Here is a 1,153,433-nt window from a genome sequence, read left to right on the forward strand (position 1 = left end):
TGGCTCAAGAAAAACTGCTAGGGGCGTCTGTGCCATTGCTCTCCATCATTTGCCACCTGAGGTGGTTGGCTCATTCTGCCTAATGGTAGGGCCAGTTCTGCAAAGCATTAGGAATTAAAACGTTTGCCAGATACTGTACATCACTATGAACGTGTCTACAGTGTAAAGATGAACCTATACAGTACCTTCAGGCACCATTGACATCCCTGCATGGTGTCCATCAAATTACGATGGATGTAGGTATTTTTCACCGCCCTAAGGATTCTAAAATTTGAATCAAATCCATTGGCAGGGTGGTGAAAACAGCGAAACAAATGTACTCGCTTTTGCAGCACCTGCTTAATTTGTGGAATTTGTTGCCAGAAGATGTGATTATCACTCCTGGTTTACGCAGATTTTTAAAAAGTAGACATTTATGGAGGATTAGTCTTTTGCAGTTATTAGGCATGACAGAGCTTCTACATAAAGAGACATTATCCCTCTCAACAGTGACTGTTGTAGGAAAAGAGCATGGAAAGGCTGTTCCCTAAATGCCCAGCTTGTGGAATACCTGAAGGCATCTGGCTGGTCACTATGACATAAGAAGAGTCCCAATGGGCCATCTCATTCAGTGTCCTCTTCTAATAGTGGCCAAACAGATGACATTGGGAAGGCCACATCAAGTTTTGAATGCAATCGCACACTTCCCATTGTGATTCCTAGCAACTAATATTCAGAGGCACACTGCCTCCAACAGGTGGAGGTAAAACAAAGCCATTATGGCTAGAGAACACTGTGGAAAGCAGGCTACTGGGTTAGACAGAACTCTTTCTTGATTCAGCAGTGCTCATTTTATGTTCTTATGTCCCCTACAATGCATAAGTACCGCAACTCCCTATTCAATTCAGGAATGAATTTCCAATTATTCAGTCATTTAAAAAAGGAACAGTTCTTGGCTACAGTGATGTCCTTCTGGAAGTCATGAGTTCTTTTTCATCCTAATCTTTTAATATCCTAAGATTTGTTGGATTTAAATTAAAGTTACTCAACATTTGTCAGAGAGATTGACTGTAATTGCTGAAGATATAATGAGCTGGACTAGGAAGGATGATATATTTCAGTTTAAATGAGAAGAGGGTGATGAGAAATATTAGGCACTTGCGGAGTTGTGGCAGTTCATAGAATAAAAGAAAAGGAGGGATGGTAACACTGCAAGTCAAGGGTCAGATTTTGCCTGCCATGTTTATGGGGCCACTATTGAAGCTAGTGCAGAATAGCTTGGTTAAATGAGACAGCCACCATTGTTCTGTTGTCATCATGGTGTCATGAAAAACTGAGCCATCCGTTTCAAGGCCCTTACCCCAATTCATAAAATGAAGGCAAGCATTAGTTTGATCTTACTTTAGGTTGTGGTACAGAACAGGTTAAATCCTTGCACAACAATGAGAATAGCCGCCAGATGGGATCTCCTAAATCAAGGGTCCTGGTTGCACTCGGGACCCTTGAGCCACCCCCATGCGGTGTGTTGTTGCTAGGCATGGCCCGAACCTTGTCTGTTGGGCCACGGGGTCGGGCTTGGTTGTTTGGGCCAACTGGGGCGAATGGCGTGATCCCGGGGACTTATAAAATGCGGCAGCACTACAGGGGTGGGGCACTTGCTTCGTGCTGCTGAACACTCTCCCTCCCTCCCTATTTTCGGTGCTGATACTTTGGCCTTGCTTTGGATTGGGTCGCCTGCTTTGGAGCAGGGACTGGGTAGGAATTTTTCCATTTGGCAGATTGGCTTTAGCCACTTGGTTTTCGCCTACCCCCATAGCAATCGTCACAACTTTATAAGGTTTGGTGGTTAGTCACTGGTTTATAGAAATGTGAGGGAGGGGAGGTGTGGCCATCACTTGCCCCTCCAGAAATAGGGTATTCCGGTAAAGGAATCTGGGGGTCCTGGATCTTGTCCAAAGTCCTTTTGAGGGGCTAGGGCCATGCCAGGACCACAGGAACCCCGGGGTGAGCTTCAATCGATCTTCACCAATGTTGCTCCCTCGTTTGGTGTTTACCCTTTCAGACTGTCAGCCAGAGAGGCAGGAATCAGTTATAGTCCCTGACCAATGCCTAGGCCAATACCGCTCAATTTGTTTCGTAATCAATAAAGTTGTGGCCTAAATTTTGCCCAAAAACTTAAACTAAAATTATGTGTCCGTTTGAAGTTATTTACTGGGAAAGCGCTTGGGGGGCCTCAGGGCACAACTGAAATACTATGAATACCAGGACATAGGGCAAAGCTGTACCTTGCCTGCGGTGTTTGCTTAAAATAATAATAATAATAATAATAATAATAATAATAATAATAATAAATTTTATTTATACCCCACCCTCCCCAGCCAAAACCAGGCTCAGGGTGGCTAACAACCAAAAATAAAAACAAATTGATTAAAATACAATTTAAAAAACAAGATTAAAATACAACATTGAAGCATTAGGATGCAGCCTTTTCACAGGAGGAGAAAGGAAAAAGAAAGAGGGGGTGGGAATCAAACTGATTCTAAGCCAAAGGCCAGGTGGAACAACTCTGTCTTACAGGCCCTGCAGAAAGAAATCAGATCCCGCAGGGCCCTGGTCTCATGAGACAGAGCGTCCCACCAGGCCGGAGCCAGTGTTGAAAAGGCCCGGGCTCTGGTTGAAGCTAATCTAACTTCCTTAGGGCCTAGGACCTCTAGGGTGTTGCTATTTATGGACCTTAAGGTCCTCTGTGGAGCAAACCAGGAGAGGCGGTCCCATAGCTACGAGGGTCCTAGGCCGTGAAGGGCTTTAAAGGTCAAAACCAGCACCTTAAATCTGACCCTGTACTCCCCCATACATCTCTCCAAAACCTTTTGAGCACACATGGGAAACATTTGCCAGGCTATGACTCCCATCACTCCTGGCCATTGTCCTTGCTTGCTGGGACTGTTAACAGATGTAGTTCAGGAAGATCTGGCGGCTGGCAAGGTTCCCTATATCTGCATTTAAGTTTACAGGCCAGTAGCAACTGTTTAGGTTCTCTCTGTGCCTACGAACCTGAAAGACCGAATGCAACATCCAGCCCTTGCCACCACTGCAAAACACTCAATGAGTGTTTGTGAGGCTGGTTTACACCTGCATACACACAATTTCCTTGCTTGCTTGCTTTTCCCTAGAAATTCCTTTCCCCTAGAATTACTATATTTTGTTTACTCCCTTTTATAGAGCAGGCAGACCACATTGCCAAATAGTTCGATTCTAGGGTCCCCCCAGTCCAGTGCTTTTCTCAGAACTGGTTTGAGGCAATTATTCTTGTATTAAAATTGCAGCACCACTCTGTCCAATGTGGTTAGGCAATATGCTATTGAGGTCCTAAGAGGCTACTGTGCCTTTAATCAAAAGCTTCTTGTTTGCAGATTGTGCCATTATTTCTCTTCCTGTTCAATGCTGCATGGGATGTGTTTGTAGATGTGTGTAGGGGTGATCTCTGCTTAAGCAGCCAGCTTCCTTTTTTCCATTGGGAGAGGAAGCTTTTTTTTGTTTTAAAGAAACAACAACGAAAATATTGCTATTTCACTGTTTTTAAATTGAACATAAATAAATAATGGAAAGAAACCAGTCATCGAAAAGAACAAAAGATGACTAATTAAGGGACAATTAAGGGTCTATTCATCACCAATCACTCAGCTAAATTAAGCAGAAAGCAATAAAAGAGCTGAACCTGCAGGTAGGGAACTTTAATTTAGTGCTGGATAATATAGTGCTTTATTAACTGCTTTTCCATTTGAATTAGGCTTCTAGCTAATTGCGGGGAAAGTTCTAGCACTGTAGACATATTCTCCTGGGGAAGCAGCCATACCATCTTGCAGGGAAAATGATGGGACAATAAGAGATGAATTTCTTGGGAGCACTTGTACATTTAACCTCCTGCTTTAAATAGCCCAAATCCTGCCTGACAAACAACTAGCTCGTGTGAGTCGTATGAACTAGCTGCCTTGATTCCTACATAAAACACCCCTTATTTTTCTCACCATTAATCACATTTATTATCATTCATGTGTTAATATTTCAGAATCTTTTCCTTCGTATGAAAGTAATTCCTATTGATCTTGGCAGGATTTGCAGTCCACAAAGCAGTAATCTATTAGAGCGATTGTAGTTTGGTGGCCATTTCTGAAGGCATTTCTCACAAGCTCCTCACAAGACTTTTAATCACTCCTTCTCGGCCCCCATACCTTACAAATTGTTGCTGAGTGCTCTCTACCACTCCAGACTCCAGTGATATAAACAGCGCTCATTGTGCCTTGCTTTGAAGACAAAAGCACAATTACGTCTTGTCAAGGCTGTGCAGAGAGACTACTGATGCCACAGAAAACTCTATAAAAGACTGTTGGAAACAGGCCCTCTACAAGGGATTGTTTATACATGAGACTATTACAGCCCTGTATAGCATATCAATCAGAAAATGAATATAGATGTCACATAGATTAGACAGGGTCATTTCACACATTATAAAACAACAAAACTGGATTTGCTGCTGATTTGTCACTCCTGGCTCCTTGATCTCTACAATTCCATGATTCGTTTTAAGTGCCAATCTAGTTTGTGAATACAAACACTCTATGATCCTCTTAAAATAATGATTAATCATAAAACTCTATAATCTCATGTAAATAGAGCACAACTCTACAATCTTGTGTATGCACATTACAAAATTCCAAGTGCACAGAGTAAGGTAAGAGAAAAAGAAGAAGAAACAACAAAACATCCATGTAGAAAAGAGAACAGAACAAAAAGGTATCTTGTACATTACAAAAAAGGGGGATATTGTTATTGTAGTTAACCAGACCTTAAACGAATATTGTCATGTCTACAGCCATGGAGACATGTATTAAAAAACACCACAATGGCCAATGGACGGCACATGTACCAAAACCATTTAAAAGGAGTATTAAATGTAAAACAATACAAGATGTGTATTTCCTGTTGAGTCGCTTTTTCTTGGTTTTTTCATCCCATACAGTATTGGCGTTGTTTGACTTCAGCCAACAACCCTGCTATTCAACAGTTATAAAGTACTTTACATATTCTGTGCATGAAACCGTAGCAATCCAATTTACTGCTAATTCCCAGTGAATTGCCTATTGTTGTTTCAGATCTCGATTCAATTGTTGAATTGAATTTTCTTTTTTTAAAAAAGTACAGCCAAGCAAGGCTCACCTCTCACGTTACAGTGGCTGGTTGCTTTCCCCCTTTGTGCCTTCACATTTGGTGAAAATTTGTCAAAATCTGCTTTCGTTTTGCACCAAGAAACACGTGTGAATAGTCTGCCAATGATGTAGCTATCTTCGGAATCTGCATTTATTTTAGTTTGTTTTCTTTACCTTTATATCCCACCTTTCTTCCATTGTGGAACAAAAGGCATGTGGTTCTCAGGCAGTCACCCATTTTAAACCCACAAAACACTTGCCCTGCCCCGGGCCCTGGCAACCCATGCTTCACCCCTGGCTCAGTCTAGTCTTTAGCTGAACTCAGGAACCCAAGATTTGCAAACATATCTTTTTTGCCCCTCTCAGTGTTACCCCTGTTTTTGGCACACCACCGTCCTCTGATTTATGTAAGGGGCAAGGCTTTAAAATTATTGCTTGATGATGACCAACTTACATTTTTCATGTAGCGCATTCTCCTAAATTTCTTCTTCTTCTTTTTAGGGTTTACCAGCTCCAAACATCTTAGTTCCCATAAAATGACCATGAAATTCTAATGTATTGCCTTTTTCTTCTAGCTGGTTTCACTACATTTTCTACATTTAATTCTATTCCTTACCCCATTGGTGGCTACCTTTTTTTGGTCTTAGGGCCACCTACACTCTTGGCCATATTACCACAGCCCTTCTCCTGTATCTGTTTATTATAAGGCTTCTAAAGGTAGAGTTGGGGTAGCCGTAAACACCGTTCTTGTAGTGTGACTATTTTGCCATCCCAGCCAAAATTTATGGAATCTTGAGGGTAAGGCAGGAAAAAATGTATTGGGGGATGATTCCTATGGATTTCCAGGCCAGGGGGTAGTTGCCCCTGCTCCCACTCCCCAGATTTAATACCCCAAACCCCTAGCATATTACTGTAGAAAGAATTCAAGGAATCGTAAAATAGACCGATAATCTCTTCTTTGGGTCTCTAACCCCTATTTCATTGATGGACTTCATGTTTGAAGGCTCCCAGGAGAATCTCATTAATTCTGTTGGTTGATTGTAAATTGTTATCTCCTCTGACTTTACAGAGGTTAAGGCAAAATGTTATCAAATCTAATTCAGATCTGGCCTGGAACAGTTTCTCACTTTAAGTGATCATAGAATGCGCAGACAGATTAGTGGAAAGGGTGCTTGAGGCACGCTAAGGAAAGATGTATTATGTGAGTTTTAAGATACGACACCCCCCCCCCATCCACAAGAACTGAGTGCTTCTGGGTAAAAAGAGTACTTGTTCACTGAATTTTTTAACTATGCAAAATAAAATTCTATAAGGAAAAGGAAATGTAGTCAAAGTCCAAAATACAGCTGTGATTCATTTTTTGCATGGCAGAGGTGTTGTCAGCCCACAGTCTCTTCTGGACCATTTTCCAGGGGCACATACCTGTGGTGAGCGGCATCAGAGGCAATAAATAATAATGGGTAATCAACCAATGTGAATTTAACTTTTGCACAGTAGGCTAGCTTCTCTGCACACCCACAAATTCCTCTCTAACCACCATCCAGCATACGAGAAGTATTATAGTTGAGGGCAGACAGGAGAGTGCAAAGTAGGGTTGGTGAGGGTTGTTGTGGCTCAGGAGGGCGTCCATTGGGGGAAGAGCCCCAAGGACCAAATAGACTAGAGAGACTTGGGGAGACACATCTGGCTTCCAGGCCTGAGGTTCCCCATCTTCTGTCAGGTGGCAGTAAATAAGCAGATCAAATGAAAGGAGCTTCTTACCAGTTACCGTATTTTTCGCTCTATAGGATGCAACGGACCATAGGAGGGGGAGAACAGAAAAAAAAATCTCCCCCTCTCTGCTCAGTGCCCCTTCAGCGAAGCGGGAGGAGAAACAGAGCCCCTTCCATTTCTCTGGCTTCACTGAAGGGGCGCTGTGCAGAGAGGGAAAACTATGCAGCGCCTCTCCAGCAAAGCGAAGCCTGGAGAGCAAGAGGGATTGGTGTGCACCGACCCCTCTCGCTCTCCAGGCTTCAGGAGGCTATCCGCAAGCCTTCGGAGCGCAGCAGGAACTCCTGCTGCGCTCCTAAGGCTTGCGGATAGCTGCCTGAAGCCCCCGGAGCACAGCGGGAGTTCCCTGCGCTTCAGGCTTTAGGCGGCTTCAGCGAAAGCAACGCGAAGCCTCCGGAGCATGGGGGGAGCTCTCCCTCTGTGCTTCGGAGGCTTCGCATTGCTATCACTGAAGCCAAGGAGCCTGCATTCTCTCCATAGGACACACACACATTTCCCCTTCATTTTTGGAGGGGAAAAAGTGCGTCCTATAGAGTGAAAAATACGATAGTTTCTTTAATAATCACAGTGAGAGGCAGAGGAATGCCTATCCCTCTAAAAATGGTGTTGCTCCCAGTTCACCCCCTCCGTCCCCATTAATCCATGTCACTCCTACATCGGGTAATCTGAGCTTGTTGCCTCTGCGCTTTCTGTTCTATCACTCTCAAAGCCCATCTAGTCTTAGACAAAGGGGTGGTGGTGGTCAGGAATGCTTTCCAAAGACAGCAAATCTGCCAGCTGACTCTCTCCTGGTGTTTCCTCTTCTAGCTGCTCCTCACCCAGTATTTCCCAGCTTTCCCCCTCTGGCCTATGCCCCTCTGCAAACCACTGTTCTAAATCAATACTGTCCTCCTGCCTTTGGGAAGGTTCAAAAAAAGGGAGCGGCTCCCACCATTCGTCCTCAGTCCAGTCCCTGACATCCTCCCTGTATGGCATCCATCAAGGAACCTGCCATCTTAGACACTAAAATCAAATCTATGCCTTGGATAAAAGAGAAGTCAATGGCTTGGACTTCCACAAGGGATGCTGTTGTTTTATATGTTGTGTTGGGAAATGCTTGTCTAAGCAGTTGTGTTGTGATGGCCTGGTATTCAGACTCAGAGGCTGAATCTGAGGAATCCCAGCCTGCACAGGATTCCCCACCTCCAGAACCAGCTGAGCCGGGGCTGCGGCTTGAGCCTGAAGGGTCCTCTCCTGTGCTGGATCCTCAGGTGCAGGCATCAGCTGAGTCTGCTCTGGCTCCTGAGGTGATGGAGGACCCATTGCCTGCAGGTGCTCCACTCTCAGCCCCGTTAGGGGAAGCTGAGGTTGCCTCTGGGTCCGGTAACCCTCCAGCCTCTCCTGAGCTGCAGAAGCTCAGGGAAGAAAGGCAGAGGGAACTAAGTTCCCGCAGGAGGAGTGCTCGCCTCCAGGCCAGGAGAGGCAAGTCATTTGTGGACCGGGGCCGCCCTAAGCCTTGGGGCAGATAAAAGCCAGCCAGCCCCAGTCCCAGGTTACGGGAGCAACATTGTTGGTAGCCTGTTCCTGCCTGCACCCTGTCCTGCTCTTCTGCCAGAGTTTCTGACCTCACCCGACTCCCTGCCTTGGAGCCCGCTACAGCTTTGACGGACAGCCTCCATATCGCACCCTCGACCTCGGACTGAACTCGGACCTCGCCACACGGTTAACCCTTGGGACCAGCACATGTGTCTTCAAGAGCTGGTGGAATGCCAATACTGCTGGGATCTCTCATATTTCTGCAGGAAGAGCATTCCACATCATTCAGTGGTGCTACCAGTGAAAAAGGCCAACTCAACAGGAGAGATGGAATTCCTAGCTGGAAGAACTTCAAGATGAGCATGAAGCTGAGGCAGTGTACATCTTTAAGGCCAGGCCTTTTTAATCTATCTGCTGCACCTGTAGAGGTTAATGAGACACATGTCTTCAAGTCTCCCTAGAATGATCTGCTCATGAGAGCCGAGAGAAATGCAATTATTTGGGTGTGAGAGGATTTGCATGAGCAAATTTTGGGGTGTGTAACAGAGGTTAGGCACCTCTAACAGCAGCCTGCTGATACCTATCCCCATAAGTGCTCTCTACCCCCCACATCCCTGCTATCTTGACACAGTTCAGATACAGAGTCTAACTTCTATATGTGTGAATTAACAGTTCTGCTGCTACCAAGTAATACGTTAAGACACTTGAGCACACAGCTATGCTAAGGCAAAGCAAGTTTTTCTCCTCATCTTCCCTGCATTCAGAATGCATTCATTGCCTTATAGCGGTTCTGGAACTTTGGGGATTTATTGATTTTTCTCTCCAACTTAAAAGGTGCATAAACAGAACCAACTTAGTTAAGCTTGCAGGCAATACTAATCTTTAAATACAGGCCCATCTGTCATGATTCCTCCATACATCCTTTACTGTCTAGTGGTTTTGAACCCGGAGGGCAGTTTTAAAGCCCAGGTTTGATCATAACTGTCTCTTGTAATTATATGGATTTTGGAGAAGTCCAAGGAGAAATCTACCTTCATTATGTATTTATATATAATGCTAACCAGCCTTCCATACAAAGAATCTGACAGATGTGGTATCTATAGATATTGGCATTGTATATGACTCCACCTGGCAATCTTCCCTATAATACACTGCTCCATTTCCATCCTAGTTAGGGATATTGCAGAAGTTTCCCAAGTCTAGCTGGGCAATTGACCTCCATGGAAATGTGAGCTTTTAAGATGTCTTCTTGAATCCTCCCACATCTCAGATCAATATCCAGACTGGAGAAGGCTCTCCTCTTCACTTCCTCTCTCCATAGTCACCAAAGCAGCTGCAGTGTCCCCCCCCCCCATCCTGATATGTTCCAGTTCCCAATGTTTGCTAGGGATGGGGGAAGAAACTCAATTCTGTTCACATTTAAAGGCAACCCTACGTAATCTGCACTCTCTGAAACAGTTTGGGAACTGAAACACAGTCGTTTGTCGACATTCACGCTTCTTCAAATTTTGCAGTGCAGTTTTTCCGGCCATGTAATGTGTACAAAAATGTGTATATTAGAGAAAATAACTTATAAACATGCATCGTGTTAGAAAAAAATGCTTTGCAAATATGTTTCGTATTGGGCAAAATTGCATGCAAAAATGGGTGCATCAGGAGAAACTCTTTCTGAAATGATGAATTTTCATGGGGACGTGTTTTTTTAAAAAAACAAACTTTTCTGGAAATGTGGAGAACTGAACTCAAGACTGAAAAATGAGAAACTGAAATACATTTGTTAAAAAACCAGAAGCCTTTTTGTTAGGTATAATAGGTGAAGAGTTACCAAGAGAAAAGTCTTTTTATGTATGCAACAATGGCAGTGAGAATGCTACTAGCCCAGAGATGGAAAGAAGAACTGCCAACAAAAGAAGAATGGCAGACAAAACTGATGGAATATGCAGAGATGGCAAAACTGACAGGGAAGATCAGAAACCAGGAAGATCAAGTATTTTTCAAAGACTGGAGTAAATTCGTAATTGATTTAAAAAACCACGTAATTTATTTTAAAAACAGTTAAAATCATTGGCAGGGTTGTAATGCCGAATAGACTATGGTAACTGTAGATATATAATAGATGGATAATAGTAAAAGATGCAGAAAACTTAATTTTTAATATAGAACCCATGGGAGGGAAGGAGGCCCGACAGTTCAAGAGAACCTTTTACAGTGGTACCTCGGGTTACATATGCTTCAGGTTACAGATGCTTCAAGTTACAGATTCTGCTAATGCAGAAATAGTACCTCGGGTTAAGAACTTTGCTTCAGGATGAGAACAGAAATCGTGCGGCGGCGGTGTGGCGGCAGTGGAAGGCCAAATTAGCTAAAATGGTACCTCAGGTTGAGAACAGTTTCAGGTTAAGAACAGACCTCCGGAACGAATTAAGTTCTTAACCTGAGGTACCACTGTACCTTAATGTTTGAAATATTTAGAGATAAAATGTATAAAAGTGTGTAAAACGATTAAAGAATACTTTTAAAAAGGGGGAAAGAAAATTGAGAAACTGAAATAAATCAAATTTGAGAGATTTGCAATCCCTAGCTAGCCACCATGTTTGGTTATCAAAGAGAGAAGGCTGGTGGTGCCACCACATTCCCGCCATCCCTCTTGAAAATAAGGAAAATTGAAGAGCGAGGGAAAGATACATTTTATGGTCCACTTAGATTCACTCTGTTTCCTGGGTTTATCTTTCTTTTTTTCTTTTTCTTTTTTTGGTTAGGAAAGAACTCCTGGTGCCAGGAGAGTCTCATATGATTTACCATTCTCTAATAATAGAAGAATTCTTAGGTAGCATCATAAAAATTAATAATAATCCTACACGGTAATAAAAATTAATAATAATCCTACACGATCTCCTGACAATAATCTCCCTGTAGAGGGGGAAGCATATTGTTACAACTTTATTTTTAACATATGCTGTTGCCTATGATTATTTAATCCTGAGTGGCCTAGTTACACTTCCATTTATAATTTATATTTGCTTTTGAAAAAAATATAAACATATAACAAAGTCAATTTCAAAAAAACCATATAAAGAAATTTCTCTGAATCTCAGGACTTCCCCCCATGGGTCCTAATGACAATATTTACAACTGTATATCAGTCTGTTATCCAGATATTTTTATCCATCTAAATTGTCCATAGTTTCTGTTACATACTTTACAAGTGTGATTAAAATTCTGCTAAAGTTTTCATCTGCTTAAAATGGTCTCCTAAGCAAGTTATATTTCCCTCCCCATTCTTTTCAAAAGTTCTTGTCCTCTTGGTTCCTGGGCTTCCCAGTTAATTTTGCCATTTCAGCGTAGTCCATCAACTTGGTTTGCCATTCTTCCCTGGTTGGGGCCTAGTTACATTTCCAAGACCTGGACATGTCTACTCTTTGTTGCATACAGTGGTACCTCAGGTTACATACGCTTCAGGTTACTGACTCCGCTAACCCAGAAATAATACCTTGGGTTAAGAACTTTGCTTCAGGATGAGAACAGAAATTGTGCTCCGGTGGCGTGGCGGCAGCAGGAGACCCCATTAGCTAAAGTGGTGCTTCAGGTTATGAACAGTTTCAGGTTAAGAACGGACCTCCGGAATGAATTAAGTACTTAATTCAAGGTACCACTGTACTTTCTTTAGGAAGGATAATTTGCAAAGGAAAAGCAGTGTGCAGCAGCTTTCTCCTAGCCCGGTGCATGACCCATATTTGCTTCACAACTGCTCATCTAGAACCCCAGTTGGGGTACTGAGAATTGTCTGAAAGTAGGTGTACAAAGAGTGATGTTGGATTGAAAATAAGTGGTTTCCAGCTGTACAGGATTTAAAGTTATAGATAGATTAAGATTAAAGATTAGGATTAAAGAAGTTTAAGGAAATGGAAATTTGGTATTTTAAGAGGTAAAATTTATGCTATATTATATTAAAGATTAAAGATTGGGATTAAAAAAGTGGAAAAGAAATTGCTGGACAAACAATTTGGACTGGAATACAAAAGAGGGAGGTATGAGGAGGTCCAGAAAGTAAGTAAATTTAAACACGGAAATGAAAAGGTGATTGTTTTTAATTGTTCTGTTTCTTTTTTTCTCTTCTTTGGATTATGTACTGTGTATTGTGTATTTCTTTTTTATGTTTTTCTGTTTATTTTTTTACTGAAAACTTAATAAAAAATTATTAAAAAAAAGAAAGAAAGTAGGTGTACAAAGTGTGGTTAATCCTCCTCCTTCTGTCTATCACTTTAGCAGAGAAGTGGCAACTCAATTTAGAAATATAGTTGCCCACGCAATGTATAATTGTTGCCTGTCTATCTAGGTCATCTACTCACAGCAAAATAAACATAGATGATGCATTTAAATTCAGAAAGCACACTCTCCCTAAACAGTTATTGTTTCCATGTAGGAAAGGGGGGTGGGGTGGGGGAGAGAAGCAAGACTTGTAAATTGGTTCTCTAAGAGCTACGTGGCTATTTTCCAAGCTGAAATTTGAGGGCAAAAAACATTTGATGCTGGGAGGAGCAGCTCCCTAGAGATCAAGAGGCTCCAGCACTTTGTTGCCAGATTCTAGATTGCAGATGAAAATCCAAGGGGAAACTTGCAAACAGCTACTATGTCCTTCCTTCCCTCCTTTATCTGAAAACTTTAAAAGTTTGGCCTAGTTTTCATTGAGGTGACAAATCTAGGGCTCTACCACTTCAAAATCCAGGTAGGGATCCACATGGCTGAATTCATCTTCCATACCGCAACTCCCTTCAAACAGAAAACAAGCATTCTAGTCTAGCCTTTCTCCCTGATATGCTAGATTTATAAGAACTTGTGTTTTTCCTTCCATGATGGGGAAGCATCCCATCATGTAAGGTACCAAGTGCAGTCCGGAGAGATACAGTTCAGACACAGACTAACCACCATACTGAGAGGTAAGCCTTGGATAGCGGTTATCTTGTTTAAACAACTTTTTAGTGTGCCTCTAAACATGTGGGCGCGGGTGGCACTGTGGGTTAAACCACAGAGCCTAGGACTTACCGATCAGAAGGTCGGCAGTTCGAATCCCCGCGACAGAGTGAGCTCCCATTGCTCGGTTCCTGCTCCTGCCCACCTAGCAGTTCGAAAGCACGTCAAAGTGCAAGTAGATAAATAGGTACCACTCTGGTGGGAAGGTAAACGGCGTTTCCGTGCGCTGCTCTGGTTCGCCAGAAGTGGCTTAGTCATGCTGGCCACATGACCCAGAAGCTGTACGCCAGCTCCCTCAGACAATAAAGCGAGATGAGCGCCGCAACCCCAGAGTCGGCCACGACTGGTCAGGGGTCCCTTTACCTTTACTTTTTAAACATGGTGGGGCACCTGATTTCTGGTCAGGTGTGTTGCTACTGCTTACAGGAAGGTGGAAAAGTGAGGTAGCAATGTTATTACCACCTATTTTGTACTCTGAATTCTGTGCATGCTCAGAAACACTTTTTGTCTTGCTTAACATGTGCCACTTTTCCTTTTCCTTTCACTAACACATCTATAATATATATTGATCAAATAAATAATGTACTACACGTGGTTAGAACCATCAAATGACCTACAGAACTCTGATTTCTGCTTTTGATGATTTGAGCAACTCAGACCTGTGCCATATGACACAGGAGTAAAAAACTGGCCTAATGATATCAAGGGCAATGGTTTGCTCCAGGGATGATTAAACAGGATATGGAGGGTTAGGTCTTTAAGCAGCTTGTGCAAGCTTAGGGCAGATTAGCTCTGAATGAAAGCAGTGTGCTTTTTTATTTTGTGGGTTGTTTTTTTTAAAAAATATCCTGTTCAACGTTGTTGTGATAGACGAGGGCGATGCTACACATTACATTTTCAAAAACCTGGTTTACCACCAAATGTGCATTGGGCAGGGGGCATATCCTGAATCTCTTGTGTGTGTACATATATAATATACATGTTTCGAAATACCTGGTTATAGGTGTACTCCGAAAAATGTACTAGACAAAGAAGCTTATACTTAAGGCCTGAGTCAAACACTGAGTCAAACGTGAACATTTAATAGAAAGAGGAAACTCTCATTGCAATTTTCTCAGAAAACTGTAGAAAAGCAGTGCATTGGCTACGTAACCTGCTTCCAATTTAAAGAAAAAAGAAAAGCAGTTTCTAGGAACAGCAGCCAGGAGGGGAGAAAATGTGGGAGTGCTTACCTCTGCTTCTTCCAAGCTCCCTCCTCCTCCAAAAAGAAAGAAGCTAATTCTGTAACAACTCTAGTTTTTCTTTCACTGTTTTTATTGGTGTATTTTATATGGCTTTGCAATAATATTTAGCAAGGCTTTTGCTGATTGATCTGCTGATTAAAGCTTGCAGCTGTATTAAAACTGAATTGTTTCTGCCAACCCAAATTTGGCCCTGTTCCCTTCATGAAAGAGGACACACTATCAGCAATTCTCAGTCATTTAAGTCAGAAGGCAAGGTCATATTCTGTACACAAACATATTGACAGACATCCAGGGGACTCAGTCCTGCCAATGCTAGGCTCCAAGCCCCGCTGAAATAAATGGGATCTTAGTATTTCATTTCATTCATTCTAGTGGGGCTGTAGTGTGTGCCTGATCTTTCCTGCTCATCTTTCAGGTTAAAGGTCTTATGTGTATGGGTGGTCAGGTGCAAAATAGCATGGGCTACTGCGTAGTGGATAGTTGCGTGGCGAGACCCCCAAGCCGATCCCCCATTAGAATAAAGCAATTCACACAGACACGGATATTTTGTTTAAGGTTTTTGGGCAAAATTTTGGCCACAACTTTATTGATTACAGGAATGAGAGCGGTGTTGGCTTCGGCATTGGCAAGACTATATCTGACTCCTGCCCCCTTTGCAGGAAGTCTGTAAGGGTAAACCACCCAAAGGGAAACTGCTTCGGGGGAACCCGCCTCCATCTCCCCCAATGTTCCCAGAGGACTGGCATGGCCCTAGCCCCTCAAGCAGACTTCGGACAGGATCCAGGCCCTGGATTCCTTTAATGGAATACCCTTGAAATGGAGAGGCAGGCAATGGCTGACCTCCCCTCCCCCACTCAACAATAAGCCAATGCCTAACCGCCAAACTTTACAAAGTTGTGACGATTGCTAAGAGGTAGGCAAAAACCAAGTGGCCTGTGCCAATTTGCCAAATGGAAAAAAATTCCTACTTGGTCACCGTCCTAAGATGGGCAACCAACCAAAGTTCAAAGCAAGGCCAAAGGACACTTAAATTAAAGGGAGGGTGGGAGGGTGTTCGGCAGCACGAAGCAGGAGTTTGGCACACGTCGCGCTGCCGCTTTTATACTTTCCCCCACAATCACCCTTCAAAATGATTGGGCAACAGCCCTGGGTGATTGTGGTGTAACCCTGAGGTAAGGGTGATAGCTCCACCCACGCCAGGGTGGGGGGGCAGTTTGAGGGCCTTCCCCCAACTAGGACCATCTATTAAGACGATCCCATTTGCAAAGAAGAGGGAATTTCAGCATGTGTAAACCAGCACAGGGACTAGTGTATTTTTCATCCCTTTGTCAAGTGTGTGCTGACGGATCAAGAGTCTCATTCAATCCACCCCAACATTCCTCTATTCCAACCAATATGCCCCATTCTCCCCAACTGCTATTGGAACAACTGGTGGCAGAGGGGATGAGGTCCACAATATCTTACGGCTACTTGGATGCTCTTACAGGATTGCAAACCAACCATTTAACCTTATGATTGTCTGCTCCGAAATAAGTCTCATTGAGGGGCTGTAGAAAGAGTGGCTCATTGGTGAATGTCACAAACTGATTGGATGCAGAGGAACGGTGGGCAGAACTAAGCTGGGGAACCCCCAAGGGAAGAAGGCTTAGAGCCAGGGATATTGGTGGTAGGACAACGATGAGAGGGAGAAGAATGGGAGGAGGTGTTGGAATCTGAATAGGTAATAGGGATTAGTGAGTGGGGAGAGTCAGATAAGTTCAGAATCAGGGACAGAAACTGAAATAGGAAAGAAAAGACTGTTTATGTATGCAACGATAGCTGCCCAGATGCTCTTAGCCCAAAGATAGAAGAAAGACAAAGTTCCTACCAGAGAATAATGGCATACCATTATTCTATGCAGTGATGATGAAAATGACTGGGAAAATCAGAAATCAGGGAGACCAAAACTTGAATAAATAATGGGGAAAATTTATAGCTTATCTTGGAGACCACTGTAAACAGTTGAACTCTTTAGCAGGATTCTAGAAGAAGAAGGAGGAGGAGGAGGAGGAGGAGGAGGAGGAGGAGGAGGAGGATTTGGATTTGCTATCCTGCTTAATCACTACCCAAAGCAGTCTTAAAGCAGCTAACATTCTCCTTTCCCTTCTTCCCCCACAACAAACACTCTGTGAGGTGAGTGGGGCTGAGAGACTTCAGAGAAGTGTGACTGGCCCAAGGTCACCCAGCAGCTGCATGTGGAGGAGCGGAGACGCGAACCCGGTTCACCAGATTACGAGTCTACCGCTCTTAACCACTACACCACACTTGCTCTCTAATAACACTTGTAAGGTAACAAGTACTATGGACACAATGGAGAGTTAAAAATTGGAGTGACCTACAATATGCAGCAGAAAAGGATTTGTAATGGAACCCATGGAGGGGTGGAGGAAAGTCTAAAGATTCAGGTCAATCTTTCTATATTTGTTATTATTTTTGATGAATGCAAATTTTAATATGTAAAACCAAATAAAAAGAAGAAGAAGAAGAAGAAGAGTTTGGATTTGATATCCCGCCTTTCACTCCCTTTAAGGAGTCTCAAAGCGGCTAACATTCTCCTTTCCCTTCCTCCCCCACAACAAACACTCTGTGAGGTGAGTGGGGCTGAGAGACTTCAGAGAAGCATGACTGGCCCAAGGTCACCCAGCAGCTGCAGGTGGAGGAGCGGAGACTCAAACCCGGTTCCCCAGATTATGAGACTACCGCTCTTAACCACTACACCACACTGGCTCTTGGAAACTGAAACAGGAGGGAAAGAGGCCAAGAGGCAAAGATGAGTCCAGTTGGTGAAGGGGCACAGATGTCTCTTCCTCCTACTGCAACAAGCTCCCCTCCCCACTGATCTCCCAGAAGAAAAAGAGGGATGAAGTGAGTGGAGGAGCTTAGCTTCTTGCAGGCACAGTCCCAGATTGCTTGGGGAAAACCTTGGAGAGGAGGGGACTTAGGCAGCGGAGGAGGAGGCAGGGACTTTCAGTCTCAGCAACTGCTTTATGGGGACAAGACCTGCCAGAGGTTAGTAGCTGGGCTCACAGGAGTAGCTGACACTCCTGTGCAGCTCCTGTTTTTGCTAATAAAGAGTTAATGCCTGCAGGGTATGATTTATTGCTATCTTGCTCTTGTCAGTGGAGCACTTGCTTTGCCACTCAGAAGGTCCCAGCTCGGTCACCACCACCTCCAGGTAGGACTGGAAAATACACCTGCCTGGAACCCTGGAACCACTGTCTGTGTAGAAGATAATACGGAGCTGGGTAGACCCATGACCTGACTCAGTATAAGGCAATTTTCTAAGCAGCCTTGCAGTTCTTGATTCACTTCTCATTTAAAAGTGAACCAGCCTAATTCACACTTTCTGAAACAATACATGAACTGAAACGCAGCCAAGCTTCTGAAATTCACATTTCTCAGAATTTTGCACTGCATTGCTCCAGCCAAGTGACACCTACAAAAAGGCATTTGCTAGGGTAAAGAGTGCACAAAAATACATTTATTTGTGAAAATAATATTTAAAATGCATTATATTGGGAGGTGACTTTGCAAAAACCTATATATTAAGCAAAATGGCATTCAAACGTATGTATTATGAGAAATTCACCAATGACTTTTCATGAGCATTTTTCTTAAAAATTGCAAAGTAAATGTGGACATCTGAACTTCAGATTGGAAAAATGAGAAACTGTCATTGACGGATTCACCCATCTCTGTTTAAAGGGCTACAGTCCCTATAGAAGAGTGTTCTGGGAGATAAGAAGCCAAATGTTGCTTGCAGCTAAATTGATGGAGGGAACCTTGCTGTCTCACTCCCTTCCCTGCCCTCATTGGTCAGGTGGAATGAGAAGCCATTAGGCATCTTGATTACGTTTTAACTCTGCTACATAGCCACTGATCCAACAAATGCCGTCTTCAGAAGTAACCAGGAAAACAACAACCGAGATGCCCATAAATTACGGATGTAACAGCACTTACCAAATCAATAATTTGCATTTGTGTTGGATCATTACCACTTTTACTGACTTTATTTTGTCAGGGGGTGGGGAGAACATTTTATTTTCAATGAGTTGCATGATTAAATATAACATTTACTGTGGAACGAGGCACTAGGAAATCTGTCTGTTTTAAAAGGTTGTAAAAGAGGGGGTCAATAAACAGGGAACTCTGAAGGAAGAGGAAACATCCACCCAGTAAAATCCTTGGAGAATACTTCCGAATATAATGCAAGACAATTCTGCCCTTCTGCTGCCGGCAGAGCTTATTAAAACGGCACCGAAATTGCACAATAAACCTAACACGTTAAATAGGCAGAGACAAACGTTTCCTTCGGTTTCCCTAAGGACTCAAATCTGCCTGTAGCTGTTCCTTCAATTGCTGCTCACAAGTGGCAGAATTCTATACCTCAGCCGTCGACAACCAGGTGCCTTCTAGATATTGTTGGGAAACGGCTCCAGCCAGCGCGTGTTTGAATTGTGGTTCGTGTTTGAGCTGTAGTCCAACAACATCTTGAGGGCACCAGGTTGGTGAAGGGAAATATTAAGTCCCACTGAAATCAGTCAGGCTTACTCCCGGGAAAGGGGATATGGGTTAGCCGTCCAACTATCCCCGATAAAAGCAAGTGGTGGTTTTGTATGCAAGGGATGCTGTCTCTCAAAAGTGGAAGTGACAAGGATGAGATCCCTTCATAAAGTGTTGATATTCATGCCTCAAGGAAACACTTCATTAGGAAAATCAAGACTGCATGTTGCAAGATGAAACGCCCGATCTTTCCGATGTCAAGGGTTGCTGCACACAGAGCGTTATTCCTATATCGAAATACTTTCAAAAACTGCGGAAGCTCTGTCTAATTAGGATTAGTTTGTTGGCTCCCAATGAGCCCGTTACATTGCCAGACACTGGTCCAAGAAGTGTGTGACCTCTCTTTAGACAGATGACAAGGCAGAATGGAGCTGAGTGTCATCTGCATACAGAGAAAGGAGGATTTCTAAATAATGTGTTGGCATCTTCCGATAATTTGGACAGCACTTCCAGAGTTACTATTTAAGTAATAGATTCACCCATTCTTTTAAGTACTAGCAGTTTTGGGAAATGGTTGTGAAGAAAGAGACACACTTTTTTTTTCAAGGATCCACTTAGTGTATATTGTACCATCCATATTTCCTGTAAAATGCTCCGTCAGGTTAATGAAAAGGAAAGGAAGCACAAAGGCAGATTCAAATCGCTGCAATAGAAGCATGTTGCTGTTAGATGCTGTAAGGCTTTAATGGAGTTACTTAGTTTGAGCAGGGATAGGGAAACATCTTTGCTCAGCTTTCAATCTTTTGAACAATGTATATACACTGCTCTTTTCATCGACTTGAATAATGGCCCTTAAAACCTTGCTAAATCCCTTTGTTTGGGCTTCCTGCATAAAATATTTTGTTAAAGGAGAGGTGTATTAAACAACATGACAAATCTTACACATGGTTTCAAGCCCTTGTCTGCAGATCCCTATAAAGAAGAGGCTAAATGGGGATCACCAGATTGACTGAAAACATATTGGGATGTAATGGATTGCTTGAAAATATATCACAAAATGACACAAGAGAAATACTCTGCCAAAAGAAGCTTTTCTTCCCCCTTGGGTGGCATCAATTTATCTGTTGGGGCCAGTCAGCTCACTCTGTTTCATTCATCCACAGAACTGAATTACTTGGAAGAGCCAGGATGCCATATGGTATACCAGAGATCTTGCCTAATAAATCTAGCTAAGCAGACCTTTCCTTCAAGCTGTTGTGGGTGGTTTTTTTGTGTGTGTTTTTAATGCAGTCTACTGGTTGTTTCAAACATCTGGGTCTAACAATGGGGGCAGTGCTCTTCCTACAAATGTATTCCGGTCCTCTATTTTCTGCATCGTTGACTTTGAGTGTTTGAAATGATATTTTGCTACTGCCTCATAGCTATCTTTATGAGACATTGGAGAAATAAAATGGAAAATGGGATGTAAGCGTTGACAAACTAGGACTGTTTTGGAGGATTGCTTTTTGTCTTTAGTATTGCAATGAAGGAGAAAATATTTCGGTAATAAAACTAAGTGACAAATTAAGTTGTGTGTGTGTGTATGTGTGTGTATGTGTGTTTTTAAAAAAGGAAGAATGTCATTTCCACATATGCACTTTAGTAAATATTATCTGAGAATAAGCTGTTACTATACATCTAGCTCCTAAGAATTCATGTCCACAGTCAGAAGGGATGAAATTATACCGGGGCACATTCTCCGGTAAATAATTCCACTTACTTCACTATATTCATTACTTAAGGTAACCAGATACAGAATCTCAAAATGCAAGATGATCTGTTTGCATGTAATGCACATGATCCACAAATGGTTTTAATCATACTGCTTGAATGTGTTTGGACCAAGTGAAAGAAAAACTCTGCATGCTCTGTATTAATAGCATGTTGCTTGAGAACTGAAGATACTGAATATAGGTTGAGGAGGATTTTTTCAATATATATTTTATATTGTGAGTGTCTGGAGGCGGTTGGAGGATGGATGGAGGCTAACGGATTGAGGTTGAATCCTGACACGGCAGGAGTACTGTTTCTGGGGGACAGGAGGCGGGTGGGTGTGGAGGACTCCCTGGTAACTGTGCCCCTGAAGGACCAGGTGTGCAGCCTGGGAGTCATTTTGGACTCGCAGCTGTCCATGGAGGTGCAGGTCAATTCTGTGTGCAGGGCAGCTATCTACCAGCTCCACCTGGTACGCAGGCTGAGACCCTACCTGCCCGCGGACTGTTTTGCTAGAGTGGTGCATGCTCTAGTTATCTCTCGCTTGGACTACTGCAATGTGCTCTATGTGGGGCTACCTTTGAATGTAACCCAGAAACTGCAACTAATCCAGAATGTGGCAGATAGACTGGTGACTGGGAGCGGCCGCCGAGACCACATAATACCGGTCTTGAAAGGCCTACATTGGTTTCCAGTACGTTTCTGAGCACAATTCAAAGTGTTGGTGCTCACCTTTAAAGCCCTAAACAGCCTCAGTCCAGTATATCTGAAGGAGCGTCTCCACCTGGATACTGAGGTCCAGCGCCGAGGGCCTTCTGGCGGTTCCCTCACTGTGAGAAGCCAAGTTACAGGGAACCAGGGAGAGGGCCTTCTCGGTAGTGGCACCCGCCCTGTGGAATGCCCTCCCACCAGATGTCAAAGAGAACAACAACTACCAGACTTTTAGAAGGCATCTGAAGGCAGCCATGTTTAGGGAAGCTTTTAATGTTTGATGAATTACTGTATTTTAATATTTTGTTGGAAGCCGCCCAGAGTGGCTGGGGAAGCGCAGCCAGATGGGTGGGGTATAAATAATAAATTATTATTAATTATTATTATCATCATCATCATCACAGGCCATTCCCAAGTAACTTGGGACACTATATAGCTGCTCCCGTTTTATCCTCACAACAGTCCTATGAAGTAGCTTTGCCTGAGAGAGTGCTGTTCCAAGGCTCAATTATTTTTCCCTCCTGATTTGCACTTTCTGGACTAGAGCACAGTTTGGAATGCAGTTATCCTCCAGTTTTTGCACTTAAATGAATTCTGCAATGTTTAAATATGGGTGAACTTCTGCGAATTTTGCCTTAAAAATGTACCAAAATGCACATAAAAACCCTACTATGTGAGGTAAAATATGCATGTGCTTTACAGAACAGAATGTGTACTCTTAAGCTGCCTTCAAAAGAAGTAAATTTTGAAGCTGCCTTCAAAATATGTACCAAAAATGTGAATTCTGGGGTGGATTTACGATACTGAGCTGCATGTCTCTCTCCCGCCCCCCCCCCCAGCCAGAACTCAATTCCGGCACCTTTCAAGTGGGCGCCATTGCCATTATAAGAAAACAAGGGAGGCATTCATGATGAGTGCCGGCACCTCTTTTTCTAGAAAAATAGCACTGCTGAACTGGAACGGAACAGATCAGACTTGCAAATGAACCAATACTCAACCTTGTTGATAACTGCATCCTACTACCCACCACCAATTTCCCCACCAAATGTCCTGAGCAGCAGTTCCAAGGTCCATGTTCAACCAACATTTGGGGGTGGGGGGCATTTCATGTCTTTGTATATGTTTCAAGAGCTTGTAGCAGAGCGGTTCCTTTTAATCAAAAATAAAATAAAAATACATGTGGGCAACTTATATAGCAGCAGCTGTTCTTTCTCTTGACCCAGTTATATTCATTATTAATAATTGTTCATCTCCATGGTTCACTACTTTGTTACCACTGGGTATCCCTCCAGCTGTTTGAAGAGCTCCTTGAGATCCACGGGTTAAGAGCTGTTGTGTAGTGATTTTTATTAATGCTCTTAACCATATTTCCTCAGGTACTCTTCAGATGAATAACCACTGCCAAGTAGTTCTTCATCATCCCCCAGGAAATCTCTTCTTCTCCTAGTGAGTCAGAAGAACTAAATTAATTTTTTTAATAAAAAAAATGGGATCTGATGTAGTGCTGATTGTACAATGTATGCCAAGTAAAAACAGCCTTGTGTCATGGCTGAGGTAAATTGTCAGGATCCACGACCACCCTTGCTAAGTGATATATCCACACTGGGAAGTCCATCATGGCAATCAGGAACAGTGCAGTCATGTCTTCCTTTATTCCACCATCTCAGTAGCCTCCTGTCAAGCTGGTGAAGCTCTGTATTCAAGGCCCTTCCTTTGATCTCTGCTTTTAATTGTGAGCCACGCTATATCAAATGAAGGTCCATATCCCCCTTTTACTCCTGTGGGTTATCTCAAAACAGCTACACCTTCCCCTCACTTTTGGACAAAATAGATGGAATTTGCAGACAAGCCCAGGAGGTTAAACCTGCAAATTTTAAAAAAAAAAAAAAAAAAAAAGGTGTAGGGGCTCTTTCTGGGGTAAGAAAAAAGGGATTCACTGTCCTATATAATCTGGGGCAGTTGTCTTTTTATACCTTAAAATAATTAAGAGGTGGCTAAGTGATTTGTATTTTGGCTTATACTTTAAAGCATACACATACACACACACACACTAGCAGCTTCACAATGACCAGCTTAGTTTTACTGGTGTTTGTTTGCATTGGAAAAAATGTCCTCCAACAGGCATTAAAAAGTGAGGCTATCCTAATCTCTATTTTAACAAAAATAATTACCGTATAATAATTCAGAGGTCTTCAGTGCTCCAGTGGTAGCATTTAGGTGGCTTTGCTTTTTATAAAGCCCCTGGACCTAGACAAGTCCTCATGTTTTCTCCTCATTTCTTGCACTAGGGATGCATCAGATCCCAATTAAGTTATTCTGAAGTTGCACCCCTATAAGTCATTTTGGGCCTCTTGAATTTAAGTATGTTGCCATAGGTGGTGTACCTGCAGCTTGGATCAGGGGAGGTACATATGTGTAATAATACTTTATTGTGGTCCAAAGACCCACAAAACAATTTCAAAACTAGATACAGTTAAAACGACCAGATAGATAGATGGAAGAAACCAAGGCAGTCATTTTGTTTTATCTAGGGTATAATGATCTTTGTTTCTTAGAACCTCCGAAAGAAACTTTGCCACAGCCAGTGTAATATCACTTGACCCGTCTTCCAAAAGATATTTAATATGGAAGGCTTCCGATTTTCCTGGCAAATTTGCCAGTAAGGGTTTGATCACTTGATCTCTTGCTTGCTCATATTGCCCACAATGCAGTAGCATATGCTTCATACAGTCAGCGTCCTGGGAACATAAACAAAGCCTATTCTGATATGGGATGCCTCTCAGTCTGCCATTTAGAAGTTCCGAGGGAAATACATTTAGTCTGGCTTTGGTAAATAAACGCCGATAAGGTTTGAGGATATCTGAAAGTTGAGGTACATATGCATACATAGGCACATGCCTTACTTTGCCCCATTGCAGCTCTGGGCTGAGAGGATATGTTTGTTTTCCTCTCAGCCTAGCACTGTGATGGGGCTAAGGTGTGTGCCTATGTATGCATATGGGTGTCTTGCATATGTGGCGAGATTATATGTGATCTGTAGGTGTGGTGAGTGTGTGTATTTTTCCAATGGCCACTTGGCATGCAGCCCATGAAGGCTTAGCCAACCTTGAATACAAGCTTAGCCATCCCTCTCCTATGCTTTTATAGATTTTGGTGAAATGATTGAGCTGGCTCCAATAGAGTCTAAGATATCTGAATGTTCTTTCATTTGAGAAATAAGGAGTGGTACAGACTCAGTTTCAACTTAATATTGCCAACACAGTAAGACATGTGTAAGATATTTTGCATAAGATGCATTGACCAATGTTGGTATACAATGAGAAAAAAACAACCCTGCACATTTCTTAAACGAAACATCCCACAGAAATGAAGAAAAGCACTTTGGCTGTTTTAGTTTAATTGCCAGTGTTAAAACGTTCTTTTTACTCTATTGTTACGAGGGACAGGGGATTAATTAAAAGACTGTTAGGAATAAGAAGTGTAATTAGAAGACCTACACTTGGATTCTTTTCTTCTTCTTTTTTTAAAAAGAACCCTCAGCACTTAGTTATAGAAATAGTTGTGAACTAATCAAAATAGAAGACAGTTATAAGAGAAATAAAAATGTTTGGGTGACCAACAAAGTCCTATAGTTTTAAAACAGCCGTCATGCAACTGAAACATACCTGGAGTGACAATGAGACAGAACTTTGGGCAAGATAGCATTTTCATTCACCCAAGGAGAGGAAATTAATATATCTCCTAGGTAAAGATATGTTGAGGTTGCAACTTTTGATTTTTGAAAGTCTTTTTTCCTTAACTTGAAACCCCTCAGATTAAATCCCTAGAGAGGCTGAGGAATATAATATCTGTGAATTCCTATATGAAATCACTGGTTCCATATGCCCTGGAGAAATTCACCAATTGGAACTTAGACTGTGTGTGCGTCATACATTTAAGGTGTGTGTGTACATGCACACCACGAGCTCTAGGAACTGTAGCTTACCCCCAGCACCCTTAATGGAATATACTTCTCAGGATTCTTGGAGGGGCAATGTACATTAAATGTATTGTGTGTATGCAGCCTTAGCAGTCCACTAGAATTCACAGTTATCCAGATACTGAGACACTTCTTAAATATATCAAGATTTCAATACATATTTTGAGAGAAAATGCACATGAAGGGAGGGAGGCAAGCAAAGCTTCTTCCAACCACACTCTTCCCTAGGAGTGAATGATGTGATGGGGTACTGACCTCCAACCAGTTGCATTATTGCTGCTTATTGAGAGGAAGAACAAAAGGGGAAGTTAGTAGCGAGGTTGACATGGTGCAAATTCACCAGTGGAGCCAGTCTGGTAGCCCAGTCAGTGCATTTACACCGAGTCAGCCTTGCTACTGTTTGACCAGCTACCTCCCAGTAAGAGCAGCAATACACTTGATGGGAGGAAAAGTGAATGGTGGTACCCCAGCCCAACCATCTGCTCCTGTTCTTCATTCTCTACACTCCCTGGCAAAAATTACCCTGTGAAAAGGAACGGGAGAGTGAGGGACTAGACAAGGAAAGCAGACCTCAGACCCTGTCACCACTTAACTGCCCCCTCTCCCACTAGGGCCAACTGATACCCACTGAGCTGTAAGAAGGCAACTGATGACTTGCTACATTATTTACTTGAGATTTTATTAAAGTATTATGATTTTACTTGAGTGCCATCTTGGAAGGGCGGGACATAAAAATGGCAGTACATAATGAAAAAGAATAAACAGATTTGTATTATGATTGTATAATATAATTACATTATGAGAGGAAAACACACACATAAGTATTATAGCATCTCTTTAAATATGTGGGTTTTCCCCAGAGGATTTCTGAAATTACAAACTACTGATTAATGCTGAAACAGAGCAGATTCAAATTATGAGCTACATGCAAAAGTAATAGGGACTGCAAATAAACAGAGCCAGCTATCCCTAGACTATCTGAAGTGACATAGGGCAGAATTTGAGCGTCCCATTCTGCATGAGGGAATGGGCTTGACTGCAGTCTATTGATTGCATAGGCTTCTCTTTCCTTGCTCATATCAAATAACTAACACTCCAAAGGTAAAATGGAAAGCTTTGAACAAACACAACTCTCGGGACACTGCTGTTTCTCATTCTCTCCATCCACACAAGTGATCCCCTGAGTCTTAGCACAAGATTGAGTGGGAGTCTGAGAAATGAGCGTTGCAAAACGTTGGCCTTAATTAACTACAGTTTGAAGAGCAAATAAAAAAATACCAATAAGGAAACAAATAGAAAATCTAGCAGCACTTTTAATTCAAAAGGCAGATTGGGTTGCCTCTTGGACGTCTGTTTTGAGCTCTATGCAACTCACGTTTAACTGCAGTGGTGTCTTGCTGAGACAGTTGCTTCCCTGAAAAGAAGTCCCCAACTCCTCTTCCAAACTGTGCATGAAGGATGCCATTGTGGTGGAGCCAGCAAAACGATACCTTCCCATGCAAATGTTTCCTGGCCAGGAGATCAGGTAACATTTGCAAGTGAAATGTTTCTCTGGTTTCTCTGCTTATATGGTTCCTTCAGGTATACATTCCCAATGTGGCATGAGATTACACCACAGAGATGTTGCACCTGTATTGTGGCAGGCATGTGTGAATCGGGGACACGAGGGATCAACAACAGCGGTAGAAAATTTGCCAAACGCAAAGGCAGCTGCACAGGTTGATATGATATCCAATGCATTCTGAAGAACACGACGAATACCACTACTACCCTGAATAAAAACGGATTTGCAATCAAATTCACACCATTTTGCGCAACTTTCCTTGTGCTATGTATGGATCAGCCGAGGCAGAGTGGGAAGGAAATATATTATTGCTTCCACTCATCTAGTTCTTTGTTACATCTCAAGCAGCATGAGATAGCACCACAGGCAATCAGATCCTATGCTTCTGTAAATCATCTCTTCCTACATTCATTGAAGGGGAAATTCCAGCTGTTGTGGATTCTCTTGCCACAAAAAAAACTTACAAAGTGAAAATCTATGCCTAGTAAAAGCAAAAAAAAATCCACTTTTGTGCAATATTTAAAAGAAAAGAGTCTGTGAAAGGCAAGTACCTCTCAACACTCAAAAGAGTATCTACTGAAGTATAATCCTACACACACCTTTGTGGTCCCATTTAAAGGTCACGAGGGGCATTCTGGCAGTTATTTTCAGGGCAGGAGAAATTGTAATTTTCAGAGACAGGAGGTGTCTTACTGGGGAAAGTAGCAGCAAAAAAATATTCCCCCCTTCCTCCCTGTTTTAAAAGCAGATTTCTCACTATAGAAACAAAGGAACTTAGCATTATTCCAGGGGTAATGGGGAGCAGTGACCCTTACTACCCTGTAATGTCCCTGGAAATGAGAGAAGTGGCTATTCGGTACAGCAGTAACAATAAGAGTCTCTTCTACATATTTCTGCTGAAGTTTTTGATTATGAAGAATATCTGATCTTATGGCTGTAAAGCACTACAGTCGTACCTTGGTTGTCGAATGCCTTGGTACTCGGACGTTTTGGCTCCCAAACGCCACAAACTTGGAAGTGAGTGTTCTGGTTTGCGAATATTTTTCAGAAGCCAAACGTCCAACGCGGCTTCCGATTGATTGGAGGAAGCTCCTGCAGCCAATCGGAAGCTGTGCTTTGGTTTTCGAACCATTTTGGGAGTCGAACGGATTAAGTTCAGCAACCAAGGTACAACTGTAGTTCTAACTGGATTTGAAATATGTGAATCATAGAAGTGAAGATTCATATTTACTAATTGGATACTCCCACTCCAGCTGGGCCAATGGTTTTGATATTTGGCTCAGTAAGCTCCTTCCACTAACTCTATAGAATATAACAAACTCACTCAGTCATTTTTGTTTACTAAAAGGGGATGTTGACAATTGATGAACGGACAAAAGGACTAATTCAAGCTAACATCTGAACATTCAGAGCTTCTAGCATGTAAGAACATAAGAATATAAGAAGACCTCTGCTGGATCAGACCAAACACGTGTTCACATTTGTGATTCACAGCAACTGTGCCAAGTGGAAGAAGCTAATCATTGTGATGCATTTTCATGGCAACTTTTTACAAAAACAAATCAGTGTGGAAATGTGTAGAACCGGAGATTGCAAAAATGAGAAACTGAAATCAATAAGCTTCCCCATCTCTAAATAGGACTTCTGAGTTACACGTTCCCTTCTCTATCCTCCTGATTCAGAATGAGACCAAGAGAACCTGGGGTGATATCACAGGGTCTTAAACAGAGAGATAATATGCTATGAAATGGGAAGATAGCTCTAGGGATGTATCAGGCTTTAATCCTAAACCTGCCAATATCTGCAAAAAAAATATGGTTGCACCAAATGGTATGCTATTGCAACACCTACAACCTTAAATTGGGAAAATTCAGAAAATTATGGAATGGCCAGGTTTATGAAAATACCACCAAATAATTTTTTAAAGCTTTGAAAAATGCTTATTATCTTACTGAAATGAAGAAAACTATAAACAGAGACGTGTTTTTATAGCGTTCTACACAATTTGCTGTTTCTTCTTGGATTATAGGCACTCAACATTTATGTATGCGCTTATGTTTCATAATAAATCTCACCAAAAAGATTAAAGCACACAACAGAAAACCAACCAATAAAAACAGGATTGATTATCGTTCTTTTACGGGTTAGTCCACAGGGCAAAGCCTTTCTCACTCTACATTTCAACTTATTTCAGAGTGTAGAAGAAGAAGAAAAGTATTTTCTTCTGATTCCTCAGATCTCGATTCTCTGATATATAATTCATGCTCTGCTTACGTGTATTGGACTGTGCCTTAGCTGTAATGGGTGGTGGGAGGGTTGGGGATGTTTTTTGGATTTTGGTGCTATGTAATGTATTGTGAGTTGCAAGTTGTATGGCTCAAATCATAGATACCATATATTAGTCTGCCTCCCATTAACATATAGCTGTGTACCATCTCATATCATCAGCAATGTTGCATTAAGATTACTATTTTCCCCATTGGCTCTCTCTCTCTCTCTCTCTCTCTCTCTCTCTCTCTCTGTGTGTGTGTGTGTGTGTGTTCTCACACAAATGCATTACATCAACCCCTCTCCCAGATCCTATGCTCCCCTTCTAAGCTGGTCCCATGAAAGTATATGAAAGCTGAGCTATGCTGTTGACTGTGTAATGCAGTGCTGGGAATGCATCCAAATTTGTGACTATTCTTTCATGATCAGCACTTCAGAACCGGATAGATAACAGATCAGATTTTCAAGGGAGAGGAACACAAAGCAGTGCTTCTCTATGATGCTTTGAATGCTCAGGGACAAGGCGTGGTACCAAAGAAGACATAACCTTTAGAAAGGATCCCAGATTGTTCTCTCTGTAAAAAAGTAATAATCTGTTTATTTGGCTCCATTTGTTCTTCACAATTCTTCTTTGCAACAAGCAACAAGAGTTCAGATAGGGTTTTGCAGTAATAATGATTTCAGCTTATGTATACAACTGAAAGTTTGCTGATGAAGATGCATTGTCGAGCGTCGTCTAGGTTTTATTTATTTCGAACCCTACAACAGTAGTTTAAGGGCTTCATATTACTAACCCACAGAGAGCGTTGCTGGGGTGTGTGTTTGAAAAATAAGCCGTTCTAGGTTCACTGCTTTCCTCACTCAGAAATCTGTAGTGTATCTGGAAAAAAAAGCAGTCAGACAATTTGTCTTCGCAGGAGGAGGAGTAGATTACAAAAGCAGTTCGGAAGGTGGGGGGGGTGGGACTCTGAGAAGAGCTGAATATGAACCGGGTTGGATATCAGAAATAGCGTTAGAAATAGCTTTCTGGTGCTGTTTGTGTTCCGCCGTTCCAGAAACATACCGTGTGAGATGATGAGTGTCAGCTAATAAACATGACAGCTCCAAGAGGGAGTCATGAATTGATGGCACAAGCAGCTGTTAAGTATATCCCTGTACCGAGAAATCCCACAAGATCAGCTTGTGAGATTTATAAGCTGCGCGGAAGGTGCCAAGATGTTAAACATGAGGCAATTTTTTTAACACCAGTCCAATCAGGTGGCTGGCTGAGGAGTCGATCCTTTCAATGATCCTTTCAAGACCACATATGATTATTCCTCAGTTTATTCTCTGGCAAAGTCACTAGCTCTGCACACTTGAGTGGCTCCAGACAGAACAAGATGTTATGGAAGATTCATGGCTGCCACTTGAACAGCAGGCTGCCTCTCTTCACTGCCACCTCTTTTCTGTAACTTCCTGCACTATAAAGATGTGTGACAAATGCTCTGACAAGGGCCTCTCTTGAAGACACACCAGATCTCCTGACTGAACCTCCTGATCTCAATTGCTTGAACTGCTGTTTCAAGTTTTATGCCACTTTAATGTTCAGCGTACATTTTAATTATGGGTGTTTATTTTAATGTTAAAAGGGACGCAGGTGGTGCTGTGGGTTAAACCACAGAGCCTAGGACTTGCTGATCAGAAGGTCGGCAGTTCGAATCCCCACGACGGGGTGAGCGCCCGTTGCTCGGTCCCTGCTCCTGCCTACCTAGCAATTCAAAAGCACGTCAAAGTGCAAGTAGATAACCGCTCCGGCGGGAAGGTAAATGGCATTTTCGTGTGCTGCTCTGGTTCGCCAGTAGTGGCTTAGTCATTCTGGCCACATGACCCGGAAGCTGTACGCTGGCTCCCTCGGCCAATAAAGCGAGTTGAGCGTCACAACCTCAGAGTTGGCCACGACTGGACCTATTGGTCAGGGGTCCCTTTACCTTTACCTTATTTTAATGTTTGGATGGAATTGTTTTATTATGTATTTTATTTATGCGTGCCCATACTTTTATAACTGGCTTTAGATGGGACGCAGGTGGCGCTGTGGTCTAAACCACTGAGCCTCTTGGATTTGCCGATCAGAAGGTCGGCGGTTTAGGATCATAGAATCATAGAGTTGGAAGAGACCACAAGGGCCATCGAGTCCAACCCCCTGCCAAGCAGGAAACACCATCAGAGCACTCCTGACATATGGTTGTCAAGCCTCTGCTTAAAGACCTCCAAAGAAGGAGACTCCACCACACTCGTTTGAATCCCTGCAACACGCTGAGCTCCCGTTGCTCCGTCCCAGCTCCTGCCAATCTAGCAGTTCAAAAGCATACCAGTGCAAGTAGATAAACAGGGACCACTGCGGAGGGAAGGTAAATGGCGTTTCCGTGCGCTCTGGTTTCTGTCACGGTGTCCCATGTGCCAGAAGTGGCTTGGTCATGCTGGCCACATGACCCAGAAAGCTGTCTGTGGACAAACGCCAGCTCCCTTAGCCTGAAAGCGAGATGAGCGCCACAACCCCAGAGTCGCCTTTGTCTGGACTTAACCATCCAGGGGTCCTTTACCTTTTAGCTAACTGGCTTTATACTTGTAAACTGTTCTGAAGGCATTTGGGGCAAGTAAGTGGTAGCAGCAGGAGGCCCCATTAGCTAAAGTGGTGCTTCAGGTTAAGAACAGTTTCAGGTTAAGAACGAACTTCTGGAACGAAATACGTACTCAACCCAAGGTACCACCATATTATTTTTGCTATGTTGCAAATGGAAGGGCTGAGGCCCAGCATAAGGGTTTTCACAACCAGCGCTGTTTCTGTTCTGATACAGTTCAACTTACACTAAGACCCACATTATTCATCTCAGTGTGCACTATGGCCAAAATGTGTGTAATTAAGGGAAATATCTAAAGCAAATTGCAGACCCCAAAATGCCACATAGTGAATACTGGTTGCATTCACTTGTGTGACTTATCGTGTCCTCCCTAAAAGAGGGCACGTGTTGCAGTGAGACCTGGAGACTGACCTCCTGGTTGTGGGTGGGTCTATTGGATAGCCACAACACCCAATTGGTAGGCCCCTCGTTGCTGGGTTTAATCTGGCCAAAGGGGTGCAGTCTAAACGGATTGAGGGACCTATATAAACCCATGCACGTGTCCCAGGACTTCCTCTTTTGGCTTGTGCGTCGGAACACCCACCCACCTCTCCCTAATTTTGGGGCATTTTGTGATTGAACTTGCCATGCCGTCATGTGACGTCTGTCATTGGGACAGCAGCATGGCAGGAATTTTCCCCACTTGGCTGATTGGCTGTAGGCATTTGGGTTTCGCCTGCCGTGTAGCAATTCGTCACAACTTGTAAGGTTGCAGATAGGCACTGGTTCGTGTGATAGGGATGGGAGAACGGTCTCGCCATCCCAATGTGAAAGGTATTCCTTTAAAGGAATCCAGGGACTCAACTTGGTTTGGTCAACCCCCGAAAGGGGGCTGTTCCCGTGCCTGAGTCCGGGGAGCATCTGGGGAGTCAACAGAGTCTGTTCCCAGGCTTTTCACCTGCCTCAGGTTTTCACCCTTCGCTGACCTATGATAGAGCTCTCGGTCAGTGCTACCTGTAAGGGTGTAGGGAGCTAGTCAATCCAGAGCCTATGCAACCACTCACTTTTCTGTAATCAATAAAGTTGTAGCCTAAATTCTGCCAAAAACCAAAACTAAAAGTTGAGTCAAATGTGTGTTTATTTAGTGGGGAGGTCTCTGGGTCTGAACACGCAACTGTTCCTGGTGACTGATGAATTGTGGGAATTTCCACTCTCATTTCTGTTTCTGGCAGAATTCATCATTCCTTTGCTGAGACTGAGAGGACTGAAGCTTACCTAAAGGTTTCTAGTCAGTTGCTGGCTGAACTCCAGAATTAAACCAGGAATTTCCTACTACATTCTCTTAGCTACTGCAATGCTCTAAATACGGGATGAGCATTAGATCTGTATCAGTAATAATATAGTTCTAAGCTGCTGCTCCCTTTCTCCTTTTCTTTTTGTTTACAATTAAATCTTGAATATATGCAACAATATCTTTTTAAAACTTGCTATATGAATGTTGCCATTCCCTAGAGAAATCCACACAAACTTAAAATGGTACATCAATATTGGCACAACTCACAATTCATATTTGCATCTTGTTAAGGGTGACCTGCCTTTTCTAGAAGTTCCCCGCGCTAGATTTCTGGAAATTTGTGCTAACCCACAGTGTTTGCTGTAAGAAAGAGGAGTCACATGTCAATGTCAGCCTTCCCCCATCCATCCCAGTTCGACATGCTAAATAATGCCCTTTTTGTTAAGCTGAGTACACATGGACCTACATCAATAAGCTTCATAAACCTGACTCTGAAAAGCTTTCATTTAACCTTTCTGCTGTTCTTTTGGCAAAGAGGGCCATTTCAAGATTACAGCTCAGTATGAATCAGAGAGGAGAAAATGCTTACTTGTTCTTTCAAGATGTAATTCCATTAGTAAAGTTCACAGAAAGAAAATAACTACGAGAGGACTGAGGGTACCTAGAAAGTTACTATTAGAGATGATTGAAAATACATGGACCTCTGCTTCATTTCAGAAAATAAAGGCAAAGAATGTCTTTTTCAGAAAAGGTTGATCTTTTGTTTTAGGGATGGCCAAATACTATATGTTCATGGACAACTTTATTTTCTAGACATAGTTGTGGGACCAAATGGATGGTCAGACTCTATAATAAAATTGGCAACACAGAGCAGTGACAACATGCGAACATGGTGTCAGAGCACAAGGGCTCAGATGGGATGACAGGGGTGGATTTAGGCAATCTTTCATAATATGGCACCCTGTGCAAGGACAAAATTGAGCACTCCCAAATGGATCTTCTCAGTTATGGAACTTTTTGATTTTGCATCCTCTCAGCTCAGTGCCCTGTGCAGAGGAAGTACCTGTACCACCCAAAATCCAGTGCTGGGTCATCATCTGGAGAGGAAAGGCTGAGAAAGGAATGTGCTAATGAAGTGGAAGATCAAAAGTGATACTTGTCTTTCTCATAATGTAAATCGCCTATCATTGCTGTGGAAATTAAATTAAATGCATATGGGTTTGGGATCCCGATTTCACTATGGCAAATTGAAGGGCTCCTTTTGTTTATGGAAGGGGCTGTGATCCAGTGGATCCCATTGGTGGAAGAAGAGGGAGGCAAATTTCACTAATAAATAATAATAATAATAATAGTATATTATTTATACCCTGCCCATCTGGCTGGGTTTCCCCAGCCACTCTGGGCAGCTTCCAACCAAAGATTAAAAATACATTAAAACATCACTAAACTTCCCTATACAGGGCTGCCTTCAGATGCCTTCCTATAGTCAGATAGTTGTTTATTTCTTTGACATCTGATGGGAGGGCATTCCACAGGGCAGGCACCACTACTGAGAAGGCCCTCTGCCTGGGTCCCTGTAACCTCACTTCTCGCAATGATTGCCCCTTTTCCCCTGACTTTCCCACCCGGTGTTCTGGAAGGCCCCCCAGCCCTGTGACCATGTTAATACTGTAAATAGCTTTTCTTAAAAAAATAAAAGGTGAGGGGTATGTGTGCAAAACACCTCCAGGAGAAAGGGGAGGCTGGCCTATGTCATCTCTTTCCCTTCTGACAATGGGAGCTTATCATGAGCAGAATTCCAGTCACCGGATCCTTCCACTGGCAGAAGGAAACACAGGATCCATGCAAAAGTATTTATTTCCTTACAGTTGTACTGTAAGCAATGCATGGAATCTGTAAGCAACAGTTTTCACCACATCCTAACCCTAACCCGGTGGACCTCGTATGGCAGGTCCCCAATTAATTGCTCCTACCAATAAATAAAGGGACGTGGGTGGCGCTGTGGGTTAAACCACAGAGCCTAGGACTTGCTGATCAGAAGGTCAGCAGTTCGAATCCCCGTGACGGGGTGAGCTCCCGTTGCTTGGTCCCAGCTCCTGCCCACCTAGCAGTTTGAAAGCATGTCAAAGTGCAAGTAGATAAATAGGTACCGCTCCGGCGGGAAGGTAAACAGCATTTCCATGAGCTGCTCTGGTTCACCAGAAGCGGCTTAGTCATGCTGGCCACATGACCCGGAAGCTGTACGCCAGCTCCCTCGGCCAATAAAGTGAGATGTGCGCCGCAACCCCAGAGTCAGTCACGACTGGACCTAATGGTCAGGGGTCCCTTTACCAATAAATAAATAAATAAGTAAGTAAGTCCTATCTTGGTTGTCGAACGCCTTGGTACTCATCCATTTTGGCTCCTGAACACCACAAACCTGGAAGTGAGTGTTCCAGTTTGCGAATGTTCTTTGGAACCTGAACATCCAATCCTGCAGCCAAGCGGAAGCTGCGCCTTGGTTTGCAAACGTTTTGGAAGTTGAAGAGACTTCCGGAACAGATTCCGTTCAACTTCCGAGGTACCACTGTAGTAATATAATATTCAGAGGGTCGGGACTGATATTCCTCTAAATACTCCTCTCAGTTCCCCAAGTGTTCCAAAAACACTCCCATAGAGAAGCACTCGGAATAATTGAAGTGTCATTATGCTCCTAGAAAGATTTGAAAGAACACTGGGGACAAGAAAAAGAAGAAGCTGTCACTACTACTGTGCTTGCCAAACTCTTTTTTTTTGCCCCCAGAGACAATGATACTGCTGATGTGCCCACAAAAATCTCTCATTTTTGTCATGGCAGAATACCTGGCAGCATGGTGTTGACCTGTTGGCCAGCAATTTCCCACCCCTGTTTTAGACTCTACCTACTGCAAACAAAATAGGGACGCAGGTGGCGCTGTGGGTTAAACCACAGAGCCTAGGACTTGCCGATCAGAAGGTCGACGGTTTGAATCCCCGTGATGGGGTGAGCTCCCATTGCTCGGTCCCTGCTCCTGCCAACCTAGCAGTTCAAAAGCACATCGAAGTGCAAGTAGATAAATAGGCGGGAAGGTAAACGGCGTTACCGTGTGCTGCTCTGGTTCGCCAGAAGCGGCTTAGTCATTCTGGCCACATGACCCAGAAACTGTACGCCGGCTCCCTTGGCCAATAAAGCGAGATGAGTGCCGCAACCCCAGAGTCAGTCACGACTGGACCTAATGGTCAGGGGTCCCTTTACCTTACTGCAGACAAAAACTATGGAGTGAACTGAGTAGGTCCCTTACTAACTTTAGACCAAACAGTTAATTAAACAAATGTCACAGAAACTCTTTAATCCACTAATTTTACTCAGTGGTTGATTGAAGGCCAGTACCCTGTTTGATATTCAGCAAAACAACCCCAGATATATTTTTCAGAAGAAGAATGGGAGCTTGAGAATGTTATGAAGTTGCTAGATCTTTTAATGTAAAGAGCAAAAAGAAAGCAAGAAATTATGATTTGGAGATCTACATAGATCTAAAAAGAAACAGAACTGTAGAACGATTTTCGGAATCCATTTAAGGTGTGAGTAGGGAAAAGCAACGCCTGAAGCAACAATTTTTGGCCCACTCCTGATTCTAGCATTGCTGGATCACTTCATTGCCTAAGCTGCGCATAAAGAGGATTGTATTGCTTTCTAAACAGGGGATGCACATGTTATGCAGTAGCAACAAAGGCACTGCTTGAAACAGGTCCCTTGGGTAATTTATTGTGCATAAAACACTGAAGTAAGCCAGAGTGAAAATTTATTTAGAAGAGAAATAATGAAAGGATGTGGCAAGGTGCTTCAGCTCTGCCTTGTGAAAATTAAATGGATATTGGTGTACAAGTCAAGACAAAGATGCTAACTATACAGCTTGAGGAAATATTCCTCTGGTTTCCATTTATAGAATCCCAAACAGTGGGCTGTATCCAGTGCTGCACGTGCAGAATCCTGCTCATGCAATGGGACGTTCCCATCCTCTCCTCACACCATGCACCTTCAAAATCCACTCCTCCAAGCCAATGGTTCTGCTGTAGCCTTATTAGACTTTACCGACTGGTGGGGTCTGCGTTGCTCCCAGGAGGGAGGAAGAAAGTCAAATGACACCGAGGTTGATTCAGAGAAAGAGTTTATTCTGCTCTCCAGAAGGCACTTGCGTGGTCAGTCCAGAATAGCAGAAGGCACTTGCGTGGTCAGTCCACAGCAAGTCCAAAGAAATGAGAGATTTCTGCAGTATATATATCCTCCAGGCACCCTCTCCCCCTTTCCCCAGGAATCCAGCCACGTCAGCTTATACATGCAAGTTGACATCACAGATGTTCCTGCTCCTTACTCTTAACCTTAAGAGGGTTTTCCTCTTCCTGGACTCTTGACCATAAAAGGGTATTCCTGTTCCAGCACTCTTATATTGGGGTAAGAAGGTCACCAACTCTCCAGGCGCTGTTCCCGGACTAGGTTTGGGCGTCAGAGTGTGGTCAGGATGTGAGATAAGACCCAGACATGCCATCCCTGCTCCACTGGAACAGTCAAGGTCATACATTGCCGTCACAGACTGATAAAGGAGAGCACTTTGTTCATACAGCTGGGTTCCTGTTATGCATTTGCTCAACAGCTCAAGTTAATGCATTTTAGAAATGCTCCATTGCAGAAGGAAAAATGCGGATTTTGGGTCAGTTTCAAACTGACTGCACAGAAACCCATTCCTTCACTGCAACCGCCTGGTTCATATTTTGATAGTGCTCAGGGGCAGCAGGGCAGAGGAAATTAATCATCATCATCATTTATTATTTATACCCAACCCATTTGACTGGGTTTCGCCAGCCACTCTGGGTGACTCCCAACAGAATATTATTATTATTATTATTATTAATAATAATAATAATAAAGCAATAAAACATCAAACATTAAAAACTTCCCTAAACAGAGCGGCCTTCAGATGTCATCTAAAAGTCAGAAAGTTGCTTATTTCCTTGACTTCTGATGGGAGGGCGTTTCACAGGGTGTGTGCCACTACGAGAAGGCCCTCTGCCTGGATTCCTGTAACTTCACTTCTCACAGTAAGGGAGCCACCAGAAGGCCCTCAGAGCTGGACCTCAGAGTCTGGGCTGAATGATGGGGATGTGTGCATCACCAAAAGCAGAAAATAGATAAAATCATCTGTCTTTTGTTTCTTATATACTTCCTTTCTTACTTTTAGCATTTTTACTAATATTATATATTTTATATTTGTAAGTAGAATGTGAAGGGGGCCTAACTGTGTCATTACTTTCTTTCCCAGTGCAGCACGGTAAACCACAATTGTTAGAAATACATTAAATCCGGTTGAAAAGTCTTATGGTGCTTGTCTTTGTTTAAACTCTTGCTTGTTATATGTAATTTCAAGTTTTGTGGAAAAACAACAGAAGGGCCATAGGTATCCCTGCTCTAGGAGATAACATTTCTATTTTTTCCCTCTTAAAACCATCATCTATTCTTTGTCGTTAGCTTGTATTTAGAAGCTGAGAAATAGCAGTGGGATCTACTGCAGAAAGGAAATGTATAGATTCAGATCCCAAATAGCATATTTTTTTAAAAAACTTTTGGTACTATGCTACTTTTTACATAATTTTATGTCACTTACATGGCTCAGGGTGCACAAAAAGTTCCTTAGAACAGAAAGTGTGAAAGGTCAAAAGCAGAGAACAATTGTTCCCCAGAGAGACCAATAAATTCTTTTTTCTAAATGCTGCCTTCCTGTCTTGAAGAAAAGGAACAAGCTGACATCACTGAAGAAGAAAACTACACACACCCTAAAGCCACAATTTTAGACATGAGGTGTTCCCCCCCCCACACACACACACCAAGAATCTAAAATAATAACACCTGTGAAGTTTGGACTTACTAGTTATTGGAAGACAATAAGAGCAAGAAAAGTTCCAAGAGAAAACATATTCTGGCAGTGAAGGTTGTTTCAGTTTTTGAAACTACTGAAGAAACTAATATCTGGATTTGAATATTAATTGAGTTTTAAATTTAAAAAAACAGGTGTTATTGTTTTTTTACATTGGGTTGGACTAACTTAAATTCTGTAATCTTTAATTTTGTCTAATGTAATTTCAGTGAGACTAAACTGTATCTTTGCCTGGATCCAAGTGTTTGTATTTTTACTATAGGTTTTCTTGTTGGTTTTTGGTTGGAGAGACGCTCTAAACTGTCCTGATGGCACCATTAAAGTATTATTTCTCAAGCATTAACTTAACACTGCGAGTCAAATTCAGAATGAGATAAGAGGTTGTGTAAAGCCCTTGCAGAAACTGAAATTGCCTTATACATAATTATAGATCTTTTACTAATGTGCACTGGTATAATATAACAAGAAGTCTCACCCAGAGTATTTTACAGCAAAGAGTAATCTTGCTCATTTGCTGACTTGCACATTGTGCACTTTAAATATTTTCTGATCATATATATTCTGATAATATTAAGTTAAGAAATCACAGTGAGAAACTGCATCTAGGTATCATTTAGCCTCACAGATTCCTGAGGAGGCAATAATACTTTCATGTTACAGCCTTTGGTGTAGAAGATTGTGCTATTGTTTCTTTCTAAACTAATGATTATGATAGACTAGAGCAGGCATAGGCAAACTCTGGCCCTCCAGATGTTTTGAAACTACAAATCCCATCATCCCTGACCACTGGTCCTGTTAGCTAGGAATGATGGGAATTGTAGTTCTAAAACATCTGGAGGGCCAGAGTTTAACTATGCCTGGACTAGAGGGTTATCAGGTGTTAGGGGAGGGGTAGTACATCTGGTAGGGGACATTTTGTGTTTCTGGGTTGGTAAAAGTAAAAGATAAAGGTATAAGGTAAAGGTCAAAGGCAACTATGGGGCTGTGGCCCTCATCTCGCTTTCAGGCCAAGGGAGCCAGTGTTTGTCTGCAGACAGCTTTCCGGGTCATGTGGCCAGCAGGACTAAACCGCTTCTGATGCAATGGAACACCATGATGGAAACCAGAGCACACGGAAACACTGTTTACATTCCCACCACAGTGGTACCTATTTATCTACTTGCACTGGCATGCTTTCAAACTGCTAGGTTGGCAGGAGCTGGGACAGAGCAACGGGAGTTCACCCCATTGCGGGGATTCGAACCACTGACCTTCTGATTGGTAAGCCCAATAGGCTCAGTGGTTTAGACCACAGCCCCTGGGGTGGTATGGCCACCTTTGGTCCCCACCCTCCACTCTGTTCTTATCTGTGGCTACAAGAAGCTGTCAGCATGTGACAGCAGCCACACACCAAAAATGGTTTTGACTGGCCAGCTAAACCAGATAAGGGTAGTTGATGGGTCTCAAAACCTTGGTGAGTTAGAGACTTCCCCTGCATGAAAAGACAGGCTCTGGTGGATTGAGCAGACAAGACCAATATTGGGTCCAGTGATCAAGAAGGTGGTTTCAGCCTGTGCTGTAGAGGGAAGTGAGGGGCAGATGGGACTCATCAACTTGGGAAAGTAGCCCTTCTAGGAGAAGGAAAACCTTGATGCTAAACCTCCGCTGCCTTGTGGGATATCTTTGGGAAAAGAAAAGGCAATTGGTTCACCTAGTCTGCATTGTGATTCAAGGACCCTATCCCCGCTTGGGTAATGAAGACACGTGGACACAGTATATTAGGTTAATGGGCAAGGAAAGGGCACAACTGTATTGATTACAGCATGTGAGAAGGTATTGGCTTAGGCATTGGACCACAGCAAATTTGACACCACCCACTCGGAGAGGGGTGAGTCTGATGAGGGGTTAACCACCAGTAGGGGGAGCCTGTTGATGCAAATACAACTATAAGCTCTCCCCTGATGTCACCAAGGGTCGTGCCATGGCCCCCCACCACACAGGGCATCGGACAGGATCCACGACCGCCAGATTCCTTTAACGGAATACCCATAAGTGAAGGGGTAGGCGATGGCCACACCTTGCCCTTCCATACTCGTGGAAAATCTGAAGTGCAATGGTGGGGACAGCTGGCACGGCCGCCTTTGAGCGGCTAAACCACGCCCCCGCGGTGGCACCCGATTGGGTGCCCAACTGGGAGGCGTGGCGCGCCAGCGATGATGAGAGGGCAGGGGGCAGAATGCCCCCTGAGGGACACGGGAATCGTCTCCTGCTCACAATCCCTCCCCTCCGGAAGGAGGAGAGGCTTTGTCTACAGCGATTGGCAGCAATTCTCAAGGGTTTCAGATGGGGAAACTTTTCAGCCCTATGGAGACTGGGCATGGATGCAAATCACACACTGCCGCTGAGTTATGGTCTTGCTCACCACAGAGCCACAGACCTCCCATCAGCCTCGCATGGGCTAACAGATTTCTGTACTCGTGTTAAACATTTGCCATTGTTTAGCTCTTCAGCAACACTCACATTTAAATAGATCTACACAGCTTCAGATGCATTTCAGCTGTTGAGAAAGTTCTGCAGATTAACAGGGATTTCCAATTTGTTATCCTTTCCATTTTGCTGGATTTGCTTTCAAACCTTTTTAATAAGAGGAAAAAAATAGCAGACATAGATAAAGGATCCTTTTAAATGAGCTAGTTAGAATTAGCAATTCCTTTCAGCTTTTCTAAAGCCTTTTAAAGGCCTCTGCAATCTATGGACATGAGGCAGGCGTAGTTTGTGGCAGAACCGGCTGTGCCTCCATCTTTCCATGTTCATTCATTATATATCCATTTTCAACGTGTGAGGACTTAAGATGAGCATCAGTTTGTTTTTTTAAAAAAATAAACCAGGAAGATTGCCTAGTGTTTGGAATATTTTGTACTTCCCCCATGACCCAGTATGATGAGCTATTTCATTATCATACAAGTCAGAAATAATATCTGTATATGCGTGGCACTCAACAGTCCACAGATCCAGGGGTCAGAACTATATTTTGTCACACACCTAGACTGTTTCATGGGTGATCAGGGGCATTAAGGTAAAGGTAAAGGGACCCCTGACCATTAGGTCCAGTCGTGGCCGACTCTGGGGTTGCGGCGCTCAACTCGCTTTATTGGCCGAGGGAGCCGGCGTACAGCTTCCGGCTCATGTGGCCAGCATGACTAAGCTGCTTCTGGCGAACCAGAGAAGTGCACGGAAACGCCATTTACCTTCCCGCTGGAGCGGTACCTATTTATCTACTTGCACTTGGACATGCTTTCAAACTGCTAGGTTGGCAGGAGCAGGGACCGAGCAACAGGAGCTCATCCCGTCATGGGGATTCGAACCGGCGACCTTATGATCAGCAAGTCCTAGGCTCTGTGGTTTAACCCACAGCGCCACCCACGTCCCAGTACATTACATAGAAGACCTCAAAAAGAAATGTGACCTTAATCTCCCCATAGTATCTCCCCACACATTGATTTTATTTTCCTGTATAAGTTGCCAATGTACGAAAAGCTGGCGTAAATTAAACTGGCTTAAAGTTATCTAGACCCAACCTCTGCTGTTGCTCTACCTAAACCTTGCAGAGGGAAGATTAGCACTCGGGGGATTATTCCCAGTGTGTTAATTAATGGATTATTATTGAAAGATTAAATGGAAGAGCAGTGCTAAAGGCACCTATACCTGCTACACTTCTGTTCTTCTGTATATAAAAAAAGCCTTACTGTCTGTGGTCTTAGGAAAGACAGAAGAACACATAGAAAATGCTGAATGGCAATGATCAGATGATGCCCCATAAAGAATGAGTGAATGAAACATGGTTATTCCACACTATGATGGATAAAAATCAATGATTTTTTAAAATAAATAAATAAAATCAATAAAATTAAGGCGGCAATCCTGAACGCCCATTGTACTTTCATGGGGCTTGCTTCTGCGTGAACATCTGTCCTGACTGCAATTTCATAATCTTGAATAACGTCCACAGAACAGCCTGAAACAGGTTAATCATATAATTGCAGTTATCACATCAATTTGTGATAGTACTAACATCAGTTGCCACAGACCATTGCCTCAAGCACCCTTGACAAATATTTCAAAATGGCAACCAAATTTGGACTGAAATGAAATAAGATATTTGGTGACTCACCAAGTGATTATTTATGCTAACTGAACGTCTGTTTTCAGATTCTCACATTCATAGGCAATTATTTCAAAGCCTGCAGTTTTGCCTCTACTCTTTGGGCATGACAGTGATAAGTAACTGTCATCAACAAATCTAATCTGACAACCTACATGTGTCAGATATTTGTGATTGTTAATTCAGCTCTACTGATACCATTAACCAGCTGCAAATAACATGCATATTGATCTGATATATCATTTGGATGCTTTATGTTTTAATATATGGCACAACAAGGAGCAATGTATGGCATCCCTGGGGGACTTGTCATAATTGTCACTTACTTCTTCAAAAACATATGCCAACTTTCAGTACAGAAGATGAATTGAAGCTTGTTTTGACTAAACTGAAAGTCCACTTGCCATAAGAGGCGAAGAGTTTCAATGACCTCAGATTATTGAAATCCATAATATGTCCAGAAGGCTTGTTCTCTGGGCTATGTAAAATCCTTAATTACTGTTGTTTAGATTTGTTTTTCTCAGTTGTAAGTTGTGAGAATGGCAAACCTTAAGTAAACTTTGGAACGCAGGGTGCAGAGCCCATTATTCTTAAAACGATGGAGGCAGAGAAATAGCAAAGAATCTGATCTTTCGCAGAGCAAACTCCAACACTGCTTTCTGAGCTGCTATTTTATGCTGTTTCCCTGCATAAATATTGGTTCACGTCTGCACCAGTCCGTCACAAAACTAATCTAAAGGGAGTCCTAGTTTAGAGATCCTCTGATAGCTAAATCATTCCAGGCTTTGCAATTGCACTTCTCAGTTAAATCTGGAAACTTTTGTGTATTCCCTATCTGGGTAAAAAATGGAAGAACATACTTTCCATGAATTCAAGTATACTTATGAGTTACGGTATCTGTGTAACCTGCTTGGAAACATGGTGAAAAAGCAGAACTCTGCAGCCAGCAAGCTGGCACCCGTGGATTCCTGAACTTGTTGTTCCCTCCTTCTATGTTTTGTGAAGCCAAGCCACAGTCCCAGAGCTGGGGCAAGCTCATGGGAGTTTGTAAGATGCAGGGCTTCCCAGGAAGACTCCCAAATGCACAGTTCTAATGCTTTGTTGAAAATAGGTATTTGCTTACAGCAAAGCAGTCTGCCAGTTCCCCTTGAACTTACAGACATGCGACAAATGCTATAGCTCCTGCCAACCTAGCAGTTCGAAAGCACGCCGGTACAAGTAGATAAATAGGTACCACTGCGGCGGAAAGGTAAACGGTGTTTCCGTGCACTCTGGTTTCCGTCATGGTGTTCTGTTGTGCCAGAAGCGGTTTAGTCCTGCTGGCCACATGACCCGGAAAGCTGTCAGTGGACAAACGATGGCTCCCTCAGCCTGAAAGCGAGATGAGCACCTCAACCCCATAGTCGCCTTTGACGGGACTTAACCATCCAGGGGTCCTTTACCTTTTACCTTATAGCAAGTAGGGACCACAGTAAGGAGATGGCTTGTCTGCACCTATCCCAAAGTGAAGACATTCTGTATACATTAAGGTGGGTTACATCAGCCACCTGACCAGGGGTGCAGGTAACAAATACTCCAAATATTGCAATGTTTCTCTTCTGGGTTCTGAGCCCAACATCCCAGTTCCCATAGATAAGGGTACCATCAAAGCTGAGCCAATTAGCAGACATGGATAAACATATATGAGCTCATAGCCAATTAATTTAAGGGTTATCTTGAGCTTCTGGAGCAGTTCATTTTCAGTACAGCACACCATGTCACTGCCCCCCAAAGGTGCATTATGCAAATAAATAAATAAATCTCAAAGTGACTTAACAATATCAAATACAAACAGATAAAATCAATTTGAAGCCAATTTGAAATTAAATGTACAAAATTCCTAAACTGTCCATCCAATAACCCAATCAAATTAGAAGGACAAGTCGTATTCCAACCCCATTAAAAGACAAGCATCACAGTTGTGGCTAGCGTAACTACCGAAGGCCTGGGAAAATAGAACAGTCTTGCCTGGTGCCTAAAAGCTAGCTATAGGGGCACCAGGGCTGTGGGGGTTAGGCCCTGGGACTTGCCGATCAGAAGGCTGGCAGTTCGAATCCCCTTGACGGGGTGAGCTCCCGTTGCTCGGTCCCTGCTCCTGCCAACCTAGCAGTTCGAAAGCACCTCAAAGTGCAAGTACATAAATAGGTACCGCTCCGGCGGGAAGGTAAACGGCGTTTCTGTGCACTGCTCTGGTTCGCCAGAAGCGGCTTAGTCATGCTGGCCATATGACCCGGAAGCTGTACGCCAGTTCCCTCGGCCAATAGAGCGAGATGAGCGGCGCAAACCCAGAGTCGGCCACGACTGGACCTATTGGTCAGCGGTCCTTTTACCTTTACCTTTAAGCCTTTGTTCAAGGGAGAGGAGGTTGTAGCCTCTGCCTGCCCCTCCTCAATAAGGGTATCCTGTTAAAGGGTTCCAGGGGTGTGGATCCGGACCAATGCCTGGACGTGGGCTAGGGACATGCCATGACCCAAACAGTGACCCCTTGGGGTGCCCCTATTTGTCATAGTACTCCCCCTACTGATGGTTTGCCATTATTTGGACTCCCTGCAGACAGACGGAAGTCGAGATATAGTCTGGTTTCACCCAATGCCTAAGCTCACATCTGTAACCAATAAAGTTGTGATGTTTTATATCACATAAACCAAAATACTTGTTTCCACGTGTTTCTTATCGATAGAGAACTGTGGAGCATGGAGCCTTCGCATGCAACTACCAAAGGCCTGGGAAGATAGAACAGTCTTGCCTGGTGCCTAAACACAAGCAATGGGGGTATTGGGGTGTTTCTCTGGGGAAATCATTCCACAGATGTGACAAATGCACAGCCCAACTTAAGGCATGGGCAGACTCATGCAGGAAAAGGTGCTCCTTCAGATATTTGGATGCTGCAGCTCAATAGAAGGGAAGGCTTGGCCTCGCTGTGGTTCTTTTGCATCAACTGTACCTTCAAATCAGCAGTAGCAACAGCAGCAGATTCTGAATAATTCCACTTCCCCAGGCTTTTCTGTAACCTCCAGTTCTTCCTGCTCTCTTGAGTCACCCAACAGAATTGAAAAATATACCGAGGCGCCTGCAAAGAGAAATGTGCACATATCTGCAATGAAAGGTGAACTCAAAACCTAGCATCCACCAAAAATCTAAATAAATTCTGCGGAGCCCTAAGAACAAGGCAGAAAAGGTGAAGCTTCTTTTGCAGAGGAAGGAAACTTTTTTTGGGGGGGGGGGAATGGAGGATGGATTTTGGTCCAGCACTAATTTCTGATGCGTGTGCTTTTTAGTATAGTAGGAATTACCAGCAGACTACCTGGAAGAGATGGAAAGCCTACAGTTAAAGTTTATCTGAACTGAAATTCAGGGATGCCCCTCCAGATGTGACAGAGCACACACTATGTTATTTCATCTTGGTTTTGTTTGTGATGTGGCAGCCATGCCTGAGTGCATCAGCTCTGTCCTTATTTGTGCTGCCCCAAATTCTCCTGCAATGTGCATTTTTATATGGACAGTGCAATATATTATGCTTCTAAGAGAGAAGCTCTTTAAATATTTTTCCATTCAAGTTCTTAAATAATAATAATAATAAATCCATAGCTCAAGGTAATGTTGTAACTTGCAGTCCGAACCGATGATAAATACAAGCAACCGGGGGTGGGGGTGGGGGTGGAGATACTATACTATACTATACAGTGGTACCTCGGTTTTCGAACGTAATCTGTTCTGGAAGAGCGTTCAAGTTCTGAAATGTTCGAAAACTGAAAACCCAATAGGCAACAGCTAGGCCTCAGGATCTTGCACTCAGCAGAAGCCACATTTCATGTTCAACTTCTGAGGTGTGTTCGAAAACCAAAGCATTTACTTCTGGGTTTACAGTGTTCAAAAACCAAAATGTTCGTCAATGGAGACATTTGAAAACTGAGGTACCACTGTAATTATTTCTGCAAAAGCTGTCTCTCCTTGCCAAAGGATATGATTTTGTTTTTGCAAAAGAGGATCCTAAATATTAGAGCCCTGAGATATGAACTGTCCTGTGAATGAATGAGTGTACCCACACATGAACTGAAAAAGTAATGCAAGTTACTGGAGAAATCCTCTCCTTCACCTGTGATTACAAAATGAAGTCATTGCAATGAGGCTGATAGCTGAATCAGCCTAGTTCCAGTATGTGTTATTTGTTCAAACATTCAGCATAAATCTACTCCACCCTATTTCCTCATTAATCTGCTTTTAAAAGAATCTACATGAAAAATCGCATTTATATATGCATATAATTTAAAATATATTTTCTCTCAAAATGCACATTTCTAGGTAATTTCTATCAAAAACTGAGCATTTTAGAAAGTATTTTGTTCATATTTATTTTTGGACCAAGGAACATCTGAAGTGCATGGAAACCAATGGTCAACTAAGTTTCCACCCACACCTTCCTTTGGGAGTTGTGGATCATGCCCACAACATCTGGTGGGCCATATCCCCAGACACTGAAATAAGAGATTTAGCACCATCAGACATCTTTGTGTTCACTTTGCCTCCTCCTATTCTGTCCCCAGTTCCGTAGCATTGCAGTCCAATCAATGATCACTCAGCTCAGCTTCAAACAGATGACCTCAAAAGACCAGAGTGCAATTCAGTGATCTGAAGCTGTCGATAAAAAAATGCCAGTTTTGAGAAGAACAAATATTGCTCTGTGAGCAAGTGTTATCAGATTGTGACCCCATTGTGCAAATTCTTGGTCGGAGTCACGGGGATGCATGCACCCCTTTCTTCAGAAATTATTACAGTCAATATTAATTAGAACGAGCCATTCATCTGATAGCGAGCCTACAGCAAGCAGACTACAGTTCAAAATTGTGCTGTACTTGCAGTCAAAGGAAAAACAGCTCTTTTCATGCCTTTATTTCCTGTCCAAATGCATTTAAAAAAATAAATTATTAGAGAGTTGAAGCAAAGAGGTAAACAGAATATAGAACTGAGTTGTTTATTCCCCTAAGAAAAGCTCAACATTCTTGCTGAACCCCCCAAAACAGGGCTTTCCATTCTACAAAAAGCTCAACAACGTTGACCTGAACCCCCCAAAAGGGGTAGAGCCCTGCCAGTTTATAACTGTGAGTAGATCACAGTCTCTTGGGATTTGGCCACCCCTGTTCTAGAGCATCATAATACCAATGAAATACTGTGTTAATACTGCCCTACTTTCTGGCACCAACCATCCAAGGATGAGCAGAGCAACCACAAAGTGGTGACCCAACTCAGACAGCTGTTCCCAAAGGATACTGTGGTCTGTGGTCTCAACAGCCACTGAAAGGCTGGCGAGAGCCAAGGGAATTGCATGCAGCCTGTCTCATACCACTCAACTGTCCTGATTTAAGCGGGACATCCCAGAATTACAGAAGCCATTCTGGCTTCTAATTGGATCCCGGAGTGTCCTGTATTTTGGTCCAGTGCTCTGGCACAAGTCAGCTGGCTCATGCCTCGGCCCAGTATTCCTGAAGGAGCGTCTCCACCCCCATCACTCAGCCCGGACACTGAGGTCCAGCTCCGAGGGCCTTCTGGCAGTTCCCTCTCTGCGAGAAGTGAGGTTAGAGGGAACCAGGCAGTGGGCCTTCTCAGTAGCGGCACCACCCTGTGGAACACCCTCCCATCAGATGTCAAGGAAATAAACTACTATCTGACTTTTAGAAGACATCTGAAGGCAGCCCTGTTTAGGGCTGTTTAGGGAAGTTTTTAATGTCTGATGCTTTATTGTGTTTTTAATATTCTGTTGGGAGCCGCCCAGAGTGGCTGGGGAAACCCAGCCAGATGGGCAGGGTACAAATAATAAATGATGCTGCTGCTGATGATGATGTTGCCAGATTGCCAGACCAAAAGGCACTCGTTTTTCGGTCTCACATTCTCGTGCCAATCAGCTGTATCCCACAAGAGCTCGGGATCAAAAAACAAGAATCCCAATTTTGATCAGTGGGAGAGTATGCTGTCTCTTTCCTGGCACAGGATGTACAAGGCAGTCTAAGTACAAAAACTGGCGCTGCACCCTGGTGGAAGCGATCCAGAACTAGTTCTATCCAAGAGTACCTGGATCTGGCCAGCAACCACTTTATGAGCCGGCACCTTAGTCTTGTCACCTAGGACATTCCCCCCTGCCCCTTATGAATTCAGTAATTACGGCTAAAAGCAGTAAACATAGTGAAAGACAGTATGCTTCTGAATACTAGTTGCTGGAAACTTCAGGAGCGGAGAGTCCTCTTGCACCTGTTGTTGTTGTTTAGTCGTTTAGTCGTGTCCGACTCTTCGTGACCCCATGGACCAGAGCACGCCAGGCACTCCTGTCTTCCACTGCCTCCCGCAGTTTGGTCAAACTCATGCTGGTAGCTTCGAGAACACTATCCAACCATCTCGTCCTCTGTCATCCCCTTCTCCTTGTGCCCTCAATCTTTCCCAACATCAGGGTCTTTTCCAGGGAGTCTTCTCTTCTCATGAGGTGGCCAAAGTATTGGAGCCTCAGCTTCATGATCTATCCTTCCAGTGAGCACTCAGGGCTGATTTCATTAAGAATGGATAGGTTTGATCTTCTTGCAGTCCATGGGACTCTCAAGAGTCTCCTCCAGCACCATAATTCAAAAGCATCAATTCTTCTGCGATCAGCCTTCTTTATGGTCCAGCTCTCATTTCCATTCATCACTACTGGGAAACCTCTTGCACCTAGAACCTGTTTTCAAGTGAAAACAAGATGCTGGAATAGATGGGTCACTGGCCTGATCCAGCATGATTTTCTTATGTTATTAGTAGCATACGGTGGGTTGGGTTGGGGTGGTAGCGCTCACCTGACCTCTCAGCAAAGGGGCAAAGCAGTGCAAATGCCATCTAAATTGTAGACCAGCTGGGTAAAGTGTGCCATGTTTCTGAAGATTGGAGCTTTCCTGTGTCCACGATTTCAAAGAATGCTAGGAGTCAAGCTCAAATCATTAAGAGAAAGGTCAAAAAGGTTCAGCTTTGAAGAGAACTCTCGAACAGGGTCTCCCATTTATAGTTTAATGAGAAGTCTGTTAACCTCTGAAAAGCCAAGGGATAATTACAGCAGATGTGTAATGCTGAGGTTAACCTTGAAGCACTCTGCAGAGGGGAAATCAACATGTTCAGAGAATGTTTGGATTGCTAGCATAAATAACAGATTGGTGACTTGAGAAGCCCACAGGACAATTTACAATGGCTTTGTTATAAGGTAAATTTGAGGTCTCGGAATTGTTTGAATAGCCCCATGGTGGCTTATAAGTTTGAGAAATGTAAGTAAATTGTCTGGAATGATTACCAGTTTAAGCACAGGAAGGCAGTTGGTTTGTGTTAAAGTGCTGATTAAAAAGGAAATATGGCCAGGCAGCAAATTTCTATGTCAATTAAGCCACTTTGGCTGTAGGCTTTGTAATTTTTTTTCAAGCCTTTATGATGTCCAGTCACATTTGCTTATCTAATGACTTTAAAGACATTTCAAGGATTTTTTTCTTTAGTTTGATCCCATGCCTATTTTTTTAAGCAGAGGAAAGAATTAACAAATTTGAAGGGGAAATGGTGTGTGATAGATCATTTGTTTAAACCTACACCGATCTTGATTATTTCTGAGTGAAATTGAAAGCTCAACATGTGTATGTGAATCAGGGCCTATGGGCAGAAATACCTACACAAGTAACCCATGGACCCACATCTATTGTGTGTTGGGCATATTCCCTTATCCCCACCTCCTAGTCAGACCATACATTTAAAGCCCTGTGATATGACTTTAAACAATCATGCCTTCCCACAAAGTATCCTGGGAGCTGTAGTTTGTTAAGGGTGCTCAGTGCTGTTAGGACGCTGTAGTTCTCTTCCAGAACTAAAATTCCCAGAGTGGCTTAGCAAGCATTCCCTTGTCACAGCAAACTCTGGGGATTTATCCTTCCATTTATCTTTTGAAAGACTCAACTGATGTCATTTCTCCACCACCAATAGCTCCCAAACATTCATCTCAAGAGTGATATGAATTATCAAGAGAAATATTAAATCATAGAGTGGACTCATTGAAATTAATGGACTTCGGTGATTTCAATTGGTCTGTTTTGAGTATGACAATGCCTCTGGGTTGGATCTAGACTGACAATACATTCCTGCCCATGTCTTTTCTTTTTTTAAAAATGGAGATTTTGCAGACCATTTTTTCAAGAAATATACGGTAAATTCCTCAAAAAGAGCAATGGTTAGAATAATAATTGACATTTGCCCCTGCTAGTACTTCCAGCCTTATTATCTGGCAGGGCTTAAGCGCCTAACTTGCAATAATTTAACTGCCAGTGCATTTTCAGACATAGAAAAGGTGATGGGGGAAATGTTACTGGCTACATTTCTACATGTTTGATAGCTGTTAAAGGCTTAGGAACATCATTGATATAAAGGTTTTCGGTCCTAGACAGTAGGCTTTATATCTCCACTTCAGCTGAAGGATAAAAAAGGAGAGTTGATTTGTAGGCTCACGTTTCTGATTCAGAAGATCCAAAAGCCACAGAGGTCATTTGTGTGTGAGATGGGATTTCCTTTCAAAAAGGTTTGACTGTTGGTATTGATTAGGTGCTCTGACATTATAAGAGAGCTGTTCATTAACAAACTTGGAAAGGTCACAGATTGCCTTGGCTTCAACAATCTCAAATTCAGCAATAGTTAATTGTCTTCAATTAATTCAGAACAATGTTCTGGATTTTTTCTCTCCTGTTTTCATGTAAGTGTTCCTTGAGGTTGTGGACAAGCTCTCTTAACTATCTGTGGTAAAACTGCATGGTGTCTTCACAAAGTATTTAAAAAATGAAAGAGTGTTTTCATATAACCCATCATGTGTGCAAGAAGTATTTGCTTTTTGCTCATACGTTTCCAGCAGATCACACATCTTCCCTCAAGAATGCATTTCTGTGGCAGGAATTTTACCTTTCTTTCTGAATAAAGAAAAACCCCTTTCGAGCTACATTTAGATTAATCATTTAAACCATTTTGAATCAAATAAAAGGTTTCCTCTGATTAACGAGAAGACATATTTTACTTTTGTAAAGAAATATTTTACTGCAAGTACTTGCAGCTATTGCCATCTTCAAAGACCTCCTGAGTCAAGGAGACTTGCTTCTTTAAAGATGATGTATGCTCTGCCATTATCTAAAACAAAGCATTTTATTTAACTGATGTGCTCATATAATTTTCTTTCAATCAGTCAATAAATCAACTAAAATTTATTTAATCAAGAGGTGGGCCGACAAAATTTGTATCCAGCAAAAAGGTGATCCTACCTCCCTGTAGAAAACTTCCAGAGAGGAAGTCATGTCAGTCTTCTGCCAAAACAGCAAATAATGTTTATGGCAGTTTAAAGACTAAGAGCTAAAGTGTTCATGGACTTAAGCCCATTTCAGCAGATTCATGCTGATATCCTGTATTAGCAAATAAAAAGCACATGCAAATGAAGACAGGAACAAATGAGCTGCGTGGCCTGGGGCTGCATTGGCCAGCCATGCCCTGTCATGGTAAATCCCTTTGTACCCACCCGCCATGTTACTTCTTTGAGCACAAACACCCGTGGAAGTAAAGTCTACACACACCTAACTCTGTGTGCTTAACTTTCCATGGTATTGGGAGACTTGATTGGATAGGATTCCTGATTGTCTGGAATCCTACATAAGAACATAAGAAAAATCCATTGGATCAAGCCAAAGTCTCATCTTCTCCAGCATCATGTTCTCACAGTGGCCAAAAAGATGTCCATGCGAAGACTGAAAACAGAACCTGAGCTCAACAGCGCACTCCCTATCAGTGATCCCAACATCAGCTGGTTTTCAGAGGCTTACTGTTTCTGACACTGGCAGTAGAATCACCATGGCTAGTATCGAACTAATAGGCTGTCATGGAATTCTACTCAATATTGATCCAGAGTAGATTCCAATGTATAGTTAGCAGAGTAACAACTTAAGCATGTTGCAGGATTCCCCCAAAATAGATCAGAGGCAATTGTATTTCATCCACAAAACAAGGGCATACGAGGTGGGGGTGCCCCAGGTGCCACCCTGGGTGGGTGACAAGATGGCTCGCTGCCTGCCCCCAGCTGTAGAGTGGCCGAAGGTGCCCGTGCAGTCAGTATGGGTGCCGCGTGTGTGCAATCCGTATGGGATGCCACTTGCAGAATGACCGTACTGGCTGCCGCCTGTGCGCATATGAACGTCACTCATGCGCCACCGGGCGGTTTGCCCCGCCCCTCAGCATTTCGCCCCGGGTGCCAGAGAGGGTTCCTCTGTGACTGCCACCAAAGCTTTACTGCTACTGAAGGCAAATGAGCATAATGGTCACAAATCCAATACATTCAGGATTGGCACTGTCCATAAGAAATCCAGTTGCAGCAGTCTTCAATTTACAATAATTTATAATAAGTCTAAACCTTAACACTAAGGATACTATGTACAGAACACCACACCAGAAGGAAAAGAAAGAGAAACAGAAACAGAAACCCATGGTGCTTCTGGTCTTATTAATCTAGTCAGCATGACCTTGATAGAAAGAGATTACAGAAGCAGTTTAAGCCAGCTGTACTCAGCTTCTCTGAAGGAATAATCCAAACATCATGAACTTTCTGCTTGTTTCTTTCACACAGAGAAACTTCCAGAAGCTTCCAGAACTCTCTTGAATTAATCAGAATAGGAAAGACCTCTACACATCAGATCAATACTTTCTGTACTACGAAATGCAAACCAACATAGACTTCTCTTCCATTAATTTGTTTAAACCCATGCAGAGTTGTATGTGCATCAGCTTCCCCTCTGCAACTGTTCATGTTCCTAATGCAGAATGTGACCAAAGAGGAATGTAATATCAAGGCATGGTACTTCTCACATATCGATGAGCACAGGAGTAAGTTTGTCTGAAGAGGGCATTAGTCTGTGACATTTCTATATAAAATCTGTACCTGCAGAAGATAAGCCCAGTGATAACTCAAAACATCCAATTACAGCCTGAATGGGTGACCAACTGAGAGCTATATGTAAGCCATTCTGAGATCCTAAGACATAAGAGTGGGATATCAGTGACAATTTATAAGTCATATATGCATTGTTATTAAAGTGATGTGTGAACCAGCCCTGAGAATGTTTTTTTTTTATTAAAAAAAATGGTGAATTAGTGGGTAGGCAGCTGAACAAAGCGTGACTAACAAAAGCAGCTAATATAATGTTCATTTCTCAAGTGGTGCTATTTCAGTGGAAAAGTCTATGCTGTCATAGAGGTATTCTGAAAAGCAGTGCTTATTGCTATGTTTTATATAGCACCATAGGTTTATAGTCAGAAAATACATTTAAAAGGGCTAGGGCAATGGCCTATGCAGTGTAAAGGTAATGGGATCCCTGACCATTAGGTCCAGTCGTGGCCGACTCTGGGGTTGCGGCGCTCATCTCGCTTTATTGGCTGAGGGAGCCGGCGTACAGCTTCTGGGTCATGTGGCCAGCATGACTAAGCCGCTTCTGGCGAACCAAAGCAGCACACAGAAACGCCGTTTATCTTCCCGCCAGAGCGGTACCTATTTATCTACTTGCACTTTGACGTGCTTTCGAACTGCTAGGTTGGCAGGAGCAGGGACCGAGCAATGGGAGCTCTCCCCGTCACGGGGATTCAAAGTGCCCACCTTCTGATCGGCAAGTCCTAGGCTCTGTGGTTTAACCCACAGCACCACCCGTGTCCCTATGCAGTGTAGATGAAGCATTTATTCTACTGTTCAGACCTGGATTCAAAATCCTATTCATCCACTCATGGTCATGGGTGACCACAAGCCCATCACTAATTCTCAGCATGACTTAATCTCACAGGACATACATGAGGATAAAAGCAGAGGATCCCATGTAATTTACCCCAGTGTCAGCCCTAACATTAGACAAACAGAAGTGTAGGGACAGCAAGAGCCTCTGAAGCTAGCCTGCTGCCTTCCGGTGGAGAATGCTAGCTTGTTGCCAGCAAAGTAATACAGTAATACCTCGGGTTTCAGACGCTTCAGGTTGCGATTTTTCAGGTTACAGACTGCCGAAACCCGGAAGTACCGGAATGGGTTACTTCTGGGTTTTGGTGGTCGCACATGCACAGAAGTGCTAAGTCACGCTTTGCGCATGCACAGAAGCGCCAAATTGCAACCCGCACGTGTGCAGATGCGCCACTGCGGGTTGCAAATGCTGCAGGTTGTGAACGTGCATCCCACACGGACCATGTTCGCAACCCAAGCGTCCACTGTATTCAGCTGCCAGACTTGTCGACTTCTATACATGGAAAGGGGGCAGCTTTTCCTTTACTTCAAGCAGCAAAAAGTTTTGGGGCTAGCCTTGATCCAGCTGATAATTTCGGACAGACTGGGGGATAGGGATAAGATAGATAAATAATAAAAAGGTGATGTGTTTTGGAGATTGTATCAAGTGACATGGATGAACTGAATCAGGGATATTGGAGAATTCTGACGAAAACAAAAATGGGAGTGGAAATTGCTGGCGTTTGCTTGTGAACCTCATGTCCAGAATAGAAATCAATCCCGCAAATATAATTGGTGTTTGCTGTTATTCATTGCCATCAATATGCAAACGATATACAAATAATTATAACACACACCTCTCAATTTATGTTGTGTTTCCTTCTTTGCAAACCGGGAACCAAAGCACTCTGCAGTGCAACATTTTTCTTACAGGTCCCACTTGTGTCTTTATAACATATTTGTGCTAGTCTATCATTCTACTGGTGATGGATTTTGCATGCTGTAAAGGTAAAGAGACCCCTGACCATTAGGTCCAGTCGCGGATGACTCCGGAGTTGCGGCACTCATCTCGCTTTATTGGCCGAGGAAGCCGGAGTACAACTTCTGGGTCATGTGGCCAGCATGACTAAGCCGCTTCTGGTGAACCGGAGCAGCGCACGGAAACGCCGTTTACCTTCCCGGCGGAGTGGTACCTATTTATCTACTTGCACTTTGACATGCTTTCGAACTGCTAGGTTGGCAGGAGCAGGGACCGAGCAACAGGAGCTCACCCTGTCGCGGGGATTCGAACCGCTGACCTTCTGATTGGCAAGCCCTAGGCTCTGTGGTTTAACCCACAGTGCCACCCGCGTCCCGATGCATGCTGTAGGGTAATGTAAAAGGCAAAGGACCCATGGACGGTCAAAGGTTGTCCATGGGGTGCAGCGCTCATCTCACTTTCAGGCCGAGGCAGCTGGCGTTTGTCCACAGACAGCTTTCTGAGTCATGTGGCCAGCAGGACTAAACCACTACCAGCGCATGGAGGACTGTGACACTGGAGAGTGGCATACAGCAGAGCAAGCTGGGCTTGTGGTGGCTGGGGAAGCAAGACGGATGGCAGGGGGCAGACTGGGAATGTAAGAGGGGCAGTGGGGGCAAACAAGAAGGGTTGGCCGGCAGATGAGTTGGGTTGTTGAAGTGGTTGAATGAGCTAGGGTTGTGATGGCGTCCGGGTTGAGCAAGAGGGGTGCCATGCAGTGTAAAGGGAACTGGACTAGTGGCACTGGGGCAGGTTCAGTGAAAGGACTGTCAGGGTGCTGTGGGTGAGCTGAAGAGGTTTAGCAAAGAATAAGGGAAGGAGCTTAGGAAGAGGTGGCAGGGTATGGTTAGGAGAGTTTGGATTTGATATCCCGCTTTATCACTACCCGAAGGAGTCTCAAAGCAGCTAACAATCTCCTTTTCCCTTCCTCCCCCACAACAAACACTCTGTGAGGTGAGTGGGGCTGAGAGACTTCAGAGAAGTGTGACTGGCCCAAGGTCACCCAGCAGCTGCATGTGGAGGAGCGGAGACGCGAACCCGGTTCACCAGATTACGAGTCTACCGCTCTTAACCACTACACCACACTGGCTCTCCAGGAGGGCTGTTAAGAAAAGCAGGTGGTGTTACGTTAATGCTATTTTTGTCAACGGACAAGTAAAGTGATTAAATTGTATAGCTACCATCTTGCACAAAGGCGTTCTAGATTTCACTGGAAACCGCCCAGCAAATTCAGCCTTATTTTATGATGTCATATCTGCCCTGCCTGTGTTTCAGTAAAGGGAGAAGGGCTTGTAAACCAGACAATTTATTTTAAATCCTCGAACTTTGAGAAGCAGTATTTCAAAGGGCTGCCGGTAATAGCAATGATACACTGTCAGTAGGTAGGCTTTAAATTTATTTAAATAAAGTTCTCTCTCTCTCTCTCTGTAGGGGAAACTGAAAGAATGATTTTCAGTCACAAAGATCAAACAGCCTGTTAGTGAACTGCAAATGACGAGTGCAGTAAATTGCATTGCAAAGTTGCATTTCAGTTGTATCGTCAGCTAGCAGTAGCGACAGGAAGTAATATGAAGATGCCAGCACATCTGTCTTAAGCAGATAAATATATAAATATATATTTAGAGACATTGGGGGGGGGGAGTTTTCTCTAGCTGATGTCATTCAAAATAAAACAATTGAAAGAGTTTTGTATGGTTGAAATAAGATTGCGTCAGTTCTGCTCCGTTTGTACAACTTTGTAGAAAAACAACCGGAAAATACGGAACGCTTCAGGAGAGGGGCTGTATTTTTTAAAAGAAAAGGAATTGAAATCTTTAATTTTTAGGAATGCAAATAAAATAAGTATAGTCCTGGATGATGATGATAATTTCAAATATAATCCTTCTCCTGGGCCACAGTCCAAGGAGCAACCACCTAGAGTTCCCTGCTGCTCCTAATTTTTACAGAAAAATTACATTTGCTTTACAAAATTGTTCTTTGATGTGATTAGCAAAATCCTCAATGTTTCGAAAATCCACCTCATCTGAATTTCTTTGCAGATTTTAGATTTACAAATTACCCAGATTTACAAATTACCCAGTCTTGTTTCCAATCCATTTGTCATTTAAAAGGAAACACTGACACAAATTTTGTATAAAGCAATGTTTGTGTGCTGTTTGCCACAGCTTACAGTTTCTTTGCCTCTCCCCCACCAACAGTACATTCATGGCCACTGATATATCACTGGTGGGAAAGGGCAGGGGGTCAACATTGGTTTTGTATGGCTTTTACCAATGTTTGTGCAGCAGTAAAAAAAAACACAAAAAGATTTCACCAAGATTTCTTTTTCTTCAGTGTTTTATGCATGCATTCATGTGTGCTGGTAAACTGAAGAAAGCTAAACTGGAGAAAGCTAAAGAAAGCTGGTGAAACTGCACATGCTCCAAGTTCAGAAATAATTTTAGAGATCCTATTTGAATTCTGGCATCTTCACATGTGTATAATAAGCTCCACTCTGAGGCAGGTCTCTTGTCAACACTACTGACTTTTATCCAGCAAGCAAAGATGCACCTCTTTGTCCAAACCTTTGAGGAGTGGCGAGGTGAACAAGGTGTACTCAGTATCAAGAGAGAATTGTTTCCATTGATGCTGTTGGGTAGCTTTAGCTATTTTCTATTTCAGGGTACTTATAGCCTTTGCACTGTAGATCTGAGTTGAATGCTTATGCATTTTCTGCCCTGGCAAATTTGGGTGAAATGCAGACTACAAATACTCTTAATAACTAGCCAACTAACTACTGGAGCACTGGAATGTAAAACAGAGCACATCAGAGACCAATAAAAGAAGGGATGAAATGGAGTAGTAGGGAAGGAAGGAAGCAAGGTCCTTGAGTTCTCAAGTATACATGCTCAACATCACTTATCAGATTAATTATGCCCTAACTGTTAAGAGGTTCTGAGAGTGCTCTCGTTCCTACACTTTCTATTTTTTAAAAAGCACCAGATATTCTAGCTAAACCCAAAAGAAAACTGCAAACTAAAGTAGGCACACCTAGGGATGGACAGAGAAGGCAGAGGGCCTTCTTGGTAGTGGTGCCATCCCTGTGGAACGCCCTCCCTTCAGATGTCAAGGAGATACAGAATTGCACTTTTAGAAGCCAGAAGCCCTGTATTGGAAGGTTTTTGAACACTTTATGTTTTTATTATGTTTTTAGATATGCTGTAAGCCACCCAGATGGACAGATGGACAGGCTTTATTATTATTATTATTATTATTATTATTATTATTATTATTACAAATCTGTCCATTTTGGATCCTCTCCATTTCTCATTTTTTTCAGTCTTAAATTCAGCTTGTCCTATTGATCTGCACCGGTTTGTTGAAAAACAAATCAAGTCCTTGCAAAAAATTATAAGCGTTTGGGTGTGCCTTTCTCCTAATAATGCTCATACAATTCTGCCTACTAAATAAACTTTCTGAGCAATCTTCCCTAAAACAAAGCATTGTCGTATGCTGTTTTCATAACTAGATGCCTGCTTTTATGCACACTTTCCCCTAACATATACATGTCCATGTCTGTGATTAAAGCAGTCTTTCCTTGATGGCAAGATGGCAGGCAGCAAGTCTTCTGTAACAAGAAAGTGAGGCTGAACAGCTGAATCTCACTCAGCCTATGATGGAAGAAAAGAATAGGATATCCCTACATAACAGAACAGCATCTTAAAAAGCAGAGACATCACCTTGCCAACAAAGGTCCGTATAGTTAAAGCTATGGTTTTCCCAGTAGTGATGTATGGAAGTGAAAGCTGGACCATAAAGAAGGCTGACCGCAGAATAATTGATGCTTTTGAATTATGGTGCTGGAGGAGACTCTTGAGAGTCCCATGGACTGCAAGAAGATCAAACCTCTCCATTCTTAAGGAAATCAGCCCTGAGTGCTCACTGGAAGGACAGATCCTAAAGCTGAGGCTCCAATACTTTGGTCACCTCATGAGAAGAGAAGACTGCCTGGAAAAGACCCTGATGTTGGGAAAGATGGAGGGCACAAGGAGAAGGGGACGACAGAGGACGAGATGGTTGGACAGTGTTCTTGAAGCTACCAGCATGAGTTTGATAAAACTGCGGGAGGCAGTAGAAGACAGAAGTGCCTGGCGTGCTCTGGTCCATGGGGTCACGAAGAGTTGGACACGACTAAACAACTAAACAACAACAGCATAACAGAAGCAAGGCAGGACACAAATATCTTGGGAAACAAAAAGGGCTGTTGAAGCAAGGAGGAAAGAAGACCAAGCATTGTTAAATGAGGGCTGGTCAAAAGGGGGGAGGTTTACAAGCTCCTACTCAATGACTCCTGGCACTCAGCTCTCACCTGTGGCTCCTAGAAGCTGTCAGTATGCAACAGCAGCCACGCCCCAGGAACAGCTTTGCCTGGCCAGGTAAACCAGGTGAAGGGAGCCAATGGGTCTCAAACCCTCAGTGAGTTAGGAGCTTCACCTGCATGTGAAGACAGGCTCCTGCGGATTGAGCGGTCGAGACCAATAGTGTGATCAATGGTCGAGAAGGCAGTTTTGGTGTACTCTAGAGGAAAGTGAGGGGCTGATGAGGCTCGTCAGCTTGGGAAGGTAGCCCAAAGAAAAGGAAAAGTCCAATCCTACCTCCTCTACCTTGTAGGATGTCCTTGGGAGAAGAAAGGGCTAAGAATTAAACCCTACACAAATCTGGAGTGCAATCCGTAAGACAGTTGGGTGGCGCCTTGTACACCTCCTTCCAGCAACTCCTGCAGCCGAGCTAGTGCCAAACATATTGCTCTGCTTTCCTTTGGACCACACCAACAAGGCCAGGGGTGTCGGAACCACAGGATGGAAATCCAGCTGGACAGGCCCCAGCTGGAGCGTCTCCCTTCTCAGCCTTACAGCTGTGGAGATCCATCAGTCATCCTCCACCGACGTGTGTCTGAGACTCATGCTGCTGTGCGTGAGCACACGTTACTCAGCAGAGTAAACACACAACAGATCTAGGCTACATTTATTGTACATAAATCAGGACAAAGAAAACATGGCTTCTCTCCTTGTCGTTCTTCTCAGAGAGAGAGTGCACAAAAGCAATACAGAGAGGATGTTCTGCTCACGAGACTCCAACAATCTGTGCTGGAATGTAAACAGACATGTGACATGTAACAATCCCACACATCTGCAGCAAAGGGTAGAATGGAATTCCCAACAGGGTGTGTGTGTGTGTGTGTGTGTGTGTGTGTGTGTGTGTGTTGCTATCTGGACAGCCCCAGACCTCCATACACACCACCTAGGCTTGTGCCCCAAAGAGGCAGTTTGACTTGACCCTGGGAGGCACTCCATTGTTTCCTGAGGTAAACTGATGCCAACCAACCAACTCTATTACTTCTTTTCTGTTGTTTTTTTTTTAAAAATAATATTTATTAAGAATTTTAAGATTACAAAGAAACAAAGAAAAAAAACGAAGGAAAAAACAAGTAATATTTAAACAATATGAATCAATAAAAAAAACAAGGTCAAAAAGAGAAAAAAACCAAAACACATAATACATCAAAATCAAAAAGCAAAAATAGACAAAAAATTAAAAACAAATCCAATATTCCCAAATCATTACCTGTCATTACCTTGTTTCATCGACCTCCTCACACCTCCCTTTTTTGTATTCTAGTTGTTAATTATCTCAGCAAATCCTTTCCATCTTTCATCATATTCTGTCATTATTATTTTTTTAAAAAAATAATTTTATTAAAGTTTTGAACAACAAAGAAAGAAAAGAAAAACATACACAATACATATAACAAAAACACAAAAAAAGCAAGATTCAACAATAAAAGAACAAAAAACATAACAATTAAAAACAATATCTCTTTTCCATTTCCGTTTTTTAGTTACTTATTTTCTGGACTTCCTCATACCTCCCTCTTTTGTATTCCAATCCAAATTGTTTGTCCAGCAATTTCTTTTCCACTTTTTTAATCCCAATCTTTAGCTTTAATAAGATATTGAAATATATCTTTAAACCTGATCTTTAGTCTTAGTATCATATAACGTTAAAATTTTTCCTCTTAATGTCGAATTTCCATTTCTTTAAACATCTTTAATCCTAATCTTTAATCTTAGTCTATCATTAGCTTTAACCTGTACAGCTGGAAACCGCTTATTTTCAGTCCAACATCACTCTAACATTCTTTAATTTTGCAATGTTTCTGAAGATAGTCTTTAAATTTCTTCCAATCTTCCTCCATCGACTCTTCTCCCTGGTCACCATATTCTGTCATTAAATTACCTTAATCTATTTTAACCTTATCTTACCATAAAAGGCCCTAAAATTTAAAACTTAAATCTTATTTATACCAAATTCTCTTAACCATGACATATTCTTACACAATTCTTTTTAACATTTCTGCTAAAGCCAAATAATTTCATTCCAACATTTTTCTAATACTCTTTACTTTTACAAGATTTTCCTAAATAAATTGTTTAAAACTTTCTTCCAATCTTCATCCAACGTCTCTTTCTCCTGGTTTTGGGTTTTGTCAGTCCTTTCTATCCCATCCATCTAGTCCATCAACCTGGTAACCTTATATCCGAGGCCCTTGGATCTCTTCCATGTCCCATCCGCAGATCTTCTTCATATTTATACCTGTGCTTTACTTTGTCTTCTGCTCCTTTCACTCGGGGAGACTCCAGCTTGACAATGTTTTTGTCCCTTCTCAACAGATCAGCCCATTTTCCAAAGTCAACACTGAACTCCATGTGGTATTTAAAAGCATGTTTCAAAGTCCCTCCAAAGTTAAGGGCCCGCACAACTCCGAACGCCTCCCGGCCCAAAGCCAGACTTGAAAGGTCAAAACATCCCTGCATAGGGGGGTCTATCCAGCCCCCCATCTCCAAGCCAAACAGAACTCTGTCTCTCCAAATCTGGCTTTCTCCAGGTTCATTCGTCAAGTCCAACAACTCATGTTCCTGCTGGGCCACAGTTCCCTCCATCTCTGCCTCACTAGGTCCAGCAACAACCTCCTCCCTCATCTGATCTGTCAAAGCACACTCCTGAGTTAATTCCTGAGTGGGTTCTAAATAAGTACCCACTGCTTGTCCAAACTTTCCGATCCCAACAGTCATCAAATCCATCTTCTCATGTAACTGTTCCAATAAAGCACTTGTCTTACAAAAGGCCAACACCAGAGCCTCCGAGTACATTCTTGTTGAAGGTCAGAGTCTGTTCCCACGATCTTAATCTATTGCAGCTGCAAAGCTCCCCAGTTCGAATTTAATAACAGTTTCACAAGCTCCCTCTAGGGGAAAAAGCTTCTATTTCTTTTTTTTTTTTTTTAAACAAATCTAGCAACAAAGTTTCCTTTTCAGATATTTTGTCAATATTTTGTTCCTTTTAGATGCGAAGGGGAACAATGGAATCAATATGTTTCTCTTCTTTTAACTATCTGTCAAAAACGTTTGTCTATAGTCAATGAACTTCCCGAAGACGTCTGTCCTGACACCCCGCTCCCAGGTTCAGGACGGTGGAGAATTGCTTTTCTTTACTTGTCTTCTGCAAGTTTAATCAGTCCAGAAAAGTTCCCCCCTCTTCTCCTGCTTCCAAGGGGGGTTCAGTAATTTTAAATGATGAAAATTGATCCTTTACAAACGATTTTCTAAGCTCTAGCTTGCCGGGTCTTTGCTTCAATCTATTTACAAAAAGCGGAAGGCAGACTTCCTGTTTAGACCTTTCCGCTTCAGTGCCAAATTAAAGGAAATTTCTTATTCCAATTTTCCGTTCTACTCACGGACAGTTATTTAAGCTCCAATTGTCCACAGGAAAAAGTCAGCGCTCTCCGGCAACAGCAATGCGGCTTCACTCCGTGAAAGAAGCAGTCGATTCAAGGCACCGCGCCACTCACCCCACGTCGCTCCGGAACCCCAAAATCGGGTTTCTTCGCGAGTAGGGGGGGCGCAAAGGTGCCGGCCAAATCCCACGTCCACAGGCTTCTCCCGCCTGTGGTTTTTGATGGGTCTCCGCCTTGCCGTGGCGGTTCAGACCCTGTTTTCCACGGAGCAGATTCCTCCCGATCGGAGGAAATCCGCCATTGCCAGAGGAGCCAACCCGGAAGTCTTTTCTGTCCCTTGAGGCCCTTATTTATTTTCTTCCTGGGGCTTTCTTCATGCAATACACAATGAATATTCAGAATGGAAAATGCATATATGGAGGAGGGGGGAATTAGGGAAACTTACACTGGGGTGCCAGTGGTTTTCCAATCAGGATTTGATCCACATTATACCCACTTAGGTAAAACTAAACAGTGGCATCAAGAGCTCCCTGATTATTAATTGAGAACATTTCTCCTTTGCTTCTAGCTCCACCACTGTAGCCTGAGCCATCCAGCAACTGTCTAAGAAGGAAAAGGGTGATTTGGCCAGGAGATTTGGCAGTCAGTAACTGGTATACAAAATTGCAATTTCACATATGCTCAGTGGCATTTGTAAAAATAGCAGGCTTAATCGAGGAAATGCCAGCAGGCTGGTTTAAATTACATCCTTTGCGTCCTAGGGCTCCGTTGTTCATTGCAGATGTGGTTGAAGAGTTCTTCCAAAAGCAGTAGCATGACCGAGTGAGCTTTAGAACAGATTACTTGAGTCCATTTTGGAATATTTACTGCCACCTGAACTATTTGTTGTGAAATTATAAATGAGTCTCCTGCCCTTTTCTGTACCTCTTAGGACTGGGGAAAAGGCAGCCTAGCTTTCCCAAATCCAAACACTGCATCCAGACAAATTTCACCTATGCCATCTAAAAATCTTTCACATTTGATGTTCATGCGTGGAAAACCTAGGGCTTGCCGATCAGAAGGTCGGCGGTTCAAATCCCCACGACAGGGTGAGCTCCCGTTGTTTGGTCCCAGCTCCTGCCTACCTAGCAGTTCGAAAGCACGTCAAGTGCAAATAGATGAATAGGTACCGCTCCGGCGGGAAGGTAAACGGCGTTTCTGTGCGCTGCTCTGGTTTGCCAGAAGTGGCTTAGTCATGCTGGCCACATGACCCAGAAGCTGTCTGTGGACAAACGCCATCTCCGTCGGCCTATAGAGCGAGATGAGCGCCTCAACCCCAGTCATCTGCGACTGGACTCAACGGTCAGGGGTACCTTTACCTCTTTAAGACTTTTAAACGCACTTGTAGTAGGGGGGATGGCCATGTAGGAAGGTGAATTTCTAATTCTATTTCAACTTCCTGCATAATCTTTGAATATTGTGTTGTTTTTATGATGTTAGCTGCTCTGAGCCCGGCCTCAGCCGGGGAGGACGGGATACAAATAAAAATATATTATTATTATTATTATTCTATCTGAAGTGCATTCAGCCCCCACCTAGGGTGGATCTGCTTGTCATTGGCTCGACCTGCAGTTGATATCCCTGCCTTCTAGCCTATCAATCCCAACGGGGCACCCACCACTACTGCCGTGAAGAAATATCTCATATCACCAAAAAGAATACGATGGGAACATGTGTGAATAGCCTGCCTGTGGCATTTGCCCTCCTAGGTGGGTCATCAGGAAAGAGTTAAATGAGTGTGAAGTGATTGGCCAGTGGGAACCCAAGGGGAGGAGTTAGAGTTAGAGTTGGAGTTGTTGGGAAGTCAGTTGGGAGTTGGAGAAGGAAGAGGGAGGATAAGTCTGTGGGTTGGTCTAGTTTTGATGTGAGAGCGTGAGTGAAACTGTTAGGAGGAGTCAGATAGACAGTTGAGATAATCAGTTAGAAGTTATTAGGAAGGTATAGGCCGGTATAGAAACTAAGGATAAGAAACTGACAAGAAAAATTATCTGAAACCATAAACTTGTTCATGCTTATAAAATAAACTGATTATTTGTTTTAATGTTAACAACTGTCTGGACTCCGTGTATACCCGAGAGAAACGGGTTGGTGGTAGCGGGGAAGCAATCACAGTGGTGGCACAGGGATCAATAGACCATCAAACGTCCGGGGACCCTGTGTGATCGCCACACTGCCCTATTAGGCCTAGTGGTGAGTGTCAATAACTTGTGGTGCTAAAACATTTGAAGGGTAATTTGGGGATGAGCTATTCTCTCATTGTTGGGAGTTTACTGACCACAGCCGTTCAATTCATGCAGATCTGCAGCTTTCATTACAGACGCTATGACATTATTTTTCAGTACAGTGATTCTTTGATTTGCCTCAAATGTGACATGCAATCTTTTAGTAAAGGCTCCTGGTGGGTCTGCTCACACAGCAAGCTCTGGGCAGCCATACCGTGTTGTCACATTTTATTAGGAAGTGGCTATCTTGTCACCACTGTTGACTATGTGTGGACAAGTACACAGGAGGGTATTGGCAATGATATTAATTTAAAGGGCAAGAAAAGAACCATCTGGGAGTGTCCAAATGTCTGCTCTGACTTACTACACTACTGTGAGGTCACGACAAGCCCTCAGCTTCTAGCCGAGCACACAACCCAGCAAATCAGCTTTATCGGAAAGATGGTACTGCAGCCGCCATCGAGAATACTTGAATTAGCTATTAGCTAAAACAACAAAGATTTTTGTAGCTTAAGCATTAACATTGTTTGCTTTTTTTTTCTCCGTAATAGAATAGCACAGAAACTCTGCAGTTTCTTCGAGGAAATTGATCTGTACCAAACTCATGAATCAAGCCTGCTTCATTCCCAGGAGTTCACAAGTTTTAACTTTTTACCAGAGCTTTTATTCTGGGGGTACACAGGGGTACGCATACCCCTAAACATGTTGTGACTCCAACAGGAGAAGAAATTTTAAAAAATTAAAATTTTAGTTTCTTCTTTAGCACATTGAATCATCAGTTCCATTACTACTGCTGATGGCAGCCTCATTTCCTGTCATGGTGTTTCCTGAGTCTCAGACGGAAGCAAGCGTTTAATGTGTGAAGTAGGAATTGGAATCAAGCATGGTGATTGGTCATTTTCGTTGTTACCACCTCTGATGGTGACTTCCTTTTCTTTCCTGGTGTTTCCTGAGTATCAGATGGAAGCAAGCATTTAATATGTGAAGCAGTGTGGAATGTGGATGTGTGGTGTTTTACTGATGAAAGTTTGGCCTCAATAAGGGGCAGTATTTCAATATGAGTAGGAAAATTACTATTTTTCACCAAAACCAAGCAGAGGCATTGGGAAGATGTTAGTGCACACAACCTCATGCCAATGTGGAAGTTACAGTGAGCTGTCAGATGTGTAATATGAGGTAATGCATGCTCTCTGTACTTTTGTCCGCTTACTGTATTTGTTTTTCCTGATTTGAACGATAAAATGCCTTTTTTTTTTGTCAAAATGAGAGTATCCCCAAAACATTTTTTTAGAAAAAAGCACTGCTTTTTACTATTACTACTACTACTACTACTACTATTATACATGAAGACATGGTGCACCTCAAGCTCACAGTCAGGAAAAGAGGGCAGGTTTGCTACACCTCCAGTGACAGATGGAGCTCAGCCATAACAGCAAACCAGTCAGAGACCGCTGACTACCTGAAAAAAAGGAAGAATATCCTCTTAGGCTGCTGAGAAGTCTGTTCACTCTCCCTGGTGTGGCGAAATTGTGGGCCAGCGGTGGCTTCCCACAGGTCTGACGAGAGGACTCAGATCACTGGGATCCTGCCTGAACAGGTGAGGGGGTTGGCCAGGGTGCCAACTTGAATAAAATATTGGGGGCCTCAGGTAAGCACCACCCTGCATAATCGATCACATGATGAGATGCACGCACACCATTTGAACGGTGATGCCCATCAACTTTGGGGGGGCCCTCAAATATTTTATGGGGGGCAAAGACCCCTTGGCCCCTAGGAGTTGGCTCCTATGGGGGTTGGAAAGCCCACCCCCACAGCTATCAGGAGATGCCTGCATGATTGGCCAATGGCAGGCAGGCTTGGATGCAGGGCTGGCCTTGGGGGTGGACCTGACGGAGTAGGTAGGATTTCCTCAGGTCCACTCCCACTCCCATCATCAGGTTTTCGTCATCTGCTGAGAAAATTCTATCTACCATCATCCCCAATCTGTAGCATGGGATAATGCAGCTGCCTGTATCAGCTGCGTAATTTGCTTAAAGTTTGGTCTCCCCTGCCCCTTTTCATTGAAGAAGAAGAAGAAGAGTTTGGATTTGATATCCCGCCTTTCACTCCCCTTCAGGAGTCTCAAAGCAGCTAACATTCTCCTTTCCCTTCCTCCCCCACAACAAACACTCTGTGAGGTGAGTGGGGCTGAGAGACTTCAGAGAAGTGTGACTGGCCCAAGGTCACCCAGCAGCTGCAGGTGGAGGAGCGGAGACGCGAACCCGGTTCCCCAGATTACGAGACTACCGCTCTCAACCACTACACCACCACATTGGCATTTAGGACCATCTTTTTCACCTGCCCCATACTTCCTAAACTGGAGCATATAGTGAATTTTGCTCTTTGGGTCAATGGCATTATTTGGTCACATTTTGTAATGCATTTTGGTACATATTTTTTTTTTGAGCTGAGAATCAATTCCTGTATTTCAGAGAAGTGCCAAATCTGAACGAGAAGTATGTTTGATCAGCACATTAGTGCAGGAGGTGCTGATCAAGTCAGCTGACATTGGAATTCGCACTAAAACGAATTCCTTAAGCAACCTTACTACTCTAGGAGGGCGACAACTAAAAGGAATTTGTAAGTCACCAGTTTAAAAAACGAGATGGACTCTGAAAGTGGAAAGTAGAAAGGAAAGGATATTTTTGATGGCATACAACCAAGGAAACGGGGGCAATTGGCAGGCCCCCAGCTGGCTCCAGCCCACCGGCCATTGTGCCAGGCGAACTCCAGTCCTTGATGCAGCAAGAATCTGCAACCCGAGCTTCAGAAGCTAGGGCACGCTACTCAGCAGAGTAAACACTGTGCAAACAGAAGTGGCAGGAGAGGCTGTGTGAGCATATTTACAAGCAGTTTATTCAGCGTACATCAGGACAAGAGGAAACATGTCTGATATCCTTTGTGTCCAAAGCAAAATGGCAGAAGCAAAAGCCATACACAAACGGAAGTTGCCAGCAAGTTGTGCTGGAGTGTAAACAGGCATGCGACACACAACAATCATGCCTGTTCCTTAAGGTGGAACGGAATATCCCAACAATTTTATCTGGGCTTTTGTCTGAACTTTAGCTTTGGTACCCTTCCCTGGTTGAAAATATATGCCCAAGCTCTTGTTAGTTCACAAAGTGAAAGGCAGGTAGTGATACTGTTGAATTGTCCAACTAGGATCATTTTGCCTGCTCTCCAAGGTGATGATCTTGGTTTTACATTTAGCAGGTGGTAGACTGCATTTTGGATACCTTTATGCAAATGGTAAAACCAGAAGTTTTAACCTTAATATGCTCATTTCTACAAGCAGGGAGGTTTGGTTGTTGCTCCACAATGAGCAACGCTCAGAAATAGTTGAGTGGTAACTAAAAATAGGAACATGTCAATTATATTATTCTTGGCTTGTATGCTAATATTTGGCATATTTGTCATGGTTACTCATGTGGGATGCTTTTATATTGTTGTTGGAATAAGTAATACAACTCCAAAATTACAACTGTGTGGTCTTCTCTTTCAAATCTAGGCCTATGTTTTCTCTTTCAAAGTTGTCATTTTATAAAAATAGAAAGGGTTATTTGTAGGGAGGGGAGAAATTCACAGGACAGAAAGAAAAGTCCTCAATGTCCTGGAAGTTTAATTGTACCACAAGGAAGTCCGGCAAGTACCACCAGCTGCTGTGTAGCAGATGGCTATCATTAGTGAGTGATTTTTGACTGCCATCTTTCAGAAACACATTAAGACATGCTTCACAAATTCTATGCATGGCCAGATCATCCAAGTATTCTCTGTGTATTAGCCCTCTGAACTACTGGCCAGTTGGGAAGGCTTAATTTGTCTTGCGCATCCAGCTTCTTTTGACAGCTAGGGATGGGAACGTAAACACAGAATGCCCCAGCTTTTTGTTGTTGTTGACTAGTGTTTGGATACTCATGCTGATATCTCTCCACCATTGCATTATTACACCCATGATCCCTTACGATGGATTTTAGCCAAAGAGAGTGGGAAGCAGTGTATAGGGCAGACACAGCCTACTATAAACAAGCAAATGAAATACCATCTCCACGAAGAGAGACGGAGAAAAGTATTTGAGATTAGCTCCTAAACCACTACTGAAAACGTGTAATTAAAGCTGTAATTCTAAACATGCTTACTAAACATTATGCCTCATTGCTTATACTGTGGATGGATGAGCAACCTTATGCCATTTATTTAAAATATTAAAGGCTACCTTTTAGGAACAAACTCTCTTGAGGAGTTCTCCAATGTAGTTTGTGGTATCCAGAGCAGCAGTAGCAGATTTCTGCTGGCATAGCAACACTTCTGTTCACTTTCACCCCCCTCCCTGCACCACCAAAATATTGTCTGGAGCGTCCTCCTGCTGAGCTGAGCTTGAAGCTGTGTGTGTTTAGGGTAATCATCCTCATATAACCAGCATGTTTAAGTCTAGTTAATACATGAAGTGGTTAATGCCATAGAGTAGGTTGTCCTGCCAGTCTTTCCTATGTCACTTCCTCTCGCCTTGGGAGAAAATGGGTAACTAAGCCTTTTTGTCTACATGTGAGTTTGGTGTGTGAGGAGTGTGTGTGAGGAGTTTGGTGTGTGTGCTGTGTGTGACTTGACCACTTATAAACACCATCTCCAACTCCTCGAAAGATTCCATCAACGGTGTCTCCAAAATTTTTTACACATCACTTGGGAAGACAGGCGAACTAATGGCAATGTACTGGAAGAAGCAAAGATCACCAGTGTCGAAGCAATGATTTTTCAACATCAACTTTGTTGGACTGGTCATGTTGTGCTGATGCCTCATGATCGTCTTCCAAAGCAACTACTCTATTCCAAACTTAAAAATGGGAAGTGTAATGCTGGCAGTCAACAAGAGGTTTAAAGACTGTCTCAAGGCAAATCTTTAAAAAGTAGTATAAACATTGACAACTGGGAAACACTGGCCTGTGAGCGCTCTAATTGGAGAACAGTCTTTACCAAAGGTGTCATGGGTTTTGAAGACACTTGAACTCAGGATAAAAGGGAGAAACATGCTATGAGGAAAGCATGCTTGGCAAACCCTCACCATGATCAATTCCCACCCAGAAATGTCCCCACTGTGGAAGGATGTGTGGATCCAGAATTGGCCTCCACAGTCACTTATGGACTCACAGTTAAAACCGTGTTTATGGAAAACAATCTAACTTGGCTACACACGATTGCCAAAGAAGTGAGGAGCTGTGATTTCCGGCACTTGTCAGATGGGTGCCATTGCCATTATATGAGAACCAAGGAGACATCTGTGGTGAGTTCCAGCACCTCTTTTTCTAGAAAAATAGCTGGGTCTATCTATCTTACTGCTGTCCACCCTGACTAGCAGTAGCTCGCCCTTCCCAGTCCTACTTGGAGACATTGGGGATTAAACATGGAGCCTTCTGCAATCAAAGCAGGTGCTATGAGATATGGCCCTTTCCCCTAATTCAAGCTTGAAATCTACTTTTTATGCTAGAGAAACATGAAAAATCTTGTGGATGATGCACCACTCTAATAGCTATTACTGTTCTTTTAAAGATGTTACCTTTAATGATGTTACAGTTACTTTAATGCTATAACTGTTGCTTTAAGAGGTGCTTTATTTAAGAGGTGTTTATGGAATTGCTCCCATTCCAACCCCTATACTGTTCTTTGCAGTTATGTACTGAAAATACCTTCTGAAATTGTCACATGAATCTTGACAGAGCATTAGAAACTGAAAGAACATATTGCATCAGTTCCAGAGCATTATTACTTTTTTATATAAATAGTGGAATGATGATATGTAGAAATTTTAAAACACTGGGTACAAATTTAATGTGAAGTTTATTAACAAGTCTGAACACCATGGATTCTCAACTGACTTTTTTTGTTACTTCGCGTATTTTGTGCTATTTAAGATGTGTAGGCCTAAATAGTTTAAATTAATTTCATTTAGGCTTTTTATATCAGTTTTTTATTAGCGTGGCAGTTTTGCTAATGTAGCATTAATTGTTAATGCATTTTAATGGAATTCTAATTGGTACATAAAAAAACATACTCCATACTCAACAGAAGACTGAACTTGCTCAGTCAAGTATCAAAGATTGGCTTTTGAGCTACTTATAATTGCTTCCCCCCCCCACTCTTTTTTCCCTTTTTGGTCTGCAATCCCAAACATACTTACTAGGGACTAAACCCATGGGACATGCTTTTGTGAAGACATGCTTCGGATTGCAATGCACAAGTCTATCCAAGCTCATAAGTTAGATAAGACATAATTGACTTGAGACCCACCAAGCTACTAACGGCATCCTATCAGCCATGACTGGTATCCTACTAGGGGCTCAGTAAACTTCCTATTTTAGCTGCCTGGCTGGTACTTTAAAAGCAAATGGATTGTCAAGTATCTAGCAAGGCATGATACACAGATGATGGGTCACTAGTTCAGCAAGTGCAAATTAAATATTTGCTGGTTATCCCAGATCACACTTCCTTTCTCACCTAGTGATGGGGCAGGGGGAGTTTGACCCATGCATATTGAGTTTCTCTTCTATATTTTTAGAACATTACGTCCATTGGTGCCAATAAGACCACCAGAAGGCACCAGGTGAGCCTTTTTCAATGGGTTATTCCATAGCTGGGGTGCCACCACCAAAAAGTCCCTTATTCTTGTGGCCACCAGCCTCAATTGACTTGGCATGGACACATGGAGTAGGGAATCTGAAGAGGATTTTAAGGTTCAATCAAGTATATAGCAAGAACATGATATTTCCCGTATCTTGGCTCTGTGGACTACTGAATAGACACGCAAAGGATTGCTCAGTAAATTGAGCTACCAATTTCTCACCTGTACTCTAAATGCTGCTCATTCATGGAACTTTGCAACATGCTGGAAACTCTAAATTCCATCAGTTTAAGAAACCCAAGTTCCTAATATATTTTGGAATTTTGGAGATGTAGAATACTAGACTATCTCCTACACCATCAATTTTCTATAACATGATACACAAAAACAACCCCACAAAGCAACCTCCCGGAGAACAGGCTCCCTTCACCATCAACAGCATCACCCACCATTCACTTGCCCATTCACTTTTTACATCCACTTTTTTCAAAAATGGCACTTTGTGGGGAGAGCCACCAAGGTGTTTTCTGTTCCAGTAAGTTTCTATTTTTCTCCCATACTGATTAAACTGATTTTCTCACCAAGTGGTTTAGGAAACCTTTATGTACTTTTGGCTTTTCATACCATAGATATGCATGGCAACCAAATCTATTATCATGACCTTCTAGATCTAAGATATCCATATTCTTTAAAGTAACCCACTCCTGAAGCCAGCAAAGACAGGATGCCTCATAATATAATCTTAAATCTGGCAGGGAAAAGCCACCTCTTTCTTTAGTATCAGTTAACAATTTATATTTTATCCTTGGTTTCTTCCCCTGCCAGATAAATTTAGAACTATCTTTCTGCCATTGCTTGAAGTGTCCTATTCCACTGATTACTGGAATTGATTGAAATAGAAATAACACTCTACAGTTCCCACAATCCAGTGCTTAGCCAACACCAAATAGCTGCCCAGTTGCCAATGCTGAGAAGGGGTGAAAGGGAGCTAGAGTTCTAGCAGGACCAAAGGCCATTCCACTGAGGAGTCCCAATGGTTGTGAGTGATGGTGGTAGGGGCTCGGGCAAGGTGCTGGTGACCATCTTCTACAAAATGACTTACAAGTAGTAAAAGCAAGCATCTATTATGTCAGGGGCAAAGAATCTCAGGTCTAGGGGCCAAATGTGGCCCCCTGGCCCTTTTATTTGTCCATCTCTTCCAAGTCTACATCCCTCACTGGTCCTCTGATTGCTTTACCATGTAAAATGCATATTTCAACTGGCAATGCCTCTTATTTGGATGGAGGATGGAGAGTATGGGGGTGTGAGTATGCGTCAAAACTATTCTTCCCTGCAAAGGAAAATTTGAGTTTTGTTGTCCCATACGTTTTTGCTCCTGGCCCCACCCACTATTAGCATGTGGACTCAGTCTGAAAATGGGCATTTGGAGTCTACCTTCAAGGGAGGCCAGGTCTCCAATACCTGCCACATTTTGTAGAAGCCTTTTGGCAGCCGAAGTTTCCCAAACTAGGTAGGAAACGTGGTGCTTGCTGAAATTCTCCTCCTCTCTCACCTGAAATGGCTTTCAAGTTATCAAGCTTATCATGCTGTAGATAAAAGCACCGTGGTTTGTTCACGCAGAAAGCTAAGAGTTCTGATTTGTGAGGGAACATGAACCAGTGTAGGTTTCGACATCTCTTGCTATGTGGATTGGACTGGAAACAACTGAAGTCAAGTTCTTTCCCACTCCTTCCAGATAACTGGATCATGGGAAGCACATCATTTCATCACTTCTCCCTCCCCCTTCTCCCCATGCCAGCATCTCTTTCCCAGAAACTAGGACAATGCTGCTCTAGGAAGGAGCAAAGCAGCCTCCCACATGGCCCAGGGGCTCCTCACATCACCACACACTGCCAGGAGAAGGGTGCCCATATTGAACTATCCATATTGGAAACCCCTTAGGAAATCTGGGTTATAAAGCATAATCTTGATAAAGTGAATGCCTGTTGTTTGGCTGCATCTAGCTGGAGGTCGGCTTGTGTCCTCTGGGTCTAGCTGAGTGGGACAATGTAATTTTTCATGCATTTAGAAATTATAATTTAATTAAGTCCTGAATGGTAGAGGGCTTCCAGAATGAATTAAATTGATTTTCTTCCCTCCCACGCTGGCAGAACAGTGGCAGCATTTCAACTCCTACAAGGTAGCATCTTTTGGCTCCACGGAATTGGCTTCTTCTCCAACTATTCCGACTCTGTGTTGCAGTCAAATGATGATATGATTTCCACCTTAACACTGTCACAGAGTTCACACCTCATCCAACAGTGAGTCTTAATTAAACCATTCAGTGATCTGTAGCGTGTGCCTTAAGCAAAGGTTCCGCGGAACACTTAACATTTCAGTAAGGCAGTTATTAACTAATGGTAAAATGAACACACAAAAACAATTGCAAGCTAATGAGTTCATGTTAAAGAGATCAGCAGACGGCAACAGCTGTTTGAGATCTAGAAAATGCAAAAGGTTGAAATAGCAATAGGATTAGGAAATTAGGGGCAAACGTGTAGTCACCAGGTTTACTAAAATTGCACTCTAGGCTTCCTCTTCTCTTGCTAGATCTCTACATTTTCTGTAACTCTTTCAAGAAAAGCTCTGTTTGTTGTCCCAGTCACCGCAGAAGTTGTCCAATAATCTTCCCAAGTGAAACTCCTCTGAAACCGCATTCAGGTGTTGGCCCTTAGTTATATTTTAAGCATATGGTCGAAAGTTGAACCCTGGCACAAGGGGAGAGGGGACCTCTGATGCTTGGGGCCAAGGGTGCCAACTTAAATAAAATATGGGGGGTGTAAGCTCCGCCCTGCATAATCGATCACATGATATGGTGCACACAGATCATTTGAATGGCAATGCCCATCAAATGTGGGTGGCCCAGCCCCCTCAAATATTTTATTAGGGGGAAGGGACCTCGGCCCCTAGGAAGCAGCTCCTATGTCTTGGGCTGAGTCCCAGCATGAACCAAGTCCCAGCTTTTCCGTATTCCAGCACAACCTCAATTAAATCATGTAATTTTATGAATGCCAAAGACAGGATCTTCCTTTGTGTGATAAAGGCATGGTGATATTCCTGCACAGAATTTAAGAAAACCAAAACAAACCCATAATCAGGCTATCTGGCTATCTAAATAGGGTTGCCAGGACTGAGTGAACACATATCAAGTAAGACCTTCACTTTTTCTACTCTTTTTACAATCTGTATACATTTAGAATGCATTTAGTCTATCTTCCCAAGTGAAGCAAGTGCTTAGACAGGACACTGATGACTTCTTAAGGGTCACTGTGAAGCAGGCAGAAGGAAATAAAGAAAAGACCTGCCTTCCAAATATTTGCCAGTGTATTTGTACTTTAAGTGGCCAAGTTCAGTAACAATGTTGAGAGACATCACACTGTTTTCATGGGGAGAACAATTACTTTGGCTGAAGACACTGGACTTGATCCTTTCTGCTCGAGTGTCAATGCACCAGACACTTCAGAACAATATGAGTTTTCCGCATTCCTATTGACATTGAGTCAGCATTATGAGATAGGGATTCCTCTGCCTTTATGGACATTCCATTTAGCCTCCATGGGATTCCCAGTGACAGCCAAAAATGTATGTCAATCCATGCTCACAGCATACAGGCTCAACTTACCAGCATTATTGTAATGCTGATAAAATGAGTCCTACTGACTCTGTGGGAACCAAATCTGATTAGGGAGATGAGCTATCAAGCAGAATAAAAAAAAAATCATTTTGTGTCTCTGCATTCTAATAAGGAAAAAAGAGAGAGCTTCTCTGGTGGTTTTAGATTGTGTTAACTAATGCAAGGAGCTAGTTGAGCAATTCTGTTTCCTCTGCTCCTGGAACCTCTTCTTTCTATCTTCTTTTCAGTATAATAAACACATTTTTGGGATAACCTAATCTTTTCTTTTATATCAAAATAGATAGATAGATATGAAAGCATTTCCAAACATCTCTGATCTGTACTTCGGCCAGATTAGATAGCATTATTATTATCCAAACCAGTCAAAAGTAAGCCTTTAAAAGAAGTTTTTCAGATATTGAGCCATTTTTTATTGGTTCTCTTTAGCAAAACAAGTAACAGCTGGTGGTGGTTCATTTCAAGACTTTTGACAGAAAAGTTGTGCACTAATGTATTTCTAGATGACAGCATTTATGATAGAATTCAGCCTCAAAACCGGTTTTTGTCACATTCAGATTCCAACTTTGTGTCAAATGGTTGCTGAAATCTGCAGAAATTTTATGGCATATGGTAAAACTTGCATAGCACGGTACAGTATAATGGTTTGAGAACTGAAAATTACCGTATTTTTTGCTCTATAAGACTCACTTTTTCCCTCCTAAAAAGTAAGGGGAAATGTGTGTGCATCTTATGGAGCAAATGCAGGCTCCACAGCTATCACAGAAGCCAGAACAGCAAGAGGGATTGCTGCTTTCACTGCGCAGCGATCCCTCTTGCTGTTCTGGCTTCTGAGATTCAGAATAGTTTTTTTCTTGTTTTCCTCCTCCCAAAACTAGGTGCATCTTGTGGTCTGGTGCGTCTTATAGAGCGAAAAATACGGTATGTTGCCCGGTATATCTGTTCAATCAAAAAGTAGGTTAGCCTAGTGTTTGCTTTCGGTGGCTGGGCTTTCTTAGAGGTCTTTAAAAGTAGTATCACATACAGAGCAATGCAGTAGTCAAGCCAGTTGGTCCTCTCTGCATACATAACATGCTGGCTGCAAGGAAAAATAGGTATAGAAAAAGGAGAACTTCTGGATGCCAAGATCCAAGTTTGGGGCAATTACTCTCTGGCTTGGCTTTTGAAAAATATGGAGTCCATGGTACGTAGCTAATTTGGAACCACTGCTCTATGGTATTAACTTCTCCATGCATTAATTACATTTAAGCACATTAGTAATACAGTCAAAGCTTGGTTGTCGAACGTAATCCATTCCAGAAGCTCGTTCAGCATCCGAAATGTTTGACAACTGAGGTTTGGCTTCCAATTGGTTGCAAGAACTTCCTGCACTCAAGGAGAAGCCATGTCAGATGTTTGGCTTCCCCAAAAAAGTTCAAAAACTGGAACATTTACTTCTGGGTTTCTGGCGTTTGGGAGCCAAAACGTTCCAAAACAGAGCCATTCGAAAACTGAGGTTTGACTGTGTGAGGCTGGTGATCTCGCATAACAGTGGCCAGCTTGTCTCTGTCCACAAGGGAAGATAAGTGGTGAATCAGTCTTAGCTGGTGCACAGAAGTTTCCAAATACAATGTGGTGTCCAACAGCAACCTTAAACTTGAGCCTTCAGCAAAAGAGGAGGAAACATCCAGGGTTTCATCCCTTCCTCTGTCTCTGCCTCTTTCTTTCCCTCTCCCCTTCCATCAACAATCTGGCAACTGCAAATGCCATCATTATCCTCACAGAGTCTCCTGCACCCAGTGTCATTCATACCAAGCAGGGTATGGGGAAAGACAGGCAGAGGGAAAGGAGAAGCCTATCCCCTTTGCCTCTTTTCAGTCTTGCTGTCACCACTGCACCTGCTCTTGAGTATGGCTCAATATCTAAAATAACTAAGGAGATAGTACAAGAATACTTGGCTAGTTTAGATGTATTCAAGTCTCCAGGGCCAGATGAACTGCATCCAAGAGTATTAAAAGAACTGGCAGATGTGATCTCAGAACCACTGGCAGTCATCTTTGAGAATTCCTGGAGAACAGGCGAAGTCCCGGCAGACTGGAGGAGGGAAAATGTTGTCCCTATTTCCAAAAAGGGGAAAAGAGAGGTCCCAAATAATTACCGCCCAGTCAGTCTGACATCAATACCAGGGAAGATTCTGGAGCAGATCATTAAGCAAACAGTCTGTGAGCACCTAGAAAGGAATGCTGTGATCACCAATAGTCAGCATGGATTTCTGAAAAATAAGTCATGTCAGACTAACCTGATCTCATTTTTTGACAGAATTACAAGCCTGGTAGATGAAGGGAACGCAGTGGATGTAGCCTACCTTGATTTCAGCAAGGCATTTGACAAGGTGCCCCATGATATTCTTGTAAAGAAGCTGGTAAAATGCGGTCTTGACTATGCTACCACTCAGTGGATTTGTAACTGGCTGACTGACCGAACCCAAAGGGTGCTCATCTATGGTTCCTCTTCATCCTGGAGAAGAGTGACTAGTGGGGTGCCACAGGGTTCTGTCTTGGGCCCGGTCTTATTCAACATCTTTATCAACGACTTGGATGATGGACTCAAGGGCATCCTGATCAAATTTGCAGATGACACCAAACTGGGAGGGGTGGCTAACACCCCAGAGGACAGGATCACACTTCAAAATGACCTTGACAGATTAGAGAACTGAGCCCAAACAAACAAGATGAATTTTAACAGGGAGAAATGTAAAGTATTGCACTTGGGGGGAAAAATGAGAGACACAAATACAAGATGGGTGACACCTGGCTTGAGAGCAGTACATGTGAAAAGGATCTAGGAGTCTTGGTTGACCACAAACTTGACATGAGCCAACAGTGTGACGCGGCAGCTAAAAAAGCCAATGCAATTCTGGGCTGCATCAATAGGAGTATTAGCATCTAGATCAAGGGAGTATTCTGCTCTGGTCAGACCTCACCTGGAGTACTGTGTCCAGTTCTGGGCACCACAGTTCAAGAAGGACACTGACAAACTGGAACGTGTCCAGAGGAGGGCAAACAAAATGGTCAAAGGCCTGGAAACGATGCCTTATGAGGAACGACTAAGGGAGCTGGGCATGTTTAGCCTGGAGAAGAGGAGGTTAAGGGGTGATATGATAGCCATGTTCAAATATATAAAAGGATGTCACATAGAGGAGGGAGAAAGGTTGTTTTCTGCTGCTCCAGAGAAGCGGACACGGAGCAATGGATCCAAACTACAAGAAAGAAGATTCCACCTAAACATTAGGAAGAACTTCCTGACAGTAAGAGCTGTTCGACAGTGGAATTTGCTGCCAAGGAGTGTGGTGGAGTCTCCTTCTTTGGAGGTCTTTAAGCAGAGGCTTGACAACCATATGTCAGGAGTGCTCTGATGGTGTTTCCTGCTTGGCAGGGGGTTGGACTCGATGGCCCTTGTGGTCTCTTCCAACTCTATGATTCTATGATTCTTGCTAGGTGAGAAGTGTGAGTAGTAAGAGAAGAAAGGGAAGAGAGGGTGTGTTTGAGGCACCTGGTGTTGGGTGGCAATTCCATGGGTCCCTGGGTGCCTGAGCACCCACAAAATTCCTCATGGGGCTGAGCACCCACAAATTTCAGTGCCAGGTCCATGCACACTCCATCTTCTTCTTCTTTGGCAATCACTTGTAGCTGAGTAAAATTGTCTTCCATGAACACGGTATTAACAGTGAGTGCGTAAGTGACTGTGGAGGCCAATTCTGGATCCACACGTGCTTCCACAGTGGGGACATTTCTGGGTGGGAATTGATCACAGTGAGGGTTTGCCAAACGTGCCTTCCTCTTAGCACATTTCTCCCTTTTGTCCTGAGTTCGAGCGTCTTAAAGCCCATGACACCTTGGGTAAAGGTAAATTGGAGCGCTCGCAGGCCAGTGTTTCCCAGTTGTCGGTGTTTATACTACATTTTTTTTAGATTAGCCTTGAGACAGTCTTTAAACCTCTTTTGTTGACCACCAGCACTACATTTTCCATTTTTAAGTTCAGAATAGAGCAGTTGCTTTGGAAGACGATAAACAGGCACTGCATGACACCCACAAGCCCGGGCAACCATGGTTGTGGGGCGAAGCTGGCACTCCTGATTTGGTAGTAGTGTGGATTGCTTTGGGGGTGGGAGTTGCTGTGGCGTTCGTATGGAGCCCCCGGTCGTCTCATGGACTATTGACCCGTACACCACTAATCCGCTGCCACCAACCAGGTTCCCCCTGGTAAAATCACTTCAGTCTCAGTCAGCTTCTCAATTAATAAAGAAGAGTGTATTTTATTTCAGACACAAACAAAACTTTTATGGCATTCCAAACGGTTGTTGCTCTTTACTTTCTTAGTCTTATTTTCCTCTCTCTATCTCTTCTACCTCCCCACATTCAAGAACCCACTGCCCTAACTGTCTCTCCATTACCAACTGCCTTTCCCAACCATCCAACCCACTAAATCCAACCAACTACCCACCCACAACTCCTAACCAACTCCCCCCAGAACTGGTTTTATAGACCCACTGACTCCACCCCCTGGGTCCTGACTGTGCAACCTATTTAACTATTTCCCCTCCAGCACTCTCTCATATATGTTAACATCACAGTTGCATCCATGAATGAAAGAAATGACCCCTGAGATATGTATGCATGTCAAAGGCAGAAATCAATTTTCTTTTTCTTTTTTAAAGAAGTAGTTAATGCATTCATAACAATTGCCATCATTCATACGCTTCTTAAGTAATTCTTACGAAGGTTGCAATTTGCAAAGTGACTGGTGTTCTTTTGTACTGCAATTTATACCTCAATGCATCCCAAACTAGACCTTTATCATCCTGAAAATTCTGTTCATATTCCACCACCACCCCAACTTGGGATCTCTTGCCTGCTCCCAGTTAAAATGCGAAATTGCACTCCCTAGTGTCAAGTTCACAGGAGCTGCTGCTTTGCTACCAAGGAGGTTACAGCATTAGCATCTGGAGTATCGAGGTGGCACTGTTCTTTGTGTTTTGCTTCCATATCCACCCTCGGCCCAAATCTCATATGATTGTTGAACTCTCCTGCTGCAGGTCCTTATGACTAATTCATAAAGCCCAAGTTATCAGGGAGCTGGAATGAGCAGGCTCTTTGGTCGCTCAATTTATCACTTCTTTCATGGGAAAAGACATCTGATTTTACTCCAACTTTCCTTTTTTTAAAATAGGAAGCCTACCAAGCATGAATCATTCCTCAGCCATCTAATCATTCCTGCCTTCTTGATCCATTGTGTAATTATAACATCATAGTTCCATTTGCGTTGGTCTCTCACATTTTAAACACTCAACTTCAGATACTTATAACTTCCATTAAAATCATCCCAGAGGTCTAATAATCCCTAGCTCATTTGAAACTTAAATTTGATTCACTCTTCTGTTCTGATCTTAAGGCGGCATTAAGGTGAGGATGAAGGGGGTGGTTCCTATCTAAAAGCTGTTTTCCATTATACTTGTATCACATTTTCTTCATGCTTCATTCCAAAGAAAAAGAGGGAATGTCCCCCATATTCCACCTTGGAGTAAAAATAAATGCTTGTTAATTATCTGATGAAATCTAGCTGGGGAGGAACTGGGATGTATACAAGGGAATGTCAAGTATTTCACAAGCTCCTGTGGCATCTAAAATATTTACAGTCGTACCTCGGAAGGTGAAATGTTCGGAAACCAAGGCACGGCTTCCGATTGGCTGCAGGAAGCTCCTGCAGCCAATTGGAAGCTGTGGAACCCACATTGGACATTTGGGTACTATTTAAGGTGCTACAATTCTGTTAGGTTTTGCTGTGACAGACTAACACAACTACCTCTTTGAAAGAATATTTACCATATTTTTTGCTCCATAAGGCACTTTTTTTTTCCTCCTAAAAAGTAAGGGGAAATGTCTGTGTGTCTCATGGAGCGAATGTGTGGTCCCTGGAGCCAAATTGCCCAGGGGCGAAAAGCAGATCATGCTTTTTTTTTTTTTTTTTTTTTTTTTTTTTTAGAAAGAGGGAAGCAGGTGTTGAAACAAAACGGCTGATTGGCAAGTGATCAGGAGGGAGATAAGGCTGCTGGTAAAGGAGGCTGCCAGGGGAGGGGGGGAGGTAAAGACAGCAAACTTGCAAGGAGAGGAGACAGGAATACTAAAAACAAGCAATGAGGATATAAATTAGAAGAAAAGGAGGAGCAAAAAACTGCTCCAGCTAAGGAAAAGACACTTAGGCAAACAAGAAGGAAGGGGGTGTTGAAAGGAAGCAGCTGACTGGCAAGCGATCGGGAGGGAGATAAGGGAAGCTAGCGAGAAAGGAGGCTGCCTGGGAGGGGGGAGTTAAAAGCCCATAGATCCTCAGGATTTTTGCATTTGGTCACCCCAAATTCACCATCAGATCATATAGCATGTCCCTGGCTACAGCCTGAACCAAAAAAACACATGCATCCACTGTTTCGCGGGGCCACAATGGTGCAAAAACATGGTTACAAAGCATGGATCCACATGGATCCTCAGGATTTTTGCATTGGGCTACCCCAAACTCACCGTCAAATCATATATCATGTCTGTGGCCACAGCATGAACCACAAAAATCATACATCCACTGTTTCATTCAGAATATTTTGTTTCTTGTTTTCCTCCTCTAAAAACTAGGTGTGTCTTATTGTCAGGTGCGTCTTATGGAGCGAAAAATACGGTGACATGTGAATTGTAGTTATTATTCCACGTCAGGAGTGGGTACCCGGATCTAGCCAACTATCTGGATCCTAGGTCCAACCCCAGTGGGTCGCTGTAACATGTGGGTGGGGATGTCAATCACCTGCCATCACTACACTATCAGGTAACCCATTTTGCTTTTGTTGCATGATGGGCACTGACTTCGAGCCTGCTTCCTGCAGAGGTTGGCTGTGCTACTGAATTTCCCAGTGGAGACTTGATTAGCAGAGCTGATCCGGTGGGCTTGAAGCTGCTGCCTATCAGCTGATAGGTGATCAGGTGTTGTTGTACAAAGATATTAGCTGATAGGTGGTGACATCAAGTCTGCTGAAGCTTCCCATGTCCCACCTTGGGCAAATGTCAGATTCATTAACAAATTCCCCGTTGGGGACCTCACTAGCGCACATGTGATCTCAGCAGATCTGTTCTCACTGCCCATCAGCTGAGGGATTTGATGCCTGGTCAAAACTTATTTGAAAAGAACTTTACAGCCTGAATGTTTCCCTGATACTCTGGAAAGAAGATAAAAGTCCCTTCGAGAGAAGAATAGCAAATTAAACTGTTGGACTATGCTGAATTGGCAAAACTGACCGGAAAGCTCAGGAACCAAGAAGACCAAAACTATAATACGGAATGGGAAAAAATTATAATTTATCTTGGAGACCACTGTAAACAAATGAAAACATTAGCAGGATTGCAATAACACTTGCAATGTAACGGGTACTATGGAGCTAATGGAATTATATTAAAAAAGGGATTACTGAAAAAGATGCAGTAGAAAAGATTTAACAACAGAACCCATGGATGGGAAGGTGGGAAGTCCAGCGATTTGGAGGAATCTTTTAATTGTGGATGTGTGTTGTGGTATTACTATAATTTTATATTTGTAAAATCATATATCATTTCAAAAATAATTAAATAAAAAAGAAGGGGAGGGTCAAAAAAAAAGAATGTTTCCCTGATACTCTGTTATTATTATTATTATTTTGAAATTTTACATATTGAGATTTTAAATGTTGTAGGTCCAATTAATACGTTAAATTTTGAATGGTGTGTATTTTATCATTGTAAGCCACATTAAAGTAGAAAATATATATATAGGCAACCACAAGCCTCTAAGAGGTGTAGGGATTTGGATACTGAGGAAAGGCACAATTTAGATGCTAAATAGTATAGTAGCATCATCATTACAAGAACTATGCAATTAAAATAATTCTCCCTTTCCTCTGTTGGGTACAGGAGAACAGAAGGATGAGTCAGACGAGCCTGCTTAGCTAAACTGGAAGCGGGGAATTTCTGCCTACCCCAAAGCCAAGTCTTTTTCAGCTCCTCAACACTTGAAGAAGATGACCTTGACTTATCTCCAGAAGATGCATAAAACATAAGCCTCTCCTTTTTGTAGCAGTTGTTGTTTGACTTTTTAAAAAGAGGAAACTGTCTTGTGCATGAAAAACATAACTCTCTTCTGATATACTTTGATATAAGTAGTGACCTAAAGCTCCACAATAGCTCTTCTTTTGAGAAGGCGGTGAGCTTGGCTGGGTTTTAAATATATGATTCTACATACCGTAGTTTTCCATCTATAAGATGCACTCATGTATAAGATGTCCCCCTATTTTGGGAGACTCCAATTTAAGAAAATGGGGGGAGATAGCCCAGGGTTGTTGAGCTTTTTTGGGAGGGTGGAACTGCCAAAAATCACTCACCCACCGCTGTTGATGGCATGCGTTGCCAAAGACCTGCAGCCACTAATCGAGGCAGCCACAGAGGCAGCCAATTGCATTCAGTCCTTCACACAGCCACCAATCACCAGCCCTATCGCCACAGAAAATCTCCTGCTCACAGCTGCAATCAATTGCCCAACCTCCCTCTGCACTGTCCATGTATAAGATAAGGGCAAATTTTGAAGCTAATTTTCTAAGAAAAACCCCTAGTCTTATACATGGAAAAATACAGTACTTGCTGGGGAGATCAGTATGAGAATCAGGAAACGGCAAGGCAATCCATTCATTGCAGGTGTATTCAGGGCCTCTGATGTATTGATTCAGATAATCTAATCCCTGCAAAGCCCAGTGTGCTCACATACAGGTCATTTTTCCTGGTCATCCTCCAAGCAGGTCCAGGAAATGATGATGTGAATGACATAGAGAGCATTTGCAGCATTTATTGTGCTGTACTCCGCTTAAGTTGGAAGGCTCATGTTAATTTATAATGGTTTTTACCTAGCACTGTCATGATATCCAAGAACCCCTTTTGAGAACCGCTGTGGTTGACGATGGTCAACCATGGTCACTATGGTACACAAATATGGAATGCAAATAAGACTTTGTTTGCTAGCCATGATGGACCATTGAAGAGCTCCAGATTAACTCTTTTATGTTTATATGTTTGATTTGAAACTGATTAAAGCACTTTGTGCATCAAGAAGGCACACCACCATTGGCAATATTGACTTCATCTAGAGTGGTTTTAATATTGGCATATATACACACTTTCTCATTTGATTATCATGCTTTCAGCTGCAGTGGCATTAGAAGTCTACCTATCTAAATTCCTTCCATTCTCATTCAGTTTTATTTTTAGCTAGATATTTCAAGTCTCTGTCCCTTCCATTTTCCCAGCTCATCGTGTACTCTATTCATCTCTCTCTCTCTCTCTCTCTCTCTCTCTCTCTCTCTCTCTCTCTTATAACGTATTCTTCCTGTCCTAATTCCTCCTTGCCGTTCCCTTTGTTTCATGACTCTTTCTTGTCCACATCTCATTATCTGTCCTATTCACTGCATATGATTTTTTAAAAATAGAGAGAGAGCCACAATTTTGTGAAGTCAGCTCCTCAGCTAGGCAGGTCTGAGAGTTAAGAGAATCTTTCTTCTCATTCCATATTTTAAATAGACATCAGGAAATGTTGGTTGGAGACATATAATTGATTCACGTGTTACTGCATAGAAGCCACTTCTCCATAGTCCAATTCCATGCTACTCTGGCTTTGAGGAACCATGGGACAAGGGTCAGTGGCATGTTTCTTTGCCATATCAATATCTTTTCTTGGCAGCTGGTTGTGGTGGGGCTGTCAGGGCAGGACTTTGGAGCAGAGGTCTGGGATTTTACACAACAAAATTAGCAGAGCTGGCTTATCAATTTTTAAAGTAAATAAAGTTCTGCACATTATCATTTCAAAAGCCCCATTAAGGCTGGAGTTTAAAATGAGCTAACGACATCACTGGCTGGTTGATGTTTCTCCATATGCAAGTATGTTTTGCTCCTCCTCTGGGAATGTAAGTTGATTATCAAAGATACCAGATGGGCGGGGTATAAGTAGTAAATTATTATTATACCAGCCTGCTCTCTGAAGGTTCTCCAACCCAGATTGATGTCAGTGTGTGAATCCCATGGGGTACTGCCCATTGGTGGAAAGTTGATGAATAGTTTCACTCTGAAGATGTTTCAGCAAACTATAATTCATAATACTATGAATTACGGTACATGTAATGAAATGAAATTATGAATGATCATTATACAGATGAGAATGGAAAATACTGACAGACTGAAACTATCCTGAAATCCAGTTCATAGGTGGTTGCAGTGCTTTTTTTCTGGGGGGATGAATCTTTTGTACTTTTGTCCATTTACTGCATTTATTTCCACAATTTGAAGTATAAAATAGTTATTTTCTTGAGTCAAAATGAGAGTACCCCTAAACATTTTTTTTTAGAAAAAAAGCACTGGGTGGTTGCATGATTGAACTTAGTGGCATTTAAGCATTACTGTACACTAGGTGCTCCTCACTGGAATGTGTCCATGCTCAGAGTAGACCCGTTGGCTTTCATGGGCATAACTATCTAAAGTTCACTGATCTCAATAGGTCTACTCTGAGTTAACTTAACGGAGACCAAGTAGAACAAACATTGATAATAATTAATTAATCCATCAATTAATCTTCCAGACTGAGGCTATCCCTTTAAACACTTCATCAGCAAAATCATTCCTGTAAGGAATCCCCAAGGAACATTGTGTCTTCATTAGCAATCAAAATAATATTCTTTCCCCTCTGGGTATTGTTTTGCAAGCTGGTTCCATTTGAGATGTTCTATTTTGAAGAGAGCTGATCAATTGATCAGAGTGGCAGTAGGTGAGGAAGTTGGCAGGTTAGAGGAGACTCGTTCTCTAATGAGAAAATGTTGATGTTTACTGATTAATGGAGATCAATTCACCCAATTTCTGCAGAATTAAATTTGCTCAGGTTCAATTCCCCCTCCACACATACACAGAAATCAATGTATTTACCACCAACCTACCAAGAGGCTGTGCTCAGTTCAAAGTGTCTTAAAAAAAAAAATTGTGCTGATAGCACAAATACAGGATAATTTTCAGGATTTTTTACACTGATCCAATGCTACTTCCTCTTTATATACACGTATTCCACCCTGCCCACTTCCCACCTATGGAAACATTTCATATTTGTCTTTCAAAAAAGGCAAATGTTCCTATTTTACATAGGACATGATATGTTTCCTAAAACTACTGTGGGAATTTTCTTCAGGACCCCCCCCCCCCATTTTATAATGAAGTTGCATTAGAACTGGGAATTCATTTGCATTTAAAGCAGGGTGGATTTGATTAAAATCAAATTGATTTAAATCACTACCATATTTTTCACTCCGTAAGACGCACCTGACCATAAGAGGCACCTACGTAGTGGCTGGATTCCTCTGGAGTAAATAGGAGGACGTGTGTTCGGGTGCTGATCCGCTCCGCTTTGGAGCGTTAAAGAGACGCATCTTAGAGGCTGCCAAAAGTGCCCTGCAAGGGGCTCCGGCCATAATGGAGGGCAGCCGGCGCCCCCCTCTTGCCTGTGGCGGGGAACGCACAGCCCCGCTGGCACTTGCCCTGGCACATCCGCCCTCCTTCTCCTCTCCTCCTCTCTGAGCGGCTGCTCTCCCCTGAAAAGGCAGCCGAGACACCAGCAGGCAGCTGGCTGGAAAGCGCGGGAGGGAGGGAAGTCCGCCTGATTGACAGAGGCGCTGCTGATGCTGCCGCTGCCACCTTTGCCACCACTTCTACTGCACAGCCCAGCCGGCCTGACCTGGCTCCGGGGAGACAGTGGTGGCACAGCAGTGCTCCGACAGGAGGGCTCTTCCCCAGCACCCCTGAACCCCAGCAGCCTCCCCTCTGCAGCCTTCCCTCCTCTGTGCCGCACGATCTGCTTTTTGCCCCTGCGCTCGGGCGATTCGGCTCCAGGGACCACACATTCACTCCATAAGACGCACAGACATTTCCCCTTACTTTTTAGGAGGAAAAAAGTGTGTCTTATGGAGCAAAAAATACGGTAGTCAGTAAGACTTGATTCAAATCTTCTTTTTTTACAGAAGACTCATTCTTGCTTGTATAATGTCAATATTTACAACCAGATGAAGCTTTCATTTTTTAAATAATAAATTTTCAGAGCAGTTTTTACAGTTATATCAAAAATTACTGATTTGGTAATACTATTAGAAATAGATAATTATGAAATTATTGTGAGGTTTAAGAAGTTAACTGCTTATATTTGGACAACTTTTCTGCCGTACTTTATTGGAAGGAGAAAAATATTCATTTCCTTAATAACAATTTAGACAATTTATTTAACTAAAACAATAGCATTATAGCATATGTATCCATGTTTGTTAACAGATGTGGTTAAACATTTTTTTTAAAAAAAAAAGAAAGACTGAGTTTTAGCACACGACAAACTTAAACAAATCCTTATTTCCTGATATATAGCCTTTGGACTATAATGTAACTTAAATAGAAAACTATCTTTAGAAAGATTTTTCCTCCAAAAGCATTTTATTTTAAAAATCCAATTTAAATAAACAAAATCCAATTTAAATCAAAAAATCATTGATTTTAATCTACCCTGATTTAAAGATAAATATGCTTAATTCACACATTTCAAAACCATACATGAACCGAAACAGCAGCCATCATTCAAACTTTGCACCCCTCCAAATTTTGTAGTGTAGTTCTCAAGCAAAGCAATCTATACCAAAAAAAAAGGAGTATATACCAGGGCAAATGGTGTGTGAAAGTGCATATATTAGTTTTTAAAACATTATATTACTGGGAATTGCTTTGCACAAATATGTATATTAGGCATGCATGCATGTGTACATTAGGAAAATTTCACACCAAAATATTGGTTTGCATTAGGATATTTTCTTCAGCAACAACAACAAATCACAAACTGGTGTGGAAATGTGAAGAAGTGAACTCAGCATTAGAAAACGAGGAATTGGGAGAAACGAAAATGGACAGATTCACCCATCCCTAAGTTGCACGAATATTTATGGCACCAAAAGAAAATATTTATCTCTGCATTCTGAGAGGCAAACACTTTTTGCGCATCTAGAACAAATAGATCACAAAATACATGTCCCTTTCCAAGCTGACAATGTTTTGCGGTACCTTGAAGAGCTGCCCAGTCCCCATGATTATTATTTTTTAAAATGATATTTATTGAAAAAATTTTAGAATTACAGAAAAAAAACAAGGCTGACTTCCTGTTTAGACCTTCCCGTTTCAGTACCAAATTGAAGCAAATTTTTAAGTTCAATTCCTTTCTGCTCGCAAGTCCTTATTTAAAGTCCAATTGTTCAAAGTTTAAGTACTCACGGGTGCTTATTTTAGAAGCCAAATTGTCCCAGGAAAAAGGCAGCGCTCTCCGACAACGGCTATGCGGCTTCGCTCCACGGAAATAGCAGTTGACTCACAGCACCGCGCCACTTCTGCCTCTTCGCTTCAGAGCCCGTTAGTGGGTTCCTTTGCGGGTTGGGGGGGCGCTAAGGGTGCCTGCCGAGTCCCATGGTCACAGGCTTCATCCGCCTGTGATTTTTAAAAGGGTCCCCGCTTCGCCGTAGCGGAAAGACCCATTTCGCGCGGAGCTAGTCCCTCCAGTTCAGAGGGAGTCCGCCATTATAACGAGTTACAGTGGTGCCTCACAAGACGAATGCCTTGCAAGACGAAGGAGTTTTTCGTTTTTTGAGTTGCTTCGCAAGACGAAAACGTCTTGCAAGTTTGTTTCCTTTTGATTTTCCATGCATTCCTATGGGAAACCGTGCTTTGCAAGATGAAAAATTCGCAAGACGAAAAATTCGCAAGACGAAAAATTCGCAAGACGAAAAATTCGCAAGACGGAAAAACTCGCAGAACGAATTAATTTCGTCTTGTGAGGCACCACTGTATTGCGGATGAGATCTCTCCTAGGGAAGCTTGATCTCTGTGTAGTACCTCTCATTTCTAAAATGGTAGATCCCAATGAGAGGGCTGTGTGGCTTTTCCATAGTGCTGCATGTTAATTAAAAAATATATCTCTACTGAACTAGTCATGTCAGAATTTGCCTTTGGCAAAAGGAGGGAAACACCGGTCGTGTATTATGCATGGTAATTATTATTGCTCTAAGCAAGGAAAGGTCTGTCCTGTTTAAGAAACTTTTTATGTACATTTGCAAGGCTGCGGATGTAAGTAGTGTGAACTACAATAAACTTTGACTACGTTTGTCCCATTCAAGATAATGGGTTTAATGTGTGGCTGCATAGCAGGTAGTTTTGCTTGATTCTGAATTCATATGCCACCATTCCTCCTGAAGGTGTCCAGGGCAACTACATTATTATTATTATTTCCTTGCTTTTACTGTGTCTGTAAAGGATTTTTTGTGTTACTTGTTTATTTGCTTGGTTGTAAGTCATTTTGAGTTGCCTTGGGCAAGAAAGAGTGACTAACACTCTTTATTAATAAATAATCATCATCATCATGTTGTTATTAATATGGTGGTACCTCAGTTTCCAAACGTAATCTGTTCCAGAAGTCCGTTCGAGTTCCGAAACATTGAAAACCGAAAACTGAAAGTGGAAACCTCAAAAGGGAAGCCTCAATATGTAAAACTCAAAATGGAAGCTGCATTTCCTGTTCGACTTCTGAGATGCGTTCGAAAATGGAGACATTTACTTCTGGGTTTCCAGCATTTGAGTTCTGAAACGTGACTACGGAGGTGTTCGGAAACCAAGGTACTACTGTACTTAAAATATGCAGTGGTACCTCGGGTTAAGTACTTAATTCGTTCCGGAGGTCCGTACTTAACCTGAAACTGTTCTTAACCTGAAGCACCACTTTAGCTAATGGGGCCTCCTGCTGCTGCCGCGCCGCCGGAGCATGATTTCTGTTCTCATCCTGAAGCAAAGTTCTTAACCTGAAGCACTATTTCTGGGTTAGCGGAGTCTGTAACCTGAAGCGTATGTAACCCGAGGTACCACTGTCTTCTAACAACAGCTAAAATATTCAAAAAACAGCTATGGTTAAAAACATTGTACATTGCACCCCAACTAACAAATGTCTGGATAAACTCACCTACCAAGCATAAGATGGTTAATGTCGGGAAAGGCACTCTTTTAAGTACACACAAACACAATTTGTGATGATGCACAACACCCTTACTAATCACAAGCTATGGCTGTCTTTTAAGGTATTAGCTTTAAGTTTCCTGATTTTGTGGAACAGGTGATATAGCCTGCACTCTGCTCTAACAGAAGCAGGTTTTTAAAATGGTTAAATTTCCTGATCCCCTTCTGCAGAACAAGATAGATAATGATTGCTATTCCAGAGTGAAACCAGTGGAAACTGCAAACAGTGTACAGTCATACCTTGGGTTGCGACCGTGATCCGTGCGGGAGGCACGTTCGCAACCCTCAGCGCCGCATCTGCGCACGCGTGTGACGCAATTCAGCACTTCTGCACATGCACGTGATGTCATTTTGTGCTTCTGTGCATGCACGAGCGCTGAAACCCGGAAGTAACCTGTACTTCCGGGTTCAGCACGGTCTGCAACCCGAAAACGCACAACCCGCAGCGTTCACAACCCAAGGTATGACTGCATTGGGTGTAAAGGCAAAGGCTTTCTAGTTTTAACACTGAGAAAATGGCATGTTTTCTACATGTATGGGAGTGTAGAATATTCTGTCGTACCCAGGTGCTCATACCAAGCATATAGCTAGTTGCTGAATGGAACATATTTTCATATGTAGCAAGAAGAAGAAGAAGAAGAAGATCCACACATTATATCCTGGTGTTCAACTGGTTAACAAAAACCAAGGCAGGTGGCAATAACATGTCAATATTGCAACACAGACAGTGCCAGCTGTACTTCCTAGCAAGTCAAGAAGATTAATTTCCTTTCTGGCTCATAGTTACATGACACCTAGTGACCTAACAATGAATTGCAAGATCTAATAGCTTTACAGTGACTGTTCAGTTAACTGCATGGGAAACAACAGAACTATTTCATTGGAAGACATGTGTATGCCTACTGAAGTTTGATTTTCACTGCAAAAGAATATCAAATGACTTATGGGAACAAATATCAATAGAACATGCATATAGCTAATATTAGGAGAATGTTGGAGAATGCCAATGAAAATAGAAATGGGAGGGGAAATTGCCAGTGTTTGCTTATTCATCCCTGTCTGGAAAGGAAATTGATCCAGGGAATATGATTAGCATCCACTGATGTTGCTACTTTCAGCCCACAAACAAGCGTAATTGATCGTTTTCCCCATTTGCGTTGCTTTTCCTTTCCGTTGAAACGTATGGGGTGGAGCAAGATAATTCATGCAACTTTAGTAAGCTGTGTAATTAATCACATGCATTTTGTAAGCTGTGTCTTTCTGCCATGGCAGATAGTGAGACGAATAGCAAAGGTTTGGTCAGAAGGCAAACTGCAGTGGAACTGAAACAGTGCTGCATGGGATTGAAGAAAAGGATGCCTTTTTAAAGCACTGGCTGCTATGCATTCATCAGTCATGTTCAGCTAATAACATATGGAGTTGATGCATACCAAGTCAGAACACTGGTCCTTCTTAGTTCAGTATGGGGTACACTGACCGGCAGGAGAGTTGTCCAGAGTTTCAGCAAAGAGTTTTGCCAGGTCTACCTAAAGGAGATGCCAGGGATTGAACCAGTGTGGCGTAGTGGTTAAGAGCGGTAGTCTCGTAATCTGGTGAACCGGGTTCGTGTCTCCACTCTTCCACATGCAGCTGTTGAGTGACCTTGGGCTAGTCACACTTCTCTGAAGTCTCTCAGCCCCACTCACCCCACAGAGTGTTTGTTGTGGGGGAGGAAGGGAAAGGAGAATGTTAGCCACTTTGAGACTCCTTAAAAGGTAAAGGTAAAGGGACCCCTGACCATTAGGTCCAGTCGTGACCGACTCTGGGGTTGCGGCGCTCATCTCGCTTTATTGGCCAAGGGAGCTGGCGTACAGCTTCCGGGTCATGTGGCTGGCATGACTAAGCCGCTTCTGGCGAACCAGAGCAGCGCACGGAAACACCATTTACCTTCCCACCGGAGTGGTACCTATTTATCTACTTGCACTTTGATGTGCTTTCGAACTGCTAGGTTGACAGAGCAGGGACCGAGCAATGGGAGCTCAGCCCGTCGTGGGGATTCGAACCGCCAACCATCTGATTGGCAAGCCCTAGCCTCTGTCATTTAACCCACAGCGCCACATAAAGCAGGATATCAAATCCAGACTCTTCTTCTGGTCTACTGCTGGATGCTACAAAGCATCCTCAGTTCCCACAGCCCCATCCACAGTCTCTCTGGCATTACTGGGAGATGCTGGGAATTGAATCTGGAGCTTTCTATTTGGATACACTGAGTTACAGCCTTCCAGGTTGCACTGTGTTGTACACTAGGGTGATTTGAGTTCTCAGATTTAATGAAAACAAGAATGAAAATTCCAATCTTTACGAGAGCTTTCACAATCAATTAAGTAGGAGAAGACAACGGTGGCCATACACACAAACTCAATTTTTCAGTTATATCATAAAAGCAAATTAAAATACTTTGAGCTTGACCCCAGCAGCACTCAGTAGCTTTGATTGAAACATAGTTAGCAAAAGCTAAAAACCCATTCCTAAAATTCCAGCCATGTGCTTAAAGGCAGCGGAGGCGGTTCACTCGAGTTGTCTTGTTTATCAAAATAATTGGTCTGCTATTTCTCAAGTGCATTGTGGTGATCGAAGAACATCCGCAAGGTTTTTCATTACATAAGCAGTCGTGGCATTAGCAATATGGCATGACTGTAGGTAATGCAGATTGGAAAGCATTTGATGACAATTTAATGCTTGAAATGTAATGAATAATTCAGCCTGTGGATCCTGAGAATCATCTTTCTTGCCACATTATTAAAACTATATGGCAGAGATTATTGTTACGAGATCAAAGCAAAGCACTTGACGAAATAAAAACTGACATCATAGGCCAACACCTTTTTTAAAAAACATTATTTTGCTATCTCTTTGAAGAATGCCTTTGACGAGATGGGAATACAATGTACCAAGTCTATTACCTAATCCTTCACCATTTCCCCCGAAGTGCAGCATATTGCATCACTGGTTTATTTTTTAGAGGCTCTTGAAACAGCGCCTGCCCTTTCTGGTGTTTTTAAAAAATAAATAAATGAATATAATGACATCAATAAACTTGTATAATCTCAAAATTACAGTATCTGCCTGTGCTTCTGGACAACAAAGAAACCAAGAAGAAATCAGAAGAAAAGGAAATAGCATAAGAGATGTACATAAAGTCATACCTTGGAAGTCGAACGGAATCCGTTCTGGAAGTCCGTTCAACTTCCAAAACGTTCAGAAACCAAAGCGCGGCTTCTGATTGGCTGCAGGAAACTCCTGCGGCCAATCAGATCCCGCGGAACCCACGTCGGACGTTCAGGTTCCAAAAGAACGTTCAAAAACTGGAACACTTCCTGGTTTCGATTGTTCAGGAGTCGGTTTGTTCAAGAGCCAAGGCATTTGAGATCCAAGGTACAACTGTAATTTGCTTTGTCTTAAACTTTGTCTTAAATACAATTCTGAAACTGAACCAAATGGTTGTACATGATCCTACATCTTGGAGTTCCACCACATAACAACAACAACAACAACAACAACATTAATTTTCAAAAAATGCCTTTCCCTGTTTCTGACAAAATCAGCTAATAGGTTCATGAACAAAATTTTATTTTATATGAGCTGGGGGGTCAGTAAAAAAGGAAAGGTAAAGGACCCCTGGATGGTTAAGTCCAGTCAAAGGTGACTATGGGTCACCTCATCTTGCTTCAGGCCAAGGGAGCCGGCATTTGCCCACAGACAGCTTTCTGGGTCATGTGGCCAGCATGACTAAATCACTTCTAGTGCAATGAAACACCGTGAGGGAACCCAGAGTGCACGGAAATGCTGTTTACCTTCCCGCCGCAGTGATACCTATTTATCTACTCGCACTGGCGTGCTTTCGAACTGCTAGGTTGGCAGGAGCTGGGACAGAGCAACGGGAGCTCACCCCATCATCAGTATAACCAGCTGCCTGCAGCAAAGACACATGATACATGACAGGCATATGCATCAACCCAAAACTTAAATCTTATATTTGTAGCAATTGGAAGCATCTCCTTGAAACCCACTCTTTGAGGCTCTGTGGTTCACCTTCAAATGAAAACGGGACTGAATTCATTCCCCATCCCTACCCGACAATGACCACATATTATGCGGTCATCTGAAGAACCCCTGTTAATGAATGCTTGTAGAGCTTTTTCACAGCAAGGGAGATTCTGATTAATTAAAAGATCCACAATTGCATGCAAAAGGTCCCTTTTTGCAGCCAGAAGATATATAGCCAGAGAGGTGTGTGGCTGGTGCACAGGTGAGCTCTGTATTTTGAGACAACTTGTCCACCTCATGCATTCTTTCAACATACAAGGGGTTTCAAGTGAAACACTATTATTAGTTTGTAAATCTGCAGGCAGGGACCTGCTAATTTCATCTATGTAAAGCATCGAGCTATTTTAAGCACATAATAATTATTGTCATCATCTTCATCAACAGATATCATCTCCGCCTTCAATCATTATGGTGTTCATTTCATGACATACAGCAGATATGCTAAAACTGCGTGTTTTATGTGAAGTGATTGTTAGCTATCTAATTCCAGAGTTTCAGTTTAGCTTGCTGGTTTGTTCTTTTTAAGCAAGCAATTCTGCAGTAGTCCTTTAGGATGAACACACGGGTTTGCAAATACAGAATGGAAATTCAATCACTGCATATAAATACATATACTTCATCATAAGTATATCAGCTTGTATGAATATTTCACATAACTGTCACTTAAAACTAGCTTTCAATCTGAGTAATATCATTAGCTCTTTTCTTTCGCATTTTCTCTCTCGTTTTTCTTTCAATAAGCTCTAAATAATTACAATTCCAAAAGAAGCACTGAGCATTTTGAAAATATTAAAAAATGGAAACCGTAGATGGTAGTAATATGATCCTTTTTGAATAGATTTAATCCTAGTAATATGAAATGATGTGACGTTGTTATTGTGATATAAACTATAACTTGCCGATGTTGACATGCCATGCTACCTTTTCCAGGTAGACTTGGAAATTTAGTCAAACGTAATCTGTTCTGGAAGGACGTTTGACTTCCGAAATGTTCGATTTCCGAGGCGAGGCTTCTGATTGGCTCTTGCAATCAGAAGAGCCAATCGGAAGCCACTTATCTGCTGCGTCGGACATTCAGCTTCCAAAAAAGTTCGAAAAGCGGAACACTTACTTCTGGGTTTTCGACATTTGGGAGCCAAAACTTTCAGCAATGGAGACGATCAAAAACTGAGGTTTGACTGTATTGTGGGTATCTGTTTTAATCTTGAATATATTACACACCTGCTTTTCACTTCAGTCGATGGATATATCAGAGAAAAGGAGTATTGCGGAGCCCTATCACAACCACTATTTGCTCACAACAAAGCTCAGTTAAATCTGGATCAGGACCTTAAGAGTTATGTTCTGTTGTTGTCTTCCATTTCTTCAGCAAAATAATAATAAAAAATCTATATACCATTATATCACAAATGTTATATTAAGGAAATACACCATAATACTTGTGAAATAAACTCAGCAAACAAATAAACATACAAGCCCCACGTTGTACGAACACTGGAATCTCTTTATGCCTATGGTTTGACTCACCATGTGATCCATGATTAATCCTGTCAAATACATGGGCAGGAAACAATTCACCAAATTGCCCAGATAAATATTCAGCATAATCATTTCATTTCGTTCACTCTAATATGAAAATTCCATCCGCTTGACAGGGGAATCCATCATATCACTTTTCTGTGTTTGTAGCACAGAAAACTTTCAGGGCAGCCCAAATGCAAACAGTACCACATACATTCCTCCGTTGATATTTTGGCTTTGACCAAAGAAACGGGCTTTTATGTGCTTTTGCAGCTCGACGTAGGTGGCCAGAACATGTGTTTGCACTTCAGAGCCAATCTTCCTTGCCAGCATTTTTGAAATCTGCCCAAGGTTGTTAAAACAAAAAGAAAATATGCTTTCCTAAATTTGGAAGTAAGAGCACAGGATCTTTATCACAACAGCCACATCTCGTATCTTAAGGAAACTCTACAAATTGCAATGGTGGTCTTCAGGTCATGTCAGGTTTCCCTCAAAACCATTTTGTCCCATCATTCATGATCTCATCCTGAAAAGTCAAATAAGTGTTGGGCGTTTCTAGGGCTCTCATTGGACTAAGTGCTGCAGGGATGTGTATAGATGCTTTGTTGTTGTTTAGTCGTTTAGTCGTGTCCGACTCTTCGTGACCCCATGGACCAGAGAACGCCAGGCACTTCTGTCTTCCACTGCTAAGAGAGGATATATTCATTAGATATTATCCTTCCTTCCTCACGTTTGTGATTTCAGCGGAGGGCATCCCTTTTCACCTTAAAATGGAAGCCTTTTAGTTTAAGTAATCCAGTTTGATTTAGGGCAGGCTGGATTCTCTTGCTATCTCCAATTTAAAACAATAATCACACAGAGGGTCTTATAAAAGGTAAAAAAACCCAAAAACACATTTACTCACCCAGCATTTCTTGTTAGAAGAAAAACAGGTAACAGCTGGTTTTGTTCAGTCAGATTTAACATTTTAATCCAGTTACAGACATACTTTAGTCTATCTTAAAATGGTGTCTGAGCAATGGAGCTCAGTCATGCTGATGTTTCAAATTGCTGGAATGAGGTGAAAGGGGAAAGACGAAGTACCTGGCCAGGTGAGGGGATTATATGTGACTACAGCTTCCTCCTGTCAAGACACAGTGGGAGTGTCTCCCAGAGTTCTCTCTAGGAAATTTACAGGAAAACTCCGAGCTTCAGCTCTTGTCATGTGCCTATCTAGGAACCATGCATTCTTGGCTTGACTACATTGTAAATATCCCACAAGTGCTACCTGGATGGTATACCTTAGTGTGCTTTTCAGACTCCTCTGCAAGAAGCAGCTGCCATATGACAGGTGTACAAGGTTTTCCTCAGCATTCAAATGAAAGTGGCAATGATCTAGGGCGGTTTCTTCTATATCACCCCAACACACACACAAAAAGAAGAAACATCAACGAAAAGAAGACAGAAGATGTCACAGAGCTGCCTAAAACTTGCACATGCTGATTTATATGTAGAGGTGCCATTTAACAAGTAAAAATAATAATAATAATAATAATAATAATAATAATAATAATAATAATAATAATTCATTTATACCCCGCCCTCCCCAGCCAAGACCGGCCTCAGGGTGGTTAACACCCAATATAAAAACAAATTGATTGAAATACAAATTAAAAACAACATTAAAACATTAAAATACAGCGTCATTTCAATGGAAACTCAAATCAAAAACTTTTGGGGGGATGAAAATGTCAAGTCTTCACCAAGGCTAACTATCCAGACTGGTCCTACATGAGCCAGAAAAAAAGCCAGGGAAGTCCCCATATAGGAGTTCCATCACAGGAGAAGAAAGGAAAAAAGAAGAGGGGGAGGGAATCAAATTGATTCCAAGCCAAAGGCCAGGCAGAAGAACTCTGTCTTACAAGCCCTGCAGAAAGAAATCAGATCGTGCAGGGCCCTGGTCTCATGAGACAGAGCATTCCACCAGGCCGGAGCCAGTGTTGAAAAGGCCCTGGCTCTGGTTGAGGCTAATCTAGCTTCCTTAGGGCCTGGGACCTCTAGGGTGTTGCTATTTATGGACCTTAAGGTCCACCGTGGGGCATACTGGGAGAGGTGGTCCTGTAGCTACGAGGGTCCTAGGCCATGAAGGGCTTTAAAGGTCAAAACCAGCACCTTAAATCTGATCCTGTACTCCACTGGGAGCCAGTGCAGCTTGAAAAACACTGGGTGAATATGCTCCCATGGCAGAGACCCCGTGAGGAGCCTTGCTGCAGCATTCTGCACCTGCTGGAGTTTCTGGGACAGCTTCAAGGGCAGCCCCGCGTAGAGCGAATTACAGTAGTCCAGCCTGGAGGTGACCGTTGCATGGATCACTGTGGCCAGGTCAGGGCGGGAAAGGTAAGGGACTAACTGCTTGATGCGGTGAAGTTGGAAAAATGTCGCCTTGGCTGTTGCTGTAACCTGCGCTTCCATGGAAAGGGAGGCGTCAAGGATTACACCCAAACTCTTAACGGAAGGCAATGGCACTAATTGGGGCCCCGCAAGAGAAGGGAGTTGGTTCTTCATTCACATGCCATCCCAACCCAGCCATAGGACCTCTGTCTTCGAAGGATTTAGTTTCAATCGGCTCCCACGAAACCATCCAGCCATAGCTTCCAAGCATCTGGTCAGTGTGTCCAGGGCCGAGTCAGTGTGGCCACCCATCAGCAGATAGAGCTGAGTGTCATCAGTATATTGGTGACAACCCAGCCCAAATTTAAATTAATATAATTTAAATCAAAATGCAATGCATTATAGTTGGGAAGACTGTCATCAAATTACCTGTGTGCTTGGTCATTCCTCTGTCTGAGTGCTTAATGTTGATGGGTAGCTTAAAAGTCCTTGCTCTCCTTTTTTAGGGTTCTTTATATTTAAACTGAACCTTTCAAATAGACGACTCCTTCAAAAAGAAGGCTGTCATCTGTACAGCAGGATAAATAGACACCCTAAAACAAGATCATGAAGGGGGGAAAGTAATGAAAACAGGAACATAAAAACCCTAACCTTTGACAAAATCTATACAGTCTTTTTTTGCGGGGGTGGGGGCGTGTTGGGAATCATATAATCCTCATATACTGTCAGGTTGCCACCCTTGGTTTTTAAACCAGCTATATCCAAGCTGTCCATACAGGTTAAACTATAGCAAAACTCAGCTTGTTGTGCCCCAAGTTTTATTTGCAGTCCTTTGTTTTGCTACATATTCTCCCAATTAACGTCAGAAGGAAATGAAGCATTGAACAAGGTGCCATTTTCTAGAGAGACTGTATCTGGGAAGGGGAGAAGCAAGGCCTTTCTTGCAATGACCTCAAAGCTTTGAATCATCCTTCCAGGGAAACTACATCTTTCTGTCTCCTTACTGAGATTTAGGAAGTTCTCCCAAGCCCAATTTGTTAGACAAGCATTTGAAGATCAAGTCTGTTTTGAGGCCTTGTTGCGTTCTTATCTTCACAGGAGTGCCTGTTGTTTACTCAGAAGCAAGTCCCACTGAGTTCATGAGTGGGTCTTACTCCCAGGTAAGTGGACAAAGAATTACAGACATACAGTCGTACCTCAGAAGTCAAACAGAATCCGTTCCGTAAGTCTGTTCGACTTCCGAAACGTTCGAAAACCAAGGCTCAGCTTCTGATTGGCTTCCTATAGTGCAGGCATGCCGGAAACAATAGCGGAAGCTGCGCCGGACATTCAGTTTCCAAAAAAAGTTTGGAAACTGGAACACTCTCTTCCGGTTTTCAATCGTTCGGGAGCTGGAACGTTCAACTCCCAAGGCATTTGGGAGCCGAGGTATGACTGTATTGCTTTAACATTGGCCATTTCTGTGGATGCTGCTTAAGCTATTTGCGGAACATTTTTTTAGAGTTTAGCCTTGTTTCAATTCAGCAAAAGGGCATGCTGACTTAACATCTGTCACGATCAGCTTGTTAAAAACAAACAAACAGCCAAGGAGTGGGCTGTAGCCCTGATCCAAACATAGCAGTTTATGGGCGTGTGAGAAACGACGCAAACAGCAGAAGTTTTCAGTTGCAAAACCAATAATAGGCAGATTGTATGCACATACAAAGCCTCCTTTAGATTCCTGTCCCATGTTTACACATTTTAGGCCCTGTCTTAACAATGCAAGTTCTGTGCAAAGAGCTGACATGTGGATCTCATCCGTTTGCAGTGTACCTGCAACTATTTTGGTTGCTGGAAGCCAAGTTAGGGCCCGGCAGGATGCATGCATGCTCTGGTACTTGGCTTTTTCTTTGTTCTGATTAGAAAAAATTCTTGAAACGCAGACTTTGGGTGGAACGTGGTTATTTTTCCAGTTTCATTTGCTGGAAACCTGCTGTTAATGGACAGAGCCAACAGCCAGCAGGCTCAAGGGTGGACTGCCTGGATCCTGTCCATTTCTCTGGCTGTTTTTTAAGCCCTTGTTTTTCTATTTGATGTCTGTTTTATAACAAATGGCTGGCTGTGCGAATCTAAAGGGTCTCATCTTCCATGATCTTTCCCAAAGGGACGCGGCAACAGCTGAAAGTGATTTGGCAGTATGTAAGAGCATTTCTGAGTAGTGTCCTTTGCTTCGAGGGATAGCTTCTCCTTGCCCAAGAGCCATTCTATGGAATCCTCACATTCAGAGTCACAGCAGACTCTAGGTTTGAGGGAGCATTGGGGAAAACGTCCTCCAGTATGTTACCTCCACTGTCCATGGCTGTGGTGGTCATAGTCCAAACCATACTAAGTGGCTGGATCTAGCCACCGTTTTAATTTCTCAGAGGGACACTAGGTTGGAATTATTGTGGGAAATTCAAAAAACTAGGAACCTGGGCTACTCAGGGATCTGGACCACAAAAAATGTTAACCACAGGAAACCCAGGGAAAACATCAACAGCAGATCCTGCCAGGCACCAGCTGAGGCCCAAGAGGCCAAATCCTGGTCTTGTTCGGAGTAATCACTAAACACAGCCTTAATGGGATTGTAGCATACAGGAAGTTGCATGTTTCCAAGTTCTCCTCTGTTAGAGACTCCTGAGACTACAGATAAAAGATAGCCTTGCCTTCTCTTAGAGGGCATAGTTTCTGATGTGCAGAGATTGTGTAAGTTTTTATTCATTCCCTCCTCTGTGTGAGTGAGACCCAGGTAATGGTCTGGCAACATCTAGAGCTGCAGTACATGAGCACTGATATGTTCAGTGCCTGGGTGGGGAAGCAGTGAGATTCCCAAGCTGCTCTGTACTCTACGTTGCTTTTCAAACCATAGTCTAGGAAAACCATGAATCTTCAATGAGATGATGAATAAAGGCAAATGCGTGTTTCTATGAAGATAAATGGCCAATCACTGCCAATCTTCTTCTGCAGTGTATAGTCTCGAGAGAGAGTTGGGTGCTTTCTAGGACAAACCCTCAATTCACCTGGGAGTACAGGAAGCTGCCCTGTTTTAGCTAAGACCATTTGTTGATCTCACTTAATATTGACGGAGACAAAAATGGGAACAGGTGTGGTATTTGCTGCTGTTGCTGCTGCTGTCGCTTGCAGCCCACAAACGAAAAACGTAACAGATTTACTTCCCTGCTCCCATTTGCAGTGGGGTAGAATAACAAAATGGCAACACTATTTGTGTAACTGATTGTGTAAATAAGTTATGTAATTTCACCACATCAGACAGCAAGGTGAATAATGTAGTTGTGGGCGGGAGATGAACCGCAGTGGTACAGAAACATTGTTGCACGTGATAAAATACAAGGTGGAATAGAAAATGATGCATCCGTGCCACAATAGCGGCTAGGATTTTAAAAGCCCCAAAATGGAAAGACGACAAGATACCAATGAAAGAAGAATGGCAAGTTAAACTTATGGAATATACAGAAATGGTGAAACTTACGGGAAGACTCAGAGAGAAAGACAATAGAGACTTTAAAAAACACTGGGAATCATTTATGTCACATTTTCAGAAACATTGTAAAGAAATGGACTCACTAGCAGGGTTTGAGTAAACACTTACAACTAACAATAAAGGGTAAGATATAACAATATGAAAATTAATTAAATGTAAGATATAACTGGAAGGAAATTTGGTATAAAAATGATAAAAATAGAAGAGCATTCAGCTATAAGATGGAAAATAAGGTAAAATTAAGCAGAAGTAGCAAATAGTTAAAGAACCAGAAGGGGAAGTTGAGGGAAGTCATGGGGTGGTTATCATCATCATCATCATCATCATTATTCTTTATTTTATATGATTAATATGTTGAACATAAAATGTAAAACTTAATAAAAAAAGAAAAGAAAATGATGCATCCCTACTCTCCAGATCCTACTCTCTATTGTTTAATCATCTGCAAACTATTTCTTTAAAATGGATACGACAGAAACTGAACCAGTAACTTTCTACATGTGCTTTGCCACTACGCTCTGATTCTTCAACATGCTATGACAGAGAGGTGTCTTAGAACACAACCCAGAATCCTCCACAATGCAGAGGCATCCCTCCATAGACAACTTAATGTAGAAGTGCTCCCTGCAGTGTAATGGAAACAAGGGATCTGAGAATAATTAGGAGGGTATCAAAATTACCTAATCAATCAAGTCACCTTTTATTTACTGCTCTGTTTTGAGATTTCTGCCCTACAGGACTGCATTGGTAAAGTCATCTACTGCCTGCTACCCTCTCACCTTTGGGCCTTTTTAACTTAAGGAACAAGAACGAGGAGCTGCAAGGACAGAGGGCAACAAAACAGGCGTGAGCCCGATTCACCATAGGGAAGATGCCATCAAGTCTGCCTGTAATTGATGCTGCTCTGTTTTGAGCAAAGCGTTGCTCACTTATGGGATCACCCTTGCTTTGAATACTGCAATTGTCCCATCTTTCTTGTGCAAGCCTGCCCTGTCCTCTTCCAGTTCTGCGCCTCCCACAACAACCCGTCTTCATCCTGCCTCATCTCCCCTTCCCACTCATTTATCCAGAAGGGCTGGGAGACTATTTTCCAAAAGAATTGATTTAATGCCTTTTTATAAGTCTTCCTCCTAGGGGTCTCCATTTCAAACCCATTGGATTTCTCATCATTGGGCTGAGGGGGTGGGGATGGACACGCACCCTTTTTCTTCAAAGTCTTCTAGCATGTATGGAAAAGAGGGTGTTTTCCCCATTCTTTTGTTGTTGTGATAATGCACGATGTTTTGTGATGTATTATGCATGCCATTTTGCCACTTTTATTAATTTATATCTGCTTCCCCCTAGAGCTGTGTGTGGACGCCTGTGTGCTGTTCTGTTTAAATTTTTAAGCAGAGCTCAAAACTGTCTGCTGAACAGAACACAGGATGCTCTGCTGCAGAGAGAGGAAGGATAAATATCCCACTAGGACCACTCCCAACTGAGAACAGGAAAAAGAAAAGAAGCAGAAGTTCTGGCTAGACTGAACCTCAGTGGGCTGATGCAGAGAAGATGGAATGTGAACATGAAGGAGTAAAGCGGGGGGGAGGGTTTGGGGTCCCCCCCAAAAAGCCAGTTTTAGCTGGTCTTATAATATTCTTGCAAACATGTCCAGGCATCACAATACACGCATACGCTGCCTGTTATTTCTGGAAGAGATTTTAAAATATTTTAACATGTGCCATGTAACTCTGCTGCTTCCACCTAAATAATAATAGAGAACAGCAAAATTAATAATAATAATAATAATAATAATAATAATAATAATAATAATATTTTAGAAACTGAAAAATAAAGTAATTTGATGATGATGATGAGGAGGAGGAGGTACTTTACCATAAGTAGAGAGGGGGGAATCTATCAATTTTGGTATTATTGAGAAATCCCAGATGAATAGTTGTAGGTGCAGCAACGGCCAAAGAGATGTCATAATTTTGTGTAGTTTGGTCCTTAACTAAAATACTTCAACACAGCAGCTGTAGTATGTTCTTTCACACCATTAGCCCAAGATTCATGGATTATGAAGAACATTAACCTTATAACCTTCTTTGCACACAGTATCTGTTTAACCTCACAACTACCAGCACTTTGGGGGCTGTGAATCACAAACCACTTAGCTTGGAGTTGTCGGACCAGGTCAGTTGTAGTCACATTTTCTTTAATAGCTGAAATCACTTTGCACAGAATTGCCAGCTCGCTAAATGCTGCTCCATATGCATTTTGTCCATTCTTGCAGAACATCTGTCAGTAACATCCTACAAGATCCTATTTTACAGATAGGGAGATAAGAGGATATGATCTGAGGGGGAAAAAATTCATGGCCAGGCGAAGATTTGAACCCACAACTTCTAATTCCAAGCCGAGGGCACATCCAGACATTCTTATGCTGTCCCACATGCCCAATCAAAAGATTTGTCATGGGCTGAAATCAATATGGGGAAGTTGTAAAAATGTGGCACCTCTCCTTATGCATTCAAAACCATATCCACTCGTTCAAAACAGCCACTTAATCATGCAACTGGTTGTTTATAGTTTATGTTAAGGTTACCAGACATCTCCATTTCATGGGGACAGTCCCCGGATTTACAAATCAGTCCCCTGACAAAATCCTATCATTCCTACTGAAGTTGAAAAGTGTCCCCGGATTCATTAGAAAAATCTGGTAACCTTAGTTTATGTTAAGTATAATGGCTTGATTGACACTCAAATGAGAATGCCTAGATGTATATTGGCGAAAAAGTTTAACATTGGAATTTTCTATGAAGCTATATCGACAACAAGAAGAGCTCTCTCTGAGCTGTAACTAGTTAATGATTACCTGGTGATTTTTATTTTTTTATACAGTGCTGAAAGTGAGCATTCGATCATGTGATGAAGGTATTGAGTTGCAAATCTCCATTTTGAAAGGGAGTTGCCTTTAGTTCTTTGTTTCCCAAACTCCATGGAGTGAAAGCTCTTCTGAAGGGAGAGTAAATAACCTAAGGCAAATGGAGGCTGGAATGCAGGTTGTGGGGAAAGATAGAGCTCTGCTTCAAGGTCTGTTTGGATTATTTCATGTTTTCTAAGATGCTGAGCCTATACTGGACAGCCCACTACATTGTATGGATATTTTGGATGTATATTTTATGTTTTGTTTTGAAGAGTTCTGCCAGTAAAATTTTGAATAATATTTTTATGGGCCTGGACAATGCCTGACTTCCAAAAGGAGTCAGTTCTTATGCTTCCAGTCTCTTCAAACTGTACAATATTAAAATCTGCAACAATCTAATATACATTATGTTGCACTACTGCACACTGAATGATTAGGACACAACTTAGCCCTCTGAAATAACCAGTTTGCAGAACATATGCTGACGATCAGTTAACTGGGCTGCTTTTCCTAATGTATCCATCAATTAAAAAACTCAATAACACATAAAATTTTATTTCCCCAAGGGCTCTTATCAGAGACTCCAACTAATGGGGAACTTGCTGCTTTCTGGTTCTTCTCTCCTGAATAAATTCTCTATACCTTAGAGGATATATTAATAATGAATTAGTTTGCTTCTAGTCCTCCACAGTTCAGAAAAACCATCTTTTGAGTCATGCTCCTAACCATGTAAGTTCTAGTAGTTAATAAAACAATATGCTCCCCTGGGACATTGACCAACTCAGTCTGCTGGTTCCAGATTTGGATGCTGATCAGAATTCAGCTGCCAGTCAGATTGTGCACTTCTGCAAATGACGCACACAAGAATGCAGATTTGACAGGGGAAAGTGCTCTGAAACATGCATTTTAAGGAAAGAATCTGTCCAACATGTGTACAAAGTGTGTCTCTTAATGAAAGGTACGATTTCAATAAGTGTTTGCTGAGCATTAAAAAAATCCACAAAAAGCAGGATGAAACAGACCTGTGACAAAGCACATGTAAAAATGACATGGAATGGATTAAGATTCATCTGACCATTCCTATTCTTAGCTCCCCTTCAGATTCTCTGATCCTTCATCTGAGGTTGCTTAACTCTCCAATTAGAGGTGGGCGGCTCTCCGCTTCCCTAAGAAATGTCACAAGCCTTTTACCTCTTTTGCTTCCCTTTGAAATTCCTCAAACATTTAACTCCAGATTGGTGGGAGGGGTATTTTGGTAAGGTGGTCATCTGCTTCTGTATCTCCAGTTTGGAGATCACTGCCAATCAGGGCTTTTTTCAGTCAGAACTTTCTAAAACTTGGTTTCATTGCCATTATAAGAGAACAAGGGAGGTGTGTTCAGGGTGAGTCCTGGCACCTCTTTTTCTTGAAAAACAGCACTACCACCAACTAGTAATTGGGTGTGGGTTTGCTCCACCACGGTGTGGAAGCAGGGCTTGTTTTGCTTCCTTCAGTATGCAGGTGAAATCTACTCTCCATGTGACCTGTTGGAGCCAATAGTGTTGAGGCAGGGGAGACAGCCTATAACAGCTTGCTTCTGTCACTTTCTTCTCTTCCTTGCAGTTGCATCCTGTCATCCCTCTTAGAAAAACACTGGGGCCTAATTTGAATAGTAGAATGTCTGGCATCTGGTGGGTGGGGCTTTTGTGTTGTGCTCCGGAATCGGCCCCTCACTTCAGGTGTTCCGTTAGAGAGGCCAACTGTCATTCTTGCTTCCCCCCTCATGCTGTTGTTTCAGTTTCTCTCAGGCAGCATGCTATTGTGTTGCCATTTTCTTTATTATTAAAGCTTTGTTTGACATATAGGTGAGCCGCTTTGCCGACAGAAAAGAAACTCTGCTGAGAACAGTGGAATATCCTCAACTTGGATGAGTGAGGGGATATTCCCAGTCTGACAGGACTGATTTTTTAATCACCACCACGTAAACTGCTTTCAGTTGCTCTGTTGGATTTTATAGGTATATAATTTTATACGTTGATATAAACTGATCTGGGAGGCAATTTGACTTTAAAAAAAAGCAGTCTAAGCCTATTATTTAAATGGTATATGACAAGTTGATTATTTTTTAATCACCCCCCCCCCATCCTCCACAACAATCCCACGCTTGAGCAGTTGGCAAGTGGAGCTGAGTCTTCTTCTTTGGTGATCACTCGTAGCCAAGTAAGATTGTCTTCCATGAACACGGTCTTAACAGTGAGTCCGTAAGTGACTGTGGAGGCCAATTCTGGGTCCACATCTCCTTCCACAGCGGGGACATAGGTTTCCCAGTGGGAATTGATCACGGTGAGGGTTTGCCAAGCGTGCCTTCCTCTTAGCACATTTCTCCCTTTTGTCCTGGGTTCATGCTTCTTCAAAGTCCATGATGCTTTTGGTTAAGGCTGTTTTCGCAGGCCAGTGTTTCCCAGTTGTTTATGCTACCTTTTTTTAGATTTGCCTTGAGAGAGTCTTTAAACCTCTTTTGTTGGCCACCAGCATTATGCTTCCCATTTTTAAGTTCAGAATAGAGTAGTTGCTTTGGAAGATGATCATCAGGCATCCAAACATGACCAGGCCAACAAAGTTGATGTTGAAGAATCATTGCTTCGACACTGGGGATCTTTGCTTCTTGCAGTACACTGGCTTTAGTTCTCTTGTCTTCCCAAGTGATGTGTAAAATTTTTCGGAGACACCGTTGATGGAATCTTTCGAGGTGTTGCAGATGGGGTTTATAATAGGATTGGCATGAGGCACAGTGATTTTGGGGTGCTCTCTCTTTTTTTTGGCCTGTTTTGCTCTATTCTGAATTTGATTGGCTTATGATGGGATGGGGTTTCATCTGACCATTTGGTTTATTGGCCATTGACCACAAACAGGTGAGTGTTTTAGATACCAGCCAGCCTTCTGGCACACATTGAGTGAAGGACACACCACTAACCACCGCTTGTAGATGAATAGAGTGGGGCGCAGGCTGCTTCTTGTGGTCCTCATGTAGCCTAGCAGGCACCACCTGCTGAATGCTGAGCAGTGGGCGAGGGCACATATGGCTTCCCAATACCTATGGCTTGGATGTTGGGAAGAATTTCTGCCTCCCAGCACATCTTATGCCTGCCTGCACTTCTGTTTTGGTTTGGCACAGGTCTTCCTTGGGATGGAAAATCACCTTTAACCATATCCCTGTATTGAGCCCTTATTCAAATTGTGAGGCAAATATCACAATCTGAAATAAAGCAGTCACGCTCAGTCAGTATTGACAATTCTGAGCTAGATGGACCAAGGACAGCTTCCTATCTTCCTATCCATGAAATCAAATGTGTAATAATGTTAGTCAAGGGAAGATTTTCCAAACGATTTATTCACATGCCATTTTGCTTCTTTTCATCTTGTATATCATTACTTGCTTGCTATTCCAATTGGAGACAGGATGTTTCTCAAATATCAGATTATTTGACTATCCACCATTCCATGCAATTGTTTTAATTATGTGCCACAACGCACCACTTTCTCACTCTCTCTTTTTAATTGATCCATGACAATCAGTTAGAGTGTGATTGATTGATTGATTGATTGATTGATGATTGATTGATTGATTGATTGAAATTTGCTCTAGCCATTTTCACTCCAGGAATTTAAAACCATATGTGTGCCTTATACCACTACTCTAAATAGTATAAGCTTTACATAGAAATTAATGAACTGAAAAGTCAGGATAAATCTGAACTAATAAAACAGTGAACATGATGGTTTAAACAGAATCATCTGAGATACCACTGACTCACACGTAGGTCAAATGAATTATTTCAACCATTTCAGTTGAATGATCTCAGTTGTCTTTCTCATTCTTATTTTTGGGAGTCACATTGAATCTCTTTTTTAAAAGTCCTGATTTTTCCATTGGATGAAGAGGGCATGTATAGTCCAGCACTTTTTAAGTCGTGCTGATTTCAATGAGAATTAAGCAAATGTTCGATGTGAAATCAATGGAGCATGTTTAAAATTGGTTGTATCCTGTCTGCCTCTAGCACCCCCATCTCACCTAGGCTTTTGTCCCTTCTTCTAAGTGGGTCTCCAGACTATAGAATTATCGGTCACATTCTTATTACAGTCTGACCTTGTAATTTTTTGAGCCGGATGGAAACAAATGAACTGTAAATTACCTGGAAAGACTCAGCCAAGATTTGATGGTTGCTAAGATACTCGTGGTGCAAAGGTGAAACTGTAAAAGTCAGTTGTTTGAAAAGAAATGGCAAGCCTGATCACTTTTGGGAGGGCTGTGTGGAAATGGTCACTATAATAAATTCTCAAGACAGTTTCAGCCAGGAATTGCTTTCTAATGGGTATCACAACAAAGTTTGCAAATGATCCCCTTGTCCTTATCTCTCATGTGCTAATCCCTTCCTCTTGTCAACCCTACGACCTCACCACAAGCCTGGAATGGTTTCTCATGAACATAGGGACATCCTAAGGGAAAGTGGGACATTCAGGGATCAAATCAGAAACCGGGATGGCTTCTGTAAATCAGGGACTGTCCGTGGAAAATAGGGACACTTGGAGGGTTCTCACATCCTGAAACAATAATTGTGGAGAGGAAATACTGCTAAAATATTATTCAATTTTTCCACTATGCCCCGGCTACAACTGATGACACAGTGGTATCACACCTACTGTGGGCAGAACTTCACAGCCACTTGACTCTATATGTTCTGTAGCTGTTAAGGAAGGTAGTATGAACTTAATTCTTAAAAAAAAAAACCCAAAAAAAACCAAAATACCAAAACCAAGGGCTCAGCTAGATTGGTAAACAAAAAGTGTTTTATATGTGTTGTATATGCATTATAACACTGTGACACCAGATGGCACTGTGGAGTTCCGTTTTTGTCAACCTGATTTCTCATACAGTGGTAATTCAGGTTACAGATGCTTCAGGTTACTGACGCTTCAGGTTACAGACTCCGCTAACCCAGAAATAGTACCTCAGGTTAAGAACTTTGCTTCAGGATGAGAACAGAAATCATGCCACGGCGGCACGGCAGCAGGGGGAGGCCCCATTAGCTAAAGTGGTACCTCAGGTTAAGAACAGTTTCAGGTTAAGAATGGACCTCCAGAACAAATTAAGTTCTTAACCCGAGGTACCACTGTACAGAGTTTACAACATGTTTAACTAAAATGCGTCTTTGATGTGTCTAGCTCCAGCGCAAGTTATTTCCATTCCAATCTCCACAGTAGAAAATTCCAGGTTTGCTGTTGGCATAAAGTATGCAAACTCTGCATATTTTTTTCTTAATTTCGCACAATTTGTACTGCTGTGTGTGCTGATTTGCTTGGCTATGGGATGGGCGAGGGCACTGAAGGCCTACTCCCACTCCCAAGGAAAATATTCTCAAGCCACCTCTCTAGTTTCTGTTATTTTACAGCCTTTGTATATATTTCAAGCAGCTGTAGGATCTGGGAGCTTCGTCTGTTCTTCAAATGAAGGCTGAAATTCTCAGAAAGCTGAATTCTGCACTAACAGAACTTTCTTCTATGCCTCTGGAAATAATGGCTTGAAAATGCAGTGCTGGTTTCAGGTACACATCTAAAAATTAGGAGGGAAGGATTCAGTCTTATCTGTAGCCTGTTCGGTCATAATTCTGTTTTCTACATTAATCTATGCTTTAAAATAAAATTTAAATATGTTTTAATACTTTCTTCACAAAATATGCCTTCATAAACATATTTTCTCTTAAAAAACATATTCTGGTCTACTTTTGCAGCTGAGAAGTGCCTAGAAGGCTAGTTTAAAGCATCACATGAGTCCAATAGGAGCAGATCAGGTCAAGCCATATTGGGACACACAAACTTTAAATTCCTTGGGTATTCTGACTAACAGTGGAAATAGTTAATATGAAAAACAAAGGTTTGAGCACATGGTATCATACTATGGGGCTAGGGTGAAATGGGGAGCATTTCAGTGAATTTCAGGGGTCCATTGTTGTCCATTGGGGTGGACAAAACTTTAGACCTCTTTGATGTTCCATCCTTTATTGGCGATCACTTGTAGCGGAGTAAGATTGTCTTCCATGAACACGGTCTTAATAGTGAGTCCGTAAGTGACTGTGGAGGCCAGTTCTGGATCCACATGCCTTTCCACAGTGGGGACATAGGTTTCTGGGTGGGAGTTGATCAGGGAGAGGGTTTGCCAAATGTGCCTTCATCTTAGCCCTGTGGAATGCCCTCCCATCAGATGTCAAGGAAATAAACAACTATCTGACTTTCAGAAGACATCTGAAGGCAGATCTGTTTAGGGAAGTTTTTAATGTGTGATGTTTTATTTTGTTTTTAGTCCTCCTCTGCTGGGAGCCGCCCAGAGTGGCTGGGGAAACCCAGCCAGATGGGCAGGGTATAAATAATAAAATTATTGTTATTACTATTAACTCATTTCTCCCTTTCGACCTGAATTTGAGTATCTTCAAAGTCCATGACACATTTGGTAAAGGCTGTTCTCCAATTGGAGTGCTCGCAGGCCAGTGTTTCCCAATTGTCGGTGTTCATACTACTTTTTTTTTTTTAAGATTTACCTTGAGGGCATCTTAGTCCTCTTTTGTTGACCACCAGCACTACACTTTCCATTTTTAAGTTCGGAATAGAGTAGTTGCTTTGGAAGACGATCATCAGGCATCCAAACAACATGACCAGTCCAACAAAGTTGATGTTGAAGAACCATTGCTTTGACACTGGTGATCTTTGCTTCTTCCAGTACTCCAGCATTAGTTTGCCTATATTCCCAAGTGATGTGTAAAAAAATTTGGAGACACATTGATAGAACCTTCTGAAGAGTTGGAGATGGTGTTTGTAAGTGGTCTATATTTCAAAAGTGTACAGTAAAGTTGGTAGTACAATAGTTTTGCAAACAAGCATTTTGGTTTCCCTGCGAATGTTCCTGTCCTCAAACTCCTCACTTCAGTTGGGAGAAAGCTGCACTCAGAGCTCAGGCAATGCTGGATTTCGGCATTAATGTTGGCCGTTGTAGAAAAATAACCGCCTAGGTAGGAAAAATGATCAACATTTTTCAACTTTACACCATTAAGTTGGATTTGTGGTGCTGCAGAGGGGTTGTTTTGTGCTTGTTGGTGCAGCACTTTGGTTTTTTGGATATTGAGCAATAGCTCAAGCTTTTCATAAGCTTCTACAAATATATTTAGGATAGTGTGGAGGTCATCCTCTTAGTGAGCACACACTACATTGTCATCAGAATATTGAAGCTCTATGATCCTACTGTGAATGGTTCACTTTGAGAGCCATTGTTATCTGTGATTGTGGCTGTCATATTATTGTGGAGCAGCCGAAGGATGTTTACAAATTTATTAGCCACGTGTTGTGTTTGGATTTGTACAGATTTATTTGGGCAGCTGATTTTCAGAAGGACAGTCCACAGGGCAGTATGATTTACAGTGTCGAAGGCCTTAGTCAGGTCAATAAATACCATATACATGGGTTGGTTTTGTTCTCTGCATTTTTCTTCAAGCTGTCGGGCAGTGAAAACTTTAGAGCTCTTTGATGTTCCATCCAGCAGGAAGTCGGCCTTTTTTATTTCCCATAATGCCCCATCCAGTGCTATTTTTCAAGAGGCGTTTTCCAGAACTCCTTCCTTGTTCTCTTATAATGACAACAGTGCCCACCTGAGAGGTGCTGGAACTGTGTTAGTTCCAGCTGAAAAAACGCCCTGGCCCCATTCCAGGTTGCATTTTGAAGGAAAAGGTGGCCAGCACAGAGAAATTGTAGTTTCCATTGGAAATGTCCCTTGGAGTGGGACATTCTGTGAGATAACAAACTGACCATTATCTAGATGTAGTCATCAAAGCGCTACAGTAAGTAAGTATCCCCTTTCCCATGTGACCCCAGACCTGAAAACATGCACTAGGGGAGATGGTTTTGCCCCCTCTTCCACTGCCATCCCCCCATTTTTAAATGAACATTTGGCCTTTCAAAAATGAAAATTTCACCTAGCCCAACAAACAGGTACAGTGGTACCTCAGGGTACATATGCTTCAGGTTACATACACTTCAGGTTACAGACTCCGCTAACCCAGAAATAGTACTTCAGGTTAAGAACTTTGCTTCAGGATGAGAACAGAAATCGTGCTCCGGCGGTGCGGCAGCAGCAGGAGGCCACATTAGCTGAAGTGGTGCTTCAGGTTAAGAACAGTCTCATGTTAAGAATGGACCTCCAGAACGAATTAAGTACTTAACCCGGGGTACTACTGCTTCCAGGAGCTAAGTTTGTCTGCAGCTTCCTGTTCAATGAGCCCTCAGTGACAAATCTGGTAATGCATGAAATGGACCTCTGTCATGCCAGAATCATGCTGTTCACCCTGCAAACTGTCTTTCCTATTGTTTATTGCAAAGGTTTGCCATTATTCTCATCGGCTATTCTGAGGGCACTTGCCTTCTTTGTGCAACATGAGTCACTGTTTTGTCAATACTGCATACAAATCACATTTTCCAGTTAGTGACCTCAGTCTTCTAGCGTACTATACTAGAAAGCCTAGAATAAATGAGGCAGAGGGGTAGCTGTATGCAAGAGTAGGTGTCCATATTTGTTTATGTAGATGGCATGTCTTAATTAGCTTATCTGTCTTTTGGCGGTATGTTCAGGAGTAGTCATTCGGCTGAACTTTACTTTGCAACCTGTTCTGTCCTATTTGGGTAAAATTTGCATAAACAATACAACTATAATTATCCATGTTTCCCACCAGATTAGAGGAGAAAATTACTAATTAATCTTATTTACACGAGGATGAGGTTAATTAGCCAGGCATACTAATGCTTGCTATCCTGCTCTATTGCAATGTGTCATTCCTATGATGACGGTGCAAAATATGATTTTTACAACACTTCACTAAAGTGTCTGCAGCTATGTAGCTATAGCTAAATTTCCATCTGGATTTTCCTTAAAAGAGCAGAAACAAAACCCCTGGGCTGAGGTTGCTTCCAAGTTAGCGGCTTGTTGAGCATTCATCCTGATTCATTTGCAGAAAGTTTCTGTTGAGGTTATGTGATGTTAACTACCCGTATTTTTCGCTCCAGAGGGTACACCGGACCATAGGGTGCACCTAGTTTTTAGGGGAGGAAATAAAGGGGGGGAATGTGTGCTGCTAAAGAGGAAGCCAAGACAGCAAGTGTCTTGGCTGGCTGTCTTGGCTGCCTCTTTAGCCGCACGCTGGCTGTCTTGGCTTCCTCTTTAGCCGCACGCAACCTCTCCAGCAGGGAGAGGTTGCGCGCGGCTTTGGCAGAAGCCAAGACAGCGAGCGGGATGGATCCCACTCGCTGTCTTGGCTTCGTTTTTAGCTGTGGGGCTGGGGCGGGGGAAGCCCGAGCTTCCCCTGACCCCAGCCCCCAGAACGGGTCCAGGAGCGGGGGCGAAGTTCGCTCCCGGAGCTTGCTGTTATCCGCAAGCCTTCTGAGCCCAGTGGGAACTCTCCGGGCTTCGGGCTGCAGGCTGCTATCTGCAAGCCTTGGGAGCCCGGCGGGAACTCCCGCCGCGCTCCGAAGGCTTGCGGATAGCTTCCTGAAGCCTGGAGAGCGAGAGGGGTCGGTCCGCACTGACCCCTCTCACTCTCCAGGCTTCAGCGAAAACCTGCATTCACTCCATAGGATGCACACACATTTCCCCTTCATTTTTGGAGGGAAAAAAGTGTGTCCTATAGAGCGAAAAATAAGGTATTTTATATAGCATTCATTCCAATTTGTTTGCAGGGAGGTTAGATGAGGTCATAACGATATAAGAAGCGCCTGCATCATTTATCCCTTAGTTCCATTCATTTCCCTATCACTTTCCCTACTGCAAAAGTTCACTTTTTGGGAGGGGGGAGGAGCAGGCCTGTTGCACAAGAGTCCTGAACCCACTTTGATCATGCAGCCTGAGTCTGCTGGCATGCAACTAAATCCCACCTGCAAAACAGCACTTCCAGAGGGTAGTGTCCATAGTTTGATAATACATAGTAAATGGGTTATAATATCAGACACAGATGAAAACAGTGTGGAAAAGAATTTGATCTCTGTCCCAGACAGTGGTTACATCTTCCCCATAAGAATGAATGCATGCCAACTTACTTAGAGAGGAAAATCAAAACACTGTGCTTAAGGACAAAACTGTGATGGTAAAAGTAAAGGTAAGGTAAAGGACCCCTGGATGGTTAAGTCCAATCAAAGGCAACTATGGGGTAGTGGCACTCCTCTCGCTTTCAGGCTGAGGGAGACGGCGTTTGTCCAGAGACAGCTTTCTGGGTCATGTGGTCAGCATGACTAAACCGCTTCTGGCGCAACAGAAGCAGAGCACATGGAAATGCCATTTACCTTCCCACCGCAGCGGTACCTATTTATCTACTTGCACTGGCATGCTTTCGAACTGCTAGGATGGCAGGAGCTGGGACAGAGCAACAGGAGTTGTGATGGAGTCAAAACCCAAGGACCAAGTCTCCCCTGACCTAAAGTGGGCATTGTCTCTCTGTACAGAGAATTTGTCTGGGGAACAGTGGCAAAAGATCAGGGAAAGGTGAGGCTCTTTTGGTACAACTTTGTGTCCCTGCCCAAGAGAATACCAGCCTAAACTTGCCAAAATGGTCTGGTTGCAGTATCGAGGCCAGTTACACTAACCCAGTTGTATTACTCAGAGTAGCTCCATTAAAATTAGTGTCTACAAGAAAATTAGGCCCATTAATTTTAATAGGTCTACTCTGAGTAAAAGTTAGTTGAAGACAACCTCTTTTATTGAGATATTACAGTGGTATCTCAGGTTACAGACACTTCAGGTTACAGACTCTGCTAACCCAGAAATAGTACCTCAGGTTAAGAACTTTGCTTTAGGATGAGAACAGAAATCGTGCAGTGGCGGCGTAGTGGCAGTGGGAAGCCCCATTAGCTAAAGTGGTGCTTCAGGTTAAGAACAGTTTCAGGTTAAGAACGGACCTCCAGAACAAATTAAGTTCTTAACCTGAGGTACCACTGTATACACATCATATTTTGTCAGTCACAGATATAGAGCTTCATGATCTAGACTCATGAGTTGGCTACTCAGGGTAATGAAACTATTTTTTAGAAGAATCTACCCTAAGTCACTAAATGATAAAGAATAATTTGAAATGCAGATATCTTCTGACAACGTTATACGTCATCACAACCTGAGTACAGCTGTGGAGTTTGCTCTTTTTACTGAGTTTTCATGTTCTTCTCCATGCAGTTGTAGATAAACCCAAACTTTCTCTCTCTCCTCTCCCCCACCCTCCAGCAAAAAATAAATAAAAATAAAAATCCTCTAGAAGCAATAGGAAAAGAAAATATGTGTTTGATTTAGAAGTCCTATTTGGGCCAAACAGACTCCAATAAATGGGGCACTAGTGTTTTAAGTATGTGCAAGCTCATGAGTCCTGTAGATTGAAAAAAAGGAATTATGAACTTGAAAACTGTTTTTACGATTATGTCAAGCGTGTGTTTTGTGCGTATGCTGTCTGTGTTCTTAGCATTCGGAATCACGGCAGAGTGAGCTGAAGGGCTTCACAGAATGTGAAAGCTTGAGGTGTGAATTGCACCCAAAGGATTTATCCTTCTAGTATCGGCAATAACAATAGAGAACATTTGTGCTTAAGTGACACAAATGGGAAGAGTACACAAAAAGGAAGACTACACAAATAATTTACAACTTTAATGTAAAACTTGAACTGAACTCTCTCCTGGGATCACGAAGTGGAAATGGCATCATGAGTAAATATAACAAATTATTAGATGAGGCATTAATTTGTGCAGTTTTCCTGTAAAGTGTTGTTTCTTTTTCAGGTGGCCTGTTGGTACATGTGCTTACGACTCAGTTCTATGAAGCAGGCCAGTAGCAAATGAGTGGGTCAGGTTAAGCATCAGATCTACTGCACCAGTGTAGCATTCTAAATTGTGGTAATAGGTACTAATCCCACCATTTCTTGAACAAAAGCATCAGGTCCAAATCTCTTGCATTCTTATCATTGAAATGAACAGGGCAAGAAGCAAGAAGAGTTACCGTCGATTGAAGAATGGAGGATGAAGTTAATGGACTATGCAGAATTAGATAAACTAACAGGAAGGATTCGAAACCGGCGAGACCAGAAATTCACGGAGGAATGGAGTAAACTTACGGACTATTTGAAAAGTAATTGTGAAGAACAGATGACGTTTGTAGGGCTGCAATAAGTTTTGTGAGGAGTATTATTAGAAGTATTGTAAAAATGGACAAGGGGGAGGATGATTTGTTAAGAGATGTAAAGGCAATATAAAGTTAAGAAATGCGTAAGAAGTGGTTAAAATGGTGGATCATCAGAGGTGCTGATGGAAGTCCAAAAAGATTGTATACGTGATAAGTTTTGTGGTACATTTTATAATTTATATGTTAAAATTAATTAAAAAAAATATTAAAAAAAGAAATGAACAGGGCTTTTTTCAGCTGGAACTCAGCTGGAACTCACTGGAACTCAGTTCTGGCATCTCTCAGGTGAGTATTATTGCCATTATAAGAGAACAAGGGATATGTTCATGGTGAGTTCCGGCACCTCTTTTTCTAGAAAAATAGCGCTGGAAATGAATAAGAGAAGCACAAGAGCATGGTAATATGTTGTGTGGGTTCTAGGTAACACAAGGCAACATCAAGATCAGGCTTGCCTGAGTGTTCCTTGGCAAATAGACGTTATCAATGTTATTAGCTGCAGACAACTATGTAATAGTGAGAAATTGGAAAACAAGATGGAGGAATCAATCTCCTTTATTGGCTTAGTGCTTTGTTTACATGAATCAGGACACAACACAGTTAATGAAACATAGTAGGAGATACTTTAGGATAAAACTGTCAAAAATGGCTCTTAGGACCCATGGTGACATAATTTCACGCTGTCACTCAAAAATCTTGCCACATTCTCCACAACGTCATTCCTACAATTATTCAGCAGATAAGACACCCTGGAAGAGTCAGTGCAATAAATCCCCTCCTTAAATAAGGTGCCCAAATACTTATCATATATATTTGCATAACATGGGCAATAAAATAAAAAAAAGTGTGTGATGGATTCGACCTGTTTTGACAGTAGGTGGAACATGTCAAGAAGGGAAAATTGTAATACGGCACTATGCTGTAATGGAAAGATTGACAAAGTAAGGACAAACAATGAGAAAAACAAATATGGAAGCTGACTTCATAGGATAGTATTATGGATTCATTCTGTCAAGAACTACAGTGGTACCTCTGGTTGCGAACGGGATCCATTCTGGAGTCCCATTCGCAATGTGAAAAGCCCGCAACCTGAAGTGCCATATCTGCACATGTGTGTGGTTCGATTTGGTGCTTGTGCACATGTGCGTGGTGCGAATTGGTGCTACTGAGCCTGTGCAAGTGGCGAAACCCGGAAGTAACCCTTTCCGGTACTTCTGGGTCGCTGTGGGATGCAGCCTGAAAAAACATAACATGAAGCGGACATAACATGAGGTATGACTGTGTTGAAATGGACAGTTCCTCAACACCTTTACAAGAACTTTGATGGAGAGACTCGATAGGTTGAGGCACCAACTGAATAGCTCAGTTGGTAGAGCAGGAGACTCTTAATGTCAGGGATGTGGTTCGAGACCCACGTTGGGCAAAATATTCCTGCATTGCAGGGGGTCTTGTGATCCCTTCCAACTCCATAATTCTGTTAATTCCATGGAGTGGTGCATTTTTTTTCATATTCTCCCTACATAGCATGAAAATCTTAAAAAGCATCTTAAAAAGTAGAGACATCACCTTGCCAACAAAGGTCCGTATAGTAAAAGCTATGGTTTTCCCAGTAGTGATGTGTGGAAGTGAAAGCTGGACTATAAAGAAGGCTGATCGCCAAAGAATTGATGCTTTTGAACTATGGTGCTGGAGGAGACTCTTGAGAGTCCCATGGACTGCAAGAAGATCAAACCTATCCATTCTTAAGGAAATCAGCCCTGAGTGCTCACTGGAAGGACAGATCGTGAAGCTGAGGCTCCAATACTTTGGCCACCTCATGAGAAGAGAAGACTCCCTGGAAAAGACCCTGATGTTGGGAAAGATGGAGGGCACAAGGAGAAGGGGACGACAGAGGACGAGATGGTTGGACAGTGTTCTCGAAGCTACCAACATGAGTTTGACCAAACTGCGGGAAGCAGTGGAAGACAGAAGTGCCTGGCGTGCTCTGGTCCATGGGGTCACGAAGAGTCGGACACGACTAAACGACTAAACAACAACAAACATGAAAATAAGAACAATGACAGAAATGGTAGCATTGTATACCGCACAAACCAAACCAAATACGACTTCCCTGCCCCCCCCCCTGTGTTGTTGTTATATATGGGGGGCACTTTTTAAAGGATATACTTTTGCTTCAGTCGAGGTTAAACCTACCTGCCCTTTGAACTAACATCAAAGTACAGAGGCAGCTGTTGTAATATTCCCCTGCTCATTCCATTCATTCAGTGGGTAATTAGGATTCCTTCCCCCTCTTTTCACCTGCAACAGCAGCATGACAGGAAGAAATTCTACAGATGCAGCTTTTCCCAGCAAGGCAATTCCCCAGTGCTTTAGATGTTGAATGCTAACCAACTATTAAATACACAGTCTCTGTTGGAAGATGGTGACCTAATGGGAGATTCAGAACAGGTGCGGGTTTAGGTGAAGGAAAATAAGCCCTGAAAGAAGCACTAATTAAATGTTCCCCCTCAAACTGCATGTGCTCCCCATCTGCATCACTCATGAAAGTGAATTGGCCAGAGCTATGTAGAACTAACCCCCTGGCGATTGGTGCTGATGTTGCTGCTGCATCAATGGCGTAAGGAAACAACAGCAACGAAACCTCTGGGCAATGTGGTTCTTAGCCATGCCACACCCATTTCTCTGCTGCTTTTTTGCCAACGAACAGCAGCATGTCCCATTCCTTCAGTTGCCCCGAAATAATATCTTGAAAGGACAGGGAATGCCTGTGAAATATACTCAGAGTCTTGCAGTGATTTCATACTCTTTATTGCAGCTTGTAAAACAGTGATTGAATTTCCCCCCCAAACCTCAGGCCTTTATATTATTTACACAATGAGTCCCGTCTGATTGGCTGATTCTGCTTCCCTCCTGGAGCCTGATTGGTCTTCTCCTGCAAGCCAGTCAGTTGTTGCATTCTAGGATCCTACCTGCCTATTGTTCTAGGATCCAAGCTTAGTACATGATTAAATGGTTGTGATAAGAACCTCTGATCGTGTAAAGCAAAGGTGGGAAACTTTACCCCTCTCAGGGGTCAAATACTGATACTGGTGGCGCCTAAATGAATAATGGGTGGGGCCACTGATGGGGGTGGGGGAGCGCATTGCCCCCGGCACCATTGCGGAGGGGGGTACCATCACAGCCGCCGCCCTGGATGTGCGCCATGCCCCCAAGACGCACACCACACCCCTGTGGGCAGAGCCCCATGGACGCACGCCACGCCTCTGCAGGTGGCATGCCGTGCCCCCAGGACACGTGCCACGCCCCCAGGACATGAGCCAGCCACGCCCCCACCTGCTCTCTGCTCCCGGTGCCAGAACATGCATCTTCGCCACTGGGTGGGGCATAGTCTTTGTTATGTATTCAGTGGTCAGTGTTTGCCTGAGCTTGAGTCTGGACTGAGGATTCTGAGCTCTGAGCTCGATACATGATATCCAATCGCAGAACATTCAGGATATGGGCCTCTGCCATTGGCCCTTGAACTCTGAGTCATGATTCACAGCTTGGAAGTTTAGACAGCCAATCATGTTGGGAGTGGGAGTGGCCTAGGCCTCCAGAAATGTATACAGTGGTACCTCGGGTTACAGACGCTTCAGGTTACATACGCTTCAGGTTACAGACTCTGTTAATCCAGAAATAGTACCTCGGGTTAAGAACTTTGCTTCAGGATGAGAACAGAAATCATGCGGCAGCGCAGCAGCAGCGGGAGGCCCCATTAGCTAAAGTGGTGCTTCAGGTTAAGAACAGTTTCAGGTTAAGAACAGACCTCTGGAACGAATTAAGTGCGTAACCAGAGGTACCACTGCATAAGCAATTGCTTTGCCCCTGTTTCCCAGTTATGTAGTTCAATAAAGGTTCTTGCTGTAATCACTGCGTCTTGCCATGTGCGAACCCACCTACACTTCAGTTTTGTTCTTTCATTCTCTGTCACCCCCTCTCCCCGCTTCTCCATCTTTGCCACACACATGAAATTAGGCTGAGAGACACATTAAAACAGCCTGCACTGTGATCCAGCCAGTAGCTACTCTGCCAGCTGAAATGTAATGAGCTCATGTGGCAAAATAGATTTCCACCCCCTGACAATGCTCTGGAAAACAATGTGACCGACCCCAAAATACAGAAGTTGGTTATCTTGGATCTACACTTTTTATGTGGGGAAAACATTTATACACCTTCGCAGATTTGCAGGCTGACCTTTTACCAATCAAGCCTCTGAATAATAAATGCTATATTTTTTAAAGACGTTTTCATTAAGCAAGTAGGTCAGTGATAAACTCAACATTTCTGTGCTGTTGTGTGAATGCTAAATGAAATTCCATTTTAAGATATGCAATTTGCTGAAGGGGCTTAGAGGGAAATTATTAAATTAGACTACCGTGCAGTGTTTGCACTGTGTATTTTCCTGTCTTTCTATCCATTAGTGAAATTGACTTAAATGGTCAGCATGGTAAATGGTCTGAATGAGCTAGCTGATATTAAAATTCTGCTAATTAAACTAATTTCTAAATTCACCTACTTGCTTTTACCAAGGTCACTTAACCAAACAGCACAGCAAAAATATTAATATTCTATATCCCTTTTATTAAATCGGCTCAGAAGGATTAACAGAGAAACCAGATTGCTCTTCAACACTTAACTTTTTTATCCATTTCGTCTATTTTACTGAGTCTCCTGCTCACATTTTGCTCTATCAAAAATCCCATAGTTCCACAGATTTGGGTACTGGGCACACATTTTTCTGGGTTGTGACTCAAGATCAAACTGTTTCTGTGCCTACATTCTGGTTTCTTTTTCCTAAATTTCATTAAATGAAATTTAATACATTCTCCACAAAAAATAATGAACATGGCATTATTAAGATTATAACACCATTTTACATGTTCCATGTTGTTGTTCCATACTGTCTAATATTTCTCCAATGAAAATAGGGAGGTTCTATTCCATAATGATAATTTTACTATTTTTACCCCACACATCTTATTGGGTTGCCCCAGCCATTCTGAGGAAGCTTCCAAAATATATTAAAACATAATAAAACATGAACAAAACTTCCCTATCCAGGACTGCCTTCAGTCAAATAACTCCATACCCTCCAATGTTTCTCCAATGAAAATAGGGTGGCGCTTGGATGCGGGTGGTGCTGTGGGTTAAACCACAGAGCCTAGGGCTTGCCAATCAGAAGGTCGGTGGTTCGAATCCCTGCGATGGGGTGAGCTCCCATTGTTTGGTCCCTGCTCCTGCCAACCTAGCAGTTTGAAAACATGTCAAAGTGCAAGTAGATAAATGGGTACTGCTCCGGCGGGAAGGTAAACAGCGTTTCCGTGTGCTGATCTGGTTCGCCAGAAGCTGCTTTGTCATGCTGGCCACATGACCCAGAAGCTTTACACCGGCTCCCTCGGCCAATAAAGCGAGATGAGCGCCACAACCCCAGAGTCGGTCACGACTGGACCTAACAGTCAGGGGTCCCTTTACCTTTACCTTTAAGGAAAATCAGGACATTCTGGGATCAAATCAGAATCTGGGACAGCTTCTGTAAATTAGGGACATCCCTGGAAAATAGGGACACTTGGAGGGTCTGATGTTCAGGTTTTTAAGATGTGTGTAAATATGCCTGTTGCCAGTTGGGGCCTAGCACCTCACAAAGCTCCAGCTCCATGGGTCTGCAGGACCCGCTAAGCCACTGGGCTCACTCTACTCACGAGACGCAAGCTCAGCCTCACCACAGTTGGTTTGTTGACTTAAGATTCCATACATTTGCAAGGCTAGCCAGGAAGATGAAATGAAGGCAGGAAGGGGTGGAGGAAGGTGTGTGGTTGCCAAGATTGTGGTTGTTTAGGGAAGTTTTTAATGTTTGATGTTTTATCGTGTTTTTAATATTCTGCTGGGAGCCGCCCAGAGTGACTGGGGAAACCCAGGCAGATGGACTGGGTATAAATTATTATTATTATTATTATTATTATTATTATTATTATTAGAAAGTGTCTTCCTGTCATCAATGCTACCTGGGATTGGAGGAGGAGTGCATAGAGATCAAGACATTAGATCCGGTTTTCAAATGTGTTTATTAAGTTCATCTATCTATTCAAGAGCTCTCAGCAATACAAGACATTCTCAAATGATCTGTAGGAATATCATTACCAGAGACGGTTATTCTGTCAGAGTAGCCAGCTTGCTAAATACAGAGAGAAAGTGGAACAGAATAGTGATGAAACTTGACACTGCTAACTTTGAGGTTTTGCCAACTGATGGTTGGTCTCCGAAATTCCTACATTCTCCATTCAGTCTTTTGATTACACAGCACGGTATTCTCTGGATTTCAACACCAACATGGAAAGTTTTTGGGATTGTAAAATCCTTGCATCATCGTTCAAGCCCTCATCTGAATGCCTCTAGGCCTCTAGGTCTTTTCTGGCTATGTGACTCAAAGGCCATTATCTCTATCCTTATCATGGTGCCTTTATTATTTAGCCCAATGGGCACAACAGTCTTGGAACATGTGTTGTCATCTTTGAAGGAACAGTCTATTCACTCATCTTCTCCCATTTATGCAATTTAAAATGTTAAAAAATATTAATATAAAGAAGACTATCAGTATATTCACAAAATCTCCAAACTCCGTAAAAATAATACCGTGCATGGCATTCCCTTCACAGCACCAGGAGGTGGAAGACCCTGCTACCCAGATATGTCACAGCTGTAACCAAATGCAGAGCAGAGCGGGTTAACCAGAGGTTGATCTGTAATTCCTGTAGATGTTTCTTCCATTGGGAATGACTGGGGCTGGATCTAGACACATCAAAGAAGCTTTTCGGGAAAACACGTTGTAAACTTTGTGAGAAATCGGATTGGCAAAAATGGAAATCCACAGCGCCATCTGGTGTCACAATGTTATAGTGCACACACAACGCATATAAAACACTTTTTCTTTACCAATCTAGCTGAGTCCTGGGACCCCTCTGTAGATGCTGTCCTTGGTGCTAAGAGTATGAAGGGCACCCCTGTGTGACTGCAAAACTGAGGTGTCTCTTACATCGTTGTCCTTATTTTGGCTGTAGCTCAAAGCTGCTAACTGTTCTCAGCAGACTTGGGACCAGTTTACTTCAGAAATCACCTTGCCCCCCACACGTCTATTCAGTCTTTTTGATCTGTGAAGTGCCACATAAGAGTTTCTGTGAAGGATCAATCCTTTAGTGGGTTTTGGAGCAACTACCTATTGAAATTAGTCAGGTGGCCTTCTTATATTGCTTTAGACGCCTGATGATTTACTTTTTGGCAAGCCTACCCAGAGATATTTCATAACATATAACATATAACATATAACGTATAACAAATTTAAAGTTTAATGTGTTATATTTTTGTTTTTAATTGTGCTTAAAAAATCTTAATGTTGATATTCTTATGTATTAGGTTTTTTTGTGTGGACTGGATTTCAGCTGTGTTTTATCAGGCTATGCTCTGTATTAGAATCTGGCAGAAGTCAGAGGTAGTATTCCTGGGAGTCAGGTTTGGAAACAGAATGGTCCAACTTGCCTTCCACCTGGTTTGTTTCTGCTGGGGGGCGGGGAGGAGCCTGGAGTCTCTGGTACATGCAATCCTGCAACAATGTGAGTTTATGGGTTTGAGACTCCATTGCTATGAAGGTGGAGTTACAATCAGATATCATGGGCTGCAACTCCCATTATTCCTAACCATTGGATGGTGGGAGTTGTCTTCTGCAACATCTGCAGAGCACCACATTGGTTGCCTGCTATAAAGTAGGAACAGATGAGGAAGAGCATTAAAAAGATAAACACAACCTGTGTGTCTGATGGAAACGCTAAATGAAGGGTCTCATTGCTTGACTTTATGTTTGATTAATATTTGTATTTGATTATGAGTATTGCAGCCAGACTAGCTTCCTTTTTAGCTTTTGCTTGTTTTGCCGGTCAATTAGAATATAATATGCTATCACCTTTTGAGATCCATTTTGTTAGCCCATTCTTAAACATTGGCCTGGGCCCAAAGAACCACATTACTAGTGTTGTGTGCACAAGGGAGATTTGGATTTGTGTTTCTCAGACAGATATCTCCCATGCTATATGGCAAATCTCTTTCAAGGCTGAAAAGAAGAGGTCTGGGAAAGGTAATGGTGCTCCACTGATCCAAGATGGAAATCCATATTGGATGCTTCCAGACTATCACTATTTTCAGTTGGGATGAAATCACATATCAGGCAAGTTCAGGTTGTGCAATAACAGTTGATTGGGAGGTCTTGCCCAACAAACTCACTTCCCTCAAAATATCAGACTTTTTGCAATAGAGGTAATGATGGAGAAGTGTTGATAAGTGTGGGCTAACACTTGCTTTGAAACAGCATCATCTAATCTCCCCACAAACAGCAACTATTCCACATTTAAAGTGTGGAATTGACCCATTTACTTATATATTGTCTACTTTGACTGGAAGCAGCTCTCTGGGGTTTCAGACAGGGGATGTTAACCCAAGGCCTTCTGTTTGCAAGCAAGTCCTTCAGCACTGGACTACAGCCAATAAAAATCTCAGACCTAAAACAATCCCATGCAGAACTGTGTTACTAGCAGCTAGAATTTTGAAGTAGCTATTCTGCCTGGCATTAACTGGCACCTGAAATGTTGGTACCTTCTTGGGAGAGGTTTATGGTGGCTGAGGGGAATCTGAAATCACACAGAGAGAAAGGCAGGAGTAGAAGTTGCTGGTGGAAAATAGCCATGATTCTTAAACGTGTGATAAAAGACAAATAGGGAAGATACCAGATCTTCCTTTGCAAAGCCTAGTTGTGGTCAAAAGAGATACAAGAGTGAGTCCTTTGCTTTTGTTTGTATTTAGTATGGATGCTTGTGAGGAAGAAATTGAGAGAAAGGCAAGAGGGACTAGAAAATGGGATTTAAAAATAAGAAACATTTTTCTTTTTAACCTTTCCTGCTGCCTGTGTGTTAGAAACAAGCTTCACAGCTTTGTGTTATACCTTCAGTAATTTGTGGGTGCGTCTTCCACATTCTATGCGGCTCTGCTTATAGCCCAATGTCAAGTGTACAAGCACAATCTGGATTCCTTTAGGGCAAATTTAGGTTAATGGGAAATTAAATTTTGCCAGTAGTTCCCAAACCTACCCTCCACCCCCGCCCCCATGGACCACTATTTTCATCTGTTTGTAGGTGGACACACTATGGGGTAATGAAGAATCAATCTGCAATGAACTTTTATTTGTGGAATGAAATCAGTTTCTCAAGAAGCACTTTTCAGGGGCAAAAAATATATATGCAACAGACCCAGAGTCTGTGTGGACTATTTAGAAAAGACAAATACTCAGTCTCCATTGATTCTAGAATAAAATGTTCTGTGAACACAGTCAATGTTTGACTTGATGAACAAACCACCTGGATCGACCACTGTACCAGGAGACAGAAGAGATGTCTTCAAAAGCTCTGCTGCCTGTTCCATACATGATGAAAGCCAGTCATTTAGCCACCACTTAAGAAGGTCTGCAGTCTTGCAAACACATTTTGTGCCTATTTTCAAAAAAATCATGTGCTCTTTTTTGAACAGCAATGGCTGCATATTGGCATAGCCTATGCAAGAGTGTTTAATTAGGCATGCTGTTTGCATGGGGCTTTCCTGTCCTTTGCAATTAAGCCAGAATAATTGATCCTCTGGTGTCTCAGATCAGAGAACTTAATCCACACACTTCTCTAAGCAGATGATGGAACTGATATTCAAATTATGCGTAGAGCAGAGTCATGTTGTTTAAATTATCTACATAACAATAAAAGCTTCAATGTGCCTCTTAAGTAAACAGTTTGGCTGAACTAGTAAACCATGCTGTGGAAGTTCTAAATAAATAAATAACCCTTGCTGGTGTAATACATTCCACACTAAGAAAAGGTAGATTATGTTACCAATATAATTACTGCAACTCAAGCAAATTGGCTCATTTAGCATAATTTACAGTTCAGTCTAAGACATGAACTTCAGATGTAAGTTTCACTGAGTTCTATGGGGCTTCCTCAACACCCTAATGAGTAGGATGCAGGTGGCGCCGTGGTCTAAACCACTGAGCCGCTTGGACTTGCCGATCAGAAGGTCAGAGGTTCGAATCCCCATGACAGGGTGAGCTCTCATTGCTCCGTCTCAGCTCCTGCCAACCTAGTAGTTCAAAAGCACACCAGTGCAAGTAGATAAATAGGCGCCACTGCGGTGGGAAGGCAAACTCTGGTTTCTGTCACGGTGTCCCGTTGCGCCAGAAGCGGTTTAGTCATGCTGGCCACATGGCCCAGAAAGCTGTCTGTGGACAAATGCCGGCTCCCTTGGCCTGGAAGCAAGATGAGTGCCACAACCTCATAGTTGTCTTTGACTGGACATAACCATCCAGGGGTCCTTTACCTTTTTTTGACCTAATGAGTAGGTAATAGGACTGCAGGCGTCAAGAAGCACCAGCCCAAGTTGGCTGAAGTTCATAGTCCCAATGAAAGCTTGAACTTTCAAGAATTTGATGGAATGCACAACATTCTAAGTCCCAATGACTGTAGAGAAAAGGAAGAGAGGGAACAGCAAGAGGGCATGATGCTTCTAGTGGCTTGTGACATTTCCCTCACCACAGCTCTTTGCCTCTCCTTTTTCTCTTCCTACAGATGTGGATTAATTCTCACCAGGATCTTATCAGCCCATTTCTACTTCATCAGTGCTCCTTCACGGCTATACAGTTTTGCCATGAGATTGGATTAGCCCTGTGTGTTGGGTCCTTAAGCCCCACAAAGTTGCCCTCGTTTCCTCATCTGACCACTAAATAATTGCTATTGTATTTCAATCAAAACTTTGCCGAAAATAGAAGGAAAATGTTGAAAGCAAATAAGTACTTTTTTAAAAAAACAGCAGCAACAACAACATACATGCCAGCTGTTTAGCCTTTTAATGCAAACAGAAATTAATAACTCCAGACATGATGTAGTTGAAAAGCAAATAGCAGACCAGAGACTCTTTCTACAATGGCAAAAGTCCACAGTCAACCTCACTAAAGCTGAAGACTGACATAACATTTTAAGAGTGGCTTCAAAGTACCCTCACTGGGTTCTATACAAAGGCTTTCTTTCTCTCCCAAGGGAATTTCTGAAAGAAAGAAGAAACTTCTACAAGTTTCTACTGTTGTGATTTTGAACTGGGGGAAAGCAGGTGTTGAAGGTACCAATTGGCTAGCACCTTTGTGACATCAGGTGCATTTTAAATTGCCACAGCTGTTTTAAAAAAAAGTTGAAGAAGGTATGTGTAAACCTATAAGATTTGTTCAACATTTCAGTCTTTAAATCTCTTTAATTATTGGTGGCATTATATATTATAAAGAAAAAAGTTCATGCATAACAATAGTAATGAATTGCACGGCGAGTTCCCGCCTCCCCCCCAGTGGAAATAAAGACACAAGACATTATTATTAAGGTTAATGGGCTAAAATTGGCCACAACTTTGGCTTAGGCATTGGTCCTAATCTAACCAACTATCTGGCTGAAGGCCGGGAAGGGTTAACACCAGCAGGGAGAGCCCTGCTGATGCACATCAACTAGGCACTCCCCTGGGGTCATCGCTCGGGGGCGTGCCTTGCGCCCTGGCCTCCATAGGCTTCAGACAAGGCCACGCCCCCGGAGTCCTTTAGCGGACTACCCTTAAATCACCGGGGGAGGGGATGGCACTCCTCCCCCCCATTCATCTACATAACAATACCCTGACCAATGCCTAACCGCCAAACCGAGGAAGTTGTGACGATTTGCTACGAGGTAGACGGAAAAACCCAATGGCTGGTGCCAATTTTGCCTACCAGAAAAATTCCTACCAGGCCCCTTAACGGCGACCAATTGAAGTCCATAGCAAGGTCAAAGGAAAACCTAGAAGGTGGGTGGGTGGGAAATTCCCCAGCTGATCAGCGGCAAAGCAGAAGCTTCTCTGCCGCCCTTGCCTTAAATGCGGCAAGCCGCACACCCCAAACCCGCCAATTGGCTGGCCAGGGAGATGAAGCGGCAGAGGATTCCCCAGATCGCGAGGGGCTAGGAGCCAACCTCTGCACAAGTGTTGGGGGCGGGAGCCCGCAACACCACGTCCTCCCTAGGGTCGGAAGTGGCTCTGTAGTCTTTTGAATCTCAGAAGTACAGGTTGAGATGGATAACATCCCAGCAAATAGGAAACAACTTTGAGCGATGCGGAGTATTGAGAAATTTGGTGTCTGGGTGGCAAATTTGATACTGATGCTCAGCTACAAGCAGATCCATAGGGTAATACTGGAAACCTAACTCTTAGCTCAGCAAAGGAAGAGAAAGCTAATGAAATCATTAGCACTAAAGTAATTAGTTCATTAGTATAATTTAATAGGAACAAATGAACACTGCTTTTATAAGGGCAAATCGGATGTCTTTAGTCCATTAAATTCATTGGAGCAAGTGCTCATTTATAGAGTGGTAACATCTTTTTTTATAGCAACCCCCCGAAATGGATTTTCAATAGGCATCTGTGGATTTAGAATCCATTGTAAAGCCAGGGCTATTGTGCAATATCGAGAAACCAGTACCTGAAAGTAAGGTAAGTTGTTCAAGAGAACCTTCTGTTATGTGTGGTTACACAAGTCTTCAAAAAGTTCAGATCAATATAATTTCCTGGGCAGGTTAATAGGTCTGGTCAGCAAGTTGACCTTTGTCAGAGGGAAGAAGTGGGAACTAGCCTCAGTCTGGTGTTTTCTCTAGACCACAACATTTATTTACCATATTTTTTTATACCCTGCATTTCCCATGGGGATTTCACAAGGCAGTATAAGAACAAGAAGTTGCAATATGAAAGTGCATCATAAAACAACAAGTGATGACAATACAGCAAATCTGGACCAATGGAATCAGCAAATAAAGACCAGTTGATTTTATTTCCACGTGGTCACAATCATTGACAGTTCTTACTAACAGGTCTCCTTCCTAAGGGAAGTGATATTATGGCCTCATACACAACACTTCTGCAAGTGGTGAGATGTTCCAGCGGCAGTGCTTACCCAGATTTAGTTTCTTTTGGAGGGAGAGATCTCTGGAGACTTGTGATATTTGTGTAGTGTTTAGGTTGATTTTTGGCATTTGCATTTATGCAAGCGGAATATAAATGGAGACTAATAGCTTAGCACTCATTCAGGAACTAAATCCATAACACCAGTTGGATCCATAGGGCGAGTCCAGACAAATAACATTTGGGAAATCTAATAAATTAGACATTTTTTAAAAAACATCTTTATTGAAAATTCAAAAAGTACATAATTATATGTGCACTAAACATGGTGAGATGTAATTAAAAAAGAGAGAAAAAGAAAAAGAGAAACAGAACCTGTGTATAAGGGAAAATAAATGGGGGAGGGGGGAACTCAAAACTGTATATTTTACATATTTGTTATTGTACTTCACCAGATCTTAACCTATTGCAGTATTTGTAAGAATGGATTCCAAATATCAAATATTTCTCCATTGCAAGTCTGCGTTTATATGCAAGTTGTTCATATGCTGCAAGTTTGTATAAATCTTCAATCCAGTCATAGAAGGGAGCCACATTTTTATTTTTCCAATTCATCAGTATCAGTCTTTTTGCTGTGGTAAGGGCACGGAGAGTCCATGCGTATTGTCCTTTTGTAAGGTTCCATGTGCTATAATTCAAGAGGTTATTTTGCTCTGTAAATGTTAGGTTGTTCCGTACAGTTTTGCTGATAGTTCCAGTTACAGTGGTACCTTGGGTTAAGTACTTAATTCGTTCCAGAGGTCCGTTCTTAACCTGAAACTGTTCTTAACCTGAAGCACCACTTTAGCTAATGGGGCCTCCTGCTGCTGCCACGCCGCTGGAGCACAATTTCTGTTCTCATCCTGAAGCAAAGTTCTTAGCCCGAGGTACTATTTCTGGGTTAGTGGAGTCTGTAACCTGAAGCGTCTGTAACCTGAGGTACCACAGTTCCTTCTGCCTAAAATCTTTCAGTCTAGGACAATGAAAAAATTAGAAATTCTGCAATGAAGCAAATTAACAAGATTGAGCATCCACCTAGACCAGTGATGGCCGAACTTGGCCCTCTAGCTGTTTTGGGACTACAGTTCCCATCATCCCTGACCACTGGTCCTGTTAGCTAGGGATGATGGGAATTGTAGTCCAAAAACAGCTGGAGGGCCAAGTTTGCCCATCACTGACCATTTGACTGACAAAGGATATGGTCTGTGTAGCTGATACACCTTGGTCATCATTCTGATACACCTTTCATGAATGTATAGTTGGAAGGGACCACAAGAGGCATCTAGTTCAGCCTTCTGCAATGCAGGAATCGTTTGCCCAATATGGGGCTTCACAGCATTATTTATGCTAATGTATTGGGATGCATGGCAATGTATTACTGTTAGTACATAACTAGAGTTATTGTGCTACCCATTCTTGGCAATGCCTGGTACTAGCATGAAATGGATATTCTCCATGGACCTGGCATTAGGTGCAACAATGGGGGTATGTAAAAGCCATCACAAAGCCATGACAGCTTTTTCCACGGAAACTTTTGTGTGAAACTACAGAGGGTACTACAGAGACATGAATATGACTTCTGTATGGAACAGCCATACAAAACGGAATCTGGCCAGACAGGACAAGGGAGAATTGGGATTTTGTCTTTTTATTAATAATTTTCCAGTACAACCTGGGAGCCCACTAATCTTAAGAGCAAACAAGCGTTTTAACAAATGGGGAGAGGGAAACAAATGTGAAAGATTTCCTGGATGAGAAATAACATTTGTAGTTGTATTACTTGTTTTGACTTACAAGGGAAATGAAATATGCAGCTCCTGAAGGCATGTGTTATTCCAAAACAGTGCTTTATAGTAAACCAGCAACTGCGATTTGCTAACCTTGATTTTACATGTCAGGCAAATCACCCCATTGGATTTTTCGGTGGGTTCAACCGGTGCAGAGTCCTGTGTGCTTTCCTGCCAGTGGAACAGGCAGCAAAAAGATGTTACGAGACATCTTTGTGGAAGCTGGTCAGTCTTACTTGCGAATCAATCCCTGCTATTGAGTTTGTGCAGAGCTGGCAGACAACTAAAATGGAAGCATAATTAATTTGGATTCCCTCTGGAACACTTACGCTTTTTCCATACAAATGGGGGGGGGGGGAAGAGGGGAGGAATTGCACACTCTGGTCTTGGCTACCGTTGTGGAAAAGAGTCAAAAAGCTGGCATGGGCAGAGGAAGAGCCTGTAGTTGCCTTGGTAAGGCAGCCTTGAATCTTCCCTTGTTACCTTTATGCAAACATGGGCCCAAGATTCATCTTTAAGGTTCCATAATTTTCCAAGTTTCTATTGCTAAAACTGAAGTCAGCAGTTCTAAATTACCTTTTGCTCATAGGGTGAATAGGCTGACAAGGTATTAATTTCTGGATAAGCGTTCTTGAATCTCAGTTCCTTATATTGAAAATCTCTCTTGTGTGTACGCATGTTTTTAATCACTTTGTTCATATCTAGCATTTTCAATAAGGATAATATTTTAAACTGAAGCTGCAGTCCAAAGCCATTTGCTACCAGCTCTGCAGAAGTCCTGCTGAAAATGATGATATTCCATACGCTCCAACATTTATCCAATAAAATAGTGATGTCCTATTCAATAATAATAATAATAATAATAATAATAATAATAATACCCCACCCATCTGTCTAGGTTTCCCTAGCCACTCCGGGCGGCTTACAGCATATCTAAAAACATAATAAAACATTAAACATTAAAAAACCTCCCCATACATGGCTGCCTTCATACATTTTCTATAGGTTGTATAGTTACTTATATCCTTGGCTCATGGGTTGCATAACTGTGTCATTTCTCTCTGCCTCCACATTCCCTTGTTCAAGCTTAAGATAATTTGTTGCTATCAGTAACAATGGTACTCACAGCCTGAACATCAGCAATAGTGGGAATTATGACGAATACTGCTGATTCTGCTATTAGAGTCTGTTCAGATGTTGGTGCGGCAGGGCTCATCAACCTTCTGTTACATACTATAAAGCACATTCAAAGCATATTTCTCCCCTCAAAGAATTCTGGGCACTGTAGTTCACCTCTCACAGAATTACAATCTATGAGCTCCCATTGCTCAGTCCCTGCTCCTGCCAACCTAGCAGTTCAAAAGCATGAAGTACAAGTAGAAAAATAGGTACCGCTCCAGCCAGAAGGTAAACTGCGTTTTGTGCACTGCTCTGGTTCACCAGAAGAAGCTGGCCACATGACCCGGAAGCTGTACGCTGGCTCTCTAGGCCAATAAAGTGGGATGAGCGCCGCAACCCCAGAGTCGTCCACAACTGGACTAATGGTCAGGGGTCCCTTTACCTTTATCTATCTATTATCTATCTATATCTATCTATCTATCTATCTAACATCTATCATCTATCATCTATCATCTATCATCTATCATCTATCATCTATCATCTATCATCTATATCATCTATCATCTATCATCTATCTATCTATCTATCATCTATCTATCTATCTATCATCTATCTATCCCCTTTATTGGCATAAAAAGTGCATTGTATACATGGATCAGGACACGGGTGGCACTGTGGGTTAAACCACAGAGCCTAGGACTTGCCAATCAGAAGGTCGGCAGTTCGAATCCCCGCAATGGGATGAGCTCCTGTTGCTCGGTCCTTGCTCCTGCCAACTAGCAGTTCGAAAACACATCAAAGGGCAAGTAGATCAATAGGTACCACTCTGGCGGGAAGGTAAACGGCGTTTCCGTGCGCTGCTCTAGTTCGCCAGAAGCGGCTTAGTCATGCTGGCCCCATGACCCGGAAGATGTACGCCAGCTCCCTTGGCCAATAAAGCGAGATGAGCCCCGCAACCCCAGAGTTGGTCATGACTGGACCTAATGGTCAGGGGTCCCTTTACCTTTTATACATGGATCAGAACACAACACAGTTAATGAAACATAGTAGGAGATACTTTAGGATAAAACCGTCCAGACATTGTGAGGTACAAAGATGGCTCTTAGGATCTATGGTGATGTAATTTCATAGCGTCACTCAAAAACCTTGCCAGATTCTCCACAATGTCATTACTACAATTGTTCAGCAGATGGGAATATGGATGGAGCTGAGCTTTGGGCGATGGCCATCCACCCTGTGAAAACAGGGTGCAAGGTCATTTAAGAAAAGGTTGAATAAATATGGGACTAAGACACAACCCTGTTTTACCCCTTGGCTGGCAATGATTTGGGGGGGGGGGGTAGCTTGCTTGCCTGCCTGGGAGCATCTCACCTGGCAGCACATGTAGGTGTGTAGTTTTCTGATGAGAAAGAGTTACCTTTCATCGATGTTCAATATGGACAGTTTGTTCCAGAGCAGCTCCCTCAGGATTGAGTCAAAGGCTCCTTTTAGGACCAGAAACACTGTATAAAGTATTTGATTAGGAGAACTAGAGTATTTATTCACTAGGTGGGAAAGTATGACGCAGTGATCCAAGGTGGTTTTGCCCTGGCAAAAGCCCACCAGCTCAGGGTCTGGTAATGCAAATTAGGGCATCCCAAAAGATGTTTAGCATATAGCTTCCACACTATGGAGAGGAGGCTTATTGGTCTGTAGTTGGATGGTAATGTGTGCTCCCAATTTTGTACAGTGGTACCTCGGGTTAAGTACCGTATTTTTCGCTCTATAACACGCACCCGACCATAACACGCACGTAGTTTTTAGAGGAGGAAAATCCGTAGGCATGCCACCCGTAGGCATTCCCTCCATAACACGCACAGACATTTCCCCTTACTTTTTAGGAAGAAAAAAGTGAGTGTTATGGTGCAAAAAATAAGGTAATTAATTCGTTCCGGAGGTCCGTTCTTAACCTGAAACTGTTCTTTTTTTTTTTTTGCAAGTAAATTTTTATTCAGAATTTGTACAAAAAAAAAGAAAAAAGAACTAACAAATACAAAAATAAACATTTTAACATAAATTATTCATCCTATTTTCATACTATACAAAAAGAAAGCATACAATCATACAAAAAATAATAATATAACCATTAGGCTCTCCTTAGCCTTTGACTTCCCTTCACCCTTTTGGTAAGTATCAAATAAATCCCGGGTTGCGTAATTAGTTTATTAAAGTTTATAGTTATTAGCTGATAAAGTTTTTCTAATACCGCCAGTTCCTCCTATATATCCGTTCCAATATATTTCCAAAATTTACTCCAATTTTTTTGAAATTTCTGGTCGTCTTGGTCTCGTATTCTGCCTGTTAATCTATCTAGCTCGGCATAGTTGATCATTTTGACCTGCCAGTCACTTATGTTAGGAATAGTTTCTATTTTCCAGTTTTGTGCCAGCATAATTCTTGCGGCTGTGGTGGCATAGAGAAATATTTTTTTATCTTCATTTTTTATTTCCTTACCCATTATTCCCAGCAAAAAGGCCTCAGGTCTCTTGGGAAAAGTATATTTAAAAACTTTTTTAAGTTCATTATAAATTGCTTCCCAAAAAACCTTCACCTTGTTGCATTGCCACCACATATGGTAGAGGTCTCCCTCCACTTCACCACATTTCCAGCATGTCTTATTTTCTGATCTATAGATTTTAGCCAATTTTGCCGGCGTAAGATACCATCTATAGAGCATTTTCCAAACATTTTCTCTCAAACTCGTACAGGCCGTAAATTTAATGTCTCTATTCCACAATTTCAACCACTTTTCAAACTCGATGTTATAACCGAAGTCAATTGCCCATTTAATCATTGCCTCTTTGACTTCCTCGTCTTTTGTATGCCATTCCAGTAATATGTCATATAATTTAGACAATGTTTTGTTTTTGCCTTCTATTATTTCTATATTGAATTTTGATTTCTTGTCCTCAAAGCCCATTTTTCTTTTATCTTGTTTTAACATATCATTCACCTGATGATATTGTAGCCAACCAGTGAATTGATCCTTTATTTCCTCATACGGTTTAAGTTTAAGCCCTTGTTCTGATTTTCTTACCAAATCTTCGTAGGTGGCTGTCTTCCCTTCCATGTTGTTTTTTTTTATTGTTAAGACCTCTACTGGTGAAATCCACCATGGTGTTTTTCTTTCGAGAAGGTTCTTATTTCTTTCCCAGACCTGATATATTGGTCCCCTGAAAATATGGTTTAAGAAAGCCCTGTGGACTTTCACCTTCTCGTACCAGAGATATGCGTGCCACCCATACCGATTATTGAAACCTTCTAAATCCAGTAGGTCTCTGTTCTCCAATTTTATCCAATCTTTTAGCCAAAGTAGGCACGCTGCTTCATAATATAGGCTCAAATCTGGGAGAGCAAAACCTCCTCTTTCCTTTTTATCAGTTAGTATTTTCATTTTAATCCTTGGTCTTTTCCCCTGCCAGATGAATTTCATCAGGGTTCTCTGCCATTCTTTACATTGTTTTAAACCTTTAATAACTGGAAGAGTTTGAAATAAAAACAACATCCTCGGCAAAACATTCATTTTAACCACTGCTATCTTCCCTAAAAAGGAAAATTAACCTGAAACTGTTCTTAACCTGAAGCACTACTTTAGCTAATGGGGCTTCCTGCTGCCGCTGCGCCGCCGGAGCATGATTTCTGTTCTCATCCTGAAGCAAAGTTCTTAACCTGAAGCACTATTTCTGGGTTAGCGGAGTCTGTAACCTGAAGCGTATGTAACCTGAGGTACCACTGTATGTCGGAATGATGATTGCGCTTGTCCATGCCTCTGGCATAGGTCCAGTCATAGCTATGTCAGTTTGCATTTCTGAGTGCAGAAAGTATTGATCTGATGTATAGAGATCTTTCCTATTCTAATTCATTCAAGAGGGTTCTGGAAGCTTCTCTGTGTGAAAGAAACAAGCAGAAGGTTCATGACGTTTGGGTCATTCCTTCAGAGAAGCTGAGCACAGCTGGCTTAAACTGGTTCTCTTATCTCTTTTAATCAAGGTCATGCTGACTGTAAAAGTAAGGCCAGAAGGAGCCAGGGTTTCATTTTCTCTTCAATCTCGTTTCCTTCTGGTGTGGTGTTCTGTAAATAGTATGCTTAGTGTTAAGGTTTTAGACTTATTATGAGTTATTGTAAGTTTAAGTTAAGTCTGCTGTAACTGGATTTTGTATGGACAGTGCCAATCCTGAATGTATTGGATTTGTGAACATTATGCCCATTTGGCTTCAGTAGCAGCAAAGCTCTGCTGGATGAAATACTTATTTAACTTTATTTTATTTATTTGTTTAAGTTGTTACTCTGCTAACTATACATGGGTATAATGGTATGGGGTTGCTCGTGCGTAAGTTGCCGCCTCTCCTGGCTATGTTGCCTTGTTAAACCTTTCTGTCTGGACAGCCCTTCAATTCGTGACTGCCTCAGTCGCTAGCAGAATCCATCCGTGGGCGTTTCTTAAATCTTTTCCAACATAAAAGTTGCTTGACACTCAGTCTCCTCCTACTCTCTCTGCACGGAAGTCTTCTGCGCAGGGTGGGCGTGGGTAGCGGAGGACCCGTGCTCTCCCCGCTGGTGTCCGGTGAAGAGTCTTGGAGCCCTCTCGCCGATTCCCCCATCAGCCCCTCTCTTTCCCTGGTGTTGCGCTGATTAGCTTCCCCCTCTGCGGAGCTGCCTCTCTCCCTGCTGGGCCCTTCTCCAGCATCATTTGAGAGCCTTCCCTCTGCCTCGAGCTCCGATGTCAGTTCCCTGACAATGGGAAACTATTCTGGATCAATAGTGAGTAGAATTCCACGACAAAGCTTTCTTAGAAGATGTTTGGCATAGAGCAGGGGTAGGCAACCTAAGGCCCGGGGGCCGGATGCGGCCCAATTGCCTTCTCAATCCAGCCTGCAGACGGTTCGGGAATCAGCATGTTTTGACATGAGTAGAATGTGTCCTTTTATTTAAAATGCATCTCTGGGTTATTTGTGGGGCATATGAATTTGTTCTTTCTTTCTTTTTCCATAATATAGTCCGGCCCCACACATGGTCTGAGAGACGGTAGACCAGACCACAGCTGAAAAAGGTTGCTGACCCCTGACATACAGATTTCCTGCTTTGGAGAGGCGGCTTATTGGTCTGTAGTTGGATGGTAATGTGTGCTCTCCCTTTTTATATACAGTGGTACCTCGGGTTAAGTACTTAATTCATTCTGAGGTCTGTTCTTAACCTGAAACTGTTCTTAACCTGAAGCACAACTTTAGCTAATGGGGCCTCCTGCTGCCGCCGCGCTGCCAGAGCCCGATTTCTGTTCTTATCCTAAAACAAAGTTCTTAACCTGAAGCACTATTTCTGAGTTAGCGGAGTGTGTAACCTGAAGCGTATGTAAGCCCCTGAGGTACCACTGTACTGAAATGATGATTGCGCTTGTCCATGCCTCTGGCATAAGGTAAAGGTAAAGGTACCCCTGCCTGTACGGGCCAGTCGTGTCCAACTCTAGGGTTGTGCGCCCATCTCACTTTAGAGGCCGGGGGCCAGCGCTGTCCGAAGACACTTCCGGGTCATGTGGCCAGCGTGACAAGCTGCATCTGGCGAGCCAGAGCAGCGCACGGAAACGCCGTTTACCTTCCTGCTAGTAAGCGGTCCCTATTTATCTACTTGCACCCGGAGGTGCTTTCAAACTGCTAGGTTGGCAGGCGCTGGGACCGAGCAACGGGAGCGCACCCCGCCGCGGGGATTCAAACCGCTGACCTGACGATCGGCAAGTCCTAGGCGCTGAGGTTTTACCCACAGTGCCACCCGCGTCCCTCTGGCATAAGTCCAGTCATATCTACCCTTGTGAATAGGTTGGCCAGCAAGGGAGCCCACCAGTCAGGGTCTATCTTAAGAACATTGGGACCTATGCCATCGGGGCCAGCGGCCCTTAATGAACTACAGTCCCCAGAATTCTTGAGGGGACTATTTCATTTTTTTGGCACTATTAGAAAATCTGAAAGGAGGGCTAGGTGATTTCATTAATTCAAAATTGATTCTTAAAATTAATAAACTTTAGTGCACTTCTTGGTGGTATACTTTAAGGCAGGCATCCCCAAACTTGGTTCTCCAGCTGTTTTGGGACTACAATTCCCATCATCCCTGACCACTGGTCCTGTTAGCTAGGGATGATGGGAGTTGTAGTCCCAAAACAGCTGGAGGACCAAGTTTGGGGATGCCTGCCTTAGGGGTAAACACACAATGGAATCATTTCTTTTTTCTTGTCCAATAAGTTCAAATATCATTAGCATTTATTTTAACTTGATGAAAGTCCTTCACTTTAGAATAATTTGTATTATTTTAAAATATTTAATGTAAGTCACTCAGAGCCTTAGGAATAAAGCCAGTTATAAAGAAAATTTAATGAATCAATTTTTAAAAATAATTTTAAAAATGGGGGAAAAACAAGTTTCTTCCAAAAAAATAGAGTTGGGAAACTGCAAATATATTTAATTATCTTCTCCTTGTGCATAGTCATACTTGTTTTGAATAGGCAACAGACTTGCAATTTGAAAAGGAAACATGAAGGGAACCTAAGCTAAATGTTGATAAGAATACACAGGCGATATACAGCATTGATTTGGATATGAATCACAATATCAGCTTATCTGCTTTTGCAGATGAGAATTCTAAGCATGCTGTCTCTGTGCTCATGAAGATGGAAGTATCCAAAGAAAAAAAGGAGGAAGTTCAAGCAACAAAATATTGGGGAGATACTCCCCAATAGCTCAATGATACTGCATATATGTTTTATGTAAAAGAACCCAGGAACAATCACCAACAGCTGTAGCTAAAAATAAAACAGAAAACAAAAAACTGGTAAAGCAGCAAATCATGAGAAAGACCCATATCTGTGACCCTGGAGAGCTGATGTGAGTCAGAGTAGGTAATAACTGTACAATTACTCTGACCCATTCAAAAGCAGTGTTCTGTATTTCTAGACAAGATCCCAAACTATATACTAGTTATTCTGCCAAATGATCTGAACAAATGCAGACAAATACCGTATTTTTTGCCCCATAGGACGCACCAGCCCATAGGACGCACCTAGTTTTTTTGGGGGGAAATAAAGAAAGAAAAATTTATTTCCCCCCCCCGACCCCAGCCCCCAGAACAGGCTGCTATCCGCAAGCCGTGGGAGAGCTGCGCGTGCGAAGCCAGAAGCCTGGGACGTGCTGAGCTCAGCGTGCCCCAAGCTTCTGGGTGCAGGCAAGCTCTCCGCTAGCCGCGCAGCTCTCCCACGGCTTGCGGAGAGCTTCCTGAAGCCTGGAGAGTGAGAGGGGATGGTGCGCACTGACCCCCCTCGCTGTCCAGGCTTCAGCAAAAGCCTGCATTCGCCCCATAGGACGCACACACATTTCCCCTTCATTTTTGGAGGGGGAAAAGTGTGTCTTATAGGGTGAAAAATACGGTAGATTCGGCAGCTTTTGTGTGAGATACATTCAAAGTTGAATCTGAGGTGTGAAGAACTAACGGAGATTTGCTCTCCAGGCAAAAATATTATCTCTGATTATAAGTGTGTCTTGACAGTCACAATGCAACTCTTTCTCTCCCCTTGCTCTCCTGGCACCTTCCTTAACCTTAGTTTTTCTCTTGCGGTGATACTCCCTCCTCCAAAGCACTGGGATTGGAGAGGGCTGGTAAAATGAAACAATCTGATTATAAACTAGGCTTGCCAGTTGTGACAGAGCTCCCCCTCCTGATCCTCTTGTTTTAAGCCAGAGAGATAAGTTTTGTTTCAGCTAACCTGCTCCATCTCCCTGGCATTTATATAGTTAGCTTGGAGACATAGTTTCACTTTTAGTATAAATTTGTTATATCAAGAAATCTAGCTTTCCTTAGACAAGTCCACAATCTGCATGAGGCATCTATTGTTGAGTTAAAATCCAAGAAACATACAGAGCACAGCAACTATATAGCACTTTACAATGCCAGTTGCAGAAGAAAGAAGAAGAAGAAGAAGAAGAAGAAGAAGAAGAAGAAGAAGAAGAAGAGGAGGAGGAGGGGGAGGGGGAGGGGGAGGAGGAGGAGGAGGAGGAGGAGGAGGAGGAGGAGGAGGAGGAATTTGGATTTGATATCCCGCTTTATCACTACCCTAAGGAGTCTCAAAGGGACACGGGTGGCGCTGTAGGTTAAACCACAGAGCCTAGGACTTGCCGATCGGAAGGTCGGTGGTTCGAATCCCCGTGACAGGGTGAGCTCCCGTCGCTCGGTCCCTGCTCCTGCCAACCTAGCAGTTCAAAAGCATGTCAAAGTGCAAGTAGATAAATAGGTACCACTCCAGCGGGAAGGTAAACGGCGTTTCCGTGCACTGCTCTGGTTCTCCAGAAGCAGCTTAGTCATGCTGGCCACATGACCCGGAAGCTGTACACCGGCTCCCTCGGCCAATAAAGCGAGATGAGCACTGCAACCCCAGAGTCGGCCATGACTGGACCTAATGGTCAGGGGTCCCTTTACCTCTAAGGAGTCTCAAAGTGGCTAACAATCTCCTTTCCCTTCCTCCCCCACAATAAACACTCTGTGAGGTGAGTGGGGCTGAGAGACTTCAGAGAAGTGTGACTAGCCCAAGGTCACCCGGCAGCTGAATGTGGAGGAGCAGGGAAGTGAACCGAGTTCACCAGATTACAAGTCCACTGCTCTTAACCACTACACCACGCTGGCTGGTTGTAGGTCTGAGATTGCAGTGGCACAACTTTCAGTTGGGAGCATGAATGATTGACATAAAACAGCGTTTCCCAAACTTGGGCCTCCAGCTGTTTTTGGACCATTGGTCCTGCTAGCTAGGAATGATGGGAATTGTAGTCCAGAAACAGCTGGAGACCCAAGTTGGGGAAACACTGACCTACTAACAAAATAAAAGGGGGATCTAACAAGATCCACTCATTGTCAGAATTAACGTTCCAATTTGGTCTCAGATTCCCCATATTTCTTTTGAACGCTAAAGCCTGCATGATTCATTAGGTTTCCATTCATTGTGAAACTAAGATAGCAAATTATATCCTTTTGTAAATGGAATCATTACAGCAGTAATTTACAAAATATATTTAGCCCTTTGATGATCTTTTGCAAAGGAGAAAAAGGAGCTCCATATACTTTTAAACACATTGCCAATCAGTTATCATTTTAAAACTGTATTACTTCTTGGAAAATATTTTTGTGTACATCTGATGTCCAAATTGGGATGTAGTCGCACACTATGGGTTTTCTAATTGTCAGAAAGATTAAAGCTTTAATGGAATGTGTGAACAAGACATAATGGTAAATTGCCTTAAATTGATTCACTTTTTAGTTCGACATTGTTCTAGCTCAAAAGCAATGCAAATCAGCTTGTCCATCAAGGGTGACTGGTATATTAAATGTTCTGTTGAGTAATGTTGCTATAACTTTTTTGGTGTTTCTGATGGTGATATACATACAGAAATTACCGTACCAGTGTGGACTACAAAGCCCTTGCAAACATTTTGAAGACCATTGAATTCTGGGCTTAACTTTAAAGGGGAGGTTAAAGGACTAAAAGGGAATGACATAGCTTTTCGCTTTCTTTAAGGAGAGTTGGAAGTGACCCATAATTGCCCCATAACTGGGTGGTATGGCCAGTCAGGAGCACAGTTGGGAGGCTGGGACCAAGCAAACACAATGGCAGAAGTGCTCTCATTGGGCCTATGAACCTTTTGCAGCACAACCCTAAACATGTTTACACTCTGTTCAATAGGGTTTACTCCAAGGTTTACCTTCCTGCCACAGGAGTACCTATTTATCTACTTGCACTGGTGTGCTTTCGAACTGCTAGGTTGGCAGGAGCTGGGACAGAGCAACGGGAGCTCACCCCGTTGTGGGGATTTGAACCACTGGCCTACTGATTGGCAAGCTCAAGAAGCTCAGTGGTCTAGACCAGTGTTCCCCAACCTTGGGCCTCCAGCTGTTTTTGGACTACAACTCCCATCATCCCTCGCTAGCAAGACCAGTGGTCAAGGATGATGGGAATTGTAGTCCAAAAACAGCTGGAGGCCCAGGGTTGTGGAACACTGGTCTAGACCACAGCACCACCCACGTCCCTTGCGTTTCCATGCATTTTCAGGCACTCTGGTTTCTGTCACGGTGTCCCATAGCACCAGAGGCAGTTTAGTCATGCTGGCCACATGACCCGGAAAGCTGTCTGTGGACAAATGCTGGCCCCCTCGGCCTAAAAGCAAGATGAGCGCCGCAAACCCATAGTCGCCTTTTACTGGACTTAACCATCCAGGAGTCCTTTACTCTTACCTTACTCCAAGGTTAAAATGTGCACAGGAATACAGGCTTAATTACAGCACCTCCCTGATGACTTATGGCACCAACCCTGGATAGAACGATGTTATTGTCACCTTGAGAAATCTGAGAGGAGACATAACATGGAGGTTGGCAGTAGGAAACCTCTTAAAATATTTGGATGGTGAAGGATAGGAAGGTGGAATATAAACCATATATTTAGAGCACTCCCAAGAATCTTGGGAACTGTAGTTTGTTAAGGGTGCTTGGAATAGTAGCTATGTGAGGGGTAAATTACAGTTCTCATGATTCTTTAGGGTTGCTTTAAATCACAGAATTGTAGAGTTGGATGACCCTGTGGATCATCTAGTCCAACCCCCTGCAATACAGGAATATGCAGGGATCGAACTTACAATGTTGGCATTATTAGTCCCTTGCTCTAACCAACTGAGCTATCCAGGCTTTAAATGGACAGCTGCGACTACATTTTCATACAAATCCCCTGCTACTTTCTTCCATTATTCCTTCAATAATATTCATGGTTTACATTTCCTAAGTTCCTTAGAACTAGATTTCAACTCATTTTCTGTAGGCATATTAAGAATGATTGATGAATATTAAACACAGAAAGGTTATGTCAAATGCTATGTGGGCAGGATGAGCAATCAGGAACAGCATTTGCTAAGTTTCTTCTTGAGAGACACTTTTAGGAGAATGGAAAGAAAAATGTAGGTTACTTGCTCAGGACTACAGTGGTACCTCGGGTTACAGAAGCTTCAGGTTACAGACACTTCAGGTTACAAACTCCACTAACCCAGAAATAGTACCTTGGGTTAAGAACTTTGCTTCAGGATGAGAACAGAAATCGTGCGGCAGCAGCGAGAGGCCCCATTAGCTAAAGTGGTATCTCAGGTTAAGAACAGTTTCAGGTTAAGAACAGACCTGCGGAACGAATTAAGTTATTAACCCGAGGTACCACTGTATATATTAGGAAGCCAGACAAAGTCTTTGGTTCAGTTCAGCTGCACTCTTCTTCTTCCTTTAATTATTTAAAATGCAGTGAAATGGCTAGATACAAATTCAATAAAACAGAGAATACAGCACAAAGCAATACATAGTATAACAATAGCATAAAAACTCATGTGCATCTTAGTGCGAACTTTTCCTAATGAACACATTTTTGCAAGCCATTTCCCCAAATATAAATGCATATTATGTGTTATTTGCTCCAGCAATATGCATTTGTAGGCACACTTACCTATAATATACACATTCTTGTGCATATTACCTGGTTGGAGAACTGCATGACAAAATTCGGTGACGTGTGAATTTTGAATGAGAGCTGTTATTCGTCTTGTGTGTTCTGGGAAATTCAAATTGGAAAGGTTCGCATAGAAATACGAATCTCAACATCTTTCCCCTCCATCCCCGCATCTCTTGCTAGTGGGTGACACATCAGGGCAGGATCCTCCGCACGTGTTTGACTCTGCCAGCTTCCAGTGCCAGACCTAACCTCCCTTGTCATACTTAACTCTGCTTAATGGCAAACATATTGTCTCAGCTGTTCATTGCAAGCACGCATTACCATTTCCTTTGCCCATGCTGCTGCTATTGCTCAATCCACATCAGGGGAGCTTTTTAAAATGGACAAATAAAGAAACTCGCTATAAACTCACAGGGCAATTTGAAACTCTGCTTTGTGCAACTCTGCGTGATTGTTCCTGGTAATATATCTTAGAAAATGAGGACAGGAAGAACCTGTGATGGCTGCCACTTTTTTTTCAGGCAGCAAAGGGATACAGAGAGTGCACAAATGCTCAGCTACATCTCGACTGAGGCTTTGCGCTAACCGTTCTCGACTCCTTCTGAATGTATGAGGCAATTCTCTGTAGGGGATCAGGAAAAGATGCCAGAGCAGGTGCTCAGCACCTCCCTGATGGCCCTCTCCCCCTTTTATTCCAAGTGTGGGTCTCTGCTTTGCCAGGAGGCAAAATGCCAACCCACCTCCTCCCCTACAATGCAGGTGGCTATTTGCCCAAAATCCCTTGCTTGGATTGTTTGCATTGGCAGGCCTTTTGCTCCCCAATAATCCTTCTTTCACGTGGGCCCTGGGTTTTGTTTCCAAAATGTTGACTCCCAGGATGACAGCGAGCATTTCCAGATGATTTGCTTTGCATGCAAAAGTTTCAAGGCTCCGGCTTCCATCTCCTCCTTCCTTTGGGGAAGAGTCATGGCTCAGTGCTGGAGCATCTGTCTTGCATGCAGAAGGTGCCAGGCTCAATCTGTAATGAAGATGATAATTTTATTATTTATACTCCACCCATCTGGCTGGGTTGCCCCAGCCACTCTGGGTGGCTTCCAACACATATATAAACATAATATAACAACAACCATTCAAAGCTTCCTGATACAGGGCTGCCTTCAGATGTCTTCTGAAAGTTGTATAGTTGTTTATCTCCTTGACACCTGATAGGAGGATGTGCCACGGGGCACCACTACTGAGAAGGCTCTCTACCTGGTTCCCTGCAACCTCACTTATTGCAGTGAAGGAACCGCCAGAAGGCCCTCGGCACTGGACCTCAGTGTCTGGAAGTGGAGACATTCCTTCAGGTATACTGGGCTGAGGCCATTTAGGGCTTTGAATTGTGCTCAGAAACATACTGGGAGCCAGTGAAGATCCTTGAGGACCAGTGCAATATGGTCCTGGTGGCCACTCCCAGTCACCAGTCTAGCTGCCGCATACTGGATTAGTTATAGTTTCTGAGTCACCTTCAAAGATAGTCCCACGTAGAATGCATTGTAGTAGTCCAAGCAGGAGAAAACCAGAGCATGTGCCATTCTGGTGAGACAATGTGCAGCAGATAGGGTCTCAGCTGGCGTACCAGACGGAACTGACTTTACCTTCATGGACAGTTGTGAGTCCAAAATGACTCCCGGGCTGCACACCTGCTCCTTCAGGGACACAGTAAACCCATTCCAGACCAGGAAGTCCCCCACACACCCCTGTCCCCCAGAAGGTGTCCCTGGGCAGAGCTGAGAAAACCCCAGTTGAAACCCTATTGAGCCACTGCAGGTCAGTTTGGACAACTCCAAAGTGGAAGGATCCATGGTCTCATTTGGTACAAGGTGCCTTTCTGTGTTCCTATTTCAGTCACTGTGAGAAACTGCAGCAGCCTCATATAGAATCCTCAGCAAGTAATTTCTATTTCAGTCCAAGTACAGAGTTCTTTCCATTTTCCAAAAAAAAGTGTCCCTCAAGAAGAAACCTAGCAAATGCTGTTCCCGATTGCTCATCCTACCCACACAGCTTTTGACATAACCTTTCTGTGTTTAATATGCGTCAGTCATTCTTCATAGATATGGCCACAGAAAATGTTTCAAGGCTCTGGATTTCTCACCCCCCCCCCTTCCTTTGGGAAAGAGCTGTAGCACAGTAGCAAAGGGACTGCTTTGCATGCAGATGATACCAGGTTCAATCCCTATAAGGTTGGAACAGACTCTGATCTGGAACCCTGCAGAGCTACTGCCAGTCTGTGTAGACGAGAGTTTCCCAAACTTGGGTCTCCAGCTGTTTTTGGACTACAACTCCCATCACTCCTGACCACTGGTCCCGGTAGCTAGGGATGGTGGGAGTTGTAGTCCCAAAACAACTGTCTATGCCCCTTTTCTGAGCTTCCTCTAAATAGGGGACAGCTTTTTATGAGCTCCCTCCTTTTTTTCTTTTTTTAACTGTAGGCTCAACCTCTTTCCCATGGTCTCAGTAATGAACTTTTATGTGCACCAGACTGACTTTCTAATTACTCTGGTTGCCAGGGCATGGAATAGGTTTAGCAAACAGCCCAGTGTTGGCTTGGAGTACGGCCGTAAAGTTGCCATTTACTCCTAAGAATCAAAGTAACATGCTATGTTGCATCAAGAAGGCTGCTGCAAAGAAGGCTAAGACTTCTCCAGGCATATAATAGTAGTCAGTCCTGGCCCGGTGGCCAATGAGGAAGGGGCTAAGTCTCTGTAAATAGTTCACCCTGAGGTGCATTGCCGCCTGCTCCACAAGGCATTTGGAATGTGAAAGTTATGCAACACTGTGAGTCATATTCACAGGGACATTGACAGCATCATAAAGTAGACAAAATGTCCCTCTGCTGAGGTTCAGCAATACCTTTTCAGTAATTTCTTCTCTTTCTTTCTTTTTTGGGCGGAGGGAGGCTGACAAACTGGGTCTGCCCAATTTCACTTTTCTATACAAATATTAAAGCGGAACCCTGTCAGTGGGGTAGGAGAGCTGAAAATAATGTCAATTTATTTCATATCTGGCAACCAATGCTCCCCTTTGGTTTCAGATAGTACGTGGGTAGATGAGTCTAAAAACTTGGACACAAATTTCCATGGCCCTCTAGAGGCTATGGTGGCACATTTACCAGAATACTCTATTCTGACCAAACTAAGCCTCCTAGAGCACAATTTACATCAGGAGGTTTAGTCTAGGCAGAATTGAATATACATCTCCAGAGTTAATGCTAAATACCTTACTTCTGGTAAATGTGCCACCATAGACGCTAGACAGTTGTGAAAAATGGTGTCCCAGACTTTTTAGACTTGTCTACCCATGTACTATCTGAAACCCAAGGGGCCCATTGGTTGCCAGATGTGAAATATATTGACATTATTTTCATCTCTCCTTCCTCACTATATCCTCTTTTTCACCTGGTCATCCTACCCAGTGCCAGATTTACGTATAAGCTAAACAAGCTACAGCTTAGGGCCCCACTCTCTTGAAAAAACAAAAATTGAAAAAACAAAACCTGGATGTACATTTCCAATATAAGATAAAAAACAAATAAAAGAAAGCCTATATACGGCAACAGTGCTTTGTGTTGTGTAGGCTCCTATGACGTAAGTAATGGGCCCTGCCTGCTAGCCTGCTCACTAAAATATCACTGGTTTGCTCATTTCTAGATACAGTGGTACCCTGGTTCTCAAACTTAATCCGTTCTTAATTACCATATAGCATATATTCAACACAAAAGAACAATGACAATTTGTTGTTGACAAAGGACAGCTGGACATATAAAGGGCCCCATTACCTTCAGTAGCTTTGGGCCTCATCAAACTCTTCCTTTAAATTCCTGGGAGTTTACCTTAGTGAAGACCTCACTTAGAAAAACAATATAACTCAGGTGGTTAGGAAGGCCCAAAAGAGACTCCCATTTTCTCAGGGTCTTGCGAAAGAACAATGTTAAGCAACAACTGATGACCTCCTTCTACCGGTCCACAATAGAAAGTGTCCTCTCATATTGTATCACAGTGTGGTATGTTGGCTTGACAGAAAGTCTTTACAGAGGGTGGTGAACACAGCACATGATATCATGGGCTGTCCCCTGAGCCCGCTAGATGACATCGCAGGGGATCGTTGCCTTAGGAGAGCGAGAAAAATTCTCAGGGACGATTCACACCCTGGCCAGCACCTCTTTAATCTTCTACCCTCAGGCTAAAAAACAGTTTCTATCCATGGGCTGTTAGGCTGCTGAACGGAAAATAATATAGTGCAACTGACTGGGATGATACTGCATAAGCAAAATCTGACTGTGTGAGGTGTGAGGTCATCTCTCTCATTACATTATCCCTAATTGGCTGGGGCACAGAGGAGAAAACACGGCCCTTCCACACAAAAAGGGTACAATTGATAGGTTTTTAGGGGCACTTAGATAGGTTTATCTTCCCAAAAGCATTTTCACTAGTGATAATTTTGCTCGGCTCTAATAGAAAGTCAAAGGACAGCATGCCTACAGCTTCTGACTTTGCTGCATTTGTGGGAAAGTGCATGGCTACAATCTTGTAGATCAGGGGTGTCCAACTTCCAAGAGACTGTGATCTACTCCCACTATAAATAAACTGGGAGTGATCTACCCATTGGATCGGCCAGATCCAGGATCGACCAGGGACAGCACACGATCGACCGGTAGATTGCGATCGACCTGTTGGACAGGCGTGTTGTGGAGGATATCCACTTAAAAGTGAAGTAAGTTTTTTTGCACTTGCCATCACGTTTTCACAACTAATAGATGCAACTGTTTGGTCCCACCAGAGGTATTTGGCTGCACATCTTTTGCTTTCCCCTTATCTCTGACATTAGAATTGCAAAGTGGTGTGGCAAAGCCTTTAGTCATACTGACCAAAAATAGCCAGCTGCAACTTTGTCCTCATCACAATTACAAGATGACTTGAGTCACCTGGAGTTTCACATCAGGCAATTCACATAGGAGAAAACTAATCATGACCACCATGTCACAGAAGATGAGATTTGGCACAGTTGCTGCATGGGGATTTAGCAATGAGTTCAATGAGGCTTAGCTTCAGGTACAGTGGTGCCTCGCAAGACGAAATTAATTCGTTCTGCGAGTTTTTTCGTCTTGCGAGTTTTTTCGTCTTGCGAAGCACGGTTTCCCAAAGTCTTCAAAATCACCAAAGTCTTCAAAAACCTCAAAAAAGGCTACCACACTGCGTGCTATGAGTTGCTCCTCGAAGTCACCCTGGGTATTAACGGTTTTAAGAAAAAGGAAACAAACTTGCAAGACGTTTTCGTTTTTTTCATTTTTCGTCTTGCGAAGCAAGCCCATAGGGAAATTCGTCTTGCGAAGCAACTCAAAAAACGAAAAACTCTTTCGTCTTGCGAGTTTTTCGTCTGGCGAGGCATTCGTCTTGCGAGGTACCACTGTACCTGTATATACCAGGGGACCCCAACTATTTTGGACCTTGGGGTACATTTGAGAATACAGAAAACTGCTGTCAGCATCAGAAAAGATCCATTTCACAGAAGAAAAACTGGCTACACTCAGATAACTGCCCTCTCAAAAACAAGCTAATACCGACACCTCCCAAAACAAACAAAAGCAGCCCCCCCAAACCTCACCCCCCCAAAAAAACCAGACAACCCTCCCCAAACAATTGCCACAAAGCCAAAATTAATCCACCTTTGGCAGGTCTTGGGAAACCTTTGCTCTCCAACTTCTGTCCCTCTTGGCCATTCGTTGATGGGACTTGTAGCTCATAACACCTGAAGGATCAAAGGTTCCCCACACCTGGCTTAAACAAATAATATTGGAAGGCAAGGAGTTAATGCTGGGTGCCAGGGGGGTGTCTGAGGGTCCTGTAGTGGGCAAGACACTGGGGACTGAGCCAAGCTACATGTTCTGCAGGATATGAGAAGGAGAGGGTAATATACCCCAATCGTATAGTCCTCCTTCAGGTACTGTAGATGGATTTGGTAAAACAGTCATCCATAGCCTCACATCTGGCAGTCAGTTATAAGGTGTCAGGGGCAGATTTTGGTAGTCTTTGGTAGTAAGGCATCCTGTGCAGGAGAACTGCCTCCACTGCCCCAAATCTGGCACTGAAGGTGATCAACTGACTGGGGTGGAGGGAATCCAGTTGTGCCTGCTCCTGTTCCTTTTTTTATGGAGCGGTATAACTCAGTGGTGGAGTAAATGCTTTGTATGCTGAAAGTCCAGGTTCAGTCCCTGGCATTTTCAGGTAGGGCTGGAATAGACCTCTGCAACACAATTCTGAGTTAGATGGAGCAAAGCTTTTGCTTAGCTTAAGACAGCTTCTCAGAAGCTTTTCACTGTATGGTGCCTGGCCAGTGCCTGCACACCCAGGCATTGTTAAGGACGGAGAAGACGGGACTGATGAAAAGAAGTTGGTCACCCTCTTGATCGCTGTCCCTGATGTCACCACATTTCCTAGGGCACTGCAAGGAAGGAGAGCCTGAGCTGCTACAGACGTTGCTGCACTCCAGCTCCCCCCCCCCCACTAACCATTGGTCATGCTGGTCAATGGGAACAAAATCAGCAGGACCACAGCCGCCGCCCCCCCAAATCTGTGTATCACTGGAGATAAGCAGGGTACGATTCCCCTGCTTAATGTCAACATATCTCCTGCTGAGTGGGATGGGGGCCCCACTTACAAGGGTACCCTTGTTCTTAACTTGGGGAGGGGATGCTAAGGGACCCCCCATCCTTTCCCCCCGTTTCCTAATGAATAAAGTGGGGGGGGGTGCTCTGAGCGAAAACGTGCGTTGTGGGGTTCCTCTCCTCTGGAGAGAGCGGGGCGTTCTTTTCACTTGGGAGCGGGCAGCGTTGGTCGGCGGCCGTGGGGGGGGGGACACGACTCGGAGTCCATCCCGGGTTTTCCTTCGCGCTCCTCCTCACCGGCAAGCCGCCGCTGCAATGTGGAGCACGTTCCTCGGCCGCTCGCCCGCCTGCCCCGCGTGCGCTCCTGCCGGCTCCCTGCTAGGCTGCCGCGGCCGCCTGTTCTGCCAGGAGGCGGTTGCTGCTGCTGCTGCTGCTGTTGTTCTGGGCAGGCTGCGCGGCGCAGCGGCTCTCCTTTCCTGGATGTCCGCCTCTCAGCAGCACCAGCAGCGCAGCGCGCAACAGCCAAGCCAAGCCACCCTCTCCAGGCTCTCCTCCTCCCCGTGCGTAAAGCCAAGCCAGCGGCTGCTTCGCCATCTCCAGCCTCCGCGCCGCACCTCCGGGCTTTCCGCGCTCCCGGGCGCCGAGGATCAGCGCGCCCCACCACCAGCGGCGTTGAGCCGGGCCGGACTTTAACGGGACCCGCCGAGGAAGGAAGAAGGGAGGAGGAGAAGGAGGCGGAGAGACGAGAGAAGGGGCGGGCGGCTGCCGCCTTGCCTCGCCTGCCTCGGGTGCGCCCTCCTCCTTCGCCTTCCCAGCCGGCTTCGCAAAGTTTGGCCGCGACGGGAGGGGGGCTCCCGGTTGCTCTTTCCCCCGCGGGGGTGCGCTCTGTCGAGGCGCGCAGGGCTGCGCAGGACTCGGGGCTCTGGTAGAAGGCTCTTCCGTGGGATTTATCTTTCCAAGTGGATTTGGCGAGGGGCTCTCTTTTTGGGGGTTGGAGGGGGAGGCGGGGGTGAAAGAAGAGGGGTGTCTCTTTTCTTTCTTTTTGGTCTGTTCTTACCCCCTTTTTTGGGCATCATGGTTCCTTGGATCGAGGCGCTGCTCGGGGCGCTGCTGGGGCTGCTGCTGTCGCTGCGCGCCGGAGCGGCGGACGCGAAAGCGCGGAGCTGCGGCGAGGTGAGGGAGGCGTACAAAGCCAAAGGATTCAGCCTGCTCAACATCCCTTATCAGGAGATCGCAGGTAAGCACCTGGGCAAGGGGAAATCTCGGCACTCGCGTAGCCATGGGACTGCCTTCGTTCCTCTCCCCCCCCCTTCCCCAACCACCCCCGGTGAAACGCTCGCTTTGCCTGGATATCTCCCTCTCGCTCCCTCTCCCTTCTCCTTTCGCCTCCCAGGGAAAGAGAGCAGTGCCTTTTCCACTCTGCTGCTGCTTAGGCGATGAATTGCCTCATTGTGCAGTGAATAGAGAATCCGTTTTAGATTTCCAAAGAGACCAACAGGGGGAAGAACGAGTTGGGGAAGGGGGGCGCGCGCAGAGGAGAGACGGAGATATTTGGCAAGATGTTCACTTTTTTCGCCTGGGGGGAGATGTGACAAGAACAGAGGGAAGGCTGCCCTCCCCGCTCTTTTCAAGTTCTAAGTTGCCTTCAAGGAATTGCGCAGTGGAACGCAAGTTTCTAGTCCCTTTTAGATGGTGTAAGTGAGGCTGCCTGTTGCCTCTTTCATTAAAAGAGCGGGCCTTCGTGCTTGTGGCACAGCAGTCTGCCACAAACTACAGAAAGAGAAGGACCCCAAGTTGTGTCTCTTATTTGTGTGTGCATGGGGGGGGGGGTGCCCCCTTTTATTTTGCACCTGGCCGGCTTTATTAAGGGGTCGTGACAGTTGTCCTTTGCCAGTAGGGTGTGCTCTGCCTCGCTCAAGAGTCTGCTTACCCCTCTCCGGTGGAGCACCTGTAAAAACATTGCTTCACCTGGAAAAAGGGGGAAATAAAAGAACTGTAGACTTCAAACTATCTGGGGGAAATGAAAAGATTAGGGGCGTGAGTTACCATGAAGATCTCCTCTGAAGGTCCACCTTCAAATCCAACTAACGTTCTGAGTTGCAAAGGATGATTAGTTGTCCCTTCCCCTTTGCACAGTAATGGTATGTCAGGTTTTCTCTCAAGCCTATTTCTGTGCTTCTTGCTGTCCTCTTATCACTGCTGTATCTTCAGAACTCAGTGTGCAAAGAATGAATCAGTGATTAAGAAAAGAAAGGGGGAGGAAGGACCTGTGGTGGGTGTGAGCAAAGGACTGAAAGAAGAAGGAACAGCTGCCGCAGCCTACCCGAGTGAAACTTGCTGCCTGTCAGTTTCCAACACTGAATTAAACCACCTGCAGTTTCCAGGACTGAATTAAGTCGTCCGCATAGAGGGTACCATAGACTCAAAGATGTCACGTTTCAATCTGATTGTTCCCTTCTTAGGCTTAAGTGATGCAATTAATATTGATAGTTGGCCGTTTGCGGGGGTGCATTCATACATCTTCGGAGCAGCACAGCCAGCTGGTTCCTAAAACATACCGATTAACCTCTGGGATTAAAGCGAATCTGGGGCCTGCATGGTTGCCAACTAGGTTAGCTGTTTCGGTTTGAGGTGACCCTGGTAGAGTTGTCTGCCAGTGGGCCATTTTATTTCCCCGTTGGCTTTCTGTGCATGTATTTCTGGGGCCAAGTTAGATGGGATGCTACCTGCTTGATTGCAATTAACATGCAGGTTTTAAAAAGAGGAATTAAATAGCAACTGTAGGGGGCCTGAACCGTGTTAGGACCACACACACACACACACGTGTGTGTGTGTGTGTATATCCTTCACTTCCAATGTAGGTAGCAGCATCTCAGAAGTGATGTATGATTTGGCAGGACCACAGAAGAGGACAAAGGGCTAAACTCCCCCTTCTATTTACTGTAGTCTTGGCATTAAGATACTCAGGACTGCCCCAAGCCATGGACATTTTATTTTTTTTAATGAAATATGTCTCTCAATTACATCCATGTGATTAACGTTACATCTGGCTTGGCTCTAAAGCTCTGTTTTAACATTAGACATCCATAACAAGATTTGATACATTTGATACATTTATTGAAATGGGTGTATGGCTATGAGTGGTGTTTGCCAGAAAAGTCACAAGTGCACACACCACTCATCTGCATTCCTTATTCATTTATTAGAAAATGGATAGTCTTGTTCTTAGATTAGAGGTGATTCACATGGCTCTTTCCAGCTTATGGAAGCTGCACTTTTGCGAAGTTCCACATTGTCCACAGCCCCAACTTTGTGAGCAACTGCAACTGTGTGCTGCTTTGCACTTCAGGGCTCAGTATGTGGTACTGGCTTCGATGCCGTTGGCTCAGGCTATGGCAAAGGGGCTAAAACATTGGCTAAGGTTGAATGAAAACCATCGCTTCCAAGAGCCAAAAGAGATGGGGGAATATGCCCTTAGAAAGTCATCTGGTTCCCAGAATCTACTGATGGTTATTGCCAGGGGAAACCCATCCCTTGAAATGGGTTGTTTTGAGTGTGGCAATGGGTACAATCTGAGTCCCTTTGCTGTCCCAGCCTGGGCATTTTTCCTTGCTCCCCCCCCACCTAATGTTCTGGCCAGTGCAAACTGTGAGCCTGCTGCTTCATCATTCTCTACCACTGCTAGGGTGACCCCTAATTTATTCTTGTCTCTTGATTATCATTACATTGTGGTTGCTTCCATATGCTGTTGGACTAGGATGTCCATCATTGCTGGTCATTGGTAACGCAAGCTGGGGCTACTGGGTGTTCACGATCCCTGACCTACAGCCTTCCATGTATTTAGGATGGAGCATGTGGTTATATACAGTGCTGGCCTTCTTAACAGGACATGGATCAGCTGTTATCATATATAACTGAACAATCCACCCAAACTAATGTTACCAGTTTTTCCCCAATGAATCTGAGGACACTTATTGTTTGCTATCTACATGTGAATGCTGAGAAAGCTGTATATCCGGGGATTGTCCCCTGGAAACAGGGACATCTGGTAACCTTCACCCAAACCACATCTAGCCATCACTTAGAGCACCGTGGAAGTAATCAGAGGGCAAAAACAACCACATCTCTTTCTAATCTGTCTTCTTTAAAGTGGAGGCAGATTTGTACCGCTTGTGGTCTGGGAACAGGCATAAACTAGAACAGTGTTTGTGTTGCATTGATGTTACTGATAGGACCATGGCTTTTTTCTGTGGGTACTCAAGGCTACACAGTACCATCACCCCCCCCCACACAAAATGCTTAAAGTGTGACACTTACTGTAGCAACTTCATGATGAGTACTGGCACATTAACAAAAACTGGGTAGGACCATGAATTTGGAGTACTTGCTTGCCCCACCCCAATACCCCAACAACGCAAATCAGAATGCCCTTTGCATTAGCCAAATTGGGATTCTGAAAGCCAGGCAGGAAAGTGAGCAATAGAAGTGAAGTGTTGTGCTACAAGTAATTTTCAAAGGCCTCACTGTGCCGTTTCTAAACTTCCCCTCAAGTTGCTAATCAATTACACAAGAGCTCTCTTCTGACTGAGACCAAAAGCCTCTGGGTTCTTCAGTCAAGTTTTTCCTGGACTGACTGTTATTTCATTTTAGGTCAGTGATGGATGGCTTCTGCTTTACTCTGGCCTCTCTCTCTCTCTTTCTCTCTCTCTCTCTCTCTTTTATAAAAAAGACCAGATATCACATTTTGAATAGTTTGGGTTCCTCTTACCATTTGCTCACTGGAATGTTTTGATTTGCGCATCCTCCTTTCCATTTTTTTAGATAGCTCCCAAAGCAAAGCTTGAACGAGCTGCATTAATTAGCGTTCAAGTATTTGCAAAAGTAGCGGAAATAAGTGCTGGGGAACCTAATAATCAGCTTCTGGTTTAAATAACGACATCAATCACTGTTAAATCCAATATTAATCTTCAACTTTGTCTTAAGACTTCAACACCATCTCCTCCCCTTTGATGTGTGCAGAATACGAAATTGCAAACAGATCCAGGTGGATGATTTTTTGACTAAGCGTCTCTCGACTTTTTAGTGCTGTTGGATGTAAAAGGTAAAAAAGGGTAAATGGCCCCTGGACAGTTAAGTCCAGCCACAGGGGACTGCGGGGTGTGGGCTCATCTCACTTCAGTAACAAGTTGATGCAATTTAATGGAGACGTTTGGCTTGGTTGTCAATATATTTGAGGAGAGGTAGACTTTCCTTGGAGAGGGCTGCATTGTTATAAGGGAATGTAATTGGCAGTGTACTCTTTTGTGCGTAATGCTGAGTGCCTCAATTAAAGAAAAAGCTGGTTTGGGAAAGACATGCCGGCATTAAATGTTGTGATGTTTCTTTTGTCACTGTTATGAACAGACTGCCAACAACCTGAAGAGTTGGGTCTCTTGGTCTGTTTTTATTGCTGGCTCCCGTATGCAAAATATATGAACAGTTCAGTAGTTAGTTCGGTTTTTCTTTTTTTCTAAAAGAAATTTGCAGTTGTGCATCAGATTTCATAGTGTATTGATGAAGAGCTTGTCCATACTTTTGCTTATCCCCCACTCCTTGAAAAGCCCACTCTTTAGTGCTAAATTGGAGCAAACTGAGTGCTAAAGAGAGGTTTTCCCCAGTGGGAAAGCAGTGGAGCAACAGGACATGTGGATGAGCCTTTAGATTCAGTATCAACAAATATAGAGAGATAGTGTCGCTTAGTGGTTAGTCAACCTGGGACGTCATTGTTCCAATTCTCACTTGGCAGTCAGTCCCTCTCAGCCTAACCTGCACCACAGGGTTGTTGTGGAGCAGAGCTATATATACCACCATGAGCTCATTGGAGGAAAGGTGGAAGGCAAAGGCAAGAAATAAATAGTCCAGCTTTTATTACAGTTGCACATTCTTACCTTTTTTAATAGAAAAAAAGGCTGCATTGGACTTTTTTGGATCTACTGTAAACAGATTAGCTGATATGTTTGATAACAGGGTGTAAAAAAGAAATGTGAAGAATACTGTGTTGGTCAAAATAAGTACATTAAGTATCCTTGGATCAAAATTCTAGGGATATCGTCGATTGACAGTGCAAGGCTGAAATAAGGATATTTAGATTCAGTCTGTATGGCAGCCTCAGAGTACCAATACATCTGAACTGAAGCACCAGTTCAGATGCTTCATAAACATTTTTATTAAGTCACTTTTGTATCAAACTGAATGTTTTGTTTAGAATGAAGACTTGCATTCTTCTTAACTTTTTATATCCAGAAGCTCAAGTTATATATTTTTTAAGTTGGATTATAAAACAATGCAATGTTACTACTAGAGTGGTGACGTCTCTGAGTTTGTAATGCTTTCTTCTTGTTCTCATGATCTTGTTCAGAAGCCACAGCAAACATGTGACTCCAAGCATAATACTCTGACGTTCTTATTATACTTGTGCTAAATTGCTAAGTGTAACAATTTTTATGTGCCAGCTAGCAAATTTTGAAACAGAACACATACATCTAAATCTGTTTGGGGATTTGCATACATGGAGAATGTGCAGTGTTGCAAATTCCTTTTTAGAGCACTGGATGTAGAGGCAGAATTTCCATTATATGGGGGCCAGTGGCTGGTCTTGCACAAAACCCTGTGAAAAGAGCTTTCTTCTTCATCATCTTTTGGCCTGCGAGGCTGATGGATCAGAGATGGCTGAAAACTGCTTTTAAAAGGCTGTTGCTTGTGAGTAATGTTGGGTGCAGTTCTTCAATGCATCAACAGCTCACAGAACAGAAATGAATCGAATAGTACCTATAATAATTGTATTGCATAAATTGGGACCTCTTTGAAGGCTGCAAAGCCCATACACAGTTCTGCAATAAGATCTTTTACATCGTTTTAAGCAAATCTTCTACAGGAATTACTGAGTGGCCTGAAAACTGGAGCTACTTGTGGGAGGGTGTGATTTCATATGACAGTAAGAGGGCAAGAATCTTGCTATTAGAAGGCAGTATGTTAGATCAAGATGGAAGGAGGGGACAGATAATATCCCCAGGATAAAACACAGTGCATACAGGTTTATCGTGGTCACTTAGACATTTCCTAAAAAGAGGGGGAAAGGGGTACCTAATAGGACATATGTTTGCATGTGTTACACTATATGCTTATGAAATAATTGCTATAATGTAAATACAGTGCACATTCCCTTAGTGGAGAAGACTGTGACCAGATGACATGTCTGCTTGCTTCTGTCCAAGTGTTGTTGATGGGCAACTTCAAGACCCCATCTCTTCCTTCTTAGGGTTCTTTACCAGTAGGTAAAGGACCCCTGGATGGTTAAGTCCAGTCAAATTCGACTTTGGGGTGCGGTGCTAATCTCTGCTTTCAGGCTGAAGGAGCTGGCGTTTGCCTACATGACTTTACAGGTCATGTGGCCAGCATGACTAAACCGCTGCTGGTGCAACAGAACACCGTGACAGAAGCCAGAGTGCATGGAAATGGACTGGAGAGCCCTTGAAGTTTAGGACTGTCCTCTATAAAGCAAGCTACCCTAAACCAGAGAACTTCATACAATGTACATGTTCTCCCATGGAGATAACTGTCCCTTCCCACATATGGTGGCATCTCCAGGGCTGGAAAGGTCCTTGCCTGAAGCCTGAATAGCTGGTGGCCATTTGCATAGACTCTGCTGAGCTATCTAGCTGAATGGTCTGAGTCGTTTCAAGGCAGCATCCTATACTAAGTTTTGGTGGAACTTATTACTGGAATGTCAGAGGTTCCATTAAAACCATAGATTCCTATATAGAAGATAATCCTTCAGATTATCATCAGCGTCAAATGTTATGGCAAATATGCTGGCCACTCTTTTTTTAATGCCTCCACTATAACAACTGGAAAGGAAGTTGTGTAGACAGGATACAAACAGCTCCAGTGGCAAAGTGTGGGTTGCCAGTGCCCGGGGCCATGTGGAGGGTGATGGTTGGAGGGAGGAAAATGGACAGCGTATGTATGCATATTCAACTGCCTAAGGGCATCCACATCCCCCAGGAGATCATAGCCACAGAGATAAGAAAATAAGAGTTGTTCGCGTTGTCTGGAGAGGTCACTTCCTGGTTCACATGGAGAAGCCATTTTCCATTTCCTAACCATTTTGCACCCGGGCAACCTCCCTTGTGGCCCCACACTCGCTATGCAACTGCAAAACTCTTTCCCACATTGAGAGCTTTGGCCTTACCAACATCTTTCTTTTGTGAAGAAACTTAACTTCAAGCATTTTCTTTAAATACACAGTTGTACTCAGAAGCAGTTAAGTGGAATGTCAAGCATTTCAGTTCACCTTGGTCTTGTAGAATGAATTCCTCAAACCTGCATTAAATAGTAAAAAGAAGCAACTGACTAGTATTTATTTCAGTGCTCCACATTCTGACTTGAAGGGCTCATTGTGACTTACAAATTCATCTGTCATTGTTTTGTCCTTGCGATAAGAGAGTGACAATGTGAGAAACAGAGGTTGCATATGTCCCATACATTTAAAGCACATGCTCCCCCAAAGAATCATGGGATCTGCAGTTTACTCCCTCCAGAGCTACAGTTCCCAGGCCCCATAACATACTACAGTTCCCTTGATTCTTTGGGGAAAGTAATGTGCTTTAAATGTATGCTGTGTATTCAGCCAGAGAATTGTCTATGGGCATCACTGAACTTCATCTTGTAATTACTGTAAGTTCGTTTCCTGTAAAAAGGGGAAAAAACATTTTCATAGAAAGCTTTAAATTTGTAAGTTGAAATTGAGTTCCTCAAAGAGAGAGTTTAAATGGAAACAGTACTTATGATGTTATAAAGTGAGTCCTATTTCAATTTTAAATGGGAACCTTACAGGTGGGATGCAGGTGGTGCTGTGGTCTAAAACACTGAGCCTCTTGGGCTTGTGGTTCGAATCCCTGTGACAGAGTGAACTCCCATTGCTCCGTCCCAGCTCCTGCCAACCTAGCAGTTTGAAAGCATACCAGTTCAAGTAGATAAATAGGTGCTGCTCTGGCAAGAAGGTAAATTGTATTTCCATGCACTCTGGTTTCCGTCACAGTATACTGTTGTGCCTGAAGTGGTTTAGTCTTGCTGGCCACATGACCCGGAAAGCTGTCTGTGGAGAAATGCCAGCTCCTTCGGCCTGAGAGCGAGATGAGTGCTGCAACCCCATAGTCGCCTTTGACTGGACTTAACCATCCAGGCGTCCTTTACCTTTCTTAGATTCATACACAAGCTAGTCACCCTTTCCTTAGCAGTGACAGCCCCAATCAGTGATGCTTTTTTCAGTGTATTGTATTGCAGCTATATATTTTTCCCCGTCTAATGCAAAGGGAAGGTTTGTGAAAGCTGCAGGTATTCTGTGCATTAGCTAAGTGCTAATGTACTAAAACCATTTCTTCAGCTGCTTTGCTCCTTTTTTCTTCCCAGGGTACCTTGTAGCGTTCCAGAGACTTGGTGATGTTCAAAAACCACAGAGGTCAAGCAGTGTGTTAAAAGCTCGGGTCACTCTTTTTATCTGTCTGCAATAAAGAATATATTAATTTCATTTATATTACCACTTGGCTCTCATAAAAGGTCAGTTTCGGTTGAATGTCCAATTACTTGCAAATGGCAAGTCTTATAACAAGTGATCAACAATAAAAGCTTTTTCTGGGCAATTTGTTTTTAAAATTACTACCTGCTGTTCTCTTGAATGACTCCGTGGACCCAGGAGGATCAGCAGCCGCTTGACTTGGGGTGGTGTGTGTGTGTGTGTGTGTGTGTGTGTGTAACACAGGGCAAAACACAATGCATGCTAATATTGCTTTCTGCTTAGCAAATGAAGGATTCATGTAATTACATTAAGGCTTTCGGTTGAAATGTTAAGCAGAATTGTGTTAAAGGATCAGAGTTCATATTTCCACAGCATAGTGAAATTACATTTTCATTCAAATATTAGACTTCGTGAGTTCCACCATTTTAATCATTAGGGGTGATCCTATAAGACTCCCGGGGTCTTGGAACAAGGACCCAAAAGCTATAGGCTGCAATCCTTTGGCTGTCTACACATAAGGAAGTCCCAGTGGGAGCAGGGGGGATTGGGAAAGAGAGTTTTTATGTGAGCAGAGGCCCCATGTATCATTGTAATGGATTGCTTTGAAGTTATTTCTGCAGCAGGTAGAGTCATTTTTAGCCCCCAAATTCCCCTTAGACCCGTCCCGTATAATGCCTGACTTGTCATTTATTTTGCCTGACCAAAGGTGGCAACCCTTCTGCGGCTCTTTGAGCCAGCGGATGTTTCTGAGGCCCTTTTGAAGGCAGCCCCACTGAGAACACATTACAGTAATCCAAATGGGATTAATTAATTAAGGTGTGTGTCACTGTGTCCAAATTGGACATCTCAAGGAACGATGAGGGCTATGTCACCAAGTAGTATCATTCTGAGGGAGGGTGGGATGTCAGCCTGGAGTTACCCAATTGGCAAAATGTCTCATTTTTTTATTGTTGTTGTTATTGTTTGTTTATTAAATTTGTATCCCACCCTTCTCCCAAAAGAGCCCAGGCAGGCAGCTTAGCCATTTTGGTTCTGGTGACCACTATTGTGCGTGGTAATTCTCAGCTAGATTTCTGCAGTTTCATAGCTTAGAAAAACTTGGAGCAGAGTTTCTGCTCACTTCATATAAATCGCTGTTCATCAGGTGGCCACGGTGGCTGTTATCTAGCTAAAAGAGCCGCTTCTAATGGAATCTGATGCCTGCATTCACTTGGTTCAGAGGAAAAACCTTTACTGTCTGTTTGACATTAAAATATCAAAGCATCTGGCTAGGTGAAGTATTTTAAGAAATGGACCAGTGAGCATGCAAAGAAGATAACTGTTATCATTTGTGCACCCACAGCTCTTTCACAAGGCTGTTGCTATAAGGATGTCTGCCGCAAAGGATCAAACTATTGAACTTCAGAGAAGTGGGGAAGGAGGGACTGAGAAAATTTATCTTTCATTTTAAGCTTTGCAACCTAGTCTGTATCATGTGGGGCCAGCGCATATGTCCCTTTCAAGTGCTTCTCGCAATGTTCCTTGGTAAATAATACCATTTTTTAAAGCTAGAAATTGGTGAAAGAGTTGCCAGTGAGCTTCCTTGGCATAATTCCCTGATCTCTACATTACTGATATATGTTAATGAAACACTGCAATCTGGATATGCTCAAAGGCAGTGGTTATCAAAGGGTGTGACAGGAGACGATGGCACGTGTTGTGGGAAGATTCAAGGACAATCAAAGAAACATTTAAACTTTTCAGTATAGTGTAATATCAAAATAATTCTTTTTGGATAAGGTAAAAGGGTAAAAGACCGCTGGACCAGTTGTTGCTGGACTAAAAATCCAGTCAGCCTCAATCAGCATGGCCAGTGGTCAGGGATGATGGGAGATGTAAAAAGTAAAGGATCCCTGGATGGTTAAGCCCAGTCAAAGGCGACTATGGGGTTGTGGCACTCATCTCACTTTCAGTCCAAGGGAGCCAGAGTTTGTCCACAGACTGCTTTCCGAGTCGTGTAGCCAGCATGACTAAACCGCTTCTGGTGCAACAGAACACCGTGATGGAAACCAGAGCGCACGGAAACGCCACTTACCTTCCTGCCACAGCGGTACCTATTTATCTACTTGCACTGGCATGCTTTTGAACTGCTAGGTGGCAGGAGCTGGGACAGAGCAACAGGAACTCACTCCATTGCGGGGATTTGAACCGCTGACCTTCTGATCAGCAGGCCCAAGAAGCTCAGTGGTTTAGACCATAGTGCCACCCGCGTCATGGCAGTTCTTTTTGGATATGCATCCAGAGGCAGTAGCTGCACGCCTCTTCAAGAAAATTGGCTGTTCTACACTACTCCACGAAATATGACAGATTCTGACAAATATGAAAGATCAGAAAAGAGAAAGGCTTCGTTTTGTGTTGATGTACAGATGAGAGTTGATTTGTCTCAAGTTAGACATGATATATGTGAGATTACTTGGCAAAAGGAAGCTCACATCTCATTCAGTTTGTACTTGAAGTACATATCTAAGAGGTTTGTTCATAGTTATATTTTGGGAAAGATTTGTGTTCTTATGTAGCTGCTTTGTTTTAATATTACTGATAAGTGTTAGAAAGTAGCCAGGCGTCAGGCACAGTTTGCTCCTGTCCATCAACCACTTGTGATCAAGTGAAGATGCCTGGGTGTCAGGCTGGCGTCTGACATCACCATCTGGAGGCGCATGCCTGGGGATCCTTGGATCTTGACCATTTTCACACATCCTGTAGATTTCTGTTTGTTACCTTTTATCTGCACAATCAAAACAAATTTCATGAACCAAAAAGTCGCATTGGAAAATATGACTTTAGAGCCTTCTGGCCCCCAAATGGCAGCTAGATATTCTGTTTTAGTGACTGTAACCCTGGTTTAAGGAGCCATTTGGCACCTAGCCTATATATCTGAGTTTCTACCGCTGCTTTCTGGATGTCCCATGATCATATTATAAAATAGTTGTGTTCTATGTTATAAACCAAGCACTGCTAAGAATTGTTTCTTTTTTGTTTTCCAACGTCTTTCTCATCACTAAGCAGCTCAGTGGCACAAGCAAATTTTTGTTCTGAAACTGTGGCTGCTCTAAAGGCTTGTTCAGATGACCTGTTGATGGAGCGTTCCTTCTATTTACCTTGGACACAGCTTGTTTGTATGTGACTGCACCAAAAAAAGGTAAAGGTAAAGGACCCCTGACAGTTAAGTCCAGTCGCGGACGACTCTGGGGTTGCGGCGCTCATCTCGCTTTACTGGCCGAGGGAGCCGGTGTTTGTCTGCAGACAGTTTTTCCAGGTCTTGTGGCCGGCATGACTAAGCCACTTCTGGCAAACCAGAGCAGCGCACGGAAATGCTGTTTACCTTTCTGCCGGAGCAGTACCTATTTATCTACTAGCACTCTGACATGTTTTCGAACTGCTAGGTTGGCAGGAGCAGGGTCCGAGCAACGGGCGCTCACCCTGTTGCTGGGATTCGAACTGCCAACCTTCCGATCGGCAAGCCCTAGACTCAGTGGTTTAGACCACAGCGCCACCATTGACTAATCATCATAGTTGCAAGAAAAAGGATGTGTGGAGGAGCCTGAGCTACAAGTGACTGCAGTTTTATAACTATTTGCAAAACAAATCCTACTGTCTCTGGCAGTGAACATAGCTAGTGTGGCTAGATAGCCTTATTCTCCATGAATTTGTCTAATTTTCTCTTAAAGCCATCCAAGTTAGTGGCCATCGCTGCCTCTTGTGGTTGCAAAATCCATAGTTTAACTATGTTCTCTGTGAATTTAATGCACCATATATCCTCCAGATTTGACGCGGCATATATCCTCCAGATTGGTTACGCAAAGATGAAACGTAGGGGGCACATAGAAGTAAATTCAGGTGCTGGCATAAGGCAGTACACAGATTCTCACAAGCATAACAGGAATCCCACTTTCTCCTGCACCATCCCCAAATCTACTCTGGAGGGTTGGTGAAAACTCCAGAACAGATTTTGGGAGTGTGCAGGTAGGAGGGAGGGGAAGAAGGTTCTGTTGACATGACCTTGGCCTTAGTGCTATGTTGAACACAATCCTAGGACCACAGCACTGAAATCAGCAAATTGTACCAAAGCCTGATGTTGTCATCCTAGAATTAAGGAGGAAATGGAGGCGTAGCTCAGTGGTAGAGCGAATCCAGAAAAACTTCATTTTAATTGATTCTGCAATTAAATATCTCCAGTGGAAAGGATTGTGGAGTGCATAGGTGGAAACTCCATAGGGCTGAAGTGTCTTAAGCCCCCCTCAAGTCTGGTTAGGTGGGGCTGAGCCCCACCCCCAATCTTGAGGGTCCAGGCCCTATAGCAGTGGGCCTTGCAGTGGCAATGGCAGGCCTTGCCGGGCCTCGGAGTGCACAGCATGGCATGTGTTGCGCGCTTGATGGCATGCACATGTGATGCTCCCCCGATGTTGGGCAGAACTTGGTGCCTTTGTTGGAGTGTGGACACACTGAGGTCCTTGAGGGCAGCTGCCCATCAAGTGTTAGTTTAAAGCAGAGTCTCGTGCCCAGCGGAAGGATGAGGAGTACGTGCTGCATACTCTATATTGCTTTATTTACAGTTCAAAGCTGGTATATTACAGAAAGACATCTTGCCTCTGCCGGAGCAGAAAATGCATCCTCTCTCCTCGACAGCTCGGAGAGAATCACACAGTGAAAAACAGGAAACCAGTGTACGTCACATCCAGTCTCCCTTTCCCGTGAGAAACTCCAACAGTACAGACTGTGGAATGTAAACACCTGTCTCGTGACAAGCCCTTTCGCTGCACAGTGAAGGAAAGCAGAAACCAACATCCTCCCCCTTTCTGTGAACATCACTGGGCAGCGTGTTCGTACAATATCAGTACAAACCCAACTTCTGCACATAGGTACAGTGTTGATCCCTCGATACAATCTTGGACAATACATCAGCAGGAATTTCATTACCTGGCATATAGGACACCGTTACGAGTCCCTTCTGAATACATTCCCTAGCATGCTGCAACTTTAATTGCAAGTGCTTCGTGCTTTGCTTACAACCTTCAGACTTCAGCAAAGCCAAACATGCTTTGTTGTCCTGGTAAACCTGGATTGGACATTTGACAGGAATTTTCATATCTTTGCACAATTGTATTAACCATTCACAATCCTTAAGTGAATAAGACAGTGCATTCAGTTCGGCTTCACAAGTACTTAAGCTAACTGTTGTTTGCTTCTTGCATGACCAATCAAACAGACCTTGATTGTACATGTAGCAAACTCCAGACGTACTTTTCCTGTCTGTAGTGTCACTTCCAAAACTTGCATCTGCAAACATCTCAAGACCACCAGACTTCTGATTGTTAAATCTCAGTCTGTAATGCATAGTGCCTTTCAAATACCGCGCTATGCGTTTCAGAGCTTTCCAATCCTTGACACTAGGATTGTTGACTTGTCTGCTTAGCAAATTACAGCTAACAGCAATGTCTGGTCTTGAACATCTGGCAATGAAGTTTAGCTTGCCTAGCACACTTCTGTACAGTGTAGTGTCAGAAAATGCTTCTTCAGTGTCATCTACCTGATAACCTGTTGTCATCGGTGTGTCTACAGGGTTAGCATCCATCAGATTTAGTTTGCTTAACACATCAGCAATTTTCCGTGACTGGTGTACTAGAATGTTACCATCTTGATCTCTCTCTATTTCCAGAGATAGGTAGTTGTTTACCTCACCAAGATCTTTCATGTCAAAGTGCTCTTTCAGTTGAGCTAGGGCATTATTGTACATTGCGACATCTTTCCAAAAGAATAATAAATCATCAACATAAAACAAACAGTACAGTTTCTTTTGCCCCTCCTCTTTGACAAATACACATGGATCAGCTTTCCCTTGCTGAAAACCTAGAGAAAACAATACTTCAGTGAGTTTTGTGTGCCAACACCGTGCACTTTGTTTGAGACCATAAAGGGATTTCTTCAGAGCACAAACAAATCCCTGTTTTACCTGTACGCCATCAGGTGGAAGCATATAAAGTGATTCATCCAGAGATCCGTACAGAAAAGCTGTATTAATATCATGGTGACTAATGTGTAGATTTTCCTCTGCAGCTAGCTTGAGCATAAGCCTAATGCTTTCATACCTCACTGTGGGTGAGTAGGTCTCGTGATAGTCTTCACCTGGTACCTGTGCAAAACCTCTGGCTACCAATCTGGCTTTGTGTCTGACTATCTTGCCATTTTGATCTGTCTTCGCTTTGAAGACCCATTTGCTTCCAAGCAGTTTCATTCCTGGAACTACTGGAACTAGCTCCCATGTTTTGTTCCTTTCTAAGGAATCAAGCTCAGCCTTCATGGCATTTAACCATGGCTCAGCTTCCTTTGAATCCAAACCCTGGATGTCTTGGAAACTTGAAGGTTCAAATACCTTCTTGGAGCTTTTAACAGCTGTTACTGCTATCGTAGCAAACTCATCAGCAAATCTCTTTGGAGGTCTGCCTTTTGTGGCTCTCTGTGACCTACGAATTAGCCTTAAGTCTTCAACACTCTCCTCTTCCTTCTTAGGAGAAAAACGACCTACTATGAACAATGGTTCCTCCAATTCTTGATCAGAGCTTTCAGAGGGTCGCATAGAGGCTTTCGCACTCTTGAAATCCTCTGAATCACCCGATTCAGTTTCAGATTCAGACTCAGAACCTTCATCAGTGGGTGTGGGTTGTTGTGGTTGCTTTTGACTATCCTCAGTCTCATCACCGTCATCAGGATAACATTGGAAAATTCCCACATTCTCCCCCCACTTTGCATTGTACTCAACACTTCTCGTGAGCTTAATTGTCTTAGAGTCAGTCATCATTATTCTGTAAGACCCTTTCTGATAACCTAGAAAGATACCATGCAATCCACGCTTGTCTAACTTGGAGTTTTGTGGTGAGCGAACCCACATGTCAGAACCAAAAATCTTCATGTGTTTGATGTATGGCTTCTTGCCAAACATCTTCTCATAGGGGGTACAACCAATCGCTGAAGATAATCTGCGATTGTAACTGTAAACAAAACACGAGAGAGATTCGGCCCAATAACTCTCTGGAAGATTGGCATCATGCAGCAAGGTTTTTAACCCTTGAAGCAATGTCTGATTTGCCCTTTCCGCAAGTCCATTCTGCCATGGCGAGCGAGGACTAGACAAATCGTGTTGAATTCCTTTCTCAGTCAGAAAAGCTTCAAACTGCTGAGAAGTGAATTCTCCCCCACGATCAGTGAAAAGAGTCTTTATCTTCTTACCATGCACATTTTCCAACCAAGCACAGAATTCCTTGAACCTAGGAAAAGCCTCTGATTTGTGCTTGAGATTGTACACAAAAATATATCTAGAAAATGCATCAATGAGAACCATGAAGTACCTATTTCCACCCAAAGAGGGCGCTAGTGGTCCAACTAAATCAGCATGAACAACCTGGTATGGTTCTGTAGCTTGCCTACTAGACACCTTACCTTTCGCAGCCATTTTCACCTTGTTTGCTGCGCATGCTTTGCACTTCATGTGGTACCTGCAGGGTTTAATAGTCATACCTTCAACCAAGGCAGGCATTTTAGATACTGCCTTAAAATGCAAATGACCAAATTTTCTATGAAAATCGTGAATACATTCTGCATGCAAACTTTTGTTAGAACCTGCAATGCAACAAGTGTCATCCTGCACAACATCATCATAATACAAAACAAACAAACGATCAACATATTCTGCATGCAATACATAATCATTTTTCTTTGTGATGATGCACTTCTTGTTCTTGAAGGAAACGTCAATGTTCCGCTCATTCAGCTGTCCAACGCTGAGCAGATTATGTTTGGCGTCTGGCACGTAAAGCACATTCTGTATCGATAAGTCCAAACTGTGAAGAACAACAGTTCCGTAGCCTTTACTGGGAATAGTGTGGTCATCCGCCTGGTGAATCGCACCTTCCTGCGGTGTAAAAGACACAAACAGTCTCTTATCGTTGCACATGTGGTGGGTCGCCGCTGAATCAACAACGAAGAAAGATCTAGACGTCTTCTGGACCTCTGCAACCTTTGGAGTGAAGCGTGAAACCATAGCCTTGTGCTGCGTTGTCCTAGACACCGGACCTTTGCCTTTGCCTCGGCCTTTTCCGCGCGATGAGCTATCGCTGCGCTGTTCTGTCTTGGCCCTGGGATATCTGCATTCCCTCTTCATATGGCCTAGACGTCCACACGAGTAGCATTTCACTGCCTTCAAAGCTTTGGCGCCATCTGGTGGTTCCACTGCAGTATGGGATGACGTCTGTGAAGACTCCCCCTTGCCCATGCAGCTAGCACCCCGGCGATCTGCTTCATTTAATATCACGGCAGTTACATAGTCCACTGTTAGCTGAGCGGTTGGCTGCACAGCAATCTGGGTTGCAACAGACTCCCAACCTGAACCCAAAGACTGTAGTATCATGAAAGAATACACAGCCTCTGGAAAGTTGAGTCCTCTCTGTTGCAGCTCATGTCTCAGATTTTGCATCTCCATCAGATGTAAACGCACATCTCCACCTTCAGCAAGAGCCATATTATGCAGCTTGTTAAAGTAAAACATAGTGGATCCAGCTTTTGTCCTTAAGTGAGCTTCTCTCAAAGCGTCCCAAATTTCTCTGGCTGAGGTCTTATCACGCAATAGACAGAGCTCTTCTGGGGATACTATCAATGTAAGAGTTCCCCTTGCTTTGGAATCCTTAGCTTCCCATGCATCTGTAACTGGAACTGGGGGGGTTTCTGTAATCACCTCAAACAAACCCTCTTTCCGCAGAATTGCCTCTGCATACAGAACCCAGTCGGCGTAATTTTTCTTGTTGAGCTTAGGAATCCCACAAGCATCCTGAAGGGCCATCATGACTCTGGCATTAGCCTTCAGCGTCATATATGCTGCTTTAAATCTTGCTGCGTCACTGCTGCAGCTGCCTTATTCCAAAAGCGCACTTAAAAGTTACTTTCGATTTCCCCAGCATAGTAACTTGTGCCTGGGAGCCTTTTGCCTATTCCCGGCAAAACGGCTTTAAAAGTTCAAAGTCCAGCCATAAAGCCATTAACTAGAAGCTGGCAGGCTGCCCGGAGCAGTAGCACATACCTCATCAATCACTTTTACGCGCAGAGCAGATTCCGTTCCGATCTGTCCCTCTGCATTCCGATGCTTTGCCGGCACTCCGATTCGACTTCTGGAGCCCATAACCACGTGTTAGTTTAAAGCAGAGTCTCGTGCCCAGCGGAAGGATGAGGAGTACGTGCTGCATACTCTATATTGCTTTATTTACAGTTCAAAGCTGGTATATTACAGAAAGACATCTTGCCTCTGCCGGAGCAGAAAATGCATCCTCTCTCCTCGACAGCTCGGAGAGAATCACACAGTGAAAAACAGGAAACCAGTGTACGTCACATCCAGTCTCCCTTTCCCGTGAGAAACTCCAACAGTACAGACTGTGGAATGTAAACACCTGTCTCGTGACAAGCCCTTTCGCTGCACAGTGAAGGAAAGCAGAAACCAACATCAAGTAGGTGCTGAGTACAAGACAGCTTCATCAATTGATAAGGTGGACTGGTGACAGGCACTAGAGAACTAGAATGTCCAGCACAGTGACAATGCAGCTAGAATTTTATGCGACTCTCATAATGCACAGACACTCATGGGTCAAAGCTGGCTTGGTTGGAATCTTTGTTGTCTCGGTCAGGATTAAAGTAAGCACTTATCCCAGTGGGCACAATCTGAGGTAGTTAATGTTCTACATTTGCTTCCTAAACCCTTTCTTTGTTGCTCTTTGTGGGGAGTGGGGGGGCAATAAACATTAAAAGCCCAATAAAAATTAATTAAAATAACATTCTTTCCAGTTATGTTTAATCTGACTGTGAAAGCAATGTCTTCCTACTGCTAAACTAGTGAATCATCAGGAACAGCATTCACTAACTGTTATCTCCGTTCCTGCTGTGGTCATCTATGATTTTTATCCTGGAAGAGAGAGGGGGGTGTTTTTTTTAGGGGGGGTATTCCTCTTGTTCCTAAGGCATAGCAGACAATTGTCAGCAAGATCACCGGCGCAATAATGTACAATTTACTTTCACTAACACGACCTTTTACTTCGAGCAATATAAAACAATGCTTTATTGCCTTTAAGGATATTTGAATACTGTTATTTGGAAGAAAGGGCATTCTAGGCAATTACTGTAATCCTGAACACAAAAGAGGCAAATAAAACCAAGCATTTAGCTGATTCCAAACCTCCCCCCCCCCCACTTGGCATCGCTTCCTGCTGCTTACGCCGTGCATAGTTGTAATTCAGACTTTACAGAGCCAAGTCTCCTGCGAGGCTCCCCAGGAAAGTTATTAATAGTACCTGAACTGTTATTTGTTTCACAAAGCCTTTGGGGAGCGTTCTTTGTAAAATGGCTTGTAGATCCTGCTAGTGCCCAGAAGGAGGCTGTACTGCGTCAGTTGGTCCTAAAGGCAAGAGATCCTGGAGCCCGTTTTACCCTCCTTATTGTGGAATTGATTTTCACGGCTCGTGACAGAAGCTGTTTGCAGTCCAGGCAATGGAAGTGGCTGGGGCTCCCATGCCAAACACAAACAGCAAATTGCTGCGCTGGTTTTTTCCAAAGCCCTGCAAGGGTCTGTTACCCGAAGATTCTAATAGCCTTTTAACAGGGTTTCCAATTGAGCTGCAGATTCAAAGGAGATAAGGATTGCTGGTGGATGGGAATGTCTCTCCCGCCCTCCTTTCTACAAAAGAAAAGAAATGTCTTTGTCTACATTGTTAATACAGTGGGTACCTTGGTTCTCAAACTTAATCTATGATGCTGTCACTAGCTTTCTCCCACATTATGCATTTATGCAGCGAGTCAGAATTGGACTCAGGGTCCATATATATCTGCTTCAGAGAGGAGAATGGCTCAGTCAACGTTCCTGGTTCTCTAATTCAAGTACTCTGAGCCTGTTAAGTAATATAGGTAAAGGTAAAGGGACCCCTGATCATTAGGTCCAGTTGCGGACGACTCCGGGGTTGCGGCGCTCATCTCGCTTTATTGGCCGAGGGAGCCGGCATACAGCTTCCGGGTCATGGGGCCGGCATGACTAAGCCGCTTCTGGTGAACCAGAGCAGTGCGTGGAAATGCCGTTTACCTTCCCGCCAGAGCGGTACCTATTTATCTACTTGCACTTTTTGGTGTGCTTTCAAACTGCTAAGTTGGCAGGAGCAGGGACCGAGCAACAGGAGCTCACCCTGTTGCGGGGATTCGAACCGCACCACCCATATCCATTAAGTAATATAAACCAGGAGCTAATCGAACAATAGAGGATGATTTGATTCTTTTTTGTAGATAAATTTTTGTTAGTTTTCGATTACATTCCAATAATAGCCTCATTATAATAATGCCAATTTGTGATACAATTATGAAAACCAATTGTTCAAATACCAAATTATATAATTTAATTAAAGTGTCCCCCCCCCCCGCGTGCTAGATTTGATGGCTTTCTGATGTTCTTTATTTCTGCATTCCAAAATCAACCAACAGCTAAAGGAAGCATCCTAAGCATAGATACAGTGGTACCTCGGGTTACATACGCTTCAGGTTACAGACGCTTCAGGTTACAGACTCCACTAACCCAGAAATAGTACCTCGGGTTACGAACTTTGCTTTGGGATGAGAACAGAAATCGTGCGGCGGCAGCGAGAGGCCCCATTAGCTAAAGTGGTGCTTCAGGTTAACAACAGTGTCAGGTTAAGAACAGACCTCCAGAACGAATTAAGTTCTTAACCCGAGGAACCACTATATATGGATGGCTTGCTTGGGAGGTAAAAGTGGATGCAAGGCCTAGAGGGAGGGATGCTAAAATGGAAACCAGGCAGTTAGCGATGGAGATGAGGAATACTTCACATGGGCAAATGACGGCAGCTATGGAACATCTGAAGTTGCTTCATACTGAGTAAGACCATTGGTCTGTCTGGTTCAATTTTGCCTACACTGATTGGCAGCTGCTCTCTGTTTGGCGATGCCAGGGATTGAACTCAGTACCTACAGCATGTAAGTCAGATCCTCTAAAACTGAGCTGCGGCCATTTCCCAATGGAAGGAAAGCCAAGGCACATGGAAGCAAAGGAGCTGAGCTCTAGAGAGAAAGGGGAGAGCAAGGGGTCAGGAGGGTCATAAGGAGCAGAAGAAGAGAGGCTCTCATACCCTCCAATATTTCTCTGATGAAAATAGGGATGTCCTATTCAATAACTGCTGCTGCTACTACTACTACTACTACTATTTATACCCTCCCACCGGGGCAGCTTCCAACATATATAAAAACATAATAACACATTAAACATTTAAAAACTTCCCTATACAGGGCTTCTTTCAGACGATTCAGGGGTTGGATAACTCCGTATCCTCCATCATTTCTCCAATAAAATAGGGATGTCCTAAAGGAAAAGCATGACATTCTAGGATCATATCAGAAACTGGGAAGGCTTCTGTGAGTCTGAGACTTTCCCTGGAAAACAGGGATGCTTCGAGGGTCTTTGCCCTCTGCTTTTAGTTTTCGGAGGGATAAAGAATGGACGTTAGATTTCGCATTTTGATTTAAAACAACCTGCTAGAATGTTGAACCCCAGCTCTCTAGAGGGGTGTGCAAATTTTCTGGGTTTGTGCTCTCCATTTTAAGTCCCAGTGGTGCTGTTATTCCCCACAGACGTGCCCTTCTTTCAGAGCTGAGGCTTATGTCGACAACATTTTTTGCTGCTGCTTCTGTTTTTACAGCACAAAAGTGCCGTTAACTTTCAACAATTCACTACGAGTTCATCACGGTTAAACGTGTTGTGCTATAGAAAAAGATATACTATGAACTCTGGGTTCTTAAATAAAAAACCCACCACATCTTTTTAAAAGGGTATCTGTTCTGCGTCCCACTGAGATTCCTCCCATAATTGATGGGTCCTTTGTGGTGGCATCTTTGTACCCAGTTAATTAGCAATGTAGCGTTTGAGTTAGCTTTTTTACATCCGCTCCAGCTGGATGCATTAAATCATTGTCTAAAACACAGTCCACCTAGGGCAGAGAAACCATGCCTGCATTTTCAGGCCAAGCCACACATTCTTTAATGCTTTGCAAGCTGAAATCTGGTGGCAAGAAAGATGTTTTAAAAGAATGAATCCAGGCCATTGATCAACTGGGAGCCTTTTTTCCCACTGCGGGTGGCTTCAGGTTTCATTTCTGCCTCTCTGATTTGCGCACAAATGGGCAGTCTGCTTTTTGTTCTCTTGGGAGTCCAGTGACATGGTGGGAACAGATATGACCAAAAACAGCAACACCAAAAATTTCAAAGGATTTGAAGCAATGGTGAATAAATGAAGTGAAAGCTGGGCAACTGTCAGTACGTAGTCCATATTAATTTATGAGCCATGTTTCTGGTGTCATTGTCAAGTCACTCCTAAGAAAAGAAGCATGGCATCATATAGCACATTTCCAAAACAAGCTAACTCCAGTTAGTGGGTGTGGAAGTGATGGGGGATAGCATGAAAGTCTGTTGCCAGATACCATCGAAATAACTTGGAAGTGTTGCAAACAGGTCCACCCAACTGTAACAAAGTTGTAGCATATTAGGAATGTAGGAAGCTGTCTTATATGGAGTCAGATCTTTGATCCATCTATCTCAATATTGTCTACACTGGCTGGCAGTGGTTCTCCAGGATTTTGAACAAGGGGCATTCCTACCCTCCCTGGCAATGCCAGGCATGCTCTATCCCTGAGCCCATGGTGCTTCTTAACTCAGGCTTTCTTATCCACTGGATACTTGTAAACTGCCCTGTGGGCTCCACTGAAAAATTATGTCTATTCATTTCTTACCTTTATAGTCCATCTTGCCCCCAAGGAGCTCAGGCAGTGGCATAGCATGGGTTGCCAGAGCCCGGGGCTACATGGAGAGGGAAACCTATGGAGTATTCATACACATTCAACTGCCTAAAAGCGTCCACGTCACCCAGGCGATTGCAGCTGCAGAGGTAAGAAAAGAAGAGTTGTCCATTGTCCAGAGAGCATGGAGAATCCATTTTCCAGTGATGGAAGTGCACAGCTGTTTAGAGGCAGCACTGGGTGTTGAAATTTTGTGACCCTAACAATTTTGCGTCAGGGATAACCGCCCCCATGCCTCCCCATGCTACACCACAGGGTCAAGGTGGCATGCACTGTCTATCTCCTCCACCTCATTTTATCATCAGTACAGCTGTGTGAGGTGGGCTGGACTGCGACACAGTGATGGGCCCAAGGTCACCCAAGTGATCTTCATAGCAGGGGACTTAATCTTCCAGGTCGTAGCCCAAAACTCAAACCACTATGACATACTGACTCGCATTGAAATGATGATTCAGTCCAGGATTGAACCATCGAGCTTCCATGCATGAAGCAAACACCTTAGATCAATAGAATTGCATAAACCATATACAGTGGTACCTCAGGTTACAAACAGTTTGGGTTACAGACTCCGCTAATCCTGAAGTAGTACCTCCGGTTAAGAACTTTACCTCAGTATGAGAACAGAAATCGCACAGCGGCAGCAGCGGCAGTGGGAGGCCCCATTAGCTAAAGTGGTACCTCAGGTTAAGAATGGTTTCAGGTTAAGAACGGACCTCCGGAACGAATTAAGTTCGTAACCAGAGGTACCACTGTACTAAAATGGTTCCCTTGAGAAGCCATTTTTAAGCAATGGGGCTTAGTCGTTGTCACATTGATTTCAGTATGACTGAGGGAATGGTCATATGCAAAAGTTGCACCAGATCCAAACCTTTTTCAGCGGCTGAGCTTCTGCTCTGTTTATACCTGGCAGAGGGAAAGCAACTTTAAAGGAAAAACACTTATATATACATTTTAAGGCACACTTTTCCCCAATGTAATGTGGTTTTGTGCACATTTTGTGTGCATGTGTGGAGAACCTTCAAGGTGAAGTCTGGGGGGGTGGGTGTTGTTTGTTTTTATTTGTATGTTTTGGAATCATGGAATCATAAACAGAGAGTTGGAAGGGACCCTGAGGGTCATCTAGTCCAAAACCCCTCGCAATGCAGGAATATGCATCTCTCCCTTATGGGAATCAAACCTGCAACCTTGGCATTATCAGCACCACGCTCTCTGCTCTAAATGCAGAAAGAGATCCTTTCGGACTGCATATGCCAGACCTACTTCTTTTTCCTTTTTTTAAAAAAGCTGTATAATCACAAATGTTTGTTTTGATATTGATTTTGTAATCCTGGTTTGCCTGTTCAGCCACTACTGCATCTATTGTGCAAGACAATATAAGTATTCTAATAAAGAGCCAAGAAACATGAAAATGGGGCTGAATCAATATAGTGGCTAAACCACAAGTCCTGTCATAGGGCAGGGAAACAAAAATAGCTGTGGACGGAGGCTTAGAAATGTGATACAGACTATAGGCAGCCAAAATGCATTTATCAAGGGTGTTTTAAACCCTTTCGGCATGTACGAAGGAGCAGGTTAACACGCTCAAATTATCTCTCTTAGCAGGACTTGGCTTTTTGGAGTTCTTGTCCCAGCTAAAACAAAATGTCCCTATTTTTTCCCTTGTGAGAGAATTGCTAGTGCCCTCACATTTACACGGTTCTGTTTGTGATGCTAGCTTCCTTCTTCCAGGTTTTTGGAAGTTAAATCTCCGAGTGAGGGGCATCTATGTCTTGTCCTTACTCTGTTTGAGTGTATGTCTGGATAAATGTGGACACGAAACCCAGAATACTAGCTCCCTTCTATTCCTTCCCATCAAAACCTATAGCAAACAAAGTGTTGCCGAATTTTTCTTGTTATTGTATAATAAATGCAACACGATCCATTGTAAAACTAAATATTCTATTTAAGCCTCATTTTTTTATTTTTTGAAATATTTTTTATTATTATTTTACAAGTATAGAGTTCTATCAATACAAAATACATATCCATATTTGGAGATCTCTCCAAATCTCTAGACTTCCCATCTTCCCCTCCATGGGTCCTATTTTAAACCTTTTCAACTGCGTATTATTTCATCATCCAAATTTTATGTCTCCCCATTTTATCCATAATATCTTCTACATTACAAGCATTATTGCAATCCTGCTAATGTTTTCATCTGCTTACAGTGGTCTCTCAAGTAAATTATAAATTTTTCCCATTCTTTATTGAAGTTTTGGTTTTCTTGGTCCCTGAGCTTTCTGGTCAGTTTTGCCATTTCAGCATAGTTCAACAGCTTAGTTTGTCATTTTTCTCTGGTAGGGACTTTGTCTTCTTTCCATCTCTGGGCTAGTAGCATCCATGTGGTTGTCGTTGCATACCTAAAAAGTCTTTTCTGCTCCTTTGGAATACCAGCACCTACAATTCCTAATAAAAAAGCTTCTTTTTAAAATAAAAGTTATAAAAGTGGGTGTGTTTTTTAAGAAAAAGAACAACAACTGTTAATGCTTGTTGGTTTAACAGGAATGTAACAATTCACCTGCGAAATATTTGGAAGTTGTGGAGATGAGCATCCTAAGAGTTTGTTTCTGTTGTTTTTGCTGCCACTTTTCTGTTCGTAACACAGAGGATCTTTGCTGGCACTTTAAGTTTGCCAGCTGAGCCATCAGTTTGGATCCTCTGCAACAGGAGTAGGAAACCTTTTCAGCCTAGCAGGTCAGATCATCACCTATGCCATGGAACACTTTGGCAGGACTGCTCACCTGTCAATCACCTGATGCCTTTATGACATCAGGCTGTAAGTTCAAAGGGGCTTGCTGTCAGCACTGATTGGTTGACAGCGAACCACTTTCAAAGGGCACCGTCAGCACCAATCAGCTGGTTGATGGTGACAGCATGGCTTCAAAAAGGCTCGCTATCGGTGCTGATCAATGCTGTCATGGAGCCACTCAAACTACACCCTCAAACATGCTCTGCAGACCAGAAAACATGTCTGCAAAGGGGGGAAATGTCCATATTCGGGCATGGCCTGAATTGAAACCATGCCTGCAAATAGACAAGTTGGGATTACTGACAGTACTAATAGTGAGTCCTACTTGCCAAGGAACAGTTGAAAGCACATTTTAAGCTCCCCATTGTTTCTTTGCAACACATATGAACCTAGCAAACTTGAAAGCACTGAGGCGGAGGGAAATGGGGGCAGTCAGCACCAATGAAATGAAATGAAATAAATAGTGGCTTTGGCAAACTTCTGCAAAGTAGATATCTTTGTGGGTGGGGGACAGAAAAAAAGTAATTTTATGAGAGGAATGCCTTCTGAGAAATTTGAACTCAGCTCTACTCTCTGTTATGAAACTTACTGCTTGAGCTTGGCCTAATCACTAACACTCAGCCCCATGTTATGTACTGAAGTTCTCACCCTGGGCCAGCAGGGGGATACTGTAGATAGTTTTCACTCAGGTCCACATATGCAAATAAGGGATTGAAAGTGACGTTCAGTGATTGGATAGTTACAGAAAGTTAAAGAAAGTTACAGAAAGTTGTTACAGTTGCGTTGTAGTGGAGCTCTATATAAGCAGGCTGGCTGAACCCTTCAGTTCAGTTCTGTTCTGGCCTGTGAATAAACAAGAGCTGTTTGAAGTATCGTTGTGTCGTCTGATATGTTCACCCACAACTTAACACCTCATGTTCCCCATAGGGTTGTTGAGAAGTTAATCCAGCCAGAGGACGTTGCATGGCACCTGAGCTTTTTGAGAGGAAAGATGGTTTATAAATAAAGCAAATAAATATTTGTTCGTTCAGAAGCTGGTTCTGTGCAGTTGAAAAACATCGAGTCATGTCACGAGTTGGATTGTCTTTACATACAGATAGCAATAAGAAGAGGGAAAAGGTTCAAAGCAGCCCTCTGCTTTCAAACAACATGAGGATGGAGTGATTGGGTGTGTAGGTTAGTCTTGCAATGTGCCACAGTTTTGATCCTTTATGCAGCTGCTCACAGCCCCACCATGGTTGGAGTCCCTCCTCACATCCTCCTTTCCCACAGATCAACACACAAATGGTGGTGAAGTTTCTCTGTTGCAGTGGAATAACACTTGGTACAGACAAGACAACTTGTAATATCCTTTGCATTTAGGTTGCAGGCTTCTCCAGTTTTTACTGGAAATTAAGAAGATGTCCACCTAAATTAAATAAACTCAAGAAACTTCTAATGGAAAATCCTTACAGAGGACCAGACATTGAGAATGAGGGAAGTTCGGCTAACTCAGAGTGCACATCAGAAGAATTATTAGCTCCAAGAAAGTGAGGAAGAATAATGTATCAACTGGAGGTTCCAAAAACATGCCAAATTGAAGGATGTTGGAGGATTCTAGACTTTGATTATGAGATGAAACTCTTGGATCATGTGACACAATTGATATATACTGAGTTCTGGTCATTCAGCAAGGTTCCTTTAAGCCTCTGTCTTCAAGAACTCAGACCTTAAGAACTCATGTTCTTGTGAGTTATGGAAAGGAATACATTGATGAAGACGAGACTTGCTTTGAAATGAATGAAGAGAAGATATGCAGAGCAACAGTACAAAAGCTCTTGCAGTCAAATTCAGTCTCTCAGAATGTCAAGAAGTATGACAGCAGAGTGTCCCCGATGGCATGGTGACTGAGGTAAAGGTAAAGGACCCCTGGATGGTTAAGTCTAGTCAAAGGCGACTATGGGGTTGTGGTGCTCATCTTGCTTTCATGCCAAGGGAGCTGGTGTTTGTCCACAGACAGTTTTCCGGGTCATGTGGCCAGCATGACTAAACTGCTTCTGGTGCAATGGGACACTGTGATGGAAACCAGAGTGCATGGAGTGCAGAAAGTGCATTTACCTTTCTGCTGCAGTGGTACCTATTTATCTACTTGCACTGGCGTGCTTTTGAACTGCTAGGTGGGCAGGAGCTGGGATAGAGCAACAGGAGCTAACTCCATCATGGGGATTCAAACAACCAACCTTTCAATTGGCAAGCCCAAGAGGCTCAGTGGTTTAGACCACAACGCCACCAACTAGACTGGGCTAGCTCCTGTGGCCCTGCTTCATGCATCTAAAGCTTTAAGGGGAAAGTCTTGTGAACCATCTTAACGTAATTATCAGTGTAGGATACTTGATATCTCTTGGATGACCTTGGTAATACTGGCTGGCTTCTTTCAAAGTAGCATGTGTGTGAGAGAGAGGGCAGGGACACAATCTTCCTTTACAAGTCATAACGGAGTCAGAGAAGCAGAGCAGAGTGGACACATGGAATCTTCCACTAGTAGAGTCTGATTAGCCTGTGTATTTGAAGAGCTCCTGAGGTTTACAAAGGTCCTGATGGCCAACAACCACAAAGACAGCTTGATGAAGTAGCAAGCCTTAAGCTGCTGTTGAAAGCCATCAAGTTAATGATTCTGTTTCAGAGGAAATGGGTTCATTATTTTTTAATTGGGCTGCTGTTTGAGCATTTTCATGAACTGCTTATCAAAATGCATCAGGAGTTCCTTGGTACCAGAAACCAAATGCTTGTTTAAGTGCTTAATAACCTACAGAGGAGGAAAGGGAGCTGACATGTAATGCCTTTCGCAAGATGCTTGGTTTCTACAGTATATTGGCTGTATTTCCGTATGTTCCGAGAACAATCTTGTATCAACATAAAATCAGCACCTTCTCAGCCTTGTGTCGATTATGTAAGTATGAACGGGCAAAATACTGACAACAAACAACAAAACACATAGTTTTAAAATGGAAATGTGGCCTGGGTTCAGATGCTAATGAGGGCCAAAAATCCCGTTCCTGGGGTGAAGGAATAGGTTTTATGGCTCATTCGTAGCCCTCCTCACTCGTAACAGAAGATGCAATATGGGTCCAATATAAAGAAACCTGAGGGGCAGAAGCCCAATTATTCCTCTTAAATAAAACTTTAAAAATTGAATGGTATGATTAGGCATTTATGCTCATCTGAGTGGAAATGTCTCCCTCCTATATCGCTATGAGCATGGTGGAGTGAGTGAGTCCTCTACTATATGAACTGGATAGCCACCACCTATTTCTCTACTTGCCCTCAATATTTCTCAGTTACACTTCACCCCATCCATCCTCAAACTCTGCTTCTCAACATGCCTTCTGGGTATTTCCCACAATTCTGTGCACAGTCTCTTCCCCCCTCCTGCTTTATCCAAAACTTTCCCTGAATATTCCAGCTGTTTTTCTTCCTCCTGTACAAATCCAGAAATGGATGCTTCGTTATGAGCCTGCATACATGTGGACTGTCTTGTTTTCTTCAATGTAGCAAATGAACAGTGCTGAGTTCTTAAGTGTGAAATTTTAGCATGAAATACAAGGGGCAGTGTTTACACCGGGCGTGATTTTCAAGGGAAGATTAATCTCAAAGGTTTAATCTATTGCAGTGTTGTCCATGGCAACAGCTAATTTGTGTTTGTGGGTTTTTTTTGTGTGTGTGTTGTATCTGACAAAGACAGTAGCAGCAGAGCTCTCCCTTGAAACAAAAGTGTTTGCAAATATAGCATCTTTCCCAGGACATTTTTATTTTTTTGGCGGGGAGGGGATGGACCAATATAAAGGGTCTATGAAGAGGAACGCAGATGCAGCTGCTGTTACCGAAACCAGGTAAGCAGCCCTGAGGCCTTAAGATGAATTTTAAATACTTCCTGAAATCACTGAAATGCCTACCCTCCACAACAAGAAAGTGAAATCCATTTTGTATGTAATCAGAACATTTTAAGTCCATCCTAAAAATAATACAAATCCTCTTTTTTTAAAAAAAATCATTTTGAGAGATCTGATCACTTCAGGGGGGAAAAAAGGCAAAGCTGTATTGCATCTTCGTTCTGTGTTCCAGATGCTGTAACACAAAATCAGTAGTTGCAATAGCAGACATTGCACTGGATAATTCCCTCACCACCTGAATGTGATAATTTTAAAAGAGCTTGAAAAATCCCAACACCCGAGGAGCCCCTGCTATTACCACTTCATGGTTTGCTCTTCTGATTTACAGATTTGAAGTCTTGTCGAAACAGCTGACGCTCAAGTGCTCCTTGTCAAAACTTGGTTGCCAAATGAAATCTTTCGGCGCTAATAATTAAACAGCCTTTCCCAGCCATGGCCCATAGAGATGTTTTACGCATGGCTGTGCACTTGAGATGTTTCTTGTACATATCTTACAAATTTAAAACATATTGTTGTTGTTGTTTTCATTGAATACCAAAACTGCCGTTCAGTCAAGTAGAGGTTGCCACTATTTGTATTTGACTGTAACCCTACTTGGCCATTTCAATCATGTGAGGGGAAGAAGACCATCATGGCTGCCATCACAACCCCACCTCCAGCACCAATATGGAAATAACTACCTCCATGTTTCTGCACATGCTGCTCTCACGGCTATTCTTCTTTCTTGGAAGGAGGTAAACACATATTGGTGATCCAAACAGACATGCAGTGGGCAATCTTCATGTGGGCCATTCTTTTGCACCTCTCTATCACCAGTGATGCGGGTGGCGCAGTGGTCTAAACCACTGAACCTAGGACTTGCCGATCAGAAGGTCGGCGATTCGAATCCCCGCGACGGGGTGAGCTCCCATTGCTCGGTCCCTGCTCCTGCCAACCTAGCAGTTCGAAAGCACGTCAGAGTGCAAGTAGATAAATAGGTACCGTTCCGATGGGAAGGTAAACGGCATTTCCATGCACTGCTCTGGTTCTCCAGAAGCGGCTTAGTCATGCTGGCAACATGACCTGGAAGCTGTACGCCGGCTCCCCCACCAATAAAGCGAGATGAGCGTCGCAACCCCGGAGTCGGCCACGACTGGACCTAATGGTCAGGGGTCCCTTTACCTTATCACCAGTGATTGAATCATCTAACCATGCTTGATTCAGAGAAATAACCCAACAACCCATGCCCAGCAGAGGCAAATTACATTCATTGAGAAGCTTTCTCTAAACTCATTCTTCAGTTTATTTATTTATTCACAGCTTGCTTACAGCTCTCTTGCAGCAGACGAGAGAGCCCCAGCAATATAGATGGGAAATTACTGATCTAAGTGATACTTTTATTTCTGCCTATTTCCCCCTTTTTCTTCTCTAGCTGGAAATATGAGGGGTTCCATCTTATTAAGAGAATATTTTAAGGCTGCTATCCTGTGCTCACTCACCTGGAATAAAAACCAATTGAACTCAATGGGAAAATATAGGATTGTGATTTAAAGCAGAAATGCAAATTCATGCAGCACCTTTAAATTATTGAGAATTTGTATGTGCAATATCTATGAGGAGGGATCTCCTCCATGTTGGAAACTTTTTTATATCCAAGGTTAGAAGCTAGTCTATTGAAAACAAGCTGTATGTAAATGTATGCATTTTTCTTTTACTCCAATAACAGCTTTGAAGGAAACTAGGAAGCGAAACAAAACAAAAAGTCAAAGGTGAAGGTGGCAAGTTAGAGAAATCTGTAAATTGTGACGATAACAGTGTTTCCAACTGTGAGTTTTAACCTTGGCAGCACAGGAAACAGAATATCTGAAAGTGCAAGGAAAAAGTGTTTAGAGACACTAGCTCTACCTTGTCACACAACTCTTTGTTGAAGAAACTGCTATTTGATTACTGGTGACTAGCTGAAGAAGTATGCTATTTAAAGGTTAGAATCAGTGCTGTTCTTCCAGAAAAAGAGGTGCCAGAGCTCACCATGAACTCCCTTGTTCTCTTCGAATGGCAGTGGCGCCCAGCTGAGCTCCTGTGAGCTCCGGCTTAAAACAACAACGCCCTGGTTAGAATGCAGAATATAAATTGGCTCTCTGCTCATCAAATAATGTACTTCATATCAAATTCAGAAGTTAAAACACATGCCACAAGACCTCGGACATCATCTGAAAATTTAATTTGACACACAAACATGCAAAATACCCTTCTCCCTATACTTGACAAAATAATGAATGAGTTAAAAGTTGGGCAATGCAATTCTGTAAAACAACAATGGAAATCCGACCTGGGTACGTACCAAAATTTTAATAAATAAATTGCAAATTGCTGCAGAAATGTGAAGAGCTGAATTTAAGCTTGGGGCGAGGGGAGAAAGAGAAATGGAGAGAAGGAAATTGACAGATTTGTCTGTTCCTAGTCACCCTCCACAGCTTGGGGGAAAGAATTGTCAATACAAGGATGCCGTTTTGGGTGAAACCCTAATGTCAGATGTAACACATAGTTCTGTGAGGAACACTTTGGGAAATAAGTTTGTTCACAGCTTTGAAAAGCATTAAAGCGCTGCTTCTGACCTGAGTATCCTCAAACAATTAATCACACCATTTGGAGCTCATGTGGAGGTTTTCTGTTCTTATTTTTATTTATTTTATTTATTGAATTTATATACTGCCCTATACCCAAGGTTCTCAGGGCGGTTCACAGAATAAAATCAAGTTATAAAACCACAAAATACCTAATAAAAATAAAAACAGCAACCCAATACCCCCCCAATCCACATTTTAAAAGGGCAGAGGATGTACCGTATTTTTGCTCTGTAAGACTCACTTTTTCCCTCCTAAAAAGTAAGGGGAAATGTGTGTGCGTCTTATGGAGTGAATGCAGGCTGCGCAGCTATCCCAGAAGCCAGAACAGCAAGAGGGATTGCTGTTTTCACTGCGCAGCGATCCCTCTTGCTGTTCTGGCTTCTGAGATTCAGAATTTTTTTTTTTCTTGTTTTCCTCCTCCGAAAACTAGGTGAGTCTTGTGGTCTGGTGTGTCTTATAGAGCGAAAAATACGGTAAATTGGATCAACCAAAGGCCTAGTTAAAAAGGAATGTTTTTGCGGGCGCCTACAGGTGTATAATGAAGGCGCCAGGTGAACGTCCCTGAGGAGAAAGGCACCGTTTTCTGTTGTGTGTGTTTGGCTTTGTGCTAGGTATCAGTTGGAGAAGACTAGGAAGTTTGTGGCTCTCCAGATGTTTCCTGAGGCCCTACCACCAGTGGCCAATGGTTGGAGATAATGGGAGTTGTAGTCCAATGACACTTGGAGGGTCACAGGTGACACAGGTTAGACATAGGTGACACCCACTTTGTGCATATTTATTCAGGGAAACTGTTCTGTGTGTCGTGGCAGACGGACAAGGTTTCCTCTACTTGACCCGGATCCCTGTCATATTTATTCTGCTTCACCACCGCCTTGGTCCTTTTGCTTCTTGGCATCTTGGATCGATTGGCCAAGAAACTCCCCCTCGTAATCCCATTAATTCTCAGTGTGAGAGGCAAGGTTTGGTTTTTGGTCACTTTGTTTGTACTTAAGACATGCTTCTGTAACGTCTTAAACAGATCTTTCATGCGCTTTGTTGAATCACATAATTAATCACTCCAGTCAAGCTCTTTTCATGGGAGCTGACAAATGGAAATTGTTCATAGGCTCAGGAAAGGAAAAAAAAAGGAGAAGACTGAGCAAGCGCCAATTTTTAACTGTCTCAGGATTCTTGGCGCAGCAGCGACCTGCTATGTAAGAGACATATTAATTACCTGAAGGAAGATAAGGGATCTTGCTGCATATAAAGATAGTCTTTCAGCAAAGGACAGCATAGGGCACTTTGAATTTATTTATTTATTTTGTACATTTCTATTTCACTCATCTGAAGGGGCTTCTAGAATAACTACAAAATCAAAAGGAATTTAAAATGATCGACTATTATCAACCAATATAAAAAAGCAGTACATAGAACTGGACAGCAGTCCAGATAATACTAGAACTTTTTAATATTAAAAGAGCATCTAAAACGTCTGATTTATTAAAAGACTTCACCTGGTGATAAAAGTAGCAGGGTCAATCAGAATCAAACCTAGCTGGAAATTCTTTAGATGCTGTGCAACAATGGAAAAGGTTATCAGGAAGGAGTATCAGGAAGAGTGGAATAAATTTAATGATTATCTAGTTAAATTTGTTAAGTTAAATTAACTGAAAATAGCTTGCAGATACTTAATTGGCTTAGGATTTTATTTATGTTAAGTGATGAATTAATATGTTTAATTCCATAAGGTGAAGATTTAAGGATGTTAATGTTTAAGTTAAATTTCATAAGAATTGGAATTTGGAAAACCGTTAAAAGGACATGCAATGAAATTCAACCAAGGGGAAGCGAGGAAGTCACTTAACAAAGTTAATAAGTGTAATTTTCAATAAGGCTATGATTTATGTTTGTTTGTCTTGTGTGTTTGTTTGTTTATAATATTGTGAAAACTAATAAAAAATTTTTTGGGGAAAACCAGTGGAAAAGGTTATATCTCAGGTTACCTTATGCCTTGCTTTCTAACAGCACATATGAGAAAGAGCTTCTTTTTTAATATTAATATTAATATTAATAATAATTTGTTCCTTTTCCCATGTAAAAGGTTACATTTTTTACTCAACAATTAGATTCCAATGCAGTAAAACCAGTGACTTCTCAATCACCCAATACTGATGTTTATAACCGAAATTACATACAATTGCATTTTAAGGTTCCATCTTATCTAATTTCATCCTCTCTAACGTGTTTCTTAATATATTCTGCTGTCTTCTTACACTTCAAACCACACTGTGGTCTTTGCATATGGGAAATAACTTTTTCTATAGACTAGAAAGGGGTTCCAGTCTTCTTTAAAAGATTCTCAATTTGTATCTTTTATCAGTGGCATCGGTTTTATCAGCAGCATCTCTGCATATTCCAAGATTTTGATCAATCATTCTTCGTTTGAGGGTGTCCTCTTCTCCTCCCATTTCTGTGCTCAGAGAATTCTTGCTGTAGTCACATACATAAATACTGTTTGGACATTTTGGGGGGATTTTGCTATCTAGTATCCCCAGCAGGAAAGATTCTGGCCTCTTAGGGAAAGTCACTTCAAAAATTTTCTTAATTTCATTATATATCATATCCAAAAGGCATTTGCCTTGTGAAAAGGAGCTTTTGAAGAGGATTTGTGCAGAACCAACAGCCCTCGAGGAACACTCCAATTAAGCTGCAAAGGAAGGATGGGGAAACTGTGGAGGACCAGTTGTTGATGGACTAAAAATCCAGTCAGCCCCAACCAGCATGGCCAACGGTCAGGGATGAAGGGAGATGTAAGAGGTAACGGTAAAGGACCCCTGGACAGTTAAAGTCAAAGGCGACTGTGGGGTTGTGGTGCTCATCTCACTTTCAGGCCAAGGAGCCAGCATTTGTCCACAGACAGCTTCCTGAGTCATGTGGCCAGCATGACTAAACAGCTTCTGGTGCAATGGGACACTGTGACAGAAAGCAGAGCTTATGGAAACACCGTTTATCTTCCCGCCGGAGCGGTACCTATTTATCTACTTGCACTGGTGTGCTTTTGAACTACTAGGTTGGCAGGAGCTGAGACAGAGCAAAGGGAGCTCACCCCATCATGTGGATTCGAACCGCCAACCTTTTGATCGGCAAGCCCAAGAGGATCAGTGGTTTAGGCCACAGCGCCAACCATGTCCCTTTGATGGGAGATGTAGTCCAACCACATCTACACACTTGATCTTAGCCAAAAGGCTAAAAAGCGATAACTGGACGCAAAGGGTGTTTTTTCATGGTAGTTAAAAAAAAAAAAACCACAGGCAAATTTGTACTCTCTATAGTACCATATATAGTGCCAGCCAGTATACCCCACATAAAACACCTTAGATTGTCCCAATCAGAAGTTGCAATGTAATTCAGCCTGATTGGCCTGAAGCCAATATCGCTGCTCTCTCTTCCAGAAGATCAGGCTACCACTCTGTGTCTAGTCCACAACACAAAAGAAGGCCACTTGAATTAAGTGCTTAGTCACAAAGGCTACATAGAATTGTCTGCTAAGTGCCTATCATGTCCCACTGCTTATTATGATTTCCATGAAAGTGTATTTAAGAACCTTGCAGTTGGTTATTCAAGGAGTTAAACACATCTCTTATGGCTGTTTTAGGGGCCAGGCAGAAAATACTGCATTTTATATTTGCCTGTTGCTTTTTTTCTCAACGTGTTTTGTAATAGGCTCTCTAGACGAGTCTGGATTCAGTTTGGCTCTTGCTTTCTAGCCTTCCGCTGATTATCTTCCTGAATTAATAATTGGGTTGCCTGGAAGAGACGCTGCAACAGGTGCTCAAGATGGAAAAAAACACACACACACTGAAGGGACATGCATGGATTTCTGCTCAAAGTACATCTAAGAGGCTCCCTAAATAATGGATGAAGGCCCCATGTCTTCAGTCCGATAGCTAAGAGTGGATGTGTAAAGAATTTCTGGATCTGTACTTCTGGATGACCCCATGTACTTTGCGGGTGCTTTAATTTGGCAATAGTAGTTCCTCAAGAGCAGCAGCTAACCATTCCACCAAGCAGCAGTCATCTGATTCCCCTTTGAGTGATGAAGCAGCAAAAAGGAAAGGAAACTGATACCCTGAGAGAGGAGAGCAGGGAGGCATCCTATATGAGCAGAACAGAGGCGGCTGATCTTTCGTTTTGTTTGAGCATTGAGCAGAGGACTGTTCTGGGAGTGGGATGGAAAGTGAAATGAATAGATAAGCAGTGTGAGGTCTACAAGGGTCTGGACTCTGCACACAGCAGCAGATTGCAATTCTTGATATTCCTATAAAGCAGCCTTTCTTAGAGGTTTTAGACTACAACTCTGGTTATTGGCTATGCTGGCTGGGCTCAGTTGTAGTCACTGTTAGGTATAATTGGGTTCATTGACACTGTATTACCAAAGGCTTTAACACGGAGATTTTCCATGGGGTTCTTCTTCTTCTTCTCCTTCTCCTTCTCCTTTGGCGATCACTTGTAGCTGAGTAAGATTGTCTTCCATAAACACGGTTTTAACAATGAGTCCGTAAGTGACTGTGGAGGCCAAGTCTGAATCCACACATCCTTCCACAGTGGGGACATTGGTTAGGGAGTTGATCATGGTGTGGATTTGCCAAGCGTGCCTTCCTCTTAGCACATTTCTCCCTTGCGTCCTGAGGTCTAGTGTCTTCAAAGCCCATGACACCTTTGGTAAAGACTGTTCTCCAACTGGAGCGCTTGTAGGCCAGTGTTTCCCAGTTATCAGTGTTTATACTACATTTTTTTTAATTTGCCTTGAGACAGTCTTTAAACCTCTTTTGTTGACCACCATCATTACGCTTTCCATTTTTAAGTTGGGAAGTAGTTGCTTTGGAAGACGATCATTAGGCATCCGTGAGGAGATTTCACCCCTCCCATTCCAAGAATCTGCTGATGTTCTCTGCTGATTCTCCAGAGAGGAGGGGGGCGGTTTCTGCTCACTACTTATTCCGCACCAGCCTCACATCAAAGAGAGAGACTGAGTGTTAGAGAGAGAGAGTGTGATATCTCTGTATAGATAAGGTTGCTGCTAAGAGCAGCTGCAGACACTCAGTGCAGTTCAGCTTCTCCATTTAGCTCTGTATATAGTTTGTATGATAGTTGTAGATAGAATAAAAGTAGTTATTCTACAGAGCTGTTCTCTGAGTGGTTTATGCTCTGCTGTACTCTGCTGTGCAACGACTGTCTTCGGGAGTGAATCTGGTGCTCACAGCTCTGAGTTGTGAGTCCACAGCACTTTGACCTGTTCCTGTGCAGAAGGTGGTCTCTGGAAGTGCTACCCCAGCTCGCCTGGCCCAGTCGGGCTGAAGTGGATGAGTCCAGTCGGTAGCACTGGCTCAAAGGGCGATGCTGACAATCCGCACAACATGACCAGTCCAACGAAGTTGATGTTGAAGAATCATTGCTTCAACACTGGTGATCTTTGCTTCTTCCAGTACACTGATATTAGTTAGCCTGTCTTCCTAAGTGATGTGTAAATCTTTTCAGAGACACCGTTGATGGAATCTTTCAAGGAGTTGGAGATGGCATTTATAAGTGGTCCATGTTTCACAAGCATATAGTAAGGTTGGTAGTACAATAGCTTTGTAAACAAGCATTTTGATTTCCTGCGAATGTCCCTGTCCTCAAACACTCTGCACTTCAATCGGGAGAAAGCCGCGCTCGCACAGCTCAGGTGATGCTGGATTTCGGCATCAGTGTTGGCCCTTGTAGAAAGATAACTCCCTAGGTAGGAGAAGTGATTGACATTTTCCAACGTTACACCACTGAGTTGGATTTGTGATGCTGCAGAGGGGTTATTTTGTACTTGGTGCAGCATTTTGGTTTTTTGGATGTTGAGTGATAGGCCAAGCTTTTCGTAAACTTCTGCAAAGATATTTAGAATGGTTTGGAGGTCATCCTCTGAACGTGCGCACACTACGTTGTCATCAGCATACTGAAGGTCTATGACAGAAGTTACGGTAAGCTTACTCTTTGCTTTCAGCCTGCTCAGATTGAAGAGCTTTCCAGCTGTTCGATATATGATTTCTACTCCGTTGGGGAGTTTCCCTTCGACAAAGTGTAGGATCATGGCAATGAAAATAATGAATAGAGTTGGGGCAATAACACAACCCTGTTTAACACCTGATCCCACTGTGAATGGTTCACTTTGAGAGCCATTGTTATCTGCGATTGTTGCTGTCATATTATCATGAAGGAGGCGAATGATTTTTACAAATTTATCTTGGCAGCCAGTTTTCAGAAAGACAGTCCACAGGGCATTACGATTTACAGTGTCGAATAAACGCCATATACAGGGGTTGGTTTTGCTCCTCATTTTTCTTGAAGCTGTTGAGTGGTGAAAATCATGTCAACTGTCCCCCTAGAAGGCCAAAAACCATTTTGGGATTCAGGAAGGGTCACCTCAGATATTGTTACGAGATGGTTTGCTAAGAACCTTGCAAGAATCCCCAGCTGTAACCAATCGGCCTAGAATGTCACTCCTAACCATTAAAGAAAACTTCTTTAAAGCTACAAGCACCTTTTTCTGTTTCTTTGAAGAATGACTTCCTAACAAATCCCACAACGTGTGGAGGTATGTGTCTGTAGAGGTGCAGCCTCTCCAGCATTTTGGTGAGGTTCCTGAATGTATTGGCGCCAATTTCCATGATGTTTGGTACCATCTATTGCCAAGTTTCAAAGTGAATTCCTTTCCTTTGGGTCAGAAGGATTTAAAGGGAGGTTTAGACCACAATTTATTCCAATGAGTAGGTCTTTTTCATAGCCTGTTCTATCCCAGCCTTCCTCCCAAAACATGGAGCCCAGGACAACTGAACCTCTACTTACCTGAGCCAGTGCTTCACTTCAGTTGCTTTCCATATATATATTTTCATCCTTTTACCATCTAGTGTAGGAAATCTTCTCCATGGTATGAACTCATGCCATTTGGAGCTTTCCTCGCATGTGTTCCCATCAGGCTGCTCCCTTCATTGGCTGGTAGCAGCCATTTCATCAGGCTACAGCAGAGATATGCTAGCGGTACTCATATTTTGTTCAGGTTCTTTGTCAAGGAAATTTGTAGGTCTGCAACTCCCATCAACCCTAGTGAACATGACCAATGGCTGGCTACAATGGGAGTTCTAGTTCAGCAACTTCTGGATGGCTGAAAGTTCCCCACAGTTAGTCTACAGAGACTGGTGAATTCAGTATTAGCATAAGCCAGGGTTGCCAAACTTTTTTCAAAAAGGGCCAGATTTGATGAAGTGAACATACGTGAGGGCCGACCAAAGTTGACTTGGGTTTTTTTTACAATTTTTTCCCAAGGCTGTTGAGCTTTTTTCAGAATTGAAGTTGCTGAACTTTTTTTAGGATTTTACCCCAGGACATATACTGCCACAGGTGCCAGTTTAAATCGACTGGCAGGCTGGATTAGGCCCCCGAAATGGACTTTGGACATGCCTGTCATAAGCCCTTTAGTGCTCTTTTTGTCATGGTCACAAATGGCGTTTAGGCACATTTTTCCTCATGAAATTTGGGCCTTTACAGTGTGATTCTGAATGTCAAAAATGAATAGTGGGTGGAAGCCGAGGACTCATTTTATTGTTGTTGTTATTATTATTATTGTAGACAATTGTTCTTGTACCGGATTGCAAAAGAGAACAAAGACGTTTAGAGATGTCATTTTGCATCTCTAGAAAGCTCTTAATCAGAGCATGATTCTTCTTCCAAATACATATTCAAAGCACCATTTGGGAGACAAATGCCGTGATGAAGCTTGTTGTATCATTTATATGATATGACACTGCATTATGTTAAGATGTACTCCTAGGCCCTGACATGAAGGGTACGCCAAGGCAGAAGGGGACTTGACGCAAGACAGAAGAGCAGTCGATCTCCAGGCCACCTGTTCCGGCATCCTGATTAGCTCATTCAGTCGTCCTCTGGGCACAAACATTCCTTTTCCTTCTCTTAGTACTTAATCAGTCCGAGGGCTGCAAAACAGCATTGGTGAGAGCGGGAGCAGCTTTCAAGAACAAGCTCTGATTACAGATTTGGGGCGGGATGTATCCTCCCCCAAAGGAGATTACAATGGCTAAATAATTTTGATCATATTGAACGGGGTTGGGTTTTGAGGTCCAAATCAAATGTCTCAAATGAACCTATTTAAGCCTCCCATCTGTGATGCATGACAAAGATGCTATACATCTTTATTTTGCTTTTCTTGTTTTAAATCTCACCACCTTCTGTAATGACGGTGAGTGCTGTGAGGATGGGCTAGAAATTAATTTATTAAATGGAGGAGATTCAGGCTTCAATCCTATGCACACTCATCCAGGAACAAGCGCCTTTGAGCACAGTGGGCCTAAATAAGCAAATATGCACACAAATTCAATGTATATAATTTAGGCTTCACCATGCCCATCTGGCGGCCACTAGACTGGTGATTGGGAGTAGATGCGGGGACCATATAACCCTGGGCCTTAAGGATCTTCACTGGCTCCCAGTATGTTTCTGAGCACAATTCAAAGTTTTGGCACTGACCTTTAAAGCCCTAAACGGCCTCGTTCCTGTATACCTGAAAGAGTGTCTCCACCCCCATCATTCAGCCCAAACACTGAGGTCCAGCTCCGAGGGTCTTCTAGCAGTTCCCTCACTGCGAGAAGTGAAGCTACAGGGAACTAGGTAGAGGGCCTTCTTGGTAGTGGCACCCACCCTGTGGAATGCCCTCCCATCAGAGGTCAAGGAGATAAACAACTATTTGACTTTTAGAAGACATCTGAAGGCAGCCCTGTTTAGGGAAGTTATTAATGTCTGACATTTTATTATGTTTTTATATTTTGCTGAAAGCCACCCAGAGTGGCTGAGGAAACACAGCCAGATGGGATGGGCGGGGTATAAAGGAATAAAAAATGTTGTTGTTATCTATAGTTCAGACTGTTGCATGCCTTCCATTTGTTCCAGGGTTATATTTTGTGCATGTTTTTCAGCATTTTAAAGCATAGTTCCTAAGGGCTTTTGATACATGATGTGTCACATTGCAGTAATGTATGTTTTAGGATACAGTCCAAAATAGACTCTGTGGGACTTGATTCCAAATAAAATATGCACCATTTGGAGCTGGTAAGAAAGCTTGCCTCCCTTGCATGCCATTTGTTTTGGTGTCTTCTTTTAAATAGCCAGTGCTAGAGGTTTCAGATAGCCTGTAAAACTAATCACAGTTAGGTAGGATGCAACAATTCAGCTTCGTTGCCACAAGCTGAAAACAGATGGTTTCTTTTAAAGACAGAGCTATCAATACATTTGTTTTCTCTTGGCCTTTATTTATGCCCCTGAGGAGCCATCTGGGACTTGAGGCGTATTAGGCATACCTAGGTAGCATTTGCAATTGCATCAACTAAACCCCACAAACAAGGCCAGAAATTAATTTTCTTTCTCTGCGTTTCCCTTCCACCTTTGGCAGCTTAAAAAGCAACACAGACCACCTCGCACCAGCTAATAATGGAAGCTTAGATATTTGGCATTTTCCCAACTCATGAGAGAACTGACATTTTGTAAAAGCTGTTCAAAACAACAATAATTTCACTTTGTTTGCTTTTGTTTAAAGAAAGTATATTATTATTTGTCATGTCTTACAAATGGCTGTCCCCGCCCCCTCAAAAAAAGAACAATAATAACAACTATATTGCCACTCTACTTAGGGGCTACCAGTTTCTGTGGAACAGATGGACTTTTTAAAATAAAAAAGGGTTGTAATTTGTTTGCTGTATAACACCTCTTCCTCATAGCTTTGTGAAAGCCGTGAGTTTTCTTAAACGCCAGAAATATCAAACCAAGTAGGAAAAATTATATATTAGTGAATGATAAACATATCACATTCAGTAGGATGGCTGGTTGTCAGCCTTTTGATAATTCAGTACTTGCTGGCATGCAGTTTTTATCACAGTGATAGGAAGCTGCATTACAAATCTGTATAATTTAGTTATCCTGGATTTCTACCTGAGTCTGGACCAAACTACACATTACATATAGACTAATTTTAAGATTCTATTAAATGCCCTTAGAAAGCAACAATGGGACAGGATGACTGAGAACAGAGGTATGGAGGGGAGCAGGAAGGAAGGGTGCTTAACCCTTTCCTCCCCTGCCGATTTTCTGCCCCAAATTGCCGCTAGCTGCTTCTGTGCACTGCTAGTCCCAAATTCATGGTTCCGCTCTCTCTTTCTTCCTCGGAGAGAAGGGAAAAGCAAAAGCCATACAGAACGGAACAGCTTATCTGAACTTTCGTTCCCATGACATCCAGCACTTTGGAATGTGACAACCACAATCACACATCTGCAGCACTGAGGGATGAAATTCCCAACAGTTATCACAGTGGCATAGCATGGGTTGCCAGTGCCCGGGACAGGAAAGCCACTGATGCTGCTGGAGTAACCCCCACCGGAGCTAAGTGAGGCTGCACTGTTCTGCCTGCTCACCCACACAGAGGAGAGCCCAACCGGCCGATGTGTCCCTGGGCTGTGAATTCCCCTGTCACCCGCAGAGAGGCTGTTCTGCCACCTTCGCTGTGGCAGGGCAGGGATCCCTGTGGAAGCTGGTGCCTGTGTAGTGGTGCCTGGTTTTTGCTTCCAGGGCCATGGGCCTTATGGCCCCCCACACTATGCCACTGTGTTATCATCCAGTGATGCGTTGTCAGCTGGTGTTGGGGAAGGATACACATTAGCAGAGCTAGTGTGGGTTGTACTGTCTCCCCAAAGCAAGATGCCATATTGGCACATTAATGCCACGTATTAGGTGTGGGAAGGGGTGTTGAGCATGTTGGGAGAGAGCAAGAAAGTTGCCTGATGGTTTATGCGGTGGCCTGATTGCCTACCATAATGGAACAGAACAGCTCCCAAGGCTCTATGTTGGCCAGAGACATGATCCAGATTGATCTTCTGGATTATGGGATGATTCTGCGACTGCCCCTGCTGGAAGTGGTTCTCATCTTCTCTTCAGATAGGTTGCATAGTGTCTGATCCAAGGGACTTCTGGTCCTCCATGGTCAGGATCGAAAGAGATACTGGAAGCACACCAAGCGTTTGGAGCTTGCCAGTATTTTATTTTTGTTAAACATCAGGCCACTATGCCATACCCCAAACCAGATTTGAAAGTCTCCCCCATTTCAAAATCAGTGTTTCATGCAACAAGGATTGCTGTGGCCTTAGGAGAAGGGTCCTAGGCTCTGTCACTGCCATGTCCACTTAATGCCAGAAATAACCTCTGTTTGAAACGCTGGAGAGCTTCTGCCAGTCAGAGAAGGGAGCGCTGGGATATATGGACCAATGACTTGATTTGGTAAAATGTAGCTTCATATTATTTCCTCCACTGCAAATTTGTCAGGCTCAAAGTTTGAGGCCTGATGTGAGCTTGAGTCCTGATCACAGACCCCTCCATGTGTCCCTATTTACAGAAGCCATTCCAGTTTTTTATTTGATCCCATAATGTCCTGCTTTTCCTTAGGATGTCCCTATTTACATCAGAGAAATGCTGGCGGGTATGGAGTTATGTGACCCATGAGCCAAGGAGATAAGTAACTATAAAACCTTTAGAAGACATGTGAAGGCAGCCCTATGTCTAGGGAAGCTTTTTTAATGTTTATTGTTTTATTATGTTTTTATAGATGTTGGAGGCTGCCCAGAGTGGCTGGGGCAACCCAGTCAGGTGGGCAGGGTGTAAATAACATTATTATTACAATCATAATCATAATTGTTATTGAATAGGACATCCCTGTTTTCACTGGAGAAATGTTGGAGGGTATGTGATCAGTGTACAATACATGCTGTGCAACCAACTCCAACCATCTCTTTATTTTAGATATGAGGGAATAGCCACATTTGATAATGAATACTTCATTAGGCCTATTTAAATAAGGTAGCTTTCACCCACCCATTTACATTAATTCACCTGAGATACATTTTGTAATGTCACACCAACCAACTGGTTTCCACATTTGTAATGTGGGGCAAAAAGTGGTTATTAAGCCCCCGTGACAATTAAATCCTTGACAGTTGATTCATACCACCAACAGTTATTAGAAGGCTGGTTGAATAATGAAAGAAATCTTTAAAATGTATATGTTATAAAATAATAGCCCCACAGCTATCCTATTCTCACTTCAGAATTCTTCTTGAACTACATTAAGATTAGTGCATGAACGTAGTAGCTTTTTTGTCTGTGTGAATATTTAATAACTCTTCATTTGGATTAACAAGGAAAAACGCCTTACCAAATGTTCCTCTTTCATATAGCTGCTACAGTAATTTGATATTCTGTTTATACATGTGTAACAATGTTGGAGAAGCAGAACAGGCTTCTGCAACTCTTATATCTTGCATTTGAAAGTTTTTGCACATCAGCACACGTTCCAGAAGCTCTAATAGCACTTTGTCAAAGGCTTGCTGTGTTGTTATTCGTTAATTGCAATCAACAGGCAATGTTACCCCTCCTTTTAAACTTCCTTTGAACACTGATAATGAGTGTTTATGTGCATGTATGTACAGAATGGGACATCACTCTTGGCTGTGCATTATGGCAATTGTAAGCAATGACCTTTGACCGAAAGCTATGATAAGCATCTACATTTAGTGGAGATTCTTGTCGACGACTGGGGGTATATAGCACGTTATACCTTGACACCCCCAAATCTTGGGTCCTTTCAGGATCATCATAAAGTTTGGAAACAACAGGATAGCTTTAGTGGCAAAGTGATTGGTACTGAGGTTATGAAAGGCTATGTTCCATTGCACAGAAACATGACTGAATGTGTAAGGATGAGGACTTAGAGAGCAGTAATGAAGACAGAAACCATCTCTCCTTGCTCTTGCTTGTGGGAGTGGAATTGGGCCCACTCAAAAATTATATTGCTGTGAGGTAAAAAGGTAAAGGTAAAGGGACCCCTGACCATTAGGTCCAGTCGTGACTGACTCTGGGGTTGCGGTGCTCATCTCACTTTATTGGCCGAGGGAGCCGGCGTTTATCCGCAGTTTCTGGGTCATGTGGCCAGCATGACTAAGCCGCTTCTGGCGAAGCAGAGCAGTGCACGGAAACGCCGTTTACCTTCCCGCCGGAGTGGTACCTATTTATCTACTTGCACTTTGACGTGCTTTCGAACTGCTAGGTTGGCAGGAGCAGGGACCGAGCAACGGGAGCTCACCCCGAAGTGTTTATCTAGCTCTTCTTTCCCTGTTTTAAACTGTTTCATCTGGGCTTCTGCAAGACTGCTTGAGAGGTTTAGATTCCCTGCTGCTGGGCTACAGTACAGTGGTACCTTGGTTCTCAAAATGCCTTGGTACTCGAACAACTTGGAACCGAAACACTGCAAACCCGGAAGTAAGTGTTCCAGTTTGCAGACTTTTTTTGGAAGCCAAACGTGCTCTGTTTTGAGTGTTATGCTTCCTATTTGAGTGCCACACTTCCGTTTTGAATGTTACATGTATTTTTAAACTCCTGTTGGAAGCCACCCAGATTGACTGGGGAAGCCCAGCCAGATGGGTGGAGTATAAGTAATAAATTATTATTATTATTATTATTATTATTATTATTATTATACTGAGGTCTGTCTGTCTTTGCGATTTATTTTGCATTTTTGCTTTTTCAGCTTTTTCATTTTGTTTTTGTGACTGTGTGGAACCCAGTTCAGCTACTGATTGATTGATTGATTGATTGTGTGACTGCTTTCATTTTATGGATCAATGCTCTCGTTAGTTAGTAAAATTCATGTTAGATTGCTGTTTTAGGGTTGTTTTTAAAAGTCTGGAACAGAGTAATCCATTTTACATTAGTTTCTATGGGAAAGTGTGCTTTGGTTTTGGAACGGACTTCCAGAATGGATTAAGTTTGAGAACCTCGGGTTAAGAACTTAATTCGTTCTGGAGGTCTGTTCTTAACCTGCATCTGATCTTAACCTGAGGTACCACTTTAGCTAATGGGGCCTCCCACTGCCGCTGTGCTGCCAGAGCATGATTTCTGTTCTCATCCTGAAGCAAAGTTCTTAACCCGAGGTACTATTTCTGGATTAGTGGAGTCTGTAACCCGAAGCATCTGTAACCTGAAGCGTCTGTAACCCGAGGTACCACTGTATACAAAAGCGTGCTTGCTTGCTGATCCTCTGCTTGCTGATCTGGGCCAGAAAGCCACTCCCGACATAAGGAGGGGGGGGGTTGCGGGCTCAAGCCCACCTACATCCACGCGGGGCTGGCTGCGGCCCCGCGCGACTTGGGAATCCTCAGGCTGCATCATTCCCTGCACCAGCCAATTGGCTGGTGGCAGGGGCGGGGCTAAAGGGGGTCATTTAAGGTCGGGGCAGCCCAAGATCGCCCCTTTCTGTTTAGGGGTAGTCCGATAAAGGACTCCGGGGGGCTAGGGCCTAAAGCGCGCCCCCGAGCGGTGACCCCTTGGGGAGCATCTAGGGATGTGCATCTCAGGGGCTCCCCCTGTTGGTGTTAACCGTCTCCGGTTCTATGCCGGATAGTCTGATAGGACCAATGCCTAAAGCCAATACCGCTCTTACCTGTAACCAATGAAGTTGTGGCCATTTTTCGCCCATTAATCTAAATTCTGGTGTCCAATGTCTTTATTTATTCCAACTGGGAGGGGGGGGAATCGCCACACAAGGCTGGGAGAACCTCTGGAATCTGTTTCTTTAACCATCTCTGGCCTTGGATGTCCTTGGATATCCTCCTGTGCGTAGGAGAGGAAAGTCTTGTATTTTTTCTTTCCAACACCACACACAATAGTGAGAAAAATGATCTGTGTTACAGTGGAATATAGGAAAGTACAAATGACCATTGCTTCTTCTTTCTCATATCACTCCAAATACCACCCTTGCTGCCTCCTCCAACCCCCAGCCCTGTCTAAGTAACTTAGTGCCATTTAGACTATTTCTATCACTGGCTGTTGAAAGTGTTGTGGAAGCTTCAGTTAGTCTCTCCAGAGATGTTTGCGTGCATTGTGAATTTCCATTCAAGTCATCCATCTACTCTCTTTATTTTGTCTGACTAGAGTCATCAGGACACCATTATTAATTAATTTTAGAGTATCATTTTACTTTGCATGAATGTCTGAGTGCTGCGTACTGTTGTGCTGAATTAGACAAGATGCATCAGTGGCTGAAGGAGTCCATGTCACACGTGTACATAATTCTTTTTGGTCACCTATCTCAAATTTTACAGTCACCATCAGCTACTTGTGTCATTTGCTGACTCATTATCTTCTCCATATCATCCCTGAATGCTCTCTTTTAATGTTAATGAAGCAGCTAATGGCCAGTCACAGAGCCATCTTTCTGCAGGGCAATAGTTGCTCACCCGTGAACGATGCTTGGGACAATAGTATTCAGATTTTATAAAAATAAAACCTCCAGTGGCACAGACACCCAGCACAAATATGTCCCAAAAGCCATAATATATTGTGTAACATTTGTGGACTTTTTATTTTAACCCCCCCCCCCCATAAACTCACATTGATTGTGTTTGATTCTTGGTGTTCTGTTTCTGATCACTGGTGAAACAGGTGGATGGAGAAGGGTTACTATACAGTGGTACCTTGGTTTAAGAACAGCCCTGTTTATGAACGATTCAGTTTATGAACTCTGCAAAACCAGAAGTAGTGTCCCAGTTTGCAAACTTTACCTCAGTCTAAGAACGGAATCCGAATGGTGGAAGGGCACTGGCAGCGGGAGGCTTCATTGGGGAAAGCACGCCTCGGTTTAAGAACGGTTTCGGTTTAAGAACGGACTTCCAGAACGGATTAAGTTCGTAAACCAAGGTACCACTGTATTTGCTGAATCCTCTGACATCATTAGCTAAGACATGCATCTTGATGTAGTTGTGCTAGTTGTCAATAGAAATCCCATTGAGAAAAATGCAGTGTCACTGGAAACCCACATTCAGCTCCAGACTCTATAAACTGAAGAGACATATTTTTAGTATGTATTTAGGACACATCTTTAGTATATATTTAGGACACACCTTTGTGTGATTGTATGTACCGTTTCAAATGGCTTTTAGCATTGTGTTTTAATTGTTGCAAACCTGCCTGGGGATCTTAGAATGAAGGGAGCCTAACAAATTGTTGCTGTTGTTGTTCTTACTGCCAAATGTTTGTCCTAGTCTTCTGGTGAGAAACAAAACCATCTGAAGCTTTTGTAAATTTTACTGAGACAGGGATACTTCATGCCACTTAATAATTGCCCTGTTTGCCCAAGGTTAAGAGGGTTGGAATGTGTCTAACTGAACAGATCCTTAAATCCATGACGTGAATGGGTGACATTATTTTCCTATATGGTCTGTTTTGAATATTGTTTGGTTCATCTTTTTATTATATCCCACCTTTTCAAAAGCACAGGACAAACCCTAATACAGTGAAGCAAATGTTAGGCAGAGGCCCTTGAACAGAGACTAATGGTTTACAATCAAAAGCAGAGGAAGGCCAGAATAATGGTACCCGACAAGCTCTTAAAACCCTTTGAAGTCAATGATACTTCAGAAACTATGAGTAGCCTGGAAACTATTGTAACATAGTAGTCTAAAGAGTAGAAGGATGCATTCCACTTCAGTTGAAAACACAGTCCCAGATCCTTCGCTATGCATGGCTGGGAGATGGGGCATTCAGCAAAGATGGTTAGGAAAGAAGAAAGGTGATGAATTCTTTCTTATTCATCTTTTTCTTTCTCAGTTTCTTCTTACATAGCCCATGAGCAGCCTTTTCTAGGGCTGACCCCAATGTCCCCACAGTAGGACGTTTGGTGATTTCCATGGCGAGAGGCAAAACCCATGCTGAAGAGAGAGATAAGAGACAAACTTCAGAGTGATGTGACAGTAGTAGAACTACAAGATCCCTTTGCAAACCACAGAAGGATCCGTGTTTCCTGTCCATCCCATGTGGCTTTTGCCTTGGGAAACAAAGGTTCCTGTGTGGGAACCTTCTCCCAGTCTGTATTCATGATGATGACATGAACCTGGAACCCCAAATTCAATACACTGGAAGAAATTCATTCTAGCAACATGACAAGTACAGTGGTACATCTGGTTGTGAACAGGATCCGTTCCGGAGGCCCGTTCACAACATGAGCAGAACGCAACCCACGTCTGTGCGTCTGTGTGTGCATGGGTCACGATTCGCCACTTCTGTGCATGCGTGTGACGTCATTTTGCACGTCTGCGCATGCGCGAGCGGCAAAACCTGGAAGTAACCCTTTCCGGTAGTTCTGGGTCGCCGCGGGACGCAACCTAAAAACGTTCAACCTGAAGCAAACGTAACATGAGGTAAAGCTTATATGAATGGTCTCAGGTGCCCCTTCTCTTCCATGATGCATACACTCATGTGATGCTAAAGCAAATGCATTTCAGCATAAATCAGAGGCTTAGTGCCTGACTACTGTCATAGCAAATGAGATCGCAAGGCCAGCAACAAAAATGGATTGTTCTTCTGTATGTGGCTTCCCCACATCTCCCTTCCCTCCCAAAAAAGTTCAGCAATTTGCCCTGAGAACGTGTTTGGATTAAGGGCGGTATACAAATTAGTAATAGTAGTAGTAGTAGTAGTAGTAGTAGTAGTAGTGTAACTCAAACCCAATTGTATTCAATGAACATACATGGAGTGGAAGTGTGTAATACTGTAGTGCAAGGCTGAGCCCACTGGTTTATACACATTCATTGCATACAGTTGTTCAGGCAGGAGATTGGCATGTGAGGAGGGTGGAGCGTGGGTACTGAATTGTTGGAAAAATATTTGAAAAGAACTGATGCCTGTAAGGTCTAATAGGATTAATAAAAGGCTTCAGTATCACTAGGTCTATGTAGCCAAATAAGTAGCAAATGAAAAAGAAAATGCAGTTTGGATATAGCTCTACATCAGGCTTTTTGATTCACTGGGGAGGCTTGCTTTTTATTTTTTATTTTAAATATTGACACCCTGCCTCACTGTCATTCAGGGTAGTTTACAAACAGATTGATTTTCTTTTCTCTCTTTGGAGTCAGCCTATTGCTGATGTAGCATGCAGCAGTGGCAATTTAGCATCATCAGAATGGCATTTTAAAAGGAACTCCATAATATTTTGTTTGCCTTCCAAATGCTGTTTTTTAATAGAAGCAAGTGGTGATACGGATTACCTATTAATTTAGTGCAAAAAGTATCATGCCCTCCAAGTGTCCCTATTTTCCAGGGACAGTCTTGGATTTACAGAAGCAGTCCCGGTTTCTGATTTGATCCTGGAATATCCCACTTTTCCTTATGGCGTCTCTAATTTTATCGGAGAAATGTTGGAGGGTATGGAGTTTTGCGACCCCTGAGTCAAGGCGATAAGTAACTACACAACCTTTAGAAGACATCTGAAGGCAGCCTTGTATAGTGAAGTTTTAAATGTTTAAGGTTTTATTATTTACATGTTGGAAGCCGCCCAGAGTGTCTGGGGCAACCCATTCAGATGGGTGGAGTATAAATAATAAAATTATTAGTATCAGTATTATTCTGGGATAGGATGTCCCTATTTTCATCAGATAAATGTTGGAGGGTATGGAATATATACTTCATATACCAACACATTTTCTGGTTGCAGTGTTCTGTGTTCTTACCACTTTTCGATTCAGCACAAGAGAGACATGAAAACAGTTACAGAGTTCAAGCGTTATGTCATATTTTACATGGTAGAGAAACAAACAACAAAACATACTGAAATTCAATAGCCTCCCTGTCTTTTATCACCACCTTCCTTCCTTGAACTGTGTACAATCTTGCACCTTATAGGCTAAGCAAATCTACTGTAATGTAAGCTTTCATCAGAAGTATGGAGTGGCTTTTTAAGTTAGTGGGTTTGTTTACAAACGGATGAAAAGTAAGTTATTGACTATGGGGTCAACTGGTTCAAACTATTCAAGAGATAGTAGGGGGCATGTATAGAGTTGTCAGAAGTCTGTCAAATGGGAAAATAGTACTGTAAATCACATCCATTTGCTTGTCTTCCTGCCAACAGGAGCAGAAATCAGGTGGGCAAATATAGTAGTTCATATAACTGCACAGTACTCTTAACTGTGCAGTTATATGAACTACAAATGTGCATTTTTCTCTCCTACTCCTGCAAATGTAGATATACAAATCTCTTCATGTTGTCATCTCTGGACCAGTAGTTTGCTAATGGAACAGTGGGGTTGATAGAATGATGTTGGGATGAAAGAAAGTCTAGCATCTTTAACTCTAGGAGCTGCCTATTTTTATTTTTTACTAAATTTCTATACCACCCTCCATCCAAGTATGACAGGGCAGTTGACAGTACAAAAACACAAAAATACATAACATAAAAACAAACAAAAAACCATACCCCCTCCCACACTTTAAAAGGCTATAATTAGCCAATTAATTAATTAATAATTAATTAGCCAAAGGTCTAGGTAGAAGAGGGTTTTTCTTTTCGCCTGTAAAATAATTTCAATAAGTATTAAAGATGAAAGAGACTGTTTTTTAAAAATAAAAAGAACAGTAGCAGCAACAACAATAATTTTTAAAACATGGCTACCATGAGTACCTTGCTATCATTGCAAGGTATAATCTTGGCTTCTCTCTGCATATGGCAAAGTTACCTTCCACTCAAGCCAGAATGTAAATAGAGTTTCTAATATTTAAAATGAAGAACTGCCAAGAATTATTCAGACTATCTCAACTTGGAGTGGTGAATGTTAATCAGCTGCCAGAGAGCATATACTGTATATGATCATTGTCTGACTTCACAGGGCTAAAGCACAAGTACCCCAGACCATTCAGCTTGCTTCTTTGAGCCTGGGAGACCTGTTTTGAGACAGGGACAAAGATGGCAAAAGGCAGGAATGTATCTTCTGCTGAGGCAGAAGAAACACAAATGTGCTGTTTGAAGAAATAAGGCTATTTTCCCAGTTGGAAATTGTGCCAAATCTGCCAATGGCAGTAAGGCAAATCACTCAGAAGAGGCTGGGTGGGATGAAATTCTAGAAGGGATGGGGAGAGGGGTCCAACTGATCCTGGCCCCAAGAAGACTGAACTCAGAACTTTCTGAAGTTGGGGACTTATCTGGATGGGACCTGTTTTAGAGCCACTACACGTCTGAGGACTCCTTCCCCATAGTCCCTTCCCCTTAATTTACCAAGACAGTAGGCGTCCATCTGGCTTCCATTGCTGTCACAGAACATTTACCAGCACCCAGAGATGCCCAGAAATATATGCTATTTCCATTGTCCCCAGTGTCCTCAGAAGCTGGTCACATATGGTCACAAATCAAGGCCCTACCTAGTATTTTGTGCTAGTATGGGGAATGCTTGTGTTGGACACTGCTACAGAGCTTCAGGGATGCAGGTGGCACTGTGATCTAAAGCACTGAGCCTCTTGGGCTTGCCGATTGGAAGGTTGGTGGTTCGAATCCCTGCGATGGGGTGAGCTCCCGTTGCTCTGTCCCAGCTCCTGCCAACCTTGCAGTTCAAAAGCACACCAGTGCAAGTAGATAAATAGGTACCACTGTGGCAGGAAAGTAAACGGCATTTCCTGGTTTCCTTCAGAGCGTTCCGTTGCTCCAGAAGCGGTTTAGTCATGTTGGCCAAATGATCCTGGAAAGCTGTCTGTGGACAAATGATGGCTCCCTCGATCTGAAAGCGAGATGAGCACCACAACCCTATAGTTGCCTTTGACTGGACTTAACCATCAAGGGGTCCTTTACCTTTCTTTACAGAGCTTCAGTCTACTCTGGAGCTGATTTGGAGGTTGCAGTTTTAACCAAATGCTTGGATAATATTCTGCCAATCTGAGTTCCTTGAATGATTTCTCTTTCCCCTTAGGTAAATGTGTACAGATTCAACTTTGCAATGTAAGAATTACACGCTCGCTAAGCCGGAATAGCTCCTTCCAGCTTCCAGACCTTGTTAACCTAACTTTTTATAGCTGATAGCCCATTCTTACAACTTTTATTAGTATTAAGTGAATAATACAGGCTTAGACAATCCAGGAATACAGCTAAATTAACTCTTGGTGAACGCAGTGGGAATCTTCTCTGCTTAATTGATTTCTGTGGGATTTACCACTTATTTTCTCAGGAGTACATAAACTTGCACATTTGATAGTTTAAATAATTCATCCTGGGCCACTTTTGATCAAACACCTGCTATATTCCAACTCGCTTCCATGTAGATATCTTTGTTTTGTTATTTCTTTGTTATCCTTAAACTTGGCGAAGTCCAAAGACATACGGGATAAGAGGTGGGAGGGATCTGTTGACAAGCTATTAATGTTTCACCGAAAGTAAATGATCTGGTAAATGCCTGAAATGTAAACAATAATCTTTGGCAATCTTTCAAGTTAATCTTCATCAACTTTAATGAGACTTTAGTCAGAGGATCATGTGATTATCAAGCGTAGGGGGAAGAACTTCATTGTGTACCACTTACATACCATATATAGAATCATAGAATCATAGAGTTGGAAGAGACCACAAGGGCCATCGAGTCCAACCCCCTGCCAAGCAGGAAACACCATCAGAGCACTCCTGACATATGGTTGTCAAGCCTCTGCTTAAAGACCTCCAAAGAAGGAGACTCCACCACACTCCTTGGCAGCAAATTCCACTTTCGAACAGATCTTACTGTCAGGAAGTTCTTCCTAATGTTTAGGTGGAATCTTCTTTCTTGTAGTTTGGATCCAATTGCTCCATGTCCGCTTCTCTGGAGCAGCAGAAAACAACCTTTCTCCCTCCTCTATGTGACATCCCTTTATATATTTGAACATGGCTATCATATCACCCCTTAACCTCCTCTTCTCCAGGCTAAACATGCCCAGCTCCCTTAGTCATTCCTCATAAGGCATAGTTTCCAGGCCTTTGACCAATTTGGTTGCCCTCCTCTGGACACGTTCCAGTTTGTCAGTGTCCTTCTTGAACTGTGGTGCCCAGAACTGGACACAGTACTCCAGGTGAGGTCTGACCAGAGCAGAATACAGTGGCACTATTACTTCCCTTGATCTAGATGCTATACTCCTTTTGATGCAGCCCAGAATTGCATTGGCTTTTTTAGCTGCCGCGTCACACTGTTGGCATATAAATGAAATCACCCCAGTCCATGAGATTAATCCCTTGGTCTTTGAAAATGAGATATATTCTACATTTCCATTATTGTATATATTCTATATTCTATATTCTATATTTCTGTTTAACCCAATGAGATTGGATTTTGTTTAATAAGCAGAGGCTCCTGAGTGCATGTTCCCAAAGATTGTGGAAGATGGTGGATGAATAAGGGCGATTGTGGATTGGTCACTCCCCCCCCCCCCAGCCATCATTTAGTTGCTTTGATTACATGGGGTTAATTCCATTTTCAGACAATGGAATCAATCCGTGAATGGCTTCATACTAGACTGATTTGGAATTGTCACCTTGCAACCTGGATACCTTTTGATGAAGTGGGAGGCAAGGCGGCTGCGTATTCTCCCCTTGGTCATGCCACAAACCTCCATCTCTTGCCTAACGTTGGCACAGCTTGGGTCCTGATTCCTACAGCTGCTTGAGGAAGGGGTAGACAGCAGCACTGCAGAAGAAATTGGTGGGAGGAGCAATTACTCCCTTGTCTTCTCCCGCACTGGGAAATTTCAAGGCATGCAAAGAATGTTTGAGTTGCAAGGTGGCACCCCTAGACCAGTCAGGGCCATCTAGGGGTGTGGGGCACCTGGGCGCCAGGCTCTCAAGGGCACCAGGCCGAGAGTCCAGGGCCTGAGAGTTGAGTCTGGAGAAGAGTACACCCATCTGTTGGAGCACTGCTGCGGGCTCTTCTGTGGGCAGCTCTGTGCTGAGAGTTCAGGGGTGACTGAGCTAGCGAGATGCTGAGGCAGCCGGCTGGCTCCACCTCCTGCACCCCTAGGATTGGGCAACCTGGGGGGGGGCGCCGGGTGGATCTTTACACCGCGCCGCCGCATATGCTTAAGATAGCCCTGAGACCAGTTGTGCCCATAAGAATGTCCAGGCACAAATACTGTATTTTTCGCTCTGTAAGACTCACTTTTTCCCTCCTAAAAAGTAAGGGGAAATGTGTGTGCGTCTTATGGAGTGAATGCAGGCTGTGCAGCTATCCCAGAAGCCAGAACAGTGAGAGGGATCGCTGCGCAGCGCTCCCTCTCACTGTTCTGGCTTCTGGCTTAGCTGTGCACAACCTCTTCAGGGCAGTGGGGAGCCTTCATCCTGCTGCCCTGAAGAGGCTGCGCAGCTATCCCAGAAGCCAGAACAGTGAGGGATCGCTGTGCACTGATCCCTCTTGCTCTTCTGGCTTCGGGGATAGCCACGCAAAGCCTCTTGAGATCAACGGGAGCACTCCTGCCTCTTTGCTCAAGAGGCTTTGCGTTGCTTTCTTGTTTCTTGTTTTCCTCCTCTAAAAACTAGGTGTGTCTTACGGTCGGGTGTATCTTATACACCAAAAAATACGGTATATGTTGACGCCATTTGGGCAAATGTTAAAATTGCTTCATTTGGGGTGCATATTTGATTCTCAACTTGGTTGATATTGTACATCAGTCATTCTCTGAAAGCAGTCAAAATTAATAAAGTAAAGAAGATAGTAATCAGAGATTGTATTGCACTGATTTACATAAATTAATTAACATCAGCACTGGCAGAGAAATTTATTGTATCGGTGCTGAAGAAAAGCAACAGGCTTACAAAGCTGAGAGATTCTCTCTTTGAATACCTATCAAGGTCACCAACTGCACAGCACTGTAGGAATCTTATTTAGCACAACTCATAGTTTCATCTGTAATACAGGGTAAGAAAATATATAGATGTATGTCTGTCCCTCGCTGCTTGGTCTGCTCTTGTTTCTACTCTGCTGCTGTTGCCATAGTAAGGTTCTCTCTTACAAGTAGAACTGTGTTAATAATTTACAGCCAATAATTTATTCAACAAATTGCTCCACTCTCTGTTTGTGAATTGTGTGCCAAATCATGTCTACTATTTTCTCAGCTCTTTTTGTTATTCAGCAACATTTAACCAATAAATTTTATGACTGATCTTTGGTTGGTCCTATGTAGAGTTAGTTTGGCGTGGTGTTTTTCATATTTAAAAGTTGAGAAGCCAGAGATAAGGACTGCCCCTGGCCTAATGGGATGATTTTGTGCTTCCTTAAATTGTGAGATAGACCTGATAGAAGGCATTCTTCCTCAGGAATTCCCTATCCCATATCTCTGTAGAGGGGTACCTCGGGTTACAAACACCTCGGGTTACAAACACTTCGGGTTACAGACTCCACTAAGCCAGAAGTAGTACCTAGGGTTAAGAACTTTACCTCAGGATAAGAACAGAAATCGTGCGGCGGCAGCAGCGGGAGGCCCCATTAGCTAAAGTAGTATCCCAGGTTCAGAAGGGTTTCAGGTTAAGAACAGACCTCCGGAATGAATTAAGTATGTAACCAGAGGTACCACGGTAGTCTCTAAACAGGCCCCGCCCCAGTAAACTTGGCATTTTTCTATTTTAAAATACATACCTTTCAACATTTCTCTGATTAAAATAGGGACATCCCAAGGAAAAGTGGAACGTTCCAAAATCATATCAGAAACTGGGATGGTTTCTGTAAATCCGAGACTGTCCCTGGAAAACAGGGGCACTTGGAAGGTCTGAAAACAAAATAATATTCATGAAATATTTCCTGGAATGAACAAAGATGCTACTTCCAACCGCAACATTTACAGTTCAGTGTTCTTGCTAATCCATTAATAGAATGTTACATTCTTAAAGGAGTTATATTTTGCCTATATAATGTGCATAAGTAAACAAATAAATCAACTGTTCTGCTACAGCAACTGGAAAAGAGTCCATTGCATTAGAGAATGCCTTTAACAGAGTTTTGTAAAACCACAACAAGAAAAGAAGAAGGATGTAAATGGAGCTAACTTTAATTCAGACATGTGTTATATTTAATAAATTTAATAAAATGTACATGACTATGAGACCTTTCAAAAATAATCTCTTAACTATAGTGCCAGAGAGCCTGAATCCACTTTTCACCATCCTGATCATTCAATAATCTCATCTCATTTCATTCCCTGCTTCTTTCTGATTAATCTCCACTTATTCAAGTCGACTATGGTTTATTTACATGGTCTGTTCCAATGTAGCTTCCAGGCTCTGTGGTCTCACCAGCAGCCAACCAGTGCTGTTGAAGTTCTTTTGTCATCTCTTTTCCCCCACCCCCTTTCCCCTCCCTTATGTCAGTGGCGTAGCGTGGGGGGTGCAGGGGGGGGGCGGCCGCACCAGGTGCAACATCTGGGGGTTAGGGTTAGGGGGCGCAAATCCACGGGTTAGGGGGCACAAATTACTTGCCTTGCCCCGGGTGCTGACAACCCACGCTACGCCACTGCCTTATGTAACGGCTTGGCGTGATTTGGCAGAGGAAAGATGTCTGCCAATGAATGGGCACTTTCCAACAGGACTGTTGGTGAGGTGAAGTAACTTTCATTCCTGCTTTCCCTCCCTCTAGTGCTTGAAAGTCCGTGGGGTGTGTGTGTGTGAATCTATAACCTGGCAACTTAAGAAAGAATAATAAACTGCATGTACTTATGGAAATTAGGACAAAGTATTCAATATTGTATTCAATCTTGGCATGTTTTGTTTGGCTTAGTTTCTTCTCCTTTGCTGTGTTTATATTGGCATAGCTTCGTGTTTCTGGTTGATTTCCACCACATGAGAAAAGAGGCATATGGTTTGCCTGTTTTTTGTTTGATTGCTGCAATTTCTTCCCAAGTCCAATGAAATGTGCTGTTTACATAATTCCTGTTTCACGTGTGCAGCCTGGAACGCATTACATAGTCATGTCTTTATAATGCCTCCTTAGCCCTTGAATCTCATTTGGCTCCTAATGCATTTACAATAATTATCTCATATAGGGCTAGCTGTTGCCGCAGTTCCAACTAGAGAGATGGATGTGTGCAAACAGACTCACGCACAGGTTATTTCACTAGGTGGATCAGGAACTGCTAGCATAAATCAGAGGTGCAGTCAAAGGAACATGGAGTAAGAATAGAGTCTGCCAATAAGGTAGCTACCTTATGTGTCCTGCTTTACAGTCCTACGTTTCAAGCGGTGGCCAGTCCAAGTCTGGTATAAAATGAAGGGCCAGAGGGCAGCCGTTGTCTTCAAGTTGTCCATCAACGGGACAGCAGAACTAAACATGCACTTCCAGTCATCTGGTCAGTCTTCTCCACTATGATTGAAATTACAGTAAAGGTAAAGGGACCCCTGACCATTAGATCCAGTTGTGACTGACTCTGGGGTTGCGGCGCTCATCTCGCTTTATTGGCCGAGGGAGCCGCCGTTTGTCCGCAGACAGCTTCCGGGTCATGTGGCCACCATGACTAAGCCGCTTCTGGCGAACCAAAGCAGCGCACGGAAACGCCGTTTACCTTCCCGCCGGAGCGGTACCTATTTATCTACTTGCATTTTGATGTGCTTTTGAACTGCTAGGTTGGCAGGAGCAGGGACCAAACAACAGGAGCTCACCCTGTCACGGGGATTTGAACCGCCAACCTTCTGATCAGTAAGTCCTAGGCTCTGTGGTTTAACCCACAGCGCCACCCGCGTCCCGCGTCCAAATCTATAGCCACATATAAATAAATAAGCACATGCACATGCAAAACTTATGGGAATCTCTGTCTTTCTATAATCCTATTTTTGTGCTGTGTTTAGTAGCCACCCTTGCTGTTGATTCAATATACAAATCAGGTGTGCTGACTTGCCCCTGTAATGATGTGCACATGTTGCATGGCCTGCTAGTTTCACACACACATGCCATTTGACATGTTGCATGCACACCATGTGGCTTGTGTGCATGACGTGAGCATGTTGTACAGCATGCACGAGTGACGTCAGCGCATCATGTGGTGTGTGTGCATGGCATGCGCATGTCACCACAGAATATTGAGGGGGCCCAGCTCCTTCCTTGAAAATCTTGGGGAGTCCTTGGCCACTCAGCCCCTGCAATCCAAAGGCTCATTGACATTCCTGCATGGATAATCCCTGCAGCATCTTTTTTAAAAAACGTGGCATATTGCCTGATGAAAACAAAAGGTAAAGGTAAAGGAACCCCTGGGCGGTTAAGTCCAGTCAAAGGCGACTATGGGGTTGCGGTGCTTATCTCGCTTTCAGACCGAGGGAGCTGGTGTTTGTCCACAGACAGCTTTCCGGGTCATGTGGCCAGCATGACTAAACTGTTTCTGGCACAACGGGACACCGTGACATAAACCGTAGCTCACGGAAACACCATTTACCTTCCCACTGCAGTGGTACCTATTTATCCACTTGCACTGGCATGCTTTTGAACTGCTAGGTTGGCAGGAGCTGGGTCAGAGCCATGGGAGCTCACCCCATTGCGGTGATTCGAACCACCAACCTTCTGATTGGCAAAGCCCAAGAGGCTCAGTGGTTTAGACCACAGTGCCACCCGTGTGCCTGCTGTACTCTTCATTAAATTGTGGTTCCCTCACCCTACCAAGTGCTTGGTGATTGTATGACCCATTCAAGGAAGAGCATCATTTAGTGAACTGGAGCTTTTAGAGTTCCCCAAACTCCTCACGGTCAGATGGCCTATTTCCTTCTGATCTCTCGTTTCCATACAATGGTTGGGGAGAACATTTCCAGGAAGCGATTATTTCTGAATATTCATTCTCAGATCTTTACAGTTCTTATTTAGTGCTGAGTTCTTCGTTAGCTGTGTGGCGTTAAGATTTTATTTCTATAATGCAATGATTTCCATTGGGATTATTTTCATCATCTCTTATTTGGTATGCGGTAGTGATAGCAGTAAGATTTTCATTCTTTACTAATTAACTTGATTGCTTTTGTTAAAGCCTCTATTGTACTGTCTGTTACACTAGTCCATTCTGTCATGAATTGTGCCATGGAAACAAATAGGTTGTCCATTGTCTCATCCTGTGGCAATTGCTCAGCAATTTTTAGTGCTAATTGATAGTGTTGGTGTGCATGACTGCAAGTCATATTCAAACATCTATTGATGTGCAACTTATATTGTAATGTATATAGTTTCATATTATTTGATGTTATAAGATAAAGATTTTTCACATCCAATTTCTAAGGTCTACTGTACGATATATACATCCAAGTGACCAAGATGAGGTAAAAGGTAAAGGACCCCTGGACGTTTAAGTCCAGTCAAAGGCGACTATGGAGTTGTGGCAGTCATCTCACTTTCAGGCCGAGGGAACCGGCATTTGTCCACAGACAGCTTTCCGGGTCATGACTGTGTCAGGAGCTCATCCTACTCTCAAGTAGGACCCTCGCAGAGACACATGCCCAACTGGCGTGTTCTCTCCCTCCTGGTCGATCGTTCAGGGGCTTCAATAGCTTTCTTCAGTCCAAACATCACAGAAACCGATGCCAACAGACACCGGCACACTTAGGGATCCACAGCGTCTTCACAGCTTGCGTAACACACCTCAGCAACTCAGCATTTTGGCTAATCTACTTTATTTACCTATAAACACACACGGAGCACTACATCATGGCTCCCCCTCTCTCTGGCATCAGACAGCAAAGAGAGAAAGAACAAAGGACAATATTCCCACTTCATGGAACACAGCAACACAAACATCCTGTCTCCGTTACTTCCCACTCTGTGGAGTCAAAACATATACCGTCATTTGATAGACAAAAATCCCATGACTGCAATCATGGAGCAGGTATTCTAACAGACTGAACCACTTCTGGCTCAATGGAACACTGTGATGGAAGCCAGAGCACATAGAAATGCCATTTACTTTCCCACCTCTGCGGTACCTGTTTATCTACTTGCACTGGTATGCTAGGTTGGCAGAAGCTGGGACAGAGGAAAGAGGGCTCACTCTGTCACAGGGATTTGAACCACTGATGTATGTTTAGGCTGGAGAAGAGGAAACTGATAAATGATGTGATGGTCATCTTCAGATATCTAAAGGACTATCACATGGTCGATGGAGCTAGCTTGTTTTCTGCTGCTCCAAAGGATAGGATCCCAGACAATGGATTCAAATTGCAAGAAAGGAGATTCTGTTGGAACATCAGGAAGAAATTTCTGACAGCAAGAGCTGTCAGACTTCTTTGGGAGGTGGTGGACTCTGTCATGGATTCCTTACTTGCGATTCCTGCACTGCAGTGGTTTGGACTTGATGACCAATTGGGTCCCTTTCAACTCTGCAATTCTATGATTTTATAGTGCATTAAAAACCTATCCATTTTTTAAAAACCTAGGATTCCAGCAACTATAGAAGTGACCTGTACATTTGTGGGAGAAACACATATGTAGTCAGGACTATATCTATTTATGCTGAAGAGACCATTTTAAATAGAACCTTAGCACTTTGGTTATGGAAACTGATATAAACTACAGCAGAACTTTCTTAACTTGGGCTAGGCAAATGTGATCTACCAGATAGTAATGAATATGGAAATGTTTAATGTCTTATGGACGGCCGCTATCATTTATCTCTGCTACTTAAATCTGCTCCGGTGTTCACAGTTTTCTATAGGCTACTCAGATATGGCAAATTCTCTTAATAAAGTACACCTATTAAAATGTTTTGGGCTATTTAACATGCATGTTGATGAGTTACTTAACCAGGTGAAATATAAAGTTGTTGAGTTTCTCCTCATCGGGTATGGGGGCGGGGACTATTCTTTTTTTCCTTCTTTAGGATGAATTGGCAAAGTAGCTCAGATCCATTTTCTGAGATTAAAATTGTGACATGAACATTAATTGATTAGTTTTAAAATATTTGTTGTGTCCAGTCTGTTTATCAATGAGAGGTGATGTGCATTATGTATGGAAGAGTACCAGCTCATTTGCATAGTTAGCTCCTAGATTATGAGTGTGTGTGTAATATATAATTTTCTAAATTACATTTCAAAATATTCATTTAAACAACCTTAAATCAATAACTTCCATTCTCTTTCTATGGCTCATTTTGCATACCATATATCCCTGCATATTTTACATGACCTAGACCATTCACTAATCCAATGTTGCATCCATCAAAACTTATTTACATTGTTTAATTTATCTTAATGCTACCAGCATTTTTAAATGAACACAGTTTTCACCCATATATTCAGCAAACATTTTCCAGTCTTCTTTAAACTCGTTAGCTCCTATATTAAACCAAAGTTACACACACCACTTCATAAGTGTGGTGGGTGTGAAGCCACAAATGGTGGGTATGTTTTTCATATTATGCATATGCATATTCTGAAGTGAGAGCTGGACCATAAAAAAGGCTGATCGATGAAGAATTGGTGCTTTTGAATTATGGTGCTGGAGGAGACTCTTGAGAGTTCCATGGACTGCAAGAAGATCAAACCTATCCATTCTGAAGGAAATCAGCCCTGAGTGCTCACTGGAAGGACAGATCCTGAAGCTGAGGCTCCAATACTTTGGCCACCTCATGAGAAGAGAAAACTCCCTGGAAAAGACCCTGATGTTGGGAAAGATGGAGGGCACAAGGAGAAGGGGACGACGGAGGACGAGATGGTTGGACAGTGTTCTCAAAGCTACCAACATGAGTTTGACCAAACTGTGGGAGGCAGTGGAAGACAGGAGTACCTGGCGTGCTCTGCTCCATGGGGTCACGAAGAGTTGGACACGACGAAACAACAACAACATATTCTGAGCTATTTTAATATTGTCTGATGTTAAAGGAATTACATGAAAGTGAAAAATTAAATTAATTTGGTCAATAAAAATGATTTCCTCTAGCCAGCAGCAGAGGCTGGTCCATTAGGACAAATGAGTTCCATTTGCCCTCAGCTGCCCTCTCCTGCTTTATGAGTCTCAATAGGCATCAACCACCATTGCTAGGCAGCGCACCAGCATTTTGAAACTTATCCCTGCAGCCATGAAGTCTAAAATAGAAATATTAGTAATAATAAGAGGAAACAGCCTCCTACTGCACCCACATTTTTCGGATCTTTGGAAATACTGAAACTCTCACAATGATTTCCAAATTGCTCTTTGTTTTTTTGAGAGAGGCTTGCACAGATTGTGACTCACCATGCCATTTATTTTGGTCCACCAGGTGTTTGACAAGCCAATCATTATTTAATAGTCTAGGTCTTCTATGAAATAAACATTGGAAGGTCACCTGAAGACAGAGGAAAGCGTTCAGATGCTAACAAAATCTATTGCAGAAGTAAATATGTCACATTCTCATAATGGTGAGCAAAAAGAAAAGAAAAGAAACATGGGACACAGAAACACATGTTGCTTTTGTTTGTTACTATGTTATCTATTTTTTTGTCTTTATATTGTAAACCTCCCTGTGACCCTCTCATGAAGGAGAGTATAAAATATAATAATAATAATAATAATAATAATAATAATAATAATAATAGGTTTCTGATTGAAAGTGATAGAAGGTGCAGAATTGGAAGAAAAAGTAGAGATACTGATGTCACCAGAATTAGCCATTTACTTGCTTCAGTGTAAAGAATTGTCCAACTCATAATGTTTGGCTTTACTGCAAATCAAGCCCTCTTTCCCTGGGTTAGAATGTTAAATGAGCATTCTTATATCTATAATCAGTGTTTGGAAGAGCAGGTGCAGAAAGCAAGTTGCCTTTGTAGGTACATCTCCATAAGTTCTTTACTGTAGACCAGTCCCAATAAAACTCTACCTGGGGCTATTCTCGTGTTGCCACCCTCCGGACCTCTCGAGGAGGAGGCACATGAAGGAGGGCCTCAGAAGATGATCTCAGAGCCTGGGTAGGTTCATATGGAAAGAGGAGGTCCTTGAGGTATTGTGGTCCTGAGCAGTTTAAGGCTTTATAGGTCAAAGCTAGCACTTTGAATTGGGCCTGGAAACTAATCGGTAGCAGTGCAGTCTCACCAGGATCGGTGTAATATGCTCAGAATGTCTTGCTCTTGTGTGTAACCTGGCTGCTGAATTCTGCACCAGCTGAAGTTTCCAAACTGTCTTCCGAGGCAGCCCTATGTATAACACATTGCTATCTAACCTTGAGGTTACCAGAGCATAGACAACAGTAGTTAGGCTATCCCTGTCCAAGTAGGAGCGTAGCTGGGCCACCAGCCGAAGGTGATGAAAGGCACTCTGGGCCACTGAGGCCACTGGAGCCTCAAGTGACAGCAAAGGATCCAGGAGTAACTCCTGTTGGTTTCTATTTCCCTCACTGAGCAGCAACTGCAGTCACAAGACATTGTTTTGCATTCCACAGTCCAAGTTACTGTTGGATTCCCACGGGAATGGGAGACTGGATGTGACGTACACTGGTTTCCCGTTTTTCACTGTTCTCTCAGTTTCTTTGTTAGAGAGACAGTTGCTTCTCTGCTCTCACAGAGGCAAGATGCATGTTTGTATTCTCTCAGCATAGAGTGCAAATAAAGTTAAGAATGTGGCACATACTGCTTATCCTTCTGCTGTGTGGACTACTCTGCTTGGGCTCAAGATAAGACGAGCCTGTATCAGCTTCAGTTGGGCCGAAGCTGGTCAAAATCTCACACCTCCTACGTACCTGCTCATTTGGAGGAAACGTAACTCCATCAAGAGCAGGCGACCTCCCACCCATCTGGTCTAGGAAACCCCCCACTAACAGTGCCTCAGTCTTATCTGGATTGAGCTTCAGTTTGTTGGGTCTCATCCAGTCCATTACCAAGGCAAGACACCGGTCCAGCACCTCCACTGCCTCACCTGCAGATGTAAAGGAGAAAAAGAGCTGAGTGTCATCAGCATACTGCTGACAACGTACTCCGAAACTCCGGATAACCCCACCCAGTAGTTTCATGTAGATGTTAAACAACATGGGGGATAGAATTGAGCCATGAGGAACCCCACATTGAAGGTTCCATGGGGCTGAAAAGCAAACTACAAACCCAGCTGCTTTGGGCAGAATAAATTATTATTAATATTATTATTATGAATAATAATAATAATAATTTTATTTATACCCCGTCCTCCCAGGCCAGAGCCGGGCTCAGTGCGGCTAACACCAGTAAAATTTCAATAAAAACATAATGGGGGGGGGACAATTTAAAATACAGGTTAAAATGCAATTTAAAATGCAGCCTCATTTTAAAAATAGCCCATGGATCAAAACCGTAAGGGGAGGGAAACATAAGGGTCAGAGTGAGTCCAAACCAAAGGTCAGGTGGAACAGCTCTGTCTTGCAGGCCCTGCAGAAAGATGTCAAGTCCCGCAGGGCCCTAGTTGAGACCAATCTAACCACCTTGCAACTTGGGACCTCCAAAGTCTTGTCATTTGTGGACCTTAAGGTCCTCCGTGGGGCATACCAGGAGAGGCGGTCCCGTAGGTATGTGGGCCCTAATGTGAACTGTTCATTGCCCCTACAATTTCCCAACTGCTTTTTTTGTGGCAAGTGGCGAAGTTGAATTTGCAAACAGCTTTCTGCAACTGCTCATGCTGCGAAATTGGCATAAGGCGGGTAGTGCCAAATTTGAATTCCCAGTGGGCACTGAGCAGTGCAACAATGTGCAGCACAGAACACACTTATTAGTTTGTTATATGGCTAACTTAACTCCCACTAATTTCAATGCATCCGAAACTGAATCTTCTGGATCCAATCGAACAGGGGTGCCAACTTGAAGAATATATTGGGGGGCCCATGTAAGCCCTGTCCCACATAATCACATGACACGGTGCACACACACACAATTTGAATGGCAGTGCCCATCAACTTTGGAGAGCCCTGGCCCCCTCAAATATTTTATTTTGGGGAGTAGAGCCCTCTCAGCCCCTAGAAATTGGCTCCTACGCAACCCAATGTATCAATGCTGAGAGGCGGGCAAGAAACTTTGGGGAAAAGATGAGTTTTTGTTCTTGTTGAAGGTAAAGGGACCCCTGACAATTAGGTCCAGTCGTGGCCAACTCTGGGGTTGCGGCGCTCATCTCGCTTTACTGGCCGAGGGAGCCGGCGTACCGCTCCCTGCTGTACAGCTCCCAGCATGACTAAGCCGCTTCTGGTGAACCAGAGCAGCGCACGGAAACGCCGTTTACCTTCCCGCCAGAGCAGTACCTATTTATCTACTTGCACTTTGACGTGCTTTCGAACTGCTAGGTGGGCAGGAGCAGGGACCGAGCAACAGGAGCTCACCCTGTTGCAGGGATTCGAACCGCCAACCTTCTGATCGGCAAGCCCTAGGCTCTGTGGCTAAACCCAAAGCACCACCCGTGTCCCTTTGTTCTTGTTACAAATGGTCAAATCTAGTGCTAAATGCTAGTCTGATTCTGAATAAATGCAAGGGGAGGGTTGTCTAACAATAAATGGGTAGGACAGTAGAGAGCTCAGAAAAAGAAAGAAATTATGTTTCTCCTTCTCCCCACTTCTCTCTACATTTTTTGTTTTTAAGGAATAGAGCAAAGCCTTTGAACATTTCTGCTCAATTGACTTCCCTGAATGATTTGACGTATAAGACAAGCCATGCAGAAAGTCTGTTTGGTTTGTGGAAATGAATTTCGTCTCTGTAGCCAATCATCCTGCCAATAGGTTTTCCCTTTCAGTTTTGATGATTTCCAAATGGCAAATATTGATTTCTTTTTCATCCCGCCACCTTTTTTTTTTCTTTCTTTGCTTATGTATCTTACCACTAATCGGGCTATCATTAATTTCAGAGACTGTGAAAATTGGTCTCCTCATTAAAGTAAGGTGAAGAGACTGGCTTAGAGGAAAAGAAAACCCATCAAAATTAGCCTTAAAGATCAAGAAAGCTCTGCCCAAATGGGAGTGACATATATCATAAAGATGCATCTTTGAACACATTTTTCAAATATGGATGCCTAATGGCATCAGTTTGAAACTTGCATTTGAGAACTGAAACGTGTCTGGCATGCTTACTTCGGTGTTTATGCAGTCATACCTTATTAATCCATTCATTCCCATCAATCAAGGGGCCATGGAAACAAAATTATCCATATTTTAAATCACTAAAATCTGTACTTTGAATCCTTGCATTCATTTAATTGCACAGCCTCTTGCCATCATAGAAAAGTGATGTACATTTTTCTCATAGTTAAGGCTCCTTGCTCCTTGCCGCTCTCCCAGACAGTAGCAGGTCAGAGTTTAAGGAAAGAACTTTTGCCCTGCATTCACATATTTAGACCGTTTAAAAAGGTAAAGGACCCCTGACCATTAGGTCCAGTCATGGATGACTCTGGGGTTGCGGTGCTCATCTTGCTTTATTGGCTGAGGGAGCCAGCATACAGCTTCCGGGTCATGTGGCCAGCATGACTGAGCCACTTCTGGCGAACCAGAGCAGCGCACGGAAACGCCGTTTACCTTCCCTCTGGAGTGGTACCTATTTATCTACTTGGGTTAAACCACAGAGCCTAGGACTTGCCAATCAGAAGGTCGGCAGTTCGAATCCCTGCGACGGGGTGAGCTCCTGTTGCTCGGTCCCAGCTCCTGTCAACCTAGCAGTTTGAAAGCACAAAGTGCAAGTAGATAAATAGGTACCGCTCCAGCGGGAAGGTAAACGGCGTTTCCGTGCGCTGCTCTGGTTCGCCAGAAGCGGCTTAGTCATGCTGGACACATGACCCAGAAGCTGTCTGCAGACAAACGCCGGCTTCCTCGGCCAATAAAGCGAGATGAGCGCTGCAACCCCAGAGTCGGTCACGACTGGACCTAATGGTCAGGGGTCCCTTTACCTTTACCTTTTACTTTGACATGCTTTCGAACTGCTAGGTTGGCAGGAGCAGGGACCGAGCAACGGGAGCTCACCCCGTCATGGGGATTCGAACCGCTGACCTTCTGATTGGCAAGTCCTAGGCTCTGTGGTTAAACCACAGCGTTTAGTAGACCTCAAAAACACACTCACGTTAAAAAAAGACATATACAGTATGCTTGAAGGTCTTATATGTTTCAGACTATGTCAAATAATGGATTAAAACCAGAGCCTTGTGAAACCTCCATGAAATTAAGGTTAAATTAATTAACCTTAAATTCTATTCAAATTTTCACAGGTGTTTCCCCTTTTATAGGTCCTTTAAATAAGGTGGTCCGACTTTTAATACCAAGTGGGCTGCAGGAGTACTTGGACATGGAACCTGCAAGCCACACACTGCCTTGTCATGAGGGGGAGGGGGATGAGGCCAACATTTAACACACACCCCAGCCTTTGTGCTGCCTTCCCAAAGCTGACTAAGCTAGGTGCTGGGCATTGGAAAGGAGGCACGAGGCTCTGGCAGGGTCCTGGAGCCCTCCCATCTCTTTACAAAAGCTGGAACAGTGCTAAGTAGGCTTTGAGTAGCAGAAAGGAGGGCTCTAGGGCCCTGGCGGAGCCCTTACGTCTCCTTCCCAAAGCCCAGCGCCTTGCTTACCTGCTTGGGGAAAACAGTGTGAGGGTTGAGGGGAGGGTGTCTAATTTTGCCGAGGGCCACCAGGAAAGGCCTCGAGGGCCGCATGTGGCCCTTGGTCCTGCGTTGGACCACCCTGTTCTAAATTAATTTCCGATTTTAGCTTATGCAGGGAACCTGTGGCCCCTAATAAGTTGTTAAACTCCCATCGCCCTCAACCACTGCCCCTGCTGGCAGGGCCCAGTGAGAGTTGTAGCCTGGAGTGCCACAGGTTCCCTGCCCCTGCCCTAGGGGAAATAATAATAATAATAATAATAATAATAATAATAATAATTTATTTATACCCCGCCCATCTGGCTGGGTTGCCCCAGCCACTCTGGGCGGCTTCCAGCAGAACACTAAAATACAATAACCTATTAAACATTAAAAGCTTCCCTAAACAGGGCTGCCTTCAGATGTCTTCTAAACGTTTGGTAGTTATTTTTCTCTTTGACATCTGGTGGAAGGGCATTTCACAGGGTGGGTGCCACTACCGAGAAGGCCCTCTGTCTGGTTCCCTGTAAATTGGCTTCTCGTAGTGAGGGCACCGCCAGAAGGCCCTTGGCGCTGGACCTCAGTGTCCAGGCAGAACGATGGAGGTGGAGACGCTCCTTCAGATATACTGGGCCGAGGCCGTTTAGGGCTTTAAAGGTCAGCACCAAATCTTTGAATTGTGCTCGGAAACATACTGGGAGCCAGTGTAGGTCTTTCTCTGTTATATGGTCTCGGCGGCCACTCCCAGTCACCAGTCTAGCTGCCGTATTCTGGATTAGTTGTAATTTCCAGGTCACCTTCAAAGTTAGCCCCACGTAGAGTGCATTGCAGTAGTCCAAGCAAGAGATAACTAGAGCATGCACCACTCTGGCGAGACAGTCTGCGGGCAGGTAGGGTCTCACCCATTTAAACTCAGCTACTCGAAACCCCAGTGTACCTGTCATAAGCATGTAGGGTATAGTGGAAAGGGAAGTATTACTTGATATATGGTAGGTTAGTTTTGTACATGCTTCTCAAGGTCATTTGTGGTGTCTCCAGATGTTGCTGCACTACAACTCCCATCTTCCCTAATTGTTGGCTGTGTTGGCAGAGGTTATGGGAGTTGGGTCCCCAACAGTGTCTGAAAGGCCACAGGTGTAGCCACCTGTGGTTTAGAACAGCCACACTGTATGGCAACAGTGTAACGCCACAAAACTGCCCCCATGTTCTTTCAGGGGGGTTGATTGAAGCTGCCCACAAGGAGATTTAAGGCAGAAAACAAGGGCCCCAGGCTTAAAAATGACGATATATTACAATAATGCATGGGGAAATCACTGGCAAATTATTTTAGCAAATTGTTTTGCTGCTGGTTTTGCTTCTAAAGAAAGAGGATTTCCACCAATTTCCAGTGCTGCCACCCATGCTATTCAGGAGGGTACCCAAACTATCCGATGGAGGTTTTTCGGAGGAGTATGTGGAAATGCATTGGGGGGGGGGATGCCAAAAAGGGGAGAGGGAGGCCGTGTCTTTAATGGGATTTTATTACCAGCAAGACTGGATTTGGTGAAAAGACACTGAAGCTATCTGAAAATTAATACAGTGGTGCCTCGCAAGACGAAATTAATCCGTTCCGCGAGTGTCTTCGTCTAGCGGTTTTTTCGTCTTGCGAAGCAACCCTATTAGTGGCTTAGCGGATTAGCGCTATTTGCGGTTTAGCGGCTATTAAAGGCTTAGCGGCTTAGCGGCTTAGCTGCTAAAAGGCTATTAGCGGCTTAGCGGCTTAGAAAAGGGGGGGGAGCGGGGAAAAAAATCTTAAGACTAGCAAGACATTTTCGTCTTGCGAAGCAAGCCCATAGGGAAATTCGTCCTGCAAAGCAACTCAAAAACGGAAAACCCTTTCGTCTAGCGGGTTTTCCGTCTTGCGAGGCATTCGTCTTGCGGGGCACCACTGTAGCTCGAAACCAAAATAAGATATACCAGAGTTTTTACTGTCTTTTAAGGTCATGGGGATGCTTTTGGATCAGAGCACAGCACACATAGCTTGGACAGTGATCTACTGCAACACAGACATTTTACTGAGTCCTTTGTCAGTACTGCATCACCAGTATTTGTTTCTGATGTATGGTGCATCAAATCACTGGAATATTTAAAGAACACAAGAGAGCATAGATTGGCTTCAAACTGCCATTAATCCCAGCACTTTTCTTCCCTTAATGAGATGATTTGTTTTTCTCCTTGGGTTAACTGAAATCATCTCGTATATCATTGTCCCAGCACCCAGCGTCTAATTAGTGGCTCCATACATTCTTTTAGGAAACAGAAATTCAATAATTTTTCATAGCGATGTGTCCACCATTAACAGATTTGTTACAGTTGCCCTTCCTCTGGAGAAATCTGTGGGTCATCTGTTCATGATATTATGGTTTTATTTAGAATAGTAAACATTATAACTTATAAGCAAGCTTTAGCAGTGTTATAATTCTTAATGCTCTTTATGTCCCTGTACTGGGAAGGAATGTAAGAAAGGAGAAGACCACGTGGTTAGGCCTTTTCCTGAAGAGAGAAAGAAAAATAGCTAAGATTTTTTCCTAGAGTTCATACCAACTATAATTAGTTTTCAGGCCTGTTTTTCACATATTCATGCAACAAGAAAATCAAATTTGCCTCTGAAACACCCAGGAGCCACAAACAGTTCCATATCTCTGATACCGCCATTTTTATACCAATCGGGGTGTCAACTTTAATAAAATATTGATAATACAAAGTGTGGAATTGAAAATGAAGCCTAGAAAACATAGTGGGATGATTGGAAGTCAAAGGAATATGTGATTTTTTTTCTTGTTTGTTTATTCTTTGGTGTTGTTACTGTTTTGTTTTGTGTTGTTTATTGTTTGTTTGTTTTTAAAAGTATTATTTCAACAAAGTAATTTATAAAAGAAACCTTGAATAAAGTATTGGCAGGCCCGGGTAAGCCCCACACCACATAATCACATGACATGGCACACATACACCATTTGAATGCCAATGCATATTAACTTTGGGGGCGGGCCCCTCAAATATTTTATGGGTGGGCAATGACCCCTTGGCCCCTAGGCATTGGCTCCTATGATACAAGTCAATCCAGGCGTAACATAGCATGCGATGTAATAAAAAATTATTGGGAAGACGTTTTTACAGAGATTGGATTCTGAGAATCATTCGCCATCTGGATGTTAAGGAGAGGGTAGTCTCAGCTGCCATGAAATAAGTTCTAGTATGAAATATTTGGGGGTTCTGAGAGCAGCAGCTACACAAAAAGTCATCAAGAGCAATCTCTGCATTTGTGGAACTGATAGTCTTCTTTTGTGTTACATCAAGAGCAGAACCTTTAAGACCATGCATGGGTTTTGCTATCAAAATGGCTACAAGAAACATGCTTGTGTTTTACATTTATTGCAATAGTGTAGGCCAGGGGAAGCCAACATGGTGCCCTCCTATGCTGCTGGACTCCAGTTCCCATCAGCCCCAGCAAGCATGGGCAATAGTCAGGAATGATGGGATTTGTGGTCTAGATGCATCTGGAGAGGTGTATCAGAACCAAGCAACACTAACATAGTCACCAATGCAGGACACACCTGAGAAATATTCCATCAGCGTCAAGTCTCCTTCATAGGGCCGAAGTAAATGTGGAGGTAGGTGTTGAGTAATATATTTAAAAATGGAGTTCTTTCTTGCCTTTGTGTGGACGTATTTGTTTCAGACCTATAAAACCCACCAATGAGCAAGTGCAAGAAGATATATCTTAGCACGCCTTGATTTCATGGTGTCACCGTCCACCTTTCCAAGGTCAGATGTTTAGATATGCTGTATCATATATAACAGCAAAACAATGTATTCTGGAAAGTATCTAGAAGACCTTGGTGTGCTAAATTGATTTTTGAGCATTGTGGATATTTCCAGTGGGCTAGAGCATAGAAGAGCCTGTTTTGAGTCTAACTCTGACAGGTAACACTTAATAACTTTTTTATGTCGTTGCCCTTCAGCCAGTAAATCCAGGACAGGAGTTCTTAGAACTTGTCCTTCTTAAATCAAGGAGTGAAAGTTGTTTGAATTTCTAGAGTGTGTTTGCTAAAAAAAAAAATAAAAAAATTCCCCTTTGGTTCCAAACAAGCAGGCCAAAGGGAGGAAGTGAAATCCATTCAAAACTACTAGCCCAAATATTTAGAAGTACACCTGTATGTGTTTATAGAAAGCTTATGGCTGCAACCTCTATGCAAACTTTAGCTGGATAGCCAGCTTTTCAACCAGTCTCTTCATTGGTGTCTTTTGCAGCAGCTTGGTCTGCAGCAGTTGGGTTGATGAGGGCTTTTTCTACGCAGTGTTTAAAGTTTTGCTTGCTAATTCTTATGTGCCAGGTTACTGTTAGCTGCAGAGGCCAGCCAAGTGGTTTTTGGGTAGGCAGTGAAAATGTGCTTGTCCCAATGTGCCCTTTCATGCCAACTCACATGGCGGTCCTTCCCATTAGGCAGAATGAAGCAGTCCCCCTCCAACACACACACACACACACACACACACACACACTTTGTTTTGGGTGTATGGAAAGGACAGTGAATGGTTAATTACTTGTTTTATCACCGTTGCATCTTTACTCCTGTGCAGAAGGAGGTGCTAGTGGGATTTTCTGCCTCAGCTACCAAAATAATTTCCGAAACAGATCTTGGAACTAACGTATGATGATATACTTGTTTTAGATGGGAAAAGTTGGCTATAAATGATTCAGAATATTTTAAGTAAATACAGTGGTACCTCGGTTCTCGAACGTAATTGTTCCAGAAGACCGTTCAACTTCCGAAACGTTAAAAAACCGAGGCACAAAGGGCTGGCTGAAACCGTTTGACTTCCGAGGCACGTTCAAAAATGGAAGCAATTATTTCCGGGTTTTCAGCGTTCAAAAACCAAAACATTCAGCTTCCGGGATGCTCGAAAACTGAGGTACCACTGTATATGTCATCAGGGAAAAAATCCAGCCATTTACTGAGCATCCCTTCCTTGGGAATGTGTGATACATGTTGTCTTACGTTTTTATGCTGAGTCCATTCTGTGTACCAGCTCCATCTGGTATGCAGCTGCAATCCTACCTGCTTGTGCACTGTTTCGCCAGAGTGGTGCATGCTCTGATTATCTCCTGCTTGGACTACAGCAATGCGCTTCTACGTGGGGCTGCCTTTGAAGGTGACTTAGAAACAACAGAATGCAACAGCTATGGGAGAATGGGAGCAGCCACTGGGACCATATAACACTGGTCCTGAAAAGTCCACATTGGTTCCTAGTACGCTTCCAAGCATGATTCAAAGTGTTGGTGCTGACCTTTAAAGCCCTAAACAGCCTCAGCCCAGTATACCTGAAGGAGAGTCTCCACCCCCATCATTCAGCTTGGATACTGAGATCCAGCACCAAAGGCCTTCTGGCGGTTCCGTCACTGCGAGAAGTGAAGCTACAGGGAACTAGGTAGAGAGCCTTCTCAGTAGTGGTGCCCACCATGTGGAATGGCCTTCTATCAGATGTCAAGGAAATAAATGACCATCTTAGAAGACATCTGAAGGCAGCCCTGTATAGGGCAGTTTGATATTTTACTTTGTTGGAAGCCACCCAGAGTGGCTGGGGCAACCCAGTCAGATGGGCAGCATATAATTTTTTATTTTTATTTTTACAGCCTGTGTACATGTGTACACACCCGCTGAATTCTGCATATCAACAAAATGCCCTTTCTTCCACATAAACGTGTATATATGTGTGAACAGCTGGTGTCTGTTTTCAGTATAACATGTGATCAAGCCTTTGTACTACATGCTATCAAGAGGTGGAGCTCAACTTGGAGGATGCAGTGTGCAGGCTTAGCCACAAATTTTACATAATATGAAAATCCATTGTGGGGAACAGCTTGCTATGATAGCAAATCAAATCCCTAATCTCCATAAACCTGAATCAATCATCAGCACTCACACATAGTCTTATTTTAAGCCCAGGGACACAAAACAATGGGCATATATTCTCTCTTACTGTGTAGCTATTTTCCCCCAAAACCCACGCACATGTCCTCGTGGAGCAATTATGCCTGCTAAGCATGACAGTGCCTAAGGTCTTATTACTAATAAACTGTTCAGCAAAAGGAAAATAAAATCTGTATTAAAAAATGCAGTGGTCCATGGGAACTTCCAGAGGGAAATGGCAGTGTGTGATAGAAAAGAAATGTGTGGTGTTTTGAACATGTTTACTTTTCATTTTCCTTCTGCAGTACACTGCTACTGCAGAATGTACATGGAATGATTTTAAAGGCAAATAAGCAAAAAATTTGAAAGCAACCTTTATTTGGTTATTGCCTGGCTTCCTTTCCCATTTGAACCACAATCCTATATATTTCTACTAAAAAATAAATGAAATGACCTTTTCTCTCTGCCATTTGTGAAGCAGCAACCGTCAGTTGCTTCAGATAACTTGTAAATTTTTGGCTAGGCTTACCCTGACCAGAAGGTTGGACTCCCTAAACTTCTGTTTTACTTGCTTTTTATATGTGCTTTTTCTGGTTGCATTTTTGTTGTCAATAACTTTAAAGTTATGAAGCGGTTTAGAAATAAATGAAATAGAATAAAATAAATAAGTCCCATAGAGTTCAGTGGGGCTTAATGTGAGATAACTGAATATAGGGTGAAGCAAGAATACAAGATGATGATGATGATGATTTATTAAATGTACATCCCACCCTTCCTCCAAAGGAGCCCTGGGCAGTAAACATTTCTATACTAAAACATATGAAATCCATTCGGCACCATTTTTTAATCTGTTCTTTCAAATGGCAGAAGCAGATTTGTACTCACTTCCATTGTATGTTTTGTTTTAGCAAGTATATTTATATCCATATGTATCTCTATCTCTATCTGTCTGTCTATATCATGGGTAGGCAAACTAAGGCCTGGGGGCTGGATCCGGCCCAATCGCCTTCTAAATCCGGCCCGCAGGTGGTCCGGGAATCAGCATGTTTTTACATGAGTAGAATGTGTCCTTTTATTTAAAATGCATCTCTGGGTTATTTGTGGGGCATAGGAATTCGTTCATTTTTTTTCTTTCAAAATAGAGTCTGGCTCCCCACAAGGTATGAGGGACAGTGGACCGGCCCCCTGCTGAAAAAGTTTGCTGACCCCTGGTCTCTATCTATCTATCTATCTATCTATCTATCTATCTATCTATACAGTCATACCTTGGGTTACAGACACTTCAGGTTGCGTTTTTTTGGGTTACGGACATGCCGAAACCCAGAAGTACTGGAATGGGTTACTTCCAGGTTTTGTCAGTCACGCATGCGCAGAAGCGCTAAATCACGCTTTGCGCATGCGCAGAAGCGCCAAATCGCAACCCGCACGTGCGCAGACGCGGCACTGCGGGTTGTGAATGCTGCGGGTTGCGAATGTGCCTCCCGCACAGATCACGTTCTCAACCCGAGCGTCCACTGTATCTATATATCTATATCTATCTATCTATCTATCTATCTACTAATAAAGGGCCCATCCATACTGGTGTGATTTTTCTGTTAGTTAGTTTGTGTGTGTGTGTGTGTGTGTGTGTGTGTGTGTGTCATATTCTGCAACATAGCGTTGACACGTGCACTAAAGCTGGCTTTATACTTGACCATTCACACATCATCCACTCTATCTGTTGTTTCATTTCACCAGTGTTACGTTGCATGGCGAGGCCCTGATCCCCACCCTATTTCTTAGATCATGAAACACACGGACACCAATATTTTGGGTTAATGGGATAAATAAGGCCACAACTTTATTGGTTACAGATATGAGTGGTATTGGCTTAGGCACTGGAATTGAACCGACTATATCTGACTCCTGCCTGTCATGCAGGTAGTCTCCTAAGGGTCAACCACCAGTAGGGGGAGCCCTGTTGATGTACATCAACTACCAGCTCCCCCAGGGTCACCGATGGGGTCATGGCATGGCCCTAGCCCATTCCAGGGCTTTGGACAGGATCCACATCTCTGGATCCCTTTAATGGAATACCCTTAAAGAGGAGGGGCAGGTGAAGGCCATAATCTCCCCTCCCATAAACCAGGTTTACTGATGCCTAACCTCCAAACCTTACAAAGTTATGACGATTGCTACAAGGCAGACGAAAACCACATGACTGGTGCCCATTTGCCAAGTGGGAAATTTCCTACCTGGCCCCCTCAACAGTCAACCAACTGTGGTCCATAGCAAGGCCAAGATGGTGAACGCATGAAAAGATGGTGGGAGGATGGGAGATCTGATGCAGGAGGAGAAAAGGAGACTGCGCCCCCTGCCGCGCAGATGTTTAAATCAGGTAAGCCATGCTCCCCGGTCAACCAGATTGGTCGGCCATGGGGTGTGACGCAGCCGGGACTCCCAATAACACAGGTGGCATCGCCATGCCCCCCGCTATACATGGGGAGTGCTTGTGGCCAGCCTGCAACTCCACCCCCCTGGGAAGGTGAGCGGTTCTTTGACCATAGCATGATGAAAAAACTAACACCCTCCACTTCCTAGATCATTTATGGTATGAAGGGTTACAGAACTTCAGCAGGAAGTTGCTGCACTGATTGGAAGCAGAGCAATATATCACCCAGAAACTTGTGCAGGCACAAACAATATTGAAAGCGAGATCGCTTACAACCAGAGGCATAGGAAGCTCAGGTGGCACCCGGTGTGGAAAATTTCTTGTCCCCCTACCCCAGATTGATTTTTTTTTTTTTTTGCCTGCAAATATGGTTTTACGTTATTTCATATTTTCTTACAAAGGAAACAACAACAACAGCTTTTATTTATATCCTGCCCTCCCTGGCCAAAGCTGGGCTCAGGGCGGCTAACATCAGATACATAATGTTGGTATAAAATCAAACAATAATTAAATTACCTCCTAAAAACATGTCAAAATCAAATTAAAGTCTAATTAGATGGCTTTCCTCAGGGTTAGGGTTGGGAAAAGTAAGTGCTCCACTGAATTGAAATTTCAGCTTTCACGACAGGAAAATGGCCAAGTAAACAGCTATTTTCGTGAAGGATGGTCAAGATATTAACTGATATGCATGAAATTTCATATATAGCTATAAAATCCCTAGTGTAGTAAGATAAGACCTTTGGAGCAGGCATTTTTTTTAAAAAAAAAGTTTTTTATGAACCACCCTAGTAGGGCAGTAATTGTTCCTTGATAATTTGTCACACACACCCCATGATGGCACCCGGGGCGGACCGCCCCCCCCTTCCTATGCCCATGCTTTTAACCACCCTTGATACCATCACGAGCACAAATAAACATGAATGTACAATCAAAAGGATGCCTGAATGGACTCAGAGTTGCTTCCCCAATATATGTTTTTCACCTCTTTTCCCCAAGTCTGTGAGGCAACTTCCTTTCCACACCATTTCTTGGTCAGAATGCTAATATTGATGAGCCTTGGGAATGTATCTGGGCCCGTCACATACACAGTAATATCTCTAGGGAATACTCACATCTTTCCTAATTGTTTTAAACTATTCTGAAGAGACCATGAAGTGAGATTTCTGACAGCAGTGGAACTGAGAAGGAAGAGTAATTTTTATCCGCAGCGTCTAGAGCCAAATAGCCGCTTAAAACACAGATGTTACTATTAGTAGGTACACAATAGGTCTTGAATGCATATCAGCTAGAAATGTCATGCGTAAATCATTCCTAAATACAATATTTTAAATATGGTATTTTATCATCCATCTTGCTGGGGCAACAGCAGAAATATTTTTATGAAAATCAAAAGCTTTCTTTTCTCTCATTAGGGCTTCGAGCGTCCTAGCAAAGGATTGCTGAGAGCACAGCTTCAATTAAAGAGATATTTTAGGACCACATTCCATTAACAGTTCATAATTTCTACCTACTGTTTTTAAATCTTATTTAGGGATAATTGTACCAGTGAATGCCTCATGCTATTGTTCCCTTGATGCTTTTAAAATGGAGTTTGGTAGATGTTTTCTTCAGAAAGTAAGGTATTTTTCATTTTTCTTTCAAAAAGTGCCTGGTCAACTCATTTTTATATATAAAAAAACAAAAACAAGAAAGGAACAGACTTAGTATTGATCTATCATTTAGATGGCATTACATGTTTGTATACACCCCCCCGGGGGGGGGGGGTCTTGCAGCAATTTGAGTTGTGGAGTTTTTGCCCACTGGCAGTGCCTGCCATATAACCAAATGTGGCAGAAGGTCTGAGTGTCTGTTCATGTACAAACTATATGGACAGTTGAAGCCGCCTTCAACTAATTGCATGCCAAAGATCCAAGGACAACCCAGCCACGAGGCAAGGTGAGCCAACTGCCTCCGGCGGCAGGATCCACAAAGGCATCAGATTCCAATGTATATCTGTATTCCCACCTTGTTCCTGACGTATAAGACATCTTCCTGTGTTCCTGTGAATAGGCACGGTATACAATCATCCAGGAAAAGTTTATGCACATACAATTTATATGTACATAGGCTCTTTTCTGGGATGCGGGTGGTGCTGTAGGTTAAACCACAGAGCCTAGGACTTGCCGATCAGAAGGTCAGCGGTTTGAATCCCTGTGACGGGGTGAGCTCCCGTTGCTTGGTCCCTGCTCCTGCCAACCTAGCAGTTCAAAAGCACATCAAAGTGCAAGTAGATAAATAGGAACCACTGTGCCGGGAAGGTAAACGACGTTTCAGTGCGCTGCTCTGGTTCGCCAGAAGTGGCTTAGTCATGCTGGCCACATGACCCGGAAGCTGTCTGCCAGCTCCCTCGGCCAATAAAGTGAGATGAGCGCCGCAACCCCAGAGTCGGCCACGACTGGACCTAATGGTTTACCCTTTACCTTTACCTTTAGGCTCTTTTCTGGGCTTCCTCTGAATTCCTATATGGATTTAGACAAGGAGCTGCATGTGGGTGGGATCCCATTTCCCCCACCCTAATGTGAATCCGGATGAATGTCTGAACTAGTGCTTCTTTTCTGAAAAAAATGTTTAGGGGTACTCTCATTTTGACTCAAGAAAAGCACCATTTTATAGTTCAAATCGGGGGAAATAAATACAGTGTAAAAGTACAAAGAACATGTATTACGCTGGGAAAGGAAAGGAGGCTGCCATCGGAAGTGGTAACAACGAAACTGACCAATCACCATGCTAGATTCCAACTCCTACTTCACACATTAAATGCTCGCTTCCATCTGAGACTCAGGAAACACTGTAACAGGAAATGACACCGCCATCGGGGGTAGCAATGGAACTGACGATTCACCATGCTAGAGAAGAAACTAAAAATGTTAAAGACGTATGTGTACCCCTGCCTCCCCCCAGAAAAAAGCACTGGTCTGTACATTGCTAATATTCTTCTGACACAAGTCGGGAAGCTAACCTTTGAAGCCATCACCACTTGGTTAATCCAGATTTTGCAAGGAAGGGGTACAGACAAATTCTAAGTGATCCTTGGTGGGGGTGGATGAGAAATGAATGTGATGAGAGCTGCTCAAGAGGCAAATTGGTTTTTTGCCATCCTAGAACGCTCATGGGCCAACAATGGAATAACCTTTAGAGGGAATCTAAATGGTGACTTGCCTCTTACTTTCCCTACAAATGAAACTGTAAGCAAAAGTTCTTATCACACCTTGATATAACATTGGTAGGGATAAGGCCGGGGAGGTAAATAGCCTCGGGGGCTTAATGCTCTGCCAGAATCTGACCTCTAGTTTCTTGCAAAAGAGGCTTCCATTTTCCTACCTTCTAACTCGGAAATTTATGTTTAATTAGAGCAGATTCTGATTTTAATTGTTGACCTGTTCTGTTTGGCTGTGGTGTATTGTGTGTCACCTACAAAGTACTTGCACAGGCAACTCATACATTTATTGTTATTAGTATATTGTATTGTATTATTATTATTATTATTATTATTATTATTATTATTATACTGCTTGGATATCTTGCTTAGTACGTGGAAGCAGCATACAGGGGGAGAGCAAAAGTTTTCGCTCAGCTGTAAAGTAATTTAAACTCGCAGTCCTTAGGCTATTTGTTCTCTTTTCCAATTACATTAGCTGCTTAAATCAACTTTAGGCTACCTCCCTCTGATGAAGGCTCTGTGTAGATCTTGGCAGAGGATTTGTCCTCTCTGTGGGCATGTCTTCCAACACTTGTCAAGATAAATAACTAATCTCTCTCAAGCATCGGTAAGTCCTCCAGTGTATCTGTTGTGTGAAGGATTCATAAGTAGTTCTTTGAGTAGCGTTAAGGAGGCCTCTTGTTCCGATAGCAACTTAAGCAGTTTGATGGGCTGCCTTGAATTTTCTTTCCTCCCTTTCTCCCTCAGTTTGCTTTCCCTCCCCTTCCTTCCTTTTATCACTAGGATGACAAAATCCAGAGCAAATTCTCTACATCTTTGTATGGATTTTTTTTAAAGGGGGAAAAAGAGCATTTGAGCCTATCAGTTGATTTTCTTTCTTTTTTTTTAAAGGAAAAAAATCTATATCTTGGCCTTACAGCTCTTTTATTCTGTATCCTTTGCCAGGTGGGAATTCAGTTTCAGAAGTAAAATTAGGCTGTCTTTGTGCCGAACTCATAATTGTGCACTAAACTAAACTATATATCATTCTTTTGAGAAAATGCCCTGAGGAATGTTTTAAACAAAGATGTTTCCATTGTGCACTCTTTTGTTTTTGACTTTAAGGTTCGGATAAAAGTTGGTGAGGGGAAAATATTTTTTTCAAGTAACAGAAACGTGTAAGCAATGAATCTTTTATCATATTAGCCTCCAGCATGTAATGGCAGTTGCCTGAAGAAATCTTGGGAGTGTTTCAATTGCTGTGTGGTTAAGTGGATTGATTTACCCAAATTTCACTCAGAAAGATTTAGGGCTGCTTCATACATGACTAGATTCACATTGCTTCATGTCTTGCTCTTTGGTTATTCACCACTTGATGGTTTCTTGGTGAATGTATGAACTCATTCCTTTGAAAAATCATTCTGTTTGAGGTGAGAGGTTCTGTTTGTGCTTTTGATATGTGATGGCTCATGGTTGGTATTCCTGAAGTTCAAAAATGACAGGCTTCAAGGACTATCCCACCCCAACCCCCATAGCTTGCATGCTTCATCCAACTGCATTGTGAGGAGCAGTGGCTTCTTTCCCTCCAATTCTTCTTCTTTAATTAAAATCCAGGTATTTTACAAGTGTGTGGTGATCTTGTGGTCATTATTCAGCAGACCAAATGCCCATAGTTGTTAGCTGCTAGTAACAATACTTAGAAGGTGCTTACTTTTGAGACCTTACAGTAGAATAACACTGCCTTTCTTGTTGGAAATGACTTAAAATTTAATATGGATGCATTGAAAACACACATTGGATTCTGGGAAATCTGTTGGCTGGTGGATGTTGCCTATGTTTGGCCAAGACAGGAAGGGGTGGGTCCAAGCTGCTTTTCATTCTGGCTTCAGTACCATTACTGAGAGGCTTCTTTGGTAGTTTCCTGGAAGATTCTTGTGTGCTTCACAGTTTTTGGCTTTTCTTCTGTGTGGGGTAGGTGAAAGCTTTGTAGAGCACTTGTGGATTCAGTATTTGGTGTAGAAAGCAGGCTGTCTTCCTCCATTGCCCCTCTACAATTCGCCAGAATTATCTCAAGAATAAAGAATCATGGAATCATATGCACAAACTGTGGGCCAATTAGAACTCATAAAACTTTTTTTTTAAAAAAGCAATCAACAGTACTCAAAATCAGTATTTGGAATGTGTGAGCCAATTACAATTTGAGTCAGTGGTATTACTCAAATAATACACATTGCAAACATACTATTAACACATGCATTCAACTCATCCCTTAACATTATAACTGTCCAAGTTATGGAGTTGCAAATATGAGAAATCCCATTGTTGGCTGTCAACCAACTCTGTGAACATTCTCAGTTGCAAAGGTGTGTGCATGAATGCTCTGTAGTCTTTGGGTCATTCACACATACGAAGCTCATCACTTGATAGTGCAGTCAAAAAGCAATAATGGTGTATGTGTGACCAGGCCGCCGAAATGAAGAGGATTTCTGGTTTTATGTGCATATTGGTTTGCTGTTCTTCCGAACGCCTTTGCCACCAAGAGATAATGTGTTGCCAGTCAGACTCCATGAAGAAATGAAGCGGTAAATTGCATTATGTTTTATATTATCTCTGTGTATCACTAAACAGTGCTGTGTCCAATTGAGGTGTTATGTACAACATTTTTTTAGTGCAAAAACCATCAGTTTTGATAAATTTGGGCTAGACAACATGGTGCTGTTTCTCAGTCTTCAGGCTGAAGTGAAGGATGAAAAGGGTTTGGCTCTATGTTCTTCTCAAAGTGTTGTGTTGTTGTTGTTTTTTAAAGAACTGCGTATTGCGTCAAAAGCAGTGGGGCTGAAAACCAGAGTTTTTAGAGTCAGTACTCTAGGGAGAAAAAAATTGAGTTGCTGTGATTAGGTGGAGAAAATAGATACGACTAACCTTGAGCAAAAGCCCCCAAATTCCAGTTTCATGTTCTGTATCACAACAATATGGGTCCCACCCCCCAGCCCACAACCGAGGGTGAAATTCTGACTCTATTGCAACCAATTTCAGTTTTGCAGGAGATGTCAGTGGAAGAAGGATTTCATCTCTTGAACAAGGATCACGAAGGTGAGGAAAGAAATCAAAGATAGTGCTGACATTTTTTAAATTAAAAAGGAGAAAACAGGGAGGCTGCGAGAGATCAAGCAACAAAGGTTTTCTTGACAATAGTGTGCTGGTCTGTGTGCTTAGTGAATCATGAAGCTGAGCCGGTTTTCTCTGGTGCATATATTGATTATAGCAGTCACCCACACCATCCAGTTTGAATGGGAGGAGAAGTGGGTTGGGGAAAGCAACTGAGTGGCATATGGCACTCTTATATTTCTCTCTCTCCCACTCCTCTGAACTTTCTGCCTTTCCCCCCAAAGTTATTAGCTACTAGTGCATTCATTCTCAAACTGAGTGCTGAGTCCCTGAGTGCACAAGAATTACATTTGTTAAACCACAAAGATGCTTGAGAACTGAAAACATCCACCCACCCACCCACCAAGGAAGCTGTCTTCATCATCATCATCATCATCATCATCATTGTTTACTTGTATGCTGCCTTTCCATAGTTAAACCATTCTCAAGGCAGCTTACAACTTGAAGATTTACTTAAGTACAAAAATATAGCAAAAGCAGCCATAAGCAATAAAAAACAACCAGTACATATATAGTAAAATTAAACAATCCCTATATAAGTCATGATAACAATAAGGAAACCAACAGTTAATACAAAAACATGGTACCTTGGTTTTCGAACGTAATCCATTCCGGAAGACCGTTCGAGTTCCGAAATGTTCAAAAACCAAAAACTCAATATAGAAGCCTCAATATGGGAAACTCAGTACTGAAGCCATGTGGCATGTTCGACCTCTGAGGTGTGTTCGAAAACCGAAGCATTTCTTTCCGGGTTTACAGCATTTGAAAACCAAAATGTTCGTTAACGGAGATGTTCAAAAACCAAGGTATCACTGAAACAGCAAAAATTAAGCATCTCCAAAATGAAAACTTGGCACCCAACAAAATCTCCTAAACAATACCCCACCCCAAGAGTCTCTTGGCATCCTGAGCAACACTCACAGCAAAGATGGTCTCTGGCCTCTTCATCAGCCTCACCTTTTGTAGTTGGAGTCAGTCAAGGGACTGCGCTCCAGGCCCTGCCCCCAGGTGCACAGCATATGCTCTGGGTGCCAGAGCCGCTAGCTCCACCTCTGACTCCCTGGCCTCTAGGAGTTACTGGAGTGATAATGAAGATCTGATTTGCTTCCACTTAATTTGTGTTGTAAAGGTAAAGTGGTAAAGTGACCCCTGACCATTAGGTCCAGTCGTGACCGACTCTGGGGTGGCGGCGCTCATCTCGCTTTATTGGCTGAGGGAGCCGGCGTACAGCTTCCGGGTCATGTGGCCAGCATGACTAACCCACTTCTGGCGAACCAGAGCAGTGCACGGAAACACTGTTTACCTTTCCGCCGGAGTGGTACCTATTTATCTACTTGCACTTTGACATGCTTTCAAACTGCTAGGTGGGCAGGAGCAGGGACCGAGCAACGGGAGCTCACCCATCGCGGGGATTCAAACCGCCGACCTTCTGTCCTAGGCTATGTGGTTTAACCCACAGCACCACCTGCGTCCCTTAATTTGTGTTGTAGGAAGTTACATAATCAATCTTACCAGTCTTTACAGAGTTACAATGGCATTGAAACGCAACTAAAAAAAAACACAAAACGTAATTCAGATAGAAGTGGTGTTTTGTGTGTGGGTTAGTTCTTTATATTTCCTCTTGAAACCAACAGGATGCAAACGTGTTTCACTTTGGCAGGAATATGCACTCTGTTAGGTAAAGAGAATACAAACCATTAAAAATTTGCTTGCCTAAAACAGAATGTTGCGCGCAAACACAGGTGTAGATCTTCTTTACCCTGTTATTTGAGGTTTCTGTGGCCTATGGGTACTTTATGCAAAGGCTTTGAACTTGGTTAAATATAAAAAGCCACTTCCCTCAATCAGAGTATGCTGTAAGCCTGGGGAACAGTCAGCAAACTTGGCTGCCAAATGTTTCTGGGCTGCCTGTCAACTGAATTTCTCTAGACCCCTGTAGAGGTGATCCTATTCGTGAAATTTGGGTAAGTAACCATATTGACTACAAATCAGATATATACATTCAAAGTACAAGTGGGAAATAAATGTTAAACTCTTCTGATTGCAAAAAGCAATTTACATTAGGAGGCAACCTGTTTTTCAGTTACAGGGTGAGTATTGCTCACTTCCCTCCTTTTATAAGGGCTTGATGCTTATGCGTATGTGATGTGTCACATACCTTTGTAGGGCAGTCAGAGTGACTGGAGCCAATGACCTTTTTGATGAAGTGTAGTTTTGTTTGGTTTCCTGTTTGAACTCCAATTTGTCTGTCCGTCACTTCCCAGCAACTAAGCATGTGGAGAAGTAATGTCAATGGCTCTTGCTTGTACCTTTAAGAATAGTACTGCTCTTAAAGGACATTCATTTTAAGTGTACTGTACACAGTGTTTGGTATTGTTTTTGTTGTATTATTTGATTTCTCCTTCCTAGATGTTCCACAAGCATCCCCATATGTTACATAGAAAACAATAAAGTTATACACACACACACACACACACACACACACATCTGGCTTTTACAGTCAAAGTTCTAGGTATTTATCTAGAAGTCAAACAAGCAAACTTTCTTTCCTCTGGTTAGTTGGTAGATAACCCTATCATGTGGAAGAACCCTGTGTCAGCCTGAACTCTTTATTCTGGAAGTTTGGATGAGACAAGTATTATGAAGCATTTTCAGACTGAAAGTTTGCTTATAAAGAATTGAGCAGGGAAACATTGAAAATGATTTTAAAAAATAAACTCCTTGCTTGCTTGAACTTAGTTTCACCTTAGCTAAAATCCAGCTGTATTTGTTATTTTGTAGTAAAAGGATTCTCTTTCATTTGTGTGAATGAACTGACCAATGCACTGAAGAAAGTATGTGCTTTGATGTTTGTAAAACACTAAAAGTTCTTTTCATCAGAAAAGTACAGACAATTCTCAGCTTAAAATGTTCTGACAATAGCTCTTCTCACGCACATTTAGGTCAAAGCTGAGTATAGGCATAGATTCTAAAGAATATGTTTCACTGTTATATAGCATTATAGCAATCATTTTTTTTATAATAAAGAGGAAGACACAGAGGTAAGAATTTATGTCCTACACCAACCCAATGATGTAGGATTCTTCCAAGACACTGAGGGCTAATACCTACATTTATATTGTCATGTATTTGGGTCTAAGCTTACATAGAGAGGACCCTTGCATTTAGTAAGGCCCTCAAATTCCAGGGAAATTCCTATTCCCAGAGATCTTTGCAGAAGAGCAGAAGGGTACAAAGGAAGTGTTTCAGAGAACTCTGGAAGACATGATAAATAATGGGCACGTTCTAAATTGAGATGGGGTAAATTGACCCATATCTGTCACAAACAGGGCATGACAGTGGCATAATTTCCCTTGCTTGCTTCCCAAGTAACATGACACCCCCACAAACTCAGAGTCTCTCATAATACGCAGTGCTCAGGCAAGCCAGAGAGAATTTGGAACAGGAACATTTCCACCTTTAAGAACATCCTCCTTATTGCAAAGGTTGTGATGCTATTTGATTACAGTCTGGTGGGGAGGCTTTTACTAGCTTGCAGACAAAGGCAGATTCTTTCAAAGTGAATCACTGTAGCTTCAAGGATTTCATGGTAAGTTTGTGGCTTATGTGTTGTTGTATTTACTTTTTTTTAATAAAAAGTATATAGCGCAAACATTGTCTTTCTCTTGAAATCCAATTTAGAGGGCCTAGAAATAAGAGATTAGAGAGGGAGTCAGTGTCAGGAGTTCAGCCTACACTCGAGTAGGACCATGGCAGAGACACATGCCCAACTGGCATGTTCCCTCCCTCCTGGTTGATCATTCAGGAGCTTCATAAGCTTTCTTCAGCCCGAACATCACAGCGACCGATGCCAACAGACACCGGCACACTTAGGGATCCTCAGAGTTTGCGCATCATGCATAACAGACCTCAGCAACTCAGCATTTTGGCTAATCTATTTACACATAAAGGAGCACTGCAACATGGCTCCCTCTCTCTCTAGCATCAGACAGCAAAGAGATTTTTTAAAAAGGACAGTAGTCCCATTTCACGGAACACAGTAACACAAACATCCTGTTTTCGTCACTTCCCACTCTATGGAGTCAAAACATATACCGTCATGTGAAAGACAAAAATCCCATGACTGCAATCATGGAGCAGGAATTCTAACAGTCAGTGTGGTGTTGTGGTCAGATTGTTGAACTAGTATTTGGGAGACCATAGTTCAAATTGACTGTGAAGCTCACCAGGTGACCGTGGGCTGGTTTCAGTTTTCTCAGCTTAAGGTACCTTAAGGTACTTGAAGATAAAATGGACTGGAGGAGAACCATGTGCACATCTGGAGCTCCATGAAGGAAAACCTGGATATAAATATAATAATAAATAAATATGAGCGGAAGCTTTAAAATTTGGAGAGTAAACAACCTTTTTAAGATTTACAGATTTGGTAACTCAGTATAGAATGTTTGATTATTCAGAAATCAGAAAGGATTTAAACCACACAACCTTCTCATCTCTGGTTCAAATATTTAGATTCTTGTGGGCAAATAAATCATTTAGTTACTGCCCAAGTGCTAACAATTGCAGAAAGTCTTCAGTCTTCAAACGGTGTTGCATGCCTGGGGGCGTGGGTATAAATAGATGGGTGGGGTTACAACAACAACAACAACAACAACAACAACAACAACAACAACAACATGTTCTGTTTTTTCCACTAGTCCTGTTGCCTAACAGTTTGATAAGCTAAGCAGATAGAATTCTTGGTAACTATATTTTGACTTTTGTTCCCTATTTAAATTTAGTAACTTAAAACACCAAGAGCCAGCTTCAAGTTCAACTTCTCCAGTGGCTGAATCAAACTCAGGCCACTAATCTCTTGAACACAGCCAGTGTTGGCCAAGACCACCCAAGCTTAAACACCTCAAAAAGTTTGACAATTGTAATAATAATAAGGCTGTTTTCTGATGAAGATTAGAACGATTCCATTGAAGAGGAGATGCTGTCCATGGTACTGATCCTTGGAGCTGCCCAGAAACACTGGAGTATATGGACGCAGTACATGGTATTAGGCTCTAGAGGTAGATTTGGAGGAATTGCCTTACCGCTGAGCCAGAATACAGAAGTTAAAGGTTTCAGTGCTGTTTTGTTTTACTTAGTTCATAGATTTTGATGCTGGCCTACCCCGTTTTGCCAATAAAATTCTTTTTTTTTTAGTTAAAAGAATTAAACTTGATAAATTTTGCAAGCTCGTGTTTCTCACCAAAGATTTTATGTTCAAGTGACAGTGCTAATGGGCTTGTACAAGAGTAGGCAATTGAAGTGAATTGTGAAATAAGAATAACAGATTTTTCCTCCCATGGTGTACCCTCCTAAGCAAATCTTACACATGACATAGAGTTTGCTGACATAGATGCTCAACATATATATATGTATATTTTATTTAGAATCATTTAGAAACTGCTTCATCAAAGAATCCTTTACCGGTGTGCACAGAACAGCATAAAACAATGTAAAAATAAAACCATCAACATTTAAAAACAGTATATACCATGATATGGCGGTCCCCATTCCACTACACGTATTGTAAGCCTCTTTAATATGTGGTGAATGGTTTGTTTACTCCAGAATACATCTGTAACATGACACAATGCAACTGCATGGTGTCATGGAAGTGATTTTTTACTCTTGACTTTTGACTGCTTGATGCATGATGGCTGCTAACTGCTGTTGCCTTGAACAGGGAGGAGCTGAAAAGCTTGGAATCAAATATTTGAGGGTTGCAACTGGTTGACACAGCCTCTAGCAGCTCCAAGGGGGAAGCCTTAAGTCTGCGACCTTCTTAGTAATCCTGTCTCATTATCCCTGCACCACTGTGTTATTTATAAATAAACATATATTACGAAACAAAAAATCCCCCACAAGAAACCATAACTGTAAAATGCTGCTTCTGAAACTTTTCTAAGAAGGTAGAGTTTCAAATATAAAGGCATCCTTCTCTATGGTTTATAATTTCAGTGCCCCAGTCAATCCCATTATAAAATTCCTTTGATTTGTAGTTTCCACCTTTATGAGCTAAAAAGTAAATTGAACTATGCATAGAGGAACAGTTTGAAATACATTCCTTGCCTATGGCAGCGGGGTGTGTGTGTGTGTGATTCTTAAAAAAAAATCAGCACATTGTTTCTGGTCCCCCCCCCCAACTCCTTGAGAATAATGGGAATTTCTTATCAAAGCTGAACATTCTTTTTGCTGGTGGGCAATGCCCCTTTCCCCCAATTTGCTATAGAAATAATTCAAGGGAGCTGAATGGTGTTGCTGAACATCATCCAGATATTTAAAATCTGGGGATGAAATCCCAATCTCAGATAGGGCTCCTCCACACTTCTGTTTGTCCAGCCTTGTTTGCCCTGAAAACCCACCATTTACCACTGAATCGGAACAAATGTCAATCTGTTTTTCTGTGAATTGATGTTTGTTCTGATTCAGTGGTAAAGTGCGATTTCCTGGGGAAAGCAGAGGGACAAAGGAAAAACCACGGGACAAGCAGAGACCCTCTCGGACCCATGCTTTCTAGGTATGGGGCAAGCAAAAGTGTGGAAAAGCTGATAGAGTCTGGTGCATATGGACATGCAGCCACAGATATCCTTTCAGATAGTTTCTGCCTCCAATTACTTTTCTCAAACTTGCAATGGGAGCTGTGATGGACATCTCATAGCAGCAGTGTGCAGAGTTACTAAGTGCCACGGGAAATGTAGTTCCCACAGTACACTCTTCATGCTCTTGTTGCATATGCTCACAGCAGTACTTAGCACTTAATGGGGACCCCAATATGGTGCCTGCCATAAAAGGCCAAGGGCCCCTGGATGGATAAGTCCAGTCAAAGGCCAAGGGAGCCGGTGTTGGTCCATAGACAGCTTTCTGTGTCATGTGGCCAGCATAAATGAATGAATGAATGAAGGCCAGCATGACTAAACTGCTTCTGGCGCAACGGGACACCGTGATGGAAACCAGAGCGCATGGAAATGCCGTTTATCTTCCCGCCACAGCGGTACCTGTTTATCTACTTGCACTGGCATGCTTTCGAACTGCTAGGTTGGCAGGAGCTGGGGCAGAGAAACGGGAGCTCATGGGGATTTGAACCGCCGACCTTCTGATTGGCAAGCCCAAGAGCCTCAGTGGTTTAGACCACAGCGCCACCCACATCCCATTGCCCCTCCCTGCCATGGGTGGCAGCTTGAATAAAATACCGGGGGGGGGGGTTAAGCCCTGCCCCTGCATATTCAGTCTTATGATGCAGCGCGCACACATCATTTGAATAGCAATGCCCATCAACTTTGGAGGGCCCCTAGGAATTGGCTCCTATGCTAACTGCCATTACTGCATTCAGGTAACTGTTAGGAAGGAAAGAGAGCTGTGGGAGAGTGCCCAAGAAGTTGCCCAAATAGACCCATTTTGTGCCGGGAATGGCTTTGATCCAAAATAGATCTGTGAAAAACCTGTATAATCCAATTTCTGAAATCTACCTCATCTTCCAAGAACACATTTTCCTCTTCTTTAATGTCCACTAACCCACCAGACTTAGACCCATGCCTGTTGGGGAAGGATTTATGGCTTTTGGAAAATCAGAAGATAGGAATGAGTGGTTAAAATAACGTACAATGTTGCGTACTCTGACTGCCTTCTCCCTAGTATAAAGGATGCATAAAGCTTTAATGAATTGAAGATGGCATTTTAGCTTTCGATGTTTGCTGTTTATTTTATTTTTTCCTTCGTCTTCATACCAAGTTCGAGCCCAACAGTTAGACAAGCGGATTGTATCCAAAGCTATCCTCATTCACTCAAGAAGTGCCACTTTTGTTATGTTTTGTAGAGTGTAGTGTTATTATCCAAAGAGCAATTTCATAGCACTTTTTTGTGATGGAAAAGCACATTCTTTTATTTTATTCCAGAAAATCCTGGGCCCAGTTTGCATTGAGCTCAAGGTTTTCGAACATAGCAGATTTATTTGCCGTGCTCATACTCTGCCTTTCTGTTCAATGTTCAAGGTGGCTTTCAAAAGCCCCTCCCCCCAAAAAAATATCAACAACACAACAGTAGATAAAGAACCTCAAAATATTTAAAAGAACAGTAAATCAGCCACATTTTATTTTTTTCAGAAAAACAAAACAAAACCTTCATGCTCCCCAACCCCCGTATGAGACTCATTGATAGAAGCAAAAATTAAAACAGCTTCCTATTCAGTGAAACACTCCCTTTTCTGTACCTAAAGTCTTGGATGCTTTAGCTGAGATTCCTGCATTGCAGGGAGTTGGACTAGATCACCCTTAGGATCCCTTCCAACTCTACGATACTTTCTATGATTCCTTCATGTCAGGCAGGTTGAATTACCGCAGCTACTACTATGCCATAAGATCCACTGTCTTGTAATATCAGATACGGTATGTACAGTTATTTATTGTTTGATATTATTTTTGCTGTAAAATGTGTGAGATCATGATATTGTATATTGCACTAATTTAAACATTGCATATAAGCCTTTAACTACTGATGAAGCCCAGGGTAGCGAAACAAGTCCAATATTCCGGAAATCCTTGTCTGTGAAAGGATTTTGTGGAACTGTAACAACCTTTCATGTGGATCATTTGGACTTTATGAACAGACAGGTGGAATAGACACCATTACATGGATGGACCTTATGCATTAACAGACTAGAGAATGTGGTCTTCTGCTTTGTTCGTTTGTTGAACTTTATGGGTTACTTCTGTTGAAATGTACAATTTGACACAATGAATAGTATACCTTATTTCTCTAAGAACACAGCCGGTTACGTCTTGTGTGTTTATTGAGGTTGAATGGTGGAGCATAACTCGGTGCTCCTGCTATTTCTTTACTTCATTTTCACAATTATTTGTATCTGTTACAAATCATATCTGTTGCAAATCACACCAGAAGCAAAATGTGATTGACTTGCCTGTAGCAGTGGGAATTTTGGGGCTCTTCCAAATGAAAGAATAAGTGATGATCCTTAATGAGAGAGTGCTTTTAGAGGCCTGTGTCTGGCTTTTACTCTTCATAATCAATTGACTAACTGAACAAATTATTTTGCTTTCCAAGAGCAGACGCAAAAGTAAATGTAACTGCCTAATGCAATAGCCAATGCGGAATACTTCATGAAGTTGTCAAAAGCCACAGGAAGTGCAATTTCTAGTATGAGTGATCAGAAGTACCTCTTACAAATGCTTTGTGCTTGCAAGTCAAATGGAGTTCATGGCTGCACATTTCTATATATCCCACATTTATTTCTTTGGAGCGTTGAGTATATCTAATATAGTTTATTGTTCCCAGTGTGTTGTAGAATATTCTTATGCAAATTGCTCGAGTATCATACTCTGAACTGTTTTATTTCCTTCTAGGCCTCATGCTATCCGTCTATAACAGTAACATCTTTGTAAAAGATAAAATATCACTCTGACGTGTGATCTGACGTGTGCTACAGAAGCTGTGCTGTCATGAACCACTCAATTTCAAGTGGCCAGTGTTGGGACGTCAGAAATCACTGTGGCGCTGCATTAATGCATATTAGACAGGCCTGGAAAAATTTAGATTTCCTTCTTGTAGATCTTGGCTTCTTTTGGATGTTGTTCCCATTGAACAGGGATGGGGAAACATCTGGCTTTGCCTGATCTCCTTCGATTTTTACCAACCCCTGAGATCCACCAAGTGGAACCAAGCAGGGTGGATTTGATTTAAATCAAATAGATTTAAATCACTAGTTAGTAAGACTTGACTTCAATCATTTTTTTTAGAGAAAGACTCTTTCTTGCTGGTATAATCTTAATATTTACAACCAGATGAAGGTTTCATTTTGGGAATCATAAATTTTTCAGAGTAGTTTTTACAGTTATATCAAAAATTACTGACTTGCACAATTATTACACAAAGATCCCAAGACTTATATTCTGCTCACAAGGTTGCACTTTCATTTTTGCTGCCTCACACTTAGCTACTTGTGCAGATCTATTTCACTCCAAATAATCTATTCATTGAATCTCTTGGAACTTCGCATTTAAGAGGTAAGGAGCTGATTCTGTGTACTGTATCTAAATTTGCAAAGGAACAATGGGGTTAAGGTTTTTTCCTCAACTCTGTATGTTTATTTTGTAACATTTTTCCTGTGAAGAAAATGCATGTTATCTCTGAAGACACAAATTCACACTTTTGAGAACTGCAAAATTATCTGTGATAATATCTTCTCGTTAGAAATACTGCCCCAGATAATCTTACAGAAACCTCTGGAAGAGCATGACATTGTGAATGGAGTAATGGAATTCATTTACCAAAAAAATTTAAACATTGCATATAAAGCCTCATGCTACATAATTAAAAACAAATCCTTATTTCCTGACGAATAGCCTTGTACTATAATGTAACTTAAATAGAAAGCTATCTTTAGAAAGATTTTTCCTCCAAAAGCATTTTATTTTTAAAAATATCCAATTTAAATTTTAAAAATCTGATTAAAATTTTAAAAATCTGATTTTTATTTTTATTTTTTTTAAAAAAATCATTTATTTTTATCCACCTTGGAACCAAGTGAAAAAGACACGTGATTAGAATTTAAAATTTCTGAGCCCAGAAATTTGTTTTGAGGGACAGAACTAACAGAAAAATCCACATGAAAAATCCTTTCCTGGTCCCCCCTAAGCATTCATAGTTTCATCAATACAGTTGGAGTGGGGAGGCATCTTAATGCTGCTATTCTTAAATAATTTGGAGTCAGAAACTCTTGCAAATATACAGCAAATCACCAGTCATCTGCTGGGATATCGAAAACTTCCTCTGTCCACCTCTGTCATAGTTTTTCTTTTTCCCTGGTCAAGCAGCATGTTATAAGTCTCTAGGATGCCAGTGCTTGGTTGTCTTTTTCCAAGGCAAATTTTTTTTACAAACATCTCAGTGTGTCATAATCAAGAAGGTGTTGCACAGCCTGGTTATTTTGGTTGCTTGAAAAGGGTCAGCCAGAACTGTGCAACATTCCAAATGACTGTACCATTGACATGAATTAGGGCATTATGATACTGGCAGTTTTATGTGAAATCCATTTCCTCATAACCTCTAGCATGAAATTTGAAGCATACGTATTGACATTTCCATTGAATTATTCACTGTGCATCATACACTGGTGTCATGTCTAATATGGGAATGAAGCATAACTCTTGGATTAAATGGGACAATATGGAGGCTGCTTTGATCCCTCTCGATGCTTACCTCTCTAGATGCTTCCTTGCCTCAATTGTACATTTAAAAGGCTTTTGGTCCATACATGTGGAACATACACTTATAAGTAGATTTGGGGGCGGGAGTCCCTTTTGGTGGTGTGCAGTTGTTGGAAATTCATGTTTTGGCAACTGTAATTCATGTTTTGGCTTTGTCAGTGGTGACACCTCATTTATGGAACCGTCCTTTGAAAGGAAGTGACCACCAACCCTTATATGTTTTAGGCAACAGCTGAAGGCGTATCTTTTTGCACAGAAATATGACACTAGCAAATGGCTTAAGGGCTTTTAAAAAGTGACACCAGCCATGTGGAACACCTACACAGAGAGGTCATGGGTGAGAGGATTTTCCATGACTATCATCAATTTGAATTGACACTCTATATAGGCTTCATATTGTTTTAAAGGACTAGAAGTGGTAAATACATCACATCCCTAGCATGCTGTACAACTGGGTCAATAGAGAAGTAATATCTGTCTTTCGATCTATCTGGTCTTGGTATTTAAGAACCAGTTAGCATAAGGCTGTGAATGAGTTCCGAATGTGTTCTGAATCCCTTGAGTGCCAACATTTCTGCAGTTGATTCCATACTTTCCAACATTTCTTTGATGAAAATAAGAACGTGTTGTTGTTGTTGTTGTTGTTGTTGTTGTTATGCCCCACCCATCTGATTGGGTTGTCCCAGCCACTCTGGGCAGCTTCCAACAAATGGAAAAACAGAATAAAACATTAAAAATACATCCCTATACAGGGCTGCCTTCAGATGTCTTCTCGGGGGGTCATATAACTCCATACCCTACAACAATCCTCTGATGAAAATAGGTACATGCTAATGAAAAATGGGACATTCAGGGATCAAATCGGAAACTGGGATGGCTTATGTAAATGCAGGGCTGTCCCTAAAAAATAGGGATACTTGGAGGGTCTGTGATTATGACAGCTATTATAAATAGCCTTCTGACAATATTTCTACCACATACGAATTGGGGCCATTTGCATGGCTTCTTTTGGTGGTAAACAGGAACAATAAGGTTGCCCAATGTCCCTTCATTGTATTGCCCTTGTTCCTTTCCACTGCAACCTCTCACATCTGATAAAGTGCTCCATAACGTCAAGAGAGAATATGGAGTGCCTCTAATGCAAAGAAAGGCAGCATAAATTCAGGGTGTCTCCATATTACCACAGAATCACTCAGTGATTCTCGTGGAAATCTTTGGGCCTGCACATTTGCAGGGCTTTCTCAATCCTGGCTTGCATATTTAACTGGTTCCTTGTTCTCTAGCCTTTTCTTTTTCTGTTAAAGTTACTTTGGGGACGTTGTTAAACATGTGTGTACGGTTTGTCTCTGCTAGTTTTGCCTGCTGTTCAGACAGGTACAAAAGCCTAAAAACAGGATGGAAATACATGTACCATTACAGCGCCTTTTACACCAGTGAAGTGCATGCACTTTGGTGAGGCAGATGGTTTTCCCCATAAGTTATTCATGATGGATTTGTTGCACATCAGCACTTGAAAGAATTAAGTATCTCACTCAGATCCTGTTCAAATCACTCCCCCCTTGTTTTGAATGCAAGCATCCAATAGGATACAGTGGGATGCAGATTGAGGTTGAATCCTGACAAGACAGGAGTACTGTTTCTGGGTGACAGTAGGCACATAGGTGTGAGGGGCTCCCTAGTCTTGAATGGAGTACCTCTGCCTCTGAAAGACCAGGTGCACAGCCTGGGAGTCATTTTGGACTCACAGCTGTCCATGGAGGTGCAGGTCAGTTCTGTGTCCAGGGCAGCTGGTATACTGACTAGACCCTACCTGCCACGCACTGTCTTGCCAGAGTGGTACATGCCCTGGTTATCTCCTGCTTGAACTACTGCAACATGCTCTACATGGGGCTACCTTTGAAGGTGACTTGGAAACTACAACTACTAATCCAAAAGGTGACAGCTAGGAAGATGACTGGGAGTGGCTGCTGGAACCATATAACACTGGTCTGGAAAGAACTACATTGGCTTCTGGTATGTTTCTAAACACAACTGAAAGCATTGGTGCTGCTCTTTAAAGCCGTAAACGGCCTCAGCCCAGTATACCTGAAGGAGCGCTTCCACCCCCATCATTCAGCCTGGACATGGAGGTCCAGCTCCGAGGGCCTTCTGGTGGTTCTTTCACTGCAAGAAGTGAACCTACAGGGAACCAGACAGAGGGCTTTCTCAGTAGTTACACCCACCCTGTGGAATGCCCGCCTGTCAGATGTCAAGGAGATAAGTAACTTTACAACCTTTAGAAGACATCTGAAGGCAGCCCTGTATAGGAAGGTTTTTAAAGTTTAATGTTTTACTATGTTTTTGAAAATGCTGGAAGGTGCCCAGAATATGCTGGCTTGGGCAACCTAGATCAGTTTGATTTATTGTGCTTGGCGTGGAGCTGCTACACACATAAGAATAACAATAACAGAAATACTGCTAATAATAGTGGTTTACATTTCTTCTCCCCAACCTTTACAGGATAAATCATTTCCCATTCCCCCTTTAAGCTTCATTAGGCGAGTATGTAAAGGCTTGGCAAGAAATTGGGATGTCCTAAAGGATGTATACCTCTCCACATTAGACAACAAAAAACAGGTCTTTTGCAAGAGACGTCCTTCCCTTCTGCAATTTTAGCAATGGGTGGATGTAATTGTATCTAAGGTCATTATAAAAGGGGCATTATTATTCATAGTAGTAGTAGTACAAGTAATCTTCTATTAACTATATAGATAACCCTCTACCTATGCACTGTAATGTAGAGAATAGCTAGTATAATGGCTCAAGAAAGAGAGAGAGAAGGTACAAAGAAATAAACGTACATTGGTGCGGGAATAATAAATAAATATTATGTATCTAGTCTTTCAGTGTCCAAAAAGCTTCATTTACATCATCTTGGTAAACCTTACCAAGGTATACCAGTGCTAGTGTACCCATAATCGCCATGCTAGAACTCAGCCCCTAAATCTACCTCTAGCCACTGTTGCTACCTCATCAGTGATGTTAATTGAGGCTTGAGTAGGGTTGCTATACGTCCAGATTTTCCAGTGACGAAATTAGCACCCGGAGGGAATTTTGGGAAATCAGCAAAATGTCCAGGGTTTTCTTTGGGTGATTATCCCCCCCCCCCAAAACTCAACAACTTTCCCAAACCGCTCAGCAACTCTTTGTGTACATATTTTTACTTCTAGAAATATGGCAACCCTAGACTTGAGCAACTGCATGCTATTCTAGAATGAGGCTGTTGTTTGGTGTGTCACTGTAAAGGCTACCAAGTGCCCCAAGGCCATTAAATCAGTGGATCTTTATAACACTTCCAAGACTCAGTTCTGTATGAATGTGCATTACTTCTTGTCTTTCAGCTGAACATGTTGTTTGCTCACACGTAATGATCCGGTGAAAAGTCCAGTTCACCAAGTTCTGTTTGCAAAGGTGCAGATCAATGACTTGGGTGTGTTTAGGATCAGTTGCTGGGATAGCTTGTTTACCATTTCCAATGGCTAGCCAAAGTAGGATTTTAAATACAATTGTGGATCTCTAGGTGCCAAGACGCTGCTAAATAATCAGACAATGGGATGGAAGCTTAACTAAATAATTAATGGTACAATTACTCTGACAAAACCTCAGGCTAGAAACAAAAGCTGTAAAATCCAGTATAGTGCTCTCTTTGCTTCTGCAAATGGCAACACTGAGGTCCGATGGTGATTTTGTCTGTAATAACATGAAAGGCCCAATTCTATAATGTATGTTGCTGTAGTAATAATGCAACACAGTTGTTATCTGCTTTTGAGCAAAAATGACATTTTCCTCTCAGCTGTTGACACACATTTTATTAAGAGTGACAGGTCTGAAATCCAATGCCAACCTTCCTAATTAGGAGGCCTTGAAGATCTTAGCCTGGAGGTTCTTCAAGCAGGAAAAGTATTCACTAGCACAAACATATTTTATCTCAAGTGCAAGTGTGCTTTGGTTGTCTAAATTGCAGCTAGTTGTTACAGAGATGCACCCCTCTGGCTTTGGGCAAATGCTCAGAGTAGCATTTGTATTCAAGATGATAGGTACCCATCAGTGTAAATTCATGTCTCCCATGCAAGATGCATCTTCTGAACTTTTCAGAAAGAGCTAGAAAATTGGATGGTATTAGCAAGAGCCTTTCAGCTGAGAAATGTCAATAATGTAATTGTGTTGAGCCCAGTACATGGAATTGACTTGTTGCGAGTTGGGTGACTACAGAGGCAAGAATGAAATTTGTATCTGACGGTTACAAATAACTGAGTTTACAGAGGAGGGATTGTACACAGGACCTGGGGTCACGGGGGGGGGGGGTGCAGAAAATCAATGTCGTGGCAATTTCATAAATAGACTACCAATTCCTGATTTCAGACTCTCTGAAAAAGTTGAATTCCTTTGTTTCCTTGCATAGCTGCCAACTCTGACAATTTCCCATAATTCCTCTGAAGCTGGAGGACCCACTGAAGAACTAAATCCCTCAGAGATAGGACTAAACTTAATTTGCCATATTGTACTGTCCTCACCCTTTCATGGTGCCACAACCGTGGAAGCCATTTTTTTCCTGCCATACAAAAAGAATGGACACTTTTCCCAACCAAGGGCAAATGACATTCCTATTTAATGTCTTTAAGAGAGAGAAATTTGTGGATGACACTGAATTGTTCATGATGGCAAGATCCTAAAATACACAATGAAGAGCGCCAAAAGAGTCGCTCCAAATTGTGTGAATGAGCTGATAAAACTGCTTTGTACTGGGTGGAGAGTGATGCAAATCAGGGCAGTCGTCCCACCACTAATATTTTACATATATGCTTATCATTGTCTGAACAGGCTACTATGAGAGAAATTCAGCATGTATTCTAGTGACATACCCAAAATATTGACCAAAAGGAAAGATAGTGGTGTATTTCATGCCATTCCAGAAACTCCAGCGGGTGCAGAATGCTGCAGCGAGGCTCCTCACGGGGTCTCTGCCATGGGAGCATATTCACCCAGTGCTTTTCCAGCTGCACTGGCTCCCGGTGGAGTAGAGGGTCAGATTTAAGGTGCTGGTGTTGACCTTTAAAGCTCTTCACGGCCTAGGACCCTCGTACCTACGGGACCGCCTCTCCTGGTATGCCCCACGGAGAGCCTCAAGGTCCATAAATAGCAACACCCTAGAGGTCCCAGGCCCTAAGGAAGCTAGATTAGCCTCAACCAGAGCCAGGGCCTTTTCAACACTGGCTCCGGCTTGGTGGAATGCTCTATCTCATGAGACCAGGGCCCTGCAGGATCTGATTTCTTTCTGCATGGCCTGTAAGACAGAGTTGTTCCACCTGGCCTTTAGCTTGGAGCCAATTTGATTCCCTCCCCCTCTTTCTTTTTCCTTTTTCCTTTCTCCTCCTGTGATGAGGCTGCATTTTAATATTTTAATGTTTCAATATTTTAATTGTTGTATTTTAATCATGTTTTTAAGTTGTATTCATTCAACTTGTTTTTATTATTGCTTGTTAGCCGCCCTGAGCCCGACCTTGGCTGGGGAGGGCGGGGTATAAATAAAAATTACTATTATTATTATTATTTATGGGCTGGCAGCCTAGCTACCATTTGGAATCCTCCACAGATGGTGTGTGTGTGTGTGTGTGTGTGTGTGAGAGAGAGAGAGAGAGAGAGGGAGAGAGAAAATGAATAATGGCCACTGAACTTGTTTTTAAGCATAGAGCATGATGACGAATTGTTGTTGCTCAGTGTACTTTGGAAAGTTCTCTCATATTAGCCCACTGAATTGAATGGCAACCGAACGAAAGCCTTTCCCGTTGGTCTGTGTGCCTTTTGACAATAGTGGATAAATGCATAAAATGTTTATCCTATCGCCCTTTATCTCTTTGTGTGAGGATTTTGCCAGTCTGCAGCGCTTAATGTCCCTCTCTGCAGGTCACTTCCTGCCATCCACATTACCCCAGAAATATGAAAAATAATTACTCCATTTTAAAGTGATTATCGTTTTTCTGCATTGTGTTTGCTAATCCATTTTCTTTAAATAGATTACGCTTTTAATTTTTTTAAAAAAATATGCATTCAAGGCACAGTTGTTTATCCTGTTATAAATTCTATCTTGTATTTTGGACAATGCCACTCTATTATACTTCCGATATTGCTGGAATCAATTTTTTATAAAGGCAAATGTTGCAAGCACTTGCACACCATTACAGAAATGTCAGAGATAAATAAATATATGTTTGGATTGCATTAATAACAATAACAATAATCATAATAAGCAACAATGGAATAAAATATGGTAGAACAAGGAAAGTACAGAGGAGAAGGATTGTTTCAAAAAATCTAGGCTTCATATTTGAGACGGGAGCAGTTCAGAAACATAGGATGGTGCTTGATACAAACCCTGACTTGCCTGCTTTGTGTCAGAGTCAATGTTAAATTTCAATATAGCTGTGGCATTTTTTAGAGTTTTTTATTTTGGAAGTTACAATCTCCAGAGACTTAGGTGTGCCAAAAAAAATGATCAGACATCATACAAAACACCGAGAAGACAGTTCCTCCTGTGTGCCCTCATTAAATGACATCATAGTTTAGAAATAATAAATTTCACCATGGACAGTGCAACTTAAACCTCCCTTTTACTGGACTAAGGGGTGAGTCTCCTGCTAGCCAACAAACACGTGGGCAGGAAGCCCATTGACAGCAACTCCAGTAGTGTTGGCCAGTGAAAAGTCACAGAAGTCAGAGATAAGGTGGGGCTGAGTCAGCCCATGACCCACTGAATACCGTGCTGTTCTCAGAACCATTGCATAATGACATTCTGTCCAAATCAAGCAGTTAGCTGCACCAGTGTGAGGGTAGCACAGCAATTCAATCTGAATCAAGCCTCATAGTCCTTCCTCCCCATCTCCCACTGCCTCCCCCACCCCCATTTTTCCACCAGTGGTGTGGATTTAGGACATAATTTCATGTCATATATTCTTCTCTTTCCTCTAATTCAGGTTATAACAAAACGGCTCCCAGATTACGTATTCCCAGTGCATTTTTCCAGGGAAAAGAGGTGCCAGAACTCATCATGAATGCCTCCCTTGTTCTCTTATAATGGCAGTGGCACCCACCTGAGAGGTGCCAGAACTGAGTTCCAGTGAGCCCTGACTGAAAAAAGCCCTGCATATTCCCCATATGCTCTTATTTTAAGAGTGAGGGAAAATATTCCTGTTTTACATATAGATTTCCTGTAGGCCACTGCAGGGGCATTCATAAAATTATTAGGTGACTGACACATTTCTAAAACATTATTAGTTGTTCTGTTCTCATGAATGAAAAAAACAACAACTATTTTAATGTTGATGAACGCTGAATGAAATCCAGTGAGGGCAACACTGAAATCTGTGGTAGCACCTGTGCATTCAGTCTTTCAGAATAATTTAAGCTGGAAGTGGGAACGTTTAAAGCCATTCTTTCCACGTAATAGCCTCAGAGTTGCATGCAGCCTTTTATTCTGCCTTTAACGCAAAAGTCAACATTGTTATAGTTGCTCTAAAGAGAAGAGAAGATAGTTTCTCTGGTGTATTAATTATATTTCATAACCCTTTAAGTGATAGAAGTTGGTGAGTAACCCTGAACTCAGCAGTTCTCTCAGAGTCTGTTTCCAGGGCCACTATTAAAAGCAGTAATATCACTCCTTTACAGTGTTGGCTTCTTCTGGGATTTTCTGGAACCTAGCAACTGTGACTAAGTCAGAAAACACCTCAACAATTCACACCTGAGACAGTTGAGCCAAGAAAACGGGTGTTCAATCGACAGAAACACAGAAAACTCTAGGGATAGAGGTTGTCACATGTTAAGGTCTTTTAATGGAAAACTTCCTCATTGTAGAGCATATTTTTAATAGAATTTAATAGACATTGCCTACCAGAGCTGGCAACTCCCTCAGAATCTACAGAAAGACTCAGTGTCCTTTGTCTGTTATTTTTACATTTAATTAGGGAAACATAAGTGAAGTCCATGAGAAGACAAACTTCACGTTTGGTCCTCCATATTTTTTTTCTATTCTTGACACAAGTATGTCATGTATCCACTGAAGGAATCAGCTTCAGGAGATGATCTGGCGCTCCCTGAACCAAACATCACAGAGAAGCAGCAAACTTTGAGGGAATTGGAGCAGATCAAGGGGGCCCAGGGTCCTTTGGGGTTGCAGCAGTCAACTCTTCCCTTCAATACATGAACTCGATCAGAGCCCTTGAGAACACAAGCACCTAAAGGTGCAGGCTCAGTTGTCCACCTGAGGAAGGTGGTTACTTCATGAATAAGGCACAATACCCAAGAGTAAGCCAATCTACATAAACAGACCAATTTCTGATAGTAGACCAACTCTTGCATCTGTGTTCCGAGAAGGTGTAAGAAGTTTCCATTCAAAGCAAAGTGCTGGAACATTGTCTGTGTGCCAGTTCCCAGCCTGGTGCATCCCTCAACACTGTTCCCTCCTTATGTTTGGGTCTCAGTGTGCCTTAAGACTACATTCCTGGTAAGAGCACAAGAACAATGTCCTGGATCAGACCAGTGACTGATCTAGGCTAGCATCCTGTTCTCCCAGGTGCCTATGTTGTTGTTGTTTAGTTGTTTAGTCGTGTCTGACTCTTCGTGACCCCATGGACCAGAGCACGCCAGGCACTCCTGTCTTCCACTGCCTCCCGCAGTTTGGTCAGACTCATGTTTGTAGCTTCGATAACACTGTCCAACCATCTCGTCCTCTGTCATCCCCTTCTCCTTGTGCCCTCAATCTTTCCCAACATCAGGGTCTTTTCCAGGGAGTCTTCTCTTCTCATGAGGTGGCCAAAGTATTGGAGTCTCAGCTTCAGGATCTGTCCTTCCAGTGAGCACTCAGGGGTGATTTCCTTCAGAATGGATAGGTTTGATCTTCTTGCAGTCCATGGGACTCTCAAGAGTCTCCTCCAGCACCAGAATTCAAAAGCATCAATTCTTTGGCGATCAGCCTTCTTTATGGTCCAGCTCTCACTTCCATACATCACTACAGGTGTCTATAGGAAGCCCTCAAGAAGCACAACAGCATTCTCCCTTTCTGGAGTTTCCAGGAACTGGAATTTGATGTGATTTTACTCAGTTTGGGGTGAGGGTTCCAAGCTGAACTGATTTCTATGCCTGCGAAGATATCAGCACCCAATATGGTGCGACTTAGCCCCATTTGGTGCAATGGTTCCAAAATGCACCAATTTGGGTGCCTCTGAAGATGATGTTAAGCAATTTGGTGTGGTGGTGATAGACGCCATTTTGAATCCAGATGGCAGACTGCACTGAGGACAAATCTGATGATATTGTGCCCCATTTGGCATGATGCCCAGTTTGGCGTGACAGTTCTAAAACATCAATTTGGACTCCTATTAAGATTTTTGTTTTTCCAGCAGTAAAATCAGTTGAGGCACAGTGAGATGTGGAAGTAACTTTAGCACGTTATTTTGCTCTGTTAACATGAAAATATTATTGCATTTGTATGTGCGAGTGAGCCTTTCTGCTTTGAAAATTACTATTGAAACAGGTAGAAACAATATTAATTCAAAAGCTCCTGACTATTTTTGTCAATATTTATTTGGGTTTATTTGAAATTTATGCATGTACTCAATTTTTTACTCTGTCTAAATCCAAAGGCTGTCTTTAGCTGTTAAAAACATAAAACCTTATGCAAATATTAATACACAACTTTCATAATACATAATCTTTTGCTACTAAAAACTAACTGAATTTTTAAAGAGTTTTGCAGTAAAATATGTATCCAAATATTAAATACTAGAATGGGTTTTTTAAAAAATAATTGTACTGCTTTAAAGTTATTGCTGTCAACTTTACCACAACCAATATTTATTTATTTAACAAAAATTCTATATGGCTTAATTGTAGCCTCTAAGTGGTTAATCAATTTTTAATTTTTATTATTAATGAATTAATTCCTCTTTCACCTCTAGCCATTACCTTAATCAAGGGTAAACACATTTTTAGATGGTTTTGCAGCCTGGTCCACATTATTATGTCTCCCCTCAAATCCTTCATTTGAGAAAAACAAATTTGAGGTTCATCTACTTCCAAGGATCACTTGAGTTGACAAGTTTTTTTAATTAATTGTTTCACAAACTTGTTGCCATGATGAAATGACCATGTATTTCCTCTTGAGGTTTCTTTTAATTAAAACAGCAGAATAGTTGTGTCTTCTAAGACCCAAACTACACCTGATGTTAGAGGCATTTTTAGATCTAAATATTCAGTTTTTCCAAAAAAAATGCAGATTACATCAGTGGATATAAAGGAGCTGTTGACGAACCAGGTCATCCACAGGGCAGGCACACATATGGAAGGCAAGGAATGCCATTAGCTTTTTATTAGCAGAAAACAACAGCACAGCAATGTCCCTGGTTCGTCTGAACTCAGTGAAGGCGTTGCTGAAACTAAGCTCTAGGCATGTCCTTCCCCCTTTAGCCTCTCACTCCAGGATCCCTCCCAAGCAGACAAAGGCTGCGTCAAGGGGTAGGCTCCTACTTTGGGCCTGTCTGGCACATTGCTCAGCAATGTGCTTCTTCCTCTTCTTTGGCGATCACTCGTGGCCAAGTAAGGTTGTCTTCCATGAACATGGTTTTAATAGTGAGTCCATAAGCGACTGTTGGAGGCCTATTCTGGATCCACACATCTTTCCGCAGTAGGACTTAGGTTTCCGGTCTGGAGTTGATCACGGTGAGGGTTTGCCAAACATGCCTTCCTCTTAGCACGTTTCTCCCTTTCGTTCTGAGTTCAAGCACCTTCAAAGCCCATGACACCTTTGGTAAAGGCTGTTCTCCAATTGGAGCACACGCAAGCTTCTTCCAGTACACTGGCATTAGTTCTCCTGTCTTTCCAGGTGATGCGTAAAAATTGTCGGAGATACCATTGATGGGCTGAACCCTCCAACATATCAGTGAGCCTCCAGTGAGAGGGGGAAGAGAGTCAACAGGCCTGGGACCATCTGTGTGCATGCTGTGACTCACAGCTTCTAATTCTGTCAGGGATGATGGGAGTTGTAACCTAAGTTGGAACTGTTGGAATGAATTCACGTCGGGGTCACCAGATGTTGGAATGAATTCACGACAGACGAGTGGCAGGTGTCATATGAGAGGCGTCTGCTGGGGCGAGTCCCGGGAACTCTCTTTTATTGAATATTACAAACTTTGCCACAGGTGTGCTTGTGGCTGATTGGTTGATACAAACACAAAGCAACTTGTTGCTGATTGGTTAACATAGGTACAAGGCGGGAATTACATATGAGCATTAATCACCGATAGATTAAAGGCTGAGAAACGGAGCTGGAACTAGACAGGCATGAAACCTCCTAATTAAATTATAACCAAAGATTGATATAGCATGGCTTGAAAGAACATAACATGAAAGAATACAACAATCACGTTCCGTAGATGTGGTCAGCAATGCATTAAGAACAGGTCAGGGTACACTGTTTCATGAACTCAATGGGAACTGTTCAGAACATTCTCAGACTCATGTGCAGAGGCAAAAACTTCCCAGCAGGAACAGTTGAGTAACATTTCTTAAGAGGAGCTGCTAGTACATTTGCTTGGATCAGGGTAGAGAGACAGAATGCTACAAACCATTCTATCCTTTTCTTCTATTGATTGTCTTCTTATTCTTCATTTGTCCAATAGACTTTCTCTAATATTGTAAAAGCAAGGCTCATTGTAGATTTCCTTGTAACCTTGTGCATTTACCTGAAAAGTATATGTTGGGTGGTTCTGCTATGTTTACCTGATGATCTGGAAATTTATTGCACCTGGCGTCACAGAAAGAGAGAAGCTTAAGAGATTAAAAACCACACAGCACAAAGACAATAATTGGTTAAGTGCCAATTATACCTCCTATAGCCAGAATCACATAATGGAGACATACTAACCTCAGCACAGTCAAAATTTGTGTTAATTCCCCCCTTCTTCAAAATCTCCGAGGGTTTGAATATACTTTTCAAATATGGCTTAGTTGAATTCAGAGTTTCCTTTGGTGCCCTGAAGGCTTTCCTCACATCTAATTAGCTTTAACAAAAAAGCAGTATAGTAACTTGTAGTTTGCAAACCCTCTTTCTAAAAATCTAATGAACATTTTCAACTGGCTTTGGTGCATATAACAAATCTGTCATATATTCGGTTTGCTGTGGTAATGTAGTTTCACATTTAACATTCAGTTTGTTCAGTCTTGGCTGAATATCACTTTTTCCTTTCTTTTGGATGCCGCTGTGGTAATTTTCATGAAAATAACTTCTGCAAAATAATGGTGCTCTCGTATGCACAGTTACTCAGAGTAAAGTCATACTATCAGTGGCATAGCAGGGAAGGCACAAGAGTGGTTGCCCTGGGTGCAAAATTGTGAAAGGTGAAAAATTTCAACACCCTGTGTTGCCTCAATACAGTTGCTCCGTTGAAAATGACTTCTCCATGTGAAGCAGAAAATGACCTCCCCAGATAACAGAGTAACTTTTCTTTTCTTATCTCTGCAGCTGCAATCTCCAGGGTGAGATTAGGCAGATGTCATTAGGCAGTTGAATGTGCATGCATACTCCATTTCCCTCCCTTTTATCCCCCCTCCATGTGGCCCCAGGCTCTGAAAACCCATGCTACACCACTGCTTACTATATTCAACGGGGCATACTTCCTAGTAGGAATGGAGGAGAAATTCAATACTTACTAGTACTAACACAGTCATCCTTTGGAATTCTCACCTCTCCAGAGTTTGCAATGCCAAGTAAAGTGCATGAAAAAGCATATACTGGAGTAAAGTGTATTAAAATGCATGCATTGTTGGAAAAAAACAAGCGTGCATTATGTTGGAAAAAAATGATGAGCAAAAATGTACGTTAGGGAAAACGGCATACAAAAAATGTGTATATTAGGAGAAATTCACACTAAAATGCTGAGGAATTTTCATGAGGATTTTTTTTTTAAAATCTAAAACTGATGTGGAGTATTGAGTTTAAGATTGGAAAAAATGAGAAACAGAGAGAAACTGAAATTGACAGATTCATCCATCCCTACTCCCTAGTAAGTAGGTTTTGGGTTGCAGCCTAAACGTGGAATTCTTCACATCTATGCTTAGCATGGCTGCCTGAAGAAACTTTTGAAATTCCATCATTACTTGAAGTCAGTAAGTATCTTTTCTCCCATGTAACCCTATATAACTACAAATCAGCCTAAAGAGCTTTCTGTTCTCCATATAACACAATATCCTTCTGCTTTCAGCCTTGGCTCCGGAGTGCAATCTCTTGAGCCATTCAACAAACTAATCATGTTGTATCACTCTGGTGACATCTAAACTGAGATGTGTGCATGTGGGTTGTTGTTGTTGTTGTTGTTTTAAAAAAGGAAGGTGGCATTTAACTGAGAGGGAATATTCCTGAAGGGCATACTACACAGTGACTTTTGCACAGGATGTGATTCTGCCGTGACCAGACAGATGGGTGGCTGTAAATGAGGTATCGTGCTATTCCCCTCCCGAGACATATGAAACTGTGTCCTTCCTTAGATGTTCTGTCATGGTAGTGCACACAATTAGCTACAGAATATTAGTTGCCCTGCTGGATGCAAGTCAACATTTCCCCATAAAATAGAGTAGCACGACAAACCTATCAGCCGCATTAGGCTATGTCGCCGCATACCTGTCTATCAGCTTACAGAGAGTTTGTTTTTGAGGTTGTGGAATCTTTGTAAAGGGTTTAAATAGGCAACTTTTTACCTGGCCCTACCCTGAGGTGAGGGACGCGGGTGGCTCTGTGGGTTAAACCACAGAGCCTAGGGCTTGCCAATCAGAAGGTCGACGGTTCGAATCCCCGCGACAGAGTGAGCTCCCGTTGCTCGGTCCCTGCTCCTGCCAACCTAGCATTTCGAAGCACGAAGTGCAAGTAGATAAATAGGTACCGCTCCGACGGGTAGGTAAACGGCGTTTCTGTGTGCTGCTCTGGTTCGCCAGAAGCGGTTTAGTCATGCTGGCCACATGACCCGGAAGCTGTACGCTGGCTCCCTCGGCCAGTAAAGCGAGATGAGCGCCGCAACCCCAGAGTCGTCCGTGACTGGACTGGTCAGGGGTCCCTTTACCTTTACCCTGAGGTGAGGAGGCCACTGGTCTCATTAGAGTAGGACTCGTGGTGTAGACACCACTTTGTGGAATGAGCAGGAATGCATCCATTAGAAGCAGAACTGGCTAACCACATTTTGAAACAATGTACACCACCATCGAAACAGCCCCTTCTCTCCTACCCCTCTTAAGAGCATTAAGTCTCAACTGCTCCTTAACTGCACGTTTATGGCTTTTGTTGTTCTGACTCTGATCTGTTGGATTTTTAGTCTGTTTTATATGCTATAGTACATTGCCTTAGTCCCCTTCGTACACTGCTTGTGATTAAGGGAGCTGTGGAAGTCATAGCTCCGATTCAGCCCATGACAACTTGCAGCTCACAGTCCCTGCACAATCAGAAAAGCTTACACATAGTGGTGTAACAGGGGCAGTTGTCCCAGGTACAAAATTGTTACCAGCACTAAATTTCAACACCCGGTGCTGCCTCAATACAGCTGCGCTCTTCCATCGCTGGGCTCCAATCTCTAAACAATGGAATGATTAGTTTTTTCTTATCTCTGCAGCTGCGATCTCCTGGGTGATGTGGATGCTGTTAGTCCGTTGAATGCACATGTGTACTCTGTTCATTTCCCTCCCACTCACCCACCCCTTGGTGTGGTCCAGGCAACCCACGCTATGCCACTGCTTACACATACTGTTGAATGGTTTCTTTAAATGTAAAGGTTCATCATTGTTCCACTCAATGTGTATGTCTTTAAGGGGCCAGAGCAAGAGCCAGAGCAAGATAAGGAGACCCAGCTTTACAGCTGTGAAACATAGCAGGTGCTGCCGAGTTGTACTGATTAAGCTGTGTTGGCAATTGGGTGTAGTATATAAGGAGCAGCACCTAGCTCTCCCATTACCCTGGGGGATGGGTTGGTGGTTGGGTCATGTTTGTTGTTGATGTATTTAGTGTATAAGGAGTTTTTGTTTTTGTAATTAAAACCTTGTTTAAGTTATTTTTGAGTCCCTTTTTTAATGCATGGTCTCCCCAGCAAGCTCTCTGCAGCGTTACTATACTGCAAAAAGCCAACACATACAGACGTCTCTGTATGTAGGCCTCCCCTTTTCAGTGTCTACATTAATGTGTGGAGAGGAGGTGGTGAGGCCAAGGAGAGCTGCATGTTGGCAGGGGTACAATCCCACAGCCACTTGAGTCACTCAAGGACCCTGCATGTGATTTGCTTGTGAAGTGGGTTCTTGACTATAGGATTCCAGTACAAAGCCAACTAATGCTTCATTGTCATTAGTAAAAGCACTACAGGGTTATCTCTGCCCGTTTCCTAACCAGCCCTATCATTAGGCAAAGAGAGGCAGAAGCAGAAAGGTGTTGCGGACAGAAGCAGCAAGACACCTGCTCTTCCTCCTGAATCCCCTGGCCATTTCCCTCTGATGGAAGACAAATCTGTTTGTCAAGCAATCAGGGGTGGTCTTCAGATTAGAAGTAAGATTTAAGTGCCTGTCCATTTCAATGGGGACATTCCTGTCCATTTCCTCTTCCATTTACATTAAATAAAAGACATTGTGAAAATTCACCTGCGAATTTCTCCGAATATACATGTGTTTCTATGCATATTTACCTAATATACACTTTTGCAAAGCAATTTTCCCCAACACAGTGCATGCTTGTGTGCTATTTTCATGTGCACACTTTGGTATATGCATTTTTGTACATACTGCTTGGCTGGAGAATTGCACTGCAAAATTCAAGTGTGACTTTTGAATCAAAAATTCCCCCTCCTCCCCCACCCCAGGCTAGCACTGCAGACTGCGATACTGTACTGACTCAGATGTGTCTAAACCTCATTCATATGAAATCAGGGAACTGCTTGTATCCTTGCTATACAATATTTATATCCACAATTACTTGTTTTCTCTTCTCAGTACCAATTTAAGTTAATCATCAGACGTATTAGTGTTGCAGTTGCATCAGTATCTATCGCCTTTTTGTCAGTGTTGGCTCTCACACTCTATAATTTGTCGCAGTGTTTGCAAAGAAAAGAAAGCTCCCAAAATCTCTCTGGGGCACGCTTACATGACACTTCCAGGCCAACTTGTGGTTTTTCAGGCCCCAGTTGCCATTTTGTATGAAAGCAGGAGGAACTGTGAATTGCAATGCTGTGAACTTCTGCAGAGCAGAGTTCAGAGGCCAGTTGCGAGGCAGGTAGTGGTGTGTCTGCTTCCATTGTGACCCTATGCCTCTTAATCAGTAGTGCATTGGTGACTGTGGAGGTATAGGAGCTCAAAATTATAGATCCCCTAGCCACCCCACTCCCCAATAAAAATCCAAAAGTTCAGAAAACTGTACTGGTCCTAGGCATCTCCCCGCCCCCACCAAAAATCATCAGGTAGCATAATGTCCAGAATTAACTGATCATTGACAATCACAGAATAGGAAGCTAGTAAAATGTGGTGCAATAGTTAATTATAGGATTTTGATTATGGAGACGTGGGTTCAAATCCCTGATCATCCTTCAAGATTTCCACTATGTCCCATTCACTCTCTGAGCCAAAATAATAACCATTTTCCAGTCACTATCTGAGCCTAAATAATCAGATTATTGGGATTAATTGACCTCACTGCCTAGACCTCATTGGTTTTGGTTAATTTGGCTCAATTATTCTTGTAGATTGTATAGTTAATATATTTTAATAACCTGTGGAATATGAAAGCAGGCCAGAAGGGATATTTAAACCTTTCCTAAAGCAAAACAGAACCACAGATAGTGATGTGACAGAAGTTGGGGAACATAGGTAAATGGTCTTAAGGAACCAACTGCAGTCTTGATAGCATGGCAAGAATTGATCAACCCCCTTTTCTGATGCCAGTGCTCTGATAAAATTGTAACACAAGCACACACACTTTCCCCCTGTGTGGCTGCATTTCATTAAAAAAGGCAGTGCTGGGAGATGCAGTAACAGATCTGCCCCTCTGCTTGCAGGGCCATTTCCTTTGGGGAGAAACACAGTTGTCAGTTCCCCATGATTCCACTCAAAAGCAGAGGCATTGGCAGAATCCTGGAGAAAAGCAGTTATCTTTCTTGTGCTCACGCAAGATGCTTATTTATTTCCAAAACATTTTTACTCTGCTAATCAGCTGGGGGAAAAAATCAAAATAGCCTGTAATCAATAAAGAAACATAAGCAATCCCTGTCCTCAGACGTACAGCCTAATAACGCCATACAGCCTAAAAGACTAGTGGGATGTAGTGGTTAGAGTGCTGGACTGGAACCTGAGAGACGAAGTTCAAATCCCCGCTCAGCTGTGAAGCTCACTGGGTGACCTTGGGCCAATCACTCACCCTCAGCCTGGCCTACCTCACAGGATTGTTGTGGGGGAACATTCCCCTCCCTGGAGGAAAAGTGGGATAGAAATTAGTAAACAAATAAAAATAAACAAATACTAAAAGAAAAGAGAGGGAAGAGGGGGGAGCAAACATCAACAGTTGTTAAAGTTGCTAAAGAGTTCTTTTTTTGCCAAATTATTTTTACAGTGGTGCCTCGCAAGACGAAATTAATTCGTTCCGCGAGTTTTGTCGTCTTGCGATTTTTTTCGTCTTGCGAAGCATGGTGTCAGGAAAGTTTTGGAAAAGCTTCAAAAATCACCAAAGTCTTTAAAAACCTCCAAAAAGGCCACCACACCGCGTTCTATGAGTTGCTCCTCGAAGTCAAGTCGCAACTGTATTAACGGTGTTAAGAAAAAGGAAACAAACTTGCAAGACGTTTCCGTCTTGCGAAGCAAGCCCATAGGGAAAATCGTCTTGTGAAGCAGCTCAAAAAACAAAAAACCCTTTCGTCTAGCGAGTTTTTTGTCTTGCGAGGCATTTGTCTTGCGAGGTACCACTGTATTGGTTTTTCCAAATTTTTACCGAATTGTGACAAAATTAATACAATTTCCCCCTCTAAAAATGGTTTTCTGCACTCCTTAGTTGACGTACCCCAAGTTTCTTCTTGTTGCTGCATTATTTCCCTAGTTATTTATAATAATTCACATTCCATTCCTTATAATCAACCTTATAACACAATAGTTTTTTTAAACTTATTACCCTGAACCATCAGCTATCCACGTGCCAATTCCCGCACATAAAATATTTAAAACTTACAATATCTACAAGAGTTCTTTTAATATGCCCAGTTGGGATCGAAGTAGTTGGATGAGAGCAAGGAGCAAGTCCCCCAGCAGAGCTGATGGAGATTCCTTGCTTCCCACCTCTTCTGCAGTCTGATGGAACGGCTGCCACTAGTTGACAACTGAGGAAGAGCCAGAGGCAACAGGCCTCTAGGCAGATACCACTGAGTGACCTGCTTTTCTTTCCCCTCTCTCCTTTGCAGCCTAATTTGTCTATGTGATTTAATGGAGAAAGGAGACGGGCAGGAGCAAACCACGCCACTAGACTGCGGGTACCACAAAAACTTGAAACAGCAAGGAAGACCCCTGCAGATACAGCGAGTGCTGTGCTGGGACACTAGCCATCACAAACCCAGATTCCCCTCTCTGTGGAATCTGTGGCAAGCACACCTTTGTATATTATGCAGCAGCCCAGAGGCGAGAAAGCCAAAAGGTTGCTTTCTCACTTTGGGGGTGTCTCTGTCACTGAAATTCAACAGCAGGTAGCATTAGAAATTAAAAGAAGACATAAGACCACTGTTTATGTATGCCACCACAGCAGCAAGAATTCTTGTGGCGAGGAAGTGGAAAAACGAAACAATACCGACAATTACAGATTGGCAGATACTCATGTTAGAATATTTACAACTAGCAAAACTGACGGGAAGAGTTAGAGGAGTATTGAACCAGAAAATATTTGGAGAATGGAGAATATTTAAGGATTATATAAGATCATATTGTACCAACCACACCATATCAGCAGACGTTGAGTGATACTTGTAAACATAACAAATACCATTTGTGGAGTAGTCGGGAACAGTATTAAACAATATAAAACTATGTGAAAGAAACAACGAAAGTATCAAGTATTAATTAGGAAGATTAAGGTTTTTTATGCACGTAAATCTGCTTTTCCTTTTTCCTTTTTTCTGTATTTTCTTCACTTTTTTTCTAAATTGTTTTTTCTTAAATTTTCTTTTTGCAGTATGAGATTGTAAATTCTTTGTAAATGTGTATAATTTAAATTTAAAAAGATTATTTAAAAAAAGAGGGGAAAAAAAGAAATTCAACGGAAGGTGCTGCAAAGGCCCTGTCTCCCATCTTCATTCCATATATGCTGGCAGAGAAACTAATTTGAGAAAGCAGACGCTTGTATTATACCACCATCACCCAGCCATCCAATGAGAAGCTGGAGCATGAGAGGAATCTTTGATGTAACTAGGTTCTCGTATGAATCATTGCTCTCTGTATTGGCAGCCACCAGCTCCTGCCTTTGCTATCTCTGATGATGGCACACTTGCCTGCATATTGATATGGCTTCGGGCACTCTAGAATCTGAGCACATCAGGAGATATCACTGCATTTGGCCATCTAGGGACATTGGGTTGCCTCAGCCTATGACAGAAGGGTGGAGGAGAAGCATGGCCATGATTACAAGATCTGAGAGTACAATTGGGGCTTTAGCATTCTCTATAGCAAGGGAGGAAAGCAACTGATCTTCAGCCCCTTTCCAAGTACGGCTCATTTATTAAACTAAAATCATGCTTCTTCTTTCTTCTCTCTTCAAATTGCAAACAATGTAATCACAAAAGGGGATCTGTTTTAAGAGGGAATATTTGTGTCCGTTGCTATTATTGCATGGAGGGTATTGCTGACTTTCTGCTCGCCACAGAAGAATTTTGGGGGAAACGTCTCTCTCTCTTTAATACATGAATCTCAGAGCTGCCTATGGGCTGCTGTGGATAAGCATCCCAAAGAGCCCACAGGATTGGAAGTATTGATGTATCCATGGCAAAACACAGCAACTAAATGTGTAAATTGTTGAGCGATTCAGCCAACTGCTGGCAACAGCCTGATGTGAAGCCATTCAAATACATGTTGCACCACTTGGAAAGCTTTGCATTTGAATGGTGCACACAGATGCAAGCGGCACTGTGGTCTAAACCACTGAGCCTCTTGGGCTTGCTGATCGGAAGGTCAGTGGTTCAAATTCCAGTGACAGAGTGAGCTCCCGTTACTCCATCCCAGCTCCTGCCAACTTAGCAATTTGAAAGCACACCAGTGCAAGTAGATAAATACGTACCACTGCGACAGGAAGGTAAATGGCATTTCCGTGCACTCTGGCTTCCATCACGGAGTTCCGTTGCACCAGAAGCAGTTGAGTCATGCTGGCCACATGACCCGGAAAGCTGTCTATGGACAAACGGTGGCTCCCTCGGCCTGAAAGCAAGATGAGTGCTGCAACCCCATAGTCACTTTTTACTGGACTTAACCATCCAGGGGTCCGTTTTTTACAGTGCATGGGCAGTGCATTCAACTTAGCAATGTGCAGCTGTGGTTTGAGGTCTGCACTGCAAAATCTCCATATCACCTGTGATGGATAACATAACATATGATTGAGGAAGGCAGAAAAATCTATATGCCTGATGTGGCAAATTCACCACAACTATTCCTGAAATCAAGATGAGCACCGCAACCCCATAGTTGCCTTTGACTGAACTTAACTGTCCAGGGGCCCTTTACCTTTTACCTTTCACCTTACAAAAGACAACCTGTAGTCACTGTTTTTCTCAAATTTCTGTCTTCACAGGTCTATAACAACTGGATATATTTTGTTTTCTCAGGCAAAATTCTCAATGTGATAGTAAACCTGTGCATTAAGTACGCTTCTAAAATAAAAGCACCACATGCATTAATGGTGTGTGTAAGGATTAATGTGACTCTGCTATTAAGGCACCTCCCATACCTACTTAATGAAGTTAGTCTGAAGGAGGCAGGGTAGCAGTCAAAGTGGGAAAGTATCTAAAAGGCAAGAAGACCAGTCAAACATCTTTCTTTAATAAGGCCGTTTCTTGTTCAACTCCTGAACTGCTCATCATTAAACTGAGAATATTACAGTGTGCTTCTACTTTGGTGCCTTATATTTGCAATCTTTTTTTCTTTTTTCAAATGTACATTTTAACAGCATACAAACTGTCTCCTCTGTGCTTGGGAAGTGATTCACACCTCATCTTGTCAGTCAGTCAGAAACACTAATTGTTCCTTGTCCCTTGCTTGAAAAGGCTATGATGTCATCTCTGGTCCTGAAAACTAAAAATAGAAGGTTGCTAATGTGTGATGCAGTCAGGTTAATTATTCATCCATTCTTACTGGTGTGTGTTATCCTCGGACTCTTAATGTATGTAAATAGTTTCTTTATAAGCTTGTGTTCTCATCTGTTCATAGAATACCTGGATGCCAGAGGAAGAATTGTGCATGTACTGGTATCTGAAAGAATTTTTTTTTCAGCAGACTTTCTGTTTTTCTGAGGGGTTTTTTTAAAAGCAATCTAGCATGTCATTGTTAGGAAATGATCAGAGTAAGTTCAATAGTAAAATGCTCCTGTCTGTGGAAAAGTTTGTTGCAAATAATAATAAAAAGTAGTAGATCAGGATTAAAGATACATAAGTTGCCAGGACAAATGGTGCTTTTGGTGAGGAATGTTTTCAATGTTCCTTGTCCAACATTATTTTTTGCTGCATATGTAGGGGTAAGGTAAAGGTAAAGGACCCCTGACAGTTAAGTCCAGTCGTGAACGACTCTGGGGTTGCAGTGCTCATCTCGCTTTACTGGCCGAGGGAGCCGACGTTTGTCCGCAGACAGTTTTTCTGGGTCATCTGGCCAGCATGACTAAGCCGCTTCTGGTGAACTAGAGCAGCACACGGAAACGCCGTTTACCTTCCTGCCAGATGGGTACCTATTGATCTACTCGCATTTTGATGTACTTTCAAAGTACTAGGTTGGCAGGAGCAGGGACCGGACAATGGGAGCTCACTCCGTCGTGGGGATTCGAACCGCCAACCTTCCGATCGGCAAGCCCAAGGCTCAGTGGTTTAGACCACAGCACATTAGTCTGCCCCTAAATTCAGTCTTGTCAGCAGCCCTCTTTGATGTTTTCTGACTTTCAGGGAGGTGTATTCTTTTTCTTTTTGGGGTTAACAGAGAGAGCATTAAAAATGTGAACTCCTACTTTCACTCTGATCCATTCTGTCACCTTATCCAGCTTCATATGTCTACCAGCTGGTCAGAAATGCAGCTTTGAGTGGGCAAGCAATGCAAGTCTGCTGGCTGATCCTCGCTTAAGATTTAACATGTGAATATGGCATGCAGCCTTCTCATGGTGCATTGGGCATTCTTCTGGGGCGACTTTGCAAAGGAAGGCCACCTTTTAATTGCCTAGAGATGGCAGAAGAAGCATTGTGCTACACAGAACAGTGCTTGCCTGGGTAGAGGAGTGTATTAGTTGAAGAGCAGATATATATATATATATATATATATGATAGATAATAGATAGATAGATAGATAGATACCGGTGTGTGTGTGTGTGTGTGTGTGTGTGTGTGTGTGTGTATGGGGCTTGGGGTAGGGTGGGGGAATCCCCAGCCTATAAATTGCAGCTACACCATGTTTCTGCCTTGTATGTTCCAGAGAGTGATTTAAGTGCCCTATCGATGTATTGGTGTGCTAATCGGTCGTGGTTATTTGTTGCTGTGCTTTGGTATTCTGCTGCACAACTAAAGCCAACAGAAGGAAGAGATGTAAAAACTTACCTGCTTTCCTGTAAAGGTTCACCTCTTCATTTTTAGTTGGGTACTCTTATCATTTTATATTCCTTTAATTTGAGGGCAAGTTCAGTGAATAGCTGTGGAGGCCATTAAGGGCTTTCATGAAGAATTTATTCTCTTTTAAGGTGGATGTGCTGCGCTAGGCTTCAAAGTTTAGTCTGCCTTATTTTTATTTTTATTTAGCCTTTCTTATTTTTGTGTGTGTGTGTGTGTGTGTGTGTGCACGCACACTTTCTAAAAGACTACATTTATTGTTTCATATTATGCCTCCCTGGGCTGTTCTAATGCTGGCTGAAGATGCTGCCTTAGCTGCTGTTGTCAAGAATAAAATTTATGGCAGAAGCATGGCCCAGGAGAGCAAATTCTGTCTAGTGTTAGTGGCTACACTAATAGCTCACAGTTAGGGTCACCAGGAACTTGCAGAAAACATGTTTGAAAATCCACAGAGGCCCGTGGGGACTACAGATTCCAGAGGCATTTTTCTTTCTTTCACTCTGAGAGGAGGAGAAATTAGCTCCATGCTAAATTACTCTTCGCTCATTGTTTCCACACTGAGTATATCTGCCCCTTGGTATACTTGGAAGGTATATGGATGTCATAGATTTGTCAACTTTCCATCTTTCTATGTGAATATAGTGTAACACAGTTATCTGTAGGCTCAAATAGTTTGTATCCTGCTATTCCCCCAAAGAAGCTCAAACCCAAATCCCTCCCTCAATACTGAGGTAATTTATGCTGAGACAGGTAAGTCTTGTAAGTCTTAATTTTGGGGTGGTCAGATCCCAAATTTACAATAATCATAAAAAGGTGAATATGTTCTATTTCTACACTTAGGTCCCATCTGCACTATACATCTAAAGCAGCATCGTACCATTTAAAACTGTCATGGCTGCCCTCAAAGAATCCTGGGAACTGGAATTATGGTTGTAATAGAGATTTAGTAGAATTGGATTAATAGACAAGATTAGGAGGAAAAGGACCCACAAAGAGCAGGAGGGAAGTCCAGGAGATTCTACGGAATTCTCTTTCAAATTTCAAAATCTGAAAAAACCAAATAATTATCTGTAGTTAATTAACTGTATTAATTGGGAACTGTAGTTTAAGGTTGCTGAGTGTTCTTAGGAGACACCTATTGTCCTCACAGTGCTACAATTCCCAGAGTTTCCTGAAATGAGCAAGTGATCTTTGAACAACTCTGGGAACTGTAGCTCTGTGAGGGTATTGCTTTAAATGTGTGTGGTGTGGTTTGGTGTAATGCCTTGTAATATTTTATATGGAGGTGATCATAACTGTACACTCCCTGCAGAGTCACTTCCATGTCAACACCCATGGGGCTGTATTAGAAATAAGCTAAAAAACCCTGGACAGTTAAGTCCAATCAAAGGTGACTATGGGGTTGCGGCGCTCATCTTGCTTTCAGGCCAAGGGAGCCAGCATTTGTCCACAGACATTTTTCCAGGTCATGTGACCAGCATGACTAAACCACTTCTGGTACAGTGGAACACCGTGACAGAAGCCAGAAGCCCCTGGAAACGCCGTTTACCTTCCCGCCACAGTGGTGCCTATTTATCTACTTGCACTGGCATGCTTTTGAACTGCTAGGTTGGCAGGAGCTGTGACAGAGCAATGGGAGCTCACCCCATCGCAGGGATTTGAACCGCCAACCTTCTGATCAGCAAGCCCAAGAGGCTCAGTGGTTTAGACCACAGCGCCACCCCTATCCACTTGTGTTATAAGTAGGCATAAGTGTGGCGTTTGCCCTCCTGTGTGTGTGACATCATACTGGGTTCATAGGGAAAGGATTAACTAATTGTAAAATGACTAACCAATGGGAACCCAGGGGGCAGAGTTAACTGGATATAAGGTTTCAGCATAGAGGTTTTTTTAGGGAGTTAGAGTTGTTGAGAAGACAGTCTGGAGTTAAAAGAGACAGAGAAGAAAAGTCTGTGGGTTGGGCAAGTCTGGTGGGAGAGAGTGAGAGGATTTGTTAAGAGGAGTCAGTCAAACAGTTGAAATAATCAGTCAGAAGATATTAGGAAGGTATAGGCCGGTAAAGAAACTAAAGTTAAGATACTGACAGGAATATTATCTGAGAAACCATAAACTTGTTAATGTTTGTAAAATAAACTTGTTTTTTGGTTCACTTTTAACAACTGACTGGACTCAGTGTTTTACCAGAGAGTAACTGGTTGGTGGCAGCGGGGAAGCGAGCACAATGGTGGCACAGGGATCAATAGACCGTTAAACGTCCGGGGACCATCTGTGATTGCTGCAAAGGAGCAATGGGCAGGATGCTCCAGGAGGCTGAGACAGGCAAGGGCCCACAACCCAGCTCCCTAGCTGGCCAGGTGGGGCTCGCTAGCTCTGGAAGCAGGTGTGTGATTCCTTTGCTGGAGTTGGCTGGGAACAGGTGAGGGTCACATGCCTCATCCAGCCCAGGTGCTTCAGTCAGCATGCAAAGAGTGAAAGAGCAGCAGAGCTGAGGTGGTCTGTATGCTCAACTGTCCATGTTGATGAACCTCACCTTCGATGCTCCAGGATCTCTGCGGGAATGTGGTTCGTTTGGAAATGTTGATTGACCCTGGACCGGGGACTTGACATACTTACTGGGCACCAGGTATGCCAGGGGATCAGGACAAATGGCTTGTGCTTTTCTGCAGCTGAGCAAAGGATATTTGTTGATAGCAACTGCATTTGAATGAGCTCCTTGATTTATAAGACAATATGTGAACTGACAAACAATATCAATTAAATAACTCTGCCAATAATATGCTCCACCTCTTTAATTAGTGACTTTTAGGTACACAGAAAGGGATAACCACAGCATCCAAACTTGCCGTCTTTTGTGCCAGCAATTCCATTCCACTTGAAGAATTACAGCACAAAGTGTGCCTTTAATTGGCCAGCTGAATCCAATCAATGTCCTTTTTTAAATAAACTGAGAGTACACTAACAGTTCTTCCCATTGCATTTATTGGAAACAATGAAGGGACACATTCTGTTTAATTGTTTCTCAGGGGAGTAGCTTAGTCCCTTGTTAAGCAAATAAGGGCTACTAAAGATTTGCTTTGACCGTCGATTTCCCCCATTTGTTTTGATAGTTTTTCCAGCTTGTAAAAATAATCCCATGTGCATGAATTTGCAGAAATTAGTCGCTTGTGTTAGAAAAAATTCTTTGGCTTAATAGGTTAGGTGAGAGACTCACACATAATAACCAAAATGATTAAACACACACAATCATTTAAAAATAGTAGAAAGCTTTCTAGAACAGCCATGGGAGCTAGACTTCAAGACAGACTCCATAAATTCAATTGCTACTATCTTCTGACTTCACATGGAACAGTTATGGCTAGTATTCAGGACTGGCCCAATATATTTTTTACTGCCTGAGGCAGAGCATCAAATACTGTTCCCCACATGTCAAGGTGTATATCATCCAAGACCAGTCAGTTAATTTTGAAACCTGAGGCAGGAGATATGGCAAGCACTTCTGGTCCCTTCCCTGGCAGTGAAAAGGAAGGAAATAATAATAATAATAATAATAATAATAATAATAATAATACAAAATAAACTATTTTCTACCCTTTCCTGAATTCGGGCTATACATACACCATGCATTGAAAGCAAAATTAAAGCACAAATCCACCTCCAAAAAGAATTATTCTTAGAAGCTTGTTCCCTACTAGTTCATTCATTAGAGAAGTCCAAAGGCAAACAAACTGTTTGGGAAGTAGTGTACTGCAGGTAGGGGTAGGGAGAAATTTGATTCAGTTTGCATTAAAGGCAAATGCAATTTTTGAAACAATACATCAACTGAAATATAGTGATCCTTCAGAATTCAAATTTCCAATTTTGCAGTGCCAGTCTCCAGCAAAGTAATGTGTACAAAAATGTGGATATTCATGAAAATAACATTGACATGCATCAGAATCAGAGGAAATTGCTTTGCAAAAATGTGTGTATTAGACAAAATTGCCTACTAGCATGTGCATTCTGATACATTTGCAGATAATTTTTCATGAGAATTTAAAAACACATATTGATGTTAACAAGTAGAGAAATTAATTTAAGATTTGGACAAATGAGAAACAGAGAAACTGAAAATGACAGATTTGCTCATCCCTATATGCAGGTAATTGACCTATTGGAATTGCGTGTAGAAAGCCCAACTTCAGTTCAAACATGAAATATTGCAAGGAACTTTAGCTAGTTCATAATTCATTTTGGGGCCACTTGTTGCAATCATATCCTTTTTGCAAGTCTCTGAAAATGTAGGATAGGTGAGTCTCTGCCCAGCATAATGAGGGGCCGTTTCCCTCTCTGTGTCTCAGAAATGCATGGAAAATTCAAGGAAGGGCAGCGGTATTTCTTGCTGTGTTGTTTAGTAATCAGAGAGAAAGGGCTGCCGGACAGAGGTAGCCACTGGCCATGTACTGATCAAACATAACTTGTGTGCCCAGTGTTAATGCTGAAACACAGAGTGAGGGAGGGGGGAGGTATCTGTCAACATGCAGAGGGCTGGGAGGCCAGCTGGCAAACCCCAGCTGGGCCGTTCCCTTCCAGCCGTTTCCCTTCCAGCCGTCCAGACCATCGCCTCTGCTCTGATGTAAATCAGCGACCTGGGCTTCAAAGGCAGGGCACACTATCAGCAGACTGAACTGCGCACATAGAATAGGCGTGAGGCTTGTGGCAGCATACTACAACTAAAGATTTATTAAGCATAAATCAGGACAAAGAAACTGTCGTCTCTCTCTCTCATGTTATCTCAGAGAGAACAGCAAAAAGCAAAAGCTATACACAACGGAAGTTCCCAGCATACTGTGCTGGAATGTAAACAGACATGTGACCCGCAACAATTCCACACGTCTGCTCCTTAAGGTGGAATAGAAATGTCAACAGTATCTGTCTGTCCCGAGAGAGAATGGAGTGCGCCTCCAGGGGTGAAGTCAAACTGGTGAAAAATCACAACGCCTGCTATGGCTGCAAAGTCTAATAACTCATAATTGCTACCTCCCACATGGTTTCTTTCTGTGTTAGCAGCACTGAACTGACCTATGCAGGGTGCAAACCTGGACAATGTGTATGCCCAGACAACAAGGCCTCTCTCGGCCTCTCTGATATAATCCAAAGGAAAGCACAGGAATGCATTTGGCAACAGCTTAGCTGCAGGATTTGCTGAAAGGAGGTGTACAAGGCGCAATTCAACCGCCTTAGGGATTCCACTCCAGATTTAGGTAGGGTTTACTCTTTAGCCTTTTCTTCTCCCAAATCTATCCTGCAAGGCAGCAGATGTTTAGGAGCAGGGTTTTCCTTCTCCTAGATGAGCTCTCTTCCCAGGATGGCAAGCCCCACCTTCCCCTCATCTCCTTCCAGGGCATGTACCAAAGCTGTCTTCTTGAGCATTGGACCCACAATTGGTCTCTTCCACTCAATCCTCCAGAGCCTGTCTGGAGTGTGGCTGTTGTCGTAGGCTGACCACTTATAGGAGTCGCAAGTGAGATCTGGGTGTAGGGCAGGAACCAAACTATCCCAAAAGGAGCATGATGTACTACCCCACTCCCTGCAAAACCCCATAGTTATTGCTGTATATTTTAGTAAATCTTTCGTTGGAGCAAGAAAGCAGAATTAAATTTTCTTCCCCAGTCTTGATCTTACAGAGAAGCAGATCATTCAATCCCTTTTCACTAGGGCATTTCTTCTGAAAATACTCTACAGAAGAGGAGCACAGTATTCACTGGGACTTTACCTGCATTTATACCTCCAGGAAACAAAAATGCGAGGGAATTTGAACTGTGTTGCTCAAGATCATTAGTTTGAGGAGTGATTCCAAAATTAATTTTTTAAATTAACTGCCTGACTCCTTTTTTTTTTTTTGGCTGCTTCTCAGATGGCTAATCCATATGTGTCCTGAGGGCAGACGGGTGTCGCCTTATGAATGCAAATTGTGACTCCGTGAAGCAGTCAAAGGGAAAGGCTCTCATTAGAAAAATACACTGTGCCTTACATACAGCCGCAATTAGCACACTTTGAAGCAGACCAATGTTTTTATATCTGCCTTTAGGAATAATACATAGGTTTTCAAATAATGGTGAATGGTGTATGATAGTTCCTTTTCACATGACATTGTCTTCCGTTGTTGAGGTAGAAATTCACCATTATCTGAGTTAATGGTTAAGCACACTTTATTTCTGATGAGGCCTGGGAGCCTCATATCCTCCAAGTGTCCCTATTTTCCAGGGACAGTCCTGGAATTACAAAAGCATGTCCCAATTTCTCTTGCCAGTGCTGCCGCCACTGAGCTCTGGGAGGAAGATGAGCTGGCGCTTGCCCTGAGATACTGTGGTGGCAGCAGTGGTGTTGGCGAAGGAGCATCCTATGGCTTCTCCATGGCTGCCACCCAGACTCCCTCCCCCTTGTGGGTGAGTGGGCAGGTGGCACAGAATAGCCCCATGAACCCTCCATGCCCTGCACTGGCCTTCCTGGTGGCATTGATGGCAAGGGCTGAACTGACGTGGAGGGGTTTGTTCACCCTCCATGCCCTGCCATGGTGCTTCGCAGTGCCCCAGGCACCAGAAAAGGATGCAGCGCCACTGCAGCACACTTAACAAACCACAGCTGCCAAGATTCTTTGGGGGAAGCCATGACTGTTAGGGTAGGGGGAGAAATTAGGGTAGGGGGGAGAAATTGAATGGATTGGATAACTAGACAGATTTACCTATAAGCATGCTAACGATCAGAGCAAATGAAATGAAATGATCTGCTGACAGTTGTGCCTGAAGAGTTTCCAGAAATGTTTGGACAGGTTATCTACCTGAGATGGTTTAGAGAGATGATATCCTGTCACTGCATACCTTCCAATTATCTGAGTCTGGGATTGTCCAGCTCTAAGCTGACACAATGGCTCTGAAAACAAGGAACGGTCAAGGATGCTTTAAAATCCAGTAGAACTGGAAAGAAATCATCTGAACAAAACAATTATGTGTGAATGATTTTTTTTCATTTAACAAATGATCATTTGTATCAAGAAATAAGCCAGCGGAAAGTTGGAAGCTGAGTAGAATATGCTGTTGGCAATCAACTTTAAGGTTTCCCACCACACCTAACTTTCCTAATCATTTTTACTAGGTCAGAAAGTGTCTAGTTAAATATAATTTGCAGAGTGAAAGTCAGGTCGTTTTCTGGGAGGAGTTTTTGGGGGTCAATATGGACATCAAGATTTGCTGCTCTATCTTTAAGGATAATAGATTGTGCTCTTTTCCATCTCATTTTGTATGAGGGAGCACACCCTCGAAGATCTCCATTTAGCCGTCAAGACTGTGATTCAAGCTGCCCACCTTGTATAAAGCTGACTAGCAGGCCTCCTTTTGAGAAGAATACAAAATTCTCTTTCCATTTTTTCCACTTGCTAGAGATGGTGCATTGCTTACCTATTCTGCATTTAAACATAACTATCACTCAAGCGTGCTGTGACTCTTATAGGCCCCCTGCCTGTTGTTGTATGGCTCATAATGCATTGTGGCAAGCTTGCAAGCAAAGTGACTTTGGTGGTATGATTAATATGAACGTGTGGCTATGAGGGAGAATGGAGAGGGATATATTTTTAAGCTGAAGACGTCCTGTAACTAAATTAAAAATAAAAAGTGTGCATTAGGTAGGGTAGAAAGAGTATTTGATGCCAAAAAATTACCAACAGAGGGATTTCAAAGGGAGATAAAATAACTAAATTAGAACTACCATAATTAGAACCTTTGTTATTATTTGACTCTGCTTGTGTAAAACATTTTCCTAGAGACAGGGCATCATTGTGGGAATGTGCAGTTGTATGGCTGGAATATTTTTATTTATTTTTTGTTCTTTTCCTTCCACCTTCTGTTTCATTTTCCAGTCCATGGAATCTCTGTAGTTCTTTTTATTTTATATTATATTATATTACATTATTATTTTGACAAAGTAATAATCATAAACAAATAAGAATAACAATGTGCACCCCACCACTGAGACCATTCCATTGTAACTATCCAGCCTCCCAAAATCTCAATACCTCTTGTGATGGTTTGACCCCTTTCCATTTTAACAGTACAAATTCTACAAACACCCTCCATTATCTTCTCACAATCATTTCTCCTGCATATTCCCCATCTTACCTTAATGGCACATGTTAATTTATCATTAATAGCTATATCCCACCAGAATCTCTGTAGTTCTGAAAACCGGTGAGATTCCCCTTTTGTCCTTCTAACAACCAAGATGCATCTTTCTTCTGGTGGTTTCATCTGAGAAAAGCATCTCCCTACAAGTTTTGTTCTGCCAATGCTACTACATAACAAATAACTGATGTCCAGGCATCAAAAATTCCTCTGCACCCAACCGATCCATGACACCAAGTACCTTGGCAACCGGTGTGTCGGACAGTGTACCAGTTCAAAGCAAAACAGCGCTTCAAATGCTCAGTTAAATAGGATTGCTGGCTTCCTTCTCTCATTGTGGTTTGCAGATTGGGAAGCAGCATTGGGAACATGCACTTCCTCCCACACCAGTGGGATCCTAACCCTTTCCTAAGCTTTAACCACAGTTTGGCATTGCATCCTGCACAAATGAGAATCCCATTTCATGCTCACCGTCCTAACAAGGATTCAAAACCAAGGATTTAAGCAAATTTGGAAATCCTTTATAAGGGCAGCACTCTTCAGTCCAGATGTTCACCTGCCTGGAAAATGGCGGGACTGGGCCAGTGGCTAGCAGTGGCTCTCCAAGGCCTCCGATGAAAGTCATTCCCAACCCTGAAATTTGAGGTTCCTTTTTGAAACTGCCATGGACTGATTCAAGCCGGACTCCCTGGACTTGGTGCCATCCAGATGTTTTGGACTTCAGCTCCCTTGATTCCTAGGCCATTGGCTGGGCTTTCTGGAGCAGATGAATATTTCACTCTAAAGCACCTAGAGGACACAGGATGGGGAAGACTGAACCGATTTGTACATACCCTTCAACATTTATCCAATGAAAATAGGGATGTCCTATTCAATAGCAACAACAACAGTTTTATTATTTATAACCCGTCCATCTGACTGGGTTGCCCTAGCTACTCTGGGCAGCTTCCAACATATATAATAAGATAATAAAACATTAAAAGTTTTTTAAATTTTCCCTTCACATGTCTTCTAAAGGTTGTATAGTTACTTACCTCCTTGGCTCAGGGCTCATATAGCTCCATACCCGCCAACATTTCTACAATGAAAATAGGGACATCCTAAGAAAAAGCAGGACATTCCGGGATCAAATCAGAAACTGGGATGGCTTCTGTAAATCTGGAACTGTCCCTGGAAAATAGGGACACTTGGAGGGTCTATATGTGGCCTCTTACTAACTATAGTGGTGTTGCGGAATGTAAAGGCTGCTAAAATGTCTCAAACATTGCACATACTGACTGCTGGAAAACAGTGGGAATCTTTTTAAAAAATAATAATCAGAAGCAGTTAAAATATAAATCCACACTTCATTGGTTCAATTTGATTAAAGATCCAAAGAGAGTGGAGGCGTCACTCACCATTTGTACTTGAGAAATGATCTTCCGTTCACTCAACATTCAATGGGAAACTTTTAAAGAAACTTAATGCACACTTATACTTTGAACTGCTCCGACATCTCTCATTTTCCACCAGCATTAAAGGCAAACAGTAGAGTACAGTAAGAAAGGGTGGCTGGTTCTTTGTGATTGTGGAAAGTGCCTATTGTGCAGTTCATAAATTGAGTATTATTGGCAGAGGAGATGGTTATACATTACTGAGTTCAGCAGTCTGAAGACCTGGCTACAGAGCTGTCATTAAAATGAATGCTAAATGAGGTTCATTTGGATTAGCTCATATGCACAAGCCAGTGATTGATTTTCACAGTCTGGCTAACAGAACATTTTTCTAGACTTTGGTGCAATTACATTACTATTATGATTTTTTCAATTTTCCCTAGTATTATGTTTTAATAGAATCTTTGAGGCTACCTGCTACTGATAAGTCTTGATTTAATTGGATCTGAAAAATCTCAGCGCCAGAAAGTTCATCTTTTTTATTTTTCAGACACAAATTGCTTTCTCCCTCTCTCTTTCTCTCTTTCCTTTTTCCTGGCTCTTATACACAAAACGGGTATTTGCATATATCAGATTTAACCCTAGTGACACAATTCTTCTGTTGGAAATGCATCACTGGAATTTTTAAAGTGATACTTCTTTTAAGATAAGATTTAAAGACTGTATGCTATACAAACCTCCCAAATGAAATGTGATGTATGTTGTTGGTGGGTGGTTAAAAATAAAATAAAATCAACCACAGTGAAAAATATCATGAACTGATAATCAATTCAGGACATTTGTGTCAATTCATTACTGGCTGGGCTATATTACAAGGTTGGGACTCAAGAATGTGACCATCTTATATAATTTGCACCCCTTTACCTGGCTGGATGGGACGCGGGTGGTGCTGTGGGTTAAACCACAAGGCGTAGGACTTGCCAATCAGAAGGTTGGCGGTTCGAATCCCCATGACAGGGTGAGCTCCCGTTGCTCAGTCCCTGCTCCTGCCAACCTAGCAGTTCGAAAGCACGTCAAAGTGCAAGTAGATCAATAGGTGCAAAGGTAAATGGTGTTTCTGTGCACTGCTCTTGTTCGCCAGAAGCGGCTTAGTCATGCTGGCCACATCACCCGGAAGCTGTACACCGGCTCCCTTGGCCAGTAAAGTGAGATGAGTGCCGCAACCCCAGAGTCGGCCACAACTGGACCTAATGGTCAGGGGTCCCTTTACCTTTACCTTACCTGGCTGGACACAGTGGGAGTGCCTCTCATAGGGAGGATTTCCTGTAGACCTTGTGAGATCCAACTTCCTTTGTGTATGCCCTTCTAGCAATCAGATGTAGTTGGCTTTGACTGCCTTATTTTAGACATCCCACACCTACAACGTGTAGGAGTGCTATGCAAATACCCTTTCAGCACAAGAAAACAGCAGGTGTTGTAGAGGAACCAGCTTTTAACTCACATTAGTGGATTGGTTCACCCCAGTGTGGTGTAGTGGTTAAGAGTGGTGGACTCGTAATCTGGGGAACTGGGTTCGCTTCCCCGCTCCTCCACATGCAGCTGCTGGGTGACCTTGGGCTAGTCACACTTCTCTGAAGTCTCTCAGCCTCACTCACCTTACAGAGTGTTTGTTGTGGGGGAGGAATGAAAGGAGATTGTGAGCCGCTTTGAGACTCCTTAGGGTAGTGATAAAGCGGGATATCAAATCCAAAAATCCAAACCACAGCTGTTACCAAATCTGCTTGTGTGACTGGACATGTGGGAATCTGTATCCAAGACACATATCCACTTAGAATGTTCACTCAGGTTTATTTGTTTAGTTGTTATAATCATTTAAAATACACCTAGGGTTATTTATTCATTTTTTATAATTGTTTACAATCTGCCCTTCGCTGAAAGGGTGGAAAATCCATAAACATTTAAATCAAAAATCTGCAATGTAGAAACTAAGCAGAACACAGGAACGTCAATAAAACTCAACATAAAATTGCAGATAAGCACACACATGCTTGGGAACTTTACTGGAGATGATTTTGAGCTGCAGACAATTGCATTGGCTACAGATACCTTGCTTGCTTTGGGGGATTTTAGCAATGATCAATAAAAGCAATGTCAAAGTGCTTGCTCTGGGGAGCTAGCAGTAATCACATTGGGGCTGCAACAGTAATATTTATTTATAGACGAGTAAAACGGTTTAGTAGCAAAAATAATGGTCACTGCACTTGGAAAGACCATTTTGCAGAGTTAAAAGGGCTAATAGTACTTTACATAGACCACCCATCCCACATTGCCAGCACATTGCCCATATTGCACAGAGGCATTATTATTATTATTATTATTATTATTATTATTATTATTAAAATTTGTTCCCTACACCAAAGCCTCTAGGTACCGTGCAATATACAAAATAGGAAATATAACTAAAAACCTATAAGCCATCCTTCCATTATTCATATGTAAAACATTTCCCCAACAAAAATATCCCCAATATAAACAATAAAAGTTGTCATTGAGAGAAAGACGTTAACTCTAAAAACCTAAAAACATGCCATTGTTTAAACAGTTTAAAAGCCTGATTAAAGAGTCCTTTGAATGGCACCAAAAAGATTGCACAGAAGATGCTAGATAGACTTCAATGGGGAAAGTGTTCCCCAGGGTGGGGGCACCACCCAACAGGCCCTGTCTCATCATCATGCCATGCACCTCTGATAAAAGGAGCACCCTGAGAATGGCCTCTGTAGATGGTATTAAGGTTTGGGTAGCCTGATATGGGTAGAGTCGTTCCTTCAGAAATTGAAGGTACTATAAGGCATGATTTTATAGGTTAATACCAGCTCCTTGAATCTGGCTTGAAAGTGTACTGGCAGCCGGTACAAGTGAACAAGGACTGACATAATATGTTCAGAATGCCTGGTCCTGTTTAGGAACGTCACTGTCAAATTGTACATCAGCTGAAGTTTCTGTACTATGTTCAGTGGCAGCCCCACATAAAACACATTGCAGTAGTCTGGATGGGAGATTACCAGCATATGGAGATCATTAATGCTAGGTTATCCCCAACAAGATATGGCTGAAAAATGGGTCAGGAGCCTAAGCTGATGAAATGTACTCTATGCCATGGAGGTGTCATGCCTAGCCCTGACTTGGTACCAGTCATGAAGTCCTCAGAGGACAATTCGGAAGGCAGAGCCCTCAGAAACTAATGCTGAGGATCCTCTTCCTGGGCCTTTCTGGTTGGTATGTGGGAAAGGGTCCCTGGAACTCTCAAAGGAAGAGGTTGATCTGTCCCTGAGACCTTTTTCTCACTTATTTTACTAGGTAGCATGGAGAGAATAAATGCTTAGGCATTTGGGTTTTGAAAATGTTAGTTTGACTAATAAAACGCACCTGGATTTGAATATACTATGTCATCTCTAAACAGAATAGGTGAAATAAAATGAAGTGTAAGTAAAATAATATGAATAAGATTTATCTTCTTTGGCACCACCATTCCTTAGCTTATACTCTTATTCCCATATTTATGCTAAGCGGAGGGCTATGACAGCTGTCAAATTCACAAGAAAATGTGCGGTTCAACTAGTCTTTGAATGAAACCTTAATGAGATCTTATTTGCTCTTCATAAAAACAATGGGAAATTTTATGTTGCATGTTTCATAAAGGAGCACAGAAATACAGTAAATAGAGACGTAGTGCTAAATGTAAAGACTGGTGAGGCGGTTTCTGTAGGGCTCCCTCTCTCCACAGCAGCTAGAAAAATATATGTGAAAATAACAAAACAAGTAAAATGTATCTGCTTAGAGAAGTGCTTCAGGCGGGTGCTCTCGGCTCCTTGTATCCAAGTCAAAATTTGCTTACCTGGATCATATTATGTTTCTAAATGACTTGATTGGAACTTTGCAGGTGATTCTTGAGAGAGCCAGTGTGGCATATTGCTTAGAGTGTTGGACTTGGGAGACCCATGACCTAGGTCAGTCCGTGTCTCTCAGCTTTGTTTATTCAACAGGGCGATTGTGAGGATAAAGTAAGGAGTAGGTCAACCATGTACCGTATTTTTTGCTCTATAAGACTCACTTTTTCCCTTCTAAAAAGTAAGGGGAAATGTGTGTGCGTCTTATGGAGCGAATGCAGGCTGTGCAGCTATCCCAGAAGCCAGAACAGCAATAGGGATTGCTGCTTTCACTGCGCAGCGATCCCTCTTGCTGTTCTGGCTTCTGGGATTCAGAATTTTTTTTTTCTTGTTTTCCTCCTCCAAAAACTAGGTGCGTCTTGTGGTCTGGTGTGTCTTATAGAGCAAAAAATACGGTACATCGCCTTGAGCTCCTTGGAGAAAACATGGGATATATATGTTGTAATAATATTATGGGGCCAGTCCCATCTTAATGTCAGGGAGCTGAAGCATGGGCTTCTTGGTTGTCCCATTGCAGACACTTTGCCATAGTGGACAGCATGGTGGGGTGGCGGTGCTCACCTCCCGACATCTGAGTCACTGCTGCTTCCCTGGAAAGAGAGGATGATGAGTGAGTTGCCAGGGAGGTTGGCACAGTGCAAATGCTCAAGCAGGAACACAGGATTAGCTCCACTGATGCATTTGCACCACACTTCCCTGCCACCATTTATCTTTCCTGGTAAGCAGCAGCGACTCAGCTGTTGGGAGGTCACTGCCACAACACCATCCATTACTATGACTTCATCACACTAGCTCTGAGCTAGGAGATGGGATGGATGAACTTGCTTACTTACTTAAAACCTTTAAACAGGATTGTGTTTTGGCCAGAAACTTAGTAATCTTTGTTACTCAGTACTGGATGAGTTCCCATTTAGCACATCTCACAGGGCTGGAAATCATATTCTGAAAGGTCAGCTGTTCAAAAAGTAATTAAAATGGGGGAATAAAGTTAACCTTCTCTTGGAAGAAAAGCTATATCAATATACATATCTGAAGGAAGTCTCTTTTCCATAACTTGTTGACATGGCTCAATTTCAGGAAGTATAAATCAGTTAGATATGGAATCCATGGATATAAAGTTTGGATCACATGGACACAGCTGTTTCAAAAGGAGAACTCTTGAAAGAAAAATTATATTTCTGCCAATTGCTTTGTCTCATTGTCATGACCTTTGATTTTCTCATCAAATTCATGGCCAAAGGATTAAAGATATTGGACTGAGAAAACTACTGTGATGTTCCACTCAGAGTTAGCTTTGCGGTCCTCCCTGGAATTACCATCTGTTACAGAGACCTCTCTTCACTATAGATTTTTGTGCCATAGGTTCAGACAATCTAGATTTATTGCTTCCTTTTTCTTCTGTGGGATATTTTACTGAGTTGATCAGCAGGTGTGTGCCCTGCTCTGAAGCGTTATGAGATTATGAGGTCTGCTGTAATGTCTTTCCCTTATAAGATCCCAAAACACCAAAGTGCCAGTATAGTACATTATCCACCCGGGCACTAAAAGCCTGCCTAACCTCAAGCATACAGGCAGGCCACTCAACTGAATTCCACTATAATAACCATTAATTTGAGAACATGTAAATGGATATATGTGCAAATCACATACTCCACTACTGCATTCCATGACTGAGGAGTTCATTAAGTCAAGTGCTGTGGCAGATTTTTATTTTTTTTAAATATAAAAAACCTTTCTCTTAATTCCTTGGCCAGTGATAGTAAAGCTAGAAATCACAGATGTATAACAAAGAGAGAAAAGATAAAATTGTATTATAGGAGCTAAGAGCTGGTAAAGATGCTGTCAAACAGCTCTTAACCTCAGAAACTTCTTCCTGATGTTGAGTTGGAATCTCCTTGCTTGTAACTTGAATCCATTGGTTCGGATCCTAGCCTCGGGAGCAGCAGAAAACAAGCTTGCTCCGTCTTCCAAAAGTGTGGCAGCCCTTTCGATATTTGAAGATGGCTATCATCTCTCCTCTCAGTTTCCTCCTTACCAGGCTAAACATACGCAACTCCTTCAACCATTCCTCATAAGGCTTGGTCTCTAGACCCTTTGTCATAATGGCCACCCTCCAGGAGTCTTTGGGGTTTTGCAGGTCTTTTAGCTTTCTTTGTTCTGGGCAAGTATCTCTCTTCAGATTTGACACCATTTCTTAGGGTTTTATTTTAATGGGAATCGATGTCACTTCAGCTCTCACTGTGAACAGCTGCAAAGGAGTGGTGAGGGAAGCTGCGTTACTGATTAATAGTGAGGGGGACTGCTGTGCTGTAACCTTATTCATTCCAGGGAAGACGAAGCAAGGCACACCAGGGATTCTCAGCTCACACCAGGTGAAACAAAACTAAATTAACTATCCCAGGAATTAGATGGCTTCACAACCCGTGACAAGTAAATCTTCTAGATCAGCTAGAAGGGTGTCCTATTAGGCTTTGGTTGTGGTTGTAACTAATATTTACAGAACAGTAAAAATGAAACATTTCTGGGGTAATAATGTTTTGCTTTGCTTTCAAAGGAAACACATACTGGGTTAGGAACATGCATGCCAAACCAACAGCTATGAGGAACTTGAATGCATTATCTAACCTGGGTTTCCTTATGGCATATTTACTGTATAAACTTGTAGCTTCCGGGTGCCAATTTCATTGCCATAAGTCCCCACCCCCAAATAAAATACTATGAATTATAATTGGGGAGAGTGCTGAAAATTCTTAGTCAGAGATCCCAACCCCTATCCCTCTTACTAACTTACATTTCACAGGGTTTTGTACTTAACTCGTGCACATTCAGTTTTATGCTGTTGCCAAAAAGAAAGGAAGGAAGGAAGGAAGGAAGGAAGGAAGGAAGGAAGGAAGGGGGGCGACTTTGGCAATCCCACTCATCATTGCACTCAATGTTTTTTGACAATATATAATTTTGGCTTTATGCATTATCCCTAGAATATAACTCCTGTGTAAGTCTACTGTCCTGTTAAATCCTGCAAAGTCTGAAATCTAGCTATGGACACCTGAGTCTGTTCACAGGATCCCATCCCTGTTTCTTAAAGGTACTATGGGTTTATTTCGTTCCTTGCTACTGATTACCTTTACCTTATACATGACTTATGGTATAACAACAACAACAACAGCAGTGTTGGTGTTTTGTCAGTTTCACAATTTTGTGGTGTAAAATGCAGTCTGAAAAGTGCTATTGACTATATCCAGGCAGAGCAAACAGAAGAAGGTCTGCATAATTCTGCACTCTCTATTTCATTCTTACTGAAATGCTGCACAAAAACCTTCTCTGTGATGAACCAGCATAAGGATGTGAAGAGTGCTAGAAGAGTACTTGCTCCCACTATCTTTAGCTCATCTTGCCAGCTACTGATGCAAGCAACAAATAGCCACAGGTCAACTCACAAAAAGATTCCTCTATCAATACAATAAGGCTCATGTACGTCATAAGACAATGCAGGGCTTTCTGCAAACACAAATATTTGTTTGCATTTGAATTCAGTCCAATGATTCCAGGGATGCTCCTTTGCATGTATTGCTTGAGCTATGCCTGCAAAATAGGGGGAAATACTGTGGGTGCTACCTACCTGCCATAGTGACCCATGGGGCTTGGAGGAGGTCAGGTTCCACCTGCCAGTTCTAATTCCCAATCCAAATAAAAGGTCTGATCCAAAGGCACATGAGATTGCTGCCTTCCTGAAGCTGCACAGGTCTGGGTCTGGCAGTGCCTGGATTGGACAATAATAGGAACCACAGGTATCCCACTTTGCGGCTCATGATGGAAGAAAGCTAAAGTATAAAAGTACATAAAAGATGGTAGGGTTCTCCAACTTGTGCCACTTTCAGTGGGTCCCAATCCAGGGGGAGCGTTGCTGGGCAGCTGTCTCCAGCACACAGCTCCGTCACTGTGTGGCCAGAGTGGGATATTGCATCTACCAGCTCAACAGACGTCTAGTAACAAAAGGGAGCATTAGCGTTCCATTTTGCTGCTGCTGCAGACTCTCTGAGTGAGCTAATCTGATAGTTCCCTGACTGCCAACCCACGTGACTCCAGACCACCAGCACTGGCTAAAGAAAGTGATTTCCACAGGTGCTTGTGCCTCTTTTCCCAAGTTAGCAAAGGGAATCCTGTGTACATTCGGCACTTTGTATCATAGACAATATCCATGACTCAACTGCTTCAACTCATTGGTAGAGTTCTGAGATAGTGTGTTTGCATCAGCATTATTAAGAACTGAGCAATGGGGATTTTTGAGTGTTCAGTTAGGGACATTCAAGGAAGCCCCATTGTCTTCCTTGACTCCCTTTCCTAACTTTAAAAACCCTTGGAGGAGGATATGGCGGTGGCAAGGGTAGCCATTACTACCAATGCACAAAGCACTATTTCCCCCTACTGCTCTTTTCCTACTAGTCTCAGGATCCCCAACAAGAGTGGATGCTCTCCTACTAAAGGACTAGAGATCCTGAGACTAACAGTATGGTGAAAAAAGATGGCACTCTGTACACCTTTGGGAAGCCTTGCGCCCTCCCCCTTCTCAAGTAAGGTTGGGGGTTGTCTTGGGGAAGGGCCATGGCACACCTTCTGGAATCCTCCGAGTAAGACCTGACCTCCATAAAGTGTTCTCTCCAAGCCCCATCCCACTCAGGCAATCCAAAAGGTTATATTAATTGATGGTATTAAAGCCTGCTGAGAAATGTACCAGTAGTGACAGGATCACACACACCCTATTTCCTAATGTAGGTCATCAACTAAGGTGACTGAACTGTTTAGGTTCCATAATGTCCAGATTTTATCCTGGCTAACGGAGTCAACCAGCCTCGTTGACCTTATTTGATAACCTACAGAAATGGTGCGTAGTTCAAAGCGCTATGGGCCAGGTCTTGGAGATGACCTACATTTGACTCTTGTTTGGGGACTTCTATAGATATAATTATTTTGTTCTTTGAAGAAAAATGATATATATATGTAAGAAAATTAAATGAGGCCAGTGAGCTGCTTTTGACTTGTCTGAGCAGAACCAGGTTTTGCAGGCCATGATTAAATCTGTTTGCGTGACTCTGACACAGCAGATAACATGGAATGAATATTTGTGTATAAGAAGAAGCAAGGAGGGGAAGGAGCAGTGAAATTCAGAACAAAAAGTACTTTGGGGCCTGGAGAGGAGAATATCTAAAGAAGAAAGGGTCTAATCTACAAAATGTTACCCTATGCCATTGGAGTGCTACTTGCTTTCAATGCAGCTTTTAGTTGTAACAATACTCTAAGGACCAAACTGTTTCGAAAGGGGAATGTCAGGAAATTACTAAGGAGGCTGTTTCACTAGGAAGCAGAAGGTGAGAGGAGATTAGGGAGACGGAAGACAAGATGGATAGATATCATTAGTACCAAACTGAGGGGGCTATAAAGTAGAAGGAGCTCTGGAGTCTCTAGAGCTTATACACCACATAGAGAACAGACTGTTGAAAGCTTGTGAAACATCCACAATATGAACTCTGCAAGGAATTAACTGATAATGACTATGAAGACAACATTAATATACTCCCTTCATAAAATGCGACTTGTTCTTGTTATCAGAAAAAGCCTAGGTAATGCTCTTGTGTTAATGGCTGCATTGATCGTCTCTGCCAAAGTGGCAAGTAATACCTCCTGGAAGAAGTAACTCTCTTGCTTGGCTCGATCGTTCAATGGGAAATTAATATATATTAGAAAGTGTTAATGTGTAAGTAGCAGCAGATCCTTACAAGAATGTAATTGGAATTTATAATGAACCTGCTATTGGACCAAATTCAAGGTGATACTGTTCGTATATGAAGCTTGGGACCTGTTGACTTACCCCATATGTGCCCACTCAATTGCTTCAATCTGCAGAACTCGCACATTTACACATACCATATAATGTTCATTCTGCAACTGCAAGGAATCAATCCTTTATTGTGGCAGCATCCATGCTCTGGACTCCCTGCCTATTATATCAGGCCGGTACTTTCATTGTGCTATTTTCAATGACTGCTCAAAACTTGGCTAGCCTACCCAGACATTTTTTTCTATGATGTTTGCTTGCTTTTACATTCTGTTGATGCTAGCTACATTTTGCTAATTTTATTGTGCTTAAAGTTTCTAGATTTTTTTCATGTTCATTTGGTGAATATTTCATGTAAAGTGCAATATGTAGTTTGGTGATTTATATACTGCTTTATTACAGTTGTCTCTAAGCGGTGACAGAGAGATGAACAAATACAATAGAGATCAAATCAGTTAAAAACTAAATATAATATCAGAAATAGCTGAAATAAAAATGACTTCACTAGGCACCAGATCTTCAACAGGGAGGGGGCTAGTTTGATCTTAGCTGGAAGGGAGTTCTGTTAGCTATTTGTGAAAAAATAGACTCCCTGCACAAGACTTGAATGCAAATCTTTACTTGTCAGGTTGGCAACAGTTGAACAACGTGTGTGTGTGTGTGTGTGTGAGAGAGAGAGAGAGAGAGAGAGAGAGGGAGGGAGAGGGAGAGAGAGAATATCTATATATGAATACAATCCGTTTCTCTCCCGAGAGAGGGTTTAGTCCTTTTTGTTTTCAAAACTCCTTCATAGCAGTGCATAAATTATAAATCCGTAGCTTGCCTGTCCTTACAAACTCCTCCAGACAGTATCTGCCTGAAGGTCCCCCACTCTCACATTCTCAGTCAAAGAATCAACTAACAGAATAACCAGCCAACTGCCACCTTCTTTCCCCAGTACCATTTATTCTTTGTGAAATACCGGTACATTTGCAATGCAGATGCAATACAAATACAAACAAGTTCCACAACAATTAGTTAAATAAAAAATAAATGCATCATTTATTTATTTATTTATTTATTAAGCACACATGTAGAGTTACATCTGATGGGCAGTGCAACCCTAATATAGGAAGTCCATGAAATTCATGGTGAGGTAACTTACCTCTGTTCTAGATGCCGCTCAAGAGTGAGGCTACTGCTGGCTGAGGCAGCCTGAGTGAGGGAAAATAGCCCATGTAAGTTCTGCTGGTTTTTGCCCATGTAAGTTCTGCTGGTTTTCTAGGTCACAGTTGCGCAGAGGGAGGAAGAGAAGGAAGTTGTCCACCCCGCTCTAACTCATCACTCCTCTGAAATGCCCCTTTTTCATGACTTTCCTTAGTCTCAGCTGAGGCAGCTTCAGTAAATAAAGCTGAACTTGGGATGAGTGACTTTGGCAGATATCCAGCTGAGCTGGAATGAAGGACTTCAACTAGCTGAGCCCAGAGATCTCAACCAGAGATCCACCTGTACCAAACTCCCTTCATCCCAGCAGATCTTGGGTTTAGATGGCTCCTTAAGTCATATGCACAGAAAACAACAAACTAAAGTTAATGCAAGACTTTCAGTGGTTCTTGTGGGGGAAATTCCCCCTGGGGGTTTAGGTATGGAGGCTCACACCAAATTCTCAATTAGTCAGTCTTTATTCAGTAATGAATTGCCGCATAGTGTCCGAAAGAGTCTGCAGAACATTACGGCCCACACCATATAGGCAATATAGGGAATGCATACATTATCTTCGTTGTTACCGCTCTACCCAACCATCTTCTACCATCAGCAGCAGAGCAAGGGGGTGTAGTGGGGGCGGTCTGCCCCAGGTGTCACCACTGAGGGGGGTGACAAAATGCCAGGTGGCACTCACCGCAGGGCCTGCAGCGCTCCTGAGCCACGTGTCTCTCCCGGAAGAGACGTGGTGGTTTGGGCGCATGCAGGCTCTGTGCTGCTCCGCCCTTGGGCCCCGCCCCAGCTGCCCAATTGGCTTGCTCCACCACTGTCTATGCCAGCACCTCATCACTTCTCATGCAACCACAGTCCTTGAAAATACTGTATGTATTTGCATTGTGTGACCTTGGGCAATTTACTCTCTGTCAGACTATCCTTCTTGACAAGGTGATTCTGAGATGCCAGGCATGTCACCTAGAGGTAGGGGTGTATGAAGTTAGCAAGGCCTATTCTGACCCACATTCATCTTGGTCAACACTGTTTTCATTCTGCTGCAGTTTGGCTTCCACTCAAAACTATGCTATCCATCTCATGGTTTGCTGTAGCTGAGTTCAACACAATCAAATCATTATGTTGTCATAGCATAATTCCACAGCATTCATTTCAAAGAGAAGAAGAGTTTGGATTTGATATCCCGCTTTATCACTACCCGAAGGAGTCTCAAAGCGGCTAACATTCTCCTTTCCCTTCCTCCCCCACAACAAACACTCTGTGAAGTGAGTGGGGCTGAAAGACTTCAAAGAAGTGTGACTGGCCCAAGGTCACCCAGCAGCTGCATGTGGAGGAGTGGAGATGCGAACCCGGTTCCCCAGATTACGAGACTACCGCTCTTAACCACTACACCACACTGGCAATTTCAGAATAATGTAGACTGAGGAAGGGGAAAACAAATACAGTGGTACCTCGGGTTACATACACTTCAGGTTACAGACTCCGCTAACCAAGAAATAGTGCTTCAGGTTAATTACTTTGCTTCAGGATGAGAACAGAAATTGTGCTCCAGCAGCATGGCAGCAGCAGGAGGCCCCATTAGCTAAAGTGGTGCTTCAGGTTAAGAACAGTTTCAGGTTAAGTATGGACCTCCGAAACGAATTAAGTACTTAACCCGAGGTACCACTGTAGAGAATACCAATTGTATTACCTAATTTCCATTCCTGAGCACAAACGAATATGCAAATTTCTGCTTCTGTTTCTGCTTGGAATGGAATTTTCGGCATTCCTTCTTGAGCTCCTTGAAGGAAGGGAGGTTCTACATGCAATAGATAAATATATAATGATGCTAAAAGCCTTTCCACTGAAAGAAAGCAAGGCAGAAATCCTACTGGGCAGACACAACAGCTCTTTTGATCCTAGACTTAATTTCTATTCTTCCCTTCCAAATGATTTGAGTGGTTTACAACACTGAACATTGAACCCAATTAAACTCCACAATGAAAACTGATGATGACAGTGGCAAAAGATTGCGCACATAGCCAGGCGGCCAAAACTACAAACAAGATTAGTGGTAATCAACTTAATTTGTGAATGGCTTGCAACAGTGTTTACTGTAAAATACTTCCAGAAAGGTAGCAGAGGTGGTCATCTGTGCACTTCAGTTTTATGGTGATCACAACGAATGCTCAGTCTATCTGATACTTTCATTATTCCTCCATTACCTTTAATAGGGTCTCTCCCTTGACCTTAATGGATGGGTGAGTTCATAGGGGAAGAAGAACTTTTTAAGCTATGCAGGTTCCAGACTGTTAAAGAGCTTTTATAAGCTAATAACAGTATCTGAAATGGGGCCCTAAAGGACATTGGCAGTCAGTACAAAGTGCCACAAAACTGGTTGAATATACACCTGCCTTCTAAGTCCTGCCAGGAGCTGAACTGCAGCACTTCGTATCAACTACAGTTTCCAAACCACCTTCAAGGATAACCCAAGACAGAATATGTAGCAGTGGTTGTCATTGCATGCCAAAGGATCTGAACAAATCTGCCTCTTTCAGATGACTTTTGAAAGGGATTAGATTATTTAATGGATTATAAGGCCATCAAAGTCATGATTGCTGGATGTTGGTTCCAGCATGCCTTTGACTATCTCATCTGTTTATGAGCTCTGGTCAGGCACTGGAGGGAATGTTGGACTTTATTGTCTTCTGGGTTGATTCAGAGGATCACTTATGTTCTCAAAATATTATGTAAGATCCCAAATATGTAGACCTATTAGGAATTTCACAGTATTTTTGGAGTCACAAGTTAAGCATTGCTGCATTTCCCCCCACATTTACTTGGGAGGAAACCTCATAGAATTTGATGGAATTTACTTCTGAGTAAACATTTGCTGTGTTTTAGTCCCATTACCCTGAACAGAAAAGCTGAGTGTTTGCTTCACTTCACTTCCCACCCATCCCCATGAAAATCAGTTGGACTTCAGGATTGACTTTTAGTTTTTCCTTTTCATCTCTCTAAGTGGTTTTAGGCTTAATTCTCCCCACAATTCCTTAAAAGGAACAAAAAAAGTAAGAAACAAACTTTTTCTTGTTAATTTGCCACCTGGCAAAAACGATCAACAAATAGAAGAAAATGCATGTTTGCTAAGACAAAATGAAGTAGCAAATTAAAAGTATTTGTCTCCCTTTTTCGCTCTTTAAATTTGTTATTCGCTAATCTTGAAGTACAAGGGAAATGGTAAACTCATTGTTCAAGCTCCAGGAGTAATAAAGAGGAGAAAAACAGGTTGATTCATCCATGGCCATCTCTTGCGGTGCTTATGAGGGTTCATTCACTCGTGGATATTGCTTGTCGAGCTCAATGTCGTTGATTTTCAGTGTAATATATTTTTGCCTTTTTCATCCATGCTATTTGATAACAAGGGTGTGCGATCTACAGAGGGAGATAAACAAAGTTGTAGGCTACTGTGTTTATCACAAAAAAATTAGCTGGTGGTGCTATGGTCTAAATCACAGAGCCTAGGACTTGCTGATCAGAAGGTCGGCGGTTTGAATCCCCGCGATGGGGTGAGCTCCCGTTGCTCGGTCCCTGCTCCTGCCAACCTAGCAGTTTGAAAGCACGTCAAAGTGTAAGTAGATAAATAGGTATCACTCCGGCGGGAAACAAGTGACAGGAAACGAGACTGCCATCGGGGGTAGCAACAGAACTGACGATTCACCGTGCTAGAGAAAAAACTAAAAAATTTAGTTAGATTCACAAAGTGTTTAGGGATATCCGTACCCCTGCATCCCCCCAGAAAAAAAGCACAGGTTACCAGTAATGTTCTGGTTCTCTTGGGCTGCTCCTGACAAACTGTTTCTTGAGCATCTATCATGGTTTTGCTTGTGCAAAGCTTATGTGGGAGTTATACAAAGGGTTATACAATGCCTGCCCTTTACTGAGCATTCTTTCCAGTTCATTTGCATGGAGGTTACATGACAGTGAACATTAATCCTGATTTGCTTGCATGGACGTGGCACATCTTCCCAAATCAGTCATTTATCCCGCGCTTTTTAGCTCACTTCCCCCGTTCCTTTCCTAGATACAAAAACTCTGTTTTGTCGTTGCACCAGAGCAGGTTAATCGCTTTAGTCGTGAAGCCTGCATTTCCAGTTTGCAACTGAATCCCTCCCGCAAAACGTTGACAGTCTGAAGGTCACCCTTATTAAACTTTTTGTTGTGAGGAATGGGGAAAGTGGGGAGCAGGTACAATGTTCTGCATTTTAAAAAGCCAAAACACCACACAAGGCTGCCTTGGGTGGTTTCTCCCCTATATTTCTTGGGAAAGGGACATGACTCATTAGGAGAGCCTTTGCTTTCTATGCAGAATGTCTCAGGGTCAATCCCCACCATCTCCAGACAGGTTTGGGAGAGAATTTCTGTCTGAAAACCTGGAAAGAGGTAGCCTGTCAAACTAGACAATACTGAATTAGATGGGCCAATGGTCTTAAGAAGAAGAAGAGGAGGAGTTTGGATTTGATATCCTGCTTTATCACTACTTGAAGGCATCTCAAAGCGGCTAACATTCTCCTTTCCCTTCTTCCCCCACAACAAACACTCTGTGAGGTGAGTGGGGCTGAGAGACGTCAAAGAAGTGTGACTGGCCCAAGGTTACCCAGCAGCTGCATGTGGAGGAGCGGGGAAGCAAACCCGGTTCACCAGATTACGAGTCCACCGCTCTTAAGCACTACACCACACTGGCTCTTATACTCTTAAGCAGTATAATGAATCTTCTTATGTTCCCTTATATCTCTTATGTTCAGGCTTTTATGATCCCATTCCCCCGCTGCATGTTTAGTGGGAAAACTTTAGCCACTTGGAGATGCTGCTTGATTTTCTTCTGACTTTTTCACCTTTTGAGGCTTTGCGTGACTTGAGCATGGCCCTCTCTATAGCCCACCTTTCCTCTATCTCCTGTAGATCAATTCAGCCAATTATCTCAGTTGGATAAGCTCAGTTGGTTAGAGCATGGTGCCAATCATGCCAGGGTCACAGGCTTGATCCCCATATGGGACAGCTGCTTATTCCTGCATTACAGGGCTTTGGCCTTGATGACCCATAGGGTTCCTTCCAGCTCTACAATGATTCTAAGATCTTGTTTTGTCCTCTACTTTGCTGCAATTTGAATAAGGATGGACAAATCTGTCAATTTCAATTTAACTTGGTTTTTTCCCTCAAACTCAAGTTCAGCTGACCTCCTCAGCTTGCAAATTTTGAAAATAACAAGTCCATGTGAAAATCTGCAGCATGGGGACTGGAAGAACCATGGAGACCGTGTTGAACTCTGCTGCCGTGTCACATTGGTAAACAGAAGCGCACCACAAATTTTTGCCATCAGAGGACGAACACAATTAGTCCCTCCAGCATGCTGCTCACATCCTGTCTGTGGCACATCAACATTGCTCCAGGCCACATCTTTCTCTTTGCTCCTCCTTTCCTATCAATCATGAGCACATTGGCACAAAGGCAAGCGAGATCCAAACTAGGTGTGACATTAATTTTGCGAATCCTATTAACATGCATGTTTTTTGTGTTGTTGTTTTTTAAAATGCAAATGGCAGCTCAAGGTTTTGTTGTTGTTAAAATATTGCCCTTCCTTGGCCCAGTCCTGATGCTGCTTGCCCCTGGTGGCTATTTACATAGTAATAATAAAAAACAAAGAACCACACACATTAATTTGATTTATGCAACAGACTTTGTGTCTACTTTTGCCCAAAGGCAGAAAGGTCTAAGCTGGTTGCATTGTGGCAAGAAAGGACTGTATCAAGGGCCTTGAAAATATACTTGAAAAGTGCTACTGCTTACTGCTTACTGAACACGAAAGAAAAGCAAGTGAAACTGGTATTTACTGTCCGTATTTTCATGTCTATAATTCTATCTAATATTTCATGGGCTTTCAAAGGCTTGACTTCAATGGTTCCATAATAACAGTAGCATCCTTTGGTCAAAGTCTGTTGATACTCTGGAGCCACAGGGGCTCTTGAACTGTAAGGACTGTGTCATGTTCTACCGTATTTTTCGCTCTATAACACGCACCCGACCATAACACGCACATAGTTTTTAGAGGAGGAAAATCTGTAGGCATGCCACCCGTAGGCATTCCCTCCATAACACGCACAGACATTTCCCCTTACTTTCTAGGAGGAAAAAAGTGAGTGTTATGGTGCAAAAAATACAGTATTTTCTTCCTCAAGCACGTTGGCTAAAATGGTACTCAAATGAACTGTTTCATTCTTGTCAAGCTCAAGACTGATTTAAGCAGGAAGGAGCTCTTTCTCTTTTCATTGCCTTGAGTTCTCAAAGGCTTCAAGAGCACTATGAGAGGACAGCATAGACAATACATCTCATTAGATGGGTCGTGGGCAATGAAGCTAGTTTTTTTTTAATTGGTTTGATTTTAGATTGTGGCTGGAATCCTAACCCACCTACCTGAAAGTAAACCCCATTAGACTCAGCAGGGCGTATTTCTCAATAGACATGGTTGCATTCAGGGCTTTTTTATCCGGAACTCACCAGAATTCAGTTCCAGCACCTCCCAGGGAGATGTCATTACCATTATAATAGAACACGTGAGGTGTTCATGGTGAGTTCTGGCACCTCTTTTTCTAGAAAAATAGCACTCCTTTAAAAATGCTGTGTAAATTGCATGTAGGCTGTAATCCCAGAGATGTTTACTTTGGAGTAAGTCTCATCGAGCTCAATGGGATTTATTTTTGAGTGGACATGTACAAGATTCTGAGCGAGCGCTCTTTCCTCTTTTGGTGTGGGTGCCATCACCGCTGCAGCTCCAAGATGGGCAAGTTTCTGAAACCAAGGAAAGTCGTCCTTGTCCTCGCTGGGCGTTACTCTGGACGCATAGTTGTTATTGTTAAGAATATTGATGATGGCACCTCTGACCACCCCTACAGCCACGCTCTGGTGGCTGGCTTCGATGGCTACCCATGCAAAGTGACGGCCAGCATGGACAAGAAGAAGATTGCCCAACATTCCAAGTCCTCTGTGAAGGTCTCCAATTACAATGACATGAATACCTACCAGGTACTCTGTTGATATTCCCCTTGACAAGACTGTTGTCAACAAGGGTGTCTTTAGACGTAAAGCCTGGTGAAAGGCCAAAGTGAAATTTGAGGAGAGATACAAGACAGGCAAGAACAAGTGGTTTTCCCAGAAACTCTGATTCTGAGTGGCATGCATTTGCACCAAAAAATATTTTTGAAAAGCGCCCCCCCAAAAAGATTGCACTGTTCCCATTGAAATCATGACTAGCTTGGTTTCAATGGGACTCATATTCAACTAACTGAAATGGTGCAGCCATTCAGCACATTGGATGCATTTATTATATTCCTTCGGTTTGTCAACTGCCATAAAATTCTCTGGAGGGTTCCGTAATCCCTCGCATTGATAACTCTCTGGCAGGGCGGGGCGGGAGGACAATAACTGGTCATCCACCTTTGCAGGATGCATTGCCTGGTTATTTCAGTCTCTCTTTTTGTATCTCTGCACGTAGTCATTTGCATGCAACTTGCTCTCAGCTGTGGCGTATTTGTTTCGTGGACTCCTAGTGCATCCTGTGGTTCTGTCAGGTGGCTGTCAGCATCTCCCATGGCCAGTGGTCCAGGAACATACAAAGACAAGGAAATGTTTCTTACCGTCTGCTTTTTATTCAATATTTACAGAGAGAGGCTAAAGTATCCAGCCTCTTGGATAATGGGTGTTGTCCCAAGTGAATCTCCACCCCCATGTCTCCCATTTCCTCATTCGTCATATCTATGGGTGCTGCTACCTACGTGCCCTCTGCTTTTGAGGTCTTTGCTCTCCTACTTTCAAGGCTCGCCGAGTTCTGGGAGAGATGGGGTCTGGAATGCTTTCTAAAGACACTGTGTCCGTCAGCTGTCGCCCCCTTGGTGCTTCCTCTTCCTCCTCCTCCTCTCCCATTATTTCCCAACTTCCCCCCTCATCTGCCTCTGAGCTGTGACCTCCCTCAAACCCCTGTTGTAATTCTGAACGGTCTCCTTCTTCTCTGGAAGGGTCAGGCTGGGGAGGCGGTCTCCACCATTCCTCCTCTGCCCAGACCCTGACAGGTGTCTCACTTGATCTGGGCCATGCTACCATAGCTGCACCAATGTTTTCTTTACTGTGAAATATTGCATAAATGACTGTATATTCATATTCATAGTTGCAATAGCCCATAGCTCCATGTGGATATGGGTCCAAATGTACACAGAAAGCGGAACATGACCAGAACCGGCCTCTCATTGCAGCACTGAGTGGCTCTCTCCTCACATATTACCTGTACGCTATTGCTGAAATTACTGAAAGTGAGAAAATGTTGGTAACATACTAAATGTAGGATCAGAGGCATCAAAATATCAGTCTCTGGGTGACAGCAGGAGGAGATTTGCCCTCATCCACTCCTGCTGTAGGCACCTATTTGATCACTACGGCTTTTTGTATGTTCTTATGAACGTAATGAATTCTGCAAGAGACCTAAGGGAAAGTTTTTCAGGCATCGCAAATTACAGCCATAGCTAAAAACATGAAGCTCATTCATAAATTTAGTGCTCATTAATAAAGCTGGTATTACTGTGATGTCAATTTAAAAAGAAATACAGCAAGTTGACCAATTTCTAGTGGCAACCATATTTTTTAGTAAACAAATTCCTATTTTCTGTATTGTGACTTAACTGTCGTATGTTTGCAGATTTGTTGCATTCATCTAAATGGCTGGGAATTGCTTGCAAATAGTGCTAACCTCTATATATCCATTAATTTATTCATTGCTACTGGTGATTGCATTATGTTAGACAAAACAGAGTCGTTTAGCACTCTGGAGAGTTAAACCATGCCTAAATTAAATGGTTTTCTACATTTTCCCCCATTCCAAAAACAGGATGAAATTAATGTCCTATGGTTGTCTAGGTGTTGACTTTTTTTCCCTAGGATGAAAACAAGTAAGAGTCTTTTACTGCCCTTTAGGTAGCTGAAACGGGAGGTGTTAATTGCTTGCCCAGTGAAGAAAATGCTGAGATTTTAACTCTGCCTTAAATCTTAATTGTGACCTTTATTCTCCAGACCAACATCTTTTATTTCAAAGAGAAGCAGACAAAAATAAGTGTGGGATTCCTTTATCTCTGTTATTGCACTCAGCTTCTATTCTTTGTCATTTTTTTCTCAACGTCTATTTTTGCCACACACCCTTTCATGATGTTGCATTTTCTTTGATCTTGGTCTGCTCTAAATAGCAGACATAAAGTGCAGCGTCATTCAGCATAAGCAGACCTGAGTAGAAAACGCATTCATGCCCTTTTTTCACACCTTCCATTGACTGCCTAACACTAACACTAATCCAGAGATGTCTGGAGGTGGTTCAGTATTTGCTAGTGTGAGTCTTTCCTTGGTGGACAACAGAAAATGTTAGCTGATACCTTGATCAAGATAGCAAACTTTTTATTAATGAATGGAAATGGTTTGTTGAATATTTACAAATAGCTTGTACACAGATAAGAACATTGGCAGGATTATTGTAATAACCTGCAGTTTGATTAGAGTATATATTTAAAGTAGGTGAATAAATGAGCAAATTAAGTTAATTTGCATATGCAGAAGAGATTAAAAATAAATAATAATAATAATAATAGTAATAGTAATAATAAATTTTATTTATATCCCGCCCTCCCCAGCCGAAGCTGGGCTCAGGGCGGCTAACAACACTAAAATAGTGCAACATTATAAAAACATCAAAGAATTAATTAAAATCAAAATTGATGGCAACCATAAACTAAAGTATTGTAAAGATTGCTAAAGGAGGGAGTCAGGCTGCGCCCTGACCAAAGGCCTGGTGGAACAGCTCTGTCTTGCAGGCCCTGCGGAAAGATGTCAAGTCCTGGAGGGCCCTTGTCTCTTGTGACAGAGCGTTCCACCAGGATGGAGCCGCAGCCGAAAAAGCCCTGGCTCTAGTTGAGGCCAGCCTAACCTCTCTGAGGCCTGGGACCTTCAAGATGTTTTTATTTGAAGACCGTAAGTTCCTCTGTGGGGCATACCAGGAGAGGCGGTCCCGTAGATACGAGGGTCCTAGGCCGTATAGGGCTTTGAAGGTTAAAACCAGCACCTTAAACCTGATCCTGTACTCCACCGGGAGCCAGTGCAGCTGGTATAGCACCGGATGAATGTGATCCCGCAGCGAAGACCCCGTAAGGAGTCTCGCTGCGGCATTCTGCACCCGCTGGAGTTTCTGGGTCAGTCTCAGGGGCAGCCCCACGTAGAGCGAGTTACAATAATCCAGTCTGGAGGTGACCGTCGCGTGGATCACAGTGGCTAGGTCAGGGCGAGAGAGGTAAGGGGCCAACAAATAAATTTAAGAAACCACAGAAAGAGGAGGAAGGAATGATTATAAAATTATTGAAATGTATAAAACTGAAAATCATAAATAAAATAACAGATAAATCCAAAAAAGAAAAGAGAAAATGTTACTTTTTGGTCATTTATCAGTCTGGGACAGTAGCAAAAATTCTGGCAAGTGAATACACATCGGCTCTTCAAGCTGTAAATTGTGGTAAATACCTTACAATTAAGATGTGAAGTTTACCCATTTTTGTAGACCAATAACAAGGGAAGGATACTTTTGGGAAATTAGGCTCAGTGTCTGTTCATCATTGATAATGTGGTGTTCCTTACATATCCAGGATGTGGCTTAAATTGCATTGATTTTTAGATTGGACATTTTGTGTGTGTTTGTGTGTGTGTGGTCAATTTCATGTTTCCTAGTTATACACTATTATGCACTAAGTTTCTGTTATGCGCTGTATATAGGATATAGTCTGATATTTGCAACCTAGCTTGATTATTTGTGTGGAATCTACCTTCTTTTACTTACGAGACTGTAGCTGAAAGTAAACAAGAGAATGTTCTAAGCGACAAAGCCTGAAGAATGCACAACAGATATAGGGTGTTGCAGTCACAGGGGAGGCACTTTATAGAGTATATCAAAGTGTCATTTGAATATTTCATTTGTATTTTTTAGGGCAAGTCAACATCCAGCTTGTACCATATGGTTCAGCACAAAAACCTTTCTTTCTTTTGAAATCAGCTATTTTCTGACTTGTCTCCCTCTGCTGTACCCTCTATAAAACCAAATTAGCTCCTAGATAAATAGCTCCATCTGATTCATTCAAGTTCGAGAATCGCTAAAGCCTAAGAATCTTAAGGATCACCTGTTCAAATGGCCTCTCGTTGTTAGGCTACAAACTATGCTAAGAAAGAGCATAGTTGCAGTCAGGGCTTTTTTTTCAACCGAAACTCAGTTCCGGCACCTCTCAGGTGGGTGCCATTGCTATTACAAGAGAACAAGTGAGGTGTTCATGGTGAATTCTGACACCTCTTTTTCTAGTAAATTAGCACTGGCTGCAGTGCACATTTCCAAATGCACTGCTGATGATTCCTATTCTGTGAATGCTGCTTCGTTGTCCCACCCCCACCCCCATCAAATGAGCCAGCGATGTTCAAATTTTCTAGCTTAATGCAAGAAGGGCCTTCACTCTTGCTAGAAGCTCGGCCTTGCCCTCTCCGGTTCTGGAAGGCTCCTATAGAAGAGTCCCGTACGCACAGAGACTTTGCGCCTGCCCATTAGGGGAAATAGGAAGCCCCGAACATATATATTTTTAGATGTCCTTTTTATGTTGAGATTCGTAGAGACACCATTGATCCTTTGCTAAAGAGGCTCGCCGATCTTTCAGACAAGTCTAAACTAAATTCTCTCCTCTTAGGCAAAGATCACAAGATGACCTGGCTGGTAGCCAGATTCTGCGCCCAGATTTGTAGGCACAGATCATCCTCTAGAATAAAACAGCTTACTAGGGAAATGCTGAAGTCGCCCTTTGGGGGTGCCTCAGGGTCTATTTTTATGGTAGCCCAAATCTCAGTTGTATGGGTGTATGTATATATTTCAATTTTAACTCATGAGCTATTGCTGCAATCTGCTCTGATTGTATATTTTATCTTTATGAATGCTGTTTTTATTGTGTTATGCGAGCTGGTCTTTGACCATAATAAATTATCTACCTATCTAGCTTAAGAGAATCCCTGCATATCTGCCATGGAACCCTACAGACATCTGCTAATAAGTAGATGCCCTTTATTATTGGCAGTTCATAGAATTGTAGAGTTGAAAGGGAATCCTTTGCCCAACGTGGGGCTCCAACCCACGATCCTGAGATTGAGTCTCGTGCTTTACCGACTGAGCTATATAAGTATCTTGATCGAACCATTTGGAAAAATTGAGATACATTAAATGACTAGAAACTCTCTTGAAAACATACAGTAAAGAAATTAATTATTCCGGTGTGTATATATCTCACGAGGCAACCCAGCGGTTTTAGTCCCTTTGTCTCTCTTCATTTTATTGCAAGGCACAAAATAGTTTCAGTAAGTAGTTTTTCTCACTCACACAGAGAAAGATAGAGCGGTGGAAGATCTGGCTGCTGCAGTGGGGAAGAGATGACAAAACAATGACTTTTATAATTGAAAACTTTGAGGACTGTGAGTTCAGAACAGCCAGCAAAGCTTTGCCTGTTGTATTTGATCCCACTTTATTGACATGCTTTGGTATCTGTTTAGTATATAGAGACCATTACACAACTGATTGGATACGCTGGGCTGTCAAATAATTTGATTTCACTGGAGCATGGTGTCTACAAATATCGGTTGGGGACAGGTTTATGGGGCCCCCCCACGTCTTGGAGGCTGCAGCTGATGGTTTGTGCAAGTTGGCTTCAGGCTTGGAAATGTATTTCTGGTTGTGCTATGCCTTAACAGAAAGAAAGAGGTTTCCATTTTTCTGCAATAAAATGAAAGCAATAATCAATGTACTCTACGATAAAATAAATAAGACAGTATTGTAGATGATAACAATTAAAATTATTATTTTTTCCTTACCTGCACTGATGATAGTCATTGTTTGGATGGGGGGCTTTTATCCATTTCCTCAGTCACACAATCAATCAATCTGAAGCTGAACTGGGTCCCACAGTCACAAAAACAAATGAAGCGAAAAAGCCTCAAAAACAAAAACGCAAAATAAATAGCAAAAATAAAAGTGCCAAACTTAATCCATTCTGGAAGTCCGTTTGACTTCTGAAATGTTCAAAAACCAAGGCTCAGTTTCTGATGGGTGCAGGCGCCCCGGAAACAATGGCAGACAGCCGCATCAGCCAATTGGCTTCCAGAAAATGTTAAAAAAACAGAACACTTACTTCTGGGTTCTCGGCGTTTGAGAACCAAGGTGTTTGAGAACCAAGGTACCACTGTATCAGCAAATAATAATTCAACAGAAATTCACTCTTAAAAATTACAATAAATAATTTCTGAACTATAATCAATGAAAATAACAGCGAGTCACAGTGCATAAAATAACACAATACAAATTGAGAAGCAAAGACATATAACTTATAAAATTATTTTAAAATTATTATTTTTTTAAATAAATGATGCATTTCCCTGGTTTTCAGTTGAAGTAATTGGGTGGCTACCAAGCACATCAGACTGGTGCACGCACTGATTTTCTCCCCTTTATCTTAGAAAATAAACACTTGCAGTGCTATGACCTAGAAGACCATGGTCTCAATCCTCACTCAGCCATTAATCTCACTTGGGGAACCTTGGGGTTAGTCACTGCCTCTCATCCTAAGCTACCTTTGCAGTGGTACACCTTGAGCTCATTGGAGGAAAAAGTGCTACATAAATATAATGAACAGATAAATAAATAACAGTGGGGAGGCTAACCTTTTCGGAGCCAAGGGCCACAGTGACACATGGCCAACGCCTCTGAGAGTGCATTTCAAATTCGATAGGGCCAAAGTGGTGTAACAGTTCCAAGGTGATTTTGCAATTGTGAATTAGGTCCCACAGTTTGAATCTAGATCATGCAGCGTGACCAAAAGGAGACATAATTTCTGTTCCTATAGAGCAGTTATGAAACATGTCATTGGGTGGGGGGGCGGAGAGAGAGAGAGAGAGAACAAAGCACAAGAAAATCATAAATGAAATATAATCTCTAAAAACATCAGGCACCTACACACATCAGACGCTTGCAAGTGTCCTGATTTCACAGGGAAAGTCCTGGAATTACAGAATCCATTCTGGTTTCTGATTTGATCCCAGACTGTTCCTCTTGCCCTTTTTGAAGGATGTCCCTCTTTTCATCAGAGAAAGATTGGAGAGGATGGAATAGGATGGCCCTATGTATATTCAATTAACATTGGAGGGGATGGAATAGGATGTCCCTCTTTTCATCAGAGAAAGGTTGGAGAGGATGGAATAGGATGTCCCTATTTTCATCTGAGAAAGGTTGGAGGGAAATGGAATAGGATGTCCATATTTATACTCGAGAAAGGTTGGAGGGAAATGGAATAGGATGTCCCTCTTTTCATCAGAGAAAGGTTGGCGAGGATGGAATAGGATGTCTCTATTTATACCTGAGAAATGTTGGAGGGGTTGGAATAGGATGTGTCCCCCTTTTCATTGGATAAATGTTGGAGGGGATTTATGCATGCATGTCCACGCACCCAGTATGGTCCCGGGGCCTGAGGGTATATGATAAAGCTGTCTTGCTGAAGCTTAGCTGATTCAACAGTGGTCAATCTGTAGAGAGAAAACTGTACACAGGGAGAAGCATACAAACAGGTTTTTAAATTTCTCCTGAATGTTAAGAATAAAACAGACAGATGCCTATCACCAGGGAAGACATTCCACAAAGGGGAACCAGCCACCCAGAACACCTGTTACAGGGTTATATAAAGGAAACAACAACAACAACATTTTATTAATTTATGAATTGCCTTTCACATAAGTCTTGGGTCATTTTACAATCATGAAATAAAAACAACCGAAGATAGGCATGAAAGCAAATGAACACCCAAAGGCAAAGACCATATATTTTCTAGCTGGAAAAGCTTGTTGAAACAAAAAATGCCTTCTGTTGTTTCCGGAAAGTACAAATAGTGGGTGTTCGTCACATAATAATCATTTCAGACAATTATAGGCCTCGGGCAAAAGATTTAAGGGGCTTGGATTAAAATGGCAGATAGATTGTGTGTGATGTTAGCAATTTACTGTTTCTTAGCTTCTGTCTCTCATCTGTAAAACTGGCTTAATCATAATCTCCTTCACAGGGCTGATTTGAAGGTGAGGGAGGGACTGTAAATCTCTTGGCGTACCAAGGCATAAAGCTTGCACCTTGTTATGCATTTGCAAGTCCCACTGAAACCAATGGACCGTAATGTATTGGATTGAAACCATAGCATTCTATAGACACAGTAAAAAGAAGATGGGTGGGCGAGATGCAATTATCCTTTTAAAATATAGGCAAAGCATAGGCGGCGGTAAAATCCACTTAATTTTACGACCAGGGGTGTTTAAGATTTAGTAAGAAGGTTACCTTTCTTTAAACTGGTCATTAGACAAATTTCCAAAGGTAAGCTGTCTCTGAGCATATTAGGCGCTCACTGAGACTATTGAGTATTTTAGTGTTACAGATCCGAGCAAAAGCTGTTTACCTTTCTTAAGATGGGCTCTTGCAGAATCCTAACTGGAGGCTCTTTCAGTGATGTCCTTTAGAAAGAAATCAGTGTGTCATCTGCCAGCTGTTACTCTGTAAAATGCATTAAGAGTACACAGCTAATTAGGACTGACCTTTTCCAATATTCATCACACCGTCACTTTACCGTGCTGAAACTTTGCTTTCAAGAAGATGCCGAGGATCTTTGCATAAAGGGACCATGACTAGTTTTACATTTTTTCTTTTGTTATGGTAGCTTCAAGAATCTTCCCCAGGTAGAGATAAGGTGATTATTTTATGTTGTTGTTCTCATTTCTATTATACGGAATGATGCAGCAAGGCAATGAATGGAACAGCGGGGAGAAGCTTTGTTCGATTGTTTCACCATCCGGCTTCATTCAGCCTAATTCTTGCATATTTTTTTTTAAAAAAAATCAATTAAATGAGGATGAGGTGGCCTTCCAGATGTTGATGGATTCTGACTCATACCATCTCCACGTCAGCATGGTCCAATACATTGGGGTGATGGGAATTGCGAGTCCAGAAAAATCTAGAATTAAAATAAAAGAGGTTGCTTTTTCAACTTGTAACAAAGGACCGGTTTGGGAGTCACAGAAGCAGAGGGATATGGTAGATTTATTTGTGATATAGCACATAGGGACAGCTTATGCAAACAGATAAAGGACCTTCTCAGTGCTATTTTTCTAGAAAACGAGGCAACAGAACTCATAATGAACACCTCCCCTTGTTCTTGTATAACGGCAATGGTGTCCACCTGAGAGGTGCCAGAACTGAGCTCTGACGAGTTCCAGCTAGAAAAAAAGCCCTTGACCTTCTTAATTTGACAGCCAATATCATATGCTCTCTGGCCCTCTACTGATGTTTCTATGCTCAGCTGACTTGTTGACCCCAGCCTCTCCTCTTCTCTGAATTTCAACAGAGTTCATTAGCATGAGACCATAGTTGCATGTGGAAACTTGGAGAGAAAGGTACAGGACAGACTTGTTTCCTCCCAAATATGGTACTGTCATGTCTGTAGGCGCCACAGATAATTGGGTGCGTTAGGCCAAAGCAGAGACAACACCTTTGCCGACAAAGGTCCGTATAGTTAAAGCTGTGGTTTTCCCAGTAGTGATGTATGGAAGTGAGAGCTGGACCATAAAGAAGGCTGATCGCCGAAGAATTGATGCTTTTGAATTATGGTGCTGGAGGAGACTCTTGAGAGTCCCATGGACTGCAAGAAGATCAAACCTATCCATTCTGAAGGAAATCAGCCCTGAGTGCTCACTGGAAGGACAGATCCTGAAGCTGAGGCTCCAGTACTTTGGCCACCTCATGAGAAGAGAAGACTCCCTGGAAAAGACCCTGATGCTGGGAAAGATTGAGGGCACAAGGAGAAGGGGACGACAGAGGACAAGATGGTTGGACAGTGTTCTCAAAGCTACCAGCATGAGTTTGACCAAACTGCGGGAGGCAATGGAAGACAGGAGTGCCTAGCGTGCTGTGGTCCATGGGGTCACGAACAGTCAGACATGACTAAACGACTAAACAACAACAACAGCAACAACAGCCCAAAGTTCATGCAATGGCACTCTTGTAACTGAAAGCAAGTGAGAATCACTTGTCAAAGATTTACTTCTCCGGGGCGGGGAACCTGTGACTCTCCAGCTCTTGTTGGACTTCCACGCCCATTAACTCTTATCATTGGCCATGTTTTCTGGAGATGATTGACGTTGGACTCCAACAACATCTGAAGAACTACAGGGCCTTCCACTTAGGGTTTACACATAGACACAGCTGCTTCCTTAGTAAATGCTATGTCTCTTTTTCATGCTAGACAGTTAATGTGCCAGCAATAATCCCATGTGCCCTTAATCATTCATAACCAGACATATCTGATTCTCTGCAGCTAAAAGCTTCCCTATTCATAATTAAGTGATAACAGCCAAAAGAAACTAGCAAAATCTGGAAATGGACAGGATGAAGGCTTGAAGGAAGGTTTAAGTCTGGGTCATTACTGAGGTACGGTAGGTAAGAGTAGCATGGCATGTTGCATCCTGAAAAGTAACATTAATAACAATTGCTCCCTGCTGTGGTTTTCACACAAAATGAAATAAAAATTTTAAATTATGTGAGAAATAAAATAAATAAATAAATATTTAATGCAGCGGTTCTCAACCTGTGGGTCCCCAGATGTTGTTGGACTACAACTCCCATCATCCCTGATCCCATCATCATCTGGCCTTGCTAGTTGGGGTGATGGGAGTTGTAGTTCAACAACATCTGGGGACCCACAGGTTGAGAAAGGCTATTTTAATGGATGGGGTCACACTACAACCTCCCCATTCACCCCCAATGCAAAATGAAATTTGAGAAATACATAAATTAAATCTGATCTGAAGTAGCCAGGGCCTCCAATATTTCTGATGAAAGAGCCACCCCACCCCAAGTTCCACAGCAGCTGTGCATGCCATGGGGCATCCCGTACTCGCATCACAGTGGGACATGGATGACACTGTGGTCTAAACCACTCAGCCTCTTGAGCTTGCTGATCAGAAGGTCAGCGGTTCAAACCCATGTGATGGGGTGAGCTCCCGTTGCTCTGTCCCAGCTCCTGCCAACCTAGCAGTTCAAAAGCACACCAGTGCAAGTAGATAAATAGGTACCGCTGCTGCAGGAAGGTAAATGGTATTTCCATGCACTCTGGTTTCCATCACAGTGTGCCAGAAGCGGTTTAGTCATGCTGGTCACATGACCCAGAAAGCTGTCTGGGGACAAACGCCGTCTCCCTTGGCCTGAAAGCGAGATGAGTGCCGCAACCCCATAGTCACCTTTGGTTAGACTCAACCATCCAGGAGTCCTTTACCTTTCCCTTACTCGGATCACACGCACAAACCACGGGGCGTCTGCATGACACATCAGCACCCTCAGCAGCATGCACAGGTGATTTCATCACGCCACAGGGCCCCTCAAACATGGGGGCAAGGCAGCACACTTGCTTTTCACTCATTCTCCTTCCTTGGTGTTTTCACCAGATGCACGCACAGCAAGGAAACTAACATGGGAAACCAGTAGAAATAAAGCCAACCTGTTGCTTTCAAAGGCTGTGTGTACTCAGAAACAACATCTCCATGGTTCTTGACCATCCCTTAAAACAAAGCTCCTGCTGCAGATGTCTTTCCAACATTTTCTATAAGTATGATTAGGAATTTCTCTCCTCCACCCCTTTTATAAAGTCTCTTGTGGGCATCAGGCCATTAGAAGTGCATTGATGAGTTCAGTTTCTCTTATTTTCCTTTTCTTTCCAATTGCAGTGGTTTGAAACTGTTCACTCTTAGTGACATTTGCTTTCAATTAAATTGCTTTACATTTGAACTAATAAAAAAAATATGTTACTGTCATCTGGGACCCCCACCCCACCCGGTCACTAGCAACATCAGTTTTTGCCAAAACAACACAATGCTCTGGAATGAGTTAGGGTTTGGATTGGGTTGTCTTAATTCTGATGAGAGATGAATGAAATGATTGGAAGGCAAAGAGTGCCTTATTGACAGCTGGTGCAGCTCAGCCAAATTCCGTTTACATCAATGGGAGAAAACGCCCTTAAGGAGCCTGAGTAGTTTGCTGAAGCAGGTCCAGTATCTGGTGTAATTTCCGTCATGATGTTAGATGGATTGTATTGGAAAGTACGTATGCAAGTGCTTGGCAGGCTGGGATCTTCTGACTGCTTCTTCTGCAGTATTTTTAAACTGGGGTGGGAAACCTCAGGTCTCCATGTCTGGAATTCAGCACTCTCCCCAGGCTACACCTCTTACTGGGTAGACCTTTCTTTTCATCGTTGGCTTATAGAAAAGTATGCATTATCAACTATATTCTGCGCACACTGTTTTAGTGGTATGTGTGTATGTTTCTGTGGAGTGTCCTGAGAGTGCATTGAAAGCTGAGTGTCCCAAGCAGGGAGAGGGGATGATATGTGTGTGTGATTAATATTTAACACAGCTCCCTAAGCCAGACATATTTTGAATCAAAACTTCCGTCTTTCAAGTGCATATGATTCCCACTCACCCTTAAATAAAGTCATTAGCTGTTTGGAATAGAATCCAAAATCTGGACTGGAATCCAAAATACTGAGTAATAGATAAAGCATCTATCTGGGAAATGTATGAATAGCAGGAGCAAAAGTACTGAAAATTCCTTCCATTTACAGCTGTTTTTATTAGTTTCAGCATTTACATCCAGTTAACATAGTTTTTGCCAACAAAGGTCCGTATAGTTAAAGCCATGGTTTTCCCAGTAGTGATGTATGGAAGTGAAAGCTGGACCATAAAGAAAGCTGATCGCCGAAGAATTGATGCTTTTGAATTATGGTGCTGGAGGAGACTCTTGAGAGTCCCATGGACTGCAAGAAGATCAAACCTATCCATTCTGAAGGAAATCAGCCCTGAGTGCTCACTGGAAGGACAGATCCTGAAGCTCAGGCTCCAATACCTTGGCCACCTCATGAGAAGAGAAGACTCCCTGGAAAAGAACCTGATGTTGGGAAAGATGGAGGGTACAAGGAGAAGGGGACGACAGAGGATGAGATGGTTGGATGTTCGCGAAGCTACCAGCATGAGTTTTATCAAACTGCGGGAGGCAGTGGAAGACAGGAGTGCCTGGTGTGCTCTGGTCCATGGGGTCATGAAGAGTCGGACTTGACTAAACGACTAAACAACAACAACAACAACATGGTTCTACATATGTGAGGAACAGACTGGAAGAACACCCCCCTTCTGAGATGTGGCTGTAGAAAGGGTGAACATTTTAACAGCCATCATTACTAAATATTATTTAAAAGCTGTCAGAGCCTTCATTTGCCTTTAGGAGTTGTGACATATGGTCAGAAATGGTTTGAAGATTTATAGTCGTCCCCGCTGGATGGGTTTCAAAACATTCTCTAACAAGATTTGTGTCCCCTTATCCTTGGCAAAAACCTTTCAGAAACTGTGGCGCATATAAGCAAGTAGACAAAGAATGATGAGGCTCAGGTGGTTTAAAAACAGACTTGAAGCAAGGTTGCCTACTCAAAGGAGTGAAACAAGACTGATTAAAGAAATTACAGCTGGGCCAGCCAAGATGATTTCTCTCTCTTCTTGCTGCCTGGAAATGTTTCACTATTAGCATCTGCAAAAACCACATAATGCATGTTGTGTTTAATGGGACTTACTCCCTAGTGGGTGTGCTTCAGCCTTGCATGTATTCCATTTGCATAGTGCATGCAGGAAAGTATGTAATGTGTATGCAAGCAAGCAAACAAACAGAACTAGAACTGTCCCTTTTCTCCCACACCATACAGCCTGAATTCTGAACGGAGATATGTCAAAGTCTATTAGGATAAAACAGGACAGATTATTCTAATAGCTTTCCCATTGTGGGGAGGATATGTAAATACTGAAGTGTCAAGCATCCATTGTCCTGCATTTTCCAGTGCATTTTCATATCACTTTCCATATCATAAGAAGTCTTTTTTTTGGGGGGGGGGGTGTTGCTCAAGAGTGCCAGAGCTATTTTAGTCGGACAAATTGAATTTGCTGGTATGTGATGGTTGCTATTTTCAGATGGGATTCAATCTGGAAAGGTTTTGGGAGTCTGTCTGTCCCCGTCCCCCCGACCTGCCAAATCCATATTGTTTTTTTGCTTTAAATTGGCCATATTCGGTTATGGTTGTGGCTAGGCTTTGTCTGATGGAGAACCGTTGTTTGAAAGTAATTATATTGCAGTATTTTTTTGTAGTTTCCCCTTTAAGAACTCAACAAAATGCGAAGAATCACAGCAAAAGTAATAAACACAGCACACATGTTTTGAGATGTTATTATTGTTATTATTGTTATTTTCATTTCTATATTGCTTTATATTTTTAAGGAAGGGAAATCTCAAAGCACTTTACAACCTACATTAAAACAACAAATAAAACAATCCAGAATAAAACCTTACGGAAGAAAGTCAAATATAAAGTATACATTTAAATACAATTAACATTCATTCAAACATAATTAACAGGAAACTAAAATATTATCCTAAACATTTTTCAAAAAAAACTCTACAGAGGAGGTCAACTGCAGGATGCATGTTTAGCAGAGCTAAGATAAAAAAAAATAATTATCTTAAACATTTCAAAAGAAAGCATTACTAAGTGAAGTCAAATATAAAAGGCACATTTGAAACATCATAACTGGCAAAAGAATAAAATATTCTCATAAGCATAGAACATATCTGCTGCTGTAGTTATGGGCCAATTACACCTGGAAGCAAGTCCAATGGAACTTCTGTGTAAACATGTATAGGTTTGCACTGTGAAAAGAACATGGAAGGAATTTTTTTAGTAGGAATCCCCTTAGGACCAAAGTTGTTGTTTTTTTTTTGGGGGGGGAACCCCTGACCATTAGGTCCAGTCATGGCCGACTCTGGGGTTGCAGCGCTCATCTCGCTTTATTGGCCGAGGGAGCTGGCGTACAGCTTCCGGTCATGTGGCCAGCATCACCCCGTCACAGGGATTTGAACCACCGACTTTCTGATCGGCAAGTCCTAGGCTCTGTGGTTTAACCCACAGCACCACCCGTGTCCCTAGGACCAAAGTAAGTACCCTAATAAATGGACATGGGTGGCACTGTAGTCTAAACCCCTGAGCCTCTTGGGCTTGCCGATTGGAAGGTCGGCGGTTTGAATCCCCACTATGGGGTGAGCTCCCATTGCTCAGTCCCAGCTCCTGCCAACCTAGCCGATTGAAAGCACGAAGCACGTCAAAGTGCAAGTAGATAAATAGGTACCGCTCTGGTGGGAAGGTAAACGCCGTTTCCGTGCACTGCTCTGGTTTACCAGAAGCGGCTTAGTCATGCTGGCCACATGACCCGGAAGTTGTCTACTTACAAACGCCAGCTCCCTCGGCCTGTAGAGCAAGATGAGCGCTGCAACCCCAGAGTCGTCCGTGATTAGACCTAACGGTCAGGGGTACCTTTACCTTTAAGTACCCTAATGGGACCCCCATTAGGGGGCTAACATCATACTGCCACATAGAAGGCAATTTGATGGGAAAAAGTACAAGTACAAGGGCGAAATATGAATGTGTACATGGATTGAAAGAATGCCAACCATAACGATTCTCAACCATGGTCTGAATATGTGGCAAAAACCTAAATTTTCCCCCCTTGCTAGAGAGATTGCAAAAGTAGTTGGTTAGTACAATCTTTCACAGCTATGCCTGCAGAAATTAAATGTAAAACTGATATCTATGAATATGGAGAGATCTCTGATCTCCAAATGTTAATGTTTCAGTAAGACATGAGTAAAGACTACACACACACGGTCGTACCTTAGAACTCAAATGCCTTGGCTCCCAAACAAATCGACTCCTGAACATTCGAAACCTGGAAGTGAGTGTTCCAGTTTTTGAACGATTTTTGGAACCCAAACATTTGTCATGGCTTCCGTGGCTTCCGATTGGCTGCAAGAGCTTCCTGCAGCCAATCAGAAGCCACCCTTTGATTTTTGAATGTTTTGGAAGTCGAACAGAGTTCCAGAATGGATTCCGTTCAACTTGCAAGGTACAACTTGCAAGGTACAACAATATATAGTTATTATTCTACTATTTTCCATACCAAGATGTATTACAAATGTAATATGGATTAAGGCATAAATGTAAATTACTGCCTCACCCTTCAAACAGTAATTCAGGATTCAGATTACATTTTCTTTAAAGCACAATATAGTCAGAATATAGGACTAAATTTTGCATGAGTCAGGATGCTTTTAGGCTTCAGCAGAATAAAATCTTCCAGTTTTAGCTGCCTTGGTTAAAATGTGTCCTCTTTTAGAATAAGAAAATAATGCAGAAGCATAATCCTCAATCATATGTTCAAAGGCAACTTCAAGTTATAAATCACACAGCTTGCAAGATGGAGCTGTAGCCACCTTATAATAAAATGCCCTTGACTGTCTTTTGGATAGCAGTAATTTGTCGCATGCCTGCAGTTTATGAAGTTTCTTACCTCTGTGGTAAGGAGGGAAGGTGATATGGCAGACCGCCCATAGGGCCTGGGCCTGCCAAAAATATAGATGTTCTGCAAGGACACAGAATCACCAAACCCTTAGTTTGTGGCTGGTGGCTTCACCAACACAATGCTGATGCTACATTTTCATTTTTGGCAGGGATGCTAGTCTAAATCAGGTGATTTGCATATTTCTGGTTGCAAGGCAACTAAAACTCAAATCAATTTCACACCCCCCCCACACACCCAAAACAATTCTCAAAATTAGCCTCTGTAAATTTTGCTACTGAATATTCTCTTCATGTATAGATCTTATTTAATTGCAATAATAATAATAATAATAATAATAATAATAATAATAATAATAGCAGCAGCAGATTTCTGCTGAACTGCACTTTTTCAGTGTTTTGGCTCTAAAGCAATTATTCAAAGTGGCATAGACATGGGCTGCCCATTATATTAACCAATATCCTTGTGGTGAGCTTTCAAACAGTAATCTGTTTGAACAGTTAGTATGCATGTGTAAGGGGGGAGGTGTATACAGGCAGTGTTTTTTTCTGGAGGCACGCAGGGGTACGCATGCCCTTTAACATTTTGTGAATCTTTGGACTTTTGTCCATTTACTGTATTTATTTTTCCCGCTTGGAACTATAAAATGGTGATTTTCTTGAGTCAAAATGAGAGTACCCCTAAACATTTTTTTTAGAAAAAAGCACTGTACACAGGCAACTCCCCATTTACATGGGGGTTATATTATGAGGCACTGTGTGTTTAAGTGAAATTCCGTATATTGGGAACGCCATTGAAAAAGCCGGCAAACACACCCCAAATCTCCTTGCTCAAACTCCAGCTCCCCACAGGCCTAAAAGATCAGTGCAAGGGCTCCTGGGATTGCACTTGCAAAGGCCCATGGGATTGCTAGACGCTGGTTTTGTACCATTTTTTTTTGCAATTTTGTGCTCTTTTAGGGCTGTTTTTGCCCCTTTTGTCCCATTTCCGGGTTTGTGGCGATGCGCACATGCGCAGTTGTGCATGCGTTAAACGCACGTAAATGGAGAGTTGCCTGTATACATGCACATACCCACACCTACATTTTGGACCTGAATAGGCTTAATTCTGAATATATATGCATGAGTGAACTGTTGGTATCCAAAGGCCAAAATTTTCACTTGGGAAAGACTGGTATACCAACTGCTTAAGAAAACAGCTGACAACCATTATTTCTGCATTGGGGGGGGGGGTGCGAGGGCAGGTTCACAGAGTTTTCCACATCCCAGCTGTTTTGTCTAATTATTATTATTATTATTATTATTATTATTATTATTTATTACTTGCACCCCACCCATCTGGCTGGGCCTCCCCAGCCACTCTGGGCGGCTCCCAACAAAATATTAAAAACACGATAAAACATCAACATTAAAAGCTTCCCTAAACAGGGCTGCCTTCAGATGTCTTCTAAAAGTCAGATAGTTGTTTATTTCCTTGACATCTGATGGGAGGGTGTTGTTTGTTTCCTTGACATCCGATGGGTGGGCGCCACTGCCAAGAAGGCCCTCTGCCTGTTTCCCTGTAACCTCACTTCTTGCATTGAGGGAACCGCCAGAAGGCCCTCAGAGCTGGACCTGATGGGGATCTTTTATTTGCATGAAATTCTACTCTGCTGGCCCCATCGTTGGCTTTGCAGAAACTTAATACACAGTCGTCCAGATTTGCAAGCTGTGTGCTGCAAAAATTTCCCGGGTGGGTGGAAAGCTCCCCTTGAAATCCCCATTCCAATGGGGACCCCCAAGCCTGTAGCCTGACATTCCAAAATCTGACTGCCTTTGGAATATGAAACATTTTTATTATTGCAGTCATCTCAATGGACAGCTCTGACCCAGGGCAGACAGAAGTCAAGGTTATGTGCATACTTTGGGTGGTGGGGAGGTGAGGGAATGGGATGGTGGTAGGTTTCTAAATATAACCAGATTGTTGCCCCCTTTTACTATTGTAAAACATAGTTGCTAGGGTGGTATCCTCATATATTCTTGTCCATCTGCTCTAACTGCTTTAGTGTCAGGATTGTTCCTCGGGGATTTGAGAACTCTTGCCTCCAGCTTGCTGTTGATAAAGCACCTTACCTGCAGTAATGTTTCCAACCGTTGGTTATAAAAATTACCCGTCTGTGGCTCCCTGTCACCAGATTTATAATTTATTACGGTTATTGTTACACATCAGCAAAACAGCTAATGTATATGTATCTGTGGTCTCAGATGGGATTCTGTAGCTATGCCAGGCCTTTGGGGAACTTTACCCTGAGCATCTGTATTTGGGCTAAATTAATATTTTGTTTTCTCCAGGGCAAATGAAAGGGAGGACAAAAGGCACTAATCAAAAGAGATATTGAAATTCTGAAATTCAGGTGAACTATCCAGTGTACCTGTTATTGGCACTGCCGAAATCTTCTGAGTAATTATGTACATTTGTGTGTTGGTTTTATTTGTTAAATTTGTTTCCCATGTTTTGACCAATAAAATACAATAAAAGATCGGTAAACTATACAAAGAGGCAGATGAAATATCAGTAAAAGAATTAGGCTAGTATTTTTCACAATTCCAAAGCTGGCCACACACATGCACACACCTCCCCCAATTCAAAATTATGGGACAGGCAGGGAATAATATTTAACCATATGTCTGGAAATCTGTGGAGTCCTTTTGTTCACAGTTCTGTGTAACACCTTTAAAGGTAAAGGGACCCCTGACCATTAGGTCCAGTCTTGACTGACTCTGGGGTTGTGGCACTCATCTCGCTTTATTGGCCGAGGGAGCCGGCGTACAGCTTCCGGGTCATGTGGCCAGCATGACTAAGCCACTTCTGGCGAACCAGAGCAGCGCACGGAAACACCGTTTACCTTCCCACCAGAGCGGTACCTATTTATCTACTTGCACTTTGACGTGCTTTCAAACTGCTAGGTGGGCAGAAGCAGGGACCGAGCAACGGGAGCTCACCCCGTCGTGGGGTCTCGAACCGCCGACCTTCTGATCGGCAAGTCCTAGGCTCTGTGGTTTAACCCACAGAGCCACCCGTGTCCCTCATGTAACACCTTTAAGGCTTCCTAATTCATAGAATCATACAACAGTAGAATTGGAAGGGACCACAAGAGTCATCTAGTCCAATCCTCTGTGATGCAGGAATCTTTTACCCAATGTGGGACTCGAACTCACAACCTTGAGATTAAAAATCTCACACACTCCCAACTCAGCTATGCCATGCATGCACTGCAGACTGCAATCCTGTACACACTTACCAGGGAGCAATCCCCATGAAATCTAGTGTGGCTTACTTGTGAGCAACGTACGATTATTGCAACCTTCCTCAACCTCAACCCTCCAGATGTTTTGAGACTACAATTTCCATCATCCCTGACCACTGGTCCTGCCAGCTAGGGATCATGGGAGTTGTAGGCCAAAAACATCTGGAGGGCCGAGGTTGAGGAAGCCTGGATTATTGTGACGTGAACCTGCACTAGAAATTGTGACAGCAATTCTGAACCAAGGAAAGACACTTGGGTGTTAGGTGTTTAGACAACTGCAATGTTTTCAAGCATCCGTTGAGTTTTTGTTTTGCAAACGAGAAGGATAGGGAGAGAATTAGAGCAAGTGGAAACCACACAAGGTTTCTCCTAGCACAAAAGCAACTGTGACAGCAGTGATGCTTTCCGAGCCAAAGTAAGACACTTTTCAGTTTTGTTTGGTGCTAAGTGTTTGTGCAGCTGCAATGCTCAAGTGCCCACGGTGCCTTTTCAAGGAAGGAGGATGGGGAGAAAACTAGTACAACTGGCCATGTCCCTGTGACCTCATTGGCCCCACCACCACAACTCCCTGTCAGCCATGCCACATCCTTTGATCATCAGCCGCCACTGGCCACAGGTTTCCTGTGGGAATGTTGTGGATACTAGGAGAGGATATATTGATTTAATAGTATCCTTCCTCACTCACGCTTGTGAGTCAGCAGCAGAGCGACATTCCCCAATATATAGCAGGAAGCTAGTTGGTAGATTCTTTTGAATCTCTTTACTTAAGCAATCCAATCTGGCTTTGTCCAGATTGGGTTCTGTTCCTGGTAAGTCCCCTTTTCTCCTTGCTAAAAAGAATAAAGACACAAGAAGCTTCTTTTCAAAGTAATAAGAAGTTTACTCACATTCAGTTCACAGTTGGATTCCTGAAGGCAGGCTTTAGCTTGTAGTTACAGATACAGTGTGGCTTACATCCCTGTAAGGATGGGCCCATGTGTTGCTGGCAGAGAGCCAACAGTGTAGTCCAAAAGAAGAAAAGGCAACAAAAGAGGAAGGTGGCTGCTTGACTGGACCTTTTCTGGGGTCTGCAAGGGTCACGCCCACCTACCTGGTCACATGCCGGGAGAGGATGCTCCAGACCAGGTGTAACAGGAAGTTCAACTGGCTAGATCAGCATCCCCCTGTCTGTGTATTTGACTGCTCCAATGGATTACATCCCACATTTCCCACCCCTGCAAGTAGTACAATGACAGCTTACCTGCTCTGACTCACTTCAGCCCTGTCCTGCTTCCTGAAAAATTGTTTGTGGGTCTTGATACAGAAAGGTTTGATATAATTCCAAGGGAACAAGCCAGCAGCATGACAAGCCTGGGCAGTGCTGAATTTTAAATCAATTTCCTTTTTCTTTTTAAAAGCATGAAACACAAAATAATCCACTGATCTCACTAGCATCTGCAAGGTATGAGTAACCCCAACAGGATTTACTCTGTCAGTGTTCAGCAGACTGTTCAGGCAGGCAGATATTAATTCATTTTTAATGTTAGTAAAATACAGTCATTAAAAAGCAGCTAACACAAAATGCCAGAAATGCTTTTAACGTTGCACAAAGTGCACTCCTTTGCCGAAATTGCTTGTTACTTTTGGAGATCGGGAGATGCTGGAGTCTTTAAATATTTAAACTAGAAGTTGCTTTTTTCCAAATGCAGTGTTTCTGATCAGAAAAATTGTTTCAACAAGCAACGCTGTTGAATAATGCACGATGCTGCTAATAAGATAGTCTGGGAGAATCATTTGTTATGCTGCGAAAATGACTAGCCTTTTGAACGTGAAAGAGGCTTGCATTGATTGGAAATTCTGTAGCAAATATGTAAAAGTGCAGCCGGAGTGTGACAACTTTCAGATAAACATTGTGTCCCAACTCTTCTCCTTTGTTAGCAAATTTACTTTACGTGATCTCTATCACCAGACCATTCCTAATATATCTGAATTCACAAGACCTTTGCACAGATCCAAACCTATGTAGGGCATGGATAAATAGGCATCTAGAGGACATGATATAACCTGCACTTTTGGATTAGCCTGCAAAACATGTAAGCAACGTTTTGAAACCAAGATATGCAATGCCCGTTTAATAGCTAGGAACAGATATTGCACTGTAAACTATAATAAGTCACACTTTGTTCTGTGTGACTGAATTACTTAATGAACGTATTTAGGTTTGAATATCCTACATCCATATAGTAAAAGCTATGGTTTTCCCAGTAGTGATGTATGGAAGTGAAAGCTGGACTATAAAGAAGGCTGCTCACCGAAGAATTGATCCTTTTGAATTATGGTGCTGGAGGAGACTCTTGAGAGTCCCTTGGACTGCAAGAAGATCAAACCTATCCATTCTTAAGGAAATCAGCCCTGAGTGCTCACTGGAAGGACAGATCATTAAGCTGAGGCTCCAATACTTTGGCCACCTCATGAGAAGAGAAGACTCCCTGGAAAATACCCTGATGTTGGGGAAGATGGAGGGCACAAGGAGAAGGGGACAACAGAGGACGAGATGGTTGGACAGTGTTCTCGAAGCTACCAGCATGAGTTTGACCAAACTGCGGGAGGCAGTGGAAGACAGAAGTGCCTGGCGTGCTCTGGTCCATGGGGTCACAAAGAGTCGGACACGACTAAACAACTAAACAACAACAACAAATCCTACATCCCTCCATTTGTTTATGCACCTCGTAAATGGCGACAGCCTTGTTTAGAGGTCTCATGTGGAAGCGCTGACTTATCCGCTGCGTCATGTTTGGAATCGTGTTGTGGTGCCAGCCAAGTTGCGAACCCATCTCCCACAAGCCCTTACACGGGCTTTCAAAGCACCAGAAACAGACCTTGCCGTCAAAACATCTAAGGATTAGTTTGATTGGTGGTTTTTAACCGATGCTTTTTCTACATACGGTAGCTGTCTGGAGACAACACTGCAGCCGTTATACAGAGACCATTCTGTATAAGGTTGTCACTGTCAACCAGCTTTCAAAATCCAGTGATATGGGGGAAACTGTGTTCTACCACCCTGTGTGTGGTGTGGAGCACTGCATGCGAATGGTGCAACATGTGCTGGCATGTAGCTGTCAAGTGAAGCCGTTTAGGGTCATGCATATTATGACCATGATGTGTGAATCAATTACTAAGAAGACAAGTGGATATGACAGAAAATAGACAGGGTCATTGGTGCATCTGACTCTTTCCTCACTCTTGCGATGTTTTGCAGGGCTGCAATTCATTGATGAATAATGGTTTTTTAAAAAAATATTATCTACCCCCAGTGGCATGCCAAGCCTTCTGTAGATCAAATTCAGTGCAAAGTAATTCTGGGCTGAATATTTTCCCACAGCCTAGCTTCGTCATCTATATCCTCCTGCTAAGTGGCAAGATGACTTTTTGACACAATCTTTGAATTGTAGAGTTCAAATAGACCCTGGGGGACAACTAACCCAACTCCTTGCTTATGCAGAAATCTCAGCTAAAGTATCCATGGTAGATGCCATCCAACCTTTGATTAAAAACCTCCATTAAGGAGACTCCCCAACCTCCCAAGGGAGTCCATTTCACTGTCAAACAGCTCTTACCGTCAGAAGTTCTTCCTGATGTTTAGTTGCAATCTCCTTTCTTGTAACTTCTATCCATTGGTTCGAGTCCTACCTTCCGGAGCAGGAGAAACCAAGCTTGCTCCCTCTTCCATGTGACAACCCTTTAGATATTTGAAGATGGTTATCCTTTCAGTCTCCTCTTACCCAGGCTGAACACTCTCCCCAAAATGGATATAGCTAACCATTGTCTAGCTACATGTAATATGAGAATGAGGGCAAAAATAAACACCATTTTTAATATGATAACACCCTTATGAGATGATTGTATCTTTTGTGTGATAAGGATTTCAAATGTTGTGTGATCAATAAATAGCATTTTCTACATCATGTAAAACGTCGAGAGCTGTACAAGGGTGTAAATTACTTGTCACATCACAGAGCAGCACATTCATAGCTGGTACATCAAGGGTGCGAAATCATCTCATGGTCAATTTATTGACTTATTATGCTCATCTTAAATATGAAGCAAGGATTTTTTAAAAATCCAAAGTTCTTCTACAGCTCAAATTTAATATAAAAACTCTCCACCCACCCACCCACGAGCCTCTAAATCTCCGTGGCATTTTCTGATCTGCAATGAGGAGATCTCAGTATGCCAGAGAGGATGGTGAGGTCATTCATCATTTACAGAAGATCCATGTGATGAAAGTCAAGTGATATTGACTTGTCATGGTGAAAATTTTGCAGTAGTGCCCACTGCCATATAAACTACATTTTGCATATCTCTTTCAAACTTATTACTCTTCCTTTTAGACAATCATGGTGAGGATAGGCAGCTGTGGAAAGATTTCAGTAAATGTGTCTTCAACCTTTTAGCTCCCAATGAAAGGCAATTAAGCACTTGTTTGGTGTTTTGTCTTCAAGGAACAAACCCCTTGAGTTCTTCAGGCAAATATAGAGTCCACTTTGTTGGAAAATAGAATTTAGGCTATACTCCAAACATACAGTCTGACACCAGACGTCGGGTCTCTTGGAACTATTAAGTATACTCTGATTCACCAGTGTTGCATTTGCCCCTTGAAATATTAATGTCTTCCATTTACTGTTGAAGTAAATCAGAAAAACAAAGAATGGGATAAGGCCTCATCGCATCATTACACGTGTGCAATATCCTTTGTACTTTCACATCAATGCTGATAGCAGTTCATCTCCTCCCCCCACCCTCCAATTCTCAGATGTCAGATTAATAAAATAAATGCTCAAAATACACATGCTGGGTGCACATACATAGGTACATTAGTCATATTGTGAAATGGTAAGCCATCATAGGTGAGCCATCCTGAAGCCATTTTGACTCTCTTAAACGACCCAAAATATTTCTCTGCAGTAGGAGGAAGGAAATGGGAGAGAATACCTTCCCCAAATAGTTATTTACACTCATAAATCTTGTAGATTCGCTGTGTGGAATGTAGGTGCTTACTCCTTCTTGCAAAACCAGTCTGGCAAGTATCTGTTAAACCATGGGTAGGCAAACTAAGGCCTGGGGGCCGGATCCTGCCCCATCGCCTTCTAAATCCGGCCCACAGATGGTCTGGGAATCAGCGTGTTTTTACATGAATAGAATGTGTCCTTTTATTTAAAATTTATCTGTGGGTGATTTGTGGGGCCTGCCTGGTGTTTTTACGTGAGTAGAAAGTGTGCTTTTATTTAAAATGTATCTCTGGGTTATTTGTGGGGCATAGGAATTCGTTCTATTCCTATAGAGCAGCCCTATATCTCCTTTCACTCCAAGTAATCAGCTAAGGCATGGGTAGGCAAACTAAGGCCTGGGGGCCAGATCCAGCCCAATCGCCTTCTAAATCTGGCCCATGGATGGTCCAGGAATCAGCGTGTTTTTATATTAGTAGAATGTGTCATTTTCTTTAAAATGCATTTCTGGGTTATTTGTGGGGCATAGGAATTCGTTCATTTTTTTCCTTTCCTTCCCTTTCTTTTTTTCTTTTCTTTCCCTCAAGGTCTGAGGGATAGTGGACCAGCCCCCTGATGAAAAAGTTTGCTGACCCCTGTGTTAAACTAAGCAGACCTGTCAATAGAACATCTTAGCAACAGGTGTAAGTTTGTAAAAGGGATTCAGGAACCCGGGTATTTACCATATCAAAGGGATATCGCAGGCTGGTCAGATGATGCAAACAGTGACCATTATCATAGGGTTGCCATATTTCAGAAAGTAAAATTCCTGACACCCCAGGAACAAACCCAGATTGTTGAGCTTTCTTGGGGAAACCTCCTCCAAAAATAATAATTTTAAGCTTTTCCAGCTGTTTTCGCTGATTTTTCTATCACATTGCCATACATCCAGGTTTTCCCTGACATTTTGCCGATTCGGCAAAAATTCCCCCTGATGCCATTTTTACAACTGAAAACCAGGACAATACTTATTATCAGGTATCTTGTCAGTCAGGAGCTAAGCCTCAAACTTCTGTTGTAGACTGCCTATTTCTGTGTTGTATGTATGATGCTTTTGGCTGGTCTTTGATAAATGGTTAGCCAGTTTCCCAAGACTTTCAGAGTTCTTGCACAACAGAATAATAAATATCTGCCTTGCTGGATCCTTGCTCAACTCATTCATCTCTGACCATTAACAAATGTGGGGGTCTCAGAGTCCCTTAAAAGGGGAGTTAGGCCTTTAAAGGCACCCCCCCCCTATTTTCTGAAAACAAAGTTAACCTGAAACCTTCACACAGAGAAGAGTGAATTCGGATTGCTGTAAAACTCAACTTGCTTTATACCAGAGGTTGCTAGATGATTGATTGCCTAATGGATTCCAATTTACTGTTGAGCTCCTTCCCAGGCCTAGTACGTCTGTGACAAGTGTTTAGGTTGAAATTACTTCTCATCTTTCATTTATATAATTTTTCTGTAAAGGCGTTCATAAAATATGAAAAAGATACAGAGCTTGGGTATACAACTTAATCCAATCATCAATATGTTTTTGCAGCTCCCCACTGAAAGATTTTAGCAGCCACTTCTCTATGTCTCTGTCTATTTATTTGTCTGCCGGCAAGGTAAACAAAGAAGACAGGAGATACCTTTTGGTGGCTCAGGACTTGTTTTGAAATGGCTCCTTTGATGTCCTATCCCTATGGAAAGTAGATGCATGACTATAAAGTGATTTCATCATGTCTGCTTGGATGGTGTGTTTAATATAGTGATGGCTGACAATCCCTATCTCTTCAGTTTGATTTGTAATTGGACTTAGCAACCAAACAGAGAATAGCTTGGATTTTTCAGTCTAATTCTGAGTCTGAGTTGAAGCCTTTTGCACACCTGAGGACATTCAACAAACCCTGAAACCCCCTTCTATGTCCCCCAGCCCCCTTCACACTTACCTGACCAGGCAGCAGTGGTGGAATTAGCAAAAGCAGCAGCATAGGCATTTCTGATGGGCTTCTGATCAAATGTACCAGGTGCTAAAATTCTGGGAAACAAAGTTTTCCCCAGGGTAACTGAGATCTTTGGAAGATGCAAGGATGTGGGCAGCAAGATTCCTGGGACTGGAACATGTAGTTTCTAGGATACCTGAAACCTGTAAAGAGTTGTGATTGCTTCTGTTCCTCTCTTTTCATTTTAATGTTTATTGAGAGTTTCTCAGCCTTATCTCTGATGGTTCCTGTCAGACACCTGGCCAGATAATCAGGACATATCTGCTTGACCATCCCACTGTAATTCTCTCTGTTCCTGGCAAAGCATTAGGTTTATGTAAATGTGGTGAGTCAGCTTTCTCAGAAAAGGTGTGATATCCACCTTCAAAAGAATATATAAATTTGCTTTAAAAAGAGAAAGTTCATTCAAGGATGTGTCACAGTTCAAACTCATCCCACCCACATCAGATCCTGGAGATCAGAAAAAAATGGGAATGTTGTCATATGTATGAATATTTATATTCACCAGAGAGCAACTGCATATAGCAATTTCTCAATCTGAGCCAAAACAAAACAGAAAAACCCCTCAAATGTATATTATTTAAGTGACTACTAGGGATGAGGAAGTGCCCACTAAATAATGCTTGAGAATCTGTTCACACAATAATTCATGGCTAATCTCAATTCAGAGATAATTTGAAATTAGGGGGATTATTTAGTTGAGGTTTTATTGATTCATCACATCTGGAACTTGCAAGAAAACATGGCACTGTGGGATGCCGATTAGCACTGACTGATTCCTGGATACTCCACATTCCTGGAATCATAGAATTATAGAACTTGATTATAGAATTATAGAGTTGCCAGGAACTACAAGCGTCATGGAAACAGTCTGTGAGCAAGTACATTTGGCTTTGCGCAGGTGCAATATAATCACAACGACCAGTTTAACAGCACAATCCTAACGTGATTTACTTCAATATAAATTGAATTTAATTCAGTGGGCCTTAATCTCAGATAAGTGGGGTTAAGATTACAGCCTGTTAGTAGCAACCCCAGCTGCAGTTATCACACAGTCTTCAAGGCAGCCCCATTTCCTAGAGCAGATGGTGTTGTGGCAGTGGCAGCAGAAGACCTGTTCCACAACTGAGTTTGCTATGTCCCCACCCCCAGCATTCCCTCTCAGGATGGTCCTGCAATTCCGTATGTGGTGTGATATTATTAATGCATCATGGGTGAACCTGGGCCTCCTCCTAGGGCAGCTTGTGTCCTGGTCAGCTGTGGTTTGAACCAACCATCAATTACAATAACATTGGCAAGGTATATACCTCCATGCAGAATTAACTTGGCCAGTGGGTTTCAATACCAGCTTTCCATCTGTGGGGAGGGGGAAGCACAAGGAGGCAGGAGGGTCAACATGCTGTGGGAGCATCAACAGAGCAAAGTTGGCATGCTTACTGAAACATACCCTCCAACATTTTCCCAATGAAATTAGGGGCGGCCACTCTGGGGGGCTCCCAACATAAATAAAAACATAAGTAAACATTAAACATTTTTTAAAAAAACCTTTCCCTATACAGGGCTATCTTTAGATGGCTTGTGGGTCAGATAACTCCATACCCACCAACATTTCTCAGATGAAAATAGAGACATCCTAAGGAAAAGTCCAGGATCAAATCAGAAACTGGGACAGCTTTTGTAAATCCAGGAAAATAGGGACACTTGGAGGGTCTACCCCAGGCACCCCCAAACTCGGCCCTGCAGATGTTTTGGGACTACAACTCCCATCATCCCTAGCTAACAGGACCAGTGGTCAGGGATGATGGGAACTGTAGTCCCAAAACATCTGGGGTGCCGAGTTTGGGGATGCCTGCCATAGTTCAACATGGTCTCCATGGTTCTTCCATGACACAATCCAATACCATATGTCGGTAGTATTCCAATGCCTACTTCAATGGTATAAATGAAAACAATATCCAGTAGGGCAGGTGAAACCAGTATTAATTAAAGGAAAAGATGGCTGCGTGCTGTTCAGAGTTTTAAGATCAGCAGAGCAGGCAGAGAAATTTCCATGTGAACCTTTCAGCAATGATAATCCAAGTGTAACGGAAGAACAACAAAAATGTTGATTCAATCAGCTCTGGAGGAGAAACAAATGAGACCACAAATAATGGGGAAATCTGCAAATTTATCATTTACAGGCAAATAGATGTTCTCAATATAGGCATGATTAGAGGGGCACTTTAGCAACATTGATAAGTGAATGTCGGAGCATGCAGTTTTGAAACAATAATCTGATTACTTCAAACCTCTGAGCTATAGTATTCAAATTTCATAAAGAGATTGTTTTAAACATGACACTTGTAGCATTTGTAGCAGTGCTTCCTAGTAGCCAATTGTTTTGATTAGCATATATAATATAGGCAGCTTTTTGCTTTGTTTGTTGTATGTAAGAATGTGGTGCTCAGCCAGTTCTTTTGGATGTGAATGCTTGTGTGGCTAGGTTATGTGGCCAGGGGAAAACTATGCCTAGCACAGAAGTGGTGGTGTATTCCTGCTGCCCCCTGGGACTGGCCCTCCATTAGACGCAGTGGGAGAATTGCCTCTTGCGGCAGATTTTGGATCTCTTGCAAGGGCAATAAATTGCGAGTTATTATTGAAGTATCTTTACTCCCAAGGAAAGTTGTCTGTGGAATTTTCTGTCTCAGGTGCCAACATAGCTTTGGGTGCTATGCATCTTGAGTTTAGAGTGCTGTTTGCTGTTCCACCTTGCACTGCAAATTGCCTCGGGCTGGTTCTGATCTTCCTAAATCACATATTCTGGAGGACAGCTTTATTAATGGATTATCAGCTGCAATGGAAGCTCTATATTTTCAGAGGCATTATACCTTTTGATTATTAAGTGCTGGCAGTAAACAAAAAACAGACGACCCGTTGAAAAGGCCCGTTGAAAAATATGATATGCAGATATGCATATAAAAATATAAAAATATGATATCTCAGATATGCAGATGACACAACATTGATGGCAGAAAGTGAGGAAGAATTAAAGAACCTTTTAATGAGGGTGAAAGAGGAGAGCACAAAATATGGTCTGAAGCTCAACATCAAAAAAACGAAGATCATGGCCGCTGGTCCCATCACCTCCTGGCAAATGGAAGGGGAAGAAATGGAGGCAGTGAGAGATTTTACTTTCTTGGGCTCCATGATCACTGCAGATGGTGACAGCAGCCACGAAATTAAAAGACGCCTGCTTCTTGGGAGAAAAGCAATGACAAACCTAGCAGCATCTTAAAAAGTAGAGACATCACCTTGCCAACAAAGGTCCGTATAGTTGAAGCTATGGTTTTCCCAGTAGTGATGTATGGAAGTGAGAGCTGGACCATAAAGAAGGCTGATCGCCGAAGAATTGATGCTTTTGAATTCTGGTGCTTGAGGAGACTCTTGAGAGTCCCATGGACTGCAAGAAGATCCAACCGATCCATTCTGAAGGAAATCAGCCCTGAGTGCTCACTGGAAGGACAGATCCTGAAGCTGAGACTCCAATACTTTGGCCACCTCATGAGAAGAGAAGACTCCCTGGAAAAGACTCTGATGTTGGGAAAGATGGAGGGCACAAGGAGAAGGGGACGACAGAGGACGAGATGGTTGGACAGTGTTCTCGAAGCTACAAACATGAGTCTGACCAAACTGCGGGAGGCAGTGGAAGACAGGAGTGCCTGGCGTGCTTTGGTCCATGGGGTCACGAAGAGTCGGACACTACTAAACTACTAAACAACAACAAAACATGTCCAAAGGCATCCTCAACTTGAATCTTTACCCAATCAGTGCCTGAGTGAAGAAATCCATTTCCCATTTCCCAGGCTCTTCCAGAGTGGATGAAAAATGATGAAGCATGTGTCTCCTCTGCCTCTGATTTACCATAGTAATGCAGGTAGCAAAGCTGATGCTTTGAGGCAAGACCCATATATTGGTGGATGGCCTCATTCCACCAGATCCAACCCTACTGCTGGTTCACAATAATATTTCATGGGAAAGATGAATCATACTTGCCATGTGCCTAACACAGACAGTATGCTTCTTTCTAAGAAACTCCCTCGCCATCCCTTTTAAAAGCCTGCCTCCTTTTGCTTCTGAGATAAATTACTAATCTCAATATTTTCTGCAATTGAAGATGCCTTTGGCTTCTTCATTGAATTTCATCCAAAAGTAATCAAAATGCACTGGGATAACTTCCAGACTTAAAACATACCAGCAATTTCTCTGTTCATGCCAGTGGCATTTTTCAGATGTTCCAAAGAGCAGATGTTGTTCCTGTATTTTGCTTAAAGACTTCTTTTCATTGAGCTTTGTTTCCTATTTAGCAACCCACAGTCATATGTTCTGTTTTTCTGGAAGTCTGTAATTGTCACTGTGCCCTGCATTTTGTGAGAATTGTATTATCGATGAGGCCAGTGCACTGTTCATTATCCTGCTGTGATGGCAATGGACCTTTCAGCAAGCGATGTCATTTGGCCCTGCAAGAGGATCTTGGGCTTTTGCTGCAGGTGAATACTGATTGCAAGCTGGTTGTGCTTTGCGGTGCTTTGCGATTCTAAAACGCAGAAGACGAACAGGCTATAAGGAACTAAGAACAGATTTTGTCTGTGAAGCAGAAGTCTGCTTTAACATGTCACGGGAATTGGGGAGGAATGGACGTAAGTGACGAGGCCATGATTGGCATAATTTCTATATGTGCACAGCTATGTTTCATCTCAGGGTGAAATGGTGGATTTAGAGATGCTCCACGAACCATGCAGAAAACCAAAAATTACCTCCCGTCAAAGCAAAAATACAACAAATGAAAGAGTTGCCCTTTAATGGTACCCCCCCCCCCAATCTGCTGTGACGCTGCTTTTCTGTGACTCCAATAAGACCAAGAGGAAGCCACTTGGCTTTCTTATAGACAGAAAAAACCTGTTCAGGATGAGGAATGAGATAAGCATGTTATGGAGAGTGAGAAGTGAGGAGACTGTTACCTGATGCTGATCCTTAATCCTTTTTGACGTTATCATGCATCAAATGGCAGAAGGTTAAAATCCCACATATATTGCAAGCTCCCTTAACTGGCTCGTGTGGGGAGCGGGCAGCTTGCATGTTCAAGGAGTGCATTGGAGAAGTTGTGGGCTGTCCCAGAGTCATGCCCTGCCTGTGTACTCATCATGCGTACACATGAAGGGACTCTGTGTGCAGACTAAAACACCTGTGTAGGCCATGTGAATGAAATACAGTGGTACCTCGGGATGCGAACGGGATCCGTTTCAGAGCCCCATTCACATCCTGAATGGAACGCAAGATGCAACGGTGCATCTGCGTCTGCACGGGTTGCATTTTGGCGCTTGATGTCATTTTGATGGTCTGCGCATGCGCATGCGGCGAAACCTGGAAGTAACGCGCTCTGTTACTTCCAGGTCACCGCGGAGCGCAACCCGAATTTGCCTAACCTGAAGCGTATTCATCCTGAGGTATGACTGTACTGAAGATGATTAAAGTCTTACTTATTTTATTTAGGGATGCTCCCCACTCCCTCCAGCAGAAAAAAAAATACCCATGAAAAAGGTATCAGAAAGTGGAATCTCATTTTGTACTACAGTCCAATGAATAGGAATCCATATTCCCTGCCAATTTCTCGCCCATCATAGACCATAGATCTAACTCAGAACAAGTCTCAGCTGCTTTATAACAAGGAGAAGTCAGACTGAAAAGAATTGAGATGAGGAAGGCTGGTACAGCAACATGCCTTCTGGCTCTGATCTTAAGATATGGGCAAGACAACTTGGGTGTGGATGAACTTGAGACCAACCAACTTGAATGCAATCTGGTATGTGTTCTGGACTAGAATGGGCTCTCAGCCATAGGAAGGTCTCAGTGTCTGTCTTTCCCCCCTCTGTGCAATCTAGCAGGCCATAATACTATAGGTATCATAGCTAGTGGACTGAATTTCAATGGATAGAAAGTTGTGCTAATCTGATTTACAAGGCAAGGAGAAATAATTGACCCCCTCTAATCAGTCAGTTCTTTCTCAACCAGGAGAAACCTGTTCGAGTGTTTGTAAAAGTTGAACAATTATCTGCAGAAGGATGGCAGAGTCCTTCCTTGCCTGCAATCTGGTGACCCTTTAATTCACTCGAGGGCTCACAGTGTCAATTTGTTAACTTTCACCCAAAGTGAGATATTTGACAGAAACCCTTAAGGCTGGTTTTATATTCATGCAAGTATATCCATAAAAACTAATCATTAAGCTTAAGAGTTCTCAATAGAGTACCTACTTCCGCAATTAATTTCTTTATTGTGAAATGAAATGCTATCTTAAATTAATCTCATCCTGAATCTGGACATCCTAGCTTAATATAGCTTTGGCTTTTAAGGAATTCAGTATTCTCGGTTGCCCCGGAGATTAGCTGGCATTAATTTCTGCAACATCCGAGTGAAATCTTACAAAAGATATGTCTCTTTCAATCTGTTAGGTGCACAATAAATTATCCAGTAATTATACATCCTACACATTTCCCCAACTCATATGGAATGGGTGGCCCATTTCTCTTGCTTCCATTTTCCTTTGATTTCTGATTTTCCAAACTCTCTCTTAGAAACAATAGTTGAAGCTTTCTTCTTTATAGCCAAGTTCACCCCCCCCTTCACTGCCAGTAGAAAACAGCTTGTATTCTTTGCAGAAGGTACTTTTCTGAGACCCTTAACCTTCCCAAACAAAGGTAGACATCAATTTTAAAGAGTAAGTTAGCTTGGCTACCTCAAGGTAGAATAAACATTGATTCAGAATGCAAAAACTCAGCAGAATAATGTGTAACATGAGAAATGACCATCAACAGTCATTGCTTAGAAAACAGCGATTCCGCTTTCCCCTGTTGCATGCATGGAAGTTGATGGAGTGGAGCTGAAAGCTCTTCTGGGATCAAGAGGAGACGGCATGGCCATCAGGAGTAAGATGAGACACTGTTGACTAAAAAAAAAAAGGAGCCATCTGCAAAATAAATTAGAGCTTCGGGCGACTGCAGGCATGGGGTTTGGTTAACGGCATGGCACATTGTGAACACAAAGGTTTGTCTCCTCTGTGGGAATGGTCAAACTGTTTGACAGGCAGTAAGCTCTTTTCCATCTCCTGTCATGGATTACCTTTATCTTGGAAGGATAGCAGCAAACGCAGGTGGAGGCCTCCAAGATGAAAAGCGAACAGGAGAGGAGAAAAGCAGCTTATGTGCACAGGGCCTCAGGTTTATTGATTCGGCTTACTTCCACTTTGTGCTTCGGGGCATGCGCACCACATGGACTGACAAACTGTGCTTGCATTGGAAAGCAGCATAGACCGCAAGAAGGCAGGCACTGAGTCAGTAAAAAAAAAGTTAGAATTAACCATCTGTACTTTTTGAGACAATTTGTTCGATATTCAAAGAACCAGGTTCTCCCAGAGCTGATAAGTGCTTCTCAAACGATGGTAGGTTCACATCAGTCTGTCTTGGAAGACAAGGGAGGGGTGAAGTCAAACTGTTGGAAGGTTGCAGCGCCTGCTGTGGCTATAGAGACTGATATGGAAGAGACATGTTTTGTTGCAGCTAGGGCAGATGAAGGCATCTGGTTGTGCTGCTGCAGATGCACCATAGCGTTTCTCCTCTCTGTGCTCATCTCAACGGTCATTTCTCCTCTGGTTAAAGGAATGGGTTTCCCAAACCCAAAACTGACTGTGCAGGCAGTTTGAAACAGGCACCAAAATCCCTATTTTTCCTTAGCTAAAATCCATTAACTTGAGCTCTGAGTCAATGTATAAACAAAAACCTGGCTGTATAAACAAGTGCTCAGAGCCCTCTCCTTTATCAGTTCATGATGGCAAGGATGGCCTTGGCTGTTCCAGTAGAACAGGGATGATACGTCTAGGTCTTATCTTACGTCCTGACCTCACTCTGACGCACAGACCTAGTCTGGGAACAGCGCCAGAGTATGTTCTTGGAGTTGGTGACCTCTTGCTCCAAGATAAGAGTAGGAACAGGAATACCCTTTTATGGTCAGGAGTTCAGGAAGGAAAACCCTTTTATGGTTAAGAGTGCCGGAGCAGGAACATCTGTGATGTCAACCTGCATGTACAAGCTGACGTGCTTGGATTCCTGGGGAAGGTGGAGAGGGTGCCTGGAGGATATATATACTGCATGAAATTTCTCATTTCTTTGGACTTGCTGTGGGCTGACCACGCAAGTGCCTTTCTGCTGCTCCGGAGAGCAGAAATAAAGAACTCTTTCTCTGAACCAACCCTTGGTGTCATTTGACTTCCTTCCTCCCGTCCGGGAGCAATGCAGAGCCCACCAATCGGTAAAGTCTAATAAACTACATGGTCACTGCTATGGATACACAACCTGACTGTCCCTAGACACTGTGGTCATCTGCCAGGGATGGTCACACAGCGTTGTTGATGTTGCCAGTCTTCATGTCAAGTCTGCAGACATCTTGGTAATGTAGAGTTGGTCTGCCAGTGGGCCTGGTGCCTGAAGCCAGCTCCTTGTAGAGCATGTCCTTGGGGGGTCCTGCCATCTTCTGTTCTATGCACATGACCAAGCCAGTGTAGACATCGCTGAGACAGGAGTGTGAACATGCTTGGAATGTGGACTTGGGAGAACACATCTTTCTTTGAAACCCTGTTGTGCCATGTGATACCCAAAATCTTTCTGACATATTACCTGTGGAAGACATTGAGGTGTCACTCCTGACAGTTGTAAGCTGCCCACGACCCTCTTCCATAAAGTTGGGGGGGGGGTCAACATGCAATCCTGGTATTGGACGTTAGCATCACATTCTCCTATACCCTTTTGGAGAGACAAGCCATTGTCATGGCTGCCTTGCCAATATGCTTTCCCAGCTCAGCGTCAATGGAGAGGCTCCATCTTGTGCTGGAGGTGGATGGAGGCGAGGCGAGTAAAAACATTATGGAAGTTTTTACATTCATGATTCGGCAGCCCTCTCCTAATATTGAATTTTAAGATATACAAGTGAGGATGGTTTGGTGTATGATGTAACATGGAGATTTAAAAGAAGATGTAAAGCTGTGTGCGGCTTAAAAGGAGTAAAGCTTGGTTGTTTTGTTTGGAAGGATTTTCCTGGGAGTTAGAGCCTTCCCCCCTCCCCCAAGACTGAAAGATATCATGGAGATGTTGAGATATACCGTATTTTTTTGCTCTATAAGACTCACTTTTTCCCTCCTAAAAAGTAAGGGGAAATGTGTGTGCGGCTTATGGAGCGAATGCAGGCTGCGCAGCTATCACAGAAGCCAGAACAGAAAGAGGGATTGCTGCTTTCGCTGCGCAGCGATCCCTCTTGCTGTTCTGGCTTCTGGGATTCATAATTTTTTTCTTCTTGTTTTCCTCCTCCAAAAACTAGGTGTGTCTTATGGTCTGGTGCGTCTTATAGAGCGAAAAATAGGGTTGTTGTTTTTTTAAAAAAGCAAAATGCTATGGTAGCTGAGAAAGGAAAGTGGTGTGAGGGCTTTTTGGATGTTGGGAGAAGAATGGTACAGTCATACCTCATGTTGCGTTAGGTTCATGTTGCATCTTTTTGGCTTGCGAACATGGCAAACCCAGAAGTGTATACTTCTGTGCGTGCGCAGAAGCGTTCTGTGTGCTTTGCACATGCACAGAAGCGCTCTATCACACCATGTGTGTGTGTGCAGAAGCGGTGCTCTAGTTATGGACTTTTTGGGGTGCAAACAGCACCCCAGAACAGATCGAGTCTGTAACTAGAGGTACCACTGTACTGCCTCTCCCCTCCCTTCCCAGCCAGAGGAAGAAATGGTGAATCTCTGGACCTTGTTGATTCTTGGTGCCAGTGGAAGGGAGGGATCTGCTGTTGTCGATTTCAAACTGCTTGAGTATTATGGGAAGGAGCTGAGCCTGAGAAAGAAGAGGGTTTAACCTTGAATTTGCAGCTCCACCTCAACCAGGCTGGAATACAACAGCAGTGGGAGTAAGGAGATAGTCCCAAATGCCACAGGAAAAAGGGAAACATCTGAGAGATATATAAGGTCAAGAAACTATCAAACTTTTGGATGTGGCACACGCAAGATGAAAAGGAAAAAGCTATGGTTCCTCACTTGAAGCCTTTTTTTGGAATGTAAATCATACAATAACAAGAATAGAAATCATTAAGAGTGGAGCTGTTAATTATGTGATAATTTTGAAAAATAGAATGTAATAGAAATAAGTAAGAATATGAAACACAGTAATATTAGATCATAAAGATCCATCAAGAACATTGTGTGGGAAGCCTCTTAACAAAATTGTATTCATTTGGAAGTGATTTGCGTAATTGGGTTTATATTGTAAAATCAATAAAAATAATTGGCAAAAAAAAAGTTATTTGAAGATGGTTATCATATCTCCTCTCAGTCTCCTCCTTTCCAGACTAAACATACCCAAGTTCCTTCAACTGTTCCTCATAGGACTTGGTTTCCATATCCTTTATCAGCTTTCTTTCCCTCCTCTGCACACATTCTTGCTTCCCTCCTGATAAACAATCTCAGCAACAAAATGGCCTCCCTAATGATGATGATAAGAGTAATAATAATAATAGAATATAAAGCTAAACTAAGAAAGGTTGGACCTATTTGGGGAAGGACTTTGAGTTGCTCATAGCAAGGAACCATGTCCTTTAATTCTAATAGTATGTGTTTTGCCTGCCCTGCATAAGGAATAACTTGTGGAAGAAAAGTTAGAAGTTGGTCCCAAACTTCTGTAAAAATGTCCGACCCTGTTTTGCGAGGCCTGGTGTCACTATTTCACACATCTCTCCCCATAATTTTTAGAAAATAATGTCTACTTCTGCAAGGTTATTTTGTTGAAAGCGAAATGCCTGGAAATTCCCCAAAGGCAGAGAAGCTAGTGCTTGAAGGTGGTGAGGAGAGATGTTACATTCCATGACCCTTTGTTTGAGTGAAAAATAGAATGAGCACACCAATCTCCTGTGGGCTATTAATTAGTGGAGACTGATTTCCATATTAATTGTTGATATACAAGGGGCACCTGCTGAGAGTAAAACACCTTCATCCTCCTGTCACAAAAGGCCAGAAGAGATGGAGTGCGCATGGGGCCAGCTTGTGTTTTATTGCAAATGTGTTAGAATAAGTGAAACCCTGTTGGGCTTATGAAAGCTGCTGATTCTTTGCACAAAGGGCAGGAGGAAGCATTAGCTACTGAGAATGAATTTGTAACAGAGCTTATGGGAGCAAATACAGGATCTCAAGTCACCAACTGGAGGAGCCTCTTATTCACTATGCATGCCCACAGGAAGAAACAAAACAAAACAAATAGGGGCAGCAGCTGCAGTCCCAGCTTCTGTTCCTCTTCCAGGTCTACTGCCCATGTTGAGGGATGCCAGTGGCACTGTGGTCTAAACCACTGAGCCTCTTGGGCTTGCCAATCAGAAGGCCGGCGGTTTGAATCCCCACGATGGGGTGAGCTCCTGTTTCTCTGTCCCAGCTCCTGCCAACCTAGCATTTTGAAAGCACACCAGTGCAAGTAGATAAATAGGTACCACTGCAGCAGGAAGGTAAACAGTGCTTCCGTGCACTCTGGTTTCCATCATGGTATTCCGTTGCGCCAGAAGTGGTTTAGTCATGCTGGCCAGATGACCCAGAAAGCTGTCTGTGGACAAACGCCGGCTCCCTTGGTCTGAAAGTGAGATGAGCACCGCAATCCCATAGTTGCCTTTGACTGGGCTTAACCATCCAGGGGTCCTTTACATTTATTTTTTTTTACTGCCCATGCTCAAATTCAACCTGCTGAGGCAAGCAAGGTAAGGTGAGGTGAGGTGAGGTGACCACCTCAGTTGGCAAGATCTGCAGGGGCAACAGAAAGGAGATTCTGACTAAACATCAGGAAGATTTTTATAACAGTAAAAGCTGTTTGACAATGGAACAGACTCCCACAAGAGGTGGTGGACTCTTTCCTTGGAGCTTTTTTAAGCAGAGGTTGGATAGCCATCTGTCACGTATGATTTAGTTGAGATTTCTGCATTGCAGGGGGTTGGACCTGAGAACCCCCTGGGACCCTTCCAACTCTGTAATTCTTTGTTTCTATGAAACCTTCTGGGGGCCACATACCAGTGTTCAGCAGGTCAGGAGGGGCGATTAATGTACAGCACAGTAGTCTAGTTTATACAAACCCTTGAATTTGCCCACTAACATCCATCTGGAGAAACAAGAAGTATCAGAATTCAAGAACACATTCAAGACAAGCAAAAACTGGGTTGGAAAGGGTGTGGACTGGGACATTCCCCAGGGGTCTGTAGGGCTGCATGTGGCCAGTTTTCCCATCTGTGAGCTAAGATCCACCACCTAGTTCTGACTGAACTGAGGGCATTTAGCAGCCTAAATGCACCAGGCCTAACACTCCATTTGACAGAATAGGAGGCACGATTTTGGGCTGTACCAATGTATCCTCATCCTCATCATTATCTCAAGATGTTCATCCAGAAGTTGAAGCTGGGGTTACTTTCTACCTGTATCTACAGTGGTACCTCGCAAGACGAATGCCTCGCAAGACAAAAAACTCGCTAGACGAAAGGGTTTTTTTGTTTTTTGAGCTGCTTCGCAAGACGATTTTCCCTATGGGCTTGCTTCGCAAGACGGAAACGTCTTGCAAGTTTGTTTCCTTTTTCTTAACACCGTTAATGCAGTTGCGACTTGACTTCGAGGAGCAACTCATAGAACGCGGTGTGGTAGCCTTTTTTGAGGTTTTTAAAGACTTTGGTGATTTTTGAAGCTTTTCCAAAACTTTCCCGACACCGTGCTTCGCAAGATGAAGAAAATCGCAAGACGACAAAACTCGCGGAACGAATTAATTTCGTCTTGCGAGGCACCACTGTACCTGAAATGTGCATCACCTCTCACATTCCATGCATCATTATGCAGTATTGCGTAATATACATACGTACTTGCAAAAATTTTGCAGGTTCTGTTAAAAGTATTGCACAATGGTGATTTTCATAGTGCTCCCTCCCCCCCTTTGGAACAACACAGCTAGCTTTGCTTTTTATCATTTATTAAAGATTCCTAGTTAATTTGCTACACACAGTATTCTATATTTTTTGTGGCACAAAATATAATAAAGGTCATATATCTTGCTCCACTTTCTGGTTTTTGAGCCAAAAAATTGATAGCCCACCCATGTGTGCCTTAGACAGTCGCTCTAACCCTGTCCTTGGCAGTGCTATGGGATTAGTTTGCTATTCTTAACAATGTCATTTCACTGATTAATTTAGTTCACGTTGAAGCAGAAATCTTTAGGTAGGAAACCCATTCAATGATGTAGATAAGAGTTCAGGTCTGTCATGAAAATCTATGCAAGATAATCTCCTTTTGTTTTTCAGGCAGTTTATTCATTTATAGAAATTGGTGAAAGATTAGATTCAACCAATACATTATATTACAGATTACATCATACACTCAGTTTGTGAAATCTTTGAGGTTATCTAACTTTACATATATTTTTATGAGGGGAAGATTTCTTGATTACTAAAACTATCAGCATCATGCGAACTTTTAACTATTTCAACACAGATTCTTGTGACTTCGTTGTATTTTTTAAGAGATTTGCTCAGAAACATAGCAACCATCATTTTCAGGTTTTATTCAGAAGCTGTGCCATAAAAACACTTTGTTAGAATTGGTTGATTGACAATCCCAGGACTTGGATGTAGGGGAAATACTTGACTTGTTAAATGCCAACCTCTAGATGTTTCAGAATAGACTGGGGAGTCCAATTCGTATGAACCAGGCCAGCTCAGAAGACTTGGCATTAGTAAGAGTAATTGTGGCTCACTCTTCTGGTGACTAATGGATATTCCGTTTTTTGCGACCCAAACTGTCTTTGACTTTAATTGGGGGTTTTACATTTTGCTCCTCCAAACTCAGATGTAATTGCATTCTGTTGACCTTTTCACTCGGCAGACTTGTTCTTGTTTCCTTGGAATAAATGGGAGTTGGTGCCATTAACCTGGGTGAGAACAGGTTGGAGTCCTATGAATTGGCAAAGGGCACACTTTAAATGAAAATTGGATCTCTTCATTCCGTAATAACATACTTAAAAAGGAGGTGGGTTTTTCTCTTGTATCTTTTGGAGGAGCAGGGAATCATTTTAAACCAACAGGGAATGCAATTTCTTCTTATTAAACAAACAAGTCAACCTACATGACAAGCGATCGCCCCCAACCCGATTAATTGCTACTAATTAATTTGTGTATATTCATACGTTCCATACAAGGATCACAATATACAATTTTAAGATGATTTTTGGGTGATTAACAAAAAAAATGATCTAATCCTTCCATCTGAATTTTTGGGAGGACAGAAAGGTCCTGGCTGTGGATGGAGGAGAAATTAGTTCAGTTCATATTTTAAATGTGAACCTGCGTAATTCTCACTTTTTAAAGCAATATGAAAACTATATATAATTTCCCGAACCTTCCTGGTTATCTCCCTCTTGAACTACTGCAATGCACTCTACGTGGGGCTACCTTTGAAGGTAACCTGAAATCTACAAGTAATCCAGAATGTGGCAGCCAGACTGGTGACTGGGAGTGGCTGTTGAGACCATATAACACCAGTCCTGAAAGACCTACATTAGCTCCCAGTATGTTTCCGAGCACAAGTCAAAGTGTTAGTGCTGACCTTTAAAGCCCTAAATCAGGGGTCAGTAAACTTTTTCAGCAGGGGGCCGGTCCACTGTCCCTCAGTCCTTGTGGGGGGCCGGACTATTTTTTTTGGGGGGGATGAACGCATTCCTAGGCCCCACAAATGACCCAGATATGCATTTTAAATAAAAGCGCACGTTCTACTCATCTAAAAACACACTGATTCCCGGACCGTCCACAGGTCGGATTTAGAAGGCGATTGGGCCTGATCCAGCTCTCAGGCCTTAGTTTGCCTATCCATGCCCTAAATGGCCTCGGCTCAGTATATCTGAAGGAGCGTCTCCACCCCATTGTTCAGCCCGGACACTGAGGTCCAGCGCTGAGGGTCTTCTGGCAGTTCCCTCACTGCGAGAAGTGAGGTTACAGGGAACCAGGCAGAGGGCCTTCTCAGTAGTGGCGCCCGCCCTGTGGAACACCCTCCCATCAGATGTCAAGGAAATAAACAACTATCTGACTTTTAGAAGACATCTGAAGGCATCCCTGTTTAGGGAAGTTTTTAATGTTTGTTGTTGTTTTTTAAATATTCTGTTGGGAGTCCCCTAGAGTGGCTGGGGAAACCCAGCCAGATGGGTGGGGTATACATGATAAATTATTATTATTATTATTATTATTATTATTATTATTACTTAGTGGAGTCGAAAGAAGGGGACTTGTTCAAGACTATGAGGACAATCAGTGAGTTTGACTACTAAACATGAAACTGGATCTCTTGGATAGTCTTTTGTTGTCTCCTGATGTCAGAGCTGTTTGGTTAATCCTGTTCTCTTTGGCCCAAATTGCTTCATTAGGTGTTAGCAAAGAACCAACATTCCCATTCCTGCATTGCAGGGGCTTGGACTAGATGGGGTCCCTTCCAACTCTACAATTTATAAGTCTATGGTGGAAAGCAGGCGCTACTACCAGAACCTACCAAGGGATTTTCCCCCTCTCCTCTTTGCTTTACGATAAACCATGAAATAGTGTATGGCACCTCAACGCTTGTTTAAAACCATTAGTATATAACTTTTTCTTGTGAGTCAGATGTATTAACCCAATGGAGTTATGTTAGCACTGCTTCCCACTTCACTGACTAGAATACAACTCTAACCCCATTTTGCTTATCTTTGTTAGCAAGACTCCTGCCTTTCCCCTCCCTTTGAGCAGTTCTTAACTCAGGGATCAGCCAGGTCAGGTCTCAAAATAAGGGATTATGTAGTAGACGTATTAGTGAACTAGTAGGCTCAGCACTTCTTATTTAACTCCCAGAGAATGAGACCTGTCTTGGGAGCTAATGCTTCGTCACAGCCTTTGGGCAAGGAGCCAAAAGCAAATTGTATTTCAGAGGAGAAAGGAGGACCTAGTATAGGACTGGCTGGATAATCCTGGAGAGCTAGCATGGAATGTGTGGCCAATACAAAACAGCTAACATCAGGCTCCCCCCCCCCCCCAATTCAGCATGAACAAGACTTCAAATTCCTGTCGGTTAGCAAGAAAATCAGAGTTGTGGAATCAGAGTTCTACTAAAGCTGAATGTTTGGAATGAATGTTTGGGCTGAATGCTTGTGGCGCTGTGGGTTAAACCATAGAGCCTAGGACTTGCCGATCAGAAGGTCGGCAGTTCGAATCCCCACGACGGGGTGAGCTCCCATTGCCGGTCCCTGCTTCTGCCAACCTAGCAGTTCGAAAGCACATCAAAGTCCAAGTAGATAAATAGGTACCGCTCCGGCGGGAAGGTAAATGGAGTTTCTGTGCACTGCTCTGGTTCGCCAGAAGCGGCTTAGTCATGCTGGCCACATGACCTGGAAGCTGTACGCCAGCTCCCTTGGCCAATAAAGCGAGATGAGCGCCGCAACCCCAGAGTCGGTCACGACTGGACCTAATGATCAGGGGTCCCTTTACCCTACCACAAAATTTAAAGTAAGAGTTTACAAGTTAGGGATCATCTGTTTTCTAGACTTGTAAGGTAAAGGACCCCTGGATGGTTAAATCCAGTCAAAGGCAACTATAGGGTTGCAGCTCTCATCTCGCTTTCAGGCCGAGTATTCAGTATTTATCTACTTGCACGGATGTGCTTTCAAACTGCTAGGTTGGCAGGAGCTGGGACAGAGCAACGGGAGCTCACCCCGTCGCAGGGATTCGAACTGCGAACCTTCTGATTGGCAAGGCCAAGAGGCTCAGTGGTTTAGACCATAGCGCCACCCCTGTCCCTTTACCTTACCTTTCTAGACTTGAAACAATTGTTAAAAGGCAAAATTATTTTGGGGACAGATTTGCAGATTTCTGCTGATCCCAAGGAATTTTAAGAGAAGCAAGAGGGTTTAAGTAAAGCGAGTGAAATTTTTCAGGTGATTCCACACTTCTCTTGTTCATATTTCAGGCTTACACAGACAGTGAGATGAGAATGTAGATGTTGAGGTAGTTGAATGGCTTGTGTTGCTTTCAGACTTGAAGGAGCACTGCTGTTTAGCAGCAAAGCACATGTTTTGAAAACAGACGGGCTCACATTCAATCCTGACATTTTCAGGTAGGGCTAGAAAGATGATCCGGTTTAAAAATCTGGAGACCTGATGCCAGTCATTGTATAGTTTATCATACTCAGCTAGATGAATGAATGGTTTCACTTGGTATAAGACAACATATTATGCTATTTCCTATCCTTGCGCATGTATTTTAACATATTTCAGGGAGAAAGGTAGCGTAAGGAGGAGAATATTCTAGCCCAGACCTTTTCCAATTGTGCTTGGCAGCCAACAGCTAAAAAATTATTTTGTTTCATTTATCTGTTGAAGGTGTTGCACATGATTCCTTCCCTCACATATTTTTTTCTTTACAATAACAACAACAACAACAATTTATTACTTATACCCCGCCCATCTGGCCGGGCCTCCCCAGCCACTCTGGGCTGCTCCCAGAAGAATATTAAAAACATGATAAAACATCAAACATTTAAAAACTGCCCTAAACAGGGCTGCCTTCAGATGTTTTCTAAAAGTCAGATAGTTGTTTATTTCCTTCTTTTTCAAGGAAAACCTGCTCTTTAGTGCTAAATTGGAGCAAATGTCCATCTGGAGAAAACCCGAATTGCCACTTGCACCAACTGAGTGCTAAAGAGCGGCTTTCCCCAAAGGGAGGGGGCAGCAATGGGGCCAGAGGTAGTGTAGATAAGAGGAGAAGAAGATTAGTACATTTCCAGGCACAATTCAAAGTGTTGGTGCTGACCTTTAAAGCCCTAAATGACCTCGGCCCAGTATACCCGAAGGAATGTCTCCACCCCCATCATCCAGCCTGGACACTGAGGTCCAGCTCTGAGGGCCTTCTGGTGGTTCCCTCACTGTGTGAAGTGAGGTTACAGGGGACCAGGCAGAGGGCCTTCTCAGTAGTGGCGCCTACCCTGTGGAACGGCCTTCCATCAGATGTCAAGGAAATAAACAACTATCTGCCTTCTAGAAGACATCTGAAGGCAGTCCTGTATCAGGAGGTTTTTAATGTTTGATGTCTTCCTGTGTTTTTATTTTTTTGGAAGCTGTCCAGAGTTGCTGGCGTAACCCAGTCTGATGGGCGGTGTATTATTACTACTACTACTACTACTACTACTACTACAACTACTACTAGAGCTCAGCCTAACCTACACCACAGGGTTGTTGTGAGGAATAAATGAAGGCACGGGCAGTGAACTGTGTACACTGCCTTGAAAGGTGGGATATAAATGAAATAAACAAAGAAGCTACATTATCATTATAAGGACTTGTGTCCTTTTTTCAAATATATAAAAACCACCAATTTATTTGACATTTTATACTGGAAGACTTCTCATCAGGTAAGAGAGGATTCTGAAATTCCACCACACGCCCCCCCCCCCAAATATGGTGTGTGTAACTGGAATATTCCATACATTTTAGGGCTTCTTGTTGCTAGACAAATATTGACAAATTGCAGAGAATTCATACAATAGGAGCACTCGTGGAGCTTGAGAAAACTGACTTATGAGAGCAGATTAAAAGAGCTAAATATTTATCATGCTGCTAAGCAATAACTAATGGGAACATAAATCTAAGGTTGTTGAAGGGTATAAATGCCAAAGAGGGGGAAAGAATAATTTAAACATACAAGTGGTGTAATTGAGATCAGTGGAATGAAATTAAAGAAAGAAACACTGACATTGAACAACAGAGACATAAATACATTGGAGAATAGCTCCAAATTCTGGTGTGTCTTTAGGGTCATTGAAAAGCATTCAGCACAAACTGCTAGGGATTGGAGTAATGAACACCACCCTTTTAACATCAGCTTTGTGGCTATACATCAGGGAAGATTTTTTATTGATGTCAGGGTAATTTTTATATCTGAGTTGGATTGTGCCATTTCATTGCATATGTAGGGAACATCCGTGAAGTCTTTTTGGCGATGGAACATTTAATTTAATTTCACTTTTAGTTTATGTACTGGCTTTCTGTGTCACATCCACCCAAGGTGGTTTAGCAAGCTGAAGAAACAAAATAAGTAGCAGAGATCACACATGTAATAACAAACTGATCCAATACAACAGCAACGAAAATCACGGTAACTTTAAAATAAACATCTTATATAAAATAAAACAATTTTCAATAATCCATTAGAATATAATGTTAAACAGTAAAATTAAATATTGCCAAATAATAATTAAACAGTTTGCAATTTATCAGTTACAATAAAGAATTACTAAACTGTACTCAATAAAAATAACAACATAGGTACCCTTGTTGTCTGAACATGCAAGGGCTTTTTTAAGGAAAATCTGAAAGTGGTTAATTTTTTTTCTTGATGCTACTTTAAACAGCCACAGCTTCCCCAAAGAATTATGGGAGCTGTGCCAAAGCTATGATTCCCAGATGTCCCAGTGAAGATGGATTAGTTGTTAAACCACTCTGGGAATCGTATCTCTGGGAGGGAAACAGGGTTCTCCTAACAAGTCCCAGCACCATTAACAAACTACACTTCCCATGATTATTTGGAGAAAGGTGTGTGAAGTGGTATCCTAGTGCTTTCTATATCCTCTTCCCACTTCTTTCATACCAAGGGGCAATATCTGTATTTTGAAGATTTAAATTTCCTCTTGCTTCTACCTCAAACATAACTCAAAATCTGCTGTTTATGATAATAGTTTTATCCGCACCTGATGTTTCCAGGCCATAATTAAAGAGTTCAGTTCTTAGAAACAAACAAATAAAGCTTTTTAGATGATTGCCTTAGTAAAGTATAGCATTACAACCAAATGTAATGATTTTCAAAACTGTTCATTTTACTCATATCATCCATCTTTCCCTCTGTACGTTTTATACAAATGGCGACCATAATGAAAGAGGGGCTATAATAAATGTAGGTACAATCAGTAAGCAATGGGATTTAAAAAACAAACAAACAAACAAACAAATACAGGGCTTTATTTCATATTTAGATTTGTTCTTGTGTTCAGATTTATACCAGAGAACGTGACATATTTTAGTTTTTCATTAGTAATTCATATTATTTGTTTTTATGTACTTTATACTTTTTATTGTGTGTGGATGTGTATTCCAATATCATGTCAACAGCAGCCTCATTATAACAATACTAATTTTATCCAATTGATGCAATTATTAATACCAATTATTAGAGAGCCAGTGTGGTGTAGTGGTTAAGAGCGGTAGTCTCGTAATCTGGGAAACTGGGTTCGTGTCTCCGCTCCTCCACATGCAGCTGCTGGGTGACCTTGGGCCAGTCACACTTCTTTGAAGTCTCTCAGCCCCACTCACCTCACAGAGTTTTTGTTGTGGGGGAGGAAGGGAAAGGAGAATTTAGCCGCTTTGAGACTCCTGAAGGGGAGTGAAAGGCGGGATATCAAATCCAAACTCTATTCAAATTTCAAATTATACAGTTTAATCAAACTGGTCTCACCGCGTGCTAGATTTGATGGCTTTGTTCTTCTACATTTTTTCTGCATTCCCAAATCTTAATAATTTCCATTCCATTCAGATATAATAATCCCTTATATAATAGCTACAATATTGTGATTTCATTTGAGTTGATATATTAGGTAATTTATAAAGTTTCAAGTGAGGAACTCTAACTGTAATCCTTATTGTTTCTTGTGTGTGAGAGTTTCCCCCTCCCAATGATGTTTTTCCAACCATATATGGTGTTATATCCTTCATTCCTACAACTGTTGATGGTTCCCGTCATGCCTTGGGAGAAGCGGTTATCTCAGTTTCCAAAAGTCACTGCATCACTTGCAGTAAATAAGTCATCTTCACCATTTTTCCAGCCTAGGATGGTCTTAATCCAGACTGCAGATAGTTAATCCAAAAGCTTCTATTCCCGCAGCTGAGGGACTCCTTTCCTCACTGCCACTGATTTATGGCCAATTGTCCTTATCTCAAACACATTCCTTTGTGGATATCAGGAGGTTGCTCCATATTTTCAAAGTGTAGCATTCTCCCCCTCACTCTCATTCCCTTCCTCTCTCACACACAATTCCATATTTATTTTCCAATTTCTTCCATCCTCACTTGTACAGATAGAAAACAACAACTGGCATTCCAGGGAGGGTTGCCATATCATAAATGTAGAGAAACACTTTAATATAAGCAAACCGTGGGCTCCCCTTCCCCCATCATCTCTTTCACCAAATGAAATCCTCTCTCAATCTAAACCTTTTAAATCCTTGTAGCTTAATAGTGGTACCTCGGTTTCCAAACGTCTCCTTTGATGAACATTTCGATTTTCGAATGCCGTAAACCCGGAAGCAAATGCTTCAGTTTTCGAATGCACCATGGAAGTCAAACCGGAAACACAGCTTCCATATTGAGTTTTCTGTTTTGAGGCTTCTGTACTGAGTTTTCAGTTTCTGAATGTTTCAGATCTTGAACAGTCTTCCAAGGTACCACTGTATATGTAATAGATATCTTTGTCATCTGAAGTATGGAAATAATGATACTCAGCTAATTTATAGAGTTAACAGTTCGCTGTTATGCGAATACAGCATGTTGAGCTTTTGATCTGTCCTTTACATGGTGGAAACCTTTGCATGTATACTCAAAAGTAAGATGCATTGGTAGGGATTATACAAACATGCATTCACCCATTCTGACATACATTTATAGTTTCATCAGGTATTTCCCATTTCTCTGCAATTGGTTTATTTTGCACAAACCTTCCTTTTCATCATCTGTTGATGTAGATATATAAATATATGTTCTACCTCTGCAGCCCATCATAGACATGCATAACTCAGCCATCAACAGATACTTATAAAACAATTACCTTCCCCATGTGTTCCCTTTCCAAGTAATGAATTTCCAGAAGGGTAGGCCTGTTAGTCTTTTGCAGCCAAACCAAGAGCAAGTCTTGTGGCACCTTAAAGGCAAAGCTAATGAAGTGGCTAATGGCCCATCACAAAGCCCACCCATGACTGCGATCCTAATCATCTCTACTCAGCAGTCCCAGTGAATTCAACTGAGTTGACGTCCAGGTAAATGGGCTTAGGATTGTAGCTTTGCTATCTTGATTTTACAGTTCATCACAAACTTAATCCTGCCTCATTTCTCTCACCCAGTATTCAGGGAAGGACAGTTTAGCACCCTGATGATATTTTGTTCTCTGTATTCTGGATGGTGTGGATTCCTGTGGCATAATAAAAGATTCTGCAAGCATTCTACTGCTGCATACATAAGTCCTTTTTGTAATGCTAGGGTTGCCATATTTCAAAAAGTCAAATTCCTGACACCCGCAAGGATTTTCTCTGCATTAAATGCACCTTGCCTTTTACAGGCAAGGGAAGAGTCTATCTAGATCTAAAAGTATAGGCTCTGTGCAACACAGGAGCTATCCATGGTGGAAGAAAAGAGAGCCCATTGCCACAATCTGGTTCCCCCTCCACCCACTGATTTGTACAGTGGGTAGAGTACTTAATTCGTTCCGGAGGTCCGTACTTAACCTGAAACTGTTCGTAACCTGAAGCACCACTTTAGCTAATGGGGCCTCCTGCTGCTGCTGCGCTGCCAGAGCCCGATTTCTGTTCTCACCCTGAAGCAAAGTTCTTAACCTGAAGCACTATTTCTGGGTTAGCGGAGTCTGTAACCTGAAGCGTATGTAACCTGAAGGGTATGTAACCTGAGGTACCACTGGACCCTGTTTGCAGCTGAGCAGACAGGTGCTTCTCTGAATGTGGCACATTACAAAGAGGTGTGCATTCCTAGAATGCAGTACGAGCCTGCATAAAATGAGCCCCACCAAAATAAATGCAGCCAACCTGCCACCTACATGGGCGCCCCAAGGATTTCACAGGCCTATTTTTGGTTGGTTTTGACAACCATCGTAGTAGAATACACAACAGGTGGTGGGTCACTCTCTGGGTAGGCCTTGGGTAGAGCATTCACATTATTTTAATCTGGCACTGACCCTTTCAGCATGATGCATGAATAGGACTGACAAGATTAGCTTCTGAGTGCTGGGAAAACCACTAAGCAGTCAGCTACAGGGGCTCACGCTAAAATGTTTTGACAGTGTGCAGGATCGTATTAACCCAAGGCTGAATATTTTGTGTGTGCAGCCATTAACTGTTCCTGATTGTTTTGGGAAACAGTGACTGAGATGACAAGGAAAGGAAAGGAGAGAGAAGTGCAGACTAAGGCCTGAAATTAATTGCATTGCTCCAGCTCTTCAGAGCATTACTGACTTCCTGTGTGCTGCAGGTACACATTAATTAGGCGGCTTAAGCTGCTGGCAACCCATGTCTGTGGTTTTGGTGGGATTTGAAGGTGATTTACGTCAGTGTTACTCTCTGAAAGTTATTTGCACTAAATGGATAAATTAGGAAGAACTAAGGCTTATGTCTGTGTTTTGTGACGATGTGCTTAGCGCGTCAAATGGCAGAAGACCTGCCTGCTAAATTCCTTGTTATTTATTTAAAAAGGAGATCATCTGCAGTTCTTATTGCTGGACCGTGAGGGTTTTGCAATGAAACACTCAGCGGATAGAAAACCCAAGCAGTACCTTGAATTCCAATATATTATCTGTCGTCTGACAGTCGTCTTAGCATTAGGTCTGATAAGGAAGAGTGTTGCTTCTCCACGTACGAAATCTGAATAGAAATCTATGCACCGAAGTATTATTTTATAGTAAGAGCCCTGAAAAGCCAACACATCTCTCTCTCTAGATATACATAAAAGAATACTTTGCTGCGTAGCATAGAGCGGCCCTGTTGTTTTCTGTTAACCTTTTGTGTAAAGACTTGTAAGGCATAGAGCAGTTGCTCAGCCTGTGTTCACGTTTACAATTAATGTTTGAAAGATGGCTCCACATATTCCTTCAAGGCAGCTTCCAATATACATAAAAACATAATAAAACATCAAACATTAAAAAAACTTTCCTATACAGGGCTGCCTTCAGATGGCTTGAGGGTTGGATAACTCCATACCCTCCAACATTTCTCTAATGAAAAGAGGGACGTCCTAAGGAAAAGTAGGACATTCCAGGATCAAATCAGAAACCAGGAAGGCTTCTGTAAATGTGAGACTGTCCCTGGAAAATAGGGACACTTGGAAGGTCTAGGATCCTGTTACCCAAGCAGATGTGTCCTACCCCCATTAACTGGGGAGTTAATGCAGAAACTTTAAATAGCAGCAACTGAAGCACAGTGTCTTGTTCAGTCCTCCCTCCTGAGTCCTTTAAATCTTATGTTTCTTTTGGTGTTAATTTTCCTTGGTTGTTAGCCACCTCGTTAGGTAGAAAGGCAATATGTTTTATAATGTATATATCCATGTTTCATATTTTATTATTTATATATTGATTTCACAGTCCCACCATATAAGCCTTCAAAGTAAATTTCAAACATGGCACAACCAGGTTGTTTATGGCCTTCAGTTAGACCTGGCATATTTTGAAGAGCAAAAAAGAGGCCACATTTGTCGACTTCTTCTTTTAATTATGGATCTCTGTGACAACTCTCATCATGAAAGAAAGGACATATCCTGGAAAAAAGAGGACATATGGCAACCTCACTTCAGCCAAGGCAGGTCTCGGGATGTATATCCTCAGCCATTGAATAAAGAAACAAATTCCCTCACCTGACACCTACACAAAAGTGCGCACAATTTTGCTTGAAAATTGCATTGCACTTTCTCATAGTAAATTGTACCTTCTTTTACAGGTGGAGGGTGCCAAAAATAAGATGTCTGACAGACAGAATGTCCATGCATGACACTTTCCCCCATGGGTGACACTTCCCCCCACAATTGTTTTTGCATACTAGAAAAGGTTTAGCCTGTTGAAATTTATGCTACTATTCAGTTGTTAAAAGTACAGGAACCTTGCTGCCTTCCCCAATGCCAACCCTAAACCATGCAAAGCACTCAGGTTTCATGAGCTGTAAATCATTTATATTACTGTAGGCCTTTCATCAATTTATTTTAGGCCAGCAATACTACTCAATGCAAGATCAGGTGTGGTGTTTCAGATGGCTGAGACGGGGTGGAGAGACAAAATAGATTTAAGATTACAGCAGCTAAGGTTTAGCTACCCATACTTGGATGAATTCGAGATTAAAAAGCAAGTAGTATATTCTAAGGGTATTTGTTGTGGTTATTTATTCATCCCCCACAATAACTACGGCACTGTTATCAGCACAAGTCAAAATATCCACCCTTCTCTCGCTCTGTCTTGGAAAAGAAACATTGAAGCTGTTGACAGGAATATACTAATTCATATGTTTGTACCAGTAGCAATAGGGTGGGAACCCAGTAATATCTCTCTCTCTCTCTCTCTCTCTCACTCACACACACACACACACAGTGTTGCTGCTGTTACAACCCAACATTAGTGGTCCCTGTATTTATCAAAAAGCATATACAAAACCAGCACACCAAGACACTGGACGCCAACCCTGGACTACCCTGCAGAGTTATCAAACGCTTTCTCTCAACCTCCTACCCAAAATATTTGTATACCAAAACTAGACTAGACTATCAAAGGCTGACACAACCTACATTTTCTCAACCATAATACTCCACCTTGTAGTATGGATATACTGATTATGGGTTTTATTTTCATTTGCATTTATTTGCATGTTTTAAAATACTGACATACATACTCAGAAGCACTTATACACCATCCATTCATTCCTCAATTTTTCAGTTATTTTTTCCGGGTAACAATGGGTTCTCTACCAGGGAAGACTAAAAAAAAAGTTTCAAAAGGACCCCAGAAGTACCTTCAAAACAAACCACAAAAAACCAGATGGTCCCTTCTCCCTTCTCTGAATGAAGTGAAAACTAGAGGGACACAAGCTTCAGAATAAACACAGCTTCAGAATAAAGTTCTGGTTTGAGGTTCTGCCTAAAGTTCAGTGTCTGGGTTCCCTGCTTACTGTGTTCTCAGAGCAGGAAGAACATTTCTATTCATGTCTTGGTGGCCCAGCTTGAACCTGGTGTCTACTCAGTCACTGACTGTCCTTAGTGATGGGGTAAAAGGCAAGCCCTCCCCTGAAACATCTGCTCCTGTCCAGAAATCAAATTTCAGTGGAGCAGATAACAATCTCCAGGTCTGGAGGTCAGAGCTGCCCCTCTCACACAATTCTCCCCTCTTTTTTATCCTACTCTTCCTTCAAACAACTCTTAAGCGGCTTCTGTTTTTGTTTGTTCTGGTTGGTCAGGTGCAAACTGAATTCCTGATAACTTCCCTTGATTTATCTATCCATCATCTCACCACTTTTATACAAACAACCAAAATATAAGAGTTTTGGCAAGGGCATCCATCTGGTTATTGAAATCCACCTGTGCTTATTAAAATGTGCTTTTCCGGGGGTTGTGCGAGGAACGGAACTGAACTTTCAGACTGGATTCATATACTCTGTCAACCAATATTTGCCTCTGAAGTACCATTACAACTGCATGTAGCTGGTTCGAACAAGTGCCTCTTAATAAGTTCTGCCCACATTCTTGGCATCATTCATTTGAAATGCCATTGTCTTTCAGTGTATATCAGGAATATTTTTATTGCTCTTTGAAATCAGCTCAGTACGAGGGCACTCTTTAAACTGCAAAAAAGCTGGTTTTTCCAAAGCAAATTAGCTGCTTTAAAATATAATTGTTTCTAGGTGCTTTTGAGTCACGCCTTTTCACAGTATGTTTCTGAAAAATATGTTTGGTGAAAGACATGCAGATGTTTGTCTCTGAAAGGCGAGCATCCCTTCAAATATTCATGAAATTCTTGCTATTGCATTTTAATTTGCTTTAGAAAATTGCCTACTTTGTTATTCATTTTTGGTTTGCATAGTAGTTGCCCTGCCTCAGATTGGTTTCCATTTCTAAGGAGGATTTGCAGATGACACAGGAACACAGATTTTTGTGTTGGATCGTAAATTGAATTCCTTTCATTAAAAAAGTAATTTTCACTGTGTTACTAGCACAATTTTTATTTTGCTAATGTGCCAGATTTCTTTGATGGTTTTGTTGGGCTTTAGATGTTCAAGTGTAGTGAATATTCAAACACAAACTCCATATACTGAATGATTAGTCTATCTTGATTGATACTTTCTAGCACAACCTGATGAATACTGTAAACGGAGCAAATTCAATAGGAATTTTAAAAGAGATCGAAAAAGTAAACCGTGCACCAAAGCACTAGCACTATCCGAATTTCACACGGTTCCCTATAAAGCAGTGCTTCTCTAACAGTGGGCTAAGGTCCACCAGTGGGCACTGGGCCCCTTTTAGATGGTCTCCTCATTTGCTCATTCTACCACCTAAGCATGCCATAGCCTTTTGGTTAGACCAGTGCCAGCAGCAGCAACTCCTTGTCTGCTGAGTAGAGCTGGCCAGAAGACAGAGAAGTTTAGGGCCAGGGGGGTGGAATAAAGGTCTCCACATTCTGAAGGGAAGGAGCCAAAGGCAGTGATGAAGGAAATTGCAAAGTGAGGTGAAATGCTGTTGATGATGGTGATAAAAAATAAATAAACATGTAAAGAAAGGAAACCACTAAGAAAAGTAACAACAACAACAACAATTTTATTACTTATACCCCGCCCATCTGGCTGGGCCTCCCCAGCCACTCAGGGCAGCTCCTAACAGAATATTAAAAACATGATGAAACATCAAAGATTAAAAACTGCCCTAAACAGGGCTGCCTTCAGATGTCTTCTAAATGTTAGATAGTTGTTTATCTCTTTGACATCTGATGAGAGGGAGTTCCACAGGACGGGTGCCACTACCAATAAGGCCTTCTGCCTGGTTCCCAGTAACCTTGCAGCGAGGGAACCGCCAGAAGTCCCTCGGCGGTGGACCTCAGTGTCCGGGCTGAAGAATGGGGATAGAGACACTCCTTCAGGTATACTGGGCCGAGGCCATTTAAAGCATGGATAGGCAAACTAAGGCCCAGGAGCCGGATCTGGCCCAATCGCCTTCTAAATCTGGCCTGCGGACGGTCCGGGAATCAGTGTGTTTTTAGATGAGTAGAACGTGTGCTTTTATTTAAAATGCATATCTGGGTCATTTGTGGGGCATAGGAATTCATTCATCCCCCCCCAAAAAAATATAGTCTGGTCCCCCACAAGGTCTGAGGGACAGTGGACCGGCCCCCTGCTGAAAAAAATTGCTGACCCCTGATTTAGGGCTTTAAAGGTCAGCACTATGACTTGTGCTCGGAAACATACTGCCAGCTAATGTAGGTCTTCCAAGACCAGTGTTAAGTGGTCTTGGCATTCACTCCCAGTCACCAGTCTAGCTGCTGCATTATGAATCAGTTGTAGTTTTTGAGTCATCTTCAAAGTAGCTCCATGTAGAGCCAGTGGCGTAGCGTGGGGATGCAGGGGGGGCCAGCCGCACCGGGCGCAACATCTGGGGGGGGGCGCTCGCACTCGCAGCTCTCTGCCCCTACCTGGCTCACTCACTCTCTCTCACTGCAGTGCTGGCTGTGCGAATCCGATCCGAGCCGCTGGGTCGCCGCCCACTGTGGAGGGGGTGGGTGCCAGGCGTGTGGTGCGGAGAGAGAGCGAGGAACTATCTGGGGGAGGGACAGTGCAGCAGCTGCCCAGCGCAGCGCTGAGCGCGAGAGAGAACCACACCAGACCAGACCAGGCAGCAGCAAGAAGAAGCTGGCAGCGGCGGCAGGTTAGGGGTTAGGGGGCGCAAATTACTTGCCTTGCCCCGGGTTAGGGGGCGCAAATTACTTGCCTTGCCCCGGGTTAGGGGGCGCAAATTACTTGCCTTGCCCCGGGTGCTGACAACCCACGCTACGCCACTGCGTAGAGCGCATTGCAGTAGTCCAAAGCTGTTATAGAGAAAGCAGTGGACGTAAAAGCACCAGGGAGGGGGGAATAAAGAAAATGGAACATCGAGGAGAAATAAGCTACAAGGAATCATAGCGTTGGAAGAGACCACGAGGGTCATCTAGTCCAACCCCCTGCAATGCAGGAATCTTTTGTACAATGTAGGACATGAACCTGTGGCCCTGAGGTTAAGAGTCTCACGCTCTACCCAACTGAGCTACTCATTGGGGTGGGGAGTATGAAAGGAGAAAAAATTAGAGGAAATAAGTAAAAATCCTTTTGAGAACCATGTGCTGGTAGAAAACATCAAAAGCAAAAGCCTTCTCTACCAAGATCTTTTGAACCAGCAATTTCCCCCAAACTGGCTGTTAGCATACCTCGTGGCAAAGAATTTAGCCAGTCCCAAAGATGGAGTAGATACCAGGAGAAAAAGCCCACTGATTGAGCCAAACTGCCTCCATCTGCCACCATTTTCTAACCAGTGTGGTGTAGTGGTTCAGAACGATGGACTCGTAATCTGGTGAACCGGGTTCCATTCCCCGCTCCTCCACATGCAGCTGCTGGGTGACCTTGGGCTAGTCACACTGCTCTGAAGTCTCTCAGCCTCACTCACCTCACAGAGTGTTTGTTGTGGGGGAGGAAGGGAAAGGAGATTGTTAGCCACTTTGAGACTCCTTAGGATAGTGATAAAGTGGGATATCAAATCCAAACTCTTCTTCTAACTGAGATTACCCTTGAACCCACATTTTATGACTGGAGGGCCTCAGTCATTTTCACCCAGCTCAAGTGGGCCCTGAGAGTAAAAGTCTTGAGGAAGCTGCTCCAGAGAATAGAGGGAAAACCTAGAACAGATTGAAGGAAGTTCTGTTATGCCAACCTTTGCACTAACAGAACAAGTTACTTAGCACTACATTGGATGCAACCCCTGGTTTCTGTGACTCCGTGCTGTAGCAAAGCTCCCACAAAGCTCCAGGTCATATATATGCCCAAGAGAAAGGAAGGGAAAATGCTATACCATCCATACTCTGAAGTAGCTTACATATTTTAGGCATCCCTGAAACCACTGAACAAAGCAGAGCCACACATTTTTGATACATGCAGTGGATACAGTGGAAGCTACTTAACGTACTGTGAGCATCCTCGATATAATTCCTATATTCTAGTCCCAGATGTAGTGAAATCCTGAAATCCAATTGAAAGGTGACAAGTGCTTAGATCACTGAGGCAGGAGACTCTACTGGGGGGAAATGAATGGATTTGTATAGGGGACGAGAATGGAAGAGAAAGCATTTAGCACTTCTGAACATTATACAGCACCCCAGAATTGAAAGGCTTGTAGCTTCACAGAGTCGGGCTTAGTAACTAAGGTTGGATCTAGACGCATCAAAAAAAGTTTCAGGAAAACACGTTGTAAACCTCATAAAGGGAAATCACATTGCCGAAAGATGGAACTCTACAGCGCCATCTGGTGTCACAGTGTTATAACACATTTAAAATGCTTTTTAAAGAAAAACTAATGTAGTTGATGGCCTAATAGCTTCTCAGAATGGCAAGTCTCCTCGGGCATGACCTTGCTATCCTCCACATGTAGGAAAACAGGTGCTGATGCCTTAAATAAAAGAGAAATGATGGAGAAACAAAAGATACTCATGGGGAATGTTTGTGCATGAATCTGTATGTATGTACATTTGTGCAGCTGTACCTAGACAGCGGTTCTCAACCTGTGGGTCCCCAGATGTTGTTGGACTACAACTCCCATCATCCCCGACCACTGCTCATGCTGGCTAGGAATGATGGGAGTTGTAGTCCAACAACATCTGGGGACCCACAGGTTGAGAAACACTGACCTAGAAGAAGTTTGTTCATTTGGGATCTTATTGTTAGGAAGCACTGCAGAAAATGTTGGGTGTTGATTATTTAATTGGTGCGCCACCTGATACTGGTTGTTTTTCTGTCGTTATGAAAGCAAGATGGTGGAGCATCACGCAGTGCCACTAAGTAAGATTAAAGTTGGCATCATGAATTCTGAACACATCACCCTACTAGTTGACAGCAGATGTGTAGTGGAATCACAAAACCACATGTATAAAAACTAGGGTTGCCATGTCCATAATTTCCTGGACATATCCGGAAAACAGTGTCCAGGCATAAATCATGAAAATGTGTGGGGAAATCTGGGTGTATGGCAACCCATGTCAGCAGTATCGTTTTGGGCTATTTCCCTTTTAAAAAAAGCTCAAAAAGCCGCCCCCCCCCCCGGAAAAAGAGCTCAACTGTTTGGCTGTTTGAAATATGGCGGCCCTATAAAAACATAATAAAACATTAAACATTAAAAAACTTCCCAATACAGGGCTTCCTTTAGATGTTTTCTTAAGGTTGAATAGTTGCTTATCCGGAGGTCCCATAACTCTACAACCTCTAACATTTCTCCAATGAGAATAGGGATGTCCTAAAGAAAAGTGGGAGATTCTGGGATCAAATCAGAAACCGGGATGGATTCTGTAAATAGGGACACATGAGGGGTCTGAGGTTGCATCCTATGTTCCTAAAAAAACGCTCTGCATATTCCATGCATAGTTTCATGTTTCACCAGAAGTGTGTACAAGTAGAGGATTTCACTATAGGGGACAAACAACATGAATTGGTTTTTAAGCAAGAAATCACCGTTGACAGTACAACAAATAGAAACAACTCAGACAAAACACACAAATAGACAAAGCACACAAACAATGGTACCCTAATGCCCCAGAGATACATTCTTGTTCCAGTCAGCTGTGCCAGCTAATGCATTTGACGTGCGATATGGCATGCAGTCTTCACATCTCTGTGGAGCAATGTGCTTCTCTTGCTTACTTCCTACTTATTTTGAAGCTAAAAACATCCACATGGCCTCCTACTGCTAAACAAGTGACAAGAATACAGTGCAGCTTATTATGGCATAGTGATGATTCTTGTACAGCTATTCATTCTCACATGCAGTGCTTTGAAGATTCACTGAGAAAAAATAGATGTCATTCCATACAGTAAAGGTAATTAACTGTTAGATTAAAGTCTTGGTTTTATAATACCAGTGTGATCTTGAGCATGCAAAAGATCTTAGTTTTGGAGAAGATTTAGACAACTCTTAGGAAGTTCAAAGTACAAGGAAAATAATATCTTGGAAAATGAGATAAAGTGGCTCAGAACTCATATTCAGCACAAAAAGTAACACAGATAGATAATCTTTTGAAAGCGAGTATTGATAAATTATTTGGAATTCCTTGCTTAAGTCTGGAGATTGCGGCACACTTTTAATAATTCTCTGAATGTCTGGATTCAAAGTGGACGAACTTGGCCTAGTTCAGATGTGTGATCAGATCCTAGTTGTAACCAGCAAGCTTTAGATAGAGTGAAAAAATATAGCTCAACTCAACTTTTACAGAACTTTTACGTTATGCTTCTTCAGAGTTCTTCTGTGGGGCTTTTTTTTGGCCTGTATGTTTTGAGGATGGACTTGGATAGAAGAAAAATCTTTATTTGCATCAGTCACCAGCAATAGCAGTAAAATAAAATAAAATGTACTGAAGGTAGAGGTAAAAACTTAACTATACAAAATACATTTTGGAGGTTTACATCAATAATCAAATTATAGATCTATTCTAGTTGCTCCCACTAAAAACCTTGCAGTTCTTGCTGTCACCTGATCGTCTTGTTCTGCTAAAAGAAAGGACACAGTAGCAATGGTTGAGTGACCCAGCATGGACAATAGTAGAGGGGTAATAACCTCACTCCTTAAATCTTGTGGACTTGGATATTTTAACTGTAAGAAAAACTCTGGGGCCTAATTTGAATAGTAGAATGTCTGGCATCTGGTGGGTTGTGCTTCAGAATCGGCCCCTCCCTTCAGGTGTTCAGTTAAGTTCAGTTAGAGAGGCCAACTGTCATTCTTGCTTCTTGCCTCATGATTTTGTTTTAATTTCTCTCAGACAGCATGCTATTGTGTTACCATTTTCTTTATTACTGAAGCTGGGAACTGTGGTTTGTTAAATAATAAAATTATAATTACTACTATTATTCTGAGAGCTGTTGTTCCCCTCACAGAGCTACAGTTCCCAGAATTTTCTGGGAAGCGGGATTGACTGTTAAATCACTTTGGGAATAGGAGGGGGGCTATTGGGTTGTTGTTTTGATTTTTATTGTGTATTTTGTGATTTTATATCTTGATTTTATTCTGTGAACCACCCTGAGACCCCCGGGTATAGGGCGGTATATAAATTCAATACTACTACTACTAATAATAATAATAATAATAATGTGGTATATTACTGCTTTAAAGATATAGTGCATATGAGGCCTTAGCTCAGGGGTCAGCAAACATTTTCAGCAGGGGGCTGGTCCACTGTCCCTTAGGCCTTGTGGGGGGCTGGACTATATTTTGAAAAGAAAAAAAAATGAACGAATTCCTATGCCCCACAAATAACTCAGAAATGCATTTTAAAGAAAAGGACACATTCTACTAATATAAAAACACGCTGATTCCTGGACCCTCCATGGGCCGGATTTAGAAGGCAATTGGTCTGGATCCGGCCCCCAGGCCTTAGTTTGCCTACCCATGCCTTAGCTGATTCCTTGTAGGAGTGAAAGGAGATACAGGGCTGCTCTTTTTCATGATATCCTTGTACTTTCTACAATATCAAGTAGTTTAGTTGAATGTCTCTGAAATTTTAAATTATCACATTTAGGCTGAAGGTCCCCTGACCCTCAATGTACTTGAATGAATTTCATTAATGGAAGACCCATTTGCTGAGACTAGCAAAACTTGCTGAGCCCAAACAAAGCTCACTGAGGGACTGAACCCGATAAATGTAAAATGAGAAAATAATTTAGACTTCACATCTAAGGCTTTGGGTAAAATAATAATGCTTCAGAGTTCCTTTAGGATGTGCTGATTAATATCTTTGTTAATGAGTTAATTGGAGTCTTCTCAGACTTGAACGTGTTCTATTTAATAATGCTTGCACATTTTGTTTCTTAGATCCCGCAGGCTCACTATCTGGTTATGTTACGCACTTTGGATGTTGATTCTGTTTGTGCTATTTTTCTGTTTTGATGAAATTAATAGTGCAATGCTATAATGCTTCCTCAGAAGTAAATTCCATTAAGCCTCATTATGTTCAATAGGGCTTACTCTCAGGAAAGTGATTGAAGCCTTAGGGGACCCCTGACCATTAGGTCCAGTCGCGGACGACTCTGAGGTTGCGGCGCTCATTTCATTCTATAGGCCGAAGAGCTGGTGTTTGTCCAAGGACAGCTTCTGGGTCATGTGTCCAGCATGACTAAGCTGCTTCTGGCAAACCAGAGCAGCGCACAGAAACACCGTTTACCTACCCGCCGGAGCGGTACCTATTTATCTACTTGCACTTGACGTGCTTTTGAACTGCTAGGTTGGCGGGAGCTAGGACCGAGCAACGGGAGCTCACCCCGTCATGGGGATTTGAACCGCTGACCTTCTGATCGGCAAGCTCTAGGCTCTGTGGTTTAGACCACAGCACCACCCATGTCCCAATTGAAGCCTTAGTAATGACTAAACTGATATTAAGCTGAAGGAATTCCTTACTTTGTTATATTTTCACAATTATCCTTGACATTTCAGATCCCTTAGTAATATACAACTCAATTGTGTTGATACAAATACAACAGTTACTAAATACAGAGCAGAGATATATAAGATATATGCAATTCAATATTTGTCAATACTTATTTGACTGATCGAGTACTTTCATATGATATGTTCTGATGCTTTTGACAACAACAAATTAATTTATTATAGTATCTGTAAACAAATGGTGTTTGATCCATTTTAGATATACCAGGAGCCAAGTTTAGGTTCTATGATACCTAGAAGGTTCAAGTGTCTGTTTAGCTTAATGTCTCTGAAATTTTAAGGTAGATTTCAGGTAGATGGTCATCAGTGAAATGGTGTACTTGACTATTTATATGGTCATTAGTGGGTAGAGATGTAAAAAGGCATTTTCCCCCTTCTGTACTGTATTTGACATATGCCGCCTTCATGATCTTCCTCTGCAGTTTGTCTTCCTCCAAAAATGACGTTATTTGCCTTACTGTTTGATATGGTAAGATTATGTAATTTATGGAATTAATTGTGTAAGTTACATTGTCATTACATTGTTCTGCCCCATTTGTTTCAGTGCAAAGGAAACACAATGTAAATGGAGGAGGGAAATGTAATCAATTACATATCATTTGCAGACAGAAAGCATCAACAGCAGCACATATCAATAATATTCACTGGATTGATATTCGTTCAAGACACGGAATGTATAAGCAACATCAGCAATGGACTTTTATTTTGATAGAAGCTAAACAGGCAATGCAACAAAATCACTAATGAAGAGAAAAGGTGGAAATTGTTAACAGTCCTTAGTATATACCATAGGGGAGCTTGTAGATATGTAGAATAGATATGTATGTGTGTGTACACACACACACACACATTTGAGTGCAATGTGATCAAAAGCTTGAAGGGCTTCTATAGAGGAGATAAATGGAAGCCATAAGATCTTTTTTAACATTGCAATTGCTTCTCTTGCTAAGTTATTTTGTGGTTTCCGAAAGCTTATTCCAAAATACTTAGAAGGTTGCTTGGGAGACTTCCAATAATACGTGAAACATGACTTCATTGCTGATTACAGTTGCTCAGAAAGATCTTTGTGCAGGAATTCAGGGTCATCAGGTTCAAAATGATGAGAAAGCTTTAAGAGTTGACCTGCAGAAATTGACCTGGTTGTAGTCAGCAACTATATTCCAGAATATTTACATCATTGGGACATTTGAAAGAATGAACCCACCTGTCAATGCCCCTTTTATCAATCCCGTTATCCTACCATCTACCCTTCCCCATCTTTATATGACGCAAACATTGCAATCACCTGCTAAAATAAAACTCCGTTCTTCTTGGTGTATCAACTTGAAGTAAATTACATCTACAGATAAGGGTTTAGAATCACTAGCGTGGCTCAGAAATCATTCCCCAGTTCTTCAGAACATGGTGTCACTTTGCTACTTAGCTAATCCTCGTCTTGTTTTAACCACCTTGTGCGATCGTAACTTGTGTTTAGGGTCTACATGCCCTAGCCACTGAATCTGCCTTTCTTGTAAACACTTCTAACTACATTGCTGTATGAAGCTGGAACTGTCTCAAGCTATTTACGACAAGAAGGTTTTGCTAGATGAGCCTATAAGTCGGAAAGAAAATAGATAAATAAAAGCTCTCATGAAAGCATGTTGCCTTCCAATTCACCTTCAATGAAAGGGAAATAATTCTGTTCTCTTTCTGCATGGGGAGTGATTTGAGTTGGTGATCCAGTCACATGCAGTGCAGAGACTCATACCAGAACCAGCTGCCCTTACTGGGTGTTCCCCACTGTGTGTCCGCAGGCCAGTGCTCTGGATGTAGCTACTACCCAGGCTTTTCAGGTGTTAAAGTGAAATATTGCCTCCAACTTCAATTCAGGGGAAAAATAGATTTGTTCCATTCATACCAGGAACTGAAATATCACAGCTGGAAGACGCTCCATGAAACAGTGAATGTTCTTTCTTCCTCTGATTCATGTGTGGTACCAGTAGCATATATATGAAAATCAAGATGAAAGTAACCTTACCAAAATTCTAGGATGCTTACAGATTCTCTCTGGAATCAAATGATAAGAGGTGAGAGCTGCTGCATGGCTTTCAAAACTAGTTACCTTAGAAACATTGCAGGCTAAATAACAACCACAACAGTAATGATAATAAATAGAGAGCCAGTGTAATATTAGCCATTCTCAAACAAGAGAAATGCATAAAATGATACATTTCATATAGATTTTGCATGTTATGGCCCAGCAATACTATTAAATATGAAAAATTGTGCATATTGGGACAAATAGCTGTAATTATTATGTGCAAAACTGTAAGCACTGAATTAGCTATTAGCATTGAACAAAGACACCTGGGAGTCACTAAGAAAAATTGCCTGCAAGGGTCTGACAAATATACTGTAGACAAAGAAACTGAATAAGAAAAAATATTAGAAAAGGAAATATAATTCCTTGGTGAATCAAGTGGTTTATCCACACCTTGACTATCGTTTATATTTCTGAGGCTCTCATTTCATAGGAGGTACATTCCATAATAGCGACGTGGGTGGCACTGTGGGTTAAAACCACAGAGCCTAGGGCTTGCCGATTAGAAGGTCGGTGGTTCAAATTCCCACAACGGGGTGAGCTCCCGTTGCTCGGTCCCTGCTCCTGCCAACCTGGCAGTTCGAAAGCACATCAAAGTGCAAGTAGATAAATAGGTACCGCTCCGGTGGAAAGGTAAATGGTGTTTCCGTGCACTGCTCTGGTTTGCCAGAAGCGGCTTAGTCACGCTGGCCAAATGACCTGGAAGCTGTAAGGTGGCTCCCTCGGCCAGTAAAGTGAGATGAGCGCCGCAACCCCAGAGTCATCCATGACCAGACCTAATGGCCAGGGGTCCCTTTACCTTTACCTTTTTACATTCCATAATGTTCAAGGACCAGCATGAAAACATATCCTAATAATGCCACAAAACAGTAATTTTAAAACAATTTCAGAGGTACAGTGAGTAGATATGAAATGCTATCAAACCAAGCAAGCCTTGCTACACTAATTTGTGACTGTGCATCTTCTGTCACAATTGTTAGCGGTGTGAGATATTTCAAGGAAGCTGGTTTGACATACCCCTGGTCATTGTGGAATTTGGCCCAGAAAACTGATCTATTTTTACTTAAGAAGAGATTGCTGACTCAGTCCCGTGGCCCATCTAGTCCAGCACACTGTTCTCACAATGGCCAGACAGATGCCTATGACAAGCCTGTGATCTAAAACCATTTTTCCAAATCAAGTATTTGAAAATAGCTGTGCCAACCCTAATACGAACCAAGTTGTGTTCTCTCACCCCAAACCTCACTCACCTACATGACTGCTCTCCTTTGGAATGTTTATCAGGAGCCCTTAAAACAGTACGGTTTCCCTGGGAAACTGCTCTAGAAACAGATGGGGGGGAGAGGGATTTCTTCTCCGGCTTGGATTACAATCTGAACTACAAAAGAATTATCAAGGGAATTGTGCCAGAGTAGAATACAAGCATCTGGCATGAGCATCATATTCAGTATAGGGAAATTATGATTTGGGTGGCCTATCACAATCTGCCAATATACAGCTTTCAACTGAGGCACTCTGCGTATACCCTAGAAGAAATGTAAGATCTCCCAGAACACAGGTTTTTAAAACTTTGCCTTAGAAATCTTATGTCCTTCATATCAAGGGCTCTTAACAATTTTCTACCATAAATTTTACTACATTTTTATTCTTCCTTTCTTCCATATTGTTCAGCATGGCATATAGATGTCTTCCCACAGTACTAGTATATAACATTGTATTGCTTATACAAATGTTCTTAGCTACTTGGGCACTTAATTTTATTGGGGGTAGGGTGAGAATAGGGATGGTCCATTCTGGATTTTCTGTTGTTGTTGTTTTCAATTTTATGTTCATTACGCCACATTTCCATATATATTTAAAGTCCTTACAAAAATTCATAATAATGTTTGTAATTTTCCCAACATACACCTTCTTACAAAAAAACTTTCCCCTAATATTTATGTTTCCTCAAATATACTGCATTTTCATATACTATTTTCACTTTAGGCATTTTTATGCATGCTTCACCTTACATTTTGTACACATTTCTTAGCTGGAAAAGTGCATTGCAAAATTCAGAGAGGTGCAAAATTCAAAGGATGGCTATGTTTGGTTTTGTGCATTGTTTTGGAAAGTAAAAATTGCCCATAAAAGCAAACGGAATTGACTTTTTCGTCCATCCCAAGCTGAGAAACATAATTGACATGTGTCACTCAGTGAGATGAAAGAAGTGAAGCTGATATCATATCCTAGAATTGACATTATAAGCACACACACCATTTAAACCAAAATTGCACGTTATGAGAATGGGTCAATTCCTGCATAACTGTTAAGTATTCACCTACACAGAGCATTAAGTTTGATTAAAACTGTACTTTGGTCTTTGCTGCAGGACAAGGCTCTCTGTTAAGAAGAAGATACTCTTTCTAATTTCCCCCCTATGATTGACTGAATAGTGCTGTTATTGATTACAGATTTATACCTAGAGTTTTATATCTCATTTCCATTAAAGCTGTTTCCAGTGTGTTCAACATTATCATTATGATTCAGTGGTTACATTGCTTGAGCCAAATCTCATATATCCACTATTGTTTGAGAATGTATAAATGGATCGTTGGAAAGCTATTGTTATTTGCTCAGAGGACTCGGAATCACTGGCTATATATGTGTATAATCTCTTGAGTCAAAGTAATGATTTAAGCAGCTTTTCATTGGTGTGTTGTTTGCAAATAATATAATAATTTATCCTAAAAGAATCCAGTATTGAGCTATTTCGAAATTTATTGCCATCGCAGAAATAAATCTGTCTAATTGTGCCAATAAATGCATACGGCTATGCCATACAATACAATATAGATTGACAATCAGCTAAATTTAGTATAGTGGTCCTATTTAGTTATAAATTAACATATCTTAATAGTTCTGTCAGCTAATGAGAATACCTTTCCCCCCAGAAATTAACTGACATACAGATGGGAAAACTGGATTAAAGTCACAGATTTAAATTAAGGTTTTCTGCTCAGTGCTTTAAATCATTATTTAAGTTGCCCTAGATTCAACAGTGTAAAAAGAAGAAGGTAATATAGCTTTTTAGAATCATGTAGTAATCTAACTTGTAGTTCTTCACTGCTGATATGATAGCAGCATATTTAATCATGAAGGTATGGCACTGACTGATCACACTTTCACCTTTATGGACTGTGCACACTATATTATCTGTCAGTTTCATCTAAAAACGCTTCTGCCGATGATACAGTTTCTTGTAATGGAAATGCAGGCACTCTGCCTTTTCTGAAACTCCATTCACTGGTAAAACAACTGGCAAGGCTTCAGTTTGATTGCTCCATACTTTGAATGTACCTTGTCAAACACGGCTTTGATACCATCTTGACTATAATCGCTGCATCAAATTAGCATGAAATCGCTGGTTGCTGGTCCTTACCTCAGAATTGTCACCAGCAGTCATACCACTGTAGTTTGACAGAAAGGATCTCCCTTAAATAGGTAGAGGACATGTCTTAACTGAAAAAAAAAAAGGTTATTTCCAGTATCTTACTACAGAATTCACACAAGCCTGGTCCCCTGCAAGGTTATAGATTTTTTTTTAAAAAAAATGAAAAATGCAAAATAAAACATAAAGCCATAAAACCGACAGCAACATAAATATGACAAGTGACAAAAACCATCTACAACCCCAAAGTTAAACAAGGACCAGATTCTGCGAATTTATAAAATGGGTAACTGAAATAACATTTGTGCTTCGAGCCCCAAAACCCATCCCAAATGGAAATAAAGACACAGTTTAGACAGAATTTAGTTTAAATATTAATGGGCAAAATTTTGGCCACAGCTTTATTAAAATACACAAATGTGACTGGTATTGGCTTAGGCATTGGTATCAAACTATATCTGGCTCCTGCCCCACCGTGCAGGAAGTCTGGAAGGGTAAACAACCAGCAGGGAGATCTCCGTCAGTGTATATTGACTGGTGCTCACCCCTGGGGTTCCCAGGGATCCTGGCATGGCCCTAGCCCCTCTCCAGGCTTCGGACGAGATCCAGACCCCTAGATTCCTTTAACGGAATACCCTATTCATTGGAGGGGCAGGTGATGGTCGCACCTCCCCTCCCCACATTCCCTTAAACCAATGCCTAACCGCCAATCCTTGTGACGATTGCTAAGAGGTAGGCAAAAACCAAGTGGCCACAGCCAATCTGCCACATTAGAAAAAATTTCTACCTGGTCCCCATTCCAAAAACAGGCAACCAACCGAAGTCCAAAGCAAGGCCAAACACGACCTAATTAACGGGTGGGTGGGCAGGTGTTCTTCAGCGCGAAGCAAAAGGAGGTCCCTACATCGCGCTGCCAAATAGATACCCCCAACCGTGCCACGCTGCTGATTGGCTAAAGGCCATTTGCATAACTGTGGTGCCACCAGCTTGGAGCGGGGCAAGCCCCACCCACAAGCCGGTTAGGGAAGAGTTTCAGGGCCGAGCACAACATGGACCCTCTGTTAGGAGGATCCAACTTTTGGAAGGCCAGTAATGAGGAATGGATGAATCTGTCAATTTTGTTTCTCTCCGTTTCTCATTTTTCCCCAATCGTAAATTCACTTTTCCATGTTTCTACAGCAGTTTGAGATTTCTAAAAATAAATAATCCTCATGAAAATTAATCATTATTGTGCAAAGTTCTTCTAATTTGCATACACATATTTGCATGTAGTTTTGACTGATTTTTACAATCATTTCCCCCCTGCATTAATGCATTTCTCTGTGTAATTTTTACTTACATGCATTTTCATGAACATTTTCCTCCATATAATTTGGTTGGAGAACTGCATTGCAAAATTTGGAGAAGTGTGACTTTTGAAGGAAACCTATATTTTGGTTTGCATATTGCTTTGAGAAATGCAAATTAGGCAGTTTTGCAATAAAATGCAAAAAAAACCCCACATTCCTCTCCCAACACTAGTAGTGGGTTAGTGATAGAGTACAAGCTTTGCATGTAGAAAGTCCCAAATTCAATCCCAAGCATCTGCAGCTATGGCTAAGAAGACCTGGAGATGGCCTGATTTAGTATAAGGTGGCTTCCTGTATTCTTTCTTTCTTTCTTTCTTTCTTTCTTTCTTTCTTTCTTCTTTTCTTTGCAGAATTCTAAAGAATTTCATACCATATCCTCAAACTGTTAATCCAGCATATACTTCTTGGTGCCGTTGTATGGTCTGAGGGTCAATTTAGATATCAGAGCAGCAATCATATTTATTTACATTTTTCTTTAGTCACCATCCCCAAATCTCCAGATGGGAACCATCCTTTGGTTAGCATCCATCTGTTTCAGGTGACAATGGAAGATCAAATGGTTGGAGAGTTAAAGGGCTTGCTGTGCCTATATAGGCCAATATGGGAGAGATATGTTTTGTTGTAGCCGAGGCAAATGAAGGCATCCGTATTGCAGATATTAATATTGCACAGCTTGAAGCAATATGATATATAGAAACTTACTCCCCTTGGAATAAAAATTGTCCAGACGCATAAATTTGATTCAAAAGCTTTACTCAAAACAGAACATAAAACAAATGACAATACATCCAAAATAGTTGTATAATGTCATGTACATGTCAAACACAAGTTTCATCTTTGTACAAAATTGAAATAACTCCAAACAGACCTAAAATCAAAGGTCTGTCTCTCTCCACACAACCTCCATTAGCCTTGAGCTGTTTTCTCTCCAGGAGAGACCTCATTAGCACAACCTTTGTTCTCTGTGGCTTCCAGAGAAAACCTCAAAGACCAACTCCCCAATATGGCAATTTGCAGTTGAATACCTCTCATATGTGATCTAAAGTTAAACACCATGTAAGAGCTAGTAAATATCACTGACGGTTAATTATCAAGCCATCTAGGTCAGAGAGCTCACATTCAAACACATAGAAAGATTTTCTATTTCAATGCCAATTAGACCATTATACTTATATTTACTACATATCCATTTGGATGTGAACAATTTAGACAGACACAAAGCTTCACACAGATTGCTACACAACTGGGCGGCTGCTTGTGTATTGGGGCTTTTTTGCAGACAAATGTATGAAACATGTGGTTGTTGGAAAGACATATGACACCAGAACATGCCTAAAAGAGCAGACTTACTCTCAGTTAAAGAAAGCATTGCCCAGCATGCTAGTAATGTTATGAATGGGGCTATGAGATCAGGCTTCTGTAGAATTGAGACACAAGCTCTGTGAATTCATTAGGGCTTGCTCCAAAGTAAGCGGGGTAAGGATTGCAGCCTAAATAATTCCTGATGAGGCTCAGGGGGCCCTTGGTTTCCTATGAATAATGGGATAATTTGCAGAGCACTAGGCAGATGGCAAAGGAGAGAGAAATTATGCTGTACTTCTGTGCAGTGTTCCTTTGTACCATGGCTACCATACAAGAACATACCATACCATTCATCTTTGAACAGATATTAAGGGGGGTGGTACACTTCATTGTGTACGCCATTCAAACTCAGATATGTATATACTTTGCACTTTGATCACTCAACATTCACAGGGAACAAAGAAAGCTATTTGCATTTTTGTTATAAGTGGACAACTTGGTTCACCTGCTGTATTGTTATTCTCTGTTATTCGCATTTTGCTATACCAGCCTTTGTTTACCTAGTGTTCTCCAGATGCCTGCAGATGCACTACTTAGCTGTAAGGATATATATCATCTGAAATGTCACATTCTAATGCCCTGCGTTTCTGCAGTGACAAGATAATTGTTTGCCGCTATGAATTACAATGATTGATAAAAACTGCAGTTAGTTGCAGTTAAGTTTCCTAATAGTCCCCCATGTTAGAGGTGCCTAGCCAGCCTCCTTTAGAAATTAGCATTTAATGTTCTCAGTCTCATTCTGTAGAACTCTCTCCCAGCAAAGATTAAGAAGGCATCCTTGCTTTTGACTTCCTTTTTTTATGCCCACGGGCCTATGCAGTTATTTACAATATAGTTGAACAGCCAGTAATTTTAATAGTGGTTTTGTACTTCTTACAAATGGTGTTTTATATTTTATTGCACACAGAATTTTGTACACTGCCCTGATATTTTCTGAGATGGCAGTATACAAATATTTAAAATACTGTGTTACTGTGTTCAACAAAACAGTTTTATTTATTTATGGGGCAATCCATTTTGACCAGGAGTCGGCAAGCTTACCAAATGATGCTCCGTCCGTTGGAGGATGGGCTGGAGCGTGTGCGCATGTGCACTCTTCCAGGTTGGAGGAGCGCCCGTGCGCGTGCACACACACTATTTCCGGTGCTCCTCTGCCCCAGATGTGCACTGGAAATAGTGTGTGCACATGCGTAGGAGCACTTCTCTGTCCCACACATGTGTGCACACGCTATTTCTGGTGCACATCCGGGTCGGAGGAGTGCCCGTGCGCATGCGTACATGAGCCATCAACCCGGAAGTCAGTCCCCACACTGCACTGCACCGCACCGTGCTGGTAAGAGTGGGCGGCGGGGAGCGGCAGGGGTTGCCATGGGCTGAATAGATGATCCCCGTGGGCCACTACTGGCCCATGGGCCTTAGGTTGCCGACCCCTGATTTTGACCTCCACCGTCACCAGCTGCTCTAATTATAACATGAAATGATGCTGCTTCCCAGGTGGCATGCTTAGAAGGGCTTCATTCACTGAAGCTGAGCAATGCTGGTATGATCCTTGAGGATGGGGCCATGCAGTGTTCATTGGTCTCTCTACACTATGTTTATACTAGTCTGGGATTAAATGAGGGGGAGAACCATGTACTTTGAGCTCCTTGGAGAAAAGGTGGGATATAGATGTAATCAATCAATCAATAGTGCTGGCAACAGACTCCTCGTGTTCCAGGATGAGGGAAGCATCTGAGACAGGCAGGCAGCAGGATGGGTGAGCAGGGCTTGTAGCAGCAGGGCAAACAAGTGTGATGGTGGAGTGGGTGAGCAGCAGGGCTGGGGGGAAAGCATATTGCAGATATTAATATTGTTAAGTTTGTAGTGACTGGAAGCTTAAGAACTGACTCCTTTTGGAAGACATCATTGTCCAGGCCCATGAAAATATTATTCAAAATTTACTTGCAGAACTCTTCAAACAAAATAAATAAAGTGGTACATCCAGAACATCCATAAGTCTTATGTTGTCCAGCACAGGCTTAGCATCTTAGAAATAATAAAAGATAATTCCCCAAACCCAAACAGTGTCTCTCTCCCCCATTCCAGTCTGCCTTAGCCTGTCTAAAGCTCTGCAGGTCTCAAAGAGCCATTATCATATGCTTTTGTTCTCTGTGGTGTTCAGAGAAAGACTAACAGCCACCACCCTTTAAAGATGGTGAATTTGTAACTCAATAGCTTCATCACATTATCAAAGGTCACATTAAGTTTCGTGGAACAGAAAATAATCAATAGGTAATCATGAACCCAGGACTCAGCTACATTAGTCAAAAAGCAGCATTTTGACTGTGTTATAAACATGTGACACTACGTGGTGCTGTATAGAACAAAACTTTTCTATGCGATTTTACATAGGTGTTTTTCTCTTTTGTTATAAAGATTTAATTTATGACTTAATTATAGTGTTTTTCACCCCTTTGTGTATATCCACCCCCATTAAGGAGCTTAGAGTTCCCTAGAAAACTACCGTGGGAAAATCCCAATGTTAGCAATTTTCCATTTTAAACCTTCATTAATACACAGGCATGTTGGCATGTTCCCCATTTCAGTGTAAATTAGACCATTTATATTAACAAAGTAAGCCTGGCTTCCAGTGGGGGGTTAAGTGGCCAAGTGAGCTCAATTTGTGGCAGTGGGTGGGTTGAGCAAGAGGGGGTCTGCAGCAGCATGGGAGAGTGAGAAGGAGTGGAGCAGGCAAGAAGGTGAGCTTGTGACAATGCAACAGGTCAAGTAACAAGTGGGGAATTGGGAGGGCAAAGAGAACGAGCAAACTAGGCAGCTAATCCCTTAGACCTAGGTCACTAGTTTTCCATAGACATTTGGCACAAGGAACTGGGGATGTTTACATGACTCCGCAGCCCCAGCACAACTGAATGAATTGGCATACAGTCCAACCTAGCAGTTTGAAAGCATGTCAAAGTGCAAGTAAATCAATAGGTCTTCTTTGGCGATCACTCGTAGCCGAGTAAGATTGTCTTCTATAAACACGGTTTTAACAATGAGCCTGTAAGTGACTGTAGGGGCCAATTCTGGATCCACACGTCCTTCCACAGTGGGGACATTGGTTTCCGGGTGGGAGTTGATCATGGTGTGGATTTGCCAAGCGTGCCTTCCTCTTAGCACGTTTCTCCCTTGAGTCCTGAGTTTCAGTATCTTCAAAGTCTATGACACCTTTGGTAGAGGCTGTTCTCCAACTAGAGCGCTCGCAGGCCAGTGTTTCCCAGTTGTCAGTGTTTATACTGCTTTTTTTTTTTTTTTTAGATTTGCCTTGAGACAGTCTTTAAACTTCTTTTGTTGGCCACCATCATTACACTTTCCATTTTTAAGTTCGGAATATAGTAGTTGCTTTGGAAGATGATCATCAGGCATCCGCACAACATGACCAGTCCAACGGTGTTGATGTTGAAGAATCATTGCTTCAACACTGGTGATCTTTGCTTCTTCCAGTACACTGATATTAGTTCACCTGTCTTCCCAAGTGATGTGTAAAATTTTTCGGAGACACCGTTGATGGAATCTTTCGAGGAGTTGGAGATGGCGTTTATAAATGGTCCACATCAAAAGGTCTATCTCAATAGGTACCACTCTGGCGGGAAGGTAAACAGCGTTTCCATGCACTGCTCTGGTTTCGCCAGAAGCGGCTTAGTCATGCTGGCCACATGGCCCGGAAAAACTTTCTGCGGACAAACGTTGGCTCCCTCAGCCAGTAAAGCGAGATGAGCGCCACAACCCCAGAGTCGTTCGAGACTGGACTTAACTGGCAGGGGTCCTTTACCTTTACCAAACCTCGGTTGTCGAACGTGATCCATTCTGGAAGACCGTTCAACTTCCGAAATGTTCAACAACCGAGGTGCCGCTTCCGATTGGTTGCAAGAGCTTCTTGCACTCAAGCGAAAGCTGCATTGGACATCCGGGTTCTGAAAAATGTTAGAAAACCAGAGCATTTACTTCCGGGTTTTCAGCGTTTGGAAGCCGAAACGTTCCCAAATGGAGCTGTTCAAGAACCGAGGTTTGACTGTATCTGGAAAGAGACAGAATTCCAGTAGAGCATTTCCTTGGCACAATTTTTTATCAACCCACGATCTGAGTCAGGGATAATGTAAGTTCTGTATGCAGGAGCTTCCGTAGATTCCGATATGAAACTTTCCCCCCAATTTTAATGAAAATTGTAAGATAAGGTGTCAACAAATGGCATTTTCAAAAGCACTCTTCCCACATGCAGTGAATCTCTAATGATGCAGAAAGTAGAATCCTGAGGCTTCAGTGCTGTGTACATTTATAGGGGAGCAAAGGTGGAACTATGGCTACAATGACAAGCACAGGGCAGCTGCCTCAGTGGCAAAAGAGTGGGGGAGTCACAATTGGCAGAATAGGGCAGAAAGGAAAGGTTCCTTCCTCCACTTACCCACCATGGGTCTCCAACAAGTGCCCTGGTGTCAGGAACGAACCAGCTCCCGGTGAAGGTTTGCAGCCAGCTCTCAGTGAAGGTTTGCAGCCAATGGAAAAAAAGCAGCTGGGGACAGAGAGAGTTAACTTTCATGCAGGATGAACAGCTAGTGCCAACTCCTCTGCACCTTGGAATGCTGGGTGATAAGGAAACGGCTGAGAGCGAGCAGGAACCCAGTCAAAGCTCTCGGGAAGTTCAAAGAGGCACGGACAGAGATGAAAGTTTGTCAGAAAGGGAGGAGGGGGCAGCTGATCCAATCCGTCCTCAGAGTCGGCTAAGGGGTGGGCTGTTAGACCAGAAAAAAGCAACATACGTAAGACGTGAAAGTTTTCCATCTTCTGTAGAAACCAGAAGGAGTCTTCAGAAGGTTCATCTTGATTGATGATGTCAGAGGCTGTGTTAGAGCCATCCGGAGCTATCTGTTTGTTTTGACAATAAATCCTTTTTAATGAACTACGCTTGCTGTGTTATCAAGCTGGGAACCTGGACTCCTGAGACTTGGCTTCCCCCGCAATTGAAGGGGCCAGGGCTGCATGCTATGCACACATGCTGCGGGGCGTGCTGACATCACTTGTGCATGCCGTTGGGCATGCTGACGTGTCGTGAGCATGCTGTGCACCTTGCACGAGTCATGTCAGCACTCCCTGTGCCAGGCACATACAGCTACCACAGAATTTTGAGGAGGCCCCTGGAGAATCTGAGGGTGTACTGCATTGCGTACCATTGAATTCAGTATCAATCCATTCCTAGGAAACATGCATAGAATTGAGCTCTTCTTGAAAACAGGTAGCGAATGCAGCTGCTGTTGTTGTTTGCAGAAATATGGATATTTTGTCAGGCTAAACTAGGATCTTTTAAAATTTATTTTGCGAAGCATTTTAAAGTGCAGAAGTAAAAATAATACCAATGATCTTGAAGTATGTTTAAGAAATGTTTGGAAAGGCAAGTTGAACAGAAGAGTTTCTACTCACAGTGGTAGTAGATGTGCTTTAACACCTTTCAGCCTTTAAGCAGAATTATTAGGACAGTCAGTATCACTTGCACTTAGATGTTCCTCATTATAAACCAATAAATCTGTCTTCCCTAAACAGAAAGCACTATGGGGATCATTAGCTGATAATAAATGAATATAATCAGGTTGATGAATGGCTAATTTGTAATTAAAAAATAAAATAAAATAATCTAAGCCAGTGTTCATATTATTTAGTGGACAGGTATGAAGTTCTGTTCTGTTCTGTTTTGAAATGCTTTGACCTTGACTTTATAGATGACCTGTTTCTGTATCGTATACACATTGAAATAAATTGCACTACACATTATTTCTTTGATTTCCAAGAGTCAAGGCAAGGAAGCAACAGCGCTTCTCCCTATTGTAATATTCTTCAGTATCTAGAAATGTCAGTTATGTTGAAGAGAACACCCTGTCCACAAAATAATAAAAAAATAAAAAATAAAGGCTTAATTTTTTATTATTTGTGATTTTCAGTTATATACATTTTGATACTCTTACAGTCATTTTAACATTTCAAAACTCGACTTCCTTCCTCCTCTTTCTGCGGTTCCTTAAACTTATATTTATCATTTTCTGCATATTCTAAATTAACTTAACTTACTCTTTTATTCATCTACTTTAATAATTTACTCTTATGCAGCTGCAGGTTGTTTACAATTTATTTGTATGTATTCAACAAACCATTTCCATTCTTTTATAAAAGGTTTGTTGTCTTGATTTCATTTTTTTTAAACTAAGTTTTGCCATTTCTGCATAGTCCATGAGTTCTTGTATACAATCTTCTTTCGTCGGGACTCCTTCTTTCCATTTTTGGGCAAATAACATTCTTGCCGCTATAGTTGCATACATTAATAAATTTCTATACTGTTTAGGTAGTTCTACCCCTGTAATTGCACATCGAGGTTCCCCAGGCCACCCCAAATAACTCACACTTCACACATCAATTTTTGTTTAAGGTTTTTGGCATGAATTTGTTTAAGGTTTTTGGCCACAACTTTATTTAAATACACACACGTGAGTGGTTGCTTAGGCATTGGTTACAACTATCTGTCCTTGCCCCTGGGACAGAACTGACTTCCGGATTCCAGCGGAAGCCAGTGAGGGAAACAATTTTGGGGAGAAAATGAAGCTGGGCCTCAGTCCCTCACTTCTCACCCGCATGCTCCTGGTGGCTTGCCCGGCCCAAGTCCAATGCCAGGGACAAGGACGAAAAGAATGGCAAGCCCCTGGATTCCTTTAACGGAATTCCCTTTCCGCACCACCATTGGAGGGGTAGGCACTTACCCCTCCACCAACCAATTTGAACCAATGCCTAACCACCAACCTTACAAGTTGTGACGATTTGCTATGCAGTAGGCAAAAACCAAATGGCAACAGCCAATCAGCCAAATGGACAAAATTCCTACCAGGCCCCTGCCCCAAGGCAGACAACCCCATAACAGGCATAGCAAGGTCAGAGGACAACAACCCCCCCCCCCCTTTTCAGGGAGGGTGGGTGGGTGATCCAGTGCATGCAGCCCAAGAGAAGGCCCCAGGCTGCAAGCTATTACCCAATGTATCATTGAAGTTGTTACTTGCTCAGCCTTTGTTTCCCAGTCCAATAGTATCTTGTACATTGGGAAAAGCTTATGACAGAGATGGAAATACCTTGGGTTGCATAAAGAGAAGATCCCAGTTGAATATAAATAGATGAAGGAAAGTAACAGTGTGGATGTTACAAACTCCTCCCCAGATCTTAAACCCCCTCCATTGGGCTTCTTGCTTGAGCCTTGCTTCACAATGGAGAAATTGCTTGCATTTTGACCAAGTGCTACAGATTTGGAAAGCAAAGGTGCATTTAAAAAGATAGGTACAGAAGACATCCCAGTATTCTCCCAGTTTGTTGCACAGGATTTGTTGAGTTTGTTGCACACACAAAAATAAACCACAGCGCATTCTGGCACATGACTCAAAAAGCATTCAAAAGTAAGTCCTATTCAGTTCTGTGTGGCTTAGGTAAGTGGTTTAGGACTGCAGTGTTCAAATAAATGATGGGTTTATGAGGCAACACCAGATCATAAGTGTCAATTTGATTTAACCCTCAATTTTACATAGCATTCTTTGAACTTATGAAACTGTTTTATACTGAATTTACTTTTTATTTCCTCTGTCTGGCAGAGAACACTCCACCTGCCCCACCAGAGTGGGAGATGTTGGATTTGAGCTCAGAGTCCCAATGGCAGAACTTGAATTAAAATACTTTCCATTAATAGGCAGCATATGGACAAATACTTTTTTTTAAGAAAGGAAGTTGTCTGTTCTTGAGAGATGAGGGGGTTAGCAATATTTAAAGAGATAACTAGAGAGAAGGCATAAAATTTCGATGTGGATTTCCTTTGAGGTTGATCTTTAACTGGAAAGGTCAAACCTTTGCCATTAAAGAAGTTGAAGGGCAAGAATCTATTACATTTGGTTATTGATCTTGAAGGCTCTGAACCTTGCCAAGAATAGGAGGTTGCCAAGAACATAAATCCATGGATAATAATGAAGATAACTGACAACTTTTAAAACCAGCTTGTGGCCAAAGCATACACTATGTAAACAGATCTTGAAATGCCAGTGTCCGTTTTATGTGCTCTGTCTTCTTTTTCTTAGTATCATTAATACAAACCTGGGAGGCTTACAATGAGTAAAGGTGACTGTTAGCTGAACAGTATGAAGTAAAAATGCACATGTCTTAAGAAATCATCTTTAAAGATGAGCGCCAGTGGCTATTTGAGCTCCCTGTAATGCGGCTTTGATCCATTGGAGTATCAAATAATCTAATAGAAAGGTCAGATTTGGATTAATATACTGCTGAAAGAAAATGAGAAAGCATATAATTGTAGATGACTGCGTCACATGTGGCATTTTCAGAATAAACTGTAATATCTTTTAAAATGTGTGCCTATATATCTGTTGTAGTATTCCATAACTGATAGTTAAATAGGTGTTTGTGTGAGTCCATTCTTATCTTCCTGAACCACAAATTTAGGATTTGTGGCATAGAATATGAGGGGGTTCCCCATCATTTTCTCATAATCTTAGAACATGGGTGAACAACCTATGGCTCTTGGGCTCATTTTATGTGGGTGCTGAGCATGAGAAATGAAGGGAGCCCTGCAAAAAGAGAGATAAAAAAGGGGTGTGTGGCAGAGACAAAGGGGGTGTCCTTCCTACTTGTGGCTCTGGCTCAATCCAGTTTTAACTCTGGATTTTTCCACTGCTAGAATGGGGTCCAAGGGAATATATCCCACAATATATTAAAGGTTGCCTCCTTTGGCATTACATCATGGGCTCACCCAATGTTATTTATTGGCTGTAACTTTAGGGATTCACTGGCCCAAGTTGCCATGATGGCTACTGGCTCAGATGGTTTGAAAAGGTCATTTGACGGATCTGTGGTTGGTAGTTATTTAAGTTGTTGTTAGCCGTGATAACTATATTCAGGTGCAATATACATCTGAATAACACAGAGAAACATAGGAAACCACTAAAGCTGCTGGGCTCCCAACTCCCATCAGCCTTAGCCAGCATGCCCAATAATCAGCAAGGATGATATTTGTAGCCCAACAATATCTGGTCTCAGGCTATTGCCTTCCTGCCTTGCTTGTGGGTTTCTTGGAGGTATTTGACTCTCCACTGTTGGAAACAGGAAATAATAATAATAATAATAATAATAATAATAATAATAATAATAGTAATAAAATACATACATACCCCTTACCTTTCCCGCCCCGATCTGGCCACAGTGATCCATGCTATGGTCACCTCCAGGCTTGACTACTGTAATTCGCTCTATGCAGGGCTGCCCTTGAAGCTGTCCCAGAAACTCCAGCGGGTGCAGAATGCTGCAGCGAGGCTCCTCACAGGGTCTCTGCCATGGGAGCATATTCACCCAGTGTTTTTCCAGCTGCACTGGCTCCCGGTGGAGTACAGGGTCAGATTTAAGGTGCTGGTTTTGACTTTTAAAGCCCTTCATGGCCTAGGACCCTCGTACCTACGGGACCGCCTCTCCCGGCATGCCCCATGGAGGACCTTAAGGTCCATATATAGCAACACCCTAGAGGTCCCGGGCCATAAGGAAGTTAGATTAGCCTCAGCCAGAGCCAGGGCCTTCTCAACACTGGCTCCAGCCTGGTGGGACGCTCTGCCTCATAAGACCAGGGCCCTGCAGGATCTGATCTCTTCCTCAGTGCCTGTAAAACAGAGTTGTTCCACCTGGCCTTTGGCTCAGAATCAGTTTGATTCCCTCCCCCTTTTTCTTTTCTCCTCCTATGATGAGATTGCTCCCTAATTGTTTTAATATTGTATCTTAATCTTTTAAATTGTATTTTAATCAACTTGTTTTTATTATTGGTTGTTAGCCACCCTGAGCCCGGTCTTGGCTGGGGAGGGCGGGGTATAAATAAAATTTTATTATTATTATTATTATTATTATTATTATTATTATTATCTGGCTGGGTTTCCCCAGCCCCTCTGGGTGGCTCCCAACAGAATATTTATAATAATAAAGTCGTACCTTGGTTTTTGAACAGAATGCGTTCCGGAAATCCGTTCGACTTCCGAAACATTCAGAAGCCAAGGTGTGGCTTCGGATTTGCTTCCGATTGCACAGGCATGCCAGAAACAATAGCTGAAGCTGAATTGGATGTCTGGCTTCCCCCAAAAAAACCTCTGGGTTTTGATCGTTCAGGAGCCGAAACGCACGAGTACCAAGGCGTTCAACAACCAGGGTATGACTGTAATAAAAAAGCGATAGAACATCAATCATTAAAAACTTCCTTAAACAGGGCTGCCTTCAGATGTCTTCTAAAAGTCAGATAGTTGTTTATTTCCTTGACATCTGATGGGAGGGCATTCCACTGGCCTGATTCAGTAGACTATCCTAAAGCTATCCGTATACTTTAAAAGCCACTCTCAACAATATACATTCATGCATTCATTCACAATAATGCTCACATCTGGTTAGGCCATTAAAATAAAAAACCCAGCTGTCTACCTCTGTATGTTTGAAGAATATAATGACAAGACAGCAAGAGACGATGGTCTTCAGACAGATTAGGAAATAACATTCCAGGTATCGTTCTTTATTACACCCCATGCAGTGCTGGAGAGAATAGCTTTGCCATGACCTTCGTTTCTGTGAGTTTGATGGTATTCCAAGGACAACTGGGTCAGGACTTCTTGTAAATTAATGTTCCCCATGGGACTTATAATGAAGAGACTGTTAACTAATTATCAGTCTGTTTTGGAAGGCATTCATTTTTTAATTGACCTCAAACCTCTAAGGGAACAAAAGGTGTCTGAAGAAAGATGATTTCTCTGTTGAGGACAAACAGATGAATTCATACAGGGAAAGGGGGGAAGTATTGATTTCTTGGGGTGGGGAAAGCAGTGAGGGAGTTGTGTGCTTTCCTTCTTGCAGGTTTAACTCAAAGAGTAGAGCTACTTGCATTGCATCCTCAGTGCATTTATCTACTCTTTTGGAAACCATATTTTGGGGGGATGTTCCTTCAATCTTGTCCTGTCTGGAAGCATTGCAATAGAATGCATTCAGATCATTGCATGCATAAGTTTGGGTATAAGTAGAAAAGTTGAACTGCGCTATTTAAATGCCAGATGCAATTTCAGCAAGGCAATGTGCTGTGTTGCTATACCCTACAGAGAAGTTAATTGCTGTGCCAGAAGGAAGAGAGTCAAGACGGCTGTTCATTGGGAACAATCTTTGGTCCAGTGAATGGATATTTCAATTTTCTTCACTTGAATATTGGCTAGAATGCTAAATCAAACATTTCTGGTTTGCTAGCATTCAGCTACACACACAGACAGACAGACAGTGTGAGATGTGGTTAAATCTGCATTGATGTTATGACCTGTGTCTTAGGATAAAGGTAAAGGGAGCCCTGACCATTAGGTCCAGTCGTGACCGACTCTGGGGTTGCGGCGCTCATCTCGCTTTATTGGCTAAGGGAGCCGGAGTACATCTTCTGGGTCATGTGGTCAGCATGACTAAGTCGCTTCTGGCGAACCAGAGCAGCGCATGGAAACGGCGTTTACCTTCCCGCCGGAGCAGTACCTATTAATCTCCTTGCACTTTGCCGTGCTTTCGAACTGCTAAGTGGGCAGGAGCAAGACCGAGCAATAGGAGCTCACCCCGTTGTGGGTATTCGAACCGCCGACCTTCTGATCGGCAAGTCCTAGGCTCTGTGGTTTAACCCACAGCACCACCCGCGTCCCAAGTGTCCTAGGATACATACACCGTATTGGCAGATTGCTGGAGTCTCATCAAAACTGCTTTTTGTGCTGAAGAGGGAGATCCCACTATGTTGCAAACAACACAAATACGTTTGTTTTGTACAGTGTTAGCATGTTAGCATTGTTTGGAATGACTTCTGCTCTGGTGGCAGGAAGAGATGGAGGTGCAGTAACGCGTGAGCTTTCCACACCATGACAGAAGCATGTTGGAAATGGTCGGGATCAGTCAGGGACTAGGGAAGTGCTTCTTGATCTGCTGCCCTGCTCAACTGCCTTAAACAGTTGTGTTATTCTCTCAGGTCCCAATGTAGCTCTACCCACCCAAGCAGTCCATTGGTTGCCCCTGGTCAAGCCTGGCTACAAACATTATGCGTTGACTCATCTACAGGTGCCTTCCAAGGCTGGCCCAACCATTCAGCAGAATAAGGTGGATGCCTCAGGTGATGAATGCTATTAAATGGGGAATGGCAGCAAGGTGTGTGCTGTTTATCCCCTAAGCTAGTTTGTGCCCCTTGGGTGTGGTCTAAGTTTGGGAGATCTGTCTCATCACTATTGTTGAAGTAAGATTCAACTGCAGGTCCACAAAATCATAGAATTGGAAGGGACTCCAAGGCTCATCTAGTTCATCTCCTGCAAGGCAGGGATCTTGTCTAGATCATCCAGTCTGCTTCTGAACATGAAATTGGTATGGGGGTGCCAGCATGTCATTGATGGGGGCGGGGACTACAAAGAGTCATCCGATCAAAGTCTGGTTCAAAGCAAAGTACTGTGTGAAAGCAAGTGCCTTGCCCTTCAACATTTAGAACTGGAACAATAAATTTAGACAAGCACCCAGGTTGTTTGATCACCTTGTCGTGGTGTATTTTTATTTAAATTACAGTAACTATTTTTGAATTTGCATTTATACATATAGATGATCATATACACCTTTTATGCAGATCTGTGTCCTCACCCCTTTTTTGTTACGCATTCCCCTTACTTTTGTGATGTGCAAGTGGTCATCAATGTTATTTGCCCCAGGCAGCCCTTCCACCTTCCAAACTGTGTGGTTGCAGGAGTTGCAGAAATAAACATTCCGGAGCCTGACTACCTGATTATTAAGACCTTCCCAGAAATCTATGGGAAAAACTGAACTGGTACAATCTCAATAGCAAACAGCTTAACTTCTCCTCCATCCTGTGGCTTGACGTAATGATGATGTAGCAACTAATTACTGCCTGTAAGCAGTGGATGGATTTACTGCGTCCTAGTGCTACACAATTGTAGTAAAACTGCTTGAATAGCTGTAAAACAGTGATGGTGTGAAGCATTCTGCAATGAAGTATTGCTCTTGAAAAATGCAGTATGCCAAGGTGCCAAGTAGTTGTACTTCCCAGCTTTCCAGTCACCACCTATCTGCGCTCCCTCCCTCCCTCCCTTCCCTAGTCCTGCCTACATCTCCTGAAAGTTTTCCCCACTAAACTTTCTTCCATGCTTCTTTCCTATTGAGGTTCATGCTTCCAGCATCCTTCACTTCTGGTCTTCCACACCTAGTGCTGACATAATTACTCTTTAACTTTCTGTGCTCACACATCAAATAAATATGTTTGCTTCTCCTTAATGCAATGGTTCTCAACTTGTGGGTCCCCAGATGTTGTTGGACTACAACTCCAATCATCCCTGAGCTCTGGTCTTGCTAGCTAGGGGTGATGGGAGTTGTAGTTCAACAACATCTGAGGACCCACAGGTTGAGAAAGGCTGCCTTAATGTAAGAATAGGATCACATGGTAACTTGTGACTAATATGCCTTAGTCATCATGACATGGCAAGATAAGTAAGAATAGCCAAAGGCATCTTTATTGATTGCACAGAAATGGGTTTGCATATTCAACATGTTCTCAGAGAGCAAAACACTAGAGAAATATAAGATTTCATACGAAAACAATGAATTGTAAGAATGCAGTTATTGACCTCATAACATCCACCATTAGCATTCTAGCCATGCTAATGTAAGTTATAACTGACCTCATGTAGATGCACCAAGAAGACAGTCTTGACTTCTAATATGATCGCAATCTGCACCAGCTAACATAAATGCAGGAAGCAATGCAGAACAGCTCTTCCTTGGTTTTGCTGATCTGACCAAGACATTTGACAAAATGAGGCAGTGTTATGGAATTAAGAGTACTGAACTGAGTCCAGATGCGAGTTCAACTCCTATCTTGGTCATGCAGATAACTGGCTACCCTCAGGACTACTGCAATCTCTCATCCTTGCCCGACCTATGGGTTTGCTATGATAAAAAGATAACCTTTTATGTGTTGTGATTGCTTTGATAACTGGCAAATTGTCATTATGGGGGACTATGGCAGCAGCCTACTGTGGTAAGAACTGATTCCTACACCACTCTGTCCATTACCCAGGTGAGGGACCACCTTTTAAAGAAAACACAGAACCAAGGAAATTAATTCAAGTCCAGCATCCAGGAGGGACAATTTGCCAGTTTGGAGAAGGAGACACTAGTTTGGGAAAGGACCCTTCAACTTCACATCCCTAAAGTTCTCCCTCATAATAAGGTCAGCAGTGACTCAGGAGTTTGAAAAACAAAAAAACCAAAAACAAAAAAGCGACTCAGGAGTTTGAAAAAACAAAACAAAAGCCCTCAGTCCTAGCCTTGAGAACAACGTGGATGATGCTTGCCCTTGCCTCAGTACCCTATTCAGATATAAAGGAAACAGAGGTGTGAAACATTCACACTATTTGCAAACAGTATGAAAGTTTTAATTGGTATAAGTTCCAGAAGCTTAGACAAAAGTCTGGTCGACAGAGTAGAGCTGCCTGTTTGCTCTGAGTTTTAACTAGTGACCCCAGGGATTCCAGCCGGAAAACACACATTCCACATCTAAATTTGGGTACAGCTGCCTCTTATCCAAACTTGACCCTATAACACTTCCCAAGCTTACAGGCATTTTTGCGCCCTCTCTTTCAAAGATGGCCATGTAGGCTTGTTCGCATGTATATTTTATAGTGAGATAACCAGTGCTAAAAGGCACATAAATCACCCACAGTTCTGATGCGAAGATCTTTGCAAATGTGACTTTGGAGACTCGACATGAATGAGTGGGAAACTCTGGCAAGCAATGGGAACATCTGGCATCACAGACTCTGGGCTGGCATTTATTATAAGAAATTTATGGTATTAAATCTATAACTCCAGAAGAATTGTGACTGCAAGGAGGCGAGTGTCAGTTGTGACCTTTCTACTGAATAAACAGTTAGTGAAGGAAATGTAAACTAGATTCTCAGCAATGTTCTGAAAATACTTAACAGGGTGCAAGCAAAATGCAATCTTTGAAGTACTGTACAGCTATGGACCAAGATAGATGCAATGTTTATCTGCATCCAGCTTTTGTAAAAAAAGAATAAGGATGGATGCAGTTCTAAACCCACTCAGTGTGGAAGTTAGTAGTACAATGCTGGTGGCAGTCTGACTTCAGAGCCACATGCTGCCATAGCTCAGTTGAACAATGGCTGTTTTGCAAGCCCTGGCCTCTACAGCTGATGCTCCTATATTTATTGAGTAGCATTGATAGACCCTCTAGAAAACTTTATGAAAACTATATAAAACTGCTGTCATTGAATCAACAAAATACAAAACAACATTCTCAAACTAAGGATCATTTCTCAAACTAAGGTTTATTCCTCCTTGTAATAAATGTTGCAATAAAATGCTAGCACATTTGCAACACTAAGAAGGGTATGGCATGGTTTCAAGTTGGCTTTGGGGCTGCGTGTCAAGATTCCTGCATTGCAGAGGGTTGGACTAGATGACCCTCTTGTGTCCCTAGGGATCTCTACAATCCTATGAATGTGACACCAAACAGTTTCTCGATTGTAAGAAAGAAGAAGAAAGATTGTCCACTCTTGCATAGTACAGAAAAGTTCAGAAACGGTCATATCATTCTTTTCATCATTCTTATATGAATTTAACCTTAGGTAGTATACTATAAATTGTAGAGTTTATGACTGGCTTTCAACTGGGGTTAGGGCAGGCACTATCAAAATTGAGTATATCATAAAAAATATTATTCTTGTAATTGTAAAATTTATGCCGCAAATCATAAGAAATTCAGATACGTTTGTGTGATTAAGCTCTACTTTAACAAGGGTGCCATTATAATTAATGACTGTGGTCTGAGCTTTAGGAAGATTTCAGCTGTGGGAGAAGTAAAAGCCTAATTTTACATTTTGACTATTCTTCTAGCAAGTGACACACTTATTTTAAAACTCTGTGTCATGATACCCTTTTTCTAAGTCCACATCATCAGGCCTGGTGCCGACATGAGCAGCTCAGAGGGTTCCTTCTGAAACTTGACTTGGACTCCATTTTTAACTTACTTCAAAATTACATGTTTATGGTGTCTGGCACCAAGAGCTTTCTGGCCATCATCTTGGATTTTCCACCAGATACTAGGTTACTCCCGAGCACTCTGTGAGGAAAAGAACATGGCAGCCACCACAGAAACATGACATGTTGGGTAATATCTTGCCACCCCCTGCCCAATACTCCAGTGTCATACTTCCTGAGGCCCTGGGAGGTGGGAGGGTCTACAAATAGTATGTTGCCATGACTAGGCCTGGGCGATGTAACAATACATTGCCCAGGATCAGTTTGAGGGCACGATTGCACCTTCACCTAGCTATATATCATGAATTAAACCATCACTGCTCCTGAATCCCTCCACCACCAGCACTCAGCACACAAGCAAGCTACATTGGCCCCAACCCTTCTAGGTGCAAAGGCGAAATCGCCATTGGTCCTGCCAAGGGAGTCAAGGCGGTTTCACTCTGGTGCATTGCAAGGCTGGGTCTGATGCAACTTGTTTCTCCCTCCACTTTTCTGCATTGTGATGTAGTGTTTTTTTAAAAGGGTTTTTATTTATACTTTTCAAATTTATACATTTCATTAGTTTTCCAATCAATTTTTCCTTTCAAAGTTTGACTTCCTTTCCCCTCTTTCTGCGGTTCCTTAAATTCATTTTCTAAAAATATCTTCTGCATATCCAAATTCATTTAATTTGCTCATTTAATTATCTACTTTAAATATATACTCTTATGAAACTGCAGGTAATTACAATAATCCTGCTAATGTTTTTTATCTGTTTACAATTTATCTGTAAATACTCAAAAAACCCTTTCCGTTCTTTTATAAAAAGTTTGTTATCTTAATTTCTTATTTTTCCAGTGAGATTTGCCATTTCTGCATATTCCATAAGTTTTTGTATCCATTCTTCCTTTGCTGGGACTTCTACTTCTTTCCACTTTGGGGCAAGTAGCATTCTTGCTGCTGTAGTAGTATACATAAATAAATTTCTATACAATTTAGGTAGTTCTATCCACATAATTCCCAAAAGATGTATCATTATATTGCAGTGTATTCACGATGTTGAATAGCTGATATCACCCAGACCTAGTCGTGACTCCGCTTAACCCTGGAACCATCCCAGAGTATCATGACATAACCCCAACAACAGACCTTAAACTTGTGACCTGAGGAATATCAGGCCAGGACTTGGCCTCTGTGTTACCAAACAGCACTGGCAAAAGAAGAAAACTTCTGGGAAACTAGAGAGGTCTCTTTGTAGACTAAAAGTCTCCACTAAAGTAACTATAAGGCCTGGTTTTTTTCTGCTTTTACTTTGCTTTGCCCTGTTTCTCACAATTCTCTGGGTCTGACAGGTCTCCCATATGTAAATATAGGGCTGTTTCATTTCCTGTTAATCCCTAGAGACTGGGGAGAGTGGGGGACAGCTGTTGTTCAAACCCCACAATAATCTGGCTTTGAGTATAGAAGTGTGGTTCGTAAGCTGCCACGCTACGTTACATAAGTTCCCAAATTCAACTGTAAATGCTTGCCAATATGGAGCAAGTGCAGACAGGTGTGAGATTACAGCTGTAATAAAAACTGGAATTGAACACTAGTTGTTGAATCTGTAGCAGGTGATTGGCTTGATTTATATAATGTGGGCCACAGAGAAAGGAGAGAGATGTAAGTCAGCATCTTTAGTCTGAAGCACTGTGGTTCACTGAGTTGCAGTAGGTCATTGTGAGCTGCTGAATTAATTCTTGTTTGTGTCTGGCATAGTGCTGGCACAGCATAACTTAATGCAGTCAAGCTACTCTATGGAGACACCCTTTGGGGCAAGGGAAAGCCAGCTAGCTGTATCTGATGCCCCTTATACTATATAATCTTTGCTGAAAGTGCCATAAGAATACAAAATGCATGGAATTTCCCAGGGTAAAAGAGTAGCATGTTCGTTGTGAGTGGTTACAGCCTGTAAAATCGCCAAGGTTTGTAAATATCAAAATCGATACCTTGATGTCATTTTAGAACAATGTGTTACAAAACCGAGAACATGAGCTTGATTTGAGGGAAAAGGTGAAGGGATTCAAACATAGCCTGTTCAGGGATCATGTTGTTCATGGAGAAGCCATTAATTTGTTATTGTTGCTGTTGTTATTGGCATAAGGTTAATTTGCAAGATTACCGATAGCAATTCACTGAAGCATGGAAGCCTAACAACATCGAACGTTTACAGACTAACTAGGCTCTAATGCCCTGTGCGGATGTTTGTGAACCAAATGCTTACCAGTCTGAAATCAGTTTGGCTTCACCCTCTCAGAAGGGGCACACAAATTCCATCAAGTTCTGCCAATAAATAATTTCAGCCTACTCTCTTGTTCACTCACCTCTTACCCAGAGAGTTGTGGTGGTGGTGAGGATGGCATTGCCTGATTGCTCATCTTCTCCCTGACTGGCAAGCAAGCAGGTCCACTCTCCCTCATCTCAGTGTTTTGATTCTGTCATATTTAGGTTTGTCTGGTTTGTTGGGCCCACCTGTCAATCATGAACTGTTGCCCTATGAAAGCCCAGAATTTCAGAAGGAACGCATTTCAGTCTCGTGCTTGCCTTTCGCACCACTGAGTTCCTTGCTAGAATCCCAAGTTCATAGTTCCCCTCCTGGGTTGCAATGTTCATGTTAAGAACATCCCAGATAAGAAAAACCTAGTGTTAGAAGCATGAAGTGAACTTCAAAGCAAAAACAGCTAGATTTTGTGTGCATGATAAAAAAGGGGCAGGTAGAGGCATCTTGCTTGTCATTGAATTTTAAAATGAAACCATTCTGCTCTGGCCAAATTCTTAAGTAGAAACTGGACTCTACAATCCACTCTAGACATGTGCAAATAGGTCTGGTGTGGTTGGGCATCTTTTCACCGGGACAAAAGGCACAAACTGAGTGAGGGGTTGATGAAAGCACTGCCTGTACACTGCGTTGGACAGCCACTAGGATGTGAGGTAGAGTCCAACACAGTCCAAGGACATTCCTGAGTCAAGCTAGATTCCTACCTCACAGGGATGAAGGTTGAAAATTAAGAAGCAGAGAATCCTGACTCAATTCTGGAAATGCTTTCACCCCACTTGGACCCGAGGTTCTAGGCATTGAGCTAGCTTGGGTTCCATTGGTGACAAGCATAGCATAAGTAGAAAAAGAAAAGCAGATGGGCAAGTCAATGGTACAATGTTCATGGTATGAGTACTATACGAACCTATAGAGATCTAAATATATATTTAGTCTTGGAAATGGGATCCTCTTATTGGAGGGTCCTGGTTGCGCACGGGCGCCTGGGACTTACCCCATAGGGGTAAAATGGGTGGAGGGAAGTGGAAAATGCCCTGGCCCCAGCCCCTGGATCATGCCAGGTTGTTTTAGCCAATCCCCAGAGGGTGACGTGATCCAGGGCTTTAAAAAACGGCAGCGTGACGGGAGGCGGGGCATTCGCGTTGCGCTGCCTAACACCCTCCCCCCTAGAGTTAGGTAGTTTAGTCTGACCTTGCTTTGGTTTGGTTCACCTGTTTTTGGAACAGGGGCTGGGTAGGATTTTTTTTCCAATTGGCAAATTGGCTCTAGCCACTTGATTTTTGCCTACCCCTTAGCAATCGTCACAACTTGTAAGGTGGCGGTTAGACCTTGGCTCAGTTGGATTGCGGGGAGGGGAGGTGTGGCCATCACCTGCCCCTCCAGGAACAGGTATTCCATTAAAGGAAGCTGGGGGTCCTGGATCTCGTCTGAAGCCCGCTTGAGGGGCTAGGGCCATGCCAGGACCACAGGAACCCCGGGGTGAACTTCAGTTGGTCCACAACGATGTTGCTCTCTTGTTTGGTTTACCCCATTGGACTACCACCCAGAGAGGTGGAGTCAGTTATAATCGGAAGTCAATGCCTAAGCCAATACCGCTCACGTGATTGTAATTCAATAAAGTTGTGGCCAAAATTCACCCAAAAACTTAAAACTAAAATATGTGTCTGAGTGAAGTTAATTTTGGGATGGGTCCTGGGGGCCTCGGGGCGGAAAAGTTAGGCACTGAATAATATGTAAGCCCTTGTCTTGCCTCTGTGCATTAAAAGAGCATGTTGAGATTTTAATCAGCATGGTTTGTGCTGAAAGTGAAACATTTACATTGGCACATGTGTAGCTCTTCTCACAGTCAGGACATTTATTCTATTTCTCAAGGGGACAGTGGATTTTTCTCCTTTTTGCAAGCCAGCCTAAATATTTCTGACAAGCAGAGAACAGCACCAATTGGAAATTCACGGTTCATGTAGTAATAACCGAGTATTTTAATTTCATGAGCTAAATAATGGGCATCCACTTGTAGCCTCCATTGAAGAAACCAATACTGTCAAGAGCAGTGGCATGGTACACCAAGAGATAAATCTGGGGAACTGAATGAAAATCATTACTTCTCTATTGCTTTTCTTTTGTGTAGCATAAACATAAATTAAATACTTCATTGCATTTTTACTTACAATGATGTGTGTCTAACAGGAAATCTGCTTTTGTTTATGAGAACTTGTGACAGTCAGACGTTGCTATTAAAATGCAAAAGATGAAGCCAGAATTGAGCTTAAGCTCTAATATATAGGCACACAAATATTAAAGTGTAATAAAACATAAAACATTTAAAAGTTCTCTATATTGGGCTGCTAAAAGTTGTGTAGTTATTTATCTCCTTGACATCTGATGGGAGGGCGTTCCACAGGATGGACACCTCTATTGAGAAGATCCACAAGAGATGTACAGTCCTACCTTCGAAGTCAAACAGAATCCATTCCGGAAGGCCGTTTGACTTCCAAAATGTTCGAAAACCAAATTGCGGCTTCTGATAGGCTGTAGGAAGTTCATGCAGCCAATCAGAAGCCACGGAAGCCTTGTTGGATGTTCAGGTTCCAAAAGAACGTTCACAAACCGGAACAATGACTTCCGGGTTTGCAGCGTTCAGGATGCAAGATGTCCAAGTTCAAGGGCATTCGACAACCAATGTATGGCTGCATTTCTCTTTGTCTGGCCAATATTGGAGGTGCGTTTACCAGAGGTGTTAGAGAGGGCTTTCTCAGTGGTATTTCCAAGATCCAGGGACTCACTTATTAGTTAGGGCCCTTTTCTGCCAGCTTTCTTTCAGCTGGCAAAGACCTTCCTTATTTAGATGTCCTGGAGTGTGAAACTTGTGGCTTTTTGACCTTTGACCATATTTCATGCAGCCCATTTCATATGGAGGAGGAGGAGGAGGAGGAGGAGGAGGAGGAGGAGGAGACTGGGATAGAGAAGGAGATTGGAAGGGGGGATTTGGTCTTCCCTGTTAGCATGTTGAGTGGCTGAAAGAGAATGAAAAGGGGTGCCCCCTCTGCTTTTGTTTCTGTCTCTACCCACTGAAGCCTTAGGCCCTATGCAGTAGACGTCACACATTGCCTCTGAATGCTTCATGGAATACCACCCTGGTGAGAGAATGGGTCCTCATCCCTGAGAAGACTCAAACACCTGGTTTCACCAGTACGTTCTTTTCAGTTAAGCACTGAAGCCCCTTCAGCCATTACACTACGCAGTCCTTTTGGTTGCAGAAATGAATGGCTGGGCAGTGACTAATAATTCATTGCAATAGAATGGAAAGCAATTTGCTGGTAGTAACTTGACAGTACATGCACATCTTGCTTACTGAACACAAGGCGTTCCCTGGAAATCATTCGCTAGGTGGAGGAGTTGACAATTTCCATTGATTTCTATGGGAAAATGTCTAATGCATTTTCAACCACACAAATTTGACCCCCAATTTTTTTATTTTTATTTTTTTAAAGACAGGAAAACACACAAACAAATGCTTCTGGTTTGTCCAATTTCTCCCCCTCCCTCCGTTCCTCAGCCAGTCAACAAAAGCCAAGCAAAGAAGTAAAAAATGTTCTGCTCAGATATCTGAATATGTACAGGTAATATGCATAGGTTTGGGTACTGATGCCTCCGGTATGGATATGTGAAATTTCACATAGCGAATGTTCGTAAAGTAGGACCAGTGTGTGCATATGAACAGGGATGTAAATTTTGCATGCCTTCATTCATACGTTGCATTCATTTATGTTTATTGCAGGGGAACATTTGAGAATCTGCCCTCAGGAATATACATGCTGCACATCAGAAATGGAAGACAAGTTAAGCCAGCAAAGCAAACTGGAATTTGAGAACTTGGTGGAGGAGACAAGTCATTTTGTGCGTACAACCTTTGTGTCCAGGCACAAGAAATTTGATGGTGAGTAGCACGTTATATTTTGCTTATTCTTGGAGCCAATCTACACAGTCATCCACGAAACTGTGCATAATGTAGACAGCCTATTTCACTTCAAGTGGCAGATAAAAGATGCTCTCCCGTGGAAAATCATTTTCCGAACTTACAAAACAAACATGTCATAGATAAGGCTAGGCTATTATCTTCTTCTTTAGCATAATAGTTTTATATGTACATGATGCTTTTAAAATAGGGCATCCAAACATTTGATTTGATTTGATTTGATGCAAACACCTGCAGTCTGAACGATACCATCCAGCAATAGATAACCATATGAGACTGTTGATCATGTGTGTCACATCATAAAAGGCTCAATCAATTAATCCATTGTACGGTCAGATTCCTTACTTGGAATCCCCTAGTTTATCATAGGATACCACTTATTCAGAATGAATGTTAATTGTATTTTCCAGGCAATTAGATATCAGATTCAGTTGTTGTCCTGCTAGGATAAGAGCGTCCTTTAAAGCTGGCATCCCTTATCTGTAATTATTCCTGTTAATCCCAATGATATGAAAGAATGGGCTGCTGAGAGATGAAAGACTTGCACACTGTTTAAAACAGCACATGGATGAAATATTAGGTCCGTCTCACTTGATATGCCATGGCCCCTTTCCCTATTTGTTTGCCTGAATGGGCACATTTACGTTTTGCAAAATATAAACCATGGGTGCTGAGGGGGCTTGGCTAAGCTCTTGCTGGAATATGCTGCCTAGGGTTTGCTCTGAAAATAATACTAATAAACATCCTTTATGAAGTGAAATGTCCCTCATGAGGACCATGATAGGACTACTATGGTGGATGCGGAACCCTGGCCAGAAAGTAGATTGATAGATAAACTTTATTTGCATTAGCCAACTGCCATAGCAACATAAAACAAGCAATATATACAATTAAAAAGACGACAATGGGTAAAAAGGGCAATCAAATGACCAAGATTATCGTTCAGATAGTGGCCCTTAATCTCATTGCACCCTTGGAAAAAACCTAAACGACAAAACAGATCCCAAATGAGCAAGCCAGACCATCACAAACAAGATCCATCAATTTTAAAAATGAAAGATACATCCTGCCTTGATATTCAACCTCCTACAAGAGACAGTGAGGACTCCGTTTCTGCTGAAGAACACGCTTTAATAAACCACTTCTGGTCATTGCAGCCCTCAGCTCAAAACGAAATCTTGGATAGACTAGACATACTCAGAAGCCAGAAAGTAGAAAAATAAGTCATTGTTCTACACACCTTATTCTAAAGCTATTAAGCTTTGGGGGGTTTTAAACTTACTTTCCCCAATAGCACACAACTTTTGCCATTAATATATAAAAATGAAAGTGTTTGATTCCCAAGGGACTTATATCTCTTCCCAGGATGAATGAAGGTTGCAGTGTTGCCACCCCGAGAGAAATATCCTTTGTCAATATGACCAGAGATGCTCTTTTCTAACTGGATCTACAAGTGCAGAGAAAGATTGAATTCTCACGCTTGCCTTATGACATGGTTGCCAAAGGGCAAATATTTGCCAGTGTCTATGCCCAGTGCACTTGTAGTGAGGTGACTTTATACTTCCTTTTGTTGTGTTCCGAATCACTCCAGAGAGATTGTCGCGTCCTCCAGAGTCAAAGCAAAAGATGATTCAGCAGCTTTGCAGGGGTTGAAGAACATTTTCCCTTTCTTCTGTCAGAGGGGATGAGTTCAGGGTGGATATTTTCATTCTCTCCATCAAAGCATATGCTGGAATTATGTAGGAGGAAGAAAATTGTGTTGATTCATGGAAGGATGAACAATGCTACTCTAATTATGCTGAAACTTTTAGTACTCATTTCATCACATAATTGGCGTGCAGTTTTGGAAGAGCTTTTTCATGGGATATGCAGCAAATTGCAATAGATAGATGCAAAAGGTAGAAACCGATCACCTGAATGCAGTGCCTTTTTGGTGGAAGGAAAATCAAACAGTTAGGGAAATTTGCCAGCAGAGATGTCACACAGATGGCTTTTGTGCTTAGCTTCTGAATAGCCCTTATTTATTGTCTAGTACATTTCAGAATCATAGTTATTATTTTGATTGTGCTGCTTTTTTCGGGGGGGGGAGCCATAGCAGAAGCACTCAGAGACAGCTCAATATATTTTGCTGCCTAAAACCTAATCTGGCATTCCAAAATAGTGGTTGAAGGGTAGAAGATTCTGTTGTCTCTCTCCACCCCTTTCTCAGTACTAGCAATACTTCTCCAAGGTCAAGCTAACTAGTGGGGTAGGAGAGCTGAAAATAATGCCAATATATTTCACATCTGGAAACCAATGCGCCCCTTGGGTTTCAGATAGTACATGGGTAGACAAGTCTAAACAGCCCGGGACACAAATTTTCACGGCCCTCTAGCAGCTATGGCGGCTCATTTACCGGAATTAATGTATTTAGTGTTAACTATGGAAGTGTATACTTGTTGCTGACCAAATTAAACCTCCTGATGTATGTTTTGCTGTAGGAGGCTTAGTTTGGTCAAAATCAAGCTCAGTAGTACCTTGGATCCCGAACGCCTTGAGAATCGAATGTTTTGGCTCCTGAACGCCACAACCGTGGGAGTGAACGTTCTTTGGAACCCGAACGTCTGACATGACTTCCGCAGCTTCCGACTGGCTACAGAAGCTTCTTGCAGCCATTCAGAAGCCACATCTTGGTTTCCAAACGTTTTGGAAGTCAAACGGACTTCTGGAACGGATTCCGTTCAATTTCTGAGATACCACTGTATACACTTTCAGAGTTAACACTAAATACGTTACTTCTGATTAATAAGCATTCATAGCTGCTAGAGGGCCATGTAAAATTGTTTGCGGAGCTTTTAAGGCTCGTCTACCCATGTACTATCTGAAACCCAAGGAGCGCATTGGTTGCCAGGTGTGCCATTTTTTCAGCTCTCCTACCCAACTAAACAGGATTAGTAGTGGACAATCCACATTCCTTTGAAAGCTTTGAAATATCAGGAGAATGTGCATTACCCTGCAATGGCCTTCTGGCTTCTTTGCGAAATCTGTTTCCCTGTTTATTGTAGTGAGTAGGACTTGCTGTTTTGTCCTACATAAAGTCAGGAGTAGAAAGCTGATGGAGGGCCGAAGGAAGTATGAGACCAAATTACACCAGCTGCACACTCTTCTGTTGCTCTGGAGCATTTAAAGGAAGACATGTGCTCTCCAGGTTGACAGCTGGCCGCCAACCATCTATGCCACATACAGCAACAGTGAGCCACAACTTTAGAGCTATTATTTAGCCTCAGAATAACATCAAGCACTTCCAAATGTCCTGACATCAAGTGCCTCAAGTAAAGGAGCACTGGAGCAAATCAGCTGATATTCTTTCATCCTTGAAAGTATGTATGGGACAAAGAAACATCACAACTTGCAGAGATTTGATTCACAGTTATTGCTCTGCTTGAATTTCAGGAAATGATGGGTCTGAACTGTTTGCCCGCTGAGGAACAACCCCTTACAGGACTGGACAAACAGTTGTGTTTATTAGTACTCAGACAACCCAAGGCATACCTCAAAGCAGCTTAAGATATATTATCCTCCCAGAGTTGTCGTAATACTATCATCTCATTATCACCAATTCCCCCTGCATGGTGGCTTTGCTGAGCAGCTGTTTTGCAGCCAAGCCAATATCTTTTTAAAGTATTGCTCTATCAGCAGCTGAAACCAACCCACCAGAAGGGGTAATGCCATGAATGTTAATGAGCAGGCGGTATCTGTTCACTGACATTTCTTAACTAATCCTCTGAATAACTATAGGCAAATTGCAATGAGATGTTGATTTTTATTTTTTTAAGGGGAAAAAACAGTTAAAGGAAAGCTGGTTACTGTCTTACTCTGCCATAGTAAGTGGAAAATAATTCCGCATTAAGTGGTTTCTACATCCAAGTGGCTAGCTTCTCAATGTGATACAGATGAAGTAAATTATATTGCTGTACATGTGGCTCTGAAAATGTATGCGAACAACGTAAATGCAGAAAACCAGAGGGACTAGTTTCCCAAATGTTACGAAAATGTCTTTAATTAAATCTATCTTTTTCAACCTGTTGCCTCCAGATGTTTGTGGACTGCAACTTCCAGTATCCCTGAGCTTTAGTCTTAGAATATATAAGACAAAAGCATGGTTTTTCCTCATTATCAATACAGTGGACCCTCCAGCTCCATTCGCACCCCAAAAATTACGTAAATAGAGGCGTGCTTCTGCACATGCACGTGGCATGATTGAGTGCTTCTGCGCATGTGCGTGAGGCTGTAACCCGAAGATTCGTAAGTAGAGGTACGACTGTATATCACATATATGTATCTTCCACTGATGAATAGATGGGGAAATTGTTGTTTGCTAGCAAGACACACACAGTTTGCTATGGGTGGTGGGGAGTGTGGTCAGATGGTTTACCCAGTCCAAAAAATCGCTATAAGTATAGTTCAAAACCTCATAATCTCTTCAATACCACCACACCCCGCCAAAAAACCTGTAATATAAACAAATATTTTGCTTCTGTAGAAATTGATGTTGCAAGAGGACATTTTTTATTTGAAAACTTTATTCTACTTGAGTATGTGTGTGTAATAAGGTTTGTTTTGAATTGGAAGGTTTGTGATGGGTTTTGAGAAGTTTAAAAGTTTTCAGAAGTGTGTGTGAGGGAAATGTTTTCATGGCTTATGCATGTAATTTCTTTTAATTGAAAGGTTGATACTGGTTTTTAACTAGCGAAAAGTTGGCAGGGATGTGTGTGCAGATTGAAATAACATTTGATGAATTCTACATTCCTGGATAGAAATAAGTTTGAAAGTGACAAAAACTTCTCTGATATAGATAAATGCAGTAGAACTTTACAGCACTTTTAGTGTGTTTGTGTGGCTATCCCTACTTTCTGTGTAATGCATCAATTTTGTTCCAAATTCTTTTACAAAATGTGTCAGTGTTGTCAATAAAAGTAATACTTGCATACCCTCCAACATTCCTCCGATGGAAATAGTGACGTCGCATTCCATAATGATAATCTTACTATTTATACCCCACACATCTTCCTGGGTTAGCCCAGCCGTCTGACACATATAAAAACATACTAGGGTTTTTTACCAAAAAATTAGGTTTAAAATTGGGACTCGTCTTATACACAGATAGTGCTGAGTAGGTTTTCTTAATTTGGAGTCCCTCAAAATACGTCTTATACATGGAAAAATACAGTAATAAAACATTAAACATTGGGGGGAAAAACCTTCCCTATACAGGATTGCCTTCAGATGGCTCGGGGGTCGGATAACTCCTTACCCTCAAATGTTTCTCCAATGAAAATAGGATCGTCCTAAGAAAACATGGGACATTCCAGGATCAAATCAGAAACTGGGATGGCTTCTCCAAATCAGCGAATAGGGATACTTGGAAGGTGTGTACTTCCCTTCTCCATCATGGTGCCTCCCTCGTCCCTTACGCTCAATATATTTACCGTATGTCTGTAGACCCTGTGTGTTCCTGTTTCTGTCATCACAAAGAAAGCGAGGTTTCAAAAGGGCAGTACTTGGGGAAAAGGGAGTATGAAATGAGCCATATTTTCATGAAGAACTAGCTGAGTTCTCTTACCCTTCGTAGGCCTCTCTGCATGCATAGGTGTGCAGATCTGCTTCAGAAAAATGTTGCATTTCACGTAGGGTTGGGGTTTTTGGTTTAAAATTTTATTATATTTCTATATTATCTTTGAGATTTGACACTTGCTCACAGTCCATGGATAGAGGTCAGTTATTTATTTATTTTCAGAAAGCATGCGTGCGTGTATCTTGCAGAAGTGTGAATTTCCATGGATATATATGGCATATATAAAGGTGTCTTTTTATTGTTATGGTTGGTGCCCACCTGACATGCGAATGCTTCTAATGGTATCATCATAGTAGGTGCATCTAAGTCAGGTATATCAAGTTTCAGATAAAGCAAGGATTTATGGCAATTTACTGCCCCAATTTTATACAGACTCTGGTCTCAAAACTGCACAGACAGTCACATTAGTTTGAGAAGGAGAGGCAGTAAAAGCCCCATAAAACTTGTCTGATTTATAGTTCTTTGATCTTTTCTCACTGAAATATCCAAATGGCATAAACAAAATGTCTCTTTTCCATGGAAGATTCAACAATACGATAAAGGCACCAATCCATCGGAGTATTTGTAGAATCAAGGACTACATTTAGAAAGAAGTACCTAGGGGCATCTTTTATCACAGTAAAACAGGCCTGCTTGCTGTTTATATTATTTTAGTGCAAACCTGGGCCTCAGCTAGATTGGTAAAGAAAAGAGACTTATATGCATTGTATATGTGATAGAACATTGTGGCACCAGATGGTGCTGTGGAGTCCTGTTTTTCTCTACCTGTTTCACCTGTTTGCATTTACAACACATTTAACTGAAACGCTTCTTTGAAATGCAGGACTTCCACAGGGCCTGTAAGACAGAGCTATTCCACCTGGCCTTCAATTTGAATTAGCCTGATCCTCTGTTCCCTTTCCCCCTTTCCTCTTCTATGAAGTAACCCTTTCTGGGAACCCACATTTAAATTCTTCCCTGGTCTCCTTGCTGGCCCTAGTAGGACCAACTTGGCCAGTTAGCCCTGGTGATCATTTGATGTCCACTGACTGGGGTTTCCCCCCCCCCTTCTTCTCAAAATGACCCCTGAATTTTTGAGTTTTATTGATATTGATGCTGCATTTTATGTTGTATTTTATGCTGTTTTGTGCTGTTTTAAAGTCGCATTTTAATCAGTGTTTTATATTTGCTGTTAGCCGCCCTGAGCCCGGTTTTTAAACCAGGAAGGGCGGGGTATAAATAAATTCTTATTCCTATTCCTATGTGTCCAGTTCCAATCCTGGATAACCTATGACACCCAAATCAGAGTGCTTAATGATGTCCTTGTGAGTGGTAACACTGCATGCAAGTGACATTTGGGTTGGAGGTGCACTAAGAAAATCTAAATCTATATCTAATGAAAGGTTCTCCGGGCATAATCCAGTGTTTGCCCTCTGTAGTAAAGCTTGTCATATTGCCTTCCTTAAGAAGAGCCCTGCTAGATCACATCAAAGTGGCCCATCTAGTCCAACAACCCGTTCTCACAGCGACCAACCAAATGCCTACAGAGCATGGGTGGTGCTGTGGTCTAAACCACTGAGCCTCTTGGGCTTGCCGATCATAAGGTTGGTGGTTCGAATTCCCTTGACGGAGTGAGCTCCCGTTGCTCTGTCCTAGCTTCTGCCAACCTAGCAGTTTGAAAGCACACCAGTGCAAGCAGATAAATAGGTACCTCTGTGGCAGGAAGATAAATGGCGTTTCCGTGCACTGTGGCTTCCGTCATGGTGTTCCGTTGTGCCAGAAGCAGTTTAGTCATGCTGGCCACATGACCCAGAAAGCTGCCTGTGCACAAACACCAGCTCCCTCAGCCTGAAAGCGAGATGAGCGCCACAAACCCATAGTTGTCTTTGATCGGACTTAACCTTCCAGGGGTCCTTTACCTTTACCTTTTACCTTATAGGACCTGAGCAGGATTGACCCGAGTGAAACAGCTCTCCCCACTTGCAATTTGAAAGAACTGGCATTCAGAGGAGTAGTGCCTTCAACACTGGAGGCAGAACATATCTACAATGGCTAATAGCCATTGACAGCCTTATCCTCCATGATTTTTGATTAATCTGATAACAACTTCCACTGGGAAACATGACCATGCAGGACTAGCTTGCAGCTCCATTCACAAATGCATATCCAGCATCCAATGGACTATAACAGAACACAGTAACCTGCAGCTGCAAAGGAGTCATTGCAGATCAAATGCTACAGGTATACAAATTTAATTAATAATAAATATTAAATCTCATCTCAGATTCCTCACCAGAGGAAGATTTTCTGGAGGCCAAGCCTCTAACCTTGTTAAAAAAAAATGGACAAAGATTCAATTAACAAGCTTGCGGGCCAAGGTGCAGTACAGTGGTACCTCTAGATGCGAACGGGATCCGTTCCAAAGCCCCGTTCGCATCTAGAAGCAAGCGTAACTAGTGACGGCACGTCTGCGCACACGCGCGTTGCTTTTTGCTGCTTCTGCGCATGCGCGTGACATCATTTTGAGCGTCTGTGGATGCGCAAGCGGCAAAACCCAGAAGTAACGTGCTCATCCCGAAGCACATTCAACCGGAGGTTTGACTGTATTCAAAAGAATGAGGGTCTGTGCCACAGAAGAATGAAGTGCAAAAGGTAGTTCCAAAAAAATTAACCTTATTTGTATCTTGGCAGACAGCCATTGCTTGACTGGCATCAGAAGTTTGTTCCTTTAACTACGTGTCAGCAGGAGGTATGGCCTTACAGGGTTTTCTTTCTCCTAAAGACAGATACAACTCTGTGTAGTGGACAATTTCTTATGTGTTCAGCACATGATTAACCATGGTATTCCCATGATTATCCTGACATTGCACTGGAAACTTTCATTCATGCTCCTGTTCACCAATAGACCAGATGGCCTTGCAACAATTAAAACAGGTTTCCTTCTCATTTTCTGTTGACAAAATGCACCAGGGCTGATGGTGTGCGTATTTATTTATGGCTGAGATACTGACCTGAACTCTGGATAGTATTTTACCATGAAAGGCCTAATCTGAAAAGAGATCTAGATTATTAAGACACACTGGGCTGAACATCTAAAGCTGCCTAACCTTTCTAACTGGATTAACATATTTGTTCAGTGGGTAACATGGGAAGATGACTGCTCTGCTCTCTTGATCGGCTCTGTTCTGGTATTTTTCATAATTAGAGAGAATGGCAATCTCCCTCAATTAAAGTTCCCATTTATGTCCGGTTGGAAAATATACTGTCACCTATCCTAATGGGGCAGAAAGGTCACAGTCTGTAGCATATGAGGGGGTGGCTGTGAATAACCAACTTCGACTTTTAGTAGGAAATATTAATTAAACATGGAATAACAAGTTAGCCAAAGTCATTAAAAGACAGATTTTTCAAGCAGGACACCCAGGTTATTTATAATTTGTAAATCAGGTAACTGCAGTCTGGACTAGCATATCCCAATACTTGTATTTTTGGTAAATGACTACTTCACCGCTACAAGAGAGAACTTTTATTTCAGAGGCATTGTTCTGTGAATGTCGAAATAATTTCATTTAAATTTGTGTGTAGAAACCGTGAAATAATATTTGCTAGGTATTCCAGTACTAAAAAGAACTGAAGACACACATTGGTGTCCACCCCCAGCTGAGCCGTATTTGTCAAGTGTGGAGCTTTATTTTGTTAATTTTGTAAAGTAAGCTTCTGGTTCTTGTGGAAGTTGAGAGATGAGGCACCACATGCAGAAATCTTTTGATTTATGAGAAACTAGCCTACTCCTGCCTCTTAGTGATTTTAGCCAATGACTAAAGCCATAAAATTGATTGACTTTTAGCAGAGCATATCTAGTTAATCAGGCAAAGGGCTGACTAGAGTGAAACATCAAGTGGGATCATCTTAATAGATGGTCCTGGTTGCGGGCAGACCCTCAACCCAGTCCCTCTACCCTGGCGTAGGTGGAACCATCACCCTCACGCCAGGGTGGCACCACGATTACCCAGGGCTATTGTCCAATCAGTTTGAACGGGTGATTGTGGGGAATGTATAAAAGCGGCAGCGCAACGTGTGCCAAGCACCTGCTTCACGCTGCTGAACACCCGCCCACCCTCCCTTTAATTTAAGTGTCCTCTGGCCTTGCTTTGGACTTCGGTTGGCTGCCCATCTTGAGTTGGGGACCAGGTAGGAATTTTTCTATTTGGCGAATTGGCACTGGCCACTTGGTTTTTGCCTACCTCTTAGCAATCTTCACAACTTTGTAAGGTTTGGCGGTTAGGCATTGGCTTATGGTGAATGGGGGAGGGGAGGTCGGCCATCGCCTGCCCCTCCATTAAAGGAAGCCGGGGCCTGGTTCCTGTCCGAAGTCTGCTTGAAGTGTGAGGGCCATGCCAGGCCTCTGGGAACACCAGGGGAGATACAGGCTGGTTCCCCTGAAGCAGTTCCCCTTTGGGTGGTTTACCCTTACAGACTTCCTGCAAAGGTGGCAGGAGTCAGATATAGTCTTTTGCCAATGCCTAAGCCAATACCGCTCACATTTCCTTTAATCAATAAAGTTCTGGCCAAAAAAATTGCCCAATAAACTTAAACAAAAATTCTGTGTCTGTGTGAATTTCTTTATGTTAATGGGGGGTTGGCTTGAGGGTCTTGCCACGCAATTGCCTAGACTCTAGAGAAGGGACTTCCTCGGTTTATTTTTAAGCCTTTTATTTTGGGGAACTGATCGTTGTCCCACATTCTGTTATTCAGAATGTTAGTGCAGCTGTGATGGGGGGTATCATAAAAGCACAAGGTAGCAGCAAATACAGGTGTTTATGATATTCCTAATGGGCCTTATTTCATACCAAATTTCATACCAAAAATATGATTCCCACTGCCCTCTGAGTTTGCAAATATTTAAAAACCATTAACTAATCACTCTGCTAATGCTACCTCAAAAAGCACCCATCACAGCTATTTTTCGGGCGGGGAAATTAGAGTGGTGTGTGGCAGTGCTGTTATTCTGGAGTTTGGGGTGGATATTCTTTTTTAGGAAAATGGAAAGATGCTGTGAATTTGACTACAGCAGCAGTGCAATTAAGCAAGAGCTGGATGGGGCAATGGGATCCAGGGAAATAATGAAGGTTTCTGGGATGCTAGGTCTACCCAATGAGATATGATGGAGGGATAGACAAAAACTGCAATTTTCTCAGAGGCAAATAGGAACTTCGGAGGAACAATTTTAATCAGGATCATAATGGGGAATGTGGGGAACAGGGTTGAAACTGCCCCTACACAACTGCTGTGAACTCAATTATTATCAGCCCCTGCAGCTGCTTTTTGCACTCTAAGAGACTGAGCACAATAAGTGCAAAGACACATTAAACATCATGTCTAGTATGGCAGGGATCCTGTATATGGTGCATAGGCTGCCTCCGGCTTGCCAATCCTGGGCTGCAATTGCTTTGCCATTCAACCCCAGGCCAGTAATTTCAGGCAAGAGGGAATCCTTTCCTGCAAGAGCCTGCCTTCCAACATTTCACAGATGAAAATAGGCAAATGCTTGTAATGTTCTTATTCTAATACCAAGGTTCACTGCCTGAGCTGCTGCTCCCATTATTATACATGGTTGAAGACTTGACTCCGACATATTTCATCAGTAATAGCCTCTTCTGCACTGTTTTAAGTTTGGCTTAATATATGCTAGGATATGACACAACTATCCTATTGTAAGTGGGCTTTATTAGCCAGTAAAATGGAACACAATAAGCTATATGACACTTTGGTGCTCCTGTTTATGGGTTCCACCTGTTGGAGACAGGATGTATCCATCTCTTCTTTTATCAAAAATCTAACTAGAATAGCATTAGCATTTATTTATTTATATTTATTTATTTATTTATTTATTTATTTATTTACTTGGTTCTGCATCACACTGTTGACTCATATTAAGCTTGTGGTTTAGTAAAGGCCGCTAGATCCTTTCCACCTTATATTGCTGCAGCTGTTTTTCCCCCCCCTGCCTGTGTAGAATCTTACATTTGCCCCTATTAAAATTCATTTTGTACGTTTTGGCCCAGTTCTCCAATCTGTTAAGGTCATCCTGAATCCTGATTCTGCCTTCTGTGGCATTAGCTACCCCTCCCAGTCATCAACACCCAATTCTATTTTTCTAGAAAAAGGAATGCTGGAATTCACCATGAACATCTCCCTTGTTCTCTTATAATGACAATGGCGCCCACCTGAGAGGTGATAGAACTCAGTTCCGGTGAGTTTCCACTGCGGGAAAAAAACCCATGTCAACATCAATGGTTTGCGCATGGATGGCAGTAGTTGGAGCAGGCAGACGGGTCCCCTGGTCACAGTCTTCCCCTCTATGGCAAAAGCATTAGTGCTTCCATCTCTGTTTATAGCAATTATTTCTAAATGTGCCTCTATGCATATAAATTAGCACATGCAATTTTTATGCTAATCTGTCTCCTCTTATTTAGTGATGGGGCCATTCTGTCTATCGGCCTAAGTGTAGGGAAATGGAAGCCTACAGAATGGCAAGTCAAACAAGTGATGCCAATGAACTTGAAAAAATTGATTCCCAAAGGCACAAAAGTGTAGCGATTAACCAGGGATAGGGACAAGAAAATAGGCTCTGTGTGTGGTAAGCAGGAACTGTTTGAGCATATAAGAAAGAACTTTGTATAAGCCACATATTTAACATTTTCCCCAAATTGAAAACCATCTTTCATTCAATAAAAGCACACAGTTCAGATCACAATAAAAAGTCAATAAAAACAATAAGACCACCAAGCACTAATGTTATAAAAGTCAGAACTCTTACAGAAACACTGTGGAGGGGGGGGGGGATGTAGCGTGGACTAGTACCTAGAAACTAAAAATAAATCTGTGGAGGTCTGATAATCCCTATACCACTTTCAACTGTATAGTAAGCTCTTGTGGCATTCAAAGTACGTTAAAAGATACCAGATAACTGGGCTAGTAAACCGCTTTAGTGCAGGTGGAAATTCATGATTAAATGTTCCTTCATTTAAAAAACAACAGCAACACATGTAAAGCCAGCATGTTAGGGACCTTTTAAGTGATAAACAGTCAAGGACTTTTTGTATAGAGAACATTAAGTCACACGGATTCTAATGTACAGTGTGAACTGGGAAGTGAAAAAAACAAGTTTACCACTTTGCAGTTGTTGGGGAAGTGAATGAGTCTGCTCATGGATACTGATGTATCACATTATTATTATTTGCCTCTGTTTGCTTTTTCCAAAATCTTTTAAATAAATATTGGTCACTTCCAAACGACCAGTTTGATGAGTATTCATCCTTATTTGTTGGTGGGGAGATATCCTTATTTGTTGGTGGAGAGGTTAGGTAACATTGTGTTATAGGAGTTAGCCCATACTTTCCACTGCATTTCCCACCAAATTCATCACAAATAGTTTAAGTCCATTTCAGGGGCCTAATCTGGCCCGCCGGTCAATTTAATCTGGCCCCTGTGGCAGTTTATTTCCTGGGGTAAAATCCTAAAAAAAATAACCCTCAACAACTTCAACCCTAAGAAAAGCTCAGCAACTTCATTCCTAAAAAAATCACCACTGGTTAGGAGAAGTGGGCTTGTTTTGTGAGAGCTCCAGACTATCTTTCATTGTGCAACCTGAATTTGCTGGGATGTGAATGACTCCCACCTGAAAAATAGTGACAGTCTGGAAGCGCTCATCATCTTTCCAATGTGCAATGTCTCCATTTCTCTGCATCCTTTTCCCCACTGTATTTCTGGTATCCCTGTCACCTCTCCTGATTTTCCTTTTTTTTTTGGGGGGGGGTGTTCCAATTTAGTTAATGTGATGTTTTAATCTTGTTTATGGATTATTTTAACATAAAGCATCTACTATTCATTTAGTATTTGCTTCGAACAATAAAGCATCACTATTCATTTGGGCTATGCTTCTAACAAAGATCGTGAAAGTGCTGATAGTTTGCCATAACCTATTTCCTCTCATTGCCATCCACAAATATTTTCAAACAAACATGTTCAATTACAACGAAACCTCAATAGATCTTTGAACTTTACGTTTATCACCAATTAATGTAGGAATGTTGTCAGGGAGAGCTGGCACTATTATCACATATCAGTATTTCAATTTTCAAACCCTTTTCAAATCTCCAGGAAAAAAATGTACCATGATTTGTTGTGGTGATTGTTAAATTTAACTGGGTATCACTGTTTATGCCTTTGGTTAGCCAATCCAAGCTGGCTCTTATTTTCTCCGTGTTAATATGTCGGTCTTGTTGGATTGTAGTTTTTGGCTGCTTTTATGGCGACCCTTTATCCTTCAGGAATCTTAAGTTTGTTTCTGTTAAAGCCTAGTGCAGATGTACCTAGTTCTCCCAATCGTCTAACAATTGTTGGGATATTGGCAGCATATTACATGCTCCATCCCTCTATTTTACATCCTTCCTTCCCTTTATGGGGTTTTCATTGGATCTATGCATAGACAGCACAAACATTGGTGCAAATACAGTGCTGGATGTGGGTGGCATTGTGGGTTAAACCACAGAGCCTAGGGCTTGCCGATCAGAAGGTTGGAGGTTCGAATCCCCACGATGGGGTGAGCTCCCGTTGCTCGGTCCCTGCTCCTGCCAACCTAGCAGTTTGAAAGCACGTCAAAGTGCAAGTATATAAATAGATACTGCTCCGGTGGGAAGGTAAACGGCATTTCCGTGCACTGCTCTTGTTCACCAGAAGCGGCTTAGTCATTCTGGCCACATGACCTGGAAGCTGTATGCCGGCTCCCTCGGCCAGTAAAACGAGATAAGCGCCGCAACCCCAGAGTCGGCCACGACTGGACCTAATGGTCAGGGGTCTCTTTACCTTTACTTTACCCATGGTTAGTTTTGAAAAGGGAAGGTGGGGGGAATTCACATTTTGTGGGATGATGAAGAAGAAGGTGAAAAGACCAACAACGAGCCTAGGTGTGGACCTTTCATAGTGCAAAATATTTACTTATGGAACAGAAAGGAGGAATTGCTTATAAAATTAGTTCTGTGTCTGTCATGGAAAGTTGGTAATTCAGTTGGGTTCAACTGTAGGCATGTTTGATAACTTGCGAATCTACAGCTAACTCCCTGCCTTCCTCAGTAAGAAAAACTGCATGTTGGTTTGCCTTTATATTGCCCCTGTACAATATCCCAAAGTAGTTTCTGCCAAAGTGGCTGTTTCCTAGTCCCTTTGATCCTTCAGCTTACTTGCATTATATACACATGGGGTCTCTTTTAATGCATTGAATTGTTTGCACAGTGTCACCCATTTGTGAAGGCTAATGAGTTTGTTATGGTCCTTTGGAGTCCAGGGTGGAATCTACACACACATAAAAAAAAAAAAAACATTTTGAAAATATGTTTTTTAAAACTGTTTTTAAAAATCACATTGAATTTTCCATCTAGCATCACATTGTATATTGCACTTAAAACACATGCAAAACATTTTATTTGCAGCTGTATAGCTGAGTCCCAGGCTATTTTGTCTGCCAGGATTTTGATTCCTGATTCAGCTGTTGATTCCTAAAATAGATTTTGGCAATATGTGAGAGATTACTGTCTATTACAGGCAATACTTCAGTATTAGAACCAGCATTTTCATTGTTTCTTTAATGGGTTGTGGGGTTCCAGAGTAAGGGGATGTGTAAGGATACTGTGAAGGACTGGAGAAGCATCAAGGAACCAAATTGCAAATGAAATTGTTGTGGTAACAGTTCCTGAGTAGTGCTTAAAAGAAAAGTATACATTTTCATCATTTTTAAAATGCCCACATATTTTTGCTTTACATTTCTGGACCTGCAAGACCTGGTTAGTATTAAGCCCTTTGAGTAAAGTGCTTAGTCCTCTGACTCCTGTGCTATCTAAAATCTTCAGTCTGAGTCTTTGGTATACCAAGATTCAGTATGTCATCGCAGAGGTTTTCCCTGTGAAATATTTGTGGACAGAATACCAAAATAAATACTCCCATGTCCTTTACAAAGCTATTGCTGGCAGATAGCTTATTACTTGGAATGATTGATTTGTACTTTGCCCTTTTCCATTCAATGTGTAATCTGTTTGTTTTATGCCTCTGGAACATGGTGCTGTTTATCACAGAATGGTAGAAGTGTCCATCTGCTAGCTTTTAAAACATATTTTAAACATCCTGCTGATGGGAGCCAGGCAGTTGTCCCTGTTTACAATTAATTCAGGGTGTCTGTGTAAAACGCTCCTAGACATAACACTGGGGGAAAGGAAGGATACATCATTTCAGAAGGGAAAGTCACATATTCACAGAACATATTAATAAATGCCACATGTATTGATAAACAGTTGGTCAGTTTCAACAAAGTGGACTTTGTCCAATTATTTTGTTTTTCGGGGTATTTTTACAGTATTTGCAATGATGTATATGGTTCGATTCAGACTTCTTTTAAACTACTCAGGGGATGCTTCTGCTGTTAGAGGGGGAAAAGATCCCCCCCCCCCCCAGTATTCCACTGTATATCTTAGCACCATCGCCCACACTTTTCCAGTGGACTGGAAGATCCCTGTGTGGGAAGAAGCATTGGGGGCAGCAGAAAAATAATAATATTATAATAATAATAATTTATTATTTATACCCCACCCATCTGGCTGGGTTTCCCCAGCCACTCTGGGCGGCTTCCAACAAAGTATTAAAACACAGTTGTCTGTTAAACATTAAAAGCTTCCCTAAACAGGGCTGCCTTCAGATGTCTTCTAAAAGTTTGGTAGTTATTTTTCGCTTTGACATCTGTTGGGAGGGCGTTCCGCAGGGCGGGTGCCACTACCGAGAAGGTCGTCTGCCTGGTTCCCTGTAACTTGGCTTCTCACAATGAGGGAACCGCCAGAAAGCCCTCGGCGCTGGACCTCAGTGTTCGGGCAGAATGATGGAGGTGGAGACGCTCCTTCAGGTATACTGGACCGAGGCCGTTTAGGGCTTTAAAGGTCAGCACCAACACTTTGAATTGTGCTCGGAAACGTACTGGGAGCCAGTGTAGGTCTTTCAAGACCAGTGTTATATGGTCTCGGCGGGCGCTCCCAGTCACCAGTCTAGCTGCCGCATTCTGGATTAGTTGTAGTTTCCGGGTCACCTTCAAAGGTAGTCCCACATAGAGCTCATTGCAGAAGATATATGTTACCTCTCCTCTGACTTCAGTGCCACTCCACCGGATCAATACCCTTTCCCAGATGGAAGATTCTTTACATCCATAGAAACTGAAGTCTGAATCCAACCTATGTACAGTTATAGTGGTACCTTGGTTCCTGAACGGCTTAGTTGATGAACAAATCGGCTCCTGGACACCGCAAACCTGGAAGTAAGTGTTCCGGTTTGTGAACGTTTTTTGGAGGCTGAACGTCCGTTTCGGCTGTCAGCATTCTTTCTGGGGCCAATCAGCCATTCAGAAGCCGCGCCTTGGTTATCAAACATTTTGAAAGTTGAATGGACTTCCAGAATGGATTGAGTTTGAAAACCAAGGTACCACTGTATTTCTATTTTAAATGAGATGGCGGGTGATGGTTGTACAACTCCCAAACCATAACAAACTTGGGGATTTTTTTGTTGGCCTAGTTTTAGTAGGGGAACTGAAATCTGGATCCAAAGAAGTGTTGCAGATAACTTATTGTGCCATATCCGCAGTATTTAACATTTCAGTGATATGTTGCTTTAAGATGTAACGCAAAAACAGTGCACATTAAACTCAGCTGTTCATTGTACAGCACAGTTCCTGCTGCTGTCTTAGTACATTTTGTAAAGTTTTTCACAATAGCATTCTCTTAACTGTGTTAGGCCTCTACATTATCCAAACAGGAGTTCTCTTTATTGTGTTGGTATATGCAAACCACATACTATTAATATCGCAAGCAGTTGCAATCTATCCAGGTGGCTGAAATCCTGTGTGCAAAGTGGGACCTTCAGTAACTGGTTGGAGCCATACAGAGGTGCAAAGGTGCAGCAGTGAATTATAGCTAGATTTCCATAGTAGAGCTGGTGCTCTGTCCCAGCTCCTGCCAACCTAGCAGTTTGAAAGCACGCCAGTGCAAGTAGATAAATAGGTACCGCTGCAGTGGGAAGGTAAACAGCGTTCCTGTGTGCTCTGGTTTCCGTCACGGTGTTCCGTTGCTCCAGAAGCGGTTTAGTCCTGCTGGCCACATGACCTGGAAAGCTGTCTGTTGACAAACGCCGTCTCCCTCAGCCTGAAAGCGAGATGAGCGCCGCAACCCCATAGTCGCCTTTGACTGGACTTAACCGACCAGGGGTCCTTTACCTTTATGGAAGAATATGGCTTGCTTCTAGGAACACAGCTTCTTCTTCAAAAAACAAAACAAAACAAACCAATAAACAAAAAACACCAGCATCCTTATATCCCAGATTATCACTGTGCTTATCAGGAGGGACACTGTCAGTTCTCCCCCATATTTCATTGTATTTTTACAGTGTTTCATTGTATTTTTATATTCTGTTGGAAGTCGCCCACAGTGGCTGGGGCAACCCAGTCAGAGGGTCGGGTACCAATCAATTATTATTATTATTATTATTATTATTATTATTATTATTATTATTATATTTATTTTCAGGAGCCCAACTGACTTCAATTTGAGATCCCATCTTAATACATTTGAGAACTTATGTATGCTCCCACTGAGCACTTACTATCCTTTTCTTACATTCATATCTTCATCCGTTGATCAGGCCGATTCACTTGATCATGTTTACGAAGTGATGATCAGGCAGATCAGCTTTGTGAAAAGACTATCAAAGGTCAACTGTCACGGACAGAGCTTCCTAATCATTTATATGCCAAAGCTGCCAATGGCTGCAAGCTTATTAATTAGAAAGTTTATCATTTGACACACTTGATAAATAACACATTGACTGAGTGTTTGTTAGTATTGAGCGACTGCTTATGTTTCTGATTTTTAATATACCAGGGGAAAAGATCAATATTTGGAATATGTTACGGACACACAGCAATACACCTTGCAAATTTACTGTTTCCAAGCATTCATCAAATCTTGAATGCTTCTGTCAGATTGAGCTCTCATGTGCAATAACAAAGTTATCTGCTTTGGGGCTGGCATTTGATCATCAGAAGTCAGAACACCACATACTTTCAAATTCACTGAATATTAAGAAATGAAAATGGAGAACTGTAATAAATCTTTATCCAGCAATGATTTTTTTTCCCCTGGGACCTTAGTAACTCTTCTGGAAAAGTTTTAATTTGTTTACCCTGCGTCAAAGTTACTGTATGGCTCAGGGTATCTCTCCATCCTTTTCATGCATAACATTGAAAATTAATTGTCTGATTTAATGATCTAATAATCAAAAAATCCCTAAGATTTAATGTGGAGCTGAGACAGAATTCTTCCCCGTCAACAAATTCTGTCTTTCCCAGATGCACAATTGGGTTAGGTTCAGGGTTAGGCTTCCATTTTAATCTTGGGTTTCAAATTTCATTTACAATTAATCAACAACGCAGGTAATCTGTTTCTGGAAAAAGTGTGATTATTTTTTTTTTTGGGGGGGGGGGAGGAGATTATGGTTTCTTAGCATAGTGTTTCCTGAATGACTTGAAACAAACTGGCTATGAAGTTATGCTATTGTATTATTGTTTGTGTGATGGTTGATGGTCAGTTTTCCTCCATTTCCCCATTTTTCTTAAAATCCTGGGAAGCTTGAGTGATTTTGTTCATTTGTGGTTGTATTGTTATGGTTTCTCTCAGTAGGTTCCAGCGGATGCAAGTGACCCCAGGCAGACTTATACCTCAGTCCTAATCACATTTACTTGGACATAAGTTCTGCTGGATCTACTGGGACTTTTCTTGCAAGAAAATCTGATTACAGTCTGAGTCTTTTGACTTAGACCTCTTGAGGTGAAACAGTGACAGGAATTTAACTCATGACAGCTGCCTCCAGCACAAAGCAAACTTCAGAGAATTCTGTTAGAAACCACATGGCCCCTATGACAAAATCCCTGCCTCTCTTCTGTTTTTTTTTTATATATATACATTATCTCAACACATGTAGGATTTAAAAACAGAAATAAAGTGCTTTTGAATTTTGAAAAGAAAAAAAGAATATGGAAACAATGTTCTCTTTGGTTAGAGTAGTTCATAATTGGGAATCTAGTTCGGATTTGATTACAGTGGGCTTTGTCTTTCATGAGATGCTTTTGAACTAATGTTTTCTTTGCTGTTGTCATTTCAAAAGAGGCAATTTGCTGAGTTAAAAAGTCAGAATCTGCATTTAAATGGAATGCTTTCTACACCACCACTGGAAAATTTCACTTCTGTGTGGAAGGATTATGCAGTTCCACATACTTCCTAATTCTGAATCAAGTATAAAGTAGAACGGTTTGTATTTAAATGCAGATTTTTTAAAAAAATATGAATACCAACTTCATTTGACAGCAATGTGTTGAGGTTGTTTGTATTTTGTTTTTGTTTTCTGTACTTAGATTACTTTTACATATTTATTTTAATTCAAGTTTAGCTTGTGCAGTTTGTTTATTTCTTTAGAGCAGGCTTATCAAACAGGTCTTCAGAACTTCAATGTTAATATCTGCTTATAAATAACATTCATTGTCAAACTGGCCTTATTATGCTAAAAACAATACATTTGTTTTGCTGAAAGCACTTCTATTTCTTACACAGAACCAGTACCAAGAAGAGCATTGTTAGGGGCACACTGGCAGGACCAGAGTCAAAATTCAGTGTCCTGAAAACTATTGGAAGGACCTCAGAGCACAGGGGCACAGAACGAAAAAGGCCAAAGGGTTTTGAGAAGACAGTTCTCACTTTAAAGCACTATCCATTCCTTTTCTCTTCTCTGCCCCTCCCACCCCCCCCCCCCCCCCGTCCACCGAACTCCTTCAAAACTGGACTACTGGGAACAAGTCCCTGATGAAATAATTGTCTTGCTTTTGGAAGGCGGGTGTGTGACACAACTCATTTTAATTTACCTACTTATCTCCATCTACATAGGCAGTCCAGGGGTGTAGCATAATTAATAGCATGAGAAACTGCTGCAAAATGAATATCCTTTTGCACAGTCAGCATTGGCTGGGAGCTAGTCGTCCAATCCCTGTCTCACAGGTTGTATTCAACAAAGAACCAACAGGGTCATACCTTTATTTTGCACAGTTACAGTTACAGTTCATCTAGGATGACCACAAGCAACTCCATTGCAAACCCTGTCCAGGAGCCATGTTGAAACTAATCCAAGTAATCAATTTCAATTTCATCCAGAGCTATGCCACCACCCACTCTACCACCTTAGGCTATAACTGGCCCGTTAGATACAGGTCTATATAATTACCTAACACTCTAATCAATTCCATAATAAATGATGGTGAAGGAAGACTCTTTAAATGGACATGTGCCAAGTGCCTCTTAAAGGGCTGGTGTCCATTGCCCTTCATGCAAAGAGGCATTCACAACCACTATAAACACAATTAGCAGCCTTCCTTGACAGGCCATTAACAACTAGGATGGGCAAGGATCTAAAAGCTGTTGATGGGAGCCCTGAAATCTGAGAAAGGGAAAAGTGCTGATGGGGACAGATCATTCTGAAAGAAGCAGTTGGGAAGGAAGATATGTGTGAGAAATCGATTCCATTTCTGTTTCATTCTCTTAAAAGAGGTGTATTTGCTGTTTACACTTAGCTCATGTTCATGAGTTTACACTCATGATGGATTTCCAGGGAACAACTAACGAGCTTTTAATCAGAGACAGCATGAGAATGCCAGGGAAAGTTCATTGTCTTGTTAGTTCTTCCAAAAGGCTACCTTTAGGTAAAATCACAGCAATTACTCTGTTTATCTATCATCTCTTCGGAATCAGCATCAGGGCAGTTAATGGTAGTGGCTGTACTGCTTGTGGCTATCATGAAATTTGAATACGGTACATAACCATGGCCCAAGCATACCTGTGACAGTTGCTTGTAGTCACAGCAGCTCCACACGTTCATTTTATACCACTTTGTGACTTCTTTCATCAGTTTCCTCCCGCATCAGCTACATAATTTTAGTGGCTGTTTAGTGTTATTCAGAGACTACGGAAATAATGCGTCCATTAACATTAATCTCGATGACATCACGCAGAGCTAGTTAGAACACTGGAAAGAGGATAAAGCACTTTTGGCCTTAAGGACTTCTAAAATGAGAATAATTTATTCTCAGTCATCTTCTGTGAAATAGAACCTTGCTGTTACTAATGTAAAAACCTGCTGCTAAATGTTTAGATTGCGCATATTAGCTGGTTGGTGGTTGAATCCTTGCCATTGAGTTGCCAAACACTGGAATAATTAATTTCCCAAGGAAAATCAAATGATGGTGTATACCTTTCGGATTTGTGGCTGTGATTTGTAGGCAGCACGGAACATACTCACAGGTGCAATTAAACCTGCCATGGTACATCATAGCATAATTGATGGGAAACAGAGCTATTTCCATTAATAAGCATTGAAACTTTATGTGCAAATTCTTTGCAGCTGACAAATGTTTACATCAGTATATTTTCCATATGAGTAGATTTGTCAGCCTGTCACAGCAAAAGCAAACCAATAATTTTGTGGCACTATAAGAATTTACGCATTTAGCAAGGCATTGGCAACCATGGACCAGAGTTATTAAGGTGCCAGAGGACTTTTGTATATCAGTATATGCTACCTAAACAAAACCATAACGTATTGAATTTGGGGGATTTTACCTACATATGATTCACAGCATTCCCATGCCCAGCAGAAGGCACTTTACTGCCTGAGATGAGTGAAAAGATGTGATCCTCTCTCAATTCCATGTACAGGAGTGTACAGGAGTGGTATTATTCTTTAAGAGAAGCAAAAAGATTTGTAGCAGCTACTGCACCTGAGGCTAATCTTGAGAGTCCAGCACAGGCCATGTGGCAAACACGGTCCTGTCCTGCAACAACAGTGATATTCTACTGAGCTCAAGAGGAACTGCTGAGCACTGTCAGCCCTTTCCCACACCAAACATTTGCTGCCTGAAGCCATTGCCTCACTCTGCTTAATGGTAGGGCCAGCCCTCAGTATTTCCCTTCTCTTATCCCTTTTCTGTAAGCCAAACACACTTCTTCAAAAAGATAAAATGGTGTTATTGCTCTAGAACGTGAAGGGCAGAGGAAAAATTCCCTTTTATAAATCTTTGAGATCAGGTTACTGAGAGGCATTTAGTATTTGTTTCTGTTCTGCTTTTTCATTTTTCTGACTGGACCATTGAATAGTTGATATGTTCAGGCGATATGTTGAATAGCTGAAGTGTTGAGTAGTTGAATAGTTGACATGTAAAATGTTACAGTAGAAAATTTAATAATTCTAACTCATTGTCAATATAAATTCCGAGCTTAGTGATGTTGTGGGAAATGTATATGCACTGGAGTAGAGCCAAAATGTCTCAGGCATGGCGTCATAACAGAGCGAATGGGATACTCCACAGGTCAAGGACCTTAAGGAGCAAGCAGTGATGAGAATCCCCTTGAGTAATGGTCTGGGTTAGTGCCTAATGAGGAACCCCGGGAGCTCTCAGAGGAGAAGATGGAAAAGCCCCCGAGTCTTTGAGAGTGGAGCTGCCAAAAGTTTCAGGGCCAAGTATGTATGAACCCTTTGGACTACTCATAAGTAAGGTGTATACTTAGGAGTAAAGGGTATAATTGTGAGTAACGCATCCCTGATGTTCCTTTACTGCCAGCAGCTGTGGTTAGATGTGGTTCAGGAAGCCAATGTATATAGCAGCTCACTCTTAAGCTTTCTAGTTATTGTAAGCAACACAGGTCTCTGGCTCCTAGTTCCTGATTCTAGTTGCTGTGTCCTGTATGTTGTCTGATCATCCTCTTAAATTGACCCTGGTTCTAGATTATAGGCCAATTCTCTGTGCTTGACTTTGGTTTGTTTGGAGTATGCTGGATATGTAATCCCATCTTCAATGGTGAGTTTCTCTGGTGAGAACTTACTTGCTATGTAACTGAGACTCTAGTCTCTCAGGGCATCCCTTGGACAGTGTGGTAGAGCAGTAGAGTTTATCTGATTTTCCAGCAGCTGAGTTGCTACTGCTGGAAGGAGGAATGAGAGATCCACATGGTGCAAATGCAATGGCTGAAGTGCTAGATTGGGGTGGGTGTGTGTTGGTGCATTTGCACTGCGCTGACCTCCCTATTGCTTTGTCTTGTCCCCTCTCCTACCTAGTAAGTAGTAGCAATGTCACTGTTAGGAGGTCAGGTGAGTGCAAAAAAAACCCAATGCTCAGTTTCTAAGACCCATGGGATGTTGTGGGCATAAAGAAAATGTTTTCTTAACCCATCTAACACTTAAAACTCTTCTTTGTTGCTACCATTAAGAATACTGTGTTGCTCAATCGCAACTAGGTAAAAACCCTGATTTTCTCCATTGTTTTCATAGGTAGTTTTCATTTCTACCTTGTGGGAAGGAAAAAGAAAAGGTCTGAAATGGAAGTCAGACTGTGTGAATCTTGGCAATTAAGTCTGTGGTTGCGGGCAGTTGACCCGTGGAATATTGAAGGTGTCAGTTGGGGCGGGGAGAAAATAGAAAGAAAGAGATTTGGCCTGCTTCAGTCCATAAAAGGTTACAGTATTTCGGAGGTGGGCATTAGGATCAGGAGACGTGCTCCATGAAGTTATATATCTATGTGATACTCCTCTGCCAACTACACTGCCATGTAAAGCCGGTATGTCTTGCTTTTCTCACAGAAGGATTTGGGACAAATGTGAGATTTGTTTTCATCTTGTTGGGAACTTCTTTGGACTCTCATCAATTCGAGGGCTTTCCAAATAGTAGCTGTGAATTCAAAAGACAAGTATTTGCAGGAATAGTGGATGACATATGCTGTTATAGTTTTGCAGTTAAGTGATTTGCTCTAGTGGGTTTCAGAATCTGCTGGTTCAGACAGATGAGCAGATAAAGCAAGTGGACCATGAGAGGGTCAGTGAAAAATACCCAGAAGTGAGACAGTTTTGATTGGATTGCGAGACAGCATTGATAGGACTATAATCTCTCTGAAAAGCTGCTTAAAAATAAAACGACTGTTCATTTTAAACATTTTTGCATTGTCAGAGTCCATTTTTTGGTAGCCATATTTTTGCTGTTGTAACATTATTATCTGCTACATACAGTTAACTACTGGCAGATGTTTCATTAGTGCAAATAAAGAAAAGCCTAATTAATCTTGAAGAATGTGACAAATAGTAGCCAGAACACAGCCCATTTTCTGCTGAAGTGTCTGTGTTTTGTTTTGGTACGAATATTGCCCTAACAGTGCAGGTTTTGAAGAGTGGAATATACATTAATTAAAAAAAACAAAATGAACAAACATAAATAATGTGTTATCCTATCTCTGGGCTGCCATGATTCTTAACTGGTTTATGTTGGTTTTCATACAGAACCCACAAACTTGTGGAAGGCTTTGGACTAGCTGAGGCACAACAATATAAACATGTGTTTTCTTTTGGTTTTTAAAATGGAGTTTCTTTAGCATTACTGATGAGTGGCGTTCTCTTATCAGCCCACACCAAGTCCATCTTAATTTGCAATGGACATAGTAAAACACATTGCAGTAGTCAAAATCACAAAGATACCTTTTTCCTGAGACTATTCAGAAGTTTAGTCCTTGCGTGCTACTGATAGTGTCATTAGGAATACAACGGAGCCTGTAAGTCTCTCTCTGCTAACCCCTGGGAGCCTGTCTTTTCTTTAATATATATATACAACAATTACCTGGTGGTAGCAGAACTGTATCACGAGGCTGTATTATGATCATATGATGAGGCAGATGCAAGGAACTGTGGGAAATGTAACTTGTCTTCCATAGCACCTGCTGTCCTTAGCAGATAATAATATATCCTGGGTGCTGCTGAAGCATTATAGTTTTCCTGCTGTTACACCTTCTTGCTGAAGGGAAGCTTCAAGGAGAGTTGACTGGTACCAGAGTGAACCCACTATGAAGAGAGCACAAAGTTTGGAGGGGTTGGTTGCAGCTAAATCCATAATGGACTTTTGGTGGAGGAGGCTTTGAGTTTGCTTTTCTTAAGCCCACCCACAATGTTCTCAATATCATTTCTAGTGCGGTACATAAGAACTTGTAGACAACCAAAGAATTAACATTCAAGTATCATTTCTATTTAGAAATGAGAATTCACTGCCTACAGCTACTTGTGTCAAGTCCTACTTTCTGTAGACATTTGTAAGGTATGCAAGAATATTGGTGGTGAGGACTGGTTGGTTTGGCCCCATTCCCCACTCTCACGTTGTTCTATGCAGATGCTATAATTTCTGAATGGGGTCACTACCAAAAAGGTTGTTGTCTGGGCAATAGCTGTTCTAACTCTTCTAAATGAGCAAAGTAGCATCTGGACATGTCAATGAATGGGTTAGAAACACAGTCATTGATCCAGTTGAAGTTATTCTTCATAATCAAAGTAAATGTGTTGCAAGTAGTTCTGTAGTTCAAGCCACATTAGGGGAAAAACGGGACACTCAACAGAATCTTATACATCTCTGTTCTGAAATAAATAATGCTGAGTTATGTGAGGTTTACTCTCTGCTAAATGAATATGAGATTGCTTGGTCACAACTTTGAACTGGACCAGAGCCATAAGGTGTATAAAGTGTGTTAAACTTTGTAGAACATCATGTAAATGCTAGATTATTACTTTTAAAGGGGTAATATGCCTATTGGCATTTGAGGAAGCAGCATCATATATTCAACATTTTTAACCTTCTTAAACTCCCAGTTTTCCAAGAACTGATGAACGCTGTTATGTGTATCTAGCACAAAGTGAAGGGTTCTGTTTAATTTCATTTTACTTACAAGCTGTTCCTCTGCGTTTAAACAAAGGGCACATTTCCATTAAACAGCATCATCTTGATCTATTGCATTACCAAATTATCAGCAAGAGCTGTGAATGTCACACATGTTAACAGAGACTGTGTAAAAATTCAGAATTGCATAATTTCACAGAGAACTAAAGGAGAAAGGGCGTCGTAATGTCAGGTGAAAGATTGGATCTTGGCTTCATAATAAGATTTGGGCCTTTCTATTATCACTAAGTTTGGTTTAATATTTGAATGTGTATAGCTTTTATATTGGCCCTTAAAGAAGGATTCCTCTTATGAGATCATGATAGAAAGAACCTGTTAATTGCACATTCTGCCCTTTCTTTTCTTTTCTTTTCTTTTTTTGACACTGTCTCAAACATTCTGAATTCAAACGCAGCATCCCAAGGATAAGTTGGACAAGTTGCACTTGTAAAATTCTTTCTGGAAATGGAAGTATAATAAAAAGACAGGTGGTGTAGATTATGCAGAGCATATAGATAGGATGAACTAAGTAAGTGTTGCATGCAATACTTGAATTACATGTGCTACAGAATAAGGGACTGTCTTTCATATTTATATTTAGAGGCTGCAACCTACAAATCGCTTAAACTGGCGTTTTGTGCTTAGCAGCATAGGACCAATCTAGCTCAGTGATGTCTAGACCGGATCATAAGACTATAATCCTTTTACATGTGCACAGATCCAGTTGGATTTGAAAGTTTAAAAGGTCTAAGGTGTTCCGTGAGTCTTCTCAGTAAGGTTCCTGTTCTGGGAAGGACACATAAAGCTGATAGGGTTGCTTCAAAGTGAAGGCAGTTAAATAAAAGCCAAGAAGCAAACGCATGAGCCTAAGATAACAAACAGGTAAGAAATACTGTTTGGAGAGGGGAATCTGAAGCCAAGAAAGTTCAAATCATTAATTTTCCCATTTCAAAAGGCTCAACCCCTTTTGAAAGTGGTGCCAATATTGGGTCTGACTTCCCGTAGAATTCATTTCTCCCCATCCACACTGCTAGTCAGCCTTCCTTGTCAGTTTCTCCTTCTACGAAGGTGTGTTTGTGGGAAATCCTTACTATTAAGGAGGACTAGGGGGCAACTGGGAATGAGAGAGCTTGCTAGAGGCAGGAGAGGCCTTCTTTGGCTCTCTGTGATGGGAAATAACACTTCTGAGGAGCATCATTTCTGTTTCTTATGTATCTAAGAAACCCTGCTATTGCGAGTTATCCCTCCACATTCTCAAAAGTGTTTGTACTTTCTGCCATCCTAAAGCAAGGGCGAGAGCTTTGGAGAATTATCCAGACAGGCAACAGCGAAGTTGAATGCCAGTCTTCTGGCAGGACCTGGTGATCTTCCTCAGTGAAGTTGTATGCGTTAAGAAAAAAGAAATCTGGGACAGTGGGCTGGTCTTCTGATGTCTGCTAATTTCTCAGCCAGAATTCTGTACTATTGTGAGAATTGTCCCTGTTGGAACTATTGGCTAGCATCTCCTAAGATCAGCAGGCTGGGGTGGTGTGATGTGAGGGGGCAATTTTCATAGCTGTTTAAGTGTCCCCCTTCTTTTGGTAACTTTTGAGGTCATGAAAATGTTTGGAGGACGTCACAGGCATTAGCGCTCTCTCCACCCATAATAGTTTATTCTGTCAGGTGGAAAATGGTGGTTGTTGGGTTTTTTGCCCTCCGCGAAGCAGCGACAAAGTGAAAACCAATTGGTTTCACCTTGCAAGGAAGACTTCTGTAATGGTAGAATTATAGGTGCGCCGGCCCTTTCTCATTAACACTGTATGACATCAAAGCCAGCAGGTGCTGTCTGGGTCCTACTTCGTTCATGTGTTTTGTGGACATGTGTGTGAGGTATCGTATACCTCCTAAAAGCAACCCTTGGTGAAAGAACATTTTTCTAAGTAATTGATAACACCACTACACAGTTGTTGAAACATCTCAGCCAACTGAATTGGTTGCTAGCAGTGATTGAGGAGGTGGCACAAGTTTATCCTAAACTTAGAACTTTACTAGGTAAATGAAGATGAGGAAATGTAATTATACCAGCTCCCCCAACTCACATTGTACTTCATTTTTACCCTTGGGGTTCTGATTAGAAGAAATGAATACATAGAGCTTTTATAAGAATATAGAGCACAGCAAGGCAGTGAATTAGAATTTCGAAAGTAAAAGATGATATCAAATATTAAAAAAGAGTGAAAGGTTCCACTCTACAAAGATGTTGTAAAAGAAGTTAATTGCCATATAAATTTGTCTGATGGAGATGCTGCTAAGAGTAACCTCTAATTATAAATATAATTAAAGTGAAGCACCTTTTCTCATAAAGTGGCAAAAGATGAATCACTATGGCTGTTGAACAATTTCCATTCATTTTTTTCTGCCTTGTCAGTTTAGCAACAATAATATTTCACAAGAAGTACGGCATAGAATGTGGTGAAACTTTATTATGGAAAGGGCAACATGCACACAAGGAGACAGTTGTGAGGAAAGCTTAAATTCTTAAAGCCACTGAATTAACAGCAGCTGGATGACTTTCATCATTTATACCTGGGCCCATGCATAGTTATTTGATCTGTTGGAGTTCTGTTTGAAGACCTATAAGCCCCATTCCGTGCCCAATAAGCATAGGACGCCTTTGCCCAGTGGCACTGTGGTCCATAGGTAAAGGTAAAGGGACCCCTGACCATTAGGTCCAGTCGTGACCGACTCTGGGGTTGCGGCGCTGATCTCGCTTTATTGGCCGAGGGAGCCGGCGTACAACTTCCAGGTCATGTGGCCAGCATGACTAAGCCGCTTCTGGCAAACCAGAGCAGTGCACGGAAACGCCGTTTACCTTCCCGCTGGAGGTAACTATTTATCTACTTGCACTTTGACGTGCTTTCGAACTGCTAGGTTGGCAGGAGCAGGGACTGAGCAACGGGAGCTCACCCCGTCATGGGGATTCAAACCGCAAACCTTCTGATCAGCAAGTCCTAGGCTCTGTGGTTTAACCCACAGCGCCACCCCCATCCTACTGTGGTCCATAGATTGCAGCAAAATGCTGGGCAAGGTTTTGCCCAGTATCTTCTCTGTGCGATGGGCTCATGGGGAAAAGCTGTCCCATGAATCCTTGTTGCAAAAGGGAGGGGAAAGCCTATATAAGGCTGCTTTTGCTGGAGCTCAGAGCCATTTTGCATTGAGAGCTACCCAGCCACCCTCCCACCTTTGGGTTAGAGTCTTCACTGAGCAATTTTAACTCACTGGTTGACAGGGCTGGAAATTACTGTTTTTTTCTCTTTTCCCTCCATAAACTTATGGCTTTCATTTGTTAGGTGGAAGAACGTTGTTTGTATGAGGGCAGAAATGTCATTGGGCAGGATCAACATAGTATAGAGGGTGCCCCATAAGGGGCCTGAGGGGAGGATTGACCATGGGAAACCCAAGCTTGGGTTTGATATCTGCCTGGTTAGAATCTGAACCCTGGTTCCCCAGTGAGACCTTGCTTGCTTGGCTTGTACCCTGGCAAGGTTCAGCGCTGGCCGACTCCCATGGAACAGGTTTGGAGCAGTCCAAACCTAGGGGATCCATTCCATCAGCATGGGGCTTGTGGAATGATGAACTGATCCTGGGACCCCATGTCAGCCCTTGCCCTGCCTGCTGCTGCCAATAAAGATTTGACCTGATTTTATCCCATCACCGTTGCACAGTCTGGTTATTTTGCTGTTCTCGTGGGTCACATAATGCACCTGCCTGGACAAAGAGATAATGGGGAGCAACAGATTGATACATGAAATACAGGGCACGCGTGGCTTTTCCTGTAGTTTTGTATGGGAGGAAAAAGGAACCATTTAACATGTTCTCAAATTTATGTGTACACATTTCCTGGTGATTGCCGTCTGATGTGGGTAGGGGAAAGACCTGCTTATGCCCTGATAAGTCCTCCTTGGGAAATCTGGTCATGTGAACACAAGCCTAAAAGAAAGGCTGCTATATAAAAGTTACACCTAATCTCACTCAAAGATTAAAAATAAAAATTTGCCCCCTCTCTCACTCAGGTCCCCACTAAAATCTTCAGCCTAGAGCTGAATAAATAGCTTTGCACCATCGAAGCAACATATTGCCATTGGGGACAAAAGTTAAACATGCATGTAATACGAAGGCCAAGCTTTTAAAATACACTAAATCAGGCATGGCCAAACTTGGCCCTCCAGCTGTTTTGGGACTGCAATTCCCATCATCCCTGACCACTGGTCCTGTTAGCTAGGGATGATGGGAATTGTAGTCCCAAAATAGCTGGAGGGCAATAAAAGCATACATCTACTGTTTTGAAGCTGAAATATTGACTGTACGGTGCACATCAGTCCTCCTGTGCTTAACTAGGTATTTTGTGAAATAATAGGGGTAGGGACTAAAGAGAAAAAGGAAAGAATTGTGAAAATTTATGGTTTGAGGAGATGAGGCTATGTTATTAAGAGAGAAAAAGGAAGAAAGGAATTGCAGGTTGTAAGCGGGAACACAGTAGAACAGTTTGGACTTTCTATTGTAGAGTTGCTTTTTCTTAAATTACAGGTGAGACATGCCACAATTATCAAAAATTGGGTGACAGTAGGGGTCAAATCACGAAATGCAGGGGAAAAGAGATTTTATAAAAAGGAAAACAAAGTAGTACCTGAAATTTTCAAACTAAATAAATGAGTATTGGGGGGGGGGGGGAATTATACCTGCCAAAATGAAGTGATATACAGAAGAAATAATTGTTTTCAAGATAATTTTACTTCAGGTTCTCTCTAATAAGTGTCATCACAAAACTAAGTATCTATGTATATAAATGCACTAGAAATTTTCATTATGTATACAGTAATATGAACCTTTCCCAGATTTTCCAGGATAGCTTTGTTTCTTCTTTGTGGATCAATCCTGGCAGAATCAATCCAAACTGGATCACAGTGGAATTAAAAGTAGAGCAGAAATGAATATCGAGAAATATTCAATATTTGTAAAAAATATTTTTTTTAAAAAAGTGCTGCTAAAATGTTCAGTTAAACAAAAATTCATTTGTTAATGTAGAATTTGGAATTGTTGGCATTTGATGGAAAATCAGTGTGATTTAGGATTGCTGGTCTTTATTACAGGGGGTTGGACTATATTAATCTTGGGGCCCTTCAAACTCTACAATTTTATTATATCTGTCCTTACTCCCTGCTAATTGGATGTGGGATTACAGTTTAACAGCACAATACTGCATGACTACTCAGAGCTAAATTCCATTAAGTTCAGTGGAGCTTATCTGGACTGCACTGTTAGTATGGATCCAACCCATTGTTGTATCATATATTTAGTTATTAAATACTTTTGCAAGTCACCTATGAAATAGCTGTCAAATTTTAAATGGCCAAAGCAGTTAACTTCAGATGTCAAAAATAGTATTACATAGTTAGTGAACATTTGGAAAAATTCAAACAGTATTTGGAAAATTGAGCATTGAAAACTGCAGTGAAGAAAACCTGGGAGAACTTTCAGGGCAAGATTTTGCTTCAGCTGAAAGAAACAAAAGACTATATATTTTTACACATGTCTGTGAGGTCAGTGGAATTAACAAGCCTGTCCACTGCCCTGATAAGACCAGGGCACCCCAGTTTTAGATGCCTTGATCTCAGCACGGCACCCCAAAACGCGTGATCACAGATTCCCAAAACGTGTGGAACCACGACCTTGGATGATATAACAGAGCCCGAAAATGTATGTTTTGCCCCAAAACACACACTTTGAGGCTCCATGATCTCGTGCCGGAGCATGGCCATTTTCCAGATTACAAGATAAAAATGTTGGAGGATATGAGTTAAGATAGCATTGAGGCAGATCAGTGACATAATTTGTGACATTTTTGACCAATTCGCCATGTCCAAATGTAACCCCAATTGTAAGCAAGTAGTGGTAACTAAGGATAGGTGACTCATTTGATTTAGATTTCTCTCTGTTCTTTGTTCTTCCAATGTTTCCATATCAGTTTGCTTTTTAAAAAAAGAAAAGACCTGAAAATTCACCAGCATTTCAGTGCTGATTTCCCCCCCAGATAATGCAATTTTGTATGTCCCCCCCCCATGAATATGTGTTTTAATGCACACTTGACCTTAGTTACAGTATATGTCTCTTTATACAGATTACTTGGCTGAACTGCTTTGCAAAATCCAGAGATGTGCAAATTTTGAAGGATGGCTATGTTTTAGTCAGTTTGTTTTGGAATGTGCAAATTGGATAGGTTCAGTAAATTAATCAAATTTCTCCCCCTCCCCTAACTGTACCCTATTTGTTCATGCATCCCTTGCCATTCTGATACCTCTCCTTTCTGTTCTTGGGTCATCCCAGCATCAACACATATCCCTGAAGTCCTGGTACCCACTGGTCTCTCTCTGCTGCTGAAGCACTACGTACACTTACATGCCTGCATACTGAATCATCACATTTCTGCCCCAACATTTTTTTAAGGAATAATTGGAAAGACCTAAGGGTGGGTGGGGCAGGATGTGCAGGGGGCAGGAAAATAAAAATGTTGACATGCGTGAGAAGTTTCATTCAAAATGGGTTGTGGCACTGCAGAAAGTTATCTGGTATAAATAATTTAAAATAAATAAAATGAGCAATTTCTGTTCTAATAGAGTAATACACCTATGGGGAAATCTCCTGCCTGGTACTGCAGAAGCAGTCTGTTATGCCTTTGTATGAACCAACTACCTTTCTGATGAAGGGGTTTTTTATGTTGTTGTATGGAAAGATTTCCATGCTGCTAGGTAAAGGTAAAGGGACCCCTGACCATTAAGTCCAGTCATGACCAACTCTGGGGTTGCGGTGCTCATCTCATTTTATTGGCCAAGGGAGCCGGCGTACAGCTTCCGGGTCATGTGGCCAGCATGACTAAGCCGCTTCTGGCGAACCAGAGCAGCACACGGAAACACCGTTTACCTTCCCGCCGGAGCGGTACCTATTTATCTACTTGCACTTTGAAGTGCTTTCGAACTGCTAGGTTGGCAGGAGCAGGGACCAAACAACAGGAGCTCACCCCGTCGCGGGGATTCGAACCGCCGAACTTCTGATCAGCAAGTCCTAGGCTCTGTGGTTTAACCCACAGCGCCACCTGTGTCCCCTTCCATGCTGCTACTAACACCTTATTTGCAGACATAAGTAAGTATTCCAAGCAGGGAAGCTCATTGCCTTTCTCTACTTCAGATTGCCTTCCTGTACCAGATTGGCCCCTCCAATCAAAGTTACTTGCGCCCCCAAGGTGAAAATCAAAGCACACATGTCTACTGCCACCTCCACCATTTCCCCTCCCCCTTACATAGCAGTTAAAACACAGTTACAACTGTAAGGAAACCTAGATCAAAATGAGGCCAGATGAAACTCTTTTGACAGAGATTTTAAAGTTGCCTGTGGGTTGGATTCACTTCCTGATATATTGAACGTTCAGCAATTCGTAATGTAAAAATAATCAACTCGGTGATGAATTTGTCTTTGAATGGACATTTGCACATCTGTTGTAAAATAACTTTTTAGTGTTTATTTTTCCAAGCGTACCAATTTGCATTTGGGAAAAAAAGTCTAAATAGCTAACACTTACCGGCTCAGAGTTCCAAAGCAAATCTTTATGCTCATTGCATTTTTTATATAATGACAATCATTGCATGGAAGATAACCATTCAGCTGTGTTTGCTGATGGTGCTCTCTGTCTCTTTCATATGTTTGCAATTATTTTAATTGTTTGAAGAGGAAGTCTCTCTCCCCCTCTCCCTCTCTCTCTCCCCCCCCCTTTCTGTATATAAGTGTGTGTGTGTGTGTGTGTGTGTGTGTGTGCGTGTTGCTTGTTAGTAAAGATTTGTTTCCTGATCCTAAAAATATTTCTTTGGTCCAAGCCATATTCACAATGCTAGTATGATTTCCTTTTAAAATGGTGTGTTTTGATGATGCTGTTGGGAAGGGGGGAAAGTTAAAACAGAAAGCACTATTAACGTTATTTTACACATGAACAAACATCGGCACGACATGATTGCAGATATTTATATAAAACTTTTTGCAACAGTATTTTAAAATAAATTTGCAGATCCTAGTAAGTAAATAATTGCTACTAGTGTGAGTTGACTGGAGAAAAGATCTCTATAATCTATAGTAATTCAACTACATACTCTGCAGAACAGCCTTTCCTAACTTGATGTCCTCTAGACAACCCCCATCTTCCCTGACCATTGGCTGTGCAGGCTAGGACTGTTGAGAGTTGTAGTCTAAAACATCTGGAAGGAAGACTTCATCTGAGGTATCTACTTATGAACCCTATTGTACAATTAGGAATTCCTGTTCAGTATGATCAGCTTCTTCCTCTTTAATTATATGTATTGCCCTCCACTATGTGACATAGTTTAGTGAAACGAAAACATTAGGTTTTTTAAAAAACAAACTAGAAAATACAGTACACATTTTAAAATTGAGTTGACCAGATTTTTTATTTCACCATTGATATGGCAACCCCCCTTTATCATTTTGCCATGGTAACTCATCCCATTGGCCTCCAACCTGGTAGAAACAAGACTTCATGCAGTAATGATTATTACAGGTAGTGACTGAGATTGGTTGTAAAGTTGGTCTTTCTGTTGTTTTTTTTTAAAAAAATAAAACTTGTCCTCTCTGACAGACTACAGGGTATTTTGCCCCATGTATTTTGCCCCATGTGTTGGGTTTGGAATGGCGAAATTCAGTACAGTCATACCTTGGGTTGAATGTGCTTTGGGATGAGCGCGTTCGAGTTGCGCTCCGCGGCAACCCGGAAGTAATGGAGCGTGTTACTTCCAGGTTTCGCCGCTTGCGAATGTGCAGGTGCTCAAAATGACGTCATGCGCATGCGCAGAAGCGAAAAAAAGCGACACACGCGTGCGCAGATGTGCCGTCGCTAGTTACGTTTGCTTCTAGATGCGAACGGGGCTCCAGAACAGATCCCGCTCGCATCTAGAGGTACCACTGTATTCCTATTCAAGAACAGAACCCCAAGATCTTCCCTGCATGTGTGAAACTAGTTGTGTAGGTCTTTGGAATATGGAAACAATATCAAATTCCATGTAGCTTGTTTTGCCTAGTTGTGGTTTTTAGTCAAACACACACACACACACACACACACACACACACTTCATCATGATGACGGCAACAACTCTAAGCACACTTAGAGGAGCAAGTCCACGAAAAGAAAATGAAGTATTTAATAGAACAATTGACTGCAGAAGTATTGAAAGCTATGTATACTACAGACTGACTTCTTCCAGTATCCACAGCAGATTCAAGTGCTTGAGCAAAAAGCATATATGTCGTGGGTGGGTGGATGATGTATACACACATTTGATTGCATCTTTGTTGACCTCATTTTGATGGGACATTAACTTCCATTAGACAGTTGACTTGCATCTCACCTGAGATGTCAACCAGGAGTCCATAGCAGGGGCTTCATTGAGTGTACAAAAATGCAGCTGAGATTTGCCAGAAGATCAAGTCCAAGTGTTTGTTCTGGAGTGCATAGCAGAAATAGTTTTAGTGTAAATAAGTGGTGCAGGGAAGCATGAAATTGAGAGAGCTCGAAAGGCCTCTGGGAATGGGAGGGCGTTTTTGCTTCTGCTACATTTGATGCTCTTGTTCTGGTGATTTGTCTTTAAAATGGGGTGGAATGAGATAGGAAATCATGAAATGTCCCACACAAAATCCTTTCAATGACTTAGCATATTATATATCTGGAGGTTATTCAGGGAAACTTAAGAATCATGGACATAATGCTATCTTGCCGCATGTGCCAAATAAAATCTCCAGTTTGCGTAATGCTTTAAAATGTAAACACTAACTGGGTTGTCAATAGACGACCCCCCTTTTAACCATGGCTGGATCTACACTGACTGTTTAACGTTATTTCACCCGATTAGAATGAGACTAGACACAGTGGTACTTTGGTAGTTGAATGGCTTGGCTCCCGAAAAATCAGCTCCCGAACGCCACAAACCCGGAAGTGAGCATTCCAGTTTGTGAACGTTTTTCAGAAGCCAAACGTCCAACACGTTTCCACAGCTTCCAATTGAGTGCAGGAAGCTCCTGCAGCCAATTGGAATCCACACCTTGGTTTTTGAACCATTTTGGGAGTCAAACCGATTAAGTTCAACATCCAAGGTATGACTGTATTCTAAAATGTCACAGGGCATACTTGTTAATGATTTTTTTACCATGGCTTTTTCATCAAATGTGAGTAATACCTGGCCACACCATTTCCCAAAACTATGTTTCTTTCCGTGCCGCTGGTTACTGGTTCCTCTGCTCTGCTCTCTGGTGTCATGTTTTAATTCTTCCCCTTTCCCCCCTACATATCCTTTGTTATCTGCACATGTCAGACTTTCAAATTTAATTTATGAGAAGTGTTTCCCCGATATAGCAGCATAAATTGATTAAAAACTAAGCGATAAAAAGGAATAACATATTATGAACGTAAAAAAAGCAGGATGTCATGTGTCCATCTACGTTATCAGAACCATTCCTTAACCCTTCCTTAACATTGAAACCCATGAGTAGAGATCTACCCCATAGCTCTTACTATAGTGACACACACACACACACACAAAATATTTTTTTAAAATAATTTTTATTGAATGATTTTATGTTACAAAAAAACAATACAGCCATACTACCACTAAATATAATTAAGAAATAAAAATTACATACATTGATATTTAGTTTGTTATTTGTTATTTACCATCTTATTTCCTCCCAAACATTGCATACAATAACACACATATGTGCAGACACCCACCCACACACACCCGCACACAAAATGATAATAATGAAAGTAAATATTTTCCCCCTTTTATCTTCCAAAATCTTTTCTTCAACTTTGACTTCCTGTCAAGTCCCTTTGCATATATTTTATCTTACAGTTGAATGTACACAAAACAATAAACCTTTCTATATAATTTTTCTAATACATTCTGAAAATATAATAAATCCTTAATTGTTATCCACCTCCTTTTAGTTCCTTTATCACTCGAATGCTAGCACGGAGTCAAAACTATTATTGTATTTTTGAACATATCTTCTATAACCATCCCATTTTTCAGCATATTTTTGCTTTGAGTTTCCTCTGAGTTTATTAGTTAATTGAGCCGTCTCCACCAATTCCTGTAATTTGATTTGCCAATCTGTTATTTTTGGAGCACACACATATAAAATAACTCAGTTCAGCTGTGTCTTTAAAATCTCTGTCAAAATCATAGGATTGTATGGTTGGAAGGAACGCCCTTCAATGCTGGAATCATAGCTAAAGAATCCCTGATACATGACCATCCAATGAAGGAGAATGGTTTCAGCCATTGCCCTACAGTTCTGAAAAAAAGAGAAATCTCCATCACATCCCCACTAGGACCGTAGTTTAAGTTTACATTTAGGGGAGTCTAATGGACAAAGCATGGAATGCATCTTTTCACAATTTCCTTTCTTTCAAGATCCTCAAGATGTCGACAGGTCTTGGACGTCTGCCAAGTTATTTCCCGCTGCTGGCTAAACCCCTTAATATGAAGGGCTATCAAAAGGAACAAATAGAAATAAATTCAGGACTCTGTGGATTTTGCTAAATGTTGACTCTTCTCCCACAGGGTTAACAACATGAACCTAAAATCTACCCTTGATAAAGGCTGTGGGATGTAACCCACTCTGATTTGAGTCTAGTCTGCTCCATTTTCTCTCACCTATTATTTATTATTCCATAATTCATCAGGCTTTCTGTTTCAGGATTAAAGGAGCTCAGCAATGTAATGCTAATTTTTCAATATAACATTGTTGTCTCTTAATGTAGCTGCCTTAGTCACATTCACATCATATATTTCAAGCACATGGCCTCCCCTAATAAATCTTGGCAACTGTATTTACCCTCTTAAAAGGTAAAGGTAAAGAACCCCTGACAGTTAGGTCCGGTTGTGAACGACTCTGGGGTTGTGGCGCTCATCTCGCTTTACTGGCCAAGGGAGCCAACGTTTGTCCGCAGACAGTTTTTTTGGGTCATGTAGCCAGCATGACTAAGCCGCTTCTGGCAAAACCAAAACAGCACATGGAAATGCTGTTTACCTTCCCACCGGGGCGCTAACTAGTTTTCTACTTGCACCGGCGTGCTTTCAAAGTGCTAGGTTGGCAGGAGCTGGGACAGAGCAATGGGCGCTCACCCCGTTGTGGGGATTCGAACTGCTGACCTTCCAATTGGCCAGTCCTAGGTTCAGTGGTTTAGACTACAGCGCCACCCGCATCCCTATTACAATTCTACCCTCTTAGGTAAAGGTAAAGGGACCCCTGACCATTAGGTCCAGTCGTGGCCGACTCTGGGGTTGTGGCACTCATCTCACTTTATTGGCCAAGGGAGCCGGCGTACAACTTCCAGGTCATGTGGCCAGCATGACTAAGCCGCTTCTGGTGAACCAGAGCAACACATGGAAACGCCGTTTACCTTCCCGCCGGAGCGATACCTATTTATCTACTTGCACTTTGACGTGCTTTCGAACTGCTAAGTTGGCAGGAGCAGGGACCGAGCAACGGGAGCTCACCCCGTCGTGGGGATTCGAACCACCGACCTTCTGATAGGCAAGTCCTAGGCTTTGTGGTTTAATCCACAGTGCCACCCGCGTCCCACTAATTCTACCCTCTTACAGTTCTACAATTCCCAGCCCCCTTAACAAACTACAATTCCAAGGTTTCTTGTTAGAGTTAGTTAAATAAAATGGTAAAAACAAAGTCCAGAGGGGAGTTATTACTTTATGACTGACTGTGTCCAGAGACAGCTGGCATTACATCTTTTCTTTTCTTTGGCATCTTTGACATTTTCAGCATAATATGAACCTGAGCATGTGTTGTTGTGGTTTTGAGATCCCACTTTCAAAACTGAACCAGCTGCAGTAAAATAAACAAGGATGTGGTTGTCAGGTGTGCTATAAAAACACAGCTCTTGTTGACGTCCAACACCTCTCAGCTGAAGTTGAAGCAAACAGAAGCAAAGCTGGAGAATTTGATTCAAACAATTTAATTAAATTATACCTCATCTAATTGGGATGATCTAAGCAGGTTTGATTAAATTTATGCAGTCAGAAACGAAGGCAATTTTCATTGCTGTGAGTAATGGGATCTGGCAATTGTTCTGTGTTCTTTTCTGCTCCCCTCATCGCTGCCAGCCAAGCTTCCCACACACTGAGAGTATTTCACTCTTGTGGAGAGGTGCCACTCCCCACTTCGGATGTCGAAGCAGAAGCAGTCAGACTTCTCTCTTTCTCTTCCTTTTTAACGCAATATCTGAGGTTGCGATGGAGGAGAATTTCATTCATTTAAGCCAAGTGACCTAATTTGCACTTCCTGAACCAGTATGGTGATCTCATAGTGATTATCCTTCACATTTTGCAATTATCTGAATTTTGTAATACAATTCTCAGATCAGTGTGCTGAAATGAATGCAAAATTCATGTTTTAGGTTGCAATTTGTTTTGAAATGCATACATTGAGATAAAACATGTATTTGAGATAAAATATGCATTTTCACACTAATAATAATAATAATAATAATTTATTATTTATACCTCGCCCATCTGGCTGGGTTTCCCCAGCCACTCTGGGCGGCTTCCAACCGAATATTAAAAACAATACAGCATCAGATATTAAAAACGTTCCCAAACAGGGCCGCCTTCAGTTGTCTTTTAAAAGTAAAATAGTTGTTTATTGCCTTGACATCTGCTGGGAGGGCGTTCCACAGGGCAGGCACCACTACTGAGAAGCCCCTCTGCCTGATTCCCTGTAACCTCACTTCTTGCAGCAAGGGAACTGCCAGAAGGCCCTCGGCGCTGGACCTCAGTGTCTGGGCTGGATGATGGGAGTGGACACGCTCCTTCAGGTATACAGCACTGAGGCTGTTTTAAAAAATCACCAATGCAGAAAAAGGACAGAACTGGCTTAATAACGAACACATACAGAATTGACAAATATGAGTGTAAGCAGACTAATTTGCCAATCCCTAATCTGAATCCTACCTCAATATATCCTACTAGTTTCTCTTTTTGGGTGGGGGTGTGCATAGTCCTTTCCCCAAGTCTGGATATATCAAAGACATCCCCCCCCCCCGTGTGTCCAACTGCAAAAAATGAAGTGGGGAGGGTAGTTTGTCTAGGACCTAGGAGGCCACAACATATAACTGGTAGCTGTGTTTTTCTTGGTTGCTGAGATATCAGATAGTCCTAAACTACTTTTTTTTTTTCAGGGACGCAGGTGGCGCTGTGGGTAAAAGCCTCAGCGCCTAGGACTTGCCGATCGAAAGGTCGGCAGTTCGAATCCCCGCGGCGGGGTGCGCTCCCGTTGCTCGGTCCCAGCACCTGCCAACCTAGCAGTTCAAAAGCACCCCTGGGTGCAAGTAGATAAATAGGGACCGCTTACTAGCGGGAAGGTAAACGGTGTTCCGTGTGCTGTGCTGGCTCGCCAGATGCAGCTTGTCACGCTGGCCACATGACCCAGAAGTGCTTGCGGACAGCGCTGGCTCCCGGCCTCTAGAGTGAGATGAGCGCACAACCCTAGAGTCTGTCAAGACTGGCCCGTACAGGCAGGGGTACCTTTACCTTTACCTTACTTTTTTTTTTCAGTATCAGGCAGGTGATAATGTGTTTGAATGTTCTCTCACATAGAAAAATGTCCTGTCTGTGGAATGGTAAGAGGTCAATGGGGAGCCATCCCTTGTCTCTCAGATCTGTGGCAGAATCATGACAATACATCAAGAGAGAGAGTTCTCTGCCACTAAAAACAAATATTCACAGGAATGAAAAGGCCAGACTATTTTTCTGGGGAGAGGGGTCTTTCACCATGGATTAACATCCAACCATAGGACTATTATACCACCCAGGAAGTGTTATGCTACCATTTCTGATTATGTGCTTCAGTTCTGAAAGACAGGCAAATGGCTATCCTAGGTAGAACAGGGATGATGAAGGGTATTCAGATGAGCATATGTACTTACATTGGTACTTTGTACAGGCCAATAGGACTTCCAAAATGTGGTTGGGGAATGATTCTATTCAGTCTTTTATGCCTCTGCCCTTTTTGTTGATGTTATAATACTGTGTAGCAGAAGCTCCAAACAGTAAATTTCAAGGCAAATTGTCATATTTATTAGATAGCAAGAACTTATTCATCTCCAGACTTGTGCTTTTACGCCCCCCAGTTGCATAATAACCATCCAAACATGAACCATCATTTTGTATTATTTAATTGAAATGAATTTCAGGCTGTGTTCTGAAACCTCCTGTTCCCACTTCGAATAACAATTTTCAAACTGAACTATACCAGGGAGTTCCTGCTAAATTGGAGGTTCAGGGGACTAATAATCTGTCCCATTAGCCTTTGTGTATGCTACTGATTTATTCTACACTTCATTTTCAGAAATGTAGTGACAATAAGGCTTTCCACTAGTAGTGAACCAAAACAGGGATGCATAGAATAAAAATGATATTTCTATTCACACATGAGGCCATGATCATGTTACTAGTATCACATACTAGTTGAACATGTTAACAGCTGGTGTTGTGCAGTGGTTATAGACGTGGAATTAGTTGTGGGGAAACCCATGCTCAGATTCTCTTTTTTTTAATTGATTTAAACTTGTATTTGTACATGCTCTTTTCTTATAATTTCTAACTAAACAAAAATAGACCAAAGTAAAAAATCCGATAAACTAAATTGTATGAAAACAGACTTCCCATCATTTCCCAATGTAAGTTACATTTATGACATTGAATTTACTTATACTTCTTACTTCTTACTCTTACTATAGTTTCTAGTACTTTCTTATAACATATCGTACTGTTTTTCCTTGCTTAATAGTATTTAATTTAAACAAGGGTCGTTCAAACGCTGCAATAGATATTATGTTGTTGTTATATTTTTGTAGGTATTTCTTGAACATATCCCATTTTTGCGTGAATGATTGTTTTGTACCTCCCCTTAATCTATCTGTCAATTGAGCCAGTTCTGCATAGTCTAATAACTTATTCTGCCATTCCCTGCCATGCTCAGATTCTCATATGGTCTTTTACCAGGTCATGATGTCTTGATTACATCATAAGCATTGCTCTTACTAAGGTGGCAAACCTGTGTCTGGACTGTGTGTTCAGACTGCAGGTGGGCCTTCCCTTGATATCTGCTCTGCAAACTGCTGTGAGACCCCTGGTATAGGGCGGTATATAAATTCAATAAATAAATCAATACCAGAAAGATTCCATAGATATAGACAGGTTAGTTCAAGCTTCTTCCCAGCACCTACCCAACTTTCTCTGTAGGTTTTTAAACTAGGCCACAGAGGTATTATGTGTTTTAGAAACCTGTTCTCCTAAGATAGTGGTTCTCTGGGCCACACTTTCAGAATAAAAAAATTCCTGTGCCACACTGAATTTTTTTATTGATATGAAATACATTAGAATTCAAAAAGAAACAACTCGTAGTAGTACTTGATTTATATAGAGAGCACAAATACTTTATAAAATGATCCTGGGAGATCCAGAAAGTATAAAACAATGCAGATACCTAAGAACATGAATTCTTCCCAAAATATAATTATAAATGAACCTCTTACATATGTAAATGAACCTCTTGCATGCAAACTTTAAGTATGTATACAAGTTCAATGGAGGTGTGAGCTTCCTATTGCCAGGAAAACTTGTTTATACAGTGGTATCTCAGGTTAAGAACTTAATTCGTTCTGGAGGTGCATTTTTAACCTGAAACTGTTATTAACCTGAGGTACCACTTTAGCTAATGGGGCCTCCTGCTGCCGTTGTGCCACCGCCGCGTGATTTCTGTTCTCTTCCTGAAGGAAAGTTCTTAACCCGAGGTAATATTTCTGGGTTAGCGGAGTCTGTAACCTGAAGCATCTGTAACCCGAGGAACCACTGTATTAGGTCTAATTTGAGACAAACTCTCATTTCCTCATCAACACAACAAAGCCTTTCTCTTTTCTGATATTTCATATTTGTCAGAATTGTTTCGACAGCGCTTCTAGGAAGTGCAATTTATGCAAGTATCTTGGTCTCTAATATTTCACTTTCTTCACTGAATTGCAAGTCAGGAAACTTTTTCTTCTTTCCTCTACTTTTATTACCTGTGACACTGTGAGCCTCCGGAGATTCTTCATCCACTGGGTAATTTCATCAGTGTTGACATGGATGTTAGCTAGTGGCCTTGACTCTTCAAGTTAGTCATTGACAAAAGATTCAAACAGACAACAAAATAAGATATTGGCTGGGATTTCTATGTCGTTGAAATGTCAAAACTGTACATTTCCCTATTATGATTTTGAGCTTTCTTTGCTTGCGTGCTTGCTTTATGCAAATAACAGGCAATTCCTTTTGCAGGAATGTTGCTAGCTTGCCCAACATGATTACGTTTCTTTTTCTATCTTTCTTTCTTTAATAACATTTTATTGATTTTCCAAAAAATAACAAAAAACAAAAAAACAAAAAAAAATCCAACAAATTGACTTCCCCCTAATCCTTTCCTTGGTTCTACTATTTATCAAGATACTGCATGTCCAGTGTTACATTTGTAACATATTTAAATCACCTATTATCCATTCATAATAAAATTACAAGTAATCTTAAAACCCTGCTAATGTATTAACCATGTGTACATTGCTTCTGTATATATGCAATAAACATCTTCCATTCTTCCTTAAATTGATTATCATCTCTTCCTCTTAATTTCACCGTCAATTTTGCCATTTCAGCATATTCCATTAGTTTAACTTCCAATCTTCTTTAGGTGGGACACCTTATTCTTTCCAATATGGTGCTAATAAAGTCCGTGTGGCTGTTGTTGCAAAAATAAAGAAATTATTTTGTAATTTTGGCAGGCCCACTCCTATAATACCTAATAAGAAAGTTTCTGGTTTTTTTTGTTTTTGTTTTTTTAAACAAAGGTTATTCTAAACATCATCTTCATTTCATTATAAATAATTTCCCAATATTTCTTTATAATTTTACAGTCCCACCACATATGGAAAAAATGTCCCCTCTCTTACTTTACATTTCCAACACTTGCTTTCCTTAGTTTTATACATTTTTGCTAATTTAACTGGCCTTAGATACCATCTATACATCATTGTCATATCATTTTCTTTAATCACCACACACAGCATGATTACGTTTAAAAGATTAGCTTTTCCCTGGTTCATGCAGCAATCCATGACTGAAAGCTCTGCAGAGTGTTCTCGCTAGAAATTAGGTTGGCAGGCAAAATATGCCTACCTCAGTTCAATGTTGAGCTACATCTAGATGTGTCCAGAGTCCTGGCCTATTGAAAAAGGATCCCCTCCTGTCACGCTTCAGCCCTGGCCCCAGACCTAGAAAGCGAGTCTCCTCAGAGAAGGAGCAAGGGGGATGGAATACTCCAGCCTGATGCCACCTGGTGCAAATGACTCACTTTGCTTAACCACCAGCCTCTACCTGGGTTCTCGGTGCTTCCAGTGTATCTTGTAGGACTAACTCCTTCTTTCCTTTTCTGTAACTCTTTTTTCCCCTCTTACTTTGTTCCTGCTTCCAGCCTGCTTAGTATTAGGCCGAAAAGACCATAAGAGCACAGCTATTAAGGTGACCAACTTTTGCTTCTAGCACAGGTGTGGCTAACCTGTGCCCTTTCAGATATTGTTGGACAAAAACTTCCTTCAGGCAGCATGGCCTATGGTAAAGAATGATGGGACTTGTATTTCAAGAGCATTTGGAGAGACACAGGTCAGCTGCTCTGATAATTGGGTTTTTTCCCCATCTTTCTGTTCAAGTAATCAATCAATCAATCACCATTCCTTACTTGTCTGTGCTATAAGCCAATTGGCTTAGCCCTGGTCAGGGATGCCCATCTGTGCTCCCACTTCTGCATGGGGCTGCCATAGGGGGATGTTCTCAAATTTCGAATAAATAAATAAATACAATTGATGCCACTTGTTCCAAATAAGGAACTGTCACTAAATGATAAACTGTCGTTGCAAGGTAGGATGGTGATCTTCAAGGAAGTGGTGTGCAATGATTCTGGGTGTGGAAATAATAGCAAAATATAAATGAAAGGAATAAGTATTGGCGTAAAGCACTTTGAATCTGCAAAGTGACTCAACAGTTCAACCTCCTTGGGTTTGCAGCTCCTGTTTTTGCTCCTTATTTGTGACTACAAGATCAAGAAGATGGTCGGAACTGCTAGGTTGCAATGCATGGGCATAGCCAATGGGTGGCAGGGGGGCAGCTGCCCCCCTGATCAAGTAAAACAATATAAATACTTAACTAACTGACCAATCATGTCGGTTCTGCTCTCCTAATCCTGACCACGCCCATGCTGCAATGCATGACTGGTCCAACTGATGTCAGTGAGTGAGAGATTTAACCATTTGATCCGTTCTCCCATTTTCATCATTGAGATTTAGCAGTGCTTAACTTTGGGTGGATCATATCCTTGCTCTTTGCTATTTTATATCAAAGGAGGTGGTGCGATAGGTTTATCTCTTCCATTTCCTTAAATGTAAAGCCACTGCTACTGCTGTTGCAGAAATAAATATATAAGCAAGCTTTCGATAGAAACAATGCCTGGGTTTAATTAATGAAGTAATACTTAACCACTGCACACCACATCTCTATCCTTAGGCTTAGAAATGACAGGAGGGCAGTTCTGGAATGCTCCTTTCAGTTTTAAAATCTGCAGCCACGGTGCAAAACAATGGCAGCTGCATCTGGTTTGTGAGATAAACTGGGCAAGGGAAGTGGTTTGCTTGAAATAATAAAAATCGTCACCATCGTTCAAAATTGCCTGTGTCAGATGCTTGCATTCATTGTACCTTCTAATATCTTTTAAAGCAAGAGGAGCAGATAAATGACATCATGGGATTCAACAGCTTTTTTTGTTTTGTGTCTCTCCCCGCCCTCTTCTTCTAGCACCTACTGTTTCATGTAGAGATGTAAGAATGGAAACAGATGACACTGAAACTCTTCCCTTGCTAGAACTTTCCATAAGCTAGTCAGCAGTGATCTTATTCCAGGTTAGGTTAATGATGCTGGAAAATTAATGTGGGGAGCTCATATAGGCAAAGCACCCCATGCAAATTATGATGAGAAGAGTCAATGGCACCATAGCCACTGCAGTCAGCCTGTGCCTACCACCACAGTTATCCCCTTCCCCTGTGCTAAGGCCAAAAAACTAATCTTGAGAAGGGAGATGTGGATTTTGTCTTTTCAACTCTTCTTCAAATTTTGCATTGATTCATTTGGGGGGAAATGAGAGGGAAATCCCCAGGTCAGTCAGACAAAACTTTTGTCTTATGAAGTTGAACATGACGCATGTACTGTGGCTTGCCAGGTATTCCACAACCCTAACCCACCTCCCATTTTTTGATTTCTAGGAGCAGCAAAGCTCCTAGAGGATCATTGAGTTCTGTAGTTGTGGGATGAGGGGGGTTTGCAATCTCAGTGGAATAGTCCATTAGAGGCCCTAAGCACTTAAAAGATTTTGGTGCCTCCGTGTATATCTGATTCAAAATACAGTGGTACCTCGGGTTACAAACTTAATTCATTCCAGAAGTCCGTTCTTAACCTGAAACCGTTTTTGATGCCCAGACGCCGAGAATCGCACCTGCGCAGAAGCGATTTTCGGTGTCTGGACATGCACAGACGCAATTTCCAGTGCCACTTGGCAAGTCCCCGCACCACGTTGTGCCTGTTTAGTGCACCGTATGGGGGACTCGCTGAGTGGGCGGCTTGGTTCAGGGGTGGCTTGTGGGCCGGTAACACAGTCTTCATGGGCCGCATCCAGCCCATGGGCCACACGTTGCCGACCTCTGGTATAAACCATAATAAACAGTAAAATATAGTCTTCTACAATTATTTTATAAAGTTCAGCATGACTGAATCCTGCTTTTTACATTTTTTTGTTGCACTGAATTTCTGACGTGCACATTGTGGGAGCCTTTTTTGTGGAACCTGGTTCAGCTGCACATTTGAGCGATGGTAAATCTGGCAATGGAAAATTTCTGTGGTGCTCCCCTTCCCTTGATGCCCTATGCATGTCCTTATTTTGCTTAATGGTTAATTCAGCCCTTGGGTGGGGGGCATCAAAAAACATGATGGAATGATGTGCAGTGTCTTCATCTGTTAATTTTTTACACACCTTTTGTGGGAAAGCACACATTTTCAAGTGTACTTTTTGCACACCCAAATTGTGGCCCAAATTCTGGAGAGTGATCCGACTGGGTGCTGCAAATCATTTCAGGAATGAATTGCTCCCACCGCAGATCTAGCAGAAGTAGAAGACATTTTCCACCAGTTCTTCCTGCAGCCCTTTAGCTAGTTTCCATGCTGTTCAGAAGAGTTCTCTGACCTTCTGGAGCTACTTTTCAGGGCGGGCAGGAAGGACCAATTGTTTCTGCCACAGCCATGTCAAAATGGGATGGGGAAGGAAATAGCTAAATAAAGTGGGGTTGAGGGAATACCAGAACTCCATGGGAACTGTGGAAAGGGATTTGAAGCTTGTCGTGGTTAGCATGGCTTTAGGAGGACAAGTGGGTCCAGGAGAGTAATTGGACTTGGAAATCATTGAGCTAGCTCCCAAGAAATTACCGTATTTTTTGCTCTATAAGACTCACTTTTTCCCTCCTAAAAAGTAAGGGGAAATGTGTGTGCGTCTTATGGAGCAAATGCAGGTTGCACAGCTATCCCAGAAGCCAGAACAGCAAGAGGGATTGCTCCTTTCACTGTGCAACGATCCCTCTTCCTGTTCTGGCTTCTGAGATTCAGAATATTTTTTTTCTTGTTTTCCTCCTCCAAAAACTAGGCATGTCTTGTGGTCTGGTGCGTCTTATAGAGTGAAAAATACAGTATATTAAAAAAGCTTGGTTAGTTGAACCCAGTTACAATGCAGCCCATCTTTTGTGCTCACTAGCATTTCACATTCTGAGTGTTTTTTGTTGGCTGCAAACAGGCTGCCAAAAGGCAGTAGTTGCACAGCATGTTCCTGGCTTTGGGGATCTCCCCCCCCAAAAGATGACAGGCTATGGAACTCAGTCCTAAAACAAAGCTTTGCCTTGAATATCTGGTGTGGCCTCCATATTTTTTACATTGGCAACAGGGATGCGGTAGCTACTGCCAGTAGCTGTGACATCTTTGCCGCTGTTGGCTGGAAGCCCAGGGGATGAATGACAGCCACCGTGGAAGCTTGGAGTTACATATGCATGAGAGCCCCAGTCTCTGCCAAATCAAATACTCGGGATGTAACTTTATGTGTGTATTTTAGAGCTGAAATGGAAGATATTTGAAACGGGGACCGCCTTATTCAGCGGTTCTTCGGCTGATTTCCTGTCTTAACTAATTCATGTCAAACCTTGGCCTATTTACTGTGATGGTGGCACATCTTAGCAGGGGAAGGCAAGAGTACAGTGATGGAGGCAATTGACTGATGGGTGTTTTAGGAACGTCTGTGCTGTGTACCATTGTGTAATCGATTAGAGAGGTTGCCCATGGCAACTGGGAAAAAGAGATATTATTCTGAGGATAAGGAGTAATCTCATTCCTAGCCACCTGGCACTGGTCAAAGCACTTGCGGGATCCTTCAGTTAATTTCCGCAGAGATGAAATGGGGAATTGTTATTTCAGGAATTTGGAGTGAAAGCAGTTGAACTAAATGTTCCTTGCATTTTCCACCACTAGCCAAGAAATCTAAGTGGACATAAACCAGTCAGTTCTTGTTTTCGTGAAATGATGTTTAAAATGATAACTACAGATGGAAGCTGGTCTTTCCTGACCTAAGGGAATCATGGATGGGGATAGGTCGGTGTCATCACTAGCCGCAATTCTCACTCCCAATACCCAACCACAGTTCTTAAGATTCTTTGTGGGGAAGCTATGGCAGTTAAGTGGATATATAACTGATATAAATGTGTAATGCAGGTATCCCAGCTGAAGAGCATTGTGCCATGTTGCAGTTAGCTGCCAAAGAAGACCCAATTTCAAACTCCTGTTGAGTCATTAAGCTGCTGGATTAGGTCATTTTCCAGGGTGGTCAGGAAGATAAATGAAAGGAGAATTGTGAGACTGTTTTCATTCATGGAAACGTTATGCAGACATTGCAAATAAAAAGACGTTCTGTTCTAAAGAGCACTCAAGCAAGTGCTGTCAAGTATTAGTATCTGTCATGTTATCTTCTGGCAGTTTGCGCATTGAGAACATGCTTTGTGGTGCAGTTCTGAGTCTTCAAATGAAAATAGTGTGTCGTATATCTAGGAAAACTTAATAAATCCAGCATTGTCTTGTCTAACCATGAACTCTCTGTGTTAATAATTTTGGGATTTAACATCTTCCATTATAACTTGGATTTTTTTTATTTATTTAAAAAATTGTCCATTTTTGAAGATGTGCAGATATTTCCGTGTAAAGTTTTGTGCAAGCATGCCCATAACAGGAAAGATGCAATGCCAATATTAGCCATTTCCCTCCTGCTCCTTCAACATATGCTGTGCTAATGAGGACAAAGATACCACGAAGAAGGGAGATTTAGGGCAAGAGGTATATCGAATTGTACTTTGGCATTAATTCCTCAAACAATATGATCTCCTATTTAATTTGCAAGGTTCCTTTAATCAAGAACCAGCAAGGGAAGGCAATGGATTGTAGCTGATAATGATCCCTCCTGTAGAGCAGTTTCATTAGTTATTATTGAATGCATTGGGCTCTATATGCTTCTCAGAATAACTCCATGGAGTAAGTGCTCCATAGAAGTACTCAGATCTATGCTGAGTTGGCCATGGGCTCTTGAGATGTCACACTTGCACAGTCAATCCACACAGATGCTCTGAAGATCAAGGACAAATGCCAGGAAGGAGATGCAAATTCTTAGTGCTTTAGGCAAGCCTCTTGAAACCTACTGGTGCACATGGATAGGTCAGTTAGTTTGAATTCTGTCACATTTCACTCATGCTACGATGTCTCCATCAGATCCCTGTTCTTTCCCAAGCACAATTCAAGACGCTGGTTATAGCCTTAGCCCTACAAGCTGGAGCCCAATAGCCTCTTCCCCTGTGTCCTGTCTTTGAGATCCACCAAGGGCACTCTTAAAGATGCCATCAATACAGATGGGAAGGCTGGTGAGAAGACATCCTTGGTGGCTGTGTCCTCATTTATGGAACTCCCTCCCACACCATATTATTCACCATGATTTAGGATGGAACACTTTCTAGAAGTGTTGTAAGGCTGTCCTTCTTTGTTGTTGCCTTTGGGTTCAGGATATATATATATAAGAAAGGGTAACTAAATTAGTTGGTTATGATACATTGGACCAAAGACTTTGGTTGTAATATACAGTTAAAAGATTGGGAGAAATTGTGGAAAGAAGGAATCAAATTTACTGCATGCAATTCCGTGAAAGAAAATGCGATGAAAATGATGTACAGATAGTATATTAAGCCAGTGAAATTAGCTAAAATGTATAAAATAAGTAACAAATGTTGGAAATGTAAGGAAAAAGAAGGTACTTTTTATCATCTGTGGTGGGAATGTAAAAAGGTGAAAGGTTTCTGGGAAATGATTTATAATGAGAGGAAAAAGATGTTGAAATATACATTTATTAAAAAAAAAAAAAAGCCAGAAGCATTTTTACTTGGGATTGTAGGCATGGATATTAATAGGCAGGATAAAAAACTGTTTTTATATGCGACAACGGCAGCAAGAGTACTATTGGCACAGAAATGGAAGCAGGAAGAATTGCCAAAGAAAGAGGAATGGCAGATGAAATTAATGGACTATGCAGAACTGGATAAGATGACAGGAAGAATTTGAAACCAGCGGGACCAGAAATTCTTGAAAGATTGGAGTAAATGTGCGAATTATTTGAAAAACAATTGTAATCAGCTGACTATGCTTGTAGGATTACAAGAAGTTTTGTAAGGAGAACTATATGAAATATTACAGAAAAAAATAGGAGAATGGATTCTAAAGTATGGATTATTAAAAGTATTGGTTAAGAGAAGGAAATGCAAGACTAAGAGATGAAGGTCGAAAATCACTAGACGTGGTTGATGGAAGTCCTAGGCTTATAGCCAAAATGTGGTATAAGATAAGAGATGTTATGCTATGTTTTATTTGGAAAATATATGTAAAACCAATAGAAATATATTTAAGAAAAGAAAAGAAAGGGGAAGGAAATTGAAATGAATTGGATGGGAGTTAATTCTGTTTTGCTTGAAGGTAGGGGTGTTTTGCTTGAAGGTAGGGACGCAGGTGGCGCTGTGGGTTAAACCACAGAGCCTAGGACTTGGACCCAGAAGGTTGGCGGTTCGAATCCCCGCGACGGGGTGAGCTCCCGTTGCTCGGTCCCAGCTCCTGCCAACCTAGCAGTTCGAAAGCACATCAAAGTGCAAGTAGATTAATAGGTACCGCTCTGGCGGGAAGGTAAACGGCGCTTCTGTGTGCTGCTCTGGTTCGCCAGAAGCGGCTTAGTCCTGCTGGCCACATGACCCGGAAGCTGAACGCCGGCTCCCTCCGCCAATAAAGCGAGATGAGCGCCACAACCCCAGAGTCGGTCACGACTGGACCTAATGGTCAGGGGTCCCTTTACCCTTACCTGGGGTGTGTGTGTGTGTGTGTGTGTGTGTGTGTGTACAGTATGTATTTGTGTGTGTGCATTTTACTTGTCCCAAACCTTTGAAATGCAGCAAGGTATCAGTCTCCACCCCCTCCCCACACACATGTAACAACAAATCACCTCCACAAACCAGCCTGTTAGTTCATGGAAATTCACTGAACTAGCTACACTTCTGTGTCCCATTTTCTTGGATTAATGTTGCAGAAGGAAACAAGGAAACCTGCCCAGAATAGTTGGATGGCACCAAAGAGACATTGTGTCAAATAAAATGCATATTATTCAGAGGTCTAGAAAACAAGAGCAGCGGTGCCCAGATATAATGCGTAATTAGGGAGACAAAGATCAGGGCTTTAAAGTGTGAGCTTAGCTAAACAGATGTCCAAGTGGCATTAGCAAGTCAAAATGTCTCTAATTACACTTTGGCTGAAAAGTGGTTTGAAATACATGACTGCTCCTGCTTCTAGAATGAACTCTAATCTTCAAATGGTTTGCTGGTGTTTCTCACTGGTCCTTATGTACTTAGTCTATTCCTCATTTTAATTTCAAATTTTACGTTAATTGGTTTTCTGTGGGGGGGGGGAGTGTTGAGTAGGAAAGGAAGCATGGTTTGAATACATTCATTGAAACATGCATTTAACAATTGTTTATTATAATGGTGCACATTTCTGTCTGTAAGTAATTGTCTGTTTTAGAAGCACAGACCATTAAGTGCAAGCAGACATGATACCAATAATTTTTTTAATTATCTATATTAGTCCTCTTTTAAACAAACTCACCCATGTGCTCCCTCATGCATGCATAAAATAAAAACATGGCTTTCAGCACCCTCTCCAGCACTGCCAGAGTTGGTACACAGCACACATGAGGAACATACAAAATTGGGTGAATATTTACAAATAGCCAAGAAAGAGGAAATGCATAAAAAAAACCTCAAGAAAAAAAATAGACTAAATGAATGCAGATTTGTATAACATTTGCATGTGATTATAGATAGATAGATGATAGATAGATGCACAAATCTAGAAATAAATAGAAATAAATAAATAAATAGAAATGCAATACATCACACTAGAGGAAGATGTATTTGAAGAGAGTGGGACTGTGACCAGGTGACTGTAACTAGGTGACCCTTGCAGAAGATTGTGACTTGTGTGCCTGCTGCCCAGGTTTTAAATGTGGATAAACATCTTGTGGGCAGGCCTCTGTTCTTATAGTTCTTTATCTCTAAATGGGATTGGTGAACTTTTCAAAAAAGAACAGAGGTGAGTAACCTGTGGCCTTCCAGATATTGTGGGACTGCCATGAGTTCTGGCCAGCATGGCCAGTAGTCATTGATGATGGAAGCTGTACACCAGTAACATCTGCAGGTCCATAGGTTAAAGGTAAAGGGACCCCTGACCATTAGGTCCAGTCATGACCGACTCTGGGGTTGCGGCGCTCATCTCGCTTTATTGGCCAAGGGAGCCGGCGTACAGCTTCCGGGTCATGTGACCAGCATGACTAAGCCACTTCCGGCGAACCAGAGCAGCCCATGGAAACACAGTTTACCTTCCCGCCAGAACGGTACCTATTTATCTACTTGCACTTTGACATGCTTTCGAACTGCTAGGTTGGCAGGAGCAGCGACCAAGCAATGGGAGCTCACCCCGTCGCGGGGATTTGAACCACCGACCTTCTGATTGGCAAGCCCTAGGCTCTATGGTAGAGGATGCATTGCACTGAAAGATTAGTGCAAAACAGTCGGCACACATACGTTTGCATATAGCTGTGTTGTTGTGTGTTTCAGGAAAAAAGTAAAACAACACACAAAAGAATTGATGCAATCACTTCAATGAATGCGGGGTGGGAGTGTGGTTTTTTAAAACTGTTTTATCAGTACACATTTAGAGAAAGGAAAGATGAAAAAGAACTAGAAAGAACTGAAAGCTGCAACAGAACTGTTCATGCTCCAGTTCTGGAATTGATTTTAGAAATTCTCATACTGGAATTTTGGAGGAGTAAAAAACAGAGTGAGCCAGAAATAACTATCAAGGAAATCCTTTCATCCTTAGCCAGGGTATTAATGCAACATATAAACGTAAACTTGTGTTCTTAATGAGCAGAAGTGAAAATTATTTTGTCTCAAGGCCTATGCTTTTTCCCTTTCCCTTTTCCTATTTTAAGAAGTTTCTTATTGAAAAGTATAGGTCCCTGCAAAAGGAGGTCAGTTAAAACTTTTGGAATTAATCTGGCTGCCAAGAAAGCAAATGAGACATATCCACTGAGATTGATCGGAGAAAGTGAGAGCAAAATGCCATGTCAGAAAGTAGACAAAGCATACTTCCTCCAGTTCAGAATGATTTTGCCCAGGAGAGTAATTTTGGTCTGTTAGATAAAATAATTTCTTGTAAAAGCTAATGACAACTTGGATGAGGCATTATAGAGTTGGAAGTCCATGCAGGCTCACTTCCAGGGAGCTGCTTTTGAAATAAAAGTTGTCCAGTTCTGAAATAGGTGCAGTCTTAATTTGATAGATAAATTGGAGTATGTAAGTTGGTGAGGTAAAATCATTTGCTGGACTGCTGTTCGTAAGTGATATAAAATATAATTATATTATTTTTCCCATTGACAAAATGAAAGCTCACTTCAATCAATCAATCTCCTTTATTGGCATAGAAAAAGTGCATCATATATATGGATCAGAACACAATACATTTAACTGTATTGCTTATTGTTTCTTAGTACAGTCTGTGAATACTGCCTACCATATCCATGATTTTCTCTTGCTCCTGCCTCCATATTTTTGGTGGGAACTGATGTGGAGAGCAGGCAAGGAAACTCATTTCCCGATGAGCAGAATTTATGGGGTGAGTTTTACTAAATTATATGACTGGGATATGGGATGTCAGTCCCTGTTGTGTAATATCTAGATCAACTCTCTCGTGGTGAGCTGATGTCATCAGGGTGAAATGATTCTTCTTTTGCTGAAGGCTTTACAATTGACTTTGGTTCTGCTATGTCTGTCAGGCATTGTTTTCAAAATATAACTTCCTATCCTTGTTCAAAGGAAGGCTATGATCAAATGCCAGTCATAATTTGAGAAGAATCCTATCTGGGCAGACTTGTGTCCTCTTACTGCATTCCACTTGCCAACGCTGCCTTGGCTAATTGGTTGTTTGATGGTTGCTTTATGAATTGCCTGGCTTTAATATTTTGACTGACAGCTCAGAATAGAAAATAAAGAATAATATACAGAACATTATTCTCGCCAATGCTAAGTCCATTAAACTTGAAATCTTACAGGTGAATAATTAGCCCACGGAACCTCACACTATCCTTTGGCCTTGAATTTTAAATGGAATTATTATTATTATTATTATTATTATTATTATTATTATTTGAATTTATATACCACCCTATACCTGGAGGTCTATAATGCAACACCTTTTCCCATTCTGAGTATAGAGAGAGAGGAGGTGGTTTAATGTTGTATCTGTCCGTATAGTAAAAATATAAGAATGTTATTGTACAGTCCCCACTGAATTAATTGTCACAATTCTGGGGTAGGCAGGTTGCAAATCAGCAGGGGCCATGGCATGGGAATGAAAAAGGAGGAACACTGAGAAGGAAATTGTGGTCTTAAATAATGGCAGAGGTTTAAGTAAAGTACTAAGGGATATTTGAGGGTTCTACATCTTTATCTCTCTCACACGAAGCAGCTGAGGAATGGAAGATGGGAGAAAATAAGTACAGTGTGAAGGGAGGGGCACTCAAAGGGGAAAAGGGGAGACAACTGCCAAACTTTGGGTAAAGCAGGGATGGAGTGATACTGAAAGGGGGAAAAGCAGCTATTTTAAACAACAGCAGTTTAAGTAGAGTGAGCAAGGGTTACAGTTGGAGGAGACTGGCAGTTTAAAACAAGGTTTGATTACTGTGTGACGGTAATTTGGAAGGGATCTGTTGTATTAGCAGAGATGGATGGAGACACTATTTCCCCCTTGGTTTTTCTTCTTTTTATGAAAGTATTTTTGTGTTACAAAGCAAACAGATAAACAAGGAAAAGGACATAGAGCACCTCCACTTTTGATTCAGAGAGTCTTTTTCAGATTTCATTTATGTTTGGTGTGAGACACTATTGCCATAGACATTGGGGGGAAAGACGGAGGGTAAAAGAGGGTGGATAATTTCATTCTATTGCATAATGTTTGTGCAGGGTTTTTGTGTCAGCGTCACATAGGTAGGTGCTTTATTTTTATATCCTTTTTATTGACTTTGTGAGAGATTGGAGGGTCCAGAGTTTGTTTGGTTGTGTTCAGTTGGTTGCAGTTTGATTTGTTTGTATGTGTGAATGGTTAGGAGGTCCATTTTGATTTGTATGCTGTTGGGGGATAGGTCATTGCCTTTTTGAGCAGAAAGGTCTGATGAGGACTTTGTCAGGAGCTTGGCCAACACTTGAGTAGGACCCTGGCAGAGACACATGCCCGACTGGCATGTTCCCTCCCTCCTGATCAATTGTTCGGGAGCTTTAAAAGCTTTCTTCAGCCTGAACATCACAGCGACCGATGCCAACAGACATCGGCACATTTAGGGATCAGCAGAGTCTTTGGCAACTCAGCATTTTGGCTAATCTACTTTATTTACATATAAACACACATGGAGCACGGCAACATGGCTCCCTCTCTCTCTAGCACCAGACAGCAAAGAGAAAAAGAACAAAGGATAATAGTCCCACTTCACGGAACACAGTAACACAAACATCCTGTCTCCGTCACTTCCCACTCTGTGGAGTCAAAACATATACTGTCATGTGATAGACAAAAATCCCATGACTGCAATCATGGAGCAGGAATTCTAACAGACTTGCCCCCCCCCCCCATGATGGACAGTTTGGCTTGTGGGGGCAGGGCAGTACATACAGGAACAGAGAGATTAGGGCAATTAGATACGGGCAGTTAGAAACGCATGTTGCAAATGTCCACAAATTTGAAGATATGCTTGTGAATTGTGAGAATCACTAAAATACAATTGTCAACACTCAGAACTGTAACTCTGACAAAAGGGTCATTATATTCTCAGTTTGGGAATTCTCACTTGTCAGCTTTCCGTTCCATAAGTTTGCAACAGGCACACTTTTTGTGACACCCATGCACATATATTTATAAATCTGTTTTTATATTCAATCTACTCCTATTATCTGAAATCTCTCTGCTGATCTCGGATGCTTCCGAGCCTCTCTCTCTGTGCAAGAAGAGGTGATGTTTCAGTATATCTTAATGCAAAAATTAAAGCCCCTATTACTATATATCAGGAAATAAAACCTTTCACATACACTTTTACATTTTAGAGCTATACTATAATGTTTAAGTAGAAAAATTATGACAAGTTTTATTTAAGAATACTTCCTGCTGAATTCTCATATACATTTGGGAGTTGGGCCAGGAAGCAATCATGAAACAAAATAAAGAGTAGATTAAGATTGGGTAAACGCTTCTGGCTTTGAGTTTAATGGTGCATGTGGGTGTGAATATAGTATTTTTGTCTACACTTGCTTTATAGCAGGCTGAGTTACTTTTCAGATTTTTATTTCCTTTTTTTGCAGTGTTGAAATCTCAGGTGGAGGTTTTATTATCATTTGCCTAGAACATTTCTAGGTTTCGAAATGGTATCTTCTGTTGACTTTTATCAAGCAAGCCTTCCCCAACTTGGCAACCCCACCCCGATGTTTTGGATTACGGCTCCCACCCTCATCAGCCCCAGCCAGCATGGCTAATGGTGAGGTGTGATGGGAATTGTAGTCCAAAATGTTTGTAAGTCACAGCTTGGGGAAAGCTAAGCTAGGCTATTGCAGGACAATAATCTCTCAAAGGACCTGTTGATGGCATTTTACCATTGTACAGTGGTGCCTCGCAAGACGAAATTAATTCGTTCCGCGAGTTTTTTCGTCTAGCGAATTTTTTGTCTTGCGAAGCATGAAATCCCATAGGAATGCATTGAAATTCAATTAATGCGTTCCTATGGTCAAAAAAAGTCCAAACAAAGCAAAATTTGGTACAACAAGAGTTTATTAAGTGCTCTTTAAAGTCACACATACTGTAAAGAGCATTTCAAAAATTGAAGGAACAATAAATTAAGTTTCTAAACATGACAGAAAAACATTTAAAAATCAACAAAGTGTACAGTACATTTTCTAAGACTCTGGGGGAGAACTCGAAGAAGGTTCCTCTTCCACTCTTTGCTTCTTGCTGAAGTACCTGTCCATGGTCTGCTGCTTCATCCGCCTTTTCAGCACCTCCCTGAAAGGCGACATGACCCTCCTATCAAAAGTGTTCGCAAGGTCATGTGCCACGTGCTTGTCAGGGTGGTGCCGCTGTGCAAAAGCCTGCACATCCTTCCACTTCAGGCAAATGTCCCTCAGTTCTTTGGAGGACAGCCGTTCCTCAGTTGCTTCCTCCTCTTCCAGCGAGGCCTGCTCCTGCGCAGCCTCTGCCTGCAGTTCGACCAGCTCTTCAGCCGCAGAAACATCAGAACTGGCAGCCTCTCCATGCCTGACCACGCTGTGGATTCCAGATCTTGTCTTGAGAGTACTGTTGAGAGTGTATTAACTTATGGTCTGTGTGTGTGGTTTGGAAGCTGCACAGTCAGAGAAAAAGCAATGCTGTCCAGGGTTGTAAAGACTGCGGAGAGAATAATTGGGTGCATTCTTCCCATCTTAGATCAAATCTATCCTTCCAGGTGCCTTAAGAAAGCTGCAGAGATAGTGCAGGATAGTGCGCACCCTGGAAATGATCTCTTTCAGCTTCTGCCTTCTGGAAGAAGGTACAGGGTTATAAAGACGAGGACTAGCCACCTGAGAAACAGTTTCTATCCAAATGCGATTTTGGTTTTAAACGCAGTGAAAGGTAGTCTTTATGTGGGTATATTGTATTCAATTATGGGGTATCAGAGTTTTTAGGGGGTTAACAAGGCTGGAATAGCAGGCTTGTAGGTTTTTGAATGTCTGATGTAGATTTTTCAATTTCGTTGTTCTGTATGGGACAATGACAATAAAGATTATCGTATCGATTTGAGTAGCCAATGTGATGCCCTGCAGCTGTTGTTCAATCTTAACTCCCATTAGCCCCAATGAACTTGCCCAATAGGGGAGAATGAAGTTTCTCCTAGGACTAATCACATCTCCACTCAGCCTTGAAACTCACTGAGGGACCTTGGGCCTACATCAAAGGGTTGTTGTGAGAAGAAAATTGGGACATTTCTCAGATAAGAAAATGAAATTCAGTTACTGCAGACCATCCTTGTAGGAAAGGTGGGATATAAATGTGATAATAATTTAAACAACAAACAAAACATATGGAGGGCACCATTGTGCCTACCCCTGTGCTATTATGCTTTACGCAGATAGGAAGTAATACTGTCTCCCTTTTGTGGGAAATAAAAAACATTATTTTCATTGGAGGATGTGTGCATTAAAATTCACTAACAGTTAGATTGGTGTCCTATCCTTATCACCCATGTACGGATGGTGTGCATGGATGAGCTACTCTATAGAGTTCTGTGAATATAGATAGATTTGACCAAGGATAAACATAGGAAAAAATTATCCAACAGTTCAGCTAACTTAAACCCTGATTCAGAAGGACATAGTAATCTCCAAACTGTTGTGTCACTGTAGCTATATTTACACTACACAGAGCTGCTACAAACTTTATCTGAGCTGTTGTCAGAAAGTGATGAATGAGGTTCATGGTTTGTAACCTCAATACTTATCCCTTTGGTGCCATTGTCTCCCCCAAAGCATCGGTTTAATGGGGCTGAGAACATGTATACTTTTCTGTGGGTTGTCTACACAGCCACTGATTTTATATCTACTTTGAAAATGGTTCCTCTGCCAGTCAGAAGTCAAATGTAATAGTAATAATAATAATAATAATAATAATAATAATTATATCCCGCCCATCTGGCTGGGTTTCCCCAGCCACTCTGGGCAACTCCCAATCGAATATTAAAAACACAGTACAGCATTAAATATTTAAAACTTCCCTAAACATGCTACTCACTGAACATGGAACACAAAGTTCCTAAAATAAGGGGGAAATTGATTGCCAGGGATTTCTGCTTGAACCAAAAGTAAGAAAGAATGTCTTGTGGACAAACATTCCTTGCCAAAGTGCAAATTAGGAGATGTCCTGTTTGCTTAAGTAGTGGTTTTCAAGCTGCATTTTGCTGAGGGGAAAACTCTGAATCATGTCAGTGGCGGTACCTGAATGAGCAGATCAGGAATCTTGCTCCCAGTACTGATGTTTTTTTTTAGCTTGCCAGCTCTTGTAATGAGAACATGCTTTACATCTAAGTTCCTGTACTGGGGTAAAAGGCTCTGGAAGTTGGAGAAGACATACCCAGTGGTTTTGGATGGATCTGTGTTCAGAGTACAGCCCCAAAACTAGTTTAGAGGTAAGATGAAATCTTGATTGAGGGGAGAATCTTGAGCTGGCCTGGAAGAAATGGGCAAACTTGGATATTTTCTTGAAATTTACAACCTGGGAGCAGGGGAAGGGTTTACAAGGCAAAGCCTCAGTTCATGTGGAAGAACAGCTGCCCCCCCCCCATGCATCTTGCAGATGCATCCTTGTACTCTAGGGCTGCCTGCTGCTTCTGATACCCAATAAGTGTTCCTGGGCAGTGGTATGGCAGGCCTGTCCCAAAGGATGCATCCAAAGCAGTAGGTCCTACCAGAGTACTGAGCTCCCATCAACTGCTTGAAGATGCTGGATGTTCTGATGGCTATAAATCATTTGTAATGTGTAGGAATACCATGACTCGTGTCCAGAAGTTCCCATGTAGACAAATCGATGGGGAATGGCTTTCCTGGTGGATAGAAACCAGCAGTTTAAACCAAATACCACACGATATCTAAAATGTCAAACTGTATCCTTCTGAAATATCAGCTTCAGGAAGAAACAAGCCTGCATGGCTTATTAGACAGGATTACATCTGTAATCGTTTTGCTATGCTCTGCATTTTTTAAAAAAAGGAGGAGGGGGACTTGTGACTGTATGTTGAAGTCATTTGGATGAAACTGGAGCCCATGAAAGAGGCAGTTGATGGTGGCAGCAGTGGCTTATTGCTAGGAGTAATGGCAGTGTCATCGCCTCCAACATTTCTCTCATGAAAATAGGGATGTCCTACTGAAGTGAAGGACATGAGGCAGAAGTTGGTAATGCAGGTGAGCTGTGCACAAGCAAGCTGCCAGCTAGCTCTGCCGAGGCTCTTTTTATTAGCACAATATGCAAAACCAGTCAGATACATTTTGGACTGTGCCCTTTACATCTTCCAATCACACAATCGTGGGGTGGTACAAAGTTATTTTGGCACCTGTTTCCACTGTGTCATTTCCCCCCTTGAACAATGTATGACGAAGGAGACAAAGGTCACGGCAGACCACTAAGAGAGCAAAGGTTAGATAGAGGGCATGATGTTCAGACAGCTGTGGCTTTGTCTGCGGGTGGAAGTGTGCTCCACATGAAGGTCATTCCTTCATCCTACCATGCACTCCAACGTTTCTGCAATGAAAATAGGGACATCCTAAGGAAAAGTGGAACATCAGTTTTGCATGAGGGGTATTCTCCCCCTTTTTTTGTATGGAGACACCTGTGCCCCTACCTGCCAGCTGAAGAGGTACAGTTCAGTCACAGGTTTTGCCCCTGTTACGATTAGGCCTAGTTTAGACGGGATTCACTTACTGTTTCTGAATGTGCATTAAAGAGGTGACCCTCTTATCAAGCTGATAGCAGGCAGGTAAAAGGCTTTTCCTCCCTCCCTCCCTCCCTCCCTCTCTTTTGCTCCCCTCCCCACCTTTTCCTTCTCCCCCTTTGCTCCTCTTTCTGGCACACTGATGTTTTAGGTCAGTGTATGTTGTCAAGATCTATCGCAGCCAGTGTTACTTAGAGTTATCTTGCTTCACTTCTTTGCCATCTAGGACATCAGAAAAACAAATACTTGTTAAAGCAGAAAGCTTCCGGCTGGCGCACATTTTTGGCCACACTTGGCTGACTGAATTATATCTGACTAGCGAACATGCTGAGGTTTAGCAAATCTATTCCTTCAGGATCCAAGAAGAATAAAAATTAATGTCCCTCTTGAAACAGAGTGGTGCAGATGGTTTGGTGTTATAGCAGTCTTTGAACACCAAATGCCAGACTGCTTTCATACCAAGGGATGACACTGTAAAAGCTTAAATACAATCTCATAATGGACATAGCACAGTTGTTTTAAGCAGGACAACGCTGAATGTTTACTAAATGTTTTACATTTAGTATGTTGAAATTCTAAAGCATGTATAGTTTATACACTTCTGTAACCCGATAAACAGTTGGAGAACCTTTTTGTTACCCCACCACCTTAAGCCCAATGCTCAGGTATATTTTTATTCCTGATCCTTTAGCACTGTAGACTACCTCAAAAATGCAGATAAGACCTGCCTTGTATGTCAAATTGTGAACAAGTGGACTGTTTGCCCTGCATTTGGAGAGGGGCTCTGCTTTTTTGCAGGATTCCATGTTGTACGCACATCAAAAACATGCAGCTGCTTGTAACATTTGTGTTATGCTTCTATTTAACAACAACAACAACAATTCATTATTTATTATTTATACCCCGCCCATCTGGCTGGGTCTTCCCAGCCATTCTGGGTGGCTTCAACAAAATGTTAAAATAAAATATTCTATTAAACATTAAAAGCTTCCCTAAACAGAGCTGCCTTCAGATGTCTTCTAAAAGTCTGGTAGTTGTTTTTCTCTTTGACATCTGGTGGGAGGGCATTCCACAGGGTGGGTGCCACTACCGAGAAGGCCCTCTGCATTGTTCCCTGTAACTTGGCTTCTTACAACGAGGGAACCGCCAGAAGGCCCTCGGCACTGGACCTCAGTGTCCTGGCAGAACAATGGGGGTGGAGACGCTTCTTCAGGTATACTGGACCGAGGCCATTTAGGGCTTTAAAGGTCAGCACCAACACTTTGAATTCTGCTCGGAAACGTACTGGGAGCCAAGGTAGGTCTTTCAGGACTGGTGTTATGTCGTGTTGGCTGCTGCTCCCAGTCACCAGTCTAGCTGCCACTTTCTGGATTAGTTGTAGTTTCCGGGTCACCTTCAAAGGTAGCCCCACATAGAGCGCATTTCAGTAGTCCAAGTGAGGGATAACTAGAGCATGCATCACTCTGGCGAGACAGTCTTCGGGCAGGTAGGGTCTCAGCCTGCATACCAGATGAAGCTGATAAACAGCTGCCCTGGATACAGAATTGACCTGCACCTCCATGGACATCTGTGAGTCCAAAATGATTCCCAGGCTGCACACCTGGTCCTTCAGGGGCACAGTTATCCCATTCAGGACCATGGAGTCCTTCATACCTGCCCGCCTCCTGTCCCCCCAAAACAGTACTTCTCTCTTGTCAGGATTCAACCTCAATGTTAGCTGCCATCCATCCTCCAACTGCCTCCAGACTCTCACACAGGACCTTCACTGCATTCACTGGTTCTGATTTGAAAGAGAGGTAGAACTGGGTATCATATTTAGCTGTGCATATACTGACATGTAACACTTATGAGGAACTGGTATCCTGAGCACCTGAGCATTGCAATAGGTTCTCATGCAAAGTATCACCCCCAACTTTCTGCCCTCCTTCCCTGTTGCATATTGATGTGGTAGTTGTTTGGTCCAAATCAGGATTGAGATCTGGGCTTGTGAAGCACAGTTCTGACTTAATAACTCTGCAAACCATGGCATGACCAGCACTATACAGTTTATTAGCTGGCAGAATCCTACATGATATATTTACTATAAAGCAGTGTTTCTCAACTTTGGGTCCCCAGATGTTGTTGGACTACAACTCCTATCATCCCTGAGCTCTGGCCTTGCTAGCTAGGGATGATGGGAGTTGTAGTTCAACAACATTTGGCTGCTATAAAGTGAAGACAGACAAAAGTCCTTCAATTTTATTTTTCCTTTGAAGATTTATGCTTGTCAAGTATTAGCTGAGATTCCTTGCATTGCAGGGGGCTGGATTAGATGATCCTTGGGGTCTCTTCCAACTCTACAATTCTATATTCTATGAAATCTTAGCATGTCACATTTTTCTAAACGTAGACTTGTTATTATCCAAACAGTGTGCAGTGTACCCATTGAATTGTGCCATCAGTAGAAATTGTAAAGCATTTACATTGCAAAAACTGCATAACTCTCTGAACAGCTACTTATTGGAATAAAATGAGACTAGTAGCCATTAAAATAAGCACGATAAGCTTACAGTTCATCTGAGAGGGGAAAACAAATGGACTTGATTACCAAACAGCAGAAAAGCATTTTCACAGAAAGTTTTGAATCTTTCCTGGTAATATATCCACTTGTTGTACTTTGTATCATTTCTGTTTTAGAAGAATAACAGCAGGTAGTTCATATTTTCATGCTATGCATTGGCATTGTGTAAGACTCTATTTCTATTTCATGGTTTGCCATAGCTTAATTGGCTTCTTCATATGGACTGGCTCTCATTATATCTATTTTTCTCCTCATCCAATGACCGACCTAATGACTGAAGAAGAAGTGCCATCTGTTTAAAATGTTTGTCAGTTGTTTCTGTTTCAGGAGCGAGAAATAGAATATACACAATATATAGACAAACAGAATATATACATAATCATCCTGGTGTTGTGGGCAGGTAGAAAAAATACTCACAAACCATGCACAGAAGTTGGGATTAGGTTAGTTTGGTGGTTGTTCAAACCTATAAATTATGTTTGTCCTTATTTATGGGTGATCTTAGATAACCCACACACTTACTGTGCATGACCTCGTCTTCTGAGTGACCTGTCTTGAATGATTCAGGAATATTTCATCTACCTAAAACCACAAAAGGCCTCTTTTCCAATATATTAATTATTGTGGCTTTTATTACATGTACATAAGCTGATTTAATGCACCTTAACTACAGTAGAAGATGTAATGATGGATAAATCCCATAGAGATCGTTTGGAGGAAGCAATACCTGACTGAATGTGATCTCTCTTGCTATTTGGCTTACTTTCCAGATGTTGTAGCACAAGGGTAGCTAAGTTCTTAAAAGAATAATTTTATTACCTAATATATTAAGATGCATCCCTTTTCTCCTCTTCAGGCCATGCTGATCTCTACATATGTACATCATAAATATTTTTGATTTAGCCATTTACATTTCGCTCCTTGGAAAAAAACCAAAGGACCATTACATTAATATGCTAATTGGCAGTTTAAAGTTACTGGGAGTGATTAAAGTCTTAAAATATTTATTTCCCCTTGGCCTTCAGTCAATGTAAGAAAAGAGAAAATAACCCAAACTTCTATTGTTGTTTTTTGAACAGCAGATTTTCCTGAAAATCAGTCTTTAATGACTCACTTGATCTTTCAAAATTGTTGGTTGTTTTTGCTATTTCATTTATTCATTTCTTTTTTTAAAAAATAAAACCATTGCTTACCACCGAATTATAATTGTTTATATGGCTCACTTGCTCTTATTTTGTTTTGATGCCTTTGAAATGAGCAAAATGCCTCCCACCATGATTCATAGGTTGCAGGTGGAGGGGGGGCTTATACATTACAATGACCCCTGTGGGTCTTTGCCTTAAATTTACACACACATGGTGGAGTGAGAAAAAAGAGAGAAAATGAGTGAGAATGAAATAAAAGAAAGAAAAATAGTCTTACTTTCCATACATTAATATATAATATTCTTATTATCCTAATACACATATAATTGCCAATAACCTAATATGTTCTGTGTAAACTCATTCCAAATATCACTGTATTTATCCAAAGAAAGTCTGCATCTATAAGCTGTCCTTTCATATGTTGCCAATTTTCTCATGATGTCAAGCCATTGATTAAGGGGAATCATATCTCTATTCTTCCAATTCATCAGTATCCATTTCTTGGCCACCATCAGGGCTCATAAAATCCCATTTTTGCTGTCCTGTTGTCAGTTTCCATACAATGGGTATGTGGTTCAAGAGAATATTCACCTTGGAAAATCTTATTTTTTTTCTGTGGTGTCTTATTTATACAGGAAGCCATCTTAAAGGCTGTGAGGATGAGTACAGTACACTGCCCCCAAATGCAGTGCTTTCCCATAGCAACAAATAGCAATTTCCCAAATACATATGGAGAACACAATTTGTATGGGAGGTAGGCATGCTCCCTGCTTTGGTGACCCAGCCATTGAGAAATATGTTCTCCTATTTGCAGAGTCACTCCCATTTGTCTGAATGCCTCCACCCTCTTCAGTTTCTCAGTCATGCTAGATAGAGGCGGGCAGATCTGTGCAATAGATAGCATAATAATAATAATAATAATAATAATAATAATAATAATAATTTATACCCCATCCATCTGGCTGGGTTTCCCCGCCACTCTGGGCGGCTTCCAGCAAAATATTAAAATACAATAATTCATCAAATATTAAAAGCTTCCCTAAACAGGGCTGCCTTCCGATGTCTTCTAAAAGTCAGATAGTTGTTTATTTCTTTGATATTTGGTGGGAGCATGTTCCACAGGGCAGGTGCCACTACCGAGAAGGCCCTCTGCCTGGTTCCCTGTAACCTCACTTCTCACAGTGAGGGAACCACCAGAGGGCCCTCAGTGCTGGACCTCTCTCTCTCTCTCTCTCCATATAATTTATAGATCACTTCCTATGTGATCTATAAATCACTTCCAAAGTGATTTACATCACAATAAAAAACATAAAGTATTGCATGCTGGAAAACTTTTTTAAAAGAACAATTACATACAAAACAATTAAAAACAACATAAGGTACTGAACCATCTTCTAGGTACAGTGGTACCTCGGGTTAAGAACTTAACTCGTTCCAGAGGTCCATTCTTAACCTGAAACCATTCTTAACCTGAGGTACCACTTTAGCTAATGGGGCCTCCTGCTGCCACCGTGCCGCTGCCGTGTGATTTCTGTTCTCATCCTGAAGCAAAGTTCATAACCTGAGGTACTATTTCTGGGTTAGCAGAGTCTGTAACCTGAAGCGTCTGTAACCCGAGGTACCACTGTATTTTGGTCTTGTGATGGATAGGGCTTTCTATACCACAATGAGCACCAGTAGTTAAACAGCATCCAATATTTTCTAAGACGTTAGAAAATGCTACTCAATTGATTCTGATATCACATTCCCTTCCATGTTAAGTCCAAATATTACCTCCACATGATGATATCCTACAGGTCATTCTATTCTGGCTAACTTTGTCAGAAGCAAATAATTCCTAATATTTTCACAGCTTATTTTAAATGTCATGCTTATGGCAGTGCTTGCATCACAATTTACAAAGGTTAAGTCCAACCACCAAATAATTTAAACACAGAGATAACCTCAGAGCAATTGTGTGTGGGTTGCTGGGTGACTGTTTATCTACACGATATACAACTGTAGCTGTTATTTATGGGAAAACCTTCAGTAATCTGCAGTTTGGGAGCAAAAACCAAGATGTAACATTTAATAACTCCTGATAGTTTTTTAAAAAAATAAAAGTTAAGAATGGGATGGGGGAGAGGGTACATATTTTAGAAAAACTTTGATATTCTTTCTCATCCATGCAAAATTAACAACTGTGTGTGTGTGTTTCAGTCTCCAAGACTGGTTGTATTTCAGTATTTTTACTTAAGATGGGAAATGCATGAAGCAGATGTTTAGGAAAATGAAGAGATGATTATAATGTGCATTTGATTAATATATCCCAAAGTAGAGTTTAGGTCAGCTTTGAACGACCCATTTCTTCAGATTAAATGCATTTTGGTCTAAATAATAGCAAGCCTCTAATTTAATCAACTTTTGCCTTCGAATTGCCAGGACTCAAATGGAAATGTCATGGGCATTTAGGCTGATGAACCTTCACAGCTACTGCATCATTCCCATTAAGGACAGGAAATTAATGCATATTTGACCTTTGCTTAGTCAAGTTATGCTGCAGTGTAAAAAATATATATATACAAAAGCGTTGGGAAGATTTCATGAGAGAGTTTGCTAATATGCAGTAATTCTTCATTTCGGCTCTCCTTCATTTCAGCCAGGGTGGTGTAGTGGTTAAGAGCGGTGGACTAGTAATCTGGGGATCCGGGTTCTCTTCCCCGCTCCTCCACATGCAGCTGCTGGGTGACCTTGGGCCAGTCACACTTCTCTGAAGTCCCTCAGCCCCACTCACCTCACAGAGTGTTTGTTGTGGGGGAGGAAGGGAAAGGAGAATGTTAGCCGCTTTGAGACTCCTTCGGGTAGTGATAAAGCGGGATATCAAATCCAAACTCTTCTCCTCTTCTTCTTCCTCCTTCCTTGGCATATAAATATTTAGTGCTCAGCCCCAACTACTGCTCAAGTAAACCTACATATCCAAATATGTAAAAATTAGTAGTATGCACCACCACAAAATTACTGTTTTATGCTTTGGGTCCAAAGTGCTTTGGAGACTGCCTGATTTGGCTTTTGAAGAAATGAGGTTTATTTCCCTTCTCTCCCATTCAGCAATGGGAGATGGGGAGGAGGCGCTATTATACCCCCCCCCCCCCCGCTTTTGACAGAAGTGGAGAAAATTTGCGGGCATAGTAGACCTTCCACAGTGTATCAAAACAGCCTGTCCAATTATGGACAAATCAACCCAGGGTTTTGTGGGGGACAACGTTGAATTTTGCTTTTATCAGGGTACTTTGTTACAGATTCTGCTTTGCCTGACAGCAGACCTGTCTAAAGCACCCAACTTATGCTCAGAGACCATTCGAATCTAATGCATACCTCTAGTAGAAATACTAGTCCTCCTGTGCCAGATCTTACATATGGTAGGGCATTGTCACAAGACTGAAGTCGATGATAAACAACATAGTGTAAAATTACTTTAACATTTGCTTTGCATAAAGCCCTGTTGTAGCTGCATCAATTCATCCTTCTTTCTGTACCATTACACCTAAATTCTGTGGGACTGAGATGGAACAGATTATGCCTTTATTGCTGCAATTGTATCTCAACTTTCCTCCCAGGATTTGATGGTAGCATCTCCATCCCCATCCTACCCTTACAACCACCCTGTGAGGTAGGGGGCAGCAGTGTAGTGTGCCACTCACCTGACCTCCATCTACCTCAGCCCATTGCAGCATACAAAGATGGAGAGGGGTATCCACGGTGAGATTAAAGAAGTGCAAACATGCCAAAGAAGGCAATCCAGCATTCCTGCCAGTGGGTTTGCACCATACTGGTCGTCTCTGCTACTGCGCCCCTCTCCATCCTGGTATGCTGCAGCAATTCAGCCAGATGACAGTCAAGTGAGCAGTGCATCCCCACCACCAAGTAGTCTGCTTCTGGTGGTATGTTAATATTGAGATAAAGTGACTGGCCTAGAGCCACCCAGAGAACTTAATGGCTTTCCAATACTCTTTATCCAGTACAGTCATACCTTGGGTTATAGATGCTTCAGGTTGCACGTTTTTGGGTTGCGCACTGTGCCGAACCCGGAAGTACCGGAACGGGTTACTTCCAGGTTTCGGCGCTCGCACATGCGCAGAAATGCTAAATCATGCTTTGCGCATGCGCAGAAGCATCAAATCGCGACCTGCGCATGGGCAGAAGCGTCAAATCGCGACCTGCACAAGCGCAGCCACGGCAGGTTGTGAACGTGCTTCCCGCATGGATCGCATTCGCGACCCCGAGCATCCACTGTACTCTAATCACTACAACATACTAGATCAACAGAGGGGAACCTACTTGTGCGCACACACACACCCGGACTTGGGCAAGGTAGCCCAAGAGACAGCAAACTCTATGGCAGCTCCTAGATTATAGAACTGTCTCTCCACCATGGTGTGTCTGACACGTGGGTGGCATCTAAACCACTGAGCCTCTTGGGCTTGCCGATCGAAAGGTCAGTGGTTCGAATCCCCACGATGGGGTGAGCTCCCATTGCTCTGTCCCAGCTTATGCCAACCTAGGAATTTAAAAGCAAGCCTAAGGTAAATGGTGTTTCTGTGCACTCTGGTTTCCGTCACGGTGTCCTGTTGCACCAGAAACAGTTTAGTCATGCTGGCCTCATGACCTGGAAAGCTGTCTGTGAAGAAACGCCGGCTCCCTTGGCCTGAAAGCGAGATGAGCGCCGCAACCCCATAGTCGACTTAACCTTACAGGGATCCTTTGTTGTTTAGTCGTGTCTGACTCTTCGTGACCCCATGGACCAGAGCACGCCAGGCACTCCTGTCTTCCACCGCCTCCCGCAGTTTGGTCAAACTCATGTTGGTAGCTTCGAGAACACTGTCCAACCATCTCGTCCTCTGCTGTCCCCTTCTCCTTGTACCCTACATCTTTCCCAACATCAGGGTCTTTTCCAGGGAGTCTTCTCTTCTCATGAGGTGGCCAAAGTATTGGAGCCTCAGCTTCAGGATCTGTCCTTCCAGTGAGCACTCAGGGCTGATTTCTTTACCTTTACCTTTTACCTTCATTATGTAGTTTCCATGTATGCTGAAGACACACCTCTTTCCCCATGCTGTTTGACACCTCAGACAAATATTTCTAGGACCCAAACTATTCCTGTGACTGTAATTTGTTTTTAACTGTTTTTGACATTGAATTTCAAATGGTTGTAACCCAGCCTAGGCCCTTATGGTGAAGGATTGGTGCCAAGGCAGACCACTGCTCAAGACCACCAAGCTCAGCATTGTCTAAATGGACATGCAGCAGTTCTCAGGGGTTTCAGGCAGGCCCTTTTTTCAATACTTTCACTTCTTAGTACTGTCACATTCTTTTCTGACACAGGAAAAATAGGAGGAAAGGTGCAAGTAGGCTCAGGAACACAATAGGCCTCTAGATAATGCAGGAAAGTAAGCAAAGATGGGACACAGTTCTGTGAATGAAAGCAGCTGGATTCCATTTTGCTTGGCTTCCATACAGCACAGTGGGATTAATGAGTGGAAATTGACCCGGGAGAGATCCCATTAGCTGTGACTATTTCCTAAACATAACAGGGGCAGAATTATGGCCATCCATTTCTAACTCATAATGGCAGCTCTGCTTATTTTTACGGTGCACTCTTGTCCCAAAACAAGTTGTTTCAGATAAAAATAAATTGTAAAGGAAAACAGCTGTGTTTTGTTTCAAGAGACTTTGAATAACTATGCACAATGGAGTTGTGTGTATTTCTCCCTGTGGCCACCTTCGAACTAAATTCTACTTAGGGCTTCAGCTCCAGCTAATATCTTTGTGCTAGGGTGAATATTTCAACAATACTCGGCTTTCCCTTTCCCACTTGCTACTACCTTTAAGAAGTGCTGTGCCAAAACTTTCTTCCATTTCTTTAACTAGTTTCCATCCATTAAAGAGACAGGAAAATGATTTCAGAAATTAACAATGGGAAGATAATTCTCATTGGTAGAGTGCAGGATTCTTGTTGCACTTACCTTTTCAGGTGACCAAGGCGTGCTGTGAGTGTACTTTCTTTTATTGTACATATAATCTCTCCAGTGGCCTGCATTTTGCGGTCTTCCAGGTTGCCAATACCCTGATGTGCTTATCTGGGCTTTCATATAGCCATGAGAAACCAGAGAAAGAAGAAAGCTTATTCTTCTTCTGCTGCTTGTTGCTGTTGTTTAAGTGAGGTCTTCTTCTTGTTGTTGTTGTTTAGTCGTTTAGTCGTGTCCGACTCTTCGTGACCCCATGGACCAGAGCACGCCAGGCACTTCTGTCTTCCACTGTCTCCCACAGTTTGGTCAAACTCATGCTGGTAGCTTCGAGAACTCTATCCAACCATCTCGTCCTCTGTCGTCCCCTTCTCCTTGTACCCTCCATCTTTCCCAACATCAGGGTCTTTTTTAGGGAGTCTTCTCTTCTCATGAGGTGGCCAAAGAATTGGAGCCACAGCTTCACGATCTGTCCTTCCAGTGAGCACTCAGGGCTGATTTCCTTCAGAATGGATAGGTTTGATCTTCTTGCAGTCCATGGGATTCCCAAGAGTCTCCTCCAGCACCATAATTCAAAAGCATCAATTCTTCGGCGATCAGCCTTCTTTATGACCCAGCTTTCACTTCCATACATACTGGGATGTATTCCTTTAAAATAAATTGGTACAGGAAGGTTTGTTTTGGTTTTTTTTAAGGAAGAGCCTCCCTTAGGAAGAAAAATCTTGACCAGAACAGTCTTAGGATTTTGGTAGCCAGTCTCCCTGTTTCCCCACACTTGAATTAAAGCCCAGGAGGTAACTATGGAATTCCTATGGAATTTTTTTAAGGTCAGGAAGTGTGGGCAACTGGAGACGCTGCAGAAATGTCTAATGGAAAGAAAAAACACACATACCACTCTCGGTTGTACTCATTTTAAACAAAGTCACAAATTACAAACTCATGTACATTTCCTAAATGATGTAGTGCAGTTCTGATATTTATCATTAAAAGGAGTCCATGAGCAAGGGGCACTCTGCCAGTAAAAGATGTGGCCATATGTTTTTGTTTTTGCATGACATTTTATCTGTGATAGATTGCCAAAGATGCCTGGACAGGAGAAAATATAAGGAAATGTATTAAAATATTGGGTAATGTAATGTGAATTGTTGAACAACAGAGGCTTGGACAAATTGATTCCTCTAGCCAGAAAATTAAAGTGTTTAGAGCCAGGAAATGAAAGGAGGGATTTCCTTGGCTTTCCTTCAAACTCTTAGATAACTCTGCTTTATTTTATATATATATATATATTTAAAAAGGCAGTTTCAATCAGTTTGGCCTGTTATCAAAAAGTATAAACTACAGGAATACTTGGTGCCCCTGACACTTCAGAACTAATGTGATATTTTACATGAATGCTGTCTTGCAGTACTTTTTTATGAATGAATTGTTCAAAAAGTGAGAAAAGACACCCAGCTGTAAAAGCAATGCAAAGGTTATTTTAAAGAGGAATAGTTTCTCAATTTTTTTTTTTAATCTTTAAATTTAATCTTCAGTGAAAGCTGTTGAACATTTCTTGCCTGACACTTCTTACTATTTCCTTCTTCTGAATGTGTAGATTGGGCTTCAGGCATCAGCCTTTCTGAGGGGTTTATAGCTATTCATGCAAACACACACACACACACGCTCACAAACACTGCTTCCAGTGATTTTAGCATGTCAAAACAATAACATAATGGAGAAGGGGAGAAATACCGGTAAGTACAAGGATTTTTCTCCTCCCTGAAGTTAGTGTATTTTCAAAGACTCCTCAACCATGCTTTTGGTATTCAAGCCTCATACGAGGTACTGGATAGAGAGATATTTTGCTCTTCTACAAGTTTAAAACTTCTCTGAAAGTTTGTTCCTCAGTTATTTTACTTCACTTATGGATATAAATCTGGAACTTCGGCCTGGCACCCCATGTGGTGTGATAGGGCAAATGCCAGGGTCCATGCCACTAGCAAAGTCTTTGGGGAGCCCAGTGTGGACTGATCCCCCTTCCACTTCTTGTCCCCTTGGCAACTGCATGGTGGATATGGTGTTTTTGTTGTTTTAGCTACAGGGCATCTTTAAGCCAGTTAGGGGTGTAGGAGTGCAAAGTAAGAGAGGGGCAGCCTCTTCCCAACACTGTTTATTATTATTATTATTATTATTATTAGACGCAAGTGGCGTTGTGGTCTAAACCACTGAGCCTCTTGGGCTTGCTGATCGGAAGGTCAGTGGTTTGAATCCCCACGATGGGTGAGCTCCCGTTGCTCTGTCCCAGCTCCTGCCAACCTAGCAGTTCAAAAGCACACCAGTGCAAGTAGATAAATAGGTACTGCTGTGGTAGGAAGGTAAACGGCATTTCCATGTGCTCTGGCACTCATCACGGTCCTCCGTGCGCCAGTAGCGGTTTAGTCATGCTGGCCACATGACCTGGAAAGCTGTCTGTGGACAAATGCCAGCTCCCTCGGCCTGAAAGCGAGATGAGCGCCGCAACCCCATAGTCACCTTTGACTGGACTTAACCGTCCACGGGTCCTGTTGTTGTTGTTGTTGTTGTTGTTGTTGTTGTTGTTGTTGTTGTAAAGTGGTACCTGGGGTTAAGAACTTAATTCATTCTGGAGGTCTTTTCTTAACCTGAAACTGTTCTTAACCTGAAGCACCACTTTAGCTAATGGGGCCTCCTGCTGCTGCCGCACCGCCAGAGCACGATTTCTGCTCTCATCCTGCAGCAAAGTTCTTAACCCGCGGTACTATTTCTGAATTAGCGGAGTCTGTTACCCGAAGCGTCTGTAACCTGAAGCATTTGTAACCTGAAGTACCACTGTATTTTACACACATACATAACTTTATTTGTATGTCACCTTTCCATAGCCAAAATCACAGTCAATGCAGCTTACAAAATGATTCCCCCCCATAATTACAATAAAAACTAGTCATAATAAATAAAACATCAACAAGTGCACAATCAAATCAAACAATTCCCACATGAATTATAAGATCCAAAGCAAAGATACAGAAAAATTAACATCAATAACAGCAACACCCCCAGCAAAAAAACCAAAACCCAAATAATGCCCTGGCCCAATAATTGCCTGTAACTAAATTAGAGATTTCAAAATGAGCGGGTCATTTGCCAGATGCCAAAGCCCATGGGGAGATTGTGCCTCTTGGAATTTTCAAAATCTAATACTTGGTGGTGGGATCAAAGTATGAGTAAACCATTTGTGGGATCAAAGTATGAGTAAACCATTTGTGCATATTCGCACCAACATTTGTGGAAACTTAAGTATTCTGATCCCCATGTCTTAAAGGGGTTGCTGAAAAGAACTAAGGAGTTAGAAATCAGTTAGACAGACAAACTTGCACCGATTTCCAGCAGGACTCAGGGTTTGATTCTGACCTTTAGGCTGAATCCTAAACTCATGTACCTAGGCATAAGCACCATTGTATTTGGTGGGTTTACTTCTAAGAAGCATTTGGGGAGCATCAGAATCTCTGAAGCACTAGGAGGCATTGGGGGGGGGTCCCCACTTTGACTCAGACACACCCCACTTCGCCTCAGACAAGCCCAGAATTCTTACAAAGCTGAGACACACCCCTTGGGATTTGTACAAAGCCCCTACACATGCCTGGTAGGAATGTATTTCTTTTAAGATGCACTCGGAAGTCCTTCAAAAAAAAAGCAAGGCATCTAAATATTTTAGTTACTTTATCTGATGCTCTGAGCAGTATTTAACCTTGTTGCATTTAAGTGACTGGCCAGAATTCTTTCTTATCTGATCCCAGAAAATGACTGAGTGTCTCTGGAAATGCCATGATAAAGAAGAAAGAAAGAGTTTCAGCACTGAAAGAAAATGACAACGTGCTCTCCTTCATGGGATCCTGTCACCTTTTGTTATCTTTATCAAAACTCTCATGAAAGCGATTCATTTTCCTCCACTTACTTATTTAAACACCCAGCGCAACTTCTGTGTCTCTTTGCTTGATAAAATGTTTTTTGAAAGATAATGTTTGATGACTCTGGTAGCTTACACTGCCCTCAGCTGACTTTCTTCCTCCTTTTTGCCCCCTCTCCCATAAGATTTCCTGTGTTTGGAAATACATTTGCATATTAAGAAGTATATCTGTTTCTTTATAGCATGGTCTTCCTCAGCTTTGCCAACATTCAGGCAGAGGGGGAAATAATAAGCACCTCTTTGAAACTTCACCATCCATCATTACAGGTCCTTCAAGGCCAGAGGACATTGCTTTGTTTCAGAAAATCACTCCAGGGGCATCTGCAATCACCCACATTGTGTGATCAAATGGCTGCAAAATGAAGCAATGGTCCTTTGTGGGTACATGCCAACTGTTCAGAGGGGGGCACGATCAACAACAGAACCAGTGTCATGGGCCAGGAGTCAGCTACACTGGCTGAAAAGCAGTCTGAAGGGGGAGAAGGCAGACTGACTGCAGCTGCAGATAGGTAGCCGTGTTGGTCTGCCATAGTCAAAATAAAAAAAAATCCTTCCAGTAGCACCTTTAAGACCAACTAAGTTAGTTCTTGGTATGAGCTTTCGTGTGCAAGCACACTTCTTCAGATACACTGAAACAGAAGTTGCCAGATCCTTCTCACTATATAGAAGGATCTGGCAACTTCTGTTTCAGTGTATCTGAAGAAGTGTGCTTGCACACGAAAGCTCATACCAAGAACTAACTTAGTTGGTCTTAAAGGTGCTACTGGAAGGATTTTTTTTATTTTGACTGCAGCTGATCAGCCTTCAAGAACTCTGAGGAGAAGGTGCTAATGCGAACCAGTTGGCTTCAGCCTTCTTAAGCAGGATTTCTAGCTTGTTGTTCCTGGCCCAACCTTGCTGCTTCTTGCTCCTCTTGACCTTTGATCTTCAGTTTTCCTGCTCCCTGGGCCGTCTGACCACAGTAATCTGTTGTATGACCCTAAGACTGGACCTGAGTCTGGATACAGACTCTGCCTACAGGCAAGTGCACCCCTGAGACTGTTTGTTGGCTGGCCTCCCACTCCCCTGAGCTTGCTCATTGTTGCTCAGCAGAAGACTGTGACAACCAGCCTGGCCATCCTTCAGAACCCCTCAGAATATTTGCATCAGTGCCCTCTTCTGTGGATGAAATCTCTCTAGCCTGCTTTCTCAGAGTGATCTGTCCAAGGTCCTGATTGCTTCCCCCTTGACTAAGCCAGACCTTGCTATATGTATCTTGACCTGACCTTACCAGACTGCCTTACCTGCCTAGATGTAACATTTCTCGAAGTGACTCTGCCTTGCCAGTTTTGACCCGATCTTTGTAGTTGTGACTCGGTCTTGCCACTTGTTGCACTGTGCTTCCAAGTAGTTGCCACTGTTCCAGTATGGTGATTTCAGAGACCGACACCTAGATAAGAATCAGGGGGCAAAGCACATGACTCCCCTTAAAAAATGACTGGTAAAAAAAGGAAAAGGAGCATTATACTGCAACTGTTGGTTTCACTGTAGCAAAACTTTTCCATACTCCTCAGTCATCTCTGCATAGATGTCTAGGCTGCTAAAAGAGCTTGATCTTAAGCCAAGTTAATTAGGTAGCTGTTGTACAGGTTTAATTGATTTGCCAGGTGTACAGCCAAAACCTTACATCCCTGCCAACTTCTGGAAATCCATTAAAGTTTCAAACACTTCATGAAACATCCACCAGATAGCCAACTAAATTCTACTTAGAGTAGATCCATTGAAATTAATGAGCCTAAGCTAATCACGGGTCTGCTTTGAGTAGGACTAGCCTTGGCTGCAACCCCATGCATTTTCTTCAGTATTAAGGGAAAACAAATCTTGTTAGGCGTTTGCATGGATGATTTAATTATAGGGTAATTATACTTTCCTCAAACTATGAAGCTGTCTATAGCCAAGTTCTCACTGAAATGGTAACCCTGAGTTAAGTCTACGCCATTTCAAATATCAGATGTGGGCACTCATAATTCACCAAGCAAAAAACATTTCTTGTACAAAGAAAAGCTGGCACGTCAGGAAGAAGCCCAATTCCCACACACCCCTATCCCTTACCTCTGGTTATGCCAATTTTTCTAACCTAGGATAGATTTAAATTATACAGGAATTCTCCATCATAGAAGGCTCTGCCTACAGTCCAGGCACAGATATTACCAGCTCTGTGGCACCTAGGCCTTTGAGTCTGCAAATTAAAGCAATGTTTCATGGTCATTCAGGGTCAAAGAGGGAGTGCAGAGAAGTGTGATTGGAAAGCCTTCCCATTCCCACTGGCCCCCTGCCAAAACCTAGTGTTTACTACCCCAACGTTGGAGTCAGTACACTTCTGAATACCAGTTGCTGGAAGCTGCAGAAGGGGAACGTGCTCTCATGCTCTGGTCCTACTTAATGCATCAGCATTAAGTTGGCCACTGTGAGAATGGGATGCTGGACTAAATAGGCCATGTTCTTATGGTGCCAATGAAAAAAGGTAAAGGTAAATGACCCCTGGATGGGGTTCAGTCAAAGGTGACTCTGGGGTTGCTTTTCAGGCTGAGGTAGCCGGCGTTTGCCCACAAATAGCTTTCCGGGTCACGTGGCCAGCATGACTAAACTGTTTCTGGCACAACGGAACACCGTGACAGAAACCAGAGCGCACAGAAACGCCACTTACCTTCCCACCACAATGGTTCCTATTTACCGTATCTACTTGCACTTGGCAGGAGCTAGGGGCAGAGCAACAGGAGCTCACTCCACATGGGGATTCGAACCGCCAACCTTCTGATTGGCAAGTCCAATAGGCTCAGTGGTTTAGAACACAGCGCCACCCTCCCTCTCCAAATTGAATTGCCACACTACCCATACTTACTATTAATTTTTGAAATGTTGGAGTTAGCTGCACGCTAGTACTGTAATGTGGAGTTTGACCATAGCATACAGGGGTGTTTCCTCCCCTCTCCCTTTCAGTCAGTCAGTAAGAATTCAAGCAGTAGTAAAAAATACCACCTCCCTTGTTATTACCATCAGCCAGAAGCCCTAGATGGTGCCTAGAAGGCTGGGCACATTTGCGGGCTGTTGGGCAACAGAGGCAGAGTGGGAAAATCCTTGGCTCTGATTGGTGCATTCCTAAAATGGTCTGAGGAGGGTGGCAGGGCATGGTCCCTATTTAAGGGACAAGCGGACTTCCCTCGAGCCTCTCCGTTTACAGCAGCACCAGACAGAGGCCTCAAACTGTGCTTAGGACTACATCTCGGCCTGAACACAGTGGAGCGGGGAAGGGTAGGAGTGAGCCTAGAGCAGCCTTTCTCAAGCTGTGGCTCCCCAGATGTTGTTAAACTACAACTCCCATCACCCCTAGCTAGCAAGGCTAGAGCTCATGGATAATGGGAGTTGTAGTCCAACAACATCTGGGGACCCACAGGTTGAGAACCGCTGGCCTAGAGAGTCTGGGAGAGTTGGTTCTCCTTACTGCTCCCTTACTCACAAGAAGGCCAGTGGTGTGGCAGGATCCTTAACAGCCTAGGCTGGCTGCAGATGACTACAGTTGCTGTAGGCCTTGTCAGTTGAGGGAAACCTGGAGTGGATGCAGGAAAGGATGTTGTCCGGCAGTTTCGTTAGTTTGGTCTGAAATATGCTGAGAAGAGCTCAGCAGTTCTCTTGATCCTAGGGGAATAAATAGGCCAAGGCCCAGATGTCAACAGGGAAGCTTGGCTTGTAGTTCAGGGCCGGTGAGGTCAAGTAATCTGCCATGAAAGTATAGTGGGAATGGGGTTGAAGTGTATAGGCTTGGTGGAGTCCATTTGATGGATGTCAGCAATGACATCTTTCTACTGATCTGCAGAGGGGGCTACAAGAGCACCTCTTGGAGGTGAGGAAAAGGACTAAATAGAGATTTGTCCCCTTTCAGTGGCAGTTTAGGTGCGAGAAAAGAAATGGTTTGGTTTAGCCTGGTGACATCCTTTAGGCACATTTCAGGTGATGAGTTGATCCTGAGGCTCACTTCTCAGACTCCGCAGTTCAGAGGGTGAGATAAGGGCCTCCTTTGAGGCCAAACTCCCTCATCCACCTGGGGTTTTGCAGTCGTGGCGTGCAGTGACAAGATAAGGCCTCCCTTCTCACCTGCAAAGTATGGCCTGGAAATTGGGGCAGGCTAGGAAGCCATGCCCTAATTCCTTAGGCAAGGGTGGGTTGCCCAGTGGCTATAGTTATACAGTGAAGTTAGTTCCTGCCCCATAGCCATCCCACTCTGCTGATTTTAGTTTGAGATTTAAATAAAAATGTCCCAGTTCAACCCTAGCTTATGTGCCTGCCTCTTTATGAAGAACACTGGGGACATTTCTGCTGATTTACCGATGTGCCGATGAAGCCATCCAGCCTCTGTGATGTGTCATTTTTCACTGCCTCCTTATCAACGTGGTTCAGCTGTGCCCAAACCAGGCCTCATAATTGCTTTAGTTGCTCATGGCAAAGTTACATCAATGTCAGGCGCTAAATGACTTTTGACTGTTTCTTGTCAGACGAGGCTCTGAAAAGAACAGGGTGGGCTTTTATATGGTGGCAGTGCATTCATTTCAACTTGAAAAGGTGTTACCGAAAGAAAAAAAAGGAAAGAAAAACCTCCACAGTGGTGGATAAAATATTTTGCTCTTGTGTGTTAACGGCAGAAAGGCAAGGGAATCTGTTCATCCAAATCTAGCTCAGTGTATGATATCCGTGCTGTTTTTGCCTAAGAGTGCAAGAACAGGAAGTACCTGGCAGAACAGTTGGTGGGCTAAGTTTGGCTTAGTGGACCTATAGGTCTGATCTACATAGTGGCTTAAAAAAATGTAAATGTGATAGTTCTTTTCCCCACAATGCCATTTTCCCCAAGTCATGTCCACTGGCTGTCAGGGCTGGAGTAAGGCGTAGGTGAGCAACAAAACAATAAATCAACCAAGGCCAGTGAAGTTAATTCTTTATTCAAGGAAACAAACCACAGGTGCAGCCTAGTGTTCTCAGCAACTCTTTCTGGGGGGCCATGCCCCAGTGAAGCAGTTGTGAGGACTGAAGGTCCCCATCTTCCCAGCGCCCACTGGGACTCCTCTTCTTCAGGGACTTTCCCACACAGTCTCAGCCTGTGTCTGCGCACAACCACTCTCTGCTCCTTGTGTTCTAGGAGATATGGGGGGAGGGGAGCTGATCGCAGGCAGACGGGGAAACTCCCTGGCTCCTGCTTCTGCTCTGAACTGGGCTCTGCTGCAGCCTCTTCCTGTTCACTGAACGCTGCCACCACTTCTTCTGACACCACCTTCTCCTGGTCTACTCCTTCTCCCTTTGACCACTTATTGCCATCTCACCAATCCCCTGGCTCTGAGCTTTCCCCCCCCGGAGGTTCCCAAGGGGGTTCCCCGGCTGGTGCCTCCCACCACTCCTCGGCATCAAACCAGCCCATGACAACTGCCCCACGACACTTCCTGCCTCTCTGTCACATCCTTGTCACCTGATGACATGGCCCTGATGATCTTGCAAGGGTGATTTTATGCAGTGAGGACCCTGGTGCATGTGTTTAGCCTCTCCAAATGATTTAGAATCCTTATCTTCCAGGGTTTAGAATCTCACCGTCTGCCTACATGCTTACAGCTGTTGCCCTGGTTGGTATGTTACCACTTCAGGGTAGGAGAGGGCAGTGGACCAGGTAATGGAGGCAGGGCAAGAAATCAGAACCCCACTGTTCCTCAACCCGTTGTGACTGCATTTGTGTGAAGCAATAGCTCAGCTGGTATAGCATGAGACCCTTAGTTCCAGGGTTGTGGACTTGAGCCCCACTTTGGGTAAAAAATATTCCTGCATTGCAAAAGGTTGGACTAGAAGACCATACCAGCGTTCATGAGTGACTCTCAACCCTTCGAATAAAGCTAACCAAAAACCAACAGGCTACTATTATAAGCTCTTATGCACCAACACTGGATGCCAATGAAGACATTGAAGAAAAATTTTACTCTCAGCTGGATACCGTCCTATCAGAGGCACCTAAGGAAGATAAAATTATCCTCCTGGGTGATTTTAATGCAAGAGTTGGGTGAGATGTCGATCTGTGGCCTGGGACTATTGGGAAAGAAGGAATTGGCAACAGCCACCAGAACAGGATCTTACTTTTGACGATATGTGCAGCGCACAACCTTGTTGAACTAGATGGTCTTCATGATCCCTTCCATCTCTATAATTCTGTGAAAGGACGGCTAATGTCTTCTCTGAATCCACGCTGAGATTAAGGGATAATGACTTGTTTAAGGTCCTGTAATGGGTTGGATATTGAGTTGGGATTTAACCCAAATTTTACTATAATGGATGTTTTTGTTTTAAATTGTGTGTTTGCGCTGGAACAGCACTCAGATTCAAATACATGCAATCAATTTGTATATAATTTAAATGGGCAGCCTTTGTGCACAAGTTTGTAAAAACATAATGACTCTAACTACTCTTAAAGTAGTGTTTTCACCATCACTAGCCTCAACTTGAACTGCAGCTCGGATTTTAACAGCTTCTGGAAAAATACATTATGACCATCCTGTTTGTAATCAAAAGAGTGGATTAACTAATGTGGGGAAAGTTAGTGGAACTGCCTTGCCTACAGAGGCATCACTACCAGTACCATATTGTGCATTTTACTAGACAAACCAGTTGGAGGAAGGGAAGAGGTTTGTCTTTGTGGTAATTGGTGGTTTTTGGAATGAGGAAGCTTGTTCTTCCTGCTGAGCTAACAGCTGCTGGAACAGATTCAGGAGGATAGCATGGCCCTTCGCGCTGCCCATCAATTTGCCAGAACACACTGGAGAAAATGTTTGCTTGCCCTTGTTAAAGGTTTATTGCAAATAGGAATATACAGAAGTTTGCCTTTATCATATGTTTCTCAGAAAGTTTAAAAAATATGAGATGAGCTGTTAAAATATGGATCGAAGGTTTGCTAAAATATACCGGCATCTCACAGATGCTTGGGGAATAGTTAAGATCAGTGAGAGTGGGCTATCTTTAAGGAATACATCAAAATTTATGTGGAAAAAGTAGAAGTTCTGACAGATATTGAGTGAATCCAGAAAATGATTAGAGTGAAAGGAGAGTAAAGTTAAGATAGAAGAAGAGATTAAAGAAATAATGAAATGTGTTTAAGCTAGTTGGAAAAATAAAGTAGCGTAACAAGAACAACTGGAAGTCAAGTCACTTGGTGGGTGTCCGTGTGGGGTAGGTGTGTAGGTATGTTGAGATGTATAGTATAGGTAGGTATAGAGTACAGTGGTACCTCGGGTTAAGTACTTAATTCGTTCTGGAGGTCCTTACTTAACCTGAAACTGTGCTTAACCTGAAGCACCACTTTAGCTAATGGGGCCTCCTGCTGCTGCCGCACTGCCGGAGCACAATTTCTGTTCTCATCCTGAAGCAAAGTTCTTAACCTGAAGCACTATTTCTGGGTTAGCGGAGTCTGTAACCTGAAGCGTATGTAACCTGAAGCGTTCGTAACCCGAGGTACCACTGTAATGTAGGTATGTTTTATGTTATGAGAATAAGGTTGCGTGTTGTGTTCGTGTATTCTGTAAATGTATATGTATGTGTTTTATATGTTAATAATTTATTATTATTATTTTAAATAATTTTTATTAACAGGCCAATCAAATCACATTAATTCCAAATCACATTAGTTCCAAATTACACAGCCAAATTTTTAAATTTTTGTTGGGGGTACCCATACTTCGAGCTCCGAAAGGGATCCAAACATCTCTCTTGCTGCTGCTTTAATTACACAGTTCTGTCCAGATAGTCTCTTTGTTATTTTCCTCATCTTCTTGTTGTTATCATATATTCCTTTCTTTGTGATCTCTGATAGTCTCCACAAGCGGGTTGAAAACAAACGTTGTTATATCCTGTGTGGATTTTACGCTTCTCCAAGAGCCATATAAAAAAAAAAGACAGACACCATTTCCACTCCTCCGTACAAAACATTCCCACAGTCTGTCCGTTTATTTCCACAGGCCTGCCAGTCTGTCATCAATTTTCTCAGGGGGTCCTGCCAGGTCAAACTCACATTCTCTCACATTCCGATATAATAACCAACCATGGTCCTCCACCCCCTCGTCCTCCTGTGGGCAGGTCTGCCGTAACAAATCTCTATTTGTAACTGCGTCACAAAGCTTTCATTCCTTTCCCGATGTTCCCACAAGCCATATCTTTGATTAGTAATTTATTTCCACACAGTTCTTAATCTCCTGCTTGTGATCAGTAATTGCAACGATTCTTTCTCTGGGGGGGAGGGTTATTGGGTACTCACATAAGACAAAAAAAAGAAAAGTTTTTCCCTCCCCCCCTTTTCAGTTTCGCTCCGACGTACCAATCCTTTGATGAGTCTTCTTCTTGATTTATTATCCAGCCCATCGCTCCACTTCACAGAGATCCCTTTAATTAGCAGTCTTTACTCCCGATCTTCACTTGAAGTATGTGCATTTGCTTCTCTCTCTAATTGTTTATTTTGAGCTGATGCAGCTAGTGCGCGATCAGAGACAGCGTCCGGGAGAGCCGGACCCACACAAGGGCTTTGTGCCTAGTGCCCTCACCCCTTCATCCGGGGGTGATTTATGGCCACAGCAGGCAAGGCAGTGTTCCCCATTTCCTTGGGGCAACAAGGGAGGCTACATGCTCCCATATCAGCCTCTTAATTACCTCATGTGAGCCGGAGAGATGGTATTGTCGGCCATCTTCCAATGCGCCCCTAGTGGCTCCCCCTATATGTTAATAATTTTTTTAAAAAAAATCAGTGATTTTTTTTTCTAGAAAAAGAGGTGCTGGAACTCATCAAGAATGCCTCGCTTGGCAATGGCAATGGCACCCATCTGAGAGGTATTGGATCTGAGTTCCTGTGAGTTCCAGCTGGAAAAAAAGCCCTAGTTATGATCCTGTTTAGTAAACTGGCATTAAACCAAAGTTCTCTGTTTTGAATGCAAATGCCAAGGAAGAGAAGAGACTAGAGGAGTAATGAAGGGAGCACATAACCTCTGTGCATGACCCCAACTATTAAGCTATGGTTTAGCAAGCGTCGAAACCCAAACTTGTAACAAAACCTATGTGAATTACCTTTAAGCCTTTCCTGTTTCTGATGTCCAGGGAACCTATTTACTATGTCCCTTGGATTAAATCATTAATTGGGGAGCTGAGCTTCCACCACAATCTCTAATGGATGTGCTACATACTGGTGTGACTCAGGCTTCAACTGAAAATGTGAGTTTCTAACTCTCATTGTTTCATATGTTACCCATAGTAACATTAAAGATACAGTAAAAAGTGGGGAGCATGCTTCTCCATGAAAGGTCACATTGTTTCTTTACTTTATTCCATATAGCATGCATATAGATATATATATATCTCAAAATAGGTTACATGTGAGAAAGGAAGAGGAAATTTCCACACCTAATAAAAACAGAATATTCCCCCCCCAAAAATCAGATCAATACAAATTATTTAATTTTATCAAACTTCTACTCCTCACAAGGCAGATTTGTTTCCAATCTTTCTTTGAACCTATATATTTATAGATTTCTAGCCTCATGATCCTAATTTGCTTTCTGAGTTTGCAATTTGGGGTTTCAGTTTCTTAGAAGCAAATGACGTTCCCACAAAGTGAGCCTTTTTTAAAAAAGTAACCAGCGTTTTGACCATCATCGGGTTGTCATGATGTTAGATACCAAGTAAATTAATTTGTTTTGCAAAATCCAAGCTAGATAATCTAGAATGATCATTCATTCATCCATTTTTGAATTGCATCCTGGTTAGTTTGCACTGTATTCATTGGCTAAAATCACGGGTGTGTCCTAGATATTCCTCTATTTGAGGAATAGACTATTATCAAATGATTAACTGCAAATCTCTCAAGAGAATAGGATTTGAAACTCTGGTCTCCTGTGGAATTGCTTACTATAATGTCCTCAACGCTGGTCCAGTTATGCAGGCAACCACTTTTCTTAGAGCTTAAATTTTTGGACAGTGCAAACAGGAGTAAGTTAATTGATAGCACCATCACACTCAGCCAGTACTTTGCTTTTGCCCTGACTCTGACTCCCACCCCCACCCCAATGTTGGCTTGCTCTTTATTAAGTTACTTCTTGGCGGAATCACTCTGAGGATTCAGAGACGAGTACAAAGATGACAGTGAATTTAGAAAGCCTTTCATGTGAGCTTGAAAGATGCAAGTATGCTTAGCACAAAACAGTAAATTAAAGGTGAACTTGACAATTTGAACACTACCTTCAAAATGGTGAAGAAGTTGTTGCAAAAGATGGAAAGAATGCCTTCAGGCAACATAGCCCTCAAAAGGTCAAGAAAAGGATTTTATTATTATTATTATTATTAAAGTAACAATTAAAATTGACCTTCACCAACTTGGTGCCCTGCAAATGTTTTGGACTGCAACCGGTTCCTCCCAGCTCTACAATTCTGTGATTTGTAGCCAGCATGGCCAATGATCAGAGATGGTGTGGGCTGTAGTCCAAAATGTCAGGAGAGCATCAGATATGGGAAGAGTCCTTTAAAAAAATATCAACAGAGTTTTCATAAGCATGAGACCATTTTGAGACCAATTTGACAATGGAATGTTGTTGTTGTTTAGTCGTTTAGTCGTGTCCGACTCTTCGAGACCCCATGGACCAGAGCACGCCAGGCACTCCTGTCTTCCACTGCCTCCTGCAGTTTGGTCAAACTCATGCTGGTAGCTTCGAGAACACTGTCCAACCATCTCGTCCTCTGTCGTCCCCTTCTCCTTGTGCCCTCCATCTTTCCCAACATCAGGGTCTTTTCCAGGGAGTCTTCTCGTCTCATGAGGTGGCCAAAGTATTGGAGCCTCAGCTTCAGGATCTGTCCTTCCAGTGAGCACTCAGGGCTGATTTCCTTAAGAATAGATAGGTTTGATCTTCTTGCAGTCCATGGGACTCTAAAGAGTCTCCTCTAGCACCATAATTCAAAAGCATCAATTCTTCGGCGATCAGCCTTCTTTATGGTCCAGCTTTCATGTTTCTTAGAGTTCTGGCCCATTACTGCTCAAGAAGTTCCTTTCTTGCAGTTTTCTGTTGGCTAACATTTTTTTAGGCCAAGATTCAAGCAGTTGGTGTGTGGTAACTTACAGATTACCAGGCAATCTTTTCTTCGCTTTTTTTTTGTTTGTTTGTTTTTGCTGCCATACTTCTTAAGTTTTAGTTGCCTGTCATGCAATGAACTTGTTCAGTCCAACAAGGAATGGATAGATCAGTCTATTTCCAGTCCATATCGCTTTGTAAGTACTGCATTCATTCATAAGTGTGCTCCATTCTATTTTGTTCTTAATCTCCATTTTTAAAAAAAGGATGAAAATTCATATTTGAATATTTATATGCCTAATCTTAATCTCAGGGTTTGAGGCCCACGTTGAGCAAAAAGGATTCCTGCGTTGCAGGGAGTTGGACTAGATGACTCTCATGGTCCCTTCCAACTCTACAATTCTGTTATTCTATCACCTGTTTATTGAGCATCCATCTGATTCGCTTGCACAAAGCTTACATAGCAGTTAGACAATGTCCAGACTTTATTGAGCATTGGTTCTCATTTGTTTACCAGGAGTTTATACTAAGGTTACCAGGTTTTTTTTCAATGAATCCAGGGACACTTCATTGAAATGAGTTGGAATGTTAGGATTTTGTCAGGGGACTGATTTGTAAATCTGGGGACTGTCCCTGGGAAACGGGGACGTCTGGTAACCTTAGTTTATACGACATTAAGCATTCATTTTACAGTCATTTTTATTTGCTTGTGGGGTGTTTACACATCTTCCACACTTTTGGCTGCATTTCTGTGTCCCTTTCCAAAGTATTTTTCAGTGAATTTGTTGCACTGGGGTGACAGAGCCTTTGAATCCCCTTTAAATGTGCAGACCTAAAATTTGAGTACGCACTTGAATCCCTCCTGTGAAATACTGGCAGTCTGGACGCACCCGAAGTCAGCTTCTCGTGTTCTTAAAGAGGGGAAATCAAGGTATTGGCCTTTGGTATAAAAACAGGGATGTTGCGAGGATGTGCCTATTTTTGTGTAAGAAGCAGGGCCGGCCCACCCATGAGGTGGACTGAAGCAACTGCCTCAGGTAGCAGAATCCTGTGTGGCGGCACCACCAAGGGGAGCTGGCACTGCCACTGGGGTGGTGTGGTGGCAGTGGTTTCTGGCAAAATCTCACAAAACATGTGAGAGCTCCACAATAACTTCACAATATAAAAACTGTTGGAGGGTACGCAACAGATGCAGCAAAAATAATGAGTGTCTCCCCGGCTATGTCTATTGTTCTCTTCTACATGTTCAGATTTCCCCTTTGTCTTTCAGACACAGGCTGCAGTCCTGTATAGCATTAAGCATGGCTGAATATTACTTTCAGTGGGGACTACCTGCATGTACCTGTCAGAAGGATTGCTGTCTTAATATTTGTCAGTATTTAATATGAACAGCAGCAACATGAATGAATTGCTTATTCATAGAGCAACCAGATGGGAACTTGCATTGCAGATTCATTTAATTCCTGTTTAGACTTTCACCTTAAATCCATAATGCAGGCCACAAAAGGAATTCAGGTTGGTGAAATAAATTTAAGCTGCTCTGAGACTTGGAGAGACATGTTGACTCAATAATTGTTGTCGGTGAGTTCTCTCCTTTTTTGGGGGGGGGTGTCTTGTCACAACATAAACCTTAACAAAAAGCTTTGCAGAGAGGTTGGAAGGGCATTAACCTCTGCACTATCCAGTGCTATTAAAATGAATTGTCAAATACATCTTAGTAAGTTATATTCATGCATCCAATGAAATACTTGTGTGGACAGCATATAACTGGCTTCAGAATCACAACTCCCTTTTAGAAACTTGTAGGGTCATCGTTTCTGGGAGTAACAACAGGGGTGGAACAGGGAGTTAAAGATGAATAATGCAATCTTCAAATGAATGTGCTTGAAGCATAATAGCAATAGCTGGATTTTTCTGCAGGTGTTATCCAGCAAGCTCTTCGTCAGTATCTACCGAATTCTTGTGCATTGTTATTCATAAGCATGCTCTTTATTTCATCTCATTTTAAAATACTGCCTGTTTTCTATCCAAGCTTAAATCTGGACAATGGTAAAGCAATGACTTCTGCTAACTCTAAAAGCTGATTCTCCTTTCAGTCCACATGCAATCTTTATAGTTTCATCCATTTGAGTTCTGTATCACTGCATTTACTTTCACAATATGTGCCTGTAGTCAAACATGATAGCATGAGGACATAATAGGAATCCTTCAGGATCGGTGCAACAAAGCCTGTCTAGGGCAGGATTCTGTTCTCACAGTGGCCAACCACATGCCTACAGGAAGCCCAGAGGTACCATTAAGACAACTGCTAATTAGCAGTTATATGAATATTTTTTCTAAGCATCGACAGCAGAGAAGAGGCAAAGGCACTGTTCCAGCTAGGGAACCTGATATGAGAGCTTTCATCAGCACAGAAGAAGCTTTGGTCCCAGTGCAAATGGCAGGCATCTAGCCTCTGATCCACATAAGCACTGCAGTGGGGGCAAAGGGTTCAAGCACCAACCACAGCCCTGATCTGAACCCTGGCCGCATGAATAGTCTTGCATTGAGTTTTGTGCTAAGTAGCTTGAAATTGCGAAGATTTGAGTTAGGCTATAAACATGTGAATTAGCTCTTAGTAACTAGGACCTTCAGAAACCCACTAGATTTGGGGTTTGTTGACTCTATATTTCCACTATACTTTTTTCTCATGGTCCCCGCCTATCCTACCCACAATGGGTAGAAAGAGTGAAGTGTTAGTTATTTTTTTCTGAGTCACACAGAAGGATGCAGTGGTTTCACCCTTGAATCCCTAGTGATGAAGTAGATTTCACACACAAGACTTTGAAGATGATGCTTTACTTGCAGGATGGCAACTATTAATAAACAGTAGTATTTATATGTATCAGGTGCAATACATTGCATTTCTCTCCCTTGAGCCCAAGAGAGGGTCTTCTTGCTTCCAAAACTTCTTCGTCACAGTGCATAAATTATCAGTCCATTGCCTGACTGCCCTCACAAATTCCTTTGGACACAGTGTATGCTTGAAGTTTCCACACTCGGCAAAACAATAGCAAAACAACCAGCCAACGCCCACTCCTCCTATCTAAGACACATACACTTACACACACACACACACACACACACACTTTTAAAGGTAGCTAACCAGTGAACAAGACAGTGTCTCAGCGTTTCTGTGACCTTAATTGGAGTCACAAGTTTTTGCAGCTGTTACATTACATTACATAGCTTTTCTTTTCCCCAGTACAATTTATTCGTTGTAAAATACATTTTCCAACAAACACTGTTCAAATGCTAACACCGAGAAGGTTGCATCTTGTGCGAGATTTCCCTGGCTCATTCACCGATTTCTATCCACTGCGATTTCTCCACAGTTGAATACTAGAGCCAAGTATTGACTGAACAACCTCATAAAGTACTGCAGTATGATTTTATTTAACCCCCCCCCAAAAAAAAACCACCACACGATCGTGCTAAGAAATATTCCAGTAACTATGCTGATAGGTTTCATATGATCAGATGCCTCTTTTTCTGGTGCTCTTGTGAAATTTTCTCCCCATCTTACTCAAGCACGCCAGCTTTTCCCCCTTGGTGGAGTGGTAGATGTTTAATAGTGCCCTGGCAAGGGAAGGAAAATGCTTTCTGAAGCCCATAGATGCAGCAGGTGTTTAACAAACAGGAAGGAGTGAAAATAATTGCATGGTTGTAATAATTGCATGAACCACTCTACCACGTCCTGCGTATCAGCTGCACATCTGTTCGTTTACAATGCTAGTGGAAAATTAGCAGCATATTACAGTCACACACAATATATTTCTGGTTTTCAATTATGTTTTTATGATTGTTCCTTGGTTGTATAGTCCACCGTATTTCCTCACATTTCATTTCACCACACAGACGTGCACATCTTTTAATAAGATGTAGGCTAGCGGAACAGGGAGGGGAATCGTAGTCTTTGGTGCCGTGTAGTGGAAGTTTTCTTCAGAGAGAAAACAGCAGATGATGGATGCTAGTTTTCCTGCATAACGGTTCTGTGAATGATAATCCACTGTCTTCTTTTCAAAGGAAAGCTTAATATGAAGTTTGTTTAAGCGTATTATAACATATACAAAAATCAAAGTAAATGAATTTGCATAAATCCACACTCAATCCTCTTTCTTATAATTCTTTTATAAATCTTATGGTTATCTTTGCATTTGGTGAATATATACCGTGTGTTTTTGTGTGTGTGTGTGTGTGTGTGTGTGTGTGTGTTGTGTGTGTGTGTGTGTTGAAACTGCACACATTCTATATATTCGCTAGTTCTCAGAAGTCATCTTTTGTCCACTCCTGAATGTCTTAGAATGGGTAATATATATAGCCCTGTGTTTAAATCTACATGATAATGAGAGTCAGGAATCCTGAGTTCTATTTTCAGTTCTGCTGCAAGAATGGTATTTATAGTCATAAGATGATTTTGAGGGAATATATTGACAGTTTCTGGTTGCATTACTTTTCAGACGACTGTAACCATGATACTTCTATGACTTTCCTTCTGCGGATTTTGTTATGAACTAAGCTACAGCTCAGAAAATTATTTGGGTTTTCAATTTCCTAATACTGCTAGAAATAAAAGATCAACTTCACCGCAAAATGAGCACTGCCGTTGCAAAATATTTAAATAAATATATGCTGACTAAAACAAGCACATTGCTGCAATAAACTGCATTGCAGTGTTTGATGAAGGTGTAAGTTAAAATGTCAGTTCTTTCCATTTGGCTGGGAAGTTTTTTGGGATTCAAGAGCACTTCCGTTTTTTAAATAGTGGTGAGGGACTCTGCATTTTGGTTAAGCAAACATATGTACTTTGCACTTTCTGCACTAATACAGCGATTAAGTAAAGGGACCCCTGACAATTAAGTCCAGTAGCGAACAACTCTGGGGTTGCGGCGCTCATGTCGCTTTACTGGCCGAGGGAGCTGGCATTTGTCCACAGACAGCTTCCGGGTCATGTGGCCAGCATGACTAAGCTGCTTCTGGTGAACCAGAGCAGTGCACAGAAACGCCATTTACCTTCCTGCTGGAGCGGAACCTATTTATCTACTTGCACTTTGACGTGCTTTCGAACTGCTAGGTTGGCAGGAGCTGGGACAGAGCGACGGGAGCTCACCCTGTCGTGGGGATTTGAACCGCCGACCTTCTGATCGGCAAGTCCGAGGCTCAGTGGTTTAACCCACAGCGCCACCCGCGTCCCTATATAGCACATCCTTAGGAATGTTTATTTAGGACTAAGCAGTCTCATTGTTCACGGTGGTCTGAGTAAGCATATACGCAATTGAGATGCATGTCGGTGCAAAATTGCACCCCAAGCCTCCACCCTATCCCCTGATACTTTCAGAATTCACAATTCCTCTTATTCCAGGCTGCTTTTTGTTTCCGTGGATAAGACTTGTTGAAATGTGCTGGAGAGGAGTTTGAGTCAAGAAGCGGATGGGTTGTGAAAGGTAACAGATCATCATGCTGATCCTATGCTGTCAAAATTGTTATTGCTATGGATGAGGCGATATTGGTGAAATGTATTCAGGAGCATGAAGCTCTGTGATGTTGGGCTTAAGGTAAAACTAGTTTCTAATCATTTTTATAATGAGAACATAATCCATGACAACTTTTCATTCATAAACCTAGGCTTTTTCAAATACCCGAATGTGGTGAGTGCACTTCAACAGGACAAAATCTAATTACTTTTTTTGCGGTGCAATTCTAAACATGTCTATTCAGAAGTAAGCCCCATTGAGTTCAATGGGAGTGACTCCCAGATAAGTGTGCATAGAATTGCAGTCTTACCCATGACTGCAAATGCTTCCTTCCATAAAATCATGACAAAAATGTGAGGAGTTTGGATTAATAGATTATAGAGTTGCCTTTGAAGAAAGAAAGAAAAAGAAATTCATTAGTTATCTCAAAAAGGGTAACTCTTCAGCTTAGAAGGTTATCTGCTATTCTGTACCATGTTGTGAAGAGGTCAGGCCTTTCCAAAAGGTTGAAAGCTTAAATTGGTAAGATAACCGGGCAACCAATTTGTAGAATATGCATGCATATTACAGTTCAAATAATTGTACTCCCTGCCCCCCTTATAATCATTTCAGCATGAGCTTAACGAAGCTTAGTTGAAATAGAGTTTAATTTTGACTCATGGGGTGAATCGAAATGCAGAACAATCACAATCGGAGGTTGTGTATCAGGGGATAGGGTGGAGGCTTGGGGTGCCAACTTGTGAGGGCATTCGGGATGGCAATGCTTTGTGTGTGTGATGTCAGGATGTTGGGAGGAGCCAAGGGTGGAGCTGAATGTGGTGGCTATGAGGCTTCAGTGGTTGGTGGCTCCTCCTGCACCTCCTTGTGGTGCTGCCACTGGTGGGAGGCTGCTTCCACCCTGCTTCCCCTCCACGGCCATTGGGTATGTGGAGAAGTGCAGCAGTGACTGATGCAGTAGTTCAGAGATGGACTACCAGCTTCTTCCGCTGAGCACTGCTATATGGGAAGGAATCAAGCCCTCTCTTGGGAATGTACCACAGGGATTTTTATTTCAGCACTGCAATGACAACTGCCCAGTGTTGAGAAATAATAATAACAGTAATAATAGTAATAAATAGTAATAAATAAATAATAAATTTATTATTTATACCCCACACATCTGGCTGGCTGAGTTTCCCCAGCCACTCTGGGCAGCTCCCCACAGAATTAAAAGGACAATAGAACATCAAACATTAAGAACTTCCCTAAACAGGGCTGCCTTCAGATGTCTTCTAAAAGTCTGGTAGTTGTTTATTTCCTTGACACCTGATGGGAGGGCGTTCCACAGGGTAGGCGCCACTACCGAGGGCCTTCTCTGCCTGGTTCCTTGTAACCTCACTTCTCACAGTGAAGGAACTGCCAGAAGGCCCACGGAGCTGGACCTGGGCTGAATGATGGGGGTGGAGACGCTCCTTCAGGTATACATTGTTCTCCTCAAATGCCTTTGCCAATACGTCACGTGACAGTCCATCCACAGCATTCAGGAGTAGAAATCTCATTAGCTGCCTCTGCTCTAGAACTTCAGAACATTAAAGGTTGAGGAATGGAAGTTCCACTGGGTATCTGGTCTTGTGTTTCCTGAGCAATTCATGGATTTCACACACCACACTTTAAGCTATCAGAAGCAAGTTCACCGCTTTAATGATGGCCACAGTGTCTTACTGGTTGGCAGAGCCACATTCCTTTGTAGCTTTGTAGCTACAGAGGTTCTCAGCGGGAGCTTCTGCCTAGTAGAGGGGAGCTGAAAGGGAACACCAAAGGAGGACAAGGATAAGAGCAGGAAGTGCCAGCTAGCACCATAAGAGCTCCATGTAATTTCTGTCCCTGACACCAGAACTGAATGTGAGAGAATCCTTTGTAAGCTGCTTTGACAGTCTTCAGGGGCTATAAAAGTAGGAGATATATATTCCAACCAAAGCAATAAACTGCAGCCCAATGCTTAATGCACTTGCTATACTGTAGGAATTGTTCCTCCCTACAGTCTCCAGCTTAAATGTTTTCCTGAATCTAACATGCCAACCTAAACACATTTCTGCCAGCACGTCTGCCTGCAACACTGGCACAGAAACCTGCTTTCAGCTTGGAGCACTGGCTCTGCCTCGTTTTCTGTTATGGCAGTGATTTGACACTGGGCTGTGAGTGTCCTCTCGGATATCAAAGGCTTAGCCAAAAACACAGTACTTGGCCATGAATTTATATTCAATTAACAAAAAAGCTGTTGTGTCAAGGACTTTCCACATTCCCGCAAGCTCTGAAATGACAGGAAATGACAGCTGCCAAAGGCCACGCCCTTAAGAGATGTGGCGGTTAGGCAATATGGATGTGGTACAGTATATCCTAAGTTGTGGACAAGTCATGCTTCACCACTGTCTTGGAGCCGAATTGCTGCCACTGAATACCTTCAAGCGGTATTGGTGGATTGCTGTCTGTGCCAGTGGGGTGGATCCAAATTCCAGATTTGTCTGGCCAATGGCATAGACAGATGGCGTCTATGTAACTGAAGCAAGAATGCAATGGAAGTGATCGCAGATTGATCTTGGCTTGTTCTTGATAACTATCATAATTCGGGCATCATGGGGAACTGTGGTTTGTTTAAAATGGGAAGGGGAAACGTTTGGTCTTCTCACTGGCACCCAGAGAGTACAGAGGAATGTTCTAGTCTCAGGCCCACTGTGATTCATTAATATAGCAGACAGCCATTGGGTTTCCCATAATGCCTAAATCAGGGGTCGGCAACCTAAGGCCCATGGGCCAGAAGCGGCCCACGGAGGCCCTTTAATTGGCCCACAAGCCGCTCCCCAACCAAGGGTGAGTCCTTGCACACTGCGCTGCGCTAAACCAGTGCAGTGCGGCGCAAGGACTCTCTTCTGCAGCTCCGGAAATCGTTTCTGCCCATGCCCAGATGCCGAAAATCACTTCGCGTGATCAATCTCCATGGGAGTGATCTGGCCCATGCCTTGCCGACCCCTGGCCTAAGTGTATATGTATTTAGGATACATGAGATATCCTCAGCTTTTCCACAAAGCCAGTCTTACTGAGGTTCAATTATATCCTGAAGTTGGAGTGACATTTTGTAACAGAAACAGGACTGCCACTCAAATGACATGTCTGGGCCAAATTCTCCCCTTCCTTTTCATGACATGTACACAACATTTGCATTCTGATGGCGACTATGGGGTTGTAGCACTCATCTCACTTTCAGGCAGAGGGAGCTGGCTTTTGTCCACAGACAAGTTTCCAGGTCATGTGGCCAGCATGACTAAACTGCTTCTGGTGCAACGGAACACCATGATGGAAACCAGAGCACACGGAAACGCCATTTACCTTCCCGCTGCAGCGGTACCTATTTATCTACTTGCACTGGCGTGCTTTCGAACTGCTAGGTTGGCAGGAGCTGGGACGGAGCAATGGGAGCTCAGCCCGTCATGAGGATCAAACCGCCGACCTTCTGCTTGGCAAGCCCTAGAGGCTCAGTGGTTTAGACCACAGCACCACCAGCATCCCCATAATGATACCATTATGTTGTGCATTACCTGTACCTCAACAGCGTCAGCTAATGTTTGAAATGGAAATGGGGAAATGGGTATTGTGATGACATTGGTGTGCTGGACATGGCGCAGCACACATTATGGGGAGGGGGGAATTGTGGGCAGCCATTGTTCAGCTGTTAGCTTGTGTTCCACTCTAAGTAGTTCCACTCTAAATAAAACAAATTAGGTTCATTCAAACCTACAATCAACCTATATAGCCAGCTAGTTATACTAACAACCACCACCACTCTGTTGTCCTTTCTCACAGATGGTGATGTGATGGCTGAAATCACAGTCACACTCCCTCCCTATCTTCCCTCAATGACAAGCCTTTGTGAATGATGCCAATGTATACTGAGCTCAGTGTGGATAGGTGTTCTCCAGACCACAACCCTGACTGTACTACAGTACATTCACATGTGTAGGAACCATGCTAAAAACCCAAGGCATGCTGAGACCAGCATGTCCCTGGGGGAAGTCATGCAGCTGTCTCCTGACCCTTTGCTGGGGTGGAATTCAATGCATAGACTCCATGAATTTGTGATGGCAGTCTGCGCTAAGAGGGGTTGTGTGGCTTCACACCTTAGGCCAGGAGTTGGGAACCTGTGGCCTTGTAAATGTTGTTGGACTCCAACTCCCATCAGCCCCAGCTAGCATGGCCAAAGCTCAGAGATGATGGGAGTTGTAGTCCAACAGCATATGTATTTTCCTGTTTCCTTGCCCCTTCCTTAGGTTAACCACATAAGATGTTGGATAAGAATAGGTTTGCAGACCAGAGTATTAGATATAAAGGAAAACATACTGTGCTATAAAACTGACATTCCGAAAAGAGGATGGATTTTTCACAGACCTGCAGCTATTTAAATAGCAGCTTTTGGCACTTTCCTTGAAAGTCCTGGTGTCGTCACTGGTTAATAACAAAAACCAGCCTTGTTACCCTGTTATTATGAAGCTTTTGAAGGGGAGTGCAAATGGCTGTAACTCAATAGTAGCCATGCAACCTCCCATCTATCACATTTTGTCTTTCATGAGAAATTGTTATTGCTGGAATATGTGTTCATTTGCCTAGGAGAAGTGGAGCACTAAGAGTCATTTTCTATTCAACAAGAGGTCTTTTATTTGGAGATTTTTTTTCCAACGCAGCACTGAAAATGTAATTCAGCTCAACCTTAGCATGAGTTCAAGATATGAATTGAATTAGCAGCTAAAACAGTTTAAATAATGTATCCCTTTGAAATTTAAAGGAGAAAAAGATTTAAATGGCGAAAGCACAGTAAAAGGAAAAGTGAATGGGTTTCTTTCTGCTGTTTCTGCCTTTCAACTTGTACACTGCAGGGCTCTGCAGGTGAGGGAGGTAAAACACTATTTAAAATGACTTCTGGGCGATGTTACAATGTGCCTTGCCATGGAAATTGGAGCCACCGTATATCAGCTGTTTAGAGTTTTACTATCCCAAGAGTGCTTACTTGACCAGTAAATCTCTTGCTTAAGTATCGCTGATTTGTGGAGATCGTAAAATAGTTTTTAAATGATTAATGTAGCAGATATGCCATGCTCTTGGCAAAGGTGATGATAGCACAGATCAAGCCTGGAAGGAAAGCTATTTTCTCACCCACCCACCTCTAAAAAAAAGGCCAGATTGCAAAGTTTTCTCTGCAATTGCTGCTGCTGTCACTTGCATGTGCAGGAAAAACGCAACAGCTTTTTGGGGGGGGGGGGGCGACGAAATGAAGCTTGCTACTGCCTCTGTTAATGGTAAGCCCCACTCCATAAAACCCATTAGAGATTTTCTCCATCTCCAGGAAAAGATAGGTGAAATGTCCCTGCCAACATCTCTGCTCATTAATAGAGTGCAGAATTTCAGGAGGCCATTTGTGTGCAGTTTTGCTGGCTTGAAGTTAATTTTCTTTATGCTGCAATTCCCTTCAAGTTGTCGCTGTTGTTTCTTCATATGTAATCTTGGCTTGAAACCTGTGCATACCTGCAAGGGAGAAAGCCCCACTGAACCTGTCTTCTGAGTATTTGGGGCCAATTTTCTATCTTCATTTGAAAATAGTTGGCTATCTGGGGGGAAGCAGTGCATAAATTCCAGGGAGTTCTTTGGAAGTCTAGTAGTCTGGATGCAGGTGGCACTGTGGTCTAAACCACTGAGTCCCTGGGGCTTGTCGATTGGAAGGTCGGCGGTTCAAATCCTCACGACGGGGTGAGCTCCCGTTGCTCTGTCCCAGCTCCTGCCAACCTAGCAGTTCAAAAGCATGCCAGTGCAAGTAGATAAATAGGCATCACTGCAGCAGGAAGGTAAACGGTGTTTCCATGTGCTCTGGTTTCCATCACAGTGTTCTGTTGCACCAGAAGCGGTTTAGTCATGCTGGACACATGACCCAGAAAGCTGTTTGTGGACAAACGCTGGCTTCCTTGGCCTGAAAGCGAGATGAACACCACGACCCCATAGTTGCCTTTGACTAGACCTAACCATCCAGGGGTCCTTTACCTTACCTTTTTTTAGTAGTGGGGTAAATGTCATTTTGATTTCCCCAGAACACCCTGGGAATGAAGATTAAGGGGTTAAAGCAAGAGTTTCATGGAAAAGATTGACTTTGAGGAAAGGTGAGGAGAAAGAGATAGGGGGGGGGGATGTTCATGTGTCCTACTCTTTTCACCTATGGTGAAATGTAATTCTATTTAAATTATATTTCTGAATTTACTTCTGTAAATTGGCGTATGTACATTTTATGCAGATCTGCCTCTTCTTTTTAGATGATGCACTATCTCTTTAAAAATATGCATTTTGGTAAATTTATTGAGCAGAAGACCCCTTTGCAAAATGTTTGGATGTGCAAAAAATCTGCATTTTGATCTGCACATTTGTCTGAGAGGTACAGATCATGTCAGTTGGAACATTTCAGTGGAAATGATAAATTCCTTGAGGATCCCTAGGGAAAATCCATTTTTAAGTTATTGGGAAATACCTTCTGTGATATTCTGTTTATTCTTTTTTATTATTATTAAAGTAAAAACACAGCAACACATACACACATTCCATGCTGTCTAGATGCAGAAGAACCGCCTTGTAGAAGATAATGAAATAAATCACTCAATAGAACTAATTACAATTAAAAGGCTGAACAGATGGTCTGTGCATGGCTGGGAAGTAGGAATATGGAAGGTAGCCCATGTGTTTGCTAAGATGGTTCTGCTGCAAGAAAACACACCTGTTTGTTTTTCTAATAACATAAAAAGTTGAATGCTGTGTATATTACTACTTTGCAGTTAAATTACTCCATAATATCTCAGTCCCTGTTGTATTCTGACAGTTAATTAGCTGTTAGAATCTCTTTTTTCACCCCAGAAGTGTTCCTCCCCCTCCCTATGGACCCCATAATGTTAATCATGACATCAGTGTAGCAAGGTGAATTTTCCAACTTGCATAATATTGTTTGTGCACCATATGGCAAATGCAGCCCAACCAGGAGTGGATGGGAGAGCAACGTTGCAACTCAGCAGCAAGAAGAATGCCTTCTACAGATATAAAATACCTTGACAAATTTCAAGCTCTCTTGATATTGTGCCATATCCTGGTTAGCAATTCATACTTTCATATAAACATTCCCACACAGCTTGGGATTGTAAGCACATTCAGGGGCAAGGGTTATGGTTCCTTTCTGTTACCTCAAGCTTTCTGAAGAAAGAAAGGCAAACTCTGCAAGTTTACCCCCAGCCAAATGTGATATAAAAATACACCAAGTGATACAATTGCTGCAAGGTTGACTATGTTTCGTAAAAGGAGGAGAAAACCAGGGGTTGGACCAAAAGTTATATTTTGCTCAGGCAAGAGCTTAATTTTTATTTAACACACCTGAGATTTTGTCATTGAAATTCTACTCAATATTGATGCAGAGCAGATTCCAATGTATCTGTAGTTAGCAGAGTAAAAACTTAAACATGTTGCAAGATTCCCAAAGAATAGACCAGAGGCATTTTATCCAGCAGAGCTAAAGGCAAATGAGCATAATGGTCACAAATCCAATGCATTCAGGATTGGCACTGTCCATAAGAAATGCAGTTGCAACAGACTTAGCTTAAACTTGCAATAACTTATACAGTAATAGGTCTAAAACCTTAACACTGCATATGGAGCACCACACCAGAAGGAGAAGAGAAAGAAAGAAAGAGAAAGTGAAACCCGGCTCCTTCTGGCCTTATTATTATAGTCCGCATGACCTTGACAGAAAGAAATAAGAGAACCAGTTTAAACCAGCTGTACTCAGCTTCACTGAAGGAATAACCCAAACATCTTGAAACTTCTGCTTGTTTCTTTCACACAGATAAGGTTCCAGAACCCTCTTGAATTAATTAGAATAGGAAAGATCTCTACACATCAGATCAATACTTTCTGCACTAAGAAATTGTGTGCTCCCTAAAAGATTGCTGCGGTGAGACCTGGAAACTAACCTCTTGGTTGTGGGTGGGTCTATTGGATAGCCACAACACCCGATTGGTCAGTCCCTTGTTGCTGGGTTTAATCTGGCCAATGGGGTGCAGTCTAAATGGATCGAGGGACCTATATAAAACCAATACACGAGTCCCAGAACTTCCTCTTTCAGCCTGTGCACCTCTCCCTAATTTTAGGGCATTTTGCGCTTGACCTCGCCATGCTGTCGTGTGTCGTCTGTCGTTGGGACAGGGGCACGGCAGGAATTTTCCCCACTTGGCTGATTGGCTGTTGCCATTTGGGTTTCGCCTGCCATGTAGCAAATCATCACAACTTGTAAGGGTGCGGATAGGCACTGGTTCAGGTGATAGGGATGGGAGAACGGTCTCGCCATCCCAATGTGAAGGGTATTCCGTTAAAGGAATCCAGGGACTCAACTTGGTTTGGTCAACCCCCGAAAGGGGGCTGTTCCCGTGCCTGAGTCCAGGGGAGCATCTGGGGAGTCAACAGAGTCTGTTCCCAGGCTTTTCACCTGCCTCAGGTGTTCACCCTTGGCTGACCTATGATAGAGCTCTGGGTCAGCGCTACCTGCAAAGGTGTAGGGAGCTAATCGAACCAGAGCCTATGCAACCACTCACTTTTCTGTAATCAATAAAGTTGTGGCCTAAATTCTGCCAAAAACCAAAACTAAAATTTGAGTCAAATGTGTCTTTATTTAGGTCTCCGGGTCTGAACACGCAAATGCAAGCTGACAGATTTTACTCACTTCACCTCTGATTTTTTTTGTCCATACTGTAGCTGAGGGGTAGCTAACCTTTGTACCGCCAGATGTTACTGGACTACAACTCCTGGACTACAACTCCCATCATTCCTCACAACGGGCTACAGATTGATAGAATCGTAGAATTTTAGAGTTGGAAGGGGTGACAAAGGTCATCTAGCCCAACCCTCTGCAATGCAGGAATCTGCTGGCTGGGGCTGATGGAAGTTTGATTCCTACATCTGGGTTGCCTGTAGGCTTTCTGCACCTGCTGTGACTATTCCTTGTAGTGCACCATTACCATTTAGAATAAGTGAATGTTACTTAATAATATTTAAACTACTCTGCAGTAAATCTTCAGTTAACCTTCACAAATAAAATTTCTGTGTCTAGAAGCAGGTAAGGCATCTATGCATTGCTACACTGAGCACTTCAAAGGAAGGGAAGGATGCAAATGGAATAAGGACTTAATCATGAAAATTCATTGGGACATAATCTGGAATTAGTAGCCCCACAAATCCCTGAGATGAATCCTACAGTATGGGTTTTTTTTGGGGGGGGGGGGGCAAAACTGCTATAAAGACCATTTAAAGTGTGCATGTGTACCCAACGAAAGTGTGAAGTTAGCAGGCCACTGCTGTTTCATCATGGATGGTTGACCTCATCTGCTTTCGTCTTCATAGAGTTCACGTCTGTCTTCTGCTTCAACCTGGTTTCCTTCTGTGATTTGAACAGCCCAAGGAGAGGGGAAACTCCTAGTATATAAGATTTAAAAGAACCACTGCTTAGAGTGAACAACATCCTACGTGAATGGCATGGTGCTGAAAGGATCCTTTTTCCTCCTTTGTACATAATAGCATACTTCAGAAGTTGATAGGGATTTTTGTCTTCCTCTGAGAGGCCTTAATTTGATCCATATGCTCCTGCTGAATTGCTGCATTACCCTACTTTTGTTAGTTCCTGCTTTTTCTTCTTTGCTATCCATCCATGAAATGGCTTGCTCAGCTGCCAGGCAAGTTCATTAGAAGCCTCCCAGTATTTCACCACAACCAGGGCAGGCGGGCAAAGGAGCTCTCTAAGACTGGATTAATTTGAGCTAGGTGTGAGGCGGAAAGAGGAATTGTTTGTTCTTTCTAGCTGACAGCTCAGGATGCATCCCAGTAACACAAAAGCGTTCAAGGAGGGTGTGGAGCAATGCCAGTGAAGGTGTGTAGAGAATAAAAACAGGTCTAGAAGCCCACATTCAGCACCTGGGGCTGAGGGTCCCCACCCTGTATTGGTCCTTTTCAGTAATTCAGTTGCATACAATGCTGTGCATGGAGTAGGCTCCACCTGACCAGCATAATCAGAGGTGGATTTAGAGGAGCACAACCAGTTATGGTGCAGGGTCCAAGGGCACACCTTTCTGCCTCCTTCCCAAAGCTGTAGCTTCATGTCTTGCAGTGAGGGAATCGCCAGAAGACCCTTGGAGCTGGACTTCAGTGTCCATCATTCAACCTGGACACTGTCATCCACCTATGAGGGCCTTCTGGTGGTTCCCTCACTGCGAGACGTGGCACTACAGAGAACCAGGCAGAGGGACTTCTTGGTAGTGGTATTTTTTGTAGAAAAAATGGACCACAAACACCTCCCTGAATTCTGGCGAGTTCCGGCTGAAAAAAAGCCTTGGGTCTACATGTGTTTATTATTTGTTTTTATTAAATAAATCATGTGTGGCTGTCTCTTGAAGGAAGAGGTATTTCAATCACAGGTTGACCCTTCCTGTCATGCTCTCCATGTGGCAGTTTTTGTTAGGATATTCCGTTCCACCTTAAGGAACAGGCATGACTGTTGCCTGTTTACACTCCAGCACAGCTTGCTGGGAACTTCCGTTTGTGTATAGCTTTTGCTTTTAAGCTGCTTGCTTTGGACATGAAGGAGAGAAGACATGTTTTCCTTTTGTCCTGATGTGTGTTGAATAAACTGCTTGTAAATATGCTCAACACAGCCTCTCCCTGCCACTTCTGTTGCACAGCGTTATTTACTCTGCTAAGTGTGCGTGCCCAGCTTCTGAAGGCTTCTGAAGCTAGGGTTGCTGTTTCATGCTGATCCAAGGACTGGAAATTTCCTGGCTCACCGGCCGGGGCCAGCTGGGGGCCTGCCAATTGCCCCCGATTCCTTGGCTGCATCCCAACAGTTTTCTCCTCCCAGGACAGTATGAGTCTTCAGCTGCCAACCAGAGATGAGTTAGAGCTGCAGTCTCAATTGCTGGAGAGGGCAAGTTGACGTTGATGGCTTACCTTGAAGGAAGGGATGAAGCCAAAGGCATGGAAGAGTGAAAGGTGGGTCAGGGAGAACCAGTGGCGGAGCATATGCCCACACTTCCCAGGGCGGGTGCGCTACCGAGGGGGGCGGGGGCGTTCCCAAGTGGGGCAGGGCATGGAGGGGGCCCTCCCAGGTGTGGTATAGCCACTCAAGTGCATGGAGCTACGCGAGTGCCCTGCAGCCGAGGGCGGAGCGAGCCACCCATGGGGGCGGAGCGAGCTGCCAATGGTTGACATTTGGCGCACTGCCCTCCTGCAACTTCCAAGCCTCCCCTGAGTTGTCAAAATGAAGGGGGAAGGGGGAATGCCACCGGCAAAGCGGTGCAACTCCCCCCTTTCCCCAACGGCTTGGGGTAGACTTGGGAGTCAAGGGCAGGTGACACGCCAAATGTCACCCCCCTCAGCAAAGATACCCGGGGCCCCACTGCACCCCCCTTCCTCCACCCCTGGGGAGAACCAACCTAAAGAGGAGCTTCTGTGTGTCTGCACTGAATGAGTTTGGTGAGCTGATGGAAAGCAGAAGGTAAGGGAGAGCTTCTGAGGTCTCACATGGCAATTTGAAAAAAGGACAACTCTGAAGTAAGTCCCATTCAGTTTAATGGAGATTCCTCCCTGGTTGGTGGGGGTTAGAATAGGATTGCAGCCTCACTATGAGGGGGAGGTGGGAAAGGCACAGCAGAGAGGTAGTGAAGAGAGATAAAGAGTGGGAACCCTAAGACTCTAAAATGGAACTTATGTGTATCGGTTCTGACAAACGAGCATTGCTATCTTGAGGGAAGGTGGTAGGTGCTGTCACGCCAGACCTCTTTTACTTCCAGTTCCTGTGTGCAGGACTGATTCTCCCCCAGATGTACAAAACAGCAGTCAGTGTTCAAATTATATATAGTGCTGCTCTTTTTGTGTTCATATTTGATCTTGAATCAGCAGTGAGTGAAGTATTTTGCCCTATTCTCTCCCCCCCCCCACTCTCATTTTTTATGGAGAGACCTTAATAAAACCAGCAGTTGTGCATAATCCCTTTTATTAATCTTTAGTGCATTCAGCAAAGAAATAGGTGTATAAAGCAGAAAAAAAGAAAGAAGAAAAAGAATGAGCTGGAAATAATAGGTTTACAAGTAGGGATAACTGGAGACACACCTGACATTTAAAATAAATATGATTTGACAAATTAATCTTAAAGAAGCTTAATACAGGTGTGACAGGCATATATGTAACTCTGTAGTGTTTTCTTCTGGGCCCTCTGTAACACTGTCATTGATTTCAACCCTATCTTCCCCTTCCCTATCTTCAAGCCTATCTTCCCCTTCCAACGCAACACAATACCATGACTGTGTGGGCAAGTCTGATCATGTCCGCCTTTTCCAAATTGATGGGCACCATTCAGTGTATGTATTTATTATATTTTTATGCCACCTTTCCTTCATGGAACTGAGGACATTCCTCTGCTCATTTTATCATAACTTCCCAGTGAGGTATTAGAATTAATGGCCTGAGCTCTGCAGTTGAATGGGGATTTGGACCTGATGAGAAGTTAAGAAACGTTTGGCAAATTTCAATAAAATACAGTTTGCCAACCATGGCTTTCCTTTGTAGAATGCAAGTATAAATAGACAAATATTTGCTCTGCCAAATCTATCAAAATTTTTGGAGCAAAGGTTATTTCAGCCATAACAACAACCACAAAGATATATTTGTTTGGGGTTTTTTTCTCTTTAACCTAAAGGGTTTTCTGGGTACCTAACAAGAGAGTGGGGAAAGTAGAAAGTTTCTGTTGATGGTTCTAATTGTGTAAGGATTGATACCAATTTAGACCAATTTGCTGCAAATTATCTGTAGATTTGGCTTTCTTTCAGCTCTTCTGTCTATATAAATATGAAATTTCAGAATTCAAAGGCGCCTGAAGGTCTACTAACCTTACATCCCTTTCTGAACTGGAATTCTTTCCTGACAAAACACTCATAACCCAATAGCCCATATCATTCATATTACAGTCCACTATAGCAGGAGATAACAATATGATCTTCATGACTGATTTCAGTTATATCATTTCATAGGATCATGGTATTGGAAGGAACCACAAAGGTTATCTGGCAGTGATATCAGAAGCACACACAAATAAACAGGAAATATCCTAAGCGTCTTGGAGCTATAGCAAGAGTAGATGTGTGGGCAAAATGGCAGCAGCTAGGAGGGAAGTATTATGTTCTGATGGGATCAAAGGGATAAACCACAGAACAAGATCAACACTCAGATACCAGAACTGAACTGTTGCATTAAAGATTGAAGACCATGCAGATCCTTTCTGTGATAAAAGTTGTCTGATTGTATTTCTGGACATCAAGTAGAAGGAAAGCAGTAGGAAAAAAATTATCTCTGCAATCTGAGTGAGTCTTGGGAATGAAACCAAACAGAGCTAGTAAATGATTAATACTGTGAAACAAGAACATGCTACTTAGACTAAAACAGAAGAGATTGAGCCATCAAAGGAAAATATTCATTAAAGCTTTAAAACGGCAGCCTTATATTATCCCAGATTTTGCAATGACTTATAGCATGGGTTATTTCACCCTCAATTACAGAAAATTGTCGGTTATTGCTAGAGCTGCAGCAAATATTCACATACAGACATTTTATAGACAAAAAGTAGGCTTTCATGGGATATTTTAAAAAACCCTAGTAAACCTCCCTGCCTTATTATTATTTTTTGTGTCCCTCCCTCTACACTTGTTTGCAGTTCTTGCTTTGCACTATTTTAAGCTTTTTTCATATTCACTGCATGATTTCGAACAGTCAAGGATCTGATTTGGGCTTTTCAGAAGAGACTGCTAAACACATACAGTGGTACCTCGGGTTACAGATGCTTCAGGTTACAGACACTTCAGGTTACAGCCTCCACTAACACAGAAATAGTACCTCAGGTTAAGAACTTTCCTTCAGGATGAGAACAGAAATTGCGTTGCGGCGGTGCAGTGGCAGCGGGAGGCCCCATTAGTTGAAGTGGTACTACAGGTTAAGAACAGTTTCAGGTTAAGAACAGACCTCCAGAACGAATTAAGTTCTTAACCCGAGGTACCACTGTACATCCAATGTATAGAGGGGTAAAGCCATCTAGATACCGACATGCATGCACTGAACAAAACGTCAGCCGGGGCACCATGTACTATACATGGATATGCCCACTTGTTGTTTAGTCATTTAATCATGTCCAACTTTTCGTAACCTCATGGACCAGAGCACGCCAGGCACTCCTGTCTTCCACTGCCTCCCGCAGTTTGGTCAAACTCATGCTAGTAGCTTCGAGAACACTGTCCAACCATCTTGTCCTCTGTCATCCCCTTTTCCTTGTGCCCTCAAACTTTCCCAACATCAGGGTCTTGTCCAGGGAGTCTTCTCTTCTCATGAACTCCATGAACAAAAAAAACAGGCATATAAAATGCCCACTTACATCCACTTATTGTATGGTTGGCAGGAGCTGGGAGGTGTAAAGGGGCATTTATAAGCAGCCTCTGTGATCCCCGATTGTTCAAAATCATATAGCAAAGAAGTCCTAAAAATGGCACTAAAGCAGCAGCAAATCAGGGCTACATGCAGCTCTCCCTTCCTGATATTCCATTCAGGGCATCAACATCAGAGATAGGGCTAGGTGGAATGCTGACATGAGGCTGGAGTCAGATGATGCTGGCTGAATCGTATATGTCTTGGGCATATGCATAGAGACAGCTCTTCTGTATAGTCCTAGAGAGTACATGACAGCTGCACAGTACATTGCCTATTAACATTTAACTTGCGTATTGTTGGTTGACTGCTGTCATATCTGCTTCCTGGAACAATTGTGCATATCATGTAAGAAAACCTCAACTCCAGGACTCCTACTGCATGTGGGAAATTTGTGCAATTGGGACAAACAGTTGTGTGGGTGTCCCAAATGCATGGAGCCTTTGTATGCAAACAGCAGCTTGCATGTTGGGTTTTCCTTGTGCACAAAGCATGGTTGCAAGGCCACATTTAGGTTTGATGAGGCCCTAAGCTACTCAAGGTAATGGAACCCTTGATATGTCCAGCTATCCTTTGTCAACAACAAATTGTCACTGTTTTTTGTGTTGAATATAAGCTATATGGTAATTTATAGACCTAATACACAACACAAAACACTGTTGCTGAATGTAGGCTTTATTTTATTTGTTTTTTATCTTTTATTTTGGAAATGTACATCCAGGTTTTTTCCTTTAATTTTTTTTGGGGGGGCCCCAAGAGAGTGGGGCCTTAAGCTACAGCTTGTTTAGCTTATACATAATTCCAGCACTGCATGGTTGTTCTAGAAAACAGAAGCAGTCTTCCACCAGTCCTCAGTTCACACTAGGAAGGGAATTCACAGGGATTTTTGCATTCATTGGTTTTTTGAAATTACCTTGTTCAAAATTGTTTCATTAAGTCATTCAGTTCACAAAATGCTTTGCAATCGTTTATTACAAAATTTATATGTGACTGCAAATGCCATACACACACACACACACACACACACAATTGATTGCACAACTAAAGTTCTACTACTTTTAATCAATATTGGCTGCCATCTCCACTAGTGATATTGTGCCCACTGGGTCTTGTGGTGTTGTCGTCCTCAGCAAAACAAAGTTTGTTCTTCACCTTGCACTTCCCTCAATAACCACACCTTTTTTAATCTCTCTCTCCCCCCCCTCACCCCGTCATTAAAGACTGGTTGTCTCAATCAACTAGAAAGGACCTATAAGTATTTTCCCCTTTTGCTAACTTAAATTTGCCGGGCTTTTTGTTGTTGTTCTTTTTAAATCATTTTATGTAAATTTTGTGGGTGCTGTTGTGGTGTTTGAATTGTTAAAGTAATGGTTTTAATTATTCTTTGGTCATGCTGATTGCTTTCCTTAGTCATTTTGTTCTGGATTTCCCATTTTTCTATTACTCCCATGTCTCATTTTACTCACCAGCCGTGCCATCCAACCCTGTCCCCTGCTCCTTCTGCTTTTCCCTGAATTTTTTTCCTAAGACTGCTTGGTGTCATTTATATGAGGATCACTCATATGAGTGATCCTTCCCTGCCACCATTGAGCTTTACTAACATCTCTCCCCCGCCCCCCACAAAGCACACGGTAGACAGGATTTGTAAGATAACTTAGAGGCAGAAAAGATGACAAAGGATGTTAATGGCTGCCATAAACAGAGTAAATGGTAATACGTTTCACGCAGGAAATACAGAGCTGATATAGATATTGGTAGCAGATTTTGACACAGGGTAACAGCATATCTGACAGAGAAATTTGTTGTGCAGTTTGAGTCATCAGACTCCGCTACATTAGTGTGTTTTAAATGTGTTATAACCACCTGTAATACCAGGTGGCACTGTAGAGTTCCGTCTTTCCGCAATATGATATCCCATTAGGAGGTTCACAATGCGTTTTCCTGAAACGTTCTTCCAATGTGTCTAGATCCAGCCACCACATTCAGTAACTCACAGAAGCAGAAGTTATATTCCATTTCTTTGTTGTTTTGGTGAGGATACACCTAGCTTGCTCCACCCTCCACCGTCAAATATAATGCTTCGCTGCTACCGTGCATGAACTTGTTTTAAGATCGATTATATATAACTAATGCATTCCTCATCAAACTTGATCTGTGGAACAACCACAGCATTATTTGAATGCCATCTCTTATGGGATGGAGGGAGAGAACATAGGACAGGGATCAGCAAACTTTTTCATCAGGGGGCCAGTCCACTGTCTCTCAGACCTTGTGGGGGGCCGGAATATATATATATATATATATATATATATATATATATATATATATGAATGAATTCCTATGCCCACAAATAACCCAGAGATGCATTTTAAATAAAATCACTTATTCTACTCATGTAAAAACACCAGGCAGGCCCCACAAATAAACCAGAGATGCATTTTAAATAAAAGGACACATTCTACTCAGGTAAAAACATGCTGATTCCCGGACCGTCCGCGGGCTGGATTTAGAAGGTGATTGGGCCAGATCCCGCCCCCGGGCCTTAGTTTGTCTACCCATGACATAGGAGATACAGTAATCTCAGTACATACTGAGATTTATTAATGACAAATATTTGGGTCATCAATCACAAATGTGTACAAGCATTTGTGTAAAACAAGGATGGGAAACCTGTGGCCCTCCAGGTATTCATAGAATCACAAAGTTGGAAGGGACCCAAGGGTCATCTAGTCCAACCCCATGCTATGCAGAAATCTCAACTGAAACATCCATGACAGGTGGCCCTCCAACCTCAGCTTTTAAAAGCTTTGAGTGTGCACCTTTTTGCAGCTGGCTTATCAAAATACCTCTGCCCATCACCAAGCTCTTTATATTCTAAGAATAAACTCATTCCCCATTACAGACAATTCTGTAGGCTCCTGATTTCTCTTCTGGTGCCCCATATATCCTGAAAGAGCACCTGTCAGTCGGGGGAGCAGCTTCAACTGCTTGTTCTCACCTGCCGCCAACTCTCCTTGATCTGCAGGCTCTTTTCATTCCTCTCCCCCTTCTGTGACAGCCCCGTCAGTTGTGGGCCTAGACAACATGTCTCTCAGCAGCAGACAATTACTGGAGGTGGTGGTGAAGCATGACTGAGCCCATGGGCGCTGTAGCTGTCACAACAACTGCTGGGGTTTGTGAATTAATGATCAGGTGGATTCTGCTGCTTGTACAACATTAACTCAAAACTGGCATTTGGGTTGGACTAGGAAGTCAGACTGAGAAAGAACATGTTCGTCCCTCCAAAAAGGAGGGAAAAGGAAAACGCCACTACCTGACACTGTCATGTTGTGAAATTACATGAAGGCTAACAAAGGGGCTTTTGCAGGAACACTTGAACTCAGTGCTCTCAAATGCCCATCATTACAGTTTCAGCATTGCTTCTGCAAGGTTGAAACTCAGTAGCTTCTCAAAACCTGATCACTTGCTTATTTAACCATTCCTTCTCTCTTTAGACCAATTTGGGTGTGATTTGTTTATTCCTCATCTGATTATTACTCAATGTAAATAGCCCTCATGCATAGACAGGAGCTGTGGGGCCAGCACAATCAAAGTGGGCAATCATAGAATTGTATGGATGCAATGTAGGAAAGGGGACGTGGGTGGCGCTGTGGGTTAAACCACAGAGCCTAGGGCTTGCCGATCAGAAGGTCGGTGGTTCGAATCCCCGCGACGGGTTGAGCTCCCGTTGCTCGGTCCCTGCTCCTGCCAACCTAGCAGTTCAAAAGCATGTCAAAGTGCAAGTAGATATATAGGTAGCGCTCTGGCGGGAAGGTAAACGGCGTTTTCGTGCGCTGCTCTGGTTTGCCAGAAGCGGCTTAGTCATGCTGGCCACATGACCCGGAAGCTGTACGCCGGCTCCCTTGGCCAATAAAGCAAGATGAGCACCGCAACCCCAGAGTTGGTCACGACTGGACCTAATGGTCAGGGGTCCCTTTACCTTTTAATGTAGGAAAGGGAAATCAGTGAAATGGAAAGTTTGAAGGGGGAAATGGAGGAAATCAGAGGAAGCACCCTCCTCTTCCAACCTGGCCATTGTGAGCCAGCACAACTGATGCATTAGATCTGTCCTGGCTGAAAGAGGCAGGGTTCCTCTACACATGCACAGAGAATGCATGTGGATTTGCCTCAAGTGTCGCCATTTTCAACAAGCTTTCATCCCAAAGCAGTCCTTCAGTCCTCTCAGATGATACCGCATCCTAGGAGCTGGACAATAACCCAGCTTTTCCCCTTCACTTTGTAGTTTTTCATCTGGGCTAACTCTAAAACAGGTGCCAGTGTAGCAGCTGCCAGCCAGCGAAGGGTGAGAGATTTCCCTTCTATGTTACAATTACTTTACAGCCTCTGGTATCAAAATCCTGTTTGATGTGCCTTCTGTTCCCTTCTCATCTATCTGTACCACAGCTTTGCACACAATCCCTTCCCGCTGCTCCTCACAACGAAGACGATATTCCTGGCATTCAACAAAACATACCTTTGAGCTCTACAAAATTAATAAAATGGCATCAGCGTGGCTTGTGGTGGTGGTGTTTTTGATTTGCATTATGAATCTATGAAGAATTCTTGATTTGCATTATGGATGCCCCATGTAATGCATAGCTGTTTTATCTTTCTGGGAATAAAAATGTGGAGTTCTCCCCCCTTTTACACCCCCTGCCACGAAACCTGTTAGATACATTGTGCTTACCTTAATTCTGCCTGACCTCATTGAGCCACGAAGATATTTAAGGGGACGAATTACTACATAATATCTTACAGTTTTATGTGATGAAAGATGGTAAATTGTGTCAGCTACCTTGGAGGGCTGTTGCACTTAATGTTTGCAAAATGGCTCCAAGTTCTTAGATAAAAGGTAACTACAGAAGCACAGGGTGTTACCAGGTAGCATAGTAAGAAACAAAATCAAAGCTGCACAGAGGATGGAAATTCAATATTTCTGATGCAGAATAGCATTTTAAACGTGGAAATTTAGAATCCAGGCAGGCTGCTCAGAGAACATCTGATAGCTTTAAATATCTTATTTTATTGCAGATGGTCAAATTGATTACAGGTTAACATTTCAGAGTGTAGAATGTACTTTGACAGACTGATGACTCCAGGAAAGAGTTATCCATATTCTGAATGTTCTGGGAGTGTTCTCTCTTCTCCTGTTGCACTGCCTAGTTTCCCAGCCTCTTGACATCTTCCTTCTCTGTACATCCTCCAATGAGTTTACTTTGAACTTTGCTTTAGGATTTGGTGAGGCAGACCCATGTTTGTGTCTAGGATCACCAACTGACCTTTAGAAGGAAAAAAATGGGGTGGCTGGGATTGTTTGCTTTGGGATCTATTGACAAGAAAACATAGGCAAGGCTGAGGTTGATGCACCTTAGGTGACATGTTCCTGTTCCAGACTGTTAGGCCTCACACACTGTTTATACCACAAGGCTCTATCTATGAAGTAGAGATGGAGGAGATATTTGTTCACTTCATGTTTTAATGTGAATTTCCCAAGCTGGAGCTTCCCAAACCAGTACCTGAGCTGAAACTCAGCTCTCTTTCAAAATGTTCACTTCTCTAAATTTTGCAATGAAGTTCTCCAACAAAGAATTTATACAAATATTCTCATATTCATTTTTTAAAAATGCACACACTGATTCATATATTAGTGAAAACAACCTACGAAAATGCACTCTATTTGGGGGGGAAATGATTGCCAAGTTGCTTATGCTAGGCACAACTTCATATAAAAATGTATATATTTGGAAATATTTGAATAAAATTGAGTGTCAATTGCCATGCAGATTTCCATATATGGGAATGATGCAAACCAAATTGATGATTGGTAAAAATGAGAAACTGAAAGGAAAGGCAGGTTCATTCATACACTGAGCTACACCCGTTGACACAGAAGATTTTACCTCCAGGACTCTCTCAAATACCAGCATTCTATTCTTATTCTTCTACTGTCTTCATAGTTAGCAGCCAAATTTGGACCACACAGCATATGTCAGGCTTTGTGACAAAGGCAGGGCTTCAGATCATGGAGATTACAATGCAGTGCAAGACATGGGGCTGAAGCGTTGTTATTGCTGTTGTTGGTGATAATGATACCATGTCTTTCCCCCTGATGAATCCAAGCCACTCTTAAAATGGAATCCAAGCCATGCTTAAAATGGAAGGATCTACAGGTGGTGGAAGCTTCTTTGGCGATCACTCGTAGCCAAGTAAGATTCTCTTCCATAAACAGTCTTAACAGTGAGTCCGTAAGTGACTGTGGAAGCCAATTCTGGATCCACACGTCCTTCCACAGTGGGGACGTTGGTTTCCAGGCGGGCGTTGATCACGGTGAGAGTTTGCCAAGCGTGCCTTCCTCTTAGCATGTTTCTCCATTTTGTCCTGAGTTTGAGTGTCTTCAGAGCCCATGACAACTTTGGTAAAGGCTGTTCTCCAATTGAAGCACTCGCAGGCCAGTGTTTCCCATTTGTCAGTGTTTATACTACATTTTTTTTAGATTTGCCTTGAGAGAGTCTTTAAACCTCTTTTGTTGACCACCAGCATTACGCTTTCCATTTTTAAGTAGAGTAGTTGCTTTGGAAGACGATGATCAGGCATCCGCACAACATGACTAGTCCAACGGAGTTGATGTTGAAGAATCATTGCTTCGACACTGGTGATCTTTGCTTCTTCCAGTACACTGATATTAGTTCGCCTGTCTTCCCAAGTGATGTGTAAACATACACACACACTCTAAATAACAAGCTAAATAACTCTAAATAACAAGCTTTTGCAATCAATTAAGATAGGGACCCTTGGATTTGCACTGAGGCTGAGGGAGCTATTTGGCAACTCTTTGCATCTCCTTCCCAATGGCCAGGTAACCAGCTGTGCTCTTCCTGTGATAAGGGCCAACCCTACAATGAGGCAGAGTGAGGCAGTTGCCTCTAGCAGCAAATGCTGAAGTGTGGGGACGGAACAAGAGTTGTGAATGATTAGAAATAGTGAGTCCACTACAAGCTTGCAGATCAGCGTCAAATGGTTTCCACCACCCATCTGCCACAGGCAGCTGTCTCTAGGAAGTGAGTGCCGTGCAAATGAAGAGATGCATATACAGCCTTTCTCTGTGCAATATTACTTTAGCAGAAAAAAACTCCCACCATTGGGACCATCTTGTATTTCTCCTGGCAAGATATCTGCTTAATTGCTTAGGTGCTTGAGTTCAAATCTCCAGCTAGCTGAGCCTTAGGTATCAGTGCCCAGCAATTTGTTAGCATTAGCACAGCTGGAAAGTTCATAAAACATGTATTAGGAAAAAAGGAAGGGCAAAGGGATATAGCAGTATTTATTTTGCATGCCACTGAAGCATGCGTTTTTAAATGTACTGTGGTACATGAGATTAAGAGCACAATTCGGGCAAAATCAAGCCTTTCCATATCCCAGTGATTTCAGGATGAGAGAGCAAAGGCTGCAGGTCTCTCAATTGCAGTTTCTATTTCTCTCTGTCTCTCTCTTTTGCAGTCTTAATTTCAGTTCTTCACATTTCAACATTCCTAATATAGACATACTTTTGTATGCAGTTACTGCAAATATGACATTTTTTTCTGAAACAAATTTAGGTAATATAATGCATATTTACATATTTACACCAATACTTGCATATTTATGCACCCTTTATACAGATATCTTGGCTGGGGAACTGTGCTGCAAAATTTGATTTGGAAGGATGGCTGTTTCAGAAAGTGCAAATTTTGTAGGCTCATCTTTAAATGTGAATTGAAATGAATTTCTCCACCACCCCAGCTAAGACCATACTTAACAATGATTTTTTTTTTAAAAAAAAGTTTACATAGATATTTAGTGTACTTTCTGCTACTCATGAGTGAAAATAATGCATCTTGTGAACCAAATTATTCTGTTTATTAAAAGCCCCAATACTTTTATTAAACACCTCCTTCCCCCGTCCTGCCACTGATTTGGTTTTCCCTTGGTATTTGTCATAGTTATACACCCCAAACCAGGGATTCCTTTCTACATAACACAATAGTAATGCTTACACTGAACCGCTGTTTTGTGTGCAGTGCTCTAAGATATCTTAACCACATATGGAAACACAAACTACTTATCCTTCCCTGTACCGAAACAGCTGTGGGATTCTATGGTGCTAGGGAAGCAGGACAAATTAGCACAACTTTCCCCCACATGTACAAAGTTTTGTGCTTGAGGAAATGGACACAATGCAGGACAGATTGGCTTTGCACATGTTAATTTAAGGAATATTGTGAGGATGCACCAGTGTAAATACATGCTTAGGAATTGGTAGTACAGTGGTTCCTTGGTTCCCAAACTTGATCCATTTCGGAAGTCTGTTCCAAAACCAAAGTGTTCTAAAACCAAGGTGTGCTTTCCCATAGAAAGTAATACAAAACGGATTAATCTGTTCCAGACTTTTAAAAACAACCCCCGAAACAGCAATTTAACATGAATTTTCCTATCTAACGAGACCATTGATCCATAAAATGAAAGCAATAATCAATTTATAAAATAAATAAGACAGTATTGTAGATGATAAAAATTAATTATTATTTTTCTTATGTGCTCTGATGATAGTCATTGTTTAGATGGGGGACTTTTATCCATTTCTGCAGTCACACATTCAGTCAATCAGTAGCTGAACTGGGTTCCACACAGTCACAAAAATGAAGTCACAAGCCACAGTCACAAGTCAGTCCCATAAAATGAAGAACAAGTCACAGTCAAAGAAACGAAAAAGCCAACAAACCAAAACGAAAAAATAGCAAAAACAAAAGCTCCAAATATCTTCTCTGTGTGGCATGGGTGCTCGGGTCTCAACAGGAAGCCTCTGATTAGCAGTGGGGTTTACAAACGGGTCTCAACAACCAACAGACTCAACAGGAAGCCTCTGATTAGCAGTGGGGTTTACAAACGGGTCTCAACAACCAACAGACTCAACAGGAAGCCTCTGATTAGCAGTGGGGTTTACAAATACTCATCAAGAAGCGGAACATGTTCAGCTTCCAAGGCAAACTTCATAAACCGGAAAACCTACTTCCGGGTTTGCAGCGTTCTATTTCCAAGTTGTTCGTAAACTACCGTAAGCTGTTCTAAAACCAAGATTCTACTGTAGCTGAATGCAATGTCAAATGAAACTTGGGTAATCAAGCCCTGCACAATGTTAATCATATTTACACAGAAGCCCAACTGAGTTCAATGGGACTCCCAAATAAGTGTGCATAGGATTGCAGCCTTACTCAGCTCTCTGATCTAATTAGACTCCCTTCTTAACTAATAAATATTTCAACCTTTCTAGAAAGTCATATAATTTTTATTGGTTTTCCCTACGGTATGACAGATGCTCCATTTTAGTCTTTTTTCACTCCCCACAGACTTGTTCAATGCAATTGCTCCCCCTATCTGCTGCTGCAACCCAAACATCATTTTTCCTGTAATGAATGCATATTCCTCCCATATTAGTCACTTGGGTAATCCTAGTCAAACAGGGATGCTGTCGTAATGCTAAACACATTTACTAGGAAGTAAGTCTCATTGGTCACAGTGGGGTTTATGTCTAAGTAACCATGCAGAAAATTGCAGTGTAAAAGGGATGGTGTCACAAAGCAATGGGGAAAACCAGATTTGGCTATGTGAATGCTAGGAATAAAGGAGAAATCTGTGTCATCACTGGTGGGAGGTATGTTTAATGTTCCCATACAGTTCCCCCCCCCCAAGAGTGATGAAACATCATCAAGTCCCATTACTCCCACAGGGACTTGCTGTGTTTGCATTAAAAACATGCAGCAGCAAGAAGCTCCACGTGCTTTAAAAAAATGGAGACAGCCAGGGCCGTCTTTACCTGGGGGTGCAAGGGGTGTGGGGCACCAGGCGTCGAATTCTGGGGGGCACCAGGCGCCCGCCGCTGAAGCCGCCTAAGCTCTTAACTACCTGTTATGAAATAATAAATAATTTTGATCAAGCTGAAAAAACAAAATACATATATACCTAGGTATTACCGAAATGTATACCTACTGAGTATAAATGTAAACCATAGAGCCTAGGACTTGCCGATCAGAAGGTTGGCAGTTTGAATCCCCATGACGGGGTGAGCTCCCGTTGCTCAGTCCCTGCTCCTGACAACCTAGTAGTGCAAGTAGATAAATAGGTACCGCTCCAGCGGGAAGGTAAATGACGTTTCCGTGCGCTGCTCTGGTTCACCAGAAGCGGCTTTGTCATGCTGGCCACATGACCCGGAACCTGTACATCGGCTCCCTCGGCTAATAAAGCGAGATGAGCGCCGCAACCCCAGAGTCGGTCACAACTGGACCTAATGGTCGGGGGTCCCTTTACCTTTTTATACCTACTGTTTCACTAAAGGGCCTTCGACTTTGTGCACTCACTTAACAAAGACGGCGCTTGTCATTCACAATGACGCCATGCACGCAAAATAAACTCTTACAAAATATTGTGTTACGTATTGTTTTGAGCTGCTATGCGGCAGCGGGGTCAGTGGCAGCTTTGACACGACTAATTTCGTGCTGCCTGCATGCAAGCCGCGCGAGATCAGTCGTGTCAAAAGTGTCGCTGACCCCGAGTGAAACATTGCAGAATGTGTTTTTATTTCATCACTTACAGTTCAAATTCATTTAGAGAAATCTTTTAAAAAAGCGTGGTGTCTGACATAAACATAATAAAAGTTAATTTGGGGGCTAAACTAAATTTGGGGGTACTGGGCGGATCTTTGCACCCAGGCGGTGCATATGCTAAAGACGGCCCTGGAGACAGCACTGCAACCCTCAGACCACTTCATAAGGACTCTTAAAAATAAAAATAAAAAGATGTTTCCGCAAAGATGGACTTTGACCATCCCTAGTGAAAACATTTCAAAGTCTGTTCAGAGTGATGGCAATGCTGTCTCTCTTTTTAAAGTTTTTATTTATACTTTTCAAGTTTATACATTTCATTAGTTTTACCAACAATTTAACATTTCAAAGTTTGACTTCCTTCCCCCTCTTTCTGTGGTTCCTTAAATTTATTTTTTAATATCTTCTGCATATCCAAATTCATTTAATTTGCCCATTTATTCATCTTCTTTAAATATATACTCTTATGAAACTGCAGGTTATTACAATAATCCTCCCAACGTTCTTATCTGTTTACAATTTATCTGTAAATATTCAACAAACCATTTCCATTCTTTTATAAAAAGTTTGTTATCTTGATTTCTTATTCTTCCAGTAAGTTTTGCCATTTCTGCATATTCCATGAGTTTTTGTATCCATTCTTCCTTTGCTGGAACTTCTGCTTCTTTCCACTTTGGGGCAGCTATCATTCTTGCTGCGGTAGTAGCATATGTAAATAAATTTCTATACAATTTCGGTAGTCCTTTCCCTATAATTCCCGAAAGGCAATGCTATCTCAACAGCTAGACATTTTTAGGGAGCAATCCTATGCATAATAAGTTGGCATAAACCAAGCAGGTGTCCCATTAAACTGCATACCCCCCCAAATGTCCTGATTTAACCAAGACATCGCAGATTGACAGAAGCCATAGCAGCTTCTGATCCCAATCCTGGATCTCCCATTTTGGCTCTGGCTGTGGGTCACTCTGTTATTCTGAGTGTTTTGGGCATCCAAAACTGCTTATCTTCTCTTCCTCCTTCTCTTTGATGCTGAATTGTGCCTCTAATATTCAACGATTTTCAGCATTTGTTTTGTCAACTCTGACGTTATTTTTCTTGAGTCATTTCCCTTCTGCTTCGCGTTCACAGTCTTTGGCCTGACTTGCCCTCCTCAGTGTGTTTTGGTCCTGCTTCCTCTAGAGCAAGCAGCTGTATAATTTTGTCAATAACATCACGATGTCGTGTCTGATGAGGCGACATCTTGTGATTATCTTTTGTCTGGTGTGATGACATCTTGTGTTAGGATAAGGATCAAGAGAGGGAGAGAAGAAGAAAATTGGTGTCCTTAAGCAGCGGTATATGGCAAACACACCGACAGCAAGTTGAGAGTCTCTTATGTTCAAGATAATGGAAAATTCTGCCCAGTTTAAGTGGTATTGATAATACTTGTATCAATAATAGTTGCTCTGATTGTGCTGGATATTTTGAACTAGTTTTATTCTACGTTGCCTAGAATATTCAGTATATGGTGATTCATAAATTTAAAATAATGATAGTAATGCGTCATAGAATGTGTGACAGAACGAATGCTGCCTTAAAATCCCAGTAACTATTACTGATATATGTAAGAAAAATCTAACGATGTTCTACAGAAACGTGTGTGTGTGTGTGTGTGACAGTTTGCAAAGAAGTTCCAGCCCGGGTCTTTTTCTTGACACATATTTTTGCACTGTGCATGCTCAGGTCCTTAAATATGCCATGGTAAAGCAGTAGGTTCACTAGAAGGTTGCTGCGAAAACAAATGCTAATTGCAGTGGTGGATTGGAGGAGCTGCCTGGGTAAATTTGTGAAAAAATAACAAGCGGTGTCCTTGAGTGTCCCATCACCTCCAGTCTACTGCGGAGATTGCAATTTGCACTGCTGCCAAGCACTGTCTTAGATGGGGAGTATTCCTGTTGTTACTAGAATATCCCCTTTTGCATCTAAGATGGAAAATCATCTTCTGTGCAGACATAGGCGGTATGGGACCAATCTAGGGGGCACCTTTGAGGCTTCCGCTGTCCCTTTCCTCATTTACAAGCAGATCAATTCTTTTAAATTGCTATTTATGCATTTTACAAAAATTATATACCACTTGATTGTAGTAAAAACCTCTTAAGTGGTATATAAGGAATATTAAAATTATCAATAAAGGAACATTTAAAAATAATTAAGAGATTAATACATGTTGGCATCTACGAAGCAAAAATCTCTGTATAATTTCCACAGCTGTGACCCAGTTTCCTACTCAGGAAGTGAGATTCTGATTAGAATGCCACATCCGAGATCTGCATCAACCTTCCAAATAAGATCATTTGTGCAGGTTTCCTGCAAAGTCCCAGTTCACTGAAATGATGTAATATTTATACAAAAATACAAATGTAAAAAGAGCCATGCTGGATCAGACCCCCTCCCTGCCACCTGGGCCATCTAATGCATCATTCTGTTTTCTCAGTGGCTAACCAGATGCCTATTAGAAGCCATATCTATATCTCTGTTCTTTGTATAGAAAATATTTTGTGGCAAGGTATTGGAGCAAATAACATCATTTCATTTTTGTTATCAAGTACCTGTTAATTTCAAATAAGTAAATATATATTTTTACAGTGGTGAAAGCTGAATGCCACTGAAACGAAATTTACTTTGAGTTTAAAGTTTCATCAGTTCATATCCCCCACCTTGGTAGAGTGTATCAGAATATACAAGAAGGAATTGCAAAGAAGGAATTCTCTGCTGGAAATGGTTTCTCAGATTCAAATGAATTGCTGAATATTATTCGAATAGCACTTGACCACAAAGTACTTCATACTATCATGTTAAAACTGTTTTGATTTAAATCAACATGAAACACATATGTTGTTCATAGTACTAAAATTGGAGGAGGTTGTCTGTAAGCTCATTATTTCTTTTCCTAATAAGCAGATACCTCTGCTGGATAAATAAGCCCCAACAGAAACAGCTGAAGGGAGCTGCAGATATAAGTTCCAGTATTAATATGGCACTCGGGGCATCATTCCTCTTAATATTTTCTGTGCTTGAATAATTCTGGAAGCGTAAAATAGGATCTACTGTATACTTCATAAAAAAAAAGTGCACTTGTGATTTCTGAAGCTTGACTGTAGACCAGTTTGTTGAGAAGCAAGTTGTATGCATTGATGCAATTGCTCCAGTTGAGCACAGGAGATCGGCATGCAAAGCAGACTTCTATGACAGTGTATACAGAGGAAAATCATATTTACATGGTGCTGCTTGTCTGAGCCTCAATGAATTGTCTGGATAGACTTCCCCTTGCAAGGAAAATAAATGTTACCAATTGTGAGCAGTGCAGGACAAGAAACTTTTGCAGCCTGATTACTCCCAAAATCAAATATTTACAGGACTGTAGGCTAAGTGTTCACTAATACCAAGTCTAGCCCAGACATGTTGCAGCAGCTCTTGAAGCCATGCAGGAGGAATATGAGTGGTATCTAGAAGCTAACTAGAAGTGATGTGGGACAGACCAGATCTAGAAGCAAAGCCTGGAAAGGCCACAGAAGGAGATCCGTTGGAAGTGGTGTGGCTATTCTGTAAGGCTTGTGCAGGCAATCAAGAATTCATCTTTCTATAATAATTGGCTGAATTCCAGTTTCAACTTTTTATCTTCTTTTCATTTTACAGTTTTATGTATTATTCTTGCAAACCACTCTGGCATTTTCTATTATGAATAGTAAAGGTAAAGGGACCCCTGACCATTAGGTCCAGTCGCAGACGACTCTGGGGTTGTGGCGCTCATCTTGCTCTACAGGCCGAGGGAGCCGGCGTACAGCTTCTGGGTCATGTGGCCAGCATGACTAAGCCACTTCTGGCAAACCAGAGCAGTGCACGGAAACGCCGTTTACCTTCCCGCCAGAGCGGTACCTATTTATCTACTTGCACTTTGACGTGCTTTCGAACTGCTAGGTTGGCAGTTTTACTATTATGAATAGTGGTATTTAAATATTTTTATAATATATAGTGATGGTCAAGCACACACACACACACAGAGAGAGAGAGAGAGAGAGAGAGAGGTGAAGAGCAGAGGAAATCGGCAGATTTAGCTGTGGGTGAAGATGAGAAGGGTGGAAGGTGATATGTGCTTCAGACTTCAGAGGTTTTTCATCTGAGGAGCTACAGATCCCAGAGGCATCAACGTGAGAGGGGAGACAAGCAGAAGTATGCAAGCTCACCTCACAACACCTGTTCCCAAATGAGCCTCACCATTACAGCCATAGGGTGTTCCGATAGGGAGTTGGGTAGACCTGGTGTGGGAGCAGCACCCCTTCTTAGAGACCCTTAAAGTAAAGGGACCCCTGACCATTAGGTCCAGTCGTGACCGACTCTGGGGCTGCGGCACTCATCTCACTCTATAGGGTGAGGGAGCCGGTGTTTGTCCGCAGACAGCTTCCTGGTCATGTGGCCAGCATGACTAAGCCGCTTCTGGCAAACCAGAGCAGCGCACGGAAACGCCGTTTACCTTCCCGCCAGAGTGGTACCTATTTATCTACTTGCAATTTTGACGTGCTTTCGAACTGCTATGTTGGCAGGAGCAGGGACTGAGCAATGGGAGCTCACCCCGTCGCGGGGATTCGAACTGCCAACCTTCTGATCAGCAAGTCCCAGGCTCTGTGGTTTAACCCACAGCGCCACCCGTGTCCCATTTAGAGACCCTTGCCACCCAGAAATGCAGTACTCAGGTCTGAAAATCCATTAAACTCCAGATTTTACCAAGTTCAACCCATGATTTGCCAGGTTCTGTAGTGGTTCCACTCATGACCCACAAGATTCCATTCTGGCTCTGCCTTACCAAGCAGTCTTCCTCCAACCCCCACCCCTAGATCCTCTCTGGCATTCTTTGACTTTTGTCACCGGGGAATGTGGCATATGTTTCAAGTAAGAAGGCTCTCCTTATGAGGATTGAAGTTCTGCAGTGAAAACTAAACTAGATCCAGGGCATGCTAAGTAGATTGGGTGCATTGTTGCCAGGATCTCAGTGTCAGTGTTCAGTACCATTAGTTAAAATAATTGAGGTGTATTTTAAATCAGGTTTTGACAGTATTAAAAGTATGTGTTTGAATGAAATGGCCCTTATGAGGTTGCTTTCTTCATAGGTATTCATCTGGTATGAACATTTGTGTACACATTGCTTAGCTGGAGAACCACATTACAAAACTGAGAATGGTGCAAATTTCAAAAGATGGGTGTGTTTTGGTTCAAAATGTACAAATTAGGTAGGTTCACCTTCAAGTGCAAACTTTATTGAACTCCCATCCCTAGTTGTGAATAGTAACATGCCTTTCCAAATACCCATTGCAATATTAATTTGAATGCATTACCCTGCAGCCCAGAACCACTGTTTTTCTTTGTTTTGCATAAAAGGAATGAGTACATTATTATTGTCACAAAAAGTCACACCCAAAACATAAACACGTTTCAGCAAATTTAAAATGTAACTTATTCTAGCAGAAAAGGCAGGGCCCAACTCCCAAATAAGAGAAATGAATATAAAATACTACAGTGGGGAAGACAGATCTAGCATTATGTATGTGGTCTGAAGCCACAGCCTGGAGAAGAGGAGGTTAAGGGGTGATATGATAGCCATGTTCAAATATATAAAAGGATGTCACATAGAGGAGGGAGAAAGGTTGTTTTCTGCTGCTCCAGAGAAGCGGACACGGAGCAATGGATCCAAACTACAAGAAAGAAGATTCCACCTAAACATTAGGAAGAACTTCCTGACAGTAAGAGCTGTTCAACAGTGGAATTTGCTGCCAAGGAGTGTGGTGGAGTCTCCTTCTTTGGAGGTCTTTAAGCAGAGGCTTGACAACCATATGTCAGGAGTGCTCTGATGGTGTTTCCTGCTTGGCAGGGGGTTGGACTCGATGGCCCTTGTGGTCTCTTCCAACTCTATGATTCTATGATTCTATGATATAGTAAGCTTAGCTAAGTGGATATGGAACTAGTCAGTGCTGCATGGGAGCTGCATGAATACCATCTTAAGTTCCATGAAAGAAAGCTGTGTTGGAGGGCCAGTCAACCCATGAAGCAAGGTGAGGCAACTGCCTCAGGTGGCAGAATACACAGGAGCAGCAGATCCTAATCTAGCTCTTTAGTCCCTCCTTGTTCCTGATGTAGATCTTCACTCATTCCTTCTTCACTGGTAGGGAGCCAGGCACCATTTTGTGGTTTACCTGAAGTGTCAACATGTCTTGGGCTGACCCTTCTGGGACATAATAACTATGTTAGAGGTTTCTATAAATTTGGGACACCTGTCATTTCAGTGGTGATACTGAACTGGAATGCAGGATGCTCCAAGCTTTGGCTCCCCACACCACTCCTTGCACTGGCTAGTTCCCCTTGTCTTCCCCATCTCTTCCCTCCATTTATTCCCCCTTTCTGCCTAGATTCGGAAAGAAAGTGCCTTGGAAAGATCTCACCTTTTACTCTGTGGACACCCAGGTACATTGATTATGATTTCAGAAATAATAATTCACGTCCTGATCATGACACACTTTCAAGAGCGCAAGAATTAATCGTTACAGGGACCAGAGAAATGTCAAACACTTACAAGGGAAATGAGGATGTGGGTCTTTTGTTTCCACTAGGAAAGGAAGATGTAGGTTGAGATGTAGCAAGAAATGAAGGTTGGAGTCCATTTGATGAGTAGGTAATGAAACGGCACATACTATTCTCTGATTGCCCTCAATTAGCCTATGCAAAGTGGGAATTAATTGCCAGTATTGAGAAAAACTTCACCTTTGTCCCTCATTTCAGGATCTTGCTTATATTGAGTATTTCTCAAGCAGTATTAATCGAAGTCCTGAGAACTTGATCACAGCTTCCAGGCTTCCCCTGCCCCTCCTTTCTTGCCCCACCCATTTCCCCTCCTCCTTCAATAAAAAGACTGGTCCCCCAGCAGGAGTTTAATTAATAAGTGAGGGTAAGGACTAAAGTATAAACCAGTACTCTTTAAAAGAACTAAACCCCATCTCATGTTTCCTTACTACTGTGTCATCTAGAATTGCTGAACTCAGACTGGTTAGTTTGGTCCATTGCTTTCAACAAAAGATGGCTGTGTCCTTGAGAACATTTAATGTGTCACTATTAATCAAGTTGACTTGCAATGAAAAGTATGCAAAGTATACAAATAAGCCAAATAAATTCAGTCCTAGAACTGCATGCCATGTTTCTGTGCATCTTTCTTTAATGAATCAGAAAGTGTGATCACATCCTCATTACAGGCTATCAGGTCATTATTACAGTCAAATGCCACCAATGGGAACTACAGCATATTAAATACAGGCAAGACAAGGACCAGCAATGGCAATATACAGCCTTAGAGAACCATTTCTGAGCATTCAAAGAATGTCAGTAGTCCTTAAACTAATCCTATAACGTCATACCCTTCAAAGTTTCCCCAATGAAAATAGGGACATCGCTGTGGGTTAAACCACAGAGCCTAGGACTGCCGATCAGAAGGTCGGCAGTTCAAATCCCCGCAATGGGGTGAGCTCCCGTTGCTCAGTCCCTGCTCCTGCCAACCTAGCAGTTCAAAAGCACCTCAAAGTGCAAGTAGATAAATAGGTACCGCTCCGGCAGGAAGGTAAACGGTGTTTCTGTGCGCTGCTCTGGTTCGCCAGAAGCGGCTTAGTCATGCTGGCCACATGACCCGGAAGCTGTATGCCAGCTCCCTCAGCCAATAAAGCAAGATGAGCCCCGCAACCCCAGAGTCGGCCACGACTGGACCTAATGGTCAGGGGTCCCTTTACCTTTATTCAACAACAACAACAATAAAATTATTATTTATACCCTACTCATCTGATTGGGTTGCCCCAGCCGCTCTGGGTGACTTTCAACATATATAAAAACGTAATAAAACTATACAGGGCTGCCTTCAGTTGTCTTCGAAATGTTGTATAGTAACTTATCTCCTTGGCTTGTGGGTCACATAACTCCATGCCCTCTAACATTTCTCTGATAAAAAGAGGGACATCCTAAGGAAAAGTGGGACATTCCAGGATCAAATCAGAAACTGGGACTGCTTCTGTAAATCTGGGAATGTCCCTGGATAATAGGGACACTTGGAGGGCCTGTTAAATGTGTTACAATATTATTATCATAAGAACATGAGAACCATCTCCTGGATGGGATGGTCCAAGAGCATCCTGTTTTCACAGTGGCCATCCAGATGTCTATGGGAAGCTCATGAGCAGGACCTGAGAATGCCAGCACTCTCTGCATTTGCAGTCCCAAGCAACTGGGATACAGAGACATACTGCCAGGCATGGGGGTTTCTCTCCTCCTTCCAGTGGCATCAAAGAGCAAGGAAGAAGCAAGATTTTTTTTTCAGTCATCATGGTGCAAGACAAAGACTCCAGTCCTTAGCTCCATAGTGACGTTGCTCACACTGAGCTCCTCCCTTTCTCTTTTTTTTAAAAAAATAATATTTATTACTTTCCAACAAATTGAACATACATAGAAAAAGAAAATAAACAGTACAATACAAAAACAATACCTAACACTAAACTAACAAACACAATTTAAACTAGGAAAACAAAACAAAAGCAATTTAAACTAAGAAAACAAGACAAAAACAATTTAAAACACATCAAATAATTTCAATCTTTCATTCACTTATTTCCATGACCTCCTCACACCTCCCTTTTTGTGTTCCACTTCTATTTAGTTGTTTCAGCAATTCCTTTCCATCTTCCTCTGTTTTCCATCCTATAATTATCTTAACACATTTTAACCTCATTTTCCCTTTAATTCTCTGTTAATCTATTTATACTTAATTCCTTATAACATTTCTACTGAAGCCGTATAACTTCATTCCAACATTTTTCTAACATTCATTAATTTTACAATATTTCTGTAAATAGTCTTTAAACTTTTTCCAATCTTCTTCCACCGACTCTTCTCCCTGGTCTCGGATTCTGCCAGTCATTTCCGCCAATTCCATGTAGTCCATCACCTTCATCTGCCATTCTTCCCGGGTGAGTAAATCTTGTGTCTTCCAATACTTCGCGATGAGTATTCTTGCTGCTGTTGTAGCATACATAAAAAAAGTTCTATCCTTCTTTGGCACCAATTGGCCGACCATGCCCAGGAGGAAGGCCTCTGGTTTCTTCAGAAAGGTATATTTAAGTACCTTTTTCATTTCATTATAAATCATCTCCCAGAATGTCTTAATCTTTGGGCATGTCCACCAAAGGTGAAAGAATGTACCTTCAGTCTCATTACATTTCCAACATTTATTGTCGGGCAAATGATAAATTTTTGCAAGCTTGACTGGTGTCATGTACCACCTATAAATCATTTTCATTAAATTTTCTCTTAGGGCATTACATGCCGTAAATTTCATACCTGTGGTCCATAACTGTTCCCAGTCAGCCATCATTATATTATGTCCGACATCTTGTGCCCATTTAATCATGGCTGATTTCACCGTTTCATCCTGGGTGTTCCATTTCAACAGCAAGTTATACATTTTTGACAAATTTTTAATTTTGGAATCTAACAGTTCTGTTTCGAATTTTGATTTTTCCACCTGGAAACCAACTTTTTTGTCCAAATTATATGCCTCCATTATTTGATAATAATGGAGCCAATCTCGCACTTTATTTTTCAATTTTTCAAAGCTCTGCAATTTTAGTCTGTCTCCCTCTTGTTCCAGAATTTCCCAATATTTCGGCCATTTGGCCTCCATATTGAGTTTTTTCTGTGCCTTCGCTTCCATTGGTGACAACCATCTTGGGGTTTTCTTTTCTAACAAATCTTTATATCTTATCCATACATTAAACAATGCTTTTCAAACAATATGATTTTTAAACGCTTTATGTGCTTTCACCTTATCATACCACAGATATGCATGCCAACCAAATATGTTGTTAAAACCTTCTAGGTCCAACACATCAGTTTCTTCAAGTAGCAGCCATTCTCTCAGCCAACAAAAAGCAGCTGATTCATAATAGAGTTTTAGGTCTGGCAGGGCAAATCCACCTCTTTCTTTAGCATCAGTTAATATCTTAAATTTTATTCGAGGCTTCTTGCCCTGCCAGACAAATCTGGAAATATCTTTCTGCCACTTCTTAAAACAATCCATCTTATCCAAAATTTGTAATGTTTGAAACAAGAACAACATCCTTGGCAGCACATTCATTTTTATCACTGCAATCCGGCCTAATAATGATAACTTCAAATTTGACCATATTTCTAAATCTTTTTTCACTTCAATCCAACATTTTTCATAATTATCCTTAAATAAATTTACATTTTTAGCAGTCATATTAACCCCTAAATATTTCACTTTCTTAACCAATGTTAATCCTGTCTCTTCCTGAAATTTCTCTCTCTCATTTACAGTTAAGTTTTTCTCTAAGACCTTAGTTTTTATCTTGTTCAGCTTAAAACCTGCTACTTGCCCAAATTCTTGAATCAATTCCAATACCCTCTTTGTGCTAGATTCTGGTTCCTGTAGAGTCAATACTAGATCCTCCCTTTCTCTCTCCAGCAACAGCACTTGGCTCTACAGGGCCCCCCAGTAGTCAAATGTTGTAGAGCCCATTGTTCTTGCACTCTAATTGAGTGATGAGTTCTCAGGGATGGTGGTTCTTCTATGCTTTCCAAGGACGTCTCTGCTGGCTGTGGTCCATCTCCCCCTCCTTTTCCTAACACCTCATAAATAAGATGTTCTGAGTTCTGCTGTAATTCAATCCCATCTCCTCCTTCTCTGGAAGCTACTGGAGAAGGGGGGGGATCCCCACCATTCCTCCTCCTCCTCCAAGGGAAGTAGAGGAGAAGGAGGGGTGATCTCCAGCCCTCCTCCCCCTCCTCTTCAGTCCAGTCCCTTACACATAAAGCCTGACATACTGTCATTTATAGCATTATTGTCCATGACTATGCCTAATACTCTTTTAAAGTCATCCATTTTGGCAGCTCTTCCTCCCTCCTCTGGGAGTGAGTTCGAGTTTAGCTATGTCCTGCATGGAGAAGCACCTGGATCTTCCAAAATTCAGCTTCATTGAATGCCTATTTCCCAGGGCTACTTGTAGCATTGCTGCAAATTACATTTTTTAAAAATAAAGTATTGGAATAGGAAAGGAATCAAGGGGTATGTAGAATATATATTTTCCTCCTCAAAAATCAATATATATGTGTGTTGGTGTTGGATGTAGAAAGTTTAGTCTGGCTGCAACCTCCATATGGGCTAAAAAATTAGGAGTGATTGAACTTCCGGTCCTTTTCTTGTTTGCTCGATAAAGCAGGCTGGAGGCTAGAAGTTCAGTGTAAGAAATAGAAAGAATTCAAGTCTATACATTTTCTGCAGCTGAATATCTCCCTGTAGCATAATTGTACTCCAGACAAGAAAAGTGTAGATCTATGTTCTTCCACTGATTTACTTTATGTAATAAATACTGAAAGGCTATCAGGGTACAGTGAATGGTTGGGAAAGAGAATCTGCTGGAACATTCACTGATCAAAGACCTCGGTTCACCAGTGCTGTTAGCAGAAATATGTCTGACTGAGGGAAATGGAGCAGGTTGTTATAGAAGAGCCAAGGTGCCCAGTGAGAAGGATCTACAGGTCTTTTTTCATCCTGGCAATGCGTAATGTTGTACACCATCCCAGCTTGAAAGGAATAAGCTGTTACTGTACAGCTTGGGTTAACAATGTAACTGTAATGGCTTTGCTAACTCATACCCTCCAACATTTGTCCGAAGAAATTAAGGGTGTCCTAAGGGAAAGCAGGACATTCCAGGAAAAAATCAGAAGTGGGGACGGCTTCTGTAAATCCGGGACTGTCTCTGGGAAATTGGAAGGTCTTCTAACTTGCCTGTTATTTTGCTACATGAAAGTTGTATTTTGCTCTTTGTGCATCTGGGGACAAATGTCCTTGGGGGAGGGGGAGTAGAGATCCATTGCTAGTTAGAAGAGGCAATGCTGAGTTAGGCGAACAAATAATTTGACTTGGCATTGTAATAATAAAATTTAAGGTCTTATATATATAATAAATGTTCATAAATGTACCAAGCAAACCAAATGTCTGGAGCAGCACAGGAATCCAGTCCTGAAACCATTTTGACTCCCAAACTAACCAAATGTTTCTCTGCAAGGAGGGAGGAGGTGGGGAAAAAAACCTTCATTGCTACAGGAATTTAGTAATCACCATTTCAAAGGGTGACAGACTACCAGGAAAGGCAATCAGATAAGGCATTAACAGATCACCTGGCAGACAGGAAAAACAACATTCAAATTTCTGTTGTAGACCACCTTTTCTGTGATGTAGGTATGATGTTTGTGGGGAGTGGTCTTGGGTTACACCCCTTCTGTGATGTCTGCATGATGTATGGAGGGGTGGTTTTGAGCTCCAGGGCAGGGAATTTAAAATGTCTATATAAGGCCTTGTGTGCCATTGTTTGAGGTCCTCCTCCTTTCCTGCATGTGAGGGGAGCACCCTGTTGCAACAGTTCAATAAAGATCAGGCTTACTAGCTGCTTTGCTTCTCAATATTATCTGTTTGGCCTCTGTTATTTTCTCTTACCAATAGGGAACCCACGTAAGGACTCTATATGGGCTCTTTGATACCCCATAAGGGAAAAGAGGCAGATTTTGTTTGCAACAGTATCCAATAAAACATTCAGAGCTGCTTAATTCTCTTTAGTGCCCGGGATTGTTCTGTGTTCCTTCTTTTATCAGCTTGGCTCCTTGGTGCCGGTTCCTTATTTTCTCAACTTGGATTTGTGTGTGAAGTAATGAAAACGCGCTTTTCAAATCCTCCTCCTAGCTGTGTTCTGTAGGTGACCTTTGTCTTAGAAAGAGCGGATTAAAAGTGTCATTTAGATAAGGGATACACTCGGAATTCAATCTGATCAGCTTTCGCTATGGAACGGAGACTATCCAAGCCTGCTTCACAGATATGCAGATTGAAATTGCATACACAGATTGGAATTGGGTGAGGATAAAATAGGGGCCAGGACTATGTGTGCTGCCTTGAAGTTGTTGGAGAAAAGGTGGAATATACCGTAAATGAAGTTTAAAAGTTTAATAGCATTGGATGGGATAGCTCAGCTGGAAGTGCATGAGACTCTCGGGGTATCTTCCAACTCTACAATTCTATGATATATTGAAGCTAAACAACAACAGCTTATTCTGTCAGTTAAAAAAAAAAGAAAAATTGTGATTGATTAATGGAAGAGAGTAGAGGGAAATGATGAATTAAAATAGGAAAGGCACTTGTGACATGGTAGAATATGTTTGCTCATCCCAATTTCTGATGAAACCCACAAAAGAAACATAAGTAATTTCAGAGTCACCTTTACTGGCCTGACAGAATTGCTAAAGTGAAAAATGAAATTCTGGCCTCAGGTAAATCCCAGGATGTTGTAGAAATTTTAGCAACTAGTCACTGTTTCCAAACTATATGTGAAGTATGGCATGGATTGATGACTTTTTTAGGGTTTATTTTCTCTCTCGCTTAAAAAAAAAGAAAAGAATGTCCTTGCTATGCATCTCCGTGTTCTTTCATGTTGCTCGTACGCTGTATTCAGTGTTATTTCCTGTTGTTCAATTTCAATCTTGCTGACTGCAGCAATTTTAAAATTGCTATCTCCTCTGGTACAGAAAACACAGTAGTTTCCAGTGTCCCTCAGACATAATGTGCTTGTATAGTCCATTTGTCATTGACACAATAACAGTAATGACTCTATATTCTTTTTTGTGGTGAGACAAACAGTCTCTCTTTATATACAGATAATAGTTGCAGCTGAAGAGAAACATTTTGCTACTATTGTCTGCTGCGGTGCTCTGTAGTCATGCAATTTCTCCTGTCTCAGAATATCAATTTCGTAGCGTCAAGGCTACAGGCCCGATCCATCCAGAAGGGTTCTGCCGTGCAAGGGCCATCCAAGTGAATGAGAATTGTGCAAGAATGTGCAATAAGAAGATGTGCATGAAAACTGTGGATATTTTATTATGATAGATTTATTTAGACCCTACCCTTTCCCCTGACAGGGATTCAAGGTGGCATCCATCTGTCTTGAGAGACAATGGAATTCGCCTCCATGGGTGAAGTCAAGCTGCTGTGCTAGCAGTACTGAAGTGACCTCCCTGAGGCACAAGTTTGGGGTATTTGTGTATGGATGTCAGGAGTCCAGTCCCCGGCTTGATAACACAGTAAAAGGTAAAGGTAAAGGTACCCCTGACAATTAAGTCCAGTCATGGATGACTCTGGGGTTGCGGCACTCATTTCGCTCTATAGGCCGAGGGAGCCGGTGTTTGTCCGCAGACAGCTTCCGGGTCATGTGGCCAGCATGACTAAGCCGCTTCTGGCGAACCAGAGGAAACACTGTTTACCTTCCTGCTGGAGTGCTACCTATTTATCTACTTGCACTTTGACGTGCTTTCGAACTGTTTAGGTGGGCAGGAGCTGGGACTGAGGAACAGGAGCTCACCCCATTGCGGAGATTTGAACCGCCAACCTTCTAATTGGCAAGCCCTAGGCGCAGTGGTTTAGACCACAGCACCACCCGTGTCCAGCTAACTGTGATAACACAGTGAGCGTAGTTAATTAAAAAGGATGATTTATTGTCAAACCAAACTGATAGCTCTGAATGACTTTAACACAGCCTCCACCATCATTAGTCAATATGACCCTTCTAAAGACTGCTTCTGGCATGACCAGAAGCAACTGAGCTTTTGCTTCCTACACCTTTTGTTTTACTTCCTATCTTGCAGCCCTCCCATTCGTTGAGATTTCGGACTGAGTGGGTCAGCTCCCTCCTTTCCCCCATTCTCTGAGAGGCTGTCTCTTAACTCTTTCCCGCCTGTTTGTTTGTGCTTCCAGCGAGCGTTGACTGCGTTCTTGCTTGCTCCCTGCCATTCCATTATCAGCCAGCATTCCAAGGGGTGGGGGAGTTGGCACTAGTCAATGCTCATCCTGCATGGCAGTTAACCCTTTCTGTTCTTGGCTGCTTTCTTCAGTTGGCAGCAACCGTCCCTGGGAGCTGACTGCAAACCTACTCTGGGAGCTGGCACACTCATGACAATGGAGGTCCTGGGCTGCGCAGGCGACAAGACCCCTCTCTTGGCCTCGCCAAAGGAAAGCATAACAATACATCTGGCACCAGTTTAGCTGTTGGAGGTGCTGGAAGGAGGCATAAAAGGCACCATTCAACCATCTTAGGGATTCCACTCCAGATTTGTGCCGGGTTTACTCCTCAGCCCTTTCTTCTCCCAAAGATATCCCACAAGGCAGTGGAGGTTTAGGATCAGAGTTTTCATTCTCCCTTAGATGGACTACCTTTCCAGGCTGATGAGCAACATCTGCCCCTCACTTCCCTCCGTAACACATGCGGAAAACACCTTCTTGACCCACTATTAGACTTCTCCCTTCAATCTGCCGGAGCCTGGCTTCGCATGCAAGGCAAATCCTAACACACTGAGGGTTTGAAACCCATCTGCTACCCCCATCTGGTTTAGTAAGAACAGGTAAAAACATAGGGGGGTGGAATAGGGCAAAACATTGATAGAATACACGTACACACACACTTTATAACCATGCAAATACAGTGGTACCTTGGTTCTTAGTTGTTGAACAAATCAGTTTGAAAACGTTTTTCGGAAGCCAACATGGCTTCCACTTGAGTGCAGGAAGCTCCTGCTACCAATTGGAAGTCGCACCTTGGTTTTTGAATGGTTTTGGGAGTCAAACCGACTCCCATAATGGATTAAGTTTGAGAACCAAGGCATCACTGTAATTACAATAGAAACAGCACAGCACCAGTGGAAATCTTTATTAGTAGACTTGTTGAATGAGCATGCAACTTTGCTACCCTAATGAACCGCTGAACCATAGATTACACCACTGTGGTACCCTGGACTAAAATTCCCATCATCTCTGACCACTGGCCAGTTTGGCTGGGGCTGATGGGAAGTGTAGTTCAAAAAGATATTGCACCAGGTTAGGAGAGGCTGGATTACACTGTTGCCTTTCTTGGTTTTGTTCGCATTTGCGGTCCAAGCATAGGGCTCACAGAAATGGGGATTCTTGGGCACACAGGTGTGATGCCAGCAACGGGCTTGCTTATTTATTGTGGTATGAAAAGGATAAGCTTCTCAGACTTCCATTGTTGGCTGCATTGACTGCACTAGGAAGAGTAATCAAACCATGATGTTGCTACTTTAAAAATGAATGGGTTAGATTCATAGAGTATGAATAACTTCCTGCTGGTTTCCATGGGTTTACTCTAAGCATGACTAAGTCTGGATACAACCCAATATTCTTACTTTTTTGCATTTATACAAACAACAACCTGCAAAATATCTATATCTAATGCCACTGTCACTTATGCATAGTGATCATTGGAAAAAAATATTATGTTTTGTCCTCAAGAATCCTGATTCCACATGCGCACACATGTGCATGTCTATTGGACCAAAAACAATTGTTTACGCCATATTGGAATTTTCACATTTTATCATACAGACCATATTTGCTGTGGTTTTAGCAAACTAAAACAGGTATTTTAACTGACACACAATGCACGATTTTGTTTTTCACATGGATACAAGTTGCCCCCCATTGAAATTCATTATCTGCCTAAATCTAACAACAGCAACAAACATTTGTACCTTTGCCATGTTTGTATCAAAAACATGATTATATAATAAATGAAACTTCCATCCTAGCCAGCAATTTCACATATAGCAATATTTTCCAGATGGTCAGCATTCTTGTGGAATGCAGGTTATTTTAAGAAGAACTGGCTCTTCTTGACTTGAATTAGTGGGTGGCATGTTTATGTTTCCTACATGTGGTGAAAACACAGCATTACTTCCTTCCTAACTAGCTTCTGAAGTTTGTATCTCTTCGGGCTTTTGCATTCCTCTGAGCCATTTGGATGGTGGCCAGCGAAAATATTTTCCTTTCAGCAAATCAGCTCCTTGCTGTTTCACATCTCAAGAACATTCTGAAAGGTACTTTAAATTCTGAAGACATAAGCATATCACGCAACAGTAATTTCCTTGCTACCCACTTTGCAAAGTCAAAGTATTTACCTTTGGTTATCCAATTGTCATGGATGTGGAGAATAGCTCCAGCAGCCCACGCACTGCCATCAGCACCAAAATAGGGAGATTGTGTAACTATGATACAGTGACGCTGACAACAGCAACAAATATCTGCCACACTGAGAGTGGAGTGTTTAGGGAGACGTGTCTTCCATCCCTTCCTCAGCCATGAAGTACATTGGAGCCATGGTCCAATCACAGCTGCTCAGTCTGATGTACCACACAAGCTGATTGTTGTTGGAAATGATTTTTATCCAAATTTTGCCACATACAAGCTGCAAATACATTTCTGGAGTCACTCCATTTCAATAATACAAACTAAAAATAAACAATGAATAGGTTCAACTCACCCAGTATGCTAGTGGAAGCCAGTATAAGTCCTACTGCTAGTAAAAGGTAAAAGGTAAAGGACCCCTGGATGGTTAAGTCCAGTCAAAGGTGACTATGGGGTTGTGGCGCGCATCTCGCTTGCAGGCCGAGGGAGCCGGCATTTGTCCACAGACAGCTTTCTGGGTCATGTGGCCAGCAGGAATAAACCGCATCTGGCCCTATGGGGCACAGTGACTGAAGCCAGAGTGCATGGAAATGCCGTTTACCTTTCCACCACAGTGGTACCTATTTATCTAGTTGCACTGGTGTGCTTTTGAACTGCTAGTTGGCAGGAGATGGGACAGAGCAACGGGAGCTCACTCCGTTGCGGGGATTCGAACTGCCGACCTTCTGATTGGCATGCCCAAGAGGCTCAGTGCCACTCATGTCCCATCCTACTGCTAGTGCAACAATGGAGAACGTTATTGTTATTATTTTTATTTATTACATTTGTATATTGCCCTGTACCCACAGGTCTCAGGGTAGTTACAACATAAAATCACAATACAAAAACACAAAATTCATACTAAAAACAAAAACAACCCAATAATCCCACTCCCTCCCCAACACATTTTAAAGGAACATTGGATGTCAATCAGCCAAAGGCCTGGTTAAAGAGGAACATTTTGTCTGGCGCCTAAAGGTGTATAATGAAAGTGGCAGGCAAGTCTTCCTGGGGAGAGCATCCCACAGATGGGGAGCCACTGCAGAGAAGGCCTGTTCTTTTGTTGCCACCCTCCAGAATTTTTGAGGGGGGGTGCACACAAAGAAGGGCCTCAGATGATGATTGCAGGGTCTGGGTAAGTTCATATGGAGAGAGACGGTCCTTGAGGTATTGCGTTCCTGAGCCATTTAAGTTTTTATAAATCAAAACCAGCACTTTGAATTGGGCCCAGAAACTAATTTGTAGCCAGTGCAGTTGGACCTGGCTCGGTGTAATATGCTCAAGCTGTCTTGCCCCGGTGAGCAAATAGGAACTCACCTTAAGCAAACTACCCAAGCTTTCTTCATAGGTTTGGTCTGAGTGCAAAATAAGATGTACTGAGCTTCTGGGGAAAGTGATGGAATGTCAAAAGTAATTAATAGGAAAGAAAACCTATTTCTGTTGTACTGAGGTAGACTGCACTTCTCAAACATCTGCTGATCAAACTTACCAAGATGTCTGCAACAGTTTTGAGGGGCAAATGGAGCTGGGGCGTCCTGTTGTTTTTTGCCACCTCAGGCAAAATTGAGCTCTCACCAGAACCCAGAAGTTGCCAGTGCTTCTTCTCACTTCTCCAGTGGTAGTAGCGGTGGTGGTGAGCAGAGAACCCATGGGGACGCAGGCCCTGGGATTGTGCCACCCGAGGCAGCTTCCTCAGTCGGCTTCATGGATGGGACAGCCCTGAATGGAGCTCAAGCAGAATGACTTATGAGGTAAAATTTGGGCTTCTGACATAATTCAGTGATGTAGGGCCCTATATGTCTATGTCTTCTTCTTCTTCTTCTTCTTCTTCTTCTTCTTCTTCTTCTTCTTCTTCTTCTTCTTCTTCTTCTTCTTCCCTGGGTTGCCCCAGCCACTCTGGGTGGCTTCCAACACATTTAAAACCACATCAAACATTAAAAACTTCCCAATACAGGGCTGCCTTTAGATGTCTTCTAAAAGTTGTGTAGTTCTTTATCTCCTTGACATCTAATGGGAGGGCATTCCACAGGGAGGGCGCTACTGCTGAGAAGGCCCTCTGCCTGGTTCCTTGTAGCCTCACTTCTCGCAGTGAGGGAACTGCCAGAAGGCCCTCGGAGCTGGACCTCAGTGTCCAGGATGAACAATGGAGGTGGAGATGCTCCTTTAGGTGTACAGGGCCATTTTTGATCTATTTTTCCTTGTCCACATCTGAAACCAGAATGAGAGCTAAGCAGGGAGAGAAAGTGGGGAAGGGATAGTTGCAGGGGGAAATTTGTGTGTCTCAGTGTTTCTCCTGTTTGCCTGCCGATTCACTTCTAAAAATCCCATCCACAGTCAGGCTGCCTTGGTGAACGTAGATTTGGGAATACACATTTGCCAGGTAACCAGTAATTCTTTGCCCATGTAAACAAGAATAGATTATTTTAATGGTTGGAAACATTTGCTGTTGTCGACTGGAGGAGTAGGTAATTGAGTTTACATTGTACTACAGAGAGCGCTTCTGCTGAAGAGAAAAACCTTCTCTGAACACTTATAATTCTTCATTGCTCTTGTTGGATTTAGAGTGACTGTTTCCACTTGAACCAAGTACACAAAATCCAAGCTGCCACTTGAACCCCCGGTTGCTATCAACCTCTTTCAGGTGAAGAGGAATGAGAAAAAAAATGATTGTAGCAAAAAGAGTGGCCTTTTGAAGAAGAAGGAGAAGGAGAAGGAGAGAGAGAGAGAGAGAGAGAGAGAGAGAGAGAGAGAGAGAGAGAGAAACACAAATTTCAGGCTAGAAATAGAGCTAAATTCTTTCTTAACTTCTATTTTTAAATGCCATCTAACGTTATGTGCGGGTGGCGCTGTGGGTAAAACCTCAGCGCCTAGGACTTGCCGATCATATGGTCGGCGGTTCGAATCCCTGCGGCGGGGTGAGCTCCCGTCTTTCGGTCCCAGCTCCTGCCCACCTAGCAGTTCGAAAGCACCCCTAAGTGCAAGTAGATAAATAGGTACCGCTTTATAGTGGGAAGGTAAACGGCGTTTCCGTGTGCTGCACTGGTGCTGGCTCGCCAGAGGAGCTTCGTCACGCTGGCCACGTGACCCGGAAGTGTCTCCGGACAGCGCTGGCTCCCGGCCTCTTAAGTGAGATGAGCGCACAACCCTAGAGTCGGACACAACTGGCCCGTACGGGCAGGGGTACCTTTACCTTTAACGTTATGTGCATGTGAACCAAATATGCTGTTTTTCTGCTCAAGGCTATCTACATTTGTTTATAGTTTAAAGTGTGCATAAGGTGTGAAAACATAGAATTAAAATGTGTTTCTCTCAAGTTGCTGACTAAAGCTCAGCATGAACACGTCAGTTCTCACACTGATATGCCCTTGATTTCTTGTCCTGCATTTTTGCAGTAATGCTTTTTGATGTAGATCAAAATGCCTTTTGGAGCTAAACTTTCTTTACATTTTGACATTGAGGTGTGGGGTGGGGGACTGAAAACCAGCCTTCTGTAAGGATAAACGTTTTCATGTACATCTCATGCTTTTGTTTATGTGTCTTTTTTATCTCAAGGTTTTATGCAGGGAGATTTGAAAAACATTTTATCCAGAAACAAACCTGGAGGCAGGGGAAAGCATATGTGATATAGTCCCTTATCAACCAATATTTTGTTGTGAAAAATATAGGGACATGATTTCTGGTAAGCCACACCGAAGATCTATCTAGTTCAGTATTGCCTACACCTGCTTCTGCAACTTGGTACCCTTCATGTTTGGAACACAACTCCTATCAGCAGAATCCAGCATGGCCAGTAGACCAGGAATGATAGGATTTGTAGTCCAAAACATCTGTGAAATGGGGGGGTTGGTTTCATACATAGGCAGGAAGTTGTTGTGGTTGTGTAGTGGCTTTGGTAGGTATCTGGAATGAGATATCTGGAATGTGAAGGAGGTAATCGAAGCCATCTATTGTCAACAGAGAGGAGCTTCTCAGAAGATGAAAAATTTCACACTTAAGTCCTTTGAGAGTTTGATCTATATCTTCCACTGTCAAGACAGATGCAAGGAATTCATTCAGTTCCTCTGCAATCTCTTTATTCTCATTGAGAACACCTTTGATTGTTTTGTCATCCGAGGATCCAACCACCTTCCTAGATGGTCTCCTACTACTAATGTATTTAAAGAACTGCTTGTTTGTCTTAATGTTCTTGGCAATGTGCTCTTCAATTTTTATCTTAGTATCCCTTAACAGCTTGCTCATACGTCTTTTGCCAAGGTTTGTGTTCTTATTTTGTTTTATTGCTTTTGGACAACTCTTCCATTTTTTTTACTGCAAACCTTATTGCCTTTAATATTAGTTTTGTCTTTAAAATCTGTTGTAAACAAAATCTGCCCTTTTTCCCTTATGGGGTATCCAAGAGCCCGTATAGAGTCCTTATGTGGGTTCCCTATTGGTAGGAGAAAATAACAGAGGCCAACCAGAGAATATTGAGAAGCAAAGCATCTGATAAGCCTGATTTTTATTGATCTGTTGCAACAGGGTGCTCCCCTCACACGCAGAAAAGGAGGAGGACCTCGAACAATGGCGCACAAGGCCTTATATAGACATTTTAAATTCCCTGCCCTGGAGCTCAAGACCACCCCTCCAAACATCATATCTACATCACAGAAAAGGTGGTCTACAACAGAAATTTGAATGTTGTTGTTTTTCCTGTCTGTCAGGTTATCTCATAATGCTTTATCTGATTGCCTTTCCTGGCAGTCTGTCACCCTTTGAAATGGTGATTACTAAATTCCTGTAACAAGGAAGGTTTCTTTTCACCTCCTCCCTCCTTGCAGAGAAACATTTGGTCAGCTTGGGAGTTAAAATGGTTTCCAGTCGGTCTTCGTGTGCTGATCTATGTACGTGCTTGGTTGGTACATTTATGAACATTTTTTATATATATATAAGACCTTAAATTTTATTATTACATATCCGACTGCACTGGCTACCAACTAGTTCAGAGGTTTTCAACTTTTTTGGGTCCACAGCTCCCTTGACCAACTACATTCTTTCTGTGGCAACCCCTGTGGGGCTCAGAAGACCAGTTATGTCACCTGCAGAGCCAGCAGTCCTCACCCTTTTTCAAATACCCTCTCCCTTGTGGAGGGTTCCCTCAGCCTCCTTTCTTCTCCCCTCTCCTTGGGACTTCTCTGAGCAGCTGTTACTGTTGCCCCTGGTCTCTGAGCTGCCCCTCACCCCAAAGAGAGGTGCCTCCTCACACTGCCCCACAGGTGCCTGGGAAGCACCTCTGGCCAGCCCCAGAGGCACCATTCACCTGAGGAGCTTGTAGCCAAGGCTGCTGCAACAAACAGCTGTGCAAGCATTTGGGAGGCAGAGATGCTAGAGGGCATCAGAGGAAGGAAAGACATTTACGTACTTACTTGATGCCTACGTACCACAAAAACCCTTCCTAAGTGAGTATGAAGGCATTGTGCCCTGTTATAACCTTTCATGATCTTAACATACTGCCTACAGAAACCAAATTACTTATCACCGTGACATCTTTCTCAGCATCCTCAGTTCCTCAGGGTGCAACATGGACCTGTTGCCAACAATACTTTAATAGTTATGTTGATATATCACAATCAATATTGACATTTCTGTGGTCAGATTCTGACCCTCAGTTGTTCCAGCCCAAACATTCAATGAGACTTGTCTCATCCATTCCATTTTTCATGAGACTATATCCCTGATGAATGCTCAAGTTCCTTCCAGAAAAATATTCTGAAAGACTTCTTAGAGTTCAACCTTCAGTCCTGTATAACAATTGACCTAAGACCTTGGAAGGTAAAAACAAAACAAACAAACAAAAACCCTTCAAAACTGGAGCCGTTAGTTGCCATTATTTACTGTAAATGGTTTTGAAGTAGACATAGTTCAAATAGCTTGTTAATTTAAGAGTGGTGAAATGAAATTTCTTTGGATCTTTTGTCTGAAAGACTCAATTGCTCTGTCACCTGTTCATCACGTAGCTATTTATTTTTGCTGAGATGCATTTCAATATACCACAACTTTGGACTTAGAATGGTTCATAATGGATCTTCCATGCATAGGGATAAAAATTTAGTTATTGTTTGTAAACACATCTTGTAGTAACCAATCAACTTTTATCCAGTGTGGACCTATTTAAATTAATGGATGTAACATAAAGCTCATCCATACTTCCACCTGAGCTGCCACTTCTCCCCGGGGGTGGAAATCAAAGCCATAATCTGGCAAATAAAGAAATAGCAAAGACTACTTTGCAACAATGTTGTACAGTGGTGCCCCGCAAGACGAATGCCTCGCAAGACGGAAAACCCGCTAGACGAAAGGGTTTTCCGTTTTTGAGTTGCTTCGCAGGACGAATTTCCCTATGGGCTTGCTTCGCAAGACGAAAATGTCTTGCAAGTCTTGAGATTTTTTTTCCGCTTTTTGCCCCCTTTATCTAACCTGCTAAGCCTTTAATAGCCTTTAATAGCCTTTTAGCAGCTAATCCGCTAAGCCTTTAAGCCTTTAATAGCCGCTAAACCGCTAATAGCGCTAATCCGTTAAGCCGCTAATAGGGTTGCTTCGCAAGACGAAAAAACCGCTAGACGAAGACTCTCGCGGAACGGATTAATTTCGTCTTGCGAGGCACCACTGTACAGCAATCTGATTTCTCTACTTCACTCAGTTTTTCTCTCACATTTGTATTCTCAAACCACCTGCACATAGTATTCTCAGCATTCTCCAGCTGCCCAAGTGATCTCCCCTCCCCCTCCCCCCCGCCGGAAGATAAAAGACTGCTCAAAGCAAGCATTCAGAGGGCTAATATAGATATATTACTTCCAGCACCTGTGTGGATTTGGCAGGAAGAAACTGCTTAGAAGAAGCTGATCCCACTTTGCAATACAGGAAAAGGGGTCCTTCTGAGAAGAGAAAACTCTGCAAAAGCACTGTCAATTGTTAGAATACAGAGTTTTCATTTTAGATCCTTTTTATAGACATTGCAAGGAAGGTCACAGTCTGAGTTCACATCTGCAGTTCTCCAATTGTGGCTTCAGTTTCCACCAGGTGCTGAGCTTCACTTGAGAACACTTGGAAGGCAATTATTTGCTTCCTCAAAAGAACTCTGTTTTTTTATTATTATTATTAATATTTATTAACGTTTCAGAAAAAAATAAAATCACATTAATAAACAAGAGAAACTTAAAAAGAAAAAAGAAAAATGCACAATACAAAATACAAAATACAAAAAGAGAAAAAGAGGGGGAAAAAACAGTTAAAAACAATTCCGTCTTTTCATAACTTCTTTTACATTTACTTGTTTCCCGGACTTCCTCATACCTCCCTCTTTTGTATTCCAATTCAGTTTGTTAGTCCAGCAATTTCTTTCCCTCCTTTTTAATCCCAATCCTTAATCTTAATATATTATGACATTAGATTTTTACCTATTTAAAACCAATTTTTCCATTCTTTTAACCTTTTTAATCCTAATCCTTAATCTTGATATATTTATAACTTTAAAACCTGTACAGCTAGAAGCCACTTAACTTCAATCCAACATCACTCTAACATTCATTAATTTTGCAATGTTTCTGTAAATAATCTTTGAATTTCTTCCAATCTTCTTCCACCGACTCTTCTCCCTGGTCACGGATTCTGCCAGTCATTTCCGCCAATTCCATGTAGTCCATCATTTTCATCTGCCATTCCTCCAGTGTGTGTAGCTCTTGTGTCTTCCAATACTTTGCGATAAGTACTCTTGCTGCTGTTGTAGCATACATAAAGAAAGTTCTATCCTTTTTTAACACCGATTGGCCGACTATGCCCAGGAGAAAGGCCTCTGGTTTCTTCAAGAAGGTATATTTAAATACCTTTTTTAATTCATTATATATCATCTCCCAGAAAGCCTTAATCTTTGGGCACGTCCACCAAAGGTGAAAAAATGTACCTTCAGTTTCTTTACATTTCCAACATTTATTATCAGGCAAATGGTAGATTTTTGCAAGCTTGACTGGGGTTATGTACCACCTGTATATCATTTTCATAATATTCTCTCTTAGGGCATTACATGCCGTAAACTTCATACCTGTGGTCCATAACTGTTCCCAGTCAGCAAACATGATGTTATGTCCAACATCTTGTGCCCATTTAATCATAGCAAATTTCACCGTTTCATCCTGAGTATTCCATTTCAGCAGCAAGTTATACATTCTTGACAAATTCTTAGTTTTGGGTTCTAACAGTTCTGTTTCTAATTTTGATTTTTCCACCTGGAAGCCAATTTTCTTATCCAAATTGTATGCCTCCATTATCTGATAACCTCAAAAGAACTCTGGTGCAGAAACGAAGAGGAACTTGGCACTTACCAGCAATAAATAAATAAAAAGGGCTGAGCTTGGATGGCCCAATGGCTCGAGAGCAAAATAGTGGTCAAGCAGTAGGAATACTGGTCCAAAGAGAAGAGCCATTGTTCTGAGAAAACTCATACTTGGTATCTTCTTCCGACTGTGTTGTGGGTGACACACTCTCAAAGTTAATAAAATAGACTTTGATACTATACTATACTGCAATGAAATATTTAAATGTTTCCTTGATTGTCCTTAAATCTTCTTGCCGTACTTGCTATCTTCTCTTGCCACACCACTGTTGTGCACCACATCCTTTGACAACCACTACTTTATGCAGTCCGTATTGCTGGACTGCATCCTCAGGGCTCCCTGACTACTCAATGTTCTGGCTCAGGCTGATCAGATACATACAGTTGCAGAGGACTGAATTAAGGGGGGCAAATGTGGTCCTCCAGAACACTCTATTCCAGGTATAGGCAAACTCAGCCCTCCAGATGTTTTGAGACTACAATTCCCACCATCCCTGACCACTGGTCCTGTTAGCTAGGGATGATGGGAGTTGTAGTCCTAAAACAGTTGGCGAGCCTATGCATACTCTATTCAGCCACTGGGAATTTTCCAAGGCCATATCCCCTCTCCTTCCCTTCTACTCTATTACTGCCTCAAGTGTCTTTGTGTGGCTGGAATGTAATAATAATAATAATAATAATAATAATTTATTACTTATACCCCACCCACTCTGGGCAGCTTCCAACAGAATATTAAAAACATGATAAAACATCAAACATTAAAAACTTCCCTAAACATGGCTGCCTTCAGATGTTTCCTAAAAGTCAGATAGTTGTTTATTTCCTTGACATCTGATGAGAGGGTGTTCCACAAGGCGGGCGCCACTACTGAGAAGGCCCTCTGCCTGCTTCCCTGTAAGCTCACTTCTCACAGTGAGGGAACTGCCAGAAGGCCCTCAGAGCTGGACCTCAGTGTCCGGGCTGGATGATGGGGGTGGAGACGCTCCTTTAGGTATACTGGGCTGAGGTTGTTTAGGGCTTTAAAGGTCAGCACCAACACTTTGAATTTTCGGAAACATACTGGGAACCAATGTAGGTGTTTCAGGACAAGTGTTATATAGTCTCAGTCCCAGTCACCAGTCTAGCTGCCTTATTCTGGATTAGTTGTAGTTTCCGGGTCACCTTCAAAGGTGTAGAGCGCATTGAAGTAGTTCAAACAGTGTAAATGTCTCGTATGGATGGAGGAAGGAGAAGTGTGTGTGTGTGTGTGTGGAGAAACCTCTCGACTGCTATGTAGTACAGTGGTACCTCGGGTTACAGATGCTTCAGGTTACATACGCTTCAGGTTACAGACTCTGCTAACCCAAAAATAGTACCTCGGGTTAAGAACTTTGCTTCAGGATAAGAACAGAAATCATGCTCTGGCGGTGCAGCAGCAGTGGGAGGCTCCATTAGCTAAAGTGGTGCTTCAGGTTAAGACCAGTTTCAGGTTAAGAACGGACCTCCACAACGAATTAAGTTCTTAACCTGAGGTACCACTGTAATGTATACTGGTTAGAGTGTCAGACTGGGACCTGGGGAAACAAGGTCCCAGTGTGTGTGTGTGTGTGTGTGTGTGTAGAGAAACCTTTTGACTGGTGTGTAGTGATGTATACTGGTTAGAGTGTCAGACTGGGACTTCCTGATCCCCACTCAGCCATGCAGTGGCATAGGGTGAGCTCCCCATTTCTGGGCACCAGGGGTGTGCACACGCTGGGTTTGGGGCAAGGGGGTGAAGGAGCCCATTGTGGCACCCCAGCCCTCATCACCAACAATGCTGGAGTGACTCCACCCCACCCCACCCGTGCTAGGCCATCTGCCCACACGCACAGGGTGGAACCCGGCCAGCTGACACAGCATTTGATGGGCATGAACCAGGTGCCCCCACAAGCCCTGGTTCCTCCAATGCCCGGAGAGGAGTGCCAGGCCAGGCCATGCTGGTGGTACCTGCGTGTGGGTGCCTCAAAAAGCACTCCCTCAAAAATCCACTCTTTGGGGCCACAGCCCCGCTTGCATCCCCCACGTTCTGCTGCTGCAGCCATGAAGAAGAAGAAGAAGAAGAAGAAGAAGAAGAGGAGGAGGAGGAGGAGGAGGAGGAGTCTGGATTTGATATCCCACTTCATCACTACCCTAAGGAGTCTCAAAGTGGCTAACATTCTCCTTTCCCTTCCTCCCCCACAACAAACACTCTGTGAGGTGAGTGGGGCTGAGAGTCTTCAGAGAAGTGTGACTGGCCCAAGGTCACCCAGCAGCTGCATGTGGAGGAACGGAGATGCGAACCTGGTTCACCAGATTACGAGTCTACCGCTCTTAACCACTACACCACACTGGCTCTCATGAAGCTCCCCTGATGACTGTCTCTCAGCCTAACCTACCGCCCAGGGGTTCTTGTGAAGATAAGATGGGGGAAGATGAAGAACCATGTCTGCCACCTTGAGCTACTTCTAGGAAAAGTGGTATATAAATGTAATAACAAATAAATTGAAGAACTGCTCTATTAAGGCAAGACATCTACAGTTCTACCTGCTTTTACCTCTTGATCTGTACACCACCTGTGGCTAGCAGACTTTAGAAAGGTTTGTCACTCCTGAGTGACAAAGTGACAAAGAGAGCTGGAGCCTCATAAAATGGGCTCACCTCACAGAAGAATAAGAGAGGCAATAGCTGAGTGCGATTTGACTGCAACCCCGGTTTTGGCAAACCCTGTCGGTTGAAATAATCAAGTCAAAACTTGAGGAATAACATTGTTGCAAGCTATTGGCGTTAAATAAACTTGAAGTATTGGTGATGGCAGTGCACATTTGCATGCAGAGAGGAGAGTGAAATCGCAGGGAGAATGCCCTTGGAGTTGCATCACCTACTTTGTGGCCATCTGCAAATGATGGCAACTAGAATTATGGAAAGTGCAAGTCAAGTGGTTTCAGGTGTGCTGAAAATTGGCATCCCAAAGCTGTAAACGCAGCAGCTCTTCATGCCCTGCAAAATGGCTGGTCATTTACATATAAATGGAAATAGTTAAAGGGAGGCTACAGTAGAGGAGGTTCCACAAAACAGTGTTATGCAAATTTATTTTGGCTTCCTCTTCGAACAGCTTTTCTAAAAAATAAATAAATAAAAACTCCCCAAATAACATTGCACTCATTATTATGGGATCACTTTTTGTGATTTAACACATTGCAAGAGACCAGAAGGCTTCCTAGTTGTCAAATTTCAGAACGCAGGTGTTAAGAGAACACGGATGGTTTGACATGGCCCTTATTTAATATACTGCATGTTATTTCCTCTACAAAAGATTTCCCTGTCTTTTTAGCACTGCCTGTGCCTGACAGGGGTCATAGTCCAGGAGAAAAGACACTTAAATAGGCATAGTTATTTTGTCAATTATGAATTCCTCGTTGCATGCTTGCGCTAAGTCATGGTTGTATTTCCAGAAAGCAATATTCTGTGTGCACAAGACTCAGGCAGTGTATATGCTATATACTGTCTGTCCACTGTGCACACACACACACAAACAAACACACACACACACACACACACACACACACACACACCAATATAATCTTGGGAACTGTAGTTTCTTAAGAGTGCTGGGAGTTGTTTCTCTGTGAGGGGTAAACTGTAGTTCCCACAGGATGGAAGGATGTGCTTTAAATGTATGGTGCCTACACAATCTTAAGTGTTTAAAATATAAGAAAAATCACTTTTCTGGAAATGGGTCTGTTTTCCTCAAAGAATCCAGAGCTAACATCAGTAAGCAATGCACATACATTTCTTTTTTAAAAAGAAAATTCTTTATTTGATATCTCAGATTAAAACTTTACAGTCACATATCCAACATACAACATAAAAACAAGATTCCAATGAATTTCTTGGATTTCCCTCCTCCCCTTTGTGGGTCCCATTGTTAATCATTTCCTCCTGCATCTTTTATAATAATCCATATATTGTGTCTCTCCATTGTATCAAAAATTCACCATTAAACTACAAATGATATTCCAATCCTACTAAATTTTCCCCATTCCTTATTAAATTTTTGGTCTTAATGATTTCTGATTCTTCCGGTCATTTTAGCCATTTCGGCATAATCCAACAACTTGAACTGCCATTCTTCTCTGGTAGGGACCAGCAATGCACATACACTTCAAGCCTGATAAAGATTTAACCTTTTGAAAGTACCTCATTAATAACATGAATCCAGTTATGGTTTGCCTTGCTGCCTCTAGTAGTAAAAACACTGGCACCATTTTGCTTTTTAAAATGGAATTACAATATTTTAGGCAGGGTTTGCAAATTTCATAATAACATCTTAGCCTAAGCATTCAGAAATAATCTTCTTCTTTGGCTATCATTCGTAGCCAAGTAAGATTGTCTTCCATAAACACGGTTTTAACAATGAGTACATAGGTGACTGTGGAGGCCAATTCTGGATCCACACGTCCTTCCACAGCTGAGACATTGGTTTCCGGGCAGGAGTTGATCACGGTGTGGATTTGCCAAGCGTGCCTTCCTCCTAGCACATTTCTCCTTTGCGTCCTGAGTTCGAGTGTCTCACACATGGAGACATCTAGCCTACATTTTCAAAAACAGTTTTTCCTATTTAACAAATTTTTAGCATCTGGATTTGAAGTTCCACTCCTCCATAAATTATACTGTGTGATCTTGGTTCATTTATCATGGTTTGGTTCATATAGTTGTCGTGATCAACCACAGGACTGTTCAGACCACCAGCAGGCTTGTGAGTGAGATAATCCAGCAGAAATGGTGTGGCAGCACCTTTAGTAGTTAACTAGGAACATGTGGGGACCGTGCAGTGCCCCTTATAATTTGTGTAATCACAATCATTTGAAAAAAAGGAAGCCACAATTGTACATAGAGGCAACAGTGCTCATAATTGCTACTAGGCTGCAAACCCAGTGGTTGCTCCGACACCTCACCAATGAAAGTTGCCCATCAAAACACATGAATCATAGAGCTGTGGAGTTGGAAGGGACCCCAGCGGTCATCTAGTCCAACCCTCTGCAATGCAGGAATCTCAGCTATAAAGCATCCATGACAGATGGCCGTCCTACCTCTGCTTAAAAACCTCCAAGGAAGGAGAGTCCACAACCTCCCAAGGGAGACCATTTCCATGTCGAACAGCTATTAGGGTCAGAAAGTTTTCCCTGATGTTTAGTCAGGATCTTCGTTCTTGTAACTTGAAACCATTGGTTTGGGTCTCCACAGCAGGAGGAAACAAGCTTACTCCCTCTTCCGTGTGGCAGCCCTTGAGATATTTGAAGACGGTTCCTGTATCTCCTCTCAGTCTTCTCTTTTCCAGGCTAAACATACCCAGCTCCTTCAACCGTTCCTCACAAGGCTGGGTTTCCAGGCCCTTGATCATCTTGGTTGCCCTCCTCTGCACACGTTGCAGCTTCTCAACGTCCTTCTTAAATTGTGGTGCCCAGAGTTGGACACAGTATTCAAGGTGTGGTCAGACCAAGGCAGAATAAAGTGGTACTATGACTTCCCTTGATCTGGACACTATAATTCTGTTGATGCAGCCCAGAAGAGCATTATCTTTTTTGTGGCTGCATCATTGTTGACTCATGTTAAGGACATATTCCTCTTCCTAACCTTCTTTGAGAGCAGTTTGAAAGGATAACGTGGCATAACTCTTGCCTGCTACCTTATGTCTTTCCTCCTTTCGTGTCCTCTTTTTCTTCTTCTTTTTTTTTGAATATATAAAGCAGTTGTGAGATTAATGTTTTGCCTTTTAATGCCTGCTCTGTAACATGAGATCCAGAGCACAAAAATGCATGATGGAAGATCTTAGTGTTCTGCTAAACCTGTGGGACCAGTTAGACTTAGGATTTCTTGTTATTGTAGAATTCATGGAAAAGAGTTTTGCAGTTCTGCATTAGTCAAGATTTTGGTCACTGAACGCATTGTGCCCTGAGGGGCCACCATCATTGTGCAACATGCAGAAGGTTTACTTCCTTCTTTCAGGAGCAGCTGCCAGCCATTCTGAATTAAACTCTCTTGGAACTCAGTGAAGCTCTCAAAATGGCTTGTAGTATGAGCTGCGCTGCTGCTTTTGTGGAAAGAAACTCCAAAAGAACTTGTGTCTGCAGAATCTTTTCCAGGCACTTTAAATTGGCTCGCAATAATGCAGCTATTTTGAATTATGCTGCTGGAGGAGACTCTTGAGAGTCCCATGGACTGCAAGAAGATCAAACCTACCTATTCTGAAGGAAATCAGCCCTGAGTGCTCACTGGAAGGACAGATCCTGAAGCTGAGGCTCCAGTACTTTGGCCACCCTCATGAGAAGACTCCCTGGAAAAGACCCTGATGTTGGGAAAGATGGAGGGCACAAGGAGAAGGGGACGACAGAGGACAAGATGGTTGGAGAGTGTTCTCGAAGCTACCAGCATGAGTTTGACCAAACAGCGGGAGGCAGTGGAAGACAGGAGTGCCTGGTGTGCTCTGGTTCATGGGGTTACAAAGAGTTGGACATGACTAAACGACTAAACAACAACAGCTACACAGCTAAGTCTGTGTTTGGAGTTTGTTTTTTCTATAAAAGCAGAGCTCAAAAATAGGGAACAAGAGAGGAATAATTGTTAATTGTTCAAAGCACTCTTGGTATCCCTCTTCAGATGTTCAGGAAACTCAGTAAGCTAAACATGGGTGAGCATGGGAACAAGTATGCTAGCTCCAGCCTCCGCCCCATGCAAGTTGTGTGTGACAGCCTGAAGCATAGGAGCTACTCAGTGGTGTAGCATGTGGGGTCACAGGGGTGGTTGCCCCGGGTGCACAATTTCAACACCCAGTGCTGGTTCAGTACAGCTGTGCGCTTCCATCACTGGGCTTCATTGAAAACGGCTTCTCCATGCAAACCAATAACTGACCTCTCCAGACAGTGGAACAATTCTTATTTTCTTATCTCTGTGGCTGCAGTCTCCTGAGTGATGTTGACGCCATTAGGCAGTTGAATGTGCATGCGCATTCCATCCTTTGCCCTCCCTCTCACCCACCCCTCTGCATGGCCCGGGTACTGACAACCCACACTATGCCAATGGACCTGCTTCTACTCATGTAGACTCCCTGTGAGATGTAAAACCCTGGTTATTTCATTTTGGTACGTGGTATTGGGTGACGCTCCTGCCAACCTAGCAGTTCAAAAGCACATCAAAGTGCAAGTAGATAAATAGGTACCGCTCCGGCGGGAAGGTAAACGGCGTTTCCGTGCGCTGCTCTGGTTTGCCAGAAGCAGCTTAGTCAAGCTGGCCACATGACCCGGAAGCTGTACGCCGTCTCCCTTGGCCAATAAAGCGAGATCAGCGCCGCAACCCCAGAGTCGGTCACAACTGGACCTAATGGTCAGGGGTCTCTTTACCTTTACCTATTGGGTGACACAGATGGATTAGCACTAAGGGACCTATTCCAACTTTCTTCTGTAAGGACAGTATAGGTGGCTTCTGTTGTTCTTTGATAGCGCAGATTGGCAAGCTATTCTTTTTTTGTTTTATTTGCTATAGACTGATTATTTTGAAGGGTATTCATGGGCAAGAACTTCCTTGTTTAAAGAGAAGGCTATAACAATTCCATTAATTGTAATGTTTTGTTAATCACTCTTGAACAGGAAGGTGAGTGGGACCTGGAAGTAAGCATATATGGATAGCAATGAGAGAAATGGTTCCCTCATATTTCAGATGGGCTGAGCATGGCTTCTTTGTAAAGCAGCCCATATGGCTAGGGTGGAGCCAGAGAGATTAAGAAATCAGCAATGCGAGGGGAGGATCACAAAGAAGGAGATTTGGACAAATAAGACAATGATGCACAACCATTAGAAAGTTTGTGCACAATAAATCTGAAGAGAGCAGTTAGTGAATTATGAGGTTTGCAAAACTACATTTTTTGGTTCACTGCAATCACTTGTGCCCTGTGACCTAAGAAAGAAATTGCGTTTTCTGAATTACTTTATCTGTAAACAAAAGTGTGTGAAATATGGTTTGTTAAAATAAAGGAAGGCAAGTTCACAGTGCATACAAAAATGTATTGTATCAGCATGAACATCGAGCTGGAAAATTGGACTCCATCACATCCCATATTTCTTTTCTATCTCAGGCAATGTCTTTTTCAAATGCACTTTTCTTTTGTTTCTTTTTTAATGTCAGTGCAGATAACAATCAGCAAGAAATTTACTCCAGAAGACATACAGTATAATGGTAGAATGTTCACTTACTAGAAAGCAAGAGGCATAGATAAAAAAATTGTGCTCCAGGTTTATTTTAGTTATTTAAATTTATTCCACCCTCTGCCCTTTAGGCTCTGGGTGCATCACTACATTTAAAAAAGATTAATATAACAAATCTGTAGACAGGGGGGACATATAAAAGATATACTGCTACATAAAGCCTTCCTCATTTATTTATTTTTTGGAAAAAAGAAAGAATTACATTTCCTTCCTAGGAGAACATTTATCACCTTTTTATACATTACCAGGATACAAACATAAGCACTGCACAAGGAACTCATAATACTCTTTTAACCATACCAATTATTTTGTGCGAAGAGTGAACTTATGTCTCTCCACTTCACAGCTAACTCAGAAGCAAGTGGAAAGGATGCAAGAGTCATTTGCTTATTTGCTCATATATAGGGAGGGGGAGAGTAATTTAAGTGAGTATTATTAAAGGTGAACTTACTTAATTCACTTTTCCTGAAACAATACAAGAACAAAAACACAGACATCCTTCAAAATTTTCACCACCAAATCCCAAATTTTGCAATGCAGTTCTCCAGCTGATTAATGTGTAAAAATAAATGCATAGACTAGGGTGAAGTGTACATAAAGATGCACATATTAGCTAAAATAACTTTTTGAATTGTATTTATATTATGGGAAATTGCTTTACAAAAATGTAAGTATTACGTCCAAGTCTGGAGAAATGATTTATGACTGGGGGAAAAGAGAAACTGAGATAAATGAATATTGGCAGATTCATTCCTACTCTTGTACCACAGTTGCTTTCTGCTTATGTACACAGCCATGTGCAGGATTGGGCCTTGGTGGGCTCTGAGAGGAATGGTGTTCAAAAAAACTGCCTACACACCCTTTCTGTGAGTGTATTTAATACGTGAATGCTCACCACCAGTAGGTCTCATTTCACCAAACTATAACAGGGCATAGAGTAACGGGAGATTTCTGTGGTATATAAAGCTATTTAAAACCTGGTACAATGGTGTAATATGTCTTTAATATTCACCGTTGTAGAGCACATTACGATAATCGATTCTCAAGGTTACAAAAACTCGTTGCGTAATGAAACATCAAAGATAGCAATAGTTTTAAGGTTTTCTTTCAACTGAAGTCTATAAAAGGTCACACTCTAAAGTAAGTTTTTTAAAAATATGCCATGAAGACCAAATCTTCCATTTTGTTTTAAAACAAAGAACTGCAGACTAACACAGCTACAAACTTGAATCAGATAATGCAATGCTGTTTAGAAATATTTTTTACTCATGTGAAAGGGAATGCTAAATTCTTTGCACAGTCCAGTTAACCTACAACTAGAAATTTGTGCACAGTGACCATTGTAGAGCTCATTTTGTTATTACAGTGGTGCCCCGCAAGACGAATGCCTCGCAAGACGGAAAACCCGCTAGACGAAAGGGTTTTCCGTTTTGGAGGTGCTTCGCAAAACGAATTTCCTATGTGCTTGCTTCGCAAGACGAAAATGTCTTGCGAGTTCCTGCGGGGTTTTTTTCCTTCCCCCCCCCTTTTTCCCAAGCCGCTAAACCGCTTATCAGCTGATGGCTAAGCCGCTTAACAGCTGATGCTAAGCCGCTTATCAGCTGATCGTTAAGCCGCTTATCAGCTTATCGTTAAGCCGCTTATCAGCTTATCGTTAAGCCGCTTATCAGCTGATCCACTAAGCCCGCTAAGCCGCTAATACTGTAGCACTAATCCGCTAAACCGCTAATGGGCTTGCTTCGCAAGACGAAAAAACCCGCAAGATGAAGAGACTCGCGGAACGGATTCTTTTCGTCTTGCGAGGCACCACTGTACATGTTTCTGGTCACTCATCCAGACATACAAGAACGTATACATGTGTCACCAATGGGGTATTTCTTAAAATCTTGCAGTCGGAATCATGGTGTGCCATGAGTACATTGCACTATAAATTTATACCAGGGGAAAATTAACTACTGACCACAGACTACTGTGTGCAAAGAGCAAAAATATATTTATTACAATTAGGAGACAGTTTATATCTATGAAAAGTGGGTACAAATATAGGCAAGGACTATACAGACAAGGGGAGCTTGGACCAGCAGTTTTTCAGGTTAGTTGTATGGAAAACGAAGAGCGTGAGGAAGGAACAGGCAAAGGTGGAAGAACTCAACTCAACCGTGGGATAAAAGGGAGAGCTAAACTCAACAGCGGAAACTCAAGATGTAAATGACCCTGGATTCGGACTACACAAGGAGGAGGACATAAAGTCAGGAGGATAAGCCTGTCACCACCTCTTGCCCTGCCCAACCTACCACCTTCGTGGTGACAGAAAAGCGCCACTGGCATCAGCATCAATTTCCAGTGAGGTCTTGTGTGCTCTGCACAACAGGGGCATAGGCAGTGTGGCAGGTGAGGCGCTTGTGGAGATTCAACTCAGATGCTTCACCCCCACCTAATGGGTGAACCAGCCTTGATGGCAAGTGAGGGCTGCATGGATAGTTGGCTATTACAGAGAACCATAGAAGGTCTTTCTTGGATGCAGAAAAGTTGAGAGATAGTTCTCATATGATACCCCTTTCATATGCTCTCCAGATTAAATATAGGAAATATATTGTGTAAGACCAAAGCTGGACCCTTGCCAAATGCTTATTTTAAGTAGGAACCATAATTTCTCTACAAATTAAAAGAAAAATCCTCATCAAAATTCAGCAGCAGCTAAGTGCGAATTTCCCCTAATAAGCACATTTTTTTTGTATGCAGTTGTGACTAATGTACACATTTGTGCCACCAGTTTTCCCTAGTATGCTTTTCTGTATGTTATTTTCTGTATGTTATTTTCACTAATATATTCGGTTTTATGCACATGCCCCCATAGTATGTGCATTTCAAACATAGTTTGGTTGGAAAAATTCAGGAAACTTCATCAAAAATTCAGATCAGTGCAGATTCTGAAGGATATCTGTGCTTCAATTCATGTATTATTTCAGGAAATGCAAATTTGGTAGATTCACCTTTAAATGTGAAGTGAATCGAATTTGTTCCCCATCCCTAGTCTTCAGAGTCCACCCATCACTCAGTTAGGTGAAAGGCCCCCACATCCCTTTTCAATGGGCTAAACCCATCAGAACTCACCGAAAAGCTTGCAACCTCTTGTCAACGTGTCCATTTTAAGGAAGGCACAAATGCCTTTTGCTTAGCCAGCCCAGCCTGTAGCTACTTTTATGCTGAGTTTCTATTGGCCCAAGAGACTGTAGATATATTTCACCATAAATGAAATAGACCAAAGAGCAGGATGTGACCAGATTACAAGACGATCAATGCAACACGAAAGCTTTTACAAAGATCATTTAAAGAAGCTTAGCAAAGTGCACCTCCCTATTAAACTCATTAGGTGTATCTCCAGAGACAACTTAGCAGAGCTGTAGTAGGGAAATAAACATTTAGAGCAAAAAAGGAAGAGAGCCTGATCAGAGGTTAAGATCTCCATAAAAATGTAATAATCAACCAACTATAAATATTTTAAGTGCCTTTGATAATGATGGATTAAGAAGAATGGCCCAGGCTATTAAAAAAATGGATCAGTCAGAATTTTGGAGTGCACTTCTACCCACAAGCAGCTTTGAACCAGGCAGACTTTAAAATGTTAATGCCGTTTTTTAAAATGTAGGGCATTGAGAGGAGTTGAACCCCACAACAGATGTAAAATGGGATGGGGGATTAAGCCTCCAACCTAGTTTTGTGCACAGCAAAGACTTTCAAAATAGAAGTGAATCAGAAAAGATTTCAAAGTTTCACAGTTGGTTAATAGTTTTCTCAGTGTTAGGTTCTGTCTCTCCATACAGTGGTGGATGATGCGGGTGGCGCTGTGGTCTAAACCACTGAGCCTCTTGGGCTTGCCGATCAGAAGGTTGGCGGTTCGAATCCCCGCAAAGGGATGAGCTCCTGTTGCTCTGTCCCAGCTCCTGCCAACCTAGCAGTTCGAAAGCATGCCAGTGCAAGTATATAGATAGGTACCGCTGCGGGGGGAAGGTAAATGATGTTTCCGGGCACTCTGGCTTCCGTCACAGTGTCCCATTGCACTAGAAATGGTTTAGTCCTGCTGGCCACATGACCCGGAAAGCTGTCTGTGGACAAACACCGGCTCCCTTGGCCTGAAAGAGAGATGAGCGCCACAACCCCATAGTCACCTTTGACTGGACGTAACCATCCAGGTGTGGGTTAAACCACAGAGCTTAGGACTTGCCGAACAGAAGGTTGGTGGTTTGAATCCCCGTGATGGGATGAGCTCCCGTTGCTCGGTCCCTGCTCCTGCCAACCTAGCAGTTCGAAAGCACCTCAAAGTGCAAGTAGATAAATAGGTACCGCTCCGACGGGAAGGTAAACGGTGTTTCTGTGTGCTGCTCTGGTTCGCCAGAAGTGGCTTAGTCATGCTGGCCACATGACCCGGAAGCTGTACGCCGGCTCCCTTGGCCAATAAAGCGAGATGAGCACCGCAACCCCAGTCAGCCACGACTGGACGTAATGGTCAGGGGTCCCTTTACCTTTAACCATCCAGGGGTCCTTTACCTCTTACCTTTTACAGTGCTGGAATCAGGAAATGTTGGACTCAGGACTTAATGGCCTGATCTGTGGCTCTTTAGATTGAAAAATGCATTGCTTTGTTCAAAACATAGCAAGCCGGAATCCCACGGGTGGAATCGCCTGCTGGCCCCCAGCTCCTGCCACTGGAGAAATGGTATCAGATTCCAGCAAAATGTCACTAGAAGGCACCATATGACCTTGGTAAGTGATGCTTTGGCAGTAGGCAGTCTTAATGGTGTATTCTGCAAACAACATGATTTGTTTACTGGCTTGGGTCTGCAATCCTACAGTCAGTTGGAAGGCTGGCTGAGAAGCCTTAAGAAATGGTGTTAGTTGGCACTCTGTTGGTGGAGAGAGCAGTCTTCAGGTAGGGAGACATTGGCACTGCTGGAAGAAATCTCCATTGCCACAGAAGTTCTGATAATGGCATCCCTCCAGGGATGGGTGCAAAGAGGGACATTGCAGGGGCATGTCAAGGGTAGTTATGGATGCGCAGAATTCAAAGCATTCTCCCATTATACCCACAAAATTGACTTGGAACTTCAGCAGCTCTGGTGCTTGTATAGTCATTAATGGGAGTTAATGAGAAACAGGATTACCCCAAACCCTTGCACCAGCTCTAGTTGCAGTGAATAATAATAATAATAATAATAATAATAATAATAATAATTTATTTATACCCCGCCCATCTGACTGGGTTAACCCAGCCACTCTGGGTAGCTCCCAACAGAATATTAAAAACATGGTAAAACATCAAACATTAAAACTTCCCTAAATAGGGCTGCTTTCAGATGTCTTCTAAAAGTCAGTTGTTGTTTATTTCCTTGACATCTGATGGGAGGACATTCCATAGGGCAGGTGCCACTACCGAGAAAGCCGTCTGCCTGGTTCCCTGTAACCTCACTTCTCGCAGGGAGGGAACCGTCAGAAGGCTCTCGGAGCTGGACCGGAACTGTTTTAGACAGTTTACTTTCATGCTTGAAAGTGCCCTAGAATCCATTTACTTTCATTGCTTGGTCTGATCCTATGGAGTTATTCTGGCGAGCAGCGTACTTGCTCCCCCTCCCCCTCTCCACACCTGGGATAGGATTACTGCGTGAATTGGTTATCCTATATATCAGGCATGTCCAACAGGTCGATCATGATCTTCCTGTTGATTGCTGGGCATACGTGGTTGACCCCCCTCCCAAAAAAAAAGCTCAACAACTTTGGCTAGATCACTGCCAGTTTTTTAATAGTGGGAGTAGATTGCAGTCTCTTGAAAGCTGGACATGCCTGCTATATATTTTATTTTATTTTATTTTATTTTATTTTATTTTATTTTATTTTATTTTATTTTATTTTATTTTATTTTATTTTATTTATTTTATTTTATTTTATTTTATTTTATTATCACCCTGTAAAATGTGTTGGGATAAATGCAGTGGTACCTCAGGTTATATACGCTTCTGGTTACATACACTTCAGGTTACAGACTACGCTAACCCAGAAATATTACCTTGGGTTAAGAACTTTGCTTCAGGATGAGAACAGAAACTGTGCTCCGGCGGCGCGGCGGCAGCAGGAGCCCCATTAGCTAAAGTGGTGCTTCAGGTTAAGAACAGTTTCAGGTTAAGAACGGACCTCTGGAACGAATTACGTTCTTAACCTGAGGTACCACTGTAAATAATTCATTCTCCGTCTGTGTGTGTGTGTGTGTGTGTGTTGCAAAATCCTGGGTTTCAAAACTGACTTTTTATCTCAGGGCTTTATGAAACACTCCACTTGTAAATGTGTATCATGCATTATTTTACTTAAAATACAATAAGAAAATCAATTGAACTTTCCCAAAGGTTTGTCCAATTGCCCAGGGCCAGTGAGAAATGGATGTAGTAGAAATATTCTACTAACAAAAAGGCACTGCCAAAATGTTAAAATATTAATTCCATTACTTTGTATGCAGATATGCATGAAGCAGAAGCAATTACCCCAATTTTAATTGCTTCGTAGATGAATACAGTTATGATGTTACTCATTCTGTTGGTAGTGTATGTATAAAATAGAATCCACATACCACAATCATGGATTTCATTTAAAAGTAAAACTTACCAATGTGAGATATATTAAAGCAATAAACGGGTAAGAGATTAAACTTTCATAAACAGTAAGAGCTCATTGTTTTGTAAATGAGTGTATAATAAACATCTTGGTAATGCAAAGAAGCCCATTAAAGTGACTGGGAGCCTCATGCTTTTGGGAAACTTTTGATTTATATTTTTAATCATTTGGTAGTGCATGGTGTAGCAATTAAAGAATGGAAATGGGCTTCAGCATTCCCTCTCTCAATTGTCAACTTTTTTTTTTTATTAAACGAGCAAATGCACAGATGTGGTGCAGTATCAACAAAGCTCACTGCTCAGACGTAGCAGTAGTCCTAAATGAATTAAGTCACAATATTAGTGACAATTGAGCACCTTAAATAATTAAATGCTGGCGGGTACTTTTTCTGCAACTGGAGTATGATTCAACTTTTAAAATGTTATTATGTTTGCAGGCTTGTTTTTACATCTATCTATTTATCATCTATCTATCATCTATCTATCTATCTATCTATCTATCTATCTATCTATCTGTCTATCTATCTATCATCTATCTATCATTTATCTATCTATATATTACATTTGCAAACCAGTAGAAGCAGCACAGCTGGGAATAGATTTTAGAAGCTTAGAAAAAAGCAGGTGTTTTGTTTCGTATTCCAAATCCGTGATTCTTAAAAACCAATTCACACAGCTGCTATGCCCTTGTTTGGCACTGTTATTGGACCACCGACAGCCATAGCAATCGGGCTCTCTGATTGGTCCAGCATGTTATTGTTTTGATGTGTTCTGTGATATTTTGGAATCACCGTATTTTTCGCTCTATAGGATGCACTTTCCCCCTTCTAAAAAGTAAGGGAAAATGTGTGTGCGTCTTATGGAGCGAATGCAGGCTGCGCAGATAAGCCCAAAGCCAGAACAGGGAGACAGAGCGTTGCGCAGCGCTCCGTCTCGCTGTTCTAGCTTGGGGTTAGCTGCGCAAAGCCTCCGCAGGGCAGCAGGGTGCCTTCACCCCACTGCCCTGCGGAGGCTTCACAAGCTGTCCCCGAAGCCAGAACAGCAAGAGGCTATCCCAGAAGCCAGATCCCTCTTGCTGTTCTGGCTTCTGGGGTTCAGAATTTTTTTCTTCTTGTTTCCTCCCCCCCAAACTAGGTGCGTCTTATCGTCCGGTGCATCCTGTAGAGGGAAAAATACAGTATTATTATGTTACTATGTTGATTATGTTATTTATTTTATTAAATTGATACTGTACATTTATTTTTTGATTAAACTCATATTCAATGTGACGTTATCGTTTTGCTCTTGTTATGAAAGAGCTTGTTGCAGTGTTTATTTGAAATGCAGTCCATTGTTTGAAAAGTGGCAAAGGAATAAAATGAACGAGCAAATGGTACAGCACGAGGACAAGCTCTCATTTTACATGCCTGCATTCTGGTGAATTTTGTAAAGGTTGTGGTTGACTCAAATGGTAACTTGTGGTCATGACAAGCAATTCAACAGGCTGTTCCCTTTGGTCTCTATCTGTTATAAACAGATAGGAAAGGAAACTGGGGAAACAGGGGAAAGGTAACTGATCTAGGAAAGAGCTTACTGTACGTTTCAATGTATAACACGCCCCCGTCTGGAGGATTGCCCAGAGTTGATGAGCTTTTTGGGGGAAGGATTCCCATAGTTGTTGAGCTTTTTTGGGGGGGTGGCCCAAAAACCACCTATCCTCTGTCCCCTCACCGACAAAAGAAGCAAATCGGCCGCCCAATTGCCATAGCGACAGCCAATCAAACCAGCCCTTGCCAATCTCCGACTCAGAGCAGCAACCAATCCCACGTCCCCACAATGCACTATCCATGTATAAGACGACCCCCAATTTTTAACATTGTTTTTGAAGAAAGAAACCTAGTCTTGTACACGGAAAAGTACGGTATATATTTTGACCATTGAACTTGGCCTTCAAGAGAAGTATAGTGTCTCCCTGACCTGCCTGTGATTGGTTTTGTTTAGTTCTGGCTAGCTCTAAGCTGAAATGGGTGAATCTCAAACCTTTTCACTCCCTACAAAACATGTCCCTCCATTTGGTGATTTTTGCCAAGTCTTTGTGGAATAATTCAGAAATGTTCAGTAATATGAATAATTAATATACCAATGATTGGCAGACAGGGAAGCGGAAGTTTCTTTTCTCTTTAAACCTTTCTTTTTCCTTTTCTTTGTTTTTTTATGATTGCTCATTTCTGATAATGCTCTATTAATGTTGTTTGCATGAAAGAAGTTACCTACAGAGAGGTTATGGTCGAAAGGGAGGGGCCTTTGTGGCAAGAGTGGGTTTTTCTCTTGGTGTGAGACTGAGGAAAGGTATATATTTCTCAGGTGAAAGCTGGGGAGATTTGCTTCTTTGTATATGGATTGAAGATTAAGGTATAATTAGAATGACAAACCTAGACAGCATCTTAAAAAGCAGAGACATCACCTTGCCGACAAAGGTCCGTATAGATAAAGCTATGGTTTTCGCAGTAATAATAATAATAATAATAATAATAATATAATAATAAATTTTATTTATATCCCGCCCTCCCCAGCCGAAGCCGGTCTCAGGGCAGCTAACAACAATAAAACAGTACAAAAGTACAGCATAAACAACAGTCTAAAATCATTCGTTATAAAATTAATTAATTCAAGCCACTGGCAACCATTGGGCCAGAGCTCTGCGAAGATTGCCGAGGGAGGGAGTCAGGCTGTGCCCTGGCCAAAGGCCTGGTGGAACAGCTCTGTCTTGCAGGCCCTGCGGAAAGATGTCAAGTCCCGCAGGGCCCTGGTCTCTTGTGACAGAGTGTTCCACCAGATCGGAGCCACAGCCGAAAAAGCCCTGGCTCTAGTTGAGGCCAGCCTAACTTCTCTGTGGCCTGGGACCTTCAAGATGTTTTTATTCGAAGACCGTAAGTTTCTCTGTGGGGCATACCAGGAGAGGCGGTCCCGTAGGTACGAGGGTCCTAGGCCATATAGGGCTTTAAAGGTTAAAACCAGCACCTTAAACCTGATCCTGTACTCCACTGGGAGCCAGTGCAGCTGGTATAGCACCGGGTGAATGTGATCTCGCAGCGAAGACCTCGTAAGGAGTCTCGCTGCAGCATTCTGCACCCGCTGGAGTTTCTGGGTCAGTCTCAAGGGCAGCCCCACGTAGAGCGAGTTACAATAATCCAGTCTGGAGGTGACCGTCGCATGGATCACAGTAGCTAGGTCAGGGCGAGAGAGGTGAGGAGCCAACTGCTTAGCTTGGCGGAGATGGAAAAATGCCGCCTTTGTTATAGCTGCAATCTGCGCCTCCATGGAAAGGGAGGTGTCGAAGATTACACCCAAACTCTTAACGGACGGTGCTAGCACTAATTGCGCCCCCGCAAGAGATGGGAGTTGCCCTCCCAATCCCATATCGCCCCGTCCCAGCCACAGGACCTCTGTCTTCGAAGGATTTAGCTTCAACCGGCTCCCACGTAACCATCCAGCCACAGCTTCCAAACATCTGGTCAGTGTGTCTGGGGCCGAGTCAGGATGGCCGTCCATCAACAGATAGAGTTGGGTGTCATCAGCATACTGATGGCAGCCCAGCCCAAAACTCCGGACAAGCTGGGCGAGGGGGCGCATAAAGATGTTAAAAAGCATCGGGGAGAGTATCGCACCCTGAGGTACTCCACACACCAAGGAGTGGCGCGATGACAATTCCCCCCCCAAGCGCCACCCTCTGTCCCCAACCAGAGAGAAACGAGCGCAGCCATTGAAGGACTGTGCCCTGGATCCCCACGTCGGCAAGGCGGTGGTCCAGAAGTTCGTGATCGACCATGTCGAAAGCTGCTGACAGATCTAGAAGAATCAGCAGCCCCGACCCGCCTCGATCCAGCTGTCTACGAAGATCATCTGTTAGGGCAACCAGAGCCGTCTCGGTCCCATGACCAGCGCGGAAGCCGGACTGGAATGGATCCAGAGCCGATGTTTCATCCAGAAAACCACCAAGCTGTTCAGCAACCGCTCTCTCAATCACCTTACCCAGGAACGGAAGATTCGAAACCGGGCGGTAATTGGATAGATCTAAAGGATCTAATGATGTTTTCTTTAAGAGCGGGCGCACCACTGCCTCCTTCAGTTCCCCTGGGAATGTCCCCGTGCCAAGGGACAAATTGATGATATCCCCCAGGAGGGCCCGCACCTCGTCTGGACATGCTCTAATCAGCCAAGACGGGCACGGGTCGAGAGGACAGGTGGTGGGCTTTCCAGCTCGGAGGAGTCTGTCCACATCGGCTGGGGATATCCGGTCGAAGTGGTCCAATACTGGACCCGAGGACAGTCGAGGGGCCTCCAGTTCCTTTATTGTATCCAAATTGGCCGGAAGGTCATGGCGGAGCAACAAGACCTTCTCCACAAAAAAGCTCGCAAATGCCTCACAGCTGTGTGTCAAATTGTTATTTAAATTTGGCTGTCCCTCAAGGGACGTTAAAGACCTGATTATACTAAATAATTGCGCCGGGCGAGAGCTAGCGGATGCAATGGAGGCCGAGAAATATGACTTCTTAGCAGCCTTCACCGCCATCTCGTAGGTTTTCATAAAAGCCCTATAAGATGTTCTTGAGGCTCCGTCACGGGCACCCCGCCATACTCGCTCTAGCCGTCTGAGGTCCCGCTTCATTTTCCGGAGCTGTAGTGATGTATGGAAGTGAGAGATGGACCATAAAGAAGGCTGATCGCCGAAGAATTGATGCTTTTGAATTATGGTGCTGGAGGAGACTCTTGAGAGTCCCATGGACTGCAAGAAGATCAAACCTCTCCATTCTGAAGGAAATCAGCCCTGAGTGCTCACTGGAAGGACAGATCCTGAAGCTGAGGCTCCAATACTTTAGTCACCTCATGAGAAGAAAAGACTCCCTGGAAAAGACCCTGATGTTGGGAAAGATGGAGGGCACAAGGAGAAGGGGATGACAGAGGACGAGATGGTTGGACAGTGTCCTTGAAGCTACCAGCACGAGTCTGACCAAACTGCAGGAGGCAGTGGAAGACAGGAGTGCCTGGTGTGCTCTGGTCCATGGGGTCACGAAGAGTCGGACACGACTAAACGACTAAACAACAACAACAAAGAATAGAGGGATATATGTTTGTGTGTGTTTTATTATTTGTATTGTCTTTCTCATCTCTTTTCTTCATTCCTTTGCCTTCCTGAATTTTGTTCTCTCTCTCTCTGATTTCATTTGTTCTAGATATAATCTTATTGTATTGTGAGAACTTTAATAAAAATTCCTGGGGGGAAAGAAATAAATGTTCAGTAATGGATGGGTATTCAGGAAGAGAGAACCTATTCCCGTTGCTGAAGCCAGTTAATGACAGTCCAAGTTGCCCAGTTGACTAGATGAGAGAGCAGTCTAAGTTCAGTCCATGTTGCTTTTGCAAATATGTAAAAAGTATATTCTATACCGTATCCCTGGGTGGGATAACACATCACTTCCAGGGGAATTTGCGGCTCGTTGCACATAGCAACATGGCTTAGCCATGGCTGTTACCTCTTTTTAAAAAGGATGGGGGGATTAAAGATAGCCTTCTGAAAAGCTTGTAAAATCCACGGGAATCCAGGTTCTGAAGGAGGACCATATTCCGATATACACATTCAGGAGACTTCACTTCAGAATTTGGGCCCACTAAATCCCTTGAGTTCTCTACTGTTTGAAGCAGAATATGGATGGGGATGTGCATCGATGAATGCAGAATCAGTGGAAACTAATGTACCATGAACCATTGTAATCTATATCCAGATGTGCATTCAAATGGGGACATCAGCCTTTTGCACTGCACTGAGTGCCTCAAATGGGGCACGCATCTGGATCCATATCCCTACCTACTTATGCATGAGTACATGGGGCTAGAGCTGGATTGAGATGACCATTTTGCCCAGTAGTTTTATCCCTGACTCTCATACTTTTACATGCTTTAATCATGCCAATAGAAAATACCACCTTTAGTGTCTTGTTCGTTTTTATTTCCTTTGATGCTCTGGTGGGGCTTGTAATGCCAGCAATAACAGGCAAAGATTTCTTTTGTGCTCTCTAACTGCTAACTGATTAATTGTTGCTATGCTCCTCACTAGAGAATATATTGTAATTATACCACAACAGGCTACATTAAAGTAGCATTAAGGTTGTGACTCAATCCCCACAAAAGCAAAGGAACTTGGAGTTTTACTATGAAGTGCCTGATGTTATGTTTATAGAGTCAGCAATTCTCCCTGGAAGGGGTAAAAACTGATAAGATTGACTGCAGGGTTCAAATTTCATTATTAATTGCTAACATGAAGATCTAAATTTCTAATATGATTGCTGGGTTACAACTATGAGCATAATTGTGGTGGCTGAATGTGAATCAAATATCTAGATTACTTTATTATAGTACCAGTGGCCATATAGGACTGTCAGTTTTGCATTTTGTGGTACAGAACGTATTGGTTTAAAGCGTAGAGATCTTTCCTATTCTATTAATTCAAGAAGGTTCTGGAAGCTTCTCTGTGTAGGGCAAGCTGGAAGTTTCTAGCTAACAAGCAAGCTTCTAATTCCGCCTAGAAACCAGCAGGAGGTTCCTGATGCTTGGGTTATTTCTTCAGAGAAGCTGAACGGCTGGATCAAACTGGTTCTGTTATCTTTCACTCAAGGTCATGCTGACTATAATTATAGGCCATAAGGAGCCTCAGTTTCACTTTCTGTCTCTCTTTCCTTCTGGTGTGGTGTTCCGTATATAGTATGCTAAGTGTTAAGGTTTTAGTCTTACTGTAAGTTTAAGTTAAGTCTGCTGCAACTGGATTTCTTATGGACTGTACCGATCCTGAAGATATTGAATTTGTGACCAATATGCTCATTTGCCTTCAGTAGTAAAAACTCTGCTGGATAAAACTGATTGCCTCTGATCTATTTTGGGGGGAATCCTGCAATGTGTTTAAGTTTTTACTCTGCTAACTATACGTTGGGATCTGCTCTGGATCAATTTGAAGCAGAATTCATGACGCTTATGGTACCAGTGGCAATTTAGGACATGGTTTACACCACTGAGCAGCTACTGAATGAGAAAAGCAGCTCCTGTTCCTCCAGTGCATGTGGGTGGCAGAAAGGGGATGGCTGGCCAGGAAGGGGGAAGAACTATAGCACAACGGCTGAATGCATAATTTGCATAGAGAAGGTCTTGGGTGCAGTCCCTGGCATCTTCAATGAAATGATCAGAGAGCAATTATCTTGAAAGGCCTTTGCCTGTGACCCCAGAGAACTGCTACTGGTCAGAATAAACAATTTTTGCCTATCCATTTGAACCGTCTGAACTAAGACAGCTTCCTGTGTCTGTAAGTAGAAGTGCTGTTGTATTCTGTTATTGTCAGGCTTCAGGGAATCGGGTTTCTCCCTCGGTGGCAGTAATTAAGCAGATCACATGAAAGGAGCGTTCTTACCAGATAAGTTCTTTAATAATCACAGCGAGAGACAAAGGAAGGAATAGCAGGCTTAAAAAATGGTGTTGCTCCCAGTAAAGGTTCACCCCCTCCGTCCCCATAAATCTATGTCACTCCTACGTCGGGTAATCTGAGCTTGTTGCCATTGCGCTTTCTGTTCCATCACTTTCCAAGCCCATTTAGTCTTAGGAGGAAGGGGGGTGGCTTCAGGAATGCTGTCCAAGGACACCGAATCAGTTAGCTGTCTCTCTCCTAGTGTTTCCTCTTCTAGCTGCTCCTCACCCAGTACTTCCCAGCTTTTCCCCTCTGGACTATGCCCTTCTGCAAACCACTGTTCTAAATCAATACTGTCCTCCTGCCCTTGGGAAGGTTTGGAAAGGGGGAGGGGCTCCCACCATTCCTCCTCAGTCTGGTCCCTGACAGTTATGCACTTTTGCAGGGTTCCTCAGACACCTGTGCAAATGTTAAGGATGACACCATCCATTTTCCCTGGTATCTGAAGACTCCTGCCCAGCAGAGCAGTACATGGCAGCTTCTCTCCATCATTTGCTGGTTTTCTTGATGCAGTGAGAAACTTTTACATTCACATACTGCCAGCAGAGTGAAACAGTACCACCAACATGGTTTGACTGAATGTGTGTTTGTAAAATAGCATCAGTACACTAAATATATATAAAGAACAATTAGCACTTGTGGCTTTCAAACACCCTTCATAGTGAAGGAAAGTACCAGTTTCGGAATAGTCTGAAACATGTGCTATATATTTCAGTGGAAGGAAGATAAGAATGAAGATTTCTACCTGAACTTTTTGAGGTTCGGGTGATTGAATGCCAAGTGGGACAATCAATATTGAAGACCCCCCAAAAGCCACCTAGTAAAATATGCATGTAGCTGGTTTTATATTTCAGGAAATAAAGTTGTATACCAGCTGGCTCAGTGTTTTATAGAAATTCAAATTCCCTCCCAGAGGTAATAACTTTAGATTTCACAAATAAATTGGCTTAATAATACTTCACGAACACCCAAGTTTCTAAAATTCCACTGTCCAGCCAAGCACATATGTCAAGCGCTGTAGCAGATGTTTACCCTTGAGCGATATACTTTATCCGTGTGAAGATTTTTCAACAGAAATTCTCCCAAGCCCTAATTGTTAATGTGATGTCCCCTCTTATTCCATGGAGCTTGAAAAATATATGTAGAATTTTATCAGCAGTATCGAAAGTATGCTTCTCAAGTTGTCATAGCTGTACAAATGAATTCACATCTTGTAACACCTCATAAATATGCCACCATTGTGTGCCAGAAACAATGATTTCATGTTTTCTGGATATATTTTTTCTCCACACAACTGTCTAGGAGGGTGGATTTTGATGCTTGCTTAGCAGTTTTGAAAAAGGGCCAATCCATTTGAGATTGCTGATGCTCCAAGGTGCAACTAATTCCCACTTCTTTCTGGGGGAAGGGGAAGAAATCTGTTAATTCTCTAACTATTGACAAAATAATATAACTTCGGGCAGAACTTCGGGGAGAAACTGCAACCCTTCTTAAATGATTTAGATAGTGAAAAGTTATGTTAAGGAACAAGCATCTTGAACATTCTTCCTCCAAAGTGAGGGCTGGAAGCCTGTGGTTCTCCAGATGTTAGACTCTGACTTCCATCTTTCTTGAAGTTTGGATATGCAGGGTAGCGCTGACTTAGCGCTGACTTAGACGACAAAGGGTGGTGGATTGTATCTCCCATCTGCCACCCATAGGCGAGCCAGATTGCCTTATCCTGCCAAATCTATGGCAGAGCAGTCAGCACTCCACCGACCCACTGAGGCTGTCATTGCTGCTGGCTGGGAGTGGCTGCTGAGACCATATAACACCAGTCCTGAAAGACCTACATTGGCTGCCAGTACATTTCCCAGTACAATTCAAAGTGTTGATGCTGACCTTCAAAGCCCTAAACGGCCTCGGCCCAGTATACCTGTAGGAGCGCCTCCACCCCCATCATTCAGCCTGGACACTGAGGTCCAGCTCCGAGGGCCTTCTGGTGGTTCCCTCACTGGAGAAGTGAGGTTACAGGGAAGCAAGCAGAGGGCCTTCTCGGTAGTGGCACCCACCCTGTGAAATGCCCTCCCATCAGATGTCAAAGAAATAAACAACTACCTGACTTTTAAAAGACATCTGAAGGCAGCCCTGTTTAGGGAAGTTTTTAATGTTTGATGTTTTATCGTGTTTTTAATATTCTGTTGGGAGCCGCCCAGAGTGGCTGGGGAAGCCCAGCAGATTGGTGGGGTATAAATAATAAATTATTATTATTAAATTGTTGTTGTTATTGTTTTTGCCCACCCACTCACGGTGAAGTTCTGCTACCGCTGCTGCAGGAATGCAGCAGTCAGTGTCTCGAAAGGGTTCTACATACATGGAAAAGGTTGTGAGGTTCTTCCTCAGAACGATGTATCATGAGGTGGCCATAGAGTGTGCCTGTACTCTTGTTGGTTTCGTGTGATGATGGCAACCAAGGTTTAAACAGGATTTGTCACCATTGTGACAGAGTGGTAGTGGCTCAGGCACTCGCTGTGGCCATCTCACCACAATGCCTCGCTCTGAGGAAAGACCTACTGCTCAGAGTGTGACTCTGAGGGCCAAGCTTGGGACCAGACTTCAAGCAGTGCTGGGAGGAGTGGGAGCAACCTCAAGGAAGTGGCAGGCAGGAGGAAGGAGGAAAGGGCAGTGTGGGCACAGAGTAGGTTAGATGTGTTGGTGGGGTGCATGGAGAAGGAGGGGAAAGTGGCAGGTGGTGGTGACTACAACCCAGCACAGGTGGTAAACTGTTCTGCGGCTCTCCCATGTAGGCAGCGGTTTCCATTCTGACTTGCATTCATCAAAAACAGTGCTATTTCCATTCTGCTGCAGTTCGGTTTCTGCCAACTGCTGTGCTGTTTGTCTCAATGTCTGTTATTTAGCATGTTGCATAACTATTTACCTTGCTTGCATAACTTGCATTCATTTCAGTGTACATATACATATATTTTAAAAAAGCAGCTTCCATTCCTGACCACAGATGAGCATGCTAATTCCAGCAATTTATAACCTCCTTTTCCATTTTCACTGGAATTTCCGGACATCCCTCAGCCCATGTACTATTTATTATATTGTTTTATTATTTTAAATTAATAAGAGGTGATAGCCTAAATAAAAGGATATACATATTTTTATAGTTAGGTGGATAATTAGACTAGGGAGGCACAGAAGATTTTAATGCACATGTATAGATAGTACCTAGTATATTCTAGAAATCAAGGAAACAGTTTAATTTTTGCTCATGTGAATTTTTCATGTGTTCATTCATAAGCTCCTTTCATTTTTTTCCACATTAATTTGTGATTTAACCCAACACACATGCATACTCATGTTTAAATACATATGTTTATCTACTTTAAATGCTGCCCGCCCCCGAATGTATGTATTTCCAAAACTATCTTATCTTAAAATACATTTTCCAGGAACATATTTTGGCTTGTTCTCTGAGCTAGAAAGTGTATCTCACATTTCAGCTAAGTGTGAAATCCAAATAATAATCCGTTCCAATCCATGAAGTGTGAATCCAGGAGTGTGAATTAATTGGTTGCTTAAGAATACAAACCAAATGAAATTTCCCTCACTCTCTATTTAGTTTATTTATTTTATGAGACAAGAGTACCAAATAGGAATCTAAATGCCTAATAGCAATCATGTGTGGCCATTGGGGAATTCCTTGGACCACCACATATTGGCACCACCTGGACTTATACCTGAATGGTTCATTGTTGTGCTGAAATTATCACTGTCCTGAAAAATCATGCTCTTCTCTCATGGATCCACTCAACCCCTACCAAGTGAGAGAGAATGGTGATTTCTGCTACTGTCATGGGATAGGTAAAATGTCCCTGGTGTTTTTGTGGTTGGTGATGGCTTGTCCATGGGCATTCTGAATCTGGAAGCATCAAGAGCTTAGAGCGTTGTGGCAGCTCAAAGGGTTCTATTGTCGTGTTCTTTTAAAACTTAAAATAAACCACTCTTCCCTAAGTCACCTCATTTAAAGGAAAGCCGACCCTACTGCCATGTGGCAGGGAAGAAGCAAGTGGAAAGAGCATTAAGACAGCTTGAGCGCCACCATAGATGATAGATAGATAGATAGATAGATAGATAGATAGATAGATAGATAGATAGATAGATAGATAGGTAGATGATATAGATAGATGCAAGATTGCAGAATCAGATAGAGCAAAATTTAGAAAGAGGGTGGAATGTGAGCGAACCCTTGTTCAGAAGAATAAGTACCATCAAAACGAATGTTCTCCCCCAAAATCTTTTTTTAAAAAATAATGTTTATTAATTTTCCATATAAACATATATAATCACATCATTATTATCCATTTTACTTCTTTGGCTCTTTAGAGCCTGTCAACTTCCTTCCCTCCCGCCTCTTGGCTTTCAAATCTAACCTTTATATCACAGCATTTTATATATTTTCCAGTTCTAATATAACTCATTACAAAATACTTCCTGGTTTAAATAAATATAGAAAGGTAAAATAATTCTCATTATAAGTCTTCAGATAGCCCTACTAGTGTTGTTAATTGCTTACAATGATCTTTCAAATATTGTATAAATTTACTCCAGTCTTTTTGGAGTACTTGACAATGATGGTTTCGTCAGATTTTTCCCGTCAGCTTCGCCAGTTCCGCAAAGTCCATCATTTTCACCTGCCGTTCTTCTTTCGTTAGTACTTCTTGTTGTTTCCTTTTTGGGGCTAAAAGAGTTCTTTCTCCCCCAAAATCTTGTGTATACTTCAAAATACTTTGGTGCCCAAGTAAAACTCAGTGGTGGGAGATTGGCAAAAGATAATTGACACATTCATGTGAAAAGAGAGAAAATATCATCATAAATAGACTGGGGTGGGGCTAGGTATACCAGGGACTCAGCTATACAGCTGCAAATATAGCATTTTAAGTGTGTTTTAAGTGCATTATACAAATGTGAGGAATGCGGGTGGCACTGTGGTCTAAACCACAGAGCCTAGGGCTTGCCAATCAGAAGGTCGGCGGTTCGAATCCCCGCGACGGGGTGAGCTCCCATTGCCAACCTGCTCCTGCCAACCTAGCAGTTCAAAAGCATGTCAAAGTGCAAGTAGATAAATAGGTACCGCTCCGGCGGGAAGGTACACAGCGTTTCCGTGCACTGCTCTGGTTTGCCAGAAGTGGCTTAGTCATGCTGGCCACATGACCCGGAATCTGTATGCCGGCTCCCTCAGCCAATAAAGCGAGATGAGCACCACAACCCCATAGTTGTCCACGACTGGACCTAACGGTCAGGGGTCCCTTTATCTTTACCTTTATACAAATGTGACACCAGACAGTGATGTTATGACAAATTCAACATATTTTTCATAACTTTTTAAAAAGTATTTACACAGTGTTTTTTATATGTGTCTAGATTCCACCCAGATACCTGGAGTTATCATGAAGCAGCTGGCTTAAGATGGTTAGCACAAGCAACTGATACAGGATAAAAAAAAAAATATTTTAGACCAATGATAGAACATTCGTTCAGTCAAGGGAAACATTTTAAAATGGTTATGGTTATAGGAAAAGGATAAGAGCATTGGAGCCAACTCCTAGGGATGGAGCTCCCTTCAGCCCTCCCATAAAATATTTGAAAGGGGCAGGGGCCCATGGGGCAGGGGCCTATTATAATTTACAGTTGTAAATGTTATATAATAAATATTTCTCTTAAAATCTGGCTGAGCCAAGGTTAGGGACTTAATGCCAGCAGAAACAGGAATCAGCTGGCTAATCCAAAGTTCTGCTGCATCCTAAATTGCTCATGCCAGTGAATGTTTCCATGGGATTGGCCCCTAGGTTAGAAACATATCAAGAGTGGGAGTTGATAGGAAATTATGAGAAGGTGAGCAAATGATTCCATCTGTTTATTTACTATTACACATAAGGACACATTTAAATGATATGACACAATAATAAGCGTGAAGGAAAGACAGATTTTGAGATATTGTTAGAAAGAACAAGATGGGAACCTTTTTCTAAGATTTGTCAAATATTGTTAAAGAAATATCACTAAAAATGGATGTGAGTACATTGAGGTGTAATAGACATGCAGAAGGAAATACCTATAGGTATGTTTAGGAAAAGATCCAGTTTTCCAGTTGAAACCAACTATAACTGCATTAAAATGGCAGTTCAATGCCGCTGGTTGAACTCTCTGGAAGAACAAAATGAGTAGCAGAACAAGGGATGTTAAATGCTGAATTCAGCATGAGGAAAGGGTTTTTTCCTGTGATATGTGATGGAGGTACAATAATGCAAAAACCTGTTGGCAAATGGTTATATCCAACATTAAAGAAATGCTTCCGGTAGAAATAAGTTCAACTCCTTATTATGCCTTGGAAGAATGACTCTTGCAAATTTTAAAAAAAATATCTAAGAGTTGGTATCAGAAGCAGATTCGTAAAATTTTCACAACTCCAAATGTCACGACACACTTTTCAACTCAAGAAATGTCTAAAAATGCACGTTAAAGTGCATATTTTGAGAGAAAATGGAGCTGAAAGTGCACATTGTAAGGGAAATATATTTATTCAAATGAGGGAAAACATCTTACAATGTGGTTTAAATACACATTTAAATGGGGGGGAAATTAAAGTTGTAAATTAATGTGTAAATGGGATGAAACAGACTTACGAGTCAGAGGTACTGAAAAATAGACTGGTGTTTCCATCTCTAGTTCTTTCCCAATTTAAAACAGAGCATTGCTCAGAATGCAGGTTTTGAAAGACACACAAACACACACACACACACAAAGTCACCAAAAAGAGGGGGTGGGGGGAACTTTACGTTGCCAAATGATCTGTCAAGTGACCCATGAAGAAAATCAAGATTGAGTTGCCCTTTGAAATAAACCTATTTGAATTTTATTATCTTCAGAGCACCTTGTGTCTCTAATCTTGTGAAAGGTTAGTATTCCATCCATCAGTGGAAGATTAGAGCGCTCCTTGACGCCTGTGCTTGATGATAACTGAATGCAGCACTTTGGGCCAGAGGAAAGAGATTCATTACCATCAGCCATTCTCAGGAAAATTGGGTAAACAGTCATTTGGGGGGAAAGCAGGTTCTCTAGGCAGGCCACCTATATCCTTGGGTCAAGATGGCAAAAATCAGAGGAGCAGGTTGTCACCGAAGATTTTAAACCTTTTAACAACAAGCCTAACTAAGGCACAGACATCTTATTCCCAGTAGCATTCTGCCATTCTCACCTCCTACTCTGAATTGCTGATTACTAGTCTTAAAATATTTCTGTCTCTCTGCTTGAAATAGCAATGCTTTTTTCAGGACTGCTGTAAAGAAGCAGGTGAATGGAATATGTGCACGCACACACATGTACAGTATGTATATAGAATCATAGAATCATAGAATTGGAAGAGACCACAAGGGCCATCGAGTCCAACCCCCTGCCAAGCAGGAAATATATATTGGATATATATTTATATCCAAGCTTAAAAGAAGCATAGATTCAGTACAGCAGCTGTGACAATTAGGGCAGTTAAGATAAAAGGATCAGATCATGTATGCCAAAGGCGAGCTTTATGATATTACTGGAAAAATCAAACTTCATGTATTAATTTGCAGTGTGCTTTCCCTTTGTTTTAGATAATAGCTCTATTTTTTGTGTGCGACAGCCTCTCTTGAAAGCCTGGCTGCTGTTAAATGCAGACCCTGGAATTGTGGTTCCTTCACGGACCTCTTGCTTTTGAGCTTTAATTTGTGATCAGGATGAAATCAGCAGTTCAAGTAATGACCTGGCGTCTAACTTTCTAAAACGGTGTGTGATTTTTGCATCCCGGCCGTATCAGCGTTAAGTAACAGCATCCCTGAGCATCACCTTGAAAAAGCAGGAGGTAATCCAAGGGATTAAACATGCCTGCAGTTTGGTCCATTTGTTCCAGTAAACTACTCCTGGGAGATATGCCAAATCCCTGGCCTTCTGCTGCTCCATGTATTCATTTGAGACATCACAGACACACAGAACTTTAAAAGAAGGGGGAGAAACTGTGAATGAATAGGGGAGTTCGTCGGGCAGTCAAAGACTCCCAGGATGGGGTTTACACAGTACTTATGGAAGCCTTCTTCCCATGTTATGCTGCCATGAAGTTCAAGTGCTTCTATCTGTTCCTGAAAACCTCTTAAAATGGACTATGTAGCTTTTCCTGTCTGTGTGTGTGTGTGTGTGTGTGTGTGTGTTTAAAAATCCAGCTGTGGAAGGGGGAGTTATCTAAATTGCCTTTTGATTAGATGCTGGAGATGTTCTTAGATGATTTCTAAGTTGAAATGAGGATTCAGCAACCTTATGAAATAATGCACAACATATATATATATATATATATATATATATATATATATATATACACCGTACTTTTTGCTCTATAAGACTCACTTTTTCCCTCCTAAAAAGTAAGGGGAAATGTGTGTGCGACTTATGGAGTGAATGCAGGCTGCGCAGCTATCCCAGAAGCCAGGACAGCAAGAGGGATTGCTGCTTTCACTGCGCAGTGATCCCTCTTGCTGTTCTGGCTTCTGAGATTCAGAATATTTTTTTTTTTCTTGTTTTCCTCCTCCAAAAACTAGGTGCGTCTTGTGGTCTGGTGTGTCTTATAGAGCGAAAAATACAGTATTTTAAAAATTACACCACCTATTTTCATCAAACCACCTTTGATGTCCTGGGCAGGTAGCAGCACTTGGCATTGATGGGGCAGCTGCTGTGGCCCATAGAATTTTTTCTTAGTGGGTTTTTTTTGCCATTTTAAATGCTTCTTTTCATAAAAGGTTGTCTGTAAACAAATCAAAACAGCTTAGCACATGAAGGAGGAATTTATTTCATGGCACATATCCTCTGTCCTTCTCTCCCACTTCCAATATACAGAATAACACAAAGGAACACTCAGAAATGTGACTTTTCACCTGACGTGGTGCAGTGCATTCTGCCACATCAGCTGTTCTGTTTCCTCAGCCTGTTGCTTACGTAAGCCAGGCCTGAGGTAATATAATATCATATAATATTAGGCCCGACGTTTTCACCATAGTTAACTGTGGGCAGGAAAAATATATCTGCCAATTAAAACATAGTTTATATTGAAAGTTGAAATGTAAATATGAATAAAGCACTATTTGGCTATTCAGGGGGTTAACTTGTGCCTAATGAAATTATGCTTATGTCAGTGAAAGTGACAACTGTATTTTCAATGCTAGGTTGACTGAACAGTGTAATTTCATAATGAACCCTAATATTACATTGCTTAATGGGAACTCACACTTAATTACATGCTTGGTAAATACAGCAGCACTTAACATCTAGGGCTATGTAGGGGACAATAAAATTATAACATACTGGAGATGGTTTTTACTAATATAGAGGCAAATGTGTAATTAGTTGGCACCTAGCATTTTATAGGCTGTGAGGGAAGCTGGGTTGTACGCACATTCCCATTGCTGTAATGAGTAGAGGCATGACTTTTCAAAATCATTTCAGGTTCCATTCCCTTCAGGGGCTTGCATTACCGTATTTTTCGCCCTATAGGACACACTTTTTCCCCTCCAAAAATGAAGGGGAAATGTATGTGCGTCCTATGGGGCGAATGCAGGCTTTCGCTGAAGCCTGGAGAGCGAGGGGGGTCGGTGCGCACAGACCCCTCTCACTCTCCAGGCTTCAGGAAGCTATCCGCTAGCCCTGGGAGACCCAGCTCTCCCATGGCTAGCGGAGACCTTGCCGGCACCCAGAAGCTTGGGGGGCGCTGAGTTCAGCACGCCCCAAGCTTCAGGATTAGTGCAGCGCTCCGCTAGCCGTGGGAGAGGCGCGCGAAGTCGCGCGGCTCTCCCAAGGCTAGCGGAGACCTTGCCAGCACCCAGAAGCTTGGGGCACACTGAGCTCAGCACGCCCCAAGCTTCAGGCTTAGTGCAGTGCACCTGGGGGGGGGGAATAAAAAGTTTTTTCTTTATTTCCCCCCTAAAAAACTAGGTGCGTCCTATGGGCCGGTGCGTCCTATGGGGCGAAAAATACGGTATTTAATTTGCTGATTGCATTGTGTTTAAATGTTGATGTGTTTGTGTGTGTAAGTGGTAAGCAGCTTCCAACACACTAGGCACAATCCAATGTTGCACAAACTACCCACACGATGGGAATTACAGTGCTACCTCAGTTTTCAAATGTCTCCATTGACAAACATTTCGGTTTTCGAATGCCGTAAACCCAGAAGTAAATGCTTCGGTTTTTGAACTCGCCTTGGAGGTCAAGCATACCATGTGGCTTCCGTTTTGAGTTTTCCGTATTGAGGCTTCCATACTGAGTTTTTGGTTTTTGAACGTTTTGAAACTCGAATGGTCTTCTGGAACAGATAACGTTCAAAAACTGAGGTACCACTGTAATCTCCTCCTCCCTACAGCCTCCCAAATCTGCTCCAAAGGATTCCCCAACCCTCTGAAGCAGCTTTTAGGATGTGCAGAGAGCTGCAGAGGAGAGGAGAGACGAGGACGACAAAGTCTTAGCAAAAGTTTCAGTAGCTAAAGTCCATTCCACTCTCACAGACAAACAGCATTTCCAACTTCCAAGCTAGCATCTCAGCCTTCAGACATGAGGTAAAGTATTTATTTAATTGAGTTATTACATTCATAATACACCCATCTTCCAAGAAACTCAAGGCAGCCTGCATAGTTCTTATTTCCTCATTTTATTTTCACAAGAAGCCAGTTAGGCTGATAGGTAGGGACAGGCTCAAGGGATTTGAACCTGGATCCTGCCCTAGTCCAACAGCACTAACCACTATACCACATTATCTCTCAGTTATATCCACTGATTGCATACGGATTCCTTTTGTATGCTATATAATATGAAGGTAGCAAATCTCTGGATTTGTTGCAATGGCTTTGTCATGCATCATATAATGTGCATTAGGTACTTAGTTTGGTTTAATAACAGTAACAACAACAACAATAATAAAGTCAATTTGTGGCATGGGAGACCAGGAGAAAACTGGAAGATTTAGACCAGCCTCTTGGAATAAGAAGCCACTCTTTATCCAGAAGACAAGGTTGGCCACAAATCCCATTGTTGGCCACAAATCCCATTGTACAAATTGCATCTCATGTGAGCCAGATATTTAAGAATGCCAGTGTGTGCACAATTTGTGGAGTTCTAAATAACTCTTTGGTGAAAGGGAATGATCATAGAGAAGAGTTAAATACTCACGACCCCATTCACATGGCGATAATTTTAAGCACTCACAAGTATCAGACCTGCTTCCTGACACAGGTAGAATTATACTGAAAGGCAAAACACCCCACAGAATACGTACAAATAGGATAACTTAACATTGACCGTTTAATTTTCCAGGAGTTCCAAAGGGTAATATATGTGGAGGTGTGATATTGTAATCTTTTGCCAAATGCACTTAAATCCAATTCTGAAACATGTTTCATCCAATGGGGTTGTCATTCTTCTCTCTCTCTCTCTCTCTCTCTCTCTGTGTGTGTGTGTGTGTGTTAGTAGCCAGTGTGGTGTAGTGGTTAAGAGCGGTGGACTTGTAATCTGGTGAACTGGGTTCGCATCTCCACTCCTCCACATGCAGCTGCTGGGTGACCTTGGGTTAGTCACACTTCTCTGAAATCTCTCAGCCCCATTCACCTCACAGAGTGTTTGTTGTGGGGGAGGAAGGAAAAGGAGATTGTTAGCTGCTTTGAGACTTCTTAAGGTAGTGATAAAGCGGGATATCAAATCCAAACTCCTCCTCCTCCTCCGCTTCCTCCTCTTCTTCTTCTTCAATTGTGGCATCTGCCCATATATGCTGTGTTTTTACCCTTCATCAGATCATCTTTATAGATTTGTCTTTCCATATGCATTTTCTTTATGTCCCTAAATATGGCTGCAATGTGTGCTTTATGCTTGTCTGTTACCTCATGGTACTGATGAGAGATAGAGGAGAAGAAAGAAGTGTCTCCAATGATGACTGAGTTGGCTCAGCCACAATATCAAAACACTAATATCTGACCTCTGCTAAAGAATAAAGAAAAGAAGAAGAGGTAGTTGATAAAAAGAAAAATGCATGTTTGAGGCAGGCTTTTCTAAGTATTATACTTTCTTTTTGACCTTATTTACAGCAGCATTCTATATCTGTCTACTCAGTAGTAAGTCCTGTTGACTCCCATGAGACTTACTTCCGTGGTCAGTGTATCCGTGGTGTATTTGGTGTAAATTAGAGTATGCATTATACCACTGACCTTGCATTCACTGTATGGCTGATGTTTTCACACTGACCTTGTGGGAACAAATGCAATATTTGCAGAGGTGGTTGTTCAAGGGACAGACCATAAAACAGGGACATTTCCCATCAAATGAAAGAAAATATATTGAGGAAAGAAAAGCTCTTTTCAGGATCCACTATGTGCTACATGTGCAATCTGTCTTGTCAGCAAAGAATTACTAACAGTTCTGAAAGCATTGACCAAATCTGTTCCTACTATATCACCAGTTAGAATGCAGGATGTTGCTTGTTTCCCATTAGACAGGAATTAAAATAACTCGTATATTCCGTAAAGAAAGTTGTACTTATTCCACATCAACTGGGGCCTTCTTGTAACACCACTATTTCCTATAAAAGAGCAATTAATATACCAGATACACAATATTCTAATAGCTTTAGCTAGATATTTGTGATTATTTCTCTTGCCAGAAAATAAATGTATTTGGAACAAAAGGATAAATTTCCTTTGTTTCTTGCTTTTTCCTGCTCATAACTTACAGTTTTACTCTCTTGCACTGCTCTGCTTCCTTTCTCACTTTCCATTCTTCATCTTCAAATTCTTGTGGCTTATATGTTTAATACATATTTAAATATTTAATAGATTTCATAAATTTGAACTTCTAATCTGTTAGCTAATTTTTCTTGTCGAGTGACATGCGTTTCATCTGTGGGATAAGAAAACAAGACTGCAAAGCTGCTACTATGAACTCACCCCTTCTCATTAACACCAATACATATGTTCGTAATATATGACATTGTATCTGCCAGTCTAGGATTAGGCTTGGATCTCATATGAAAAGCCATAAAATCTAAGTACTCATAGTCAGCGGCGTAGCGTGGGTAGTCAGCACCCGGGGCAAGGCAAGTAATTTGCGCCCCCTAACCCGGGGCAAGGCAAGTAATTTGCGCCCCCTAACCCCTAACCATGGTCATTAATACTGACGGCTCTACTCTGGGGCAAATTTCGTAGTGACTACTGCCCTCCGTGGTGTTGTTTTTGCAATTAAAGGACCCCTGCCTCAAATAAAGCATGGGGATTGGGCACTGGGATTTGCCAAGGGAGCTGGGAATTGCAGTTCAGTGGCGGGTCAGGGGGAGAGGGTCCCTTCCGCGTCTGGGTGCCGTGGGCCCCTTTGCGCCAAGACGCGCGTCTTTGGGCGTTGCGGCGCAGCCTTCTCGGTCTCCCTCCCCGGCCCGGCTAGCCCTGACGCGGCTTCTTTCTGGCGCGGGGAGGGGGCGCCTCTGGGGCCAGTGGGTTGGCCAGCCTCCGGCGTGGGTGGGCGGGCCCCGTCGGGGCGGGTGGGCGGCGTGGTGCTTGGTGCCGAAGCCTCCGCCCGCAGCACCCCATCGGGAGACCTGGCCGGAAGGAGCCTCGAGCCGGCTGTCGGACGCGGCTGAAGCAGCCAGGGCGGCATGGCAGGCGGCGGCGGCTCCCCGGCAACTCCATGCGGCCAGCCCTGCGCGCTGGCCGAGCCCCGCAGGCGAACGCTGCCCGTCGGTGAGGAGGGGCTGCCTGGCGCGCCTTCCGCAGCGAGCGCTGAGAGCCGCTGCCATGGGGCTCTGGGCGATTCCGGAGGCAGCGAGCGCGCCCCCCCAGAAGTTGCGCCCGGTGCGGCCGGCACCCCTGGCACCCCCCACGCTACGCCACTGCTCATAGTGACCACAAGAGAGAGAGACAGCTTCTATTATAACATTTTCTTATTGCTAAGCCTTTAACTGTTAACTTTAACATTGTTTAATTAACACAGTGGTGGTTTTGTAATGCTGCAGAAAGTTTAGAATAAATGAAGTGAAGAAGTTTCTAGTGTGGCTTCAATAAAGCCACGTGTTAACAGGGATTTTCCTCTATTAGCAATGTGAGACTTATTCAGCTCACAGTATAAATGATATACAATGTATTGGATGTAGTTTGCACTTCTGAAAGTAACAGGATACGCCAGTGTGGATTATAGGTGATTGGGAGCACAAACGTTTTGCAAAAAGGAAAACATGACTAGCCGAACTGTTCGTGATTCTGTCCAAAAGGCATTTTAAAACGCCCTGCTGGGAAAAGGCATTAAACTGATGTTCTTGCTGTGAGCCTTTCTGACATCTGCTTTCTTCACTTGGCTGCAAAGGAGGAGTAAAAACACAAAGATGCGGTCACAACTGGCAGAGTATTTCGAGATCAAATATCACTTTAAATGGTTTAGGGTGGAGCTATAGCTATCTTAGGAAATACATGTTTCCAAAACTGTATGACTTCAAAGAGAGTGTATATCGCTGGCAGGTGGAAGAGAAGAACCTTGCACTTGAACTTGCTTCCCCCATGCAAACTGTTCTTCTTTTGGCCATCTCCACTTATTTGTGGTTTCATAATTTATTATTATTATTTGTCAGGGCTGCCTCAAGTCTCAGCTCACAAAAGACCAACGCCTTTCTTTTCTTATATACAAAAGTGTTTATTGCAGTTCATTGTTTGCTTCAGATCCGAGGCGCGCAGCCCTACGTCTGCTAGGCTTAGACCGCTGAAGTCCCTTCTGAATCTGTCCCTCCCCTGCACCAGTTTAAGAGGCTTGCGCTGCTCCACCTCTTTCTCTCTTTCCTTTTCCGCAGGGTCTTTCTGCCCGCTGGGGTTTCGCCCCTCCTGGATTCCTCCGACGCGGAATCAGACTGCTCTTGCCCCCTCCTGCGGGCTTTGGGACCTGGCCCCTCCTCCGGGCTCCCTGTACTTCCGCGCGCCTCTACATTTGAACTTGGCGCGCGCCCCCAACCTCTAACTTTCCTTTTGACAGCTACGCTACCCCCTTCACTACTCCCCTCCCCTTCCGGGAGGGTGGCTTGCTCCGACCTCCCTCCTTTCTCTGCTGCCGGAGCCGCCTCCCCTGATACACTGGAACCTCCACCCCCTTTGCTGCACTCTGGCGGGGAGGCTGGTCCTGACGCCCAGCTGCCACTTTGGGATCCCCCGCTGGCCCCCTGCTCCTGACAAGTCCCCCCTGGGGCTCCCCTGGCCTTGACCACCGGCGCCCCCTTCTGGGAATCCTCTGATTCGCTGGAAAGACTCATGGAATCTCTAGAGTCATTGTCATCCTCTTCCTCGCTGTCCTGGGATTTATCCCCATCGCTCTCCATCTCCTGCCTACCCTGTGCCTCTGTCCCTGAACCCCTGACATTATTATTATTATTATTATTATTATTATTATTATTATTACTCCACCCATCTGCTGGGTTTCCCCACTCTGGGCGGCTTCCAACAAAATATTAAAAATACAATAAAACATCAAACATTAAAGACTTCCCTAAAGCCTTCAGATGTCTTCTAAAAGTCAGGTAGTCGTTTAGTTCCTTGACATCTGATGGGAGGCCGTTCCACAGGGCAGGCGCCACTACCAAAAAGGCCATCTGCCTGGATCCCTGTAACTTCGCTTCTCGCAGGGAGGGAACCACCAGAACACCCTCAGTGCTGGACCTCAGTGTCCAGGCAGAACGATGGGGGTGGAGACGCTCCTTCAGGTATACTGGGCCTTTGAGGCCATTGAGGGCTTTAAAGGTCAGCACCAACACTTTGACTTGTGCTTGGAAATGTACTGGGAGCCAATGTAGGTCTTTCAGGACCGGTGTTATATGGCCACTCCCAGTCACCAGTCTAGCTGCCACATTCTGGATTACTTGTAGTTTCACCTTCAAAGGTAGCCCCACATAGAGTAAGGTTACTAGATTTTTTCAATGAATCCAGGGACACTTTTTCAACTTCAATGGATTTTGTATGGGGACTGATTTGTAAATCTGGGGACTGTCCCCGGGAAATGGAGGCATCTGGTAGCCTTAACACAGAGCGCATTGCAGTAGTCCAAGTGGGAGATAACTAGAGCATGCACCATTCTGGCCAGACAGTCTGCGGGCAGGTAGGGTCTCAGCCTGCGTATCAGGTGGAACTGGTAGACAGCTGCCCTGGACACAGAATTGACCTGTGCCTCCATGGACAGCTGTGAGTCCAACATGTCTCCCAGGCTGCGGGCCTGGTCCTTCAGCGGCTCAGTTACCCCATTCAGGACCAGGGAGTCCTCCACACGTGCCTGCTTTCTGTCCCCCCCCCCCTGCACAGTATGTCTGAGCTTCACTGAAGAAAAATCAATTAAAATTGGGTCATGGTGGGAATCAGCTACTGCAGATGCATCAAGCACCTCCTACCATCCACTGACAAGTGCTTCCTGACCCACGTGCAGATTAGTCAAAAACACTGTGCTTGGAAATACAGGTTTCCTTCAGAAGTCCTGTTTCATCCTCAGCAAAGCTTGAGATTACTTGCTGCAACCTCTTCCATTAGGGAAGAGCGCTAAGGATTTTGCTTGGGGGAGAATCATGAGTCAACCATGTGAAGGGAACTACAGTCAATAGCAAGTGATTGGTACCTTTCACTGGACAAGTGGCATTGCAAACAGCAGCAACAAGGAGTTTCACTTTATTTGGGACCGTAGTGTGGGGGCAATGGTTTGAAGCCCCTCCTCTTGCCACAGTACTGATCTATCTCCTCCTTCCACTGCCCACTTATCAAAAAGACATATAATATGTGCATGGAGCCACAAACTATGAAGAATCAAATACAGTGGTACCTCCGGTTACATACGCTTCAGGTTACATATGCTTCAGGTTACAGACTCTGCTAACCCAGAAATAGTGCTTCAGGTTAAGAACTTTGCTTCAGGATGAGAACAGAAATCGTGCTCCGGCGGCGCGGCAGCAGCAGGAGGCCCCATTAGCTAAAGTGGTGCTTCAGGTTAAGAACAGTTTCAGGTTAAGAACGGACCTCCGGAACGAATTAAGTACTTAATCCGAGGTACCACTGTAAATGTTCCATGAACAGGAATGGTAGGAGTGCTAAGTTACTGAAATGGAGGCAGAATGTCTTTCCACAGTCAATACGTGAGATGATGGGTACTCCAAATGTAGCAATGGGTGCTCCAAGAACAGCAGCAGACAGAACACTTCTTCCAGGATAATGAACTGTTTCCATGATAATTCTTCACCAGCAAATTAATTGTCCCCAAAGGTACATCAAATGGCCATGGATCAGCAATCACTTAAAAGTGTAGTAAGCTTACAATGTTCTGTTTTACAACACGGGGTTTTCTTTGGTATGCACTTATAAAAAAAACCAGTTATGCACATCTGGCATCTAGTTTCCCCCTTATGCTGAACCCAACTATGACAGCCTCATCTGATTTTCTTCTCATTCTGAGCATGACCATGTGCTAAATTAGGCTCTGCCATGATTGCATTCCTCTAAGCCACTCCCTCATCTCCCTCTACTCCCACATGCAAGCCTTTAAAACAACACTTTATTTTAGACTTGTTGACTTAGGCACAGAATTTGCTAAATAGCATTCTTCCCCTTATTTCATACTCAAAAGCAGAAACACTGCCAATTCAGTTTCTAAGTGACAAGAGCTGCATTGCTTAAACAATCCTTTAAATATAAATGGAACAGCTTTTGTAGCAGTTTTCCTTAAAAGCATATTTAACATTTAGGGCTATGGCTTTTAAAAAAAATGATATATTCTGGAATCTAATGTTCTCTTAATATTATTTCAAAGGAACTCTTCTTAATTTCAAATCTTCAGAGCAAAGCTGCATAATATTGACCAACCCACATGCACAGGCAACAAGATTCTTGGCACAAGATTCTTTCTTGACCAGTTAATTAAGGATGGAGATAGGCAGGTTTTTTTTAGTTGAAGGCTGCATGCCCAGAATAGATGTGTCCAAGGAAGTGGGGTGCCCAGAGTTTGTGCAACTACCCCACATTTTCATACGCATAACACAACCACACAACCACAAAGAGAGGCACAGAGTCCACAGCTGTCAAGGAGCTGTCAGGCAAGCGCAGGTGCTCTGCAGGGCAGGAAAGAAAGTGAGGCAAGAAATTCAGTTAACTTTTCTTCACAGAAAATAACAACACAGCAGCGTTACTCATTAAGCATGAGATGTTGCTGAATCTGAACACTAGCCCCACCACTCTAGCCTCTCACTCTGTATCCTTCCCAAGCAGACGGAGACTGTGACAGGCGGGTGGGTTCCTCCTCTGAGCCTGCCTGATAAAGGGAAGTTCTCTTTCTGCAGTTCTCTTACTGCACATAACTGTGGCAATATGGGTAGTCTTGCTATGAGAACTATTGCTTCTTTTCTCTTGCATTCTGGGAAGTCTCGCTTCTGCTTCTGCACACACTGTACAAACCTGTTCCAAACACACCAAGACATTCTCTCATTCTTCAGCTCATTTCAAGTTCATGAACAAACAATATGATCTGTTCTTAATGCATAGCTGACCACATCTACGGAACTCGATTATTATATTCTTTCATGTTATGATCAATCATTAGTAATTGTTTTAGTCATGTTATATTAATCTTTAGTTATAATTTAATTAGGAGGTTTCATGCCTGTCTAGTTCCAGCTCCGTTTCCCAGCCTTTAATCTATCGGTGATAAATGTTTATATGTAATTCCCACCTTGTACTTATGTTAACCAATCAGCAACAAGTTGCTTTGTGTTTGTATCAACCAGTCAGCCACAAGCACACCTGTGGCAATGTTTGTAATATTCAATAAAAGAGAGTTCCTGGGGCTCGCCCCGGCAGACGCCTCTCATATGACACCTGCCACTCGTCTGTCGTGAATTCATTCCAACACCTGGCCCATTGCTCAGGATGCGCAGGACCCTCCTTGAGTGGGGTGGCAGAGGAGGAGGAGATCCAGCAGGACTGGAACTGTCCAGCTGATAGGTAGAAGAGACCATCTCTGACTGCTCTCTGCTGAGTCTGCATTGACGTTGAGACTCAGCCTCCAGCCCTGTCCTGGAAGGGCCTCCTTCTTCTGACCACCCTACCCTTGATTGCTCAAGCCTCCTGCTTCAAGCACCTCCCAGCTCGTCCCTTCCCCAGACTGCTCTCCAGTGTCCCACAACCATGATCCGAGGTCTAAATTGTCTTCTGCGTCATCCTTGGTGGGCTCTAGGTCAGGCGGCACCCATCGTTCTTCCTCAGCCAGCCAGTCTCTGACAATAGCTGACTGGTGCAGATCAGTGGAAGAGTGCTGCAGTGGGACAGAAGATTGTGCTCTTTCTGCTCTACAGTGTATTGGTTAAGGAGTGAAGAAAGTACAATTTTAATATCCTACCTTTACAGTAGTTGTCTGGGCAGGGAGGCTGAAATGTCTCCCTTCAGCTCAGTGCTATGATGTTACCCCAGTGCTCTACAACACATTCAGAAGGTGCCTGGTGAGTTTGGGGTCTGATTCTGGCACCCCCTTGCTTTAAAAGTTGAAAACAAATGTGACACGCTATCATAATCCTGATTATCACTAATATTGTTTGCTTTCCTTCATATTATATATTGTTTTCCTTATGCTTATGCTTCTATTTTGTATAGAATTTTTCCGAGAACTCCTGGAGAATGCCGAAAGATCTTTAAATGATATGTTTGTACGGACATACGGCATGCTGTATATGCAGAATTCGGAAGTGTTCCAGGACCTCTTCATAGAACTGAAACGGTATTATACAGGAGGCAACGTGAACTTGGAGGAAATGTTGAATGACTTCTGGGCTCGGCTATTAGAGCGAATGTTCCAGCTCATAAACCCCCACTATCATTTCTCTGAGGACTACCTAGAGTGTGTAAGCAAATACACAGACCAGCTTAAGCCTTTTGGAGACGTACCCAGGAAACTGAAGGTTCAAGTGACAAGAGCTTTCATCGCTGCAAGGACCTTTGTTCAGGGGCTGACCGTAGGCAGAGAAGTTGCTAACAGAGTATCTAAGGTAATCCAAATTATTTCTTTTCATTGCTGGTTCTTTCCTTTCAATGCTTCACTGGAGCCTTCATCTCCTATTCCATGCTGTCCTTTATGGTGCGCAACTTTCAATCTATGCCACAATTATAGCTGAAAGGCAAGTTTGTTGACGTGTAACTGTGGGATGTTTTCTTCCTTGGACTAAGTCAAGATGATAGCTATACTGTTGAGATTTCCATTTAGAAAGGAACATATGTCAGTATTTACGTAGCACAAATCCCTTTATAGGGATGCCAACCTGCTTGACCCACATTTACCCCTCCTTCTGAGTCTCAGTCTCTGAGACCTGATTCCAGCATACAGAAGAAGTAACATGATGAGGAGCTCTGGAGTACAACTAATGGATTTCATGTTGGATGCTGCAGGTGGAAAGCTAGCCTGTAACGAATGTCTGAGGGTGTATGGGGTGGACAGATCTGTCAGTGTTGGTTTTTCTCTTTTCCTCATGTTATTTAAGTTCAGTCAAACTCTTTTCTGCATCAATTTGCCTTTTTTAAAGAAAGTAACCTCCTCCATTCATACACGCATTTCCAAGCACATTTCTTCAAGCGTTTCCCTCCAGCACAATATATTTCTGTATGTTATTTTCACCAATATCCACATTTTTCTGTGCTCTTTTCCCACTGCACACATTCTGCACATGTGTTTTGGCTGGAGAACTGCATCACAAAATGTAGAGAAGGGTAAATTTATAAGGACAGCTTCATTTGGTTCCGGGATTGATTTACAGAGTGCAAATTAGGTAGGTGCGAATGGAACAAATTTCTTCCACATCACCAGAAGTTGTAGGATCTAAGGGCAGACTAGGTATCAAATGAGAGATTTTTGTCATTAGGATCTCCCAAGTTTGTTCTTTTTTTTCTCAGATGAGGGCAAGGCTCTCTTCTCTTCTCATTTGTTTTAAACCTCTTTCCAGTATATAAATCCAAACCATATGCTTGTCAGCTAAAGAGGAAACAAAACATGTAAATGCATGACATCAGTATCCCAAAAGAAGGATTGTTTGATCAAAGGTTATGTCCCAAGCAGAGCAGTGGAACCTGAGGACTGATGATGGACAAAACCATGATTGTCATTTTTATATATGTTGATCTTTGCAAAGCCATTAGTTCTGACTCATGACTTTTGATGGTGCTGATAAGAGGTTCCGACTAAACATCAGGAAGAATTTTGTGATGGTAAGATCTATTTGACAGGGAATGGACTCCCTCGGGAGGTTGTGAACTTTCCTTCATGGGAGGTTTTTAAGCAGAGGTTGGATGGCCATCTGTCATGGAGGCTTTAGTTGAGATTCCTGCATTTCAGGGGGTTGGAATAGATGGCCCTTGGGGTCCCTTCCAACAATTAGCTCAGATGGTTAGAGCATGGTGATGGTAATGCCAAGGTTGATGGTTTGATCACAGTATGGGACAGCTGCATATTCCTACATTGGACTAGATGATCCTCAGGGTCCCTTCTAACTCTATAATTCTATGATTCTGTGAAATAATTTAAATGTATATTATCCATTCAGAGCACTGAGGACCCAAGCCGAACTGTTTGTCCTTACTTTTGTGAATCGTTGCATTGGTATTCCCCCATGCTTTCTTTTCCAAGGCTTCCCCCACATTCTAGTCTAAAATGAGAGTGTGAAAGCGGCAATCTGATTAAATAATTTACATTCATATCACAGAATGTAGTTGAGTAGGTAAAGAGTAGACAGCTCAAATCCAGAATATAAAAATAAGTCATCTGTCACATTCCCCCACCCACTCCGTATTGCAGATCTTTGTAATCTACTGGGAGGTGTTCTGGTGCAAAAAGGAATGATGTGGATGACTTAGAGTCTTCATGATTAATGAAATATTCAGCAAAGAATTTGCTCGCCTTCTCTGTAACTGTGTGCATGCTTTTCGTCAGTGTCTCTCTTCTTGTACTTCAAGAACTTGCAGCAGCCCACAGCTCTGAGATATCTTTAATATAGATAACTGAGTGCTTGCAGTTGTTTCAGGAATTGCTCTATATTGGCGACGAAGTTAATTTCCACTGTGTTGTCAAACTTCAAGAGACTGGTCTTCATTTAGATGAAATTATAAGGAGGACAAAGAAGTGTCACTTTTCACTGGATCACCAATTTTGCAGCAATATCACAACCTGTGGGTGCCAATAGGGCATAGCTCCTACTTTGAGGGCTTTGGATCAGGGAAGCATGGGTCTGAATTCCAGCTTACATGTGAAAGACCTTGATCAAGATACTAACACTCTGTTGCTGTGCTGATATCTGGGCTGATCAAGCGTATCTTGCTCTGAGTACTTTAAAGCAAAGGTATAAAACAAACGTGAACCCCCCTCCCCCCAAAAAACCACCCCAAATGCTCTGCTACATTTTTTTGATACAAGTTGCCAGGATATATCTGAGTCCTGATTCACCTGGGATGAGCGAGTTACGCCAGGGGAGATCAACTGAGCCAGGAATCCTCCAGCTGAGCTGGAGATCTCCTGCATCGTGAGTTGTTCATCCAGCTGGATCCTTCCATAGGATTATGTCCTTAGATCTGTCTAAGAAAAACAATAAACCACACCCAGAATTTGATGTGGGAAGGGTACATTGCATATTTTTATTGCAATATGCCATTGTTTTCCCTGACCTACTATTGACTTCTTTGTTATAACTTCCTCTTTGGGATAGTTACATGGGAGGTGCCAGCCAGATCACATAACAAGCGAGGTGTTGTTATGTAGATACATAGCCAGCCAGCTATGTGTCAGCACTGACGGCGAACAAAATAGCATTGCTCGCTCTTTCAATACTGAAAACGTTTGATCACTTTCAACAGGACACTCCAAAATTGCTACTGTTTGGGCAATTCTCGGCCTTGTTGAATAGATTCTTGAGAACTGTTAACAGAAAATGAACATCTAGGTCGGTCTTCTGAAATGTGGTATCTTTCAGATGTGCTATGTTGGCTGGCACTGAAGGGACTTGTAGTTTAAAATTTTGGGTAGCACTAGATTGGGGGGGGAACCTCTCTCCTTTCGTAGTGGGCAGCATTGCAGCCGGGCATCTGGGCCCTTGCGGTGATCTGGCTCGGGGGCAAGGGATTGATGTCCCCTTGCGCCAACCCCAGCCGCATCACGCCTGCCCACCTTATTATGGGATTTATGGGCGAGATGCCTTCATTAACTCTGTGATTCTAAATTTACTCCAATCCATTTTTACAAGCAGTCTGTGGATGTCAGACACTGTGCCCCTTCTACGAGGAATTATACCTTCCCTCAAAGCAATATTTTAAAGCTAATATATTAACAGTTGACCATGCTACAATTAGAAGTGGTTCTGCTACCATCACAACTGACTGGTATATGGATTGGCAAGTCAACATTTGCAGAATCTTCATGGTCAATATATGAATTCAGGCAAAAGGAGACAGAGAAAATAAAAACTCCATTCTAGTGCTGCAAAAATAGCATGCCTTTCCCAATATCTCCATGTTGGAAAAATATAGCATATGAGACAACTCTAAGCTACATCCAACATACATTGGAGCCTTTCAAATTCTCCCATAAAAGATAATTATTATGGTCATGCAAATATCTGGAGCATTTGACCCTGTAGCTAATATCTTGTTATTCCTGCAAAGGAACTTAACAATTAAATTAGCATCTAATCTTTTTAATGGTTATTTGAAAACTTTTCTGAACACCTGGTGTCAATTATGCCACTGCCTTATTTTTGAGACTGACTAAATCAGTTTTGATCACTGGCTTTCATTAAATTATACAGATAGCTGGTTTCTTGCCACAAACACAGTGCTTTCTGGGAAGAGCGGAGCGAATGCAGTAATAGAATTAGAAGGTAAAGGCAAGGTTTAGCAGTGAAAAATGTGCCCTGCTAATTGCCAGTGATCACTTCGAGTTGCAGCCTGCCAGCCTGCTGCTTTTTAAAGACACCAAATCAATATTCTCACAAACTCAGTTTTCATGGTTTATAAATAAGCATTCACCCTCTTTTCTGTGAGGGGGAGAGAAAGCTAAAAATAAAGGTCAATATCAAGTGTCACACTGATTCGGAATATAATTACTCGGAAGGGGGGAACAAATATGACATGCTGATAAAGCAGGTAATTAGGAGCCAAAACAAATAGTATATTAATGCTGGAAAATGCAATTTGAAGACATTGATAGAGTGTTATGTGAACCGGGTGGAAAAGGAGTTATTGCACAGAAGAGGCAAAATGCTGCTTCTGCTAGGCCAAAGCATATAAAAGAATACCAAGTGAAGATTGCCTCTTTTCCCAGGAGGTGAGGGTGTAGGTTGGAGCCATTTATCATGCGCAGAATTTGTAGATTCGCTTAAGCATGGATGGGTGCAGACGCACACATGTGTGATGCTGTACCATAGGTATCATTTAACGCAGAGGTGGGGAACCTGCAGCCCATCAGATTTTGTGGGATTGCAGCTCCCATTATCCCTGACTGTTGGACATGCTGGCTAGGGTACATGGAACTTGGAGACCAACAGCTTAGGGAAGGCAGAGGTTAGCTCACCCCTGTTCTAAGGAGTAGGAGGTCAGGCAAAGTGAAATCTGAAGCCTGTGACCAGACTCCGTTTCTTCAATTTAGTAATTCAGCAGTGGGATGTGATGTATAGGTGGGCTCCCACAAGGCAAGACAGCAATAACAGCAAGAAGCTTTATTGAACTACATAACTGGAAAACAGGGGCAAAGCAACTGCTTATATACATTCCAGAAACCTGGACCACTCCCACCGTGATTGGCTGTCTAAACTTTCAAGCTGCGAATCATGACTCAGAGTTCAAGGGCCAATGGCACAGGCCCAAATCCTGAAATGTTCTGTGATTGGACATCATGTATCAAATCAGAACACAGGAGCTCAGAATCCTTAGTCCAGACTCAAGCTCAGGCAAACATAAACCACTGAATACATAACACCGGATGCTAAACAGGAGGAAAGGGCTTCTAACCACCTTAAAAGGGGACTTTATTTCTCAGAAGGAACACTCCTTTTAATGGCTATGTGAAGCTACCAAATTTCGCTTTTATTGACCTTTTGCCTAACACACCACCTAAAGGTAATTTCCACCTTTGCCCCTGTAAGGCCTGCCTTGTTTCTTTTGATTCCTATTTTCCTCCAGTTAAGAACTTTTTGAGTCCCACCTAATGACGCAGACAGACCTAGTAACGGCCAGTTTGTTTTTGTGTTTTAAGAGATGGGGGAATCAGCCACTGTTATGCAGGCTAATTCCAATACCAGCACAGCACCTTAAGAGCCTCATTTGAATGTTTGCTACCTCCTACCCATTCCACATCAAGACTTTGATCAGATGCAGACGCCATGCTTCCAACACCAGCCAGTATTATTCTCTGTCTCTGCCCCAGCTGTTCCATTTACGTCTAACCCGATGAAGAGTTCTGGACAGCTTAGAAGCTTGTACACTGTTTTGTGACATTTTGCAGCTCGATAAAAGTATTTGAAATGTTTCCTGTACACTGTTGTAGGAATTCAGTCTCTGTCCTGGGCTAGGACTTGTATCGTCTCATACAAGGCAGTATCCATTCAGTCGCTTTCTTTAATGGGTATCTTCCGTACAGGGGCAGAGGAAGGGGTGTGTGGTGGGGGCGGGTCGCCCTGGGTGTCACCACTGAGGGGGTGACAAAATGCCAGGCGGGACTCACTGTCGGAGCCTCCGTACGACCGAGCTGTAATGGCTACTCCTCCGGCGGTGATTAACAACCTAAGCCTTTGAATGAGACTTCAGGCATGCTCTCCATTGCGCAGTGTACTCAGACAGCAGCAGAAGGAGCCAGAAATATGTGCTACATTTCTACTTTATTCCTAACTACACCAGACAGAAAAGAATATGCATCTGCTCTCTGTGAGAGACAGAAAACAACAGGACACAGAAACAGGAAACCAGTAACTTCAACATCCGTCTCCCATGAAACTTCCAACAGTCTGGAATGTCAACAGAGTCTTGTGACTCCAAGAACTGCACAGTGGCATGACAGAAACCTAACCCTCACCACAGGGCCTGCAGCATGCCCGAGCCATGCATCTCTCCTGGGAATAACGTGGTGGCTTGGGCGCCCGCAGGCTCCACGCTGCCCTAAACGGTCTGCCCACCGCCTCCCGCTCAGCTGTAGGGTGGCTGAGTGGGATGAGGCAGGTAGACTCTTTGGAGGCCCCATGGAGCGTCCTGCCCCTGCTTGCCCCACCCCGCAGGTAGCTGGCCCCGCCCCTGGGCGCAGGGCACATGCGCCGCCCCAGACACCTGATCAGCTTGCTCCGCCACTGCTTCCATATTCCTTGACTTCTTTTCTCCTGTCATGTTAGGACAATTCACACACAGCACAGAAGAGTGGAAACCTTCTCCAGCTGCTGCTGTGCAAAATACTATCTCACCATGCCTTTCGTCCCCCTCAACACACTGTTCCTTAACAAAGAATGGTTTGATGGGCTTTTCCTTGCACAGACCATTTCCCATCCTTTCTAGGGTTGTGTTTAGCATTTGGACCACCTCGTATTTGTAATATGCATCTTCACAGTCACGGTAAGGGAAAGGTTAAGCAGATTGCTGCTCGGAAGAAACTTCAGAGCTTTCTGCCAGTATTGCTGAGAGGTAAGTGTCAGAGGCCAGACTTCCAAAGGATTCCCGAAAAGCTAACTTGTATCGCCACAAGGGCTTACAGAATGACAGTAACAAAAGCCAAGGGGGTGGGGTGGGGATGTTTGCAATGAATTCTCTGGTGAGGAAATTTGATAAACGTGCCACCAATGAGCTGGAGCTCATCTGATCCCCACCATTGACTCTTCTGCTGACACTGCCAGAATTGAACATAGCGTAGTTCTTCTGTGATTAATCTTACAGCAGCTTTAGAATTTTTGCTGTTTTAGCATGCCGAAGTAAGGAGGGGTAACGTGGAGAAATGCAGAGGAATCAAGCGGAGGATGGAAAGGGAGATAAAGAAGCCGGAAGGTTAAACAGCACTCTGAGATGTAAATCATTCTGCGACATGCTGACTTTTTAGAACTACTGGAGTCACTGATTATCTGTAAGATGTTTTAACAGACTGCCAACAGGAACGGTGTTTTCAAACCGTGGTTTGATAAGGCCTACTTATTTCATTTCTTATGCAGATCTGAAGTAAAAAGAGCAATGGATTCCGCCCATCAAGTCTGCATGCAGTGTATTATTCAAAAAGATATCTGATTTGGGCAAAATGAATGATATTTGAACTGGTTGTCTTTTGAAGCAGTTCCTTTAAGGAGATTCATCATTTCCTAATCCAGAGGTACCAAGGTTTTTTTAAAAAAAATGGCTGGGAGTACACTTGGAAATCTAACAGGCTGTCATGGCCATACAAAAAATACCTATTTCACATAATAAAAGCCAGTGTTGCTCAGAAACCCTATCCCTCAAAACAAAAACAAACCAACAAACAAAACCCCACAACCAAACAACAAGAACCTGACCCCCAGAGTAAACCTCCATTAAAAAAATATCAAATCCTTGTAATGGGCAAAGGGCCTTGGTGGATGCTAAGGGAAAAATACCCTCTGCAGGGAAAGACCTTTCTCTCCCTAGAGAATTAAGTCTGCTCTTTGGCTCTGTGATGCTCTCTCAAAGACCATATGATTGTATGATCCATTTCTGTGAACTCCCTGTGAAACCTTATCAGTAACAAATGCAAAAGAAGTTCCCACAAACTCTTTATGATGCTATTTCTGACATCAGAGTTATAAATTACTTGGGGCCAACCTGTCTAACAGCATAGTCCTAACCATGTTTATTCAGAAGTATAAATTTAATGGGACATACTCCCTAGTAAGGGACGTGGGTGGCGCTGTGGGTTAAACCACAGAGCCTAGGGCTTGCTGATCAGAAGGTTGGTGGTTCGAATCCCCACGATGGGGTGAGCTCCCGTTGCTCAGTCCCAGCTCCTGCCAACCTAGCAGTTCGAAAGCACGTCAAAGTGCAAGTAGATAAATAGGTACCGCTCTGGCAGGAAGGTAAACAGTGTTTCTGTGTACTGCTCTGGTTCGCCAGAAGCGGCTTAGTCATGCTGGTCACATGACCCGGAAGCTGTACGCGGGCTGCCTCAGAAACCTCTTCAGATTGATCAGTTAGCAATGCCCCTCCTGCCCTGCTCCTCTACTTCCTGAGAATTTTTCCAAACTTCAAATTAAAACTTTTTTAGGGAACAGTTTGATTTGTCAGAGTATGGTCTTTCTTTTACTTAATGGGTTAAAACCCATAATTTGAAGCATTGGTGTAGTGTGGGTTGCCAGCACCCCACATGGAGGGAAACAGACAGAGTACGCATGAGTATTAAACTGCCTAACACCCAAAAGATGGCAACCACAGAGAAGAAAAAAAGAGTCATTCCGTTGTTTGGAGAGGTCACTTCCTGGTTTGCATGGAGAAGGTGCTTTCAGTAGAGCCCAGTGACGGAAGTTTGTAGCTGTATTGAAGCAGCACCGGGTGTTGAATTTTTTTTGTCCCCAATGATTTTGCACCCGGGGCAACTGCCCCTGTGCCCCCCCATGCTACCAAACAGATTTGAAGAAGATTTTAATAGTAAGCTGTTTACACATTTGACACATACATGATTTGACTGGAATGCTTCCATTTACTGGAATGTGCATTCCAGTGTAAAACAGAAGAAGAGAAGAAGAGTTTGGATTTGATATCCCGCTTTATCACTACCTGAAGGAGTCTCAAAGCGGCTAACATTCTCCTTTCCCTTCCTCCCCCACAACAAACACTCTGTGAGGTGAGTGGGGCTGAGAGACTTCAAAGAAGTGTGACTAGCCCAAGGTCACCCAGTAGCTGCAGGTGGAGGAGCGGGGAAGCGAACCCGGTTCACCAGATTACGAGTCTACCGCTCTTAACCACCACACTAGCGTTTTCATAACCCAAACAGCTTTGGGTGTTTTCATAACCCTTAGTCTGGACTGAATTACTTCTCCAGCCATTTTCACAAGGAATGGCCTTTTGCATTTCCTGCATCTATAATTCAGATGTAAAACCTATATTGACTAGAATACCTACTTATTTGATAAATGATTCTTTTTCTCTTCTATCTGATTTTAGCTGGACATTTATAGAACTACTCAATAGTCTAGTCACCCTGAATCTAGATGAGGAAGGCCAGAAAAGTGGCCATTTATAAATAGATGGGATAATATATTCTCCACATCTCTCTTCAAAATGTCATTTGTTGTAAGGTACTAGTATATGGTTAAGAATTACATATGTCAGTGGCTTTTAAATGGTTTTCCAGGAAAATTGTTTCCTGAAAAACTTAACAGACGTTCTCCAAGAATATCCGTAATGACCGCTCCCTGCATGAAACGGGGGGGCGACCTTTGCGTGGACGCGCTCAGCCCCTGGATCTGGAGCGACTCCATCAGCATAGGCTTGGCTTTGCCTTCCCTCAGGTGGGATACCTGGAGGTCTCCGCCTACCCCAGTCAGTTGTCCAATCCCACCTGGGGGAAGCGTTGCCAAGGAGATCAGGCCAGGTAGGGGAGGGATTACCTGCCCACACAATAGAGGGAAGATCTTACCTGGGAATCCTTAGAAGACTTTGAGTGCAAACTAAGTTTGGTCAGTCACGACACAAGATTTGCCCAAGCCCTGCACAAGCAAAGAGTGTTTCTTAAGATGAATTCCAGAGCATTTTGCAGCATCCTGTGGTCTGGGATCAATATGGAAATTGAACTCCATTGTTCTAACCATACAAGGCTGTGTGATTAGCCACTTCTCTGCTTTGGTGTCAAGTCGACTTGCACATCGTTTGATTTGCATTTCAAATGGGCACTTAAGAGTTTGGGGAAGGAAGAGACAGCTAGAAGCATTATTTTTTTTTTTTCCTGTTTGAATTTGGGCATAGACCAGGATAAAATGGTGACATGCCTGAAAGTGAAGCACTTTGGAAACAGTTGCTCTGTTTAAGAACCTGATACAGGGCGAGTAGTTGTGCTTTCTGCTCTCAAAGTGCTGTGCTTCCGGAATGAACAGCTTACATCTCCAGTGCTCTCTTAACAAAGGAAGTGCTCAGGTAGTGCTAACCACAGAGGAGATGTAGGACTGTACTCTTCGACATTTGGAGAAGTGGATGATGCATAACAGCAAACTGTCCAAGTGTCCGTATTTTCCAGGGACATTCCTGGATTTACAGAAGTTACCCCGCTTTCTGATTTGATCCCGGAATGTCTGTATTTTCATTAGGATGTCCCCATTTTCATCAGAGAAATGTTGGAGGGTATGGAATTATGTGACCCGCCGAGCCAAGGAGATAAGTAACTATACAACTATACAACTACACAAGAAGGACACTGACAAACTGGAACGTGTCCAGAGGAGGGCAACCAAAATGGTCAAAGGCCTGGAAACGATGCCTTATGAGGAACGGCTAAGGGAGCTGGGCATGTTTAGCCTGGAGAAGAGGAGGTTAAGAGGTGATATGATAGCCATGTTCAAATATATAAAAGGATATCATATAGAGGAGGGAGTGAGGGAACGATGCCTTATGAGGAATGGCTAAGGGAGCTGGGCATGTTTAGCCTGGAGAAGAGGAGGTTAAGAGGTGATATGATAGCCATGTTCAAATATATAAAAGGATATCATATAGAGGAAGGAGTGAGGGAACGATGCCTTATGAGGAATGGCTAAGGGAGCTGGGCATGTTTAGCCTGGAGAAGAGGAGGTTAAGGGGTGATATGATAGCCATGTTCAAATGTATAAAAGGATGTTATATAGAGGAGGGAGAAAGGTTGTTTTCTGCTGCTCCAGAGAAGCGGACACGGAGCAATGGATCCAAACTACAAGAAAGAAGATTCCACCTAAACATTAGGAAGAACTTCCTGACAGTAAGAGCTGTTCGACAGTGGAATTTGCTGCCAAGGAGTGTGGTGGAGTCTCCTTCTTTGGAGGTCTTTAAGCAGAGGCTTGACAACCATATGTCAGGAGTGCTCTGATGGTGTTTCCTGCTTGGCAGGGGGTTGGACTCGATGGCCCTCGTGGTCTCTTCCAACTCTATGATTCTATGATTCTACAACCTTTAGAAGACATATGAAGGCAGGCCAGTCTTAGGGAAGTTTTTTAAAAAAAACATATTTAATGTTTTATTATGTTTTTATATATGTTGGAAGCTGCTCAGAGTACCTGGGGCAACACGGTCAGATGTATGTTGTATTGATAATGATAATGATAATGATAATGATAATTGTTGCTCTGATTTGCAGCCTCTTTGGATGATTTTGCCTCTCTAGGATGTGTCAAACTCTGGAAATACCCGTTGGTTGCCCAGATGGAGTTATGCAATCCCCAAGCTAGGGAGATAAGTAACTACACAACCTTTAGAAGGCAACTGTATAGGGAAGATTTACATGCTTAATGTTTTTATATATGTTGGAGGGAAACCCAGTCAGATGGGCGGGGGTATAAATAATAAAATTATTACTATGGAATAGGACGTCCCTATTTTCATTGGAGAAATGTCTGGAGGGTATGTAACAGTGTAATAAGGAGCTCGTTTAAGCATTTGACTGAGGTACGTGAAAGAAAAATCAAGGCACGCTGTCATCTTGTCATACCTTCTAGAGATCTTAAAATAACCTTCAAGGAAGAAAACTTCCCTCTGCATCAAGTGGCGGGGAATGGACGCTATGAGGAGGTGTTTAGAAAGCTGCCGCTATCCCATCCGTCATGCGTGACATGTACTTCGCTAGGAGAGATAAGCACTTACAGGTCTTTCATCATCTCTCCTTCCACCTTCCTTCCCCTCCCTTCCCCCCATCTTTTCTCATTCCTTTTACAGAGCATGAGACAGAGAAGCTCAACCACAGGGTTAGCTGCTGTCAGAAACCTCCCTAGAAAACCTTCCTGCCTCAAGCTCTTTGGGGAGTCCTCAGGCTATTTCCTAGCCCAGTGTAATAAACTGCTAAAATCTCTGAACTCCCAGATTGAATGCATTATTACTGTAGTATACAATTCATTCCATCTAAGCTTTCAACCTGCTAATGCTAAAAGGGAATAGGCTGGCTGGAAGCTGCAACTCCCTCTCTTTTACACAGCAGCAGCGAGTGGAAAGTAGTAGCCAGCCAGCCAGCCCCTCACTTTTTTGAGCTGCATCCTCAATGAATGCAGCAAAGTTGTCAAAATATTTATTAGCACTAATGCTATATTTACAGGGAGCTGGATTCCACCCCCACTGTCTTCCCTTTCATATGATAGGAAAGTTTTTTGGGAGGCTTCATTGATTCCAGGTCTTCTCCATGGGTCCTATTGTCAACATTTTCCACCGCATATTATTTCATAATCCATATTTTGTATCTCTCCTTATTGTCCATAATATTTGCTACATTGCAAGTGTTATTAAAGTGAAGGTAAAGGGACCCCTGACCATTTGGTCCAGTCGTGACCGACTCTAGGGTTGTGGCGCTCATCTCACTTTATTGGCTGAGGGAGCCAGTGTACAGCTTCTGGGTCATGTGGCTAGCATGACTAAGCTGCTTCTGGTGAACCAGAGCAGCACACAGAAATGCTATTTACCTTCCCGCCGGAGCGGTACCTATTTATCTACTTGTACTTTGACGTGCTTTCAAACTGCTAGGTTGGCAGGAGCTGGGACCAAGCAACGGGAGCTCACCCCATCACGGGGATTCGAACCGCTGACCTTCTGATCAGCAAGTCCTAGGCTCTGTGGTTTAACCCACAGCGCCACCCGCTTCCCATTGCAAGTGTTATTAGATTCCTGCTAATGTTTTCATCGTCTTACAGTGGTCTCCTAGATAAATTATAAACTTTTCCCATTCTTTATTGAGGTTTTGGTCTTCTTGGTTCCTGAGCCTTGACCATTTTAAACACTTTTGCAATCTGCAAAGAGGAAATATAAATGCATATGCCCATACTTTTTCTCCACTGTTCAAAGAGGCTATGCATTGGTTATTGCTGACGTGTAGTGAGATGGTGGGCAATCCTGATGCAGTATATGCCCGTAGGAACACGCTATATAGGTGTGATTCAAGCATTTATGCATACAAGTGTATGTGTGATTCACACAATTTCCACTTTCCTGAATAACACATTAAACGGTGCCTGCAGATGTAGGCAAACCACCGTGGTGAGAAACATGCCCCCCACATGAAATAGGCTTTTACCAGAAGAGCAGATGTCGGGACAAACTCATACTTTGATTTCTTCAAAACCAGATACAGTGGTACCTCGGGTTACGAACTTAATTCGTTCCGGAGGTCCGTTCTTAACCCGAAACCATTCTTAACCCGAGGCGCGCTTTCGCTAATGGGCCCTGCTGCTGCTGCCGTGCCACCAGTACTCAATTTCCGTTCCCATCCTGGGGCAAAGTTCGCAATCTGGAGCAACTACTTCCGAGTTAGCAGAGTTTGTAACCCGAAGCGTTTTGAACCCGAAGCGTTCGTAACCCAAAGTACCACTGTATGTGCAGTTTTATTTGCTGCTGACTGTAGGTAAGGGCATCCACGTCTGCATATAGGCCTATTGTTCTGTCACAGTTGGTGGTCAGTAAATCCCATCCTGGTGAGATGGGACACCTGGATTGCTGGTATCCTGCACTCCTGCTAGCATTTCCTCTATTAGGACTACTAACACTGTCAGAGGAGGCACTTCCTCTTCTTCTTCTTCTTCTTCTTCTTCTTCTTCTTCTTCTTCCTCTCCCGCCCATCTGCTGGGTTTCCCTAGCCACTCTGGACAGCTCCCAACCGAATATTATTATTATTAATAATAATAATAATAATAATAATGTGAGAAAGCATCAAACATTAAAAACTTCCCTAAACAGGGCTGCCTTCAGATGTCTTCTAAAATTCAGATAGTTGTTTATTTCCTTGACATGTGACGGGTGGGCGTTCCACAGGGCGGGCGCCAATACCAAGAAGGCCCTCTGCCTGGTTCCCTATAACCTCTCTACTCACAGTGAGGGAACTGCCTGAAGACCCTTGGAGCTGGACCTCATGCAATCAAACCTATGACTTTGATGGACAGTATCCATACATTACCAGTGTGCTTTGGATCCAGCCATAGAGGAGCAACTTTAGACTGGCTACCAGGCGGCAAAGATGATTTATGGACCTGAGTAAGAGACTAGGAAGGGATGAAACAGTGAGAGCCCACTTACACAACTGAAATGAGTCAAAGGTATACAAAACCCTCAGCCAGCTTGGTGAGTTGTCATTCCATCCCAGAAACACTTCACACTCTACATGGCAGTCACATTTGCTGCGGTTACACAATGTATTGCACACTAAATACTTAACATGTACGTATAAGATTGAGACACATGTGCATTACTACTTTGGTACTACACTGAACAGATATAATCCCTGATTGGCTTACTCTCTTCAGTATGAGTTCTACAATGATGGAACAGTAAAGGTAAAGGACCCCTGGATGGTTAAGTCCAGTCAAAGGCAACTGTGGGGTGCAGCGCTCATCTCGCTTTTCAGGCCAAGGGAGCCGGCGTTTGTCCACAGACAGCTCTCCAGGTCATGTGGCCAGCAGGACTAAACTGCTTCTGATGCAACAAGACACTGTGATGGAAGCCAGAGCGCACGGAAATGGCGTTTACATTCCCTCCACAGCAGTACCTATTTATCTACTAGCACTGGTGTGCTTTCGAACTGCTAGGGTGGCAGAAGCTGGGACCGAGCAGCGGGAGCTCACCCCATCGCGAGGATTTGAACCGCCGACCTTCTGATTGGCAAGCCCAAGAGGTTCAGTGGTTTCGACCACAGCACCACCCACGTCTCATGGTGGAACAGTAGGGAATAAAGAAATTGTATCCCATATTGTTAAACATTGAAGCCTGCCCTTTATATGTGTTTTATTACTGGGACCGGTGTGTGTGTAAAAAACCCATATAGCCAAAGCAATACCAATTCCTGCATTAAGCAGCTGTCAAAAGCTCTAATCTTGGTGGCATTCCATGGTGTGTTCATTGGTTTCAGGCAGATTAGAGTGACAACATTTTGCACACAGGTGCGTTCATAGAGAATGAGAAAGAAAGAGAAAAGCTATGAAATGATATTGACAGGCACTATTTGCTTTTATTTGAAAAATTGTATTATTTATCTGAAAAGCTGTTTATTCCTCGGTGTGCCAGTGTGCAGTATCAGTCAGCAATTGAACAATAGCGTTATTGTGGCAATGCAAAGCTTGTGTTAAAAGGAGATGTTGTCAGAGGAGAAGGCAGAGCTCAGTACTATAAGCTGATCTTGGAGGAATGTTTTGAACATTGTTCTTCTGTCATTCCATCTGCAGAGGCTCAGTTGTACAAGGACGTTCCCTTAGGCAGTATCAATACAGTATTGAGGTTTACGAGCCAAGATGCACATCACAAAGAATTTTAATAAAGCTTGACAGATATATTGCATTAATAGTGCTGATGTTAGTAAGGTAGGACCTGCAGAGTCAGGTGTGTGTATGCTCAGCAGTGGTTAAAATCTGAGAAGAAGAAAAAGCACCAGTTTATAGAGCAGATGTTATTGGTTCAGGGGAAATCCATTTGTAAATCCTATCCTTTTTGTGATTGGTCAGAAGAACTACATGTTGTGATACAGCATTACATACAAGGGAGGGGATTGGGGCTGACTCAGTAATGGACAACCGGGGCTGGGGCAAAGACTGGATAGCTCAGGTGGTTAGAGTGAGCAAGGGGATAGTGCTGATAACGCTGAGGTTGCAGGTTCGATCCCTATATGGTACACCTGTATATTCCTGCATTGCAGGGAGTTGGACTGGATGATTCCCAAGGTCCCTTCTAACTCTACAATTCTATGATTCTGTGAACCAGGAGCTTTCCAATTCACTACATCACTCTAAAAAGGTAAAGGTAAAGGTACCCCTGCCCGTACGGGCCAGTCTTGCCAGACTCTAGGGTTGTGCGCTCATCTCACTCTATAGGCCGGGAGCCAGCGCTGTCCGCAGACACTTCCGGGTCCCGTGGCCAGCGTGACAAGCTGCATCTGGCGAGCCAGCGCAGCACACGGAACGCCATTTACCTTCCCGCTGGTAAGCGGTCCCTATTTATCTACTTGCACCCGGGGGTGCTTTCAAACTGCTAGGTTGGCAGGCGCTGGGACCGAACGACGGGAGCGCACCCCACCGTGGGGATTCGAACCGCCGACCATGCGATCGGCAAGTCCTAGGTGCTGAGGTTTTACCCACAGCGCCACCCGCGTCCCTCTACATCACTCTAGATTATGCTAAATTAGAAATGTGAGCATTACAGGCTATGCTGCTTTCCACTGGTGGAGACGGCAACAAATTCATCAAATGTTGCTAATGTTCACTTATTCCTCCCATGTTCCAGAATGGAAAACAATGCAGTGGAAACAACAACAACAACAACAACAACAACAACAACAACAACAACAACTTTATTTACACCCCGCCCTCCCTGGCCAGAGCCGGGCTCAGGGCAGCTAACACCAGTAAAATTACAATAAAAACATAATGGGGGGGGGGGACCAATTTAAAATACAGTTTAAAATACAGTTTAAAATGCAGCCTCATTTTAATAGTAGCCCATAGATCAAAACCATAAGGGGAGGGAAACATAAGGTCAGACTGAGTGCAAACCAAAGGCCAGGCGGAACAGCTCTGTCTTGCAGGCCCTGCGGAAAGATGTCAAGTCCCGCAGGGCCCTAGTCTCTTGTGACAGAGCGTTCTACGAAGTTGGGGCCAGTACTGAAAAGGCCCTGGCCCTGGTTGAGACCAACCTAACCACCTTGCAACTTGGGACCTCCAAAGTTTGTCATTTGTGGACCTTAAGGTCCTCCGTGGGGCAAACCAGGAGAGGCGGTCCCGTAGGTATGTGGGTCCTAGGGTATTTGCTGTTGTTTTTTTTCGGTTCACAAACAATAGGTACTTGATGATGCCCCAAGTTGCGCTGTGTTTCCTTTGCAATGAAATGAATGGATTTTGCATTGAAATGAATGGTGCAGAATAACCCGGTGATAACTTAATTATTTGCGGAATGAATTACAATGAATTTGGTCACAGTGGTGACAGAGGCAAAAAACGTAGTCTCTTGTCAGAAGCCAAACTGCAGTGGCACAGAAAAAACGCTGGGTGAAAAGAACACAAGTTGGTTCAAAAACCAATGCCTTCTTACATCCGTAGTCTAGGATGAAGCATGGATCTGCTGTAAAAAAAAGTCTCTTCCTTCCTTATCACTCATTGCCCTCCACCATTCTTTAAATAGTCCTGCCCCACCTTCCAAGTTTATCTGCTGTACCCCTTCCATCCACTCCTCAGGAAATCTCAGTTATGAGATACCTTCCAAATCAGTTTGTGAACAATGTATATTTGTTGTTGTGTGATAAATCCTTTCCTCCTCAGAGACATGATAGTGATGAGTTTGTGGTGCTACTTCCAACCATCTTTAAAATGAAAATGCTGCTTTGATATTCAAACAACCCTGCTTCTTCACTTTCTAGCATTTGGTATTACCATTTTTCAACCAAGACTTATGAAGCTTTGTCCTTAATAAGGGCAAGTTGCCAGAGGATTTTACTTGCCTCTTACGGACACTGAGTTTAGCTCCATTCCCCTAAGTACCGAAATCCAATGAAATACATAATAAAAATAGAAATAGACTGCAGTCTTTGGCTTTTATTAAGAAATATTTCCAAATGGAACCATTTTGTCAGATCTTTCTTAAAGGAAAAAAAATAGTTCACAACATAATAGAAAGCTATTAAAGTGGAATATTAGCCGCACATGTCTTTGGAACCTATAAAATGCTTACCAAATAATCCATAACCAGTCAGCTATAAGTACAATATTTAAAATATTAGTGTCAGGGGGAACATCCACAAAGGAGTCAGTAAAAGGCAAGGATGGGGGATAAGAAAACTGAGAAAACTGATTGGTACAGATCTTTTTATATTATTATATAAGAAGCAGGTGTATTTTTAAGTGCAATCTAGCAGGCGTGACTCAGGCTTCATTTATTTCAGTGGAGCTTGTATGGAAGCATACTGGCATCTTCTGCAACAGTTTGCACCTGGGTAGAAATAAACATAGGATTACAATGGAAGATAGGAAAACTGAGCTGCTGCCTGTGGGGAGAATGGCAAGTATCTTAGCTCTAAGATAGAGTTCTCACTAAGGTGTTTAACATGTGTGACCTGTACCACTGACGTGCGATTCACATAGATACCGTATTTTTTGCTCTATAAGAATCACTTTTTTCCCTCCCAAAAAGTAAGGGGAAATGTGTGTGCGTCTTATGGAGCGAATACAGGCTGTGCAGCTATCCCAGAAGCCAGAACAGCAAGAGGGATTGCTGCTTTCACTGTGCAGCGATCCCTCTTGCTGTTCTGGCTTCCGAGATTCAGAATATTATTTTTTCTTGTTTTCCTCCTCCAAAAACTAGGTGCGTCTTGTGATCTGGTGCGTCTTACAGAGTGAAAAATGAGATAAATGCTCCCCTCTCTCTCACACACACACACACACAGAGAGAGAGAGAGAGAGAGAGAGAGAGAGAGAATGATATCATGGAAAGGGGTAGGATAGAATTTGCTCTGACATGTTGAGCTAATAATAATAATAATAATAATAATAATTTATTATTTATAAGCCACCCATCTGACCTCAGTTGCCCAAGCATTCTCATTGCCCAAGCCATTCTGACTGGCTTCCAACAATTTATAAAACCACAGTAAAACATCAAACTTTAAAAACTACCCTGTACAGAGCTGCCTTCAGATGTCTTCTAAAAGTCGGATAGTTGTTTATTTCCTTGACATCTGATGGGAGGGCGTTCCACAGGGCGAGCGTGACTACTGAGAAGGCCCTCTGTCTGGTTCTCTGTAACTTCACTTCTCACCATGAGGGAACCGCCAGAAGGCCCTCAGAGCTGGACCTCAATGTCTGGGCTGAATGATGGGAGTGGAGGCAGTCCTTCAGGTATACTGAGCTGAGGCCGTTGAGGGCTTTAAAGGTCAGCACCAGTACTTTGAATTGTGCTCGGAAACATACTGAGAGCCAATGTAGATATTTTAGGACCGGTGTTACCTGGTGGCTGCTCTAAGTCACCGGTCTGCCAGCCACATTCTGGATTAGTTGTAGTTTCTGAGTCACCTTCAAAGGTAGCCCCACATAGAGTGCATTGCAGTAGTCCTAGCAGGATAAAACCAGAGCATGTACCATTCCGGTGAGACATTGCGCAGGCAGTGTACCAAATGGAGCTGGTGGACAGCTGCCCTGGACACAGAATTGACCTGTGCCTCCATGGACAACTGTGAGTCCAAAATGACACCCAGGCTGTGTACCTGGGGCACAGTTGCCCCATTCAGGACTAGGGAATCCCCCACACCTGCCCACCCCATCTCCCAGAAACAGTACTTTCCCTGTTTTGTCGGGAGTCAACCTGAATCCATTGACTACCAACTTGTTCAGACATTCCTCTCTCAGTTTTAGCTGAGATTAAATGAGACTTTCATCTGCATATGCAGCCCTTTCATTCAAACTGTGATTAAATCAGGAAGTCTCTAATGAACGATTGTTTTTGGTTTCATCCAAATTGAGGAAGATTGAGTTATGATGCACAGAACAAGCCAGGATCGTAAACCATGCTTGAAGCTGGCTTAAGTTCCTGACTTGCTCTGAATGCGGTAACCCTGATTTCTTGGTTCAGATTAAGCAGAAAACTCTAATTGATTGGAGACTCCATTGTGTTATCGTAGCTCATGTGAACAGAGAAGTGGCATGAACAAGTAAAATGCTGGTTCATATCTTGGCATGTTAAGCTGAGATATAATGTCCAAAGTGGGTCATAATTTTACATGTGGGGGATTTTCACGTTTGGTGTGTTATAAAAGAGCATCCTATGATTACCACCTCATATATTCTGAAGTGGTACAGCCTCCTCAGTAAGAATTTGACCAAAGTTTGCAGGAAGACATAAATAGAACATGCACGACTTCAGTATCTCAGCCAGGTGCTACAAGTTACTGATAACTAAGAAAGAGTCCAGTGTTTTGTTGTGAGTTGCAAATCCCAATATTTATTTCTGCTTGTATGAAATTGCTCTTTGAAGGAAAATTCCGCAGCTGTTGTCTATCATATGGGAATAGAAGGACCTGATGACTATACATATATTTTGCCAACATTTAAAATTATTGGCTTAAGGGATTTCCCAAGCCGAGAGTCTACATCCCAATGAAACCAATTGCTTTATGATTGCTGTCAAAGGTATAGTGACATTTGGAGAGGCTTCTGGCATGAAGGAAGCATGCAAATTTGGGATCGGTTGTTTGAGCTGGCGGTCACAGCTCCGTGGGACAAAAATAAATCAGCAATTCTCAGTTCACCATCTCTCTGTACTGTGTGCTTAGTGGATCAGAAATGGGCATTGGCAGGTAGGAGCCAGAGGATAGCCAAAAGCAGCTCACATCAATATTCATATGTCAGGAGTCGCAGCTACAGGATGTGAAAACAGGATGTATTTCTGGAACAAATAAAGCGGAACCATTTAGCTTCCTTTTCAGCAGGAAATGATTTAAAGCAAATATACCTCATTTAAAAACTGGACAGTGGTGAGGTGGGGTAAGGGGCCGTGTGACACCTTGCCAGGGATCTGAACAAAAAATAATTGACTATTACTGTCAGCTACTGAGAGGTGTGTAGTGGGGTCCCCCCCCCCCCAGCATATTTTAAAAGTTCTGGTCTTATTAGCAAGGTAAATTTGCCTTTGACTTGTTAATCATATATATATCTTTAGGAAGGCCTCACAGCCGATATGGTAGTTTTCATTTGTTTTTCATAGACCCATGATGGATTGCTGGCTGTCCCACTTTGATATAGAACCCTAAATGAAACTGGCGAAGGAGTTACAGCCTCAGTAAATAGCACCAGCCGCTGTTGGAGTCTGTCCTGGCATTCTAATAAGTCTCATCTCCAAGCATGTGGTTTTCTTAATGAGAGAGCTGACTTTGGGACTCTTTCATGAATTATATTGTGGTCAAGTTAGAAGGTAGAATATGATTTCTTAGTCTTTCCTGCCCCTTTCATTACACACACAAACAGAGAGAGAGAGAGAGAGAGAGAGAGTGCGCTAGTGTTCTATTCCATCCCTGGAAGCTGTAACTGCAAAGTACAAGACACAAAATTGACTAAATAATGGATCGGAAGTCCTGCTTCACTGTTTGGTGCTCTGTCTCTAAGATGTGGGCTAATAACAGACAATAGACTGCTGAAGATGTTAATGACACAACCATCATTCCTTGTAGTCTATATACTCATTTTTCCTTTCCAGTATTGTTTCTGGTCCTTCCAAAAGCTGGAAAACCTTGTTTCACTAGAAAGGAAAAAGTGTGGACGTATTGGCAACAACGGGTTGAATGAATTTTCAATTAAGTCTCTTCTAACATTTTTTTTATATTTTGAGTCAGAAACTAGTTTGAATGTTCTTGAACATTTTGCCCCATGGATGAATATTCTGTATATTTCAAGAGCTGTTCAGCAGCGGTGTTCCTCCTAACTGCTGCATCGGCCACCTTGGAATAACCATATGAGCAGTCCCATCTTACTGGATATCACACAGAGGAAAATATGATACTCAAATGCCCCAAATTTGGCTACATTGTTTACTTTACCATTCAACAAGATGTATAAACTGCTTGATAAACCTTAAAGGATGATGTCACTAGGCTCAAGTGAGAACTGTTAAGAAGAAACAGAGAGATGACATAAGTTGGGAAATGTAAATGGACAAACAAGTACTGGCATGGGAATTTGTCAAAAAGAGAGGTCATTTTTGACACTGGTAAAAACGACAAAAAGCTGTGAGCACTTGCAACTCAGCTGCACTTTCATCTCTCTCGGAAGCTGTTGTCAGTTTCTAGCCTCATGGCTGTTCTCACATGATAAAGCTACTGGATAGAGTTGCCACAGCTGTGGCAGCATGTTGAACTGACATTTTTGGTGAATGCTTCAGCATGACTTTTCCTTGAATGGTCCCAACGTATTTCCATTGCAATGCTATACCTGTCTACGCAGAACTAAGAACCACAGATGAGGAGGAGTGTTGTTGTTAATTTATTAATCACTTTCTATACAATTGTTTCAAGGTGGTTGTACAACAAAAGCAGAAAAAACGAATTTACATTTAAAACAAAACTAAAACCATACAAAATAGGCATCCAGTTGGGAACTCAATGGTGCTTACTCGCATGTAAGTGAGTGTAGGATTCAGCCTTAGACTCCATCAGATAGCATACTTGTGAGATTAGCCTTTTTTCACTCAGTCTCTTCATATTTATTTACACTGAACTTGTCAAATCTGGAGACATCCCTTTCACAGCCTGCAAATCTGCTCATGGTCCACTCTGGAAAATTTCAAAAAAGGTATCTGTCCCAAAACAGACCTTCAAGGAACCCCACTGTGGGCCCTTGTTTGATCCCAAAAGATCAAGTTCAAAGGCCACCAACATGGTGCCCTCCAGATGATGTTGAACTGCAACTTTCATCAGGGCCGTATTACCCATAGGCACTAGGGGTGCGAGGCACCCGGGCACCAGGCTCTCAGGGGCACCAGGCCGAGAGTCTGAGGCCTGAGAGTTGAGTCCAGGGAAGAGCCCGCCCATCGGTCAGAGCACCATGGCAGGCTCTTCTGCTGCGGGTGGCTCTGCGCTGCAAGTTTGGGGACGATCGAGTCAGCGAGACGCTGAGGTGGTCGGCCGGCTCCACCCTCCTGCGTGCCTGGGACTGAGCAACCGGGGGGTGGGGGGCGCCAGGCGAATCTTTGCACCCTGGCACCATATATGCTTAAGACAGCCCTGACTTTCTTCATCCCTGAACATTGGGCATGTTGGCAGGGGCAGCACCGTGTCTGCTTTCCTGATCTAGTTGGTCACTAACCCAGTTCAAGTAGCATGTTAAGCCAGGTATCTTCAACCTTTTCAGACACAAGGCCCACTTTTAACCCCAGCATGCATTTGGTGACCAATTCCTAAATCATTTACCATATGTTTGCATGATGATAGTGCTCCCATTGTGACCCACCTTGGAGCAGGTCATAAACCACTAGTGTTGAATACCATCAGTTGAATACCAATATGCTAAACAGTCATTTAGCATGACCAGAACAAGCCATAGAGAACCTCAGGTTTATGCCTCCGCTCCTTCCACTCTGGTATGGTCATGATCTTCCTTCTAGTTTGTATTTGCTGCAGCTTGCCTGTAGCTGAATCCCCAAAATGCTGGCTAATCCCAAATATGGTGTTCTGGTAATTGGCCAGCTTCAAATCATGCATCATGATATCGGCTAGTTCAAACAAACCACAGGTAAGCTTACCTATCCTTCAGTTTTCAGATGATTTGCTAAACTGTGGGTAGTGGAAATTGAAAGCAAATCCTTCTTGCTAAGCTATGATTTAGTATTGTGAAGTCCAAATGGGGCTCTTAAGTACTCTTCTACACTTCCGTTTCTCCCACTGCATTCTGGGACAAGCAGAAAACCTCTCGGACCTCTGATTTCTATGTGTGGGACAAGCAAAGTGTGGACAAACCCTCAGTTTCCTGCTTACCCCCAGGACAGCAGGGAACTATTACAAACAATACCTATTCTCACCCTTTGTCTAGTGTGTTCTTAAATGTCTCAATCCATAGGGCTTGCATCGCTTCCTTGAGAGACTATTCCACAGCATAATAGATCTCAGTGCAATGTAATTTTGTGTCAGAATATATCTTTAGAGGTAGAGATGTATTAGCAGGTTAAAAGATTTATTTCTCCTTTGTTTCCACAACACAGAGGGAAAGGCCATTCCTTCTTCCTCCTCTGCATCTGTCACAGGAATTTCGGTTCATATTTCTCACTGGGGAACAATAATAAGCACACAGCCCCTAAACAAAAAAGTGAAACATTTCACAGTAAGGCTGACCTTTGAAGCCGTTTAACTAAAATAGAGGTTGAATCGGAATTACATTGCAATGCGTATTCCTAGACACTTCAGTGATTCACCGTAACTCATTCATTAAGCCAATATTCCCACTTCCCCCCCTTTACCATATAACGCAGAGCACTCTGCTATGCATTCTCTCTCTTGTGTTAACTTATAATGGCAATTTAATGAATACTATTTAGTTGCTTGCACGCATTACTTAAATTCACAGCTGTGCAAGGGAAGGTAGCTGAAAATCTGTAGATGAAAACGCGTCAGGTAAATAGCATGTTATTGCAAAGAAGCAGGGTAGCTCATTTACTCTGAAGAACAAAAACGTACAGGTTTTATTTTAAGGTAGCTTCTTCTGAAGGGATGCTAAACATTCCAGTAGCATTGCAGGTTCACATTATGTGCCAGAAGTCAGCTGCCTTATGAGGCCAGTTGGAAATGTTTGGGGCCTTTGTGTCACTTGATCCCTGAGATATTGGTAAATGCAGTATCACTCTCTTACCATCTGCAGTGGAGGTGCTGGAGAGCAATAATTAGCAAGACCAATAGTTCCGCCCTCGTGCACTAGACTATGTTAGGTATGAGGCCATTTGTAGCTTACAGCGTCCCAAAGTCTTTCAAAGGCACTTCCTGTCATACTCCCCTCCTACCTTACAAATTAAGTTTGGGACAGGATGGGGGAGAGGATATAGTAGCAGGGAAGGATGGAGGAAAGACCTGAAATAAAACAGGTCTTTCTGACATTCCAGATAATAACCTGGAAACGCTTGGAAAGGACTGGCACACTTGGAACGGGAACAGAAGGAGTTCAAATAGTAGTAAAGGTGAAGGGTAAAGGGACCATTAGGTCCAGTCGTGACCGACACTGGGGTTGCGGCGCTCATCTCGCTTTATTGGCCAAGGGAGCTGGTGTACATGTGGCCAGCATGACTAAGCTGCTTCTGGCGAACCAGAGCAGCACACGGAAACGCCGTTGACCTTCCCACCGGAGCAGTACCTATTTATCTACTTGCACTTTGACGTGCTTTCAAACTGCTAGGTTGGCAGGAGCAGGGACAGAGCAATGGGAGCTCACCCCATCGCGGGGATTTGAACCACCGACCTTCTGATTGGCAAGTCCTAGGCTCTGTGGTTTAACCCACAGCGCCACCCGCGTCCCTTCAAATAGTAGCTGTAGTAATAATAATAGAAAATCTGTGGCACACACTAGCCAAAAATAAGCACATTAAACACGAACTACTGCAGAATTGTGTTAAACACTGAGTGAAACACTGAATTTATCCCCTTAAAATCAAGAATATAAAAGTGACTGATTTTAAGAGCACTTCTTGTGGCAACTTTTTATTCATCTCAACAACTGTGGTGCAGCCAGCCACACAAGGCAGCCACTCTTAAAGCAAAGGTTTTCTAGAATTATTAATTTTTGTGTTTGGCTTGCATGCACAGTACATAAGTTCACAGTACATAAGTTTCTAGCTGTAGACACTTAGGGTGTAGAGCGGATGTGATGAATACTCACATAGCATCTGGTGTGACACAAGGTGTGGAGGCAGAGAGACTAGCATCCACCACCGTCTTAAATGTCACCACTGCAAGACTACCTTGTGAGATGTGTGTTGAAGACCAATATTATTCCGTTGACATCTACCCACAGCTTTTGTAAGCACCTATTGAAATAGGACTAACTGGGGTGCTGAACATGAGATCTATTTGTAGCATTAAAGTTGCAGTCTTATGCACACCTACATGGAAATAGCTCCTGGCACATTCAACGGGATTTATGAATATATAGGCTGCATTTGGACACAGGGTTTATTGTGTTAGTTTTACTGGTTATAATGTCAGCGCTTCTGTCCCGATGTCTGTACCCTTTATGTTACAGTGGTACCTCTAGTTACGAATTTAATTCGTTCCGGAGGTCCGTTCTTAACCTGAAACTGTTCTTAACCTGAGTCGTGCTTTTGCTAATGGGGCCTCTTGCTGCTGCTGCGCGGCCGGCACATGGTTTCCATTCTCATCCTGGGGCAAAGTTCTCAACTTGAGGTAACTCTTCCAGGTTAGCGGAGTTTGTAAACTGAAGAGTTTGTAACCTGAGGCATTTGTAACTCGAGGTACCACTGTACTGTGTATTTTTAACAATATATTGTGGTGCTAAATTTTAAATGGCAAGGAAGAACTGTATGCCAGAATACCAGCCCAAATATTATTACGTGAAATCATAGTGTGATTTTCTGTGGTGATGTGGTTAGCAACATATTTTTCTTTCTTTCCTGAAATGACACAGAAATTAGCTCTAAGCTTTCACTAGATCTCACTAGATTTTCAAAAGTGGTTTATGCCATGTGAAACTTAACATAAAAATCAGAAATTAACAGGTAAGAAAACATTAGGAAAACTGGATAAAGTGCTTAATACCCAGTGATCAACAAATGGAACTTAGTTAGTTTTGCCGCAGCCAGATTATTCTTGACTGCTGGTAACACAAAGGTGGGCTCTTTGATTGGAAACACCCATGTCATAGCACACACTTCCTGCTGAAATACAAAAGACCTCACCACCATTGGCATTCCACCCGACACACCCATTTAGACAGTGGTGTATGGTCAACAGACTAGAGGGACTAGGCTAGTCCCCTAAATGTTCCAGGTAAACTAGTGTATTAAAGTAGGAAAACCTGGTGCCTTCCTCCCAAAGCCCGTATATAAATCAAACAACAACTATATGTATTTCGTTACTGAAGTATTTCTGAGCGGCACTTTCATAAAAGTATGACAAGGTGGTAATAAAGGATAACAAGGCAGATCATGAGAATGACTAGTCTTCATATAACACATTTTTAACTTTCTTGTTGAAAAACATTTAATGCCAGTTAGGAAGTTATAATGTGTTCATACTGGCTAATTTGCTGAATGACTTGGTGTTCTGGGTTCCATTAATTATGTTTGTGTTAGTCTTTTGAAGGGATGAATAGTTTTGCAATTTGCAGCTTTTTCATTTGAGCCTTAGGGAGTTGCACTTTTTGGGTCTCATATGCTTGGACACCTGTGCTCTTAATAAGCTTCTCAGGTACCTACGGCAATTCCATTTGCCTTTGGCAGGATGTGGTTGGGGGCACCATGCCAATGTTTTCCCTATTGTTCACATATTACATGTTGGCCCATCAGGTGCTTGGCATTAATGTGACATTGTGCATGTAAACAGCAGCCGTCCTGCAGAAGATAAAGTACTGGCTGTGCCTCATCACCTTAGCCCATCTTTGAGTGACAGCTGCATCCTGGAAAATTGGCATAATGCTTTGTTAAGAGGCATGTTGCCATTGATGAGAGATTAGGCAGAAAAATGATTGCAAATGCGGTCTTTCAGGACTGTGGAAACTGGCAAAAGCATTGTAATAATAATGATGTTGTCCTTTTTGTGATTTGAGTCTAGAGGCCATTGCAAGACAAAAGTGTATAAATGGGTGTTTTCCAAATGTCTGAAAGCTGTGGCCATTTTTTTTACTCAGATTAAAATTGGAAAGATATTTTATTTTTGCAACACAAATGGTTTACTCGGATAGTGTGAAATTAAGAGTTAGCCAACTCAGAAATGCCCACCCCTCTATTTCTACCTGTTGATAGAAAGACAAGTACAGTGGTACCTCGGGTTAAGAACTAAATTCGTTCTGGAGGTCCGTTATTGACCTGAACCTGTTCTTAACCTGAAGCACCACTTTAGCTAATGGGGACTCCCACTGCCACCATGCTGCCGCCATGTGATTTCTGTTCTCATTCTGAAGCAAAATTCTCAACCTGAGGTACTGTTTCTGGGTTAGTGGAGTCTGTAACCTGAAGCGTCTGTAACCCAAGGTACCACTGTATCCTCATTTGAGGACTTTTAATTCCTCTCTATCTGTGTAACAGGAGTCTTTGACCCTATCACACCTGACACAGAGACATGGCAGAGGCATCATACAGGTAGAGACTGATTGGAAAGAGGCAAATTGTCAGGACTAGGCTGTGAGCGACAAACCAGAGGTGAACGAGCAGCCAGAAACCCAAAACCATGGGACAAGCCAATAATAGGAACAAAGTGGACTATATGGACTGCCAGTGATTGAAATGATGTAAAATGATGCCATGGGCTTGATTCTTTGTTGTTTTCTTATTTTGGTATCTTTGATCTCCCTGGTCCCGGATCCTCCCTGACAGTTTGGCAAGTTCTGCATATTCTGTCAACTTCGCCTGCCACTCCTGTATAGTTGGTATATCTTGTACTTTCCATCTTTGGGCCAGAAGGGTCCTCGCAGCAGCTGTAGCATACATGAACAAATTTTGATCTTCTATTTTAATTTCTGTTCCTATTAAGCCTAATAGACACGCTTCCGGTCTTTTGGGGAAAGTATATCTAAATATTTTTTTTGAGTTCATTATAAATTGATTCCCAAATTTTTTTTACCTTATCGCAGGTCCACCACATATGGAAATAGTCCCCATCTGCCTTTTTGCATTTCCAACACTTTCTTTCTTTTTTCCTATACATTTTAGCTAATTTTACTGGCGTCAAATGCCATCTATACATCATTTTTAGCAATTTTTCCTTTAAAGCCATGCATCCTGTGAATCTCAAACCCTCCTTCCATAATCTTTTCCACCCATCCAATTCAATGTTATGCCCAATATCAATTGCCCATTTTATCACTGATTCCTTTACTTCTTCGTCTTTTGTATACCATTCTAGCAATAAACTATACATTCTTGATAAAATTTTATCTTTACAGTCTATTAACTCGATTTGGAATTTCGATTTTTTATCTTCGAACCCATTTCTCTTTTTGTCTTCCTTTAATAAGTCACTGATCTGATGGTATTGCAGCCACCCTGTTAACATCTTTTCAATTTGGTCATATGGTTTGAGCTTTATCCCTTGGGCTGTTTTCCTAGTAATATCCTCATATGTTACTCTTTCCCCTTCCATGTTTACTTTTTTTGTTGTCAGCACCTCAGTTGGTGATATCCACCACGGTGTCTTTCTTTCCAGGAGGTTTTTATTCCGATCCCATACTTCATATAAAGATTTCCTAATCACATGGTTTAGAAAACCTTTATGTACCTTTACTTTGTTGTACCATAGGTACGAATGCCAACCATATCTATTGTCGTGGCCCTCTAGATCTAATAGGTCAGTGTTTTCTAAAGTCAGCCAGTCTTTTAACCATACCAAGCACGAAGCTTCATAATATAAAGTCAGGTCTGGTAAATCAAAACTTCCTCTCTCTTTCTTATCTACTAGTATCTTCATTTTTATCCTTGGCCTTTTCCCCTGCCAGACAAACCGCTAAGTTTTTTTGCCAATCCTTAAATTGTCTTATCCCTTTTACCACTGGTATTGCTTGAAATAAAAATAACAGTCTAGGTAGTATATTCATTTTTATCACAGAGATTCTGCCTAATAATGACAATTTTAGTCTACTCCATATATCCATATCTTTCTTAATTTCTTTCCATACCACCTCATAGTTGTCCTTGTACAGGTTTATATTTTTTGTTGTCATCCAAATTCCTAAATATTTTATTTTTTTAGCTATCGCGATTCCTGAGTCTACTTGTAATTCTTCCATCTCTTCTTTCTTCAGATTTTTTGCTAGCATTTTCGTCTTGTTTTTGTTGAGTTTAAACCCTGATACCTTCCCAAACTCTTCCATTCTTTTTATTGACTCTTTCACACTTTGTCTTGGTTCTTCCAATGTTAAGACTAGATCATTTGCGAAGGCTCTTAACTTAAATTCTTTTTGTCCCACCTTAATGCCTCTGACTTCTGGTGATTCTCTTAGCTTCTTATTCAAGACCTCTAGGACTGTAATAAATAGCAAGGGAGACAAAGGGCATCCCTGCCTAGTACCTTTAGTTATCTCAAAGTTATCTGATATGTTGTTATTAATTATTAACTTTGCTTTTTGGTCCTAATAAATCGTGTCAATACCTCTCAAAAAAATTTCACCAATTCCTAGTACTTTTAAGTTTTCTTTCATGAAATGCCAAGAAACATTATCGAACGCTTTTTCCGCGTCTATGAACAATAGTACTGCCTGTTTCTCATTTCTGACTTCAAGGTATTCAATTATATTTATCAGGTTTCTTACGTTGTCCCTTAGTTGCCTCCCCAGCAGAAAGCCTGTTTGGTCCTTGTGTATCACCTTATTTAACACCATTTTTAGTGTATTCGCTAGTATATCCGCAAATAGCTTATAGTCGTTATTCAATAACGAAATTGGTCTGAATTTTTTTACATCTAATATATCCCCCTCTTTCTTCGGGATCAGTGTAATATAAGCTTCTTTCCAGGTATTTGGCATCTTTCCTTCTCTTAAGACTTTATTCATTACTTCACTTAGAACAGGTGTCAGGTATTGCGATAGTGTTTTATAATACTTTGCTGAGATACCGTCTGGTCCTGGGGCCTTCCCTATTTTCATTCTTTTTATTGCCTTCATGACCTCTTGTTCTGTTATCTCCTGGTTAAGCATTCTTTTTTCTTCTTCTGAGATTTGATGTAGTTTATGGTCATGGATATACTTTTCTATTCTCTTATTGTCTTCTTTATCTTTCCTATAAAGATCTCTACAGAATCTCTGAAATACTTTTCTAATTTCTTTCGGGTCCTCAATCATTTTATCCCCATCTTTTATTTTACAAATTGTGTTCTGTTTTTGTCTTGCTTTTATTTGCCCCACCAAGAATCTCCCAACTTTGTTGGCTGCCTCAAAATTTTTTTGTCTCATGGTTTTTATTTTCCATTCGATCTCCTCTCCCACCACCATGGAGAACTGAGACTGCAACATTTTTATATTTTGTTTTATTATTTCATCTTTAGGTTTTGTTATTAGCTGTTTTTCGTTCTCCATGAGCTGGGACAGGATCTCTTCTTTCTTCTTCTCTCTGGTGCTGCCTTCTTTCTAAATGTATCTCTGTACAAATTGATGGCAGAGTTTCTTTCCAGTGAAATAATGGGGGAACATTTGTTCAGCTGTACTAAGAAAAAGAAAAATGCCCAGAGAAGACACTCCAAAACTTTGAAGGCTCAGTGTATTTGAATTTCCAGTGAGGGATTGCTAGAGAATGAGGAGATACAGTTGTACAGATTTCAGCAGACCTCCAAGGGTGAGGAGCAAGTGGTCCAGTTTTCCATTTAATACTAAATTGGGGGCTACCTTACAGGTTAAAGCAGTTGTGCCGGTATTGGAGAGAGGAATCTGAGCCATGACTTTTCATGTTTCAGTGGCTATTCCTGTTATTAGTCCTTTTTGCCTGTTCCCTCTGTGAAAAATTGATATTTCTCCAGCCCTGTTCAAATCACACACACACGCGTCAGAACTGAGAGTATCCCTGCAACTTGCTTTCTTGGGTAAGCAATAAGGCCTGCTCTTTCCTTCTAACCTTAATCTCTGCTCTCCCCGCTCTGCATCTGTGATGGCTTTATCCATTTGTGATACTGCTGTGGGTTATGTCACTCCAGATGTCAGCAACATCAGCCTCGTTGCTAGCAGTATCAGTAGCTGCTAGCAGGGTCATGATGGCAGCACTAATCTTCCACCATAAGCCTTCTTCCTGAATAGTGTATTGACAAGAGGCTGCATCCCAGTGCAGGGATGAAAAGGAGGTTTGTCACTAAAGGGAAATCCTAGATAACCCAAATAATGAATGAAGGGAATATGTTTTGAGTAATAATAGTCTTCATAATACAGAGCTATCTCCCCAAGCTGCCATGTGTTAATTTCCACCTTGCTCCCCACAAAAAAAATAAAAAATAAATCCCAGGTCAAATAGGCATGAGTTGGTCTGCTTTTTTACGGGTATATCAAACCATGCAGTCTGCCAAATTCTCCCTATTTATGAAATCATTAATTCCTCCCCCAAAAAAATATGTTTTGGGGTTTTTTTTGCTGCTTTGTGGGGTTGGGGAGCTGACAAGATTCAGAACACAGTCTGACATTCCTTTAGCACATATTAATATTGCAAAGTTTGAAGCAACTGGAAGCATAAGAACTGACTCCTTTTGGAATAAATCATTGTTCAGTCCCATAAAAAATATTATTTACATTTTTGCTTGCAGAAATCTTTAAAACAAAACATAATTATCAAATATGCATTCAAATTATCCAGACAATGTCTTGTGCTGTCCAGCACAGGCTCAGCATCTTAGAAATAAAAGATAACTCCAAACAGATATATAAGCAAAGATTTAACACCATCCATTTTCCTTGAGCTGTTTTCCTTGACAGCTTCATTTACATCCTTCTGTTCTTTATTGTGTTCAGAGAAAGACTGAAAATACCACACTTCTCAAGATGGCGAATTTGCAACTCAATACCTTTGTCACCTGATCTAAGGTTACAACACTTACATGTTGGCTGGCAAAAACAACAGTTAGTTAATTATCAACTCAGCAAGAGCTCAGAGTGATCTTCTTGGCTTCAATTGAATCACCCTGTGTTAAACCTTTTCACTAATACACATTTAGCCATTTTCCATTTCAAACTTTCATTAATGCACATTTTCCATTTATGTGTCAATTAAATACTTAACAATTCCAACCCATTTTAACTTTTAAATTTGCTTTCACTCTGCTTGTCAGGTCTGTGGTTTGTGGTTTGCTTCCCAAGTTCCACACACATCGGCTGACTTGTTGCTGGTGTTTAATCTCCTAGGAAAACTTCATTCTATAGCTTTATGGAATTTACATAGGGCATTGTGTCAGTCAGTTGGGTGTAATGAATGGCAGGAAATTCCACTCATAACATTTTCATTTGAATTCATCATATGCTTGCCATCCAAGCAAATGTTTCTGGTCTTTGAAATGCATGATAGCAATTACCACTACGGTGCTGGGGCAGCTGACCAGAGGCAAAGGGCAGCATTACGAATTGTTCCATTAGTGGCAACCAAATGGTGGACAGAAATTGGGCTGCCAGCGACTGGTCATGATATGGATGTCAGTAATGAAACAGCCTTCAGGTCCAAAATGGGACGATAAAATGGTTTGTTGGAAAACAAAAGACCAATATTAGGTGGGTGAACAGATTGATACAAGAAAAAGGAAATTGATAGGGCTGTGTCCCAAGCAAGACTTTGCTCGGCATATGGGGCTGTCTTTAAAAAAATGTTCAGAAGCATCAACTGGCTCAGAATAAAGCATCCAGGTTATTAAATAGAGCCTGTTGTGCTGATCTTGAAAAACTTCATTCTTTGCTCCCTGCAGTAGACAATGGAGTCATTGCAGTGAGAGATTAGGTTTAATCACATCCCCAAAACTTTCCCTGGGCATAATTCTTATATTTCTTTCACCCATACAACCTATCCAAACCTCCTTGAGATTCGCTTCAGAGGCTTTGCTTTCTATCCCATCGTTAGTGAAGATAAAGTTGTGGGTACCAGGATAGGACCTTTTCAGTGGGGGTCCTTTGCCTTTGGAATTCCCTTTCTAGGGATATCAGCCCTACACACACACACACACACACACACACACACACACCACTTCACTTCACTGGAGGAAAGTACATATTAATCTTAGGGACATTATCACAGTGGGTGCAAAATCTGCTTATCATCAGTAAGGACTCCTTGGTGGAGGAAGGGCATGTGTGAATTCTGTATCACAGGGATAGAGTAATAGGATTGTAGAGTTAGAAGGGACCTCAAAGGTCATTGGTCCAACTCCTTGCAGTGCAGAAAACCTGTTCACAGCCAACCCTGGAAGGGCTCGAACCCCCAACCATCTGGTTAACAGCACTGAGCCAGGAGAACTAAATGGCCTGCAGATGTTGGACTACAATCTCCATCATCTCTGGTCATTGCCCATGCTAGCTGGGGTTGATGGGAATTTGAATCTAGCAATGTAGATTCTGGTACACCATGTAAGGAACATATTCCAGGGGGAGATGCAATATAAAATGCTTGCACATAATTCCTGTCTATAATAATGATGGCCATTTTGCTAGTCTTCATAAGAACAGTGAGTAGATATCTTTGTGGAAATAAATAAATTGGTGATTGTCTCAATTTTTGTGCCCTAAATTGAATTCGGAAGGCAATTACCTTCCTGCTCATGCCTTTTCCAAACTACAAAGGCCAATTGAATACAAAATAATCAGAGGAGACAGCTTCCTATCCAGCACAAAAGCACTTGAAAATGATCCAAGTGAAACTGCAACTGAAAATTAGTTGCTCATTTGCTGACAGCTTAAGATCACAAAAACACAGTTGACTGTTTTTGAATGCATCTCTTGTAGTCTGTATGCTAATCCCATTTGTATCCAATGCTTATGCAAATTTGGTCTTTATGTATTTTTTTCTCCTCCGGCAAATTGGACTTGTATGCAATAGGTCTGAATGCGTAAGATCTAATATAAATACACACAAGGGCAAAGCAATTAATTCAAAATGAGTTTGCTAGCCTCAGATAGGTGTCAGATACTGTAACAATTGTAGGCTTCCTCCTGAAGGTTAGGATTTGCAGATCTGATTAAACTTTAATACGGTGAATAAGCCTTGTAAAATCAGATGCTTGTGCAAACCTATGTCAGCAGTGTGTTCAAAGCTATAAAGTGCCAGGGATCCTTGTGATATGCAAGCTCTCTCAGGTACACACGTCCATCACAATGGTGGGCATTTTATGGGGGAAATCAGCATAATTAATAGTAAATTAATAATAATCAACAGACTTCCCATGACTGTAACGTCCCCTTCCCTAATTATGGTTTTTTATTTATTTAATAATAAAAAAGAACCCTCCTTTTAGAGTGTCTACCCTACCAGGGCAGTTTAGAATATAGTAATACCGTATAGTATTTAAATGGCAAATTTTTAAAACAAAAAAATGGCAAGCAACATCATGACCAGAAAACTTCAGCAAGTTCAAAATGCAGCCGCCAGATTACTGACTGGGTTTCCGTCTAGGTCCAAGCACAATTGAAGGTGCCCACATGACTGTTCAAATCCCTACATAACTTAGGTCCCAAACATTTGAAATACTGCCTCCATTCCCTACAAACCCTCCCAGATGTTAAGATCAGTGGGGCAGGGGGAGTTCTTGGTAGTTCAACCTCCCTTAAAAATTTGAAGGGGGTGGCTTGGAAGAGGGTTCTCTGTGGAATGCCTTCCCCATGTAAGTGCACCCAATACACTCATTATATAGCTTTCATAGCAAGCTGAATATCCACCTTGGCCTTTTACAGCTGAGATTTATGCTTTAGAACCAACACCTTTCTTCTGATTTGAAATGTTTTAAACTGATTTTCATATTGTATTTTCAAATTGTTGTAAGCTGCCCTGGGGCTTATTGTGAAGGGTAAGCAAGAAATTCCAATACTATAAACAACAACAACAACACACAATATATATATATATGTGTGTGTGTGTGTGTGTGTGTGTGTGTGTGTGTATGTGTATGTATATATGTGTGTGTGTGTGTGTGTGTGTGTGTATATATATATATATATATATATATATATATATATATTAATAATAATAATTGCAGAAGTGAATAAAATTTGCAGACACACTAACCCCCAGCCACGTGCTGAATGGAACCAGAAGTTTTTGTGTTAAACACCTCTAAAGTGTTACTCCTTTCCCCAAAAAGAACCATTGCTATGATTGTGAAATGACTGATTGCTGATAGCTCAGTCAATAGAGCATAAGACTCTTAATCTCAGGGTTGTGGTTCCTGCATTTCAGGGGATTGGACTACATAACCCCCATAGTCCCGTCTAACTCTGCAGTTCTACGAATCTATGCTTCTGTGAATTTTTCCTTCAGCTGGATGAGTGACAAGCCGACAAGCTGAATGTCTGTCACTGCATTCTGTTTTCTCCATATGGATGAGACCATGCTTCACTGAAACTGAAAAGCATCCATCAAGAGCAATCCCTCCTATCTCAAACTCCCTCCCACTGATATTAAATGAGGATAAACCTATGAATAAGGAAATTATCTCAGCATACAGTCTTTCAGAGAGATAGCTGCGTTAGTCAGCTGCTGCAAAACCAGCAAAATATCTTATAGCAACAAACAAGTTGACTGTGCTATAAGAGTTGCCACTTTGCACTCAATAGCAGCTTCAGCTTCTTCTTCTTTGCCTGTTCCCTTCTTGGTCCTGTCATCCACCCGTACTGTGGAGTGATCAGGGCTTCCTACAGGGCTGCCACACAACTGATGAGGGGGAAAGACAGAGAACCAGGACTTGAGAGACAATGGGGTGGCCAGGAAATGAGGATTGGCTGCACAGAATTATTACAAGTTATGAAAACTGTGCCCAAGTGCAATCAGCCATGTGGGTGCGGCAATGAGGCTGAAAGACAATGACTTGCTCAAGGCTCCTCAGTTAGCTCTTGGTTCAGCTGGGATCTTCTGACTAGTGCTTAACCACTAGGCGACACGATCTCACTGTGCATAGTAGCTATGATTTTAATAGCAAGTCAGTGCATAACTTGAAGCTTGTCTTCAGTCAACACAGCCTTGAAACTCATGCTGCCTCTTTCTGTGGCTGCTGTTCTGCCTAGTTCTCAATCTTCTATTATTACTGCTTTGCTTATTGCCTTGTTGTGTTTGCCCACTGTAAAATAAAAATAAAAATAAAAATAAAAATAAAAATAAAAATATTTCTATCCCTCCCACCTGGCTGGGTTGCCCCGGCCACTCTAATTTGCTTAGTTTCCTATCAGCTTTTTTGAAAATTATTGATATTTACCTTCCCCAATTTTTGGAAACAGTTCTGAGTTCTTTTCTAAGGAAAGTGAGAAATGCATTTTAAAACAAACAAATAACAAAATAAATAAAGTGATGATTATGACAGAAATTCTCCCAGGCCTGGGCAGATTTACTCATCATAGCCACACCCATCCCCATACATGTAAGGTGACAGAGTATTAAAATAAGAGGGCATGGTTTCTACATTGTCTGTTCCATATCTTAGTTTAGAAAGCAATGACTGCAGCTATTCTGTGTGCACAGTCAGCTTCATTAGGGATGGGGTATAGCTCAAGGTCCGAGCTTCAATCCTGGATATATCCAGATATGGCTGGGAATTTCCCATGCCTGAATTCCTGGAGAACCATTGCCAGTCAGTATAGATAGCATTGAATTAGACCAAGTGTCCCTATTTTTTAGGGACAGTCCCAGATTTGCAGAAGCCATCCCGGTTTCTGAATTGATCTTGGAATGTCCCACTTTTCCTTAAAGCTAAAGGTAAAGGGACCCCTGACCATTAGGTCCGGTCGTGGCCAACTCTGGGGTTGCGGCGCTCATCTCGCTTTATTGGCCGAGGGAGCCAGCGTACAGCTTCGGGGTCATGTGGCCAGCATGACTAAGCCGCTTCTGACGAACCAGAGCAGCGCACAGAAACACCGTTTACCTTCCCGCCGGAGCAGTACTTATTTATCTACTTGCACTTTGATGTGCTTTCGAACTGCTAAGTTGGCAGGAGGTCACCCCGTTGCGGGGATTCGAACCGCCGACCTTCTGATTGGCAAGTCCTAGGCTCTGTGGTTTAACCCACAGCACCACCCGTGTCCCTTCCACTTTTCCTTAGGACGTCCCTATTTTCGTTGGAGAAATGTTGGTCAACAATGTTGGTAACTAACTATACAGCCTTTAGAAGGCATCTGAAGGCAGTCCTGTATAGCCCTGTGTTTGTATATATGTTGGAAGCCACTCAGAGTGGCTGGGTCAACCCAATAAGATGAAATAATAATAATAATAATAATAATAATAATAATAATAATAATAATAATAGAAGAGGACATCCGTTCTTTCATCGGAGAAATGTTGGAGTGTATGTGTTTATACCATTTCTGCAATGAACGTGGATAAGAAGAGACAGGTGGAGAGTGGAGGAGGCCTGTTGCCATCTGGTCCTATAACTAAAAGAAAAAAGTGATGCTATTTTTCCTGTTGAAGAAGTGTGAGCCATAACCCCTTGCCCTATTTATCATTTTCTCCCTTGACAAGAGGGGAAAGGCAAGTACGGTTAAATTCCCTGTGATTCTTCTTTTGTACAAAATGGCTCTATCTACTGTAGGTGGCAGTTAGCCTTGTTTGGCACACTTTATCTCGATTAAAGTCGTGGGAAGGAATCATGTATCCTGGGGTGCTATTGTGTATATATACCCTCGGTCACCACTACACTATTGAGTGGGCTGTGCCTGTGGTTAGAACAAGATTTTGTTTCATCTCTTCAAGGTCAATGAAACTGCCAGGCTCTTAGGCAAGGCTTTGTCCACTGAACACACACAGTTCAGTTTCCCACTAATAATAAAGAAAAAGAAAGCTTGGTTGGGACTATCTCCTTTGTGTGGTTGGGAAAGCAACCAACTTAAATCCCTGTTTGGCCAACCTTGCCTTGCTAATGAAGCAAACAGAAAATATACAACATGGCACAGTTTCAGTAAAGATGGCACTTAATCTATAAGATGAAAAATATGTCATGGTTATGATGACACAGCCCAAACAAACATTAGTCAATAAATGTGAATGTGTTAGTGGAAATCATTACAAGGAGAATGATTGCTTAAATGCAGAAGGGTAAAAGTCAGTAATTATTAACTGGGAATCATTTGCCAACTTGCCAAGATACAAACCTGTGAATATTTATTATCCGGGGGGGGGGGGGGGGATCGATATCTTCTAAACAGAAGCTCATGCATTTTAGACTTTACTGAAGTTTACGTAACTGTACTCTACCAATTCTGATGGTGATTAAAACTGCACTTTCTGCCCCCTTTCTACTACAGTTGAAGCTCTGGGGCCAGGTATAGGCTGGAGGATGCTGGTGTCAAGAATGAGCCAGCTCAAAGCAAAGGTTTGCAGCCAACTGCAGAAAGCAGCCAGGAACAGAAAGGCTTTGATGTTAGTCAGGCAGGGGAGAGCCGGCAGCTGCAGACTTCAGCTCTTCCTGGCCTTGATGGGCAGCTTATAAGGAAGTAGCTGAGAGCAGGCTAGAACACAGCCAAAGCTCGCCAGAAGCACAAACGGGCGCAAACAAACTCAGAGACAGCCTCTCAGAACGGGAAGGGGTTGGAGCTGATCCACTAAGTCCGAAGAGTCAGCGAATGGGAGGGCTGCTAGATAGGAAGCAAAACAAGAGACGTACGGGTTGTAAGTTCAATATCTTCTGTTGACACCGGAAGGTATCTTCAGAAGGGTCATCTTGAGTAATGATGTCATAGGCTTTATTAGAGCCGTCTGGAGCCATCTGTCTGTTTTTGCAATAAATCCTCCTTTTTAATTATCTACGCTTACTGTGTTATCAAGCTGTGAACCTGGACTCCTGGCAGCTGCTATGCAAAGAGGCTGAAGAGACTAAACAAAGCTCTGCTCACCTCTGCGCTCTTTGGGGCTTCCTCCGCCCTCACTGAAGTCCTCTTTGGACTCTGTGGAGGGTCTCCTTGTGAGCATTCTTGCACCATTTCCTGGTTTGACTCTATACATTTATTTACTGGCACCGTGCATACACACGGCTGCACACAAGTGGCTCACGTGTGAATGGGGGGGATGCCTATATATTTTTAGGACCGGTCTTATTTCTGTGAATCCAAATTGTTTTTAATATAGTGCTTTAGCGTTGTAACCCACCTTGGAATCTTAGAGTGAGTGGTGGGATCAGGGCTGGATTTAGGTTTAATGAGGCCCTAAGCTACTGAAGGGGCCCTTTATATGTCCAGATGTCCTTTGTCAACAACAAATTGTCACTGTTTTTTGTGTTGAATATGTGCTATATGGTAATTTATGGACCTAATAGGTATCTAAAGCCACTTGCACATAACAAAATATGTATTTTATCAAAGTAATTGTTGAACTGAAATACAATTAAGAAGAAGTATATTAATAGTGAAATAATTATTAAGCTCTAACTTAAAATGATTTTTTATTCATAACAAACTTAATGATGCAAACACATTGGCATTTGGCAATAACAAAAGTTTTATTTTATTTGGTTTTTTTATCTTATATTTTGGAAATGTACATCCAGGGTTTTTTTCCTTTAAATTTTTTGGGGGACACCCAAGAGAGTGGGGCCCTAAGCTATAGCTTGTTTAGCTTATACAGAGGTACCTCGGGTTACATAAGCTTCAGGTTACATACGCTTCAGGTTACAGACTCTGCTAATCCAGAAATAGTGCTTCAGGTTAAGAACTTTGCTTCAGGATGAGAACAGAAATCATGCTCCGGCAGCACAGCAGCAGCAGGAGGCCCCATTAGCTAAAGTGGTGCTTCAGTTAAGAACAGTTTCAGGTTAAGTACGGACCTCCAGAACGAATTAAGTACTTAACCCAAGGTACCACTGTACATAAATCCAGCACTGGGTGGGATGATGCTGATGGTAATAATAATAATAATAATAATAATAATAATAATAATAGACACAGGAATCAAGGAAGACAGAAACATAGGACTGCTTGGACCACACATTCTCAGCCACATTTCAGCTTGTTATCAGGGTCAGGTATATTGCAGCCTGGAAACTGAATTATGGATGCAGTGAAATATGCTGGAAGCCAGTCGTGCTAAAGCATAAGCAATACTGTCACATGGCTCCAAAGCAAGGCCACATATCACATTGCTTCAAGGAGGAGGGGAGACTTGTCATCTCTCAAAATTCTATTATTGTTCAACAGTTTCAAAGCTGTGAATGAACTGTGGGCAACACTATTTATATTCGACCAACTGATGCATTAGATGCACTTTTGTCTCATTGGTATTCACCAGCTTTTCTACAGATTTATGCCCTCTCTTGTCCCTATTTAAAGGGGCGGAACAGATATTTATGTTTTTAGCCATGACGGTTCCCCTGGAAGCCGCGATTCCTGAATCGCCTCCATATTCTACATGTGACCTTTTATTTACAAGTGAAATAAATCAAAAGCTTGGGAGCTTTGCTTTAGGATGGTCTGTTACAAATGGGGAAGTTCCTACTTACAGCTGTGGCTGAAGCGATTGAAAAATGTAACACTGGAGAGCTTATTCCAAGGCAGCTGAAGGAATTTATAATCCTCCTTTCTCAGAGCAGTGTGTGTGATATTTGGCCTTCTCCTCAGAGCCATAGTAACAGGATTGCTACTTTGCTTTTTGCACAACCACCTCGAATGTGATTTTCCTTGGCCTCTCTCTCAGATAGCAATATTTCTTGGCAACGTGGAGAGATGGAAGAAGAAAAAAAGAGAGAGAAAAGAGGCAAAAGGCAGTCTGACCCAAACCTAATGAAAATGCATGAACTTCAGTGCCACAGACTGGGTGAGATGTAGCAGGCAAGGAAGGTTGTCTATGAAACAAAGCGTGTTCTCCTTCATGGAGAGCACATGTTGCGGTGGGGGCTAGAGAGACACCCACTGTTGCTGGGTGGGAAAAGAGTTTGGCCATCATTATCATTGAGTTACCTGTTGCTGGGGAGATTTATATGTTGCCATTTCGTGATTGACAGCCATAGCCTTTAAATACCCTGCGCGCAGCACTGAGCTTCCTCTTTTCGCTGCGTGCATCAGATCACCCTCCCTCCCTCAATATTTTTAGGTTGATCCCTTGACCTTGCTATGCCTGTCATGGGGTCGTCTGCTTTTGGCGCAGGGGCCCGGTAGGAATTTTGTCCATTTGGCTGATTGGCTGGTGCGATTTGGTTTTTGCCTACTGCGTAGCAAATCGTCGCAACTTGTAAGGTTGCAGTTAGGAATTGTTTTAGAAATTGGTTGGTGGAGGGGTATAGATTGGCTGTGCCTGCTTTTCCAAAATGCTGCTGCTGCAAGGGTTTTCTGTTAAAGGAGCCCAAGGGCTCACCATGCTTTTGTCCGAACCCCTGTCAAGGGGCTAGGGCCATGCAAGAGCCCCTGGGAGCATTTGGGGAGAGGTGAGGCATGGTACCCAGTTCCATCTCTCTCCCCAAAATGTTTTCCCTTTCTGACTTTGTGGGCATGCGAATGTCAGTCTGTCCCTGTGTGGGGTCAGATAGTCACAACCAATGCCTAAGCAACCACTCACATTGCTTTTCATTTTAATAAAGTTGCGGCCAAAATTATGCCAAAAACCTTAAACTAAAATCATGTGTCACTTGTGTTTTATTGAGGGGTGTCTTGGGGACCTCAACGCACAATAGTGTATGTTTAATAATCCTATGTCCTATTTTAAAACTCTTTTCTTAGCTCAGGAGATGGCAAACTTTTTACCTTAAGATGGGTGAGCAACCCATCAGACTAACTCTTCAATAAGGGGATCAGTTTCCCAGAAATGTATGTTTCTGAGCACAATTCAAAGTGTTGGTGCTGACCTTTAAAGCCCTAAATGGCCTCAGCCCAGTATACCTGAAGGAGCATCTCCACCCATCATTCAGCCCGGGCACTGAGGTCCAGCTCCGAGGGTCTTCTGTGAGAAGTGAGGTTACAGGGAACCAGGCAGAGTCCTTCTCAGTGGTGGTGCCCGCCCTGTGGAATGCCCTCCCATCAGATGTCAAGGAAATAAACAACTATCTGACTTTTAGAAGACATCTGAAGGCAGCCCTGTTTAGGGAAGTTTTTAATGTTTGATGTTTTATCATATTTTTAATATTCTATTGGAAGCCGCCCAGAGTGGCTGGGGAAACCCAGCCAGATGGGTGGGGTATAAATAAATTATATTATTATTATTATTACTATTACTATTACTATTATTATTATTATTATTATTATTTAGAAAGTTGGGAAATGGCTTGGCTAATATACAAGACAATCTGAGTTTGAAAGCCCACCCATTTGCACTTCCCCTCCCCCCCCCCAATCTCATCATTTCTTGAAGTCCATCCCTGTTAAACTTTTGCAAATGACAGCTTCACATGGCCCCGGGAAGCACTGATCCTGTCATTTGAGGCCAGGGATAATGGAGGCTTCTATTTACTGCAAAGGGTCACGGGGCCTGCAAGGCTGCGCAATCTCTGGCTGTAAATGACAGCTTTGCACTGCCTGGAAAAGAGCTTCTCCTGGATGTGCAAAGCTGTGATTTGTAGCTGGGAATAGTCAGGCGCAATCGCTCCCATTGCCATTTCATACAATGCACTCAGCACTATGTATACACAATATATAATATTTATTACAAAAACCAACTTGTTCACCTTGCCTTTAGAGTTATTCCTTCTAAAATGAAGGGTGCATTTTGCCTATCCTTTTAAAAACCCTTTTCACCATCTAATCTATAACAAAAGACCTTCCCATACAAACCATAGTGGGTATCAAACTTATTTATCAAGCCATAACCTTTCCAGGATTCCCCCCCCCCCCACTAGTTTAAAACTTTATTCATCTATTACAAAAGAAACCTGGACATGGGAAAGCTTTAAGAAAGGAATAAATCATTCCTGACCATTATTTTAACAATGTTTCTATTAACAGAACCATAAGTCATACAAAGGCTGGGGAAGTATTTGACAACAAATAAATGCTGGTGAACTATTTGACAATGGGCAAATGTGCTTTTGGACCCCGCAGGGGGAAAGCTGCCATAGAGAGGGTGGAATTGGAGAAGAGGTACGGCAAAAAGGGGTAAAAAGGAAGCGCTGTATCCTTCTCCTGGTGCTTTCCACCTTTCCAAACCAACTTCCGTGTCGAGGTCCCCAGGGCCACCCCAATAACTCACACATCACACAGAAATTTTGTTTAAGGTTTTTGGCATAATTTTGGCCACAACTTTATTAAAATACAAAAATGTGAGTGGTTGCTTAGGCATTGGTTGCGACTATCTGCCCCCCTATAGGGGACAGACTGACATTCCGCATGCCTGCGAAAGTCAGAAAAGGGGAATACATTTTGGGGTAGCGACGGAGCAGGGAAGCTGCCCTCAGCCCTCCCCAAATGCAACCAGGGGCTCTTGCATGGCCCGAGCCCCTTGACAGGGCGGACAAAAGCAATAGTGAGCCCCTGTATTTCTTTAACGGAATCCCTTGCAGCAGCAGCATTAGAGCGGCAGGCACAGCCAATCCATGCCCCTCAACCAACCAAACCATAAACCAATGCCTAACCGCAGCCTTACAAGTTGTGACGATTTGCTACGCAGTAGGCAAAAACCAAATGGCCCCAGCCAATCAGCCAGATGGACAAAATTCCTACCGGGCCCCTGCCCCAAGAGCAGATGACCCCATGACAGGCATAGCAAGGTCAAAGCGAACAACCCTAATTCTAGGGAGGGGGGACGGGCAATCCGATGCACGGGCAAAAAGAGGAAGCTATACGCCTCGTGCAGGGAGTTTTAGTATTTCTGGCTGTCAATCAACAAATGGCAACATTAACTTCTTCCCAACAACAAGGGAAGCCCAATCACATCAGTGGCCAACGATCAATTAGCCCGCCCCACAACTTTGGAGTGTCCTGTCAGCCCCCACCGCAACACGTGCTCTCCATGAAGGAGAACACGCTTTTTCATTTTAAAAAAAAAAAGTCACATGGACTCAAATGCTATTTTTTATTTCATTATTTGACTTGGAATTAAATAACACATGTAGATTCTCTGCATGCCTGCTTCATGCCCACACAAACCAACATGCCCAGCAGCCCTGCTTCAAAACTCCCTACTTGCGCACAGACGCATATATGCCAGAATTAAATAAATTGGTTTAAATTCCAAAAAGGGGAAAAATGACCCCCCCAAATGCAGGGAAATGCCTAGCAATCCCAGAAGCCTTTGCAACTGCAATCCTCTGAGCCTTTGTGGAGAGTTGGAGTGTGAGAAAGGAGGTTTGTAAGGTTCTTTAAGGGTTTTTTAGAGGGTTTCCACAGGTTCAGAGTGTGTCCATAGGCTTTTTAGATGGGGTTCCCCATGATATGCAATTTCACATATACCCGCAATCAGTGCTATTTTCCTAGAAAAAGAGGTGCCGGAACCCACCATGAACACATCCCTTCTTCTCAGTATACCTGAAGGAGCATCTCCACCCCCATCGTTCTGCCCAGACACTGAAGTGCAGTGCTGAGGGCCTTCTGGCAGTTCCCTCATTGTGAGAAGCAATGGCAGGGAACCAAAGGGAACCAGGCAGAGGGCCTTCTTGGTAGTGGCTCCCACCCTGTGGAATGCCCTCCCATCAGATGTCAAAGAAATAAACTACTACCTAACATTTAGAAGACATCTGAAGGCAGCCCTGTTTAGAAAAGTTTTTATTATGTGGCATTTTAATGTATTTTTCATCATTGTTGGAAGCCACCCAGGGTGGCTGGGGAAACCCAGCCAGATGGGCGGGGTACAAATAACAAATTATTATTATTATTATTATTATTATTATTATTATTATTATTATCTTATAATGGCAATGGTGCCCACCCGAGGGCTGCTGGAACTGAGTTCTGGTGAGTTCTGGCTGAAAAAAAAGTCCTGCCCACAGCAGACTTTCCAAGTGTTCCTGTTTTCCAGGGATGTCCCTGATTTAGAGAAGCCACCCCAGTTTCTGATTCGATCCTGCTTTCTGATTTGATTTGAAAGCTGAAACGTATAAAGTCCTTTAAAAAAAAAATCTTTTATTATTTCAGAACAAATCGTTGTCTTTCAAGTTGGCCCTTGACTTGGAAATCATAGTATGGGTCCTATCGAATTTGCTAGGATACGTTGATATGTAATTGGTGGAGGAAAAAGGACCAGGGGAGTGTTGGGGCACCAAAGGATCCAACTTGGGCCCTAGTTTATGGGTCATGACATCACACACTCCCCCCCACTCCCGGCCTTGGAACCTGACTTATGGTAGCAACAGAAGTCAGGTTCTGAGACCTCATGAGACCTTGAAAAGTTTGTCTGAGGCCTTGTGAGGCCTTGTAGATGGTTTTTGACCTCCCATGAGGTCTCAGACATCAGGTTCTGAGGTCTCAGAAGGCTTCAGAAAGCATCTCCGAGGCCGTGCAAGACCTCGGAAATTGCAAGGGGGCCCTGTGGGGTGACGTTAACATATGAGAGTGCTGGAGGTGAAATAGTTAAACAGGTTACCCAATCAGAACCCAGGGGGTGGAGTCAGAGGGACTATAAAACCAGCTCTGGGAGGGGCGAAGGGAAGAGTTTGTTGGGAGTTGAGTGGTTGGTTGGAGTGGGAGTGAATTGGGATAGAGTCTGTGGGTAGGTTGAGTTAGTGTAGTGAAATAAGCTGAGTCAGGAACAGTTAGGAGCTAGGAAGACAAGTACCATATTTTTTGCTCTATAAGACTCACTTTCTCCCTCCTAAAAAGTAAGGGGAAATGTGTGTGCGTCTTATGGAGCGAGTGCAGGCTGTGCAGCTATCCCAGAAGCCAGAACAGCAAGAGGGATCGCTGCTTTCGCTGCACAGCAATCGCTCTTGCTGTTCTGGCTTCTGGGATTCAGAATACTTTTCTTCTTCTTTTCCTCCTCCAAAAACTGTGTGTGTCTTATGGTCTGGTGCATTTTATAGAGCGAAAAATACGGTAAATATCTGAGAGGTGGTTTAGTGAGTGAGAGCAGGTAGCGGAAGTTATAGGTCTGGATAGGCACCCCATGATTGTAATCCGTTTATGAAACTACATGCTTGTTAAACTGCAATAAATAAACAGAAGTTTATGTTCCAATTTAACCCTGACTGGACTCAGTATTGTCCCAGGTAGGGCCTGGGTGGTGGCAAGGAGAAATAAAGTGGTGGCACAGGGATCAATAGACGGACCCTGTGTGATCGCCACATGTGGTGAGGGTGCCGAACACCCACAACAAAAGCTTTGTAGGTGCACAGGCACCCAGAGCCCCCCATATGTGGCGCCCCTGCAGGGCACTTTTTCTTTCCCCACTTGTCAATTCTCCACTGCAAATCACACACACACCCCCTCTTGTTTCTCCACCAGATCCCCTCCTCTGCCCCACAGTTGCTCTTCCCCTGCAGGATTCCAGAAGCATCTTTGACTTGCTGACAAGCAAGTAATGAATAATGGTGAAAGCTCATTTCCCAATCCCATGACAGCTCCTGATCTTTTTGTCTCGTCGGTTTCAGCCAACATAAAGAAGAAACACAGGTCATTTTTTGTTCTGTTACCAGGCAGGCTTCTGGGGAAATTTAACCTTCTCAGTGTGTGTTGGCTTGCTTAGTTGGCACAAAGAAGTAAATAAATGAGAATTGATACAGCGATATGATGGCAATCACTCCCTCTCTCTCTCTTTCTCTTTCTTTGTTATGACTGATGGGGTAACTTAGCAAGTAGAACACCTATTATTCAAACCCCAGCTATCCATAACTCCTGGTAGTATCTTGTGTAGCCCATTGTAAATCTAAGTCAATTGTACCAATCTCCTTTTGTCAGCGCTACTCCCAGAGCACTGGCCAGAGGGAAAGATTGTGTCTGCTCCGCTAATATAATACTAGTGTTATTCTCGTTGAAATGATCTTTCCTGTATCAAGCTTTGACCCAAAACTGAGATCAAATCAGGGGAGTTCACTGAATGTGTCTCTCATTTATGCAGTTAAGTCTCGCAGTTTATCGGGGAAAGTGGTAGAACTGGCAAGTGTGCTTGTCTTGTTGCGCAGTCATTTGCTGCCTTCATAACATGCAAAGAAAGGAGGAAACAGATTGTAAGTAATTATTTCTTTGTTATGTAAGGGGTGCGATATCTTCACCTGCACTTTCCTCCACTGGCTTTTTGAATCCTAAAATCTGAGGGAACACTTGTCATGCTTACTTCCTAGCAGTTGGCTGGCTGCAGCCATAACAAAAAACAGCTGAAGTGAAACGTGTTGTCAAGCAACGAGTGGGGTGGGAATTTAAAAAGAACACCTGTGCCTTGTTATTACAAATCATATCCACACTGGGCTTCTAATAGACCCAATAATACAAATTTAGCTACACGTAATGCAACAAATGAAAACACCTGTATGTGCCATGTGGCGATAGATATTGAAAGGTAGCCGGATGTCTCGCTTTGGTCCCTCACTCTGTCGGTGGTTTCAAAACAGCAGGGTTTTTCTTTCCCTGCCTTTTAAAGTCTCCTGAATCCTTAACCATTTTAATACTTAAAGAAAGGCACTATTTACTTGACCTCCATCACTTCTGCCAGCACATTTGTATCATACCAGCTTCCCCATCTTCTTCTCAGTATGTATCAGCGGTGCGGACAGAACGAGAACAGATGAGCATCACCATGTCATCTGCTACTGTCAGTATCCCATTTGCTTCCACTGGTCTACTTAGAGGTAAGCCCCTTTGAGTTCAGTGGGTCTTACTTCTAGGTAAGTGTGTATAGGACTACAGCTGAAATCTGCCGAACATTTCCCTTCTTTAGCCTATAGGCAGTGTTTCAAAGCCAATCTGATATATCTGTTCAGTTCTGCGCTGCTGTATACCTAGATGTGAAAATATATATATACTTTGGTATTCTAGAAAGCAATCAATTTATGCCCTGAAGCATTGAAATCTGGTGACTTCTTGAACCTTTTTTGACCTGAGGCACATAGCATTCAACATGGTTGCCGTTTGGGTAGTTATTTAATCCTACCAGAGCGTTTCCTTCAATAGTTTATAGCAGATGCTCTGAAAAGTTTCTCTATGCTTGAGCTTGGTTATTTTTTCTTTAGATACTTTCCAAGGATGAGGTATACTAGAGGCAACCTTTTCATTAAGGACTCTTTTTTTGTAATGCAGAAACTGAAGTGGCATAATCCCGCCACTTATACATGGCAGTGGCTTTTATTTGTTTGGTTGTAGTAAAATGGAAAGATGTACTTTGCAGACTCGTATCTAGCTACTCAGTATGAAATCCAGTAAACAAGGACACACACGTGCACACACACCAACAGAATAAAAATATTTTTAATGTATTATTCACCCACCTCTAGGGATTCACCGCTATTCTCTATTACTGTGCTTCCTAAATAAATTATTTAATGTTCTACAAATAGAGCAACCCATTCAGGTAGTAATTCAGATTATACATGGGGAACACGAAATATCCCCCAGAACCTCTGTAATCATATCCTTTCCTGAACAGACAGCACATTACCATAATATTTATTTATTTTCTTCTTTTGTGTGTCTCGGGGGGGGGGGGGGAGCATACCATCCCACATTTGGTTATTGACATTGTAAGAAGATAAAAATGTATGAGGTAGTTAAAAGTAAATCTGAAACAGTGCACCTATCATATGGACAGACAGACCTTTTCTGAAAGCTGGATTCATTTGGATGAAGTACAGTGGTACCTTGGTTCTCAAACTTAATACGTTCCAGAAGTCCGTTCCAAAACCAAAACATTCCAAAACCAAGGCGCGCCTTCCCATAGAAAGTAATACAAAATGGATTAATCCGTTCCAGACTTTTAAAAACAACCCCTAAAACAGCAATTTAACATGAATTTTACTGTCTAACGAGACCATTGATCTATAAAATGAAAGCAATAAACAATGTACTGCAGTCACACAATCAATCAGTAGCTGAACTGGGTGCCACACAGTCACAAAAACAAAACAAAAAAAGAGCCACATAAACAAAAAGGCAAAATAAATAGTAAAAACAGACAGACCTCAGCGTAACACTCAAAACGGAAGTGTGGCACTCAAAACAGAGCACGTTCGGCTTCCAAAACAAGTTCACAAACCAGAACACTTACTTCTGGGTTTGCAGTGTTTGGGTTCCAAGTTGTTTGAGTACCAAGGCATTTGAGAACCAAGGTACCACTGTACTCACGTAGGTAATTTTGTGCATGGTTTCCTTAGCCTGAGACCCTGCAACCTCAAGAAAGGTCTAACAGCACGTGTTCCACATTTATCTACATTTCCCTGCTCTGGATAGTTTTTGGGAAAGTTTGTCTCGTGGATAAATAGTGGGTCTCCAGGCAATGTGATCTACTCCCAGAGGCCTAATCAAATTATTTATTACATGTATACCTCACCTGTCCTCTGAGGTGCTTAAGATAGTACATATTAATCTCAACAGCCCCACATGGGATCCCAGTTCTGTGACTGGGAATGGCCCAAAGGCGCCATCTCTAAAAGCAGGTTTTGTGCACTAGTGTTTTACCCCACACCTCCATGGCTGCCTTGGATTGCTGAAACTATTATTTAACTGCTGGGTTTTGACCTCCTTGTTTTTTTTTGTAGATATTGGAATTGTTGTAGTGCTGCTATTCTTACCATCATGCTGCCAGTTCCTGCATGATTGCTTTCTATTTTATGCTGATCATAAAAGCACTGCTTAAATCCATATTTTGGCTTTCCTTCTCTTTCTTCATCTAGCACAGAGTCCTTCCCCTCACATATTAAATCTCCCCAATGCCTCAACCATCCCTAGCTGTTGTTTTTTTAATTCTTCTTCCTATATCCTGGACCACCTGTCGATCCTCCAGTTCTATCACCCTGAGCCACCTCAAGTTATCACCTTCTATCAAATGAATTCCCTCATGTTCTTTTGCCACCCTTTGTACCAGAACACACTCCTAACTTGCCCCCCCCCACCAGGAGAAAGGAACCTGTGGAACTCCAAATGTTGTTGATTTCCAACTTCCATCAGTTTTAGCCATCCTGGGCACTGTCAGTGCTGAGGAATGGTGAGAGTTGTGGTTCAACAGCGTTTGGAGCTGACCTGCATGATGTTCTCTTCAAGTCCCTCTCCCAAACCCACCTCAGAGCCATTGCTGTAGTGATTTCCTAGTACTGTAAAGGTAAAGGTAAAGGGACCCCTAACCATTAGGTCCAGTTGTGACCGACTCTGAGGTTGCGGTGCTCATCTCGCTTTATGGGTCAAGGGAGCCGGCGTACAGCTTCCGGGTCACGTGGCCAGCGTGACTAAGCCACTTCTGGTGAACCAGCGCAGCACACAGAAACGCCATTAACCTTCCCGTCGGAGTGGTACCTATTTAACTACTTGCACTTTGACGTGCTTTCGAACTGCTAGGTTGGCAGGAGCAGGGACCGAGTAACGGGAGCTCACTCCGTCGCGGGGATTCGAACTGCTGACCTTCTGATCGGCAAGTCCTAGGCTCTGTGGTTTAACCCACAGCGCCACCCGCATCCCTAGTAATTTCCTACCTCATGCCTAATGAAATAAGCCTGAAGTATGAGTTGTGTTTGCTCACATCTATTCCTTATTACCAATGCTATCTTTCCAGAAAAAGAGGTGTTGAAACTCACTATGAACACATCCCTCATTCTCTTAGAGTGGCAATGGTGCCCACCTCAGTTCTGGCAAGTTCCAGCTGGGGGAAAAAGCTCTGCTTATTACCCATTCCTCCCCTTCCCTTCCCGGACTCACCCACTGTCAAACCTTGGACTGTAAGCTCTCAGGGCAGGACCCCCTCGTTTTTAATTTGCATTGCCCTGTAAGGTGTTATGCAGCAGTGATGCTTTATAAACAAATAATTGCCATTTTTATTTTGGCACTACAGCCCTTAAGCAACTGCATCAAGTAGGAAGGCGATCTAGAAATTTTAGAAATAAATATCGAAACAATAACCAGAGGCTGCAGTGAAGCATGAATGTGACTTTGCTGGGACACACTTTGCTGCCAACACGGCAAGAACACTGCACTCGGTGTGCCTGCCATTCTCTCTCGGGTCCCAGATGTCACCATCAAATTGAGTATTTTAGTAAATGGAGGGAATGGAAAAGCTAAGCTACTATTAACGTAATGGAACAAATGCCCTGTAATGCAAAATGGAATACTGTATATAGCCAAGAAATATTGTTGTTGCCCCGACGCCAGACTCCAGCTAAAAATGGCACCTGAGAGCGGTTCTTTTACAGCCACACAGCAATCAAATCAGAATTCATACTTTGTCCTAAAAAAGTCCCTCTCCTTTTCCTGTCACTTTGCCATGCCCTGTGTGAAGAAAACCACAAGTGTCTAAATTTTCCGTAGAGCAAGCAATTTGTCAGTTTCGAAAGATGACACTAATTCCCAGAGCACATTTTTACACTTTGAGCAATAGTTTCTGCACCTTCTTCTTTCTCACACATACGCTGCATACTAATGAATTCAGAGCTGAGGCTTCTGTGATTCTCAACTCCTTCGTATTTAGAAAACTTTGGACCTAGACGGCTTAGGCAAAGAAATGTCAGGTGGTGAAAGGGTTTCAAAGCCAAAAAGAAAGAAAGAAAGCATCCTGGTTTTTTAATTCCAATGTTTTAACTATGGAGGGTCTTGGGCCAGACTTCCAGGGTCTTGCATAGCTGAATGAACACAGGGACTTCCACATATCAAAGCTGGCGTATCATATTCTGAAGTAAGTGAAGTAATGCATCTCAAGTGGAATTTGGAGCATAAGACCATTAAGTCCAGAGCCTAAACTGTCCAACTACCTATTGTAGGGTTTGAGATGGTTGATACTGATGAAGATGCTCTTTTGGGCACATGGGTCCCAAGCCACTTAGGGCATTATACACTAGGGTTGCCATATTTCATAAAGTCAAAACTAGGACACCCTGAAATTCCGCCTTTCAGATCCCGGTAATTTTACTACCAACCTTAATGTATGCTTGTGAAACATGGACCACTTATAAACGCCATCTCAAACTCCTCGAAAGATTCCCTCAATGGTGTCTCCGAAAAATTTTACACATCACTTGGGAAGACAGGCGAACTAATGCCAGTGTACTGGAAGAAGGAAAGATCACCAGTGTCGAAGCAATGATTCTTCAACATCAATTTTGTTGGACTGGTCATGTTGTGCAGGTTCCCGAGTGTCGTCTTCCAAAGCAACTACTCTATTCCGAACTTAAAAATGGAAAGCGTACTGCTGGTGGTCAACAAAAGAGGCTCAAATACTCTCTCAAGGCAAATCTAAAAAAAATGTAGTATAAATACTGACAACTGGGAAACACTGGTCTGTGAGCGCTCCAATTGGAGAACAGCCTTTACCAAAGGTGTAATGGGCTTTGAAGACACTCAAACTCAGGATGAAAAGAAGAAACATGCTAAGAGGAAGGCACACTTGACAAACCCTCACTGTGACCAACTTCTGCCTGGAAACCTATGGCCCAACTGTGGAAGGATGTGTGGATCCAGAATTGGCCTCCACAGTCACTTACAGACTCACTGTTAAGACTGTGTTCATGGAAGACAATCTTACTTGGCTACGAGTGATCGCCAAAGAAGAAGAAGAATGTCTGGGGAAATTAGGACGTATGGCAGCCCTTTTATATGCTAGTACTAACACCTTGAATTGCGGTGCTGTCAGGCCTTTGGTTGAATTTTATACTTACATTACAAGTAAGGGATATACATATGCTAGGAGCCTTCACAGAAAGCAATATATCACAGAAAGCAAAAGAATAAATAACAGACCCATACTTACCAGCATTTTGTTTGCACATGGAAATACGAAACTGATTTAAGGTTCAGCTGTATCTGAACATTCCGTTAGTATAGTTGTATTTTTTAAACCAAATTATCCCTCTAAGACCAGCAGTTAAGTGATTTGTAAATAACTCTCATCGGGGGTGAGAGGTACTATCGCCTATGTTACTATGGAGATCGCAGCAGAAAGTAGGTGTAAAATAACAGCTTGCATTCATGATCTGAGGGAGTAGATGTGAAAATCTTTGAAGGGTTTATTCAATCACAGTAGTTAAAAGAAGGGAGCAATGGGGAATAAATGCAATACCATTTATTCAATGACTCCTCTGAAGTGTGGTGATTTGGTAATAAGTTTGGGATACAAGAGAGAATGGACATCTGCAATTCTGTGATTATTAGTCAGTCACTAATCTGCAGGGAGTTCTTATCACTTCAGAACACTGGGCTTATAAACAAATACAGAGAAACATCTACCAAAGAAACTATATAAATAAAGTTTCTAAAACATGCATTAGAGCTGCTATAGAGTTTTTGGATGTCTGGAATTTTAGGAATTTATTCTGAAGCAATAGAAACACCCCACCTTTAGCAGCATAAACCTAATCCAGAGATGATTGCTTTTACTCAGCACCAGGCACCGTATTTTTTGCTCTATTAGATGCCCCAGACCATAAGACGCACCTAGTTTTTGGAGGAGGAAAAGAAGACAAAGAATATTCTGAATCCCAGAAGCCAGAACAGCAAGAGGGATCGCTGCACAGCGAAAGCAGTGATTCCTCTTGCTGTTCTGGCTTCTGGGATAGCTGTGCAGCCTGCATTTGCTCCGTAAGACACACACACATTTCCCCTTACTTTTTAGGAGGGAAAAAGTGAGTCTTATAGAGCAAAAAATACGGTAATATCTGTGTTTATCCAAAGTAGACTGGTAAAGGTAAAGGACCCCTGGACAGTTAAGTCCAGTCAAAGGTGACTATGGGGTGCGGCGCTCATCTTGCTTTCAGGCCGAGGGAGCTGGCGTTTGTCCACAGATAGCTTTCCTGGTCATGTGGCCAGCATGACTAAACCGCTTTTGGCGCAACGGAACACCGTGACAGAAACCAGAGCACATGGAAACGCCGTTTACCTTCCCCCCACAGTGGTACCTATTTATCTATTTGCACTGGTTTGCTTTTGAACTGCTGGGTTGGCAGGAGCTGGGACAGAGCAATGGGAGTTCACCCCGTTGCACGGATTCAAACAGTCAACCTTACAGTCAGCAAGTCCAAGCTGCTCAGTGGTTTAGACCACAGTGCCACCCACATCCTAAAGTGGACTGGATGCTTCTGTAGCATGTTGGTGACAGCCTTCTAATGGGGTGGGTTTGTTGTTCGTGTGATAGCCATGTGATTCTGTCACTACATCTGTACCAACTATATGAGTACCGTATTTTTCGCTCTATAACACGCACCAGACCATAACACGCACGTAGTTTTTAGAGGAGGAAAACAAGAAAAAAAATATTCTAAATGAAACAGTGGGTGTATGATTTTTGTGGTTCATGCTGTGGCCACAGACATGTGATCTGACAGTGAGTTTGGAGTAGCCCAATGCAAAAATCCTGAGGATCCATGTGGATCCATGCTTTGTAACCACGTTTTTGCACCATTGCAGCCCCAGGCAACAGTGGGTGCGTGATTTTTTTGGTACAGACTGTAGCCATGGACATGTAATGTGATCTGATGGTGAATTTGGGGTGACCCAGTGCAAAAATCCTGAGGATCCATGTGGATCCGTGCTTTGTCACCACGTTTTAAATGGGGAGGGAAGGAAAGCAAAAGCCCCCCCCCCCCAAGCCAGACAGGATATACGAAGTATGATTTCTTTTTTATTTACGGTATTTCTTTTTTGGCCACCTCTGTCACTGCAACCTTTGCTCTGTGCTTGCACACTTTTGGGCAATAGGGCATGTAACACACTTTTTTTCATCTGCCAAGATGTAGAAAATCAATTTTAATGTCCCTATATAAAATGCCTAGTGAAGCAGAAGGGTATTACATCAGCCACTGTATTAAGGCTAAACGTTTGAAGAACAGCTCTCTATGGGGGGGGGGGGAGACTAAATTCCATTTTCAATCAATTGTTATTGTGGCAGCAATTATCAGTGTATAGCACACAATGAGGAAAAGAACTTTAAAAAATATATATAAAAAACATTCTCACGTTATACTTCAAAGAAGAGTATTAGGCTTTTAATGAAGGGGAGAGGAGAGATGCTGTAATCCTCCTGGCTCAGGAGATTCTGATTTACCAGCCGCGTATGGAAAGTATAGATTAAGATATTTGATATACAGCATATAAATCCAGAGATTTCCATGTCTCACTCTGCAATCCAGCCTGCTGTTACTTACGAGCAGGGAAGCAGGGTTTCTCTTCCAAACAAGCATACTGTCTCCCTCCAGCAGTACATTGCTTGGAGAAGCTGTAATTTGGAGGGGGCCTGGGGGCAGGGCTCTCTGCTTTTGGAAAAGAAATGAGAAACCTACCATTGTAAAGCAAAAGTCCCCCCCCCCCCCACCCAAGCCAGCCCTCTCTCTCTCTCTCTCTCTCTCTCTCTCCCACCTGCATGCTTTTGCTTTTCGGCTGCCTGCGAGTCCCTAGAGCACGGAGAGGAGGAAGTGGTGGGCTGGAGCCTGCACGCAGTGTGACTAGGAAAGAATTAGAAGGAAGGACTCGATCCTTTCCTTAACCCTCTGCTTGCCAGGAGGGCAGGGGATTCCCTGCTCTTTGTTGAGTTTGAGCAAACGCAGCAACAGAAGCGGGTGGGCAGTAAGACCCTGAGGCAGAATGCAGGAAAGCTTCCGCCTTCCCCCTTCCCTCCGCCCGCCCGCCCGATCTTTTTTTTGCTTGATTTTTGCCTATTTTGCCCCTGCGCTCCGGCGAGTCAGCTCCAGGGTCCACACATTCGCTCAATAACACGCACAGACATTTCCCCTTACTCTTTAGGAGAAAAAATCTGCGTGTTATAGAGCGAAATTTACGGTAGTTGGAGATTTAGCAGCTGTCTGGAGTAGCAAAGGTAGCAGTCACCATGCTACTGCGAGTAACATGAGCAGGGTCAAATTCCTCAGGTTTCAAATTTGTCATCAGAAGCGCTGCATGGACATGCTCCTGTTGTCACACCTCATTCAATAACATCACTGTCTAGAGAAGTCTGTAGTGAGGAGAGGGAGTTCTTTTGTGGGCAGGACTTTCCATTTTATAGGTCAGCTTTGTGAGAGAATCCAAGACTCTGAGTACCAGCTACTGGAGACAAGCAACACCAAGTATCATCCATTGTCCTTTATGATGCCCCATTTTGTGAGTGTCCTGAGCATCTTTATGGCCAGAGCAGGAAGTAGGAAGCCCAGCTGGAATGTCTCTTGGCTTGATCCTTCTTATTGAAGCTCCTATTGAAGCTCTGCCTCTTCTCAGAGTTATTGTTCTTCATGGTTGTTGTTGTTTGTAAAAAAGAAAATATACTGACTAAAAGGACATTGAGGGTTGTGCCAGAAAGCAAATATTTCCCAGAGAAAGGCTACTAAGAGATATAAAACACATGTCTTCTAGGTAGAAGCATTCCTGTAATCATTTAAATAAGTCGGCTGCACTAAAGGTAAATCAGCTAACTTTTTAATAGTCATCTTGCTGGTTTCTTGGCAACTCCAGAAAACAGAGGGTTTCATATGAGCGAAGGTGAAAGGGGAATGGGGTTGAGAGACAGCTAGCATGGAGAGGTGCAAGTGGGAGAGACTGAAATATGTCGTTGCACTGCTATGTAAAAGGCAAAGCGTAATGGCTTAATCAAAAATTAGGTAATGGGTTTTTCAGGTGACATTTTGGCTACTCAAGTTGCCTCTGGGGTGCAGAGAAAGGGCAAAGTTGATTGGAAGAAGATGGAAGTGAGAAGGAAAGATAAAAGTGCAGTATGGGCTAGGGGGCTTGTCTGGTGACTGTTAGATACAAATGCAAAATTAAAAGAGACCCACTTCCATTCCTGAATTCATATGGATAAGATTTACTGTGCACTCACTTGGAAATTTTCCAAGTCAAATATATTTCTCAGGTTGTTGTGAAAGTAGATAGTGCAAAACACTTTGAAAACTATTAATACCCTATAATGATTTAAAACCTTCTTACTGTAATAGGATCCACAAAGGAGATGGCTCTCTCACCCGGCCTAACACATCTAATTTTGTTCAGAATTGCAGGATTCTTTCTAAAGTGCATTTCATTTATACATCAAGTGTTTAGAGCTGATAGCAACTGGTTTTGCCAGATGCATGGCTTGTAATCATAGCAGACACCCCTATTTTCATCAGAGAAATGTTGGAGGGTGTGAGCATTACATATGTCCCCATTCCATTGTCCTCAAATGTGATGCCAAATAGTGCACTTCAGAGAAGATTTTGAAAAATATGTGTGTGTGTGTAAAATATTTTTAAGGATTGCATTGGCAAAGAAAACTAAGCCAGGGCATTTTTCATATGTACCCATACTGATGTGTTTCGATCAACAGGTCACAATACAACACGGGGTAGAATCCTACTCAGTCCACCGGTCAAAAGCAAGTCATAGAGTACTCTTACTCTAAAACTATCTTCCCAGTATGTGTTTCAGAAGGCTTAGCTGGAGTCAGGAAGGAATGCAACAGAGCAAAGACACTCAGTTTGTTAAATACAGTGGTGCCCCACAAGACGAATGCCTTGCAAGACGGAAAACCCGCTAGACGAAAGGGTTTTCCGTTTTGGAGGTGCTTCGCAAAACGAATTTCCTATGTGCTTGCTTCGCAAGACGAAAATGTCTTGCGAGTTCCTGCGGGGTTTTTTTCCTCCCCCCCCCCCTTTTTCCCAAGCCGCTAAACCGCTTATCAGCTGATCGGCTAAGCTGCTTAACAGCTGATCGCTAAGCCGCTTATCAGCTGATCGTTAAGCCGCTTATCAGCTGATCCTTAAGCCGCTTAACAGCTGATCGCTAAGCCGCTTATCAGCTGATCCGCTAAGCCCGCTAAGCCGCTAATACTGTAGCGCTAATCCACTAAACCGCTAATGGGCTTGCTTCGCAAGACGAAAAAACCCGCAAGACGAAGAGACTCGCGGAACGGATTCTTTTCGTCTTGCGAGGCACCACTGTAGTGGGTAGACATAGCAGACGACATAGTGATTTCTCCAAAGCAGCTCTTTATTTGTAAGCTGGAACAGAACTGAACAGCAAACAGCTCAGCCGGCCTGCTTTTATAGGCAGCCGGCTGTCAACGTTGTAGCAACAACAACCCAGGGTTTCCCGCCTAAAGTAACTGACGTGGACCTGAGTGAAAACTATATACATGATACTCCTGGTGGCCAGGGGGAGAACTTCAATACATAACACATTTCCTGCTCCCTGCTGGGAGTTTTAGCCATAATAATAATAATAATAGTCCAATACCAAATTGAAAAATGCAAGAAATAGGTTGAAGACTTCTTATTTTATTCTTTGGTCAGAAGAAGAAAAAAACTACCACCACAACCACCAACCACTCATGGATGCTAAATCAAAATATCTTTAAAGATTTAGACCCATTCTAACTTACAGAGAACTTGATTCTTGAGTTCGAGTTGTGAATTCATTGGCCATTACTACCCACAAGGTGACATGTTTATGGTTTCCCACCCAATCAAAACCTGCATTGTCTTGCTGCTGTTGTTTAGTTGATTAGTCGTATCCTACTCTTTGTGACCCCATGGACCAGAGCACGCCAGGCACTCCTGTCTTGGTTAGTGCATAAAACCTTTAGAGTAGACATTTGCCCTATTTATGTATTCTTGCTACCATGTCCTGGACTAATTGTAGTTTCTCCTCCCCATCTCCTTTTTTTTAAAAAAGTCCCAAGTCTCACCGTGGGCAGTTCAGGAAAGACATCTGCTGTCTTGTACAGCTGTTGCCAATGAGGTTAATACAAAGAGAGCAGGTGTGGCTGTTGTTTCTCTGGGATTTTGTAGGTGAAAAGATGGGCCACTTCAGTCACAGTGTGTTAAAGAGGAGAGCCATCATTGCCCGCAGTTGGAGGGGAAATACCAGACCAGATGTCCCATTGTTTCCTCCCAGTATAACAATTCATGTGAAGGGAACAGCATTTTTATATGCAAGGAGGAACAAGGGATCTGTCGGTAACAAGCAATTAGCAGATCAAAGGGTAATTAACTAAGTTCTGAAATAAAGTTGTGAAGGTGACAGAGGCAGCTAGGTTGGGAATTGTAACAAGGAAGAAATAGATCAAGGAAGGATTCACTAAACCATTTAGCAGTGCTCAAAATATTAAAACATATGTCCATTAATAATAATAATAATAATAATAATACTGTTAATTACACACACATACACGCCATCTCCACAGGCAGGTGACCTAAATAACAGGCATGTAATGAATTGAAAAGGGCTATGGGAAACATAGGACGAAGATACATAGGGCAGGAAATGGAGAACTGTGGTTTCTCTGAATGAGCCAGGAAGCACAGGCCCAGTAATGGAGGACCCAAGTTTAGGTGAACAAATCAAAATTAGCCTTGGGCTTGTGTGTTTTTCTTCCCTCTCCTGCTTTTTTTGCATATGCGAGGAAGATACTGAAAGTTTTTGCTCTAAACAAACCATAGTTTCCTGTAATATTCGAAGAACTATAGCTTATTTAAATTATCCTTCCCTCCTGATGTTTTGGACTATTATTAATTAATTAATTAAATTTGTATTCCATCCTTCGTTTAAAGGTCCCAGGGCAGTTCACAACAGAAAAAATGCAAAATGAGAATACAAAATACATAATAAAGCAAACAAAAACCAATATCCCCACCCCTACCACAAACACATTTTTAAAAGCCGTAGAATGTTAATCATCCAAACGACTGGCTGAAGAGAAACGTTTTCACCTGGCACCTAAAGATATGTAATGAAGGCATGAGGCGGGCGTCCTTGGGGAGAGCATTCCACAATGGGGGAGACACCGCAGAAAAGTCCCTCTTGTGGAGGAAGCACACAAAGAAAGGCTTCAGGTGATGATTGCAAGGTTCCGTGGGGAGAGGTGGTCCTTGAGGTATTATGGTCCTGAGCTGTTTAGGGCTTTATAGGTCAAAACCAGGGCTTTGAATTGGGTCCAGAATCTATTTGGCAGCCAATAGAGCTGTGTGATAACGTTCTCCAAAACTCCAGATAACCCCACCCAGTGGTTTCATGTAGACCACAGCTCCCATTCTTCCTGTCTATTGGCTGGTTTAAACCACGGTTAGTGATGATAAGTGAGAGTCAAACTATGGTTTCATATATTGACTTGTTCTCAAGCTACAGTTTAAATGAACTACAGTTCCTCAAGTTTGATGTCATCATAGAATCATAGAATAGAATCATAGAGTTGGAATAGACCACAAGGGCCATCGAGTCCAACCCCCTGCCAAGCAGGAAACACCATCAGAGCACTCCTGACATATGGTTGTCAAGCCTCTGCTTAAAGACCTCCAAAGAAGGAGACTCCACCACACTCCTTGGCAGCAAATTCCACTGTCAAACAGCTCTTACTGTCAGGAAGTTCTTCCTAATGTTTAGGTGGAATCTTCTTTCTTGTAGTTTGGATCCATTGCTCCGTGTCCGCTTCTCTGGAGCAGCAGAAAACAACCTTTCTCCCTCCTCTATATGACATCCTTTTATATATTTGAACATGGCTATCATATCACCCCTTAACCTCCTCTTCTCCAGGCTAAACATACCCAGCTCCCTTAGCCGTTCCTCATAAGGCATCGTTTCCAGGCCTTTGACCATTTTGGTTGCCCTCCTCTGGACACGTTCCAGTTTGTCAGTGTCCCTCTTGAACTGTGGTGCCCAGAACTGGACACAGTACTCCAGATGAGGTCTGACCAGAGCAGAATACAGTGGCACTATTACTTCCCTTGATCTAGATGCTATACTCCTATTGATGCAGCCCAGAATTGCATTGGCTTTTTTAGCTGCCGCGTCACACTGTTGGCTCATGTCAAGTTTGTGGTCAACCAAGACTCCTAGATCCTTTTCACATGTACTGCTCTCAAGCCAGGTGTCACCCATCTTGTATTTGTGCCTCTTATTTTTTTTGCCCAAGTGCAATACTTTACATTTCTCCCTGTTAAAGTTCATCTTGTTTGTTTTGGCCCAGTTCTCTAATCTGTCAAGGTCGTTTTGAAGTGTGATCCTGTCCTCTGGGGTGTTAGCCACCCCTCCCAGTTTGGTGTCATCTGCAAATTTGATCAGGATGCCCTTGAGTCCATCATCCAAGTCGTTGATAAAGATGTTGAATAAGACCGGGCCCAAGACAGAACCTTGTGGCACCCCACTAGTCACTCTTCTCCAGGATGAAGAGGAACCATTGATGAGCACCCTTTGGGTTCGGTCAGTCAGCCAGTTACAAATCCACTGAGTGGTAGCATAGTCAAGACCGCATTTTACCATCTTCTTTACAAGGATATCATGGGGCACCTTGTCGAATGCCTTGCTGAAATCAAGGTAGGCTACATCCACTGCATTCCCTTCATCTACCAAGCTTGTAATTCTGTCAAAAAACGAGATCAGGTTAGTCTGACATGACTTATTTTTCAGAAATCCATGCTGACTATTGGTGATCACAGCATTCCTTTCTAGGTGCTCACAGACTGTTTGCTTAATGATCTGCTCCAGAATCTTCCCTGGTATTGATGTCAGACTGACTGGGCGATAATTATTTGGGTCCTCTCTTTTCCCCTTTTTGAAAATAGGGACAACATTTGCCCTCCTCCAGTCTGCCGGGACTTCGCCTGTTCTCCAGGAATTCTCAAAGATGACTGCCAGTGGTTCTGAGATCACATCTGCCAGTTCTTTTAATACTCTTGGATGCAGTTCATCTGGCCCTGGAGACTTGAATACATCTAAACTAGCCAAGTATTCTTGTACCATCTCCTTAGTTATTCTGGGCTGTGTTTCCTCTGCTGAATCATTTGCTCCAAATTCTTCAGGTCGGGCATTGTTTTCTTTATCGGAGAAGACTGAGGCAAAGAAGGCATTGAGGAGTTCAGCTCTTTCTGTGTCCCCTGTTTGCATTTCACCATCTTCTCCTCTGAGTGACCCCACTGTTTCTTTGTTCTTCCTTTTGCTACAGACATACCCATAAAAGCCTTTTTTGTTGCTTTTAACCTCTCTAGCAAGCCTGAGTTCATTCTGTGCTTTAGCTTTTCTGACTTTGTGTCTACACGTGCTGGCTATTTGTTTGAATTCCTCTTTGGTGGTTTCCCCCCTTTTCCATTTTTTGTACACATCCTTTTTTAATCTTAACTCAGTTAAAAGTTCTTTAGATAGCCACCCTGGCTTCTTTAGGCACCTTCCATGTTTCCGTCTCATTGGTATTGCCTGAAGTTGTGCTTTTACTATCTCCCTCTTAACAAACTCCCAGCCATCATGAACTCCCTTTCCTTTTAGTATTACTGTCCATGGGATCTTACCCAGCACTTCCCTAAGTTTTATGAAGTCGGCTTTCTTAAAGTCAAGAAATTGAGTCCTAGTATGCTTGGCTGCTCCTTTCCGCTGTATAGTAAACTTCAGAAGAGCATGGGAAACTGTGGTTAGTTTAAAATAGATCAAAAGCTTCTAAATTAGCCGATGGTTGCTGTGCTTGACTGGACACTCATCAGCCTGATCCTGGCTTGAAAGGAGTGTGGTGCAATGCGGGAACAGCGTGCCCGTCCCCAATGTTTTGCTTAAGTTGGCAAAACTGCTCGGAAACCATGCCGCTGTACTAGAGGAAACCAAACCAAGCTCTGCCAGTTTGCTTGTTGGGTATATATAGTCAATCGCATCACAGGCAGATGGAAGAAACCCTCAGGTGTACCACCAGTAAACCAGCTCTGCTACTGCTGGAGCTTTTCTGTCAATCTTTGTGTAGCAAGAGAATGAAAACTCATAAAGCAATAGTTAGGGCACTTAGAGCTGAACATATAAGGACTTAGAGCTGTGCATAAATTTTCCACATTTCACAAATACATCACTTTCACTGGTCAGGAAGCCATTCTAAATTATTATTATTATTATTATTATTATTATTATTATCATTATTACTACTACTATTATTATTATTATGTTTCCCCAGCCACTCTGGGCGGCTTCCCAAAAATAAAAACACAGTAAGACTTCAAACATTAAAAGCCTTCTGATACAGGGCTGCCTTCAGATGTCTTCTAAAAGTCAGATAGTTGTTTATTTCCTTGACATTTGATGGGAGGACATTCCACAGGGTGGTGCCACTACCGAGAAGGCCTTCTGCTGGTTCCCTGTAACCTCACTTCTCGCAGTGAGGGAACCGCCAGAAGGCCCTCGGAGCTGGACCTCAGTGTCTGAGCAGAACGATGGGGGTAGAGACGTATAAATCTATGCACTGGGCACACTTCATACTGTGAATTTTTCTTTGGAATGTTAGTTGTTTAGTTGCGACTATTAGATCGGTTGCTTGGCCCAGAAGGCAAATCTTATGTTTTGTTTTGTTTTTAAGTGTAGTTTGAGGTTCAAGTTTGTTTATAAAGCTAATATGGTTATAGGCAGTGATCCCACACCAAATCATTTCCTGAAGAAATGACTACAGTTTCAGAACACACACATCTTAATTAGAGCAAATTGCCCCTGATAGAATAAACACTCTGATGAAGATTGGAGCGGGGAGGGGGGATTTAATTCACAGTGCCATGAAGAGGGCACGGCTATTCAAAAACACTCTTTAAATCATAGCAGCCACGCTTTTGAAGTGGTAAGCTAATAGGACTGGGGAGGAAATAAGCCCGATTAGCATTTTGCAAGTAATTGTGAGCACAGAAGATACATGAACAACAAAAGCCAAGACTTATCCTCTGCAATGGAAGTTGACACTTGTGCAAGAAAAAAAGAAGTAAATTGAATCCATTAAAATGACATTAAATAAATTAGGATATTTGTTTGCTCGTACGTTGCTTATCACTTTCGTTTTTAGGAAATATGGCTGGAGCACTCAAGAACTTAATTGGTGTGGAGGGGTAACAATGATTTTGACAGCCTGTGACATGTTTATGTGTGTTATTCTGCCGCTGTTCTTAATTCACAACACGACGGTCTACACCGCATTTCACTTTGATATGGCAATATCTGTAATACAAAAAGAGAGGAATGCATTAGGTCTATCTCAGACAATTTGAATCCATATCCTAAGGGGCTTTTGTGTGCTGGATTAAGCTGCATTCTACTGCAGTGACTATGGAAGGCTTGTGGGTCTGGTTTCTTTGTGTTCTGGATAAATGAAGAGCGCCACTGGTGGGACTACAAACTGCTTCACAGCGTATAGCCCTTGGTCTGTTGCTACATCCATATTGGCCGGGAAGGAATCTGCACAAGAATGGAACACATTTTGCTAGTCTTGAAATAACTGCTCTAGAAACTGGACTGCTTCTGGGCACAATTCAGTGTGCTGTCCTGTGCATGTGAAGAACCCCCCCCCCCAAAAAAAAAACCCTCCAAAATAAATCACACAGGCCACAGAATATTTGTTTAAGATTTTTGGCATTAATTTTGGCCACAACTTTATTGATTACAGCATGTGAGTGGCTGCTTAGGCATTGGTTCGGACTACCTGAACCTGCACCGGCAGGAACAGGACTGACAACTGGAACCTCCAGAGGTCAGTAAGGGAAAACATACTGGGGGAGCACGGAGGCGGATTTCTGCCTCTTAGTTCACCCCCAGATGCTCCCAGAAACACTGGCATGGCCCTACCCCTGAGAGGGGATCGGACAGAGCAAATCGAGCCCCTGGACTCCTTTAACAGAATTCCCTAGCAGCAGCAACAAAAAATGAGGGGCAGGCACAGCCAATCCATAATCCCCTCCGCCAAAGGATGAACCAATGCCTAACTGCCAACCTTACAAAGTTGTGACAATTTGCTACACGGTAGGCAAAAACCAAATGGCACCAGCCAATCAGCCAAGTGGCAAAATTCCTACCGGGCCCCTGCCCCCAAAACAGACGACCCCTAGACAGGCATAGCAAGGTCAAAAACGCAACCTTAAGTTATAGGGAGGGAAGGAGGGAGATCTGCTGCATGATGCGAAAGAGAAAGTACTTCGCCTCATGCAGCCCCTTAAATAGCCCCTTAGTTGCCAATCAAACTCCAACGGACAGAAAAGAGGCAACCAATGAGGTGCAGAGGTCATCCAGATGGGCCTACCACAGCAACAAGAAGGCAGCTGGGTGATCTCATTGCAACACATGGCTCTCCATGATTTGGAGGACACAATTAACTTTTAAAGCCCTCAATGTCTTAGGACCAGTAAGCTCTTTTCACCTGTAATAGGACATTGAGCACTGTGGGATAGGGCCTTTCCTGTGGTATCACCTTGTCTTGGAATGTCCATCCCTATAGCTTTTTTTTTTATTTTTAGGTTTGCAGTTGTGATCTGTTGAAACACTGGACCTCAGATTATTTTAATCTCAGGCTGTTCTGTTCTATTTATTGACTAGTAGGCAGGCCTCTTAGGGACGCGGGTGGTGCTGTGGGTTAAACCACAGAGCCTAGGACTTGCCGATCAGAAGGTTCGAATCCCCGCGATGGGGTGAGCTCCCATTGCTCGGTCCCTGCTCCTGCCAACCTAGCAGTTCGAAAGCATGTCAAAGTGCAAGTAGATAAATAGGTACCGCTCCGGCGGAAGGTAAATGGCATTTCCGTGCGCTGCTCTGGTTCGCCAGAAGTGGCTTAGTCATGCTGGCCACATGACCCGGAAGCTGTATGCCGGCTTCCTCGGCCAATAAAGCGAGATGAGCGTCGCAACCCCAGAGTCAGTCACGACTGGACCTAATGGTCAGGGGTCCCTTTACCTTTACCTAGGCAGGCCTCTTATTCTCGACTTCATGCAGATATTGCCTGCTTCTTTAAGGGCACGAGAAGTGGCTTTGCAGATAAGATCTACCCTACAAGTGATGTAATAGTGACAGACCCTTGTCTTAAAGTGAAAGGGGTGGAATGTCAAGTGTAACAGGATTGCTAGGGGTGAGGCTGGACTCTTCCTCAGCCCATCTCCCCTTAGCCTCCTTTCTCGCAGCAGGGCTCACTTCCTGCATCAGAGCAATTACTACAGAGGATGGACTACGGAGCCGGGAATAGAGAGCACAGGGCCCCAAGTGTTCGGGGTCAAGTCACTAATTCCTTGTTCTTCAAGGGAAGGGGTCTGGCAGCAGTCCTAACAATCCAGATTTCTTCATGCTATTATTACCCCTGTGAAAGAAATGTAAATAACTTGTGACAAGTTTCATTGGGGCATAGTGGCGGTAAAAACTTGTTCCACCTCTTAAGGATATGGTACTTAATGTTTCCTAGGCTCCATGCAGCCATCAGTATCAAGGTATTGGGATTCTAGCCTAGCAGGGCAGTTCTCTATATGTATATTTAGATATAAATCCCATTAGTTCAGTGTACCCTTCCCTAGGTAAATGAGTGTAGGATTGCAGCCTCAGACTTTCAGAGTATACTTACCTTAGCTGGAAATAAATTACACAGATACCCAAGGTTTAGGACTAGGGTTTTAGGACTAGGATTGGGCTGTTGGGGGGGGGGGATCCAAATAATTCAAGTGTTGAATTATTTGAATGTTTTTCCTTAAAGTGTTGGAGGATTGCCAGGGCCATATGGCATTTTCCCTCTCTAGTGGACTTGCATCATACACAAATGTGTCGTTGCCTTTTATCTAAGGGGTTTATGCTTTGGTGTTTGCTTTGCAGATTTTTACGTCTCTTTTAGCCAGTGAACTTCTCCAGAAATTAGCTTCCTAATCATAGTATGGCTCAGGTGCGCAATGTGCTGATTCAGTTCATAATTCTTGATGTTCTGCAGAGAAAAAAATGTTTAAGCAAATCCTCTTGATGTTAAAAACAGGCGTTCTACAAGCCAGATGTTCAGATCATTGGCTTGGAACACCTAAAGGTCTCTGAAAGTTCTCACCAGTTGAGTATTAGTATTCTCTTTTATTCCAAATGAGGGCCATGTGGTTTGCAAAACCTCCAACTCATTTAGTTTCAGGTTATTAATTATTCAAGTTCCATCCATTTCTTTTATCTCTGTAGTCTGAAAATGCTTCAGTATGTCAGCAAAGGCAATCACATTAGTTACAAGACTGTAGATATAAAACAGAGAACTCTCTCTGCTCAGCACTACAGTTCAGATAAGCAGTTGGAAGTGGGCTATATTCCTGTTTTCTAACAAAGTTGTGATTAAAGATGGGTAGATCATTCTGTTTCCAATCTATGTCAGTTCTGTATGTATCCATTCATGAGTCAGTTCTGTCCCTTTTCTGCATTAATCTGCTGTTTTTAAATTTAAAAATCTGTATAAAAACCTCAATGTATGCATTTTATCCTCAAGTTATGCATCTTGGTCTGTTTTTAAAGATGAATTGGAGAACTGCAAAATCAAAATGATAATTATGTTCTGATCCATGCATTAGTCTGGAAGGCATGGATTATGTCAGCTTGCTTTAGAATCCACAGAAATTTAGTTCCTTAAGCATCCCTACCTATTCTCTTCTGTGAGGTTCTTAGCATTAAGAAAATGTGGGGAGATATTACCTGAAATGTGTTTTACTTGCAACATGTCTTGTTTCCAATGTAACACTATAACGTGCAATTTAAGTCACATGAATGTGTTGTCCTGTGTGTCATTTAAGCCTCTTTTTAGTACTTTCATAATTCCTTCCCTATTAGGCCTCTTTGTAGGGGATCTGACAGAGTTTTACAAAAAGGCATAGGTGCCTACCCTCAAGAAGCTTACAATTAGAAATACCAGCCAAATAAGGGGAGGGTGGGCATACACTATTACTTTCAGGGAGAAAAGGCATGTTAATATATTTCGTAACTTGGTAGCTGTTCAGTTTAATTACCACTAACTTCGACCACTTCAAGAAAGTGTAGAACTGATAATTCTCTGTAGCCCCCATCACCTTCTTAAAGCATCTACAGTGGTGCCTCACAAGACGAAATTAATTCGTTCTGCGAGTTTTTTCGTCTTGCGAATTTTTCATCTTGCGAAGCAATGCACCCTGGGTATTAACGGTTTTAAGAAAAGAAACAAACTTGCAAGACATTTTTGTCTTGCGAAGCAAGCCCATAGGGAAATTCGTCTTGCGAAGCAACTCAAAAAACGAAAAACTCTTTCGTCTTGCAAGTTTTTCGTCTTGCGAGGCATTCGTCTTGCGAGGTACCACTGTACCAGCTTCTCCTCAGATGCATCAACAAGCCTATCCTGGTTGACTCTCCCTAGCTAGGCTGAATAGGTGTGTTCATCTACAGCAGGGGTAGGGATCTGCCTCACAGGCCAAATTTGACAAATGGGCAGGGCAAAATCCATTTTCCAAAGGAAAGTAGAGGAATTCCCACCATCCCTTTTAAGGCCGATCTATCTGCAGTCTTAAAGATGAAGGTGGAAACTCCCATAGGCTTTTGCAAATGTTTGTTAGTGCATGCGTAAAAGGAAGGGATATGTCAGTGTTTGAAAAAAGCAAAGATCCTGACTTCCTTTGTCTCCTCAGCCTGGTCCTTGGACCCTTGTCAGCATAAAAGAGTCCACGAGAAGAGTCTCCTTGCAGAGTATTTTCTGCTTTTAGTCTTAAAAGTCTTTATCTGCAAAACGACTGACCAACTGTATACACATCAACATGACCGGCTTTCTCCAACCAACCAACCCACACCAAACACTAACATTGACCACTCTATATATACAGGTACAATTAGGTGAAAGGTGGCATGAGTCATTGTAGGCCGCTGACTCATGCTGACTTAGTTCTTTTACCATTAAAGAAACAGCAGCCAATTTTTAGCCGTGACAGGATAAAGGGAGAAGTATTTGGGAGTCCCCCACCCCTCACTCCTGTTTCACAGCACAATCAGGCTTATAAAGGAAGGGAAGAGATTTCTCTCTTTCTTTTTAGCACAAAGTTTGGATACATTCAATAGCTCTCTGCAGGGAGGGTAGCGGCATGCCTTATCACGCTCCCAAGCCCAGCACTAAGTGGGACCACCCCCTCTCCTGATGGCAGGACAGTGGTCCTGCTTAGTGTTGAGTCTGGGCACACCACAGAGCCCAAAATCGGCAAGATTGCTCTCCTTTGGATGACATGAAGCTGGAGTGTGTCAGGAGCTCATCTTACACTCAAGTAGGACCCTGGCAGAGACACGTGCCCGAATGGCATGTTCTCTCCCTCCTGGTCGATTGTTTGGAAGCTGCAAAAGATTTCTGCAGCCTGAACACCACAGCAACTGATGCCAACAGACACCAGCACACTTAGGGATCTGCAGAGTTTGCGCAGCTTGCATAACAGACCTCAGCATTTTGGTTAATCTACTTTATTTACATATACAGTGGTACCTCGGGTTACATATGCTTCAGATTACATACACTTCAGGTTACATACGCTTCAGGTTACAGACTCTGCTAACCCAGAAATAGTACCTCGGGTTAAGAACTTTGCTTCAGGATAAGAACAGAAATCGTGCTTTGGCGGTGCACCGGCAGCAGGAGGCCCCATTAGCTAAAGTGGTGCTTCAGGTTAAGAACACTTTCAGGTTAAGAACGGACCTCTGGAACGAATTAAGTACTTAACCTGAGGTACCACTGTAAACACACGGAGCAATGCAACATGGTTCCCTCTCTCTCTAGCATCAGACAGCAAAGAGGAAGAACAAAGGACAGTAGTCCCACTCCACGGAACACAGTAACATCCTGTCTCCATCACTTCCCACTTTGTGGAGTCAAAACATACACTGCCATGTGATAGACAAAAATCCCATGACTGCAATCAGGGAGCAGGAATTCTAACAGAGTGATCCTGCTTTGCACGGGGTTCCTTGCCTTGTGTGGTGCCTCAAAGGCTCCTCATTGTCAGAGGCATAGCAAGGTCAGGTGGTACCCGGTGATATTTTTTTTTTGTCAAACCTCCCCCCCACAAGCACACTTTGCAATTTTTGGGAACGTTGCCTAGAGTTGTTGAGCTTTTTTAGGGTGCCCCAATGTTGTTTACCTTTTTTAAGGGAGAGTTGGCCACGAAACAGATATGTCCACAGATCGCGCAAGTCCGACCAACGATCACATGAAACCGCCTGCCGGGGGGGTATGAACGGCGCCTGCTGGGGGGTGCCAGGCTGATTGTCAGTGCTATTTGCATGATCAGCGGGCAGATTTTCATGACGACGATCACGCCGATTGTGAAAATCCGCCTGCTGGGGGTGCGAGCGCAGCCACGCTTACCTGCCCAGGGGGGATTTTGTAACACACCAGGCATGACACCCAGGGTGGACCATCTGAGATTTACGCCGGACAAGAGTGTAAACAGAGGCTGAACATGGAGCCTGGCACACTTCCCTTGCGTAACTTGCAGGCTATCCGTGCTTCCTGCAAAAGTCCTCCTCAGGCCTCTTTCTCTTGCCGGTAACAGAGCGAACACAGCGGTGAGAAGCGGATTGCAGACAGTGGGGTAATAAATTCAGAGCAGACACAAGGCAGTCCTTATCTTCTCTTGCCTTTAATCATGAAGAATAACACCATAAATTCAGACCTGGCGAGAACTGACACATTCTCCCTCTCGCATAGCGTCCCAGAGTCAGACTGAAACACTTAGAGTCAAACCACTCCCTTAAGTGTTTCTAACCACGCCTCAGGAAAGAGACGTCACACAGAACTCTTTAACTCTGTGAGTTCTGAAACCATTAACACCCCCTCTCGTCACGAATCCTGAGGGAAACTTTGAACCCCTATTTACAGACCTCTTTGAGTTCAACTCACCTCCCATTGCCTTTTGCCTCCCACTGGCATCTATCCCAGGCAATTGTTGAATCCCTTCCACACTCCCAGAATCACACTGTGCGAAACCAACCCACGCACTGGTGACCTGAAACCTCTCAGGTGGAATCCACTTTGTGGTCCGAGTTGACCGCCGGAGCACAACCTCGGGCGCTCCTCCTGACCCACTGGGGTCAGCAAGTGTGTCTCCAGCAAGCTCAGAAGACTCCCCCTCTGACTTGCTGCGTCTTCGGGCCTCCTGCACTTGGCTAACAGGAGATGAAGGCTCACTCTTGGGTTCCCTCTTAACCTGTGGAGAAACCCACCCCTGTGCTTGACCATCATCAGCAACCTGGTCTTCAGCAACAGGCTCCGCCTCTGCCTCTCCTTCCTCCCTTTCTTCCTCCCTTTCCTCCCCCTCAGAATCGGACAAGCATTCTGAGAGAAAATCAGGACCAACCCTAGGCTGTGACCAACCACCCTGCTCAAAGAACTCAGCATGTTTGCTGACCAGCAGCTTGGTCTGATCACCCTCTGGGTATGCAAACTTCCACCCATTTGTTGCAGGATCATACCCACAGAAAATCATGTCCTGGTACCTAGGACCACCCTCCTTCCGTTGCGCTGTTGGTATTGGCACTGAAGCCTTGGAACCAAACGAACGGAAGAAATGCACCTGTGGCTTCCTCTTGTGCAACAGAAAAAACGGTGTGTCACCTACATCGTGATTGTAGGACCTGTTAAAAATAAAGCTGGCAAACTTCCAAGCCTCACTCCAAAAGCCCTGAGGCAGCCCAGAGTCACACAGTAAAACCCTGACAACTTCAGCCAGTGCTTCACTCCTGTGCTCTGCCACGCCTCTCTCTTGAGGAGACTTTGCACCCGTCACCTGGTGACGAATTCTCTTTTCCTTGAAGAACTCCTTCAGAGCAGACCCAGTGAATTGTGACCCACGGTCGCTCCTGAACTCTTGCACCTTGGTGGAGAACCTTAGTTCCACCTCCGCAACCCAATCCTGGATGAGTTGCGCCGCCTCTCTCTGCGACCTGAGAGAAAAAGACCATAAATTCTGAGTAAAATCATCCGCTATCGTTAGCAGATACCTGGCCCCACCCAGACTCTCACACTTCATTGACTCTGTAAGGTCTGTGTGAATCAACTCAAAAGGTTTTGTGGTTACCCTCTTTACCCCGGGAAACCTGCACCTTTGAACCTTGCTGCATGCCCTGCACACTAGGGATCCCTCACATGGCGTGATTTTACAACCTTTGGTGCAGCCTGGCAACCTTTTAACATCCTCCAGACAAGCATGAGACATTCTCTTGTGCCATACATGAACACATGAATCATGGCTGGGAACACTAGCACACTGCGCCTGTGCTTTCCCTGCATTCCCACCACCCTCCAGAGGTGTTTCCAGAACAAAGAGATTGTCCTTGCTCTCCACGTTGACAAGTTGCCTCCCCCCTCTGAAAATGGAACAGGTATCATTTTCAAAACAAATTTTGTATCCCTGCTTCGCCAGAGCAGAAATTGATAACAGGCAACACTTCATCCCTGGTACAATGAAGCACTCCAGCTCCGCCTGCAAAACAGAAACATATACATTTGCAACTTTAGATACATTTCTTTTTGTCCCGTCAGCTAATATAACAGTCATTCCAGTTGAAACAGCTCTGCAATTCCGCAGCTCCCCAGCAGATGGCGTTATCAGGTGATGACTCGCTCCTGAGTCCAACACCCACTTCACAGTTGTGTCCCTGCTGGCATTACTCTGTAGCGTTGCCATGCCAACAAACGTCTGGCTGCACCTGTCCTTGGCAGCGTCCGTAACCGCAGCATCCTGCGTTGCTCTGAAGACTGGACTTATCTCAGAGTTCCCAGACAACTCTGCAGCACGTATCTCCCTCTGCAGCAGATGGCTGGCCTTGAAGCCTTTAGCACTGTCCTGTTTCCCAGGCTTCGACTCACGACGCAAACAACTCTTGGCAGCCTTTGGAAAAAGAGGCTTCTCTGAGCTTTTACTGCTCACCGCCCCCCCACTGCTCACAGGGCTCCCAGGACGCTTTCCTGCACCCCCAGTGATGGGTAAAGGGCCCCCAGCAGCTTGCGCTGCGGCGTAACCCCAGCAGCTTGCCTCTCTCCAAGCTCCTGCACCCCCAGTGATGGGTAAAGGGCCCCCAGCAGCTTGCCTCTCTCCAAGCTCCTCACGCAGACATGTTGCATCACCCACGCAGCTTTTAGACTCTGCTAAACCAGCAGCAGCAGTGGCAATAGTCCCTTCACCCCCCTCAGGGGTCCCACAGCCTTTCCCAGCTGTGCACCAGCTTTCCGTGCTTTCTTGCCTTTTCTGTCCTGATGCAGCCATCTCCCGGCCCTTGCCTCCGCCCCCAGCTTTACACGCTTCCTGGAGAGCTACCCAAGCGACCTCAGGCTTCCTTGCATCCAGAACAATAGGCCTCAAATCAGCACTCAGCTTTTTTAGGGTGCCCCAATGTTGTTTACCTTTTTTAAGGGAGAGTTGGCCACGAAACAGATATGTCCACAGATCGCGCAAGTCCGACCAACGATCACATGAAACCGCCTGCCGGGGGGGTATGAACGGCGCCTGCTGGGGGGTGCCAGGCTGATTGTCAGTGCTATTTGCATGATCAGCGGGCAGATTTTCATGACGACGATCACGCCGATTGTGAAAATCCGCCTGCTGGGGGTGCGAGCGCAGCCACGCTTATCTGCCCAGGGGGGATTTTGTAACACACCAGGCATGACACCCAGGGTGGACCACACCCCCTGCACCCCCCTTGCAATGCCCCGGCTCATTGTTAGATGCTTTGCGAGATTTAGGCAAGCTCCATCCTTTCAGTGAAGCCCTGCCCTCCCCTGTATGACATCAGGTGCAGCGGCAGAACACGTGCCCATGTTGCCCAGGGTGGGCACGCTCCCGAGGGGGATGGGGCACAGAGGGTGCCCTCCCAGGTGTGGAATAGCTGCTTGGGGGCATGGAGCAGCATGCACATCCTGTTGCCAGAGTCAGAGCAAGCTGCCCACGGGGGTGGAGCAAGCCGCCGATGGTGGACATTCGGCATGCCGCCTGCCCGCGACTGCCAAATGTCACCCCCCTCGGTGAAGACACCCAGGGCGATCTGCCCCCACCGCACCCCCCTTCCTCCACCCCTGGGTTCAGGGTAGGTGAGTGTGGCTTGCCCAGAACAGTCCTATGGACCAAATGGAGGAGGCTGGCAGGCCAAGATTTGTCCATGGGGCGGAGTTTCCCCACCCCTGATCTAGAGATGTAAAAATTCACCTCAGGAGCGTTTTTCCACCTTCCCCAGTCCTCTGTCAAAACTCTGAAACAAAAGACATATGAACACAACATACATAAACAAATGTGCACACACACACACATTTTGTTAAGAGAAATCAAGGTGGAAGATTGCAGCAGTTGGCTCCAAGAGGAATGATAAAATCTTAACAAAGCTAAAAAGTTTCTCCCCCAATTTATCATGTTATTTTTTAAATAAATAAAAATTAAAGAGTGGGGTGGGTAACAAAATGGAAATACCTGCAGAATAATTTAGATCAATGCAAACATGCATCAGAAACTCCATTAAGAGACAAGTGTATTTCTATAAGCTGTAATTTTGACAAACGACTCTAAACTGGAATTGTATTTCACTGTCCAAGCACATATGCACTCAAGCTGTCAAATCCTCTTGTACAAATCTGTCTAACTATATCTCATATGTTTTAATCACAGCACACACGGCAAAATGCTACATCTTCAGATCCAAATAAGCCAATCATGCCTCTTTAATTAACTGCAATGATTTTAATTGAACGGGAATAGCAAGAAAGCGACACGATAACCAGAATGAATCAAGATTCCATAGCCCTTTAAATAAATTGCTTGTTTCAGTTCACTGCTGAGCCAAATTCTCTGTGCAGCTGCTGCTCTCGGTAGTTTTGCATGTGGCACACCACCCCATCAATCCACAAATGCATTGTCCTGCGTAAGGACATAAAGTGAAGGAGAACTTAGATGAACTGCAAGGTAATAAGACACATGTCTTCAATTCAGTTATCTGGAGAATTCAGTTCAGAAATACTCCGCTGACAGGGCAAGATGTTCAAGTGTTGCCAAAGCATGTACAGAAAAAGAGATCTGTTACAGAGGGTGGTGAATAGGTGAATATATCACTCATCCCTGTTCTGAGCACTGATTTATTACTGCCCATTTCAGATCCGGTAGCAGGTGAAGGTGCCGCATGAAGCTATAGTGCGTGTTTCACTGTCTCCCCTCTCAAGATCAGGCAAGGTTTCTCCTACAACCTATTTGATGGGAAACAATCTATTGAAGTTTAGGAATTTGAGGGAAAGCCTTCCAAATCACATTTGGATAGTAGAGCAGAGCTATAACTGTTCACCATTACATTAGTATAAGGTAGCTCATGCAACAGATTTTTTTACTTCTGTTTCTCCTGAAGCCCCCTGTACCTTCTGAAAAGCATTTCCGGAAGGTTGTGGGGGGCTGTGTTCTGGGGTACAGTGGGGCGTAACACATGTCCTGCTATGGAACCCCCATGTAAGTGGGGATTCCCCTGTACAGTTCAGGGAGCTGTAGTGAAATTGGATAGGAAGGAAAGATTATATTCCACTTCCACAACTTTAGCTGTAACCATGGGGAGATTCAGATGCCACTATTACATTCTGATAAAATCTATTGGACTTAGTCATAGTAGATCAAGCTAGGAACTAGCTCTGTGCTTGGCACATGCTCTGTTCCCTCTTCTCCTCTCTTCGTGTGCTTTGCTTGGATGCTGATATCTTGCCTTGTTAAACCACAGTTTCCTGTGATGTCTGAACCAGGATACCATGGTTTGAGTCCTGCTTACAGATCAGGTTATTAATCCAGGACCTGAGCTGTGTCGAGCTTTGAAGATAAGCACCAGATCTTTGAATTGTTCTAGGAATTTAAAGCCTGTGGAGGGCTATAAGTGCATTTGCAAAATGGCGAGGCTCACTTAGCAGCCTAGCAGCTTGCATTGACGGCAATTTCTGAAGAGGTTTCAAAGGCAGCATTGCCACAATTTAATCTGGAGGTTATCGTGGATAACTGAGGATAACTGATGACCACTGTTCCTGATGTGGAAAAGCCCCATGGTAGGAGTTACTTGGCCTTGAATGAGAGAGTGGACAACCAGGAAAGCTACAGAACTCAGACCACTGATGAGATGGTTTGCAGAATGAAAGACAAGTCATTCACAAAATAAGCCTCAGCCACCTCAGGGGTCTTGCACCAACACCTAGGAGAATGGGGTGGAATCCTTCCATCCCACTGGGATCTGAGCACTGGACTAAGCAGTAGATCACCTAGCACCATCTTCTGGCATTTTCAGCTATGCATGCAAAGTTTCACCACATTTCATCTCTCAATGGGAATTTGTCAAAATACCACTTCATTCTTTAACCCTTACAGTATAACTCTTGCGGTAAATTTCACTTGAGTTCACTCACTAGCCAAATCTTCTTAGCCAGCAATTTATGTTCATGTTTCCCTTACCCCCAATTTACAAATTCCTCATTCTGCTTTTGTATACCAACTCATTAACCTAGTGATTTTTGTAGATAGAATGCTTGATTTCTCCTGCAATCAACAGCCTTTAAGGCTAAATGACATAAGTAAGAAGAGCTGAGCAGAACAATGAAGGAAATCAGCAGCTGTCCCCTCAAATGCCCAATAATCAATATTTTTCAAAGAAATATTAGCTAATCTTCAGTCTGGGTTAGCTTTGTTGTATTTCTCAAGTCCTTTCCTATATTCCATGCATATACGCCATCCCAGTTAGCCTATGATTTCCTGAACTTTCTAGTTATTATCATCCAAGTTTAAATTCTTTTCCTACCAAATGTCTTTATTAAAATGAATGCAAAAGCACAGCTGTGTCTTTCAGTAGCCTTTAAAATTAATCAAGACAATATGCTCATCTATATCTAGTGGTGGTGGGTATTTTGGGTTCACTTTCTGGAAATGGTATCAGTATCTTAAGGTGAATTATTTTATGTAGCCTTGAAGGTAGTTGCACAGATGAGCATATTGTTTGGGAGTGCTATATATTTTTTTTCTGTCTCTGAAACTCCCTGTTTCTGAAACGATAGTTATGCATGATAACATTTTGTTGAGATGTTTCAGGAGTTATCCCAGTGTGATTAAAAATCATTATTCCATTAACTCTCATGCCAAAAAAGAATTAATGACTTCATGAATCATAATTAAGGCTCCCAGGTTTTTGGCTTGGAGAAAGCTAAACATTTCATGGGTCTGCTTCTTATCTGGCTTCATGCATCATTTTTCATCTAGTATTCATTTTAACATGGATATCTGCACCTCTCTGTTTCATTTCTCTGCTGTTCCCACCATTGCAATCACTGAGTGCCAGTGCAGAACAGAAATTACAACTTTCCCTAAAGTAAACTAATTTCCACTACTTGTAAGTATATTTTTATTTAGCTTAAAAATTGTTGTTTGATTTCTCTTTCTATTTTTTCATTTAAACTGAAACACGTGAAGATTCACTTGTAGATTGCGAACCTCAAGTGCTGTTTATGCAACCTTTTTTTTGTTCATAAATTAGTGGTGATATTTTTTCTACTGAACTTAGAAACTTGCTCAAAGGAACCTTTTAAAATCTTGTGCCCAGTCATGGAATGGGTTCTGCATTCAGATGTAATGTCTTAGTGTACAATCAGTGCTGGATTTACATATAAGCTAAACAAGCTATAGCTTAGGGCCCCACTCTCTTTGGGGGAGGCAAAAAAATTAAAGAAAAAAAAACCTGGATGTACATTTCCAAAATATAAGATAAAAAACAAATAAAATAAAACCTACATACAGCAACAGTGTTTTGTACATATTTTGTTATGTGCAAATGGCTTTAGATACCTATTAGGTCCATAAATTACCATACAGCATATATTCAACACAAAAAACAGTGACAATTTGGACATATAAAGGGCCCCATTACCTTCAGTAGCTTAGGGCCTCATCAAACCTAAATCCGACCCTGTGTGCAATCCTAAATACATGTACTAGAAAGTCCCTGTAAGTTCAGAGGCACTTACTTCTTAGGATGCTTAGGATTGTGTTGTCAGGAATCTGTCCATTGTTAATGCATTATTGTTATTGATTTCATCAATGATAAATAAAGTAAATTCCTCATCTATTGGTCTGTTGGCTGATGGGGAAAGTATTATTGATGGGCAGTTAGAAATCAACTGAAGCAAGAAACTGTCTGTCAGTAGTGAACAACATTGCTATGATTCCCTGGGGGTGTTGTGGAGGGGGTGATCAGACCCAGAGAAGGAGTGGGAGGAGCTCAAAGAATGGACACTGGAAGACCTAATTTTCTAGTCAACTGCAGTGCATTGATGTCTGATCGTGGGATGGACCCAGAAGCTTGGATGATGGAGACCCAGACCAAGTGTGTTAGCAGAGCAGCCTTCCATCCTTCTCGCTCCAAACATACCTAGTCCTTTGCTTCCTGTCAATGAGCTGCCATCATCACCTCCCCCTGTCACCCAGGAGCTTACAGTATTTCCTCTGGGGAGGTGGCTAACAGTAACACTGATGTTGAACCAGCAATGTCCTCTTCTCTGTTACCTAGGACACAGAGATATCAGCATTGGCGTGAACAAATCTCTCAATGTCAAGCCACTCAAGGGAATGCCCAGTTGCTTGCCAAGTCTTGAGACTCTACTCACTTGCCATACTAAACCCATGCCTGCACCACTCCTCGAAAGGAAGATGAAGTGGGCATGATGCTTGTTGGATCAATACCTTAGCTTACCCTAAGTCACCCATTTTACCATTCATGCACCGGCTCATTCCTGTAACCTGTAACTTTCCTTATGTTCCTCTTTAGCCTGCATTTTGACACTTGAGCTGTACAATAGGATCCCCCTATCATTGTGATTGTAACTTGTTTTCAGCTGGTTTTGATGTTGAATTTTGAATTGATGTGACGTATTGTTGTGCCAAGGAAACCTCATTGAATCAGTAGGCAATGTGGCAGGCGAAATTCCCCAATATTTATAAAAGCTGCTGGGTCAGGCCTGACATTGTTCTGAAAAATCTGGAGACCTGTATACAGGGTGCTTTCACTCCTCTTCACCATTTCATGTTGCCTGCTTCTGACAGGCTTGGCTTGGACATGTCTACAAGATTTCTCAGAGTAATCTCACCAGTATTAACTAAAAGTTGCTTGACTTTTAGTCAGTTCCTCAGATGAAGTACCTCCCATTTTTGCTTTGAATTTTGCTTTGTACCACCAGCACAGCAACTTAAGAATTCTTGTTAGTCCTATAGCAGCTCTTTTAGGATCCATCATGATTTCTCTTTTTGCTTGTGAAAACCTCTATGTTGTCTTCAATTTTCCTAGTCCTTTGGCAACTCTATACAAGGCATTTTAATTTCTATGGCCTTGTGCACAAGAGTGTGGCCACATGGTGTACTCTTTCACTGAGGTTTAAGGCTGCCAGGGGATGTGGAAGCAGTCAGACACAGCCTCTTTTGGGCAGTAAAAAGCATTTAACCAGCAAATGTGGATATGGCCAAGGCAATTCACATCACAGTAAAAGCAGACCAGGTGAAGGCAAAGACAGGAGTGAGCACCATGGACAGCTCTCAGTAGTTGAGCTATGGAGAGATGTTATATCAGCAGGGAGCTCAAACCAGCTGAAGCCTAATGTAGGCAGACAGAACCTGCACTGTGGTTGGCGGCACCTGCCTAGAGAAGCTGACTGTAGCTTCTGTGAGGTTGGGGAATTAAAGATGCTGTTGGGGGCTGAGTCCAAGGGTGATGGTGGGGTCACATTCTGTGACAGGAAGGGCATGTGAGAAGATACTGAATGTTATCTCCTTGCTGGCACAATCCTGCACTTCATCCTTTAAGTTTTCTTGGAGTACTGCTAGACTCTATAGTCAGGGGTCATGATAGACATGGCTAATACCAAATTAATCAAATTTGATCTCTCTCTTCCCCTTCCCTTTCCCCTTCACTCTCACACACAAATATTTGCAGGAGGGGGAAATTTTAAGCTGGTAACCTGTATAGAAAACTGGACCCAATATTATTGAAGCCACAAACAGCAGAGAAAGGAACAGAGGCCTTACAAAAGTATTATCTTCATCCCCTGTCTCTTTCCACATACACACGATAAAATTCCAATTCATATGGGAATAATATTTTCTAAATGTCACCAAATAATAAAATAGAGTAGTTTGACATGGGAAGATGTCCTCTTTAGAAAGTAGAACATTTTATATGTTTCATCCTAGCTCTTTTCAGCAAAATATGATTTCTTGCCCAAAGGCAAGGGAAGATTAACCAACTCTGTTTGGCTGCTCAGCCAATAATTCAACTGGAAAGGAATCTAAAGAGCAAATTGTAAGCTTCACAAACGCAATCAGTTTATCAAGGTCAGATAAGGACAAGAACATGAATGGATAGGATTCAGGAGAAAAATGGAATAGATACCGATACAGTATGATTAGGATGAAAATGAGGCCACCTGCTGAATCACAGGGCTGAAATACAAGACAGTGTGCCAACTGCATTGTCACAGGCTGGAAATCCCTGCTGCTGAGATGAAATTAGTTTTACAGGCAACACAATTATCTCTATTTTCTTTTATTAAATGGAAAATGGAGTTGCACACCAGAATGGAATGGAATGGCTGTAGATAACAGATAATTTCCCAGAGAATATTACCATATAAGTAGTAGTAGTAAGTAAAAGTAATAAGTTGATAAAAATGGCTTCTAGTGGAATTGTAGGTGATGCTATGGTGTGATGGCATGATTCAAGCATGATTCAATATTCAGTAGTGATTTCCTACTTTGCATTGACTAATTTGCAAGAGAGGAGGAATTTTCCATGTGCGTGCTTGCATAATAGCTACCATTAACGCACACAAAACATCACAAAAGCCCACCTTTTTGCTTCAAATGTCAACCCAGTGATTACATATGAGAATGGAGCATAACTGAGCACATGCTTTTCATGCAACAAACAGTTCCTGGCACCTCCATTGAAAAGAATATCAGGGCTAGGAAAGACCTTGTGATCCTGTAGAGCAACAGTGAGTCAGAGCAGTAAGCACTGGAGTAGATTGGCCAATGGTCTGGTTCAATGTAAAGCACTTTCATATGTTCAGGCCATCTCATATGTTTCATGTGTTCAGCATATTAGAACGTGTCTCTCTGTGTAGACATAAACTATAAAATTCAGGCACAAATTGGGTTGTACATGCGTACCAACCAGTGGAAGCACTGGTTCCCCCACTCCCAGCAAATCCTCTCTCAGTTATGAAACATGGGTCAAGAATAGATATTGCCTGGGCAAATATGTATTCCCAAAGCTGCATTTGCCCATGTATTTCACAATGGGTGCATCTGAAAAGGAGAACAAGCTGGCAGGGAAATGAGTGATTTATTTCCTCCACCTCTGCAAATGCCCCCAAGGTCATTTCTCTCCATACTCTGCATTCTAGGAATCTAAATTCAGTGATCAAAGACAGTATGAATATGTAAAATTGAGAAATTGTGGCAGCTGCATTGTTGCAGAAGCATTGGGAATCAATGATTATCGGGTCCTTAAATGAGGTGGTATCTAATGTCAGTAATATCTGCCATACGTCATGTTTCACCGGAAGGATCAACAATGCTTACATTTCTTATGGTAAACCAGACATTTACAGAGATAAGGCTGGAGAATCAAGGCTTAACTAAAGGTGACATTAATCACATGATTAGTAACTGATTAAATATATAACTCATGCCATGTGTATGTGTGCCTTGGAAACAGAATGTGCAACGGAAGGGAGGTATAAGTCTCCCCCCTCGCCTGTAGTATTGATACCGCTATCCAATTCAACAATTAGTAATAGTTTTTAAGAATCTACAATGTGATTGTTAGACCCTGGTAGATGATGCCCATTGGGACTGGTGGGGCAAAAAGGCTGGGAGGCTACTGACAGACAGAGCCAACTAATTCTAGTTTTGCCTCCATCCTTTTCCTTGATGAGTTATACAAAGGCACCAAGAAGAGGAAGCTATAAGTAAAAAGGCAGTGGGGAGGAGGTGGGGGACTGAGGGTTGTGGGGCAGTGCCCCATTTTCCATAATGGACCAGCCTCCACTGCCTGCATCCTTGTTACAACAGACCACATTGCAAAAGACAAATGAGCTATACAAATAACATTACTGCAGTGGTAACATTTAATTCCTCCTCTTAGCTGCACTTTAGCTCCTACTTCGAAATCAAACCCAGTTCATGATCTACCTTCTCGAGCTATCCATGCAAGACCTTAGCATGAGCTTGCTAGCTCTCAAAACCCCATAAAGGGCTAAGGAAAAATTGCATATTTAATAGCTGCACTTCACTTTGACCCTTTTAACTCAATCGGACCTTGATTTATTAAAGAGTTACATTTAAATCAGATTTTAGGATACACTTTTGGCATCAAAGATAATGGAGTGTAACCATTATCTCATAAGTCATTATTTAGAGAAAACGGTAACTGACTTCAAATCATAATTTAAATAAAATGAGCCTTTGGTAAACATCACCTCACACAGTTAAAAGGGATGTGCGTCCGTAATGGCGTAAACTATGAGGGATCTATTAAATGCCAAGTCTCTGTGGATTGGTTCTCATATTGCTTTTGAAGGACAAGGTCAACGGCACAGAGAAAATTCAAGGGAAAGAAAACCAACTAGTAGCAGAGATTGAGGTAAAACTATCTATGCAAGGGATAAGAGGCCATGTCTTTCTGGGTGTACAGTTTATTAGCAACTTGGGATTTCAGAAATTCTGTGCATTAAAAAAAAAAAACCACACACACACATTTCCTCCAGCCTATGAAAACATTCAAGACAGCAAACAACACACACAAAATGTGGCAGATCCATCTCTTGGTCTCAGAATGCCCTGGGCTTAACAAAGTGTTCCACCTTACTAAAACTTTAAATAGTGAGAGTTAGTACAAAAACTACAGTGGTCAGAAACCTGTTTTAAAGGCAATGCCCATAAAAAAGCTAAAATAATGAATTGGGCCAACTTCTTTTGACGTGGTTTCCATCTCAACGCCACAGCAGAAAAGGTCCTGTCTCTTTTGGGCCCAGACAGTGAGAAGATGCAGAGGAAGGCTTCAGTAGAAAGGGTTCTCAAAGGTCAGGTTGAGACATATGGGCGGAAGTAATTGCTAAGATTTTTAAGATACCCCTGGCAAGTTTATGGCTTTAAAGGTCAAAGCTCGTACTTTGTATTGAAGCTGGAAACAAACTGGCAGCTTGCGTAGATGACAAAGTGCCAGAGTTTTATGTACCAAGCTGCCTGCTCCAATTAGTATCTTGAGAGCTGTATTCTGGACAAGTCATACCCCCAGATTGTCTTCAAGGACTGCCCCACAAGGACTGCCCCTGTGTATATGAAGAAGTGTGCTTGCTCATACCAAGAACTAACTTAGTTGGTCTTAAAGGTGCTACTGGAAGGATTTTTTTTATTTTGACTATGGCAGACCAACACGGCTACCTATCTGTAACTGCCCCACAAAGGGTGCATTGACAGGAATCTCACCTGAAACTGACTAAGGTGTGAATGACCAAAGCAAGTCTGACTCCTCAAGGAAAGGCACAGGGACACATTAGCTGAATGTATGATTTTGTAGAGCAGCACTTCTACAGAGTGCTGCACCGACAATTCCTTCATTTTTTGTTGGTGTACAGGCAAGCGTTTCTGAACTGCAAATAGAACTACAGTGGTGCCTCGCAAGACGAAATTAATCCGTTCCGCGAGAGTCTTCGTCTAGCGGTTTTTTCGTCTTGCGAAGCAACCCTATTAGCGGCTTAACGGATTAGCGCTATTAGCGGTTTAGCGGCTATTAAAGGCTTAAAGGCTTAGGGGATTAGCTGCTAAAAGGCTATTAAAGGCTATTAAAGGCTTAGCAGATTAGATAAGGGGGGGGGAAAGCGAAAAAAAAATCTCTAGACTCGCAAGACATTTTCGTCTTGCGAAGCAAGCCCATAGGGAAATTCGTTTTGCGAAGCATCTCCAAAACGGAAAACCCTTTCGTCTAGCGGGTTTTCCGTCTTGCGAGGCATTCGTCTTGCGGGGCACCACTGTACTTCTTTCTGTATGCAACAGGGCCATTGTACTAATCCCATACTGGTAATCCCCGTAATTGTCACTGTGTAACTTTGGTCCAAACTGTGCAAGAGAAGTGAGTGGTGAAATTGACTTCATTCCACAGGGAAAGGAAGGGAAGGGAAGGTTATTTAATGGTGCAATATTGCTGAGAGGTGACCCTACACTGCTTTACAAGGAGTGGGTACAGATATATGTATATTATATACATAATGTAAGTATCATAATAAACTTTCATGAATATTATTTCATGCAATTAATTTTTTTAAATGCAGCCAAAAGCCTTATTCAGAATTACTGCAGGCATAAGGGCCAGGGGGAATGTTATAGTTGTCCAGGGTACTGTCTATAGTTGTCCACAATGTGTGTTGTGGTGTGTGTGTGTGTGTGTGTGTGTGTGTTGCAAGGAGCTACAACTGACGTTTCCCAGGTAATTTCTGCAGTACTTAACAGCTACCCAAAAATCCACTTTGGTCAGAGACCAAGCCAAGGTGGGAGTGGCAGGGGATGAAATGGTGTACCAAGAGCAATCTCAATGCAAGCTTCTGTTCTCTGTAAAATTGTGGAAGCCAGTAAGTTGCAGTAGATCCCCTTGGCCATATATCTCCATATATCTCTTGCCCACTTCCTGCCTGCCTGCCTATACTGCATAGCTGTTTCCTAGATTGTTTAGGGTTTTGTCCTGGTACAGGGGAATTCCTGCTTACACAGGGATTCTGCTCCTGGCTGCTTCAGCAGGATGCGTGTAAATCCCTTCTGGTCCCTTCTGCCCCTGCCCTGCTCCTTTCTGCTCCATCCCTTTTGGCACTGTAAACTGCATGTGTCAGCAGTCGCACTCATTCTGATTGTGAGTATTTCATTCAGCAATGCCTCTATTCATGTCTTCACCACCTATTGTTTCCTCAAGTCTCTGGTTTCCAGGCTACTGACTACCTTTCATCAGTTCATTTCACCTCTCTCTCTTGACCAACCTCCCTAGTATTCGTCTATGTCTCCCTCCACACACACCTCAACATGCACACCTATAGTTTGCAGCCATTCCAGACCTTACATGTTCAGCTCTCTTGCCTCAGCTTCCTATCAATTCTGTCTTTCCCCTCAACTAAGCGTCAATCTACATCCATATTTGCGTGGACAGGTGGAGTCCCCCCAACCCCCGGCGACCCGCAAGCAGAATAATGACTCAAGACAACGTGCTATGGGATTAAAATTGGCCACAACTTTCTTAAGTTTCAGATGTAGGGAGACCTTGACTCAGGCATTTATCCTTCCCAGTCCCTAGGCGGGATTGGGCGATTGGTTGAGGTAGGCGGAGACCTCCAGGTATCCAGCCTGGGGAGGGTGAAGCCAGCCCGTACTACCAGGAGCTGCACTGGGATCCAGGGGGCTGCACGCGACCATGCAAAGGCACCCCCTATTTGATGTGGGGAGCGGTCATTCCTTCAGGTGGCCCTTTCTTAGCCCATTAACTACTCTGCACACTTCCTTCCTTCACCCTCCCTCCCTTCTTCCAAGTCCTTGGCCTGGATGCAAACCTAACCAGATGAAAAGTTTTCCTTTCTCAGCCGGAAACTGCTTTGTCCCCTGAGCAATTGAGCACCAGTTAAACCAAGAAGTGTGATGCTTTATCACCACACATGCAATGCAGTGTAGAAATCTGTACTACAAACCTATTTCCATCGATAGTGGATTAATATGCATAGCTTTTTGCAGAAAGTCTTGCAATTGTGGTTTGGAGAAATTAGAGTGAAAATTAAGTAAGAGAAGCTGCGGTAGCTTTTTGTTGTTTAGTTGTTTAGTCGTGTCTGACTCTTTGTGACCCCATGGACCAGAGCACACCAGGCACTCCTGTCTTCCACTGCCTCCCGCAGTTTGGTCAAACTCGTGCTGGTAGCTTCGAGAACACTGTCCAACCATCTTGTCCTCTGTTGTCCCCTTCTCCTAGGGCCTCAATCTTTCCCAACATCAAGGTCTTTTCCAGGGAGTCTTCTCATGATAGTAGTAAAAGCAGTAGCTTTTATGCATAGCTTAGAAAGAGGAAATGCGTCAGCAAATGATATAAATAAAATTTGCGTTTATTAATTTAGATGCAAACTCGGAAATACTTTATAAAGCATTGAATGGAGAAAAAGGTGGTCCAAGTGCCTATTATGGCAACTGCAGTTTGTCTCGGAAGGAAGGGCATATTATGACAAGCTATTGCTTCCCGGGAGCATTTAAAAATGCCTTTTGCAGCTACAGTAGAGTTATTAGCTGTTCCAAGCTGCTGTCAAATGTTCAAAAAGGAAGGGAAAAGTAGCCCTTGTACCATCTCATATTTCTTCAATAGTATTGTTATTACCCATCCATGTATCAGCTCATGGATTATGCAGACTAATCTTCATACAGTGGTGCCTCGCAAGACGAAATTAATTCCTTCCGCGAGTTTTTTCGTCTAGCGAATTTTTCGTCTTGCGAAGCACGAAATCCCATAGGAATGCATTGAAATTCAATTAATGCGTTCCTATGGTCACAAAAAGTCCAAACAAAGCCAAATTTGGTACAACAAGAGTTTATTAAGTGCTCTTTAAAGTCACACATACTGTAAAGAGCATTTCAAAAATTGAAGGAACAATAAAAATCAGAAAAATTCAGAAAAAAACCACACAAGCTTCCAGATTCTTGCAAACCCCTCCTCAACTGTTCCCCCAGCCACCCACCACACAGAAATTCAAATCCAGAATTTTTTTTTTTAAACAGCAGAGTGGCCCAATGGTCACAGAAAATCATAAAAATTCAGAAAAAAACCACACAAGCTTCCAGATTCTTGCAAACCCCTCCTCAACTGTTCCCCCAGCCACCTACCACACAGAAAATCAAATCCAGATTTTTTTTAAAAAAACAGCAGAGTGCCCCAATGGTCACAGAAAATCATAAAAGTTCAGAAAAAAACCACACAAGCTTCCAGATTCTTGCAAACCCCTCCTCAACTGTTCCCCCAGCCACCCACCACACAGAAATTCAAATCCAGAATTTTTTTAAAAAAACAGCAGAGTGGCCCAATGGTCACAAAAAATCATAAAAATGCAGAAAAACACACACACAAGCTTCCAGATTCTTGCAAACCCCTCCCCAATGCCAAGTCCTTGAATTCCAAACACACCAACCCAAAATCCAAAAACCCCAAAAAAAGTTTTAAAAGTTTAACTTACCAAATGGCTGCAAAAGAAGTTTTGGAAAAGCTTCAAAAATCACCAAACTCTTCAAAAACCTCAAAAAAGGCTACCACACCGCGTGCTATGAGTTGCTCCTCGAAGTCAAGTTGCAACTGCACCTCTTCAAGCAATGCACCCTGTATTACTGTAACGGTTTTAAGAAAAAGGAAACAAACTTGCAAGACATTTTCGTCTTGCGAAGCAGCTCAAAAAACGCAAAACCCTTTCGTCTTGCGAGGCATTCATCTTGCGGGGCACCACTGTACACCACTGTATCTGCATTTCAGTCCTCACATAGAACTGGCAGGGCCCCCAATATAGGCATGCTTCCTTCTAAATGCAAATACAATCCCTCCCACATTCCTTCCAGGAACCCTGGGGAATATGGCAACTTCAGAGTTTATTCTGAAATAAAACATATTTTTTTATAAAAAAAAATTGGGTGGGGGGGGAGGAATTGGAAAATAATTATTTTTACTTGAGATCATTCATCCTGAATTGAGCTGGCTGTCAGTCACTAAGTAGGACATATTTTTGAGGCCTCACATTTTCTTCCTAATGCTGATTCAGACAGAGATGAAGGCAAGAAAGACATAGCAGGTTCTCAGGCAAAGCTGAGGAGCAGCTGGTGATTCCATGCCCGGTGGACGGCTGTTGCTACATGATAATCAGATGTCAGATGTCTGCTGTGCTTCCCAAATGGTTACAGTCTGCATGTTCTGTCAGAAGACATATATTTTTATTTATTTTTAAAGTGAAATAGACCTTAAGGGCCTATGAAACTTCCAAACACTATGTCAGTTACTCCATGGTAACTAGAGCAAGGATAAAGTGGCAGCTAAGAAGTATCAAGGAGGGATGTTTTTAGAAAACAGAAACAAAAAGTGAAATATAATTTTAAATACAGTCGTACCTCGGAAGTCGAACACTTTGCGAGTCAAATGTTTTGGCACCCGAACACCGCAAACCCGGAAGTGAGTGTCCCAGTTTGCGAACGTTCTTTGGAACCCGAATGTCCAATGTGAGTTCCGTGGCTTCCGATTGGCTACAGGAGCTTCCTGCAGCCAATCAGAAACTGCGCCTTGGTTTCCAAATGTTTTGGAAGTCAGACTTCCAGAACGGATTCTGTTCAACTTCCGAGGTACGACTGTAGAATTTTAAAACACCCAAAGGAATTGCAATATGAGCCATGATATAAAATAAATAGTCTAGTTTGTTCTCTTGTACCCATTTGCTGAACATTTACAGACTGTGGAACAGAGAAAGGCCATGGAATTTGTTCTCAAAATTTGAGTGGCTTACATGGGAGGAAAAAATTCTTAAGGTACCCAAGTACTTAAGACTGTGAATGTTGGAAACGGAACATTGTCTTGATTCTCAAAACAAAGTCATGGCTATTGTATAATAATGGAATGATAGGTAAAGGTAAAGGACCCCTGACCATTAGGTCCAGTCATGGGATTAGGTCCAGTCTGGGGTTGCGGCACTCATCTCGCTTTATTGGCCAAGGGAGCCGGCGTACAGCTTCCAGGTTATGTGGCCAGCATGACTAAGCCGCTTCTGGCAAACCAGAGCAGCGCACGGAAACGCCGTTTACCTTCCCGCCAGAGCGGTACTTATTTATCTACTTTCACTTTGACGTGCTTTTGAACTGCTAGGTTGGCAGGAGCAGGGACCGAGCAATGGGAACTCACCCCGTCGTGGGGATTCAAACCGCCAACCTTCTGATCGGCAAGTCCTAGGCTCTGTGGTTTAACCCACAGCGCCACCCGCATACCTAATGGAATGATATCTATATAATAATGGAATGATCAACTTTTTATTGTATTCCTCCAAAACCGATAGGGAACTGGTGGCCCCCCAGATGCCGTTAGGCTACAACCCCATCGTTTCTGATTATTGGTGAAGTCCAGCAACATATGGAGAATCACAGGGAATTGGCCCACCGACTACCCTGTGTACTACAATGTACCAGTTGCCACCATTGGCAGCCTAATGGCCCATCAAAGGGTCCCACCCAATCCATCATTTTGGAACACTTGAATGAAGCAAAACTGCACTTTCATTTATTTCCTTTTTGTAGCCTGCATTTTTAAAAACAGGCAATTTGTGTGTTGCTATGCATTTTCAATAAGCTCTCAGTCAAGAAAATTGCCCTTTTAAATTACCATTCTCAAATAACAGAATCCAGCAACTATGCTCTTGAATTCTAAACTTAAGCAGGGGGGGGAGGGGGGGGAGAAAGCATAAAGCCAGTAGTCCTGAGAGATGAGAAATCTGTTTCTTGAGATGCAAACTGCTTGGATGTAAAAAGCAGCCAGTCCTGTGGTTTGTTTTAGGGAAGGGGGGGGGGGGTTGTTCATAACTTATGTATGATTTTGCAAAGTGCATCCGTCTTTTCTCCAGGGTAACAACACTGATTAAATTAGAATGGCCAGTACTAGGTAATTTTTTAAAAATACCGAAACAGCTGAATGTACGCAGTATATTAGACTAATTTAGACAAGGTGAACTCAAGCTAATGGACTCTGAAGTTTTGTTAGCCTCTCAGACTTTTTCCTTTTTGCTGGAAAAGCTAATGTAAGTTCATAAACCAATTCCTCCCTGTAACATTAACCGTGTTTGTTTATTTTGCCTGCGCATTTCTTTGAAGGTTGTGCAATCAGATTCCTACATAAAGAGAAAAATAAACCACATATATCTTTGCTTTAGAAGGATCTTTTCCCACTTGCGCCCTTTTTTAAGCCTCTTCTGGGAGATCACGCCAATATATGCATTGCACACCTTCCAAACCAAAGAGAAAAAAGAAAGAAAGAGCGCTAACATCTTTTGCACTGCCTAGTCATTTAAAGAGAAAGCACAGGAGATTCAGTACATGAAGTTTATTTAGGGTGCTCTCTGCTGAATACCGGTCCCCTATACAACCCCATTTAATTTGAATGGAATTTGGTGGGAGCAAATGCCTGGTGGTATTGCAGTCCTGCAACCAGAAACACTGGTCTTTTTGAACCAGAATGCTTCAGGATGTGCATAGCTTTGTTTTTAGATGCTTGATGAATAATAAACAAAGATTCTGATGAGGCGGTTCATGTTTAATGTTGCAGGCAGTTTTTCACTAATGGGAAGTATCTGCTCACAAGAGCAGTACAAAATAGAAGTCAGTAGCAAACAGATCGCATTGACTTCTGTGTTCCATGCAGTACATTTTGAGGCCTTACAGGACACAGGACCTGACGTGGCTGAGGTCCATGTTGGCTCATGCTACATAACTTGCAAGTAGACAGCATCCCCATGAGTGGAAAGGGTAACCTGGAGTTCTGCATGAACTCTTAATAAGTCTGGTTTTAAGCATAGCCTTATATCATGGACTGGTTAGATGCAGATGTAAGGTATGTGGTTAGATGCAGATGATGCAGGTAGTGCTATGGTCTAAACCACTGAACGTCTTGGGCCTGCCGATCAGAAGGTCAGTGGTTTGAACCCATGTGATGGGGTGAGCTCCTGTTGTTCTGTCCCATCTCCTGCCAACCTAGCAGTTGGAAGCACACCAGTGCAAATAGATAAATAGGTACCACTGCGGTGAGAAGATAAATGGCATTTCCATGCACTCTGGTTTCTGTTACGGTGTTCTGTTGTGCCAGAAGCGGTTTAGTCATGCTGGCCACATGACCCAGAAAATTGTCTGTGGACAAACACTGGCTTCCTTGGCTTGAAAGCGAGATGAGTGCCACAACTCCATATTCGCCTTTGACTGGACTTATCTGTCCACTGGTTCTTTACCTTTACCTAGAGGCAGAGGAGACACCAGCTGAGGAGCCCCCAGGGAACTGGTTGTGGGATGACAATGAGTGGTCAGAGGGAGAAGAGGGGCAGACTAGGAGGAGGAGGTGTCGGGAGCTGAAGAGGGTTTGGTGAGCAGGAAGAAGCTGTGGCAGAAGGCAGCCAAGAATCGGAGGCAGGAGAGGAGTGGGGCCAGGAGACATGAGTCAGGCTGCTGAAGAAGTCATGGAACCTCTCTCTCCTGCAGTGACCAGCTTCCCTCTCTCCTGGTCTCCCAGAACATGCAGAAAAATGAACAGGGTGGAGCCAAGTGAGACAAGACAATAGAGTCTTGGACTGCTGGGGAAGGAATAGGGAGAGGAGCCTTAGAGAGTGGGGATCTTCAGTCCTCACATCTACCTCACTGGGAAGAGTTGCTGTGATCACTAGGCCTACACTGTTTTAGTTTCTTTGAATAACGAGTTAACTTTATGGATACCAGTGCTTTTTATTGCTACACATTGACTCCGGCTCCTAACACCTTATTAAGTAGCATAAATCTAATATTTATATGAGGCATATGGTAGTAGTCCGATGGTATCTAGTGTTAAAATGATATAAGGCCTTATAAACTACCACACTGGCAATGCCCAAGACTGCTTACATAACTAACTTTAATGGCACAGCAACTCAACTTCTGTTCTTTTATTAGTGGTGGGATGTTGTCCATCCAACAAGTTTTTATATAGTCCATTTATATACTGCTTTTCATATAAGGGGACGCGGGTGGCGCCGGGACGCGGGTGGCACTGTGGGTTAAACCACAGAGCCTAGGACTTGCCGATCAGAAGGTCGGCAGTTCCAATCCCCTCAACAGGGTGAGCTCCCGTTGTTCAGTCCCAGCTCCTGCCAACCTAGCAGTTCGAAAGCATGTCAAATTGCAAGTAGACAAATAGGTACCGCTCTGGCGGGAAGGTAAACGGCGTTTTCGTGCGCTGCTCTAGTTTGCCAGAAGCAGCTTAGTCATGCTGGCTACATGACCCAGAAGCTGTACGCCGGCTCCCTTGGCCAATAAAGCGAGATGAGCGCCGCAACCCCAGAGTCGGCCATGACTGGACCTAATGGTCAGGGGTGCCTTTACCTTTACCTTTACCTTTTCATATAAGGTTATGGGTGGTATAAAAGGTTCTACCTTCTCCCCATTTTATTCTGGAGGTTCCCCATCCCTCGTTTAAATGTTATCAAGCTAGTTCTTCCACCATGTATAATGAAAACATGGATGGGAGATTGTGAAATGGACTGTCATCATCAAAGAACTTTCCCTTCCTTTTCAGGGACATAGAAGCTCTGGGAGTGCAAACCATTCTTTACACTACTGTGGCTTGATGGAGTTCAGTCAATCTAATTCAAATGAATCATTCCTTAAACTAAAACCTCATGAATTATTTCATCTTATTTGAGTAATCCTCTCGTCACTTGTTCCGTTTATGCTCTAATTTGATTTATGTTCTTCTTCTTTTTAGTGTTTTGGTGGAAGCGAAAAATAGGAAGCTGACAGTGTGTCATAACTCTCCTACCTCTTTAGTTTAAAAATATTTTATTCTTTCTGCATAACATGTAAACTAAATAATCCATATATAGGTCAGAAAGATTTGTCATCTGTATTATCTCAAATAATTTTTAAAAGTTGTGTAGCGGTTTTGAAGGACATAAATTTTATGCATTGTAAAATCCTAGGGTCAAGCTTATCTTGAGTCTTCTAGAGAAACTACTGATAATGACATGATTCCTCTATTCTGAGCAAGCACTTGCCTGCTAATATCTCTATAAAAGTTGTCTTTACAGCTTTTTCAAGGCAGTTTCTCCATCTTCTACAGGTTATTATAACACAGAATAAAACTGCATGTACAGTTACTTTGGGAGGAAGTCACAGTGAAGTCATGAAGACAATAGTTATTCAGATGAGTGTTGCTATTCAGTCAAATTCTGGTCTGTTAGTAAATAAATCCACTGATTTTTGTCTTTCATTACATTGTTTACTTTTGCTGTGTTCATTTACAATTTGCCTATCCGAACTTTTGAACCATTTGGCCACAGCTAACAAAACAACATTTAAAACAATATAACAAAGTGAGCAATTGTTGTTACTCCATCTAACAGCAAACTCAGTCAATAAAATGGAGCCAAAATAGGGCTAATGAGAAACATGGGGAAAATATCTACATACTCCAAAGTTTACAAAAGTACAACCCGCCCCCTCAAAAAAAATCCAGACTAATGAATATTGACAGTGGCTACAAAATAGAAAAGGAGGGGTAGCATGAAGTGTCCTGAAGGAGAGTGTTGCAAATCCAACTTTTCCCCTGCAACAAGAAAATCATGTAACTCGGTTTGGAAGCAAAATGGCTTGACGATATCTGTGAGCGTCTAGGTCTTACAGAGTGTTGTGTGCCAATTGATGAGGTAGTGGGGGGAAATGAAGGTGGAGATGGGGAAAAGAGGAGGAATTGGCCTCTTAAGCCTGTGACAGCCAATGGGAAGCATCCTGAGAGGGATTAATGATAGGTGGTGGTGATGATGATGATGATTATTATTTATACCCCGTCCATCTGGCTAGGTTTCCCCAGCCACTCTGGGCAGCTTCCAATAAAATAGTAAAATACAATAGTCTGTTAAACATTAAAAGCTTCCCTAAACAGGGCTGCCTTCAGATGTCTGATAGTTGTTGTTCTCTTTGACATCTGGTGGGAGAGCGTTCCACAGGGCAGGTGCCACTACCGATAAGGCCCTCTGCCTGGTTCCCGGTAACTTGGCTTCTCACAGCAAGGGAACCTCCAGAAGGCCCTTGGCACTGGACTTCAGTGTCTGGGCAGAATGATGGGGGTGGAGACGCTCCTTCAGGCATACTGGACCAAGGCCGTCCTTACAGATTATATCCCGGAGTGGGTGGGAATATACAACTACAACACTGTTATTTTTTCAGGTCCCAGTTGTCTCAATAAAATTAAAAGCTTCAGCAAATAAGCAAGCCAGATTCATAACCCCTGGTTTGACTTGGCATGTTTTGAAACTGACCAGAGCTTGTTTTAAGCCATGATCTCTGGTTTGCATGTAGCAAGGAGCCAGGAATTGTGGGAATGAAACTACTCCTGGCAATGTCCTCCTTTTGGCCATGTAAGAGGAAGAAACGGGAGGGTGAGTGCACAAGCAAGAGACTTCACACGGGTCCTTTTCTGCTTGTGTACATAGGGCTAACCATGGTTTAGCATTATGTGCAAACACAGCCTTTAGCTGCATCCCTAAACATACTTGAATAAAGTCCTGCCAGACTTCAAGTTAAAGTACTATAAGTCTTTTTCTTCTTCTTCTGTGGCTGCAGAAGCAGAGCATCCATCACTAAGCTGATAAACCTATTGGGATCACACTTGGAAAGATGTTTTTAGGGCAACGGTCCAGGTTCATTATGTAAAAAATATTATTTTTTCATGTAGTCAGTTTTTGGAAAAACCTCAAATTTAATTATTTCCAACATCTTGGCAATATCCATGAAGCTATAAAAACACTGACTTAAGTACATTTGCTTTTCTTTGTTTGTAGTTTGCCTCAGGCTTATGTTTGGGTACGTTAAAATGTATGTAAAAATGTAAGTTAACTTCCTCTCTACAGTAGAGTTCAGTTGACACAACCAAATCTGACTCCCATTTATCTAGACATGGGGATACACCTGTAGCTTTGGCACTTGCTGATCTCTACCTTTTCAATGGACAAAAAAAGAAGGTCCATCAGTTGTGTGAAGAGGACCATATAAATCACTGTCAATATGCAAATCTCCCATCACTAAACGGGGGCAAGAATCTGTCGTAACTATTAGAAAAGCTGAGTTTCATGGGAATGTGTACATCACTACAAGAAATTACTTCATTCATAAAAGTAGGTAGGAACAAAAGAAGATCGGCTGAGCCCGGCTTTGGCTGGGGAGTGTGGGATATAAATAAAAAATTATTATTATTATTATTATTATTATTATTATTATTATCCCTTCTGGATCACACCAAAGGCCCACCTGGTTCAGCATCATGTTCCAGCAGAGCCCAAGATGCCAAGCCTCCAAGCAGGACATAAATGCACACTTCTGAACCAGAAACTGGTTTTCAGGGACATTTTACCTCTGATACGAGAGGTAGTGCATAGCCATCATGCTAGTACCCATAATGATAGCCTTATGATACCTGAAGGAGCTTCTCCACTTCTTCAGCCCGGACACTGAGGTCCAGCTCTGAGGGCCTTCTGGTGGTTCCCTCACTGCAAGAAGTGAAGCTACAGGGAACCAGGCAGAGGGCCTTCTCAGTGGTCACACCCACCCTATGGAACGCACTCCCATCAAATGCCAAGGAGATAAGTAACTATACAACCTTTAGAAGACATCTGAATGTGTAATGTTTTGCTATGTGTTTATATATGTTGGAAGCTGTCCAGAGTGGCTGGGGAAACCCAGTCAGATGGGCGGGGAAGAAGGAGGAGAAGGAGGAGGAGAAGGGGAAGGTGGTTTTCCATGAATTGGTCAAACCCATTTGAAGGCTCCATTAATGGTGGCCTTCCACATCTTGTGGTAGTAAATTCCTCAATTTTATATGGTGCTTTCCTGGCTTGTGATCATTTTGGATGCCTTTTTCTGAGCTCTCTTCAGCTCTACAGTGGAACCTCGGGTTCCGAACATGATCCGTGTGGGAGGCACGTTCGCAACCCGCAACGCTGCATCTGCACATGTGCGTGACGTGATTCAGCACTTCTGCACAGGCTCAAAGCGCGATTTAGTGTTTCTGTGCATATGCGAGCGCTGAAACCCAGAAGTAACCCATTCCAGTTCGTCCGGGTTTTGGCGCGTCCGTAACCCAAAAACACGCAACCCACAGCGATCGCAACCCAAGGTATGACTGTACAATATCCTTTTTTGCGCAGGCCAACTAGAACTGCTCACAGGATGGCCAGTGGTCAGGAAAGATGGAAGCTGCCGTTCATGCCAGACATTGTGTTTTTTGTTGTGGTACCAGCTCCAAGATGGTTCAACAGAGAGATTCAGAGCAGGTCTATTGTAAGACTCGCTTAGGATCCAGCAGATCATTGGTCAGCCCAGCTCTTTCCCTTGCCCACCCCCAAAAATGCCCTGGGTTTTTTGGGGGTGGAGAGGGTTGTTCTGGCAACCAACAGTGAGGAATCTGCAAGCAGTAGTTTGTCCCATTCCATGCTTTCTGCAGGCACATTGTGGTGACAAAAACACACACACACTATTGACCCATCTATGAATAGACACTTCTGGGGCACCTCAACCCCCTCTAGCTTGGCAGAGCAGGGGTTCAGCACGTTCTATTGCTCTTGTTGCCCATTTCATTTTAAAAAAATACATATTATTTCCAAGAGACTTAAAAATGAGCTCTGCTGATATATGATTCATGGATTTCTTGTTTTGTTTTGATTTTCACCACCTTGTTCCAGTGACTAACATTAATTTATCAGCATGCCAACGGGGCTGCACTTACAATCTGCGGATGATGAATTTAAAAAATGAACATCCTTTTCTGCAGAAAATATTTCATCTTCTTTTGCTCTGCCAAGGCTTACCAATTTATCACGGACATTTCAAGCCACTTTGGCGAGGAGTTGGAGCCTGCTGAGATTACCGTTCTCATTAAATGTCTCTTTTCTATTTATATCTTATAGAAAAATAAAATAAAACTGAGCCCAGTATGGCTCGTGAGCATCACAATCTCTCCGTCATTGTGTCTCTTATTATTATTTCCGTTTTAACCATACGTTGCAGCAGCACTTGTAAATCCAAACCCAGATCTCTACTGCTTAGCCAAAAGCCGTTACCAGTCATGCAACAATCCAATCAAAAATGCAGTACCACTCAGATATGATTAAAACAAACAAATGGCATGATCCACTGAAATATCCAACGTATATCCAATCTTTTCCAATGACAAAAACTGTACTGATTATAAAATGTCTAACATGCAATTTAACTCGACACTTAGCATGACAGTCCGTTACTATCTAATATTCTTCATTCACCTTCAATATTCTTAACATAAATTCAGTATAAAACAAAAGCAGAAACCCTACTGAAAGCCACATCAAGCAACTATTTCTGCTAACAAAATAAAGCAGGGATGACTTGTGACTCTCCAGGTGTCCATAGACTCATAGAATTGTAGAGCTGAAAGGGTCATCTACTTTCCTTTCCTTTCTCCTCCTGCGATGAGGCTACATTTTAATCTGTTAATGTTTCAATATTTTAATGTTGTATTTTAATTTTGTTTTTAAGTTGTATTCATTCAACTTGATTTTATTATTACTTGTTAGCCGCCCTGAGCCCGGCCTTGGCTGGGGAGGGCGGGGTATAAATAATAATAATAATAATAATAATAATAATAATAATAATAATTACTATTATTACTCCAGACCCCTGAAATGCAATTGAACTCCAACTCTCATCAGCCCCAGACTGCATGGCCAATGCTAGCAATGATGGGAGATGGAGTCCAGAAATGATTAAAGGACCCCAAGATAGCCATCATAAGGAACACATCACACAACAGCAACGGGTTGAAATGTCTCTCTTGCTTAAGAACAATGGTTAGAGAGGAGCTTGATGTAGCACTATGGCAATTTGTTACAACAGTACAAGGTTTTCAGCTTGCCAGAGGAAACGACCTCCCTCTCCTCTCATGTGCTGCTCTGGGGGTTTCCCACCACCAAGTCAATTGTGAGAGGGGTGTGTGCATGAGGGGAGGTGGAAGGAAAGCCTTGTTGCGCTAGCAGACGTTCCCTTGCACAATCATTTCTTGAATCCTGCTGCTGGTGTTGTTGTTGTTGTTGTTGTTGTTGTTGTTATGTTTTATAAACAAGAACAATGTTATACAAACAAGTATCTCAAGTTTTCTCATGTCATTTGTATATCACAAAAATAGCATAATAAATGTGGGGAAATTATCTACAACATCTGTTTCATTATTAGTGGTCAATGTATAAGTTCTTGGTTTATGAATTGGTTTAGACCATGAGTAGGCAAATTAAGGCCTGGGGGCCGGATCCAGCCCAATTGCCTTCTAAATCTGGCCTGCAGACGGTCCAGGAATCAGTGTGTTTTTACACGAGTAGAATGTGTCCTTTTATTTAAAATGCATCTCTGGGTGATTTGTGGGACCTGCCTGGTGTTTTGACATGAGTAGAATGCATGCTTTTATTTAAAATGCATCTCTGGGTTATTTGTGGGCATAGGAATTTGTTCATTTTCCCTCCCCTCGCCCCCCAAAAAATATAGTTTGGTCCCCACAAGGTCTGAGGAACAGTGGACCAGCCCCCTGCTGAAAAAGTTTGCTGACCCCTGGACAATTAGGAAGAAGAAGCAGGGGGAGAGAAAAAGGAAAAAGGGGAGAGGGGGAGGGGGAATGGCGAGTGGGGTGGGGTCAGGTGGTTATGCTTCTATTCTTTTACTTAGTGTGTGTGAGAGGGGTTGTGTCAGCAATACTTGTATTTCCTTGGTGGTGAGAGAGGTTGGGTGTGGGCTAGGGTGTGGTTGGTTGTCTTTGGTTGGATGTTGCGAGAATCGTTTTTGTGTGTGAGCGGGGTGCAGGTGTGCATTTTTGAATCAGGTTAGGCAGATTGATTTGTATGCTGTCGGGGGATTCTTCTTGTTGTCTTGTTGGGCTGTGTATGTGATAAAGGGGAACCAAATGGCATTTGGAGTGTTCTGCTTCATTCTTTCGGCAGGCAAGTCAATAATGCTAATATGTTTGCTTATTTTAGAGATTTCAGCTATGTTTCCAAGGTGAATTGTAATGACAGAATACAAGCATGATAAAACCACAACAATAAGATACAAAATGACACAATCAAGACAATGGAACCAGCAGCTAACAGCAGCAATGGGCCACACTGGAAGCATTGGATAGCATAGGGATCACTGGCATCAGAGATGTCAGGTGCCCCCCCCCCTTGGCACCACGGCAGAATCTCAGATGAGGATGTGTGAGAGAGCAAGAACCACCCTTACTTCTGCCTTGCCAGCAGGAGCCTGGCAAGACATTGAACGAGAAAGATTGAGCACCTTCTTCCCTCCCATGACCATAGCTGTCAACCGTCCCTTATTTGGCGGGAAAGTCCCTTATCCCAGCTCCATGTCCCGCTGCTGTCCCTTATTGATGATGTCCCTTAAATTTCCTGGTTTTCAAAGGAAGCAGCTCCTCTCCCTCCCTCCCAGCTGGCCAGGGAGGAGGGAGGCTCCAACTGTGTTGCTTGGCTGCGTTGTTCACCCAATAAGGAGTCTAAGAACGACTGGGGGGTGGAGCTTGCATGCATTGTGCCGATCAAATCGGCCACATTGCCTGGGGACTCGCCTTTGCTCAGCGCTTCCCAGCAGAGAGGTGACGGTGGTTTTCCTTGCTGCATCCCCTTTGCCGGGTTGCTGAGCTGTGGGAACCACCGCTTGAGGCTTTGTTTGGCTGCTGGCTGGGCTTTCTGCCTTTGGCTCGGAGGGGCTCAGAAGTCAAACATACCTGTGCTCTGAAAATCCCTTATTTTGGCTGCTGATCCCTTATTTCCGAGGCTGCTGATCCCTTATTTCCGAGGCTGCTGGTCCCTTATTTTCAAATCTGTAAGTTGACAGCTATGCCCATGACACACACACACATTTAGGATTGCAGATTAGAAAATACAAGTAAATGGATAAGCCTGAGAAAGTGGCTTGCCTCAGGCTGAGTTTGTAGCATGGGCAGGGACTGAGTTCACAGCTCAGTCTCTTTACTACCATGATCTGCTACCATAATACAAAAATGATCAGGGGTCTAGAAGCCAAGCCATATGAGGAATGGTTATTGAAGCTGGATATGTTTAGCCTGGAGAAGAGGAGACTGAGAGGAGATATGATAGCCATCTTCAAACAGCTTGAGGGCTGTTTTTTCCTGCTCCAGAGGCCAAACCAATGCATTCAAGTTACAAGAAAGGAAATTCCAACTAAACGTCAGGAAGAACTGTTGGACATTGGAACAGTCCTTGGTTGTGGACTTCCTCCTTCCTTGGAGGTTTTTAAGCAGAGATTGGGTGGCCATCTCTCATGGATGCTTTAGCTGAGATTTCTGCATCACAGGTGGTTGGACTAGATGCCCCTTGGGGTCCCTTGCAACTCTACAATTCTACAATTCTCTGAAAGAATAGTAAGACATTGGTGGATTCTATGAAAGAGGTTTTCATTCCTCATATGGTTCACACAAGTTTATTAGTTTAAGAAGAGGGAGTACTTGTTTTCTCTTTCCCCCCCCCCCCATCTTGCACTCCCTCCTGCCTTGCCAATAATCAGTCATTGAGTGAAAAAGATTCATTTCACACACACAGCTGTTCTCTGCTCCTAACTTTAGTCCATTTCAGCCCCCCAGATGTTTGGTAGGTGCATTATTCCAACATAAATTCTATTAAGAAAAGGGTGTTTTTGCATGTTTCCCCATCAAAGAGTGTGAGAATCACTTAACAATAGTGCCTCAAAGTTTTCAATTTGCATTTTCATTGCACCTGGGAAAGCGGCTGTATAAAGAGTACATTGACTTTCACAGACAAAAATAAACCCAAAGAGTTTTAATGCTTTGGCAAGGAGCCAACGTTTCATCATTTTGTTCCCTGAGACTCTTATGGGCTATAACTCAAATTTAATGATCTGATTCATTGAAATGATAAAATCCTAGCATTTGGGTATGTTTCTCTTTTTGCAAAACAGAAAAAAAAGTATTTGCCTCTGCTGAAGCAGCCTCAGCTGCCAACCAGGCTCTGACAGATTGCAATCACTACAAAAAGTCTCTGAGTCACCGGCAGATCATGAACGTACATGGGAGGTCCACATTTGAATTTCTAGAAAGCCAAAAGTCTGACCTTCAGAAGAAAAGCAGAGTTCAAACATTCCGGTTGGTAAAAGTGGATCATATCATTACCACAATATTGATGCAATTGAGGGTAGATTTTTGAGGGTGTTTATTTATTTTTTGCAGGCAATGAACACCCTGAAAGGTGATATTGTGTCAAGTTGGTTCAAGCTGATTATCTGTCTTATTCTCAGAATACTGCTTGGAACGTTCATTTTTAAAAGAAACTGGTTCAAGCGCGTCATGTCCCCAAAGGATGTTGTTCCAGTTCAGATGTGTCCTTTTACAAAACAAACTAGTTTCAGTCCACCCAAATTAATGGATTATTTCACAAAAAGTTCAACCTCGTCATTTTTTATTTTTTTTACAGCTTTAGCTTTTAAAGAACACAACAGTTTTTAATTTGGCAACTTACCAGCTTACAGTGCCATCCTAACCATGTCAATTGAGGATCACGTTCTGTAGAATAGTGCTTACTTCTGAGAAGGTGAGGTTAGGATTGCAGCCTTGGCAATGGAGCAAGAGCAGTTAACAGCCTCCTCTTCCCAACTTTTCAACAGGCTGTCTTTGGAGAATTAACAGAAGATGAGTGGGTTGGACAATGAGTGAAGGCCTCAATTGGTGGATAGGCATTGGGTAAGCCTAGTCTTGGTTGGAGGCAGGGTTGTAGCCTTCGCCTGCCCTTCCACGGGTAAGGGTATCCTGTTAAAAGGATCCGGGAGGAGTGGCTCCTGTCTGATGTCTAGACGGGAGATAGGACCATACCACTCCTCCAACAGGGACCACTTGGGGGACACCCCAATTTGACGTAGATCATAGGGTATCCTCCCCATTGCCTTCACCCTTAGTAACCCTCCCAGTAGATGGGTGGGTGTGACATGCGCAGTTGCATACCACAATGCCTATGGCCAAACCTTCACACCAGTAACCAATGAAGTTGCAGCCTTATTTGATCCCAAACCAATATGCTGTGTGTTGTCTAGTTATTTGCACCTTAGGAAACAGGGCGGTCATGAGGCCTCGATACGCAATGGGTGACTTATAACACACACACTCACTCCAAAACACCTCACAGTCAAAGCCACTTGCAGAAGACGAAGATGGGTGTGACATTGGGCTGGAGCCACCAAGCATGCGATTGGTGGGCAAGTGGGTGGGGAACAGGAAAGAATTCTAATTAACCAGCTATTATCGCCATCCATCAAACAGTCCGGCAAGTGTGCACATACACACACAAAGAACACTTACTCAACAACCACCACTCAGGAGAAGCTCCATTCAGCACTTAGTGGGAGCATGGCCAAACCTGCCATCCAATTATGTTTAAGTGGTTCAGCACTCCCACCCAGTTCTCACACCATTTTATCAAATGCTCTGGTCTTCCTTTCTTGGAACTTTGCTTAACCTCTCCCCCCCCCCCCATGATGCATGCTATACCTTATGGGCAGTCCCCAACCAAGAGTGATAATGAAGAAACTACAGTGGTACCTCGGGTTACAGATGCTTCAGGTTACAGACTCCACTAACCCAGAAATAGTACCTCGGGTTAAGAACTTTGCTTCAGGATGAGAACAGAAATCGCCCAGCGACAGTGGGAGGCCCCATTAGCTAAAGTGGTGCTTCAGGTTAAGAACAGTTTCAGGTTAAGAACAGTTTCAGGTTAAGAACAGATCTCCGGAATGAATTAAGTATGTAACCAGAGGTACCACTGTAAGTTCTTAACCCGAGGTATCACTGTATAGGAATGACTAGAGGGCTTAATTAAAGCCCCATCGACATTTCTCAGTGTGAGTAACATGTTTGTTTCTTTATGACATTCTTATCCCAGTCTGCTTCAAGCATGACCAAAGAGCAGCTTTTCAAGCTTGCAACAACCCCATGATATAGTTTGATCAGCAGAGAGCAGCTTATTTTAAGTCGCCCAGATTGGAGCAGGCTGAGGTGGGATTCAAACCTGAGTTTGCTACTTCTAGATCATGCATTCTTCCGACTATGCTAGGCTGGCTCTTTGTTCTTAAGTTATCTCACGATTTAAAAGGGAGCTTTTGTAATAATAAAAATGTCGTGCCCCCATTGGTTCCCCCTATATAATGTCATAATATAAAGGTAAAGGTAAAGGGACCCCTGACCATTAGGTCCAGTTGTGGCCGACTCTGGGGTTGCGGCGCTCATCTTGCTTTACTGGCCAAGGGAGCCGGCGTACAGCTTCCGGGTCATGTGGCCAGCATGACTAAGCCACTTCTGGCGAACCAGAGCAGTGCACGGAAACGCTGTCTACCTTCCTGCTGGAGTGGTACCTATTTATCTACTTGCACTTTGATGTGCTTTCGAACTGCTAGGTTGGCAGGAGCAGGGACCGAGCAACGGGAGCTCACCCCGTCGCGGGGATTCAAACTGCCGACCTTCTAATCGGCAAGTCCTAGGCTCTGTGGTTTAACCCATAGCGCCACCCGCGTCCCTATGTCATACTATAGCACTCACCTAATGTACATGCATCTTAGCAAGTTTCTATCTGTGTCCTTTAAACTGAAGACTCAGGCAGACATAGGTAGATTTCATTTGCAATTGCCCCCGTGGTTTGAGGGGTATGTATGTTCCTGGAGAAAACAACTAATGATCTGTTAGAATGTCTTCCAGATGTTAGAAGTTAGAAGATGTGCCTGTATGCTAGCCTTTTATGCAAAATCAATGGGAATTTTCCATCTTCTCTTTTTTCCACCTGTATTCTTACATGGGAAAAGTGTTTCAGTTGAATCAGCCCATATATCATGTTCTCCCTTCTAATTTCCATCAGCATTTTTACATCGCTGTGTTCTTTGAAAGAGAGTAGCCTTAGGCTTTGGAAGATGCTGATAGATTCCTATAGGGAGAATTAGTCATTTCAAGGTAGAACGCATGACAGACCCGGTTCCTGTTTTAAATTCAAAGTCAACTTCATCTTTATTGTACAAATATTGACTTCATTCTGAGGAATTCTAATCAGCAGGTTCCACACAAACGAAAAGTGTAGATTATACACATGTCTCAAAAGGTCTAAAGACGCTCAACAAATTGCTTACCCATCTAAATGGATCTGGGGCAATAGCTTTCTGGAAATGGCTGCCTGGAATAACTCTTCTGTAAGAAAATCAATGTTTATCATTATTTTGTTTTCTTAAGTGATGATGTCACTTATGACTACTTTATGGTGTTACGAATATTTCGATATTGATAGGAGGCTGATATTGAAATTCTGTGTAAAAGTCAGTATTTCGTTTACAAGCAAACACCAATTAAAATTCATTGGTGAAGGTGGAATTCATTGTAGCACTTTGGCAAACATTCTATCAGCACAAGAAGAAATTAATCATTTTATTCGTATGCTGCCTTTCTAAAGTTATAATCATGCTCAAGGCAGCTTACAACATTTAAAATTTACCTAACTACAAACGTAATGAAAGAAGTCATAAACAACAAATAAATATCAAAAGTGAACGATTTCCACATAAATAAGAAGATCCAAAATAAATAAAGTTAAATGACAGCAACAAATCCCCCCTCTTAAAAAAAAAACTCCTTAAACTCCCCAGCCCAATATTCTGTTCAGCAGTCTCAGCTTTTGCAGCTGGAGTCAGTCAAGTCCCTGTCCTCCCAGGCTAGGTGGAAAAAGGCCTGCAAGGCAGGGAGCAGGTCCTCTAGGACTCACAATCAAGATGGTCCTTATGCAATGGAACATTTGCTCCCTCTCCTTCCCCATCATGCCCCTTACATCTGTTTCCCCCCAACCCTCTGGAGCAGATTTGGGGACGGTGTGGGATGTGCCTGGGATAGGGAGAAGTGGAATGCCCCCGTTGTACTTACTTACACTGCAGATTGTCACCACATTTCCCCAAGTTTCTATGCTCCCATCATGTGCTCTTGCTGGACCAGACATGTAGATTCTTCATATGATGTAAGCATTGCAATGGAGCATGGTATATTGATATACGATGGTGGATAACTTATGGTGGCATCCCATGCCAATCTTTCAGTGCAACCCTATGTATATCTACTTGGAAATAAGTTCCATTGAGTTCAATAGGACACACTCTCAGGTAAGTGTGTATAAGTGTATTTCTGTTCATCCCAATGAAATACTCTTCTACAGTAGATCAACATTCAAAAGGATAATCAACTAAATAATTATGCAAGCAGTTCTCTTGTACATTACTGTGGGAGGAATGGAGAACTCACCGTAGACATATAATTTTTGTTAGCATAACTGTTTCAAACAAATATGTGTGTTTGAACTCCCCTGTACTTATCTTCCCATATTCATGTAGTGAGAAGGGACATAAAAGCAGGGTATCTAATTTATGTCTTTATTTATCTATTTAATAAGTAGGAACATAAAATGTACAGTCTGAAATCTTGGGTGACGTTGTATGAAACGCAAGTGATACCTTTTAATTTTGTTCTGTGTTATGAATCTATGAAAACCCTTCAATATATTATGAAGAATGTGTGCCGTTTTCAAAGTACCATTAAAGTATAGCTTCTTCTTAATCACTGTGATCACTGCTGCCTAAAATTCATGCATTCACATAATGCGGGTGTCAAACATAGGTTCTCAAAGTCTGGATTAAAATGTCCTGTGGAAGTGGAAAAGGTTGAAAGCGGAAAGAGAAAACGAACTATGTGCTTGCTACGATCTTGAGAGAGATAATTTTCTTTTTAAATAAAAATGATTCCCAGCATAATTGCTACAGAGCAGACCTTCTGAATTGCTGTGTGAAGTGAAGGGCCAAATAAAACGAAACTCAGTTTTTAAACCTTTTATAATATTGCAGTTTAAGACAGTATTTTTAACACTTAATGGCTATGTTGGTATCACTCAGCATTTCCTACTTGGGTAACACACACAGCCTTTTCCCTTGTGTTTACCATATGTGAGAATTGTATAGCAGCCTACCTGTTAAGAAGCAGCTTCAGATATTCCAAAGTAAGCGCGTTCCCACACCCAGATTGTTACAGACTTCCACGCCAGATGTTAAACACATTTACATCTCACCCTGTTAGAGAGATGCAGCAACTCCCAGTTCAGGGGGCTCAACTTTCCAAGGGGAAAGTTGTGAAATTTGCTGTATGGAACAGAGTAAAAGCAGGAAATGCAAGGCACTGACTCTTCCTGTTCCCAGGTACTGCTGAGCCTTCAAAGCTGCTCTTATATTGAATCTGAGCATCTATTTCAAGGGTGGCGCTGTGGGTTAAACCACAGAGCCTAGGTCTTGCTGATCAGAAGGTCGGCGGTTTGAATTCCCCGCAAGGGGGTGGGCTCCCGTTGCTCAGTCCCTGCTCCTGCCAACCTAGCAGTTCAAAAGCACGTCAAAGTGCAAGTAGATAAATAGGTACCGCTCCGGCGGGAAAGTAAACGGTGTTTCCATGCGCTGCTCTGGTTCGCCAGAAGTGGCTTAGTCATGCTGGCCACATGACCCAGAAGCTGTACGCCGGCTCCCTCGGCCAATAAAGCGAGATGAGTGCCACGACTGGACCTAATGGTCAGGAGTCCCTTTACCTTTACTTTTACAACCTGAAGTGGAGTAAGCCAATCGGGCAACTGGGGCAGCACATGTGCCCTACACTCAAGGGTGGGGCCAGCCACCTGTGGGGCAGGGCAAGCTGGGGCAGGACACTCCACGGGGCTTCCGAGGAGTCTGCCTGCCCACTCAACTGCCCTACAGCTGAAGGGGAGGCGGTGGGTGGACCATTTGGGGCCCAAGCCACCGCGTCACTTCCAGGAGAGACGCGTGGTTCGGGCACGCTGCAGGCCCCGTGGTGAGTGCCGCCCGGCATTTTGTCACCCCCTTCAGTGGTGACACCCATGGGGCCTGCCCCCACTGCACCCCCCTTCCTCCACCCTGTCGCCAATCTTTTTGGGCGCACAGGCACATTTGCAAACCAGGGAAACTGGTTTGAGCTCCACTTGAGTGTTGCGGCTCTCCCTTCTCTCGTTGAAATCACGATTGTGCCACAGTTAGGTTTTAACAAGGCTGCCTGTTGACTAAAGAAGACCTTTTTCAAGCCTAATTTCAGTCAAGGAGTGTGTGTGTGTGGAACCCTGTGAGTGCCAAGAAAGAGCTCTGTGCGCCCGTGAGCATCTTGTTGGAAACCCATGATCTATTAGAATCCATAGATGGGATATCTGTTGTAGAGCATCCATATGCAACTTCCAACATGGTACCAAAATTATTATACAATCCTGCAAGGATCCATGCAGAGTAGTCTCTTGGGCACAGATCTTCTGTTGCATTAGGCACCATGCATGTAAAAGCTTACTGTGTGCATCTTTGTACCTCATTAGAACTCGCTGTGTTAAGACTAATAATAATAATAATTTTTTCTTTATGCCCTTCCCGGATCAGGGGAACAACAATTTTAAAACACTTATTTGATACAACAAAAAACAGCATAAAATACAGTATAAAATGTGAATAACAATACATTCAGAATTCAAAAATCAATTTAGGGGGGAAATCCATCCAATAAACATTAGATGATCACCAGGGCTAGCTGGCTAAATTAGTCCTATTTGGGCCAGCGAGGAGACCAGGGGAGAATTAACTGTGGGATCCCAGAGTGGGTAATCTTCATAAAAAGGGGAGGGGGAAGGAAGGAAGGGGAATAAAAAATCAGGCTAAGTTCAAATTGAAAGCCAGGCGGAATAGCTCTGTCTTACAGGCCCTGTGGAAGGAAGTTAAATCCTGCAGGGCCATGGTCTCATGGGACAGAGCATTCCACCAGGTCGGAGCCATCACTGAGAAGGCCCTGGCCCTGGTGGAGGATAATCTGACTTCCTTAGGACTACATGTGCACTATCAAACAGATGATTGGTGGTGTCAGATTTTTCCATTGCTTGCTTGATTCACAAGTCTCCAATTTCCCTTTCGCTTGCTAATGGTGACGGGTAATGTCAACGACCATAACCATATGCACGCGCATATTCGGCATGTGCATATACTCATGGACAGATACGCATGTTGTGACATGCAAGATTTGTGTGATCGGGACCAAAGAGTTTTGTGGCACCTTAAAATAATCTCTTACTATTGCATGAACTTTCATAAACAATACTTCTTTATTTTATTATATACAAAAGTGCAATATATCTGAAAGGTTGTGTAAATAAAATTCCATCAAATCCCTGTCAATGAACAAATACAATTCAAATGTACAATTCAACCTTTTAGCATTGTTCCTGTAATACGGATAATTATCAAAGCATATAATGCAAAACCAAAGCTTTCAAGAAAACCCTGCTTCAGAGGACTAAAAGGTTACAATCAATAAGCACAACCTTTTTATGACCTTCTAATGTTAGTGAAGCAAGACAGGCCCAATATATTATTTGCAGTTAATGAAATGAGCAGATTTGTTTTCTTTTAGGTGCTTACATACATGTGTGATAGAGAGCAGACGCATAGTATACAATATTGAAGAGCCATAAGGTTAACAGGTCTTTAAATTGATTGATTGATTGATTGATTGATTGATTGATTGAAAATGGCACACATAGTATTTTGGATCTGTTTCATGCTTGTAAAAAAAAAGCATTGTTCTTTGCTGTCATTTTATAAACCCATTCTGAATCTAGAACTGCACGCTTAAATTATTCAGCTTCAAGAACTCCTGGGCTGCAGGGACAATATTTGATGATGTGTAAATTCAGCGGAAGTAACAACCTGCCCTGTTGTGGATTTTTACTCCTCCTGTCCTCGGTCGGTTTCAGGGGCATTGCTACTGACAGCAGAGACTCAACATAGCTTTAAAATGGTAGGAGAAGCTTGTAAATTATTGCCGAAAGGATAGTCACCTAATATACTCCCTTTAAATGGACTGGTAGTGCACTTCGCAACATTGCAAGATAAATAAATGCTTTGGGGAGCCAGCTTTAAAATGAAATTCACCCATGCACGCTTTCGGGGATAAATCAGCCTAATGTCAATACAGTGCACATTCAGCAAAGAAATATTAGCCTTGTATAGACAAGGAATGCAAGCTCTAACATTGAGTGTCAGCTAAAAGTACACAGTAGCCCCCTGCAAGACAAAAAGAGAGGAAACTCGGTATATTTAGTTACCCAAATAAAGTGCTTGTTTGACAAACCAAAGGAGTAATTTGTGTGATAACTAAGGTTTCTTATTACTAAGCTAGGATAATTATAGTTATTTTATGAAATTTTAATTAAGTTTTCTGACTGCTGAGATATTGGTTTGCAACACTGAGCTGCTCAGGAGGCATTTCAATGAAGGGAAAAAAGCAAAATGAAAATGGCTTATTTATTTATCTCAGTGCATTGAAGTCCTAAAATCATAAGCAAGTCAACTGGGAGTAGGAGGCTGTTCAAGAGACACAGTTACTGTGTTCTCTCTGCTGAAACGGGAGCAAGTTTTGGGAGAACATAGTCACCAGATTGACTGGGTAGCATCTCGAGAGAGATTTGCACATGCATGCACATCATTAAATGTCTCATGACTTAGTATTTGCCAATTTAAGATCCACGACTGAATATGCATATTGCCTCTGGCAAAAAGTGCCCTGAAATATTTGCTCATGTCCCGGCACCTAATGATGCAAACAGGTTTTTTTGATAACTCCAAGCCACTGGAACATGTGTCAAACCTTGCCTGCTCGGAAGAGAGCTAAGAGAACTGCAGAGTTTATGAAGACTGAATGTTGCAGGATAAACAGGGAGGAGGCATAAATGAGAGTTTGCCAGAAGAGCTGCTTTCCCCCACCGCCAGCCCCACAAGCTCGGGGGACAGCGGGGAGGCGGAGCACCGCCTTCCCGCTGTTCCCCGTCCTGGTATGGATGCTGGCGGTGGGGGAAAGGTGGGGGAAAGAACTCCCGCTGGGCTCCGGAGGCTTCGGGTGAACGCACCTTGAACGCACAGAACGCACCTTGTTTTAGAGGGGGAGAACAAGAAAAAAAAAATTTCCTGTTCTCCCCCTCCTATGGTCCAGTGCATCCTATGGTCCGATGCATCCAATAGAGCGAAAAATACGGTATTTGGGGGGCGGGTCCCTGAAAAAAATGAGGTGGGAGAAATTGGGAGGGAAATGGGTGCCCCCACCCTGCCCTTCACACCTCAAGTCTTGTTTCTCAGTGGAGGCTGGCTGATGAAGGGCCACTGCCCCACCAACCTTGGTCTGACGCCCCTTAGCTAAGCCCACCTGCCGCCTTCAGTCCAGGGGGTGGCACTGCCGGTCAGTTCGCTCCTGCTTAGTCTCACTGTTGCCATAATAGAACTCAGCAGAAGCAAAACTGGATTTACCCGTAATTGGCTCTGCTTGTCATTGGTTCTGGCTCAAGCTACCTTTGAGTAGCCTGCCTTCTGCCTTATGAAGCTCAGTGGGTACCAGCCACCCTTGTTGTTTCTGTACTAAAAACATTGTGGATCTGGGGCAAGGGGCAGAGTCTTAAAAATGGGTTAAAAGCCTTATTCAAAAAAAGGAAGAAAAAGAGCATGTGGACGGGTGCATCCGAAAATGCAAGAAGTCTGCTTTAACTAGATAGAAGCAGATTGACACTGAACTGATGTGACAAGTTCCCCATGTTTAGTCATTGCATATGTTTTCTGTCTCAGTGATTTATTTCCTCTTGTAAATTACACAGGACAGTGACTTCGTTCCAAAACACACACACAAACCCGGTCACCAGATTTCTGCACTATTTCATTTTATGATTGCATTGGCTCTTCGAAAATAACCTCAGTTCCCACCTGCAAGTCGCTGTTTTTGAAATAGGGGTTCCTCTGTGAAAGCTAAGTGTACATCTTTATTATTGGATGGGCTTTTCTGTATACTGACAAAGAACAAAGTGTTGCATCATCTCTTGTCTCTGAATGGGTCCGTTGGGACTGAAAGAAGAAAAATGAGGCACAGGTATAGAGAGGCATATCTAGAGACAGAATTTGTGCACAATTTCCCCCCTTCTCATTTCCGTCTTGCTTTCTTATCTCAGCTGCTTCTGTTAAAATTATGAACACTTCCCACATATAGGCATTGTAATGTATATAATATTGCAAGCATACCACATGCATATACCTCCACCTTCATTGTCCATCTTAGAAACTGAGGTTCAGCTCTGAGGGCCTTCTGAGACTTCCCTCACCGTGAGACGTGAAGCTACAGGGAACCAAGCAAAGGGCCTTCTCGGTAGTGGCGCCCGCCCTGTGGAATGCCCTCCCGTCAGATGTCAAACAGATAAATAACTATTTGACTTGTAGAAGATATCTGAAGGGAAGTTTTTAATGGTTGATGTTTTATTGTGTGCTTAAAAAAAAAAAAAATGTTGTGAGCAGCCCAGAGTGTCTGGGGCAACTCCTCAGAGATCCTTTTAATGGGATACCCTTAACCAAGGAGGGGCAGGTGGAGGCCTCCCCTGCAGCCAAGACTAAGGCTTACCCAATGCCTAGGTTTCAGTTCCCAGGAATCTCCAGGTACAGCTGGATCAGACTCCTGTCCAAAACCCTCAAGAGCCACTGGTGGTCAATGAAAAGAGTGCTGAGCTGGCAGGCTGAGTCAGGGGCGAAGGAAGGCGTTGTGACACCTGGGGTGGGCGTCACTACATAGGGCGCATGTGCCATACGTAGGGCGCATGTGCCATACGTAGTGATGCCGCACATGCTCTGTACATAGCGGTTTGCCTCCAGCACCGCTCCAGCACCGTATGGACGGTGCCAGGATCCTCTGCTTGCGGCTGTACCGCAAACAGAGGATGCTCCGTTCATGGCAGTAGTGGCGACAGAGGGATTCCGGCACCGTCCATATGGTGCTGAAGCGCCACCGGCAGCAAACAGCGCTGTTGGGATACTGCTGGGAAGATGGGGGCATCAGGTAGGCATCAGGCAGGCCCCCAGCTGGCTCCAGCCGCCGACCGGCAACCAGTCTCCCTTGGAACAGCATCAATTAGCGACACGAGCCTCAGATACGTTTAGAGACCCATGCACGCTCTATCAGCAGAGTGCGTAAATCTTCTCACAGCAGAAGAGGCGGACAGAGAATGTGTAAGCATATTTACAGCATTTTATTCAGCATAGTTCAGGAACAGAGGAAAACATGTCTGCTTCCCTTCGTCTCCAGCATAACAGCAGAAACACAAAAGCTATATACGAATGGAAGTTCCCAGCAAGTGCTGGAAGTAAACAGGCATGTGACATCCAATAGTCATGCCTGTTCCCTTTTAAGGAGGAATGGAACTATATCCTAACAAGCGCATGTGCGGCATTGCTATGTATAGCGCATGCATGCGATGCCGCACATGCACTGTACTTAGTGGTTTGCCACCGGTGCCGGGATCCTCTGCTTGCGGCTGCAGCCATGAACTGAGGATCCTCCACATGCGGCTGCAGCAGCGCAATGGCTCCTCGCGCCTCCGCGAGCCCTTGCGGGGTGACTTCTTGTCACCCCCACAGGCGTGGAACCCGGGGCGAACCCCCCGTTGTGACGCCACTGGGCTCAGTGGCCTCATGTGGTCCAAGGAAGGATCCTATGTTTGCTTGCTTTTATTTGCAGCACTAGAAATAAATACTGGGGGGAAAGAATCTTTGGAGGTTGATTTAGTACAGTTTTGAAAAGCACGCAACTTTCTTAATGAATGATGAAGCCTTACTTTCAGCAGGTGGTACCTCATTAAATTTTAGCTAACAAAATTATATCCAAAGGAAGTCATAAAACGTCAGTAGGGATGCTGAGATACTTCCTCGTAAATGGTGAGTTTGTAGGAAGATGGCAAATAAAAATGTTATAGCAAGAAATGCTGCACTGGTCATATAACCTGATGTTGTATGCATTGGCCTATAGCCCAACATAATTCATTCAGAGCCACTTTTTAAAAAAATTGTTACATAATGCAGTTAATTTTGCTTTCGAAATAGTTGAACCATTTTGTCAGCCACTTTGTGCACAGGACAGGGAAGGGGGCCGCAAGTTGGGTTGTTTTTTTTTTTAAAAAATTACTTTTGTCCTTCTGCATTTGAATTCAATGAATTATACTTCTGTTAGAATCCCGGCAATAATATCTGACAAACCAAAAGCCACTGTCGCATCATGATACTGCTTGGTGATTTGGAAGACTGCGAAAGTGAAGAATAGTGGAAATGTCCTAGAAGAGAGCTAGATATTTTTTGAGCACGCCCACCCACATATACACAAGCCTAGGTGTTAAATGATCATTATGGCAGCAGAAGCCAAGGTGGCTATGCAAAAATTAAGGTTGCTTCTTCAGCCTTTCCCAATACTTCTTACCAATTTGGCAATCCCACCACATATGAAAAAATGAGGAAAGGGGTCTCTCAGTGGTGGCACCTCAACTTTGAGACACGCTTGCTAAAGGGTAGGTTTGGCACCAACTTTACAGTCTTTTCAGTGACAGGGTTTGGTGCTTTTATTTAACCAGGTATTTTAATTTATATAATCCCTCAGTCTGCCTTGCCCTTTTTTTATCTGCTATCATTTATGTTGGTGGTTGCTAGTAAATGTTTTATTGTATCATATTAGTTATCAAATAATTTATTGCCTACATTGTTCTATATGTTGAAATAAATGAGTTGTAGCCAATGAAGTGGAACAGATGCATGGAAACTCAGAGCACATTGATGTCACACCACGCTTGCATTTTCATTTACCAGATTTTACAGGGTAGAAGGAAAGGAACGGAGTTGAGGCCACTGTTTTTTGTGGTAGGCATGAGATTCTCGTCACAACTGTGTGATTATTCACTGTTTTCCATCTAGTATGGGTTTTTGTTTAGGTTCAATGTAAGCCCAGAACCTATAAACCCTCTGTCATTCATTGGGAAGTTGTGGACAATTCACTCCTCCAGGAGAAAGTCCGGGACTCTTCAGGGCAGCCACACCATCCAGTGTTATATGTTGCAGAACCCCTCACATTTTTTCTTTTTCTATACCTGGTGTTAAGTAAATTCCCCACATGCCTTATAATTAGTTCCCTCTTTACTGTGTTGGTTCTGGGTCTGGCATGCTACATCATCCTATTATCTTTAGCCTTCAAGGTTAGTTGATGTCAGAGTCACACAGCAAGCCTCCCTGTACACACTTCCACTCGTGTCTCCTCACAACTACTAATTCTGTTAGCTCAGTATATGAAACCATAGTATAAAAACAACACACCTTTCTTCTTGCCATGCCCTGGAGTGATTTTCAATGACTCTCTGTGGCTTGGACCCAAGAACTGCATCCTTCACTTGGACACAATTCTGAAGTACAGCAGAGCCATGAACATCTGGATGCATCATGTCACAACTGGTGGAAGCCACTTAGGAGGTCTTCGCCAAACAGGTCCAGAGTGTGGCAACACAATGGATTGGTGCCTGCTGCCCACCCGTGAGGAAGCCCACCCTGGACACTATAAGAACTAGTGCCCAGTTCCATAAGGTGGTTTGAGAGGGTGGGAGCCAAACAATTGCAGGTGTTCCTGAAGGGTACTAATCTTTGGGTGTGGTTTTTGGACTGAATCACCGTGATGACCTGTACTGAGAGAGTGACTGGGTGATTGTGACTCTGCTTCTCAATCTCTCAGCAGCTTTGGATAACATTTACTATGGTATCCTCCTCAACAGCTCTGTGAGATGGGTACTGGGGAGCGCATTCTTTTACAGAGGTTCCACTCCTACTTACAGGGTCATGTGCATTGGGAATTTGTGTTTTGGCTCCATGATATTTGTGATATAGTGCACCACAGGGTGCAATCTTGTCTTCACTGATTTTTAACAACTATATGAAGCCACTGTATGCAGTTAGGATTTTGAAGTCAAATAGTGCTATGAAACCAATTAAGCTTAAGTTTCAGGGCCCAGAAGGGTCCCAGAAGTGACTTTAGTCCACCTTGCTTCCAAATTTTGCTTTAAAAATGTATCATGCTTTTCCCTAATTTTCATCCCCCTATAACTCAAAAACTAGGGATAGGGGTTTTTTTGTTCACACCAGTGACTTTGACATGTGAGATAATTCAGAACAGCTATTTTAATCAAGATCTGAGATGTAGGAGCTATTTAAAAATAAATAAATGTGGAGTTCTGTCATGGAACAACCCTATTGAAGATGATAAGAGTGGTTACCCCTACCTTGTTGCTGGTTGCAAAACTGCCCCCATATCAGTTCCAGCTGCAGGGTCCCCAAAATGTAGGTCCGCCACTGAGCCTGAATGACTAAGGATTGTTTCAATTTGGTTGTATACTTCTTTATGCTTAATTTATTGTCCATGACTACTTTTGTAATTATGTGTGTTTCTTTTCGTGTTGTAAGCTGCCTTGAGCATGGTTTTTAACAATGGAAAGGTGGCATACAGATAAAACGGTGTATACAGATTCTGATCTTTCCCAGACAGAAAGAAGCATAGCAGTAAACCTTTTCCTTCTGAGAGAGGTCTTGCAAAATCTTACTGAAAATAGAGAAAATTGCAACCTTTCAGATGGTTACTTAGCTTTTCACATGCTTGTCATATAATGAAAATGTCACGCCATCTATCATCCCTTCGTTCTTACCTTGGGTAGAGGACATGCTTAGTAAACCCATAATGTGTAAAAGGAAAAAGGCAGGGGAGCTACCAGTCCTTAGCAGAATTACTTTGATAGGCACCAAATGGAGGTGTTGATTTTAGTTTTGCCGAGAAATGCAGTCAGAACACGTAGTGCTGGGCAGCAGAAGGTCAGATCACATGTGGCTATCTGTAGCATTTCAATTTCCTTCGTTCTGTTTCAATTTAAATCGCCTGCTTAATTTGAGCCTCCTCATTATTTCAGGTTTGATTGGGCTTTCTGTCGATGCTTGTGGGGTATTTTACTGATAATAAGGACATATTTCAGGTAAATTTAGAGTAAGATGCAATACAGTAAATCATTAGTTACGCCATTATGGCCAAAACCCAAATTAACTAGATCTTGGAGAGAGCATTATTTTTTAACAATAACAGTTTCCCCAGACCTTTCCCCAAAGTAAGATTTATTGCCAAGGTAGTAGGACAGCCACTTTATGGGACTAGAATTTCAACAGCAAATGAAGCGCAGTCAGGAAGCATCTACCATAATGAACAAAATATACAAGTTTCCCTGTAAGAAGACTTTTATGTGCCATGCCTGCGTCTCTGGGTCATTGCAGCAGAAGGGGTCAAGTTGCATGTCCTGTATTTATAGTTTTCTCTTGTGGGGCAAATATAATTGGGGTGGGGTGGGCAGTTTAGATCAGGAAAGTGGCACCCAGAGATAGGCTTGGCTCCTTTCCCCATTGCTGTGGCCTTGATGTGACTCAGTGCTGTGGACATGATCTGATGAAAGGTTAAAGACCTCAGAAGATCTGATCATCCATATCTCCCATCATGTTAGCCATTTTCCCCTAGCCTTGCCAGCTACTGCTGCCACCACGCACCCAGTGCTATCTTTCTAGAAAAAAGGTGCCAGAACTCACCTTGTTCTCTTGTAATGGTAATGGTGTCCACCTGCAAAAAAGTCCTGCATGCACCACTGCCATGCTGCTGCCCTGATAAACATGCATTTGATATTCATCAGAAAGTGTTCTCCATGCAAACAGAGATGTGCATGGATCATTCCTACACATCAGGTGACGATTCTAGCCAATCAGGATCCCTTCTCTCAAGTAGGAGTTTTCTATGCATACATCTGTACGTGTGGAGACATCTTTTCCAAATGAATATCAAATAGACATCCGGCAAGGGAACATGGGAGTGGTCAATGGGAGTGGCAGTAGGCAGGACTAGCCTAAACACCTCTGCAATCCCCTCTGTAGGTTCACATTGAAAGAGGCAGTCCTTGCGCTCCTGAGCCGTCTTCCATTGCCTCTTTCTATTTTAGCCTGATCTGATGGAACTCTGCAGTGGCATCCACAAAATGAAGTATAAAGATCCCTCTGCTAGAAATATGCCGCAATATGTGCCATTGCACTGGTTTAATAGGGACAGAAAACCACCTTGTACTGAATAAAATCACTGATCTGTCTTGGTATTAACTATGCTAACTGGCAGTGGCTGGTATCAGACTTGAATCTTCCCCAGCTCTACCTGGGAAATTACCAGAAATTGAACCTTGGGGTTTTTGCATGCAACTCATGAGTTATGCCACTGAGCTACAGCCAGTTCCCACCATCTGAGCACCCATGGTCAACTTTTAATTTCATTCATGCTACTTCAATTTCTGTCTATGGCAAGTCAATGAGAGTTTGAGTACACATGCATCTTATACAGGCTTATTTATATGAATGGCTAGTAGACACCCAATATATATATGGACAAATTTATGTACAAGGATGCCATCCTTCTAATCTGCATTAGTTAATTGAAATAATCACCACACCCTCAGGTTTGTTGTTGTTGCTTTTCTTACTATGATGTCGACTTGTATCTTGCCCTTCCTCTTGAATGATCCCAGTGTGGCAACATAGGTTAAAAACCCTCCTTCAGCCATTAACAAACATCAAAAGGCAAAATAACACCCACTAGTTTGCCATCATGATTGTGGAAATGACAGGATATTTAAAGGGTTCAACAGTAGCTAATTCATGCTAAGTGATCTTGAAAATGTTCCCTTAGATAAGTAAGAAAGCTATTTAAATATGATAACAGTGACAGAGGAAGCCTGGTTGACATGTCATACAGTACAGAAAAGTGGAGGGTTGTTGTTTTTTTTGTTAAAATTATCCATTTCATTGTGAAGGAACACCACAGTAAATAAGTTATTGATTATTATTTTCAAGCAGCTATTATTCCCCTCTTGCTTTCTGCTGATGAATGAACTCATTTATCCCTGCAGAAAGCACTTACATTTCAGTTTACTATAGAAAAAAGGGCAAAAGCCTAGGGAAGCAATCTAAACATTAGTCACACAGACAAAACAGCTGCCTAGATAGGCATTACTGTTAATTCATGAGGTCCCTTCTGATTTATGTAGAATACGTTTGTGTGTGTGTGTGTGTGTGTGTGTCCGTGTATCCTGACAGCTAATACTGCCTATGATTTGAAATCATTTTCAATGACAGCATTTGAAAAGACTCAACATATGATATTCACGGTTCATTAGAATTTGTCTTACAAAATCCAGATAGTGTAACTGAAAGAATTATCTATGGCCAATCTTGACGCCTGCATTTCTGTGGCACTTGGCGTTGTTATTTATTTACTATATTTGTCAATCAGCGGTTTGGAAGATTATAGAAAACACACTGCAAATCAATCCTCTAAAAAGTGAATTCATTCTATTCTTAATGTGCAACACAGAGTTAGACAGCAACCAAAGGCATGGCCTAAATAGAATTATAGAGAAATAGCTATAGACCACATACACACACACACACACACACACACACACTGAATTGAGGAAACATATACTGAAACACACATCCAAATACTTAATATTTTTTTTGGTCTACGGTGTTTTTGGTCATTGAAACCAATGTGTGCTCCAAACAATCAACGACAGGATAAAGCAGTGTTATGGGATGTCCGGGTTTGTTCTACTGTAAGGCAAGGAGGAGTTTTAAGGAAAAAATGAAGCCAAAATGATACCACCAAGCTATCGGTAGCCACACCCAATGCAGAAAGGAGGCAAAACTATCTCACAGTCAGAAGCCAGTTAAAAATATGGCTGTTACCAAGTGCCTGGAGCCAAGCACTAGGGAGATAAGAGTAGAAGTGGGACACTCTATTACTGTTTCCATCTCACAGGCCAGGATCTGACAGATGTGCAGCCTGATAGCTGTTGCTTTCATCTCCCACATGCACATCCTTAGAGAGAGGGGATGCTAGTGGAGATGGAAAGCTGGTTGGACTGCAGAGGTAGAAAAAAGTGTTGTGGTCTATGAGGATTGTATTCCAATGAGATTCAAGATTTGTGTCAAGGAAGAGCCCCGAAGCTGCTTGCAGCGCCTGTTTGTCAAAGAAGCCCACCCAAATGAGGAGATGTACTTGGAAGTCCACCTCATCTAATAATTAGATTCTGGCTCTGAGCACCCATGATGTCTCTGAACTTTCCTGCTAGCCTGTGCTTTTCAACCTGCTCTTTATATGGGATCATGGCTAGAAAAAATATGTCCTTATGCAGTCATGAAAATACTTGATACCATATGATGATGTCATGTTTGAATGAGTAGGAGATATAAAAGGTATGACCAATGCTATCCCTATTGGCTCAAGCATCTGTGCTAGCATAGCCCAGGTCACCAAAGGCATCCGACCTGGGAGAGTGGGGTTTGAATGCCCACTTAGCCATGACGCTCACTGGGCCGATCACCCTCTCGTAGCCTAGTCTACCTCACAGGGCTGTTGGGTAGATAGAATGGGGAAGAAAACCAAGTGCCCTGCCTTGAGATTCTTGGAAGATAAAGGTGGTTATATAAATGTAAGAAATATGAATAAATAAATAAACAGGCCGCTATTACTATAAGGTGACCAAAACAGGCATTTCGGCTCAGCTGTAGTTTTAACCCTTTCCTCCCAATGAAGCTCTGGATGGCTGATTAGATTATTTTTAATTAAAAAAAAAACCCAGGAATGTCATTTATAGAACAGTACCTTGGCTCCTAGGGATGCGGGTGGTGCTGTGGGTTAAACCACAGAGCCTAGGACTTGCCGATCAGAAGGTCGGCAGTTCGAATCCCCGCAACGGAGTGAGCTCCCATTGCTTTGCCCCTGATCCTGCCAACCTAGCAGTTCGAAAGCACGTCAAAGTGCAAGTAGATAAATAGGTACCGCTCCGGCGGGAAGGTAAACAGCGTTTCTGTGTGCTGCTCTGGTTTGCCAGAAGCGGCTTAGTCATGCTGGCCACATGACCCGGAAGCTGTACGCCAGCTCCCTCGGCCAATAAAGCGAGATGAGCACCGCAACCCCAGAGTCGGCCACGACTGGACCTAATGGTCAGGGGTCCCTTTACCTTTACCTTTACCTTTACCTTGGCTCCTGAGCAATAGCTTCAAAGTTCTCATGCACATACATTTTCAGTGGTATAGTTACCAGGGATAGGTGTTTTCACTGCTAAATGAGCACTCTAGAAGTTGAGAGTACAGTGGTACCTTGATTCTCAAACAGCTTGGCTCCCAAACAAATTAGCTCCTGAATGCCGCAAACCCAGAAGTGAGTGTTCCGGACTGCGAACGTTTTTCCGAAGCCGGTGCATATTCCGTGGCTTCTGATTGAGTGCAGGTAGCTCCTGCAGCCAATCAGAAGCTGTTCAAGTTCGAGAACCAAGATACCACTGTAATGAAGAAGAGGAAGGAGAAAGAAGGAGTAAAGCCTAAACAGCAGATGTGTCATTTTGTTGCAGTTGCTTGCACAGTCACCCCTTGCCCCATAGCATCTTGACCCAAAGGTGCTGATTTCTGCTAAGCTCTAATACTCTTTGCCCCAGCTAACAGGGGGTCAGGCTTCATTCTTCCACACTGTTCGTGATCTTGACCAGAAATCCATGGATGGTCAGAGAGCTGTCAGTCCTGTAACACCAGTGTCTGGTATGTAATGATCTTAGGGAGCGCTTCCACACTGAGGTCATTGCTGGGCCTTAGTTGGATGCTGTTCCTTGTAGTTGCAGTGAGATCAGGCTTCTCAGGCTTTGAAGTCTGTCTTTGGCCGGTTTCTCATAGCAAGCTTTGTGATGAAGCTAACATTGCCTGCAGCTTCTTTCCTGGTAGAGGAACTTTCATTTCTAAGCCAGACGATCATTCCTCACTTACACCGAAGACATTAAAGAGTGGTGTGTATTTGTGGACAGTGTTGCAGAAACGTAAAGGAAGATAAAGAGAAGGTTTGCTGGAGGCACTACATGCCTCTTAGAAAGCAAGAACATACATGAGTACATGAAATAGGAAGACGCTACATACTACATATATCATTTTTTAAAAATACCTAACATTAAGATTTGTAGTACATCAAAGTAATTCATGAGTTTGATTGATTAGGGCGGAGAGGAAAACCTTGTGTTTAAAAAGCTGCACACAATCTAGCTCTGATTGCACTCAGGGAAGAATGGGAGAAGAACATAAGAGGCCAGATGGATTAAATCAAAGATAAAGGTTGTATATAAATAAAATTGATTGATTGATTGATTGATTGATTGATTGATTAATAAGACATCATTAATTGAAAAGACAACAGAAATGTCACCTGTCTAATTAATTTTTAAAGGGAAGCAATTTATCCCTTTCTTTCTTTCTATATAGATATAAACGTAAGGCTGCCATCATACTGCCCCCACTGAAGGATTTGTAGTGCCTAATCACAATCTTCGATTTACGTGAAATTAGGGCAGGTTATAGGAGTAAAAGCAAAGGCAGGTTGCACAACAATAGTGGCCAAGGCAAGGAAGGGAGAAGAGGGGAAAGTGGGGGTTTAAAACAATGGCAGAAAATTGAGTAAAACAGGAGTGGAGGGGAAAGAGGGAGAAATGGTGGTTTTAAACAACAGCAGAGGTTTGAGCAAACTGCCTACATACTGTACTATGTTGGTTTCAAATTGCCTTGAGACTCAACGGGGAAGACAATTCATAAATCAATAAAACAACAATATATATACCTGAAGGAGTGTCTCCACCCCTGTCGTTCAACCTGGACACTGAGATCTAGCTCCAAGGGACTTCTGGCAGTTCCCTCACTGTATGATGTGAGGTTTCAGGGAACCAGGCAGAGGGCCTTCTTGGTAGTGGTGCCCACCCTGTGGAACACCCTCCCATCAGATGTCAAAGAGATCAGTAACTTTAGAACATTTAGAAGACACCTGAAAGCAGCCCTGTATAGGGAAGCTTTTAATGTTTGGTGTTTTATTATGTTTCTGTATATGCTGGAAGCTGCTCAGAGTGGCTGGGGCAATCCAGTCAGATGGGCAGGGAATAATAATAATAATAATAATAATAATAATAATAATAATATATCTTCAGTTCAACAGCCTGTTTCCACAGTGGGCATCCAGATGTCTATAGGAAGTCACAAGCACATATGGTCTGATGACTGGTACCCAGATGCATGCTGCCTCTGATCTTGGACTTAATATGCACGCAACGTGGGTGGGAATCACTGATAGGCCTATGCCCCATCAATTAGGAGTGTCTTTGGCCACTAGCAGAAGGCAACATGACCCCTCATGCCCTAGCCCTCAGCAAAATGCCTTCCCACCCACCCACATACAATCCCCAGGCAGCATTGAAAGATATACAATCCCCAGAAAGGAACCACATATGCACACTGCAGAACTTTCAGCAAAACAACATTTTCCAGTGAAACGCATAATTGCCAACCGCTACTCTCATTGCTTAATATTTTCATGTAGATGTCACATCAAGAAAGAGATCCAACAATAGCATACAAGCATGTAATGTAAATAGTTTTGAACTGATGGGTTTCACGGCCACATGGTATTCTGGTTTCATCCCCTCCCTTAAACAGATGGTATCTTTGCTGTGTTGTTGTGACACTTTGTGTTTGCTGCCGGCTGATGACTCACTAGAGTAAAGTCCCAGGATGCTCAATACTAGAAAATAAGAGTGTTTGGTGTTCTTTGCTACATCTAATTTTCCAACAGAATTTCGACAGATGTGACAATTTCACTGAAATCTTGTCAAAATAACATCAACACATTGACAAATTAAATCTGGCTCATTTTCATCCCCTCGGTATTGCAGTGCTTCATCTGCCATAACTGGGGATTTTATATCAGTGTCATCCTTGACAACTTGATCATTTCGGATGGCAGATTATCAATTTGTTTCCCCTTCCTGATGGCTTGCTTTGCGGTCTCTATGCTACTCTCCCTCGTATCTTTTTCAAATAATTATAACCCAAGAAAGAATGCTTGGAACTGATCCCACATTGTTCAGGGATGAAAGAAAAGCATAACTCCCATAGCTCTCTGGGAGAGGTCAAACAACTAGCTTTAGCAACCAGCTGAGTGAGTTCTATATCTGTTCTGCTGGCTGTCTAAGGTTGCAATCCAGTACACACTTTCCCATTGAACAAAGTGGGACTTAATGCTGAGAAAACACACATAGAATTGTGCTAAGTCTGTACTTCTAGGAACGCTTATTTGAGACTGAAGTTCCATTGAATTCAACTCATAATTGCGCTGTGTGTTAGGTTCTAGAGTGAAACATGTAACAGTTTGTCATGTTATGGCACCGTTGCTTTGGACAATAAGAGTTACTTATACAACCATACTTAGTTTGATCTCAGCATCAAATCAATATGGTACATAATCATAAATTCAGTGCCATGTGGCATATATTGCTTTGCTTATATTCTAAAACAAGGATGGGTCTATGGGGTATTAGGGGAGGGGTAGCAAGTCTGGTGGGGGACATGTCATGATTTTTCTGGGATATTTTGTCCACCTTTGGTCACACTTGTGGCTCCTAGAAGCTGTCAGCTTCCCACACCCTGGGAAATGGCATCGACTAGCTGTCAGGTGAGGGTAGCTGATGGATCTCAAATGCTTAGTGAGTTAGGTACTTCTCCTGCATATAAGAACACGCTCCATTGAATTGAGCGGATGAGACCAATAGTGGGTCCAACATTCAAGACGGTGATTACTGCACATGCTGTAGAAGGAAATGAGGAGCATATGGGGCTCGAGAACCTGGGAAGGTGGCCCATCTAGGAGAAGGAAAACTCTGATCCAAATTCTCCGTCGCCTTGTGGCTATATTTATTCATGAGAAAGGTTTCAGGAGTAAACCCCAAAGAGAGTTGCATTTTCAGCTGAATTTGGGAAAACCACTTAAAGCATCCATTGTGTTGAGCTATTTCAAGGGCGTTTGTTTGATTTGCTCATTGCAAACAGCTGAAAGTCTGTACATTATGATAATAAACCTGATTTGCAATGGGGGCTGAATAATTTCGATTGCAACTCTACGTTGGGATTATAACTTTTTTACAACCACATGTTCCTATAGCTTACTTAGATGAAGTTTTTCCCTAAAAACAAAGGAATGAGCTGTCATTTCCAAGTCTTTTGAAAAAAGTTCACCCCGAAATCATTATGTAATATGTATAACATGTATTTTAATACAGGAAAAATAGAGCTTGGAAATTTTCTACTACTAGTGTAATATTATTGATTACTAGTCTATTACTAGTATAATATTTTGTATATTGTATATCACTTCCTATTGTTTAGAATAAATTGAGGTTGCAGTTTGTCTTTCTTTCTGCTGCAAGCACCATAAAGTTCCCGCATAACTTTGATTCCATGTTCTGCGCACTGATTATTTTTCGGTATCTGCAGTATGGATGGCTCCTGCTTCCAGTGATTCTCCAATGCTTTTACAACTTCTTTTACAGCTGTAAAAGTTCTAAACAATTCCATAAAGTTTTTAAAAGTGCTAATACTTAATGAATAGTAACATTACATATATGGTGATTCCAACTTTTCATTTCGTGGTGACCTGTTTTCATAACTGAGAAGAAATACTCCCTTTTTCAGTGTTTCTAAGCAGTAGTTCATCCTTTTATGATACAGGAATTTTATTTTATTTTTAATAATATTTTTTATTAGTTTTCCATTGCAATCCAACAATAGCCTATTTATAATACAACTATTAATACTAATCGCTCAAATACCAAATTATATAATTTTGATAAAGTGGCCCCCCGCGTGCTAGAATTGATGGCTTGATTATTTGCTTTATTTCTGCATTCCAAAACCTTATTAATTTCCATTACATTCCAGTCATAATAATAATCCCTTATATAACAACTGCAATATTAATAACTTCTATTCGTGTTGACACATTAAATGATTTATAAAACTACAAGTGAGGAACTCAAACTATATCTTTGTTCTTTCATTGTGTGGATTTATTTATTTTTAGGTCAAAAAGTTATAACCCTTATAGACATGTTTTCAAGCTGTAAGCAACCTCATCAGTACCATTCACTGCACACTTACTGCATAGATAAACACCAGACTTAGACTGGCTTCAGCAGTTATTCCATCTTGCATGGGAGCTGTACAGGGTGAGGTATCTCTCACGGGCAACTCTTAGAACTATCACCATGCAACACTTCCCAGAAAACTGTAGTAGAATACATGGGAATTAAACTGGTATGTGGTTTTTCAATCAGCTTGAGAGGCAATAGCCCCAGTCTAGCAAAAGAGCTGCTTCTGCACAGTTTTCATTGCTGGACCAGTAGCTGCACACCCAGGGCATTTCCACGCAAATGGCTTACATCTGCTTGGGCCTCATTCAGTTCTGAATACCAAATGTGCCTTGGCAAGAATTCACCTCCCTCCACTCTCTCTGCCACATAAACAACCACCACACTTAAACATAAATAGTGCAAGACAGGCTCAAGGGTGGTTTATGACCCTTGATGCTTGGAAAGACCCACATTACAATGCACTGATGCAAGAGGATGGTTATGAAATCCGCCTCAACCAGATTGTGCCTTGGATTTTGCAGTTCCATATTTTCCAGCACGGTTTCCAGATTAGAACTTGGCAAGGCGAATTCCAGAAGAGTATTTTTTTGAAATTTGCCCGGCGGCAAACTAACTGCTAAAGGTTTTGAAAGAATGGCTTTTTTCTGTTTTAAAGAAAATGTTACAGATGTGCAATGATGAAATGATTTATTATTCATAATAATGATCTATATCCCACCTTGGAAGATACAAATCTATCTAAGATAACTTGCAAGTGAAATCAAAGCACAGTAATAAAATATTGGCACATAACAAGTCAGCAGAATCTTTCCCACAATGCAGTTGGTGTACGCTGGCTCAGAGGGAAGGGAACAGTCCAAAAGGAGCCAGCATCTTGTGTTGTATATCCCTGCCTCCTTTGCCTCTTCCTCCCCACAGGGATTTGTTGAAAAATGGTCCCAGGGCAATGGGATAGTTCAGCAGGAGCAGATACCTTATACAGTGGTACCTCAGGTTACAGACGCTTCCGTTACAGATTCCGCTAACCCAGAAATAGTACCTCAGGTTAAGAACTTTGCTTCAGGATGAGAACAGAAATTGTGCTCCGGCAGCGCAGCGGCAGCAGGAGGCCCCATTAGCTAAAGTGGTGCTTCAGGTTAAGAACAGTTTCAGGTTAAGAATGGACCTCCAGAACGAATTAAGTTCTTAACCCAAGGTACCACTGTTTGCTTCTTTGTTTTGTGAGGTAACCCAGCACTGTTTTTCTAGAAACAGAGGTGTCGGAATTCACCATGAACACCTCTCTCGTTCTCTTAGAATGGCAATGACACCCACCTGAGAGGTGCCAGAAGTGCGTTGGGAAAGCCCTGGTTATACCCTGGTTATATACCCTGGTTATATTGAGGCAGCTTACAATATAGTTAAAATAAAATTGATGATACATTACCTGTTAGGGTGAATATAGAAGCTTTCCCCCTGGTTCTCCAGTGTACCAGCTGCCATTCAACTGAATATCCTAGAGCTGGCTGTTGAAGCAGACAGATGGTTCTCCCTTTCAAGCCAGGGCTGCCTCACTTGGCTACTGCGGAGGCCTCTCTCAGCCTCTGGGTCTGGTGGCAGATGCAGAAGGCACTAAGGGAGGAGAGATGTTGCAAGCCTCCTGCCAGTTCTCAGATATTCCAACTTCTGCTGGGCTGCTGAATCTCTCAACCACAGCAAGGCCTCATTGGAAATAATCCTGGCCCAGAAATGGCTTCCAAAACAGCCAGATGTCACAGGTCAGGGCTTCCTCACTGTGTTGCTGCTGCTCATTATTGTAGCTTCAGGTTCTGGTGTTTGCCTCCCTCCTTCCTCCTGATAAAGTGGTGCAATGGTGCAAATGAAATCGATAAAGGTATTGAAATAGGCTGCAGTTCAACCACCGAGCATCTTCTTGGCGTAAGGTCTTCCGCAATTAGATTTTTCTTGCTTCCTACCAGAATAAGAGCTATAGCTCTATCAATCCTCTAACTGATTTCAATGGAGACATTGTGTATCTATCTATTAATTGCTGTTGTTTAGTTCTTTAGTTGTTTAGTCATTTAGTCATGTCCAACTCTTCATGACCACATGGACCAGAGCACGCCAGGCACTCCTGTCTTCCACTGCCTCCTGCAGTTTGGTCAAACTCATGCTGGTAGCTTCGAGAACACTGTCCAACCATCTCGTCCTCCGTTGTCCCCTTCTCCTTGTGCCCTCAATCTTTCCCAACATCATGGTCTTTTCCAGGGAGTCTTCTCTTCTCATGAGGTGGCCAAAGTATTGGAGCCTCAGCTTCAGGATCTGACCTTCCAGTGAGCACCCAGGGCTGATTTCCTTAAGAATGGATAGGTTTTATCTTCTTCTATCTATTAATAGCTATATCTATCTATTCTGCTTTTAAAGAAATTGTATGTGTACAGAATTCTACCGCCTATATTCTAAAATACAGATTTCCGGCCGGAATTAATCTGTTTGGAATCAGGAAGATGTGGAATCCCAGAACCATTATAGAATGGAACTTTTCTATTCTGCTTCTCCGTAGCGATACCAAACCTGGCTTCCACCTGCACTACAATTTTGAGGGGTTGGGGTGCAGTTCTATCTGTGTTGCAATTCAGGCTGAAAAGTGCATCCGTCCACCATTTTAGGGAGCGGTCCTATGTAAAAGAAGCTGGTGTAAAGCAAGCTGATCTTAAGCCAGCGTAACATTGCACCTGATCCAAATTCCTTAGCCTTAGAGTGAAAGCAAGCTTCTACACTAAATTGCCAAGTAACATGACTGAACTGAATGGGTTCAAGATCCAGCCTATGTACCCCCCCCCTCTGGTCCTGCTTCCTCTAACCCATCGGTTTCCCCTCTAAATAATAATAATAATAATAATAAATTTTATTTATATCCCGCCCTCCCCAGCCGAAGCCGGGCTCAGGGCGGCTAACAACAATCAAATAATCAAAAAATCAAATAATCACACAATCTAAAAATATTTCATTATAAAAATTAATTAAATCAAATTGATGGCAACCAATTAAGCAAAGTTCTGTGCAGGTTGCCAGAGGAGGGAGTCAGGCTGCGCCCTGATCAAAGGCCTGGCGGAACAACTCTGTCTTGCAGGCCCTGCGGAAAGATGTCAAGTCCCGCAGGGCCCTAGTCTCTTGTGACAGAGCATTCCACCAGATTGGAGCCGCAGCCGAGAAGGCCCTGGCTCTAGTTGAGGCCAGCCTAACCTCTCTGAGGCCTGGGACCTTGAGGATGTTATTATTTGCAGACCGTAGGTTTCTCTGTGGGGCATACCAGGAGAGGCGGTCCCGTAGGTACGAGGGTCCTAGGCCGTAAATCTGTTCAATTGTTACATGTAAATATATTTGGGAGCCAAAGGTACTGAAACAAAGAGATTATGACTTCTCCAACCCATGTGTTCATAGGTGGTATCACATGTGCATCATAAATGTGATGGCTGAGAGTAGCCTTCAACTACAAAGTGATTGCCGTTGTTCAAAATGATATTTCAGTGAACTGTGGCTCACGGTCAAGGAGTGGATGAATCTTTAACCAAGCTGACAGTGAAATGTATAATACTTTATATCAACCAATAATGCCCTGATTTAAGAAAGAAAGCCACACACAAAACAAAAGAGTCAGGCACATATTCTTTTGTGTTTCAAGATAATTTTAAGCAGCAGATGGGACTTTATTTTAGCTAAAAAGCTGATATTGTAAACCAGGATGCTGCAAAACTTCCCCGGGGGTTTCAAACCCTGTTTCAAGACTTTCAAAACAAAGCACAACATTTGGACTGGTGAAATGTCATCATACCACCCATCTCTCTTGCCTGCCCCCCAAGTATAAACTGAAAAAGGGGTCTTAGCAGAGTGCTCATCCAGCCTGCTGTGATTTTCCAGTCAGAAACCTTTGTGTAATCTTTATTCTGTTCTCCTTATTTCGGTCTCCACTATACCTCATCCTTTGATTGTAATGTTTATAGAATAATACATTTATGTAGCAGCCATTTGTTATCATATTATGAAAGGGAATTGGATATTTGAATGAGAACTAGAGTCGTCCAATACCAATACAACCACAGAGGATTAAATGGAAGATGTTACAGGTATTTTAATGCATTATGTAGTGGAAAGCATCAGGTACAATGGAAGGAAAAACTAACTTCCCGTATTTGAGAAATCATCTTCTGCAGATACCCTCCTGATACGAATACCACCCTCTTCTGCTCTGATGACCTCATGTGTGAATTTATTTATTATTGGGGTAGCTCCTGGGAGTCTTCACATGCAATAATATGTTTTTATATTCACAGAGATTGTTTTTTAACATAAAACTTTTGTTAACGTTCTGAACAGCAATAGTAATTCAGATTGTACTAAAATAATGCCTCAAAGGGGCCATTTATCTCAGGCAGGTTTTATTTCAAAGTGCAAAGAGTCTCATCAAAATGCACTGGGAACCATATCCATTGGTAGAGCATGTTTGTTTGTTTGTTTGTTTGTTTTGGTGGGTTTTTAAAGGATGGGCAAATCCCAGAAATCAGCAGTACCTTGAGGATCATGGATCAGGGCAGTTCCTGAGTAATCAATGGGAAACCCTTCAACCCAATCAGCTTATACAGTAGCTTTTGAAAGGGATTTTAGGCTTTCTCTATTAACTACCCCAGCCTGTTGTTTCTTGACATTTTTCAGATAATGGCAATGAGTGGGGAGGACATCTCTCTCTCTGAAACCTCAGAGTATTAAATGTGCATTAGGCTATCACTCTGCACTTGACTGCCAACTTGCCCGGTGCTGGCCTTCCTGCCCTCTTTGACTTCCACCTGCCTGCCTGCCATCTGCTTATCTGCTCCAGGTACTTGCCAGCTCTCAGACCTGAAAGCGTGTCACCTCCATTGTGGCTCAAACTACTGCTGGGCCTTCGTGACATAATTAATACAAAACTACTGCCAGCCGTGTGCACAGTTTAACAGTGCATGGGACTTGACAGTGGCATCTGGGCATGAACGAAGGCCTGAAAAAGTCAATCACACATCAGCACTGTGTTTCTTTGACCGCATCAACAGCAAGCAGCATTCCAGGTCACATCATGCACCCGATGAAGTGGGCTTAGCTCATTAATGCCCACAAAACAATATGTTTTGTGCAGCAAGAGGAAGGCATATGGAGAGTCACATCTGGAGGGAAGTAGCCCAATGGCAGTACAGTGGTACCTTGGGTTACATATGCTTCAGGTTACATACACTTCAGGTTACAGACTCCGCTAACCCAGAAATAGTGCTTCAGGTTAAGAACTTTGCTTCAGGATGAGAACAGAAATTGTGCTCCGGTGGCAGCGGGAGGCCCCATTAGCTAAAGTGGTGCTTCAGGTTAAGAACAGTTTCAGGTTAAGAATGGACTTCCGGAATGAATTAAGTACTTAACCCAAGGTACCACTGTAGTCATTTACACTATGGGTGAGCCTGCAGAGAACTCAATGCATCTTCGGACCATAGGACAGTAAATGCAGTTTCCTCTTACAGCTTTGCTTGAGGATACAAGCAAACACTTGTAAGTGTTGGGTCTCTTTGTGCATCCCCAGATTTAAGTGTGGAAAACATTCTGGCTTCTGCAATTCACTGTGGAGTTTGGGCAGGCAGAGCAGAATTTCATTTGCTATTGACTAAAATGGTAGGGGTTGCACTCATTCCTATCTAAACCGTACCGTGTTTTTCCATGTATAAGACTCCCCCATGTATAAGACTACCCTTATTTTTTTGAACCCAAAATTAAGAAAACAAAACCCTAAGACTGGGGCCCTTCAGGAATTAACCTCCTTCCATCGGGCCTGTAAGACAGAGCTATTCTGCCTGACCTTTAATTTGAATTCAGCCTGATCTTTTATTTCCTTTCTCTTCCCTCCCCCTCCCCTTTTATGAAGATTATCCGCTCTGAGACCCCACAGCTAATTCTCCCCTGGGCTCCTCGCTGGCCCAAGTAGGACTAATTCAGCCAGCTAGCCCTGGGGATTATCTAATGCTTATTAGCTGGATTTCCCCCAAATTGATTTCTGAACTTTGAAATTTATTGTTATTCATGTTTTTATACTGTATTTTATGCTGCTTTTACAATTAAATGTTTTAAATTTGTTGTTAGCCGCCCTGAGCCCGGTTTTTGAACCAGGAAGGGCAGGGTATAAATAAAAAATTATTTATTTATTATTAAAATAGAAGTGAAAATCTGGATGGTCTGCGGCGGCAAGTTTATTTTGGGGGGGGGGGCAATCGCCTTCAAGTTTTGAAGTGGCCATTGACTCTGCCTGTGACTTTATCAACCTCAGAAATATTCATTTGGATGGAGGCAAGGTCTCTAGCACCAGTTATCCGGTTGCTAGCAGAGCATTTACGAGGAACATAGAGATCCACAAATTCCCCATCGTCGTTCTGCATTGTGTTTTTCTAGGGTTTTGCCACAGGTGATGTGCAACAGGAAATTTCTCCTCACACACCGTGAGCCCAGGCCGAAAAAGGGACGTGGGTGGCACTTTGGGTTAAACCACAGAGCCTAGGACTTGCCGATCAGAAGGTCGGCGGTTCGAATCCCCGCGACGGGGTGAGCTCCCGTTGCTCGGTCCCTGCTCCTGCCAACCTAGCAGTTCGAAAGCATGTCAAAGTGCAAGTAGATAAATAGGTACTGCTCCGGTGGGAAGGTAAATGGCGTTTCTGTGCGCTGCTCTGGTTCACCAGAAGTGGCTTAGTCATGCTGGCCACATGACCCGGAAACTGTACGCTGGCTCCCTCAGTCAATAAAGCGAGATGTGCGCCGCAACCCCAGAGTTGGCCATGACTGGACCTAATGGTTAGGGGTCCCTTTACCTTTACCTTTAATCGGCTTCAAAGTTTCCAGCATGAGGAGCGTGCAGAAGCAATGGCAGCAGTTGGGGCACTGCAAGCACTCCCTCAGTGGCAGCTGCTGCTGTGGGGAAGGAAGAGGAAAGAGGTTCCCAAGGAGGATACCAAGGAGGAACTGGGGGAAGGCAGCGCCCACTCTGTGCCAGGCCATGTCGTCGAGGAAACTGAGCTGAGGAAGGTTATGAGCGTGCTGGGGGCAGGGTGGGAGTTTGAGAGGGGAAGAGGGGAAAGAAGGGCAAGGAGAGGTAGCTGAGGCAGCTCTCAGCAGCGGCAGCAGCAGCTACTTTTGCTCCGGTGGTCGAGCCAACGGGGTTTCAGGAGGCAAGCCAGTCATCAGCATGCAGCCCGGAGGGGAAGGAGAAAGGGAGGACGGCAGCAGGAGGGACTGGCTTAGCCTGCCCAAGCCAAAATCCTGGACATAAGCTTAAATAGTTTTTAAAAATCCCCCCCAGATGCTCATGTTCCATGTACAAGGTGACCCCCAAATTTTTACTAATTTTTTTTTAGCAAAGAACCTTGTCTTATGCATGGAAAAATGCGGTATTCTCATGGTTTAACCTAACCAAGTAGTGAGTCACCATGCTGGCTCTACAGAGCTGTAGCCGTTGATTTGCGACGGTCCCTAGTTTTTCCATTGACAGAATACTTAAATTTCCCTTTCAATAAAACTTGCTAAACTGTTTTTTTCCGTATAGCAAATATTGATGCCTTTATCAGCGTATCATTACACAAAATTGTGATGGTATCAACAATTTCTTCTTCACCACCTCGATTCTTTGCTGTCTGTGGGGGAAACAAGCACTAAGTTCGCTGCTAAGAAAGTAAGCAGAACTATTATTCTGTTACAAACATGATGTAATGTAGTTCCATTTGTGAGTAACGTGGCCATTCCTAGTAGTCGATATAAAACAACAACAACAACAATTTTATTATTTATACCCCGCCCATCTGGCTGGGTTTCCCTAGCCACACTGGGCTGCTTACATTACATTAAAAAAATGTAAAACATTAAACATTAAAAAAATTTCGATACACAGTTGCCTTCAGATGTCTTCTAAAAGTTAGATAGTTGTTTATTTCGTAAAAATGCGGTATTTTCAAGCCATTTCCTTAACCCTTCCATCTCTGCTGTGCACTGTGTGCATTGGTTGTTAATAAAATAAACAACAATAACCCTATAAGATATTTTGTATTCAGGTTGCACTAAAGGCTGCTTTTAATGTTTGCCATCAAACACTCCATCCATATATGCTGTCACAGCAATATATTTATGCAGTGACAGTTGACCCTGTTATGTTGTATTTGCTCCCGCTAAGAGGGAAAAAAGACATCCAGGTGCGAAAGGCCGTTGAACTAGATCACTCTGACACCTATCACACTTGATCTATGGCACTGATGTTTTCATTAGGTATTAACTGAACAACCTGTGCCGTATGATTTCTGTAGTATTCAAATGCTTGAAGGTAAAAATTATTTTGTCTGCCCGGATGGTGAATGTCCACTTTAACTTTCACAGCCTCTTTGAGTGCTAATTAGCTCACACTTTGATGCCAGCTTGCAGAGATGTTACTTTTTTTATTATAATCCCTTTAATATAATTCTACTCTGAGCTTTTTGGCCTCAGAAGCAGCTCACGTTCTGTGAAGCATACCACAGGATGTAAGTCTTTTCATCCTGATCTAGCTTGATGCATATTACAATCAGGAGCATTTTCATCCAAATGCACATCCAGTTGAAAGTAATGCAGTATGAACGGACAATATCAACATCAGAACATAATCCAATTTACCCAATTTACATCCGTGGTACCTAGGGCACAATCCAGTTTACATAGTTCCTCACAGTGTTCGGAACTCCCATTGTTCTAGGCGCATGTTGCGACAGGGAATTTCATTAGCGCAATCAGTTTCTGAGCTCTAGGCGCAGTCCTGCACCTAAGATTTTGGATTAAAACTGCAGAGTGGAAGGAAAGCAGGACCTTTTTCTGCCAGTGTGATGTGGTCGTTAAGAGCGGTAGACTTGTAATCTGGTGAACCGGGTTCGATTCCCTGCTCCTCCACATGCAGCTGCTGGGTGACCTTGGGCCAGTCACACTTCTCTGAAGTCTCTCAGCCCCACTCACCTCACAGAGTGTTTGTTGTCGGGGAGGAAGGGAAAGGAGAATGTTAGCCGCTTTGAGACTCCTTCGGGTAGTGATAAAGCGGGATATCAAATCCAAACTCTTCTTCTTCCCCACTGCCAGCTACTCTCTGAAGTCTAAAGAAGAGACCCCCTTAAGAATATTAGGGGGGTGAGCAAGGGAAGGACTAGACCATGTGAAAAATGAACGTAATATTTTAGCTGTAGTTCATTCATTTTCAGCTTGGGATTCTTGTTATAAAAAAGTGTGCCTGGACATTCTGTTATTGCACCCATAACCTAGGTTTAAGGTGCCATTTAGCTCCTAGCTTCCATCTCTTAGTTTTTAACACTGGTTCCTCATCTAGTAAGTGATGCCTATGTGGAAATCTGTTTCTGCATTTAGATCTCTTTATCTGATTAGGAGCTCTTTCACTTATGCATAATGTAACCTTGGTCCTGAAAAGGAGATCAACTTGCCAAAATGCTTGTTGATGACATTTACTGGCATGTCATGTACTTTGGGAATGTGTATCTGAAGGTGCGTCTCCATCCATATTGCAGTCCCACTACAATATGCACAACTGGAACCATCTCAGGCATGTTTCTTTATAATCTCTTACACATTTATGTTGGCTGTTAAGTTGTGTGTTAGTTGTGGCTGCTGTTCATTAAACACTTTTCAAAGATTTGTGCAGCACTGTTCAAACCAGATAAAAGCAAGCAAGGGTTTTACCTCCAAGCTTACAATCTAAATGTGGGCGAGAAATCTCCCTAGCTTGTTTTTCCTGCTCTGGAGGGTAGGACTCAAACAAGTCACAAGAAAGGAGAATTCAGCAAAACATCAGGAAGAACTTTCTGACAGTAAGAGCTGTTCAACAGTGGAACAGTCTCCCTCGGAAGGTTGTGGACTTTCCTTCCTTGGAGGTCTTTAAGCATCGGTTGAATGGCCATCTGTCATGGATGCTTTAGCTGAGATTCCTGCATTGCAGGGGATTGGACTAGATCAGGCACGTCCAAAGCCTGTTTTGGGGGCCTAATCCGGCCTGCCAGTTGGTTTAATCTGGCTGTTGTGGCAGTTTATTTCCTGAGGTAAAAGCCAATAAAAAGCTCAACAACTTCAATCCAATAAAATGCTCAATAACTTTGGGGTAAAATCGTAAAAATAAAATAAAAAAACTCAACAACTTCGGCCCTTTGGTTGCCCCTCACGCATGTTCACGTCATCAAATCTGGCCCTCTTTGAGAAAAGTTTGGACACCCCTGGACTAGAAGATCCTTGGGGTCACTTCCAACTCTACAATTCTATGAAAGAACAGTAGGAGATTGGTCGATGGAGGGGCTCTAGGTTTTTTTATAGACTACCATACGGGAAATTGTGGGAAGGTTATTAACTCCCTACCATAACTTCTGGTATCAACCATTTGTTGTGGCAGGGAGGTATCTCTGTTCCTCATTAGGAGGGGAGAAGTGTAGCACAGGATCGTGCTGTGCGGATACTGTTCTCTCTTCGGTGCAGATGGCACCTGTGCACAGTTCAAACAAGGATTGTGTCAGGTTGCCATCTGGCTCTGCCACTCTGGCAAGATAGTCATGCGGTGACACCATCTGCCTTTCCTTTCGGGGATGCAAAGTGAATTTACAGAGGAAACTGGCACTGTACCTATTGAGCAGATACGAGAGTACGCAGTGTTCCTAATGAGCCGACCCTTACATAGAGTTGGCATATTCTGGACAAACCATTGAGCTTTTTGGGGGGAACATTTTGGACTTTTCTTGAATTTTAAAAGCATTTTTTAAAACAGTATCGCCCTACTTGCCATACGTCCTGGTTTTGCCAAACATTTTGCCGATTCAGCATAAATATGCCCGGACGCAACCCAATTCCCAAACGTGTCCAGGGAAACCCTGGCGTATGGCAGCCCTACCTTACATGACAAGAAGGACTCCTGCACTAAATTGCATTTCTTCCCACCCTCAAAAAAATAAGTTTGTTAGTATAATAGTTGATAATGTACCAGATGTGCTAAAATGTTATCAGTTTGGCAACATCAAAATGGTGTCCACCAGATATAGGTCTTTATGAAGCTAAGTCAAGAGAAGAAGGGAGGATGTGGAGGGAACGGAAAGGTTTCTATTCCCGGGAAATCATCTGAAGGAAGTCTAATAATAATGAAACCCAGAGTGTAGAAATGAGAATTGCCATATTCTTTTCATGGTAGCTCTCTTGCATGTTTAGACCTTTTAACCTCCCCCTTAAATAAATTCAGACAAGACTCAAATTTTGGTTTGGTTTTTGGCAGAATTTAGGCCACAACTTTATTGATTACATCAAGTGAGCGGTTGCATAGGCTCTGGTCTGACTAGCTCCCTGCACCTAGGCAGGTAGCTCTGACCCAGGGCACCATCATAGGTCAGCCTAGGGTGAACACATGGAACAGCGGATAGCCGGGAATCAGGCTAGTCCACCACCCAGATGCCCCCCTGGACTCAGGCACGGGCACAACCCCTCTGAGGGTTGACCAAACCATTGAGTCCCTGGATTCCTTTAAAGGAATACCCTTCTCATAGGGATGGCAAGAGCGTTCCCCCATCCCTATCACCTGAACCAGAGCCTATCTGCAACCTTACAAGTTGTGACAATTTGCTACATGGCAGGCGAAACCCAAATGGCAGCAGCCAATCAGCCAAGTGGGGGAAATTCCTGCCATGCCCCTGTCCCAACGACAGGCGAAACACGACGGCATAGCTAGGTCAAGTGCAAGCCCTAAATATAGGGAGAGGTGGGTGGGTGTTCCGATGCACTGGCCCAAAAAGGAAGCTCAGGGTCACGTGCATGGGCATATATAGGTCCCTCAATCCATTTGGCTAGTGTCCCATTGGCCAGATTAAACACAGCATCAAGGGACCTACCAATAGGGTGTTGTGGCTATCCAATCGTACCCACCCACAACACAGGGTTTGGTTGTCAGGTCGTACCACAACCCTCTTCGAGGGAGGAGACGATTTATAGCTCTAGTATCTATATAGACAGAAGGCAGGTCAGTGGGTATAGCCTTTCCTGGCACCAGCTACCGAAATTCCTGCTTCTGCACAACCATGACAACTACAAGTACACCACCCCTTTCTGTCTGCTCGGGCTCAAACTTAGCGAACCTGAAAAATCCAGGAGTGATCCTTCTTTCTCTTTGCTGCCCACATTCGTATCACTAGATATGCTTTGTGAGAAGTTAAGGAGGACCAGTTATTGAGTAACATGTGGCAGCTTGGTCTGACGTTAGTTCTGGCATCTCAGTGTGAGATCCACCCAGCAGGATTTTTGCACCAGTTACCAAAATCTACATCAAATGCAGGATTATGTGAAAACATCAGCAGTTTCCCAGCCCCCGTTGATAATATATGTGCTAATAAATTTCACAGGCAAAGGCAACATAATGCAGATTTCTCCCCTGAAGAGAGGAGGTTGGCAATCTGTCTTTGTGAATATTTATGATGGGTCCCTAGTTTTTCCATTGACAGAATACTTAAATTTCCCTTTCAATAAAACTTGCTAAACTGTTTTTCCCCCCGTAATCCTGTATAGCAGATATTGATGCCTTTATCAGCGTATCATTACACAAAATTGTGATGGTATCAACAATTTTTTCTTCAGCACTCCGATTCTTTGCTGTCTGTGGGGAAAACAAGCACTAAGTTCACTGCTAAGAAAGTAAGCAGAACTATTATTATGTTATAAACATGATGTAATGTAGGGACGCGGGTGGTGCTGTGGGTTAAACCACAGAGCCTAGGACTTGCCAATCAGAAGGTCGGCGGTTCGAATCCCCGCGACGGGGTGAGCTCCCGTTGCTCGGTCCCTGCTCGTGCCAACCTAGCAGTTCAAAAGCACGTCAAAGTGCAAGTAGATAAATAGGTACCACTCCAGCGGGATGCTAAACGGCGTTTCCATGCGCTGCTCTGGTTCGCCAGAAGTGGCTTAGTCATGCTGGCCACATGACCCGGAAGCTGTACACTGGCTCCCTCGGCCAATAAAGCGAGATGAGTGCCGCAACCCCAGAGTCAGTCACGACTGGACCTAATGGTCAGGGGTCCCTTTACCTTTAATGTAGTTCCATTTGTGAGTAACATGGCCATTCCTAGCAGTTGATATAAAACAACAACAACAAAACAACAACAACAACAACAACATTTTTTTTATTTATACCCCACCCATCTTGCTGGGTTTCCCCAGCCACTCTGAGCGGCTTACATAAAAAATTGTGAAACATTAGACGTTAAAAAATTCCCATTACAGGGTTGCATTCAGATGTCTTCTAAAAGTCAGATAGTTGTTTATTTCCTTGACGTCTGATGGGAGGGTGTTCCACAGGGCAGGCGCCATTACCGAGAAGGCCCTCTGCCTGGTTCCCTGTGACCTCACTTCTCGCAGTGAGGGACCTATCTCCTACAGTTCATCCATTTTCCTGTTTCTGAGGAAATTGTCAATTTGCCATAGCTTCCGAGGAGAGCCTAACAATACTCCCTTCCATATGGAAAATATCCACCTCACCTCACCTGGGGCTTGGGGTGTGGTGGCATTTGCCGCACAGTGTGGCTGTAGCTGGTCTGAGGATGCTGCCATCTTCCTGCACAGCTGGGGGAGGGGAAGGTCACCTGATGCTACCCATCTCAGCCATCCCAGGCCTTCTAGGTGTGGTTGGGCATCACTGGCAAAGGTCCTAGGCGCTGCCCCCCAGCCTGCCCCTGGGGTATTTAAGGGAGCAGCCAGGTACAGGCCACCTTCTTTGCTGACTGTCGCAAATCAACGGCTACAGCTCTGTAGAGCCAGCATGCGACTTACTACTTGGTTAGGTTAAACCATGAGAAAAGCCCCTCTGGGTGTTATTACAGCTTCTATGTGGAGAACTACCTCCTAGATGCAACTTTTGGTTGCCTCTGTATGGGGTCTATAAAATACAAAGAAACCCTGAGGTTTCATATGTCGGTGTTTCTTTTCAAACACTTTTCATTTATTTTTTAACAAAACCTGCTTAAGAAGTCCCTCAGATGTTCACTGAACATCTGTACCAATTTCCAGTTATTGATTGCAGCCCCTTCCATTTTTTTAAATTCATTTTCACACATCAGTCGGATTTTCTAAGGACATCAAAATGATGGTCATTCTGACTGAAGTTTTGTTTTCCTTTCCTCATCCCATGTGTTTTGAGAGAGGTAGAGGAGGGAGCATCTAGTTTAGCTAACATTATTTTACAGCAGGGGCAAGAAAAACTATTTTCTGTACACCAAAACTCTTGTCAGGCTACTGAGCCAGCATGCAGTTTGACCTACCTGATGCTTTTGAAATAAATAGAGTTGTAAACTCAATAGTGACTTTAAGAACATTGAAATGGGAGGAAATTACTTTAGGCACAAAGTACAATTCTTATTAGGGACGTGGGTGGCACTGTGGGTTAAACCACAGAGCCTAGGACTTGCCAATCAGAAGGTCGGCAGTTCGAATCCCCACAACGGGGTGAGCTCCCGTTGCTCGGTCCCTGCTCCTGCCAACCTAGCAGTTCGAAAGCACGTCAAAGTGCAAGTGCAGTGGTACCTCGGGTTACATACGCTTCAGGTTACATACGCTTCAGGTTACAGACTCCGCTAACCCAGAAATAGTACCTCGGGTTAAGAACTTTGCTTCAGGATGAGAACAGAAATCATGCTCCGGCGGCGCGGCGGCAGCAGGAGGCCCCATTAGCTAAAGTGGTGCTTCAGGTTAAGAACAGTTTCAGGTTAAGAACAGACCTCCGGAACAAATTAAGTACTTAACCCGAGGTACCACTGTAGATAAATAGGTACCGCTCCGGCGGGAAAGTAAACGGCGTTTCTGTGCACTGCTCTGGTTCACCAGAAGCGGCTTAGTCATGCTGGCCACATGACCCGGAAGCTGTACGCCGGCTCCCTCAACCACTAAAGCGAGATGAGCACCACAACCCCAGAGTCGGCCACGACTGGACCTAATGGTCAGGGGTCCCTTTACCTTTACCTTTTTTCAATTCTTATGGAGACCGTGCATGGAGACCTTATGACAAATTTTCTTAAATAGTGTGGGATGATCAGAAAAGCCGAGATTAATGTGTTACACACATCTCACACACACAAAAACCACCTGCATCCGGTGAAGGAAAAGCATGCAACCTTTTGTCATGGGCCAGGAGTTGGCTTCACCTGCTGAGCAGCAGCCTGAAGGAGCAGAACACATTGTGACTCCACCTGTTGCTGATCAGCCTTCTTGTTCCTGAGGAGAACCAGCTGGCTCCAGCTTTCTTAAGCAGGGTTTCCAGCCTCAGTCAGTTGCTGGAAGCAACATTTGTCATTCCCGGTCAGACCTTGCTGCTTCTTGTGACATTCGGCTTTCAACCCCCACATCGTCTGACTACATGAACTGAGATACTTCTGACCTTAGGACTGGCCTGAACCATATTACGACACCTTCCCCCCGTGATTGAAGGGATCTAGGGCTGCACGACATCATCACGCCATACATGCATGTCCCGTGTATGCCCTGCTGACGTGTTTTGTGGATGCCCCACAGTGTGCATGCGTGACACAAGCATGCCCCACGGCCTGCTCACATGGCTGCTGAGGAACTTGGGGGGGTGGCCCCTTCATTGAATTTTTTGGGGAGAGCTCTGGTCCCTCACACACACCTCATTCAGCGCTGGGGAGCCTCAGTGCTTCCTCTCATTTACTCTGCTTCTCTTTCATTGGTATGTTTTCTTTTCTTCAGTTGTCAGAAATGCAACTTCGGTGTGACTTTGTATGTGTGTGTGTGGAATTTGTATGTGTGGTGCTGAGAAAGCTCAGTCTCAGCTATAGCTTAGATCCAAATTACCATTTGATTAGTAAAGGGAAGTTCTCTTTCTGCACATAACTGTGGCATTATGGGAGAAGTATTGCTTCTTTTCTCTTGCATTCTGGGAAGTCTCGCTTCTGCTTCTGCACACACTGTACAAACCTGTTCTAAACACCAAGACATTCCCTCATTCCTCAGTCCATCTTAAGTTCATGAACAAACAATATGACCTGTTCTTAATGCATAGCTGACCACATCTACGGAACTCGATTATTATATTCCTTCATGTTATGATCAATCATTAGTAATTGTTTTAGTCATGCTATATCAATCTTTGTTGTTGTTGTTTTGTCGTTTAGTCGTGTCCGACTCTTCGTGACCCCATGGACCAGAGCACGCCAGGCACTTCTGTCCTCCACTGCCTCCCGCAGTTTGATCAAACTCATGCTGGTAGCTTCAAGAACACTGTCCAACCATCTCATCCTCTGTCGTCCCCTTCTCCTTGTGCCCTCCATCTTTCCCAACATCAGGGTCTTTTCCAGGGAGTCTTCTCTTCTCATGAGGTGGCCAAAGTATTGGAGCCTCAGCTTCAGGATCTGTCCTTCCAGTGAGCACTCAGGGCTGATTTCCTTCAGAATGGAGAGGTTTGATCTTCTTGCAGTCCATGGGACTCTCAAGAGTCTCCTCCAGCACCATAATTCAAAAGCATCAATTCTTCGGCGATCAGCCTTCTTTATGGTCCAGCTCTCACTTCCATACATCACTACTGGGAAAACCATGGCTTTTACTATACGGACCTTTGTTGGCAAGGTGATGTCTCTGCTTTTTAAGATGTTGTCTAGGTTTGCCATCGCCTTTCTCCCAAGGAGCAGGCGTCTTTTAATTTCGTGACTGCTGTCACCATCTGCAGTGATCATGGAGCCCAAGAAAGTAAAATCTCTCACTGCCTCCATTTCTTCCCCTTCTATTTGCCAGGAGGTGATGGGCCGAGTGGCCATGATCTTCGTTTTTTTGATGTTGAGCTTCAGACCATATTTTGCGCTCTCCTCTTTCACCCTCATTAAAAGGTTCTTTAATTCCTCTTCACTTTCTGCCATCAAGGTTGTGTCATCTGCATATCTGAGGTTGTTGATATTTCTTCCGGCAATCTTAATTCCGGCTTGGGATTCATCCAGCCCAGCCTTCCGCATGATGAATTCTGCATATAAGTTAAATAAGCAGGGAGACAATATACAGCCTTGCCGTACTCCTTTCCCAATTTTGAACCAATCAGTTGTTCCATATCCAGTTCTAACTGTAGCTTCTTGTCCCACGTAGATATTTCTCAGGAGACAGATGAGGTGATCAGGCACTCCCATTTCTTTAAGAACTTGCCATAGTTTGCTGTGGTCGACACAGTCAAAGGCTTTTGCATAGTCGATGAAGCAGAAGTAGATGTCTTTCTGGAACTCTCTAGCTTTCTCCATAATCCAGCGAATGTTTGCAATTTGGTCTCTGGTTCCTCTGCCTCTTCTAAATCCAGCTTGCACTTCTGGGAGTTCTCGGTCCACATACTGCTTGAGCCTTCCTTGTAGAATTTTAAGCATAACCTTGCTAGCATGTGAAATGAGTGAAATTGTGCGGTAGTTGGAGCATTCTTTGGCACTGCCTTTCTTTGGGATTGGGATGTAGACTGATCTTCTCCAATCCTCTGGCCACTGCTGAGTTTTCCAAACTTGCTGGCATATTGAGTGTAGCACCTTAACAGCATCATCTTTTAAAATTTTAATGGAATACCATCACTTCCACTGGCCTTGTTATTTGCAGTGCTTTCTAAGGCCCATTTGACTTCACTTTCCAGGATGTCTGGCTCAAGGTCAGCAACCACACTACCTGGGGTGTACGAGACATCCATATCTTTCTGGTATAATTCCTCTGTGTATTCTTGCCACCTCTTCTTGATGTCTTCTGCTTCAGTTAGGTCTTTACCACTTTTGTCCTTTATTATGGTAATCTTTGTACGAAATGTTCCTTTCATATTTCCGATTTTCTTGAACAGATCTCTAGTTCTTCCCATTCTGTTGTTTTCCTCTATTTCTTTGCATTGCTCGTTTAAGAAGGCCTTCTTGTCTCTCCTTGCTATTCTTTGGAAATCTGCATTCAATTTCCTGTATCTTTCACTATCTCCCTCGCATTTTGCTTGCCTTCTCTCCCCCGCTATTTGTAAGGCCTCGTTGGACAGCCACTTTGCTTTCTTGCATTTCTTTTCCATTGGGATGGTTTTAGTTGCTGCCTCCTGTATAATGTTGCGAGCCTCCACCCATAGTTCTTCAGGCACTCTGTCCACCAAATCTAAATCCTTAAACCTGTTCCTCACTTCCACTGTGTATTCATAAGGGATTTGACTTAGATTGTATCTTACCGGCCCAGTGGTTTTTCCTACTTTCTTCAGTTTAAGCTTGAATTTTGCTATAAGAAGCTGATGATCTGAGCCACAGTCAGCTCCAGGTCTTGTTTTTGCTGACTGTATAGAGCTTCTCCATCTTTGGCTGCAGAGAATATAATCAATCTGATTTCGATGTTGCCCATCTGGTGATGTCCATGTGTAGAGTCGTCTCTTGTGTTGTTGGAAAAGCGTGTTTGTGATGACCAGCTTTTTCTCTTGACAGAACTCTATTAGCCTTTGCCCTGCTTCATTTTGATCTCCCAGGCCAAACTTGCCAGTTGTTCCTTTTATCTCTTGATTCCCTACTTTAGCATTCCAATCCCCTATAATGAGAAGAACATCCTTCTTTGGTGTCACTTCTATAAGGTCTTGTAAGTCTTCATAGAATTGGTCAATTTCAGTTTCTTCAGCACCAGTAGTTGGTGCATAAACTTGGATTACTGTGATGTTAAAAGGTCTGCCTTGGATTCGTATCGAGATCATTCTATCATTTTTGAGACTGCATCCCAGTACAGCTTTCGCCACTCTTTTGTTGACTATGAGGGCCACTCCATTTCTTTTACGGATTTCTTGCCCACAGTAGTAGATATGATAGTCATCCGAACTGAATTCGCCCATTCCCGTCCATTTTAGCTCACTGATGCCCAGGATGTCAATATTTATTCTTGCCATCTCATTTTTGACCACATCCGACTTACCCAGGTTCATGGTTCTTACATTCCAGGTTCCTATGCAATATTTTTCTTTACAGCATTGGACTTTCCTTTCGCTTCCATGCATATCCACAACTGAGCGTCCTTTCGGCTTTGGCCCAGCCGCTTCATCAGCTCTGGATCTACTTGTACTTGTCCTCCGCTCTTCCCCAGTAGCATGTTGGACACCTTCCGACCTGAGGGGCTCATCTTCCAGCGTCATAACTTTTATATGCCTGTTGTCTTTGTCCATGGAGTTTTCTTGGCAGGGATACTGGAGTGGCTTGCCGGTTCCTACTCCAGGTGGATCACGTTTGGTCAAAACTCTCCACTATGACCTGTTCATCTTGGGTGCCCTGCTCGGCATAGTTCATAGCTTCTCTGAGTTCTTCAAGCCCCTTCGCCACGGCAAGGCAGTGATCCATGAAGGGGATATCAATCTTTAGTTATAATTTAATTAGGAGGTTTCATGCCTGTCTAGTTCCAGCTCCGTTTCCCAGCCTTTAATCTATCGGTGATTAATGTTTATATGTAATTCCCGCCTTGTACTTACGTTAACCAATCAGCAACAAGTTGCTTTGTGTTTGTATCAACCAATCAGCCACAAGCACACCTGTGGCAATGTTTGTAATATTCAATAAAAGAGAGTTCCCGGGGCTTGCCCCGACAGACGCCTCTCATATGACACCTGCCACTCGTCTGTCGTGAATTCATTCCAACAGATTAGCTCATTCAATTTGTGCCCACAGCAGCACTGGATTTCTGTTTCTCCAACATCAGTCCCCTTTGCTGCATCAATCCTTTAAAACTGAGGAAAAAATGAGTTCATTATGTAGCATACAGGTGTGCCACTCTAAGTAATAATAATAAAAAGTAAAAAAAAATATCACTGGCCATACCTGAAGTTGTTTTATTAGTTCCAAACTTACAGATTCTTAGAGTACACCCACTGAAACAAATTGGATTTACAGGAATAATCCTATGGTAAGATCTGCCAAGATGAACAGCTTTAGGATGGAGCAGATCTCCAGCTCAACCATCATTAAGTCCTGAACCATAAATTCCAAAGGAAAAGTTAATTAAGTTCAGTGGTACCTCGGGTTACAGACGCTTCAGGTTACAGACTCTGCTAACCCAGAAATAGTACCTCGGGTTAAGAACTTTGCTTCAGGATGAGAACAGAAATCGTGTGGCGGCAGAGGAAGGCCCCATTAGCTAAAGTACCTCAGGTTAAGAACAGTTTCAGGTTAAGAATGGACCTCCAGAACGAATTAAGTTCTTAACCCAAGGTACCACTGTACCGATGAATAACTTTTGTTCTTTAATTTTAAACTGAAATCAGTACAGATACAAAGATATTTGTGGTGGATGAAGCTTTGAGAAGTAGCTATGAAAACTCGCATCATGTTTGTATTAAAACGCTGCAATCATAATTTGTTTTATTGACTCAATCATTTTTCTTTCTTTGTACTGGAAACCATGCTGGTAATTGCAACATTCACTGTCGGTGTTTGTTTACTAGAGTTCTGATGGCTGAGCTGAGGCATACTTTTTTCTGAATTAACACTGGAGGCAAACTTCACTCTCCTACCCTAAAATGTATTTGTGCAGGATGCATGAACAAGAATTATATGCCAGACTCCAAGAGAACTGTGATGTTAAGGGAAAGGCTCAGCTGCCATGTACTTTTGTGATGTCACAGGTGGTACTTAGTCCATAGCAACAACAAGGGATGCAGCATCACAATCTCCTCAGGCCTCACAATTGTGAGTTCCCCTCAGCTGTGCTTTGTGTGCTTCTTCAGTTTTAGACCAATTTTCACCTGTACCAAGGAGGTGTAAACCATAAAACTGTTAGTGGTCAGAGGCAGGGGGAGACAACCGCAGACCCTCCAAGTGTCCCTATTTTCCAGGGACGTCCCTGAATTAGAGAAGCTGTCCCAGTTTCTAATTTGATCCCGGAATGTCCCACTTTTCTTTAGTATGTCCCTATTTTCATTGGAGAAATGTTGGGGGGTATGGAGTTATCCGACCCCCTAGCTATCTGAAGGCAATACTGTATAGGTAACTTTCTTTTTAAATGTTTAATTTTTATTGTGTTTTTATACATGTTGGAAGCAATGTGTGGGGTATAAATAGTAAAATTATCATTATGGAATGGGACATCCCTATTTTCATCAGAGAAATGTTGGAAGGTATGTGATTGGCTCAGGACCGCAATGCCTCAAGGACTGCCTCTCTCTATGTGAACTGACCTGGACCCTGAAATCATCATCTGAGGCTCCTCTTTGGGTGTCTCTTCCACAAGAGATCCAGAGGGTAGAAACATGAAAACGGGCCTTTTCTGCAGTGGCTCCCCATTTGTGGGATGCTCTCCCCAGGGAGGTTTGCCTGGCACCTTCATTATACATCTTTAGTTGTCAGGCCTTTGGCTGATTGACACCTAATGCCCTTTTAAAATGTGTGAGGAAGTGGGGGGTTATTGGGCTGTCTTTGTTTTTATTATGTATTTTGTGTTTTTTTCTATTGAAATTTTATGTTGTCAATCACCCTGAGATCTATGGGTAAAGAGTGTTATACAAATTTATTTATTTATTTATTTATTTATTTATTTATTTATTTATTTATTATTCCTGGTGTCCAAAAGCCAGAGGTTTCTGCACCCCATCACCCATCTTTCAACCCACTTAAGTAAGAAGCATTATCAAAGTTCGAGGGAGCATTCAAACTAGGCAAAAGCAGTATAGCTGGTAATGGGAATTACTCAGAGAGTGTCTGGTTGGCCGCCCTTAACCCATGGGCTGGAGGCTCCCCACCCCTTTTATAAAACTCAAGAGTTATATTCAACATTAGTTGTATTCAGAGTAATCCATTTAATTGGAAGACCGAGTAATCCATTTATTTTGATGGATCTACTTTGAGTGTGAAGCATTTGGATATCACTCCCAATTATTAAGAACACCAACACAGAAAGACACTAAAACAACCTAAACAGAAGAGATGGCCAATGTTATGTGTTTGCCTGAGCTTGAGTCTGGACTAAGGATTCTGAGTCCCTGTGTTCTAATTTGATACATGATATCCAATCACAGAACATTTCATGATTTGGGCCTCTGCCATTGGCCCTTAAACTCCGAGTCATGATTTGCAGCTTGGAAGTCTAGACATCCAATCACATTGGGAGTGGGAGTGGCCCAGGCCTTCAGAAATGTATATAAGCAGTTGCTTCGCCCATGTTGTCCACTTCTGTTAGTTCAATAAAGGTTCTTGCTGTTACCACTGTGTCTTGCCTCGTGAGAACCCACCTACACTTCAGTTAATATATATTTTAAAAAACAAACCTTAAAAGCCTGAGGGGCTTTTCTGGGCCCTAGTGCTACATAAGCCCCATCTATGCCCTGCAAATGTGGAGAGAAGGTGGCCATTTTATTTTGCTGCTGTTGCCTGGCAACCCCTCTCTTCTACAAGCAGCATCAAAATGGCTTGGATTGGCAGGGAAGAACAAAAGCATTGCAGGCGCAATTGCAGAAGGGAGTGTGTTCAGAATAAGAATGACGAAAGGCATTTGGAAAAGATCCAAACGATTACCAAAACATCAGTCTACACTTCAATTGCCATTTTCCCACCGGTGAACAGGTTCCCCATGTCCTACAAAATTAGCTGTGCACTATATGTGCCTCGGCTATGTTGGAGAACCTTGGGTCTGAACATCCCAAAATAGACGAAGTGAGCTATGGAAAATGATGTCCACTCAATTGGGTAGAACCAGGGTCCCAGAACAGCTTTGCCACCAATAAAATTATTCAGATTTCCTATTAACCACGGATTATCCCCTTGAAATTCCTGGCAGACCCTGAAGATTTCATCCAAAATCTATTCTGAAAATTGGAAAGGTAGTTTATTACACGCACACACAAATGTATGCAGGAATTTGCTTATTCGTGATTTTCTTATTTGCTACATTTTTAGTCACTTCTTAACCTAGTCCTCCAGGTGACTGATTTCTAGACAGACACTTACTAAATAAATAAATATGGAGGTATATTATGTTATGCCTTCAGACTACTTGATTTGTGCAACATGCACGGAAGTTTTTTTCTGGTCCTTTTAGTGCTATGTAGGCCCTGGGTCTTCAGGTCCTCTTCACAGGTTTTGTACCTCCCCCTTTTCTTTTTGCTGGTTTTGCATTTCTTAATTTTCATAATGCACACACTCCTTTCTCTTATTACCTACAATGCCTTTTGTGCTTCAACCCCCCAGTCCCAGCCCCAGCCATTTTGCTGTAGCAAGTAGAATAGAGCATGGTTGCTAGGCAACTGCAGCAAAAAATAAAATGGCCGTCTCATAACAGCATGGCTATGGCACACTGGGGAAACTCGGCAGCTGCTTGGGGCCTGCTGCAGCCCCGGCATTTGAAGCAAATGTTCTTTTTGACTCATAACCACCTGGCCAGGACAGCAGCTATTGAATAAGTCATACAGCTTGGTCCTGTGGTTGTTTACTTGGAAGCAAGCACCACTGATGGGACGTATTCCTATTAAATTTAGTTTAAAGGTTGCACTCAGGCCCTGTCCACACTTTCATTTGTCGCACGCTTTCTTAGAATTTGCAGTGGATCAGTCCACTGGTCCAAAAGCTTTTCATTTATATAAAGCACTGGTCCAAAAGCTTTCCGTTTATATCCCAATGCAGAAATATAGAAAACTTGCTCTTTACCGCTGTATCGGAACGAACGAAAAATCCATTAAAACCCAAATGGAAAATTGTTCCCCTTCCAAACTGGGGAAGGGGGAATAAAATGGAAAAACACAGAGTTTCCTTTGTGACACATTATATGGATGTTCTTCTTTCACCTCTTTCAATTCCACCTCTTTTGTCTTTGCCTATGAATAAAATCTGCCAGTTGTCTACACAGCCTGTTGCTATGCTCTTCCAGTTCACTGCCCCATTCTAATTTTACATATGTGCCCTCCTTTTGCACTCAGACAAGGCACTATGTATATGTGAGCCAAAGCAGTTTCTCTTTCCAGCTTCAATCAGTGTTAGAAACAGAGATATGGAAGCTAGGAGCAAAATGGCACCTTAAACCTTGGTTATGGGCACAACAACAGAAATGTCTAGGTGCAATTTTTATAACAAGAATACAAAGCTGTATACGAATGAACTGCAGCTAAAATATTATGTTTGTTTTTCACATGGTCTAGTCCTTCCCCTGCCCACTCCCCTAATATTCTTAAGGGGGTCTCTTCTCCAGTCTTCAGAGAGTAGCTGGAAGTGGGGCGGCAGAAAAAGGTCCTCCTTTCCTTCCACTCTGCAGTTTTAATCTGAAATCTTAGGTGCAGGACTGCGGCCAGAGCTCAAACTGCTTGCGCTAATGAAATTCCCTGTCGCGAAATGTGCCTAGAACAATGGGAGTTTCGAACACCAATGTGTGTCGGATGTGCGACTATAACACAAAAATTGGGAATGCAATGGACCACAAGAACATGTGTCCGAGCTAAGCCAAGATAGGGGGAAATATGTCAGTGCATCTCCGGCTGAACTGAGGGTGAGGAAGTTAACGTGACATAGCCTGGCTGCTCTGGGAAGCTTCTGAGCCAGCCAGAGATCTGCTGTATCTTAACCCGCTCATCCCAGCAGATCTTGCTACAGGATTGCTCCCTAAAAAATTGATTTATTTAAAGTGAGGAACAAGTCTTAGGTGCCAGTTCCACAGATAAAAGTGGTCGAGTGGGCATAGGTGGGGTAAAGCAATCCCTTAAAGAAAAAAGAAAAAAATAAGGTGAAAAATGTGTCTAGGCCTCTTACCGCATCTTATATCATACATCACAAATATGTATATATTACTGAATCTCATCCAGTGCACATTCCTCAAGCCTACATATGCTGATAAATTGAGAATGCAAGGGAGAGGCGCTTGAAAGGAAAACTAGTGGACAGGAGGGGGTACTTCCCCACCCCCCAACTGATTCTCCTCTGAAATTGGAGTTTTCCCCTCAGCTGCACTGGTGTTTATATTCAACTCCAGATCCTGGCTTGGAGGAAAACAGTTGTTGAGAACCTGGGACACATTTGTCCAATCAGAAGAAAGTGGCTATAAATGCCCATTTTTCTGCCCACAAATTCTCCTCCACTGCGAAATTCATGTGATGACTAAGAGATGGGTTTGGAAACCCCCTGGTTCCCTGCAGGTGTGCTCTTAACCTGACTTTCAAATAGCACATCTAAAAGCACACCCAACCGCAGAAGAGACCCCTAACTAACATGAAGTGTTTTTATCATGTACAAAAGTACTTCTTGCTGTGTCAGCTGATTGCTTGTTCCTTACAGTTCTTAACATGCCCTCATAGAAAAAGTATCTGCAATCTGCATATAACTGCTGCTGACAACAAATCCTCATATTATATGCACTGATTACACCTGGCAGGTGAGCATCTTCAAATTCTAGTCCTCTTAACTTCAGCCTATTAATTTACCTTTAAAAAACTGCATTGTCATTTTGATTTCACTGACTTCCAAAACACATTCCCTTTCTTGGCTTGCCCAGTACAAGGTGGGCCATGATGAATCAGTGGAGAACATAGGTTTTGCATGCCAAAAGTCTCGTGTTCATTCCCTGACATTTATTCACATGAGCCAAAATTTCTCACAAGACTTTTTCCCCCCCAAACATTCTTTCGGAAATGTGTCTCTTTCTATTCACCTGTGAGTTATTTTTCTCCTGATATTCTCCACCATTATTTTGTGGTGGATGCCATATCCCTCTAGTATAACCAGAAATGATACCAGGGGCTCATTCAGGCTTCCTATTGTGTCTCATTTCTCGGCACAAGTCTGGCATTTAAATCTCCATGCCTGAATGGTTTTTGTCATTGTTACTGTTTGTCCTGGCACTTTCCCTGGGAAACCCATGTTTTACCACTGAATCAGAGCAAGCAGCAATCGGGTTTTCAGCAGATTGCTGTTTGCTACGATTCAGGAGTAAAACACAGAATTTCCCAGGGAAAGCGTCCGAACACACACACAAAACCTGCACTCTGACACAGAAGTTTAAGGTGTGGACCTGTGCCTAGAAACTGCCGCACAAAAGAAGTCTGGATGAGCCCTGGGTCTGTGAATAGACAATAACAGCATCTATTTAAAGAATGACAGCTTCTTTTACTGTAATCCTATGCACAAGAAGTGTAAAGCAAGCTGGTGTAAATTAAGCTGGCGTAAAGTTACCCCATATTCATACCCCATTCAGCAACGAGGCAGCGGCTACTCTCTGCCTAAGCCTAGCAGAAGAAAAACAAGCCTTTGAAATAGTATTTTATACTGTTTTGCTACGTCATGTGACTGATCTAAACAGGCTTAGGATCCTAAGTCTCCCATCTCTGGTCCTGCTCCCACTATGGCCCCAGTCTGACCCAGTGAGGGCCTTAAACCTGCCTCACCTCCTCCAGCTGAGTTCCAGCTGGGACAAGCAAGTTATGCTGGCACGTCTCCAACTGAGCAAAGTCTGGAGGCTTAAGTCCAACTGAGCCAAGAATCAGCAGACTGTGCTAGAGATCCATTGCGTTCTAAGCTGCTCATCTTGGCAGATCTTGCCATAGGATTGCTTCCTATTTATTATTATTATTAGTAGTAGTAGTAGTAGTGCTGTTGTAATTATACAAGATTTTTTTGGGGGGGGAGCGTCACATTAGTTTTTTAACTTCTTAGTTATAGCAGAAACTATTTTCTTTGCTTTACACCTTTTGGTATCATGTGGTTCACCGCATCCTTGATATCCTTTCCCCCCCTTATGAAACAAAAAAATTGCCAGTCACTGAGTTCCTGCTGTTCCTGCTAAATTTTCTTTTTAGCCTGACCTTTACACAGCCCATTATGTAAGTTAGCACACTTTCTGCATGGAGGACGAGCGAGACAGAAGGTCAGTTCTTTTTCCTTCCCCTTACCTGGACTGTACATCTTCTCCGAATTTGCTGGCACTGGACACCTCCCACCATGAAATGTCCAGCTACAAATGTGACTGCCACGCCTAACAAGGAAAACTAGTTACATGTCTGTGTGTAAGGCAACCTTGTATATTTATAGTTTGCACTTTTAATTCCTCGTGTAATTTTTAAAAAGATTCATTTTTATTGCATGGATTGGATTTCAAATCTACTTTTGTCACTGCAGCAGTCTGATTTTGAGCCAAAGAATACAGCATGCTGTACATTACGTTATGTATTGCTAGCATTGAACACATTACCTGATGAGATAGAGAGAGAGAGAGAAACAACATTGCAAATGTCTCTTGTTTTTAGATACGCAGATCAAGACATCTGCCCTGAGGAGGATACAGTTTAATACTGCTTGAAGTTTCTATTAGTGTAGAAGAAAATGCATAGTCCTAAATAAAAGGAGACAAGTTTGTAAATGGAAGCTATTAAAGGCTGAAATGCTAAACAAAGGTGAAGGGCAACAAACTGGGACTGCAGGTGTTTGAAGAAGTTCGTGTCTAGCACACCAAGTGAGTCCATTTGTCCATTTGCCCCATATAAATCTGCCGATTTGTCTACATGCTCAAAAATGGCTTGCACTCTAGTGGGCAATGATATAAGTATCCTGAAAATAGCCTCAGAGGTTCACACAAGTAGTTTTCCCACCACATTTAAAAGAAGCGGTAGGTTCACGATGCTGAAATTGGACCCAAGCACAAGTGTTTCCTTTTATTTCAAGGAACAATCCACACTGCCAAAACTGGGGGTGAACTTTGCCACTCTGCCACTGCCCACTATGCAAATTACAAGATAGCGAAAAGTACAGTGGAACCTCAGTTGGCGAATGTAATCCATTCCGGAAGACTTCCGAAACTTTTGACAACCGAGGCGCAATTGCCGGTTGGCAAAATCCATTGAAAAATGGAGAAACGCACCTCGGAAGCCGTTCGACTTCCGAGGCGCGTTCGAAAACAGAAGCATTCACTTCTGGGTTGTCGGTGTTCGACTTCCAAAGCGTTTGACTTCCAAAGCGTTCGACAACCGAGGTTCCACTTTATCTGATATTCATGCAGTGACTCTCAAAAGGATGCGCCAGGATGAAGATGCTTTGAGGACTGTCAGAACACCTTCCCGGAAGGTGCGCTGGCGATCTCTGTGAGGGACACTCAGGGCAAAGCATCTGCAACTAAGCATCCCTTTCAAAGGCAAGATGGCTGGCAGTGGGTGTGGCTCATCAAAATAATTACGTTGTTTTCATTCAGCTTGCAGTTAGAGTTCGCGAATAAATCTAGCAATTCCTCATCTTCATCGTGCACACGTTTCTTTCTCCCCCTGCTCCCATCATTCTTCCATTCCCCTTTCCTAGATGCTGAAATATAATGAGCTCCCTCGGCCTTCAGGACAATACACCATACCAGATTCCTACATTAAAGTTCATAACATTAGCTAAGTTTTAACAATGAAATACATGTTATGTCTGGCTGTTTGCATCTGACTCAGGCTGCCTTGCGCTTGCACATCTTTCATCCTGAAAGATTCTTTAACTTTTCAGCAGCTTTCAGAAGTGACCTTTAGCGCACGGGGTCCTATTTGCATCAGCAAGGTATTCAGGTGAGGTGGTGAAAATACATCAAGCTGAAAAACCATTGCTTGAGTGAACAAAAGGTCTTGGCCTCTCCACAGACAGGCAGACGCAAAGATGCTACATGATATAATTTGACAATAAATCCTTGGTGTGATAGTTAGTATATTAATATGTAAGCAAGAATTTGGGTTTTGTGATCAGCTGTGATAGGGTGTGATGAGTTGTTTGCAATGCAGATGAGAAAGGTATATTTGCTGTGTCTTTGAGGACTTTTTGTGTCAAAATTTAGATTGTCACTTTGGAGCACTTTGGTTTGAATGACAGGGGCTGTTTCAGCCCTTGAAAGAGAGATGGAGATAGCACCACATTGTAATTCCAAGGAGAAACTGGGAAGCAGGTTCTAATACAGTGGTACCTCAGGTTAAGTACTTAATTCGTTTCGGAGGTCCGTTCTTAACCTGAAACCTGAGGTACCACTTTAGCTAATGGGGCCTCCTGCTGCCGCTGCACCACCGCCACACGATTTCTGTTCTCATCCTGAAGTTCTTAACCTGAGGTACTATTTCTGGGTTAGTGGAGTCTGTAACCTGAAGCGTATGTAACCTGAGGTACCACTGTATAGGGTATCACAAACCTTTCAAACTAAATTGTGCTTTATAACATGCTTAAAACTGCTTTCAGTGTAATGTGTTAGAATTTTCATGGCATATGGAGGCTGGTTTTCAATTATATATCTCGACACAAGAGAATCTGATTCAACTCTTGCCCACTTCAGAAGCTGATGCACGTGATAGTAAAGAGCATATAGCCTGGTTAGTAGGTTGGAAATTCTATACAGTTGTACCTTGGTTGTTAAACACCTTGGTACTTGTACATTTTGGCTCCCGAATGCCGCAAACCCGGAAATGAGTGTTCCGGTTTGCTAAGATTTTTCTGAAGCCAAATGTCCAACACAACTTCCGGTTGAGTGCAGGAAGCTCCTGCAGCCAATCGGAAGCCGCGGCTTAGTTTTCGAACCATTCTGGGAGTCGAATGGACTCCCAGAATGGATTAAGTTAGAAAAACAAGGTACCACTGTAGTGAGAACCTTCACTTGTCCTACTGAATGTGCACAGGCAATTGGAAACCTTGATTGTTCATGGCTCTTGATCCATGTGGAGGATCTGGTGCATGTTCAGCTAAACATATGTTGGTTCCCCCTTCAAAACTTCCTCCCCAGTCAGAAAAGTTGGGGTGATGCTGAGGGGGGAGAAATGTTGGAGCATGTGTTGCCCCACTGCTTCCTCTTTTCTGAATAATTCCTATTGGGGCTTAGGTGAATTATCATTCCGCTATGTAGTTTGTAAACAGAAACTGTAATTCTGATCTTATTAAAATATTGATCATTATACCCTTTTATTTTATTTTTCTTGTTGTTTTTTATATGTATTTCACTTATTCTGAGATAATCATAGGAAAGAGAGGGAGGGAGATCCAGGAGTGGTTGGGTGAGTGGGGATCCTTTCCAAAACATAAGGTTATATTGAAAAAAAGCCATCCTGTTAGCTCAATAACTTCTTCCTGCGCAATGGGACTTCCTCTTCTATCCTCACGCGCGGGGGGGGGGGGGGCAGATGAATTCCTGTAGCACAAGTGAAAGTCATTGCACTAACAGAATGACTTTGTTGGCTACAACCCATAAATTAATACTTTTAAAATGCTAGTGTTTCTTCATGTCTCACTCAAGTATTTTTGTAAATAAAATGTATCTGAAAAATGAGGATCCCCCCCATCACCGAAATATTTGAAGATAATTATTAAAGTTGCAAAGTGTGTATATATATACTTTTCCAGGCTTTAGTTACATCCATATAATACATTGTCCTAGCTCTATGAATTCTATTAAGTATGATAAAATAATAACTAAATTATACTGAGTTTGATAAATAGCCATTCTTGTCTTAATGAGATCATCACATTGAGTTATGCACTTAAAGGACTTTCCTTTGTAGAAGAGAGTGCAATTAATGAGTTATATTTTTAGTTCCTTGACAAACGGTTGTCATAAAAAAGGCATAAAATGTACTAAAAGATTATCTGTGTACATGTGCAATCTTTTCTGAAAACAGTTATTTCTTTAACTGAATAAGATATTGGCTCATATCCCGCATAGTATTATAGAACAAAATGAGTGGGTTTTAATAGAAGCAGTGAAATTAATTATACAGCATACAGAAAGGGCTGGTAGATTTAAGGTGCTCTTAGGACCACTTCACAATGCTAAGTTTCTTGATTTAAAGTGTATGCAGGAACACTGTCATGTAGATTCCAGCTCTGCCCATGGCAGCCAGCAGTTATCCCATGGTTGGTTGAATGGGGCTTGTAGTCTGTTGACTCCATAGCAGGGGTGGGGACATCTTGTGACTGGCGGGCCAGATTTTAATCTCCCCAACCCTGGTGGCCAAATCTGGCCAGTGGGTGGAGTCCACAGCTGGCGATGCTGCACTTTGAAGCCCTCGTTTTGAGAACGTCAAAGTGCAGCATGTTTACAAAGGTCTTTCAGCCACAGACAGCTATTTGAACCTCGGGTTTATAGAGTCTGTGGATTTAGACAATCTCTAAAAAGCAGGGACAGGAATTTTATCTCCCCATTTTAGCACTTAGATTGAGAAATAAAGCACTACGTTCTTTAGAGTCCCTCTCTAAAGATCAGGCAGAGCTTCATCTTGCAATGTGATCTATAGAAGCTGGCAAGTCAATTCCTGAAACTCGCTGAGGTGGATCTGATTTGCAGGCTGCTGGCTAGTCACTCTTGCTGCAGAGCTCACATGCCATGGAGATAAGTATGCCTATTACATTCTGTAACCACTGAACACACTCATTCCTCATTGTGTTTTTCGGTTCTTCTCCTCAAGTAAGGTTTTCCCTGCCAAAAAAAGTTACTTTGTACTTCTGCAAATTGTGAGGCTCTCCCAAACTTGCTGATATCTCCTTCTGGTTGATGGATGCTACCATTTTGGCTACAAAAAGATCCACACTTGTGTTTGTTGTCAGCATATACAATTCCACAGGCCAGGCTGCATCAACAGAAGTATAGTGGTACCTCGGGTTAAGTACTTAATTCGTTCCGTTCTTAACCTGAAACTGTTCTTAACCTGAAGCACCACTTTAGCTAATGGGGCCTCCTGCTGCCACTGTGCCGCCGGAGCACAATTTCTGTTCTCATCCTGAAGCAAAGTTCTTAACCTGAAGCACTATTTCTGGGTTAGTGGAGTCTGTAACCTGAAGTGTATGTAACCTGAAGTATCACTGTACAGTGTCCCGATCAAGGGAAGTAATAGCCCCACTCTATTCTGTCTTGGTCAGATCGTACCTGGGGTACTGTGTCCAGTTCTGGGCACCACAATTTAAGAAGGACATTGACAAGCTGGAATGTGTGCAGAGGAGGGCAACCAAGATGATCAAGGGTCTGGAAACCAAGCCTTATGAGGAACTATTGAGGGAGTTGGGTATATTTAGCCTGGCAAAGAGAAGGCTGAGAGGAGATATGATAGCCATCTTTAAATATCTATAGGGCTGCCACATGGTGGATGCAGCAAGCTTGTTTTCTCCTTCTCTGGAGGATAGGACCAGAGCAAATGGGTTCAAGTTACAAGAAAGGAGATTCTGACTAAACATCAGGAAGACCTTTCTGAGAGTAAGAGCTGTTTTTTCAGTGGAACAGACTCCCAGGAGAGGACCTGGACTCTCCTTCCTTGGAAGTTTTTAAGCAGAGGTTGGGTGGCTATCCGTCATGTATGATCTAGTTAAGATTCCTGCAGTCTAGGTGGTTTGACTGGATGAGCCTCAGGGTCCCTTCCATTTCCACAATTCTGTTATTCTATGAGACTGAGCCATTTGCAGGAAACAAATACAAGTTTTAGGAAGTAAAATCTATTCCAGGCTTCTATTTTGAAGCTAAGGTTATGATCAAGGTTAGGTTGAGGTGTCAAGAAAGTGTGACTGTGACAAGATTTAGTGACAATGTGAGGACAAATTAATGCAAGATCAGTGGCCCAGCTATTGATTCTTATCATGGGATCCTGCTGAAATGAAGTAATGATTTAATTAGCCTTTTATGTATACTATTCTGGCTCCCAGAATAGACTGCTCTCAGCTTTGATGTCTACAGTTCCTTTTCCACTCTCATAAGTGAGCAGAGAGACTCTGGAGGGTTGATTAAATAATGATGCATGAGCAAGTGCACGAACACAGAGACACATACACAAATCCTATTTGTTAAACTATTCCTGCTGTTGTTTTCTCATAAAAGGCAGAAAGGCATGTCTTTCACTTCCCCATTCGAGCATTTAGTGTTTCAAAACTGTCAAATGGGGATTACTCACCTGCAGTAGCAATGGACTATTTGAAGCCTGAGTGTTTGTGTAGATTTCTGAGTATTACAAATAGTTAAGGCCTGCTCACTTATTGCTTTTAAGGGAGACGTTTCAACCCAGCGAGAGTCTTCAGCATATTGCACTTTCACCTTCCATTCGCCAAAAGAAAGTTGCAAGTGAACTATGCTGTACCACGTGCAGTTTAATGATAATGAATTGTTCGACTCATGCTCCCCCTTGCTAGTATCTGTTGACAAATGACCACCTGCGATGACTGATGAAATTAAATCACTAATACGGCAAGTTAAAAATAATCAGTCCTCAGGGAAACCTTTATTTTATCTAACTTACTAAAGGCATTAATTGAATGCTGGGCACCAGTGTTGGTTTTGCTTTCTGTGTATGATTATGATTCACAGAGAGTCCTGACTTAATAGAAAGATGCAATACTGGTGGTGGTGGTGGTGGTGGTGGTGGAGTGTGTGTGTGTGTGTGTGTGTGTGTGACAGGAGAATACTTTGCCAAATATTTTATTTATTTTATTTTAAAAATTTGTAGCTTCATCTTGCCCAAGGCAGCAACTAACCAACCAACCAGAGAAAAAGACATACATTTAAAGCATCCTGCTCATTTCTAAAAGGCCACAGATAGTTAAAGACCAAAGGTCTGGTTAGAGAGGAAAGATTTTGCCTAGCACTTAAAGATATACAGTGGTACCTCTGTTTTCAAACGTCTCCATTGACAAACATTTCAGTTTTCGAACGCCGTAAACCTGGAAGTAGATGCTTTGGTTTTCAAATGCGCCTCAGAAGTTGAACATGCCTCACGGATTCCACTGAGTGCAAGATCCTGAGGCCTAGCTGTCGGCTGTTGAGTTTTCTGTTTTGAACGTTTCAGAACTCAAACGGTCTTCCAAAACGGATTACGTTCAAAAACCGAGGTACCACTGTATAAAGATGGCACCTGGTGAACCTCCCTGGAGAGAGGACTCCACAAATGGGCTGTTCTTGTGTTGCCACTCTCCAGACCGCTTGTGGAGGGGGCACACAAAGAAGGGCCTCAGATAGTGATTGCAGAGTCTGGGGTGGTTCATATGGGAGAGTCGATCCTTGAGGTAGTGCAGCTTCATAGATCGAAACCAGCACTTTGAATCGAGCCTGGAAACTGTCACAGCGCTGTTGACAAGGAATATCCAGAGTGAGGAACTAACTCTTTTTTGTGAAAAATACAATTGCAAGTTAGAAAAGGCATGTACATCAGTCCTGTGTCTCTTGGCTGCTCTTAGGTGTGCACTGAATAAGGCAGTTGCAGCAAGAGAGAGGGCCTGCCCACGACTCCACACCAGCCTGATCTCTCTCTTCTCCCTCCCACAACTGTTCTCCAATCCTGCAGATTCTCCTTCCTCTGACTCTTATCTCCTGGCTGTTACAGGCTCCCCCAGGCATACAAGGCTTTAGCTATGGGAGAAGCAAGAACCTCTTTGGAGTGTTAGTGCTGTTAGCCTCTCCATCGTAGGCTCAGGTTGTGGAAATAAACCTTATATCATAGAGACACTTCAGTCTCTGCTGTGCCTCATTGTCAAAAGAAAACATAGAGCCTGGGTAAAGCATGCCTGGAACTCCCTGGAATCTCACAGAGCTCAGAGACTGGGGATGGCATGTAACAGTATTTTAGTATTTGTGAATTAGCATCAGAAATGTATGCCAAATAGGAATAGCTTGTTTCTAAGCTGAGAAGCTTTTGCCTACGTAGAATAAACACCTTCCTTAAAGAAAGAAGCACCTTATTTAATAACATCTTTTAAATAACAACACCTGGTTTATTTTTATTCATATAAATAGGGCAGGTTTTATGGTTGAGGCTATGCTGGCTATATGAAAGTCATGTAAAAGAGAAAATTTAAAAGTGCCTTGTATTAAATGGCGCATTCATAAGAATTTAGAGTGTTTATAGTACGCATGCAGCCACACTCGGTCACGATTACATTTGAGTGAGCTGGGTGGGGGGAACTAATGCAAAAACCTATTATTCTCAAGACACATCTTAGAGCCAGGAGATTCTTAAACAAAGCGCTGGGACTATCAAAAGAAAAACAGTGGTGGTGGTGAACATTATGGTGGTAGAAACCAGTACACCAAAGTAGAAAAAGTCGGGCCACACATTGAATGAAATGTGGTGAATTCTATTGCCCCTTCGTTTACTTGAATCAGGCTTGGATTGGGGAAGCCAATTTGCTGGTGGCAGTAGACGCAATTGCCTATGGTTGCAGAATGCAATTTGTTCACTAATAATTATTAGATATATTTGGTATGTTTCATTCATTTCTCAGAGCTGGTTCACAAACACGTGTAGATCAACGGATCCCTTGTCATTTCATTATTCAATGTCTGGCGTGTGTGAACTGTCTACATTGAAAAGCACTTTCCTGAACTAAGGCTGACACCCTATGTGGCTCCCCAAGCAATTTTTCTGCCCTCCCCCCCAAGCTACAACTGATTTTGGCAACAATGAATGGCGCATGGAGGGGAAATTAAGTACCGTATTTTTTGCTCCATAAGACGCACTTTTTTCCTCCTAAAAAGTAAGGGGAAATGTGTGTGTGTTGTGCATCTTATGGAGCAAATGCAGGCTGTGCAGCTATAGCTGAAGCCAGCACAGCGAGAGGGAGAGTTGCGCAGCGCCTCTTGTTGTGCTGCTTTCCCAGCAAAGTGGGAGGAGGGACGGAAGGGGGCCCTTATGGAGCCCCTTCCATCCCTCATCCTGCTTCGCTGGGAAGCCAGCAACTTGCTCTGGCTTTTCAGGGAGGTGGGAGAACAGACGGAGAGCAGCCCATCAGTCCCTTCTCCCACCAGCCAGCAAGAGCTGCTCTATCTTTAAAGAGCCGTGCCGAGCGAGCGTTTCTGCAGCTCTTGCTGGCTTTTCTTGTTTTCCTCCTCTAAAAACTTGGTGCATCTTATGGTCGGCTGCATCTTATAGAGCGAAAATACGGTATATGTCTTGTTTAGGTGGGCAGACTGACTTCTAGTCACAGCTCAATCTGGCATGTAGTTGCCAGAGAGTCAAAAAATGTTGTGAGCATTGCCTTCAGGCCAAAAACGTTTGCCTCCTCTGACCTGAGGGGATCAGATAGGTCCATCTTTGGTATGTGATCTGTCAGGGTTCATTCACAATCACAATTCATGACTTGATATGACTATCAACAAGCACGCAGCATGAGCGTCTCCTTCGTTAACCCGGCAGTAAAGACAGGCAGATTGAGATACAGAAAGTATTGCCGTACAAGGTGGGGGAAGGGGTCCTAAAATACAAAGAAAATACTTTTGTACGTTCCTGAGTCCAGATTGCCAAAAACAAAAAAATGCAGTTGAAGTGTGCTTGCTTAGCATTATTAACACTCATCCCAGAGCAAGGCTATTTCAGACTACAGTCATTGTCCCATGGGTTGAGCATATGCTAAATATTTGATCAGCAACAGCATGTGTAAAGAAGAGAGGCTGCTCAGGAGAGCCTCTCACCAACACCACTCCTTCTTGGGTGTAAAAATATAATTTGTTGGCTTATATCGCATAATTAATAGCTTGGGCACTGGCTCTACCCAGTGCTTCTGTGACCCTTTCTGTCTTATTCACACATCACCTGGCATTGGTCTTATTGGTAATGAGGGAAAATGTTTCTTTACTAGAGTTTCTTCATATTTACAAAGATGGCTTCCGCTTCTATCCCTACATGGTGGGAGTGATTTTCGTGACTGCTTCATACAGGAAGGAAGAAGAGAGATTGAGAGAGCAAGAGGGACGGTGCTTAGAGGTTTAGTGGGAAACCACACAGTATGTTTCCCCCTGACTATCTTCTAGTCTCAATCCTGCCCTCTACTGACTGGAGGCCATAAGCCTGTTCTCTGTTCCAAAGGAAGTCCCATTGAGTTGAAAAGGGCTTCCTCCATAGTTAAGTGGATATAAGACTTCAGCCGTCACTGATTTCAGCTTTCAGTGGATGATGACCACTATGTTGGGTACAATATTATGCAGCAAATAATGGCATTTGTAACCATAATGAGAAGTTCTTTTTTATAGTATATATCCTCAGATGGTGCTTATACCATTGCAGGCAAATGAGCACTGTTGTTGGCACCTATTCCTCCCTTTTAATTCAAGCAGAGAGAGATATAACTATCCTTGAAAAACCATTCACATGCTGTTACAAATATTCAGTGTGTTGCCATTTATGTTCATATTCAGAGCAACACTTCTTGTAGGTCTCTTACAGTGATGGTGCGTGGTTCTTGACCATCTACATCAAAAGAACTACAAGCCAAATGCTACACCCAGATGCTATAGGTTAGAGAATATGATATCTGTGTGATGCCATAAATGCATATAACATCACATACTGCAAAGTTAATTGTGACAGAACACAAGTCTTTACTTGCCAGTCTGGCAATCCTTCCCTGTTTCCTTCCCTGATAGAAGTAGAAAGAGTGTTGGCATTTCTACTGGACATTAGGACAATTTGCTATTGCACTCTAAGAATACTGTCCTAGGGTTTAAACCTACCCATCTGAGAAGCTCTTGTCTCATGACATTCAAGGGTTTAAACCTACCCATCTGAGAAGCTCTTGTCTCATGACATTCAAGGTTAAAGCCTGAGTTACATGAAGATTGTTGGAAAGAGGGATATGATGTTCACTAAAGTGAAAACTTCTGATACCACTGAATTATCTGATGATAAGTGTTTTTAGTTATCCAGACTGACATTGATGGTCTGAGAATTATGCCCCCCAAGTTTTAAATCCCCCAAAAGCTGTAGCGTGTGGTCTTTGCAGAAAATTGGGTAAGCAGTGCCAACATTACTTGTCTGAGTTTACTACACTTTTAAACATTACCTTGCTTTTGACTCCACATTTGACTAAAGAGGAAGTCCCCCTGCTTTCCTGTACTATAGTCGCTTGTCAACAATTGGTTGCCTTAGTTCTTAAATGATTGTGTTGCCCATTTGCTCTCTGCCTTAGGAATCCACCATTCTCCATCCCTCTTGGTTTTCTTAACATTATCTTATCTAGAGTTTTGATCACTTTGCCATAACATTGGTGAGGATAGTGCTTCCTAAGCATGACCACTCAGAAGCAACTCCAGTTGAATTCAAGGGGACATTAGCTTGTTTGTGTTCATCCTAAACATACCTGCACTGGTGATGTCAGTAGTAGTAGGGTTTTTTCCCCCCATTCTCCTAGGCTGAAGAAAGAAAGGATACTTAAGCAGCAACTACATATAGCTGAAATATGGTTGCATATAAGACTTACATCACACATACCATTTTTAAATGTGTACCCCTTTTGGAGGGGAGGGCGTACACCTAAAATTTTAAAATATGAATGCAACTTAGGCGGTATTTGGAAGCATGTACATGTGCTCATTTTGACTGAACTCTAGCCAGTAAGCCCAGTGTTGTAACATTGAGTGTATACTGTGAAAGGAGTTAGTCGAGTCACTGACTGATACACCAAATGTCATTCACACCACAATGGGCTCATTTGGGTGGAGCAGGACACAAGCAAGGTCATTGTTCAATTACACCAGTGCAACTTGAGGAGACCAGGACTAATAAAGCGAGCGAGCTGGAAATTGTGAAGGGAGAAGCTTTCTTGTATACTGCAAAATTGAAACTCTCAGTTACATGTTGGGAGACGAGAACAGCATCTCCCCTTTGAAAGTCGGGGATTAGCCGTGCAAGATGAAAGAGGAACGTTTCTCTAGATCAGACCCTAGTTGCTCCACAGCATAGAAAATGGCAAGTCTGATAAGTCGTGGTGCAGCTTGTTAAACGAAAGCAGCAATAACAAACTGAACGTGGGAGAGATAAGCGATCATCAATGTGAAAATGAAAATGTTGTGTCAAGCAGAGAGCAAATTCGGTTTTAAAAGAAAAAGAAGATAGGGACTTCTTTTTTTCAGAACATCATTATTTGTTAAATGGCATGGCTTTCCCTAATATTTGCAGAACAGTCAGCGGGAAGCGACTGCATTCTGCTAAGATAATGAGTGAAAGAAACACAGGGAGCATATGGAGCAGAAGGGATGATTGGGTAACCCAGTAAACACAAACCAAAATAGGTTCAATATTGTCGGAAAGGGACTGTGGCTGAGCTTTATGGTTCCCCAAAACAGAAATGTAGATGATAACATTGAATGTGCTAATTCTCTCTGTGTGTGAGAGAGAGAGACATGAGAGACATTTATGAAATTATGCATGGCATGGAGACAGTGGATAGAGGGGTGGAAATTCTCCATCTCATACAAGAACCCGTGGACATCCAATAAAATGGAACGTTGGAATATTTAGAACAGATAAAAGAAAGTAATCCTTCATGCAGTGTGTGGTTATACTTTGGGGCTTGCTCCTGATGGCCACCAACTTGGATGCCTTTTCCAGGTAACTAGACAAATTCATAGAGGACAAGGCTATCAGCAGCTACTAGCCACAATGCTTGGCACCTCCAAAGTCAGAGGCAATATGCCTCTGAATACCAGCTGATGGGAATTGCAGGTGGGTAAAGTGCTCTTGCACGCATTCCAGTTTGCAGGCCCACACAGGATATCTGGTTGACCACAGAGGATGCTAGACTAGATGGGTCGTTGGCCTGATCCAGTGGGTTTGCTTTACATTCTCATATTCCAATGGTACCCCCCCCCTTAAAAGCCAACATAGGGCTGGTTCACAGCACTCCTTTAGCCATGTTTTATCCAAGGGCCAGATAGAGGGACAGGGGACTCTTAATTTAGCCGAAAGAGCTGAGCTGCTCACTTGAAAGCTAACAGCACATGCTTAACTCAGCACATAGTCGCTTCTGTCACTGTGTTTAGCCCTGAATAATTTAATAAGACCTTGGAAATGGAGACTGCTGCTTCCATCCAGAGCTTTTTAACCAAAGGGTTGAAGCAGGGACCTGTAGCCACAGTTGTTGCCTGAAATTCAGAAGGAAGACCTTTCTCGTTGTAGTGAGGTGACACAAACTCTTCATTTCTTGACCAGCAGGGGTTCCAGCTCCTGGGGACTGAGCACTGTTGCCCCCCCCCATATTTTAGGAGTTGGGGTTGGGGGTCCCAATATCCCCAAAGCACAGAGGCAAAGCGCAGAGCCGAGCATGGCATAGCTTCAGTGGCCAGCTCCTTCTCCTGCCATGGAGGAGGAGGAGAGTCAAAGCAGCCTCCCACCGGGTGTTGTTGTAATTATGTATTGATTTACACTTTATTGTGAGCCACTTCGGGCATATTTATATGAAAAGGGCAAAGTGCAAGTTGGAATAACAATAACAACAACAAATAGGGTGTTGACAAGGTGCTACCACTTTTATTGCTAAAGGCTATAGCAAGCAGAAACTCAGAACAGCTTTTCCTGGCAGGAAGATGCAATGATGGACTAAAGTACATCTGTTGATATTTGCCTTCTATGTGGGCTTGTAAGTTTTGGGTGATAATTTTTGAGTTGCCCTTTAAAAAAAAAAAAAAAGTCACAGAACCACTTCCCACTGAGGAGGAGGAAACCTTGTTACAGGGTGGCGAAACCAGCTAAGGTTGATCACCAAAGATGGGGAAATTGTCCACAAGATTTCCCAAGGAATTCATTCCTTGTATAAACTGAAATGATCCGCTACTCTGAGATGAATGTGAGGATCGGAATGTTGTTATCCATCTGCATATGAACTGACCCAGAGCCTGCACTTGTCATCTGAGACCTTTCTATATGTTCCCCATCCCAGAAAGGTTTGTAGGGTGGCAACAAGAGAAAGGGCCTTTTCTGAGTGTGGAATGCTCTCCCCAGAGAGAATTGCCTGGCACCATCACTACATGTCTTTAGTGCCAGGCAAAAATGCCTATGGCTATAAAACAATATTTGTCCTGTAAAAGTCTGGGGAAGAGGACTGTTATTATATTTTATTAGGCTGTCTGTCAGTACGCTTTTTATTATGTTTTTATTATTGATGTTCTATAATGTGTTTTTAAGATTGTACACTGCCCTGGGATCTTTTAATAAAGGACAGTATATAAATTGAAATTCATCATCATCATTATCATCATATATTGTTATGCTTCTTGAATGATCTGACATAATTCTCAACTAAAAGAAGAAAATCAAAATAAGTGTGTGTGTATAGTGTGCGTGCATATGTGTGTGCGTGTTTTCAGAGAAGATTTTTTAAAAATGTTTTTTAAATGCAAACTTTAGGATGAGGTATTTTCTAAAAAAACCATAGCTTAATGGGAAATGATGTAGAGTGAATACATAAAAAGAGGCTGTTCTATCCATCACTAACTGTCCATTCCTGCCAGCCTGCTGCTTCTTTATTAAAGCAAATCTTTTGAAAAACTCCCTGTCTAAATATCACAGGTGTCAACTGGTGTGTGTGTGTGTCCTTTGAATCGTTGATATCTATACTAGCTTAAATAATTGGAAGATAAGTAATGGTTCCACCAAAAGTTATTATTAAGCACTAAACAATTGTCATGCAGTGTCAGTTGTGGTTTTGTTGCCCGAGGGCTGCATTTTTTCACCTACCAGGTCTCTGGATAGACACAGGAAATTGACTTCCTTTGTTTTCTTTTTCCTGCCCTTAAACTCTGCAGGTCAGCCCTACCCCGGGATGCATCCGAGCCCTAATGAAGATGTTGTACTGCCCTTACTGCCGGGGACTTCCCACTGTGAAACCTTGCAACAACTATTGCCTCAACGTAATGAAGGGCTGCCTTGCAAACCAAGCTGATTTGGATACCGAATGGAATCTCTTCGTAGGTAAGAACAGTTGGAGGGGAAGGGAGGGGAGGAGGCGGCGGGAGGAAGCCATTAATCTATATAACTCCGTGAGAAGTTCAGAAAAGTTCAGCATTTGCTAAATTGAAAACGGGACATAGTGACTGCATGCCTTCGTTTGGTTGTCACTCACACTCTCCGATCAAAGTTTCTGCGGTTTATAGGGGACGATCATTGTTCCGCCTTGGAGCTGTTTTCATTAAATCTCTCTCAGTGTCACACTGTCATGTGATGTTGAAATTCCTAAGCTAAATTCGTAGGTGTGTGAGAGAGTGAGAGAGAAAAAGAGAGAGAGAGAGAGGGGGGGGGGCATATTGCAAATGTTTGGGTTGGGTTTGTGGTAACAAGCCTAGCAGTAGAGAAAAACTGTGTGAGAGAGTATGCTTTGTGTTAAAGCTATCCTGCTTCAAGCTGATCTGCAAATATGAAGGCAGCACAATCCTTGGTTCATTTTTTCCCTGAGTCAAGTATGATTGGGGGAATGAAATGCTCTGAGAACCATCGATGTGACAGGCAAAACTATCAGCCCCATAACTCGAGTTAAAAATATGCCAAATTCTCTCCTTCCATGCTCAGAATAATAATAAGGCCTCATGCTGATACATAAATAAGAAAACGGGAAACTTCATTTCAGATAGGTGGCCATTCTGCTGCAAGTCAATTTAGGTAGCTCTGTGTCTTCCCGGAAGATTTTTGTTTTGCCTACCATCCAGAAATCATTGGTGGGAAGAGGAGATGCCCAGCTTCTAAACAACAAAATGTAACCATAATAAAGATAATGAGGAAAAGGGAACAAAAAGAAGTTGATCTGAAAGTCGTCTTTGCCTGACTGAGTGCCACTACAGGGTGATAAGTTTTGGGTTTCTTAAAATAAAATATAAAAAGCACCGTATTAGTGAAACAAAGCAAATATCTGATGTCTTCCCATTCAAAAAAAAAGCCCATTGGGTGTCGAGTGATTTTCTTCCCCTTGTCACAAAAAAAGCAATTAATTTTCTTGAAGTGCCTATTTCATCTTTCTGCCTCCTTTTGAAATAATTCCCTTTCACTGAATACCTTGGAAGAAAACAAACGCACAATGAGCAATGAGGCAGAACTCTGCTGTGAAGGACAAGCAAAAATGTAGAAGAGCTCTTCACATCTTAATTCTGGCAGAAAACACACCCAAGTGGACTTGTATTGTTATGCTGGGTTTGTAGACTGTGTAGAAACTACAGGGGGCTGGATGAAAAATGGAACAGAGAGAAGGCACATTGAGGAACATATATAGAATATACTTTGAAAAGGTACTTGAGGGAGAAATGACCGTGATGAGTCGAGATGTGTTTACATTCTTAGCTATCCCAAGATACACCCTTCCTGGACACATATCATTATGTAAAGTGAATTGCATGAGATTGAATAACCAGAGGGAAATCGGCACACTTCTCTGTCATCCAATAACAAATTATTTCATTGATAATAAGCAGGGTCAATATGAAGTTTTCACCACACTAGACAAAAGACTATAAAAGTGTCCAGCCCACTCAGTTACAATCACATGGAGGGGAAGAACAGGGTTGTGACCATAGACACATTGTTGTCATGGCCCCAGCACCAACCACATTTTTGGGGGCACAAATATAGAACTATAGAATGAAAAGGTGTTGTATGTGTAAAGGCTCCACCCTCCCCCATAATGTGGAACCTAATCTAATCTAGTACTAAAGAGAGTCAGCAAATGAGTGTGTATGCATGCATTCACGCCATCATTACATGTGGTTTTGTAATTTATTTTTAAAAAACCCCCGAATGACTGGAGCTGATGGTTGGATGAATAAATGAGTTTGTACACTATAGATAGGGTAGTGGTGTTTCTACCGTATATTTTTTTCTTTTAAAAAAATGAATGTAAGAATACTTTCTAGTACTAATATATAACACACAATATAATATCGCTAGATACTGTAAAATACTATAATAATGTATAATGCATAACTTTGTTATTTACTGCTATCGTTAAACGTCCTTCTCCACATACAACCTCCTAAAATAATGTCTTCCTTATCATTTCATTTTAGCAGTGCAAATAGTTTCATGATAAACCTTTGTTTCCTATGTTGCAAATGTGGGGGGGGGGGGGTTTCAAGCTGTTCCTTTTTCTGCCTTCTTTCCCTCAACCATTCCATTTAAAACTTTTGAAGAGTGTGCTACATTTTTACACAACCATTTTCCTGATGCTGGAACTGTCAGGCTTGAGGTTTATGTAAGAGTCTTGTTTGCCTGGTGTGTACATTTTGGGATTACCCATGATGAGCAGTGAGTTCCCAGGTACACACCCAACAGAAAAGATCACAGATATAAATTTAATTAATTAATTGGCAGTATATTTGGGAGGGGTTTTCGTACAACGGTGCCTGCTTCTGTAGGGCAAATGGAATGGATGAAACAGATTTGCTGGTTGAACAAAGTGTATCTGAATTTTAATGCTGGGGTACCAAGGAACCAAATGCAACTCCACTCCCTTATGGGTTTTCCCAATTATTCCTTAAGGCACCGTGTAAGCCAGGGGTTGTCAACCTGGTCCCTACTGCCCACTAGTGGACATTTCAGGATTCTAGGTGGGCACTAGGTGGTTCTACAGCACAAGCTGAATCCTCCTTCCATTGAGCACCAGTGGGTGGTAAGGAAATTTTTACCATCAAGAAAGATGCATTTAGTGGGCGGTAGGTATAAAAAGGTTGACTACCCCGGTGTAAACTGATGGTATAATAAAAATAATATTTTGTCCGATGCAAAATATCTCATTGAGTATTAAGAAAGATAACTTTGTAGTAAGGCAACGTGGTGTGTTTTTTTCCTATTGGGAAAAGGAATTCTGTATAATCATACATTCGGCAGGTTTTCAAAAGAGGGGGAAAAAATCATAGCTCACCTTGAGGATTGAACTGCAAGCAGGCTACTTCTGTCAGACAGCTGTCAAGCCTCTTCTAATAACAAACACCATATGCAATTCCCTTCATACAAAACACTACATAACTTTTACTAGCCAAATTAAAATGAAAAAGCAGAAATATGCAGCACCACTGAGCTATGAAAGATTGGATAGGCTGCATGAGCGATTTTACCTCTGGAGCTTGTGTCGAGAACCATGCATGAAGAAAATAATATATAACGTTGTGCATTAGTAGTCTTTGCTTAGGTAAATGTGACTGAATGTTTTATTCCCCCCTCCCTTCATTCTACTTTTTCTTTGTATGTACCAAAACCTAAGTTGAAAATAAGTGGGGGAGGGATTTTTTCAGATAGCTTTACTTCCAATTATTGGAAAAGCTGCTGCCACACCAGCCTTGCAAGCTTTCCCACTTCTCCTTTCGTATAGATTTTCTGTCCTCATATGGCAGTGGGTAGATAATTTATGGTGCCCTCCTGATGTTGTAGGACTACAACTTCCATCATCCCTGACCACTGATGATCAGGAGGTTTGGGCTGATGGGACTTTCATCAACAGAAATATAGTGTCCAGGTCAAGTGAAGTAATAGCCCTGCGCTATGCTGCCTTGGTCAGAGACCACACCTGGAATACTGTGTCCAGTTCTGGGCATCACAAAAAGGATATTGACACACTGGAATGTGTGCTGAGGAGGGCAACCACGATGATCAAGGGTCTGGAAGCCAAGCCTTATGAGGAATGGTTGAAGGAGCAGGGTGATGTTTAACCTGGTAAAGAGGAGACACTGAGGAGATATGATTGCCATCTTCAAATATCTAAAGGGCTGTCATGCGAAAGATGGAGCAAGCTTGTTTTCGCCTGCTCTGGAGAATATGACTCAAACCAATGGATTCAAGTTACAAGGTGATGGACTCTCCTTCCCAGAGTGTTTTTAAGCAGAAGTTGGATGGCCATTTGTCATGTAGTATCTAATTGAGATTCCTGGACCAGATGACAATTCTACAATTCTACCTGCAGGGCACCATGTTGAAAACCCCATCATATGATCTACCAAGCCAGGAACACGTGAAGTTCTGTATAAGGTGATTGTGGAAAATTGACCTGTTATCAAAATCATTTGCCAAGCCTATGGATTTCAGTGGGTTTACTCTAAGTATGACTTAACTGGATACAAGCAGATGTGTATATAAACCTTCTGGATAATTTGTATCTGCCTTAGGCCACTCTTAAGTGCCGTGACTGCCAGCCATTGTTTGCAGGCTACAAAGAATCCCAAGAATTGTAGTTTGAGGATGTTTGACATTACTGCTGCAATTTTATCCTGCTCAGAATGCATTTTCAGCTTCAGCAACACTAGCCTCCCTTCCTTCAAATTTAGCATATAACTTTGTCACCAAAACAACCCCAGGGACTTAAAAGCAAGAAATCCTATCCTTCCAGGCTCAATGCTTAGAGAGCTTGTTTCAAAATGACCTTTCTTAGCTTGAGAATGGATGCCTCATCTCAGAATAAGCCTTGCTAATATGCTTTTCACAAGTTCTCCCTCTCTTATCTCCAGTATGTTGATTGGTCCATGTCACAAGAAGTGGGTGGTCAGCCATTTGCAATCCTGAAGGTCTTTCCCTCCTAACATGTTTCCCAAGAGATTCAGAATCACTCTGGGCTGCTTTGGAAGAAACTGATGATATGGGAGGTTCTTGCTTCTATGTCTCTTGAAGGACAGGAGTTTATTTCTCCTTCTTTGCCCTTTAGTGGTAGACTTTAAAACCTGCAACTCAAGCAAATATGTACCTTACCACTGGAATAAAGAGTGTTTTAGCAACAATGTGTTTTCATTTATTCTTGAATTCTGGAACTGAAGTGAGAGGAGTCCTATTCACACAAAGCTTCATTGGAGGAAACCATTTTTTCCTTGTTCTTCCTTCTCTCTGAAGCTTCCTGTGCCTCATTGAAAAGCTACTTCTGATGGTTAGTGGACCTCTGGAAGAGAATGGGAGATCACGCCTGGGGAAGGGGGAAATCGGTGAAAATCATCCTTCCCATTTCTTCTGATAAGAATGTTAGTCAGATTCCCTTCTGTGAATGTCTGGATCCAACTCCATGTGGTCTAATTTCCTAATAATACCATTGTATCTATTACATTAAATTGCCTCTGAATTCCAGCTTTCTTAGATGCTCTGCTGTGCTACATTCTACTAAGAGGCAGATATTTTGGTTTTATAAGAAACACTAAGGCTGAGTACACACCATGCAGTTAAAATGCATTCAGAGCATATGCACCCCAATGAATCTTGGGAGCTGTACCTTAATCCTCACAGAGCTACAATTCCCAGCACCTTTAGCATACTAGAGACCTTGTGTCCCCCACAGGGAAAGGTACTGACATTCCTTCTTAGAATTTTCCAGCCACCTCACCTGTTCCTCTACAATTGCCGCGGTTCTCTGGTGAGCAATAATAGCTATTAAACCAGTTTAACAGCACAATTCTGTGTATGGCTACTGAGAAATAAGCCTCATTGAGTTCAATGGAGCTTACTTCCAGGTTAGTGTTTATAAGTTGGCAACCTAACTCTGCAATGTGCTGAGTGTTTGTGAAAGAAAGAGCAACAATAAACACAGACATGGCCTCCAAGAAACAATTATAAAATCATTTCCCCTAAAAGAATTTCAGGGCATGAGAGATGTATTTCAAAGCATGTCAGTCATTTTGGCTCTGAAGGGCTCTCCCAAGATGATTTCAAATGTCACATTTGCCATGTTGCATTGTCAGTCACAGTGAGGTAAATCTGGGGCCTTTGCAGATGATTTTTATCGAACAAGAAATGTGCACTTGTTACTCAAGTTTTGTACATGATCCAATCCCCCCACCCACCCAAATCTCCTAGTTGCTACAGAGAAATTGCCTGAAATGAAGAACCCAAAACAATCCATTTTACAGTTATTCTGAATGTGCTGGTGGGTTCTTCGCAGCTCCATGTCAGACTTCAGGAGGAAGCTAATTGGTCAATTTCTGGTCCCTGCCACTTTTGTATGAGATCACCACGCTTGGTCTCTGTCCAGAATCTGACTATGCACTTATAGCCTTCTCCTCAGTCAACTATGTGTCCCCCGCAGAGAGCAGAAGAGGCCCATCGGAACCCACTGGAAACCTCCCCAGAATCATTCAACTCTTCCATCTCCTCCCACCCTTCCTCCTGATCCAACCACCCCTCCAGTTGGACTACAACTCCCATCAGCCCCTGGGGGGATGTTAAACATTCTACTCCATCTCTACAATCTGGAGGCAACTTCAGAAGGGAGAGGAGAAACATTTCTTCCTTTCCGCCATCAGATTTTTGTTGGTGGCAGCGACATTATCTCATCCCAAGAGTAGTGGGCAGAATTTGCACCACCACAAAGAGAGGTAGGCTATGCCAGTAATGTCAGGTAATAGCTGAACTATATTTTGTTTTCTCATTGCCATGTCAGGAAGCATCTGAGATCTTACCCCACTTCAAGATGTCACCTACATCTCCTATATAGATGTGGTTAATTCACAGAGGTGCCAATATTTGGTTCTGATAATGAGTCCATTGTGTAACTGTCAATAGAAAATTTGCTTTCAATAGCATAAGTGTTCATATGTAGCGGGAGGCTGTAGCTACATTTTGATTCATTGGTTAATTATTTTTTGTTACAATTATTTTTCTCATTTGTTTTATCCTTCCTTGAAGCAGTCTTGTAGGAAAGGGGGAGGGGTATCAACAGCTCAGTGGGAAAAGATGTGAATGCTCTAGCTCATCAGTCTCATTCCCAAGAGTTTCAAGTAATTTATTTTAAAATGGATGATTATGTTTTGGAAACACTTCTTTTTTCATTTGCTTACAAATCAAAATGCTGACATTTTGCAATTATGAATTATCCCTAAATTGCCTTGCATTTCAAGGATAGTGCTTGAAGCAACATCTACAAACTAAAGTGGCTTAGCATTTACTTTTTCTTTGTTTTTTAGTTTGCTACTTTGCTGTGTATTAATGGCTGAAAATGGGTATCGGCATCCTGGCCTTGCCTATGACAAGTAGGAAGTTTCAGTGACAGTGAGAAGATTGGATATGTGATATATACAATACATAAATATTTGCAGACCCTTTGAGGATAAAATGGATGTTGTTCACCTATTGGGGAGGCTACTGTTGTGGATTTCATGCACTAATATATGTTGACTAATATATGCATTTTTATGCACACTTTATCCTGGTAAGTGCATTTGTGCACATTACTTGGCTGGAGAACTGCATTGCAAAATTCAGAGAAGTGCAAATTTCATAGGGCGGCTGAGTTTTGGTTCTTGTATTGTTTCAGAAACTGTAAATTAGGTAACCGAATCAAACTTCTCTTCTATCCCTACTCCCAGTAAAAATTGCAGCCTGAAGCACTCAAATGTCAGCCTTTGGGCCAGTTCAAGTTTCCAAGGTGTCTTCAAGGGCAGCCCCATGTAGAATACATTGCGGTAATCCAATCTGAGCTTGGAGCAGCGTGCCCTAGTCATCTCTGCCCAACAGGGGCTGCAGCTGGCGAACCAACTGGAGCTGAAAATTGGCACTCCTAGACCCTGAGGCCACTTGGGCCTCAAGTGTCAATGTTGAATCTAGGTGTACCCCCAGGCTACAAACTTGCTCCTTCTAGGGAAGTGCAATCCTGCCCAAAACAGTCTGTCTTCATACCTCCTGAACTCAGGAACTTGGAACTCTAAACATCTCTGTCTTTTCAAGATTCACTTTGTTTGTTGGCCCACACCCAGTCCATCAATGCATTCAAACTTCTGTCTAGCACCTTAGCTGCATCTCCAGATTCAGATGGAGCAGATCTGTGGCATAGATTCTCGCCAAGCTTCGCTTACTGTGATTCTGAATAGTCCTTCAACATTCTGGAAAGATTTGACTGGCTTGATGTGTGTGCAGGCAAAATAGCCATATTGGGAGTAAGCTCCCCACGAGGCATGTTTGGCTCAAGCCATTTACTTGGAAATGTCAGTTGGCCAAATTTTAACCTACTCTACAGTAATATGGAAGGGGAGATATTTTCTGTTAGGTTTGGAACTTAACAGGTTAAGTTGTTCCCATGATGCCTCAGCATTCTGACGTCAGCTTTCGAAGCTGGGAGAAGCTGGGAGGAGTTTACTCTCTTCCTCTCTGGTTCTTTGAGAGAGAAGGTCGCAGTTTGTCATGGCTGCGGTGAGCCCAGGAGTTCCCTGGGGAATGTCGGAATAAAGAACTGTAAATAGACAAACCGGGCTCTGTGTGTGTTTGTCGGAAGCTAAGTGAAGCTACGTGACAGTTTCGACGCTGTGTTAACTCTGCTGAGGCGTGACTGAGAGCTCGGAGCAGAGGCGCTGAGTGGAAGCGTGCCGGGCGGCCATAAAGAGCTAATTGGGGATCGCAAATCAATTAGCGGGGGTCACGTCAAACCAATCAATCAATTCCACAGGTTATGGACCCTTAATCACCGATCGTAAAAACTGTCACAGGAACGCTTTGAAGTTGCGGTTCAGAGCAACGGAAGTGCCGGAATGCGTTTGAAGTTGCGGCAGGAGGTGGTGAGATTTTTGCCTGTTGCTAGGAGGCAAAGGAGTAGCTGCGGAGCTAAGAGAGCAGCTGGAAAATCGTTTCTCCACGGAGAAGGGAGAGCCGGAGAAGCTGAAGCTGATTGTAAGTAAGCTTGGGCCCCTTGGGAGAACGGAAGACAATGGCAGGCAGCCAGGTCTTGGAGGACATTGCGTTTGGAAGGCTCACTCTAAGAAGTTGAGCAAGGGCTGTCTGGGGATGTGCTGCGTGTGCTGTGAAGCTTCAGCAGGAGACCAGAGCCCTGGAGAAGTATTGAGAAAAGCCTAAAGATGGCTGGTGCCCCTGTTCCTGATGTTTTAGCCTCAAGGAGTGCTAGTGAGCAGATCGGGGGGGCGAAGGATTCCAAAGGCAAGTGTAAAGGCTTGTCCACTGTGCGTGCTGGAGTGGAATGTCAACAAAGCAGGTTCCCAAAAAGCCGCAGTGGGAGCCAGGCCAGAGGGGGCGGAGCTGGCAAGGAGTGCTTTTCCGGAAGAAGGAGAAGGAGGCCAGCTGGGAGGAGCCCCGGGCAGTGTTTTTCCACTGGAGTTCGTGGTTGCTACGTGTGTAATGCAACGGGACACTTGCGTCGCTGCTGCCCATGGAGAGCGGAGACAGCTGGGCAGGAAGGTCCCAAGGTCAACCAGCTGAGTTCTCATGGGAACCAGTCTCGGAGAGGAGGCCAGCGTGGGAACGCAAGGGAAAGACGTGGTTCAGACGCTGGTGAGGGTTGTTTTCTTATCACTGCTTCTATGGCAACTGTGAAGAACAACTCCAGCCAGGACACGGTGACACGCTGAGTTTTGAATACTGCTGTTGGTCAGCACCTGCTAAGCGAGCCTGCTGGCGAAATGCGGAACTGCAGGGCTGTTTCAACAGGAACAACTGTGATGTTAGCAGACGGAATGAGAAAGTCGGTTTCTGGTGTGGCTAACATGTTTTTTTCTCCTTTACAGGAGGAGCTAGAGGTCTACGTTGTGCCGGGTCTGAATTGTTGTTTGTTATCTGTATCAGCTCTAATGAAGCAGGGATACAAAAATGACACCTGTTCCATTTTCAGAGGGGGGAAACAAGTGGCCAACGTGAAAAGGGGGCAGAACAATCTCTTTGTTCTGGAGTCACCTCTGGAGGGTGGTGGGAATGCTGGAAAAGCACAGGCGCAGTGTGCTAAGGTTCCCAGTCATGTGCAAAAGCTGCACAGGTGCACAAAAGGGTGTAAACTCCGGAAATGTGGGAGGTCCCTAGGGTGCAGGGCATGCAAGGGTGCACAGGTACATGGTTTTCCCGGGTTTGGGAGGGTAGCCAAAGAGCCCTTTGAGCTCTTTGAGGCAGGTGGTCCAAAGGTTCAGGAAATGATCTTCTGTGGATATGATCCTGCAACCAATGGGTGGAAGTTTGCATACCCAGAGGGTGATCAAACCAAGCTGCTGGTCAGTAAGCAGGCTGAGTTCTGTGAACAGGATGGGTGTTCAAGGCTCAGGGATGGTCCTGATTTTCTCTCAGAATGTCTGTCTGATTCTGAGGAGGAAAGGGAGCCAGAGGCTGATCCCGGTGATAGGGACCAGGTCCAGGATCAGGGTTCAGAACCCGGTGATGGGGACCAGGTCCAAGATCAGGGTTCAGGGCAGGTCTGGGCATCTCCAAAGGTTGTGAAAGGAGTGTCCAGGTGTGAGGCTTCATCTCCGGTTAGCGTAATGGAGAAAGCTCACAAACAGGGTGTCAAGTCAGAGGGGGAAGAGTCTGACGGAAAAGACACAACTGCTGGCCCAAATGGGTCAGTAGGGTATCAGGTCACAAGTGCGTGGAAAAGTGTCGCACAGTGTGATTCTGGGAGTGTTGAAGGGGTTCAACAGGTGCCTGGGAAAGATGCCGGGAAGTGGCATAAGGCAAAGGGAAAGGTGTTGAACTCAAAAAGGTCTTGTCAGAATGGTTTCGGCAAGAGGGGGTGTTGGGTTTGGAACTTAACAGGTTAAGTTGTTCCCATGATGCCTCAGCATTCTGACGTCAGCTTTCGAAGCTGGGAGGAGTTTACTCTCTTCCTCTCTGGTTCTTTGAGAGAGAAGGTCGCAGTTTGTCATGGCTGCGGTGAGCCCAGGAGTTCCCTGGGGAATGTCGGAATAAAGAACTGTAAATAGACAAACCGGGCTCTGTGTGTGTTTGTCGGAAGCTAAGTGAAGCTACGTGACAGTTTCGACGCTGTGTTAACTCTGCTGAGGCGTGACTGAGAGCTCGGAGCAGAGGCGCTGAGTGGAAGCGTGCCGGGCGGCCATAAAGAGCTAATTGGGGATCGCAAATCAATTAGCGGGGGTCACGTCAAACCAATCAATCAATTCCACATTTTCCACCCTGGTAATGAAAGGCTGGATTTTGTGTAACATTCTCGCTTCTTTGGAGACATGGGATATTGTGCCATTCAGAGCCAAGAGAATTGCCCAGGGTTGCAGTCTGTAAAACCATTTTCTGTTTAAATGTGCAGCTATATGTAATGGAACCATAACCCATCATTAGAGAATGCTGAAAGCAATATACCAGCCCTAATACCCCCAGAACTGAGGAAACAGGCCCCTCGGAGCAAAAGTCCCACCGTGTCCTCTAAAATTGCTAGTAATATAAGTTAGTTCATGCATTCCTTCAATCTAATAAGAACATTACGGCTGCAGTCCTATCTTATGCCTATTCAGCTGGGAGTGAGCCCAATTGAACTCAACAGTACTTATTTCTGAGTAGACATGCAAAGGATTGTGCTGGAAAGGCAGGAAGAAAGGGACGTAGATATTCTTTGACATTTTGGAGGCAGTTGGATTCTTGCTTCAGAAGCAGATGCTATAGAAGATGAATGTATCATTTATACTACTGCAAGGTGATTTACTTCATCATGCATATGTAAAACAACACTTTGGGGTCCAGTTATAATAGCTGGAGCAAAACAACCGTTTTTGCCCAATGGAAACTATATATGTAAGGAGCTTTTAGAACTATTTTTTTAAAACTCCATTGGGAGTAGATAGCTTTCCAGCCCATTAGCATTTAATTCAGGTAGTGTAATATTTTACTTGGAGGTGAAAACGCCATGTGTGTGATTTTGCTATGTAAACAAATGCACCAAAAATTGGCTGACTGCAATTCTGATGCCTTTCAGGTGACCTGAAATTTTCACTAGTTTCTAAACAGTTTGCAAATACCTTTATTTGTAACATAGAGTCTTTTGATGAAGTACCATTACCACTTTTTCCACCCAGCTATTTTCCAAGGGATATTGCCAAGTAGTCCATTCATTTTCCTGGTGATGTTTCAGTTTGAATGCTGAAGCTTGCAAGAGTCTTTTTAAGTAAGAGCACTTTATTGAAATTATACTACATTTTGCATTATACCGAATTTGCCCAATATCAGAGGTGGTTTGACAATCACAGCTTACTGCGTATAATCCACATCCCAAATATTATGTTTTCCTGCTTGATGATTACTTTTTTTAAAATCACGAGGTTGGCTTTTAAAAAACACACTCAGAGCTATCTGAATTACCTGTGAAGCCATCTGTGCATGCAATCCTATCACCAATGGCAGAATTCCCATTGGTTTTATCGGAGCAGGTAGCCTTAAATAATCTTAGTGTGTTGTATACATAGTATTACTGTGACTTGGGGAAAACTAAATTATGAATTTCTTTGTACCCATGAGCCTCTGTTGACTGACTCCTTCCTGGTGTTTCACCATACAGCTATGCACAAATGTCTTCGATAAATGTCCCCCACCCTATTTGTGATCAGAGAAACTGAGATGGCTATTTCTATAAAGCATTGTGGTGATCACACAGGGCCCCCGGACGTTTCACGGTCTATTGACCCTGTGCCACCACTGTGGTTGCTTTCTTCACTGCCACCAACCCGTTTCTCACGGGGACACACGGTGTCCAGACAGTTGTTAACATAAGCAAATAATCAAGTTTATTTTTAAGTGCAGGAATAAGCGTATGGTTTCGGTTTATTTTTCTCTTGTCAGTTTCTTAAATCTTAGTTCCTAACAACTTCAAACTGAATTATTCCCAACTATCTATCTAACTCCCTAATAATTCCTCTCACTCTCTCACAATACAACTCAACCAACCCACTGCCTATTCCACCCTCTTCCTTCTCCAACACCCAAGCCTCAACTCCCAACTGACAAACCTCAACTCCCAACTCCCAAACCTCAACTGACTTTCCAAAACCTCCCACTCTATCTTTTACTCCCCCCTTGCATTCTCACTGGCCAATCACATCACACCCATTTTAACCCTTTCCTTGACCCATCCTAGGAGGCAAACGCCACATTCATTGCCAAAAAAGAGGGAACGAGAAACTCATTTGCAGGTGCTGTATGGGCAGGTGCCGTGTAGGACAGTTTCTTCCACTTGCATTTGTCACAGTGAGTCTCTTGAACACAGAGAATGAGAAGGAGAGGACAGTGTCTGAGTGCAATTTTAGTTTTGAGTGCAACTCCCAGTTAGCAAGCATAATCATTATCCTTCTGTTTGGTGTGATGGGGTGGCGGCACTCACCTGACCTGTGGTTGGTTGCATTGCTGCTGCTTACTGGGAGATATAGGGGGGGTTGGTGTGGTGTAAACACACCAGCGGGAGCACCAGATTGGCTCTGTCAGTGTGTTTGTACTGCACCAACCTCACTGCTGCTTCCTGCTCTGTCTCCCAGAAAACAGCAGCAATGAAACCCACCAGAGATCAAATGAGTGCCACTTGTTAAGTATAGTCATTTAATCCACTGAAATTGCAAATGCTGGTATGCATTACTATGCATTTAAATCTGAGTAGTTGATAACTGAATTCTAAGCGTTCTCTAGTAGTTCTCATGTGATTGGCTCACGGTCACATGGGAGGTATCTAGTGAAGAAGAGGCTCCATTTTATGTGAAGCAAGATGGTGAGGAGATTTCACCCCTCCCATACACAAGAATCTCCTGATGATCTCCTGATGGTCTCTGCTGACTCTCCAGAGAGAAGGAGGCGTGTCCTGCCTATCTACTTATTCTGCCCAGCAACATATCTGTGTGTGTGAGAGAGAGTCAGTCAGTCAGTGTATCGGAGAGAGTGAGAGTGTTAGAGATCCTAGAGATAAGATTGCTGCTAAGAGCAGCTGCAGACTCTCAGTGTAGCATTGATTTATGCTTAGAATATTCAGCTCTGTATATAGCTTTGTATCATAGTTGTAGTTATAGAATAAAAGGAAGATATTTTACAGAGCTGCTCTCCGAGTGGTTTATACTCTGCAAGACTCTGCAAAACTCTGCTGCGCAACGACTGTATTATTGAGACAGTGAATCTGGTGCTCTCAGCTCTAAGCTGTGAGTCCACAGCACTGTGACCTGTTCCTGTGAGAAAGGAGGTCTCTGGCGGTGCTACCCAGCTCGCCTAGCCCAGTCGGGGTTGAGGTGCATGAGTCCAGTTGGCGCACTGGCTCTAGGGCGATGCTGACATCGGTTATGGGCCCAGTCGTTGTTCCAGTCGTCTGACCTGGCGTTGTTCCAGTCACCCCAGGCGTCCCAGGCGTCCCAGTCGCCAGAGGTTTCTGTTGCTGATTGCCGGACGGTGGAACGGACGCTGCATGCTGGACTGATTTGCGGTGCCCAGAAGCAGAGCTGTTTTGGAGCAGAGTGTTCAAGCTGCCGCTGTTGCTCTTGCTGCTGCTTGATTTATGGAGGTATGTTGCTGACTGCCAAAGAAAGAAGATAGCATCCCTGTTTGCCTGTTAATTGCGCTCTGAGTGGGAGAGAGAGTGGCTGAAGGAGTCAAGGCTTTATCTGTGTTGCACGAGGGAAGTGTCTTGCTCTAAGTAATAGCAGACATGGCCTGTGCACATTCTGGCCAGATGGCTCTGTCCTTTCCTCTCCTCACGCCTGAAACCTATGCAGTTTGGCAAGTAAAGATGAAAGCGCTTTTACAGAGGGAGAAGCTATTTCACACGATAGAAGATGACCCTCCAGATAAGGATGATGATGATTGGGCTGAGTGGCATGCTGCAGATATGAAAGCCCGAGGGACAATTGTTTTGAGTGTTTCAGACCACTTGCTGGTGAACTTAGAGGGTCAAGAGACTGCACAAGCTGTTTGGCATAAGTTGAGAGATATGCATCTGAGGCAGAATGCTGGTTCCAGTGTGATTTTCTTTAAGAAGCTGTGCAGGCTGCAGTTGGAGAAAGGTGGTGATTTGCCTAGCCATCTATCTCAATTAAAGCGTCTCAGACAGGACCTTGTTCAGCGAGACCTGGCTATTTCAGAGGCTGTGTTTGCAATGCTAATGATCAATAGCCTAGATGAGTCTTATGATGGAGTAGCTGCCCAGATATCCACAATGCCTTCTGACCGGCTAACAGAAGATTATGTGTCTAGCGTGCTTCTGAATGAGTGGGATCGCAGACAGGCTGTTAGAGAAAGCCGGGACTGTGCTGTTAAAAATGTGCTTGAAAATGTGCCTGAGTCTTCAGCAGGGGAAAGTGAAAGTGAAACTGCTGCTGTTAAAGCTTTGAAATTGAAGCAGTGCTTTTCGTGTGGAGCACAAGGCCATTTGAGTTTCCAGTGTAAGAAGTCTTCAAAGAAGAAGGGAAACTTCAGAGGCAGAGGGGGAGGAGGACGAAATCCCCATGCACCTGCTACTTCAAAGGCCTTGATCTCTCGCTGTTCCAGTCAACGTGGGCGGAGTTTCTTCGTGGTCGACTCTGGCTGTTCAAACCACGTGGCCAAAGATAAGAATCTCTTTGTTCAGCTTGAGAAGCAAGAGAAAGAAATTCATCAAGCAGATGGGACAGTTCTCACGAGTATGGCTCAGGGAACTGTGTTCTTAAAGAGCCTGAATGCAACTATTAAGAATGTCCTGTATGCGCCTGATATTCAGGACAATTTGTTGAGCGTTTCCCAGCTTGATCGTCAAGGGTTTAAGGTGGTGTTTGCTAAATCTCGCTGTGAAATTCTTAGAGAGGGCAAGCTCATTCTGTATGCAAAATGTGTAAATGGTTTGTACCAATTGCCTTTTGTTTCAGGTACAGGCACTGCAGAAGCTACTGAGAAAAAGTGTTGCAATTTAACTGTAGATAAGAATGAGAAGTTGCATGACCAATGTATTCATTATTACCAACGCGTTTATGGTCATTTGAATTTCCAGGCTGTGGCAAAAATGCCTGATATGGTTCAGGGTATGAAGTTGAAAGAATGTCCCTACCACATGAAATGTGTTTCTTGTGCTGAGAGTAAGGCAAGGCAAGCTCCCAAAGGTACAGAGTCTGGGAGAGAGGCCAAGAAACCATATGAAGTCATTCATGCAGACTTAGTGGGGCCTCTAGCGCTCTCTAGAGGCAATTCAAGGTTTTTCATGGTTCTGATAGACTCCTATTCGAAATATGTTTGGGTCTATATGCTGCAGAAAAAGGCTGAAGCCTTTACCAAGTTTCGCCAGTTTTGTAAATGGCTCAGAAATGTACATAATGAGAATGTACGTTTTCTTTTCACAGACAAGGGTGGAGAGTTTTGTTCAGAAGAGTTTGAGAGTTTTCTTTCTGAACAGGGCATTGAGCATAGGACGGCCACGCCCAGATCACCCTGGCAGAATGGTTTATGTGAGAGAGTAAACCAGACTCTGCAGCAAGGAATCAGAACGCTGTTACATGATTCGGGGCTACCCAATCCTTTTTGGGCTGAAGCTCTTTCGTTTTTCTGTCATGTGTATAACAGGAGATACCAGTCTAGTGTAAATTGCACCCCATATGAGATGCTTCACGGAAGAAAGCCATGTGTAAAGCATTTTAAAATTTTTGGTTCGGAGGTTTGGGTGCACACCTCGCAGGGTGACAAACTGAGCAAGCGTGGAGAACATGGTGTTTTCCTAGGATATGAGAAAGGGTCTTATCGTGTTCTGATCACAGACACAAAAACCATAAGGCTGACCAGGAGTATTGATGACAATCCACAATGGGACAGAGTTGGCGTTTTTCAGTGCCATCCCATTTGTGATGATGGTGCTAAAGGGGCAAAGAAAGTTAAGAGGGAGGCAAGTGTTGTTGGTGGTGATAATCCTGATGCCAATGTAGTTCCAGATGATGGCACAGATTATCAGAGCCCAAAAGCCTCAGGTGAGTCTGACGCTGACTCAGACTTAGCAGCTTCATATACTTTCGCTCCCCATTCTCCCAAAGAGGAGGAAGCACCAGAACAAGAGGATCAGAGAGTTTTGCGCAGATCCGAGAGAACAACCAAGGGTGTACCACCGAAAAGGTTTTCTGAAGAGTTTGCAAAGACTGCGGTCACGAGCAACTCTGGTGGGGTTTTCAAACCTAGCATGAAGTGTGCTGAGAGTAGTAGCACAAAACGCTGTATTTATTTCCTTACCTGATATTTGAAGGAAAGCGTGTATTTGAGTTCTGAAAAGTGGTTTGTTCAAATCTGCCTAATTAGAAATGTCAATTTGTATTTGAAAGGAAGAAATGTGTGTGAGTTGCAGTTATGTTAAAGATTCTTGAATGGTCGGATGAAATGGGGGAGGATGAGGAGATTTCACCCCTCCCATACACAAGAATCTCCTGATGATCTCCTGATGGTCTCTGCTGACTCTCCAGAGAGAAGGAGGCGTGTCCTGCCTATCTACTTATTCTGCCCAGCAACATATCTGTGTGTGTGAGAGAGAGTCAGTCAGTCAGTGTATCGGAGAGAGTGAGAGTGTTAGAGATCCTAGAGATAAGATTGCTGCTAAGAGCAGCTGCAGACTCTCAGTGTAGCATTGATTTATGCTTAGAATATTCAGCTCTGTATATAGCTTTGTATCATAGTTGTAGTTATAGAATAAAAGGAAGATATTTTACAGAGCTGCTCTCCGAGTGGTTTATACTCTGCAAGACTCTGCAAAACTCTGCTGCGCAACGACTGTATTATTGAGACAGTGAATCTGGTGCTCTCAGCTCTAAGCTGTGAGTCCACAGCACTGTGACCTGTTCCTGTGAGAAAGGAGGTCTCTGGCGGTGCTACCCAGCTCGCCTAGCCCAGTCGGGGTTGAGGTGCATGAGTCCAGTTGGCGCACTGGCTCTAGGGCGATGCTGACAGATGGATGTATTTTAGAATCCACTGTGAACACTGCTAAGTTGAATAGAGTGTTGGAGTGCTTCTTCTCTGCTTGAAAGAAAAAGAGCCAAGCTGCAGGAGAAGGTGAAAGTGGAAATTTCTTATAGAAGCTGCAAGGCATGGCCTAACTGAGATACAGAAGGCTGAATGCTGAGCTCTGGAAAGAGAGGAAGATACAGTTGTTTGGAAGTTAGAAGAAGAGACTGTAGGGCCATGATAAGCATGTGATTGTAAATAATTAAATTCATCTATAACTATAAGTTTCTGCAAGCAAAGTTTTTGAATGTTCATGTCTGGACATTGGTTTAATTTCCAAAGATGAGTGCCAGTCATAAATATGATTTGAGCTTCTTTGCTGCGTTTTCGCTACTCTTACTTCAACACCGCTGTCCCAACACCTCATTGGTTACTGTTGCTGTGCTTGTAGCTACAACACTAGCTTCCCAGTAGGAGGGGCGGTGTTGCTTATCATGAGAGAGAGACAGCAGGGAGGTCAGGGCGGTGCAGATGCATGGCATGAATGCCAGATTGGCACCACCAGGGCATTCGCACCGCACTGACTTTGCCATTATCTCATCTCTCTCCCTCTCAATAACCAACAGCGATCCGTCTTCTGGAAAGCTAACATAGCAGCTCTGCCCCACCTGTAGAGTCACTTCTGGAGCTATCAGTGATGCAGAATTTTTGGAGCGGGGGAAGTGGTCTATTTTGAGGGGGGGGAATCAGAATTGTTCTTAGGAAAAAGTCTTCTGAGATATTTTGGCTCAGCTCTAGTAAAGCCTTTTGCTTCAGGCAGAGTTTTGTTTTATCAGACAGATGATTGTTTTGTTCAAAATCTCCATTTTATCTGCTGCACCTCTCTGTTTTTTATGGTAATGTGTATTTGGCGTATGATTGCATTTCATTCTTTATTTTAATTGTTGTTAGCTATCCCATCCTTCTAGTGCTTAGGTACCACTTAGATTGGCTATCTTTGTATGTATGAATGCATACAGACAATAATAAATGGATAAATTGGCCTTGCGGAAATAGCATGATGGAAAATCTACCTGCAAATTACTATTTTTCCCTCTATTAATGAAGGATTTGCTATGACTGGCATTTTGTTTTAACTGGATTATATTTGTAGTTGGACGTGGAAAAACTAGTCATCTTTAAAAGATGAAAGGGATTTTGATTTTGACCTTTGTACGATTAAATACAAGAAGCCAATTCACACCAATTAGCCCAGCTTTCATTTACAATCCAGAAACTATATTCCATGCAGGATGATGGGGGGGGGGGAATCATACTTACCCTTCTAGTTTCTTACACTGCTAGTTTCAGTCAGGAGGGGGAAGGAAAGGGTTTTCTAATGTAGCTTTATGAAGGTCAAAGGCACCCTGGATCAAATGTTCTGTGAATTCTAATTGACGCAGTTTTGCAGAAATCATTCTGCCAGCAACCCATATATTTGCTGTTGCGTTGCTCCCATTTGAGGATAAATCAGAGAACAAGGCACTGAGCAAACCTCATCATGCTTATGAATGGTTTGGGAAGACTTGATTCCAGCTTGCCTTCAGTGGGAAGATTTATTTAATATCCTGATGGCAATCTAAGTACATAAGCTGCATCAGAACCTTCTAAATTCTTAAAACTGTTAGGAACAAATAATATATTCATGACTGTGCCGACAATTTACAGTGAGTCTAGCGTGTTAACAGCGTTTTGAAAACGCCCTGCAGGTTCTTCAAGGGAATACTTATACATCACTTCGGTGGCCCCTCTGTGCATAGTTTTGGAGAGTATCTTGGAGGGTATTCTCCAATGTTGTGTAAGAATTACTGCCAATGGTAAATTCACCTAGGTAAGTGTTTATTATTTATAACCATGTCAAAGGCTCTAGTCCTATACACACTTATCTGGGAATAGGTCCCATTGAGCTCAACATGCCTTACTTCTGAGTTGACATGTGTAGCACTGGAGAGATTTCTAGTCTCTGTACAAAAGTAAAAACACGTATTCAACCCCTGATGGATTCATTCAGGAGCCCACTGGAAGGAAAGGCACTTCAACAGCAGAAAGGGTAAAGGAACTTGTGACCAGAGTAAGGGTCGAGCCCTTCTGGGCCACTTCTACGCTTTCAAAATAATTTTTCCAAACAGAAACCAAAACCCTATCATCAGAGCTCAAATACCTGGGTTTGCGCGTAACATGGCATCTGAGCAATTTGACTGATGGGTAATATGAATAAATAACCATAAATAAATAAATACTTAAAGCTACCTTTGTTTACAGTAATAAAAAAATGTCTTTGCATACCTTTTCAAGTTGGGAGTAGAGTTGTGCAACTTCAGAAGCTGCCCTGAGCTTTGAAAACCTTGAAGTCCCCTTATAGGAAAGCCTTCTTGTAGGAAATGAATTTACGATGATCTTTTAGATTTGAATCCGCTGTGTGGACAGATGTTGTTGTATGGATGTTAATACTCTATATATTCAAGTTCCTTTGAATTCAGTGGGGCTTACTTTTGGCTAAACATTCTTAGGGTCAGGGTACATGGCTCCTGCCAAGACCCTCTATGCACACTCAAGGAAGAAATATGCACACAGTGGAAGGTGTTTTCACCATTTCTACAGCAGCTTCTCACATGGTAGGGCAGACCAGTCCATTTAAAACTGCCAAAGTAGTAGACTAGTAGGAAACTTAAATATAAATCCAGATGTGTGTGCTGTTTTGCTTTCCCTTGCAGTTTTATCCATTAGGGATTGATAGAAAGTAGATTCAGATCTACTGGTAGAACTCAGGGTGATTTTCAGGAGATTGGTAAGGGTGTCTGCTTCCCCATTGTTCCACTAGGTTCAGATGCGCCTTGAGCCAAATCAGACAGACTGCAAAGCACTTTGGATCCAGGTGAACTGTTTTCCAAATTGCCAAATTGAAGCTCAAACTGAATCTCGCGGACGGTGCATATCGATAATAGCAACAACAAAATGACTTTTTGTTCCTTCTAAATTGGGCTGCTGAGACGAGGAAAGCTAACCTGTGTGGAATGGTTTGTGAACTCAATTCTGCTCTAGTATTGAAAACAAATTCTTAGGCCCAGAATGTGCTTAGAGTCCAAACTGTTTATAGTCCTCCTGTATTTTACACCTGGCTCAAGTTGGTAGATCTTGGGGTGCTAGTGGGGGAGGAGATTCCACAAGCATGAAGTTTGCCCATCCCTGTACTACAAAGCATAATAGGCTTGTAGATCAAATATGGCAAATGGTTTGTGGTAGGCCCAGTAACTAGGTTCATAAAGTGGTTAAGAAGACAGCATTGTTCATCATCTTCCTGTGTAGCATTGCTCATTTGCCAGCCCAGTTGGTTGAGGGAGGAAAGGACATTGTGAGTGAAAGAGTGCTTCGTTGCATTCTTCTTCTTTGGTGATCATTCACAGAGCAAGATTGTCTTCCATGAATACAGTCTTAACAGTGGGTGACTGTGGAGGCCAATTCTGGATCCACGTGTCCTTCAACAGTGGGGACATAGGTTTCTGGGCAGGAGTTGATCACAATGGGGGTTTGCCAAGCATGCCTTCCACTTAGCATGTTTCTCCCTTTCGTCCTGAGTTCGAGTGTCTTCAAAGCCCACGATACCTTTGGTAAAGGCTGTTCTCCAACTAGAGCGCTCACAGGCCAGTGTTTCCCAGTTGTTGGTGTTTATACTACATTTTTTTTTAAGATTTGCCTTGAGAGAGTCTTCAAACCTGTTTCGTTGACCACCAGCATTACACTTTTATTAATAAAAAGCTGGAGCTAGTGAAAAAAATTGGTGCTTTTGAGTTTTGAAAGCACTTCACATGTGCTATCTAGCTGTAACCTCAGCCTTCCTCAGATATTATGGGTTACCACTTTCCTTGGCCCCAGCCACCATCGCCAGTGGTCAGACATGATACAAGTTGTAGTCTAGCAACATATTGGAGGGCACCAGGTTGGGAGAGGCTGCTGTAAGCTAGGTCAGTATCAGTAGCCTCCATTTTGCAGGTGGAGGGGAGGACTGAAGCTGAGAGGGTGTGACATGTTCCAGTTCATGGCTGCGGCAAGATTCAAACCAGGGACTTCCTGATTCATAGCTCAGTCTCTTGGTCATTCTACTACATCAGCATTTCAGGCAACATGGAGCTGCTGTTAAATGCAGCAAACCTACATCTCCTTGTTTCTCCCCAGACATATCTGGGTGACTGGGAGCGACCGCCAAGACCATATAACACCGGTCTTGAAAGACCTACATTGGCTCCCATTACGTTTCCGAGCACAATTCAAAGTGTTGGTGCTGACTTTTAAAGCCCTAAACGGCCTCGGTCCAGTATATCTGAAGGAGCATCTTCACCCCCATCGTTCTACCCGGACACTGAGGTCCAGCACCGAGGGCCTTCTGGCAGTTCCCTCACTGCGAGAGGCCAAGTTACAGGGAACCAGGCAGAGGGCCTTCTCGGTAGTGGAACGCCCTCCCACCAGATGTCAAAGAGAACAACAACTACCAGACTTTTAGAAGACATCTGAAGGCAGCCCTGTTTAGGGAAGCTTTTAATGTTTGATGTATCAGTATTTTAATATTTTTTTGGAAGCTGCCCAGAGTGGCTGGGGAAGCCCAGCCAGTTTGGCAGGGTATAAATAATAAATTATTATTATTATTATTATTATTATTATTATTATTATTATCTACTGACACAAAAAAGTGTGCGCTGGTATCAGGGACCAAGTATTTCCTCGCCTACACTGAACTTTATTGGCTGGTCCTGCTAGAGGACAGGGACACATGTAGCATTATGTTGCCAGTTTTGGATCACTGGAATGAGACAGGGCTGTTGTTTTGAGTACGGCACCACATCTGCCCTGTCGTCTCTTTCCAGCCCTAGTTAAGCTCTTGCGCTGTGCAAGGCTGAAGCGGCATAATAGTTGCACTGAGCCCAAGGAACCAACTAAACCCCAAGAATTTATGGGTCTCCAAGTCAGCACACGTTACTGGGGAACCATCATATAAAAGAAGCATCAATAACAACAGCTTTAAAACGTTTTGCTATGTTTCTTTTCCTCGCTATCAGTTTAGCGATGTATTTTGCATGGCGTGCGTGGAATATACGGCGGCATGGTGCGCTATAAAAGTCATTTTGCTACTTCTTTGAGATGACCTGCATAACTCATAGGTAGCAAAGCGTCAATAAAACCTTTATATCAATACAAACTATTACATAGTATACAGTATTGCTGGATAGCTATACTGACTTGTGCTATAAAGAACCAAAGTGTGCCCTGGCATGACAACATTTCTTTTTTCTTTTTTAAGATGACCATCCGTTTACCTTAACAATGGGAACATAAAAGAAAGTTTCCAGAACACAATTTGGAATCTGTGATGTAGCACTATGAATCAGACCATAATAAATCTCATGGCAAACAGGTGCAGAGGGGATTGATAGCTGATGAAAGTATTTGATTTGCTCCACATTTCCTATCAACCTTTCCACCCCACAAAGTGCCATTTCTATTTCATATTGCAGGCAGCAAATATACCCAGATAATTGCCCAGTGAAATAAAAATAAGGATTTCTGATTTCATAAATTCATCTTTCTAATAAAAAGAAAAAATATCTCAGAAGAGTAATGAACAAATGGCAGCTTCCAGGCTAGATAAACCCCCTGAAGAAACTTTATTGCCCCTTTCACTAGTTTTACTAATTTTTAATCCAGGTAAAAAATTTCACCTGCAACCTCACTTTTAAGGAAGAGTCTGCACTGTATTTTACTGCCAATCTACCTTTTGAAAGGATCTTTCAGAAAGTTTCATTCCACAGCCACCTGCCCAGTCGATGGAATGAAACCGTCTGAACACATGTACTACAATACGCACACAGCCCTTATTGCTAATAATTAATGTCAATTTTATTATAGAACCTAACAATCCATAGAGAAGCTAGGATCTTGAGAACATAACTGTTCCCCAAGACTACAGAAGTAGGCAGTCCTGACTTTGCAGGATGGCCATTTTCGTAAAACTCTGTGTCCCAGAACCGGCAAACAATTCTGACTTCTTCTTCCCTGAAATAAGGCATGCATTCCATTCCAAATGCTTCTTGTGAATGTGGAGGTTTTGATGGGCAGACAAGAAGTTCCCTATTAACTTAATGAGCAGGGGCTTGTTCCATACATATGTCCAAACGTTCACACCCCAGTGAGCTAGATGGAAAATCTATATGTGCAAGAATTGTACGTAGCTCCAGATCAGATATATAGACGTCAGGAGATGCTGTGTAATCAATTTGGTATTCCCAAAAGCCTCCTTCGTTTATTCCCCCACCCCTCCTTGTTTCAGCACGATTTATGACTACAGCTCCCTAAAGGACAGAAAGGAAAGTGAGTGGGTAATAATTATACACTTGTGTAAGCACAACAGCTGTGTGTAGTGTCATATACAGAGTTCAAAAATACATGACATTTAATTTCTGTATTATATAAATACCATTTACAGGAACTAAAAGCAGTTCTCAAGGACCTCTGATCAGCCAAACGCCAATTTCCTCCTGACCAAGCATTTATAGATGGCAGAATGGAATTTAACTTAAATTTGGGCTCAGACTCATCTTTTGATACTTAAATTTGTGGATGCCTTGGAGAAAGAAGAGTGTGTTGGAGAATATAGCTAAAGGATACTGGCTGAATGCTTTATGTTATAAATTATTTTGAAGGTCAGTGTCCCTAATGTAGGTGGCATGGGACCATAGATGCAATGTGCTTCAAAGCAGTTACTATTCCTTAAAGCAATAATGTCCAGACCTTTCTAGTGACCTTGCCAGGAGTACCTTTGTTATGCAATAGCATTTAGCCGAAGTGCCATTTACTGCAGCTACAGATGCCAACAGGAGGCTTTCAAGAATTGTGATGAAGATCCCCAAGAAACATAAGGTTGGCTTGAAAAGTCATGATATTTCAAGAGAACTGCACAATGAATTCTTTCAAATTTCCTTTTCATTATGGGTCTGCAAGGGACTTGTTATCGTGCCTTAATATTCCTTTTCTTCCTCCTCCTGAGATGATGGGGACCAGTTTCCATTTTCAATTTCAGGCTAAGGTCAGGTGTAACTATAGGAAAATTAAATATGACCGGAGATTCTTCACACTGTTTTTGAGAACTTGCAAGACTCACAGCTGCATTAGAGCTATCTTGGTATTTCCATAAGGGCATCTCTGCCATATGCATGTCCATTTTTATCACGACAATATTTACAGAACAGAGCTGAAAAAGAATATCTCTTTAGTGCAAGAGCTAAGAGCTGATAATCTCTCATTTCAAATCTCAGCTAAGCCATAAACTTCCAAGGTGACATTATGCAAACTGCTACTTATTAGCTTCAGCATCCAATTCATCTGTAACATGGAAATAATAATGTAGAACTACTTGATAAGGTTGTTGTGAGGATTACCAAAAGAATGTACGTTAAGTGATGCTTTGAAATCACATGAAAACTAATATACAAACACTGCAATCCTAAGGGTTGTAGTCAACTAGGTCCTACTCAGAGTAGTGAAACACTGGCCTGTGAGTGCTCCAATTGGAGAACAGCCTTTACCAAAGGTGTCATGGGTTTTGAAGACGCTCAAACTCAGGACGAAAGGGAGAAACGCACTATGAGGAAGGCACACTTGGCAAACCCTCACCATGATCAACTCCCGCCCATAAACCTATGTCCCCTCTGTGGAAGGACGTGTGGATCCAGAATTGGCCTCTACAATCACTTACAGACTCACTTTTAAAACCGTGTTTATGGAATCTTACTCAGCTACGAGTGATCGCCAAAAAAGAAGACTCAGGGTAGTCCCACCAAAACTGATAAACCTAAATTAACCATGTCCATTAACTTCATCAAATGTCACCCAGCTGAACTCTTGGAGCTTACTTCCATCCCTTAAATAGGATCGGGCTGAGCACGGGCTATCATTAGGCAGATTGAGACAATTGTCTCAAGTGATCAGGATGCAACACAACCCCACCACACTGACCACTCCTGCCTGTGACTGGGTCACCTGCCATTTCTATTTACGGTGAATGAGAAAAAACATTGCAGCTGCTGCACAACCACAGAGTGCTTTCTTGGAGTCCCTTCACTTAGATCCACAGTCCCCTTGACTGGCTAGTTAGAGGCAGAACTTGCTGTGAGCCCTCTTGAGTATACCATTGTGGCGATCACACAGGGTCCCCAGACGTTTGATGGTATATTGATCCCTGTGCCACCATTGTGATTGCCTCCTCGCTGCCACCAACCCGTTTCTCTCGGGTACACTCGGAGTCCAGACAGTTGTTAACATTAACAAATAATCAAGTTTATTTTATAAGCATGAACAAGTTTATGGTTTCAGTTAATTTTTCTTGGCAGCTTCTTAATCTTAGTTTCTTTACTGACCTATACGTTCCTAACAACTTCAAACTGATTACCCCAGCTATCTATCTGACTCCACCTAAGAGTTCCTCTCACTTTCTCACATCAAAACTCGACCAGCCCACAAACTTATCCTCCTTCTTCCTTCTCCAACTCCCAACTGACTTCCAAACAACTCCAACTCTAACTCTAACTCCTCCCCTTGGGTTCCCACTGGCCAATCACTTCACACCCATTTAACCCTTTCCTTATGACCCAGCATGATGTCACCTAGGAGGGCAAACGCCACAACCATCTACCCCATCTGTCCAACGAATGGTTCATCCCGACACTGATAGAGAGCTGTGAACTGTTGCAATCTCTGAATCGGTTTTTGCTGTGGAGGAGTTTTTTTGAGATTTGTCATAATATCTCAAAACGACACAACGAAAGGAAGAGTAGGAATGAAATAGGGAGGAGAGTGCCGGTACAGACTCCTTTGGGTCTGGTAACACAGCAAAACTTGTTTGAGCTATACAATGTGCTACGCAATTGTTGTGGACTATGCTGCTGAATAAATACGTTACTGATGTCCATTTGGATGTAGGTAGCGCTGTGGTCTAAACCACCGAGTTTCTTGGGCTTGCCCATCAGAAGGTTGGCAATTCGAATCCCCACAGCGGAGTGAGCCCCCGTTGCTCTGTCCCAGCTCCTGCCAACCTAGCAGTTCAAAAGCACACCAGTGAAAGTAGATAAATGGGTACCGCTGTGGTGGGAAGGTAAACAGCGTTTCCATGCACTCTGGTTTCCGTCACGGTGTTCTGTTGTGCCAGAAGCAGTTTAGTTATGCTGGCCACATGACCCGGAAAGCTGTCTGTGGACATCTCCCTCGACCTGAAAGCAAAATGAGTGCCACACCCAATAGTCGCCTTTGACTGGCCAGGGGTCCTTTACCTTTACCTTTTACCATCTTTACTCATAAAAACTTTACCAGAGCACAGTTTCCAGTTATTGTAGATAACACTATACTGAATGTCTCTTCACCTGCACCGTCCACTCTTCATGTCAGCGATCAAAGAACGCGAAACGCTAAACTGGATTGTACATATACACCACTGAGCCACCATAATCAGTTTCAGAGTTATTATCCTTTTCTTTAATTCTGCCTACAGGTGCAATAGAGTGAAAATATGTATGCATTGAAGCGTATTTATAATACTACTCATGCTGGCAGGTGAGTTGTTAACTAAACATAATTGTTTTCAAAGTATTCTACTAGATTAGCATGGATTAACACGTTCATTTTCAAAGCCAGGGCAGGAGAACATTGTTAACTGGTTTTGCACACAATTCCTTGTGCTTCGCTCCCTCAACGCATACACCCACTAATACAAAGTAAATACTCCATGAAAGAAAGAGCATTTTGTTTTATTATTCACTTTCACCTAGAAGGAACAAATCTGTAATCAAGAGAAACAGATGCTGTCCATATTGATAAAGACAACATGAAACTGCCAGATTTTACAGCCCAAGCGTGAACAAAATTGGATGATTGGAATTTAACAAAATAATGGCAACTCAACAGCAGCAAAGCACACAGGTTTTATGCATTTCTTTGTTTAGCATTTATAATTTTAGTGCGCCCACATCAACAAGGCGCTGGTCTCATGTCTGGGAGGTCTATTAGATTTACAGTTTCCTAGCAAACACCATGATTCAAAGAGTGGATTCAGTCGACCATTTTGTTTTCCATAATGAAACACGATTTTTACAAGTTATATCATATAACAACCTACATTCACTTTAAAGAAAAATTGAGTCACAAACTATGGTTCTATTGCTTCCAGATCCTGAGAGTTTGTGATCTGACAATTCTGGCAAACATTCCGAAATCTACCTTACTTTTGAATCTCCGTATGAATTAGGTCCGTATAGTTAAAGCCATGGTTTTCCCAGTAGTGATGTATGGAAGTGAGAGCTGGACCATAAAGAAGGCTGATTGCCGAAGAATTGATGCTTTTGAATTATGGTGCTGGAGGAGACTCTTGAGAGTCCCATGGACTGCAAGAAGGTCAAACACATCCATTCTTAAGGAAATCAGCCCTGAGTGCTCACTGGAAGGACAGATCGTGAAGCTGAGGCTCCAATACTTTGGCCACCTCATGAGAAGAGAAGACTCCTGGAAAATACCCTGATGTTGGGAAAGATGGAGGGCACAAGGAGAAGGGGACGACAGAGGACGAGATGGTTGGACAGTGTTCTCGAAGCTACAAACATGAGTCTGACCAAACTGCAGGAGGCAGTGGAAGACAGAAGTGCCTGGCGTGATCTGGTCCATGGGGTCATGAAGAGTCGGAAACCACTAAACGACTAAACAACAACAACATGAATTAGGCTTGCAATGTATCCAGAACCCTTTGTTTCATTGCTATGGTTTTCATTCATTCCTTTTATTTGTATACCACTCTTCCACACAGAAAAAGATCATGCTCAAAATCAGTTACAACAAAGAAATGAAGATGCATTTCAAACAAACACCACCCAAACAATGGCTTGATAACCCAGCAAAACAAATATATAATAACATACAAAAAAGCACATTTCAGTGCTATAAACAAGATATATAACAATATATTACTTAAACAACATGCAGTATCCAATGGCAAAAATAACAAGGGGGCTTCATGGTTTCACCTTAGTCCTAGAAACACCCCCTCATGAAGTTTCTCAAAGTCCCTTTCAAGTGATGTTTCCCCATCCACTAAATTTATTTGTTCCTTGCATAAGATTACCACGTCTCGTTATTTGTTAACTAATCTTGGAAGGACTGAACCCTCCCTGGTTCTGCTGTTACCATTATTGCGAGCTGATTCTCATGACATGAAAGCAAAATGGTTACCATGTTCTTGTGGTTCCATCCAGGATACTCCAGTGATGTGGGAATGGCAGAATTGTGTGGGACAAAACTCAGTAGCATCAGAGGCCATGCTTGGGATGGCTTTAGTGTTTGTGTGCATGTGCGCACACAGTGACACATTTGCCATGTAATGGTTTCTACATTACTGTAACAGTCATGAGGTCAGTCCCACTGAAATTAGTCTGACAAGCTAGTTATGAATCATTTAATTGATTTTAGTAAGATTAAATCTGGGGGAGCTGTGCACCCTTTGGATTAGGGTTTTCAAAACTTCAGTCTCTAGCTGTTTTTTAACTACAGCTCCCATCATCCCTGACCACTGCTCCTGCTAACTAGGGATGATGGGAGTTGTAGTCCAAAAACAACTGGAGACCCAAGTTTGGGAAACCCTGCTCTAGATGTTGCTGGATTGCAGCTTCCTCACCTCTGACCATTGGTCCGTTCCCCCCACCTAGGCAAAAACATGACTAACTTGATCTGGATCCTACCCCACCCCACACACTTTGTACAATAGCATGCAGTGGATTGGCAGAGAAAAGACACATTTTTCTGCCTTTAGTGGTTAAGTTGAATTAAAGGATTGTAAGTGAAACCTGAAGAATATTGACTACACACTTTTAGGTACCACGGAAGGAGCTCTCTCTTTCTCTCTCTCTCTCTCTCTCTGTGTGTGTGTGTGTGTGTAATAAATGAGTTGTCCAGATCTTCCACTTTCACTTTTTAACCCCTACATCAAATGATGTTTAGAAATCTTAGGTAATAATAGTGAAAAAAATTACTCTTCCAGAACGTCAGGATTAGATGGGGTAAGAATCTAAATAATGGAACAAATGAATACATAGAAGGGATAGCAAAAATGCTTGGTAGCCAAAGCTTTGTTGGCCAAAAGAATAGTGGGATTTTAGAGAGACTGTCAGTTTCTGCAATGGCCGCCTGTACTAATGTAGAGCCTCATTTGCACAACTTTAAAACTCCTAGGCAAGAAAGGCAGTATGTCTGAGCCTGCCAAAAGAGAGAGAGTGTGTGTTGCTTTTCAATAAACCCATTCATAGGCATATTTGCTTTCCCTTATTTAACCACAGGCAAAGATTAGAAAAGTCAGGTAGTTAATGATTTTGCCTGTGTCCATGGAGTTGCTGATCCATGACCTCGTTTTCATTAGGCTATCATTTAAATTTCATCCTTATATTTTGAAGCTGTCGTGAGCAATTAAACTACACAAAGCCCAGATTAGAATCAGAAGAAAAGCATTGCTTTGTGGTCTCCCTTGCGGATGGCTGGAGGGCAGCCAAGATACTTAAGGGGCATGTCCCTTTCTAATCTTCTTTCTAACCATTTATGTCTGGATTAAAAACCGAATGTATAAATGAAGGAAAACACACACACATACTGTATATATGCACTTGGCAGAGAGACGGGCCTAAACTGTGGCCTGAATTGCTGTGCTGTCTGTTCAAATATATTCAACACCAGAAAAGAAACCAGAAAATGAATGGCTTAAGACTAGGGCTATTTGAAATCTCCATAGCAGGGAAATTCAAAACTCAGCAATTCCTGCACTCACTGGCTAAAACTCTATCCCACAACATGCTGCTCCACAGACGTGCCGGGTTCTGCACAACATTGTGGGTGCCCGGCACATGTGTGTGATGTCACATGGCAAGAAGAGGCCTGATGGAGCCCGCCGCTGCAGCAGGAGAACCCAATGGAGACTGTTGCAGTTGCGGCAGGCCCTGTTGGGCCTTTCAGAGGGTACAACGTGCCCCATCGGGCCTCCTGCCACCACATGAGCAGCAGAATTTTTAAAATTGAGGTGTTCGATTGGCCCAAAAATGGAAGCAAGAAGAAATACCAACGATGGAAAAATGGAGGATGAAATTAATGGACTGTGCGGAACTTGACAAACTAACGGGAAGGATCCGAAACCGGTGGGACCAGAAGTTTACCAAGGACTGGAGTAAATTTACGGATTATTTGAAAAGTATTTGTGATGCCCAGACGACGTTTGTAGGTTTGCAAGAAGTTCTGTGAGGAATAATATTAGAAATATTGCAAAAATGGAGAAGGAGACGTGATATGTTTAAAATGTAAAGGCAATATTAAGTTAGGAAATGCGTAAGAAGTGATTAAGACGGAGAATTGTCAGAGGTGCTGATGGAAGTCCAATAAGAATGTATTTGTGATAAATTGTGTGGTATGTTTTATAATTTTGCATGTTAAAAACTAATAAAAATATTTTTTGAAAAAAGAAACAAAATTGAGGTTTTCGGCCCTCATGGCCCCACAGAGGTGGCGCCCCTGCTGCTGCGTTGGCTTCAACCAGATTGTCTTTCACCATTTCATCATTTTTAATTTGTATGCCGTCTTTCTATCTTACAATACTCAAGGTGGTTTACAAGCTGAAGAAACAAAAAATGTACATCTTATAACAATCTAATGCAACACAAAAGTGTGATAATAAAACATAACTTTAAAATAGACAACCTACGTCAAAAAAGTAACATTCAACAATCATTAGAATAGTATTAAATAATAATAATAACAACATATAAAAGTTAAACAGAAATCCACTCAACAGTTACAATAAATAATTTCTAAACCATAATCAATACTGTGTTTTTCGCCCTATAGGGCGCACCGGCCCATAGGGCGCACCTAGTTTTTTGGGGGAGGGAAATAAAGAAAGAAAAATTATTTCTCTCCCCCCCCAGGTGCGGGGCTGGGGCGGGGGGAGCCCGAGCTTCCCTCGACCCCAGCCCCCAGAACAGGCTGCTATCCGCAAGCCTAGGGAGCCTGGCGGGAACTCCCGCGGGCTCCCAAGACTTACGGATAGCTTCCTGAAGTCTGGAGAGCGAGAGGGGTCGGTGCGCACCGACCCCTCTCGCTCTCCAGGCTTCAGCGAAAGCCTGCATTCGCCCCATAGGACACACACACATTTCCCCTTCATTTCTGGAGGGGAAAAAGTGTGTCCTATAGGGTGAAAAATACGGTAAAACAACGGCAAGCCACAGTACATAAAATAATACAATACAAATTGAGAAGCAGAGACTAGAGCAGTGGTTCTCAACCTGTGGGTCTCCAGATGTTGTTGGACTACAATTCCCATCATCCTTGAGCTCTGGCCTTGCTCCCATCCCTCTGGTGATGGGAGTTGTAGTTCAACAACATCTGGGGACCCACAGGTTGAGAAAGGCTGGACTAGAGGGTGGAGCAAGGCAGGTGGAAGGAGGCCTTGGCTGATGAAGTCCCTCCCCTTACAGTTCTTTGTTGATAGGGATGCTAATAACACAAAAAACTGAATGCAAGATCTAAGTGGCTGAGGCAACTGCCTGCTCCTTTGTACACGCCTTGGGCAGCAAAAAAAAAAGCTGTTTAGGCTAACCTGATTATTGCGCCACTCACCTCTCTCTTCCCTCAACTGGAGAGCGAATATTTGGCTTCCCAGTCTTCCAATGAATTGCTGCTCCAAATAGACAACTCCAGCATGCACTAGAGCATGCATGGGTCCAATTTTACGTAGGGCAGCTCTCTGTTTTTGAAGAGCTGCCAGAGGGTAGCACTTTATTTTCAGGGCAGTATGGTCCATAGCTGTCAACTTTCAGATTTGAAAATAAGGGATCAGCAGCCTCACCTGTCCCGGGGACAGTCTATGGGATAGCTAACAATCCGGGATAGCAGCAGGAAGCAGTGGGAAACGGTGCTGGAATAAGGGAATTTCCCCGCAAAAAAAGGGAAGGTTGACAGCTATGGTGTGGTCTACCCCTGGTGTAAAGATCAAGGACCTTGGAAAAAGAGAATATGGCATTGAATATGGCACACCAACAGTTAGCACCATAGCTGTCAACTTTTCCCCTTTTTAAAGGGAAATTCCCTTATTCCGAATTGGATTCCTCGCAAGAAAAGGGACAAGTTGACAGCTATGGGTAGCACCGAGACACCAGACCTGAGCAAGACTGTCATCAGGTCACAGTCTTTTCCACTGTGGTGAGATGTACTGGAATTGTAGTACTTATTTCTGATTTGCCTCTACACATCTTATACATTTTGGGTATTTGTGATGTATTTCCATTTTGGGGCTATACGCGGGGAGGGGCTGTTGATTCTGTCAATTTCAACCTCCCCCCATTTCTCATTTTTCCCCAGTCTTAAATTTAGCTATCCACATTTTGACATGTAAGGTTCAGTTGAAAAGCCATCAGTGTTGTAGTGCACATTTATACTGATATGCTTATTTTTCATCCAATTTTACCTAATAGACACATTTTTACCAAAAAAATTTATGTTATAGAATGAATTTTTGTATGTTAGTTTTCATGAAGATACGCATTTTTGTGCACACTTTAGCATATGTATATTCATCTTTGCATTGCATTGCAAAATTCAGAGAAGTGTAATTTCCGAAGGGCAGCTGTTTCTCAGTTTGCAGATTGTTTCAGAAAGTGCAAACTTTCATGCCTTCAATGTGAACTGAATTGAACTGAATTCCTTCTGCACCGTGCCCCTACTCCCCACTAGTAAAAATGCCAGGGGGAGTTAACAGCTGACAACAAAGATGATTAGAATGTCTGGTGTTTCCCTGGAGAGGGGCAGAAACAGTGAGGGAGCTCCCAAAATGAAGAACAGAAAAAGGCAGAAAAAGGCTTAAGGTAGAAAAAGGAAGAGAGAAAGGGGAAGGATGTCAACAGATGACACAAGGTCAGCCTAGGAAAGCATGATTAAAATTCATTGCTCCACCCACTTCTGCTGATAGCCATGCCCACTACTGGCATTTGAGCTACACGGACCATGTCATCTGCTTTAAGACAGGAAAAGAGCTAAAGACCTGTCTATGCTCACCCTTCCTCCAGAGATAAGTTACAAGAGGGTGAATTATTTACAGGGAATGAACAGGCAAACCAGGCAAAACAGGTGTAAGCATGAAATTAGTAGGCATAAACAAGACATAATTACAGCCTAGACTTTGTTGTGAATCCATATTTCAATGACACTGCTGATGTGCAAAGAAATGATTAAGCAGCATTTAAAGCATATACTAAACACAGACTTTTTCTCTCCTGGACGGACGCACAGCCAATCCACCCATGTTTCTGGATTGGTAGGGGAACCGAGATGAAAGCCGGCAGGGAAATCAAAATCCATGCACCAGTTTCTAAAGAGTTGTTCCTATTATTGGTTCAGGAATATATGAATGAATTCCTTGATGTGAAGATCCAAGTTTGGAGCAAGTACTGTTTCGTGAAAGAATCCCAGCAGAGATTTAAAAGCACAAAATATGCAGCAAAGTAAAGCATAGAAATATAGGCCGTAAGACCTTTCAAATATGCCCTTACAAGTTCCTTCCAAGGTTCCCCTCTTTCCCTTAGATTGTAAAAGACCACACATTTTGTAAGTTAAAAATTGGTTTACTTACAAACTCTTTAAAGGTCAGATTCATGTGTTTTTCCATACATCAGTCAGAAAAGTTGCACATGCAGTAAAACTTGGCTTAGTTGCCCATCTTTCCCCCCCTCCACCTCTTTCCCCCTTTTCTTCCTAATGTCTCAACAAATGAAACTGATTTGTAAAAATGTTACATGGGGGAAACAACACGAGAGACATTGCACACGTTTGTAAATCAACAAAATCTTTAATAAAAAAACAAAACAAAGTGGTAACCTAGATTATTAGTATAGGCACTCAAGAATGGCTTGTGAGAGCCATGCTGTCTGAGTTGGAGCAACCAGCTCAGAACGTCTTCACACACTAAGCTTCTCAGGTAGACTGGGGAGGGAGTAAAGGCTTCACTGCATACAGCTCTTTCCTGCCATTTTCATGGGGGAATCATGGGGAAACAGAAGCATGCATGTGCAGAAAGGGTGGGGGAGTAGTAATGTTTGCTGTTGTGTTGCAGCACACCAATTGGTGTGAATGAAAGTTCAGGGATGCATGCCAGTATAGTGATCAAAAAAACACAATTGCTTAACACAAGTATTACAGTGTGAAAGGAATGTTAGGGGAAAAAGGACAGAAGTGCTAGCATGGAATTCGGAAAGCTAACGCAATATTCCCCACATCTGAATGCACCCTTATTTTCTTAATTTATGCGAGAGAAGCGCCCGGCATGAGAATGTAATCTACTCAAACCCTTAGCTTGGCTGAAATCTGAAGCCAGGTCTTCCAAATCCACAGCCATACATCCCTTAATGAACCTTTCTGCAGTTAAAACTTTCCACAAATATGAAGACGTAATCACTGCTGTGAAGACTTCTTTTTGATTGCCTTTTCTCCCTTAATGTCAGCTAGAATTAGTATCTGCTAAATATCAAGTTCTTCCTAAGCGCTTGGGGCAGAACAAAGTATCAGTGTAATTTTATAGTAGAAAACATATGCAGTTGTTTTTAATGTGTTGCATGGTGTCTCCATAAAACTGGGCTGACATTTCCATCAGTGTGGTCTACCCTACATGTCACCTTCACAGAGAAATTGAGAGTGGTTGCAGTCCAGCAGAAGGGAACCATCTAGATCGTGGTGGAGTACAGGATCAGGTTTAAGGTGCTGGTTTTAACCTTTAAAGCCCTATACGGCCAAGGACCCTCGTACCTACGGGACCGCCTCTCCTGGTATGCCCCACAGAGGAACCTACGGTCTGCAAATAAAAACATCCTGAAGGTCCCAGGCCTCAGAGAGGTTAGGCTGGCCTCAACTAGAGCCAGGGCTTTCTCGGCTGCGGCTCCAGTCTGGTGGAACGCTCTGTCACAAGAGACTAGGGCCCTGCGGGACCTGACATCTTTTTTCCGCAAGGCCTGCAAGACAGAGTTGTTCCACCAGGCCTTTGGTCAGGGCCCAGCCTGACTCCCTCCTCTGGCAACCTGCACAGAACTTTGCTTAACGGTTGCCATTAATTTGATTTTAATTAAATTTTATAATGAAATGTTTTAGAATGTTGGATTATTCAATTGTTTGATTATTTGATTGTTGTTAGCTGCCCTGAGCCCGGTTTTGGCTGGGGAGGGCGGGATATAAATAAAATTTATTATTATTATTATTATTATTATTATTATTATTTGTTATTAGATGCCACCTTCAAAGATCTGGGGCAGCTCTTACTTCCCAGCAAGGCACCCATTAGGATTTAGACTGCCAGCTCTGGTTTCCGAGTATTTCTCTGAAAATAAGATTGTTTGTTAACAACCTTAGCTTGGTTGGCAAGTGTTTGAGAGTGGGGAGCACTGACAGTGAGCCATAAAAGACGAAGAATGATAACGCAGCCACGACTACACACAGCTAAAATGAGCAGCTGCACCCAAAAGGAGTTAGAGCAATAGAGCACTTAGCGGAGCCTGAATACGGATACAGTGGTACCTCGGGTTAAGAACTTAATTCGTTCCAGAGGTCTGTTCTTAACCTGAAACTGTTCTTAACCTGAAGCACCACTTTAGCTAATGGGGCCTCCCACTGCCGCCACACAGTTTCTGTTCTCATCCTGAAGCAAATTTCTTAACTCAAGGTACTATTTCTAGGTTAGTGAAGTCTGTAACCTGAAGCGTCTGTAACCTGAAGCATCTGTAACACAAGGTACCACTGTACCATAAAGCTGGTTTCATATCAGAGCAGTAACTCTCTTGTGCACCCACTCTAGGGACATGGGTGGCGCTGTGGTCTAAACCAGTGATGCTCTTGGCCTTGCCGATCAGAAGGTTGGCTGTTTAAATCCCCGCAACGGGGTGAGCTCTGTCCCAGCTCCTGCCAACCTAGCAGTTCAAAAGCATCCCAGTGTAAGTAGATATATAGGTACCGCTGTGGCGGGAGGGTAAACGGCGTTTCCGTGCACTCTGGTTTCCGTCATGGTGTCCCGTTGCGCCAGATGCGGTTTAGTCATGCTGGCCACATGACCTGGAAAGCTGTCTGCAAACAAACGCCAGCCCCCTCGGCCTGAAAGCCAGATGAGCGCTGCAATCCCATGGTTGTCTTTGACTAGACTTAACCGTCCAGGGGTCCTTTTGTGTTGTTGTTGTTTAATCGTTTAGTCGTGTCTGACTCTTCATGACCCCATGGACCAGAGCACGCCAGGCACTCCTGTTTTCCATTGCCTCCCGCAGTTTGGTCAGACTCATGTTTGTAGCTTCGATAACACTGTCCAACCATCTCATCCTCTGTCGCCCCCTTCTCCTTGTGCCCTCCATCTTTCCCAGCATCAGGGTCTTTTCCAGGGAGTCTTCTCTTCTCATGAGGTGGCCAAAGTATTGTAGCCTCAGCTTCACAATCTGTACTTCCAGTGACCACTCAGGGCTGATTTCCTTAAGAATGGATCGGTTTGATCTTCTTGCAGTCCATGGGACTCTCAAGAGTCTCCTCCAGCACCATAACTCAAAAGCATCAATTCTTCGGCGATCAGCCTTCTTTATGGTCCAGCTCTCACTTCCATACATCACCACTGGGAAAACCATGGCTTTAACCATACGGACCTTTGTTGGCAAGGTGATGTCTCTGCTTTTTAAGAGGCTGTCTAGGTTTGCCATCACCTTTCTCCCAAGGAGCAGGCGTCTTTTAATTTCGTGACTGCTGTCACCGTCCTTTACCTTTACCTTTACCTTTCTATGGCTACTGGGAGGTACGGGCCTGAATACCAGCAGACAACCCAGCAGCCAACTACATGAGGGTTTTCCCACACCTTTCAGATTGCTTCCTCTGTGTTGTAATGACCATAGCAGAACTGCCCTGCCTCTGCTTGCTGGAGTGAGTGATGGCCCAGTCTCTTGACAGGACTGCAGGCTGAATAAAGCACTTCATGTCTACCACTCCCTTCCCCTTAGATTCCTCTTCCATTAAATCAACTACATACACAGTTGTGCATGATATTACAGAGGCCATAGGGTCCAAAGAGCACATTCATCTTGGTAGCATCAGGTGGTGGCACTGGAAACCCAATCTTATGGGTCATTGCTGTTTCCCTGCTCAATGCAAGCAGAGGGACAAGTACCAATTTAACCTGACACTTTGAGTGTGTAAGCTTGGTCTCTGCTTGCATGAAGACTGTAGTAAAATTTATATCACAGTTGAGAAGAGGATTGATTATTCCAGAGTGCTAAAGGCATCAATAATTCATAGATGTACTTTTGGATGATTTAGATCAAGATAAAGTCATTATGATCCATGAAATACACTATTAGTATATTGCCACCACGATTTATGAGTTCTGATATGTCTTATGTACAGATGATATGCAGGGTTCATACGATTTCCCTTCCAGAGTGACGGCATTTTTACTTTTGCTGGCATTTTTTTTCTTTTATGGAAAAAACGCAATCTTTTAAAGACTTTAAAGTAATCTGGACCGAGGGGACTTCCGGGGGCGGCGCGAACGGCAATGGCGGTCCTCTTCTGATCGGGAGAGGAGGCTCCGCAGGCAACGGGTCGTCCGCTACGGCGAAGCGGAGACCCATTCTGGAAAACCCCAGGCGGCAAGAGCCTGGGGTCTTGAGGCTCGGTGGGCGCCTTGAGCGACCCTCCAAGTGCAGAAGGAACCCCGTAAGGGGCTCCGGAGCGCGGAGGGGGGTTGCGGCGCTGTGAGCTGTTTCACAGCCTGAGGAGCGAAGCCGCGCTGCTATTGTCGGTGAGCGCTGATCCCTTTTCCTGCTAAATTACGGATTCGGACGAAAAAGCAACTAACTTGTGAGTAAAAGACTGAGTCACTTGAATTTGAGATTTTGAAAGAAAAACTTAAATTGGCTTGAACTTGGCTGAAAGCGGAGAGACGTGGAAGCAGGAAGTCCGTCTTCCGCAGCCATTGAACTTGAAAAAAGCAATCAGCTGGAGGAGTGGAGGCTGAAAGAAAGACTCTAAATTTTACAGATCTAAGCATCTATTGAACCTGCATTTTAAAGTAAAGACTTTAAGCTAAAGATTTGGGATTTTCATTTGCACTTGACTTTCCTCCTTTTATTGGATTACAAATAGAAGGTGAAACCCAGAGTCAGGAGCTGCCTGAGCACTAAGGGAGCTGTCAGTACTGTAGATTTGGATACTGTATATTAGAACTTGAAACAATCTGAGGGTATTGAGACCTTTTAAATTTGAAACATTCTTTTTGGAGATAAATAAGCACTGTCTGCAACAAAGTGACTATTTATAAACTCTGCTAAACATTTGTATTTGAAGGTTCTTGGACATTAAATTAGACTCTGAAAGACAGATTAAGCTCCCTCTAGAGGACTGGATTAAAACAGTGACTTTACATGTACTTTTTACTTTCGATTCCCTTGCTGTTTGCTTGCTCTGGACCTTTCCATTCCCATGGGAATAACTCAGTGTGACCTTGACTGATAGATAACGTTGGAATGAGTGGCACAAGAAAAAGAGGGAGAGCTAAACAAACAACTTTAACAACTCTAACCTCAGCCTCACAGACACGTAGATCATCTGTGCCTACTTTGCCCTCAGAAGTGGAGGGAGAGGGCGAAGCAGAGCAGTTACAATTGGAAGATATGGCCTCAGGAGCATCTGTTTCTGTTCTAGACAAAATTTTTGAAAAATTGGAAGCTTTGGACAAGAAAGCAGATGCGCAATCAGCAAAGATTGATAAAAACACAGAATGTCTAAATAAATTAACCACACAAGTGGCACAGAATGCACTAGCAATTGGACAGTTAACGGAGGCCTCAGCAGAAAATCGGAAATTGACTGAGGACACCAGACAAAAATTTGAAAATTTAGAGCAAGAGGTAAGACCACTCACTAAACAAGTCGGGGAACACCAGATTTATCTCTCTATGATAGAACTGCGAAACCGTGAGAACAATTTAAGGATTAGATCACTACAAGAGGCAGAAGAAGGACATTTAACTGAGTTTTTGACCAAAGAATTCTCCAAGTTCTGGAACTTGGAAGAAAAGGACTTTAAAATTGTGTCAGCTTTCAGACTTGGAAGATTTATAAAGAAGGAGAGGCCCAGAGACTGTTTGATAACATTGAGATCAAAGGAGGAAAGGGATAAGATTTTGGGACTACATTTTGTAAAGTCACTGGAGGTTCTGGATAGAAGAATTGAAATTTATAAAGATATCCCAAGACTACTGCTTGATCTTAGAGCCGCCTATTCTGAACTTGTTAAACTACTAAGGAGCAACGCAATCCCATTTAGGTGGGAATTTCCCCAAGGAATATCTTTTACCTTTAGAGGGAGAAAGGTTAAAGTGAGAACACTGGAAGAGAGAGATAAATTTTTGACTACATACGGAGAGGACCTTCAAAAAGGAATTGAACTACCTTCTGGGCCTGAGGCAACGCCAGTACCAACATCAGCATCTGTGGAACCTGAAGACCCTGAGAAGATACCACCCCTTGAAAAATAACTAGATAGTTCAGGATGTCTCTGCAACTGTTGAGCTGGAATATTAATGGTTGTAACATTCCGGAAAAAAGGAAGAAAATATTTCATATATTAAAAAAAGAACAATTGGACATTATTTGTTTACAAGAAACACATGTGACGAGGCTCCACAGAAAAGTGTTAATAAATAAAAGATTGGGCCAGGAATTTGTATCGTCTGACAAAGTTAAGAAGAGAGGTGTGGTGATATATGCAAAAGAGAGCCTGTCACCTAAATTCCTATTTAAAGATGAACATGGAAGAATTTTGGCTATCGAGATACAACATCAAGGAGAGAAATTGCTGATATTAGGAATCTATGCACCTAATGAAGGGAAATCGGAATTCTACAAGAAGTTGCAGGAGACAATGCTGGACTACCTAGACTATAACAACATCATAATGATGGGAGATATGAATGGGGTCGTATCAACTAACATGGACAAGTCACAAAGTCAAAATGTTACAAAAGACGGCAGACTACCTAAAACCTTTTTTGAAATGACTGACAATATGGATTTGATTGACATTTGGAGGACAAAGAACCCACTAGGAAGAGAGGGAACATTCTTTTCTGAAGCCCAACTGACCTGGACAAGAATCGACCAAATATGGATCTCCAGAGGCCTGGCACCTAAGGTCAGAAAAGTGGAAATCTGCCCAAAGACCTGCTCCGACCATAATGCAGTAAAGATGGATATGACATTATTACCAACTGGATCCTTTAGATGGAAGATGAATGACAATTTGTTTAGAGATCAGGAAATTACCAAGAAGGCCCAAAAAGTTTTGAAGGACTATTTTGAGATAAATATGAATAACATGGTGGAAAAAAGAATAATCTGGGACGCAAGTAAAGCTGTAATGAGGGGATTTTTGATACAACAGAATGCAGTAAAGAAAAGAACACAAAATGAGAAAAAAGATAAGATCTTGGAAAAAATAAAAGAATTAGAGAAGAAATTAAGAGTGAATCCGAAGTCACAGCCAACTCTGAGAGAAATTAAACTTTACCAAACACAATATTCTAAATTGATAAATCAGGAAATTGAATGGAAGGTTAAATTAATGAAACAAAAAACGTTTGAGTCGGCGAATAAATGTGGAAAACTGCTAGCTTGGCAGTTGAAGAGAAGACAAAGATTAAATACTGTTACAAACTTAGAGGTTGATGGAAAAAACATCCAGAATCCAGTGGACATTAGAAAGTGTTTCCAGAGATACTTCAAAAAATTATACACCCAAGGGCCGCAAGATGATGCTGAGATTAAACAATTTTTGGTAAAAAATGGACTATCTAAATTGTCACAAGAAAATAGGACAATCCTGAATTCTAAAATAACACGACAGGAGATTGAACAAGCTATCCAGAACATGCAACTTGGCAAATCTCCAGGACCAGATGGGCTGACCTCCAAGTACTATAAGACATTAAAAGACTATTTGATACAACCTTTGATGGAGGTCAGCAATGAAATTACGGAGGGGAAGAGGGCACCGGAGTCGTGGAAGGAAGCGTTTATCACATTAATACCAAAGTCGGAAGCTGAAAAGACACAACTTAAGAACTACCGTCCCATCTCTCTTTTAAATGTGGATTACAAAATATTTGCAGACATTCTGGCAATTAGATTTAAAAAAGTTTTAAATGAAGTAATTCATAAGGACCAGGCTGGCTTTCTCCCAGGAAGACATCTGTTTGCTAATACAAGGAACATTATTGATATCTTGGAACTTTTGCAAACAGACATAAACACAAAAGCAGTCCTAATTTTTATAGATGCGGAGAAGGCCTTTGACAATATCTCCTGGAAATTTATGATGGGAAATCTAAAAGAGATGGGAGTGGGACGGGGTTTTGAGAATGGGATTGGGGCGATATATTCAGAACAGAAAGCTAAACTGATAGTTAACAATGTGGTCACAGAAGAGTTTAAAATTGAAAAAGGGACACGACAAGGTTGCCCTATTTCCCCTTTGTTATTTATTTCGGTTCTGGAAGTGCTATTAAACATGATTAGAGAGGATCGGTTGGTGGAAGGAATCCAGGTCGGTCAGAAACAATATAAATTAAAAGCTTTTGCAGATGACCTGGTTTTGACCCTGCAGAAGCCAGAGCCCAGTACGAAAAGAGTATTACAACTGATTAATGATTTTGGTCGGGTGGCTGGATTTAAACTAAATAAACAGAAAACTAAGGTTTTGGGGAAAAATTTGACTGATACAGAGTCAGAACGGTTTCAGAATGAGACGGAATTTAATGTGGTTAAAAAAGTAAAATACCTAGGGGTAAACATAACAGCAAAAAATCTAAGTCTATTTAAGGACAATTATGAAAAATGCTGGACAGAAATTAAGAGAGACCTAGATAGTTGGTCAAAATTGAAACTTTCTCTGTTAGGCCGAATTGCTGCTATCAAGATGAATGTATTGCCAAGGATGTTGTTTTTATTTCAAACACTTCAGGTCTTGGACAAAACGGGGTGCTTTCAGAAGTGGCAGAGAGACATTTCTAAGTTTGTCTGGCAGGGCAAAAAGCCCAGAATTAAGTTTAAGATATTAACTGATGCAAAACAAAGAGGGGGCTTTGCCCTGCCAGACTTAAAGTTGTATTATGAAGCCGCAGCGTTCTGCTGGCTAAAAGACTGGCTACTTCTTGAGGACACTGATGTGTTGGATCTGGAAGGGTTTAACAATGCTTTTGGATGGCATGCATATTTATGGTATGACAAGGTTAAAGCAAATAAGGCCTTTAAGAACCATATTGTCAGAAAATCATTGTTTAATGTCTGGACAAAATATAAAGACTTGCTGGAAAATAAAACACCAAGGTGGCTTTCACCTTTGGAAGCCAAGGCCCGAAAAAGACCCAATATGGAGGCTAAATGGCCAAAATATTGGGAAATACTAGAAAAAGATGGAGACAATTGGAAATTGCAGAGTTTGGAGAAAATGAAAGACAAAGTGCGAGATTGGTTACATTACGCTCAGATTAAAGAAGTTTTCAAAAATGATAAGAAACTAGGGTTCCAGGGGGAGAAATCGAAATTAGAAACAGAATTGTTAGAACCAAAGATTAAGGTACTTTCTAGGATGTATAACTTGCTGTTGAAATGGAATACACAAGATGAAACGGTTAAATCGGCTATGATAAGGTGGGCACAGGACATTGGGCATAATATCATGTTTGAGGACTGGGAGAGGTTGTGGAGTAATGGATTGAAATTTACTGCATGTAACGCTCTGAAAGAAAATGTAATGAAAATGATTTATAGATGGTATATGACCCCAGTCAAACTTGCCAAAATTTACCACCTGTCTGATAATAAGTGTTGGAAATGCAAAGAGTGTGAGGGAACGTTCTTCCACCTCTGGTGGACTTGCCCTAAAGTGAAGGCGTTCTGGGAAATGATTTATAATGAACTGAAAAAGGTATTTAAATATACCTTCACTAAGAAACCAGAGGCTTTCCTTTTGGGTATTGTCGGCCAAGGGGTGGCAAAGAAGGACCAGACATTCTTTATGTATGCAACAACAGCAGCAAGGATACTTCTCGCAAAACATTGGAAAACTCAAGATCTACCCACACTGGAAGAATGGCAGATACAACTGATAGACTACATGGAACTGGCTGAAATGACCGGCAGAATCCGAGACCTGGGAGAAGAGAGGATTGAGGAGGACTGGAAGAAATTTAAGAACTATTTACAAAAGTATTGTAACTTGAGTGAATACTAAATAAGACGCTAGATCAAAATAACTGAGCACCACTAAATTTAGAAGTTTTTAAGAAAATAAGTAAGACTGTGAAATTTAGCTCCTTCTGAGAATTATAAGATTATGAAATATAGAAGGGATATAAGAATTTAAATAAGATGATAAATTGCTGATAAAATGTTATAACCAGGAAAGTGGGAGCGGGAGATGTGAGGAAGTCCAAAGAAAACGTGAAAATATGTTAAGATGAATGTTACATTGTTTATTATGTTTATTTTTACTGTAAAATTTAATAAATTGCTTTAAAAAAAAAAAAATAAAGTAATCTGGACCGAGAAAAGAACATTTATCTCTCCACCTACTCCACCCACTGAATGTACAAATTCCGGTTGCGTTTCACAAATGTGTTCTGACTCATGCACATATTTCAAAGCTCATAGAAAACGTAGGAACATAGAAAACTGCATGATATTGAATAAAACCATTGGCCCACCTACCTCAGTAGAGGCAACCTCCCATTTACACATTGTGCCGAACCTGAAAGTGACCTAAAAACGGGCAAAACAGGGCATGGCATGTTGGCAGAATAGCTGAACTGCAGCTAGGAAGCCAAATCATGTGCAATACCGACTCTTTCCTTGAAATTAAACACTTGTTAAAATATACAAAAAGCTACAGCTAAACAAAAATATATGCAAAGTATTTGCATTCACATGCTTATCCAAGCAAGGGCTTAGTCCTTCTTAGGTGAAGATTACAGCTTCTTCCTTAAATATTCAAACAAACTGTGTCTTTCTCTCTTTCCAGCTCTTGCACTCAACTTTCTGTACCTTACCCAGCTTGGTCATGCAGTTCCTTCTGAGACGTTTCCACTTTCTCCTTCCAGCACACTTCTTCTTCCGGCTTATTTGGGAGAACATCAAAAATAGAGACCTCCCATGTGACCAGAGTTAACAAATCACACGAGAGTTACCGGGGAGCATTCCAGAATTAAACGCACAGTAATGCATTTAAGCATTCCCAGATTCAGTAAATTAAATCACTACAGTGGTACCTCAGGTTAAGTACTTAATTCGTTCCGGAGGTCCGTTCTTAGCCTGAAACTGTTCTTAACCTGAAGCACCACTTTAGCTAATGGGGCCTCCTGCTGCTGCCACGCCACTGGAGCACGATTTCTGTTCTTATCCTGAAGCAAAGTTCTTAACCTGAAGCACTATTTCTGGGTTAGCGGAGTGTGTACCCTGAAGCGTATGTAACCTGAGGTACCACTGTATACTTAACAAGGCAGAGGCAGAACGGGGTGTTTGCAGGCTTTTTCAATGGTGTTTCAAATATATGCCGTTTCACTGGTGCGCCTTGGAACATAGCCCCCACGTTAATGGAGGGTTGCCTGTATTTTCAACGCTGACTGGCAGCTCTCAACAGTTTCGAACTGTGGTCTTTCCCAGCCCTGTGTAGATACCATCACTTGAACCTGCATGCAAACAGATTCTCTACCGCTGAGCCTATGACCTTTTTCTTAAGTGTGCAATCTTCTCATGTGAGCGTTAAATGTGTGAAAATCACAACAGCATTTATTTATTTGTGTGTGTGATGTAGTGTACCTGCTGGGCCTGTTGATATGAAAGGGTGCAGACAGGCCACTCCTTGTAATTGAAGAACCCCATGAAGTGAGACCAAAGCTTTTCTTGGTTTTGCTGACAGGCGGGGGAAAAGGAGAGAAAACCCTCTACTGCCTCATGCACTAACAGTAAGCCCCACTGGTTTTTCATTTCTGCCTCAGGGGAGAACAGCAGAACTCACTGCTGACTCTTTGATTTGATTTCACCCATTTGCTGCTGATGCTTCCTGGATAAAAGAGGCAAGGTGGGGGTACGGACAAGATTTTGTTTTGCTTTTTTAAAAAAAGTGATAAATTGTCACAGAAGTGTCAACATTGTTAATGCACTCTATAATTCACATTCATCACCGCAACAATCCAGACAGCCTCTTGAGATAATGTTTAACAAATATTTCAGACACTGGATACTTCCAACCAACCGTTGTCTGATTTTCATAGCACATAATTTTATAAAAGACTGCACATTGTTGTAGAGAAATTAACTTTAGGATCAAGGAGCTTGGAATTGTTTAGCATATTTATTCCTCGTGTGCTTACATTTGCTGAAATAATTGAATCTGTATGAATTATAAGCCATTGCAGGGCTGTCTCCAGCCATCTATATTGATTATTACCCTAAAGTAGCTCTACCTCATTAAAAACAACATGCCTTGCTGCAATACAAGTAACTAGTATGCCCTTGCTAAAATTATCACAAGCACAGCACATTCCAATCATACCGTAAATGCTTATGGAAAATGGCTTCTACATTGGACTGATGCTGGCAATGTCCACAAAGGAGAAAATGGCAAAGGCTGCTGCATATATCACCCACCTTTGGACAATATACATTGATACTGGTAGAACAGGTCTTACCAGTGCTATTTTTCTAGAAAAAGAGGTGTCGGAACTCACCATGAACACCTCCCTCTTAGAATGGCAATGGTGCCTACCTCAGAGGTGCAAATTCCTGCTGAAAAAGTCCTGGGTATTACAGACATTCACAACATGAAGCTTTGTTTTGTTTTGAAACGGTAATACAGTCATACTTTGGAAGCCAAACGCCTTGGCACTTGTACGTTTTGGCTGCTGAACGCCACAAACCTGGAAGTGAGTGTTCTGGTTTGCGAACGTACTTTGGAACCCGAACATGCATCGCGACTTCTGTGGCTTCCGATTCTCTGCAGGAGCTTCCTGCAGCCAATCGGAAGCAGCGCCTTGGTTTCCGGATGTTTTGGAAGTCGAATGGACTTCTGGAACGAAGTACGAGGTACGACTGTATGAGCTTCTAAAATTATTTATAATGGATTTGGACATCCTGATTATCCCAGATCTCATAGAAACGATCTCTTGGAATATGGATGTCACATTCGGGTGGAGGGTATCCGAAGGGCATTTTTCAGTTAGTAGAAGTCAGTTTGTATCCCTTGCAGTGCATTTAATAATATGGACTCGGTTATGGTTCCCCATACTGTGATGAAGAAAACTCTGTTTAAAAATCAGACTTGCTTCATTGAATTACTGGCTATAGGACACTGCACATTTTACAGAAACATGCCTGAATGGGTTCAGGAATCACCACTGGGGTCCTGCAGCTGTGTCTGAGAATCCAGTGTTGGGACCAAAACTTCAGTTGACACATCCGCATCATCTCAGTGGTGGTTCTTGCTATGACTAAACTCATCTTCAGGTGTGCGTGTATGATGTGGTGATGTTGCACATGGAGGTGGCACACCTAATGCATAATGTATAGATCTTTCAATGGCTATTAAGTATAACAGTTCAACACAGAACCTCTGGGTTGACGGTCTTCATGCCTATGTTTGCCATTTGCAAAGGACAGGAATATCTACCATGCCCTTTTTCTGAGCTTCCCAGGACCATCTGGTCGGGTTTTGGTCGGATTCAGCAAAATTCTTACTTTCTTATGAGGTCCCGTGCAACTCTATCATTTTACAAGTAAAACAAAATGCTTTTTTCCAGAGATGCGAGACAGAACAAGACTAAGCAGTAATCCTCGATGGACAATTTCTGCAGTTCTACCAGTGTTTATCTTTCAAATTGATTCTGAAATCCTCTCCAAAGGACTCTAAAATAGTCTTGAGAATGGTTAAGATTAGTAATTAGGCTTTATCCTGGATCTTAATACTAGACTTGGGAAATACTTGCAAAATAATTGTCACATACCTTAGTTTGCTGTTAGATTAGGATCCTAAAGGGCCTCATTAGAGGTCCTTAGCTGGGCAGATTGCCCTTTCATAGATGCCCACGGAACTCTTTGTTTGTGAAATGGCTGCACAATTGAACCCAGCCTATCCTGTAATGTGCGCTCTTGCACAGAGTTACAGTTCAGCCTTCTTTTAACTGTTCATTTCCGAAATATTTCTGGCTCGCTGCTGTAGTTCCGTTCCGTCCTCTCTGAGAAATAAAAAGCTATATTGCTGTGTTGTGAAATGACTGGGATCATTTGGGACTCCTAAAGACGTTGCTTTGGGAACTCCTCAATTGTAGTCTATCATTTCGAAACCAGGTTAGTAATGGATTCTGCATTGAGCTGGCCCCATCAGACCTTCCTTGATTAGAAAAACACACACACAACTCCCTCCCTCTGTGCCAGTGGGGTCTGGAACGCTTCAAGCAAGGACTGTAAAGTTTGCCTATTTAGCAATGGTTTCCAGATTCTGACTTTAGCATTTTAATTCTCATGATTCTTTTAGTAGTAGTAGTAGTAGTAGTAGCATTCATTAAATTTATATACCACCCTACATCCAAGGCAGCATGGCTTTGGTGGCCAGCAGCTCTTGTTGCTGCTGCTGCCGCCACTGGTCTGGGGTGGCTTCCCCTGTCTTTCTCTTGTGTGGCACTGGCTGCTGGGACTGTGCTGCCACCACATTCTCATTGCGATGTCACATATGTAACATCAGGACATCGCGTCAGGCCTGCAATCAGTATACCTGAAGGAGCGTCTCCACCCCCATCGTTCAGCCCGGACACTGAGGTCCAGCTCTGAGGATCTTCTGGTGGTTCCCTCACTGCGAGAAGTGAAGTTACAGGGAACCAGGCATAGGGACTTCTCGGTAGTGGTGCCCGCCCTGTAGAACGCCCTCCCACCAGATGTCAAGGAAATAAACAACTACCTGACTTTTACATCTGCAGGCAGCCCTGTTTAGGGAAGTTCTTAATGTTTGATGTTTTATCGTGTTTTTAATATTCTGTTGGGAGCTGCCTAGAGTGGCTGGGGAAACCCAGCCAGATGGGTGGGGTATAAGTCATAAATTATTGTTATTGTTACTATTATTAGAAATTGGTGCCTCTGTCTTCAGCTGAGCTGAAATTGGGAACTGAGCCTGGCTAAGGCAGGAATAGGCTGTCTAAACTGGAGATCCACTGTATCCTAAATTGTTCATCCCAGAGGATCTTGCCATACCATTGCACCTTAGACTAGGACCCATATTTTAAACTGTATGAAAAATAGTTTAAAATGATTTGCAATCAGGTCTGCATAATAACAAATATGCTAATGCTGCTATTAATAGAAGCAACATAGACACTGTAATGCTTATTTTTTCCTCGATCAAGAGCAAATCTATAAATTGCCACTTCAGAGAGCATCCTCACCTTGCCAGGTTATATTCTATACAAAAGCAGATTATATGTACACCAGCACAACTGCATGTAATCATTATAAACAAGCTCATTCCAAAAGGCAAGGCTAAACTTGGGAAGAGAGAAGCGAATGAAACACAATTTTAATGACAAACCTACAACAAAACAATCAATCGTGCAAAAGGCGCTACAGACAGTGAGCATAGCAGTAATTTGCAATGACTCTAGGACCTTGGACAATCTAATCAAATTTCACCAAAGAGGTCTGGATGAACAAGTGACTTAACCTGATATTTGAAGCCCAATAATGTGGTGGTCATCTGCTTCTCTGGGAAGAGGGAATTCCACAGTCAATGAGTCACTACAAAAAGTGTTGTTTGTTGCCCCACACCTACAGGCGAAGGGCCCACCCTGCTGATATCAGGACCGTGGTTGGACCATTATAAGCCCATGGAGCTCAGCCGCCCCAGGCAGATGCCTTTACCACCTACAGCCAGGCTGGGAACATCTCTAGATGTTGGATTCCCGCTCTGATCAGCTCCAGTCAGGGATGATGGAAGTTGTAGTCCCACAGTTTCTGGAGGGACACAGGGTCCCCAGTGCAGCCTGCTGGATTCAGGTGGCCTTGTGAATTGGCAAAACTCATTTGACCAGAGGCAAGAGCTGGACACAAAGGGATAAGCATACACCGCAGGAAATGATCCCTATATCCATCAAACACCTGTGTTTGCCATCTCTTGAGTTCATTAAAACAGGACCAAATTGAGCAGCAGGTGCAGGGCAGTTTTTGCCTGTCGGGTTTGTATGGAATTTCTTCAGCTGCCCAAACCTACTCATTTTAGACCTTTGCTTCCATATGCCTTGCACTTTTTATAAATCTGTCCCTTTAGCCTACCATCTGTTCTGAACTCCCGTTCCCTACCTTGTCTTCCTGCCTGCCTTATGCATATATCTTCCTGGACCTGATTCCATCTTGCTTCTCATTTGGGCCACCCAGTTACTACTAACATCCTAGCTAGAAGCTGATGCAGGAGTTTTTTCACCTGCACTCTGTAAACCACACACCTGTTGCCCAAGAAAAACTGCAACATTTCTTATTTCTGAATACTTGGAAATTGCACTGCTGTGTGTGATACCTTAAGGGCAGAATAATCTTTCCTTGAAAATATTTAAATTGTTCCACCCATTTCATTTGCCTTTCTAAGCACAATGTCCTGAACAGATGCTGGCATAGCTTTCAGAGGATTTTCACCCCCCACTCTTTTATAGTATAAGATTGGTTTTGAATATCTAAAGGTTTTTCTCCATGGTGACGCCTTGTTTCCCCCTCCCAGCTCCTCGAGCCACTGTGAAAAATAAGCCGCTTGCCTAACGTGTTCTGGTCTAGTCCCTTCAAGCTACCCTGCAGCCATACCACTTCAGACTGTGATTTCATCTGATCTTTTAAAATGAGCAGGTTTGGGTATAATCAGTACCAAGGCGGAAGCAGGAGAGTGAGGTGAGGGAAAGAGAGTCTGGCTGCTGCAGGAAACAATAGCAGCAAAATGTAATATATCATACACTCCCCTTTAAGCTAGGATTTAGCTACTGTCAGGCATTGAATGGAAGGGAGATGCCGTCCTCATTGAATTACCCATAAGACGACAGTCATTTTAGAGCGCTTCTGACAAGTGCAAGAATAATCATTCAGGTGGGTTATTCTAATTCCTGTTTAAGTATTCAGTTGGACTTACTTCTGTAGTATCAAGCACACTTTGGTATAGTACTGTTTGTTTCTTACTACGCGACATCACTCTCACACAAACAACCGCATACACTTTGATTTTAATAATATCCTATTTTCCTATTTATATTTTCTGTTTTCCAAAATGGAACTCAAGATGGCCTCCATACAGGCACAAGATTGCTGCAATGTGTTCCTTCAGACCATGGCTGGATCTACACCGACTTTTTAAACGTTATTAGAACGATATTAGATAAATTGTTCTAAAATATCACAGGGCATACTGATAAATTTAAAATGGCCCTTACCTTGTTTCCTCCATAACAGTGCAATTTTCCTTACTGCTGGTTTTGGGTTGCTCTACAGCGCCATCTCATGTCACATTTTAATAATGCATTAACGTTACAAGCAAAACATAATGTGCCTATTACATTATGTAAATCATTCATTAATCCTTCCTTAACGTTATAAACCATGAGTGTAGATCCGTCCCATCTTTTGAGACATAATACATTTTATAATTATTTCAATACCAAACTGTTGTTGCTGTTGTTGTTGTTTGACAGTATCAAGGGATACTTGAGGAATACTGGTATGAACTTGGGATATCCACTGAGACCATAATATTGCTTTTGGGGGCTGATTTTACACTTCAGAAAACTTTTTACTTTGACCCTAAGTGCTTCAACAGATATCTGATTTGGTGTATTGATATGAATCCAATCCTGATTCAGAAAAGAAGAAAAAACAAAATTCCCATTCATTATTATGGGGAAACCAATGTTTTCCTTTTTGGCAGAAGTTAATGATATTTTCGGGCATTATAGCCCCTCCAGGGTGGATAAAGTGAGCCATATTATAGGCAAACAAATCCAGGGTAGGCTGAATTCTGTGCCATTTCTGAACCATCTATAACTTGGCAGAATGGAATGAAATTTGTAGGCATGGTAGTGCTTTCTGAGGTGATGAATCCTGCCAAATATCAAGGGTATAGCTCCTGTGGTTGTCCTGAAAGGGCAGCCTTTCCTGTGCTTATGAAAGGATTCACTAAGAGGGCTATGCTACGGCAAGATCCACTGGGATGAGCAGCTTAGGATGCAATAGATCTGTGGCACAGCCAGCTGATTCCTGGCTCAGCCAGTATTAAGTCTCCAAATCAGATGAAGATATGCCGCTGTAACATTCATACATCTGAGCCAAGGCTGGTGCCAGTCCCCAAAAAGGAGCATTTGGGAGTGAAGCAGAACCAGAGCCGGTGGGATTTAGGCCCAATCCTAAGCCTGTTCAGCCTGTTCACATGGACTGGCAGGCTTCTTTTCCCTCTGCCAGGCTTAGGCAGAGAAGAAGCAACAGCTCCACTGCTGTGCAGATTTTTGATCTGATGTAATGCTATGCTTGCTTAAATTACAGCGGCTAGCTTTATGCCAGCTTCTTGTGCATGGGGTCGCTCCCTTAATCTCCAGAAGTGTTTTGAGGGTTATGAAAATAGCAGTCATAAGAGAGGTGCCTGCAGGTAAGAAACCTAGCAAAGCTTAGACAAACAATTTCAGGGTTTTTTTGTGCAAGGTACATTTAAATTTGAATTTGTGGGGAGAATGCAATTGGCCACACACACACACACACACATCATATTCTCTCCATTGTTTGTTTGTTTGTATATGTTCTTGCTGGAGAGGCATTGAGGATATTTTCACAGATTTTCAAGTTATGAGTATTCAGTGATTTCAACAAACTATATAGCACAATTATGTTCCCAGAATATAACTATTTAGGAGTAACTTACCATATGTTTACAATTATCTGTGGCTATATTTATGATCCGTGATAGACATACACATTTTCTGGATTGCAGCTCTTTAAAGATTTTCTGTTTTATTTTCACGGCGTTGGTATATATTTTGATTCTAGCAATTTATAGGAAGGCTTTTAAAATCCAAATAAAAACTAGAAAGTTTAATTCAAGTAGCAGTAAGCTGTAATCTTCCTAGCCATAAAAACCAGAGGGCTGGTAACTAGCAACAACAAATTTAATAAACGCTTAACTGCGTTAATGAAATGCTGTGTACAAAGTAGTAGAGAGTGCTGAGACTCCTTTTTGATATCATTTTTATTTGAACCAATTAGTATTTAAAGTTTTCAAGTTACACAGGACTATTCCACAGGGTGTGTGGAAGAGGTAGATGTTGCTAAGTCAATGTGTTTCTTCACTATACCAAGTTAGCCAGTCTTTGCCCACGCACTTTAGTTAATTATTTAAAAATATGATACAGTCAAACCTCAGTTCTCAAACGTCTCTGTTGATGAACAAGTTGGAACCCGAACGCCAACAACCCAGAAGTGAATGCTTCCATTTTCGAATGCGCCTCAGAAGTCAAATAGCTTCTGAGTCGCATTTCTCCATTTTTTCAATGGATTTTGCCAACCAACCTTTGATCTTCGGCTTTTGAACATTTTGGAAGTCAAATGGTCTTCCGGAACGGATTACGTTCCACTATATAACATTGCTCCCTGCAAGAATACATATGCTTATTGATAAGTTTTTTTCACTAAATACCAAATAGCAGTTGGGGAGACTTTGCCCAGCTTAGGCTAGTACTCAAAGCGAGACCCATTCCTGAAAAGTTTAGACCTGGCCAGGTTTGTACATATCGTGGTTATATCCAGGTTGGGTTACTGACATGTTCTATACCTGCAGCTCCTTTAGAAAAGTCTTTGGAAACTTCCAGTGATTTAGAAGGTGGCAGCAGCTGCACTTGTTGCCTCTGTTTCCTGGCACAATTCATCACGGACACATTCACACCATATGTTTAAAGCATGTTTGGCTTCTTCCAAAGAATTTTTTACCTGAAGTTTGTGAAGGGTGCTCAGTCACCAGGAGACTCTATTCCCTTCTCAAAGCTACAATTCCCAGTGTTTTGTGTGAAGAGGGATTGCTTGCAAAACCAGTCTGGGAACTGTAGCTCTGGGAGAGGAATTGGGGCACCAAACCTGCAAAATGACTTCACCCTTCTGCTTCTAAAAACCTGACCAGAAAAGGTGAGCTTTTACTTGGCGTCAAAATGACTATAAAGCAGGAGCAAGATGCACGTCAATGAGGAGATCTTTCCACTGTCTTTCCCAGCACTGAAAAGGTTCTACCATGAGCCCCTGTTCTATGCACTTCATTTAAGATAGGACCCACCAGGAGAATATTACCTTTAACGCTATGGAGAACAGTCAGGGAAGGTTTCTAGAAGGTGAAAAGGAAAGGAAAGAAGTGCTACAGGGTTCCTGTTCCAGGCTGGCTGTAGCCATGAACAGAAAGACTTCTATCAGGGTAGCAGTGTTGGTCTGCCGTAGTCAAAACAAAATTTAAAAAATTTCCTTCCAGTAGCACCTTAGAGACCAACTAAGTTTGTTATTGGTACCAATAACAAACTTAGTTGGTCTGTAAGGTGCTACTGGAAGGATTTTTTTATTATTTTGTTTTGACTTCTATTAGGGGTCTGGAATACACATCAACATTTGTTGCAGGTCCCCATGTTTAATTAGAGAAAAATCATTACTAACATAAGGATTGGAAATTTCTTATGGACTTTTTGCATGAAAGAGAAAATGTATTTGCTATATCTGTACAGTGGTACCTCGGGTTACGTTACCTTTGGGTAACGTAACTTTTGGATTGCGAATGCGGCAAACCCAAAAGTGTATACTTCCGGGTTTCGCCCCATGCACATGTGCAGAAGCGCACTTTGCACATGCACAGAAGCAGCACCTCAACTTGAAGACTTTTTGGGGTACGTACGGAATTAAGTTCGTATCCAGAGGATCCACTGTATTTGAAGATTGAAAACATACTGGTTTGTAGAAGATAGAATGGTTGGATCTTCAAAAATGAATATCATATGTAGTTGCAGAGAGCCAGAATTCCTTTTACAGTGGTACCTCGGGTTACATATGCTTCAGGCTACAGACTCCGCTAACCCAGAAATAGTACCTCGGGTTAAGAACTTTGCTTCAGGATGAGCAGGAGGTCCCATTAGCTAAAGTGGTGCTTCATGTTAAGAACAGTTTCAGGTTAAGAACAGACCTCCGGAACGAATTAAGTACTTAACCCGATGTACCACTGTATTTTACTCTTTCTTTAGTTTTTTTCTTTCTTTTCCTTTTCTCTTGCTTTCCCCTTCTTTAGATTTCTCCTTTACTTGTATTTTCTTCCTTCTGACTTTGCTCTTTTTTTAGATCAAGTAGCTGTTTTATCTCAGCATATTATAAAAAGATACTTTGTAATGGGTATGTATTTCTGTATATCAATAAATTATTATTTTTTTAAAAAACACAGTTGCTTCAGGTCCCCCCTTGTAACCTACTGTTTAGTGTTTATAATAATGCCAGCTCCATGAAAGTCAAAAGGTATATGTAAATGAATGGAACCATATCTCAAGACCATTATTTCTTGAGTGGAAGAAGAATACCAAAACAGAACCCTTTATAGAAATGTTCAGTATAAGTTTATAATTTTCTTGCCTTTTCCCAAAGAAAGGATATGGAGTATAATCTTCCTTAGACTATGTCACACAGTGAGACCAGTTTGCTTTGGAGCGGGTAGCAGCCCCAGAGAATTGTTGCAATCCCAAACATACTGCATATTCCATGTGCTGCGGCCCAAGACCTCATTCGTAAACGCAGCGAGCTCAATCCACTGAGCTCCCATTGACCTGAAGTTAAATCCGAGGCACAAGCCAAGTTTATCAAGCAAGAAGACTTTATAACAAGATAAGTTTCTGTGAACAGCATATATAAAGTGCAGCAGAAGTTACAGTGAGGTTATGTGGGAATAAATCCCAAACACAACCCTTTGTCTAGCCCATAGAAAATAGTTCCCTTGATGCAAGGCTAGCCTATCTTACTATGTGAATCTTTCAGCACTGGCTATCTTTTCTTGACAGTCGGGGGCCTATTCTCCCCAGTCAATAGACTGATATGATAACGGCGGGTTCTTTCTTAGCATTTTTATAATGAGAAAGTCGCTCTGAAAATTGAATCCAGGCATCAGATGTGGCTTTGCATTTACATCTCCAAGTCAAACAATGTGCTCCTTCTCCCCCGCAACCCTCTTTTCTTTTCTCATTTCATTTCTCGCTGACATGTGCTGATATGCATCAGTGTCACATGGAGCAGGAGTGGCAAAACAAAAAGTTGGCAGGGTTTCAGTTTGGGAGGGGCGGGGGGCATCTAAACACGTACCACTATCTCCAACACATGGATGTTGGACAGGTCAGACAAACTGCCTCCTTCCACAATTGTAATGTGGTGGTCAACCAGCCCTTCCATGCACCACCCATACTAAGAGAGCCCGAAACTGGCCCAATGGGTTAAGAAGAATGTGCTGCAACAGTACAGTGGTACCTCAAGTTAAGTACTTAATTTGTTCCAGAGCTCTGTTCTTAACCTGAAACAGTTCTTAACCTGAAGCACCACTTTAGCTAATGGGGCCTCCTGCTGCCACACGATTTCTGTTCTCATCCTGAAGCAAAGTCCTTAACCCGAGGTACTATTTCTGGGTTAGCAGAGTCTGTAACCTGAAGCGCCTGTAACCTGAAGTGTATGTAACCCAAGGTACCACTGTATATAGATATAGCATGATGTTCCATATTTTGTATATCTGGGATCCAGGAGAAATTCAATTGAGTTCACATTTAAATGTGAATCCACCCAATTGGAGTTGCCCAAAACAATACACAATCTGAAACATAGTCATTCTTTGAAAGTAACCCCCAATTAGATTGAGATTTAATTTTATAAGCATAGTCCATATTCTACTTCCTTTTTTTTATCATATCATATCTAGAATGATGATATCTCCATCCACCTGGATAAGAAACCAACATGGCAAATTCCAGTTTAGAGGTTTAAACGTTTAGAATTGGACCATATTGAACCATATATTGAAAAATATATGCACATGTAAGACTTATTGTTAGGAATCTAGGAAGCTGTCCTAGACGGAGTAAAATCACCATCTATTTCAGTATAGTCTACACTGGCTAGAAGTGGCTCTCCAGAGTTTCAAGGTGGGTGAGGCATTATTACAGACCTCTCTAGAGATACCAGGGATTGAACCAGGAACCTTATATCTATATGCATTGTACTCTACCACTATGTTACTGATGCGAGTAGTTGGACATACAAAATCTGTATTTGAAATGCAATTGTGTTATGCATGGATTTGACCACCAATACTCATGCAAGTTTGATGTATCATCTCATAAAAAAGCAAAGAGTAGCCATTATTTCTTAAGACTAGATGTTGGTATATTTAGAACGTCTTGATCAAAGTCAAAATGGGAAGTTCAAAGTTTTGTCAAATGGGGGTGCAGTTTCAATATAGCTGCAGTATATATTCCTACAGCTCTAGGGGGGAGAAAAAAGAGACAGGCCATTCCTTTTATAGACAGATTTTCTTGTCGCCCTTATATAGAGCTTACTTTTTCCTGCAGAGACCTTTGTAACCCACAAGTTAATTGCTCCATCTTTGCTAGTGAATGAAATAAAAAGCCAACCTCAGCCCATAGAAGGAGTAATTGCTCTTATCGTTTTTGCTAACACTGTTGAAATTCTTTTCGGCATCAAGCAGAAAATGTCTCTCCTGAGTCTCTATTTTAACTTTATTGTGTGATATTGGGCATCCTCAGAAAACCCAGACACCTAGTTTTGGCACTATATAACTGTTCACAATGAGGTTAAAAGCTCTCAAGGAGTTACCTGCATTGCACCCTCAAATACCTCAAGGGCCATGTTAACAGATGTGTTGATGAGAGCCCTAGTCTCCCATAATATTTAATAGTGCTCCATCAAACATCAGATATTATATGGTGGTGTTAGAAGCCCTCTATTGCCCTGGGGCATCATATCCTTATAATTTGTCCTTGGGCTTATCTGATGCTTAGTACTTTCCGCTCTTAATTCTTCAATTTACTTGCCTTGTATCTCTTTTAGTAAGCTTTGCATGAATAGAGGAAATTTTTGGTTTAAAAAAAAATTCATACACACACGCACACACAAATGCATCTTGATTCTCTGAACTCCTTAAACTGTTCCCAGTGTATTCCATTCACAAATAGAGTGGCATCATTCTTTAGCATGAAAAGAAAGTTGGAAGGGGGAAGGAAAGATTTTGCTCATTGTGCTTTTACTAGTAAACTCTCTGCTCCTAAAAACATTCTACAACCTCCTCCTATAAGAAAAGTTGCCCCCAAATGTTGCCACCTGCAGGTTTGGAAGGGGATTATTTGCCTAGCCATAGCTGAGAGAGACTACTTGGTTCTGCTAGATCCTGCACACACACACCCCACCCCAGGGGGGAAACATATGCACAGTATGGCTAAGGTAAGGTTGGAGAGACAAAGTTACTTCACTATGCCTGTGCACACATGCATCTTGTTATTTATTTTTGATTGCATTTCTATCCCATCTTTTCTCCAAGGAGCTATGTATGGTTTACATAGTTCTCTCTCTACTTATTTTATCCTCAAAACAACCTTATGAGGTAGACGAGGATGAGAGAAGGTGTCAAGTCCATGGTCACCCAATAATAATAATTTCATTATTTGTACCCCGCCCATCCGACTGGGTTGCCCCAGCCGCACTGGGAGGCTTCCAGCATATACAGAAACATAATCAAACATCAAACATTAAAAACTTCCCAATACAGATGTCTTCTAAAAGTTGTGTACTTCTTTATCTCCTTGACATCTGAAGGGAGGACGTTCCACAGGGTGGGTGCCAATATCAAGAAGGTCCTCTGCCTGGTTCTCTGTAACTTCTCTTCTCGCAGTGAGGGAACTAGCAGAAGACCCTCAGAGGAGGACCTCATTGTCTGGGCTGAACGATGGAGGATGGAGACACTTCTTCAGGTGTACTGGACCAAGGCTGTTTAGGGCTTTAAAGATCAGCACCAACACTTTGAATTGTGCTCAGAAACGTACTGGGAGCCAGTGAATATCCTTTAGGACTGGTGTTATATAGTCCCAGTGTCCATTCCCAGTCATCAGTCTAGCTGCCGCATTCTGGATTTGTTGTAGTTTCCGAGTCACCTTCAAAAGTAGTCCCATGTAGAGGATACAGTGGTTCAAGTATTCCGTTATCTGCCCATCCAGATAGCAAATGCTGCTGAAAATTATTCATTTGCAGCTGTTCCATAACAAGTACAACTGTCTTTGTTGCAATATGTATCTTTAAAACTGGGGTGGAGATGGAACCTGGGGCACTTCAGCTGTTGATGAACTACAGATGCCACCACACCTGACCATTGGTCATACTGGCTAGGGCTGGTGGGAGAGCTGGAGTCCAAAAGCATCTGGAGGGTTGTTTTTAAGAAAACTGTTGGTATTTTTAATCAATTTTTAAACACATGCTTCAGACATGAGTGCAGGACAGGTTATCTCCCATCCTGGGACCTTAGGGTGAATAATATTTCGGGAGAAATGAATGTAGCTTAAATCAGGAAGAGATGAACCTTCAGTAATATGTAATTACTTGTGAGAACTGGGATTCAGACTGTGATCTTGGATATGAGAACAGGGGTGTTAACAAGCACACAAGAGAGCCCCTATTTTCGTTTGTGAAACAGGATGTACAATGTGCCCTTAGGGACATTCTGATACTTTGCTTCAGTCCCGGGGAGTGAAGACAAAGTAGGAGCATGCAGGCTAGAGGATGACTTTCTTTGAAGTGATACCAGTGAATGACAAATTCCTCCTCTTAACCCTGGCTGCAAATGTGTTAAGAACACCTCTCTTCTAAAGTTTAAAAGAAAGTTGTTAAAATTTTAATCTGGGCACTGATCATAAAAAAGAAACATTTCCTGAAGGAAAATCTGTATGCATTAGCATTAAAAATGTATAGGGATGGAAGGAATACTGCATCCTTTGTTTAATGGAGCTGTCAAGCTGCTTTACGAATGCAGCGAGAAGAGACTTAGGCAATCATATTTGCTAAAAGGAAGAAGCCACTATTCTGGCTCCCATCGGCTGTCGGCAGGAAAGGGCTAGTCAGTATGAGAAGCCCTGAAGGCAACATTTCATAACACCACAAGTATTATGTGCCATTATGTTTACAAAGAAAGTGTGTGGCTTTCTTTGGCCTATATATACATTTCTGCCGATACAATCTTTTCCACGCAGGCATTGATCAGGATGAGACGTCAGCACGGATCACAACACTTAGATGTTTCATCTTCCTGTTGTTCCACTCCCTTTGTGGCAGCTGCAACTGACACACACACACACACACACACACACACACGAAACACACACACATTTAAATTTCCACTTTACTGTCAAAGCACACAGAAGCACCCGATTCTTTCATAAGCACCATTTTTGAATATTTTTGCAATGAAAAAGCAACACTAATTCCAGTCTTAACTGCCACCTGTTTATTCTACTCAGGTACACAAAAAGCATATTGTGAGAAGTGACCACGTCCCATCATCTCCCCAAACTGTATTTTTCTAGAAATGATCTGAACTGCAACCATGGTGTACCTCTGTGTTGTACTGTGTTGGTGACTCAGTGAGCATAATTTATGTATTGCAGCATGAACTAGACATATATCCAATTTAATTTGAGAACTGGTGCCCAAAAAATTGTTGCTGGATTTCCAAATTATATATGCATGGAATCAGACCTTTCCATGGCAATGGTGTTTATTGACCTGATAAGAAAGCAGGCTGCATTTTGCCTGTGTGAGATTTATAATTCACAACTGGCTATCAGGCTGTCAACATATATTATCATGAATTGGGGCTATTTGTATATTAAATTATCTTCACTAGAAACAGAAAAATGTAAGAAACACCTCATTTAGAAAGGTGGCTTACAGATGAGAGGGAGCAGGAGAAACATGTTTCCCTTACATTAGAGAACAAAACAGAAAACACCAATTCAGTTAATAAAGCCAATAAACTGTAAAATGGTATGGTACAAATAAGGGGTGACTGCAATCTGCACTAAATATTGCTGCAAATTTAGGCTTTATTGCATAATGCAAATAGCTCTGAAAATTGTTTAGTAAAGATGTGAGTGTTACTTGGTTTCTATGTCCAGAGCTCTGCTGAAGTGTGGCTCAGGAATGGGATGAAGTTACATTTAATCTGGTACACATTTCTATATTTCTCAATAATGTATGACTATTGTATTTTAATATTCTGTTGGAAGCTGCCCAGAGTGGCTGGGGAAACCCAGCCAGATGGGCGGGGTATAAATAATAAATTGTTATTGTTATTATTTCCAGACAGTCCAAAGTCATTTTCTATGGATTATGTCAATAGTTTTCAAACTGTGTCCCAGAGAACACTTTGGTTCCTTGAAAACTGTTTGAGTTCTTTTTTAAAAAAAAAATTGGACATGCTTCTTTGAGAGAAAACTTGCCCACATTGTTTTCCTCTCCAATGGGAAGTCATATGAGTTTGGGGTAAGTGTACTCTCGGTCCACGTGGCTCAACAATGAGGTCTAAGAGTGAAGTCCAAGACTTGTCAAGCATCCCACATGAATTTAGCATATGTCACAGAAAACTACCCAGAATCCTCTGCTGTGTTCAGAGGTCTAGTGGCAAAATTTCAAGGGGTTCTTTGCAGAAGGTAGAAGTGGAGATGGTACCCTGAGAGTTGTGGACATCTGTCTGCCTTGAGAGACAATGGAGTGTACCTCACCTGGTTTAGCTGGCTAGTCAAAGCCATATCATGGGGTGTGGCCTCTGTTGTATGTTGACATGTTCCTCACCAGGGTACTATCCCTCCCTTAACACCCCATACACCCCACGCTGAGAGTATATAGCTTGAAAAAACTATAAGGTTGTGTGATTTTCATATAATCTAGTGATACACTGTGCATAAATAGGAACTAGAGGCAGCTCGAAACAGGTGCTACAATGTATTAAAGTGAAATAGAAAATCACTGCTATTTTGCCAGAAAAAGAGGTGCTGGAACACACCATGTTCTCTTAGAATGGCAATAGCACCCACCTGAGAGGTGCTGGAATAGTTCCGGTGAGTTCTGGCTGAAGCAAAGCCCTGTCCAAGGTATATATTTATGGCAATGATAATACCCCAAAGTCTGAACTGACTGGGGGAATATCCACAGTATAGTGAGTGAAATACGGCAGCTCCTAAAGCCAAATAACAGCTAGGTGTATAAATAATAGTAACTACCCTATTCTGTGTAATAGTACTTTTGACAGGCGGTAGTTTAGTGATAGAATATATACTTTCCCTGCCAAATCTCTCAGGTTCATATCTGGTTTCTCCAGGTAAGGCTGGGAATATCCCCTTCATTGCAGTAGGCAGTTCTGAGTGAGATGGACCAGTGCTCTGACTTGGTAAAGGCAGCTTCCTATGTTCCTGCACACACTTGTTACATCCCTAAAATATCACACAGGTTGTTTCTGGATAGTAACTATTGCTTTTTATGGAACTCCAAAACCATGCAATTACAGATTTGACCAACAGCTGATCCAGCCTGCCTGGATACCTTCTACTCTCAGTCGCAACTGAAGATTCTAGCTCCACATTGTACAAAAGATTTCTGCATTGCAGGGGTTGGACTCGATGGGCCTTGCGGTCCCTTCCAACTCTACATTTCTATGATTCTGTGATCCAGTAAGATCAGTGTTTCTCAGCATGTTGTAGATCCATTCACATTGTTGTTTAGTCGTTTAGTCATGTCCGACCCTTCGTGACCCCATGGACCAGAGCACGCCAGGCACTCCTGTCTTCCACTGCCTCCTGCAGTTTGGTCAGACTCATGTTCGTAGCTTCGAGAACACTGTCCAACCATTTCGTCCTCTGTCGTCCCCTTCTCCTTGTGCCCTTCATCTTTCCCAACATCAGGGTCTTTTCCAGGGAGTGTTCTCTTCTCATGAGGTGGCCAAAGTATTGGAGCCTCAGCTTCACGATCTGTCCTTCCAGTGAGCACTCAGGGCTAATTTCCTTAAGAATGGATGTGTTTGATCTTCTTGCAGTCCACGGGACTCTCAAGAGTCTCCTCCAGCACCAGAATTCAAAAGCATCAATTCTTCGGCGATCAGCCTTCTTTATGGTCCAGCTCTCACTTCCATACATCACTACTGGGAAAACCATGGCTTTAACTATACGGACCTTTGTTGACAAGGTGATGTCTCTGCTTTTTAAGATGTTGTCTAGGTTTGCCATCGCCTTTCTCCCAAGAAGCAGGCGCCTATTAATTTCGTGACTGCTGTCACCATCTGCAGTGATCATGGAGCCCAAGAAAGTAAAATCTCTCATCTCCTCCATTTCTTCCCCTTCTATTTTCCAGGAGGTGATGGGCCCAGTGGCCATGATCTTCATTTTTTTGAGGTTGAGCTTCAGACCATATTTTGCGCTCTCCTCTTTCACCCATTCACATTAGCAAACTATAAAAACAAAACAAAAAAACAACCCACAGATTCTCCTTCCCTTGTGATTCTAAGTCTTTCTCAAACTTCTGAAGTTCAAAATTCATCTCTGGATGCATAATTTCACAATTCTGAAACGTTGAGATCAGAGCCAGGTCATTCTTTTGGAATGAAAGTTACAAATTTATGTTTTAGGTACTGGGAGAACACAATCATTAGAGATCTCAGATCTGATTGCATGCATTTACAAGCCACTTCAAAGCAGGACCCTATGTGACCATTATTGTATTATTTAATATTACTTTTAATATATTAGTGGCCCCACTGTGATTTTAGCTTATAAATTTTATTGTCTAATGTTTCAATTTGTATATTAAGGAATTTCTATAGCTTTGTGCAGATTAGGTCATGTTTTGACAATGTAAGTGTTTTAAGTTTTTGTATCAAACTAGTATATATTTTATTGAATGACATTGTATACATTGCAGCAGCCTTTGGCTATAAGCAATAAACTTGACTGACTGACCATTGTGTGGTATTTAAAAATTAGTTCTTTTAAGTTGGAACCAAAAATGGATATGAGTTTCTTGTAAAGATGTAAAAGGTTACAGTTTGCCATCAAAGCTCAAGTGAAGCTTCATATTTTACAGAAGAAAGAGTCCTGAATTTCAATCCTGGATAACTTTTTGTAGTGTTCAAAGAGCATCTGTAATGTTTGAAAACCTGAAGTAAACTAACTACCCAGAGCTGTAATTGGCCAAGGTGTCTCAGAACACTGATGTTTACAGACATTTAAATAGTTTTAGAAGTCACAAAATGAGACATGAGCCCTGGTCAAGGTGAGATGTACACATCGAGGTGATATCAGAACCATATCTGTCTGATGTTACCCATGAGCCAAACTTACTCATATTGGCTTGAATGTCTCCATAGCAGCTTTACTGTACACCCCAATGCACACTACATCCATAGTAGTCATGCATGTGGGCTAGCATGTAAATATTGTGATCCATGCTGACGTTTCATCTTGATCAATGCCTCCTCAGAGAAAAGAGGAGAGTGTATCTTTGAAGGTTGTAGACCTAGGACCTAGATGGCATTTGTTTGTGTGGTGTATTTCAAATATCTAAAATTATGAGTTCATTTCAGTAAATCAGAGCCACTTTCGATATTGTTTCTTGTTGCTTCCTTATACAGTCGTACCCCGGTTTTCAAATGTTTCCGTTGACAAACATTTCGGTTTTCCAACGCCATAAACCCAGAAGTAAATGCTTCGGTTTCCAAACACGCCTCGGAAGTCGAACATGCCACACGGCTTCCCTGTTCAGTTTTCTGTATTGAATTTTCTGTATTGAGGCTTCCGTATTGAGTTTTCGGTTTTCAAAAGTTTCAGAATTTGAACGGTCTTCCGGAACGGATTACATTCGAAAAGTGAGGTACCACTGTACACCCAACATCTGACAGAGCAGTCATACATAAATACAATGTGTCGCCCAAGACTTGTGTGGTGGTCCCATCGTACAGATATGTGTCTTTCTTATTATGTAAGTATACTTGTCTTTGTGGGGAGACTTAATGTAAAAAGCAGTACCTAGTACAAGGGTGAGGGATCTGTGGCCCTCCAGATGTTGTTGAACTCCAAGTCCCATCAGCCTCAGCCAGCATGGCCAATGGTCAGGAATGATGGGAACTGTAGTCTAAGAGTATTCGGACCACCACAGGCTTCCCACTTGTGCCTTAGTATGAGTGGACTGCAACTGTGAAATTGCTTAAAATTGGTAGTCTTCACATGATGGATTAAAATTTTGAAATCTGAAATTATGAATGACCTAAATTAAATTGTTTTGCCTTTTCACTTACAAAGGACACAGTCAAAATCAATGAAGGATATTAATGTTTTCCTTATGTCAATGCCTATGTGTGAAAATCTTTGCACATTTAATGTTAAAATGTTCTCTTGACTTTCGCACCTTCCTGAAACAACCTTAGAGTGAACTGCACAGTAAAAATGATAAAACTGAGATTTCTTTCAGTTGTTATGCCTACAAATCCAGACACCTTGTGCTTTCATGCTTCTACATTTTCTTCAAAGGAGCAGTCTTCTCTACATAGCAAGAAATATATTTTATGAAAGATCAGGATTAAATAAGGGGGAAAGGAATTGCTGAACTAATAAATTGAACTGGAATACAAAAAAGGGAGGTATGAGGAGGTCCGGGAAACTCCGGGATTCTCAAACTTTTTGGCATGGCAATCCAGAAGTCCAACTTGCCTGATTCAGTGACCCATCAATTTAATTGTCACATTAATTTTGGACGTTAGACCAGGTTGCAGTTTAACACTTTCCAAGTGTTAAATCTATTTAAATCCACAGTCACGAAGCTTTCTGATGTTCAGTTACAAGTGTCCACACATTATTATAATATGCCAATGAGCTAGATTCAAAAACAACAATGACCCACAAGTGGAAGGAAAATTGCCACTAGCATTATTCCACCAATGTTTGCACAATTTCATAAAGGATAGTTTTGACAGCGGCATAAGAGTTAGGTCCTAAAGCAGTTTTCAACTTCTGCTTCTGGAACAGGTTTTGCAAGTTCCCATGCAAGTAGATCAACACTGGTTTTTACTTTTGTTTTTCTCATGTAATGCTGTCGATAAGATGTTTAAAACCAGCACTTCCATGAGCAGAAGACACTTTCCACATGCGGAACCTGGTCATTTCAAAAAGCACCACAACTAGCATGGAAATTACAGCACTTGTGTACACAGAACCAATGTGGAATACTGATCCTAAAACACAAGTGTGGCCCATGGTGCACTTTGTATATTTTCAGTGTGGTTGAAAGGGTCACTATATGAGCCATGGTAGTCATACCAATTGATTGATTGATTGATTGATTGATTGATTGATTGATTGATACTACTTTGTCCTGTAGACTCCGGTAGACATTCAGCAAATTTGTCAATGTCAGTCTCTATCTTCAAAAGACTTGCAGTCTAAGTATCAAGTTTGAATGGTTTGAAGGAAATGAGGAAGATCATACTAAAAGTAATAATTTCTTTCTAGTCATTAATATTTTCTTACCACAGTTCATCTCTCCCCCCCCCCAAAAAAAAACACACACACTATGTTTTAGTTCAGTTCGCCACCCTCCCCCTATTCAACTAATTCAAGACTAAGAGGAACAATTAAAACAAAATTAAAAACCTTTTAGAACTATTTCCATTCCTGATGTTCACATCCATGCACTGATGATCTCTGAATTAGAGTTCTGTGATTCATCACCATCAAGCACTGGCAGAGCAAAAAAAGAGCTGTAGCCCAGGCTGCTCCAAGACTTATAGTGCAATCAATCCATATTATTAAGCTGTTACCTATCAAAGTGCAATAAAGGGCTTTAGGTAAAACAAACCATGAAGTAATAAAACAAATGTTGGCAAATTATTTTCTTTAAAAAAAAATTTCAAAAAACAAATGTAAAACTTAACTGACTGTGAAATGAACATACAAAGTCAGTGTAGCTTGCTCAATATAATCCTAATTTATTTCTAATTTTTCTTGGTCGCCCATCACAAGGTAATAAGCTTTTGAATGTTATCCCTGCCTCGATGAAGAATGTGTCTGAACACCCTGCACCAAAAGGCTCTCAAACATGCAGCCTCCATAAACCTTTGTCTTGAGAGCTTGAGAGCAGCAGAAGGCAACGTGCCTGTGATTCTCCTTCCATGGTTGGTTCATTAAGGAGGCACACTAAGACAAGACACTCAGGCTGTGCGTTTCTGGATAACTTGTACAGCTTTCGGGTCATGTGGCCAGCATGACTAAGCCGCTTCTGGCGAACCAGAGCAGCGCACAGAAACGCCGTTTACCTTCCTGCTGCAGCGGTACCTATTTCTCTACTTGCACTTTGACGTGCTTTTGAACTTCTAGGCGGGCAGGAGCAGGGACCGAGCAATGGAAGCTCACCCCATCACGGGGATTTGAACCGCCGGCCTTCTGATCGGCAAGTCCTAGGCTCTGTGGTTTAACCCACAGTGCCACCTGTGTCCCTCACAGAATATAAAAAACACAATACAAGATCAAACATTAAAACATTAAAAACTTCAGATGTCTTCTAAAAGTCAGAGAGTTGTTTATTTATTTGACATCTGATGGGAGGGCATTTCACAGGACGGATGCCACTACCGAGAAGGCCCTCTGCCTTGTTCCCTGTAACCTCACTTTTTGCAATAAGGGAACCACCAGAAGGCCCTCAGAGCTGGACCTCAGTGTCCAGGCTGAACAATCTCTTTCCCTCCACCCAGCCACCCATTTTCTGGATCACCTGCCTCCTCCCCTCCCTCTTCCAATCCAAATTGAGGGTGCAGACTTCTTCCATGTGGCAGCAGCACAGCAACAGGAAGGAAGAGGATGACGATAAGCAAGGAGAAAGGAAATGGCAGCAGTGGTGGCAGCGCTGTTGGAATGGATTCACGACAGACGAGTGGCAGGTGTCATATGAGGCGTCTGCTGGGGCAAGCCCCGGGAACTCTCTTTTATTGAATATTACAAACATTGCCACAGGTGTGCTTGTGGCTGATTGGTTGATACAAACACAAAGCAACTTGTTGTTGATTGGTTAACATAAGTACAAGGCGGGAATTACATATTACATTAATCACTGATAGATTAAAGGCTGAGAAACGGAGCTGGAACTAGACAGGCATGAAGCCTCCTAATTAAATTATAACTAAAGATTGATATTGAAAGAACATAACACGAAGGAATACAACAATCACGTTCCGTAGATGTGGTCAGCAATGCATTAAGAACAGGTCAGGATACACTGTTTCATGAACTCAATGGGAACTGTTCAGAACATTCTCAGACTCATGTGCAGAGGCAAAAACTTCCCAGCACAGCGCCTCTTCCCCTTTGCTTCTTGCTCACTTGTTCCCTCTTTCCACCTGCTTTTCTGCACTCTTGCCTTCCTGTAACACATAGTTATCAGAATCCACACCTGCCCAGCCCAACAGCAGAACATGGGACAGTGAGGGATGTGCATTTCTGCAAAGCAGATTGTAACAGCAATGCAACTTTTCCAAAAGCAAGTCTCATTGAATTCAGTGGGGTCTACTCTGTTCTTTTGAATACTGGTTGATGTAGATTCAGAGAAGCATTGTGATGATGATGATAACTATTATTATATTTTTATACTACCTTTCTTCCAAGCTGCTCAGGGAGGCCTACAAAGTTCTCCCGCCCTCATTTTATCCTCAAAACAACCCTGTGAGGTAGATTAGGCTGAGAGAAAGCGGTGAGCCCAAAGTTATGGTGCAACCTTCATTGAGGATTTGAACGCTGGATTCCCAAATCACATTCAGTACCCAGGCTACCACACGTGAAATTGCCATTTGTGTGGTTCCTCTAAGTTCAACATATCAAAATTTATTTGAAATGAAATCAGTCACTATTGCTAGAAACACCTTAGAATTGTTAACTCAGGCTGAGGAAGAACATGAGCATAACCTTACATATTTTGAAAGACAAGGGGATGAGAAATCTATGCAGGGATACATGCCAGGATAATTTTTCAAACTTTAAAAGCACACACGAAGGAGGCAGATTGTTGCACACATTTCTGAACATAACAGAATGTTAACAAAATACTTAGAATTAAAAACTAGACCTTTAGAGGAAGTGACAATACAGTGGTACCTCGGTTTACAAACTTAATCCATTCCGGAAGTCCGTTCTTAAACCAAAACAGTTCTTAAACCGAGGCGCGCTTTCCCTAATGAGGCCTCCCGCCACTGGTGCCCTTCTACTGTTTGGATTCCATTCTTAGACCGAGGTAAAGTTCTCAAACCAAGACACTATTTCTGGTTTTGCAGAGTTTGTAAAACCAAATCGTTCTTAAACCAGACTGCTCTTAAACTGAGGTACCACTGTAACAGCATTACTGAATCTCCCACTTCTGCTATCAAAGACTTGTTCTCTCTGTTGAGTCACAAACCAGTATTAAGTGTGCATAAAACTGCAGTCTATGGGAAGTAAGATTGTATACCAGTCAACTATCCCAGAATTACAGAAGCCATCCCGGCTTCTGATTGGCTCCTGGAATGTCCTGTTTAGGTTCCCGCAAGAGAATAGCCCCGAAAACACATGTCCCGATTTCCTTCTGTGGCATGTTGGAGGGTCTAATATTGTAGGCACATTAATTACTTTCAGGAGAGCATTTTAACTCTTTTTCATTTCGGGTTTACTAATAGGCAGACTTTCCCAGTTGCATAAATAGGTCTTTGCCATAAGTGTCCATTTCAGGCTTCCTCAAACTCCACCCTCCAGATATTTTGAGACTACAGTTCCCATCATCCCTGACCACTGGTCCTGCTAGCTAGGGATCATGGGAGTTGCAGGCCAAAAACATCTGGAGGGCTGAGTTTGAGGAAGCCTGGTCTATTTTGTACGTGATTGAATACCACCTAAAAAATAGCGACAATCCAAGAAACACCCTGGATCTTGAGTTTGAGGATGATTTGGTCAGGACTGGGATTCAGCCATGCTTGACTGCCAGTCTGCCTCTGAGAATAGCTAGCTTGTTGAAATCTGGTTTCAGGGCCTATGTCCTAAATTGTTCTCCGTGTTAAAGGAGCTATTTGTGAAACAAGGAAATAAATGCTAAGAATGCATTATCTCCAGCTTCCCAAGCTGTTACAAGATAACGGCTGCACAAGCAAAGCATTTCTAGATCCTTAGATGAAATAGAACGGCAATGTATTGCAGGATTAGAATACTTTTAAAAAACAATACAGCTGTTCACCTTTAACCACCCATCCATATAACTCTGTGTTGCACTTTGTGCTGGAAATGGATCTAAATTAAAAGCAGCCACGCATCACTGACTTTATCATTTTTATCGCCGCTGCCTCGAGTAAAATATGGATGAGAGTTGAGTAATACCAATGGAACAGTATGAAGAAAGCTAATGATAACCTCTCTGGTTGATATGGTCATCATTTTATTCGCACTATTACCCCCCAAGCAATATTATGTATTGAGGTAATCAGACCTCACCCCCGGTGATTACGCAAATACATATTTTATAGAGTTCATCTACCACCTGAGTTGTGGGTCTTGGAGGCGGCGGTGTACAAATTTCATCTTCTGGTTGGCTCTCGGGTATTTGGAACAGATACAAGCAATTTATGCAGGCGTGACAGGCCGCCTGCTGCGTTGGTTTGCCTGCGAATTGTGGCACTGATTAATGGAATCACACATAGTTATATACATTTCCGCACTGATCTTTGTGATTTTACACTTGATAATGAGGCTGTATTACTCTAAAATGCATTAAGGCCCTAAAGATAGCAAAAAGGAAAAAAAACAGAAATCTTTTGAGCAATGCAATTTAAGTAATCTTAGGCGGCAAGAGAAAAAAAAGAACAAAATAATGGTCTTTTAAGGCACAGTGTCCTGCCAGCATTTCACAGCATTCTCCATAGTATTTTATCCCACTTGGTGGGAAGGAAATCCCACAAGACAAAGCATCAGTTGTACAGATATTGAACAATACTTCACGGTGCTCATTCTGCAAAACTAAAACTGGATTACCAGGAGATGTCAGCAAATGGAAGGGGCAGTTGGTACATTAGATCAGGGGTAGGCAACCTAAGGCCCGGGGGCCAGATACGGCCCATTCGCCTTCTCAATCTGACCCATGGACGGTCCAGGAATCAGCGTGTTTTTACATGAGTAGAATGTGTGCTTTTATTTAAAATGCATCTCTGGGTTATTTGTGGGGCATAGGAATTTGTTCATTCCACCCCCCAAAAAAATATAGTCTGGCCCACCACATGGTCTAAGGGACGGTGGACCGGCCCATGGCTGAAAAAGGTTGCTGACCCCTGCATTAGATTCTAGATGAATATTTCAGTATGTGTCTGTAAATATACAACATATTTGTCAGTGCACACTGCCACATTCCTACTCCATGTGTTGGTTGCATAAAGGGAGCTCTTGTCAACATGCCTTTAGTTAGACCTGGCCTTGCCTTGAAAATGTTATGGCTTGCCTTAGCACAGGGGTAAGAAACCTCCAGTGTAAGGGCCAAATGTGAACCTCCAGGTCTCTCTCTGTGGGACTCTCCTCTCTCCCCAAGCCACAAGCCTCACTGGCCCCATTATGTGCCACCATTAGGATATTTTTGGCTTGGCTGGAATATGTCTTTGAACTGTGATAATGGCTTTTGCTTGCCTGCACAGAGGATAAAAGGGAGTGTGGGTGTGCGCTAGCCTACAAAAATAAAAATCACATTCATTGCTCTTCTGCCTCTGGTCCAACACCACTGGCAGGTGATGCACACACCTGAAGGTTGCTAGAAGAGAAGGAAGGCCATCAGGGTGTCAGGGACTGGGCAGAGGAGGAATGATGGAGACTGCCTCCCCAGCCTGACCATTCCGGAGAAGAAGAAGACAGTTCAGAATTGCAACAGGGGTTTGAGGGAGATCACAGCTCAGAGGCAGATGAGGGGGAAAGCTGGGAAATAATGGGAGAGGAGGAGGAGGAAGAGGAAGCATCAGGAGGGGTGACAGCTGACATACACAGTTTCTTTAGAAAGCATTAGAGACCCACCCCTAGAACACGGCTGGCCTTGAAAGTAGGAGAGCAAAGAGCTCAAAGGCAGAGGGCACTTTTCAGCACCCCTAGAGATGACGAATGAGGAAATGGGAGAGACGGAAGGGGTGGAGATTCACTCGGGGCAATGCCATTACAGTGGTACCTCCAGTTACAGACGCTTCAGGTTACAGACTCCGCTAACCCAGAAACAGTACCTCGGGTTAAGAACTTTGCTTCAGGATGAGAACAGAAATCACTTGGCAGTGGGAAGCTCCATTACCTAAAGTGGTATCTCAGGTTAAGAACAGTTTCAGGTTAAGAACGGACCTCCAGAACAAATTAAGTTCTTAACCCAAGGTACCACTGTACTCCAAGAGGCCACATCCCCAAGCCTCTCTCTGTGAATATTGAATAAAAGCAGGTGGTAAGGACTTTTCCTTCTCTTGTACGTTCCTGGCAACCTGCCGTGGGGGTTGGTTTCTCTGCCGCCTGGCACAGGTTGATAAAGCTACCTCACCTCTGTTTTAGAACATGTTCAACATATCTGTCATAATGCGTAGCAGAGACGCAATGGTCATGGGGCAGGAGCCTCTCAGAAATATTTGTCTAGCCTTTCTTATTGTTGGTATCTTTCTGTCTTGAGAGTCAATGGACCGCAGCTCCCAGGGAGAAGTCAAACCTCTGTGTTAGCAGTACTGAAGTGACCTTCCCAGGGCACTTTGCCTGGGCAGCTCTTGTCTAGATGGCAAGATCCCCCCTCTCAGGCTTGCTGATGTGGTTCAAAGGAACACAGAGCAATATGATTGGTACCAGCTTGGCTGCAGGAGTTGTCAGAAGGAGGCATACAAGACGCCATCCTACCATCTTAGGGACTGCGGAGGTAACGCTCCACTTTGCAAAGGCAAACCTCGCACCAGACATGCAACAGTATGTCAAGGAGCGTTGCGCCTGCTGTCCCTGACCTTTTGCCTTCTTGCCTAGAAAACAAAGTTTTCCCCTTGACCTTTGGTCCTTTCACAATTTGTTTGTTAGACATATCGCTTGGCTGGAGCATGACTGGGGACGCAAACGTAATCAAGTATCGGAAAACATTTTAGGGACTTCTCCAAATTCTTTATGTATGTATTGGCAAAAAGTAATATGAATTTGAAATATGGAATAGACGGGAGGTTGGGTCTTTAGTGTTAAGACCAATAGATGTTTTATTGTTTGCTAAGAAAATTATGTATCTATGGTTATTTTTGTAATTTGTGTGTAATTTGGTATTTGTGTTTTTTTCCCCTTTTTTCTTGTTGTATAAATAAAAAACTTAAAATAAAAAAAGGAAAACATTTTAGGGAAACACCTGCTGACACGTGTATTTGCTAACGCTAGAAATGTGCTTAGATGGAAATACGTTAAGTTCAGGGTGGTGTCACTACTGTTTCCAATTGTTGACTTCTGCTAATAAAAGGAGCCTCAGCAGAGCTAGCCGGCAGCTTGCTTGGAGCATGCTTCTGCCCAGCTCACCTGCATTCAACCTCCCATTGTCTCCATTATTCCTACAAGGGACTCCACTCTGAATATGTGTAGGGTTTACCCCTTAGCCTTTTCTTCTCCTGAAGATATCTCACAAGGCAGTGGAGGTTTAGCATCCTTCTCCTAGATGGGCTACCTTCCCAGGTAGATGAGCCCCATCTGCCCCTCACTTCACTCAGAAACTGCCGTCTTGACCATTGGACCCACTATTGGTCTCATCCACTCAATCTCCCAGAGCTTGTCTTCACACGCAGGGCAAGTGCCTAACTCATTGAGGGTTCGAGGCCCAGTGGCCACCCTCACCTGGTTTAGCCGGCCAAACGAAGCCATTTTCTGGGGTGTGGCTATGGTCGCATGCCACAGGTGAGAGCTGAGTGCAGGGTGGAGACCAAAGGTGGACAAACTACCCCAGAAGCAGCACAATGTGTCCCCCACTAGTGGTACTACCCCTCCCCTAATACCCCATACACTCCTAGCCTTTGTTAAGCTTCCCAAGAACCTCAGCATTGGCAACTTGGTATCAGCACTGTTTAAAAATCACGGGGGTGTTTTTATCCCCATTTTATAGAGAGAAACTCAATCAGAAAGCATGTGGCTCACTGAAGACCTCCGAGCCATGACTGCAACTTGGATTTGAAGTGTAGCAAGACCTACCCTGAGAGGGAAGAAGGCTGAGGATTAAGCCTCAGTGCCTGGCAATCAGTTAGAAGTTTAAGCAAAGTTTTATCCTTTACTTTATGTAAGACACCTGAATGTGACTCTCCATGGAGGTTACACTCTTTTGCAATGTTTTGAATTTGGAATGTGAACGTTATTTCAGTTCTCACCAGCAATTTGAATCAGAGGCTTTTTCTTCCCCCTCTAAAAGTATCGTAAGAGTGTTTTGCTGCCGAGGACTTTATTTGACAGGTTACTAAATGAAAAGCGCGGGAGAGACTTAAGAGGGAAGAAAAGGTGCCAATCAAACCAGTTGTTTCTCCTTTATTTTGCAGCAGTGGGAGAAAAAAACATGTAACGAAGGAGACGGCTGTAGCTCCTGGCACCTTATTTCAATGCCAGTATTTTGATATATGGCTTTATTAAACATAGTAATAAGATAATGCATTTAACAACGGAGGCATGACATACTGCCTAAATGCATGTTATAGGTGTTAGAAGACCAGCTGTGTAGCAGCTTGAACGTCTTACTAGGATCCTAGTACCGAGGAATAATTTAGCAGTTCCAGAAAATATTCCAGCCATAACTGAAAAGCCACAATGGTGTTTATATATATAGAATCTAAGCTCCAAGTGCTGGGCAAATCTTATTCAAATATTGTTCATACCTCTTTTTAATCTTGCAGGGTGATTTATTGTCTTCACTATAGGTTTGCTCACACCACACGCTTGTGTGAAGCAAACCTATGCCTATGTTCTGGTAACCTGAAGGTTAGATTACAGCAATGTGTTATATGTAGGGCTGCCTCTGAAGACTGTTCAGAATTCAGCGGCCAGGTTGCTCACCGGAGCAAGACAGTTACACCGATCCTGGTCTGACTGCACTGATTACCAATTAGTTTCCCGGCCCAATTCAAACTGCTGGTTTGGACCTATAAAGCCTTAAACGGCTCAGGACCACAATACCTCATGGACCACCTCTTTTCATGAGTATAGGATAGTATAGTTCTTGTTTTTTAAAGATTTTTTGGCATGCTACCATTGTCATTATTCATCAGGTGTTCTGGAAGAGAGTCCAAAAAAAAAGCTAAACCAGTTTTCCTTCTACCACTGAAAATCCAACTTTTGTGGAAGATCCAGAATAGGTCCTCTCTCTTTCATGTAGGAAAAGCATCATCCTGCTATCCGTATCGCGAGAGCAGGGGTTGGTGGAGGTGATTTGGGAAAGGTCTGCTTTGTGCCACTTTCCTCTGACTGGTTTGAGCTGTCAGCTTGCAAGCTCGGTTCAGCAGAGAGATCTAGGAGACAGAGACGATGGCACTGAGTCAAAGTACTGCCTGTGACAGCGGTCATTAGCTGCAGACAAAATTCCATCGCAATAACCAGGTTTGGCATAGCTCAGGCAGACACACAGTTCCTCTTCTAAGCTCCCATAAGATTATAATTTTGGCATTTGTTGTTTAGTCGTGTCCAACTCTTTGTGACCCCATTTTGGAATGTTGTTGTTGTTTAGTCATTTAGTCGTGTCCGACTCTTCGTGACCCCATGGACCAGAGCACGCCAGGCACTCCTGTCTTCCTCTGCCTCCCGCAGTTTGGTCAGACTCATGTTTGTAGCTTCGAGAACACTGTCCAACCATCTCGTCCTCTGTCGTCCCCTTCTCCTTTGTGCCCTCCATCTTTCCCAACATCAGGGTCTTTTCCAGGGAGTCTTCTCTTCTCATGAGGTGGCCAAAGTATTGGAGCCTCAGCTTCACGATCTGTCCTTCCAGTGAGCACCATTTTGGCATAGTAGACATTAAATACATTGGGAGGGGGACACCTGTGAAAAGGATATCCCCATGTGCTCTTAATCCCAACATTTACTAGCTGGAGAAGCACAAGGGGACATAAGCAACGTGACTACAGCCCTGGGATTTTTCTCAATTTGGACCGAACCTGCTATTAGCATGGAAAGGAAAACACACTCTTTAATAACAGGCCCATTTAAATTAATGAACGTAGCTGAATTAGGGCTTATAATTTCCTACTCTGAGTAAGCCTTAATTGAATGCCACCCGCAGTGAGCTATGTGGTGAACTCCAGTCTTGGAGCAGAGATCTTTGGCTCAAATGGCTTTTCAGGTCATTGGTAATGTAGAGATCTGTAACAGGGGAGGTCTTGCTCCCCACCCGCCCCTTCTCTTCTCAGGAGACCTCAGGTTCTAGGTCAAGGTAGGACTGAACTCTGGCAGCTTCCACTGAGAGAAATACTCATGGAAAGCATTTCAGAGAAAGGATTCCTTTGCATTCCGTAGAGCTGCTCGTATCTCAACTTTCCTTATCCTAGCAACTCTGTACCTCTCGTCTGCTACCGACGTGTATGAAGGGAAGGATTCTCATGGCTTTTTTGATCTAGTCTTTTAACTGCCCGCGAGAGATTACATATGCAAGCCAAGCGCCAGGTCTCTTTCCAAAGGCATTTACTTGCGACAGGTTTACAGAGCGGCTCAGGATGATGACTTGAGCAAGGTGAAAGCAGCCTGCTGAGTTGCTAGAGATAGCTTCCCAATATGCCAAGGCTCCCTGTGGCTAGTGCCAAATGCAAGTCCCCGAAACAAGCTTCTAAATGACATTGATACTGGAGGGTGTGCAAGAAAAGCCTTTAAAGCTCTCTTTTGGAATATCAGCAGGAAGCACTGAGAGGACAGCTGAACGGAAGACTGTGGCTGGTGGCATCTGGGAAAATGTACCTTTAATGCTTTTTAATTCTATTCACTTGGGCTGGGTCCCCCACCGCTGCTGCCTCCACCTCCCTACATATTTACAGAGAGATCATAAAACTTGTGGCATCTATGCTACCTTTGCTTCTAAAAACTCTAGAAAGGTGGGGCTTTAAACTCCTGGTAGTTTCTAGGAAATTGGATTTTTGTGGGTAAATTGTAAGAAGTCTCTAGTGAACGCCATATTATTGAATTTAACAGGGCTGCAGCTGATGCTGACGCGGGGGGTGGGAAATGGGGGGGGGTGCAGGCTCCCTGTTGAACTGTACTGTCTTTTTTCCCTTCCCTAATCTTTCAGCTTAAATTGGCACTTTGAAAGTTCAGAAACGGTATATAAAGCAGGTCTGATTTTCCTTGCGCAAAACTCTTTGGTGTTATAATGAAGTAGATTTATTTGGGTAAAGTGTATACCCCCATGGGAATTAGCATGATTTGTTGGATGAAAAAGGTATGAAAGGCTGGGGTTAAATGAGTATTAAAGGATGAGCCTTTGCTCAGCCTTGTTATATCCTCTTCTGTTTGGATTTGGTGCTGTCTAAAATGTAAAAGAGAGGGACGCGGGTGGCGCTGTGGGTTAAAGCCTCAGCACCTAGGACTTGCCGATCGCATGGTCGGCGGTTCGAATCCCCGCGGCGGGGTGCGCTCCCGTCGTTCGGTCCCAGCGCCTGCCAACCTAGCAGTTCGAAAGCACCTCCGGGTGCAAGTAGATAAATAGGGACCGCTTACCAGTGGGAAGGTAAACGGCGTTCTGTGTGCTGCGCTGGCTCGCCAGATGCAGCTTGTCACGCTGGCCACGTGACCCGGAAGTGTCTGCAGACAGCACTGGCTCCCAGCCTATAGAGTGAGATGAGCGCACAACCCTAGAGTCTGGCAAGACTGGCCCGTACGGGCAGGGGTACCTTTACCTTTAAAATGTAAAAGGGGAAATCTGATGGTTACTCATGGCCTACGTGGATGGCTCCTGGTATGTGGTAGGGTAAGATGGTTTCCTCAGGTGGTGGGTGGCAGGGTGAGCATGTGGTGGACCTCTCCAGCTCTTCCTCCCGAGCTGGTGCCCAGCAGAGACAATGTTTGATAGTTGTTGGTCTGGGCAGGCTGACTGTCTTCACTAGTTACCTCCTCCCAATCACTAGGAAAGGTAAGCCAGCAGAAGCCACCACAGGTCACACACTCCAGCAGACATTTGGGATGATGATGCTCTGCTCACGTTATGATCACAAGGTTGCGTTGCAGCATCTGTTTGCGTTGGCAGTGAGCAGATGTCAGAAGACCTTTCTTCATGTGGGAGGTCTGCAGGGTGGCAACGCAAGGATGGGCCTTTTCTGTGGTGGCTCCCATGCCCTCCAACATCCTGACGATGAAAATTGGAATGTCCTTTCCCCCCGTCATGCATACACACACAGCCTCGGTCATGGCAACTCAACCATTGGGGCAGCCTACCCACCACCACGGGACACGGTTGGCGCTGTGAGTTAAAACACAGAGCCTAGGGCTTGCTGATCAGAAGGTTGGCAGTTCAAATCCCAGTGACGGGGTGAGCTCCCATTGCTCGGTCCCTGCTCCTGCCAACCTAGCAGTTCAAAAGCACATCAAAGTGCAAGTAGATAAATAGGTACCACTCCAGCAGGAAGGTAAACGGTGTTTCCGTGCACTGCTCTGGTTTGCCAGAAGTGGCTTAGTCATGCTGGCCACATGACCCGGAAGCTGTATGCCAGCTCCCTCGACCAGTAAAGCGAGATGAGCGCTGCATCCCCAGAGTCATCTGCGACTGGACCTAATGGTCAGGGATCCCTTTACCTTTACCCACCACCACAACCAGGAACTGAGCACGAATAAGGGCGTTGGTTGCCCACACCCCTCAATCCCTATGCACACGATTGGGAGCTGGATTCTGGAACCCCACCGACCCAGCCTAACCTGGTACTCGAGCCTCATGGAGCCATTGCGGGAAGGTGAACTCAGCATCCAGCGAGACAGGCAGTGGCGAGTGGGCCTCACCGAGGACCTCTTGGGGTGGCCCCAAGACCAGCAGCAGCAGACTGCAGTCACCACCATCATCAGGGTCCTTGCCACTGCCTTGGAGAAGGCGAGGAAGAAGCAGCCATGCTCAGCCATGCTTGGGTGGGACACAGGGGGCAGAGGGCACACAGAGAGCAGCTCCAGCCCTCCACTAAGATGGGACCATGTGAATTTATGCCAGAATTTTGCCACAAAAGACAGGATCAAATCCGGATCCAGGATGGCTCCTGTAGTTCCCAGACGCTCCAGTCAAATCGGGACAGTTGAGGGTTATAGGCTCCCTGTTTGTGGAATGCCATCCCCTGGGATGGTGTCTTCATTATATACCTTCAGGCACCAGATGAAAACATTCCTCTTCCCTTAAACCTTTGACTAACTAAACAATCTATGGCTTTTTTAAACTGGGGCAGGGGTGTTATTGTTTTGTTTGCTATATGCTGTGTATTTTTGGGTTTTTATGCTGTAAACCACCCTGTGATCCTTGGATGAAGGGTTGCTGTTGTTGTTGTTGTTGTTGTTTAGTCATGTCCGACTCTTTGTGACCCCATGGACCACAGCATGCCAGGCACTCCTGTCTTCTGAATAAATTCTGTATATGAATTCATTAAGTAAATAATGAATAAGAGCTCTGTGTGCTTTGTGGCTGGACCTACAACCCCTAAGCTTTGCTTGGTGGAAAATGCTGCCCCTTCAGCTGTGGCCAAATAAGACTCAACCTTCATTAGACTCTGCTTTGGGATGCGGAATGGGGATCACCGTCTTGTCCTCCAGCATCAGAGATGCAGGCAATGCAGGGAGTGGGAGGGGGGCGTATTCCTTTTTGTCCCTATTGATTAAGCACAGTGGCATCCATGATCTTACTGTGCTGTGCACACTGCCTTGAAGAAAAGGCGTTTGGGGGTGGAGGTGGGAAGGGAGCAGAGCGAGAGCAGCAGGATCTCAAGTAAGAGACGCAGTAGGACAAGGAAGCGTAAGAGAGAAGAATGAGCGATGTGAGCAGGAGATAAAGGGAAGAGCCAGTTCACACAAAGGGACTGTTGACAGGCTGTCTGTTTGACGAGGAACTCGCAATGACAAAGAGGCCAGACCTAAAGTAAATAAATAAATAAAGGCCTTTAAAAATGCCACACATTAAAGCACTTAGCTGTAGTCTGGAGGTTTGCTGTTGTTGTTGTTTAGTCGTTTAGTCGTGTCCGACTCTTCGTGACCCCATGGACTAGAGCACACCAGGCACTCCTGTCTTCCACTGCCTCCCGCAGTTTGGTCAAACTCATGCTGGTAGCTTCGAGTACACTGTCCAACCATCTCGTCCTCTGTCGTCCCCTTCTTCTTGTGCCCTCAATCTTTCCCAACATCAGGGTCTTTTCCAGGGAGTTTTCTCTTCTCATGAGGTGGCCAAAGTATTGGAGCCTCAGCTTCACGATCTGTCCTTCCAGTGAGCACTCAGGTCAGGGCTGATTTCCTTCAGAATGGATAGGTTTGATCTTCTTGCAGTCCATGGGACTCTCAAGAGTCTCCTCCAGCACCATAATTCAAAAGCATCAATTCTTCGGCGATCAGCCTTCTTTATGGTCCAGCTCTCACTTCCATACATCACTACTGGGAAAACCATGGCTTTAACTATACGGACCTTTGTTGGTAAGATGATGTCTCTGCTTTTTAAGATGCTGTCTAGGTCTGCCATCGCCTTTCTCCCAAGGAGCAGGCGTCTTTTAATTTCGTGACTGCTGTCACCATCTGCAGTGATCATGGAGTCTGGAGGTTTAACTGGAAGAAAAATCAGGGCAATCCAATGTGCTATCATCCGCCTAGATCCCCATTTAGAGCACATTGCATTGAGGTTGAAGTGTGAAGGCATGTGGCGTTGTAGCCTAAGGGTTTTCTCAGACAGAGGCACTGTCAGCCTCCACAGTCTGAGGCTGAGATCTAGCCCAGGGAGCTAGGACTGTTTGGTGGACTGCAGGTGTGCAGGCATCAAGGTGTTTATTCAGCCTTCCGATGGGGTTTAAAACATTTGTACTCTGCGGCTGGAAGGTAGGCTTTTGGACTGGCCAACCCTGGTAAAGAAAAAGGGGGGAAAGGCATAGATTGGTGCAGGAAGGCACATACACCACACTGACTCTCCAATACCAAGGAGTTCAGCTGTAGTACATGCTTCTTAGTGCCCCAGATGCCTCACATGACATCACAAGACCTCTGGAAACATACACAGCTTTGTTGAATATAAGGGTAGCAAAAACGCAGCAAAGAAGCTCAAATCATATATATGACTGACACCCTTCTTTGGAAATTTAACCAATGTCCAGACTTGAACATTCAAAAACTTTACTTGCAGAAACTTATAGCGATAGACAGATTAAACCATCAAATTTACAGTCACATGCTTATCCAAACATGGGCCTACAGTCTCTTCTTCTAACTTCCAAACAACTGTATTTTCCTCTCTTCCCAGAGCTCAGCCCCTTGTACCTCAGTTAGACCATGCCTTGCAACTCCTAAGAGAGATTTCCACTTTCACCTTCTTCTACAGCTTTTCTCTCTTTCTTTTAAGCAAAGAAGCAGCACCCCAACTCTCTATTCAACTTAGCAGTGTTCATAGTGGATTCTAAAACATGGCCATCTTGCTTCACATAAAATGGAGTCTCTTCTTCACTAGATACCTTCCTTGTGACCAACATTAGCCAATCACATGAGAACTACTAGAGAACTCTCTAGAATTCAGTTACCAACCAATCAAATTTAAAGACATAGTAATGCATACAAGCGTTTACAATGCCAGTGAATTAAATTACTATACTTAACAAACTTGCAGTGCCTACTTTAAAAGCCTGAATAGTTTGGCCTCTTCCATGCATTGAATATAAACTGAGGCCTATGTGCATGTATTTGTGCACAAGGTCTCAAGTGGGGCCCACCTATACCGTCCCATCCATTCCTTTCCATGTAGCAGACAAATTCTGTAAGTGAGCCTTGCCTCACTGACATGCAAATATGCATACCTATGATGTCTTGCCTGCTGAGTGAACCGCAACCTTAGAAGATTAGCATTCTTCCTGAATGCTCTGGGGTCCATTACATATATAGCTGACATTGTTACCTGACTGAATTCTTCACTCTTACCTGCTGAGTTCTTGTGCTTTTCTTTAGAACAGCAGAAACAGTAAACAGGTTGTCTCCATATGCATCCATGTACAGGACTACTATTATTGATAAGTAGGCTCCCATGGAAGGTCAGTGCATTTAAGGATTTTTGGTTGCCAAAAACTGCTCCTACAGAACATAAGGAACGCTTAGAGTCTAATCTTCCTGACTCGCTTAATATCAAAAGAAGTTAATGGAATTTCACCCTGTTAAAATTGGAGTGCAAGAGTTCATGCAGGCATATTTAAACATGCCTATTCATTTAAACCCTATAAACCGCAGAGCTACTGCTATGCATTAATTACACATCTTGTGCTTTGCTCCAGCTCATTCAGTGAGAATATAATGTGGCTCATCAGCAATTCTTATTTATCTTTGGTTAGAAACAGTTAGGAACTAAATTAAAATAGTTGAAACAAATCAAAGGGAAAAAGACGGGAGGTAATTTAGGCTTTCTGACTGTCCTCCTTCACCACCACTCCTAAGAAGGTTACACGTTGTTTGAATGTTTGCAACATATTGCGATGAACAATGGAGGGTGACGTCTGTGTTTCCAGTTATGATTTGACCGCTTGTGTCCTTGCCTTTTCTCTGTCTCTTTTGCTAATGATTTGTGCCAAAAAGAAAAAGAAATCCATCGGGAGCTTGAGAGAAAGTGAGTTCAGCGCCTACAGTCAGCAAGTGAAGTTTGGAATGGAGCAGAATGAAAGTGGAAAGGCATTTGGGAGCCACTCCCATTTGACTGGAGGAAATGGGGAGCCTTGCTTGAGAATCACAGCTATTATACGGAGTCAATTCCCTCTTGAAAGGAGCAGGTGTTCAAATAATGTAATACAAAATATTTCCTTCTCTCCGCCCTGCCACCCTTTGGGCATTCAGCAAGTCTCATTCACTCATTCTGCATGAAGCCCCTATTGAATGCTGAAAAAAACAAAAATATTTCCATTTAGCTTGAGATTTGGCAGAAATGGGTCTTATTAATTTAAAACGGGGTCACCAACCCAGCACCTGTGGGCGCCAGAACATTCATGAGTTTGCATTAAAACCAAAAAGTAAGTCTCTACCCCTTCTCCAAAGAATGTCATGGGGCAAAATGTGAAATGAGGGGGAGTGGTGTGGCTATTTTGTATAGTTTCCATGGTATTGAAGAGTGCTCTCCGTTGCTATCAGAGACCAAGAGCATCAGTGTACAGTGGTACCTTGCTTTACAACCATAATCCGTTCCAGAGGTCCGGTTGTAAACCAAAACAGGTTGTGACCCATGCGCACTTTCACCAATGGGGCCTCCCCCAAAACATGGAAGAAATGGAGGCAGTGAGAGATTTCACTTTCTTGGGCTCCATGATCACTGCAGATGGTGACAGCAGCCACGAAATTAAAAGACACCTGCTTCTTGGGAGAAAAGCAATGACAAACCTAGACAGCATCTTAAAAAGCAGAGACATCACCTTGTCAACAAAGGTCCGTATAGTTAAAGCTATGGTTTCCCCAGTAGTGATGTATGGAAGTGAGAGCTGGACCATAAAGAAGGCTGATCGCCGAAGAATTGATGCTTTTGAATTATGGTGTTGGAGGAGACTCTTGAGAGTCCCATGGACTGCAAGAAGATCAAACCTATCCATTCTGAAGGAAATCAGCCCTGAGTGCTCACTGGAAGGACAGATCGTGAAGCTGAGTCTCCAATACTTTGGCCACCTCGTGAGAAGAGAAGACTCCCTGGAAAAGACCCTGATGTTGGGAAAGATGGAGGGCACAAGGAGAAGGGGACAACAGAGGACGAGATGGCTGGACAGTGTTCTCGCAGCTACCAGCATGAGTTTGACCAAACTGCGGGAGGCAGTGGAAGACAGGAGTGCCTGGCGTGCTCTGGTCCATGGGCTCACGAAGAGTTGGACACAACCTAACGACTAAACAACAACAAATCCCCAAAAATGGGTTGTAATCCAAAAAAAGGGACACGCACTTCCGAGTTTGAAGTGGTTGGAATCCAAAATGGTTGTAATCCAAAGCAGTTGCAAACCAAGGTACCACTGTATATGCAAGGGGGTCAATATTGTGTAATCTCCACAATCAGGACATAGCTGACGTCTCACGGAGAGCATAAGGTTGCCAGGGGCTGTCTAATTTTGTGTTATGCCATGCCCACATACCAGGGCACTGTAATTTTTTTACATAATTAATATGTTAGCCCAAGAAAGTGGCTTCGCTTAGAAAATGAAGGATACTCTGGTGGTCAGAGAAAATTATGGCGAAGGAGATGCAGTAAACCAAATAACTCTGCTTTCAAGGTGGCATTTTAGATTCATCACATCATTTAAGTCTCTTTATATTAAAAAAAAATCATATAAAAATAATATAAAGAATGAAAGTCACTATTAAAAATGGTATTGCAAAGATTTTACAGTACCTAATCTAAAATCAGTAGTGCATAATTCAGGTATTGTAAAATCCTTGTAACACCATTTTAATAGTTAATTTTATTTTTATAACTTTATACACTTAGCGCTATAAAATTCTGAGCCAACACCTAATCGTCATACCAGTATGTCGTAATAACCCTATAACTATTGAATTCATTCCCACAAGATATAGTGATAGCCACCAACTTCTATAGTTTTAAAAGAGGATTAGACAAATTTTCAAGGGAGTTGCCTTGTGAGTCTTTGTGTCCCAAACTCCATGGAGCTCTCCTGAAGGGAGGGTAAACTGCCTAAGACCAATGGAGGCTGGAATGCAGGCTGTGAAGAGAGAGACCTTTGTGTCTAGTTTTGTTTGGATTATTTCATATTTTCTAAGATGATGAGCCTGTGCTGGACAGCACAAAACATTGTATGGCTATTTTGGTTCTGTCGTTGATGCTTATGTTTTGTTTTGAAGCGTTCTGCCAGTAAAAGTTTGAATAATATTTTTATGGGCCAGGACAATTATTCATTTCCAAATGGACTCAGTTATTATGCTTCCAGTCACTTCAAACTGCGCAATATTAATATCTGCAACTTATAGGTGACTTCAGATGATCACCCTTGGGTTGACAGAACATGAGCTCATCATGCCTTCTGTGCAGAAGCTTTAGGTGAACTCAGCAAATCAATATTTGAAGGCTCCCTGTATTAAAACAGCATTGTCTCTGGTTTCTAAAATCCAGCAAAACATTATTCATTAATGTTCTTTCAAGAAGATTAACAGGGCAAGTCTATGCATGCCTTCTCCGAACTTAAAAAAAATATGGAAAGAGTAATCCTAGTTGGTCAACGAAAGAGCTTTGAAGACGCTCAAACTCAGGACGAAAGGGAGAAACCTGCTAAGAGGAAGGCACATTTAGCAAAGCCTCACCGTGATCAACTCCAGACCTGAAACCTATGTCCCCACTGTGGAAGGACGTGTGGATCCAGAATTGGCCTCCACAATCACTTAGGGACTCACTGTTAAAACCATGTTTATGGAAGACAAGCTTACTTGACTATGAGTGATCGCCAAAGAAGAAGAAGCCTTCTCAGAAGTGAGCCCCACTAAGTTCAATGATAAATACTCTCATGGAAGTATGTATAGAATTTCAGCATAAGTAATGATGTCAGTCCTGGCTCTCAAAAACAGTGCTACTTTCAGCTACGCAAAATAGGAAACAGGTTCTATATTGGCAGGCTTGACCACAAAGTGTGAGGGGGGCAGTTAGTTTGTCTTTGGAGAAGGTTCCATAAATAGTTGAGTGGCAACCCCAACATTAGCACTTTGGAGCTTGTAAAAATGGAAACGCAGAGTCAGCTTCATGCAGGGTGTGTTTCTGAAAGTCTCTTCTTCCACTTCTATGGTCACTGCTAGGAACAGTGGTACTCAAATGTGTATATCTGGATAAGAGCAAAAACATAATCCCATAGGATGTTGAAGCACATCCATGGCCAGAAGCTAAGAGCATCTTTAAATCAACAATAAAAATGAGATTGAACAGAAAACTGATTTTATGATGGGGGATATATTTGTGGCCTTAGCGGAGTTGTAGACATTGCGGATGTAAATATGTTCATCTCAATTTCAAGAAATAACGAAAATATCGTGATTTCATGGCAGGCACCCTTGGTTTTCTCACAAGTGTTACTCCTTGACAGCAAGGAACTGGTAGCCATTTTGCTAAAGTCAAAGGTGAAAATTGTAGCATTTCTGTTTTCCAACGGAAACTATTGGAAACTGAAAAAAATGAAACAATATACATGCAAGTTTCTAGTATCTGCGTGCTTTTTATCCAAAAATTCACTTATCCTCACTTGAAGAATTATGCCCAAACCTCCATAGATTCACTTATTTGAACAGCCAACTTCCTTACTTTCTTGAGTTTGGGGGTACATACGACTGTACAATCTGCAATATTCAACTTTGTAAGTCTGCAGTCTTGACATAGGAAGTTTTGGATCTCAGTGTATATTTGTGGATATGTGGAAAAGAAGTCTGGCTTTAATTCTCTACTGGCCTTGAAGCTGCTATCTGTGATGCCTTGTAGCACTTTTCCTATTTCCATCCGAGCATTTTCTTCCTAATGGCAGGCCATATATCTGGTGCAGCAGCCCCATATACTGTCAGTCTACACCTGAAGGAATCAGTACATGCCAGTCAACTTTCATTTCCCTTAAAGCAGCCTAATAACTCCGGCAAACTTAATGCATACAGGTAAGCAGAAACAAGTAAAGAAATCCAGATTTTAGAAATTCAAAAAAGGGCTGAGGCTGGGGAAGGAAATGGGAAAGGCTGCTGAATTTAAATCAGAAACAAATGCTTGGTTTGCCTAAACCTCCCGAGAATCAGCAGAGCCACTAAGAAGTAATATATCTGGCATTTCATACTGGCCTATTTATTCAGCACAACAGGGAGGCAAATACATTGCTTAAACTTGAAAGCATCCAGGTGTGACAGCTTTAGCACTGTGAAGACCTCCTGTTAAAAAAAAAATCCACAGCAAAATAAATATAATCATGCCTTCTCTCCTTGTGGCAAGCGACTTCAGGATGCTACCCTGAAGCAGTGTGTTACTGCAGGGAGGGGAGGGGAGAAACTGCCACAGAAGCCAGGGCTGCATAGAAGGGGAAGTTCCTTCCAACCATCTTCTGGTCATTGAGAGATTATTATAGTTCAGTGATACAAAGCATGTTTTGATGAAGGTCCATTTTGCTAGCACCTTCTTCCAAAGACTTGGGGTAAAATCCAAGGGGGCACCTTTAACTGGAAGATCTACACAGATGTAGACCTGCAACATAGTGTGCTGGGCCCAGGGGTAACCTGAGCAACACAATCCAGGTCTGGTCCCAAATCCAAGGGTTCTGCAAGGAGTCAGTCCAACAGTCCAACAGGGCCAAGGCAGGACACGAGGCAGGAAACCAGGCAAGGTCAGGCACAGGGCCTCAGGCAGGTACTATCAAACAGCAACCTGGGGCAGGGTCCGACAGCCTTTTATATTTGTCGGGGTAGTGGCCAGTCCTGATCCCCCGGTGACTCACCTCCCTGTCTCGCCCTAAGGTGAGCACTCCTCCTTGCGAGTACTCAAGTCTCTCCTTCTCTCAGACCTTAGTCTCTGCAGCTCAGGAGATGTCGGTGGGTTACTAGACCCAGAGGCCACCTCAGCTTCTCCTGAGACAACTGGTAGTGGAGCACCTGTAGGTGATTGCCCAGCTGAAGGCAACGAGGTAATCCCCGCATCTGGAGCCAGGGCAGGCTCAGGCCCCTGACTCAGCCCAGCTGCTGCTTGTTGAAAGGGAACCTGTGCAGACTGGGGCTCTTCAGAATCAGGCCCCAGACTTGGTTCAGATGCCGTCTGAGGCAAAGGATCCGGTGTGGACTGAGACTCCTCCGGTTCCGAGCCCAAGTCCCAGGCCATCACACATAGTCATTTGAGGATATTGTCGCCTTATAGATAGAGGTCACCATCCCTAATTTCATTCACTTACCATTTATAGATTGTTCTGGAAAGTTTTCTTTCTATGTGAAAGAAACAGGCAGAAGGTTCTTATTTGGGTTATTTCTTCTGGGAAGCTGAGTACAACTGGTTTAAACTGGTTCTTTCTTATCTTTCTGTCAAGGTCATGCTGACTAAAACAGTGAGGCCAGAAGGAGGCTGGGTCTCACTCACTTTCTCTTTCTGTCACTTTGTTCTGGTGTTCTGCTCTGTGCATAGTATACTTAGTGTTAAGGTTTAGTTATAAGTTCATAAGTTTTTGTAAGTGCTGCAACTGGATTTTTTATGGACTGTGCCAGTCCTGAATATACAGTGGTACCTCGTGTTACAGACGCTTCAGGTTACAGACTCTGCTAACCCAGAAATAGCACCTCGGGTTAAGAACTTTGCTTCAGGATGAGAACAGAAATCCGCGTGGCGGCAGCAGCAGGAGGCCCCATTAGCTAAAGTGGTACCTCAGGTTAAGAACAGTTTCAGGTTGATGATGGACCTCCAGAACAAATTAAGTTCTTAACCAGAGGTACCACTGTATTGGATTTGTGACTATAATGCTCATTTGCCTTCAGTAGCAGTAAAGCTCTGCTGGATGAAATATAATCACCTGTGGTCTATTTTTTGGGAACTCTGCATTGTGTTTAAGATTTTTCCTCCCCCAGAAAAGCGCGACAATATCTGATTGAAGCCATTGTTTTGGAGCGCTGTCACCAACCTCTGACTTGCCTGAAACAAAAATGGGCAAGGGATTAGTTCAGCTACATTTCATAATGCACATAGCAATGGTAATGGGTCCAAGAGTAGCCACACAGGGCTGAGTCAGATGTCACTCAGTGTACCTCCCTTGAACTGTGTAGTTGGTGATTTGCAGTATTGTTTTGCTATAATACTATTTGCTTCATATTCTGAAACTAGTTCCTCCCCCATTTCATTGTCTCCTCCTGATGACTCTGATAGTGACAGCATTCAGACATAATTAACTTAGAAATGTGCATTATTGAGTTAATAGTTTGCAATGGCTCCAAAGGAGCTATTACAGAGAATCTCATATTGTAAATACATAATTATGGACTTGTTAAAGCAGACGTTTACTCAGTGGCCCATGCAGGCTCCTTAAAGTCTACCCTGTAAGCAAATCTATATTTAATGTAACATTGATCAGCAATTGAAAGGCATTAGGATGCTAATAATGAAATGTATCATAAACAATTGTATGCAATGAACTTTCCGTGTGGTTTATACAAGTGCTTTGAGGGAACCTCTCAAGCTAATAAAGCTGTCTTTCTCTGTGTGTTTGCTTTCCTTTAGAAATGACTCCTCTGATTAATTTCCTTTAATTGGCAATAAAAGATATTGTACTCCAAGCTGAAAATACAATGTAGCCAAGAATGGATCTTTAAAAGCAGACTTATTGAGACAAGGTGAAGACAGGTCATGACCAAGGAAGTGCTGTTAATCCTTACATCATTGTGGTTATTTTTTTCCCCGTTTTGTCCGCCAAGATCAGGAAAGCTAAGCCCTTTCTGTACCTTTTGTGTTACTTGTCTTATTTTAAGTCATTTTTAAAGGACTGGGTGGGACATTGTCTGCCCTTTCTTCTCCCGCTTGGACCAAATTCAGTGCAATCCATTGTTGTTTGTTTCAACAGTTAGAGTTGAGTTTATACCCTGACCTTTCAAAAGGATTCGGGAATGGCGACTTCTTGTTTAACACAAAATGGCTACTTGCAAGGGTTAGAGCTTATTTCCTTCCTATCTGCATCCACCAAAAGCCAAGTTTAAGAAAATGATATTCATTGGCCACTTCTAGAAACTGCCTAGATGTGGCTTTTGTTGAATATCCAGGGGAGAAACTGCATGGGTCCAAGGGCATGTTGTATATGTCAAAGGGCACTTGCACTAGGCAAGCCCTGCCTCCAAATTCTGCCAATTCCCTCTTTAGGTTCCCCTAGCAATACTTCAGGCAGTATCAGGGAGAGAATGCAGGTCCCACTGATTCTGAGGAGCTCAGCATGACAGAGGCAGGCATATCACAACAGGTTTTGTGTGTGTCATTGGTGATTTGTAGTGACACGGGGGGCACTGTGGGTTAAACCACAGAGCCTAGGGCTTGCCGATCAGAAGGTTGGCAGTTCGAATTCCCTTGATGGGGTGAGCTTCCGTTGCTCGGTCCCTGCTCCTGTTCGAAAGCACATCAAAGTGGAAGTAGAAATAGGTACCACTCTGGCGGTAAGGTAAATGGCGTTTCCGTGCCCTGCTCTGGTTCGCCAGAAGCGGCTTAGTCATGCTGGCCACATGACCCGGAATAAAGCGAGATGAGCGCCGCAACCCCAGAGTCGGCCACGACTGGACCTAATGGTCAGGGGTCCCTTTACCTTTACCTAGTATCATTTTGGTACAATACTTTTTGCTTCATATTCTTCATAATCTTCATATTCTCTTTCATTGGCTCTTCCTACCTTATGATAGTGACAGCGTTAATTAACTTAGACATGTGCATTGAGAGAGTGAGAGAGTTTTGTGTTCTTTGTTCTTCTATTTGCAATAAATGTGATAAAGATTTTTTTGTTTTTAAAAGCACTCTTGTGAGGAGGTAGACAGGAGCATGCTATTCGCTGGAACATGGCAGCAAGCACACCAAACTCCTCCCTTTATTGGAAGCGGGACATAGGTAGCACACCTACAAAACTTGTAGGTTTATGAAGTATCCTTTCCAATAGAGCATCTCTCCAAATACGAAGCAAGTTACCTGTTTTGTGTTATAGGAGTTATAGCTTTATTCCCCAAGGTGCTATAGTTAGTTTTGGCCAATTGGTTCTCAATAGATCTTGCAAGCACCACAATTTACTAACCCATGCTGTTTGCATTAACTGTGTTAAAGAGGATGTTCATTTTCTTGTGTGTCTGCACCTCTAATTGTTCTATTCTCTGCATTAACATTAATTAGTAAATGCATATTTCAGGCTCTCACATGTGGGACAGATTCAGTCAGGGTTGGGTGGGTAGGGAATTTAATTAATCTTTCAGCAAATTGGAATTTCATTAGGTGTCCGTGCTTCACTCTCCCCCCTCACTTTTTTTAAATAGATTTTTTTCCCCTACTCTGTGCGAGTTGTATTAAAATGTGTTATTTTATTTGAATGAGGGTTGCTTTTTCCAGGTCAATTTCATTTATTTCTTTACAAGTCACCACAAAACAAGGCTTTATTTAAACCCAAGCCAGGAAAATGCTGCAACAAGATGCAGACCAAATGAATGCAGGCACTAATATCACACCAGTTAGAAAACTAAAAGGACATCATACATTTCTGGTTTTTTCCAAAACAAAATCCTTTTAAAAATAGAATTAAAAGTGAGGCTTTGTCCCCCAGCTAGTTTGGTCCTTTCCTGAGCCCCTTTCCCCCTGTCCCAGACTACCCTGATGGGAATTCTAAGTTACAGTAAAGCTGCCAATAGTTGGATGTATAAAGGCCTGATATTTATGGCTTAAGAACAAAGGGTATCAGTGTGTGAGAATTCAATTCAGCAAGGCTAATCTCAAACGCAATTAATGTTCACATTCTTTATGTGTCCCTATGGTGGTGTGTTTGCCCAAGGAATTTATTGGAAGTGATACATTTAATTAAACTCCTTGAAACACTTGGGCAATGATATATTATTTGGTCTATAAGGCGCCGCTTATGGAAAGTGGATGGTGAGACAAAATGATTGCATTTAACATAGTCCTCTGCCTTCAAAAACATGGAAGCATTTCAGATATGAGTGGGATGGAAAAGGAAGGCCTACCTAGGAAAGCCTCTAAAGGAGCTCCCTGCTGGTGTGTTTCGCGTGTCCAGTTTTTAAAAAAAATCTGTACCAATCCATCACTCCTTGAACTTCTCCAATATTCACATATAGGTATATATGCTTATTCACACTGCCCACATAAAATACCAGTATACAGATACTACTTAAACATACCATCCACATGGTCTGTATATTGTTATACAAGCACAATAGTTGCAAACAAGGCCTAATATATATGGACTAATACTTCAATGGCACTGCTTCTCTCTCCTCTGAACCACTTTTTATTGATAGTATACAAACCCATCACATTAAGTCCTATGTTTCGTGTACTGCCAAACTGGCCCAATGGCTGTGTTCCCAGACCCAATAGCTACAAAGGTTTAAGACTGCAGCTTGCATTTCCCCATTTCTTTTTCCCCTTTTGTCAGGTTTAACATATTCTGGGAATAAATTGGCAAAACAACTCTTATGTTCTGTGCATTAATTTGATTCAGTTGCCTCACTGCAGTGACTGGCTGGTAAGGCCTCTCCTCCTCCCAGAGGGGAGGTGTTGTGGGCGGGACGCGATTTCTGCGTCACGCAGGGGGAGTTATGCCCCCTGCCCCACTCACCTGGCTGGTGCACCACGCCCACAGGTAGGCGCCCAACCGGACGGGTTGGTGGAGCCGTGGTTTGCGGTTTAAGATACCGCCGCGCCAGCCATTCCGCCTCACTTTTCACCTTTTCGTCGCGAGTCAACAGGATCGTCCTCGTTGCTGTCTGCAGAAGCCAGGGAAGTATTTTGCAAGGCTTGGAGTTGGGGGAGCGTGTGTTTGTTGGTTACCTGATTCGCTTAGTGGCTGGCTGTTTTACTGTTATTTGAGCTAATTTTGTTCTTATTGGCGTACTGGGAGACGTCCCGGATCTTTGCTTGGCTATAATTTGCTTTAGTTTGAGTTCCTTCGGTGCTAAATTTCCTAATTCCCCCCACTCCTTGTGCCTGGTTGCCCATGAACCTTATACACTGTGTCCATGTGTCTTTATTCCACAAAGCGGGGATCGGGTCCTCGAACCACAAATCCCCTACTTCACAAATACCCATGTATTGCATGCACTTCATAACTGTTACATGCCCTCATCTAAAACAAGCAAAAACTAATTTAAGTTGGAATTAGCTTGGTCTCTGCTAGGACCTTTTATCTTTGTTTAAGCGGTAACATCCAGATACGGTGGATGTTCCTGATATCCTTTCCCCCATCTCTTACAACCTTGCCTTTCTAGATTCTAAGAATAAAGGCAAGATTGGTTCACTTTTAATTCGCTGTACAGCACCTAGTTAATAATTGTTGTAATGTATGGAGGGCCATCCAAATATTGGGCCAACTGCAAATTGTTCCCTTCTGGAAGGCAGTATCAATTTCCTTGTAGAAGCCTAGAGAATACTTAAACTGTGGCTGAAGGATGGTCTTGTGACCCCAGACTATCCTATTTCTTGGTCACAGTATCTGGGTTTTTCATTCTTTATAATCCAGCCTGGATTATCCAATACAGATAATAAGAACACAAGACATTTTCCAACTTTTCTAAAGTCTCCCAATACTTGATTTTTAAGAAGAAGAAAAATAAAGAAGAGTGACAAAGGAGACAATAACAAATGAGGATTTATGTGCTAGTTGCAACCCAGCATGGATCCATACATCTTTCTCCGTGTAGGTGTGCCAGCACTTCATCAATCCAAAAAGCTGCTCTGACAGGAGGGTTATAAGGTATCCTGCAGCCCCATTAGTTATACTGTCGGCTCATCATGCAGGAATATCGAATACAGGATGTGAAGACAATATTTTTGAGATCCCAATAGGCAAACTGAAATGCTTCCATACCGTGTGGTTTCTGTGCTATCCCATTTTTGCTTCTGCAAAATAACATTGCATGAAAGCATTGCAAAATAACATTGCAATTAAAACATTGCAGTTTAAAATGATGCAAACACATACACACAACACACAGTCAGCTTTATTAAGAGACACCCCCCAGACATCCTTTTTATTGTGTGTCCATGATTACTTGTGCTCACAGATGTTCCCACTTTCAATTACTTACTGTTTGTGCCCACAAAGGATTTGGGGATGTCCGCACTGCTTCATTCCCAGTTAGTGAATATCCCATTACTTCCTGTTGAAATCCCAAAACTTTTTGTGCCACAAATCTTCTGGTTTATTTTTGTTCCACTTTTGTTGCACTAAACAGCCGCTCCAGACAGCAAAAATGCGGAAGCATACTAAGGCATAATGAAGCCGCCACTAATACACTATTATTGTATCAATATCAAGAGCATGTTGCAGGAATGTTGGCACTTGTCTGTCTCGGGATACAATGGAGTGTACGGGGTGAAGTCAAACCACTACGTTAACAGCACGGAATGCAAGCAATCAATACACCTGCAATAGAAACTTGAGAGGACCTAATAAAAGAGAGACCCTAATTCCTGAGAATCCAAATATTCATTACATTAAAAAAAAATCTTGCTTGTTTGCTTGCCAGTGACTAGCATGGGTAATCATGTGTTTTAAATATGTAAAAATAATCTTCTTTCTGTTAGCACTGTCGTTCATGTGAAAGAAGTAGCTGGGGGAAAAGAGGATTGATTAGAGTTGTGTTGTACCATCACTTACCACATACCTCTCTCTCCCGCCCCCTCTCTCCTCTCTCACCTCTTACCACATTTCTCTCTCCCACCCCCAAGACTAAGGCTGCAATCTGAAAACTAGTTTATACCAGGCAGTAGATCCCACTTAAGACAACAAGACTGTTAGTTGCAGCAGCAGAGGGGGATCCAGAACTTTGCACACCACCCTTTATGCCATGGATGGATTATGTAAGTGGGCCCTACTGTCAGGGACCGGACTGAGGAGGAATGGTGGGAGCCCCCAACCTACCCCCGCTTTCTGAACCTCCCAAAGGGCGGGAAGACAGTATTGATTTAGAACAGTGGTTTGCAGAAGGGCATAGTCCAGAGGGGGAAAGCTGGGAAATACTGGGTGAGGAGCAGCTAAAAGAGGAAACACTAGGAGAGAGAGAGCTGGCCGATTCAGTGTCCTTGGACAACATACCTGAAGGGCCCCCCTTCCCCTAAGACTAGATGGGCTTGGAAAGTGATAGAACAGAAAGCGCAATGGCAACAAGCTCAGATTACTGGGTGTAGGAGTGATGTAGATGAATGGGGACGGAGAGGGTGAACCTTTACTGGGAGCAATGCCATTTTTCAAGTCAAGTACTTTATTACAGTCCTAGGCCAGCATAATAATAATAATAATAATAATAATAATAATAATAATAATAATTTATTATTTATACCCTGCCCATCTGGCTGGGTTTCCCCAGCCACTCTGGGCAGCTTCCAACAGAACACCAAAATACAATAACCTATTAAACATTAAAAGCTTCCCTAAATGGGGCTGCCTTCAGATATGTTCTAAAAGTCTGCTAGTTGTTTTTCTCTTTGACATCTGGTGGGAGGGCGTTCCACAGGGTGGGTGCCACTACCGAGAAGGCCCTCTGCCTGGTTCCCTGTAACTTGGCTTCTCGCAGTGAGGGAACCACCAGAAGGCCCTCGGTGCTGGACCTCAGTGTCTGAGCAGAATGATAGGGGTGGAGATGCTCCTTCAGCATAAGCAAAACATCTAAATAAATAGCATAACAGTATGAATCTAAGCGAATAATTATTAAATAAATAGGAGCAAGAACCAAACATAGATTTAAACATATACATAGAATACCTAATTAAGCACAGATAATGGGTGAGTAAAAATTTATAAGAAAAATTAAAAGATCAGTTGACACAGCTATATGGGGTGGGCTTCAGAAGTACAGATCTAACAATATGGGCCTTCAGTTTAGGATGAATTGTAGCATAGACCATTCTTCGTCAAATATCTATCATGCCAGCGCAAAATCTAGCGACTTCTGGGCTCTCGTCCTGTAGTAATAGGGAGATGTTGTGTTGTTCTGAACGCCCAGGAAACTGATATAAGATGGGTTGGATAAACCTAGTTTGAATGTCTATATAATACTATGCCATTTTTTAGCTTGCTGTGCCTTCTTTTGTCTCTCGCTGTGATTATTAAAGGACTTATCTGGTAACAACAACAACAACAACCACCTGACACCTACTAGTAGAGGCTGGTGCAGTCTAGCAGAGCCACTCTCCTGACACAGGTATCATTGCTGCTTACCTGGAAGAGGTTGAGGGAGGACAGCAGGAATGTCGGAGCTGTTGGCTATACACTACCCTCCTCTAGCCAGTGTGGTGTAGTGGTTAGGGGCGGTAGACTCGTAATCTGGTGAACCGGGTTCGCTTCCCCACTCCTCCACATGCAGCTGCTGGGTGACCTTGGGCTAGTCACACTTCTCTGAAGTCTCTCAGCCCCACTCACCTCACAGAGTATTTGTTGTGGAGGAGGAAGGGAAAGGAGAATGTTAGCCGCTTTGAGACTCCTTCGGGTAGTGATAAAGTGGGATATCAAATCCAAACTCCTCCTCCTCCTCCTCTTCTTCTTCTTCTTCTTCTTCTTCTTCTTCTTCTTCATACAGACATTAGGGGGGCAGCATCACTACTACTGGCTGAGTGGAAAAGACCTAATTCCGTCCAGCTCCAATTCAAGCGATTCACCCAAACATTTCTATACCCCATTTATTTTGAATTTTACTTACCAGGGGTCAAGTGATGAGGGATTTGCGTAATTAAATGAAGAAGGTGAATTGATTTGAAACAGGATCCAGTTGGAGAATTAACTAGGGTAAATTAATCGGGGAGAAACATTTGGGTGCTCTGGAATGGGGTGAAAAATAAGAGGAGGAGTTATTTAGGGTAATTTATATGGGTAATTTCCTCCTGTAAAAAGTGTTAATTATTTCTAAATTTGCATATCTACACATAAATCAGCATATGCAAATTTGTGTTAGCTTTTGTCCTCTTTTTGGGTGACGTATAAGTGACCACCTGAAGAACTTTTATACCACTGCATGAAGTAAAGCAACCTAGATGTATTATCAGATACATCAGATACAGTGTCTTTACAGTATTTTAGGGGGGGGGGATATATTCTTCTGTATCAGATGCTTAGGTTCTTATGCAAGCTAGTTTCATAGCAATACCATAATGTAATCATTTCTACTTCTCTTTCTGTGTGAACTGTGTGCTGGTATCTGTGTTGCCTCCATTAATAGGAATAGGATGCATTTGTATAAATCATCTTGTGCACACAATGTAAAGAAAAAGAAAAGACACTCTCTAGTCTAGTCCTGCATGGAACAATACACAATGTTATCATCAAGCCATGAAGAGAAGCTATCAAATATTAACTACAGATTGATTTAGCTTACTCAGATTTTTTCCCCTCTCAATATTGCACATGAATGATTTATTTTGGAGGAGGAGATGTTATCTTAAATTATGGAGGAAAGTGAGTGCTAAAGGAAGGCTTTAGGGCAGGGGTGGGATTGCAGGGTACTCCTAAAGGCATGGGTTCAAACTTTGTCTGTTGTGTAACAAACATTTGAAGAGACCCCTAAAGCACCAGATATCTTCCATAGAAGTTTTAGAAATGTTTACAGTCTTGTTCTCAAAGAACAAGATTAAGCTTAAATGTCTGCTTTCTGAAAGATGTGCCCCCAAGGAATACCTAGGCTCCAGGTGGAAACCCAAATCTTAGGGTTTTTAATGCAGAGAACTCTGGCATTAAAATACTGGGTGTGGCATGTGAAATGTGTTCCCAGCAACGGAATCGCAAGCCCATAATGATGGGGAAACCTGGGGAAAGCCAAGAAAACCCTCTGAAACCTTGTAAAACACGAACAAGGAAAGAAAGATTTGTCTGATCTCCACCTTCCAACCCACCATGGTTTCTAGCAAAATTGCTGCCAAGGACCAGCAAAACATGAAAAGTAATGCTTAGTCGTGTCCAACTCTTTGTGACCCCATGGACCAGAGCATGCCAGGCACTCCTGTCTTCCACTGCCTCCAGCAATTTGGTCAAACTCATGCTGGTAGCTTCGAGAACACTGTCCAACCATCTCATCCTCTGTCGTCTCCTTCTCCTTGTGCCCTCCATCTTTCCCAACATCAGGGTCTTTTCCAGGGAGTCTTCTCTTCTCATGAGGTGGCCAAAGTATTGGAGCCTCAGCTTCATGATCTGTCCTTCCAGTGAGCACTCAGGGCTGATTTCCTTCAGAATGGAAAGGTTTGGTCTTCTTGCAGTCCATGAGACTCTCAAGAGTCTCCTCCAGCACCATAATTCAAAAGCATCAATTCTTCGGCGATCAGCCTTCTTTATGGTCCAGCTTTCACCTCCATACATCATGTCTCTGCTTTTGAAGATGCTGTCTAGGTTTGTCATTGCTTTTCTCCCAAGAAGCAGGAGTCTTTTAATTTCGTAGCTGCTGTCACCATCTGCAGTGATCATGGAGCCCAAGAAAGTAAAATCTCTCACTGCCTCCATTTCTTCCCCTTCTATTTGCCAGGAGGTGATGGGACCAGTGGAATGCTTGCTTAAGGCTACTTACTTCATTACAATACTACATTCACGTCTGGCTCTTTGGAGATCTGCATCTCCAGTTTGTAAAGCAAGGTTTGGGTACCAATTCCTCATGTTTGGATAAGTGAATTAACGAATAATGAGCATTCGGATAGCTGGACCTGTGTGTGGGAGGGAGCCCATGTTGCAGGAAATCCCTAAGGACTTCCTGCAAACTAGGCCAATGAACTTGCCATCTCAACTCTCTTATCTTTTTCTGAACATCCTTGGGATTGAGTTCCACTTCTGTTGAATCCAGTGGGCCTTGCTTCTGTGTGAACATACATAGAACTGTGATATCAATGTAATTTATGTGGAAAGAGCTTCGATACCGTCATAAATTATGGAACAAATGTGTTTTTAAATACAGACTTCATTTATGGAAGGCTGTCTCGTGAAAAAAAAGATGAATATTTTTAGTCAGATACTGAACAATTTTGGACCCTCCACTCCTCCCCCCCAAAAATATTAACTCAGATATTGTGGGGTGTGGTAGTAAAATGTGTGCAGCAGACAGTTTAAAGGTTTCCTGCATATTCTACTCTTCTGCTTCATATACTATTCAAGAGGGCAAACAGACTGCAGACTGAAGGAGCTTCACATACATCCTAGTAATTTGTTGCTGAAAATAAGTGGGGCTTCATAAGTTGTTTGCTTATTTTATTACAGGCATGTAAAATATACACACGGTAATAAAAGAAACTGTAAAAGCTCCTTTGGGAACAGAGCAATATTTTTTTTTTATAATGCCACCGGGGAAATGTGTTTCGGTAGTGGGTGGGAAGGAAAAGATTGTGAAGATATATGACTGCCGTCAGAACACTGTTTCAGTGAAAGGCTACACGGTATAATGCATAGATCTAACCATATTTTATTCATCATTATATATTTTTTATTATTCATATTGTTAGCTTCCCTTAAATCTTTCTTTTTTCATCCAACGCTACTTGGCCTAAAGGAGAAAAGAAAGGTCAATGAACTAGATGTATTTTAAATCAAGTGGAAACCAGAAAGTGAAAGCAAAAATATTAACCAGAATTTTGAGTTGTGAACTGTACAAACTAGCCCATGATCTTGAAAACACCATCGTACCTAAAAACAAGCTAACAAGCTATTTGTTTAATAGTTTCACAGTTATCACCCTTGTATTAGATGGATTGTGAAACCCCACACATCATTGTGAAATCACATGTTAGAGAAAGGGGGTGAGAGAATTTGATGGAGGATGCCATTTTTGGCAGTATATTTGTGTCTCCTGCATATAAGCGGTATTCAAGTTACCGTATTTTTCACTCTATAAGACGCACCAGACCACAGGACGCACCTAGTTTTTGGAGGAGGAAAACAAGAAAAAATATATTCTGAATCTCAGAAGCCAGAACAGCAAGAGGGATCGCTGCGCAGTGAAAGCAGCAATCCCTCTTGCTGTTCTGGCTTCTGTGATAGCTGCGCAGCCTGCATTCGCTCCATAAGACGCACACACATTTCCCCTTACTTTTTAGGAGGGAAAAAGTCAGTCTTATAGAGCAAAAAATACGGTAATTAATGAATTAATTAACAATGGCAGCATCTAACTCTGGCCTCAGAAAAGGAGAAGATGATCTGAGACTAGGGCAATTCCCCTGCAGTGGAAGGGGGAAAGGGACAGAAAGGGTTTGGATTTGATATCCTGCTTTATCACTACCCTAAGGAGTCTCAAAGCGGCTAACAATCTCCTTTCCGTTCCTCCCCCACAACAAATACTCTGTGAGGTGAGTGGGGCTGAGAGACTTCAGAGAAGTGTGACTAGGCCAAGGTCACCCAGCAGCTTCAAGTGGAGGAGCAGGGAATTGAACCCGGTTCACCAGATTACGAGTCCACCGCTCTAACCACTACACCACGTTGGCATGGTGCAAACACGCCACATCAGAACCATTCTGGTGCTTCTGCTGATCTGTTTGCACTGTGTCAACCACCTCACTCTTTTCCTTCTCCATCCTGGTAAACAGCAGCAGCATCTCAGATGCCACTGACTGCCACCACCCTACCATGCCCGTCTACTACTGGAGCAAAGAGCAAATAAACTTCCTCCATCTCAAAATGTGGAGAGCCAAAGCGATTCAAGGATATGTTGTTGTCAGCGTGTTTGTGGTGAACAAAGGGAACTGTTTAGGAGTACAGTGTGGCAATTGGTTTACCTAGCTTGTTGACATGAAGTGGCAGCAGGTCTCCAAGGTTTTGGGCAGGACTTCCATGGACCTACCTGGAGGTGCCAGGGACCGAACCAGGGCCCTTTTGCATGCAAAGCATATTCTCTGACACTGAACTGCGGCCCTTCCCTGTCTTCGTACCCTTCTTTATGCAACCCATAATTAATTTACAGAGGTCATTGCCACAGGCAAGGTGATGGCCAGTAACTCAGAGCTGATCAACTTGTTCAGCAATAGGATTTGCTGCAAAACGAAGTGCTCATTTGGATTGTACATTTTCAGAATGCAGGTGGGGAGTCGCATGCTTGAATGTTCTCCCACCTAACAAGAGATGAATGCCTGATTCAACTTCACATGTCCCTTCTTGGGAAAATGTTCTTCTCTGCAGTGCTGTTCAAGTATTTTATGTTCCTGGAATGTGTTTTTCCAGCATGGAAGTGGCAGGAGCTCTATAGGGTTTCAGACTGGAGTCTTTCCTGTCTGGAATGGAAGTGTCTGTATTTGGAACATTAACTATTAATCTTTTTTATACACACACACACACAGTTGGTTTTATTCATATTTTGGACTGTTTAAACTTGATTTAAACTTGATTTTTATTAAGAATTTTAATGTATATCTCATATTCTTTCTAAAACACCCAGAGGTTTTATTTACAATAAAGCAGTATACAAACTTTGTTAAATTAAAGTTAAATCCAAAGAAAAGCAAAATGAAATCCAAAGCAAAGCATTAGATTCACATTCTATGTTGGTTTCACTTTTTAAAAATGGACTTTTTTTTCAAAGCACCCTTTGTTGCACATTTTGAGTACTATCTTAAGAACAACAACAACAAGAAAAAGTACAAATTATCCTACAAATACATGTAATACTTAGCAATTTTACGCTCTAGTGTTTCATTTGCCATACTAAGGTATTACAACTGTCTTCAATATTTCCTTATCTTTTTGTCCATACAATTGGGCAATTAGCACAGGCTGTTATTTATAATTAGGTACAGTATCACAATTTCTTTCTTTTTTTAAAAAAATGTATATTTAATTTTCTTGGGTTTATAATGAACTTTTCCACAATAAGTGAGAAAGAAACCCCAGCTTAAACCACTTTTAGGCAATTAAAATGTAACACCCCAACACATTATTTATCTTAGTGCTTTGCTTATCTTCTCAGTATTAGAAAATGCTTACTGTTACACCTTGCTAAATATTTGCAGTCAAAAGGTTTCTTTATTTTAAAAAGCTCATGGTAATTAAACTGCAACACTCGCATTATGATAATGCACTCTCTTGTGTTTTCCCAACCAATGTTTGCTGAATTAGTAGAAGTCAAAAGGATAAGTTCGTATCTATAGAAACAATGACAATAAACCAAGCATAGGCAAATTTGGCCCTCCAGATGTTTTGAGACTACAGTTCCCATCATCCCTGACCACTGGTCCTGTTAGCTAGGGATGATGCGAGTTGTAGTCCCAAAACATCTGGAGGGCCGGGTTTGCCTATGCCTGCACTAAACCAACCACTGGAAGGGGTCTGGTGGTGATACATGCAAACAACACTGATCCTGTTTGGTCCCTTGGCTGCATGGGCTAAGGTATCATTGAGCCAATGGGCTCCCAATACTCCAAAAACAATTTGCATAAAGGTGATGACATATTTTTGGCCAGTATTCTATCAGGTATGAGTGGCCCCATTTCTACTTCATATTTAAAAATCAAAGTCATGTGATCAGATGACTATGGTTATACTTTGGTCGTGAAAAGCTCCTTGAGATCCTTCATGTTTTGAACCAGTTTGGCATGCTTAATAGCTTGGATGCCCATGTGTGGCCAGGTGGAAAGGTAACAACTTAGCTTTGCTCAGTTTAGAATGCTGACATGAAGGCATGTTGAAGTTATTTAATGCAACATAACATGGTGTATGGGATGCGGGTGGCGCTGTGGGTTAAACCACAGAGCCTAGGACTTGCCGATCAGAAGGTCAGTGGTTCGAATCCCCGCGACGAAGTCAACTCCCGTTGCTCGGTCCCTGCTCCTGCCAACCTAGCAGTTCAAAAGCACGTCAAAGTGCAAGTAGATAAATAGGTACCACTCCAGCGGGAAGGTAAACGGTGTTTCCGTACGCTGCTCTGGTTCACCAAAAGCGGCTTAGTCATGCTGGCCACATGACTCGGAAGCTGTACGCCGGCTCCCTCAGCCAATAAAGCGAGATGAGCGCCGCAACCCCAGAGTCGGCCATGACTGGACCTAATGGTCAGGGATCCCTTTACCTTTACCTAACATGGTGTATAATTGTAATTGTATTTTGTCAGCGACTGGCTAGAGGAGAAGGAATGGTATGATGCTACAGCCAGGGAAACCACACTCACACCCCCCGCCAGAGAAGCATCAGAGTGGGAAGGCTCTGAGCCAGGAGAATGCTGGTGGGGTGCAGGATGGGACGCGGGTGGCACTGTGGTTTAAACCACTGAGCCTCTGGAGCTTGCCGATCAGAAGGTCGATGGTTCGAATCCCCGTGATGGGGTGAGCTCCCGTTGCTCTGTCCCAGCTCCTGCCAACCTAGCAGTTTGAAAGCAAGTAGATAAATAGGTACCACTGCGATGGGAAGGTAAATGACATTTCCGTGTGCTCTGGTTTCTGTCACGGTGTCCTGTTGCACCGGAAGCGGTTTAGTCATGCTGGTCACATGACCCGGAAAGCTGTCTGTTGACAAGCGCTGGCTCCCTCAGCCTGAAAGCGAGATGAGCACCACAACCCCAGCCTTTGACTGGACTTTGACTGGACTTAACCATCCACGGGTCCTTTAGCTTTTTTTTCTTTACCTGCAGGAGACAGGTCAGAGGAAGAATGGGGCAGATGAGTTAGAGGCTGAGCAAGCAATAGGTTTAAGTGAAAGTGAGGCAGCTGAGAAGAAGGAGGAGGAGGAGGCTGAGGCTGTGACAGATCCCCAGCCACCTGCCAGTTCCACTGTCTTCTTCTTTGTCCCCAAGAATGAGGTGTTCCATGTAGCAGAACAAAAGGCACAGAGAGCCCCTCCTTGGAGGAGTTTGCGCCTGTTGGGTAGGGAGCTGGCTGGGAAAGAGCCGTAGGAGAAAGTAGGAGTCTCAGATCCTCAGTTCTGGCAATTGCTCCTTCAGGCTAGTCCTGCCTGTGGAGTTCTCTGTTGGGTTTTGTCTCTCTGAATAAAGAATCAACCTTACTTCTCATCTCTGAGTTCCTGTGCTGAACCAGCCCTGACATATTTTAAGTTACTGTGAAAAATGTATGAACCACGATAAAGGCTTGTATTTCTCCATGGCAAAGGTAGGCTGCTTTTATGCCGGAGTCATGGGTCTTTGGCTAGAAGTTCAGAATGTTGACTTACGTAAATGAAATAGACCACACCATTCAGAGACACAAGTTGCTTTGCAAGTAGACACCCTGGGTGTTGCCCAAGATGCAAACAAGCTGGAAACATCACAACCTTTCAAGAAGGCAATAAACATTTAGATAATTGAGATGCAAGAGTTCAGAGCCCACAAATTGTCTGGCAATTGCATGGCAATAACTAGGAAGGAAAATGAGAGGTCCAGAAGTCTAAACTGATATGAATCATCTAGCTTACAAAAAGCTGGGTTTAAAACGTATGTGTGTGAAAATATCCATTAAATAATGTTGTTTTAGATAGTTTATTGGGTGTTATTTCAGGGTAGACTCTAGGTCTATAGAAAGTTCCTAATTTCATTATCAAAATTGTGCAGAAGCTCTAGGAACTTTTCTGGAGTTCATTTCTAGAGTCTGGATGAACTCCAATTATACTTTTGTTCTTTTTTTAGTGGTCCTCCTCCCACAAGAAAATGCCCTAAAAATGGTTGTGATTAGCTATGAATATACTTAAAATGCAATTATATCATATGTATATCATCTTATGTCTAGCCTTCCATATATTTCCTCTTAGATGAAAAGTTTAATAATAATAATAAATCTCAACAGATAGATGAAACGTTGCATTTTACTCCACAATTTAGTATAAGATGTACTGTTCTTTTGGGACAATGGTGACTTAGCTCACCCTCCTTTAATCAGATAAGTTCATTATTTGGCTTTGACCAAACTCAATTTTCTCACATTTTTATCTGTGATATGGGATAAGCAAAGTGCTCCCAGAGGACCAAAAAGACAATTAGCAATTAGTAATTGCCTTGTGCATTTGTATCACCTGAATATTTAGAGGCAATTCCTGCAAGATTTGAATATAGTGGCCTCAAGGAATTGCTTTTGCCATGGCAATATGCTATAGAGCAGAATGTGTATGACTGCCAATGAACGGATTTTTTTTTCCTGGCCTACTTAGGTTTCTCTTACCTTCTGGCCGAGTTGCAAAGTTTTTGTTTTGTTTTTTTCTTTTGGCATTTTTATTCCACCATTCCATGACAATGCACACACAAGGCAATGTAGCACCGAATTATATGTACAGTGGTACCTCTGGTTACGTACTTTATTCATTCCGGAGCGCCGTTCTTAACCTGAAACTGTTCTTAACCTGAAGCACCACTTTAGCTAATGGGGCCTCCCGCTGCCACCGCACCGCCGCCGCACGATTTCTGTTCTCATCCTGAAGCAAAGTTCTTAACCCGAGGTACTATTTCTGCGTTAGTGGAGTCTGTAACCTGAAGCAAATTTAACCTGAGGCATATGTAACCCGAGGTACCACTGTACAATCAAATAACTTTGTTTGTGAAGCCGGAATTTGTAAGGGAGAGTCAATTTCTGCACAGCCAATTATGAATCAAACACTTCTGTCTATGAATCAAAGTTATGGAACTCTCTTCCCAAACACCTGGATGGGGAAAGCTCTCCCTTTTGTCCATAAAGATCCTCCTCAAAACCAACCTGGCCTCTTAATTTTCATTCCCAATTGCAAATAAGCTTTAGGAAGCAATCCAAACCCAAGAACCACTAGGAGCTGAGCACAGATTGGAAAAGACTTTTTTCTGGCTGAGCCGAGTCCCTCATCCTGGTCCAGCCACATAAGTCCTCCATCCTGGCTCAATTACGGCTTAGTCAACTGAGCCAAAGGGGAATGAGCTAAGAGCAGCATACATCCCAAAAAAGGGTGTGGCAGAGGAAGGGCGGGGCAGAGTGGGGTGATCTAACTCCTTGCCGTGGTAGACCTTGGGGTCTCAAATTTCAGCAGCGTCCCCCACCTCTCGCACTCCATTCTAAAGTATAGCTATGGCGTTCCCCGTGGTGCTTGCAAGGCTCTGCACCCAGTGTGACTGAACCAGTCGTGCTTCCCTAAATTCGCCTCTGTCTCCTGCTTCAAACTTCATTCAGGTTGGTTACAAGTGTCAAAAAAGGTAGCATACCATCCAACATTCCTCAAATGAAAATAAGGACATTTCTCACTCCCCGCCAACTGATGGACTTACACCAACATATCTTTGGTGAAGCCAGAATGAGGGACTTCAACCAGATGAAAATCTACCTATTACAAACTCCACCCAACACAGTAAACCATGCCCTGCCTGAACAGTGATTTGGGGCTACTAGCGCTTTTATTATTTATTTACTTCCTAACATTGATACGCTGCTTGATGGTAAAACCAAACCAAACCTTAAAGTGGTTTACAAAAGGATAAAATTTAAAAAATCTAAAAAATCACAACCATACATTAAAAGATGCAAAAGTTAAAATCCTAAAACAGATAAAAATTGCCTCGGATTTCTAAGCATCTGGGTATGCTTAGAATGTTTTTATCAGACACCAAAAAGAGTACAGTCAAGAGGTCCTCTTGATTTCAATAGCCAGGGATTTCCAAAGTTGTCAGTGCCACCACACTGACAGAATTTTATCTCTTCTCCTGTTTCCTTAAGTTTTCACACAAACACCCCACGCATAAGTTATAATAAAAATAAGAAAAGTGAGGGAAGTATAATAAACTAGGAGTGTCAGAAATTCTATGGAACAAAAATGCCTTTGCACTTTTGAAAGGTTTGCCTTGATTCAAAATGGCATCCAAACGCAGATGAAAATCTCCTTGATCTCAGGAACCATCCTGCGAAATTTGGTTAGGATCTCTTGAGAGATGTGAAAATGCAGAGTGAACTAACAACTTTCCAGAATACAACTTTCCAGATGCATTCATTCTGGTCTTGTTTCAAAGAATGTGCTAAAACCAAAAATGTTAAGTTGCTTTATAGTGCCTTGCTTGGAAGCTGAAGGGTAAGTATATTGTCTTGGGTCTATTTGCAAGACTTTACATCTCAGCTGTCTAGAATGTGAGACGCTGAAATATTTATATGAAGGTCCTAAGAAGGTCTTGCTCGTCTTTCACCTAGGAGCAGCCGAACTCCTTTGGAGCAGCACCTCCAAATGACAGGAGCTGAGCTGTGTTGGAAATATGCTTGCTTTCAGCTGTGCTGCAGATTGTTAGATAAAAGTAAAGCAATCTCGTGAAAAACACAGAGCTGCTTTCATTAAAAGAATTTAGGAGGGGACAAACATGTCTGTGAAAGTGACCTTACCAGGCCAAAAACTGCATGACTCTCAGACCCAGAGTCTTTTCAGACATGGAACCGGCAGCATCTTTGAACTTCTTGTGCCTTCCGTTATTGTTTTTGACATGTGTGTAAGTGGCATTATTTTTGTTTTACATTGACCAGATCCCAATTTTAATCAGAAATGGCCATTTTAGTCTTCTGTGAGGTCTTGTGTTGCCCATCTAAAACAGATGTAACCAGAGCTTCTTCTTTTTCAACCGGAACTTGCCGGAACTCAGTTCCAGCACCTCTCGGGTGAGCGCCATTGTCATTCTAAGAGAATAAGAGAGGTGTTCATGGTGAGTTCTGGCACCTCTTTTTCTAGAAAAATAGCACTGCATGTGACTCCGGCTGAAGCACAGGCTTGATCCTTTTGCCTGACCACTGTTAACCAGCACAACTTTCTGGGCAAAAGCAGGCAAGCAGAAGAATGTCCTTTCCATCATTAGCTAGTGTCAGAGAACTGCCATCGGAGCTAGAGGCGGAGGGAAGGCTCCAGAGGGATGGCGGAGAGGGTCCCAGTAGGGAGAGAGGCAGCCCGTCCGCTGGGGAAGGAAATCAGCGTAACACCAGTAGAGAAGGGGGGCAGATGGGGGAATCGGAGAGGAGGCTCCAAGACTCCTCGCCGGAGACCAGCGGAGAGAGTACGGGTCCTCCGCTGCCCACACTCTCCCTGCGCAGAAGGCTTCCGCGCAGGGAGTCTAGGCGGAGACTAGGCATCAAGGAACTTTTGTGCTGGAAGAAGTTTAAGAAACGCCCACTGACGGATTCTGCCAGCGACTGAGACAGTCACGATGCTGGAGGCTGTTCAGTCAGAAAGGGTTTAACCAGGTAACCTCGCCAGGAGTGGCGGCAACTTACGCACGAGCAACCCCTAAATCCATTACAGCTAGAGAAGGTTATGGTGACCTTTAAAGCAGAAGGCGTCTTTATCTTTGAAAGTTAAGTGATGCAAATGACCCGGAGTAATCCCGATGTCCCAAGAGATAGGTTGAGAGAGTTTCAAGACAGACATGTCTGAGGACGTGGGAGGGGCTGACAGCTCTGCAATAGCAAGATCTGTGAAAGTTCTGAGGACCAAGGCAACAGTCTGTAAAGCTAAGAAGGAAAGGTTTGGAGCTGGAGTTTTCTGGACTGAGAGCAATTTGCACACTGGTGGTTTTTTTTTTAATAGCCGATATATGCTGACATATCTGACATAATAAAATGGAAAATGTTAATAGACTGCTTCTTAATATTTCCCCATTCCAGCTGGTTTACTCCTGAGGTTTCTACATTTCTTATCATTCCTAAGAAGGTGCTTTCAGTATTCAGTTTCTAAATTGTCTAAGGGACTGAGTACCAAAAATAATTGCAGCATGCCTTTGCAAACATTGCTCAAAGTGACCTTCAGACAGGCAAGCACACACACACACGTAGAGTCCTCATCAAAAAATGATTTCCATACCTTGGCTCAAATGCCTGTGAGCTTTTTGGGGCCGAATGAAATGGATCTCTAAATTATTTGGACTCCCAAAAGCAGAGCTCACATTGCAGGCCTCTTGCTAACTATCTTATCCACTCAGGTGTCCAGGAAGAATTTTTTTACTTTCAGGTTAGGGGCTGGCTTCATGAGACTTCTGCTCATGACTAGAGAGGAAATGAAATGTACATTCCTTCTCTCTCTCCTTGTGTGTGTGTTTCTCTGAACAGCAGGGCAAGCAGGTCTTAATTTGTTGCAGTACAGGTGCCTAGTTTCTAACAAGTCCCGAAGCCAGGAGTAGGGATAAGTGAATCTATCTGTCTCCATTCCTCTCCATATCTCATTTTCCCAGTCTTAAATTCAGTTTACCCCACTTGTGCATGCATTTTTTAAAAAGTCCCTATAAAATTTGTGTGCATTTTCATGCCCATAAATCCCAATATGCACATTTTGTAAACAATTTTGCCTACTGTCTGGATTTATATAGGCCATTAGTAACCTTTCGGCAATACACACTGAGCTGTTTTCCATTTTAAACCTTCATTAATGCACATGCATTTTCCATTTTTGTGTGAATTAAATCAATTATACTTAACATGCCCCAGCCACTTTCTTTTTCCTTGCCAGGCTCTCGGAGTGGAGATGAGCCTGGCTGCAGGGGTGAAATAGGAAAAGACTGGTACCCTCCTCTCGCTTGCCATTTCAGCACTGGAAATTCCCATCCCACTCCATGGCTTTACTGGTCCTGGGTAGCCACCTCCATTGGAAAGCTTGGCTCTGAAACCATCATATGTAGTTCTGATTTGATGCAGAAAGATCCCCTTAGCAAGCCTGACAATATTTTCGTTAACACCTTGAAAACTGGCATGGTCTTTTTCTTCAGAGACAATTTTGTATTCTGGTAGAAGACCTTAGCCTTAGAATGGTGTTCACAGTTTCTGTAAGACCATTAGTGGCAGACACCCATAGGCTTTGCATTTTGCAGAGCTGAGCCATGGCATTGAAGTCAACCCTGGTAACTCCCGAGAGAAGAACTACACACTTCTGAGACTGCCTGGGTTGCTTTATTTGGAAGTAAAGAGAAGATTCTTCTGGCATCCTGCTGGGAACACTGAGACCTGGCTCACACAGGAGGTCTGTAAAGAGCCTTCATATGATAAAAAGCTTCCACACGCCTGTAATAGCTATTGGATCTGACAGGAGCTACAGTCAATCTGAAAGCCCCATCTGATTCTCCAGGTCACCACCACTGCCATTGCATGCTTGGCCACCCTCTAGCAACATTGCTATGGTGCTGATTTTCTTCATTGCATATGGTTGTCAGTGTGTTACCGACTTAGGGTAACCTCCAAAATCCCGCAACAGCTGCTGCAGATAGACAGCAGCTGCAATATATTAGTGTCAGTTCACATTCCTTCATTCCTGGTTCATGTTTTGATCCCCATTTTAAAGCATTCTGTCCCTTTTTAGTTTCTCTGCCTGATTGTGGTGCCAGCATTCTCTTAACAACTGCAGAAGAGTTGTCTTTTGTAGAGAATTATCTGCTGGGGTGCATGTTAAATAGCTCTCAATGGTTTGGACACCATTTTCCATGGACTTAATCTCTCCTAGTGTAGGATTTGTCATCCATCTGGCTGCCGGAGAATCCCTAGTATGGAGGTCTTTATATTTTAAGCTGCCAGCATGAAGGACATCTGTCCTTCATTTCGACATGATACAAAACAGAAGCATAAACCTGGAAGCCCGTTCCAACATGTCTTTTTAAATATCTGGACTAAGCGAAATAATTTTCCTTGCTTCTGATTCAGCCACCTGCCCAGATTCTTCCAATCTGATCAAGAAATTGCTTTGTTTACCAGATGCTACTTAGCACATTTTGTTCGTTGAGAGTTAAAGAAATACAACACAAGTGAAATTGCTGTAATGGATGGAATTAAGTCTGGGAATTCTGGAAAATATTCTTAATTGCCTGCGTCCTGAACAAAGAAATAATTGTAAATGAGTTATTAATGAACTAAAATGCTTATTAGCCAGTCATCACTATCATTGTCAAGTTTATTTATATAATGCTTTTCCACATAGTACTCAAAATAGACCGTAAGAACATTTAAACAAATCAATGTATATTTAGAATCTGGCTGCAAGGCCTAGTTGATACTGCAGCCCCAGAGTTTTGCCAGTACGCACAGTGGATGCAGTCGTACCTTGGATCTCAAACACCTTGGCTCCCAAACAAATCGGCTCCTGAACAATCAAAACCTGGAAGTGAGTGTTCTGGTTTTCAAACGATTTTGGAAGCCGAACATCCGACGGGGCTTCTGCAGCTTCTGATTGGCTGCGGGAGCTTCCTGCAGCCAATCAGAAGTTGTGCTTTGGTTTTCGAACACTTTGGAAGTCGAACGGACTCCTGGAACAGATTCCGTTTGACTTCCAAGGTACGACTCTATAAGCAAACATAAGCTCATACTTCTGTGTATACTGGGGGCTCTGCCCTTGTTCACTCAGTTCTCGAAACCCACCTATCCCCTTGGCAAACCCCCACCCCCACTTGCCAACTCCTCACTTTACCCCAAACCCCCACAGCTCCTTCCACCCCACTACTCAGCCGCTGGGCAAAGGGCCCCTCCATTCCTCTGCTAAACTTCACTGCGGAAACACTTAACAAACCAGAACAAGCGCTTGGTGCTCCCACTCCTGTTTAAGCAGTTTGTCTGACTTTGTCTGGCATTCCTCATATTGTCTGGCTGGCCTCCTATTGACAGCCACACAGCATCAGGGCACAATGACATTTTACATCCTTATGTATATAGGAAGAAACGTGAACATTTTTACACTTCACCAATGGAAAATCAACCTGCAGAAGCAGCTATAAAATGTGAGAGAAGTTGCATAGCACAGGAGAGGATGTACTTTCAGACGTGCCAATTCTAGACAATTGTTCTGTGCATAGCTGTAAACGTTTCCTTTTTAAAGGGAAATTCCCTTATTCTGTTTTTTCCCCCTTTTTTAATTTTTTTTTATTCAAAATTATAACAAGACATATTATCCAAAAACATATCATCCTTGTTCCCCCCCCCATTTTTCCTCCCTCCCCCACAAAACCCACCCACCCCCCGACTTCCCTCAGTTCCAGTTTTGGTTTCTCTAAGAATGCTGTTTTCTGCATGTTACAAAGTTGTATAGATCCTCAAACTACGTATTTAGCTGATTATTATCAATAAAAAGTTTGTGAATGTTTATTCAAAACCTGCCAAGGAGTCCAGTTCGCTTTGTTGCGTCTTCAGATACTTTGTAAAGGGTCCCCATTCATCCTTAAAGTCACAGTTATCCTTGTCCCATAGCTTGTATGTCAGTTTTGCCAGCTCTACATAGTCCATCAATTTTTCTTGCCATGATTCTTTAGTTGGGGTTTCTTCAGTCTTCCATCCTTGTGCTACCAGAACTCTTGTGGCCATTGTTGCATACATGAAGGAAATTCCCTTATTCTGAATAGGATTCCTCACAAGAAAAGGGAAAAGTTGACAGCTATGGTTCTGTGTGTGATGAAATAGCATATGACCTTTGACTTGCTCCCAGCAGAAGGAGTGTGTTTTGCAAAGGGCTTCTTTGCGAAACCTGCAAAGTATGCCTCTGCTTTACTTGGTGTGGAGGTACGTACACACAAAAGGAACCGAAAATGTTTCCTCTAAAACACTCCCTCCAACATGAGTGCGTTCTGGCACAGCCACACAGGTCTTCTCCTGCTACCTGTTAAGAAATATTGCAGACGTAATCACCTGCTGCATAACTCTAGAAACAAGAAATTGGTATCACATCCCATCAGATTTGGATGCATCACAATGTTATTGAAAGCAGAAAAATCTTATGGGCAAAGACTCATATTAAACAGCTTTGTTTGTCCTCCTGGTGTCATCAGCGAGCCAAATTTGATCAGAATAGCCATGAAGCAACAGATGATCAGGGCTGGGGAAACCCACCTTCCACCCTGAATATACATTATTTTTTTTTTATCCCTCCGCACAAAAATTCAAACTAAGAGAAAATCCAGAAGAGCACTTGGTCCTCAACGATAGTACATACATGTAGCTGGCTGTGCTGTAGTGCTTTAGTGCTATGCTGACTTATTATGGACAGGTCATCATAGTGACCAGGGATAGTTGCCATTTTATACCACTAATAATCTTGGGGTTATTTTTCTGATTATATGGTTTTGAGCAAATATTGTTGACAACCTGATACATTCTCCTGCTGTCTTTTAAACCTAGGCAAAGATCATTTCTCAGCAGAAGCAGGACACACCATCATGTGGTTATGATGATCATGGCCATCTCTTTCAAATAAGACAGCTTTTTAAAAAAATGCCACGTTTCAAAATACTTTAGCTAAATTATCTCACACAAGCTCGTGCAACGGGGAAAAACAAAGTTGTTTCAGGGGGTCTTTGCCTGAGACTAATCGGTTCCCGGGATTCATTTCTTGTGTCAGTTGTGGATAAGGTTGTCCTTTTCTCCTCATATTTTATGAAGTTTCCACCTATCCACCAAGAGGAAACCAAGAAGCTCTTGTTACATCATGTCTGTCATTTTATCAGTGCAAGCTTCTCTCCTAGAGATACACAGGCAAATAAAATTACTTGTGGAACTGGAGCAATCCCACGAGGCCATATAACTTTCTGTACCCCCTCCCTCCCTTTTTGCAAGGCATTGATCAGCATGCATCATTATCCCTTCCTGTTTGATGGAGGAAAAATAAATCATTTATTTTTTCGGCTAGATTGATTTATGCGCGTCTTCCATTTTAAAGGTAATTAATTTCATATGAAGTCATTCACTGTGTGTAGCATGCAGAAGCTTGAAATATTGATGCCACGTCGCACTGTTATGATGGAAGCGCTGTCATTTATCATTTGAGGACACGCAAAGTTTGCAAACATAAACAAAAGGTTTGGAGGGATAAAATGCACTAATGCTCTTTAATGAGCTCTCTTTCCCACTTTCATTGTTCTCCCAGATCATATTAGCTAGTCGTTTGGGGAAAGGGTTTTTGTTGTTGTTGTTGTTGTTTTTCACTTTCTTTGGAAGTGAGAGAGTTTACTCATTTGTCTGAGTTGCCTGAATGTCTTTGCTCTATAGGGTCCTTCTGTAGCACACCTGTCTATTTTTTTTCTCTGGGCTGACTTAACACATTTAAGAAGAGTTCTGGTGCTATTAAAAACCAACCAGAAAGGCAGCTTTGACAGAATAGAACTGGGAGTGAGAAAGTATCAAGGAGGATAGATAACTCTTTCCCCAACTTTCTTCCCCAGCAGTTCTTTTATGTGATTTGAAATGAATTTTAAGGTATTGACGTTAGGGTGAGGAAAGGGTAGGGCACACAGCCCCTTATTCTCCATTCCAAATTCTCTTCCCATAGGTGTTTTATTTATGATTTTGAGGAGGGGGAGGCATTGGATTGCCATTATTATAGGGCAAGATCTGCCAGAATAAGTAGTTTAGGATGCAGCAGAACTCTGGCTCACCCAGCTAATTTCAGTCTCAGTGCTATCAAGTCCCCAGGCTCAGCTCATCCAAAGATACGCTGGTGTAATTTGCTCAGCCAGCAAAGACCAGTGCAAGTCCCCCAAAAGAGGCATTCTTGGAGCATCCTTTCGTGCATAGGATTGCTCCCCAGGTTACTTGAAATTATTTCCCACTGAAATCAATGGGAAATAGTCATGACTTAAGTTTCATTTATTTGGATGAGAACTAAGTTCAGCTAACTTAAGCTTTATCCGACCCACTGAGTTTTTCATGCGTTAGTGAATTTGTGCCAATTGCGTATTAAAAAAGAATATATTATACAAAGAACTGGTGGCAAGTTGCTAATGCTGCCATATTTGTGTATTTTTGTTGTTGTTGTTTAGTCGTTTACTCATGTCCAACTCTTCGTGACCAGAGCACGCCCACGCCAGGCACTCCTGTCTTCCACTGCCTCCTGCAGTTTGGTCAGACTCATGTTTGTAGCTTCAAGAACACTGTCCAACCACCTCGTCCTCTGTCGTCCCCTTCTCCTTGTGCCCTCCATCTTTCCCAACATCAGGGTCTTTTCCAGGGAGTCTTCTCTTCTCATGAGGTGGCCAAAGTATTGGAGCCTCAGCTTCAGGATCTGTCCTTCCAGTGAGCACTCAGGGCTGATTTCCTTCAGAATGGATAGGTTTGATCTTCTTGCAGTCCATGGGACTCTCAAGAGTCTCCTCCAGCACCATAATTCAAAAGCATCAATTCTTCTGCGATCAACCTTCTTTATGGTCCAGCTCTCACTTCCATACATCACTACTGGGAAAACCATAGCTTTAACTATAGGGGCCTTTGTTGGCAAGGTGATGTCTCTGCTTTTTAAGATGCTGCCTAGGTTTGTCATTGCTATTCTCCCAAGAAGCAGGCATCTTTTAATTTTGTGACTGCTGTCACCATCTGCAGTGATCATGGAGCCCGAGAAAGTAAAATCTCTCACTGCCTCCATTTCTTCCCCTTTTATTTGCCAGGAGGTGATGGGACCAGTGGCTATGATCTTAGTTTTTTTGATGTTACACCTACTTCATCATCCTTTGCTAACCTTCCCATGTGTTGCACAGATTTGCAACTAGGTTCCAATAAACATGGCTCAGTTTGGATCTACCGTATTGGCCTGAATATAAGCCGCACCCAAATATAAGCTTTACCTTTAAAATTGGAAGTACGCTCCATTCCTCACTGCTCCTGGCTGCATACCTGGGGGCGGGGGGGGGGAGCTCCGCTGTGTTGCCAGCGGCCTTTCCCCTTCCTCACTCTCCCCCTTCCCAGACTTGGGGGAGAGGATGGGGCGGGCACTGCTTCTCTGCGCTCCTGGCACTGTTTGCCCTGCGCTCCCAGCTGCATACCGTAAGGTTGCGAATATAAGCCTCACTTTAACTTTTCATGGTTATAATTTAGGGGGAAAGTGAGGCTTATATTCAGGCCAATACGGCAACTGTGAATATTTCAAATCAAATATTTATTGTTTGGGTCAGTGTTCAGCATTAAGGAAACAAGAAACATATTATCCAAATGTGTATAATAGTTATGTATATTTGAAATTTATGTATATTTGAAATTTAAGATTTAAGTTTTAAGGCACTTAGGGGTAAGATAAGGATAAATAAATTAAGGTAATCTGAATAATAGAATATGAGGAAAGATGGTAAGGATCTGTTGAGCTAATTATTAGGTTAAATTGTTAAGACAAATTTTATAACAAAAATTGAGAAAGATGGAAAGAATTTGCTGAAATAATTACTAAACTAGAATACAAAAACGGAGGTGTGAGGAGGTCAATGAAACAAGCAAATGGAAATTATGGATATGCAATTTGGGATTTGTGTTTTTTTTTCCTCTTTTTTCTTCTTTTTTACTTTTTTATTGCTGTATTGTTATATTGGTTTTCTCATTTTGTGCTTTTCTTCTTTTTTTATTGTCTTCTTCTTCTTTTTTCTTTTTTGTATTGTAGCGTTGTTTGTCATTTTTTATTTTTCTTGTAATTTTGAAATTATCAATAAATATTATTTATTAAAAAAAACAAATGTGTATAATAGGGTAAAACAATGTTAAACTAAAATAAATAAAAATAGCATAGAGTGAAATGAAACGAGCATTGGCATTCTAAAATATGTAACAATGGCATGAAATCCAAAGAGGAAGATTTCAAAATGTCTGGTGTCTGTTGCTGGCTGGTTTTGCTTGCTGGCACACAGAACTTGACCACACTGAGGGTGTTAAGATTTTTTTTTATCTTAGAGGAGCAGAAGGACATAGAATTCATCTGATCGTCCTGGCAAATTTAAAAAAGAAAAGAAAACACCTTAGGCATGTTTCATACAGTGTTTCATGTAATAGTCCGTCGGCATTCCACTTACGAGCCCTAATTGGGCTATTTGACTCCTCCTTCAAGTCTTTCTTTTTCTAAATATTTTTTAGTAAAGGTAAAGGTAAAGGGACCCCTGACCATTAGGTCCAGTCATGACCAACTCTGGGGTTGCGGCGCTAATCTCACTTTATTGGCCGAGGGAGCCGGCGTACAGCTTCCGGGTCATGTGGCCAGCATGATTAAGCCGCTTCTGGCAAACCAGAGCAGCGCACGGAAACGCCGTTTACCTTTCCGCCGGAGCGGTACCTATTTATCTACTTGACTTTGACGTGCTTTCGAACTGCTAGGTTGGCAGGAGCAGGGACTGAACAACGGGAGCTCACCCCGTCATGAGGATTCAAACCGCCAACCTTCTGATCAGCAAGTCCTAGGCTCTGTGGTTTAACCCACAGCGCCACCCATGTCCCTTCATATTTTTTAGAATTCTGCAAATCTTGGTGTTTCCCCTCTGAAACCTCCCTTGTGCGTGGTGCTGTTTTGACAATGCAATGGCACTCACAACCTCAGCATCAGAAATGGATAATGCAATCCTTAGTATTTGCCAGAAGGAATGAGAAAGGGACAAGTCTCCTGCTTACCCCTGTGGTTCTCATTATACTTTTCTAAAGCTTCCTGTGCTCTTTAAGTGTTGCTGAAACCATCCACAAGTTTGCACCATGCTGCACTTCTGTTCCTGATCAAGTTCTGTTTTCATCCCAATAATGTCATTAGCACAGTAAGACAAGTGTGAAGAAATTTCCCTTTGAGGTGTTTCTCCCACCCCTTCTAACTTCCCCAAGAAGGGATGTCAAAATAACAGATAAATCGTATCGGCTGTATCGATCTGCGGCTGTCCTGGTGTGCAATGCCGTTTGGGAATACAAATGTGCTTTTCAGAGTTACAGTTTAAGTAGTTGAGCACTTAGCTGGACGTTAACCAAAAGAAAAGGGGGGAAAAACTTTTCACTTTGTTTTTTTTTTTCATTTTTTCTAAACCTCATGTTTATTTGTGGTATTGAGCTCTGTGGAGAATAAATGCAGCTAGCAGATTCTGGACTGCTGTGAGCAATGTGCAGTAGGTTTCCATATTAATCAAAAAGCTAGAGGCAGAAAAAAATCAATATTACCTGTGCCCCCGAGTTTGATACCTGCTTAGCAGCAGTGCCATTGGAATTTATTACATACTAGTAAAGCTGGAAGCAGCCGCATTGGCTCTTCAGGACAGCAAAGTACCGTATTTTTTGCTCTATAAGACTCACTTTTTCCCTCCTAAAAAGTAAGGGGAAATGTGTGTGCATCTTATGGAGCGAATGCAGGCTGCGCAGCTATCCCAGAAGCCAGAACAGCAAGAGGGATTGTTGCTTTCACTGCACAGCGATCCCTTTTGCTGTTCTGGCTTCTGAGATTCAGAATATTTTTTTTTCTTGTTTTCCTCCTCCAAAAACTAGGTGCGTCTTGTGGTCTGGTGCATCTTATAGAGCGAAAAATACGGTAGTTGCTGGCACGGTGACTACTAAATAGTCTGTATAATTTTTGCTAGCATTTAAAAAAAAAAAAAATGCCCGGTCCCAAAGGTTAGCATAGACCTGCCCACCCCCACCCCCACCCCACCCCCTGAATAACAACAGATCCCGGTAATACATAAAATGTGGCTTTTTGCAAGAAATAGTTTCTGGTTGGCATTGGCTCAGCAGTGCAGAGATATCGGCAGTGACGAAGATCTGTAGAGTAAAGCTCTCAGCCAGAGAACTTGGGGAACGTATTATTATTTCTGCTGTTCGATACCAGATGTCACCGTTACAAAAAGGAATTTTGCTACATACTCCATGGATTAGGAGGATCTAGCTAAGCTGGTATTAAGGCATGAACAATATGGGCTAGGCTCGGCAGCCCCTCCACTAGCTCAGATCTCATTTTCCGATTTTCTCCAAACACATTGACATTTCTCCAGAGGTGTTGACTTTAGGGCTCAGCTGAATGCTCTCCAGGGAACATTTTTTTGGCATAAAAAGGGAGGTGGGAGCTGAACGGTTTTCTGAAAGCACCCCCATGTCCTATTTTACTCGTCTGTGCAGCCCTCTCTTGTGGGACACAACACACACACACAAAGAGAGAGAGAGAGAGAGAGAGAGAGAGAGAATGGTTACTGAGAATCATGGTGCTTTGGGTGGAGAGGGGGTATCGTGAAAATGCCCCTTCCCTTTTTTGGATTAGCCCTGTTTCCATCCTGTATATTTTATTATTTTGTCTCCCTTTCCTCCACTGCATGGAAAGTGAATTGCAGTAAACACTAAGGCAAGGTGTGTGATACATTGCTATTAATCACATTTCTGTAGTATTGCTTTCCCTACACCAACTCCTAGGGGCAGAGGGATCTTCGGCCCCCTCAATATTAGCTGGCAGGGGGCCTGGCCCCCTCAATGTCACAGGGGTAGAGGAGGCCAAGCGTGGTTCAATGACTGCCTACTCCTCAGCTCAGGAGAGGAAGCTGTGCTGCAGTGGGCTCCCCACTTGGCATGCTTCGCCCTGCCCAAGCTTGGGTACAAGTCTTGAAAAAGCATTCTGGGGGAGTTGTGGACATGGGATGGAGCCAGGAGAGACTTGCACCTATTCCAAACTTCATTCAACTCAGGTACGTGGCCTAGCAACTCCTAGTGATCCATGCGACGGTCACCTCCAGGCTTGACTACTGTAATTCGCTCTACGCGGGGCTGCCCTTAAAGCTGTCCCAGAAACTTCAGCAGGTGCAGAATGCTGCAGCGAGGCTCCTCACAGGGTCTCTGCCATAGGAGCATATTCACCTAGTGATTTTCCAGCTGCACTGGCTCCCGGTGGAGTACAGGGTCAGACTTAAGGTGCTGGTTTTCACCTTTAAAGCCCTATACGGCCTAGGACCCTCGTACCTACGGGACCGCCTCTCCCGGTATGCCCCACGGAGAGCCTCAAGGTCCATAAATAGCAACACCCTAGAGGTCCCAGGTCCTAAGGAAGTCAGATTAGCCTCAGCCAGAGCCAGGGCCTTTTCAACACTGGCTCCGGCCTGGTGGAATGCTCTGTCTCATGAGACCAGGTCCCTGCGGGATCTGATTTCTTTCCGCAGGGCCTGTAAGACAGAGTTGTTCCGCCTGGCCTTTGGCTTAGAATCAATTTGACTCCCTCCCCCTCTTTCTCTTTTTTCCTTTCTCCTCCTGTGATGAGGCTGTATTTTAATCTTGTTTTTTAAGTTGTATTTCAATCAACTTGTTTTTATTATTGGTTGTTAGCTGCCCTGAGCCCGGTCTTGGCTGGGGAGGGTGGGGTATAAATAAATTATTATTATTATTATTAATTATTATTATTATTATTATTATTATTATTAGGCTTGTTTTCCCTCTGTTGGGTTCTGGCTGGTTCAGCCAACAGCAGCTCTGTTGCTGAAAGGAGTTTGAAGCAAGGGTAAGGTACACCAGCATAACTCACCCTGTTATAACATACACTGGCTTCCTTCAGTTTGGATCGCCCAATAAATTTGCTGCTCCTGCAGGACTGTGTGCACTGTCTTCTTAACGGCGAAGCCCCCTGAGGAATGCGTTGCTGTTAGCTCTTCTAGCACTAGTTAGAATGCTTTTAGCACTCATTTAGAACCAGTGCTTTTAGCATGCATTTCAAATGGAACAGGCTGTCCTCTCGAGGGCTAGACCATTTCTGATTCTAATTATAGAGACAAACTCCACAAAGTCGCATTATCATAAAGAGAAGTTTATCGCACTGTAACTGTTCCGTACGTGAAAGGGGGCCATTCGAGCGCACAAATAGACAATCCATCCTTATGAATGGTTCTTCAGAATGTATACAATGGTGTCTACTTGCCCTAGGCCATTTGGTTACTCCCATAGTGTATGCCTCTCTTTGGTTGTTGTTGTTGTTTAGGCGTTTAGTCGTGTCCGACTCTTCGTGACCCCGTGGACCAGAGCATGCCAGGCACACCTGTCTTCCACTGCCTCCCACAGTTTGGTCAAACTCATGCTGGTAGCTTCGAGAACACTGTCCAACCATCTCGTCCCCTTCTCCTTGTGCCCTCCATCTTTCCCAACATCAGGGTCTTTTCCAGGGAGTCTTCTCTTCTCGTGAGGTGGCCAAAGTATTGGAGCCTCAGCTTCACGATCTGTCCTTCCAGTGAGCACTCAGGGCTGATTTCCTTAAGAATGGAGAGGTTTGATCATCTTGCAGTCCATGGGACTCTCAAGAGTCTCCTCCAGCACCAGCATGCTCAGAAAGAAAGGAAAAAGTGTGTGTGTGTGTGTGTGTGTGTGTGTGTGTGTGTGTTAATCCTTCAAGACAATCCTGTTATGCTGAATAAGATCTAAAGTTTAATCATGGCCAGACATGACCTTGATAGGCTGATTAAAGTGGCACATAGCCATGCAGCAGGCTGGCTACTTCGACTGGCGAGCAATCCTGCCTGCAAAATCTTTCAAGTGAGCAATCTCTTCTCTCATTGCTTCTTCAGCCTCAGCCCTCTTTTGCTCGCTTCTCAGCTATTTAATATGGACCACTGGAGGAGCAGGAGGAGATTTGTAAGGAGGAGAGCTTGAGACTTCCCCTCTCTTGAAACCTCCCCCCTACACACATACGCAGGCAACACAGGCAAGCCAAAGCTGCAGGAGTTAATTCTCTACTCTGTCACCACTAAAAAGCTTCTCCATCCCTGTCCTTAAGGATAGGAGTAGGTGGAAGAGACATTAACTGGCAATGGATACAACTGGTGAGCTGTCAGTAGGCAACTGGACAGAGAGGTCTGGCAAATCCAAACTCACAGCCATTTGAGTATGGCATTCCTCTTGGAATATCCCCTTATGTTATTCAGGAGATGCAAATTCAGACTTAATCCAATTAAGATTATTTTTTTCCTGGTGCTGATTAATATATGGATATGAGCATGAACTAATACTACTTGTATTAGTTGTGGACAAAATTTGGGGGATTAGGTATGGTTGCACTTACACGGTTCAAAATATAGATCAGGGCAGGGAGATTCTACTGTATGGCAGTTGCTGTGGCAGCGATACCATAGGTTTTTGAAGTAAGAATAGCAAAATAGCAGCTAAGAAGCCCAAACCATATATTTGACTGACACTCTTCTTTGGAAGTTAAACCAATGTCCAGACCTGAACATTCAAAAACTTTACTTTCAGAAACTTATAGGTAAAGGTAAAGGGACCCCTGACCATTAGGTCTAGTCATGACCGACTCTGGGGTTGCGGTGCTCATCTCGCTTTATTGGCCAAGGGAGCCGACGTACAGCTTCCTGTGGTCATGTGGCCAGCATGACTATGCCGCTTCTGGAGAACCAGAGCAGCGCACGGAAACGCCGTTTACCTTCCCGCCGGAGCGGAACCTATTTATCCACTTGCACTTTGATGTGCTTTTGAACTGCTAGGTTGGCAGGAGCTGGGACCGAGCAACAGGAGCTCACCCTGTCGCGGGGATTCGAACCGCCAACCTTCTGATCGGCAAGTCCTAGGCTCTGTGGTTTAACCTACAGCGCCACCCGCCACCTGTGTCAGAAACTTGTAGTGATAGACAAATAAAAACATTGTATTTACAGTCACATGCTTCTCCAAGCATGGACCTACAGTCCCTTCTTCATACTGCATTTTCCTCTATTTCCAGAGCTCAGCACTCAGCTTTCTGTATCTCAGGCCATGCCCTTCAGCTTTTACGAGAGATTTCCACTTTTACCCTCTCCTGCAGCTTGGCTCTCTTTCAAGCAGAGAACAAGCAGTCCAACACTCCATTCAACTTAGCAGTGTTCACAGTGGATTCTAAAACACAGCCATCTTGCTTCACATAAAATGGAGTCTCTCCTTCACTAAATACCTCCCATGTGACCAACGTTAGCCAATCACATGAGAACTACCAGAGAAAACAGAGGTAGTCTTAGCATTCTTGCCACCCACCTAAGGAGAGAGGGATTTGCTGGTTTCAGTACTACATATGTATATCACATAGCTATTTTAGTTAATGAATGGAATGTATTGTTATGGTTATTCAATATCCTACAGCAAGCTATGTGCAAAGCATACAAGAAGGGGGCATATTCCAGTTTATAAAAAGCACAACACAAAAACCTTGTTTTTGTTCCAGAAAAGCTGAAAACTCTTTCTGAGTTCAGCTGAAGCTCAGTGAAAAGACTTGAGAAGCAGTGGAAATGAAAAGTAGACTTTGATTTATGAAAAGGGATTTGAAAAGATAAATATGTATACTTTTGGGAAATATTGACTTAGTAAGTGTATGGCAGGTATCTGCAAAAAAGAACATAAACATCTTTTTAAAAAAATTGCAATTGTATATGATCCGTATAAATGAGGTTATCTGGTCAAAAAGGAGCAAAGAAATTGCAAGCTAAAGAATAGAACTTAAAATTCTGACTCTGTGGTGCATTGGATACTGAAGTGGAATGATGACAGCCTTAGCACCCAAGCCATTTTAAAATTGGACTGGAAGCAGCCCTGCAGAATATATACAGCAGGTAATAATTTTCCAGTGGCAAGGGAATGAACTAGCCGGCTGAAAACGTCCCTTTTTTCAGCTCTGATTTCTGTGATTGGAAGAAGATGAAATGAACAGTAAATTCAGAGGATTTTTTTTCTCCCAAGGGAAGGGTAAATTAGACTTGAAATTTCATGTGGTGATTTGCTGTTTGAGCATATCTCATCAAAGAAGGGGCCAGACCCAGTAAGTTTCTATGAATTATGCTAACTCTCCAAGCTGCAGATGACACAGAAAATAAATATTCATATAAATAAGCAGTAATAACATACCCTCTAAGTGTCCCGGATTTCCAGGGACAGCCCTGGAATTACAAAAGCCATCCTGGCTTCTGATTTCATCCGGGAATGTCCCTATTTCTCCTGCCAGTGCTGCCCTTAGCTCAGATGAACTGGTGGTTGTCCCGAGCAATGGAAGTTGCGGTGGCTGTGGCTCTGAGGGAACATCCCGTTGCCTCTCCATGGCTGCTGCTGCCAGCCTCCCCCCTTGGGCAGCTGGTAGTGACTGCTGGAGAGTGGGCAAGGAAGAGCAGAAGCTTCTGTCACCAAGGCCCAGCCCAGCATAATGTGCCAGCTCTCAGGGGAAGGCAGAGGAAATGGCTGCCCAGGATGGAAAGAAAAAGAGGAGCTGAATGGGGTGCAAGGAGTCTTGATTTTTGTTATTTAAAAAATGCTTTGTGTGTCCACAAATCTGCTCCACTTCCCAGTGGGGAGGAGTTACGGTGGATTGTGTGGCCACCCACTCCCCTCCGGGGGTGGGGGACGAAGTCCCACATCCCCCAGAGGTTCCCAGCCATGTCATTCACCTGCCAGCCAATCCGCTGGCTGGGGGGCATGGCCGGGCCCCATTTAAACTGAGGCGCGAGCTTCCTCTTGGCTCGCTTCCTCGACCTCCCGACCTCCCTCCCTATTTTCAGGTTTCAAATTTGGCCTTGCTATGGACCTCGGTTGGTCGCCGTTGAGGGGCCTGGTAGGAATTTTTCCACTTGGCAAATTGGCATGGGCCATTTGGTTTTTGCCTACCTCGTAGCAATCGTCAGAACTTTGTAAGGTTTGGCATTTAGGCATTGGTTGATCTTATGATGGGGGGGGAGGTGTGGCCATCACCTGCCCCTCCAAGCTTAAGGGTATTCCGTTAAAGGAATCTGGGGGGGGTGGATTTTGTCCGAAGTCTGGGGCTGAGCTAGGGCCATGCCACGACCCTGGCGGAAACTCAGGGGGAGCTCGAGTTGGTTTGCATCAATGGGGCTCCCCCTACCAGTGGTTGACCCTTACTGGACTCCCTGCATGACATGCAGGAGTCAGATATAGTCGGGTCAATTCCAATGCCTAAGCCAATACCGCTCACATTCTGTAACCAATAAAGTTGTGGCCTAAATTTGCCCAGTAACGTTAACTTAATATCTGTGTCCTTATGTCTTATTCATCAACGAGGGGGTGGTCTCAGGGTCTTGACACGCAAAGGGGTTTTCTCGGAATGCTGGAGGGCGTGTGTACTGTGTTCCATTGGTGTAGTGCTGTTGGATGACCCAAAAAGGGTGGGTTGAGGAGGGTCTGTCATGAGGGGAGTGAGAAATGTCCCTATCTTCATCTGAGGAATGCAATAAAATTTTAAACACAGGGTTATAGCAGGTCGGCAACTGGGGAGGAGGAATGGTGGAGACCGCCTCCCCAGCCTGACCCTTCCAGAGAAGAAGGAGACAGTTCAGAATTCCAACAGGGGTTTGAGGGAGATCACAGCTCAGAGGAAAATGAGGGGGAAATCTAGGAGATAACGGGAGAGGAGGAAGAAGAAGCACGAGAGGGGGGACAGCTGAGGGACTCAGTGTCTTTAGAAAGCCTTCCAGACCACCCCTCCCAGAACCTGGCGAGCCTTGAAAGCAGGAGAGCAAAGAGCTCAAAGGCAGAGGGCACTTTTCAGAACCTGTAGTGATGACTCACTGTAGGAGATTCACTCGCAGCAACGCCATTATTCCGAGAGGCCACATTCCCAAGCCTCTCTCTGTCAATATTGAATAAAAGCAGATGGTAAGGACTTTTCCTTGTCTTGTCCATTCCTGGCAACCTGCCGTGGGGCTGGACCCTCTGACGCCTGAGATAGCAAAGACCAGACAGGCAAAGACCAGACAGGCCATAGGATTATGCAATGAAACACTCTGCTGCCATTTCAGCTCAGGGAATGCAATCTCCATAAGGCGTCTCCTCCAACAGACAGGGGGGAGATCCTTTCCGGATCCGCCCACCCACCAGAGGCGCTTTATATTGACTCCTCCCTTTCGGAGAAGCTGGCACAAAGCCCCATTCCTCTGCCAGGTGAGGGGCTGATCTCCTACCTGCGCCCAGTAGCAAAGCTGGGTGGCAAAACTCCTCTCCTAATCCTAACCCCTAAAGGCCTAGTCCCAGGTCCAACACCAATATGTCACACTGGCCCTTCCATCTTTTTCCACTGGAAGCAATAGAAGGCAAACTCACTATGTCAAATCCAGGGCTGGTATAGTTTTTGCAGTCATTTTGGGGTGGGGTGGAAGACTGAAAAGACTATTAATATTTTGGATCCCACAGCCAGACTTGCTCCCCCGGCACAGACCCTATTCAGCCCTAAGGTAAAGGTAAAGGGAACCCTGACGGTTAGGTCCAGTCGCGGATGGCTCTGGGGTTGTGGTGCTCATCTCGCTTTATTGGCCAAGGGAGCCGGCGTACAGCTTCCGGGTCATGTGGTCAACATGACTAAGCCGCTTCTGGCGAACCAGAGCAGTGCATGGAAACGCCGTTTACCTTCCCGCCGGAGAGGTACCTATTTATCTACTTGCACTTTGATGTGCTTTCGAACTGCTAGGTTGGCAGGAGCTGGGATTGAGCAACAGGAGCTCACCCTGTGGCAGGGATTCGAACAGCCGACCTTCTGATTGGCAAGCCCTAGGCTCTGTGGTTTAACCCACAGTGCCACCCGCGTGCCTACTGAGGTCCTATTTAGCCCTTGAAGACGGGTGGAGATTTCTACAGCTTCTGGAACACCCTCCCAGAGACAATGGGATTACAGATTAATAATAGGATTCAAAGATTAATACTCATTTGACAGTTGCTGTTATTGCTGCTGCTGCTGCTGCTGTTAGAATGAATGCTCAGCGTACAGCCAACATCATGATCTTCCCACACATTTTGTGCAAACAAATTGGGATGGAGGCTCAATTAGCATGCCATCAATATTTTATGCTATCACAACTGGATACTCCCAATGAGTAATTACAACTCATTACTATAATTTTGAGTGTGTGAGCATAATTCCTTTTTGTGTATTTTGCACAGACCACTCACAAAAAGATACTCCATTTCCTTCTGTATCTTCCATCAGGGTGTGTGAAACTGAAGGTACAATTCTATTTTCAATTTCATTTTCCCAGCCCTGAAGATAAACTTCAACAGGAAATCTATATACCTGTTTAAATTTTGGCTGGTTTAATCTGCACAGGCATTTCTTCAATATTGTTAGTTGTGTGTTTCAGTTAAAGGCCCCAGATGTTTCTATGTAAATATATTTAAGTCTCTGTCACAATGCATCATGGATCTTGTAGTCATAAGGCTACATAAATCATTGTTATTATTACACCTGCATCTTCATTTTCACTTCTATAAATGACTGCAGCTGAGAAGAAAGGAATTTAAACCACTCACTGATAGTAGGAATGGGGGAATTTGATTCAGTTCACATATATGAACCTAATTAATTTGTGCTTTCCCAAACATCGTATGAACCTAAACACAACCATCCTTCAAAATTTGCACTTCTCCAAATTTTGCAATGCAGTTCTCCAGCTGCAAAATGTCTACAAAAATGCACTGTATTAGAGTAAATCTGTATAAAAATGCATATATTAGTGAAAAATAACGTACAGAAAATGAACCATATAAGAGAAAATTATTTGCTTTTTTTTTTACAAAAGTGCATATAAATATGTGCATATTATGTTGTTGCGCCTATAAACCTTTAGTGGGGTGGTTAGGTCTTAGTCCTTATTAATAAGTTGGAGGATGAGCATTTTATATATATTTTTACTGTCGATGCTTTGAATTCTTTCTGGATCTAAATTGCATTGCATTTTATTCTGAGACTTTGTGTGTGGAAAAAGAGAGTGATGAATTAAGTAAATAAATGAATGAGAAATTTGCGCTAAGGTGCTTTTGAACATTGTGAGAACCTTTCAGAAAATGCAAAGTGATTACAAAAGCTAGAGTTATGGTTGGAAAAGGAAGAAACTGGGGGAAATGGAGATTGACAGATTTGCCCATCCCTAACTGATAGTTGGACATTAAAGGTGAAATACTGCAAGAATGCAAATATACCGTAATGAGAATACACAGAGCTCATGTACCTGACTCATAGGTAGATTAATCGAAAGCACAGCCAATCACAAAGTGGCTGCAAGGTTTTCAGATCAGAGAAGAGCCTGCTAGATGAAACTAAAGGACTTTGTAAATTGTTTTTGGCAAAGTGCAAAGCCAGTGCAAGTTGCAACACAGATCCTTGCAATTCATTTAGAAAGGACCTAAGCCATTCTGAGCTGCACTTTATTTTGCGTTACAAACCTCTGCTCTTGGCAGACTTAATTGTGAATGACTGTGTAGGGAAGTTGAACCAAACTGCTCACGACTAAGATAAAGTTGGGAGATCAGGGCTGAAAGTGCAGGGAAAGAGATGAGCAGTCCCTGATCTTATGTCTGAATGGGGAAGTTTCAAGATTCACTCCAAAGTATTATTTGGTGAATTGCTTCGCCAGGTCTCCATCGCAGGTTGCATATAGCGTAAGGCAGCCATGGGGAGTCTTTGGCCCTTCCATTGTCAACTGGAACTCCTATCGACTCTGGTTAGTGGCCATGTTTGCTGGGGCTGATGGGTGATGTAGTTCAGCCACATCTGGAGACCCAAAGGTTCCCAACACATGGTTCAAGGACTAGAAAACAAGAACAAAAGCAAATATCAAAAGTGTTGGCAGAGTAGCTAAACCCCCCATTTACACACTTTCAGTATGTGTGTGACAGCGTATAGACACATTGTGCCGAACCCGGAAGTGACCCCAAAATTCACAAAAATGGGCAGAAAGGGGCAGGGCATGCTGGCAGAGTAGCCAAATGGCATCTAGGAAGCCAAATCATGTGCAATACAGTGGTACCTCAGGTTAAAGACGCTTCAGGTTACAGACGCTTCAGGTTACAGACTCCGCTATCCCAGAAATAATACCTCGGGTTAAGAACTTTCCTTCAGGATGAGAACAGAAATTGTGCGCTGGCGGTGCAGTGGCAACGGGAGGCCCCATTAGCTAAAGTGGTACCTCAGGTTAAGAACAGTTTGAGGTTAAGAACGGACCTCCAGAACAAATTAAGTTCTTAACCCGAGGTACCACTATACTGACTCATTTCTTGAAATTAAACACATTAAAATATTCAAAAAACTTTTACTTTCAGAATGTATAGCTAAACAAGAATATATGCAAAGTATTTACATTCACATGCTTATCCAAGCAAGGGCTTAGTCCTTCTTAGGTGAAGATTACAGCTTCTTCCTTAAACATCCAAACAAACTGTGTCTTTCTCTCTTTCCAGTACTTGCACTCAGCCTTCTGTAAGTTACCCAGTTTGGCCATGCAGTTCCTTCTGAGAGGTTTCCACTATCTCCCTCCAGCAGACTTCCCTTGCCTGCTTCTTTGGGAGAACATCAACTTCTGTACTTCTTTCCGTCACATACATTCACACAGAAACATTAGCACGCCTCTCCTCTATTGAGTTTAGTGAGAGTTGTCTAACCCTTTCTCTTCTTCAGTGTTCATGGAGATGCAGCCATTACAGTCAAGTCACTCACACGCAAAACAAAACAGAGAATGTAATAGGATACCTCCCATGTGATTGGTTAACCAATCACATGAGACTTACTTGGGAACATTCCAGAATTAAACACACAGTAATGCATTGGTGGGACGTGGGTGGCGTGGTGGGACGTGGGTGGCGCTGTGGGTTAAACCACAGAGCCTAGGACTTGCCGATCAGAAGGTCGGCGGTTCGAATCCCCGCGACGGGGTGAGCTCCCGTTGCTCGGTCCCAGCTCCTGCCCACCTAGCAGTTCGAAAGCACACCAGTGCAAGTAGATAAATAGGTACCGCTCTGGCAGGAAGGTAACCGGCGTTTCCGTGCACTGCTCTGGTTCGCCAGAAGCGGCTTAGTCAGGCTGGCCACATGACCCAGAAGCTGTATGTCGGCTCCCTCGGCCAATAAAGCGAGATGAGCGCCGCAACCCCAGAGTCGGTAACGACTGGACCTAATGGTCAGGGGTCCCTTTACCTTTACCTTTAATGCATTTAAGCGTTCCCAATTTCAGTCAATTAAATCACTGTACTTAACAAAAAGCCCTGCTGCATCAGAGCAAAGACTTCTCTAGTTTAGCATCATGTTCCCACAGTGATCAGCCACTGACATTCAAAGACATATTCCTTCTGATCCCAGAGGTGTCATGGAGACACTGCGGCTAGTAGCCACTGATGGCCTTCCACTCCATGAATTCATCAAATCCCCTTTTAAAACCATTCAAAATGGTGGGCATCACCAAATCTTGTGGGGGCAAATTCCATAGTTTATCTATGGGGAGTAGTTCCTTTTATCTGTCCCAAATCCTCCATCATTCAGCTGAATTAAAAGGTAAAGGGACCCCTGACCATTAGGTCCAGTCGTGACCGACTCTCGGGTCGCTTTATTGGCCGAGGGAGCCTGCGTACAGCTTCCAGGTCATGTGGCCAGCAACTATGCAAGTCCAGCCTCCCTGACAGCTGTACCTTTGAAAAGTCATGGAGAACAGCAGTTTCAGCCAGTGTAGCTTACCATGTCAAGGCATCACAGAGGAAAGAAAACGAACCAGAGCAGCGCATGGAAATGCCGTTTACCTTCCCTCCGGAGTGGTACCTATTTATCTACTTGCACTTTGACGTGCTTTTGAACTGCTAGTTGGCAGGAGCAGGGACCGAGCAACGGGAGTTCACCCCGTTGCGGGGATTCGAACCACCGACCTTCTGATTGGCAAGCCCTAGGCTCTGTGGTTTAACCCACAGCACCACCTGTGGTATGTAGGTGTGAGGGACCGGACAGAGGAGGAATGGTGGAGACTGCCTCCCCGTCCTGACCCTTCCAGGGAAGAGTGAAGACAGGATAGATTTACAACAGGGGGTTGAGGGAGGGAGCAGCTCAGAGGCAGATGAGGGGGAAAGCTGGGATTTCATGGGAGAGCCAGAACAACACCCAGCTGACATGTTGTCATTAGAAAGTATTCCAGACTCTCCATCTCCTAGAACCCGGTGAGCCTTAAAAGTAGGAGAGTAAATAGCTCAAAGACAGAGGGCAGGTTAAGAGGGAGGGGGAGGGAAACTGAGCCAAGGAACTTGAAATCTTTATCCACACATACAGAGCCTATTTTGCATATCATCGTCTACACCAACCTAGTGCCCTCCAGTTGTTGGATTACAACTGTCATCCATCATGGCTTGCATGGCCAATGGTTAGGGGCAATGGGACTTGTAATCCAACAACATCTGGATTGCACTACAGTGGTACCTTGGGTTACAAACGCTTCGGGTTACAAACTCCACTAACCCAGAAGTAGTACCTCGGGTTGAGAACTTTGCCCCAGGATGAGAATGGAAATTGCACGCCATCGGCATGGCGGCAGCAGTAGGCCCCATTAGCGAAAGTGCACCTCAGGTTAAGAACGGTTTTGGGTTAAGAACGGACATCTGGAATGAATTAAGTTCGTAACTAGAGGTACCACTGTATACTAATAGAGAACACAATTTTCTAAATCATGGATACTTATGAAAACAAAAGAGCAGTCCCAGTCTCCCCCCCCCCTTCTGAAATAGAAGCTCTAAGGAGGGGGGGAGAAAGCAGTCCAATTCCATTCTCTGTGTCCACTGAATGCTGACTAATTGTTGAGGGAGTAAAATATGGAAAGCCGTCCAAGAGGAGGAGAAATGGAATAGACTTTCCTGACAGAGAGCTTAGTTGACTGGAACCAGGAACCGATGCACTCAACCTGCAAGTCCCATTCATTTCAAGTCCCACTTGTTTAACTGAATGGAAAACCTGCTGCTTGCATGAACGTTTTATATGCCCATTTAAATATTTGCATTCGTACACATATTGGAACGGCTGGACCAAGGCTATAATCCGCTCCCACACCTCAAGGTAAGTTTTGATAGGCAGGTGAACTGTCAAGTACGCTTTCAGATGAACCTCTGGGAAAGGTGGGGGAGAAAAACAATAAAAGGAAAAGCTGAACAATACAAAAGAGTTTATTTGCTTCCTCTCTCAAACTACAATGAAGAAAGATTTTCCATCAATCCCGTTATGCTTGTCTCTCGCCCTCTGCGTAGAACAGTTCAAGAAATCATTCTCCTACCACATAGGACATAAAGAGTGAAAAATATTGGCAGGCTTTTGTCATCTTGTACTAGCTGATAGCAAGGAAATGAGTTTCTGTGGATGAGCAGTGGGCTTTCTGCGGTGGATTGGACATTGGCACAGCACATTTCTTTACATGTCTGAGAAAATGACATTCTGCTTGTAGGAATAAATATGTTAAATAAAAAAAAAGCCAAACAAAACCCACTCAATGCTTAATACATTACAACATTAGCAATTCTATACAATTTAATTCAGCCCACTCTGACAAGGTCTCGGTGTGCTGAAAGCACAGAAAATAGACTGGCAGATCAAATATTTTCAAGTACAGAAAGTATGCTTGAGAAAGTGGTTTCCTCTCTCTTCCCACATCTCTTAAAACTGAAAGCATCATCTATCTATCCATCCATCCATCCAGAAAAAAACAAACATAGGGTTTTGATTATGCAATTTGATACAATCCTGCTGTCAGGCAGCAGTGGAACCAACCCCCACGGCAGGTTGCCGGGAACGGACATGACAAGGAAAAGTCCTTACCATCTGCTTTTATTCAATATTCACAGAGAGAGGCATGGGAATGTGGCCTCTCAGAATAATGGTGTTGCTGCGAGTGAATCTCCACCCCCTCCGTCTCTCCCACTTTCTCATGAGTCATCACTGCAGGTGCTGAAAAGTGCCCTCTGCCTTTGAGCTCTTTGCTCTCCTGCTTTCAAGGCTTGCCAGGTTCTGGGAGAGTGGGGGGTCTGGAAGGCTTTCTAAAGACACTGAGTCCATCAGCTGTCACCCCCCTGGTGCTTCTTCTTCCTCCTCCTCCACCTCTCCCATTATTTCCCAGCTTTCCCCCTCATCTGCCTCTGAGCTGTGAGCTCCCACAAACCCCTGTTGTAATTCTGAACTGTCTCCATCTTCTCTGGAAGGGTCAGGCTGGGGAGGTGGTCTCCACCATTCCTCTGCCCAGTCCCTCACAGCAGCCCTATATAGGGAAGTTTTTTAAATGTTTAATGTTTTGTTATGTGTTGATATGTGTTGGAAGCCACCCAGAGTGGCGGGGCAACCCTGTCAGATGGGTGGGGTATAAATAATAATAAAAGTATTATTATTATTATTATTATTATTATTATTATTATTATTATTATTATATTAAATAGCATGTCCCTATTTTAATCAGAGAAATGTTGGAGGAGATGCCTTGATAAAGACTGTTCTCCTTCATGGAGAGCACATGTTGCAGTGGGGTCTGACAGGCCACCCCTCTGTTGATGGGCAGGATCATATAGATGGCCATAGCAGTGATTGAGCTGTTTGAGTTACGGGGGAAATTTTGATGTTGCCAATTTGTGGGATGGACCAAGGGTTTTATATACTGAGCACGCAGCATTGAGCATTCTCTTTCGCTGCGTGCACCAGATCACCCACCCACCCTCCCTAATTTAGGGCTTTTGCGTTTGACCTTACTATGCCTGTCATGGGGTCGTCTACTCTTGGGTCCGGGGCCTTGGGGCAGGGGCCCGCCAATCCATTTGGCAGATTGGCTGGTGCCATTTGGTTTTTGCCTACTGCGTAGCAAATCGTCACAACTTGTTAAGGTTGCGGTTAGGCATTGGTTAATTTTTTGGTTGGTGGAGGGGATGTGGTTGGCTGTGCCTGCCCCTCCAATGCTGCTGCTGCAAGGGAATTCTGTTAAAGGAATCCAGGGGCTCGCCATGCTTTTGCACAAATCCCTGGCGTGGGGCTTGGGCCGCACAAGCCCCTGGGAGCATGCGGGGAGAGGTGAGGGTCTGGTGCCCGGCTCCATTTTCTCCCCAATACTGTTTTCCCTTACTGGCTTTCGCTGGAATCTGGAAGTCAGTTCTGTCCCTGGACGTGGGGACAGATAGTCGTAACCAATGCCTAAGCAACCACTCACATTTATGTATTTTAATAAAGTTGTGGCCAAAATTATAGCAGAAACATTAAATTCTGTGTGAATTGTGATTTATTTGGGGGTGGCTTGGGGACCTCGACATGCAAACAGTGTTCCTGCCAGGTCATTCGCACAGCACCCTCCTCCCCACCAACTTGGTCCTCCCATTTCCCCCCACCCTGGTAAACAGCAGCCAGTCCGTGGCCTGGAGGTCGATTTAGTGCTGTTGCTTCTCCCCACCGTCTGCTTCTGCACCCTTTTCTGAGCTCATGTCAACAGTGCACCACAGTGGCTTTGCAGAAGGTCATGACACTAGGCCATGATTCCTGCAAGGATTGAGAGATGTGTGTAAAGCACAGATGTAGCACAATTTGGTATTTAAAAAGAAAAGGGGGGAACTCGAAACGAATGAGGATGAAGTGAGTGGTAACCTGGCTGTATGCATTCAAGGCTTAGTACATCATTTTTTGTTCTTTGGCGTTTGGGTTGTTAGGCTGCTCTGGCAACACTTGCTTCGTGAAGGAAAGATCACTCACCCTGACCCTTCAGGTCTGAAATCATGCTGCATTCGCATGGCTGAAAGGCAGCCATGCCGCAGCCATTTGCTCTAAATAATAGCCTTGATTTGAAATATAAACTGAGCGCCTTAAAAAAAATATAAAACAGACATCTTGGCATGGCTCCTAATGGGGAATCTCGTTTGCGGAGGGGAAAAACTCTACTCAACTGTGCACTTCATTAAGTGTAAAAGGGCAGGTTTCTCTTCTTGAAGTCCATTTGTATATTTAAAGAAAAGCACACATTGGAAGTTCTGAACGCTTTCATTTTAACGTAGTTATTTTGATTGTTGGGTTCAGTTAAAACCAGCACCTGAAGTTTATTTGCTGTAGCCTTTAATTTTCATTTGAATGTTGTTATGATTTCGGTGCGATATAAGTCTACCATTGCTTGAACTGTAATTAATAAAATTTGTTGCCTACTCATTGTATCCGAATGTGATGCCCTCAGCCCTTGGTCTCTTCCAGGTCATGCCCCAATGTAATAATAATAATAATAATAATAATAATAATAATAATAATAAAATACCTTTATTGTCATTGTACAACCTGTGTACAATGAAATTGAAATAGCCTCCCTCCCCCCCCCCAAACACTCAATCTCTTATCGAACAACACACCACCTCGCAAGTCAATTTCTCTATGTTATTTTCTGTTCAACAGCCTAACAGCCCACGGATAGAAGCTATTTTTTAGCCTGTTGGTATGGCTAATTATACTTCTATATCTCCTTCCCAAGGGTAGAAGATTAAAGAGATGATGGCCGGGGTGTGAGTCATCCCTGAGAATTTTTCTCGCTCTCCTAAGGCAACGATCCCTTGCAATGTCATCTAGCGGACTCAAGGAACAGCCCATGATATCATGTGCTGTATTCACCACCCTCTGTAGAGACTTTCTGTCCATGGCTGTCAAGCCAGCATACCACACTGTGATACAATATGAAAGGACACTTTCTATTGGGGACCGGTAAAAGGAGTTCATCAGTTGTTGTTTAACATTATTCTTTCGCCAGATCCTGAGGAAATGGATTCTCTGTTGGGCCTTTCTGACCACCTGAGTTATGTTGATTTTCCAAGTGAGGTCCTTACTAAGGTCAACTCCCAGGAATTTAAAGGAGGAGACTCTCTCCACACAGCCCCCCCCCCCGATATACAATGGGGCAAGTTCCCCTCTCTTCCTCTTCTGCACCTTTCTTGAAGGCTTTTACCTGACTGGAATGTGTCCTGTGAGGATGCCTTTTGAATGCCTGGATGGAGAAAAGTGTCTGTACGTAGAGTAGGAACCTCTTGCTTTTGTGGGGCTGGAATGTAGCCTACTATACAAAGTCACATCCATTGCTCCACCCACTTTTCTCTTTGGCCCCGCCCACCAGAAGGCTGTGGTCCCAGAAGGTCGCTCATAAGGATAATGTGTCCTCAAACTAAAAAAAAGGCTCCCCATCCCCAGTATATAGGGATGCAGCCTAAAGTGTCATTCATTTCAGGCCCCATCTGCTCTGTAAATTTAAAGCAGTATAGTACCATTTTTAAAAGCCATGGTCTCCTGCAAAGAATCCTGGGAAGTGAAATTTGTTAAGGGTGCAGACAGTTGTTAGGAGATTCCTATTCCCCCCACAGAGCCACGATTCTCAGAGGGGTATAACATAGGGTTACCAGACGTCCCCAGTTCCCGGGGACAGTCCCTGGATTTGCAAATCTGTCTCTGGACAAATTCCGTCCCCGGAATGTCCCCAGATTTGCAAATCTGTCCCCGGGAAACGAGGCAGCGGCAGCCTCAGCAGCCCGGAGCCAGCCTGATAGCACAGTTGGCTCTGGCTGGCTTCAGGAGCTGCTCGCTGCTGTGGCACCCACCATTTTTCCTTGCCGGAAGTCCCCATATGATGTGTTACGCTGTGGTACTGAGAGATGGAGGGTCTGGAGTACTTTCTAATTACAACGTGTCAGCTGGGTCTTGCTCCGGCTCTCCCATGATTTCCAAGCTTTTCTCTTCATCTGCCTCTGAGCTACTACCTCCCTCAAACTCCTGTTATAAATCTATCCTGTCTTCCTCTTCCTCTTCCCTGGAAGGGTTAGGATGGGGAGGCAGTCTCCGCCATTCCTCCTCTGCCCAGTCCCTGACGTTGGGTGACACCTGGGGTGGTGGTCTCCACCATTCTTCCTCATCTACCCAATCCCTGACACTGGGTCATGAGAAACCCCACACAAGTAATTTGACATTATGTGAGAAACAGTGTGGTGTAATGGTTGAATACAATCCAGGTTCAACTCTCTGCTGAGCCATGAAGCTCACCATTTCATCTTGGGCCAGTCATACCCTTTGAGCATGTCCTATCTTGAGGGTTGCCGTAAGGATAAAATAGCTCCATGGAGGAAGGGCGGGGAATAAATTGAATAGAATAAAATACAAATAAATAAATTGGCCCTGAATATTCCTGTTTCCAGCCCACAAATAAGAAAGGCTTCCTCTCTTCTGCTTCATGCTAGTTCAAAACTGTATGAATCCCGAGTGACGTATATCACTTGAGAGATGAGAACTGACGTGCTAGATGCAAAAGCTCTCATTTCCAGTCTTTTCTTTCCCAAATCCAAAAGACTAGAAGTTGGCTTAGGTCCCAGCATACTCATAGATGCCCAATAATTCAGCATTAGTTTTATACTTTCCCATTAAAACTTCTCTAATCCGTTGCATGTATAATAAGTCAGTGTTGTGAAACTTCATCCATTTTCTTTCAAGAGGAGGAGTGCCATTGCATGATTTACCAGTTGGCACTGGGCAGAGGAGGGGAGGGAAAATAGAAAAAATGGGTTGATTTCTTTTTTGTATAAAGGTGATATAAATGCACTGTTTCTATCTACACATTGGCTAGGTACAGCTGAACTGCTTTATGTTTTGGGGCACCCCCTCTCATCATCGACAAACGAATCCCACAAAAAAAAACCATACCCAATAAAAGGGGGTGGAAGACCTCAAGCTCATTGTGACCTCTGGCCTGGACCACAATCTAATTCTTCTTCTTCTTTGGCGATCCCTCGTAGCTGAGTAAGATTGTCTCCCATGAACACAATCTTAACCATGAGTCCGTAAGTGACTGTGGAGGCCAATTCTGGATCCACACGTCCTTCCACAGTGGGGGCATAGGTTTCCGGGCGGGAGTTGATCATGGTGAGGGTTTGCCAAACGTGCCTTCTTCTTAGTACATTTCCCCCTTTCGTCCTGAGTTCAAGCAGCTTCAAACCTAATAACATACCCGTCTCTCCAGTCAGCCAAGTTGAATCAACCAGCAGTGTTATTGGCATCCATCTGTCTTAAGAAACAATGGAGTGGGCTTTGGGGGTGGTGTCAAGCTGCTGCATTAGCAGCACCAAAGTGAATTCCCTGGGTGAAAGCCAGGGCACTGTGTGTGGAGGTCCTGGGCTGCTCATACAACAAGACCCCACTCCCAGCCTTGCTGGTGTGGTCCAAAAGAAAGCAAAGCAATATGTTTAGCACTGGCTAGGCTGCAGGAGTTGCCAGAAGGAGGTGTACAAGGCACCGTCCAACCATCTTAGGAACTCAACTCTGGGTTTGTGTAGGGTTTACTCCTTAGCCTTTCCTTCTCCTGAAAATGTCCAGCAAGGCAGCAGAGGTTTAGAATCAGAGTTTTCCTTTTCCAAGATGGGCTACCTTCTCAGGTTAATGAGTCACATCTGCCCCACACATGCAGAAACTCCCTTTTCCCCTTTTTGACTGTTGGACCTACTCTTGGTCTTGTCTGGTCAATCCTCTGGAGCCTGTCTACACCTGCAGGGAAAGTCCCTAACTCATCATGAGTTTGTTTGTTAACCAACTCCGGGGAGCTGGCAGCTGTTACAGATTACAATCGTGGGAATAGACATCTGACCTTGCAGGACAATGTATTCAGAAGCTCTGTTGTGTGCTTTCTATAAAACAAATGCCCTACTGGAACAGCTACATGAGAAGACGAATTTGATGGCTGATTCGATTAGAAATTTTGAACAGGCAGTGGGAAATTTTGAACAGGCAGTGGGAAAATATGTGGAGCCTACCCAGGAATTAAATCAGGAGCGTGCCCTGACAGAACAGGCCGAACAGGAACATGAGCTTTCGGATTTGACAAATGAACTTGGAAAAAGCCAGATTTGGAAAGAAAAAGTTTGGTTTGGTTTGGAAATGGGGGGCTGGATAGACCCCCCTATGCAGGGATGTTTGGACTTTTCAAGTCTGGCAATGGGCCGTGAGATGTCTGGGATTGTGGGGGCTCCTAATTTTGGAGGGATTTTGAAACATGTTCTTAAATACCACATGGCATTTAGTGTGGATTATGGAAAAGGGGCTGATCTGTCGAGAAGGGTCAAAAAGATTGTTAAGCTGGAGTTCCCACGAGTGAAACAAGCAGGAGACAAGGGAAAATACAGTTACAAATATGAAGAAGAGCTGCGGAAGGGACATGGAAGAGACTTAAGGGCCTCGGACATAAGGTTACCAGGTTAATGCGCTAGATTGATGGGACAATAAGGACTGACAAAACCCGGGACCAGGAGGAAGGGACGCTAGATGAAGATTGGATTGTTTTTATTTCTTTTTCTACTACTAGGATTGTTTTATAAAATTGATGAATGTTAGAAAAATGTTGGAATGAAATTACTTGGCTTTAGTAAAAATGTTTAAAGAATTATGTAAGAATATTATGGTTATGAGAAGTTGGTAAAAATAAGATTTAAGTTTTAAGTTTCAAGGTTTTTTATAGTAAGATAAGATTAAAATAGTTTAAGGTAATGTAATGACAGAATTTTATGAAATATGGAAAGGATTTGCTGCAACAATTAACAACTAGGATACAAAAAAAGGGAGGAGGAGGAGGTCAAAGAAAGAAGGTAATGACAGTTGAGGATGTGAGAATAATGGATTTGTTTTTAAATGTTTGTGGTGTATTTTTGTTTCTTTTTTTGAATTTGTATTGTTGTATGTGGTTTGTGGGTTTTTTTGTTTTTGTTTTTGTTCTTTTTCTACTTTGTTTTCTTTTGTAACTTAAAAAAAAAGTTTTCCAATAAATATCATTTTTTTAAAAAAAACTCATCATGAGTTTGAGACCCATTGGCTACTCTCAACCTGGTTTAGCTGACCAATCGAAGCTGTTCCTGGGGTGTGGCTGTTGTCACCCATCCTTTCATGCCTTTCTCTGCCCCCACTTCTGAGAGAAACCGCTCAAAGCTGCTCTGTGAAGGGTGTGTGGCAAGTTCACCTCCATGCTGTGATGGAAATGACAATATTTTGAGTCAAACCATGAGGTCTTTTGCAGCATTTCTGTAAATTCTTGTTTGCTTGCAGAGCAGATATTGCAGTCTATCTAGTGCAGAGCTTAAAGGGAATTCTACACTGGGGAGTGGAGGGGAGGATATTCTTTTTAAACAATTGAGAAAGGAAACGCTGTCTGATCATGGGCTGAGGTTAGAAGGCATGGGAGCACATACTTCTCGGGGATGGATTAGCTGGTAGCGTCTAACTTGGTCAAAGGTGCACTGTAAACACAGTAGAATATGCATCACTATGCTCTTATGATTGTACATTATGTAATTCTCTGAGCACGGCGCCATGTAATTAGACAAATGAGTTTGTGTAACCCCAGCAGAACCATAAAATATATCTTGCAGCCGACAGCAGACAGCTGCATTTTGTACAAAGCACAGAGCATAAAACATGACTTGTACCTGTACGTCATGGCAGGAATCCAATATTTATCCCCTGTTTGTATTGCAAGGAAATGGGGTCCTTGGGGTCAGAATGAACAGCTGCTTTAATTATAAGATCCCAGTATATCACATAAAAGTTTTCTTCGTCTTGTGCAAAGCTCCAGAATATACCCCAAGGGTTCATTTCGATCAGCTTCCATTCTTATGATTGATATGTCTATGTACGAATCGTCTGGCAAATTATCTGTTTCGGGTGTCAAGATAAAAGGCCCGTTTTCAACTCTGCTGCATGAGGCAATGGGATGTGGCATCTATTATTAATGCAGTTTTTAAACTCTCTGCTGCCTTTTTTTTTTCTTAGAGAAGTATGACAAGAGACGGCTTTTGTGAAGAAAGTTTTCAACCTGCTTCTTGTTGCTTCAAGCTGAAGCTTTGATATATACCGTATTTTTTGCACCATAACACTCACTTTTTTCCTCCTAGAAAGTAAGGGGAAATGTCTGTGCGTGTTATGGAGGGTATGCCTATGGGTGGCATGCCTACGGATTTTCCTCCTCTAAAAACTGCATGCGTGTTATGGTCGGGTGCGTGTTATAGAGCGAAAAATACAGTATATCAATAGGCTTTCCTTACTGCCATGGGCTCCAGTTTTGCCCAGCAATCCCTTCTGTGCCTCTCCTGGTCCACCCTGTTATGTGTCAAACCACTACCACCCTGTGCTGCGCAGGCTGTATGCTGTATGTTGGAGAGAAACACATTTTTGCACACATAATAATAATAATAATAATAATTTTATTATTTATACCCTGCTCATCTGGATGGGTTGCCCCCGCCACTCTGGGTGGCTTCCAACACATATAAAAACATAACAAACAAACAAAACCATTTAAAACTTCCTGATGTCTTCTAAAAGTCAGATAGTTGTTTATTTCCTTGACATCTGAAGGGTCAGATGGAGGGTGCCACTATCGAGAAGGCCCTCTGCCTGGTCCCCTGTAGCTTCACTTCTCGTAGTGAAGAAGTGGGCTGAACGATGGGGATGGAGACATTCCTCCAGGTATCCTGGGCCAAGGCCATTTAGAGCTTTAAAGGTCAGCACCAACCTTTTAAATTGTGCTCAGAAATGTACCTGGGAGCCAGAATAGATCCTTTAGAATCCTTTAAGTCATCATTCCCTGCCTCAGAGGGATGTGCCAATCACCCCTCATAAATGCCAAGAAACCACGAACAACAGGCTAACACACATGGACCCATGTGGATATGCATTTATGGAGTAGACTGTGTCACCACCTAACAGTGATGCTTAGAGTGCCGTTAAGCAGCAATATTGAGTTTTTCAGAACACCTCTCTGTATGGTGGGGCACACCATCTTCAAAGCATTTACACACACCTGGATCATATATTCACAGATCCTCAACTATAATGACTGTGCATTTCATCTGGGCTTTCAATTGCTTGGGAAGAGGGATTCTGCTCCCTATTGCTTCTAGTGCTGCCTTCTCAATAATTTCCAAGATGGCTGACAGAGGAAGGTGGGGTGGCTGCATTCTTTTCTGTGGCTGGCAAATAAGCAAAATCTGCATGACACTGATGAAGAAACAGCAGGTCTCTTCGCTTTCTCATCCCCACCTGAAGTTGACATCTGTTCTGTCATGGAGCTACGGCTTTTCCCTAACAGCTGGGGTCATTGTGACAGGCTAGCGTTGGACATGGGCTTGAGAGGCCAAAGAGCAAAACCCGATCAGCCATGAAGATCACTGGGTGGCTTTGAACCAGACACTCTGTTTTAGCCAAATTCCCAGGATTGTCATGAAGATAAAATGCAATGATACATGTTCCACACTGAGCTCCTTGGAGAGTGGGACGATGTCAGGGACTGGCTGGATGATCAGGAGTGGTGGGAGGCTTCAGCTGGAGAACCTTACTAGGGAAGCCCCAGAAGAGGAAGGCTCAGAGCCAAGGAAGTGGTGGTGGGACACTGAACAAGGTCAGAGGATGAAGGGGGGCAGAATGGTTGGATGCTGAACAAGCAACGGCCGAGAGAGAGAGAGAGAGAGAGAGGAAGAAGAGGCAGAAAGCACTGAAGATGCAGGACTGGCAGGAGGAGGTGGGAGCTGAGGCTGCAACAGACTCTCATGGGTCTGCCGGTCCTACTCTATCCAGCTCCTCTCCTCCCTTGTCTCCAAGGGCATGAAAGGCTTTGCGTGTAGCAGAGCAAAGAGCTCAGAGGGCCCTTCCCGATGGAGTTTCCGATGGCTGGGAAAACAGCTGGATGGGGAGGAGACTTGGGGGGAAGTAGGAGGCACAGATTGTCCATTCTGCCAACTTGCCTGCAGGTTTCTCTGTTTGTATTCTGTTTTCTTGAAAAAAGAATTAGCTGCATTGCTCATCACTGAGTCTCCGTGCTGACCTGCAGCTGAACCAGCCCTGAAAGATGTAAATGTAAAATAAAGGACTGCTACCCAAGCCAGTTCTGTTGAATTGGTACATGTAGTTGAAAACACACTTGTGTGGTGATGATGATGATGATGATGATGATGATGATGATGATTGTTTATTATTTATACCCCACCCATCTGGCTAGGTTTCCCCAGCCACTCTGGGCGGCTTCCAACAGAACACTAAAATACAATGCAATGTTTTGTATTAACATAAGCATAACAAAGCTTTCTAGGTACACCTTTTAAAATATATGTGAGTGAGTGAGTGTATAAGAGAGAGAGAGTGACAGACAACTCCACTTTTTGGTACACCTGTTGGCTGAATTTGCAGTACTCCTCTGTGTGTGTGTGTGTGTGCGTGTGTGTGTGTCCCTCCCTCCCTCTCCTCCTCTTTCTTTCTCCTCCTGGTGTCCGATTCAGGTGCTCTTGACTTTTTCTCCAGCTGAGTACTGACATATTTTAAGTGCTTATATAGGACAGACACACCTGGTTTCCATTGTCTCTCTGTGAGACAATGGCAAGTTTCTGAAGTTGAATCATCTGTCAGGACCCTTTGTGTTCCATCATGTGAGGCTCCATAGTTACTTATTATCTGACGGCTGGCTGCTTTGTCTTTCAACAGATGCTATGCTTTTGGTAGCAGACAGATTAGAGGGACCATTCAACATTGAATCTGTTATGGATCCTATTGATGTCAAGATTTCCGAAGCCATCATGAACATGCAAGAAAACAGTGTACACGTGACAGCAAAGGTATCAAACACATTGTTGCTACTAAATGCCTCAGCTAGATATCAAACTCTACCATTGCTTCTTTAGAAATTTGGTTGTTTCTTTCCTTAAATATCCAGATGACCAACCACAAAACCAGGAAATCACCATGGGCAGGAAAAAAAAGAGGGGAGAAACTCCAGGTGCTTGCCATATGATTTATTCTATGAAATGAGGTAGTAAAGGATAGAGCAAAATAAGGCTATGAGAATCTATTACATTAGTTGCTTTGCTATCCCATTTCTTATGTATGTTATTGGTATATTTATAGTGTGTTCCTCCTACTCCTCGAGGAAGGATTTGTTCTGAAATGTGTCAGGCTTAGAGTAAGTGTTATTTTAAGCATCTGGAGCATTTTCCTCTATTTTTCCTGAAAGGTCTGGCCTGAAATCTGCTTTCTGAGCTTCTGAAGTCCTGTGCAGGGGCTGGAATGAAGGCATGAAGAGGCTTGAACTCTCAGTAGGTCTTCAGCAGGCAATCAAGGGGTCTCAAGCAGGGATCCTGCCTGTGCAACAAATCAAAGGAGGGAATGGCACAAAAAGACCATCCACACCAACAGAGAAAATTTCATTACAGTGGTACCTTGGTTCTCAAACTTAATCCGTTCTGGAAGTCTGTTCCAAAACCAAAGTGTTCCAAAACCAAGGTGCGCCTTCCCGTAGAAAGTAAGGCAAAATGGATTAATCCATTCCAGACTTTTCAAAGCAACCCCTAAAACAGCAACTTGACATTAATTTTACTATCTAACGAGACCACTGATCCATAAAGTGAAAGCAATAAACAATGTACTGCAGTCACACAATCAATCAGTCGGTAGCTGAACTGGGTTCCACACTGTCACAAAAACAAGAAAAAGCTGCAAAAACGCAAAAGAAATAGCAAAAACAGACAGACCTCAGAACAGAAGTGTGGCACTCAAATGGGAAGCATAACACTCAAAATGGAGCATGTTCTGCTTCCGAGAAAGGTTTGCAAACCGGAACACACACTTCCGGGTTTGCAGGGTTTGGGTTCCAAGTTGTTTGAGTACCAAGGCGTTTGAGAACCAAGGTACCACTGTACACCAATAGTCAAGAGTGGGTCAAGTTGTACTTCCAGATTCCCACAAAAGCTTCTGGACCATGCCTGTTCACTGGGCTAGAAAATACAGAGGTTACAGTCTTGCTGTCAGGGAGAGGCAAACGGGAAAAGATGAAAGGACAGGAACCAGCAGTTATAGAGAGCCTAAAGAGATTATCAGTAGCTTGTCGTCTGACAGTGGGTCTGACGTAGAGGGGGAGGAGGATGAGCCTGGCACAAGTCATTCGGTACACAGAGGAAGTAAGGGGAGGAGTTTTCGCAGACTTGCATGCTGGGTGCGGAAAAGGAAGAAGATTAGAGGGAGCAACTGCGCACAAGGGGAAGGACGCTAATTGAAACGCTGGAGATGTACGTTTGAACTTTGTCAAATAAATCAAATAGTTTAGAACTGGCCGGGAGCCCGGAGTCTTATCTATGCCAGCTGGACAGCTTTAAGCCTCTGACACTTGCTACATGTTGCTAGCTGTGGATTGCTCTTTCTTGTCCCTCACTAGACCTTTGCCTTGTTCCTCCCATAATATAACAAGAAAATGTTGCAACAGGTCCCCAACTTTATTAAAACAGCCTTCAAAAACCAATTACCATATTTGTAACACTCCATCCAGACAGCTGAAGGGCATGCACGTGGGAGTTAGCCCATCTTACAATTGGTCCTTTTCCCCCAATATAATTTTAATTGAATTTCCTTTTTTTTTTTACAAATTGACTTCAAATTAAAAACTTGATTCAGTTTGCATTTACACTGATTCACACTTTGCGAAGCATTACATGAACCAAAACGCACCGTTCTTCAAAATTTGCACTTCTCTGAATTTTGCAATTCAGTTCGGCCAACTGATGCATACAAAAATGCAGATACCAATGTAAAGTGTGCATAAAAATGCATGCATTCGTGAAAACAACATACAAAAATGAATTGCATTGGACAAACAGTGTATTAGGCAACTTTACATGTGTCTTAGGAGACATTTGCACTAAAATGATTTTTAAAAATGAGAGCTGTGGAGGGTGTTCCCACATTTCACCCCATCGGTTTCTTAATATTTTGTAGGTTGGGAGAACCAGCTTTTATTTACCACTGCTGATTCACTTTCTAATGGCTGGGAACTATTTTTCTGTCCTATACTGTTTACCAATGTTTTTTAACTATATCCCAGTAGCTTGGTAATTTAGGTGTGATTTTGTGATGCAAAATCAGCCAGACACACTTTTTAGAATTAAATAAAAAGAACAATATAGTCTTTATTTATTTGTAAACTATAAAGATATAAGGACTTGATCACTCTCAGGGTCTCTTACAACTTTACAATTCTGCAATTCTACTAGGGTTTTTTTTTTTTTTTTTTTTAAAAAGTCAAATAAGAATCTCTCTCTTTATTTAATAAATTGTCCTAGCTAAAGAGCAGCTACTAATACTATAGTTGACATGGTACCAGAATCAATACAGCCAACCTGTACTGCTTTGCAAACACACCTTATAAACATATTTTGCAAGGGAGGTGAGCTGAAGGGAGGGGGGACAACAACATGAAGAGCAGGCTTAGAACTACATTTAACTGTATTTACAAAACTTGCAATCTCTCTTCTCCCTAGTTTTCTTAAAAGTTCTTTAAGGCTTAGTTATAGATGATGTAATAAGGTTACTGTAGCTTTAAGTGACAGTTGCAGAGGCTTACATGATGGCTGATAAAACCTAGTTCCTAACCTTGTTTACCGTATTTTTCGCTCCATAGGGCGCACCGGACCATAGGGCACACCTAGTTTTTAGGGGGGGAAATCAAGGGGGTAAATCTTATTTTTTTTCCCAGCCCCAAAGAGCAGTGTACAGGCTGTGCGCAACCTCTTCCTGCTGGAGGGGTTGCGCGTGGCTATGGCACAAGCCAAGGCAGCCAGCGGGATGGATCCCGCTGGCTGATTTGGCTTCCTCTTTAGCCCCACGCAACCTCTCCCTGCCGCGGGGCTGCGCGCGGCTATCCCTGAAGCCTGGAGAGCGAGAGGGGTCGGTGCGCACTGACGCCTCTCGCTCTCCAGGCTTCAGCAAAAGCAACGTGAAGCCTTTGGAGCACGGAGGGAGCACTGCCTCTGCGCTTCGGAGGCTTAGCGTTGCTATCGCTGAAGCCAAGGAGCCTGCATTCGCTCCATAGGACGCACACACATTTCTCTTCAATTTTTGGAGGGGGGAAAATGCGTCCTATAGAGCAAAAAATACGGTAATTTATACGCCATTTACCCATATTCAGTGCTTTTTTCAGGGGGGGTACACAGGGATATGCATACCCCTAAACATTTTGTGAATCTTCGTACTTTTGTCCATTTACTGTATTTATTTTTCCCAATTTGAACTATAAAATGGAGATTTTCTTGAGTCAAAATGAGAGCACCCCTAAACATTTTTTTTAGAAAAAAGCACAGCCCATAGTTACCCATATTCCTTCTTCCCTAGTCAATCTCACCACAAGGTCCTGTAGACTTGTTTCCTTTGAGCCAGGCTTGCATGGAGTTCTCACTCTGGTCAGCTCCAGAAGCTCCTTGTTGAATTCTCCTCACTATTTAGCATCCTTATATGGCCTCACTGCCAATCTTCATCTTCAGGGCAGGCTGTAGCTCCAACTTTCTTCAGCCTAGGTTGTCTCTTGCCCTCCTTCCACCTACTTCTGCCCCAGACTTCTCTCTCAGCTTCTTAATCTCAGCCAGTCTCAGTCTCACCCTCCGTCTTGTTCAGCAACTTTGGTCACTCAACAGTATGAATTATGTCCCAGCCAGTCTATCCTTCGACCAGATTTGGGTGGCATTGATTTCTCCCCACTCATCAGACCACCTCAACTGTCCAATGAGTGACCAGGCATTTGAGCCCAAAGGACCAATCAAAAGTTTATCAAAAAGGACCAAGTTTCCCCAGACCAGCCTGAGGTACTTACATGGCAGCCAACTGTCAGCTGTCAACAGATATTTAATATTTTAATCTAACCCTTACAGGGCCTCCCACCATGTACAGTGGTACCTCGGGTTAAGTACTTAATTCGTTCCGGAGGTCCGTTCTTAACCTGAAACTGTTATTAACCTGAAGCACCACTTTAGGTAATGGGGCCTCCTGCTGCCGCTGCGCCACTGGAGCACAATTTCTGTTCTCATCCTGAAGCAAAGTTCTTAACCTGAAGCACTATTTCTGGGTTAGCAGAGTCTGTAACCTGAAGCGTATGTAACCTGAAGCGTATGTAACCTGAGGTACCACTGTACACACTCTTTTTCTAACTAAACCCAACTGTTTGCTTAAACAAATTTTAAAAGGTATTTTCTCCAAAAGGCCTTTAAAAAAGATGTGGGGAATGTTACCATAAAGCACCAATGCTGCAGCAAGCAAAGGCTTTAGCAGCTCAGCCAGCTGCTTGTGGCTGGAAAGCCAGACAGGATGTTTGTGACTGTTGCCATGGGAACAAAGGGGCAGTCCATTCTGTACTGAGCACCGGATGTTAGCTCAGTGTGTGTGTGTCATATGACCCGTACTGGATGTACTTGGGAGGAGTTTTATTCTTGCTGTTGTTGAGTGCAGACATGATTCTCTGTACTGATGTAAGAGGCAGAAATAAATGATGTAAATAGTTTTCTGTCTGCTTCTTTCCCCTCCCTGGGGACACCAAAGGGGAGAGAGGAAGAACGGTGTGTTCCTCTCATACATCTGAGAAGAATCGCCGGACCTCGCCTGCTTATCAGCAGAGGTTGGGAGATGCGGGGAGGTCGACAGGAATATCTGCCGGTGCCTACGCTTGTGGCACATTCCTCTGACCCAGGCAGAATTCCAACAGTGGCAGCCTTCGGATGGTTGCGATTCATCGGACATCTGCATGAGAGGCTGGTGGATTGTCCTCCTCTGCTCCAAGGAGGAAGAGAAGCGTCTGAGAAATGCCAGAGGCTCCACAGACAGCTGGTGGAAAGAAGAGGTGTTTTCCAAGCAACGGAGTTCAAGGTATGCTGCTGAATTTCGGGCTAAAAGTGTGAACGCAGTCTGATTAATTCACTGGTTCACGGGGAGCTGCGTTTTGGAAAAATACAGCTCCGGGAGAAGAGGCCTGCATTCCACAAATTTTTGTGGTTGATAAACTGTCCCATTGAAATGCATTGTTGCTAAGTAACGGAAAGTTACTGGCAGAGGGGCTGGACACTGAGCCTGGGAAAGCGAAACAAAACCAGAGAATGTTTTGGCTACAAGGTTTACGAGCTCTTGGAAGGGACTTTTCAATAGCAGCCGGAGTTTAGCTGCCAGGTGCAAAGAGCGTAAACAATTTGCAGTTTGCTGCGTGAGAAAGAAAAAAACAACTGTTGGATTTCACAGTTTGTTTGACATTGTGAGCTGGAGGCTTGGCTTCAAGATGGATGCCAAGAAAGGGGGAGGTTTGCCTTGCCCTCCTTCCTTAACCGATGACAATTATTCATCTTGGTCTGTAAAGATGAAGGCCCTGCTGCAGAATCAGAGGCTTTTTGATGTAATTGAAAACCCCATCCCTGCAGCACCAACCAGAGGTTGGGAATCACGGAATGTAAGGGCCAGGACTGCTATAATTCTGTGTGTCTCAGATGATCAGTTGGTGCATGTTCAGCATTTAGAAAATGCGAAAGAGGTATGGGACACGCTGCGTACAACGCATCAGAGAGATGCTGGTTCTTCAGCGTTGCTGTATTTTGAGAAATTGACCAATCTGAGACTTGCGCCTGATGGAGATGTTCAAGCGCACCTGACAGAAATGAAGTTTCTGCGTCAACAGATGGTGGAACGCAATTTCCGTCTTCAGGAGGAAGTGTTTTGCTTCATGATGATAAACAGCCTTAGCCGCACCTACAAGGTTGTTGCCAGTCAGCTTGGTTCCCTACCGGCCGCGCAGCTGACCGCGGAGAGAGTTTGTGCTGTGGTCCTGAATGAACACGACAGACTTGCTGCACTGGAAGAAAAAGACAGGGGGAGGGAAGAACAGAGTTCTAATTCCCCCACTGCTGATGCTACTGGGGAGCATGGTGTAGCATTGAGTGCTGTCCGATGCTACAATTGTGGACAGACTGGGCATCTACAGCGAAACTGTAAGAAGCCGCGCCAGTCAAGAGGAGCAAAGAGCAGCTCTACGAAGCCTCAGGCATCAGGCAAAAGCCGTACCAAGTGCCAGGTGAAACCTGCAAAGGCTATGATGGCGAAAGGAACCACGCCAGATGTTGGGAACTCGTTCATAATTGACACGGGCGCAACGGTTCACATGTGCCCGCACAGAGGACTATTTTCGACGTTGAAGAAGCAAAGCTTCACTGTGAAACAGGCCAACGGTCAGGAGTTGGAAGCAACTGGAATTGGGACTGTGTATCTTGAAAGTCTGAACTTGACTATAAATGATGTTTACCTGGTTCCAGAACTGAGATTTAATCTGCTGAGCGTGTCGCAGATTGCAAAGAAAGGACTGAAACTGTCCTATGATGCTAAAAGCTGCAAGATCTACAAAGATGGAGAACTGTTTCTTACTGCCAAAGAGAAAGATGGACTGTATTTGTTGACTTTTGATCAAAGTGATTACATGAAATGTAATTCCTCTGTTTCTAACGGAATCTCTCTCGCAGGGGTGACCAAGACCAGTGTGAGCACCAGGAAGGTGACTAAGACGAAGAAGGTCGACAGAGCATTTCAGCGGGTGTATGCTGATGTGATTGGTCCTCTAGAACCATCTAGAGGCGGTGCAAAATATTACCTTTTGTGTGTGGATTGTTTCACTAATTATTCTTGGGTTTATATGATGGAGAAACCGCAAGAAACTTTAGAAAAGTTTCAGGAGTTTTGTGACAAGGTTAAAAATATGCATGATGCTAACATTGATTGTCTTTTCACAGATGACAAACAAGTTTTTCTGTTACAGAAGTTTCAGAAGTTCCTGGATGGAAAAGGGATAGACCACAAAGTGGCAGTTTCGCAAGAAGCGTGGAACAGGGGGGTCTGTGTAAAAGTGAACAAAGAATTGCAAAAGGGAATGAATGCGCAATTGCTGAGTTCACATTTGCCACATGAATATTGGGCCGAATCGCTAGCGTCCTATCTTCATGTGTGGTTGAGAAAAGTCTCAACAGAGTTGGGATGTTCTCCTTTTGAGAAGCTGTTCAATAGAAAACCTTCTGTTGCCTATTTTAAGGTTTTCGGGTCTCATGTGAGAACAGAAGCTCCAGGTGGTGTAAAGAATGCCAGAGGCATTTTTGTGGGATATGAAAAGGGTCTCTACAGAGTAATTTTGTCTGAATCTGGTCAGATGATTCTCACAAAGTTCCTAGAGAGTGCTCCAAAGCAAGAGCGGATAGTACAGACATTTCCCACAGGAAACGATGATGATGATGATGATGAATTTGATCTTATTGAGTTCAGTAGTACTGATGATGACAGCGATAGCTCAGACAGCTCAGTTGTCACAGTCATTGAGAGGAAATCTCACATAATGACTAGACCCTCAGAAGAGGAGGATGAACCATTGATTAAGCTTAGTACTGGTTCTCCAGAGAGTTCAAAGGTTGAACCGGTGAGCACAGAGGATAAGAACCTCATACGTAGGTCTGAGAGAGCAACGAAGGGTGTACCACCCAAGAGGTATTCAAAGGAGTTTGCTAACCTTGCATATGTTGCTATTGTAAACGACCAAGGACAGATTGAAGCTGTGTCTGAGTCAGAGACAAAGGCACAACAGAGAGTTGTTAACCAAGGTAATGCGAAGTCACACAACCAGAGAGGTACATTGGTTAAACCAGTGGCGGGTAGTTCCAAGGGTGGAACTGAAACAACAGGGGAATGTTATAAATACAACAACTGTTTGTTTTCTTCTCTGGATGACGCTTTGCTCGCAGCACACATTGATACTTTAGGGGGAGTATGTTACCATAAAGCACCAATGCTGCAGCAAGCAAAGGCTTTAGCAGCTCAGCCAGCTGCTTGTGGCTGGAAAGCCAGACAGGATGTTTGTGACTGTTGCCATGGGAACAAAGGGGCAGTCCATTCTGTACTGAGCACCGGATGTTAGCTCAGTGTGTGTGTGTCATATGACCCGTACTGGATGTACTTGGGAGGAGTTTTATTCTTGCTGTTGTTGAGTGCAGACATGATTCTCTGTACTGATGTAAGAGGCAGAAATAAATGATGTAAATAGTTTTCTGTCTGCTTCTTTCCCCTCCCTGGGGACACCAAAGGGGAGAGAGGAAGAACGGTGTGTTCCTCTCATACATCTGAGAAGAATCGCCGGACCTCGCCTGCTTATCAGCAGAGGTTGGGAGACGCGGGGAGGTCGACAGGAATATCTGCCGGTGCCTACGCTTGTGGCACATTCCTCTGACCCAGGCAGAATTCCAACAGGGAAGTGAACTTAGGTTCAGAAAAAAATGAGAAATTGAGAGAAACCAAAATTGACAGATTCACCCATCCCTAAAGATGGAGGAGGGTTTCTTGAAACAGTTGGTGGTTTCCTTAAGAGCTGATAGCATGTGTTCCCCTCCTGGGCTTTTCTTTAGCAGCGTTCACCTGAAGGTGCACAGATCTCCCCCAAACCCCAACACCATATATCAGGATGTATCTATTCCGCTCTCCTGTCTACTTAGAAGAGCCCTAGGGCTGCAGACAATGCAGCTTTGTTTTATCAATGCAGAAATTCCCAGGTTTCAGCTCTCCACGTTGGCAAAACCTTTTCTGACAAGCTTGTTGCTAGCTAGTACTCAGACGGAGGGCATTCACGTCATCCTGAATCAAAGGCCCTTAACATCTAATATGACATATGAATATGACAAATGGTTATTTATCTAGATCTGCATACCTCAAGCCTGACCTGAATGGGGCTTATCCAGGTCCAATCTAGATTTCCTATATGTTGACTACCTTTCAAAATATAACATGTGGAAAGTGATTAAACGAAGCATCCGCTGCGCTCAATTTTAAAACCATTCAGGAGCATGACATTATATTCTACAGCCTCCAAATACGCTATTTTATTCTGGCAGAACTCTGTCTTTATTCTGACACATCACTAAGTAGAATCAATGAGATCAATTTCCTCCTTTTCATTTTTAACCCCATTGTCTCCCCCACCTATTACGCCAGCCATATTGAGGCTGCTGTCACACAATCACCTTAGCAATATGTCCACTCCTTCTGCATTGTTTTCACCTTCAGTTTATGTAGATTGTGTTGCTCATAATTCTTTGGTGCACACTTGAATGCAAGAGACTGGTCCTTACAGCTTCTTATCCAAAGTGAAGCCTGCTCCCCTTGATCTAGCAGTGGCTTACTGAACAACTGTATAGCTTTTCTCTGTTTGGTGGGTCTCAGAAAACACACCAGGAAGACTTGATGCAAATGCCTCTTCACCAAACACAAATAAGGCTTAAATAGATGGGAGCTGGAGTGGTAGTGGCTAAGTTTTAAACAGAACTCCATTTAGTTCCAAAAACAAGTTACACTCCTTTAAGAAAATAACACCTGAAACAGAACACTTGCCAGTGCAGTCCATTCACACATTTGGCTGCCAGTTAGGTGTAGAAAAATCAAGTGAATGGCCTAAGGAAGTCAGTGAATCACCTGAGCAATTTGAGCCATAATTTCATGGGTTTTGATTTTAACCTCAAATGTTGTCCTTTCATTGAGGTTGCTTTTTGTTCATTGAAAAAAATAGGTAGCCAGTGAGTAAAAGCAATGTTTTCAAGGCTGTTTGATAATTATGTTGGAATGTACTTAGACTCTCTAAGACTTAAAATTTAAGACTTAAATGTACACATTTAAGAAACTACCCAATCTTTGTGCAGTTCCAAGAAAGAAAGAAAGAAAGAAAGAAAGAAAGAAAGAAAGAAAGAACCCAGAGAAGGTCTTGAAAGGGATAACTATATGATCCTTGAGACGGTCCATGCTCTGGTAATTTTTGTTCATGCTTTTGAGTAGCAAGCTGGGGGGGAAATAGTCAAAAAACAAAGGTATTGATTAGTGTCAATGAAAGCCAAAATAGAGCCATTCAAGTATTTTGAACTCAGACCTACATATTGCATGTGTGAGGTATCTGTTTTGATGTAGATGACACAACTTGAAATCCAGTTCATGTAACTTGGTGCTTAGACAATAAAATTCACAAGTATAACACATCGAGTCAGTAACAAAAAATCTGCTTATTCAATTGTTGTTGATGATGATGCTGATCAATCACTTTGACCAGGTTATCAAATTTATCCATGTGAAATTGAGACCCAGGAATAAGATGCTGCTAGATTCAATTCTTAGTGAACCTTTGGAGTAATTTAGCATGGTTCTTGCAGGTCTTTCAAGGATGTGGACAGCCTAAACCAGCTCCAGCTTTAAGATCCTCTCGCTCTGTTCCGGATACCTTTAATACCCGCTTTCGACCCTATAATCCTGAGGAAAGACCAACAACAGCTGCTGGTACAAGTTTGGACAGGCTGGTAAGTAATAACTGTGGTAAAGTGATCTCAATTGTTATGAAAAGGAAGGGATTTTATTTTGAAAGTTGACCTTCTCCACACTCTTAGATGCTCATACCTGTTGCATGACACCACCAGATAAAAATGTCTAACAGTACAATGAACAGCTATTTCACTCTGAAAAGAAAGAATAGCAAAATAGTTGAATTATTTGGGCAGTGAAAAACTAACAATACTGGAAGTAACAATGATCTTTCCTGCAGACCACTAGAACAACGTAAGTATGTGTCATGTGTGACCCTTCAAAGCATTTCCCTTGGGAAAGCTTTTATCTCCTTTTCCTTCAGAATGACTTATTCTTGAGTGAGGTGCCACACAATGGTAGGAAAAGTTTGTGTTAGTTGGGGAAGTTTTGTAGGCCAGAGACTTAAATATTGCTTATTCTTGAGGTAAGTGGTTCAGTGAAACTACCTAAAATGTTAGAAAAACAACCTACCTCAGATATTCATTTAAATCTTAAATGAAGGACATAAAAAGCTAGCTTTTCAAAGTGTGGACCTATAAAACAATTCTGACCTGTGTGTCTTCGTGCATTATAGCAGTTTTCTAATTTTACAAATTGCAAATCATTAAAAAATATAGGGAGGAAAGAATTTTGGTCAGCTAGAACTTAACAGATAATTAATCTTTTCTCATTCACCTCTTAATCTTGGTTATGTATGTGGCTTCACCATATGGCTATACATGGCCAAAGCAGCTGGCTAGTAACAACAAAACCTTGTTCATATGATGTGAACAATTATCACCCAACAAAACAAATGCTTTCTTAAAAACTAGGGATGTTGCAGAATTATGCTGAAGAATTGCCTGCTTGCTTACTCAACACTGTTCCTAGAATCGGATGAATCTACTGAGCTCTAGCCTAACAGAATGTGAGAATGGCCTTTTGAGGGTCACAAGTGCACTATAGCCATTTGACATCCTTCCCCATGTTGTCTTTTGCACTTCTGACTATGGGGGTGGAAAGGAGAAGCACATGGGAGTATGGGTGCTCAGTCTTACTTCCAGTGAGACAGTAGGGCATGTAGGGTGAGGAGAACCATCTTTCCAACACCAGTGCCATTGTTGCTTACCTGGATGGCGATGGACGGGCCAAGATGGCAGCAAGGTCAGGACCACTGGCTTAGTAGCAGTGGTACCCCCAGCATATGAACTTCTCCTGCAATGAGACGTAAATCCCCATTCACATTCCAGTACAACATATCACATATAAATACTAGCACTGGATTGACTTTGCCCTTCCTGTCGTCTCCCTGCATGTGCTTGGTGGCATAGGAACCAACTCCTAGTGGTTGAGGTCCCTTCAGCCGCCCCCTAATAAAATATTTGAGGACAATGGAGGGCCCCAAAGTTGACAGGCATTGACATTCAAATGGGGGGGGGGTGCCGCATCTTGTGATCGATTATGCAGGGCGGGGCTTACCTAGGTCCCCACAGTATTTTATTCAAGTTGGCACTCCTGATTGGTGGTGTTTGCTGATGCTGAATGTGGTGTTATCAAAGACGAGGGGAGTTCCCCATTGTCACTGCCCCAGATATATCAGGCCAGAAACCTTTGGGGAATGTCATGAAACATTTTTGGATAGGTAGAAAGACCCACTTTTGCCCCAGATTTCTAAGAGTAGGATACTACAAAGTGAAGACCAAATCTGAAGCTCGCCATCTTTCATGACACCTTTCATGGCATTCCTAATAAAAACACAGTCACATTTCGGATACTTACAGGTAATTATATAAGATATGCATGTGTAGTTTCCATTTTATTTAGAAAGCTCCCTGCTGCTTACATGGACTTCTCAGGAGTTTCCAGTTGTCTAACATCCAGATAAGGAGCTCTCAGCTGTCTTACATCTAGGCCCTGATCAGGTCCATGCCTGCTTAGTTTCAACAATGCTCTCAGCTCCTTCACTGTCAGTTCTGATTATGTATCTGAGTAGGGATGCTACATATTCACTGCATTGTTTTCAGTGAAATGTGCCTCTTTGTACCCACATTCTGACCCAACTCTTTGAGAACAGATTGCTGGATGTAATAGGAACAACTACTATAAATGACAATCGCTTTTTTTAGTTCACTTTTTATGCTATCCTTTTCTGATACTTAACAGAATTAAACCACTCTGTTCTGTCCAACAGAATGACAGACACCCAAGACACAATATTAAGATACTAAAAATATTGCCTGCTATTTGGTCCACTTCACCCACATCCATCCCATTTCAAAGCAGCAGGAAGAAGATAGACTGGGATCTCCTGGCTGTAAACCAGCAAGAGTTTCTGACTCCCAATACAATTGCCCAAAAAAATTCCCCAGAACATTCTTTCCTTCTTTCCCCCTCTGAAATTAAGACAGCTTGTGGGGAAATCAGAGTAGATTTGCATGTGAGCTAAATTTTTGGTATTGAAAACAAATCTGTGGACTGAGCAAGTATTTACCTTGTCCTACAATTCTATGTCAGCTTTCCTGTCTTGCACATGGGCCCAGTTAGTAGACCTCAGACTTCTTTTGGGGCAGAGAGTAGATCTGCCAAGCCTACAAGCCTACAATATCCTTCCCTTTCCCTTTCTTTGGGTCTCCCTTGTGTTTTCCCTGCAATAGGCTGCTGCTACTCAACCAACCACATCTTCCCTGGGCCCTGTTAAACTTTTACTACCCTATTAAAATATTGCTGGGCTCCATTGACCCAGCTTGCCTCCCTGCGATATCACCTTTCAAGCCTCTCTTCATGTGCTACAGAAATGCAATACATCATAGGAACTACTTTCCATAGAATTCTGCAATAAGAGAAGTCCTCATGTCTCCAAATGAAGAATCATGTGTGGTCACCTAGTGGGAAGACCGCTCCAGGCATCCAGTGTTAAAGGATTGTGCTTCTCCCTTGTATGGGAGAGAGTTCTTCTCGCTGCCTAGCTATTTTTTCTGAAACATGTTGCCTGTGGTAGGTACTGTCAGAAAGGGATGCGGGTGGCACTGTGGTCTAAACCACTGAGCCTCTTGGGCTTGCGGATTGGAAGGTTGGTAGTTTGAATACCCATGATGAGGTGAGCTCCCATTAGTCTGTCTCAGCTCCTGCCAACCTAGAAGTTCAAAAGCATGCCAGGGCAAGTAGGTCCTGCTGCTGCATGAAGGTAAACGGCATTTCCATGTGCTCTGACTTCTGTCACGGTGTTCCGTTGCATCAGAAGCAGTTTAGTTCCAGGATATTTCACCATCTATTGATCCCTGTGCCACCACTTTATTTCTCACTGCCACCACCCAGGCCCTACCTGGTACAATACTGAGTCCAGTCAGGGTTAAATTGGAACATAATCTTTTGTTTATTTCTTGCAGTTTAACAAGTGTGTGGTTTCATAAACGGTCCATTACAATCATGGGCTGCCTATCCAGACCTATAACTTCCGCTACCTGCTCTCACTCACTAAACCACCTCTCAGATATTTACTTGTCTTCCTAGCCCCTAAATGTTCCTGACTTAGCTTATTTCACTACGCTAACTCAACCTACCCACAAACTCTATCCCAATTCACTCCCACTCCAACCAACCACCCAACTCCCAACTAACTCCTCCCAGAGCTGCTTTTATAGTCCCTCTGACTCCACCCCCCGGGTCCTGATTGAGTAACCTGTTTAACTATTTCACCTCCAGCACTCTCATATGTTAACATCACAGCCACATGACCTGGAAAGCTGTCTGTGGACAAACACCAGCTCCCTTGGCCTGAAAGCGAGATGAGCGCCACAACCCCATAGTCACCTTTGACTAGACTTAACCATCCAGGGGTCCTTTACCTTTTTTTTCTGTCAGAAAGCTGAGAGATGGGGATCCAAGAGACTCTGTCTAGGGGATCTATGCTTATTTACTTGGAAGAAATACCCCCAGATAGTTCATTCCAGCCCTGCACAGAAAAGCAGCAAGGAAAAAGACTATTATAGCAGTAGCAGAAGCCAGCAGATCAGGGATGCTCAAACTGTGACCCTCCTGATGGAGTTAGACTCCAGCTCCTGTCAGCCTCAGCCATCATGACGAATAGTCAGGGATTATGGGAGAAGCAGGCCAACAACCTCTGGAGAACAACAGTTTCCTCCTCCCAGATTTACTGGATGCTGCTACTAGCAAACCAATCTTCATAGTATGAACTCCAAATGGCAAATCTATGCTGCAGATTTAAAACATTCCCACAGATTTGCCATGCATCTCACTAGTCATAATATATTACTCTTAAGATGAAATGGCGAGAACAGCTTTTCAACTGAGAAATCCATTTCTGTCCATGAGAAAATTGAATGCGCCCAAAACTGAAACAAGTAATCCTGAGCCTGTCAAATTAAAGTGCAATCACTTCAACTCCCAATTAACTTTACAATACACTCATTTTTACAGCTCCTCTCATAATTAAATAAGCACTTATTGTTGTTAAGTGTCCATATGCATAATGCATCTTCGCTCGCTAAACTTTAATTAAGGAATTCATGTTTCAAACGAGTTGGGACACAAAACTTATTTCACAACTACATTAAACATATGAATCAGTGTTCTTGTTATCAATGCCTTCAACCATCGGGTACTTTTCTTTTGTCCCCTCAGACCAAAAAAAAAAGTTTTTTGACACTCCCTTCTTCTCAAAAATGACTCTTTACATGCAAAATATAAAAGTGATGCTGTTATGTGTGGTACATAAAAGCAGCTCTTGACTTTCATTGTGAAAGTCTGCATATTTTACCCTCTATCTTTTTTTACTATTTTCTAACTCTGCAGCCTATTCAAAGAGTTTCAACAGACAAAGCTGCAATAACATTTTATTACAAATGTGCAAATATGAAAGGGATTCGTAACACTTACATGTCTTAGCTATCGGTATTCATTTACACTTTAAAAAAAATAATCAGAAGAAGCATGTTGCTGGGGTTATTGGTTGTCACGCACAATCATTTTGAGAATTAAAAATATAGAATCGCAGAGGTGGAGAAGTCTTGAGGCCATCAAGTACAACCCCCTGCTTAATGCAGAAAATTCAGTGCCAGAGCATCTGGTCTCTTCTGAGAGAGGAAGAGTGGGTTATGAATTTAATAAAATCAATCAATCAATCAATCGAACCCCAAGAGATGGCTGTCCAGCCTCCGGTCGAGATCTCTAGATTATTTTTTGCTGCTACTGCTACTACAGCTATTACTACTATTATTATACCACCTTTCATTTCAAAAAGAAATACCAGGGTGGTTCACAAACAAATAAAACCAATAGTAAAATGACAATAATAAAACTAATTAAAAACACAGCTGCTGTAATTAAAATACATAGTAAAACGGCTACATTAAAGCATCCACAATTAATATATGTAGGATAAACAAGCGAATCAGGGAAATGCTTTCAAGAAATGTTTTCAAGACCCAGCAGAATGCCAATGCTGATGGGGCTTCCAGGTTTTCATCAGGGTAGGGATTCCACAGCACTGGTGCTATCAGTGAAAAAGGCCCATCTATCTATCTATTACCTATCTGTCTACACATGCACACACATATTCAAATTTGAATTTGTGAAAACAACAAACCTCTTGGTCTTTTCCAAGACTTACAATGATAACAGATGCAGTAATGTCCATGATTAACAAATCTTTCAGACTTCTAAGCTTAGAAACACATAGGGGACCACTGTTCAGTCAGTTGAGAAAACCCTTCTCCCTCCCTCCAATTGGGTACATGGAATTTTCAATTTGAGGTGGATAAATTAAATTAGGTTTATAAATTTTTGATTCTTATTGTGGATTAGGAGGATTCTTAGAGTGGGGGCCATGGCAAAAGAATGAAGATAGTGGTTATGAATATAATACTGTTGAATACATCTGAAATGCTGGACTTTCAAACCCAAATATATATATAACCTTCCGGAATGTGTCTTTACTAGTGAAATAATGAACATCTGGCAGCTCTAATACAGAAGTCTAATCTTTCCAATCAACTTGGCAGAAAATGGGTAGAAAAATAAGCTGCCAGGTCCACCGGGTCTGACTTTTCAATTTGATAAATCTAGAAAAATTGTGCTTATCCACACTTAGCCAATACGGATACAGGTGTGCATCTGAATGTGCAGTTCTAATCATACCATAGTGCTAATTTCACCCCATGGAACTGACTTTAGGTGCCTACGGATGCTTCCACATCAGTACTCTATACATTAAGAATAGGGAACCCATGGCAAAATGATGTTGTATTACAACTCCTATAAACCCTAATGGGACTTCAATCACCCCAATGGATGGGGCTGGGCTGGTAAGAATCTGCATCCGAAAACATCTGGAGAGCCACCAATTCCCCAACTCGTTGGGGCAGCATTGGGGCCATTGAGTTGGATCCACACATAGACTTAGAGGAGACTCACTGATTTTAGTGTTAATTAGTCCCATTGACTTTAATGGTTCTACTCATAACCAGACTAAACATGGATCTAACCCTTTGTTTTTTAAATAAAACTTCCTGGAGTCTTAATCAAGGGCAGAAAATGCAACTAGCACAGTACAGTAGTATTTATTTTACACAGGGAATTTCTTCTCTTCATCCCCTGCCCCCTTTCATTTACAACCATAAATAAGCTATAAAATGATTTGCCATGTCCCCACCGGGGACATTTTCTTTAAAAAGGAAAAGAAAACCCTTTAAAGATGGGTTTATTCTTCATTCTACAATAGGAATAGGTATTTTTAAATGTGAAAAACACTATTGTATAGACCAAGTGCAATATCTTTGTGTATTTTACCAGGCAGGAGACAGCTTAACCACTGTAAATTCATAAGACAGGCTGACAAAATGGGGGATAAGTGACGGCTTGAAGCTGTGCTACTTACCAGCAGCTTGACTCCAGGATCATTTTAGAACAACTCATGTCTGTCTTTCCTAAGGATTTGCAGGAGCTATATTGGGCGGCTGGTCCTAGGTGTCTGAAAGGCAAGCAAATCTCAGCATAAATAAGGCAATCTGCTCTATGCATTCCCATTAACTTGCAGCGACAAATTTAGCTTTGTGTGACTCTGCCAGATTCTTTTCTGCATTTCTGCAGAAACAGCAGGCAAATAACCAAGCTCCCCGCTTAGCCATATGCTACAGCTAATGGTTATTTCTTCCCCCCACCCTCCCTGGGTAGCTTATGAATGGGAAAGCCATGTGTCGCTATTCATCTTTATTTATTTATTTTAGTTATATATTTATGGAACTTGTAAACTGAGCCTTCATCCCAAAATGGATTTTGGAGCAGTAGACATTTAAAATCTACAATAATAATAATAATAATAATAATAATAATAATAATAATAATACAAAGCCAACGTTAAACTTCAATATAATAAAAGTGAGAGGAATAAAACCAGTCAACCAGCTGAAAATATGATAATTTAAAATTAGGCAAATAAAAAGGTGCCAAAAGGAACACATTGCCGGCGCCAGGATTGCCATTCTCAGGAGGGCATTCCAAAGCTGAGATGCTACCACGGAGAAAGCGCTCTTTTCTGCATATGTATAATACACTTCTCCAATAGCTGGAACATGGGAAAGTGCCTCCTCTGGTTATCTTAATGCATGGCCAAGCTTGATATGGGAGGAGGTGCTCCTTCAGATATTTGGGGCCCAAGCTCTTTAAGGCCAAAATCAGCACCTTGACATTGAACAGGAAGCAAGTATGGTTCCCTCAGAACGGATGTGATTTGGCTCCATGAAGAAAAACCATCTGGGATTCTGTACAAGATAAAGATATAAAACCACAGCCCCACATTTCGCACGTTAAAATAATTCAACCTGGAGATTACCAGAGAATGGTTTGCTGTAGCCAGGCTACCCTTATCCAGGAAAGGTCACCACTGACCAATGAAGCAAAGCTGGTCAAAGGTGCTGTGAGCCACTTGGGGTTCCAGTGACAATGCTGGATCAAGCTATTTATCTGCTCCTTTTCAGGAGTGCAACCCCATCCAGAAAAGTTAACACAGCAACTTTCCAGACCAGGAAACTATCAAACCACAGTGCTTGTCTCCTCAAGATTCAGCTTCAAATTATTGGTCCTCATCAAGTCCAGATAGTAATTCAGTACCTCCATAGCCTCACCTGACTTTGATGACAAAGTGAAATAGGGTTAGGTGTCATCTAGATACGAATGACACCTCCCTCCAAATTTGTAAGACACCTCACTCAACAACTCCATTTCAGGTTTCATTTAGCTGTCGTGATCAAATGAGCAATCTTCTAGAATCCACAAAGAATGTCCTCTGTGTTTTCGAGACTTCAAGAATCAAGAAGCTCAAATGTCAAAGTCCCAGTAGTGCCCACTTCCAAACCCTTCACAAATCACAGTGAATAGACCAAACCCTGAATCTCCCAGATTAATATTTAGACATTCAATGCAGTTGGTCCCAGGACGCAGCATAATCCAGAAAGCTGAACCTAAGCAGACTTGCCGATCTGGTCTGTAAATGAATGGGAGACCACTTGAGAATTCTAAGTCTGCCACCTTGCCCTTCATTGTGAAAGAAAGATGGGGTATAAATGTCACACTAATGATTGTGATTTCATCTCTGAGTAGCACCACAGGACAATCTGAACTGGTTCTAACTGGTGAGAAAAAAAGAGACAGACAGAGCATTACCTGAAGTAGAACAAAACAACAAAACAATTGATTGCAACTAAGCCAGAATAGGACCAAAATAAACACAAGGGCTTTGGAAGAAAACTGCCTTTGAGGCCTCCCTGATAATATACGGCCAAATTGTTTTATATTGATTTATCATAACACACTCCAATACCAGGCAGCATGGAGTGGTTAAAATGAAGTGAGAGACACCCCTGCCATCATCAAAGCATCAGTCTTTGTCAGAATGTCACCTTTTAAAGAGAAGAGAGAGTGCAAAATGGTCACCTGTATTTATGGTGCACAAAAGTTCAGAAACCCTGATGTACAGTGGTGCCCCGCAAGACGAATGCCTCGGAAGACGAAAAACTCGCTAGACGAAAGGGTTTTCCGTTTTTTGAGTCGTTCCGCAAGACGAATTTCCCTATGGGCTTGCTTCGCAAGACGAAACGTCTTGCAAGTTCTTGCGAGTTTGTTTCCTTTTTCTTAAAGCCGCTAAGCTGCTAAGCCGTTAATAGCCGCTAAGCCGCTAATAGCCGCTAAGCCGCTAAGCCGCTAATAGCCGTGCTTCGCAAGACGAAAAAACCGCAAGACAAAGAGACTTGCGGAACGGATTAATTTCGTCTTGCGAGGCACCACTGTATCTTCACTGTAGTCTGAGTTTCTAAAAGTGCATGCATCTCCTTATACATTAATTCGCTGCCCCAATTTTACTTCCATTAAGGTCTTAAGCAGGAAGTGTCTGATATTATTATTGTGGAAATATGCCCCCTTTCTGTTTAGCAGAAGAGACTTTGATAACTTTGGTAGGAACTGGGGATGGGTGAGTGGCGGGACACAGAGATTAATGGCAGGAGAGAGAAATTATGAATTCTGTTATTACATTCCTGAGTGTTTGTATTCTGAAGTTTTTAGCATTAGCCCTATAGAAAAGTTAAAACATGCACGCAATTAAAAATAGAACAAAATAAAAGCTAAATGTGATACAGAGGTGGTTTGGGGCTAATTGGATATGTGTATATTGTCAGCCATAATTAAATAAGTCCCATTCACAGTGGTTTGCCAATACTGATACACTATCTTCTTTGCAGCTGTCTTCTCTCTATAACCTAACACTTTGTCTTGAATTATTTTCTTTTCTTTTCTCTCTCTTTTGCTTCCCAGAGGACTATCTGGAGGACAATGCAACATGGTGTAAGCTCTGGTATTCTTATTCTTGACTTTCATATCCATTCGCCTGTTTCTGATTTTGCTGTGCAAACTCCATCTAGTATCATCTGTGTCACGTTCCCTTGGCTTTCCTGCAAAATGAGTTCATTTCCAGTTTTCAGAAATCTCAGTGTTTGGAACGGGTGATTCGGGTTCTTTTCATCACCCCTCATTTCCCAGATTGGTTTTCATCTAAGTCCGTGTTTCCCAAACTTCTAATGACTGAAATTCAAATGACACACCAGTCATACAGCTGTACAGATTTCCTTTTAGACTATGTTATTACATCTCTCCAGCACCCAACTAAATGCAATGCCATCCAAACAATTGTGTTGATGGCTTTAAAAAAATAAATTGTGGACAAGGAGCCTCTGAATCTGATCGGGACTCTGGTGTGGGGAATAGGGGGGACTTTAACCCTTTGGCCACCGCAGTGGTTGCAAATCTCCCTGTATGGAATTTCCTTTTTCCAAAGCCATTTGTGTAATTGCTCATCTCGTTTGGCCCTCAGGTGTCTCCATCCTCTGCATGAATCTGCATTTACTTCAGTCCATTCTGGGGAGCCAGTGTGGTGTAGTGGTTAAGAGCAGTAGTCACGTAATCTGGTGAACCGGGTTCGCGTCTCCGCTCCTCCACATGCAGCTGCTGGGTGACCTTGGGCCAGTCACACTTCTTTGAAGTCTCTCAGCCCCACTCACCTCACAGAGTGTTTGTTGTGGGGAAGGAAGGGAAAGGAGAATGTTAGCCGCTTTGAGACTCCTTAAAAAGGGAGTGAAAGGCGGGATATCAAATCCAAACTCCTCTTCTTCTTCTTCTTCTTCTTCTTCTTCTTCTTCTTCTTCTTCTTCTAGTTGTTGCAGACTCTACTCTTTAAATGATCTGGAAAGGCCTGCATGAAGTAAAACTTAGTTTCAGCAAGGCCCCAGAGTAAAATTTCATATTTTAGGATAGCGGGTAGATAGTTCAATTGAAGAAATATAAGATTCAGTAAACTTCAAAGATACATGCCCTCCCACAAGCTACATTTAATTTATTGTAAAAAAGGAGGGAAATAATAGAAATATATCTTATGTTATTTTTAATGCATCATAAAAAACTATAGCAATGGAATCAACACGGTACTTATTTCACAATGGGATTTGCACCTTTGACTTGCATACCTAGTGCACAAGCTCATTTAATTTATTGTTTGAAGCAATTGTTTTTCTGTTCGTACAACCAGTGTTTATTTCTGAGCTGGATGGGGAGGTGGGGGGGGAATAGGTCATGATAAGAATGAAGTCTGAAATACAGGCAATTTCTTACTTTCCATAAGTACTCGATCAGCGAATGCCAGAGCAAGATTTATTTATGTGTCACGTACTTATACAAAGTGATTTCACAGCTCCTGTGCCGCCTTTTCCTGTTTTACCAAGGGTTGTGGAACAGAATCTATCCATCTCATAGTCAGACTCCAGAACTTCTTACAGTTGCTTGGTGGGTCAGGGAAGAGCTATGACAGAGGAATTCCTTAATGTCATCCACTTAAGCTGGCCATTTCTCTGTCTGTTGCATCACCAAGCCAGGAGGAAGTGCATTGTGTTTGAAGGAGGAATGAATTTGAGTCAGCTGCCTGGGGCACATCAGCACACTTGTCTCAATAGAATACATTTAAATCAGACCCCGAATTCAGGACGTACATAAATTCATTTAACATCATCCTATTCCAAGAAACATGGGATGAGGAAGAGATTACCATAGACGGCTTTGATCTTCTAACACTTCCGGCCTCCCCTTCCTTGAAAGGTGGTCGCCCCAAAGGGGGTCTTTTGATTGGGATCTCACTCCAACTTCGCGCCAAATTCACTCTGGTACGGGCTTCCCCGCCTTTTGCTCTTTCTGGACTGATCGCAGAAGGGAAGTCCTCATTACTAATTACTAATGTTTATCTCCCCCCCGAAGGCTCAGCACCTGATCTTGATTGGAGATGGGAATCATTTGAAAATCACCTATCGTCATGTCATACCAAATGCCCTAACTCGTACTCCTTAATTGGGGGAGACTTTAATGCTCGAATTGCCACAAATTGGGACCTACTAACCAAGTCCAAATGGTGGACTCCCCCATGTTTGGACAACTTTGACTTGGAACATGCTAGAATTAGAACTTCAAAGGACAACAGAGTAAACAAAGCTGGAGTGACCCTTTACCAAATGGCCATTCGCCTGAATCTAGTATTCTTGAACGGCACCTTCCCCCCCGATATACCGGGGGAGTTCACTCACCTGGGACCAGCATCTAACAGTGTTATCGATTACTTCTTGATCTCCGCAAATTTGGCCGTCAATGTACTTTCCTTCCAAGTTGAAAACCAACATTTCAGTGATCACCTCCCAATAGTGACCACTTTGTCATTGTTCCGGTACCAGAAGGACAATAAACACTCAGTCCCTCTGGAAACCTCATCAGCGACCAAAATAAGAGGGATCAAATGGTCGGAGGCTGTGGCCCAAAAATACCAGGATTTTTTCCGTAGGGAAATCACTGCCTATCTACCTCAAATAACTACTGATTTACAAGATTCCAATTCGGTTTTGAAACTTTTTAACCTTCTTACAACAAACCTTACCACTTTTTTTACATCACCTCCTCAAAAGGCGAAAGTAGCGCATTGCAGTGCTGGGGCCCCTTGGTTTAACACCTCTTGCAAACAAGCAAGATCCCTTCTTCGTTCCATCTATAATGAATACAAAAACTCTAATGCCCAGGCTCTACCATCCTCCTATTTACAAGCCAAAAGAGCATACAAACAGACTTTAAAGCTGGCCAAACGTGAGTGGTATCTAAAGCGTTGGCGAGCCTTGATTGCGGCCTCTAGATCCCGCAGACCACAGGAATTTTGGGCTTTGATAAACAAAAGAGGAAGGAAGTACCCACTGACGATTATCCCTGCGCCCACATGGGAACAATTCTTGAGTAAATATTTCTCCTTGGCAGAGGAATCCAACTCATCCACTGAATTCCGAGCCGACCATCTACCTTTGTGGCCCTCTACCAACCCAGACCTGATAATGGACTTGATATTAGATCTGAAAACGGGCAAAGCCCCCGGGCCGGATCTAGTCCCTGCTGAGGCTATTGTTGCGCAACCGAGGTGGTGGGCTGAAATCCTGGCCAAAGTCTTTGATGCAATTAATTCTACGGGGCTTATCCCTAGGTCATGGAAGGAGGCCGTGATCGTGCCAGTCCATAAAAAGGGTCCCCCTGCTGACCCGGAGAACTATCGGAACATCAGCCTTTTGTCTATCATCGGGAAAATCTATGCAAAATTTTTGCTGTCTAAGCTGTCCCATTGGGCAAACGACTCAAATTTGATTGGCCACGAGCAAGCGGGCTTTAGGAACAATTATTCGACCACTGACCATATGGTAATCATGTATCATCTTGCCAGAAAATATTCTGCCCCGAGTCGGGGGCGCCTATGTGTCGCTTTCATAGACCTAAAGGCCGCCTTCGACAGTATCCCAAGAAACTGTCTATGGAAGAAATTAGAGAGATGGGGCATAGATAGAAGGCTGTTATGACTTATAACCCAATTACACCATGGGTCGTCGGCTAGAGTGAGACTCACACCGGCGGGAAACCTATCCAACGAGGTCCCAATAAATAGAGGTGTGCGCCAAGGCTGCATTTTGGCCCCACTCCTCTTCAACTTGTTTATTAGCGATATGAAGCTCTTTCTGAATGAGTCTCAAGCCAACATTCATGCCCCCCGCCTAGCTGATTTTCGCTGCCCTCTGCTCCTATATGCCGACGATGCAGCGATCCTTTCCTACTCCAGAGTCGGTTTATGCAGAGCTCTAAAGATTTTTGCGGCTTATTGCAAACTCAACCATCTGACAATTAATCATGGGAAATCTAAAGTCCTGGTCTTTACCAGGTCTCGGAAAACTTACAGCTGGAAGTTAGATGGAGTCCAATTAGAACAGGTTTTCAAATTTAAATACCTGGGAGTCTTTTTTCACTACAACCTAAGCTGGAAGCCACAGATACAGTATTTACTAAACAAAGGGAAAACAATACTTTATACTCTACTCCAATTTTTTGCGGCCGACGGAGCCTCCCACATCCCTTCTGCATTGAAGGTGTACCATGCAAAAGTGGTTTCCACCCTCTGTTATGCTGCCCCGCTCTGGGCCCCAGGGTCCAATTTAACATCGTTGGGGACATTGCAGAATCAGTTTCTCCGTCGCCTCCTGAAACTCCCCATGTGTGTGAGCAACGCAGCCATACGTCTGGAGTTAAGGATTGCATCATTGGAGACTGTCATCTGGAAGCGAGTCTTTGGTTATTGGCTGTCCAGCTGGCATAGGCTTCCCGACCATTACCTTTTTCAGTGCCTCTGGCGGGACGACTTTGTCAATCCGTGGGTAGGAAAAATCCATGCCAAACTTCTGAGCATCGGAATTTCCCCAGCGGACTCCTTAAAGATGAACTTACGCTCAGCCAAAAGACTTATTGAGCAAAGATTAGCAGACATTGAAAATCAACACAACCTCGCCGGGGGTGGGGGTGTCTGCTCCCCCAGGTATCACGGAATAACCCCACCACTTGGCCTTCCATCATACATGTCATCTCTTTCATCTGTACCACACCGACTTGCATTTATTCGTGCAAGGTTCAATGTCCTTCCATCGAACCTGCTGAGCCACAGATTTTCCAAGGGTTTGGTGTCTCCGCTATGCGTGTGTGACGGGAAAACTGTTGATTCTCTCCCACATATAATGTTCAACTGTCCCCTACATAGCATAGCCAGGACTAAATTCCTGGGTCCTGCTTTACTGCGCTTGGTTGGCAGGCCTGCTGAGTCACATGCCGCACTACTTTTGCAGGATACAGATCCTTCTGTAACTCTGCAGGTGGCGAGATTCCTGAATGCGGTTATCTCACACACAAAAACCACCAAAAACAACAACATCAAAAACTAATCGGACAGTTTTGAAGAGAGTGCATGTCGGATCTCGTCTTCAGTTTTCCTTTTTCTGGGATCCGTCCCTTGGAGCTCTCCGGGCCCCAAGCTGTTATCTGGCTCTGCTCAATGACCCACCCCTGCATCATGGTGTTCACCTTCTGGTGCCGAATATATCGGTCTTTATGCCTCTGTGCTTTTATGTTTGTACATACTTTATGGGCTAATAGCCGTAAATAAATAAATAAATACATTTAATCAGTCTGCAGTCACCATAATCCTCCAGCCAGATTTCATTTACAGTTAGCTGGTGTATTGCAATGTAGCCCAAAAAAAAAAGAGGATTTTTCTCTAGCATCGCCGCTTAAACCTGCAGACATACAGTATGTCTGAGTCAGGAAGTATATTAATACTCTAAATATACAATTTGTCTCTCAAGCATTCACAGAATATAAAGTAGAATAAATTCATATTTAATGAATGCAAATGACGTCTAGTATCTTTAACACCACGGGACGGATACAGCCTTTTCCGCAATTCTTCTTCATCGGTATATGTAGATGTGAATACGGAATACTTACATGTGACAACAGAATATGTTAAAGGGGCAAGACCTTGCATGGTCTCAGTCACACCTCCAAGTCAGAAAATAACAGGTTGAAAAGAAGCCAATGATGTAAACGTGCCAATATTTTCACACTGCTGGGTTGCTAAGCTGCTGCAGGTGCCATTTCCTCATGCATAAAATGGAACATATCGTGGATGAGATCACAACAGAGGATCTGATCTCAGTCAAAGCATACAGTTTCCATTTAGCAACCTCCGCCTGTCTGTCTGTCCTCTCTGTAAGAGACAATGATGGAGCTGAACTCCTTTAGAAATGTTCTTCATAAAAGGGAACACCTGTGGTCATCCTTAATCAGGGGTGTAGCACATCTTCTTGAATGTGAACAGTGATCCCTAATCTTAATCATGTTCTTCCCTGCAACATAGTCTCTCACTGTGCTATTCCAGAGAAAAACTGATGTTGATAGAACACGGTTTGCCCATTCAAATGAGCCGTGGGCAAATGTGGGGTTTCAATCCTGCCCTCCCAAACAGAAGAACAAGATTGGCCTACTAGAATTCCAGCAACCATCTACTTTTGTCAGAAGGCTACTTTGACTGGGAGCAGAGCCGTCTTTCCCATTGGGTTTATTGGTGCGTTGCGCCAGGGCGCTGGCCTCTTAGGGGCACCCCAGCGAGTGGGGGAGCTGCGCAGCTTTGCCGGCAGCCTCCCCTTTCCCTCCTGCATGCCTGCCAGCTGTGCCCCGTCAACCATATGGCTGGCAGGCATGCAACTTCCTTCTCAAGCCCCCGCAGGAGGAGAGCAATCCCCGCAGAGGCTTGGGAAAAGAGACTCTGGGAAATGGGGCTTGGGGCGCCGGAGGGATCTTTGCACCATGGTGCCAGATATGCTTAAGACGGCCCTGACTGGGAGGTAGGAAGTGGTGCAGTTCTCCTCGCCCCACACTCTCTGCCACAGCTGCCACTTTCTTGTCAGAAATCACACTGCAGCATTATGCACTAACTGCAGTTTCTGGACCAAGGCCAAAGGAATGTCATTGGAATTCTACTCAGTATTGATCCAGAGTAAATTCCAATGTATCGTTAGCAGAGTAAAAACTTAAACACATTGCAGGATTCCCAAACAGTGGACCAGATGCAATTAATATTTCATCCAGCAGAGCTTTACTGCTACTGAAGGCAAAATGAGCGTAATGATCACAAATCCAATACATTCAAGATTGGCACTGTCCATAAGAAATCCAGTTGCAAACAGTCTTACTTAAACTTACAATAACTTACAATAAGTCTAAAACTTAGCACTAAGCACACAGAACATCACACCAGAAGGAAAGGAGATAGAAAGAGAAAGTGTGTGAAACCTAGGCTCCTTCTGGCCTATTATTATAGTCAGCATGACCTTGACAGAAAGAGATAAGAGAACCGTTTAAACCAGCTGTACTCAGCTTCCCTGAAGGAATAACCCAAACACCATGAACCATCTGCTTGTTTCTTTCACACAGAGAAACTTCCAGAAACTTCCAGAAGCCTCTTGAATTAATTAGAATAGGATCAGATCAATACTTTCTGTACAAAGAAATGCAAACTGACAAGGAAGCCCCACGGAGAGTTCATTACAGTAAACCAGTCTTGAAATCACCAGTGCCTGGACCACTGTGGTCTGCAAATGGCCTCAGCAGGTTAAAAACAACAACAACAACACCTGGTTTGAAGCATGAGGGCAAGGGGTTCAGAAACCCATTTCCCTTTGTGCCTGATACCTATCTCAAATTGTAGATTTGGTGGCACCAGGTCCAGTGTCTAAAATAAACAACAATCACAGAGGTTCGTGTGATGCTCAGTTCCTCCATAAGAGAATGTCTCACAGATGAAGGCTGAACATTACCCTTATTTCCCAAGATTCTGACAACTGCAGACAGCACTGTTAAAAGTCGAGCTGAATCCTGCAAGAGAAAGTTTACCCGTTTGATATCAATGGAGAAGGATGTCCCAGCAATATTAGATTAGATGTTGGATTTTTTTTTCTCCCACTCATAGCTTATTACTAGATTCAGTTGACAAGGAGTTAGATAACAATGGCTTTCGAAATCCTGCAGAGACATGCATGCACGCACACCTTTTTAAACTGCAATATTATTCCAAAAAGCAGCCAACTACGTTCACATTATGCTAATTCTGATGCTTTGCTGCTGTTTAGCATATGAAGGCGCTGAACTACTTCACCACAACGCTACTTAAATTCTGATGTTTCATAAGAACCGCTGTCCAAAAGAAACTGGTCGTTCAGCTGGCGATTTTTAGCAATATTCTACTGTAATAACAACCATGAATCTCTGGAGCTAGGTTTCCTCGCAGCCTTCTTCTTTGGTTAAAGAAAAAAATTGCTGATCGTAAAATAACTCCTCTCTAAATCTCTTCCGTAGAGGAACCTGTTACTCCCAGTTTAGTTCTCTTCGGTTCTGGTAGGTTTTCAGTTCAGTAATAGTAATTATAAAGAATGAATACATGAAACAACTGAATAGACTGCCCAACACTGAGGAAACTTGAGCCTTTGAAAACAAAAGCTATGGCGACAATTGACCTTTTCTGTAAAATGGTAACAAGGGAAAAGGCTCTCCCCTAAGGTACTCTTCATTCAGTAAATTTTCGGGCATACAATACTCCATCTTCATTCTGAAGTCCTCCCCGGGGAGGACTGTACCACCTCTTTTTCTTAATGTCTGAATCGGCTTCACAATTCTTATTATTGATTTAGTATGAGCATAGCAAATGTTTCAGAATTCTGCTTTTATTTAACCTCATTCTAGATCAGCAAAATTGGAGGCAGCGACTTCCCTCCGACAGAGGGAAAGCAGGGAATGACACTGGCGACTCACACTCGGTTGGGAATGTAAATCTCATTTGACAACGCTGATGTAGTGTGTGTCGAAATCATTCCAGGAAGAAGTCACTTGAGAACCGGGGTGAATATGATAAGTGAAATTAAATCTCTTTGCTGCAGTCTGAATTTATCGCAAGACAAAGAAGGCCAGAGCTGCAAATGGAAAACCCCGGTTCATCTATCCTCTTGATACTAGTTCTCCCAAACCATTTTCAGCTTTTTGGTTTTAACAGATGCACTGCTTGAGTAGTCATAACAGAAATGCGCTGTGGAAGATTTTGCCTTTGACAGACACAGTCATAACAGGAAGTTGGTTTACAGCAAATGAAAAGTGATTTCCCAAGCCAAACATATAGCCCCTAATACATTTCTCTTTGGCTCGTAATGGACATTTGACACTTTATGGACTTCTAGGGATGTTACTAGTGCTTAGAGAAAAAAGTCAGATACTGAAACTAAAGGGATTTATTTACTTTTGCCGCGAGACTTGTTCTCTCCGTGAACTTTCAGGCAAGCCCAAAATGGTGAGCAATGGTACTGAACTCATGAAGATGGTCAGAGAGAGTGAAGTGGAATCTGCACACACATAAAAAGAAATGTTGTGAAAATGCTTTTTTTTAAAAACGTATTGAATTTGCCATAGATCGTCATCGCCCTCTACTGTCGCACTTTTATAATGCACTTTACAACATGTTCAAAAACGTTTTACTTGCAGCTGTGTAGCTGAGTCCAGAGAGGGATGCGGGTGGCACTGTGGGTTAAACCTCAGAGCCTAAGACTTGCCGATCAGAAGGTCGGTGGTTCAAATCCCCATGACGGGGTGAGCTCCCGTTGCTCGGTCCCTGCTCCTGCCAACCTAGTAGTTCGAAAGCACGTCAAAGTGCAAGTAGATAAATAGGTACCACTCTGGCAGGAAGGTAAATGGCGTTTCTGTGTGCTGCTCTGGTTCGCCAGAAGCGGCTTAGTCATGCTGGCCACATGACCCGGAAGCTGTACGCTGGCTCCCTCGGCCAATAAAGCGAGATGAGCACCGCAACCCCAGAGTCCGCCACGACTGGACCTAATGGTCAGGGGTCCCTTTACCCTTTTCTTTAGCTGAGTCCAGAGTCCTTCCCCAGCCATTTGAAGATGTCTAGCATTGAATAGAGATGCTATTGCCTTGTTCGCACCACACCTTTCTCTTCCCACTTGCAAAGCCGGCTGTGGGTTTTTGTGGTGGTCTCTTCCCCTCACATCCTCACATCACAGCGGCTTTCACCCACTGCACCTGGGTGGAATGAAACTTACTCCTATCCTTTCCTCTCTCCTTCCCATGTAACACAAGGGAAAAACCGCCATGTAACACAAGGAAGAAGAGCACTGTTAGTGGCAGAAAGGGGTGAACAAGTGGCAGGAGGAGGAGGAGGAGGAGGAGCAGCAGAAGCTGGTATAGCCACTCAGCCGCCTGTCTGTCCTCTCTAAGCTGAGTCCTCACCTGGGCTTAGCAAAGCAGTGTTCTCTGTCAATCATTCATTCAGTCCTTCAAAGACATTGCACCCCATCGCTTGGCCAGGAAAGCTTTCAGAGTGGCTGAATTAATGAAAATAGCACAGACTTTGCCCTCAAGCTTACAGTTTTCACAAAAGGAAAAAGCAGGAAAGGAAGGGGCAATGAGCAAACTCAGGGATTGTGGATGGCACAAAGTTCTTATAATGATCAGTCAAGCGGGCCTTGGTGGTCCCTGAGAACGATGGCCTGGACCAAACCTCCTAGAAGCAGATGTAGCCAGGAGATATTTACTTGAGATGAGACCTTGGCCTTCTGGGGCCTAACTGGAATGTGCCAGTTTCTTTTCATTCCTATTGTGGCAGTGACATCATGGGAGACCATTACCTCCAGATCAGATGGTCCTGCCATGGTTGCTTACTGGGCAATTGATTCGGTGAACCAGTTGATTTTGAAATGGCCCAGCCCTGGTGATGTGGGCAGTGACTGTCTGCTGCTTCCAGCTGCCTAGAGAAATGCAGTGGTACCTCTGGTTACGAACTTAATTCGTTCCAGAGGTCCGTTCTTAACCTGAAACTGTTCTTAACCTGAGGTACCACTTTAGCTAATGGGGCCTCCTGCTGCTGCCGTGCTGCCGCTGCACGATTTCTGTTCTCATCCTGAAGCAAAGTTCTTAACCCGAGGTACTACTTCCGGGTTAGCGGAGTCTGTAACCTGAGGTGTTTGTAACCCGAGGTACCACTGTAACTATATTTTCCATTGTGGCACCTGCTTCAGTATTGCTAGCAGAAAGTAGTGCAAAGGTGTGGCTTCTCATTGTCCTTCTTCTTAAACCCACACGTATGTTTTACAGGAGGTGATAGCAGGATCTCAGTACTGGGAGAGACGTTTTATACATGCTCAGATATCCGTAGACTTTTTGCATTGCTTCCCTGAACCCTGATTCTCTGTTTGCAGCCATCACTGAGAACTAGACCCATTTTGATGTATACTGAGAGAAAGCCAACCTGGTTCAGATCAGAGTCATCTTCCCCACTTGTGATGTCTTTCATATGATTCTGAGAATGAAGAAGCATGATTTGTCATTGTACAGAAATGTATATGCATGCGGTTATGTCCCAGCTTGGAGCTTATGGCACTTTATGCAAAAAGAGGAGCCTTGGGGTCAGCCAGATGTTCAACTAACTCTGGCGTTAACTGAAGTACTGGGAACTGTGATTTTTGCACACCACACATGAATGCTCCTGGGCTGAATCTGGTGCACAGATACTCCTGTACAAGGCCTATTTGAATCAGTAGATTTGACTGTGCAAAACTGATGACAAGACTGCATTCCTAAGTGCCTTTGGTCAAAAACTTCAGAAAGTCAAATGCAAAGTTTCTCACTTGAGTAAGAGCTAGCAGCTTTTGTTTGAAAACTGCAAAAAGCCAAATGCAAAGGCTCTCACTTGAGTGAAAGCTGGCGCCTCTCTATAAATAAAACATTAAAGATGGATAGGTAATATTTCCTGTATGCAGATTGCCGTTTTATGTCAGTGTATTTGGCAACAGTCTATGAGAAAGCCACCCGTTTAAGATAGATGATGTCTGACTTAAGCCTTAAATATCCATAATATTAAAATCTGGTTAGTATATCCTGTGCAACAATTTATGCAAAGTCACTTGCTTAAGGAATAAGGATGTGGTGTTTTAATTAGAGTCAAGTGACAAGGCAAAAGAGTGGTCCTTGCCTTGTGCTATTTTCGGAGCAGATTTGTATGACGGTGATCTGGAACTGACATCCATCCCCTTAAACCCACCTCTGTTTTCTGTTTCAGTCTGTAGCAGACGGAACATACTATCTGCATATTAAGGGGATAGAAAACAGCCAGAGCTACACTCCCCCTTTCAAATTCCCTTGATTAAAATGGGACAGTTTAGGATGTGCATCTCACTCACTGATTTCAGCTTTGGCTAGATTGTCTGTAGCCATGGTGGACAGAAACTTCGCTTTTGAAAGTTTTTTTAATCAAAAAAAACCCCCAGATATTTAACATTTTCTGAAAGAGTCAGCACATTTTATGCTAGTAAATTGCATTTCACCTAGGGCAGTTGTGGCACTGAAATTTCTAGGCCCTGGGATTCCATTGGCATATATAAAATTGGCAGGAAAGCAAGCATATAAAGGATAATGAAGAAAATGCATTTATTGCTGTCATTTAAATGTCATTCTGCTTTAGACAATATATTTATAGCAATGAGGCATTCTGATGTTTCATATTGTAAGCGTTGCTCCTTTTATGACTTCCATGTCATGTTTGCTTAGTAAAACCAATTTTTCTGCTCCGCTCAGTTTTATAGGGTCAGCCTAGTCTGAGAAAATCAAATCTCCCTGCCTCTCTTTCATACATCATCATTTGGAATCACCAACGATTCTCTTTCAGGAACCAGCACTTGTTTTCAGCTACAATATTCTGTTTATTGCAGGGTTGTGGTTTGTGAAGGAGAAAGGAGTTTGGGCTAATTTTCCCACCCCTCGTTGGCTGGATGGGTAGGGAACAGGCAAGGTAAAAGGCTCGTGTCTGCATAACGGCAACTTTATTTCGTAGAATTCACATTCAGTAAGGAAGTAAACCTCATATTGGGCTTGGAGCAGGAAAGCAGGTCTGTTCTGAGCAAAAGGGGAAGGCGCATGAAGTAGCAAAGTGACATGGCCGGGCAGCTGTGACACCAAAACACTTCTGTAGCATAGCACCCCCATCACCAGTCTGCTCCCCAACCTGCCTTCAAATCTGACAACCCTAAACTAGGGTTACCAGATGTCCCCGGTTCCCAGGGACAGTCCCCGGATTTGCAAATATGTCCCTGGACAAATTCCGTCCCCGGAATGTCCCCAGATTTGCAAATCTGTCCCCGGGAAATGTGGCAGCAGCAGCCTCAGCTGGTAGTGGTAGTGCAATTGTTTTTTTTATATATATAAATTTATTGGGTTTTACAATAGAAATAAACATAATAAACAGTGTAACATATATCTTAACATAATTTCACGTTTTCTTTGGACTTCCTCACATCTCCCGCTCCCACTTTCATCGTTATAACATTTTGTCAGCAATTTATTATCTTATTTGCATTCTTATATCCCTTCTATGTTTCATAATCTTCTAGTTCTCAAAAAGAGTTATATTTTCTCAATCTCACTTATTTTCTTAAAATCATCTAAATTTAGTGGTGCTCAGTTATATTGATCTAGCATCCTGTTTAGCGTTCACTCAAGTTGCAATGTTTTTGTAAATAATTCTTAAATTTCTTCCAATCCTCCTCAGTCCTCTCTTCTCCCAGGTCGCGAATTCTGCCGGTCATCTCAGCCAGTTCCATGTAGTCTATCAGTTGCATCTGCCATTCTTCCAGTGTGGGTAGATCTTGAGCTTTCCAATGCTTTGCGAGTAGTATCCTTGCTGCTGTTGTTGCATACATAAAAAATGTCTGGTCCTTCTTTACCACCCCTTGGCCGACAATACCCAAAAGAAAGGCCTCTGGTTTCTTAGTGAAGGTATATTTAAATACCTTTTTCAGTTCATTATAAATCATTTCCCAGAACGCCTTCACTTTAGGGCAAGTCCACCAGAGGTGAAAGAATGTTCCTTCACACTCTTTACATTTCCAACACTTATTGTCAGTCAGGTGGTAAATTTTTGCAAGTTTGACTGGGGTCATATACCATCTATATATCATTTTCATTACATTTTCTTTCAAAGCGTTACATGCAGTAAATTTCAATCCAGTACTCCACAACCTTTCCCAGTCCTCAAACATAATATTATGCCCAATGTCCTGCGCCCACCTTATCATAGCCGATTTAACCATTTCGCCTTGTGTGTTCCATTTTAACAGCAAGTTATACATCCTTGAAAGTACCTTACTCTTAGGTTCTAACAATTCTGTTTCTATTTTCGATTTCTCCACCTGGAACCCTAATTTCTTGTCATTTTTAAAAACTTCTTTAATCTGAGCATAATGTAACCAGTCTCGCACTGGTAGTGGTGGTAGTGCAATTGGCTCTGGCTGGCTTCAGGAGCTGCTCGCTGCCATGGCACCCGCCATTTTTCCTTGCCGGAAGTCCCCATATGATGTGTTGAATGGTCACTTTAAAATGTGAAGGTTCATTATTGTTTCACAAGTTGTGTATGCCTTTAAGGGCCAGGGCCAGGGCAAATAATGAGACCCAGTCTTACAGCTGTGAAGCATAGCAGGTCTGCTAAGTTGTGCTAATCAAGCTGTGTCAGCAATTGGGTATAATATATAAGGAGCAGCACCTAGCTCTCTCATTACCCTGGTGGTTGGGTCATGTTTGTTGTTGTTATCTTTAGTGTAAAAGGAGTTTTTGTTTTGTTATTTAAACCTTGTTAAAGTTATTTTTGAGTTCCTTGTTATGCATGGTCTCCCCAGCAAGCTCTCTGCAGCGCTACTAAGCTGCAAATAGCCAACATGATGTGCACAACACATCATATGGGGACTTCTGGTGAGGAAAAATGGCGGGCACCACGGCAGCGAGCAGCTCCTAAAGCCAGCCAGAGCCAACAGCGCTACCAGGCTGGCTCGGCTTCTGACTGCCACTGCCGCCGCCACTGCCAAAGGGGAATCGGGGACATCCAGTGGTACAGATCTCCTGCCCCATTCCCCCTTTGTTTTGACTGATCGCGGGAGGCTCAGGAGTTGTGGGCGGGTGTCCGTTGCCCAGTTTTTTTAAAAAAACTCTACATTTATGTTTCACAGGGTGCGAAAGAAGGGCTTTGCACCTTTATACAATATGCCTGTGTGCTTGGGCCCAGGGTCTTTTGCCTCACCATCCCCACTACTGACTCCCTATTGCTACTCAGCTTCAAAATGTCCCCAGATTCATTGAAAAAAATCTGGTAACCATACCCTAAACCCATTGCTGAGTTGCCTTTGTGTCTTTTTACACCAAGTGAATTTCACACGTATGCCACCAAGATATCTATGGTGCTAGCATGTGAGCTCACTGTTTTTGTGAGAAGGCCACAACTAGAGATAGGGAAGATATTCAGTTCAGTTCACATTTGAAAGTGATCTTGTCTAATGAGCCCTTCCCAAAACAATAAGTGAAGCAAGACCCTAGCATCCTTCAAAATTCTTACGATCTTTTATGTCTGTATTTTAAACCAATAAAGATTATTTTTTAAAAAATCATGCTTTTCTGAATTTTGCAATGTAGTTTTCCAAACAAATTTGCACTGAAACGCTGTTACATTTCCAGACCTTCTCAGTGTCCCTGTTTTCCAGGGATAGTCCCTGATTTACAGAAGCTGTCCCAGTTTCTGGTTTGATCCCAGAATGTCCCACTTTTCCTTAGGACATCCCTATTTTCATTGGGGAAATATTGAAGGGTATGGAGTTATGTGACTCCCGAGCCAAGGGGATAAGTAACTATGTAACCTTCAAAAGACATCTGAAAGCAGCCCTGTATAGAGAAGTTTTATAATGTTTTATTGTGTTTTTGTATATGTTGGAAGCTGCCCAGAGTGGCTGGGGCAGCCCAGTCAGATGGGCTGGGTATAAATAATAAAATATTTTTTAGTAGTGGTATTATTGAATAGGACAGCATTGTACAACATGTCAATCAAGATCTACTTGTAGATCATGTGATTGTTTATCATCGATCTCTGTCGATCTCTCTCTCTCTGAAGGAGGAGACGCAAATGGGCGTGAGGTGGGCGGAGGCATACGCAGATGGAGAGACTGAGTGAGAGAGAGAAGCCCTGTGCGCAGGCTCCTCGAGAGAAAGGACTGGTTTGGAGAGAGAGAGAGAGAGAGAGAGAGAGAGATGGTGCTGGACATTCCAGGATCCAAGGATCCAGCTCTTGAGGAGAGGATTGCCTTGCTCCCCTCCCCATTGTAAACCAACAAGCTCTCTCACCAAGCGCAGCAAGACTTACTCTCGAGTAAACTTGCATGAGGGAGTTGGGGACCCTTTGTGGCTGTTGCCAACCCACCCACATGGGGAGGTGTGTGTGTGCAGCCCTGCACACTGACTCCTCAGAAAGAGAAAGGGCTGGTTTAGGTTTACTTGAAAGGAAGGGGTGGGTTGGATCCAGGGGAAAGGGCTTCTACAGGTTTCATCCAGTTCTTAAGGTGGCGTTTGAAGGCTATCAACTCTGCAGTTGAGTTTACCCAATTTCTGTTTCGAACTATGGGGGAAACCGCTGTGGATGACATGTGCCCCTGGCTCATTTGAAAAACAGCAAGAGTCCTGGGGTACTTTAAAGACTTAACACATTTATTATGGCATGAGCTTTGGTGAACAACAATCCGTGCATCATGTTCTGATTATGTAGGACCCTGTCCTCAATGCTATTTTCTTACATTACAAGTATTCAAAGTATATATTTTTAAAAAAACATATTGATTTATGATGAACTTTTCAGGTTTTGTGCAAGCGACTATCATTTGTTATTATTTTTATCATAAGCTCAGCCAAACATAATATGTTTAAGTTGAAAAATGACAATGGGAGAGTGTAGGAGATCACTGCCAGTTTTTGATATGGGATGGTAGATCTCAGGCTACTTGTGGTTCGACATACCTGGAATAGGACGTTGGAGAAAAGTTGGAGGGAATGCATTTTCATGAGGACTGGTGTGGAAATCTTAGAGCACTGAATTTAAAACTGGAAAAAGGAAAAACTGAAGTTGAGAGAATCACCCATCCCAATCTCCAATTTAGCAGGCAACTGGAGGCCCCTATAGTGAGTTTCCAAGCAAGGCAAAATCCCAATGAGCCCAAAATTGCCTCATGGGGGCACTGCAGTTGTTGATCCTTAGTGTACATGTTTCAAAATAGTTTGCATGAGAAAAGGTTAGACATCATTTAAACTTGGTTTTAGAACCACAATGCTGCCCTTTAGAAAAGTTCTTGGCTTCTTCCCAGCATGAAGCTTTCACCAAAGAGGATAGTTGTTCCATAATAATTACCTGTGTGCGGGGGTGCAGAGTGTAGGATCAGGAAAATATAAAAATGGGAACATCACCTACACCTTTTCTCACAAATTTAATCAAAAATAATGAAGCACAGCAACAGGATTACTGCTAAATATTAATTTTTTTACTGTTGGTTTCCTATCCCTCAGATCACTATTCCCCAAAAGTAAGAAATGAGGCTGGTTCGTTATTTTTAGCAGCTGCAGTCAATTTGTAACCTCAGGTAAATCGCTATCTCATGCAGTGTAAGAAATCAATCTACCTTTTCATTGAACCAAGCTTCTTTCTCTTCATAAGCCTGCTCTGAACTAGCCTCACAGACAAAAAAGCATGGGCTCTGAGACCTCAGCTGTCTTGATAATGCCACAGGCTGGCATCTATGCAGCTCAGATATCTGAGACTGGACTGCCTCTGCAGAAATGAAATAATCAGAAACGGTATACAGCTGAAGAGCAAAGTAAGAAAACAAAATAAACACACTAAAACCAGCCACAGTTAAGACTCCTTCAGGCTTTCAGCCTGCATACACCAAAGCTAAAGCCTAACCTCCAACATTTCCCCTATGAAAATAGGGATGTCCTATTCCATAATAATAATAATAATAATAATAATAATGTTATTATTTATACCCCACCCAACTGACTTGGTTGCCCCAGCTACTCAGGGCAGCTTCCAACGTATATAAAACATTTTAAAACATTAAACGTTTTTTAAGAACTCCCCTTCCCAGGGCTGGCTTCAGATGTCTTCTGAAGGTTGTATAGTTGCTTATCACCTTGGCTTGGGGGTTGCATAACTCCATACCCTCCAAAATTTCTCCAATGAAAAAAACATCTTAAGGAAAAATGGGACAGAAACCGAGACGTCTTCTATAAATCCAGGACTGTCCCTTGAAAATAGGGACACTTGGAATTTGCCAGTATGGCTGCATTACCACTGCAGTTTATTCCATTTCCACCAACGTTTCCCAAACTGTTAATTTCCACATTACATTTGAGATTCCACATGACGCAAAAGCCGCTTCCAGAAAAATAATGAAATGTAGCGCATGTTTAGCGCTACATTTCCATATTATTTTATTCCCGGGGGGGTCATTTCCAGCCTCGTTAACACTGGAAATTGTGGGAGTAAAACAACAAAATTTGGGGCATACTGCTCTTTTCATGAAGAAATTATGGAGGACAGAAGAAGCGCACATGCGCGAAAAGGGTGGGGAGCAGCGGCGTTGTTCAAGGTGTTTATTGTGACACACCACACCCAGTGCCGGATTTATGTATAAACTAAACAAGCTATAGCTTAGGGCCCCACTCTCTTGGGGGCCCCCAAAAAAATTAAAGGAAAAAGTCCTGGATGTACATTTCCAAAATATAAGATAAAAAAACAAATAAAACAAAACCTACATACAGCAAATGGCTTTAGATACCTATTAGGTGCATAAATTACCATATAGCATATATTCAACACACACACAAAAAGCGACAATTTCTTGTGGACAAAGGACAGCTGGACATATAAAAGGCCCCATTACCTTCAGTAGCTTAGGGCCTCATCAAACTTAAATCCAGCCCTGACCACACCTACTAGGTATGAATTACCAGTAAATTTAGTGCAAAATGCCAGTATATCAGTCAAAATGCCGCAGTTCCAGAACACAATAGCTACTTCAATGTGAAAGGAACATTCCCCAATATTCTGAATGCACCCAATATAACTGAAGTCCACCTCACAGTAGCAAGAATTTGGAAGCTCCCTAAATGTGCACTGCACTGTAATCGGAGAGCCATGTTTTTGGTACCCAAATCACAGCCATGTTCACGGCCACTGGCTCTTATCCGCTTCCCTTACACAACTGTTTTAGAGAACTTAGTGAGGAATCGTTCATTATTATGTAAAAAACATTCAAGCTATTCTGGAGGTTTGTGGGGAAAATAAGGAATTGAGACATGAGAATATAAATTCTTTGTGGCACATTTGGACTTATGGAAGGTGTTTTTTATGAATCCTCTGATAGGAACTGAGTATTTTTATGAAGACCTTTATAAAGAATTACACCAGCTGCAGGCCGGTTGTTTATATAGGTTGGAGGCTTTATTTTTATCTGCAATTTAACTTCCCCCCCCCCTCTTTTTATGGTAATTTGAATTCTGTACTCCAGTTGATGCAATGACCATGTTACTAGCTTCATAAAATATGAAAATGAAAATATTTGGCAAGCCATTTCATCCATTTCTATAGAGTGTCCAACGATGTTTGTATAATACTTCCTGTACTGTTTAATGGCCTGATTCACTGAGTATAGACATGTATTGGCATGAGGTTGGGGAGGGCAGAGGCTTTTGCCCTCATACTAAGACAAGCTCAGCCATAGCTGTCAACGTTTCCCTTTTTTTAAGGGAAATTCCCTTATTCCGAATAGGATTCCTCACAAGAAAAGGGAAAAGTTGAAAGCTATGAGCTCATCAGCAGAAGCCACTGTGGTGGGGTAGTCAAAAGTAAACAAAATCTCACAGATAAGTTAGCATTCCATTAAAGAAGGATCATGAAATAGGGAGGAGGGATATTCAAGTCCAGTGAACCTGCAAGAGATTTGGCCATTTCCCGAAACGTAAAAGCATTTCTCCAACAAACATCCAATACCAAAAGAGAGAGAAAAAGTCTTTGCAGGGAGTGAAGCAACTTCTCTTAGATGCAACTTAAAGCAGTAGGAAAGATATAGAAAATATGGCAACAGCCAGGTCTTCCTTATCTCCTGTTATATATCCTTGGTCCTACAGATTGCCCATATTTCATGCAATAATTCTGAAACCAAACACAGCCTTCCTCACAAACTCTTGTCTGGTTCTCCTAGAGGCAATATATTAACATTTGAGATAAACATTGCAGAGGCCTGCTGGTTTGGACTGCAATCTATCCATCCCTGCAAGTTTTTGATTTATAGAATATAGAAATACTTTATTGTCACTGTACCACTTGTTTACAGTGAGATTAAATGAGCCCCCCCCCAATCTCTCAGTCCTTGTTACACTCTTGTGTGCTGTCGTCCGACCACCAACCCCAAACGTCAGGTGCAATGTTGCTGTCTTCCATTCAGTAGCCTCATGGCCCACAGGTAGAAACTGTTCTTTAACCTGTTATCATGCTTCTATATCTCCTGCCCAAGGGCAGGAGATTAAAAAGGTGCTGGCCAGGGATGTGAGTCATCCCTGAGAACGTTCCTTGCTCTTCTGAGGCAACGGTCTCCTGCAATGACATCTAGCGGACTCAGGGGACAGCCCATGATATCGTGTGCCGTCCTCACCACCCTCTGTAGGGACTTTCTGTCCATGGTTGTCAAACCAGTGTACCGCACTGTAATACACTATGAGAGAACACTTTCTATCGTGGACCAATAGAAGGAAATAATCAGTTGCTGTCTAACATTGTTCTTTTACAAGACCCTAAGGAAATGAAGTCTCTGTTGGGCCTTCCTAACCACCTGGGCTGTATTGACCTTCCAAGTAAGGTCTTCACTAAGATGGACTCCCAGGAATTTAAAGGAATAGACTTTCTCCACACACACACACACCCGATATACAGCGGGGCTACCTCCCCTCTCTTCCTCTGATGCTACCATGCTAGGTCAGCAATTTTTTAAAACAAAAAATGTGAATGAAGACTCCATGTTTATGCAGCAACTATCCAGAAGAAGGAAGGTCACCCTAGATTTCCACTCTAAAAAGAAAATAAGGGTGACAGCATCTGCTTTTGAACAAGAATCTTATGAGTCTTTGAGGTCATCTGCTATTGCTAGGGATGGTGGGATGGATTTGTTTCGTTCTTATTTTCATGTCATCTAATTCACATTTCCCAAATGAATAAGTGACCTGAAACAGATAATCCTTTGAAATTTGCACTTCTCTGAACTTTGCGGCACTGTTCTCCAACCGAAAAAGGGGGGTGGGGAGAAAGAATGCATACAAAACAAAGTGTAATTCAGGAGGCTACCTGCACAAAAAAACCAATATATTAATGGAAAGAGCATAGATAAATACATTACGTTCAGGAAAATTGCTTCAAGAATTGAATACTAGGTAAAATATGCAGTCACAAATTGTTGTGAAAAAGAGGCAAACATATATTAAGATTTGCAAAAAAAGAAACTGGAATCGACAGGTTTATTCAGCTCTAGCTATCATAGGGAACACTAAGGGTCCCATAGCAAAATTGTGGGAATCACCAACAGAAACAAGTGGGGAAACTAAGTCTGTAAACCTGTCTTTTTGTGCTATAGTGTTTGCTCTGTAACACTGAAGAGCAGGGGTAGGCAACCTAAGGCCCGGGGGCCGGATGCGGCCCAATCGCCTTCTCAATCCGGCCCATGGACGGTCCAGGAATCAGTGTGTTTTTACATGAGTAGAATGTGTTGTTTTATTTGAAATGCATCTCTGGGTTATTTGTGGGGCCTGCCTAGTGTTTTTACATGAGTACAATGTGTGCTTTTATTTAAAATGCATCTCTGGGTTGTTTGTGGGGCACAGGAATTCATTCTTCTTCTTTTTCAAAATATAGTCTGGCCCCCACAAGGTCCGAGGGACAGTGGACCGGCCCCCTGCTGAAAAAGATTGCTGACCCCTGCTGAAGAGTCACTGAGCAAAACAAAAAAGCCGTGGATCTCCCATGTTGTTGTTGTTGTTGTTGCTGTTTAATATAAGAACGATAACAAAAAGAGAGTGATTTACAAGTGCAAATAATACATCCTCTATAGCATTTGATCTTCAGTGACCATGATTATCAACACTTAAAAGGGTCTGTGTAAGCGCAAGTCCCTTACCTTTAAAGTGATGATGGTTATTTGATATGTGTTGATAACAATCCTATAATAATTATGAGGAAAGCAATTACAACAAATGCCCTTGAAGTGTGCTGCTTTTGTGCAATTTAATCCTACAGGTTCGATAACGGACCTTTAAGCCTCGCTGATAACCTCGCTCTCTTCTTTCTCTCACTCAGTCAGTGTCACTGATTCAAATGCAGCCTGTGAGACAAAGTATTTTTCTTCTTTGCAACTCAAAGTTTTGTCCTTTGCCCAGTTTGCCCAGAATGGAGGGGGGGGGACCTGTTATGTTGGGCAAGCATTTTGAAGTAGTAGCTCTGACGCTGAGAACAGTAGATCTGAAATATCTTTAAAAGCTACTTACAGGCTGTGGATAGCTTGAGGGCTCTTACATTCTTACGTTGTGTTTTTCACATGTGACTTTTTGCAAGTGTAAAACTTGCACTGGACCGAATGCCATTGCAATTACAGCTACCTCTCATCAGCTTTCCATCCCAATTTTATTTTATTTTATTTATTTATTTATTATTATTATTATTATTATTATTATTATTATTATTAATTTACCCCGCCCATCTAGCTGGGTTTCCCCAGCCACTCTGGGTGGCTCCCAATTGAATATTAAAAACACAATACAGCATTAAACATTAAAAACTTCCCTAAACAGGTCTGCCTTCAGATGTCTTTTAAAAGTAGGATACCGTATTTTTCGCTCTATAGGACGCACCTGACCATAAAACGCGCCTAGTTTTAGACGGGGAGAACAAGGAAAAAAAATCTCTCCCTCTCTGCGCAGCGCCCCTTCAGTGAAGCGGCAGGAGAAATGGAGCCCCTTCCATTTCTCCTCCCGCTTCGCAGAAGGGGCGCTGCGCAAAGAGGGAAAGCTGCGCAGCGCCTCTCCAGCAAAGCGAAGCCAGGAGAGCAAGAGTGGTTGGTGTGCACCGATCCCTCTTGCTCTCCTAGCTTTAGCGAAAGCAATGCGAAGCCTCCAGAGCGCAGCGGGACCTCCCGCTCTCCAGGCTTCAGCGAAAGCAACGTGAAGCCATGGAGCCTGCATTCGCTCCATAAGATGCACACACATTTCCCCTTAATTTTGGGAGGGGGAAAAGTGCGTCTTATAGGTTGCTGGGTGTGCCTATCAATTACATCACACTCTACATTGAATGTATTCTTTAAGTGCCACCTCAACAAAATCCCTTTTAATTCCTCTAGATTATCCCCCAAAACAGCATCTTTCATATAATGTTCTTATCCAGCATAAAATCCAGTTATAGTGTGTTCCTGTGCGTGTTTACTCAGAAGTCTCATTTTTAATGAGGATTACTCCTAGAAAAGTGTTTATAGACAATACATTCCTCTACACATCTACTCAGAATAAGAAGTGAGCTCCATGGGATTTACTTCTAATTAAGCTGCAATCTGCAGCCGATGACAGGGTGGGGTTGTGCCACTTGCCTGATCTTTGTCTGTCTGAGTTGATGCAGCTTCTTTGGCGATCCCTTGTAGCTGAGTAAGATTGTCTTCCATAAACAAGGTTTTAAAAGTGAGTCTGTAAGTGACTGTGGAGGCCAATTCTGGATCTGCACATCCTTCCACAGTAGGGACATAGGTTTCGGGGTGGGAGTTGATCACAGTGAGGGTTTGCCAAATGTGCCTTCCTCTTAGCACGCTTCTCCCTTTCATTCTGACTTTGAGCATCTTCAAAGCCCATGACACCTTTGGTAAAGGCTGTGTTCCAGTCGAAGCACTCTCAGGCCAGTGTTTCCCAGTTGTCGGTGTTTATACTACATTTTCTTAGGTTTGCCTTGAGAGAGTCTATAAACCTCTTTTGTTGACCACCAGCATTACGCTTTTCATTTTTAAATTGGGAATAGAGTAGTTGCTTTGAAAGACGACAATCAGGCATCTGAACAACATGACCAGTCCAACAAAGTTGATGTTGAAGAATCATTGCTTCAACACTGGTAATCTTTGCTTCCTCCAGTACACTGGCATTAGTTCACCTATCCTCCCAAATGATGTGTAAAAATTTTTGGAGACACTGTTGATGAAATCTTTCAAGGAGTTGGAGATGCCATTTACCAGGGTGGAGAAGGAGAGGGGCACGGCAGCAGCAGGGTAAAGGTAAAGGTAAAGGTACCCCTGACTTTGAGGTCCAGTCGCGGACGACTCTGGGGTTGCATGCTCATCTCGCTCTATAGGCCGAGGGGGCCGGCGTTTGTCCACAGACAGCTTCCGTGTCATGTGGACAGCATGACTAAGCCACTTCTGGTGAACCAGAGCAGAGCACAGAAACGCCGTTTACCTTCCTGCTGGAGCGGTACCTATTTATCTACTTGCAGCTTGACGTGCCTTCGAACTGCTAGGTTGGCAGGAGCTGGGACCAAACAACGGGAGTTCACCACATCATGGGGATTCGAACCGCCGACCTTCTGATCAGCAAGCCCTAGGCTCAGTGGTTTAGACCACAGCGCCACCCACATCCCATTAGCAGTAGGTTAGCATGGTGGAAACGTGCTGTTGGGAGCACTGGGATGGCTCCATCAGAGCGTTTGCACCGGTTTCTCCCAGGATGCTGCAGCAAGTCGTTGGAACAAAGGTCAGCTGAATGGTGCAGCCCCATCATGCTGGCTTCAATCCATAGAAGCAGGCAACATGACAAGGCAATGGCACTCACCTGACATCCTGACACCTGAGTTGCTCCTGTGTACTTGGAAGGAAAGGAGCAACGAGACAGAGAGGGCAACACATTACTCTGAATGCACACCTTTTGTGTGCAGTTTCACCATATATATGTTGTTACAAAAGTCATATGCCACCCCCACTTTCTGCAAGATTCCTGCGTGTTCCAGGGTCTGTGTTCCTTTGGAGAAATGAGACATGGCAGAGGCGGATGTAGCTTTGAGAAATATGGTTTATTCACCTATTTACACCTTCAGTCTGCATGGAAGGAGTCCAGATCTTACAGCGTGGTCATTTCAAGTGAGACTTGTACCCCAAAGCTATGCAGCTATGGAGTGCAAGGCATCTCTTCCAGCCTGTCTTCACCCAGCCTGCCCAAGATGGATCCCAATCTTTCTTCCTCTTTCTTCTTCCCAGTACACCCTTCTCTTTTCCTGTCCCCTCCCACCCAGTTACATGTACATGAGGGTCTCCATACACGCAGGACTTGCTTACCATATTTTTTAAAAGTGAAGTCATGCACACTGGGTTGTATTCAAAGTAGCACGAAGGAGAATGTTCCATTGGTGCAAGGATTTCTCGTTGCACAACGAAAAGTTCTCCCCCTCTGTGGGTCCTGTGTTCTCCCTAGAGCTGTCCAGAGGGTTCCCCAAACCCTCTGCAGCAGATCTGGGGGCAGTATGGGATGGACTCAATGGGGAGGAGTGGGCATGTCCTGTTGTGCAAGTAGAACAGTTGTGCAGTTATTTTTGTTGAATACTTTTAATTTACATCTTAAAAGCCCCCTTCCTGTAAGTCCACTATTACTCAAAATTCCTTAACTGCACCAATGCTGGATGCGCGGCTACTGGTTTCAGAAGCAGCCCTGTATGTCTTCTTGGTGACTGATCATGTTTTAGTTCTGCTTTGTATTGCAGATCACACACACACACATCAAAAGAGCAGAGAATTGATGTCAGAAGGTTCACTGGGCCCTAACAATCATTTCATACAAAAATTCTTGTTGAGCTTTTACATTCTGTCTATATTTTGCTTTGCTTCCTCATCACACATCAGATCCAGTTAAGAGCCTTGCTGTGTCTATACTGTGGGGTGCCTAAAGACTAAAAATTACAGTTCTATATTCATGAAGACCTACAGTAAATCAATTGCCCTAAAGACTCTTCCCCAAATTCCTTCATTTGCTTGAAAGACCTGTCTTTGCTGAGCAGGTTTTCCCCCTTTATTTTCAATTTTCCCGTCTATAATGCCACTGACTTTGATGGACAAATGAAATATGAGAGGCTGTGACAGATTTGACAGGACATGTCTTAAGCCTGGATAAATTACAGCTACATGAGAACTAAACTGCACTTTCACTGAGAAAAATCTGAGATAAGAATTATAGCAAATCAAAGATGTTGATCACTTTGATGTCTACATCAGGTAACTGAATCCACCTTTTCTCTTGGTGAACTCCCAGTTCTCTGCCCATTTTCTTCACATTTTAGACTGTTTAAACACAACAAGGCAGAAATTAAAAGTCTTCACCTTTGACTCCTTTGCAGTCTAATTCTATGCATCTCCCCAGAACTAATCCCCATTAAGTTAAATAGGGTTTACTCCCAGGTAAAGGAATGCAGGTGGCGCTGTGGGTTAAACCACAGAGCCTAGGACTTGCAGATCAGAAGGTCGGAGGTTCGAATCCCCACAACGGGGTGAGCTCCCGTTGCTCTGTCCCTGCTCCTGCCCACCTAACAGTTCAAAAGCGCGTCAAAGTGCAAGTTGATCAATAGGTACCGCTCCAGCGGGAAGGTAAACGGTGTTTCTGTGCGCTGCTCTGGTTCGCCAGAAGTGGCTTAGTCATGCTGGCCACATGACCCGGAAGCTGTATGCCAGCTCCCTCGGCCAATAAAGCGAGATGAGCACCACAACCCCAGAGTCGTCCGCGATTGGACCTAATGGTCAGGGGTCCCTTTACCTTTACCTTACTCCCAGGTAAGTCTGCATTGGATTCACTCGCAGAATGTTGCCCTCTTCTCCCATTGACTATATTCCTCTTTCTGCTGCCTGCTTAAATTTCCATTATTGGGAAATACGAAATGCCAGTCTCCTTTTGTTAATTCCCTTCAAAGAATATGCACAAATTGGAATCATATCTTTGTATTTCTTTGGTGGAAATCAGGAAAAGGAAGATGTTGTACATTTTTAGGTGCTTGCTACAAGTCACCTTGAGTTGGAACATAATAACCAAACTCAGCGGGGAGTGCAACAAAATGTTACAGCGCAGAGTGTTCAGGAATCCAGCAAGCCTCCAACATAAAGTGGTACCTCGGGTTACATACGCTTCAGGTTACATACGCTTCAGGTTACAGACTCCACTAACCCAGAAATAGTGCTTCAGGTTAAGAACTTTGCTTCAGGATGAGAACAGAAATCTTGCTCCGGTGGCGCGGCAGCAGCAGGAGGCCCCATTAGCTAAAGTGGTGCTTCAGGTTAAGAACAGTTTCAGGTTAAGAACGGACCTCCAGAACGAATTAAGTACTTAACCCGAGGTACCACTGTACTTCTCCATAATCCGTTCCATTCTTTCCCATCAGTTTTCCATCTAACCCCCCCAAAACACACATGCAATACTTCATCAGCACCTCATGCTCATTGCATTCAGCTTGCTCAGTTCTCATTAAGCTGATTTCCCCTCTAAGGTTCTTATATGTATATGAAAACTTTGCCGTTCATCCCATTATTCAGATAGCTCATCCTTTTGCATGATTGGTGCCATTTTGGCTGCATAAAGCTTCACCACTGCGGAATGAGCTTACTGTTTATTATCTTATATACAGACAATCTCGGAGATTCATTTGTTTAATTGGAGGACTTGCTCCCGTTCTTGCATTGCTGGGGGGCAGCGAGGAGAGTTCACTAGCAGGTCATGTAACCGTATATCCACCAGGGTCTTGTCGTTCCTTCAGCAAAGCCTTTTCCTGTTCTACCCATTATATTTGGAATGTATTTTGTGCATGACTCATCCTTAAAAGCCTAGCGAAACTTCCTTTGCATTGGTTACCTTGGAAAACCTGGTCCTTGTTTTAATTTGACCACTGTGTGAAATCTGATACTTGAAGGAAGGGCGTGTGTGGTGTTCATTGAATTCACCCTTCTCCCCAGACCCTTCAGAAATGCTCCTGAGGGCAGGATTCTCTGAGAAAAGTTTGGTCCTAATGCCTCATGGCTCAGGAACCGTCAGTGCAGTCCTGTGTGTATTTAAATCCTTCCTGCCTTTAGGAAAGAGAGATTAAAAGCTGTTGAGTAAAACAGTGTAAACTGGCACTGGAGTATATTTCTAAGGAGAAATGTGACCAAAGTTGTTGGTGTTGCTGCTGCTGCTGCTGCTTATTCCTTACCTTCCCCTTCACTATAAGGTCCCAGGGTAGGCTACTGACAATGCAATTTTAAAAATCAGTTAAAGCAATTAACAATCACAAGAATAGGGTATCAGGATAAAGAGGCGTGGCTTCAGGATAGGCTGAAAAGTGTTTCAGCTATTTGATTTTGTTATTTTATTATTGTATTTCTATTCCACTTAATATATTAAACAAATATCTCCAAGCAGTATACAAAAAACTGAAGCAACAACAGAAAACTTAAAGTATTGCAAAAAGTGCAGTTACATATAGAAATGTTGCATTAATACAGGCCGAGGGCCTTCTAGTTAGTGGAATGCCCTCCCATCAGATGTCAAGGAAATAAACAACTATCTGACTTTTAGAAGACATCTGAAGGCAGCCCTGTTTAGGGAAGTTCTTAATGTTTGATGTTTTATCACTTGTTGTTGTTATTATTATTATTATTATTATTATTATTATTATTCTGTTGGGAGCCACCCAGAGTGGCTGGGGAAACCCAGCCAGATGGGCAGGGTATAAATAAATTGTTGTTGTTGTTAAGTTACTTATATATAAATCAATATCAAATCAGTTTCCTTCTGAAACACCCTACCTCTCAGCCTCTGGGTTCTCACACAGGGTCCGACAATGCGGAAAATAACACAATTATTTACATGTTGAGCTCAGTTCTTGCAAGTTCCAGCTGGGAAAAAAAGCCCTGACTATTATTATTTTAATTTTTAAGTAGAAAGAAACTGAATTTCAGCTACCAAAAGGTTCTCTAGCTGTTTCTTTAAATATTACAAACCAGCCCACATCAAGCCAACATTTTGGTGAGATTGCCTGACTGGAATTTACTACATTCACAGTGCAGCCCTATGCAGATCTAATCAGAATTAAGCCCAACTGAGTTCCCAGGCCAGGTCAGCTTCAAGTCCACTGAAAAATCCTCTTGGAAAAAAAGTTATTTCGCTGGTGGAGTAGAACCAGCCTGTTGCTTTAAGCTCTCTAGCTCAAATTTGCACACACGGAGAGCTCTATCCCATCATTAAATGTTAAGCATGGAAACTTTGGGGTCAGTGTTGCACTATGTAAAATGGGGTGGTAGAGGGAGAAGAAAAGAAAAAGAATGAATGAGTGATCAGGGGAGCACAGAAGATAGTGAGAATGAAGGCTGAAGACAAGCGGACATTTTCACACAGGATGTCTGCCCTGAAAATAAACACCTAGGCCTCTGTCTACTAAGGGAATATCGCCGCATCCTGTGTTTACTTAGGGCTTTTCCAGATGTTGTGTGTTTGCCCCTGGGAATGTGCCGCTGTGACTGAGCCAGCCAGGAAATGCTCATGTTGCAAAATGGTTGTGCATTGGCACTCAAACTGCTACTTCCAGTTTCTACAAAAGAGTAACAGTGTCTGTTTGTGGCCCTTGCCGTGGGAAAGGGGTTAGTTTGAGTGGCGTGATGGGAACCTCTTTGTTGGTGTTCATGTTGCTCAGTGCCTGCCCACACCGTTTTCAGAGTCCACTGGTGATATGAATTGGCCCTCTCTCTTTCCCCTTCATATTTCCAGAGACTGCATGCTATTGCTCTCCAGTGTTCAAACATGAAATACTTCTTTAAGGCATTTTCCCTTCCTATCTAGCCTATCCTTCTGCAGCAAGGCCATCCCTGCCATTTTCTTTTCTGTTGTGATTGTAACTTCGATAGAAAAAACCGTCTCACCCCTTATAATCCTGCTTTTTGCAGGAAAGGGCCTCCTGTGGAATAGGGCCTTTGGGGTGGCAGCACCTAGCTTTTACAATTCCCTCCTATTACACACCAGACTTCTCAAAAGCCTTTTTGGCACCAATTGAAGGCCTTCCTTTTCCAGAAAGCCTTTTTTTAAAAAATATTTTCTTATCAAAGTCTGTATCTGTATTGGACTTGAAATTGTTTGGAAATGTGTTTTATTGTTGATTTCTTTTTTACATTTATTACTACATCGTATCTTCATGCCTTCCACTGAGCTCTGCGTACCAACCTAGATTCACAGGTAGCTAAAGCTTTGGGGGCAGAGCCCAGAGGCACTGGGTATAATGAAGATGGTGACCACAGCTGCTTGACCTGGAACTTCTCCTTTTATCTCCCGGCTCTTTAAAAAAGAAAAGTGATGTTCAGAAAGGGAGGTGCCATCACCAGCCATAGTGGGCCTTCCTGGTCTCCCTTCCTTTTGTCCCACCGTGCCCTGTGCTGATACCGGGGCTGTCTAAAATTGTCAGAGATGGTACTGTGGGTTTGTGACGATATCATCAGCCTCTGGTCCATTGGAGTCATCAGTGTCTCCTCCAGACCTTGACCAGCAGCCTGACTGGAACACCATTCAGGTTGACCTCTGAGGGCGTGAGAGCACAGCATTGAAAGAAAGTGGTATTCCATTGTATGTCTCAAGTTTCTGGATATGCACAAAAATTGCCTTAGCATTGTCACCATTCAAATGTATATATCCACATCAATCAAATTCCATCCTCCTCCAGTTTACTGATTTACTGACGCATGTTTCACCATTTAAGTAACCATTCTCACAACCTTCAAAAATGTTGAAAGGGTAGGCCATTTCTTTTCTGCAAGCAAATGAGTTTTCTTAAACAGTGGGAAAGATGCAGGGACCCGACATTCTGTCACTATTATCTGTTTGCCTGAAATCCTGTTTTGCTTGTACTTTCTCAGAGAGATGAAAGTTTCTTCCTGAAATTTCAGCGCTTACTTAGCTATGGATGTGTCACAGAAACACCCCCTGCTCCCATCACTTTAAGATACTAGTGTGGTTGCAGTGCTGTTGCTACACTCATCTACAGTAAAACGCATCTCCGTCAGAACATTTTGGATTTTCTTGACTCAGATTTATGACTTAGCTTTTTAACACTAATAAAAAAATCCTTCCAGTAGCACCTTTAAGACCAACTAAGTTAGTTCTTGGTATGAGCTTTCGTGTGCAAGCACACTTCTTCAGATACACTTTTTAACACTGTTCCCAAGTTGTCTAGGAAAAGGAAAATCTTTAACAGACTTTTTCAGATTTCCACTTCAGGGAGTTAACTCGCCACCACTTTGAGTTACTTCTGAAGCCTACATTATACAGTAGGGTGTGATGGACATATTAAAGTGGGTGCAGTTCTGCTGTGACATATAAAATCTGTTCGTGTTGTTGTTTTTCATCAGTTTGAATGCTAAATTATGCTTCCGTACTTTCAGCTGCCTTGGTTGTCTTTCTCCATTTTTAGGAGTCTTATTTCACAGTCATCTGGAGAAGGTGACTAAATGGAGAGGGAGAGATGATGCAGATAAGATGACATTTGAAAGTGTATAAACAAACCTGCTTTAACAAGAGCTCATCTTAACATGAGATTGACTGTTAGAAATTGCAGTGAACCAGAGATCCAATGTAGTTTAGTGCTTCCAGTGTTGGACTAGGACCCGGGAGACCAGAGTTCAAATCCCTGCCTAGCCATGAAACTCATTGGGTGACCTTGGACCAGTCATAGTCTCACTGCCTAACCTACCTCAAGGGCTTGTTGTGAGGATAAAATGGGGAAGAAGAGAAACATGTATGCTGCCATGAATGTCTCAGTGGGATATAAATGTGACAAACATGTGTTTGCCTGTCCATTGTGGGTCATATGCAAGAACGCAATTTTGCAGCTCATATGGCTCTTAGTTGAATATTTAAAGCCATCAGCTCTTAGTTCCACCTCCTAAAGGTGAGACGATGTGAGAACAAGCACACATTTAAAGTCCCATATGAGCAAAAGCAGCAAGGGTGGGGATGGAATCAAGAAATGCCTAAGGGATCCCTGTGGCTTCTCTCCTCCCCAACTGCCCCACCTGAAAGCTGGAAAGCTGTTTTTTCCCCTAAAATAAACATGGTATGAGGACTCAGTAGCTGTATTTGTGTTGAACATGAAGCAAGATAATAAAATACTACTTTCAGAAGAGACACATGATCCCTCACCATAGGTGTTTTGCAGTGCCCCTGTTTTCCAAGGATGTCCCTGATTTGGAGAAGGTGTCCCAGTTTCTGATTTGATCCCGGAATGTCTCACTTTCCCTTAGGTAAAGGAAAAGGAACCCCTGACCATTAGGTCCAGTCGTGACCGACTCTGGGGTTGCAGCTCTCATCTCGCTTTATTGGCTGAGGGAGCCGGCGTACAACTTCTGGGTCATGTGGCCAGCATGACTAAGCTGCTTCTGGCAAACCAGAGCAGCGCACAGAAACGTCATTTACCTTCCCGCCAGAGCGATACCTATTTATCTACTGGCACTTTGACGTGCTTTCGAACTGCTAGGTTGGCAGGAGCTGGGACCGAGCAACGGGAGCTCACCCCGTCACAGGGATTTGAACTGCCGACCTTCTGATCGGCAAGTCCTAGGTTCTGTGGTTTAACCCAAACGCCACCCGCATCCCCTCACTTTCCCTTAGGATGTCCCTATTTTCAGTGGAGAAATGTTGGAGGGTATGGAGTTATCCAACCCCCAAGCTGTCTGAAGGCAATCCTGTACAGGGAAGGTTTTTTTAATGTTTAATGTTTAATTATGTTTTTATATATGTTGGAAGTTGCTCAGAGTGGCTGGGGCAACCCAGTAAAATGTGTGGGGTGTAAATAGTAAATTTATCATTATGGAATGGGATGTCCCTATTTTCATCGAAGAAATGTTGGAGGGTGTGCAGGACCACAAGATTTGCCTTGCTGTTGTTTGTTGTTGGAAAAGCAGAATACAAATATTAAATCAAATCAATTTGGAGAGGCTTGTTCATTCATCCCATATTTTGCATGTTATCCTGGCCAGGTTACAAGCACTATTGTGGCATCACAAACTCCTTCAGCTCAAGGTCCAGGGATGTGAGGAGAAGAGTGTCTGAAGCAAACCTTTAATTTGTCTTTAGAGACCACTGTCACGTGTGAAGCCGGAAAATCATGTTTGAGTTTGATGCATGCTTTTTATGCAAGTGGTGCTCATGTAGGACACAATGCGGAAGAGAAATGAAATGGGCGTGGGCTGTTGGACCACCTCTGGCATTTATTTCCTTGTCTAAATTCATGAAGCCATTTGCAAATATCAAACGCCCACTTCCTCCCTTTAAATTTCCTTCTGTGTTTCTGAAACATCAGAGAGGTAGGAGATATCTCTTTACAAGAAAGGTCTCCAACTTTATTTTCTAATTACAAAAGGGCCCATTTAGTTCTAGATGGTACACTGCTATGCTTTACAAAAAATAAGGTAAGGCCATTTCTGTTTAAAGAAATAAAATTTGTCCAAAATTGCATATTTTAAAAAATATTAAAGGCCTTTATTGTACCAGACACACCCATGATGCAATTTTGAGAACTCTATAAAGATATCAATAGGCATCGCATTGTGCAGCCTCCTGCTGAGAAGCAAGGCAGTAATGCTTTGTAAGGAACTAAGGCTTTGGTTAACCTTGGCTCTGGCAGACCTCATTAAAATAGCAGCCTGTCAGTTTCAAGTTTTAAAATATCAGGCCTGTCAGTTTTCTATTCGGTAGAACAATCTACAATTTTATTTGGGGTGTAATGTTTTGTGTGCAGCCAGAGAAACGCTTAATTCTGCAGAATATTGGCCAATGCTGCCATCTAGAGTACTTTATGGTTCTGGGTCTATGAAACAAGGAGATGAGACCACTGTTCTTTAAGACAGCAGCAAAAACAACTCCTCAGACTCAGTACAATGAAATGGAAGGCTGGCAGGTTTGCTTACGTATTATAAAAATCAATTAAATAGCCTAGGTCTTCTTACTGAAGCTCAAATGCTGTTTTTCTGACATCTGGCAAGTTATTTCTTCCGCTGTCCCAGTTGTCTGGCTTTCTACCAAAAAAGGTGTGCTTTCTGCATGAAATACTGAGCAGGAATTCCTAGGATTCTGGAACATATTCTAGTTGGTGGGCCTCCCCATTGCTCCATGTGAACTGAGCAAACCCTTGAAAACCACACAAACTTGAAGGTGCATATTTCAGTAGCAGAGGGTAAGCCTCAAAGGAAATTGCCCACCATTGCTGATCATCTAACTGAGCTACTCCTGATAGGCTTCTAGGTCTTCTTATTAGGTCTTCTTCTTACTTCAGTTTATCCTGCAAATATAAGTCTGCTTTGACAATTTGAATTACAAGGGCTTTTCGCCAACACTCTCTTTTGGATGGATAATCACAAAGTCACATGCATAGGGAAGGCACGAGGGCAATTGAAATGTTGTGTATTTACCTTAAGGTAAATTGAGAGCATAATCCTTTACATGCCTGCTCAGAAATAAATCTGGTTGAGTTTAGTGAAGCTACTCCCAGGTAAGTGGGCGTAGGATTGCAGTCCCATGTGGTTTGCACCTTGTTTCAGTCTATATAGAAATTATCTTGAGTTCCTTAATAGTCTCCACTATCAAGAATAATATTTGCCATTTTGTAATTCTTGAAAAGAAAAAAATATGCACATGTGCGCGCACACGCGCACACAATCTGAGTCTATTCATCTTTTCTTATCTCTTTTTAACCAAATGCCCTTCTTTTGTCTTTTGATCAGGTAATTGACATTAAAGAAAAACTGAAGCTTTCCAAAAAGTTCTGGTCAACTTTACCATACAGTATCTGCAAAGAAGAAAGAGTGACAGCAGGCCTGTCCAATGAGGAGGACTGCTGGAATGGGCACACCAAAGCTAAGTAAGGGGGGGAGACCAAAAATATATATTAATATTTGCATCTGAAACTTCCATGGAACCATGCATTGTTCACTTTGTGAAGCATTGTTTTGAAATACTGTGTTGAAGGTACACACACAGAAACATACCCTCCAACATTACTCAAATGGAAATAGGGACATCCTATTCCACCTCAGGGAGCTTCTCCTATGTTTTATCTCCTGCACACATAGATGTCAATTACACATCTACACCTGTCATCTTCAGCCAATTACAACCTCTCAGCTGAACCTACCTCACAGGGTTGTTGTAAAGTAGAACTATGTGAGGGAAGGGATTGTGTACAACGCCTTCAAAAGATAAATGAAATGGAATACAATTGTAGCTCTAAGCTGCCTTGAGTCCCTGTCAGGGGAAAAGGCAGGATATAATAATACTAATACTAACAACAACAACAAGAAGAAGAATTATCATTATCATCATCATCATCATCATCATAAATTTTTATTTACACCCCACCCTTCCCGGTTCAGAAAACTGGGCTCAGGGTGGCTAACAACAAATTTAAAACACTTAAATGTAATACAACATAAAGGTAAATGTAAAGGGACCCCTGACTGTTAGGTCCAGTCATGGCCGACTCTGGGGTTGCGGCACTCATCTCGCTTTATTGGCCAAGGGAGCTTCTGGGTCATGTGGCCAGCATAATAATAATAATAATAATAATAATAATAATAATTTATTATTTATACCCCGCCCATCTGGCTGAGTTTCCCCAGCCACTCTGGGCGGCTCCCAATCAAGTATTAAAAACAATACAGCGTTAAATTACCATGACTAAGCCGCTTCTGGCGAACCAGAGCAGCTCACGGAAACGCCGTTTACCTTCCCGCCGGAGCGGTACCTATTTATCTGCTTGCACTTTCATAGAATCATAGAATCGTGCTTTTGAACTGCTAGGTTGGCAGGAGCTGGGACCGAGCAACGGGAGCTCACCCTGTCGCGGGGATTTGAACCGCCGACCTTCTGATTGGCAAGTCCTAGGCTCTGTGGTTTAACCCACAGTGCCACCTGCATCCCTAAAATTCCACGTCATATACAACATATACAACATAGAAGCAGCATAAAATACAGTATAAAAGCATGAATAACAATAAAATTCAAAGTTCAAAGATCAGTTTGGAGGAAATCCATCCAATAAGCATTAGATAGGGCTAGCTGGCTGAATTAGTCCTACTTGAGCCAGCGAGGAAGCCAGGGGAGAATTAGCCGTGGGGTCTCAGAACGGGTAATCATAAAAGGGGAGGGGGGAAGAGAGGGGAAATAAAAGATCATACCCACATACCTGAGAGTAAATCCAATTGAACTCAGTGGAACTTAGTTCTGAGTAAAAGTGCTTAGGATTGCAGTGTAAGGTTGCACAGTTTTTACCCAGTTACCTGGGAGTAAGCTCCATTGATTACAGTAGGACGTACTTATGAGTAGACAATGTAAGGCTCAATTTCCAACAAAGGAATAAAGAAGTTTTCAGAACTATATCTGGAAACCAGAGGCTAGGCACACTCAGTACGCTTACCAAGCTACAAATCCCAGCATTCATTCTTAAACAGGCATGACAAACTGATATCAAACTAATTTCCATTTATAGTAGACATGCCTTAAAATGGGCCTCTTATATCACTGAGCAGGGGAAACCTCCAGCCCTTTCCTAACTTACGTTTTAGGGCAAAGGAAGCTGTGCGACTGTGAAGAAGTCATCATGTCAAGATTACTTGTGATTATTAAAATCACTCCTTTCTCTACAACTGCCACTATTAATTAAGAAGAGGCCAGGCAGAGTTAATTCTAGGCCATCAATTAGCAAGTAACACAGAGAAGGATTGATCTTTCTAGCCCTTTATTTGAAAGGCAGCCAGGAATGCCTCATTATCAGAGATGTAATTTTATCAGGCCATATACGACCAGGGAGCTGGGAGTGTGAAACAGCTCTTATAATGTGAATGGAACCCTAATGAACAAGTGAAAACGCAGTCATAGCTTTTTCTGAGCTTTTTGGTCTTTTCAGAAATACAGAGCAGGATGGCCTCTGTCACTAACGGTACTCAGAAAAAGAAATGAGCAGAAATAACATTCCTAAAAAGACATCCATGTAAAAAAATAAAAGGGAGAGAGACACACAACACTTTCTCACATATTGATGCAACTTTACAAAACATGTTTCATCAAAATTAAATTATAAGTCTTTGAAATAAACAAAAAAAAGTGAGACCCTATTTCTGTATAATTGGGTCAATTATGTGTGGATTTTGTGAAACCTATCCAATTAAAAAGAAAGCAGGTACATGTCAATTTATCATTAATAGCTATATCCCACACCTCTTTATACCATTCTTCCATTTTATATTCTGCTTGCCCCTCCCAATTCCTAGGTATCATCATTTGTGCAGCTGTCGATAAATTTGTGAGCAAGTCCTTCATAGCCTGCGAAACTTCCACCCCATCGTAAATTAATAATAATGCTACCTCTGGACTTTTGGTCAGCTTTAAATTAACATGTGCCATTAAGGCAAGGCGGGGAATATGTAGAAGAAATGATTTCAAGAAGATATGGAAGGTGTTTGTAGAATTTGATCAATACATAGACAGAAGGTATCCAACCTATCCATCAGTTCAGTGGAGATGAGATTTAATGCAGACTTTCAGTATATACTGTATTTTTCGCTCTATAAGACGCACCAGACCACAAGACGCACTTAGTTTTGGGAGGAGGAAAACAAGAAAAAAAATATTCTGAATCTCAGAAGCCAGAACAGCAAGAAGGATCGCTGTGCAGTGAAAGCAGCAATCCGCCTTGCTGTTGTGGCTTCTGGGATAGCTGCGCAGCCTGCATTCGCTCCATATGACGCACACACATTTCCCCTTACTTTTTAGAAGGGAAAAAGTGAGTCTTATAGAGCAAAAAATGCAGTAGGTCGTAATCTTCTTCTTTCTTTGGTGATCACTCATAGCTGAGTCAGATTGTCTTCCATAAACACGGTCTTAACAGTGAGTCCTTAAGTGACTGTGGAGGCCAATTCTGGATCCACACGTCCTTCCACAGAGGGGTCATAGGTTTCTGGGCAGGAGTTGATCACAGTGTGGATTTGCCAAGCATGCATTCCTCTTAGCACGTTTCTCCCTTGCATCCTGAGTTCGAGCATCTTCAAAGCCCATGACACCTTTGGTAAAGGCTGTTCTCCAATTGGAGCACTCAGAGGCCAGTGTTTCCCAGTTGTCAGTGTCTTTACTACATTTTCTTCGATTTGCCTTGAGAAAGTCTTTAAACCTCTTTTGTTGACCACCAGCATTACGCTTTCCATTTTGAAATTTGAAATAGAGTAGTTGCTTCGGAAGACGATCATCAGGCATCCGCACAACATGACCAGTCGTTCGCAATCCTGTATGCCTCCGCTGGCAGTGAGGAGCCCCACAAGTGCATCAGCCACCACTGTGCGAAGCCAACAGGCAGCCTGTGCTGTGGTAGGAGGCATAAGTCCTTGAAACAGGGCATTTGGGGCTGCTACACTCTTGCCAGACCCAACTTCGTGCCCACTCTATGGGACTGAGCCCCGCCCCCAATTTTGAGGGACTGGGCCCCACCAGGCCTCCCCAAGATGGCGGAGGGCCTTACACATACAACCAGCCCCCCCCCCTTGTTACATGGAACTTGGTGCCTCTGCCAGTTTGGATTTCTCTGCCCATTAGTTTCATTTAATTCCCTTTGAAATCATCAAGAGTTGAGTCATGGCTAACTGTGTTCAGTGGTGTTTACTTCCTAGTCTGTGGCTGTGTGAGTTTAGAGCACAAGCCCTGCTCAAAGAATACTAGGAACTGGAGTTTGTTCAGGGTGTTCGGGGATTTGTAGTTCTGCGAGGGGTGGGCTACAATTCTCAGGATTCTTTTGGGGAGGTGCTTTAAATGTATAATGTGTGCAGTATTTAGGATTGTAGCCTTAGTTTAAATCCGATCCATAGCTTTTAGTTCATAATATTGACAGTGAAGGGAATTAAAATGAGATTATTATTCTTTATCTAAAAGCACTTCCTCTGAGGCACAGATGCAGATCGTTTGTGCCAGTTTCCTTGTGCTTCTCCCATAACATTTTCTACACTTGCAGGCATTCATTTCTGTCACGGCATGTTAATAATATTAACAGAGTTTACATTAAACCCTGTCAAAATAACATACAGTTCTTTCTTTAATGCAGATACATATTTTTTGAAAATCCTTTTCTTTCCCATCTCCCTACCTTAAAAAAAAACCTGCATTAACTGCAATACATTTCTTAATTGCTACTAAGCAAAGTGCTTTCCTAAATGTGTAAACCAGCACAGTATATCATCATCATCATCATCATCATCATATAATACATGTAAAGCCTGCCTGACTGGGACTCACGGCTTATTCAGTTTCAAACGGTGGGTTTACTGGTGAGCTAAAGTGACCATTCTGAAAAACAGGTTGCCTGTTCCTTTAAAAAAGAAAAACTTTTAAAAGACTAACTGAATTGAGTGAGTGGTCATGGAGGCATGTTTGCAGCAAATGCTGCATATACATTGGAATGACAAATTGAACTTTCTGGCTTTTTGTGTCAGGGACTAGTGAAATTTCTTGGTCATGGCATATCATTCTGATGCCGTTCTTCATTCTGATGCACAGATACCTCCCAGAGATCATGAATGATGGGCTCACCAACCAGATCAACAATCCTGAGGTTGACGTCGACATCACCAGGCCTGACACCTACATAAGGCAGCAGATCATGGCCCTGAGAGTCATGACAAACAAACTCAAGAACGCGTACAATGGGAACGATGTGAATTTTCAGGATACAAGTAAGATCTTGCGTCATTCAACTTCTCTTAATCGGGTCCCTTACAACAGCAGTGCTTAATGGTGTAGAAAAGTATTCTTCAAGGATGTTCTTAGTCAAAACCACTGGCTGAGATGCTGCAATGTCCACTGTGATCCATTTATTCATTATTTTTGGATGAAAACTTACTTGGGACCAGGAAACTGCCTTGACCCATCTCAGTGCTGTTTACATGCTAGCTCTCTGAGGTCTCATGGGGAGAGGTCTGTCCTTCCTGGCCTCCAGAGATCTTCCAAGATATTGTTGGCCCATAACTTCCATCATCCATGACAGTTGGCCTTAAAAATAATAATAATAATAATAATAATAATTTTATTATTTGTGCCCCTATTTGAACCCATAAACCAAAATCTGCTTGTTCGTGTGTTTTATTTATCCACTAGGGGACCTTGGTCATGGGGCCTTGGCATGCAATTATTTATCTCCTTGACATATGATGGGAGGGCGTTCCACAGGGCGGGCGCCACTACCAAAAAGGCCCTCTTCCTGGTTCCCTGTAACCTCGCTTCTCGCAGTGAGGGAACTACCAGAAGGTCCTCAGAGCTGGACCTCAGTGTCTGGGCTGAACAATGGGGGTCGAGACATTCCTTCGAGATAAACAATTATATGGCTTTTCGTAGACATCTGAAGGCAGCCCTGTTTCAGGAAGCTTTTAATGTTTGATGTTTTGGTGTGTTCCTTTATATTTTGTTGGAAGCTGCCCAGAGTGGCTGGGGTAACCTAGTCAGATGCACGGGGTATAAGAAATAGATGGTGGTGATGATGATGATGACGATGAAGATGACGATGATGACATTCTCCCTCTCCCCTCCACTCCCGCAGGTGAAGAAACCAGTGGCTCGGGAAGTGGAAGCGGTTGCACGGATGACATTTGTCCCACAGAGTTTGAATTCATCACCACAGACGCACCCCTCGTTGATTCAGACAGAAGGGAAGTGGACTCTTCTTCAGCCAGTCAGCCCAGTTGGTCAGCACTCACGTGGTTTGTCATCTGCCTGGCTCTCCTACTGCAAAAACAGTGCAGATAATCCTGGCTCTGGTCAGCAATGACTGCCTTTTAGCTTTTGGAAAATAAAAACAAAAACAGCCAACTTTCTCTTTTTCTTATGCTCTTGGGCAACGGACCATGCCACAAATACTTACAGTTTTCTACTAGAAGAGAGCGGCACTGCAACCTTCTCCCCTTTGTGCATTTCCAAAGAGCACCAGGTGCCAGAGAGACCTTTCCCTGATTCCTTCAGATAGCTGTGATGAAGACGCTGTCCGCTCCTCAGCAAGATCTCTTTTTCTCACGTTTTTATTACAGGAGACTTTTCAGAGCTTCATTTGCTTTTATGCTGCAGGAAGAAAAAGGGGGGAGGCGGGAAAGGGTTAAGGGTACAAAGTGTGGGTTTTCCATTACAAAGAAAAAAGAGAAGAGAAACAAAATAAAGAATGTCCATCCCCCCCCACCAAAAAAAAAAAATCAAGCTAAGTCCAAGGCCCCCCAAAATAGCAAAATGTGACTTCAAACATATACATAAAAAAAACCAAGGAGTGCTTCTGTATCGCACTTAAAATCACCGAAATGATCTTTACTATTGAGGGAGTATCTTTTATATTTTGTATTATTTGTACTCCATTGGCCATAAATAGAACACTTGCCAAGAGGTCCAAAACAAAAGCAGGAATAAGTCTACTAATCAAGGAACATCATTCGTCTCAGAATATTCACGTTGTTTAGCACACTTCTGATTTGAATTCTAACACTCTTTGTCCTAGCTGGTTTTACCCTTTAGCCATGGTATGTAATTGAAAAAGGCGCCCACTAAGTTGCCCATCACCATCTGGCTTGTAGCAAAGTCTTAACAACGCCTGAAAAGTTTTAACTCGAGGGTTTTGACATAAAAACTAATCTCTTGCGATAGAATCTCTCCTTTTTCTTTAGCTGCAGGTTTGGCATCAAGTAGAAATTCCTGCAACTGTATTCATTACCTTAACCAAATGGCAGTTTTCAAAGGAACTGATAACAGTAATTGGATCAATATGTTAGTTTTGCATAGAAACGGCATCCTTCGTATCTATTAGTTTCTGTATCAGAAGGGAACTCTGTTGCTAAAACGTCGACACAAGTATATATATATATATATATAGTACTGACATGGAAAATTTCTTTCACTTTTTTAGTCTTAGTATGATCATCTATTTTTATATATATGAATATTATATATATATATATAAATCACAGATTTTAACTTCTTAATTACAAGCTCAGGGTTGACACATCTTTGTATGGGGGGGAAATGTTTTGTCAACCGGCTTTTATTTTTGTTGTTCTGCTTAGGAAGAGTCGTCTTTTCATAACTGGCAAGTGCAAGAATCAGAAAGGGAACTTTTCTGCATTTTCATTGGTCCATTTCTTTACAGAGTTGCAAAGGGGTGTCTCTCTCCCCCTCTTCTGTGTCTGTGCATTTGCGCGAGTACATGCAACACGGACGTGGAAATGCAGTGTGACTTTGTGGTGGCAATTTGTACTCTTGTGTGCTTCCTTCAAAAGTCAGTTTGACTGCCTCCATGGTGATAGCAGCCCCAGGATGAGTCTGGGTAGCAGGATCTGATGTAAAAGAAAGTGTTCGAGCCCAGGGCTGTGATCCTGCTCACATGCCCATAAATATTATGCTCCTTTGCTACACTGCTATCGGCGATCCTATTGATAATGTCCGAAAAGCCTCTGTGTGTGGTATCACACCTGTGTACCAGGAATGGGGAGGCTAAGATGGATCTTTAGCATGTTGCAAGGTGAGATGTCAAAGGCACTGGGTGCAAATGGAAGCAGCAGGGGCTAGGATATCAGCATAAATTCTCACCCCCTTGCCATGTTAGGCATAGTGTAAAGATAGCATGGCAAAGGAGGGGGGAGATTTATGCAGATGTCCTAGCCCTGCCCCATGCTCAGAGGGGCCTAATGATAAACATGAGTGAGCAGGCCCAAACCGGATCCTTGCCACCTTCCATGTCTTCACAGAAATCCAAGTGAGTTCAAAAGGGCTTACTCCCGTGTAAATAGGTATAGGATTACAGCCTCATTGAAAAGGGAGTCGTTACAAATAGATGGCCCAGTTTGGATTGCTATTCTAACAGGGAGAGAGCACAAAGTGGAACACTTTCAAGGAAGCTGCTCACATTGCTGTTGAGGCTCTGACCGTATGAATTGTACATGTTTCAAAATAATCATCTCCTCATCTCATTATAATTAGCTATCGATTTAGTAATGAAAGTAGTAGGCGCACAGCACAAATGTATAAAGTATACTTAAGCACTTTTACACTCCCCTTTCCCCCTAAAATGAGCATATATGCAGCTAACGATTAAATGCTACGTCCCGTAGGTAAACAAAAGGCAGAGGTTTTGATTCTCAAAAAGAGGTTTATTCTGGGTTTATTATTATTATTTAAAATGTTATACCCCCCCAACCCTGTCAACCCCCATTCTCAGTTACATGGTGGTAGTGGTGGTTGCTTAAGTAAAGGCACCTTTTGACTGTACATCAGCCGTTGAATCTTTCTTGGACTGAACATTTTTATAGGTTACACACAAACTCAGAATTTCTAGTTGAGAATATGGATATAATGGACTGCCTTGTTTGTGATTAGGCCAATGGTCCATTTACTATCTGCTCTGACTGGCAGGCTGCAGCTCTGTCTCAGGCACAGACTACTTAAGGGATTTTTAACTGAGCATGTAAGTGGTTGAACTTAGGGCCTTATACGCACCTATCCTGTCCCACTGAGCAATGGCCCTTCCCTTCACCTGCCTAAGGTGTTAAGAAAAAGGATGCAGTAAACACCATAAGCTGATTCCTCACAAGTAACTTCATCTACCTATGAATGCTAAACCATCTTCTTTGTCACAGAGAGAGCCAGCAGTTGATCACCCTACAACTAATTGTATCCCATTTATTTTTAAGTTTCTTGATTTATGTTTACCATCTTATGTTGTAGCTCACCCTTATTATCCTTGGGGACGCGGGTGGTGCTGTGGTCTAAACCACTGAGCCTCTTGGGCTTGCCAATCGGAAAAATCCCTGCAACGAAGTGAGCTCCCGTTGCTCTGTCCCAGCTCCTGCCAACCTAGCAGTTCAAAAGCACATCAGTGCACATAGATAAATAGGTACCCCTGCGACGGGAAGGCAAATGACATTTCTGTGCGCTCTGGGTTCCGTTGCACCAGAAACGGTTGAGTCATGCTGGCCACATGACCCGGAAAGCTGTCTGTGGACAAACACCAGCTCCCTTGGCCTGAAAACAAGATGAGCGCCGCAACCCCATAGTCACCTTTGACTGGACTTAACCATCCAAGGGTCCTTTACCCTTACCTTTTTTATTATCCTTGGACACCTCAGTACACTTATCCAGCATGTTCCAGCATGCCAGGATTCTTCTTGGGCCTTTGCCAATGTAATGAGATATTGATAAAACAGAGTCCAGTTTCACTTTCATCTAATTATGCTATAGGTAAATATAATATAACCCCATGTATCCTCGTTCAGATTCTCTGCTATTCCACATTACAACTCTTTGGCACAGTTGAGACAAGTGGCAAGAGAAATGGTAGAGCCCTGTTTTTTAAAAAGCAAAAACAAAAAACATAGTCCACTCTGTCATATGATTTGCCTTCTTCTAAAATGGTTTCCTCTTCACAGGCATTTCTTAGGAAAGCGTTGTGGGGCTGCCCTCCACTCCGTTGCCCCTTACTGCAGACTCAATCCACTTCTGGGCAATCGGACAGTCTTGCCTTGATACTAGAACTGTACGGCAACTTCTGCTGTGAGGACCAATCTCATTCCACTGATGTCTGTAGGAAGGAACCACATGGGCCAAAGATGGCTGCTGTGGTTACTTTTTCCCTACCAGCTGATACACAAAGGTGCCACTTCACTGGCCTGTCACAGATGCTTCCTTTCTACAAACATTAACAGAGCCATGTGAGATCCAGTCGCATTGAAATGGCGCTCACACAGCACTGCATTAACATACGACTTGGTCTGAGTATTCATAGAGATGGTAGTAACCCAGTTGCATATTTGGTGTTGCAAGAGAACAAATGGTGATGAAATGAGGAGCATGCAGCCATAATGAGTTTCTCAAGAGAGGGCAATTTTTATCCGGATTCAGGATGGCATCCATTCACGAAGATGCCAGGTGCTATGCAATAGTAATGGTTCTACTTCCCCATCCTGAGATTGGCATTGGCTGAGGATGCCAGGTAACATGGAAATAAGGTAACATTGCCTCCATCCATCATGTTTTGGTCACAGTTAATTGATTAGCATGTGAGTTAAATCAGGGATGAATTTGTCCGGTCATAGTTCTCTGTTTATTTCTCCACAGTAGATATGGTGATCGCTTTGTGCGAGATGTGCACATAATTCTCCAATATTCCCTAAAGCTTGAATTGTCTCTTTTTTTCACACCTCAGATTGTCTTGGAATGTGAAGGAGCTATTAAATCTACAGAGCGTGTTGGATTTTGGAGTTAGGAAATAAAAATTTAAAAACCTGGTGCTTCTAAATGCAAGTTTCTATATCATTTGAAGTGCCTCTCTTTACACTTTCTTTGCTTATAATAACTATTTGTCTACAGGAAATGTGGAATGATTTCAGTGGCATAATTCAAACGGTTCTCTTCTGTTTATGGCGAGATACAGCGAACAAAGCTTAAGTTGTTTTCACAACGAGGTCGCGTTAATAATCATGCAATGGCTGGGGCAGCGTATTTGAAATCCCTTAGAATATCATAGTGTTTTTTTTATTAATGCAGCATCATAATTAAATTGGATGTGGAAATTACATGGTTATGGCTGCAGATAATTGTATGGTAGTTGTCCTAACCATCCATACCAACTAGAAACAGAACGCTTCCCAAGGATTTTGCTAAATTTTGTTTGGGAGGAAAACCCTATTCATTAGTTCCACTTGCAATGCAGATATCATTTCCCCCTCCTTTTTCCCCTTAGGTGTTGTTTCTGCTCCAGTTCCACAAACTAGGTGGCCCATCTATGAGGCTTTAGTGCCGCCGCCACCTTGGTAAATACCAACGTAACTTTTGATGAGGAACTGCACATATGTAATATGAAATTGTGGAGGGAGGGAGCAGCAGACCCTGTAGTATGGCCCTCCCTGCCTCCCCAGGTCTCATAGTATTTAACATTGTAAGGTCCTCCAATTTGGTGCTTTTCCCATAACCTTCTCAGGATTCTAGTTTCTAATGTTCTCACTTTGACGGAGCACATGGAAGATTTAAGAAAATAAGATCCTTGCTGGATCAAACCAAAAGCCTATCTAGCCCAGCATCCTCTTTCTAACTGTCGCCAATCAGGTGCCAATGGGAAGATGGCAAGAATGACACATGAAGCTCCCCTGGAGCTCCCCTGGAGCTGCATATTCAATGGTGAAGGTAAATAAATGGGACCTGATCAATGGCTGGAACAGAGAGCCCTGGTTGCTCTGACTTTTGCACACACAAAAAGGGCAGGAGGACATAATGATAATAACAATAATCATAAATGAATGATAAAGTGCTTAAAATGGGGGGGTTATGGGATTCTAAGGGACGCGGGTGGCGCCGTTGGTTAAACCACAGAGCCTAGGGCTTGCCGATCAGAAGGTCGGTGGTTCGAATCCCCGCAATGGGGTGAGCTCCCGTTGCTCGGTCCCTGCTCCTGCCAACCTAGCAGTTCAAAAGCACGAAGTGCAAGTAGATAAATAGGTACCGCTCTGGCAGGAAGGTAAACGGCATTTCTGTGTGCTGCTCTGGTTCGCCAGAAGCAGCTTACTCATGCTGGCCACATGACCCAGAAGCTGTACGCCGGCTCCCTTGGCCAGTAAAGCAAGATGAGCGCCACAACCCCAGAGTCGGCCACAACTGGACCTAACGGTCAGGGGTCCCTTTACCTTTATCTATGGGATTCTACAATTAATCATTGTAAAAACCAACCCTCTAAGGGGAATATTTTTCATGCCATTTCCAAATGAGAGTTTATTACTGTGATAGCGTAGATGCCAGGTATTCAGTGCACATGGTTTCTCCCAAAGAATCCTGGGAATTGTAGTTTGTTGAGTGCTAAGAATTATGCAAAGACAGGAGTGCCTAGCGTGCTCTGATCCATGGGGTCATGAAGAGTTGGACACGACTAAAAGACTAAACAACAATGAGAAGAATTATGCATCTGCTAGGGGTAAGCTACAGCTCTCAGCATTCTTGGGGGAAGCAATATGCTTTAGATGTATTGGTGTAAGCCATGCTTTTTTCTAAAAAAAATAAAATGTTTACTACTCTCATTTTGACTCAAGAAAATCACCATTTTATAGTTCGAATCGGGGAAAATAAATACAGTAAATGGACAAAAGTACAAAGATTCACAAAATGTTTAGGGGTATGTGTACCCCTGCATACCCTCAGAAAAAAATCACTGGGTTTAAGTCCCATTCATCCCAACGGCAGCCAAATCGACCTGATTTGTGCATCAGGAAAGACAAGGAGCCGAAGTGTGGTGTGCTGTGAGTGATTCGTCCATTGTGCTCAGAATATTTTTTTTCAGCTGATTTAAAATGACAGTGGTCAGCTTCTGAATACTGCGGCAGCCGCCACAGAATCAGCTGCACATATTCAGACTGCTCCTGACCCTTTCTAGATTCCACGAGCTCCAGCTACAGGAAGACTGCGCAATTGCAGGAAGACCTGTTTCTGCAGGCAGTGGTTTCCTTTTTCCAGTGGTTGGTGGAATGGGAGTGTGACGAGAACACTGATCGCAGGAGCAGCGAGAAATGTCACCGCATTTGACAGAAAATGTTCCTGTGACTTGGAAATGGTACTGTGGAGCTGCCATTTCTCCTGCGTTTCATGTGGCACTATGATATCTGATGATTTTCCAGGTTTTCGTAGCACTTCAAGGTCTCTGAAACAAGCTACCAGAAGCAAGAGCAAGACGGGTGTAATGGACATAAATTCACTTTGTTTTGTTTGTTTTTAAAGTTCACTTGCCTTAAGAGTGAAGTTGACTAAGCCAGAAACTGCCCGTGAACTACCTTAAACAATTCCAGCGTTCCTTTTCCTTATATGGGCAGGGGAAGCTGGTGCAACTGGAAAAGCGGAACAAATAATGAACCTCCATATTCCATTTGTATTGTTGTAAAGCTAGCAAGGAGAAATCAGAATAGTGTCCCAGTAGCAGAGAGGGGAAAGATGCTTTTGTTACACCACAGAAATAATCACCTGTACTGTACACAAATTTAACTGACACCTGTATTTGGCCCTGGAACAAATAGTGGCTGATGGTGAAAATTCACAGGGTTCAGGTGAATAACAGCCGTATGCTCTTTTTAAACAATGTTTTCACATTCCATACTCTGCTCTCCTCGTAAGCATTTCACCATTGAAGAAAATAAAGTTTGGAAAGCTTCCTGCTAGAATAGGAGTGGAAATGCATTTTTTTCAGAGCACATGGAAGGATAATTCTGGCAAGCACCCCATATATTTTGAAAGTAATCCATGCCTCTGACATTTGCAAACCCAGGTTCTCTATAGTTGAAGGGTAAGATAACACAGATACCATCAGAGTTTGGTGTCTAGAGCATCTGGAAGCGCTTCAGTTTTAATTCTTTAGATGCTGAGGATTAAATGTGAGTATATTTTGTCCATGCATTCAGCACTCAGTGCCTGCATTCAGATAACAAACAAGGACCAGTCAGCAAAGCAAGGCTCCAAATAGAACAGCCTTTCCATTCTGCTTAGATACGCTTGTTCATTATAGCGATCTCATTACCATTTGCAATTATGGTCCTTTTGTTAGAAGAGCAATGGCATAGACAAAGAGCTAAAATAACCATGGGGACAACATATTTTACAAGAGGAAAAGCAAAAGTCATGAGTCAGTTTGATGCATTTAGTACAGCAGCAAGAAATCTCAGAAAGACTTCCGAGGGATGCTACTGAAATGGTGTGCAGTCTTCCTAGCCGCACAAAATAGCCTCTTGTTGCAGTTGCTGCCTGAGAAGGGAGTAGATGTTTCCTGGTGACTTCGGATCACAAGCAAGGCAGTGGAAAGACTTGGCTGTCTCTTCTTCTTAACCTGCCACAGGCTTGTGAAGAGCAGTTTGCCTGGTTGCTTGCCACAAGTAAAAAATCATCTACAGGCAACTCGGCATTGGAAGAGAATTGGCCTCAACTACCACAGAGCCCAGTGCTTGCTGATCAGAAGGTCGGCAGTTCAAATCCCCACGACGGGGTGAGCTCCCGTTGCTCGGTCCCTGCTCCTGCCAACCTAGCAGTTCGAAAGTCCGTCAAAGCACAAGTAGATAAATAGGTACCGCTCTGGTGGGAAGGTAAGCAGCGTTTTCCATGCGCTGCTCTGGTTCGCCAGAAGTGACTTAGTCATGCTAGCCACATGACCCGGAAGCTGTACGCCGGCTCCCTCGGCCAGTAAAGCGAGATGAGTGCCGCAACCCCAGAGTCGTCTGCGACTGGACCAAACGGTCAGGGGTACCTTTACCACCCTGCAGACCATCTTGGTGTTTCACTAACACAGATATATACAGACAGTCTTGTAATGTGTGTTGTTTGTTTGTTTGTTTGTTTGTTTGTTTGTTTGTTTGTTTCATTTTTTGTTTATATTGGCCTTAAAACAGATAATTTTTAAATATCTCTGATATATTATAATGCTCTTTTTTTCTTTTTTCAATTTTTTTGTTCTATTTTAACAAAGTAATAATCATAAATAAATAAGAATAAACATGTGCACCCCACCACCGAGGCCATTCCATGTCTAACTATCCAGCCTCCCAAAATTTCATGACCTCTTGCAATGGTTTGACCCCTTTCCATTTTAACTGTACAAATTCTACAAACACCCTCCATATCTCCTCAAAATCATTTCTCCTGCATATTCCCTGCCTTGCCTTAATGGCACATGTTAATTAATAGCTATATCCCACACCTCTTTATGCCATTCTTCCATTTTATATTCTGCTTGCCCCTTCCATTTCCTAGCTATAATTCATGCAGTTTGTTTGTTTGTTTGTTTGTTTGTTTGTTTGTTTGTTTGTTTGCGAAACTGTCTTAGCAGCTGCCAGGGTTCTGGGCTCAAGACCTTCATGACAAATGTGCAGCAGGGAGTGTGAAGTTGTTCAGGAAGGCAGGTTTTTTTAAGGATCTATCTAATAAGCAAGAGACCTTTGCCTTAAGCCTTTGTCTTGCAGCACATGGTTCAGCTATGGAATTTTCTACTACAAGGCATTGTATAATGGCCACCAGTGAAGATGGCTTTAAAGGGGCTTTAGAGGATAGTTCATGGAGGATAAAACTATCAGTGGCTTCCAGCCATGATGGCTATGTGCTACCTCCATCGAGGTGGGTATCAGAAATGAAGAGAGTGCTGTTGTGCTCAGGATCTGCAATTGGGATTTCCCACAGGCAGCTGATTGGCCACTGTGAAAAGATGATGCTGGACTAGATGGTCCATTGATCTGATCAGCAGGGCTTTTCACATGACGTCTTCCCTAATGATGCCTGTTTGCATCCTGTATCCTTCCATATCAGGCCAGAAGGGCAACTAAGCACTTAAGACCACTGTCATGTAGTCATGTAGGGATCGATGGGGCTTCCTTTCAACAACATGTTTTTAGAGAGGCACAATACCTCAGATAACCTTAAGTATCAGGGAGGGGGGGAATAGAAGATGCTAATGAAGTCACAATTAGGTTTCAATTAAATTAACAACAAGCTCTCTTAGAATTCATAATCTAATTTGTTAATCAGCCTGCAGCAGCAGCATCTCTTGGTGGGGAGTACAGGGAGGTTAAACCAAGTGTAGCAAATCACCGAATGTATTAAATTAAATCCGAACTATTGAAGGGTACAGAGTGTGCTGCCACATTCAGACACAAAAAGGGTTCTAAAGAGCCTACACCATATATAGACTACCTCCTCGCCAAAGAGTTGCAGCTCTATATTATGACAAGGCCACACTCACACTTTCTGGGTGGCATTCTGGGGTCCTTACTGAGATAATGGCATAGTTGGCTCCTGCGTTGCTTGAAAGGCCAAAGTATGCAGAGTTGCCAGGGCTCAAACTGGCATGCACGTGCAAGAAAGACACCATCCCCAAAAGCAAAAATGAACAAAACCAAGTTCCCATTCTGTGAGTTAGGTTGGGCTGAGTTTTATTGACTGGTCTAAAGTCCCTCACTGAAATTCATGGCTAGGTGGACATTTGAACCTGGGTCTCCCAATCCTATATGTTATAACCACTACACAACGCTTAGCCCTGGATTAGGAAGCATGGGCAAGTATCTCTGCTTGAGGCATACAAGGTAAAAGGTAAAGGACTCCCTGGATGGTTAAGTCCAGTCAAAGGCGACTATGGGTTTGTGGTGCTCATCTCGCTTCAGCCGAGGGAGCCGGCGTTTGTCCACAGACAGCTTTCCAGGTCATGCGGCCAGCATGACTAAACCGCTTCTGGCACAATGGGACACCGTGACAGAAACCAGAACACACGGAAATGCCATTTACCTTCCCATCACAGCGGTACCTATTTATCTACTTGCACTGGTGTGCTTTCGAATTGCTAGGTTGGCAGAAGCTGGGACAGAGCATCGGGAGCTCACCCCATCGCAGGGATTCGAACCGCTGACCTTCTGATCGGCAAGCCCAAGAGACTCAGTGGCTTAGACCACAACATCACCTGCATCACCAGAATTACAAGAGTATTGCGGGAGTATTGCATTCACCTGCCTTCCTCACTGGTGTCTCCAAATGCTGGGCCAAACACATGCCTCCTTTGCAGGAAATGTGTGTTAGTGTAACCAGACGTCCCCGTTTCCCGGGGACAGTCACCGTATTTACAAATCAGTCCCCATACAAAATCCATTGAGGTTGAAAAGTGTCCCCGGATTCATTGAAAAAAATCTGGTAACCTTATGTTAGTGAGACCAGACATCGCTTCTCTATTCATTCCCTGACCTCCACACTTTCATTTTAAAGAGAATACAAATTTACAGGGTGGGAAAGGGATAATATGTTTGCCTCTCCCTTTTCAAACTGCTTTGTATTAAAATTTTACAACACAAACACTATAATAAACCTAAAAAGACACAAGTCAGGGGTGGTGTTGACAGCTGCCAGTACAGTATTAGACAGAAATGAGGGCAGCTTGCTTCATGGTGTTAAGGGCGTTTCACCTTAAAGCTGGAAAAGGTTCTGAAAACGACAACCAAAATGTTCCAGAGGGTGGAGCAATTCCCCAGTCAGGAGAAGTTACAATATTCAGGGATTTTTTCATTTAGAGAAAAGGAGAGAAGGGGATATACAATAAAGGTGTATAAGATTACTTGAGGTGTGGATAAAGAGGAGAGAGGGAAGTCTTTCCTCCCTCTCTCCTAATACTACAACCTGAGACTCCCGAGTGAAGCTGAATGCTGGAAGACTCTGGGCAAACAAAAAGAAGTGATTATTCACACGGTGGCAGCACATAGCTAAACAATGGAACACGGATAACTTTAAAGCCTTATTTAGGCAGATTCACAGAGGATGGGACTATCAGTGGCTGCCATTCACAATGGCTGTGTCCTTCCGCCAGCACTGCCGAATACAAGCTTCTGGGAACAGAAGTTTTTGCGTATTTCTAGAAGCGATAAATGCTTATACTGATGCTGTGGTTGTTTTTTTTAAAAAAGAAAACAGTCTTGTGGCTGCTACACCGCTCATCTCCCCTTTTAAATGCCTGTAGTTGTAGCCCCTCTACACCAGTGTGGTGTAGTGGTTAAGAGCGGTAGTCTCGTAATCTGGGGAACCGGGTTCGCGTCTCCGCTCCTCCACATGCAGCTGCTGGGTGACCTTGGGCCAGTCACACTTCTTTGAAGTCTCTCAGCCCCACTCACCTCACAGAGTGTTTGTTGTGGGGGAGGAAGGGAAAGGAGAATGTTAGCCGCTTTGAGACTCCTTAAAGGGAGTGAAAGGCGGGATATCAAATCCAAACTCTTCTTCTTCTTCTTCTTCTTCTTCTTCTTCTTCTTCAGTCTTGGTGGGCATGCATTTTTGGGATGGGCCTCAGCTCACTCTTAACCAGGGGTCAGCAACCTTTTTGAGCCATGGGCCGGTCCACCGTCCCTCAGACCTTGTGGGGGGCTGGACTATATTGGGGGCGGGGGATGAACGAATTCCTATGCCCCACAAATAACCCAGAGATGCATTTTAAATAAAAGGACACATTCTACTCATGTAAAAACACACTGATTCCCAGACCGTCCACAGGCCAGATTGAGAAGGCGATTGGGCTGCATCCGGCCCCCAGACCTTAGCTTGCCTACCCCTGCTCTTAACCTTGTGTTACCAGCTATAGGGCTGGTGTCAAGGGCTGGACTGAGGAGGAATGGTGTGGACCGCCCCCTCCCTTTTCTTGAACCTCCCCGAGAACAGGAGGACAGTATTGATTTAGAACAGTGGTTTGCAGAAGGGCATAGTTCAGAGGCTGCAGAGGGGAGAAGCTGGGAAATATTGGAAGAGGAACAGTAGGAAGAAGAAGCACCACCAGGGGAGAGACAGCTGACAGACTCAGTTTCCTTGGAAAGCATTCCTGCCTCCCCCCTCTCCCAGAACCAGGTGGGCATTGAGGGTATTGGAACAGAGAGCTCAGAAGCAGAAAGCTCAGATTAGCCGACACAGGAGTGACGTCTGATGGGGAGGCGTAGGGGCATGGGACTTTACTTGGATGCCATTATTAGGGAAGGCTGCATTCCTTCATCGCTCTCTGTGAATTATTGAATAAATTGCTTGGTGAGAACTTTTATCATTTCTCTGATTCTTGGCTGCCACGGGATCTGATTCCCTGAAGCCTGACAGTTGGGCAGAACAAATTCACACATGCCGTACGCAGAGCATACAGACACCTCTCCCTTTGAGATCCGCAGCAGTTTTGAGCATGAACTTTGTAGGAATCCCACTTGCGTACAAAGTACACCATACCACGGTCCAGCAGAGTTTGCGTTGTCGTAGTCCCATCTATGCAGAGCACCTGTTTGCTCTCTGCTTCAGGCAGGGATATCTGAGTACTGTGGATGAATATCGGCTGTTCTGTACACGGAAGCAAAATGGTTCCCTTTTCCATGTGCACGGTGACCTGACAGCCTAAAAGCAAGGGAGGCTCTGGGATGATGCCATGACGCAGTGCGTCCAGAGGTTTGTCATGGGACTGGCTTGTGTAGCAGGGTTGTTTTCGATACCACCCCCTTGTAGCTTAGAGTAAAAAAGGTAAAGGACCGCTGGACGGTTAAGTCCCATCATGGGTGACTATGGAGTGCAGCACTCAGCTCACTTTCAGGCTGAGGGAGCCGGCATTTGTCCACAGACAGCTTTCTAGGTCATGTGGCCAGCATGACTAAACCACTTCTGGCACAACGGGACACAGTGACGGAAACCAGAGTGCACAAAAACACCATTTACCTTCCCGCTGCAGCGGTACCTATTTATCTACTTGCACTGGTGTGCTTTCGAACTGCTAGGTTGGCAGGAGCTGGGACAGAGCTTAGAGTGCACCTCTGTTGGAAGAGGCCCTCCAACATGGAGCCCTTGATCTGGGTTGAGACCGTGTTTCAGGTCAGGATGCCACAGCTGCTTTTTCTTCAAAACAAAAGTGGCCAGTTTAACCATGCTTTTTTCCCAAAGCTTTGGTCCTCGGTTTTGATTCTGATCAAGCAGAAGAGGTAGTTCTCAAGCGAGCCACAAGAGGGCAACCCACACTTTCATGCAGAACAGTTTCCCATCCCTTCTAAAACAAAGTTTTCTCTTCCTTCTTGCATTTTTTGAAGATTACGTTTTATTTAATGAAGCAAGCAAAACACAGGAGGGAAAGTAAGACTTACAGCTCCATGATTTGTAGGTCGAATAGCCACATTTCACTGGGATCCAAAGTGCTACTGCAATGTGTATTAGCCAAGGATGTAATACAGAAATCTCAGCACATTTTTTTTAAAAAAATGAATTCATGTAAGCAGTTAAACAAAACAATGTAAAGTCCAGCAATCACTAGCTGCACTTGGAAGCAAGGTTCTTCTGTGTCCTGCATTACCTGGAGCTGCTCTGAATCATATACATTTGTTTCCAAAAAGTGCACCCACTATTTGTGGTGCAGTGTTTAGAGTATCTGACTAGCACAAGGGAGACTTGGGTTCAAAACCCTATTCAGCCGTTTAGCTCACTGGGGGACCTTGGGCCAATCACTGGTTTTCAGCCTCACCTACCTCCAAGGGTTGTTGTGTAAATAAAATGGGCAGAGAGGGAATGCCATGCGTTATTCTTGAGGTCCTTAGAGGAAAACCGAGATAAAAACAAATAATAATCACTTTTGGAAGCAGGCTAGAGGGGAGAGGCCCACTGAATCCACTTTTTTCTCATGTTCTCCAACAGGCAATTAGCACTATCAGATACTGGTGAACACCTTTTCACCAGTGAGCAGACATACAAGTAGGAATCAAAGTATGTTACTGCACACAAAGAGATGAGGAATTTAATGTATACAGAACACTTCAGTGAAACATGCGAAGCACAGTGTAATAAGCACTCAGAGCCGACTAAAAATATAGGAAGGTAGCAAATGACAACAGTTCTCCCCTGGCAAGTGTTCTTTAAGCACCGTGGGCATGCTCTGTACAGCACTTAGCTCGCTGTGCTAAATAAATGTTAGAACAGCATTCACAGTTAAGTAGTTAGGAGATCAAAGTGGTGTTACCCATATGATGGATATTTGGATATCAGCATTGCCTGTCTATAACAAGGCATACAGTGGTACCTTGGTTCTCAAACCTGATCCATTCCGGAAGTCCGTTCCAAAACCAAAGTGTTCCAAAACCAAGGCGTGCTTTCCCATAGAAAGTAAGGCAAAATGGATTAATCCATTCCAGATTTTTAAAAACAACCCCTAAAACAGCAATTTAACATGAATTTTACTATCTACCGAGACTGTTGATCCATAAAATGAAAGCGATAGACAATGTACTGCATTGTTTGCAGTCAATGTACTGCAATTGTTTGCAGACAATCAATCAATCAGTAGCTGAACTGGGTTCCACATAGTCACAAAAACAAAACAATAAAGCCGTAAAAACGAAAACGCAAAATCAATAGCAAAAACAGACAGGCCTCAGTGTAACACTCAAAATGGAGTATGTTCGGCTTCCGAAAAAAGTTTGCAAACCAGAACACTTACTTCTGGGTTTGCAGTGTTTGGGTTCCAAGTTGTTTGAGTACCAAGGTGTTTGAGAACCAAGGTACCACTGTATTTTGAATGTGTGCAACACATCAGTTCTTCTCCTCTATATTTGTGCACCTAGCCACCTATAACACCTAAGAGAAATCTCTCAAGGTAACTCTGGGCTAAGAGCGGACAAATCAATTTCACAGAGATTCGGCAACCTGGGGAGGATTCCTTCCTGCACATGTGAGCACCCCACTTTAAATCCTGTGAGAGCCGATGAGTTACAGTCTGTGGAACAGGAATCAAGATCTGCACCTGTCCTTTCGAAGGGTGTTGACGTGCGAGATGACAGCCTCAAATCAGAAAGGAATGGAGGCTTAGTTGAGCTGGTTGTGAAAGTATAAGTTGTCCGGGCGTTGTTCTCTGTCAAGATGCTAAAGCAACAAATGGTATGTGTTGACCAACTGACTTCTCAAGGGCAGTCAATTGCAAAACACTTCGTACCCACCCACCCCCTTAGGCTTCGTCGCTGTATTTCTTCACGCTAAACCTTGCGTTCATTAGCGGCTCAAAACCTTTCCGGTGTCTCCGGTGCTGGAAGAGGACAAGCAGAAGGACCAGAACAAGTAAAGCAATCAGAGCTCCTCCAATGGTAGATCCAACCATGAGAGCCCAAGCGCGGGCCTCTTCAGCCGATTCTGTGAAGGCAGAAGAGCAAAGCCAATCGTTAAGTTGTGGGTGAACATATCAGACGACACAGCGATACTTCAAACAGCTCTTGTTTATTCACAGGCCAGAACAGAACTGAACTGAAGGGTTCAGCCAGCCTCCTTATATAGAGCTCCACTAGAACGCAACAGTAACCATTTTCTGTAATTATCCAATCACTGAACGTCACTTTCAGTCCCTTATTTGCATATGTGGACCTGAGTGAAAACTATCTACAGTATCTCCCTGCTGGCCCAGGGTGAGAACTTCAGTACATAACACCAATTATGGTCTACAAATGACAAACAGGTCAAATCTGTAATGATACACTGGGCGGGAGACTTTGGGTATAACATACAGCTCACAGCTTGAGAGAGGTTATGGAATTGGGATTTAAAGTTCACGGCATGTTATATGTCACGCCTGTGGGACATGCGCTGGGCCCCCTCAATACCAAGGGGTCCCAGCCCCTTTAATAATAATAATAATAATAATAATAATAATAATAATTTATACCCCACCGTCTCCAGCCAGAGCTGGGCTCAGGGCAGCTAACACCAATAAAATTACAATAAAACATAATGGGGGGGGGGAGAAACTAAACAAAAACAAAAACAGTTTATTAAAATACGGGTTAAAATACAATTTAAAATGCAGCCTTATTTTAATAGTAGCCCATAAATCAAAACCATAAGGGGAGGGAAACATAAGGGTCAGACTGAGTCCAAACCAAAGGCCAGGTGGAACAGCTCTGTCTTGCAGGCCCTGCAGAAAGATGTCAAGTCCCCCAGGGCCCTAGTCTCTTGTGACAGAGCGTTCCACCAAGTCAGGGCCAGTACTGAAAAGGCCCTGGCCCTAGTTGAGACCAATCTAACCACCTTGCGGCTTGGGACCTCCAAAGTGATGTTATTTGTGGACCTTAAGGTCCTCCGTGGGGCATATCAGGAGAGGCAGTCCCGTAGGTATGAGGGTCCTAGGTCGCAACGAAGACTGAAAGGGCCGGAGATACATCAGCCCTCAAAGTTGGCATGTCTGCTGCCAAGGGTTGGGTGGTGCTGAGAGTGACACTGAGTGTCTGAAGCTGTTGGTCCGAGGGTTTTCTAGTGGTTCCCTCATTGTGAGATGTGAGCTTACAGGTAATCAGGCAGATGGCCTTTTGGTAGTTGCGTCCGCCCTGTGGAACATCCTCCCCCAACAGATGTCAAACAGATAAATAGCTTTATGATTTTGGGGACTTGAAGTTCACGGCATGTTATACACTGAAAGAAAATTATATGAAAATGATGTACCGACGGCATCAAACTCCTAGTAAATTAGCAAAAATGTATAAAACGTGTTCAAATGTATGCTGGAAATGTAAGGGGAAAGAAGGCACCTTTTATCATATGTGGTGGAATTGTAAGGTAGTAAAAGGATTTTGGGAAATGATATATAATGAGTTGGGGAAAAATGTTTAAAATAACCTTTGTTTAAAAGCCTGAAGTCTTCCTTTTAGGAATTCTAGGTGTAGAAATCCCAAAGGAGCAGAAAATACTATTTATGTATACGACCACGGCTGCACTGATGTTACTGGCCCAGAGATGGAAAGAAGATAAATTTCCTACCAGAGAAGAATGGCAGATGGAGTTAATAGATTATGCTGAAATGGCTAAAATGACCGGAAGAGTCCGAAATCAGGAAGACCAAAATTTCAATAAGGAATGGGGGAAATTTATAAGCTACCTTAAAGACCATTGTAAACAGTTAAAATCGTTAGTAGGATTGGAATATCACTTGTAGTTTAAGGTTAAATTCCGGACATAGTGGAAGAGGTAAAGGATTTGGATTAAAGATGAGGGAGGAAAGGATTAATAATAGGACCAAAATAGGGGAGGATGGAAGTCCAGGAGATTCCTTGGAATCTTGCTTTTATGATTTATGCCTAATATAACTCTAAATTTTTAATTTGAAACACCAAATAAATAAATTTTGTACAAAGAACAAAGCCACAGCCACACTCTAACCATTACACTAAATCCCTGGTCAACTGCCATAATTGATAATGCTTCCATTGTTTTTAATAGCCATGCTATTAAACCGGTGGGGATTGTAAGCCAAAACAACCAGGGGCACCAGTTTGGCAAAGGCTACCACACTGTGCCCTTAGCCCAGAGTGGTACCACACTGTGACAACTGGTACATGCTGCAGTGCTGAGCTCTTGCAAGCTAAACTATATAACTCACAAAACTATCTAGTTACCAGGCAAGTCAATGGCATAGCTGTAGCCAAGTTGTTCTGCAGGTAGAAACAGTTCATCGTTGGCCACTGGAGGGAAGAAAGGCACCATGTTGAACTTCCGGTTGTGGCCAATAGGAGCCAGTTCTTCAGGCCACGCACTGCCAGATGGGCGAAATCGTTTCATCCATTCATCAAAAATAGCGTCCGTAAAGGAATGGAGGACCTGGGAAGCCAATTCACATATGATCTTAAGCTCACAGGGATATGCCCAGGCCAATATGATGAAAACAAATAATTTGCCCGTATTCATTTTATTCCCTGTGCTGTTTATCATCTATATGAAACTACTGAGTGGGGTCATCTGGAGTTTTGGAGCACAGTGGTGCCTCGGTTAAGAACAGCCCTATTTATGAACTATTCGGTTTACGAAACTCCACAAAACTGGAAGTAGTGTCCCGGTTTGCGAACTTTACCTTGGTCTAAGAACGGAAGCCGAATGGTGGAAGGGCATCGGAGGCAGGAGGCCTCATTAGGGAACACATCTCAGTTTAAGAACGGTTTCAGTTTGAGGACGGACTTCCAGAACAGATTAAGTTCATAAACCAAGGTACCACTGTACATTGACAGCAATACCCTGATGATACACAACTCTGTTTCTCTTTTACATCTGTGAGGTGAGGCAGCGGATGTGCTGGACCGATGTCATGCCTCAGTAATAGACCGGATGAGAGCCAACAAACTGAAGCTCAAGGCAGATAAGACTGACGCACTGTTAGTGGGTGGTTCCCTAGACCAGATGGATGGGAGGTTGCCTGCTCTTGATGGGAGTCGGAGTCTATCAACACTTGAAGGCCCACACATTTCCTAGTCCTATCATAATGCAATCAGCAGTGCTGGCTGTTACTTCCTGGCATGCTTTGAAGTGACACCAAGACTCAATATTTAAAATAATCCAAATTTCAGATAAATGAAGCCACGATCTGAAGGTAAGGGGAGCAAATGAGCCTCAAACCCTCAGTGAGTTGAGGACTTCTGCTGCATGCAAAGTGAGGCTGCAGTGGATTGAGCAGATGAGACTAAGAGTGGGTCCAATGGTCAAAAATATGGTTTCTGCATGTGTTGTAGAAGGAAGTAAGGGGCAGATGGGGCTCTTCAACCCCGAAAAGTAGCCCATCTTGTTATCTCACAGGATACCTTTGGGAAAAGGGACGCGGGTGGCGCTGTGGGTTAAACCACAGAGCCTAGGACTTGCTGATCAGAAGGTCGGCGGTTCGAATCCCCATGACAGGGTGAGCTCCCGTTGTTCGGTCCCTGCTCCTGCCAACCTAGCAGTTCAAAAGCCCGTCAAAGTGCAAGTAGATAAATAGGTACCACTCCGGCGGGAAGGCAAACGGCGTTTCCATGTGCTGCTCTGGTTCGCCAGAAGTGGCTTAGTCATGCTGGCCACATGACTCAGAAGCTGTACGTCTGCTCGCTCGGCCAATAAAGCGAGATGAGCGCCGCAACATCAGAGTCGGTCACGACTGGACCTAATGGTCAGGGATCCCTTTACCTTTGGGAAAAGAAAAGGTTAAGGAATAAACTCTACACAAATCTGGAGTGGAGTCACTAAGATGGTTGGACCTTGTACACCTCTTTCCAGCAACTCCTGCAGCCAAGCTAGTGTCAAACATATTGCTCTGCTTTCCTTTGGACCACATCAGGGAGGTAATAACAAGCGGTATGTTACAACGGCTGTGAAGGTGGATGAAGGCTGCAGCAGATAAGAATCTACTGGTCATCGTGACTACTCATGCCATTGGAACAGAGCCTTACTGCGAAGACTGTGCGCTGGTCAGCATGCACTGATCTACACACATAGAACAAATTCAAGCAAAGGAATCTTCCAAAAACCTGACCTAAAGCCAAACCCCAAAAGTCCCACGGTGATCGGCAAATGGTAACGGGGGCAGGATCGTGAAATCTGGAAGCCCCTAGTCATGAACTGGCACATGGGCGGTGGATACAGATTTAGTCGTTCTGACTCAAGGAACGACGCAGTTGAGCAGCTCAGCAGCTGTATCCATGACTGAGCGGCCCTTTTTAGGATCCACTCTTCTCACCCCAAAAAGGGGAAGGAGCTAGAAAAGGTGCCCTAAACATAGTCTGCCTCCCTTTTTCCCTGACTGGATTATCAATGTCCCCACTGTGGAAGGACGTGTGGATCCAGAATTGGCCTCCACAGTCACTTACGGACTCATTGTTAAAACCGTGTTTATGGGAGACAATCTTACTCAGCTATACGAGTGATCACCAAAGAAAGGAAGAAGAAGAAAGAATCAGGGAGTTCTTGTCTAGACAGCCCAGGACCTCCATACACACTGCCCAAGTTGCACACAGTGGAATGTTACTTCGGTGCAGCTAGCACAGTGATTTGGAGGTGCACTCGATATGGAAGCCAACAACAATATTTAAGAACTGCAAGGTTGGATTTAATAATATATCAATATTACTACATCTAGATTCTCTAATGGGCTGGTCCTGGAATGCGGGTTTTCATTTTCTCTCCGTTTTTATCAGTTTTATTTATTACATTTATATCCCTGTGGAGTTCAGGGGTTCTGTGAGATCTATAAAGGCATCAGCTCTACTGAGACCAGCATCTTGTGCCTTCAGGTCCTTCTCTGGGCCACAGAGAATGAAAATCCCCCTCCTTCTTTGGGTATCAACCATTCTTTAAAAACCTGCCATGAAGGAACGCAGCTGTGGCTTCTTTCCTTAGGCATCATTACAGAATTGTACTGCAGTCAATCAGAGTTCTTACATTTATAACATGTTTTTTTCCATGTACGGTAGTTCTTCTATTTGCATTACTAAAGCTGCAGGGTTCGAGCTTTAATTTAGCCACCAGATGGAGCTCACATACTCCGTTATGCCCCCAGAACACTGATCTTGTGAATTAACAGAGCCACTTTCATGCATACAAAATATTCCTTCTTCCCTGCTCCCCCCCCCCGTCTGCCCACATTTGTTTAGTCGTTTAGTCGTTTAGTCGTTTAGTCGTGTCCGACTCTTTGTGACCCCATGGACCAGAGCACGCCAGGCACTTCTGTCTTCCACTGCCTCCCACAGCCTGGCCAAACTCATGCTGGTAGCTTCAAAGACACTATCCAACCATCTCATCCTCTGTCATCCCCTTCTCCTTGTGCCCTCCATCTTTCCCAACATCAGAGTCTTTTCCAGGAGTCTTCTCTTCTCATGAGGTGGCCAAAGTATTGGAGCCTCAGCTTCACAATCTGTCCTTCCAGTGAGCACTCAGGGCTGATTTCCTTCAGAATGGATCGGTTTGATCTTCTCGCAGTCCATGGGACTCTCAAGAGTCTCCTCCAGCACCATAATTCAAAAGCATCAATTCTTCGGCGATCAGCCTTCTTTATGGTCCAGCTTTCACTTCCATACATCACTACTGGGAAAACCATAGCTTTTACTATACGGACCTTTGTTGGCAAGGTGATGTCTACTTTTTAAGATGCTGTCTAGGTTTGTCATTGCTTTTCTCCCAAGAAGCAGGTGTCTTTTAATTTCGTGGCTGCGGTCACCATCTGCAGTGATCATGGAGCCCAAGAAAGTAAAATCTCTCTTTAAAAAAATAATAATAATATTTATTACTTTTAAAGATTACAAAAAGGAAAAGAAAGAAAGGGAAAGGAAAAAAAGCAAGATGAAGAAAAAAACGAAAAAAACAATACAATACAATGTATACACAATACACAACACATCACTAACACAATAAACTAAGCAATACAATAAACTAAGCAAGACATAACAAACACAATTTAAAACACACATCAAACCATTTCAATATCATATCTTACATTCACTTGTTTCAACGACCTCCTCACACCTCCCTTTTTGTATTCCACTTCTATTAATTGTTTCAGCAATTCCTTTCCATCTTCCTCTATTTTCTGTCATATAGTTATCTTAGCATATTTTAACCTTATTTTCCCTTTAATACTCCAATGATCTACTTGTACTTAATTCCTTCTAACATTTCTACTAAAGCCGTATAGTTTCATTCCAACATTTTTCTAGCACTCATTAATTTTACAATATTTCCATAAATAGTCCTTAAACTTTTTCCAATCTTCTTCCACCGTCTCTTCTCCCTGGACTCGGATTCTGCCAGTCAATTCCATATAGTCCATCAACCTGGTAATCTTCTGTCCGAGGCTCTTAAGTCTTTTCCAAGTTCCTTCTGCAAATCTTCTTCATATTTGTACATGCACTTTACTTTGTCTTCTACTGATCTTATTTTTATTTTCCTTCCTTTGAGACTGAAGGGTAGATCTCGGGGAAACTCCCACCTAGAGATGATTTTATTCCTTCTCGACAGGGCAGCCAAATCTCCGTAGTTAAAACTAAGATCCAAAAGATATTTCGGGACGTCTTTCAAAATTTCTCCAAGTCTGAAGGCCCTCACAATTTTAATCTCTTCTTGACCCAAGTCCAGGTCCCCAAAATCAGCAATCCCCTGTGTGAGGGGATCTATCCAACTTTCCGTCTCCAATTCGGGTAGAGCTCTGGTCCTCGAAATCTGATTTTCTTTAAATTCAATCATAGAAGGCATCAACTTATGATCATCAAATTGCATCCGTAAGGCTGGGACCCTCTCTCTCTCCAGTTGTGTTACTTTAGGTTCAACAACAGCAACTTTCTCCCTGGTCTTCTCCACAGTTTGCCATGTCAGAGTAGATTCCTGTATCAATTTCTGAATAGTTTCTGTATTAATGTTCACTTTTTGTCTCAAATTATCGATTTTGGTAGTTACCACATCCACCTTCTTGTTAAGCTGTTCCAGTGAGTCATTTATCTTACTTAGTACTGCCACTGAGGCCTCTTCTGTCAACATTCTTAACCGATTCAAGGTCAGTCCCAGAGTCTCACAGCTTTTTATCTTGCAGCTGGAAATTCCCCCAGCTCAACTCTTGTAACAGTTTCAAAGGCTTCCTCTAGAGGGAAACAGTTTCTATTTGTATTGGTCCTTTTAAACACAGTCCAAACAATAAAGTTAGTTTCAATTTTCAATTACTTTTACTTCTTTTTAAACGCAGACGGAGACAATGGAAACAAAGTATTTCTCTTATTTAACTAGCTGTCAGTGAACATTCTAATCGCAGTCAATAAGCATTCTAAGGCACGTCAATCCTACCGGCAGCCTGTTTCCAGGATCGGAGCAGTGGTATTTTAACTCTGTTCGCTCTCTCCTGCAGGTATATTCGGTCCAAAGCTTTCCCCCCTCTTCTCCTGCCACCAAGGGGGGTTTAGTGTTTTTTACCGATGGAAATTTAGTCCTTTAGGATAGACTTTCCGTGACTTCAGCTTGCATTCATTGCTTCAATCTATTTACAAAGAGGGAAGGTGGACTTCCTGTTTTGGACCTCCCCGTTTCAACACCAAATTAAGACGTTTAAAAATCCAATTCTCCGCTCTACTCACGGGTAGTTGCTTTAAGATCAAATTGTCCACAGGAAAAAGTCAGCGCTCTCCGGCAACAGCTATGCGGCTTCGCTCCGTGGAAAAAGCAATCAATTCGAAGCACCGCGCCGCTCACCCCACGTCGCTCCGGATCCCTGAAACCGGGTTTCCCCGCGAGTAGGGGAGGTGCAAAAGGTGCCAGCCGAATCCCACGTTCACAGGCTTCACCCGCCTGTGATTTTTAGTGGGTCTCCCCCTTCGCCGTGGCGGCCAGACCCGAATTTCCACGAGGCAAATTCCTCCCAATCAGAGGAATTCCGCCATTACCGGAGGCGCCAACCCGGAAGTCGAAAGTAAAATCTCTCACTGTCTGCCCACATAGGGGTTCTGTAAGGTGCACGAATAGGACACTCCTGTCCTCACAAAAGGGTTGTAAATACTTTATCAAAACAAAACTAGTAATGAATCAGATTTTGATTTGTCTCTTTTTAAATAATAATAATAATAATAATAATAATAATAATAATACATTTATTTATACCCCACCCATCTGGCTGGGTTTCCCCAGCCACTCTAGGCTGAGGAATATTCCCCAACAGAATATTAAAAACACAATAAATCATCAAACATTAAGTACTTCCCTAAATAGGGCTGCCTTCAGGTGTTGTCAAAAAGTCAGATAGTTGTTTATTTCCTTGACATCTGATGGGAGGGTGTTCCACAACCTCCTCCCTTCTGTGTCTAAATGATCTGATCAGAGAGTTGTTTTTACCTCCATAATTCATTCCATTATTTTGAAATGCAGGTCAGATTTCGAAAGTGGACTAAAGTCTGTTTATACGGCGTCAGATCACGGATTCACCAACCTGACTACTTTTGACATATGTTGGTTAAATCTGAAGTGACAACACTAACCCAGTGGTTCTCAACTGGTGGTTCACAGACTCCAGGAGATCTGTATAACCCATCCATCATGGGTTCGGGACATCCTGTTTTGGGGGGCCCTGCTCTCATGTGAGAGCACAGCACCTAAAAACATGTGTGATCATGGCTGGACACATGTCTTGCTCAAGATCACAGCTCCAAAAAGGACACACATCCGGCTCTAGTAAAAATTGAAAACGTCAATATTGGGTGGATAGCACTAGCAGGTACATCAAATAATCAAAAGAAGACATGACTTCTGTTCTCATTCGTAGAAGCGGTCCTCCTGGGAAATGTTCCCCAATAGGTAAAGGACCCCTGAACAGTTAGGTCCAGTCAAAGGCAACTATGGGGTTGGGGTGCTCATCTCGCTTTCAGGCCGAGGGAGCCTCCGTTTGTCCACAAACGGCTTTCTGGGTCATGTGGCCAGCAGGACTAAACCGCTTCTGGCGCAACGGAACACCATGACGGAAACCAGAGCGCATGGAAATGCCGTTTACCTTCCCGCTGCAGCAGTACCTATTTATCTACTGGGACTGGCGTGCTTTTGACATGCTAGGTTGGCAGGAGCTGGGACAGAGCAACTGGAGCTCACTTTGTCATGGGGATTCTAACTGACGACCTTCCAATCGGCAAGCCCAAGAGGCTCAGTGCTTTAGACCACAGTGGCACCCATGTCCCAATAGGCATATTTGGTTACAAGGACTTCAAGGGACCCAAAATGAGATAAGGACATACCACAAATACAGGATCATTCACTGCAGAATGAGGGAAAGCATTTGTTCCGTTCAAGACCGAGTGGACCAAGTTATGGAGGCTCACGGCTGATGGGCCCAGGGTTCCATTGGGTTCATCAAAGCCTTCCAAAGTATTCCTGTGTCAAGCAACGCAGAGCATTACCATCTCACAAGCTCCGTTGTGCAGCAAAGCAAACGATGCAAACCAAAGAACTAACCTGAAGCTAAAACTAGAATTCCGAAAGAAAGGCGGCTTGTCAAAGTCTTGCAGAGAGAGGCAATTCTGGACATCTTCCATGGTTGGTAGCCGGTCCCCTGCTTTGCTGAATGGGTTCCTCTGCAGAAGTCCTTCATTGGTCCCGTTACAAAGTATAACCAGGCGGTTATAGTCATCCAAACTTGGGTTTACAAATAGAGAGACATGAAGCAGTCAGACTTGATTTTGGGCTGAGCTTTCTTGTTATTGATTTTATGCAGGGAAGAAGACAGGCCAAAAGCTTTAATTGGTTTTAACTGGAAGATTACCGTATTTTTTGCTCTATAAGACGCACTTTTTCCCTCCTAAAAAGTAAGGGGAAATGTGTGTGCGTCTTATGGAGCAAATGCAGGCTGTGCAGCTATCCCAGAAGCCAGAACAGCGAGAGGGATCACTGCGCAGCGCTCCCTCTTGCTGTTCTGGCTTCTGGGATTCAGAATATTTCTTTTCTTGTTTTCCTCCTCCAAAAACTAGGTGCGTCTTATGGTCTGGTGCGTCTTATAGAGCGAAAAATACGGTGATTGGCCGGTCCTTAGTTAATCTTCCCATTGGGGGAAATGTTGATCACCCATACATCAAGTGTTTGCGCACCAGGGAGCATAGGAGCAGGGGCGTCTTACCCATAGAGGCTAGTGGCGCGGGGCACCAGGGCGCCAAGTTCTGGAGGGTGCCAGGCAAGAGGCGGAGGCCGGACACAGCTCCTCCCAGCACCAGCTCGCCACCCTCGCCCACCTCCACCATGCCGCGCCGAAGCAGTGCCGCACCTGGAGCCTCCGTCTGCCATGGCCACCACGGCACGAAGCGTCCAGGTGAGCCGGGAGGTGTCGCGTCCAGCCTCCACCTCTTCCCCACCAGAGGAGCCGCCCTCCAGCCGCTGACCGCCTCCTGCAGCCCTGCCGGCAGTGCAGTCCTCCTTAAAAAAACTCTGGGAAAAGTTTTGCACCACGGCGCCGGATATAATAATAATAATAATAATAATAATAATAATAATAAATTTTATTTATACCCCGCCCTCCCCGGCCAGAGCTGGGCTCAGGGCAGTTAACACCAGTAAAATTACAGTAAAAACATAATGGGGGGCAATTTAAAATACAGGTTAAAATGCAATTTAAAATGCAGCCTCATTTTAAAAGTAGCCCATAGATCAAAACCATAAGGGGAGGGAAACATAAGGGTCAGACTGAGTCCAAACCAAAGGCCAGGCGGAACAGCTCTGTCTTGCAGGCCCTGCGGAAAGATGTCAAGTCCTGCAGGGCCCTAGTCTCTTGTGACAGAGCGTTCCACCAAGTCAGGGCCAGGGCCTTTTCAGTACTAGTTGAGACCAATCTAAGCACCTTGCGACCTCCAAAATGTTGTCATTTGTGGACCTTAAGGTCCTCCGCGGGGCATACCAGGAGAGGCGGTCCCGTAGGTATGTGGGTCCTAGGGCTAATGCTTAAGACGGCCTTGCATAGGAGGTACAAAGTGTTGGATCTTTGTGTTGGAAGTACAAACATACCCCCCACACACACACACAGTTGAGATAATGGTCAGGCAGATTCAGGGCTGGGGGAGTTAGAGGTCCCAACTGAGGAATCCCTCTTGGAGCCATGTGCAAGGAAGGTGAAATAAATCATGCTCAACAAATTAAAAATAGACTTTTCTTCAAATAGTTGGCTGTATTCAGTCACCTATGCATAAGCCGCTCCCCCCCCCCTCCAATTTGCTGAGAGGAAATCAGAAGCTTTGGCTTCCATTTTTGACTAACTAAGGTTTGTTGTTATGTCTGAATCCAAACAAACTGTGGATAGTTTTATCTACACTTTAGGAAAACAAGTCAACTTCAAACTGTGGCTTGTGGTCCTGGTTTGTTTTGCTAAACCATAGTGAAGATTAACCACAGTTGTGGCTTCGGGCATAAGAGCAAACCAGAGTTAACTGCAGCTCTGCTGCAGAAGGAAGAGGGAGAACACCAAACCATAGTTTAGCATTACATCTGAACCAAGTCTTGGTGGCAGCTATTACTTATTAAACCGAAAATTATCTTACACTTCCTCCAGAAATTTTAAAATGTCATCTTTATTGAGGTTTCGATGCAGCATTTCTTTAAATGCAATGAATGAATTTATTCATCAATGAAAAGGCAGGTAATTCTTGAATCTATTGACAGCTAAAAAAAAAAATCAAAGAAGGAGTTAAAAACCTGGATGCATAGGTATCCCCAATATCTCAGTTGTAAACAAAATTGTGTTACCTGTTGCATACTATCTGCCACTGTGAAAACCTTGAATTCCGACTTATTATGTTTGGGTCGTCTGGACTCGGTGCTCCCAAAAGCTGATCAGTGCACACATCACATTCATTTCTGCCTGTAGCAAAATTCCAGTAAGGCAATGCAAAGGAATCGTTCCCAATCATCCGCTAAACATGAGAGTGGGGAGATGGAGGGGGGTGGAGATGAAGCAACTTTGGATTAGTTCTTTGCATAAAACATTTGTTAAAAAAAAATTCCGCAGCTCAACAAACCTCATATAACCTCTTTGCAACACTATCCCAAACTGTCTCTTTCCTTTTTCAAACCCAGGCCATCCCAATCCCTACAAAAACATGGATATCTCTTCAGGTAGGTGTGCTATATTTGCCTGAAATCAGAGCACAAAGTTTCTACACACACACACACACACACACACACATGTGCCTTGTGTTGCATACAAAACAAATCTATGATTCTATCAGAAGGGACGCTGAGGATCATTGAGTCCAAGCCTTTGCAATGCAGGATGTTATGTACTGAGTTGAATAGGATCCAAAAGGCAGCAGTCTGATTGGTCCTAGAACAATAGGATTCAGAATGCAGCAGTCTGATTGGTCCTAGAACAATAGGGTCCCAAATGCAGCAGTCTGATTGGTCCACAGGAGCCACCCAATCCAGCTCCAGGTGGAAGTGAATCCGCAACCTGATTGGCCTACAGGTGAATCCCGGAATTAGCCAATCACGTGGGGCCCATTGTGTAAATAATGTATATAAAGCAGACATTCTGGGGGAACTTTCATTCCTCCTCACCACTATGAGCTGAATAAAGAGCATGAAATCCACTCTAGACTCTGAGTACCGTATTTTTCGCTCTATAGGACGCACCGGACAATAGGACACACCTTGTTTTAGAGGGGGGAGAACAAGAAAAAAAAATTCTCCCCCTCTCTGCCCAGTGCCCCTTCAGTGAAGCGGCAGGAGGTGCTGCGCAGAGAGGAGGAGAATTCCCCCCCCCCTTGTTTTCCCCCTCTAAAACAAGGTGTCATTCAAGGTGCGTTCAGTCGCCTTCAGGCGGCTACCTTGGAAGCCTGGAGAGCGAGGTTCCTTTCAACCTGCTCTTTGGAGCTGGGGGGGAAGCCCACCGCCAGCCCCAAAGAGCAGGTCGGGGAGCAGCGGAAAGGCGCGTAGCGGAGAGGCGGCTGCCATAGCCGCGCGCCACCTCTCCAGCCAGGAGAGGGTCGTGGGGCTATGGCAATACCCCCACCTCCCGCAAAAGCCCACAGGAGCCGCACACCCTTTAAGGAGCACGCGGCTCCTGTGGGCTTTTCTACGAGGAGGGAGAAGGGACTGACTGGTCGCGTCAGTCCCTTGTCCCTCCTGAGGAAAAGCTCGCAAGAGCCGCGCGGAGCTTGTGTGCGGCTTTTGGGGGCTTTTCCTGCCTGCCTCCCCCCTGCATTCGCTCCATAGGATGCACACACATTTCCCCTTCATTTTTGGAGGGGAAAAAGTGCGTCCTATAGAGTGAAAAATATGGTATATTTCACAGGAATATACAGATGTCCCATATAGGGATTGAACCTGCGACCTTGCTGTTATCAGCAGCATGCTGTAACCAACTGAGCTATCCAATGAATTGCCTTTGCATCAAAATGAAAAGAGAGGAACAATGTAATGATAGCAGACAACGGACAGCGAGGCAAACATAGTTTTAGCAGAAGATGAACAGCAGTGGAATGGAAACAGTGTTGCATGTTAAAATACAGGGGGGAAGATAAGGAACGCTCAGTCATAGAATCATAGAATCATAGAGTTGGAAGAGACCACAAGGGCCATCACGTCCAACCCCCTGCCAAGCAGGAAACACCATCAGAGCACTCCTGACATATGGTTGTCAAGCCTCTGCTTAAACACCTCCAAAGAAGGAGACTCCACCACACTCCTTGGCAGCAAATTCCACAGCTCTTACTGTCAGGAAGTTCTTCCTAATGTTTAGGTGGAATCTTCTTTCTTGTAGTTTGGATCCATTGCTCCGTGTCCGCTTCTCTGGAGCAGCAGAAAACAACCTTTCTCCCTCCTCTATGTGACATCCTTTTATATATTTGAACATGGCTATCATATCACCCCTTAACCTCCTCTTCTCCAGGCTAAACATGCCCAGTTCCCTTAGCCGTTCCTCATAAGGCATCGTTTCCAGGCCTTTGACCATTTTGGTTGCCCTCCTCTGGACACGTTCCAGTTTGTCAGTGTCCTTCTTGAACTGTGGTGCCCAGAACTGGACACAGTACTCCAGGTGAGGTCTGACCAGAGCAGAATACAGTGGCACTATTACTTCCCTTGATCTAGATGCTATACTCCTTTTGATGCAGCCCAGAGTTGCATTGGCTTTTTTAGCTGCCGCGTCACAGTCCTCAGACTGTGGGTGCCCTTTGTGGGATCACATGCAGCACCCCCAAGACTCGTGGGATCTACCAGCTTGCCATGCTGACCCGCCTCCCTGATGCTGCAGCCGTTGGGTGTTCCCAACAAACCTTGGTTCAAATAATCCAATCAGTGGCATTGGTGGAGGCGGGGCCAGCCGAGGGGACCGTGAGTGAGCAGAATTCACTCCGGTCTACTCGTGCTATTTATTAGGGGGCGGAGCCAACAGCAAAGCATGCAGTGGTCTCTCAGGGGTCAGGGGGTCACCGCCTGGGCATGCAAAACAATCATTCTTACATGCCTAATTAGAGTGGGATGGCCTTGGATTATTGTCTGTGTAGTTTATCCCCACCTCAACTGATCCCTCTACCAGCCAATGCAGCTGTGGTCTAAACCACTGAGCCTCTTGGGCTTGCTGATCAGAAGGTCAACAGTTTGAATCCCCACGACGGGGTGAGCTTCCATTGCTCTGTCCCAGCTCCTGCCAACCTAGTAGTTCGAAAGCACACCAGTGAAAGTAGATAAATAGGTACCACTGTGGCAGGAAGGTAAACAGCATTTCCGTGCGCTCTGGTTTCCGTCATGGTGTTCCGTTGCACCGGAAGCGGTTTAGTCATGCTGGCCACATGACCCAGAAAGCTGTCTGTGGACAAATGCCGGCTCCCTCAGCCTGAAAGCGAGATGAGCGCCGCATCCCCATAGTCACCTTTGACTGGACCTAACCATCCAAGGGTCATTTACCTTTACCTTTACCAATGCAACAGATAGGGAAGCTTCAAATCCTTTGTCACATCATTCTCTTTCCTCAGGACCATCTTTACACACTTCCCATTTTGTGCTAGAATGCTAAGCCTTAAAGAAGCTCATTATGCTGAGAATTCCTCCCTCTCGGGAATGGGGTGGGGGTGAGAGGGAGGGAGGGCTTAGAAGCGTCTCTATTTACATCTTTCAAACATACACCAGTCGGTGTTTTCACTAACCTGCAGATCTCTTTCCAGCAGCAGCAAGTGATACCTGTGCCAAGTTACAAAGGCAGGTCCTTGGTGGGAGAAGTCTATTGCTGTGAAGGGGCGGCCTGGTCCTGTGGTTAAAATGGAATTAAACTTAGAAAGGGGACGTTTTCTCTATCACATTGGCTAGAAATCCATTTTAAAAAACATTGCTACAATGCCTTGACAGACGAGGGAAAGCTGTGCCTTTTGCTGTCCTGGCTTATAAATTATGGCACATTCTAAATTCTAGATATCTATCCATCTAGCTGACTGCCATATGCCCAGGATTCAGATTAGGCCACATAGGCTCAGTTGAAATGTTATCTGCCAGCACCATTATTTCTTCTTATCCTATGGTGAAAATCCTGTATGCTTTGCTTGGAAAGTCAGAATGGAAAACTACTTCCATTTTTGGCTATCAGAACAGTGATCGTATGTGGCTCTAAACTTTATGTTTCAGACAAAGGGTAATACTAGAACATTTCCACTTTATTGCTGATTTATTGGAGGTTTTTTAATGGCTTTCTTGTGTGTTTTTAAAGAAAAGTGTGCGCGCACCCCCCAAAAACCCAAACAGTGTAAAATAAATGTACAGTGGTGCCCCGCAAGACGAATGCCTCGCAAGACGAAAAACTCGCTAGACGAAAGGGTTTTGCGTTTTTTGAGTCGTTCCGCAAGACGAATTTCCCTATAGGCTTGCTTCGCAAGACGAAACGTCTTGCGAGTTCTTGCGAGTTTGTTCCTTTTTCTTAAAGCCACTAAGCCGTTAATAGCCGCTAAGCCGCTAAGCCGTTAATAGCCGCTAAGCCGCTAATAGCCATGCTTCGCAAGACGAAAAAACCGCAAGACGAAGAGACTCACGGAACGGATTAATTTTGTCTTGCGAGGCACCACTGTAATACAAATTCAAACCTCAGTACTGTACAAACCATACTACCTTTCTACTAACTAGACTATTCCAAAAATTACATGAATCCTAAGAAGCTTCAAGGAGCATTCCAAAGCTCCTAAGTAGGGAGAATGGGGGGGGGGGATCCTTTTTCCCAGAAGAGGGGAAGTTCTCAGACAAATCACATCCACTGTGTTGGAAATGTTCCATTTCCTATGTTAACTACAGTGTGTTTTTCCAAAGTGGTTTTTAAAAAAAACAAACAAAACACTCTGTTGACATTCCTTTTAGTGTGTGTTTCACCTTTTCCTATCTTATCCCTTGCTAATGGAAATCACCAACCTAAAAGAGTGTCTCTGACTGAGTAATAATGAAGCCACACATAGTAATTGTAAATGCTGCAATTTGCAACTTGCGGGTCATTTCCACTGGGACCAAGCAGACTCAGCCAATGCTGTGTAGCGATCACATAGTCAGGGTGAACGGTGGTCTTTGCGCGGTTAAGGGCATCCAAGAATTGCTCTCGCTCTTCCTCCGTCAAAGCGTGGATATTCTTCCGGACAACCAGAGGCTTCTTCTCATCACAGTTGGGCCCTGACCAACCAAATTTGCAGTCCCCACAATTGTAGCCGGCAAAGTTCCCTGTATTAAGAGACAGCATCAGTCATACGTCAGCATACCAAAGCAGATGTTGCCCAAACCTCTCTGATGAGGAGGAGTTAAAGGTTGAATAAACGCTAAACATTCAAAGCTGTCAGGGACCATGCTGAGGAGGAATGCTGGGAGCCTCCCCCTCCTCCTGCTCCTGCTCCGGATCCTGAATCTTCCCAGGATCAGGAGGACAGTATAGATTTGGAACAGTGGTTTGCAGAGGGACATAGCTCAGAAGGCAGAAGCTGGGAAATACTGGATGGGGAACAGCTAGGAGAAGAAACACTGGGAGAGAGAGGGTTAACAGATTCACAGTCTCTGGACAGCATTCACTCCCCTTCTCCAAAGTCAAGGAGAGCTCAGAAAGTGGCATAACAGAAAGCACAGAGGGTACAAGCTCAGATTACAAGACATAGGAGTGACGTAGATTAATAAGGACGGAAAGGGGTGGATTCCTTAACTGGGAGCACCACCATTTCTAGGAGATGTGTTCTTTGCTCTCTCGCTGTGATTATTAAAGTTTCTAACTGGTAAGAAGACTCCTTTTCCTTTGTTCTGCTTATCTACTGCCACGGGAGGGGAAGCCAATTCCCTGAAGCCTGACAAAATCACACACATGCACATCAAGAAGCCTGAGAACTATAATTTGTTAAGGAGGCTGGGAATTGTAACTCAGAGAGGGGTAAATTCCATTTTCCATGATTCTTTGTGATTCTTTAAATGTATGTTGTGTATGCAGCCAAAATGACTACATGCTCTCCAACATCTCAGGAGGGCTGTTTCCATAAATCCACCACCATGTGTACGCTAAAGGCATTGTGAACAAATGAGACCATGACTGCTACCTTGGTCAGATTTGCCAGCCATCCTCCCTGAAGTCTGCAGAGTTGGTATGACATTTGGAAAAAAGCAGCCTAAACCTGATGAACAAGCTTACCAAGCAGTAGGTAACACGGAGCCAGCTATGAGAACAGATTTAATATATATATTTATTTTTAAGCAGTAGTATTCCCCTTCCCTGGTTCTGAGATCTGGAGAGATCACTGCCCCCTGGGATTTAGCTTCAGCAGAAATAAAAACCCCAGAAGCAGAGTATAGACTGTGTAGAAATGGCCAGGGTCATTCTTTGCCTCAATTCAGATCAAAGCTGGTTTGGGGGGAAAGACCCCAAAATGCAGTACTGTCATTCATAAGAAATGACAGTATAGATACTGATTGGGACTAACGCCCTGTGAACACCACTTCCCAAAATGGTACAGGGAGCACATGGGATGCAGAGAAAAGGGGAATGTGTGGACAGGATTTGCTGACTTGTCTCAACATACGAGGAAAATCTATCACATTCATAAAAGATGAAGTATGGAAGAAGCCATCTAAGAGCCATAATGGCTGGTAATTGCTTGCAATTACATTCATGACCTCTGCCCTAAATCAGTCGACGCATTCAAACAATAATCCCTTACAAGCAGTATTAGCAGAAGAAAACTGGGATAGGTCAGACTTTCATATTCAATTATTTCTGATTTATAATGCCCTAGCTACAAGGAGGAGCAGTGTCCACAGAACAAAGTATTGCTCTAATAACAGTAGCTCAGTAAGGCCACTGAGCCACCTCCCCGATGGTAGGTCATTAACAGAGGCAGTTTTACAGAAGTGCAAACACTGTGGTTGCATTGCAGGGGGCGCCAAAATGATGCTGCAAAACAGAGTGTGAGAGGTGGGGGGGCTCAATTTTAGCATTGGGCAAGGCACCACTGAAATTTGAGAGTTTGCCACTGTCATTAACTGCAACCACTGAGCCTCTTCGGCTTGCCAATCAGAAGGTCGGCAGTTCAAATCCCTGCTAAGGGGTGAGCTCCCGTTGCTCTGTCCCAGCTCCTGCCAACCTAGCAGTTCGAAAGCACACCTGTGCAAGTAGATAAATAGGTACCGCTGCGGTGGGAAGGTAAACAGCGTTTCTGTGCACTCTGGTTTCCGTCACAGTGTCCCATAGCGCCAGAAGCGGTTTAGTCATGCTGGACACACGACCCAGAAAGCTGTCTGTGGACAAACACCGGCTCCCTCAGCCTGAAAGCGAGATGAGCGCCACAACCCCATAGTTGCCTTTGACTGGACTTAACCGTCCAGGCGTCCTTTACCTTTTACCCTCCAACATTTCTCCAATGAAAATAGGGACATCCTATTCCATACTCTCCAACATTTCTCTGATGAAACTAGGGACGTCCTAAGGAAAAGCGGGACATTCTGGGATCAAATCAGAAACCGGGACAGCTTCTGTAAATCCGGGGCTGTCCCTGGAAAATAGGGGCACTTGGAGGGTTTGCATATATAGCATGCACAACCTTGGTCTCTCAGGAAATCCAGCTAGGTTGGCAGTCTGTGTTGATTGACCCACCTAACTCAAGAGAGACCATCAGTCATGTACTGGCCCCTTGCTTCGTAATCTCCCAGCCTCTACGGTCCCAGACCGGAAGCAAGCTCCTGCCAACCTAGAAGTTCGAAAGCACATCAAAGTGCAAGTAGATAAATAGGTACCGCTCTGGCAGGAAGGTAAACGGTGTTTCCGTGTGCCGCTCTGGTTTGCCAGAAGCGGCTTAGTCATGCTGGCCACATGACCCGGAAGCTGTACGCCGGCTCCCTCGGCCAATAAAGCGAGATGAGCGCCGCAACCCCAGAGTCGGCCACGACTGGACCTAATGGTCAGGGGTCCCTTTACCTTTAATGGGCCGCCACATGGCTGCTGGGGCACAAGTTGTGCAGACCCGATCTAAATTTGGGCATGAGTGCATGGGGACGAACCAGTTCTGACAAGCAGGAATTATTTTCCCTGCTCTGGCTTGAAAACAACTGCATTCAGAAGTAGCGTCATGCCTGATGATAGTTTTAAAGTGCCTAAGCTCTGCAGGGACATTTAAGCCACACTTCTAAATAACTCTTCTGATAACTGCAATGACAAGCTGCAATTGTTTCAGATGGTTCAGGCAAGCAAATGTCATCACTAACTCTTTAACTGCATCTAGGAAGGATACAGTCAAGATTACCCCCGCAATGGAGAAAATGAAGATGAAGAGAACATATGTTGTTTGATGAGGTGCAAATGCCCTATTTTCAGAACCGAAACCTTTGTGGTCTGAAGTATCTAGTTGCCACCTGGCTCCTGTTTGAAGCTTACCTGCAGACAATGCCAGCTCCAGATTTTGGGAGCTCATGAACAAAATACCCTCTCTAGACCGCCTACAAACATGAGTGCCTTAAGAGAGCTCCCAGTTCAGACCAAAGATCTATCTAGTCCAAATAAAAGTGGGGAGGATCATTTCCCCTGCCTTAAGATCCTTGAAGTAAAAATGGGATGTAAATATAATGAATAAATTAACATAGCATTATCTCTGTGTTTTAACCTGGCAATCAAATTGACATTGAGGGACTTGATAGGTACAACCACAGCAACTGTTACTGGCTCTTTTCTTTCTTTTTCCTTTTCTCGCCTCTGGGCAAATTGGCTACCCTAATGCATTTGATGCGGAACACACAAATGCTTTCAAATGAAACCTTATCTGTCAGCTCAAAACTTTCCTTCAAGCTGCCTCATGCGCTGTTCTTACATGAGGTCTCATAACTGCACTTTGTGTTCTGGTGGCTGAAACATTTGGCAAAGACGGACCAGTGCTGCCTTTAGCATAACAGAGCGATATTATCAGCAAAGCAGCCACCAGAAGGTAAAACTAATGCATTAGAAAAACAAACAACTATACCAGAGAACGCACTTTGGGAGATCTTGGAGATTTCCAAAAAGATCTCTTGTTTGTCTAATTGCTGCTACTAAACTGGTAATTAGCTCCAGATCTTCCTCCAAATTAACGCATTTCAAAAACCCAAGAGCAGGAAGTGAAGAAAATGTCGTATTCATTTTAATACTGTTTTGTTATTGTTTGGTGACTGTGAGCATCTATTTATCAGTCTGTGGACTACTAAAACATTCCCAAATGATAGGAGATAGCTGGAATAGAAATCTCTCCCCCAGCTTCTGCAATGTGATATCCAGTGCTAGGAGAAGATGACGACTCTCTAGGTGAGAAGCAGAGTAAATAAAGTTGGATCCAGATGTCAGTCTGAATTTAGAGAGCATTAGAGAGAGTTTGGGAGCTGTAAAATTGTCTGGAGGTATAAAAGCTGAGCTGAGCTTTCAGAAACGCTGTATGGGATTTGCTTTCTGCTGCAGGAGTTTCTGTTTGCTTCCAATATACTCTGCTCATATACTTACAATTTCAACATATATTGCAAAGGCACTATAAATCTCTAGTGGTCTCTCCCCCAAAGGAAGTTAAATTTGTAGCTCTTCCCTTGTAAATTTTCACCATTCAGGAAAATGAGGACCATATAACAGTACATTGGCCTTAGTGTCTTTCTTGTCAGGCAATTAGTAAGTTCCATGAATCAAAAGGCCTCTTTTTAATGTGGGGGAAAGCCTAAAAGTGGCAAAAGTGGCAAAACTCTGTTCTCCTGCCTTTCATCATGATGTACGTCTGATTCGGGTCTGAACACATTACAAAGCTGTGCACCTGTAGCCATTTCCTTCCTGCTTCTGTATAGCTGTTTTTGGAATGTTAATAGGGAAATGTAACACTGGAAACTGTTGATATGTATCACAAGTACTGGGGTTGAAAATAAGAAATATAAAACGTAGCTTTGTGTCTATTTTGCACATGCAAAATAGATGGAACCTGGCAGAATCATGGGGACCTTCTAGTACAGTCGTACCTCAGGTTAAGTACTTAATTTGTTCCGGAGGTCCGTTCTTAACCTGAAACTGTTCTTAACCTGAAACACCACTTTAGCTACTGTGCCGCTGGAGTACAATTTCTGTTCTCATCCTGAAGCAAAGTTCTTAACCTGAAGCACTATTTCTGGGTTAGCGGAGTCTGTAACCTGAAGCGGATGTAACCTGAAGCATATGTAACCTGAGGTACCACTGTATATTTCTGAATCTCCCTGGCTTTCTCCAGAGAGGAAGGAACCTCCCTCCCAGTATACCTGAAGGAGCGTCTCCACACCCATCATTCAGCCCTCATACACTGAGGTCCACCTCCGAGGGCCTCCTGGCAGTTCACTCACCGTGAGAAGTGAGGTTACAGGGAACCAGGCAGAGGTTAGGTAGTGGCACCCGCCCTGTGGAACGCCCTCCCATCAGATGTCAAGGAAATAAACAACTATCTGACTTTTAGAAGACATCTGAAGACAACCCTATTTAGGGAAGTTTTTAAAGTTTGATGTCTTGTCATGTTTTTAATATTCTGTTGGGAGCTGCCCAGAGTGGGTGGGGTATAAATTATATCATCATCATCATCATTATCTTCTCACCTGTACACTGACAACTTCTGTTGAAGAATTTCAGCGGCCATCGTTCTCGGTCGTCCACATTGCGGAGAGTGTAGGGCCCACTCCAGGGTCTGGTGTCCACTTGCACCTCCTTACAGATGCCCCTGCCTTGCTGCGAGCCGCACACGTTGTTAGGATTAGGCCCCAAAGGAGGGCAGCATTGCTTGGACTGCAGCATCTCCACAGTCATGCACGCTCGTGGGAATTGCGCCGTGGTCTCCGGAAGCCAAAGGGGGCTCAGGCATCCTAAGAGAGCGCAGCAAAGCAGCAGGAAGGCCATCAGTATCAGACTCCAGGACTTCTCGACTCGCTTTGTTCAACCTGCAAAGTCAGCATGGGATTCAGGGCAGGCGGTCTTATTCGCAGCCTCTGGGCTGAACAAGCAAGCCAGGATTTATGTGACCAAATGAGGTCTACAACCCACAACCGGGTTAGACTTTGGGGCGTTTGCTTAATCCTGGAGCCTAATTTTATTGAATGTGGTAGAAAGGAGGACAGTTTGGTCCTTTGTTGCTTGCCAAGAGGCCACGGCTGGGGGGTTTCTGTGTCGGGGCAGCAAACCCTAATTAGAAGGATTAGCTTTCTACCAACCCTCGTGCTTAGCACATGACATGAAGGGCAAAAAGAGGCCTTTTGAGAGGTGGGGGATATGTGAAAGACTTTGGCTCTGGGTCTCCTTGTCTTCTCTCTCGCTTGTTCTCTTTTGTATTCTGCAACACCGCTAGCATCAGAGTTCATGCACTGTGCATGGAGACACCGGTTTCTTTGTGGCATAGATAGCTAGAATAAATATAATGTTATGCAGAGAGAGAGAGAGAGAGAATTTAAAACAGTAACCTACTATAAAAACCTTAAATAAATAGTGCTGAAAGCCTCAGCCTATCTGCTGCACCTATCTCTGGTTTGATAATATTGTGAGTTTCTTTGTCTTGTCTTTGTTCTTTCGGACTTGCCTTGTATTTTCAGATTGGTTTTAATTGTTCATAGCTGCAAAAAGTAGCAGGCAGGCACCAGATGGCTGAGGTGTAGAACTTCTCTAGAGATAAATAAAATAAGTCCTGTATAAATAAATTGGAAGCAGATAATCGTTTATGAGAAAACCAAGAGCAGTTGGAGGGAAGTTTTCGCTTCTCACTGTGGAGCATATACACACATCTTTTGTACCATTGTTACCTCTGAGAAGACAGGATTTGCAGGTCTTTTAAACAGTATCGAAAATCTGCTAAATATTGTTACTGGAGAAAAAGCAATATGAGTTTGCAAGCCACTAATAGTGACATTCCTCTTCCAAACCAATTTCTTCTCTCTCTCTCTCTCTCTCTCTCTCTCTCTCTCTCCCTCCCTCCCTCTTTTAAGTATATTTCTGGCCTGAAGAATGTCAAGAAAGGAAGGAGGGAGAAAGGAAAGGAAAGGAAACAGAAGCCAACAATTGCTATAGTCCTTGCTCAGCAACAGAAGGGGATGCCAGACTCTGGGAAGTGAGTCACATGCTTTGTGTGCATAAAGACTTACATGAAGGTTCAGATAAACAGATTGGAAGCAGGCCTGACTTGGTGTAAGACAGCTTTCCATGTGCAACTGTTTCTGGGGAGGCTGGTCCATAACTCTGCACATGCATAAGATCTCAGGAACAAGTGTTTTTGGAATTTTCTGGGCACAGGGCAAGAAGAAGTGTGAATGAGTCCTTGCTGTGGGCTTTCCTCCCCCCTACTTTCACAGGGGTACACCCTCCAATGTCAATGTTCTCCCTCCAAGCACACTCACCCCATAAGATTGCCTGCCCCAATTCCTGCCCACAAGGCTTGTTTGGTTTGGTTTTCTTGTACCATCTTGCATCTGCCAATCTCCCTAAACTGAGGATTCATTTCCTAAAGTAATGAAACGGCATTACAAACGCAATTAATTCACCAGAAATTCGCCTTGAGCAACCCCATCTCAAGAAACGGTAGGCAAGTTGTCTGCCAACTTACCCAGGCCAGACTTTTAAGATGATATCAAACATGTACATACTCATTCAGGTGACATCTCCCCCTTCCCCCTGAAGGTTCAAAGCTTTCTATTTCATTGTATGCTTGCAATAATCCCGCGAGGTCGTTTGGGCTGCGAGGTTATCACAGCCTAAGCAACCTCATGGGATTATTGCACTTAGTACCTCTTTGCCCGAATTTTCTTGGGTTTTTTATCATTAGAAGGCAGACCATGAGTGCAGCCCATGAAAGAAATACTAGCAAACACTAGACTTCTGCAATGTGTCACAGAGGAGGTGGCTGGGACTCTGGCAGAAATCCTTGGGACGAGAATTGGAGAATTAACAAGCAAGCTCCTATTTTCATCTGAGAAATATCAGAAATTAAGTTGGAAGTTAAATGACTCAAGCTCTTCCAACCTACCCCTGTCACTGTCAAATTTAATGTTACTGCACCCCATTAGCCAGTGTGTGACAATTATTTAACTAATACACATTCTGATTTTACCAGGTATCTATATTTGAATAGAAGTAGGCTTAGATATTTGGACAAACAGCCTCACACAGTTCTCATCATCATCACTCCTGCTGGAATCTGAATTATGTCTCCAGCCGTAGGCTCAAGCACTGAGAACCAGTACTTCTTAAAACTGGGGCTCCTTCAGGCACTGAAGCTATGCACCCCATAGAAAATGACTAGATGGTGCTCTGGACACACCCCTTGGCCAATCTGCAGAAACTGTGGTTCCTGAGACAGCGCAATTCCTCTCCTCAAAGTGCATAGCACACATGTTAACAGGGTTCCTTCGTATTACACCACGAGAAAAGCTGTAAGAGGCCTCAGACCAGTAACAAAAGCATCACTGGATGGCAGCCCATTGACACCATGGCAGTGAAGTATCACTTCTTTGCCACCACTTTGTAGCCTGGGTAACATGTTCACCCTTGTGTTAGTCTAGATGGACATCAGGGTTTACCAACACCAAAGTTCTAGCTATCTCCCTGCCCTGTTTCATTGCCCGTAACATCCCCAGAAAATCAAAGTATTGGATGGGCTCTGTATTGGAGGACAGGATGCTTAGGAACAATCATGTCAACCTCCTGAGTCATCTCCACATCCCACAGAATGACCAGGACATTGACAGAATAGTCAACCATCCTAGCCAGAAACTTCCCAAGAGCTCTCAAGAATCACTCCAATTCCTACCTGGAATCCTCATCTCCTGTTCCTCTGATATCAAGTATGTGATGGCTGGATTCCAAGGGATGGTGCAGAAATGACGTTTCTCCTCAAATGTATGGCTTCCTGGCAGGCCCAACACCAGGGATCAGCATGGATGGGTACCTCCCGGGACTCAGAAAGGGCCATCGCCTACCCACATCTGCCAGATGTCATCAGGACCATCTACTGGCGCTTTGTGGCCCTGCCATGTTCACCACCACCAAAGCTGTTGCTGCTTGCTGCCATCACTTCACACAAACCTCACTTTTAAACACGAGCCAAACTCATGCTTGGCTCTGCTCTGCGGTGGCCACATTGCCCCGAAACTCAAAACTTGACCAAACATTGGGTCAGGCATTGAGTTTCAAGCAGGGGCCCATCTTGCTGTCAGCACCATGCTGAAGTTCCAGCGAAGCCCGGCACCAGCTCTCCTACTTGATTTTTCATCTTCAAAAAGTTCTTTTCAAAGCAAGATCTGAGAAAACAGTTCAACACCAAAGGGCATACTATCCTATGAACAAGACAAGGCAGCAGGCACACACATTCAGCAAACATTCAATGAATGAGTCTTCTGTGTGTGGAACACTTTGTCTCTGGTGTTTTGGTTTGTTGATGTGATGGTACTTTAATGACTGGCTTGTCCTTCTGGGAAACAGGAAATGTGAGCCATCGGCAGGACTGTTTGTTCACCGGACATGGGAAGCCATATTACCGAATCACGCAAATCACGCAATTGTTTGCCCCGGATATGTGTGCGTACGTGAGCAAGCATTGAAGTGAATCACATGCTCCCTGAGAATGGTTTATTTGCTTTGCTTTTTATCCGTGCAGAAACCCAGGTCTCAAAGTTGGCAGAAGGAAACACAACAAAACTGCTGTGCAGAAGTCATTCAAATTCATTGACATATTTCTGCATGTGGAACAATGGAAGCATTGATTGCCTGAAATAAATAGTAATAGTAGTAGCAGTAGTAGTAGCTAAACAAAGCAAGCTTCTTTCTTTAAGCCTTAAGGCTTCCCTTAACAATATAGCCGTAAATTTATTTTATGATGGATTTTGACCTAGAAGCAACATGATGTTATTTAGGGCAAATGTACCTAAATGATCTGTGGGCTAGGCTGGCCCTATCACAAGCCATGCAGATCAGGAACAGAAGGAACACCTTCTAGACAAGTGTTTATTGCGGCATCACTGCTCCTCAGGCAGGCAAGCTTTTCCCAGTGTTCAGTCCCAGCTCCTGCCCACCTAGCAGTTCGAAAGCACATAAAAGTGCAAGTAGATAAATAGGTACCGCTCCAGCGGGAAGGTAAACGGCGTTTCCGTGCGCTGCTCTGGTTCGCGAAAAGCGGCTTAGTCATGCTGGCCACATGACCCGGAAGCTGTCTGCAGACAAACGCCGGCTTCCTCGGCCTACAGAGCGAGATGAGCGCCGCAACCCCAGAGTCGTCCGCGACTGGACCAAATGGTCAGGGGTACCTTTACCTTTTTAAGGCATGGGTAGAGGACACAGGTTGTGCTATGGTCTAAACCACTGAGCCTAGGGCTTGCCGATCGGAAGCTTAGTGGTTCGAATCCCCGCAATAGGGTGAACTCCCATTGCTTGGTCCCTGCTCCTGCCCACCTAGCAGTTTGAAAGCACACCAGTGCAAGTAGATAAATAGGTACCGTTCCGGCGGGAAGGTAAATGGTGTTTTCGTGCGCTGCTCTGGTTTCGCCAGAAGCGGCTTAGTCATGACCCAGAAAAACTGTCTGTGGACAAACGCCGGCTCCCTTGGCCAGTAAAGCGAGATGAGCGCCGCAACCCCAGAGTCGTCCGTGACTGGACCTAATGGTCAGGGGTCCCTTTACCTTTACCTTTAGGCAAACTAAGGCCCGGCCCAATCACCTTCTAAATCAGGCCCTGGGACGGTCCGAAAATCAGCATGTTTTTACATGAGTAGAATGTGTCCTTTTATTTAAAATGCATCTCTGGGTTATTTGTGGGACATTTTTTCTTTCTTCAAAATATAGTCTGCCCCCCCCCCCCCCAAGGTCTGAGGGACAGTGGACTGGCCCCCTGTTGAAAAAGTTTGCCAATATAGAATAAATGTTGATAACTGTATAAGGTAAACGCACGTACATAAATATATAAACCACAAGTCTAAAATAGTACAGGAGAGCAATCCAAAAGCCATCTTGGCTCTCCTAAAGACCCTCAATATTTCCTCTGCCTCCTTAATCCCCCTTGCCTGAGAACAGGCAGGCAGAGATCAATCAGGGAAGTTGCTGAAGGAATTCTGCATTAAGGTGTTACCGGAAAAATCCGAGGGCTCCCTTGGACAAAAACAAAGACACCAACCAGGATAACTTGGAGCAAAACAGCAGCCTGTAGGCTTGGCCTTTATTGAACTGTTGCAACAGGGTGTTCCCCTCACTTGCAGGAGAGAGGAAAGACCCAGAAAGATGGTGTGCAAGACCTTATAAAAACTTTTGAAATTCCCATCCTCTAGGTCAAGCCCACCCCCAGAAACATCATGCATACATTACAGAAAGGAGGGGTTGACATCATGCATACATTAAAGAAAGGAGGGGTTGAGGGAGGAGTTGTGGTGGTAACCTGAGTGTCCTGTCACCTGGCTGGTTCCTCCTTTCCCCCCGCCCATGAGTCACTTCCAGGAGACAAAGGGGAGTTGGCAGTTTCCTGCCCCCAGAGGGAAGATCTGATCATTGTCCTTTGTTTCAGTCCATGCTGAATCCACTCCCATATGCAAGTTCTTTGTGATCTTGATGGTCTTCTGTCTAGGACCATCAGGGTTGGCATAACAACTGGGCAGGGCTCCGGTGGATGTGCTGGGATGGTGAAGGGATTATGGCTGACCAGAACCAAGCCACCCCCCTTTGATAGTCCTTGTCATATGGAGTAAAATAAAAATGGAACAGTGCAAATCCAATGTATGGTTGATTTTTCTATGAATTTATAACAGAAGTGTGGCATATGTAGTGTGTGAGTGTGTGAAGTTTGTACAAACTGAATGATTGGGGTGGGGGGGGGGGTTCCTGCTACAAAGGGAATGTCCGAGGGGCAGCCTGATGGTCTTATGATCCAATGCTAATGTTTTGCATAAATTGTGTCTGGAACTATGTAAAACTTGCTAAATCCTCAGGAATATCACACCTTGGCCTGCCTGAGCCACAGTAACCCCACCTCAGGTGTGATGTATTTTCTGGCTGTTTGTAGAGGAGATGTGCCATGCCAAAATGAAGGCAGCCCTGTTTAGGGAAGTTTTTAATGTTTGATGTTTCATAGTGTTTTTAATATTCTGTTGGGAGCCGCCCAGAGAGGCTGGGGAAACCCAGCCAGATGGGTGGGGTATAAATATTATTGTTGTTGTTGTTGTTGTTGTTGTTTCTTCTTGGTTCTGGATCTCTTGCCTCCTTGCTAGGAGGGGAGGGGACTCCATTGCGACAGAAAAATAAAGTTCTGCCTTGTTTTCAGTGCATCCTGCCTCCATCCATTCATCTCTGACAGATCATGAATTTAGGGGACCCCTCAGTCCTTTGGGGAGTTGGGCAGCAAAAGCCAACCACCCCTATTTTTCTATATAAACTGCATAAAAATTGTCAGCCCGCCCCCAGTTGAATCCAGTTTGACATTTTTTACAGAAAACCCAGCAAGTGTGTGTGTGTGTGTGTGTGTGTGTGTGTGTGTGTGTGTGGGGGGGCTTGCTTTAATGTTGTCAACCTATTAATGATATCTGAACGACCTGTTTGCAACATTAAGCCTCTGTCTGGAGTTAAACCCTCTTAACTCTGGTTTTTCAGACAGCAAACAGAGCTCTGGCAGCCTTTGCTTTTTCAGAGCAAAAAAAGAAAAAGCTCAGCTTCCGTCTGCAGAGCAGCTATCGAACTTCAGCGATTAACCTCTCCCGAAAAGCAGATTTTTAACGTGCAGGAAGTAGTTCAAGGAGGGGAGGAAAAAAATATCTCCCTTTGTAAGGAAACACCGCCTGCCGAAACCCGGGATCGAACCAGGGACCTTTAGATCTTCAGTCTAACGCTCTCCCAACTGAGCTATTTCGGCAGCTGCTCTGCCGCTTTCGAGGAAGGACTGACAAAAGGACTCTCCCACTTGATTAATTCCGTGCTTTTTATTTGAAAATACATATATATTGCTTCGCTCGGCGCCGGTCTTGTCTTGGGCAGCTTCTCGACGATGGTTCAATTAGTTGCAGGTTCCATTTCATGGCAGTGGCTGTGAGCAGCGCCTCTGCTTAAAGGAAAAAAAAAACCTATTTAAATAATAATAACCACCTGGAAAGGTTCCCCCCGACAAGGCTGGCGATTTCTTTAGGACTTATTTTTACACACGTTCTGAAAAACGTGTCAGTCTGTGATTTCCTCCTTTTCATATAGAGAAAATTAAATTTTTATATTTATATTTAAGTTTATAGATAAATATAGATCTACAATACAGTAGATATAAGTTTACATTTTAGTATCGGCATGGGCTTTGCAGAGAGCACCACGTGAGCTAAAAGTTTTATTTTTTCTATTTTTATATATTTTTATATATTACTTTTAATTTTATATAGATATATATAACTCCCAGGAAAACTTTTAGCTCACGTGGTGCTCTCTGCAAAGCCCATGCCGATACTGAAATATATAAAAATATTTAAATTTTTATATATGGAAAGGAGGAAATCGCAGGCTGGCACGTTTGCGATCCGACGTTGCAAACTGGGGGCGAGTTAGGCAGCCTCTGTCGCCTTTCCTCCAGCGATAACAGCGCTATTAAAGATGCCCACGTGGCAACTCTGCCAAAGTTTGTTTTTTTTTTAAAATGATATTTATTAAAGTTTCACAAAAAAAGAGTAACATCAACAAAAAAAGAAAAATTCAAGAATAAAAAGAAAAATACACAATGCAGAATACAAAAAGAAAAAAGAAAAAACAGTTAAAAACAATTCCCTCTTTTCATCACTACTTTTACATTTACTTGTTTCCCGGACCTCCTCATACCTCCCTCTTTTGTATTCCAATTCAGTTTGTTAGTCCAGCAATTCCTTTCCCTCCTTTTTAATCCCAATCCTTAATCTTAATATAGTATAACATTAAATTTTTACCTATTAAAAACCAATTTTTCCATTCTTTTAACCTTTTTAATCCTAATCCTTAATCTTGATATATTTATAACTTTAAAGCCTGTACAGCTAGAAGCCACTTAATTTCAATCCAACATCACTCTAACATTCATTAATTTTGCAATATTTCTGTAAATAATCTTTGAATTTCTTCCAATCTTCTTCCACCGACTCTTCTCCCTGGTCACGGGCAACTCTGCCAAAGTTTGCTTTTCAAGTTAAGGCCCATTGACTTCAACAGGAGTCACTTCCAAGTTATGGCAGCGAAAGCAGCTGCGGGCAAGTTTTGCCACGTGGGGTTTTAAAGGCAGCATGCAAGGTTTGGCCTTCTTCTTCTTCTTATTTATTATTATTAACATGCTACTGAAACTGCATTTCTATATATTGGCCCCTGAGTGGTTTACCATTGCATTAAACATATAATCAGAAAAGTATATATAGTATAAATCAGCTGCATGCAAGCAAATAGAAGATAAAACAGGCAACAGCTGAGAATGCTGGCCACTTTAAGATAATCTCGAGATTCTCAACAGTGTATATAAGTTTCGATGGATGTAATAATGGAATACTGAATGGTATCGTTTCTGTAAAATATGCAGGTAAAGTAAAATGAACCATGGAAAGAGAAGAAGGGAAATCACTGATATTTTAAGGATGTAAAAATGAGTACTTTACATTGTAAAACGGAAAATTTAATAAAAATTATAGACATATAAAAAAAGATAAAACAAGCAAAAATGCCCCCAGCAGCATAAATCAACATGAAACAGCATAAAAACCCAAAGGGGTGAGGAATATAAAAAGTACTAAAAATATGCAAATATTGTGCAAAGGCCTATAAGAATAAAAAGTGTTTTACCTGGTGGCAGGTTACAATGCAAGTATCTTTGAGGGCATTGCAGTGGGTTGCTATCAACCCCAAAGGTCCCCTCAGTAGTAACCCCCCCCACCTCACTTCATAGGGTGGGGGAAGATGCAGAACATCACAAGCTCTCAGGGGCCAAGCTTGAGCGGTATTTATGGGAAAAGACAGTCCTTTGAGATAACCTGGCGCAAAATTATTTGGGGCTTTGAAGGTTAACGCCAGCACTTTGAATTGGACACAGAAATGGACCGGAAGTCCTCGCAGACGACAAAAATGTGTGCTGGCGTCCTCTGAACCAGCTGACGGTCCTGGGTTGATTTCAAAGGATGGCACATTGCACTCATCAAAACACATTGACTGGGGGAGGTCATTTAAAGGAGGCAAGTAGTAGCCATCAAAGTTCTCTGCGTTGTTGTTTTTTAAATGACCATAATTAATGAATTATTCCATACAACTAACATAGTGAGGAAACATGCCTTCGAGGGATTCAGCTGATTTAGTCTTCAATGGTTTAGCATTAAAAAAAAAGTGGGACAAACAAGTTCACCGCATGTACTTTGTTAAAAGGAAAATATAATGAAAATGATGTATAGATGGTAGTTGACTCCTGTAAAATTAGCAAAGATATATCATAATTGTGACAATATATGTGGGAAATGTAAAGAAAAGGAAGGAACCTTTTATCATATGTGGTGGACCTGTCCCAAGGTGAAAGACTTCTGGGAAAAGATTTATAATGAATTGAAAAAAATGTTGAAATATACATTTATAAAGAAACCAGAGGCTTTCTTCTTGGAATAACAGGTTTGGAATTGCCCAAGAAATATGTTAAATTATTTTTGTATGCCACAACTGCTGCTTGTATTTTGTTAGCTAAAAAGTGGAAAACCCAAGAATTACCAACAATAGAAGAATGGCAGATGAAGATGATGGAATTTTTGGAGCTAGCCGACCTAACCAGAAGAGTCCGCGACCAGAAGGAGGAGGAGCATCAGGAAGAGTGGAATAAATTTAATGATTATTTAGTTAAATTTGTTAAGTTAAATTAACTGAAAATAGCTTGCAGATACTTAATGGGCTTTGGATTTTATTTATGTTAAGTGATGAATTAATATGTTTAATTCCATAAGGTGAAGATCTAAGGATGTTAATGTTTAAGTTAAATTTCATAAAAATTGGGATTTGGAAAACCGTTAAAAGGACATGCAATGAAATTCAACCAAGGGGATGCGAGGAAGCCACTTAACAAAGTTAATAACTGTAATTTTCAATAAGGTTATGATTTATGTTTGTTTGTCTTGTGTGTGTGTTTGTTTATAATATTGTGAAAACTAATAAAATTTTTGAAAGAAAAAAAGTGGGACAAAGGAAAACTATTCCATTTTCTCATCTTTCATTTCAGGAGCTAAACAGAGTTAGGGGTTTATAAGCCTTTAGCTCGATTCCTGTGTTATAATAATATTGAATGTGTAGCTTTTGCCATTTCAATTATACTCTGTCCTTTTTCGCCTTTTTTTTTTTTTTTTACACAATATGGACATGCATGCATTCCTCTTTGGGAAACATTTTCCATTGTGATTTCACTAGATTTTCAAGGCTATGCCATTTACTCAGGTAAGCATTCCACAGAGCCGGCATCTTGTTTAAATTCTCTTATCACATGCGGTATTTGCATGGTGGTGAATTCTGAGCCCTACAGAGCTGCTGCTGGCATGCCAACACGGCAGGCATATGGGCCAGCTCAAGCGATAAGACCATTTAAATGACATGACAGCCATAATTTGGTGGTGCAGCGCATGCCTTGCACGCAAAAGGTCTCCACTTCCATCCCTGGGTGTCCCCAGGCAGGGCTGGGAAAGACTTCAGCCTGAAACCTTGGACAGCCATTTCTTAAGTCAGTGTCAATACAGTGGTGCCCCGCAAGACGAATGCCTCGCAAGACGGAAAACCCGCTAGACGAAAGGGTTTTCCGTTTTTGAGTTGCTTCGCAGGACGAATTTCCCTATGGGCTTGCTTCGCAAGACGAAAATGTCTTGCGAGTCTTGAGATATTTTTTTCGCTCCCCCCCCCCCTTTTTCTAAGCCGCTAAGGCTTTAATAGCCTTTTAGCAGCTAAGCCGCTAAGCCTTTAATAGCCGCTAAACCGCTAATAGCGCTAATCCGCTAATAGGGTTGCTTCGCAAGACGAAAAAACCGCTAGACGAAGACACTCGCAGAACGGATTAATTTCGTCTTGTGAGGCACCACTGTAATACTAAATGAATCACTGGACCAAGTTGGCCTAAGGCAAGCTCCCTCTGTCATATAGGCAAATGCTTCACCAGTGGCCAACATGACATGAAATTTGGCCTCAGAATATCTTTATCATCGTTTCCTCATACTGAAAGCTTTGGGAACAGAGTAGTGGTAAATTCACACGACCCATTTGGCACAACAGAATGTAGTTACAGTGTTTTAGCCTTGGATTCAATGTTCAAGGGGTTTGGCAGAGCGCCTTTATATGACGGCAGTTTGTGATGAAGAACACTTGTCACTGGTTCAGTATCTCTATCAACATAAAGCAATGTACAGTGGTACCTCAGGTTAAGAACTTAATTCATTCTGGAGGTCTGTTCTTAACCTGAAGCACCACTTTAGCTAATGGGGCCTCCTGCTGCCGCCGGGTGATTTCTGTTCTCATCCTGAAGCAAAGTTCTTAACCCGAGGTAATATTTCTGGGTTAGCGGAGTCTGTAACCTGAAGCGTATGTAACCCGAGGTACCACTGTCCAGGCTAATTGGGTTTGGTATTTTCAGTGCCTTTAGATACAATGTGCCAAGTGGCATCAACAGTACAGTGGACGCTTGGGTTGCGAACATGATCCGTGTGGGAGGCACGTTCGCAACCCAGTGTTCACAATCCGCAGCGCCGCATCTGCGCACACGCGTCACAATTCGGCACTTCTGCGCATGCGCACAGAGCGATTTAGCGTTTCTGCGCATGCACGAGCGCCGAAACCCGGAAGTAACCCGTTCCAGTACTTCCGGGTTCGGCGCAGTGCACAACCCGAAAACGCGCAACCTGAAGCGTCTGTAACCCAAGGTGTGACTGTAAGTGAAATGAGAAACTATGGGATACATGTCAGCCTAAAGATCTACATTGTCCCCCATTATGTTTCCGAGCACAATTCAAAGTGTTGGTGCTGACCTCTAAAGCCCTAAATGGTTTTGGCCCTGTATACTTGAAGAGGCGTCTCCATCCTCATCATTTAGCCCAGACACTGAGGTCCAGCTCCGAGGGCCTTCTGGCGGTTCCCTCACTGCATGATTACAGGGAACCAGACAGAGGGTCGTCTTGGCAATGGTGCCCTCCCCGTGGAACGCCCTCCCGTCAGATGTCAAGGACATTAACAACTATCTGAAGGCAGCCCTGTATAGGGAAGTTTTTAATGTTTGGAGTTTTATTGTGTTTGATGTTCTAATTTGCTGGAAGCTGCCCAGAGTGATTGGAGCAACCCAGTCAGATGGGCGGCATATAAACAATAAATTATTGTTGTTGTTATTATCATTATTATTAAGACTAGTAGTAAAGCATGGGAGTTACCTGCCAGATTGCTCAGTGACAAAACAAATGTCAGCTGTTGCACTTTTCTACCTTTTGAATACACAGTCTAGCTCAGAAAAAGCACCACTGGGTATGTGTCCTACATTTAACATGGTCTTACATTTTAATATTGTTCACATAATTTCACATGTTCATAGAGTTAAAATACTTTTATGCAACAAGAAAGACAAATTAAATTTGGAAGCACTGTTATTCTTCAAAATAAATTTGAAAGAAGCTATTAGAAATGATAAATATTTGGCATGAGGGCACTTTCAGGTTTCTATACTGTATTCTTGAGTTCAGAGAAGTCTTTGGTTGTCTACAAAGCTCAATTTCTGTAGAGCAATGGGAGACAGATTTCCTTACCAGATCATTGAGGATACATGATATGACAGTATTTTAAAACAAGCACGTGATCAAGCATAGACTTCTGGGACAGGAAGATACAACTACAAAAAGCAGAAAATACTCCTGAACCAAAATCTGCTGTCTAGGTTGTAAAAAACTATAACCCTGTCAATACAATACATTAATAAATAATTAAAATGAAAAACAGCTGTATGTATTAAAAAGTGCATTATTTAATAAAAATTGCTCCAATTCAATTATTATTTTTATAGAAAAATATTAAAGCTTCAATATTGCACTGGAATGCTGATTAAAAGGCGATAGCCCTTACAGCCCATACTGTAAAATTGTACTCCATTGTCTTTCTTTATATTATTGACAGTTGACATTCCATGAATACAATCCCATTTTGCTGCTTGAGTACAGTTTTTCATTAATGTGATGATCTTGAGGTAGAATGTTTTCCTTCGTTATTATTTTTCTTCAAAACTTTGCCGCAGACTAAATCATACCGATTCTTCAGCAACAGGAAAAGGCTCCAAAGCTTTCTCCGCGTTCTTCCAGTTGTGGAAGTTTTCTTGATACCATTCAACTAGCACAAGAAAAGGAAGATTTCAAAGCATGAATATGTAATAAGCAATCTTACTGTGCTATTCCATGCAGGCTAAAAAAACACACACAAAATCATTAAGTGCAGAGGGTGACAGATTACAGGGTACTAGTTATAATCAAGACAGTGTATTTTTCAGTTTGAAGAAGGTTTCTGTCTCATGATTTTTTTGGCAGCACATTTCAAGGATTCAGGAACCAAAAGGCACAAATAAAAAGTTTTGGTTTATGATGGTTGAAATGTTGTTAACAGGAGAGTAACAATGCCAGACATTTAGGATTAAGCAGGGCATTTGATCGCCCCTAAAGGAAGTCAATTTCATCTCACAGCATATACAGACTTGTTTCTCTGGTTGGAACCAGAGACAAGGTAGAACTCTGCTCTCACAACAAGCCATCCTATCTTCCACTACAGGCCCTTGTGTCTCTTCAGAAGGCACCCCCACTCCTCAAGGTCCACAGGGTTTTAGCACAAGTTGGTGAAATTCAGGCAATACTTGCACGAGCAGAGTTGGCTTTTGCTCACACACAGAAGGCCCTGAATTCCAGGTTAGCTTGTGAACAAATATTTGTCTTATGGAAGTTTAAGTCGAGGTCTGCAGTCCTTTGCCAAGTTTCAAGAGCAGCCTAGGAACTTAATTGGGCACTTAAGCTAATGGTGGAAACCAGTGCTTTTTGGGGGGGCAGGGGTACACATACCCCTAAACATTTTATAAATCTAAGTTTGGCCTCATTGAGGGGCAGTATTTCAATATGGGTAGGAAAATGAGAGTACCCCTAAACCTTTTTTTTTAGAAAAAAAAAGCACCAACGGCAACTAAGCACATACCACGTCCAAACGTAAATGATGTATGTGAAAAGTGCTTATGTGGTCTAGTCTAACAGTTGCCTGGATGCAGATAATTTTTATTCTCATATTTCTTACTGCTTCCCCCACCCCAACACACAGTGCCTACTCTCAAGCTCACAGAAGCAACATTAATTTCCTCTCTTACCATTACAGCCATACCTTGGAAGTCGAACGGAATCCATTCCGGAAGTCCGTTCGACTTCCAAAACGTTTGGAAACCAAAGCGTGGCTTCTCATTGGCTGCAGGAAACTCCTGCAACCAATCAGAAGCCGCAGAAGCCCTGTCGGACATTCGGCTTCCAAAAGAATGTTCGAAAACCAGAACACTCACTTCCGGGTTTCGATCGTTCAGGATCCAACTTGTTCGGAGTTTGGGATCCAAGGTATGACTGTATAAACAAACAAAAATACAATGGGAGGTTCAAAGCCTTTACTTTAAAAAATCTAGCTTTAGCTAATTCAGTAAACAGCTTACTCTCCAAAGTAGCCTATAAAAAACAGCTCTTTTGAAAACAGTGCTGCCCTGCTTTCCTTTCACTCTCATTCCAGATTTAGTATCAATACAACATACTGGTTTTCTTTATTCCTTCATTCCAAGGTACTTTAGGTCTCCAGCCCAAGCTGTGCATTTTTCCAGAATTCATTGGATATCCCAAGTCATTCGTAGGCCTTTAAATAAATGAGAAGAGTGTTATTCCTATGGAGAACTCAAAGTTTCATATAACATGTGTATTAATTACCTTCAAAGGACATTTAGGAGTTCAGCACTTTATTCCTTTGGATTAATCTTTAGGCTGCCCTTCCTTCTCTTCTTAAACATGCATGATTTACACAGAATAGTCTATATTCACAAATATTATGCACTTGCAAGGCACCCAAATAATTTCCAATCTGTGACTCGATTACTGCAATCACAGACCTGAGTGTGAGTAATCATAGCAAAAATCAGTCATGTGGGGCAGAAAAATATACTACCACTAACCTCAAACATGGGAAATTTATTTGGAATATTATGGATGAATACCAGTGAATCTGAGCAGTTGTAATTGCATTTTCAGGCGACTGGCCCTAGCAGGTGCATAGATATATTCATATACATTCTGATTATGAATACCTTTATTTTAGTTTTAATTTATATAACCCATCACAATTCCAGTCACTAAATGGGGCGTGTGTAAATTAAAACCATGTGGAACACATAACACAAACATGCCAAATCAGATCCCAGTCAATTTATATTTTAAAAAAAAACAAATTAGAAAGGAGTATTATGAACATCCTTAAGCCTTAACACCAACAGCATTTTTCAGGAAATGTATCAAAACGCTGAAATGGAGTTTTGAAAGCCCTTGCATATTCAAAACTCCATTTCAAAGTTTACTACGTTTCTGTCCCACTCTTTGTCCAAGGAGCTCTCATCGTATCCTAACAACTCTAGAAGGTTGCTTAGGTTGACAGAGTCGTAAGCTTCATTGGGAGCCAGCATTTGTCCGCAGACAGCTTTCCGGGTCATGTGGCCAGCCTGACTAAACTGCTTCTGGTGCAACGGAACCAGAGCACATGGAAATGCCGTTTACCTTCCCACCACAGCGGTAACTATTTATCTACTTGCGCTGGCGTGCTTTCGAACTGCTAGATTGGCAGGAGCTGGGACAGACCAAAGGAAGCTCATCCCGTTGCAGGGATTCAAACCGCCAACCTTCTGGTCAGCAAGCCCAAGAGGTTCAGTGGTTTAGACCACAGTGCCACCCGCATCCCTTAAACCTCAAGTATTCTTGATTCAAGACTCATATTTTATCTATTACACCACACTGACGACTTCTAATTTCTCATAAAAGAAAACCACTCTTTCTACAACCCTAAATGTATTAAGTGAGACCATAAATCACATAGATGCAGATGAAACATTTTATTGGTACATGTAAAGAAAATGAGATAGATAAGAACAAGTCACATTTAGGACTATTTCAGTAGCTGCATCTAGCAATAAACATCATTCATCATACTTAGAGCAGACCTACTAAAATCAGTTAACTTAGGTCCATTGATTCAATCATTCTGCGTGAATTCAGATGAGGGGATTACTGTATTAGTTTTTCTTATTATATATAACATTTCTTTCCTGATTTCAAAAGTTCCTTTCACACTGAAGTACTTGTTTCATTTTGGAGTGGCGGCTTTCTGATCGATATATCACCATGTTACACTAAATTGATTGATATACCACGTTACACTAAACTGATATACCACCATGTTACACTAAATTTTAAATGGCAGGAAAGGACTGCATGCTGGGATACCACCCCAAAATTTGTCACATGAAATTAAAACGCCAGATTCCTGTGGTTTTCCAAGCTAAAAGAGTTGGATACAGAATTTATCTGTAAAGCAATTAATGCTAAATTCAGCCAGATTTCCATTGTGTGAAAGATCAAATGCAATGCAGAAAATAACAGGAAATGCCAGGAAGACCAAAAAATTGCTGTGTGACCGCAGACCCAATTGAATATCTCTTGTGATGTTTTTGGTTTTTCAAGAAGAAGCTTCATTATATGAAATCTTTAACTGAATTGCTTCAAGGAACTATAAAACAGAAATAAAATATTCCAGTAAAAATACTGGGTAGTTTGGCTCATTACTTTTATATCCAAATCCAAGTAAAGGGTCTTTGTTTAACTGTAGCAATAAGCCATAAGCTACTTTCAAACAGTTAAAAGTCTCAAGCAAGTCACGCGATGGTTGGTAAAACATAAAAGCAGTGTCTACGCCAATATGAAATGCAGTGACTCAGCTTGCATGCAAAGCTACACCAAAGGTTTGTTCTGGGTTCACTGCTCATGGTTTGTCTGAAGTAAGACAAACTGTGAACCTGAGTCCAGACATAATGCTAAGACAATCACTGCCCCCTTTCAAGCTTTGAGGCTTGGGAGTGTGTATTGGTCTAAACCACTGAGCCTCTTGGGCTTGCCGGTCAGAAGGTCGGTGGTTCGAATCCCCGCGACAGGATGAGCCCCCGTTGCTCTGTCCCAGCTCCTGCCAACCTAGCAGTTCAAAAGCACGCCAGTACTAGTACATCCTTGTGCACATTAATTGAAACAAACAATATTGTTTAGTGTACAAAACTCACATATACATACATTAGTAATGGATATGACCTCCGCTATTTTTAAGCAGCATTTGAACACGGTTTGGCATGGAGTCTACTAGTTTCAAACAGTCACTGTTGATTTTTGGATCCCTGTACCACACTTGAATCAGTGCCTGAATGAGCTTCTCCATAGTCATACAGTCTACAGCACGGAGGCGACTTCTGAAAATAGCCCACAAATTCTCAATGTGATTTATGTCTGGGGAATTCTCTGGCCAATCAAGTACTGCTCTGTCATGAATTTCTTCACCACTTTTGATGTGTGACAGAGGGCTAGGTGCTGCTGCAATATCCCAGTACTGTCAGGATACCTCTTCTCCAGCTCTGGAATAACTCTCTTTGGTAGAACCTCAATATATTGTGGCAAGCACATCATTCCTTCTATTGGCTGCAGGCTTCTGACACCATAATGATCAAGTGACTTTTCGTGTTTGTTTTGAATACAGGATTACGAGTAAGACAGAAAACATGCTTTGTTTCAATTAATTTGCACAAGAGTGTAGATAAATAGGTACCACTGTGGCGGGAAGGCGTTTCCGTGCTCTCTGGCTTCCGTCACAGTGTCCCATTGCGCAAGAAGCGGTTTAGTCATCCTGGCCGCATGACCCAGAAAGCTGACTGTGGACAAACGCCGGCTCCCTCGGCCTGAAAGCGAGATGAGCGCCACAACCCCATAGTCACCTTTGACTGGACTTAACCATCCAGGGGTCCTTTAACTTTACCTTTTTACCTTGGGCCCCCAGGACCTAACTCATCTTCCTATCCTGGAGGAGGAAAGGATTGTACAGCAAAGCTCCATGCTTGCTTCTCCATGCCACAGCCCAACCTACAAAGGGTGGGGGGCAGAGGAGCTCAAAATTTGGCTTCGCCGTAACATAAGGAAAACATTCTGTACCACCAAAGAAGAGGACACATAATATTACCCAAATTAAGATGGCATCTGAAATCCTGTGGGATATTTTACAGGACAGGACAGGACAAAATATTTGAAACGAAATAATAAATATCTTACCTGTCTTTAACATAATCCATCCAATATTCTGTCTCTGCTTCAGAACTGGTATTTTTAATCTGTAAATCAGGAGGGTGGGGGAGACCCATTTCAGCAGTGAGAGACTTAACATTTAACAAAATGTTTTTGATTTCTATTGTGTTGTAAGCACAACTACTTCTAATGAACAGATTTCCACAAAAATTTCCATCCTCTGTTTTGTTTAAAACGTAGACGATTCCCAAGTGCTGCTAGTTGTATCTATAAACTACTAAGGAAAACAAGAGACGTAAGTTGTGAGAAACACTCAGGTGGCCGTAAATAAATCTTGCATTTAAGATGCTAAGTGCTAGCTAGTCAGCCCAAATCAAAGCTGTTTATCGTTTGGTGTATGTGACTAACATGGTTACTAAATATATTCTGAGCCATGCAATATTGACCATAATATAAAAGTGTGAAGCTATGCAGATAAGTGGTGAGGATTTGCCCTAGTAGTTTGTATGGAACTGCCTTGAATCACTTAAAGAGAAGAAAAAGAAGAACTGGCGCGTTCTTATATACAGTAGTACCTTGGGTTAAGTACTTAATTCGTTCCGGAGGTCCGTTCTTAACCTGAAACTATTCTTAACCTGAAGCACCACTTTAGCTAATGGGGCCTCCTGCTGCTGCCGCACTGCCGGAGCACGATTTCTGTTCTCATCCTGAAGCAAAGTTCTTAACCTGAAGCACTATTTCTGGGTTAGCGGAGTCTGTAACCTGAAGTGTATGTAACCTGAAGCGTATGTAACCTGAGGTACCACTGTATACTCATTTGTGAGAAAGGGGGAAGAAAAGGCTAAGGAGTAAGCCCTACACAAATCTGGAGTGGAGTCCCTAAGACGATTGAATGGCATCCTGTACGCCTCTTTCTGGCAACTCCTGCAGCCAAGCATATTGCTCTGTAATATATCACTGTATCACTGTAATTGGTGATACCTGAAAGTGTTGGGAAGGGAGACTCTAATGGAATTAATGGGTACATCCATAAACACAACATTTCAGTGAGGAGCCCACCATAGGAAGTCTGCTGTAATTAGGCAAGCCACATTCTTCCCTGGACTGAACTTTGGGGGGGGGGGACTGGTTTGAGCAGAAAATGGATTGGGGGCTGTCACACGAAAGGTGGAGAAAGCTTGTTCTCTCCTCCTCTAGAGGGTAACACCTGAACCAATGGCTTCAAGTTACAAGGAGATTCTGGTGAAACATCAGAAAGAACTTTCTGACGTTAAGAGCTCTTCGACAGTGGAACGGCTTCTCATGGAAAAGGGTTGACCCTTCTTCCTGGAAGGTTTTTAAGCAGAGGTTGGATGACCATCTGCCACGGATTATTTAGCCGAGATTCCTGCATAGCAGGAAGCTGAACTAGATGACCCTCAGATCCCTTCCAACTGTACAATTCTATGATTCTACCCTATCAACCTTCCTCTATGAAAGCCTAACTGATTTCTCTAGCTTCAATAATGAAGGCACTTTTCTTGTCATTGAAGTTTTCCAAGTGTTGTGGGAGGTGATTATTGGCTTGTTTTTGTTTTTATTATGTATTTTGTGTTCTCATTTTGTATTTTATGTTGTGAAACACTATGGGATCTTTGGATGAAGGGCAGCATACAAATTTAATAACAGCAATAATAATAATAGTTACAGTGGTACCTCAGGTTAAGTACTTAATTCGTTCCGGAGGTCCGTTCTTAACCTGAAACTGTTCTTAACCTGAAGCACCACTTTAGCTAATGGGGCCTCCTGCTGCCGCCGCGCTGCCGGAGCACGATTTCTGTTCTCATCCTGAAGCAAAGTTCTTAACCTGAAGCACTATTTTTGGGTTAGCGGAGTCTTTAACCTGAAGCGTATGTAACCTGAAGCATATGTAACCTGAGGTACCACTGTATAGGCAAAAAGAGGTTAAGTCAAATGTTTAAACATATAAGCATGCGAGTGCTAGAAAATAAACAAAAAAACCAAAAGCAGAGAGCCTTCCTGAAATATGATGGAAATGAATTTGTCAACACAGGATCAAAGGCAGAGCAAACAGACCCCACTGGTTAGTAAAATAAAACTTTGCACATGCTCCCCCATTTCCAAATGTATCTGCACACACACATCTTACAGAGTCATTTACTGAAATGTATCAATAGAGTTCATTTGTCCTAGTCAGTATTTATTGCTACTAAGCCACCAATTTCCAACACTGTTTGTTACTCACTAGATGGATTAATTCCTTTGCAAGTTGTGCAATCGACATCTCAAAGCTGGTCCCAATGTTGTAGATTTCCCCTGGCTGCCCCTTCTTCATAACAGTAAGAAATGCTTCGGCTACATCACTGGCATAAAGAAAATTTCTTCTCTGAAGTCCTGAGCCATGAATACAGCTACAAGCAAGTAAGACAGTGCATACATTTAGCATTGCTTTCAAACGCTATTTTAACATTCCAGCCAGGTTTGCAAAATTATAAACTGCTTACAAAGGGCAAAGTATGTGATAACAAAACACAACCTCCATTCATGCTAATTCTTCACAATGGCAATAAATCTGGTGGCACACACAGCAAGTTACAAAGAATTACGGAAAAGTGGCTGTTGCACTGCACCCTGTGTCAGACTTTGCACTACAGAGTGTGTCCTAGCAGTGTTAAAACATATAACAGGTGTAAATCCATGTCAATGAGAAACTACAAGACCAAGAAAACAAATCTTCTTTACCCCAGCATTATACATTCTCTTCAGCAAGGTTTTAAATTAGCGAAAAGCATGAAACAGTGACTCTGCTATGTCCATCTATGACCTCTTGTGGTGGGACAGAGTATTAAGAAACCATATACCTATTGCTGTTGATTAAAAGCAGTTGTGCATGCAGGTTTTGTCCCAGGGCAGTGCGGTCTCAAAACGTGACCCATTTTACTGCCCGGACCGATTTTAGCACGGGGTGTTCAATTTCAAGGGTGCATGTGACTGACTTAGCTTGCCATACACTTATAACAGAAGGGGCAGGGGGACCGAATATGACTGTGATACATACCATTTTCTGTTCTGCTGCAAGCGAGAAATGAACTTTGGAATAACCTAAGAAGCATTAAAAATAGGCAGCAATTGTTAATCCAGGCTACTTAAAGAGAATGATAAACCTTTCCGCTTTTTTGAAATATTTGTGTGTGGACATATTTAATTCTAGCAACGGACAGTAATAGAAACCACCAATCACTTGTAGCAGCGCCTTCTTTTTTCTTTTTTTAAAGGGAAGGGGCTGAAACGACACCCTGCTCCATCTCCTAAACAGCCAATTAAAAGCCAAAATGTTTCAATTATGGGTTCTGCACACACAATTTTGGCTGCTGAATCGGAGAGGTGAACTGGATGGGTAGAACTTAACTGCATGCATGGTTCCTCACCTGGCTGAGATTTACTATTTGCATGGAAGCCTATTTTCACATGCTAGAATCCCTAGCTAGATGAATGGCCAACTCTTAATATTTGACGGCATGCACATTAATAAGCAGTAATTCTACAGAACAGAGACCACGTAATAAATGCTTGGCAAAGTACTGTGACTTGTTAACTGAGGGCTCACAAAGGGTCTGTTTGATAAAAGAAATGCCTTCGTCTCACTTACTTTTTCTGGAAACTGATGGGGTCCATAAACATTGCTGCTTCGCGTGATAACCACTGGAAACTTTAAAGGATATACTATGAGTGTGCCAGCACAAATTCAAGGAGAACAGCCATAAAAAAGCTTGCGATGGCTTAGATCCTAACTCAGGTTCTGCTGGTGGGGGGCATCTCCCCTTCCTCCCACCACCCAGCTGATTTTCCCATGTGAAATCTGCTCTAGGGTGTTAGTATATCCTCCCAAGCAGCATAAGAAGCATGTGAGGGGAGAGACTTCATCAGGCAAGGCCTTCTTTCATCTGCCTTGCCCCACCCGCCAGTCTCTGCTTCTCAGTTTGTATTGTATTATCTTATGCACTGTTATTTGCCGTTGTTTTATTGATTATAGTTTAGAAATTATTTACTGTAATTGTTAAGAGTGGATTTCTGTTTAATTTTTTACATGCTGATATTTAATATTACTCTATAGTATTCTAATGGATTGTTGTACATTACTTTGTTTGATATAAGTTGCTTATTTTAAAGTTATGTTTTATTATCACATTTTTGAATTGGATTAGATTGTTATAAGGTGTACATTCTTTGTTTCTTCAGCTTGTAAACCACCTTGGGTATTGTAAAATAGAAAGACTGTAAAGTGGTGCCTGGGGTTACATACGCTTCAGGTTATATACGCTTCAGTTTACAGACTCCGCTAACCCAGAAATAGTACCTCGGGTTAAGAACTTTGCTTCAGGATGAGAACAGAAATCGTGCTCTGGTGGCGCGGCGGCAGGAGGCCCCATTAGCTAAAGTGGTGCTTCAGGTTTAAGAACGGACCTCCGGAACCAATTAAGTACTTAACCCGAGGTACCACTGTATACAAATTAAAAGTGAAGTGAAATGAAATGAAAAAATCATGTCCTAGCCTCACAGCTCCCTCTGCAAATGAAACAAGCCCACCTGTTTGCAGGGGACTAGTAAAGATACAAACCAATGCCTTCTTCCACAAACAGAAGAAGCAGTAAGTGGTGCACTTTTCACAGCTCTGAAGAATATCAGCTAAGATCAAAATAATACCCTTTTGGGGTAGGACTTTGGGCCCAACTGCATGTTATACAATGTCAAGCCTGGGCTTATCACCACGTACACAAACTAAAAAAATCTTGCTCCTTGACAAGCATACCTATATATCGTGCCACGTGGCCACCAGGCCCACAAGAGTAATCAGTGGTGTTCTATTTTAAAGTATTCCTTGCTTCCAATATGGAGCAGCAGAAAGGGGACTCTGGGACATGCTTCACTTCTCTTAAACCAGGCACCCCCAAACTCGGCCCTCCAGATATTTTGGGACTACAACTCCCGTCATCCGTAACTAACAGGACCAGTGGTCAGAGGTGATGGGAATTGTAGTCCCAAAACATCTGGAGGGCCGAGTTTGGGGATGCCTGTCTTAAAGGCTGGGCTTTGGAGTCAGAGGCTAAACAGATATTCTCGAAAGAGGGAAAAGCCAGACGTTATCAGGAAATTGATACCTGTGGTGCAGCATTTCACAGAAAACCGCAAACAAGCATAGCAAGTTTAGCAGGTTACATATCAAGTTTTTAAATGTTCATTTTTTGTTGTAAGTAAGCCCACGGCAAAAATATAACTACCATATTTTATACTGGAAATCTACTACGTATTTTAAAACTCACTAGTACCAGCATAGCAGGGGTAGCCAATATTGTGTCCTCCAGCTCCCAACAGCCCTAGCCAGCATGGCCAATGGTGAGGAATGATGTGAGTTGTAGTCCCATCGTATCTGGAGGACACAACATTGGCTAGCCCGTTGAACATAATGAAATTGACTTCTGACTAAACGTATATAGTTTGCGGTGGTAACTTCTTTAACCTCAGTGTGGGTTGTTGTGCATTTCTGCTGTGTCCAAAACATGTTTGGGCATATGGACCATGTTCAGAAATCCAAATAATTAATAATAGTACCTAAAATATCAAGTTTCATTTCTGCTTACCTGGTATCTTTCCCAATATGACTGGACAATGCATTCAGCTGCCGCCTTAGAAGCTGCATAAGGATTTGACGGTTTTTTAGATGAGGATTCATCAAATTCCTAGAACAATTTTTTTACATGCCAGACATTCAAAGTCTTAAAAAGAATTTATATTGATTTACAAGCCAGCTTAAAATGACTCTTGTTAATGGTCCGATTCTCACATAATGCTAAACTATGGCTTATTTAACAAACCTCAAATTAACCATGAGCTGTCTGATAAAGCAGCAGAGAACAGCTTGTTCCTCCACTGTTTGGGATTTTTTTAACACTAGCCTTGTGTCTTTGTAGCTTAGTGAGCATCTGGGGTTAAGCAACCAAACAAACTATGGTTAAGGAAGGGTACTAGACTCACACATTAAGAGCAAGTCATTGGTAAAACAAAGCAGGGTTCGTAAGCCAGCGACAAATCACAACTTTATATTCTGGTTTCTTGGTAATAAATAAACCACAGTTATGTCATTTGCCAGTGTTTTCAGGAAACAGTAATTCATGGCTTAATTAGTCTACAAACTAGACTAGTGATTGAGGATAAGCTCGAAAGTAAAAACATTAAGTTACTATTGTAGCAATAATTCATAGAAACGTTGTTCAGTTTGGCTAATGGTTGCACAATACTAAATTCTACATTTATATACCAACAGTAATGTTTAAGATAGTTGTGGAATTGCATGCAAATTGTTACTTTAGACACCTTTCCCGTTTGAGCTAACACAAATAAGCAGTGCAAGCTTGCCAAAAACATGTAGTAAATTAAAAAAAACACCTCCACCACTTTGGAATAAACACAAAATGCTATATACGGAGTGAGAAAAATTAAGAGGTTTTTCTCATAGCTAATAAATTTAAAAAATTTAAAAATAGTCTAGTAGCACCTTAGAGACCAACTAAGTTTGTTCTAGGTGTAGGCTTTCATGTGCATGAAGAGTATCTGAAGAAGTGTGCATGCACACGAAAGCTCATACCTAGAACAAACTTAGTTGGTCTCTAAGGTGCTACTAGACTATTTATTTTTTTAAAAAAAATAATTTTTAATTTTTTAAAATTTATTTCAACTGCGTCAGACCAACAAGGCTACCTACCTGAATCTTTCTCATTGCTAGTTATCTAACATTTTACCCAAATAATACTTCCACTCTCTAATTAGCAGTAGTGCTAAGAAAAATCTACCCCCAGCTAAGCACATAAGGATAAAATACTAACCCATTTACCTAGAAGTAAGCCCTGCTGAATTCAATAGGGCTTACTTCTGAGTAGATGTTGGTTAGGATTGTGCTGCAAGATACCCCAGAGGGCCTGATCCTTTTCCTAGCAGATGCAGCTGAAATCATGGAAAAAGGGAGAGTGATCCTGTCTACCTATATAGTATATGGAAACCACCCTGCCCAAAGTGTTCTCCTAAATTCAACTCTGACTACCTTTGCCAGTAATTAATATTTTACTCTTGCTCCATGACAAGTGAGGTTTCATGTTCCATCCTCTTACTGAAAAAAAAGCATTTACTTGCACAGCAATCCTAAAATACCAAAGTACTAACAAAAACTCTTGCATCCTTTAAAGACAGCAGAATCAACAACGCTTTAGGTCAAATTTGTACCAGCACATTCCTTCTGTGTAAGATGATCATTATCTTTTGGTTATTTTCAAGTGGCCGAACACTGGTGTAAATGTAAAACAATATGCTTACTAAGTTGGAAACAAGAGAGGCTCAGTTCCTAATGTTTGTCTATTTTTATTGGTTGGTCATGGGAAGTAAAGTGGTACTAGTTAAACAAAGCTAACAGTCTCCACTTACTGGTCATTGCAAGATCAAGGCCTGTTTAATTCACCCGAGAGACAAACATGAAGGTAAGAGATGTAAGAAACTCATTTAATTCAAGCTCACCTTGTTGTAGCTTCCCCCATAAACTTCATCAGTACTGACATATATGAACTTCTCCACATTAGACTCATAAGCAGCACCAACCAGAATGCAAGTTCCATAAACGTTGACATAGTTGAATTCAAGCTTATGCCAAAAAGAAAGATCTAAGTTTTGAGACAAAATAAGAAAGAGAAATGTACGTCAAACTTGGTACCAAAAAAAGCCTGAAGGCCATGATCTCTGGGGGACCTTCAGACCTACAACATGAACTCAAGTAAAATAAAAAATGTTGTCTCCATATGCAGTAGAACAAAACTACTCTTAAGAGAGCAATCCTACACACAATAAGCTGGTATAAAGCAAGCCAGTATTAAGCCATGACAAAGTTTCATCCGACCCAAACTCCAACTCAGCAGCGGAGCTACTGCAGGCTGATCCCTAAGGGGCCTAATAATAACAATAACACTTTTACTATTTATACCCCACCCATCTGGCTGGGTTTCCCCAGCCACTCTGAGCAGCTCCTATTAAAGACATTAATCAGGTCCATGGGCCAGATGTTCTGTGCCACTCACAGCAGCAGCATAGTTAACACCTGACGTCAAAAGTTTAAGCAATGATGAATCAAGGGACACAATGGCAAAACAGTAAAACATAGCAATTTATGCACATTGTCACCAGGAGGTTCAGCAAGACAGATGTCCAGCTATGTTAGCAGTGCCAGCATAAGCAGTATCCTCTGCCCCTCGCGCAAAAACTGGAAGCTACTACTAGTAGTAGATTATTGTAGTGACATGCAATGCTCACCTACATGTGTTTGAGCTGCAAAATGTAGCACTATATCAAATTTCTCAGCCTCAAATAATTCTTTTACAAAATTGGGTTCACAGATATCCCCCTATAAAAGATGAAAAGTATAAAATTAGTAGTCAACATCAGCTTTGGTTATGTATGCCCAAAACTCTTCAACTACACCAAATTTTACACCTGTTGCAGAAAGTTTAATATTTTCACTTCACAAAGTTCTGCGGAGGGATGCTCCAATCAGTTCTAACTTCAGTGAACACAGTGAAATATTCAGTAACAAAGAAAAGAAAAAGCTACCAGTTCCATGTCAGTTAACAAGACTTACGCTCAGGTAAGTCTGCACAGGTATGCATCCTTTATATTGTAGGTGGTTTTTAAAATAAAAATGAATTACCCCCCCCCCCAAAAAAAAGATCTAGTTTACCTGGATAAACTTGTAGTTCTGTCTCTCAGAAACTCTCTCAAGATTTTTTAAGCTTGCACAATAGTCCAGCTTAACAGCAAAAAAAGAAAATAACAGAGAAGTTTTATTTCTAGAGTCAAACCTCTGCTCCTCCATTTTTTCTCATAGCACTCTCTTCCAACCCACCTTCTCTGTATCTTGGGACTCATACAAATCAACCCTTTTAATTAAACTCAGGTGTGTCTTGGTATGAAATAAATGAAAATCACATCCACATTTCAATTACAAAAATAATGTCAAGAGAATGAATTCTTAAGAGAGAGAAAAAGTATAATGAAAGCAAATATGTGTTTAATGACAACTGCTTGGTCTGCAGAGTTAATATCTGAAGGAGATATAGAGACTGTATTTTCATTATAAACCCTTCCAAGGAAGAGTTTAATTTTTTATTTACATGGATAAATGTGCAAGACACACAGAACTGGTCAATGAGAAGACCAAAAGCCAGGATTACAAAAAGAAACAGTGTGGAAGTCAGTAACAGTAAGCTGTGAAGGATGATAAGTTTTTTTCCCCCTTCATTAATGACAATGCACTGAACTTCATCGTTTAGAATCTGTTACCAGGTATAATATGTAACATATGAAGAAACCTTAAGTGCTATCTCTCATCTATACTCCGAGTGATCCTTCAATTTATATAAGAACAAGGAGATGTACTGAGGAGGTTTGAATGAATATTTTTATTATACAGAACAAAGCAACTGCTGAACAGGGTTTGGATCTGGTGTAAGCTTAGGCCACCTTAATTTACACTAGCTCACTTTACATCAGCTTCTTCTGCATGAAATTTCTCCCTTAGAACATGACTATTTGGATTAAAGTGGCATAGTTGCAAACATTCAGATCTCATTTACTGTTGTTTATCTCCAGAGCTAAGTAAACAGAGTATTTTGCAAGACACTGGCCTTCCAGATCAAAATTCACCATGGCAGCACATGCTTATGAGTTCCATGGTAATGGCTTATTTTAAAATCAAGACCTGAAATCTTGCATGCAGTCACTGATTGCCTGTCAAGTATATGTTGGCTTGCTAGTTTATGTTTATTTAAGCAAAAGGGTCTTACCTTATCAAGATTAATAATCATATAGTTTGGATGCTTCTCTACGAGGGAAACCACTACATGAGATGCACTGCAGGTTTTGAAGAAAAAACAAAAAATCAACATATTTCAAATTTAAACTGCATTGATTTCAGATGCATTTCCAAAACACGTACACACATGTACCAGTCCCATGCTGCTCCCTTGTTTCTGCTGCTATGGTCAGATTGCTTTTTCTGTCACTAAGTCTGGTACACCGCAAAAGAGTCTTGTGGCAATGTCTCATGAACTGTCTCTCAAGAAATCAGCCTGAACCAAGAAGCAAATCTCAGTGGAAAATATATTCACTTGTGGAGCACTTAGAATATTTGTTTGTAAACTTTTTTCAGAATAATCCAAAATATTGTTTTCTTTAAGAAGCAACTGTGGTTTTCTTTAAGAAACAAAAACATAAAAAGCTTCTAGCAAATAAGCAACTTACCTACCCACCTCCAAATAGTTTGAACTTCCCACCCCTTTATTAGGGGCATCAAGAAATAAGTGACACCCTTTCCAGTCATGCATATTAGGATTTCTTTATTTTTACAGTCATGGAAAACATGACATGGGCCTCATGAATGAATGTCAATGCAGAAGAAGCATAAGACACCTTTCTCTCTTTTCAAACCCGTATTTTCTGAGAAGGTAAGCTTAAGGCCTTTAATCCCTTGCCCCAAATTCACCCCAACCCTGTAAGCGGACACAAGCCAAATCACGAATGGTAGGTAAAGAATGACCCTGCAGCTCACCAGGTAGAGGAATTATACTAAAACCTATTGCTTTCCTCTCTTTTTCTTAAGTAGCAAACACAAGCAAGTTTTTGTTTTTGTTTTGTAAAGAACTTCAATGGAGAAGGATAAGACACCTTTCTTTCCAAGCCCATATTTTCTGAGAAGGAAAGCTTAGTAGGTAAAGAATGACCCTGCAGCTAACCAAGTAGAGGAGTTATACTAAAACCTATTGCTTTCCTCTCTTTTTCTTAAGTAGCAAACACAAGCAAGTTTGTTTTTTCGTTGTAAAGAACTTCAATGAAGAAGAAACATAAGAAACCTTTCTCTCTTTCCAGGCCCATATTTTCTGAGAAGGAAATCTTAATAGGTAAAGAACTACCCTGCAGCTCACCAGGTAGAGGAGTTATACTAAAACCTATTTTTGCAAGCTTTCTTTCTTTCTTTCTTTTTTTAAGGAAGTGGTATTCCGGTAATTTATGCAATCTAAATTTCGCAAGGCTGCTTGAAAGGCACGCTGGCAGAGAAAGCAGGCCAAAAGTTTTTGGTTTTTTAAACACACACACACACACACAAAACTCTAGGCACCTTTACTCAGGAGTAAGCCCACCCCCATCATATTCAATGCGCTTTTTGCTCCTTTCAGGCTTCCTAAAAGCCCCCCCCAAAAAAAAAACCCCAACCCAGGCGGGAATTTACATGAAGCCCGCGCCGCCGGTCACCAAAATCCTCTTGGCGAAGCCCGGGGGGAGCGGGGCGGCCTCGGACCCGGACAACCCCCCAGACATTCTCCCCACAGCTGGAGAGCCTTTCCTTCCTCCCTCTCTCGCCTCCTCCCCGTCGACGCGTCACTTCCGCCACGGCTGTATACGTCACTTCCGCCTGCCCCTGTCACCTACAGCGACCTTTGCACGTGCGCCTCTCTCTGCGTTCGGCGAACGTAGCGCAAGGGGGGCGGTGTCCTGGGCATGCGCACTCGGCCGCTCCCCTCTTTCCAAAACTGGGTGTGATCAAATAAAGTTGTTCCCCCCTCCCAAAAAAAAAAAAAATCATTTTTTCTGTTATGCGGCAGCGGTATTTTTTCTTCTGCCGTAGACCGCCTTGAGCGCGGCTGGCACTGTGCAAAGGCGGCATGCATTCCTCTTCATCCAGACATGAATATCGTAGTCTTTTAAATGTTATCCGTGGGAAAGGGGGGGAGTTTTAGTTTTGTTGTTTTGCTTTAATTGTTTATCTGCGTTTTACCCTGTATTTTATTCTGTGAACCGCCCTTGGATCTCCCATTTAATCAGTGACTCCAGGTAGCTGGGATCACATGTTCAATATATCCTCAAGTTGGCTGACTGGACATTATTACACAACCACGAAGGAAATATATGAAAAGGTCAACTCTGGCAAATTATTTACTCTAATGTGGAGTGTACGTTGCAGCGAGGTCTCCTGGCACCCTTTGCAAATCTTTTTAATTCTGAAACAAAGCAGGTTAGGCAAATAGGCTAGTGGGGTTGGTTTGACTCCCTATAGTTTCAAAATTCCACTGGAAAAACGGTTGTGTCCCCGTGGAGATGGCAGTATTGAGTCAGTGGCTCATGTGCTTCTGGCTGCACTCTTTATAAAGATTTGAGGAGTGAAGTTATTACCCCTCTATTATTGTCGCTCGACCATTGCTACTGTGTCCTTTTTAGCAGATCAAGATGATCAGCTGGCAGCAAAAACTGAAAGGCTTTTAGTGGGGGCAATTAGAATAAGAGCTATTATTTGATTATTGATGTAAACCTGAAAATTTATTTTGTATAGTTTTTACCTCTCCAGTACAATTTATTTTATTGCTATTGCTTAGTGGCTGATGCAAATAAAAGATTCTTCTGATTCTGAATATAAAATACGAATACTGATTATATATTTTGTGCTTTTATCTTTTGATTTTGTTCTGTGAACCGCCCTGAGACCTCGGGGCATATAAATTAAGACCTCGGGGTATATAATCACCATAATCATCATAAATCCTGTATAATACGTGTCCCACGGCTATGACGTCACGACCCCCTTCTGACGCCGCGTTCCCTCACCCTCTGCCCTCCTTTGGAAGTTTCCCCGCCCACCTACCCACCCAGCAACCAATCAACAGGCTCCTCAAACACGACCTGGTCACGCGGTTGGAGAGCTCGTTCCCTAGCAACCGCCGCCGCGCGCCGATGAAACGGGCAGCAGGCCGGAAGTATTGCCGTCTCTATAGGCTGGCCCCGCCCACCCGGCCGATCCGAAGGACGCTATTGGTTAGCTGCGCGATCAATCCCGCTCCCGCCCGCCCACCCGTGAGGTTGTAGACGTGGTACGGGGATGAGAAAGCGGTGACTTAGGCGGCCGCTCCCGCCGAGGGGAACGACCATGGGGCTTCCGTGGCTCGCCTGGGCCGCCCTGTGCTGCGCCGCGTGGCTCCCGGCGGCGCAGGCCAAGACGGTCCGGGGCGGCTTCTCCAGCGCGGCCGCCGGAGCTGGCCAGGCGGCGGCGCAGTTCCAGTTCCACGGTAAGCGGGGCGCTGCCCGGCCCGGAGGAGGATCTCGCCCAGCGCCTTTGCGCAGCGCGATCCTACGCGCGCCGAGCTCGGGATCGAGCGCAGCAGGGCCTTCGGTTGGGAGAAGGAGGGATGCGAGGGACCCCGTGCCAGGGCCTTTTCTGCTGTTTGCGCACGTTTCCACGCGTTATGCGCCTTTGCGCAGTGCGATCCTATGCGCACCCAGCTCGCAGCAAGGCCTTCGGTTGGGAGGAGACGGAGGGATGCGAGGGACCCCGTGCCAGGGCCTTTTCTGCTGTTTGCGCCCGTTTCCACGCGTTATGCGCCCTTTTGACAAGGGTTTGCCCCGACTCCAGGGGGCTCTGAGACTCTCCCCACCCTGAAGTCCACCGCCGTTTGGCTCCCCCTGTAGCTACGGCTCTGTCTGGACCTCAGCTGATCTTGCAGCCATATATATCGTCACCTATATAGGTAAGGTAAAGGATCTCTGGATGGTTAAGTTCACTCAGAGGTGACTATGGGGTGCGGCACTCATCTCGCCAGCATGAATAAACCGCTTCTGGCGCAACGGGATCCCGTGACGGAAACTAGAGCGCATGGAAATGCCATTTACCTTCCCCGCCACAGCGGTACCTATTTATCTACTTGCACTGGCGTGCTTTCGAACTGCTAGGTTGGCAGGAGCTGGGACCATTTAGTCCTGCATATATAAGTGACTGTAAAGGTAAAGGGAGGTGGGTGGAGCTGTGGTCTTAAACCACTGAGCCTCTTGGGCTTGGCAATCAGAAGGCTGGAGGTTCAGATTCCCGCCATGGGGTGAGCTCCCATTGCTCTGTCCCAGCTCCTGCCAACCTAGCAGTTCGAAAGCACGCTAGTGCAAGTAGATAAATAAGTACCAGAGTGCGGGAAGGTAAATGGTGTTTCCGTGCGCTCTGGTTTCCATCACGGTGTTCTGTTGCGCCAGAATCGGTATAGTCATGCTGGCCACATGACCCAGAAAGCTGTCTGTGGACAAACGCGAGCTCCCTTTGCCTAAAAGCGAGATGAGCACCGCAACCCCATAGTTGCCTTTGACTGGGTTTAACTGTCCATGGGTCCTTTCCCTTTTTATATATCTTAGGTAAGCAATTAAATTTTGCATGCCCCACTTTTAACAAACAGCATTCGCTGTCAAAGAGGGAGGATGGCGCTGTTGCAGCAGGAGTTTCTCTCCTGTTGGAATGGCTTCTTGTTTTCCCCTTTGGAGGGTCATAGAATTGTACGGTTGGAAGGGATCACGAGGGTCTTCTAGCCCAACCCCCTGCAATACAGGAATCTATTTGCTCAACGTGGAGCTCGAATTCACAGCCCTGAGATAAAGTGCTTCATGCTCTTCTAGTGACTGAGCTATCTATCCTGCAGGCAGCTGTCAGATGACAAGCATTGCCTTGCTAGTCGCATCTCCTTTCTGCTGGTTTGGAGTTATGAGATTTCCCCAGTAATCGTAGGCCCAAGGTAAGCCCTGAATAAAGGGCGCTATAGGGGCAGAGGGCAGAGACTTAGGCTGGATCCTAAGCCTGAACACTATTGCTTTCTCTCTGCCAGACTTAGGCAAGCTCAGCCAGCCGCAGCCCCACTGCTGAACGGAGTCTGGATCTGGTGTGATTTTACCCTATTTTAAGTTATACCAGCTTGCTTTATGCCAGTGTCTTATGTATAGGGTTGCTTCCATAGAGATCCAGTGTGTACATGGGTGTAATTGAGTCGCTCAGCCTAGGTCTTAGCTGTCTGATTTGAGCCAACTGAAATCACTTTGCTGTGTAAATAACATTCTGCAGCAGGGACAATCCAAAACATTTTTTATACCCACCTCAGAATGTCCAAAGTGCCCTTCCCCAAATAAATCTAGGTTCTACAAGATAAATATATAGCAGCCCAATGTAGAGCATTTTCACAGTTTGGATTTTTTTGTGCCTTGATGTAAGCTGGAAAAATAATTGCAGGCTTCTTATACAACTATTTGTTGACCTAAATATTGGTAGGAAAATGAACACTTGGCAGCAGTTTGCATTAAGAGGCGATTCTGCCAGCATTAAAAGCTTTCTAGATAATATTTCTCCTTTATTTCCGTCCTTATCTGTGTAATAGACTTTGACTTCTTTTTAAATATCAAGGTGATTGTGCTCTTCTGTATGTCAGAATCAACAATGTAGCAACAGCGGTTGGAAAAGAAGCCAAGCTTCACCTCTTTCAAGCTCAGGAATGGCTAAAGCTGCAAGAAAGCTACCAGGATTACAGCTGTAAAGAGAGATTGTCCAAAGCTCAGCTGATAAGTGAGTTCGAATGGGCGGTGGGTGTCATAAATATACTGAGTCAGTTCATAGCTTATTATATGCATCAGTTGAACAATAGGTTTAGGATGAAGAAAAAACTAAGAGAAGAGTTAATGTGTTTATAAATTTGCTCATGTAAACGAAAGGCATGGAATTGTAAGCCAAGGTACCCAGACTTAACTTCCATACCATGCAAGCAGTATATATTGTGCCTGATTGCAACTTAGCCTTCATACATGCACTCTCCTGTGGTTTTTCAGCCCCAATTTTCATATTGGGGGAGCACACATGCAGTAGCATGCCACAGCACATCCACACAACAATGTGTGCAGCAGTGTGTCTTGTGCAAGCACATGCAGCAGCAGGCTGAACTGTGTCATGAGCAGGCATGTGCAATAGCACATCATATAAAAATATGCACGGCAACACATCATTGCAAGAAGCAGTTCAGCACATGCAAAATGCACACAGCAGCATGTCATCTGCCCTTTCCTCATCCAGAAAGCAGCCTGCTCACTCTGTGACCACCATTTTTATTTTGGGAAGTATCAAAACTGGCGTGATAATCCATCGGGGGAAAGTTTTGTAATTATTGAAAAAATGGCTTGCATCCTAAGATAAGTTCTCAGCCTGTTATTCCACCAAAACCCCTCTCCAGGAAATCAGGAGCCTTCCTAAACAATTTTGGTTTTGGATTTAGAGGGCAATTAGGAGGAGGAAACTTTTCTACCATGAACTTGTTAGAATCCAAGCTGATATTAATTCTCCTCTCGGAGATCTCCAAACTCTTACAGGTATGTACTATCCAGGCACATCCAACAGGTAGATTGTGATCTACCGGTAGATCATTGGACATCTGTGGTAGATCACTGGTAGATCACTGGGTCCCCCCAAAGAAGCTCAACAAGTTTGGCTCTCCTAAAAAAGCTCAACAACTTTGACCTGAACCCCCAAAAAGGAGGTAGATCACAGCCAGTCTTTAACTCTGTGAGTAGATCGTAGTCTCTTGGGAGTTGGCCACCCCTGGACTATGCTCACATTCAAGAGTAGGAAACCTATGGCCCTCCAGATAAAACTGTCATCCATGACCTTTGACCATTCTGGCTGGGTGGGGCTGATGGGAGCTGGTCCAATAGCATCTGGAGGGCTACAGGTTTCCCATCCCTGATTTCATGCCAAGTGCTTTAGGGCAGCAATGGGGAAGGTGCGTTCGTCCAGATGTTTTGGCCTCTATCTCCCATCAGCCACAGCTAGCATGACCAACTGTCAGCGACGATGAGAGCTGTAGTCCAAGAACATCTGGAGGACCCCAAGTTCCTCATTGCTGGCATAATGTCTGAGTTTTTAAGGTACATGGATAAGTCTGCAATCCTATATACACATACCTGGGAGCAAGTTCCTCTAAACTCAGTGGCAATTACTTCAGAGTAGATACGCATAGAATTGCATTGCACAAAGTGTCTGTTTGTTTTCTAAATATTTGCTTCTCATCTCTCTTAAACATTTTATCTCTTCAAAATACTTGTAGATTGCTCTGCTCTCTTTACAGCTGGTTTAAAACAAATTTCATCACTTAATTGTGGTTTGTCTTTGAATATCTTGAATGCTAATATTTAGTTCATAAGTAAGCTAGCATAGAATAAGCATGCAGTGCTGTTTAGTTTCTGGGAAAATTAAGTCATTTGTATCATCCTATCTCCCCATACGCTACCATGGTCCAATTACAGACTCATTGAAAATGAAGTCAGCAGTTCAGAATCTAAAGCTTAATATAACATTTGTGGAGCACAAATATTTAATGTACAAAATATTGAAGTTCCTCTTACAGTTATTATCAAAGAAGTGCTAATCATGATCATTCTTAATTTTATTGATCAAAATAAAGATGTGCAAATTATATCTCAGGACAGTATAATTATATAACTGAATTGAACAGATACTAAAAACATTATTGTAGTATCATGTGTGTATTTATATGAACAAGTCTAGTTATAATTGGATTTCTCCCCCTTTTCCTTTCGCCCAGCCTGTCCAGATTTTACCATGGACAAGTAGAGAATTGAGAATGTGGTTTGGGGCTGAAGGCATGCCGCTGAATTAACACTTGAACTAGACCAAACATTATGATCACAATCTAAGCACAGCTTTGCATTTTTATATCCCACTGATTGCAATGACTTTTTTTTAAAATGATATTTATTAAAATTTGACAAAGCATACATTACAATACATAAAAAGAAAAGCATAAAAAACAATACAATAGTACAGCAAAAAACAACAACACAATAACATTAAAACACACATCCAATGTTCCATATCTTTATCTTTCATTTACTTGTTTCATCGACCTCCTCACACCTCCCTTTTTGTATTCTAATTTAGTTAATTGTTTCAGCAAATTCTTTCCATCTTTCTCAATTTTTGTTATATAATTTATCTTAACGATCTAACCTTTTAATTAACTCAACAAATCCTTTCCATCTTTCACTATATTCTGTCATTCAATTTACCTTAATTTATTTAACCTTATCTTACCATAAAAAAAAACCTTAAAACTTAAAACTTAATGTACATAACTTCTTATATCATTTCTACTAAAGCCAAATAGTTTCATTCCAACATTTTTCCTAATACTCATTAATTTTACACTAATTCTCAAAATAATTTTTTAAAAAACTTTCTTCCAATCTTCATCCAACGTCTCTTCTTCCTGGTCTCGGGTTTTGTCAGTCCTTCTTGTCCATTCCATCTAGTCCATCAACCTGGTGATCTTATGTCCGAGGCTCTTAAGTCTTTTCCATGTCCCTTCTGCAGATCTTCTTCTTGTTTATACCTGCACTTTACTTTGTCTTTTGTTGATCTTTTTCTTAATTTCTTTCCTTTCTCATTGGGGGGTAGGTCTCGGGAGGACTCCAATCCAAAAATATCTCCATCTCTCCTCAGCAGATCAGCCCATTCCCCACAGTCCCATTCCCCACAGTCAACACTGTAATCCAGGAAGTATTTAAAAGCATGTTTCAAAGTCCTTCCAAAATTAAGAGCCCTCACAACTCCAGACCCCCCCGATCCACTCCAGATTCAAACTTCAAGAACAGCGGCTTATGCTCCTGCAAGGCCTCGGATCTCTCCATTTGTGTTACTTGAGGTTCAACAGCAACCTCCTCCATTGACTTAGTTATGCACTTAGTTATGCACATGCTTAACTGCCTCCTACTGAAATTAAAAGATAACTGAAACTGCTTAACGTGTGAATGCATTGAACCATATGGTTTTTAAGGGGTACAGGCACACTAAAACATGTAACACAAATGCAGCATGCGGATCTGTTTTTTAAAAAGCACCTTGATGCATGTGCAACTGGCAAAAACTGCTTGTGCATTCCTTAGCCATAGATAACCTGAAAAGTTTCTTGTTTTCTAGCATTGTTTTATGTCCTGTAAGTCAAAGCTTTCTGAGTTTATTCAAGTCTGGTTCCTTTTTGCAGTGCACCTGAACAGCACAGAACAAAATCTGACTGTGTCCCAGATTCCGTATCCTGACACATGGTATGTGTTTTATGTTGACAAGTTTACCTGTGCGGTGAATTATGAGGACTCTGAATCCGAGGAAGTTCAATTTGAAATGGTGTTACTAAATCCAGATGCGGAAGGGAATCCTTTAGATCACTTTAGCGCAGGGGAATCAGGTAAGATGTTTCTTCTGGACTTTGGAGGAAATTGGTTGGGGAAGTGACAGGCAAAAATAACCCATTAAATTGTATACATAGATGTTGCTATCCAGTTATCTATAGGATGAGGGAAACATACTTGTTTGGGAAAAGTATAGGATTAGTCATATAACAATGACTTTGAAGTGTCTGATAACTTTAATTTGCCCTAATAGATTAGTGTTCACCCACTTTTTTATTCCATTTTTTCACAATCCAGGACAATTAGTTCCATTTTTGGTGCATTCTAATTGTGATGTCTCAGAAGATACAGTAACAAATTAATAGAATCAACCACTTCAATTTTATTATTACATAATTAACATTAGTTGCTAATATATATATATGGCACTTTAGTTCTGACTGCAATCACAGCTTTAAAGAAAGTTATTTGCGGTTCATTGAATGGGCTAAGAATTTACAATGTAACAGAGATAAATGACTACTTCTTACACAGCAAAAAAAAAAAAAAAATCCAGACAAGTATAAAAGGAAAATAAAATATTGAGAAATTCAGGGACCAGGTTTCTTTAATTCATCTACATGTTACACACCATAGAACATGAACATCATTCATTCAAAACTGGAAATAAGTGCATTGTGGACTGGCTATGCCTTTTAAATGTTGCAGCAATGACATCTAGTGGTAAGATGAATGTTTCACACATCTGTTGCACGGCCTCTCAAATGTTGGCATAGTAAAATCTCGGTGAGTCAATTGTGTCCGCAAGTCTAAAGCAAAAGTGGAAGCTTCTTTGTTCCGTATGAAAAAGTGGTGTTTGCAGCGTATCCAGCATTATATTTGAACAGAAATGTACATCTGCCAACAGACACCTGAGAACCTCCTCTTCAAACACTGCGATCGCTATGAATATTCGCAGCAAACCTGCTGCAAACATCTCTTTTTGGTATTGTGAGGAAAAATAGAGATACAGTGGTGCCTCGCAAGACGAAATTAATTCGTTCCGCGAGTTTTTTCGTCTTGCGAGTTTTTTCGTCTTGCGAAGCACGGTTTCAATTTTTTCAAAAAAATCTTCAAAAACCTCAAAAAAGGCTACCACACCACGTGCTATGTGTTGCTCCCCGAAGTCAAGTCGCAACTGCACTTCTTCAAGCAATGCACCCTGTATTACTGTACCGGTTTTAAGAAAAAGGAAACAAACTTGCAAGACGTTTCCGTCTTGCGAAGCAAGCCCATAGGGAAATTTGTCTCGTAAAGCAACTCAAAAAACGAAAAACTCTTTCGTCTTGCGAGTTTTTCGTCTTGAGAGGCATTCGTCTTGCGAGGTACCACTGTATGAGTGCATGAGAAGCACTTTTTATAGTGCAACCCTCTACATGTTTACGCAGAAGTAAATCCCATTAATTCAGTGACGCTTTCAAGCTAGGGTTCACAGAAGCACACCCTTGGGAAGCAATAACGTTTTGTGTGTGAAACGTGGCTTTGATGCTCATTCACAATAGATGTGGCATTAGCTGGGAGTGACTGACATGCATATACTACTATCCTGGCATTTACTATACTTCTGTGTGTGCTGTGCTTGCAACATTTCAGTCACTTAGTGTTTGTCAACTGCTTTAGCAAAAGACATTACAACAGTAACAAAGAAGTCTTCGTATAAACAGATTTGTTGAGTTGAGAGCACTGTTCACAAATGCCATATCCTCAAGGCAAACGTATAATGTTTGTATTGCAAAGCCAGCTCTAGTCCATGACTGCAAAGAGGAGCTACATTTACCCAAAGGCTAGATTCTTGTCACTAAGCACAGTAAGTTTCAGACACTTCTGACAAGGCACGTGTGTTTGCATATATAGTTAGTAATTTCAACAGAGACGGTTGCCGGCTTAGTAAAAATAAAGTAGGCTGCAAATTATTTCTGTTATTAGACAGAAACAAGAAAATCCAACATCTGTCCCCAAGGTTTGTAAGCAATATTCATAGTACCAGCATCACACTGGAAATACTGGTGTTATAGTTAACAGTTATTTTAAAATCTATTAAGTTATTTTGGTGAAGGAACAAAATATTCTTTGGTCACATCTTAATTGGTTCTTTGAAATAAATTGGTTGCAATGAAAGGTAGCACACGACAACATAGGTTAGGGCATATCAGCATAATTGTATTGTACTATCTTTTTAGATGCACCCTATCCTGGGACCTGGGACAGGTAACAAACATAATTAATGACAAGATCCCAGCATTTCCAGTGTCGTTATGCTGGTATTGTGAGTATAAATACGAGCACAGTATTTACAATCTGCTGGGGCAGTAGTTGTAGTTTCCTGCTTCTATTTATTAATAGAAAAAAATTTCCAGCTTTTTTTTAAAAAAAACTAAGCTAGCAATTATCTGTTCAAATTACTCAGTATATAGGCATATATTAATAATAACCCTTCTTTGGAGCAACGTACTGCAGGGACCACTTCCCCCCCCCCCTGTTCAATAGACTCATCTCTGCACATCAGAGATGAGTCGTTTTCTGTAGTACCCTTACTGGGTGAAACCCTTTTGAGTTTCCCTTTGAGACTTCTGTTCTTAATTTAAATTTTATCTGCTCAGGCTGCTACTGTGTTTTGTCATTATTTTAGCTCTGGTATTTTTTTGTTTTTTTAAGGGTTGGGCATTAAATATCTAAGTAAAGAAATGTTATGTAAGGTACTTCTTCTCTTTGCAGGCCTCCATGAGTTCTTCTTCCTGCTTGTTCTGGCATACTTCGTCGCTGCTTGCATATACGCTCAGACATTGTGGCAGACGATTAAAAAAGCAGGGCCTATGCACACTGTGTTAAAAGTTCTGTCGACTGTTCTGCTCTTGCAAGCCGCTTCCGCTTTTGCTAACTACCTACATTTTTCAAGGTAAATTTAAACCCTCCGCCTTTAGGCATACGAAGCTGACATACTGAGTAACATCATTGGTCTTCCACGTCTAGTGCTGTCTGTGTCAGGGATGGGGAACTTATGACTCTCCAGATGTTGTTTGACAGTGATCGTCCCTGATCATTGGTGATTCGGCCTGGAGCAAATGCGGGGTGGAGTCCAAGATCTGGAGGGCTACAGGTCCCCCAACCCTGGTCTTGCTTTGGTAGTGACCTTCCCAGGTTTCAAGAAGGAATTTGCATTGTCAAATTGGTCAGAATTTCTTTTATTTGGAAAAGTCGCTGCTTCAATGGCAGCTCTTGAGGCAGTTTGCTGTGGGTCTCAATCATGCCGTGTATCTGTGCTTGATCTTGGAGTTCCAGCCACTCCCTCCGAAGCTTCGGCAGCTCCTAGAGAGCATCCTTTGACACTGCTGGACCCTTCAGAATTCAAACTTTTCCTTTCGACTTTTTTGAGAAGGTGCTTTGCCAGTGCTCCCTTCCCATTTCCTCGCGGCAATCTGAATGGCCTCCGTTGCCCACAGTTGACCCAGAAGTCATTCCTACCCATGTTCCTTTGTTCCCTTCAGATTGAATCTGAAATGTTCTTTCTGCAAATCACCACACAAGGGTGGTAGAGCAAAATGCAGGGTGCTGGTCTGCCCTAGCACAGGGGAACAGCAGGTTTCGAACTCGCAGGCACACTGATACAATTACCTGAATAACTGTGCAAAGGTAGGCTACATGTATCTTAGGGCAGCTCCCTGCTTTGCACAATAAATGTTTTTGCTACATATACTGCAATACAGTGGTACCTCGAGTTAAGAACTTAATTCGTTCTGGAGGTCCGTTCTTAACCTGAAACTGTTCTTAACCTGAATTACCACTTTAGCTAATGGGGCCTCCTGCTGCCGCCGCGCCACCGGAGCACGATTTCTGTTCTCATCCTGAAGCTAAGTTCTTAACCCGAGGTACTATTTCTGGGTTAGCGGAGTCTGTAACCTGAAACGTCTGTAGCCCGAGGTACCACGGTATTACACTGCTGTTTCCTAGAACAGCATAAAAGACATACAAACATATAAATGTACGTTGGAACCCTGACTCACCAGAGTCTCCATATGCATTCACAGGTGTGAATGTTTCCCACACTTTACGTAATACATATTTGCTGCAGGAAACACTGGTGTGTGGGTGTGCAGGAAACACATCTATCTCCTAATCCCCATCCACCATCCCCAGCAGATGATCATCCACTGTTCTCTGTACCAAAGAGTGAGATAGGAAATAACCATTTAGCAGAGCTCATTTAGGTTTTGTAGTAGGGAATACAATTCAGTGCTGAAAACAGGTGAAGAAACAAACTGTTGTCACTTTCCACTATAAAGCCTAAATATGCTGTTCTAAAGGTGTTCTTCCACCTTAATTTTATTTTCTTGTAATTAAACATGTATGCTTCAGCTTCCTTTCAACTCAGACGTATTGATCAATTGTCATTATTGTTGGTTCCTCTAGATTTGCTGCATTTAAACGTAACTGAGGCCTACCACTCTGGAGGGGACGCGGGTGGCGCTGTGGGTTAAACCACAGAACCTAGGGCTTGCTGATCAGAAGGTCGGCGGTTCGAATCCCCGTGACGGGATGAGCTCCCGTTGCTCGGTCCCTGCTCCTGCCAACCTAGCAGTTCGAAAGCACGTCAAAGTGCAAGTAGGTAAATAGGTACAGCTCTGGCGGGAAGGTAAACGGCATTTCCGTGCGCTGCTCTGGTTCGCCAGAAGCGGCTTAGTCATGCTGGCCACGTGACCCGGAAGCTGTACGCCAGCTCCCTCGGCCAGTAAAGCGAGATGAGCGCCGCAACCCCAGAGCCGGCCACGACTGGACCTAACGGTCAGGGGTCCCTTTACCTTTTTACCACTCCGGAACAGAATAGTATTGACATTTTGTTTCAGTATTTCCCCTTTATGTAAAAAGAGTTACATGAATTCAATCAAGTCCATTTTCTCACTCTCTCTATATATATATGTATTGCTCTTTTGCCCTCCAATTAAAAAACACTTTAAAAAGTAAGTAAATAAAAGCTTTTAAGTTTTTGAAAGTCCTCTTCTGCTGCACCTCCACAAAAAACAACCGCCAGCTTTTCAGTGTTCTGCAGGCAACGTTTTGGACAGCTCCACTTGTTGCAAAACTTGTGGACCTAAAGAAAAATAGGAAATACAGTGCAGAGAAAGGCCATTATGTGCAGCAGCTAATCCAACTCAGGATGATGAGAGGTATTGGCATTGCATTTTGGGAGGCAGGAGACCTCCAGATCAACCCAATTTGCATTCCACTGCGCACCGCTAGTGTAGCCTCTTCTGTTAAGAAGTCAAATCTGCTTCACAGAAATTCATATGAGAAAAGCAGAATTCTGGAGCTTCTGTGCAGAATGCAAAATAGTTATATGCTAGTAGATTTGCCCATTTCTTTTATTATTTACAAGCTGGAGGCAAACCCAGCTGATTTTCATGTTATGTATTCTTAAAGCTTTTACAAACTTATTTCCATTTTTTTTAATATCCAAAAATAGTATTAGTGGTGGTTGTGTTTATGCTTTTATGATGCGTATTTCTTTAGTATAGGCTTATTTATCAAGCTGGTTTTCCTTTTTAGTTACTCCAAAAATGGAGTAGGAGCACCTTTTATGGGAAGCCTTGCAGAGTGTAAGTACATCTTGCTTTTTTTGAGCTGGTCACAAATGAGGACATTGGTTTTATGGAAGCACGTTATCTGGATGTTCATATATCTTGTATTACATGAAATGCTGAGTCTGTTGGAAAGTCAGAGTGGTTTAAAATATTAGATAAAAAATTTAAGCCACACCTAGAAACCTGTCCTTGAACAGAGTTGCAATTCCCAGCTGCGACTGAAGGAGCCCCTGCAGCAAATGGGGTTCTTTACCCTTATTTATTAAAAATAGTTACACTTTTTAGAACAGTGTTAGAGTCCACTCAAGCATTCTGCTCAAAGCTAAGCCCCATGAAATCAGTAAAACTTCATTCATATAAGTCAATATAGGATTGCAGCTTAACTACAAGTTAAATCGCTTCAGCTAAACAAATTTCATTTCCCCCCTTAGGGTGTTCCAGGCAGACAGTTTCTTGTGCAAATATTCCTGTAAAGACGTGGCACAGGTTAGACCCCACTCTGTGATTTGCCACTGCTCCTTTCCTCACTTCCAGTTTCTTTCTCTTGCTTCCTCACAAAAGAGGTGTGCATTTTCCCCAGATGTTGTAGACTCAAGTCTCCATACAGTCATGCACGCCTTTGCTAAATTTCTTGCAGCAAAAGCTAAACCTGAAACCTACTATTTCAAGATATGCCAACACGACTCCACCCTTACATGTGCTGATTTTAATTTAATTTAATTTAATTTTTCTTCTAGCATATTGCGTAAAATCTGTTGGGTACAATTTTTACAATACTGTGCTGTTTCCTGGGCTCTTGTACTTCCAGGAGGACTGTGCAGTGTTAATTGGAGCAGCCAATGCTTTTGTTGCGGCGAAACTTAATTGCAAACCAGTATATCTCCTGCAAGTGCCAAGGAAAAAAACACATTTCTGTCCCTAGCTATTGCAACTGTTGACCTTCAGTGTACAAAAGGTGACTGTGTTGCTGTTGTGTGGCAAATACAATGGTACCTTGGTTCTCAAACTTAATCCGTTCTGAAAGTCCGTTCCAAAACCAAAGCGTTCCAAAACCAAAGCGTTCCAAAACCAAGGCGCACTTTTCCATAGAAAGTAATGCAAAATGGATTAGTCCATTCCAGACTTTTAAAAGCAACCCCTAAAACAGCAATTTATCATGAATTTTACTATCTAACAAGACCATTGATCCATAAAATGAAAGCAATAATCAATGTACTGTACTATTAAATAAGACAGTATTGTAGATGATAAAAAAAAAGTTTTTAAAAAAATTCTTACCTGCACTGATGATAGTCATTGTTTGGATGGGGGGCTTTTATCCATTTCCACAGTCACACAACCAATCAGTAGCTGAACCGGGTTCCACACAGTCACAAAAACAAATGAACCAAAAAAAGCCTCAAAAACGCAAAATAAATGGCAGAAACAAAAGCACCAAACTTAATCTGTTCCGAAAGTCCATTTGACTTCTGAAATGTTCAAAAACCAAGGCACAGCTTCTGATTGGTGCAGGTGCCCCAGAAACAATAGCCGACAACCACATCGGACGTTCGGCTTCTGAAAAACGTTCGAAAACCGGAACACTTCTGGGTTTTCGGCATTTGGGAACCCAAGGCGTTTGAGAACCAAGGCATTTGAGAACCAAGGTACCACTGTACTGGATGCATCCGGTGATGTAGACCTTTTTTTTTTTTTTTAAGATACTTTTCTGGACACATACGGAACAGCTCTGGATAGATGACGTGTACAGACTCTCAAGAGGGAGGGGGAAAACATAAGCATGAAATCATGGTCCTCCTTCATTTTGTCCCCTCTCATTTCAGAAATATTTTTATGGCATTTTCCTTCTTCCTTGTGCATTCCATAGATCTGATTCCGGTTTAAGCGTTCCAAAAATACGTTTAAAAGCCATGCAAGGCTGTCGCTGCACACTGTCCATGATGTGGTTGCAGTGACAACCACAGTAAAGCTCTGGACCAGCCTTCCCTAACATCATGGCCAGTTGTTGGGGGTGATGAAGATCTTGCGTCCTGAGGTTGGGGAAGTCTGGTCCAGGTTATGAAAATTGCATTCCTCCACTAGAGGACATTGTGTACAGCAGAGGCTCTAAATATTGAGGAAAAAGCCGATGTATACAGGAAGCTTCATACTGGAACACCAGTGGACAAAATTTTAATGAATTTGTACTCCGAGAGTGCTGGTCAGTATGCATGCTATTTATCTAGGCTAGATCATCCCGCTAGTTATATTGAAGTGTTTACAACAGTGTTAATTGACCTCTTATGTATGTTTTGCAGAAGTAAAGCCCTACAACAGGCCATTTTATACAGAGATTTTTCTTGGTGGCATAATTCAGACAATTCAATTATATTAATGTTCTTCCCCTTAGTGTGTGACATAATCTCTCAGGTGCAGATGCTCTATCTACTGCTCAGTTTGTGCATGGGATGGACAATAGGGAGAATGAAGAAATCTCAGAGTAAACCTCTCCAGTGGGATTCTACTCCAACATCCACAGCCATTGCAATAGCTGTCGTGGTAACACAGGTCTGTTTTCACGCTGGGTGTTTTATTTACTGTGGAAGTGCTTTTGGGGGTAATTAAGAAACATTAATAAGCATATGATGTGGTAATGATCCTGCATGAAGAGAAGAGGCTGTCTGTACTGATGTTCCTTTGAGAATGTTGTGAAAGGGTCTCCAACCCGAAAGACTGCAAATGCTGCTGTCGATGGTAGTGATACAGATGATTGAAAAACTCTTCAGGAGATCTCTTGCAGAGGATTTAATGTAATACCTAGCTCCTGAAAAAGTAGCAGCCCCGAGTACCTGGTTGTACATTTTCTAAATCCTCACTGATGGCTAGGTATTTCCAGGGTCACTCAAAGTCTCTCCTTTAGCTACACTGATATACTGCATCAGCCCAAAATGTGAAATGGGAAGTCCCTCGTTCAAATCAGCTCTTAATCATGAATTTCCTTTGCTGTCTTAAGCCAGGGGAAGCCAGCCTGCCACCTCACTCACCCAAATGTTGTTGGACTAAAATCCTCATCTGCCCCATACCACATGGCAAATGGTCAGAGTTGGTGGAATTTGTAGCCCAGTGTCTAGAGGGCACCAAGTTTGCCACCGCTGCCACAGGCAAACTGTTTTTCTCTTCATACCAGCATTGGCTTACTAGTTGCCAAAGTACAGTGGATACGAATTAAATTTGTTTCGGGGGTCCGTCCACAACCCGAAAAGTCCGTAGGCAGAGGCGCTGCTTCTGCGCGCGGTGAAACCCAGAAGTATACACTTCCGGGTTTGCTGCGTTCGTAACCCAAAAGTTGCGTATCCAAAGCGGTATGTAGCTAGAGGGTCGACTGTAATTGATCTGCCACCGTCCCCCACCCCCCAGAAACTCTACCAAATTCAAATAAAGATTTGGTAACTATTTTGTCCACCTCATCACAAGAAAGGAAAAGGCCAATGTTCTCAAAAGCTGTGAGGAAAATTTCACATGTGAATGTTTCATGTCTTTTGGGGGGTGAGGGGAAGGTATGCAATGTTCCAACTGATCAGTTACCCAAAGATTCCATGAGAGCCTATAGACGGGATTCTTTTCTTTCTCATTTTTGGCAAAATATACTTCTTGGAGTATTGTCTAGAGCAGTGGTGAACAAACTCTTTTCTGTCAAGGGCTTCATACCCTTAGGGTAATCTGTGGGAGACCGCATATTGGCACCAAAGGTGGATGGAACTGCTTCTCTTTTATTTCTCTTTTTACCACCTCGTTCTCTACCTTTAACTCCCTGGTTTTCCCTTGTTACCTGTATGAACTCAGGGTGCCATGGGATTAGGCCTTGATTTATCCACCCCTGGTCTAGAGAATGAAGACACATGTCTCCGAGCATTCATTCATTCGTTGGCCCTCTGTGCTTCATATATTGATGGGCATTCAGCAGAAAAAAACAGTTCTCACCTCTCAGACATATGCCTCTGAGAACCCCATTACAGCATGTGGCCCTGAGCTGGTACATGTATTATATGGGCACCAGCCATGATAAGTGTTCTCTGCCATTTAATTTTTACTGTGATATCCCTCTCTCTCTCTCTCTCTCTCTCTCTCTCTCTCTCTCCCTCCCTCCCTCTCTCTCTCTCTCTCTCTCACACACACACACACACACACACACACACACACACAAACGGGTATTTATTTTTCCATCTTATAGATGCCCCCATGTATAAGATGCCCCCTTTTTTGATATTATTTTTTAGGAAAAAAGCCTAGTCTTATACAGGGGGAAATACAGAATACTGAAAGATTATATTACTTTTTAAACAAACAAGCTAAATGGGCACAGGTGAAAGGTTTCCTTCTCTGACATACTTCTAATTATTTCTAAACCAATGCTTGTTTATTTCTTCTCCCAAGGCTAAAAAGCCCACTCACAGAGTTCTCTTGGCAAGTGCCTGTCACACCTCATAGAAGCCTGCGTGCTGTTGTCAACAGAAGGAATCTGCCACTGAATTGGGACCCTATAATTGAGGCAAAATTATCCACATCAGTCCCAAACAGAGTGCTTGAACTTTTGTCCACCCCTGACCACCTCACATCCTAAAAAGATTGTGTTTAAAAAAAAAAATTGCTGACTAGAATCCCAGTTTTATTGAAGAGGGCTTCAGTGAATTCTACTCTTTTTGTTCCTCCTTCCCCTCTCTCCACTGCCCAGACTAACAATGTGGGGCCATCATATTTTGTTTTTATACTGTACAAAGTTATACGAAGAAAGATCCATCTGGATACTATCTTCTAATTGTGTTCCTTGTTCTTTTGCAGGGCATTTTGCTAATTTGGGAACAGTTTGAGGATACAAATCATCACAGCTACCACTCACACCAAAGTTTAGCAGGCGGGCTTCTCATTGGCTTGAGAATTTGCCTAGCTCTGTCGCTTGGCTGTGGACTTTACCAGATCATCCGAATTGAGAGAAGCACACTGAAAAGAGAATTCTATATCACTTTCACAAAGGTATGTGCATCATATAGAAACTCAGTGTATTCTTCCAGAGCGCTATTGAATGCAGTGTCTAGTTTGGAGGAAAATAAAACAGTTCAATCTCATATGTACTTACAAATGTTTCATTGTGTTTAATGGAGCTTATTTCCAAGTTATTGTGTACAGGATTGTAGTTTGAGGCTACAATCCTATGCACACTTACATGGAAGTAAACCCCATGGAACACAGTGAGACTTCACTTCTGAGTACATACATACATAAATACATACATACATAGGGTTTGGTTAAGCAAAGGTATGATGTTATACATCAAGACTCTCATAATGTTCTATGGTTTGATGCAGAAGAGCACTTGGTAAGTTACAGAACGTATTTTAACGTGTGAAATGAAAATGAAAATATGTAACTAGAGATCCGTTAATGGACAGAGTGACTTTTAGTACTGACAGATGATGATGATGATTATAACTTTCCTAAACAGGGCTGCCTTCAGGTGTCTTCTAAAAGTCAGATAGTTGTTTATGTCCTTGACATCTGATGGAAGGGTGTTCCACAGGGTGGGTACCACTACCACTAAGGCCCTCTGCCTGGTTCCCTGTAACCTCACTTCTCGCAGTGAGGGAACCGCCAGAAGGCCCTCAGAGAAGGACCTCAGTGTCCGGGCTGAACGATGGAGGTGGAGATGCTCCTTAGCTGATAGTGGTCTTTCTTCTTCTTTCAGGGCTGTCTTCTGTGGTTTTTGTGTCACCCAAGTCTTGTATCCATATCTCTAATGTTAAGAGATTACCAGCGAGAGAAGGTAGGTAGATACAGCATAATAAAACTTGAGTCAGTTACCGAATGAAGGCTTAATTGTATGCAAGACTTTGGATTGTTAAACTCTTGATAAGTAATGGGAATTTCTGAATCTATTTTTTTCCCTGTAGCCCACTTCAATCATTCCACATGAAGAAGCAACATGTATAGAGGGGAGTTGTGGGACCCCCCTCCCTTCCCCCAGCATATCAAGTTCCCCTGGCCCCACCAGTCATGTATTAGTGTGGATGCTTGAGGCAGGGAAATCTGTGCATGTCGACTTCCTCATATCCTGGAACTCTAATTGTGCAAGTTCCAGGAAAGCCTGAAAAACGTGAATGGCGGGGCCAGAGGGAACTGCACAGTCCCTTGCTACCCGTGTTGCCCCTTCATGTGTGTAATGTATGCAGGCAGCTTTAGAATTGTGATGTTAAGAGATCCCATGAAATACTACATGAAATTGTGTTTTAAGAGATCTGGCGATTCCCAAGGTGAACTTCTAAACTTGAATTCCTGAGTAGGTCCAGTAAATTTCAGGTGAATATTTTGTTCTTTCTACAAAGCTCTCTTCTTTGTTCTCTTTTCCTTTCATATTTCAGGTCATTACCGTAGGCGTCATCCTCTGCCAGTTGTTCTCCATGGTCCTCCTGTACCGACTCTTTGTTTCCCATAGTCTGTACTGGGAAGTGTCCTCCCTCTCTTCAGTAACACTGCCACTTACTGTAGCATCTGGACATAAAAGTCGGCATCATTTCTGAGATGCATCTGGGAGATCCGTTGACAAATGTGCAATAAAGACTTGGAAATGTGCAGCTATTTTCAGCAGTGAATCCACCACAGAGGATCTTTGGGAGAAACGAAACAATCAAAATACAGAATTACACTGCTGCAGGAGCTGAACGAGTGCAGGTATGAGGCAGATTTTCTCAAAAATTGTGACAAAGCATCTTGGATGAAGTCAAAGAAAATTCTTAACCTCGGTGTTTTCATTTAAAAACTGCCTCATCTTATGTTGGAACTAGATCCAAATTGTCATAACTACAAGCATAAATGGATCACATAGACCACTTTTGGAATTAAAATAATATATTGGTTTAAAGTTGCTTTGAAACAGTGCAAATTGTGCAGAAGTTTAAAAGGACTTGAAAATTGTAATAGGTCCAGGAAACCAGTGTAAAATGTTTACAGCAAACTGTAGCACTCATTATTTGTGTTTTTGAAAACGAAAAGAAAAAACACTTCCTTGCCTTGAGATTTGGATGCAGTTCAGATTTCAGCTTGATTACCAATTGCTTTTTACACACCATGTTTGTGACAAATGTTACAAGAGCATAAGGGTGATGGACTAACTTGAGTTCTGTTTTTTAAAAAACAAAAACTTGGCATTGTTAAGGTTATAAAAACAGCAGGCTAGCATCTCCTAAACTTGGGGGGGGGGGTATGCGATGCAGCACTAGAATTTTAATCCTGATATAATTCATTACTCTTACATTGAGGATTCAATCATAATTAAGCCATATTCACAGATTAAATTAACAGAAGCATTTCAAATAAATGTTAGTTTCAGTCATCAACTACCCATGAATTCCTGCCCAAGGATACTTAATCAGGATTAAATTTTCTATGAATAATTGAAAAACAAAATACTCACTGGATTTGTTATAATCCATGTTGGCAGTGGGTTCTAAGTAGTTGCCATCTCCCACCCATTGTAGAAGAAGCACACTTTGAAATGATTCCTAGCATTCAGACTGCCATTGTAAATATATACTCTTGTTGAAGTGCCTATTTATTGCTCAAGATTGAAATAATTTGAATGACTTTTGCTATATAAAATAAACATTCCTGTTAAGTAATTTCTGTGCTGTTGTGTGCTATTAAATCATGCTTGTAAACTGGTGTCTCGGAGGAAATGTGAAGCTGGTTTTATAATACACTTCAGGTTTTTTTCTGAGTTCCAGACACAAGGCTGTGTTTGTACCATCATCAGAAGCCAGCCATGAAAGCTGATTGATTCATGCTTATTTACTCTTCCTACTTGCTCCAAGGCAATACTCGCACTGTGTTGAGCCAACTGCCAGAAGAAAGGAGGAGAAGGCCATACAAAACTAATGCTTCCCACTTATCCCCTTCCCCACTCTCTTTCCCCCTTCACACCAGGATTAGCAGCAGTGGGGAATACAACTATGGCAGACTTATCCTCAAAGAACTTGGTCAGGAGCGTACGGGGAGAGCGTCAGGGGAGCCTGAGGCGGCAATCCTGATACAGTACAAGCTTGAACATAATTTTAGGAATGCAGCCTTTAAAATCAGACAGTCTAGTCTTCAAAAGCACTGCTTCAGCACAAGCCGTACTAAAGTTAATAGAGCTTCCAGTTACAAACCGCTTTGAGATTCAGTCTCGGGATTTCATTTAAGTTTATAGGTGCCACATTTTTGCCTCTGACTAAGGCAAATGGCAACATGACAAAGTTGTTCATTAAACAGATTCACTCGTTACTCTTTGTAATTCAGGACAAGAACGGCAGGTTGAGGCTGGAAAGACTGAAATCGTAGACTTTCATGCCATCAGCAGAACGACTGCAACGTTAATTTTTGCATTTCTCTGGTAGCCACATCAAAATGTTGTCGGCTTAAATTGTGTTTATCTCTGTGCTCATATTCAGAATAGAAAAGGTGGGTTTTGGCACAAACTTTTAATAATACAAGAGAACATATATCTGGGTTTCCTCTCACGCAAAATGCACACAAGGCTTGCACCATGAGAGCCAGTGTGGTGTAGTGGTTAAGAGCGGTAGATTTGTAAACTGGTGAACTGGGTTCGCGTCTCCGCTCCTCCACATGCAGCTGCTGGGTGACCTTGGGCCAGTCACACTTCTTTGAAGTCTCTCAGCCCCACTCACCTCACAGAGTGTTTGTTGTGGGGGAGGAAGGGAAAGGAGAATGTTAGCCGCTTTGAGACTCCTGAAGGGGAGTGAAAGGCGGGATATCAAATCCAAACTCTTCTTCTTCTTCTTCAAGAGTTGTCATCTTGTGTGATAAAAGTTGCATTTGGTCAGAAATGCATGAAATGCATGAAACTCTGATACTTCAATTCTCATATTAATTGTGCAGTGTGATTTCTGCTTTCAGTAGTCCACGTGCCGGCAAATTAGAGATTGGATTATTTTAACAGCAGGCGGTTGCTACTCGTAAAGTGGAGTCCAGGAGTTGAAGTTAGGGGAAAATGTAAGGATTGGGCTTCTGATGAATGGTCCACCATCAGCATGTTATCAGCATCCATCTGTCTCAAAAGTCAGTGGACTGTGCCTCTGGGTACGAAGCCAAACCACTGGAGAATCGCAGTGCCTGCTGTGGCCGCAAAGACTCATAACTGCTGCATTCCACGTTGTTTTTGCTGCATTGGCAGCACCAAAGCCAGTGTCAGGGCAGACAGCAAGACCCCGCTCTCGGGCTCGCTGATGCGCTCAGAAGGAAAGCAGAGCAATATGCTTGGCTGCAGGAGTTGCCGGAAAGAGGCGTACAGGATGCCATTCAATCGTCTTAGGGACTCCACTCCAGATTTGTGTAGGGCTTACTTCTTAGCCTTTTCTTCCCCCTTTCTCACAAATGAGTATACAGTGGTACCTCAGGTTCCATACGCTTCAGGTTACATACACTTCAGGTTACAGACTCCGCTAACCCAGAAATAGTGCTTCGGCAGTGCGGCAGGTGCAGGAGGCCCCATTAGCTAAAGTGGTGCTTCAGGTTAAGAATAGTTTCAGGTTAAGTACGGACCTCCGGAACGAATTAAGTACTTAACCCGAGGTACCACTGTATCCGCAAAGCAGTGGAAGTTTACGATTCTCCTTCTCCTCGATGGGCTGCCTTCCCAGGTTGCCTCACTTCCCTCGACAGCATGTGCAGTAACTGTCTCTACCATTGGACTTGCTATTGGTCTTATCCACTCAATCTGCTTCACATGCAGTCTGCTTCACATGCAGAAGAAGTCCCTAATCCACCAAGGGTTTGAGACCTATTGGCTACCCTTGCCTGGTTTAGCCGACCAGTCGAAGCCGTTTCCCGGGGTGTGGCCACTGTTGAATTCTGACAGCTTCTAGAAGCCACAGGTAAGAGCTGGGTGCAGGGTGGGGTCCAAATGTGAGCACACTACCCCAGAAGGAGCACCACATGTCCCCTACCAGAGGTACTACCCCCCCAACACCCCATACATGCCATACAGCAGCATATAGTACCATTGTTAATTGTCCACATACACCATTTCTATGGACCAATTGATAAGCAGTTGCCGTGAGCTGCATTATTTTCTCTCCCCCCCCCCTTTGTTTTTCAGAAAGGGGTGTTCATCTGTGAAAGATTCTGCTTGAACTTCTCCAGACTGGATCCTACAGCTGTACTGCCATTTAAGGAAGTTTTGTTTCCACACTGGCCAGTCATTAACTCTAATCTTTGGCTGTGGCGCTTTTCCTCTACTAGCTATCTAGTTTTACCCTGTAGAAATTTGCTTCTTGGCAGTATGGCTCTTAAAAACAGTTAAGTCCCTGTGAGTGCTATGGCCTTTGGTCCTTAAAATGGGTGTGCTCTGAAGTTCTCTGTTGTTTGATTCAGCAGCCCATCTGTGGCTTTTGCCTCCTAGGTGGGTCATAAGGAAAGGGTTAAAATGAGTGTCATGTCATTGGCCAGTGGAAACTGATAGGAGGAGTTAGGGTTAGAGGGGGAGTTGTGTGAAAGCCAGTTGAGAGTTGGGAGTTGGAGAAGGAAGAGGGAGGAATAGTCTGTGGGTTGGTCGAGTTGTGAGTGAGAGGAATTCTTAGGTGGAGTCAGATAGATAGTTGGAATAATCAGTTTGAAGTTGTTAGGAACGCATAGGACAGTTAAGGAACTAAGATTAAGAAACTGCCAAGAAAAATTAACTGAAACCATAAGCTTGTTCATGCCTTAAAATAAACTTGATTATTTGTTAACGTTAACAACTGACTGGACTCCGTGTGTACCCGTGAGGAGAAACGGGTTGGTGGCAGCGAAGAAAGCAATCACAGTGGTGGCACAGGGTCAATAGACCGTCAAACATCCGGGGGCCCTGTGTGATCGCCACACCATCCATCATTAGAATTCCAGCAACGGTGCAAGAGGGCAGCCTAGAGAACCAACACAATCCTGCTTTGTGGCCCTTTGAGCAGCACCCAGTGGGCATATTTGCAGCTGTGGAAGCCTGTGCAAACATAGCCAACATAGTTAATAATTTAGAAAAGGTTCAAGATACAGAGAGGGTGCTCTCTCAGAAGCTAGTCGATCAACACATTGTTGGATTCTAGTTCATCACATTTTTTGGTTTAAGAGTAAAAAAGAAAATCTTGCTATATCGTGCATTAGTGGAGAGGGCATTCTTTGGGTGTGTGGCTTTTTTAAAGGTCTTATAAATAGAATGGGAATAGGGGGGGAAATTAAGCAATCTATTGTTCTGCTAATATGCACAATATTTCAAGTGATGCTAATGTAACAGACTCTGATTTTCTAAGTGAACAAGCCCTAATGGCAATAAAAGTAATCTCAGAACTGCAGGCAGCTTCTCTGACCCTTGTCTCATATTGTTAGATTCTATTATTAGGTTGCACCTCCCCTTAAACTGAGAGTGTAAGACACCATTTAGCGGCTAAGGCACCAGGGCACCATTTAGTTCTCTTTGCAGTTCTCCAAAAGGTATGGTCTTGAAAGATGATGGCCATTATCAATACCCATTTTGAATCGCTGATGCCCTGACTGACCTTCTCCATGCTCTGATTCACTCTCAGCCACGCATACATCCTACCGCTTGCCTTGATTTTTATGCTTTCCCTATTCATGCAATCACAGGCCCAGAAGGGGCCAGAATCCTAGCTTAAAAAAAAAAATTGGAAGAAGTTTCTAGCGCTTAAGGCGGTAAATGTGTGGGTGATGCTGGATAAAATGTTCTAATCTGAAGCAAGATTCAGAACTGGGTGGGGCAGGGGTGTGCTTGCTTATGGAGTCTGCACAGCTGTTCGCTCTCCCAGTGATTGTAAAGAGAAGAATAACACTGTACGGCAATAAATGCATGTCGGTTTGCTTGTTTTACTTAATTTGGACAAAAAATAATAAAGCACAGACTGATTTTATTTCATTTTATTTAATAAACATATATATCACCTTTCAAAACTAAAAATCTTTGCAAGGTCCTTTACAACTCTTATCAAAACTATACCAAACCCGGCAATTGCATAGGATAATATAACACAGCATAACAGAACTATTAAACCCAGACCACAAGTACCAGAACTGCAACTGGGCCACAATTTGTTTCTGACGTATCAGCTTTCATGACAGCAAATTTAGTTCATTAGCTACATGAAGAGGACATGAAGTACATATACAGTGGTACCTCAGGTTACAAACTTAATTAGTTACTGAGGTCCGTTCTTAACCTGAAACCTTTCTTAACCTGAGGTACCACTTTAGCTAATGGGGCCTCCCGCTGCGCCGCCATCACACAATTTCGGTTCTCATCCTGGGGCAAAGTTCTTAACCTGAGGTACTACTTCCAGGTTAGTGGAGTTTGTAACCCGAGGTGTTTGTAACCTGAGGTACCACTGTAGAAGAAGATTTCTGTTTCCCTTTAATATATAATATGACTTCTCAAGGTGTGTTGTTCCTGCAGCAAGGGCCTCTACCACCCTCATCCGCATAGGGTAAATTAGTACACATAATCTAGTTTATAATTTAATTGATAACTCTTGCTAAAATGTCTGATTCCCACTGTTCAGATTGACTGTTCCTGCTACTCACTGCTGGATGCTCCTTTCCAAATAGTGTATAGTACTTGTCCAGAATCTCTTTCAAATTCTCTCTCTCCCCGTATCCTGCACTATCCAATTTACAGTGTTAGGACTCTAGGCACAAAATTGAAAGGCTGCAAAATTGCCACTTTATCTGGCCAGCTGCATTTGCTAAGCCTCCTAGCAAAATCTCCCGCCTTAAAAAGTGTCTAGTTGTTCGAAATTAAAATAAATGCTATGTAAGTTAATAGCGTTTAAACAAGTTTAAATATATTACACAACCGATTCTGCAGCAGTTGTCCCTGTCAGCCCAACTGCCAAGTATTCCGCTGTCCACCTGAAAGCAGAGTGAAGTGGAGGCCTCCAAGTGGCTTTTTTCAGTATTTTATTATGACTCTCTTTTATCAAATGGTATAATCTTTATAAAATACTGGAGAACCCAAGTCTTCTTTAGAGGCACTTGGGCTCCACCAGAGTTCTATTATCAAGGCAGCATCACTTGTCTGCAGTCTGCATTTCTGTTCTCATGCATGATGCTGCATTCAACGAGAGCCAGTGTGGTGTAGTGGTTAAGAGCAGTAGTCTCGTAATCTGAGGAACCGGGTTCGCGTCTCCGCTCCTCCACATGCAGCTGCTGGGTGACCTTGGGCCAGTCACACTTCTTTGAAGTCTCTCAGCCCCACTCACCTCACAGAGTGTTTGTTGTGGGGGAGGAAGGGAAAGGAGAATGTTAGCCGCTTTGAGACTCCTGAAGGGGAGTGAAAGGCAGGATATCAAATCCAAACTCTTCTTCTTCTTCTTTGCCCAAGAAACACCTGGGCAAATAAGAAGGTCCAAGATATTCCCCATCCTATTCTTGGTTCTTTAGATGGTTGTCAGCTCTACACACCAGAATGTCACTGTTGCCTTCTCCTTGTGAAAACTCTTTTAAAAAAAATTCTCTGGAGCAAGAAAGGCAAGAGAAGCCATACATCAGGCATGTCCAACTCCCAAGAGACTGTGATCTACTCCCAGTATAAAAAAAACCTGGCTGTAATCTACCCATTGTCATTGGAGGGGGGAGGAGCATGCGTGGGGTGGGTGGATTGCCCAGAGTTGAGCTTTTGGGGGGAGGACTGCACAGAGTTTTTTAGCCATTTCCCCTTAACTTTTTGTACATGATAAGGATCCCGCGATCTACCAGGATCAGCGGGATCGCCATCTACCGGTTGGACATCCCTGCCGTACATAATTTTAAAATATTGCAATGGGCTGCATATGTGATTTCTGGAAGTGTGTGTGTGGTGTGTGTGTGTGTGTGTGTGTGTGTGTGTGTGTGTGTGTGTTTCTGGATGGATGAATTGTTGGACAGACAGATACATAATCCATACATTGATAGTTGTATTCAGTCCATGAACTAGGCTGATTTAAAGCACTAGGCTAACCAGCCTGAATTGTACAGAGTACTAAGGAATACAAACAAAATGGTGGCAAGGTTCATTTAAGCAGCCTACTTAAATTGTGTTTTCCCACTTCAGGATAAAGTGCTGAAGAGTGTGTTTAGGCTGGTTAATGAGTATTTCACGGTACACTAAGAAAACTCACCAGGGAAAAGTCTGCAAACAGGCAGTCTCAGGAGGCCATCTATTGGCTTGTTTGATGTGGTAGGTAGAGCTGAAAGGGCAATCAGGACAGTAAGTCATTTAACAAACATTTCTTGGGCATGTGATTCACTTTAAGACAATTGAGTTATGAATTTCAATCCATACGCTGAAAACATACATTGCAGTCAAAGGTGTTTCAATATTTACAAAAGGCCTCTATTCAGTTCCCTCAACACGAACCTTTGCTTCAGGCTGAAACTTGCAAAACAACGTTCATGCATACTAGAGGGAATGTTATTATTTTTTGGGGGGGGGGGATGTTTTCTCTAAATTGTGAATACCTTAAATTGTGCTGTAAAAGAAATAAAGCAGCTTGGAAGCATACCAGTTTCATTTGCATTTTGGCACTGTTAAAAATTAAAATAGATTAGATTAAAAAAAGGAAAATTGGCAAGTGATTAGTCAATTACATGATTTTACTGCTTTGGGTATTTTGAAACTTAAAAAAATAATTTGAAAAGATATATTTTACTTTGAAAAGTGCCTGCTGTACACACAGTGCAACCACTTTTCAGAGACACAGGAGGTTTTCTGCCGAACGTACACTGAAGGTGCTACTCAAAGCTCAAATATGTATTTGAGTGATAGGCAGCAATTGCTGCACAAGAGTAGTGGAGGTCAGTGGGTGAGTTTTAAATAAACATATTCAGATAAAATGGCAGTAAGATAAGCGTATGAGAGAGGCTGGATTTAATCTAAAATGCAAGGGGATTGAGAGCAGCTATGAAAAGTCTTACGTGGGTTATTTCTACCCACAGGGTAGAAAACAGGAAATGCTGCAACTTTGGGGCTAATGAGTTTCCCATGGAATTCTAGGTACATCCAGATGCAAAGAAACTTTATTTGCCTTTGGTCTGTGTGTGTTCACGAGGGCTGATGCATCTTGCTTCACCGCCTGAGGCAAAATGGGAAGGTGCCACTGCCCCCACCAAAATCTCACTTATTGGGGTTGTGCAGCTGCGGCAGCAACTTCCAGGTTCTGGCAAGATCTTGCAAGAGTCCTGCCAGATCTTGCCACAACCCAGAAGCTGCCTTGATTTCCCCCAGTTGTGGCAGCAGAAGGCAGGCAGGATGTCCACAGTGGCAGCAGAGAAGCAAGGAGAAGCAACAGTGGCTTCCAGCAAGATCTCACAAGAGCTCCTTGAAATTTTGCAAGAAGCCGCTGCTTCTTGCCTCTCCATTGCTAGCAGGGGCAGGCAGAGCACAGATGGTGGCACATTCTGTGAGCTGCACCTCATACAAGGACCATAGGGAGTTAATGCCCTGATTTCAGATCGCGCCTGCTCCAAGAGGTTGTGGGCACTAGGAACCCAAACAGCTCTAGACTCTATACCATCACTCCAGTGACCACAGGAACAAAGGCAAGGAAGGCCCTGTACAAGAATACGCACTGAAGATACGGTGCCCATTCAGCAACCCAAGACTTCCCTTCCCTCATCCCTACTTAGGAGGAGGAAGCAAGCACTAGTACATGTTTTGGATTTGGGCCTACTTAGAAGATCATGGCCACTGGTCCCATCACCTCCTGGCAAATAGAAGGGGAAGAAATGGAGGCAGTGAAAGATTTTACTTTCTTGGGCTCCATGATCACTGCAGATGGTGACAGCAGCCACGAAATTAAAAGACGCCTGCTTCTTGGGAGAAAAGCAATGACAAACCTACACAGCATCTTAAAAAGTAGAGACATCACCTTGCCAACAAAGGTCCGTATAGTAAAAGCTATGGTTTTCCCAGTAGTGATGTATGGAAGTGAGAACTGGACCATAAAGAAGGCTGATTGCCAAAGAATTGATGCTTTTGAATTATGGTGCTGGAGGAGACTCTTGAGAGTCCCATGGACTGCAAGAAGATCAAACCTCTCCCTTCTGAAGGAAATCAGCCCTGAGTGCTCCCTGGAAGGACAGATCCTGAAGCTGAGGCTCCAATACTTTGGCCACCTCATGAGAAGAGAAGACTCCCTGGAAAAGACCCTGATGTTGGGAAAGATGGAGGGCACAAGGAGAAGGGGACGACAGAGGACGAGATGGTTGAATAGTGTTCTCGAAGCTACCAGCATGAGTTTGACCAAACTGCGGGAGGCAGTGGAAGACAGGAGTGCCTGGCGTGCTCTGGTCCATGGGGTCACGAAGAGTCGGACACAACTAAACAACTAAACAACAACAACAGCTTCAGGAAAAGGTGGTCTGCTGCCAAGTCTGCTATAAAATACCAGCTTGCTAGTTGTCAGTACTAAGCAATGAAGAAGGTTGCCACATAGCCTACCTAACTCAGCTTTAGATTCTGCTGGACAGCTCCCCTGCAGGTCCAGGCTCAGTTCCTGATCTGGTTGCCATATGCAATATTGTCAGAAGTGAACAGCAAAGCGGGTAGAATTGAGCTGACCTCTATCATCTCTACAGAACTGCAGTTTTCCTTCCTGGAAAGGAAAACAGTGCTTGACACCATCCATATAGTGTGTTGCAATGAGAATGAAGATAGAAATGGGATACATTTGCTAGAAAAGTGGACCTTAGACTATGTGTTTAGGAAAACAATGAATGGAAGTAACAACACTCTTGAAAGTTCTTATATCAATCACATATGAATGTGTCATTCACTGGAACAAGAAAGCTGCTGCTCTGATATCCAAAAACTAAAGATGTGTGTATGTGAAAGTGGCAACCTGGGACTCAGCTATACAGCTGCAAATAGAACAGTTTAAATGTGTTGTAACACTAGATGGTGACAGTGAGTTATACCAAATTCAATGTATTTTTCAAAACGTTTTTTTTAAAAAGCATTTTCACAGCGTTTTTACCATGTGTGTAGATTCCACCCGGGTAAAAGAACCACATTGTGCTTCTTTGTCTAAAAAAGTCACACGATGTCTCATTAACATACACAAAATGCATGTTTACTTTTTATACCATGAAGTGCACTTACTTTGGACATACTTTCACAATGAAAGAAAGGTGGGATATAAATGTAAGACAAGAAAATTACTACCATTATCATTATTCAAATTTATATCCTACACTTCCTGCCAAAGGAGCCCAGAGGAAAACAATTAAAACATCTAAAAACAATCTCAGTACAGATGTGGACTGGGAAAGAGCTCCACTTAAAAGGACTATTGAAAGAAGAAGGACTTCAGTAGGCACCCAAAAGGCTACAGTAATGGTGTCTGTCTAATATTTTAAGAGAGGGAATTCCAAAGGGTTGGAATTATTTGCCACTGGAGCAAAAGGCTATCATGAATATCAATTGCTTGTGTCAGGCAAAAGGCATTTTCACCTACATATCTAAGGACCAATTTTAACATTACACGGAGGTGATTTTTGCAGTCACCAAGCTCTCCTGGCATTCTTCCTAGCAGCAAACCGTGTGAACCTCATCCACAGCAATATGTCTAACGTGCATTAGAGAGCAGAGGTCTTAGGCTTCTGTCTCATTTGTTACGTTAGTCACATGAATGTGGTTGTTGGGAGATGTTCCACAAGTGCAAAGGTTGTCCCAGTGTAACTCCTGCATCAGCCCTAATATACAAAGAGTGTATTGCAGCACCTACTGTATGTGCATTACCCTAGAGTAATTTCTTTCTTTGGGGTCTGAAAACCAGGAAAGTCTGCAGGTCATGCCTGCCTTCTGCTCTTGCTTAAACCACCACAACCACCATTTAAAACTACCTTTGTATTTTTGTAAATCAGAAAGAGCAACATTTTCCAAACATGACTGTGAAGCATTTGAGGCTAAGATGTAGATAGCTCACAAAGCTGCTTTTTTAAGTGCATGTAAAAGCAGAGGAAATGGACAATAGATAAAATAAAGCATGCAATTTTCTATAATAACTGCAAACAGGTGACAGGGCGCAGGATGCAATCTTATAGCAAAAGGAGCAACCCACCTTTAACCTTTGAAATCGCAGGTGTGTGGAAAATGTAAGGTTAAGATAGCATTGGAATGGGAAGGCCAGACAAACTTTAATTGTTTCAGATAAACTGCTACTACAGGGATGCAGTTTGGCACTTACGTTGTACAAACTTATATGAATACATTTATAATATTTCAGCTACGTATGTCAGACAACAGCTATCGGCAGTAACAATCAAAAGTTATTGTTTATATACTTCCTTGCTTTTGTGAGCTAATATGTTAGAGTTTTTCTGCACATTAGATGGAGGTAGCAGTACCTAATATTATTACTTGCTGTTTAAGTAGGGAACGCATTCAATAATATGAACTCCACCTGGAGTCTGAAGTCGTATGCTCCGGTAATCTACCGCCACATCTTAACAACTCTTTCTGCATAATATGTAAAATGGTTTTCTACTGCATTTTCACAAATGATGACAGCACATGTTTCACACACTTTGTGCTGAAATACATAACCTGATACTTGAATCCAGTGTAAGAAAGCTAACTTGAAAATCAAATGTGGGTTTTAGCCAATAAAGCTTTTATATTCGTTTTACAGATCTATAGTATTTAGGCTACAGTCCTCCTATACTCATTTACCAGGAGTTAGTCGCATTGAACTCTGAATCTTAGTTATAGGATTGATTAACTGGAGAACAGGCAGTGGTCATAGTCAGTCCTGTTTCAGGAAATGGTTAACAGCTGAGAGATTGACACGATTTAATTATCCAAAGGATGCTTACTTTTAATTTATTGCCCCATTTGATAAAGAATGCTGACAAATTAGTTTATACCAATGTGTTTGATCTGAGATGCGCAGGGTAAAAACATTTGCTAAAATACATTTTTATATCTCTTCACAGGCATATGCATGTGTAGTTTATATACAACATAAGCTGTGCTTATTTCACAACATGAATGATCTCTCTCTCTCTCACACACACACACACACACACACACACACACAAACACACACACACCCTTCCTATACGATCTCCATCTTTTAACTGTGCTATCACTTGCAAGTAGGAATTTGTTTATGTGCATTTTTTGTGTGTACTTACAGTAGCACTAGAAATACCGCTAGGGGGATTGTTAAACCATTTTGTGTGTGGGAGAAAATTAAATTGAATTTCTGGAAGTAACTGTTAAGTTTGTGTGTGTTTTTCCCACCCTCCCCTCTTCCCAGCGGTCATTAGCCAACTCCAAGCAAGCGCATCTTAAGAGCTCTCAATCGCAGCTTTTGTAAGCAAACAGCAAACTCTCTCACTCTCTCCAGTACGATGTGTCTCTGGCCAAAGTCCTTTCGTCTTTTTAATTGCATTAACGTAACCTTTGAAGTACCTGCTTTTCCTCCAGTACCTGTTCCCCAAAGCTAGCTGAGCTAGCAAGCACCAGAGCACAGGAAACCAGAAGCATTTTCCTGGTTTTAGTTTGGAGACTGGCAGCACCTTGGCTCAGCCTTGCTTTTACATCTCCCATCGCTTTGATATCTGTAAGCAAAGGCCGGAGAGAAGAGTTAGACTCTCACTGTTAGGAGGTGGGGATGGGATTTATTACAAGGAGGGTGAACACGTCATAATGTCATTATTTTCTATTTCACCAGGTGAAAGGATGCCAGATCTGGAAGGCATTGTTCACCTAAACTGAGGCGATTAAAGGAGCATCAATTTCAAAATAAAAGGGACAACCCTCCCCATCCCTTTTTAAAAAGGATGCTTCTGTTTCAAGAATCTTTTAAATCTGAAGAGCTCTCTTTCCCATAGCTGGGGCCTATGCAACAACAATAGTTTAGTGGGAATAAGAGAAATCCACAGTGGTTTGATCTACTTTTATAAATCCGGAATATTCCCTTTGAATTCGAGAGATACCATAGCGGTTATTTTCAGGGTCCAAACAAATAAGACAGAAAGGACCCAAGTGGCAATAGGAAAATAGGTGGGGAGAGGCAAAAGGGGAGGGGTAGAAACTTCAAGTGAATCTTTGGGGGGAAACCCCAAGGCATTAGGAAAAAATATGTGTTTTCCTGCCAAAGAAGGTTGTCAAATTCTTTTCTTTCTTTTTGTTGTTGTTTTTTAAATAGAAAGGCACACTAAAAGGAAAATTCTTCACAGAATCTTAAAGAACTTCTTGACACAACAGCTGCAAAATCTATTTTCTAAACAAAGATTTATACATATTTATATGAGCTTAATCCCGATTTTTTTTTAATAAATCATTCTCAGAACTGCAGAGGTAAACTATATGTAAATACCTCAAGTAATAGGCTTGTAGTGCAAATCACATCATTTTATCTTCAATTTTGCATTCGTTTTTCTGGCTTAAAGGTGCATCAGAGATATGCATTTTAGCATATTCAGAACACGGGGCGTGAAATTAAATGTTTGACAGAGTGAGAAAAATATACAGACTTTGGAGATGCCTTAAAAATAGTAATTTATGCAGATCTAGAGAAGTGAAATCATTTGCAATGAAGTGACCCTCTCTCCAGGAATTTTTTGCTCACTGTTCTTCTCTAATCTCCTGCTGTATCTTCATTTTTCATTGAACTAGCCAGTTTGCTGCGAAGCAGTCTTGTAGATAAGGGAAGTGCTAAAAGAAGAAGAAAGAAGACGCTCACTGGGTCCGTTTCCATTGCACTTTTACCCAAGGCAATGGGCAGAATTTAACGGATTCCTTCCAACATATGTTTTTGCCAGATAAGTAAACAGTGTGTGTCGGAAATGAAAAAGCATTTGCAATTTAATGACATTACAGCTCTCAGCTTAGGCTGGCGTGCTGCGAGGCGAAAAGCAGAAAGAGAGAGGAGAGTAGAAAGAGAAAAAGAACAAAGTTCATCTTCCCTTTTGTGCATTTTTATCAAGGAAAATATTACTTCTTTTTCCCCCTCTTGTTCTCTTTTCTTTTTCTCTCTGCCTTTTTTCCCTTTTTTTTTGTCTCACTCATTTCCATTTGCTTCTCCCTACCCCCCCCCCACAACTTCACCGTCCCCTGTTCATTTTTACCTCATGCTGCCCCACACCCATCGCCCCCTAACCCCCACCCATCCACTTCAAATTGTGGGGACTTTGTTCATCTGTTGGGGGCACTCGCTTTTCTTTTCAAAAAATAATAAACGAAAAACTGAGGGAAAGCTCCTTATCCAACGATGCCTATATACGTCTATCTGTCATAGCCCCTTCCCTTGGTCGTGTTGTGGGCGCCTCAGAGGCCCCACCAACCTTCCAGCAGCAGCAATGGAGGAAGAAGAAAGGCCCCATTTGTGTCCCCCCCTTTTTTCCCCTCAGCTCTGTCTGCTGCTGAGGAGGGAGAGGAAGGCGCGTGCATCGAACAAAATGGCGGGAAAGAGAGAGAGAGAGAGCCCCTCAGGCCTTTGGCAAACTTGAGTCCGCTTGGCGCTTGTGGCCCTGGCTGAGGGAAAGGGGGGGGGGAGGCAGGGTAAACACCTCCCATTGCAAAAGAGAGGAAACGCCCTGATTTTCCTGATCAGGAAGACCATAATTTTAATAAGGAATTTGGAAAAATTATAATTTATCTGAAAAAACCATTGCAAACAGCTAAAATCGTTAGTAGGGTTGGAATAATACTTGTAGTTTAATGGGTCTCCTTCATGGATCACTGTCTTGCCGTGGCGGAGAGGAAATGTCCTGATTTTCCTGATCAGGAAGACCAAAATTTTAATAAAGAATTTGGAAAATTTATAATTTATCTGAAAAAAAAACCATTGCAAACAGCTAAAATCATTAGTAGGGTTGGAATTACACTTGTAGTTTAATGGGTCTCCTTCATGGATCACTGCCTTGCTGTGGCAAAGGGGCTTGAATAACTCAGAGAAGCTATGAACTATGCCGTGCAAGGCACCCAAGATGGACAGGTCATAGTGGAGAGTTTTGACCAAACGTGATCCACCAGGAGCAGGAACCGGCAAGCCACTCCAGTATCCCTGCCAAGAAAACTCCATGGACAAAGACAACAGGCATATAAAAGTTATGACACTGGAAGATGAGCCCCTCAGGTCGGAAGGCGTCCAACATGCTACTGAGGAAGAGCGGAGGACAAGTTCAAGTAGATTCCAGAGCTGATGAAGCGGCTGGGCCAAAGCCGAAAGGACGCTCAGTTGCGGATATGCCTGGAAGCGAAAGGAAAGTCCAATGCTGTAAAGAAAAATATTGCATAGGAACCTGGAATGTAAGACAAAATGGTTGGACAGTGTTCTCGAAGCTACCAGCATGAGTTTGACCAAACTGCGGGAGGCAGTGGAAGACAGGAGTGCCTGGCGTGCTCGGGTCCATGGGGTCACAAAGAGTTGGACACGACTAAACAACTAAACAACAACAATAACAACAACAACAGTTTAATGGTGAATTTTGTACTTAATGGAGATGCAAAACCACCCTGAGACCCTGGGTTTAGGGCGGTATATAAATTATAATAATAATAATAATAATAATAATAATAATAATAATAATAATAGATTTGGGTTATTATAAAAGATGCAGGAGGAAATGACTAATAATGGGACCCACAAAGGGGAGGGGGGAAGTCCAGAACATTCTTTGGAATCTTGTTTTCATGTTGCATGTTGGACGTGTGATTGTAAAACCTTTCGACTGAAAAACCAAATAAATAAATTTTCCAAAGGGGGGGGGGAAGGGAATTTTATGGCAGGGAAGTTTTGGCGGGAAACTCTTTTCTCCAGAGTAGGCGAGGTGGCTTTTCATGGGAAGATGGCCCCTCGCTTCACAAGGGAACGCCGCCATATTGATTCCAGAGGGAGAAAAAGAGAGCCGTGTCTCGATCGATCAACACGTGTGTGTATCTGTACTGCTGGGCGGGGAAAGTGTGTCTTGTGAGTGTGTGAGACAGAAACTTGAAGAAGTGGCCATTTACTATGTGTGGCTTAAGCCTGTTTGCATTTGAGAGGAAGGGCCAAGGGATGCCTCACAAAACTGTAGACCCCAAGGGTTTCCCAAGGGTTTCCCAAATTTGGGTCTCCAGCGGTTTCTGGACTACAGTTCCCATCATCCCCGGACACTGATCCTGCTAGCTAGGGATGATGGGAGTCATAGTCCGGCAATAGCTGGAGACTTGAGATTGGAAAACCCTGACATTTCATTTCATTTCATTTCATTTCATTTTAATACTGCCCTATACCTGGAGGTCGCAGGGCAGTTCACAGAACAAAACCAAAACATAAAACTGCAAGATATATATAATCAAAATAAAAACAGCAACCCAATAACAGACAGGCACACACACACACTCCAAAAAGAACCACATTTTAAAAGGGCATAGTCCATGTAGTCCAATGCCTTGCAATGCAGGAACCTTTTGCCCAAGGTGGGGCTCGAACCCACGGCCCTGAGGTTAAAAGGGTCTCGCGCTCTGCCAACCGGGCATTGTGTGGGTGCAGGGAGAGATGGGAGAGCATGGGGGGCATTGGCGTGAGGCGTGATGGGGTGCGAGGGTGCTTCAGTGTAACATGGGGCGCTTCTTTGAGGAAACGGAAGAAGTGGGTGGGCCACGTATTAGGCTTTGTGGGGTGAGCGGTATTTCTAGGCAAATTTCCCCGAGAAGGGTTCGAATCCCCGCTTGGCAGCACAGCTTGCTGGGTGATGTTGGGCCCTGCATTTGCTCTCCCCCTAGCCTACTTCACAGGGTTGTTGTACAAGCAGAAGTATGTGTGCCACCTTGAGCTCCTTGGTGGGGAAGGAGTGTAAAAAATGAAATAAAATGGTAAATAAGTGTGAGGTCGGTGCTGCTGGTGGTTGTTCTGGGATGATAAAGTGTGCTCCAATCCGAATGTGGGGAAAGTCTAGAAATGTGCATCTCAAGGGAGCTGCGGTCATATTTTGTGAGGGTGGATACAAAGTGTGAACGCCATGTTGGGAGGATGCTTGGGCGGATGTTGTTGTTGTTTAGTCCAGTGTTCCCCAACCTTGGGCCTCCAGCTGTTTTTGGACTACAACTCCCATCATCCCTCACTAGCAAGACCAGTGGTCAAGGATGATGGGAATTGTAGTCCAAAAACAGCTGGAGGCCCAAGGTTGGGGAACACTGGTTTAGTCGTTTAGTCGTGTCCAACTCTTCGTGACCCCATGGAGCAGAGCACGCCAGGCACTCCTGTCTTCCACTGCCTCCCACAGTTTGGTCAAACTCATGCTGGTAGCTTCGAGAACACTGTCCAACCATCTCGTCCTCTGTCGTCCCCTTCTCCTTGTGCCCTCCATCTTTCCCAACAGCAGGGTCTTTTCCAGGGAGTCTTCTCTTCTCATGAGGTGGCCAAAGTATTGGAGCCTCAGCTTCAGGATCTGTCCTTCCAGTGAGCACTCAGGGCTGATTTCCTTCAGAATGGATTGATTTTATCTTCTTGCAGTCCATTGAGCGGATGTGGTTCTGAGGAAAATGAAAGAAGATGAGAGCATTTGAATAGGGAAATTGCCATTCACTATGTCATTTGTATCCCACCCTTCCTACCAAAGGAGCCCAGGCCATGAACCGAGAGCATTCATGTTTGGTGCGAACTGAGTGTGTTGTTCACATTTGTGTCTGGAGTGAAGGGGCATTGATGTGTCTGGAGGAAGCAACAGCGCTTCCGTGGGGTGTATATGCAAGTTCATCTTGACCACATGCATATTTGTGCTTAGGATTGTTGTGCATAGTTTGAAGCTGCCAAGGAAACAAATATTTGTAACTGTGCAACCCCAGGATTGTGTGGATGTGAGTTATCTTGAGAAGAATATGAAGGATAGGGTATTTTTTATTATTATGAAGATTTACACAAGCACATTCTTGCAAGGTCTGACTATGTTTATGTCTGTATTTCCTGAAAGATGAAAGAGTAAGATTAATTATGGTATATATTAGATGCAACAGCAATTTATTCATTCACGTGTACTTATGGGGTAGTAGAGCTACCTGAATGGGTACAATCTATCTATCTATCTATCTATCTATCTATCTGTCTATCTATCTATCTGTCTATCTCTATCTATCTATCTATCTATCTATCTATCTATCTATCTTCTATCTATCATCTATCTATCTACACACACTCCCTCTCTCTTGTGCGAGTTAATATTCCTGAACTGGATTTGTGTTTGTGTAGCTACTTGCATGTGTAAACTTTTTTACGTAGACTAAATGTGTACATACGGGAGAATTTCCTTCATATTTGTGCCTTTGCGTTTCTGAATTTATTTGAATATTCATGTTTTTATTAGAGTATATGGCACATATATGCATGCTGTGGTTGCACGGGCATATTTTCAAACCTTTAGCACCTTCCAGGACAAGAGAACATGGTGTCCTTCAAATACCGTGATGCTATGCAGACCAAGACGTTTCTATAACCTTGCTTAACCCGTATAATTCCCCATGCTCCCTGCTTTCAACTATTATGAGTAAAGCCTGGTCTGTATATTATTTTGATCACACCGTAACAGCCTCCATAGAGTATTTTATCCAGTCTACTACCATAGCAAGGAGTACCATCTCCAGCTTAATTCTTCCCACTACTTAATTCTTCTACACAGCTCAAGTACCACAAGACTGGACCAGATTGGCATGGACACTTCCCATGCAATAAGGAAGAACCATGTGAACAGTGGCACTGCACTTCACAATGACAGCAGGAGCAAGATATTATATAGATTATTTTTGATGAGCTACTGCATGATAATAATAATAATAATAATAATAATAATAATAATAATAATAATAATAATTTTTATTTATATCCTGCCCTCCCCAGCCGAAGCTGGGCTCAGGGCGGCTAACAACACTAAAATAGTGCAACATTATAAAAACATTATAAAAATTAATTAAAATCAAAATTGATGGCAACCATAAACTAAAGTTTTGTAAAGATTGCCAAAGGAGGGAGTCAGGCTGCGCCCTGACCAAAGGCCTGGTGGAACAGCTCTGTCTTGCAGGCCCTGCGGAAAGATGTCAAGTCCTGCAGGGCCCTTGTCTCTTGTGACAGAGCGTTCCACCAGGTTGGAGCCGCAGCCGAAAAAGCCCTGGCTCTAGTTGAGGCCAGCCTAACCTCTCTGTGGCCTGGGACCTTCAAGATGTTTTTATTTGAAGACCGTAAGTTCCTCTGTGGGGCATACCAGGAGAGGCGGTCCCGTAGGTACGAGGGTCCATGATGATGATGCTGGCCCAGCTATAGATGCAAAGCAAGGCAATTGCTTGTTGCAAAAAAATACTGCCAGTGAAGCAATGATCTGATAGTAAACACTTTTCTCCCCCCTCCCCAAAAAGTGTGATAATTAAATTCACATTAAGAGGATTGTTTATTTTGGTGGCAAAATCACACAGAGGTAGGGCACAATAGGTTACAGTATTAGGTGTGGACAGCACACACTACCAATTGTGTATAATGGAATAAATCATGAAATAAGCAGAACAAGTTAAACTGAGAAAGAGGGAGATAGGCTGTTTGAAATTTGAAGTGTGATGCCAGATATTTTTAACCCTAATCATCTTTTGGTGCCGGTATACAAAAGTCTTCCTTCAGCCTAAGGTCAGCCTGGAGGTTGAGTATAATTGAAAGTCCCTCAAGTCAGTTAGAAGCCCTATCTTGTAGACACAGAGTCAAAAAGATGCTTAAAGAAAATGTTCTTGTCTAAATACTTGTGCATGTTTTACCATTAAATTACATCTTCCACATCGTCTAGATCCAGTACCTGGAAAGTAGAAAAGGAAATCAGTTTGGACATAAGGAGGTAAAGTAGCTGGAGGTGGCAATTTAATCAACCGAGGATATATTTCAATGTTGTTGTTTTTTTCTTGCCTCCTAAGCATTAGCACTTTAAATTCATTATGTCTGTTTGACAGATATATGCAGCCTTAAGGATCTAAAAATGAAATCCAAGTAGTGTAGCCTGCTAGAGGACATATATTAAAGTTAAGAGATTAAAACCATTGCAAACAGAATGGAACAGCTCATTCCTTATAAGCATGAGTATTTTGCAGATGTTAAATACAGTCTGCTCTAATTGTTTTTTTAAAAAAAGCTCTGCTCAAGAGCCAAAGTTACCTAACTTCTGATATTGATGAAGTGGATATTAGAAAGACAATATTAGCTGTCATGCAGTCTCCAGAAGAAATAGCATTACACAAGAGTCTTTCTTCTATCCGTAATTTAAAAAGGAGGGTGTAGCTGCTTCTTGCTACATGCTTTAAAGACTGGGGAGTCATTCCTGAATTCTCTGTATGACCAATAGCAAAAAAGGAAGAAAAGAAAAAAGCCAAATGAAAAAGTGGGTCTCTGTCTAACTGGGACAATTAAAGACTTCTGTGCCATTACAGCCATTTAGCAGTGTTAATGATCTGTAATATTAATATATCATCCTCGAAAATGTGGAAGTGTCGTCCTAATTAAAATGTATTAAAGCAACCATTAGGAAGTCATCTAAAGCCGTTGTAAAAGATACCAGGGAGGATAAGGATGCTCATTACACCCCAAATCTCTCTTCCCCTTACAATTTCAGCACAGGAAGTTTTGGTTCCAGGCAACCTGCTCTTTACTTCAGCTTCAGACATGTAAAAAATGGAGCTTCCTAGCAAAGCAGGGGCATATATTTCATGGGCTTTATCAGCCGCTTTTATCAGTAGCTGTAGTTTAACACTTCCTGTACAGAAAAGCTGCATTAGGTAACAGTTTAGCATATCTCTTTAAATTCCTCAGGGTGGGGGGAAGAGGGAGAGAAAAGGTACAATCTAGTGAAATGCACATGTGTCCAGACAGACTCTCAGAAGATTAGGGTCATCTTTTCAAACCACATTTCAAACCACATTGAAATGTACCTTTTGATATATTTCTTAAACCAGCGATACTGTAATGTTTAAACATAAATCCAACTTGCTTATCATCTGATGGCTGATAATCTCTTAATTCTCCACACTGCCAGTTTGAATTCCCTGTTAAAGATGCACAGCCCAGATGAAATGGTGTCAGGCCCAGAAGAGATAACAACATGGGAAAATGTGGTATCAGGCACTGAATGAAGTAGTAAAAGTGACCTAAAAACCATATTAGATGGTGTCTCGTGTTTAATACTTAAGGCTGGCTCCTGCCCAGATCTTACAATTAAAAATAGCCAGCTTCACTGTGCTTCTCTAACTGGGTGATTGTTAGAGGAAAAGCTCCTCAAAGTGAAATTACCATTGGCAGGAATGTGGCTGAACTATATAACTGTATTATCTGAAGCCCTTCACATTGTAGTTCATAGCTATTAAAATTAATAGCTTCATCCCCACACTTCTATTTTGTAAAGTATTTACAGGAGATTTCCATCACAAAACCTCAACCATCTGACCCTTTTTTGTGCAGAACATTTTGGGGTGAGTGTGTGATTATTTCTCTGCTTGTGTGTATTCCCCAAGTTGACTCTCATCATTCTGGCCTTTTGTGAAGCCCATTTATACTGTTATTTTATTTGTGAATTATTTGATGGCGGGAGGGATGATACTTCATGGCAATCTTAATGGAAAGTATGTGTTTCTTAGTAATATTTGCACTGAAATATAAAAAAACCCCTGTGGATTCATCTTAATTTCAGGGCTAACACCATTGAACTGCTTACTCAAGGCCTATTCACACCAATAGTGCTTGTATTACTGTCACAAGGTTTGGGAATTAAAACAGAGCAATAATGTATGTTTGCCTGTGGCTGCAATACTAAATACACCAATTAGGAAATAAGCCCTATTGAACACAGTATTTCTGAGCAAACATACATAGGAGTACACTCCATAGCTCACAATTTGTACATACTATTTTAAATTAAGTTTGAAATCTAATGTCAGCTGATTTAGCACAAAGCCTCTTATAGGCACTCAGCTCAGTTAATAATGTTACTACAAAATGGCACCATGTTCCGTAATTGTGAACAACACTGTAGATTTTTTGGGAAATAAATTTATTCCTTTCTCTATCCTTCAGCCTAACTTTTTTCTGTCAGCAAATGGTGAATAGGCCCCATCCCTCCTGAAAAGCATTGTCTGTCTTCTTTCTTTATTATAAATATAACTGCTTAATTGTGACATGATAACTGTGTTGTGTGGTACCTAAGAGTGCAAGCTACGAAGTCCCAGATTCAAATTTCACTTCAGCCATAAACTCAGTATTATGTCATAAACAAGCCACTTGCACCCTCATCTTGAAATATGTATATAAGATGAACCTACCTAACAGGGATGTGGTACAAATCAGCAACTGTGTGAGAGACTCCTTCTGTTTGCTGGCAGGTGCTGCAGGACTAAACTGGTTGAGGTGTCTGATATAGTCTGCAAACTGCCCTTTGGTCACTGCCTATCACTTTAGAGGATAAAAGTGTTTAAATTAGCTCAGAAAAATTGCCCTCCTGGGTGAAAAAATTAAACAGACTGCAACAAAATGTAATTAAGATGCAAATATAATACAAAATAAGGTGCCAGTTTACAATATAAACCAGATATAATATAAACCAATATAAACCAGTTTACAATATAAACCAAGCAACACTTCCAAGAAATATGCAGGGATTCAACAAACTGAACTAGAGTCAACTGTGATGCTGCCATTTACAATTACTTTAAACAGTTCAGAAACTCCAGTTGCAATCCTGTTCACATTATCTGGAGGTTAGCTGCACTGATTATAGTAGAACTTAATTGCAGGTAAATACAGTGTTGTGCTGTTAGATTGCAATCCCAACCATGGTTTTCTGGGATTAAGCCAAGTGCCACTGGACACATTAGGTCTTTACTTTTGAGTAAAGATGTATAGGATTGCACTGTTAAAAAAGAAATAGAAGCTATTATAGCCAGTACTGGCTAAGCATCCTCAATATTATGGCAGCTTGAAAAGGATTAAGACGAGAATGTATGAGGATAATAGTGGATCATTGTCGTTACCACAAACAAAAACATCCTAGAGGTTAAGAGCAATTTAGCAATGAAATAAAACACCTCGGAAGACTGATACAAGATTTCAGGAAAATGTTTGCCAGACATCTGCTGTAGAAGCTTTGAGCATTGGATTACATGTTTAAGAAAAGGCAGTTAACCCAGTTGGCCCATAGGGTGCATCCTTGATTCTCAACACCACATCTGTTAAATTTCAGCTCATGGCTACAGTCCTTGATATTCTGTGAATAAACTTGTCATATCAGTGAAACAAATGTTATCCTTCTATCGGCTTCTTTTACATGCAGGTCTTCTATATTGCTTAGTGCTAGATGTCAGTTTGTATGTTTGCTTTTGGGGCCTTGCTACGACAACCTGGCAAAACAGCAATTATGCAGGTAAAGTGATTCCCCATCACTCGCATGCCAGGAATAGTCTTGCCTCCTGAATTTTCATAGGAGTCTTGACAATCCTACTTTATTTAAAATAAATGCATCCCTTTTCCATAGACAATAGTGCCTCTGCTTTTATTACCAGAAAACCAAAGTCATTATATATTGAAGCACTGAGAACATGGTCTCTATTTGGCCCCACTTATATTAAGAGGATTCACAGAGCGCTTGTTTTCATAACAAGCAATTGCAAAGGCTTTAAACTCTTTTCTGCTACCTCTGCTACCTCCACCTCAGTTCTGAAATTATATATATGTTGTCCTAGAGAAGTCACAGCAAAGTAGGTGCATAATGTGGTCAAGCAACAACTGTCCAGTCAACAACTGTCTGAAGAGTTAGTGCTCAGGTGTGGCATCTATTTCTTGTATGTGGTGGTCAAAGAAACCAGTTGAGAGATTTACATGAGACTTGTAACCTGAACCTAACCAGATATGGATTCAGGAACTAGAATTCCCCACTTTAGAGTGGAATTGCCAATTGAAATTCCTCTCTCCAGTCTGCTAATGAAGTGATCTGTTTGCAATCTTCAGACCCTGTGTTTGAATCCCATCTTGCTTGCCTTCGGTGCGTGGTTCCATACTGAAATCTAGCTGCCGAAAATTCATGCCGAAAATTGCTTGGACCAATATCCTGCTACCAGAACCTAAATACATTTATGTAGATTCATTGCAAAACTGAATGTGTTATTTGATGAGGGGTGAGGGGGTATAGACCTCTTGAGATATCCAGTGTTGGTTAGAGACTTGTATTGTCCAAACTGTATCGGATGCTGATAGCTTATTGTTATTTCTGGTTAATATTATGGGTACTATTACAATATATTTTGTGATGAGATGAGCTCAAGAGTTGGTGCAATTTTGGTGTGACCAAACTTTGCATTTTAAAAGGAGCTTTAAGAAAGGGGAATTTTTGAAAAGGAATAGAGAGTAAAGGAAGAAAAATTGACTCCACTCCTGTGTGGACCCCCCCCCCCCTTTCTCTTTTCAAAATACTCAAAGTTTTATTTCAAAACTCTCAAGTTTACATGAATTCTGCAGGACAAAATAAATTTGTAAAGAAGTCAGTAAAATAAATTGATCCAGGTACTGCACTCAGTTTTTTAATTACATGTTGCCTTGAAAAGCAGAAATACAGGAGATATCACTAGATATGAGGCATCTTGGAGATTGTACTCTGTGATGCTTCATCATTGGAAAAGAATATGTGTGCACTTAGCTTTACAACATGCCCTCAATATTTGCTTGTTTCCAGCTATCTATTTTATGGGAATCTTGGTCTAGAAATCCACATTTAGGAACAACCTGCAGTATGTTTCTCTTGAATACATCAATTTATGTTGACAACGCTAACTGTGAGGGCTTAAATATTTGCCAAAGAGTACAGCACTTCTGCAGATTGAGGTTCCAAAGTTTGTAACTGCTTGGTTCTAAATACAAACTGGTCCCACTCTGAATTTAGTGTGATTTCCTTGAGAAGTTCTTATCTGGCTTGGAACAGTTAAAGAAGATTCTGACCATGCTTAGTCATGTTTTGGCAGATTTGGCACTCAAAACTAGGTGCCTTGTAAGTACATGTACAGAAGTTAATTAACATTAAAACCTTATTCTTGCTGATTGTTGTGAAACACACAGGCTGACCAAACATCCTGTTGTTTTTCATGGAACATATCTGAGTCAATTCTCAAAAACTGTTTCTTGAAGTGTTTTTTTCAAAAAATTAATTTTTTTAATTTTTAATTTTTTGTTATCACTGCCCCACCCCAACCGCACTTCAGAGTTAAAACCTTGCTACCGGATGTTTTTGTTTTGAGAGTGGAGAGTTGAATTTATCAGTGTCTATCTGCCATAACTGTAGGAAGTGTGTCTGAAGAAGTGTGGATGCACACAAAAGCTCATACCAATAACAAACTTAGTTGGTCTCTAAGGTGCTACTGGAAGAATTTTTTTTTATTTTGTTTCGACTACGGCAGACCAACACAGCTACCTACCTGTAGGAATTACTGTCTCACCCCCTAAATTCCCAAGCAACATTCTTCTCCCCACCTTTTTCCTTTTTTACAATTTTTTTTTGCACATGCATGGTTGCTTTCTGGAATACATGCAGATTCTTAGAGTGTTTGAGAGAGCAATCGTGCATGTGTAAAAAAATTAAAATGACCCGATTAAAAACCCTTACAGAATATTGTGTTTGTATCTGTGTGCATACAGATATACATAACGTTCTCCAGGTACACTTGTAAGTGCTGATCCAATTCCAAGTCAGGCTGTGGGAAGTCCACCTCTTCCTTTCTCTTGTTTTCACCCCTCCCTTCCTAAGCTGGGGGTGGTTTGGGGTTGTTTTGCTACAAAGGCATACATTTGGGCTTGTGAATTCTCAACCACAGGATTGCTCAGCCCATGTATTTAGATAATGCCCATCATAATATTTATCCCTGTGCAGTTCACAATGTGATTTAAAACAAAGCAATGGAATGAGCAAACAACCATTGAGAAATATTTGTTAAAAATAACACTAACAGCATAATACACAAACTAAAACAGCAAAACAAAAAATCCAATTCCATTGTTTTGAAGTACAAATGCCTGGAAGAATAAAAATGTTGTACCCTGGTGCCTAAAAGGTAATAAAATGAGCACCAGGGTAGCCTCATTACAAGGGAGTTGGACAACCAGGTTGCCACAGACATTGCAGCTGGCGGGACTCAGACAAGGGTCTAATTGGCTTGAGGCTGTGAGAATCCCTACAAACTTTGGACACCCAAGTCTATATCCTTGGCATAATTTATTATTTAAGATATTTTGATCATAATAAAATAGCAATTAAAACATCGTATATTAAAAATGGCCAATTAAAGACAGCGTAAGAAATAACCCAGCACAGATCAAGACGAAAGTAATTTAAAAGCTTGAGAAGATAAAATGGTCTTTTCCTGATACCTAAATGATAACAGGTAAACCTTCCTGAGGATCATGTTCTAGGAGTAAGTTCCAACCAAGCGGTTTATCACTGTCTCAATGTGTGTAAATGTATTGTCGCATTCATAAGACCAGTTGCCACATCAAAAAAAATGTCATATTGTCGTGGTTTCATTACCACCATCACTATTTTTTTAAAAAAACTAGTCCACCAACATACTATTAAAAAATTTGACAAAGGCATCTGACAAAGTTTGTATACATCCAAATGCCTAACCGGAGTTCCTAATCTTTGAATTTACGTGTTGACTTTCTGCCCTTAAAAGGGACGTGATGACTGGTCATAGTTCAACTCTCATCCACTAGACTTGGGGAAAGTATGGAAGAAGAAACTAGTTGTGCACCTTGGGCTTGTGTGTCCCAGTTCTCTGCATGTTACTCAGAAGTAAGTCATAGTGTGTACAATGCTCCCAAAGTAGACATTCATGTGATTTTATGAAGTCGTTCTCCCTGAACATTCATTTTTATTTTTATTTTTTTCTGAGAAGTAGGTTAGAAATGATAAAATAAATATGACTTTTTCAGTCCTCCGAGGAGCACTTAAACCTTAAGTCTTAACGTATAGACCAGTCATTTTAATCAGTTATGGTGACTATGAGGGGTATTCGTGGAATAAATAAGCTCAGCAGGGGATTAAGAGAAGAGTCCCACAAATATGCACTGGAAAAGTTCAGGAAATACCCAACCTTTTGCAATTCTTTAGCTACTCTGAACAAAATGGTAATTAACGCTGTTTTAAGCTGTAGCTAATCTGTAGTGAGTTATGTACAAAAAACAACAACACAGTCCACATTGAAGGGTGGTTTGTTTAATTTTCTCTATATTTCTTATTCTCCTGCCAACCTAGCAGTTCGAAAGTACGCAGTGCAAGTAGATAAATAGGTACCACTGCGGCGGGAAGGTAAACAGTGTTTCCCTGTGCTCTGGTTTCCATCATGGTGTTCCGTTGTGCCAGAAGCGGTTTAGTCATGCTGGCCACACGACCCGGAAAAACTGTCTGTGGAAGCAGACAAACGTCGGCTCCCTCGGCCTGTAAAGCGAGATGAACACTGCAACCCCAGAGTCGTTCACGACTGGACTTAACTGTCAGGGGTCCCTTTACCTATATTTCTTTTTAATTGTATTAGTTGTCAAGACCAAACCAGAGAATTGAGTTTAACATTTGTTCTAGACAAATTAATATAGAATCTAAAAATCTGATCTTGCATATACCTGGTTCAGTGAGAAAACTGCCACAGTTTTCATGGGTTTACTTCGTTAGAAGCATGAAGGAATACTGGATTATGTAACCTGACAGTTATTTGGCTCTCCCCCCGTCTTCTTTTCCTCCCCTCCCAAAGTTTCCCTTACATTCCCCTTGCTTAGTAATTGATCGTAATTTCTCACATTTCATTACTGGCAGCCGAAGGAAATTTCAATTCAAGAGAGCATGTAGGAACATTTCCAAGGGAATAGCTTGATCAAAAATCACTGGCACTCCTGAAAATTCCTTTAAGAGCTAGCACTTCTGTCTATGGCCTCCTCTTCCCTACAATCTTCTACTGACCCTATGTTGTTGTTGTTGTTGAAAGATATAGAGAGCTGGGCTTTCCTGGTTGTTTCTGATGTTGCGAATGTGCAAAACTGATAGGAGGGTTCAAATGCCGCTTCTGCTGTTGTTTCACTTTTTCCAAAAGCTGTTTGGTCACACAGTACAAACAGGATGGCCTGTCGTCCAATCAGCAGCCAGATGCCAGCTCTGTCCCTTTTATCTTGTTATCGCTGGAGCCCAAAGCTCTCGCAGCAGGTGGAAACCTCCACTGAAGGGGGTGGGAAAGAGTCAAGCCCAGTATAAAGCTTACTTTACCTATTATGCATTTGATAAACATGAGAGAAAATAGCAATGAGAGGGCTTGCTTACAGGGGGACTCTATACAGTCCTGGTACCAACCAAAAGCAGGCGGGAACTGGGGAAATGTGGACAAATTTTCCCGCTTCATTTCCTCTTCTTCTCACTCCTTCTCAGTTGTCTTCTCTGGCTCACAGGGGATTGCTTCCCGGGGTGAATGTACATGGGCAGGAACTTACAGGAAGGGACAAAACATTTCAGCCACATTTATCATGCATAACAAGAGACTTCTTGGAAGGAGGTGCAGAATATGCAGGCCACAATCCAATACAGAATTGCATCCACTTAGAATCCTTTGATTTCAATAGGCTTAAGGGCACCCAACTCTACGCTGTGTTGAGGCTATAATCTCCTTTTCAGTTGTTTACTGCATTTGGAGAGGAGGATGCAATTGTTGGTTAGTATATAGAGAATCCTATTAACATAGAAACATCCTCCAACCTTTCTAACACACAAAGCTGTCTTGCGCCACTGGTCCAATGTGCTGCCTGCTCTGTGTAGCACCTGCCCACCAAGATCTCCAGGCAGAGGTCTTTACCCAGCAATGCTACCCAATATCCTTTTAAACTGGCAATATCATGAATGGACCTCCCCATTTGGACCTCCTGCAACCAAGCCGTGCAGCAGACCACAGAGGTGGGCAGACTTGCCAGATTGACTTGGTATTTTGCTAGAACCCCAAGATCCTCCACCAAACAGAGTCACATCTAAAATCAGAGTTATAGAATAGTGTGCCTCTGAGCAGATGCTAAGCCTAGGACATTCTTCTCAGTACCAGAACTGAATGGAGCTCACAGTCCTTTCAGACACATCCCACTCCTCATTACCTTTTTCATTTCAGTAGTGGAATGTAGATAGAAAAAGTCGTGGTGTGATTGGCATTGAAAAATAGTTAAGAATCAGAACAGAAGCACTTGCTGATGTGCTGCAAATTACCCAGAGATTTTCTTTTCATAATTCCTTCTATCAGCAGATTCTAAACTACCTTCTGTTCCACCACTAAGCCGTCACTCCTGCAGTCAGATGCACTGTGATAAAAAGGTAAAGGTGATAGTTTGCTTCTAATGCTGTGTGTTTCAGGATTGGGATGGGACAGTCTTGATTAGGGGTGGTAAATGTGGATAGATAAAAGGGATGGCACCCACCCCACCCCCCTCATTAAACCTGATGGGGCTTAAGATAACCTCAACATACAAGACCTGGATATGAAGATTCCACCACAGTCCAGGGAGACCAAGAAGCAGAACTTGGGATGGAGCTATGCAGGGCTGGGAACAGGCTCAATTTTTGCAAACAGGCTTCCATTTAATTCCATAGAACAGCATAAATGGACTGGAAAATGGGTCACAGTGTTGGGAAAAAAGTAAACCATGGCTTTCTGGTCACACACTGAAAAACACACACTCTTACATTATCATTATTTGATTATTATCATCTTTATTTCCAAGGCACCATACACATTACAGTGGTACCTCGGGTTAAGTACTTAATTCGTTCCGGAGGTCCATACTTAACCTGAAACTGTTCTTAACCTGAAGCACCACTTTAGCTAATGGGGCCTCCTGCTGCTGCCGCGCTGCTGGAGCACAATTTCTGTTCTCATCCTGAAGCAAACCTCTTAACCCGAGGTACTATTTCTGGGTTAGCGGAGTCTGTAACCTGAAGCGTATGTAACCCGAGGTACCACTGGATACCTTTAAAGCACATCTGAAACACATTCCCCCACCCCACCCCTCCAAAAACTCTGGGCACTACAGTTTGTCAAGGGCTGCTGAGAATTGCAGCTCCCATAATTTTTGAGGGGGAAAAGTGCTTTGAATTTGCTTTAATTGTATAGTGTGTGTGTGCATCTTAAGTTTGGTCTCCTCTGGAGGATTACTGTAATGATTTTTCTACTATATAGACACCATAACGATGTACTATAATTGTTTTGAGATGTTTCTCCCTTCATGATAAGTATTAAAAGGAGAGAAAGAGATGCAATGCAATATGTGGAAACCTGATGATACTGAACTCCTACATGGAGATATTGCAATAAGTCTATGATTATGGCATGTAGGAAACCTGTGTGCAACTGAGAGGCCGGAACCCATTGCAGCTTCCCAACATTTGCAGAAGCAATTAGCATCCATTTTATGGGAAACAACATGCATGCAGTTTACAGGGCTCCTTGATACATACCTGCCAGTCGCTTAGCATCATGATAACTTGCAGGTGTGAATGGGCCATTACAGATCCAGAGATGGAACTTTAATGTAGTTTCCCATTGCCTATAAAACAAGACAGAAACACCAGTGTTTTTGATGCAGTCAGCATCAAGGACTGCCTCATGCATGACCGGCAGCTAAACATGTGACTTGGCTCCTTTGGAAAGTCGGCTTTTGCATTTGAGGTGGTGTGAGGTGCTCTCTGTACCATTATATCTGTGGTGGCCCAATTACACACTGACAGGCTGTAAATTTCACATTCATCAAATTACGAATAACGTGGGTGTGACCCAGCCCAAATTATACAGTAATCAACTGCAGAGTAATCAAGTAATATGCATGCATGTGTGAACCAGGACGTAATCTATGATCTACACATGTAAGTCTCTCTTATGCCCATACAGGGAGGGAAAATCCATGAAGGAATTTAGGAATTTAGGAGGTGCTAAGAGGACAGAGATCTCCTGCTCCTCCTTTGATCACTCCTTTTCAAAAGGCCAGCATTATTCCTATCACTTTCCTGACATGGCAATATATTTTTTATATAAAAATTCCGGTATGTTGTGCCATCCATAGCAATATGCACAGCATGACCCTTTGTGTGTTTACACCAGCGCAAGTTCCACTGAGTTCTACAGGACTTGTTCTCCATTCCCAATCACAGCCCGCCACTCCTCGCCCCTCTCCTCTGGAGTGCTCCAAGTGATTTCCATCTCTCTCTCTCACTTCTCTTTGCTGAATTCCAAGTCTTGAGCTCTAAATAGCTAATTACTTTTTTTGCTTGTAGCTGATGGGGGGGGGGGAGAGAGAGAGAGAGAAAGGGGACTGGCAATCTCTTTCCGGGAGAAGCGTTTAAAGCTGCCTTCTGTAATTTCCCATAAGAAATCTGGTTATACTGGTTGATCTCAATAGGAGAATTCTTTGCCTAGAGGCGCTCGATGAGTAATGCGCCATGTGTCTCTTACTCCTCTGCTAATATGATAATAAGCACATTCAGAAAAAGCAACGAGGTGTTTACAATGACTGCTTCATTCCTTTCACTCACCTAAGAAGTCTCAGGACTGGCGAGGTGAGCTGGGGGGTGCGGCTGGAAGGAAAGCAAATCGAGATCAGGAAGCACAGTTTTTATTTCTGAAACCAGCGAAAGCCAACTTGCATCCTCCGGGCTTCCGGGGGGGGGGGGCGGAAAGAAATTATGTACATTGCTGTGCCCACAGCTAACTCAGGCTGTTGTTAGGGATTCTTCAAAGGCTCCCTGACAACCCTGGGCTCTCCTCTTTTCCAAATGGAAAGAAAGAAAGAGCCAGGCTCAAGGAGGAAACTCCGAGGAGCGAGGCGACTGTGTTTTTACGTGGCACCCTCGACGTCAATTTTCTCAAACAAGTGTCACTTTCGGTGTGCGCGCGCGTGATAGAGGATAACCTTGTATTCAGAGGCAACCGGCAAATTCCCTGGGTCTGTAGATGCGAAAGTTTCAATGAATGGGGATGTGTTCTTTCAAAGGACGAAATGAGAAGAAAAATAAAAAGGAATACCTATGGAATTACACGTGTGTGCGTCTATGATATGAGATTATACTTCACGAAGGTTGAAAGCACACAGCCAGGGGGGTGGATTTAAGTGCAGAAAACGTACTCCGACCTGTGATCGTCTTTCACCGAATTAACTTATTGGGGGTGGGATGGGGAATGGATGCCTGTTGCAATCCGATTCCACTTCGGTTTGTTTGGGATTCAGTGCGACTGAATCGGACTAGGTTTCTACTTCACTTTCCTCCCCACCCCCACCCTGTTTAGAGGACACAAAGAGGGGTCTCCTCCCCCAGAGAAACGCGGCATATACTTAGAGGAGGCTTCCTCACGTCCAGGTTCAAGGCAGGAGCGGCCCTCGCCTGCAACAGCGGTGCAAAATCGAAACAGACTCTCGCCGGTTTAAAACGGGTCGTTCCCGCTCGCTGCAGGCAACGCGCGCATCACGCACCTGTTCGCATTAGAAAAGGTGCGCTCTTATATGCTGGAAAATAGGCGAGTTTTCAAAACCTCAGAAAGCGGCTGCGAACAGCAGGCTCTCAAGGAGACATGTTGAGAAACATTTAGCTAAACTTCAGCTTTACTGGGGCTGTAAAGAAGGAAACTGCTTTTTTATTTTTAACAAGAAACAAATAGTATCTGGTTCCTCAGGAGGGAGCAGAACTGGGAGGTATCACAGCATCGGAGGGAGTGAAAAGGCCCTTTCTCCAGTTCCCGACCGTCTTCCAGCAAACACGCACCAACTCGAGAAAGCACGCCCTCCACACGCATCATCCTGACGCGGGTCAGCCATATATTGCTCAGATCACAAAGAGAGCCAAGGGAGGAACGATGCCCGAAGGACGTTTTCCGGTCATTTCTATGGACCACAGAAGGAAGCGGAAAGGTTTTTCCGCTCCTGTATATGTATGTGTCTACAGTTTCTAGCTGGGAGCTAGATAGATCATAGGCTGCAGTGTTTTGTTCCTCAGCACCTCACAAAAAGACTGCAAAAACTCTCTACAAACTTTTCGGGGTTCTGCCCTAATTCTCCTTAGCTACATCTCCCGAAAAGTTCCTTACCACTTCACATTCCCAAGCTGGGGCAAGCCATCCTTCCCACAAACGCGACACTTCGAATAAACGAAATAAATAACTAGAGAACCAGAGAGCTAAGATGCGATTTGCGCGCAGGCTGCAGCAGCAACCTGCAGGGTTCGCTCGCTGAATTTCAGGACCGGGCGGGATTTGAGGTCAGTTCGCGGGAACTTAACCTGGGTAAGATTAGTGATGGGTGCGTGGAGATCCGCTCCTTCGTCAAAGAGTTAGGCCTCGGGAAATGGCTATGATCAATCCAGTTATTTGATTCCAGTCCCAAGACTATGCAAAGAAGCGCGGATATTGCTGCGATACCTTATAAATCCTAAATTGCAAGGGTCTCTCTCTCCCTCTCCCTCTCTCTCACACACACAAAGCTGGGGGGGAAACCCATTCAATTAAAAATAAAGTGCGTGTGATATATAAATAAATATGCACAGATGTGTGTACATATCCCCAGCTAGGATGTATGTTTGTATTATGCCCCGCATATGGCTATCTATATTCAGTAATTCGGCTTGCTGTAAGCATCTGCCAGTGCAGTGTGTGCGCGTGCAAGGATATGCGTATGCATGCATAGATGCGCATCTCTCAAACATATACGCGCGCATGCATATGTACTTATATGCGTGTGCATGTCTATATGCATAACCGCGTATACACACGCACGCCCATCTTCTCCCCCAATTTGCATAGCTTCATTTTTACCTTTTCTCATTCAGTCTTGCAAGAAGCATATTCTATTCAGTGCCCTCGACACACACACACACACACACACACACGCAAAAAAAAAAAAATCTATTCAAAGGGCATTTAGTTTCTTTCTTTCTTCGCCGGTAACCCTATTCATCAATTGTTCAGTCTTGTCGATGGCATTCTAATGCTAATCTAGCGTGTTAAATATCTTTTTGTTCCCCTTTCACCGTTTTGTCATTCAGTTTATCCAGTTTTGGTCACCCATTTTATTTATTTATGCGCCTGTTCCCATTCAGGGGCTCATGTATTTTTTATTATGTTGTTTCTCTGTCATGCAGTGTCAACTTAGTCTATTCAAAGGGGGCTACTTGAAGGGCCGGAGGGACAAAGCGTGTACACAATTGCACCGCTATTCAGTCTGGCCAGCTGGATCGGCTAAAAAAAGAGAGAGAGAGAGAGAGAAGAAAAAAAGCCCGAGAAGAAGAAAAAGAAAGAAAAGAAGAGGAGAAGAAGAAGAAGCCTTGTGAAAAGAACTGCTTTACAATGGGCACAGAAGAAATGCACAATGCTAACAGTTTTCCAAATACCACTGATTGGTTTCTTCACAAAGAGGAGAAAGCCGCCGCTTTCTCTTAGCTCCACTTCAACAAACAACACCCTCACAGAACCTCCCAACCCCTGGTTTTGTTCTGGCACAAAAAAAACCCTCGACAGTCTAAACGCTCCCACTGCAGAACAAAAAAAAGAGGAGAAAGGGAAAGGGGGGGGGGAGAGAAAGAGAGCGTTTCTCGATTTGGTCCCTTCTCTCCCTGCCCCCATTTCCCTTGTGTGTGTGAGAGAGAGGGGGGAGAATAAGAGGGGGGAAAGAGGAAAAGGAGCTTGCGGAGGAGAGGGAAATTGTCCGCGAATTAATAATATCAGTCTTTGAAAAGGGAAGTGGTGACCTTTGAGGGATACCGGGAGGGAGGAGAGAAAGGGAAGGGCTGGGTGGATAGGGGCGAGGGGGAGATTAGGAAAGTTTCTAAAGCAGTGAGTGGCCCGGGGGGGGGGCGACTGGTGCTCGGGGGGACGGGCGGTGTCGTCCTTATTCCGGGCAAAAGTGCTGCGCGCCGTCCCGGGTCCCCCCTCCAAGAGGCCGTCGCCTCCTCCGTCCCATCTGGGGGGCTCCAGATCTCCAGGTCTGAAGTGTTGTCTTCCCCAACGGTCGCGCCGGCCGCTGCTCCGTCTCTAACCCCTGTCGTCGAAGGGACCCTGGTGGAATCTTGAGCTCTCCGGTGTTCTCTGGTGGAATGTTGGCGCTCTTGCCGTTCTCTAGTGGAATCTTCGCCTCCTCTGCATTCTTTCCAGGAACCTTCGGCCTCCGTCGGAAGTGACCTGCACGGGAGAAATCTGGGTTCCCTTCCACGGCATGGGGCGGGAGGTACAGGAGTTAGGAAACAAGTTGCCCGTTTTTAAAAACACACACACACACCCATTCCATACTTTCATCGGTCTCTGTTTAACCCAGACTGCAATTAAGAGATGGTTGCTTCAAGTACTTATTCAAATACTTGGAGACCGTGGACAACGTCGTTGCAAATTAATTGCTAGGCGGTGGTGGCTGGGATCACCCCCGCCCTTGGGTGAAGAACAGGACCAGAGCGTGATCTCTGCGCCAGCCCTGGGCCAGCTCGCTTCCTCTTTTGAAAGGTTTTGCACGTTTGAACTTTGCAAGGGGAAATTCTGATCTTGCAAAAGCCACCGATCCTTGGGCAAAAAACTGTTGACTGCCAGGGTCCCTGTCCCGAGCGGAATGCGAAGAAATTAAAACTAAAATCATTTACTTAGCAGTAAGGCTGCCTTACTAATTGTTGGTGGGACTCATTTCCACGCACAATCCCGTTTATTGGGGAAAACAAACGATTCACCCTTCTGTTTATTCCTTTCTAGAAGGCGGCAAAGTTGGTCGAAAGTTTACCACGGTTGCATACACAAGATCACAACGTGCATTATTGCTATTACTAGAGGATGGAGGATCCTTTAGGGCTTCGGTCAGTCCTGCCAATCGATTTACATCTCAGTAAAAGTGGACAAGATTGATTAATCTTGGGGCAGGTTGATTAATCTGGAGCTATTTCTGCCCCCTTGTTCTGCGTTCTTGTCCAAGGCGGACGAGAAACGCCATTTCCACGTGCATTGCAAAGGGGTTTCTGGGGTGGAGAGGAGGGGAAGCCACCCTTTATAAGCTCTCCGTTGGTGAACAGCCCCTCGACGGGCCTTAGGAGTTAACAAATAAGGCCCTACGGCGCCTAAGAAGAAGCTAGCGGTGCCTCCCGGGTCCTCGAGTCCAAGGAGAGTCCACAGAACAGAGAGGGGGTCAAGGAAGATTTAGGGCTGGGATTTCTAGAGAGCAGCAGGAAGTTCCATGTGAAGCAATGATGGGCTGCCACAAAAGGAGGGGGGTGGAGGATGGCGAGCCCTGAAAGGGATTTAATTAACCGTGTCAAGGCTAATTACCCCTGGACAGTCCGAGTTAGTTTTGCATAATCGCTCCTAACCATATGAATTCACTTAGGATATTGGGGGGTGGGGGGACAGCTGGAGTGGCGACAAAGGAAGATCGCTTTAATGAGCAGTGCCAGGTCAGGAAAGACATCCTTGCTCGGACGTGTTTCCCACCTTCCACGCAGAATCCCACCGACCCACACCCCGCAAAATGCACACACACACACACACACACACATTTCATTTCGAAAAACTAAGGCTCCAGTCCTCTGCATACTCGGCTGAGATTGTCCCACTGAAGCTCTTTCCGAGTCAAAGACGCGCTTGGGAAGCAATCGCACGTGTGCACGCCGGTGCCCATTTGCTTGGGAGCAAGAGACCCGCTTGCTTTTTCCGCGGGACTTGCCTCCAAGCAACCGTGCCAAGAATGGCGCTGGAGATTTCGTCCAGCGAGGAGGGGAGTTGCAAGAAGAAATCCCTTCCTAAGCAAACGTTGGGCCCAGCCTTGGAACAGGGAGCTAACTCCTCCAGCTGATAAAATAGATTTGGAAGCTGAAATTGATTGAAGGGGGCTTTATTTCTAGCTGATTCCCCTTCCGTTGGGTGAAGTAGTAGCCCCCCTCCCTTTTAGGCTTGCTCAGTGAGCCTTTCTCCATCCTCCTTTCTCTCCTCAACAAATTAAGAAACCGGCTCAATGGAAACCGAGTGCCACCCCAGCCCTGAGGATGGATTCTCGAAAGTAACCGGAGCGAGAAACACTTCCAAGTCCAGGTTGCCAAGAACTGCAGATGGGCACACCGATCTGATATGTGCTTACCTGGATGAAATTTTAAAGGCTTTTTTTTTTTTAGGGGTGCAGCGTTAAAGTAAGTGCCCGCTGAATTTTAACAGGGCGGCATGCAAACGTTGGCCACTGAAATCAATGGTCCTTAAAAGAGGTTATTTAACCGGGGTGGCTCCCTATTCGCTCTGCTTTTAATTATTTGCTTCAGACTGAAAACAAACAGGCCCGGACGACATGTCCTGAGTGCCAGGTGACGACCTCAAGGTGTGCAATATAAGAAATATCCCAAGGATACTTTTAGCAAATTGCACAGATTTGAAGCAGAGAAGCCCTTTGTAGTGGGAAGACAGAGCAGGCAAACAACTTTCTACTCTGAAAACACTACACGGAAACCGGTTCAGGGTTCCCTGTGTGTCTTATCCAACCAACAAATGAATGCTGTTTCTTTTTCTTCACCCACCCATCCCCCACATAATAGAGCTACTTGGATTTATTTTTTTTAAGGGGGGGGACCCTACTTTCCTATTCACGATTTCAAATGTGATAAATCAGGGTTTAGTTCTACCTTACAATGGTCTGATTTAGATTTCCTAGTCAATCTATTCAAAAGCGAAACAAAGAAAGTCTTTGGAGGATACCTTACACTTCACCTGGCCTAGGCAGGTAAGGGCAATTGAGATTAAAATCTTGTAAGTAACTCAACAAGAAATAGAGTATTTTTCTCTTTCCCCTGCTTCAGGCTTTTATTTAAACTCATTGTTCCAAAATGAACAGAGTGGTAAGTCGGATTCTAAATGTACAGATATAGCTTAGACGTCTAATTTTAAATTAGAACACACCAGCAAACTCATTTATACACGTCAAATGTTAAAACCAATACTTAAAAACTTACCCCCCCCTCCAAAAACCTTATATTACAGAAAGCGAAAAACAAAAGGAAAGGAAACTAAATACAGGTTAGCCAACTTGATTCACAAACATTAATCCAAATATACACATTACAAAAGTAAACGAAAATGGTCATGATGGAAGAGATTGCTCAGAATGACTTCCCCCGCCCTCCAAAATCATTTCCTGCAACTGAATCCTGTATGCTTTTATTTAAAAGAATAATAAGAAGAATATTTTCTCCCTTCCCCCACCTCCCCAGTCGGGCCAAATCGCATGGAAGCACTCCAGGTTTTGCCGTGAGAAGGTGTCCGAAAGGGAGCGGATTTCAAACGTCTTCGCTCGAAACACAGCAATTTTGGATACGCCGACATCACAGAAAGTATAGAATTATCTCTCAGACAAGAAGTCTGATTTTTGTTTTTAGTTTGAACTCCGAAACCCCCCAAAAAGGGATTTCGCAGTCTGTTGCAATTCGCCTCGGTGGTGTTTTGCTGTGGTTGGCGCTGTCTATTTATGGCACTCGAGCTCCTGCACAGTTTTGCTTGGAAACAAGCCCCATGGATTTCAACGAGACCCATTACCAAGGTACTGTGTGCTTAGGATCGCAGCCAATATATATATCTATATCTCATTTTTTTAAAAAGTGACTCAGATAATACAGCGAAGCAGTCTTACACCTAAAGCTCCCACGCGCATGTAGACATTTACAGGTCCCTTCTCCAGAATTACAAAAGTTGTCATGGGGAACTTTGGGGTATACATTAAAAGGGGGAAGGGCGAAGGGAGGGGAGCTAGGAGGAAATCAACAGCGAGAGTGCATACTGATTCTCCTTTGAGTGACCCGATCTCCTCCTCATAAAGCGAGGTATCAAACTCTGCTTATTTCGCGGGGTGGTTAGCTGTGCGCGCCTCGTCCACTTGGTTCAGCGTGGAGTCAAGGCTGATGGCTTTGGGTCCGTTTTTCTGGACCTACTGTGGACAGGACAGGATTTAGAGGGGGTGTGGAGAGAGAGAGGGAGAGAGAGAGAGAGAGGAGGATTGGGGGGGGGGAGAGAGGTTAAGGAGAGAGAAAAGAAAAGAAAAAGGCAATCCCAAGAGACGTCGAGCAGAAAAGGCAACGGGCTACCCGAAGCGTCTCCACCGGGAGACGCGCGACCTCTCTCCTCTCTCTCCACCCATCACCCTCCAACAAATCCGTCGAGGAAACCCGAGGAGAGGAGCAGCGCGAGCAGATTCTGGAGTGGGGAAGGGAAGGCAACAGGTTGAAGAAATGGACGGGCGGCGAGGGAGGCGACAAGACGGATGGAGAGGCGAAATGTTCTCGTCCGGACACCCCAGTCGGCGGCCCCGTAGAATAGATGGCTGGAGGGCACCGCGGCGGCGGCGGCGGCAACAGCAGCAGCATCAGGCTGGGAAGAAGAGGGTCCCGTCGGCTAGAGTCCGGCGTCGGAGTCCAGCCCCCAGGCGCCCCACAGGCTTCCTCTGTACAGGGGTCCAACGTGGGGGGCAGGATGTCATAGCGCCGCCGCATAGGCCGCGGGGTAGGGGTCCAGCTGGGGCTTGCCCATGCCCGGCAGGAGGATGTAGGCCAGCGGGGGCTGGAGCCCCGGGCTGGGCCAGGCGCTGCAGTTGCAGGGGATCATGTAGCCCGGGTTACCCGGGGACGGGTGCGAGTGAGTGTGGCCGCCGCTGGCCGCAGCCGCGGCAGCCGCCGCCGCCGCCGCGTGGAAAGCGCCGCCAGCCGTCGGGTAAGCCAGCGATGAGGCGTAGGGCAGCCCCGACGCCGCGCCTCCTCCGCCCGAGCCTCCAGACGCCGACGAGGAGATTTCCGCTGCCATCTTGGAGCCCAGGTCGAGCAGAGAGTAAGGGCTGCCGGCAGCGGCCGCTGCAGCAGCCGCCGCAGCCGCGGCCGCCGTCGGGGGAAAGAAGACGCGCGCGGCCGCAGCTGCGGCGGCTGCGGCCGCCTTCTCCGGGTTGGCCAGCAGGGCTTCGTGGCCGTGGAGGGCGCCCGCCTTGAGGGCCGGGTGGTGGTGGCCGAGATGGTGCGCGTGATGCTCGGCGGCGTCGGGCAAGCCGTAGGGCACGACGGGGAAAGCGAACTTGTCCTTCTTGAGCAGCGTCTTGGGCTTCCGCCGCGGCCGGTACTTGTAATCGGGGTGCTCCTTCATGTGCATGGCCCGCAGGCGCTTGGCCTCGTCGATGAAGGGCCGCTTCTCCGCCTCGCTCAGCAGCTTCCATTCGGCGCCCAGGCGCTTGGAGATCTCCGAGTTGTGCATCTTGGGGTTCTCCTGAGCCATCTTGCGCCGCTGCGCCCGCGACCACACCATGAAGGCGTTCATGGGCCGCTTGACGTGGTCCACCGGCTTGGCCATGCCCGCGGCGGCAGCGGCAGCGGCGGCGGCGGCGGCGGCAGCGCCCAGCCCGTCGCTGCGAGCCACCCGCAAGAAATCAATGGTGGCTCCTGCGCTCCGGACGCCCAAATTCAGGGGTGCCTGCCCCCTCTCTCCGAACCCAGAAACGTGCTCCGGCAAAAGCCCGCCGCAGTCTCCCTGCCACGGCCTATAACTGGCGGTAGTTAGGCGCACCGTCGGTTCTCCTCCTGCTCCTCGGGTCCCGTTCCCCGACGCCCCCCGCCCTCCAATGGCCCGCTCCTTAGCTCGAGCAAAGCGCTCCCTGCAACACCCAAGTCCGACTGGCGTTTACTCTTGGCGGGAATCGGGGCATTTGACAGCCGACTGGAGGATAGCAAAGGAGCCCCGGATTGTCGTCACCGGCAGCATGACTGGCCGCCGAGAAAAGTTTAAACCCGACGGTGCGAGCAGGCCAAAAAACTTAGTTACGAGTGTTATTCTTTGAAGTCCAATACACCAATCTAAAGTCGATCTGGATTGCCAGAGAGAGGGAGACGGGAGCTGTCCGCTTCCCGCAGAGACCCTCAGCCAGGCTGTCCGGTGCCCGCCCGTCTCTCTCCGTCAACTTTCCTATGTGGACGGGGAGCGAGGCGCTTCCTTTCCGGCCGTCATCCTCGCTCGCTGGTCTCTTCCTGAAACAGGTTGACGACCTTCCCCTCGAGATCCCGGGCTGGATTTTCCCCTCCGGGCTGCTCAGCCGCTAGCACCCCTCCTGCGCTCGCCACGACCAGCTCCTTGCAGCCGTCGAAGGCGCAGTAGGAAGACGACGGGCGCCGTCAAGGCGGCCGGCCAGCGATCGCGCTTCTTGCGGCGGCCAAGCGCTCTCCGGAGCGGTTCCTTTCTCCCGATCTCGCTGCAAACTTGCCGCAAGTTCGCGTCGGCTCCACCTCTGCCCGCTCGCTCCTCCCGCCCGCCCCGCTCCGCTGAAGTTTAGAGGGAGCCTGTGGGGGCCGGAAGGCGGCTGAGGGAGGAGGGAGGAGGGGGGAAACAAAACAAAACAAAACAAAAGCTGAAAACGCGGCCGGTGTCGACGACGGACGATCCAGGCGCAAAGCCCTTAGATTGGAAGCGCCTTCTCCGTATCTGCATTTATATCCGTATCTCGCCCTAGCGCTGGGTGCCAGCTGCCTCCGAGACGCAGCCTCTGCTCCCTGTGCGCTGGCGAAGGCATTAGGCTCGCCTATATGGTGCATGGGCAGCGTGTGTATCTGGGGGCAGGAGGCGGGGGAGGAGGAGGAGGAGGAGGGGGCGGGGTGTCAGGCGAGTGAATGGGCGGCCCCCCCTCGGCTCCTCCCCTCCTCCCTCCCCCGCGTTCCATTGATTAAAGAGAGCGCGTTTCCGTCTCCCATTCACGCCGCCGCAGGCCTTCGAGGGGCGGGGACTGGGCGAGGAGGGTGTTTCCCTCTCTCCCTTCCCTCTCCGCCCGCCCCCCCCCGAAAAACGGGGCGCGTGCGCACTCAGAGCCATCTCTCCGGGACCTTTGCTTTTGGAAACCCTGCGCCCTCCTCTTCCGAAAAAGCCGGCCATCCGGCTTCGCTTGTCGAAGAAGCAGAGGAGAGGGGGCGGACGGGGCCGCCACGGCTCCCCCTTTTCTCTACGGGGGGGTCCCCTCCGCTTCAATCGCACCCTGGCCGCGATCGCTCACGAGGATCCCCAAACTGAACGCGCGCTTCGTTGGCTCTCGCTCCTCTTCCTCTCCGAGGAGCGACTTGCCCGTCGAAGGGGAGAGAGAGAGAGTTGGTCCGCGCGGATCTCTCTCTCTCTCTCTCTCTCGCGGAAAAAAAGTGCTCTCTCGACAGTTTCCTGGCGAAGTTTTCTCGGAAACACTCTTCCACTTGGAGGCGGCGCTTCGTTCCGAGGTGCGCACCTGGGCGCACCGGGGAAAAACGACCCGGGACAGATCCTGAAGGCAGGGGACGGGATAACGAGCGCATCCAAACGCAGCCCGTTCCCTTTGGCAATTCAGACTAAACTGGCGGGGAGGGGGGTCCTGAATTGAGGAGGAGGGCCCGAAATCCTTAGGGAGCTAACGGCGGAGGAGAAGGAGACCCCGGGCCCCCCAATATTTGTCTCCTGGACGGCGGGAGGTGGGGAGGGAACCTATTCACCGGCCCCTTGCTTCTCTGCTACCAGATCACCTGCTAGGTCGGCTGCCGTCGCGTTGACTTGCCCGTCTGTCTGTCAAGGGAAAACCCGCTCGCCTGGTTTGAACGTAGGCGGCGCGCGGGCTTGGTTGTGACTTACCTTCGTGGTGTGTGGAAGCAAGCGGCCCGGCAAGGACCATTAACTCTTTCCCCGGCGAAGGCGAGGCTGATCGACGGGACGGGAGCGGGGGGAGAGCTTATTTTGCCTCGGTCCGAGAACTCTGATCAATACCACAAGGCGGGTGATGGTGGGGGAGGGAAGTAGCGGGGGTGGGAGGCGGGGGAGAGGGCCGGAGGTAAGGAGCCGGGGGGAGCACCGAGCCCACGTCGCCCCCTCCCCCCCGCGGGCTCGCTCAGGCAGGACGAGCGGCATGGGCATAGCCAGGATTTTTGTTAGGGGGGGACAGGCCTTTTGTTAAAGAACCTCAGTTTGCTATGTATTTTTATTGATTATTATTGATTGGGGGGGCAGCTGCCCCTCCCTTCCCCCTCTTGGCTACGCCCATGAAGAGGACGGGGACGTTCAACAAGCGCATTTCTTCCGTTGCAGTTTGCAAGGGGGACGCAAGAAACACCCCTCACCACGTCTGGCACTTTCCCTTTCGCTCTCTTAAACGATTTATTCCGAAATTCGGTCACTTCAGAGCATCAACTTCGGTAGGGAGTTGCTCCTGCGGCTGCTCCTCCAATCTCCCCTCTGATGTCTTTGGAAACGTTATCACTGTGTGTGGAATGATGCTCTGCAGAGGATGCGACCCTAAGCAGCGTTCCTTTGATTTCTGATTTTTTTGGTGGAGAGGCTCAATTCATTTAATTCACTTTCAATCAACGGGCCTTTTTTTTTTTTTTTTTTTACTTCCATGAAAGGATGCCTCGGATCAAAGAGTGCAGAAGTGGGTGGGGCGTAAGACTTCCCCCATCCCACGTCGGATAGTTCTGGAATCAGGTCGCTTTTGCCGGGCGACTTACTCCTTAAATTTGTCCCGCTACCTGCCATCCGTCTAGCAGCTAACCCTCAAACCTTTTGCTTCTGAACTCATCCACCTTTCCTTTAAGTGACCCTCCCCGTCCCCAAATATTCAGGTGAAGAATTGCTGCAGCCATCTGTCAGCCCGATCCACATTTAAAGTACATCTAAAACACACATCTCTCTCCTCTTCCTTCTGGCCCAAGAATCTTGGGAAATGTGGTTCTTATGGGTGCTGAGAACTATAGCTTTGTGAGAGTTAAACGAGAGTTCCCAGAGAGGGACAAGGCGCTTTGAATGTACTGCGTGGGCGCAGTGTCTGGATTTAAACCGATTAAAGTCTCCTTGGTGCTAGCACGACTTAAATCGGTTTCACTCCGGACTGAAATTCAGAGTGTTTTGTCCAGCCAGTGTCGTTCAGCGACACCAAAGTCGGCTTAAATTCAAGCGCTGCGACTTAACTGGGACTTCGGTTGGGCATCGCGGTATTTATTCCCATCTTCAAGTTCTTTTCTTCCAGAGATCAATCGTGAGTCCGCGAACTTCATTTAGTCTGCATTTTCAGGTGTAGCGGGGCTGCTGGCTCACTCCACGACGCCCCGTTTAAATGCATGCCGCCAACTTTAGACCGAAGGAGAGAGAAAAGTAACAGGTGCCTGGCTAAAAGTGAAGCTACAGCAACAACGCCAGCCAGGCCAGAGTGGAAGGAGGTGCTTTTGCATGTTCACATCCATATACCGGTAATCTTGCATGTTCACACCGATATAATAAAAACTGGGATTAAAGGGGAATCTGGAAAAGGAGGAAGAGGGTAAGGGAGGCAGACGGTGTCTTCATCTAACCCCAGTTATTCTTCCACTCTGGCTTCTTCAGGTTCTTGGGTTCAATTGGAGAAGTCAAGGGCTAATATCTGGGACCTTATTTCTGAGATTTGAAAAAAGCAATCAGCACTTTTCTGGTGGACCTTCTTCCCTTCTTCGTGTTCTTCTTCCAGCAGAGGTCGGGAGGGTGGAGGAGACTTTTCTGCGGTGGCTCCCCATTTGTGGAATGCTATCCCCAGCGAGGGTCTTTTGGCCCCTTCATTATACATCTTTAGGCACCAGGCAAAAACGTTCCTCTTTAAACTGTGTTTGTGGGAGGTGGGATTATTGGTTCGTTTCTGTGTCACTATGTATTTTGCATTCTCATTTTGTATTTTTTCTGTTGTGAACCGCCTCAGGGCGGCGTACAAATGTTAATAATAAAAATAAAAATAAAAAATAATTATTTGAAGTCCCATGCACTCACACACTGACCGGGGAACATGTCCCGCTGAACACAGTGGGCTTAGTTCTGAGCATGGAAACCGAAATCAAAGGGACTTAAAAGTGCCTCAGTGACTCGTGCCTTATTTCTACAATCTGCTTCGGTTTTTGCAAGAAGAAGCAGAAAGTCTCCTTGTACTCAGCGGGGGCTGAATTTCAAGGAAGCATATCAGTAACCCATTCGAACTAACTTCTGAGTAGACATGCACCAGATTGCAAGGTCTTACGAGGCCTCCACACAAAATAATAATAATGAAAAATCCATCTCTTTGCCAATTGTGGCATCTGAACCATTCAGGGTGGCTAGGAAATTCTCTTTGAGAAATTTACTAACCAGGCAGGAAAGCGGCTGACATGGGATCCCCCCCTCCCCGTATCTTTTCTGGGAACTTCTTATAACTCGTTTTGTTACAATAAACAGAATGGGAGCAGCTCCCCCCCCCCCCGATTTAACAGCCTCTTTCCCCCTCCTCCCATGCATCTAATTTGTCTATCTGTCTCCCTTCCCGAAACGGGTAGACAGGCCAGCCATATATACCCAGAAGACTAAGGGTCGACTAATTCCCTCGCCCCAAGAGAGCCAGATCTGGAAAATACCAGCATATGGCAGAATGCTACACACTTCAAGAGTCAAAGAGAACCAACGATTAACACTCCCTTCCCGTGGCCACGGCATGAATGGACGTGTCAGATTGATTAATGCGGACACCAAAGGAGCGACTCCGCTTGTGTGTCATTCGCTTCAGTTGGGTTTGGAAGAGTTAAACCGGGAAGCAAAAAAAAAAAAAAAAAGAGGATATGTGGAGGCTGGGGAGGTGGGGGGAGCGAGAAGAGAAGGGGTGCGACTTGCCACCCTTTCTAAAACCCCACAGTCCTGAAATAACCTCCTCCATTTGTACTTTGGACCTTCAAACTGTGGGCATGGATTTAAGAAAAGGGGGCGGATTTTAGAAAGATTACATTTTATCACACAGATTAGAATTTCGGATAGGCAAATGTGTTTGCTGCTGTTGTTTTAAAGTCAAATGCCTTAAACAAATCCTACACATATTTAATATACGGTATATTTGAGTCCTCCTGCTTTCAGTGGGGCTTATCATGGTGCATTTAGGACGGCAGCCAAAGTTGTTGTTGTTGTTGTTGTTGTGTGTTTTTAACACACACAAAAATTCCTTTTGGCATAATTGAACACAACACCGTTACAACTACTACAACACTTACCATGCTTTGAATAATAAATATTAAGCACCCCGCAAATTCTGGGGAAGAATCACAAACACAGACTGACATGCCCAGATTTACTCTCAGTCATTGACAATGCCTTTTATGCCATTTATTGCATCATACAGTGGTACCTCGGGTTACATACGCTTCAGGTTACAGACTCTACTAACCCAGAAATAGTGCTTCAGGTTAAGAACTTTGCTTCAGGATGAGAACAGAAATTGTGATCCGGCAGTGCAGTGGCAGCAGGAGGCCCCATTAGCTAAAGTGGTGCTTCAGGTTAAGAACAGTTTCAGGTTAAGAACGGACCTCCGGAACCAATTAAGTACTTAACCCGAAGTACCACTGTACTCTGCTTTTCTTCCAAGGACCTCAAAACCACAAATATTTTTCTCTTCTATTGAGCCTCACAACAACCCGGTGAAGTAGACCGAGAGTTGGTGATTGGCCCAGTATCAACTGGTGAGTTTAATGGGAAAGTGAGGACCTAATTCCAGGCCTAGTCCTATGCTCCTTTCCATCATCTGCTTGGAATCTGACTAGTCCAGTTAAGCAATGTATAAGTTTCCTCTTTTTATGCATTGAAAAAGCCAATAATATAAGAGATATTATTATCATCACCATTATTATTTCTTGAAATATGCTTTGCAGAGAGAGACAGAAGATGGTTGATTGTTCTTGTAAGTGAAATGCTATTCTAATTACTCTTCTATATTCAACTTAAAGCTATGAAAAACTGCTTCAGATGCGGAAGACTTTATCCTAATCCTTTCATAAAGAATGGCTATGTAATTCAGTAGGCGGGGGTGGGGGTGGGGAGTCCTCTGCATATACTCAGAGGCAGTCTTTATTATTGTTATTTTTCACATTTTCAATATTACCAATGCAAGTTCCTGAGTCATTAACCATGGAAGTCATCGGTCACTGAGATCTTCTACAGCTCAAAACAATTTAATCCTTTCAGGCTGCTACTGAATCATTCTCTCCAAACTTTTTGATATTTCAGGAATGCACTAGGTTGGGGCATCATATAGCACACTTCTCTATATGTTCTCTATATGTTTACTTAGAAGTAAGTCCCATAGTTTTCCAGTCAATTGTAATGCAATAGAGTACAGTATAAGAAGTAAAAGAAGCAATAAAATACAATTAAAAATCGATATGGCTATTTAATGCAGACATGTGATGGACTTCTGGTGGTCCACAGATTTCATTCTGGGAAGCCCTGCTCTACATATTGCAGAGATTAAAGAGATTTACTCTGTAATGTGTACTTGACATAAAATGTGCACATAATGTGAAATACAGGTAGTTTGCAACTTACCCGCATTTAAGTTGTGTGCATTCAGCTTTACACGCCTGGCAATTTCTTTAACTTGAAAAGGGGGTGGAAAGGGGGCAGACATCCAGGAAAAAAGACTTTGCCAACCCCCTCACCATTTTACCCAATGTGTTTTGACTATATGCAATTTTGACTATATGCAATTTTGACTATATGCAATTTTGACTCTAAGCATGATCCCTGGAACATAAGTTGAGAGTTTGCCTGTATACAACGAATCTATAATGTGCAATATACATACATTTTGCCTAAACATTATAATTGCTTAAATTCAGCTTCCTCTTTCCTTGAGAGCCAGTGTGGTGTAGTGGTTAAGAGCGGTAGACTCGTAATCTGGTGAACCGGGTTCGCGTCTCCGTTCCTCCACATGCAGCTGCTGGGTGACCTTGGGCCAGTCACACTTCTCTGAAGTCTCTCAGCCTCACTCACCTCACAGAGTGTTTGTTGTGGGGGAGGAAGGGAAAGGAGAATGTTAGCCGCTTTGAGACTCCTTCGGGCAGTGATAAAGGGGAATATCAAATCCAAACTACTACTACTACTACTACTACTACTACTCTTCTTCTTCTTCTTCTTCTTCTTCTTCTTCTTCTTCTTCTTCTTCTTCTTCCACCTCACATCAGGTTGAAAGCAAGGGGCCTCTCTCTGTTGCCCAGAATTAAGTTAGAGGATACTCAAACACATCAGGAACATTCTCTCGTTGCCTGATCTCCAAGTTCATCAGCTGGGGGAGAGAAGCAAACCAGACATGCCCCACCCCAAACTGAACACTTCTTGCATCTGATGAAGGTGGGACTCTAATCCATAAAGTTTATGTCGCAAGAAATATGTTAGTGTCTTAAGACTGTGCTCTTTTTACCTCAAACAAAATTGACCTGCAGTAGAGAAAAGGCTGTGTTCAGGGACACCATTTGGTGAGGACAGGGGAAAGCTTTGCCCTTCCTCCTGACCCCCACCTATGTCAAGCAGCTAGTCCTCAGGAAGAGCACCTCTACCTCTGACTAGCTATTGCATTAACTACATCTGGCCTGTCTCTTATTTGAAAAAATTAAATGCAGAACCTCAAAGGCACAAACCCCTGTTCCCAGTAATGGCTCTGTGATATAATATATTGCCATGGTTCTCAAACTGTGGGGCAGGCCCCCATGGAGGAATTTGTTAGAGAAAATCATTACCGTTAAACTGAAGCAAAACCAATATAAATCCCTAGTGTACACAATAAGCTCTTTTAAATCAGGGATAGGGAACATGTGACTCTCCTGGTGTCTCCAATGCCCATCAATCCCAAACAGGCCAATAGTCACTGGTGATGGGAATTGCAGTCTAGAAACATCTAGGAGGTCACAAGCTTCTCTCCCTAATAAAGGTAAAGTTAAAGTGACCCCTGACCATTAGGTCCAGTCGTGACCGACTCTGGGGTTGCGGCGCTCATCTCGCTTTATTGGCCAAGGGAGCCAGCGTACAGCTTCCAGGCCATGTGGCTGGCATGACTAAGCTGCTTCTGGCGTACCAGAGCAGTGCACGGAAACGCCGTTTACTTTCCTGCTGGAGCAGTACCTATTTATCTACTTGCACTGGTGTGCTTTCGAACTGCTAGGTTGGCAGGAGCAGGGACCGAGCAATGGGAGCTCACCCCATCGCGGGGATTCGAACCGCCAACCTTCTGATTGGCAAGTCCTAGGCTCTGTGGTTTAACCCACAGCACCACCCGCATCCTTTCTCTCCCTAATACAAGCTTCAAAAGGAAGTGAGTCCAAAAAGTTTAAGAAACAGAGTTGTATTGGCAACTTGTTGGCATCTATTGTAATATGTCATGGGAGGAGTGCACCTTTGGGGGTGAAGTCAAATCATTGGAGAGTTACAGTGCCTGCTGTGGCTGTAGAGACTGATATGGGAGAGACATGTTTTGTTGCAGCTGGAGCAGATGAAGGTGTCTGGTTGCGCTGCTGCAGATGCACCATGGCATTTTTTATCTTGATGCTCCTCCCAGCAGTCATTCCTCCTCTGGTCATTGCTGTGGATGCATGACCTGACTATCTCCATGCATGCACAACAATTAACTCTTAAAATGCAATGGGTGGTTTGGGGCTTTATGTTTATTTTGCAATTCAGCCCCCATCATTTCCCAAAGTAGGCCGAGAATCTTATCCTCCTAATGGAATCTCTGCCCCTTCCATCTCCCCTCCTGATATCAGTAATGGTATCCCTCCCTCGCTGGTTTCCCTTTTCCTTGAATGCAGTGACAAAGCTGTCGCTGCTATCAAAGGGCTGACAGTTTTGCTATCAAGGAAAATGCTCCCGAGACATCTGCCCCTTTTCATACTTCCTACCACCAAGACACCACAATTATACTAATCTCGTTTCTCTAGCCTTTGCGAGATTTCCCACTGACTTCAGCAGAAGCGGAATCCTGTTGTCATCCATCACGCTCTTACTTTAGACCCTTGAAAATTATTAATTAGGAGTGGATGGTTGGAATGCATTCAGTTGCTTTGATGCTTGGTTAACATGGCCTTTATTATGTGTTAATTCTTGCGGTGATGCAATGGTATCGATATAATTACGGGGAATAATGAGAAAGTCATCTTGTGCAAGGGAGTCAATTTGCATCTGAAGCGCATGATGCAACCTAAATCCAGGCCCTTCATTTTGCTTGGGGTTTTTTTTTTTATCGTCTCTTAATGAATAAGATCCATTACCATGTCAAAGATTGATTTTCTTTTCTTTTTTAATAAACTCTCTCTGGAAATTGCAACAGTTTATTTCAGCCTCATCCAACCTGGTGCCCTCAGGGGAATTTGGACTACAATTCCCAGGCCGGCTAAGGCTGAGGGGAATTTTAGTCCACCATATCAGGGAAGCGCAGTGCTGGCAATGGTTGCCTTATTTGAATAAATCATTTCACAAAACTGAGGAGCAGAAGGGAGAGTTTTTGAAACGGCAATGAGAAGCAGTTTCAGTTGGCTCAGGAACTCAAAACATTTCCCCACAAACAGCATGGCTACTCTACTTCTGAGCTTTGAGAAAGGGTGGTATTTAATTGATGCCATCTCTCTCTGTGTGTGTATGTGTCTCTGACATACTTGGGCCTAGTTTAAAAAGTCTGGTTGCATTATTTTTTATCACTGTCAACAACACTCCTGAGCAAGCAAAAAGCCGCAATCCCATCTAATTTTGGCAATTTGAATGTAATAATAAATTGGCAAGCATGAGAGATTAAAAAAAAAAAAGGATTAGAAGAGAATAGTGGTTTTCCTGATAGCGATCTGCACCTAATCATTCTCACTAACTGAAAAGATGACTCACACGCTCAATAGACTTATCACTGCGCTATTTGAAGAGGCACTTTGTGTATTTGCTGCTTTGTTTGTGCACGAAAGCCTTTCCATACCCTCCCTTCAAAGTTGACATTTTTCTTTGTGCTGGTCTCCGCCACCAATTCCACATCACTTTCAGTTGTCAAAAGTTGCCAGGCCCTTAAACACACTTGCAAGACTACATTCCTCATTTGTATAGTTTTCTTTCTTTAGCTCCCACCATCACACACACACACACACACAGAGAGAGAGAGAGAGAGAGAGAGAGAGAGAGAGAGAACACACTAAGGTTTATAAGTGCTTCAGTTGCCCTAGAGCTGATTTAGCAGAATCCCAGAACTGGAAGGGAACTTATTCAGTGGAGAACTCAAGTAACACCCATGAAAGCCTTCCTTCTCAAGATGTTGTTGGACTCCAACTCCATCAGGCCATGCCAGTACAGACCTTCCAACATTTCTCCAATGAAAATAGGGACATCCTTTCCCATTATTATTATTATTATTATTATTATTATTATTATTATACCCCACCCATGTGCCTGGGTTACTCCAGCCACTCTAGATGGCTTCCAACATATATAAAAACATAAGAAAACATTAAACATTTTAAAATTTTCCTATACAGGGCTACCTTCAGATGTTTTCTAAAGGTTGTATATTTACTTATCTCCTTGGCTTGGTGGTTGCATAACTCCGTACTGTCCAACATTTGTCCGATGAAAATAAGGACATCCTACCATACCCTCCAACATTCCTTAGGGATGCCCTAAGGAAAAGCAGGACATTCTGGAATCAAATCAGAAACCGGGATGGCTTCTGTAAATTTGTGACTGTCCCTGGAAAATAAGAATACTTGGAGGGTCTGCCAGTATGGTCACTGGCCAGGAATGATGGGTGTTGTAGTTTTGCTTGTGGGCTTCCCATAGGACACTGTCAGAAGTGGAGGCCTGACAGGATGGGGCTTGGGCCGGATTCAGCAGGGGCTTCTCATGCATCCTAACAACATCTGAAAGGCTCTGCTACACCAAAGTCTGCTTCAGATGTGTGTTCCAGTTACAGATAGGTAGCCGTGTTAAATGGACATAATAATAAATAATAAATGGACATAAATCTGACATCAAGAATCACAAAACAGAGAAACCAGTAGGAGAACACTTCAATCTCCCAGGACATTCTATACAAGATCTCAAAGTAGCTGTTTTACTACAAAGGAATTTCAGAAATAGACTGGAAAGAGAAGCTGCTGAATTGCAACTCATTACCAAACTTAAAACCATGGAGAAACCTGGTTTGAACAAAGACATTGGATTCTTATCCCATTATACATGACTAAGCCATTTCTCACCTTCTCACCCCTTGCCTTTTCCTGTAAGACCTATTACAGTCGTTAAGAGTCGTCAGCAGGCTCATCTCAGCTATCTGCCAATCTCCCATTCCCACCACCCTTCTGAGTAATACCCCTCCCCACCTTCTCACTATATAGAAGGATCTGGCAACTTCTGTTTCAGTGTATCTGAAGAAGTGTGCTTGCACACGAAAGCTCATACCAAGAACTAACTTAGTTGGTCTTAAAGGTGCTACTGGAAGGAATTTTTTTTTATTTTGTCAGATGTGTGTGTTCCTCACAGACCCCCCAAGTGTCCCTATTTTCCAGGGACAGTCCTGGCTTTACAGAAGCAGTCCCAGTTTCTCATTTGATACCAGAATATCCCACTTTTCCTTGGGACATGCACACTCACCCAACTGTGGTGCTGGGGGCTAGATCAGTACTCCGTTGTTTTCCCAGCTACCCACCCCTCTGTCCTAAGCCGTACAGTCATACCTTGGAAGTTGAACGGAATCCGTTCCAGAAGTCTGTTTGACTTCCAAAACGTTTGGAAACCAAAGCACGGCTTCTGATTGGCTGCAGGAAGTTCCTGTAGCCCGTCGGAAGCCCCATCAGACGTTCGACTTCCAAAAATAGTTCGCAAACCAAAACAGTCACTTCTGGGTTTGCGGCGTTTGGGAGCCAAAACGTTCGAGAACTAAGCTGTTTGAAAACCAAGGTACGACTGTATTTCTCTCTCCCCCCCATCTTGCAGGAGTGACTTTTCTACCAGGGGTTCAATCACACGACAAGGTGCACCCACACACAACATTTTTCCAGGAGCTGCACAAATTAGTCTACAATGACAACACAGACCCTGGCCATAGGCTAAGCATCTAATGGACATGCTTTTCATAAAAAGGCAAAAGAGCGTAGAGTGGAAAGAAGAAAAACAAAGTAATTCCAATATCTCCCAACCCCGCCCCCCGCTGCTGAGAAAATTACTCTAAATGCTATAATGACCAGGTGGACTGAATATTGGGGGTGGGGGTATACTGCAAGGGGTGTTGGAGCCAAACTGTATAGCCATGGGCATGCATGCATTTTAGTTAGACATTTATGTTGCAATCCTAAACCTCGACAAGAATTAATTCTGAGCAGGTATGTATAGGATTGTGCTTTGACCCACCTGGGTCAAGATCCCTTAAGAGTGGAATATTGCCAATGGTCTTCCCTCCCTGTTTGTCCTTCATCATCAAACCCTGAACATCCAAGATGCTGCGTTACTCACAAGGAGACCAGAGGCATGTCTGTAAGCAGCTGCATTAGGATAGATAGACCTCAAAATGTTTGTTTTCTTCCAGGAACCACTCTGTCTCACCTACCTCAGTAGGTTGTTGTGAGGATAAACTCAGGGAAGAGGAGATGTCACCTTCATCTTCTTGGAAGAAAGGTAGTATAGAATTGTAATAAACAATAAGCACAATGCTTTCACCCTTTAACAGCTTTTGCTTGCCTTCGCTTCTTTTTTTTTAAAAAAGAGAGACAGAACATTCACATTATATTTTTGAGTTCCAAGAGTTGGTTTATTTTGGCTCTTAGCACACAGAGTTTTACGACAAAACAATAAATTAAAAACAGCCAGATTTCCTCTAGGCGTTTAAGCTGATTTATTTTTAATTTGGGGGAGGGAGAAAAGTTGTAACATTTGCAGAATATTAAATTGCCCCTGAAAAAGGAGGAGGAGGAGAGGGGGGGAAGTGGAAGCGGCGACTTTAATGTGCTTGTATGCAATTCCTTATGTAAGTGTTTAGAGTTGTCTACACCTGAACACAAATGTCGCTCTTAAAAATCATAGGAGGTAATCTAGCCAAATGAGAAAAACAATCATTATGGAAAGCATGTACGCAGGACTGAACATGATGGAGAATCTGGAATAGAGCTCTAAAAAACTCCAAGTGCAGCAAATCTCTGCCTCACATTCCCCAACCCTCTCTAAGAGAACCAGTGTGGTGTAGTGGTTAAGAGCGGTAGACTCGTAATCTGGGGAACCGGGTTCGCGTCTCCGCTCCTCCACATGCAGCTGCTGGGTGACGTTGGGCTAGTCACACTTCTCTGAAGTCTCTCAGCCCCACTCACCTCACAGAGTGTTTGTTGTGGGGGAGGAAGGGAAAGGAGAATGTTAGCTGCTTTGAGACTCCTTCGGGTAGTGATAAAGCGGGATATCAAATCCAAACTCTTCTCTTCTTCTTCTCGCCACCCCTGAACTACGACCACCTTCTATCATCTTGGCATGATGTAACATAGAAGTAAGCAACTCTGCAAAATGAATCCTTCCTCAACATCATAAATGTAGCCTCAATTTTATTCCAACAGTGGTGCAATATCCCGACCTTTTAAATGTTGTGCATCCTTGGTGAGGTCCCTGTGAATGCACCTTCTAAAAGAGGCCTTGGCAAAATGGCCAGACTCGTGCTTGATTGTGATGTGATGCAAAAGGGAAGGTGCAATTGCGAGAAGTTTTACATGTTTTTGGTGGACCAGCTAGTTCTCCTCTTGGGCATTTTTTGGTCTGCAAACCCTACTGCAATTTCCTCTTTGTCCTCTCCAACAAGATGGGCAACAGTGGCATGGCTAGGATCATGACAATTTGTTTTCATAAAATTCATTTATGACCAAAGAACATACTAGGTTTCGCTGGACCAGCTCAATGAACAGGTTGTTGCATAGGGCTGGGCTTCCTTGGAAGCTTATTGTGGAGTGTGCAGTGAGATGACCAGAAATGATGAACAAGCTTCTCCAGCTTGTGTACTTCAGCTGATCTTCACTGCAACGTGCAAAAGTATGCTCAATCCACAGGGGCAAGTAAGTTCACAGGGGTCAGCAGCAATTCCCCATGGGGCTGGTGGGTGCAAATGGAGTGTGTGTCCTTACAAAAAACCTAGTGTTATCTGCAATGCATGAGGATTCCACAGCAGAAGCTCGGACGTTTCTGAAGGAGCGTCTCCACCACCATCGTTCAGCCTGGACACTGGAGGTCCAGCTCCGAGGGCCTTCTGGCGGTTCCCTCACTGCGAGAAGTGAGGTTACAGGGAACCAGGCAGAGGGCCTTCTTGGTAGTGGCGCCCACCCTGTGGAATGCCCTCCCATCAGATGTAAAGGAAATAAACAACTATCTGACTTTTAGAAGACATCTGAAGGCAGCCCTGTTTAGGGAAGCTTTTAATGTTTCATGTTTGATCGTGTTTTTAATATTCTGTTGGGAGCTGCCCAGAGTGGCTGGGGAAACCCAGCCAGATGGATGGGGTATAAATAATAAATTCTTCTACTTCTTCTTCTACTTCTACTTCTTCTTCTTCTTCTTCTTCTTCTTCTTCTTCTTGACAGGAGAGTGATTGAAGAACATGGGAAGCTGCCTCACACCAAGTCACAGCATTGGTCCAGCCAGCTATGTGTTGTTGGTGCTCACTGGCAGCAAATATTTCAGAGACGGAACATTCCCAGGTCTACCGGCGGATGTTGGAGATTTAACTTGGGGTCTTCTGCATGCACAGCTCTACCACTGAGCGATGATGACCTTTCCCTAGGTAGAAAGCATGAATCCACCAAAGAAACTGTCTGAGATGTATTTCATATGTTTGCATGTTTATATACGCTCAACATCAAAAAAACTAAGATCATGGCCACTGGTCCCATCACCTCCTGGCAAATAGAATGGGAAGAATTGGAGGCAGTGAGAGATTTTACTTTCTTGGGCTCCATGATCACTGCAGATGGTGACAGCAGCCACGAAATTAAAAGACACCTGCTTCTTGGGAGAAAAGCAATGACAAACCTAGACAGCATCTTAAAAAGCAGAGACATCACCTTGCCAACAAAGGTCAATATAGTTAAAGCTATGGTTTTCCCAGTAGTGATGTATGGAAGTGAGAGCTGGACTATAAAGAAGGCTGATCGCCGAAGAACTGATGCTTTTGAATTATGGTGCTGGAGGAGACTCTTGAGAGTCCCATGGACTGCAAGAAGATCAAACCTATCCATTCTGAAGGAAATCAGCCCTGAGTGCTCACTGGAAGGACAGATCCTGAAGCTGAGGCTCCAATACTTTGGCTACCTCATGAGAAGAGAAGACTCCCTGGAAAGGACCCTGATGCTGGGAAAGATGGAGGGCACAAGGAGAAGGGGATGACAGAGGACAAGATGGTGTTCTCAAAGCTACCAGCATGAGTTTGACCAGACTGCAGGAGGCAGTGGAAGACAGGAGTGCCTGGCGTGCTCTGGTTCATGGGGTCATGAAGAGTCGGACATGACTAAACGACTAAACAACAACAACAGCAATACATATACACACATGCATAATGACTGGTGCATCTAGGCACCAGCGACATTCATCACAGTATTGCTGATTAAATTTTATCTTCCCTTATAGTCTGTTGATCTGATATCAAGAGAGCTGTGTGGAATAACGGCCAGGGCAGCCTTTCCCTGAACTGCAGTTCCATAATTGCGGTCTGTTTCCCTCCCCCACCCGTTGTATCGGCCACATTCAAAAAGAGAGAGAGAGAGAGAGATAAAAAGAGCTGGGTGTGCATGTGTAAGAAAAGATGGTGGGATTGACAGGAGAGCGGAAGGGGGTGTGGGACCTGCTCTTTTGTCATGCGTTTAATCCAAAATTAGTATTTACTAATATTTCCTGTTTCTGACACAGTCATTAGCTTTCTTTATTTCTTTCCTCTAAAATGCTCAACAATAATTCAAGGTTTTAGACCCAGCCAAGGTTATACAGCCCCATCTATGGATTGTAGTGCTTATTCATAAGCCAGTTTAGCTCTGCACTTGTGTTGCAAAAGGATTGAATTATAGCTTTGGTAGTAGATTAGGTTTCTTTGTATTATTCTATTTATATATCTGGTTGCTCCATTATGCATTTTCTTCATACTATCTTATAAACTGATTGGGGCATATCTCCTCGGCTATTGTGTGCCTAAGTGCCCACCACAGTATGGATTTGAAAGCAAAATTAAATACCTACTATCGGCGGCTTAGAAAATCATTGGTTCTCAATTGCTCCATTGTAATTCTGCCTACAATTCTGCCTACCTACATTCAGCTTATAAAGAAAATGCAATTAAAGACATGGATTGCTGAGAAATGGGAATTACTTTTCATCTAAGTAATGAGTAAACTTTTGCTATTTAGCCGTTTCTGAGCCCGGAGACCATTTTTGAGCTTTGCAGAGGAAAGCTTTGGATGACATTGTTGTGTACTTTAATACAATGCAGTTTATCCAAGTATGTCCCTGGTTCGTTCAGCTATCTTGGTTGCTTCTGCATTTTGTTCTGAAGTTATATGCTTAATCTTCATTTTGCTATGTGCCTTGAAACATAGTAGCAACCTTCTCTCTCCCTCCCTCCCTCCCTCCCTCCCTCCCTCTCTCTCTCTCTCTCTCTCCCCACACACACTTATCTCAAAGTCCAAACGCTAAGGCAGAAATCAGGAATTTAGCACTTTCCTATGTAAGAAAAGTTATTCCGTCTATTTATACTCCGGATCTAGTTCACAGCTTCAAGATGCCACTGGCCCCAGGGCAGATAATAGAATCACAGAATTGTAGAGTTGGAAGGGACCCGAGGAACATCTAGTCTATCCCCTGCAATGCAGGAACACGCAGCTGCTCCACAGGGGACTCGAACCCACAACTTTGGCATCATCAGCACCACGCTGTAACCAGCTGAGCTATCCACACAGTTAATACATTTCTTATTATCTTCTATACGTATAGGATGCCCTATAGCAACAGGTTTCAGGGCATCTTTAAAGAACTTTTTAATGAGGGTGAAAGAGGAGAGCGCAAAATATGGTCTGAAGCTCAACATCAAAAAAACAAAGATCGTGGCCACTGGGCCCATCACCTCCTGGCAAACAGAAGGGGAAGAAATGGAGGCAGTGAGAGATTTTACTTTCTTAGGCTCCATGATCACTGCAGATGGTGAGAGCAGTCATGAAATTAAAAGATGCCTGCTTCTTGGGAGAAAAGCAATGACAAACCTAGACAGCATCTTAAAAAGCAGAGACATCACCTTGCCAACAAAGGTCCATATAGTAAAAGCTATGGTTTTCCCAGTAGTGATGTATGGGAGTGAGAGCTGGACCATAAAGAAGGCTGATCGCCAAAGAATTGATGCTTTTGAATTATGGTGCTGGAGGAGACTCTTGAGAGTCCCATGGACTGCAAGAAGATCAAACCTATCCATTCCTAAGGAAATCAGCCCTGAGTGCTCACTGGAAGGACAGATCCTGAAGCTGAGGCTCCAGTACTTTGGCCACCTCATGAGAAGAGAAGACTCCCTGGAAAAGACCCTGATGCTGGGAAAGATGGAGGGCACAAGGAGAAGGGGACGACAGAGGACAAGATGGTTGGACAGTGTTCTCGAAACTACGAACATGAGTTTGACCAAACTGCGGGAGGCAGTGGAAGACAGGAGTGCCTGGCGTGCTCTGGTCCATGGGGTCATGAAGAGTCGGATACGACTAAATGACTAAACAACAAGACAATAAAACAATCGGGGTCTGGATAAGAATGTTTCAACCTGCAGAGCTCTTGTCTCAGATTGACCATTTCATTTCTCACCCCGTCAAATGCATTCTATTCCTATTGAGCACCCTCTGTGTTCATTGGGCTGTGTTCATCTCCCTAAAGCCCCCCCCCCCGTATATATATATATACTTTCCCGCAAACTTTGGCACTTACCCAAGATTGCCAATGCCTACGTTTTATATGCAGGTGGTGCTGTTTTGGCTATATATAAGCAATGGCACTCCCAGTGGTGGAGCTTCATGTTCTGGCACTGGGGGGCAGAGAGCAGGCGGGGACAGGGCTAGTGCGCGTCCCGGGGGCATGTTGCGCCACCTGCGGGGCATGGCACACAGCACGGGCGGGGGGGCAGCCACGATGGCACCCCACTGGGATCACGCTGCCGGGGGCGGTGCGCTCCCCCCGCACTCCTCTTCCTCCCCCAGTCTCAATATCAGAAAACGATTTCCAAAGCTAGATTTAAAAAAAAGCCCCGTGAAGAGCAGTGAGTAAAACATAACAACTCACACTTATTTAAAAGCTATTTTACAAGTTTTAAAAGGAGGGGGGCACCAAAAAAACATTCTTTAAAAAAAAATATTGATCCAGCAAGGAGGGGGGGAGAGAAAACACAGATACAGAATTATACACAGGAATAACAATAAACACAACATTTCCTTAACAAACAATAAAACATAAGTTGGTCTTAACACTATAGACCCGACCTCCCATCTATTCATATTACTTATTGCCAATACACTTTTATCATCATTTAACTTTTTCTTAATATATCTTAACTCTTATGTCTAACTTGCAGTTCCTCTGAAGTTCCTCGAATGCTGCAACAGAGTTTAAACTACTATATTTATATTTCAAATATTCTTTGAAAACCTCCCATTTTGAGACAAATTCCTGTTTTGATTTATTCTTTATATTTTTCTGATAGACCGTCTAATTCAGCATATTCTGTCAGCTTTTGGATCCATTCATGTATAGAGGGAATTTCAGCACTCTTCCATTTTGCTGCGATAAGAACTCTTGCTGCCGCCGCGTTGTATAAAAAGATACCCTTCATTTTTTGTGGAGTATGCAAATCTGTAACTCCCCAGAGTTACAGAAAAAACATTCAAGCATGTTTCAGGCGAAGGTGCTCCACAACCAGGGTGCCACCACTAAAGGAGGTCCTTTCAGCAATAGCAACCCATCATATTTCAATTTGCCATGCACTGATCTTCCTCTGTATTTTAAGGTACATCTCACCATATTACAAGGGGGGGGGGCATGGTAACTGGTACCAGATGCGTTTCTTACATTTTGCATATTTAGATGAACCCAGTGCACTCAGTAGGGTTTACGACATCATGTGCATAGGACTGCAGGTTTGCTCAGGAGTAAGTCCCCTTGGGTTCTATGGATCTTACTCCTATACACCAGGGGTGGCCAACTCCCAAGAGACTGCGATCTACTCACAGAATTAAAAACTGGCAGTGATCGACCCCCTTTTTTGGGTTCAGGTCAAAGTTGCTGAGCTTTTTTTAGGAAGGGGGAAGGCCTGTTGCCTGTTTTTTTTGGGGGGGGGGTAGGGTGAAAATGTTGAGCTTTTTTAGGGGAGCCAAACTTGTTGAGCTTCTTTGGGGGGAGGAGACAGTGATCTACCAGTGATCTACCACAGACATCCAGTGATCTACCAGTAGATCACGACCTACCTGTTGGACGTGCCTGCTATACACTGTATAGTGTATATGCAGCCTAAATCTTGTAAGGTCCTGTTGTTCCAGCACTGTCCAAAAGGTGTTTTGCTTTGTTTTCCTGCAGAGGGGAGCATTTGCAAAGGACAGCAGAGGTGGCTCAAAGTTCATTTCACTTAAAGTAATTGTGAGGGGAAACTCAAGTTTCTAAAGAAAAGGCCACGTTAATGTACTTTAATACCTTTTCCTTTTGTTCAGGACACACCTGATATTGTACTCTCACAAAACTTCCGATTTATTTTCTAGAGTCAGTTTCAGTGGCACCAGTGGTCTGGCCTGGCGCTCCTGCCATGAACTCGGTCTTGTCCCTTTGCTCTTCCTTCCCATCCTATCCTCCAGATTAGGCTCTTGTTTCCCCCTCTGTTTGAACAACCACAAGTGCGCTCAGATCATAACCCCTGGGACCATGCTGTATAAATTATTGGTTGGTTGGTTTTTATAAAGAAATACCCTGCAAACCCGAAATGGGTGGCATTTGTTTGCTTAACTTCAGGCGAGGCCATAAAAGGGGCCTGGCCCTCACATTTCAGACCCCACTAATCCTCACGAGTGTCTCAGGATAGCTGACAGGTGCCACACACTCAGTGACGATTCCAATAAACAATACCTATGTAGCAGGTTAGCATGCCAAAGGCGCAGGCTCCTTTGTTGTTTTAAAAGAAGCCCAGCGACAACAGATGCTAGTTGGCCCTGGGTTGATAACGGCCCCCGTTTTCTATTGTACTGTAGAGGGAAATTGCATTGCTTTTTTCTTGCACTTTGACCTTGAACGCATCCAAGAACAGGCCCTCGGTCCTTGGGGAACCTTGGGATCTCTTTGCAGCTGTCCTGCTGCCATCTGAAATGGTGCCTCATATTAATTCAATATATATATGTATGTGTGCACAAGCATGTTTTCCAAAGTATATCAGAAGCGTAGAGTGTTTAATACCCAGATTAAATTTTGGTTGAGTTGAATCATTCCCCCACCCTCCCACCCTGCTGCTCCTCCCTCTCTCTTTCCTCGTCTCCTGTCTTGTCAAAGGTGCCTGTCAGAGATCTCCCGGCCAATGTTGTCTGCTGTTGCTTAGGAAGGATCCGATGTATGAGCGCTCAGTGTGCTGTGAACAGAGGGCCTGCCCTGGTCTATTTTCTGGGCAAACCATTTATGGGTCCAAGAGACAATTAACTTATCTATTTCCTGCTAGTCCTAAAGCTTTATGGGCCACGCAGATGTAAATTTCTCTCCGCCTCAAAACCGATGTATAATTTTTTTGTAGGGCTGAAAAGTGGAGAGTCACTGTGATTAGAAGATACATTTCAATTAATTCTCCCCTTCAACACTTTATCTCCCTGGCATCAGAACCTTTTATAGTGTTAAAATTAACAATTATTCAGCTGATGGCTGGCTGAACCCACAAGGGGATCTGGAGAGGGCTTCAGATAACACAACATGTATAAATCATTCAAGAGGACAATTCATGAAAGAAAAGTTATCTGTGTTTTGGATGACATTGGAAGAACTAAATAGGGAGGCAATGTGAAGAAGGGGCATTGGACTCCATTGTCCACCTCCCAGTCTCCATTCATTCTTTATTATGACTGTGTTGTGAAATACACATTTTCAAAATTAATTAACCATTAAGGTAGAGATGAATGTCTCTGCTCCTGTGAAGAAAAGAAGAAGAAGAAGAAGAAACAAGAAGATGCCAGCTTCGGTGGTGAAAGATGATTTCACAGGCACAGCACTCTTAAAGAAAGCTGTTGCCAGATAAGGTGGCAACTGTACTTTGAAGAGGAACAATGCGAGGTGACAGACAAGCCCATGTTTACCAAACTGAATAGAGGACTTGCAGGTTTCCACTTGACGGATCAGTTACATAAATAGCAAATCAAGTCCGGGGTGATGTTTCACCAGCCCATATCAGTAACAAAGTGGCAACTACAGCAGATTATCATAGCAGCGTGCCATGAAATTTTACTCCAGGCTCGGTGATCCTGGAAGAACATTGTCTTATGGTTTGCTTTCGTGAAAGGGGATGGGGGAGATGAAAACACCTGTCTCAAAAGACATTTTGAAGTTGTCCTCTACTGAAACACTGATAAACTGCCTTCATCAGTATATATTATTGCCACCCTCAATGTTTTGACATTTGGATGTGACAAGATAGTGGTGAGAAACCTCTTGGGTAAAGTTCCAGCAGTTTCTCTCCCCTCACTCCTTTTTCTTAGATAGCTTTAAAAATATATATTCTGGGGTTGGAGAGAATACACAAATTAAGGGCTATTAGTCCACATAGTTACACGGAAGCAAGCATTCAGACAACTGATTTGTGGTGTCATGAAACAATCACATGACCTTATGAAGGCAGCCCTGTTTCGGGAAGGTTTTAATTTTTGATGTTTTGTTCCTTTATATTTTGTTGGAATCCATCCAGAGTGGCTGGGACAATCCAGTCAGATGGGTGTGGTACAATAAATTATTGTTGTTGTTGTTTAGTTCATTTTATTATCACCAGGTTGGGCGGTGCTTTCATTTTAAGTGAAGACCAAGGCAAAGTAGCTGTTGAGTAGTTCTGCCTTCTCTCTGTCTCCCAATAGCATCTCTCCATCTTTCTCCATACCAAGCACCTACTCCTTGCTTGTATGTTGCCTCCTGCTTCAAACATTCCTGAAGAAACCCAATCCTAGCCTGATGCTCCATGTTTCTGTTCCTGTGTTGATTTGGATTTGCTGTTCCACTTCATGCAGCAAAATACTTTGGGGCTGCTCTGCATGGCATCCCCTCATTTTGGAATAGCATGTTCTGGAGATAAAGAGGAAATGGTTGTCATCGTCATACAGATGGGTTGTGCATCTCCAGAGGCATCTGACTGACCACTGTTACAAGCAGAACTCGGGACTAGATGGACAGTTGGTGCTGACCTTTAAAGTTCTCAACAACCTCGGCCCAGTATACTATAAGGAGCGTCTCCAGCCCCATCGTTCGGCCCGGACACTGAGATCCAGCTCCGAGGGCCTTCTGGCAGTTCCCTCACTACAAGAAATGAGGCTACAGGGAACTAGGCAGAGGGCCTTCTCAGTAGTGGCGCCTGCCCTATGGAATGCCCTCCCATCAGATGTCAAGGAAATAACTAACCATCTGACTTTTAGAAGGCATCTGAAGGCAGCCCTGTTTAGGGAAGTCTTTAATGTTTGATCTTTTATTGTGTTTTTAATATTCTGTTGGGGCCCACCAATATTATGTTGTTATTATTATTACTCCCGCAAGGTCATTCTTACCATCCTGCATCCACCCACCAACCCAACTTGCCACAAAAATGCAGCTTCAAAGTGCATTCAAAGATTATCAATCATTCTCAGAAAGAGGGCCGTTGAAAAGGATCTAAGTGTGAGGCACTGCTGCAAGCGCCCAACATATTCCTTTTCCTGTCATGGCTTCCCTCAAAAGATCTTGGGTAGTGATGTTGGTGAGGTGTTGAGAATTCTCTGCCAGATATCATTAGTGCCTCTTTCCTGACAACATGACTGTACAAACCCGTGTGATTAATACCCCAACTCATCACTGCAGACACTGCCTTTCCATATGCAGTTATGGGAAAATTGCTTATTTTGCCCTCGCAGTTTCCTCATCTTTTTTATCTGGATGTCATAAGCACTTCATTATTTGATGTCTGTAAAGCACTTTGAAAGTGCAGAGTCCTGTGTACTGCTATTAGAGATAATTATAGCTTGTAGATGTTTATGATGTGTGGGCTTCGTCTTTTTCTCTTTCTCTTTTGGATGAGACGCTAATAGCAAGAACACCTGTCTGTTCTGCATGGATATTAAAAAAGATTTACTGCACTTTTCGCAAGAAGATGGGTTATGGCTTTGTGTCTCCGGACAGCTCCTCTTCTCCTCCGTATGCAAGTGGGACCCACCATAAAATGTTGCAATGCACTCTCACCTCCTAATACAAGGGCTCCTTTTACAGGCTCCAGCCAGACGTCCCCTCCAAGCATTGCAACCATCACCACTTGCTTTCTGCATTTCTTTTCCAGCTAGCACTCAGGGGAATGGCCAGTCTTCAGAGGTAAAGAATCTGTTTAGCATCCACAAGGTCCCAGTTTCAATCCTGGCATTTCCAGGTTAGGGCTGGGGGAAGATCCCCGGCTGAAATCCTAGAAAGTCACTCTGATTCAGCAAAAGACAGTTTCCTGTGTTCCTGTGTTCCATTGCTGCTGGGCTGGTTTTTGGTGGTGGTGGTAGGTAAAAGGTAAAAAAGTAAAGGACCCCTGGATGGTTAAGTCCAGTCAAAGGTGACTATGGGGTTGCGGCGCTCATCTCGCTTTAAGGCCGAGGGAGCCGGCGTTTGTCCACAGACAGCTTTCCAGGTCATGTGGCCAGCATGACTAAACCGCTTCTGGTGCAACGGAACTCTGTGATAGAAGCACAGAAATGCCGTTTACCTTCCCGCCGCTGCCGTACCTATTTATCTACTTGCACTGGTGTGCTTTTGAACTGCTAGGTTGGCAGGAGCTGGGACGGAGCAATGGGAGCTCACCCCATCACAGGGATTCGAACCACTGACCTTTTGATCAGCAAGCCCAAGAGGCTCAGTGATTTAGACCACAGCGCCACCTGCGCCCCTTATGGTCGCATCCACCTTCTTAATTTCTTTTTCATTTCATTTCATTTCTAATTTGTATACCGCCTTTCTATATTACTACACACAAGGTGGTTTACAAGCTGAAGAAACGGCAATATAGACAGCAAAGATCACACACCCAGTAACAATCTGATCCTATAAAAAAGTTGTACTAGAAGCATAACTTTAAAAGAATCAACTTATATCAAAGAAAGCAACGTTCAACCATTCATTAGAATAATAAAATTAAATATTGGCAAATAATAATTAAACAGTTTACACTTAGCAATTACAATAAGGAATTACTAAACTGTAATCAATAAAAATAATGGCAAGTCACAACGCATAAAATACCATGAAATATGCTAAACCACGTAAAAGGATCAAATTGAGAAACAAGGACACACAACATATAAACTTAAAAATATATATATCCCTGAGCTCCTCTTCTTTCTTCCCAGCTGCTCCTGCTGTTTCTCAAAGTCATGGTCTTTAAAGGCTCCTAGGGCTGGAGGGAGTAGGCAGGGCAGGCGGAAAAAGCCATTGCCTGATGGCCGGCACAAAGTCTCTCTCTCCTCACAGTTCTTCCTCTTAGATGTACTTCTGCAAGCCTTGGGCTTCCCTCCTGCTGGTATCTCCCTCTTGTTTTGGGGTGATCCCATTCAGGGTCCATTTCTGTCAGCAGCCGTCACACGTGTTCGCTATTAGATGGCATAATATTCATTACTAAGCTGCCACCTTCCTTCTAGAACAGAGATGTATTTTCGCTCTGGCTGAACTGATTTCCGTTTTTCCTTTTCTTTGGAAATCATTTTTATTTGATTTTACACATGTAAATTTATAACAATCAAATGCATATCCATATACAGAGATTACTCTGAATCTCGAGACTTCCCCCCCATCCCCTCCATGGGTCCTAATGTCAATATTTACAACTGCATATTATTCCATAATCTATGTTTTATATTGATCCATATTTTCTGTAGTATTTGGTACGTTACAAGTGAGATTAAAATCCTGCTAGTGTTTTCATCTGCTTGCATTGGTCTCTTAAACAAAGTATTTTTTAAAAGTTTTTGTCCTCTTGGTTCCTGAGCTGTCCAGTCAGCTTTGTCATTTTGGCGTAGTCCATCAGCTTAGCTTGCCATTCCTCTCTGGTCGAGACTCCTCCTTCTTTCCTGCTGAACCGATTTCCCTTTTCCCCCCTAAGTAGTTTTTATTAAGAATTTCAACATAACAAATTATCAAAAACATACCATCTTCATTCCCCCCCCCATTTTCCCCCTCCTCCCTTCCCAAGAAAAACCCTCCCTCCCACCCACCACCCACCCTCACCCCAGATTTCCCTCAGCTCCTCTCTCCGGTTTTTCAACACATATTATTCTCTGCATATTATAAAATTGTAAAAATCCTTAAATGATCTATCTATTATTGTCAGAGCTGGCTCCAGGTCCCAGCTCACAGAGGACCAACGCTAGCCGGCAGTAATGTACAAAAGTCTTTATTGAAGTACAGTTTCCATTTTCAAGCCGCAGCGCCCCAGCTCTACGTCTAGGGGTTAGATCGGCGAAGCTCCATCTGAGTCTCCGCCCCCTGTACACCAGTTTAAGATTCTAGCCTTACTCCACCTCTTACGTCTCTCCTTTCTCCTCTGGGTCCTGCTACCCCCCGGGGTCCCTTCCTTCCTGGATTCTTCTGACGCTGACGTTGACCCCCCTGACTCCTCCCCCTCTTTTCGGCGGGCTTTGGGACCTGGCTCCCTATCCGGGCTGCCAACTGCGCCGCCCTCCTGTACATTTGAACTTGGCGCGCGCGCCCAGCCTTCAACCTTCCTCTCGACCGTTTCCTCGCTCCCCGATGGAGGCGTGGCCAATCCTGACTCATGTCCTCCCACTGGCAGTGCGCCGCCTGATCCCGATGCCTGGGACTCCTCCCCCCTACTGCACTCTGGTGTGGACGCTGGTCCTGATTTCCAACTGCTGCTCTCTGAGTCCCCTCTGGCCCCTTCTTCCTGGGGTGTCCCCCTCGGCACCCCCCTTGCTCTGACCATGGGAGCCCCTTTCTGTGAATCTTCCGATTCGCTGGAAAGACTCAGAGACCTCGGACCGCTGTCATCGCTAACATTTCCTTCGGACTCCTCCCCCTCGCTCTCTATTTCCTCCCTTTCCTGTACCTCTGCTGCTGAACCCCTGACAATTATGTTAACAATAATAAATTTGTGTATGTTTATTCAAAACCTGCCAAGGAGTCCAATTCATTTTGTTGTTTTTTAAGTATCGTAATTTGTAAAAAGTTCCCATTCTTCTTTAAAGCCACAGTTGTCCTTGTCTCGCAGTTTGTATGTCGGTTTCACCAGTTCCGCATAATCCATCAATTTCCCTTGCCACCAGTGGCGTAGCGTGGGTTGTCAGCACCCGGGGCAAGGCAAGTAATTTGTGCCCCCTAACCCGTGGATTTGCGCCCCCTAACCCGTGGATTTGCGCCCCCTAACCCGTGGATTTGCGCCCCCTAACCCTAACCCCCAGATGTTGCGCCCAGTGCGGCCGCCCCCCCTGCACCCCCCACGCTATGCCACTGCTTGCCACTGTTCTTTTGTCGGGATTTCCTCATTCTTCCATCCTTGTGCTATCAAGACTCTTGCGGCCATTGTCACATACATAAATAAGTTCTTTAATTTCCTTGGCAGGTCTTTTCCTACAATCCCTTAACAAGAATGCTTATGGGGTTTTTTTACAAATGTTAGTTTAAACATTTTCTTCAACTCATTATATATCATTTCCCCACAAAATTTAATTTCTCTACATTCCCACCACATATGGTAAAAAGTCCCTTCTTTTTCTTTGCATTTCCAACAAGCATTTGACCCAGTTTTATACATTCTTGCAATCTGTACTGGTGTGACCCGATTTCCAAACCTTTGAAGGAATCCCACTTCTTACACAATTCTTCTGGATTTTCTTTCACACACCCTTAATCAAACACCTGTTAATAGATCAAAAAGCTCACAGGTTTTATTAACCATTCAAATTGTGAGTTATTTTATTACGTTGCTTAATACTTCAATGCAAATTATTTGATATTGCACCTTCAAAATGCCAATTCATCTAAGGCATGTGAAGTTGAATGAACAAAATGACCTGCAACGGTTGCAATGGCCGGGAATCAACATGGCTCCCCAATTGTCACGCACAATGAGAAGTGTGGAAAAGAGCTACCAGCAACAGCTTCCACAAGTTAAACCACATTCATCTAGGCCACAATTTGCTACACCACACGAGATAATAAGAACAATCATAATTAGCATTTTTATATAGTGCTTTAAAGTGTTCAGCGCATGTCAGACATACTTTATGACTGTAAGGTGAGTCAGTATTATTGCAGATGAGAGAAAGGAGGGGAAGACCTGTCTACAGTCACTATGGAGCCTATCATACATTAGATTTGCAATAGGGGAACCACTGCGGCATGACTTCATGCTTAGAAAACTCTTATACCAGGTTATACTATTTGTCTGTTTAGCTCAGTACTGTAAGAGTAGATCTGCATAGTCTCAGGAAGAAGGTCTGTCATATCACTACTTTTAACTTGTTCCTTAAACTAGACATTGGATCTAAGGTCAGGGACTGGCAAGGTGGTGGGGCAACAGACTAGAGATTTATGCCACCTCCTAAACAGCAGCCAGGGGAGGACGGGGAGTCAGGGCAGCAGCTGCAGCAGCCCCTACCACAAATATAAAGTTACCACCGGCCCCTGGCAAGTTAATGGTAGAAGTCAATTTCAAACCTGAGACTCCATGACTTGCAGCTCAATCCCCGTGGTGAATTAATGAACGATACAAGATTTGAAACGAGGACTCATGAACTGGGTGGTTCTTCCTCCCTGCAATGGGCTGTTCCCAACATTCCAAGTGACCTTGGAGCAGTGGTGTAGCGTGGGTTGCCAGAGCCCCACAGGGCGGGTGCCACTACTGAGAAGGCCCTCTGCCTGGTTCTCTGTAACTTGGCTTCTCACAGTGAGGGAACCGCCAGAAGGCCCTCGGCGCTGGACCTCTCTGTCCAGGCAAAACGATGGGGTTGGAGACGCTCCTTCAGGTATACTGGACTGAGGCCATTTAGGGCTTTAAAGGTCAGCACCAATACTTTTAATTGTGCTCAGAAATGTACAGTGGTACCTCAGGTTACATACGCTTCAGGTTACATACGCTTCAGGTTACAGACTCCGCTAACCCAGAAATAGTGCTTCAGGTTAAGAACTTTGCTTCAGGATGACAACAGAAATCGTGCTCCGGCGGCGCAGTGGCAGCAGGAGGCCCCATTAGCTAAAGTGGTGCTTCAGGTTAAGAACATTTTTAGGGTTAAGTACGGACCTCTGGAACGAATTAAGTACTTAACCTGAGGTACCATTGTACGGGGAGCCAATGTTGGTCTTTCAAGACTGGTGTTATATATTGAATAAAAGACTTGGTAAGATCTCTTCTTATTTATCTGATTCTTGACTGTCCACTGTGAGAGGGATCAGATTCCCTGGAGCCTGACAATGACTGTGGAAGTGTTATTCAGCAGCAGTCACGCTGACTTTTCACCAGCGCACAGTATAGTGCAATGGGAATTGGTGGTGGCTGGTCCCCTTTGGGAATGATGTGGCAGGAAGTTGGGGAGGCCATAGGTAGGTGGAGCCAGAGACAGCAACAGGCAGAGCAATCTCAGTCTAGTTTTGCTTTCCATTTTCCTGCTCGCTGAGTTGCGCAAGCGCCACGCTGAGGCAGAGGAAAAAGAAAGCAGCCAGAGCCGCACCCTGGACTGGGTGCCAGTAAGAAAACAGGAAGGTGGAAAATGGTTGAGGCTGGTGGGGCAGTGCCCCCTTTTACCCCTAACCTAATGGGGCAGCTGCCACTGATGAGAAGCTATTAAAAAAACATGGCTGTCATAAAAGAACAAACAAAAGAATGGATTAGTAATCGGGCTCCAGGCCACTAACGTGTTCTCAAGACTGAAGAAACTCTGACTTCTGTATGTGGGTACAAACAGTACGTTGTGGCTTCCGAAACCAAGGACAGTGAGTTCATATATGGAACATCATAAATCAATGACTTCAACAAGAAATTATATGTATGTGTGCATGAGCCATCGCAAGTGAAACGGTTTGTTTTCTGACTATGGCAGTGTGAACCTAAGCTCACTTCTCCTGTAGCTACCAGAATGATAAATATATCCAGTTCTGGGGTGATTTGTAGCATTTGTTTTCTACGTCTCATGGAACTGAAGGTCTGGGAAGGAATCTGCACAGCCATGGCTCAAGACACTGGATCGCTCTAGGTCAGTGTTTCCCAAACTTGGGGCTCCAGTTGTTTGTGGACTACAACTCCCATCATCCCTAGCTAGCAAGACCAGCAGTCAAGGATGATGGGAATTGTAGTCCAAAAACAGGTGGAGACCCACGTTTGGGAAGCACTGCTCTAGGCAGTTGATCCAAGTGGTGCTGCCTCCATGCTGGGGGAAATAGAATAATAAGCCAGATAACTGGCAATTTAATGGCTTTAATGGTCCCCCAAAACTGCTGCCTGAAGCAGGCCACATTGCCTTGTGTAATGGCAAACTTCTCATCAGAACCACACCATATGTTGAGAGTTTCCTTGTATCCCCTGCTGCAAGTAACCCCACTGTCTGAAACAGGTGGCAACGCAGATGGAGAACTCCTACCCTAGGGAAGTTTGCCTCACCCTTTTACTGGCTTGTAGATACTAAGCCCAAGAGGCCCTGGTTATCTAGAGACGCTGGTAAGTTGGAGGTAGGGGTGAACTTTAGTCATCTTTGGTAATATGGTGCCCTGACCGAGGCCAGAACTTGGCACTCCCAAATGGATCTTCTCAGTTATGGTTCTTCTCAATTTTGTGCCCCCCTTGGCTCAGTGCCCTGTGAGGGAAAACCGCCTGCACCGCCCAAAATCCAGTGATGTCAGAGGCACTGAAGGACACTTTAAGTTCTTGAACAGCCCCCACCATGTTAATATAAGAGTATGCTAGTCACTGGGTGTTATTTGTCAAATACTTCACGGTCCAGGGAGGGTCTCTGAAGGAAAAGGCAGACCACTGCTTATTTCAAGGCAGCCACCATCACCCTCTCTCACAACTAGGACCTTCCCAGCTAATCCACTTCAATGAGAACTTATTCACCACGATGGGGTCAAGAGACGTGTTGTCAGCCAGACCCCTTGAAGTATATTGTCCATGTCTTCAGGTCACTATAACCGAAACGGACCTCACACAACCAGACCAGAATGGTGCTCTAGGACATAGTCATGACTTTGACTCAACCACGGCATCAAGGTCCAAGCAACTCATCCCTCAAACTATGCTGTAGATTTTACATGGTGGATTTTTCAAAGGGCTCTGGGGCTCCCAACTGGGTGGCACATTGAGGATGCAGTGACAGCAGAGAAATAGGGTGGATCTACACACAGGGGAAGAAACCCGTAATAAATAAGTATTAAATTTAATTGTTTTAACAAAAGGAAAAAAACCTCTATGTAAAATCGCATAGAAAAGTTCTCTGCTCTTCAGCGCCATCTGGTGTTGCAAGTTTATAACACATTTTAAATGCTGTTTTTTGACTAATGTAGCTGAGTCCTCTCTTTGCCTCTGTCATTGCCACATGGGATGGTATATGAAGAACTCTTTTTCTAGAAAAAGAGATGCTGGAACTCACCATGAACGCCTCCCTTGTTCTCACATAAAGGCAATGACACCCATCAGAGAGGTACCAGAATTGACTTCTGGTGAGTCCTGGCTGTAAAAGAGCTCTGGGTATGTTATGATTTTCTATACACCAGTGTTCTAAATTGGAAAACACTTCTAAGAGGACCATCTGCACTGAATACTTAATCTTTCGAGGGGAAAAAACCTTAGGGCTGCAATTCTATACATACTTTCCTGGGAGTAAGCCTTGCTGAACTGTAGGACTTACATCTGAGCAGGTGCGCATAAGATTATATTGTATTTCACACACACACACACAAAAATGTAGTTTCATGTTGCATGTCGTTCTTTGATGCCTTCAGATGACTTCTATGGAAATCACCAGTACATAAAGTGCTGGACTTTACATTATTCCACTCCTGTATTGAGGAGGATAATTTTAAGTAATGTCAGCACAATGAAAGGATTACATACCTCTGTAGTTATTTCTACAGCAAAGGACCCTGTAATTTAAAATAATTTCATTTGGCAATTAATATGTGACCTCACTTAAGGCCTTTGCATCACACAGTATACATGATAGTTGGCAATCCTTTAATAAACAACATGCATCATCTTAATAATCATTTGTTGTACATAATTTAAAAAGGGATTTTGATAACTTGTGCAATGCAGCTAACGTAATACCCAGGATTAACTTTTTGCAAGAGCCTTAACCCTCCCTAAAAGATGAGTAACTAGCTTAGAGTAACTCCTTTCTTTGCCTTCTCTTCTATTGTCATAATCTCCTTACAGTTAAAAAGTTTTCTCTAATACTCAGCCTAGATCAGCGGTATTCACTCTCAGACCATAGACCACACACTGCACACAGCTGGCCTAGATTTTTTTTGTACTTGAGATTACACTTTCATCACACACACTCTTGCAGAGGTTTAAATAAAATATACACAACCCAACCTAAACTTGCATAGTTAAACACATACACTGCAATGTGCTCTTTTTAACAGGGGCAATTCTGTTTTTGTGGTACCCATCTTTGATAACTCACTGCCCCTCCCTTGCCTCTCAGGATACTTGGTAAATATTTAGAGTTCAAATAAAGTTGCCATTCTTAAAACAATTTCCCTCTGGCTTCTTCAGCAGATAAATCTGTGAAGAGAGGTAGATACCTGTGAAAAGAGTCTCAAGATTGTAATAAACTATAAGATGAACATGAATCAGCAACCGCTCCCCCGGCCCCCACTCTGTGAGAAGAATATGGGTTTCCTAACAACTTTCAGCACCCTTAACAAACTACAATTCCCAGGATGCTTTGCGGGAAGCCATGACTGTCCCCCCCCCCCCCCGTTATTAGAGCTGATGCTTTCTGCATATACATTTCAAAGGCAAAATATTTCACCATTGCTTTTTGTGTATCTACAGTGGTACCTTGGGTTACAAACACCTCGGATTACAAACACTTTGGGTTATAGACTCCGCTAACCTGGAAGCAGTACCTTGGGTTAAGAACTTTACAACACGATGAGAACAGAAATTGCACGCCAGCGGTGTGGCAGCAGCAGGAGGCCCCATTAGCTAAAGTGGTACCTCAGGTTAAGAATGGTTTCGGGTTAAGAACGGACCTCCGGAACAAATTAAGTTCGTAATCAGAGGTACCACTGTATATCTATGCAGTATATATTCACAGAGACACTTCTGTCCTGTTGTTATTATTATTTCCCATTTCCACCTTCTTCCCCTCTCAGATGCAAAAATCCAAAGAGAGAAGGAAAAGAAAACAAATAAGCAACTAACTAAATAAATAATAGCTTTATAAGTAACAAATGGAGAACAAAATTCAAATTAGATTAATGGGAAAGAGTTATATGGTTATAACCGTATGTGTTATGGTGCTATGTTTTTAACCTTTCCATCTAACATTCTCCAAACAAAGACCATTTTTCGATAAATTTATCTTGCCAATAATGGGAAACAAGTCTAGTGATGAAGTGTTGGGGGTTGGGGACGGGGGCGACGACCCATTGGGCATATTTAGGCACCAAAAGAGAAGACTGAGATTTTGCTTGAACATTTTGAGAAAACCGTTGATGATACAGAGTAGTTTCACAATGGAACCAATTACCTACAGGGCATGTGTGGTCGTTCCTTACATTTAGGCAGAATTATAATGGTGCTGTGGTCTAAACCACTGAGCCTTGGGCTTGCCGATCAAAAGGTCGGTGGTTCGAATCCCTGTGACAGAGTGAGCTCCCGTTGCTCAGTCCCTTCTCCTGCCAACCTAGCAGTTCGAAAGCACGCCAAAAAGTGCAAGTAGATTAATAGGTACCACTCTGGTGGGAAGGTAAATGGTGTTTCCGTGTGCTGCTCTGGTTTTGCCAGAAGTGGCTTAGTCATGCTGGCCACATGACCCGGAAAAACTGTCAACGGACAAACATCAGCTCCCTCGGCCAGTAAAGCGAGATGAGTGCCACAACCCCAGAGTCATTCACGACTGGACTTAACTGTCAGGGGTCCTTTACCTTTATAACACTAACACAGGAGAAACATGCTAAGAGGAAGGCACGCTTCGCAAACCCTCACCATGGCCAACTCCTGCCCCAAAACCAATGTCCCCACTATGGAAGGACATGTGGGTCCAGAATTGGCCTCCACAGTCACTTACGGACTCACTGTTAAAACCGTGTTAATGGAAGACAATCTTACTTGACTATGAGTGATGGCCAAAGAAGAAGCAGAAGCTGGTGGCATCTCCCTCAGTGGAAGATCTCAAGTGGAGGCTGGACGGCTGTTGGGGATGCTCTCAGCGGAATTTCCTGCACTGAGCAGGTGCTTGGACTATTGTAGGTCCTTTCAGTGATGCATCTTTCCCCGTATGCACATGCCTATAAATGCACGTGCATGAAAACAAAAAGGGCGTCCAGCTCATAGTCGTCCTTTTCGCACCCTGCAACCCATGAGGTTTGTTTGGAAATGTTGTGCAGGAATTATGCACAGTGAACCAAGAGCAATAAACCACCATCTCTGATCCACCTTAGAGCTATAGAGAACAGGATAATGAAAAGTAAATGAAAATAGCAGTCAGAGGAGTGCCTTAGCAATATGTAACCAGGTGCTATTATCAGGCCAACTGGGCGGCTGCCCCGGGCACAGACCTCAGAGGGGTACAGTACTGACCTTTGAGGGGCACAGTTTTCTACAGATTTTTTTTTTATCTTACAAATTTCTGATAATATTTTACTTTCATTTTCTATTTCGAATAAATGTATATTTTCTGAAGTGATTCATATATTAGAGTTATTTTTAATGTACATATAAAATAGACAGACCATGGAGTCAATTGGAAATTATGTTATAGACAGACACACACACACAAAGTGAAAATGGGGTTTCTGGCTACGTCACAAGTCAATGGCAGTAGCCTCCCACTGCCCTCCGCAGGCAGCGGGGAGGTTCAGGCAGGGGAAAGCCAGGATTTATGAGACAAAAATCCTGGCAATGTTCCCCAGTGGGTCTGGGGAGCTCGCTGCATCCTGCTGTGCCGCTCAAGCCCGTGTCTGCCAACTTGAAAGGCAGAACGGATGCAACCTGGGAGTGTGTCCCTGCCATGGACGATCCTCCGTCTCCAGCATGGTTTTGTGATTAAAGATAAAAAGACCCCTGACCATTAGGTCCAATCGCAGATGACTCTGGGGTTGTGGCGCTCATCTCGCTTTATTGGCTGAGGGAGCCGGTGTACAGCTTCCGGGTCATGTGGCCAGCATGACTAAGCCGCTTCTGGCGAACCAGAGCAGTGCACGGAAACACCGTTTACCTTCCCGCTGGAGCGGTACCTATTTATCTACTTGCACTTTAATGTGCTTTCAAACTGCTAGGTTGGCAGGAGCAGGGACCGAGCAACAGGAGCTCACCCTGTCGCAGGGATTCAAACCGCCGACCTTCTGATCAGCAAGATTGGTGTTTAACCAAGAGGCGCTCCTGGATTGACATATGATAATGGGCTGCAATCAAATAAGCTGCCGAAAGGACTGGGCTTGGTTCTTTGAAGGTATCTGAATGTTGTTGTTTTTCTGAAGCTTGAGAATTCTTACAACAGCTGGGAAAGGAAGGCGGAGGTCAAGGAGCTGTGAGCTTTCATATGGTTTTCAAATGGTCTTTTTTCTTGTCCTCCTCTGTAGAATGAAAGAGACACAAAGTGAAATTGCACTTATTTCTAAATCTGGGGGCAGGATGTCAGACACAATGTTTGGGGTCTCTTGGAATCCGATACTGCCACAGCGTCAGGAACAGAACCCTCTTGAGATGTAAAGGCTCTGCACTCTCTCCATCTAAACTCGGGTTGCGTGGATGAGTGAATAAACCACATATCATAAAGACACCACAGTCTCTGCTGTGTCTCACAGTCCAAAAGGAAGCACAGACCTTGGCAAGCACATTTGGTACCCCTGGAATCTTGCACCGCTTGGAGATCGGGGTGGCATGTAATACTGTCTGAAGAGGAGACCAAATAAAGAAACTGAAACAGGTAAGAGGGCAAAAAGGGTTGTGGGTCAGGAGACAGCATACACTATGAACTATTTCCGTTCTAAAATGCTTGCACTGATCTGAGAATCTTTCCAGAGCAATAGGGAATTATTGCTTTTTACACTTACCCATTTGTTGTACCTTTCTACCCAGCAGGCCCCAAGATGGCATCGAACAGTGAGAATGAGACATGGAACAACCCACCCTAATGTAAGCACAATGCCAACATTTCAAATGCATAGCAATTCTGTTCTTTAAAAGAAAGTGTCAAATGCCGAAGGAATATTGCTGCCTCTCCATCTGCCCCATCTTGCATCAGAACAGAGATGCCTGAGACTACAACCTGCCTTCACCCCATCTTATTAGCACTGCTCGGGGTTGCAAAATGAACTGCCAAAATGCTTAAACAATAAGAACAAGAGAAATACCGATCCATATCATGCCCAGACGTATTACCAGTTTGTTGCTTTCGTTGAGCAACAGGGGTAGGTAGTCAAAGGCTGTTCTCCTGTTTGTTTTTGCGAATGCTCTACATTTTACACAGCAAACACCCTTGAGTTGGGTTAATCTGACAACTTGCATATAATGTACCCCATTTCCCCACCCATTCTCACTCCCCATTGACTTTGCTTCCTGTTTTTGTTAGTCCATTGGAGAGGGAGGGAGGAAGCCACATTTAGTCCGTGTCTTTGATATTGGTTCTTTTCTCATGGTAAACAAGGTCATATTGTTCTGTTCTTATTTTGCTGCTGCTTCCTTAAATACAGTGGTACCTCGGGTTAAGACGCTTCAGGTTACAGATGCTTCAGGTTACAGACTCTGCTAAACCAGAAATAGTACCTTGGGTTAAGAACTTTGCTTCAGGATGAGAACAGAAATCATGCGGCGGCAGCGGGAGGCCCCATTAGCTAAAGTGGTACCTCAGGCTAAAAACAGTTTCAGGTTATGAACGGACCTCCAGAACAAAGTTCTTAACCTGAGGTACCACTGTATAAATGAAGCATTTTCTTCTTCTCTTTAAAATATTTGCATCGATAAAATATTAGTACTCTTGGTTTTATGGCTTTGGCTTCTTCCTTGCCTCTTGAGTGTATGGATTATAAAACAAACCACTGTTTCTTGCAATTTGCTTGTTTCTATCGAAGACTCTCCTTCTTTGGAGGAGGTTAGACGACCACCTGTCATGGAAGCTTTAGTTGAGATTCCTGCATTGCAGCAGGTTGGACTAGATGACCCTTGGGGTCTCTTCCAACACCACAATTCTATGATTCTTTAAATATCTCCAGGTGCATCCATATCAGAGTATTATGACATGGCTTTCCCCAGAAGTAGAATAACATTTGAATTGTTCTAGATTCAGGTAGGTAGTCGTGTTGGTCTGATGCAGTAGAAAGTGTGTGTGTGTGTGTGTGTGTGTGTGTGTGTGTGTATCACATACAGTAGAATATATATATATATATATATATATATATATATATATATATACACTGTATTTTTCGTCCCATAGGGCGCACCGGCCCATAGGACGCACCTAGTTTTTTGGGGGGGAAATAAGGGGGGGGAATTTATTTCTCCCCCAGGCGCGGGGCTGGGGCAGGGGAAGCCCGAGCTCCCCGCGACCCCAGCCCCCAGAACAGGCAGCTCTCTGCAAAGCAGTGGGGGAACTGCACGACTTCGTGCAGCTCTCCCACTGCTTGCCGAGAGCTGCGCGAAGCCTGGGGGGGAGACTTCGCACAGCTCTCCCACTGCTTGCGGAGAGCTTCCTGAAGCCTGGAGAGCGAGAGGGGTCGGTGCGCACTGACGCCTCTCGCTCTCCAGGCTTCAGCGAAAGCCTGCATTCACCCCATAGGACGCACACACATTTCCCCTTCATTTTTGGAGGGGGAAAAGTGCGTCCTATAGGGCGAAAAATACGGTATATATATATAGTCCAGTATAATAATTGTTGGTCTCTAAGGTGCTACTGGACTATACATATATATATATATATTCTCTACTGTATGTGATAAACACACACACACATATTTGGTATCTGAAGAAGTGTGCATACACACGAAAGCTCATACCAAGAACAAACTTAGTTGTTCTCTAAGGTGCTACTCGACAAATATATATATATGGATTGTTTTCAGACAGTGCCTTTTTCAGAATGTTCCAGTTGCTCCATTTTCATTCTTATACAGCTTCTCTGTTTCCCCGTCATGCTTCTCTTTCAGACTAAAACTGAGAGCAAAGGTGGATCAAACTCAAGACTGAAAAGTGTTACTTTTTCATTCACCAGTGGAAAAAATGCCTGAATGAGAGTGTCATTAAAGTTCCTGACTTTATAGACAAAGTGGTACGTTCTATTCAGGCTTTTCTGAATGGTACTTAAAGAACAAGAAAACAGAGCATACTTGGATTATATACAAAGGGCAAATCCATTTCAAAGCCAACTTGTCATGCATATAAAGAAGTGCCTTATCCTCACAAACATTAAATTATAATAGTTTCAACATTCAGATATAGGAGATCATTCAGATTCAGCCTAACTTATATAAAAGTCATCCTTCTCCTTTCCTTTGTGCTTATTTAGGTTGCAATCCCAAACCCACTTTTCTGGGAGTAAGACACACTGAATTCAAAGGCATTTAATTCTGAGCAAATATATATAGGATTGCCTCTCAGGACTTGTTATCTTGATTTCTTTTTCTTCTGGTAAGATTTGCCTTTTCTGTATATTCCATAAGTTTTTGTATCCATTCTTCCTTTGCTGGGACTTCTTCTTCTTTCCATTCTTGGGCAAGTAACATTCTTGCCACTGTAGTAGCATATATAAATAAGTTTCTATACAGTTTAGGTAGTTCTGTCCCTCTAATTCCCAAAAGAAAAGCTTCTGGGTGTTTTTTTTAACTAATGTTATTTTAAACACCCTTTTCAGTTCAATATATATCATTTCCTAGTAATGATATATAACCAGCACTGTTGAGTGATGGGGACCATGTGAGGATTTTTAATAGCAAAATGGTATTGGTTAAGGGATGTGAACAACATTTCACCACAGAGTTGTTTATAGTGGATCAAGTAGTTAAATGATGATACTGGGGATATTGTTATTGTAACTTTTTATTCTAAAGAATTACAGAACATTAATGTCCAGCAAGACAAGGAATATGAGACTGAAAAAATTCTAGCTACAAAAACCAGGGGTAGGAGAAAGTACCATCTAGTGAAATGGATAGGTTGGCCCAGTAAGTTCCACAGCTGGGTACCTGTATCTGAGATTTGCGAACCTGCATACAAGAATGGGTGATATTGGTTTTTACATTATTGTATCTAGCAATCCCTGGATGGGGGTAACGTTCTGGGGATTGCACCTAAAGCCAAAACCGCACAGCGTCAAAACACACTGGGTTCAGTGCTGCATGGGATTGCCAAGGCCTTTTTTCTTGGACACCTGCCCCCGTTCTTTTTCTCCACCCCCGCTTTTTGCCAAGTGTGTAAAGCTGAATGAGGACAAATTAAATGTGTGTAAGTTGCAGGCTTACTGTCCAGCTGTTTCTCCACAGAACACTAGCTTGGCTTTTTGTTGTCATTTAGTTGTTTAGTCGTGTCCGACTCTTCATGACCCCATGGACCAGAGCACGCCAGGCACTCCTGTCTTCCGCTGCCTCCTGCAGTTTGGTCAAACTCATGCTGGTAATATCGACAACACTGTCCAACCATCTCGTCCTCTGTCGTCCCCTTCACCTTGTGCCCTCAATCTTTCCCAACATCAGGGTCTTTTCCAGGGAGTCTTCTCTTCTCATGAGGTGGCCAAAGTATTGTAGCCTCAGCTTCAGGATCTGTCCTTCCAGTGAGCGCTCAAGGCTGATTTCCTTCAGAATGGATAAGTTTGATCTACTTGCAGTTCATGGGACTCTTAAGAGTCTCCTCCAGCATCATAATTCTAAAGCATCAGTTCTTCGGCAATCAGCCTTCTTAATGGTCCAGCTCTCACTTCCATACATCACTACTGGGAAAACCATAGCTTTAACTAGATGGACCTTTGGTAAAGGTAAAGGACGCCTGGATGGTTAAGTCCAGCCATAGGCGACTATGGGGTTGCGGCGCTCTTCTCGCTTTCAGGCTGAGGGAGCCAGCAGCTTTCCAGGTCATGTGGCCAGCATGACTAAACCGCTTCTGGCGCACGGGACACCATGACGAAAACCAGAGCGCACGAAACACTGTTTACCTTCCCGCTGGAGCGGTACCTATTTATCTACTTGCACTGGCGTGCTTTTGAACTGCTAGGTTAGCAGGAGCTGGGACAGAGCAGTGGGAGCTCACTCCGTTTGTGGGGATGCGAACTGCTGACCTTCCAATCGCCAAGCCCAAAAGGCTCAGTGGTTTAGACCACAGCGCCACCCGCTTCCCTAGACAACTGGATCTACCAGGAGTATGAGAAGTGGGGCATGTTGAGAATATAATCCCCACCCACCCGGTTGCAACAATATAAAAGCTGATGCACCATTTAAATTTGCTAATGTAGAAAAACCTGTCTTATCAACTGGCACATGGCCATTTTTATTTACACATATGTTAGAAACACACACATTAGAAACAAGGGGGTGGGGCTTAAACATTTGACAGGCGGTAGTACCCTAAAAAGGGACGCGGGTGGCGCTGTGGGTTAAACCACAGAGCCTAGGATTTGCCGATCAGAAGGTCGGCGGTTCGAATCCCCGCAACGGGGTGAGCTCCCATTGCTCAGTCCCTGCTTTTGCCAACCTAGCAGTTCGAAAGCACGTCAAAGTGCATGTAGATAAATAGGTACCGCTCCGGTGGGAAGGTAAACGGCGTTTCCGTGCGCTGCTCTGGTTCACTAGAAGCGACTTAGTCATGCTGGCCACATGACCCGGAAGCTGTACGCCGGCTCCCTCGGCCAATAAAGTGAGATGAGCGCTGCACCCCCAGAGTTGATCATGACTGGTCAGGGGTCCCTTTACCTTTTAGTACCCTAAAACTATTCAGAGTAATGGGGGAAGAGCCAACCTATGGCTCTTTCCTTCCAGGTCCAGATTGCTAGAAAACATGGAGGAGGATCTCAGGGAATGAGATCCCACCATGCCTCAGTTGCAGTGCCTGAAGGGATAGTCTGAGGGTGAAAAAGCTATCTTACAGTGAGAGGAGGCTTTATGTGGACCAAAACTGTTGCTGCACTATTGTAAGTGTCCAATAATAACGCAGGGTCTCTAGGGCTCAGGAGGCCTATGCCAGACCAATCCACAAGCATATCACCATAAAAAGAAAAAGGACACAGATTTGCATATGTTGATTTATATTTCCAGCAGCAAGTCGTAATGACGACAGTTTAAATAGAAAAACAGTACATCCCACCAAGCAAGCAAGAAGCAACATCACGGTTCAAGGACACATTCTAGCCAGGTAACAATATTAAAGGGTGGCTTGGTCGGTTGGAGGAGGTGAGGCCTGGGAGAGCCCTAAGACCCAAAGGGTTGCCATATAAGAAGAAGAAGTGTTTGGATTTGATATCCCACTTTATCACCACCCTAAGGAGTCTCAAAGCGGCTAATAATCTCCTTTCCCTTCCTCCCCCACAACAAACACTCTGTGAGGTGAGTGAGTCTGAGAGACTTCACAGAAGTGTGACTAGCCCAAGGTCACCCAGCAGCTGCATGTGGAGGAGCGGGGAAGCGAACCCGGTTCACCAGATTACGAGTCCACCGCTCTTAACCACTACACCACACTGGCTCTCTTTTGTCCTCTTTCCCCAGGAAATGTCCTCTTTTTCATGATGAGAGTCGTCATAGAGATCCATAGTTGAAAGCAGAAGTCAGCAAGTGTGTCCTCTTTTTCGCTCTTCAAAATATGGCAACCCTACAGAGACTGGGTCCTCAGACCTCAAGTTCCCCAGTCCAGTTCTAGACTGCTTACTGGGGACCAAATTCGTTATTCTCTGGTCTCACGTGAAAGCACTGCTCTGCTTTTAAGGCACAGCATCGTTATATAATAATGCGCCGAAGCACAATTGATGGAAAGAGACAAGGCGAGCCTATCATTTACATTTCAAAGGCAACCAAAGACAATGTAAAGACTTCTGAAGCAATTGCTTGAACTTGTTTACCTGAAAGATACATGGGAGAAGAAAGTATTTGGATCAAGGAACTTCATTATGCCAAACTAGGTGTGGCAAATGAACTCCCCTTTTGCGTAACTTGTAGACACTATCAGACAACGTTATAATTAAAAGACATTGATATGGCAATGCATGCACCAGAGAGGTATAATGGACAGCATTATTCCCAAGGCAGCCAGGAGATCCCTCAACAACAAGGGTGGCAAGACATTGTTCTTTGCCTTTTGTTCTTTGATCTGGTTGTGTTTGCCAGATGTGAAGAAGAATGGATGTTGGGAGAGGAAAGTCCCAGGAAGAGGAAGTGCCTTTGTAGGCCATGTCCTCACATCCACTCTCTCTTTAGAAGACCATGGTTTAAAAGACCAGGTTATGAAAGATAATCTTTCCTGTGTGGTGGACCTGTAAAAGGGTAAAAGTGTATTGGGAAGTAATCCATAATGAATTGGAAAAAAAAATTTAAAAGTACTTTTCCAAAAAACCAGAGTCCTTTTCGTTGGGGATAATTCAGATGGAAATTCCCAGGTGTCAAAAAAGGTTATTTCTGTATACCACTACTACGGCCCGTGTTTTGTTAGCCCCAAAATGGAAAACGAGCAAGGTCCCAACTAAAGAAGAATGGCAACTTAAGCTGACATAATATGCACAGATTGCCGATTTAACATATAGAATAAGAGAACAAGAAGAACATACATTTAGAGAAGATTGGAAAATGCTTATTGAATATATGGGGGGGGGGGAAACTTGTGTACACTTGAAAATGTTGGCAGCATTGAGATAAATTCAACAGCATAAATAGGTTTTGATGGATGTAATAATGGAATACTGAATGGTTTAGTTTATGTAAAATATGAAGGGATTTATGCTATGCAAAATGAACCATGGAAAGAGAAGAAGGGAAGTCATTGATATTTTAAGGATGTTTAAATGAGTATTCTAAATAAACAGAAAAATTAGTAAAAATTATATAAAAGACAAGAGGAATTGTTTAACAAACTCAGCAACAAGAGGGGAAAGCAAGACCAGAATCCTAACAACAAATATTGATATTAAAACTTGTTGAGCGCTCTTTTTTTGTCCTTGCATATTTGGAACACAGTTCCAAAACCTCCCACAGTTCTTCTGTAACCTATATACTACAAGGAGATAAGAAGAACCTTGCTGGATCCGACCAAAGACACAGCTCATCCAGAATCTTGTTCTCACAGCTGTAAGCAACAGCACTTGTGATTCCCAGCAAATGGCCTTTAAAGGCATACTGTCTCTGACAGAGGAGGCAGAAAAAATAGACTGGATTTGATAGCACAAGGCTCACTATTTCCAGTCACTTCAACAATGCTGACATCTTCCACTAGGTCTCAGGTGCTACTAAAGATATAAGTCAAGAGTTGCCACCCCTCTGGTCAGTTCCATAACCAATTGTTCTAGGAATTATGATTGGAACATGTATGTACAGGCAGCAACCGATTTGCATGGGGCTTACTTTCGGGATTTTATGACCTCTTTGAGCAACACTGCCTCCAGTAAGCTCTTCCTTGTTCTTCCTATAGAGCTTGTATGCTGAGGTGACCATGTCCTACTGGTTCTCTCCAGGTTTCTGTTACAGCCACTATATTTATGTTCTTCCAAGACCAAACACTCCAAGAAAAGGTTAAGGGCGATCCTTGCATGCGCACTTACTGGCTCTGCTTGCACAAACCTGGACATTTAGGCAACTTCAAAAAATCCGCCCGGAGTGAAATTTTACCCCTGAAAAAGAGGGCGGGTCCAGGAAAATCCAGATGTATGGCAAGCCTAGTTTCTTATCTTCATTTTAAAAAGGGAGGCGAGGAGTCCTTAGACCACATCCCCATCTTTAAAAAGAATATATGTCTTCAAATGATTGATTGATTGATTGATTGATTGATTGATTGATTTGATTTGATTTGTATACCACCATTCATCTAAAGATCACAGGGTGGTCACAACATAAAAATACAAAATAAGAACCCAAAATACATAATAAAACTAAAACAAAGAGTCTATCCGGCCACCTCAGCTTTTGTAGCTGGAGTCAGTCCAGGCCCTGCCCTCCCAAAAGGCCTGTAAGGCAAGGAGCAAGTCTTTCTGGTCACATAGCCAAGATGGTCCTTTTGCAAGAAGGGCTTAGATAAGCGTGCACACTTTTGTTTACTTCACATCCAGTGCACTCCCACTGCTGGTTTGGGAAATGGCATACGTATGATGTGAGCCACAATTGATATCTAGTCTGTCTGTGTCCTGTCGATTTTTTTGCCAATTAATGCCCCCCCCCCTCCCGGCTTTTCAAACCTGTCCTGTTGATTCTTATGAAACACTGCATTTTGATGCATTTCCTCCAAAACCAGATTCAATCTGAATTGAGAAAAGAACAACCTGGATGCATTTTAAGCTGGTGATGCGCAGACAGACTAGGTTGTGCCTTTCGCAACAGCACCTCTCACTGAAGGAAACATGACTTGGAGAAAGGATAAAATACTTTGCATGTGCATACCTTGAGAAATGCACTCCCACTTTCACAAGACTGATAATTTAGAAGGCTGAAAATGTAAACACTTTGATCTATTTTAAACCAGTCTCAGCACATTCCAGCTCATAATTTAGTGTCATTCATGCTGATTTACAATTATTAGATCAAGAAGGAAACAATGCAAACCAGCTTGTGTGTGTTGAAACTAACTAATGTCTACTCCCTAGTGCATTGTCTAAACTGTACTTAGAGGCATGGGATATTTAATAATATTTCTAGTTTGGCTTTCATTTGCACGACTCTTTTTTATCCTACTGGTTCTTTTGCCAGACATCACAATAAACGTAACATCTTTCACTACCACCTTAACTTTCGGCACTTTCAGATAAATATCAGTGAGTCTGTACGGTATTTTTCTTACATTCTGCAATAGCCTCTCACATCGGAACCTTTTCCACACTTTAGACCCCAGGACAGTGCAACTCATAACTCAAAAGGAGCCCAAAGTTTTGCTTGGTTTCCAAAGTAGGGTTGCTTCAGACATGCATGAACATTATTTCAGTAAGTTGTATAGAAGCCATCCCACCCCCCCATGTATTCAATGAACTTCTGTGGGGGTTAGCAGAGTGGTACCCTCAAGCCACACACTCCTTCACATCACTGCAAATGCCTGTTGGTCACTGTAATAAAAAAAATTAAGGTCTTATATATATAATAAATGTTCATGAATGTGCTAGCCAGGCATGTGCATAGATGTGTGGGCTGCATGTCTGGAGCAGCGCAGGAAGACCGTCCTGAAACCATTTTGACTCCCAAACTGACCAAATGTTTTCTCTGCAAGAAGGGAGGGGGTGAGGGGATCTTCCCATTGTCTCAGGAATTGGGTAATCACCATTCCAAAGGAATGGGCAGACTACCAGGAAAGGCAATCAGATAAGGCATTATCAGATAACCTGGCAGACAGGAAAAACAACAACATTCCAATTTCTGTTGTAGACCACCTTTTCTGTGATATAGGTATGATGTATGGAGGGGTGGTCTTGAGCTCCAGGGCAGGGAATTTAAAATATATAAGGGCAGGCACACCTTGGTTCTGGGTCCTCCTCAGTCCTCCTGGATGTGAGGGGAGCACCCTGTTGCAACAGCTTTAATAAAGACCAGGCTTACTAGCTGCTTTGCTTCTCAATATTCTCTGGTTGGCCTCTGTTATTTTCTCCTACCAACAGGGAACCTATGTAAGGACTTTATATGGGCTCTTGGATACCCCATAAAGGGAAAAGGGCAGATTTTGTTTAGAATGCCACACATTCAGCGTTAGTGTGAAAGGGGTTCCATACATGAAAACTTGTAGGTTTTGAGGCAGTTCTTCCATGCATGTGGGTTCCCCTGAGCGTTGATGCCAAATGCACAGTCCTAGGGAGTGTGTGGCTTTCAAGTGTGACCCCCCACTACCCCCCCCATGTAAAGGTTAAAAAAAGGTAAAGGACCCCTGGACAGTTATGTCCAGTCAAAGGTGACTATGGGGTTGTGGCACTCATCTCGCTTGCAGGCCGAGGGAGCCGGCATTTGTCCGCAGACAGCTTTCTGGGTCATGTGGCCAGCATGACTAAACTGCTTCTGGCACAACAGAACACCGTGACAGAAACCAGAGCACACAGAAATGCCATTTACCTTCCCGTCGCAGCGTTACCTATTTATCTACTTGCACTGGCATGCTTTCAAACTGCTAGGTTGGCAGGAGCTGGGACAGAGCAGCGGGAGCTCACTCCATCACAGGGATTCAAACCGCCAACCTTCTGATTGGCAAACCCAAGAGGCTCAGTGGTTTAGACCACAGTGCCACCCCCGTCCCTTTACCTTTACCCCCTCATATGGGAGTTACCTGTATGTACCTCATGACATTGCTTGATAGGTCAGCGCTTGATGACTTGCAAATATAAATTGCCTACAGTGGTTGGGGGATATGAGAAAATGGTATTTGGCAAAGTTTTACAACTTGTAGCCCACCAGTTCTTTTCAGGGAATGGGCAGAGGAGGAATGGTGGAGACTGCCTCCCCAGCTTGACCCTTCCAAGGAGGAAGAAGAGGAAGACAGTTTAGAATTACAACAGGGGTTTGAGGGAGGTCACAGCTCAGAGGCAGATGAGGGGAAAAGTTGGGAAATAATGGGAGAGGAGGAAGAGGAAGCACCAGGGGAGCGACAGCTGAGGGACACAGTGTCTTTAGAAAGCCTCCCAGATCTTCCATCTCCCAGAACCCTGCGAGCCTTGAAAGTAGGAGAGCAAAGATCTCAAAGACAGAGGGCACTTATCAGCACCTGTAGAAGTGACGAATGAGGAAGTGGGAGACATGGGGGGGGGATGGAGATTCACTCAGGACAATGCCATTATCCAAGAGGCTGGGTTCTATAGCTTCTCTCTGTAAATGCATGAATAAAAAGTGGACTGTAAGAAACATTTCCTTATCTTTCTATGTTCCTGGGCAACCAGCCGGGAGTCACTGGCAGCAACCTGACAGATATCCACCTAAAATAATCAAAATTAAGAAATTTTGGACAGAAATGACACACAGTTCTATGGATATATGCCCCAGAGTCAGTTTTAGGATGCTTGGCAGTAGTTTATTATTTAAGGACTTGTACACATATTTTTATAGCATTTATTCTGCAGTAAATTGGTTGGTGGGTGCTATTTCCTGTCTATTTGTTAAATTACATGCAGGTTCCAAGGAGATTTTCCCACAACCATTCCTTGTTACCCCTGTTGCCTTTCCTTCCCCTCTGCTACCTTTGTCAAAATCAAGATCATAAGCTCCCTGGGGCAGGGACCAGTCTTTTTCTGCTTATATTCCTTAACACATAAATGAAGGCACAAAAACAAAATGATTATTTCTGGTGATCTCTCTCTCTCTCTCTCTCTTTCTCTCTCTTTCTCTCCCTTTCTCTTTCTCTCTTGCCACTACTTTTAGGTAACCTTGCACAAAATTAGAGGCAAACACAATATTTATGTTTGTTCACAGCAATCATAGGATAAATTAAAACGGGCACACTTACAAAGCAAAAGTTACTGGTTATAATACACCTTACAGTGATAGGACAAGACTTGAAAAGGAGAGGTACTCTTCATATATCTAAGAGATAGCTCATATCTTGCCTGAAAGCCGACAAACCCTCCAACTCTGCTGAAGCTATTTTAGTTAAGCTACAACAACTCCATCAGCTAAATCCTTATGAGTGATATGCGGTTACAGATACATAAGCCCGATAGCGGGTTTGGTGAATGCTGTCTGTTGGAAACTTTTACGATTCCCAGTTTGTGTGGATTAGAAGTCATAAAAATGACTCGAGATGGACAGACAAGTCTCTTGCTGTCAGCGCTGAAGTTCTTTACGGAAACAAAACTGGAGCTGCAAAAATAAATGTTAACGAAGATAAAAATATAAACCAATGCTATGAATTAGTTGTTCAACTTTGGGAACACCAACAAGACTTCATGGGTGTTAGCTAGAGTTAGGCAGAAGGCGGATGATTTAGGAGAGAGATGATTTGATGAAGGCACCTGGTGAACTTGCCGACACAAATTCATGTCACATTTAATGAGCAGATTATTATTAAAGCGCTGCAGTTCTCTCAGAGTACAGTCCCACAAAGCTATGCATGCATACCAGGGATAACAGTGTGTGCACAGCCAGAGGTGTCATTAATGCTCTAATGCATCTGCTCACATGGCTGAATGGACAAGCTACATTGCTGTTTTAAAAGTCAAGTAAACAGGATTACAGCCTGACAGAAGAGATTCTTCTTAAGTCACACAAACATGACTGTATCTATTTTTGAGGGGTGGGACTATGCTGGGACACTTGGGGGGAAACTGACACATTTGGTATTCAGAGGAAATGCCGCACATGTGGGAAAAGCTGGTGATGGTACTTTTTCTCCTTCTCTGCACTTTTGGCATCATGTAATTTGGTACTCGCGTGGATTTGGTACTCTCGTGGTACTCGTGGGATGTGGGTGGCGCTGTGGGTTAAACCACAGAGCCTAGGATTTGCCGATCAGAAGGTCGGCAGTTCAAATCCCCGCGACGGGGTGAGCTCCCATTGCTCGGTCCCAGCTCCTGCCAGCCTAGCAGTTCGAAAGCCCGTCAAAGTGCAAGTAGATAAATAGGTACCACTCTGGCGGGAAGGTAAACGGTGTTTCCGTGCGCTGCTCTGGTTTGCCAGAAGCGGCTTAGTCATGCTGGCCACATGACCTGGAAGCTGTACGCCGGCTCCCTCGGCCAATAAAGCGAGATGAGCACTGCAACCCCAGAGTCGGCCACAACTGGACCTAATGGTCAGGGGTCACTTTACCTTTACCTAATTTGGTACTTCTTCATCTTGGCCTGCATGGCACATTACAGCCGATAAGTTGCATACCATCCGACATTTCTCTGATGAAAATAGGGACGTCCCGTTCCGTAATGATAATCTTACTATTTATACCCCAGACATCTTACTGGGTTGTCCCAGCTACTCTGGGCAGCTTCCAACATATATAAAAAACATAATAAAACATTAAACGTTTTAAAAACAACAGCCTTCCCTATGCAGGATTGCCGTCAGACAGCTCAGGAGTCAAAGGACTCCATATCTTCCAACATTTCTCCAATGAAAATAGGGACGTCCCAAGGAAAAGCGGGACATTCTGGGATCAAATCAGAAACCGGGACGGCTTCTCTAAATCACGGACGTCCCTGGAAACGCTATAAAAGGAATGCGCAAACAACAATAACCACCCACCCCTCATGTTGTGCTTTTAGGGGACTCAACATTAGTAGTTTTATCAGTATGACTCCTGGCAGTTTTCTTTCTGGTCATTTCAGATTCTTCTCTCCCCCCCCCCCCCGTCAACATTTCATCTTGGTGCCCAAAAGTGACCTCGGTGTCTTCGAGAAGAGCTGAATAAATAGCTGATAGAAAAGAGAGTTAAAGTAGCCTCCCTGTATAAATAAATTGGCAAGTGTATCTAATAATTGCATGGGTTCAGCGTTTCCCCCGCGATAAATGAGTAAACTTTAAATGTATCTCTGAGATGTGCTATCACAGGCATTGCCACGGGCGAGTTTTTATCCAGTGATGAAACAGCAAGGCCTAGCGAGATAAAGATGATAGAAGGGGGTCTATCAGGTGGCAGCTGAGTAATTACAACTCTCTATTTGGGCTCTGTGGTGATGCTGCATGTGATAAGTTGAGAATAATGAAGAAAAAGGAGCAGTGATAATGGAGAGAGCTAAATGGTAGAAAATAGCCTATCATAGCCCACAGCCCTCTGGGAGCCTATGGGGACTTTGAACTATCTTCAGTTTTCAACCACAGGAAGAAAAAGAGAGAGAGGCAGAGAACAGAAGCCCATGTACTTGCTCTTTCTTTTCCCTTTGCTAAATTTATATCTGGTGGGACAAAAGGAAAAGCAGAAAAGAAATCACGGCTATGTGATGAGAATATGACCTTTACAAATATCTCTGAAGGTCACCGTGTAATTATTCTAAAATAAAAGTACCCTGTAATCTTGTCTGTACCCACAAAAGATGCAAGACCCTTGTTTTATTTTTTTAAAGAAAGGGGAAATGTGGTTTCCATACCATTTTGTTGGTGGAATGGTAGTTTAGGAAAGGTCAGCCGAAGTATTTCTAATTATATCTTGTCGAGTTGTGCCTCAGAAGATCCTAAATGTCATTTATTTTTCTATGAAGGCAAATTTTTGATTAAAGTCAAGGACAAGGTGAAAGAGAGATTCTTAATGGATGTAATTCCTTCCTTCCCACCCCTGTACACACCTTTCGTACAACTAAAAGGGCAGGTGAAAAATACATTTTTTTATGTATACATCTCTCCTTTCTCCCTGCAACATGTTTCATAGGCAATGAGTGTTAGGGCTTGGACAAATTCATTTTGGCCAAAGCAAAATAATATATTAACTTGGTCACAAAAAGCATTATGGTTTCCCCAAAGGGGATGAAAAAGGGAGTGGACTGATATCCTTCACTAATCCATTGCCAGTGGTTTTAAACCAAAGGAAATAATCTTCTAACAACATAATCACCTGAACCCAATGCCAGAGGTCACTGAGTTAGCAAATGTGACCATGAAATACAGAACTAAAGGAACTTGATGGACATACCAGTGTAAAGTCACACCTATCAATACTTTGGAGGATATGTTGTAAATAGTTCTGCCAACCTAGCAGTTTGAAAGCATGCCAGTGCAAGTAGATAAATAGGTACTGCTGCAGCGGGAAGGTAAATGGCGTTTCTGTGCGCTCTGGTTTCTGTCACAGTGTCCCGTTGCGCCAGAAGCGGTTTAGTCATCCTGGCCGCATGACCCAGAAAGCTGTCTGTGGACAAATGCCAGCTCCCTCAGCCTGAAAGCAAGATGAGGGCCGCAACCCCATAGTCGCCTTTGACTGGACATAACTGTCCAGGGGTCCTTTACCTTACCCTGTAAATAGTTCTTTGTTGCAAAAGGAATAAGAACCGTAAAATAGTCCAATATAATGGATTCTGTTCATATTCTGTCAAACGTAACAGTATTGGACACAATCCACACAAACACACACCCCAGGTAATTCCCTCCCCGGTTTCTATGAGACACAGTGATTGCAGCAAGAGACTTTATTGAGCCGATGGCGAACAGAACAGAACCGCCAAACGGGGGTGAAGCAACTGTTTATATTTATTTCTGAAGGCCTAGGCCACTCTTACTCTCAATGTGATTTGGCTGTCTAAATACCCATGTTGTGAATTGCAACCCAGAGCCAATGCCAATAGGCCAAACCCTGACAATATTACATGATAGATATTATTCATCGAACCAAAACACAAGGCTCAGGATCCTAGCTCAGGCGAACACAGATCACTACATCCATAATGCCAATGCTTTTTTTCCCTAAAAAAAAATATTTAGAGGTACTCTCATTTTGACTTAAGAAAATCACCATTTTATAGTTCAAATCGGGAAAGATAAATACAGTAAATGGACAAAAGTACAAAGATTCACCAAATGTTTAGGGGTATGCATACCCCTGCGTCCTCCCCCCCCCCCAAAAAAATCAAACTGCATAAATTTATAAGCACTTAATGTGATGGTAAGCTCCACCAAGCTCTGTGGCTGAGCCCTTCAAGCAACCTTTCCATTGGTCAGTCATCTGGACTTGGTTGTAGGCGATGAGACAATGTTGGCTATTTATTGAGTCTTCCCTCGGAATCGTTGACAGGGAGGCTGGGCAACTTTCCATTATAGTCACCCCACCCTTTCACTATGCTTCCCCCTCACTCTCCTTATGGCAAAAAAAGACCAGACTTTTGGGGAAGCAGGTTTGTTGCGCAAGAGCTCCAAATCAGCTCTAATTGTGCCCGGATGTGACTGAACCCCACTCAAAAATAGGAACAGTCTAGAAGTGCCCTCTGACACTCAATATTCTCTCTCTCAAAACTGCCAGGAAGAGCTTACATGGGTACAGTGGTCCCTCGGGTTAAGTACTTAATTTGTTCCGGAGGTCCGTTCTGAACCTGAAACTGTTCTTAACCTGAAGCACCACTTTAGCTAATGGGGCCTCCTGCTGCTGCCGTGCCGCCGGAGCCCAATTTCTGTTCTTATCCTGAAGCAAAGTTCTTAACCTGAAGCACTATTTCTGGGTTAGCGGAGTCTGTAACCTGAAGCGTATGTAACCCGAGGTACCACTGTATATGTAGGCAGACCACCCAACTGAAAAAATATTGATAGCAGCAGTCTTGGGACTCAGCTATACAGCTGCAAATATAACACATTAAGTGTGTTTCAAGGGCATTATACAAATGTGACACTAGATGGCGGTGGTGAGCTAATGGCAAATTCTTTTTTCTTTTTTTTAATGTTCATTAAAAAAAGCATTTTCACTGCGTTTTTTATATCTGTACATTCAGCCTTGGTGGCTAGTAAGCTCTGTGCACTTGTTTGCAAGGACATGACCTTACTTCCTTAGCGCTTCCTGCTCCAACTTCTGAAACCATGGTTAAAAACTTGCTTTTAAAGAAAGAAAAGAGGTAGGGAGAGAATATATAAATATATTCAGGATTGTTTACTAGTTACTGGATCTCATATTAGAAACCCAATTCCTGCTCAGTGGCATGATTGCTGCTATCCTGGACTGAATGAATATCAAAACCTTATTCAGCATTTAAAAGCCAGGATAAAATTAGCTTGAGTTTCGTTCTTCAATACATGCTAATCCCCATGAAGTTAATGGAAGCTGCAGGCATTCAGTATTTTGTTTTATTTCATTTTTTTTTAATAATCTGACTGCTTTTTAGTTACCTTAAAGGTGTGTTTGAATTCTTCAAGCACTTTTGTTAACTTCTCTGTATCTTAATTTTCCCATTTGCACATATGATTAATAATACTTCCTGCTCCTTTGTACCGTGCTATGGAAATCCTGCATTAAAAGATCCGTGCATTAAAGGGTCGTACAATGCACGCCTTAGTTATTGTAATTATTGCGGTCATTTCAATTAGGTTCTGGCACTTCTGAGCCGATATGTTCTTTGAAAATTATGCAAAGTAGCTTGACTCAGAGAAACGAACATGAAGACCTTATTGGGGCTTATAGTCAAGCTTCCAAACATGATACATTTACCATTGTACCACACCCCTGTGAAATATTCAGGCAGCATGGAAACTTCACGAATTCTGGAGCAGCAGGAAGGTTTTCTCAGAGTTCCCACGCACTTAGAAAAACATATATGCCAGATTATTAGCTGGCATTGTCAAAATGGAAGGCAGTTGCGTGACTGAAGGGTTTATAGAGTGGTACCTTGGGTTAAGTACTTAATTCATTCCGGAGGGCCATACTTAACCTGAAACTGTTCTTAACCTGAGGTACCACTTTAGCTAATGGAGCCTCCTGCTACTGCCACGCCGCTGGAGCATGATTTCTGTTCTCAACCTGAAGCAAAGTTCTTAACCTGAAGCACTATTTCTGGGTTAGCGGAGTCTGTAACCTGAAGCATACGTAACCTGAAGCGTCTGTAACCTGAGGTACCACTGTATTGGCAAAAATGCTTAGAGTGGTCCTAGAACTATTCAGATACAAAAAAAAAGAGAGAGAGAGAGAGAGATGCTACTTTCTACTGAAATGAGGCACTTCTACACAGGGTAAAATATCTCTTTCTCTTTCAAAACAGAGATTGTAGCGTTCCTTATCACCTTTCTCCCGCCATCATACAACAAAGACGAGGTAGGACTCTCCATCTCATTCATTTAAAGCACATTTAGGAAACACTGAAAACACGTGGCTTTTCCATAATATCCTGGGGTTCAGCCCTCACTGAGCTTCAATGCCCAGCCACCTTAACAAACTAAAGTTCTCATGATTCTTTGGGGAAAAGTCACATTAAATGTGCCGTCCTTCATGTGCCTCTTCCTCGAGAAGTCCGGAGGGTGGGCAACACGAGAACAGGGCCTTCTCTGCAGTGGCTCCCCCTCTGTGGAATGCTCTCCCCAGGGAAGTTTGCCTGGTGCCTTCGCTATACACCTTTAGGCGCCAGGCAATAACGTTCCTTTTTAACCCGGCCTTTGGTTGATCTTATTGACATCCAATACCCTTTTAGAATGTGGCTCTTTTGGGGGGGGGGGTGTTAACTGGGTTATTATTTTTAATTTGATTTTATATATTATGATTTTGTTTGTGAACCACCCTGAGACCTCCGGGTATAGGGCGGTGTATAAATCCAATAAATAATAAAAATAAAATAAATAATAAATGTGCATCAAATGTGCATTAAAAGTCTTTTTCTTTGGAAATCATGTGTAGTTGAGTAAGATTTTCTTCCATGAACATGGTTTTAACAGTGATTTTAAAAGTATAATATGTTAAAAGTATTAAAAGTATAATATGGATCTGTCCTGTGCTTCACCAGTGTGGTGTAGTGGTTAAGAGCGGTAGATTCGTAATCTGGTGAACCGGGTTCGTGTCTCCGCTCCTCCACATGCAGCTGCTGGGTGACCTTGGGCCAGTCACACTTCTTTGAAGTCTCTCAGCCTCACTCACTTCACAAGGTGTTTGTTGTGGGGGAGGAAGGGAAAGGAGAATGTTAGCCGCTTTGAGACTCCTAAGGGTAGTGATAAAGTGGGATATCAAATCCAAACTCTTCTTCTTCTTCTTCTTCTTCTTCTTCTTCTTCTTCTTCTTCTTCTTCTTCTTCTTCATACCACTGAAGAACATCTCTATCTCTACCCAACTCATAGGGAACACTTGCTAAGGGAAACTGGAGTGATTACAGCTGATGTCTGAAAGACTGTCTTCTTCTTAAAGGCTTTTCTTTCTTTTCCATTTTATTTATTTATTTATTTATTTATACTTTTCAAGTTCATACATTTCACTAGTTTTATACATTTCACTAATGTTACAAACATTTCGACATTTCAAAATTTGACTTCCACCCCCCTTTCTGCGGTTCCTTAAATTTGTTTTTAATACCTTCTGCATATCCAAATTAACTTAATTTACTCATTTATTCAATATATACTCTTATAAAACTGCAGGTTATTACAATGATTCTGCCAATGTTTTTATATGTTTATAATTCATCTGTAAATATTCAATAGACCATTTCCATTCTTGGGAGAAAAGCAATGACAGCATCTTAAAAAGCAGAGACATCACCTTGCCGACAAAGGTCTGTATAGTTAAAGCTATGGTTTTCCCAGTAGTGATGTATGGAAGTGAGAGCTGGACCATAAAGAAGGCTGATCGCCAAAAAACTGATGCTTTTGAATTATGGTGCTGGAGGAGACTCTTGAGAGTCCCATGGACTGCAAGAAGATCAAACCTATCCATTCTGAAGAAAATCAGCCCTGAGTGCTCACTCGAAGGACAGATCCTGAAGCTGAGACTCCAATACTTTGGCCACCTCATGAGAAGAGAAGACTTCCTGGAAAAGACCCTGATGTTGGGAAAGATGGAGGGCACAAGGAGAAGGGGATGACAGAGGACAAGATGGTTGGATAGTGTTCTTGAAGCTACAAACATGAGTCTGACCAAACAGCGGGAGGCAGTGGAAGATAGGAGTGCCTGGAATGCTCTGGTCCATGGGGTCACGAAGAGTCGGACACAACTAAACGACTAAACAACAACAGATTCTTTTTTAAAAAATGTTATCTTGATTTCTTATTCTTCCAGCAAGTTTTGCCGTTTCCACATATTCCATAAGTTTTTGTATCCATTCTTCCTTTACTGGGACTTCTGCTTCTTTCTACAGTCATACCTCGGATTGAAGTAGCTTCAGGTTGAGCATTTTCAGATTGCGCTCCGCAGCGACCCGGAAGTAATGGAACGCGCTCGCGCATGCGCAGACACTCAAAATGATGTCACGCACATGCGCAGAAGCAGCAAATCGCAACCCGCGCACGTGCAGATGCGCAAACACGGGGTGCGTTCGCTTCAGGATGTGAACGGGGCTCCGGAACAGATCCCGTTCGCATCCAGAGGTACCACTGTATTTTGGGGCAAGTTAACATTCTTGCCGCTGTAGTAGCTTCTTTCTTTCTATCTCACCTTTCTGTATGTCAGTCCTCTGCTGGTGTGGAATAACTGTTGATGCCAGAGCACATGGGAAGGGGCCCATCCCATTTCCCATCCAAATGTTATTATGAGATCAAACCTGCCACTGCTGTTGTAGAGCTGGAGGGCGACCTGCAGACACTACAAGATAGCACCACAGGGAAGCTTCCATGCGGAAGTCAGAATGCGTTAAGAGGTATCCCTAGGATGTATAACTGGGGGTGCCTTCTATTACTTTGAGGGAGACTGCCTTGTGGTTCTGCTAGTATCTGATTTTGTGTGGCACAAAGTCTGGTGCAAAGGAGCACTTTCGGGAAGTTTGGTGTGGCCTGATATCCACAATCACCACAAATGACTTATTGAGCTAACCACCAGCTCTTCCAAATGCTTGGAATGCCAACCACACCCACTGCCAGGTTGGCGCCTGCCAACAGTGTACTACCTTGAAGTGTGTGTGCGCATATGAGAGAGAGAGATCTGTTTGGCTATGAAGCAAGTACCATTTCTCCCAAACATACTCGAGTTCAGAGTTACTGTTAACTTATTATTTAATGTAGGGCAAAGTCATCCATTTCATAGACCCAGAACAAGAAGCCTGTTTATTGATGAAGTCACTAACACACACAACTTAATAGGAAAATGATAGCAACCACAAACATTCTCATGAGGTAACAAGAGTTCAGATCAGCTGGGATGAAGGCAGGACAGAGGGGCTGAGGAGGGGAAGGAGGAGAGTATCCTGGCCTCTCTTCAAATGTGTCAAAGTTATTGCTTCAGCAAAAACTCCATGGGAACTGCGGGAGGAATCCTGGCTCAGGCAGCACTTCCTTTCCAGCACAGAAAGCTCATTCTCGGAAGTGTTTGGCACCAGGCAGATGTTGAATATCATACTGATAAGGAATGTTTGAGCTATCCAATCTTGATGTGGGTTCACAACAGGCTGATTTTTCCAAAAGATAAAGCTGTTCTGCAGCTTGTGAACTTTCAGTTCACATGGAAGTTTTATCAAGCAAGAGAGACAGAGAAAGAGAAAGAGAGAAGCCAGTTGCTAGACCTGCTGGGACTCCCTGGTTCTCCACTGGCACCTGACCCTTTAACTATGTCCCATTCCATACAATCGGATGCCAACCATCTTCCAAAGAGATGAACAGAGTCTGCAGGAAGCCTTACCTGTGGGCAGAAAAGGAGCAGGATGGGGCACTCATAGTCATCTGCCTAATTGCAGGGAAAGAGATAAGCTGCCATGCCTCAGGCAGGTAGGGAGTCATGGGGAATTAAAAACCCCCAAAGACTCCACAGAAATAAATGGAGGGAAAAGAGAAACCTAGTGGAAGCACAGAGAACAGCATGGACTAGCCAGACACCTAAAGCAGATGTGGGGTGCATTTTTAGCCCAGTGGGCCAGATTATGATCTGTCCCCACCACTGCAGGCCAACTTTGACAGGTGGGTGAGAACCCACCTACTGTTATTCAACATCATCATGACAATGTCAATTGATTGGCAGGTCAGTTGTCCTGCCCACCTGTCAAGGTCCCTTGTGCAGTGCTTCCAAAGCTGGTTGCCAGGTGCTTGGGCTTTTGCCAGTTCTATCCTTGGCTTTATACAGGAATCAGCTGTACAGTTGAGTTCCCCATGGGGAACTTAGTTGTGTAACCAACCCAGCTGCATCTCTACCCGCCCCACACTTGAAAAATATTCTCTACATCTTAACTCTCGGAATCAAATGCCTTTGCATGAACAAAGCAAAATGGGAAAGGAGAACATGTGGACTTGTGTTCTGGACAGAGGATATCCTCTGCATATCATTAATTGCAACATCCACTGGACTTGTATGCTTTTAAGAGAAAAGGCAGGTGTCAATAAAGAAATAAAGAAAGCAGAACATGTCCTATTCCATGGAGTTTCCACCCAGCATCTCCTATCATGGTGATTGCCTTGGCAACCCATCCAAGTGGTCCAAAGACCACTTTGTTATAACTTCAAAATATAGAAAGCTAGCCCTTGCTGCATTAAGGGGTGAGAGATTGCTCAGTCTGCTGAGTCTGGATGACTCAGCTCCTGCCAACCTAGCAGTTCGAAAGCACGTCAAAGTGCAAGTAGATAAATAGGTACCGCTCTGGCGGGAAGGTAAATGATGTTTCCGTGCACTGCTCTGGTTCACCAGGAGCGGCTTAGTAATGACCCGGAAAAACTGTCTGTGGACAAACTTTGGCTCCCTCGGCCAGTAAAGCAAGATGAGTGCCGCAACCCCAGAGTTGTTTGTGACTGGACTTAACTGTCAGGGGTCCTTTACCTTTTTAAAACAAATCAGACCCTACAAGTGTCCCTATTTTCAAGGGACATCCCTGATTTAGAGAAGCTGTCCCAGTTTCTGATTTGATTCTGGAATGTCCCGCTTTTCCTTAGGACGTCCCTATTTTCATTAGAGAAATGTTGGAGGGTAGGGAGTTATCCAACCCACAAGTCGTCTGAAGGCAATCCTGTATAGGGAAGGTTTTTTTAAATGTTTAATGTTTTATTAAGTTTTAATATATGTTGGAAGCTGCCCAGAGTGGCTGGTGCAACCCAGTAAGATATGTGGGATATAAACAGTAAAATTATCATTATGGAATGCGGAGTCCCTATTTTCATTGGAGAAATGTTGGAGGGTATGAATAAATGCATTTAAAGGTGAACGTATTGCATATTCTTTCCAAAACAAAAACAAAAAATGCACACAACACAATGGAATGGGCCTATGATTGAGAAGTAGCAAAACAGAAGTGGGACAGAATGAGGTTCCTTGATCCAACCCTCTCACCATACCTATAGGATTTGCATTAAAAAAACAGGGAGAGGATGGGGTGGTTTTTTTTGGTATGAAATAGTTATACATGAGTCCACCACACATACAGTCACACAAACACACCAATAACCCGGTAAAGCTGTAATAAAAGTTGTTGCCATTGGTAGTTTCAGTCGCATTGAAAATTAAATTGACAATGGAGGTGAGAGTTCTCCAGTATGTATAATCCCTGTTGGCAAATCTGCTGAAACTTTGCACAATTGGCTTTATCTTTCTGCTCTTTGACTACAGCGATATAATGGGGACCCTGTGTCCAAACAGCCATTTGCTGCTGGAAAAAAAATGGCAAACACTCCAAAAAATTAAACATTGCACAATTGCATTTGAGCTAATGAAAAGCTGGGGATGTGGCAGAGGTGACGTTCTCCGTCTCCAAGATGAGGGGGGTATTATTTAGCCTGTCACTCTCCTGTTCTCCTTGCTGCCAATCTACTGTATGGAGTAGCCCTAACAATACCTACTGGTTTCTCAGCCGTGGAGTTAGTGTCAGGAAAGGGCAACAGACTGACAAGTGGGGCAGGGGTGGGGGGAGTGAAAGCACACGATGCCACTTCAGCCGGGTGAACATCTCAGGCCTTTCTGCCTTGGGAGAACTCATAAAAGCTCCAGAACAGAGGCAAGGAAACTATTCACAGGAGAAGAGGAGAACACATACCTTTGTCAACTGAAAGTGACAGGTGCCAGCCCTCTTTTCATTACTAGTTCCACCCCCTTTCATCATAAGTTCCACCTCTTCATATCAAGGGATGTATAAGGGTCAGTCCAAAATTTAGAAACCCGTGAACATTCCCACCATACATGCAGAAAGGTACCTTTGTCCCCGCACCTCCTGGGTTGCCAGCAGAACCACCATCAGTGGAAATTGGTTCAGGGAGTTCTCTGAACAGATGCAACCAGGGCACACCCTCCAAGTGTTCATATTCTCCAGGGACAATCCTGGATTTAGAGAGGTTTCTGATTTGATCCTGGAATGTCCCACTTTTCCTTAGGATGTCCCTATTTTCATCAGAGAAATGTCAGAGAGTATGGAGTTATGCAACCACCAAGCCAAGGAGATAAGCAACTATACAACCTTTTCTAAAAGGTTCTGAAAGCAGCCCTGTATAGGGAAGTTTATCAAGGTTTAATGATTTATTATGTTTTTATATACGTTGGAAGCTGCCCAGAGTGGCCGGAGTAACCCAGTCAGATGGCCGGGGTATAAATAATTATGATGATGATGATGTACTATAGGCACGTCCAACTCCCAAGAGACTGCAATCAACTCACAGTATAAAAAGTCTGGCTGTGATCTACCCATTGTCATTGCCAGGAGTTGTTGAGCTTTTTGTAGGGAGGGTTGGCCAAAGTTGTTGAGAAAGAAGGCTGCTTGGGACGAAACTGGGCTTTATTTCACCCAGGTCAAAGACCCAGTTTGGCACACACACACCCAATGCACATTTGTGTACACACACACACACACAGCCTCAATGGTACCCCTCTGGAGGCTTCACCCAGGGCAAAAAAACCCCTGCTAGCCCCACCCCTAAGCTATGGGACTGGATGAAACCACTCAGTCTGATGGTCTAAGGCTCAGCAGGGCCTAGTCCTGGTGAAAATGAACCCAGAAACAACAGCCTCTCAGAGGCAGCTGATTTTATGAGGCAGGTAGGGGGTTGATGTTAGCCAGTACAGTGGTACCTCAGTTTACGAACTTAATCTGTTCCGGAGGTCCATTCTTAAACTGAAGCCATTCTTAAACTAAGGTGCTCTTTCCCTAATGAGGCCTCCAGTTACCAGTGTCCTTCCACCATTCGTCTTCCGTTCGTAGACCGAGGTAAAGTTCGCTAACCGGAACATTGCAGTGGTACCTCGGGTTAAGAACTTAATTTGTTCTGGAGGTCTGTTCTTCACCTGAAACTGTTCTTAACCTGAGGTACCACTTTAGCTAATGGGGCCTCCCGCTGCCACCGCGCGATTTCTGTTCTCATCCCGGAGCAAAGTTCTTAACCCGAGGGAGGTACTATTTCTGGGTTAGCGGAGTCTGTAACCTGAAGCGTCTGTAACCCGAGGTACCACTGTACTTCCGGTTTTGCGGAGTTCTCATACTGAATAGTTCTTAAACAGGGCTGTTCTTAAACCGAGGTACCACTGTACACCTCTCTCTCTCTCTCTCCCAGCCAGCTGTGTCTCTCCCTCTTATTTCTGTCTGCTGTTACGAGAAGTCAGGAATAATTTCCCACCAGTTTTTGTGGTTATTTTACCTGCCTGCATGTGCAGCAGCAATTAGAGCAATCTCCCATTTTTCCCTGGGGTTCTTACCGACCCGCATTGTTTTCAGATATTCCAGAGGATTCAGTGCCTATAAAGAATTTACTTGCTTGCTTGCTTAACAAGTGATTTTACAGTTTAAAAGGTGTCTCGTATCAGATGTCAGAGTTCAGGAAGGTATCAACTACAACGCATTGTTCAACAACAGACGATTAATCTCCTAGGGAAACTCCATCTGCAGAGCACAACCCACACACAATGAGGGCAGAGCAAACTATTGCAAGGCTCCTTTGATATTTAGGGGTGTTGCATCAGGAAAAGGACAGAGGCAGGCCAACGTGAAAGCAAGTGGCGTCACTCTCATTTTGATAATGGCGGCTTCGAGCAAGGTCCAACGTGGCACTTGAGTGTTAAAATACACACAGCATAATTTAATTCGTTTCCAGGGAAATGGAGAGGGGGAATCAAAGAAGAGACATTGTCTGGGATATCGAACACTAATAACACACTTTGTGAATGGAGCCAGCAAAGTGAAATTGGCATCTAAAGATCTCAATGAAAATGAATTACAGGCAGGGTGTCACCAGCATGAGGGATGGGGTGGGTCCCCAAAATAGGTGAAAGTGAACCTAGTTAGGTTAGTTACAGATAGGTATCTGAAGATACAGGTATCTGAAGAAGTGTGCTTGCACACGAAAGCTCATACCAAGAACTAACTTAGTTGGTCTTAAAGGTGCTACTGGAAGGATTTTTTTTATTTTGACTAGTTAGGTTAGGTTTAAGAAGTCTCTACTGACAGTGAGAACAGGAACCAGAGGCTAGGGTACTGAAAGGATTGGCTAGTATCCATTACTACTGCCAATAATAGTCTAGAGCTGGCCAAATGTATTGCAAAATCTTATACAGTCATACGTCGGGTTGAAGTAGCTTCAAGTTAAGTATTTTCGGGTTGCGCTCCGCAGCGACCCGGAAGTAATGGAGCACATTACTTGCAGGTTTTGCCACTCACGCATGCGCAGATGCTCAACATGACATCACGCGCATGCGCAGAAGCGGCAAAACACGACCCGCGCATGCGCAGACGCACAATCGTGTCTTACGTTTACTTCAGGATGCGAATGGGGCTCCGGAACGGATCCTGTTTATATCCAGAGGTACCACTGTACATGTCTATTCAGAAATAAGTTCCGTTGAGCTCAGTTGGGTTGACTCCCAGGTGGCGCTGTGGCCTTAAACCACTGAGGCTCTTGGGCTTGCTGATCAGAAGGTCAGCAGTTCGAATCCCCGCGACGGGGTGAGCTCCCGTTGCTCTGTCGCAGCTCCTGCCAACCTAGCAGTTCAAAAGCACGCCAGTGCAAGTAGATAAATAGGTACAGCTGCGGCAGGAAGGTAAGTGGTGTTTCCGTGCGCTCTGGTTTCCGTCATGGTGTTCCCTTATGCCAGAAGCGTTTACCTTTACTCCCAGGTAAGCACACATAGGATTGCAGCTTTAACCATTTTCCAGTTCTAATAGGGTATGAAGGTTGCGACAGAATTGTTCCTACTGAAATCATGGGTGGACGCAGTGCTTTAATAATAAACCAACCAACCACCCTTTCTCCAAAAACCACAAGGTGGTTTATGGTCTAAAAACACAAAATATACAACACAAAAACAACAACAAAAGCATGGTATTACATGACTGTTACCAGACTAGATAGAACAGGAGACCTCATCTCAAGGTCCTGGGTTTGAGCTCTACAGAGGTGACATGAGCACAAATGTCAGGGCTTCAGAAGAAGCTTGCCCCACTGACACAGACTCTGCCGTCTGCTTCCTTGCAGAGAAAAGCACCTGGAAACCTTTTCAGAACCACCTTTTGCTTCTTGGACAAAAGCTTAGTATTTCCCCCCCTTTTATTTGGCTGATAACCTAGGAGGTAACTGGTTGGACAACATATCTGGAGGGAGCTTTATGAAGAAGAGGGTGTTGCCTGCATACCACACAATACTATTTTCAATATCAAATGTGAGTCTGGTATTCAGTAATTTTATCACTCACCTTGCTGGTTTTGAGCAACCGATGGCTCTGTTTAAGAAAAGGAAGGCATGCAAAATCAGAAAGCATTTGGAGATGGCACCAGCAGTTCCAGGACGGAATGCAAACTGGATGCAACATTGCTTATATCACTTTGGACTCTGGCAACAAAGTTTTCTGTGATCTGCCGGTGTGACAATTGTATTGATACTTGATCACAATTTGGACCTGAGGGCTGGTTCTAATGCACAAATCTTTGGTGCCAAGGGCATGCGTTGCATGGGACCCACGACCCCAGGGATCCACAGTCACGGGGCCAAGCTGCCACTCCTGCTTAGACAGGCAGCTTTATGGTTACTGCAGATCCCCAGCTAGTAACTATTTTCAGTGAGGATCCACTTTCCAAAGGGATTGGAGGGTGGTGGGCCAGTGCCCCATCCATTCCCAGCTTCCCCAAATGGCTCAGTGCCAAATACCACACCCACACACTTTAACCTTTAAAGCCCTATACGGCCTAGGACTCTCGTACCTACAGGACTGCCTCTGCTGGTATGTCCCATGGAGGACCTTACGGTCTTCAAATAAAAACATCTTGGAGATCCCAGGCCACAGAGAGGTTAGGCTGGCCTCGACCAGAGCCAGGGCTTTTTCGGCCGTATCCATAGCTGTCAACTTTTCCCTTTTCTTGCGAGGAATCCTATTCAGAATAAGGGAATTTCCTTTTAAAAAAGGAAAAAGTTGACAGCTATGCCCCGATCTGGTGGAACGCTCTGTCACAAGAGACTAGGGCCCTGCGGGACTTGACATCTTTCCATAGGGCCTGCAAGACAGAGCTGCTCCACCAGGCCTTTGGCACAGTCTGACCCCCTCTCTCCTTCTGTAATCCTACTGTACTACAACCCCTTGCAATGCAGGCATTTTTCACTCAAGGTGGGGCTCAAACCACAACCCCGAGATTAAGAGTCTCGTGCTCCACGGACTGATTTTCACAGTTCATGAGACTCCCTCTTTGAAGCTCACCCACCTCAAAAGAAGATCCTCCATCCAACGCATTTGAATTTTAAGTGGAAGCTTTCATGGCTGAAAGTGGTATTTGAATTTGGGTGCGAAATTTCTCAGTGTGGTGTAGTGGTTAAGACTCGTAATCTGGTGAACTGAGTTCGCGTCTCTGCTCCTCCACAAGCAGCTGCTGGGTGACCTTGGGCTAGTCACACTTCTCTGAAGTCTCCCAGCCCCACTCACCTCACAGTGTGTTTGTTGTGGCAGAGGAAGGGAAAGGAGATTGTTAGCCGCTTTGAGACTCCTTTGGGTAGTGATAAAGCGGGATTTCAAATCCAAACTCTTCTCCTTCTTCAACTGCCATCCCCCTGCACCTGCAAAAATCAGCAAAGTAAAATCAGAAAATTTGTCAAAGCTCAAAGCCTTGCAGCTCTACCAAGAAACAAACCACTGTTCCTCATTCTTCATATGATGGCACTTCGCTCTGAACTCCAGGTTGCAATGGGTCTGCCTGCTACTAAGAGGTTATATATCTATATATATAATGTGTGCCATCAAAAGAGTCCTAGGGAGAGGGAGAGAGAACTCCTCATTCTCTGGCCATTCTTCCTGGTTTTTCTGCTGTTGCACTATGGATAATTGCAGTTTAATTGGGTGACATGAAATGAAAACTGTGTCCACATTATCCAGGGTTATCTCTTTTTCCTGCAGCCTGCTACCAATTGAAAAGAACCCATTTATCAGGCCAAAGAGCTGCGCTCAGTTGCCTTTTTTACGAGCTGGGAAAGAGTGTGAGAACAAGCTGGGGAAAGGGAGAAAAGGGAGCTGACAGCGAAGAAAAAATATTTCAGTTGTTTATCGCGGAGGGGGGAAAGTTTATCTGCGCACACACACAAAATGATAGAGCAGGGTTCACCGTGTCAAGCCAATGAGTAATGAACATTGACCAACTTTGCTTCTCCAACTTGATGTGCGCTCTTGCGCTGCCTAGCTTTTGTGTGGGCATGGATCAACTTTAAAAGCTCCTTTCAGGCAGTGTGAATGCCCTTCATTTTACAAAAAAAAAAAAAAAAGGAGAGAGGAGAAGAAGAAGAAGCGGGGGGGGGGGGAAGGAACTTTGTATTGATAGCTGGAAAAAAGGAAGGTTGTTTAAAAAGGAAGAGTAGACAATCAGGACAAAATGAAGAGCTTTCACTCTCCATTATGAGCATGTCGTTCTATTCTTCTCAGCTGTTTATACATTCTCAGCACAATAATGCTTCTTTGCAATAATATGTTTCCCCTTTTACACTATTCATATTGGGGTTGGTGGGGGGGAGGAGGGGGAGGGAAAAAGAGGGCGGGGAGGAAAGAAGCCCTCACATCATGACCGTGGTAATAAAACCCCATAGAAATGTGGGTATAATGTCAATTTGCATTCTGTGAGGAGATCAAGGTAAACCTAAAGGCCAGAAGAATATTCTGCTAATGCTCATTCATCATTCTGCAGTCCCAGGTAGAAAAAGAAGGGCCTTGTCACTACACTGCAAGCCCCTTTCAATTGCCAGCGCATTTGTGTGAATATTTTAGCCTAATGCACCGATTGTTAAAGAGAAAGGACGGCCTTTGAAATTGGCTGGTGCACTCAAATCCCTAGCTGCACAAGGCATGGGCAGGAATGGGTTCTATTCAGAGAGGAAAAAGGAGGCTTTAGTTCAGTAAGCACAGTGTGTATGAAGGTTACAGAGGATATTGTGTCTCCGTAAATGAAGGTTTCCCAAGGAAGAATAAAAGGCTTATCATCTATAACTGGCTACTGTCCATACACACTCAGTATCCTAAATAGAAACACAACTGTATGGCCTGGTACAGGCATTAAGCTGAAGCAAGATTTAGCACTAACCATGGGCCAGCTCAAGACATTTTGCCGCCTGAGGCAGAAGACCAGATTCTCTCTCCCTTTCCGCATACAGAAGCCAACTAGACTGGCAGATGAATCTTGGGAACAGGATAGCGTCCTCCAGTTTGCTCGATGGGGCAGGCTAGCTTAGGAGGTCCAAGGGAGGCTGCACAGCACATATAGCTCATGCTGCTCTTCATCATCCAGAACACACTGCCTCATTTTGCCCAATGGCAGGGCCGGCCTGTCTCAGATACTGGCTGCTTGTCCTGGTTAAGATCCAAACTGTGCAGTGGTGTTTTAACTACCCAAGCTAAGTCCAGCCCACAGAAGACATGCGGCCAGGGAGACCTCAGCCAGATCTACTTAGCATATTGCAAGTCAAGAAGCTAAAGAGTTGGGGAAATGTTCTCAACCATGGCTGCTGTGGCACTTAACTATGGTTAACACAAACACACATCAGAAATTATGACTTACATCTTGGATTGTGGCTAATCCTAAATTGTGGTTTTGGTATTCAGCATGGAGAACAAACTATGTTTAGACATTATTTCTTCATAGCACCTTGGTTTGTGTTTTATATGATCTAACTATGCCATAATTCAACCTATGGAGATAAAACTACTATCAGGCTAGCTACTAGACCACAACCCTACATCTATGAAATGGGCATAATAAGAATGGCCTCCCTTATAGGGCTATTATAACAATTATTGAGACTATCCATCTGAAGTCCTTCTGAACTCTCTAGCAGCATAATTCTATACAAACTTTCTCAGAAATAAGTTCCATTCAGTTCAGTGGAGCTTTGGTCTACTATAGAAATCAGTCTTGCTGGGTCTATGAGAACAGCAAAATGAGGTGAGGAATGAACTTCTACACCATTTTAGATTAGAAGAAAGAAATATTAGCTTTGAATGCTGCCCCAGGTAGGAAAGTACCCTGAAAACAGAAAGCTAACATATCAGAGAGAAAGATTCTAGCCTAATGCTTTACCTGCTCTGCTGGCTTTCTGCTGAGAATTATTTTTAAACTCATGGGAGCATTCAGAAAATAGGATTTTCTGAAGTGGTGCAGTCCATTCTACCACCTCAGCATTTTATCCCTACATTTTGCTGCCCAGAGAAAGTAAGACTAAGTCCAAAAACATTACAGACCCATATGTAACTGCCTGCTAGTCATTTATGGTGAATCTTTTATATAAAAGGAAGAAAGAAAACACTTTCTTCCAGGGGACAAAAACCTTCCCTGCCTGGTCGCCTAGAAACAAATTTTACTCACCACAGGTGGCAAAGCAAGTGACTATTTATTTACCCGCTTGATAAAATGCCAAGTTGTGTTTCTTTTTTAAAAAAGTTGTCCCATGACTCTCCAAATGTAAGCACTTCCAATTCCTACTGTACAGAGGAGTAGCTCGTAAAACAGAAGAAGCCTAATTGCCCCCTCACGCAAAGGTAGCACTTTTCAAAAAAGTTTAATTACTTTATAATTTAAAGGGTGAAAATTATTATCCTTGTTATGCAATGAATTTTTCTTTGGCAGGAGCAGGGGGAAATTAAGATAAGAGAGAAAAACAGGCTCAATCATGATCTCTGAGTGTTTCATGAACAGGGGGGAAAACTCTGGTCCACAATTCTTTCAGCGACGAAGGTATGTTTGGAAACACATGCACTGAGGAGGGTAAGAGACACAGGGCGTGCACATATAAAAACACAAGAATGTTCAGAGCATTGAGAGCTGTACAGTTGAAAGATTATTATTTTTTTGCCTATATGCAACAACACCAAGTTTTGTACCACTAGGGATGTAAAAAGGCATCGTTTTCCCTTCCACCTTGCAGTTGTCGCATGCAGCGCCTTTTCTATTCTGCTGCAGTTCCTCTTCCACCAAAACCTATGCTATATGTCTCGCTGCCCACTGTGGCAAAATTACATAACAGATGTAATTTATGTAGTCAATTACATACATTAAGTTGCCATTATATTATACTACCCTATTCATTTAAAGGAAGAGGAAATACAATGCAAATGTGTGTGTGTGTGTGTGTGAGAGAGAGAGAGAGAGAGAGAGAGACATAATCAATTGCATATTGTTTTGGACTGAAAACAAAACAGCATTTATCGTATTTGCTTGGGGGGGGATTTCCATTTTTCTCACTAATACACACAAAATCATTCACCCATTCACATACACATCCATCTATCCATGCATATTCTCTCTCACAAACCCCACTCCCTGCAGTTTGCACTTTTAAGCTTTTTATTTGAGTGAATGGGAAGGGTTTTTTAAAAAAAGAAATTGCTGTGTGTGGAGGGACAGGGGTATTTAAACCTTTGCTCCTCACCCACCAAGAAAAAATCCCTACTTTACTGCAACAGCCACGTTAGAAATTATTACATTTTACTTGACCCAAGCAAAATGGGTGTCCACATCCACTTTCAATTGTCTCAACATTTTAGGCATTCGCTGCAATGTGTTGGAAAGGAGGTTTCCTCACCAAGGTGCTAAAAATGATTGTGAAGTCAAAATACCAGTGTTGAACCAGATACTATTATTTTAATGGGCCAAGACTGCTCTTCTACCTCCAAGTCAGAACGCATTGTGAAGAAACACAATCCTGAGCTTCAGTCTCAAGAAAATCAGCCTTGGGATCTGCCTTGGCAGACTGGCTTTCCACTGCAGCATGTATCTCTCCTCCGATGCAAATCCATGCACCCATGTTTGCACTGCACTGCTGTATCAGCCACACATCTACACATTGTCTGCTTTCAAAAGTTTATGCCCCAATGTGTCTGCAAGGGGGGTGGGGGGTGGGAACAGCTTCAAACTCTTACGCAGCAAACATGTCATCGCTGGAATTTGCATCAGGCTTCATAAATGCCCTTCAAGCAAAAAAAAGGAGAGGGTTTTCTTTGATTGACGTACAAGTAGGCAAAGACTGAAGCATTTTCTTTCACTGGTCTGACAATATGTGGCTGCAGCAGAGGCTCATTGTCTGAGAAACTGTGCTCTTCAAACTGCATTTGCTGAGGTACAAAATGTAAGACCGTGACTGAGGCCCTCAGCAATGATGCACTGCTGATTATTGAACAGCAAAGAGCAGTTTGTAAGAGGCAGTGGCCGGCTGTTTAGGTCTTTTAAAGGGGGGGGGAAGCACCACGCACCCCATGCGCAGTTAGCTCCGTGATTGATGCGCTTGTCCATAAATCATAACAAATGTTGAAGTTAATGCGCCATGTGCATACAGACTGCTTGTTTATGAAGACGTCAATAGCCCTTTTCAGCAAAATATGGAAATTGCATCATTCTCGAGTCCGTCTCCTTTAGATCATTAAGCATGTCAATACTGCTGAACAATCAAGCAGGGTGGGGAGGAGAGGGGAAAAGGGGGAGGATGGTTTAATCTTCTTAAGCTGGAGTACTTATTTCTTATAATCATTCATCACCAGCAAGGCCTAGCGGGGGAAAGTGAGTTTGAGAATGATACCCACTGGTTAAATACCACCTCGTACACAAATGTGTACCCAAAAGTGGAGCAGGGGGGTAGGAGAGACAGAGAGGAAAGTAGAGCAGGATGGAGAGAAGCAGCTGGGGGTGGGGGGAGGGGGAGAGAGAGAGAGAGAGAGAGAGAGATGTGGGCTTGTTGCCTGATAAAGAATTACACTGGAAGTGAAAGGCTGACCCTCAGTCAGCAAATGTTAATCATTTTTACACCAAAGTGAGTGTAACGTTTCTATAGGGAAATTACTTCAATCTGGTCAGTGCAAGGAGCAGTTTGTATAATCGGATTGCAAATAAGGTTTGATCACATTCCAGCTTAATCTACTCTCTGAGCACCATTTACGGCACTAAATCAAAGGCTGCAAAAGCTGCAGGTGCTGCTTTATCGTCATTACACCCAAGGGGCAGGGACTCGGTAATAAACAGCAAATAAATTGAAGCACTGACTTGCCTGCTACAGGGCATTTCTAATTATCCTCTAGTTTAGGTGGAAATTGCCATGCTCTCATCATCGCAGCCGAGTTTAACTGCTGCTGAATATGTGTGTGAGGCTGAATTAACTGGCTGGGAAGCAAGGACTGCTCCTCTCTCTCTCTCTCTCTCTCTCTCTCTCTCTCTCTCTCTCTCACACACACACACACACACACACACACTTTCTTAAATACAGACAAGCATTGTATACCAGCAAGATGAAAAGACTGGGGTGTCCGAGGGGGTTCCTTTGTGCACTCACAGTAGGAAAGGCAGACATGCAAGACTCTGCACCTTGTTTCTTTCCAGAGGGTGGCGGAGGACCGGTAAAGAAAAAACAAACCAACAAACCACCCTGACAGCTCTTATCATGCCTGCTGCCAACTGGGCTCAGGAGTATGGCCATTTCTGTATGGCATTCCGTTTCGCGGGCTATCTGAGTTGCTATTGGCAATCCTTACCGGTGCATGACAAGGCAGCAGCTGCCAAGGGGCACATCATTGAAGTTAACCAAACACAACTAGTGCAGTAATGCATTGTTGAAACCTTAAGAGGGAGGAAGAAGGGGGGGGAGGGCAGGATGGAGGCCTGGGGCATGGAGCAGATACCGGCTTTCTACAAAGGATAAACGAGAGGGAATAATTAACACATAATTACTTATGGAATTCGGCAAGATGTGACCGATGTCTCCTAGCTTATCTGAAAGGGGGAAAGGAAAAAGGGAGGATTATAGGCAAATTCATAGAAGATTAGGCTATCAACCACAGTAGCTCAACTGAGCATCCTTGTAAAGAGGTAGTCTATCTGTGAGTAGTGGATTAACATCAAATGATGGACATCCCCTTTGTGCTCCACTTTGGAGCATCCAGAGACATCTGTTTGGACCACATACATTTGAAGCACTATGATACCATTTTAAGCAGCCATGGCCCCCCCCCCCCAAGAATTCTGGGAGCTGTAGTTTGTTAAGGCTGTTGAGAGTTGTTAGTTGTTTAGCAACGAGCCCTCTTCACAGAACTGCCTATGAAGAGCGTTCATTGCTAAACCACTTTGAGAGCAGTTCCCCTGGAGAGGAATAGAGAGTCTCCTGATAACTCCCAGACCTCTTACCAAACTACAGCTCCCAGAATTCTTTGGGTGGATGTGGCCTTGGTTGCTGTTGGAATCCGAATTCCATACCAGAGGGTCTTTTTGGACCCTTTGGACTTGGCCACCAAATCATTCTTACCTTCTTAATGTTGTGGCAGTTAACTGAATAAGTCAATCACCGGTGGCCCTTGCCTGACAGCTCTGCTTCTGGCACATCTGAGGTAAACTCTGAACCATGCAAGATGCCATGAAGGCTCCCAGGTGGAAGACATACCTTCCTGAATACAGAGGCCAAAACTATTCAAAGCACTTTATATATAGCATGCTGAAATATCTCTTATTTTTCTGTAATGGATTGCAGTTGACATCTCCCCACCCCACCCCCTTGCTATTGGGATTGCAGCTTGTGGGGCGTTTGCTTCTTCCCTCCCCAAACAGGACCCCATGTTGCAGCTATAAGGTTTTTTTAAAAAGTTCCTGTTGGCGGGGGGGGGGGGAGTGCCACATCTTTTCATAATTAGAGAAAAGGGTGTTGTGTTTGTTCTGCTAGTCAGCCCTCAGGTCTGTAGATGCTGTTATTAAATACCATGTTGGTTTTGAGGAAGTTCTCACACATTCATGACTTGATTGTGGATGGGGAAGCTGACCTGGCTTGTATTACTGAGATCTGGGTGTGGGAGCAAGGTCTCGCTCATTTAAGGTAAAGGTTAAGGACCCCTGGATGGTTAAGTCCAGTCAAAGGTGACTATGGGGTTGTGGCGCTCATCTCGCTTTCAGGCCGAGGGAGCTGGCGTTTGTCCACAGACAGCTTTCTGGGTCATGTGGCCAGCATGACTAAACCACTTCTGGAGCAACGGGACACCGTGACAGAAACCAGAGCGCACAGAAACACTGTTTACCTTCCCGCCACAGCAGTACCTATTTATCTACTTGCACTGGCATGCTTTCAAACTGCTAGGTTGGCAGGAGCTGGGACAGAGCAACAGTAGCTCACTCCATTGCGGGGATTCGAACTGCCGACCTTCTGATCGGCAAGCCCAAGAGGCTCAGTGATTTAGATCACAGTGCCATCCGCACAGGGCTGTCTCAAGCATATGCAGCGCTGGGGTACAAAGATCCATCCGGTGCCCCCCCTCCAGGTTGCCCAGTCCCAAGCACGCGGGAGCGCGGAGCCGGCTGGCTGCCTCAGCATCTCGCTGGCTCGGTCACCCCCAAGCTCGTGGCACAGAGCTGCCCAGAGCCGAAGAGCCCACTGCAGCGCTCTGACCGATGGGCAGGCTCTTCCCCAGACTCAATTCTCGGGCCCCGGACTCCCGGCCTAGCACCCCTGAGAGCCTGGCGCCGGGGTGCCCTGCACCCCTAGCACCTATGGGTAAGATGGCCCTGCATCTGCGTCATTTCACTCATTTATGGCCTACCGGGTACTCAGTACACCATCAGAACTGACTTGTGAGAAAGGGTAGCTGTAGTCTCTAGGAAGTCAGTCTCTCTCTCCAGGTTTTCTGTCTGCCTGAGTGTTTGTGCCTTGTATTTGTGCCTTGTGTTGGACAAGTGGATCAGGCTGTGGATTCTGCTGGTTTACCAACCACTTTGCTGCCTAGCAGTGTCTCTGAGCTAACAGAAGTGGTCTTGAAGGTAGCCTTGAAGTCGTGTAGGCTGCTGGTACTGGGGGACTTTAGCATTCATGAACATGAGGAACGCAAAACTTCTGATAGATATGAGCCATTTATCCAAGCCATAGGGGACCACTAACAGTGAATTCTCCAAAAACCTCAGTGAGCAGGCAAGGATATAAGGAACCACACAAGGAATCTTCCCCAAGTCCTTGAGATAAATTGGAAAGAACTCTAAAAACCTAAGAGAAGGTTCTCATTACTGCACAGAATCACACACAAACTGTTAACATTTCCCATGTTTTAAAAGCATGAAACCCAGGTATATTCTTTTGCCTACATAGGGTCATGGGTGTTAATGACCAGAGATAATAAATAAGTTTCTGGTTATTGTTACCCACAAAGTACTATTTTAGCTGCATTATGGAGGAACAATTTACCTAAAGGTTATGAATCTTATTTCACAGCATATTAATAAAGCAACCATGACAGAATGGAAAAAAGATCATCACAAATGGCTAATTATGAATAGCAAGGAATGTCAGACAATTACATGTTTTCAAATAGGATATATTGCCAAAGAGAATTCCCTCCCCCCCCCTCCTCAAGTTAAAATGGAAATAGTGTTTTGTCTGTAAGCTTTTGTTTTTTAATTTAATTACTGTACTGGCTAAATTAACTTGATGTACAGTAGTTGAAACCCAACCCAGAGATGGGGTCTTGTTGCACCTTAAAGCATAACAACCTTCATTATTTGAATGTATTGCTTTTATTTATTTGGATATTGATAAACTACACTTCCATAGGAAATATAGCAAGGTGATCCTATTATTATATAATAATATATATAAGTGATTGTGAGCTACAGGCCAGTTCATTGGATGCAATATTATTCCACACATTCTGGGCACGGAATTGTATTAGAAATTGGTTCTGGGTGATAAGATTCATTGAGGGCCTCCTGGACAAAGTAAACCCTTGTGGTTTTTAACCCTGTGAATTATTTTTGCAGGTAAAACAGATTTGATAGTTTCCAAATTTGTTCTTCAGAAACTCATATGGAAGAATGGTACGTTCTTCACCATTTGTGGGGTAAACAGCTTCTGGAGAGGCAAAAACCAAAAACATCTTAAAGAGGAACAACTGTGTTAGGACATAAACTACAGTTCACCTCACTGGATGCATGAAGTGAATGCATCTAATGAAGCAGATCATCGTGCACTAAAGCTATCCCATAATACATTTGTTCAACTTTAAGATGCTGCCTGATTCTCTTTTGTCTGTAGGCACTGGCGGAGGAAGAGGAGTGCGGGGGGAGTGCACCACCCCCGGCAGTGCCATCCCAGCGGGGTGCCATCGCGGCTGCCACCCTGCCTGCACTGGGCGCCACGCCCCGGGACGTGCGCCAGCCCTGCCCCCCCTACTCCCCCCCCGTGCCAGAGCATGAAGCTCCGCCACTGTCTCTAGGACTATATAGAACTAGAGAATTTGATTGGGGAGACTTGAGTTCATATTCCTACTCAGCTGCAAAGTTCACAGCGTGACTTTGGACCAATTTCTCTCTCTCAGGTTAACTTTTCTTATGGGGTTAGAATAATGATAAAACTGGGAGAAACCCTTAGTTTGTTGGAGAAAGAGAAGGCCTTAGTCATTACTGTTGGTTACTAGCAGCTGCCTGTTTTTAAGTTTATAAGAAAATAGGTAGAAGGTAAAGGGGCCCCTGACCATTAGGTCCAGTCATGACCGACTCTGGGGTTGCGGCACTCATCTTGTTTTATAGGCCGAGGGAGCCGGCGTACAGCTTCCGGGTCATGTGGCCAGCATGACTAAGCCGCTTCTGGTGAAACAGAGCAGCACACGGAAATGCCGTTTACCTTCCCACCAGAGCGGTACCTATTTATCTACTTGCACTTTGAAGTGCTTTCGAACTGCTAGGTTGGCAGGAGCTGGGACCAAACAACAGGAGCTCACCCCTTCGCGGGGATTCAAACCGCCGACCTTCTGATTGGCAAGTCCTAGCCTCTGTGGTTTAACCCACAGCGCCACCCACGTTATAAGAAAATAGGCAGTGCTATTTTTCTAGGAAAAGAGACGCCAGAACTCACCACAAACACCTTCCTCGTTCTCTTAGAATGGCAATGGCGCCCACATTGAGAGATGCCGGAACTCAGTTTGAGCAATTTCCCTCTGAAAAAAAGCCCTGAAAGTAGGTATGGTGGCATGTTAGTGATTTCCAAAATTAAACACCAGAAGTCACTTATTCCATGGAAGTCTCTGTGAAATAAATAGGAATGTGCAGTATGGATTTGAAACGTACCCCCAATTAAGTGCGGCATCACATTATTCATTTTGAGATGCTCCTGCAGTCAACAAATCACACACTCCCTTGCCTTCAACCGTGTTTCCCAACGACCACATTAGCATTACCGGCAACTATATTTCTTTTTTCCTGCCCTTTTCTCTCTCCCCACCCCCAATGTATTTTCATTCACTGGAAGTGCTGAGAGTGTCCTTTTGTTCGGTGCTTGATTTGGTATGGTATCTGCATTTAAAGTGCCTCCATGTTGCAGATGAGCTAGGCAGTTTCACATTTTGTTCTTTCTTCTGGTGTGTGTGTGATTTCGAAGGCAAATTAATTAACATGATACAAAACGAGGAGACTACAAATGCTGCAGCCCTCACTTTAAGCCCTCGTCCGCTTTTGTTCTCCATTATTGCACCAAATTATTTAATTGGGTCTCTCTGATTGTGCACAGACACAGAAAAGAACACAGCCTATTGTGAGGAGCCCCTACGACCATAATGCAGTATCAAATTCAATTCCCATCAAAAGTGCTTGTTGCTAAAAGCCCTGTACTGTGGTTGCAGATTAATGAAGATCTGCATTGAGCATAGTAGTGGTCGCAGAGACATTATGTTTCGCCAATAGAAGGCCTATTCTCCAAGAACAATAAAAGCATAGAAAAGCGTTAGTCTGGATGGAAATAAATCAAAATGAATAAGAGGGTTGATGGTAACAGTCTGAAAGCAGGAGAGTGGGATTCTGAAAATACTGTTTTTGTTTGGCGGGGAGGGTTTTTTATATTATCATTCATGCCTCCTCCCCGCACCCCTTCATAGCATCTTCTCTTAAAACGAGTGCTTGATGGAAACTCAAAAGCCTGTGAAGTAAAGGACACATTTCAGAAACCAGAAACTTGGTTGCACACAAATCAGCATCTCACAAATGCACTTTCCCCCCTCTGAGGAAGTATTGCAAAAGCTCCAATCTTCAAAACATTAATAAGGAAAGGAAGGAGGCTGGGATGTTGAGGGCGGCATCAGTGGGGTGGAAATTGCATACTGCCATGACACAGATCTAGGGTAAGTAATGACACAGCTCTGAAGGGACACCCAACCCCCCGTCAAACGTGAATATCATTTCCTTTGGAGATGTGTTGCCTTCTGCCTCACCTGAACACCAAGTCGGGAATGAGAAATGTAAAGGAATATTGGCAACGACTGCTTTCAGAGCCAGCCCAATACATTTTTCTGTATGAAGTGGTAAACCAAATGGTTCCTACTTTCCCCATCCCATAGAATCATAGCATCATAGAATTGTGCAGCTGGAAGGGACCGCAAGGTTCAACTCTCTGCAATGGAGGAATCTCAGCGAAAGCATCCATGACAGATGGCCACCCAACCTCCGAAGAAGGAGAGTTCACCATCTCCCGAGAGAGTCCATTCCACTGTTGAACAGCTCTTACCGTGAGAAACTTCTTCCTGATGCTTAGTCAGAATCTCATTTCTCATCAATTGAAGCCACTGGTTCGGATGCTGGAGGAAACAACCTTGCTCCATCCTCTGTGTGACAGCTCTTTAGCTATTGGAAGATGACTATCCTATCTTCTCTCATTCTCTTCTTTTCCAGGCTAAACACACCCAACTCCCTCATAAAACCTGTTTTACAGACCCTTGATTATCTTGGTCACCCTCCTCTGCACATGTTCCAGCTTGTCAATATCCTCCTTAAACTGTGGTACCCAGAATTGGACACAATACTCCAAGTGCGATCAGATCACGGCAGAATAGAGTCTTCCCTTAATCGGCACACTATACTTCAATTCATGCAGCTTCAAATACCATTCATTTTTTTGCTGCTGCTGTTGATTCATGTTAAGCTTGTGGTCTACTAAGACCCTAGATCCTTTTCACATGGACTGCTCGCAAGCCAGGTGTTCCCCATCTTATACTTGTGCACCTGGTTCTTCCTGCCTATTTGCGGAACCTGATATTTTCCCCTATTGACATCCATTTTGTTGGTTTGGGCGCAGTTCTCCCATCTGTTAAAGTCATCCTGAATCCCAATTCTGTCTTCTGTGGCATTAGCTACCCTTCCCAGTGTGGTGTCATCTGCAAATTTGATGAGCATCCCCTCAATTCCATCCTCCGTTTCCTCGCATGAATATCATGGGGGACTTTGTCAAAAAGTCTTCAAGATACACTATGCCCACAGCATTCCCCTGATCCACCAACTTGTAACTCTGTCAAAAAGCGAAATGAGATTTGTCTGAAGTGACTTGTTTATGAAAAACCCATGATGGGTCTTAGTAATCACAGCTTCCTTTTCTAAGTGCTCACAGACTATTCAATTATCTGCTCTCGCACTTTTCTTGGTATCAAAGTCAAGGTAACCGGTTGGAAGTTACCTGGGCTGTCTTTTCCACCCTTTTTGAAGATGGGGACAGCATTTGCCTGCCTCCAGTCTGCAGGGACCTCACCTGGTCTCCAAGAATTCTCAATTCATGATCTGAGCCTATGGTGGAAAGACTTACATGAACATAGAAATAAGCCTTGCACAGGCAAAACAGTTGTGTGATCCAGCCTATAGGCACTAGAGCTGAGCTATGTGGAGCTCACAAGTTTTTTTTGAGATGGTGTTTCCTCAAAAACCACTACCCTAATCAGCTCTCCACTCTCAAGTGACTTGTGCCTAGTATAGTGTGGTCTAAACCACTGAGCCTCTTGGGCTTGCCGATTGGAAGGTTGGCGGTTCAAATCCCCAAGATGAAGTGAATTCCCATTGCTCTGTCCCAGCTCCTGCCAAGCTAGCAGTTCGAAAGCATGCCAGTGCAAGTAGATAAATAGGTACCACTGTGGCAGGAAGGTAAACAGCATTTCCGTGCGCTCTGGCTTCCATCATGGTGTTCTGTTGCACCAGAAGCGGTTTAGTCTGTGGACAAACGCCAGCTCCCTCAGCCTGAAAGCAAGATGAGTGCCGCAACCCCATAGTTGCCTTTGACTGGACTTAACCGTCCAGGGGTCCTTTACCTTATATTTTTTTATAGCATAACAGCTTGCCAAGAAGTTTGCTTTGGTATTAAAACACTATAGGAGAATGGTTGCTGAATCAACATCCCTTTGTGCTTTAACAGCAACAAAACATCCAATATCTGTAGCGGAAGATTTGCAAATGCTTGATATAGTCCAATCATAAAATCCTAGATCTCCCAGTTGAAGAATTTGGTGGATTTAGAATTTTCCCTCTCATAATTCCAGGGCTAAAAGAAAAGCCATTTCAGCAGTCCTTCTCCTCCTCCTCCAAGTTCCCTCTCATTATGACTGTGACGTTAAAGCAGATTCCAAAGCAAACCTTCTTTTTTTATTATTTCTTGGCTGGACCTTCAGAACCACCATGATCCACCGAGCCACTGGCCAAGCTTTTTCATGTGTTACAACTTCCACCTTGCCTTTGGCACAGCCATTTTGCTTTGGCTGTCCACTGTATATATCATTTCGCTGCAAGTTTACTTCATTCCTCTGGATTCATAGCCCATGCTCTCTCGACCATAAAATTTCAGCTGCAAAGCCAGAACATCTCATTATTTCTGAAATATCAAGCTTGTATCTTCTTGATAAATAATTCCTACTAGTATAATGTATCAGACTAAAACATATTTTCTGAGGCCAGTGAGGTTAAAGCGGCAATCTCACCTTTTTTAATTTTTTTGCCCTGAAGACAGTCATTTCCATATATAGAATGACCCTAGTTTGTGTTGAACACAGAGAATCTGGGCGAAGCATGGAATGGCACATATTGCTGTCAGAGATTTGAAATGAGGCCTGCTAACCTGTAGGCAGCCTTGCAGGACTAATCAGACCCTCACATTACCAATGTATTCAGATTGTCGGTGCGTGGTACCTGGGAACGGGCAGGAAAAGTTTGCTCTTTTTATCACGGCCATTGATAAACATTACATTTTAATGTGATTTGCATCCTCTCCTTCCTCCCGCTGCTGTTTGAGGCGGGTGGCGGGGAAAACCTATTGACATCATATCACAAATGCTGGTCTTAT

General features: G+C 42.9%; 6 protein-coding genes, 2 long non-coding RNA genes and 1 pseudogene across 13 annotated transcripts; 5 read left to right on the forward strand and 4 right to left on the reverse strand.

Annotated features, from left to right (window-relative positions):
- The first annotated feature begins 127,813 nt into the window (after positions 1-127,813).
- LOC308475956 lies at positions 127,814-141,231 on the forward strand. Its single transcript, XR_013985580.1, has 4 exons — positions 127,814-127,962; positions 129,111-129,735; positions 130,939-131,040; positions 141,048-141,231. It is a non-coding gene; the product is annotated as an uncharacterized lncRNA (long non-coding RNA).
- Positions 141,232-153,643: 12,412 nt separating this feature from the next.
- On the forward strand, positions 153,644-950,173 carry GPC6 (glypican 6). 2 transcript variants are annotated; one of them, XM_081003110.1, is made up of 10 exons: positions 153,644-153,816; positions 390,041-390,199; positions 575,205-575,596; positions 742,101-742,266; positions 884,788-884,918; positions 895,317-895,460; positions 905,269-905,298; positions 939,597-939,733; positions 944,410-944,585; positions 945,446-950,173. In XM_081003110.1, exons 1-10 carry the CDS (start codon positions 153,654-153,656, stop codon positions 945,649-945,651), a joined length of 1,704 nt encoding a protein of 567 aa, XP_080859236.1. In that variant the 5' UTR covers positions 153,644-153,653; the 3' UTR covers positions 945,652-950,173. The 2 variants fall into 2 exon arrangements, with proteins under 2 accessions (XP_080859236.1, XP_080859237.1); XM_081003111.1 differs by lacking the exon at positions 905,269-905,298.
- LOC308476018 (large ribosomal subunit protein eL27 pseudogene) lies at positions 297,864-298,335 on the forward strand (annotated as a pseudogene). Its single transcript has one exon. The product of its transcript is annotated as a large ribosomal subunit protein eL27 pseudogene (transcript).
- LOC308474801 (uncharacterized protein) lies at positions 751,193-752,860 on the forward strand. Its single transcript, XM_081001270.1, has 2 exons — positions 751,193-751,433; positions 751,474-752,860. The coding sequence occupies exon 2, from the start codon at positions 751,647-751,649 to the stop codon at positions 752,766-752,768; it is 1,122 nt and encodes a 373-aa protein (XP_080857396.1). The 5' UTR covers positions 751,193-751,433; positions 751,474-751,646; the 3' UTR covers positions 752,769-752,860.
- Positions 950,174-960,138: 9,965 nt separating the features above from the next.
- DCT (dopachrome tautomerase) lies at positions 960,139-984,221 on the reverse strand. The gene is made up of 8 exons (XM_081003127.1): positions 983,689-984,221; positions 978,022-978,321; positions 976,779-976,879; positions 973,381-973,547; positions 971,110-971,289; positions 970,893-971,028; positions 963,795-963,996; positions 960,139-961,545 (listed from the first exon to the last, which is right to left on the reverse strand). The coding sequence occupies exons 1-8, from the start codon at positions 983,984-983,986 to the stop codon at positions 961,364-961,366; spliced, it is 1,566 nt and encodes a 521-aa protein (XP_080859253.1). The 5' UTR covers positions 983,987-984,221; the 3' UTR covers positions 960,139-961,363.
- A 12,344-nt stretch (positions 984,222-996,565) lies between these two features.
- Positions 996,566-1,013,892, reverse strand: TGDS (TDP-glucose 4,6-dehydratase). Of its 2 annotated transcripts, XM_081003229.1 has the most exons (12): positions 1,013,728-1,013,891; positions 1,012,286-1,012,352; positions 1,011,181-1,011,249; positions 1,010,757-1,010,847; positions 1,009,971-1,010,113; positions 1,008,047-1,008,145; positions 1,006,057-1,006,116; positions 1,005,466-1,005,509; positions 1,004,653-1,004,818; positions 1,002,435-1,002,493; positions 998,846-998,943; positions 996,566-997,407 (listed from the first exon to the last, which is right to left on the reverse strand). In XM_081003229.1, exons 1-12 carry the CDS (start codon positions 1,013,814-1,013,816, stop codon positions 997,322-997,324), a joined length of 1,071 nt encoding a protein of 356 aa, XP_080859355.1. In that variant the 5' UTR covers positions 1,013,817-1,013,891; the 3' UTR covers positions 996,566-997,321. The 2 variants fall into 2 exon arrangements, with proteins under 2 accessions (XP_080859355.1, XP_080859356.1); XM_081003230.1 differs by lacking the exons at positions 996,566-997,407; positions 998,846-998,943 and adding an exon at positions 1,000,167-1,000,857 and having other exon boundaries at positions 1,013,728-1,013,892.
- Positions 1,013,893-1,015,362: 1,470 nt separating this feature from the next.
- On the forward strand, positions 1,015,363-1,039,026 carry GPR180 (G protein-coupled receptor 180). 3 transcript variants are annotated; one of them, XR_013985383.1, is made up of 10 exons: positions 1,015,363-1,015,555; positions 1,017,697-1,017,855; positions 1,021,340-1,021,540; positions 1,024,239-1,024,419; positions 1,027,065-1,027,114; positions 1,029,489-1,029,646; positions 1,031,918-1,032,109; positions 1,032,819-1,032,896; positions 1,033,492-1,033,801; positions 1,037,226-1,039,026. XR_013985383.1 is itself a non-coding variant. In XM_081003175.1 (9 exons), the coding sequence occupies exons 1-9, from the start codon at positions 1,015,417-1,015,419 to the stop codon at positions 1,033,648-1,033,650; spliced, it is 1,317 nt and encodes a 438-aa protein (XP_080859301.1). In that variant the 5' UTR covers positions 1,015,363-1,015,416; the 3' UTR covers positions 1,033,651-1,034,748. The 3 variants fall into 3 exon arrangements, 1 of the variants encoding a protein (XP_080859301.1); XR_013985384.1 differs by lacking the exon at positions 1,037,226-1,039,026 and adding an exon at positions 1,035,053-1,035,652; XM_081003175.1 differs by lacking the exon at positions 1,037,226-1,039,026 and having other exon boundaries at positions 1,033,492-1,034,748.
- Positions 1,039,027-1,053,558: 14,532 nt separating this feature from the next.
- On the reverse strand, positions 1,053,559-1,066,442 carry LOC308476107. The gene is made up of 4 exons (XR_013985717.1): positions 1,064,612-1,066,442; positions 1,063,416-1,063,458; positions 1,056,417-1,056,546; positions 1,053,559-1,053,910 (listed from the first exon to the last, which is right to left on the reverse strand). It is a non-coding gene; the product is annotated as an uncharacterized lncRNA (long non-coding RNA).
- A 5,481-nt stretch (positions 1,066,443-1,071,923) lies between these two features.
- Positions 1,071,924-1,076,891, reverse strand: SOX21 (SRY-box transcription factor 21). The gene has a single exon (XM_081003492.1). The coding sequence runs from the start codon at positions 1,074,468-1,074,470 to the stop codon at positions 1,073,613-1,073,615; it is 858 nt and encodes a 285-aa protein (XP_080859618.1). The 5' UTR covers positions 1,074,471-1,076,891; the 3' UTR covers positions 1,071,924-1,073,612.
- Positions 1,076,892-1,153,433: the final 76,542 nt, after the last annotated feature.

This window comes from Podarcis pityusensis, assembly GCF_964106645.2.
Source record: "Podarcis pityusensis genome assembly, chromosome: 4".
Lineage (NCBI taxonomy): Eukaryota > Metazoa > Chordata > Lepidosauria > Squamata > Lacertidae > Podarcis > Podarcis pityusensis.

Excerpts from the sequence above, each read along its gene's own strand:
- GPC6 (XM_081003110.1), top strand. The coding sequence starts at position 153,654 with ATGGTTCCTTGGATCGAGGCGCTGCTCGGGGCGCTGCTGGGGCTGCTG. Across the intron at positions 575,597-742,100 it reads TTGCTAACAGAGTATCTAAG|GTCAGCCCTACCCCGGGATG; the intron begins GTAATCCAAATT and ends TAAACTCTGCAG. Across the intron at positions 905,299-939,596 it reads GGAGGACAATGCAACATGGT|GTAATTGACATTAAAGAAAA; the intron begins GTAAGCTCTGGT and ends TCTTTTGATCAG.
- LOC308474801 (XM_081001270.1), top strand. The coding sequence starts at position 751,647 with ATGCGGAACTGCAGGGCTGTTTCAACAGGAACAACTGTGATGTTAGCA.
- DCT (XM_081003127.1), bottom strand. The coding sequence starts at position 983,986 with ATGGCCTTCCTGCTGCTTTGCTGCGCTCTCTTAGGATGCCTGAGCCCC. Across the intron at positions 971,290-973,380 it reads TGGCAGATAGTATGCAACAG|TTTGGATGACTATAACCGCC; the intron begins GTAACACAATTT and ends TGTAAACCCAAG. Across the intron at positions 961,546-963,794 it reads CTATGCCATTGACTTGCCTG|AATCGGCTGAAGAGGCCCGC; the intron begins GTAACTAGATAG and ends CTGCCTTCACAG.
- TGDS (XM_081003229.1), bottom strand. The coding sequence starts at position 1,013,816 with ATGTCTGGGGGGTTGTCCGGGTCCGAGGCCGCCCCGCTCCCCCCGGGC. Across the intron at positions 1,011,250-1,012,285 it reads TGATTATTAATCTTGATAAG|CTGGACTATTGTGCAAGCTT; the intron begins GTAAGACCCTTT and ends TTTGCTGTTAAG. Across the intron at positions 1,002,494-1,004,652 it reads CAAAGGAATTAATCCATCTA|ATTAAAAATACCAGTTCTGA; the intron begins GTGAGTAACAAA and ends CCTGATTTACAG.
- GPR180 (XM_081003175.1), top strand. The coding sequence starts at position 1,015,417 with ATGGGGCTTCCGTGGCTCGCCTGGGCCGCCCTGTGCTGCGCCGCGTGG. Across the intron at positions 1,021,541-1,024,238 it reads CTTTAGCGCAGGGGAATCAG|GCCTCCATGAGTTCTTCTTC; the intron begins GTAAGATGTTTC and ends TTCTCTTTGCAG. Across the intron at positions 1,032,897-1,033,491 it reads GAGATTACCAGCGAGAGAAG|GTCATTACCGTAGGCGTCAT; the intron begins GTAGGTAGATAC and ends TTCATATTTCAG.
- SOX21 (XM_081003492.1), bottom strand. The coding sequence starts at position 1,074,470 with ATGGCCAAGCCGGTGGACCACGTCAAGCGGCCCATGAACGCCTTCATG.